Here is a 1153433-nt window from a genome sequence, read left to right as displayed (position 1 = left end):
TGTGATCTAGACTACTGTGAAAATAGCTTTTGGGAGTCTTCAGGATTATCCTTTTCAGAGTGATATTTTAGGCCCTCATTCATGGATTCTTGTTTTGCAACACAGGTTGCTATTAACATTTTTTTTCCTGTAACAGTTATCACCTCCATAAGACTATATTAATTTTTCCAATATTTCTGCTCTGCCCTGAAAAGTTCTATAAGGAATAACAGCATTTTTTTTTTTGTCCAAGAGTTGCCAGCTAATTGCAACTATAATAGTATCCATATGGCAAATTTCCAGCTTGTCAGCTGTAGTACAGCATTCAGGCTGGCTTGCTAGATACTTCTGTTTGTTTCTGTGTTTAGAGAAAGCACACAAACATTAACTAACCTATCATATTGATGTCACAAATGTCAACGTCTTGTTATAATTAAATCCTCTGAGTATTTTCTTTTATGTATGAAAAGGAAAACACATTTGGGCAAGCGTAAATGCATGTTTTTTTTTATTGTTAGAATGGAAACTACAGCTTGTTTACTTAACTGATTTGGCAAGGAAAAAACTGTTAAGAGAAAAACAGAACAACTAATCTGTGGTCTCTTCTCCTTTATCCTATGTTTCTAAATATAAGCAGCTGATCCTTCTTGTAACTGAGGACACACACCCAGTGAGGCTAGAAATTTGCAAATTATAATGAGCTGCACGTAATAGTGTGAATCCTTAGAGTGAAATCAGCATAAGAGAATAATCTGACAAATACACGTTAAGCTGTTTTTCAAAATGTGAGTCCATTAAAAAAAAAACTGTTGTGGGTGAATAATGGAAACCTAAAGCAAGTAACATTTTATTGGCAGAAACACTAAGTTCCAAATCTCTCTAGGGTCAAACTGGGGAAACACAGAAGAGATAAAAGCCGAGAGGGAGGTCAATTAAATTTACTCTTTTGATGCTACCAAGCTGGCTTTCTGGTTTTGAGCTTGGTAGGTGTTTAAAGGTTTTTCTCTCTTAGGTTCCTATGATATGGGGATATACTTTCTCGGATTGGTTCCTACCCTCCCTCCTACCTATCTCCTAGTTTTCTGGAGGTCGGCTTTACCTAGGCTTTTCTGTGTATGTTACATAGTGTGGGGCTAAAGGAATTCTGGAACTTGGCTGCCTGAGTTCAAATCCTACCTAGTTTTACCACTTACTAGTTGTGTAACTTTAGACAGGCTACTTAACATCTTTTGCTTGTCTCCTCATCTGAACATGGGATGATAATAAATAGAACTGACTTCACAGAGCTGCTGAGAGTAAATTATATCTATCCACCATCCATCCATCTATCCACACCATGGAAGGATGTAATATTCATTATCATTATCATTTTCCCTCTAAGAGAATGTTCCTCTCCTGATCCACAGGAAAGGCTCATCTGCCTCCTTTACCATGAGCAACCTCTGGAGGTATAAGTGATGCCTTATATGCAGCAACCTCTTCACTGCTTATTTTGCACCTTTGGCACAGTTATCTGGTGTCTCTGCCTTTTAGGCTTTCTAGCCAATTGTGCCCCGCCCAACCTCAGGAGACACATATCCTTAGGATTGTTATGTCTTTCAGGTGAGTTATCTTTTCATTTCTGTGATGATGAATTTTACCTGTCAACTTGGCTGGGCCATAGAATCCCAGTTCTTTGGTCAAATAATATTGGAAGTATGTCTGTGAGGGTGTCTTGGATGAGGCTCACATTTCAGGTGACAGACTGAGTAAAGCACATTGCTTTTCCCCAATGTGGGTGGCTCTCTTCCAGTCACTTGAAGGTCTGAGTAGGGCAGAAAGGCAGACCCTCCCCAGAGCAACAGAAACTACTTCTGCCTGATTGTCCTGGACCTGAGAGATGAGTATTTTCGCCCGCCCCCTCCCCCCACTACTGTGGCCTTCAGAATGGAACTGCACCATTGTCAGTGGTAGATCTTGAGACTTATTATCCTTCATAACTGAATGAGTCTATTTCTTATAAGTCTCTTAATGGATCGACTGATCCATAGGTCCTATTGTTTCTGTTTCTCTGGAGAACCCTGAATCATTATGGAATATGTTTCATTTTCCTCCTTACCTTGATGTGTATTTGTCTGATACTAGTATTAGCTGCTCCTATTTTTGTTTTCTGGTAGCCTTTGTGTGTGTGGCATGTATTTTCATCCTTTCTTACAAACTTCCTGTTTCTTTTCATATTTAATGTGTGTCCATTTTAAGCAGTATACAGTTTTTTTTTTTAATGTTTATTTATTCTTGAGAGAGAGAGAGGGAGAGACAGAGCATGAGCAGGGGAGGGGCAGAGAGAGAGGCAGACACAGAATCTGAAGCAGGCTCCAGGCTCCCAGCTGTCAGCACAGAGCCCGATGCGGGGCTCAAACTTACAAACCGTGAGATCATGACCTGAGCCACAGTCGGATGCTCAACCCACTGAACCACCCAGGTGCCCCTCATCATCATCATTTTTAATTTGAGAAAGAGAATGTAAGTGGTGGAGAAGGGCAGTGGGGGAGAGAGAAAGAGAATCTTAAGCAAGTTCCATGCTCAGCACGGAGCCCAAATTCCATCCCACAACCCTGGGTTCATGACCTGAGTGGAAGTCAAGAGTTGGTTGCTAAACCAACTGAGCCACCCAGATGTCCCTAGATCTTGGTCTTTCAAATAATGGCTACCTTGCCTGTTGACAGATAACTTCCCAATTGACTATAAATTTGAGAAGATTCATGTAAATTTTTAATTACAGCTACCTCCCAGAAAACATTATAGACGTCTCTAGGTAAACTCTCTTTAAGAAATTATTGTCATTTAGGAGGAAAAGACTCAAGGTGCCTGGGTGGGTCAGCTGGTTGAGTGTCCAACTTCGACTCAGGTCATGATCTCGTAGTCTGTGAGTTCAAGCCCTGCATGGGGCTCTGTGCTGACAGCTTGGAGCCTGGAGCCTGCTTTGGATTGTCTCCCTCTCTCTCTCTGCCCCTCCCCCATTCACTCTCTCCCTCTCTCTCTCTCTCAAAAATACATAAAACATTTTAAAAAATAAGGAAAAGACTGATAAATTAGCTATTCATGGACAAAATAAATGCATAATGTCCTAAAATTGAACTTTGGGGTTGCTTTACTCTATCAAAAATAATAGTAACAACTTTAATATCAATTCCTAGGATAGTTTTTCTTAAAATGTACTATGTGCAATGTATTTTTATGTATATTTTACATAAGAACAGAAGTTCAGAGAATTTAAGTCATTTGCTCAAGGTCACACAGGAAGTGACAGAACTAAGTCGATTCTAACCCTACAGTCTGTTTCCTTTCTTCGTGTGACTTTGCTAGTTAACTATACCAATCTTTAATCATGCCTAGTTTATTTTATAACTATTTTAGCATAATGAAGCTTATAGTCATAATTGTGTGTTATATACTTAAGTATAAATGGAGATGTCTAGAAAAAAAATTTTTTTTAAATGTTTATTTATTTTTGATGAGAGAGAGACAGAGAGAGAGAGAGAGAGAGCATGAGCAGGGGAGGGGCAGAGAGAGAGAGGGGCACAGAATCAGAAACAGGCTCCAGGCTCTGAGCTGTCAGCACAGAGCCCGATGTGGGGCTCAAACTCACAGACCGTGAGATCGTAACCTGAGCTGAAGTCGGACGCTCAACCGACTGAGCCCCCCGGGCGCCCCTAGAAAAATTTTTTAAATACTATAACTTAGATTAGGAAATATGCCATTATGAAATTTCAGAGAAGTAGATTTTGAAGTCCTGTTTAGGCTGTCTACTCATAGTGTGCTCTTATGCTTTCGGAATATCAGTCTCCACATATTCAATGTGGGGATATTAACTACTTCATAGGAATTTTCTGAGGACTAATTGACTTATAGGTTTGTGAAATTTTATGGAAAACTCAATGTATTAGTTTCTTAATTGGTTTTATATTTCTTGTCATAATTTTCATTATTATATAGAGAGAGACAGGTCCTAAAGGTGCAGTGATGAGAGAATTGAAAAGCAGGGGCCAAGACTCTCCAGGAGCCGAAGCATCGGTCCCCTGGCTTAAGCCTCTTTTGTTTTTGCAATTTATCTGATAATAGCAAGCACATACAACATAGTATTTGGCATCCTGACAGGTCATCCACCCGCACTGTATTCCATAGTGGGTCATGAGTATATCTGGCACCAGACAAAGCATTCTTATCTCCAGACCTGGCACCCTTGTGATGTCCTTCTGGAGAGAACAGCAGTCCCGTGGCCTTCCTCCTGGGAATGAAACTGCTTTCAGTTTCTTCTCTGTCCCTTTCCTTCAGGATATTCCTATGGTGCCTCCTGAATCTTGTTCTCCAACAATTATACATTTAAAATCAAAAGGCCAGTGAGTTCCTAGGGGATCTACTAAGATAAGAACTCAGATAAGAACTTCCCTAAGAGTTGTGTTATCACACTTTTTTAAAAAATTTTTTTTTCACGTTTTATTTATTTTTGAGACAGAGAGAGACAGAACATGAATGGGGGAGGGGCAGAGAGAGAGGGAGACACAGAATCGGAAGCAGGCTCCGGGCTCCGGGCTCTGAGCCATCAGCCCAGAGCTCGACGCGGGGCTCGAACTCACGGTCCGCGAGATCGTGACCTGAGCTGAAGTCGGCCGCTTAACCAACTGAGCCACCCAGGCGCCCTTATGTTATCACACTTTTAATAGAAACAACTATTCAACTTCTTTTTTAGGTTCTAGTCCCTGCATAATTTAGAGTGAAGCTTTTCCCACTCTGGAATGAATATGGTTCAAAAGTCTAGAAGTTTTCACAAAGTTTAGTTACATGATTTACAGACTGATTTAAATTTATGACCCAAGAAATACTTTTGCTATAAGACGCTAAAAAGTGGCCAGTATCACAAATTTATTAAAGAAAGCTTATAAAAAAACTACTGTTATCTTTTTCTTTAATGTAATGATGGATTTTTTAGATAAGGGAGTACTAGGAATCAATGTGCTATATATTATAGATTCAATAAACTGTTTGATGAAATGTCATATAGCACAGTACGAAAAACATCAATTTTAAAATACCAGGACTTAAATAGTGTTTATTTACAAGGCAAGCAGCATCAGAAGGAAGAATGATCAGATATAAAGTTACTCTAAGTTTGTTTGGCAAATGGTCTGTCCACCTTCTGTGCTTTCTGGCATGTTATATGCACCTTTATTGTGACATCAGTATAGTGAGTTACAGTTATTTATTATTTTTCTTTCCCCACTGTACTGCAAGATCTTTCAGATAAAGGGAACCATATTTATTTATCTCTGGATCCTCAATGTCTAATAAAATAAAATGTCTGGCAGAGATTGGAAATCCCTTTATTATTACCTAAAAATGATCAATTTCATAATTAATAAAATATATTAATTTTAATCTTAAGCTAGGTCAAAATCCTCAGACTCTCCCAAGGTATGCAAATTCCCATGTGGGAAAGGTTGAAAAATATTTCTCTGAGAAAAGAAATACTGTACATGAAAATATCTGGTTTCAAACGTATTTCCCTAAATGAAGAGAAGCCAATAGGAAAGAGGTCACTTGTGGACTGTAGGGAAGGATCTTCAGTTTCTCATCTGTAGAATAGGTGATTGAATGAGTCAATGCTTCTAAACTACTTTGTTTTGCTTTGAAAATACTTCTGTGAGATCAACTTTTCCCATTATAGTGTCATGATGCAGTGCTCAGGGACAGGAGTGTAGAATGGATTCACAGTCAGCCTACCCTGCCAGTGTGGGGAATCTGTTAAGAATTTAGGTAAGGTAAGAGCTTACCTCAGAGTGTGGCCTTATAAATCTGACCATAGGAAATGTGCTACTATTTTTTTAAAAGAAAAAGATAGGCGTTTGAAATACGATATTGTTGTCTTTTTGGTATGGGACTTCCTTAAAGTTAGAAGTTCTGTTTCACAACAATTAATTGATCCAGGAGGGTTTATGGTGAGTAAATATATTTAATAAAATCTGTCAGTGTAATTTAGTATTAATTGCAAAGTTGCTTCAAGTACAGCGGCTTCAGGTATAGAACTAACTCGACTGCCAGCTGACAACAGTTTATTGTATATTTTAGGAAACATTAGCAGCTCCCTGCTGAGAATATAAATAAGGAGAAAATAGAGCAAGAACCATGGGGCTAGGTGAATATACAATATAACCTCTTCATGGGAGAATTTTGAAGAAGCCTGAAAAAAACTAATATGAAGAAACCATTCACTAAGTTTTCTGAAAGCAGATGTTTGGTGCTGAGAAATTAAACATACCAAAATAATTGTAGGAACTCTAGTAACCATGAACATCAGAAAGATGCATTTGAGGTGTTTCATTTTCTTGTCTACTAACTGAAACTTCTTTCCTGAAACTAATTATTGTACAAAGTCCTACCTGCTTTGAAATACTGAAAGTAAAACAAAAAATGCAGATGTTGCTTTTTTTAAAATTGTCTAGAACTATAAATTTTCACTGAATTGATCTTTTCTACATTCTCAATAGAGTTAAAATATGGAAACTGTGGAAGTTAAAATATGGATAAAGAATATGCAGTTATTTATTTACTAAAGCATAAGGAGTAGTCCGTAACCCAAGTAAGAAGTCATAACAAAATTTCTATGTCGAGATGAAATATTTATAGATATATTTCACATACGATGTGTGTTTGGTGGAATCCTTACGTAACGAATGTGTTGCTTAAAATTGTTACTAAACATTGACTAACTGGTTACCTAGGATCCTGATCCTGTAGAAGACTTCAAACGGTAGTTCTTTGAAAAATTAACTCAGGGACTATAAATAACAAATAAGAATATTTGCTCATCTAACCTGATTCTAAATGGGCACTGAAACTTGTCTAGAATTTTGTAATTTATTGAATGAGAGCTGGCTGCATTATATTTTAGTAGAAAACCTTAGATTAGTGACAATTTAGGAGAAACACCTTCTAGCTTTTTCCACAATAGGGGTAAGAACTAAAAGGCTCTATTAGGGTTTATGGTCTGCACTTTGGATTTTTTGCAAAGCTTGGGGTGAGGAGACAAAATAAATGGAAATGCTTCTAGGCACTGGTTAACAAAACCACAGCTGTTCCAGTAGTATGGACTTTGGAGCACAGTTAGGAAGAAAAAGTAAAGGTAGGAGAAATGGCAGGGGATACAGCCCAAGGAAGATAGTCAATGGTGTTGTAATAGTGTGTGGTGACACATGGTGGTTAAACTTGTGAGCACAGCATAACGTATAGACTTGTCTGATCGCTACGTTGTACACCTAAAACGAATTTAACACTGTGTGTCACCTGTACTTCAATTAAAAAAAGAAGAAATGATTAAAAAGATCAGTGGTAGGGAAAGAAAAACAAGAGGGAAAGATGAACACATGCAAAAAGTGAGCATTAAACAGGAGCCCTTTGCAGCAAATTGTGTATATTAATAAATAGCTTTTACACCTTCTGAGAAATATAAAATCTAGCTTAGGCTTCCCACGGAATTGATGTGTTATTTTCTTTTCAACATCAGCCACCATAATCGAGTCCTCTTTTATTCATCGCTAGTGTTCCGAACCGTCAAACTGCAGGGTCTCCTAAAAGAGATCAACCCAAACGTTCTCTTTACAAAGTGTGGGTATGTAGGAAACCAATACATATTGAATACCCACTAAAAAGTGTGTTATCTCTCTAGTTTCTTGTATCTTACAACTTAAAAAAAATCAAATTTGAAAAAAAGGGATTCAAATTCAACTCCAACTATAAGGCTTATAATATTTTTATTACCAACTATTCTGATGTTTGCTTACTTGTTAAAGGCAGGTGGATAATATATAAAAACAGAAAATAAATTCTGGACTAAGTAACTCATGTTAACCTTGCTCAGATGGTTCATGTGGTAAGTCTATCATTGTAAGAGAGAGCCCATAGAGAATGTTGCAAGTTACTCAAGCCGTGACGAGGCATTCTTGGGACAAGGTTGGCAATGATGGTTGTGTCTGAGCTGAATACAGAAATGTTCTCAGAGTGAGATTAGAATGCAGATATGTTCTATTTACCCACTTAAACTCAAACATAGTTCCTCATTTTCCCCTCATTTAAAAGTCTGAGAAGCATGGAACATTGTGTCTTTTACTTTCCCTTTACATTGCAAAGGACAAAGTAATAAGCAGTAGATATTAAATTAGTATTTTCTTAATTACCATCATAACTATAGCAGCGACATTCTTCTGAACTTAATGACTGTGCATAGTCTAATTCTGCAATAGCACGGGTATTTAAATTATAGTTTTCCACACCAGTTTAAGTAATCATCCAGCAATTTAAAAAATCTTCATTAGATGGTAGAGCAGGTAAAGTTAGTCTTCAGTGATACTCTAAAATCTATCTTATTTTATTTTCTTCATATTCAAAGTGTCTACACTATTTTGTTAATTTTAAGTAGTGCATTTTTCACATTTTAGCATCTCTAAAATTAGAGGTGTGATGTTAAATCAATGTGATGAGAAAATCATCACAATTGTCATGACTAATTGGCACTTTTTTCTCTGTGGTAGGTAACACAAAGTTGGTACATTTTACAATTGATGGCATCTTAGATTTAGTGAAATTAAACATAAGGCAATAAAGTCATAAAGGCAATGTATCCCTGTAGAGATTTCTGAATATTCAATAACATTTAGGTGAAAATCTTTAGGCATTATTTCTTTAAATTTTTTTTTTAATGTTTATTTATTTTTGAAGGAGAGAGAGACAGAGTGTGAGTGGAGGAGGGGCAGAGAGAGAGGGAGACACAGAATCTGAAGCAGGCTCCAGGTTCTGAGCTGTCAGCACAGAGCCCAACCCGGGGCTGGAACTCACAAACTGCGAGATCATGACCTGAGCTAAAGTCAGATGCTTAACCAACTGAGCCACCCAGGCACCCTGTAGGCATTATTTCTTTTAGGGATACATATACATATATCACTATGATTCAAAGTCCACCTTTAGTAAGTCATCGTTCGGAGCCCTAAAGTTATTTTACTTGACCTCTTTTTTTTTCATTTTAGAAGATTTATGTGTATATATATATATATATACACACACACATATATACACACATATATGTATATATACCTGCCACCACTTATGTTTATATATTTACATACGCATATATATATGTGTATATATATATATATATATACACATATATATATATAAATCTTCTAAAATGAAAAAAAAGAGGTCAAGTAAAATAACTTTAGAGCTCTGAACGATGACTTACTAAAGGTAGACTTTGAATCATAGTGATAAGTGGTGGCAGGTATATTTTTGGTCTTGGTCTATTTCTGATACCATTGATATCTGTTCCACTTGCTCCAATCTTCGTTTTCTACACTTGTTAGTGATCTGACCATGGCCAAAGATTTAGTTAGCCTCTTTTCATCAGCTTCCTCATCTGTAAAACAGAGGTATAAATTCTATCTCATAGAACCATAAAAAAAATAAAAAACAAACAAACAAACAAAAACTACATGAAATGGCAGACATAAAGAAGTAGCACAGTCCCTGGCACATAAATGTTCATTTTTCTTACAGAATGACCTTGAAATAAACTTCATTTTGTTTTTTTTTTTTTTTTTTTTTTTTTTCAACATTTATTTATATTTTTGGGACAGAGAGAGACAGAGCATGAACGGGGGAGGGGCAGAGAGAGAGGGAGACACAGAATCGGAAACAGGCTCCAGGCTCCGAGCCATCAGCCCAGAGCCTGACGCGGGGCTCGAACTCACGGACTGCGAGATCGTGACCTGGCTGAAGTCGGACGCTTAACCGACTGCGCCACCCAGGCGCCCCTAAACTTCATTTTGAAAACTGAAACTTGTCACAGGTGGTAGAAAGTATTCCTGATTACTGGCTTAGTCTGACTGCAAACTAGAATGACTGTGTATTTAAACCAGACACTGTTAAAGCGGTCTTGAGGACGAATGTCCTCTACTCATATTAGTACCTGATTAGCAGGACACAACAGGATGAAGGATGGAGGAAACAAACTCCTGTTATGAAGTGATTATACTCATCAATCAAAGGACTACACCTAAATTTCTAAAACAGAAGGTGTGCGCATCACATTGGGCGCATCTCACTGTGAGATGAGCAATGCAATTAAATATCAAAATACTTTTCACAACATTTAACAGCAGGTGGCTACAGGCATAATCCCTGCATAGGTATGTAGGTGACTATTTATGAATTCAGTCCAATCATCTCCTCAAATTGTCTGTCTCAGGGTTTGGGATCCCTATCATTAGAGTCACTTTGGTTTAACTACACGATCTCTAGAAGGACATTGCATCAATGCACCACTATTACATGGAGGGGTGAGAGATTTCATTGATTAGTATATATCAGTGTGTCAGATTAGAAAAGGAAGGGAATAGATCAAGCCAAATACGTTGATGAAGATGAGAGAAGTCTAGATATTCTCAAGAGAATTGCAGACTAACAGTAGGAAAACAAAGCAAGTAATCTGTCCAGATGGGAGACTCTAGGAGTGTTGTTACTGGGAGAAGAATAAACATAAAATTACAGATCTGAAAAATAAGAAATGCACTGATATTTCACTGCTGCCTCTAGTTATTGGCACAGAATGTGGTAAGGAATAATTCCTGAATAAATATTTGTTGAATAAAAGAATTAACTAATGAGACATTTAAAAATGAAATACAGTTTTACTGTTTATGTATTGCTAAAGTATCACAGAGTATAAAGTGGATTACATACTTATGTACACGTGTAAGGCAAGAACATCACAGAGCGTAGACAAATCATGCCGTATCAGGCTTTTGTTGATTTTAAGAAATATTAGATAATCTATAAAATGTCTAAACCTATGCAGTAAAGAAATGACTTAAGATGGCAGGTTCTTGACTGTGTGGACCATGCCTGTTTTCATCTTTGTAATGCCAGTGTTTATCATAATGCATGAAATATGATAGGTATTCCACAAATGTTGGCTAAATTAATGGGATTCTAATATACAGTTAATTGTCCAAAAGCTTTGTGCATATTTCGTCTAATAAGCCAGAAAATTGATTGTATAGTTACCATGCAGACATAGTCAATGGCACGCCTCTCTCATCTACTGAGGGGTTATAATTTGGTTCATTTAATTGTGTTTATGTTTTACTGTGTTGTATTTTCTTTGTGAGAATGCTGTTCTTCTGCCAAATTTTTGCTTAGCCACATTTACATGTGTACTGACAAATTAATATATTTCAGTGGCCTTATGTTTCTGTTGAACAGCCACGAGATGTTTTATTTGCAGCATCTGTGTATTTTAAAATATCATTCTGCCTAGGAGATGCCAATTTTTCATGTAAACATAGACGAAAAATTAGAATAAAGCATTGGTAAAATAAAAGTGAATCTGTAGGGTTTTCTCAAAATATGTACTCCAGTCCCTTCCTGAATTTTCTGATTTAGTTTTGTAGGAGGAAGGAGTGAGGGTTACTGAAAATGGAATGCACTAGTTGGTTGCAGTCTGTGGATTTACAGATACCTTATCTCTACCCCTATTTTGAGACTCTGTATTCTATCAGGTATATGGGTATTCTATCAAGGCTAAGCAAAATCTGGGAAAAATACTCCTGCTTCAAAATCTTTCCCCTCACCGCCTATATTGACTTAACTCATAACCTTCCATTCTTATGCCAGTGTAGAATTCCCAATCCCTTAACATTTATAAATATTGATTTGTGATCTGAAAATATTTTAAAATGGCAGTTAGTTCCATATTAATTGTTTTTGAGCCTTCTCAAGGAGATTGCTTCTGCTTTCATTATCTTGTTTCCAAATTCACTTGAAATGCATCCAGGGAATTTAAGGGAAGAAATAGAAGAGTTTCAAAATCTAGGAGCAAGAGTGAATTGGTAAAGGTCTCACTGGAAAATTTGGGTTAACAGATTTTGCTTTAACCTAATTATGTCCTCTTATCTAAAAACTCTCAGACTTTTCTAAGTAGGTATATACAGGAAGAAAAATGTTGTCACATGATTGAGAAATAGTGCTTTTCAAATTATCAGAAAACAAAGAGTTTTGTCAGTCAATAAAATTTATTCCTTTAGAATACTGACTACAACTCATACTTACCCACTCTTATTTTCTTTCTTTTACAAATTTTTTTTCAACGTTTTTTATTTTATTTTTGGGACAGAGAGAGACAGAGCATGAACGGGGGAGGGGCAGAGAGAGAGGGAGACACAGAATCGGAAACAGGCTCCAGGCTCTGAGCCATCAGCCCAGAGCCTGACGCGGGGCTCGAACTCACGGACCGCGAGATCGTGACCTGGCTGAAGTCGGACGCTTAACCGACTGCGCCACCCAGGCGCCCCTCTTATTTTCTATTCTACAAAAGCCAGAACAAATTAACTGGCGAGAACAACATTGTTATCTAAAAACTTCTAATGAGTTGAGTTTTGTTTTTGTTTTTGTTTTTAGAAGAAAATTGCTCAATTATTAATTGCATCAAGGAACTAAGACGGTCATTGTTGTAGCAAAGCTATTAACTTTAAAATAGATGATCCTTGATCTTTGCCAATTTAGAGAAGAAGGGAATTAGACATCATCTTTGTATAGACTATTTGGGGTATGACTGACGTTGCAAAATATATTATGGAAAAATTTGGTATTATCACACTTATTGAGAATATAAACTCATGTATGGTTCTGGATTTTAAATAATTAAAAATTTTTTAGAGATAGACAAAAATGGAGGCAAAAGTAGAAGAGATAACTCCAGTGTCCAGAAAAGTGTCAATTACATAGGTTAGTGATGTATACATATTTGTGATGTTAGTGATCAATACATATTTGTTGAATGAGTGAATTTACAATAGAGTATTTTTGGCAGGTTCTAAACATTATAGACAGATACAATGGACACTGAAGATCCAACATTCTTTATCCTTCATATGTTGTAGCCTGTACGAACCTTTTTATTTTTCAACACTTTACTCTTTTTTTGTCTAAATATTAATTAAAAAATGAAATAGAGACATTAGATTTTTGATATTTCTACAATGCTAATATTTTCATACTAGGCAATTTGGCGACCAATATTCTTCTTCCTCTAGGGAAGTTTTGTCAGTTCTAATGGTGATTGCTTTAGAAGATTTCTTAAGTTACCATAGTGTCTTCAACTGCAGAGAGAGAGAGTGGAGGAGAAATGAACATACCCACTTACCAAAGCACTATTAGCAGGATAGTTTTGTCTGATCTAGCTTGCTAACAGGAATTTACCACACTATTCCAAATTCAGTATTCCCAAACTTTGTAAACATCCAGGATATATATGTACACAAATTTGATGCATGGCTTCTCTGAAAATCAAGGATCAAAACTGGTGTTTGTAGAAATTATAGTCATTAATGATGTGTCATTGATTTTATTTGGATGTCTCTAAATGAATGTTTTTCAATTAGAGTAGAATATTTGGAAGGTAGGGTATGGGTTAAGTATGTATCAGAAGGACTTGGCAATTTGAGAATTTTGGAAATATTTCTGGATGACTGTCACGGATCTCCTGTGAGTGAGCCCAACAGCAGAGATTTGCATATGATGATGTGTTTTTACTGGTTTTTTTTCTGTTTTGTTTTGTTTTGTTTTGTTTTTCAAATTACAATACTCATTCCACAACCCATTCCCTTTTCTATTATTTTTTTATTTTGGTAAGGTTTTTATTTTAGTTCCAATATAGTTAACATATAGTATTATATTAGCTTCAGGTGTACAATACAGTGATTCAACAATTCTGTATATTGCTCAGTGCCCATCATGATAACTGTACTCTTTAATCCCTGTTACCTATTTCACCCATCCCCCTACCCACCTCTCTGGTAACCATCAGTTCTCTATAGTTAAGAGTCTGTTTCTTGCTTTGTCTCTCCCCAACACCCTTTATTTGTATTGTTTCTTCAATTCCACATATGAGTGAAATCATATGGTATTTGTCTTTCTCTGACTGACTTATTTCATGTAGCATAGTATACACCAAACCTTCTTTATCTATTCATCTCTTAATGGACACTTGGGCTGATTTAATAATTTGGCTATTGTAAACAATGCTGCAATAAACATAGGGGTGCATATATCCTTTCAGATCAGTGTTTTTGTATTCTTTAGGTAAACACCCAGTAGTGCAATTAGTGGATTATAGGACAGTTCTATTTTTCACTTTTTGAGGAATCTCTGTACTGGTTTCTGGAGTGGCGTCCCCAGTCTGCATTCCCACTAACAGTGCACAAGCATTCCTTTTATTACACATCCTTGCCAGGACTTGTTGTTTCCTATGTTTTTAATTTTAGCCATTCAGACAGCTGTGAGATGATATCTCAATGTGGTTTTGCATTTTCCTGATGATTAGTGATGTTAAGCATCTCTTCATGTGTCTGTTGTCCATATGTATGTCCTCTTTGGAGAAATGTTTGTTTATGTCTTTGCCCATTTTTTAATTGGATTATTCATTTTTTTCAATAATGTCCAAAAAAGCAATAGATTTTGTTGTCTGGTTTTTGGAGATTGTTTTTTTTTTTCTCTTTACTTTATGGTTGTATCTCAGTAGCTCCAAATATTCATGGGGATAAAATCAATTTTCCTTGTCCTTAAAAGGAAAGGTGTTGAGTTGTATCAGTTCTTTATATATTTTAGATACTAACCCTTTATTGGAAATGTCATTTGCAAATACCTTCTCCCATTCAGAAGGTTGTCTTTTAGTTTTGTTGCTTGTTTCCAGAAAGATTGTTTTAAAGAAAATTCACTTGGTTCAGAAATAGCACTGTTTATTTCCCTCTCCATTTGAGGGAGACTGCTCAGATGATTCTCCCACAATTTCAAGGTTTCAGGAAGATGTGGTGTGGGTGATTTTATGCACAGAACATATATGCTAAGGTAGTGATATTTCTCCATTATCTAAAAGTTAAGACTCTGGGCCATAATTACTGGGGTGATTTTCTAGCTCATTTTCAAATAAGCAGAAAACTTAAAATCAAGTTTATAATTCTTTGGAAGGAAACAGTATATGATGAAATGCTTTCATCCTATATAGTATAAATGCATTGGAAATAGCAGAATGAATACAGTCTTATTATGATGGGATGTGGCAATAGATAAATGAGATGGATTTTATTGTCTGGTTTTTAGAGATTATTTTATTCTCTTTACCTTATGGTTGTATCTCAGTAGCTCTGAATATTCATGGGTATAAAATCAGTTTTCTTTCTCCTTAGTAGTTTTCAGTATATATGCATATCTGAGAAATCACATAGACCTGCCACTTTCACTTTACAGATGAGGAAACTGAGGCTCAGAGGTCTTTCATACCTTAATTCCCATTTCATTGCTGTTGATGGTAGAGTATGACATTGTTTATCGTTCTCACATCCTATACAAATGTGCCTAAACATGAATAGCTGCATCTGTAAAAAAAAAAAAAAAGAGAGAGAGAGAGAGAGAGAAAGTGAAAGAGAATGGTTTGGCTCTATTTCCCTCCCTTTTCCTCATTTATATCTTACTGCTTATTATTTATATATTTCTGATGCACTATAAGGGTCGTATAGGCTTCCCTCTATATTCATATTCTCCAAATATCTAACAGCAGAAGTTGAAATGTTACTGTAACATATTAAGTGAAGTTATCTTCTAGGTAACATTTAAAATATAGCTATTCTTATAAACTTGGACAACCATTGATATCAGGGCCTGATTTTACCTCTTTAGTGTCTCTAGTACCTAACACTCATTAGATATTTGCTAAATAAATAAACTGCTTGTAAGCAAATGTTTATTGCCATCACTTTCCATCTTGCTTAATTTTGTGTTAGTTTACAGTAAATAAATACCTATTCATAAAGACATTGTAGAGTTTAGGGTTACAGAAATACTTCCCTATCATTGAAGCTATTTTATTATGGAAATGCTGTTCCAGTTTTCCCAAGTGTCCACTCTTTCCTTGGCATCAAACTAGGTGTTGCTAGATTGGCAAGGAGAGCCTGTGAAGCATGTTAGTTTTCTTCACTGCCTCCAAATAAAATCTGTATCGAACTAAAGCCATATTGAGTTATTTCAGAGAAAAACTGTTCAGAAGGACAGTTCCATATTTTCAGGCAACTCAGCAGGTCAGATGCCTTTGGGTTCTTTGCATGACTAAGTTAAAGAGCTAGAATGTATATAAAAGCTTAGTGAATTGTGTTTGCAGTTTGACTGAACAGCCATAGGTAAAACTGAACTTTTGGGGTTTCACATGTAACCACAGAAGTGGTTGCTTATGATTGAATTACAACTCTGTTGAAAAACATCACTGAAGATGGACAAGTTGCTGGTATGGTGTTTGTGGGTTACAGTTTGGTTTTGATGTTTGTCTATATGAAGACTCTCTCTTCATAAATATTACCGTCAAATGGAACATTAAACCAGAAAATAAGATTGATTTGTTTTGAAGAAGAAAACTATTTGCTAATAAAACAAAACTTCTACCTATGATATATCCCAAGCCATTATTTCTTGATAGAAAATTTCCCTTAAAAATCAAAGATTTTAAATTTATTATACTGATAAACTAGCTCTGTAAAAATAATCAATAAGAAACTTTTTTTTATTAACCACTGTGAATATTTAAGGATGTCAATAAAAGTGAAAATTTTTAAGGCATAAATTCTCTAATTACTGTTGAAATAAAAATTAACATGAAATTATCAAAGTCTAAATAGCATTTGCCAATGTATCATCTGGGACACATTTTATCCTGGCTGTGCTTCCTACCACTGCTGGATGAATAGTCAATAATTATTATTTGGGATCACACATTTCATAGAAACTGTCAGAACATGCAATTAGTCAGGAATGATAAAATGGCAATAAAAGAGTTAGGAATAATGAATTGCCAATATAAGTCATCAATGTGTGATACATACATTTCTTAAAATGTTTTATAGCCTACTGGTTATTAAATGTTACCATGGCTGGTAAAAGCAGATGAGATTTGATTTAGGGACTCAAATATTTAACTCTCACTGAAAGTGGACCACGTTTGTTTGATTTACTTGGCCCTCACTATACAGTAAACCACTATAGAATTGTCTTTATGGAAATCTTCTTGAGATCTGCGGCCATTGTCTGAAGGCATTTATTATAGAAAGTTGTACAAATGCCTCAGCAATAATACAATTTTGCAGCATGAATGCCATGAACAGCAAGCCTCCAGAGAAACTAAAATGTTTACAGTAGCTGAGCTCTAAGGTTAGAGTTGAAGACAGAATTGATTACAAAACTAACTTTTTTTTAAATTTTTTTTTTTTCAACGTTTATTTATTTTTGGGACAGAGAGAGACAGAGCATGAACGGGGGAGGGGCAGAGAGAGAGGGAGACACAGCATCGGAAACAGGCTCCAGGCTCCGAGCCATCAGCCCAGAGCCTGACGCGGGGCTCGAACTCACGGAGCGCGAGATCGTGACCTGGCTGAAGTCGGACGCTTAACCGACTGCGCCACCCAGGCGCCCCAAACTAACTTTTGATATAACTTTTTAACTTTTTAGCACACAACTTACATAGTCAAAGAATGCTAAATATGCCACTTTTTTTTATTTCTTGAAAATAAACATATCGGTAACAAAAAAAGGGTACCATAAACATCTCTATTGTCACCAGTACCTTTCAAATGCTATTTTGTGAATATAGTAGATATAGATAGATATAGATATATAGTAGTCTTCCTTATCCATCCGAGGATAGTACTGAACCCTATATACATTATGCTTTTTCCTATGTATACCTACCTATGATAAAGCTTAATGTATTTTTTTATGTTTGTTTTTTTACTTTTTGAGAGAGAGAGAGAGAGAGAGACAGAGAGAGAAAGAGACAGAGAGACAAAGAGAGACACAGAGAGACAGAGAGAGATGGAGAGAGACAAAGAGAGAGACAAAGAGAGAGGGAAGGAGAGGGGCAGAGAGAAAGTGAGACAGAGAAATCCCAAGCAGGCTTCACACTGTCAGCACAGAGCCTAACACAGGGCTCAGACCCGTGAACCCGCGAGATCATGACCTGAGTCGAAATCAAGAGTCAGACGCTCAACCAACTGAGCCACCCAGGCACCCAATAAAGTTTAATGCATAAACTAGGTACAGAAAGAGAGTAAGAGAGATTAGCTAATCATGAAATGAAACAAGTGTAAGAATGTATTGTAATAAAAGTTATCCGAATGTGGTCTCTCTCTCTCTTAAAATACCTTTTTGTAGTACACTCAATTTTCTTGTGATGATGTGAGATGATAAAATGCCTATGTGATGAGATGAAGTGAGGTGAGTGATGCAGGCACTGTGACTTAGCGTTAGGCTATGATTGATCTTCTGATGATACATCAGAAAAAGAATCATCTGCTTCTGCACCATGGTTGACTACAGGTAACTAAAACCATGAAAAACGAAACTGCAGTTTAGGGAATACTATTGTATGGCTCTAATTTAGACTGTGCTGCTCCAAAAAATAGGGCCCTGCAATTCTCATTTTGAAAAATGCTCAAGCTTACCAGGCATAATAACTTAAATCATTAATTAGTAAAAAGTGATGATCTGTTATTCTCCATTTCACCTTTGATTGTGGAAATCACACCCTAGAAGTAACTACATTATAGTGATGGATGAAGTATTTGGAAAATTTCTGTGATCCAGAGCTTCTGGGATGCAAAAGAGTATTTTATAGGTGTGCAACCAAAACAGAGTGGTTTAACATAATATTTCTCATCCTATAATTCATATTACTTTGACTAGAGGAAGAGAACTGCTTATTTATGAATTCTTGAAGATGGTGACATCTGACATATACCTGAAATGAGAGACTGAATTTAACATCCATAATTGTCAAAATTCATGTTTCCTTCTCATTCTTGGTAATATCATACATTACAGGAGAGCGGTACAGAACTTGCTGTTATATAGCAGATTTTTTAAAATAACTTTCATGTTCTTTAATATTTTTATGGCTTTTATTTTATTTTTTATTAAAGTATAATTGACACAAGGCATATTCGTTTCAGGCTCCAACATAATGACTCAATAATTACATACATTGCAAAATGATCACCACAGTAAGTCTAGTTTCCATCCATCACTATCAGAGTTACAATTCTTTTTTATGATGAGAATTTTCAAGATCTACTCTCTTAGCAACTTTCAAATATACAATACAATATTGTTGACTATAGTCACCATGCTATCCATCACCACCCCATAATTTACTTATTTTATAGCTGGAGGTTTGTACCTCTTGATCTTCTTCATGCATTTTGCCCACCGTCTATCCCCGCCCCCCCTTTTGGAAACCACCAATCTGTTCTCTGTATCTATGGGTTTTGTTTTTTGTTTGGTTTGTTTGGCTTGTTTGTTTTTTAGATTCCACATATAAGTGAAATCATTTGTATTTGTCTTTTGCTGTATGACTTATTTCACTTAGCATAATATCATCAAGTTACACTCATGTCACAAATGGTAAGATCTGATTCTCTTTTATGACTGAGTAGTATTCCATACATCGCATATACGTCGTATATTCTTTATACATTTATCCATCAATAAACACTTATTAGGTTGTTTTCATATCCAAGCTATTGTAAATAATGTTGCAATGAATATAGGCATGCATATATCTTTTCAAATTAGTGTTCATTTTCTTTGGATAAATATCCAACAGTGGAATTGCTGGATCATATGGTAGTTCTATTTTCAACTTTTTGAAGAATCTTCATACTTGTTTTATAACGGCTGCACCAATTTACATTCTCATCAACTGTGCATCCCTTTTCTCCACATCCTTGCTGACACTTGTTATTTCTTTTGATAATAGCCATTCTGACAGGGATAAGGTGATAGCTGTCTCTTTGTGGTTTTGATTTGCATTTCCCTGATGGTTAGTGACGTTGAGATTTTTTTCATGTGTCTGTTGGCCATTTGTATGTCTCTTTTGGAAAAATGTCTATTCAGGTCTTTTGCCCAATTTTAAATTTGATTATTTTTGTTATTGAGTTGTATGAGTTCTTTATATATTTTAGATATTAACTCCTTATTGGATATGATATATATTGGAAATTTTTTCTCCCATTCAGTAAGAAGCCTTTCATTTCATTGATGGTTTCTTTTGCTGTGCAGAAGCTATTTAGTTTGATGTAGTCCCACCACTTTATTTTTGCTTTTGTTGCCCTTGCCTTTGGAGTCAGGTCCAAAAAATCATCACCAAGACTGATGTCAAAGAGCTTACTGCCTATGTTTTCCTCTAAGAGTTTTAGGGTTTCAGGTCTTACATTCAAGTCGTTAATCCATTCTGAGTTAATTTTTGTGTATGGTATAAGGTAGTAGTCCAGTTCCACTCTTTTGAATGTGGCTGTCCAGTTTTTCCAACACTACTTATTGAGAGATTGTCCTTTCTCCATCATATATTCTTGCCTCCTTTGTCATTAATTAATTGATCATATATGCAGAGGTTTTTTTCTGGGCTCCCTATTCTATTCCATTGATACATGTGTCTGTTTTTATGCCAATACCATATTGTTTTAATTACTATAACTTGGTAATACAGCTTGAAATCAGGATGTGTGATGCTTTCAGCTTTGTTCTTTCTCAATATTGCTTTGGCTATTCAGGAGCTTTGATGGTACCTGATAAATGTTTAGATTATTTTGTTCTATTTCTGTGAAAAATGACATTGGAATTTTGATAGGGATTGCATTTAATCTGTAGAATGCTTTGGGTAATATGGAAATTTTAACAACATTAATTCTTTCAATCCATGAGTATAAGATAGTTTCCCATTTATTTGTTTCATTAGTATCTTATAGTTTTCAGTGTACAGGTCTTTCATCTTTTTGGTTAGATTTATTCTTAGGTAGTTTATTCTTTTTGATGCAATTTTGAATGGAATTGTTTTCTTAATTTCTCTGTAGTTGTTAGTATATAAAAATGTGACAGATTTTTATTTTATTATTTTATTTTATTATTTTTAATGTTTTATTTATTTTTGAGACAGAGAGAGACAGAGCGTGAGCAGGGGAGGGGCAGAGAGAGAGCGAGACACAGAATCCAAAGCAGGCTCCAGGCTCTGAGCTGTCAGCACAGAGCCCGATGCGGGACTCGAACTCACAAACCGCGAGATCATGACCTGAGCCGAAGTCAGACGCTCAACCTACTGAGCCACCTAGGTGCCCCAGAAATGTGACAGAATTTTATATGTTGATTTTGTACCCTGCAACTGTACTGAAATTTTCTAATAGTTTTTTTGAAGGAGCCTTTAGTATATATAAACACATGTTGTCTGCAGATACTGACAGTTTTACTTCTTCCTTTCCAACTGAGATCTCTTTTTTTCCTATAGTTGCTCTGGCTAGGACTTCCAATACTAAGTTGAATGAAAGTGGTGAGAATGGGCATCCTTGTCTTGTTCCTGATCTTAGAAGAAAAGCTTTAAGCTTTTCACCATTGATTTCTACATTACCTGTGGGCTTGTGTTATTAGGTTTTTATTTTGTGTATCCCACATGGCCTTTATCATGTGACGGATGTTCTTTCTATATCCAGTTTGTTGAGAGATTTTATAAATAGATTAATTTCATCAAATGCTTTTTCTGTGTTTAGTGAGATGATCATACGTGATTTTTATCTTTCATTTTGTTAATGTATTGTATCACATTGATGGTTTTGTGGTGTTGAAACATCCTTGTACCCCTGGAGTAAATCCCACACGATCATGAAGTATGATCATCTTAAAGAATTTTTCTTTGGTTCTGTCAATATTTGCTGTATATATTTAGGTGTTCTTATGTTGAGTATGTAAATATCAAAAATGTTATATCTTCTTGTTGGATTTTCACCTTTATCATTATGTAATGCAATACTTGTCTTTTATTGCAGCCTTTGTTTCAATGTCTATTTTAGTATAAGTTTAGTTAACCCCACTTTCTTTTAGTCTTCATTGCATAGAACATCTTTTTCTATCCCTTCACTTTCAGTCTGTGTATGTCCTTACATCTGAAGTGAGTCTCTTTAGGCAGCCAATAAATGTCTTTTTTTTTTTAACCCATCAGCTAGTCTGGGTTGGGTTAATAGAGAATTTAGTCCATTTACATTTAAAGTGACCATTGATGCATATGTACTTGTTGCCATTTTGTTAACTGTTTTTTGGCTGTTTTGTAGTTCTCTCTGTTAATTTCTTCTCTTGCTTTCTTCCATTGTAGCTTGATGACTCTTCTGTAATGTTATGCTTAGATTTCTTTCTCATTTTCTTTTGTGTTTCAACTATAGGTTTTTGGTTTGTATTTATCATGAGTCTCACATATAGCAGCCTATATATAAAAAATATAGTCTATTTTAAGTTGATACCTAGTTAAGTTTGAATATATTTTAAAACTTTAAATTTTTATTCACCCTAACTCCTATGTTTTATGAATTTGATGTTACTTTTTATATCTTTTTATTTTGTGTAACCCTTAACTCATTATTATAGTTATAGTTATTTTTTCTACTTTTGTCTTTTAACCTTCATACTAGCTTTATAGGTGATCTACTACCTTTACCATATATTTACCTTCACCAGTGACATTTTTGCTTCCAGATGTTTTCCTGTTACTAATTAGTGCCCCCTTTTTTCAGCTTAAAGAAGTCCTTTTAATATTTCCTGTAACTTCAGTTTAGTAATGATGAACTACTTTAGCTTTTCCTTGTCTGGAAACCTCTTATCTCTCCTTCAATTCTGAGTGATAATCTTGCAAGGTAGAGTATTCTTGGAAGTTTTTTTTTTCCTTTCAGTACTTTAAATATATCATGCCACTCACTCCCTTCTGGCCTGCAAAGTTTCTGCTGAGATATCTGCTGATGGTCTTATGGAGGTTACCATGTATGTAACAAGTTGTTTTACTCTTGCTGTTTTCAAGACTCTCTTTATCTTTAACCTCTGACAGTTTAATTATAATGTACCATGGGGTAGGTATCTTTGGATTCATCTTGTTTGGAACCCCTTGAGCTTTTTGGATCTAGATTTCTGTTTCTTTCCCCTGGTTAGGGAATTTTCAGGCATTATTTCTTCAAATAAGTTTTCTGTTCCTTTTCTCTCTCTCCTTCTTCTTCTAAGACCTATATAATGCAACTATTACTCTGCTTCATGTTGTTTCATAGGTCCCTTAAACTATATTCACTTTAAAAGACTTTTTGTTGTTGTTGTGGGGTGAATTTTATTGCCCTATCCTCTAGGTCACTGATTTTTTTCCCTCTGTTTTATCTAATTTACTATTAAACCCCTGTGGTGTATTTATCAGCTCAGCTATTGTGTTCTTCAGCTTTGTGACTTATTTTTTGGTACTTATGTTTTCTTTCTCTTCTTTGAAGTTCTCACTGTGTTTATCCATTCTTCTCCCAAGTTTGGTGAGCATCTTAATCACCATCACTTTAAAATCTTTATCGGGTAAATTACTTATGTCCATTTCATTAAGGTTTTTTTTTCCTGAGATTTTATTTTCTTCTTTCATTTGGAACATATTGCCCTATTTCCTCATTTTGCTTGATTTGCTGTTTGTTTCCATTTATTAGGCAAAACAGCCTCTTCTAGGCTTGAAAGAGTGGACTTGTATAGGAGATGAGCCTTGTCTTTGACCTCTGCCCTAGCTCTGGTTGTATCTCAAACTTTTGTGATTGTCTAAGCAGCTTGATTTAATGTCGATAGGTCCTAATTGTTCAGGATGTGCCAAGACTTGTGAGTGTTTCAGAGGTTAGGATCTAGTCAGCATCTACTTTCAGGTTCATTGGAAGTTAGTGCTTCATGCAGCAGCTTTTAAGATATGCAATTATATACAGTCCTGTGGGACCACAGTTATAAAGTCTGCTAGCCTCCAGACCAGGCAATCTGGAGTTGCCCCCCTTCATAAAAGTTGCAAAAACTCGGGGTTTCAGACAAGTGTAGAAGCTCCTTTCTGTAAGGTACCAGTAAGCTGTAGTGAGGCCAAGGGATATGTAGCCTGAGAGTACTTCTGTGGCCTCTAGATGGTAAACCTTAAGCCTGCCCTCAAGCTGAAGCTCCTAGACAATAGGCCTTTTTAACTGGAAAACTGGGAGTGTGTTTTAATCTGTTGTCTGTGCAGTGCTCTGGGGGTGGTAGCCTGCCAAGAACTATCTCTTCAATTGTTTTAGACCTGTGGGGCCCAGAAATGTAAACTCCCAGTCGCCAGAACCAGGTGGTCAATGTGTGGGTTGTGCAAGATTTCCAGCTTTGGCAGGGCCATGGGAGAAACATAGAGTCAGGGCATTTGCCTGTTGGCTTTGGTGGGACTATAGGATTGGTGCGCGAGCAGCATGTGCCCTTCAGCACAAGCAGGTCAGAGGGAGAGTGCAAAAATGGTGCCTGCCAACACCTCCATCCCTGCAGAGAGTCCCAGCATGCTTCTGTGCCTTTGGCAGATGCTGTAAGGTTAACAAATAGATCTCCTTCACATATAGTGTAGGTGCTTTACAAACTGCTACTTTTGCAGTGGGTTCCAGGGTGAATGAATCTGTGTTCTTAAGAGTTCTATAAGAGTAGAATCTCTGTTCCCTACAGTCTTATGGCTTTCCTGGATATAAGCCTCATTGGTTTTCAAAGCCAGATATTTTGGAGGTTCATCTTTACTGTGCAGATCCCAAGGGTTGGAGTATGTGATGTGGGGCACAAACCCCTTGCTCCTCAGGAAGCAGCTTCATATTTGTGAGATCTCTTCCAATTATGGGTTGCCATGCTGGGGGGAAGGAGTTTAATGAGTCTTTGTCTTTGACTCTCCTACCTGTCTTGATGAGGCCCTTTTATCCTTTGTTGTGGAAAAGCTGTTCAGCTAGTTTTTAGCTCCTTTTCAGAGGAAATTCCTCTATATGTAACTAGATTTTTCGTGTCTGTGGGAGGAGGTGAGTTCAGGATCATCCTATGTTGCCCCCTTAAACCGCATCCAGCAGATTTTTAAAGAAGCATGTTTCAAAGCTCCCTATGAATCAATGGATTAGAAATTGACTTTGAATTCAACTTGGTTGGCGGCAATTATCTGGTACATAGATCTCATGAGAGGGTAGAATGCATTTATACAATTCTCTGAATTCTCCCAATTCTGCATTGCATAACATGGCCATACTAAAGATAATTCTTAGGCTTTCCATCCATATAAAAATTGTTTTGAGAGTTTACTTTTACATTTATGTTGTAAGACTGAGCCTTATAGCATTACTGTGGAGAATGCAGAATTCAGGATAAAGTGTATGTATTTTTTATCCTTTCCAAGGGGATTTATTACTGGAAATACCAAAAGGATCTCATTGTACTGAGGTTTCATTTATAATAGAGCCCCATGGCATGATCCTGTGGATAGCACTACACTATAGTTTCAGGTCTCCAGGACAAAGAAAAACAATTACATATAAAAGAAAACAATCTCTTTCAGGGGTGTTTGATTATACATAGTAATGTCTTAGGAAAGTTGATTGAGTTAAGATATCCTGAGTATGATACTTGATAAATATTTGATACACATGAACAACTTTGAGGTGTTTCAGGCTACATAGTACATTCAAAATTCTGTTTCTGAGAGAACCAAGAGGGTGGTATTATAAGGCTTCCCAATTATTTTCTATGCTGCAATCTCAAAAGGTTAGCCTTTTACTTCAAAAACCTATAACATACACTTGCTATTCATGACATAGCTATTGTTCATGAGTCTGATTCTCCTTAAGATTTTATTCACTTATACTTAATTTATTTTTAGCCTCTAATACCTCTTATCTTCATTCACTGGAGTATAAAGTGCTATTTTCTTTTATATTACCTGACACTATGTCATTCATTCATTATGGAATAATCCTAAAATTCTTTGAGCCTGATTTTCTTCATTTGGAATAATAATAGTAATTGTTATTCATTTATAATATTATATTTTATTATAATGTTATAACATTGTATTATATTTCTAATAAAATACATTTCTAATATGTTTATATTTGTTATTTCATTATTATTATTTCAGTAAAAACAACTACCTAGTACACAGTAGATGCTATTTTGTTACAGAACCTATTACCTCTATGGGTCATTTTCACGGTTTTATAGAATTCAGTTACGTTCCCTTTCCAATTTACTTTTTTGAGATTGATGAATCCCATTATGTCAGATGAAAATTTTTACATATTCTTGATTTTAGCTACCTTTTATTGTACCTTCTTTGAACCCTACACTGTCTTCTTTCAGGGATGGCATCAGAATCATACCTAAGAGTTTAGATTTTTAATCAACTCTTACAGTCAGCTTCCACTATTTTTTTTTTTTTTGCCTTCCAAAGGGAAAGTGAATTTTTGTTGAAATTAGAGGGAATGAAGAATTGCTCACTAATTAGGTAATTGCTTCTCTTGCCATGTAAGACTTGAAGTGGAAAGAGGACAGTGTCTGTGATGGTTCGTGGTTGTATCTTCATAATCATCAACATCATTCTATCCTGTATTGTGACAGATAAGAAAAAAGAGTTGACACATTGTTACTATATTAATCTTTACATAATACCATTTTTTATATCACTTTCATGCCCACACATCCTTGGAAGTTTCCAATAGACTGCAGTAACATTCTCAAGAATTTCTACCCAAGTGGCAGATGGGACAGGGCTAGAAGATCCTGACGGCAATAGAGTTAGCAACCTTCCTCAAGTCTTACTTTATATTTTAAAAATTCAACCTGTCATTCTTTTCTACATACTGTCATATTTGTAGTACTTAAATAATTGAAAATACTTCCTGATTAAATAGCCTGACATTTTATTCCAAATCTTGAAGTAATTTTGATGTCTGGGAAGGTGTGCTGTGAGTCCTATGCATCCAAACATCTCTGGAGCCACCACATTTTCTTGGAGATATGAGTACCCTGGCTTGAGAAATCAGATCAGATTCAAACTCTTGGGTTGGAATTTCATGATACTCCACAATCCATCTTTAACTGCTGTTTCCAGTCTTTCTTCCATTAATTCCCTGCACAAATGTGACACTGCAGCTAAACTGTTGCACTTATTCTCACATAGACTAATTTCTCTGCTTTCCTATCTTTGTTCACAACTGACTTCCTTATCAATAACTTCCTCCCTGCTTTCATCTCTGCCTATTAAATATTGATTAATTTTCAATATCAACTTCATACTCATCTTCTCTTTAAATACCTTTAGGCTCGAAGCACTCTTTTCCATGACTGGCTTCTTGTAATCTTCCAAAGAGTTGCATTACATTATTTAAATACTTATTAATTGTTTTAAACAATATTCTGTTCCATATTCTGCTCCTTTCAAAGATTTGTGTTTAGTGGTGATACAGACTATCTTCTTGACCAAATTTTAGTCAGGGTCCTTAGGGCCTACTTGTCATGTAGGTCTCATCCTTGGGTCCTATCTTCAAGCCTACCTAGTCTAGGTTGTAGCAAGAGTTCTGTTAAGTCAGTTTATTGAGAATCCCTCAAATATTTGATATGTGATCGTCTCGACTGGTCTTCAGCAAGAAACCTGGTGAAGTGTGTTTAGCAAGAATTCCTCTACATTCGACTCCTCTTTGAAATTTTTTGTCCAGTGACTGTCACTTTGCTTGTTGACTATAAATCCCAGCTGACATCGCTGTGTTGAGTTGAGCCCAATCTCTCTCCTGGATTGTGATCGTCTTGACACCAACCACAATACTTCCGAATAAAGTCTTCCTTACCATTTTAACACATTAGAATCTTTTTTATTTATTTTTATTTTAAGAACGAGAAGTGTCAATCATGTTAACCAACACCCTGGACTACAGGGTATGGACTAACGTAATTCAATCAGTCAGAATGTGTTTTTAAAGTGCAGTTCTCTTAATGGAATTATATGGGTATGAGTATATGGGTAAGGTGTTTGGGACATTCCCTGCTACCACTGCTTGAAGAAGCTGACGTTAGACAATGAAGATGTCTCACACACAGAAACAGAAACAAGGTCAAGGTTTAACTGCTTTTCAGTCCTTCTTTACAGTCATCCTTAAAATCAGCTCTACTTCTACCCTTCCCAACTGTGAAAGTGGGTGATTTTTTCTTTTCTTTCTTTCTCTTTTCTTTATTTTCTTCTCTCCACTCCTCTCCTCTTTTTTTCTTTTCTTTTCTTTTCTTTTCTTTTCTTTTCTTTTCTTTTTTTTTTCTTTCTTTCTTTCTTTCTTTCTTTCTTTCTTTCTTTCTTTCTTTCTTTCTTTCTCTTTCTCTTCTTTATCTTCCTTTTCTTCTTCTTCTTCAGCTTAAGTACATTCAACAAGGCTTCAGGTTCTTTTATGTTGGTATAGTCACTCATACAGTACTTTTCTTCTATCCTGTTACATTCTTGATTTGTAATCTTAATTTCTCAATTATAGTATGTATAGTTATGCTTTGTATAACTTCAAAAAACATAGACTTTAAACATTTACTTTTTTTCTCATTTTTTATGTTATTAGAAATAATTATAATTTGTCATTTTTAGAAGTTCTATGTTCTAAATAATAAATTATTTTTTAATAAAAGATATAAAATAAATAAATTCACCATTTAGAACACAGAATATATGGATTAATATGAAGGTAAACTTATCTGTAATTTCAATATGCAGAGAGGACTTGTGAATAATCAATGTACATGCATCCATCATTTCCATGAGATCATAATATACATATTACTTTATTTTATTTTCATTTTATTTTTTTCTGAACAATATATTGTGAACATCATTCCACAAATTAATACCATAATTTTATCACATAAAGGCACTGCAGTTTGTACGTATATATTAAATATATTAAAAACGTATTTTAAAATCTCCTATTTTAAGACATAGATTGTTTGCCAACATTCTGTATGTTTGACACAAACAAAACAAATAAAAGTCAAATTTTTAAGTTTTCTTTTTTACATATTTCTCATATGCTTGGCTATTTCCTGGAGAGAGATATACATTTAAAAATACCTTTGGTGCTTATTGCAAAGTAACCCTTCAGAAATACAGTATAAATTTATACTCATAACATGATGAATTCATAGCATTAATTTTTTTCTCAAAATTGTAGCTAAAAACTATTGCTTTGTTGTTTTTAGCTTATAGTTAATTGTGTATGAGGGTAAAAGTAGTTTTGGGTTTATTTACTTGTTTTTTATTTGTTAGTATGCCTTATTTACAAAGTTTTATTAATCTCATTTTTTCGTTTTTAAATTTAAATCAAAGTTAGTTAACGTATAGTGTCATAATTATTTCAGGAATAGAATTTAGCAATTCATCACTTACGTATAACACTCAGTGCTCATCCCAACAAGTGCCTCCTTAATTCCCATCACCTGTTTAGCTCATTCCCCCCCCCCAACACTCCACAAGAAACTCTCAGTTTGTTCTCTGTATTTAAGAGTCTCTTATGGTTTGTCTTCCTTTCTGTTTTTATCTTATCTTTGTGTTCCTTCCCCTGTGTTCATATGTTTTGTTTCTTAAATTCCACATATGAGTGAAATTATATATTTGTCTTTCTCTGACTGACTTATTGTGCTTAGTATAATATACTCTAGTTCCATCCACATTGTTGCAAATGGCAAGATTTCATTCTTTTTGATTGCCAAGTAATATTCCATTGTGTATACACACACACACACACACACACACACACACACACACACACCCCACATCTTCCTTATCCATCCATCCTTTGATGGACATTTGGGCTCTTTCCATACTTTGGTTATTGTCAGTAGTGCTGCTATAAACACTGGGGTGCATGTACCCCTTCAACTCAGCATTTTTGTGTCCTTTGGATAAATACCTAGAAGTGCAATTGCAGGGTCATAGGGTAGTTCTATTTTTAATTTTTGAGGAACCTCCATACTATTTTCCAGAGTGGCTACACCAGTTTTATTCCCACCAGTATTGCAAAAGGGTTCCCTTCTCTCCACACCCTCACCAACATCTGTTGTTTCCTGAGCTCTTAATTTTAGTCATTCCTCCAGGTGCGAGGTGGTACCTCATTGTGGTTTTGATTTGTATTTCCTTCATGATGAATGATGTTGAGCAGCTTTCATGTGTCTGCTTCATGTTGGCCATCTGCATATCTTCTTTGGAAAAGTGCTTATTCATGTCTTCTGCCCATTTCTTCAGGGGATTATTTGTTTTTTGGGTGTTGAGTTTGTTAAGTTCTTTATAGATTTTGGATACTCACCCTTTATCTGATATGTAATTTGCAAATATCTTCTCCCATTCTGTCAGGTGCCTTTTAGTTTTGTTGATTGTTTCCTTCACTGTGCAGAAACTTTTTATCTTGATTAGGTCCCAATGGCTCATTTTTGCTTTTATTTCCCTTGCCTCTGGAAACATGTCAAGTAGGAAGTTATTGAGGCCTACATCAAAGAGGTTGATGCCTATTTTCTCCTGTAGGATTTTGATTGTTTCCTGTCCCCATTTAGGCTTTCATCCATTTTGAGTTTATTTTTGTGTGGTATAAAAAACGGTCCAGGTTCATTCTTCTGCATGTCACTGTCCAGGCGTCCCACCACCATTTGCTGAAGAGGCTGGCTTTTTTCCATTGGATAGTCTTTCCTGCTTTGTCAAAGATTTGTTGGCCATACATCTGTGGGTCCATTTCTGGGTTCTCTATTCTGTTTCATTGATTTCTGTGTCTGTTTTTGTGCCAGTACCATACTGTCTTGATGATTACAGATTTGTAATACAGCTTGAAGTCTGGAACTGTGATGCCTCCAGCTTTGCTTTTCTTTTTCACCATTACTTTGGCTCTTCAGGGTCTTTTCTGCTTCCATACACATTTTAGAATTGTTTGTTCTAGCTCTGTGAAGAATGATGGTGTTATTTTGATAGGGATTTCATTGAGTCTGTAGATTGCTTTGGGTGGTATCAACATTTTAACAATAATTGTCCTTCCAATCCATGAATATGGAATGTTTTTCCTTTTTTGTGTGTGTCTTATTCAATTTCTTTCATCAGCTTTCTATAGTTTTCAATGTATAGATATTTCACCTCTTTTGTTAGGTTTATTCCTAGGTATTTGATGGTTTTTGGTGCAATTGTAAATGGGATAAATTCCTTGATTTCTCTTTCTGCTGCTTCATTGTTGGTGTATAGAAATGCAACTTATTTCTGTACATTGATTTTATATCCTGCGACTTTGCTGAATTCATGTATCAGCTCTAGCAGGTTTTTGGTGGTGTCTTTTGGGTTTTCCACATACAGTATCATATCTTCTGCGAAGAGTGAAAGTTTGACCTCCTTCTTGACAATTTAGATGCCTTTTATTTCTTTTTGTTGTCTTATTGCTGAGGCTAGGACTTCCAACACTATGTTGAATAACAGTGGTGAGAATGGACATCCCTGTCTTGTTCCTGACCTTAGGGGGAAAGCTCTCTCAGGGGGAAATATCATTGAGGATGATATTAGCTGTGGATCTTTCATATACAGCTATTATGATCTTGAGGTATGTTCCTTCTATCCCTACTTTTTTGAGGGCCTTTATCAAAAAAGGATGCTCTATTTTGTCAAATGCTTTCTCTTCAACTGTTGAGAGGGTCATGTGGTTCTTATCTTTTGTTTTGTTAATGTGATGTATCAAATTGTTTCATTTGCAGATACTGAACCAGCCCTGCATCCCAGGAATAAATCACACTTGATTGTGGAGAATAATTCTTTTAATGTGTTTTTGTATCCAGTTTACTAGTATCTTGTTGAGAATTTTTACATTCCTGTTCATTAGGAAAATTGGTCCGTAGTTTTCTTTTTTAGTGGGGTAGTTTTCTGGTTTTGGAATTAAGGTAGTGCTGGACTTACAGAATGAGTTTGGAAGTTTTCCTTACATTTCTATTTTTTGGAACAGCTTCAAAAAGAATAGGTGTTAACTCTTCTTTAAATGTTGGTAGAATTCCCCTGGAAACCACCCAGCCCTGGACTCTTGTTTGTTTGGAGATTTTTGATTACTGATTCAATTTCTTTACTGGTTATGGGTATATTTCTTCAAATGGGTCAAATTTTCTATTTCTTCCTGTTTTAGTTTTAGTAGTTTATATGTTTCTAGGAATTTGTCCATTTCTTCCAGATTGCCCAAATCTCTGACATATAATTGCTCATAACATTCTCTTATTGTTTTATTTCTGCTGTGTTGGTTGTGATCTCTCCTTTTTTATTTGTGATTTTATTTATTTGGGTCCTTTCCTTTTTCTGTTTCATCAATCTGGCTAGGGGTTTACCAATTTTGTTAGTTCTTTCAAAGAACCAGCTCCTGGTTTCATTGATCTGTTCTGTTTCGTTTGATTTCGATATCATTGATTTCTGCTCTAATCTTTATTATTTCGCATCTTCTCCTGGGTTAGGGCTTTACTTGCTGTTCTTTTCCCAGTTCTTTTAGGTATAAGGTTAGGTTGTGTACTTAAGACCTTTCTTTATTCTTTAGGAAGGCCTGGATTGCTATATACTTCCCTCTTATGATTGCCTTTGCTACATCCTAGAGGTTTTAGACTGTCGTGTTTTCATTTTCATTGGCTTCCATGAACTTTTTAGTTTCCCTTTAATTTCTTGGTTAAGCAATTCATTCTTTAGTAGGATGTTCTTTAATCTCCAAGTATTCATGTTTTTTCCAAATTTTTCTTGTGGTGGATTTCGAATTTCATAGTGGTATGGACTGACAATATGCACAGTATGATCTCGATCTTTCTGTACTTGTGGAGAGCTGATTTGTGACCTAGCATCTGATCTATTCTGGAGAATGTTTAATGGGCACTTGAGAAGAATGTGTATTCTGCTGCTTTAGGATGAAATTTTCTGAATATATCTGTTAAGTCCATCTGGTCCAGTGTGTCATTCAAAGCCATTGTTTCCTTATTAATTTTCTGCTTACATGATCTGTCCATTGTTGTAAGTGTGTTGGTGAGGTCCCTTACTATAATATACCAATTATGGTATTATTGTCATTTAGTTTCTTTACATTTGTAATTGGTTTATATATTTGGGTGCCCCACATTGGAGGTGTAAATATTTATAATTGTTAGATCTATCTTGGTGGATAGACTCCTTAATTATGATATAATGCCCTTCTTTATCTCATTACAGTCTTTATTATAAAATCTAGTTTGTTTGATTGAAGTGTGGCTACTCCAGCTTTCCTTTGATGACAATTGGCATGGTAGATGGTTCTCAATCCCATTACTTTCAATCTGTAGGTGTCTTTAAGTCTAAAATGAGTCTCTTATAAGCAGCATATAGATGGGTTATATTTTCATATCTATTCTGATACCCTATGTCTTTTGATTGGAGTGTTTAGTCTGTTGACATTTAGAGTGAGACTGAAAGATACAAATTTAGTGCCATTGTATTGTTTATAGAGTTGGTGTTTCTGGCGATGTTCTCTGGTCCCTTCTAGTCTTTGCTACTTTCAATTGTGTGTGTGTGTGTGTGTGTGTGTGTGTGTGTGTGTGTGTGTTTTCTCCACTCAGAGTCCCCCTTAAAATTTCTCTCAAGGCTAGTTTACTGGTAACAAAATCCTTTAATTTTGGTTTGTCTGGGAAACACTTTTTCTCTCCTTCTATTTTGAATGATAACCTTGCTAGATAAAGAATTCTTGGTTGCATATTTTTCTGATTCAGTGGGTTGAATATATCCTGCCACTCCTTTCTGGCCTGCTAAGTTTCTGTGGATAGGTCTGCTGCAAACCTGATCTCTCTTCCCTTCTAGGTTAAGGACTTTTTTTCCCTTGCTGCTTTCATAATTCTTTCCTTGTCTGCGTATTTTGTGAATTTGACTGTGATACACCGTGGTGACAGTCGGTTCTTGTTGAATCTAATGGGAGTTCTCTTTGCTTCTTGGATTTTGATGTCTGTGTACTTTCCCAGATTGGGAAAGTTTTCCTCTATAATTTGCTGACATAAACATTCTGCCCCTTTTTCTCTCTTTCCATCTTCTGGGACTCCTATGATTCAGATGTTATTTCTTTTTAATAAGTCACTGATTTCCCTAAGTCTTGTATCATGACATTTTGCCTTTGTTTCCCTCTTTTTTTTCCTGCTTCATTATTCTCCATAATTTTGTCTTCTGTATTGCTTATTTACTGCTCTACTTAGTCTGTCCTTGCTGTTGTGGCCTCCATTTGAAATTGCATCTCGGTTATATCATATTTAATTTTGGCCTGGCTAGACTATTTTTTTTTTAATCTCTGCAAAAAGGGATTCTTTGGTGTCTTCTATGCTTTTTAAACCCAAGCTCATATTCTTATTATCGTGGTTCTAAATTCTAGTTCAGACATCTTACTTATATCTGTGTTGATTAAGTCCCTGCCTGTGATTTATTCCTGTTCTTTCTTTTGGGCTGAATTCCTTTGTTTTATCATTTTGGAGGAAGAAAAAAATTAATACAAAGAATCAAATAAAGGAAGCTAGACCCTAGGTGTATTTTGGTCTGCTTATTGAAAGATGCTTGATAGAACAGAGAAAAAAGAGAAAGGAAAGAAAAAAAGGTAAGAAAAATTTAAAATTAAAAAAAAACGTGATGAAATAAAATAAAATAAGAAAATTAAATAGAATAAAAATTTTTAAAAATAAAGTAAAAAAAATAAACTTTTCTCTTTAAGAAAGAGAAAAGAAAGAAAAAACAATTTAAGCAAAAACAGGAACAAAGAAAATGAATAAATAAATGAACCAGCAAGCAAGATGAAAGCTGAATGAAGTTATATCCAGTTTCTCCTAGAATTGAAACTATCATGCACTGGATAGTCTGTACACCAAGCAGGTGGAATGATTTGTGCTGATCTGGGAGATGTGCTGGGAGGGTGTAGTTGGGCGGAGCTTGGTGTAACAGCTCTGTTTTCCACTAGGTGGCGCTGCTTAGCTTACTGGGGTGGATCAGTGTGCCTGGGATCATGCACCTGTGCGGTGGAGAGGAGGAAACGGCTTCACCCAGCTCTCTAGTAACTTGCGTGGTAACTTTGTGCTCTCATCGACCCACAATCAAGCACCCCTCCTTTATCTCAGGCCTCCATCCACCACCTGCCTCTACCCTCTCTGTGTCCAAGCTGTCTTCCTGCCAGGTAGCACATCCCTCCAGAGTTTTATTTCAGGTGGGGCTGTATTTCAAAACCCCACACTTCAGAGAGCCCCAGGGCTTGGTCCCATGCCAACTCTCTGAGGGAGGGTCTCACTGAGCAATGGCTTGTCCCAGAGAGTGTTTGGGGTTTGCGCAGTGGCAGAGACTTTGACATCTTTGTCCTAATACCAGCAAACACGGTTGCTCTCCAGGGTGTGCTGGGACCTTGGCCGGTGGGGAGGCTGTATGGCCTCTACCAAATTCACTCCAAGCGGGGGAACTGCCTTTCCCTGGGTGGCACATGAAACCCTCAGGCCACGCTGCCTGCTCCTGGGGATTCCCCTTACTTCCTCACCAGAACACTGCCAGACATTGGGCTCTGGAACTTCAGACGCTGCGCTCTACTGTTTCTAGAATCCTGATGGTAGTGAAACCCTCTCCTTTCTCCTTGTCAATGGTTTTGGGGAACAGATTTCTTGTTAGGTCTCTTGTGAGTGTTTTCACCTTTTCTCTTCCTTTCCAGCTACCTTCGGGGGGTGGGGCGTGCTTTTCTTCCACTATCCTGATGCACCTCACTCTCCCCTTTTCTCTTTCTCTCTCTGTCCTCTCTCTGAGAAAACAGCTCCCTACCTTCTGTGGCTTTTCTCTCCCCCAGTTCGCCTCTTCCTGTTCCATACCTGTTGAATTCTGTGGCTCAAGTTATGCAGATTGTTGCATTAATCCTCAGATCAATTTCCTAGGTGTTCAAAATGGTTTCGTGCTGATCTGGCTGCATTTCAGTTCTAGACAAGCTCAGTCTCCATGCTGCTCCACCATCTTCTATTAATCTCATTTTCCTATTTTGATTGCTGTCTTTTTCTTACTGATTCATTAGAACTATTGACATATTAAGGAGGTTAGCATTTATCATTGATGATGATTATAATGATGATTAAATTTTAGAGTTATTGGCTCTTTTTCTTTCATGCTTTAAGAAATGTTTTTCAGTTTTTTCTTTGTATTTTAATTTTTGGTATGTTATATTTAGAAAAGCAGTCCATTTTTGATGTTCTACTTTTTTATTCTGGCCTTTTTGCATATTTTAGCTCATATATATGTAGAATTTTGGAATATATCTATCTATCTATCTATCTATCTTAACTGCTTTTTAAAATGATTACTTGAGTACATTTTGTGTTATATATTTACATGTATTTTATAGTACATACAAAATATGTTAAATATAAAATTACATATTAAATGTAAAAGGTATATAGCATATGTAATTTCATCTTAAAATTTGACTTAATGGAATTTAAGCTATGTTGTAGCAATTTGACAATAACTTCTTAGAAAAGGTCAGAAGTCAAGGTTAACGAGTAGCAAATTAATATAACACAAAAATGTTAAGAAAGCCCTGAAGAATGCAATTCTAGACATTTGTTACAATGGATCAATTTTTCATTAAATTCTTTAAATGATTTCAATACTTTTTTGCTACAAAACCAACTGCCCTTCTTAATATTTGCCAGAAGATGGCGCTGTACTAATAAACTAAGATCTCTATATTTTAGGAAATACAGATACATTTTTTTGAAGTATTAAAATAAAAACAATTCCTAGGGCTTGACAAATAACTTTCTAATTATGTGCTCACCTTATCTTTAATGTCTGTATCTCAAAATGAAAAGTTTTCCGTGTACTGTATTTAGAGGGGAGGGCTTAATCATATTTTACTCAGTATGAATTTTTTCTTACATTTTCACTCTTCTTCTTTTTCAAATTATAAGAAAGAACTTGGATATAAAAAGGTGGCTAAGTAGTGGATTTTAAAACTAAAATTATATAACATATTTGAATCCTGTGAAGGTTGTACACTCATAGAACACACAAGCGCATGCACACACACACACACACACACACGCACACACACACACACAGCTACTTCTCTGCTGAGATTGAAAAAATTAACTGAAAGAAACCAAAGGCAAAGCTTAACATTGTGATGATTCCATGGGACTAACCACAAAATAGTAGCTTCCATATGTATAGTTATTTACATTTAACAATGGTCCACTAAAATTTAGCTTTAGGAGAATGTTTACATTGTATTTTATTTAAATCAAGACTCAACCAGAGGTTCTGTAACAGAGCAAGGATTCCTTCAACCATTGCTGTCATTTAATGCCATTAAATATAGGTGACTTTTAAAAGGCAGCTAATTTGGTATAAGCTGAAATGCCTTAATATGCATTTGTGCCTCAATAATGGAAGCTTTGTTTAGCATAAAAAATGAACCTTAATAAACCCCTTTCTTCCTGAATTGCTCCTGGCTCCAGAATTTTCTAATGAGTAGCAACGGGAGCTCAGCAACCACTATGTGGTTTCTTAACCTGACAGTAATTGTGTTTAATAAGTAGACCAAAGTATTCAGCAGAAGCTCCATTGAGATACTCAGTATTACCTAACTAATTCATACTAAGGACTGGGAAACAAATGGGATGCATTAAGATTGTTCATGAGGCCCTGGTTCAGGAGAAAGAACCATGGAGACAAACGTAGAACTTTATTAATGAGCAGAAACGGCATCGGTAATGTTTTATATTGTTGTGTCTTTGCTATGTACCTTCCCGATCTACATAAATACGTAGATCATCAACATCTCACTCTTTTCCGTATAATATGTAGCTCGATAGTTATCCATTACCTTTACTGAGTTCCCTCTATGGGCAGAGTGTCTTCAAAGTATTCAGAACTGAAGAGTACATTAAAAAAGAAATAAAAAGCAATGCTTTTCAGTAACACTCATTAAATTAGGGATGGAAAAACGTATTCATGCAGAAAATAGCAAAAGAAGAAGTAATATCATGTAAAAGATTGTGGGATTACTTAGTACCTACTTTGGTTTCTGATCGATGCTTTTATTGGAGGGTGAAGAAAAAGTCTAAATATGTTGTTTGATACTCATCGTAGTCATACTGTGTAGATATTATTATCTTCTCTTTTTGTAAATGAGGACACTAAACCCTACAGAGGTTGACTAATTTACCCACTCACACAACTAAGAGGCCATGGGACAGGATGTGGACTCATCTGCTCTGTATCCAGACCCTGACTCCTCCCCAACATGCCAAACCCTTTCAGTGGACTCCTGGCACCCAGCTTAGCCTCACCCTCATTTTGTCTGCCTCCTAATGTGAAATTTTAGGTCACCTGTCTTTACTCTCTTCAAATAAAAAATCCCACAGAAGATTTTTGGGAGTCAGAGTTGAGATTGATTTCTGTGATTCATTTGTCACTGTGAAAAGAGATTAGAGCTGAAAGAAAAGTGACTCATCTGATGGCTCATGTTCACTGCTGCATGACTGGCAGCTTCTAGAACAGAAAAGCAGACTTTTCCTTTCCTCTGGGGGTAAGCAGCACAAAGACATTTCATTCAGTAAAGCCGATGACAATTTTTCTTTAAATTGGGTGCCCTAATTCTCCTGGGATCACTGTAGTGTAATATTCCTCTGTCCATAAAATTTCGAGATAATCCTTTCCAAAAGGAAGTTCATTCTCTTTTTGCAACTGTTCATATTGTTTGCTTTTCTTCTAATAATTTTCACAAAAATTATCTTATGTATTTAGGCCTTTAGAAAAGAGAAATTGCTCTCAGAAAGTTCTGAAAGCGGAACAATTAAATATTCCTTCATGTGATTTGTCCCATTCCCTCTCAGCCTACTGCTTAAATCCATTTGTTCGCAATTGTCCTCAGATTGTCTGTCTGCTTTGAAATTCTTTAGAATTTATTACTTTGCCAACTATAAAGAAAGGATGCATCTTTACTAGAAAGTGTTTTGCCTTATTTGCACTTAGATTACTGATTTTGATTCCTGGTTTTTAGTAATTGGAGTCCAAAACACTTTGGGGTAATAATTTATGGTTACCCTAGAAAGTTCATCTCTAAGTCATTGATAAAGCTATTTATTAATCAAGCTCTAGTCAACAATGCAGAAGCTTTGTGAGTTATGAATAAATCTATACCAGAAGACAATATCACAGAGGCATTGAAATATGCCTCTGGAGTCAGAAAAACCTGGCCAGGAATTTCAGTGAGAGCTTGAATAAGTTACTTAAATTCCCTCAGCTTTGATTTCTTCTGATTTGTTTCTTCAAAGGCTTCTCATAAGAATTAAATAAAATTACGTGTTTGTGTATGTACTATACATTTACATATACATGTATTATTTAGCAGACTATCTGGCACTTGGTAAGTCCTCAAATGGTAATTCGAATTACTCCGTCTTGATTTTTTTTCATGTTTTTTTAAAGGTTATTTATTTCTTTTGAGAGAGAGAGAAAGAGACAGCATGCAAGTGAGCGTGCATGTGAGTAGAGGAGAGGAAGAGAGAGAGGGAGAGAGAGAATTCCCAAGCAGGCTCTGTGTTGTCAGTGTGAAGCCTGGTGTGGGGCTCATTCCCACAAACCATGAGGTCACGACCTGAGCCAAAGTCAAGAGTCAGGTGCTTAACACACTGAGCCACCCGGGCACCCCTCTTTCATGGTTTTTAAGTCTTTATTCACAAGCCAGACATTTTTTCCCTACTCCTTTTATCAAAGATGGATCAAGTTTCTTAATTTCAGAGAGAATGAGCAATAGTCTATTGCCACAATAGTGCTGTATAACAAGCAAGCAAAATCCTATTGACGCACAACAATAAACATGTACTTTTGCTCACAAGGCCGTGGTTGGTGTTTTTGCCCATCTGGCTGGACTGTGCCAATTTCCGCTGTGCCTGTGGTCAGCGGCAAATCAGCTGGTGGCTGGCTTGTCTAGGATTTTCTCAGTTGGGTTACCTGCTCTCTGACCCATGTGATCTCTCACACTCCAACAGACCAGTCTGGGCTTGTTCTTTTTCAAGAAACCGCATGAGGAAGTGTGTAAGATGATTAAGGTCTGGGCTTGGAACTAGCATATGGTCACTTCAGCTTTATTCTTCTGGCCCAAGTGTGTACCGTCTGAAGGAAGGAGCTGCAAAATTATAGAGCAAAGGATACAAATACAGGAAAAGGTGGAGAGTCAGGGTTATTTTTGTTTTATGTATTTTTTTTAAAGTTTATTAATTTTGAGAGAGAGAGAGTGAGGGACCAAGTGAGAGTGAAGGAGGGGAAGAGAGAGAGGGGGAGAGAGACTCCCAAGCAGGCTCCACATTGTCAGTGCAGAGCCCCATGTGGGTCTTGAACTCCCAAACTGTGAGATCATGACCTGAGCTGAAATCACGAGTTGGACACTTGACTGACCCAGCCACCCAGGCGCCCTAAATGAGGGTTATTTTTATAACTGACCTACCGTGAAGACAAGGTGGCTAAGAAAAAGAGACACTTCAAAAAGTTGCTAATCTGTTTTTGGCAATTTTTGTATCTGTTGCTTTCAACATCTCATGATTTTTACCTTTGTAGCCGATACCAGGCAAAATACTATTTTATACAAATAATAACAGCAAACTATTTCTGATAAAATACTAAGTGCTAGGCCTATTAGTATTTTACATTCCCTTTTGTATTTAAATTTCACAACTACCCTTCAAGGTAGACATTATTATTATTATCCTCTCTATTTTGGAGGATAGTAGACCTTAGAGAAATTAGTAATTTATTCATGATCAGGATGCTAATAAACAGCAAAGCCAGGATCGGAATTCAGGTTGGTTGGAGTACAGAATTTGCATTGCAGTTCTGCCTTTCTCCCTTCTTCCGTCAATCCTGTTTATTGATTCTTGAATGTGTTAGCCAAAACGAAGAAACAAACATTGACCAGTTAGGTGATTTTCACTTTGTATTAAATACAAATAAGTTAATTCATACCAGAAGCTATGGTTTTGAGACTTAACTCTTTTATATATAATTATTACAAGAGGTAAGCTAGAGAATACCTCGGAGGTGCTTTTTCCACCTGCAGTGTAGCTGAACTGTAACACGCTCAGAACCTCTATTCTAATTGGTAGCCATGTTCCCATAGCAGAACGAACCAATTAACTGAGTTTTCATCCAGCTTCTTGCTATAAAATGTCAGGACTAAAACAGGACTCATTTAAAGGCACACAATAATAAATGGGGTCCATTTAAAACAAGACACCCTAGGCTGTATTCTTAATTAGAAGATTGAAATGATCTCTATCCCAGAAACTGTAACATGTTCTTAGTATTTGCCTCATTTTATTAGATGTTCTGATGTCTAATATCATCTGAGTCACTGAGACATGTTTTGGAAAGTTTTCTACTACATGAAATAACCTTCACACAGAATAAAAATAATTGGCTTCGATGCATATGAACTGTATACATTGACAGGATGACTGTTAAACTGGGTCCCTCGCAAACCTAACAATCATCCTTGGTTTCTCTTTTCCTTTTGCTTCTGTGATTCCCCACCTCTACCTCGGCCCCCCCGTGCCAATTTTCCAGTACAGGTGTGTAAATCTATATGAAGTCTTTCCCATTTTCCCTCTTTGCTTCGTGGTTTCTGCTACTGCCCTGGTCCTGACTCATCGTCTTTCTTTTGGAATGCAGAGCAACCTTCTAACAGATTATCTTATCTTTAGTGTCTCTATTATCTATACCAATTCCAGCTGGAGACTAGATGCAGGGAAATAAGTTAACCTTTGGAAGGTGAGTACCAGAAAATGTAGTTCTATGCCTGAATCATGCAGTGGTCTGGGATGGGTCAGGTAGAGAAGCACTAGGCAGATAGTGCTAAAGCTGGGCTTCCCCAAAACTCAATGAAGAATTAGGAATCTCTCTTTGAAGATCACAGGAAAGATGTACAAAATGATGCTGGATGGAACTGTGCTGTTATGTGACTAGTTCCCTACTCATCACTGGCTTCTTAAGGTGGCTCACTCATAGATTCTTCCTATCTGATTTTAGGAGAGGAGAATTGTATGTGGACTTTGTTTCCCATTCTTATTGGATAGAGCCCCATTAGGCTTAACTTCACAGAAAATGGCAGAAAGCAGTGGAAAAAACCGGAGAGTGGAGAAGTTATTTAAATGATCAGTGTATGTGAAAAATGCTCAACTTAGCAACAAGCAAAGAACTGGAATTTGAAATAAGATAAAATTTTTATTGATAAAAACAACAAATATAAAAATGCAGGGGCTCGATGGCTCAGTCAGTTAAGCATCTGACTTCGGCTCAGGTCACGATCTCACAGCTCATAAGTTCTAGCCCCGTGTCAGCTCTGTGCTGACAGCTCGGAGCCTGGAGCCTGCTTCGGATTCTGTGTCTCCCCCTCTTTCTACCCCTCCCCTGTTCATGCTCTGTGCGTCTCTCTCTCTCAAAAGTGAATAAACATTAAAAAAGTTTTTTTTTTTTTTTTAAATGCAGTCAATATTGCTAAGAATGGGTGCAGGTATATATTACCTGTGATTATTTAAGAGAATTCCTAAATATCCTTTGAAGTTTTGGGGAGTTCAGTACCACTCCTTACACTGCTGATGATTTTAGTACAAAATATTAGAATTTGGTTTGGTGATATATATTTGAAGCTTAAAAATATCTACATTGTTTCACTTAACATTCTACTCCTAATAATTTATTCTGCCAAAATAATCGACGATGTTTCCAAATATGTACAAATAAGGACATTTATCACAGCATTTGGAACAAAATTTTATAAATTTGGGGAAATAGCTTAAATATACAGCAATATGGAATTGGTTAAGCAAATGCTGTATGGTACATCATTAAAACTAGGCTCTAGGGGCACCCGGGTGGCTCAGTCGGTTAAGCGTCCAACTTCGGCTCAGGTCATAATCTCACGGTTCATGGGTTCGAGGCCCGCATCAGGCTCTGTGCTGACAGCTAGGAGCCTGGAGCCTGCTTCTGATTCTGTGTCTCCCTCTCTCTCTGCCCCTCCCCTGCTTGTGCTCTGTCTCTCTCTGTCTCTCAAAAATAAATAAGTATAAAAAAGATTTGAAACATACTTATGCTATAGAATATTTAATAACATGGGGGACATAACCATAATGTTTTATTATGAATATAACAGCACATTAAACAACAGCATTTCTGTAAAAATTCAAATGTATATGTATATACATATGTACCTGAAGCATCCTATTAGGCTATGAACAAAAATGCTCTTAGTGATTATCATTGAGGGTGAGATTACTAAGGTTATTTATTTTGGGGGGTGTTTTTATACTTTAAGGCATTCTTCAATGTTTATTTTACCATCAGAATAAAACCTATACATTTTATTTTTTAAAAGTATTGACTAATATATTTTATATTTGCTCTTATTAACAGATAGGAAAATTGTTTTCTTCTTGTTTGTGCTTCTCTAGGAATGATTTCTATGAGGTCTATATTATTTTAAAACATACCTATGTTGCTACATTATTTGAGTGAAGTGTCACTATTAACACAGTACATTTCAGCAGCATTAACACATAACATTTATTTAAATAGTAACTTGTTTAATAGGAATTAAATCAACAAAGTTTTGATAGTTGGGAATTCTTCACAAAACAACAAAGATATTGAGGAAAGAGAAGCTACAAAGGGAGTCATAATCACTCTGTTGAGGGCTTCTTAAGCTAACCTCCCAAGTTTCCCATCAATATCTGAAAAATCAATTTTCTTCTCTCAGATTTCTTCCTGGTCTTAAAGCTAAGACTAGCTTTAAACTGGATGAGTTTGGAGGTTTGGGGGGATTACCTTATCAGGATAAGTTTGTCCAGTGGGTGATACGTGAAATTTTGCAAAAATATGTTGGTAAACTTACAATTATAAGACTAGACAGAAATGTTTGATGTTTATTCATTTCATGAAGGAGAGGTCATTTAACAACCCTTTTATGCTAGTAAATATTCACACAAGGTAAAGTTTCCAGAATAATGGCAGCCATTTGCAGCACATTCTACCCATATGGCATCTCCCATGCCTCCAGAGAAATGGTCTAAACCAAGGAAAACTAGTGAGGAACTTGATCAAGTTATGATTAGAGTTTCATGGGTAGGTGTATTGGGCTTTGAGACACAGTCCAATCTCACCTTGCAGGGAGTGCACACTTGCAGGACTGCTTTTGGAAGGTTTATAGGAGGAAACTGGAGCTCAGAACATGAGACTTGGAGGCAGCAAGAGAGAGCACTGTTGCTGAGAATGCTGTTCAGCATCACTGACTTCTAAAGAGACAGCTAAGAAAGTTTCAAAGTAACCATCAGATAATGCAAAGCCATAGAAGCCACAGCTATTGATGATACCTTGATATGAAAATATTTTCAAATAGATTTGAGATCCAAGCCTGTATTTCTTTGAAAATCTGCCTGATTTAAATAACTCTTTTGAGCAAGACTTTTTAAAAATAAGGAGGTCAAATTAATGGAAGTAACTCCAAAACAGGTTAAACCAAGGTATAACTGAACATTATTATCAAATTGAAGTGAAAATCCTAATTTGGTACTTAAGATGGCTTTATTTATTTCTGATAGTATCTTGTCATCCTTGGTTAACTTAACACAACAAAGCAGTCCTACATATAATCATGCTAAACACATAAAATGCTGGATAAGTCCATTTATTTGTTATTTTAACATACTAAAACAGGGGGTGCCTGGATGGCTCAGTCAGTTAAGCATCCGACTTTAGCTCAGGTCACCATCTCGTGGTCTGTGAGTTCGAGCCCTGCGTTAGGCTCTGTGCTGACAGTTTAGAGCCTGGAGCCTGCTTCAGGTTCTGTGTCTCCCTCTCTCCCTTCTCCTCCCCCACTTGTGCTATCTCTCTCTCTCCACTCTCTCTCTCTTTCTCAAAAAAAAAAAATAAATAAATAAAAAATACTAAAACACAAATAAAAAATAAAATGTATTTTTTTCTAAATATATTGAGGATTATAGTTAAGTTTTCTGGAATTTTTTAAAAAACTTATCTTTGAAACACAGTAAATAAGGAAATGATTATGGGCATTTAAATGGCTTTTTATGGTTAAAAAAGGTTAACATACACACTTTTCAATGTTATATTAGAAATGAACATACTTGGGGCGCCTGGGTGGCGCAGTCGGTTAAGCGTCCGACTTCAGCCAGGTCACGATCTCGCGGTCCGTGAGTTCGAGCCCCGCGTCAGGCTCTGGGCTGATGGCTCGGAGCCTGGAGCCTGTTTCCGATGCTGTGTCTCCCTCTCTCTCTGCCCCTCCCCCGTTCATGCTCTGTTTCTCTCTGTCCCAAAAATAAATAAAAAACGTTGAAAAAAAAATTTAAAAAAAGAAATGAACATACTTTTCTAGATATCTGACTCACTGAAGGCATTATGCCATGATATTCAAATAAGTCTCTACTTGTACAGTATTAGCCTACTAATAAAAAAATATTACAGTGTTTGTTCTTATGCATCCCACAAAGTGAGATCCAGCAATCCTTCCAAACCTCCGAAGACCAAGCTATTCTTTTGTTTGTTGGAGAAGGAAATCATGAACTTCCAGTTTCTTCTTTATCTGGGTGAGGGGCTACTTAATGCAGTCGAAAATTGCAGAGGACTCTAATCAAATGATACAAGTTGCTAAGGATTTTATATGGGGGTCAGAAGTCCTATCACACTCATTTTCCTTTTTAAGGTATTACATTAGTCTTTAATACTTAATGTCCTGCTAACAACAAAAATTGTTGAGACAAGTATGCATCCAGTAGAGCTGGACTTACCCAAGCTTCTAGAGCAGGCAGCCCTCTCCATTATTTCAGAGCTCTCTCTACCGAATCCGATGGTCAGCTTTGCCCTTCGCTGTCATGGTGCTCTCCTGAACTCTCAGCTCTTGCCATGTTTCAGTATGCTTTGATGGGCATTGCCTCTGTCACCTATCATTCAATTAAAATGTAATCTAATGAGCCACCTAGACCTATAGGACCTAATAAGTTGTCTATAAAAACAGGAAAAGCTTCTAGATAATATTTCATATATTAGCTGGACACAAATGAACAAGTCCTTATTTCCTTTGCATAGTACATCATTATAGTTTCGGATATTTCAATCCAAATGGTAGACCAACAGAAAAGATATTTTCATATAATCAGCTATTTGACACATACATACATGTATAACATACACGCCTATAGATATTAACATAGATACATAGATTGAGTGCCTTACTGGATGTCAGGCATGGTGTTACTATCAGGAATGTGTTGGTGAACAAAAACACACTATTGTCTATAGGAAATTTATGCTCTGGGGTTGGGAGGCATTAATTAGATAATATAATAATGAACATATACAAGTGGAATAAGTGCAATAAAGACAAGTTTAGGGGCTCTATGAGAGGATATAATTGGAGATTTGACCTAATTAGGAGTTGTGCCAACTGAACTCGGAGAAAAAGAATGTATAAATATTACCCAGGCAAAGGAAGGGGTGAGGTGAAGATGCTCCATGCAAAGGAATCAGATACGGTGGAGTTTCCTTGAAGAATGTTTGTCTTAATGAGTCACCTCCACTTCTTGCTCTCTTGAGTTAAAGGCAGGGACCAAGGTAATATTCTCTTTCCTTTATGGCCCCCAGTTTTTCCACAAGCGGCAACAACTCTCAGCATAGTTCCTGGGTCTGGGCCCTAAAACTGAGGGACACAATGGAAAAAACAAAACAACACAAGCAAAATCAACCAAATTATTTGTAAAGTAACTAAGGGAATTAAAAATGCAATTTGCTAGCTTCTTTGGGTAAAGATCTTTAGCAATTTAAATCCCTGTAATCTGATGCTGATTATTTCTTATTTTAAAAATGTTTGTTTATTTTGAGAGAGAGAGAATGAGAGAGAGCGAGTGTGCGCACATGCGTGTGCGAGAGTGCGGGAGAAGCAGAGAGAGGGAGAGAATCCCAAGCAGGCTCTGCACTGTCAGCTCCAAGCTTGATGCAGGGCTGGATCCCATGAACCGTGAGATCATGACCTGAGCTGAAATCAAGAGTCAAACGCTTAACTGACTAAGCCACCCAGGTGCCCCTGATGCTGATTATTTCTAATGATTTAACATTTAAATGAAGCCTTATCAAAGATTTTTAAACCTACGAAACAAAAATCCATTTAACCTACATGGAATTTAGATATTTATCAATAATATCGTGATTAGCATAAATGCATTTGGATACTTAATATTGCTTTGACATTTTCCACATATCAATTGTTTTTGAATAAACAACCAACTTACAGAGAGAGCATGAAGAGGTTATAGGTCTTTGGTCACAGAAATTCATTAATTCGCTGGCAACATACATTGCTTTATCTGTCAAATACCTTTTCTCTTTGGAAACAATACTACATTCCAAACAAATACTAGAGGTTATCCTCTCATGCCATACGTGCAATAGAGTACCTTCCTTACCACAACTGCAGGTAAGAGTCTCCCAGAGTCCAAGTCAGGAAGCAGTGCACCTCAGAGTCTTAAAGAACAGGTAGATGCTGAAAAAGAGGAATCAGTAGTGATTCTTCAGGCAAGATAAGGGAAAGAAATAAGAAAAAATAAAATGACATGTCTGCTATGGAAGTCACTCTAGTGGATAGAGAATGTATTTATATATATTCAATCGCTCTGTCCACGATATATATATTCATATCAGTCTGTCCACTAAAGTGATAAGCATATATACATGTGCAATGATATATATGTTGTATATCTAATTGCAGTGATAAATAACATCAAATATTGTCAATACCACCTATGTTATTACTTGAAGATGAACTCACTACCAAGGTCTGAAGATAAAAGTGATAAACACAATTTTTTGCAACCCAGTATATATTTCTCCAATACTATGAGACTATTCCTTTTGGAAGAAATCTCACATTAGACTTCTAGTGTGTGGTTTAGTTCTATGGTCCTAATTAGACAGTCACCTAAAAGTCCTGGCCAACCAATCTTATCGAACACCATGTGTATAAATCACAGCACAGGCCAGGTGGGGATTCTCATTAAACATTAAAAATGTGTTAGAATTATAGTGTATACTTTTTTTTTGGCATATGTGCTACAATGGATCATAAATTTATATGTCTTTAGGGCTTGGCAAATAATATAAATGCAGAAGTAGTATAGGACAATGGTGGTCAAAATGTAATCCTGGGACCAGTAGCATGAGCATCAACCAGGGAACTCATAAGTATTGTAAATTCTTGGGCCTCAGTGAAGACCTAGCAGACCAAAAGCTTGGGATGAGGCCAGCAAGGTGTGTTTTAACAAGCTCTACCGGTAATTCTAATTCATGCTCATGTTGGAGAACAATCACTGTACAAAAATGGTGAGTTATGGACTATAATGTATTTGAATGTGAAACTCCTAAAGCATTCAAATCCAGTGCCAACAAACTGAGCTGACCAAAACAAAACACAAACACTATATAGGAGCAAAGAATTTAACCCATGGTAGAACGGTTTATATCTACATATTTAAAGGGATTTTGACACCTTTAATTTCTAGAATGCTCAATTTTTAATTGGTCATAATTGAACTATCTAGAAAATACTCCCCTCTATTTACTTTACTGTCCCCAATTATATGCCCTCTAAACCACACGGTCTCTACTATTCAAATTATTTGGAGTCAATGAGACCTCTTCATAAAGTGAAAATGGTACACCATGTGGGCACATTTTATAGAATGGAGTGACCTGTCTCAATTGGCTTATTGATATGAAAATCTGTAAGGCCCCTAAAAAGGCTTTCTGAACATCTAATCCAACCTGTTTCTTTACTTTTTCCAATCTGTTTATTTTATAGCTGAGTAAAGTGCTGAAGATCAAAGAGTGAATAGATGTAGGTTGTAGTAGTGATTATGAGGAAGAGTCAAACGCATGATAACCACACACTTAAAAAGCTGTATTCTTTTTGAAATACATATTCATATTTATAAATTATGGATATATAACATGTAGAAAACAAAAATCTTCAATAAGAATACATCTATAAATTTATAATCAAGGCCAGTGTGAAATGGTTCCATATTCGCTTCATGAGGGAGTGGCATGAGAATTCTTAAATATTCCTATTATAATTAATATACTTAAATATGTACAGCATGCAGCATAACAAAATAACTGAATTTTATTAACTCTGTCAGATTCTTTTATCCATGGATCATAGGTTAGAGTGCCATATATACTTGTAGCTCTCTTCACTAAATACAAAATTTATAAGAGAATGGTTCTTGTTTGCCAAGTTTCTGTTGTATCCTATTTTCCAGATTCTTGGCACACTGTCAGTACTCAATAAATATTTGTTGAATAGATGAAAGTGAAGACAAGTTATTTAATTTTCCTGCCTACTCCTATCCTTTTTTTCTGAAATTATTCTCCCATAGCCCTAACTGTGTGTACTGTGGGGCCTGTAATTATCACCCTTTCACCGTGGTTGATGGGATGTATAACTGGTGGGATCGAGATGAATTGGTCCATTTACTTCTATGTCCTGGAAATATGGAATTGGGACATGGAGACTTCATGAAACTGTGCTCAGCATTTGAACTGGGTGGTACTAGGTTGGCTATTTTCTGTGACTTTTTCCATGGGCAAGTAATGATTGTCCACCTACTATCCCTGAGGTGACGAGATTACTTTAGTAAATAAAGCATGCCCTTATGCTTACATTTATTGGGAATGTGTAGATTATTAAAATAATTACAACATAAATAATGTTAAGAAATTAGTGTTGTGAAGAAACATAAAGCAGGGCGAGACGATAGATAGCAAAGGGGGTGTGTGTTATTTTAAATAGTCAGGGACTGACTCTGAGCTGGCAACATTTGATCATAGACTTTTATGAAGTGAGGAGCAAATCATGTGGCTAGCTTGGAGAATAATGACCCAAGCTAGGAAAACAGCAAGCACAAAGGCTCAAAATGCAAGACGACCAGTTTGCTGGGCTATAGTGAGGGAGCTAGGAGATGAAACTAGAGATAGAGTCAGGAGCCAAACCCTTTGAGAGGATAAGATCAATGGAATTTTTTCTAATGGCACCCTTAAACCTTCTTAAGTTTTAAGAAGAGGAGTGATTTATGTGGTCAAAAGACCACATCTTGGGTGACAAACAATGGAAACAGAGAAACCGTTTAAGGTGTTCACACTGGTCAAGCAATAAGGTGATAGTAGTGGATGTTCTAATGAGTAGATTCGAGATATATTTTAAAAGTAAGCTGAGAGGATTTGCTAAAGAGCAGATTTACTGGGTGACTCCTCTAGGTGAATGTGGTGACCTTCATGGAAATAGGAACACTTGGGGGGAGAAGCAAGTTAGTTTGGGGTTATAGTGGCAACAGAATCAAGAGTTTGATTGTGAACCTGTTAAATTTGGGATGCCTATTAGACATGGAAGTGAATACACTGAGTGGACTTCAGGTTATATGTCTAGAGTTCAGCACAGTGATTGACAAGGGCAGTTTTACTAGATTAGTAGGGCCAAGAAGATGTGCAAGGTGAGGTCAAGAGTGAATAAGAAGCAAGGAAGTATAAAGACAGCAGCTGTAGGCAATTGCTACAATGAGTTTTTACCAAAAAAGAATGAAGAATTAGGGTACAAGTATAAGGGACTATCGATAAAAGTATTTTATTAAGATGGATATTTAAAAATGTTATAACTTGAGGGTATATATGACCATGGAATGAACTAGCAGAGAGTGGAAATATGACACAGAAGAGAGGGTAATTATAGAACTGACATCTTTGAGTAGATGAGAGGGGAAAGTGATCTAGTCCATCAATGAAAGGGCTGGCCATGGACAGGGAACAATTTCTCTATTACAACAAGAATGAAAGCAAAGTATATGAAGATGGACATAGATCATTTGGTAGGTGTGATGATAGGGAGAACATGTAAGTGCTTTTCTGATTACTTCTACTTTTCGGAAATTATGAGGTAAGGTTCTCAGTTGAGAGTGATATATGGGAAGGGGTGTTGGAGAGACTGAGAGAGAAGATGTGTAAAGTTGTCTTTTCAAAGTATGTAAGAGTGAATTAATTAGGGAAATATTTTATGCCTGAAAGAAGGGTAAAGGAAGAATGAATCTGAAATCTGGAAAGAAGACCAAATGGTACAATGGTCCTCTTGCCCTTGGGTATGTCTCTTTTCTCTAAGTCTGTCCCTCTTCCCAGCCATTTGTTTTGTTTTGAGTTTCTGAGGCAAGTTTGAAAATATTATACTTATTTTTAACCATCTTTGATTCTTGATGAAAACTCTGCATAAACATAACAAGGTATTATTAATATATACTAACCAACCTCTTTTTGATCCTGGTAGGTTCTCCAAAGGCTTTTCCTGTTCAGTCAGCAACAATCATTGCCTCATAAAATCAGATGACAGAAGAGTTAAGTTTTTAGCTTTGGAATTACTAAATAAAGCCCTGAAGGACACAGGAAATGAAGTTTATGCCATTAGAAAATAATCTTGAAGAACATGAGATCAGTCAGAGTTAGTTTGTTTTTGCTGGCTTAGGGAGATGGAGACAGTTGGGTGTAATAGTCCTTCCTTGTACAAGCCATGGAATTTATAAAAATTTATAATATTTGTAGAGGCAATAACTGTGGTCATTCTATACCAAGCTGTAGCCCCAAACAATGAGAAGATCAAACCTTATCACACCTGGAACCCATTTACACATGTGTGCTATGGTACATCCACTGGGAAAGCTGGTAGAGGGAAGAAGAGGGCACAGATATTGGTACCTGTGCATCAGGGGGTTCTAAAAATTTGAGTTACAATTCTTTCACACTTAATGTTCCTGGTCTGAATATTGGGTTTCTTTTTTTTTTTTTTAAGGGAGAAAGAACATTTTATGAATTTATGGAAAGGTGAGAGAATCTGGCTGCCTCTATTTTAAGATCAGACAACACAGTTTTTCCTTCCTTTCAGGATGTTGGGTATTGATATATATGATCCCATGAAAGGGGAGAATTGCAAGTTGTAGATGGTATATGAAAGCAGCTAACCCACAAGCTTGGGATAATATCTGCTTTAGAAATTTGTTGAATTAATTGAATGACTAAAACTTTAATGAGTAGAAATTTGTTGAATTAATTGAATGACTAAAACTTTAATGAGTAACCAGAATTTAAAAATTCTGATTGGGAGTGTCCTGAATCTTTGGTTTGGTCCTGTTAACATGGGTTTGAGCCTCTTCTTGCTGAGTGTGGCTTTTTATTTCTGGGTAATTTAAAAGTGTGATTAAATGAAATTATAGAACTGCTAAGGATCCAAAAGCGAGTTAATTACTTTTAAAGTAGAAATTTGTTTTTTTAACCCTGAAATGTTTTTATGAAGTAATTTGGGCAAAAATTATGACCATTAAAAAAGTTAAGTGTACATTGATGTTGCTAACACTAGAAATAAACTTCCTTTAAGGTCCATGATCAGTAAAAGAAGGCATGGGATTCCCTGAATGACTCATTATAGGAGGCTGAAATAAATCATTCCACTTGAGTGTATAGGATGTAAGTAAGAAAGAAGCATAATGGGGTCAATATATTAGTGGTCCCAAATTGGGGATGATAACTCTTCTAAGAATTTTAATCTATATTTAGTACACAAATTCCTCAGATGAAGTAGAAAAAAAGAGGCCCCAAAAAACTAACAAGAGGCCAAAAAAAAAAATCTATGTTTACAATTTTGTATTGATTTTTCATGCTATATAAAAGATCTGACTGATTCTGTATGTGAAAAAAATTCAAAAAACAGAACTGTAGACCTTGTGAAGAACATAATTATGATTCCCAGAAGTGTGGGCACACAGCGAGGGTTCAGATATACATTCTCATATGTAGGCAGATGATTACAGAGAGAAGTGTGAGTGTTTGCATTTGTGGGTACAGACAGAGACTGAAATAGGATTTGCTTTTAGGGAAATATTCAAGATCTGTACACCTTGCTCTTAAAAATATATTCAATTACTTGAGAAATCTGAAGAACTTTTTGTCATATTTTCCCATTAATAATCAAAATAAGATGAAATTTATAAATATTTTCAGACACAGTCCATCCACATAAACTGCAATAACTATCTGTTTTGCTAAACTGTGACATTCTGTTGTTGCCTGACTTGTGTTCTGTTTGTTTAATGTGAAGATGCAGACAGCCTTCTGTTCTTTTGTTTACGGGCTCTCTTAATTCTGTGGCTCCCCTGGCAGTAATTTCTTCTTTTTTTCTTTTTCTTTCTTCTTCTTCTTCTTTTTTTTTTTTTTTGCTAAAAGGTAACAGAGTTACAAGTACAAAACATTTATTTAATTTGTTTAAATTTATGAAACCATGCCCATTCTTTAGGCCTTTAGGGGCATGAACTAAATAAGAACATATGGCATCATCTATTATTTTCTCAACTCTGGTTATGTAGCGAGGCATTGTTTAAATGTCAGTGAGGAACTCTCGGATTGCTCTCCTTGGAACAGTGATTTCTTGGATAATGTTCAGTTGCATTTAATAAAGGGACATTTTATTTTCTTTAAGTAATCCACCAAGGCCATTGTTTTCAATCTTTTAAGAATAATAGGAAACATTCGGAATTCATTTCTACTCGTCCAAGTCCAACAAACCCATTTAGCCTTTGTTGTAGGGTGTATTTTTAGAAATATCTTAGTGGTATACTGTAAGTAAGTTTCCAACAGTCATGACTTTTTTTTTTTTTTTTTTTTTTTTTTTTTTTTTTTTTTTAGCACTGGTAGTCTTAATTTCTAAGTGGAAAGAAGTTTAAAAATGTGGTAAATCAGTGGTGTGTGGGTGGCTCAGTCGGTTAAGCATCTGACTTCAGCTCAGGTCATGATCTCAGGATTCCTGAGTTCGAGCCCTGCATCTGGTTGTCTGTTATCAGCACAGAGGCCAGTTCAGATTCTTCGTCCCACTCTCACTCTGTCCCTCCTGCACTCATTCTCTCTCTCTCTAAATAAATAAATAAATAACTAAACTTAAAAAAAATGTGGCAAGTCAGGGAATATTCTTTTCAAGAGTTACTTTATTTACAGTAAGTTTGTATTTCCATGATTAAGGTTGACGGAATGGTTACAATTGTTTTAGACAGCATAAAATGACTATACTGAACAGGAAAGAATGGATAAGTTATCCCAGGCCAAAGTTTCTAAAAGCCAACAGTTTTTGTTTGATTGATTGATTGTTTTTACCAGAAGCCAAACCCAGAAAACATGGATGTAAGGTCTACTAAATGGTCAACATAAGAGGCAAAAGGATGTTCTATTTTGATCCTATCAGGAAGTAGTTAAGAACGATTCTGAAACATTCACTACCTTTTCTCATTTCTTTCTACTGCTTTCCTCCCAATTTTCTACTGGTGTATGTATATATGCACACGCACTTGCACAAACTTCCAGGTTATTCCTTGATGGTAGGGTAGGTGAATAACTGCCTTTTCTTCCAATTTACATCTTGGCTTTTATCAACATTTTTATTTGAAAGGTTTTGCTGAACCCCTGCAATGCTCATATATTAGGGATTTGCATCTATTTTGGCTGGAAAAATTTAATGCCATCAAAAATCTCCAATGTATTAGAATTGCATTATTCTTCCTTTGCTATCTTGGATATGACCAAATGGCCTGTTAAAAGTTTCTGAAGAGATCCTATATTTGGAGAAAACTCCATGTTATATACTGTTAACATAAAGTTTGTCCAGAAATATGATATAATTTGGATAAATAGAGCATCAACCACTTGAATATTGCCCTACAGACATTTTGTTTTCACTTAAAAACCAGTGCTATTAACATTCAAAAAACAAAATTTGGTTGAAGTTGGGAGAACAAAATATTAAAGTAAATATAAGGATATTTCTTTCAAAGAAACTGGAACAGGCTTTTGCTATTTCTAGTAGTTCGTCTGTGTTTTTTCAATTTCTCACTAATGATTTATTTGGATAATAGAATTAATGAAAGATCATGACCCTACCTTTCATGTAATAATGAATTTATGTAGGCTCAAAAGATTTTATACCTAAAGAGATATTTGCCTAATATTTCACAACCACAGGCTAGACCCACGTGCTGATCTCTTACTAAGCACTCCTTCTAGGAGATCTCCTTCTTGGGCTCCAGATCCTTGCTGATCATTTCAACTTGGCCATTACATGGACAATTAACACACAATAAATCAACAGTAGGTCGAATCAACTTCTTGAATCTGCTTTTACTCTTGTATTCCCCATCTAACAAAATAAACACTTAACTTCTTCCTCTTCCTCACCACCATGCTAAATCCATGACAAATCTTTTTGGTTTTGCCTTTCTAATATCTCTCAGATATAATCAGTGTCCCTAGTTTCTCCACTTGAGTCTAAATCCTTTTTTTCTCACTCCTACATTGTGGCAACACATTGCAGTTCCTTTTCCTGCCAATAATTTAGTCTCCCAAACTGTGGAAGTAATTTTATGAAGTGTCAGTCCGAGCATGATAAAACCTGCTTAAAACCCTTTGATGGCTCCCTATTGCCTTCATTATGAAACCCAAACACCTTAGCATAGGTCATGAGATCATTAGTGATTAAACTTTGACTTCTCCACTGTCATTAGTTAGTCTCAAGACTCAACAGAAGCCCTAAGTGGGGTGGTTTAAAGACTGACTATAATGATGTTTCACCTGTATTATACAGGGGATGGCCTTATACTGAGCGTCTAAGGTATCCAGTGTCCTACTATTAAGGATGAATGGTATGATATATGAACATTTGAGGATGATATGGTTTGCCTTGGGGAGTATTCTTGAGTATGAAGCAGTCATTTGTTTTAGAGGATATTTATTTGCACTTTAATTTTATAAAGGGCACACTAAATTTTGGAACTTTTAATTTTTGCCATAATTTCCAACTTACAGGAAAGTTGCAAGAATAGGAATTTCCAATACCTGTTATGAAGTTTCCAGTTGTTCACATTTCTCTCCATTTTCTTTATTATTTATCATTTTTTCTCTTTCTCTCTCTCTCTCACACACATACTATACCATTTTTTCTTAAAATTTTTTTTAATGTTTATTCATTTTTGAGCGAGGGATAGAGACAGAGAGCATGAATGGGTGAGGGGCAGAGAGAGAGAGAGACACAGAACTCGAAGCAGGCTCCAAGTTCCGAGCTGTCAGTACAGAACTCAATGCGAGGCTCGAAGTCACGAACTGCAAGATCATGACCTGAGCCGAAGTTGGATGCTCAACAGACTGAGCCACCCAGATGTCCCATTTTGGAGCATATTTTGGAATATAGTCCTTCAACACTCCTAAGTATTTCAGTGCGTATTTCCTAAAACAAGGACATTTTATTTCAGAACACATTGAAACAAAACTATTATCTAATTCACAGCCTATATTAAAATACCTCCCAGGGGCGCCTGGGTGGCGCAGTCGGTTAAGCGTCCGACTTCAGCCAGGTCACGATCTCGCGGTCCGTGAGTTCGAGCCCCGCATCAGGCTCTGGGCTGATGGCTCAGAGCCTGGAGCCTGTTTCCGATTCTGTGTCTCCCTCTCTCTCTGCTCCTCCCCCGTTCATGCTCTGTCTCTCTCTGTCCCAAAAATAAATAAACGTTGAAAAAAAAATTTAAAAAAAAAATACCTCCCAATTATATCAATAAAATCATATAGTGCATACACTAATTTGTCCAGTTTACTTTGCATAGCACAATGTTTGTGAGATCCACCTATCTTGTGCAAGATTTTCCCCTTTTTGTTGAGCAGTATTTCACTAATATACCACAATTTGTTTATTCATTTTTATGGTAGTGAATATTAGAGTAATTCCACTTTGGGAAATTCTGAGAACACCTACTGTGGTTTTTTGGTAAGCCAGTGTTATGTTTTTATTTATCTTGGGAAATACCTTAGAACAGAATCACTTGGTCATACTGTAGATTTATGTTTAACTTTGTAAAACTCTTTCAATCTTTCCCAAAGTACTTACACCATTTCACACTCATTTCAAGAGCTGATAGGAGCTCCAGTGTCTCTGTATCTTGCCAATATTTGTTGTTATCCATTTTAATTCTAGGTATATTAGATATTGTCTTTAATAACTCATTGTGGCTTTACTTAGTATTTCCCTAAAGACTAATGGTTGATGCCTCTTTATGTACTTATTGGTCATCATGTTCCTTCTTCATTAAGAATCCAAGTCTTTTTCCCTTTTTTGTTTACTGAGCCATTTTTTTCTATTGCTGAGTTGTAAGAGTTACTTATATATCATGAATATAAGCCTTTGTCAGTTATCTGTTTTGCAAGTATATTCACTAGTGGAAATTCTCCCAGTAAAATAATTTCATGATGTGGCTTGCCTATCCATTTTTTTCATGCTCTCTTTTGATGAGCATAAAATTTTCACTTTAATGAAGTATAGTTTAGCATTTAAAAACTTTTTTGGCTTTACTTTCTGTGTCCAGTCTAAAAACTCAGTGTTTAACCCTAACTAAGGAAGATACTCTCTTATGTTTTCTTTAGGAAGTTTTTGAGCTTTAACTTTTATATTTATTTATTTTTTATTTTTTAAATTATCTTTTTTACAATTATTTTTTAATTAAAAATTTTTAATGTGTATTTATTTTATTTTTTAATTTTTATTTAATTTATATACAAGTTAGCATATAGTGGAACAACGATTTCAGGAGTAGATTCCTTAATGCCTCTTACCCATTTAGCCCATTCCCCTTCCCACAACCCCTCCAGCAACCCCTGTTCTCCATATTTAAGAGTCTCTTATGTTTTTGTCCCCCTCCTGTTTCTATATTATTTTTGCTTCCCTTCCCTTATGTTCATCTGTTTTGTAACTTAAAGTCCTCATATGAGTGAAGTCATATGATATTTGTCTTTCTCTGACTAATTTCGCTTAGCATAATACCCTCTAGTTCCATCCACATAGTTGCAGATGGCAAGGTTTCATTCTTTCTGATTGCCAAGTAATACTCCATTGCATATATATACCACATCTTTACCCATTTATCCATCGGTGGATATTTGGACTCTTTCCATACTTTGGATATTGTTGATAGTGCTGTTATAAACATTGGGGAGCATGTGCCCCTATAAAACAGCACTCCTGTATCCTTTTGATAAATAGCTAGTAGTGCAATTGCTCGGTCGTAGGGTAGTTCTATTTTTAATTTTTTGAGGAAACTCCATAGTGTTTTCCAGAGTGGCTGCACCAGCTTGCATTCCCACCAGCGGTACAGAAGAGATCCTCTTTCTCCACATCCTTGCCAACATCTGTTGTTGCCTGAGTTGTTCATGTTAGCCATTCTGACTGGTGTGAGGTGGTATCTCATTGTGGTTTTGATTTGTATTTCCCTGATGATGAGTGATGTTGAGCATTTTTTCATGTGTCAGTTGGCCATCTGGATGTCTTCTTTGGAGAAGTGTCTATTCATGTCTTTTGCCCATTTCTTCACTGGATTATTGGTTTTTGGGGTGTTGAGTTTGATAAGTTCTTTATAGATTTTGGATACTAACCCTTTATCTGAAAAGTCATTTGCAAATATCTTCTCCCATTCTGCCGGTTGCCTTTTAGTTTTGCTGACTGCTTCCTTCACTGTGCAGAAGATTTTTATTTTGATGAGGTCCCAGTAGTTCATTTTTGCTTTTGTTTCTCTTGCCTCTGGAGATATGTTGAGTAAGAAGTTGCTGCGGCTAAGATCAAAGAGGTTTTTGCCTGCTTTCTCCTCGAGGATTTTGATGGCTTCCTGCCTTACATTGAGGTCTTTCATCCATTTTGAGTTTATTTTTGTGTATGATGTAAGAAAGCGGTCCAGGTTCATTCTTCTGCATGTCACTGTCCAGTTTTCCCAGCACCACTTGCTGAAGAGACTGTCTTCATTCCACTGGATATTCTTTCCTGCTTTGTCAAAGAGTAGTTGGCCATACATTTGTGGGTCCATTTCTGGGTTCTCTATTCTGTTCCATTGATCTGAGTGTCTGTTCTTGTGCCAGTACCATACTGTCTTGATGATTATAACTTCGTAATACAGCTAACTTTTATATTTAGGTTTGTGCTACACCTCAAATTAGTTTTTCCTATGTGATGTAAATAGTGGCTGAAGTTCACTTTTTTTCCCATATGAATATTCAATTATCCCAGAAACATTTGCTGAAAAGACTTTCCTTTCCCAATTTAATTACTTTGGCACTTTTGTTGAAAATCAACTGAATGAGGTTTCTGCTTCTGCCCAGCATATATAAAACTGGAAAGCTTGCCTTGTCCATTCTAACAACTCTACATGACTGGGTAAACTATAAAATCAACTTCTTGAGACTATCAAAGAGCCAAAGCAGCAGGACAACTGCATAACATGGAACACAAGGCAAAACAGCCCCTCCAGGGAGTAACAGCACATGCAAAGTGGCTTATCTGTAGCAGAGCATGGGAGGAAGGGGGTGCTACCAGACAGGCAGAGAAGAATCAGCTAAAAATGTAGTGTATTGTTGAAGGCCAGGTATGGGCTGGCCTGTGTGATTATAGTGGCCCCTGCCTGCAGCTATTCTCTGTTAAGCCTCATAAAGTTTCACCCTGGGCACGCACAGCTTAGTATATGATTAAATACTGAAGGAACATACAAAATGTCAGCAGCTTTTCTTCTCCAGTACTCTGTCCTGCAGACTGCAGCCTACTCAGCCTCCTGGACCTCTGTTCCTTGCCTAGACAGCTCGGCAGGACTCTTGTGCTCTGTTTGGGTTCCACCTCTCTGTGTGCGGTCTGGAAAGTGTCCCCGGGAAGAAAGCCGGGGAGATCATTCAGCTTACCTATGTACTTCCCTATCTGTGGTCCTGTTCCCTGCCTGCTGTCCTTTGAAAAGAATTGCACCATATAATTTACAAAGTTTTATAGTTGTTTTTGGCCAGGGGGCTACTCTGACCGCAGTTGCACTTTCGTGTCCAGAGTATGTTATTTTTAAGATCTGTGTTTTTAGTCAAAAGGCCACAGATACACAAGCACACAAACACACAATACAAACACAGGGGAAAGGTAAACAAGGGGGTGAATTGATAGAGTGACTTCAGCCTTAATAAACCATATGAAATATGGATTTTGAATTTGGTTTTTTAATTATTTTTTTTTATTTTTTATTTTAGAGAAAGGAAAAGAAAGAGTAAGCTGAGGGAGGGGCAGAAGGATTGAGAGAGAGAGAGAGAGAGAGAGAGAAAATCTTAAGTAGGCTCCACTCTCAGCGTGGAGCCTGACACAGGACTTGATCCCATGACCCTGGGATTGTGACCTGAGCCGAAATCAAGAGTTGGACACTCAAATGACTGAGCCATCCAGGCACCCCTGGATTTTGAATTTGTAAGATTTGTCTTAAAAATTATTTCTTTTTATATATTTAACTTTGTTCTGTTTCTTTACATTATTTCTAGTCTTGTGGTCTTATTCTTTTTTCTTCTCTTCTCCACTTCTCTTCTCTTCACACTCCAATAATAGAGATGGCTGGTCCAGGGCACCCCCTACAGTAGATTAGCCCCGGTCTATATAAACAATATGAGTAAAAAAAAAAAAGTGTTAGAAAATTCAAAGGCCCCTGTGAAGTATAGTGATTTACTGATGACAATTTAGATTTACAGGTAGAGAACTACTTATGCATTAGTTTATTGTCCAATCAGCGCATAAAACATTTCTTCATAGTGTCCAGGCACCATCTCCTCCTGTTCAACTCCAGGAACCATCTTATTTTTTACATTTTATTTTCGGTGTCATATCTCCTACTATACCATGATTAAAAACAAGCTAGCAATGCTATTATTCTATCTCACCATGCTCTGGCTCTTTGGAAACTGTTTGCATTGAAATAATACAGGTATTTTTGCCTCTGTAGTTAGTTCCTCAGTACCATTTATATAATCCTGATTATATCAGTATTCATGACGCACCATCATTTCTCGTGCTGCCTCTGAACACTGGCTTCCAATGATTCAGAGGTAGTTGCTGTGTTTCATCGATGACAATGGCGAGCGTCAGTCTTATCCAGATTATGCAAGTTAAATCATAATAATTCATTTCCTGCTAAATTTATCCTTCAAAATTTTATAGCTAAAAGCAGAATAACACATCTTTCAACCATGTATTCTTTTGGCTCTAATCATTGCATTCACTGAATTTTTAGAAGGTGATCTTTCAGTGTTAACTACACCTCTTCCTTCCACATACTTCTCCTAGATAGGAGCAGTGACCCATGGCAGGATAGGCAAGAGACTCACGGACAGAGCAAGAGTAGTATCCTTAGTTCAAAGAATATTGATCCCTGTCTGGCATAGCTTAAGACTGATCCAGGAGATTATAACATTACCACATTGATCAGAAAAGGGAGGACCATTCAGAAGGACTGGTGTTGTAGCAAGAGTGTCTAAAGCTTTCATGGGAAATAGTGCCAAAGCCTGCTCAGGGAGTGGGGTGATGTACAGCCACACCCAGGCAGACTCTAAGCCAAGGATGAGCAATGACCCAGTGAGACTGAAGAAAAGACTCAGAGACACAGAAGAGGATGTTGGTTATTGGGCAAACTTACATATAACCAGTCTGGGAAAGGTAGGCTGGACAAAGCATCTGCTGCTGGGATCTACATGCAGCAAGCTTTAGCCTAGCAACTCTCTATAGCTTTGCCCCTCCTTGCATGGCCAGTGTTCCAAGATCAAAGCCCACCACCTGGACATTCTGTGTTACTAAGGAGATGCCACAGGTTGGCCACCCTTGAAGCCCCTGACCAGAAATATTGAATGACATACCGTTCTTCCTATCTTGATTTCAGGAAATAACATAGAATGAGATCTATACATTCTCAAGATAATGAATAATAGGGGTATTAAGAGTGTGTTTGTACCTACCAGCCATCTGGCAATTACCATACAGATGATCTCCTTGGGTACCAGCAGCAAGAGCACATATAGTAAAAGTCACCTGTCACCTAACCTGGCACCATTGTGTGCTAAAGACTAGAGGTGGCACTATGTTTGGAACAAGGGCAGGAGCTAATGCATGGGCCCATACATGTGACTCAACCCCAAGAGTCAGTGGTGGTCCGTTGAACTCACCCTCTGGGGGCGCCTGGGTGGCTCAGTCGGTTAAGCGTCCGACTTCAGCTCAGGTCACGATCTCGTGGTCTGCGAGTTCGAGCCCCGCGTCGGGCTCTGGGCTGATGGCTCAGAGCCTGGAGCCTGCTTCCGATTCTGTGTCTCCCTCTCTCTCTGCCCCTCCCCCGTTCATGCTGTGTCTCTCTCTGTCTCAAAAATAAATAAAAACGTTAAAAAAAAAAAAGTTTAGAACTCACCCTCTGTCCAATATGAGGGAAAGTCACCCAAGTCAATGTGTCTACACCATTATGGTAGCTCAGTTTTGTGAGATCCTGTAAAAGAAATACTTTGTGGAGGAACTGGAACAATCATTTTGCTAGACTATCTTCCCAGTCTTGGGGCTCAACCATGAAGACCTGGGAAAACTGTGTGGGTTGAGTGAGTCCCAAAGCTCCTTGGTGCATCTGGTTGAGCCCATGCACCAGATGGAGGGTCAGAGAATGCTCCAAGTAGAGAAATGGGCACCAGGGCTCATCTGGTCCCCAGTCTGGTCTATGGAACTATGCACAGATGACATTATAGGCCCTGAGCTATCCCAGGGATAGGAAAACTTAAAGCATTTTGAGAAGAGCTCTTAGAGGCATGCCTCCTCTAAGATGTAGGACCTAAGGCAGAGGCCCCACTTGTCTGGGTCTAAAGGCAGTACTAGGTCAGCCCTTGAGTTAAAATACCCAGGATATCAAACTTTCAAAGTGCTTGAAGAGAATAATTTTTGTTAAATGGACATAAACCGAGCTGAATTAATGAAGTGTAAATGCTAATTTTTGAGCATTCAATGTCACATATTTAAGTATTCACAATAATTTAAGAACTAATAAAGCTGTATATATGCACATACAAATTGTCCCTTTTACCTGAAGCTTTGTAAATCTGTGACATTATCTCCCGAAGGGGAAGAAAGAAGGAACACCAAGGGATATTATGCATGAAGGGATGTTTTCCCTCCATAATATTACCTGCAAAAGTTGTATGGCATAATGCAGAACATTCACGTATTTGTCCTAAGTAAATGCCCTCAAGATTGAAGAAATCGGAAAAAAGTTCTAGTACTCTTGAATTTGTGCAACAAATATGTGCAACAAATATTATCCATGAGCTCTGTATTTTCAGAAATGTCAAGGAGCTGCAGTCATCTGGAATCATTCATAGCTCCTTATGATGTCCATTTGTCTATACATATTGGCATGATTATTTTTTTAATGTTAATAAAACAACTTTACAAAGCTCTTGATCATTTATTTTTCTATTTTTTTAAGTGAGTCGACTTTATTTTATTTTTTATTTTTGAAAGAGAGAGAGCATATGCATGCACAAGCGTGGGAGGGGCAGAGGACGAGGGGCAGAGAGAATCTTAAGCAGGCCTCACACCTAGCGTGAGCTCTATCCCAGGGTGGTGAGATCATGACCTGAGCAGAAATCATGTCAGACACTTAACCAACTGAGGCACCACCCAGGTTCCCCTTTCTCTTTTTATTTAGTACAAAACTCTTGATTTTTAATAATTTCTTTAATATTAGAAATTGCATACTGCAAAGTAAAAATTTTTTTCATAATTTTACAATATGACTAAAAGATAAAATTTTTCTCTTCTAATTTAAAGTTTTTCAATTTTAGAAAAATTGAGGAGTGTGAAATCTTTATTTAACTTTGAAATACAGGGTTTCTTGGGTTTGTAGTTAACATTCAAATAATCTAAATTCACACAAATCCTGCATCTATAAAATGTTGCTAAAAGAACTGGCAAAAGTGAAAAGCTCAGCAAATTCAATCAAATGCTGTTAACAGACCCAAACTGACACAAGACAAACAAAAATATATCTAGGTACCAATAGATATTTTAAATGTTAGCCCTTCTGAGCCCTGCTTTTAGGAGGATTAATTGAGTGAAATTAGGGGTGTATTTGGCCATAGATTAGGATGAAATGAAATTTTCAGGGTGACTACCTCCTTAGTCTAAATGAATTTGATGTTTGTCAGAATTTAAGAAAATCTGACTCACTCTAGTGGTGACTTGAAACCTTAAAAAATATGAAAATTCTACCCAGTGCCCCTGAGATATGTAATATAAATATAATATAAATGCCCCTGAGAAAATGTAAGCAGATAACTGGCATTGATTATGAATTAGAAAATGAGAGAAACTTTTCAAGAAAGAGAACCAACCACCCCTTTAAATAATTACTGAGCTCAAGAAAGGAGCAACCTTCCTGGACCTGCACATGTTGGTTATCTACCCATAGAGCTGATTTATCAGGAAATTTGTTTCTAAATGTATTTTTATTGGTAAAACTTAAGTTCCCTAATAATTACATGGTAACCCAGAAGATGGAAAATACACCCAAATGGACTAATTTATCCTGTTGCAATAACATTCCAGTGTTAGTATGTGATTGTTTATTTTAGTGAGCTCAACCCTTTTGAAATTAATCTCCAACTTTTCACTTAAAGGATATGACAATAAATAAAAATGGGAAAGTCTAAGGAAAATAAAAACAAAGACTGATTTACTATTAAAAAAAATAGCCAAAATAGCAGTCTGTATTTTTGGTGATCTAGTATTAGTAATTACAGTAAATTGAATATCTCAATAGAGCAGCGTGAGCTCTGAACACGGTAGAAGAATCAAAGACTTTAAAACACCCAGGCTTGCGGAAGAGAAAAATAAATGGGAATTATTTTCCTTCTTCCTTTTCTTTTTCTCAAAAATTTCTGCTATGAGAGATAATAGGAATAATAAAACTGAGATGAAACAGACACTCTCTTCTAGATTGGTTTTGACCAAGAGATAAGTGGAATGAAATTAAAACACTCCACAAACTGGGAACTATTCCTCTCTTATCGTACACCTCTTAAGTCATCCCTTTTTATCATTTTTTTTCTTTTTCTCCTACATGAAGCTTCCATGAGAATTTGGTGATCTTGTAGGCCTGAATTTCTTAACCTCGGTTCTATGGACATTTAGGGCCAGATAAGGCTTTGTTGTGAGGCTGTCCTGCGCATCGTAGATAAACAGCATCCTTAGTTTCCACTCACTAGGTAGCAGTAGCATATCTGTTCACCATTGTGACAACCAAAGATGTCCCCAGACATTGCCAAATGTTCCCTAGTGGGCAAAATGACTCCCAGTTGAGAACCGATGTTATAAAGTAAAATGATACAGGATTTAAAATTTCTTTGTCAAAAGGTAGAAACCGCAGAGTTTTTCTGCTTTATCAGAAAAACAAACATCTTACCAGGTAGAAAGAGACAAAGAATGTTATGACTGCATACATTTCACTGTTTATGTCTATATAGCACAGAAGTAAGACATTTAATACTATAACATCAACAAATGCATATTGTTTAATCCAACAAAATGATCCTGCATACTATAATTGTTTGTTTCTTATTAAATTGGAATTTGTTGCTAGCATGTAAAATTGAAATAATTTCACTCAAATACCTAGATTACAACTTCTGAAAAATCAGAAGTTCTATCAAAACTATCTTTTAATTCCCAAAAGAACAATTCACTGTATCTTTAGATAGGACATGCGCCCTCTAATTTATCATAACTTTTAACTTACAATACGTTACCTACATTGTCCCTACAATTGTTAGAGTTTGAACTCAAATAAGTAAGTCATCTAGTGTTTAATCAAAAGCCCACTCACTGTAAGGGATAGATTCTAAGCTCCAAAAGGTAGGAAGAAGGGGAGAAGCATTAGTGGAGAGAGAAGGGCTCTTGGTGAGAGGAGAAGAAAGAGGATGATTTCCTATCTTCTTCAGTGTAATGCACTTGGGTATTAGGTATTATTATAGCTCCCTAGCATATTAGCTTATTAGGAAATCCTTTGAGCTTTTCAATACCTCTTTATTTTTAAACTTGTAGTAGAATAACCAAGACAGCATACAATAATTATTATCTGGGCTGCAATCATAATACTGAAAAGATCAGAAGAATCAAACTGTAGGCAAGAGTCTTCGTCTTTGTCAGATAGAAGCTATGGGTCAATTCTTTCACATCATTCAAGGAAACTTTATTTCTCTCTGAAAATCTATACTGAAAGATTTATAGTATGAATACATATTCTCTAACTAGTAAAGAGTATGGTATAAATCACCACCAGCAATAGGTCATCTGCTTTTACTTATTTTGTATGCCAAAGGTGGAAAATTGTGCTGAAATAATATACTGTCTCTAGGATTCTTTTGAAACTAAACACAGGTGTTGGTATTGGGGTGAGTATAGAGTGGATAGAGAAGTGTAAATTTCAAGTTCTTAGTACTACTCTGGAAAACTGCCTTCTGAATCATAATAAACAGTGATCTTTTATTGACTCAAATTGAGACAGTGTGGTTCCAAATAAGCATGACATGGTATTTAAAGAAATTTTAGAAATCTAATTTTTTTGTGGATCAAAGAATTCTGAGAAAATAATTTTTTGTCTAGGAAAGGTGACTATGGTGCAACTTTTAATGTAAGTATAAGTTCTTATCTATACACTACACATTAATCATCCTTGGATATATTTTACTTTTGATTTAACACATGCCTGTCCTGCTTCAGTAAAGAAAGCCAAATAAGGTGCTATTTGAAATAATTTCAAAAACACTTTGTTATTTTCATCTAGTTATAAAATTTAAGCAAATAAAATATATCTCTTAATGTTTCAGAATGTTAATACTTTCAAATCATTTAAAGGCAAAGGTAGTCATCCATAGTTGGAAAATCAGTAGCTTAATGAGCAAATATTTAAAATAAGAATACTGTTTATCAATACTTAGCTTTTTGCTTTAGTTTTTTTTTAATCAAACAGACATTGAGACTAACCCATGAAACTTTTAGTGAGGAAGTATTACAGTCCCTTTGGGGGGGGGGGGTTAAGAAAAACATTTTACTTTAAGAATTGATGTTTTGGGGGGCACCTGGGTGGCTCAGTCGGTCAAGCATCTGACTCTTGGTTTTGGCTGAGATCATGATCTCACAGTTCATGAGTTTAAGCCCTGCATCAGGTTCTGTGCTGACAGCACAAGAGCCTGCTTGGGATTCTCTCTCTCTCTCTCTCTCTCTCTCTCTCTCTTTGCCCCTTCCCTGCTCACACTCTTTATGTCTCTCTCTCAAAATAAATAAACTTAAAAAAAAATTTTTTTAATTTATGTTTTTAAAAGATTTAATGCATGCAGATTTTATACTGAACCAAGAAAAATAATATTGCTTAGATGACATCTTTAATATTTATAATTTATAGTAGACTGAAAACTTTTAAATTAATTTTTGATTAGCATTTTTAGTTATCACTGATTTCCCACATGGAAAGAAGGCACAGTATTCTAATCTGGTATTTTATCTTTCTTTTTTTTTAATACATTAAGATTGCTTAGCAGTGGGTTCTGCTACGAGAAACGGAAACCTTAGCTAATAGTAACTTAAATAAATGAGGTCTTTTTTCCATGCAAATAACTTGAAAGTAGGCAGCAACTGGCCTAAGTTCATTTTTGTTGGTAATTTCTTTGGATAGTGACAGATCACTTCTACATTTAAGGCAAAAGAAAGAAGAAAATGTGCCAGCCACATTTTCCTCTTTTTGTTAAGAGTATAAAAGCCTCTCTAGTCTTCGTTTTGTGTCCCATAAACCAGCGCGCTGTCACATGGCATTTCCATCTGTAAAGGACATTGGGAAATTGAATACTTCTATTTCTAAACCTTTAGTTATGGTCAACCAAGGAGGTTAGGAGACAGTATTGGCCACAATCTATGCTTAGCTAATAATTTAATTTGATCATAGAATGACATATCATGTCAATGGAATGGAAGTATCAATATTTTAAAGAAGCAGATTTTCCCCAAAAGACTCCAAATTTCTGGCAGGTTTTTTTCCTGAAAAATCAAAGGTAGTGAATAACCACGGCAATCTTAGATAAGAACAAAGCTGGAGGATTTATAAACCAGATACAAACTTTATTATTTAACAATGGTAGTTAAGACTAAGGCATTAGCAGAATGATAGACACATAGAACAATGAAGCAGAATAATTTTCAGAAAGGAACCACACCTGTATTATCTCCTGATTCATGACAAAGGTGACATGATAGTTCAGAGGGAGAAGGATGATCATTTCAACACGTGGTGCTGAGTTAGTTAAAAATCTGGGTGGAAATGGAAATAAACCGTGGTTTCTACTTTATAACACACACGCTAAATCTCAAGATGGATTGTAAATTTAAAATGAAATCTAAAACAATAAAACTTTAGGAAATTTTTGAATCTCTGTCTCTATCTCTTGCTGTTCTTTAAGAAGCACCTAAAAATTCAAGTCCCTAGCCATTTTGTTAGGAGGGACTAGGGATTTGGTTTCTTGGAAGTTGTATAATTAATTGCTTGTGTTATGAGAGTTGGGTAGATCTGAGAGAAAAGCCTAAGCGGGTCTCCAAAGTCAATGTATAGATTGCATGCCTGCCACCTCCATGCTTTTACTTTCCATATCCAGGACACTGTAGAGGAGATTTTGGAGTATTTGTGTGGTCTCAGTTGGTAGCAGATGTCTGAAACTGGTCAGGTTTGTTTAGACCCTAAGGTTTTCTAATTGACTGCTTAATTCAAAAATTATGTTGAAAGAAACCTTTCTTATTTATTTTTGTCCATTGCTTTTCATGGCCAAGATACAAATGTATAGGTGTTTCAGGCTGATGTTTGCCTAGAGATTTTCTTTAGCAAATGCCATTCATTTGTTCATGTGATAAGTACTTCTGGTTTAAGTGTACAAATAACCAAGTCTTCTTTGAAGAAAGATTCTGAGACAGACAAGTGACTACAGTACAGGATGAAAAGCGATGAGTGCTATTACCAGGGTGATAGAGCTGCAATGCTGTGGGAGTTTAGGCATGGGGGAATTCCTTCCAGCTGAGGGATCAGGGTGATCCTGTGGAGAAACTCACAGGGATTAATTAAGGGGTAAAGACATGTACCTAGGGATAGGTAGCTAAGGTTTGGAACCACAGAGATGTAGTATGAGGCATTCCTGATGGTGGAAAGACCATGATACAGAGTGATAGTGGCATGAAATATACATATTCTAATCACCAAAATTCATTTAAGTAATTCAGTAACTCATTAGAATTATTATATAGGAAGCCCATGGATTCTGGTAACAAAATTACAAAAGCAAATGGGAAAGGGACTTTTTAAGAAAGGGAAAGGTTTTAAACTATCTACAACCAATGAGAATCTGGAATTGCTGTGATTGAACTGCTGAAGAAACATAAAGGTTCACATCATTCACAACTGTTGAAACATGACAAACTGCTTGGAGATCATTCTTTCATATCCGGCCTGTTAAGTATAATCTGCAATGCAAAAATTCAGCACTGAAATATCACAATAAAAATCACACATGGGGCGCCTGGGTGGCGCAGTCGGTTAAGCGTCCGACTTCAGCCAGGTCACGATCTCGCGGTCCGTGAGTTCGAGCCCCGCGTCAGGCTCTGGGCTGATGGCTCGGAGCCTGGAGCCTGTTTCCGATTCTGTGTCTCCCTCTCTCTCTGACCCTCCCCCGTTCATGCTCTGTCTCTCTCTGTCCCAAAAATAAATAAAAAAAAAAAAAAAAAACGTTGAAAAAAAAAAAAATCACACATAATCTTACACAGCACGTGTATCGAAACTAGTGTGACCGCGTGCTCCACTTTCTTTAATAAGAATCATCCAGAGAAGTTCAAAGCGAAGTAGGTTGCATAGGATGAATAGGTATTTCATATTGCCTGACACTCTCTCTTGCAATAACTTAATTTTATTTTATACGAAGTAGGTCATTTTGTACTGATACAAACTTTCTGTTGTGTACTGTTTTCCCTTGATATCCATGTCATATTGGCTGCTTGTTGTAATATTTTTTCTCTTGTTCTCATCAGTCTGTCTTCCATCTCAGTTTGTAGAACCAAGAAGTTTTACCTCTGTTACATATTACAGATTGGTACCAGCAATGATAGCCTATCTATAACTGTCGATTTTTAATACTCAAAGACATCAAAAGAAATTCTTCTTTCTGTATTTCCTTCAGAGCATATTAAAACAACATATTTATTTATAGCATTGTATCAATTTAATTTTATGTAAAAATTTATGAAGTAGGTCACAGAAAAGAGAAGCAACTTGATAAGTATGAAAATAATGAGTTTAGCAAAGGATAAATTGTATAGAATCGACTGAGCCTCAACTATTTCATTGTCAACTTTTTTAGCTTAGTTTTTTGTTTTTTGGGTTTTTTTGTTTGTTTGTTTAGTTTTTCCCATCATCATTAGATAAATATGGCCAGGATAGAAAGATTTTAGTATTGACAGCTGGTACCCAGGCCAGTATGTGGGAAAATAGAATTCGTGAGAGCTTATCTTGAAAGGAGAGTCTTGCGTAGAATAAGATGCCATTTGGAGTTTAAGATTTGCACACTCTCTTTTTATTTCTTCTCTTCTTTTGGAGAAGCCATAACAGGTCAGAAGTACAGGTGTAATTAGGAAATTAGTTGGATGAGGGAAGTAGGTAGATAGAGTTTGTATAAATAGGAGTAAGTCACATCAGAGCACCTGAAATTGTTGTTTTCTTGTATAGCTTTTTGTGTTTGCCTAGTGTTCAATAACTGTCTTTGTTTTTTCTTTGTATAATTTTCAGTGTACATATTACTTAACCACCTCTAAACTTTTCCCCAGGACTCTAATTTCTTCTAAATGTGTTTTAACTTTCAGTTTATGTCCTTGGAGCCTCCCTTTCTCATCATCCTGGGATTTGGGGTTTCCCCTCTCCCTTGTGGCATCTTTAGTTTTCTGGATCTCTTCTTGTTTCACTTCTTCATTTTATTGAAATGTATTCCTTAAGAGGTTCCTGAGAAAAAGCACAGGGGATGTAAATCTTCTGAAAACATGAGAACTACATGTTTAAAAATGTATATATCCTACCCTACACTATTTTGAGAACATGGTTCAGCATAGGATGCTAAATTGAAAGTTATTTTCTTCTAGTGATTGAAAGTGTCCTCCATTGTCTTGCTTCCAGTGTGGCTGTTGAAGAATTTAATACCGTTTTTTTCTTGAACTTTCATAACAACTTGCTTTGCCATGGATCATTTTTCCATCTCTCTTCCTGGACACTTGGTAAGTTTTCTAATCAGAAATCTCATATCCTTCAGATATTCTTCTAGAATCTTCCTGGAACTATTTTCTTGATAATATACCCTTGTTATTTTTTCTGTTCCCTGTTTCTGAAACTGTACTTATTCATATGTTGCATGTTCTGAACTGAGCCACTTGCCATTCAGTTTCCCATCTTCCTTTATCCCCTAGTTTTTCAAAGATTTCCTCAACTATATCTCCTAAATATAATTTTTCTTCAATCATGACTTTTACACTTAGGGATACTATACTTCTAAAAAAGTCTTTTTGTCTTAATTTGTTTTAGATATTTTCTTTTGGCCATTCCTATAATAAATATAGAACAGATCATTAAATTGTGGTGTATCCAAATAGGTGAGTACTCTATAATAATAAAATGAGTAAACAATAGCCAACATAGCTATCATGTGAAGACTTTTGAGATTTAATACCCTGGACCTATCCCATAAATTTTTTGTATAACAGACAGGTTCACAGAAAAATGCATATGGTATAATTTCATGTGCATAAATTTTAAGAAGGAGCAAAAGCTAAACAATAGGTTGGTTTTATTATTCACAAGTGGTATAATTAAAAAATGGATAGGAATCATAGGTACATGAGTGACAGTAGCTGCTTCTGAGGGAATATGCCACGTATGGGTTCAAAAGGAGTTTTAAATTTCTGTTCACCAGGAGGTTAGTACTTGGGAATTCATCATATTCTTATTTAGATGAACAGAAATAGTCTAAGCATTATTTTGTTTGTATGATTTTCTTCAAAATTAAAAAAAAAACTGAGTGGCCACAATGTTGAATGTTTCATGTGTGAGAGGTAGATATAAAGGAATGAGTCCAGGCTGTGATAAAGAAACATAAGGAAAGATGAGAAGGAAACTTCTAGAAGAAATGAGCCACAAAATAGGAGAGGCTTTGTCTGCAGTGGTCTGCACAATTAAATAGAAAGCAAGAACACTGACTCCATCACCTGATATGAGGTGAGAGGGAATAAATACCCATTTGAAAATGCTGCAGGAAGAGCTGTGTCATAGGGGTACATTTTGAAAGCTTAATCAGTCATATGATTGGGCAAAACATAGGAGGGTAATATGTTGGGAGAAAATGGATAGGAAGTATAGCGTTTTGTTCTAGAATGAGGTAAACAGGGCTAGTCCTTAAAATCTGTTCCAGGACAGTATTCAATTGGCTCTAAAAAGTTTAGTTCATGACTGACGATGTGGCTTGTATTTAGGTGCTAGGGAAGGCAAACATTTCTTTCTCTTGTGGTTAGCCTGATGGGAGTGAATGGTAGCAAAAGTGACCTCTAATAAGATGATTCTTTCTGTGGGGAAGAATGAGTTTTAGCTTAATTTCAAAGTGGATGAGTTTGGCCCCTTGACCTTATTAGGTATTTATTCTTTATTCTTCATAGTCCCAATGGCCTGGTGACACTAGTGGGTTCCTATTTCTGACACTGGGAATCTCTCAGAATTTGTAACCAATGTATGTATGGTAACCTGAAATGGTTTCTGTTGTCACAGTTCTGATATAAGCTACTTGGATATCTCTAAGAGCACAATTAACTTGGTCACTTTTCTGTCCTCTTGTAACTTTTTATTTGAGAACAGAGGGAGGGATTGTTAATAAAAGTATTTCCCTTACCTCTCTACTTGGCTAAATCCTGTTCACCCTTCAGATTCTAGTTTTTACACGACTACATGAGGGAAACCTACCTTAGTCTCTCATATCTGATTTAGATCCTCCTCATGACTTCCCCGTCAGTGCCCTATTCTCTTTCTGTCAGAACGCAAATCTCTCTAAACCATAATTTCTGGCTCAGCTAAAATTTCAATATTTCGTCAATTTCCTCTAGATAACTTACAATATCTTTGGCCAGTAGCCATGAACTTCAGCAGTTTCAGGAAACACTATTATCAAACATTTTATTAATGCTCATCTCTGCACAATGCTGTATTAGGACAACTTTACCACATATCACTTGAAAAGTTTTCTTTTTATGATTGGCAGCTAAAACTGACAAGGGTCAACCAGTCGACACTGGCTTGTTGAAAGAACAACTTCATCTTGAGCTGCCAAGAAGAGGTGACAGGAGTGTGTTTCCACACTGTTAATATGTTAAGAGAGGGCAAGTAGGATTTTCTTCCCAGCTAAGGCAATATAACTAAAATACTAAAACTGTCAGGCTAAGCTAAACAGGAGTAGGCTGGGTCAGTATTTGGTGATGTCTCTGAGGAACACCTTCTGTAGAATATTATTTTAAGAAATAATTCAGCAACAGGACCATCTTTGAGTCGGTTCTGAAACAGCCTTCTGGCCAGAGGTTCAGAGAGTGCTACATCCATGGAAATGCTGTCTTAAGGATGATTTGTTATACTTGTGATGATTATTCATCCTGGGAGACGTGACTTTCCCAAGCAGGATGAGTCAGCTGCTACAGTCTTAGAAGCAGGAGGTCTCAAACTGAAACCTGTCAAGAGAACACAGTTTACAATTTAGTCAGTAAGGGCACAATTTATACTTCATTTTTTCCTCCACTCTCCAAATGCCTGGGATGTTCTAGAGAAAAGAGGACAGGCAGAAGAGGCTACTTGCTTGATGCCAGAGTGGTAGGGATATTATATAAAAATCATAAACGAATGCTAACAGGGAAAAAATCCACTAAACTGCATATTTGATATCCCAAAAATAAAGTAGGAAGGGAAAAATAAAGTAGAAGTAAACTTTGTTCTGAAAAGAGTGAATGGGAAAGTTTTTAAAAGAGCCAAATATTTAATAATACACTGTTAATGATCTTATAGAAACTATATGAACTACTGTGTTAAGTAGTGATTTGTATTCGTGTGCGTGTCGGGGGCGGATTATTATATGTAACTATTTAAAACTTCCATCCTTCTCACTCAGGAAGGTTTTTGTATTGCCCTCCTTGACTCCTTCAGTTTTGTCGTTGACTTAGGTAATGGATGAAAAAGATACAACATGATTACATCTAGAGCAATACCGATAAGCCAATGACAGACTTTTAAGGAGGGTGAAGACATGTTGGCACAGATTCTAAGCCAAAAAAGATTCCATTGGTGGATATTAAGAAAAGAATGTCTCTGCAAGGTGGGTAGAGTGGGCAGGTGTAGAGTGACAGTAGAGTGACAGTACATGCATGGACACAGAAGAGTAAGAGTGTGTGCATGGCCAGAAAGTTAGGGAGAAAGCAACAGAGAGATTTGAGTTTTGGGAGCTGCTTCTCTAATGAGTAGATACTTGGAGAGATTGATGATTAATGGCTTCACTGTAGACTGAAGTTAATGATGACTTTTTAATACATTTTGGATGCCAGACTTGTGGGTAAGCTTGTTTGTCTGTTGTTCTTAAACCAATAGGAATATTTTTTTTTTTTTAATTTTTTTTTTCAACGTTTATTTATTTTTGGGACAGAGAGAGACAGAGCATGAACGGGGGAGGGGCAGAGAGAGAGGGAGACACAGAATCGGAAACAGGCTCCAGGCTCTGAGCCATCAGCCCAGAGCCCGACGCGGGGCTCGAACTCACAGACCGTGAGATCGTGACCTGGCTGAAGTCGGACGCTCAACCGACTGCGCCACCCAGGCGCCCCAGGAATATTTTTATTTTACATATTACATGGTCCATATTATCGTTTCTCACAACCAATCGTTAGGAATTTGAGGCCACAGAATTAAATGAAATTGTACTAAACCTCAGGTACTATTTTAGGGTTCTTCATATAATTGAGAACAAATTTCAAAGAATCTGAAAACACAGATAATCAGGCTTATACTCTGATTATTGTATTGTATACCAAAAATGTAAAAGAGTATAAAGTGATTATGGAAAGGTCATTAATAGACCAGTTCAAGAGCAAATGAAGATTTATTAATTTTTCTTTGGTATTTTAAAGAAGTTTCAATAGTCTCTAAGGAAAAAAGTGTTTCTTATTTGGCTTAAAATAACAGTTTAGAAGAAAAGAATTTTCCAATTATTAATTGATAAATCAATCTGCTAATCTTTAAAACAAATTTTTTTGAGTGAAAACTCCCTATGTGGTATTGCCACAGGTTTTCTTTTTTTTTTTTTTAATTTAATGCTTATTTATTTTTGAGAGAGAGTGAGAGAGACCGAACACAAGCAGGGGAAGGGCAGAGAGAGAGGGAGACAGAGAATTCAAGGCAGGCTCCAGGTTCCAAGCTGTCAGCACAGAGGCTGATGCAGGGCTTGAACTCATGAACTGTGAGATCATGACCTGAGTCGAAGTTGGATGCTTAACCAACTGAGCCTCCAGGATCCCTGCAACAGGTTTTCTACTACTTAAAATTTACTATTAATAAGAAATTTTTGAGAAGGAAATGACTGGCATTTTGTCCTAGAAGAAACTTGGACAATTAATATTATAATGAAATTGGAATAACCACTAAATTAGTAAAAAAAATGTTAAATACATGGTCATTCAGAACAAAACTTTCTGTTTCTTTTTGAAAGACACTTAGTTCTGTGGATTTAAGTATGGAATGTTTGGGCCTGTATTGTTCTTAAATTTTAATAAAATTTATTTTAGCAAGCAAATAAATAATGACATTAAAACATAAATTGTTTTTTGGTGAGAGTGGAGAACATTGCTAAGAAATATTTTATGGCAAGTTACACATGGGAATGTGGCATTTTTTTAAAGGGAAAACATAATTCTGAGGAAAGCAATTCAATATATTGAGGTCCTTATTTCCATGTCTGAGCTCTAAAATTCTGTGGATACATAAAGTGCTAATTGATCATCATAAAATGTTGGTAAACAAAGATAAGAAAACACATATTGACCTTTGCTATCATTTATGTAGGTTTGATTGTTTTGCCAAATCCCACAATTTGTTCTAATTTTAAGGATCATGTAAGTGAGGTTTGAGCAAGCTACCCCTGGATGATGTATGTGCAGAGATGTGTATGTAGAGTTTTAGATATAGCAAGAAAGAGCAGTTTTGCCACAAGCCATCTTTAATAGGTCAGAGTAAATTCATTCATTAGAGTATAACTCTGAAATTCACAAATAATTAGCTTTATCTAAAAGCAAATTTCCTTTTACGGAAAGAACACAAGACACACAGCTCGTCCTTTTGACATTTGTACTTCTCTTATTTCTGTGTATATAAACAGTAATGAAAGCTAGTACAAAATTCTGCTTAAATTCTTGATTCTTTTCTGAGCCACAGTCAAGCCCCTACTCTGTTATGGACTCTTAATTACTTACTGGCTCCAAGCTTCAAGCAACAAGCTGAAGCTTGGTGCTATGGTGGTATCCTTATTTAATTACACATTGCTTAATTTTTAGATCAAGGACAGGAGTTAGAGGTATCATAATGAAAATAAAATCATGAACTATATTTCCATGGAAGACAGGTAATTTTTAAGAATCACATTGACCTAGGGGCACTTGGGTGGCTCAGTTGGTTAAGCATCCAACTCTTGATTTCAGCTCAGGTCATGATCTCAGGGTTCATGATATCCAGCCCCACTTCAATCATCACAGAGCCTGCCTGGGATTTTCTCTCTCCCACTCTCTCTGCCCCTTCCCTGCTTTCTCTCTCTCTCTCTCGCTCTCTCTCTCTCTCTCACACACACACACACACACACACACACACAATGCACGCGCGCACACACACACACACAAAATAAATAAATAAACATGAAACAAAATTTTAAAAATTAAAATAAAATAAGAATCACATTGACCTACGCTAAAATCAATTCCAATAGAAGCCTGATGGACTCCATAAGCTCAGATTTCTGAAAATAATATTTCTAAATTTCTGTATTCAGTTCCAATATTCCTTTCTATCTCAATCTTAAATAATATCCTAACTTTAAACCAAACTCTAGTCCTATGACTTTATGAAATAAAGTAGCAAGGAGATCTGTTGATCATCAGTTCAAACTGGGCTCTTTTGGAGCATGACTAGGGAACTTTCGGTGAAGTGGGAGCTCCTAAGAGAGGGTCTGGCCTTACTAGATAACATTATGCAGAGAATTCAGCCTCCCCTTTCCTTCCTAGAATATTCTTCCACCTTGTCAAAAGTCTGCCTCACTCCCCCACTCCCACTGCTTTCAGTGGATGGGTTTGGCCTCCTATAATCTTTGGATTTAGGCTGCATGGTTTTTGATCCCCAAATGAGAAAAAATGCCTCTTGTTACTGTGACTACTTCTTGCCTCTTTCTGTAAGAAATAATCATTAAAGAAGGAGTGCTTTGTTCTTCCCACTACCTTTCATACCACTTTCTTCTTTCTACATGCATTTGATATTTGAGGAATCCATTCTCCCCTTAATTCTTACATGCTGCCAGAGGCAATAGAAGATTATTGCAAGAGTTAATCACTGGCCTTGCTTTTGTAATATAGTTCTCAGATAAAGTTTACTTGCCAGAAAAAAAATGAACTAAACTCATTTCCTACTGAGAAAAAGATTTTCACTTATTTCTTATAGCTGACACGAATACCAATAATCTCTACCCTACAATGAGCTGTAATGTCATACACGTGATTCATAACTTTGCCACCTAATAAACAATTCGGGAGGTATATACATACATCCAATATATAGTCTAAAAATGTGAAGGAATGGTTACCACTGAAAATAGAAATTATATGCTAGAATTATGCCAACTACATCATAAGTTCTACACTGCATCTAAGGGAAGCTTGTTCAGGAAAAACTGCTGAATGTGGTTGTGGGTGCATAGTTAGGACAAAGTCAAGAGTTAAAGCAAAAAGGGAGAAGGTGGCAGGGTTGTAGAGTAAGTCTGGAAAGAATCTGCTGAGACTACTGGGGTGGGGCAAGACCTACTGTAGGCCTTCAAATATGTTAAGATGCTCTCTTTCTAGAAATCCTTGGATCAGTCCTTAAGTAGCAGCTCTTGCAGAGAGATGCCTTTACTACAAAAGTTTATCTAGCATCAATCTTATTTATTAAAAACATTTTCATGTAAATATATTCATTCAAATGCATTCATGTAAATACATGTGAAAAGGTAAGTTTACCTTGACCAAATACCTCAAATATTTCTAACTAAATGGACAATATATCTTGAACAGATTAATATTTAAATAATTAAACATTTTTAGACGATAACAAAAGAATATTATTTCTTTTTGAAAGTCCTTAAGGTAATGTTAACAGTGTAGTATAAGAAATAACCATGGATAAAGCCCGATGTATGGAGAACCTGGAAGCCAGTGTTTGCTTATATGATCTTCTCTGCAATGGAACAACATGAAAAAGCTAGAGATATTGTTAAAAGAAAAGGTTTAAAAACAAAAAACAAACAAAAACATATGCAAATACTTAGGCATCAAAGAAATAGAAGGCCTTGTCATCAAGGGGACGTTTGACCCCAGAAGGATCCAATTGTAAAATATTACTTACTGGATCCTGCAGCTGTGAGCAAGTGAGCCAGAATAAGGAAGAAAGCCTGGGTAGCAGAACTAGAAATAGGAGGTAACAGAGTACCCTTAGATAGGACCAAGGAAAATTAAAGGGAAAAGGACAGATGGAATAACAAGGCCAGAAGATGAGCATTAGTAGCAACAGTCTGTATCTGTACTGAGTAAACTAAGAATTCTGCATGAATACTTGTCACTGAAGCTCTGTATTCTTCCTCATTCATCACTAACTCTGTAAGTATAGCCATGGTATCCTGTCTTGGTGATGAATAGCAGTTGTATCGATTCTCAGATTCCTTTTCTGGAAGGACCACATCAATGTATTTGGACATGTCCAGATCTAATATTATGATGCCAAATCAATCAAATAACAAATATTTTAGTCAAATTGACCTTTTAACATTGACTGCATAAGTTATAGGTTTGCTTATATGATCCTCTTTGCAATGGCACAACATGAAAAAGCTAGAGATATTGTTAAAACAAAGGGTTTAGAAACAAATAAACAGCAACAACAACAAAAACCATATGCCAATACTTAGGCATCAAGTATTTTGTAGCTCTTCAAGTCTATAACACATGTTGGAATTTCCTGGAGCTTGCCCTGGATAATCACCAGAGTAAGCAAGTGACATGAAATTACAAAAAGATCTTTTAAATATACATACAAATACACCCTAGCCATCATCCTTTCTTTCCACACTAAGTGACAGCACTTACTATTTTTTTAAATTATTTTTTATTTAAATTTTTTTTTCCCAGGATTTTCTCTATTTTCCCAGTCATAATTGACAGGGGTACAAAATTCTAGGGGCATTATGATTGTGTTTTGTCAAGGACATCTTTGTAGAGAACCAGGCTTCTGTTCTTGGGAAACTTTGAGCACAGAATTGCTAGAGCCCAGAGCTGGAGAGAATCAAAGATTACCTAGTCTAGTTCTTATATTATTGATGACCATCGTTCCTGCAACGTGCACACTTTCTTCATCTTTGCAATTATTGCTACAACCTGTGGACCCTTGTGGCCCTGTGAAGCGTACATCCATTTCCTAGTAAGCAGTAGACATTCTAATCACTCCTGAGTTTATTTCGTTAAACTTAATATAAACTTCAGCTATATCCCCAAAGATCACAAGTGATTATGACATACTCTGAATGGTTTTATTTTCTCCTCTCCCTATAGATATACATGCAGTTTTCTTATTTCAGTACTTTAATGTTTGTTTGTTTGTTTGTTTTTGGTTTATTTATTTTGAGAGAGAGAGAGAGAGAGCAGGGGAGGGGCAGAGAGAATCCCAGGCAGGCTTTCTGCTGACAGTGTAGCCCGTTGTAAGGCTTGAACTCATGAACTGTGAGATCATGACCTGAGCAGATATCAAGAGTCAGATGCTTAACTGACTGAGCTACCCAGGTGCCTGTCTTATTCCAGCATTTAAAAATTATGTCATGAAACTATTAAGCCAGTCTAGGAATGTGGGTCAGCAGAATGCTATATGCTATGAGTAGTACCGAGCTTATTATTAATTTTTTAATGATTAAAATATTATAATAATGTATTAAAATAAGTATATTTGCTTAAATGAAGAATATAAAAAATAGTTGTGAAAAATCTGCATTTGGTGTTATTGAAAATAAAAAATAGGGCTGTGAAATAAAAACAAACTTGTAGGATAAAAATATTCAGAGTAAATGAAGTGTAATAAAGAGTGACCTAAAATGAGTATTAATCAGTGTTAAAGTGGAAAACCATCTGAATGAGATGACTCAAGAATCAATACATTGCTTCAGATATTTGTAGAGTTGGACAAAATTGCATATCTGTATCTGCCTGGTCAATTGTCATTATTTCATGTCCATTCAATTAATTTTACTATTAGAAACTCAACTGGAAATTTAAAAACTAATGAGACGAGATGAGAGAGAAGAAGAGGGGTGGAATGCAGAGGGGAGAGAAAGGGAGGAAGGGAGAAAGGAAGGAGGGGCGAGAAAGATTGTGGGTCAAGAATGCCAAATAGCTTGGTTCATACTCAGCCAAATCTGTTTTAACATCAAGTAGAAAAATAATAAAACAATAAATAAAACAAAAGTCTAATGAGTGGTTGAATTTTTTACTTCTCAAGGTTTTGTTCTTGGGTTTTGCAAGCACGCCCAGAGGAAACTGAAGGAAAGCAGAACCAGGTATTCCTAAAATAAAATCTATGGGAAGACATAGACTATGAACCCATAGGGAATTGGTCTATTATTTTATCTTCATATATTTCTTCTTTCGTGCTCTTCCTTCTGTTATGTAGATCTGTGTGTCTGACCTATATTAGTTTTCTTCTCTCTAAAGACCCTTTACCCTTTCTTACAAGGCAGGTCTACTAGCAACAAATTCTCTCAATTTTAGTTTGTCCTAGAAAGTCTATTTCTCCTCCACTTTTGAAGAATAATTTCATAGGATTCAGATTGTAGGTTGCTGGTTTTTTCTCTCAATACTTTAAATATTTCACTTCCCTTTCTCCTTGCTTGGATTGTTTCTGAGAAGTTGGATGTAATCTTTATCTTTGTTCCTCTATAGATGAGGTGTTTTTTCTCTTCTGGCTTTTTTCCAAGGCTTTTTTTCTTTATCTTTGATTTTCTGTGGTTTGAAAACAGAACACCAAGGTGGAGATTTGGGGGGCATTTATGCTGATTTGTGTTCTCTGAGCTTCCTAGATCTGTGGTTTGGTGTTTGACACTAATTTGGGAGGAAATTCTCAGTCATTATTGCTTTAAATGTTTCCTTCTCCTCCTTCTGATATTGCCATTATGTGTATGTTATACTTTTTGTAGTCATCCCACAGTCGTTGAATTTTTTGTTCTTTTTTTTTGTTATTTTTTTTCTTCAGTCTTTGGTTTCTGTTTGCTTTTCAGTTTTTGGAGGTTTTACTAAGATATTCTCAGGCTCAGAGATTCTTTTCTCAACTGTGTCTACGTATTAGTCACTGAAGTCACTAAAAGTCAATTCCGTTATAATGTTTTTGATCTCTAGTTTTTCTTTTTGTTTTTTTTTTCTTAGAATTTTCATCTTTCTACTTACATGGCCCCTTTGTTCTTATATGCTGCCCACTTTGTCCATCGGAGTCATTAGAGTATTTATCATAGTTGTTTTAAATTCCCAGCTGCAAAGTCCAATATCCCTGTCACGTCTCATTCTGATGCTTGCTCTATTTCTTCAAATTGCAGGGGGCGGGGGGGTTGTTTGTTTTTTGTTTTTCCCATTCGAAATGCCTTGTAATGTTTTCTTGATAGCCAGAAATGATGTACTGGCTAAAAGGAACTGCTGTGAATAGGCCTTTAATGATGTGGTGATAGGTGTGGAATATAGCAAGTGTTCTATAGTCCTATGATTAGGTCTCCGTTCTTAGTGAGTTTATGGCTCTGATCTGTGAGCTTCACAGGTGTTCTCAGTATTTTTTCCTCCCCCTTTGGGTGGGAGATGATGACTGTAGTGGGCAGGAGTTGGCTATTTCCCTTCTCCCACATGGGAGGCTAGAGGGGCGTGCAGTTGGGTGTTTCTCTTTCCCCAGATCAGTTAGGCTCTGGTAATAACCAGCTGGTTAGGCTTGGATAACTAGTGTCTCCTGAGGCCAGTCCTTATTAAGAACACAGTGCTTGGTGTGTTTAAAAATGGTTCCTTTCGGGGTGCCTGGGTGGCTTTGTTTGTTGAGTCTCCAACTTTGGCTCGGGTCATGATCTCGTGGTTTGTGGGTTCCAGCCCTACATTGGACTCTGTGCTGACAGCTCAGAGCCTGAAGCCTGCTTTGGATTCTGTGTCTCCCTTTCTCTTTCTGCCCCTCCCCTGCTCGTGGTCTCTCTCTCCAACGTAAATAAACGTTAAAAAAAAATTGCTCTGCTCTTTTTTTTTTTTATAAAGTTTACTTATTTTTGAGAGAGAGAGAGAGAGACACACACAGAGTGCAAACGGGGAGGGTTGGAGAGTGAGAGGGAGACCCAGAATCCGAAGTAGGCTTCAGGCTCTGAGCTGTCAGCACAGGGCCCGAAGCAGGGCTCAAACTCACAAACTGCGAGATCATGACTTGAGCCAAAGTCAGATGCTTAACTGACTGAGCCATCCAGGTGCCCCAGCTCTGCTCGTCTTTAAAAAAAAAAAAAAGTTTCCTTTCTCCTCTCCCTGCTAGAAAACTGAGATTTTCTGATATTTACTGTGAGAACCTAGTCAAGCTCTTGGAGGTAAGTCTCAGAAAATTGTGTGTTTCCGTATGACTGGGACCCCTGTAGTTTTTAAGTCTTAGGCTTGTCTACACTGAGCAACTCCTAATTTACAGTTCAACCTTTCCTTCCCAGCACTGGTTCCTGGGTCTCCACCCCCAAGGCTTTGCTCTAGTAAACGAGGAACTGCCTGTTTTACCTGCTGGACTCTCGAATCTTGAGGGCAGTAGTTTGCCCTTTATCTTTACCTCTCATGGATCCTGGACATATGGAACAAAACTGGACATTGGTGTTATTTTTTTACTTTTTCTTTGCTCATTTTAGTGTTGATTTAACATTTTATTGAGCTGCTATGTCATAATGCTTTCTGCTATATAAATGTAAGCATGAAGATATGTTCTCAGTCATTTGCAATAAGCCCCTACCTCGGTTTAAACATACCTAATCACTAATGAGAAGTACATCATTTTTTCATCTCAGTAAGCTGTGAACTCATGGAGAATAGTACCTACTTATTTATGATTATATCTTCAATGTCTTTAAACATTATCAAATGAAGGTGAAGTCTCTCCCAGCACCTTTAAGCTGAGGTTAGAACTCTTCTGGTATGAAAGTTACACCACACAATAGCTGAGTATCAGTGGACTTTTCACAAATGAATTTGCCCGACCCAACTTGTGCCAACCAGATAATGCATTAAGTATTTATTCAGCATCTACTTGGGTCAACTTCCAGAAACTGGAAATAAATGCATGAACAAAATTAGCCATGGCCCTGACCTCATGGCACTTGAATTCTACTAGGACAGCATAGGAATAAATAAAGATATAATAATACAAGAATAAACATAAAGCAGGATAGGAACTTAGATTGAGATGGGAGTGATATTTTGGTTGGATGGCCAGACAAGGTTGAATGATCATTTTTAGAATACTTGCTTTTTTTAAAAAATGGATTCATATTGCCATTTAATGTCTTGCCTTTTCTGCCTTTTTAGATGATCAGTCTCGTGATTTTGGCCCTTTTCTATTGCTTTCTTTTGACTCTCCTCTGGCTATTCAGACTTAAGCTATAGGACAAATCACAATCACATCTAGTTTGACCTGTCCTTAGGACACCGTATCTCTAAATGGAGGGAGTTGGGGCTCGAATGGTGGGGTAAATAGTGGCAATTTATTTATGAATCTAACTAGTACTTACCATTTTTCTGAGAGTTTCCTTTCTCCTGTAGGGATATGCTCTCCTTTCAATTTAAGTATGACTTCTCGTAAGAATGACTTTATTACACCTGACTTCCCCAGGGCAGTCACAGGACAATTACACAGGTTGGACTAATCATAGAAATCCATCTTTCTGGTTATAGTAATTGGTATGGGAGTGGGCATCGAGCTCAAATTGGGTCAGAATTGTTCCACAGGATTTTAAAACTAGAACCAGTTGGTAAGAATTTTGTTTTCTCTAATTACAAAACCATAGGGATATTATATCGTTGAAGATTTAGTCAGAAAACCAGAATGCATTTTATGTATTCTTGGTGTTAAGGGTTTTAATAGAGATTTAGGAGCTTACCCCTGTGGGAAGAGCTGAGGATTTAAAAGTCCGAAAACCACCACTGACTTTCTGAGCTGTGGCTCTGCACTTCACCCAAAAGCTACTGTCATTATGGAGATTCTGGGAATTTCCCACCGATAGCTACAGTGGGTTGAAGTGGAATAGCAAACCAGGAGACAATGAGTCTTACTCTGTTTGTGTGTGCTTCTTCCACCTTCCAAATTTTGTGTGAGTGTCTCTCTATTGGCAAATTACAATTCCAAGTATACAGCACAGGAGACTCTTGAAAACGTATTTTCTTTGGTTTTCTTCTGTCATTGCAGTGTCCTTATAAGAAGGTAGTTGTAATGTGCAATGGAACAGAATCCAGCTACCTGTGATTCTTTGTTTCATCTTTTTATTACTTTTTTAAAGTTTTTATTTCAATCACCCAATGCTCACCACAAGTGCACCCCTTAATCCCCATCACTTTATTTTACCCAGCTCCCACCCAACTCCCCTCTGGTAACCATCAGTTTTCTACAGTTAAGATTCCGTTTCTTGGTTTGTCTCTTTTTCCCCCCCTTGCTCATTTGTTTTGTTTCTTAAATTACCCATATGAATAAAATCCTAAGGTATTTGTCTTTATTTGATGGACTTATTTTACTCAGTATTACCCTCTCCAGCTCCACCATGTAATTACAAATGAAAAGATGTCATTCTTTTTTTTTTTTTATGGCTGAATAATAGTGCAGTGTCTGTGTGTGTGTGTGTGTGTGTGTGTGTGTGTGTGTGTGTAGTACATCTTCTTTATCCATTCATCAATCAATGGACATTGGGCTGCTTCCATATCTTGGCTATTCTAAATAATGCCGCAAGAAAGGCAGGGGTGCATGTATCCCTTTGAATTTTTTGTATTCTTTGAATAAACACCCAGTAGTGCAATTGCTGGATCGTAGGGCACTTCTACTTATAACTTCCTGAGGAATCTCCATACCATTTTCTAAAGTGGCTGTACCAGTTTGCATTATCACCAATAGTGCAAGAGTGTTCCCCTTTTTTCACATCCTTGCCAACACTTGCTGTTTCTTGTTTATTTTTTTAATTATTTTAATTTTTATGACAGTTCTATGATGATACCTCATTATAGTTTTTGTTTTGCATTTCTCTGATAAACGACTATGAGCATCTTTTCATGTGTTTGTTGGCCATGTGTTTATCTCCTTTAGAAAAATGTCTGTTCGGGGCGCCTGGGTGGCGCAGTCGGTTGAGCGTCCGACTTCAGCCAGGTCACGATCTCGCGGTCCGGGAGTTCGAGCCCCGCGTCAGGCTCTGGGCTGATGGCTCAGAGCCTGGAGCCTGTTTCCGATTCTGTGTCTCCCTCTCTCTCTGCCCCTCCCCCGTTCATGCTCTGTCTCTCTCTGTCCCAAAAATAAATAAACGTTGAAAAAAAAAAAAAAAAAAAAAAAAAAAAAAGAAAAATGTCTGTTCAAGTCCTCTGCCCATTTTTAAATTTAAATTGGATTTTTTTTGGTCTTGTATAAATTTTTTATATATTGGGATACTAACCCTCTATTGGATATGTCATTTGCAAATATCTTCTCCCATTCCTTAAGTTGTCTTTTAGTTTTTTTGGTTGTTTCCTTCACTGTGAAGAAGCTTTTTATTTTGATGTAGTCCCAATAGTTTATTGTTGATTTTGTTTCCCTTGCCTCTGGAGTCTAATCTAGAAATAAGGGCTCTTTTCTAGGATTTTGATGGTTTGCTGTCTCACATTTAGGTCTTTAATTCACTTTAAATTTATTTTTGTGTTTGGTATGAGAAAGTGGTCCAGTTTCATTCTTTTGCATGTTGCTGTCCAGGTTTCCCAACATCATTTGTTAAAGAGTCTGTCTTTTTCCCATTGCATATTCTTGCCTCCCTTGTCAAAGATTAATTGACCACACAATTGTGGATTCATTTCTGGATTTTCTATTCTGCACCATTGATCTGTGAGTCTGTTTGTGCCAGTATCATACTGTTTTCATTACTACTGCTTTGTAATATAACTTGAAGTCCAGAATTGTGATGCCTCCAATTTTGCTTTTCTTCTTTGGGATTGCTTTGGCTATTTGGGTCTTTTATCGTTCCATACAAATTTTAGGATTATTCTAGTTCTGTGAAAAATGCTGTGGGTGTTTTGATAGGGATGGCATTAAATGTGTAGATTGCTTTGGGTGGTATAGACATTTTAACAATATTTGTTCTTTCGATCCACGAGCATGAATGTCTTTCCGTTTCTTTGCATCATCTTCAATAATTTTCATCAGTGTTTTGTTGTTTTCAAAGTACAGATCTTTCACCTCTTTGGTTAGATTTATTCTTAGGTATTATATTCTTTTTGGTGCAATTGTAAATGGGATTAATTCCTTAATTTCTCTTTCTGCTGTTTCATTATTAGTGTTGACAAATGCAACAGACTTCTGTACATTGATGTTTATGTCCTGTGACCTTACCGAATTCATTTACAGTTCTCATAGTTTTTTGATGGAGTCTTTAGGGTTTTCTATATATGGGATCATGTCATTTGCAAATAGTGAAAGTTTTGTTTCTTCCTTACCAATATGGATGCCTTTTATTTTTGTTGCATGATTGCTGTGGCCAGGACTTCCAGTACTGCATTGAATAAAAGTGGTGAGAGTGGAGATCCTTTTTCCTGACCTTAGGGGAAAAGCTCTCAGTTTTTCCCCATTGAGAATAATCTTAACTGTGAGTTTTTTATTTATGGCCTTTATTATGTTGTGGTATCTTCCCTCTGATATCATGAATGGGGGCTATATTTTGTCAAATTCTTTTTCTGCATCTATTGAAATGATCATATGGTTCTTATCATTTCTCTTACTGATGTGATGTGTCACATTGATTGATTTGTGATTATTGAACCACTCTTGCAATCCAGGAATAAACCCACTTGATTGTGGTGTATGAGTTTTTAAATATATTATGGGATTTGGTTTGCTAGCATTTTGTTGAGGATTTGTACATCTATGCTCAGCAGAGATATTGACCAGTAGTTCTCTTTCTATGTAGTGTCTTCATCTGGTTTTGGTATCAGGGTAATGATGACCTCATAGAATGAATTTGGAAGTTTTCCTTCCTTTTCTATATTTTTGGAATAGTTTGAGAATAGGTATTAGCTCTTCTTTAAATGTTTGGAGAGATCCTGGGAAGATGGCGGTGTAGGAGGATGCTGGGCTCACCGCGCGTCCTGCTGATCTCTTAGATTCCAACTATGCCTGCCTAAATAACCCAGAAAACCGCCAGAAGACTAGCAGAGTGGAGTCTCCCGAGCCAAGCGCAGACGAGAGGCCCACGGAAGAGGGTAGGAAGGGCGGAGAGGCGGTGCGCTCTCCACGGACTGGCTGGAGGGAGCTGGGGCGGAGGGGCAGCCCGCCGGCCAAGCAGAGCCCCGAGTCTGGCTTGCAAAAGCGGAGGGGCAGGACGGAGTGTGTTCTAACAGCAAGAGGGACTTAGCATCTGGGAGGTCATAAGTTAACAGCTCTGCTCGGAGAGCGGGAGGGCTGGAGGACAACACGAGGGAGAGTTGTTGAGCCCTGGATGACAGAGCTCAGCTTGGCGGGGAACAAAGGCGCTCGCCAGCGCCATCTCCCTCGCCCATCCCCCAGCCAAAATCCCAAAGGGAACCAGTTCCTCCCAGGGAACTTGCTTGCACCACGCAAACACCCAAGGCTGTGCTTCTGCGGATCCATCCCTCAGGCAGTTCTGACTCCCTCTCGGTGCAGCAGGGCCCCTCCCGAAACGGTTCTCCGAAGGAAAAGCGAGCTGAGCCTGCCCCTCCTGCCCCTGTGCACCTTGCCTACCCACCCCAGCTAATATGCCAGATCCCCAGCACCACAAGCCTGGCAGTGTGCAAGTAGCCCAGATGGGCCACGCCACCCCACAGTGAATCCTGCCCTAGGAGAGGGGAAGAGAAGGCACACACCAGTCTGACTGTGGCCCCAGCGGTGGACTGGGGGCAGACATCAGGTCTGACTGCGGCCCCGCCCACCAACGCAAGTTGTTCAAGACAGCACAGGGGAAGTGCCCCGCAGTTCCGCACCACTCCAGTGACTATCCAAAATGATGAAACGGAAGAATTCCCCTCAAAAGAATCTCCAGGAAATAACGACAGCTAATGAACTGATCAAAAGGATTTAAAAGATATAACAGAAAGTGAATTTAGAAGAATAGTCATAAAATTAATCGCTGGGCTTGAAAAGAGTATACAGGACGGCAGAGAATCTCTTGCTGCAGAGATCAAGGGACTAAGGAACAGCCAGGAGGAGTTAAAAAATGCTATCAACGAGCTGCAAAATAAAATGGAGACAACCACAGCTTGGATTGAAGAGGCAGAGGAGAGAATAGGTGAACTAGAAGATAAAATTATGGAAAAAGAAGAAGCTGAGAAAAAGAGAGATAAAAAAATCCAGGAGTATGAGGGGAAAATTAGAGAACTAAGTGATGCACTGAAGAGAAATAATCTACGCATAATTGGTACTCCAGAGGAGGAAGAGAGAGGGAAAGGTGCTGAAGGTGTACTTGAAGAAATCATAGCTGAGAACTTCCCTGATCTGGGGAAGGAAAAAGGCACTGAAATCCAAGAGGCACAGAGAACTCCCTTCAGACGGAATTTGAATCGATCTTCTGCATGACATATCATAGTGAAACTGGCAAAATACAAGGATAAAGAGAAAATTCTGAAAGCAGCTAGAGATAAATGTGCTCTAACATACAAAAGGAGACATATAAGACTCATGACTCATCTCTCTACTGAAACTTGGCTCGCCAGAAAGGAATGGCAGGAGATCTTCAATGAGATGAACAGAAAAGATATGCAGCCGAGAATCCTTTATCCAGCAAGTCTGTCATTTAGAATAGAAGGAGAGATAAAGGTCTTCCCAAGCAAACAAAAACTGAAGGAATTCGTCACCACTAAACCAGCCCTACAAGAGATCCTAAGGGGGATCCTGTGAGACAAAGTACCAGAGATATCCCTACAAGCATGAAACCTACAGATATCACAATGACTCTAAACCCATATCTTTCTAAAATAATAATGTAAATGGACTAAATGTGCCAACCAAAAGACATAGGGTACCAGAATGGATTAAAAAACAACACCCATCTATTTGCTGTCTACAAGAGACTCATTTTAGACCTGAGGACACCTTCAGATTGACAGTGAGGGGACGGAGAACTATTTATAATGCCACTGGAAGTCAAAAGAAAGCTGGAGTAGCCATACTTATATCAGACAAACTAGACTTTAAATTAAAGGCTGTAACAAGAGATGAAGAAAGGCATTATATAAGAATCACAGGGTCTATCCATCCGGAAGAGCTAACAATTATAAATGTCTATGCGTCGAATACAGGAGCCCCCAAATATATAAAACAATTACTCATAAACATAAGCAAACTTATTGATAAGAATGTGGTAATTGCAGGGGACTTTAGCACTCCACTTACAGAAATGGATAGATCATCTAGACACACGGTCAATAAAGACACAAGGGCTCTGAATGATACATTGGATCAGATGGACTTGACAGATATATTTAGAACTCTGCATCCCAAAGCAACAGAATATACTTTCTTCTCGAGTGCACATGGAACATTCTCCAAGATATCACATACTGGGTCACAAAACAGCCCTTCATAAGTATACAAGAATTGAAATCATACCATGCATACTTTCAGACCACAATGCTATGAAGCTTGAAATCAACCACAGGAAAAAGTCTGGAAAACCTCCAAAAGCATGGAGGTTAAAGAACACCCTACTAAAGAATGAGTGGGTCAACCAGGCAATTAGAGAAGAAATTTAAAAATATATGGAAACAAACGAAAATGAAAATACAACAATCCAAATGCTTTGGGACGCAGCAAAGGCAGTCCTGAGAGGAAAATACATTGCAATCCAGGCCTATCTCAAGAAACAAGAAAAATCCCAAATACAAAATCTAACAGCACACCTAAAGGAAATAGAAGCAGAACAGCAAAGACACCCCAAACCCTACAGAAGAAGAGAAATAATAAAGATCAGAGCAGAAATAAGCAATATAGAATCTAAAAAAAAACTGTAGAGTAGATCAATGAAACCAAGAGTTGGTTTTTTGAAAAAATAAACAAAATTGATAAACCTCTAGCCAGGCTTCTCAAAAAGAAAAGGGAGATGACCCAAATAGATAAAATCATGAATGAAAATGGAATTATTACAACCAATCCCTCAGAGATACAAGCAATTATCTGGGAATACTATGAAAAATTATATGCCAACAAACTGGACAACCTGGAAGAAATGGACAAATTTCTAAACACGCACACATTTCCAAAACTCAATCAGGAGGAAATAGAAAGCTTGAACAGACCCATAACCAGTGAAGAAATTGAATCAGTCATCAAAAATCTCCCAACAAATAAGAGTCCAGGATCAGACGGCTTCCCAGGGGAGTTCTACCAGACGTTTAAAGCAGAGATAATACCTATCCTTCTCAAGCTATTCCAAGAAATAGAAAGGGAAGGAAAACTTCCAGACTCATTCTATGAAGCCAGTATTACTTCGATTCCTAAACCAGACAGAGACCCAGTAAAAAAAGAGAACTACAGGCCAATATCCCTGATGAATATGGATGCAAAAATTCTCAATAAGATACTAGCAAATCGAATTCAATGGCATATAAAAAGAATTATTCACCATGACCAAGTGGGATTCATTCCTGGGATGCAGGGCTGGTTCAACATTCGCAAATCAATCAACGTGATACATCACATCAATAAAAGAAAAGATAAGAACCATATGATCCTGTCAATCGATGCAGAAAAGGCCTTTGACAAAATTCAGCATCCTTTCTTAATAAAAACCCTTGAGAAAGTTGGGATAGAAGGAACATACTTAAACATCATAAAAGCTGTTTATGAAAAGCCCACAGCTACCATCATCCTCAATGGGGAAAAACTGAGAGCTTTTTCCCTGAGATCAGGAAGACGACAGGGATGCCCACTCTCACTGCTGTTGTTTAACATAGTGTTGGAAGTTCTAGCATCAGCAATCAGACAACAAAAGGAAATCAAAGGCATCAAAATTGGCAAGGATGAAGTCAAGCTTTCCCTTTTTGCAGATGACATGATACTATGCATGGAAAATACGATAGACTCCACCAAAAGTCTGCTAGAACTGATACATGAATTTAGCAAAGTTGCAGGATACAAAATCAATGTACAGAAATCAGTTGCATTCTTATACAGTAATAATGAAGCAGCAGAAAGACAAATAAAGAAACTGATCCCCTTCACAATTGCACCAAGAAGCATAAAATACCTAGGAATAAATCTAACCAAAGATGTAAAAGATCTGTATGCTGAAAACTATAGAAAGCTTGTGAAGGAAATTGAAGAAGATATAAAGAAATGGAAAAACATTCCGTGCTCATGGATTGGAAGAATAAATATTGTCAAAATGTCAATACTACCCAAAGCTATCTACACATTCAATGCAATCCCAACCAAAATTGCACCAGCATTCTTCTTGAAACTAGAACAAGCAATCCTAAAATTCATATGGAACCACAAAAGGCCCCGAATAGCCAAAGTAATTTTGAAGAAAAAGACCAAAGCAGGAGGCATCACAATCCCAGACTTTAGCCTCTACTACAAAGCTTAATCATCAAGACAGCATGGTATTGGCACAAAAACAGACACATAGACCAATGGAATAGAATAGAAACCCCAGAACTAGACCCACAAACGTATGGCCAACTCATCTTTGACAAAGCAGGAAAGAACATCCAATGGAAAAAAGACAGTCTCTTTAACAAATGGTGCTGGGAGAACTGGACAGCAACATGCAGAAGGTTGAAACTAGACCACTTTCTCACACCATTCACAAAAATAAACTCAAAATGGATAAAGGACCTGAATGTGAGACAGGAAAGCATCAAAACCCTAGAGGAGAAAGCAGGAAAAGACCTCTCTGACCTCAGCCGTAGCAATTTCTTACTTGACACATCCCCAAAGGCAACGGTATTATTAAAAGCAAAAATGAACTACTGGGACCTTATGAAGAGAACAAGCTTCTGCACAGCAAAGGAAACAACCAACAAAACTAAAAGGCAACCAATGGAATGGGAAAAGATATTTGCAAATGACATATCGGACAAAGGGCTTGTATCCAAAAATGTATAAAGAGCTCACCAAACTCCACACCCGAAAAACAAATAACCCAGTGAATGGGCAGAAAACATGAATAGACACTTCTCTAAAGAAGACATCCGGATGGCCGACAGGCACATGAAAAGATGCTCAACATTGCTCCTCATTAGGGAAATACAAATCAAAACCACACTCAGATATCACCTCACACCAGTCAGAGTGGCCAAAATGAACAAATCAGGAGACTATAGATGCTGGCGAGGATGTGGAGACACGGGAACCCTCATGCACTGTTGGTGGGAATGCAAATTGGTGCAGCCACTCTGGAAAACAGTGTGGAGGTTCCTCAAAAAATTAAAAATAGACCTACCCTATGACCCAGCAATAGCACTGCTAGGAATTTACCCAAGGGATACAGGAGTACTGATGCATAGGGGAACTTGTACCCCATTGTTTATAGCAGCACTCTCAACAATAGCCAAATTATGGAAAGAGCCTAAATGTCCATCCACTGATGAATGGATAAAGAAATTGTGGTTTATATACACAATGGAGTACTACGTGGCAATCAGAAAGAATGAAATATGGCCCTTTGTAGCAACGTGGATGGAACTGGAGAGTATTATGCTAAGTGAAATAAGCCATACAGAGAAAGAGAGATACCATATGTTTTCAGTCTTATGTGGATCCTGAGAAACTTAACAGAAGCCCATGGGGGAGGGGAAGGAAAAAAAAAAAAAAAAAAAAAAAGGAGGTTAGTGTGGGAGAGATCCAAAGCATAAGAGACTCTTAAAAACTGAGAACAAACTGAGGGCTGATGGGCGGTGGGAGGGAGGGGAGGGTGGGTGATGGGTATTGAGGAGGGCACCTTTTGGGATGAGCACTGGGTGTTGTATGGAAACCAATTTGGCAATAAACTGCATATATTGAAAAAAAAAATGTTTGGTAGCATTTGCCTATGGTCCTGGATATTTATTTGGGAGTTTTTTTTTATTACTGAGTTAATATCTTTGCTGGTTATCAATGTGTTCAAATTTTCTATATTTTCTTGTTTTAGTTTTAGTTTCTATGTTTCTAGGAATTTATCCATTTCTTCTAGGTTGTCCAATTTGTTGACATGTAGTTTTTCATAATATTCTCTTTTAATTGTTTGTATTTCTGTGCTGTTTATTCTTTCTTCCCTGTCTTTTGTGTTTATTTGGGTTCTTTCTCTTCTTGATGAGTCTGTCTAGAGATTTGTCAATTTTAATGTTTTTTCAAAGAACCAGCTTCTGGTTTCATTGATGTGTTCTTTTTATTTGTTTAGTTTTTATGTCATTTATTTCCTTTTTTTAATTTCCTTTCTTCTGTAGTTTTAGCGCTTGTTTTTGTTCTTTTTCTAGCTCCTTAAGGTGTAAGTTTACATTATTTATTTGAGATTATTCTTGCTTCTTGATGTAGACCTGTATTGCTACAAACTTCCCTCTTAGAACACCTTTTGCTGAATCCCAAAGGTTTTGAACTATTGTGTTTTCATATGCTTTATTTCTTCTTTTATTTCCTGGTTGACCCATTCATTGTTTAGTAGCATGTTATTTAACCTAAATGTAGTTGTGGTCTTTCCAGAACTTTTGTTATGGTTGATTTTCTACTTTCATAGTGTTGTGGTCAGAAAAGATGCATGGTAGGACCTCTTTGGAATTTGCTGAGGCTTGTTCTGTGGCCTAAAATGTGATCTATTCCAGACAATGTTCCTTGTGCACTTGAAAAGAATGTGTATTTTGCTGTTTTAGCGTAGAATGTTTTGAATATATCTGTTAAATCCATCTGGTCCAGTGTGTCATTCAAAAACATTGTTTCCGGGTTGATGTTCTGTTTAGATGATATGTCCATTGATGTCAGTGGGGTGGTAAAGTCCCTGACTGTTATCATATTCCTATTGATCAGTTCCTCTATGCAAATTATTAATAGTTTTATGTATTTGGGTTCTTTCATGTTGGGTGCATAAATGTTTACATTTGTTATATCTTCTTCTTTGTGCCCTTTATTATTATATAGTATCCTTCTTTGTCTCTTGTATGGTTTTTGTTTTAAAGTGTGTTTTGTCCAATGTAAGTATTGCTACTCCAGCTTTCTTTGGACATCCATTTCATGTTAGATGTTACTCTATCCCTTCACTGTCTATCTGCAAGTGTGGTTAGGTCTAAAATCAATCTCTTGTAGGCAGCATATGGATGGGTCTTGTTTTTTAATCCATTCTAATCCCCTAGGTCTTTTGATTGGAGCATTTAGTCCATTTATAGTCAAAGTAATTATTGGTAGAGATGTATCTATTGGCATTTTATTACTTATGTTGTGGTTGTTTCTGAAGATTTTCTCTGATCCTTTCTTGTCTTTCTCTCTCACAGTTGGCTGGTTTTCTTTAATGATGTATTTGGCTTTCTTTCTCTTTCTTTTTTCTTTGGATATTTATTAGTGGTTTTTGATTTGTGGTTACCATTATATTTGTATATAACATCTGCATATAGCAGTGTATATTAAATTGATGGTCATTTAAGTTTAAACCCATTCTTTACTCCTTCCTTCCCATATTTTACATACATGGTGTCCTATTTTACATCCTTTTATTTTGTGATTTCCTTGACTGATTTTTAAGGAAAATATTCATTTTTTCCCCTGCTTTTGTGTTTCCTACCTTCATACTGTCATTTTTGGTCTCTCTTTTCCACTCTCTTTGAGAGTCCCCTTTAATATTTCTTTCAGGACTCTTTTAATGGTCATGAACTCCTTTCATTTTTGTTTGGGGAACCTTTTATGTCTCCTTTTCTTCTGAATGATAGCCTTGCTGGATCTAGATTTCTTGGCTACAGGTCTTTCCAGTTTAGCACTTTGAATATATCTTGCTACTCCTTCCTGGCTTGGAAAATTCTGCTGAAAAATCCACTGATTATCTTATGGAGTTTACTTTGTATGTAACTGTATTATTTTATCTTGCTGCTTTTAATATATGTTTTGTATTACTATATTTTGCCATTTTAAGCATAATATATCTTGGTGTGGATCTGCTTTTGTGGATTTTGTTGAGGGTTCTCTGTGCCTCTTAGATCTGGATGTTCGTTTCCTTCCCCAGAACAGGTAAGTTTCCAGCTATTATTTCATCAGATAAATTATCTGTCCCCTTTCTCCCTCCCCCTCCTCCTCCTCCTCCTCCTCCTCCTCCTCCTTCTTCTTGGACTCCTATAATACAAATGTTATTATTCAGGCGCTGAGTCACCTAAATCTATTCTCATATTGCATGATTCTTTTTTCTCTTTTGTTCAACGTGATTATTTTCCATTATTTTACTCTGTCTCCTAGGTCATTAATTTGTTCCTGTGCTTCTTCCAGCCTGCTTTTCATTCCATCACTCATGCTTCTCATTTCATTTATTGAGCCCTTTATCTCTATGCTATTCCTTATCTGTGTTACTGTTCTCGCTGATGTCTTCCACTCTTTTCTCATGTCCAGTGAGTATCCTTATAATCGTTACTTTAAATTCTCCATCAGGCTTATTACTTATATCTGTTCCACTTAGATCTCCAGCCATAGCCTTGTCCTGTTCTTTCATTTGGGACAAATTTCTCTGTCTTCTCATTTGTCTCAATGTTTGTGTCTATTTCTCTGTTATAATAGTCAGACACATCTCCTGTTTTTGAGGGTAATGGCCTTAAGGAGAGTTCCTGTAGTACCCTGTCATATGGTGTACCCTGTTCCCCAGGCACTGGAGCTTCTGGGAGTATCTCCAATGTGTGCTGCATGTGCTCTACTGTTGTGTCCTGGCCACTTTATCCTTTAGGCCAGTCATCTGCAGAGGCTTTCTCTGCCTGTTATAGGCAATGTTTGGTCTCTGGCCTGGATGTGGCATGTATTAACTATGAGTGCTCTTGTCTGCTTGTGAAATAGGACCTGTCACCACCACCATTGGAACCAAGACCTCACAAAACTCCTGGGTCAGGAGGCATGGTGTGGGCAGAGGTTTGGGCTAGTCTTCTGGGGGGGCAGGGCAGGAGCCCACAGTAGTGGAACTGAAGCAATCATGACTAGGAAGGGCATTGCCTCTGGAGCAGGGGTTGGGGGAGCTTGGTGTAAGCAATGTAGGCGGCAAGTGTGGGCACCACCCTTCTTCCCACAGGTGCTTATGCTGAGAGGTGGGGGAGGGAAATGACATGGTTCCTTTGTTCTTGGAGTTATCTCTCTGGGAACAGTGCCTCTCTGGGATAGGCTTCGAGATGAGCAACTAACCTCTCTACTTTGTGCCCCAGGTGCTCTTCAGATCAATATTTCCATGCTGTATGTTGATGGGCTCTTTGCCCTGTCTTTTCTTCAAGAGCAGCCCCAATGTCCTCGAAACTCTTCCAGAGCCAAGCATGCTGACCTTTAAAACCTCAGGCTTTAAGTACCATTGGTTGCAAGAACTTATGGAGTCTGGGCCCTCTGGCTTTCCAACCCAATTGCTATGGAGATTTGTCTTCCTTGTGTACTCTCCTGTATACTAGTCTGTCTCTCACCCTTCTCCATGAAACTGGATCCCTCCCCATCATAGCGTCCATGATCAGTTTCTCTCCCAGACCATTTCCTACCTTCCCCAATGTGGCCTCCTCTCTGTCTTAAGTTGTGGAGTTTGTTCTGCCAGTATTCCGGTAGATTTCTGGGGTATTTAGAATGATTTGGAAATTATCTAGTTGTATTTGTGGAATAAGGTGAGCCCAGGGTCCTCCTACTCTGCTGCCATGTTTCCGTTGCTTCCAAAGCCACAATTGTGATTTTTTTTTAATGTTTATTTATTTTTGAGAGGGAGAGATAGATACAGAACATGAGTGGGTGAGGGGCAGGGAGAAAGGGAGACGCAGAATCTGAAGCAGGCTCCAGGCTCCCAACTTCTGTGCAGAGCCTGATGTGGGGTTCAGACTCACCAACTTGAGATCATGACCTGAGCCAAAGTCGGACGCTTAACCAACTGAGTCACCCAGGCACCCCCAAAACTGTGATTCTTAAGTGTTTTCTGATGTTCACCCATTCACTTGAGAATGAAAACATAATAAGCTGAATGAAGTAATGGAAAAGGAAGGGGAAGGGAGTAACCAACTGTGCATATCGAATCAGGACAGATCTCCTGTTAATTTAGAGGGGGTATTTAAGTCTTTTGAGTCTCTTTTATCGTACAGATTGCCCCATTTCTCTTTTATTCTTAAAATCCATTTATTGAAGAAACCCAGTAGATTTTCGACCCAAGATGTTTCCCTCAGTCTGCTTGGGCTTATTTCATCACCATGGGATATTTTAATGTGCTCCTCTATATTCTATATTGGAAATTTTATCTAGGGGATGATTCTACTTATGTTAAATTTATTTGGCAAGAATACTTCATAGGTCTACTGTATTCTTCCAGGAGGCCTAAATTCTTTTGTTGTCTCCTTTTGTGATGTATTAGGCATAGATGCTCAATGTCTATGACATTTACTTCATTAAGATATTTATTAGTGTAATACTTAAAGGGGAACTCCCTCTCATATAGGAATGGCAGAATAAATATGTGATAACTAAAAATTATTTTTAAAAAGTATTGATCTCCTCCTTTGGAAGAAGGCAGGAAGCCAGTTTTTTAAAGTATGAATTCTTAAACAAATTTCTCAAGAGAAATTTTGTATACATTCATATACAAAATTCATGTTGAAGACCAGATCGGGAAACCTATAAATAAATAAATTTCAATACTCCCTCATTAAATATTAATTATTGGACCATCATTTTCACAGTCCAAATTTTAGTTCCTTAATCACTCATAGTGAATCTGTGATGGAAAATCCTCTGAAAGATGTAACGAAAATGGTCTCCTAGAGAGAGAAATTTTTTTCTCAGTATAGATATTTGTTGTATTCAAAAATCTAAAGTGTTGAGTATGTTTCAACACAGAGAACATTTTTATATTCAGTAAAGATATACTTTTGTTTCTAAAGTTTATTTATTTTGAGAAAGAGGGAGAGGGGTAGGGGCAGAGAGAGGGGGAGAGAGAGAATCCCAAGCAAACTCCACACTGTCCATGCAGAGTCCAGCACAGGGCTTGATCCCATGAACAGTGAGATCATGACCTGAGCTGAAATCAAGAGTCAGACACTCAACCAACTGATATATTTACTCCAAGATATATTTTATTAAATAGTCCAATAAAGTAGTTACTGGGAATGTAGGGAACTAGATTGGCAAATCATTCTCAAGAGTGTTAATTTCAGGGGCACCTGGGTGGCTCAGTCGGTTAAGCGGCCGACTTCAGCTCAGGTCACGATCTCGCGGTCTGTGAGTTCCAGCCCAGTGCCCGGCTCTGTGCTGACAGCTCAGAGCCTGGAGCCTGTTTCAGATTCTGTGTCTCCCTCTCTCTCTGACCCTCCCCCCGTTCATGCTCTGTCTCTCTCTGTCTCAAAAATAAATAAATGTTAAAAAAAAATTTTTTAAAGTGTTAATTTCATTAAAGGAACAGCATTGTGCTTCACTACTAAAACCAGTGTGACCAATATAAAGAATTTTGACTATGATATGGAATTTAATTTGGAGGAAATGTCCAAATGGACAATGTGTATTGTAAACTATAGGATACACAGACCATGTTTTTTTTTGTTACTCTGTGACTTTCTATTCTCTCAGATTATTCTTAGATGAGGAATTTGGAGAAAGTCAATGATTATGATTAAAAGCAAGGATTCTACTTTCAGAACAGCATAAAGTACAACTTTGAAAGTTGGGTTTTTCTATTTTGATTTTTCAGCCTAGGAGTTTTTGGGGACTATTGCATGTTTATATCCTAAAATCATCCCCAAGTGTCCTTAAGAAACAACTCTGCCACATAGTGTTGCTTGTAGCTCTTTTGAATTGTTGTGTCAACACTGCAGGATTCAATAAAGAAAAATAAAAAAGGTAGATGAGAGGACATCTTGTTATCTGTTGCTATCCAAAGCAGCAAAGCTTAAAGAGGGTTTTAAAAAAGATGTTAGTTGGGGCGCCTGGGTGGCGCAGTCGGTTAAGCGTCCAACTTCAGCCAGGTCACGATCTCGCGGTCCGTGAGTTCGAGCCCCGCATCAGGCTCTGGGCTGATGGCTCAGAGCCTGGAGCCTGTTTCCGATTCTGTGTCTCCCTCTCTCTCTGCCCCTCCCCCGTTCATGCTCTGTCTCTCTCTGTCCCAAAAAGATAAATAAACGTTGAAAAAAAAAAATTAAAAAAAAAAGATGTTAGAAAGTTAGCACACAGGATGATTAGCTTGTATAGTTTACTACCTATTGCCTAAAAGTATATTGAAGTGTTTAGAAGAGAGTTGGGTTTTATTTAACTTCTTGTTAAGTATGTCACTAAATCAAAGATTTTAACTTGTAAGAAAATAATTTTACCTATCAATGAACCTTATTTATAAGGCAGAGACACAGCACATTTAAGAATTTGTAAATATAGATTCTTTTCAGTTGTGAGGAAGTTTAACACTAAGCAATGATTAAATGATCACATTACCAATGTGTTACAGATATTTAGGTCAACACTATTTATTTTAAACAAATGAATATTGGTCATTCTTGGCTGTAATATTACTTAAGAATAATTTGAATCCTAAACATGTAATTTCGTTTTTTTTTCTTTGTGGACAAAAATACAAAACAAAGATTGATTTATGTATAAAAGCTCAAAATATCACCTAGATAGGTGCTAATAAGCACGCTTTGCTTTATACTTTATGTAAACAAGAGAAAGTGTTAGTTTTAACTTAGCGCCTGAACATTTTCAGGCTGGTGGATTGTTCACCAGCCTAGAACTTCATGGCCTGGTTGAGCTGGCATTTCAGTAAGCCTCTTGAGGGAATCGTGCTTTCCAGAAGGGGAAGATTTATTTAAGTGCACTAGAATATGTGATATATAAATGCAACTTCAGAAGTCCATGTGTGGGTACCAGTCATTTGAGTAGAACAGTTTTATGCCATAAAAATGTTCACTGCCTTGTGAATTCAGAACAAGACATTCTTGAGTCAGGCGGAAATATCCTCTATCTGTACATCACAAACACAGTTTGAAGCTTCCTGGGATAACAATTCTATTTAAAACTGAATCAAGTTTTTGGGTGGAGGGGTCTAATTTTTAAAACTTTATTTTTTAATACGTAATGAGTATACTTGTTACTATGCTTAGACTTCAGTTTATTATATGGTTTGCTTAATAGAGTTCCAAATATTTTTTACAATGTAAGCTACATCTTTTAAAGAGAAATAGATCATAAAATTAAAAAAAAAATGGAAATGATCTTTTATTTACCATCAAGAATGGTTTGCTCTCAAATAACTTATTTTCCTATTATACTTAAGGTAACATAATTTACTGAAATTTGAGTTGAATATTACTTTTCAGGAGTTCAACTAATATATTAAGCAAAGTAACCATCTAATATAACGCAAACATCAACTAAAATCATTTTTAAACTTTTTGAATTTATTTCTTTGTGTTAATATGATTATACATGGTAAGTTGACTTAGTAAAAAAATTATCAGTAAATCAAACAGACTCCTTGTTAGACACAAATTTAATCCTTAGTATACTTTTAAACATGCATTGTACAAAACTATAATTTATTAATGAATCTGGTTACCATAAATTATCCTGGAGTTTCCATATAAATTTCAAATCTTAAATCCATAGGTAAGACTGTTTCTTACTTATCATCATGTTCGTGACCATTAACAATAGGAATGTCTTAGTGTATTTTGTAATAATTTATATAGTTTGGTTAGTTTGCTCACTGTTTGATTAAAAGAACTTAGCCATAGAGATTATGAAAACCATAATGAAAGCCATAGAGATTAGGAAATACGTGACTGCTTCATAACATACACATGTGTGAAGATTTTCAGCAGAGATTATGCCTGAATTTAAAGTATTTCAGCAGAATAACAAATGAGTGAGTAGAATCGTAAGTTACGTTTTAAGAATAAAATAGTCACCTCATTGCCTTGTATCGCTTCCCTGTAGTGCTTATCATAGAAAAATTTGGGGCGCCTGGGTGGCGCAGTCGGTTAAGCGTCCAACTTCAGCCAGGTCACGATCTCGCGGTCCGTGAGTTTGAGCCCCGCGTCAGGCTCTGGGCTGATGGCTCAGAGCCTGGAGCCTGTTGCTGATTCTGTGTCTCCCTCTCTCTCTGCCCCTCCCCCATTCATGCTCTGTCTCTCTCTGTCCCAAAAAATAAATAAACGTTGAAAAAAAAATTTTTAAAAAAAAGAAAAACTTGGATTTTGGTGAGTTCCATGTCCACTTTTCCCTGAAACAAAAATTCTGTGTCATTTAATAGATTTTACTAGATTGGCAAATCAAGCAAAAATTAATCAAGAATTGTATTAACTCCAGTCACACATCAAGTCCTCAGTAAATGGTAGCCATGAGCAGTATCACTAAACAATGTAATTTTCCTTAACAGAAGTTATCATGGGAAGGTCATTTCAGTAACAGAATGGAAGGATAAAAATTAAGAACTGGAAAATGTATATATACTACTCTAAGATACAGAGTACAGGAAAGAGCCGAAATTATTTTCCAGTATCTCAGCTTCACCTGACAAAACCATCTAACCTAGAGAGAAGAAATAGGGGTAGAAGAGGGGGATGATTCATTGTAATATTCTGTTCACTCCTAGTAGTCAAAAGTGAAAATAGCAATTTTAGTCCCTTATAATTTTGAATCGTATACTAGCATACTTTATTTTCCTCTATGTAATAGATTTTCTCCATGCACTAGAACTTGAATAATACCATTGGGGAAAAAAATTTTAAAAATAAACTGAATAAGTTACATATTATTCCTATATTTACACTAATATTTATTGTGGATTTTTTTGGTTTGGGTCCATGACTGTAATTACAGATGATTTCTTTCTTTTTGACAAAAGACCAAGGACAATTCGATGCCACCATTTCTTTTGGATCAGTTACCATTAGTGACCTATAAATATAGTGAAATAAGTTACTATTACCCTGAGGCAGCAAAGATTTTTATGACTCAGACTCCTTTCTGCCCTTCGTCCTATCTCACCTGAGTGGAACGGAATGCCTCAGTACATTTTGTGACAACTTATATAGCTTGATGGGTTAGTTTGCTCACTGGGTAATACAGTTGCAATAATTCATACTTCATATTGTCCTACAAACGTCCTGGCCCTGGGCTCCACTACACATACTTTTTCACATGAACTTCCAAGGCCAAGATCTATATTCAGATATTCATAAGCAATCCTCACCCAACATTATTAAGCAAATACTCATTTGGGGTAAGGAAGTATCTAGGCATCTGTTTACCTTTTTGGAAAAAAGGTACTGTGATTACAGTGAATTTGCAAGTTGTTACCTAGTCAGTGCCAGCTGTCACACTGCAAAGATTTTATTTTGGACCTGGATTGTTTCCATTCAAATAAATAAATCAACCAACACATTTTGGTGCCTCTGTCTTTAAATAGCATGCCACAGTATTTTTACTAAGGTTGCTTAGCAACCACAAATAGTGAGATAGCAGGATTGAAGAGCCCAATAAAATAAGTAGTTGTATTTTACATACTTACAGTGAGAGGAATCATGCTGGTTTGGTCAGCCTTCAGACCTATGAAATTTATAGCATTCATTGTGAAAATTGTGGGCCAGTTTTACAATAGTATCTTCACTCATCCTGTCCAGTTGGATTATAGCTCTGAGGAATACCATCTGCTGATTTCCTATGTAGTCATTCATTGTACTACTCAGTCTTTGTAAAGATTTTAAAAAGCAGATCACTGTTAAAATAGATAGTGTGTAAGAAAGATTCAAATCGATTTCCCAACTATCCTTTTTCAACCATGTAACATTTTATGGTTATATGCAGGATTTGGTCGGTGTGTGTGTGTTTATCTCTTTTCGTTTCATGAATTCTGTCTCAGTGGGTTTAAGTGGTAAATACTTAATGAGATCTGTTTTAACAGACACAATTGAAGTTGGTATTTATATAGGCAAGAAATAAAATATCCTAGGAGCGCCTGGGTGGCTCAGTCAGTCAAGCGTACAACTTCGGCTCAGGTCATGATCTCCTGGTTTGTGAGTTTGAGCCCCGTGTTGGGGTCTATGCTGACAGCTGAGAGCCTGGAGCCTGGTGTGAATTCTGTGTCTCCCTCTCTCTCTCTCTCTTTCTGCCCCTCCCCTGCTCATGCTCTGTCTCTGTCTTTCTCTCTCAAAAGTAAATAAATATTTTAAAAAATTAAAGAAATATAAATAAACATTTTTTAAAAAAGAAAATAGCTTATTTGAAGTAGCAAGTGCTCAATAAATGTCAATTTAATAATTTTCTGCTCAAACGTAATTAAATATTCTCATTTAAATTAAGGAATACACATTTGGGGCTTTATAAGAACAGAATCTAGATGCTATATATGAGTTTGCTTTCTGGATAGCAAATATCATCCATTAAATGCTATTGTATGCTATTACACACCGAGCTGGGCCCTACGAGAAAAAAATACCTTTGCCATCCAGGAGCTCATAATATAGTAAGAGTTCTAAATTCCATATATAAAGAGACGCTAATGTGGAAGTACACCTAACAGTTTGAAAATGTAGAGGAAGAAGTATCCCTTTCTGGAGGAATCTGGGTGGACCTCCTAGAGGAGTTGTCATTTGTTCTGAATGTTGGACAGTGAATAAAACTTAGTTGTCAAGGGAAGAGGAGAGGGTATCTTTAAGTGTACCTGCATGGGGATAGACAATGTGGAGGTGAACTCAAAAGCAGGCACTTCCAGGGGTGTCTGTGTGGCTCAGTCAGTTAAGCATCTGTCTCTTGGTTTTTGGCTCAGGTCATGATCTCACAGTTCATGAGTTCTAGCCCATGTCAGGTTCTGTGCTGACAGCATGGAGCCTGCTTAGGATTCTCCGCCTCCGTCTTTCTTGGCCCCTGCCCCACTCGCTCTTTCTCAAAAATAAATGAACATTAAAAAAACAAGCAAAAAACAAAAACAAAGGTAGGCACGTCCAGAGAACAACCAATGTGACCTGGCATGTCTGAAACTTAGATTGGGTGATGTACAATGGAAGACACATCACTATAAAGGTAGATTCAGTTCACCTGGTCTTGTAGAGAAATTTATTCTGAAAAAGAAAGGTTAAACAGAATGAAATAATATCAAGAATGGGTCTCAGGGGCTTGACTTTTCTCCAAACTTTTATCCAGTGATGGGCTTTCCTAACATTCCTTATTTGCCCCTCACCAACTATACTTAATATGCTGAACACTTACACAAAGTGATTCATACTTTATAAAATTTCTGAAATTTAATTAGCAAAGAACTGTCCATAATGAATGTCAGCCTTAGTGTTTCCACAGCTGTCATCCCCTCCGACAAGGGATATTCTGAAAATCTGCCTGTCTACGTCCACACCCCATATTTCTACCTTTACAAGTTTCCCACCGCTGCTACTTCAAGAAATATGTAGCTAACAGCATATTAGCAACTTAGCAAGATTTGAAAATCTTTTCTTATTAATTTCACACAAATTCCCTGAACTAATGACAGAAAATAACATTTGATTTTTGTTTGGGTATCCGGTCTCAGCAGGAAATAATGGTACAATCAAATTGGAGAAAGTTGCAGTGAATGTAATGAAGGGTTGTTACAAAAGTGTGGACAGGATGTGGGAGGCACGGGGATAGCTTGGTCCCCTGGGGACAGTGGGAAAATCCCCATGCCTGAAGTGGTGAGCAGGGAGTGTGATTATTTTAAGTACATGGAGAGAAATCCCATGAAAGGACCACATCACAGGAGCCATTGTGACCACTAGCCTAAGAGGACCTTACAGGGAGGGGGCTCAGGAAATAACCCCCAACATACTGTGCTTCTTCCTTCTAATCTTCTGCTAACCAGAAGCCAGAATATAAAGGAATCTGGATTGTAGACCAAAGAGGGCAGAAACTCAGGGCACAGAGTAATGTGGGAAAGGTGGAGAGTATATCCTCAGAGGCAAATGGAAGATATCCAGCAGAATTTGTTTAGAGTAGTTTAGCTTCCACTCACTTATACTGTTACCATAATACTCAAAGGGTCAGCTAAGGTGATTTAGGGGGACATAAGTAGTGATCTGCCACAATCCCCTACTAACTCTCAGAGAGCTGAAGTTGAAGTACTGAATGATTTTTATTTTTTTTTTTAATTTTTTTTTCAACGTTTATTTATTTTTGGGACAGAGAGAGACAGAGCATGAACAGGGGAGGGGCAGAGAGAGAGGGAGACACAGAATTGGAAACAGGCTCCAGGCTCTGAGCCATCAGCCCAGAGCCCGACGCGGGGCTCGAACTCACGGACCGCGAGATCGTGACCTGGCTGAAGTCGGACGCTTAACCGACTGCGCCACCCAGGCGCCCCACTGAATGATTTTTAAAAACTAAAGGTGTGTGAAACAGGAAAGGAGTTAGGACAAAAGGCAGTGGTGTGGTGGATAACTAAGGAAACAATTTTAGATCTGGGGCCTTATACTATGTGACCTTAGTCTGCCATAGATCTCAAATTTTTGCATTTCTATAGTTACCAGGTTTTAATAAAAATAATCATGTATAATGTTAGTCACTAAATGAAATAACATTCTTAACTCAATGCTAGTAGGTTTTTCAGTGCTTTTTGCTAAGACATATATAGGGATAATATCTTTATTCATACGTAAATATCAAAAACTTATGCAGCCTCTTTCCAAGTTTAATTTTTCCTATATAGTAAGTAATCAAATCTTTTTTTTATACCACAATAGGCAGGATCATTGTGTGCGTTAATTTCTTAGTGTTCGTCCTGTTATAGTTTTTGCAATGATTACAAATATTATATATAGCACATTTTGCATTGTGTATGTCATTATCTTTTTGCACTGAACTCCTTTGGTACTGGTTATTCCTTAACATGCCTTACAGTCCCACCCTTTTAAGACCAGTTGTGCAATCCTTCATTAAATTCCAAATTTCAGTATCTTTAGTGAGATTTCATTTAATTTGCCCTAAAAGTTTCCTGGGGTACATCCTCTAGAAGAAGAGATGGCCCTGGGGTGCCTGGGTGGCTCAGTCAGTTGGGCATCTGACCTTGGCTTAGGTCATGATCTCACGACTTGTGGGTTCGAGCCCCACATAGGGCTCTATGCTGACAGCCCAGAGCCTGGAGCCTGCTTCAGACTCCTTGTCTCCTCCTCTCTCTGCTCCTCCCCCACTCATGCTCTGTCTCTCTCTCTCTCTTCTTCAAAAATAAATAAACGTTAAAAAAAATTAGAAGAAGATGGTCCTTTCAACAATAACAAAATAGTGAATAAATCAGCCGGATTCATATTTTGGCAGAACAAATGTGTTTGTTTCCATTATCTTAAACTTGTTTATTAAATTAGTGCCATAGATACACAGCATGAAGAATTTGGAAGGCACATACCAGAAGATGCTACCCAGGAACAGCTCTACTGGGGTGGAGGGCACACTTGCAAAAAATCCTGGTGCGGTTCATCCAGTCAGGCAGGTGATGGGAATGTTGGTTGACCATCCGGAGAAGAGATTCTGATCAACAGGAAGGGAAGTGGAGATTAAGAAGTTAGGCAGGCAGTCAAGACTGTGGATATTTACGAGTGCACACAAGGAACCCACCTGGGGACAGGAATTACTGAGAAAGGCTCTCAGTGGGTGAACTGGGTGAAGACTTAACAAAAAGAAAGGAAGGTGCTAAGCTCAACATGCTTTTAATGGGAAGGTGCCTAAGGAAAGGGATCAGATCTGTGGAAATATGGATGGAAAAGTACTCTCTGACATTCAGACTCTCATGTCGCTGTCAGCCATTTTTGTCACCCTCATTCTCATACCTCTGCTATTAACCTCTAGGTCTTTTCTCTATTTCTCTTACTCATCCACATCTCCTGTTTATAGTCCTATCTCCAGTCACACAGCTTCCATAAAAACGTCTCCACTCCGTTTTGAACCTTTTTGATTGCTGACCTGTCAGGGCATTTTTCTTAGTGAAGCACATTTTAATTCTTTATTATATATTACTTGTAAATTTTCCTGTGACAAAAAGCCTTTTTTCTCAACTAAATTGCATGCTACTTGAAGTTGGGATCCCTGATGTTGGTATCTCACACATTATCCATGGTGCTTACAGGAGCATTAGACTCATACAGTAAAGATTCCATGAACATTTATAGGATTATGTAGATATAATATTTACTGTTTGTCATTAAAAAGCTAGTTATTAACGTATTCTAATATCGTTAGGCTAGAAATTGTGTTCTGTATTTCTTCTGCTTTTTAAAAAAATATTTATTTACTTGGAGAAAGAGTGAGCTGGGGAGGGCAGAGAGAGAGAGAGAGAGAGAATACCAAGCAGGTTCTTCACTGCCAGCATGGACACTGATGTGGGGTTCAAACTCATGAACTGTGAGATCATGATTGGAGCCAAAATCTAGAGGTGGATGCTTAACCAACTGAGCCACGCAGGTGCCCCTGTATTATTTCTTCTTATACTAGTTGTATTCCCACTTCCTGATGCCATGTACCTCTGCCCCAGTCAAGCTGATCTCTGAATGTCAGGATTTTCTTTGGGGTTCTTTACAGTGACATACAGGGATGGGGACATATACAGTACTCTACAAATATTTGCACTGATTATTATTTTTTAGAATGGGTTTGAGTGCCTTAAAACAACCACAGTTTAGAGAGCCATTTCACAGACATACCCAATCCTACTTGAAAGTGAGATTTAATTCTGTTATTTATTTGACTTCCCAGGTTGACTTTTTCTCATGTTCCATTAACATTTTTGAAGCGGGATCACTGGGCACTGAAACTGTATTCAGAGTGACTTAGTTCTACCATGCTGAAAAATGAAATACAAAAGATCCATGTAAGACAGAAGAGTAGTCTGAAAGCTATTGACATGGCAAAGCAAAGACCGGCAACTGTAAGCGATTGAGCAGTATAAAATACATGACAAGAATACCGTGAAATACTTCACTGCTTGTCTCCAAGCGCCATTACCATTTATTCCTAGGGAGTGACGGAAACAGGTGGATCACAGGCACCTTCAAATAAATATATCATGAAGCCAGAGAATCAAGAAAGAATCATACACAATAGGAGTGCAGGCCTCACACGAATTATATTAGCCTCACTCCTCTACCGCGGAAGCCCTTTTAGCATCAACAGTAATTTTGTAGATTTGGTGGCAAAGGTCAAAAATAGAATATTGGCATACTTCTAATGGGCTCTAAAAGAGGGAGTTTAGGAAGTAAGCAGGCGGCTCCATAGATGACTCTAAGTAATTCATCTTCCTTAGTTTGAATGCTTGAATATGAGACATAAATGAAAATGGCATCTGTTCCCTCATATATTTAATTTTTAAATTAAACTTATTTTGAAGTAATTATAAATTTACATGCAATAGTAAGAAATTAATACAAAGATCCCCTGCACTCTTTACCTGTTTTCCCAATGGTAAGATCTTGCAAAACTGTAGTACAACATCACAGTCACGATATTGATACTGATACAGTCGAGACAGAGAGCATTTTGATCACCACAGGAGTCTTTATGTTGCCCATTTATAGCCAGACCTGTTTCCCTTCTGTCCCTACCCCCCCCCCACCTTAAACCCTGACAACCACTAATCTGTTTTCTGTTTGTATGATTTTGTCACTTAAGCAATGTTATATAAACGGGATCATAGGGTGTATATGGATGTTTTTATTCAGCATAATTATGTAGGTTGTTGTATCTAGAAATAGTTCTATTCTGAGGTATCAGTGTAACACAATTTATTTAGTCATTCACTCATTGAAGGACATCTGGGTTGTTTCCAGTAGGGGACTATTATGACTGAAGCACGATAAACATTAATGTGCAGGTTTTATGTCTTTATTTTAAGCCTTCATTTCTCTGGGGTAAATCCTCAGGAGTAGAATTGCTAGGTCATATAGTAGTTGCACGTTAAGTTTCTTAAAGAAATGTCCGTATGGTTTTCCAGGGTGGCCGTACCATTTTACATTTTCAGTAGCAATGTATTTGTGATGCATTTCCTCCATATCTTGCCAAAATTTGGTCTTGTCATTATTTTTTACTTTAGCCATTCTAATAGGTATACAGTGATATTTAATAAAAACAGTTTGAACATCTTTCATGTGGGTTTTTGACATATATATATATCCTCTTTGATAAAATGTCTCTTCACGTATTTTTGCCTACTTTCCAATTGGATTATTGTTTTTTTAACTGTTGAGTTTTAAGAATTCTTTATATATTTTTAGATGCTAGTTGTTATGCAAATATTTTCCTTCACTCTGTAGCTTGTGTTCATCCTCAACATGGCCTTTCACAGAGTAAAAACTATTTTGATGAAGTATAATTTATCAGTATCTCCTTTTATGGATCATAGTTTGATTTCAAGTTTAAGAACTCTTTAGCTCTAATTCTTGAAGATTTTTAAATGTTTTTTTCTGTGAGTTTTGTCTGTACTTTTTCCATATGAGTGACAATTCCCCGTTACTCTACGACCATTGTTTAAAAGGCTCCATTGAATTATATTTGAACTTTGTCCAAAATCAGTTGGGCCTGATTGTGTGAGTGGAGTTTGGGGTTCTGGGTCTATTCCACAGACTGTGTGTCTCTCAGCCATTTTTTTTTCTTTTATTTTGATGGAAGTTTGTCAATCTTATTTGTATTTTCAAAGAACCGGTTCTTTGACCTATTGATTTTTTTTCTATTATGTTTTCAATTTCATTAATTTCTATTCTTTATTATTTCCTTCCATTTGCTTTGGCCTTATTTTGCTCCTTTTCTAGAGTCTTGAGGTGGGAAGTGAGATTACAGCGTTGAGACTTCCTGTTTTCTAGTATGTGCATATTAGTGCTGTAAATTTCTTCTAATAACTTTACACACACATTGTGGTATGTTGTATTTTTAAAAAAAACATTAAAGTTTATTTATTTATTTTGAGAGAGAGAGAGAGAGAGAGAGAGTGCATTAGGGAGGGGCAGAGGGAGAAGGAGAGAGAGAGAGAGAGAGAATATCCCAAGCAGTCTCTGCACTGCCAGTGTGGAGCCTCATGAACTCATGAACTGTGAGAATATGTCCTGAGCCAAAACCCAAAGTCAGATGTTTAACCCACTGAGCCACCCAAGCGCCCCAATATGTTGTATTTTGATTTTCATTTGGTTTAATGTATTTTTTATTTCCTTTAAGACTTACTCTTTTACCTATGGATTTTTAGAAGTGTTTAATTTTCAAGCATTCAAAATTTTTCTGCCATCTTTCCGTGTTTCTACTTTGATTCCATTGTGGTCAAAGAGGGCACTGTGTGTGATATCAAATTGTGTAAAATTGTTGAGGTTTGCTTTATGGTCCAAGATATGTTATATATTAGTATATGTTTTGTGAATACTTGAATAGAATGTTTATTCTGTATTTGGGTGGACTATTCTATAAATGTTGAATGGACATTTGTATTTGGCAGGATTATTGGGTTCTTCTATATTCTATTGATTTTCTGTCTAGTTCTATCAATTGTTGAGAGAAGTGTGTTGAGCTCTTCAATTATAATTGTGGATTTGTTTGTTTTTTTCAGTTCTATCAGTTTTTGCTTTACACATTTTGCAGCTCTGGGGTTGGTGCATAAACAATTAGGATTGCCATATGTCTTTTTGGTGAATTGACCCATTTATCATTTTTATTGTTTTTCTACTCTGATGTGAGATTCTGGATCTTATTTAAACCTTCTATATTTTTAATGGACTTTATGTTTTAGAGCAGTTTTTAGATTTACATAAAAATACAGTATACAGATACCCTCTTCCCCCTGCCCAGTTTTCCCTATTATTAATATCTTGTATTAGCATGGTGCATTTGATACCACTTGGTGAGCCAAAGTTAATATATTTTATTATTAACGAAGTCCTTAGTTTACATTAGGATTCACTCCTTTTGTTGTATAGTCTATGTGTTTGGCAAATATACAATGACATTTATCTGCCATTAAAGTACCATGAAGAATATTTTCACTGCCCTAACAATTATCTGTGTTGAACTTCTTGATCTCTCCCTCACAACCTGAAACCCTGGTAATGATCGATCCTTTTATTGTCTCCATAGTTTTGCCTTTTTCAGGATGTCCTATGGTTGGAATCATATAGTAGGTAGCCTTATCAGAGTAGCTTCTTTCTCTTAGCAATATGCATGTAAGTTTCCTCCATGTCTTTTTATGATTTGATAGCTCATTTATTTTTGTCCCTAAATAATATTCCATTATCTGGATGTACTACAGTTTATTTATTCATCTGTTAAAGGTCATTTTGGTTGCTTTCAAGCTTTGGCAATTATGAATAAACCTGCTATAGACATTTGTGTGCAGAGTGTTATGTGAACGTAAGTTTTCAACTCATTTAGGTAAATACCAAGTAGTGCAATTGCTGGATTGTATGGTAAGAACATGTTCAGTTTTGTACACTGCCTTCCACAGTGGCTGTACCATTTTGCATTTCTATCAACAATGAAAGTGTTTCTGTTCCTCCAGTCTTCACTAGTTTTTTTTATTTAGGCATTCTAGTTAGGTATATAGTAGTATCTTGTTTTAATTTGCTGTTCCCTAATGACCTATGATGTTGGGCATCTTTTTTTATAGTCTTATTTGCCATCTGGTTCTCTTCTTTGGTGAAATTTTCAGATCTTTTCCTCATTTTTTAAATTGTGTTTTTCTTCTTTATTGTTGAGTTTGAAGAGGTCTTGGTATATTTTGGAAGGTAGTTTTTTATAGATATTGGTTTTGCAAAAGTTTTCTCACAATGTGTAGTTTGCTTTTTCATTCTTTTAACCGTGTCTTTTACAGAGCAGGGGTTTTAATTTCAATGAAGTCCAATTTATCAATTATTTCTTTCATGGATTGTGCCTTTTCTTAAAAATGTTACCACCAGGGGTGCCTGGTGGCTTAGTCGGTTGAGCATCTGAATTCGGCTTTGATCATGATCTCGTGGTTCATGGGTTTGAGCCCCGTGTCACACTCTGCTGACAGCTCAGAGCCTGGAGCCTGCTTCAGATTCTGTCTGTCTGTCTGTCTCTCTCTGCCCCTTCCCACCTCATGCTCTGTTTTTCTCTGTCTCTCAAAAATAAATAAACTTACATTTTTTTTTTAAAAAAAAACGTTACCACCAAACCCAAGCTCTTTTAGGTTTTCTCCTGTTTTGTTTCCTAGGAATTTACAATATTGCATTCCACATTTGGGTCTATAATCTATTTTGACTTAATTTTTGTGAAGGGTGTAAGGTCTGTGTCTAAACTCATTTTTTGTCATGTGGATGTCCAGTTGTTCCGCACCATTTGTTGAAAAGACTATCTTTGCTTCATCGAATTGCCTTTGTTCATTTTTCAAAGATCAATTGACTCTATTTGTGTGGACCTATTTCTGGGTTCTCTATTCCATTCAATTGATCATTGTCTATTCTTTCACCAATACTACACGGTCTCAATTACTATACCTTTCTGGTAATGTAGCATTAATCTGATTCTTGTCTTCAGTGTTGTGTTGGGAATTCTGAATGTTTTGCCTTCCACATTTACTTTAGAATTCGTTTGTCAGTATCTACAAAATTATTAAACCTTCTGTTTTACTTATTTTCTCTGATACCATCCTATCACCTTTTTACTACCTAGTGGATATAGAAGTCCAGGCTTGTCACTAGAGCTTTATTGACACCTGCAGTTTGGTCTTTTTGTTACTGCTAGTTGCGGGTGAGAGCTTTGTTCTTCATTTGGTCTCCACTGGTACCGTTTTGGTATGTGACCTGGCTTCCAAGTTAGCTTCCTTTGACCCCATCCTGGCAGGAGTGCTAAGGTACCTTATTATAGCCTCATGAATTTGGAAGTATAAGCTCTCCATTCAGTCTTTGCTGGCATTGAAGAGGGTGGGGCCACACTTTTTTTCTGTGTTATTTGGCTGGGATAGCAGTACAGTTATTGTCTGGACATTTTTGCCTTGGTAGGTTGACTTTTTCAATCAGGCTTTTCTTGGGGAATTTTTCCTCCTATGACTGCAGGAGTTTTCAGGTTTCTGGTTTATTGAGCTGTGAGTGTGGGCTTTATGAGGCGAAAAGAAATCAGGGGACCTTGCCACCATGTTGTTCCTTGAGTCCTGGGGTGCCTAGGTAGGCTCTTTCTTCTTTCTACCTTTCAGGGTCTTCTTATGTTTTACGTGTGATATCCAGGGTTTTTCTTCATACTTAGTGGGAGGAATAAGGAAATGTATGTCTATTCCATGTTCTCTTATAAATGGAATTCTCTCCCCCTGTATGTTCAAAATGCTACGTGATCATCAGTTGGCAGACAAAGATGAGCTACATTGTGGGGGGGTTGTATGTCATGGAGTTTCAAATAAATTGAAAATTAATAGAATAAAAAATTAATAGAATCCAATGTAGAATTTGGAAAGGAGAACTGATGTGGCCAAGCGGTATTTTGTAACTTTTTTGAGCTGCCATATTTAGTCCGTAGGGGCCCTAATGGGAAACCAGAAGGTCAGTTAAAGAGCTTTCAGAGTAACCAGTTCATGTAGACTTCAATTAGGATAGTGGAGGTGATAAAAAGGAGGGGAAAGTGAGCTCAAGTAATATTTTATCATTAATGACATCAACAAACATGTATCATACATCTGTTATGACCAAGGTAATGATAGACATAATGGACATGAAAAGAAGAAGGCAGGGAGGTTTTTTTTTTTTTTTTTCCAAAGAATTTTAAACTAGTAGAGAAAATATGTATGTAAGAATAATGGACACCTTGGTGATAGGTCAATAGATTGAATTGTGAGGTAAAAGAAAAAAAGGAAAAGTGATGCCAAGGGGAAAAAAAAGAAGAAGAATTATGGTGAAAGAGTAGTTTTTGAGAGAGAAATCAAGTTTTGGATATGTTGAGTTTGATGTCATGTGAGATATCCAAGTGGAGATACTCTGAAAGCAGCTACTTGATAAAAGCCTGAAATTTAAGTTAGATGTGATTATTAGAATTAAAGTATAGTTTTAATAAAATATTTTTTCCCTAAAAGCCGATTCTGTATAAGCCCTTGGTGTAAGAATTTTAAAATAGCCTAGATCTACACCATGATTCACTGGAACTTTAAACAGAGCCCTTCATGGGGTAGAAAGAACATGAATTTTGTAGCCAGAATCAACTTTTATTTAGACCTCAAGCATGACTCTAACCAACCTAAATTCATCTTAGAGCCTAAATTTTACCTGTCAAATGGAATTCCAATACTAAGTAATTAATGTTATACAGTTACCAATGTATTAAAATGCCTGACACATAGAAAGGACTTACAAATATTGATTCTCTCTCCATTTATTAACCTGAAATTTATACTGAGAGTAAATGCCATACTCAAAATTTGTGCTGTGCTTTTATGTGTTCTTCGATGCAGTTCCTGGTTTTTTTTGGCCCTTAATTGTAGTTTCAGACAAAGGCAAGAGTGGAAGACCTATTGGCTGTTCTTGATCTATGAATGCTCATTATGTGAAAATCCCAAAGTATAATTTAACAGTATCAATATTAAATAAATACTTTATTTTAAAAGTTAATTGAAAGCAATCTACACAGTATGCAGATATTTTTGGTCCATTTTGTTCAAATATTATGTGATTGGCATATAATACAGTCAACTTTTTGTCAAGGCTCCTGTTGGTTGGTAAAATACTGTGTGCAACAAACGGAGAGATGGACTGGAGCTTGAGGAGGACCTGGGATCAAGGAGGGCTTTTATCAGATGAAGGGTGTTTGCACTGCCTTTATTCTCTTGAATTTGTCACCTCGCAATTCTCTTCAGTGCAGTGAATCAGGTTTTTATTCTTTGGTTCTTTGTGTTTGCCAAATGCTCTTGTTCTCTTATATTTCTGAACTTCCTTGGCAATGTAATTGGATTATGGCTAATGTGTATGCAAGTTATGAAAACAACACAAACTCCAGATCTTTAAAAATATACTATATCATCTCTTTCTCTCTTCCTCTTCTGTGATAACCTTGCAAGCCATTTGTTTAAAATGGCATTATATAAGATGAATGAGGGCCGCCAAACTGGAAAAGGGCCCAAGCAGTGATTGATCCCTGAACAATGTTTATTTAATGAATAAGCCTTTACTGGGCTAAGCCACTGATATGTGAGGGTTTGCTTGTTACTGCACCTTATCCTAACTGTCCTTCACCAATACATAACCTCATGAACCCACTGCTATAGCTCTTGTCAAAATCACCACGGCTCTTCATTGCTCCTTTGTCTTCATCTTTCTTAATTTCTCAGGATTCGATACAGTTATCTACTCCCTCCCTGAGCCATTTTTTTTCTCTTGATTTTCATGACGCCATACTTTCTAGTGTTTCCCCTCTCTCACTGGTATTCCTTCTCAACTTCCATTGCCACCTTCTCCTTTTGTGATAGACCTGTTAACGTTGGAGCATCTCCAGGCTTGGTCCTCTGTTCTCTCTCCTTACATCATTATCCATCCCATGGCTTTAAATAGCAGCTATATGTCTATGACGTTTACATTTATATGTTCTTTACCTCTGATTTATAACTTTTATGAGCTCTAGACTGGTATATTCAACTTCCTACTTGAGATCTCTATTTGGATATCTAATACGTATCTCAAAGTTAATATTGCAGAGTAAATCTCTGATGCCTATCTTCACAATTCGTTTCTTCTTAGTTTTTCCCACCTCAGGCAATGGCTGTACTATGCACTCATTTACCCAGACCAGAAACTTAGGGGTCATTAAGTTTTTTCCTTCCTCACATCACTTTACAGTCTAGGTCTCCACGCATTCCCATGTGTCTGACCACATCTGCTACTATCACTCTGTTACAGTCACCATTTTTTCTTACCTGGGATGATATGCTTCCTCCAAACTACTCTCATTGTTCCTTGTACTGGTTTATTTTTTTTTATTAAAAATTTTTTATAACACTTATTTATTTTTGAGAAACAGAGAGAGAGCATGAGCAGGGGAGGAACAGAGAGAGAGGGAGACACAGAATCCAAAGCAGGTTCCAGGCTCCAGGATCTGAGCTGTCAGCACAGAGCCTGACACAGGGCTCGAACTCGTGAACCATGAGATCATGACCTGAACTAAAGTCAGACACTTAAGCGGCTGAGCCACCCAGGCGCCCCATCCTTTGACTGGTTTATAATCCATTTTTCATTCTGTAGCCAGACTACTCTTGTTTAAAGTATAAGTCAAATCATGCCAGTCTCTTATGATTCTACATTTATGTCCTACTGTATTTAAAATATCATTTCCTTATGATTTTCAGGTCTCTGACCATTTGCTTCCTACTTACCTTTCCCACTTCATCTCCGATATAATTCCTTTACCCTCTATACTCCAACCACACATGTGGTCTTTTTTCTCAAACACACTCGGCTAGTGTTTCCTGTGCCTGGATTTCTTTTTTTAAGTTTATTTTTTTATTTTGAGAGAGACAGAGACAGCATGAGTGGGGGAGGAACAGACAGAGAGAGGGAGAGAGATAATCCCAAGCAGGCTCTGTGCTGCCCACACAGGGCCCGAAACAGGGCTCAGACCCACAAAACTGTGAGATCATGACCTTAGCCGAAACCAAGAGTCAGATGCTTAAAGGAGCGAGCCAGGAGCTCCTGTGCCTGAATTTCTTTCATTCATCATCTCCCTGTGTGAGGCTCCTTGTGACTACTCATGTTTCGTGTTTCAGGCCCAAATTTCACCTTCTCAGAAACTATTCCCAGACTCATTCTTACTATGTTTTATAGTCTTCACAAGGCTTAGAGCTATCTGAAAAATTATCTTGTTCACTTAGCTATCAATAAATTTACTTTACCTATTTCGCCTTCCTGCCTTCCAAAGATATATAAGGTACATTGAGGGCAGGAAGTTTGCCTGCTTTTTTCACTCACGTACCTGAGTCCCTGGAATAGTGCTGGACACACACCTGGTACTCAATAAATTGATGAATTGATGAATAAGTGAAGGAAAGTTTGAATGAATGAATGAAATGTTGAATGAATAAATGAGTGAATGAATAAATGTCATTATCCTTTGCAGAATGAGTTATCATTTTAACCTACGTGGTTCTGTGGGCTATATTTGGAGGTTTGAGTCCTTGAAACTACTTTAAAATAATTGTTTTTCACTTATACATGCAATATTGTTGTTCCAGGAACACTGCATCAGGTTCTTAATAGCCTGCAAAAATATGGGGGGAAAGGGAAGCCTGGGCGGCTCTGTCGGTGAAGTGTCATGATCTCGCGGTTTGTGAGTACGAGCCTGGCGTCAGGCTCTGGGCTGACAGCTCAGAGCCCGGAGCCCGTTTCCGATTCTGTGTCTCCCCTCTTTCTGTCCTTCCCATGCTCATGCTCTGTCTCTGTCTCTCAATAATAAATAAACGTCAATTTTTTTTAAATATGGAGAAAAAGAAGTATTTCCTTCTTTGTGTCTTCTTTAATTTTCGGGCTGTGGTATCACCAGTTTTCTGACATTAGAAATCTCAGGGAATCTTATCTCTTAGCTCCTTACCAGCAGGGACCTTTTGTCAGTACAACGCAAAGGGAGATGCTCTGTAACAGGCATAAGAGCCTTGTTCTCCTCAGGAGACTAATTTCTGAATTGTGCATGAAAGAATGTGAAATCACTCCAAACAAAGGAATACTGTTTACCTACAAATCTGTGGGCCCACAATTAAAGCTTCTTTTTAAGGGTTCTCCCCCTATGTGATTTTTATCCAATATTTACTAAAAAAACAACAGTGCTTGGAAAATGAAAACAAGAAATCTGAATGGTTTTTCCCTTTTTCATAAGAAAATAGATCCTTATCATTTTGCCATTTCTTTGCAGAACCTTTTTTACTTTGAGAATGAAATACTCGGTGAGAGATGAAAAAGCTTAATAGAAATTGGGAAAAGGAAGTAAAACATTTTCTGGGATGAGTGATTTTATTGCTTCTATACACGATCATTTTTAGAATAATTTATACATTCCACTCCTCTGGACAGAGTGCAGTGCTTTGACTCATACATATATATTTTTAAATCTCTCTAACAAATGGCTTTGTTTGTTTGATGACCTTTGCTGAGAGCCTTTGATAATAAGGCTGAGAATTAAGACATCGCCAGACAGTGGTGCACAGATGGGCTTCAGCTGATACTCTAGAAAAATAATATCTTCATCCTCCAGCTATTTCCCCATAAATCTAGCCACCGTACTGTTTCACAAAAAGGAAAAAAAAAAAACATGCTTTTTAATGCTACTGCTACTTTTTGCCATGATTAAAAGTTGTCTTACTCTTTCTGTCCTCCGAGTAACTGTATAAATAGAAAGCACAAAGTGGAAGTAACTGAAATCTCATAAAAAGGGCAATACTTTGTCCAGATCAAACATGCTGACATTTTTGAGGGTCACTTTACGTTTCTGGAAAGCTTCTTTCCGTTGTGTTGCCACAGGTCCGAAAATGAATTAGTGGCTGCATTGAGTCTCCTCAGGAAATTAAGTTTCTGTGTTTGTGCTATCTCTGGGGTCTGAGCAATAGGTTTCATTTTAGTTGGAAGGAAACTCTACTACCAGAAATAAGGTTCTGCCTACCATTTTTTCCCGGAGCTATTTCAGGTGATCAAAAATAACTAATAAACTAGGGAAGAAAATAAAACTATCTCAATTGCTCAAGGCTCTAAAGAAATTAGGGGAAATCTTGGAAAATCAGTCAGTAGGATTGAAAACAAATGTTTGGAGGTGTCTGCATAGCTCAGAGGTGTTGAGCATCTGACTCTTGATTTTGGCTCAGGGCATGATCCCTGGGTCATGGGGTTGAACCATGTGTCAGGTTCTGCACTGAGTGTGGAGCCAGCTTAAGATATTCTCTCTCTCTCTCTCTCTCTCTCTCTCTCTCTCTCTCTCTCTCTCTCTCTCTCTCCCCCCCCTCCCCCTCTCTCCCCCTCTCCCCCTTCCCCCTCTCTGCCTCTCTCCCTCCTCCCCCGAAATAAATTTTAGGGGCACCTGGGTGACTTAGTGGGCTAAGCTTCCGACTTCAGCTCAGGTCATGATTTCACAACTCATGAATTTGAGCCCCGCTTGGGGAATCCCCAAATGGTGATCTCTATGATTGAGTGCAGAAGTTCTAGGAAAGACCCTTCTCCCCTTTTTCCAAATCCCCTCTACCTACCTACACCCTGAGTTCTGACACCTTTGTAACACGTGACAAGGCTTTTAATTCTGCTCTTAGATTTCAGGATTAAAATGTAAAACCATATTGACTTGGGTTCAAGTAAGGGTATAAAATAGTCTATGCTGATATCCAAGGAGATCAAAAGGGTAATGGATTTCACATATGTTTTGTGGCAAGTATATCATGGACATGTCAACATTCATTATCTCCCTGAAGATCTAAAATAACTGTGAATTAGCTAGCATTGCCTTATTTCCTCTGAGGATATTAAGACGAGAGGTTAAGTAACTTTTCTAAGATCACAGAGAGTCAGAATTGATGAAAAAAGAAATCAAAGTGGCTCCATCTGACTACAATGGCCCTAGCTCCTCAGCCTGTTGCCCTGTTGAGCATAGTTAGAAAATCAGGAATAGCTAGGGGAAGGGAAAGAGGAAAATCTGCTGAATTTAAGGGCTGCTTGGTATGCTTCGTAATGTTAAATAAAGGTGTATATTCACTGAAGCTCTATTTATATATGATAAGCAAATATAGAAGTATTTTGGAGTCTCAGAAACTGTGGGTTTGTGTTCCATTAATGAGTTACAGTTTATAAATTTTATCCATCTCTCAGGTTTTAGTACAACTTGTTACACAAAAGTTGGTTCCAAACATATTTTGACTTTTTATTTCTAGAAGAGTATAGTTCATGGTGTTAAACATTGTAAGTCCTTGATTTTTTTTACACCAATTGCTATTCTTACATTTGCATGTGTTATTTCAGTATGTAATGTGTTTATATACATATATGTGTATATATATATATGTGTGCATACATACATGCATACACATATTTCTATTCTCTAAGTAATCAAAATAGAATGTTGTGGCATGTTTCTCTACTGGTATGTGTATCTCTGATCTCATAGACAAGATTTCTACCTTTTGGCTCTATGCTTCTATACTTCTCTGTTCCCTTTGTGACCTCATCACATGTGTCCTTACTGGTTTAACATCAGTCCTCTGCAAAAATGTTATTTCGATGAACGCAAGGCTGAGACTATCTTGTTCACTGTCATATCATCAGCCCCTAGCGAAATGACTAAGTATATAGTAAGAGCTTAAGAAGTATTTAATGAATTGAATTGAAATTGAAATTCCATATTCCCTTTGTAAAAGGCAACTGTCCTTGAAATGAGCAACACGCTAAACCATGTTATACTAAAACTATATATTCTCAGGCAAAATCCTAGAAGGCAATGTTGGACAAGAAAGTTATGTACAAATGGTATAAAGAGGCTTCAAACAGTAAGTTGCTGAAATTCTAGTTTTGCTTAGAGCTAGCTCCTATTTGTAATATTATCCATTCTCTTAGAAAATATTTTTGTTAGGCATTCTGTTCCATGTTAAAGATTGAAAGACAAATAGAATAGACTAATTAAGGGAATTAATTCTTAAGAAGGTCAGAAGGACTTTATGAAAATGCATATTAGGCCAGAGGTCTTAAAATTTTTGCTGATGTACCCTCAATGAGTATTATGAAAAAAGTGTGCGTTCCTTTACATGTTTTAAAATCAGTATAAAAAATTCATTATATGTTTAAAAAGAAGTAAAGAGTCTAATTTCTGGCTTCTTTTAAATATTGTAATTTTAAAAATTAAAAATGCTACATAAATCTTTTACACTTTACATTTCAGTAGAATCTAAATACCATAGCACTTTAATATCCACAACCAGACATTTAATAATTTCATTATCAAGCTTTTCTTTAATCCTTAGAAACTTGATGTCCTATCTTTTATTCTTTAACCTTATTTACATTTCATTTTCCCTAGAGAATTTTATCCTAAAATAATATATTTCTAAACCCATATCTCCTTTACTAATTACTAAAGTATCTCATACTTCTCTGTAAGAAAACTCTGCTTATAAATTAAACATGTATTTTTATTTTCCACAACTCTAAGATTTTAAATGGTAAATGTTTTTCCTGGAGGCACCTGAGTGGCTCAGTTGGTTAAGCATCCGATTTTGGCTCAGGTTGATCTAACAGTTCGGGACGTGGAACCCCACATCTGGCTGTGCGCTGTGCAGAGCCTGCTTCAGATCCTCTGTTTCCCTCTCTCTCTCTCTCTCTCTCTCTCTCTCAAAAATAAACATTAAAAAATATATATTTCTCCTGGAAGTAGTTAGATTTGGAATTACTATTAGTAGACAATGTTTTATATCCTTTTGCTTTGATCAAAGCAACAAAAATATATAAAACATTTGACAAGTAATTATTAAGTGTATAGAGAAAAAATTTATTATAAATGCTCCTATTAATAAAAAAGGGACTACATGTTTCACATAGTTCATATGTCCAAAAATGATTCTTCCTCATTCTTATAATAACAGCGTCCAAAAACAATTTTATTTCTGTTTTCATTGATGGTAACACTGAGAAGTATTGTCTACATATTAGGAATTTTATCATAGACATGTCACATATTTTCTTAAACTTCTAAATTTCACATATTTTCTTAAACTTCTAAATTTTCAGCTAAAGATTGTTGTTTTATCATTACTTTTGATGCTATATCAGCTGATGATTCAGTTAGGTCTTACATATTTGATGAGAGGAAAGACGAGCCATTTGACTTTCAAAGGAAACCCTATAAGTTGAATCATCCGCTTCCTCAATTTCTGGAAAGTATATCAAAAGAATTCATCAAAAATTATCAGCACCTTAATTTACATTTTATTCCTTAACTTAGGAATACCTTGTCTAACCTGACATACTCAGAAAAGGTTGGAAAATCCAAATATTATTAATTTCAGCATAATTTTGCTAATACAATATTTTTGTAAAATATTTTATCTTACAATTTTTGAATATGTTATTTTCAAAAGCCAGTTCTCATTGCCAAATTAATCAGATTAGAATTATTTCTTATAGAAGTGTGACTTCATTTTTTACTCTATATAAATACAGTAATGTGTTTCCTTGATTCAATGGTCTTGCTTCTGAATTCTAAGATAAACATCTGGATAAGGCCCGAACTTTGTCTTGAGCAGGTTGTACTCTACATGATATAAGGCCCTGTTGCTTTTAATATGTTTTACCAATGCTCCTTTTGTTTTTCATAGACCAGATTCTCCCACAGGGAAAATGCATGTAAAAGATTAGAAAGGGGAAATTTAAATGACAACCTAATGTTAGTGTTTTCCAAGCAGATTGATTATTTTTTTGTATTTATTTAAAAATTTTTTTATGTTTTTATTAATTTATTTTTGAGACAGAGAGAGACAGAGCATGGGCAGGGGAGGGACAGAGAGAGAGGGAGACGCAGAATCCAAAGCAGGTTCCAGGCTCTGAGCTGACAGCACAGAGCCTGACGCAGGGCTCAAACTCACAGACTGTGAGATCATGACCCGAGCTGAAGTCGGCCGCTCAACCGACTGAACCACCCAGGCACCCCAGCAGATTGGTTTTTACAAAAGGGAATATGAACTTAGAAATCTGAAGATTAGTTGTCCTAAAATTTGTTTACCCTTTACTCCTTGGAGAGTTTTCATGTAATTGTGTTTGCATCATTCTAGGTTAAATGACTTGCATAAAGTTACACAACTTAAAAGTGAATGAGTTGAGATTAGAACCCAGGTCTAACCCAGAAATTCAGGAACTGAGCTATTTTGCTCTACATTATGTTTTATGATCTCACAGAAAGAAATGAATGGTGTCTGTAGAGAAATCTGGGATGTAAGATTAGGAGATACTTTTCTCTCTCTCTACGCCCCTTTCCTATTTCTACTTTTTCTTTCTTCCTTCCCATCCCTACCATAAAGTGGAGGAAGGACCAGTGTAAAAGAGGAGTTTAAAAAATAGACACGGCATAAAGCCTAACTTCAAAGTCTTTTTCATACATATTAGTTTTAGGAAATAGCTTCTGAATTTGCATCAGTTCAAATTGTCTATATGCCTGAGTACAAACCTTCTTGCATTTCTAGGACTGTGCATGACCTAGACGGAACATTATTGATCTAAGAGAAGAAGCAATGCTTGAGACCAAGTAAGATGTCAGCCACAGTCTTTTCTCTTTAGTCTATTAGGGCAAAGTTGCTTCAGAGAGTAGACTGTCCTCACTTTGGAGAGACCAATTCTGAGGGATGGTGGGTAAATTTTGATAGAAGGAGCAGAGATGGTAGTTGGGAGGGAGGGGACTCATGATTATTACACGATCAGACCTTAATAATTGGGAATATCAGAGAGGCACAGTCTGAAAAAGGAAGGATTAAATGGAATCCACAGTGGGACCTTGGAAACCAATACAAATGTACTGAACTAGAAAATGTCGTCGTAACCAGCTACATAGTGTATGGGACATCATGTGCCAAATTTTCTAGCCCATGCAAAACTGAGTGAAGCCTCTTAGTTAGATTTTAATTGTAATGTAAATGTGTTCATGGGGGAAGAAAGTGAAAGAAAACACAGCTAAGAAAATGTGGAAAGGAAAAACTTCACCTTTATTAATCAAAAAATTTTATTTTGATCAACTTCCTGCCCTTAAAATTGGCTATTTCACCCCCTCCCCACCCCACACTTTGGCATTATTTCCGGGGCTGATCAGTCAGCTACAGTTGCAAAGTGTCTACACTGTGTTATGTGCAAGCTGTTGTGCTTCCTGGTGTTTGGCCTCTAACTTCTAGCATTGAAGAAAGAAAGAGTACCTTCATCTTCTTCAGTAGGTGACTGGAACAAGTTAGCCATCCTGCTTCTCATTACATAAGTCCTTAATTTCCTAAACAAACAAACCCCTCAACGTCTCCAGAAGTAACAGAGATGGTATTCATATGTCACTTACAAGTCCCATCACATCACCGTCTCTCCCAAATCTCTTTCCAAAGCTGACTTTTTTCTGAATCCCATGCAAAGGAAAAAAGCCATAGGTAACAGAGGCATGCTGTTACTTTCATTTGTGTGCTTCGACATAGGTATGGTTTTGATAAATATCTAAATGAAAAGGTAGGAGGGATGATGTCATGAAAAGCTTATGCTTATGCCCATTGAGCATGTGACTTGGCTTGGGACTCTTGTCCTGCAGATTTCTGAGCAGAGTAGCACAAGAATATCTTCTATTTCTATTGCAACTTGGACAGCTGGAAAGGAAGCTAACAAAAGGATCCATCAGAACATGATTCTCAGTTTCACTTATTCAGAATTAAAAGTAAGTTGGGCAGTGGATTAGGAAAACAGCCTGTAATCAGATCAGTGACCCCGTGAGACCCTGTCATTAAAACTTTAGTGTTGAGCCTGCAAGCCTCTGTTCCTCTGATTAGGCAATTTACTCTATTTCCGTTCTTCTGTCTGCCAAAACATTTAGTCGCAAAATGCTTTCTAATTCTCTAGACTCATAAAATGGTGTTCTGAGGAAAAGGAAAGGAGAATGGATTATCTTATTTAGCTACCTATCATGATGCAATCAGAAAACAGGAGAGATTTATAGATAATATTATAAAGAGACAAAAGCAGCAGATTTCATTTAGATGGCCAGAAGGGCACAGAGTCCTGCTGAGTCCTGACAGCCCGACATGAGTGCCTTTGCTCCTCATGTGTGTGGATCACAGGGATTACTTCCATCAGTTAGCAACATGGTGGAGGGGACAAACTGGGGCTGCATTTTCACTCAGTTGATTGTTGCTGAAGATCACATGTATGACGACATGCAGTAACTCAGTTTCCAAATCTGCGTGGTATGAATAACAGTTCTTTCCATTATCTTACAAGTTTATTTTGATGCAGTAATTGCTGGGGAAGTGTTTTAAAATGTTTTATATGAATAAAAGATAGTTATCTAACTTATAAATTCTGACTTTGATCTTTAATTCAGGTCTAATTCTATTGGGGGTTATTATTAAATATGGTCATTATGTATTTATTTTATTTCTTGTTTAAGGATGATACTGATTTAAAAATTACAGGGCAACATCTAATGGAGTCATTGAGGTATTTCTATTTATATCTTTTGTGAACATTCCAAGAGATTACAGCCTACTTCCCCTAGGGACGATTGGAGACACCAGAAAAGACTTTACTGTGCATCTCATCTCATTTCTAAATCAAGGTGGGAAGCCACAAATAGAAACACCAAACTATTATGGGCTATCGAATTTCTCAGATATGTTTCCTTCTCATCTGATTTAGATGTATAGCCAGGGTTCTGACCCCAGCTTGCTCCTAGTTTGATCCTTAAGTGTAATAGATTTCCCAATCATTTGTCTTAATAATGCAAGTAAAACCCACTAACATCCTACTTGTTAATCTGATTAGATGCCAAGCCTTAGCTCCCCAGAGATGTCCCACTGCCTGTGAAGACTGAATAGTAGCAAAAGAGATGAGGCCAGCTTGTAGAACACAGAGAACATCAATAAGGAGCAGGGGAGAAACACGGTTGAGAGATGACAAAGGAATCACTGTGTACAACACGTTTTCCTTTCCTCAGACTAAGGGCATTCTAAATTGTGTTGTATAAGCCTTAACCTTTCCCACAAAGGCGTCTGTAAGAATAAGTGTTTTTGCAACCCCATTCGTGGTGATTCTGTAAATCAAGAAAATATCTTCAACAATGGAAATGTCACATCTGCTTATGAACCATGTTTAACGGAGTTTGTTTTTCTTGCTTTTTAAATCAAAGAATTGGCTGCTGTCTCCCTTCACTTCAGACCCTGAATGCAACATTACAAGGTGAAATGTTAGGGATGTCAGTGGTAGCAACAGTGTTACTTTTTTAAAGTGCAATGGAATATTTAATGTTTTATGGCTGGCTCTGTGGGGTGAAGTTGTAACATGAACTAAAATGCCAACATAATGTGTTTTAAACTGAATACTGCATTATCATGGACATTTTAAGAATGTAATTGTTTTAACCAAGTCATAAATTGGGTTGCCACCAATTACTTCAAAAAAGATCAATGGGGGCAGGGGGATGAGAAGACAAGTGTGTGTCCTTAACAGTTTACCTAATGTGCTCTTGAATTTTGAGTAAAAATGGCATATCCCTCCAGTGCCATATTTTCTGTATTTGAGGAGGAAAATGTACTTGTATACTTTCTCTTTTCATACAGCATAATATGCTATGGAAGAAATGCTTACGATGTGAATATAGACACCAAAGTGATGACTTCCTTTTTAGTCCTGCTTATCTTTCTCCAGTACTAATAAGCCCACCCCCCCCAACATACACTCAGATGTTGTGAGAAGAAAATTATGAAGGAGAGAAAAAGAAAAGTATAAAATAGCTATGTTGAGGGGGCAGCATTACAATATATACAGATATATAGACAAAAGAAAAAAATGAGAAAATTTGGGGTAAGATATATCAGCAGTGGTATAGATTTGGGAACCCCCCCAACACCAGCCATTAAAAATAAAACAAAAAAAACAGGACTAGCCTGACAACTTTATTTATCTTTTTTAAAAAGTTTTATTCATTCATTTTGAGAGAGCACACGTGTAAGCAGGGGAAGGGGCAGAGAGAGGAGAGAGAGAATCCCAAGCAGGGTCTGTGATGTCAGCACAGAGCCTGATGTGGGGTTCCATCTCACGAACAGGAAGACAATGACCTGAGCCAAAATCAAAAGTCGGACGCTTAACTGATTGAGCCACCCAGGTGCCCCCAGCCTAACAATTTTAAAAGCACATATTAAGTATCCACAAAAAAACATAATAGCAAGAATCCAAACTATAACTCTGTAGGCCAACTCACCAGGAGCAGTAAGTCACATTTGGTATTAGCAGCTGTGTACAAGGAAGAAGAGGAAATAAAAGTAACTTCTGATGACCTTTATAGCAGGAGAAACTATGCATCTAACAAAATGAAAGGCAGCTCAGAGTCCCAGTTAGCTGGGAAGTTCAGCGGGTCACATTCAGAAAAGTAGCCTAAACTAAGGGGGCAGGGTTCTCAGGCTTCATTTCAGAAATGAACATGGAAGGACTACAGAAAGGTTCGTTGTTATGGGTCAGACTAGATAAGTAAGCTCCCAAACTAACCAGCTGATGCTTTTTCCCAGTACTAAGCTCTACAATACAGAAACGCTGCTGAACTAGAATATGACCTGAGAAAGATAGGAGCAAAGGAAAGAAAATGTCCAGAAAAGATGCGGTAAGAGAGCAAAGGAGGCAGATCTCAAAAATACTCAAGACCATATTTTTGAATTTTTTACTATACTAATAAGAGTACAAAATCATAAATATTGGAAAGCTGTTCTTGTCTACCTTCTATTATTAGTTAGGAAAACCTCTCTTGGTAAAATATAAGCAACATAGAAAGATTATAATAAAATTCCACCCCAAATTTAGAAAGGTAACAATGAGGGGCGCCTAGGTGGCTCATTAAGTTAAGCGTCCGACTTCGGCTCAGGTCATGATCTCGCGGTTTGTGAGTTTGAGCCCCACGTCGGGCTCTATGCTGACAGCTCAGAGCCTGAAGCCTGCTTCGGATTCTGTGTCTTCCTCTCTCTCTGCCCCTCCCCACTCATGCTCTGTCTCTCTCTCTCTGAAAAATAAACATTAAAAAATTTTTAAAAATATGGTTATTAGAAAGGTAACAATGATCAGAATAAGACTCATACAAATATGCAGTGAGTTAAAATAATTTAAGAAGACAATGACGGCTATTAAAAGAATAAATCAACCAGATTCAGATAAACACAGAAAAGAGAAAAAGAGATATTTGAAGACAGGGAAGATTTCTAAAGTAAATTGACATAACTCATGAAAGAATTAAAAATATAAAGTCATTTAGAAAATAAGTTCAAAGTAGAACTCAAAAAGGAGCAAATACCTTGGATAATGCTCTGAAATAAATACAAAATATAATATATAAGAATTTTAAAATAGGTGAAAAAATATCAATGAGTGTTATATATGGAAATTTGGTAAGAACATAAAACATGCATTAAGTGACTCCTCCTATAAGAACCCCAACATTGGACAGAACTAAAAATTCCATGAAACATTGAAGCCTTTATATTGAAAAAATGTACAATGTACTTAGGGAAAGCAATAACAACATAATTTGAGATATAATCTCAAAAAAAATACATTGGCAGTCAGGCAAAATGCCCAAATCATTTGTAAGAGAAAGATAAGCATTTATCAGACATTTTGATATCATGTTGTGATGGAAGCAAATGGCAAACCATTTTTAAGATCATCAAAGGAAGGAAAATGGAAGGTAAGAATTGTATATCTGGCCAAACTAGCCTTCATATATAAAAACAACAAGCTGATAAAAGAATTTAGGAAATAAATGTCGATTCCATAAGACCTACCTTTAAAATCTAGACAATGAACTTCAGACTACCAAAGTGACTGGAAAGCATGTACATAAATTGTGATGGTGAGAGCCGAGTATATAATAACCTGTAAAACTAAGATATGGCTATAAGGGAGTCAGTATAGAATATGAAGGTACATGCAGTAAAAATATAGTCAACTATTAAAAATGAGAATAGAAACAGTATATAGAAAGTAGAATAGGCTCACTTATTACTTTATAGAAATTAACAAAATAAAAGGATATTGCTACAAATTAAATGCTTGAAAGAAGGGTTCCTAGTTAAATTTCAAATGGCTTAGACTAGTGAACCAATAAGAATACTAAAATAGAAGGGACTAAGGATATTATATAAAGTCACATAACATTTGGAAGAAAATAGAAAACCTTTCTAGAATAATAAAAAATATCCTCCTTCCCCCTAAAAAGACAGCAAATAAAACAAATCACAAAGAAATACAACAAGACAGGATAGGACAAGTTGTCAGCAAACATAAAAGAGTCAGATAGGTATATTTATTTATTTTTGAGAGAGAGAAAGAGAGAGAGAGAGAACGCATGAGTGAGGGAGACGCAGAGAGAGAGACACACAGAATCCAAAGCAGGTTCCAGGCTCTGAGCTGTCAGCACAGAGCCCAATGCAGGGCTTGAACCCACGAACTGTGAGATCATGACCTGAGCCAAAGTCAGATGCCCAACCCACTGAGCCACCCACGTGCCCCAAAAAACTGGTATATTCTGATACCAGATGAAGTATGTTTCAAACAGGGGCACAACCAAACACAAAAAGGCACATAATGATTACATAATGATAAAGGATTCAACTTATCAAAGAGACACAGTAATCCAAAATGCTTGTACACTAATAACAGTTTGAAAATATGTGATGGAGGAACACCAAATATCCCTCAGTGGAGAAATACATATTTATCATAACTGCCATAGGCCATGTCAATACTTCTCTCCTAGTAACTGATAAGACAAGCAGAGTTTTAAAAGCCTACAGAAGACTTCAACATGCTCTTGACCAAATTGACCTAGTGCACCAATAGTGGAGATAAAAATAGATTATTGAAGTAGTCAATCCAAAAGACAAGAAATGAGAAAGAAATAAAGGACAGATGTGACAAAACCTGTAACAATCTGGTTGAGTCAAAACTAACCATATCAATAATATATTAAATGAAAATCTAAACACAGATTTATATGTTCAAGATTTGAAGACTGGATATAAAGCAAACTTCAACTTTACAATGTCTTTAAGAAAAACACTGTGAAGACATAGAATGGCTTAAATAAAATTGTGAGAAATATATACAATGCAAACACTAACCATAAGAAAGCTGGAGTGGCTGTATTAATTTGAGATAAAACATATTTCAAAACCAAGAATATTATAGAAGATACAGTGGGCCATTACAAGTTGATAAAAATGCCAGATTAAGATATTGATGTTTTTTAGATCTTCAATATTCTTCTGGATATATATGTATGCATATACACATATTATATTCACACTTATATAGAGAAAATATGAATAATTTCCAATTCAATACTCAAAAATGTCCAAGAGTAGACACTGCACAAAAATAGATACAAAAATGGCCACTATTCATGTGAAAAGATGCTCACTCATCAGCGAAATGCAAATTACAATCATGAGTTAGCAAAATGTAAAGATTGATAGATTGTGCAGGTGAGAAATCTCACACGTTGCTGTTGGTAGTACAAAAGGCAAAACCATTCTGGAAAAAAAGGTTGTTCACTTTTGTAAGTTACAAATTCTCTTCGTTTGACCTAGCAATTCCCAGTTACTTGCTTAAGAGAAATGAAGACATATGTTTGTAAAAAAGACATGTGCTTCATTTTTCATAACAGAATTTTTCATCATAGTAAAACCAGAACCATCAATTGCATTGTCAAACTGGAGCCATCAAAGTGTCCATCAACAAGTGATAGAATATATAAATTGCTTTACATCCGTACGATGAAATAAACCTCTGCACTGAAAACGAAGTGAACTACTGATGTACTCAACAAATTGGATGGGTATCCTAGATATTCTTGTGAGTGGAAACAACCAGACATAAAAGATTATACTTTCATGTAATTTTTAAATCTTAAAAAATGTTTGTCTATTTTTGAATGACACAGAGCTTGAGTGGGGGAGGGACAGAGAGAGAAGGAGACACAGAATCTGAAGCAGACTCCAGGCTCCGAGCTGTCCGCTCAAAGCAAGACACAGGACTTGAACTCACTAACCGCGAGATCATGACCTGAGCCGAAGTTGGAAGCTTAACTGACTGAGTCACCCAGACGCCCCTACTTTATAATTTCATTTAAATGAAATTCTTAAGCTAGCAAAATAAAACTAGTGTGTTATGTCACCAGAACTCAAGTGTCAACATGATAGAGGCTTTTTATTAGGCAAAAATGGGCCCTGAGGATAACTGCTGTTACTTGGAAACACAGCAAATATGTTTATATACAAGAGTTTATAATATCAAAGATTATTTTGCTTATGATTTGGAGATTGCTAAGGAGCAAACTTGTGAATTTTTGTGAAAAGAGAATCAAGCATTTATTCTGCCTTTCGATACCATCTGCACCAAACAGTTGATAAGAGGAAGCTCCTTTTCATAGAAATATTCTTAAAAAAAAAAAAGGAAAAAGTTGTAGAATTAGAAAAACAATTACCATTTTGCAACCCTTGCAGAAATAACAGATCTTGACGTTGAGCATCGATGACTGCTAGTATTGCGTACAAGCAAACAGAAGACAGCCAGACATCATGTGCCTCATAGGGGACATGGACGCTGACGCATATGAAGTGTACCTGATAAAAATTATAAACCTAGATCTGTGTGACTTCTCCATCTAACTATACATTAAAAAACATAGATAACAGAGGAATAGTTAGCTGGTACTGCAGGAATGCTATCACCAAAGTTCAGCTTCTGGAAAAAAAATTTTATTTCATCCACATATAATTTGTAAGGATTCAGGGGAGGTAGGAAGAACGTATAAACTAAAATAGATTTTAAAGGCATTCTGATTAATTGCAGTGTATGGACTTTATTTGGATTCTGATTTGAACAAATATTTGTTAAAATTCTGTGAGACTATCAGGACCATCAGGAAATATAAACAGTGTGTGTTTGTTCATATTAAGGAATCTTATCAAATGTGTAATTATTCTAATGGTATTATGCTTATATTTTTGAAAGAGTTCTTATGTTTTACAGGAAAATACTGAAATAGTTATAGATGTAATATTTGGGATATGCTCCAGAGTTATCTGGTCAGTATGGTGTTGGATCTAGATGAAACCAGGTTGGCCATCAGCTGCTAATTATTGAAGCCCTGTTAACGGATAATTTGGGGGTATTTTTATATAACTTTATACAACTTCTGGATGTGGTTGAAACCTCCCACAGAAACATATTTAAAAAAGAAAAACACAGTGTCACTCTATCCCCAAAATCAGGTGTGAATTTTAGTCAGTGAATCACTGAGCAGCATGAAAGCAAAATGGTGGCCGATAATAGATTACACTATTATATATTGCGATCTAAGTGAACTGTACAACAGATACTTGATTTTATTCACTGCATTTCCTGGACTTTTAGCACTGACACAATTTACATTCTGTAGTTCTTATCTCCAGTTTATCATCCAGGGAGACCTGATCTTAATTTTTAAAATTGCCTTTGCACTTGCTGCTATTTCAGTGATCACAAAGGGCATCACATATGCCAAACTTAATTACTTCCTCACAGTAATCAATCTAGTAAATTTTGAACATCCTTTTCTTCTTGAAAGAATATCTTCTCCATTTTGTAAGAAGCTGTTCAATCTAACTTAATCTTCTCTTCTTTGTTGAACCTTGAAATATAAGCATTATCTGAGAGTTTACACAGGAGTACCACAGACTAAGCACTGCAAGACAATGGAAGCTAACCGAAGAAGTAGTTATAAAAAAGGGTAGTTGTAAAAATTCAAGATGACAAACCATCTATGTGGTTTTTACTTTTGGACCAGGAGGAAGGAGGTTTTGAGGAGTGCAGCGGGTTCTCAACACTGAGGTCCAAAATTTTTCAGACATTGAATGAATGTGGAATGAAAAGATAAAAATACAAAATAATTGGGGCACCTGGGTGGCTCAGTCAGTTAAGCATCCATGTCTTAATTTAGGCTCAGGTCATGTCCTTACAATTTGTGAGATTGAGCCCCACATCGTCAAGCCCTGCATCATCAGGCTCTATGCTGTTAGCTTGTGATTCTCTCTCTTTCCCTCTGCCCCTCTCCCACGCTCATGCCTGTGCACACTCTCTCTCTGTCTCTCCAAATAAACTTTAAAAATACAAAATAATTAATAGTACCATAGGTTGAAGAGTTATATAAATAGGAATACCCACTGGACTTTTTGTTGAGATGGGCCTCAAGTGGTTGAATAAATATCTGTTGAAATGAGTTGAACTACCAAGATCACTATGAGTAGGATGGTGGGAATGGAGAGGTGATCACATTGGATTGAGGAATGATCAGGGGTGAAGAAGACACATTCAGCCAGTAGAGCGTGCAACTCTTGATCTCAGCACATTGTATGTGGAGCCTGCTTTCAATTATATATGACTAAAGCTGGAAAAAATGTTAAAAATTTTTTTTTTCAACGTTTATTTATTTTTGGGACAGAGAGAGACAGAGCATGACCGGGGAGGGGCAGAGAGAGAGGGAGACACAGAATCGGAAACAGGCTCCAGGCTCTGAGCCATCAGCCCAGAGCCTGACGCGGGGCTCGAACTCACGGACCGCGAGATCGTGACCTGGCTGAAGTCGGACGCTTAACCGACTGCGCCACCCAGGCGCCCCTGGAAAAAATGTTTAATGGAGCATCTAAGAAAGCATACTTTGTTCCTCCTCCTGCTTGGGCTGTAGGTGTGATGGTTGGAGCTCTAAAACCATCTTATAACTGTGAGGTAAACTTAAGATAGAAGCCAGCCACAAAGAATGGAGGATTATTTTATGTAAGAGAAAAATGAGCACCATCAGGTTTAAGTTACTATGTCGAGGGGTCTCTTTCACTATCAGTTGAGTGTAATTCCTGGTTAATACACCCACCACATTCTAAAGATTTTCTAAATCTTTTTTTTTCCCTTAGAATGATTTCTTTCAGTTACTTAAACCTTTATGAGTAATTTACTGGCAATCAGCACTTCTAAGACTCTTCTCAGAAAGTGTTTGAATTTCTTGTTTTGTCTAATATAGAGTGACATAAAACTATTCATAAGTCTGTAACATAGGAAAAAGTAAGTAAAAGTATATGATGAGATTCTTTTTCATTATCACGGTATGGATAGTTATGTTATTTGCTACCCAGAAATACAAGAAACATTGTGTAACCCATAAAGACTAAGGGAAAAACTAATGCAACATTATTTAAGGCAATGGCATAAAAGTGTGCAATTTCACTAAACATATATTGAGTCTTGGAGACTGAATGGAGGCAGCATGAATTTGGTTCATGGTTATAAATCTTGTATTATTTCCTCTTAACTGAGGAGACCAGAATTGGAGGCAGATGTTCCTAAATATCTCTCCTCACTAAGCATTCAGAAAGATTTTTGCATGTGTAGATGTTGTTGTTTTGTTGTACTTTGAAGTTAATTAGTTTTTTTTCTGTACTGAAGAGTAATAAAACTGCATTCTGAAAATACATAATTCAGATTTTTTTCATTAACTCAGACTAGCCAGCTCATGGATTAGATGGCATTTAAGATGTTTTATAAAATAAACTATTAGGTTTTACCCAAAATATGAAAGAGAAAATGAAATGTAGAAGGATAGAGAGAAAGCAAGAAATCCCTAGGCACTAGAGATAATAAATATACATTTAGAAAAGAGTCTGTTTTATCAGTGGTAATGCCTGTTCAAAATTAGATCTGCCTCTTTGGGTTCAAACCACTTTTATAGGGTCATTGAGAAGTCAATGAACTCTGCTAATGATTTTCATGTCTTTAACAAGGATGACATGGCTCTATTTCTATTAGTGGTCATGCTTTTGGGTTTGTATATTAAACATATGTTAATATCCCACTTGATGTAGGTCACTTAGGCTTCATTCTTTTAATTTGCGAGACAGTTCTCAAATAATCCTTTTAAACCTGGCTCAGCCAACGATTTTCTGAGAATTTTTTTGCTCTCTGGTAGGCAGCATTGATGATGTTAGCATTCCCATGGAAGTGTCTTTTATTTTCCTGAAATTGAAAGGTTAAGATCTTTGGAAGGAAATCAGATGTATAAAGTAAGAGTTGAGTTGACAGCCAGAAAGTTGCAGTGGGGGAGAGGGGTTAAAAATCTGCCTGAAAATTTGACAGGGAAGGGTTCTCCTAGAGAGTAAATATAGATAGACTTATTTTTTTCTTGCACCTTGTTTTTTGTTTCCACTTTCCTAAGCGGGAAGTTCTGTGTTTTTTAGTTGCAAAGAATTGGCCTACAAAACTGAAGACTTATAGGTTAAAGTACATGATTGTGGTGTTTAGCTTTATTCTTTTTTAAATTAAAAAAAGTTTTTTCAGCTGATTTTACTTATTTTGAGAGAAAGCACAGGAGGGGCAGAGAGAGAGGGAGAGAATCCCAAGCGGGCTCCACACTGTCAGCACGGAGCCCCCTGTGGGGCTCAAACTCACAAACCATGAGATCATAACCTGGGCCAAAATCAGGAGTCAGATGCTTAACCGACTGAGCTGCCCAGGCGCCTCCGTTTAGCTTTATTCTTAATGGTCTGCATTTTGCAACATAGATTATATGATCCAAATTTGCTTACTCAAGTTTTCTCAAGTATTGTGTCATGACTTGAACATTTACCACAGGGAAAGGCAGGTAGCTTCAGCTGCCTTTCCCTAGCTTTCATGTAGCAATTTTTCAACAGCTGTTATCAGCAATGCAGCTTCTCAGATGCACATCTGAGTTTACAATTTAGGGACAAATCAGAAAGAGTTCTGAGGTATTTATCCTTAAGATGATGTGGTTAGTTATGCTTCCCTAGAGTCAAATTAAGCCTGAAAATAATCACTAAGCATAAAATACTCCCTTGAATCTGATATCTTCCATCAAATAAACCCAAGTTGTTTTTGTCCATCTCTGTATCAAGTAGGGGGAAAGCTGTGAGGAAGTCTAGATTTGGAGCTTTGGGTCCTGGATTCAAGTTCCTACTCTGCAAGTTGCCACTTGTATAACCATTGGAAAGCCATTCAAATCTCGTGTTGTTCAAATTTCTTCATCCATACAAAAGGCTAATAATTATAATTACAATTCTTGGGTGTTTGTTGTGTGCCGGGCATTATGCACATGACATGGATTATTCAGTTAATTCTCTTAACTGCCCTTTGAAATAGACACTGTAATAATTTCCATTGCAAGTCAAGAAGGCTGTGACTAACAAGAGTTAAGGTAACTTCCCCTGAATCACAAAGATTGCAAGGGCTGGAACTGGAATATGTCCCTGGGAGTTTATCCAATTTGTTTCCAGAAACAATGCTTGCTTTTAACTTACATATCATGATGTAATTTGTTAAGATTTAAAGGCTATAGAAATGTAAAGTGGTAGCATTTTTATTATAAAAACTTGAACTGTGTAACTGTGAATTGGTTAGTAATGGAGATTGCTTGATATTGGCAGGAAGACCATGAACTGGGAGGCCTTTTGGGTATTCAATCTGTTTATATTCCTCATTTAGGAGGCCTGAGGCACAAAGATTGGATTAGTGCCCTATAGCTGACTCCACCCTGCAGTCTCTTATTCTTGAGAGTATCTTGTGGAATGTACAAAATTTGATCAAAACGTATGAAGTAGGCCTTTTTCTCAGCATAATTCCTATCTGAAAGGGAAAGATAGAATGATCAGATAAAGAGCATACTTCCTATATTCTTACTGTCCAAAAGACAGTTTGTAAATTGCTACTAAGAATATTAAGTTTTGTGTAACATTAACTTGAAAATTTAAAAATTGCTTTCTGAGTTACATCTTAAGCTTTGACTGCACATGCATTACAGTGATCTAATATCTATGTGCTAATTTTGTCATTAATTAGTATGCCCTTGGCATCTGGCACCATATGCTGCAATGTTCCAAAAAAGTTACCATAGCATAGCTTTATTACTGCAAATCATAACATTGGTGATGCATGATTTAGTAAGCACAGTGATATTTGACAGAGGCTTCAAATAATTATTATGGCATATTTAATATGCACTCATCAAAGCCTTCTGAATAGTCTCAGATATGGTAACCAATATAGATGTACAAAAAGGACATTAGAACCACAACAAATATTATCAATAATTTCAGTGAATAAGTATTTTCTATGTGATTTTTGAAGTTTATATCTGTATTTTCATAGAGCCTTATTAAAATGATGCCCTCAGAAATATAAGATCACTCCCAATCACAGAAATAAATGAAATATACGTTTCTAAAACCATTTAATTCCAATTTGGTACATCAATTACTTAGCATGTATTTAAACACATTTCATAAAAACATGTCGGGATATTAATTTCTTTTCCTCAAATACTCATTAGGCTTTTTGTTACACATATGTGTTTCCGTATGCCTTTGAGAGATAGCCACCCCTATATTCTTGTTTTTTCAGGTATGGATGTCTTCGGTTGAGATTAACTGGATATGGTTTCTCATTACAAAGTTAAAACGTTGTGAAGAGGCAAGAGTGAATGACGGCATTACATCACTAACCACCAGCCACCATCTTTTGGACTGGTAAGTCATTTTGGTGCCTTGTTTCAGTGACTTGAACCTATTCCCTAACAGAGGTCACAAACCTACTGAATTTCTATATGTTGTACTTTATCCATCTTTTTAAGTTTTCTGTTAGAATATGAACGTTGGCTTCTTTTGTGTGTTTCTGTAATCTAAGCAGAAGTAGAGCACACTATTCAATAACTTTTAAACTTAAAATCTTTGAAACAGATATATGTATTTATGTGTGTGTGTGTGTAAATGGTCTTAGGAAATATAATTGACCTTGATAACTTTATCGTAGAAATGAATGAAATCCATTGAATCAATGAAGTCATGTTATACACCTCAGAATGACAAATTTGGGAACTGAATCTGGATCTGCTCTAATGGTACTCTTTGGACTGTGTCAAAGTTTTATGGTTCACTAAGGAGGGACGGGGAGCAGATAAAGATTATGGGAATAATTTTTTTTTTTTTTTTTTAGTGGCTAAGGGAACCAAAGTGTCTGAGATGATATCTCTTCGCTTACTGTCTGTCATTGGAACTCACTCTTTGAATATAAAGAATGGGAATAAGTTATCTCTGGCTCTTTATCAATAAATTCGGGTAGTCACCTGCCTTTCCTGCTACACACTAGTTTGTGGGAATCATAAAGGTTCAGTGTAATATCAACAAAAATTCTATTCTAATTCTATCAACAAAAATTTCTATCAACAAAAATTCTGTTTCTATAAATTTGTACATTGACTAAATGTACATGAAAATTATAAAATAATATCTATATATCAAATATAGGTGCTACACACACACACACACACAACACAACACACACACAACAGTGACCCTTGATTTATGATAGAGACGTAACTGCAAAAGAGTGAGGATGGTTTATCTCAGGGAATAGTGCTATGCAAGTGTATATGAAAAAAGGCAAGGAGGAAATCCTCAATCCACTACTTGGAAACAATTAAAGGAAGTTCTAATTGTGAATTACATGTCTAAGTATGAATGGTAAACAATAAAGCTTCTTGAAGATAATAGAGGATTTTAAATGAAAGCTTATAAAATAGTATCTGAACATCATTAAAAATAAGCTATTAGTAATATTTCATTAAAATTAAAAAATTCTGTTTATCAAAAGACACTTTTAAGTGAGTGAAAATCAAGCCATTGAGTAGGGGAATATATTTGCATACATAAGAGTTGAAAACTTTATGTCCAATGTACATAAAGATCTAAAAATAAATAAAAGTGAGATAGATGGTCCAAAACAGAAAATGTATGAGAGGATTGGGCTACCTCTTCACAAAATAAGATCTATAAATAGCCAAAAAATGAAGATGCTCAACCTTATTATTCAGCAGGGAAATGTCACCTAAATATAATATCTACACATTAACCATAATGCTAAATTTAAAAATACTGATAATATCAAGACCTCACAATGGGACTATAAATTATTTAATAATTTTGAAATACTACTTTGTAGTGTTTACCCCATAACCTAAGAATTCCATTCCTAAGTATATTCCCAACGGAAATATGTGCATATGTACACCACAAAGCATGTATAAAAATATTGAGGGTTCAGAATGAAAACCTCCCAAATGCCCGTCAGTAGTAGAATTGATGAAGTATGATATATTCATAACTTAGGATATTATATAACAATAAATATGAAATAATCAATGGTAAAGCAATAGTATAGATGAATTAAACAAATATTTTTGGGTGAAAGAAACAGCCAAAAATATGTATTGTATGCTTCCATTTATTTGAAGTTCAAAAATAGGCAAACTTAAGACTATTAGAATTCAGGGTGCTGGTTATCTTTTGGGAGGAAGTAAGGGTAGCAATTGTAGAGTGGCATGAGGGAAGCTTCTGGTGTAGTATTAATGGTATTTTTCTTTACTTCTGTGGTAATTGCACTTGTATGTTCATTTTGTGATACTCCTTGAATTCTGCACATGTGATTTGGACATAATTCTGTGTATATTCTACTGTTTATTATAAACAATTATTTTTAATTTGTTTAAAGTTTTATTTGAATTCCAGTTAGTTGACATATAGTGTAATATTAGTTTCAAGAGTGCAATATAGTGATTCAACACTTCATATAACACTCTGTGCTCATCACAGCAAGTGCATTCCTTAATCCCCATCACCTATATCACCCCTCCCCCATCCACCTCTCTTATAGAGTTTGTTCTCTGTAGTTAGGAGTCTATTTCTTGTTTTTTTTTCCCCCCTTTGCTTATTTGTTTTGTTTCTCAAATTCCATATATGAGTGAAATCAGACGACATTTGACTGACTTATTTCACTTAGCATTATACTCAGTAGCTCCATCCATGTCATTGCACATGGCAAGACTTCATTCTTTTTTATGTCTGAGTAATATTCCTCTGTGTGTGTGTGTGTGTGTGTGTGTGTGTGTGTGTGTGTACACACATCACATCTTCTTTATCCATTCATCAGTCAGTGGACACTTGGGTTGTTTACATAATTTGGTGATTGTAGGTATTGCCACCACAAACATCAGGATGAATGTATTCTTTGAATTACTATTTTTGTATTCTTTGGGTAAATACCTGGTAGTGCAACTGCTGTATAGTAGGGTAGTTCTATTTCTAACTTTTTGAGAAACCTGTATACTGTTTTCCAGAGTGGATGCATGAGTTTGCTTCCCCACCAACAGTGCAAGAGGGTTCCCGTTTCTCCACATCCTCACCAATAGTTGTTTCTTATGTTGATTTTAGCTATGCTGACAGTCATGAGGTGATACCTCATTGTGGTTTTTATTTAAATTTCCCTGATGAGTGATATTGAGCACCTTCCCATGTATCTGTTGGCCATTTGTATGTCTTCTTTGGAGAAATGTCTATTCATGTCTTTTGCCCATTTCTAATTGGGTTATTCATAAGGCTTATCAAGAGAAGAAGACTTGGGTACTATTTTCACAGACTACTCATAAACTCTTCGGCTTACGACCTTTTCTTGTTTTATATAATTTTCAACTAAGTCAAACTTTGATTTCTGTCTACATTTTTCATAACCATGCCTTATATGAAATTAACCCTGTTGCTAGTATTTACTACTATCAGCCAATTCATGGAATCTCTGATATTTGTGACATAGAGAAGAAAGTAGATTTTCAAGGTTTCCTAGGAGGATTTTTGTTTAGCTGTATTTACGTGGCTTAGAGAAGAATATCATTTCTCTACTAAATCATCTACATGAGGTAATTGAGGTTCTAAATGCAATTAACCAGATTGCTAGATTTTTCAGTCCCAGAAATCCAATATACTTGGAGATTTGAGAGTGAGTTGAGAGCCTTATTTCTAAAAGCTTTATTAATTATGAGACTCATTCTTATGGGCTTGGCTGACTAGTTGGTATTGGGAAAGTGGCTGAAGGAAATGGCTTTTATTTACTTCTGATCCATCTATCCCTGAAATAGAATTAAGATATTTATATCTCCAGGCATCTGGAAATGATTTCTCTGAAGTAGCACCCAGGCAAAAATAAAATAAATGCTCTTTCTTTAACTTTTCCCTCTCACGTAAACAATCCAAATGCATATAGTTTATTGAAGGAGACTAAAGACAATATTTAAGTCATCAATTAATACATGGATAAATTTTGAATACCTGCAGCAACTATTTCTAGGCAAAATAAGATATATTGGTATATATTCCTAATGATCTGGTTAGAGATTTCTAATTTTACTTGGAAGAGTTTCAGGGTAAGTGATACTTTTTCACTTTTTTCAATATTCCACATTTGCTTCTAAGGCTGAGTGCAATTTTATATTTGCTGGATTTGTGGCAAGTACAGAAGTAATTATTAACTTAATATAGTTTGTGTAGCCCCCATTTTTGCTGCTATATATTTCACCCTTCAATTCATTCCAGCTGCTAATTCATACTTTATATATTTCTTCACTCTGTGTTCTTTACCACAAAAGTGATATTTTTGAACAAAGAAATATAATGGCACACAATCCAGCTAGTGTACAATAATCTATGTTTCAGTGCTATATTAGAAATACATTCTTGTAAAAGTAGGGGCAGTGTCCTATTCTTAATTAAAAAATGAAAACTCTCAATATGTATACTTGTAAATATCTATTCAAGGACATGGGTTGAGCAAATTTTTGAATACTGCATTTGGAAGTTTTATTAAATAACAAGTTAGTATTGGTATGTGATACACATAGAAATAAAATATATGTAAATTATTATGGAAAAATATTTGATGAGGTCTTAGGAATATAAATGCAATTAATGAAGTTATATCACATTCCTGAAATAATTTTTTATTCAGTCATCTGACATATTGTCAACTATAAAGTATATGTAAAACAATGACTAAAGAAGATAAGATGTATGTTATAGGCCAATTCAATCGGGCTCTTTCCACCGCAATGATGATAATATTATAGTCTTAGTCCAGTGTTTGAATTTTTTAGCAAAAGTCTGGATAGGTTCTGTATCTTCAACTTATTACTCCTATTACTTGAAGGGATTTTAATCATTGCATAGATAAAAACATAACTTAAGGAAAAAAAGCAAAATCATGACTCTCAGGTAAATATAAAATAAACATGTCAAAGACTTTATTTAACTCATTAATTAGTGAAGGGAACTGGTAAGATGTTATGACTCGTTCAAAGAGCACTTAAGAAGTTAAGGTATTATTAGGCAATTTATCGAAGAAAATTTAGGGTAAAATTGTTGAGTTGGGTAAAATACTCTCTAATGTCTAATAGGTCATAAATCTTTGGAGTTACATATTCTTGCGGAGAGAAATTATTTTCATTGTTATTGGATAGAAAATCTACAAATTAACAAGTAACTTCAATAAATTTTGGATTTTTAATTAATAATAAACAATGCAATGACCTGAGCACATTCTTGTAGACAATCCTTGGATGGTTTTGGCCCCTCAATATTGAAAGGATGTGTGTTTTAACTTATTTGCCTTCTATCCAAGTTTTGGACAATTTTTCTGACACAATATAGATATGCAACTTATGTTCATATAAAATGCAATTTGAAATTGACAAATAGTTTTCCCTACTTAAAACCATATTGCCAGAAGGGGCAAAATTATCCCCTAATTCAAGTGCCAGGCTACAGGTTATTAAATACCAAGAAGGAAGAAATGTGCTCACGAGAGGTGCAAAGAACTGTGGGTGTTTATACTTCAAGTAATGCGATGAAATTGACTGTAACTAATAGAGTGTGAAATAGTCTCCCAAGGAACATAATGAAGTCCTAAAGAAAATAGCTTAAAACAGGAGTGGACAGAGGTCTCGAAAATACAAGCAAGAAGGAAAATCACTGCTGCACTGGAAAGTGATTTTTAAGTCATTACAAAGTGTTTTGCCTCTAATTTTGTTATTTTTATCCATGACTGGTCGTGTGTCATTTTAGCATTGATTTACCTAATTTATATATACTCCAGAAAACAAAATAGAATCAGAGATTCCATTGCTTTTAAATATCAGTAAGGTACAGCAAATATTTGCTCCATAGATAGGTAGTGCTGTCTGGAAGTACACATTATGGGGAAAGTTGCTAAGCTGGTTTCCTTAACAGATCCCAACACTGATTCTGCACATCATTGATATTCTAGTCAAGTTTCTTGTTAAAATACTGGATGGCATAATGGTTTTGTGGTCTGGACAATTACTCCTGAGGGTCTTCACAAGAGCCTAAACTATCTCAGTAACCAACAAAGTTAGGTATAGGCTTATAAGCTTAATATTAGTGAAAATAGATGAACAGTGAATCATAGTTATAATAAATAGACATTCCCAAGGATTTAAGAGAGGGAGGAAAAGCATAAGATATATTTTTTAACTTTTATTTTAGATAGAGTGAACTGGAGAGAGGCACAGAGGGAAAGAGAAACAATCTTAAGCAGGCTCTATCCTCAGTGCTGGGACATGGGCTCTGAGGCCACCACCCTGGTCATGACCTGAGCCTATATCAAGAGTTGGTTGTTCAACCAACTGAGCCACCCAGGCACCAAGAGATTCTTAACTATAGAGAATAAACTGAGGGCTGCTGGAGGGGAGGTGGGCTAAATGGGTGATGGGTATTAAGGAGGGCACTTGTGATACGCACTAGGTATTATATGTAAGTGATGAATTCTACTCCTAAAAGTAACATTACACCATATGTTAACTAACTTGAATTTTAAATAACTCCTGGAAGAAAAAATGGCAAATTTCATATTTAGAGGTACATTTCTTTATGTTAATTATGTTTATTATTAGCAGCGTACCAATATTCTCCTAAAAGGATGATTTCTGTCATACATCATTATTTTTTAAAAAATAAATGTAATCATCAGACCATTTCTTCATGCTAAAATTTAAGGACTCTTTTTCATTTTTACTAGCTTATCTCCCAACATGGGTTTGATGGATATGAGCTATAATTTTTCTTACTTAGAATGATTAAAACATCAAAAGTTGAATGCAAACATCAGTAGTATCAATATTTTTATAGTCAGTGAATTTTCTGAGATTGTCTACATTTAATTCTATTTGACCACTGATGTTGCAATTTTGTAGTAATTTCAAGAAAGCTGGTTTTTATTGTTTTGGTTTCCATGTTTGATTTAGGCTGCTATTAACAGAAAAGTGTAGTCATTCCAATTTAAATGGTATTTAACCTCACTCATTTTTTTGTAGGTTTATTTATTTAATTTGAGAGAGATAGAGACAGAGTGAGCAGGGGAGGGGCAGAGAGAGGGAGGGAGAGAGAATCCCAAGCAGGCTCAGCACTGTCAGCACAGAGCCTGAAGCAAGGCTCGAACCCACGAACTGTGAGCTCATGACCTGAGCCAAACAAAATCAAGAGTTGAACACTTAACCGACTGAGCCACCCACATTCCCCAACCCCACTCATTTTTATTTAAGGGAATTTTTTTTTATGCTACAAAGAAACCATTTGGGGAGGCACCTCTGTAACACATATTCCACTAATATTAGCATTCAGGACATATGGAAGTACTGTTTAGATTTTTTTTACTGTATAAGAAGAAGGACCACTCTAAGAATATTTTGTTCCTAAAAATAATTATCATTTTAAAATAAAAACTAAAACAGTTACCTTGTTGTAATTTTAAAAGTTTGTGTTCAACAGAGATAAGCAGATGCTATTTACATTTTATGTGTCTATACAAACATTGACATTCCATGTGTTTATTTTTATTTTATTTGTTAAAGTATGAAATTCAACGTTTCAAGATTATGAAAAACAGGTGTGCTATTAACATTTACTAGTTTTTTTCTATTTTCAACATACTTATAACTTACTATAATGACAAAACTATAGCTAAGCAACCTCGAAAATGTGTAATTATCACTAAGTGAAATATGACTAATTTCAGATGACTCACCAAAGAGATAAATAAATTGAGCCTGTCATGATGTCATATGTCTGTTAAAAGTGTTCTAAACTTGGCTGCATATACATTTTAACCAATTTCCAGGAAATTTTTATAATGAATGTTTGTGCATGTGTGTGCATGTGTCTGTGTGCAGATACTGGTTTTTCCAGGGAGCTGTTTGTGAAACATTTATGATTACAGGCATAGACCTTACTCTTGGCCATGAGAGGAAAAGCAGATTCTCAGCGATCCTTCTCTCCACAGCTCTTACTTGAGCGAGACGTGTTCATCTCTGGAATTTTCTCCCCAAGACCACCGTTGTTCTCTGGTGACTTCAATATTTCCCTCACTCATCTTTCTTCTTCTTACTTTCGTTTTCATTATCCACACAGCGGCAAGAGTGATAATTATAAAACACAAAGCATGCCATGTAATTTTTCTAATTAAATCTTTCAAGGGCTTCCCACTGCACCAAGAACAGTCCCATAAATATTTACCACGGCCTCCTAAACTCCCAAACCATGATCTCTTCACACTCAGCTTTCTCTAACCTTCTCCCTCTTGTTCACTGTGCGCCAGACACACTGGCCACCTGCTGTTTATGGAATAATGGAATAAATAACGCCCTTTCCCACCGCAGTTTCTTTTTGGGCTGCCTCTGCCCCAAATGCTATTTCTGGCTTTCCAAAGTGGCTTCTCTTTATCCTTCAGACATCTCAAATATCATTTGTTCAAAGGGGCCTTCCCTGATCACCCTAACCGAGGTTGAGCTCTACCACTTATGCTCTATCACCTTATTTCATCTTCTTTATTTCTTTCATAGAACTTTCCCCAGCCTGTAAGTACTTTACTTATATCTGTTTACTTGCTTATTGTCTGTATCCCACAGTTGGACATAAGTTTCGTGAGTGCAGGCACGCCGTGTCTCTTTTTTATTGCTAGAATCTCATTCCACTGAGGGTGGATGCTGTTTGTTGTAAGAAAAAAAGGGCTAGGAAAGAAGAGAGGAAGAAAGGAAGGAAGAGAAGAAGGAAGGTAGGTTCAGGCAGAAGAGAATAACTGGTGTTACTATTAGCTGTACTCTTTTAATTTTCAAATCAAGTTCAGTAAATCAGATAATTTCTTTCATTGGGTCAGGCTGAGTACTGTAAAAGTATTTTTTTTTTTATTTAGTGGTACATTTGGAGTCACAATATTCTTCCGTTCTAAATGTTAATTTTCTGAACACTAATACGTAGTTTGCCTTTATTTAGAGGCAAAGAAGTATCTATAGAGGGGGAAAATATCTCAGAACAGAGAGTGAATCTGCTTTATTTTTTAATGTGAATCCACAAATTTAAGTAATCACAAATAGAACTTTAAGAAACACCTTTGACAGACATAGATAATTAGTGACTATTAAATTTTACAGGGTTAATAGAAGTAGAGGTTGACATTCCCAGAGAGAGTTAGGGGTATGGCTTGGGGATGAAGTGGGTGGTCCAGGCCTCCTTGGCAGTGGTAGCTAGATGAGTAATGAACCCCAGCAACTAAGTAATCATCATTCCCTATAAAAACTATTGAAACAGATAAATTAGTTTTCATTTTCTACTCTCCTAAGATAGCATAGTTATTTTTTTAAATATGTAATATTGACAACCTTTTGGGCAAAGGGAAATATATGTTAGCCCTTTCTCCACTAGTGCTTTTCCAACCAAGACCTTTCACTTTACATATGCCCAGAGTTGAACGCAGATGTTTACACCATCATCCACTTGTTTGCTGTCTGTTTCCTATGGATGGGCAGAAAAGTCCCTTCAGTTTGATTAGAGCTATTAATTCCAAGAAGGAGGAATTGGTATCCCGGTCATATCCTCTCTCCGTACAGAGGAACTTGCATGTGTGAAGGGGATCATAGCTGGGGTAATCGTTCCTTAGGCATCTAAGGATAATTTTTTTTAAAACTTCTTTGAAAGCCTAAATTTATTTACTTTATGCTCATGGATAGAAAATCAAACACACCTAGTATTTCAGATCTTCCTCGACTCATGATGGAGCTTATGTCCCTGTGAACCCATCATAAGTTGAAAATTTCCTTAGGTGAGAATACACTTAATACACCTCACCTACCAAACATCAGAGCTTAGCCAGCCTACTTCAAATGTGCACAGAATGCTTACGCAAGCCTACAGTTGGGCACAATCACCTAACACAGAGTCTATTTTATAGAAGTGTTGAATATCTCATATGATTTACTGAATATTATATTGAAAGTGAAAAACAGAATGGTTGTCTGAGTAAGGGATGGTTGTAAGTGTACCATTTACGTTCATGATAGTGTGGTTGACTAGAGGCTGGGGCTTATTGCCACTGTCCAGCATCATGGGAGAGTACTGTACCACATATTGTGTATGGCTAGCCCGGGAAAAGGTAAAAATTCAAAGTACGGTTTCTACTGAATTTGTATTGCTTTCACACAATTGTAAAGTTGAAAATTTCTAAGTCAAACCATCATAAGTTGGGGACTGTCTGTACTTGGATGACAAGTAATTTCTGAGCAATATTTTATCTAAATATCATGTGAATGCTGTATTTGGGGGATCTAGTTTAGTTAATCAAAATTGTAAAGTTATCATGTCTTCCTGAGCCACTAGAGAGATCTCTGTGTTACGCTTGTTAAAGTGATTCAGTAAACACCAAAAGTACTTTTCCTTTTTATTATATTAAGTCCTAAAATGCTCAATACATCTTTCTCCAACACAGTTAACTTCTTAGGAAAATATTCAACATGTGTAAACTATAGAAAGCAGAAAAGAGTGGCGGGTCTCTGCTTTTTTAGAATTTTTCTGCTTATTAAACTTTTGTCTAGAAGGAAGCTGTTTAGTGCTATTTGAAGAACTTTAGCAGTAATACATACCCTCTAAACTTCTAAAGCAAAGACATCCATGAGAAGAATAGTAGAAGCAATCCGATTTCATATACCTAAGTTCTAGAGTCATCTTCTAATTGCAAGAAGTAGTATATTATCTGCCATGATTTGGCCAGCTAGTTGCCTAAGAGTTTATCATTAAGAAGCTGGGATGGTGTCACAATGTGTTAATAAGTAACATGTTTTGAGGCACCTGGGTGGCTCGTCAGTTGTGTCTGACTCTTCATTTCAGCTCAGGTCATGATCTCACAGTTTGTGGGATCGAGCCCTGCATAGGGCTCTGTGCTGACAGCATGGAGCCTGCTTGGGATTCTCTCTCTCCCTCTTTCTCTCTGCCCCTCCCTGGCTCATGCTCACTCTCTCAAAATTAATAAATAAGCTTAAAAATCAGTAGTATATTTCAGCTTGTTGACATCCAAGGAGTTCATTGATACTATTTTTTAATGTGTTATTTAGTCATAATTAGGTGAAGTTATCAGAGCACTGATTCAGGAATCAAAAGATCCAACTCTGACACAAACTATACAATTTTAAACAAACCACCTTTCTGTGTCTCAGTTTTTTAATCTGAAAAATTAAAAACCTGGAGTTAACAGTCACTTAAGACATTCCCTTTCAGCTTTAAAAGAGAAATATTTCATTCATCTCTAACTACTCTTCTGAAATAGCCTTTACCTCATGAGCTATATACTGAAGCATTTAGGGTAAGGTATTATGATGTTAGCAACTAACTTGGCAATGATTCAAGAGGTGTGTGTGTGTGTGTGTGTGTGTGTGTGTGTCTCCATCATCCCATCCATCCATCCATCCATCCATCCATCCATCCAGAGACAAACAGAAACAAGCAAAAGCAAGTGAGGCAAAATATTAACAATTGGTGAACGTAAGTGGAGGGTACGCAAATGCATAATATCCTTGGAACTTTTTTAAAAGTTTGAAACTTTTTGAGAGAAAAAGCATGAGAAAAAATAACCCTGTTACAAACACAAGAAGCAGTAGCAAAACAGCATAAAAAAATGAAAATGCTTTGTTTGGGGATTAGTGCCAAATACTTCTCAATGCATGATCTGCTAAACCTTGAAAGGATGTGCATCTCTCTGCCTATGAGATCATGTCTATATGGTGAGTCTTACTCCCCTATGGCTATTTATATATGTGGTAGGGAAGAAAGAGGGCTAAGCATGAGAAAAAGGCCTGCTGGTGGCATGCCTGCCTTGTGCAGACAATATTTTGGCCAAAGAGTAGAGGGGACCAGCGTATGTGCTCTTGACTTTTAAATAAAGCATGGCTTCATTTGTAAACACAGCCCAACTAATGTTGTACAATCATATTAGCATCATCACTTCTTGAGAAGGTGTGAGAAAGAAGATAGGAATAAGAGAGCAGAGATCACCTTCTCATTGCATAGACTCAGGATGGGTGAAAAATCTTTTATGTTAGTGCAAAAGCAAGTGTATAGGTCTGATGGATATGCAGTGTATGTGAATATAACTGGAACATTGCTTAACTTAAATGCTTTGTGGGGGGAGCACCTGGGTGGCTTAGTTGGTTAAGCATCTGACTTTGCCTCAGGTCATGATCTTATGGTTCATGGTTTCCAGCCCCGCAGCAGGCTCTGCACTGATGGCTCAGAGCCTGGAGCCTGCTTCAGATTCTGTCTCCCTCTCTCTCTGCCCCTCCCCTGCTTGCTCTGTGTGTCTCTCTCTCTCAAAAATAAATAAACACGGGTGCCTGGGTGGCTCTATCGGTTAAGCGTCTGACTTGGGCTCAGGTCATGATCTCATAGTTCCTGAGTTCAAGCACCACATCAGGCTCTGTGCTGTCAGCTCAGAGCCTGGAGCCTGCTTCAGATTCTGTGTCTCCCTCTCTCTCTGCTCCTTCCCCACTCACGCTCTGTCTCCCTCTGTCTCTCAAAAATGAATAAACGTTTAAAAAATAAATAAACATTGAAAAAAACTTTGGGAATTTTCTGCTTTCTACCCTAGCCTATTAGTTTATACTTTTAGTATAAAGTCAACTTTAAGTTTATATTTTTTGACTCAAGCTACTTCATAAGTGAAATTCCCATACTAGGTGACCCTTTGTCTTTTATCCTCATCTCTAGCTTCTTAATATATCAGATTAAAAATTGTTTCTAAAATACATTTCTCTGAAGTTCTGAGGATTTCTGTTTTTCTGCCTTTGTAAAATTTTGGGGAAAGGCTATTTTTCCCTCTGCCTTAATTCTGTTTGAAAAAAAGTCATTAGAAACAACTTTAACTGCACATTTTTTAATGAAGTCTCTTTGAAAGTATGTTGTTACTGAGATGGATAGACCAGTTACAGATTATAAATGGTTGATTACAAAAGTTCTATATTTCTAAAACTAGATAATATATAGGTCAAATATACAATTTTAACTACCCCAAACAAATTTTCAGAGGCAGTTTCTTATATCTTACTATAATGAAATCATTAGTATTTTTGACTTCTCAAAGGAACCTTCCAGAAGTATTTAGGTTTCCCTAAATATGGAAAGATATCCAACACAGGGTGCAGGAAACTATGATATGCTCTGGGTATGGTTAGCAGAGAGGTACTTAACATGTTGATGTTTCTGCAGTGAATTTTTCTGTATTTAAATATTGTGCCCTTAAGTTAATATTTCAAGAACTGAAAGAGAGGAAATAAATTATAACCAATACTAGGTCAGATATTGGTTCAAAAATCTTAATTTTCTGTATATAATGTGTTGAGGAATATTGTCAGCCAAAGTCTAAAAAGGGCACCAGAATAAAAACGATGACTTTTTTTTTAAGAGCTGGAACATAATTCCAACAGTGGGAGATTCTACATTTGGGAAAGAATAATAATCAGGGACATAACCACCTAAAAGTATATGTTAGGGGCACCTGGGTGGCTCAGTCGGTTAAGCATCCGACTTCGGCTCAGGTCATGATCTTGCGGTCCATGAGTTCGAGCCCCACATTGGGATCTGTGCGGACAGCTCAGAGCCTGGAGCCTGCTTCAGACTCTGTGTCTCCCTCTCTCTCTTTGCCCCTCCTGTGCTCACACTCTTTCTGTCTCTGCGAAATGAATAAACCTTAAAAAAAATTTAAAAATATTAAAAGTATATGTTAAAAACAATCTATGTTGAGGGGCACAATTATAGAATCAATGGACTAAGTTGTTATGAGTGTAGCTTGATAATGACCAACATAGATGCAAAATTTCATGCGTATGGGAGGCCCACTAAAGCTGCTGGTAGGATCTTTCAATGTGCAGGGTTAGAGAGGGACTGGCATTGGCTTCCTTAGTCTTAAACAGTACCAATCTGAGATGTTCTCTGAGATCTCTGAACCATGGGAAATTATAATGACCAAGGTAAATAATAGTCCAGGTGGATGATATTTTTTAACACATGATCTTGTTGTATATCCAACCTGTAACATTTGGAAGCAAGTTTTATTAGCTCAGTCTTTCATATAAGGACATTCAGACTCGGAGATGTTAAGATACTTATCCAAATTTATACATTAAGAAGGTATCAGGCCTAAAGTTCAGACCTACAGCTTCTAAGTCCAATTTCTGTGCTCTTCCTACTACATCAGGAGGGAGAATTACTACCCTACAGGTGTTTCATAGCACATGTGTTTTAGTTTTCAATTAGCTAGAACACTAAATTATCTAGAATGCTTCATTCCTTAATAATTCTGTTTGGTAATGATATTTTTTTTTCTTTGTAACTAGTCAACTTTTGTTTGAAGGACATCATTTTAAGATACTATATTTGAAAATACTGAATATTTAACAGTGTTACATAAATGTTCTCCCAAGGCCAGCCATCTGAGGCACTGTCTACTAGGTGTGGAGGGGGAAAAAACTCAAAAGTTGGTGACAAGGGGTACCTCAATGGCTCAGTTGGTTAAGTGTCAACTCTTGATTTTGGCGCAGGTCATGATCTCACAGTTCGTGAGATTGAGCCCCACATCAGGATCTAAGCTGACAGTGTGGAGCCTGCTTGGGATTCTCTGTCACCCTCTCTCTGCCTCTCCCCTCCACTCTTTCTCTCTCTGCCTCTCCAAATAAATAAATAAACATTAAAAAAATTTTAAGTTGGTGACGAAAGAATTCAGTTGTACTTAGGAAACCATTCTATAACTTCTCTTTACCACTTTATTTCCCATTCCTATTCTGAAGAACTTTAATTCTGTTTTAGTTTTAATTTAAACCAATGTGTAAGAACTTCTTATACATTACTCCATATTCTCTTGGATGCACCTCTTACTATAGCCACTGCTGTGGTTCACAGTTCTTTGAAGATGTACTGTAACCTCACACAGGTGAAATCTGACAGTGTTTCACCTTGGGCAAGAGCTTCCTCTAGCTTCCTGCTACAAGGCTTTTTTGAGAACCCAGCTTAGAACTCCTGGAGGGATTTTAGGGACACTTATGGATGGACATCTGGGGGTGGGGTGTCAATGTCTGTGGGCTACACCTGATCAGTAGGGACAGAAGTTAATGGAAAAATAATCTCTCCTATTCTCTTCTGGGCTACAGGTTCTGACATTTCATAAACCTACTCAGAATGTCCTGCAAGATCAAATCCCGGCATCCCAGCCTGGTCAGTAATGAAATAATGCCTCTTTTGATTCGTTGTTCTTGTTTTCCTGTTAAATTCTCCTCACCTCCAACTTCTTGGGATCAGCTTAGTTGCTCTGCAAGTCTTTGTGACTCTGCCTTTGAGGAAACTCAGGCTAATGAGACAAACATATAGAAAAATAGCTCAGTTTTCTCCAAATCTAGTGCACTATTTCAATTGTGCTGAATAGGAATCTAAAGAATTGGGAGACTGGGGCTAGTAATGAACCTTTAATGAGCCCTGGCACTCATTAGACATGGAATCCCAAGAAGAACTGGCTAAAGTTTCTGCCCAATAGGATCACAAGTTGGCAAGTTTTCTGGCCCAGTGTTAAGCATCTAGAGGGCAATAGAATGTGGATCAGAACTCTGTATTCCCTCCTGTCCCCCAGGCACCTGCTCCCTCCTTTGCCCCAAGCCTTCGAAGATTGAATTGTCTGACTCTGAATTTAATGGAAAACTCTGCCCTTGGAACTGCATCTCAGAGCCAAAAGCAAAGCTAGTAATGAGCCCCAGGTGGTATGTCTATTTGCTGTTCTGCTTCGCAAGTTAACTATGGCCAAAGAATTTTATCTTGTGCTTTCATGACGTAGTGTTTTAAAACATAGATTTACTCTACAAATAAACTCTATATTTTTCTTCTAATTTTTCCTATGGTGTATTTAGATATAAAACTACTTACTTTTCCTATAAAGAATCCTAATGCAGTTCCAAACTTCCACTCTAATTACCAAAGTAATGTTCAAATTTCATTAAAAGCAGCAATTACAGTACATGCACTAAGGGATTATGCTCAATTCATTTTTCAGATTTGCTTTAATTTTTACCTTTGCAAAGTATAATTCCCTTTATCAGAGATGATAATGACTGTTTCCAGTGTTCAGGTTGTTAGTAAAATATCAAATAGCAAATATTGAAAACAGTACTTTTTAAAAAGTTTTTTATTTAATCTAGATGTTTACTGGTAATGAAGATAAAATCTGGGTCATTAAGAAAAAGATTTTCTATAGTTAGTGATAAATGGCGAAGTGCATTATCAAACTAGTGTCATTTTAATGGACCAAATGACATATCTTTAAGAATATTTTAATATTCAAGCCTTTCCTACTCTTCAGGTGGACCTATGTGAGGTAGGTAAGAGTTACTTCAGAGTAAAATTGCTGATGAATCTATTTTTCATTTTTTCTGAGGGTTAAAACATCTAGAAGGTAGACTCTTTGATATACATTCCATATCTAGTTGAAAACTGGGCTTTATATGCTGGCCTTCGAAACAGAGAATAGAAATTTGCTAACTAATTCATTGGTAGCTTAATTGCATTTTCAATGTCACAAGCCTTAAAAATATAAGTATTTCTTTGATGATATATGCATACTTAAATTGCATGTGGATTTGTTTATTATCAGTAAGGACAAACAATAAATTGAAATATTTTAATATCTAGGATTATATTGTAATTTTTTTTGCACACTACATTTTTGCAGCCTGTCCTTAGGCTAAGTCAACACTTTATTATCTTATCACTTGTCGATTTATCATTTTACTTACCCTAAATATTTTTGGGTTTCTAAATAGACATAGTCTTTGAATTTTCTTCATGGATTTTCTCGTAGTGCTTCTTCCATGTTCACGTCCGCTATCCTTTGATCATTTTCTGTTCAGATCCATATATATTAAATAGACTTTAAGCCTAAGGGATGCATAATGTTAAACCACACAATATTTAAATTCTTATGGAAATTGCTCTCAAGTTCTTTAGATTTTACTGAACACAACACAACTAGCCCTTGATTCCATACTTATTACCCTAATATAATTTCAGTGATAGTTACATAGAGTGCTTATGAAACTAATATCACATATTCAATTTCCGAGTGGTCTCCTCACACAGAGAAAGGCACTAATCCACAGCTACCAGCTGCACCTGCAGGTGTGAAAAACACATTGCTTATAAAGTATATTGCTAAATCGAGAAGATTGTGTTCTGTAATCTAACTTACAGAGAAATAAAGAAAGTAGCATGGTCAGAGGCAGTATGCTCATCAACTGTTTCACTTTTCCCTTTAAATTTTCCAGTCCTTGAAGGTAGAACACTGTCAGTAGTAATAGTCAATGGGCTACGACCAGAAGTTATGCAAGTCATAGACAATCCTATAGTACAACTCAGATGGTGGAAACTCAGCCTGAGTGGACTTCAGGAGGACAGTTTTACTATAGAGTGGCTTGGAGAACCACCAAATTTTGTGTGAGAGGGAATTAACTTTTGATATAAATGTATAAACTTTTTATAGTTTTGTTATAAATTCCCCACTAAGTTTGGGAGTTGTTAGCTCAGAATAATCAAGCCTGTCCTGACAGATGCTGATATCGGAACCAAAGAGAGAGCTTTCTTAACAAAAACTTAAAATAGGGGGCAGCATGAAACTGATATCAAAACCCAAAAGAGATGGTGATCTTTACAATAGTAAAATATTTGGCAAAATGCACACCTGCAGGGTTTGAGGAAGCAGATGATACACCTAAATGCAAAGTAAACTGAAACACCGCCACCAATAATAACAACAAAAATGTGTGGCTTTAAGGAAAAAGAGGTTAAAATTTTTAGAATTTTGAGTAGTTGTACAGTGTTGTGTTTGGCAAGATATTACAAGGAGGTAATAGTTCAGGTTGACTGATCTCTAAGCAAAAATGAATGTGAATAAGTATAGTGCTCAAAATCTGGGTCTCTTGGGATTAAAGAGTCCACTGTTTCTGTGATAAAAATAAGATGAATAAGCCTTTGAGGAATAAATTCCAGTAAAATCTTTAAACTGGTTTAATTATCTCAGAGGAAAAAAAAAAAATCAGATTAAGGGTATGGAGCCAGTAAATACTTTCAATTAAATAAAATGACTTAGGGCAAAAATATGATTGGGGTCCACAAAAGCACACAGCCTCAAAATGTCCTTATTTAAACTCACAGAAATGTATGGGGACAAGAAAACAAAAATTGTAGTGAATCTAAAACTTATATTGGAAACACCAAGATTAGTTGTGGGGAGGTATCACATCTTAGAGCAAAAACATTGAGGCTAAAACTAAAAATCACTTAGTTTCCTTTTTTTCTTTTTTAAGTTTATTTCTTTTGAGAGAGAGAGAGTGTGCACAAGCAGAGGAGGGGCAGAGAGAGAGAGATGGAGAGAGAGAATCCCAAGCAAGCTCTATGCTGACAGCACAGAGACCAATACCGGGCTCAGTCTCATGAACCGTGAGATTGTGACCTGAACGGAAATCCAGAGTCAGATGCTTACCTGACTGAGCCACCCAGGTGCTCCTCACTCTTAGTTTCTTAACATTTTAAATTAAGGTGATGATTTGATTTACCCCCTCAGCCACTAAAATGACATAGTCTCCAACAGAGACTCCACATGTTCTCCACAGAGAACAATGGATCATAGTTGCTCTTTCTATTGATCATGATCAAAGACTAATTCTGGACTATTTTCTACTCTCATGACTTGGGGTGCCTTACAGTGCCATCTCAGTGGGGTTGCAGAATGCATATGAGACGTGCATATGTATGTGTGGAAAATGTAAAGGAACAAGTGGAATAGTTGGTGAACATTACTGCCTCACACAGTATTACATTCCCAATTTATCAACAAATCAAATAGACTACATGACTGTCCCCCATTCTTCCTTCTTCTAATAAATAGTGATTTCCACACTTATTCTGTACAAGCTTTATTATTACATTGGAATATGGCAGGGTGTTAACTTGAACTTTTAGTTCAAAGATCTCCAAACCAAGCAAAGCCATACCTTGACCTGATATATTCACTAATGAATATGACTCAGAGATAAACCTTTGAATTGGATATACTGATAGGATAGAACATTAGGTTATCTCCCTTGAGGAGGGATTCCATGTGATAGGGGTATTTGGCAAACAGAAGGGCAGACTAAGGCAGAGATAAAATGGCCACTGAATAAACCATTTCTTTCTCTCATTACCCATCCCACTCGCAGTGAGGCAGGGCCATAGGAATAATGTTAATCAAATGAGCTGAGAGCAGAAGTGACATGTGTCACTGAAAAACTGATCTCATAGGCAGGTCTAATCCTTTATTTTCTCTTTCACTGATCAAAGAGCTATATATTCAGATTCTCTGTCAGTCCACATTACTAAGAGGCCACATGGAAGGTGACTGCTGCCCAGATGCAAGGAGGACATTAGGAGACTAGAAATAAGAGGCAACTATTTGTTACTGCAAATTACCAGGCCTTTCTTGATTGAAACATGGATGATTGATTAATCACCCTAAACTAATATAAGAATGGCTAGAAGAACTGTGTTTTGTTGCATTATAGTTTTATCTTCCCCTTGAGATTTTTAGAAACAAATACAAGACCTTTAGAAATACATTTTAAAGGCATGGAGTGTCTTTTAGAGATATATTCATCATCACTGCATTTAGTTCAGTCTAAATAACCTAATTCACATAAGCATTTTAAGTGTCCACAGTGTGAAAAAGAATTATTTTTCAAAGAACAAAAATTCCCCTTGATAGTAAAAACTGTAAGCATTTGTATAGCATTTAGAACATCACAGGCATTTTGAAAGCCTGTGATATAGGCTACATATAACTATGTGGGTATTCAAAATTCTATGAGTAGCTACTAGGTAAGTATCTTCATTTTACAGGTGAGAAATTGAATATACAGAGAGTCTAGGTAACTTGCCCAAGTTCACACAACTAGGCTTGGAACAGACAGCTGTAGTCCATACTCTGTTTTAACCACTATGTACTACTGCCTCAAACCAATATTGAGTCTCAGCTAATTGGAATGGAGGCATAAAACTTTTAAACTATTGATACACAGGTTAGTGCCTCTTTGAAACTAATTATTCAAAAAATATAATTTAAAAAAATCATCTAAAAGTGATGATTGGTTTACATTACAAAACATATTTTTAAAGAGAAAGATCCTCTTGCATCATTTAAAATGTGATTTCATTTATAGAAAATTCATACTTGAGATCAGGAAGAGAGGTCTTCCTGCATACCTGTGTGGAACATAGACATCACATTTATCACAGGGGATCAATGGGCTATGATCAATGGAGGTGATGATGAAAAGTAATATCATTGGATATCTCATCTCTTTTTTTATTTTGCCAAGAATAGAAGTACAGTTTGGTATATTTATGTACAAAGATGATAATTTGTAATGATTGGGTATCTTTTCGTTTTCATCTATAGATTATTCACCTGTGTTTTGTGGTCAACATTTGTGTTTAAAAATTGTGTTTTGAGGACATTAGTTAATTCATCATATTAATCCATGTGGCTATTTATATTTATGTAATGCTCTGAATTCTTTCTTTATATTTTTGGCACATGCACCTATGAAAAATTAGAGAAAATGTAGCTTGACAAAATATTCTAGGAATGATTTAAGATATAGAATTCTTAAAGATAATAGTTTACTGAGTAAACTTTGTTTTTCAAGGGCAAATGGAAGTAAACACAGTGTTGATCATTGTCATCATAAAGTATTGTCAAAGCAAAAGTTGCGCCGAAGTCCAACAGGCAAGGAAGACTTTATTCAAGGCTATTGTAATAGATTAGGGAAGCCAGGGCTCAGTCGAAGCTCAACTGGAGTTTTTAGGAGCTGATGTGGGGTGAGGGATCTGAGGCCATCTGTGTTTGCTAACTGGCTTCTGAATTAGAGAATCATTTGTATTTCCAAGAAAGGGGTCTGTGCAGATCACTGATTTAATAAGTGTTATCTTTTCACAGATTTTTGTGGAGAGGAAATATTCCTGGGGAAGAGAGGAATGAGAAAGTATCATAGAGGAGGTGTAAATGGGGAGAAAGAGATGACTAACGCAGATATGGTTATATTTTTTTCCCCATGTGATAATGCAAAGTCTAAACCAGCGTATAATCTTCAATATTCCTGTTGTATACCTACCCAGAAAAAGAAAGGATGGTTGCATTGTACTCTAGCATACTATGCTATAAGAATGATTTTCTTTAGGGAAGATCAAGAATGTAGATTTGAATATAGATTGTTGGCACTTGTGTCAACTTTTTATGATACGGATGTTTAAACTCTCCTCTTTCTACTCGTTGAATAGAAATGACTGATATGCCTGAGCCTTCAAAATACTTCAACTATTGTATGCATTACAATGCAAATTTTATATAAAAATCCTACCTTCTTTCTAGGAAGCCTTTCTATTTTGCTAAAATGATCCCAACGGATTCTCTGTTGGGGCACTGGTTTTTATGGATTAGATTTAACAGAATATCTGTGCCAAAAAACCTTCATAGCTTCTTTGCCTGCCTTAGGAATCTTCCCTACCATATATAGAGAAGGACTGGGTATTTTCTTCCTAAGACCGGACCAACACAGGGATGTCCATTTTCACCACTTCTATTCAACATTGTACTAAAGGTTCTAGCCAGAACAATTAAGGAAAAAATAAGAAAAAGAAACAAGCATCCAGATTGAAAAGGAAAAAGAAACTATCTCCAGTCACTGACAACATACTCTTGAATTTGGAAATCCTAAGGAATCTACACCCCACCAACACTGTCAGAAATAATAAGTGAGTTAAACAAATTTGCAAGATATAAGATCAATACAAAAAATAAATTATATTTCTATACAGTGACTATGAGCAATCAGAATATGAAATTAAGAAAACAATTCTATTTACAAAAATGTCAATAAGAATGATATCAAAACCAGATAGTCTCCCCTAAACAAGAGAATTATACGCCAATATTCCTGATGGGCATGGATACGAAAATTCTCAATAAAATACTAGCAAACAGAATCCAGCAATATATTAAAAATTATTCACTATGATCAAGTGCAATCTCTTCCTGGGTTGCAAGGTGGTTTAAATGTTTGAAATCAATCAATATGATACACCACATTAATTAAAGGACAAGAACCATATGATCCTTTCAATAGATGCAGAAAAAGCATTTGACAAAGTACAATATCCATTCATGATTAAAATTGTAAACAAAGTAGGTTTGGAGGGAACATACCTCAACATAATAAATGTCATAGATGAAAATCCCACAACTAATTTCATCTTCAATTGAGGAAAAACTGAGAGCTTGTCCTCTGTGGTTAGAAATAAGACAAGGATGTTCACTTTTACCACCGTCATTTAACATAGTACTGGAAGTCCTAGCCACAGCAATCAGACAACAAAAAGAAATAAAAGGCATCCAAATTGGTAAAGAAGGAGTTAAACTTTCACTATTTGCAGATGATATGATCCTCTATATAGAAAGCCCAAAAGACTCTGCCAAAAAGTTGTTAGAACTGATATATGAATATAATAAAGTTGCAGGATAAAATATCAACATACAGATATCTGTTGCATTTCTATACACCAATAATGAAGCAGCAGAACGAGAAATTAAGGAATCAATCTCATTTAAAATTACACCAAAAAACCCCCAATAAGATGCCCATGAATAAACCTAACCAAAGGGGTAAAAGACCTGTACTCTGAAAACTATAAAACACCAATGAAAGAGATTGAAGAGGACACAAAAGAAATGGAGAGACATTCCATGTTCATAGATTTGAAGAACAAATATTGTTGAAACCTCTATACTACCCAAAGCAATCTATACATTTAATGCAATCCCTATCAAAATACCAACAGCATTTTTCACAGAGCTAGAATTTCACAGAGCTAAAATTTTTATGGAACCACAAAGGCTTTGAATAGCCAGAGCAACCTTGAAAAAGAAAAGCAAAGCTGGAGGCATCACAATTCTACACTTTTCAGTTGTATTACAAAGCTGTAGTGATCAAAACAGTCTGTACTGGCATAAAAATATAGATCAATGGAACAGAATAGAAAACCTATAAATGGACCCACAACTATATTGCCAACTAATCTTTGACCAGGCAGGAAAGAATATCCACTGGAAAAAGAAGACAGTTGCTTCAACAAGTGGTATTGGGAAAACTGTACCACTTTTATAAACCATGCACAAAAATAAATTCAAAATGGATTAAAGACCTAAATGTGAGACCTAAAACATAAAATCCTGAAGAAAAACCCATGCAGTAACCTCTTTGACATCAGACCTAGCAACTTCTTTACAGATATGTCTCCTGAGAAACAAAAGCAAAAATAAACTATTGGGACTTTATCAAAATAAAAAGCTTCTGTACCATGAAGGAAATAATCAACAAAACTAAAAGACTAAAAGAATGAGAGAAGATATCTGCAAATGACATATCTGGTAAAGGGTTAGTTGCCAAAAAATATAAAGAACTTACAAAATTCAACATCCCAAAAATGAATAATCTAATTTAAAAAGGGGCAGAAGACATGAATAAACATTTTTTCCAAAGAAGACATCCAGATGGCCAACAGACACATTAAAAGATGTTCAACATCAGTGATAATCAGGGAAATGCAAATTGAGACTACAGAGATATCACCTCACGCCTGTCAAAATGGCTCAAATCAACAACACAAAAACATGTGTTGGCAAGGATGTGGAGAGAGGAGAACCCTCTTACACTTTTGGTGGGAATGTAAACTGTGTGCAACCACACTGGAAAACAGTATGGATGTTACTCAGAAAGTTAAAAATAGAACTACCCTGAGGCATCTGGGTAGCTCAGTGAGTTAAGCATCTGACTTCTGATTTTAGCTCAGGTCATGATCTCAAGGTTCATGAGATCAAGCGTGAAACCTTCTTGGGATTCTCCCTCCATCTCTCTTTCTGCCCCTCCTCACTCACTCACTCTCAAAATAAATAAATAAACTTAAAAAAATAGAACTACCCAATGATCCAGCAATTGCACTATTAGGTACTTATCTAAATGATACGAAAACACAGATTTGAAGGGATACATGTACCCAAATGTTTACAGCAGCATTATCTATGATAGCCAAATTATAGAAACAGCACACGTGTCCATTAACTGATGATTGGATTAAGAAGATGGTGTGTGTGTGTGTGTACACACACACACACACACGCACACATACACAAAATGGAACATTATTCATCCATAAAAAAGAATGAGATCTTGCCATTTGCAATGACAAGGAGCTAGAGAATATTATGTTAAGTGAAATAGGTCAGAGAAAGACAAATACCATATGATTTCGCTCATATTTAAGAAATAAAACAAATGATGGGGCGCCTGGGTGGCTCAGTCGGTTAAGTTCCTGACTTACGCTCAGCTCATGATCTCACGGTTTGAGTTCGAACCCCGCATTGGGTTCTGTGCTGACAGCTGCGAGCCTGGAGCCTGCTTCAGATTCTGTCTCCTTCTCTCTCTGCCCCTCCCCTGCTTGCTCTCTCTTTCTCTCTCTCTCAAAAAAAGTGAATAAACATTTTAAAAAATTAAAAAAAAAAGAAATAAAACAAATGAGCAAAGGGAAAAAGAGAAAGAAGTAAACCAAGAAACAGACTCTTAACTATAGAGAACAAACTGATGGTTACCAGGGGGGAGGTGGATGAAATAGGGGATGGGGATTAAGGATTGCAGTTGTGATGAGCCCAGGGTGTTGTATGGAATTGTTTAATCTATGTTGTACACCTGATATTCATATTACACTTTATGTTAACTAACTGGAATTTTAATATAGACTTGAAAAATACTTAAAAATGGCTTTTACAAAAAGAATAAAATACTGAGGAATAAATTTAATAATAGTAGTAGAAAATGCACATTGAAAACTAGAAAATGTTGAAATTAAAGAGGTTCCAGATAAGTGGAAAGACACCCCATATTCATTGATAAGAAGACTTAGTATTATCAAAATGGCAATTCTAATTTGATCTGTAGGTTGAACATGTTCCCTATGAGAATTCTAGCCAACTTCTCTGCAGAAATTGACAAGTTAATCATCAAATTTGTATGAAAATGCAAATCATCAAGAAAACGCAAAACAAACATACCATAAAATTCACCTGTTTTTATTTTGTCTCTGTAAAGATTTTTTTTTTTTTAATATAAGGAGCTAGTTTGTGCTAACCATCGTTAGGCATTTTGAAGTTTAGTACTTTTGAGTGACTTAACCAACAAAGTTAATTAAACATATTTTTAAGACATATTAAGTGTGTGTTTTACTAGCAACATAGTGGTAAGAAAGAAAATTGAACCAATTGACAGTTAATGCTAAGATACTCAGTAGTATTAACAACTGTTTTTAGTCCTTGTGGTGGGGAACACTGAAGTTGTATATGTAAAATTTGCATTCGTTATTATTTCTTTCTATAATGAATTGTGCATTTCATTGAATGTTCTTTTTTTTGTAAACTGGCATCTCCAAACATATTATTTACTTTTTTTTAATGCTTATTTATTTTTGAGAGTGAGAGACAGAGCATGAGTGGGGGCAGGGGGGCAGAGAGAGAAGGAGACACAGAATCCTAAGCAGGCTCCAGGCTCTGAGCTGTCAGCACAGAGCTGGACGCGGGCTCCAACTCACAAACTGATGTCATGACCTGACCCGAAGTCAGATGCTGAACCAACTGAGGTGCCCCAACCAAACATAATAATTTCACTGTCTGTTTTGTTCTTTATACCCGGGGATGAAAAAAGCAGGGGGCTTCTACAGAAATCAGTTAGAAATGTAAAATTACATGAACATGGATAGAATATTTTAGCAAATGAAAATTAAAAAAATATTTTTGCCATTAATATGTCATTATTTCACTGGATGCTAACAGATCTTAATAATTAACTCATTAAAAATAAGGAAATAGAATAGCTCAATCCATGTAACAAATATTTGTTTATTATCAGTCTATGTGGAAAGTGCTGACCTAGTAAATGTAAGAGGAAGAAAAGTCTCCATTGTTACTTCCAAGGAAATACTATTTAATCTGAGGAGACAGAAGACACACACATAAATAAGATGAAAATTTGACTGTATTTGGCAAGTGCCAAGTATATAATGACACTCTGACAGTTAAGAAAAGAGATGGATTACTAAGAATAGAAGTAGTTTACAAAATCTTCAAAGAGGTGAGGGTTTGAGCAAAATCTTGAAAGACAATATTGTTCATTTCTGTATATCAAAACTGAGGCTCACAGGGTTAAATGACTCACCTTAAACTCTAGTAAATGACAAATCTATATTTAGTACGAAGTTTGCAAACTCTGAGTCTGGCATAATCCTCTCTGATTTCCTACTGGCTGGAATTTTTGGCCAGTAGCTCATTAATGCATGTTCATGCACAATAAATAGCATTAAGCCAGAGGCTGTTGAAATACTATATTTGATCTGAAAGGAGAGACACTACCGCTAGGAGCTTATGCTAAAGGAAGATGAACCCTTTAGAGTGGAAGGCAGAATCCCAGCTAAAACCATGCTTCCCTACCAAATGCCAAGAAAAAACTTGGCATAGACTTGAAGCTCCTTGCCTAGAGGACGTTTCTTCTGGGAACTCTATCTCTACTTTCCACAGGTAACTATAATTCTAAAGTGACATCAACATCTCCTAAACACACTATGCAGGAGCTATGGGTGATGGCTGTCTATGGGATTTTGGTGGGAACAAATCTCAGCCTTGTCAATCATTTGGAAATGTATACTGGAGACAGCTGCAGCGGTAGCAGAGGCTGTGAGAAGTCAATAACTATAAAATTTTACTGAGCGCCATAAAAGAAGACTGGACTAAAGAGACATTGCATGTTTCTTGATGGAAATGGGATCTTGTAAATATCCAAATTAATTCCCCCCCCACACACAAATTAATTTATGAGTTAAAGACAATTGCAAATACAATGTCTTTTGGCATTTTTTTTTTAATTTGGAAAAAAAATTCTTTAAAATCCCAAGGAATAAAAGAATAGTGAAAATAACTACCAGCATTTAGAGAAAGGAGAATGAGAGATCCTTGTCTACTGGATATTAAAATATATATCAGTGCCATAGTAATTAAATCAGTATCATACCGCTCCCCAAATGAGAATAGTCCATAGGATATTGTTTGAATGAAAACACAAATTACAAAGCAGTGTGTGTGTGTGTGTGTGTGTGTGTGTGTGTGTGTGTTTAGCATATAAGCAGATTTTAAAGATTGATAATCACTGTGTTATTTCTGATCACCTCTGGGTAGTCAACTTTCAAGTGTTTTTTTTTTTTTTCTTGTTTATACTTTTCTGTAATTTGTGAAATATTACAATAAACATGTATTATAAATAAAATATACCCTGTTTTCATTAAATTATAGACAAACAATTAAAGGAAAATACAAGCAAATATACATATAATTTTCCAGTAGGAAAAGTCTATGTTTGCATGACCCTATTATTCAAATAAGTTAAAATATGACAGAACTACAGCATTAAAAATTATTTATTATAAACCAAGTTAAAAGGCAAATCACAAATTAGAAAATATTTCGAACATATGTAACAAAGCATTAATATTAATACCCAGAGAGTACTTTTGTATATTTTAAAATTAGGAATACCAAGAAAAACAGGCAGAAAACATGGACAAAGAAGAAGAAATAGAAGAAGAAATAGAAGAAATAGAAATGACCAATAAGGATATGAAAGGTGTATTTAACTTCACTAAATTTTAAAAATGCATACTATAGCAACAATGAAACACTATATTTCTAAGTATAGCATCCATTTTAATTAAAAGGAATGAAGATATCTAATAAATGGACACTTTACTGCTTATTGAAGGTGAATTTTTAAAAAATTCTGTATCATTGTTTGACAATAAATATCAAAACTTAAAAATGTGCTTATTCTTTAATCAAGCCATTTCACTTCTAACATTATATCCAAAATATATAGTGAGGAAAGATTTGTATATATAAATGTACACCATAGTATTATTTAATATTCTTAGAATTTAGGAATAAACTAATGCACAACTACATGGGGTTATATAATAATATTAGACATGGGATGCCTGGGTGGCTCAGTTGGTTAAAGGTGACTATTGGTTTTGGCTCAGGTCATGATCTCATAGTTTGCGAGTTTGAGCCCTGAATTGGGCTCTGCACTGTCAGTGTGGAGTCTGCTTAGGATTCTGTCTCTGCCTCTCTCTCTCCCTCTCCCACTTTCTCTAACTCAAAATAAATAAATAAACTTTAAAAAAAATTTAAAAATTTAAAAAAAACATTATACTCATCCACATAAAAAATGTTATGCAACAAATAAAAATGATGCTGTAAATCAGAGATACTTATTTTAGCTTCTCTAGGAGTCACTGGATGGGCTTCAAAGGATTTGTGAATTCCACGATAGTTGATTTCAAGTTTGTATGTAGAAGTATATGTGTAGTTTTGGAGGTATAGGGCCATAGGGTCGGTTGCCTTTTCAAAACATTTTTTCAAACAGTTCTGTGGCCCATAGTTCAAGGAGCACTGGATGCAGTGTTCATAATTTATTGTCAATTAATGGCAGCAGTTTGTCATTATGTCATAGTTTTGTGTATGACATGCTTATATATGTATTCTCCTTTATACATTAAATGTTGTTGGTGGCTTATGATTTTTCATTTTGCTTATATATATTGCCTAATTTTTCCATAAAATACTATATTACTTTTTTCACAAATATTAGTATCAAAAAAATACTGTTACAAACTTTCATAAAAAGCTTTGATGTGCAAGATGACTAAGTGAATTGTTTTACTGTGGAGATAGGTCCCTTCCCCTAAATATTTCCTTGCCTTTGCATTAACATATAAAGTTTAAAAATTTACATATGGCATTTCATACAGCCTTGACTAGAATTTGGTGATTTTAGAAAGGCTTGTAAATGTCCTGTTCCAAATGATCTTTTGCTAGTTTCCATTTTTTTAATTTTTTAATTTTTTAAATATTTATTTGTTCTTGAGAGAGAGAGAGACAGAGTGCGAGCAGGGGAGAGATAGAGAGGGAGGGAGACAGGGAATCTGAAGCAGGCCCTGGGCTCTGAGCTGTCAGCACAGGGCCTGATGCGGGTATCGAACTCACAGTGAGATCAGGACATTAGCCAAAGTCAGATGCTTAACTGACTGAGCCACCCAGGCGCCCCTGCTAGTCTCCATTTGTAACTGAAATTCCACTAGAATGATAGTTTGATTAATGAGTTATTTCCAAAATCCCTTATTAAAATGCATATTATGAGGGAGGAAAGCAAGGGTTTCCACTATAACATTTGCATGAATCAGAGCCCATTTGCTCAGACTTTTAGGTGAACTTGAACACACCTCTATGAACAGGAAGGACCACCAACCTATCGAAAGTCCTTTAAGTCACATGATCAGAATTTCCTAAAATTTTATTTATATTTTCTAAGGATATTGATATTAATGCTTTTCTAAAAATCAAAACAATATATATCCTTGCTTTTAAATAATAAACTTCAAATTCCTCCATGAAAAAGAGCTGTGTAATTTTATATGTTTGGTCCCTATGTTGATTTCCACATAATTTATATACTCCAAACTTCTATTAAGATTTATTGCCCTTATGCATCCAATTTTTCCAAATGCTTTTTTTACAAGGTTATGTTATCATCTGAAATGGACATTAATTTTACTATTTAAGCCCCTAGTGATCCACAAGAAGAAAAATCTATTGTTATAAGGCTCTGGTTGCTAGGGGAAAGATTTTTACCTTTTCTATTTAGTTGGCAACACTGGAATTTATTTAAAGTTGAGTCGTGATTTTCTTTTCACTTTCCCTTTTTTTCACTTGTTATTCTTTTATTCACTTGTTATTCTTTTATTTTAAAATAGAAAATTATCAGGGTGCCTGGGTGGTTCAGTTGGCTGAGTGTCAGATTCTTGATTTCAGCTCAGGTCATGATCTCACAGTTTGTGAGATCGATCCCCATGGCAGGCTTCGAGCTCACAGTCCAGAGCCTGCTTGGGATTCTCTCTCCCCGCCACACCACCCCCCTCTGCCTTCCCCTCCTCCATGTGTTCACTCTCTTTCTCACTCTCCCTCTCAAAAATAAACTAAAAACATAGGGAATTATCTGGTAGTGATATTTCTCTTCTTCATGCTCTAGAAGGAAGGCTGAATTTAGGAAAGGTCTACACTGAGTTCTGCAATAAAACAAAAATATTTTCATCAAGTATATACTTTATATTAAATTCTCAAATTTTAAAAATTTAGTTAATATTATTAGGAATAAACTTTTTAAGGTGTTTCCAGATTAATTTTGCTTTAAGAGAACTCTACATCCTACATCTGAAAAAAAATTAGCATGGTATATTAAAAATAACAAATAACAACAAACCAAAACCTATTATTATCGTATTAACTTCCCCTGGGCCTCAAGGTTCATAGCTATATGAGAGGATGGATAAGTCAGGTGTTGTAATATTCTCCCTCCACTTTTTTTTTTGGCACAGCTACCTTGGAGGATCTGATGAAAGTTATAGATCATTAAATACATAAGGGATTTCATGTACAAATAACCAAGACCAGCTTCATGGTGTGCAGCTTATGGAGTCCTCCTATAGGACCCATGCGTTTGCTTTGCTTTTCTACTGTTACTGTCTTGAAATTCTTAATTTTTAAATACATGGCTCTACATTTTCATTGTGTCCTGGATCCCAGAAATTATGTAACTGATGCTTCTTGAATCTCTTGAATCTGGTTATGAAGCTTTGGTTTAGATGCTCTCTAAAAAAGAAAAAAAGAAACTCTCTTTAAGATGTGGCACTACTTCTAATATACTGTAAATCCTTAGTGATGTCCATGATTGCTCTTGACCTGTGGAAAGAAGAGAACTGAATCTTTTTTAACCCTATGTGACTGTATGAAGGCATTTGGTCCATGGCTCAAAGAAAGGCATTATGAAGACGGCTGGCTTCAGTTTAGACACTTCTATTTGGTAATGATAATATTCTTTCAATTACTTTTATTGGTTTTCAATTAGAATTTCCCACATAGAATGCTACACTTCATGATAATTTATGTAGATAGCTGTCACTAAAATTAAAATAAGACTTATTTTTTCATAGAGCAAATTTAGATGATTAGCTATCCCTAAAACGATGTCGTTTCATTAATGCTAAGAATCAAATCCTAAGAAAGCATATTCTTTTTTTAAAAAAGAATAGTCTTGTGCTGTTTATGATTAAATGAACAATTTCCTTTTTAAACATTTTTCTACTTCCCACCATATGTGTCAACCTCAGAAAACTTGAAAAGGTACAGAAGTGTGATATGAAAGCAACTCTTTATTCAGAAATGTACTCCCTGATTGCAAATGGGATGTCAAAGCAAACTTTCTTTAAATTCTGCAAGAATGGGTGTTCAAAAGTGTGTAATTAATGTACCTGTGGTTTGAAGGGGTTTTTTATTTTAATTTTTTAACTTCTAAACCCCAGCTGAGTTAGTAATAGAATACAGAATTGCATACAAGAAATTGAATGCCAGTAATCTATTTGGTTAATAAAAATCTTTTGGGCGTAGCTGGGAAAAAAGAGCACATGGTTGGCAAGTTTAGAAGGAGATCAGAGGGGTATGTTTCTGTTTGTCACTCTGTTGTGTTATGTGGGGCATTTAAATGAGCCTTAAGACGGGGTGCCTGGGTGGCGCAGTCGGTTAAGCGTCCGACTTCGGCCAGGTCACGATCTCGCGGTCCGTGAGTTTGAGCCCCGCATCAGGCTCTGGGCTGATGGCTCGGAGCCTGGAGCCTGTTTCTGATTCTGTGTCTCCCTCTCTCTCTGCCCCTTCCCCGTTCATGCTCTGTCTCTCTCTATCCCAAAAATAAATAAACGTTGAAAAAAAAAAATTTTAAATGAGCCTTAAGAAAAGATTTATATTCACAGTTTGATACCTAAACTGGAGTGGCTGTATTACTGGGGCTTGGCACTGTTGATATGGAAAGTGGTCTGACTATTGATGTTTTAGGAATAAGAGAAATTTTGAGTTTTTTTTTATCTTTCAGAAATCTGTTTCCTTGAAGTGTTTAATGTTTTGGAGTCATGTTTATCATGACAACATGGGAATTTTTAAATAGAAGAGTTATCTAAACTCCACGGTCCTAATTTTTTTCTTTTTTGTATTTTACTTTTTTAAAATTTAAACTTCAGCGATCTTTCATATTTCTACTTCCCCAGTGAACCCTCATTCTTGAATAAATGGCTTTCCAAACTTAAAAAGTTGTTTCTAAGACAACTAGGTAAACTAATTAAGTTAGTTTGTTATTTAGTTAACTTAAGCCTAATCCAAAACAGATATTTGACCTAGTTGTCCAACTCATGACGAAAACATCAGTGACAATAGCTATTTTAATGAAATGACAGTTCAAGTAAACTTACTAAACAAAATGATCATTTTAGTAGCCTGCATTAAGACAGTTTTAAGCTCAATGCATTGGCCTGCTAACAGGTCAGTTTAGCATCAAATTTTATTTTTTGATCTTCATACTAGGACTGAGATAAACTTGAGAACACCCTTGAGTTATATCTGTATTTTCACATATGAATAGATACTGTATCAATAGATAACTTTTAATGATTGACCATTTAACTCCATTCTGATAAAAATTCAGTTTTTACTGTTAAAGGGATTCTATGAACTCCCCTCCCCTGAGGCAGAATTAATAGACTTGCGATATTGTAATTCAGAAACACTAATGCTCACCACTTAGAGGGTTAGATTGTCTTATAATAGAAACCCATTATGGAAAATACTCCTAACTACCTTCAATTGTCTCTTTTTTGTTTAAGCAGAAGGATATAATTAAATGCAATATTTAAAAGTGTAAATATGGGGGCGCCTGGGTGGCGCAGTCGGTTAAGCGTCCGACTTCAGCCAGGTCACGATCTCGCGGTCCGTGAGTTCGAGCCCCGCGTCAGGCTCTGGGCTGATGGCTCAGAGCCTGGAGCCTGTTTCCGATTCTGTGTCTCCCTCTCTCTCTGCCCCTCCCCCGTTCATGCTCTGTCTCTCTCTGTCCCAAAAATAAATAAACGTTGAAAAAAAATTAAAAAAAAAAAAATAAATAAAAAAAAAAAATAAAAGTGTAAATATGCTGTGATTAGAGTACTCATTGTTCTCTATTTTCATCAGGTAAAAAGATAAATTATAGAAAATATTCTCACTTTTGAAGCATTGGCTTTCTCTAGTATATACATTTAGAGACACTGTGGCTTTAATATTTAATCCAGTTCTCCAAAAATATAAAGAGCTGGAAAATGGAGCTATTAGGTACAGTTGTGCAGCCTGTATACTACACAACTCAAATGATCATCATTCATGTAGCCTATGCTATAAATATGTTTCCATTGTGCAGTAAATAACCTGAAAAATATGCATAAACCTTGATTATATATACACCTTTTCTTGTCTTAGGTAGGAACATTTTCACTTTAAATTTTTTCATTAATAATTTAGTGTTTATTACAGTATTACATTGAGGGACTTTCCTTATGGAATTGGCTTATAAATGAACTTTTTAGCTTCAAACACTAAACCTATTCAGAGAGAGTTAAAACAGTGTCTCTCTATACTTCTTCTGGTGTAGGCAGTAGATAGCAGAGCTCAACCTCAATTTCATATGACTTGATATCAAAGTTAGGGCATTAGGGCCCAAGCATATTACAGGGAAAAGGACTCAGGTTAAGTGGGATCCAATGGATAGATGCTGGACTGGGACTCAGATGTGGGCAGATTCAAGAACATATTCTATTGACGCAAGCAGTGAACACAGTAGAGGATTACAAGAAGGTGATAACTAAAGGGGAAAAGCTTTGAGGTAAATTGTTTACCACATAGTTTCAAAATAAAATTGATTTGGAAGCTTCAGGGTTCACCATATATCCTGTGCCACACACTCTACCGTACTTTTCATAAATTATCTCATTTAATTGGAATACTCACAAAAATGGTCTGATTGTCAGAAAACTTAAGGACTTGCCAAAGATAGTTAAAATACCAGATGAATCAGACCTTAAAGTATGTTATTTTCCCACTTTGACATAGTGCTAAGTAAGACAGAGACTTCAAGCTCATAAAAAGCTCCAGGCATAGTTCAAGGATGATTAGCAAATGTTCATGATTGGTCTGTAATCACTTATGAACCCCTAGAGTTTGTATTAAAATGTTGGAACTAATCTTTCAAAATTAATTTATTTTTTATTTGTAGATCCATACTGTCCACTTATAGAATAAAATTCTGGCAAGGTTTAGATCTTATCAGTGCACACTCATTCTTTTACCCAAAAAGTATTAATGATGTCTTAAATGATTGCTTTTCAGAGAAAATTTGGAGATTGTTAACATACAGCACAGTTAGTCTATTAAAATCTGTGGTACAATCAAAACACTATAAATTCAGAGGACTGATGCGAATCTCAGTGGCTCCATCCTCTCTCACCTTTGGGAAACTTCTAAAATTTGCTGATTTCACTCTGTTTGAAAGAAAGCAGTCTGATTTTGTAGGGTTAAATTTGATAAATTATTCTAACTTACTTAAGACTGAATTATATTATACAAGCTTGCTAATAATTCCAAATAGAGTAAAATGAAATAAGTAGAGATGTTAGAACTATAAACAAAAGATGCCAGGAGGGCTAATCAGAAAAGCAATATATCTATCATTTTTTATGGTATATGGTTACTGTTAGTACTGGTCTAATAATTTAGGAATATTTAGTTTACAGATATTAAAGTCCTGAAGCCATTTTCTTCACATCTCAGAAGCAGAACAGCTTATCTTATTGCTACATTTTGAAATACTTCTTTTTAGAATTCAACAGAAGGATGAGAATCTTTCATTGTTTTCCAAGTGCTTTTCCTATAGTAATAGACCTTGTTCATTCCTTAGTTATACCATTTATTCAACAAATATTTATCATTTATAAGTCATTGTGCAGTAGGATGTGGAATTCTCAAAACAACCTGGTAGACCCAGAAAAATCAAAATGATTTTGAAGAACAAAGTTGGAAAACTCACACTTTCCAACTTTAAAACTTAGTGCTAAACAACAGTAGTCAAAGAGAGTTTGCTACTGCCATACGGATAGACATGTATCAATGGAATAGAAGTATGATTCCAGAAATAAACCCATATATCTTTGGGTTAAGTTATTTTTACTAAGATGCCAAGAGCATTCATCAATAAATTATAAATGGTGCTGGGACAGTGGATATTCACATGCAAAATGTAGTTGAATTCCTACCTCACACCATATAAAAAGATTAACTCAAAATGGAGCAAAACCTAAATTTAAGAATAGAACCTATAGAATTCTTAGAAGAAAGCATAGGAGTAAATCTTCATGACATTGTATAAGGCAATGGTTCCCAACATCTATTACCAAAAGCACAGATGACAAAACAAAAATAGGTAAGTTGGACTTTATCAAAATTAGAAATATTTGTGCTTCAAAGGATACTACCAAAAAAGTGGAAAACAATCCACAGATGGGAAAAAGATTTATAATTCATATATCTGACAAGGTAACTGTATCTAGAATATATAAAGAATGCTTATAACTCAGCAAGAGGACAAATAACTCACTTAAAAATTAGGCAAGGGATCTGGATAAATATTTCTCCAAAGAAGATACCCAAATAGCCAATAAACACATGAAAGGATGCTCATCATTTATCATTAGGGAAACGCAAATGAAAACCACAGTAAGATATTACTTAACCATTAGGATGGCTATGATCAAAAAGATACACACTATCTAGAATTCACAAAGATATAGAGAAATTGGAACCCTCATTCTTTGCTGGTAGAAAAGTAAAATGGCACAGCTACTTTGGAAAACAGTTGAACAGTTCTTCAAAATGTTAAACACAGAGTTGCAATATGACCCAGAAATTCCTCTTCTATGTATATACAAGAGAAATTAAAACATATGTTCATACAAAAATTTGTACACAAATGTTTTTAGCTTCTTCATAGTAGTAAAAGTGGAAACAATACTAGTACATATCCATTCACCATTGATAGGCATATACATATAAAATATAAGTGGGTGTATGTATGTATACACATATATATTAGACAGGCCTGTGCATATAAAAACATATATGTGTATATACACACTTATAGCTATACTTTTAAAAGGTGAATTTTATGGTGTGTGGATTTTTTCTCACTAAATATGTTATATAGTATATGCACACACACATATACATCTCAGTGAAGATATATGTGGGTGTGTGCATGTGTGTATGTACAGTTGCCCTGGCTGATGTTAGAGGGAAGAATAAAGAAGCTGAAGGAAGGAAGCACTCTTGAATTCATGTGTTATACTCAGTAAGATGACCCAATGACCCATAAGAAGATTATGTTCTTAACACCTACCAGAGGCCATACCGTTTACCAAGGTCATCATAAAAATAGTGGTGAGAGGGATACCAACATAACTAAGTTCAGTGGTGCCATTTTCCACAAGCCAGCTGGTAAGGATGACAAAAAAGATAGCTACAAACCTGGTCTTATTTACATCTGAGAACAATGGGGTCCTAACAACAGAGGCCAAGTGGTGGCTGCATCTTGAATTCCATAGCACACACCAAAAGGAGGCACAGCATGTGGTAAGCCACTTTGGTTCAGAAGACAACACATTCCATATCTAGGAATACTGTTCTGGCCCATTTATTGAGTGGCAGGGAGGGCTTCCAGCTTTGAGAGGTGACCAGAGCCAGAAAGTTTGCTGCATCAGATCCAGGTCACGGTGCAATCTGCCCTACCACTTGGGTCTTACCACCTGGCAGACATATGGTGTTGGAGCGTCAGTGGTTGGAAGAGATGAAATTAAGTATATGGCAAGCTGCAGTGGAATGACAACACAGGCCCTTTGGATTCTGTAGCAAAGCCACACCATCTGCAATAGATAATTACACACTCTTTCTGAAATAGCTTTTGGTGTGTTACTGGGTCCTGGTAGAGATGGAAAAATTGGTCATGGGACAGCAACTCATTATGCCTATTATGAGATGGGTTCTGTCAGATCTTTCAAGTTAAAATATTGTACAGGCCTTGCAACTATCCACTGTAAGATGGAAATGGCATATCCAGAAACAAGCTTGCACAGGACCAAAGGGTATGAATAAGCCTCCCAGCAGATAACTCAGACCCTCAAATCTCTCTCAAATCTCACACCAGTCCATTTCTCCATCTGCATCTATTCCTATACGTGGTTTTGCAAGACAAATTGAAAGAAGAGAAAAAAGCCTGAGCCTGGTCTATAGATAGATCAGTTTAGTGCATAGGTAAGTGCAAGCCAAAAATGGATGGCAGTTGTTAGATTACTAACACTTTCAGAATTGACCCTGAAGGACAATGGAAACGGAAATATGCATTCCTGGCTATTGGCCAGTGGCCTAGCTGTCTATTCAGAGATCTGGAAAAGAAAGGGCTGTGGGATTGGAGACAAGGAATTCTGGGGTAGAGACATACGATGTAAATGGACATAATAAGGTGGGGTTTTATATCACATATTAAGCCCATAAAAAAACATTTACCATGGAAGAGGCACTGAACAACCAAATAGACAAAATGACCCTGTCCTCATCATCAGCCATCTCAGACATAACACAATGAGTATATGAATGGAGTGGCTAGTACGGCAGAGATGGAGACCATATACGAATCTGACAGCATTGTCTCCCATGTGTTACTAACAATCTACCTACTTCTGCCACTAAATATACAATTCGAAGTAATACGGTCCAACACTAATGCTCCAGTATTATACTATTCCCTAGGCTGTCTAACTCAACCACTTGGGGGCAAATTGACTACACAATCTTCCTTCCATCCTTAAAGGGCTAGCAGTTTATCCTTTCAAGGATAGATACCTATTCTAGGTATGGGTGTATTTTTCCTGCCACAGTAGCATTGATATCTAGGGGCTTATGGAATACCTGATATACAGGCATAGAATCCTATAAAATCATAGTATCCAAATACGGGACCCATTTTACAGCAAAGAAGGTGCAGAAATGAGCCTTAACTATCGCACCTGCCAATCAAACTGAACTTGTCAATTCAGAATTTGAATTTATCAAATAGTCAAAGCAACTATTTCTGGTAAGATTTTTCCCTTCATTTTATAGGTGACTCCAGAGAGTTTCTGGGGTCATTTAACTAGTTGAATTGGATTTGAATCCAGCTATTTCACATCAACGTTGATGATTTTTATACAATACCATATATGAGGTTCTCTCACAGTTATTGCCAAACACACTCATGTTAGTAAACTCTAATAGAAAAATATGCTCTTAAGCAGGTGAAGATAGCCTAGGGATTCAGGTTAAAAAATACATGAATGACAAAGTTGAAACTCAATTTGCTATTTGTCGTTTTTAGCAGGCACATTCATAGTCCTACATCTTCTGTTCTTTGAGATATTTTTGTTGGTCTAATTTCCAAGTAGTTTATAAAGTTCCCTCTGAAATAATTACTGAATAGTTTTCCACGTTGTGGTGGTGTTGGTGAAGAACAGTTTATACCACTGCCTTTTAATAGAATCAAATGAATGACACGTGTAAGCAGTGAGTAATCCTAGCACATAGCACTCAAATGGTGTGCAGGCTGAGAAAAATATGTAGTTGAAACTAGTCTTAAAGGACTCCACAGCTAGGAATAAAACATTCAGAATATTTGAGGTTGCACAGAATTTTCTGTTCAGGTTGGTTATTGGGTATTTAAGAACAGTTATTTAACAGATGTGAAAACAAAGTGTTGATGAGTAGAAGCTACTGTAGAAGAAAATGTATTAAAATGAAAGTTGTAGACGTTGTGAAAAATTAAATGATTTAAAGTCTTGCATATTTGCTATAGCTAGTGTTGTTATAATTACAACAATGAAGTTTGATGATCTGGAATTCTCTTCAAGTACAACTAGGATATTACATTAGATATATGGATGTTGCAACCTGCCAACTGGTTATCAGAAACATTGTTTGGCATGACAAACTCAACTTGACAGGCCATAAGTAGGCTGAATAGTCTCTCATTTTTCATAGTTCCCACTAAGTGGGGCATGTTTCATTTGTTCATTAATATTCTGTAACTCATCCATGAATTCATTTGAGTTTGCTTAGTTCAGTAATCTCTGGCATTTCAATGTGTTGTCATTTTAGTTTCTCTGATTTCTCTACCATTCAGTAGAAACAAATATATTCCATGAAACGAATGCATGATGTAAGCAGAACATTCTCTAAATTTGTAGTCTTTTCAATTAACACATTTTTGAACTGGGTAAGACAATTGCACTAAATGTTTAATAACCTCCCAGTGTGGATATAAACACTTTGGTACACTCACTTAATGATGTACTTTTTTTTTCTTTTATTTTTTAAATTCCGGTATAATTAATGTACATTGTTATATTAGTTTCATGGGTCCAATATAGTGATTCAACAATTCTATGCATTACTTAGTGCTCATCATGATAAGTGTACTCTTATTTCGCTTCACCTATTTCACCCATCCCCCTACCACCTTTGCTCTGCTAACCACCAATTTGTTTGGCACAGTTAAGAGTCTGTTATTTGGTTTGCCTCTTTTCATTGTTGTTTATTTGTTTCTTAAATTCCACATATGAGTAAAATCATATGGTATTTGTCTTTTTCTGACTGATTTTTTTCACTTAGCATTATACACTGTAGCTCCATCTATATTGTTGAATATGGTAAGATTTCATTCTTTTTTATGGCTGAATAATATTCTCTCTCTCTCTCTCTCTCTCTCTCTCTCACACACACACACACACACACACACGCACACACATACACACACACACACACACACTTCTTTATCCATTCATCAACTGATGGACATTGGGCTGCTTCCATATCTTGGCTATTGTAAATAATGCTACTATAAATGTAGGGCTGCATGTATCCCTTTTAATTAGCGTTTTTGTATTTTTTGGGTAAATACCTAGTACTTTTTGTATTTTGGGGGTATGATTGCTGGATCATAGGGTAATTCTAATTTTAACCTTTTGAGGAACCTCCATACCATTTTTCACAGTGGCTGCACCATTGTACATTCCCACCAACAGTACATGAGGGTTTCTTTTTCTCCACATCCTTGCCAACACTTGTTGTTTCCTGTATTTTTATTTTAGCCATTCTGACACGTGTAAGGTGAAATCTCATTGTGGCTTTGATTTGCATTTCCCTAATGATGAGTGATGTTAAGCATCTTTTTATGTGTCTGTTGGCTATCTGTATGTCTTCTTTGGAACAATGTCTGTTCATGTCTTCTGCTCATTTTTAATTGGATTATTTGTGGGTTTTTTGGTGTAGAGTTATATAAATTTTTATGTATTTTAATATTAAACCCTTATTGAATATATCATTTGCAAATATCTTCCATTCAGTAGGCCATCATTTATTTATTTTTATTGCTTCTTTGCTGTGCAAAAGCTTTTTATTTTGATGTAGTCCCAATAGTTCATTTTTGCTTTTACTTCCCTTGCCTCAGGAGACATATTTAGAAAAATGTTTTATTGTGCCAGTACCATATTGTTTGATTGACTACAGCTTTGTAGTATATCTCAAAATCTGGGATTGTGGTACCTCCAGTTTCTCTCATTTTCAAAATTGTTTTGGCTATTTGGGGTCTTTTGTGTTTCCAGAAAATTTTAAGATTTTTTTTAGATCTGTGATAAATGTTGTTGGTATTTTGATAAGGGATTGCATTAAACCTGTAGATTTCTTTAGGCATTAAAGAATTTTAACGATAGACATTTTAACAATATTGGTTCCTCTGACCCTTGAGCATGGAATATCTTTGTATTCACTTATTTCAATTTCTTTTAGAGTACAGGTCTTTCACCCCCTTGGTTAAGTTAGTTCCTGGGTATTTTATTATTTTTGATGCAATTGTAAATGGGATTATTTTCTTAATTTCTCTTTCTGCTGCTTCATTATTGGTGTATTGAAATGCAACAGATTTCTGTACACTGATTTTGTATCCTAAGACTCTACTGAGTACATTTATCAGTTCTAGCAGTTTTGGTGGAGTCTTTGGGGGTTTTCTATATATAGTATCATGTCATCTGCAATTAGTGAAATTTTTATTTCTTCCTTACCAGTTTGGATGTTCTTTATTTCTTTTTCTGGTCTTACTGCTGTGGCTAGAGAATCTAGTACTGTGTTGAATACAAGTGGCAAGAGTGGACATCCTTGACATTTTTCTGACCTTAGAGGAAAAGCTCTCAGTTTTTCTCCACTAAGTATGATATTCAGTGCATGTTTTTCATCTATGCCCTTTATTATGTTAAGGTATGTTCTCTCTAAAACTACATTATTGAGGGTTTTTATCATGAATGGATGTTGTACTTTGTCAAATGCTTTTTTTTTAATTTAATTTTTTATTAAAATTTTTTTTTAATGTTTATTCAGTTTTGAGAGACAGCATGAGCAGGAAAGGGGCAGAGAGAGGGAGACACAGAATCCAAAGCAGGCTCCAGGCTCTGAGCTGTCAGCACAGAGCCCGATGTGGGGCTTGACTGAGCCCCCAGTCGACTGAGCCGACTGAGCCACCCAGATGCCCCCTTTGTCAAATGCTTTTTTATACCTGTAGGGAAATGATCATATTATTTTTATCCTTTCTCTACTGATACAGTGTCTCACACTGATTAATTTGTGAATATTGAACCACTCTTGTATCCTAGGAATAAATCTCACTTGATTGTAGTGAATGATGTTTTTAATGTATTGTTGAATTCAGTTTGCTAGTAATTTGTGGATTTTTACATTTATGTTCATCAGAGATATTGGCCTGTAGTTCTCTTTTTTTTTGTGATGTCTTTATCTGACTTAGTATCAGGGTAATACTGGCTTCATAGAATAAATTTAGAAGTTTTCCTTCTTTTTCTACTCTTTGGAATGTTTGGTAGAATTCACCTGTGAAGCCATCTGGTCCTAAACTTTTATTTGTTGACAACTTTTTTTTTTTTTATTTAAATAACTAGTTCAATGTCATTACTTGTAATTAGTATGTTCAAACTTTTATTTCTTCCTGATTCAGTTTTGGAAGGTTATATATTTCTGGAATTTTACCCATTTCTTCTAGATTGTCCAATTTGTTGACATATAATTTTTAATGGTATTCTCTTATTACCCTCTGCCCTTTGTATTTCTGAGGTGTTAACTGTTATTTCTCCTCTTTCATTTCTGACTTTGTTAATTCAAGACTTTTTTTTAATGTGTCTGCTTAAAGGTTTATCAATTTTGTTGATCTTTTCAAAAAACCAATTCCTGGTATCATTGATCTGTTCTATTATTTTTTTTACTGTCCATTTCATTTATTTATGCTTTAATTATTTCCTTCTTTTTACTGGGTTTGGGTTCTGTTTGCTCTTCTTTCTCTAGATCCTATAGGTGTAAGTTCAGGTTGTTTAGTTGGGATTTTTCTTGCTTCTTGATGTAGACCTGTACTGCTATAAACTTTCCTCTTTGAACAGCTTTTGCTGCATCCCAAAGATTTTGAACCATTGTGTTTTCATTTTCATTTTTCTCCTTATATTTTTTATTTCCTCTTTGATACATTTATTGTTTAGTAGCATGTTATTTAACCTCCATGTAATTGTGTTATTTTCATATTTTTTCTTGTGGCTATTTTTTAGTTTCATAGTGTTGTGGTCAAAGTAGAAGTATAATATGACTTCAGTCTTTTTGAATTTGTTGAGACTTGTTTTGTGGCCTTATTTGTGATCTGTTCTGGAGAATGTTTCATGTATTTTTTTTTCTCTCTCTCTTCTTCTGGGATCCCTATAATGTGAATGATATTATGTTGATGGTGTCATTGAGTTTCCTAAGTCTATTCTTGTTTGTTTTTCTTTATCCTTCTCCTGTTCAACTAGATTCCTTTCCATTACTTTGTATTCCAGGTTGCTGATCTGTTCTTCTGTTTCCTCTATTCTTCTATTTATTTTCTCTAGTGTATTTTTAATTTCAGTTATGAGTTCTTCATCTATGATTGGTTCTTTTTTATATTTTCTATCTCTTTGTTGGGGGTCTCATGGCAATTCTCCACTCTTTTCTCAAGTCCAATGAGTATTTTTATGACTATTATTTTACATTTTCTATCAGGCATATTGCTTATCTCCATTTCATTTAGCTGTCTTGCTGTGATTTTGTCCTGTTCTTTCATTTAGGACACATTCCACTCTCTCTTCATTTTGTCTAACTTTTTATGTCTCTTCTATGTGTTAATAAAGTCAGCTAATAATAAATAGTCATAATAAATAAATAAATAAATAAATAAATAAATAAATAAATAAAGTCAGCTAATAATAAAGTTCATCTCCTGCTCTTGAAAGTAGTGGCCTTATGAAAGAGAGGCTCTGGAGTGCCATGCAGTGCAATATCCCCTGTTCACCAGAAATTGGTGCTTCAGGGATATCTCTTATGTGTGTTGCATGTACCCTATTTTGTGACTGAGCTGCCTTTGCCTTCAGTTCAGTTGTCTACAATGGCTGTTTGCCTATTTGTGGCAAGGTTTGGTCCCTGTGTTATTAATGGTCCCAGTGTTCTTAATAGTCTAGGGCCACCTTGGGCTTTAGTTTAGTCAGACCAGGTGTTTGCTAGGGATGCAGAAGCATCAAACTGCAGAGCACACAACCCCTGTGTTGTCTGCTGAGAGACTTTTGTAGGTGGGTGGGGCCTGTAGTCAGACCAGATGTCTGCCCCCAGTCCACAGCTGGGGCCACAGAAGAGCAAGTAGGTATGGTTATCTTTCTCCATCCCCAGTGCAGGAATCACTTTGGAATGGCCTTGGCCACTGTCAGGGATGCTTTCATAATGCTGTGCTTCTGTTGCCCCTTTGGATGGACTCCTGCTGAGGGCAGGTGTGATGGGACAGGTCCACAGGAGAACACAGGAGCAGGCATGTGGTGTTAGCAAGGTTTGGGTTGGTCTGATGTGGGAGGGGACCTGTAGCTGTGTTAGAGAACTTCTGATGGTGGGTTGGAGGGGGCAGGTTTGTAGAGGAGCATGGGAGTGGGGCATACTGTTAGCAAGCTAGGTGGTGAATGTTTGCATTGGCTCATTCCCACAGGTGTCCCTGTATCTAGGCTGGGGAGTGGGGGGAGGGAAGTGGTGCCTGCCAGCTCTTTAGTTCTTGGACAACTCTGAACAAGTCTCCTAAAGATTCCTGCCCCTCCAGCACATGTTCTGAGATTAATACATAGATCTACCCATGCATCCCAAGCATTTTTCAAACTGCTGCTTGTATGTTGTATCTCAGCAGGGTTGTTTGTTGTTCTGCTTCTTTAAGGTCAGCGACTCAGTTTCCTGATGCCTTCCTGCTCTCTGAGAGTAGAGCCTCCTGATTTTTAAAGTTGTTTTGTGGGGCGCCTGGGTGGCGCAGTCGGTTAAGCGTCCGACTTCAGCCAGGTCACGATCTCGCGGTCCATGAGTTCGAGCCCCGCGTCAGGCTCTGGGCTGATGGCTCAGAGCCTGGAGCCTGTTTCTGATTCTGTGTCTCCCTCTCTCTCTGCCCCTCCCCCGTTCATGCTCTGTCTCTCTCTGTCCCAAAAATAAACGTTGAAAAAAAAAATTAAAAAAAAATAATAAAGTTGTTTTGTGTTCAGACACACTGGTTGTAAAAACTCATGAGGGTAAGCCCCTGTGATTTGCAAAGCCAAATGTTGTGGGGATTCATCTTCCCAGTGCAGATCCCTGTGCCTGGGGTGCCTGGTATGCCTGATGTAGGGTCTACTCCTCTCTCTTCTCTGGGCTTGGGGTGGCCCTCCCTCCTGTGGTCAGTCTTGTGAGTCACTTGACTCCTGACTTCATCTCCACCCTTCCTACTGTTTATAATATGGCCTTTCTCTACAATCAATCATGGTGAGTCTGTTGTCAGTCTTTGGGAAGTTTTCTGGGTTATTTACACTAATGGGTATGTTATGTAGGTGCACCCTTGGGATAAGGTGAGTTTATAATCTTCTTACTCCACCCATTTTCCTGGAAGTCTGATATGCTTTTGAATTGAGTGTTTATAGAAAATTCAAATAATGTTACACAGAAAAATAAGCAGAATACAAAATTGTAGATACAATAATTTTTTTTCAGAAAAAAATAAAATTATTAGCAGGAAATACATTAAAATGTCAATAGTGGTTAATTTATTATTGCTGTATTTCTGCACTTGCCTGATATCTTTGGAGACCATGTACAGTTAATAAAGATAATTTTGCATAAACAAATACAGAAGTATTCATTCCAGAAAAATATAGAACGGAGGTAGTATCAATAGAAAAATTCTTTAATATGTCAAAAATATAACAAACTTCTAGTTAATTAAACAAAGCAGAGAGAAGCTATAACATATATATTATTTCTATGGCTACTCAACTTGCAAATAGTAAAGATTATTTGTGCCTATTATGGGGAATAGATCAACCATTGAGCTATGAGGATTGCTCAGTCATATAGAGCATTGATTTAGAGGAAATTTACTTTTCAGTGGCACTATTACTTCTGATTCTGAACCCTGCCTCTTTGGGGCTAAACTGTAAGCAACAAATAGTTTTTCTATAATCTTGTGGGAGAGGAAAAGGAATTTTCCCTCTACCCTTCTAGGTTCTTGGCTGAGACAAACACTGTAGTAAAAAGATTAACAGGAGAAAAACAAACCAACAAACCAAAGTTTAATGACATGCATACTTCTTATACACATGGGAGATACCTAGAAAAACTGAGTAATTCCCTGAAATGGCCCAGGCCACCACATTAGATACCCTTTACAGCCAAAGAGAAAAGATATTGTGTGGAGGGGCAGTTATAGTAGGTTGTCAGGAAAAGCGCTGTAAACAAGGGTATGTGGTCATGATGCAGATTTAAGTTGCTACCTTCTCTATTGATAAGACTTTCTACAGATACAGAGTCTTATATCTAGATCTAGATATATAGAGTCTTCTTCCTGGTACGGAGAAGGAGACATACTTATTTGCCTTATTAATGTAAATGTTTCTTACAAAATGGTAACTTCTACTTACTTTTTAGAGCTTCTCCTGTGTATTCTATTTCTTAAAAATAGCAGAAGATAATCCTTATGCCAAAGAGGCATATTTTGAGGTGATGTATTCTGCTTCTCAACAACCTCATTCTAAAATCATTGGCATGCAGAATATTATGCAATGTTTTAATACCCCTCTTTGTGAAAGGACATAATAAACTAGAGGAAAAGACAATGACTAATTAGGACAAAAAGATATTTGAATATTTTAACATCTCATAAATGATACAGTTATCAACATTTCCATTGACTACATATAGGGTATGTTATAAAGCAAGTAGAATCCTTTTCCCCCCCAGAATTATTGAAACCTTTACATTTCTTCCTACTCTGAGATGCAAATAGAAGACAATTATTATTCTGATGACTACAATAAATTACATCATATACTCCTTAATGTATGAATTCAAATAAAATGCATAAATATCTTTTGATGACACAATGTGGGAAGACAAATGATACACTTAATCCAACAGAAATAAAGTGCACCCCAAAACCTAATGAATGCTTTTGCTTTCTCAGCCATTAGTGAAAATAATTAGTGAGCAGGGAAATATACCATCTTTCTCCTTGTGTTGGCTTTCAGATCCTCATAAAAGACTGAAGTCTCCCCAGGGTGATCAGACTCACAGTTTGAAGAACTCTGTCCCAGTTAGATAGAAAATCAGATAATTGCAAGAACAATTTGCAATCTCCAGGTGATTGAGAAAACAGAAGTAAACTGCAAGCTATATTATTATGTAAAGTGACAAAATATAATTACTGCATAGGAGGTCTTTGTTTCTTGAAACTGCATTCTTTAAAAAAGAAAAGGGTGAAGTGAATCACTCTCAGTTTGTTTTCAAATCTCTGCTCCTATATTTGGGTTTACCCTCTGTGATCAGACTGAAGTTGAGAAATAATGTTCACTTTTATGATCTAAATCAGGAGACACACTGAAAACATACATCAACACTTTGAATCAGTCAATCTGTTGGAAATTTGTATTCTACACTAGCAGGAGGACTTTGTATGTTGCTAGTAATTTTAATGAAAATTAAACATGGTCATGTTGGGGAGGAAGAATTTTCTATGCCCTTCAAGGTCCTGGCTGAACTAAGAATCAAATTGACATGAGACAGATTAACAGGAGAAAATAAAATTCAGCTTCATATGTAAAGGGAATCCAAACAGACATGAAATTCCAAAGGCAGGCAATCTGAGGCTTACCTAACATCCTGAGCTAAGGAGACGGTAGGGGTCTAAGGATTCAAAGGGGGAAGAAGACCATTAGCAGAAAGGTGAGAGAAAGCATCTGGAAAGTAAAGGTTGCCCTGTTATGTACATACATTTCTTAGGTAAGGAGGAATCTCTGTTGGTAGCTCTCCTTCTGGTATAGGCAGGCAGTTGAGGGAGAGATAGAGATTTTCCTGAATCTGCTGGGTTTTGATTGCTTTTAACTCAAAATAATTTCAATGCCAAAGTGGCCCATCTTGGGGTAGCCTACCCAATAGCCCCTATAGTTATCATGTAAACTGATCACATGAATTTTTGTAATACTTCTCGAGTATTCAATAACAAGTGGGTTAATAATAACGTTGAGTATTCTGACTCAAAATTTCACTTTTAGTTTGGAAATAAGCTGTTTTAGAACTAGGTTGTTCTGGTTCAGCTTGTCTTGTTACTTATTTAACTATTCCTGCCTTGTAGCTTTGGCCTAGATATTTTTATATATAAAAGAAGTTTGTATTGTATATGGAATTGAGTAATGACTTCCAAGAGGAATCTGAAGGAGACACCATTGGTGTTTTAGACTTGATATTTCCAAGTTTGTGTAATTACTATATTTGAATTTTGATTTGGAGCCCCACCACTGAAGTTTGTTTGCTGGGATCCAAAATGGCATATGTGACTGGAGGACTTTTGAAGTACATTGTTTAGGTTTGGTATGATAAGATTTTAGTCTTATCTAATTTCTTATCTCCTCTTACCTACTCTAAGAGGCACAGTTCATTAGCAAATGCAATTCCACTATTTGAAATTTTTAGTAATTTAACTAGAAAATAAAATGCGTTGTTTTAGAGGGTAACCTACAATACTTGTGGTAGAGTAATACTTTTAATTGAATAAATGATTTCTATACCTATATTCAGTGTGACTACTTAGGTGCAAAGTTAACAAACAAGCATTCCAATAAAATATAGACCTTCATCTTTAAACTGAGCAAATGCACAAAATATAATAATAGGTGGAGTGGGATGGCAAAAGAATACAGAATTGTAGAATTAAGTAATTCAAATAAAATGTAATGCTACCAGGTTGAAGTAAATAAGGAAAAATAATTTTCATGTTGTTTTTTTAATTTTTAACTTTATTTTTCATATTTACACATGTGCATAATTTAAAGAATTAAAAGGCCCTGTAAGTCCTAAAACCACAAAGCTGCATTCACCCTGTGCCTCTCCTCACCCCAGATTCCTGCTCTGCAGAGCCTGACATCTTTAACTGTATCTTTTTGTATTTACTTCTTTACACATAAATGAAATAGTTATGCTGCTATTTCTTGATTTTTCAAATGTAGACAATATGCAATTTTAGTTGGAAGATGAGGATTTCTTTTTCTTGTATCTGAATCTCCCCCCACTCTCCTTCCTTGTTTCCCAGTATAGTTATATTACAACTATTTGTCAAACCAATGTTTCCTGCTTACATTATTGTGACTTTGTAGATATTGTTCACATAAACTCTATAATATACTTTGATTACCTTTTCTTTCTTGTATAATTCTTTGCTTTTCTTAGTGTTAATGACTTCTTTTCCAACTGCCTACTTGTCTTTTAGAAGCTTTAGAGGCTTTTCTCAAATTTTGGGTGATTTGCTACTTGTTTATAATTAAGAGTAGGGCACTCAAATGGTAACTGGAAACCTTGTACAGAACCCAGTGCTTGCTAAGTTTCACCATAAGGTGATGAGATATATCACCATATGTTTAGTTGGAAATGTATATTGGCTAAAGCATGGCTAGCTTCTGTAACAAATAGACTTTAAAATGTGTTAAGCCTCAAATGCAATTTTTTAAATTCACCTTTCTGGTTAATGGGTGATTTTTCTCTATATAGAGATTCAGAAACACAGACTCTCTTTATCTTGTGATACTATTCATCCCACAGTCTTGAAGTACCCAGATGGCAGAAGGGGAAAGAGAACTTTAGAGAGAGCACATTACTTTTTAAATCCTTGGCCTGGAAGTGATACTCATCATATCCACTCAAATTAGAGTAGCCAGAACTAGATCAATGCAAAGCAGGCTCTGTAGGGGCCCAGGGAAAGTTGCCCCAAGATGGGTCACTTTGTCATAAAGATGGTTTTGAGCTGCAAGCAATCAAGACCCTGCAGTCTCAAGAGAAGCTTTTGCCCCTCCCTCAACTACATAGAAGAATCTAAATTGGGGGTCTTTTCCAGAGTAAGGGTTATTGTCAGAGATAAATTTTATCTGAGTGACCCATCTGTATGGTAGGGCAAACATCTGATTACCAAATATCTTCTCTTTTTCTTATTGCCCTGTGGATTTCATTCCTTCCCTCTGAAGTCCCAGACCCCTATCCCCTTCTTCTTTGTTCAGGATGACATACATACCTCATTTTGCCTGTCTTTGAAATTTCATGTCTGTGTAGATTCTCCATACATGTATTATTAAGTTTGATTTTCTCCTGTTAATCTGTGTCATGTTAATTTGATTCTTAATTCAGCCAAAGATCTTAAAAGGGGACAGGATGTTCTTGCTCCCTGGAAGCTTGGAAATCTAGTCTCAGGCTTGGCAACTGCTTCCGGATGACAAATCTAGGCTATAGGAAAAGCAGTATTTTTTTGTTTGTTTTAATTTTTCTTAAAGCTTACTTATTTTTGAGAGAGAGACAGAGCACAAGTGGGGGAGGGGCAGAGAGAGAGGGAGACAGAGTCTGAAACAGACTCCAGGCTCTGGGCTGTCAGCACAGAGCCCTATGTGGGGCTTGAACCCACGGACTGTGAGATGGTGACTTGAGCCAAAGTTGGACGCTTAACCGACTGAGCCACCCAGGTGCCCCTAGAGGAGCAGAAGTATTACTTTTTTTTATTCAAAAATTTTTAATGTTTATTTATTTTTGAGAGAGGGAAAGAGTGTGAGCAGGGGAGGGCCAGAGAGAGAGGGAGACACAGAATCCAAAGCAGGTTTCAGGCTCTGAGCTGTCAGCAGAGAGTCCGACACGGGGCTTGAACTCACAAACTGTGAGATCACGACCTGAGCCGAAGTCAGGCACTTAACTGACTGAGCCACCCAGGTGCCCCAGAAGTGTTAATTTTGATGGTTACAGTTATCTCTGCCACAGAAACCTCCCTGAAAAATCAGTGTTAGAAATGTTTGCTCTAGGGCTTGCCTCGTGAATATAAACTAGGATTGCCACATTCTTTTAATTAATACCATAAATTATTGCTTCTTGAACTTTAAATGTGTATAAATACATGGTAAAATATAGATTCTGATTCCACAGGTACAGTGTAGGATCTCAGTTCCTGAATTTCTATCAGAATCCCAGATGATAACAATCCTGTGAGCCCATGGATCATACTTGGAGTAGCAAGGACAGAAAGTTGCAACACTCAGCCTCTGTCTATTCTGTTCATTTCTTAGTCCAGAGCCTTTTTTGATTCAGTTTCTCCAGAGAATGAACATCCTTTCTGATGCTAGTGTGTATAAGAATAATTTCCTTGTAGAAAGAGATGAGGAAGGGTCTCTAGTCATCTACTTGTTTTCTGTGCAGTTGTTCCTAGTGAATTTAACATCGCTAAAAATTCAAAAGAGGTAGGTTGGTTTTGAAGAGTAATAGTGACTCAGGTGTCAAATCTTCAAGGAATGAAAAAAAGTTACTCAAGTCATTTACACTGTGGGTCCTTAGAGAGGAAGAGAAGAGACTCTCTATGCAATCAGAACAAGCATATCTACCGCATGTCTGGTCCCAGTGGTTACAGAAGGTAAGGAGACAAACACCATTTGAACTAGCTGTGTGGGAAGGCTGGTTAGAACAAGAAAGTGATGGCAATACTCAGAGAAGAAAGTGAAGATATAGTAATTTCTACAGACCAAAGCAAAAAAAAAAAAAAAAAAGTTTTAGGAATTGTGAAAGGGGAAAAGGTAGATAGAAAAGGGGGCTATAGAGCATTCTGAGAATTGAAATCTGGGGAATGAGGAATAACCTGGAGACCTGAGCTTCTGGTGATTGATATAAAAAGAGATGAATATTACAATTAGCTTAGTCCTGATGATTCCAAACAGATAGTAGTGGAGTTCAGGAAAAGGGGGGAAAGGGTTAGAGGTTGGGTCACATCAGGGCAAGTTCAAGTCCTCCTGACTGCCCCGCATTGATGAAGGTCTACAGAGGGAAGGTATAACTTTGTGTGTGTCAAGGAAGTTTACCAAGGGAAAATAAAATAACATACCTGGCAGGGAAGGAGAATTTAAGTAGGTATACAATACAGAAACAGCCCATTTTGCACTTTTACTGTACAAAGTATACATCTTTTGGTTTCTGCTTGATATATTTTCTGTACTCAGGCTGATATCACAACCTGGTTTTTTATTCCTATTTTTCTAAACGTGGCTAATTGTTTTACGTAATACTGGTGAATGATTTTGAAAATAGCGTGACATTTATAAGAGATCTGTAATCCTGTATACAATATAAGCCGCGAGTCTTCCACAACTTAAATCATAGCTGATCCATCAGTGTATACTGTGAGTTGGTTATTAAAAAATAAATAAATCATAAATTCTGTGAGCAAAGTTAATAACAAACATAAAGGCTGTGGCAGGAGCCAGACCAGCCTCTCTTCTGATTAACTGAAGGAGATTGATTTAAAATTTATACTATCAAGCAAAAGGCAATTTCTGTATTATCCCCGGGCAGTTACACATTGGTGAGAAACACAGCCGTGTACCAAGTCTCTCCATTATACACACTTGCTTTCAAATTGTTAGTTCATTTCATCATCAATCATCCACTCTTTCATTCAGGAAACATGAGCTAGCAGCGCAGTTCATTTATGGAACACTATTTTCATACTTAGCAATGTGTGAAACTGAATTCTTCACGTTGTTAAATTCAGCCTTATTTAGCACATGGGAATTGTAGACACTTGTAGGGACAGACACCAAAGTGCTGAACAGGCAGGCAGAGGATGAATATAGAAATTACTCTTTAGAATCTTCTCTAAACACAAAGCTCTGAAATGATGATTTTTAACTGTTAACTGTCTTTTCGTTTTCTCCTAATGTAAATCTAGCTAAGATCAGAGTCCCTCAGCATTTAAGATATTGAAGTTGAGATATTGCCAAAGAAGTAATCTCTCCTTTCCTTTTTGTCATTGGTAACTACTTCTAAATTCAGTTTTCTAACAGGGGCTTCCAAAGCACACAGATAAATAAAATGAGAGTTTATGTAAATTCTGGAACCCTTAATATCTTGGGTAAAGGTAGACTATTTTAATTATGTAAATAGTTTCCATCATTTAGGGGCTCAACTGCTTCTAGGCAGCTTTTTAATCAAATGGCCCTAGCTTTTAAAACATTCCAAATAATTTGTGTACTTGTAAATTTAATCACTAGTTTGACAGAATTTGAAAATAAATATATTCAAGTGAAACTCGGTTGTGTGAGGGGATGTTTCCAAAGAACCAACTGAGAGGATTTTTTTTTTCTTTTTAACAATCACTTATGTTGAAGTTCTTTCCTGTGTTGCAATTTCTTTTCTTTGCACTGCTGATCTAATTGTCTGCTGACATATCCATTATCTTTTATAGTCATTTCAAATAGCAAAAGAATTAGTTGCATATGATTTTTACCACTTCTCTTGGACTTGCAACCAGTTCTCCCTGATTGCTTCATTTTAATAGCCTACATAATGCAATTCAAAAGCTCTAACACCACTTTGGGTGTAAGATGGCTGTGACCAAGGGAAAAGGCAAGCTAAAAGACCTTGAAAATGATGTTGTATATACAAAACAATAACAACAGCAAAACTTAATTTCCTTGGGAGAAAAAAAAAGGAAAAAACAACAAAACCACCATGTCCAGAATATAGGAAGGCATTCTAAAAAGGTAAAAAAAAAAAAAAAAAGCGAGAGATTTTTTTGGTTTCGTTCGGTTTTTATTGAGACTTATGCAGTTATTACAAAACGTCCAGTGTTCCTCTGTCAGTTATATAGGTGAGATTTTCAAATATTTTCAAGGGCCGGAAAATATTTTTATTAGTATGTCTTTCTATTTAAATAGAATTTTGTATCTGTAGTCATACCTTCTGTGATTCTAGTTGTAGAGTTTAGAGACACTTCTCAGGTTACTAATCACATTTACCTAATCCTGCATCCTTTTTTTAAAAAATAGAGCAACCTCAATGGAATAGGTCTTCTTGAAGCTGAAACAAATGTTTTTACTCTTTTTTTTTTTAATTTTTAAAATTCTTACTTATTTTTGAGAAAGAGAGAGACAGAGCGCAAGTGGGAGAGGGGCAGAGAGAGAGGGAGACACAGAATCAGAAGCAGGCTCCGGGCTCTGAGCTGTCAGCACAGAGCCCAGGCAGGGTTCCAACTCTGGAACCGCGAGGTCATGACCTGAGCTGAAGTCTGAGGCTTAGCCGACTGAGCCACCCACGTGCCCCACAATATGATCTATTCTTGAAACAAGACTAGAAAATTTTCAGCCTGGATGACCAGAGGAAATGTAAGAAGAGTGTATTTTGGGGAGGAAAAGAAAGAGAATGAAAAAAAATCTGAAGAAATAATGTAGGAGAAAAGGTAAATGATTTTTTTCAGTATCATGATGAGTGGATGACAAAAAGTATCATGATGGGACATGGACGAAAGGCACTGATAGCACCTTATGCATTTCTCTAGGAGAGCAGTCCATCCACTCACATTTATTGTGAAACTAGTATTTGGCTACCTCTTTGTATCAATAGCAAGAGCTTCATTTCTAGGCTTTTCAGCTATTGCTTGGTGAAACAAAAAAAACATACAAACAAAATTCCTGAGGTAGGCAAGAGCAGAGCTTAATAATGCTGAAAATACAAAGATAGCAATGACTGGAGATCTAATTTAGGATGAGTTAATAAAAACACAACTAGGAGTTATTCAAATCAAAATCTAAAATGTAACCAGCAAAGAGGAGAGAAGATGGACTCTGAGAAGACCCATGAAATGAAAAAGAACACTTTAAGCTGTGTGACTTCTTAGAACAGAGCAGGATTAGCATGGGAAGTCTGTTGTCAAAGTTGAAATTCATCACTCATGTTCCACCAGCTAGGAATTCTTACAAGAAATTAAAGAACTTGACAGAAATAAAAAAGATTTAATGATAAGAGAGTGAAGGATTCATTGGACATTCTGATAACATCTAATGGCTTAATTAAGTAATTGGAAAAAGGGAACCTTCACTTCCCTGACAATCAATGAATTACCTGATATACTTAGGAAAAAAGTGGCAAATCTCTTCTAAGTCCACCTAAGAAACTCTTTTCAATTCCAACATCATTTTTAAGTTACAATAAGAATTTTTAATATGGTGGAATAGTATAATTTACCAGAAAACAAAACTTAGAAGCAACCTAAATCAGTTTATCAATCCAGTATTAATTAAATATCTGCTATATAACCAACTCTTTCCTTGGAATTATAAGATAACTAGATTATTTTTGTAAGTTCCAAGAAAGTAGCAGAAGATCTATAATTTACTATAAAAGTGAGTGGAATATTTTGAAAGCTTTCCTCTGAAACAATATTTTGGTTAAATATTAAATCTCAAAACTCAAAATGTAATTCTTTTTTTAAATAATTTTTAAAAATTTATTTGCTTATTTTGAGATAGAGAACACAAGCTGGGAGAGGGTCTGAGAGAGAGGGAGAGAGAATCCAAAGCAGGCTCTGAACTGTCAGCACAGAGCCTGATGCAGTGATCAAACTCACAAACTATGTGGTTATGACTTGAGCTGAAATTAAAAGTCAGATGCTTAACCAACTGAGCCACCCAGGTGCCCCTCAAATGTAATTCTTGAAAATCATTAAAAAGTCGTATATAAAAATCATCATATTGAATCATTTCAGATAAATGTTATCATAGTTAAAGCCCTTACTATACTCATTGATTTTGTTGTGTGACACAAGTTCTAAAGAACTAAGAAATGATATTAGTAATAAATAGAAGCCCCATATATATCTTGAAAAAAGGTATTACATACAGTGGGCAATGTGATGATGCTGTCATTTAATGCCAGTGTTTAGAGACAGTTTTAGAGACCATATATTTAGGCGGTTGTCCTAATTAGAAAACTTTGAAAATAGTTCTGTCCAACACTCAATATTTCCCCTGTACAGTTGTAGGTAATCTACAATTTACCAGGTCGAAGAATATGGTGTTTAAATGTGCAGTCTGTGCTGTAATAATTTTACCTGGAATCCCAGTTTGCTCTTTTTTGTTTTCTCATTTGTTTCATTTATAGTATATGAATCACAAGAGAACTTTCCCCACAGTCTTATCGTGATCACTAAATGAATAAAGTCTGTAGTTGAATGGTGAACCAAAAAAGCTCCGAGTAAACATTTAAATCTTATTATGTGAAGTAGGAAAGCCATGCTATACAGGTAAAGGGAATTTTACAAAATTCCATATTGGCACTTGTAAATTCTTTGTAACGTGAAAAATAAGAGTTTTGAGTCTTCTCTGATTATCTGTCTTAGAATCCTGAGACTTCTGGTATACACTTCTTTGAATTTAGTCTTAAGACACCCCTGTGATCTCAGGTTCTTCTTCCATTGCCATCAAAGCAATGAAGAATTAAGTTACCATTTCCTACTCCACTTTCTTGTTCATCCTGTAATACTCAAGACAGTAGCACTGTCACTTGGGGGTGATTTAAACTTCAGGCCATTCAATCCCATGAGAATAAACATTTTTAGAACATTTAACTATCTCCTGTTAACAAATGTTCTTGAGAAAACACAGTGTCACATTTGAATAATTTGCATATATCAGGAAGGTGCCAAGTTAAAAAAAATTAAGCTGTTATTTTAAGCAAATAACAGCTGATGTGGGTCTTCGTCATATCCTCTACCCAAATACTTAACTGAATTGTTAAATTTTGTCAGTGATTCTGTTCATACGTGTGTTCAAATGCTATAGCAACTTCCATATATCCACTCACAAGCCATAATTCTTGTAAGACTATTTAGAAAGACTAAAATTAATTCATAATAACTGATTAGTCAACCTGGATCCTTATCTCTCCATTAAAAGTTGATAGGAATCTTTTATGTGATATTTGTAATGTTGTTTCTTCTTTTTTTTTTGAAAGGCACAGTGAAGAGAAACAGTCCTTGCTAAACACAACAAGCTTATAAAAAAAGAACTTTTGTTTAACAAGCATGCTGTCACATGTTGACTTGTAGTTTTGATAAATAAGAATCACCTATAATGAGAAGTTTCTATGTTGTCTGAAACCTGTTTGATGTTAGATTGAAGCTATATAAATCCCCTCTAAAATGCCCATAATGCATTGTAAAACAGTGTCACTGAAACATCTTAGCGTTTGCTAACATCAGGCAAACTTAGATTGGGGGGATTGTTTTAGCACAGAAAGTAACCCCAAAAATCAAATTTTAATTTACACATAATTAATTTGTACCTTAATGATAAGTAATATAGCATGGCATCAGCTGTTTCAGCAGTGCACTGGCTTAGTCTCATGACTATCATTAGACATTTAATAATGCTATATGTCTATGCATATAAAATCGAATCCCCATTTTTAATTTTTACTTGGTTTTACAAACTGGCTGTTCAGATACTTCTGTTCTCTTAGTTTACTTCTATCTGAGTCCACTCATCTAAAAGATCCAGTTGACCAGCTGGGCAAAGGAGAAAAACCTGAGGTTTATCCCTTTCGGTAATTTTGAAGACTTAACACAGTGGTTGTCAACATGTACTGTGCAGATCAGTCAACTGGGAATGCTTGTTAAGAATGTTAAAGATGCTTCCCATGTTCTTCAAGTGGGGCTTAGGAGTCTGCATATTAACACGCACCTATCAGGATGTTTTGATGCAGGCAGTTCCTGTGTGAACATGATGACACCAAGAGTGATTTGAGCTGGAGAGGGGAGTATAGGTACTTTGCACGGTGAACTGTCAACTAAGAGCAGAAAGCAGCTGTAGAGGCCAGAGACCGAGAGGAGACCTAAACTGTCTGAACTGGAGAGGACAACAGCCGGTAGACTCTGATCCAGACGGAAGCCAAGAGGAGGACCAGTGACCAGCAGAAGATGAAGAGGGAACCCGTTTCAAAAGAGGAGAAGTAAAAAGGGCTGCTGAAGGAAACCTTAGCTGGGAAGGCAGGGCTTAAGAATGACAGGACAGTATTCACCAGCATTCCAGCATTTTATTTTTTCAGTCCTTAGAGTGGCGGGCAATTTTGGACATTGAACGTCCATCACCTCCCCAAAAAGCAATGTTTTGTGTAAAATTTCATAGTTGATTTGTCTCTAAATTCTAACTGACTCAGGCTATTTCTCACAAGTAAATTATTCTATGTCTTTAACTTCATTTTTTCCTCCTCCTTTGTCTTTTACTTTTCCTCCCTCTGGGTGATTTCTTTGAGTATCCTTTCCAAAGGAGCTCCTGTTAGAACAGTCTTCAGCCATCTCCTTTATTGGTCAAATTTAGAGAAGGGGTCTTAGGCCCGGTCTTTCACACTGCTTCTCTCACGCTAGAGGTGCTTTGTGCCCCACTTGGCATCAGAGAGAGTACAGGTGAAGGACTGAGCCCCTCCCTGAACTGCTGTAATGTCTGAGCCATCCCTGCTCTCAGGGTATCATGAGCTTCTTGCTGGCTCTCAGTAGAGCTTCAAGTGAGCTCTTGTTCTATGTTTCACAAAGTGCACGTTGGCTCAGTTCTAGTTACTGGCAAGTACAACTTCACCTATGACATGGTGTGCTTGATAACCATTCCTGAACAAGTCACAATGACATTTCCTCTAGAAACATATTGCTTTCACATCAGTAATGTATTCTTTAGACTAACCTTGTACAACAATTGCTGAAAGAACAGTTGCCAAATGAATTCTTTTCCTCTGAGTTCTTCTGAGGGGACCCTTTCAAATAACAGTATACAAGGATATCATGTTTTACAACTCATCCTAGGGGGGCGCCCGGGTGGCTCAGTCGGTTAAGCATCCGGCTTTTGATTTCTGCTCAGGTCATGATCTCACAGTTTGTGAGATAGAGCCCCACAGAGAGGACTCTGCACTGATTGTGTGGAGCCTGCTTGGGGTTTTCTCTCTCACCCTCTCCCTCCCCAACTCACCCTTGCTCTCTCACTCTCTTTCAAAATAAATTTAAAGAAAAGAATAGAATAAAACGCATCCTAATGTGGAATTCAGAGTAAGTTAGACCCGTCTAGATCCTCACACACACAAAATTTTACTGAAATGTCAAAATAATCTCATTATATGTTTCTCCTATATGAAGTCCCCCCGGACAGATTACACAGGGCATTGCATTCCAGAGTGTCCATTACTCTGCTGCAGCTCGTTTGTTGATTGTACCAACTATGTGAGAGCACCAAATTATTTGTATCTGTGATTTATGTGAATTGATAGGAATCCAAAATACAAGCAAAGTGAGACTCAACGTCACAATGAGGTCAACATCAAAAAATAAAAGCAATTGTTCTCAGTTTGAGGAAAGTTATTTTTAAATCTTTGCTGAATAGCGAAATACTTGGGTCATATTGTGAAGCATTAGCAGTGAAAATCTGTAACTGAACTATATAAATTACAAATTGATTTAGATGCACTAGGTCTAGCTCTAATGTCCAGCACACATGATGTGCTGAAGGTATGTAATGACCCATGCTCAGGTGCCCTAGAGGGGGAATTTCACAAAACTGGCATTTGCTTTTATTAGATCTCACAGGGTCAAAAAGCACTCATCTGAAGTGAAGAAAGGACTCCGTGAATTATCAAACAAATAGGTGCTCTCTTTTTTTTTTTTTCTGGTGTGGTAAATCTCTTTGGATTTATAATGGCTCATCGGAGAACATAGCAGCCTCTAAAATTTTGCTGCAAGGTGAGAAAATACCAGGCAGAGACAAGTTATTAAAAAGAAAGAATACATCACTTTGAACTTTAAACACTTGTTCTTAACACCTGATGCCTCTTATAGCAACAAATAACATGACAGATGTATGTGATTTATAATTTTTGTTTGTTCAGAAAAACAAAGTGATAAAATTGAGTTGATGGATAGAGTAGCCGTGAGACAGAGTCATTCTGTGTCTATGTAAGCTGTATATAATAAAAACTCTAAAATAATGTCCTCTATTTCTAAAACTCAGTTGCTGATGCTATTTATATTATTCAGTCATCTGGCAAGAAAATCTCTCAATACTCTGAAAACCTAAATCATTACAGTTGATGTTCAGGAAATTGAGAAATATGATTGCTGACTCAAAGAAATGTTTCAATTATATTTTTTTGGAATGTGAACAAAAGGGTGCTGTGGTAGATAGAAAAATGACCCTCCAAAGATATCCATGTCCTAATCCCTGGAACCTGCTAATAAGTTACCTTACACGGCAAAAGGGACTTTGCAGATAGGATAGTTAAGGATCTTGAGATGGGGAGATTATCCTTATTTATCTGAGTGGTCCTAGTGTGATCATAAGGGTCATTGCAAAGAAATGCGGGAGAGGCAGAGTCAGACAAGATGTGACAACTGAACCTGAGGTTGGAGTGATTTTAATTGCTGGCTTTTTTGAAGATAGAGGGGGTCATAAGACAAAGAATGGAGGCAGCCTCCAGAAGCTTGAAAAGGCTGGGAAACTATTACTCCCCTACAACCTCCAGAAGGAATTCAGCCTGGCTGATGCCTTAATCTTAGTCATTTCTATAAAAGCCATTTCAGACTTCTGAACTATAAAATAATTATTTTTGCACATTTTATTTTTATTGTTGTTGTTTGTTTTCATGATAAGTGTACTCTTTGATCCCTATCACCTATTTAAACCATTTTCCCACTCACCTCCCCTCTGGTAACCATCAGCTTGTTCTCTATAGTTAAGAGTCTGTTTCTTGGTTTGTCTCTCTCTCTCTCTCTCCTTTGCTCTTTTGTTTTGTTTCTTAAATTGTACATATGAGTGAAATTATATGGTATTTGTCTTTCTCTGACTAACTCATTTCATTTAACATTATACCCTCTAGCTCCATCTATGTTGTTGCAATTGGCAAGATTCCATTCTTTTATGTGGCTGTATACACTCACATGCACACACACACACATCCTACTTCTTTATCCATTCATCAATTGATGGACACTTGGTGTGCTTCCATAATTTGGCTATTGTAAATAATACTGCCTTAAACATAGGTATGCATGTGTCCCTTTGAATTAGTGTTTTGTGTTTTTTGAGTAAATACCCAGTATGTAATTCATGGATCATAGGGTACTTCTACTTTTAACTATTTAAGGAAACTCCATACTGCTTTCCACAGTGGCTGCACCAATTTTCATTCACACTAACAGTGCACAAGGGTTCCTTTTTTCTCCACATTCTTGCTGACACTTGTTTCTTGTAGTGTTGATTTTAGTGATTCTGACAGGTGTGAGGTGATATCTCATTGTACTTTTTATTTGCATTTCCCTCCCTCATGATGACATGTTGATCATTTCTTCATGTGCCTGGTGGCCATTTGTATGTCTTCTTTGGAGAAATATTTATTCATGTCTTCTCCCATTTTTTAATTGGATTATTTATTTTTTGGGTATTGAGTTGTAAAACTTTTTTTTTCAATATATGAAGTTTATTGTCAAATTGATTTCCATACAACACCCAGTGCTCATCCCAAAAGGTGCCCTCCTCAATACCCATCACCCACCCTCTCCTCCCTCCCACCCCCCATCAGCCCTCAGTTTGTTCTCAGTTTTTAAGAGTCTCTTATGCTTTGGCTCTCTCCCACTCTAACCTCTTTTTTTTTTCCTTCCCCTCCCCCATGGGTTTCTGTTAAGTTTCTCAGGATCCACCTAAGAGTGAACACATATGGTATCTGTCTTTCTATGTATGGCTTATTTCACCTAGCATAACACTCTCCATTTGCATCCATGTTGCTACAAAGGGCCATACTTCATTCTTTCTCATTGCCACGTAGTACTCCATTGTGTATATAAACCACAATTTCTTTATCCATTCATCAGTGGATGGACATTTAGGCTCTTTCCATAATTTGGCTATTGTTGAGAGTGCTGCTATAAACATTGGGGTACAAGTGTCCCTATGCATCAGTACTCCCGTATCCCTTGGGTAAATTCCTAGCAGTGCTATTGATGGGTCATAGGTAGGTCTATTTTTAATTTTTTGAGGAACCTCCACACTGTTTTCCAGAGTGGCTGCACCAATTTGCATTCCCACCAACAGTGCCAGAAGGTTCCCGTGTCTCCACATCCTCGCCAGCATCTATAGTCTCCTGATTTGTTCATTTTGGCCACTCTGACTGGCGTGAGGTGATATCTGAGTGTGGTTTTGATTTGTATTTCCCTGATGAGGAGCGACGTTGAGCATCTTTTCATGTGCCTATTGGCCATCCGGGTGTCTTCTTTAGAGAAGTGTCTATTCGTGTTTTCTGCCCATTTCTTCACTGGATTATTTGTTTTTTGGGTGTGCAGTTTGGTGAGTTCTTTATAGATTTTGGATACTAGCCCTTTGTCCGATATGTCATTTGCAAATATCTTTTCCCATTCCATTGGTTGCCTTTTAGTTTTGTTGGTTGTTTCCTTTGCTGTGCAGAAGCTTTTTATCCTCATAAGGTCCGAGTAGTTCATTTTTGCTTTCAATTCCCTTGCCTTTGGGGATGTGTCAAGTAAGAAATTGCTACGGCTGAGGTCAGAGAGGTCTTTTCCTGCTTTCTCCTCTAGGGTTTTGATGCTTTCCTGTCTCACATTCAGGTCCTTTATCCATTTTGAGTTTATTTTTGTGAATGGTGTGAGAAAGTGTTCTAGTTTCAATCTTCTGCATGTTGCTGTCCAGTTCTCCCAGCACCATTTGTTAAAGAGACTGTCTTTTTTCCATTGGATGTTCTTTCCTGCTTTGTCAAAGATTAGTTGGCCATACGTTTGTGGGTCTAGTTCTGGGGTTTCTATTCTATTCCATTGGTCTATGTGTCTGTTTTTGTGCCAATACCATGCTGTCCTGATGATTACAGCTTTGTAGTAGAGGCTAAAGTCTGGGATTGTGATGCCTCCTGCTATGGTCTTCTTCTTCAAAATTACTTTAGCTATTCGGGCCTTTTGTGGTTCCATATGAATTTTAGGATTGCTTGTTCTAGTTTCAAGAAGAATGCTGGTGCAATTTTGGTTGGGATTGCATTGAGTGTGTAGATAGCTTTGGGTAGTATTGACGTTTTAACAATATTTTTTCTTCCAATCCATGAGCACGGAATGTCTTTCCATTTCTTTAAATCTTCTTCAATTTCCTTCATAAGCTTTCTATAGTTTTCAGCATACAGATCTTTTACATCTTTGGTTAGATTTATTCCTAGGTATTTTATGCTTTTTGGTGCAATTGTGAAGGGGATCTGTTTCTTTATTTGTCTTTCTGTTGCTTCATTATTACTGTATAAGAATGCAACTGATTTCTGTACATTGATTTTGTATCCTGCAACTTTGCTAAATTCATGTATCAGTTCTAGCGGACTTCTGGTGGAGTCTATCGGATTTTCCATGCATAGTATCATGTCATCTGCAAAAAGGGAAAGCTTAACTTCATCTTTGCCAATTTTGATGCCTTTGATTTCCTTTTGTTGTCTGATTGCTGATGCTAGAACTTCCAACACTATGTTAAACAACAGCAGTGAGAGTGGGCATCCCTGTCGTCTTCCTGATCTCAGGGAAAAAGCTCTCAGTTTTTCCCCATTGAGGATGATGTTAGCTGTGGGCTTTTCATAAATGGCTTTTATGATGTTTAAGTATGTTCCTTCTATCCCAACTTTCTCGATAGGCCTGGATTGCAATGTATTTTCCTCCTAGGACTGCCTTCGCTGCATCCCAAAGCGTTTGGATTGTTGTATTTTCATTTTCGTTTGTTTCCATACATTTTTTAATTACTTCCCTAATTGCCTGGTTGACCCATTCATTCTTTAGTAGGGTGTTCTTTAACCTCCATGCTTTTGGAGGTTTCCCAGACTTTTTCCTGTGGTTGATTTCAAGCTTCATAGCATTGTGGTCTGAAAGTATGCATGGGATGATCTCAATTCCTGTATACTTATGAAGGGCTGTTTTGTGGCCCAGTATGTGATCTATCTTAGAGAATGTTCCATGTGCACTCGAGAAGAAAGTATATTCTGTTGAGTTCTAAATATATCTGTCAAGTCCATCTGATCCAATGTATCATTCAGGGCCCTTGTGTCTTTATTGACCGTGTGTCTAGATGATCTATCCATTTCTGCAAGTGGAGTGTAAAAGTCCCCTGCAATTACCACATTCTTATCAATAAGGTTGCTTATGTTTGTGAGTAATTGTTTTATATATTTGGGGGCTTCTGTATTCGGTGCATAGACATTTATAATTGTTAGCTCTTCCTGATGGATAGACCCTGTGATTATTATATAATGCCCTTCTTCATCTCTTGTTACAGCCTTTAATTGAAAGTCTAGTTTGTCTGATATAAGTATGGCTACTCCAGCTTTCTTTTGACTTCCAGTGGCATGATAAATAGTTCTCTATCCCCTCACTCTCAATCTGAAGGTGTCCTCAAGTCTAAAATGAGTCTCTTGTAGACAGCAAATAGATGGGTCTTGTTTTTTTTATCCATTCTGGTACCCTATGTCTTTTGGTTGGCGCATTTAGTCCATTTACATTCAGTATTATTATAGAAAGATATGGGTTTAGAGTCATTGTGATGTCCGTAGGTTTCATGCTTGTAGGGATGTCTCTGGTACTTTGTCTCACAGGATCCCCCTTAGGATCTCTTGTAGGGCTGGTTTAGTGGTGACGAATTCCTTCAATTTTTGTTTGCTTGGGAAGACCTTTATCTCTCCTTCTATTCTAAATGACAGACTTGCTGGATAAAGAATTCTCAGTTGCATATTTTTTTCTCTTCATCACATTGAAGATCTCCTGCCATTCCTTTCTGGCCTGCCAAGTTTCAGTAGAGAGATCGGTCACGAGTCTTATAGGTCTCCCTTTATATGTTAGAGCACGTTTATCTCTAGCTGCTTTCAAAATTTTCTCTTTATCCTTGTATTTTGCCAGTTTCACTATGATATGTCGTGCAGAAGATCGATTCAAGTTATTTCTGAAGGGAGTTCTCTGTGCCTCTTGGATATCAGTTCCTTTTTCCTTCCCCAGATCAGGAAAGTTCTCAACTATGATTTCTTCAAGTACACCTTCAGCACCTTTCCCTCTCTCTTCCTCCTCTGGAATACCAATCATGTGTAGATTATTTCTCTTTAGTGCATCACTTAGTTCTCTAATTTTCCCCTCATACTCCTGGATTTTTTTATCTCTCTTTTTCTCAGCTTCTTCTTTTTCCATAATTTTATCTTCTAGTTCACCTATTCTCTCCTCTGCCTCTTCAATCCGAGCCGTAGTTGTCTCCATTTTATTTTGCAGCTCGTTGATAGCATTTTTTAGCTCCTCCTGGCTGTTCCTTAGTCCCTTGATCTCTGTAGCAAGAGATTTTCTGCTGTCCTTTATACTGTTTTCAAGCCCAGCGATTAATTTTATGACTATTCTTCTAAATTCACTTTCTGTTATATTGTTTAAATCATTTTGATCAGTTCGTTAGCTGTTGTTATTTCCTGGACGTTTTTCTGAGGGGAATTCTTCCGTTTCGTTATTTTGGATAGTCCCTGGTGTGGTGCCGGACTGGGGGGGCACTTCCCCTGTGCTCTCTTGAATAACTTGCATTGGTGGGCGGGGCCGCAGTCAGACCTGATGTCTGCCCCCAGCCCACCGCTGGGGCCACAGTCAGACTGGTGTGTGCCTTCTCTTCCCCTCTCGTAGGGGCGGGATTCACTGTGGGGTGGCGTGGCCCATCTGGGCTACTTGCACACTGCCAGGATTGTGGTGCTGGGGATCTGGCGTATTAGCTGGGGTGTGTAGGCAAGGTGCACAGGGGCGGGAGGGGCAGGCTCAGCTCGCTTTTCCTTTGGAGATCCGCTTTTGGAGGAGCCCTGTGGCACCTGGAGGGAGTCAGACCCGCCAGAGGGACAGATCCACAGAAGCACAGCCTTGGGTGTTTGCGTGGTGCAAGCAAGTTCCCTGGGAGGAACTGGTTCCCTTTGGGATTTTGGCTGGGGAATGGGCGAGGGAGATGGCGCTGGCGAGTGCCTTTGTTCCCCGCCAAACTGACCTCTGTCGTCCCGGGGCTCAGCAACTCTCCCTCCCTTTGTCCTCTATCCTTCCAGCTTTCTGAGCAGAGCTGTTAACTTATGACCTCCCAGATGCTAACTCCTGCTTGCTGCCGGAACACACTCCGTCCGACCCATCCGCTTTTGCAAGCCAGTCTCAGGGGCTCTGTGGCCAGTGGGCCACCCCTGCACTCCAGCTCCCTCCCGCCAGTCCGTGGAGTGCGCACTGCCTCTCCGCCCTTCCTACCCTCTTCCGTGGGCCTCTCATCTGCGCTTGGCTCCAGAGACTCCGTTCTGCTAGTCTTCTGGCGGTTTTCTGGGTTATTTAGGCATGTGTAGGTGGAATCTAAGTGATCAGTAGGACGCGCGGTGAGCCCAGCGTCCTCCTATGCCGCCATCTTCCCAGGATCCCTCTAAAACTTTTTTATATATTTTGTATACCAACCTTTTATTGCTTATGTAATTTGTAAATATCCTCTCCCATTCTGTAGGTTGCCTTTTAATTTTGTTAATTGTTTCCTTCACTGTACAGAAGCTTTTTATTTTGATGTAGTCCCAATAGATTATTTTTGCTTTTATTTCCCTTGCCTCAGTAGACATATCTAGAGAAATGTGGCTATGGCTGACACCAGAGAAATTACTGCCTATGTTCTCTTCTAGGATTTTTATGGTTTCAGTCTCACGTTCAGGTGTTTAATCCATTTTGAATTTGTTTTTGTTTATAGTGTAAGAAAGTGGGCTGCTTTCATTCTTTTGAAAGCAATTGTTCAGGTTTCCAAGCACCATTTGTTGAAGAGACCATCTTTTTCCTATTGGATATTCTTTCCTCTTTTGTCAAAGATGAACTGACCACACAATTGTGAGTTTGGTTCTGAGTTTTCTGTTCTGTTCTATTGACTGTTGTGTGGTTTTTTTGTGTGCCAGTACCATACTGTTTTGACCACTACAGCTTAGTAATATAATTTGTAGTCGGGGATTGTGACACCTCCCATTTTGTTTTTCTTTTTCAATATTGCTTGATTCCATACAAAATTTGTTTTGGTTCCATACAAATATTAGGATTATTTTTTCTAGCTCTGTGAAAAATGCTGATGATGTTTTGGTAGGGATTGCATTACATCTGTAGATTGCTTTGTTGAATCCTAAATATAGACGTTTAAACAATATTTGTTCTTCCTACCCATGAGCATGGAATGTCTGTCCATTTCTGTGTGTCATCTTCAACTTCTTTCATCTGTGTTTTATAGTTTTCAGAGCACAGGTCTTTTACCTCTATGTTAAGTTTATTCCTAGGATTTTATTATTTTGGTGCAATTATAAATGGGATTTATTTTTTAATTTTGTCTTTTGCTGCTTCATTATTAGTGTATAGATGTAACGGATTTTTGAACATTAATTTTGTATCCTGAGACGTACTGAATTCATTCATCAGTTCTAGTAGCTTTTTGGAAGAGGTTTTAGGGTTTCTATATATATTATCATGTCATTTGCAAGTAGTAAAAGTTTTACTTCTCTCTTGCTGATTTGGATGCCTTTTATTTTTGTTCTCTTATTGTTGGGCCTAGGATTTCCAGTAGTATGTTGAATACAAGTGGTGTGAGTGGACATCCTTGTCTTGTTCCTGACCTAAGGGGAAAAGCTCCCAGTTTTTCCCCATTGAGTATAATGTTTGCTATAGGTTTTTCATGTAATGCTTTTATTATGTTGAGGTAGGTCCCCTCTAAACCTACTTTGTTGAGGTTTTTATCATGAATGGATATTGTACTTTATCAAATGCTTTTTATGCATCTATGGAAATGATCATATGATTTTTATTCTTTCTCTTATTGATGTGATATATCATGTTGATTGATTTGTGAATATTGAACTATCTTGCATCCTGGGAATGAACTCCACTTGATCGTGGTGAATAGTTTTTTTAAATGTATTGTGGGATTCGGTTTGCTAGCATTTTGTTGAGTATTTTTGCATCTGTGTTCATCAGAAATATTGGCCTGTTGGCCTGTGGGGTGTGTGTGTGTGTGTGTGTGTGTGTGTGTGTGTGTGTGCACGTGTGTGCATGTGCATGTGTGTGTGTGATATTTTTATCTGGCTTTATTATCAGGGTAATGCTGACCTCCTAGAATAAATTTGGAAGTCTTCCTACCTTTTGTATTTGTGGAATAATTTGAGAGGAGTAGGTATTAACTCTTCTTGAAATGTTTGGTAGGATTCATCTGTGAAGCCATCTGGTCCTAGACCATTGTTAGTTGGGAGTTTTTAAATTATTGATTCAATTTCACAGCTAGTAATCAGTCTGTTAAAATTTTCTGTTTCTTCCTGTTTGAGTTTTGGGAGATTACAACTTTCTAGGAATTTATCCATTTCTTCTAGGCTGTCCAGTTTGTTGGCATATAGTTTTCATAATCTCTTTCAAATGTTTGTATTTATGTGGTTTCAGTTGTTATTTCTCTTCTTTCATTTGTGGTTTTATTTATTTTAGTCCTCTCTCTCTTTTTTTTTTTTTTGGTATTATTAGAGGCTTATCAATTTTGTTGATCTTTTCAAATAACAAGCTTCTGGTTTCATTGATCTATTTTTGTTTATTTGTTTCTATTTTGTTTACCTATGCTCTAGTCTTTACTATTTTCTTCCTTCCACTGATTTGGGGTTTTGTTTGTTCTTTTTCTAGTTCATTTAGGTGTAAGGTTAGGTTGTTTATTTGATATTTTTTGCTTCTTGAAGTGGACCTGTATTGCTATATATTTCCCTCTTTGAACAGCTTTTGCTGCATCCCAAAGATTTTTGGACTTTTCAGTTTTCATTTTTATTTGTCTCCATGTAATTTTTCATTTCCTCTTTGATTTCTTGGTTGACCCATTCATTGTTTAGTATTATTTTACTTAACCTCCATGTTTTTGTGTTCTTTCCAGGTTTTTTTCTTGTGGTTGATTTTTAGTTTCATAGCATTGTGGTCAGAAAAGATGTATGACTTTGATTCTTTTGAATTTGTTGAGACTTGTTTTGTGGCCTAGTGAGTGGTCTACTCTGGACAGTGTTTCATGTGCACTTGTAAAGAATGTTAATTCTGTTCTTTCTGGGTGGGATGTTCTGAATATATCTGTTAAATCCATCTGGTCCAGTGTGTCATTTAAAGCCACTGTTTCCTTAGAGATTTTCTGTTTGAATCATCTGCTCACTGATGTAAGTGGAATGTTAAAGTATCCTACTAATATTGTATGACTGTCAGTTATTTTCTTTATGATTATTATTAACTACTTTATATATCTGGGTGTTTCTGTGTTGGGTGCATAAATATTTACAATTGTTATATCTTCTTGTCTGACTGTATCCTTTAGTATTATATAGTGTCCTTCTACATCTCCTGTTACAGTCTTTGTATAAAAGTATATTTTTTCGTTAAAACTTTTTTTTAAGTTTATTTATTTTGAAAGAGAGAGAGAGAGAGAGAATGTGTGTATGAGTGGAGAGAGGAAGAGAGAGAGAGAGAGAGAGAGAGGGAGAGAATCCCGAGCAGGCTCCACACTATCAGCACAGAGCCTGACATGGGGCTCGATCCCATGAACTGTGGGATTATGACCTGAGTTGAAATCAAGAGTCAGATGCTCTACTGACTGAGCCACCCACGGGTCTCCAAAGTCTATATTTTCTGACAGAAGTATTGATACCCTGGCTTTCTCATGACATCCATTGCATGATAAATATTTCTCCATTGCCTCACTTTCTATCTCCAGATGTCTTTAAGTCTGAAATGAGTCTCATGTAGGCAGCATATAGATGGGTTTTGTTCTTTTTATGCACTCTGTCACCCTATGTCTTTTCATTGGAACAATTTAGTCCATTTACATTCAAAGTAATTATTGATAGACATGTATATATTGCCATTTTGTTATTTGTTTTGTAGTTGTTTTTGTACTTTTTCTCTGATCCTTTCTTGTCTCTCTTTCATGGTTTATTGGCTTTCTTAAATGATATACTTGGATTCCTTTCTTTTTATTCTTTGTATATCTATTACTGGTTTTTCACTTGTGGTTACCGTTAGGTTTATGCATAACATCTGCTGCATATAGCAGTCTATATCAAGTTGGTGGTTACTTAGTTTGAACACATTCTTGACTCCTCTCTCCCTCTCACTTTAGGTATATGGTGTCATATTTTACATCCTTTTATTTTGTGAATCCTTTGATTTTTATTGATATACATATTTTTACTGCTTTTGTCCTTCCCACCCTTTATATTCTTACTTTTGGTCTTTCCTTTCAACTCAGAGTCTCCTATAATATTTCTTGTAAGACTGGTTTAGTGATCATGAACTCTTTTAGTTTTTGTCTGAGAAACTTGCATCTTTCCAGTTCTGAATGATAGCCTTGCTGGATAGAGTATTCTTAGATGCAGGTTCTTTTTCTTTCAGAACTTTGAATGTATCATGCCAATCCCTTCTGGCCTGCAAAGTTACTGCTAGAAATTAGCTGATGGCCTTATGGGGTTTCCCTTGTATGTAATCATTTTCTTTTCTCTTGCTGCTTTTAAAATTCTCACTTTATCACTTTTTTTTTTGGCCATTTTAATTACTATATTTTTTGGTGTGGGCTTCCTTGGGATGATTTTGTTGGGAGATCTCTGTACCTCCCAGATCTGGATATATGTTTCCTTCCCCAGATTAGGAAAGTTTACAGCTATTATTTCTTCAAAAAGTTTTCTGCCCCTTTTTGTCTCTTCCTGTTCTGGGATCCCTATAATATGAATCTTATTATGCTTGGTGGAGTCGCTGAATTCTCTATTTTCATTTTACATAATTCTTTTTTCTCTCATTTGCTCAGCTTTATTTCCATTACTCTGTTTTCTAAGTCATTATTCATTCCTCTGCTTCCTCTAACCTGCCATTTATTCCATCAAGTGTATTTTTAATTTTATTTATTGTGTTGCTCATCTCTGATTGTTTTTTTATCTCTCTGTTAAGAATTCCACTGATGTCCTCCACTCTTTTTTCAAGTCTTGTGATATCTTTATGATCATTACTTTAAATTCTTTCTTGGACATATTACTTATATCTGTTTTGCTTAGGTTTCTTGCTATGGTTTTGTCCTGTTCTTTCATTTGCAACATGTTCCTCTGTCTCATCATTTTGTCTAACATTCTGTGTCTGTTTCATGTATCAGGAAAGTCACCTTCATCTCCTATTCTTGAAGGTAATGGCTTTATGAAGGAGAGATTCTGTAGTGTCCTGAAATGCCATGTTGCCCTTTTCCCAGCACCTGGCACTTCAGAGAGTGTCTCCTATGCATGTGCCCTAGAATTGCATGTGCCCTGCTGTTGTGTCCTGGCCACTTTTTCCTTCTATCCAGTTGTCTGCAGAGGCTCTTTGTCTGTTGTGGGAAGTATTTGGTTCCTGACCAGTGAGGTGTATTTTAACAAAGTTTGCACTGGTCTGCTTACGAAACGAGACCTGCTGCTGCTAGAACTAAGGTCCCACAAAACACAGGAGTCATGAGATAAGGTGTTGGTGAGGTTTGTGATGGTCTTTTCTGGGATGGAGCCCACAGCACCAGGCCTGAGGCAAGTGTGACTGGGAAAGGCAGATCCATCAAAGGGCATTAGAGGCTTGGTATAAGCAAGTTAGGTAATGAGTGTTGGGACTTTGCTGGTTCCCAAAGGTGGCTGTGTGTTTATGCTGGAGGTTGGGATAGAGAAATGGTGCCTGTCAGATCCTTTATTCATTGAAGGCTCTTCCTGTGATCCCTGCCTCTTCAGCCAAGCTCTGAGATGAGTAAATAACTCTCTCCCCTGTCTGCACCTGACATTTTTAAACTGCTGCTTCCAAGCTGTATCTCCATGGGCTGTTTGTTGTGATGTCTTTTTATTAAGGGTGGGAACTCTGCTTCTTAATACCATCTGGGCTTTCCCATAGCTAAGCCTGCTGATTTTTAAAATTCTAGGCTTTAAGTCCTTCTGGTTATAAGAACTCATGAAATTTTGCCACTTTCATTTTCAAAGCCAAATATGGGGATTTGTCTTCCATGTGTGGGGTCCCCAGTGTGATAGTCCATCTTTCACCCTTCTCTCTGCTACTGGTTCCCTCCCTACAATGGAAGGTCACAATCTATTTCACTCCCAGTCCATGTCATTGCCCTTCCTACCTTCTCAACGTGGCCTCTTCTCTACCTTTAGTTATGGAGTTTATTCTACCAGTCTTTGGGTCATTTTCTGATTATTTACACTGATTTGAGTGTTATCTAGGTGTATCTGTGGGACGAGGGGAACTTAGGGTCCTCCTTCTCCACCAATTTTCCAACCTATTTTTGCACCATTTTAAGCCACTGAGTTGGTGGTAATTTGTTAAAACAGCATTAAGAAACTAATGCAGCCTGTTGCCTTATGGCCACTGTTGGCTATTGTACAAAGAATGTCTGTCTCTTATCTTTGTTATCACTGTCCTGAAGTGCATTGAAATGTGTGGGGAGATATACATTATGTGCATTTGAATTTTCTAGTTTTGGCATATCAGATCTAAGCTTAGGCAATGTTTCTGTATTTTGTAATATGACGCTCAGTGAATGCTCAACACTACCGGAAGATGCCTTTGTTCCTACCTCTTGGATATTTTTACTTAAACAAGACAAATTTTTGTGGTAAACTATTGGCCTTATAGATCTATGACAACATTCCCCATATTTGACAATACAAAAACAAAATCTATTTCAGATAGATGTTTTCTGAAAAATAAACAAGTGTCTTTATTTAAAAAAATAACTCAAAAGTAATTTTTAAGAACACAAGGTATAACTATAAATGTGTATTTTCTATGGCTTAGCTAAACAGTATGGGACCCGGGGCGCCTGGGTGGCGCAGTCGGTTAAGCGTCCGACTTCAGCCAGATCACGATCTCGCGGTCCGTGAGTTCGAGCCCCGCATCAGGCTCTGGGCTGATGGCTCAGAGCCTGGAGCCTGTTTCCGATTCTGTGTCTCCCTCTCTCTCTGCTCCTCTCCCGTTCATGCTCTGTCTCTCTCTGTCCCAAAAATAAATAAACATTGAGAACCGCTGCTCTAAAAAAAAAAAAAAATATATATGGGACCCATTCCTTAACTGCAAAGGAAATGTTGAGGCAAATGAATATCAAATTTATTCTATAAAACCAGTGGTATTATGATGTATTAATCAACTTTGACTTTGGGAAGACACTTAAAATTAATGTGATGGAGCCTAGTAATTTCTATTAGTTCTAGCCTTGTCCCCATCTGACAGGTGTAAAAACTGAGGCTAGATATGTTACATAACCTGTCCTTAATTACCTTAAAGTGGTGGAAATAGAATCAATAGAAATAAACTAGTGTATGCTCTGCGTGTTAAGGTATCTTGCTTTTCAGATATTTTGAAATCTTTGTCATCCTAAAATTGTCAAATTGTATAAGACATATTCATTTTATCTTAGAGCAAATGTTTCAGGGAGATCAGAGAAATGGCATATTGTGCTTCTGAAGGTTTACTTGTGCCCCCCATTACCCCAAAATAGCACTTTCTGGATAAGTTAGAGATGTGATGAATTTGTGGTGACATTGAACAAAAAATGAATAGCATATTGAACAGTAATAATTTATAGACTCTAAAAGAATTGACAATCTGATAACATCCTATGTGTACTGCAGAACTGAAGTATCTGTCTCGTTACAATTGAGTGATTTCTAAATTATCCCTTTAAGATAAAAATAAATTCTTATATCGGAATCTTTTGATTCTGTTAAATTTAATATTTAATTGCTCAAAAAGAATAGACAATAAGACTCCAGTACTATATGTCCCAGAAAAACAGTAACTTTTTAATATAATTAATTTACATCTTTTTCTTTAAGGGTATTAGAGTGATGCCCTGCTTGCAAAAGGCAACTGTGGACTAAAGCCTTGAATCTGTCTTCATTCAGGTCCTTCATATTAAGTTCAGGAATGGTTGGAATAGTTAACACTGTTTAACACCAGGTGACTTTATTTTTATACATATGCTTACAAAAATGCCATGTCTATACAGCTCAAGAAAATTTGTCATGTATAAGGTAAAACTTGTTAATCATAAATGACCATTTGTGTAACATATTATCATGGTTATAGTATGTAAATAAAGAAGATACTTTCCACAATGAGTTTTATGATACTTGTGGTACCACAAGCACAATTGCTGAAAGTGACCCTGAATGCTCACTTTATGTTGCCTGCATATTAGCTAGCTATGACCATGGATTCCTTCAACCAAGTTTATTTTCCCATAGAACTGGTACTCCAACCCCCCCCCCCCCAACAAAGGATAGGCCTTCAAATTTAAGATCTCCAGGTATTGAAACATGAGTGTTTCCAGAACAATTTTAAAAATAGATGGCCCCAGAATTTAGGAATGTGTTTATTCTCTCAATAATAGAGCTGATTTCCCAGGCTTGTCATATAAAAAAGAATGGAGGGCTCAATGCTTCAAGAGAATGAATGCTTCTGCACACCTCTCCGTGGGATGATGGGAGTATCAAGGGCTCCTAAAAAAAAATTACTTGTTGACCATGACCCTTTGTAGATTTTCTCAATGTATTCCTTAACCCATGTCATATAAAATTCATTTTGAATCCTGTTGTATAGCAGATAAAGACCAAGAAGGGATATGATTTGCATAGCAAGCCTCTTTATGATGTTTCAAAACTTAAATTACAGTTTCTATGTTGAGATATAATTATGCACTGACTTTTATATAAAAAGAAATCAAGGAAAAAAAATGATAGTTCATCATTTTTGGCATGAGGGGAAAAAAAGAAAGTGAAGACCAATACTTAAAAATAACACTGTCATTTTATTCATTGAAAAGTAACATAATATTAAATATTATGATGACTATAGATTCACAAAATTCACACAATTTTATAATATGCTTCATTTTATTGAATAAAAGTATCCAATATTTTCCCAATATACAATTTATAATCATAGTTATTAAGCTTTATAAAATCCTCTTCATGCTTCAGATAAATTATTCTAAACATTTTAGATTAAATCTATAATTCTGAATACACATTTTACAAAATTCAGATTTGTAAAGCACAGTACTCCAAATACCACGACACTATACATAAATGACCAGTGTAATGTGGTGTTTAACATGGTGACTGCACATTCAGTTTGCCTGGGACATTTCTGGTTTATGTCTATTGTCCTGTCATCCATTTAGTATGTCCCAGATTTTTAAATTTCTTAACCAAATATTTATAAAGAGTTGTATTTACAAATAGCATGGGTATGATAAAACTCAAAAATATTTTATTTCCAGTTTCTGTCACAGTCTCCTAATCTACCTCAAATTTTTGGTTAAGAACACTCAAAACTGCAGAAGGTGCATTTATGTATCTTTCAGTAAAGCATGACTTTTCATAATAATTACATGTCTCTTCTATATTCATTGACCTGCTGATTCTAGTTTTCTTTTATACTGTGAAGAATTAAGTGATACATGTTAATGTCTTGACTCTATTAGTACAAGAACTTCAAATATAGTTAAGTTTTTCCAAAGTTTTTTTTAATTTTTAATGTCATCAAATGTTTCTATTATTCATTGAGAAGAAATACAGTCTTGGAACTTTATTTTGTTAAAAGTGAAACAAATAATATGTTATTGGAAATTTAGTTAAAATTTAACATGAATGACACAAATATTTTAACCAATTTTGGTAAAGCAAAGCTTTATGATAAAACAATATTCACACTAAATTAAGAAACCTACAGAGCAGAAATTTACTTGGAATTGGTTTGGGATTACACACATAAATTGTAATTATATCCAAACAAGATTGGTATTTCTGCCAACGGAAATAGAAGCTTGAAGTTGTCAAAGTTTATAATTTTGCCCATATGTATCTAAAGTAAAAATTTTATGGCAAAATCAATGTTGAATTGCACAGAAACAAAAACTCAGAATAATAGCACACATAGGTAGCCTTTGCTTTTCATTTTCTGTTACATTTCAGAAATGTTTGACTTGTAAAAATTTTCTAAGTCCATCTAAATGCACAAAAGTATTTTTTGTAAATATTTATGCTAATTTTTACTGCTTTGTATTAGAAATAAATGACATCTTTAATCTAAAAAATGAACTGATAGGAAATATCAGATTTCCTATCTGATAGGAAAGGATCTGATATAAAGGCTAGCTATCTGATAGCTATCTGATAGCTTTCATATCTGATATAAAGGCTAGCTAGCTGAGATGGATCGAAATAAAGCTTGCAAACAGGAAGACACTAAAATTTATCCCTATAAAAGCAAGAACAGAGTTAAACAAATGAAAGTGCAAGTTATTTACAATATTTAATATAGAAAATCTACATTTGTGCTTTGGAATATCTCAAACTGTGGAAACAATCTTTTGATAGTTCTACTTTTAATTGGATGAATTGATAGTCTGTGCCCTCTTACTTTACCTTCAATGTCTATCTTTAATCTTTTAAAATTTATATTTATTGAAAAATTTAAAGTAACCTTAGGTAAGAACAGCTAATTTCATGAGTTTTGTCTTGTGAAAATATTAAAGAAGAAACTCTGGTTGGAAACAAGAAGGCCATAACTGAAAATATCCTGGGTTTAGTTAAACCTTATTTTGAGCTTATAAGAGACGTAAGCATCTAGAGTGAATATTTTCATAATATACATTAATCTTCAGTAGAATCTAACAATTTCAAATTTGTTGACTATAAAAGGAAATTTTGAGGAAAATTGTAGTAAACTTTATAAAAATTAAAAACAAGACCATATTTGGAAAAAAAAAACATTTCACAGAAGTCTTAGATACAGCTAAGAAACATACTAAAGTATGTGAATATATACAAAGAATAATTTATTAATTTTAAAATTTTTTGAGGCTTATTTTGAGAACAAGTATGAATGGAAGGAGGGTTAGAAAGAGAAGGAGAGAGAGAGAATCTCAAGCAGGCTCCATGCTGTCAGCACAGCGCCAGATGTGGGGCTGGATGTGAACTGTGAGATCGTGACCTGAGCTGAAATCAAGAGTCAGATGCTTAACCAACTGAGCCACCCAGGCACCCCTATTATTTAAAGGTAAATAAAAAATAAGAATATAAATGAAACTATAACTTAAAACATATATGTATACATATTTTAGAAATATTAACTTTAAAATAATTTTTGATATAACTTAAAAAGGTCTACCAATATAAAACAAGTAGTCAATGAAAATATTTTATGAAATTATATTTAAAAAATTTTTACTAACTCCATTTACTGTCAAAAATTTTCCCGTTAGGAAGAATAAACTAGGTAATCATCCAATGTTGTATATTCTTCCGATTCTTTGCAATTATCCCCACCCCAAATTTGGTCATTGGCAGACCATACCACTGTTCCCTGTATTCTACTCCCCACTGATTTCAATTTCATTATAATTGATACATATTCTAATTCTTTCACCAAGTATGTGGAAGTGATAACTTTTCCACTATTTGAAATGTCTTTATATCATACATACTCTTGAATCATTGTTGAATTGGGCACAAAATTCTTAGGTGACATATTTTTTCTTAGCACTTTTAAGATACAATTCCATTGTCTTTGAGCCTCTATCCTTGCTACTGAAAACTGTTGGTCCTTTTTAACTAGCTCATCTTTTCTTTATAGTTGCCTTTTCTTCAGATTTTGTGGGGAGCAAGTCAACTTTTAACAAGGTGTCTATTTTTGTTCTCAAGTTAGTTAACATACAGTTCAGTCTTGGCTTCAGGAGAATCCTGTGATTCATCACTTACATATAACACATAGTGCTCATCCCAACAAGTGCCCTCCTTGGATTCAGTTGCCTTGGGAATAAGTGGTTGATTTCAACTTGATGAATCATGTCTTTACTATATTCTGGATGATCTCAGCCATTTTCAAGTATTGCTTCAGTGACATTCCCTCTATTTTCTTCTATTGGAAGTCCTCTTAATGAATGTAGCCCACTCTACTGCCTGGTCAGTCTGTACCATCCTCAGACTGCTTCCTTCTTATACACTTTTACTGAAAAGACTAAAGTTGCCAAATACTCAGTTGACAAGTTTCTCTTGAATAAGGGTTTGCCAAATGGCAGTTTTGACCGAAGAGATGGTAAATGGAATTATGTTGTTAGCAATTCTGAGGAAGTTCTTTCATGATGAAAAGGGAGATCCAACTACTGTTTCTCCTTTCCTCTTCCTTCTTCTTGCCACAAATTGAAATGCAATGAGAGGAGATTCAGCGGTCTTCATATGGACCTAAGTAAAAGGCTGACATAGAATCAGAGATGGTGTGTGTGACATACCTGAGGGACAAATCTATTGCTAATTAGCGACCTCCTCCAAATTTCCAATTATATAATAAACTCAGTTTCTTTAGAGTCTGCAGAAAGAATTTAGGTGGTGATACTTGTCTTGAGAGAAACATACCCAGGGCGAGGGTGAGGGAAACAAAACAAGGAGAGATACCAAAGTAATGCAATGCATTACCACCTGAGAACTTGTTCACCAAGGGAAATGCAGCAGGTTCTCAGTAAATGTATTCACTGGGCACATATTTTTTATGATGAAAGGAGGAACCTTACATCAAAGTAGTTCACTGGGGAGATAATAGAAGGTCTCCTGCTTCCCATGAGATTACAGAAGCAGAGACATGGGGATAACTTGGTGGGATCTCTTGTATTTCCATGTCATGATGCCCAGTCCCTTGATGGCCATTCATTAAACTATATCCCATACTCTGTGGCATTGTATTTCATCTACCTCTAAAAGAGGAGAGGTGGTCCTGAAAGGTGGTTGTGGACAAGAGAGAAGAGAAGACAGGAGATAATTGAGAGCATCTAACACAGTACTTTCATACTTAAAATTCCAATACTTAAAATTCCAATAATCTGAGATTCCTCATGCATCTTCCTTTATTTTCTATCCTAGAACTAGATAATATCATATGTTTATATTATTCATGTATCTATTATCTTTCACCTTCTAATAGATATAATAGTTTCTAAGCTCATGACGACAAGGGTTTTTGTCTTTTTTGTTTTTGTTGTTAAGCTGCTATAATCAAACACCCAGAACAATAATGTCTTGGTATACAATATACGAATTAATTGCAGCCATGATGCCTTGCCTTACTCCTTGGATATTAATATGAAGGTGAACCAGGTTCATCTTTTGGTGTTTTGGACACCTTAAAGTCATTCCTATTAGACATTCCCCACATGGCAGGTGATAAGATTTGACCAAGTATTCTAATGGTTAAGAATATTAAATTTTTTTAACGTTTATTTTTTTTTGAGAGAGAGAGCATGAACTGGGGTAGGGGCAGAGAGAGAGGGAGGCAGACACAGACTCTGAAACAAGCTCCAGGCTCCCAGCTGTCAGCACAAGGCCCGATGCGGGGCTCGAACTCATGAACTGTGAGATCATGACCTGAGCCGAACTTGGATGCTTAACTGACTGAGCCACCTAGGAGCCCCAAGAATATTAATTTTAGAGTCAGATTGCCTGGATTTAAATTCTAGCTCTTGTATAATCTTGTGAAAACATTTAAACCATTTTAACTTCCCTCTTCTGCCAAATAATTCTATAATATCTATTTCTTACGGTCATTTTAAGAAATATACGCAAAATCCTATGTAAAGAATTTCAGGGGTGCCTGGGTGACTCGGTTGAGTGTCTGACTTCACCTCAGGTCATGATCTCACCATTTGTCAGTTCAAGCCCCACATAAGGCTCACTGCTGTCAGCACAGAGCCCACTTCAGATGCCTTTCACACACACACCACTCCACCACCACTGCTCACACTCTCTCAAAAATAAACATTTAAAAAAATTTTCGTGGCATAATCCTCTGATGGTGTTCTACTCAGGGTCTAGCCACAAAAGTGGAAAATACTCCAAATATTTAAAATGGAGTTTAATGTACATTTCTTGTTACACAGGTGATAGAAAAGCTGAGAAAATGAGTAGGAAGCTGTGATGAGACAGGTTGTAGCTACTATGTAGACATTAGGCACAAAGGGGTATGGTAATGTGCAATCTGAGGGGCCAGAGTCATGTGACTGGAAGCTAGCGCCTTGAAGGGAATGCAACCATTGCTTGATCAGGATAGGATGATGCACAAGGCCAAGATAGACAACAAATATTTTGCTTCCTCCCTTCTTTCCCCTTTCCATCCTCCCGTGTGCAGAGCCCAATTGTAAGCCAACTGACAAGGGATTTTTGAAAACACAGTTTATGGGATCAGATCACCAATTTCACAGAGCAAAAAGGAGAAGGGCAAGAAAGGGATAGGAGGGCAAATAGGACAATGTTCTGTTCCATCTTATCTATCATTATTAGAATCATCTTTGCCAATATGTCAGCCTTTCCCAGCTCAATTGTTCAATGAAATTCAAAGGACTTTTATTTAGGATTACCTATAAATTGCTTTCTAGACTATTGCATTTGAGGGCAGAAATAATACTTATAATTCACATTACAAAATGCCTTGTTCATGAAAGATACTCAAGTATTCAAGTAATAAATGAGATTGATTTTATAAATCCATATTAGAACTTTACAATCAAGCCTTGACTAGTTCACTTCTAATTTCATTTTATGGTTCCCTCTTACAATAAATCACAATTTTTATGCAAAGCAAATGAGTGCCCCATTTTCATTATCAGCTCTCTATACTAGAGAAATCATATGATCAAGGGTAATTGTCATTATAAAGAGTTTCTAACATTTTTTTCTTTATGCTGTATAATAGTTTTTATCAGTGAATGATTCATTGTATCTAAACATTGCTCTCTGTGTGTTTCTCAAAGACAATTAGTTTTGGCATTAGTGAGTCATATTTTCTTAATTTTATTAGAAATATCTGTGAATCTAAATTCTGTCCATTTAACAAACAGTAAGTTTTAAGAGTACTTCCTCTCAAAAGTTGTTTAATTCATGAAATTTCATATCACTTTTGTAAAAATAATACCTTAATTTTATAAAGATACTTTGGAATCTTTTTTCTTGAAAAATTCCTCGAACTAATGTATATTCAAATGAAATGCCATTTGTATGTAGGATATCCTATTATAAATCCTGTACCTTGCCAGCTATACATAGAAGTCAGATCTAGAAAAAGATACTTTTATTATCTTAATTTACTCTATTTCTAAAATTACTCTGCTTTTCAGAGTGAACAGTCCTAGGTACTTTAAAAGGTACTTTAAGTTTATCAACATAGTGCACACTCCCTCTGGCATTTAGACAGACTTTACCTTTCTCATTGCACAAATACAGTGTTTAGAACTCTGAAGCTTTTCTGTGATGTACAAGATACAGAATTTAAAGAATAAAGAAGTAGGAAGAAATAAGTGGCCCCAATTTCTCATAGTAAGTTGAATAGGATATTTCATTAGAATAGCTACAACTCCTATTCATGCATTTATTATAAATGAATCTCTCTCTAGTTTGTATCTTTCTACTGAGATATTTATAGAACCTGATATGTTTTGAACATTTCCTGAAAATTGTCCCATATTTCAAAAAGTATTGGTAATTAGTGGTTTACAGTGCAATATATTTCATCATCCTTTCACTACTTCAATTACCATAGTTACATTCATAGGGTAAAGAATACGAAAATTGCCTAGTCCCAAGGCTAAGGCTGTGGGGATTGGGACTGTAGCTAGTAAAGCCATGGAGAAAAGAATCCAAGTTGAAAGCAAGGCAGGGTCATGGATATGAACTGGATTTAGAATTTATCTCTGCTACCCCACCCACACACAAAAAAAAAGATAGGAGATAAAATCTAGAGAAGCAAAGGAATATATGTAGTTTAAAATCAAGAACATGCTTAGGAGCCAGAAAATCAATGACAATTATTGAAAGAGACTATAAGTGACTGTGTTGTAGGTCGATGTGATCGTGAGATTTTATTTTTTTAGTCTCTTTAAGCATGATTAAAATTCTCTCTGAAGCATTGTAGATACATATAAGTCTACAGAATGATAGTTGATATCTACCTGAAATGATGAGAGCGTTGTTAAATTGCATGTATTTGGAATATGATGTTTTATGCAGATTCTGCCAATAAGAGGATCTGGATCTAGTTTATCCTGGTACTAGTGGACATTTAATCTAAATCCTGCTTTAAAAAGGTGATTTTTAAACTTTTTGAATGTATACTCTCAAGTGATGTAGAAATAGTGCAATAGAAATATAATGTGAGACACAAATGTGAACATATGTAATTTTAATTTTTCTGCTTGAATCTTGCTTTCTTATTGTTTGTTTTGTCATACAGATATATTGCAAATATTTCTCCCTATTCTGTGAATTGATAGTTCCTTTTCTTGAGGGTATTCTTTTAATAGGAAAAGATTTTAATTTGATACAGACCCATTTATAATTTTTAAAGTTTTACTATTTTTTTGGTCTCCCAAAATTTTACAAAATTTTGTGTTTTCTTCATAAGTTTTATGGGTTTCTTTCCAAATAGCTATGTTTTATTATTTTTTTCTGTAGTGTAGATATGGCCAATATTGTTTTCCCAAATGGATATTAACTACTTATGGGTGGGTTTGTTGTTGAATCTTTCCATTGATCTATAGATCTACATTTTGCAAATATTAGCTTTATAGTAAGCCTTTAAATTAGGTGTTATTTTCCCACTACATACCACAATTTTTTTATTCATTCATTGATGGACATATGGGTTATTTCCACCTCTAAGCTATTGTGAATAATACTGCTATGGATTTTGGGTACAAGTTTCTGTAGGAACATGTGCTTTCATTTCTCCCAGACATATACCTAGGAGTAGAATTGCTGGATCATACAGTAACTGTTCAACATTTTTTAGAAACTGTTTTCCACAATGGCTACATGATTAATGTACTAGGGGTCTAACTTGTGCATATCCTCACCAAACACTTGTTAATTTGTTTTATGTTCCCATCCTAATGGAGGGGAAGAGCTATCTCTTCGTGGTTTTGATTCACATTTTATTAGTGACCACCGGTGGCAAACATCTTTCATGTGCTTGTTGGTTATCTTAACTGGAGAAATGTCTATTCAAGTCCTTTCCCATTTTTTATATTTGGCTGTTGGTCTTTTTGTTGAGTTATAAATGTTCTTTGCATATTCCGAATACCAAAGCTTGATCTATGATTTGAAAATATTTTCTTTCATTTTATATGTTGCCTTTTTGCTTCCTTAATAATGTTCTTTAAGGCACATTTTTTACAAAGCCCACATTATGCATATGGGTTTTTTGTTGCTTTTGCTTTTGGAATCAAATCTAACAATCCATTGTCAAATAAGAGATCATGAATTACCTCTATGTTTTCTTCGAAGACTTTTAGCTCATACATTTAAGTCATTGATCCATTTTGAGTTGATCCAATTTCATTCCAATTTCATTCTTTTGCATGCAGTTGTCTAAATCTCTCTTTGTTCCCCACCAAGTGGTCTTGACTTCTTTGTCAAAAAGTAATTGGCAATGGGTTTCTGGGTTCTTTCTGGATTCTCAATTCTATTCCCTTGCTTCATATATGTATCCATATGCCTGATATCAATCCATATTCTCATGGACCCATATTTTCATTGTCCTTGGATAAATACCTAGGAGTGTAATTGCCAGGTTAAATAATACATATACTTTTAAAGAAATGTGTCTTTTCCTCACCATGGTCAGTATCCTGCAGCTGGATACTGCAGGATTGACCCTCTGTATTGACCATCTGTACAAAATTGGGATTTCTGGGGATCCTGGGTGGCTCATTGGTTAAGCGTCTGACTTCAGGTCAGATCATGATCTCATGGTTCATGAATTTGAGCCCCATGACAGGCTCTGTGCTAACAGCTCAGAGCCTGGAGCCTGCTTCAGATTCTGTGTCTCCCTCTCTCTCTCTGCTCCTCCCCTGCTCATTCTCTGTGTCTCAAAAATAAACAAACATTAAAAAAAATTGAGATTTCTGTTGGTGAGAAAGAAATGAAAAGTGGTTAGTCAATAAAATGTATCTGTCCCAGTGTATTTCACCAGATGCCGATACAATCTAAGTGATGAACTTTGAGCCATTCTGGAGAATCATTTTGCACCTGTTAAAGAATAAGAATTTCCTGTCCCCTTCGAGTCCTCCCAGCTGTGCTAAGAATCAAATTGACATGAGACAGGAGAAAATAAAATTTTGTACAATCCATACATACTTGGAAATTCCAAAGAAGTCAGGCAAAATGAGGTATAAATAAATGTCATCCTAAACTAAGGAGAAGGAGGTAGGGGTTTGAGACTTCAAAGTGAAGGAATGCAATTCACAAGGCAATAATAAAGAAGAAAAGCAGATATTTGGTAGTTAGATTCTTGCCCTGCCATACAGATGCTCTGGTAATAACTCTTATCCTGAAAAAGACCCCCAATGTAGACTCTTTGTGTAGTTAAGGGAGGGGCAAAAGTTTCTCTTGAGCTTGCAGGAACTCAACTGCTTTTAGCTCAAAATAAGCTTTATGCCAAAGTGACCCATCTTGGGGGTGATCTGTCCCCCACCCCTGTACTTTCCTTCTCTGAAATTTCCCCGAAGTTTTTAGACATTAAAGTTGAGCTGGTAGGTGGTTACATCTCACTGAAGAGTCCTTTAGTCCTGAAAACCTGATTTTAGGAGGTGGTGATGCAGGTGTAATCTCAAAGTTAGACCTGTGGTTCAATTAAACAGGCATTAAATAAGGCATTTCTACAGAAAGAAAAGAGAAAACAATGGTTAGTGAGTGAATCAAATTAGAAGCCAGTTTTTTAGTTCTGAGAGTACCAGGCAGTTAAGAAGATTTCTAGATGTCAGGCTGGAATATTCTTCAGATAGACTGAGGACAGGTTGTGGCACTCTGACAGATCTTCCTAGTTGTAGTTCAAATATTGATCTTCCTGAATGACCCACAGATTAACAGGCATTAAAATTATCTGTACATGAGTTATTGTGGTTATTTCTCAGAAGTTTCCATCAAGTTGTTTATATTCAATTTTCAGGGGCTTCAGGAAAAGGGCAGTTTTCGTTCTCAAATGATTCTAAGTCAGAAAGGTGGAACCAAAAAATAAATATTAGTTTGGAGAGTTGTAGCCAGGCATTGGTGGACATTAGAAGAAATCAGGATCTAGTCGAGTTTATAATGAAAAGAATTAAAATCTAATATTTACAAAGGTGTGTTATTGAAACTTTTTTTTTGTCTATAATCACTCTCATTTTTAACAAAGATAGTCAAGTTAACATCAATTTGATTTAAAACAAATGTAGTTAAAAAATGACAACAACAACATAGCCCAATTATTTACAAGAGCATAGCAAGAATAGCAGCTGACCATAGAGGCTCTTTGCTGGAACTTCTTATAAGGAATCTCTACATTGAACTTTTAACAACTTCTTGATGCCAGAAGCCAAATACTTGACATCAGACTTTACCTGCAAAACTTATAGATCTGACTGAATCTCTGTCTTTTCAAGATTTCCAAAAACTCTGCCAGGAAGTGATGTTCTTTATTAACTTAGCCAGGCTGCTATGTAGCAAGGTACCAGGCTGATATTTCTTTAGAGGCTTCATAAAGTCAACCTTAGTTCCTTAAAGCTATCTGGTCATATCTGAGTCTATGCCTGTTTCTCTCATATATGACATTCTAGGAAGAGCCTTGGGAATATAATCAATGTTTCTAATTACATCTTGTCATAAGGAGAACAGGCTTACTTGTAAACAATGCTTCTCATGTAATTTAGCATACCAAGTAAGCCCAATTTTTCATAAAAATATTTTTTGAAGCTTTTTAAATTTCTAGAAGCCCTCTGGAAAATTTCAGTTAGGTTATGGATGAAACACTTCACTTTAGAATTTGTTTTGGGGAAGTATGTAAAAAATAGATCAACATTTGATCTATTTGAACATTTGGTTAAATGATCTATTTGAACATTTGATTAAATATTGTTTCATGATGATTTGTGATCCTACTTAATTATCCATTTAACTAAAATGACAATAAAAGATATTAAAGGCAAATATAGAAGGTAACATAGTTGTGAGCAAAATTTTGCTTTTTTTTCAAATTTTAAGTTTTAAATTTTTTATTGAATTAACATACAGTGTTATTAATTTCAGATGTACAATGTAGTGATTCAACAATTATATATATTTGTCAGTGTTCGTCAAGATAAGTGTACACCTCTCCTCTGGCAACCACCAGTTTGTCTTTTTCTTTGTTGTTCATTTGTTTTGTTTCATAAATTACACATATGAGTGAATCATACAATATTTGTCTTTCTCTTATTTAACTTGGCATTATACCCTCTAGGTTCATCCATCCATCCATGTTGTTGCAAATTACAAATTCTCATTCTTTTTTATAGGTGAGTAATATTTCATTATATATAATTTACATTTTTTGTATCCATTCATTTATGGATGGACATTTTCCTAATCTGGGGAAAGAAACAGACATCCAGATCGAAGAAGCATAGAAGGTCCACCAAAAAATTAATCCAACGAGGTCATGCCAAGACAGATATTAAACTGGCAAAAAGTAGTGATAAAGAGAATTTCAAAAGCAGCAAGAAAAAAAAAAGCCAGTTACATACAAGGGAAATTCCATAAGGAGATCAGCTAATTTCTCAATAGAAATTTTGCAGACTAGATTGAGTGGCATGATATATTAAAACTAATGAAAGGAAAAAACCTGCAACCAAGAACTCTACCCAGCAAGATAATCTGTATCTCTTTGTGTTCTGGATTATATTTACCAACAAAACTTAAAGTTAGTCGCCACTAAAACAGCTTTACAAGAACAGGAAATGTACTTCTTTGAATGGAAAGAAAAGGCCATTACAGCAAGAGAAATTAAGAAAGCATTTTTATTTAAAATTGAAAGCAAACAAACAACCAAAAAAACAAAGTCCTAGGAATAAACTTAGCCAAGGAGGTAAAGACCTATACTCTGAAAAGTATAAAACATTGAGGAAAGAAATTGAAGATGACACAAAGAAAAGATATTCCATGCTCATGGACTGGAAGAACCAATATTTTAAAATGTCCATACTACCTAAAACAATGTACAGATTTAATGCAATCTGTACCAAAATACCAACACTTTTTCATAGAACTAGAACAAATTAAGCTTAAAATTTGTGGAAGCATAAAGACCCCAAACAGCCAAAGAAATCTTGAGTAAGAACAAAGCTGGAGGTATTACAAACCCAGATTTCAAGATAGATACAAAACTGTGGTAATCAAAACAGTATGATCTTAGCACAAAAACAGACTCATAGATCAATGGGAAAAACACAGAACCCAGAAATAAACCCACTGTTACATGGTCAATTTAAGTATATTCTTATTTCCTTTGTCAATGGGGAAAAGATAGTCTCTTCAACACATGGTGCTGAGAAAAATGGACAGCTACATGCAAGAGAATGAAACTGGGCCACTGTCTTACACCATACAAAAATAAACACAAGATGGATTAAGGATCTGAAATCATAAAACTCTTAGAAGAAAACAAGGCAGTAATTTCTTTGACATTGGCCACAGAAATATTTTTATAAATATGTCTCCTCAGGCAAGGGAAATGAAAATAAAATTAAACCATTGGGCTTATGCCAAAATTAAAAGCTTTTATTTTTCTTTAAACTAACATCTTTTTGTTGGTTTCAAGTTTTTTCAAATTCTAGTTAGTTAACACATAGTGTAATATTTGTTTCAGGAGTAGAATTTAGTGGTTCATCATTTACACATAACACCCAGTTCTGACCACAAGTGCCCTCCTTAATACTCATTTAGCCCATCCCTCACCTATCTCTAGCAACCCTCAGTTTGTTCTCCATAGTTAAGAGCCTCTCATGGTTTGCCTCTCTCTTGTTTTCCTTTCCCTATGTTCATCCGTTTTGTTTCTTAAATTCCACATATAAGGGAAATAAAATGGTATTTGTCTTCCTCTGACTTATTTCAGTTATCATTATACACTCTAGCTCCATTCATGCCATTGCAAGTAGCAAGATTTCATTCTTTTTGATGGCTGGATAATATTCCATGATAGATAGATTAGATAGATGATAGATAGATAGATACATAGATAGATATAGATGTCCCACATCTTTATCCATTCATCAGTTGATAGACATTTGGATTGTTTCCATAATTTGGCTATAAATGCTGCTATAAACATGGGGGTGCATGTGCCCCTTTGAATCAGTATTTTTAAAATTTTTTTTTCAACGTTTATTTATTTTTGGGACAGAGAGAGACAGAGCATGAACGGGGGAGGGGCAGAGAGAGAGGGAGACACAGAATCGGAAACAGGCTCCAGACTCTGAGCCATCAGCCCAGAGCCCGACGTGGGGCTCGAACTCACGGACCGCGAGATCGTGACCTGGCTGAAGTCGGACGCTCAACCGACTGCGCCACCCAGGCGCCCCTGAATCAGTATTTTTATATCGCTGGTTTGACTCAACTCAAGCTCAGTGAGGCCCTGGACTGGTCCACTAACAACACAGGGATCAAACCCTGCTCTGAACAGGCAAAGAATCATTGCAGATGAGTGGACTAAAGGCAGAAGCAGCTCAGCCACAACAGTAGGGCACATGGAACACACATAGGAGATACCCACAATGCCAGGTTCTGGTGAATAGGGGACATTGCATTGCAGCGCACTATAGAACCTCCTCTTCTTAAGGCCACTACTTTCAAGAGCAGGAGGTATAGTTGACTTTCCAAACATATAGAAACAGACACAGAAACAGACTTGACAAAATGAAGACATACAGGAATATGTCCCAAATGTAATAAGAGAACAAAATCACAGCAAGAGAGCTAAATGAATGATCACTAATATGCCTGAGAAAATTTAAAGTAATGGTCATAAAGATACTCATCAGATTTAAGAGTGAAGGAAATCGGTGAGACTATTAACAAAGAAATAGAAAAAAGAACCACTCAGAGATGAAGACCATAATAAGTGAAATTAAAAATACATTAGATGGAATAAATAGTAGGCCAGAGGAAGCAGAATAGATCAGTTATCTGGAAGGCTAAGGAATGGACAGCAATCAAGCTGAACAGGAGAGAAAATTAAAAAATGAAAATAGACTAGAAAATTCACTGACACCATTAAGCATAATAACATTTGCATTATAGGAAACCAGAAGCAGAATATAAAGAAAAAGGGACAGAAAATTTATTTGAATAAATAGCTGAAAACTTCCCAAATCTGGGAAAGGAAACAGAACTTCAGATCCAGGAGGACTAACTAACAAGCCCAACAAAATCAACCCAAGGAGGTCCACTCCAAGCCACATAACAATTAAAATGGGAAAAGGTAGTGATAAAGAGAGAATTTTAAAAGCAGCAAGAGAAAAGAAGACAGTTATATACAAGGGAAACCCCATAAGGCCATCAGCTGATTTCTCAGCAGAAACATAGCAGGCCAGGAGAGAGTGGCATGATATATTCCAAGTATAGAAAGAAAAAAACCTGCAGCTAGAAGACTCTACTCAGCAAGGCTGTCATTCATATAGAAGGAGAGATAGTTTCTAAGACAGACAAAAGTTCAAGAAATTCATCACCCCTAAACCAGCCTTAAAAGAAATGTTAATGACGATTCTTTGAGCAGGAAGACAATATATGAGAGTATGAAAAATAGGAAGCACGAAATCAGTAAAACTAAGCATAACTATAAAAATCAGTCAAGGGATTCACAAGGGATAAAAATATGACACCATATACCTAAAATGTAGGGGAGGGGTAGTAAAGAATGGGTTCACTTAAGTGACTATCAACTTAATATAGACTGCTACATATAGAAGATGGGATATATAAACCTACTGGTAACCACAAATCAAAAACCAGTAATAGATATTCAAAGAATGAAGAGAAAGGAATATATCACCAAAGAAAGCCAGCAAAATACAAGAAAGAGAGCAAGAGAAGACAGGAACAGAAAAGAGCTACAAAAACAACCATAAAACAAGTAACATGGGCAATGAAGTGCAAACTTGTCAAATAATTACTTTGATGTAAGTAAACTAAATGCTCCAATCAAAAGAAAAATGGTGACAGAGTGGATTAAAAAACAAGACCCAGTTTTGCTGCCTACAAGTGACTCATTTTAGACCAATAGACATACAGGTTGAAAGTGAAGGGATGGAAAAGCATTATTCATTCAAATGGAAATGAAAAGAAAGCTAAGGTAGCAATACTTATATCACACACATAAACTTTTGAGAGAGACAGAGAAAGCATGAAAGGGGGAGAGAGGGAGGGAGGGAGGGAGAGAGAGAGAGAGAGAATATGAATATCCTCAGCAGGCTCCACACTCAGCTCAGAGCCTGATGTAGGGCTCAGTCCCATGACTGTGAGATTATGACCTGAGCTGAAATCAAGTCAGATGCTCAACTAACTGAGCCACCCAAGTGCCCCTTGCACAAATAGACTTTAAAACAAAGACTATAACGAGAAAAAAAAGGACACTATATACTAATAAAAGGGACAATCAAACAAAATATAACTATTGTAAATATTTATACACCCAACATGCTGGCACCTAAATACATAAAGCAGCTAATAACAACATAAGGAAGTAATTGATAGTAATGCAGTAATAGTAAGGGATCTTAACATTCCACTTACATTAATGGGTGGATCATTCAAGCAGAAAATCAACAAGGAAACAGTGGCTCTGAATGACACATTTGGCCAGATAGATCTAACAGGTATATTCAGAACATTCCATCCTAAAACAGAATACAGATTCAAGTGCACATGGAACATTCTCAAGAATAGATCACATATTAGGCCACAAAACAAATCTCAACAAATTCAAAAAGATCAAAATCATACCATATATCTTTTCTGACCATAGGTAGAAAACTCTCAAGACTCCACCAAAAACTATTAGAATTGATAAATTCAGTAAGGTTACAGGATACAAAATCAATAGACAGAAATCTGTTGCATTTCTGTACATCAATAATGAAGCAGCATAAAGAGAAAATATGAAAACAATCCCATTTACAATTGCACCAAAAAGAATAAAACACCTAGGAATAAACTTAACCAAGGGAGTGAAAGACCTGTGCTTTGTAAACTATAAAATAGTGATGAAATAATTTGATGATGACACAAAAAATGGAAAGACATTCCATGCTCATAGATTGGTAGAATAAGTATTGTTAAAATGTCTTTATTACCCAAAGAAATCTAAAGATTTATTGCAATCCCTATCAAAATACCAACATCATTTATCATTGAACTGGGCCAATAATCTTAAATCTGTATAGAACCACAAAAGATCCTGAATAGCCAAAGCAATCTTGAAAAACAAAACTGTAGGTATCACAATTCCAGACATCAAGTTATATTTATAAATATGTAGTAATCAAAACGATATGGTATTGGCATAAAAATAGACACATGGATCAATACAACAAAATAGAAAAACGGAAATTAACCCACTATTGTACAGCCAGTTAGTATTTGGACAGTCTCTTCAACAAATGGTGTTAGGAATCCTGGACAGCTGCATGCAGAAGAATGAAACTTGATCAGTTTCTTAGATTGCACACACAAATGAATTCAAAATGGATTAAACACCTAAATGTGAGATCTGAAACCATACAAATGCTAGAAAAGAGCGCAGGCAATAATTTCTCCAACATATCCATAGCAACTTTTTTTCTAGACAAGTCCCCTGAGAAAAGAGAAACAAGATCAAAAATAAACTATTGGGACTACACCAAAATAAAAAGCTTCTGCACATCAAAGGAAACAATCAACAAAACTAAAAAGCAACCTACAGAATGGGAGAAGATATTTGCAAATGACATATTTGATAAAAGATCAATATCCCAAATATATATACTAATACTACTCAATCCATTTAAAAAATGGGCAGGAGACATGAACAGACATTTCTCCAAAGAAAATATACAGATGGCCAACAGACACATGAAAAGATGCTCAATATAACTTACCACCAGGGGAATGCAAATCAAAACTATAATGAAATATCACCTCACGCTTGTCAGAATGTCTAAAATCAACAACACAAAATCAACAGGTGTTGGTGAGGATGTGGAGAAAGGGGAACCCTCTTGCACTGTTGGTGGGAATGCAAACAGGTGCAGCCACTCTGGAAACCAGTATGGAGGTTCCTTAAAAAGTTAAAAATAGAACTACCCTATGATCCAGCAATTGCACTACTAGGTATTTATCCAAAGAATACAAAAATACTAAATCAAAAGGATATATGCACCCCAATGAAAATAGGAGCATTATCTACAAGAACCAAATTATGGAAACAGCCCAAGTGTCCATTGGCTAATGAATGGATAAAGAAGATGTAGTGTATTTGTATACAGTGGAATATTAGTCATAGAAATGAATGAAACCTTGCCATTTGCAATAGCATGTATGGAGCTAGAGAGCCTTATGTTAAATGAAATGTCAGTCAGAGAAAGACAAATACCATCTGATTTCACTCCTATATGGAATTTAAACAAGAACAAAGGGAAAAAAGAGAGAGAGAGAGAGACAAACCTAGAAACAGAGTCTTAACTTTAGAGAATAAAGTGATACTTACCAGAGGGCAAGTAGGGGAGGGGAGGGGAGGGGAGGGGATGGGTGAAATAGGTGATGGGGATTAAAGAGTACACTTATCATGATGGGCACTAAATAATAGCACTGTGGAATCACTATATTGTACACATGAAATTAATATAATACTGTATGTTAAGTATACTGGAATTAAAATTAAAACCTTAATAAAAACGTCTCATTAGAGATATATAACAAACTGAAATGTCATATTGCAGTTTAGGTTAGTAACATTTAGAATAATGTTTATTGATGATTCTGAGCGTGTGTTTTCAAAATTAGCCCAGTGTCAATGTATTTTCCTTTGTTTCACTTCCACTTCTGAAATGAATGTTTTCTGAGGTTCTAAACATATGTGTTCGTTCAGGTTACTATACTGTTCTGTATTACAAGCAGGTAGTTTGCAATCCAGTAGGTCAGAAAATCCATTGCATGATTACACCACTATGGTAGGGAACTATCCTTTGGCTCACGATTCAGTAGTAATAAGCTCTCCTATATACTACCAAGTATTAATGTAGCCCTTCTTAGTTTCTAGAGCTGACCCTAGGGAAAAAGTGATGTGAGTGAAGTCTGTTTTCATTCTACATTTATTTTATTCCTTGAGTTATATTTTCTCTCTTCCCCTCCTGAAAACCTTTCTGGAGAACTACTCTGAGGAGCCTATCAACACTAATCACTTTAATTATTATTCTGCCAAAGGGAATTTACATTTAACAGAGGTTAAAGCAATAAAGCACCAGTGATAGAATTTTAGCATTTGAAAATTAGTTGGAGAAGAGTTCTTTGGAAAAAGGAGTGCAAAAAAGTGAAAGAGGATGCTTTTAGAATCCTGTCTTTAAGGAAATTCCTCCATTCTGACTAAGCCAGTTCACAATGATCCCTAAACAGGACCACTTAATTCAAATCTTAAAACAAAACAAAACAAAAACAAACAGAAAACAAAAATTGATATATGCAGAATTAAATGGAGTGCACAGATAGAAGCTATTTTCATTTATCTATACAAGGTTTTGCATCACCAAAATTAGATCATAATATCTAGGTAAGCATTTGCATCTGATACAAGGTGGTTAGCTCTCAGGGTGACTGGGAGCTGGCTGTACATTAGATTTATGAAGACCAGAATACAAAATAGAGTTCAAATCATAGTATACTGCTTTGATAGAATTCAGTTATACATCCTCTTTACCAAGGAAAGCCTAATAAATATCACTAATAATTTTATCTTAAAAAACCATTTGGAGATATCAATATTAAAGCTTTTGACATTAGAAGGCTACATGAAAAACTCGTTATTAGAAACCAGTCCTTTATTTTGTATTTACTGGACTATCAATTTGTTAAAACATGAGTTTCATAATACTAGAATTTGAGAATTTATAAATAATCTGGGATATATGTCACCCCGGGGGGGGGGGAGGGGAATAACTTCTCTGTGTACCAAATGTAGAAAAAAAAATTAACTGAAAATGTATTGTTCTGATATTTCATTATTTCCCTTAAAAAATGATAATCTGGGTTTCCTTTGATTTATTTCAAAACACATGTGGATGGATCATGAGTAGAACACAGGCCCCAGTTATACAATATTCTGACAACATCCTGTTTATGATAGTCCAAATCGCAAGCAGCTTCAACACAAGTAAAATATACTGACATATATCAATGTAAATAAAATGTGTATAACAATATACATATTGTTATGTATAAAGCAGTAAACCAAAGAATAATAGTTACTGAATAAAGCATTTTTGTTGTTTTCTGTTCAGTATCCAAGATTGTCCAATATTTTGCTGATAGCAAAAAAAAAATACCATCAGGGATTTTTCAAGGTAAACTAATCTATATTAGATATGCATCATTCTTTTATTGACCTCTTTTCCCTATGAAAAGTGGTGACCTCTTAGGCGTATTTATCTGTTTGAAGAGTTATTATTTATATGTGCTAAAAGCAAAAGTTAAATGGTATCATACTGAATTCTTGGTGATGAATCTTAATTAAGACAATGGTCTTTACTGATGCCCAATAAAAAAGTAAATGTATAAGGGATCAATACCACTCAGACCTAGGTTTAGCAGTTTCTGGCAGGGATTTCAGGACTGACAAAAAGTCTATGAATACTAAAGAAAATGACCCAAAGAAGAAGGGCCCTGCCAACTGTTTAAGACCTTATAGGGCTATTGTCTACAACATTGACATTAGCCTCATGTTCAGTTTGTATATGCAGTCTTTTTGTGCCAAGATGGGGAGTGTGGCTGAGAAGATATGTACCTGTAAAAGGTCCACTTAGAGATAACAATTTTACAATGACTACAAAAATGAAAAGCAATGAGTAATAGAACAACATTGACTTAGGGAGAAAGATAGGATCACCCTTGTTCCTTTCACTTAATTGGATGGCTTATCAGATTATCTTGGCAAATAAAGAATTGGAGTCAATCTGCCAGGAAAGAAGCAGCATGCTGATAGCAGAATTATTCCAACCAGGATCCAAACACACTCTAAATGGAAAGGTTTCTCAGCTCAGCTGAACCTGCATACTTCCTGCCTACAGGAAGGAAACATACAGAGTAGAAACTGTCAAGTTGCCCTGACTAGTTACAATTTATATGTAGCTTGGTTATATTTAGCTAATATTATTATTCCTTGCACAAAGGATTCTTACTCATCTGAGAACAGTCTCCAAACTGGTATTTAGAAGTAACAGTTTTGAATTAATTGCCTGATATTTCTTAAGCACCATGGTGTAAAACCATCCGAAGGCTTTGACTTCAGCACTTATTCTCGGATTTACTCGGAGTCAAACTTGGAAAAGTCTCTATTTCTCAGTGCCTCAGTTTCCTCAACTGTCATATGCGAATAACTTATATTCCATTTCCTGAAGAAAAAATGTGATAAATTTAAAAATGCTTTTTAAACCATGGGATGATGTACAAATGTGAGGTTTTGTCATTGTTGTCATCATCATCCTGCAGGCATAAGTACTTCATTTATGCCACTCAGGGGCTGCAAAGTCTCCTGTTCCCTTATATTGCTGATAAACTTTCTTGCCAGGACTGTCACCTGTCATGCATGGAGATGGGAGAAATTCCATGTGTGTGGTAGGGGAGAACCTTTGTGGTCAGAATTAGTCAAGCACCAAATGCAGGGAGTCCTAAACTTCACATCATCCTATGGAGTGTGAGATCCGTTCTATTACTAGAGGAAACACCCTCCCACCTGTCAGACTCCTCATATAGGGTAACTCTGAAGAAGGGATTTGCTCAGGGGGAAATAAGCAGGCTGTTTGACATAGACAGTCTCTATGAGAGGGTGCTGCTTGCTCACAGAGTGTCTGAGGAAGCCAGGCACCTTGTACCTTTGAGGGGAGGACAGCTGGGAAACAAAGTCTGTGGTTGTTACACGGCAGGTGGAGGGAGCCACTAATTCTGTGGAAGACTAGCTTGGTTCCTCCATTAGCTGAGATAATGAGAAGTGCCCTGAGATCCGGCTAGCTCATTGTTCAAGCATTACAGAGTGAATACCCAGAGTCTTTTACAAACAGCACTGATTCTGGTATGGTACTGACTCGCTACCCCCTTCTTCTTTGAGAAAGACCATTTTATTCCTTCTTAATTCCCAAAAATTGGACTGGCAGGAAAATTTCTCTGATTTCTGCATCATGCCTAACCATTTATAAGAGGTGTTTTGGCCTGTGCAGTGAATGCATGGGATCTGGGGCCAGTCTGTCAGGCCTCAAATCCCAGTTCAGCCTAGGAGTTCTAGAATCATCAGCATGTTAGTATCTGAGCCTCAGCTTAGTCGCGTGGAAAGCACAAATAACAAAAATACCTGTCCCAGGGGCACCCGGTGGCTCAGTCGGTTAAGCGTCTGAGTCTTGATTTTGGCTCAGGTCACGATCTCATGGTTTGTGGGTTTGAGCCCTGCATTGGGCTCTTCGCTGACAGCATGGAGCCTGTTTGGTGTTCTCCCTTTCTGCTGCTTCTGCCATACTCTGTCTGTCCCTGCTCTCTCAAAATAAATGAATAAACTTAAAAAAAATACCTGTCCCATAGATTCCTAGAGATAGTAAAGAACTGAGACAAGCATGTCCTAGATATAAAATATTCAATAAAAGTTGATATTTCTTGGACCTTTAAGTTTGATTGCTAAGCATTAAAGGTCTTAGAAGCAACACTTGCTGACTGAGGTAAGGAAAGGAAATTTATTGATCACATATATTGATCCCCTACACTGCTCCAGGCATTTAATCCTCAAATAATCTAAGGTTTAGAAATAGCCAAGGAAAACCAATGAATCACTGAAATACTAATTAGTAAAAATGTATTATGGACATACAGAAGAAGGCAGTTTGCAAACTGGGGACACTCAAACCAAAACATGGAATGAGGCCAGGTGTATATTGTTATAAAGCACCTTATATAGTGAGAAAGCATGGTTTATTCCTCACGGTGATTGGTTGTAATATTAGAATTCTCTTGAATAATAGGAAATTGGTCAGTTGTTATCTCACATGAACCTTGGGAAAGTTTAAGTTTTGCTTGTGATTTTCAGAGGCATAAGCAAGAACTGACCCAGGTCAAGTTAGTCTTGCAAAATAAGCTAAATTAAGCTTTGTTTGTATGATTCAACTGGTTTTGTGTGTTCAGGGAATTTTCAAGGCTAGTCTTCATTTGTTTTTTTTATTTTAACAAATCATAAGTTTTGTTTACAGATGAGAAAACTGAAACCCTGAGTAACTGTCTGAGGTCACGCAGCAGGTAGCCAATGGAGGAGATCTCAGGACCATCTGACTCCATGACCTTGCTGCTTTCTCTGTATTATTCTATATCCAAATCTTTGTTCCTCCATTAGTTTTCTCTCTCACCCACTTCCCAATAAGAATGATTATAAAGCACACTTATACACGGTTCCCATGTACATGCCCAGAGGCACTCTCGGAGAGAGATAATTAGCTAGAAAAAGATGTTCATATCTTCCTTCTAATCTTCCATATAGCAACAAAGGAAACGTTCTTAAAAAACACTCTTATTTCTTCCAGTGTTTAAACTCCATAGCAGATGCTCACAAAAAGATACCAACAGGCATCTCTCTACTCATTAACATGCATACACACATAAGTATAGTAGAAATGAGGTTGTGGGCAGACTGGCATATAAAGCAGAAGGTCATCATATTATGTGCAGTAAAGTTGCAAGGAAAATTATAGAACTCAAACTACATGGACACAAAAATTAGTTTTGAATCTAAAAATTAGTTTGAATCAGTTTGCTGCTTTAATTTTGAAAGAAAAAGAAAGCCAACCAATAACCATAGGATGTAGGAATAAAAATTGGTTACTGGGAGAGACTGTGGAGTTCTATGGAAAGTCGGGTAGAATAGAAGACATTGCTTACTAGTCTGAGAAGGTGCTAGAACAACAAAACTCCAGAAAACAAAATGAAGCAAACAAATGGAAAGGCTCACGTCTATGGCAAGATAGTTCCGGAGTTGGGATCTAGGTCTAAGTAGGGTAATATTTTAAGAAGAATGTAAATGGGGGCAAGGACACAATACTTCTGTTTAAGGAATGGTGTGTGAACCATGCTAGAGGCTCCATCCCAGCAGGACTCAGGGGCGGCTAGCCACAGGGCCAGTTAAGCAAGTGCTGCTGTAGGAATTCAGCATCTACAGTGACCAAAATGGAAATTAGCTGTCTTCATAACCAGCAGCATCCTTGGATGGCTGACATGACAGTCCATTGAGTACTACCTCCCAAGTCATACAGGATCCAGAAGATGATAGCCTGTAAGAAAATATAGGGACTTTCTCTGTCCTATGTCATTAACCACTGAACCAAAGCAAAGGAGTCACTGTATAGGGCTGGCATTCGTGGGGCCCAGATATCAAATAAGGAATTAAAAAACAAAATTTTAGTGTTTATTTTTGAGAGAGAGAGAGTGGGGGAGGGGCAGAGAGAGAGGGAGGCAGAGAATCCAAAGCAGGCTCCCTGATATCAGTGCAATGGGGCTCAAACTCATCAACCGTGAGATCGTGACCTGCGCCAAAGTCAGCCGCTCAACCAACTGAGCCACCCAGGCACCCCAGGAATTTTTTTTTTAATTTGCTTGTCCACTGACTTTATATCCAGGCTCTTGTAGCCTGAGAGACTAAATTTTACAAGCATGTGCATGCACACAGAATTGTTATAAACACACTCTATTTTGTTTACTTTACACTGCACCTGAGCCAAGGGTCAGAGAGGTCTTGCACTAAAACCTAGAAATTGGCCCATGGAGAGCTGATAATCCAGGCCTTTATCTGAGTTCATGGGCTATGGTTTCCTTTATAGTCCTGTGCATTTAATTTTCTTCAGCTAAAATCAGTATTCTGAGAAGGGATCCATAGGCTTCACCCAATTATCAAGGGGTAATGGCACTAAATAGGCAAATACTGCAGATGCAGTTCCAAACTTAGAACTCTAGACAGGGAAGGTAGGACAGGGTCCCTGACCACAGTGGACACATGCCATAGTAACATTATTCCTCCTTTAAAAGGCTGGTTGGTCCCACTATAAAAATATTCTCTATTCTTTTAAAAAATGTATATGCTATGTTTACTTTTATACCTTTTAAATGTCTTTTATGATATGAATATTCTATTTATTTCAAATAAAAACCTTTTAAAATTTCCACTTTTTATGCAATCCTATCCACTTATTAGATTTGTAAGAGCTCTCCAGAGATCACTGAAAGCACGCCATGATATTAATTTAAGCATCTACTCTTTTGCCACACATGTCAAAATAAGTTATATCAGGGAAAAATAATGTACATTTCTTACCTGATTATAATTTCCAGTGTCATATATCATCTTCAGTAAATACTAATTGCTACTAACTGGCATTTGATTGAAGCAGTAAAGAGGTAGATCCATTCTGTTTCGCTAATTGATTCAAGTTGGATGTTGGCCAAGTCTTATAACCTAAATGTCCAATAATAAGGGAATGATTAATTGAATCTCAGCACATCCATATGACAGAATAATGTGAAGCCATTAAAATTGTATTTCAGAAGAATACTTAGTAAAATTAGGATATGCTTATAATAAATTTGCTATCAGTACCTTGGAGAATAAAATCTAGATTCATCATCCTGGACTCTAAGGTCTTACATAATTGGGGCCCTGCATTAACTATCCTTCCCATCTTAAACACCTGTCTTCCTCAGTCATCACACTTCACACTGGTCTTTGTTCTATTTCTGTAACATTTCAAAGACTTTTCCACTGTCAAGACTTTGCATTAGCAGCTTCCACTGCCTTCCATATCTTCACCTGGACAATTCCCTGTCATTGAAAAGGGCCTTTCCTGACCCTGACTCAATGTTTAGTATATCAGTTAGTACTTCTCACTGGCTGATGGCCTTACTTATTTTTAGTTTATTTTTCCTACACCTTCTTCTAGAATGCAAGCTCCTTGAAAACAGGGACTTTCTCTGTCTTGTTCATGGTTTTATTCTCAATGCTTTGAAAAGTGCCCTTAGTAAATGTCCAACATACATGTGCTGAATGAATAAGCCAATAATCTTTTATTTCAAAAGTAAAAATACTTATTTTAGGAATCTTTAAATAATGTAAAAAAAGAAAAAAGAGAATATAAATGACCAGTAACGACTTCCTCCAGATACAATTATCATATACATGCTGGTATATATTAAGGCACAGCTACATAAATACATGACAGTTGAGGTCATTGAATTTTATTCCTCTTTAGTTCTCCTCTTTTCCTTATTATGTACATTTTCCTCTCTTCTCCTTCTGTGAAACGAATTTCCCTGATAGACTTCCATATAACAGGTTAGTGATGATTTTAATTTCCTAGGAATCACTCTACAGAGCTTATCAGTGTATCTGTTTGCCCCCAAATAATGCTCTTCCAAAGAAGAATTTTTTGCACTCCTATTTTTCTGCACTTCTAAACTATGGAATAGAGTACAATGATGGGATAGTGAGGAGAGCTGCGGGACATACAGGAGACACAACCACTTTTTCCTTTGTGGTGGGTTGGGGAAGACCTCAGGAGGAAGTGACTTCTCAGCTGAGACTTGAAACATGTCCAAATCAGCCACACTAAATTTGAGGCAGGAGACCTAGGAAATGGGAGAGGCATGGACTCCCAAACAGAACTACTATATGCAAAAAGGCCCTCAGGTCAGAAAACATTGAACTTTAGGAGGAAAAATGTTTCTCCATGTTACTAGGGCATAATGTGTTAGGGGGTTTTTGATGTTGGGGAAGTAGGCAGAATCCAGATGAGGAGGGCTCCTTCTTAAGCAGTTTATCTTGAGGGCAGTAAGAAGCCTTTAAGTGCTTTCAGCACAGACATACTATCATACGTTTTATACTTTACAAAAGTCATCCACACTGCTCATGGAGAAATATGGAAAGAGAAATGTTACAACCTGTGTGCCTGTACAAACATATAATGAATACTTTTTCATACCTAGAGAGAGAAGACAAGAATGCCTATGCATGTTGTAGACTTACTTCAACCATCCAGGCATCAAGCAACAGAAAAAGGAAATAAGGGTAAGGTGTCCTTAGTGGCTGCTCCAAGGGTCCTTGGAGACCATTATCATGCTCAAAGTTATCTTTACTTGTTATTATACCATCACTAAACAAGGGTCACCATGATTTAGCTGGCATACTAGTTATAAGGGGGCCATAAATCTGGTCTTTCCTCTGGTATAACAGGACCATCTGTCGATTCCTTTTCTAGATGGTCATTGCATAGTCAGGAAGCATCAGCAGGATCTCTATCTGCACCTCTACCCTACTTTGCTCCAGAAATACAAGAACTAGTGATTTCTCCTGGTGACTGTTCCACACGCTGACCAGAGATAGTCTTCCTGCACATAAGACCAGTTGCAGATTGGCTGGCCTTCCCTTCCATCTGCTATTCTCCCCACCGTAAGTTTCAGAATTTACTTGGTATCTCTGGCATGTGGATGGTGCCCTTCTCTCATTTGTGCTACTTATTTGCCTCTCTCTACCCCATTTTCCCAAATATTCCTTTAATCTTTTTGAAGATCGTGTTGGTAGAAGCAGGGTTTTAAAGGGATAGGTGAATAAATTAATGTGAATATAGAAGTCCATGTCATGTCTTAGAAGATTACATAGCTTTTCACAGTATGGAGAGAGATGGCCTATTATTTGGGGAACATTTTTAAGCCTTTGTAATCTACCAAATATTAAATATTTTTGGGCTCCTATTATGTGTGTATATATATATATGTGTATATATATACACATTTATAATTAATGAGGGATATATATATATATATTCATAATTGATGGGACTAAAGATAAGAAAAGCCATTCCTCAAAGAAACAAAGACATAAAAAAGCCAATCCCTTTGGTGTGGTGCCCATTCCCTCACAGATACTCAAAGACTTCACTCTTGTCACCATTCTTACTTGTATTAGTTTCTTATTGCTGCTATAGCAAATTACTAAGAAATGCATGACTTCAAACAACACAAATTTTTTATTTTACAGTTCTAGAGGTCAGATATGTCAAAGACATCTAAGGACTAGAATCAAGGTGTCTTTAGCGGAGCTTTATTCCTTCTAGAGACTTCAGGGGAGAATCCATGCGTTGCCCTTTCTAGCTTCCAGGGATGGCCCATATTTCTTGGCTTGTGGTCGCATTGCTCTAGCTTCTGCTTCAATAATCACATCTCCGTCTGTGACTCTGACTCTCCTGTCTCTCTCTTATAAGGACTCTTATGACTACACTGAGCTCATCTGGAAACTCCAGGATAATCTCCTCATCTCAAGACACTTAATCACATGTTCAAGTCCCTTTTAACATGATAGATGACATATATACAGGTTCTGGGGAGTGAGGTATAGTCATCTTTGGGAAGGAGCATTATTCTGCCTACCACACTCCTGCATATTCAGTTCACAACGATTCTACTTGGTCTTTGATTTTTCTCATTTACCTTTATGCTTTTGTATTCTCACTTGAAAAAGTAATAAAAGTCGTACATACTATCTAGGGTTGCTATGAAGAATAAATGCTTAGAGAGTCTGGCATATATCACATTTAAGAAGCTACTCTTGGGCTGCCTGGGTGGCTCAGTTGGTTGGGAGACCGACTTTAGCTCAGGTCATGATCTCGCAGTTTGTGAGTTCGAGCCCCATGTCGGGCTCTGTGCTGACAGCTCAGAGCCCAGAGCCTGCTTCAGATTCTGTGTCTCCCTGTCTCTCTGCCCCTCCCCTGCTTACACTCTGTGTCTGTCTCTCAATAATAAATGTTTAAAAAAAATTTAAAAAAAAGAAACTACTCTTACTATGGGGAATAATTGAATTTTACAACCACTTTCATGAGGTTAACAATTCTACCATCCACATGTACTTATGGTAAGTAGTAGGACTTATGAGGCCATATATGAGAATTTAATAAGATATAATGCTTTAGTAATTGATTCTTGGAATGTATACACTCACTTTATGAACAATATCATCTTTGAATTACCCTTGAAGAATCATTAATATTTTAGGAAATATAGCAGAAAATTATGAACAGATTATTTGCCATGTTGGCTTCCTTTCCCATCTGTGACAAGGAAAAACACGTACATTTGAGTATTTTGAGTCTTCTTCCTTCCTGTATGTCCAAGAAGATTGCATGTTTTTTGTTTTTTTGTTTGTTTACTTTTTCCCATTGAGCTTCTCCATCCCCACCCATATCTAGTGAATATCGCCTTTGCATAGGTATTTCTTTTTTTTTAAATTTTTTTTTTAACGTTTTATTTATTTTTGGGACAGAGAGAGACAGAGCATGAACGGGGGAGGGGCAGAGAGAGAGGGAGACACAGAATCAGAAGCAGGCTCCAGGCTCCGAGCCATCAGCCCAGAACCCGACGCGGGGCTCGAACTCCCGGACCGCGAGATCGTGACCCGAGCTGAAGTCGGACGTTTAACCCACTGAGCCACCCAGGCGCCCCTGCATAGGTATTTCTTTAGGCTTTTGTGATGCAGTTTTAAGGTAACAAATAGAGGTGCACCAAAACAGAGCGCCATGAATTTAGGACAAGAGGAGAGACTGATCAACACATTGAGTATCATAAGAAAGGGTGTTGTGTACTCAAAAGAAAATAGGAAGTAGAGCAGCTTAAATAAAAAGAACTGAGGCTTCAGAGTTATCATGGGGGAGGGAGATTTTGAAACAATCGGTCATAATTCTAGGGAAGGATACTGATAATGACAGAAATAGAAAACATTTTAAAGATTTTCAGAGCAATGAGAATATCTTTTACCCTTTGACATTATTTGAGAGATGCCAGGGAATAGTGGTTTCTTTTCATTACTTTCAGTCACTAAGTTCTGGTTTTTTTTCAATCCAACTCCAGGCTTTGAATGGTCATGTGAGCCTTAGTTTTTGTTTGAATTCTATCTCACCCACTGGATATGTTACATTCCCTTCGAATTGCTTAAACACTTCCGTGTCAATCATACTTACTCAACGATTTACAGTTCATCTGTCTTCTGCCCCCGACAATCTTTGTCACTTCCAGTCCTCTTCTAAGAAGGAACCGTCCCTTCTTCAGTTCAAGTTCACCTTTTCCACCCGCTCTAACACTATCATTCTTATCTTCAATTTATAAATATGTCCTCAAAATACACAGTCCCACATACGTTATCAATGCTACATTCCTTATGAGCAAGTGCTCTCACTTTCTCCCTTTTACAAAACCTTTTTTAGAGACTCTACAAAAACTACTAGTTTTTTTTTCCTATTTTGCTATTAAACTCACTTTGATCTGATTTTTAATTTTAATAAGAGAGAAAAGGCACTTGTAATAAATCCAGTGACTGCTTTCTACTTAACTTCACTACTCCATAACTTAATAATATTGATCATGTTTTTCTCTCTGTACTATAATACCTGATTCCATTTTCCCTCTTCAGCTCATTGTAATTATTCTCCTCTGGATTTTCTCCTGCTCTATCCCTAACTGTGGGTAAATCCCATGGTTCTGTCTTTGACCCTTAACCCACTAGACAGGCTTTTGTGTTTGATACTATCTGCTTCTACAGATTTTATTAATACCAGTGGACATTCCCAACTAAGCAAAATGTAAAAGGCCATGTAAAATTCGTCTACAAAGCCTCTCATGTTCCCTGTGTCTTTCAATGAAAGCAGTGGCATTATTATTAATGGAAGTGTCTAAAGTTGAAAACTCACACATTCTTGCTATGCTTTACTGCAACCCCATATCATCTGGCTACAAAGCGCTCACTGAATATGCCTGTGTTAATTATGAAATTCCTCCCCTTCCTCCATTGCTCTATCAGTTCAGATTTCCTTTCCAAATTCTCTCAATTATTTTAAGTCACTGAACTGAGCCTTCTTGCAATAATCTTACTCTCTGGTTTATCCTTTTCACAGACCTGCGCATGGCACTCCCTACATGAACACTTGTTTTAAATCTTGGCCAGAAAAGGATGATATATAAGTCCTTTACAATATGACCACAAACTCCTCTCATTCACTCACCAAGCCGCATCTCATCTTTAACTCTGTTAACTAACTTTTAAAAAGATACACAGAGGGGCACCTGGATAGCTCATTCAGTTAAGCATTTGACTTTGGCTCAGGGCATGATCTCACGCTTCACGAGTTCGAGCCCTGCATCCGGCTGTGTGTTGACAGCTCAGAGCCTGGAGTCCGCTTTGGATTCTGTGTCTCCCTCTCTCTCAGCCCCTTCCCTCCTCACACCCTGTCTCTCTCTCAAAAATAAATAAACATTAAAAAAAATTTAAATGGTATGCAGAGCTGAGGAGCACCACTGTCAGAACATCAGGAAGAAACTCTCTAAAGGCACACAACAACACAGTTTCAGGCAGTGTTCCATAGCTATAAATGCTGGAAAGAAGCTCTAATGGACAAAGCTCTTGAGCACAGACAGAGTAAGAGGCTAGTTGAATCTGTGGCACTCCAGAGGCAGGGTCATAAACATTTGACAAGCACTAAAAATGGCTCAAAAAGGGCTAACCACTGGCAACACTACAGAAAAAAAAAGTTATTTGGCATCTTTATAGCTTCCATTTCCATTTCTGAAAACTTCTTCTCTATCACTTCCCTTTTCTCTTCTCTCTCCCCCAACAGATATGCATAATGTCTTTCAACCCAGGGGCTTATGACCTGCTCAGGGACCCTTTTTATGAATGGCGTATGTACCAAGATATTTTCTGATCCTGAATTTTTTCCCCAAACTCATCTACCCTACTTTTCATTCACACAGAACAAGAGAGCAATTTCTGTGGCAAATTACCCAACAGGGAGCTCTTTTTTTATTTTGTCTGTGGCAGATGGTATTTTCCAAAGATGGCTACATAGCATTTCTCATCTCATATGTTGTCTAGAACCTTGCCACTTTCCTATCAAGAGGTGGAGGTTAATTCCCCTCCCTTAATGCTGAGCAGTCTTGTGACTCATGCGTTTCCAGGAGAGTGTGGCAGAAATTACGCTCTATTAATTTAAAGGCTGGCCTTAAAAGGGTGTGGCATCCATCTTGTTGGCTGAAATCCTCATCTTTGGGGCCATAGGCTTCAATGTGAATAGTCTAGTTGTCTAGAAGAAGCCCAAAGTAGCCATATAGAGAAACTACAGGGTAGCGCCCTGAAGTTACATGAAGAGAGAGAGACAAATACTTCCAGCAATTTTGTTCATTTGCTGTTCCAGTTCCAACCTTTGTCTTGACTATAATCACATGATATTTTCTGAGCCAAAAGTGTCCAACTGACCCAGAATTCCTGAGCCACAACACAGGTAAGAAGTCAAAAAAATTGCTTTAAACAACAGATTTTGTCCATTTCTCCAACCGTCTACTCCATATTTAGAGTAAATTCTTTTTCTGTCCAATTTAATTGAAGTTTTTTCCATTCTCTGACTTGGTTTAAGAACAAGCACTGTTGAGACATGGCTTAATTATGCCCATACAATATGGGGCAGTATTTTCTGGGAAGTTCTGGAAAAGGAATTAAACGTGTACTAAAAAATTCATTTTCTTCCACTAGATATCTTCTTCAGAAATGGTGCTAATCTGTAAAAAGCACATTGGGAGTGACAGAATAAAAAGAAAGAACCTGAGTCTTTCACATTGTTGATCGAATGAATTAGTCAAACCTGGAAATGCTTTGATATCTCTTGTATATAAGGGAATATATTCTGATTTAGTTAAGAAATCTGACTTTTCTGTTATTTGCTGCTTAAATCATCATGACTTTTTAAATACCTTAATATAAATGCATGTGGTAGTCAAGGATTATTACTATATCCCTTGCATTATGATTTAGGAATAAGAATGCTCAGAATAAGCCAGGAAAGAAAAACATTAAGAAGTTGGCAAAATAATCCAAAGCCAAAGCAGAGAATTGGTTATAAAAATTTACCAGGCTGCAAACTGACTGCACATATAATAAGCTAGTATCAGGACATCTGAAGGAAGGCAGTGTCTTTTCATTAAGAAAACTACCAGGAATCATCTAAGTGACATGGCTTTCCTGAGGGTCTGGGGTACTAGGGAGACTATTAGGATAAATTATAAAGCACACACAAAGGTAACATTCTCATCTTATGGAGCAACCTAAAACAGGGCCAAAGTGACAGATTTATGGTGAGCGAACTGAAGAAAACTAACTCGACACTTACCGCACGATGGGACTGTGTTCAGGCCATAAAAAGTGTATTATGCTAAGTGAAATCAGTCAGAGATAGACAAATACGATTTCACTGCTGTGTGGAATTTAAGAAACAAGACAGATGAAGATAGGAAAAGGGAAGAAAACATAAAATAAAAACAGAGGCAAACCATGAGAGACTCTTAAATACAGAGAAAAAACTGAGGGCTACTGGAGGGGTATTGAGTGGAGGGATGGGCTAAATGGGTGATGGGCATTAACGAGGGCACTTGTTGGGATGAGCACTGGGTGCCCTATGTAAGTGATGAATCACGAATTCTACTCCTGAAACCAATACTACACTATATGTTAACTAACTTAAATCTAAATAAAAATAAATTAATTAGATTAATGAAATGAAAGAGCAATAAAGTAGCTTACTAGTACTGACCACATGAGTAGGCAATAATAACTAAGATATTGCTTATTTTGTATTAGGCATTACTGTAAGGACTTTACATTTACCAACTCCTTCAATTCCAGGAAAAGCCTTTGAAGCGTGTATATTAGTTCCTCCCTCACTTTCAGATAAGGAACAGGCCAAGAGAGGTTGAACAGCTTGCTCATGGTCATACAGTTAGTACAATTCTGAGATTTGAAACCCATGCACCCCGGCCCCAGAGCTTCTGTTTTTACCTCTGTGCTGTATTTTGAGGATGATTTACATGGTGAAGTTTGCAATAATTCATACTGCTTCCTTTAGGTTGGCTCAGGAGCTGGGATGAAATTAACCCTTCAGGCAGTAAATATCACTGATCAAACTATGAGATAAAAACTCCCCTGCAGTGGAAATGAAGACATGATGATATCCCAGGGGATTTTTCTCGCTTTACACAAATCCATTTTAAATATAAAATGCCTCATAAAAAGAGAATGACCATGTTGTAACAAGAATTTAGACACTGACATGTCTGAAGTATGATAAATAATATGGCAGAAATATATTTATGTAAGAAATATTTGGGGGCAAAGTGTCATTTCTTTAGCTCCTGGAAACCTTACAGTGATAGCTTGCTCTGACTAAAGTTAGCTCTGGCTAGCCTCTACCAAGGTACTTTCACTTAGGGTAGGATTTTAAGCTACTTTCAGACAGATAAATTGCCTACATCAGCATCTTTTTTTTTTAAACCACTGGAGACTTTTTTTTTTTTTTAATGTTTATTTATTTTTGAGAGAGACAGAGAGTGAGCAGGAGAAGGGCAGAGAGAGAGAGGTGGACAGAGGATCCGAAGAGGGCTCTGCACTGACAGCAGACAGCCAGAGGCGGGGCTCAAACCCACGAACCACATCATGACCTGAGCCGAAGTCAGATGCTCAACCTACTAACCCACCCAGGAGCTCCCTACAGCAGCATCTTCAAATACCTCCATGTGTGTAGGAGGGATTAAAAATGATGATTACTCATGTAAATAAATTGCTTGTCTTAGAAACTGATCCTGGAAAAGACTCCTAACAAGGTACAACTACTCAAAGAACAGAAAATGAGCACTGACAGAAGAGAGATACATGCGTGGAAAGTATGAGAAGCCATAAAGATACTTATGAAAAAGGGAATCAAGTAGCAGCAAAAGCCAAGAAAAAATAACCTTGGCAACAGAAAGTTTAAACATTTAGAGCTAGGGAAAAAAAGGAGAAAATTCATACTAGCTGAAAACAACAGATGCCTTAGAGGATAGTATTTTTCACTCATGCACTCACAAACATGCTCAGAATAGGATATCTATCCAATAATTTCAACAAAAGACAACAGAATCTTATGTTAAGGCTGAAGGATAAAATGCAAAAGTTCATTCTGAGTCACCAATTTTGGAAAAATTGTTATGAAATCGAATTTCTACCTTTTCTTTTCATTCTTTTAAAAAGAGAACTCTAGAGCTAGAACTTGACCTTCAGCTGCATTGTCACTTTACATTCAAAATTACATAATTCCAGTAATCTTACTAAATTTTATGGACCACCAATTACATTATAAGAAATTTGCTCTTGGAGAGCCTTGGTGGCTCAGTCAGTTAAGTGTCTGACTTTGGCTCAGGTGATGATCTCCTGGTTTGTGAGTTCGAGTCCTGCATCAGACTCTGTGCGGACAGCTCAGAGCCTGGAGCCTGCTTTGGATTCTGTGTCTGCCTCTCTCTCTGCCCCTACCTTGCTTGAGCTCTCTTTCTCTCTCTCTCAAAAATAAATTAAAAACTTAAAAAAATTTTTAAAAATTGCTCTTAAATGACCCCTGGCCTTGGCTCAGGCCAGGATCCTCCTTGCTTTGGACAGCACAACACCCCACTGGGTATTTCTCTGGAATCTGATTGTCATTGCAAGGAAATATTCTCACTTTATGGCCAGAGAGAATCAGAGGGAAATTTCTGCCAGAAAAATGTATTGCACCAACCCAATACAAGAGGTTAAGGGGGAGAGGGAGGAATACTTTTATTCTGACATTGTCTCTGGTTTAAAAACTTCATGCATTTGTAGTATATGTTTGGGTGTTCAGAATCATCTAGAAAAGACCAGGAAAGCCTGAAATGATGGTAGAAGTAGGCCGGCTGGTCTATTTCTGTGCCTGCTAGAAGAGAAGTGCACATTCTTAGCCCTTGAAAAATATATATCTAGAGATTATAAATCATTTGCTTATCATAGCAGAAATTTGTTAAATAATATATCAGGAGATTAAAAAAAAGAAAAAAATCGCTTGCAGAAAATTAGAATATTCCCCAAGATGCTAGCCAGCTGAGTGAAGCTTCCACTTGACATCGAATTCAGAGCTGTAAAAAGCAACACTTGAATTAAATGTTCTCTCTAGCTCAGAGGCATGAATCACCAGGGATGTACCCCGTTACTAATTACTGTGACCTCTGGATTCTGTTTAAGATTACAAGACCAAGCCTTGCCACTTGGCCACCACACCTGACTCTGTTTAAGATTAAAGGGAAGGAATGCGGAGGAGGCTTCATCACTACAACCAGGAGTGAAAGGACATGTGCATAAAACCAAGCTGTGGACAACTAGTTCGCCATCTCGTCACAATACCAATGAGCCAACTTTTATATTCGATGCAGAAATACTGTCTTATTTATCTGATGTTTTACAGACACCGAGTTTCCACTTAGACAGTTGTCCAGGGCCCTGAATCACTTACTTTAATTATGCTAACACCAGTGAATGTGGTCAAGAAATTCCAAGTACCTGATCTAATAACACGATCCAAGTCTTTGCCATTTCATGGCCAATCTTAAGAGTTTCACTTTGAGCAGTTACTCTAAAAGTTTTCTCTTTTTTTTCTGTCATGTAGCAGAAGTGTGCTATTGGATACATCACTGATTTTAATTTTTTTTCTTTAGGAAAAGCCAAAATAATACTTCATCCTGTCTTTAAATACATATTAGTGGGGCGCCTGGGTGGCGCAGTCGGTTAAGCGTCCGACTTCAGCCAGGTCACGATCTCGCGGTCCGTGAGTTCGAGCCCCGCGTCGGGCTCTGGGCTGGTGGCTCGGAGCCTGGAGCCTGTTTCCGATTCTGTGTCTCCCTCTCTCTCTGCCCCTCCCCCGTTCATGCTCTCTCTCTGTCCCAAAAATAAATAAATGTTGAAAAAAAAAATAAATAAATAAATACATATTAGTGATGTGTAGCAAATGAGACAAAATTTATAAACTAAAAATGCCACACAAATGGTAGTTTGATGCTTTTTGTTCTGTTTGACTCTGTTGTCAGGAAAACCAGACATATGTGTTGTGAATACATTTTTTGATAAAAAAAACCAAGGTCCTTGTTGAGTAAGGTACAAGTTTATATTACAAGTGTGAGTCAAATGATCCCTCATAGGCATGTGGCAATTAAGCTGATTTTTTTTTTTTTGTTACATCCCTCTCGCTGAATTAGGCCTTTTATATAATGTCATGTATCCATCATTACAATATCATACAGAAAAGTTTCACTGCCCAAAACATTCTTTGTGCCGCATCTATTCATCCCTCCGTCCCTACTAACCCCTGGAAACCACTAATCTTTTTACTGTCTTCATAGTTTTGCCATTCCCAGAATGTCATATAGTTGGAATCATACAGTATGTAACCTTTTCAAATTTGCTTCTTTCACTTAGTAATACTCATTGAAAGTTGCTTCAAGCGCGCGCGCGCGTGTGTGTGTGTGTGTGTGTGTGTGTTGACCTGATGGTTCATTTCTTTTTATCGCTGAGTAATATTCCACTGTGTGGCTGTACCAATCTGTTTATACAATCACCTATTAAAAAATATCTTAGTTGCTTTCCGTTTTTGGCAATGGTGATTAAAACTGCTGTAAACACTTATGTGCAGGTTATTGCATATAGGTAAGTTTTCAGCTTACTTGGGTAAATGTTTCGGAGTGAGATGCTAGATCATATGGTAAGATTATGGCTAGCTTAATAGGAAACTACCAAACTGTCTGGCAAAGCAGCTGTACCATTATGGACTCACACCATCAGTGAAGAAGAGTTCTTGCTACTCCACATCCTCACTAACATCTGGTGGTGTGTTTTGGATTTTAGCTATCTTAATAGGTATGTAGTTATATGTGTTCTCATTTACAATTTCCTAATGATGTATAATGTTGAGCATCTTTTAATATGTTTGTTTGCCATCTTTAGATCTTTGTTGAGGTGTCTGACAGATCTTTTGCCCATTTTTAATTGGGGTATGTTTTCTTAATGTTGAATATTAGAAGTTCTTTATATATTTTGGATACAAGTTCTTTATCAGATGAATGTTTTACAAATATTTTCTACTAGTCTGTGGCTTATTTTTTTCATTATTTTCATAGCATCATTTGCAAAGCATTAGTTTTGAATTTTAATACATTCAATTTATCAATTCTTTTTCTTTCACAGATATTTATTTTGGTGCTAGTCTTTTGTTAATAATGCAAAATAATACCATTAATAATAATTAAATGATTGATTTCCTACAATGAACCAGGCATTTATGTAGTCAGACGTTTCCAGTCATCAATCTCCCTTATCTACACAGATATACGTCAACAAAGGAAGGATTTGGACACTATGAATAAATATTGTGAATGGAGCTTGGAATAAACGAATAGTACCATTTTAGAAATAATCTAAGATATTATAGAACAAACTTTCTGAGAGTTTTTACCTTCCATTTAAAAATATGCCATTTCCTGTTTCAGCTTCAACATGACAAAAGCTTGGATGTCATCATTCCTGTCCTTAAACAAGAAAAAGCTTCATGAACTGAAGAACAATAACTTTTCTGGGACCAATCAGAAAACTGAGGTTGTAGGGCAAACTAACATCCCCAAATTTATAGAGACATAGCTATATAGAGAGTCGCAGTTGAAATCTGCTTATCTGGAGCAGGAGCTGCTGAAGCCATAAAAGTGTTCCTAGTGCCTTATACAACACATCTGGCTTTCAATAAAATGTTTCAAGGCATTCCACAAAAATAGGGAAAATCAACAAAAGCAAAAGCTGGTTCTCTGAGTTGATAAATACAATTAATAAACCTGTAGCCAGACTAACCAAGAAAAAAATAGAGAAGATGCAAACTTCCAGTATCAGAAACAAAAGAGGATCCATCACTATAGATCTCCTAGACATTAAAAGGACAATGAAGGAATACTGCCAACAATCCTATGCCTACAAATCTGCTAGTTTAGTGAAAGGGACTAACTCCTTGAAAGATACAATCTACCGAAGCGGACACAGGGAGAAGCAGATAACCTAAATAGTTCTATTAGTATTAAAGATATTGGATCAATAATAAATACCCTTCCCAAAAGGAGAACACCAGGCCCAGATAGTTTCACTGTTGAAGTCTATCAGTACTTAAGAGATAATACCACATTTCATAATCTCTTCCAGAAAATTATATCAGAGGAAGCACTTCCTAACATTCAGTAGGCGATTATTACAATAACACCCAACCAGATAAAGACAAAAGACATTATAAGAAACAAAAATTACTGAGCAATGTCTGTCATGAATATAGATGCAAAAATCCCTAACAAAATATGGACAGATCAATTCTCTTTATTACTGGAATTATACCAGGTATGCAAGGCTGGTTCATCATTCAAAGATGTAACCCATCACATTAATAGGCTAAAGAAGAAAAATCATATGATCACATCAATTGATACAGAAAAAGCATTTAATATTCAACACCTATTCATGTTAAAATGTCAACAAACTAGGAAAAGAGGGAAAACTCCTTAACGTAATAATGAATATACACAAAAGCCCTACCTACAGGTGAGAGCAAACTTCATGGTGAGAGAGTAAGCAAAACTTTTCCCCTAAGGCTCAGAAATAGGCAAGGATGTCCTCTCTCACCACTTCCATCCTACATCAGCCTGAATGTTCTAGTTAGTGCAATAAGAAAAGCTATAAAAGGCATAGAGATTGGAAAAGGAGAAATAAAACCATCTTTATTTATGAATGACATGATTAGGTATCTATATAATTCCAAAGAAAAGACCAAAAAATCTCTGAAGTAATAAGTCAGCACATCAAGATCACAAGACGCAAGGTTAACATTCAAAATTTAAGTACTTTTCTATCTACCAGCACTGAGATTTTGAAGTTAAAAAAAAATACCATTTAAAATGGCAAAAAAATGAAATAAAGATATAAATCTAAAAATATGTGGATAAGATCTATATGGCAAAAACTAGGAAAAAACTGGTGAAAGAAATCATAGAATATCTAAATAAGTGGAGACATCGTCTGTAATTAAGGATTGGAATACTCAATATTGTTATCAGTTCTTCCCAACTTGCTGTATAGATTCAATCTCAATCAAATCTCAATCAAAATATCAGCAAGGTATTTTTAAGATGTCAATAAACTGATTCTAAAGTTTATATGGATAGGCAGTTGAATTAGAATAGGAAAATACCAAAGAAGAAAATTAGAGTATTTGTACTACCTAATTTCAAGATTATATAAAGCTATCACAATTATACAGCATAGTTTTGTTAAAAGATTAAACACATAAATCAATGGAACAGGATTGAGGCCAAAAATACACATGTAGTCAGCTGATCTTTGACAAAAAAGCAAAAGCAATTCAATGGGAAAAATCTGTACCTTCAACAAATCGAACATATCTATGCAAAAACTGAACCTAGACAGAGAACTAATATTTTACAGAAATTAGCTCAAAATGGATCATTAACCTAAATATAAATTCAAAACCACAAAACTTGTAGAAGAAAACATTAAAGAAAATTTAGGTTACCTTCTTTTGGTGATAGTTCTTAGAATACCAAAAGCTGATCTATGAAAGAAAAAAGATTACAAGTTGAACTTTATTAAAATTTAAAACATCTGCTTTGGAAATAACAGTGTTAAGAAAATGAAAAAGATTAACCACAGATGGGAGAAAGTATTTATAAAACATATATCTGATAAAATTTTGTATCTAAAATTATACAATAACTCTTATAATTTAACAAGAAAAAAAACCAATTTTAAAAATAGACAAAATAAACTATCCAGACATAAAATCAAAGAGGAAACAGTGGCTTTCAATGACACATTAGACCAGATGGACCTAACAGATATATTTAGAATATTCAATCCAAACTTATAAAACTGAACACCCAAAAAACAAATAACCCAATTAAATATGGGCAAAGACATGAACAGACATTTCTCCAAAGAGGACATACAGATGGCCAGATACATGAAAAGATGTTCAACATCACTCATCATCAGGGAAATGCAAATCAAAACCACAATGAGATATCATCCCACACCTGTCAAAGTGTTGGGGAAGATGTGGAGAAAAAGGAACCCTCTTGCCGTGTTTGTGAGAAAGCTAACTGGTGTAGCCACTGTGGAAAACAGTATAGAGGTTCCTCAAAAGTTAAAACTTTGGGGCGCCTGGGTGGCGCAGTCGGTTAAGCGTCCGACTTCAGCCAGGTCACGATCTCGCGGTCCGGGAGTTCGAGCCCCGCGTCGGGCTCTGGGCTGACGGCTCAGAGCCTGGAGCCTGTTTCCGATTCTGTGTCTCCCTCTCTCTCTGCCCCTCCCCCGTTCATGCTCTGTCTCTCTCTGTCCCAAAAATAAATAAACGTTGGAAAAAAAATTAAAAAAAAAAAAAAAAGTTAAAACTTTTCCTCAAAAGGTGAAAATAAAACTACTTTATGATCTAGTAATCACAATACTGGGAAATTACCCAGAGAATAAAAGAACAAAAATTCAAAAAGATACATGCATCCCTACATTCATAAAATTATTCATAATAGTCAAATTATAGTAGCAGCCCAGTGTCCACCAATTGATGAGTGAATAAAGAGGTTGTGGCATATATTCGGCTATAAAAAAGAATGAAATCTTGCCATTTTCAATGACATGAATAGAGCTAGAGAGTGTAATGCTAAGAGAAATAAGCTAGTCAGAGAAAGACAAATGTATGTTTTTTCACTCATATGTAGAACTGAAGAACCAAAACAAACAAGCAAAGGGAAAAAATAAGAGTGAGGAAGAGAGAGACACAAACCAAGAAACAGACTCTTAACTGTAGAGAACAAGCTGATGGCTACCAGAGGGGAAGGGGGGAGGGGAATGGGTGAAATAGATGAGGGGGATTAAGGAATGCACTTGTGATGAGCACAGAGTGATGTATGAAGTGTTGAATACCTATACTGTACACTTGAAACTGATATAACACTGTATGGTAACTAACAGGAATTAAAATGAAAACTCCAAAAAAGTTAATGTGAAAAAAAATAAAGGCCATATAAGAAAACCCCAAAGCTAACATCCTACTCAGTAGTAAAAAACCAAGAGCTTTTCTCCTAAGGTCAGGAACAAGACAAGGATGTCTACTCGAACCACTTTTATTCAACACAGTACTGAAAGTCCTAGTCACGGCAATCAGACCAAAAAAAAGGCATCCAAATTGGTAAGAAAGAAATAAAACTTTGACTATTTGCAGACAACATGATACTATATAGAGAAAATCCTAAAGACTCCACCAAAAAAACTACCAGAACTGATAAATGAATTCAGTAAGGTCTCAGGATACAAAATCAATATACAGAAGTCTGTTGCATATCTATACACTAATACTGAAGTAGAAGAAAGAAAACTTAAGAAACATTTCCACTTATAATTACACCAAAAATAAAATACCTATGAATAAACTTAACCACAGGGGTGAACGACCTGCACTCTGAAAACTATAAGACACTGATGAAAGAAATTGAAGATGACACAAATGAAAAGATATTCCATGCTCATGGATTGGAAGACCAATGTTAACATGTCCACTCTACCCAAAACAATCTTCAAATTTAATGCCATCCCTACCAAAATACCAACAACATTTTTCATAGAACAAATAGTCCTAAAATCTGTGCAAGTACAAAATACCCTAAATACCATAAATAAGAATGAGATCTGGCCATTTGCAACAACACGGATACACCCACAGGATCTAATGCTAAATGAAAAAAGTCATGGGAAAATAAATGCCATCTGATTTCACTCACCTGTGGAATTTCAACAAACAAAAAAACAGACTTTTAACTATAGAGAGTAAACAGTGAAATTGGTAAAGGGGATTAAGAGTATATTTACCTTGATGAGCTCTGAGTTATGTACAGAATTGTTGAATCATATTGTACCTGACACTGATATAACACTGTATATTAATTGTATTTCAATAAAAATGAAGAAATAATGTTCCAAACAATATAACAACAATAAAAACACTGCCAAAAATAGTGCATATTTGGAAATAAAAATCATAGTGATATAGGCACTAGCCTATGTATTTGCAGCACCTATAAGTCAGTTATCCTGAGTGTTAACTAAATTGTGTTGGAAAGTTTATTATACCCTATGTTGAATAATATAAGACTTTAAGCTACTTTCCAGGGGATTTTCAAATTCCTCTTAGTGATCTCTGACACTTTCCTAATAACGGTTTTAATACAGAAATATCTGTAGCAGTGACTACAGCGGTGATTTAGATTAGGGAAAGCTGAATAAGAGGTTTCTGATAAACTATAGTCATACCTTTGAAATATTGTGGGGTCAGTTCCATACCACCACAGTAAAGCATATAACACAATAACGTGAGTCAAATGAATTTTTAGGTTTGTCTCTGCATATAAAAGTTGTGTTTACAGGGGCACCTGGGTGGCTCAGGCGGTTGAGTGACCTACTCTTGATTTCATTTCAGGTCATGATCTCACAGTTCATGGGACAGAACCTTGCCAAGGGTGCTGACAGCACAAAACCTGTTTGGGATTCTGTCTCTCTCTCTCTCTGCCCTTCCCCCACTCACTCTTGCTCTCTCTCTCTCTCAAAATAAACTTTTTAGGGCGCCTGGGTGGCGCAGTCGGTTAAGCGTCCGACTTCAGCCAGGTCACGATCTCGCGGTCCGTGAGTTCGAGCCCCGCGTCAGGCTCTGGGCTGATGGCTCGGAGCCTGGAGCCTGTTTCTGATTCTGTGTCTCCCTCTCTCTCTGCCCCTCCCCCGTTCATGCTCTGTCTCTCTCTGTCCCAAAAAAAATAAATAAACGTTGAAAAAAAATTAAAAAAAAATAAACTTTTTAAAAAAGTTATGTTGACATCATACTGTAGTCTATGGACTACGCGATACATGTCTAAAAAATGCAAATATACATACCTACATTTAAAAATACAAAGGGTATCTGAATGGCTCAGTCCATTAAGCGGCCAACTTGTGATTCTGGTTCCGGTCATGATCTCCCAGTTCCTGGGTTTGAGCCTGCATTGGACGCTGCACTCACAGTGTGGAGTCTGCTTCAGACCCTCTGTCTCCCTTTTTCTGCCTGCCCCGCCCCAGGACAACTCGTGCTCACATGTGCTCTCTCAAACATACATTAATGTTAAGAATTTTTTTTTTTTTTTAATTTTTTTTTTTCAACGTTTTTTATTTTTTATTTTTGGGACAGAGAGAGACAGAGCATGAACGGGGGAGGGGCAGAGAGAGAGGGAGACACAGAATCGTAAACAGGCTCCAGGCTCCGAGCCATCAGCCCAGAGCCTGACGCGGGGCTCGAACTCACGGACCGCGAGATCGTGACCTGGCTGAAGTCGGACGCTTAACCGACTGCGCCACCCAGGCGCCCCAAGAATTTTTTTAATAATTAAAAATATAAAAATAAAGATAAAAAATACTTTATTATAGGGGTGCCTGGGTGGCTCAGTCAAGCATCCAATTGTTCATTTTGGCTCAGGTCATGATCTCAGGGTTCGTGAGTACAAGCCCCACATTGGGCTCCATGCTGACAGTGCAGGGCCTGCTTGGGATTCTCTCTCCTGCTCTTTGTTCCTCCCCCACTCCATCTCTTTGTCTCTCTCTCAAAATAAATAAACTTCAAAAAAATACTTTATTGCTAAAAAAAATGGTAACCATCATCTGAGCTTTCAGCGTGTCACCATCTATTTGCGGGGGGAGGGTTTTGCCTCAGTGTTGACAGCCGCTGATTGATTAGGGTGGTGATTACTGAAGGTTGGGGTGGCAATGGAAATTTCTTAAAATAAAACAACAATGAAGTTTGCTACATCTATGGACCCTTCCTTTTCGAACAATTCCTCCGTAGCACGTGATGCTGTTTTATAGCATTCTACCCACAATGGCAACGTTTTCAAGATTAGAGTTAGTCCTCTCAAATCCTGCCACTGCTTTATCAATTAAGTTCATGTAATCTAAATTCTTTGTTGTCAAACAGTCTTCACTGCACCTTCACCAGGAGTAGATTCTATCTCAAGAAGCCACTTTTTTTTTTTTTTGCTCATCCACAAGAGGCAATTCCTCATTCAAGTTTTATCATGAGTTTGCTGAAATACAGTCATACCTCCAGTCTCCAAAAAAAAAAATTAGCAAAAGATCTAAAGAGACACCTTACCAAAGAAGATCTGCAGATAGCAAATTGGCTGATGAAAAGATGCCTGACATCACTTGCCATTAATAAGCTGCAAATTAAATGAAATACTATTGTACACCTATTAGAATAGCTCATTTTTTTTTTTAACCGACAGTATGAATTGCCGGGTGAGGATGTGAAGCAACAAGAACTCTCATCTATCAATGCTGAAAATGAAAAATAGTACAGCCATTTGGAAGACAGGTTGGTAGTTTGTTACAAGTTAAACATAGACTTTCCACACAACCAAACAGCCACACTGCTGTTTATTTAGGCAACACCTGTAATAAAAACGCTTTATAGGACAGGATTCGAATGGATTCTCCTATTTCCAAATTAATACTAATTCCACATCATTTTCAAGGTAGACTTTTTATCACCAGCTTTTGTATCAGCAAGGGAGGTGCTAGTCCCGGCAACAGCCTTGAGTCTGATTTTAACATTGCCCAAATCGTGGTGATAGTCCTCTGTCTCAGCAAATGGAATGTTCATCTGTTTTTGAAGCAATCTGCAGAATATTTATCTCTCAACTCACTCTATAAGAAAGACCTCCCAGGAGGCAGCATGAACTATTTCCATACTACCACAGTGAGATTTAATGACATTTTTAATGAATAACAATTTTTTTGTTTACACATAATAAAGTATTACCATTTACAGGGTTTCTGGTTTAGATTTACAAAAGTGCACTAAATCAGTGATGAGAAACGTAATTTATAATTGTTCTATTACTATTTCTGAAACTATTTATGGTAGGGAAGGTTAGTGACTGCTGCTGGCACAGTGGTAACAGACAGCTAATGATTCTCTTGTCTTTTAGTGGAGTTAGGCTCTGGTTCACGTGCAAAAAAATACCTCAAGGCTGTGCTTTCAATGCTTAGCTCATTTATCTCTCATCAGTTAGGTAAATGAGATGCAGGAGTGGTTCCTAGTTTCTAAATAACTTTTTATACACTACTGAAAGCCTGAAAGGGTCCTAAAATGCTTTCTCTTGTTAATGAAATTTCAGTCATATAATCTGTTCCTTAGTCTAGAAGACTCATTTTTAAAGCCTCTAGGCAAGCTGCTGAATTTACACTGAGTATGCCAATGTTCGTAAGCTTCTTTTTTATATATATTTACTTGTTTATATACGGATAATTTTTAAATATACGTACCATCGTTACATAAAATGTTAACATTAGGGATATATAATGAAGGGTTTACTGAGACTCTCTTTACTGTCTTTGCAACTCTTAGGTAAATCTGAAATTATTTGAATAGAAAACGGTTTTAATTTTTTTTTTTTAAGGTTTATTTTTTTTTGGGACAGAGAGAGACAGAGCATGAACAGGGGAGGGGCAGAGAGAGAGGGAGACACAGAATCGGAAGCAGGTTCCAGGCTCCGAGCCATCAGCCCAGAGCCCGTCGCGGGGCTCGAACTCGCGGACCGCGAGATCGTCACCTGAGCTGAAGTCGGACGCTTAACCGACTGAGCCACCCAGGCGCCCCAAGAAAACATTTTTAAAAATATCATACATTAACACACTTTTGCTCCAAAAACATTACAACACATACTTGTTTAGCATGAATTTTGCAATGTATACTTGAAATTGCCATAAAATGTCTCAAATGTAGTGAGAGCCCAAAGTTCCAACTGGTGCTATTTCTTTCTCACAGATGACTATCGATACTATGGTAGTTGAAGGCAGAAAATAAATATCATTGAGGTGAAAATCTCTGTACTCTATAATCTACACTGTGATCTCCATTGTTTTTTTAAAAAACTGGTTGCAGAGTTAATTCTCAGAAAGGCAGAAGACAAATTCTTGTGTTTTCTCTTTTTGCTTGTCCTCAACCTTTCAGTGTTTCTTGTGCCACTGAAAAAAACTCTCCGCAAAGTAGAATTGTTTTTCTGTCCTTCACTTAGATAAGTTCTTAGGAACAAAGGAAATACCTATGATATATACCATAATAATAATGATATATATCATATGATATATATCATATGATATATGATATATATCATAATAATAATAATATATTATATCACATATATAATAATATAATAATAATATATCATAATAATAATGATATCATATATGATATATGATATATATCATAATAATAATAATAATATATCATAATAATAATGATATATATCATATGATATATATCATATGATATATGATATATATCATAATAATAATAATAATTATATATATATATGTGTGTGTGTATATAAAACGGTGATTGACTATAAATGATTGAGCTATACTTTCAGAAAAACAAAACTGTTCCAAATAAAGGACCCACCCCTGTTAGGAGGGGATTAATAATTTGGATTGCTACTGATGCCAAACGTTTTGTTTTCTGGAGGATATAATTGCACTTTATTTTCTTATTAAAAAATATTTAAACTAAGGATCCCATTAATTAAATGAAAACAACAGTAAGCTTTTTTTTATAGACTAATTAAATATATTTGAATGGTTACAGGTCTAAGACTGTACTGGGCTTTTAACCAAAGATGAATTCCAATTTAGTCTTTGTTATGGTTCCTTTGAGAATGTGTTATGCCATTGATTCACTTTAAAGTAAAATTCATAATTCCTAGTCAAAGATTTTATGACCCTTCCATCTTTGAATTAATTATAAATTTATAATTTATAATTATTTCTCCTCCTTTCCCCTTTCTTTTATTTCATCTATGATCTTCCCCCGGAACAGCAATAGAGTTTTTCTGTTTATTTCCTGACTCTGTAAATCTAGGTGGACAATCTTACTGACTTCCATATTAGATTCTGGTGCTCTAGAAATTCTTGTCTAGGCTATTGAGTTCCCATACTGGTCATCCTGTTACCTGCATGGGATTCTGAGGTTATCATGTTTATAATTTATTCTTTTTTGTCTCACCATTTCAATTATAGCAGGTACTGGCTAAATTAGCCTGACTTTTGTTACCTCCTTGCCTGAACACCATTCTCAAGAATAATTGCTCTTCTAGGCAGGGCTGAGCCCAGGAAGCCAGAGTTAGTGTTAAGGTGGATGGACTGGTATCCATAGACCTTGAAGTAAAGGAAACTAATGGCAGACAGGCAATTGTGGGCTCTTGGACTAAAGAGGACTTTCAGAAGTGACAAAATGAAATCAAAGTTGGAGGCACAAGATAAAAATCAAAAGCTTAGACACAGGGACAAAGGATTTACAATGACCTTCAGTGACATTGATCAGAAAGGATCAGGAGTGCAAATGAAGCTGATTCACTGAGATTATCTGACAAAAGAAGCCTCTTGAAGGACACTTGTACCCTTCCATGGACCCTGGGAGAAGAGGGAAGATTGGCTTTGAAAATAATTATATTGAACACTGACCCTTCTAAAACACACATCGAGCCCTAATTATGGGCTTAATTTACACTCGCTTGGAAATTCAAATTTTCCAAGAGCGGCAACAAATAAAAGCAATGAATGGAAGTAAAATCTGAGGACCAACAGTATCAAAAATATACAAGAGTATGTAGTACTTTTTATAGTTTTCCCTAGTAAAGTGTTAAAGAAAACAGAGTTACGTTTCCAGAAGCATCCAGATTCTTTGAACATATATCCTAATTAGAAAAAGAATGGTCAAACATGATAAATATAGAAGATAATTAGGCATCTAAAAATATGGAGTGCTTATATATTTAGTAAAATTTGCTATTATGCTCAGGCATATTAAGCCCTATTAAATGGTGTCTTAAAGTTATTCACACATTTCAATAAGTGTGAAGAATTAAAGGATTTTTTTAAAAAAACACAGATAACAAAGATATTGAAATAGCACTGTTACTATAACAAAAGTGTTATAATAATAGTGTTATTGTCACTGTTATATAGTTTTGGAATTCAGAATAGGAAATATCAATGTGAAATAGCAAAGTTTACTTCAATATTTTAAAGTCACGCAAGCTTCATTATGTAGCTATTAAAAGGCAATTTTTGTTCATACTGCTTTGACCATATCACCATAGGCCTTCCAAGGGGGTTATCCTGCCAAGAAACAAATTAAGCATTTATTAGAGGGTCACTAAGGCACCATTACAGGAGTAATAGCTCACTACAGGTTCTTGTCATTAGTTCATTTATTACCCTCTCCGTCCCTACAAGCTTTACAGAATCATGGATTTTTAATAAGTCTTGTGCTCTGTGGTGATCTCTGGATTGTTACTGTTCATAGGATGTTTCCTTTTTGATTCTGACAGCTTGTTGTGTACAAAATAATAAGTTGCCCTTACATGAATTTCTACAAAATGGTTTGAAAGATGCTATAAAACTGACAATTTGATGCAGAGTATAAATTAATGAATACTGACTCTTCATCATTTCTGCGATTCAGCTACCTCCCTTCTCTTATCATTTTCTAATTTCTAATGTTAGGTATATTATGTAGTTTAATAGTTAAACTCCAGTGAAATCTGAAAACAATGCCATTGATAGGCTTATGCTGTAAAGCTTCTTCAGGTACTTCCAACACAGACACTGTCTAAAATGGAACTCTCTGTCTCTATCCCTTGATATCAAGGTCATGTCACAGTGGTTCAGACAAGACTTTGGGACACTACAGTCCTGGCCCTAAAATAGAAGTTACAAAACCCATATTCCAAATGCGTCCTTACGTTTCCTTTTCACTTTCCTGAAAAGAAATGTCATTGCCTTTGCTTTCACAAACAAGGCTGTGATTATGCAACCAATTTTTAGAGGAGAATGATGTCCTTATAATCAAGAATCTCTTCATATAGATATAATCAAATGAGGTAAAACTATAGTTTATATTTTCATTTTCTAAGGCATTAATAATATTGGGTGATAAGCAATGTCATTCTATATAAATATTATAATACATAAAAATGATGTTTTAGTGACTTCCTTTAAATTGCTTGGTATATGGGACTAGCTATAACGTAAAAGGAATTTGTGTGGATAGAATAATGAGTTTATTACTGAAATTTTCTTTCAGTGCAAGAAAACTCTTGCTGTGCACTGTATTTTAGAACATCACACATTGGAATGCCTGCAATATTGGTTGTATGTACTTATCAATTATACCTAAAATTTCTCTTTGAAAGTCTCTTTTTCAACTAGAAAAGTTAACAGCTATATCACAACTTTGATTCAAATAATGTACATGGTCGTCATAATTGCTGTTCAATCGGTTATGACTGGTTCTCCTTCCCTGCCCCCTTACAGTCGAGAATGGCCATGGGGACTGCTCTGGACAATAAAATGTGACCTGTGACTTGTGTCATTTCTGAACTAAAGCCTTTCTGGGCTGGGCCAGCATGTGTCTACTGTACTTGATCTTCTGTCTGCCAGCAACCAGCCATACTTCAAGAAATGGCTTCTTTGCCAGCCTTGATCTGAGTTTGACTAAGAGCAGAGTCTGCAATTGCCCAAAGAGGACATATGTGAGAAGGAATGAAAAATTAGCCTTTGTTGGTTTAAGTCCTTACGTAGTTTGAAGAAGTTTGCTCTGCATCGTATCCTGGTATCCTGACTGATACAAAAATGCATGCTGCCAAAAGCGGAAACCACTTAGAAGACTAATGCTTGCTGGATGTTGGAAAACATGGACTCTATTTACGTAGTGGTTGTAAAATTATTTTTTAAAAAGTTGTAAAATTGTTGCTCAGAGAACTAGAACCCAGGTCAACTTCGTTTTTAAAAATATTTTAATGTGGGGCGCCTGGGTGGCTCAGTCGGTTAAGTGCCTGACTTCGGCTCAGTTCATGATCTCACGGCCTGTGAGTTCGAGCCCCGCGTCGGGCTGTGCTGACAGCTCGGAGCCTGGAGCCCGTTTCGGGTTCTGTGTCTCCCTCTGTCTCCGCCCCTTCCCTGCTCATGCTCTGTCTCTCTCTGTCTCTGTCTCTCTCTCAAAAATAAATAAGCATTAAAATTAAAAAAAATATTTTAATGTTTGCTTATTCTTGAGAGAGAGAGAGAGAGAGAGAGAGCGCGCGCGCGCGCGCGCACGTGTGGGGGAAGGGCAGAGAGGGAGAGAGGGGACACAGAATCGGAAGCAGGCTCCAGGTTCTGAGAGCCTGAGGCGGGGCTTGAACTTACCAGCGGTGAGATCATGACCTGAACCGACCTAGGCGCTTCACCTACTGAGCCACCCAGGTGCCCCAGAACCCAGGTCAATTCCTAATGAGCTTGCAGCCCTCCTGAAGAGGTTGGAACACACTGTTAGGAGCATGTGTTGATGCTGCTGATTGTGTTTGGCCACGTACAGTACAGGAGAAAGAGGAGATGAGAAAATAATTAGCCAGGTTGCGGTAGTAACATAAGGGCATAGAGAGAATTCACAAAAGCAGGGTCTTGTAGGGTTGGAACAGGTACTGCTTCTCAGCTACAAAGTAAATAAAGTAAAATAAAAGTGACAAAAATATTTAAAACACATTAAAGCAACATTGAGAATGTTATTGAATAGTGACTGTTATTTCAATTTGAAAATGGACAATTTCAAAATAAAAAATAGTGAAAACAATATGAGTATTAAAGGCTATTTGAAACTCAGCCCTATTACACAGATCAAATTACTGTTATAAGCAAATATTGGCAGCTTAAAATTTTTGTTTTTTTGGCAGTTTAAAACTTTTAATCCTATCTCTACTGGGGTCTACTGGATCCATTCAATTGAACAAAATGGCTCAGGCAAAGGAGACCAAAGCTATAGTTTCCCACTGTATTAATTTCCTTTTGCTACTATAACAAATTACCACAAACTTAGTGGTTTAAAACAACAACACAAATTTTGGGACTAAACCTTACTAGCAGGTAACTAAACCCTTACCAGCAGAACTATGTTCCTTCTGGAGGCTCCATGTGAGAATCTATATGTTGCTTTCTGCGGCTTCCCAAACTCCGCGGCTTACAGTTCCCTTCCATCTTCAAACCAACAATAATTACTTGAGACTTTTAGTTCACGTGGCTCTGACCTCTACTTCTGTCCTCCCATCCCCTTCTCTGACTGTGCCTCTCCTACCTCCCTCTTTCAGATTTATAAGGAGACCTGTGGTTACATTGGGTCCCTCTGGATAACGCAGGATGATATTTCAACCACAAGGCCTTTAAAGAAATGACATCTGCAAAGTCCCTTTTGCTATCTAAGCTAACATAATCACAGATTCTGGGAACTGGAATGTGGACCTCTTTGGGGGAGTTATCATTCTGCCTATCGCAGTTTGCTCTCTGGCCTCCAGAGATTGATGTTCATTTCACATGCAGAATGCATTCACCTATTGCAACATCTTCAAAAGTCTCAGCCTATTACAGAATCAACTCAGAGCCCAAAAAGTCTCATCTAAATCTAATCAGCTCAAAATCCCAAATCTCATCATCTAAATCACGTAACTCAGGTGTGGGTAAGACACTGGGTTTAATTTATCCCCAAGAAAAATTCCTCCCCATCTTTAGATTTGTGAAACTAGAAAACAAGCTATGTGCTCCCAGAATGCAATGGTATGGCAGGCCTAGGACACCAGTGAGAGACATTCACTTTCAGAAAGGGAGATAATGGAAGTTGGGGATAGGGGCAGAGTGGGGACGAATCACCAGCCCCAGAAATTCCAAACTTCCACCAAGCAACCTTGACTGGGTTTCAAGGCCTGGGAATAATCCTCTGTGGTTAGTGGCTGTGCCCTCACAGCCATCCTCCTACTTCATGAAGGGCAGCACAGTGGCTGAGTAATTTCACCAGTCTGACTCCTATCCTTCTGGGAGCCCAATACATTTTTTTTCCCATTACATTTGCTTTTCTTCTCTTTCAGTCACGGCTAGCAGTGTTTCTGATGGTTTAAAATTCTTAAGAACTTTGTGGGTATCTTGTGCATGTTGTGGACATTAACTCTTTGGATAACAAATTTCTCCACAGTACTTTCCTAATCCTATCTCTATTCCTGGCTCCTGTTTGAGATGACTGGGGGCATCCATGAGTCACCCACCTAATCACACGAAAGAACCCTCTATGTGACTGAATACTCCAACCTTTTGATTCTTTCAAGATGCTAACAGAAGGTTGTCTAGCCACACACTTGGCTTACTCTACAGAGATGTCCTGCCAATGACTCTCCTAATTTTAACACCTTTTTTGATCTGAATAAATGGAGAGTTTTGCAGATTATTAGGCCCTGGTTTCTTTTCCTCAGATAATCTCTTTCCTTCCAAATTTTACTATAGTCAGCAAGAAGGACGGAGCCATACCTTCAACACTTTGCTTCCAGATCTCCTTAACTAGTGTATCATTTGCAAGTTTTGCTTTCCATATAACTACAGAACACAATTTGGCTAAGCATTCTGCCACTATGTAACACTAAATAACAAGGATCTCCCTCCAGTTTTCAACAGATATCTTCCTCATTACCACGTGAGCTTTTCCCAGCAGCGCCTTTTAACATTATTTCTACCAACTGTCTTTTGGTGGCAATTTAAGTGTTGTCTAAAAGTGATACATATTTTCTTTGCCATGTTTTCACTTCCTTCTGAGTCCTCACAAGCAGAATCAGTAAATAGACACTGCTGTTACCTGTCTGTTCAGGGTACTCGAAGCCTCGCCTATTAGGTTCCTCAAAATTCTTCCAGCCTCTGCCCATTGTCCAATTCCAAAGCCATGTTTACACTTTAGGTATTTGTTACAGCAGCACCTCTCTTCTGGTACCAAAACTGTCATTCATTTTCTATTACTACTGTTACAAATTACAAGTTACAAATAGCTTAAAACAACACATACCTTATCTTCCAACAAAGGTATCTTATAGTACTACCAGTCAGATATCTAGAATGGGTTTTACTGGGTGAAAAGCAAAGCGTCTGCAGGACTGTATCCCTTTCTCAAGGTTCAAGGGTAGAATCTACGTTTTGCCTTTCTTTACATTTAGAGTCTGCCCATATTTTGTCTGTCCACTTCCATCTCCCAAACCAGCAATGGCCAGCTGAGTCTTTTCAGCTTACTCTTCTTTCCTATTATCACATCTCCTTCTCTGACTCAGCTTCTCCTGCCATCCTCTTTCAACTATATGGACCCTTGTGATTACATTGAACCTGCCTAGATAATGCAGGATAATCCATCTCAAGGCTCTTAATCACATCTGGAAAATCCCTTTTTGTCCTGTAAAGTAATATGTACAAATTCTGGGAATTAGGACATGAACATTTTTAGAAGGGTTATTATTCCACCTACCATACTCGCCAAAATGTAATAGGCCCAGTTGACCCAAGGTTAAATGATGGGATAAAGAGGTCAAATGGATATAAAGTGATAAAATATAACAAGTCTAAGAAGTAGGTGTAGAAAAGAACTCTAATTGGGGTTGTTGGCCTATGGTATGCCTTGATTCTCATTCTTAAATTCACTGTTCATATCCAGCAAATCAAAAAGGAAAAACTACCCAGAGGGCAAAGCCAGGCCATAATACACAGGGAGTCTTTCAGTGGAGGACAATCAGAGCCTAATTATGATACATCTCACAACCCAGTGGAAGAAACCTTGCAACATATATGAGGGGGGTTTTAGATTTTTTGTGAATAACTGTTGCTTCTTCCATTATTCTGTCAAGTGGAATATTTATTATGAGTTTCCTTTTGATACTTCATCATGGTATATTGGGTGTATTGGGAACAGATAATTTTTATTGTAATTTATAAATTTCTGGAACTATAGGAACGAATTGTAAATTCCAAATTGAATTCAGAATTCAATTCCAAATTGAATGCAGAAACAGCCAGTCATCATGCCCAGATCTCAGGCTTTTCACTAGATACAGAGAGTAGGCGGGACTTTTGGTTTGTCCTTGTCTTCTATAATGTGGAAAGAGGGATCAATTGTACATTTGGTGACCCAGGGGTCACCAAAAGGCAGATTGTTATAGTTTTAATATTGTCCTACAAACACTTCAGCTTCATTCCTTGGCACACTGATAGGATTGCATTTCCTCTCTACTTTGAAGTTGAGAATAGCCATATGGCTTGATTTGACCAAAAAAATGTGAGCGCCAGTGTCAGAGTCATTTCCAGTTGCAAGGTTTAAGAGTCTAGGTTATAATTCACCATTTACTCTCCTTCTGAAATGGAAATGGTTTTCTAGTTAATGGCTGTTCTGTCAGTCTAGGTCCAGGAGTGAGGGTGGCTTGGAACAGAGCTCCAACTTGCTTCTAGTGGACATGAGGTACAAGAATGAGCAGGAGGGGCGCCTGGGTGGCTCAGTCAGTTAAGCGTTCAACTTCAGCTCGGGTCATGATCTCATGGCTCATGAGGTGAGTTCGAACCCCACCTCGGGATCTGTGCTGACAGCTCAGAGCCTGGATCCTGCTTCACATTCTGTGTCTCCCTCTCTCTCTGCCCGTCCCTTGCTCAGTCTCACTCTGTCTCTCAAAAATGAACAAACATTAAAAAAAAAAAAAAAAAAAAAAAAAAAAAAAAAAAAAAAGAATGAGCAGGAAGTAAACCTTTGTGGTTTCATCTATTAAGACTCTTAGGGGGGCGCCTGGGTGGCGCAGTCGGTTAAGCGTCCGACTTCAGCCAGGTCACGATCTCGCGGTCCGTGAGTTCCAGCCCCGCGTCAGGCTCTGGGCTGATGGCTCGGAGCCTGGAGCCTGTTTCCGATTCTGTGTCTCCCTCTCTCTCTGCCCCTCGCCCATTCAAGCTCTGTCTCTCTCTGTCCCAAAAATAAATAAACGTTGAAAAAAAAAATTTTAAAAAGAAAAAAAAAAAGACTCTTAGGAGTTTTTTGTTTGTTTCATAACTGCAGCATAACTTAGCCCATTCTATTAGCACATATCAGTGAAAGGTATCATTTTTCACATGGGAAAACAAAAAAAAAAAAACCCTGGCTTTTCTTTATTAATCATCTTACAAGGCTACTTTATTAAGAGCTAACTCAAGTTGATTTGAAATCTGATAATGAACTGAAAAAATTAGAATTTTTTCTATACATGCTTTACAAAATATGTTCCATAGATTACAAATCTATTCTCCCAACCTGTGTTTACATAGCTGCCTTTTTCATATCCTGTTTTCTTACTGAGTCTGAGGCATCACTGTCTGTAGTAACACTTGTAAAATTTACCTAAATAGATTTGTAATAAATATTGACCTCATGGAATAATACACAATCGATATGTAATAATCTGGATGTATCCTATTTTATCAATAAATTATTTTTGATATACTTTTTATGTTAGAAAACAAATGGATTTTGTTTTCCCAATGAAATTGGCTTTTTTGTTGTTCTTTCAAATATACTTATAATGCTCATACTTCACAATCATTGACATTTCCCCACGCCTCTGATTTTGCTGATAGCTGGAAATAAATCACCACTCTATTATTTTCTCAATAACTTCTTATTTGTTAAAAGACACTAATTGACAACATTACTGTGTTACCCATGGATTCAACCTGTACTTTAGAAACATGTGATTCAACTCTCCAGTTTTCCTCGCCCCCCAACCCCTGGCAACCACCACTTTATTCTCTGCTTCTTTGGGTTCTATCTTAAATACCTCATGTCACTGAAATCATGAAATATATGAGGAACTTCTATTCAACAGGAATAAAGTTTCAACGATGCAAGACGATTAAGTTCTCTCCAGAGAAAAATGTGTGTATAGTTAACAATGTTGTATACTTGAAAATTTGGTAAGGGGGCAAATTTCATACTAAGAGATCTTATTACAATAAAATATGTGATTCAACATGTTTAATTTTTTATTTGTAGAGCTAATAATACTTTTGAGGTTAAGATAGTAATAATATTTTTAAGAAAACCCTTAGTTTTGGGGCATCTGGGTGGCTTAGTCAGTTGAGCACCCAACTTCAGCTCAGGTCATGATCTCATGGTTCACGGGTTCGAGCCCCATGTCTGGCTCTGTGCCAACAGCCACGAGCCTGGAGCCTACTTCAGATTCTGTCTCCATCTCTCTCTGCCCCTCCCCTGTTCGCTCGCTCCCTCTCTCAAATATAAATAAACATTAAAAAAAATTTTTAAAAGAAAACCCTTAGGTTTGAATAGAGGTGACAAGATTTGTTATAGGAATTACCCTTACTCTACATTTTCTAATACATATTCTCAAATATTAAGCACATAATTTAGTATATTTAACATCAATCACTACTATTAGAGTATTACAAATGTTTATTATAAAGTATTTTATTTCCAGAGTTTCTGACTATAGTCTCAAAATAGCTAGTAATTCATATGATTCCATAATCTGTCTTGATAGTATTTTTTAAAAGCATTATAACCTAATATTCCAGTCATTGTCTATAGAACATAATACTGATTTTAAAAACTTTAAGAACAGTAATTTTTGAAAAGCAACAAATAGCATGTATTAATATTAGGAACATATGTGCCAAGTTCTTTTTACATAGAAATAATAAAGAGGGGGAACCTGGATGGCTCAGTTGGTTAAGCATCCGACTTCAGCTCAGGTCATGATCTCACAGTGCATGGGTTCGAGCCCTGCATCAGGCTCTATGTTGACAGCTCAGAGCCTGAAGCCCATTTAGGATTCTGTGTGTCTCTCTTTCTCTGCCTGCACCCGCCCCCCGCCCCCCACCTTGCATTCTGCCTCTGTCTCTCAAAAATGAATAAATGTTAAAACAAATTTTTAAAGAAAAAAAATAATAAAGAGGAAAGAAAATCTGAATTGGTAGACAGTCTGAATTTAGAATAAAAAGTTAATTTCTTTAATCTAGTAACTCCAGTTTGCCCAAATCGGTATTGATAGATTGGAAATAAACTTTAAGATGCAGATAGGGGATGTAAGAATAGTTTATAATTAGCATTTCAAATGATGGAATATAGATGGATCTTTCAAGTGTGCTTAAAAACAGTTTCCCTAAATCCACTGGATTCTTTTTTCTAAGGTTATTCTTTATTCTGATCGTTTTAAATGAATAAACTGCTTCAAGAGAATTAAACTCATTACAGCCCGTAAACTATTATTTTGGTTTTTAAATATTTTTTAAAATAAAAATTGTGTATATTGAAGGTATACAACACAAGAATTTGATATAAATATACACAGTGAAATGAAAACTACAGCCAGGCTAATTACCACATCTCACAGTTACCACTGGGTGTGTGTGTGATGAGAGCACCCAGAATTTACTCTTGCAGCAAATATCCAGTATTTACTACAGTATTAGCTTTAGTCATCATGCTGTAGATATCCAGACTTATTCATCCTACATAACTGCCACTATGTACCCTTGACCAACGTTTTCCCATTTCCCCCACCTCTCTGTCCCTGGTAACTACCACTATACTCTGCTTCTGTGTGTTTTAGCAATCCCATTTCCGGGTGTATGCTCACCAAAAAGAAGATCAGTACCTAAAAGAGATATTTGCATTTGCATGTTAATTGCGACATTATTCATAATAACAGCAAGAATTAGAAATGTAAGTGTCCCTCAGTGGAATGAGTGGATAAAGAAAGTGCAAGATGCACGCACAAACACAAACACAAGATTGAATATTTTTCAGCCTTACAAAAATAAAAAAAAAAAAAAAATCCTGCCATTTGCAACAAAATGGGTGAACCTGGAAGACATGCTAAGTGACATAAGCCAGACACAAAGAAAACAAAACAACCCTGCATGATCCCACTTGTATGTGGAATCTAAATCCATTGAATTAACATCATCTTTTCATAAAGGTAATTTAAGCCACATCATCTGAATTACTAAGTATTTTAATTCAGCACTGCCTGAACGGTTGTTTTCATCTGAAGGAATGCAATCAGAGAAACTTATCCATAACCAGGAGATTGTAAAACTGCAGATTTCTACATTGATGATTAAAATATATTTTTATTGGGGCGCCTGGGTGGCTCAGTCGGTTAAGCGTCGGACTTCAGCCAGGTCACAATCTCGCGGTCCGTGAGTTCGAGCCCCGCGTCGGGCTCTGGGCTGATGATGGCTCAGAGCCTGGAGCCTGCTTCCCATTCTGTGTCTCCCTCTCTCTCTGCCCCTTCCCCGTTCATGCTCTGTCTCTCTCTGTCCCAAAAAAATAAATAAACGTTGAAAAAAAAATTTAAAAAATTTATTTTTATTAAAATTTTTATTATTTAAAATAATAAATTTTTAAACAATATTTAAATTGTGATCCAACCGTAAAGCTTACATGGAACAGTTTGTTTGATGTCATTCAAGACAATGAATATATAAGACATAAGGATGCCTCTAAATAATTGATTGTAAGAATATTGAGATTGAAGTTTTTCATGGTAACTGGTATATTCAAGTACAAAAGATCTGAACATTTTTTTAAGTAACCAACATGCTAATTTATGTATTCAAACTCTCACTTGGCATTATTAGAACAAATTTTTATGTAGGAAAGTAGATCTTTCACAATGCAAGATCTGTATTTGCAATTTTGATCTTGTTATAGGAACCTAGAAGTTCCTCAGTAGTAGAGTAGGACTTTATAAGGCAATGAGGTGAGAATTTAAAAAAACCCACAGTGGGTTTTTCATTGTTGTTTCAGCCTGATACTGAGCTTAAGTGAACACCCTATAAGCCCATCTCAGTACACTCTTCTCATCCACTTATCCTTACACAAGCAGTGACTCCATTAAAATAAGAACTATGCAGGGGTAGCTGGGTGGCTCAGTCATTTGGGTGTCCAACTCTTGGTTTTGGCTCAGGTCATGATCTCATGGCTTGTGAGGCAGCCCCGTGTCTGCTTGGGATTCTCTCTCTCCCTCTTTCTCTGCCCCTCCCCTGCTTGCATTCTCTAAGTAAATAAATAAAAACTTAATTTTTTTAAAAATAAGAACTTTGCAGATTCTAGGTTAATATTTCTAGAGAAATAAAATTTCATATACTGTATTTTAGTAACAGGGTTTAGTAGTTTTAAAAGTGACTTCAGTCCTTCATTTGTATAATTCAAGATTTAAATGGCGTACTTAATTTTTCAAGAAATTTTTGCTGCATTTTGTAAGGAAATTATGAACTACACATAAAATTGAATATATTTCATCTTGCTGTATGGCAACTTCCATATAGGAAATGAATATAGAACTCTTTTTTCCCCATTATGATCATAGATTACATTATGAAAGGGTCCATTTCTTAGAAAATCATGTCACATAAAAACTGTTCTTACCCTACATGAGTTATGTTCAAAAAGTTCTTTATATTTATTGAAAATTCCAATTGTGTGTTCCAGGAAAAAGAGGCATATTTATGGTACTGGTAAACACGGGTGTCAGAACAGCTTTCTAAACCTTTTTCCTCAGATCATTAGTGTTTCCAGAATTATTAATATGTGTATCAGAGAAAAATAGAATTTCATGAGCAAATGCATTGATTGATGCTGAGGCTGAATGAATTAAACATTCTCTTACTATAGGATTCTTCAATGCCTTTAGTGTTACTGTGTATTAAAGTGCATTATAAGATACCGTGTTTCTGAAATGTATGTCACTATGAAACCTCTAGTGCTTTTTAAAAGTTCTCAGGACAGGGGTGCCTGGGTGGTTCAGTTGGTTAAAGCGTCAAACTCTTGATTTCAGCCCAGGTCATGATCTCACAATTCATGAGATTGAGCCCTGTGCTGGGCTCTGTGCAAACAGTGTGGAGTCTGCTTGGGATGCTGGCCCTCTGCCCCTCCCCCACTACTGTGTGCATACCCGTGTGTGCCCTCGCTCTCAAAATGAATAAATAAACTTTAAAAAGAATAATAAATAAATCTCCCAGGGCATATAATTTCCTTTAAGGTAACAAACAGTGCTTATTAGGCCAAGCCCTGTTTGGACTACTTCATACATATTAACTTTTAAAAATTCTGTGTGTAATATAGAAAAAAAAAAAAAAAAGTAAGATTTTGCTTAGTTGTTTCCAAATAAGCATGTCTGTTTTAATATACAACTAATATTTTCGATAGATTGTCATTCAGTGAACTTGTCTCAAATTTATCCTGTGTCTCTTTGAAACCCCTGGCATGTGACCATACCCCTTTGCAAAGCCCAGTTTGCAGAATGCACAAAACATGGTCTTGCTTGGTCTCTACTGTAACTTTATAAAGCAGGAAGGCGAGGCCCAGAAAGGTTCACCACCTCCAGGCTTAGGAACCTATAAAGTGAAGGGCTGAAATTTGAGTTTAGGATCTGGTGGGCAGTGATAACAGATGCATCCGATGTCTGTGGATGGTATACCATAACATTCCCTTGGAAGTCAGCTTCTGCTTTCTACCTCTTTCAAGTGCTCCTTATTTTCATTTTTTCTCCTCTGCTTTCTATCTGCTTTGTGTTTAATCTTTACTCTTATTCTAAGAGTTACCTTTCTTCTCTTTTTCTCTATGGCTCCTTATTACTCCTCGGCCTTTTACTGAAAATGAGTGTTAAAACATTCACTCCGTTGTCTAGTCACTAGTAAAGACTATTGGTTGATAATTTCTCTCTCTCTTACTGGATTTTATTAAAAACTACAAAGATGTCTGTTCCCTTGAGTTGATATTTAAAAACATTCATTGTGTCACATATTATATATAAACTTCCTTTACTTGGTAATTTTATTTGCAAAATCAGGAGCCAATTTAAATATTCCTAACATCTCTCTCAGGCAAATTAAGTATTTCTTATTCATCTAAAAAATCATATCTGAGATAAATATAGTGTGACTTCATAGCCTATTTTTCTGTTGCATAAATGGCAATGCAATTTTGAACTAAATCACATATAAAACTATATTTTAATATTTTCTTCATTTAAGAAGAGACTATAATAATTAAAACTAAATCACGGGTAATTGAACCATGATGACTAGCTAATGACCTTATCTTATGCCACTAATCATTTTGTATATAAAATACAAACTCCAAGTCATTAACTTATGCATGGAAGCTTTAACATTCGTTTTAAGTTTTATTTTCATGGAGTCAACAGAACAGGTATCAGGACTTACACCACATTCGTATATTTGGATTTCAGGCTTCCTCCCAAAGTGAGTTACTTATACCATGCAAAACAAGTCACTGACATGGAGCTAGAAGTCTCTGATAAATCAAACAAAGTGATGTGCCTTAAAAAAATAGCACAGTCTTCTAATCTCTATGCCGTAGTAATACTGTGCAGTCTATAATCATTCGCAATATTACATGTTTACTGTTAGACAAATGGGAATGAACATATTTAATTTGGGACTTAATGCGAACTTAATACCAAAACATCATGCCTGCTATTTGGACTTTTCCTGGTTTGGGAGGATATAGGATTTTTTTAATGTTTACATTTCTTATGATCTTTATTTTCAATGGCAGAGATATGTTTTCCCATATGTGTCTTCCTGGAAGATGATAACTATATTAGTCAATGTAAGTAAGGATTAATACCAGTTTTCATTGAGGGCATATGTGATGTCAAGACTGTATGAGTGACTTTAATACCTTATCTCAGTAATTCCTTTCAGATGTGAGCTGCCTATAAATACTACCATTCTGCGGAAGACACGGAGGCTCTGTGACAGGGACACTGTGCTCAGGGACAGTACTGACTCATTAAATGCTCACAAAGATCAGTAAGTGGAAGAGTTAGGATTCAGATTTTCATTTTCTAGTACATGACACCAAAACAATTCCTTTTATATGCCAATAACTAGATGGAATTAAATAACTTTCATAGCAAGGGATATTTGAGAAGAGTTTACAAAGTATGCTTTTTTCAAGACTAAATCATTAAGGTTATTTGAAGGAGTGGCAAAGAGGAAAAATAAGTTGGAGGTGTAATTGATTAAGGAATATTTGAGGAACTACAACTTGTCAAAGATTCAGGGAGACAGGAGTACAAAGTGCATAGCATATAATTTCAAGTAAAAGAAGGGAAAGATAAAAAAAATCTCTTCTTTAGGGAAGACTGGAGTGAGCCTTGCTTGTGTACTCTGATAAGAAATTGGATACAAACTTGGGAAAGTGAGGAAACAGGAAAAGTTTCTTGCTCCCCAAAAAGGTGTAACTGTTTGCAGTGGTTGTGTTAGATTGTTTAGAGACAGACAAGAGGCAGGGAAATAGTTCTTTTAAGCAGCAGCATAAGGAATTGCAGGATTCAAGGCACATCCATCATCAGCAGAGAAGTGACAGAATTCCCTAAGGGACTTCCAGTCTGTATTACTAAATAAAACATGTATCTAATTTAAATTAGAAATATTTATGTGCCCTCTGTTGTGACAGTATTTTGACATCAAGTCTTAGGTGAAGAAGATATTTGAGGGGATGGTTTAGAAAATTTGAGGGAGATAATGGAAGAAGTCTAATAAGGGTTCCTGCAAGTCATGAACACATAGAACAAATTGATAGCATCTAGTAGCATCATAGAAAGTACCACAGGTAAGTTATAAACTACATCTAAAAACAGAAGGAGTTTTCCCCCTGATGGCGCCATGTCAAATTTTGGTTCAGACACAAGTGAAGTTGGAACCGAGTTGGAAGGTAGCTGAGAAAATAATGACAATAACAACAAAGTGTGAAACTTTGCAAACTCAAAAGTAAATAAGACTTGACTTGATGATGCCACCAGTTACCCCTTTGTGACAGACAATAAAAGAAAAATCAATATGTGAATGCTTGGCTTTACAGTAGTTTGAACTATCTGATTTAGTGTCTTGAAAATAACCCACAGAGGTCAGCACTGTCAAAACATTAGAGAAAAAAATTTAGAAGCCTTATATACTCATGCTTTCTATTTACAAATTTCTTTCTCCTAAACGGAGATGGAGAATGAGGGGGGAAGGAGAAGAATTGTCAAAAGGGGTAAGGACAGCAACTATCATAAAAGTCAAAATCCACTTCCTTAAGTTTATTTATTCATCAAAAAAACCACATATAATTATGCCTTCTCACCTGGAAAATCACCCATCTTTGGCCAATAGGTCTATTTACATCTATTGCTATGTTTCTATTATTATTTCTATTTTTAAATATTATTTCAACTAAACTAGTATTTTTGGCTCCTTTTCACATAATCTTTATAAAAGTCTTAATGTTGAATAAAAGCAGCTAATCAAAATGTTGATGAAGCAAAGAGATTAACCTAGCACCTGGATGTTAAAAGCAAATGGGATAATAAAGATAGATATAGGTAGTTTAAAGTCAAACATATTAAAATTTGTGAAGTTATTTGAATCAAATGGAACTTCCTTGTGAATAAAACATTAGAGCTACCACCCTAAGAATTATAAATATATCAAAAATTGCATTTTCTCTATTTTTCTACTTGTATTTTTTTTTTAACAGAAAAGTGACTTAGTTTGGGTCTTTTCCTAAGCTACTACCTTTGTGGAGTTCCTTCAAGGCAAACTTTTCACAGTATTATATCAAACTCATGTTTTTATTTAAATAGCATGGTATAGCATGAAGTTATGGAGTGATTAGGCCATGGTCCAAGTTCTCTGGAAAATGATTTACTCCACTCCCCAATCACTGTGGAAAGAAACAAAGGACTCTGTGAACCAAATATTGGGAACTGATATGGATGTAGCTGAAGTGTGCCTTAGGCAACATGTTATGAATGATCGTAAGGTTTTTGTTCATTTATTTCTTTTCATTTTTTTGCAAATATAGTTTTTAAACATAAGAAAACTTGACTGTAATAGGAACTGAAGTAATTGAAGCTATCATGGATACTCAATCCCCTCTCATGACTTACTTTGAAATATATTCAGAAAAATACATAGTTCTCTCAGGGAAAAGATCAGGTACAGTATCAGCATAAGGGCATAAGATAAAAGCAATTTTTACATCTTTGTTATCTCGAATTGATGGTAACTATACCACAAAGTCAATTGTTACATACGTTTATTTTCTTAAGATTCAACATCACTAATGAAAAAGTCACCATTTGCTAAATGTACGTACTACTTATGGTTATTTGATTACTGTTAAAGAAAATGTAATTCTTGACATTTCTGCGATGTTTACAGTGCAATTTAACAGGTTACTATTGTACATATGTACATACACACATGCACACAAAACTTCCCTAGCTCAGTCCGCTTGAGGCCTTGCAAACAGCAACACTGCAAAACAGTAAGAACACCTAATGTGAGATCTCCTATTACCATCTCCACCTAAAGGAACCAGGTGCCTCCATCCTGGCTTGGCATAGGAAAAGTACAAAATGAGCCTGGAACTCTACTTGTTCCAGAAAGCAAAGAAGCAAAGCAGTGAGAGGGACTTTGTCCAAAATATGCCGGGAGAAGACCTCCCCATTTGGTCGGGATACAGTAATGGGAACCGGATTTACTCTCCCACTTGATAAAACTAATAAATGAGCAATAAAGTATACGAAGCAATGGTTTTTAAGACATCAGATAACATAGGGCAGTAATCCCTGAAACATGAGGAACAAGCAAGGTGGAGACGTTGATTGTCCCTACTGAGAGCTTGGGCAGAGTTTCAAGGTCACAGTGAAGAGAAGGGGAACTCAAGTCAAAGCCCTGTGGAATGCCGCAGGTGAAGGAGATAGAGCTTTCAGGCTGGGGCGCGGGTCCAAATGTCTGTAGTTCCTAGGACAGAGTATTAGAAGCGAGAGAGCTGTGCAAAGACAAACTGGAGAACTGCAGAAGGTCCTGCCAGTTATTTCATCTGCGTGCCGAGTGAGAAGACTACCTGGGCTGGGAAATAAAAAAGAGAGAAAAAAAAAAAAAAAAGGAGCTTCAGTGAGCTGTGGGGCAACTTGAAGCAGCCTAATACATAAGAAATTGCAATCTCTGAAGGAGGAGAAGCAGCAGAGAAATATTTGAAGTGATAATGGCTGAAATTTTTCCTAATTTAATGAAAACAATTAACTTCCAAATCCTAGCAACGTATCAAAATCTAAGCCCAATAAGCATAAAGGAAATATACCAAGATGCATAATTGCTCAAAAACAGTGATAAAGATAAAATCTTAAGAGCAGCCAGAGAAAAAGACACATTATTAGGGAGGGACAGAGATAATAGCAGGCTTTTCAATGGAAATAACGTAAGAAGCGATAATTGAGCAATATATTTAAAGTAGATTCATTAAAACCTGTCAACCTACAATTCCATACCAAGTAGAAAAATCTCTCAAAAACTGAAAGCAAAAGACTTGTTTAAAACTGCAAAAACTCAAAGAACTAATCCCTATAGATGCACATTCTAGAAATGATGAAGGAAGCTGTTCAATCAGAAGGAAGATGATACCAGATGGAAATCTGCATATGCACAAAGGAATCAAGATGCTGTCAGTGGCAATCAATGGGATTTTTTTCATATTACTTAACTATCTTTAAAAGACAACTGTCGTTTCTGGGGGTCCCAGGAAACACCCCCAGTCTTGATGATCTGTTATAAGTACTTACAGGACTCCAAAATCTGCTATACTTATGGCTACAGTTATTTAGAGCGAAACAATACAGTTTAAAATCTATCAAGGAGGAAAGGTGCGTTGAAGAAGTCCAGGAGAAACCAGGCACAAGCTTCCAGGTGTCCTTCCCAGAAAACTTCCATGGTGTGCTTCATTCTCCTGACAATATGTGGGAACATACGTGAAATGTCCTCAATGAGGGAATCTCATCTGAACCTTGGTGTCCAGGATTTTAATTAGTGGTCCGTTTTGCTAGTCAGAAACAGTTTGCTGTTTCAGACCTCTGTACAAATATGATCTTCAGGTAGGTTTATCAATAGGAGCTAGCAATCATTCCGTGTGTGAAACACGCCTCTTTCAAAATCCAAACCCAACCAAGTGCTTTGCCTCTCATCTAGTTCCAAGAGTTGGTAACGATAGCAGTTTTAGCTGCCTGTGCAAAGTTAGAGGAGGCTCCTGCTCAGGTTCTTCCAAATAATCTCACAGTGTGGGCAGATACCCGGTATCTGCTGGGCTCTGTTAGTCACGTGGGTCACCATTGCATTCAAGTCAGTCCTAGGTTATTCTTCACTTTCTGATATTATCATTCGTTAGCAAAGGTAGTGTATTTTCACATTCAGAAGCTGCTAAATCCAAACCCTTCTACTCATAGGATGACAGTAAGCTTGTGAATTCAAAAAAAAAAAAAAAACCCTGTGAATACAGTAAATGCAAAGTGGAATCATTCACACATGAAGGCAAACTGTGGTTGACTCCTTTCTAAGCTTCAGATGGAGGAAAAAAAGTATTTGCAAATTCAATCACGAATAGCATTCTCCTTTAGACTGATGTATATTTTGCAATGTTGAAACCATATCGAGGACTGATGATGCTGTAAGTGGTACTGTTTTATCAAGTCTTGGTAATCTACCATGGTCTCCATGAACCATTTTTGTCATGGGCCACTCATAGACTATTGTACGTATGTTGATATTAGCACTCCAACTTCTTTTATTTTTAATTTTGTTAATGTTTATTTATATTTGAGAGAGAAGGAGAGAGTGAGCACACACACAAGAGGGGGAGGGGCAGAGAGAGAGGGAGACACAGAATCTGAAGCAGGCTCCAGGCTCTGAGAGCTGTCAGCACAGAGCCTGATGCGGGGCTCAAACTCAGGAGCTGTGAGATCATGACCTGAGCCAAAGTCAGACGCCCAACTGACTGAGTCACCCAGGTGCCCCTAGCACTCTATCTTCTAATGTGTCACTTACATTAGTATTTTAGTTCCTAGAGCTGTTCTAAAAACAGTACCATAAACTGTGGTGCTTTATACATGTTTTTGGTCTTACTGTTCTGCAGGCTTGAGGTCCAAAATTAGGGTGTTGCATCTGTGGCTTGCTCAAGCCTTTAGATCCAGCTTCCAACTTGCAGGACATACAGAGGACAGAGGAACATACTGAGCTGTATCATGAGTGTGCAATCAGCAACATATAGTCTGTGGGGATTAATGGCTTGGATTAACTTACATAAAATATAAAAAACCAAGGATGGATGGTGAAAGAGTTGTACATTCATTTTTTTAACACGTGTCTTATAATTAAAAAAATTAAAAACATCACCGGTGAATACACAGGTCTTGGCATATTCTTCAATTTTTCTGTTTAAAATGTTGATAGTAAATTAAAAAGTAAAATAGGCTATGAAAATTATAGAGTATATAAAAGACTCAGGGCTCTCCATCACTACTGTTGGAATAATCTTGAATACTCTGGAGAATTAGTGTCAATTAAATTCTTTATTCACCTAAAATCTAAAATAGCATAAGAGAAATGCGCTTAAGTCAGTTATGCTGATATATACACTTTTGAGGTAGAGAATTCTACAAATAACATTGTTAAGAATCCCCTGTTTCTAAGACAACTTAAGCCTGATGAAAGTTAGCTATTTAATATTAATGAATTATTTTCTTGTCAAGTACAATATAACAGGCAAATTTTGATTCTTGAACCATTCCATCTATCTGTTATTCTATTTTTATGCCCTAGTTGCCTGCTCTGGGTACCCTATACCCTCCACCTTTCCTACAGCAGCAAAGGCACATGACTGGGGTTTAAAACTGATGTGAATCCCTATTCCAACCTCAAGGTAAGAAACTTAACCTCAAAAACAGGTGAGACAGTTATGTGTTATGTTCTTTCATTAGCTCATCAAGAAATTGAGTAGGTGTGAAAAGAATAATGCTTTGGAAAGAAAAAGATATATAATCTCTTAAAGTGAGAAATTAAAAAAAAATCTTGCCAACTGATTTTAATATCATTGCAGTAACTGATGTTCTTTCTTTAGAATCAGGTCACTCTCTACGCCCAAGAGCTCTCATTAGAGAAATGGACCCCTGGATCCACCCTGGCTTAACTTTGCATCTGGCTGTCCTCCATCAATGCTCAGATAAAATAAACTCTCTTTAGTAATGTCAGCATTAAGTTGGCTGCAATTGATATAATTGGATTTATACTGTTTTTCATTTTTGACCAATACTTCTGAAGAGTTGCATTCTTACCTATACAGCTTGTGCCTTATTCTTGAGAATAAGAAATTTCAGGGTGAACTTCACAGAATTTGATATTCTAAAGTTATCTGTCTGTTCCTTTTGACAATGATGAACAATGGAAAAAAAGAAAAACTTCAAGTTCATAAATGACATTGAACCTAAGATTTGGAGAGTTACAGAGACATGTTTTGATTTAAAAATCGAGCAGAACATGTCAGATGAGAGAAAATGAGAATATACACATGCCAAAATGTCATTTTCATAAAATACCTGTTTGAAAGATATTTCATTTTAAGCAGGAGATTAAGTAAGCCTATAAAGAAATAACTAAGGCTACTTTAAAACACTCAAGATCTTTCTTTGTGTGAATTTACATTGTAGATTCCAAAGATCATGATCACTCCTGTACCATAATAACTATGTGTTTATGATATAGACTGAAAATAGATCAATAAAAGGAAACATCAAAAATATCACACATTAATCATACAGTTACAAGTCTATGTTAGAAATATATGACCATTGCATAAATCATATCTATTATGCAATGGTCATATAGACTGTATTCAAGTTCATACAAAGCTTTGGAGCTTCCTAAAACAAAATAGAAGAGGTCTGATAGAGCAAGTATAAACTCTCCTAACTTAAGCTAAACTTGACACAACAATGACACTTAGGGCTTTGTGTCATTTTTAATTAGTCACATACATTTGGTAGAACGTGCTTTTTGGCACATGGTTGTCAGATTTAGCTAAGATTATAAGCAACTTAAAAGTTAATTATCAATTTTCCTTAAGATGTATTGGCAAGTTTTATATCATTTTTAATCAGCTAATTCCCTTAATTCTGTTTCAGATCAGTTTATTTCTATCTATATTACCACTAATTTATTGCTAACTACCCTGATGCTTCATCTTTATTAATAAAAAAAGTTATGTAACTGCCTTTTCCATCTGAAGTCTTGCCTTTTCTGATCCCTACTTTGCCCTTAGGCCAAAACAATCCATGTAGTGTACACATTTTATCTGACCAACTCTTGCTTACAACTCTAAATCAACAGTTGCCCTTGGAAGAACATACACTCTTAAAATTGCTGGAAGACTTTCACGACTTGGTTCCTTCTCACTCTGCCAACACCATCTCTTACTGCTAACTTTGCCCTATGTATGACCCAGACATGCTGAACCGATTGCAAACTATCTTTTCTCAAGGGCCTTTGCATAAATGTAGTCATCTGGCCCACACATAACAATCCACACCCAATGGTACCTACTCTCCTTCACTAACTCAAAAAGTATTTACTGATCTCTTCTAGGCTCAAAAGTCATCTGACTTCAGAGTTTTATCAACCTTCTTCCACCTCCCCAAGGCTCATTTGGCCAAAAGACTTACTTTAAGAACTACGCCTAAGTGTGCAATGGTGGGCTTCAGAAACTGATTAGGTCATGATATTCAGGAATGAGAACTAGGATTGTCTGAAGGAAGTTGAGGCTCTAATGGAATTTAAGCAATAATCCAGCAGAAAGGAATGTCAGGTCAAATTGGAATCTTGGCAGCAGTTAATGGTGGAAATGCAGGCAGGTTCCTATCCATATGTAGCAAAATCCTGTACCCTTGGGCAAGGTAGATGGTAGAGTCTTAGCCTTGGTTTAGGACTGTCCAGCTGAGGTCTGGAAGTCTGGGGTAAGGGATGAGTTTAGATCTAATGAGTAGACTCTTGGCCAAAGAAGAATAAAAAGAAAAGCACCATCTCTCAGTAGTCTACTAAGTGTTTATACACCTTTCAAATGTATCATTTCCTTCCATCTTTACAAAATCACAACATGAGAAGCTAAGAAAACTATCCAAGGCCATTTAGCCAGCAAACTAGCAAAACCAGTTTTAATAACAAAGGCTGATTACGAAGACTGATTTTCACCACACAAGATTATCTCTCAACAGAAGCCTCATCAGAAGAAGAAAGAATGGACAGAAACTAGAAGCAATAAGGAACTGTTTTGTGGGGGTCTCAACCTATTGGTTGTAGTGCTATCAGCTAGAAATGTCTGGGGGCACTCACCTGGGCCCTGGTGAGCTTCCCACAGATACCTTCCCTTTCCAAATCAATGTTAAGACTGCACACACCCTTGTGGTTCTTATTATGATTGCAAAATGCCCTTCAGCAACAACCATCAGGAAACAAACAAAATAAAGACCTGGAAATTACATAGCATACCTGGGGCCACACAGGGAGTTCATGGATGGAGAGACAGGGGGTACATGTGACAGTGAGGACCTGCATGCCTGGGGGTTCCACATTTCTCCAGGGTGGGGGCCTAGGGTTTCAAGGGCTTACTCTTTATTGGTGAATTTAAAAAATAAAGAGTAGGAATTTAAAGCATAGGAAGAAAAAAGACAAGTGACCCAAATGGTAATTTATCAAAATCAACCAAGATTTCTAAAACAGAAGGGCCTCAGTACAGGAAGTTAGTCTGGTTCTTTAGTTAAGTGGCTGGGCAATGTGTTTATTCAAGATCAGCATCTTTGAAATGGATGCCCAGGCAATCAAAGCTTAAGTCAGGCACTTTTATCACAAAAATAGAAAAAAAACAAAAACAAAAACAAAAACCTGTTTAAGGGCCTTACACTACAGAAATCTGTAACTTGTTCCTGAAGTCACTAGTAGGAGAAGCAGCAAATCCATTTATAGAAGAACCCAATATCAGTAATTGTGTCCACCAGATCACTTCTGTGGTTTTTAATCCTATTTTCCACCAGAAAGTATTATTTTTTCTTCGATATCCCTTTTGTATATGCTTCTTCTCACAAGATAAGTTATGCTATTGGGGTAGGAGTAAGCCTAAAGTAGTTAACATAGGTGTTACTAGTCACAATGAAAAAGTAAAATCAGAAAGGAAAAAAAAAAGAGTCTTCACCAGTTACCTTATTTAGAGTCTATGCATGTATGTGTCTGTCATATGTAGGTCTCTGCAATGTGTGCTCAACAGGGTCTTAAATGTCCTCTGCATTTATTTCATGTTCCTGTTTTCTATAGAAAAAACTGGCCATATCAATTAAAAACATTTTTAAGACATATGTTGCTATTCGTAGGTTGTCTTCCTCAGACTATATCACCATTTAGTCATGTCTCTCTCCTAACATAGCCCCAGAGGTTTGTGATCATCTTCTATAGCATGACGACCAGAGGTTTCATGGACCAGAACCTCTCCTGGAGTTGAGTGTTAGACAAACTTATGACCGCTCCAAGAAATCAAGTCTTCATTCCTGACACATGTAAATACTACCTTGTATGTAAAGAGGATCTTTGCAGTTGTGATTAAATTAAGATTATCCTGTATATCTGGATCACAAATATCATGAGAGAGACAGAAAGAGATGTAACATCCACACGAAAGAGGTGATGTACAGGTGGAGCAGAAAGATTTGAAGATGCTGCCTCTGAAGACCGGAATGATGTGGCTACAAACCAATGAATCCCAGCCGGCCCCAGAAGCTGGGTGAGATTGAGTCTCATCAATCAACGAACAGATTCTCCCGAGAGTCTCTGGATAAGGTGCAGCCTTTGTGCCAAGGGCACCTGGATGTCATCCCACTGATAACAATTTTGGACTTTTATGCTTCAGAATTGTGAAAAACTGTATTTTTGTTGTTTTAAGCTACTAAGGTTGTGGCAATTTGTTTCAGCAGCCACAGAAAACTAATCCATTTATGTTTTTACTTCACTCTTTGCATGATTTAATATGTTACTTAATTATCTATCTGATTTAGCAAAAACAACACTGGCTTTGTGGGATTGTTCAACAGCCATTTTCTCTGTAGGAAAAGCCTGTTTCTCCTGCCCAAAAGCCTGTTTGAAGGAGAGTTTCCTTCAAACTCTCCTTTTGCCACATGTTTGGGTTAAGGCAGTATTCTCATCTCAACATAACAGTTTTTCTTTAAGAATGGATGGACTTTGGGGTGCCTGGGTGGCTCAGTTTGTTAAGCATCTAACTTCAGCTCAGGTCATGATCTCATGGTTCATGAGTTTGAGCTCCGCATGGGGCACTGCACTGACAGTGCAGAGCCTGCTTGGGATTCTCTCTCTCTCCCTCTCTCAAATAAAGTTAAAAAAATGAATGGATAGACTTTCCATTCTTTCTTGTATGTAATATAGCATGTTGACACATTAAGTACGTTATCCTAAGTCATTTAAACAATACTATGGTTTCAAAGCTAATTTTCAAAAAATCCTCAAGTTGTAAAGAATTTGCTTTCCTTAATTTTTTAAAATCCTATGTAATTTAATTTATAAAAAATCTTCTCAATACATTAAGTGCTTAGAAACAAAACAAATAGGTGAACATTGAAAAATAATCTTGTGCGGTTTGGTTTATTTTTGTTGTTGCTCTGTGGGGTGGGAAAGTCCATCCCCTGAGAGCTAAAACTATGAATTTCCAATCACACCTCACTTTTTAAATAAAAATCTCAGCTATATATTCCCACAATGTTATATAAAGTCATAAATTTTATTTCTCTTTGCATTTGAACACATAGTAAGAGAGTCCATATTTAATAGTGTAAAGCTAGGAATTGGCTGACACCTATATGCATTAGAATTTCCATTTCCCTCCCTTCTCGCTATATTTTTAAATATAAAGCAAAGTGGACAAAGTACAATAAAACAAGCAAACATGTTGTCTATGCCCTACTGTAGATAAAAAAGGAGATGCTTCTTTAACTCAGTCATAGTCAGGTGATGTCACTGTGTAATAGCAAAGAAGAGTCATTAGTGCAAATGTAGGAAATCTCTATTCAAGGATATCATTTATTAAGGAATAAAGTGTGGATTGAATGAAAACTAAGGATTTTCTCTATACTTATGTCCCAAGCCCCTATGTGTTCTTTTCAATTCTCCCAGCAGCACAAAATTTTCATCACTAAACATATGCCCTGTAATCCTTTCCTATTTTCCCTCTGTGAGACTGAGATACTGTAAGATTCAAAGGTCAATTTCAATATTTTTGAGAAGATCTTAAGGTTTTTAAAAGTTATACTCAAAATTAAAATAAGACATATAGAGCCTTCATTTTGTTTATTCCTGGTAATTACCCAGATTTTTGAGATATTCCTAAAAGTGTTTCTAATTTCCCTTTGACATTCTTTTATTTGGAAAAAAATTCAAATAATCTTTCTAATCCTTCCCAATTTTAAGTAGAGCCTCCTATTTAAGTGAAGAGGAAGAAAAATATATATATTATCTAGATAATCACCTCAAATGTCCATTTCATTTGTCTTGGCAAAACCAATTAATATTAACTTACAGCACATAATTCTTAAAATGGTAGTATTCTATGGCTTTCGATGGAGGCTTAAGCAGCAGTTATATTTATTACTCTGCTAAATTCCCCAGGTAGTCTAAAGGAAGAATTCGGTGCTATGTTTGATTTGCAGCCAAGCCATTCAGCAAAAAATTCTCTTCCAACATTCTCTACGAACATGTAAGCAAAGTAAAGTAAATGTCTTTTAAGGTTATTATCAACAAAAGTGTCCTCATCCAAAGCATTAGCAACAATAATAAAAACAAAGTACACTCTGACCAAAGGCACAGAGCCATGAGCCTTTTCCAGAAGCTCTTTTCATAAATCAATTCATGATGTCTTTACTATGGAGTATCCAATTAACTGTAAATAAAACTTCAGACATGCTTAAAAATTGTTTCTTTCCCCAAGAAATGATGGTTGGACACAGTTTCCCGCTGGCAATTATTACTGGCTTTTAGTATTTACTACAAAAGGCCTGACCATGGTTAAAAGGTTTAATTTTTATGTTCCAGTGGTCACAAAGTCAAAAACACGGATTTATCTACAATGGCAAAGATAGTTATAAATTGTATTACTGGTGACAGCAATTTTTCCTTGGATACCTTAGGCTGAATTCAACTTTATTGCTGCTTCTAGGAGGGACTTACAGGCAATTTCCATTTTACAGTCACTGTGAGTTAAATTCACAATCCCAAGGAGCAGTCACTGCAGATTGGTGCATAATTTAAAGAAAGAAGTGTAACCTATGGATTGTATTATCCCCCTGCACTTGCCTCTATGTTCAGGCTGCTTAATCTTCTGCCAGCACTAGCCAATCAATATGTCTGGCCTGTCGGGGTCAGATTGACAAGGTGCCTGCTGTGCCAATTTTTATATTGCGTTCACTATTATCTTCACATAATGTTTTTACATTTCCCTGGTGGGGGCACTGTCAGAATCAAAATGCAGCTGAAGTAAACAGTTTGTATGGAATCATTTTGTAAATGAGAAATCACTAGAGACCCTCAAACAGAGTATACAAATGGCATGATATCCACTCTTTTCCCAGAAAATATCAAGGTTTGAAAAGTTTCTAAGAATGGTTTTCAGACATCAGATTAATAAATGAGCATATCCTGGCCATATCGTAAAGAACAAAGTGGCATTTGTGTAAAAAGGTTTATAAACTTATGTTTATAAATTTGTTAGACTGTTAATGTACAGAACAAAACTTATGCTTTCCTTTCAGGCTGGATACGTGACAATATCAGAGAGTAAATAACTGAAAGGCTCTGGGTTGCACAGACACTTAAATTTGTTATGATAGTATTACTGTTACTAGGAAAATCTCATCCATCCTCTTAAAGCAGATATTGGAAGGCATAGGATCATCTCAGCGTAAAAAGAACATGTAATATATGCTTATGTAATATATATATTACGTAAAATTGTGCCAGAATTTTTTTTAAATTTTTTTTTTTATGTTTATTTTTGAGACAGAGAGAGACAGAGCATGAACGGGGGAGGGTCAGAGAGAGGGAGACACAGAATAGGAAACAGGCTCCAGGCTCTGAGCTGTCAGCACAGAGCCCGACACGGGGCTCGAACTCACGACCGCGAGATCACGACCTGAGCTGAAGTCGGCCGCTTAACCAACTGAGCCACCCAGGTGCCCCATAGAATATTTAAGCTACTTATTCAAGACTAGACTGCTACTAAGAGTTTAACCAGTAATGTCATGGATGCTGGTAAATATCAGAACTGGGACCAGAACCCAGAAACAGGTGTCTGATGATTAATGTTCCATAAATGATTGTGGACTGAGTGAATAAAGGTCATTCAAAATACATAATTGAAGTCACACACAAAAAAATCCACTATACGGAAGCCTACTTAATTTGTGTCCTTGGTTTTAACCATTGCTTTTGTCGGGTAGGAAGGATTTAAAAACACAGACCTCTATTTGAAGAATGACCTAAGATAGTTAACTTGGCAGTTAACCTAAACTTGTTTCCCATCTTTATTGTTGTATTCAAACCAAATATAAAGATACCAGGCAAATAATTTACTCAACCAGACATTAGTTCACTTCATTTTCCCTGACATTTGGTACAAATGACATTTATAAATGTATTATATGTGATCTGCTTCTGTAATTTAATTCAATATTTGTGTCATGTATGGTGTTAAAAGCAGATAACAAACAGATGTGCAAACATATGAATGGTGGGAAAATATTGAGAAAAAACATGTTTATAAAATTCAAAATTAAAAGCTTTAATTGAAAGTTCAACAGATGCCCCAATCTGTTCACACAGCTTTGTTCTTTTTACTTCCCTTGGATTTTCAAAATATTACTTTTAATCTCTATGAGATCTTTATTTTTTGACAGATGCAAATTTTCTGTGTAGGTATAATTTTACAGAGTGCATTTGAATACATAGTGCACTTGAAAAATATGCACCCTATGCTTTTGTGCATATTAACTTACTCCTTTACCCCACAGTGGAGAATGCTTGCTAAAAATTTCAGCTTTGCAGATGCAAGAGCCAGATTGCTTGGGTGCAAACCCCAGTTCCATCGCCACATCTTGTGACCTTAGTCAAATCTTTAAATTCCCCTTTTCCACAGCCTCTTCATCTAAAAAAAAAAAAAAAAAAAAAAAAAATGGATCTAATGCTTGTAGTTTGCACTTAGATCGTTCAATTGTACAGACAATTAAGTGAACTATCATAGGCCATTTGTTTGAAACAGTGCCTGACATTTAGTAAATGCTCCATATTGGTAATTATTATAATTATGAATCCAGTGTTTACCTTTCATAACCTTTACCAATTTTAAAATGTGGGTTTTATTTCCTTTAATCAATTTCCTAACACCAAACTGAGCTGCATATCTGTTCTTTTTTTTTTTTTTTTTGCATATCTGTTCTTTTGAGCATTAGAATTTAATTTTCCACTTACCCATTTAATATTTATGTAATGTCTAATGTGTACTAACTCTTCTGCTGGATAGTTGTATAGAAATTAATAAGTTTTCTGTTTCAAAGGGCTCACAATCTGTATGAAACAGGGAAATAAAATGGTCAATTCTAGTAGAGTTCAGTGAGACTAAATTGAGGAAAAATGAGGAAATATTAAGGTAGATAAGTTCAAACAGTTTAACAGATAACTATGGGAATTTTTAAAATGCATATTTTTTCAAAATCAAAGGACATTTTATTAGACAAGTGCCTGTTGCCTACAGTTCAAGTTAGAGTATCATACATTTGGCATTTGGTATTTATTATTATGAACATACTATATTTCCTATTGTCAAAAATACATCTATCAAAAACATCTTTATCTTGCAAATTTGCTTAACAGAAGCTTAAATAAAAGTGTCCTCAATACCCATCTTCCTTACTTGCCTACCCATACTGATCCCACACACATGCACACATACATCCCACAAACACATGTCCCTTATGCATACACACTGCTCAGAACTTTCCATGCCCCTACTTCAACAAATGCAGACAATAAGGATTTGATCTAATCTGCCTAACCCAAAATGGAAAATATATTTAAAAATCCATGTGATAAATCTATTTTAAAATGCCATAGAAATACCAAAACAGAACAAAGAGAAAAGAATAAATAGAAGGATGCTGATCAACTTATGAATGTTAGAAGTCACACTTATATGGACAATAACTTAATAACTAGAATGTCCAACAAATACTCATTGTGTAAAAACCTACAATTACTAACTCTTCCCTTAAGATCAGGATCGAGTACAAGGATGTCTTCTCTCATCATTCTATAGAACATTTAACCTGATGGCCTCCCCAGTGAAATAAAGCAATAAAACAGAAGAACATACAATTGGGAAGGAACTAGTAAAACTACCTATTCACAAATGATACAATTGTTTAAAATTTTAAGGAACATAGGGACACCTGGGTGGCTCAGTCAGTCAAGAGTCCAATTCTTGGTTTCGGCTCAGGTCTTGATCTCATGGTTTGGGAGTTCAAGCCCTGCATGGGGCTCTGCACTGATGGTGCAGGGCCTGTGCTGGATTCTCTCTCTCCCTCTCTCCCTGTCCCATCCCAGCTCTGTCTCCTCAAAATAAATAAATAAACTTTAAAAACATTTTTAAAAATCTTAAGGAACATAGAAAGAAATTTTGAGAATAAATAAATGATCTTGGCAAAGTACACAATTTAAGTACAAAGATCAATCACATTCTTCCTATATTAGCATTACATGATTAGAAAAATGAGGAAAAATTAAAATATTGAAATACAATAGGAGTAATCTTAATAAGAGATATGTAAAACATCCACATTAAAAACTAAAATAAATGAAATAGAAAATGTATTCCTGAGAAAAACTAAAGTTCTAAATAAATGAATACATATTTATCATTAAAATATTCAGAATTAAAATGTCCATTCTTCCCAATGTGATCTACAGATTCGGGTAACTCAGGTCATAATCCCAGCATGGTTTTCAATATAAATGGATAAAGTGACTCTAAAATTTATATAGATATGCAAAGGACCTAAAATATTCTTTTTCTTTTCAAATTTATATTTAAATTTGCATTAAATACAGTGCAGTATTGGTTGCATAAGTAGAATTCAGTGATTTATCACTTACATACAACAACCACTGCTCATAACAAGTGCACTCCTTAATGCCCTTCATCCATCTAGCCCATCCCACAACCACCTCCCTCCACCAAACCACAGATTGTTCTCTATTATTATTTTCAAAAACATCTTTATGCTTGTGATTTTACAAGCATCTAAGATTACTTTCTTTAGACAAATTGTAAGTGGTATTTATAGGTATAAGGCTATGTAAGATTCTCATAATTTTCACATCTATGTCAAATACTTTGAAAGAATTATTTTTATAATGCAGGTTTTAATAATAATATTTTTAATCTTTTCCTACAGGTTTATCAATACTGAAATTTGATATTTAAAAACTATTTTTCAATAGAAAAGAGCAATGAAACTAAAAGCCACTTTTCTGAAAAGACAAAATTGATAAACTTTTAGATAGACTCATCAAGAAAAAGAGAGAAGACTCAAAATTAGAAATGAAAGAGGAGAAGTAACAGCTGATACCACAGAAATAGGAAGGATTATGAGAGACTACTATGAAAACTATGTACCAGTAAATTGGACACCTAGGAGGAACAAATTCCTAGAAACACACAATCTCCCAAAACAGAATCTAGAAGAAATAGAAAAACTGAACAGACCAATTACTAGTAGCAAGATTGTATCAGTAATGAAAACTCCCAACAGACCGAAGTCCACAACTAAATGGACTCACAGGTTAGTTCAACCAAACACTTAAAGAAGAGTTAATACCTACTCCCCTAAAACTATTCCAAAAAAAGGGGGAAGAAGAAAAGTTTCTGAATACATCCTATGAGGCATTACTCTCATACTAAACCAGGTGAAGACACTACAAAAAAATAAAGCTACAGGCCAATATTCCTGATGAACATATTTTCAAGAATCCTCAACAAAATATTAGCAAACCACATTCCACAATACATTCGAAGGATCATTTACCACCGTCAAGTGAAATTTATTCCAGAAATGCAAGGGTGGTCCAGTAGGCACAAATCAATGTGATACAGCACATTAACAAAATGAAGTATAAAATCATACAATCTCAATAGATACAGAAGCAGCATCTGATGAAAATCAACAGCCATTCATGATAAAAAAAAACAAAAACAAAAACAAACAAACAAAACCTCTCAACAAAGTAGGTTGAGAGGGGACATACGTCAACATAATAAAGCCCATATATGAAAAACCTACAGCTAATATCATACTCAATGGTAAAAAACTGGAAGTTTTTCCTTATAGATTAGGAAGACGACAAGGATGTCCACTTTCACCACTTTTATTCAACACAGTACTGGAAGTCCTAGCCATAGTTATCACACAAGAAATAAAAGACATCCAAATTGCTAAGGAAGTAAAACTGTCACTATTTGCATGACTAGATGACATGATGCTATACATAGAAAACCCTAAAGACTCCACCAAAAAAACTTTTAGAATAAATGAATTCAATAAAGTTGCAGGATACAAAATTAACATACAAAAATCAGTTCCATTTCTATACAATAATAACAAAGTAGCAGCAAGAGAAAAACACACAATTTCATTCATAATTGCATCAGAAAGAATAAAATACATAGGAATTTATGTATTTAACCAAGATGGTGAGAGACCTGTGTTCCAGAAACTATAAAAGACTGATTGGAAAAAAAAACAAAAACAAAAAATAACAACTACTGATGAAAGAGACTGAAGATGGCACAAGCAAATGGAAAGGAATTCCATCCTCATTAACTGGAATTAATATTGTTAAAATGTCCATACTACCCAAAGCAAGCTACAGATACACTCCCTATCGAAGTACCAACAGCATTTTTCAGAGAACAAATAATCTAAAATGTGTATGGAACCACAGAAGACCCAAATAGCAAAAGTAATCTTGAGAAAGAAGAACAAAGCTAGGTATCACAATTGTAGATTTCAGATGAACAGGAGAAAAAAATTGTAAGTACCAAAGTTCCATAAAATTATGAGACAAAGGCAGTCAAGCAACTGTGACATACACTCTTTTGCACTAAAAAGAAGAGAGTAGGAGTCTGGGGCTTCAAAGGGTAGGAAAACAATTCATTGGAAGATGAAAAGAGCACAGGGCACCTGGGTGGCTCAGTTGGTTGTGTCTGACTTCCGCTCAGGTCATGATCTCGTGGTTTCTTGAGTTCAAGCCCCACATCAGGCTCTGGCTGACAGCTCAGAGCCTAGAGCCTACTTCGGATTTGTGTCCCCCTCTCTCTCTGCCCGTCCCCTGCTTGCACTCGGTCATGTTCTCTCTCTCAAATTTAAATAAACATTTAAAAAAAGAAGAAAAGAGCAAATGTTTAGTCAACAAATGTTTGCTATGCCACACAGGTATTTCTGATATAAAAAGTGATCTCTGGTAAAAGCTCCTTTTCTGGTACAGCACCCCTCCCCCCATCTAAATTCTTTTAGGCACTTAAGGAGATGAAAAAGCTTTCCCCAAGTATGCCTGGTCTTAACTGCCTTCAGCCTCAAAACAACCCACATGCCAAAGTGACACTTTTGGGTAATGTATTCCCTTCCTCTCATCACACGCTTTCTAAAGTATTCTGTTTTACCTATATCTCTCTTTTATAACATTAAGTTGGTTTTTGTGTATGGCCTAATCTGAAAACTAGCATTTTGTTCAATCAGTGAATTCAGCCCATTTATATATATTAAATTGAAAATATCATTGATATTTTCATTCCATTATATTGATTTATTTTTATATTTTTAAGATTTTGAGAGAGAGAGAGAGAGGGAGAGAGAGATTGTGAGTGTGTGCGTGCACAAGAAGGGGAAGGAAGAGAGAGAGAGAATCCCAAGCAGGTTCCACACTGTCAGTGCAGAGCCCCACATTGGGCTTTGTGCTGACAGCTCATACTTCTTCAGATTCTGTCTCCCTCTCTCTCTGCCATTCCCCTGCTCACACTCTCCATCAAAAATAAGTAAACATTAAAAAAAATTTTTTAATACTTTTTTCCAATATGCCTCTGAGGGTTCTGTTTCCTTATTTTTAAAGCAAACTCATAAGGGTTTGCTCAGATGGTTCTACGTGGAAAATTAAATTATTTTTCACTGTCCTAAGAATACTACTACAGAATCAAGGTCAGTGAAATCACTTTGTTAAACCTGAACTCTGAACTTCCTGCCAACGTCAGGAAACATAAAGCATAATACGAGCCTGAAAAGAGCATTCTAGATCAGGGTCTCTGCAATCTTACTACCACCTTCCTTACAGATGATGGAAATGGGCATTACCTCTCCTAGTCTTCCTGCTCAATGCAAACTACATTTGTGGAGTCCTTAGCAGCACTAGGACCCTTTACAACACTGGTGACTCCTGCAGTCTGTCAACAACTGTGCCCACAAACAGGTATCACTTCAGTCAATGAAAATTTGTAACAAGAAAGATCTGTGGTTGTGGAGATAAATATAGCAGCTAACGAACATCAAAAATCTAAAAGGATGGTGGAATGCTATAAGCAGCTTAGTGCATATTTATTCAGCAAAGGGACAGACATTTATTCAGCAGACAAAGGGACCGAGCTTAGACTTGGCAGGCTTTTTCCGTAGAAACCTCATGGGCTCTTCCCTTCCACTATCCCCTAAATAAAAGAGAAGAGCAGGGCTTCTGAGAATGGTGGTCAATCTTTAAAATTGGAAACCTCCTTTTTTTTAGATATAAACCATCTCCCTTCTTTACATCATGATGAACTTGTAGTTAATCAGAACAGACATATACAGAGAAAATTATATATAGTGAAATTATTTTTCGCTGGTATTGATAATGTGGATTAATTCTTTGAAGAATTGCTATTGTAAGGAATTACATGGAATAATCCATCTGCCAATAAAAATTCACAGCACAAACAAGAATACAGGAATATCTGTGATGATATGTGTTAGTGAAAAACATCACCAATGTGTCAATTGATAGGCTCACTGATTTTCCACATCAACAATCAGATCTTCCCTCATTTATTTAAAAATTCTGTCAGATTTAGTAGTCTCTTACATAAGGAGTCTATTACCCTGCTGTCTCACCAGGAGAGCCCAGAATGGAGAAAATAAAGTTTATGTTTTTGTATTTCTACATCTTCCACAACTGCTTAACAGAAGCTTAAATAAAGGTATCCTTGACATCCATCTCCCTTATTTGCTTACCCATACTGATAACACACACATACATGCACACATCCCACAAACACATGTCCCTTATGCATACACACTGCTCAGAACTTTCCATGCTCCTACTTCAGTAAATATACAGCTAATGAGGACTTGATCTAATCTGCCTACTCCAAACTGGAAAATATATTTAAAAATCCATGTGATTAAATCTATTTTAAAATGCCACAGAAATGTCAAAACAGAAAAAAGAGAAAAGAATAAATAGAAGGATGCTGATCAATTTATGAACGTTAGGAGTCACATTTATGTAGACAATAACTTAATAACTAGAATGATGGCCTACCCAGTGAAACAAAGCAATAAAATAGAAGAATATATAGTTGGAAAGGAACAAGCAAAACTACCAGATCACAAATAACACAATTGTTTAAAATCTTAAGGAACATAGAAAAAAGTTTTTAGAATTAATAAGTGAGTGGCAAGGTACACAATTTAAGGACAAAGATCAATCTCATTCTTCCTATATTAGCATCAATATACTCTCACTCCTAGGTAAGATTAGAAAAATGAGAAAAAATTATTAAATATTACAATAACATTAATCTTCATAAAAGATATGCAAAACATCCACATTAAGAAACTAAAATCAATGAAATAGAAAATGTATTCCTGAGAAAAATTAAAGTTCTAAATAAATTAATAAATATATATATTTATCACTAAAACAGTCACCATTAAAATGTCCATCCTTCCCAATGTGATCTACAGATTCAGGGTAACCCAAGTCATAATCCCATCAAGTTTTTCAATATAAATGGACAAAGCGACTCTAACATTTACATAGTCATGGAAAGGACCTAAAATATTTTTTTTCTTTTCAAATTTTTATGTAAATTCCAGTTAACACACAGTTCAATATTGTTTTCAGGAGTAGAATTTAGTCATTCATCACTTACATACAACACCCACTGCTCATAACAAATGCCCTCCTTAATACCCATCACTCATCTAGCCCATCCCCCATCCACCTCCTTCCATCAACCCTCAGTGTGTTATCTATCTTTAAGAGTCTTTTGTGTTTGTCTTCCTCTCTCTCTTTCCCCCTCCCATATATTCATCTGTTTTGTTTCTTAAATTTCACATGAGTGAAATCATATGGTATCTGTCTTTCTATGATTTATTTCTCTTAGCATAATACACTCTAGTTCCATTCATGTCATTGCAAATGGCAAGATTTCATTCCTTTTTCTGGCCGAGTAATATTCCACTGTGTGTATATGTATATATATACCACATCTTTTCTCTTTAAAAATTTTAAAAATATTTTTGAATTTTAAATTAAATTTGAATTTTAAAATATTTTTGAGAGTGAGAGACACAGAGCGCAAGTGAGGGAAGTGCATAGAGACAGGGAGACACAGATTCCGAGGCAGGCTCTAGGTTGTGAGCTGTCAGCACAGAGCCCAACACAGGGCTCGAACTCATGAACCATGAGAACATGACCTAAGATGAAGTCAGATGCTTAACTGACTGAGCCACCCAGCACCACTACAATATGTCTTCCTTATCCATTCATCAGGCTATGGACATTTGGCCTCTTCCCACAGTTTGGCTATTGCTGATAATGCTGCTATAAACATTAGGGTGCATGTACCCCTTCAAATCTGTATTTTTGTAGCCTTAATACCTTGTAGTGCAATTGCTGGATAATAGGGTAGTTCTACTTTTAATTTTTTGAGGAACCTCCATCCTGTTTTTCAGAGTGGCTGCACCGGTTTGCATTCCCATCAACAATGCAAGAGTGTTCCTTTCTCTGCACATCCTTGCCAACACCTGTTGTTTATTGTGTTAATTTCAGCCATCCTGACAAGTGTGAGGTGGTATCTCATCATGGTTTTGATTTGTATTTCCCTGATGATGAGTGATGCTGAGCATCCTTTCATTTGTCTATTAGCCATCTGGATGTCTCCTTTGGAAAAATGTCTATTATGTCCCCTGCTCATTTCTTAACTGTATTTTTTTTTTTTTTTTTTTTTTGAGACAGAGAAAGAGAGAGAGTGCAAGCAGGGGATAGGGGCAGAAGGAGAGAGAGAGAGAGAATCTGAAACAGGACTGCTGAGTGCTCCACACTCAGCACCAAAGCCTGATGCAGGGCTAGATTCCACAACCCTGGGATCATGAGTAAGCTAAATTTAAAAGTCTAACACTCAACTGATTGAGCCACCCAACCGCACCTGGATTATTTGTTTTTTGGGTGTTGAGTTTGATAAGTTCTTTATAGATTTTGGATACTCTTTATCTGGTATGTCATTTGCAAATATCTTCTCCCATTCCATAGGCTTCCTTTTAGTTTTGTTGATTGTTTCCTTTGCTGTGCAGAAGCTTTGTATCTTGATGAAGTCCCAAAAGTTCATTTTCAATTTTGTTTCCCTAGAGGAGAACACAGGCAGCAACTTCTTTGACCTTGGCTGAAGCAACTTCTTACTAAACATATTGCTGGAGGCAAGGGAAATAAAATATTCTTTAAAGAGAATAGGGGTGCCAGTGTGGCTCAGTCAGTTGAGCATCTGACTTGATTTTGGGTCAGGTAATGATCCTAGGATAATGGAATCAAGCCCCATGTTGGGCTTGATTCTCTCGTTCCGTCTGCCCCTCTCTCCCGCTCACACACAGTCTTTCTCTCTAAAAAAAAAATCAATAATAATAAAAAGAAAAGAAAAAGAAGAACAGACTTTGTTCCGTGTGGCCTTCTGCTCATGCAGCAAACTGGGAATCTAACCAACTTGAGCAAGAGGTGAACCCTGGTAGGAGAAGTGGCCTGAGTGATTTCTGGTGGAGGCTGGAGGATGGTTCCTAGGTGAGATGTTTAGTTTAGAGCCACAGGGAACTGAGCTTTTTGAGCTCTTTGCTCCTCGTAAAATTGGAGTAAAGCTCCCCCTACAACGTTCTCATGAGTTAGGAGTTACCACTACTCAATGCACTTAACTTGGCATGTAAGTACTCAATAAATCTTAAGTGCCATGTCCTCCATGCTCCCATCACCCCATTTAGTTAGAAGATCCTAATAAATACAATGTGTAAAGAATTAAAAAGAACAAAGCTGGATATCAAATATACAGTAATATTATAACAATCTAAATAACGTAATATGCAGTAAACTAAACAAATAGTGTAGGAATAGACTCACACATATATGGTCAGTTCACTTTTTTTGAAAAGTGTCACAGCAACTCAATGTGAAAATACAAATTTCTTAACAAGTGGTGCTAGAAAACTTGGATATCCGTTTAGAAAATAAAACATGAGAAATAAGCCACATGCCCACCTCATGTCACACATAAGAGTTAGTATGATGTGGCCATTTACCTAAATGTAAAAGCTGGATATATAAAGCTTCTAGAAGACAGGAAAATAAAGTCATAAATTAGAAGTAAATATTTGAAATAACCATAAAGACACAATTGATAGATTAAGTTATATAAATATCAAATACTTCCTGTTATCAAAATGTACTATTACAAAAATAAGGAGACAAGGCAGGAACTGCGGGGGGGTAATGTAAAATATATATCTGGTGAAGAACTCTTATCATATATGCAATGAAATTTTCTCAGTTCAGTAATTAAATGACAAAATATCCAATAAGGAAGTGATCAAAAGAGGTGAATGTGCACTTCCCAAAGTAAGATAAGTGAAGGACCGATAATCACATAAACATGAATCAAATTAGGAACATGTGAATTAAAACAATAACGAGATACCACTACACAAACACTAGAAGGGCGAGAAAGATGACAATGGACATCAAAAGTTGGTAAGCATGTGACACAAATGTAACTCTCCTGTATTGCCGAGGAGCGCTTTCCAAGAAAAGCAACCTTACAACTAACATTACTTAGCACTCTCCCAAATAGACATCCAAAAGAAATAGACAGATGTCCACAAAAAAGACTGATATGTGAATGTTCATAAAAACTTTACCCATAATATTATAATATTCTTAAACTTAACATTACACAAATGTCCACCCACAGCAGAATGGATAGCTAATTGTGCTATATTTATACAACGGAATATTAATCATAAAAATTAGCAAACCCACTGATCCATAAAACAAAATGGGTGATTCTAGAAGGCTTTATGATGTGTGAAATAGTTGGGGACAAAGAGAGCATAAGGTATGCTTTCATTCAGATGAATTTCTACAATGGACAAAAATCTGAAGCAAATTTTTAAAAATGGTCATCTCTAAGAGATGTTTGTCAGGGACAGGAAACAGAATCTTGAGAGGTGATGAAAATCTCTATATCTGGATAAGAGTTAGTATGATCCATTTGTGAAAAATATGAAATTAAACACTAGAGATATGTATTTTAAGGTACTTAAATTTTATTCCAAAGAAAATATGCAAGCAAATACTGAACTCTAATTAGTAGGCATGCTTTCAGTTTTGTTATGAATTCTGAAATGCTTTCTGTATATTTCAGCAAATATATAAATATATTGTGGATAATGGAAGCTAGATTTATTACTACTCACAAAGAGAATTACACAGAGAGAAAACCGGAAGACTAGATTACACCATGTGCTCCATGACCCATGGATTAGAATTGGTAGTGTTTCTAAATAGGATCATGAGAAAAAAGAAAAAGTGACTATATATGAGTATGCAATTTTTTTAATTCCTGGTTTTGTCTGAATTTGCCCCAAAAGAGTGAACCAGCAGAAACAATGACCACATCGAGGACCAAGATCGTAGTTGCTAAAAATTATTATTTAAGGAATAGGCTCCTTGAATATATGGCTGATTCCAGGACTGGGCCCAAGAACACAAGTTAGGCCTGGAAGATCTTGTGTTATCAGAAAATAAGAAAGTGTTCCAAGAATGACGGGTACATAAAAACAGACATAAGGATTAGCTTAGTGGGAATTCCACAGGCCTAAACTAGGATATTTTGAACATTAAAATAAATAATGAGAGGAATTAATTATAACTCACTGCATAAAACAAAAATCTATGAGCTCACGTTGTCAAGAAAAAATGAGCGAATAAATAAATGGAGGAAAGGGGAAACCCTTTCAGCCAGATGCTAATTAAAATATATAGCTGGAATGATGACGTTATAACGTTGATTAAAGGAGGCTAGAAACTCTTGGGTGAAAATTTAATGAAGACAGAATATTTAACATAGTCTCAACATTTCTCTAAAAACTATTATTAATTACAAATGGGGAAAATGACTCAATTATAAAGAAAACTGGTAGATCCATCATAACCAAAGTTAATATAACTATCCAGACAAACCTACATCATATGCCTCCTGATACAAGGCACTGAGAATGACATTAGCTATGTGCTTTCCATGCCAAAAGTGCATAGTTTGAATCTATACTGTATGTGAGAGAAGAGGGACCGTAAAAAAGCAAGTGGGACAGCATGTTAGCAGCTGGCTGTTTTAGATAAAGACTACAGATCCTCCTCTGTTTACAATGGGGTTACAACCCAATTAACCCATCATAAGCTGAAGATATAAAAAGTAAAAACAAACAAACACACAAAAAACCCATTAACTATACCTAACCTACTGCACATCAAAGCTTAGTCTAGCGTACCTTAACAGTGCTCAGAAGGGGTGTCTGGGTGGCTCAGTCGGTTAAATGTCTGATTTAGGTGATGATCTTGCAATTTGTGGGTTCAAGCTCTGTGTCGGGCTCTGTGCTGACAGCTCAGGGCCTGGAGCCTGCTTTGGCTTCTGTGTCTCCCTCTTTCTGCCCCACCCCCACTCGCACACTCTCTCTTGCTGTCTCTCAAAAATAGACAAGCATTAAAAAAAAAAAAAGAGTGCTCAGAACACTGACATTAGCCTACAGTTGAGCCAAAGCATCTAACAAAGTGTATTTTATAATAAAGTATTGAATATTTCATGTAATTTATAATATTGTACTGAAAGTGAAAACCAGAATGGTTGTATGGATACAGAACAGTTGCAGGGTCGGTTGTTCACCCTGTGATTGCGTGGATGTCTGTAAACAGTGGCTGCTCCCTTATCACTATGGTCCCTCACATCACCAGCCCAGGAAAAGATCCAAATTCAGAATTTAAAGTACACTTCCTACTGAATTCCAACTGAATCTTCCTACTGAAGATCCAAATTCAGAATTTAAAGTACACTTCCTAAGTTTTTATGGAACTTAGGTTCTGTAAGGGTAAGACCCCCCCCCCCAAAAAAAAAAAGGCAATGAACTATACAATTTCAGATGGGGATAATTTCAATGAGAGGGAGGAAAAGGAGACATAAGAGAATAATCAATATTCTTGAAAGAATAATACTCTCTAACTGGGTTGATATCCCTTGTTTTAGGGATAATTTGGTCTTTACATCTTAATGCCAAATATGCATAGTTTCTATCTGATAAATAAAACTTAATTGAATTAAATGACAAAAGGTAATGTGCCTTAATATTCTAGGAAATCATTAACAGCACTTTGAATGAAGCAGGAAATCTTGTCAGGGTACCATTCTTAAAAAAATTTTTAAAGTCTGCATCCACAATGGATGCTGTACCATTGGCAAGTACTATTTCCTACCTAATTTACTTCCTTGTGTATTATCCTAGAAAATGTATGATTTTACAGAAATCATACATTCCACAATGAAAATTTATGCAGAAACTTTGGGAAAAAAAATTATTTGTTCCAGGCCAACTCCAAGTGGTATAGGACCCTACTTAAATCAGATCTCATTGTTTCCTCTAAATGGATAGTTCAAATGACTGTGTAAAAGTCTAATAGTGGAAGATAGATTACCGTCGGTTTAACTTGCCATCTGCTGGTTAGAATATAATAAAGGGAAATGGAAGCAGAGACATATAAATATGTGTATAAATAGGTGGTTAGGTATAGTCATGGAATATTGAAATAAAATACATAAATATAAATGAAATCAGGGTCTTTTTATGTGCACATAGATTAGATCAGTTTTATCTTCCAAATTCCTACAGACTAAAAATAACAATATCTACATTGGACTTAAGAACAATTTTCAAGCAGAAACTCTCAAATTAAATCCTCTCTCGTACATAAGTGACATTACTACCATCCCCCTAATGAAATACTGTTGCAAATAATATCTTCCCGCCCACTTTATTTTCCTCCTAGGAAAAAAACTCAACACTATGAAAGTTGCAGGGGGTAAGAGATGGTGTTCTTAATAGGTACTGAACTTTTTTAATAACTTAAATGATACGGAGTTTAAGTTGAGGCCCAAGTATATTAAGTGATGAATAAATTATCAAGTAAAAGGTGGAAATGTGGTATATTACATTTATGAAAACCAGTGGCTAGGATGATTTTTCTACCTTGTCAACATCATGCATCTGGAAACTATGCCAATTTAACATTTTTTATTGATTCTAAATTCTATTATCCTTCCCTTTATTACATTTTGGATATTGGAGGAGGGCAGATCTACTGGTCTATGTACCTACCTACCTGTCTACCTACTTACCTACCTACCTACACGCATGCGCGCGCGCACACACACACACACACACACACACACACACACAAACACACAACACATTCTGTTGTATAAAAAATAAGAAGACATTAAAAGGGAAAAGTCATTTATGTTTTAGTTGTGGGTCATTTACATCTCCGTGCATGAAGAGAAGTTGAACAATGCTATCTGGAGAGAATAGTGTCCTACAATACAGCAATCAGATTAAAAAAAAAAAGGTATAAGTAAATTATAACTAAATCATAGCTATTCTAATATGCACTTTTTGTAATTCTGTAAGTGTATGCTGGTAAAATTATTTCAAAGGGTCACAGACTTTTGTATAAACTATTTGGGGTTTAGAAATTTTATTCCAGAGGCATCTGGGTGGCTCAGTTGGTTAAGCATCCCACTTTGGCTCATTTCATGATCCAGAGGTTCACGAATTCGAGCCCTGAAACCGGCTCTGTGTGGACAGCTCAGAGCCTGGAGCCTGCTTCAGATTCTGTGACTCTTTTTCTCTGCCCCTCCCCCATTCACACTCTGTCTCTGTCTCTGTCTCTCTCTCTCAAAAGTAAACATTAAATTTTTTAAAATTTATTCCATATAGAACAGAAAATGCAGATTCAGATATAATTTGGGAATAAATCATTGTTCTATAAAAACAATAAACTTTATTGCATTGTTGACTTAAAACACTTCATTTGTACCTAAAAAAAAAAATCCTTCCCGGGGCGCCTGGGTGGCACAATCGGTTAAGCGTCCGACTTCAGCCAGGTCACGATCTCGCGGTCTGTGAGTTCGAGCCCCACGTCAGGCTCTGGGCTGATGGCTCAGAGCCTGGAGCCTGTTTCTGATTCTGTGTCTCCCTCTCTCTCTGCCCCTCCCCCGTTCATGCTCTGTCTCTCTCTGTCCCAAAAATAAATAAACGTTGAAAAAAAAAATTTTTAAATAAAAAAAAAATCCTTCTGTACTAAAGGACAGCAGAAGGAAGGTTAAATCTTTAAATCCAGTTAGAATACAAAAGAATACATTTCAATATGTTATCAACATTTCTCAGCTTCTCCTTGAGGCTGTTCTTTTATAGCCCATTGTTTAAATTTTCAAATTTTTCTTGAGTAAAAAAATATTTTAATTGCAAATGGATTTACATGGTTTGAAATAAAATCTAGGTTTAATTTGGACTTGGAAAATTAAAAAAAAAGTCCTTCTGTTTCTTATGTATTAAATGTGCTGTCATTATAGTAAATGTGATTTTTGATTGATGTGCATATTGCCAATTCGAGAAAATTTTTTTGTTAGGTTGGGGGAAAGAAAGGAGGTGGGAGCCTCTTCTGGCAAAGCGAACTTCAGAGTTCTCTTGGACACAAATAGTTTGCCCAGGTGACCGTGTCTTAATAAGTAAAGTGGATTAGATTCACCATGCCCGCTAGTTCCATCTTTGCTTTCCTTCAAAGAGTTGTGACAGACAGTATATGGCCTGTGGGGGATTGTTCGTATCCTCCCGTTGGTGATATCTGTCAGTGTATCTTGTTCCTGTTCCCTGGCTTGACAGGAATTCTGCATCAGGGTTGAAAATGGTTGGAAACCTAGCCCATTTATGCCTGTCAGCCTCATTGACAGGCAGACACTGCAGCTGCCCCTTCAGTGTCACCTAGCTCAGTTTCTAGGCACACAAGAGGGGGGTTTTCTTTTCCAATGAACAAAGGGAAGCCCATGACACAAAACTGTGACACCTTACCTATTGCCATTCCATTCTGGTTTGTTGCTTGAACAGATGGTCTCTCCAGCCACTCCCAGCTTGGATCAGCACTTAACTAGTAGGTAAATGTAAATTAATCCTTTTGATTCAAGAATACTGAGCATTTTACTATACACAGTGTGTATACATACTCAATGGTTAAAGGAGTCCTCCCAAACTTACCCCATTATTAGACCCCTGTCTTAGCTTGGGCTGCTGTAACGGGGTGGCTTAAACAAAGAGACACTTACTTCTCAAAGTTCGGGAAGCTGGGAAGGCCACGATCAAGGTACGTGCTGATTCAGTTCCTAGTGAGAGCCCTTTACCTGGTTTGCAGGTGATAGCTCTACTCCTTTTCTTTGTGAAGATACTAACCCCATTCTCATGACCTCGTCTAAACATAATTACCTTCCAAAGCCCCACCTCATATCATCATTTTGGGAATTAGTATTCAACATACAAATTTGGGAGAGACAATAAATATTCAGTCCATAACATTCACACCTTTTAACTTATTAAAATAGGTGATCTTAAACTTATTTTAAACTATTCATATTTTGAAATTGACATTAGTATGTAACATACCTATCTTGTGTAAGGATATTAATTATTGGGTCACGGCAGTTCAGTTCTGTTTTTGTAAAATGAGCTATTTGCTTACTATTTGTATTCAGTAGCATAACCAGCATTCTTTAAAATACTCAGTTATGGGGCGCCTGGGTGGCGCAGTCGGTTAAGCATCCGACTTCAGCCAGGTCACGATCTCGCGGTCCGTGAGTTCGAGCCCCGCTTCGGGCTCTGGGCTGATGGCTCAGAGCCTGGAGCCTGTTTCCGATTCTGTGTCTCCCTCTCTCTCTGCCCCTCCCCCGTTCATGCTCTGTCTCTCTCTGTCCCAAAAATAAATAAACGTTGAAACAAAAATTAAAAAAATAATAATAAAATACTCAGTTATGAATGTGGCAGAGTTGATTATTCTCCAGTTTTTATCACCTTTGCAATGTGTATCTTACAATATAGCTTTTGTTATAATAAATTTTCATGTTGTTTACATGTCAATTTCCATTTATACTTGGAGCTACTTGAAGACAAACAACTTCTTAATCTTTGACCACCTGATTTACAACAATTTGTGGAACACAGTAGGCACCCAGTTAATGTTTACAGAGTGTTGAGTGAATATAAAAATTATCAAATATGTAATGTGTGAAAAAGTGAAGCATGGAATTTATCATAGCTTTATCATAATTATGTAAACTATAATCACAGTTCTACAAAATTTATGTTAACATTTGGAGGAAGCCTGAAAGAACAGCCAGAAAATGTGAACAGCGTGAGTTGTTGGAGATGATAAGAATGATTTTTCTTGTGTTTTTGACTTCCATTCATAGGATTAATATATTATTTGGGCAACAAGCAATATATAAGAGAAATGCTAGATATGAATGTTACGTGAGCTATAAGGAGCTCCGTGTCTGTGTTATTTAACCGTTTCTATTCCCTCAAGATCAGCTGGGTATAATTTTTCCCATGATTGCCCTAGCCAATGAAATTGTAACTACCTAACAGAGATATGAATACTCTATTTATAATAAATATTTATAGTGACAGGCAATGGGTTTTACAATATCATGATTTCCTGAGTATGTACGTAATTGTTAAATTTAGAAGTTCTATAATGTTTATCTATAAAGATACATGTATTGTGTAGTTGGCAATGTGGTAGCTTAACGATAATTATCTTTAGATCTATCCATTGCATGATTTTACCTTAATGTAACATATGAAAATAAATTAAAAAAATTTTTTTTCAACGTTTATTTATTTTTGGGACAGAGAGAGACAGAGCATGAACGGGCGAGGGGCAGAGAGAGAGGGAGACACAGAATCGGAAACAGGCTCCAGGCTCTGAGCCATCAGCCCAGAGCCCGACGCGAGGCTCGAACTCACGGACCGCGAGATCGTGACCTGGCTGAAGTCGGATGCTTAACGACTGTGCCACCCAGGCACCCCTAAATTTTAAAAACTGTATGCATTTTTAGATTTAACATAATCCTAACATATAATATTGCATTGTTGTGCAATAAACAAGGAATAAGAATTCAGTAAATCAAACAACTACAAAAATACTACCATGATTGAGAGGTTTTACTTGGCCTACTGAGCATGACAACTATTCTATTTTGAGAGATACACTAGGGTAAGAGGAATATAGAACACAGGAAGAAATCAGTGGATACAAAGTTATAATTCAGCAATGACATGCTACCCATGGGTCCTAAAATTAAATCACATTGTGTGGCAACTTTCCTTCAAGAATTCTATTTTTTAACTCAATTAGTATTACATTTAAGGAGAATGAAACTACTAATTTGCATGTAGAGAAGCACGATTAATGACATACACTAATATTTTCAAAATATTAAGATCTAGTATAATAACATGTCATTCTAACCCTTCAGCTCTTCTGGTGATAAGTACAGTGCTACATTTATTTTTGAGGTAAGAAATATGTTATTTGGAGGACATTCTATTAACATAACTCTAAAAGTAGAAGAAAGTATTAAATAAACCTTTTCATCCAAATATTCATATTTATGGTTATCTTTCTTCCTCACATATCTTCTAATGATTTTTTATTTACTATTACAGGATATATATTTTTAGTGTTAAAAATTTAATAATGTACATTTAATATGTTACATAATTATATAATATTAATATATAACATTCATTATGTAACATATAAGAAATGTATAGTACTCAAAATTATAGCTAATTGATGCCCATTTATAAATTTTTGGTTCTTTAATGAAGTTAATTTATTAAATAATTATGGCAAAAGAGAAACATTGTCTTCTTTACTCTTTTCCAGCTCCACTGATAATTTCAAAATCCTATTGACCTTCTCTAAAGTCACAATTACTTCAGTAATCAGAAGAACAATTACAGTTTAAGGATGATTTTGATCAATTGCCTGATAAATGAATAGGAGTTTACAATAGGGGAGTACATGCATGTTGATAAATTCTCCCAGCCTCCATCCCTAGCTCCCACCTCACAGAGATCATGAAGGCATCCACACTGGCACCACAGGATGTGCTTGGAGTGATTTCATGGCTCCGCCCCAATAGCGGCTATCATTGTGCACAGGGATTACCATGCCACTGAGAATAATAACAAAAACTTAAAGCAATTGGCATGTTCAGCCCACGCAGTAGTGAATGAACATTTGTGATTACTCACTGGAATTCAGAAACAAAATATAATGGAAAATTTAACTTCTATGTGTAAAAAAAAATATTTACATGAGACAAAACAGTATGTGATGCATAGAAATACACTAAAATAAAATGTTACCCTAATTACCTTTTTCTTCTATGATCTTAGCATTGTTTGAATTTCATGTTGATTTCTTGAAATACATATTTGTCTGCTAATCAATGACTAAGTAGATAGTCAATATTAGTTCGTTCAATTTTATTTTGAGTACCAAGTATTGATCCAGCTATTGTAAGGTCCATAAGGGGAATGAAAAAATATCAAGAAACAGACAAGCCTTGCCCTTATGGACCTTACAATAAACCAGAAGTAAATAGAAATTAGATGAATCCTATATATCAGGGTTTGATTTGTTCTATGAAGACAGTGAAATAGGAAAAGGACATAAAGAGTGACCATAGTGTACAATTTTATGAAAAATAATCAGGAAAGATCGCTTTGATAAGCTGATATAAACAGAAGCCTGAAAACATGACATTAACCAAGTGAGTCTCTAGGGGAAGAAAAATAGCAATAAATCCAGTGTGACTTGAGCAGTACAAGTGGGAATTGGTATAGGAGGTGTGGTCAAGGACTAAGTGACTTCTGATTTTGTAGGTCAGGATAAAACATTGAATTCTACTCTAAATGAGAAATCATGAGATTTACATTGCTGTAGAGAAATTACAAGAACGGATAAAATTGTAGTATGGAGACAAGTTAGTGGTCTGATCCAGTAGTTCAAGAAAGATACGAAAATAGCTTAAACCAGATTGATAATAATGTTTGACATGCCTATTAGATAGGCCACTGGAGAGGCTGAATAGGCAATTAGCTTTGTTGCTGAAAATTCTAGAGTTTGTAACAGAGGCCCATGCCAGAGATGTAAATTTGGAAAATTTTAGAAAAGAGACAGTGTGTTAATTTGAGTTGGCACAAAAGAATATTTGCAGTAATTTGGTTATAAGGGACTTCTGAAAATAGAGGTAGCAGTAAGAAAGCAGGCAGAGTGAGACAGAGGAGGGAGAAAATTGAAAATAAATGTTCATTAGACAGTGATTTGCAAGTACTGAGAATCTGATTCCACAAGAACCTCTAGAGATGTACACAAATTTTCTAGAAATTTCTACCAGAATGGTAAAAGGTTGGGGAATTAATCTCTTAGCTCCTATTCTCCATCACTGTTTGAGAGTTGTTTGTAGGAGTTTTAAGTCACCCTAGATATCCCAGCTACTCTTTCTGTGGGTCAGATATACTCCTGAAGATCTGGGGGAGAAAACAGCACTTAAGCGAGATGGCACACTGTCACTGTAAGGATTCTGAGCTTTCGTGGAACTATCCACAATAGGCATATCTGAAATCAGAGGTGGCCTGAAGAAACGGGACACAAGACACATGAGACATCCACTACGAATATTAGATAAATCTAGGTCATACGAGGGGATCAGAAAATAAGGACTGAACAGAATTAGAGAAGAAGCAGGTGGATATCCCCAATATTTGGAGTTTGGGAATGTATGGAAGAACCAGTAAAAAGGACTAAAAAGGAACCATCAGTTAACTGATGAGAGAGAACCAAGAATGGATGGTATCTTGAAAGCCAAGTAAAAGAAACAAATTAAGAAAGGGTTAGTTTTTCGGGAACCCTCTTGCACTGTTGGTGGGAATGCAAATTGGTGCAGCCACTCTGGAAAACAGTGTGGAGGTTCCTCAGAAAATTAAAAATAGACCTACCCTATGACCCAGCAATAGCACTGCTAGGAATTTACCCAAGGGATACAGGAGTACTGATGCATAGGGGCACTTGTTCCCCAATGTTTATAGCAGCACTCTCAACAATAGCCAAATTATGGAAAGAACCTAAATGTCCATCCACTGATGAATGGATAAAGAAATTGTGGTTTATATACACAATGGAGTACTACGTGGCAATGAGAAAGAACGAAATATGGCCCTTTGTAGCAACGTGGATGGAACTGGAGAGTGTGATGCTAAGTGAAATAAGCCATACAGAGAAAGACAGATACCATATGTGTTCACTCTTATGTGGATCCTGAGAAACTTAACAGGAACCCACGGGGGAGGGGAAGGAAAAAAAAAAAGAGGTTAGAGTGGGAGAGAGCCAAAGCATAAGAGACTCTTAAAAACTGAGAACAAACTGAGGGTTGATGGGGGGGTGGGAGGGTGGGGAGGGTGGGTGATGGGTATTGAGGAGGGCACCTTTTGGGATGAGCACTGGGTGTTGTATGGAAACCAATTTGCCAACAAATTTCATATATTGAAAAAAAAAAAAAGAAAGGGTTAGTTTTTAAGAGTCAAATACAGCTGATAGGTAAACTAAGGGTTGAGCATTCATTACTGGATTTGTGATTAATGGTACTGAAAATGTGGCCCACGGTCCTGATTTGGAATAAGTTTAACTAAGAATAGAAAAATAGAATGCGAACAAGAAAGGAAACAAAAAATTCTTTCAAGGGGTTTTAGTAAAAAGGTGAGGAGTTGGTGGTACCTTGAAGAGATGTGGCTTCAACAACATTTTGTTAATATCTTTCTATGTCACTTGTAATGTAGCTAATGCACTGAAACTCATTGTACAGATGAGAACTGAATCTTGTGACTAGAAGAACCCAACCCTGGTTGAGATGTGTTGCTTGTACATGGCTTGTCTGGCAAAATAGGATATACTTCAGAATAGATATTCAGGATGGTATTCCCTCCATTCATCATTAAGTGTTTTTTTCTTTCTCCTTCTCCTTCCTTTTCCTTATCTCAAATATAGATATTCTTTTCTTTCACCACTTACCCTAACACCACTCACCAGTCTCAAACGAAAAGGGCAATTGTGTAAGTAAAAGATGTCGTATAGCATGCTTTTCCTTTATATTTTAAGGTAGGCATATGTGTAAACGACCTGAAATTTGGGGGCCCCAATCACAATGTATTTAAGCAAAAATCAAACCAATCCAAACACAGCACAATTTTCAGTCAATAGCCTGTGGTAAAAAATGTGAAGTGAGATCAGTGCAAATAATTCTCTCAGTAGACTATATAAGAACACTTATGAGGTGAAGTGCCTTTACTATTCCAAACCTGTGGTCAAATGATACAACGGGTTAAGGAAAGCAATTAAACAACATGGTCTTTGTTAAAACATTTAAACATTTTAAATTTATCAAGTGGGACAGTTATATCTCTATGAATATTACATATTTCTGTCAATGGTGCCAAGAATTTGCTTGGTAATATTTCAACTTAAAAGTCAAGGGCTCAAATCAGTAAAATGCTATTAATGAACTAAGACCATGTCACGTGTTTACATAATTACATTGTTTAATAATATTTAAAGCCCACCGGAAGGAATTATCACATGGTGGTTATTAATGCAGACACTGGGGGTTCTAGTCTTGATTAGAAATAATTTTCTTCCTCAGGAAAATAAATACTATTATCACATGAAATATAAAAAAAAATACATAGCATTGATAAACAAAATAGTCTTACCTGTTTTTATCTTTGTAACTCAGACTACATTTAAAAGATGTCAACACAAATGCATGTTATTTGTTGACTCAGCCCTTATGCTGTTTGCAAAATAGGAAATTAACATATTACTTGAAGATTAAAGCTTAAATATCAAACCACTAAAGTATACAAAGATATTTCACTGATCTTGTACAAGTTAAAGACACAACTCCCTGTTCACTAGAGTTTATGTTAAGCAATGGCCACATCTAATTTCAAATTTGTACTAAATTAAACATTTACTAATTATGTAAATGGTGCTATGAAAGTAGAATTTGGATGAAATTTAAAACTAGAATTATTCATAAATTATTCATAAATATGAGAAGAAACATTAAGAGATTTAACAAAATTTTACTTGCTACCTCACCTTTGTAAACTACATCTTTCCTTTTTAAATTAATTTCAGTTTACTTTGTTATTTGGACCTAAATTCAAACTGAAAGAAAAGTATATCCAATAATGTGTACGTTTGCAATTAGCCCTGGAGTTTACTTTCAATGTAATCTCCAGTCTCAGAAGATGTTGGAATGCCACTCTTTCTTCCTTAAGTTCTTAAGGTAGTTAACCTATAATTAAACCCATAATTAACTTAGATTCTATCTATAGTTGTCTAGAGCTATGTTGTTGAATAGGTAGTCACCAGTCCCTTGTGGTTATGAATACCTGAAATACGGAGAGTCAGAATTGAGATGTGCTGTAACTATAAAATACACATTGGAGGGGCGCCTGGGTGGCGCAGTCGGTTAAGCGTCCGACTTCAGCCAGGTCACGATCTCGCGGTCCGTGAGTTCGAGCCCCGCGTCAGGCTCTGGGCTGATGGCTCAGAGCCTGGAGCCTGTTTCCGATTCTGTGTCTCCCTCTCTCTCTGCCCCTCGCCCGTTCATGCTCTGTCTCTCTCTGTCCCAAAAATAAATAAATGTTGAAAAAAAAAATTAAAAAAAAAAATACACATTGGATTTCTAACATCTTGCAAGAAAAAATATATATTAAGTATCTCGCTAAAAATTGGATCCTTATTACATGTTGAAATATTTTAGATATATTGGTTAAAATATATATTATTAAATTTGAGTTTACCTGTTTCTTTGTATTACTATGGCCATTAGGAAATTTGAATTTTACAAATATATGAACTCTGGCAGGCTGAAATCTAAGATAAACACAAAGATCCCAGCCTCTGATACACATACACTTTCCAGTTATTCAATAAAGAAATACTCTAGATGTTGCTATGAAGGGAGTTTACAGTGGTAATTAAGACTACAAGTCTGCTGGGGCGCCTGGGTGGCTCAGTTGGTTAAGCGTCCAACTTCAGCTCAGGTCATGATCTCACAGTTCGTGAGTTCAAACCCCGCATCAGGCTCTGTGCTAACTGCACAGAGCCTTGAGCCCACTTCGAGTTCTGTGTCTCTTCCTCTCTCTCTGCCCCTCCCCTGCCTCTGCTCACACTCTCTCCCTTGCTCTCAAAAACAAATAAACATTAAAAAAAAAAGACTACAAGTCTGCTGAACTTGTGATGGGAATCTGCTTGACCTACTACATGAGCCCCTAATTTCCTTCACCTGGTCACAGAAGGGGACGTAAATCTTCTTTGGCCAGGAAAAAAGCAAACATCCTTGTTGTGAAATGCCCATGGGGGTGTTTACCTCAAGGTGCTACTTTACCTCAAGGTGCTATAACAAAACACCATAGATTAAGTGGCTTAAAGAACAGTTTTTCACCATTCTGGAAGTCTAAGCTGGACTTAGGTTGCACGGTAGGGTTCTGGTGAGAACTTCCCAGCTTGGACACAGCAAACCTTTCTGCTGTGTTCACTTCTTTTTATAAGGCCACCCATCCTACCCAGATTAGGATCTGACCCTTATGGCCTCATTTGACATTAATTACTTCCTAAAAGACCTTTCTTCAAAACAGCCACATTGGAGGTTAGAGCTTCAACATTCAACAGTTCAGTCTATAGCAGGGGCCACGTGGCAAGGAACTGCCTACAGTAGCTAAAAGGCATCCCAGCTTATGGCTAGCAGGACAATAACCTTCATCCTGCAACTTCAAGGAAAGAAACCAGTGACTTGGGAAAAGGATCCTGATCCCCAAATGGAACCACAACCACAGCTGACTCCTTGATTTTAACCATCAGACCCTGAGCAGAGTATCTAGTCTCACCGGGTCCAGATTTCTTACCCACAGGAATTACAGAATAAATCAATATTTTAAGCAGAGTTTGTGGCACATATGCATTAGTAGAAAATAATACATTCAGCTCATATTTTGGCTTGTGTTATATTTTATTCAATAGTAGTTATCCAACAGTTATGATTCTGGATCTGACCTGGTTAGAAAGCTGTAAAATTTTTCAACCATTTCCTAAACTTGAAGTTGACTGAAAATGGAGTAGTTTCTTTCCCACCACAGAGTCTGGCTTGAATATTTTCTTCTTTCCTACCTCCTTCCTTCATCAAACATTTATTGAATGCATAATATCTGCCAGATGTGAAATGGTGACTGGGGACGGCAAGTTAAACAAATGTCATTAGGGGAGCCTGGGTGACTCAGTTGTTTCAGTGTGGGACTTCAGCTTGGGTCGTGACCTCACAGTTTTTGTGTTCAACCCCTGCATCAGGCTCTGTGCTGACAGCTGGGAGCCTGGAGACTGCTTCAGATTCTGTCTCCTCTCTCTGCCCCTCCACTGCTCACACTCTGTCTCTTCCTCTCGCAAAAATATACATTAAAAAAATTTTTTTAAATCATCTTGTACTCATGGAAATCAATGTATGAAATCTATGTTTGAATGGCATAAAATTAACATTTGCTTTGAAATTCATATTTTAAAATGTTTGATTAGCTAACTTTTATTCCTAAACTCAAAATCAGTTCATTTATAGAAATTCTATTTAGCCAACCACAGCATATTAAAATGGCAAAAAAGAATACAATTAATAGAGAAACCTTAAGCACAGCAGCCTATAATTTTTACAGATTTCTAATATTGATAGTCCGTTGGACAATAAAAAACTTTCAGGGTTTTAGGTGCATGAAAACTAGCCTTGAAGAAGCTATCTTTCTCCAAACTGCCTTACCAGTAAATTTCCTAAAATTATTCCAAGAGCTATGGAAAATGTCTCTGAAATTATCTGCTTGTGCCAAAAGTCATGAGAAGAAAGAAATCAGCACTAGCAGTTTTCTCCATTAATCTGTCAAATGAATGCTGAGATGTCAGAATCAAGTGATAAATACCGAAGGACATGTGCTTCAATTCATTCCTTCTAAGAGAGAAGGTGAGCAGCCTGAAAGTCCGTTCACCTTTTCCCTGAATTAAAATGAGAGCTAAATAGTGAAATCTTAAGTTGTTGCTATTTATAGGTCCCCACTCACTATATTAGCATTTTTATCTTCTAATTTTCATATTTTAGAAAATTTTTTTCATGAGAAATATTGAAGAAACTCATCTTTGGGTTAAGATACTCTAAGGAGTACTTAAACCGAGGAGCATTCCCAAGCTGGTTTATGTTATGTCTCTAATACCACAAGCCCCGTGACTATCTGTCAAACTATCACAACGGTTACCTCATTCTACTCTGCCAAGATGGGGAATTATCCACTTGGTCAACTAACTGCCTTTCCTAACCCTCATCAAGTTTGTAGAAATAGAAGGGATTACATATGTTGAAAGTGACCATAAGGTATAATGAAAAAGGTATGAGGAAAAGTAGGCATTGCTAAAGTGAAAGATCAAATCCACAAAATCCTATCTGCAGAATTAAACAAAGGTCTAAAGAAAAGAGTTGGCAAGGTGTTCTTGAGAAAGGACCCCGAAGAGCAAGAATTTGCCATTGCCTACCAATATTGCTGGACAGAGTAGATCTCTTCACAAGCTGGTGAATCACAGCATCATTGTTCAGCTTCAATATTCCCTGGATGTGTCTCGTGGATATTTGCTTCCATTTTTCCCTCAGACCAAGCACAATATATATATATATATATATATATATATATATATATATATATATATATATGTGTGTGTGTGTGTGTGTGTGTGTGTGTGTATATATATATGTACACATATATATATACACACACACACACATATATGTGTATACATGTGTATGTGTGTGTGTGTGTATATAATTTACTTACTTTACATATGGCCTTGATAAAAGAAAAGGAGTATCATCAGGGATACAAGTAAATAATCTGCCCGCAGGAAAAAATTCACTTGCTAAATTAATTAGTCTAATAATTTATACTTCATTTGCTTGAAAATTTGAATATCCCATGGCAGTTTTTCTTTGAATACAGTTTGGCAGAGATAATGCCATGTGTTTAAGACAGTTCTTCTTAACACGTCTGCAGTTCAGCAAGTATAAGTTATTGCTTTCATCCAGAGAAACTCCATCACAAGTGTCAGGTGTCACTTCTGGGAATGTCCATGGATGCCCAGGCTCTTCCACTCCCACCCCATGTGATACAGGAAGGTCTTGAGGCACAGCCACAAAGTCCATGTGGGAGGACACCTGCCCTGGAGACTGGCTGAGGCCTGCTGTGGACTTCACATGATTTTCAGAGATCATATTACTATAAGTTCCATGAAAAAGAGGGAAAAAATGTGCTGGGAAACTGCTCATGGTAAAATGATAAACAGAAATAATAAAACCAACAAGTTGGCAATAGCATAAACAATGGACAAAAAACCAATACTATTATGAATAATTCAGCTAAGCTAGATTGTAATAAAAGCTATGATGAGTCTGTAGATGGATATTCATCCTTTGCATTCTTTTTCAAACCCTTTCATTACTTTAATGAGTAATATTAACTAGATCACATATAAAGCATTTCCTTTAATGATCTAGCATCAATCATATACATGTTCTTTTAAAAAGTTACTTTTATCCCAGACCAGGAATGAAGCTTATTTTGTTTTTCAAATAGACAGTTATATGTTCATTAGATACAAATAAGATACACTAAAATGTGATGAAACTTCTAAATGATAACACTTCCATCAATTGCATTCAACATCTTTTAAGAACAGGATTCTGGGGCGGGGCGCCTGGGTGGCTCAGTCTGTTAAGTGTCAGACCTCAGCTCAGGTCCTGATCTCACTGTTCAGAGTTCAAGCCCCACGACTGGCTCTGGGCTGACAGCTCAGAGCCTGGAGCCTGCTTCACATTCTGTGTCTCCCTCTCTCTCTGCCCCTCCCCGACTCACGTTCTGTCTCTCAAAAAATGAATAAACATTAAAAAAAATAAAAAATAAAAGGACAGGATTCAGGAGGGGGCCTGGGTGGCTCAATTGGTTAAGCTTTGGACTCTTGATTTCAGCTCAGGTCATGATCCCACTGTTTGTAAGTTCATGCCCCTTGTCAAGCTCTGCACTGACAGGCCTGCTTGGGATTCTCTCTCTACCCCTCCTCTGCTTCTGCATGTGCTCGCTTTCTCTATCTCAAAATAAATAAATAACTTAAAGAATGGGATTTGGGATATAAATTACTAAAGTATAGAGAACATTCACCTAGTAAATTCCAGTATTTTATTTATGTAAATATATCAATGTAAATATATCTAGCATTGAACATTAACTTGTAGTATTTCATAAAAACTCTTTTCGTACCCTTTATGAACATCTGCCTTCCCATACAATGGCCTAAGACTCGATATATGTATTATTTCTGGAAGGTTTTAGCTAACTATAAAGTGATGTTAATGTCTGACCAAATGAATTATGCAAACTGAACATGTTTTTTTTATAAACACTTCTTACACTGATACCATAATAATGCATTTCGTCATATTTTTTAAATTGTTTAATGTTTATTTATTTTTGAGAGAGAGAGACAGAGACAGAGCATGAGTGGGGGAGGAGCTGAGAGACAGGGAGACACAGAATGTGAAGCAGGCTCCAGGTTCTGAGCTGTCAGCACGGAGCCTGACGTGGGGCTCAAACTCACGGACTGTGAGATCAGGACCTGAGCCAAAATCGGACGCTTAATCCACTGAGCCACCCAGATACTCCACGTCAAATATTTTTCAAAGTCTGTATTTATTAACCTTTTAAAGGTACCAGATATGCTCCTATTCTGCCATCTTGATAATGTCCTAATGGAAAATAGTTTATTACCATATATTCTCCTTCATTGTATTAATTCCTTATTATTAGAAACGGCTGGCACACATTATAGAGCTGCGGCTCAGGGGAAAGAAGAAGGCAGAATTCTCATGATCTCAACTCCAGGTTTTAACTTTATGCCCAGTTCTCTAAAATTGAAGTGTGTATGCTACTACCAATTGTACTATATGTAGACTATAAAAATCTTTTACATTAAAAGGTACCATAAGGGGCGCCTGGGTGGCGCAGTCGGTTAAGCGTCCGACTTCAGCCAGGTCACGATCTCGCGGTCCGTGAGTTCGAGCCCCGCGTCAGGCTCTGGGCTGATGGCTCAGAGCCTGGAGCCTGTTTCCGATTCTGTGTCTCCCTCTCTCTCTGCCCCTCCCCCGTTCATGCTCTGTCTCTCTCTGTCCCAAAAATAAATAAAAACGTTGAAAAAAAAAATTAAAAAAAAAAAAAGGTACCATAAGAAAAGATAACCCATAAACTTGAATACACTACTTTAAACACATACAGAAAAATATCTAAAATATATAAAAAGCATCCACTATGTAATAATGCAATAATATGATGATTAAAAGAAGACATAGTTGTGACTAAGAAGTAGAAACACAAATCATAAATGAATATTAATTACATTAAAGGTTGGTTAAATTTAAACCACAGTAAGATAGCTTTTAATATTCACCACTTTGTCTAAAATGAAAAGCCTGAAAATATCATGTGTGAATGGAGATGTTAATGAAGCAACTGTGATTTTCATTTCACTACAGTAGCTAAATTGTTAAATAATTTAAAATGAATAAGTATAAAAGTATTTTAAATTACTTAAATGATTGAAAATGACTAAAAGTAAACTATACTCAGAGTGTTCTCAGACTTGTTATCAGCAACAATGAATATAGAATATGGTAATCCTTCAATATTTTGAAGAAAAGGATTTAAAACCAATACAAATTTTATTGATATATAATGATATAAAAAAGCAATACATTTTTAACAGTCCATATACCTTTTCAGGAATTATTTGAGCAGTAATTTTCAAAAGTTTGTCATTAAACAAAGGAAGAAGGGCAAAATTCAATAAATACTGAATCCAGTTCCAGTGACAAGATATTGTAGCCTGGCCATTCTGCCCAAGGTTTAGAGGCTGGCAATCCAGGTAATAACTAGAAAATGGAGGATGTCAATAGGGTAGGGGTAATACAGGTAATCAGGATAAAGAGGTAGAGTTTCATACACAGATACCATAACTTCAGGATATAAAGGCTTATGACTTAGCAAAGACAAATGGAAATTCAGGGAGACAGGGGAATTTACAAGAGAATTATAGGCCAAAGAAAAGGCAAATTAAAATGTGCCCTGTCTTAGCAACTGATAGAATGCCAGGAAAAGTGAATCTATTTAAAATTGATTCTACCCTAATTCCACTTAGAGCAGTCTTTGGTTAGAGACACTGGTCACATAAAAGAATGTGTACTACAAAAACTTAATTTTTGCATGACCATAATAATGGAAATACTATGTGTTGCTTTAAAAAGTTGAATTAGCCTAAAGACAGGCATACAGATCTTGGTGTGTAATGTTCAGATTAGAAGGTAAATGACATCAATTTTTAAAATGTAAAGGTAATAGAAGATGGAGGATTAAAAGTGGAATATAATGTACAAATGTTACTCTTATTTTAGATAGTAATCAAGAGAACAGGAAAGGAAAAACGAAGGAGTATTAGCACATTTTCTAAAAGTTTAGAATTAAAAATTAAGAATCCTACTAAGCTATATGTGTTATTCATCACTAGATATTGAACGTAGAAGTAGAAAATACTCAAAAGAATTACTCATCTTCTATTTTGGAGAATTAACAGATGTTATATGAAGTAGGAAATAAATTAGAGATATGCAAAAACACAAGGCAAAACAAAAACATTAGATTCTAAATTAGGTAATTCGGAACCAAGTAGGGACCTTTTGGTAGCCAGTCTTCAAAATGGCCCCTAGGATTCTCACTTCCTGGTATTCATGTTGTTGTGTAGTTTCCTTCCACACTGAATAGGGTTGTCGTATTTAATAAAATATTGTGGAAACAACAACCTGGGACTTTCAAATCTACATCATGAAAGACATAGCAGCCCATACCTGGCTCTCTTGGGTCACTCACATCATGTTGCTAGCTGCCACGTCATGAGGACACTCAAAAAGCCCTGTGGAAATATTCACAAGATGAGGACTGGAGGCCTCCTGCCAACAGCCATCACCAATGTGCCATATATGTCATCAGTTAGGAAAACAGAATGATTACAACTGATCCAGATTATTTAGTTATAGCCCCAGCTAAAACTGTTGTTTTCCTACTCTTTGATCCACATCAGGTTTACGTCCTCTTTTTGTCCCTGGAAAAGAGGTAGGGATGACTGAGACAAATAAGGATCCAGGTATACATGAGTCCCTAAAAAATTATCCATCTCATTTTTATATTTATTTTCTGTAAGTTTCAGTATTAAAATAGCAGTTGTATCTCTTAATTGTCTATAAATGCAATGACTTAAACATCTGTCAATACCTCCAATTATTTATAACTTAGTGATATTATTTTATGTGGTATGTTAAATATATTCATATATGAAATGAGCATAAACAATTATTTTCATTATGAAAACTCCAAAATAATTATTCTCAGACATGTTCAGAATAAGATTGATTTTTTAGACTTTTATTACATACGAAAGTGAACATCTTACTTTTAAATTCTGAGATAGTTTTTATTTATCCTATTTTACATATATATCAATATTATTAAAAGATGTAAGAATTGTTATAACATAACTGTTATGTAAATGGAAATGAAATAAATCTAGATGAATTTCTTCCGGGTCTTTAAATAATGAGATCAGAACTTCCTACTTCGCAGCACTAAACAAAAACACATAAAATATCTATATTGGCATCTATGGGAGATAAATGGTTGAACAAATTGTGTATTTTGTTGTATAGACAAAAACCTATTTCTCTTCCAAAAATATCACCTAGGGTCCTTATGCTGAAAACTGAAAGATAAATAAGAAAATGAACAGTACCACTAACACAAAAGTTTGATGAAATAAAGCTTTTAACATAAGCTGAGAAGTAGGAAAAAGATTCTAGAACTTTTATTTCCCTATCTTCTTACTAGTCATATTTCATTAGTATAAATGATAATTCTAAGAAGTTTTCGATGTTATAAATGACTCAAATATTAATTTGAAGGAAATTTGGGAAAAACTATTGTAAAAAAATGTATTCACAAAGAAAATTAAACCTAGTAAATATGGAGTCTATGAAAGTATGTATTATTGAGACTAAATGTGAAACTTGAGCTTATATGAAGCCCAGTCTAGATACTTCCACTTGGAAGTGCAACAGAGATCTGAACAATTTTTCCTAAACTATAATTTGCTACTGTAATGTTAGCTCTAAACTCTTTTATCTTTTGCATTATCTCACATTGAATAATGAGAGTTAAGAATCAGAGAATTGCCTCTGCTGGGTATCTGGCACATACCATGTCTCTCATTTACAATATCTAATTAACTTCCAAAACAATCCAATTTTATCCATTGGAAGTGTCGTTCAGTTCAGATTCAGTGTCATTTCCTTCTGGATTTAGTTCCCACCAGATCTTTCTACCTCTAGAAATACCCACTGCAGAATACAGTCCCAATTATCCCTTGAAAGCATGAATGTGATACCATCCTCTGACTAAAAACTTATAATGATTGTTGATTTCCTTATGCCTATTTCTTTGGCCAAATTCCTTAACAGTGGCTCATGGCTTTGTTCCACACTCACAATTTAAAATGGACTTGCAGTTACTCAAACATGCAATACTGCAACTAATCTCAGAGATTACTGATCTGCCTACAAAACCCTTCAATCAGTCCACTCCCTCAGCCCTAGCTAACTCCTCCTTTTCTGTATGAAAGAGAGAGAGAGAAGAATGGGGGTGGGAAAGAGAAGGAGAGACGGACAGAAACAGAGTTTCTAATTCTTACAATTGTATAATGTTTGATAAATGTTCCTATTTGCAGAGTTCAGTAGATTGAGTCAGACTCCTTGTCCTGTTTCGTTTTCAAAATTAAGTTTTTCTTATACATTGCTTCACATTTGTGACTTTCCCTCATATTGTTCTATCTCTGCACTGGCTTCTACAGCTAGGCTCATTTCTATTTAATTACATTTTAAGGCAGTTGTTTTGAGAGAACTAAACCAATAGCCAAATTCATTTAAATAAAATATATTCTTCAGATGTTGAGAAACTGCCCCCAGGAGCTCGTGCTTTTTACAACATTTTGCAAGTATACAAGTAGTACATAATGGTCCTAAAATATATAATGACCATGAGATCAAAATAATGTCCTATTCAGAGATCTTGTTGACTTAAAATTTTTAAAATTTGGATAAAATGCAAGTTAATCACACATCAACTTTGTGATATGTGGCCTTCTATAGCAAAGAAAAAGAAACTCTATATGATATTCTGTTGCGTGAAACCAATTATCTTTAGGATCCAAGAATAATTGTTTGCAACCGTCTTTCAATCTAAGAAAAGATTGAGATACAAAATATCACTTTATGTAACTACTTCATTGTCATTATCAATTATCTTACAAACTTTTCCTGTAGGTTTCCTGTTCATGTCCTCTATGTATTTTCCTATAGTCATAAATTTAACAACTTTAATTACTATTTGCAATTAGTTCCAACATTTGTCATAATCAAATCAAATTTGTTTAGCTAATCTCTAACCCTAGATGAATTCACAAACATATGGTCTCTTGTCCTATGTGCAGTCTTAAATGCAGACCTTCGAAATGTCTAGCCTGAGGATTGAAATAACCATCTAAGGAATTAATATTTTCTGTCCAGTCTTAGTACTCCAGCAAAGTTAGCATTCCTAAATGGCATAATAATCTCCCCAATGCCCCTTAAAAATCAACAATTCTTTACTGTTTTTTTAATAAAGTCCAAACGTTTAAACAAGGTATACAAAAATCCCTTCACTATATGTTCCTATGCAACTTATGCAGAATCATCCTCTCCTTCTTTCACCTCCTTAAACTTAATCCTCACACACAACTGGTGTTTTTCAAAAACTTTTCTAGTTTTGCTTTTCTCTCCTCTACCAGAAAATTCTAGTATTAAACAAGATCTTCAACCCTGATCATGAGGCTTCTCCACCCCACTGCACCAGAGTCCTTCCTTCCTCTGTTCTATTACACCTTGTGCAAGTGTCTGCTAAACAGAGCTATTGTTATTGTGATTTCCCCACATTAGACTTTAAAGATAAGAATCATGCCTTCGATTCATTCAACTAATAACCACCTTATCCCAAAGAAAAAGGTAACAAAAAAGATAGACAATTATAGTAAAATATTAATTTTTGAAACAGGGAAATACAGAGGCTTATAAAAACATGACAGATAGCAAAAAAACACTTTCTCCAGGGCACCTGGGTGGCTCAGTCAGTTAAGCATCTGACTCTTGATTTCAGATCAAGGATCTAGCCCTGCATTGACCTCTACGCGAAGCATGGAGCCTGCTTAAGATTCTCTCTCTCTTGCTCTCTGCACCTCCCCCAGCTTGCACTCCTGCTCTCTCTCAAAAGAAAACAAAAACAAACTAAAACAAACAAACAACCCATTTTCTCCAGATGACACAGGCTGGAATTTAGCCATTCTTTATCACCAAGGACAAAGTCTCAATTAGTATTGAATTTCTTAAAATCTGAAGTGAATAAACCAAGTTCATAGAACATGTTACTTTTAAACAGAATGTCTCTGAAAAAAACCATTATTTGATTAATTGTGCTATGTCTGAATGGTGGCTATGACCCAGCACTGTTTGAACCCTATTCTTTAAAACAAAGGAAAAAAATAGTTGCTCTTTCAGAGGTGGACATTTCTCAGTTTTGAGTTAATTTGTTACAACGCTAGGTATTTACTTTGTCAACAGATGCTTCATTTTAACACTGTTAGCCTCGGAACACTTCATAAAATGTAAAAAGAAAAACTTACTTTTCTAGTACTAATTTTAGATTGTGCTTATATTGATTTTCCCCTTTTTTGATTTTTTTTAAGAGACTGAGTTATTCCACACACTCTCCCCTAACTCCTCAGTTCTTCACAAGACTAGACTTCAGGACTACAAGCCATTAATTAATACTTTTACAACATCAATTAATGAGCTATCACAGCTTCTCTGAAAGGATGCTAAGTCTCAGGATCTGAATTGTTAGTCGTAAAAATCCTGGCATGAGGATGACATGTGATCGGGTCATTCTGTCCCGATTTGAGTTTCTGGCAAAATGCCAACCTTAAAAACCACTCATTCAGCTACAGTCAGAAATACAGGAACTACATTCAAATATTTCATGCTATTAAGATTGTGTCTCACGCTCAACTGGTAAATTCATCCGCTCATGACAAATGATTACCATAGTTATGTGTTTGTCAAATACTTCTGTGTTTGTCAACTTCTTTCTGAGGGGCTCAGGTTACTTCCTAGTACACCAAACTTTAACTGCTGTTTTCAAAGAGGCAAGATATTTATCTAGAAAGTTTCACAAATGTATTATGGCTTCCACCGAATACTTTGCTGTGGTTGTCCTGCTACCTTCTCAGCATGTGATTTTGCAGGACTCTGCGGGGTACTTGGTGATAATGACAACTTAAAGTGAAGATAGTAAACTTCCTTTCACCCTTGTGAGTATTTAGACAGGAGCTGTATCCTCGTCTTCTGAGGAGGGAATCCCTTTTAACCCTCTGATCCTCTGGGGAGAGAGTAGGTGAGTGGGCATGCTAAATTATGAAACTTTACATTGGCCAAGCCCTACTGAAGTAACTTTTGGTTCAAGTAGAAGGTTTTCATTTTTTTAAAGAAACAAACTGTTAAAACACACCAAAAAAAATACGCCTGTGTTTCTAGGTACTGTATTATAATCAGTGCCTACTATTACATTAAAAGCCTAAGCAAATCCCAAGATTGAAGCCAGAATAGAAACCAGAACCAGAGTCAGGGATGAACAAGGAAAGAATATCTGGGCTTTGATGGACTTAGAGCAGTAAACTCATCGTTTGGGGCATGTTTTATTGAAGCAATAACAGGGGCCATTACCTCCAGGATCTCTTAATACCATGTAATAGATTCTAAAGCAAAGTGAGGGCCAGTAGGGATCAGATTTGTGTTATCTGTGGTTCTGTCCTGCTCAGCACAGTATCTGGCACATCAAAGAATAAGGTATTAAAAGTGTTTTTAGAAATGTCTTCCATAATAAAATATGAAACAAATGTCTTCGTATCAGTACTATGCTAAATTTTATCATCTTTCCATCTGTTTCACTGTTTTTCTTAAAAGACATTAGAGAGGATGTATAACATTTAGTTTTTTCTTGACTGTCCCAGGCTAGTACTTCTTATCAAAGATTTAAATGTTTTTAGCTCTTCAATAATTCTTTTTAATAATTTCAAAGGATTTGAAGTTAGGAAGACAGTGTGGTAAAATGTGTTAATCATCAGTTCTAAGAATTAGGTTTATGTGTTGACTTTATGACAAGCCAGTTGTATGGCAATTATAGCTACTCTTGAGAACAGATGTGTATGAATATTTTATTATTATCTTATTTAATGCAATTATATAAATGTGGCAACCCATTGTCCTCTTGGATTTTTTCTGATTATGCAATATTTCAATACCTGGCTCTGTTTCATTCTGGGATTATTTTTATAATCACTGGGATTATTTTTATAATGATTCCATATGGTCTTATTTAAATTTAACTAAGCTATCTTTCATTTTAGGATTGTTTTTGCTCTGACGAATCTTCCTTTAGTGATATTTGTAAGTTTAGGACTGAAAATAGAGATGGGAAGCATGCTTTTAAAAATGTATTACAGGGGCGCCTGGGTGGCGCAGTCGGTTGAGCGTCCGACTTCAGCCAGGTCACGATCTCGCGGTCCGTGAGTTCGAGCCCCGCGTCAGGCTCTGGGCTGATGGCTCGGAGCCTGGAGCCTGTTTCCGATTCTGTGTCTCCCTCTCTCTCTGCCCCTCCCCCGTTCATGCTCTGTCTCTCTCTGTCCCAAAAAAAAATAAACGTTGAAAAAAAAATTTAAAAATTTAAAAAAAAATTAAAAAAAAATGTATTACAAAAGAATCCAGTCATTTTGGAAGTGCATAGTATCAACTACGTAGATAAAACAGTAAACTTCAAGGAAGTATTATGCTTTATTCTTTAAGAATCTGAAATGTTTAACAATACTGTTAATATTTCACAAAAAAATGAATGATGAAATGGAAGACTAACTTTTCTTCAGTAAGTTAATAATTTGTAGATATAACTGTTTACAAATGTACATATTTCTTCTTCATTCCCTATCTTTTAATGGCTGTTATCCTAATGTCTTTCTGTGCTTTCACTTATTAAATTTTTTTAAATTCATTTTTGAGAGAGACAGAGCATGAGTGGGGGTGGGGCAGAAAGAGAGAGGGAGACACAGAAACTAAAGTGGGCTCCAGGCTGAGCTGTCAGCATAGAGCCTGACATGGGGCTCGAACCATGAATAGTGAGATCATGACCTGAGCCAAAGTCAGATGCTTAACTGACTGAGCCCCCCAGGCACCCCAACTTTCATTTTTTAAATATCCTTATATGCTATTAGAAAAGCAGTACGTACACAAACATACACAAAAAAGTACTTATTAAGAGCTTCATTATGAGTCACATATAAAGCTTATACTTGTATAAATTGTATAATTGTTACATATAAGTTTAGAAATATCCTTTGTAATATGCAGAATAGATTTTATATTTTACGTTTATTCTCAAAGCAGGAAATGTACAACCAAAAATTGCTGAGTGATTATTTAGGCCTACATGTGATTAAATTGGTTTTAATTTAGATAGCAACTCATTAAACTGTATAGCATATTAACAAATAGGAACACTTCCTGATTATTTACAGAGACATTATAGCATATTTTTAATGCCCAATAATGACACATTTTAGTGGCTCTCAATAAAGCAGTCCAATTAAATTTGCCTTCAAGGAACTAAAGTAAGAATTCATTCATTTTGCTGACTTCCAAGGAAGATAGTAGAATAAAGGATCCTGAACTCACCTCTCCCACAGACACAACTGGATAACACCCACATCAGTTTAAATAAACTACAAAACAACCGAAGACTGACAGAACAGACTCTCCACAGCTAAACTAGAGAAGAGGCTACATCCAAAACAGTAGGAAGAACAGAGACACAGTCAGAAAATAAGCTGACCTGTGAGACTGTCCAAGGGAAGGAGAAGGACCCAGGCATGGAGAAGGGAGAGGAGCTGACTATAAAATGGGCACCTCACGCACAAGGGACCCACACTGGGAAGATGAATCTCCATATTTGGCTTTGAAAACCATAGGGGCTTAAATTCTAGTTCTTACAATCCCTGGGGCTTCACATCTGGAACTTCAAAAATCAGTGGGTATTGCTGAGATCAGAGGGAGATAAGAAACTGAGTCCCTGTTCTTAAAGAGACAGCACAACAAACAGCCCTCTGAAATATAGCCTAGAGGCAGCAGTTTGAAAAATGCCTGGGGATAAGGAAGGGAGATTTGTTTACTACTCTCAGAGTTTTAGCTGGAGGGGCAGGGATCTCTTGGAGAATCCTTCAAGAACAAAGGAGCTGGCGGGTGCCATTTCCCTCTCCAGCTCCCCAGCCTAGATCCACAGACACCGGTGGCAACCAGCACAGGGTGATCACTCTCCACTTAGCTTGCCAACAGTGCACACTGCCCTCCTGTTTTTCTGCAGACTCATCCTCTCCAACCTGATCTCAGTAGCTCTCCAAATGAGTACAGGTTTCCTCCCATGGGAGACCTGCACAAACCTTGCTAACACTGCATGCCTCACCCCTGAGCTCCTCTATGGACTCAACCCCTCCATTCCCGCCTTAGCAGGACTACATCCAAAGCAGCTATGGGTCCCTTCCCATGGCAGACCAGTGCAAATCTCGCTAGTGCTGCGTGCCCCACTCCTGTGTTCTCCCACAGACCTGACCCCTCCAACCTACCCTTCTCCAAAGGAGCACCACAAATGCGGTGTGACAAGTAAGATGATTCATTTTCAGCAATACCAAATAAAAGCTGTGCTGTCTAGTTAGCAATAGGTTTACAACCTATTGGAAATATGTATGAAAATCCCTCCCCCCAATCATGGAGTCCTAAACCCTAAGACAATTCACTCCTGGTTCTTCTTCCCCTCTCCATTTTACAGGCTTTGCAATGAGCATGCACCAAAGAACTGAGGTCTCTGAGAAAGAACTAAAGTCTCTAGGTCACCTCAAGGAATGTATATTTGTTCCACTAAGACTTCTCTTTGCCTTTCATAGGCATAACTGATTTCTGGGTAAGGCTGTAACCTCTGTAGTGCTCAGCCAATGTGGAATCAGGGGAAGGACTTGCACTCTAGGAGATAAATTGCCTGCTGTAACTACCCCAAGTGTGCCTGTTCATCAGACACCTGCTCTTGCAAGAATGTTGATTAAAGCTTCACTTCATTGTGCTCAGAGTCTCCCCGTCCCTCCTATGATTGGGTCAGTGGGCCTATTTCTCACATGCAGCATTCTGCAAGCCGTCCCAAGGAGCCCAGAACCACTCCAAAGTGACTCCTGCCACAGGGAGAGGGGAAGATAACCACACACACCAGTTCAACTGCAGCCCCAGCAGTGGGCTGGGGGAAGACATCTGGTCTCACTGCAGGCTCCACACACTAATGAAAGGCTTTCAGGGACAACACAGGAAGAGTGCCCTGCAGCTCCGCGCTGTCACAGCTCACAGGCAAACATCTGTTTTGACTCAATTTAAGCCCAATGCAACTCAAGACTGGCCCATCAATGACATAGGGACCAAACCCTGCCTGCAACAGGCAAAGAGAACCATTACAGGTAACTGGACTGAGGGCAAACACAAGTCAGGCACAACAGCAGGGTACACAGCACAGAAGCACTAGGTTCTAGTGAACAGGGGACATTGTGCTTGAGGGCACTATAGGGCCTCTTCTTCCCAAGGCCACTACTTTAAATAAACAGTCACAGAGTTAGAAAAAATGAGGAGACAGGGGATTATGCCAGAAATGAAAGAATAGGACAAAATCACAGCACGAGAACTAAATGAACCAGAGACAGGTGATATGTTGTATAGAGAATTTAAAGTAATGGTCATAAAGACACTCACTGGACTTAAGAGCAGAGGACCTCAGTGAGACCCTCAAAAAGAGAAAGCATAAAAAAGAACCAGTTGGAGATAAAGAACTCAGTGAGTGAAATTAAAACTACATTAGATGGAATAAATAGTAAACTAGAGGAAGCAGAAGAATGGATGAGTGACCTGGAGAACAGATCAATGAGAAGCTGAACAGGAGAGGGAAAAAAAAAAAAAAAAAGATTAATAAAAAAAAAGAATACATTAAAGCAAATCAGTGACACCATTAAGTGTAATAACATTTGCATTATAGGAATCCCAGGAGGGGAAGAGAGAGAAAAGGGATCAAAAAGTTTGTTTGAAGATATAATAGCTGTAAACTTCCCTAATTTGGGGAAGGAAACAGAAATCCAGATCCAGGAGGCAGAGAGAGCCCCCAACAAAATCAACCCAAGGAGGTTGACATTGAGGCACACTACTTTAAATGGCAAAAAAGTAATGATAAAGAACTTTTAAAGCAGCAAAAGAAAACAGTTACACCCAAGGGAAGCCCCATAAGGCAATTAGCTGATCTCTCAGCAGAAACTTTGCAGGCCATAAGGGAATGGCATTATATACTCAAAGTACTGAAAGACTAAAATCTGTAGTTAATAAAATTCTATCCAGCAGGCTATCATTCAGAATAGAAGGAGAGTTAAAGAGCTTCCCAAACAAAGGTTAAAGGAATTCATGACCACTAAACCAGCCCTATAAGAAATGATCAAAGGAATTCTGAGTGGAAAGACCATAAGCCTGAGTAAGAAATGGAGGAAGCTGCATTCCCTTGATGATAAAAGCAGTAAAATTAAGTATGTTCGCAAAAATCAGTAAAGAGATTCACACACAAAAAATAATTTTTTAAAGGATATATAGTATGATACCACATACCTAAAACATAGGGGGTTGGGAAGAAGAATAGAAATTTTCTTCTTTTAGAATGGGTTCAAACTTAAGTGACCATCAACATAATATAGACTGCTATATGCTTAAGGTATTACATATAAAACTAATGGTACCCACAAATAAAAAACTGGTAAGAGAGAGAGAGAGGCAAAGAATCCAATATATCACTAAAGAAAGCCAAAAAACAGAGGCAAGAGCAAGAAATAAACAGATAAGAACAAAAACAACCATAAAACAAGTAACAGAATGACAAGAAGTACACACCTATCAATTACTTTGAATATAAATGGACTAAATGTTCCCATCAAAAGACAGAAGGTGACAGAATGGATGAAAAAAGCAAGACCCATCTATATGCTGCCTACAAGTGATTCAATTCAGACCTACAGACACAGACACGTGCAAATTGAAAGTGAAGGAATAGAAAAACACTGTCATGCAAATGGAAGGGAAAGAATGCCAGGGTAGCAATACTTAATATCACACAAAATAGATTTTAAAACACACTGTAATAAGACACAACAAGGGACATAATAGATCACCAGATAGATCTAACAGATACATTCAGAACATTCCATCCAGAAACAACAGAATATACATTCTTCTCAAGTGCACATGGAACATTTTCCAGAATAGATGACATCAGAAGCCACAAAACAAGTCTCAACAAATTCAAAAAGGTCAGAGTCATACCATGTATCTTTTCCAACCACAATGGTATAAAACTAGAATTCAACCACGAGAAAAAACTTGGAAACAACACAAATACATAGAGGTTAAATAGCACTCTACTGGGGCGCCTGGGTGGTGCAGTCGGTTAAGCGTCCGACTTCAGCCAGGTCACGATCTCGCGGTCCGTGAGTTCGAGCCCCGCGTCGGGCTCTGGGCTGATGGCTCAGAGCCTGGAGCCTGTTTCCGATTCTGTGTCTCCCTCTCTCTCTGCCCCCCCCCCCCCCCCCCCCGTTCATGCTTTGTCTCTCTCTGTCCCAAAAATAAATAAACGTTGAAAAAAAATTAAAAAAAAAAATAGCACTCTACTAAACAATGAATGGGTCAACCAAGAAATCCAAAAGGAAATAAAAAATATGCAGGGAGGATGGCCAACAGATACATGAAAAGATGCTCAATATCAGTCATCATCAGGAAAATGCAAATCAAAGCCACAATGAGACATCCCCTTAAACCTGTCAGAATGGCTAAAATCAACAACACAAGAAACAACAAGTGCTGATGAGGTTGTGGAGAAAAAGGAAACTCCTTGCACTATTGGTAGGAAAGCAAACTGGTGTGGCCATTGTGAAAAATACTATGGAGTTTCCTCAAAAAATTAAAATAGAATCACCCTATGATTCAGTTATTCCACTATTGGGTATTTACCCAAAGAATATGAAAACACTACTTCCTAGGAATGCAAACTGGTGCAGCAACTCTGGAAAACAGTATGGAGGTTCCTCAAAAAATTAAAAATAGAACTACCCTCCGACCCAGCAGTTGCACTAGTAGGTATTTATCCAAGGGATACAGGTATGCTGTTTCGAAGTGACGTATGCCCACCAATGTTTATAGCAGCCCTATCAACAATAGCCAAAGTATGGAAAGAGCCCAAATGTCCATTGATGGATGAATAAAGAAGATGTGGTATATATATATACAACGGAGTATTACTAGGCAATCAAAAAGAATGAAATCTTGCCATTTGCAACTAGGTGGATGGAACTGGAGGGTATTATGCTAAGGGAAATTAGAGAAAGACAAAAATCATAGGACTTCACTCATATGAGAACTGTAAGAGACAAAACAGATGTACATAAGGGAAGGGAAACAAAAATAATATAAAAACAGGGAGGGGGCCAAAACGTAAAAGACTTTTAAATATGGAGAATAAACAGAGGGTTACTGGAGGGGTTGTGGGAGGGGGGGATGGGCTAAATGGGTAAGGGGCACTAAGGAATCTACTCCTGAAATCATTGTTGCACTATATGCTAATTTGGATGTAAATTAAAAAAAAAAGAAATTAGAGAAGTAAATATGAAGTGCACAAGTAATGGTTTTTTAATGATTAGTTGCATTGTGGACTCTGAAGCCATATGGATGAAATTTCATCCTTGATTACATTAGAATCCATTGGCCTCTCTTAAAAAGAAAAAAAAGAAAACACTACTTCCAAAAGATATATGCAACTCTATGTTTACTGCAGCATTATTTACAATAGCCAAAATATGGAAGCAACCCAAGTGTCCATACACAGACAAATGGATAAAAGCTGGTATATACAGGCAATGGAACATTAGTCATAAAAAAGAATGAAGTCTTGCCATTTGCAGCAACATGAATGGATCTAGAGGATATAATGCCAAATGACATGTCATTCAGGGAAGAACAAATACCATATGCTTTTAGTCACATGTGGAATTTAAGAAACAAAACAAGCAATCAAAGAAAAAAGAGACAAACCAAAAAACAGACTCTTAGCTATAGAGAACAAACAGTGGTTACCAGAGGGGAGGTGGGTGGAGGGATGGGTAAATAGGTGAAGGAAACTAAGAGTAAATTTATCATCATGAGCACTGAGTAATGTATAGAATTGTTGAATCACTATATCGTACTTGAAGTGAGTATAACACTCTATTTAAATTATACTGGAATTAAAAAAAATAATTCATTTTATTGTTTAGTTGACATAGAAATCTAATACTATGAAGAAATGCTTAGTAACTAAAATTAAATAAAAAATTTTGTGTATAATATAGAATCACATAACCATTTTAATAGTAACCTTATAGAATTAGATTTATCCTCTGAACTGAAATTTTCAGTGTATTTTCTTCAACGTCATATGACAAATCATCTATATTTTAATAGAAAATAATCAGAAGAAACAGAGAAAATTGTATCAGTATTATAATAGCTTCTAATAGTGTTTGAATTAAAAATGATCAAAATATCTTTGGTTTTAATTATTGCCTGATATAATTAGTTTGGTCCAAGACAAAACGTGAACCTTATAGAAAACTTAAAGATTTCATTTCACTTATCTTTATTAGTACATACTTTTATTTTTAAAAATGTTTTTGGGGCGCCTGGGTGGCGCAGTCGGTTAAGCGTCCGACTTCAGCCAGGTCACGATCTCGCGGTCCGTGAGTTCGAGCCCCGCGTCGGGCTCTGGGCTGATGGCTCAGAGCCTGGAGCCTGTTTCCGATTCTGTGTCTCCCTCTCTCTCTGCCCCTCCCCCGTTCATGCTCTGTCTCTCTCTGTCCCAAAAATGAATAAAAAACGTTTAAAAAAAAAAAAATTTAAAAATGTTTTTAATGTTTTTTTATTTTTGAGAGACAAGAGTGCGAGCAGGGGAGAGGCAGAGAGAGGGAGGGAGACACAAAATTTGAAGCAGGCTCCCAGCTGTCAGCACAGACCCCGACATGGGGTTCAAACTCATGAACCGTGAGATCATGACCTCAGCCCCAATCGGACGCTTAACCGGTTGAGCCATCCAGATGTATTATTACATACTTTTAAATCTCTGGTTTTTACTGGTGATGCATTACAAAAGTTGACGTACATTCTAATCACCTTTTCACCCCTGAGGAAAAGATTCCTCACCCTAAATAATAGGGGATAGCCAAACACAGGACACCCAATACCATGTCCTTTTAAATCAATTTAAATATTATTTTGATAATGGTTTGGATCAAAAATACAATTACCTGGTTGTTATCATTATTTGTTGAATAGCTAATCCTTTCGACATAAGGGCACATTCATTCCTTCTAAGATTTTTTTATTTGGTTATATTTACCACGCTGTATGTTTTAGGGCAACCCCATTATTTTGATTACCCTAGATTTACAATATATCACTGTTGTTCTACCTTCATTACTCTATAGTAAAAAATGATCTTTTATGTATTTCGAGATGAATTCAGCATAATTCTTACAAAATTTCCCCTCAAAAATTATCAAAATTCTATTAAACTGGATTGTTTTCCAAAAAATTAGCATGTTAACTATATTCAGTATCCCTGCCAGGAAATGTGCTGCCCTTCTCCATTATTAACATCTTTGGTGGTGTGTGTGTGTGTTTAGCAGTTTTAAGTTTCCTCATAATAATCTTTAACATGATCAAGAATAAGCTCTATCATCTGATGCAATCCTATTTCATGCTCGTTGAGACTCTATTGAACTATAAAACATATTTTAAAACATTTTCATATTAACTCCCTCAGTGGTTACATAGCTTTTTAATCATAGAATTTCTTGACATAACAAAGTCTATGGCTCACCTGCTCAGAGACATGTGCTTATGCAAACTTGTTGAGATATACTATACCATTTACAGACACGTTATGTCCCGCAGCCCTCCAGGTATGTATACCAAAATTCTTACCAATTTTTTCTAGCTTATGAATGTGCTTATGTTTATTTTATACTTAACTTTTTAAATTCATTCTAAAAAAATTGATGCATTCAAATGGTATCAAGTACAAGTTTGAAAATTGTTATCTCCTGCTTTCTTCTAATAACCATACTTTATACGTAACACTGGTCAGAACTTGCAAAATGTTTTATTGTGAAATCTGGAAAATAGAAACTTGTACATGACTTTTTATCAGTCCAGACTCCTTGGATGTGATGAATTATTTATAAAATGACGAGAACAAAACAACTATATTTGTGCTTTAAACAAAAGATGGGTAGTCACATGCCAAAAACACTTTAAATAACATTTACTCTAGTGCAGATGAATTTGACTGAGGATAAGCTGAATGAACACATAGCCACCTAAAACTGCACTTATGATTTACATGGAAAATATAGAAGGGACCTTAACAAAATTTGAATAATATATCTCTAAACTTCACAAAATGAGGTAGTAGCAGTCTTGGAATGGATGGAGACCTTGACTCTTTCAATAGTAACCAGGATAATGCAAACTAAGGATCGAGGTACATATGATTACCATGTTGTCAAAAATAAAATAAAAACATACCACGCCAGTGCTGATAAATACACAGAGAAGTATACAATAGTCACTGAAATTAGGAATGCAAATTTTTGATACGGATGGATGTTAATTTACATTATATTAAAAATATTTTCTTACCCTGGTTCTATCATTTTAGTATCACTCTTGTAAAACAGTAAATTCTTCACTCACACAACTAACAGATCCAAAACCTATTGGAGTCGCAACAGGCCTCAAGACCTGCTCCAGGGCATGAATGGCTAGATAATTTAATACAATAGTGCATCCTGTTTCCATGATCAGCAATTTTAGATTATCCCACGCTAGCCTACTATTCTCTTTGTTAAATTTGCCATCTTACATTACCTAAGCATTATTGTCCTCACGTTCAACTTTATTTTTTCCAGTCTCATTTTTAAGCAGTTGATGTTAACTTCTAATCTCACAAGGAAAACAATGAAATTTCAATATCTGTTTAGCTTACCCCCAATCCTATTATTTTATATAGCTCCTGTGTCTCACTTCAAATTTCCTTAGCTTTTCCTGATGCACTTTTCAGTTCCCAGATCCCATCCATGATGTCTCCATCTCATCATGTCCCCTTAGGCTCCTCTTGGTCGTGACAGTTTCTCAGATTGCTCTTTTTGATGACCTTGGCAGTTTGGAGGAGTATAGGCCAGGTGTACATGGAATGCCCCTCAACTGAGATTTGGCTCATGTTTTTTCTTGTGACACGAGTAGGGTTATGGGTTTGAGGGGAGGAAGATCACAAAGTCAGAATGTCATTTTCATCACATCAAGGAGATCTACTACCATATGACTTGCAAAGCCGATGCTAATTTTGAACCCCAGGCTGAGTAGTGTGTATCAGTTTCTTCGCTGTGAATTGACTCCATTTGTTTTACTCCTATCCCATGCTGTGCTCCGTGGAGGAAAGTCACGATGCACAGCCCACTCTTTTTTTTTTTTTTTTTTTAATTTTTTTTCAACGTTTATTTATTTTTGGGACAGAGAGAGACAGAGCATGAACGGGGGAGGGGCAGAGAGAGAGAGGGAGACACAGAATCGGAAACAGGCTCCAGGCTCTGAGCCATCAGCCCAGAGCCTGACGCGGGGCTGGAACTCACGGACCGCGAGATCGTGACCTGGCCGAAGTCGGACGCTTAACCGACTGCGCCACCCAGGCGCCCACACAGCCCACTCTTAATAAGCACGAGTTACTCTCCTCAATTGCTTTTCCTGGTATCAAGCAGATCGTTTAAGTCTGCTCGAACACATTTAAGTTTCTCCCAATTACGTGTTGTGTGTTTACATGTATGCGTACACACAAATACACACACACTGAATCTCCCTTTAGCCATTTCTTTCTCTCCTTTTCTACTCAAACTTCTTGAGAGGTTTGCTGAGGTTCCTTCCTTTGAACACGTGCAGAGGTAGTCATCCTCAATGAAAAGATGTGTGAAACAAATTTTTAAATACTATTAGCTACCGTAAGTAAGACATCCCCCAAGTAGAAAATTTTTGAAGATACTGGTCATCTCTCATCAGCAAACTGGCAAAATCTCATTAAGAATATTGACCTTAGGGGCACCTGGGTGGCTCAGTCAGCTGAGCGCCAGACTGACTCAGGTCATGATCTCACAGTTCTTGGGTTCCAGCCCCACATCAGGCTCTGTGCTGACAGCTTGGAGCCTGGAGCCTGCTTCAGCTTCTGTGTCTCCTTCTCTCTCTGCCCCTTCTCGGCTCATTCTCTCTCTCTCTCTCAAATCAATAAACGTTAAAAAAAAAAAAAAAAGTAAAAAAAAGAATACTGACCTCAAGTAATTTCTCCCATGCAAAAGAAGCTTCTGTAAATAAAGGACCAGCCCATAACATATGGTAGAGACATAGGGAAAGGCAATTACATCAGAAACTTCCTGAGAGAATGCCAGCATGTACTACTCAAGTATTTCTAATACTCATATATATATACTTGAATGGAATAATTACAATCCTGCAAAGACTAATTGCCAAATAAATTGCAAAATGTGGGTGCACTATAATTATGAAAGGAAAGGAGAGAATTTGCACACCACAGTGGAGGTGAATGGACTTGAAGAAAACTGTGGAATTAGTCATTCTTATTATCTCTTACTTTTGAAAATATTGTCCTAGGTTTATCTTGTTCTCCTTCTAGGATTAAAACTATGTACAATTCTTTAGGTGTCACTTGCAAACTGCTTTTAGTTTACCTATGTGCATGGCTCAGGGATCGACTAGTTTAATTAAGGACACTTTGTTACTTTTACCAGAAGGGTAAATTTAGAAATTTAGATTTCTTTTCCTCACCCTCACCTCTTTTTCTTACTTTCCTTCTCCTACTTTTCCTCTTATATTCTCCTTTTCCTCTTCATTCTTTGCTTCACAAAATATTGTCCTTAAATTTACAGGGATTTTTTTTTTTGTCATTTATTTAGGATATACATGTATTTGTAGCAGGACATCCTTCTTAATGTGCAATTTGCTGCAATACATGAAAAGTGAAATCCTTGTGCCCAGTAAGAAAAAATAAAGCCATCACTTCTAGAAAACACTGGTTCTAAAACATGTTTTGTAACAAAGTTTCCATCCATAGAAATTCAATAATTAATTCATAATAAATTTGTTCTTTCCTAACTCATAGTTATTCTTACTTAGCTCTTATGGATCATTGTTTTTATCTCTTTGCATTGAATTTTTTTCAGCATTTGTTTTCAGAAGGCTTTTTAATGTTTATTCTCTGTCAATAGCTCACTTGTACTTCTGGTATTTTATTTCTCTGATAAACAGAAAAAATCTTTAAATATTTTTTCAACCATTACATGCAGAACTATATAGCTCAACCTGATTTGTAATGTTATACATTTGTTGAAATCACTTAAGGTTGTTTCCAAAGTCTCACTTTGTATATTTTTGACAATACATTTGGACATTTTCCTTCCTGTAGCTGACCACAATCATTGGAGACCTGACTGCTACAGAATATCATTTTTGATAGTACTAAGATATTATACAGGAAATGTGGGTTAAAGCAATATTTCTGACAGTGAACTGTGATTATCTGTGGGTTGTCTGTTTGAGAGCATGAAATAGATTTTCTAAGCTTTTTCTATTACAGTACATAAGACCCTGACTTTCATCTTAGATAACTGAAGTAAAGAATTGCTACAGATCACATTACTCAAAAGAAAAAAAAAATATTTTCCTCATTGAGGTCGAAATATTATTAAAGTCACCTAGACAAGTACCTACGATTGTTTTTCTGCTTCTCCCAAGAGACTAAGCAATGTAAATACAATTTTTTAATGCTTTCTTTTGGGGAGCGGGTGGGGTAGAGCCCATGCACGGGTGCCAGAAGTGGACAGAAAGAGCCAGAGCGAATCTCAAGCAGGCTCCCTGCCCAGCCCAGCATGGAGCCTGACAGACAGGGGTGGGGGTGGGGCCTCCATCTCACCTCGGTGAGGTCATGACCTGATGCTTAACTGACTGAGCCATACAAGGTGCCCCTAAGACATTCTTAATTCTAATGTATCACACATCTAAATCTCAGGGTTTTTTTGTCTATAAAACATAAGATAGGTTCACCAATTACACATGTGAAGAACACTTCTATGAAAGTCACAACTCAAACATTTTATTGGAAAATAAAAATGTAGCCCTGTGAATATGTTTTTCTCCACTATGCTAAAAATATTGGCAAAATGGCAAATTTCATATTTCTAAAACCACTGCAAATTTTTACCATTATAGAATAAAGGTCTTAATTTGGAAATACAATTTCAAGGACTTAGTGATACATTTGCATTTGTCAGATAGCATGAATAAATGCTTATTTAGAAATCCTCTATAAAATGTCTTTAATCAAATAACTCTGATCAGAATTGAAATCATAGATTTCCAACACACTTAAAATATATATGTGTGCATATATACACAAATATATATGCTAATTATACATTACTATATGCTTATTATACCTATATTAGTAATTATGATGCCATTCAACCAAGGCTATGGAGAAAATTAGTAGCATAATATGAAAATATGCCCTTACTTGTAAATCTTTGTGTATCTTAAAATTTTAATTTCACATTATTAAAATCTACATGTGTTCAATCTTAAACAATGAGATCTTTTTAATATATACTATTTCCCCTTATATATTTTAAAATTAATCATTCAGCATTTATGTTATTGTGCTTATAAAACCTGTCATTAGTTATGGATAAAATAAGTCCTACTCCCAAATTTAGGATCTTTTGGGGGAGACTGAGCACACAACTTTAGAAGCTAACACCTATTTAAGGAATAGCATATAAACAAGGTATATAATTTTCTTTCAAATTAAATACCTTGATGGTGACTCAATTCCATGATAATGAGTTTCCTTGTTATGTGGGTAAATTTAGTTAATCGAGGTAAATTTAGTTCTAAAATTTGTAATTCAAAGCTGCTTAGGAGGAGACATCATTCATTTCGTACTTGTTTTTAAGGGCATGTCTTAGTCACCTATGGTCTCAGTTATCATATGCACCAAACCACTCCAAAACTCAGTAACTTAAAACCAGGTGGCTTCCAAGATTGCATGTGATCTGAGTGGCTCTGACTTAGGTGGCATTTCCTCTCGGATGCAGGCTTCTAGTTTGGGTTCATGTATTTCCACAGTCCTGGGAGCAGCTGCTAATTAAAGCAGGTTTTTCTCTTTATAGGTCACACTACTACATGCTGATAAACAGAAGCATGCAAAAACTCTTAATGCCTTGGCCAAATTGACCAAGTGTCACACTGTCAATATCTCATTGACAAATTGGAGATATGACAAAGTGGAGAAGTGCTGTGTCCAGCAGACTAGGAGGCAATTCACATGGATGTATATATCCTGGCACTGGTTTTGTTTCAATTAACCACTGTCAGTAAGAAATGGATTATTCAAGTGGAAAACATAGTGTCTAAGAGAAAATAGTTTCTGGAGTGTTTCCTTTTAGAAATTCAGATCTTTTGAAGTGCCACCCGGTAGACTTGGTTGTTTACTATTTGGTTTGTTTCTCTGAAAAGTGGCTCTTTGTTTGATATTAACATATATATCATCTAAAGATAAATATAAGGATGGAGGAAATGAAAAAATAAAAACCAAAGAGCAAAATTGTTTCATAGGCTCTCCAGGGAACAATCAAAAATTATTTTGCATTAGTTAAGCATTTTCCATAACCATTTTCTGATTTTGTGCATACTCTTCATAAGAAGAAATTTCTTGGGGCGCCTGGCTGGCTCAGTCAGTTAAGTGTCCAACTCTTGGCTTCTGCTCAGGTCGTGCTCTCACAGTTTGTGACTTCGAGCCACACATCGGGCTCTGCGCTGACAGTGCAGAGCCTGTTTGGGATTTCTCTCTCCCTCCCTCTGTCTCAAAATATAAACAAATGTTTAAATAATATAAGGAGAAGTTTCTTTACACTCAGGTAGAGTAGTCTTACGATGACAAACTCATTGCAATTTCAGAAAGATTTAATCTGCTTGAAAATATCTGACGAAAATATATAGGACACCAAAAGGTTCATTTAAGTAGCAATTGCCCAACACTAGGGATTTGAGAGGGCCTTTCTTCTGGAATGTTGTACAGCCAAGAAACTTAGGGAGATTACCATCCAGTAGGTCGGTAAAGTTTCTTGGTGTGTAGAAAACTTCCATAGTGAGTTAACTGATATTGGTATACATACTGATCACCTACGTTAATGCTATACTGCTGTTGACCTATACTCAATCTGAACTACGTTAGAAATGTCATCTTTCTGATGCTTTAGTTTTAAAAGAGAAAGAAGGAGAAGCATAGAGTGTACTACTTGGCTTATTATCAATCACAGGTTTCATGTATGTGGAAGTGGTTTTTTAAAAAGTGAAAAACTGCTCCCTTGTATGCAATTTTTAATCCCCCCCCCCCCCCCAGGATCATTAGCCAACACACTGGCATGGGTAAATTCTGGCATTGGAAAGCCTATTATCAGAACTTCACTTCCGTGAAAATCAATGTAGATCACAATCAGCTCATGCAAGTGAGACTGTACAGAAAGTTATCCACGAGGATGCAGTTTACATGCTGAAAAGAACAGACTTCAACTGATGTCATAATTGTCTAGGTTTTCAAAAGCAGAATTAAAAATGGCAGCTCAAGTGACAGATGTGTCATTTTGATCATTGGCTGGTAACGTCAAATTTTCTCACGAAGGGGTAAAATCATTCTTCTGTAAAATTAAAAAATAAATGTGCTAAAGATGAATGAGCAATGTAAGATTAGAACACAGGTATAGTAACTTGAACTATTTCATTCAATCCTATGTTTAAAGTCTACTGCATGCCCTACACTTGTAGTGCAAAAGACAGAGCATGATAATCCATAATAACTTGCGCCTAAGTATAAAGAATATAAAATTTGAAATTGCATTTTTAGTGAATTTAAGGTTGTTTCTAGTATCTGGCTATACTGCCTCAAATATTTAACTAATGGCACTTAAATAAATTCTACATTGCACGTATTGTCCCTGGCTTCCTTATTTTTTCTTATAAACCATTTGCTTAATTTTTAAAGTTCTCTCTTTAAAGCATTTTACTTTACCAGTTAATATGTACATCCTAGGAGTAAAATAATACTAGCTATGCACATCTAAAAAATAGTTTGGAGGAAAGGAAAAAGTTATTTGGTGAAGCCAACAAAAGGAAATTTTTATTAGGAAAATATCATCCAGCCAATTTTAATATTTCAATTGGATTATTTTAATTAAAAAAAATAAAATTCCCAATATTGAAATACTAGCTTTTTATTTATTATTTGTAAATAGCACATTTTCTGATGTTTCATAGTTAGCAACTGATCTACATTATATTTTAAAATGCACTGTCATGGTATAAAAGTGTATTGCTTTGATAACTAAAAAACAAAAAAGAGAAAAATATCTTTCCTCACCATCAAAGAATATTTTCCGTTTTATAATGCCACATCAGGATTTCACAAACCTGGCCATATTGACATTTGGGTTTGGATAATTATTTGTATATATATAAAATTATATTGTCTATATATAATTATATATATAGTCTATATATAGATAATATAATTTTATATATTATAATTTATATTGTCTCTATATATATGTCCCTCTTTATATGTATTATAATATATATTATATATATATATAAACTATAGTGCTTAATAGCATGCCTGACTTTCATTGCTAGATGCCAGTAGAACCCACACAAACCCCACAGCCATGATAATCAAAATGTCTCTAGACAAAACACAATATTTCACAGGGATATGCAATTGTCCCAAGTTGATACTTTGCTAAATGACATTTCATTTAAGAGGCAGTCAAAAAGGATATATTAGGAAGAATTTTCCTAAGTAAATTAAACTGCGTATTAAGTGGCTATTAAAATAGATTTTATAGTTAGTAACTGAGAAACATTTATTGAATCTGCACTTGGAATATTTATACCCTGTGTGTGACCTATGAATTCTAAGAAAATTATCCAGACATCAGAATTAGCTTAATATTAACTGTGAAGTATTTTTAAAAAGTTAACATGTCATGTGTATAGGCAGGTAAATATGTTAGATCTGTGTTATATATATTTGGCCAACCTTCTATTTTAGTTGTATGATTTTTTCATGAAAAGAAAAAATTAGTATTCTTATATTTGAAAAATATTAACATTTACATGCAATTTGTAAATATGAATGACAATATTTCATACTAAAGTTTAGGCGTATGTCATTTGCAGATAAAGTAATTCCAAATGCATTTACCATATGGTGGTAAGAACTAATAATAAATACACAATGGACTGATGTTTATACATTTCAAAATAAAAGAAACTTTTGTTTTATATCCTTTATAAAATTCCTACCTGCAAGATAATTTGGATGGCCAATACTTGATGAATGATGTTCATCTGTTTGTTTAAGCAAGATAGCTTTTGAATGACCTCATTGTGCACATCACTAAACCTACAGCACAGTTATTCGCTGAGTAAACTTTTGGCAAAGTCTTCTTCAAAGATGAATGTGTGCAAAGTTTGAGTACCAAATCATAAGGCAAAGCCACTAAACATTATAACACCAAGTACATGTCTTTGAGTTAACATGACGATTGGAGGAAAGTAGAATTAAGAGGAGGATTGTGAGAGCAGAATCATGTTTTTTTTGTTTTGTTTTTTGTTTTTTCCTGGAAGCATCTCCTTATAAGTTGGGATTTTGATTCTGATATTAGCTTTCCTACTGTCCATATAGTCTTCTAAATTTTGCCATATTGCCATTATCATATTTAAGTTACCCTGGGATTAATAAAGTATTAGAAAAGAGATTCCTCGCAGTCATTAAAATAAGGCCTTGGAAAGGAATATTATGTCATCATTGGGAGAGAACTCCAAAATTTATATGTATGTGTATGTGTATGTGTACATATATATCAATTATTTTAAGAAATAGGGAGCTCATTACTAAGGAAAATATGAAACATACATAAAGAAATAATTTCTCACTGGGTAGCATCTAGCTATAGCTAGAAAATAAACCATCGGAAATTATATGATAATTAAACTTCCTTCCCTTTTACTTATGAAAAAAATAAGCTATCTTATTGGTTTTCCACTTTGGGTTCATTACTAAGATGATTGCTTAACTAGTCACTTCACTTTCACTAAATATATCAGAAGTATTTAGCTGAGAGATATAAAAAAGTACCCAGTCTGGCAAAAATAATTCTCCAGTCTGATCCCTCACTTTATGTTTTTTTGGGAAATCCTTATCTAAGGAAGTTACTTGACTTAAAAACTATGGTTAGCGAATGTCTGGGATAGAAATCCAGTGTCTTTAACAACAGACTCATTGTTCTCCATAATAGCACACTTTAGGAATCTGAAATAGCAGCCAGAGGACAAGACAATGAGTAAAGATAAATTTCATTATCCTCAAATCAGACATTAAGAATAATTTATATGTATGAGATTTATAGGCAAGTGAATATATTGACTACCAATTCAGGCTAGTCACTATACTAAAACAATGAAAGTGACAGTCTATGTGTGGGCAAGGGATATATGGGAAATCTCTTTACCTTCCCCTCAATTTTGCTGTGAACTTAAAACTGCTCTAAAAAATTGTTTTAATTTAAGGGAAAAGTGATGGTCATTCCCCTGAAAATTATAATAAAACAAGTAAAAGTAACTAGAATTAGAGGCAAATGTGAGGTAAGTAGCCTGATATCACTACAAAGTACAAGCTATACAATTGCAGAAAAAGAATATAATCACGTCCAACAGAGCAGAAAAAAACTAATGCCCTGGCCTAAAAACGTTAGGGAGGATTTACAAATGTGAAATGGTAGATATGCAAGAGGAGAATTCAGTGGAGGAAAAGCTATTGAAACACAGCTCTATTCTTTAATTATTCAGTGGCCATAGGAATTTATTAATGACGAAGTATCAGGTGCCACTAACTCTACAGAGGGCCTAGAACAGGACGGAACCTAAACCTAGTATTTTAAAGTAACAATAGCTACAATTCTATGGGACCCTACCTTGGAACAGACACAGTTCAAAGTTTATCGATACGTAACAAACCACCCACCAACAGAACATTATTATTTTTCATGATTTCTGTGAGTTGATAGGTCGAGCTGGGTGGTTCTGCTCCATGTGGTGTCCGCTGTGATGACAATCATCCGTAGGCTCTGTTTAGCTGCCAACACCCAAGATCGCTTTCTCCTATGGTGAACAGTTGGTGTTGGCTGAAAACTCACTTGGAGCTGTAGAGCAGAGCACTTTGGGTCCCCTTCACCAGCCTTCCTACTTGTGGTTTGAACTTCCAATAGCAGCACCAAGATTATGTACTAAGAACAAATAACCCAAGCATGTAAAAGTGGAAGATCTCGTTTCCTTTTTAACGATTTTATTTTTAGGTTATCTCTACATCCAACATGGGGTTCAAACTCATTACCCTGAGATCAAGAGTAGCATGCTCTACTGACTGAGCTAGCCAGGTGCCCGCAAAATTGAAGGTCTCTTAAAGCCCAGGTTCAAAAGTAACACAGCATCACTTTTGCCACATTCTCTGAGTCAAGGAAATTTCAGGATGGTGCAGAATCTTGGAGAAAATAGATTGCACCTTTTGATTTAAGGAGAGGCAGATTTATAGTCAGATTTAACACATCAATCTTATATTAATTCAATCTGTATTTAGAACTCTGTTAAATACTCAAGATACTTGAAGCACAGAGAGAGATTAATACATAAATTTCCCAATCATCACAACAAAGAATCGGCAGAACAAAGTATTTAAACAAAAGATAATCTGGCACAGAGAATAATAACTGGCATCGATATTATGCTGAACACCAAGAATACAAATTATTTTATTTCCTAATCAACAAAAATCAGTTTGGTGTTTTCCGGCATATTGAATTTCTTTCTCTACTTAATTAGGATTCTAGCCAACAGGAGTCCCAACAACTCAATTTTCTTGTTTTAGATGTTGTCATGTTTACATGTCCCCAAGCTTCATATTATTACAGTGGTGACTTTTCACTGATGAATTGAGTATTTACAGTTCTCTAAATGCTGAAAGTCCATTACATTGATAAAAAAAAAAAATCCATTGCAAAATTCTAAAAAAAAAAAAAAATTCAATCTTGAAACACTGTCACTTTCTTTACATAAACTGAAAAATATCCAGGATTTGTGAAGAATGCAGAAGCTTTTAGGAATTAAATTATCCATTTCAGGATATTTTGATGTGCATCAGAATAAAAATATCAACACAAAATAATACTTGTTTGCATTAAAGTTACTTTTATAGCATTAAAAGTTGATACATTCACTTTCCCACATTCAGCTCAAACCATTTAAGTCCTTTTTCTCCATTACTTTATGTATAATCTCTGTATGAAGTTTTATCCAGTTTTCACTATTATGATTAAGAGGTCTATCTGGTATGTGCAGTGGGATCCTAGGCATAAGCCTATTGGAGCCCCAGATGGTATTTTACTGTTTATTTGCCACTAACATGTAAGGTCCACGTGAGTAGGAACTGGATCTTCCTTATTATTTTATCCCAGAGAAGTTTTCTTCAGCTGTAGATTTAAGTCTTTTTCTTATGTTACATCTTCAGCAGACACATTTATTTTCTCGGCTTATTCTGTTCTCTTTTCTCAGTACCTGTAATCTTTTCTCATATCATCTTTTTTTTTCATTTCACTGCATATTCTTAAAGGATCTCTCAAGTTATCCTTTGTATTCTTGATCCAATTATCTGCTTTGTAGATTGTAAACTTGAATCTCTAGTGAATTTTCTTGATTTGCAATGTATATTTTCTCATTTTTTTCCCCGTTTACTTTAGAATAAAAATCTCCCATTTTTTCTAATTTTTCTCAAAATGAGTCTGTTTCCCTCATTTTTGCCTTATCTCATCATGTACTAATTTCACATGGTTTAGAATCTTCCTAAAAATTAACTTACTTGTATAACTAAAATTATTAAACTGCACTTTTATGTACTGGAGATATATTTGTTTTTTATTTATTTCTTTTTGAGGGGAGGGTGCAAGTGGGGGAGGGGCAGAAGGCTAGGAGAAAGAGAATCCTAAGCAGGCTCCACTGTGTGAGATCATGACCTGAGCAGAAATCAAGAGTCAGACACAACCAAATGAGCCACCCAGTTTTCACTATTGAAAAACAGTGCCCCTGTACTAGAGATATTTGTGAGCCCTGTATTTTGTGTTTTATCCCCAAATGACATGAGCTTCATATAGATTATTTTTTTAATAATTGAAAAGAGGATGCGTCTCTTCATTTTAAGAGAGAATACGCTTGAGTTCTTTTTAGAAATAGCATATTCATTTCAATTAATATCTACATGTATGTACATTCAGCTCAACATCTAAAAAGTAAACATATTCTTAAGTGAGCTTGTGTACTCTAGCTTTCTGTCTTTTCCTTCCCTCTTTCCCTCCCTCCCATTTCTGTCTTCTCTTCTATCCTCTCTTTTCTTCCTTTCTTACAAAATTGTGTTACAATTACAACTGCAGAGCTCCAAGATCAAGGTGGCACATGAGTATATTGTGAGCATGCAGTATATTCTGCATTCACAAAGTATTAGGAATAGTCAAAATCTCTGCTTAACATTGATTTGTAAAGAAAGTAGGTATTTGACTGAGAAAACTGTCTAAAAACAATAGCTAAATTATGGAAAGAGCCTAAATGTCCATCAACTGATGAATGGATAAAGAAATTGTGGTTTATGTACACAATGCACTACTACTTGGCAATGACAAAGAATGAAATATGGCCTTTTGTAGCAACGTGGATGGAACTGGAGAGGGTTAAGTGAAATAAGTCACACAGAGAAAGACAGATACCATATGTTTTCACTCTTATGTGGATCCTAAGAAACTTAACAGAAGACCATGGGGAGGGGAAGGAAAAAAAAAGTTAGAGAGGGAGGAAGCCAAAGCATAAGAGACTCTTAAAAACTGGGAATAAACTGAGGGTTGATGGGGGGTGGGAGGGAGGGGAAAGGGGTGATGGGCACTGAGGAGGGCATCTGTTGGGATGAGTACTGGGTGTTGTATGGAAACCAATTTGACAAATTTCATATTAAAAAATAAAATAAAAATGGAGATAAAATTCAAAAAAAAACTACAAAAGGCATAATCCATATATATGTATATATTACTTATGTAGTCTAAATATACATGCTGAAATACACATATACAGAAAAATTCTCTATGATCCAAAAGAACTTAATATTGACTGAACTTATGTTTCAACTATTTTACAACTTGTTCCCAGAAGCAGTATATGTAGTGTTTTGTGATAATCTCCAAAATGAGACATAGATAATTTAACTTGGGTTCCTTATACCATTGGATAAATAGTCAAAAACTTATTTGATTGCCTAGCTATACAATCTATCTCAATCATTTATCTCTGATTTGGGCCAACTGCTTAAGATCCACATACTTTAGTTTTCCTTATACATAAAATAGGAAAGTCAAAAGTACCTCAGAGTTTTGTTGGTGAGGAGTCAATATGATAATTCATATACTTGAATTGTGTCTGGCTCATCTGTAATTGTTCGGTAAGTAAATGATGAGGATGATTATGAGCTATGTTTAAATTCCTTGCAGTTTAACTTCTGGCTCCTCATTAGTGCACACCATTTGTTCTTATTCATATTAATGTTCTGGCATATTCATTTGAGTTATGTATTAGTTTCTTAGGGCCAGTATAACAAAGCACTGTGGACTAAATGGCTTAAGTAACTATTTTCTCACATTTCTAGAGGCTGGAAGTTGGGGATCAAGGTGTTAGCAATTTGGTTTTTTCTGAGGCCTCTCTCCTTGCCCTGCAAGATAGCTATCTTCTCCCTGTGTCTTTACATATATTGCCTCTGTATATACCTATATGCTAATTCCCTATTATTATAAGGGCACCAGTCACAGGAGACCAGGGCCCACCCTAAAGATCTCATTCTAAATTAATACCACTTTGAAGACCCTCTCTCCAAATATAATCACTGTCTGAGCTACTGGGGGGTTAGAACTTCAGCATATGAATCGTTTGTGTGGGAGTAGGTGGACATAGTTCAGCTAAGTCCTATTTGAAATCATTTTATATTTTTGAAAAGTACGGAATCCTTCAACCTTAAATTATGATGCTTACTGTCCTCTATTTGTTTAGCCTTATTTTTAAGGAATCAGCAAAAATCATAAGTTCTATTATTTCCCTAACGAATGTATTTGATTTTACCGCAAATATAACAAAGAAGGGGAAAGAATCCATATGTATTCAAAGCTGACACACATGAAAGTGAAAGAGAAGGCTCAGAAGGCTTATCGAAGAATTTTATAGTTCCACCTCCTACAAAAACATGCCTGCTACTGGCTTGGTCACAAACTAATACAGTGTCTCCTATGTGAATAGTTCCATCCAGCTGTTTGCAGGTCTCTTTTAGGTGCTTATTAAGAAATAAAAAAAAATTGTAGTAAAAAAAAGTCTTTGAAAACTCAACAAATTACTAATAATTGATTATAGAGTATTTAATTTTTAAGATTGTTATTACCCTGTAAATATTAATAATTTCAGGAGTGTTACTGTTTTTTCTTAATAAATCACATTATTCTAACAACAAATACCTCCTTAAAATCCGTTTCTATAGCGAAGTTAAAATCACTATTGTGTTATAGAGAATGGGCTTAATTTTCAGAATAATTTAGACAATCGCCATTTTTCAGTAACATAGGATCCTTTAGAACTTCTATTCCTTTCAAGAATCTTACAGAACTTGAAGATAGACCGAAAGCAAATATTCTTATCTATACTTTGCAGATAGGCCAACGAAGCTGTTGAGAGTGGCAGGGGTAGCCTAAAGTAACAGAAGGAATTTTTTTAATCCTCTATTCCTTTGGAATTCAAATCCCCCCCCCCTTTTTTTTGGCCCCTACCCTTCCCTCATACCAGCAAAACTTTTTCTTTGCCATATTGCTTCCAGGCGTACAACACTATGGAGGAGTATCAAAGTAGCTCAATGCAACAGCTCTAGTTCCATGAGGAATTCAAAAATCACTATGGGTTATGTTTGAACACTATCACCTGAGGGCTTAAGATATGATTTTGCCATCTCTGCACACCCCATTGCCCACCAGAACTTGCTGAATCTATTTCCATTCATAATAAAATGCTGTCTTCCAGAGACATTTGGTGTTTGAATAAGTACAGCACCGAGTATTAGTATAAACGGGATATAATCAGTTTAAGGAGATTAAGAAGGTATCAGATACACTGCTGTATTGAAGTCAACTTTATATTTTTTCTTCCAAGTTTTCATTTAAATTCCCATTAGTTAACATATGAAGTCAACTTTAAATTCCCAAAATGGTTTGGGGCTCCTGGGTGGCTCAGTCAGTTAAGCTGAAACTCTTGATTTCAGCTCAGTTCAGGATCTCAGGGTTTGGGTTCATGCATTCAAGGCCCTGCTTGGGATTCTCTCTCTCTGCCCCACCCCCCACATACTCTCACGCTCTCTCAGAATAAACCTTAAAAAATTCCCAAAATGGTTCAGTGTACATGCATATGCCTGAAAATATGTATCCATGAATCTAAAGCTATATAGTAAGCAAAATAACTTATAAGGCTATTTCCTACAAATTCATCCCTCTTTGGTATGAATTTAAGTTTTTATTTAAATTTCAGTTAGTTAACATACAGTGTAATATTACATTCAGGCGTGCAATATAGTGATTCCACACTTCCATGAAACATGGTGCTCATCACAAGTGCTCTTCTTAAGCCTCATCACCTGTTTCACCCATCCCCCACCCACCTCGCTCTGGTGACTGTTAGTTTGTTGTCTGTAGTTAGGAGTCTGTTTCTCGGTTTGCCTCCCTCTCTCTTTGATATGAATATTAATGATGCACTAGCTGTCAGTTTCACCACAGCGAGTAATGGTTTTGTGAAGTAATGTGATTGAGAAACATTTAAAATAATTGAAGTACTGGGCAATGAAACAATAGGTGGAGATTACTAATTATTAAAATTGACCCAGTATGCTCCTTGTGATAGGTATATGCCAAAATGTCTTTGTTAATTTCTGTCAGAATCTTTTAGATCCCATTCAGCAGTTAAAATAGCAACCTTCCCTGAGGGATAGGATTACCCCCAATTTCTTTTAGTAACAAGAGCCCAAAGATGTTGGATCTCATAGAAGGAATGGAAGTATATTTCCACAATAACACATTCTACCCATTCTTGTCTCCAACCCCTTTTGGTTCACATTGCCCTATAAAGTTTTCTTTTTACTTTCAAGGCAGCTACCTATTCACATGCAATCTACCTTTGATACAGTTTTATTCTTTTGCACTGACCTTTTACTAAATTAAGTCTGAGCAAAATAGGACCTGCAAACCAATGTTACAAATATAGTAGGGGTAAGGAAAAAAATAGAACACAGATGTAAAGTATACACTGAAATGGAACAGGAGAAGAGGTATTATTTCTAGGAAATAAGGATTAGAAAGCTAAAATTTGATAATCACTAGAATTTAGTAAATTTATTTAAATATTTCTGGTTAATTGTTAAAAATATTTAAAGTTTTATATTTTAACTTTGAGGTTTGAAGGGATCATAAATATCAAATTAATCCCCACTCCCAACCTCTGTCTGATAATGTTGAGTTGAACCAAATTATCTCATTTGCTTATGATGACTGATAGATGTAGGTCTACAATAGATTTGCTTCATAATGCATAAATTCCAAAACATTATTTTTATTTTATTTTATTTTATTTTTTTTTTTTTTTAATTTTTTTTTCAACGTTTATTTATTTTTGGGACAGAGAGAGACAGAGCATGAACGGGGGAGGGGCAGAGAGAGGGAGACACAGAATCGGAAACAGGCTCCAGGCTCTGAGCCATCAGCCCAGAGCCTGACGCGGGGCTCGAACTCACGGACCGCGAGATCGTGACCTGGCTGAAGTCGGACGCCCAACCGACTGCGCCACCCAGGCGCCCCACATTATTTTTATTTTAATCAAAACCATCTTAGAGAGTATAAGTTTCTGCTTCAGATTCAGAAAACTTGAAAGAATTTCACAAACTACAGTGCAAAGTCAGATAATCTACACTATCATAACTTTTCTTGAACACATCTGAGAGCCGAGGTCATACAGAAACTAAGTACCTGAAATCTAAGAGACGATGACACCACCAAGGAGATATGGGACAAAAGCACTGATTTGTCTGGGGCAGAGCACATGAGAAGACACAACCAACTTACAAGTAAATAACATGAAGCTTCCTACAATTTTTTAACAGATTGCAAAAAGCTGAGCACAGAGTAACATGAAAATGTGGAACCCTTTTAGCAGGAAGACCCAACTGGTATTGGTATTGTCACATCTTTACCACCAGGAGTGGCTGATCAATGCTAACAAAATTCAGGAGCTTTCTGCATGGAATCACATATCTCAATTCTTCTGGCCAAAAAAAAAAAAAGTGCTGTTTCATAGATCCCTTATCACTAAAAAAAGAAACCTAGAGTCTACTAGACTCTGTGTATTACAGACAGTACAGACTCTGTGATTGATGATTTGCCAATTACAGCCTCCAGTGGAAGATAGCCTCTGCATGGAAGCACTCTTTGGAAATTTCGACTTGTGGCTTCCATGCCATAGCTACCAATTACCCTTATTTTGAAAAGCAGCTATTGGGGCACATGGGTGGCCCAGTCAGTGAAGCATCTGACTCTTGATTTTGGCTCAGGTCATGTTCTAGGAACCATGCTTGAGTGTGGAGCCTGCTTGGAATTCTCTCTCTCTCTCTCTCTCTCTCTCTCTGTCCAGTTCATGCTCTCTCTCTCTCTCTCTCTCAAAATAAATAAAAATTTGAAGAAAAAAAAAGAAGAGCAGCTATTATTTTAATATTGAACACTTAGAAAAACTGAACACTTGACCCATGGAAGACTTGGAAAACTCTTTCCTCACATTCCCATTATTGGGTGGACCAATTCAGATTCAATGACCAACAAACTGGAAAGAGCCTCCAAAATCTTCTGTTATCACAGAGAAATGGTATACTCAAGACTACTGTCACTCTGGTCTTACAGAGGAAACTTTATCTTCCGGTGTGCCACTTAAGGCAAAGCCACTGGTTCAGTGGGGCACTCAGTTCCATCAAAGCTCCACTGAATCAGCTTCTGCAAAGTTTTTCTTAAAGGCCCTTTAGCTGTGCAGACCATGCATTCTCTGAAGCAACTACTCAACTCTGATGTTGCACAAGAGCAACCACAGACAACACACAGATAAATGAGTGGCTTTATGTTCCAATAAAACTTTATTTACAAAAAGAGACAGGCAGCCCATGATCCATAGTTCAACTCCTGTACTAAACACCTGTTCTTCATTCACTGGTGTTTCAGCAAAGCAAAAACCATGTAGAGACAAAAGTAGACATGGATAGAACTCATACTCTTAGGGTAGAGATAATGACTTAGCTTGGTATGCTGATTGGAAAACTACAAGATGGAAAATTATGGAATTATTTGGCAGTAATTTAGATAGTATAGAAGAGAGGATTAGTAAACTGCCTAAGTCAACAGAATACTTCCATTAATGCAGGAAAAGACAGAATTGCTTAAGAGACATATGAGGCTTGCTGAAAATGTCTCACATACATGCAGCTGGAATCCCAAAGTATAGGAAAGACAAAATCGGCATAATCAATAGTTGAAAAAATACTGGCTGAAAATTTGCAAAAATTGATAAAACACATGGAGCCCTGTAAGCAGCTGTATGGATTCCAAACAGGATAATTAAAAGATAATCCCCACCTCGGCACATCATGAAAAATCCACCAAAAACTAAACACAAAGGTAAAATTCTTAAAGAAAAGGACATATTATGTACAAAGTAAAAAATACAGAAGCTGACTTTTTAATAGAAACAAAAGACAGTTAGATGTCCTCTTTAAAGTACTCTATAATCCACTGTTTTCTATGTATCATGGCTCCTCCTTATGGAAGACTGTAGGCAGCCAATGAAACAATGACATGGAAAGCATTCTTTCATGGGAGATTATAGCAGCAGGATCCTATATATTTTTTTGTCCATACATTGTTGTAGAGTCAAGAATCAATTCAAGTCTCCAAAACCAGCCTATTTGGATCCAAGATATTGACATTTAGCAGTGAATTTCTCTCAAAAGATAGCTGATTCTACATCTATTTGATTACAGTTAGCTCCATGAGGAGATAGTCTTGCACATAATTGAGAAATGCCTTTCCCTCCTAAATTATTTGCAGGTAACTTGAGTTTATCTAAGCTTGAGAAATACAGCCCTCACATTCTTTTCCTTGAGTAAATTTGCCCTACAGGAAAAAAAATTAATCCACTTAATTATTTTGATCAGAATTTTGAAATCTAGCCCACCATAGGTTATTTTTGCCATCAACTCTAAAGTTGCCATCAACTTTTAGTTATGCTTTCTTATAATAATCTTTTATCAGTTTTATTTTTGAATGATATGGAAATAGTTATATCTTACAACTCTAAAAGTCAGTGACTATCTGGTTTCTCTATATTCCTTTCGGTTTACCATTTGCGAACTCCCTAATTGTCTAATTCTTACTGAATCTCTCAATCAAGACACTTCATTACAATCTGTTTCCTAACTGGTTTGTTAAAATTACAACCTCTAAGTTACAAAATATATCATCCAAGTATTTGCAGGAAAAACTTTACCAAACATTTTACCACAGATTAATAAGAATTGACATTTTGTCATTTTTTTTCTACCCATCATTAACAGATTTCTTTCCACTAGCCTTCTATTCCCAAAGTCGGGGCTATATAAATTTTTATTTTTTATAAAGGTAACTCCGCTTCTATTTATGTCAGCCAGTTCTTGCTAGGTTATAGTGTAGTAACAAGTCAAGATGTTGCAATATAGAAGTCTTACAAAGTTTATCACTTGCTCACAATATATATTTTTGTACATCAGCTTGTGGTTTGTTCCTATAGCCTCTATGTCCACTAGGGCCTCTCCTTCATCTATTTATACCATTTTGGGTTATTGGCTAAAGCATATTCCAGACCTGGGACATGACATCATCATCATGACAGAGGAAAAAGAGCACAACACGATAGTTGCTAATGCCCCTTCTCAGAACTAGCCTTAGCCTTTGGAATTCACACTTATGTTCAATTGGTCAAAACAAGTGAAAGGCCATGCTTGGTATCAACCAATTAGAGGAGGCTAAAGGCCTTTGGTCTCAATTCTGTGAGTATAATTAGTGCTTCACTCTCATGCTGTACCCCCATCTAAACATACGTGTTAAAGGCTATAAATACTTTAAGAAGTAAATAGAAGAGTATAATGTAAAGCAATCCTTGGCTATAAGTTGACAAGTAATAGATGGCTTGCATCCATTATCTTCAAACCACAAGATATATAGGAAGTTTTGGAACCAATTTATAATATTTCTATACAGGATGTTCAAATAAGACATTTTAAAGAAGAAAACATATATCACACATTAAAGAGGCTGCTTAAATAAAAGAAACCCTTAACATATTACAGATTATAATATAACATGTATCAGGACTTGCCAACAACCAATTAGCTTGCTTTCTGGAACCTGATAACTAAACTGATATTACCAGAGACTGCATGTATTTTCCCATGATCTCTAGTATATAGAACTTACCCTACAGAACATAATAAAATTGGTGTAGAAGCATTGAAAGCTAAGTACAGATGGAAATTCAAAGGTGATTTTCTTTATCTTGAAAGCCAATTATATTACTCCATTGCCACGTTTCTACCTTTAAGGTTGAAGGATAATTCTTTTTTTCTTACTTTACTATGTAAAGCAGAAAATACAAAATTATTAGAAATACATGTAAAAAAGAAAATTAATCTCAAATCTACTTCTGAAAATATCTAGGAAGTATCTGGAAATCAAAGCTTGGGTTTATAGGACTACTTCAGTGAAGTTATTTTCACTATGACCTTCAAATCTAATCAGTCTTTAAGTAGGGACTAGAGTGGGATCAACCTCACCAACATTAAGAACACATTCTGACACATGTAGCCAAAACGGTCTTCCTCTTCCAGGTGACTTAAAAGTAAATGTACATCTCATTGTACCAAGGAGCAGTGTGACTGCATCAGCAATGTAACAACAGTGTGGATAAATCAGTCTGCTGGTAGTATACTACAAAACTTCTATATTTAGCCTATCATACTTAATATAATTGCAAAACTAACTTAACTATTGCTAAAATTCTAGGTTATTTTGTTGCCTTCATTCTGTACAGAATTCATTCATTCTGTAATGGTGATATTTATTTTCCAGTAAACACTGATTTTAATACTTGTCATTCAGCACTTGGCTAAACAGCCTATTTGTTGAACTTTTACAAAATCCCAACATGATTCATTGCATACTTATAATTAATATACATGCACAACTAGTTTCTCTCTCAGTACCCCTAACTTTATATTTGACACAAGTGTTCAGGGCAAGTCAACAACATGCTCCATCTGCCACTTCCTCGCATAATTTTGGTTTTATCTCAGTCCTTAACACTCTTCCCTTTGTTCTTCCTGCCTTCCTTCCAGATCAGCACACTGACCTTCTTGCATTTGGCTTAATAGGCTGTGCTCCTAGAACTTTGTTCTAAATATTTCTTCTGGCTAGAATATAACTAACTTCCCCAAATATTTGCTTGGCTTTGCACCTCACTTCCCTTAACCAAATCTCATTTTCTAAATGAGATTGACCCTGGCACCTAAGGAAAACCTTTGCCCCCAGAACTTTTTTTTCCTGCCCCCAGCACTTAGTTCCCCAACCCTTGTCTATAGTTTCCAATTTTATGCTGCACTTATCGCCTGGCTTACATAGATCTTACATTTTTGTTATGTTTATTGTATGCTGCCTGCTTCCCCCCCGCCCCCCACCCCCCACCCCATTCCAGAATAAGTTCTTCAAGGGCAGGGATCTTATATTGTTTTGTGCCTAGTGCATAGCAGTTTTTCAATAAATATTTTACAGAGGAGTGAATGAGCCATGAATTAGGGCTTTGAGTTCTAGCACATCTGAAATGGTGACTATTACTGCCCATAATCCATCCACATAATTCATCTACTCTAAAAAGAGCTTAATTCCCTATAAACACTTTAAAGCTGCAAGCAGAGCTCCTATGTAGATGCCAATAGCATAGATTTTATACAAATATTGATGATTAAATGCATTCTTCAACAAAAAAGGGAAAAGATCCTAACTAGAGTGAATACTCCCCCTGGGTATATATGTACTAAAATATTACAATTTCAACAAATTCATGACATGATGACAATGATTATATTTTAATTTTCCATATCCTAAACCTTTTGGCAGCAATAAGGTTGTTATACGAACTCAACTCTTCTTTCACGTTGGGGGAGCAAAAACCAAAATGAAAACAAATTTTTTTTCCACATTGGAGTTAAATGATATGAAAAGAGTTCCCCTATAGATAATCAGCATGGTACATTGATTTATGCTAATGATAGTAATAAAGGAAAGCATGTTTTATGATATTATAAAATGACTGATAGGACTACTTATCTCCTCCATGCAGATCTATCACAACTTTTGAAATGGGAATTTTAGTTCATGGAAAAATGTGGGTCCATTCACAAACCATTCACTTTCAATAAATTTTGATGCTGCCCTAATGTCAATAAATGGTTTATTTTTGACAGAGCCAGTGAGAGATACAGCATCTATATTTTTCTTATCACACACAGCTTCTGTGTTTCCTTAAACACTTAAAATTCCGTATGGACAAGCACCGTGTCTGGTGTGTGCCTTTCTAAAACAAAGGGTCAACTGGCAAGGACTCTCATAGTGATTACAAGATAAAGCCAATCTGAAACAATAGCTTACAAATTTTTGCATCACTTGTGTTATAACATAGAAAGTTCAAATTGTTTGTTGGAATGAACCGGCAAAGTTTTATTTAGGAAATGACACAACATACACCAGTATATTCTGCTTTTTAAACTCACGAGCTGCGTCACTTACGCGTATTATTTAACTCCCACTTCTCCATTAAATTGGAATGATATCCACCTCATAAGACTGTCATGGGATTTAAATGGGGTGAACCCAAGGCACCGTGCATTACATATGCAAAAAATATTGGTTGGTACTTAAAATTAATTTAGGCAACTCTATATAAAGTTTGAAGCAATCCTTTGAGGCTCCATTATACAGATCAGAGTAGAAAACCCTATACAGGGCAAACTACAGCATCAGTAGGAATTGACATTAAGTCAGCCCAGTAAATTTCTCAAAATTTTTTTAAACGTTTATTAATTTTTGAGAGAGAGTGTGAGTAGGGGAGGGGCAAACAGAGGGGGAGACACAGAATCGGAAACAGCCTCCAGACTGAGCTGTCAGCACAGAGCCCCACACGGGGCTCAAAGTCATGAGCCATGAGATCATGACCTGAGCCAAAGTTGGACACTTAACTGACGGAGCCACCCAAGTGGCCCAAATTGTTCTATACATAAATACAACCATGTGAGCAGACTTAGACCAATACATAGAATGTTACCAGTGCCTCCAAGGACTAGTTCATGACACCACTCTAAAGATAACATCCTACACCTTAGTTTTGTCTATTTTAGAAACCGAACTATAATGTATGCACTTTTTGGTATCTGAATTGTTTTAATCAACAGTGTTCATCATATAGGGTTTTTTGTTTTAGTCATAGTTCATTTTTGCTATAATGTATTCCATTGTATGGTTAGGTCATAATTTTTCCATTATAGTTGGATTGAAATTTGCATTATTTTTCAGTTTGGGACTATTCTGCAGTGCTACTAAGAATATCTCTTATGCAAATGTATTAACACAGTTTTACAAGGATGTTCAAATATTCAGCTTTAATAGAGATCTGAAGAGATCTCCAAAGAGATTTGACCAAAACAAAAACTTTGAAAGTAGTTCATGAGTTCCATATCCTCACCAACACTTGCCATTCTTTCTTTCTTTAAGCTATTCTGTAAACAGGCATCTTGCATCATATTATGACTTTACATTTTCCTAATGACTAATGAAGTTGAGCATTTTGTTATGTTTATGTGGCTGTATCATTTCAATGCTTTTTATTCCAGAACGATTTTAGATTTACAGAATTATTGCAAAGATAGTACAGAGAATTCCCATATCTCCAATTAATAAACCAACATTGATACATTATTAAATAGAGTTCATACTTTATTCAGATTTCTTAATTTTTTTTCTAATGTTCTTTTTGTGTTCCAGAATCCCACCAAAGATATGACATTACATTTAGTTTTTATGTTTCTTTAGCCTTTTCTTGGCTGTGTCAGTCCTAAGACTTTTCTTGGTTTTGATGACCTTATAGTTTTAAAGGTTACATCAGATGTTCTGCAGAATTCCCTTCAAATGGGATTTAATTTTTTTCTTGTAATTATACTAATGTAGTGTATTTTAGGAAGACCACAGAGGTTAAGATACACTCTCATCACATCAAGGCTATATATTATTGGTATGAGTTATTACCCTTGACATTAATCTTAGTCATTTGACTTGAGGTGGTGTTTGTCAGTTTTCTCCACTGTAAAGTTCCTCTTTCATTTTTCTCCCTTACCATACCATACCATACCATATGATTTTGAAGAAAGTCACTATATGTAACACACAGTGAAAGAATAGGGACTTATGATCCCTATCCTCGAGGATAGAATATCTACTTAAACTATTTGTAATTCTTCAGCCTAGGAAATTTGTCTCTTCTCCCACGTTTATTTATGCAATTATTTATTTATATTACATGGACTCATGAATAGTTAAACTGTGGGTTATAATCCAATACTACTTTGCTCAAATAGTTCCAGCTGTAATTACTGGGAACTCTTTTGGTCGGTGCCAATATCCCTCTGGCATGGCACCATTGTTTGGTGTGTGTGTGTGTGTGTGTTTTGAGTACTTTCTCACTTTGTGAGGCTAAAAGATGTTTCAGGCCTATCTTGTATATTTCCTGTCCCAGTCCTGGAATTAGTGATTTATCCAAGGGCCCTGTTTAAAACTGAAGAATGGTATTTAAAAAAATCAAGATCTGGGTGCTAAGTGTGTTTTGTTGCCACCAACTCACCAGCTTCTGCTATCAGGTGACTGCAGACTCATTATCAAGTTAGCAAAGATAAGCCTTGGCTCAGACCAAAAGGGCCACCCAGACTACATGCAGTATTATAAGTAAAATTATTGTTGTTTTAAGTCATTAGACTTGGGGGTGAGTGATTATGCAGCAATAGATAACTCATGCACCCCTAATAAAATGAATTGGCTATTCCTCTTCAGTGTCTTTCCAAAATATTCTGCATGTACTTCCATCTTGGCATCAGGAACAACATAATAAAATGCTAGTTTATGGAATTATGGAATCACAAAATGGGAAGGCCACCTAGCGAGTGGGAAAAGATATTTGCAAATCGTATATCTGATAAGGGGTTAATATCTAAATTCTATAAAGAACTTATATAACTCGGGGCGCCTGGGTGGCGCAGTCGGTTAAGCGTCCGACTTCAGCCAGGTCACGATCTCGCGGTCTGTGAGTTCGAGCCCCGCATCAGGCTCTGGGCTGATGGCTCAGAGCCTGGAGCATGTGTCTCCCTCTCTCTGCCCCTCCCCCATTCATGCTCTGTCTCTCTCTGTCCCAAAAATAAATAAACGTTGGAAAAAAAAAATTAAAAAAAAAAAAAAAAACTTATATAACTCAATACCAAAAAAATGAGCAAAGGACCTAAATAGACATTTGGCAAAGACAACATGTAGATAGCCAATAGACGACATGAAAAGATGCACAAGATCACTAATCAGGGAAATGCAAATCAAAACCACAAAGCAATATCACCTTATACCTGTCAGAATGCCTTCAATCAAAAAGACAAGAAATAACAAGTGTTGGCAAGGACATGGAGAAAAAGGAACCTTTGAGCACTGTTGATAGGAATTCAAACTGGTGCAGCCACTGTGGAAAACAGTATGGAGATCCCTCAAAAACTAAAAATAGAAATACCTTATGATGCAATAATTCCACCACTGGATATTTACCCCCCCCAAACTCCAAAACTCTAACTTGAAAAGATAAATGCACCATATTTATTGCAGCATGATTTACAATAGCCAAGATATGGAAGCAACCTGTATCTGTTGATAGATGAAGATGTGGTATATATACATATAGGTATGTATACACACATGCATGTGTGCATATGCACATGCACACACACAATGGAATATTATGCAACCATAAAAAGGATGAGATCTTGCCATTTGCCACAACATGGATGGACCCAGAGTATTATGCTAAGTGAAATAAGCCAGAGAAAGACAAATACCATCAGATTTTGCATATGTGTGGAATCAAAACAAAAAGCAAAAACATACCCATAAATACAGAGAACAAATGGTTGCCGGAGGGGAGGGGATGGGCAAAATGGATGAAGGGGAGTGGAAGGTACAGACTTTCAGTTACGCAGTAAGTTACAGGGATGAAAGGTACAACATAGGGAATATAGTCAATGGCATTATAATAGTGTCGTATGGGGACACTAGCTACACTTATGGCGAGCTTAGCCTAATGTAGAGAGTTGCAGAATTACTGTTATACAACTGTAATGAAATTAACATTACAGTCAACTATACTTTAATAAATACTAATTTACATATGCTAGCATATTGTGTAGTCTGTAGGGACTGAAACTAACTTTCACCTTTGTGTTTTAATAAGCTTTACTATTTAGGTATGATAAGGCCAACAGATCAGGAGAGAAAGCCATTGGAAAGAGAGTTTATTATACTCACAGATCTCAAAACAGAGAGTATATTATAACGCCATGAGGGGCCACACAATCACTGGGGTTGGAAATGACCTATGGGCAAGAGACTTCATTGTGGTTTTCTCAGAAAGCAACTGGCACGGGAGGGTAAACAGGTTTAAGATGACCTACTTTGAATAATTTCCAGCAGGATCTGAAGCATAGGGCCTGTCTTTGGTGGTCTATTACCCGGCCCCAGGGTGCTTAGGGCAGATGTAGAGTGACCCTAAGTGTAAGAAACTGAGAAAGTGACTGGGGATATGGACTTAATTGGTCACTTAAGAAAGGTCTGCTATCTTCTTGCTCCACCCATTAAAATGTGTTTAAAGCAATCTTAAATTGATTTAACATGACTCACTTCTCTAATAGGTCTTTGCATTGTGTTCCTTGCCTCAAGTTATGAAATAAAAGGCACTTATTTTCCACAGCTAAATTAATTCAAAGTAGACTGCAAAACCTTTTCTTGGGCTTCAAGGCCTTGTCCGTATGGCCCTGTCATAATGTTTTTCTTTGAAATAATTAAGTCAGTAACTGAAAAACATCCACAAGTGGCATGGAGAAAATCATAATATACACAAGTGTTTTTCAAATTTGTCTTCCACTATCCTACTGCATGAGGTCTCATAAATACCAGGTTGGCCCAACCATTAGAGAAGGAAACTAACTTTATAGTCAATAGCCATCATTTTATTATTTCCTCTTTAGTGCTTGGGTCTATCCTCCAAGCAAACTCTTTTAAATCAAGTATATAAGGATTAATTATCTACTTTCTATAGACCTGAAATTGCAAGAAGCTATAGAGAGAGGAGAAAGAAGTGGAAGACACTTTCTCAAATGAGTTAGCTGAATCAGTACTTCTGATTAGTTGTAAGAACATGGTCTCTCAATGAAATAATATAGGGTGAACATAAAGCATGACATTATCAAGGGCTACGTTGTTGGTAGTGACTGTGGGACTAGAGTTCAGAACCAAGCGTAGATCATTGTGGTTAAAGGTGACTGAGGGAAGGCAACTAAAGAAGCTAGCACGTAAGAAGTACCAAGAAAGAATCTTAAGAAATGGAGTATGAGAAAGAGGAAAAAGCCTTAATAAAAGATAATGCATACTTATTATAAATAACAGAATGGAAAGCCCTTCCCTATGTGAGACTAAAACTACTACACATAAATTTAATGACAGAAGTAGAAAAGTCACCATTTGGTAACTATCACAAAAATAATTGATTTAGGTAGGAATAAATGATGGAATCTAAAACCAGTGAATTTTGGAGAAACAAGTTATTTACACAGTCTCAAAATATCTCCTTATGAGTCACTACTTAACAAAGGCATATATACTAACATCACATTATAGACAACTGGCAGGTACCATCTAAACCAGGTGGTCAAAGTAAGCCATTATTTTTCATTGACCAGTTACTAATATTCATAAAGGGCATTTCAAATTAAGTGCACATATAATAATACTAGAGAATCTAACAAGGTAGAAAATATAATTTTCATAATTAGCTGCATAAAAATGTGGTTTCCCTGAATAATTTGCCTAATAACTATTAATCTGGACTCATTCTTCTTATGTGCCATTTTAACCCAGTTGATAGACAATGACTTCTTTGTTTTTTATCTTTCAGGGAAACTGTTAGAATAATCAGTTTTCAGTGTTACTTTTCAAAATGAATTTTTATTGATTTCTCTTTCAGATTTTAAGAAGGTGAAAATACATCAGAGGAAAACTACTAAGTCTAATTATGTACAATTGAGCTAACTCTGCTTTGAAGCAAATTGATTTAACTCTAGTTAAATCACAGCATTGTACTACTTTCCTAGAACAATACAAAATAGACAAAAATACATTCCATGAAAATTTACAATGTTCCTCAAATAAAGAAAAATACACATTTTAATTGGGATGACAGGGAGGATGATTTTGTTATATTGGTCACTGCTTTAAGGAAAAAGATTAGCATATCCACAAAGAGGAATGCATTATAGTTAACAAAAGGAGTCAGACATAATAAGAATTGCTTTAAGACATATATCAGTGGAGAAAGACAGACCTAGGAAAGTCGTGATGCAATTAATCAAGAAAAGCAATGAAATAGATGTTGATTCCAAAATGGCTGAGAATTTTAGCTCATTTTAACTCCACATTCAATAAGAGAAATGAAAAATGAAGGCAAGGACTAAAAGACACGTAGAAAATTCAAAAGCAACGGAAACCTTACCAAACTAACATTTTTTTTAATGTTTTTATTTTTGAGAGACAGAGACAGAGTGTAAAGGGGGGGGGGGGGGGGAGAAGGAGACACAGAATCCGAAGCAGGCTGCAGGCTCTAGGCTTCAAGCTGTCAGCACAGAGCCCAATGCGGGGCTCAAACTCATGAACCATGAGATGATGACCTGAGGTGAAGTTGGACACTTAAACAACTAAGCCACCCAGGCGCCCCTAAACTAAGTAACATTTGACAAAAAGAGTACTCTAAAAGTCGTTCATTATAACAAGGCATGGCCCATTTTAAAATAAACTTATTTATTAAAATCCCAGTACTATTTCCAATTATTTAGAAAGAGTACAGTAATGTCAAGTATAAAAGTTTAATAGAAAACATTGAGATGTGTGAAGAAATAGCCCAAATAACTGAAACACATTTGCTTAAAGGTTCTAGCTCAATGGAAATAAGTTGATGGCAAAATAACAGGATAATTTTCAACAAGTGGTTATTCTGATCCCTTGAGTTTATTAGTGGGTAAGAGGGTAAAACTTTGTCCTGTGAAGTTTATCTCAGGAGTCAGTCACCAGAATACTGTGGGAATGTAGCCAATGAAATCATCTGAAGAATTAAGAACAAAAGGAGAATCTCCTCACGAAACTCCTTAATTAGCTTTTCTCTACACTGTAACTGAAATTTGTCATGCCACTTTATACACTTAAAATTCTTGAAAATTCCACTTTTAGAATACTCTAATTGTTTTAATTTAAATTCAAATTAGTTACCATACAGTGTTGTCATGGCTTCGGGAATACAGCCCAGTGATTCATCTCTTACATACGACACCTAGAGCTCATCCCAAAAAGTGTCCTCCTTAATGCCCATCACCCATTTAACCTGTCCACCCACCCACCTCCCTTCCAGAAACTTAGTTTGTTCTCTGTGTTTAAGAGTCTCTTATGGTTTGCCCCGGTCTGTTTTTATCTTATTTTTCCTTCCCTTCCCCTATGTTCATGTGTTGTGTTTCTCAAATTCCACATGGGAGTGAAATCATAGATGTTTCTCTTACTGACTTGTTTTGCTTAGCGTAATACCCTCTAGTTCCATCCACATTGTTGCAAATTTCTGTTCCACTCTCCCATGTGAATTGACATCTTCCAGGAATACTTTCCTGAATATTATATAGATTTCAGAAGTTTCCTATAATTGATTATATATTATATTTTCTTACTTCAGACGGCTTTAACAAAAATAACATAGGCTGGGTCACTTCAATAAACATTCCTTTCCCTGAGTTGTACTACAGGCAGACATGTCCAAGATCAAAGCATCAGCAAATACTGTGTCTGGTGAAAGCCCAGTTGTTTGTAAACAACAGTGGCCTGCCACTGTATCCTCACATGACTGAAAAAGAGCATGCCAGTCTCATTTTAAGGACACTGATTCCATCACGGGGTCTCTTCGCTCAGAACTTCTTCTAACCTAATTACCCCATAAGCCCCAATTCCTAAGACCATTCTATCAGGTGTTAAGGTTTCAACAACATATAAATTGTAGGGGATGGTGGGGGTTGGTGCACATACATGGAGTCCATAATAGCAATGAAAAATCCAACCAATGAACCATTTATAAAACTATTTACACTTTATCCCCAGGTTCAGGATTGGTCTATTACTCAACCATACTTGGATCAGAATTGCATCTAATGGGAAATTTGTTAGCATAGATAGCAGATTGTTTAAAAATAAATGTTCATTTTCTTGATGCCATATGTGATTACTTTAATGTTTAAGCCAATAAGACCACAAATAAATAGGATTGTTTTGGGGGCTGGTGGGACAGAAGATACTAGATGTTGGGAGAAGGTTTATGATTTTTTTTTTCCTAAAAAAAAAAAAAAAAAAAAAAAAACTTCAATTCTCCACTGTGAAGAATTTCAGTAAGAGAAGTTGTTAGACAAATGGGATATATTCTAGACCAAGTATGTCATGAAAATGGTAATTTATGAAGAAAGTTATTGCTTGATTCTGTGTGACTAAGTGGGAGAATTTTATATTTCCAAAATAAAACTGTGAAAAGAAAGACTAATTATTAAGCCAGTTGTGAATACTATAATTTTATTTTGTGGAATTACCTGCATGTCAGTTTGCCTTTGCACGAAGCACTGAATTTAAATCACCATTATTGTTCATGTGACTTCTTCGGGATGCATCCCGACTCTCAAATTCATATGCTAAAACAGGACTATAGATGCAGGTAGTACTTATTTCTTGGCATTCATGTTCTTTCCTGAAGGCGACAAATTAAATTTTACAATTCTCATTGCCTTTAGAGGAGATAATATAGAGTGGAAGGAGAAGAAAAAAACTGAAGCCTCCCACTAATCGGCTTTGGAAACCAACTGCTCCTCTTTGTCCCCTTCTTATTACAAAATAGATTCAAAATACTCATAAGTCATTGTTTTAAGAAAAACTGAGTCTTAGGTAAGATAGAATCCATTTACTTTTACTTGTGCTCTAGAAAAATGTAACGATTTATCTATACTATCAAATCTTAAAAATCATAATTCTTGACACATTTTTAGAGTCAGAAAATCTTGCCGGTCATCAGATCTCTAGATCTCTGATGGAGCTACTCTAACCCAAATGATATGGGTCGTTATGTTTTTAAAATTGCAAAATGATCATTGCTCTTAATTTAACAGAAACAATAAGGCAACAGTGAAAAAATGTAACTTTAAACATTTCCTTACTTTTTGATGCTAAAGAGAGCTTCACAATCCTCATGTGTATCCCTTGCTCCAATTCAGCAATTTCTTCACGCAGAAGCCCTGGTTCCTTTTATTAGAGAATGGGGATGCTACATGCTAGCTGGGCACACTGTTAACTGTGGGAGAATTATTTTTAGCAGTATAAATACATCTGGAAACAGAGATCTCTGAGACAGAGAAAAATCTCATTCTTTAGAAGTATTTATTGAGAGTCCACTCTCTCTCAGATACTGTTCTGTATCTGGGAGAGTCATCAGTAAACAAAAGAAATCTACCTTTACGAGACTGATATTCTAGCAGCAGGTAAAAGCAAAAAATACATGAATGATGGTAAATAAATAAAAATCTGAGAAAAATAAGGGTGAAGGGTGACCACATTACAGAATGGGACATTTCAACAAAAATCCTTTAAGGGGGGGACTGAGACCTGCACACTGGCTGCAACAGCTCTCCTGGTCAGTTGATTATGAACAGCATAATCAACAGGGCAACTCTGAAGGGCAGAAGTGCTGAGGACAGACCCCCCAAATTAGTTGATCTGAATATCTGAAGTTAGAGCGCAAAAAAGATTTGAGTAATCTCACTCATAGTGAGAAATAAGAACACAAGTCTAAAGACACTAAAATAGAAATGAGCTTTCTGTGATACAAGAACAGGAAAAAGACAAGTGTAAACCCAGTTTCATCAACTAGTGGGACAGTAAAACCATATGGTCAATAGGAAGGGGAGGGCTAAAAAATGTCAAGTCTTTGAAGCCAAACTAATGAGCGTAGATTGTACTTTATCATTGATAGAACCCATTTGGGAAACAAAGGAATTACATGATCTAATTTATCATTTTTAAGAAAATCATCCCTCTTTTGCCTTTTGGCTTGGAAAAAGCAAAGGCACATTGTCCTGAGTCCAGTTTATCCAACACCAGCCACCTCTACCATGCCACCTACACTTGACCCCAATGACACCAAAGTCACACACCTGAGGTGCACCGGTGGGGAAGTCAGTGCCATGTCTGCCCTGGCCTTGAAGATCAGCCTCCTGGATCTGTCTCCAAAAATGGTTGGTTATGACATTGCCAAGGCAACCAGTGATTGGAAAGGGCTGAGGATTATAGTGAAATTGACCATTCAGAACAGACAGGCCAGACTGAAGTGGTACCTGTGCCTCTGTCCTGATTATCAAGCCCTCAAGGAACAACCAAGAGACAGAAAGAAGCAGAAAAACATTAAGCACAGTGGGAATATCACTTTTGATGAGATTGTCCATGTTGCTCAACAGATGCGGCACTGATCATTAGCCAGAGAACTGCTTGGAACCATTAAAGAGATCCTGGGGACTGCCCAATCTGTGCACTGCGGTGTTGATGGCCACCATCCTTATGCCATCAATAGTGGTGCAGTGCAATGCCCAGCTAGTTAAGAACTACAAAGGAAAATATTCCAGTAAAGGATCATTAGACAACCAAAAATCACCCTCGAGATGTGATTTTTAACTATTTTAACTATAGGAGGGGAAAACCCCTATTCTGCTTCCATCCCTAATACTACAAGCCAACCCTGACCTCTCTTATGAACCATCACTCTATCCCGCTGCTTCCTTGTCTGCTCTCATTGGAACTCTAACAGACATCCCAAACTTATCGTGTCTACAACCAAGTTCCTGATAGGTCTTGAGGACATTTCCTTATGCAGTATCTTTAATTCATTTACTCTCTACCACCAGGTACTAACAGAGTTACTCTGGCCCCGTGAGGAGACTTGTTGGAATCCCTGAGAAGTTATGACCACAAGCTGAGCCTCCAAAAGTTTATGGCCAAAAATGAAATTACAGAGTGAATTTAGATTGGGAACCCTAAGCACCTGACAAACCTTCTGTGGGACCCTCATCTTAAGCCATAAAGAACCTCTATGTAGAATTTCCCAAAGAAAGCCAGCATCATACAAGAGAACCAGTATCCTTGTAAACAAAAGAATAGAATAAGAATAAGCAGAAATAACAAAACACTAGGACTTTAAGCAGGGGTATTATCAAACAATATGACAAAACCTATAAATGAGATGTAGAATGTATGAAAACTGTTTCAGTATGTTTTTCCATATAAACAAGTTGTTTGTATAAACAAAAAAAGGTAAGTAGAAGTTATCCTTTTTAAATTTTTTAATATTTTTGAGAGAGAGAGAGCGTGAGTGGGAAGGGGCAGAAAGAGAGGGAGACACAGCATCCAAAGCAGGCGCCAGGCTCTGAGCTATCAGCACAGAGCCGGATGTAGGGCTCAAATCCATGAAATGTGAGATCATGACCTGAGCCAAAGTCAGACGCTTAACCGATTGAGACACGCAGGAGTCTCAATTCCCTAGAAGTTATCCTATTCTTAACAAATGGTATTTTCAACTTGATCAACAACAATGAATAATTCATTGAAAGAAACATTGAGATACATAACAAAATAACTTAAAAGAATAAACAGTAAAACTGCCTTAACTTTCTGTCATTTCCTAAAAGGGGTAGTAATATTGATTAAATTTGCACACTAAGTAAATTATGCATGCTAGAATTTCTAACACAACTGCTAAAAGCAGCAAATGCAGTACGTAATGGACAAAGTAGAAGAGGACAAAAGTGAAATACTGATCATAAATCCTAAAAATACAAATGAAAAAACACAGGACAGAATAACCAATGACATTATTTCTAAAGAAAGAAATGCTCCAGAGATTATGAGAATATAAAATACCCAATTAATTGGCATTTTTACAGAGAGGCCTCATAAATACAACATCAAAAGCTGAAGGCAGAGGAAGGTCCTTTTTTGTGACCTGACATATACACAATGTAGGGAACTCTAAGAAAAATAGAAATTATCAAGGTAACAGTAGGAGCAAAAATGAATACTTGTATCAAGTAAGAAATTAAAGATTTTAAACATGTGTAAATATCACAAACATAAATGAACGGAAATAATATCATCTTTATTATTCCTGTGTATTATAATTTATTTTCATTATATTACATTTCATTATATTACATATATTATTTATTTTACAGATAATAGCTAATTTCATTTTATTCTAGCATGGCTGTTAGGATTATTAATAGTTTCAAAATATTTCAACTTCACAACTTCTAATAGTTATTGCTGATGTATAATTTCCGCTGCCATTTCTGGCACAGTGTGTTTATTTCTAGGAGATAAACCCTTAACCCTTGGTTCGTATCTTGATTCTCTTCCTCTCCTCTGAGGCCACCTAACTGTATTTATGGAGGAAAGCTATCACATTTTAATACTAGCCAAATAAAGCTGTTGTTCCTCTATTAATATCAGACAAAAATGAACGTAAGGCAAAAAGGATTCTAAAGGAAAAGAAATTTATAATAATCAAAAGTTCAATTCATCAGCAAGCTATAACATTTTAAAATTTGCATTCACCTAACAATATCATCTTAAAATGTATATAATCAATATTGAGAAACCTAGAAGAAATAAAGGATAAATCTACAACCATGGTGGGAGACTTTAATTGCTAATTCAAATATGAAAAAAATCAGAAAAGTTGAGCAACATGATTATCAAAGTTAACCTAAGCTGCATAATACACATCCTTTCCCAGTTCGTACATAACATTCAAAACATGGTTCATATACCAGATCATACAGAAAAATCCACATGGTCCATGAATGTACTTTATAACATTTTGAAGGTAATATCTGCCGTTTCCTTCCAACTGCCCTGTCACACACACACACACACACACACACACACACTTTCTCATCAGACCCCAAAAAGGTGGTTTTAAGAGAAAATGACAAGCTTTGAAAAAAGTGGTGGCATCTTTAAAAGTATCTGACCTGAGAAAATCAATTACATATCTATTCCTTTATTGTAATCATTATTTGTTGATGGAGCTAATCTACCTTAGAATAATTTCTATAACAAAAAATCATGTATACTCTAATGCTAAGACTTAAGACAGGAAATGGTAACAGACATCAAAGTGACCTAAAAGTCCATTACCATTCACTTCAGCTGTTCAGAATCCCAGCTGTGATCTAGTTAATCTGTGAGACCATTGCCCCAGGCGTTTATAGTATTCCTGGAAAAACTCCCCAGAACCCCACTTCAAATCTACTGCTGCCTGAAACAGCCAACTCTTTCATTTTAGAGATTCTAGTGATTTTTAAATTGCCTCTATTAGAGAGGGAGTAATTGGTAAAAATCCCTAAGGGTAGTGGCTGGGGAAAAAACTGTCACTGGTAATAGCAGGGAATTACACAAAAATGCCAATGAATTTTCTGATTGATGGAACTGAGGTACAACTCAAGTTTAATATATAAGGATGCCGATAACTGGATGAAAAGGGACCAAAGCACAAGCACTCGCACACATACATACACGTACATCAAGGGGCAGGGGGAACATTTAAAAGCAATTTCTCTTTTTTTTTTTTTTTTAAATTTTTTTTCAACTTTTTTTTTTTTTTTTTTTTTTTTGGGACAGAGAGAGACAGAGCATGAACGGGGGAGGGGCAGAGAGAGAGGGAGACACAGAATCGGAAACAGGCTCCAGGCTCTGAGCCATCGGCCCAGAGCCCGACGCGGGGCTCGAACCCACGGACCGCGAGATCGTGACCTGACGGAAGTCGGACGCTTAACCGACTGCGCCACCCAGGCGCCCCAGCAATTTCTCTTTTTAAACTACAAGTCACATGTTAGATTAAATCAGTTTTGGCCATCAAGATCCCAACATCTACTTGGAAAAAGTTGTTGTTTTCCAATTTCTTTTCCCCTATAAATATTACTTTTTCACAAATTAAAATACACTTACTTTCAACACTAAAGAAGGTAAAGAGTGTTCAAGAAATCAGGCCAAGAATATGGACATTATCAAAAGCAAAGAATAAAAACTTTGGGATGACGTGGATGACTCAACAAAAACAGCACACATCCTTAACACTGTAACAACCTTCATTCCTCCAATAGTACAGGCGTACACGCACGTACACACTAAGTTTGAGCACAACGCTCCCTTTTGACGTACCTTTAGTGTTCTGCTTCAAGTACCTAGTAACACAGTGATAGAACCATTTAAGATCCATGATATATTTTACTTTCGTTGACTGCTTCCCCTTGTTTTGTATCTTGTAGTTTAAACTACAATTATACCAAAATATTAGGGTAGTACATTGACATTTCATTTCTTGACTACAAACAGAACCTAAAAGAGTAAATAAATTAGTTTCTGCCAAGATTCCATTAGTAATACTGACATTCACAAAGTAAATATATCTTCATTCCTAACATATAGCACACTTGCAAATAATATCTTTACATTGAATTTTGTTTCTCTGTAGTGAAAATAAAAATTGTTTGGCAGATTAGCAGTGTTAGGCTGCTTTCTGACTCACAGATTCAGCTATGACCCTTCTAAAATCACTTCATTGTCTGCCTCTTCTATGTGAGGTTCATCGTCATTAACTCCAACTGGCCCAGTCTGAAGTCTAGCACTACTAAGGAGAAAATCATAAAATGACAAATGTCATTCATCAGCTTGATAGTTCCTACTCAACTAGAGTTTCTGAAGAAAGGTAATTCCAAAAACTTTCTGTAAATGGACACCTTTTCTTTGGTAAAAACAATAGAGCAGACCCTTTGGAATTTTAGGACCACATTTTTTATGTAAGCCCATATCACATTTTCTTATTCTTTATTTTTATCTTCTTCTTTTATCCTTTTTGCTGAAAGTTTATGAGGACAAATATACCCACCAGGCATCCCCTTCTATCAGCCTTTTACTGTTCAGTGAGCTAACTTGTCACTTCTCAGATGCCTGGGTACCAGGCAGAGAGCCAAAAACCCTGCGTGACTGGCAAGCTCCATGATTGTGTTGATGTCCTGTGATACCTCTCTAGCTGTTGTCACCTTGAATCCATCTATTTCTAGTAAACAGAAGAACCGTGCTGGTAAATGTCTGTTTGTTTGTTTTCCCCCAAAGTCTTTCCTCTAAGTTCAAGAATACTGGAAGTGTTCTATATCTCTACAAAATACATACGGACTAATATATACAAAAGAGAATGAACAGCAACCACATTAAAATAGATCTCACCAAAATTTTTGAAAAACATTAAAAAATGCAGTATATCTGTGTTTAAAAACTTTTAAAAATGCAGTATATCTGTGTTTAAAAAAAAAAACTAAACTGATCTCTAGTGCTAAAAATGAGGGATTACCCACGGGTGGTGCGTTAGGACTACAAGAAAGCAAGAGGTAGCCTATGAGAAGCAGATAATATTTTTTTCTTGATCTGGGCACTGATTCAAGTAAATACCATTAGAAAGTAAGTTAATTTTTTACAATTAATTTCAAAGTAGAGAGTAGCTAAAGAAATATTCAGCATGCAATTAGGTACTTTGAGTACTGAATTTTTTGTCACTGGGATGCCCTTTATTAAATATGTAATTTAACACTTATTTTTTAGCAAAAAGTATTTTGCACAAGTTTCCAAAATCTTAAGGGCCAAATAACTAACTTAGTTATAGTTGTAACTAGTTTCAGCATCTTAATTTTGTACAAAGATGATGTGTTTGGGGGCTAATGGGAAGGCTTTAGTACATGATAAAGTACACAAGTCAGGAAATGTCAAACAAAGAAAAGTAATCATGTTTCCTTTGTAGTGATTTGTATTCGAGAGACTACTACTTGCCAAAACCTCTCAGTTTTCATTTCTTCAGTTGTCCTAATGATTTCTATTCAGTAGTTGAATAGTCAGGTTCTTAATAGGAAAATTATAAACAGAGGATTTTGTGTTTGAAAAGAAACAAGAGTAAATTACTAGGTTATATCAATTACAATTAATTCCCGATTTATAATAGAAGAACTAGAATAGAGGCCATGGTTTTTATAAGTAATGGATAAGAACAATTTTTGTGTATTTAGCTACATTTTTCCCATTATAAAAAATGCCAGGGAAAGTGTTTTTAATGCTCTCTATTTAACACACTGTAATAGGGATGCATTTAACATCAATTTTCTGTTCTTTATCATAGATGTCATTTCAAAAGTATATGACAGATTATTTCTCATACATAAAAAAGTAAATGATGATTTACTCTTAATGGAGAGCCAGTAGAAGATTTTTTTTTAAAGAGACATTACTGCAGAAATGATGGAGCCTTAAAGGCAACATATACTTGGTCTTTCTCTCCTAGGAAATAGAACTTTTCAATGTTATTTGCTCAAGCCAGTGCTAGTGAACATAGCTCTTTATTTCTCTACTCCTTAAGAAAATGAAATCACTAGGGGCGCCTGGGTGGCGCAGTCGGTTAAGCGTCCGACTTCAGCCAAGTCACGATCTCGCGGTCCGTGAGTTCGAGCCCCGCGTCGGGCTCTGGGCTGATGGCTCAGAGCCTGGAGCCTGTTTCTGATTCTGTGTCTCCCTCTCTCTCTGCCCCTCCCCCGTTCATGCTCTGTCTCTCTCTGTCCCAAAAAAATAAATAAACGTTAAAAAAAAAAAAATTAAAAAAAAAAAAAAAAAAGAAAATGAAATCACTGAATATGAAAGTACACTGCTTGAATCTTCAACAGAACCTGTCCTGTGCTCTATTTTATAGGATCACTCAGCTTTGACTCTCTATGCCAGAGCTTTCCCCCAGAAACTGTGATATCTCTCTGCTCCACCAACTGGGGCCCCTCTCTATGTTTCCCACAGAATATGAAATATTCTGCTTCCAGAACTTGACTTTATAAGAGACAACATGTAGTAAGCAACATTCACTATCTGTTCAAGAAACCCCACATCAGGGATCTTGTCTCTGGAATACGATGTGAGGATTTTCATGGACCCTCTCCCCAGTGAAACAACTATACTTAGTGAAAATTATAAAAATACCCAACCATTTGAAGTCTCAAAAATTGTCAGGGCATACAATAAATGGAAACACATTTAAGAAAATCTACTAAATCTTGGTAAGAACAGCAAAGGACCCACCTATCTCCGCCCATGTTCACCATGATGGGAGCTCTACTCCAAACCGATTCATGTTCCTTGAGCAGTTCTGGATTTCAACTTCCATAACTCATTTTTATAACTCATTACACAAAAGTAAAAGGATATTTTATAATCTAGGATTATAGGCAATGTTCTTATTTTAAAATTGATTCAAGTTGTCTGCTCACTCATCAGAAATCTTGTTTGGAGGAAAGCTCCATTTGATTGGTCCCTACTATGAGCTAGAGAAAAAGAACAATCATATCACAAGAAATCCCATCTCCAAGAGACCTGGAGATTGAAATAAAGAATATAAGAAGTACACAATTACACAACCATATGCATCCATTGTATTTGAGCAAATAAAAAATTACTGGAATGTAAATCATAAGTTCCATTCATTTATCAATAACTATAGAATGAGAAGATCCATGAAGCTCAAAGATCTAAAAGAACATTTGCCAATATACATCCAATAGTAAGTAAAATGTCTATCTAAGAGACTATGCACAATTAGCATTGATGGCTTTGTCTGAAAACTGCATTATCTAACCAAATTGTATACTTCTAAGAAGTAGACTTCACTGTGACAATAAGAAATTTATCAAAGATAAAGTGATTTCTATTCTACATGCAGTTTTAAAAACATAATATTCCAGGTTTTTAACCTCTGTTTCCACCCCTCAGTATACACTGTGCATAGAGATAGGCATTCCCGTGTCAGGGACAATTTTCTACTACAGAAGGAATAATTAGCTGTACTTGTTATTGGTCTTGAAAAAATTCAATTTGGGTTACAATACCTCTGTATTGTATGTCAAAACAAGACCCGTTGTCAAAACAATCATGTGTTAAAACATATCACAGATAAATTGATACAACCTATAACTATGAAGATAAAACAAGATAAAATTTGTGTTAAATCAATAAAACAGGATACAGCAGTGCAAGTATTTTTCTATGAGACCTCATTACTGCTCTGACAATTGACTTGTTTTTGGAGTTTCTTTAATGTATTCTATCACACAGCATTGGGTCCACACATTTTTTTTTGTCTCTGGAATTTTAACACTAGTGACTAAAGTCATTTAAAAATCAAATTATTTCCTCAATGCCTTGGAAAAGTGTGAGATTGAGGTGTCTTCTCAAACACACACACAAAAAATAAATCAGGACAAATATTATTGATTCCCTAAATTATTAACTGAATAATTCCTAAGTTTGGAATGAAATCAAGAGCCATAGTTGTGGGATCAGAAGAACTGCAACGTAATAGATTCTAAAAACACATTATTTGGGAGAGGACTTAAATGCAAAGTTAAATGAAACTTAAATGAAAATGCTAGGATGAACTATTTACATGGATTGAGTGTGAATTACCAATTGCCAGGCTTTTCCCCTTATTCTTCTTCTAAATCACCATTCCTTTCTGCTAATGAACAAATTAATTTCCCATTTTGTAGCCTTCTTATCTGCAACATTAAAGCCTATCAATTCTCACTTATCCCTACAGCACCCACGTATAAAGGGACCAAAGTCACTTTTATTTCATCTCGCCTGTTGTAAATATAAACCCTTGCTTCACAAGCAACCTAGACATTGCTCTCTTTTGCAGACACTATAAAATCCACCTTCTCAGCAGCTTGCAGAATCAGAAAAGAAATATCATGTGACACATTGCATGTTTGCAGCAAGATGATGTTCAATTATAATAAATGTAAAATCCACTGCCAAAGAGACTGGCTACAGGCAGGAAACTATGACTTGAGGGAACACTGTCTAGGAATCAAAGTTTAACAAGTTATAAACATAGGAAGTTAGGAGAGAACAAAAAGACATTTTGACTTCAGGTTTTAAAATGCTGTCAGGGGCGCCTGGGTGGCGCAGTCGGTTAAGCGTCCGACTTCAGCCAGGTCACGATCTCGCGGTCCGTGAGTTCGAACCCCGCGTCGGGCTCTGGGCTGATGGCTCGGAGCCTGGAGCCTGTTTCCGATTCTGTGTCTCCCTCTCTCTCTGCCCCTCCCCCGTTCATGCTTTGTCTCTCTCTGTCCCAAAAATAAATAAAAAACGTTGAAAAAAAATTAAAAAAAAAATGCTGTCAGGATACTCAGTTCTTGTTATATTTCTACAGTAAGGAATCACTTGCCCCGGTTTCTAGAAATACTTTTATGAATAATATTTAACATAAATTGCTTATAAACAACCCCTCTCTTTTATATAATTAAATGATGAGTAATCCTTCTGGTAGAGGTAATGCATGCATACAAATTGCAAACCGGTTGAACTTTGAAGGGGCATATATTTTATGTTTATGATTTAGTAACAAAGGCTAGTTCATGTCTGGTGAATTGCTTCCCTTCAATATATTTTAACTTCTAATAGTTCCTAAGGAAATGAGTAGAGGACAGGATGGGAAATAGAAATCTTGATTTAAGAACAAAGTTTCAATCCAGGCATGAAGTACTAAGGCACTGGTTACAATACACATATAAAATAATCATTGTTTTTCAGTAACTCCAAAGCACAGCATAGTTCTAGGATAAAAATTCATCATGTATCATAGGATCCTAAGATAAAATATTTGTGTACTATTTGTTTCCTAAATGAGTTTTTCACTTTTCACATTGAATTCTTATTATGTTCATTATTAACATATCTAAAAACATAATAGTTGGCAAACTTGATCTCAGCTATTTTATAGTGAAAGGACTGTTGAAGGAAATTATACGGAGAATGCCTTCTGCATAGTTTTACATAGGTTCTATAATTAATGTTAGCTATAAAAGTATAATATAAATTGAAATTTTGAATTTCCTGGTATGATCCTTTTTATTGCTGTAGGAGAAAAAAATTAAATTGGGGACCCTGTGATAGACCAACTATTATGTGGAATACAGCATATTCCTTTAGATAGGAACCAGAAATTAGACTGTTCCAACATTTTAAGGAATGTAGATTTCCCTAATATAATCCTTGAAGCTTATAATTTCTCTTAAAATTAAATCTTATTTACAAAAACAGTTCCATCTTTGTTTAAAGACCTATAAAAATTCTTTATATCCCACATACGTGTGTACTTGCTGTAAAGAGGAGAAATGTTATATCACTTATTACGTTGTTTTCACGATCTTAAATTCTTCCTTGTATAACTGGTGCTAAATAAGTGACTTATTGTGTCTACCACCATTTCACACCCAGATATATAATATGCATAGGATACAGGAGCTCACTCAGCTAACACTGGACTACTGACCAGTGGACTCCATGATATTTCTTAAATACAGCAGACATGCTTCCGCAGAGCTCTTGTAACTTGCTTGCCCATTCTTGGAATGCTCTCCACAATGTATCTTGCTTTTTCACTTTTATTTTTGATGATTAGCTTTGGATGAAATGTCACCTAATCAGTGATACTTTCCCTGACTACTGTATTAAACATTTCAGCACAACTTGTCCATCCCTTCATTTTATTCCCCTTTCTCTGCTTTATCTTTCTCCATAGCACTTCCATCACAGGGTTAATTTCAGGTTTATTTTTCATTTACCGTCTGTCTTCCTTCTACTGGGACACTAGTGTGTAAGCTTCATGAAGTCAAAGTTTGTTTTTGTTTTTGTTTTTTCCAGATAAAATACAGATCTTCTTCAACTTACAATGGAGTTACATCTGGATAGGTCCATCATAAGTTAAAAATACTGTAGGGGTTCCTGGATGGCTCAGTCAGTTAAGTCTCCAACTTCAGCTCAGGTCATGATCTCTCAGTGAGTGAGTTTGAGCTCTGCATCAGGCTCTGTGCTGACAGCTCAGAGCCTGGAGCCTGCTTCAGATTCTGTGTCTCCCCCTCTCTCTCTGCACCTCCCCCGCTCATACTCGGTCTCTTTTTCCCTCTCTCAAAAATAAACATTAAAAAATATTGTAAATTGATAATGCATTGAATATACGTTACCTACCGAACATCATAGCTTTGCCTAGCCTAGTTTAAATGAGCTCAAGACAGTTATATCAGCCTACAGTTGCTCAAGATCATCTAACACAAAACCTATTTTATAATAAAGTGTTGGATATCTCATGTAATTTATTGAATACTGTATTGAAAGTGAAAACCAGGATGTCATAAGAGTAGCTGTTGTTTACCCTTGTGATTGCAGGGCTGAATAGGTGCTGCAGCTCACTGCCACTGCCCACCATCATGAGTATGGAACCACGCATTGCTAACCTGGGAAAAGGTCAAAATTCAAAGCATAGGTTCTACTGAATGTGTATTACTTTCACATCATCATAAAGTCAAAATGTTGTAAGTCAAATAATCATTAACCAGGGACCATCTGTATCTTTGGAGCTAACACTACACTTTGGCACATTCCGTAACTATGTTTCAATGAATTGTCATCTTATGCAATCAATATTATTTTATAAACTCAGTTGATATGTGAAGAACCACTAGAACTCTCCCAATAGTCCCTTACATTCGATGCAAATCTTTGTTTATGCTTTAGCACTTTTAAGTCATTTACTCCTTATCCCAATTCCAACCTCCTTCCTCATCACTATATTTCAACAGAGACATTTTCCATTGGGCTCTTATCCATGTGTTGTGTAATGCTTCACCTGCAATACTTTGCAATTATCTCTATCATCTTTTCCTTCAATGATGCCCTTTTCAACATCAGAAAGTTCATACTCCATTGTTGCCACAGAGAATTTGCTGCTTTCTTCCTGACATTTCAGCTATGTATCAACGTTTTTAATAATTTTCATTTGCACCTCTTTTTGTAATTGTACATAGTTTAAGTGTGGGAAGATAAAGTGATAACACAGTTCAAGCAAAATCATCTAGAAGCAGTAATTTGAATTTACATTCCCATTTGACCATATGTCTATCACACTAGAGAACGTTGTATCATTGAATGAAAATTTGAGAAACCAATCAATTTGGTTTGTAAGGAGCCAGTCTAGAAAGCTCCGAGTGTATTTATTTCTTAATGTTTAAATGTATTGTGTGCAAGATCAAGCTGAGCAAAACTCAATGAATTCATTGATCCTTTCCAATTCCTTTCTCTCCCATTACATGTGGATCAATAAACCCTTTTCCCACTTTAACTCTGAAATCCCCTCAAAAGAGCAGCATATAATTTTTGGAGTAGTTTCAATCCGGTCTTATAGACCTTTAGAATTCTTCAATTTTATTTTCCTTGGCTTCTGGAGTTTGGGCATAAGTTTGAAGGACATTGAGAAAGACTGACAAGATGGACCCCTTTCCATTGTATTATCTATACTACTTTAGAAATACAATTATTCTGATGCCAGGGTCTTTTTTACTCTTTTTCCCTCTTATTTACATCTTTGTAATTATTTGTCAAAATGTATTAAGTGAGCACCATGAGTCTACAGATTTGCCAAAAGAGCCTTATACCAACAGCTTTCTCTCTTATACTATCAAACAATAGCCTTTAGCTTTGTGGAGCCTGACTCCAATGTTACCATATATCCCAGATACTTCTAGGCAAATTACTCTCTCACCTAGAAAAAGCAGTAATTCACTTTGTACCATATTTGCTAAAATCACTTTTCATGCTATTTTAACCTTCCAACAATTTTTGAATAAGAATCACTCCAACTCTCAGGGATTTCTCTTATAACTAAAAGAATTAAGACTATGGTTATTTGTTTACCACCCTTATAAATATTTCAAGGACTTCATGAATGTAAAGCAATATGCTTTAGGCTGTGGGAATATAATTATTATATAGGGTCTGTGTTTACAAAGAACTTATGACATCGCCAGGAAGGTAATTTAAAAAGGAAAAAGGCAACAATTAGAGGTGGAGCATGTAGATGTCCAATACCTGATACTATTAAGTGCTTTAAGAGTTCATCAGGAGGTATCACTAAATAACTGGGTAATTTGAAAGATTTTTAAATAACTTTTGAGTTACACAAGAGGCCAAGCAAAGTGAGAAGAACATCCACTCAAGAGGGGTTGGTCCTGTATAAGTGTAAAAGCCACGGTAGAAGAATGGTTCTTGAAGACTTACACTGGAATAGGCAGAACGGAATGACACGGACATTACAGGAGGAAGGGGAAAGCCCAGTAAAAATGTTATTCATAGGGAGGTCACAGCATAAGAGAGACTACTCTAGCCAGAATTTCTATTGATATACCTTGGGAGATAAAATTGGAAAGACACTAAACCACTTCTAGATTCTCGATTCAGCTCTTTTACACATCTGCAGTCTCCCTAAAACACAAATTAAGCCATGTGTGACAACTGCTCCTAAGTCCATGCTTAGAGTACTTCTCTCAAAATGGTATTCATGGCCTTCTATGAAACACTCAAGGAGGACATCACTGTGAAGGGGCAGCCAGGCAACAATATCAAAGCCCATCAGGGCGAGTAAGGTATCCACGTCAAGGACTGGGCTTGGGTGTGAGCTCTTGGGTAAGGTGAGGAGAGTGTCCAGATAGGAGAGGCAGCCCAGCAGAGGGTGTTAGAGCCCATGGGGTTAGAAGAGCAATCATATGTGAAGTGGGGTTGGTAGCAGAGATTGGTTACATGGATAAGAATTCAAATATATTAAGACAAAAAGAGGGGCGCCTGGGTGGCTCAGTCGGTTGAGCGTCCGACTTCGGCTCAGGTCAGGATCTCTCCGTTCATGAGTTCCAGCCCCGTGTCAGGCTCTGTGCTGACAGCTCAGAGCCTGGAGCCTGCTTCAGATTCTGTGTCTCCCTCTCTTTCTGCCCCTTCCCCGCTCATGCTCTGTCTCTCAAAAATGAATAAACATTCAAAAAAAATTAAAAAAAAAGACAAATAGAAAATTCTCATTGTGAGAAAAGGGAGCTACAATAATTAAAATACAGAAACAAATGAAATACTTGCCATCGGTGGGAATTCATGGTTTTCCATCAATATAGATATAAATACAGATGTAAAGGATAGATGTGTATAATATATGAACATATTCTCTAGCTGTCTGCTAACAGGACCTGGTAGCTATTATACCAAATATGTAGATACTGGTTTCTAAATATTATTTTCAACTTCTTTCCATTTCTGAAGAAATGGCTGATTCCATGACTGTTCAGCATAAGATATAGAAGATGAGCTTGCATCTTGTTTGGTCAGAAAGCAAGGAAGTACCTAAAAACTGATGGATGTGCCAAAAGTTCTTGGGATCTAGGCTTCCCGTGGCCAAATATGGGACAATTTCATAGTCAATATAAACAGTGGTAGGATATTATTATCTACTGAATAAAATAGGAAACCAAATATCTTCAATATAGTTAAAATATTGGTAAGGAATATTTATAAAGCTTCAAATACTGAATAACAAAGGGAAAATTAATAACTTGACAGGGGAGAGCCTGATCCATAACATCTTAAATGATCAAAGTGGACATCACCAGTAATGGAGCAAGTCAAAATTATGTTCCACCTGATCAGAAGCAAGAAAAACCACACGGAATCTGATATTCCTGTCAAGGATGTGGAAATTGACTAATTTTAAGGAATATCAGTAAACCAAAATTGAAAGACATTTCATAAAATATCAGCCCTATAATCTTCAGAGGTATGAAAGTCATGAGAATCCAGAAAACACTGAAAAATTGTTCAAGAAAGAAGGAGCCTAAAGATGCATACATGGCAAGTAAAGGCAACACAGCATTCTGAACTAGATCCTTCCCTTATAAAGAATGCTTTTGGAGAATCTGGGAAAACTTCAAATGGGATGTGAGCATCATTCTACAGATGGTAATTATGTACCATTGTTAATTTTCTTACTTTCATGCTCTGCACTGTGATTATGTAGGAGAATGTCCTTTTGTGTATGGAGTGCATGCTAATGTACTTAGGGGTGACAGGGTATCATACGGGAACATGACTCTAAGATGGCTCAGGTAAAACAAGTCTGAACTGCATTTTCAAATTTTCTATAAATTTAATGTTTCCAAAAAAATTTGGAGAGCATTACATTATAAAAGAAAAAAAAAGGAATACAGTTTTCAATTTGAAGGCTCCATATATGGGAAGCATGGTTTAAAAAACCAAATACCTCAGGATTTTGGATGCAAATTAAAAATTTCCTTGTGCAATGATAAAACCTCTCCATTTCTGGGACTAAAGATTTTAATAGTTGGCACAAGAATCAGACAGGATGAGAACAAAAAGCAATAGCTGGGAACAAATGGGGCACAGGAAAGCAGGAAACTAAAGACACTTCTCCTTCAGGACACAGCCAAAAGTTGAGTCCCAGGACAACAGGCATTATCATATATAGTGATATATCTGAATAGAATAATTTAACCGTTAGGCCTGAAGGAGTGTTTGGGTTTTTAAATTTGCACATTTACTTAAAAAAATCTGTGCTGCACTTTTGTCTCTACACCTTTATAGTTTGGGTGCTACATAAATAGAATTTTTATTGTTGAATTAGAATTAGTTACAATTGTTCCTTTGGCTAGTTGTGAATTGCTTTGACTAGACAAATTAATGAATAATCAAGTTAACCTTTCCTGATTGTTTTACAGAAGTCTAATAGGATTAGATGTATAGGAGAGTTACATCTTATTTTGGTTTATTATAGGAAGGAAGGGGGAGTTTGATTAGGAAACTATGTGCAAGTCATTAACATTAATACTTTTTCTTTGATAGAATTGAAAGAATTATGTTTCACAAAATATATGAAGAAGTCAGATGATGAATGTTATTTTCTTATTGGCTGTTCACAAATGTAAAGCCCACCAACTTATTGACTTAAATCAAGTTCCAATGGGTCTTATCATTGTATTTACCAAGCTGTCATGGCTCTGTATGAAGGAAATCTGGAAAACACCATGATAACAAATACATGGAAAAACTAAAGTTCAAGAAGTTTAATGATCCTTTTATGTCTCAGTAGCCACACTGCCAATACAGTTCAGTCGTCTGAATTTAAGTAATTGATTCTCTGTTGCATGTAACATGACATTTCTCTCTATCCCCCAGAAGCTTTTCCATTGACATGCAAAAATCCATTCATTTTATTTATTGAGTAGTTACAGTAAGCAAAATGCTCTGTGATGGACTACAATAATATAAAATCCATAAGACATAGATCATAACTCTAAATATCTTAAGAGAAAAACAAAGCAGGTTGTGAATTTATGCTGAGCAGATTATTTTCAGATGATAGACTTACAGTAGTCATATGGCATAGTAGTTGGATCTTAAAGACTAGATAGGATGTTAACATGTAGAGTTATCCTAAGGGTGGAAATAAGATTAAGGAAATTGGGGGTAAAAACGGTCAGCCACATGAGGGAACACTTTTGTTCTTCAGTTTGGTTGGTAGGGTACATGAGAGACCAGTAGAACCTATGTTCATAAAATTATATTCTGGTCAGAGGCTGGAGGGTGTTAACAACTAAATTAGAGTGTTTGAAATTAGGCTTAAGACTTTGGGAACCTATTGGTGTGACACAATTTATGTCCTATCTGAGAAAGATTACTTGGGCAGCTATAAAAATACTTCAGGAAGATGTAATAGACCAAATAGATCACTTCAATCATATCCCAACTGTTCTAAGTGTGAGATACAAGGCTAAATTAAGTTATAAACATGTTGGATAAACAGGACGAGCCAACTAAAACCTATCACAAAGATAGGATAGACAGGAATTGGCAACTGCTTGGATGTGGAACACAAATGTGAGAGACAGGTCAATAATTTATAGTCTTTGGACTTGAATGACTAGGAGAATGGTGATATCATTAAAGGAAATTGGGTTTATTTAAAGTTTGTTTTCTTATTTTGACAGACAGACAGACACACACACACACACACACACACACACACACACACACACACAAAATGTGTGCACAAGTCAGGGAAGGGGCAGAGAGGAGAGAGAATCCCAAGCAAGCTCTGTGCTGTCAGGGTCTGAACTGGGGGTGGGGTGGGGTGGGGGGTAAGTGAGGGCCTAGATCTCACAAACAATGAGATCATGACCTGCACAGAAATCAAGAGTCAGATGCTTAATCGACTGAGCCACCCATGTGCCCCACGAAATTGGATTTAAAGCAGAAGGGTATTGGGAGGGAAGATGGTGAATTTTGAATATTACTGATCTGCTAGTCCCTAGAATATGTTGCTCTGTCTTTACACAGCAATGACTTTGTATAGCAACCTTCCGCACTCCAAATATGGAAAGGGAAGAGTTTCATGCAGATTTCCCATAAGAAATGGATTGCCCTGAACCAACCGGTAATTCTCATTAGGTAAAACTCATGACCAGAATTGATAAGATGACCAGCTGCAACTCAGACATTCCCATCACAGGACTAGGGAAGCAACTGAAAAAAGGTATATTTTTTTATAGCTTATAAGATACTGTAATATATAATGTTTTAGATATTATACAAAAATGTTTTAGAAAAAATTATAACTTATTTGGGTTTAAACATTTTCTACCACCAGTAAGTTGTGGATTTTCATAATCTGGAGGTTTAGAACAAATTTTTTTATATTGCCCATGATCTTTAATATAAAGGTCAGTGTACATTCTGCCTTTGGATTATACTTATATGTGGATCCTTAACTGGAAAATACATGGATACATGTTAGTATTTTAGCATCCAATTAAATACTCTATCAACCCACCAAATGAAAAATTGAATCATTTCATTCTTCATTCTCAAGGCTGTGTTTTCTCAGACATTGCTGTTCAGTTTTACTCTTAACTGCTAATTTACATCACACTTTCAAACAATGCTAAGAAAATATTCAACTTTTTCTAAATTCCAGATGTTTTATTTACAGTTATTTAAAAATATATGAACATATCAGAATAGAACATGTGTTCACTATCTTCTTGTAACAGAAAGGTTTACAAAAAAGTATGCACGTATTTTTTTTTTCTATCCTACTACATGTATACACAATACATCACTGAACATTTTATCCTATAGAAAATTAAGCATTTAAATGTAGCTTTTTCAAATGCTAGGTCTGCCAACTGTTAGCTCTGTGGCCTTGGGAATGTTACCCCAATCTCTTTGCATTTGATTTTTCTAATTCAAAAAATAAAGATAAAAATAGTAACTCCTTCACAGAGTTGTAAGAATCCGATTAGATGACGGTCATCTGGGTGGCTCAGTCTGTTGAGCGTCTGAGTTTGGCTCAGGTCATGATCTCACTGCTTGGCTGGGGAGTTCAAGCCCTGTGTCAGGCTCTGTGCTGACAGCTCAGAGCCTGGAGCCTGCTTCAGATTCAGATTCTCAGGCTCTTTCTGCCCCCTCCTGCTCACACTCTGTCTCTCAAAAATAAATAAAAACATTAAAAATAGAATTAGATGTGATTTGTACATTGGTGCGAGATTCGTGGCAAGTACACAATTAGTGTCAATGACCAGATCTGGTTCTGTTCTTATTATCACATGCTATGTGAGTGCCTCATGTCTGAGTATCTCTCTAGATTAGCCCTATTTCCCCCAACATCCAGAGGATACTATGACCTAAATCTTAAATAATTCTCAAATGTGTCTTTTCCTTCCTCATCAATGTTGCTGGTACCTTTGAGTAGGCTATAATCTCCAACAGGTGCTATGGAAATAGACTTCTAACTCTAGCTTGCAATTTTCTAAACCTGACATGCAGTTTTAGGTCTCCATACCCATGTCCTAGAAGCATACAGAGACACCATCATTTCAATACCACTCAATAGCCATTTGTTGATTCTGCCCAATTCATAGAAATGCAAAAATGGAAAGACATAGTTTAATGGTCTTGTACATAAAATGTTAGAATTTTCAGAGAAAACTCCAGAAATTCTTCTTGAAATAAAAGGTATCTTTGTGAAATTCTAACATTAGTGTTTTCATTCAAAAACAATTCCAAATATTTTCAGAATCAAAATGTTGGAATAAAATACTTCCACTGACTGAAATCACAGTATCAAAACCACCTAATAACCACACCCTTATCTTTATTTGATGCAGTAGACACTTTTCCACTGGGCAAACTTCAGATTATTCACCAACAGTCAACTTTAATAGCACTTTCTCTATAGTTCTTTTCTGCTAACCTCATATTTGACCATGCCTTTTTGTCCCAGCCTCAATTTACCATAATTGTATTAATTGTAACTAAGTTTTACATGTTTGAAGTAGAGATAATAACTCATATTTTCTCATTTTGAATACTTGGCATAGTATAGACATTTGAGAAAATGAGAAATGAATTGAAAAATTTACTAATTGTAGAAAAGATCTTTTCCCACAGAAGGATCAGAGAAGGAAGATTTTAACTCCTGACCATTTATATGTATTAGGACACTTCAGAAACTAAATCATAAACCATAGAAATTAGAAAAAAAAATTCTACTCATTCTGTTTTCAGGAGAGATTCTGTTGATTCTCATTTGTGGATTCTGCTTTTCTGAATTAGCCTTCTCACTGAAACTTATTTGTAAAAACTTTATCACTTACGGACATGCACATCATCAGAACAGTGAAAAATTTGGGGAACTGGTGTGCAAATTATCAGCTGGGTAGAACAAGACAGTGCTCCGCCCTCTCGTTTCAAGTCTCTTAATGTAAACAAGCTTCCTTTCACAGTCTATTTAGTGCCACATTTTTGTAAGGATCTTTTTTTAACGGCTCACTGTTTAAAAAGGTCCCTATGCATAGTGCTAAAGTGCTGTCTAGCATTCCTAAGGACAAGGTCATGACATGCCTCACAGAGAAAATGTGTATGTTAGCTTTGTTCACACTTGAGTGCTATTGGCATCAGTGTTGATGGATCAACAATACATGTGTGTATACATATATGCATAATACATATATAATACAGATACCTAAATATATAATTATGTGTATACATATTACATATATATTAAATAAGGCATCAAAATACATGAAGCCAGTTATATACTCATCATTCAATGAAAATAATGTAACCAGAGGCTCACAGGAAATGAACTCTTTCTCCTAGAAATGATAGCTCAGTGTTCACTAATTCAATGTTCATGGTGACTTTATAGCACTGAAAACCGTGATAATTGACTATAATTTGGTATGGAAGCCCAAGGTTTAAAGAAAAGGAAAGGAGAAAAAGCATTACCATAACTAAATAAATCTCCACCTATAGCTTGGCCCTTCTAGTTTTGATGGATAAGGAATGGTACACTTTCTCTAGGTTGAACAAATATAAAAACATAGTTTTAACTCGGGAGGAAACAAAACAATCAAGTCCTTTTGGCTGGAGGGGGGCGGTCCAATGTTAGAACCAATCTCCATGCTTTTCAGTCCTAAAATGATGTGAATGTTTGGCCCTTCCTATTGAGACAAATACAGTCATTTATAAAAGATGCTTTCAGACTGGGTTCACCTTCTCATGTCTACTCCTTATGGAAAGAAGGAAAAAATGTTACAAATGATTTTACAATAGCTTTGCTGGATAGAAATGGCAGGGCTTGGCGGTAAGAAGATTTGTTGATGGCTGGAAGAGCTCAAGTGTTTTTGCTCACTCTTACGGACAACAGAGCCTATATAGGAGATATGCAGAGGGAGGTATATGGAGAACGAGAGGTAGGAGGTTGATAGGAAGCAAAAAAAGGAAAATAAATGATACATGAGTTAATGTATATACAGATTCAAGATTATAGATGTTTCCATCAGATATAGATCTCATTTCTGAATATATCAGGAAGTAGATCTTGTTTAAGAGAAATGATATCTTTTGTTTGGGCATGTAAAAACATGTTTATATACATATGTATTTGAGGCATTATTAAATACAAAAAACGCACAGATCTTAAGTATTCATTTGGTAAGCTTTGACAATTGGCTATATTCATGTAACCACTAAAACACACATGTGCGCGCACGCGCGCACACACACACACACACACACACACTTCTGGACTTTCCAATCCCACATGTACGGAGTTTGGAAGTTGCCAACCCGTCTTAACAAGTAAAAAGCTGAACAGACTGAAAATCATCTTTTTAGTTCCATCAGAAAAGGGAAGACACAGGGCACCACTACTCCTAAAATTAGAGGGGCAGCATCCTATAGGTTACTAGAGGAGAGACTCATGAACAGAAACCACCACAGGAACCAGTGCTGGGAATGAACACTTGAACTATAATTGATAAACTGCTAGAGGCCCAGTGTGGACAATTCTGAGATTTAAAAACTTCAGAAGGGTGCTCGCTTCAGCAGCACATATACTAAAAATTGGAACGATACAGAGAAGATTAGCATGGCCCCTGCGCAAGGATGACACGCAAAAACTTCAGAAGGACCTAGTCTGAGGGGGAGCCACAAAAATGCTCTAAAATTTATCTCCAGGAACTTGATGAAGTTTCCACAGTAAATTTCAGGTAAAGTGCTCTCATATTTATAGCAGGGAGAAGGAAAGAGAGCCATTTTGAAATACACTATTATATTCTTTTGAAAAAGCCTGACCTCAGGGGAAACTAGTTAACCATATCGTAACCTGCTGGGGTATTATCGGAACCTAACTCACCTGGGGAAGAGAAATATCCAACTCCAGCTGGCTTTAGCCTTCCAAGTGGTGTAAAGAGAAATAATTCCCCCACTCAACCCAGCCATCCTCTCCAACGTGGGTGGGGGTTACTGGAGAAACACGTGTGAAGTGCATAGTCCAGAGGCAAGGGTCACTAAAAGATGGAGACCAAACCACAGTATTGTAGCTTCCTTTACCCACCACCCCCGCCTTACCACATTACTAAAGGCCCATTTGCAGCAATTTGAGCCTGTATGTTCCTGGCTATCAAGAAAATATTACAAAGTATAGCAAAAAGCCAAAAAAAAAAAAAAACCCACAACTAAACAAAACATATTTTGAAAAGACAGAGCAAGCACCAGAACCAGATATGGGAGAGTTGTTGGAACTATCAGACTGTGAATTTCAACAATTATGATTAATATGCTAAGAGCTCTAATGGGTAAATTAGCATGCAAGAATAGATGGATAATGTAAGTAGAGAGCTGGAAATCCTAAGAAAGAACTAAAAAGAAATGCTAGATATCAAAAACACTGTAACAAAATGAAGAATGCTTTTAATAGGCAAATTAGTAAATTGGAAACAACCAAGGAAAGCATCTCCGACCTAGAGGATTTATCAACAGAAAACTCAAAAGCCAAAAGGCAATTAAAAACTACTGAAAAAACAAGACTTAATTCCCAAGAACTGTGGACAACTACAATTGTGTAACCTGTGTGTAATGGGACTATTAGCAGGAGGAAAGAGAAAGGAGAAGAAATATATAGATAAATCAATAATGATTAAGAATTTCCACAAGTTAATGTCAGACACCAAACCACAGATCTAGGAATCTCTGAGAACCCTAAGGGCATAAAAAGAAGAAAAAGGAGAGACCCTGGAATAAAAAGAACCTGGAGTCTGCCTTATGGGTGGTCTCTCAGGTCTTCTTTTACCCTGTACCTTGTTTCAGGGAAAAGGACCTTGTGCTTAGGTGAAGCCTCACATGCCTCCTGGGAGATCTTTCTCAGCTCTCCTTTCTTGATCTCTTTTGAAAATGTACTTCTATTTTTTGGAACAGCTTGAGAAGGATATGTATTATCTCTGCTTTAAATGTCTGGTAGAATTCCCCAGGGAAGCCATCTGGTCCTGGACTCTTATTGGGAGATCTTTGATAACGGATTCAATTTCTTTGCTGGTTATGGGTCTGTTCAAGTTTTCTATTTCTTCCTGCTTGAGTTTTGGAAGTGTGTGGGTGCTTAGGAATTTGTCCATTTCTTCCAGGTTGTCCAGTTTGTTGGCATACAATCTTTCATAGTATTCCCTAATTGCTTGTATTTCTGAGGGATTGGTTGTAATAATTCCATTTTCGTTCATAATTTTATCTATTTGGGTCACTCCCTTTTCTTTCTGAGAAGCCTGGCTAGAAGTTTATCAATTTGTTTATTTTTTCCAAAAACCAACTCTTGCTTTCATTGATCTGCTCTACAGGTTTTTTAGATTCTATACTGTTTATTTCTGCTCTGATCTTTATTATTTCTCTTCTGCTGTGTTTGGGGTGTCTTAACTGTTCTGCTTCTATTTCCTTTAGGTGTGCTGTTAGATTTTGTATTTGGGATTTTTCTTGTTTCTTGAAGATAGGCCTGGATTGCAATGTATTTTCCTCTCAGGACTGCCTTCGCTGCATCCCAAAGCATTTGGATTGTTGTATTATCATCTTCATTTGTTTCCAAATATTTTTAAATTTCTTCTCTAATTGAGAAGAATGAATGGGTCTGGTTGACCCATTCATTCTTTAGTAGGGTGTTCTTTAACCTCCATGCTTTTGGAGGTTTTCCAGACTTTTTTCTGTGGTTGATTTCAAGCCTCATAGCATTGTGGTCTGAAAGTGTGCATAGTATGATCTCAATTCTTGTATACTTATGAAGGGTTTTGTGACCCAGTATGTAATCTATCTTGGAGAATGTTCCATATGCACTCGAGAAGAAAGTATATTCTGTTGCTTTGGGATGCAGAGTTCTAAATATATCTGTCAAGTCCATCTGATCCAATGTATCATTCAGGGCCCTTGTTTCTTTATTGATCCTGTGTCTAGATGATCTATCCATTGTTGTAAGTGAAGTATTAATGTACCCTGCAATTACCACATTCTTATCAATAAGGTTGCTTATGTTTGTGATTGTTTTATATATTTGGGGGCTCCTGTATTCAGCGCATAGACATGCAATTTTACAATTGTTAGCTCTTCCTGGTGGATAGACCCTGTAATTATTATATAATGCCCTTTCTTCATCTCTTGTTACAGCCTTTAATTTAAAATCTAGTTTGTCTGCTATAAGTATGGCTACTCCAGCTTTCTTTTGACTTCCAGTAGCATGATAAATAGTTCTCCACCCCTCACTTTCAATCTGAAGGTGTTCTCAGGTGTAAAATGAGTCTTTTTTTGACCGCAAATAGATGGGTCTTGTTTTTTTTTTTTTTATCCATTCTGATACCCTATGTCTTTTGGTTGGAGCATTTAGTCCATTTATATTAGGTGTTATTATAGAAAGATATGGGTGTAGAGTCACTGTGATGTCTGTAGGTTTCATGCTTGTGGTGATGTCTCTGGTATTTTGTGATCCTTGCAACATTTCACTCACAGAATCAAGCTGTTCCAAATAATAGAAAGGGAAGGAAAACTTCCAGACTCATTCTATGAAGGCAGTATTACTTTGATTCTTAAACCAGACAGAGACCCAGTAAAAAAAAAAAAAAAAAAAAAAACAACTACAGGCCAATATCCCTGATGAATATGGATGCAAAAATTCTCAATAAGATACTAGAAAATTGAATTCAACAGCATATAAAAAGAATTATTCACCATGATCAAGTAGGATTCATTCCTGGGATGCAGGGCTGGTTCAACATTCACAAATCAATCAATGTGATATATCACATTAATAAAAGAAAAGATAAGAACCATATGATCCTGTCAATTGATGCAGAAAACTCATTTGACAAAATTCAGCACACTTTCTTAATAAAAACCCTCGAGAAAGTCGGGATAGAAGGAACATACTTAAAGATCATAAAAACCATTTATGAAAAGCCCACAGCTAACATCATCCTCAATGGGGAAAAACTGAGAGCTTTCCCCCTGAGATCAGGAACATGACAGGGATTTCCACTCTCACCGCTGTTGTTTAACATAGTGTTGGAAGTTCTAGCATCAGCAACCAGAGAAAAAAAGGAAATCAAAGGCATCAAAATTAGCAAAGAGGAAGTCAAGCTTTCACTTTTTGCAGATGACATGATATTATACATGGAAAATCCGACAGACTCCATCAAAAGTCTGCTAGAACTGATACATGAATTCAGCAAAGTCGCAGGATACAAAATTAATGTATAGAAATCAGTTACAGTCTTATATGCTAATAATGAAGCAATAGAAAGCCAAATAAACTGATACCCTTCACAACTGCAACAAGAATCATAAAATACTTAGGTATAAACCTAACCAAAGATGTAAAAGATCTGTATGCTCAAAACTATAGAAAGCTTATGAAGAAAATTGAAGAAGGTACAAAGAAATGGAAAAATATTCCGTGCTCATGGATTGGAAGCATAAATACTGTTAAAATGTCAATACTACCCAAAGCTATCTACACATTCAATGCAATCCCAATCAAAATTGCACCAGCATTCTTCTTGAAGCTAGAATAAGCAATCCTAAACTTTGTATGGAACCACAAAAGACCCCGAATAGCCAATGTAATTCTGAAGAAGACCAAAGTGGGAGGCATTGTAATCCCAGACTTTAGCCTCTACTGCAAACCTGTAATCATCAAGACAGCATGGCACTGGTACAAAAACAGACACATAGACCAATGGAATAGAATAGAAACCCCAGAACAAGACCCACAAAAGTATGGCCAACTAATCTTTGACAAAGCAGGAAAGAATTTCCAATGGAAAACAGTCTCTTTAACAAATGGTGCTGGGAGAGCTGGACAGCAACATGCAAGAGAATGAAACTAGACCTTTCTTACACCATTCTCAAAAATAAACTCAAAATGGATAAAGGACCTGAATGTGAGACAGGAAACCATCAAAACCCTAGAGGAGAAATCAGGAAAAAACCTCTCTGACCTCAGTCGCAGCAAGTTCTTACTTGGCACATCTCCAAAGGCAAGGGAATTAAAAGCAAAAATGAACTATGGGGACCTCATCAAGATAAAAAGCTCCTGCACTGCAAAGGAAACAATCAACAAAACTAAAAGGCAACCAACGGAATGGGAAAAGGTGTTTACAAATGACATATTGGACAAAGGGCTAGTATCCAAAATCTATAAAGAGTTCACCAAACTCCACACCCGAAAAACAAATAACCCAGTGAAGAAATGGGCAGAAACATGAATAGACACTTTTCTAAAGAAAACATTCAGATGGCCAACAGACACATGAAAAGATGCTCAACGTCGCTCCTCATCAGGGAAATACAAATCAAACCACACTGAGATACCGCCTCACGCTCGTCAGAGTGGCTAAAATGAACAAATCAGGAGACTATAGATGCTGGCAAGGAGAAATGGGAATCCTCTTGCACTATTGGTGGGAATGCAAACTGGTGCAGCCACTCTGGAAAACAGTGTGGAGGTTCCTCAAAAAATTAAAAATAGACCTACCCTATGACCCAACAATAGCACTGCTAGAAATTTACCCAAGGGATACAGAAGTGCTGATGCACAGGGGCACTTGTACCCCAATGTTTATAGCAGCACTTTCAACAATAGCCAAGTTATGGAAAGAGCCTAAATGTCCATCAACTGATGGATGGAAAAGAAATTGTGGTTTATATACACAATGGAATACTATGTGGCAATGAGAAAGAAAGAAATCTGGCCATTTGTAGCAATGTGGATGGAACTGGAGAGTGTGATGCTAAGCTAAATAAGCCATACAGAGAAATACAGATACCATATGTTTTCACTCCTATGTGGATCCTGAGAAACTTAACAGAAGACTGGGATGAGCACTGGGTGTTGTATGGAAACCAATTTGACAATAAAGTTCATATTTTAAAAACATGAAAATGTACTTCTACTCAAATTTTTATAAATACCCATGAGTAAATGTTGTTAAGAGATTGAAGACTAGTTCTCTTGCAGGAGCTCCTCTGATTCCCAATCTGGGACATAAACTCATAGGAGACTGTTAGAAGTTTTGTTTGTTTTTTAATGTTAGCTGGTTTCTGCTCCCCCTTTGCCCCTTTTCTACTGGAACTAATGGATCCCTCTTCCTTTTGCAGTTCTAGTAGGGCTAACCACCTTGTCTTTATGAAAGATTTACCACTTTCTAGAGTTTAATTCATATAGGAATCTTGTGTCTTCCTCTGATAGGGTTTTTAAAATTGTGTTGTAGTTTTTCAACCTTTTGCTGCCTGATTGTTAGGATGGGACAGAGGGTACATAAAGTTTCCATTTTCAAATTTATAATTAAATGGAGTTTGGGGCACCTGGGTGGCTCAGTCAGTTGAGCGCCCTACTTTTTTTTTTTGTCATGATCTTACAATTCATGAGTTCGAGCCCCACCTTGGGCTCTGTGCTGACAGCTTAGAGCCTGGAGCCTGCTTCAGATTCTATGTCTCCCTCTCTCTCTCTCTCTGCCCCTCCACTGCTCACTCTCACCCTCTCTCTCTAAAAAAAATAAACATTAAATTTTTTTTAGTAAAATGAAATGGAGTTAAAATTTTAAGCCTCAAAATATTTACTCTTTTAGAATACATTATGAAATAGCCTTTAAACACTTTGAACGGAGGTCTTGCAAGTACCATACCCTTACGTCGTATCATTTCCTAAGGCTCTGCTCTCATAGTTGTCATTATCTGGTATTTATTTTTCCATTGTTGTAGATCAGGGTTCTGCTTCTTGGTCCCAGCTCCCTCAGCTGCATACTTTGGACTGCCAACTTGAAACTGGAATCATGACAGATGTAACCTCTAGGGTTTTCCTCAGCTTGCTAATTTCTAGTGTTTGTCACATGCAAGACTAATGTCTGCTCCTTGAACATTAACTCAGGTTCAGAACCTTGCTGTGAAAGCTTGCAATTGACTCTGCATCTTGTATCAGACAAAAATAGTGTCCATAGGGCACTACAGGGCCAAGACTGGAGATCATAGTGACAATTTCTTCCTGTTCCATGTAAGAGTGACCTCTAGCTGTAAGCAATGGGGCATAGGTAATGGAGAAATAATTGAATCTCAGAACCTATTCTCATTTACCAACAGCCAACAACACAGATGTTTCATTATTTGGAAGCATTCACTAGAGACTCTGAGGTAGCATTCTGCTTTGTCCTATACGTTTGGTTGTACCAGGAGGCTCTAATTTCCAGGTTTCTACATGAGTGGGGAGAAGGAGACACATGCCTCTCCCATTCATACATCTTCTTCTGCTGGATGACAACTTATGATATTACATTGCACAGCACTGCTGGAAATCCTACCTACCCATAATATTCAGAGTCTGGTAGATAACAGAGATGGTGACCCACTACAACACATGCTGACTTGTTTATACAGAGTTATTCTGGCATTCTTGAAGCTATACCAACACTGTGGAGACACCATCCTGTGAAGAACTCTAAGGAACCTATAATGTCCTGACCAAATCTGAATATTCTAGCATTCTGCATTGGTTGATCATATATTTATGGTACAGCTATGGTTAGCGTTTGATCCTTAACTTCTTGAGACTATGGCTACTTGGTGTCCTAACATGCTCAGGATTATGCATACCCCTGAAGCTGGTAGTATATATTCATTGCCCATTGATACCTAGAGGAGCAACTTACCCCTCAATTTAATAACATTTATCATAGAACCCCATTCCACAATGACAACACTCTATATAGATTCTCACTCTAAAATGCTCAATCCACTGGAGACCTCCTCTGCCCTTACCTTATGCTGAATTATAACACAGTCACAGAGGAATGTACTATATGTTAATTAAACTTTAGGATCAGAGTACTCCCCCAAACTTAAGATAGTCATCAACTTGCAGACAATATTCTGATCCCAGTTCCTGATCTCACTTTACGTACTTTGATTCAAAAAGATCTTGCAGATAGAGGCAGTGATGAGACAAACTGTGTTAAACTGCACAGAAAGAAACATTAACTCAGTGATGCCTAATAGCACATGTATGTACCTTTGCTTTACACTTGGATTTTCCTAGTTGTCAGCCCATAGCCAATCATGTCCTAAAGATATATGATAACCACTATACTTAATTTCTAAGGTTTCCTGATGGCTCCTATATCATTGGCCATTCCTATTCCAAGAATTTTGAAAAATTGTGATATGCATGGGAAATAACTTAAGACACAGAAGCAGGACGATTGTAACAATTTTTCACATATGTTCAGCGCTCTTAGTTCTTGTCAAATATTCCCTTCTCCCCTAAACAGGAGGATAAGGCAAACTGCAGACAAACAATGGATTCTCTCTTCTCCATCCTGCCATGTTATTTACATTGTTAACTAGTGTCCCAAATCAGCTCTTTGAAGCACATTTCTTTGTAAAGTTAGGTCTCAACTGTAGCCTGAAACATATTATGCAGGGATATGGTGAAAAATACCTGGTGGTATTTAGTAGCACCATTATTTTCCAACTGGGTTATATGCCAACTCAATGTAACCAAGCCTGCTTTCATTGCACTTGGGAGTTATTTTTCAGAGGCTTCTTTGTCCCTCAAGCAAATATTTCTTTTATAAGCCCAACCATATACTGATTCCAGCTAAGGCTGGGCCTATTACACGTTTATTATAAACTCCTTCATCTAATAATTTTTTATGCAACTATTTTATCTTACTCACTTGAGAATAAGAGCCTTAAGGGGCATCTTCATTCATTGTTGTATATCAAGTTTAAAGGCAATTTGTTATACATGGTAAGTAGTAATAAAGAGGAAAAAAATGACCAGAAAGCAGGGCTCCTGGGTGGCTCAGTTGGTTGAGTGGCTGACTTCAGCTCAGGTCATGATTTCATGGCTTGAAGGCTTATGAGTTCAAGTCCTGCGTCAGGCTCGGTGTTGACAGCTCAGAGCCTAGAGCCTGCTTCGGAGTCTGTGTCTCCCTCTCTGTCTGCCTCTCCCATGCTCATGCTTGGTCCCTTTCAAAAACAAACAAACATTAAAAGTTTTTTTTTTTTTTTTTTTAAATGAGCAGGAAGGAAAGAGAAAGCAGAAAATAAGGAAAAGGGGGTGGGGTAGGAGACAGAAGCAAAAGTCTAAAAGCTTCCAAAAGTTCCATCATGAGAATTAAGACTTAATAAAACAACCTAACTAATAAAACTTACAACATAGTCAAGCAAATAATGGAACATTTATAACAAAGTAAAAACTTTCCACTTGCGAAACTAAATGTCATTGCAAGAAGAAAGCAATAGAGTTTAGGAATTAAGGCAACTGAGAAATCTTTAAAGAGAATCAATGAGACCAAAAAATGCCATGGTCTGTCAGATTCATATCATCCACTAAGAGATAAGTGAACAAAATCCTGACTCCCAATTCCTTATTTCATCGGTCTGTTAACATTTAATAATTTAAACCGTAAAGCAAAATACTGTTTTATCTAACGGTTATTAAAGCTAAAAGTAAGACAAATAGGAGTACATATAGGGGCATCATATGCGTCAACATTTCTTAACTCTTTGTATCATTTATAAAACTGATTCCTTTAGTATATAGATATGAAGCAAAATCAACTATTAAAACACCACATCCAAAATTCTGTTTTCCTGGGACACTTTCTATCACTTTCACAACATAAATGGTTAGGGGGTATCCTGTCCATCACAGTCCTATTCTTTTATATGGATGATATGCTTAGCAAACATGCTTCCCAGCTCTTTAGACCAGTCATTACATTTTTATTAAAATGCAGATTCTCTCTCCCTATTCCATACATAGTGAATAAAAATCTCTGGTAGTGAGGGCAGGGAATCCTTATTAAAATGATTTCCAAATGATTTGAAGGCGGATACCCTGGCTCTTGCCTTCAAGGCTGACATTTAGAATCACTCTTCAGAGTTCCCTACTGCCCATGTCAGGCACTATCCAAGAAGATTATTGCTCGGATCTCACTTCTAATGCGTTTAAGGCATCATACCTGTCTTCCCGGTTTCCAGTTCCCAGTGTGTTCACATTTTGGCTGGGTCCACCAATGCCCAAACTCCATACTTATCCATCTCCATTTTTAATGTGGTAACCAGAGAGTTCTTTTGAACTATCTGAAATATGTGAGGACCTAAGTTCTTCATTCCAAGTATCCCAAATGCATAAAATAACAAATCTGAGGTCTATCTAAGGATATCTTTGAGAGACTAATAGTGAGCTGATTTGCCACAACTGATGCTCCAAACGTACTTTCTCCTGTAGTTAAGCCTTCGTAGATGAGCTTCAACTCCAACATACTGCCGGCCCAGAAGCTGGTGCTCAGACTGTACTTAACTCCTAGAGAGTGGAATCAGTATGGCCAGAAGAGAGAGAGAGAAAACCCAAAACATGTTCATATTGCCCTTTTTCAACCTGCTTGCAGTACTGTGTGAGATGCTTTTTTCCTCTTAGAAGCTATTCCCTAGCATATGTGCATCCAACAGTCCAAACAGGTTGGCATAATTAGAAAAGGAGGAAAGTATAAAATATACAGTGTATACTGTATATACAGATACACAGTTTTACAATTATTACATTCCAAAATAATGATAATTATCACAATGAACCATTGCCACGTTTGGTCTTCTGGCCAAAATTTTAAGGCACATTTTGAAGAGGACTAAAATTCATAGGCTTCTGTTAAATAAGTACAAAACTCAAAGCTTAGGGTCATCTGTCTCAGAGAGGAAAGCTAGTGCAAAATCCATAAGAAAGTATTAATTGAAAACCAGCATTGCCATTGTATTAACAGGAAAATGTCATTAATGCATTCAAATCTTTATCACTTAGAAAGGCCAGATAGAAGACAAATCAAAATATGAGATCAATATAGAAAACAAGTTTTTTTTTTTTTCCTTTTTAAACTGGAAGTCTCAAGATACTTCAAGAACTACCACAATGTTATTTAGAAGTAGGATCCATAGGTGTAAGAGCTGAGTATATCAAGTATGGAATATTGTAACGTAAGAGAATGAAAGATGCTGTAAAACACGAGACTGAACAGAAAGAGACACATCCTATTTTTCAGGTAAAATCTTCTAGGTGATCTATAAATACAATTGTTTGGTCAAGCAAGTGTTTTAAAGAAATGGCAGTTAGTGTGGCAAGAACTGGAGTTAGTATTCTGTCATTTGAATAGTAGATGAAAATGTAAGAAGATAGCCTGTATATAGAGGATTGCATAAACCGCTTCCTTTTTTGCTACTGAACATGAAGATGTCACATAACCAGACGGAACACTATTGTAAGGCTTCAATATGACTTTTAAATTAGAAGTATACTTGTATGCAGCACAATTAGAGAATAGAATATGAGAATATACCAACATATTGGGTAGAACCCAATTATTTGGAACTTTGAGAATATATTTGGAAGAAGTAACTGAACTTCTAAAGCATATACTCCAAAATCACAGCAGTGAATGCAATACAGTTTGTCACACTCACAAACAACGTAATTCATGTGATAGCAGATGCCCTCACACACCATGATTAAGAGACCCAAGCTCCCTATCTTACATCATCATCCTCCACTAGGACCATGAAGTCTACTGCTCAAGCAAAAAATTGGGGAAGACCATTTTAGAGGTGGTTTTGGGGGGCTAGTCCTAGAAGAAGAGTACATTACCTTTACCCAAATTCCATGGACATACCTAACTAATGGAAACAGAAGGATATTCTAGATCTGTGATCAGGAAAAAAAAAACAATCTGGTGCAATTATGTCTGATATTTGAAATAGTTATTAATTTTTTTATTATTATTAAGCATTTTATGGAATAATGAATTTTATAACAAGTTATACACTGGAAATCACATTAACCAATACATATATATATATATATATATATATATATATATATACACACACACACACATATATATATATATATATATATATATATATATATATATGAATGATTTAGTTCCAATATATAATTTGCACACAAGGTCTACATCAATGGTTTGCAAAGAATATGTTTTCCTTGAAATATTCCATTGCCAGTAATTCTTAGTCTTTCGATGCATGAAAGAGTAACAAATGTGATTCTAAGAAGCCAATAAAATATAGTGTCTTAATGGCATGCAAGAGTTCTGCAATGGGTTTTTGGGTTAGGAAAAAGGATTTGCCTTTTTGTAGTTAACATAATTCTTTTTAAATATAGAAATCTGTTTTAAGAGATATGATGGGGCTAGAGACCATGTTATAATAAATCTAAAGCAGATTTCATAAATAAGTTACCCAAAGTCTCAGTTTTCTGAAATTGATTAGAATAGGATATTTAGCATATTAATAGTAGCTAACAATTGGTTTCTGTGATAAAATTCAGAAGGGATCTTTTTGAATAATGTTTTAAAAATTCTTACTATTGGATTTTCTTTTTTCTAATCCAAACACATAAAAAAGAGCAGAGTACTGTTACAGGTCTTACTTAATTTAAATATGGATAGTTGGAAATCTTAAAGTTTGGAAAGTCAGAGGCATTAAGAGAAAGCCATAAGATACCAGGAATTCGGGGAAAATATAAAATGAGTAATTACCATATGGATAATACTGCTTTTTTTTTTTTTTTTTTTTTTTTTTTTTTTCAATGTTTTTATTTTTTTTTATTTTTGGGACAGAGAGAGACAGAGCATGAACGGGGGAGGGGCAGAGAGAGAGGGAGACACAGAATCGGAAACAGGCTCCAGGCTCTGAGCCATCAGCCCAGAGCCTGACGCGGGGCTCGAACTCACAGACCGGACCGCGAGATCGTGACCTGGCTGAAGTCGGACGCTTAACCGACTGCGCCACCCAGGCGCCCCGATACTGCTTTTTGTACCCATGTTTTGTGGTTTTATTCTGGTTATCAAAGGAAAGGTGTTTTTGCTACTGTTAATATTTTGTGTGACATTGAATAAAGGAATCCATGAGGGAACCAGGCCCATGTGTGGGTTCCCAGGCTTAGCGTGACTGGGAAAATGACCTTCCTTCTCTGAGCCTCATTTTCCTCATATATAAAATGCTATATACATCATTACGTTCATAGGTTGAGCATAAAAGAAGGTTGAGGAGAAGAAGATGTAAAGGGATGAACAACTACCTGGAATCAAGTCAGAATCATTGGGTAAAGAGTCTTACCTCTTAGGAACATATCCATGACTTTGTTTCTTTCAAATGAATGAAATAAACTCCACCCTACTTATTTTACAAGCATAAAATTAAATTATGAATATGAAGGGATTCTATGAAGGTAGGAATGCTAACAACTCTAACGTGTTATTAACAGCAAAACATCACTGTATTTCCTCAAATGAAATCTAAGGCGACCGCAAGTGGGGTTCTCGCACAAACCCAGGTATGTAACGCAGTGAGGTGCTGGTTGGTATTCTTTATGAAATCCTCGGTCCTGAACAGAATTCCTATACCATATTGAATGCTACTTGCCACCAGCCACCTTAGTTCGGCGGAGGGTTCACCAAATTTCAATTCCTGCTTATTTCACAACATAAAGAAAGGTTGTTTTAGAGATCAGATGACTTTTAGCTAGAGTAAGTACGGCAGCAAAGCAATGAATGTTGTCTGGGAAATAAAGAAATGCGAGAGGTAATCAATTTCTTCCAATCTTCATTTTGCTCACCCACTTGATTTGAAACCACATATTGCTTCTCCCAAAATTAACAGTTAAGGCATCTCTTACAACTCTACAAGCATTATAGTATACACTCAATTTTGAGTATATTGAAAACCCTATCATAAAAGATCTTCTGAGGCATCTATATTTAAAATAACAGCATTTTCTAGTTAAGCCAACAAACTTAAACATAGAAATAAAGAAATTTCTGGAGAATTAGCTCTCTGGTATAAGCTATGGTTAACTATGTGCATATTTATTCATTTATTTTACACAATATGCTCATTTGTTTCTAAAGTAGACAGTCCGGTTTCAGTGTTCATCATAAGCTCAATTTGGTTTTACTTCCTTACTGTGCTTTCTTGGCATCTGCTTTTATGGAAATATAGCTGGTCATTACCACAGCTTTGCATGCCTTACAACTGTGCTGTTTTTCATGCAAAACAGACATTTGTGAAATAATTACAGATGGGAAAGTATGCCCCATGGAGTTTTTTCTTCATTACAAAATTATCCTGTTCTGATCATTTTTACATTCACTTCATTATAAGGGGAAAACACAGGGAAAGTAAAATATTTCCATTATGATAGCAATCTTCAGAGTATTTGTTCTTACCAAGTGGGAAGTGATGGATTATATATAAAATGAAGGATTTTGGAAAGATTTAATAAATTATTTCCACTCCCCCTTTTCACCACCCTCTCCATTCTCTGAAGAATAGCTTCTCCTGATAAGGTTCCAGATGTTATAGTCATTGTGGACATGTCAGCTGAAATCCATAAGAGGAAGATTTGCCACAGAGCATTGTTTAGTCATCACTGTATCCAGCTTTCCCTTCCATCTTTCAGTAGGATAACCTGGAGCTGAATATTCCTTATATATTATTCAGATCCTTTCTCCCCACTTCTTACCCCTGCCATGTGCCCCAGAAAATTGATGCATATGGGTTGTATCAGCTGGAATCCCTTGCCTTCTAATTCCCAGTCTGGTGGGAGTGAATATTTCTAATGACCGAAATTTTAAAATTCAGTTATCAGTGTTCTTATAATATATTCCTCAAATGCTGGTCTTCCTTCTATCTTATTTATATTTTCACTGTTTATATGAATCTTCCTCAAAAAATACATTTAAAAACATAAGACATGGGAAATTCATATCCCTGTGAACTCATCTCCTATTTAGATTCTGGATGATCAAATATAGATGTTAAGGTTAAAAAACAAACAAAAAACTTTGACTTGGAAGACTTTGGCTATGTCTCCTCTATTCAGCTAATTTGCTGTATGACTTGGACAGAATACCTTCTATCTGAGTCTCCTTTTCTTTTTCTTTTTTTTTTTTTTTCAACGTTTTTTTTATTTTTGGGACAGAGAGAGACAGAGCATGAACGGGGGAGGGGCAGAGAGAGAGGGAGACACAGAATCGGAAGCAGGCTCCAGGCTCTGAGCCATCAGCCCAGAGCCCGACGCGGGGCTCGAACTCACGGACCGCGAGATTGTGACCTGGCTGAAGTCGGACGCTTAACTGACTGCGCCACCCAGGCGCCCCATGAGTCTCCTTTTCATCATGCATATGTGTGTGAAACTCCTTTCCAATGCTAATAGGCTATCATTCTAGAACTCCAATCTCAGTCCTCTTGTGCTTCTATTTCCACAGAAACACAAGATGAGTAGGGGCCTGTATTGTTCAGGAAATAGATGGCATGTTCAACAAAGACGATCTGACAACTTACTGAAGGGACTACATACAACAGATTAGCAAAGGAAACCAAGAAAGGATGTTGGTATCCTGAAGGCAATTCCAGTTTGAAGACCTTGTCTCCATTTTGTTTGAGTTGGTAAAGAGAAAGAATTACCAGAAACTGAGGAATAAAAGCTTTAGGAGAGGATTGCCCAACAGGAGCTATGGACTTCAGTAGAAGGGCACAAATATTGCCAAATAAAGCCTAGCAGTGATAGAGACAGGGCATACATCCTTGACTTCTCTCTTCTCTGAAATCACCTTTTATTGCTTTTCAAAGCCTTACCTAAATGGACAAAAAATGGAAATATAAAACACTGTGATATTATCATTCTAATGGGATAATTCAATTGCTAAATGTCATTCGATCCAAATTCCACAAGTATCTGTCATAAATAGACAAATACCTAGAATTTCACTATAAGTACACAGAAAACATCTCTGCTGTGGAATATAAATCAAGAGATTATTTGAAAAAAAGGTGTCAGTTTATTTTATATTCAAAGGGGGTGCACAGTAAAATAACCAATATCTATGGCAGTAATGAATAACATCAGGCCATGAGCCTCAGAAAAGCTCCATTCCTTTGAATCTGGCTTTTGGTATAATTTCAAACACAGCCTACATGCACATATACATCAAAAAAGATTAATGGGAAAAATACACAAATCAGTCAGTCCATCAGTATGAAACTGCTACCAGAGAGGATAATGAAACGTGAGGAAAGAATAACCTGGCACATTTCTTCTAACAAAATGAGGACCACTGTAATGGTCATTGTCAAGAATTGGCTGAGGGGATGCAGCCCTCCCATGGATTAGGCTGGCCTTCAGGATCCAGGATGCCCTTGAGCATCAGGTACTGGTCCAGAAACCAGTAAGAGTGATGGCAATAGACCCAACTGATGTTTTCCCCACATCACATGGTTTGACCTTTACTTCTCAGCACAGAAAAAAACAGAAAACTATGAAAAATAGTTAAGATTACAGGAGATTTAGGTTCATCTTATTTATCTTGGTATTTCCAGTACCTATCAGGGTACCATTAAATGCTGATACTTATAGTGAAGTTATTAAATGTTAGAATGCATTGAAGTAAAAAAAAAATTTTTAACGTTTATTCATTTTTGAGAGACAGAGCAGGGAAGGGGCAGAGAGAGGGAGACACAGAATCTGCAACAGGCCCCAGGCTCTGAGCTGTCAGCACAGAGCCCGACGTGGGGCTCGAACTCACAAACTGCAAGATCCTGACCTGAACCGAAGTCGGACGCTCAACCGACTGAGCCACCCAGGTGCCCCAAGACTGCATTGAATTAACTAGAGCCCCTTCACTGCCAGGGATCTGTTGTACAAACTTGATCAAGTTGTTTTGGCTCTGAACTTCAGTTTCAACATCTGAAGATTGGGAATTATAATAGTACTGCCTTCTGGGTTTTCCCCCCTCTGAGAATGAAAGGAGATAATGCACATGAACATACTTTTTGAATTTTAACAGATTAAAGACTGAATTCTTGTGTTTGTGTGGCTATTTTAACATGTAATGAGTTAAAAAGGAATACTAATTTCATCATTGGCATTCTTCTGCTTCATCTATGGTTAGATTTACGTAAAAATTGTTAGGTTTATTTTCTTCAAGAGATTCAATAATAATTTCAATAAAAAATGACTTGCACGCAATTTTTAACACACATGGCCTATTAAAAGAAGACTGCTCATCATTTTTCCAACATAGATGAGAGTTCCATACTAAGGACACAAACAAAGCTATGAAATCTGGCATTTCAGGACTTGTCTAAACAGAAGATGTTGTCCACAAGGGAGGTCCTACTGGCATGAGAAACCACTGAACCTTACCAGTGAGAAAATGGCTAAACCCATTTATTCCTAAACAAGCTCTGAGTGTCTGTGACATCCAGTCTGGGACAAGGACAAGAAGGAAGTGGTTTATATAGCACAAAAGAGTGCAGTCCTAGCAGCTCAAGGGGCTTCTAAGATAAAGTGCATAATAAATGAGAAATTTCTAGAAGTGCTATAAGCAAATTTATCCCTGTGAGAGAATGAGGTCCTTTCTCTTCCCCTCTGGAAAAGGTTATAGCATCTTTTGAAACAAGATCAGTGTTAGTGATGATAGAAATAGCTCTGTCAATTGGCAAAGAGAAAAGTAGCTACAGATGAGAAATGAAGGCAGAGGGGACAGAAAAATCAACTGAGTACTGCTCGGTACTGTTGAGGCAAGAAAATGGTAGGGGTTACTTGAAATACATGTGATTCTACATTCCCAACAGATATCAATCTTTGGGGTGTGGGAACAAGAAGTGAGAATTCTCTCAATCATAGGTTATTCATAAACCACTTCTAGCATTCTTCATGTTCTTTACTCTTTGTGATAATAAAATGCTTACTTCTTTAAAATATTTTAAGTAGCATTTACAAAAATTTTAGACTTATAGCAAATATTCACAAACTGGAAGACACTAGCAACATTGGCTAGTTTTCAAATAATATTTAGATCTCCTATCAAGGTTAAAAGTACAATTTCTAAAATGTGTTACTTCTTGAAACACTGTTAAAAGATTTGTATAAAGTATACCATGCATGTAAACTTACTAATATCTATTAGCAGAAATGAGTCACCAAGGGCAGAAGACAGGAACACTACGAACATAGAACACAGAAGCAGCTATGATCAAAACTGTTTGTTGGAGCCGTCACCGATTCTCTCTGAAGCATCTGTGTGCTTGTTTTCAGAAATGTCAGTTTTAACCTTTGACTCTGAACATTAGCATTTCCTGTTCTTGCTTTCAACTGGACATCAGTTGTTTCCTTCAAACAGGAATATCTCTACATTGATTGTCAGGCTTTAATTCTTTCAAGAGAATTATAACACTTTTAAAACTCATGTTCCCAATTTCTCAACTTATTTTTAAAACTTTGGATGCAGGAGTGCCTGGGTGGCTCAGTCAGTTAAGCATCCGGCTCTTGGTTTGAGCTCAGGTCATGATGTCACAGTTTCTAAGGATTGAGCCCCGCATCCGGCTCCATGCTGTCGGTGTAGAGCCTGCTTGAAATTCTCTCTCTCCCCCTTGTTCTGCCCTCCCTCCACTCCTCGATGTGCTCTCTCTCTTTCAAAATAAAACTTGAAATAAAATTTTGGATGCAGAAAAACTAACTTCTGGAGAATCACTGAGAAAACGTTTCTCTGCATAGAAATCCTATGCAAGACAAATGGTCTTCTCCATGTCAGTACATGGCATGACAAACAGGCAGTATCTAAACTGTCATCTGAGCATAAGCTCTTGATTTTTCTATTTCCCATACTCTCACACCCAGTCTTCCCTATCTAACTTTAAATATATCCCTAATAACTCATCTCTCCAGCTACAAGCCCACCACTACACCTCTCATCACCATGACCCAATAGTCTGAGCTGGCCTTCTTGCTTCCTTTTCTGACTCACAAAAATTCATTCACCAGAGTAGACAGGTCAAAATTTTAAAGTTGAATTCTTAACCAACTGAGCCACTCAGGTGCCCCTGGGTCATATATTTAAAATGAGTTATAGGGCGCCTTGGTGGCTCAGTCAGTTAAGTGTATGACTTTGGCTCACGTCATGATCTCACAGTTTGTGAGTCGAGCCCTGTGTCAGGCTCTGTGCTGACAGCTCAGAGCCTAGAGCCTGTTTCAGATTCTTTGTCTCCCTGTCTCTCTCTGCCCCTCTCCCACTCACTCTCTCTCTCAAAAATAAACATTAAAATAAGATGAGATTTAGTTTGCTCATTTATAATATGACAATACTGCTTTTCCTCAGAGTTGTTGTAAAATTACATAGGACTAGTTCATGAAAATACTTATACAAACCAGTATGGAAATGGAAGATATTAAAGCCATAGAGAATTTTAAGAAGTTATAAACATGGTACAGCTACATTAAAAATGTGTGCTAAAATCTAGAAAAACTAATCACATACCTATTTTTTTTTAACTCTTACTTTTTCTTTTAAGGGGTAAAATATGAGTTGCCAAAGTTATTTTCCCTAATTTAGAATTTGAGGTTTTAGGAAACAGAAGGAAAAGCAAGAAAATTACTTTCCATTGAGTACGTAAAAGGTGATCCAAAATCATGCTAAGATTTTCACATATTAAAAAAAAAAATTTTTTTCACATATTATTCATCACTGACATGGTATTGTCACTTCAATGTATAAATAATTTGGCCCCAGGAACATTAGGTCTGTAGATCACCAAACCAGGTGCTTTTCCTACTGCATCACTTTGCCCTCATCCGTGGCTGGGAAATGGGCTAATGTGGAAACCAGCGGTTTTGTTGGAGGTTACATTTTCAGATGCCAGTTCTGCTGATACCTTTTTCAGAGAACTCCACCCCCAACACCTGCTAAGAGGTTTTCAGATCACAAGACTCCTTGTCACTTCAGCACCCCTCAAGTGTGTACACCTGACCTAAGAAAAATCTTCTGTGGTCTGGCTTAAAAAAAAAAAAATGAGTCAATTAGATGGCTTCATTGGGAACTTGAATTAAAAACCAGAAGCAAGCATCAGTTATCTAGGGATTTTGAGACAGATAGTTTATGAGGTCACATCTGGGGAAAAAAACAGAAAATTTATGAAACAGAGTCAGGAGTGAGATTGGTGCCCTAACAAGCCAAAGTTACCCACAAGCTGAGACTATTGAAGAATAGAAATAATAAATTAAGGAAAAAGACAAAAGAGCAAGGGGCATACATGATGAGATCGGGGAGATCATGCAGCTCCTAAGAAATGAAAAGTGAACCTTTGATTCCCTACTACTTAGTTTCAATCCCTATAAGACTATGTCGCTTCTCTTTGGATACAGTTGCCTGCTATCTTTATAAGAAAATATATTTCCCCTTCTTTTTTGTGGAGCTAGTTGCACAGTCTTTGTTACTAAAATGACCATAACTAGAACAGATTATGTTGCCCGAAAAAACCTGTGTGTGTGTGTGTGTGTGTGTGTGTGTGTGTGTGTGTGTGTGTGTAGAAAGTCTGTTTCACCTCAAGGTAGGAGTTTATTTTTAGATAACGTTTATCTGCTACCTCAGTTGGAGAAAGGAGTATAAATCTTGCTTTTAGGAAAGAAAGCAGTTCAAAAATAGAATACAAAATGATATAAATCATCATTTGTTACCTTCTCCCAGTCTCAGTCCTGTAACGTGAAAACTCAGCTTTACATGATGAAAACTACATCCATCACATAGCCACAATTTCTGAAGAAATTTAGTGTTTCAGGAACAAGCAATTAATACAAACAATAGCAAATGAGGATTCCTTAAACTGCTTAAAGATGGCCATCGCAGCATTCAATTAATGTAAAATTTTATTGCAACTATTAGTGTTTCATTGACTTAAGCTAAGCATTTTTATTCAAAATGAAAGCCGCACAAACGAATGTGCATTTGTAACTTACAGCCCTGATAGTTGTAGTAATAAAAACACACAGACAAGGCAAACATGAGCTATGGTTGATATTTAACAGAAGGACACTGTAGCAGACGAACCCAGAAAAAGTCTGCTAATTATATGCCAGGACTCTAAAGGAGTAAGATTAATGTCCTCATATGACTTAATAAACCCAATTTAATTATGTTATAGTCACACTACTCTAACCTCAGACCAAGTTGTAAAGTGCCGGTATTCAGGTTTTAATAAGAAGTAAAGGTGGGTTTTCTGAGTGTCTGAATGTTTTTAGGCGTGGATATATAGATTGTAGTTGGGTTTCTGGATAGGATCAGAAAGAATAAAGTACGCAATGTAGATTTAAGTGTTCAAGTAGGAGGGGCAACAGTTGTGAAGCATTGGCTCAGCCCCCACACAGGGAGGGGGAAGTCATCTCAACAGGTTGTTCTTCAAGACAATCAAGAGTCACCCATTTGCTGAGAGCAGAACTGTTTTCTTGTTAGGACTTTCTGTAAATACAAAAAGGACTGTTTTGCCACCAACCATTTACTCTGGCAGTTCTGTGGCTCCTCTGCTCTGCTGTCACTTATTGTTCCATTAACTTCTTCTTAAACATTGATGATATCCTGCAGAAGACCATCCAGAGGCCTCTGTCAAGACTAATACTAATCCCTCCTACAGTCCATACTCTTTGGCTGATGGTCGCCTGAAGCAAATGCGGAAGCCCTGGACTCTGTCCTCTCTGCTGTCACAGTCAGGATTGCCTCTCCATTTGCCACCAGATCCCCTGTACAGGATTCTATCTCTTGCCAGAGGGAAGCATTTTCATTATTTGGTGATGTGAAAAGGAATGCGTCAGCCCCTGGGAGCTTTTTCTGAGAATAATCTACCGACTAGCTTTTTTCCCCCCTCATCTCGTGTGGCAACATTCTCTCAGGAGATCCATTGCCTTGTTTTTCATTTTGACTTTTTCATGGAACTCCAAATCCATTAAATTTATCTGCATGTGATGATGCTGTCTCATGGGGAAGTTCCAGGTTCTTGCCCATGGGGCTGTCAGATTCCATACCAATAATGGACCATATGATAAAGAGATTCCCAAGAATACCATGATTGTTAAGGATTCTGCCTGCCTATAGTAAGTGAAAGACATGTGGAGGGGCATCTGGGTGGCTCAGTCAGTTAAGCATCCGACTTCAGCTCGGGTCATGGTCTCATGGTTTGTGAGTTCAAGCCCTGCACTGGGCTCTGTGCTGACAGCTCAGAGCCTGGAGAGGGGTCTAGATTCTGTGTCTCCCTCTCTCCCCTGCCCCACCCGTGCTTGCGTTCTCTGTCTCTCAAAAATGAATAAACGTTAAAATTAAAAAAATAGAAACATATGTGGAGATGAATATTGCTTAATTTCACATAATGCCCTGAGTATCAACTTTTCAAGCCAGCAAGAGACTAGAATTTAGGTAGAAATTTCTGAGTAGAAATTCTGATTATACAGCACATTGGTAAGGTCATATCTCTATGTAAAATATTGCTGGTTTCAGGGCACCTGGGTGACTCAGTAGGTTGAGCATCTTACTTTGGCTCAGGTCATAATCTCATGGTTCAGGAGTTCGAGACCCGCATCAGGCTTGCTGCTGTCAGCATGGAACCCATTTTAGATCCTCTGTCCCCCTCTGTCTGCCCCTCCCCAACTTGTGCTCACTCTCTTTCAAAAAAAGAAAAAAGAAAAAGATAAGAATTTTAAAAAATTGTTATTTGTCTTTATAAAAAGATTTTTTAAAAATATTGCTGGTTCTTTCCCACTGGAGTTGATACAATGCAGAGTGGAATATTTAAGAAAGGTCAAGAAAGAACTGTTTTGGAGAGCACTAGGTTATTGAGAAGTAAACACAGGAGTTAGAAAAAAATCAAGGAGAGGGAAGTTAAGAAATCTATCTACACCTTTCTTAGAATGTGTTTCTTAGAATATGTGCTGATGAGAATTTTTGGCTCCGGTAGCAAACCTGGGTATGTAGGAGCTTAGCAAATACTTATACTTAGTAATTTATGCAAAAAAATGTCCTTTTTATGATTTGGATGTTGGCATTAACCACTTGTGTGTGTTTAAGAACTATCAAGGAATAGTAACTAAGTTTAAAAGTAGTCTTTTCTAGTGTACAAAATACAGTGAGACATAAATATTTAACACTGGAATCTTGAATCGGTAATTTAAGATGTCCTTCATTTTCCTAAAATACTGCCTTTGACAGACCTTATAAAAATGTACTCAATTTCTTCTCTCCTAAAATCTTTCCCTCTCAAGTTCTTTTTCATCATTATTGCCATCACCAGTTTCACCAATTTCATGTATCCATGTTATATTTGATTGCTCTTCCTTTAGTAACATACCAAGTCATAGTTAGAATTCAAAAACTGTCTTACGTTTATTTTTATCCCTGCCCTCGTTTTAATTGTAACTTATTTCAAATTTAGTGTGTCTATACCATATGCTGATTCCTCTTCCTGGTACACCATATCACAGGCTGGTGTTGCCTACAACACAGAATATGATCCTTTACATTCAGCAGATCCTCCAAAAACCTTAGCGGTCCTTAACACCTCCATTCCTTCCTTTTCTCCTGCAAATGTAGATTCTTACAGGTTAGTATTTTTTATTTTTGAGAAAGAGAGAGAGAGAGAGAGAGAGAGAGAGAGAGAGAGAGAGAGAGAGGCAGAGTACGAGTGGGGGAGGGGCAGAGAGAGAGGGAGACACAGAATCTGAAGCAGGCTCCAGGCTCTGAGCTGTCAGCACAGAGCCGGATGTGGGGCTTGAAACGTGAGATCATGACCTGAGCTGAAGTCGGCGGCTTACCCAACTGAGCCACCCAGGTGCCCCATTGCAAATGTAGATTCTGTATGTTATTGTCAGACTGACTGTATTGTTACCATAGCATTCCTTACTACACAACTTTCAGTAGCTTCCTCTTGCCTATAGAGGTCAGTCTAAATTTCTCTGCTCAATCTTTCAGACTTGCCCAAGTCAGATCCTACCATACCAACTGAAATTCATTTTCCACAACTTCCCAGCAAAAATTGTTTTTAGCCAAGCCTGTCCTAACAATCCTTTTAAAATGGCAGGCTTATGCCAGACGCCGTTCTTCTATTTTGCCAAGAAGAGTTTTCTCTCCAAGTCTATCACTTAAAACAAAATCCAGTTTTCCAAGTATAACAATTCCAATTTTGCTCTTTTAGGCATCACACTTAATCATATGCTACTTCATGATAGTTTTTATCATTTGCTTCCCCAGTAAGAAAGTTTCCCCAAGGCAGGATTAGGCCATGTACTCTAAGTGTTACAGAGCCTTATAGCTGGAAACACCCCTGAAAGACTAACTATGGTCAATCCTTCCATTTTGAAACTGGTAAATCTCAGCTACATTTGTGGTGAGCATAATATATAGAATTTGTTGAATCACGACGCTATACCTAGAATTAATGTAACATTGTGTCAACTATGCTTTGATAAAAAAATAAAACTGATAAGGGCACCTGGGTGGCACAGTCGGTTAAGCATCCGACTTCAGCTCAGGTCATGATCTCACGGTTCATGAGTTCGAGCCCCGTGTCCGGCTCTGTTCTGACAGCTCGGAGCCTGGAGCCTGCTTCCGATTCTGTGTCTCCCTCTCTCTCTGCTCCTCCCCTGCTCACACGCTGTCTCTCTCTCAAAAATAAAGATTACAAAAAAATTTAATAAAAAAATAAAACTCATAAGTCTGTGGTTCAATGTAGTTAATTGACTTAAAAAGGCTTATAGAGCCTTCAGCAACAGACTTGTTGATAACATCCAATTTAGTCTCTGTACATATGTACAGCATGTGTTCTCCACTCCATGTGCAAAGAAATATATGTACATATAAGTATGTGTAAGAAGACATGCCCTATATGTAAGCTAATGTGTGTATCATACCTCCCAACCAACTACTCACAAAATGACAAGGAGTGAATGCAAGCCTTTATGCCCTTGGAATTTATTTCTCAACAGTACTAACAAAATAATGTAGTCTAATTACATACCACCTTCCCTAACACCATCAGTTTATGCTCACTAGATACATAGCCAATGTTTTATATGTTTCATCTCATTTTACGTTCATCTCCTTTACAGATAAAAAGTCTGAAACTCAAAAATAACTTGATTTGCATTTAACGGATTTTCTGTAGGTAGAAAAAGATATTTTCCCAATGAAATAGCCTTTAAAGGAGACCAATTTCAAAGTTTCCAGCTGTGACAGAAAATAAAAACAAATTAAGGTGACAGTGTATAGCTTGTTTATAAATATCAACTGTTTTCTAAGGAGAACAAGAACTCAGGTATCTTTCCAGAGTAAGAGGATGTGCATATAGAATCAGATTTTAAAAGGGGAGAGAAAGCTATGAAGCAAAGGAATTAAGAGATGGTTGAAAAGCAAGAATGTAAAACAAAAATGAAGATTTTTGGAATGAAATGCTAGACACTGTGTTGTAATGGCCGTTCCTTCCTGAGTCAATCTCCCAAAATCTCTAATAAATCTTATAAAACATTAAAATTTGAAACTGCAACAAAAGTGCCAATACATTGGTTCAAGGGGAGTAAAGAGGGAAAGACCTGGGGTCTTAGACATCTGTGTGTTACTCTGAAATAGCACAATCCTGAGCCACTTTTCATGATTAAGTATTTAATGCTTTTAGGACAAAACCTTAGTCTAATTAAAATGATTTACAAAATTTAAATATCTTAAAGATTTTAAGGAATATCCTATATATACTCACCAAGGATATTTCAATGATTAAAGAAAATTTTTTCATTTGACTAAAAATAGGAATAAAACTAACATTTTCTGAATAAAACTGAACCGTTCTAAGATAAAAACTGAGTTTAGCAGTGTTTTCATAGACTTTGATAAGTCATCAGATGTTACATTAGTTGATGAGCACAATTTAGATGTAGCAGAAACATTTAAAAATGTTAATTACAGATGGAAATCTTCGGCTCAGTTAATTGCAATATATTTCTTACCCAATATGTACAAAACATAAAACTACCTATTGATTCCAACTTTTCACAGGTTTGGTGATTAATAGTTCTGTGTGGTTTTTGTATAATTGGAATGAAATGGAAAGCCTTGGCATAATCCTTACCTCTTTCCAAATACCAGAATTGCTCACAGTAATCTTTTCTTTAGAAAATATCATACATGCTTACTATTTCAACTTATTAGTGCTTGAAATCTCAGACAAACCAATGCCATAAAATGTCCTGTTCTGTAAAATATTCTTACTTCAATTTAGTCATTTATTTGAAAAAATTAGATAAAATTCAAATCTTCAAGAACTTAAAGTTATAAACCCAATGTATTAGGTTTTAATTGCTGCTTTAACCAATTGCCACAAATTTAGGGATTTGAAATAACTCATATTTGCTCTCTTCAAAGTTCTGGAGGTCAGAAATCCCAAATGGGTCTTGCTAGACTAAAAATCAAGATGTTGAAGGACTGTGATCCTTTGAAGGCTCTGTGGAGCAGAGAATCTGTTCCCTGCCTTTTTTTCCCCAACTTCTAGAGTCAGCCTGCATTCCTGGATATGCAGCCCTTTCTACCATCTTCAAATCTTTCCAACTCTTCTGCCTCCCTCATTCACTTACAAGGAAATTGTGTTCATATTGGCCCCAATAAAATAATCTGGGATAATTTCAGCATAAATTGATCAGCAGCCCTAATTCTACCTGCAACCTTAATGTCCCTTTGCCATATAGGCTAACATATTTATGGATTCTAGGGATTAAGACATGGATATCTCTGGGGACTACCCCCCAGCTACTAAGAAAACTGAAGTTGTTTCATTTTATGATCTCTATGATTTTCAAGCATTTGTGGTTCATTTTTTGATTAATATCATACCACAAATTCCACCCCTTGAGTCTTATAGGACAAGTTTTATGTTTGAACAGAATTAATCTATCCTTGTGTTAAAAATTCTCCAGTATCAGGATGCCTGGGTGGCTCAGTCAGTGGAGCATCCGACTTTGGCTCAGATCATGATCTCACAGTCCAGGAGTTCTAGCCCCACATTGGGGTTGCTGCTGTCAGTACACAGCCCACTTTGGACCCTCTGTCCTTCTCTCTCTCTCTCTCTCTCTCTCTGTCCCTCCCACACTCACATTCACACTCTCAAAAATAAATATTTAAAAAATTCCCCAGGATTACTCAAAATTAGGGAGATACCATATGATGTACCAAATCATAAATGCATTGTTTGTACTGCCCACTTTGTGAAGATTGGCTAGGATTTAACTATAGATTTCCATGACAAATGCATGCTTAGAAATGGAGAGTTTTTCTACCTCCCCACCAACACTCTTGGCTATACAAATTATGCTGTAAATGTCAGAATCTGCTTTCTACAATTCAGTTTTAAAAGTTTCTCCTCCGACGTACTGAAATTTAACAACCACTGAGCCGAACAATAAATCTAAGCCTTATAGGCAAAAGTAGCTTTCAAAATAATCGAATTTTAGGAATGACTGAATAAAACACCACTATATTGTAGAAAGTTTTTATGGTATTTGTTGTAATACTGTATTTCATATTTGGCATTTACAACTTACAACTAGAAGAACAAATTTATTTTAAGTTTCAGTCCACATTGAATTTATATAGTTCAATTATGCTTAAAATCGGACATTACTGTCTAAGCATGTATCTTTATATAAGATTTAGAAGGAATGTAATTTGGAGTGAATTACTGTTATAGAATAACTTTGAAATAAATATCTTTGAGTCTAATATTCTGAATGTCCTATAAATGGCCACTGGGGAATGACTGGTTAAAAGTATTTTTGTGAACACTGATTTACCTGAGGGGGGTGTTCAGGGTTCTAAAGGGATCACAAACCTTTCCCTGGGCTTTTCTACTTTGGTCCTATAGTAAGATATTATATGACCTAACTAAAATTTAGAAGGTCTCTCTAGTAGATGAAGATGCCTAAATTAGAGGATGCTAATAGTAGTTGATAATTTCTAGTACTTCATAGACCTGGAAATATATGGACTTACACTCAGATGTGGATTCAAACCCCAAACTTCCTTAATTACACATGGAGCTTCATATCTGCATTTTCTCATCCATGATTACATTTGGCCCATAACATTGGGTTAAACTGTGCAGGTTGATTTTTATGCAAATTTGATACAGCCAATGTATTCTTATTTTCTTAAGATTTTCTCTTTGTAAGAATAATGTATATAATACATGTAATATGCGAAATAGATGTTCATCAACTGTTACCAGCATGGTCAACTCTATCAAAACTGTGATCCATCTAAGATTCCTTGAGGATTAACTATAAATATGGGTGTTTGGCATGCACACATGTATTTTACTTGATTTAATGAATGATAGCAATTTTTGAAATAAATTTCACTGCTATATTCTGTTGGTCTGTGCAAAACTGGTAACAAACAGTAACCTGTATGAATAAAGAGTATATCTGGACTTTCAAATAGAGAAACTATTCCTGAACTACTCTTCCCATCATAAACAAATAGGGGGGGGTGGAGAACCATACTACCCTGCTTGGAATTTATTATCAATGAATTACTGATTTTTTTTATTATTTAAAAGTTTCAATCCATTACCTTTCAAATATTTCCCCCCCTCTTCTCTATATCCCTTCTTCTGAGTTCCTAATTACTTACTTGCTTAATATTAGGCCAAGAAGCATGGAGATAAGAGTTGATTTTAAAAATTAACCCTCAGAATAAAGTCTAAAATAAAATAATGATTCACTTTAATGTTGATGAATTTTAACATAGCATTTCAGTTGAGGGTTTGCATCTGATTTCTTTTTTCTGTGACTTTAGTTTTTATAATCCCTACGGATTTTTGTGTCTGATCTCCTGATCAAGTTCAAGTGAATTATTTCAAATATTGCACATATCTCAGTTCCCATTTTATTCTTCAGGGTTTTACATCAATAATCTATTGCATCATTATCTATAGAAACATTTTACATCCTTCCTCCACAATTCCAATGTCTGAGTCTTTTGTTTCCTCAGTTTTTATCCCTCTTGACTATGGATTTTCCTGCTTATGTAATTTGTTGTATTTTGGACATCAAAAGACTCTTGTACAGATTCTGAATTTTTGTTTTCCTCTGAATATTCAATGTTGTCTAGTAGGCAGTTAAGCTACTAGTGTTTCACTTGATCAAGTGGAGACTTCATGTTTTGCTAGGGTGTATTTGTTTTGGTTTTACATTTAGTTCCGGGAAAAGTTTTTCTAGGGTATGGCTATTATTCGTAAAATGGAATCCTTCTAGGATTTTGCTAGAAGCCTGTTGAATGTTGAAATATTCCCTCTAAATTTGACATTAACTCTAACATCTGTATCCCCAGAACTTGGAAGTTTTACTCCGTTCCTTAGCCTTCTAGATATTTTTTTCTGTTTCCCTTGGAGCTGTGCTCCCACTTTATTCAAGTCTTGTATCACTGCCAGTATGTACAAAAAAGCCTACAGCAGCTATACCATCACAAAAAACCTGGAACTAAGAGGTTACCAATAGATGGACACACTATGGTACATCCACATAATTATTCAGTAAAAAATGAGCAATCTGGCTATGAAAATACAGGGAAAAATCTTAAGTGAATAGTGCTATGTGGAAGAAATTGTAAAGACTGAATACTGGATGATTCTAGTTATATGGAATTCTAGAAAAGGCAAAACTCAAGTTATGGTAAGAAGATCAGTGGTGTATGAGAGTTTGTCAGGGTAAGGTGGGAGAGGATTTGGTAGGTGAAATACTGTGTAGGGTGGTGAAGCTATTTTGTATGAGAGTTAATGAAGCATATAACACAATGCATAGGTCACAATCCATAGCACTTTACTGCACAGAGAATGAATCTTAAGAGATGAAAACTTAAAAATCATTTAGGAGGTTAGGGGATCCCAAGACAGAAGGAAGAATGTAATAAAAATCAAACTATGTTACAAATTCATGAAAAGACTTCATTGAAAAGGGTAGGGGAAAATGGGCCAGCCTAAGTAGTGTTGGAAATGAAGTATATAATGATAGATGAAAGCAATTCAATATAAGTAACATACTCTAGTTGATAAAGTTGTTTCCTCCCAGGGTATGGATAAGCAATTGATGATATTGAACATGTATAATAATGCATACATTATTCAGCATATACTTATTATATACTGAGTAAGTGAAGTTCAGTAGATGGCAGGGGCCAGATTTCTCACTGTTGGAGAAGATTATAGATAAGCAAGAAAGAGGAGTCTACAATGATCCATGTAGTAATGGATCAGAGTTGGAGACCTCATATGAACTCATGTTTGGTATAATAGATGATTAAATATAGAAAACTTACAGATATGTGTATATATGTGTTAGTTCATGTACATAACTACTTGCTTAATTATCTAAGGGAACCTATAAGCAACTACATCCCTGTACCAATGAACACATTTACCATAGAATTATTGGTTTCTATTATTATTCTCAAGTTTTAAAAACCAGGGTTCTTTGGAAAAGTCCATAGACTATAAGAGGAGCTTGGGGCATTTTCCAGTGCCAGAGAATAAGAAAATGCTAAAACAAAACACAAAATAAAGATACATGATGAGCATATGTCAAAGACCCAGAAGGCAACTCAAAGAGTTTCTGATTGGAACCATTTGAGTGGACAGGGTTATACTTCTAAGTATAAAATTCAGGAGTCTATTCAATCATCTAGCATTATGAACAAATGGAGAGAACAGACAAATCTGCAAAAAATTCCAGATAACATACATGTAGTATCCCCTCTTCAAATTGAAATAGAACTCTTGACTCCTTTTGTATGAACTGCATATATTTCCTTTGAAGAGTACAATATGGACAGGGAAGGAAGACTTAAGTTTACAGTAGATAAACCTGGCATACCTCAAGCCCGGTGATTAAGGTTAACAATAAGTCATGTACCCTCAATATGATGGATACAAATGACACTATCTGAGGTCTTCCTCCCCCAAATCCAGAACATTAGTATAATCATGAGGGAATCAGAAAAACTAAAGTGAGTAACATTCTATAAAACAATTGGCCAGTAATCTTCAAAACTGAAGGTCATTAAAAAAAAAAAAAAAGTCTTGGAAACTGTCAGAATGCAAAGGTGCCAAAAGAGCCATGACTATTAATTGTAATGTGTTATACTCTAGATGGGATCCTAGAACTAAAAAAAAAAAAAAATTAAGGAAAAAGTAAAAAATTCTGAATATTAACTAAAACATGTTTTCTCAGTTTACTAATTATAACAAATATACCATTCTAATATAATATGTTAATCGGAGAAACTGAATATGGGTGTGGATGAGCATTCTGTATTATAATTTTCATAGAAATCTAGAAGTGTTCCAAAAAAAAATCTTTGTAGATTTATAAAGACTTTTTTAAAATACATTATTTAGTATTAAATATCCATCTAGTTGCCCAAATATAGAACAGCCTTAATGCTTTACCCTTATATTATTGGTATTTATATATGTAGATTTAAGAGGAATATTGTTACATTTTATTAGATGTTCCTCACCTGCACTATGCAACAAAAAGACCTCTCTGGGAACCATGCTGAACAAAAGGAAAAGCAAGAAAATTGATGTTTGGTATTCCTGAAAAATAATGCTTTATTATACATGAATCTATTACAGTCATGCTAACAGAAAAAGAAAAATGTTTGCAAGGTGATTTCCCCTTATGCAAATAATGCCTCTGCTCACATACTCCAAATGACTGTCTTTGATATTGGCAGGATAAGGCACAAATATGTGGTATTTAGATGCACTCACCTTTCTGGGACTTGAGTCCATAGGTGAGGAAAAGCACTGGTTTCCCTTGGGCTTAAATAGTATTCATCATGAAAGTGGATGTTATGAGTTGTATGGTGCTTCCACTCAATGCTAGACCTGATGACAGAAGTGATTTTTTTTAACATGTTTCAAGTTCTTTTTTTTTTTTTTAATTTGTAATATGGAGGATCCCCTTAAGCAGTGCTATTCAAAATCTGTTTTATGCCTTAATTCCAGTGCATAAACTTTTGTCAACTAGATATTAAGAAGTATGGAAATGGAGAATAAGCACATGGAAAAGTTTATTGCACTTTGAAATTGATGTATTTTATAAAAATATTTATCCACAAAATATTAGAAATAGGACTTTAATCCTTTATAACAAATGGTGAGGGACACTTCTCTCAAGCATAGGGCCTAGGGTAGGGGACCCCTTTCCCCAAGTCTAAATGAGATGCTCAAGGCAGGTGGGGGCAGGGGACAGAGAAGAAGGAAGTACCACAGATGAAGAAAGATAATATTTGACTTTTCCATGATCTTTAAGATGGGGTCAACTTCTACTCTCAAAAGAGCTTAAGATTTTAGACTTCTCTTTACTTTCCCATGAGCCTTTAGTTAACTAACATTATGACCACATTCACAAAACTCTTAACCGTCAACTGTGGGAAATATACAGGGAAGTAGACACATTTCATCCTGTAAACTTTAAGAAGGAAAATACAAGGTAGAACTGTGTGATTACAAGATTAGTCATACTTATTTTTCATGGATTGAGTTTTGGATTACTGCATAAGGATACTGATGATGCCTGAAGAAATGTACTGATGTCTTTTCATACATCATGAATTGGAACTATAAAGAAAAACACTGATTTTTTTTTTTAAGGTAAGTGATGTGTTAGGAATTTTGTTTTCTTACTTTGGAGAAGTTATCTGTTTTTTTTGAACCCACAGGTAAATTTCTGTCCTACTACAAACATCAGTTTTAGTTTTGAAATGTGTACGATGACCTATATTAACTCAATTTGTCTTTTCATATATATAATATATATTATTATATTTATATATAAAAATCCCAGTTTGTGATTCCATGTTATTGCCTTGCAAGTGTGAGGGTAGCTACTCACCATCTCTGCCTGTGGATTACTACCTCTGTGATATGGAGAAATGCAGACCTCCTAGGCTGTCACATTTACTTTTCTCATGTCTAATTATGTCCAGGATAAGGTGCGTGGTCTGTGTCTTAGTTTGGGTCGCCTCAAAAAACATTCCATAGACTGAGTGGCTTGGGCAACAAACATTTATTTCCTTATGCTCCTGCAGACTAGCAAATTTAAGATCAAGGTGCTGAGAGATCTAGAGTCTGGTGAAAGCCTACTTTCTGGTTGGTAGATGGGCATTGTGCTGTGTCCTCACAGAAGGAGGAGAGAAAAGGGGTGGGGGGGAGGGTGTGAAAGCAAGCACTCCTGTCTCTTCTTACAAGGGCACAAAGCCCATTATGAGGGCTCCATCCTCATAACATAGTTACCGCTGAAAGGCCTCCACTTCCAGATATCACACACGTTGTTGATTAGGCCTTGATATATGAATTTTGAAGGGACATTCAGTTCATAGAATTCTTTCCTTGGCCAAACAAAATTAATGTGCTCCTCACAAATAGAATACATTCTTTCCACCCTCATAGCTCCCCAAAGTCTTAACTTTTGCAGCATCAACTCCTAAAGTCTTAAGTTCAACAACTCATCTAAATATCATCTGAATCACATAAGGGTGAAAAAATAGGATTCATCACAAGGCAAAAAAAAAAAAAAAAAAAAAAAAAAATCTTCTCCAGCTGTGAACCTTTGAAACCAGAGAAGTTATGTGCTTTCAAAATACGATGATGAGACAAGTAGAGAATAGACTTTCTTATTCCAAAAGGAAAAAAAAAAGAAAAATGAAGAATAAGGTGATAGGATCTGAGCAGGCAAACTCCATGAGACCTTAAGGCTTTACAACAATCTTCTGGCTCATTTCTCTGCTTTTTGGATCCACTGAGGTGACCATGTCACTCCCATAGGTCAGCAGGGTACTATGCAATCCCTGCTTCTCTGCATGGACACTGCCCATGTTGAGACAAGGGTTGTGCTTTTGAGGCTCCAATGGGTTGCCTGCCCCTACTACTTCCATTGGAAGTCTAGACAGTAATCCCAGTGAGATCTGAATCACCTTTGGGGTTCTTCCTTTTTCTTAAAGGAAAGCTCACATCCACAGCCTGCCTTCATTCCATCTTGTTTTTAGTTTCCTTTACCCACAACTGACTGCATTTCTACTGGTATTCTGGATTCTGTTTAGATTGCTGATTAAATCAGTGATAGACACCCACTGATCTCCTTATCAAAAGGTCTTTCTAGTACATCCTTCATGTTTTCTTCCAAATATGCTTCTACATTTTTTGTGATATGGATTGAGAATTTTCCAAGGCTTTAAGTTATGGTTTATTTTTACTTAATTCCATATTCAGTTTATCTTCTTGCATTTTACTACAAGTAGTCAGGAGGACCCAAGCCTCAAACCTTTTCTTAGCAACCACATCCACTAAATATGTAGTTTCAGTGTTCACAAGTTCAGCTTTCTATAAAACACAAAGACACGAATAACATTCAGCCAAGTTCTTTGCCACTTTATAACAAGGATTGCCTTTTCTCCATTGTCCGATAACATGTTCCTTAATTCTGAGAGCGTATCAGAATGGTCTTTCTCTATTTCTCCAATGTTCTGTATGTGATAATTTAGGTGTTCTAGAAGATGGAAGCCTTTTATACAGCTATCCTCTTTCTGATCCCTTACCAGAATCATCTTTAAAATTCCCTTAGTGGTTTTGTCTAGCATGTACCTCAAAACTCTTCTAGCTTCTAATTATGACCCAGTTCCAAAGATGCTTCCACAATTTTAGATATTTGTTATAGCAGCATCCCACTTCTTGGTACCAATTCTTGACTTCCCGCACAGGCTACTATAACAAACGCCGTAAGTTAGGTGGCTTAAGTATTTCTCACAGATCTAGAGGATGGGAAGTCCAAGATCAAGGTGCTGGCAGGAGGAGCAGAGAAGCAGCAAGCTCTTTTGGGCTCTTCTTCTAAGGGTATTAACCCCATCAGGAGGGGTCCACCCTCAAACCTAATTACCTCCTGTATCCTTACTTCCCAATACCAATGCACTGGAAATTAGGTTTTAATGTATGCATTTTGTGGGAACACAAACATTCAATCCTAGTAGTCTGTATACAAAAACAGGGCTAAATATTATTTTAGGCTAACTAACTATGTTCAAAGCAGCTGAACTAATTGACTACATCTGGTGATGAAGTAATAAAATACACAATCCAAATCCCTTAACAAAGAGAAAGTTCTTATACTCATGCATATTTTAAGATAATTTTGCTCATTTTTTTCTGTGTTTTTATAGTCAGCCTTATGAGTGGTAAAGATTTGTCCATAGAGCTCTTACTAGAAATGATTATAACTTGAAGTCTAAATGCTGATAGCATCACTTAGTATGATGATCACCATCCTTAGAATGGACAGAAATCAAAATTCAAAGGAAAACTGGTTAATAGGATATTCCATTAGGATTCTTGGCCATATTGTGAAGGAATTAGGGATAATGTCAACCAAGAAAAAACTATACATAAGATTGGATATAGGTTTCATATCACTTCTTCCTTTGCCCTTTTTCTTCTTCTTGGTGAGACCAGCTCCAGGACCCGTTCACTTGTTTTATCATTCAGACCCTGGGACCAAAGTAGGAATTTTTTTTTTTATTTGGGCAAGACTTATAGTATAATATGTTTATGCTTTAACCTGCTTTTTTACATGTAGGAATGGGAAGGGGAATTAAAGTTGTCAAGAGTTAACTTTTATTATAACCGTAAGATGCATATCTTCCTACAACAGTTAACTATGCCATTTCTTCCTAGGCTATCAGAACTATTCAGTCATTCAGTATAGGATTTCAGAAGGATTAAGCAGTCATCCCTTACTAATGTTGCCAATAGTGACCATGGAGATAAACCCTGTAGTGGTGAATGTATTAAGGCATTTTTAGGGGAAGCATGAGGTGGTTTACCCTAGAAAATACCAGGGAAAGAGTGGGAGGAATGGAACTAGAGACACAGCTACAGAAACTCTTGCAAGCTGTTTTATTGTCAAATGGGGCAACTCAAATAAAGGCATTTGGAATTAATGCAGGTTTGTTAGATCGTTCTAACAAAAGACGAGCATATATTTGGTCTCATACACTAAAGGTGAAGTATTTTCTGGTCAGGTTCATAAAGTTGTTGATTACCAACTTAAAAGCTCAGCTGAAATCATCCTGGACACCGTATCACATGTAAGTTGTTTAATTTATTCATCCATTCCTTTATTTCTTCATTTGAAGGGCAAGGATGAAGGTAGCTTTTGCTCTATACCTTGTTTCTAGTCCCCAGTATCATTAGCTGTTCCCAAATATAGTGTCAAAGTCCTCTTTTGCTCTTGTCAACCAAGAGAGACCAAAAATGTTAAGAATTGAAATATTCAGTATTACCTCTTCTGTCACCAATGACGTTGGAACCTAGTTTCTCTGAACTTCAGGTTAAAGAGAAGCCTGAGCTAAGAAACTTATCGAAAGATACCTGAAGAATGAAGTTAAAGAGTTTGCAAAAGCAGAGGAAAGGACCAGAGCTTGATAGCCAAGTTAAGCTTTCAAAGTGAGCTCTTGGAGGAATACAATGGAGAGTGGGAAGAGACCTATGCACAGGGGACTTTTCTTTCCCTGTTTTTCCATCCTATGCAGATGAACAGAGGAACAGAATGAGTCAGTAGAATTTGTATTTTATGAGAGGTTTGGTCAACGGAATGGGTGCTTTCCAGAATATTTTTTCACTTATTCAGAAGCCTGATTCTCATCTAATTTTCACTGAAACATTTCATGAAACATAGACGACATGGTCTCCACTTTCCCAGAGGATCTATAATTCAGTCAGGACTAACAACAAACAATGAAGAGATATTTCTATCATTTGTTGTTGTAGTTATAAAAGTAAAAGGCCCAACCTCAGCTGTTCAAAAATACCCAAGTGCTGAAGGGAATTGTTAGAGGGGTGGCAGCAGCTGAGTTGGGCTTAGTCTGGGAAGGCTCCGTGTTGCTAATTCCCTGAATGATTCATCCTTTCCTTGTAACAACCTTGAGTTTCCTGCCTCCTGTTTGAAATTTAGCCCTTAGCATCTTTGTTCCTTTTAAAAAATATATACATTAAATGTGGGGAGAAAATGTAACAACTTTCTAGTTGTTAGAGACTTTTAGAACAATTTCTAAATATGGAGGGAAAACTTGTCTAAATTTTTTAGATATTTCCATGATATGGTCTTATTTTCCTGATTCACTGGAGATTTACTGATTACCCTTTTCACACTATTTCTCTTTAAAATTGGATAGGGCCTATTTGACGGTCAGTGATACAGGATGGGAAGTAAGAACATTGGGAAGGGTGAGGAATAAATAGGGTAGCTTGTGTACCAGACCCACAGTTTGCGTGTTGCTATAGCAACACCAATGGCAGAGCCCTGAGCATGCCTAGGAGAGAAGGCCTGAGGGCATCGGGAACAGTGAGAAATTAGAACTGCAAAAGAGAAAAAGAAGCAATGGAAAATACAACAGAAGGTTGTACCGCAGGGTAGTAACCAGGAGGTCGCTCCCAGTTTTATCCAAGTCTGCCCCTAAAAGGACTAAGATGTACCATCCATCAACATAGCGATTCAACAAAAATACTAACTCCACTCTGTGCTAGACACCATGCAAAAATATATAACTTTAACATGTTTTTCTTTCAAAGTACTAATAACTTAGTCAAGAAATATTTATATAACAATATCAAGTTATCAATTTGCGATCACTGCTAATGGTCTTAACAGAAAGTTAAGTGGCTTTCCTGTAGATGTTCGACTAATTGTTTTCCCTACTGGTATTAGCTTATCCAACCTACTTTGTTAGCACATTCATTAATGCACAGATTTATTTCCATTTATTGAGGTCATCTATGTACCAGCTAGTAGAGATTCAACAGTGAACAAGATAGACAGTCTCTAGATTATCTTACATAGTTACTACCTAATCCCATCATTCATTTACAATAAGGTAGACAAGACATTTAAAAAATGGTCACACAAATAAGTAACAAATACCACCTACAATGCTGTTTTAAGTCTTTGTTCTTTATGTGACTATCAATATTTACCCCAAGATAATGGTGGCAGCAGCAGGTGTGTATGCGCGTGCATGTGTGTGTAGGCTAGGTGGGACTTGAATACGCTATGTACAAGAGAGAGCCTCCCCCCTCAAAAAACATTGGTGGGAAATTGGGAGGTATTGCATGCCAACCCAGTACTTCCCAAGTGTCTTGAAATTTGCCTCAGGCATTTTTTTTTTTTTTACTATCCCCCAATAAGACCATTTTGAACTTTTTTTTTTTTTGAGAGAGAGAGAGAGAGAGAGAGAGAGAGAGCGAGCGCACACACACGCAGGAGTGGGGGAGGGGCAGAGAGAGAGGGAGACACAGGATCTGAAGCAGGCTCCACAGGCTCTGAGCTGTCAGCACAGAGCCAGATATGGGGCTCAAACTCAGGAACCTCAAGATCATGACCTGAGCTGAAGTCAGATGCTTAGCCGGCTGAGCCACCCAGGTGCCCCCCAATGAGATCATTTTGATAGGACTTCATCTCCAAGTCAAATTTACTTAAGTCATTCACTTCTATATTCACTTTTCAGTCAGTATGCATTGAGTGCCTGCTCTGTACAACTGTCAACTTCTTCTAGGTTTATGGAGAAAGAATAAGCAGTGTGGACTGAGCCTTCTCACTCTGGAACTCACATTGTTGTTGTAGGGGGAAGGCCAGGCAGGTATTAAGTTACTATTATTTACAGAAACTGTGGTAAGGGACACAAATGAAGATACAGAGGGCCAATGGATTACAACAGAGAAAACTGACCTTGCTTGGAAAGAGGGCTAACAAAAGTGTTTGAGAAAGGGACACACAAGTAGAGATCACAATGTAGCTAAGTGAAGAGCTAGGAACCAGACAAAGACTCAAGCTTTGGGGTAGAAAGGAACAAGTGACGTGAACAGACACCATCTACTATAAATTCAGACAGAACAAAAGTCACTTTTTATCTCCCTTTAAAGCAAACTAAAAGGGATTCTAATCATACAAGATGATGGGGGAATTAGCTGTCATTCTGGCTTCCAGCTACATTGGTCACAACCATGTCATAGCCCAGATCTTCACCTGAAGAGACTTTTCGGGAAAGCCTTTCTGGTGATCAGTTCACAATCACCAAAAGATCACAAATGTAGTCTAGTTTTGGGACTTTTAAGCCCAGCTTGGTCTACTGTTCCTGTGCAATCTTGGGCATGGGAAATAGTTCATGGAGAGGATCCCTTGCTCTGAGGTTGCAGTTTCTCTAGATGGATCACAAATCTTCCCTGGGACCTTATGGGGAAGCCAACCAAGGAATACTTCTATTAATACAGCTCCTAACAGTCATCAATTTCTCACCCTTAAGGGGGATTGCTCTCCTTACCTTGCATAAGCCACTCAAACCACTCAAGCCATTCAAGAACTAAAGTACAACCTCTCAAATTATAATGTTGCACATAGCATGTTTAAAAATCAGAAATATGCCACAGTGGCCAAACAGCAAAGAAAAGAAGCTCTTTAAAGAATAAAATCATAATGCCTTTTTAAAGTTTTTTAATGTTTCTTTTTGAGAGAGACAGAACACAGAAGGGGAGGGGCAGGGAGAGAGGAGACACAGAATCTGAAGCAGGCTCCAGGCTCTGAGCTGGCGGCACAGAGCCCGATGCAGGGCTAGAACTCATGAGCCTTGAGATCATGAGCTAAACTGAAGTAGATCGCTTAACTGACTGAGCCACCCAGGCACCCCAAATCATACATGCTCGAGATAACCTAAAAAATAAATAAATCAATGAAAATAATCAATGTCTATGGTCTTAGGAAGTCATGTTAATGATATTGGTATCTGTTAACATTTATGTACATTTCATTGGTAACGTAGTGACAATTTATGATACAAATACATACATAGGTGTGTTTAACTTGATCTTCTGAAGTTAGGGTAACAGCTTGTATAGATTATATTAATAGCTCTATATTGAATTGTTCCAAATGAATTGAAAAGATTCTAGTTAGCAGGCCATCCAACCTTTAGAACTGTGTAATAACCATACAAGAACATAAAGGTTAAATCTGTTGTTGTGAGCTGCTTCACGCTGTTCACTTTCCAGAGTGTACCTTTAGGTCTTCCATCAGCTACTGGTCATGGAGTAAAGGAAGAAGGAAAGCTCTAGATTAGTCACACTGTTGTTTTTAATCAACATGAAAGTTCAAAATTCTGAATATTGTGTAGGCAACTGAGAAATAAAAGAACAAAAGTCCTTAAGACTTTTCAAAAAAATATCGACTTAATCATGACCAAGGGACATGAGAGGAAAGTGGCATAGAGAACATGGTAAATCAAACCCAGGACTTAATGCAAAAGACCTGAGCTAGCAGGGACAGGTCTTGTTCAGACATATTTTAATTTCACACAGATATACACCAGGGCTTATCTGACAGAGAAACAAGAGGATGTTCTAAGAAAGGAGAGAAAGATTCCAGGCATTAGAGAAGTAAATAGTTTAAATTTGAAACTATGTGGCCTGGCTCTGATGCAGGTGAATCAGAGATGCAGTCACTGAGCAATGCAGGCATTATGGGATGTTGGATAGAAGAATTATGTTAATGTACATGAGAGGGAGAACCAGCCAGGGAGACAGAATCTTGACATTCATGAGGCTTAGTCACCTAGGTAAGATCTGCTGGACTAGTAAATGTTGGCACAAACTAGTGTCCACTTAGTGTACACACACACACACACACACACACACACACACACACACACACACCCCAGGTATTTTAGTTCCATTTCTGTTTTATGGTAGGCACAAAGCCCTGAGGTTTGGGCAGAAACCATGAACAGATTGGTTGTTAACAAAATGTTACTAACTGTAGGGGTGCCTGGGTGGCTCAGTCAGTTGAGCATCAGACTTCGGCTCAGGTCATGATCTCACCGTTCAGGGGCTCAAGTCCCACCTTGGGCTCCTTGCTGACAGCTCAGAGCCTGGGTCCTGCTTCGGATTCTGTGTGTGTCTGTCTCTCTACACCTCCCATGCTCTCACTCTCTAAGATAAATAAACATTAAAGTGTTACTAACTGTAATGTGATAGTTTTGTTCCAAATGCTATCTTTGTGATCAAGGGGTCCCTGAATTATTTGTTATGTTCATTAAATTGAATAAAATTTTTATCATGTTTTGATTAATCTTTTCTTAAGTATTTTTTGGGGTTAAGGAGTTCAAGCATAGTTCTACTCTCCAAATTTCCTTTAACAAAGTTTAATTTATAATGATATCTAACACCAAAAAGGAAAGGTTTCTTCACATGATAAATGAAAGTTGTGGGGACAATGCTACGCTCACATGAGGCATATCTCTATATGAAATTAGATTCCACTGTCTGAAAATGTGAAGACTTTTTCAAAAGGAGCACTCGAAAAATGAGGAGCACTAGACTGAAAGAGGGGCTTGAAAGAGAAAGGAGGAAAAAATATACAGGGATGAGGGGCAACAGAAACTTCTTTTATAGCACTGCCTTGGAAGCTGTCCCCTACCACAGTACAAGAGAATGACTTGACAAAGACAGGACCTCTCAGTTCATATTCCTCCCTTGAGATCTATTTGTCACTATAATGGACACTCTCCTAAATCTCCGGTCTATTCCGACACACAGTTTTGACTGACAAAGAAGTAACTCAGGAAATCATAATCACCTTCCTGTATCATCTTATAGATGGTAGGAAAGAATAGGATCATGCTAGAGAAGCATTGACCACCGACTGCTTTGCAGGATCAAGACTGGGTATCCACAATGCTGGAAAGTTCCATGAACCTGCAGCAGCCACAGCAGTCCAGAAAATATCCCTACCCGTTCCTGTTGCAAGATTTAATTCCCTGGTTAGCCAACAGAGAAAATAATAGAAACAATGAGTGTCAATTAAGTTTTCTAGAAGTGCCCTATCACTTTAGCCTCTTTCCCCAATTTTTTTTAGTCATTTTTCCCACTTTATACAAAAAAAGTTAGAATCTTTAATATCTCCAAGTGAACGTTTTGGTGAAAAGCCAATCTTAACATTCAAAAAGTTTATCAAACAAAGAGGTTCCATGATGCAAGCTATGTATATACCTCCGTTATCCGGATTTAACAAGAGACCAGGTGATTTTTGCCCGTATTAGAAGAGCATTAGTTTCTTATTTTTTGTATTTTGAGAGAACATGAGCAGGGGAGGGTCAAAGAGACATGGAAAGAATCATGACCGGAGATTAAAAAAAAAAAAAAAAAAAAAATCAAGGATTGGACACTTAACCCCTTGAGTCACCCAGGTACCCCTAGAGGAGCATTGGTTAAGCCAAATATCATACCATGGAAGTTGTGTACTTAGTAAAGGAGATGTGATTCAGCCTATGAGTAAACAGGCTCTAGTTCTGAGTAAAAGATATTCCAAAAGTCAACATTCACGTATCAATGACTTGGTATTGACAGTTTATCATAGAATACTATATAAAATGGTTACCTTCCAAAGAGATGCTATGTAACTACGTCAAACTAAAATATAACTGACCATATACATATGGTACAAATGTTACAACACCAATTCAGGATGTTACAACTCGTGTAATGTACGTACTTCAATAGTGTATTTATATACTCCTTTTGTCACCATCACCACACCTATAATTACAGTGGAAAATCGCTGTAACAAAATAACCAATGCCTCAAACTTGTCCTATAATTGTATTTTGTGAGCTAAATGAAATGGAAGGGTATGCAGTTGGCTAAGCATGAAGTCCAGAGGTCTGTCTTTAAGATTGACTACTGTAAGTGTTAATCCAGGGAGGGATTCTAGATCTTGTGGATGACTAGGACTTCTAGGATAGGAGCGTAGACTTTAGAAATCCTCTGGTTCATCAGCACCCGTTCTATTGATCAGATAGCATGTAGGAACTGGACTGGAGAATGGGAAATCAAGATATTTACTATCAGCCTTTTTTTTTAGCCTTTTCTCCTTTTTAAGTTGGGGTTGCTATTATTTCCCCCCATAGCCTTATCATCCCACAAAATCTTCTCATCTCTTGTCTTGAGAAGATCACTATTGATTTTTATGTTTGTGAGAGGATATTCCTTTCTGCCTTTTTATTAAGAATCTTAGATATAAATGTACATGAGGAATTCGGATATGCTATATACTTCACTTATTTGGGATGCAAGCTATAATGCATTTGTGTTCTATGGTAGGTCACGATGGGGAGGATTTGCTGCTAAAGAAAAAGTGATAAAACCTAAAGAAGGAACATGAACGGCATCCCTAGGACTCAAGTTAGGAAGAGGAGGTAACAAGGGAGCTGGCTTGCAAGGGAAGGAAAATGCCCTGAAGAAATTAAAAAAAAAAAAAAAAATTGTTCACTTTGTAATAGAGAACGCAAGCAGGGGAAGAGAAATTTAAGCAGGCTCCCTGCTCAGCACAGAGTCCGACATGGGGTTTGATCCCAAGACCCTGGGATCATGACCTGAGCTGAAATCACGAGTCCAACTGACTGAGTCACCTAGGGTTTTAAGTTCATACTTTAAGATCATACTTTAAGAGAGCAGGGGAAAAGGAGACATATCTATAGTAACCATATTTGACACCAACACTCCACTAGTCCAGGTGATTTTTCCAACATAATAAAGCACCAGATAGAAGAAAAAAAACAAAACTAAACTAAAAGTACTGTTTAGGAAGTTTGGGACAGAAAGACACTAGATTCTATATAAGTTACCACTGAAATTCTTAATATGCATAACAAAAAAATGAGTTTTGGTAATTATTAAAAATACAAACATACAAAAAAATGTGGCCCAAAATAAGGACTAATATCAGTCAGGAGAAATGGACCCAGGGATGATTTAGCATTTAGAGTTAGCAATAAAGAACATTTAAAGGAGCAATTAGAAATGTCCATGACAAGAAGTAAAGATGGCTACAATAAGTGGACAAGTGAAGAGACTATTTTGAAAATGGAATTTCTAGATTATAGTAAATATCTGAAGGTAGAAACAAACTGGGGTTATTTAACTGTAGATTAGACCTTTATTAGAGAAAGTCAGTAACACTGAAGACTGATTAACAGATCACCCATTCTAAAAAAAGTAGGAAAAAAAATTTAAATTAAGATAGCCCCCGAGAGGTATGGAACATATTAAACAATCTAACATAGTACATGAAACTTCAATAGGAGGAGAGCTATAAGGAACAGAATATAAGACACTAATGACCAAAATAAAACAGAAGTTTTAACTTCTTAAACCTCAAGGTTGATACAAAGAAAACTACACATAGGTACAAACTGATTAAAAAAGAAAACTTAATAGCCAAAGGGGGAAAAACCCCAATCAACCCAGAATTCTAAAACCTCAAACATTCTGAGAAGACAAATACTTTGATAAATTAAGACTGATAAAGCTATAGTAATTGAGGCATAGTACAGGAAGATTAAATACATAAAATATAACAAATCTAGGAATAAACCAACATATATGGTCAATCTTCCACAATATTGCCAAGTTGTTGAAGCAATAGTCTTTAGCAAGTATTTCTGGAGTATTTGAGTATCCACACATTAAAGTATAGGACCTCCTCTTACGTAGCACCATATAAAAAATTACGTTGAAATTGATCAGAAACCTGCAGGTGTTAAAACCATAGGTATCAATAAAGCAGATTTTTTGTTTTAGGCAAAAATGTATTAGATACACAAGCACGAACCTTGAATTAAAATCTGACTTCAAAATTTAACCACTCTGGTCTTCAACAGAGATTATTACAAAAATGAAGAGATAGGCCAGAGAACAGAGTATTTGTAACACACATAGGTGTTTAGTGACTTGTATCCAGAAATCTTTTTATGTATCAACAATTCAATTTTTTTTAAACGCAAATCATTTAGAAAAGTCACCAAGTTATACAGATGGTCAATAAGAACTACAAACAAGCATTCCTACACAATATTAGTCATCAGGGAAATGCAAGTTAGGCCACTGAGTGAAGACACTGCTGGAATAGCTAAAATTTGAAAGATAGTCAATTAAAAGATAAACAGTATGGGCAGGAAATTGTAGGTGTTTTGATGGAAATGCAAAATGGTATTACTTCTTTGGAAATCATTTGTTTTGTATAAAATTAAGCATATTACCATAAGGTTTAGCTATCCCTTCAGGTCTTTAACCAAGGGAAATGAAAACCTAGATCTACACAAAGACCTGTACATGGACGTTTATAACAACTTTATAATAGCCTAGATGAAAAAACAACCCAACATGTCCAAAACATAGATAGGTTAAGTAGAACAGTGAGAAGAGATTCATCTGGTCACCGACGGAGGGTGGATAGGATTTACAGCAAAAAAGCAAGAGGAAATTCTTTGCCAATTGAATTGCTCTTTGTCCTCTTGATTGGCATGATGGTTACATGACAGAGTCACAATTCATTGAACTAGATTTTTTAATGAGTAAATTTTACTATGTAAATTACACCTCAGTAAGCCCAATTTAAAAAGGGGTCCCTCAGCTCATCAAGTGAGCATTTGATTAAAGTAAGTTGAGAGACTTAGCTGAAGATCTGAGGCTTTACCTTTCTTTAAATAATTGGGCAATAACTTAGAAAAACTTAACACTACCAAGCTCCATGTGAATAAACTCAAATCAGTAAGCAGGAGCTGCAAGGCGACAGATTTTATCTGTATATACGGAAAAATGGTCACCAAAACCAAAATAGCTTATTCTAGGAACTGGTGAATGCTCTACCACTAAGAAGCTGGAGCTTTGTTCATTTGAGAGGATGCAGAGGGGTTCATCGCATTGTTTGGCTGGCTTTTGTTAAAGAGTCTAAGGGTCACTCGGGGTGCCTGGGTGGCGCAGTCGGTTAAGCGTCCGACTTCAGCCAGGTCACGATCTCGCGGTCCGTGAGTTCAAGCCCCGCGTCGGGCTCTGGGCTGATGGCTCAGAGCCTGGAGCCTGTTTCCGATTCTGTGTCTCCCTCTCTCTCTGCCCCTCGCCTGTTCATGCTCTGTTTCTCTCTGTCCCCCAAAAATAAACGTTGAAAAAAAAATTAAAAAAAATAAAGAGTCTGAGGGTCACTCATTTTAGGCTATAAATCTTCAGGACAGGCATAAAAGATATGGTGTTTTCCCTTTTGTGAGGGACAAAAATAAGTTTTAGTTCCATTTAATATTTTTTAGGGTCTATAAGTTGATACCAAACTAACTGAAGACGAAGTCATTTTTCTGTAGCCTATATAAAAATAAATTCTAATGTCCCACATTCCTTAACTGAGTGACCAAACATCTGCATTTTCATACAATACATTGGATTGTTTGTAACTGTTGTGTAGATGGTGGATTATACCCTGTAGAAGAATTATTTGTGTATCTGGAATGTGGTTGGTTCCCTTCTCCGATAGATTAACATATTTCAGTACTAAATATTTAGTTGTATATGTTCTTTTGCCTCTTAAATTTTGACAAAAGATCGCCTAGACACTGCACTTTTGCCAAGATTAAAACAACTTATTTTTCTCCAATCTCAAAGACAATAAACTGTTTGCCTAGAAAATTATGAGTTTATTAGTAAACATCTGCCACATGGCACTGATTAGACAAATACAAAATTGATTAGAAATCTGCCTTAAAATGTTTTCCATAAAAAGATTCATAAGGTCTAAAAGGAAATAAGTTGATAAAGAAACTCTGCTGAAATAGTATTTAACTGAAAATGCATGAATATATTCATGAGAAAAATAGGCTATTTAAGTTTCTATCAACACTTCAAAGTTTCAAATTAGGGGTATGCTAATTTTTAAAACACAGGTCATGTAGCTACAAAACAAAAAACAAAAAGACAAAAGAAAAAAACCAAAAAAACAAAAACAAAAACCCTCCCATGTTTAGATACCTCGAACAGCATGGTATCAGGGAAACTGCAATCAAGAGCTCAGTTTGACGGTAAAAAATGGAAAGATAGAGGGGAGCTAGAAAATGAAGGGGCAGGAAAACAAAGTTCATAAGACACAAAATCAAAATACAGCACCTTTGAAGACTCAGAAAGCTAAAGAGGCCAATGGTCAGGTCTAAAAAAGAAATGAACTAACAAAGACCAATGGATTGAACTTGCAGCAAGGGCTGCTTGTTCTAAAGATAAATAGGCGTGGAGGTGAGGGAAGAGGAAACAGGTTGAAGTCCACAGATGAAGGATAGTGCCTGAAGAGGTAACATGTTTGTTACTGAAGTAGTTCACAGCACTATAGAAACCCAAAGTGTATTAAATCATTTAATAGCTTGCCATGAATTATGGAAGAAGACCCATTATTGCAGTATGTTGTTATACAAAACTGCACATTCCAGAAGAGGTATCCAGTCATCTCCAACCTTCCTCAGGGATTTTTCAATTTAGAATTCGCTCATGTGAACTAAATATGAAGTGTCTGAGAAATGACAAATCTTCTATTCTTCAAAATAGTGCAATAAAACAGCCAATCAGATGTATTGATTAATCACTGGATCTATTAGATATAACAACAAAAGAACTTGGGATAGATCCAAATTTAGAGGACAAATGCGGCCTCCACCATCAAAAAAAGGAATAGGCTTGAAGAATTAAAAGTAATTGCTGAATTACATAAAAAAAAAAGTTGGTTTTTCAAAACTTTTCCGAGTTTGAGAGAAAGAAAGAACACAAGCAGAGGGCAGGGAGGGTGGCAGAAACAGAGAGACAGAGAGACAGAGAGACAGAGAGACAGAGAGACAGAGAGACAGAGAGACAGAGAGACAGAGAGACAGAGAGACAGAGAGACAGAGAGACAGAGAGACAGAGAGACAGAGAGACAGACAGAGAATATCAATCCTAAGTAGGATCTGCATGGTCAGCTCAGTGCCCAACACAGGCTGGATCTCACAACTGACTGGGAGATCATGACCTGAGCCAAAATCAAGTGTCAGATGCTTAACTGACTGAGCCACCCAAGTGCCCCAAGCTAATCTATTTTTTTAGATTTAAGGCATATATAACAGGACTATATTTAATTTTTTCAATAAGCATTGATATAGGAATATGTTGACTAGTAATGAATAGCAATTTATACAAAGGAAATAGAAACTGATTATATATTATGTATTAGTATCATTAGAAATGATGATTTTCCTGAAACAACACCATACCCTAGATTCAGGGTTTTGAATTTAGATTTTGGGCTTAAACAAAGAAACTCCTATGCTTTATGCACTTGACACCAAGAATAGCATATCAAATTTTGATACATTTTTTATTTATACACTAGAAACTAATTTGAGTGTGTTTTTAAAATGTGAAATAGTTCTGTGTTGATACACATGGAAAGGGTTAATCATGAAGATTAAACAGGACTCATCACTTTTTAAAATAAATCAGTAAACCGACGATTAAGCAGTAATAAGTTTCTAATGGTTACTAGACAACGAAAGAAATACCAAGAAAAATGCTATTCATATGATCAAAACCTTAGGTGGTAGGTGACCACCATAACTTATTCAGGATTTTTAGATTTTATAACACAGATAAGAATTTGAAGTCTATTGTTCAGAGAAGTTTTAGGCTTAGAGAAGTTTTGCTTCTAAAAATCAAAATAGCTAGTATATACTTAATAAGATTGTGACTTATTACCAATGTTCGCTGAGATTTGCACTAAACATATCTGTTCTGCTATTTGCCCTTTTGTAGAAAAAAAGCTCATTTGGTAGATGGGGTTTTTCCACCGAATTGGCTAGCTTTTGCATAAAGTCATTTACATTTATAAAGTCAGACAAAGGTTTCTATGTACAACCCTAGCATTGGTTTATTATGCTTCAGAACATGTTAAACAAAGCCATTAAGCCTAAGAAATGGGACCCTAATAATTCTATTTTTCATAATTCTTAAGCATATGTATAGATTGTTGCAAAAAGGAGCAAATATAACTTTGATGATTTCTGCTTTCCAGGTGTATATTATTTGATGCACACATTTTTCCTTCACATATACACATACCCACATTTTGTGTGTTTTAAGGAAACCCACAACTAAGCAATTTTGAGATATTGAGATGGTTTTAAATTATCCTAGAGCAATATGTGTACTTATAATTTACTCAGGTTGGATGTTAATCTCAAAAATAGGTTTAATGATGGGCATGGCTCCTTACAAGTTTTAGTAGCCACATTAGATTGAGATTAGTGATCTTTTATTTAAAGCCAGTCAAGTAAAGTTCCTCATTAAACTCTCCCCAATAGGGTTTTTCCTTTCTTTTCCTCCAGCTCACTGAAGTGCTAGGATTCATTTTAGATATATCAATAATAGATCAATGTTCTTCTCTATAGACTTACCAGCTATAAGTAACTTTAAATTTCTAGAGTACATATCATGTATCTACAATTTTAGATCTCATTTTTTTAGAATGAAGATTGTCAGTTTTTCTTCAACATTTCCAAAGGCTCAATTTTCCAGATGCATATAGATGTCTAGAAGTTTATCTCTAAGATTTTCAGGCCTCAGGACCAGATTCCTAAATGTATCTTTGAGGTAAAGATAAACAACTTTTTTTTTTAAACACCATTCATTTCAGTGGTAGTATCCTATCATAACACCAGAAAGCAGATCTTTGTTCTTCCTAGAAGTTTAATAAATTCTAAAAAATTCAAAAGCCATTATTTCAGTCTGATCTTTTGCCTTTTTTTCCCCCCTCCCCGAGAAAAGTTTCCTCCTTGTGGTTTCATGCGTGGTATTTCCCTGCCTAGAGTAGGGATGCCCACTAGAGTTGTTGGAGTAGAAAGAGGATTTTGCTGCCCTCCCCGAGGGTAAAGTAACAGGAATGAACTCACGGTAACATTCCTCCTCCACCTGGAAAAAACAGCAGCAACACAAGCTCAAATAGAGAGCATGAACAGTTACCGCTTGATTAATGAAATTGAATTTATTATTTAAAACATTTCCATAAAGAAAACCCCAGGCCCAAATGATCTTAATGGTAAATTCTACGTTTCACGAAGTAATACTAATTCTATACAAACACTTCCAGGTAATTGAAGAGGAAAGATTTTCTAATCCATTCATTACTTCGGGAGTTTTAAGAAACCATCAATTTCTTCATTAACATAGATGCAATTTTTACTGTAGTTGACAATGTTACTAGTTTCAGGTGTAGGTCATAGTGATTCCCCAAGTCTATACGTCACCCTATGCTCACCACGAATGTAGTAGCTACTGTATCTGCCACCATACAATGCTATTGACCTACCATGAACTGGGGCGCCTGGGTGGCTCAGTTGGCTGGGTGTCCAACTTCGGCTCTGGTCATGAGCTCCCGGCTTGTGAGTTTGAGCCCCACATCTGTGCTGTCAGCACGGAGCCTGGAGCCTGCTTCAAATTCTGTGTCTCGGTCTCTCTCTGCCCCTCCCCTGCTCACGCTTGCTCTCTCTCGCTCTCAAAAGTAAAAATTTAAAAAAAAAAAAAAAACATACCACGAACTATACTCCCTATACTGTAACTTTACTCCCATGACGGATTCACCCATAACTGGGAGCTTGGATCTCTCACTTTCCTTCACTCATTTTGCCCATTCTCCATTCCCTTCCCTCTGGCAGCTGTTAGTTGTTCTGTCTATGGGTCTGTTTCTACTTTTTGCTTTCATTTATTCATGTTTTGTTTTTTTTTTTAGACTCCATATATATATGAAGTCATATGGTATTTGTCTTTCTCAGTCTAATTTCACTTAGCATAACACCCTATAGGTCCAACCATGTTGTCAACACCAAGTTTTTTAAGGTATGATTGAAGTACAACATCATTAGCTTCAAGTGTACGACACCGTGATTTGACGATACATGCAGGGATGTTAAAATATTGGCATATCAGATACCTCATGACCCTATTGGGTTTATCCCAGGAATGCGAGGCTGGTTTAATATTTGAAAAAATACTCAAAGTCACCACATAATTTAGAAGAAAAAAAAAAAATCACATGATCCTCTCAATACACACAGAAAAAGATTTATTCCTCATAAGACAAAAACAAGTCTGTCATCAAGAAACACAAGGATATTTCCCAAAACTAATGAAGGGCACTTAAAAAAATAATAAAGCACAGCTAACCTCACAATTGTGAGAGTTGAATACTTTCCCCCAACATTAGGAGCAAGACAAGGAAATCTGTTACTATTTATCATCAACATTGTACTGCATTTGTAACCAGTTCAGAACAAAATCAAACAAACAAGACTGAAAAGTAAACTTCTCTTTATTCACAAAGAACACGATTACTTTACCTATGTGAAAAATCTGACGGAATCTACCAAAAAAGCTACCAGAAGTGACGTGAGTTTATGCAGCTTGCAATATTTCAGATTTATAAGGTAAACGTATTCGTACAGGCAGAGGCAAAAGGAACCCAAGAAAAGCCTGTTCACCCTAGCCAAAGGATCAGGGAAAGACAGGCCTGGAAGCAAACCTTTGTGACAATACATGCCCATCTCCAGCCAAAGACCAAAGGAAAAATGGCTCCTTCCTCAGCCAAGAGTTAAGTGTCAATCTACCACCAGCTAGTGAGCAGCTTAGGGGGTGGTAGGACCAGGCTACCAGCTCGCAGCTTTGCAAACTCAGGAGTTCCTGAGTGAAATTTCAAACTGGCCCCCAAACCCCAACAGCTAAGAAAAGGGGGGACCTCTCCAGACTAAGTGGTGAATTTAATAAGCAATAGGACTGACTTACCATGCTTGTCTTCGGCAACCAGCAACCGGAAAATAAAAAGATTTCCATCCACGCCCCACCCTCAGCCCACTACCTTCTGAGTTTATGTAGAGGTACTAATTGGGTTCAGTCATGTATCTTTCCAGATGGTCTCACTGATATGTTAATCTCTCAAAGCTGTGTCACTGAAGTAGCTCCCAGTAGGGGAAGAGTGGGCAAATCATATATTCAGGACAGGTAATGGGGATAAGAAGCCTTTGATTGCTAGGGTCCGACTTGCAGGTCAATAGGAGGTCATGTCCTCTAGATGACCTCCTCCAACAAGGGGAGTCTATAACCATTAAAAAAAAAATAAAGTAAATCCACAGTGATTGTGTAGGGCTCAGGGTGAAAGGTGCAATAGGTTGCAAAGGCAAATGGGAAACTTTTCCAGGTGTGGGTGATGAATGTTCTTTCTCTTGATTGTGGTAGTGATTACACAGCCGTATACAGTTATCAAAACTCATCAATAGGTATATTTAAAATAAGTACATTTTCCACTCCAATAAAGTTGATTTATAGTAACTTCACTTAAATGGGGGACATTTGAAATGTTGAATTTTTTTTCTTTAAAAAATCACACTACATTAAGTAGGAAGTTTTAGTTTGTATTTAGCAAACTACAATATTTCTTAGTAAAAATTGTGTTTTGATGTCATGGCATAATATTCTTTACCTCATGTTTTATTTGAATATTAAAAAAACAATTTTGCCAAAATGTAAAGTTTTTCATTCAATTTTCTACAAAGCTCTCAAAATAACTGGAAATTCTCTTTAACATACTCTTTTATAATCCTTATAGATTTTTCTCTTCTATAGGTGTTAACAGATATAACATGTTGGATCTTGACAGTGGCTTTGTTTTAAAAAATATGATACCCTAACATGATCTTCGACCTAACCAAATCTTTCAATTTCCCCCAAATTTGAATTAATGTTTTAAATGCTATTTCTATTGTACTATAAGCGGATTAAGAGGTGGACAATGAAGTTGACATGGTTAGCAGGAATAAAAGTTAATTTTAAGCAGTATTTTAGTGTGGTCAGTTCATTAGCGAATGCTTTCACATTTGATGACACTCTCTTTCCTAGCTCTGGGGATACGAATTCTGTGGAAACCAGAATTCTATGCGTGAGGACTCAGTGTTGAGGGACCATTTTCTAGCAGGAGTCAGAACACAGGTTCTGTCACTAACAATGTTCACTACATGCCCTCAAATCAATATTACAAACCTGGTCTCACTGTTCTGTTCCCGCAGATACATAGGTATACTTGAAATTTCTTTCCTGTGTGGAAAAACAACAACAAAAACAAACTATATGATAAGAAGTTACCATGAATATGAACTCTTCTTCATTTAAATTGAATAGTATGCTTCCCCAGAAATAACCATTTTTTCCCATCCCCTTTAAACAATGAGAAAGTCTGCCTTGGATTCACCTGCACTGGCCTCCTTTAAACTCTAGACTTTCTTCAGTACCTACAAAATATTTAAATTGTCAACCAATTGATAAAATGATATTCATAACAACTGATACATAGGCCTGCACTAATGCAATACTAGATGTAATAATCAGCACATATTAGCAAAATTGACTGTAAACCTGAATTAAGGAAACCCACTGCAGAGCCACTAGCCAATGCCTCATGCAGGGCATATTTTAAAGCTCAAGTCATAGGCAAAAATCTACTTTTCAAAAAAATAAAATCACAGTTCCATTTGAATTGTGATGAATATAAACAAAGCAAACTCACAAATAAATAGGTATTCATCCAGGACATCTGCTAAACAAATAATAAATATGCAACTTTACTAAGAATTTAGTCATCACATTATTACATATAGACTCTGGATGCAAACTCATAATAATGAGAAAGGAAACTTGTTAGAATTATATTCCCATAAAAAGCCTGGAATTTGGAAAGGTTTTGCAAGCTATATAAGCTATATTGAGATAAAGAAATGAGGTTGATATTCAGGCTTGATTTCAGTTCCTAACATAAATATTTTCAAAATACTCTTCTCATATATTACAAAAGAAAACAAAAAGGTAGGTACAGAGGAGGAAGTTAGGAAACATGTTTAATTCAGAAGATCAGATAAAAATTCCTCTTTCACCCAGGAAGCATTTAGCGATCCCCATCCTGATGAATGCTCTATTTCCTATTGAGGAAAGAAGCTCAGTTAAAAAATGAAATACAATTTAGTTTAATATATACCATGAGCATCTTGGTCAGGAAGGAGGTTATATATTTTACTTCAAATAAGAAGGGCTTCCAGGTTGCTGACTAGAGGCAGAATACAGAAGCAGAATTATGGTCATACCGCCTTATGACAAATTTCATTAGTATGCAAAGAATTATTCTGTCAGCCTTTTTAGGTAGACATTTAATTGGATTTGTCTTAAAAAACCCTAAGTGACAGGAAGACAGCTGCATACTTACCTTGAAAATGACATTCTACGTTTTCCCTGTAAGCTGAACTGCTGCAGCTGTCTGATAATTTTCACTCTTTTAAGGAAATTATTTGTAAGAACTAGACAAGTGATCAGCTTTGGGCCCATACTGACTTTTTACAGGATTTTGGAAAGGATGGGCAAAAGAATAAAGGGGAATTTATATCAGTGCTGAAAATTGGTCATGCACTTGTGATTTTTGCTGGTCTGCTTGGACTTCATCACACCGTTAATATCTCTTTTTCTAGAAAAGAAAAAAATGAGTTAAATTTTGAAGTGTAAATATTTTAGACAAAGGGCTAGATTTGGTCTGCCATGTGGTAATTTAAAATTAGCACACTATATTTGTGACATTCTTTTCCTTTCCACTAATGGTTACTTTTCATTCAAATCTATGAATTACTCTGGAGGCACTGGAATATTCACTTGTCCTTGGTTATTTCTGCACAGTCTATAATTTTAGAGGAAATGCATTGATATCTGGAAATCTGTTGCTGGAGAGATAGATAGTAACAGCGAAATGAAGACATATATTTTTAAAATTACATTGGTAAATGAAAAATTTATTATTTGTTAAGTCTTTTTGGTGCAGAAAGTTCCAATGTTAAGCCCAAGAGTTTTATTCAAGACATTTAAAGTATGGAATGATATTTAAAGTATGGAATGATTAAATAAATCCTGAGCTCTGGTAGACTTGGAGAGGGTTTAGGGAACTGGTGGTATTGACTGCCTAGGAAGCTTGTAACATGTGGGGACAATTATTCAGAAGAAACCTATGGTAGGTTGAAACAGAAAAGACATAGTAGAGGTGAAGGTCAAAATTTACTGAAAAGGTAGATGAAACACAGGAGGAGAAAAATACGTGTTGATGTAACGATTTTTAAAATACAAGAGAAGACTGTCTCTAAAGCTCTTTAGATCCAAGAGATCGGAACATAGGCAAGGAGGTACCCAACACTGTCTACCAGACGATTTACTGGAGTAGCTCGTTAGTGACTGCTCTGTGACTGCTTTATTCGTCTCATCAGTCTTGAGCCAGGACAATGCTTTTGTTGCAGGATTGCCTGACTATATTCAGTGTATTCCAAGACTAGCAACACAACATCCCAGGAATAGCTTTGCAACTCAATGTTTTAAACACATCCTTATTAACAATCAGTTATGCTTCTGTACTCTCCTATCTGAATTCAAAGCAGTTTAAACAAGAGGAAGGAGAGCTGCCTCAATGAATCTACCATGTGATGAGAAGGGACTTGGGCAATTTCAGAAAAGCAGCATCATGGGATAAAGCCAAAGCTGAGTTGGGCATTCTCACTCAGTTTCCTGTATGTCTTCTCAGTTCAATCAGCCATTCTTACATTAGGAATTACTCTTCTTTAGGGAAGAATCAAGGCTGGAGGGTGGGGCGCGAGGGGTGAGCAGAGATGTATTCCTCCCGTATTTTCCCTCACAGGAGATGCATTTAGGTGCTCCTTCCCCCAACGCTCCCCAGCATCTTGTTTTTTTTAACCCACCAGGCTTAACAACTAATCCTGTAGTCAACCAAAGGGAGGCTGGTCAGCATTACATAAGGAAAGTAAGATTTTTGCCTTCAAGAAGCTGTGCTTTCCTATCTCCAATTACATACCTCCATTGTGAATGCTCCCAGTATCACTGACAGGCAGCTCAGCTTTTATCCTTAAGCCTCAAAGCTCTGAAAGGCATTCCGGGCAAAAATATTCACACCCTAGTCTAATTCTTATATCAAATATATCCAGCCATGTGTTCTGAGATGGCTCATGAGTATTATGCAGTGAATCCAAATGCCAATAGAAAATTACTCCAATAGTTAAATGTCAGCATTATTAAAATATGCTAAATTTGAACAATATTTATTCCCTCACATTATCAGATTCCAGTTGAAATTAAAGGCCATAAATCTGATAACTTCCTTCTTTAAATTAAATTATAAAGAAATCAAGGCTAAAATTCTTAAGTCTAAAGATATTAAAATCTAAAAAATCATATTGCTAATATTTTTATTATGCTCAGTCTTAGCCAGATGAATCTCATTATTGGGATTCCTTCACCAACTGCAATCTAGGCTATGATCCAGTGGAATTGGGATAGTCAACCACAGAAACTGAATTATTTTAATAAAAATCCTGTTAATCTAAGGGTGTGGACTTGGCTTAGTCAAATGCCTCAAATTTTCCACCTAGTATTTCAGTGCTCAAACTAGTATTTGTGATTTTTTCTCAAAGTTTCTAAATAACAAAATATATGTCTGGATTTTAAGAGTGCATCCCAAGTACAGAAATAGGACTCAGACATCAGACAAGTGATCATATGTGAACACTAATACTAATAAAAGTTTCATGAGGATACAGTTTAATATGAAGTCCATTGGGCTTCTATTATCTCCCTCTTATATTGAATTTAAGAAACACTGAACCAAGGAACCCACCTGACCATATGGGAAATAGAGAATATAGGCTTGCTGGTCTAGGGAACCAAAAAACAGGGCAGAGCCGAGCAAAACATGTTTAGTATTTTTCTACCAACCCTACCACTTGGATCAATGAATCCCATCTTGAGGAGGTTTCCTTTCATACTTTTTACTTTCCCATGAGAGAAGCGGAGCTTCACTTCCCTCTATGGAAATTTGAGGGTGGAAATTGTTATTTCCTCATTACAATTAGATATACTGGAAAATTGCTAACTAAAAGAAAGGTGCATGACATTAATACTAGACATGATTTAAGGACATACCTTTTAAGGGCAAAGTACTTTGTCTTGATAAAGTGTACCATTTATAAGTCTCTGCTTTCTTGGGGCGCCTGGGTGGCTCAGTCAGTTAGCTACTGACTTGGGTTCAGGTCATGATCCTGCGGCTCCTGAATTCCAGTCCCGCGTCTTGCTCTGTACTGACAGCTGGGAGACTGGAGCCTGCTTTGGATTCTGTATCTCCCTTTCTCTGCCTCTCTCTCTCTCTCTCTCTCTCTCTCTCTCTCTCTCTCAAAACTAAATAAACATTAAAAAATTATTAAAGTCTCTGGTTTCTTGGGGTGTCTGGGTGGCTCAGTCAGTTAAGCATCCAAGTCTTGATTTCCCTTCAGGTCATGATGTCATGGTCTTCATGGGATCCAGCCCCGTGTCGGGCTCCATGCTGGGCATGGAACCTCTCCCTCTCCCTCTATCCCTACCTCACATGTGTGCATGCTCTCTTTGTCAAAAACAAACAAACAAACAAATAAATACAATACAATACAATACAATACAATACAATACAATACAATACAATGCAATACAATGAATGTATAACTGTTGAGTTACACATATGTAGAATTCTTCTTAGCATCATTTTCCTTTTTGGGGAAGCAGAACTTCTCTCTTTTGGTTCAAATGGGCCTAACCCCACCTGCCAGTCTTCTTTGGGCTCAGGGCATGATGGAGACCTACTCTCATTACCTTGAACATCAGAAGCAGTTCAACAATGAGACAGAAAACTACATAAGGACAGTCAAAATCCTTTCTCTGATTTTCTTGCTTGGATGTTTAGAAATAATATCTGTTTCCAATAGGAAATATCTAGTAAGATGAGCCACAGAGTGATAGTCAATATCATGCTCTCAACATGGAGGCTTGTCCCAGAAATACATTAGACTGACTTAATGACACATTTCAATACCTGATACAGTTATAGCTAAAATCAGAAATAGTCAGAATTTTCAGTCATATCATTCAGTAAATTCATCTTTTGTTTAAATAAATTTATACTGAGTTTCAGTCTTTGTTAAAACTCTTTAAGACATCTTTTCTTTTTAAAATTTTTAATGTTTATTTATTTTGAGAGAGAGAGAGAGAGTAGAGGGGAGAGACAGAGAGAAGGAGAGAGGTTCTGTGCTGCAGCACAGAGCCCGACATGGGGATTGATCCAAGAACCACAAAATCATGACTTGAACTGAAATTAAGAGCCAGATGCTTAACCAACTGAGTCACCCAGGTGCCCCTGAGCTTCAGTCTTGTATAATAACAAATCAGAGCTGAGGCAAAAATTCTTTTGTACTGAAAGAATACCTAGTGAGATTTAGCCAAGATCTACATTCAAAGTCGCTTATCACAGCAATTATGGAAAATAAACTGCTGAATTTTATTTTCATAAGCTAGTACAAAGGAAAATTATGGGTTTTATATAGAACAATCATCAAATTACATAGTTAAGTGGAAAAAAGATAGTACAAACACACACACATATTATAACTAGTTTTGTGTAAATTAAAAGACTTTATTTCAAAATATAAATATATACATATATGTTAGCATATATGTAAAGTTCTGGAATTACAAATACAATTCTTAGTAACAGTTACACTTGAGCAGAGGGAATAGAGATTGAGAAAGAGGGAAATTTGCTAATAATTGTATAACTTTTCTTACCTTGGATTGTTTTCATCATGCACATAGATTAATCTTACAAAATGTAAATAGAGATTACCTTTCAGTGAGTCATCTTTATTCTTTTTTTATAATTCTGATTTGAAATTACTAATGAATGTTATATATTTTTTAAATGTTTATGAAGCTGAAGGTAGCATGGAGCTCTGAAGGATAATATATCTAATCTTCTCAGTAAAATAATAGCTTCTTGAAGAGAAGGATCATAATTTCTTTTTCTTTTTTTCTTGATGGAAGCATATAATAAGTTCTGCCTGACCCTGAGTTGATTTGATACAGAATGAGCCATGTGGTTTGGTGAAATATATTAGGTGACAAGTTCTTCCATTTTCTCTCTTAGAAAAATTATTAGCTTTTTTGAAGACATGATCATTTCATATAATTGTCTGAAAAAAGTACAAAATTGAAAATGATATAATCATCTGATCTGTTGTTTGGTCAACTTCACACAGAAAAATGAATTTAAAAGCAGCAGGAATAATGTGATTTTGCAAATGTCAGAGACTTTTCCTCTTATAGTTGTCTTCCAGTGAGTGAGTTTCTTAGGCTTTAGGACAAATTTCAGGGTTCATCCAACCTTGAACATTCAGGACGTTTTCATTTTCTTTTAAAGTAAGCACTGGTATGTTGCTTAAATAGCTGGCACTCACACATGAATGTAGGGGTCATATCTTCAGTGGAAAATCTCAAATTCTGCTATATTGCTACATCTGTAGTTAATGAATAATGTAAACGAAAATTTCAAAATTTTCTACTTATCACTTGTATTTTTATATCTACTCTTTTATGTATGAATACTTATGCCAGTTTATGATTTTTGTATCACTCTTAGTGAAAATGAAAGGTAATTGTAGCATTGTTATAAAATATACGATAGTAACATTTTAGATGATCCTCCAATATTTAGAGTTCAATGTTCTTTATGTCCCCAAAGCTTTTTGTTAAAGTTCAGTTTTTCCTTAAGAGTATAACTGATTTCTAATTTAGTAGCAATGTTGGCTCAATGATTTATTTTTACAATGCATTTTAAATATAATAATACATTAAATGATATGTGTACAATAAACACAACTTGAAATGTGATCAACTTTGTCCTATAGCATCCAGGCATGTGAATATTAAAAAATACAGGATTTAGACTTATCTCAAGGATGATATCTAGTCTCTCTCTTAGTGGTTTGATGTCAGAATTATATCAACCTAATGGTGACCCTTATATACAACAAAAGTTACTATATTTGGATTCATCCTCCCAAAACATGAAGAAAAATAGTCTCAAAAAACCCCACCTGTTTTATATTGTAAGGCAGTATCCTTTATTTGTCTTCTTTAAATTAGTCCCTATTGATTTGAACTCTCACATTGAACCTATTGTGCTGAAATGCTGCTGCATACTACAATCATCCCTTACTGGTTTTAAAGAAAACCCTGAATATAAGTGACAAATGTTATGCAAATAGATACTTCAATGCATTTAAAGGTCAGTTCCTTTTAATTTTAAAATACGAGATCTTAGGAGTAATACTTCTAAGGCAGGTTTGCCATGCTGGTGTAACTGGATGGATGGATGGTTTTCAGGTATCTAAGATTGGGCTATGTTTTTCCCAGGAGTACATTCTGACAAATGTCCAAGTGATTTCAGGCAAAGCTACTATTTTGTAAAGCAGCTTTGAAACAAAGAAAATGTCATGGGACTATGGAACAGCGAATTGCTTGGGCAAATAGACAAATGGGTTTTCCTTGTCCCATGATTTATAACATCAAAGATTGCAATTAGTATCGAATTAAAAATTAGTATATGTAGATACTGATGATCTCTGAATAATTACAGCATTAAGAACTTGAATTCACATTATAAATTGTAATGTTTAAATATATTTGCACAGGCTTTATCTTAATTGTATCTTACTGTAAACAAAATATTGAAATTCTATCTTACTATATTTCCTTATAATCTTCTTCATTTTTTAACCTTTTTAATTTTAGCAAGTCTTAATGACAGAATGAGTACATTGCACTCTATTAATCAGGTTAGTTTCTATGTGGATTTAACCTGTCTACATTTTGTAATGATCTCTTAGCCCAAGGATTGACTGTCTATGTCTACCAGAGCAAACCTGGAAACCCAAACCTAAAATAAGATCAGTCCCCTTAATTCACACTGCTTAAATTAAGAGGCTTGCCATTCAGTACTGTTCGTTGTCTAGAACATGGTAGTGCTTAGAGAGAAAGTTACAAGTGCCAAAGACAGTACTTCAAACACCTTTATATAAACTAACATGTGTTTAGGAAAGGGGACTCCTAAATAATTTAAGAAAAATAATGACAAATGAAACTAAATCAGATTTTAATGTTCTTTTAAAATAATAACAAGATACAATTCAAAACCACATTTGATTTTGGTAAATTGGTAGGTTGAAACCTCCTTGTCAAAACCATTTCATTTCATTTCATTTCATTTCACTTCATTTCATCATGATTAAGTGTAGTCTTTAATCCCCTTCCCCTATTTCCCCCACCCCCCACCCACCTCTCCTCTGGTAACCATCAGTTTGTTCTCTATAGTTAAGGCCTCTTTCTTGGTTTCTCTCTCTCTCTCTCTCTCTCTCTCTCTCTCATTTTCCTTTGCTTTTCAGCTTTGTTTCTTAAATTCCACATATGAGTGAGACCACATGGTGTTTGTCTTTCTCTGACTGACTTATCTTGCTTGGCATTATACTCTCTAGCTCTATACATGCTGTTGCAAATGGACATTCTTTTTATGGCTGAATAATATTCCATTGTGTGTGTGTGTGTGTGTGTGTGTGTGTGTGTGTGTGTGTGTGTATGGCACATATTCTGTATCCATTAATCTATCAATGAACTCTTTGGCTGCTTCCATAATTTGGCTATTGTAAATAATGCTCCTATAAACATAGGGGTGCATGTATTTCTTCAAATTAGTGTTTTTGTATTTAAAAAAACTTTTTTTGATGTTTATTTATTTTAGAGAGAGAGACACACAGACAGAGATAGAGAGAGAGGGAGACACAGAATCCGAAGCAGGCTCCAGGCTCTGAGCTGTCAGCACAGAGCCTGATGTGGGGCTTGAACCCACGAACTGTGAGATCATGACCAGAGCTGAAGTCAGATGCTCAACTGACTGAGCCACCCAGGGGACCCAGTGTTTTTGTATTTTTTTGGTAAATACCCAGTAGTGCTATTCCTGGATCATGGTGTAGTTCTATATTTAATTTTTTGAGGAACCTCCATACTGTTTTCCACAGTGGCTGCACCAATTTACATTCCCACCAACAGTGCAAGAGGGTTCCTTTTTCTCCACATCCTCGCCAACACTTGTTGTTTTTTTGTTGTTGATTTTAGCCATTCTGACAAGTGTGAGGTGATATCTCATTGTGGTTTCGGTTTACATTTCCTTGATGATGACGATGTTGAGCATTTTTTTCATGTCTGTCGGACATCCGTATGTGTTCTTTGGAGAAACCTCTGTTCATGTCTTTTGCCTATTTTTTAATTGGACTATTTGTTTTTTGAATATTAAGTTGTATCAATTCTTTACATATTTTGGATACTAATCCTTTATTGGATATGTCATTTGCAAATATATTCTCCCATTCAGTAGGTTGCCTTTTATTTTTGTTGGTTGTTTCCTTTGCTGTGCAAAAGCTTTTTATTTTGATGTAGTCCCTATAGTTTATTTTTGCTTTTACTTCACTTTATAAGGAGACATATCTAGAAAAATGTTGCTACAGCTGATGTTAGATTAGTTACTTCCTGTGCTCTCTTTTAGGGTCTTTATGGTTTCAGGTCTCACATTTAGGTCTTTAATCCATTTGAGTTTATTTTTGTGTATGGTATTACAAAGTGGTTCATTTTCATTCTTTTGCATGTGGCTGTCTAGTTTTCCATATACCATTTGTTGAAGAGACTTTTTCCTGTTGTATATTCATTCTGCCTTTGCTGAAGTTTAATTCACCATTTAATTGTGGGTTTGTTTCTGGGTTTTCTATTCTCTTCTACTGATATATGTGTCTATTTTTATGCCAGTACCATACTGTTTTAATTACTACTGCGTTGTAATATACCTTGAAACCTAGAATTGTGATACCTCCAGTTTTGTTTTTCTTTTTCAAGATTGCTTTGGGTATTTGGGGTGTTTTGTGGTTCTATACAAATTTTAGGATAATTGTTCTAGTTCTGTGAGAAATTCTCTTAGTATTTAGATAGGGACTGCATTAAGTGTGTAGATTGCTTTCAGTAGTATAGACATTTTAACAATGTTTAACAATTACATGCTCTGACCAATGAGCATGTAATTTCTTTCCATTTTTTTGTATCACCTTGAATTTCTTTCATCAGTACTTTATAGTTTTCAGAGTACAAGTCTTTCACCTCTTTGGTTAAGTTTATTCCTAGATATTTTATTGTTTTTGATGCAATTGTAAATGGGATTGTTTTCTTAATTTTGCTTCCTACTGCTTCATTATTAGTGCGTAGGAATGCAACATATTGCTATACATTGATTTTGTCTCCTGCAACTTTATTGAATTCATTTATCAGTTCTAGTAGATTTTTGATGGAGCCTTTAGGGTTTGCTATATATAGTATCATGTCATTTTTATATATAGTATCATGTCATCTGCATATAGTGAGAGCTTTATTTATTCCTCACCAATCTGGATGTCTTTTATTTCTTCATGTTTTCTAACTGCTATGGTTAGGCCTTCCAGTACTCTGTTGAATAAAAGTGGTGACAGTGGACATCCTTGTCTTATTCCTGATCTCAAGGTAAAATCTCTATTTTTCACCATTGAGTATGAGGTTGACTATAAGTTTTTCATATAAGGCCTTTATTATGTTGAGATATGTTCCCTCTAGACCTACTTTGTTGGGGTTTTTTTTAATCATAATTCAATGTTGTACTTTGTCAAATGCTTTTTCTGCATCTATTGACATGACCATAGAGTTTTTATCCTATCTTTTATTGATGTGATGTGTCACGTTGATTGTTTTGTAAATATTGAACCACTGTTGCATCCTGGGAATAAATCTTACTTGATCTTGGTGTATGATTTTTAAAAGTAAATTGTTGGATTCAGTTTGCTAATATTTTGTTGACTTTTGCATCAATATTCATGAAAGATATTGGCCTTTGGTTCTCTTTTTTGTGGTGTTTTATCTGGTTTTTACCATGATATCATGGTATCATGGTGATACTGGCCTCATAATTAATTTGGAGGTTTTCTTTCCTCTTGTATTTTTTTGGAATAGTTTGAGAAGAATGGGCATCAATTCTTCTTTAAATGTTTGGTAGAATTTGCCTCTGAAGCTGTCTGGTCCAGGACTTTTTTTTTTATTACTGATTCCATTTCATTGTCGGTAATTGGTCTGTTCAATTCTTCTATTTCTTTCTGCTTTAGTTTTGGTACTTTATATGTCCAGCTCCGAATTTCATTAATCTATTCTATGGTTATTTATTTATTTTTTTTAGTTTTTGTATCATTTATTTCTGCTTGAATCTTTATTATTTACTTCCTTTTGCTGGTTTGGGTTCTCTTTGTTCTTTTTTTAGCTCTTTTAGGTGTAAAGTCAGATCTTATATTTGGTATTTTTCTTGCTTCTTGAGATAGGCCAGTATTGCTATAAAGTTCCCTCTTTAAAAAAACTTTTGTTGTATCCCTAAGATTTTGCAGTTGTGTTTTCATTTTCATTTGTTGCATGTAATTTTTTATTTCTTTGATTTCTAGATAAGAGCCATTCATTGTTTAATAGCAGGTTATTTAACCTCCAAGTATTTGTGCTCTTTCCAGATTTTTTCTTATGGTTCATTTCTAGTTCCACAGCATTGTGGTCAATGCATGGTGTGACTTCAAATCTCTTTTTATCAATCAAATTTTAAATATCTTTTAAAACAATAACAAGACACAATTCAAAACATTTGACTTTTGCAAATCGGTAAGTTGGAACCTCATTGTCAAACCATTTTAAAAGACATCCCCAAGTTAACATTTATAGTACTGAAAGCAAATTTTAAAAGTGTCAGAGATTGAAGAATATGGTATTTATAAATGCATTTACATGTTTACATATGTATTATATGTATGTAGATGGACTTATATGTATTTATATATACACACATACAGATACATGTATAAAGTGATATACTATGCATATGTTTATATGAATAAATATAGAAGGCTATATATATATATATATATATACACACACACACACACACATATATATATATGCATGCATTACAAACATATAAAATAAAGTATTCAGGTATCTATGTATATTATAGGTACAATTATTCGTATGTTACTCCTAGAGCAAAAATCTAGAAGAAATGCCAAAACGACATTGGGCTTGAGGAATGATAAAGTGGCACTATGTATTTTTGTTTCATATACATTTGAATTTTAAGGAAACTTTGCAAAAACAATGTCTTTGTGGATTATTTATTATATAGAGAAAAATCTTAAGAAGAGTGAAAATCATGCCACATCTTTGTAGTAGCTCATTCTGTGTTGGTATTCTGGAATTCTGAATCATGTTAGCTGTAGTTTTCCAGTTACAACATTTATTCTTTAAATATATCTTTTGGAATAACTCTGTCACAAAATTTTGTTATGAATTTAAATTTTTTTATAAAATACAGAATGACTAATAATTTTGCAAGGTATTTCCAAATGCTAATGGGTATGCATAGGTTTCCTTTTGCTCAGAAAATGTACACTGGTTCAATTATTTATATTCAGTGCTATGCACACACTCTTCAATTATTCCCAGAGCCACTAAGCTAAGAGAATATAAACAAACATTTGCCTGAAGCAAATACATGCAGATTTTCTCTACAGACAAGATTTCCTGAAAACAGAGAACAAAGAGTAAAAAGAAGAGAGATTCTAATGTAAAATATTATTAGCATCACTTCTTAATTTCCAGTAAGCTTGTCCTAATTTCCTTCTGATTATGGACCAGTATTGGCCAGTATTTCCTTTGTTAGCTAATGTGGCCATTTTAAATATTTCCACATTGTAAATGCATTTCTTTTTTTTTTTTTTTTAACTCAATGGATAAAAGGAAAATGTTGTTTGCAATTCTTATTCCAATGTATATTATCAGAAGGAAATGCACAATGGTAATGATATTCTTTCAAGGTTCTGGCTTAATGATTTCCTGAGTTTTACAACTAATATACTTTTTCCTTTGCTTTCCATCATATTTTCTACTGACAAAAGTTATAAATTTCAAATAGGGTCTTAATATCTATTATTAGATTTGTCAGGTTTATGCAATTAGAAACCAGTTTCTTAAGGACATAAAAGGAATTCAACATGATCTGATTACAGAGAACACTGGAATAAATGAAACCTTTTTTAAATGTATTTTTTTTTACCAAACTATTAACAATAATAAAAATAATCATCAAGATTAAGGCTATATGTTTTACTATTTAAAAGTGTTGTTTTACAGATAATATATATTCTGAACAACTAGCTAATAGCCAAAATCCCAGAAAAGGTATTGCTTGCAATTTTCTTACCAAGGTATCTTAAGTTTAAATATAAAAACGTTTATGACTTTCAGTATGCATAGATTAGACCTAGATGATAGTTTGCAACTATTTAATGGGAATATGTACCAAGAATAAAGTGACAGAAATGCAGAATCAAAAGGCAATGCAATATTCAGGTTAAAAATTAAGATATCTAACAAACCAGAAATTAAGTGAACAAAAAATGGTGACAGAAGTCACATAATGGCATACATTTACACTACACGATGAACATGAACTGATCTGTTTTTTTCAAGTCAGAAGGTGTGCAACAATTATTTCTGAGATTTAAAATAAATCTCTAATCTGACACATTTTGTCAGATGCAAGTGATAGGATCCTAGTATAGCCAATAGGCTATAGAATATTATATAACTAAGCAATTTAACTCAGTGTTTACCCCTTTTTTTAAGTTTATAAGATTATATTAAAATGGCAAGGGCTATGATAAAAGTCCAAGTTCACTTTGGAGGTGATATTTATAAAACTATGAAGAATGGTTTAATAAAAAGTCATAAAGAATTAGTTCAGTCCACCTAAAATAGTATACATCAGTGACACCCAACTAATGATAAATTCTTAGATACATTCAACTGAAAACACTGCTAAATAGACTTATTCTTAAGCTTGTTTTTCATCTAGATATGTTTTTCCTTTAGTTTCCTATTGATTCTCCCACTAATTCCAAGGGTCACTTTACCTGTAGAAGGAAAAGTTAACAACCATGTCAAAAAGAATGTGGTGACCAGGCAATATATTTATTTAACCTTTATGGAAATGGTAAATTACATATGAATGCATATGAGTGTACATGTGTTTATATACACACTTTGTTTTGGAAAATGATATTTGATAATAATATACACTTACTTCATAGCCATCATATTGAATTTAGCTTTATGTGTAATATGAAAGAGTAAGAAAAATGACTTTTAAGATTCAACAAATGTAAATTACCAACCTGATGATAGAAACTTTTTCCCCTAAATTAAAACAAAATAAAGAGGATATGAATGAACTGACCACAACAAATGGTAAGAATACTTAAATGATTATTCCTTGGGGCGCCTGGGCAGCTCAGTTGGTTAAGCGTCAAACTCTCGATTTCGGCTCAGGTCATGATCTTGTGGTTGTGGGATTGAGCCCTGCATCGGGCTCTGTGTTGACAACGTGGAGCCTGCTTGGAATTCTCTCTCTTTCCCTCTCTCTCTGCCACTCCCCCACTTTCCCTCTCTCTCAAAATAAATAAACCTTTAAAAAATGATTATTCCTTTATACTTCAAAACAATGTTTCCAAAAATTATATTTTGGAAAAATTACTGTAGTCTATTATATTAACACCAAAGACGGTTCCAAATAAAAAGGTGTCCAATTTTTTGTCATTGGGGAAATTCAAGTTACAACTAGATACTACTAAAGGACCACTATAGAGCCAGAAGTTTAGAAAAGAAGGAAAAAAGAGGGATGTGTAGCAGAAGGAATTTTTTTAACCTTGCTGTTGAAAGTACAAATTTGTACAACTACTTTGGAAAAAAACTTTGGCCTTACCTAACTATAACTTAATGTTCTTATAATTATGAATCAGCAAAACCACCTCTCGTCAAGTAACCAACAGAAATGCTGCTTACATTCAATAAAGACATACGCTCTCTTCACAGAGTAATAGTCAAATGTCCCTAAACTGGAAAACAACCTAAATGCCTATGAATCAAGAATGGATACATAAGTAGTAATATAGTAATGCAATAAGGTAACGTAACTAGAGTTAAACAACTACAAACAAAACTTTTACAAATCTTACAAATACATTATTGAGCAAAAGTTTCCAGACATAAATTAGTAATACTGTATAATCTTATTTCAATGATGTTCAAAAAGAAGTGAAACTTCACTGCATCAGGATGCTTGTTATTGCTGCAGTGGGGAGACAATGACTGGAAATGGGTACAAAGGTGATTTCTTAGTAAGATTATTAATCTGCACGCTGGGCTATATTTAAGATACACAGTCATATATATGTTACACTTCAATCTCAAAAAGCTTAATGGAAAAAAATACAGCGGTGCTTCAAACAATTAGAAGTAAAAAAGAAAGTATTGCCCTTATTTCCTAGTCATTTAAATAGTTATGATTTAAAACTGACATGACCAACCTATCAGTGATGCCAAAAGCCAGAGATACGAGGTCTTTTATCAACTACAGTGAGTATTTTTGCAATACATTTACCAGCCCAAAGGACCGCCAACCTTGTGGTTCTTCAGGACTCATCAGTATTAGTCCCAAGGAACCCAAACTGGAGACCTGAAGTTCGCTTTCATCATCATGTCTGGGCTTCCTCAAGCAAGTCCATCCACAGGGAAAATTTCCTGAGCTGGACTGAAATAATTCTCTCATCCTACTCATGATCAAAACTGCCTACTCTTCCACCAACACCTATAAACTATTTTTAGTTAAAATGATAAGGGGCTTGGAGAATTTGAAAGGGTGAGGTTGGAAATCACAGAAAATACTAATCCTACTAAACATATGTAAAATCACTTCAGTTTCAAAATTTGTGTTTCAATGCTGGGCCATATAGTGAGTATATGGTAACTGAATGTCTATTGATTCTACATTGGTTTGTAACTAAGTTTTCTCCTTAACAATTCCTTTCTTTCTTTCTTTCTTTCTTTAACATAGCAGCTGTTTCTTTTCATTAAGTTTTAAAAATTTTTGCAGTGTTTTAACATTGTGGTTAATATGCACACTAGCAAGTAATAGAATCTGGTAACTTATAGCTATATGCTTATTTGTTTATTGTGATTTGCCATCTGAATCTATGAATTTCCATCTGTGTTATACAATTTCTCACAAAGGGCCCAAGAACTGAAGAACTATGAAATAATTTCAATTTCCAAACAAGCCAACAATCACTTACACAAGATTCTGGTAAGACAAAAGAAAGTTACACAGGGAACTGAGTCTCCACATATATTTCAACAAATATTCTGACAATGAAGAATTTACTACAAATCTTTTGGGCTCCCATTGAGCTCAGATTTCAGGAAACATTTTGAATATGAAACTTGTCACAAAATAAATATTTTTTCATGTTTTCTCTTCATAAACACTATAATTACATTGACTTGATTTCTAGATATTTCTAATAGTTTATTTTTTTAAGTTTGTTCATTTATGTATTTATTTATTTATAGTAAACAGGGGAGGGGCAGAGAGAGAAAGAGAGAGAGAATCACAAGCATGTTGAGCACTGTCAGCACAGAACCCCAGCACAGGGCTCAGTCTCACAAACCCTGAGATCATGATCCGAGCAGAAAACAAGAGTCAATCTCTTAGGGGACTGAGCCACCCAGGAATCCCTCTTACCACTTTAAGCATTTGTTGTTGTTATCATGTAGTAAGAAAATACAGGCAACCTCAAAAACAAGAAAAGAAATTGTGTCCTCTGAGTTATACTGTCTAACTAAAGAAGAAGTAAGTTTATGAGAGTCAGTGAGAGTGGTGAATAGGGAAGAGATCAGGGTTCACAAGATTCTCAATAGCAAGAGGTCTCTCAGGTCCCGGGTTGGCCACCCTACCATTAAGAGCCAAACATGTATGTATATAAATCTAAATACTTTCCATGAAGGAAAAGCATTTGCCAATCAATATGGAATAGAACAAATTATTCACTCACATCCCTGAGCCAGTAATCTGTGTAAAACAAAAAAGAATATTATCATGGTTTTAAATTTCCTTTACTTTCTCTTTCACGAGATAGTGGTCCTTATGCATCTTAGTGAACAGAACCATGAGCTAGAGAAGCGGACAGGAAACAAATGTTACAGGTTCTCTGATTAGGGAAAGATTTCTAAGGAATGTAGCAATCAGAAAATATTTCAGATGGAGTCTGAGCAAGAAGAGTAGTACACAGTAGAACAAACACCTGCCCTTCAGTATAGAATCATAGGTTTTGAAAGCTCCTTCTGTTTTGGTGTCTGACAGTTGTTAGAGCTGGTGGGTAAGTTCCTTAATTTTTCTGAAATGCAGTTCTGTATGAGAAGTACTCAGCTTTTCCCCTTAAATAAAGGAATAAAGGCACTGTGTTTTTATTTTGTTTCGTTTTTTAATTAGACAATTCGATTATAATGTCACGTTATAATTTCTGAAACACTGCATTTTCACATATTTGGGTATATTTTGTGGCACAAATTAGAATGTAAGGTTAGAGACACTCTTAAGAAAATTTTATATCTTTGAATCCAGGGTCCAACAGAGCCAAATATCTTGCCTCAACACCATTCAAGGTCACTACACTAAGGAAGAGCAAAGGGACAGAGAGCTAATTTTGCTCCTTTTAGGACAATATTTTGATCTGCTTGCCAAAAAAAAATCTACTAATAAATCACCTCTATTATCCTTATACAAATATCATACAAAATTTGCAACTTGTTTTACCTCTCACACCTGATCTTGATCTTTTCTTTCTTCTCTTATTTTCTAAGTTCAACTTTGATGCAAATACGATTATCTAATATAATTTTCACATGCAGTTTTCTGAATAGTTTCTCTGATTCTATTACCTAAGACTTCTCGTCTTCTTTTTTTGCTGTTTTAGATGAAACAGTGCTCAGGATTATAGTTGATCTTATAAAGATCAAAAAGGAGACACAAATCTATATTTTTATTGTTCTCATTTTGAATGAAACATGAAAAGCCTAAGGACACAAATAAGGGGAAGTCATGGCAAATGAGAAAAAAATGTCTAATAATGAATGCAAACAAAATTTAATTTGCATTAATTGTACATCTTTGGTTCAGAGGATGTGAAATGTCATAGCTGTGGTCTCATTTAAGGGGAACATTAAGCTTTAAAAAACACATAGGGCGATTGACACTGGAAGACACTTGTTTTTATCTTTAAGTCTAATTACACTTTTATAGGATTTAAACTATCATTTAGTTATCTTCTTTATGCAATGTCTCATAAGAACTAATTGAGGCCAAGCATAGTAGAATTGACATTTATTTTCATTTTATCACTATTATTATTGCTATCATTATCTTCCTGTGGTAAGACATTGGCTCTTTGCATCCTTTAGAGGACACAGATTTAAATAGCCAGCTGAATGGGAAGAGATTAAGTCTCCTTTTAAGCCCTTGCTGGTGAATTGTATATGACTGCTTATGGGAATGATTAGATTCAGGTTATCAAAGTTTGGAATTCCAGTTAAATTAATTACGACTTTAATGTTTACAACACACATTTTAGGAAACACCGGTTTAAAAAATTTAACTTACAATGGTGAGCTCCACATTGGTATGTTTACCATTATGACAATTTTGCTCACTACAAGAAAAAGTGGAACCTGGATTTGCTCAACCAGATTCTTGCAGAGTAATAATAACAACCAGAGTCGGGCACCTGGGTGGCTCAGGAAGTTAAACACCGGATTGTGGGTTTCACTCTGGTCATGATCTTGCGGTTCCTGGTTCTGTGGTTCAAATCAGACTCTGCTGACAGGGCAGAGCCTGCTTGGAATTCTCTCTCCCTCTCTCTCTGTCCCTCCTGTGTGTGCTCTCTCTGTCTCGCAAAATAAATAAACTTTAAAAAATTAAAAATATAATGATAATAACTACCACAGCAACGAATTACTATAACAGACTGTATCAGGCACTAATCTAAGCATTTGACTTAAAATATTATTTCATTTTTACCACTATTAAGGTTTTCAGCATACAAGTAAGGAATACATGTTTCAAAGAGTTTTGAAAGCTTGTCAGTACACAGCCAGTTAATAAGTGTGCTGTTCTCATTCAAAACTAATTATTTATTTCCCCCAAATTTGTGAACCAGTGCCATTGTTACCCATATTTTCCAGATGTGGATAACTATGTTTAGAGAGTGAAGTGATTTTCTCAAGACTAACATGGATATCAAACTGCAGAACTAATGATGAACTCAAATTAATACATCAAAATAGAAAATCAGGGGCACGTGGGTGGCTCATTTGGTTAAGTGATCGACTTAATTTCAGCTCAGGTCATGATCTCACAGTTAGTGAGTTCAAGCCCCACATCGGGCTCTGCACTGATGGCACAAAGCCTGTTTGGGATTCTGTCTCTCCTTCTCTCTGCCCCTCACCTGCTTGTGCGCTCTCGCTCTCTCTCAAAATAAATAAGTAAACTTTTAAAAAATAGAGAATCAAAGAAATAAACATCATTGAACTAACAGTCATGGAATAAAAGTCTAAAACATCAACATGATTTGCTATATGCATTAACTATATTAACATGTTCACGGCTTATACTTTAATAATTAAGTAACTAAAAACTTATTAATTCAGTTTTTAAAAGTCATATATTGCTCCATTGGTTAGCAGCAGCCCTACAATATCTTGGTGATCATGCCAAATTTCTTTTTTGCTTGTTATTCTTTGAGTTAGTGATCAACTAAAGTAACTGGGTTGACAGAGCTTGAAATGAAATGATATTGAATGTCCTGTATTGAAATATCCTGTATTGAAAGCATTTTCCCTCTGAAAACCCTCTAAACCTGCAGAATTCAGAATCCTGACTTTACATAACACAAATGCATCCTAGTGAGCCTCTGGGCAAGATAGTAAATAGAGCCATTCCTACTTACTCTCCCGAGTTCTCATATCCAAGTGGTCCACAGGTTACACAGAATAAACAAAACAATGTTTGTTTACTTAGAGTATACACTCATCATGGAGGATGAATCCTATCTTTACAGAGTTTGTTCAACAAGCTGGCATCTCATGGGGCCATTTCATTATTCTAACCAACTGTCAGCTTCTGAGTGGTGCAGCATGGAATACGTCCAGTTGATCTCATGGGCATGTTCCCATGACTGTGTCTCCCTCTCCTTTTGTGTAAAGTGTCTCTATCGCTTGGTCCAGTATAATATAGCAAAGGCAAAACTATGAGGACAGAAAACATTTCAGTGGTTGACAGAGTTTAAAAGGGGAGGGAAGGGGGTAGAGGTTTTGCTACAAAGTGACAATATGAGGGGGTTTCTTTGGAATGATGGCACTCTTCTATATCTTGATTATGGTGGAGGTAACACGATTGTACACATTTGTCAAAACACATAACACACACACACACACACACACACACAAATACGCACAGTTAATTTTACTATATGTATGTAAATTAGAAATTCAATTTTGTAAATGAATAAGTAATAAAAATTTTAGGACTTTTAATCATTCTCCTTTGTAAGGAGATAACTTCCTCCTGCCCCCCAAATCATGAGACAGCTCACTTCCTTAATGCTGATTACTGCATCTGTTTAAATAAATAGAATTTTGAGCTATTAATAATATCAGCTTAGAGAATGTCAACACTTAAATCTCTTTTCTATTCAGCATTTTTTAAATTGGTGGATCATCAGTGAATAAAGCAAACTATTCATTCTGCTCTATAATGATCCTGTTTTAATTACTTCGACTGTTTTCTACATGGCACTATTTCCTAAAATCTAAAAGATCACCAATATTTTTTGAACTTGAGACATTAAAAAAGGAGAATTATCTTTATAGCTCAGCTTTTACTCCTTTATTTTCATGCTTTCTTCTCAGAAATCTCTTAATACCTAGCCAATCTTCTACTTCTAATTAACCAATTATCACTACTTGTTCTTAAGGTAACTTTATGTTCTGCTAAAACTGCTAAATGTCTTTATTGACTGTCTCTGTTCCTATTTTTAAACTTTTTTTTAACTCTTTATAAACTTTGAGGCAGGAAAGAGAGACTGTATACCTTCCTCTCAAATCACTGTCATCGGTCACAGCTCTTGAATTCTGACCTGCCCAATATCTCCTATCAGCTTCTGGGGTTGGATAATATGAAAATTAAAAGATGCTAAAGAAAAAAGGCAAAGAAAAAGAAAAGATACAGGGAAAATAACATGCAATACATATTCAATAGAGTTCATTCATGTTCAAGTGAAGTCACGTAAGAAAGAATCAGGGATTGATTTCACTTTGACATCTGTTGCCTGAATTACAGATCTCTCTAAGGAATTTCATTTAAAATTCACTTTATCCTTATTATTCTCTAAACAATGCCTAGAGAAGGTGTTTTTCCAGATATTGGCTCTACCAAAACAAACTGCTTATTTGTAAAATAAACATACCGCATATGACACCCTGTGCAAGTGAACATCAAATACCAAGACTCGTACACACGAGTGAAAAGTAGAGGATTTGGAGGATTTGGTTTGTTTTCTGACCTTCTCTGGTTTGAGGAGCACAGCTATAAATAGTTTCTCAGTGTTTTTTGTTTTTTTTTTTTTTCATTGAATTTTAGCAGAAAGTTACTGACGTAGTAACCTCAGCTGTGGTCTTCAGACCCATTCTACCAATGGCCAAACTAAACAGGCACTTTGACCACTTGATGTTGGGAGAAAAGAAGGGGAGGGAGAGAAGAGTCACAGGAGCAAAAAGAGGAAAGAAAAAAGACTGAAAAGCACTGCAGTGTGGTCTATCTACACCGATAAAGAAATGAGCATGGACTGAAATGATTATGAGTGATATTTATTTTCCTAAAACTTCATATTTTTAAAATTATATTCACATTAATTATTTTACTTGATGCTTCGGGATTCTTCTAAACCAAACAGACCAAGTAAAATTTCTGGCTTTTGTTTGATAAAACTGAGTCTCAGAGAAATCTCTCCACTTGGTTGGGCATCACTACTGGAATCCGTGTCCAATCTTCCAAGCTCAGATCTCTTTTCACAATACTCAGCAGCCTACAAACAAACACAAACCAGAAGTCCTTATCATTTTCTATCCATATTTCAGTTGCTTCTCATTTCCCTCTTTATTCCTAAAAGAACACCAATGTTCTTATTAAGAGCCGCAAGTCTGGGGAGAGGGAATCCCTTAAAGATCCATTTGTTACACTGCTAGTCTCTGATTTCAAAGGCCAAAGTATAATACCTACCATTACATGGTCTCTTCCTCTCTTCATTTTTATTATTATCCTTCTCAAGTCTTTATTGTTAAAATGCCTGATATTTATTTTTATATCTTATCACATTCAGCAATTCTTTGTAGAATAAGGTATGATTATTCTTGATATTTTTCCTGAGCCTTATTGCTAAAGTATTGACTCTTTTCTGATGATGAAATGAGAGCTTCGTGGAATAAGACAATAATGATAAAATGCCTGAACTCCCCACTATGTCAGAAGCATCAGCCCCAATTTTAAGATCAGTCATTACAGCTCATCATGAGTGATTTCTATGCAGTTATTATTCTATTTGTTTAGTTTTATGAGACCCTTTGTTGAGGACTGTGTAATCTTCATTTCTGGATGTCATGTTGGACCTTTATGTGAGATAATGAAAAAGAAGTTCTGCTACCTGGATCAATGAAAATGTAAAATGTAAAGTTTCCATTACATCATTCTTCTGAGGAAATATTATTATTGATTACTGTGTAATCTATCTTCAGAGAGCATTAAAAATGATGAATTGTTTTGCTTTGCTTATACTCCAGAAGTCTTGACATTACCAGTTCTAACTTGCAGAATTTGCTACTTAGTAATGTCATTTGCGTCAACAATTTTGAGCAAAACACACTCCACACACACACACACACACACACACACACACACATCCTTCTCATGACGTACCTGGATTTAGTTAGTCTTACTGAAGATACTGCGAAACATAGCATGTATATAACTTTTCTGTAACAGATACTATTACCAAACCAGGATATGTTTGTATGCAAAGTGACCTTTCCATAATTCAAAGACCAGTTCAAGTACTGAATGGTTTAAACCTTTCTCTGAATCCCTAGCTTCAGTTAGTGGCTCTCCGGTTTTTTTCTCATAGCTCTTTGTATATATTTTTACCTGGATATTATATATATATATATATATATATATATATATATATATATATATATATATATAATATGTCTATCTACCTATCAATGAATCTGTCTACAGATACGCATATACATATATTATACATTTGAAAAAATCAGGTAATATTCTGATTTTCATTTTTTAGCTAATAATAAAATTTGTCAAAAGCACTTACTATTTCTTACACCTCTCCTACATTCATAACATCCATTTTAAAGTTGAATGTATTCCAACTGTGAAGAACAGAAAAAACTAAAATACATAAATTTCTATTTAAAGCTATAATGATGTATCTGAAAAATATACTATATAGGAGACACTTCCATACCACATGAAATAAATAAAAGCACATGAGGAATAAAAATTCAAAAATTTTTGTAGTAAATATAGTTAATATTTTAGAAAGTCTTCTTTCCAATTTTGATTCAAGTTTTATCCATGTGTTAAATGTATTTACACACTGATCTCAATACAATAATGCATGTTGATTAATCTTTGTGATCCTTTCAGAATCCTGCCTGCCATCAGATGCCTATAGACATCAATGATACTCCTTTTTAATAATAGAAGAATAGCATCTTATGGAATAATTTAATTTCTTACTATCATGAAGCCCAAATGCACTTTTTTATAAATCATTTCTTAAATCTTTTTTAAAATTCTTCTTCCTGGAATATACATGCCTTTCTCAACAGATGTAATTTATATTGTAAGATACCAAAATGAAAACCTCTAAAATAACTATGTCTAGATATACATTGTATATTATTTATATTGTACATTGTATATTATGTACATTACTTAATGTCACAACTTTAGTTAACCACTATGATTCTGTAAATCATGTTTCTAATGTGTGACTTTTAATACTAAAAGTTGAAATGAAGTTATAGGTGCGTCATGAGATGTAGTAAAATTGAATTAAGGGGATCAAAATCACTTTCTAACTGTGATTTTGCTAACAAATGAACAAAAAAGTCTCCCAAATCTCCCCATGGTAAAGTTATATGTAATGCCAAAACAAATATGTCATCTCATGACATGTTCATAAGAAAGCCAGGATACAAGTTTGTTTTAAAACTTTAAAAAATATATATTCCCATGGGGAGCCTGGATGACTCAGTCGGTTGAGCATCCGATTTCGGCCCAGGTCATGATCTCGCAGCTTGTGAGTTCTGGGCTCTGTGCTGACAGCTCAGATCCTGGAGCCTGCTTCAGATTCTGTCTCTCTCTCTCTCTCTCTCTCTCTCTCTCTCTCTCCCTCCCCTGCTTGCACTCTGTCTCTCAAAAAATGAATAAATGCTAAAAAAAAATTATATATATATATATATATATATATATTCCCTAAAGAATGTTATTTTTAAGTAATTATTTCCAGGTTAAAATACATTAATGCCCAAATCCATAAAATGCAACATACTCTGAATTTAATAAACTATTTAATTAACAATTCAATCTAACAGGATAGTTTGCTTTGTCAAGAACCGTGTACTTAAGCAGGAGTTACTTGCCCTCTATCAGGTGCTCTTTCTCCCCAAATACAGCCACATGGTTTGGGAATTGGAGGGTACATAGTTGGATATCTTTTTTCCCCTGTAGGGGACTAAATGTGGAACAAAATAAATTGATATGTGACGCTTCCTTAAACTTGTCTGATCCAGTATCAGTCTGATATAAAAGGGAATGAAGGATAATAGTAGTTCCCGAGAGAAAACTTACCATATGGAAAATAGGTCTCCTCAGGTAATCAAATTCAACTTTAGAGCCTGGGATATAGAAATCAAGTGTTGACTCTGCACAGCATGCAGCTAATGCAGAAAGAGCCTTCCCCACTAACAAGAATACAAATCCCCATCTGAGTATTAGTCCCACAATGAGGACTTGAGGAAGGTTAATTATAAAAAGCTAAATCACAAGGGACATCTCTGCTACCCTCACTGAGCATTATACCAAAAAGAGTATCATTCCTCATAGCAAAAGGAGCCATTTTGATCTGCATAAATAGGCACATAGAAGTGAGCGTAATGAGTGAACCGTGGATTTGCAGGGGTAATGGTTTGTCTTCATCTGTTCTGAGAATGAAGCCAGAAAGATGAAGGAAAATGAAACCAGTCACTGTTTCGAGTCTTATCTAATCAGGACCTCTGATTTCCTGGAAGGCTATCTCAGGTGAACACAGGAAGGACTCATTCAATGACAGGTAGAGGTAACCCTGGAGACCCACAGAATTATTTTTGGAATAAACCTTTAGAAAAGGACCAAATTCCACACTAATTTAATAGGTAGAGTTTTACAGATATTTCTTTGATAATAATTAGTATTAGTAATCCTAGCAGTTAGGGCTAATTATGTGCCAGGCATTCTTTTGAATCCTTTACATTAATGTGCCTTTCAACCTTCAAAATCAGTCCATTTAATAGATGGAAAATTGGGGTCCTGAGATATTAAATAAGGTGCCTAAGCATACACATTTAGTAACAGGTAGAATCACTGTCAGAACTCAAGAAACTGGATTCTAAAACTTTACTTTTGAAACCAGTGCCCTGATAATAGATATTAAAGGAAATGGTCACTTACCAGGAGATAAGGTTAACAGTATCTGGGATATCCGCGTTTCAACTGAACCCCTCTTAAATACTTGAGCTTGTTTGAAGATTATTTAATTTATAACACACAATTTCTTATATCTTCCCTACTAGAAGTTTAGTCATTTTTACCAATGGAGCTTGAAAAAACAAATCTCTTTTTTGATAAATAATCATCTTGCTTTCAGCATCTAAAACTTATTACCAGAAATACCTTCTGCCAGACAGACAAATAGTATTATTTCTTATCCCAATGCCATAGGGTATGATAGGCATTTTGATTGTTATTATTCTTTATTGTGTTTATTTCTGGAATTTTCTGCATCTTTGAGGTTACTATCCTTGTCATTAGCTGGAAGCTACAATATGAATTTTGCATTCAAATTTCTGTGTTTTTCCTTTGCATGCAAATATAATACTGCTTTCAAATGATAATATAATCTATTCACATTCTTATTGGAAGAACTCAAATATTAACACTTTGTTCTCTTTGAAGATGGTGAGCTGAGTTTTACACAGAAAACATTTCAATTGAATTGTTGGTTTGAGAGGAAATATTTTACATTTTGATGAAAGATACTTGACAATGCTTTTGTCAGATTAATGAGGCATAGCTGTATTTGTTTTTCAGAGCTTTATTTTGATACATGAACACATAGCTTTATTTTGATTAATGGATAAATTATTTTTAAGAATAAAAGAATTTCTAAATTTCAGGTTTATATTTAAGATGGGTATAAACATGATTATATTGTTCCAACACATCCACTATCACTGTCTTTAAAAAGGATTTGGATTTATTATTTTTAAGTTTCTTTGTATTTTATTTATTTTGAGAGAGAGAGAGAGAGAGAGAGAGAGAGAGAGAGAGAGAGAAAGGGCATGTGCATGGGACAGGGGCAGAGAGAGGGAGAGAGAGAATCCAAGAGGCTCCACATGGTAAGTGCAGAGCCCGATGTGGTGCTTGATCTCACAAACCATAAGATCATGACCTGAGCTGATATCAAGAGTCAGATGCTTAACTGACTGAGCCACCAAGGTGCCCCAGGGAAGATTTGGATTTAAAAGTTGTGCTATTCCTTTTAATGCTCCTAAATTTTCAGAGTATGAGTGATTATATAAAGAACATCTATAAAAAGCTAAAAAATAGCATTGAATATAAAACAAAAACTTATGTTCACGGGATATTAATGAAGGGAAATTTGGCAATTTGTAAGATATTTAAAACAACTTTTTCTTTTTTTTTTTAAATTTTTTTTTTCAACGTTTATTTATTTTTGGGACAGAGAGAGACAGAGCATGAACGGGGGAGGGGCAGAGAGAGAGGGACACACAGAATCGGAAACAGGCTCCAGACTCTGAGCCATCAGCCCAGAGCCTGACGCGGGGCTCGAACTCCCGGACCGCGAGATCGTGACCTGGCTGAAGTCCGACGCTTAACCGACTGCGCCACCCAGGCGCCCCTAAAACAACTTTTTCTACAGTAGATGCAATCAATTACTACTGTAACAAAGAAAATTCACTCAACCATGTTTAAGAGAATTGAACACAATCCTTACAAACCCACTGCTTCTGCATTAACAAACCAACTGAAAGATTAACAAATTCACTGCCTGTTTGGAGATATTTAAAATATCCCAAGTTAATGGTTTAGGAATTACAAGGGAGTTTTTAAAAACAAAATCTTGTGAAAACTTCAATTACGGGAGCTTCTAAAGTCTGAAACCTGCATATGAATAAGATCTGTCTGATATTTTCCACTGCTCTTCAAGATCGGATAAGAGGGGAACACGTAGCAATAAATCACACACCATCTCTTATATGATGTATTTTAGGATAGTCAAGAAAGGAACATCACTTTTGTTTATATTCCCCTTTGTACTTCCTACAGTTTTACTTCTCATCCTTAAGAAGTATTTACTAATGACAGTCTGACTTTGTTTCAGTAAAGGAAGACTGATACACGCTAAATCTCCTGCTGGGAACAATTAGAAAATCTAGACACAAACACATACTTGGAGGCATAAAAGCAATAATAAGATTGTGAAGAATAACCAGCCAAGATCCACGGGAAGATGAAAGCCTAGAGAGGCAAATTTAGGGCTTCTTGTAAGTATTTTCTGACTCAAGAGCAAGATGCAGAAAAGCTGAAAGGCTAAAAAACACTTTTAACAGTCCTTCTGTGCCAGAGGACAGAAACTGGAGTTCAGAGATGGTAACCCGGGGTACCTATCTTAATTTGAGATAAGTATGATCAATAAGTACACAACACTCACAAGAACTGAGGCTCAGATTTAAATCTACTCAATCCTTGGGGCGCCTGGGTGGCGCAGTCGGTTAAGCGTCCGACTTCAGCCAGGTCACGATCTCGCGGTCCGGGAGTTGGAGCCCCGCGTCAGGCTCTGGGCTGATGGCTCAGAGCCTGGAGCCTGTTTCCGATTCTGTGTGTCCCTCTCTCTCTGCCCCTCCCCCGTTCATGCTCTGTCTCTCTCTGTCCCAAAAATAAATAAACGTTGAAAAAAAATAAAATAAAATAAATCTACTCAATCCTTGAAATTTGATTAAGTTGATGCTGGATTGCTAGCATCTCTAAAGTGCCTTCCAGAAACAAATAGGTATTATTTTGAGAGAGAATGACTTCATATGAGACCTGACTATGTCTACAAACAAGTTTGCTGATACAGGTGTAGCACACAATCTTAAAAAAAAAAAAAAAAAAAAAAAGGCAATTTTACCTGAGGAGAGAAGATAATACTACACTGTGCCAACTGAGAAATCAACAGACAAATAAAAACTCATGAGTGAGGTATAATATATAGAAAATATAATAGAAGATACCTTCTTAAATTTGGATTTTAGGTAAACATTAAATATCCCATACAATTTTTGGGTCATACTTATACTAAAGTAGTATTCATTGTTGACCAGTTGATGTGTATCTGAAATTCAAATTCCACTAGGCATTCTGTATTTTATCTGGCTACCCTACCCATAGAGAACTCAAATACTTCCCAGAAATAATCAAATAATTAAAATGGTTAAGCTAACAAATGATCAAGGAGTTATATATAGGCAAGAGGGAAAAGACCCCATAAAGACACCAGTTACAGGTTTTAGCAGCATTTGCTGGTAGGACAAGCAATGATCAGGCAGACAAGGTACCCTGTTCCTGCAGATGCCTCTGAATAGCACAGGGACATCATTTGGTTCAAACAATCCTTCCCTTCCCCACAAGAACCCAAGAAGATTCACTCTTCACATACCTTGATCCCATCACTTAAATATGCTGAACTTTTACTTAAAATGAAGAAGTCATCCCGGGGTCCTTGTAAAACAACTCTGTGATTCATTTTAGAGTACGTTGAATATGGAAAGTAAAATGTAACCATTTAAGACAGAAGAGGGAGAGATTTGGATAGATGGAAGTTTCTTTATGCCTCATCAGGGTGGGAACCTGGGAGGCAGACCAATCAGCCATAGAGGTAACTTCATCTCCCAGGTACAGTTTTTAAAATTAGCGTCAACTCTACTCTTATTTCTCATAATTTTTTCTCTTTATCCATTTTTTGTAATTCATCTCTGTAAAGATATCTTCTCCTTCCTCTACATTTTCTTAATGTAGAAGAAAAAAATATGTGAAGCTAATCTGTGTGTGAAGCTGTCAGTGCTACCATGCCTATCCCTAATACTTGTGTGATTAGCTGTCTACCCCTTTTCCATTTTTATTCTTTCTTCCTTCTATCAGAATTGATATCTAAAGTTAAGACTTATACTAAAGTCAGCTTTAAAATATTTCAAATAAGTTCCTTCAAATTAATATGTTAACATACTCTTCTGGCTGAGATTCCTGACATTTCCTATAAAAGGCACTACTCAGAAAATGTCCTTTATCCTGGTTTACCTGAATAGTTTCTATTCCTCTGTCCTATAGAATGTAGAGGGAAAATTAATTAAAAATTGAATTGAGGAGAAGTTATACTATTCTAAGCACCATATTTCACAGATAGTGTAAGACATTATTTACAAAACCTTGACAAGAAACTACAGATAGGATTATAAGTAGATGAAAAGACCACTATTTATCCTGCATATTTTCCCCTTAAAGTAGCTTGTTCTTTGTGTATCTTCCATTGACAACAATAGAAACCTTAAACATTTGAAGAGATAGTCAGAAAATCAATGAAATCTCAGTAGGAATCAAATTATAAAAAACACATAAATGTAATATATAAATATATAATATATACATATAATGTATAAGAGGAAATTTTCTTAGAGCATCCTTTAGTAATTTTTACTCAACTGTATATCTCAACCAGTTACTATTTATTAATCTAACAATTTGCTTACTATTTCCACCACTCAGAGGGAGATAAGGAAAACACTTCTATATAATAATAAATTATAATAAGATATTGCATTTGCTCAATTATTAATATATTAATGAATACATCTTTACAGCTTACAAGTCCCCTTTACCCTGACAATTTCTTAGGAACTGGAAAAAGGTATATGGTAACTGACATTTCACAGATGAGAAGACTAAAGCCAAAAGAGTTAAAGTTACCAGCTCAAGATCAGACCCTAATTCAGAAGTGGAGGCAGGATTAAGACAGAAAGTTTGGAAGTAAGCACAATGTTCTTTTTGGTACAGTATTCTTCCAACTCTTCTGAAAAGTTTATATTTTATGAGATTGTAGTTCTCTGCTGGGATCTCATCAGAGCATTTGGTATATTTTATATTGGTCTTATTTTTTAACACGGAAAGAAAAGAAAATTAGAACATGCCTTATTTATTGGCAGCTTTCAATATTCCAGCATTGTTTTAAATGCTATACCTACTTTAACTCCTTTAATCATCCCAAAATGCTATGAAGTGGATGCTACCCTGGGACTTAAGCAGTTTCAGGGCCAATAAGCATAGTGTGGACCAGACACCCATGCAGACTTAATTTGGTCAGAACATCGTGGTGCTGCTTAGAATAGTATAACTTTTACTTCATTCAGATTTACTTAATTCTCCCTCTCAGTTCTATAGGAGACAGGAATAGAAAATATTGAGGTAGTTCTAGGATAAAGGAAATTTTCTTTCTAAGCAGGGCCTCTGAATTCATTCGAGCTGGTTTGCTCCCTGCCTCTAGTTGCCACAGACAGGGTCCATTTCTGTGACAAACACCTGTGGATCAAGGAAAACGTTTGGTCCATTTCTAACCAAAGCCCATTTTTTTTTCCAGGTCTCAGACACATTTTGTAAAGTTCAAACGGCCACTATTTTCCAAAAGAACACTGAGGACACTGGAGAGGAAATTGCCCGAGCTGATCAACATGTCCATTTTCCTTGGTCACTGTCTAAATACGCAAGACCCTGCAATATGTTGTCAATATCACAAGGCCCTGAGTTTCCTTGTCTTTAACCCAGAGCTCAGTACTTTGGCTATCTAGAAAAATCTGAACACCACAGCCTCTCAGATTCCTACATCCTTATAAAGGGACTCCCGTCCCCCACGCATGGTCATGTCCTCAGCATTTGCTATTTCACACTACTCCTGAACCTGGGTTTTCCTTAGCATACCATTTCCTATGTACCCATGTGCATGAAGACCGTTTACAGTCTTCACATAGAAATACATATATATATGTATTTGGGGGCCCCTGGGTGGCTCAGTCGGTTAAGCGGCTGACTTCGGCTCAGGTCATGATCTCACAGTCCGTGAGTTCGAGCCCTGCATCGGGCTCTGTGCTGACGGCTCAGAGCCTAGAGCCTGTTTCAGATTCTGTGTCTCCCTCTCTCTGACCCTCCCCTGTTCATGCTCTGTCTCTCCCTGTCTCAAAAATAAATAAAAATGTTAAAAAAAAAATTAAAAAAAAAATTGACTCTGGGATAGAGTCAATTTGTTTTTAATAAACATTTCCACTCCTTTAAAGTTAAGTACTTAAGACATTTCAAGAAATACAATAGGTAATATTTTTTACTAAGCACTTACCACATGCCCAAACTCTAAGCATTTTGCATGTATTTGAACAGTAAATCCTCAAAATACCTATGAGAAAGGATTATTTGACTCAAGGTTAACAGATATTATATATCTTAAGTCACACAGCTAGGAAGTGATATTTTAACCCTGATTACCAACATCTGTGCTACACTGCTTCACTGAATTTGCTGTCTTAAAAATACTTAAAAAAAATCTTTTTGTCATTCAATAATTACGTTTTCTTATTCCTGTCAAGTATTATTTGATTCTTTTCTTTTCTCTTCCTTCAGTTATATTCTACCATGCATTGCTTGAGTTTTTAATGAGGAAGAATCGTCTTCATTCTTTGTCATTAATTCCTAAAAGGGTCCAGATCCTAATTCTAATTCATAGTGGGGTTTCCCTCTCCCCCCCCCCCACCCCTCCCTGTACTAACACAAGCAATTCTTTGGGACACCAGCTGGATGTCTTACAGTTTGACTCAATTCTGACACTACCTAGAGAGAGCGTCAGATGCCATAGGTTACGAGTTCAGTCCTACAAGATCGCCCCCTCAAAAGCCTCAGACACCAGTCAACAAGACCAGGTTATTACCTGCTCCTAACCAACTGGCTTCAAACTGGAGGTCCCAAAGACTCTCCCTAACACAGGCTGCCCACTGAAGCCCAGGTTTTTACCTGTACTTCTAACTTACTGGCTATAAATCGAACGGTCCCAAGACTTCCTCCTTGGGTTCAATTAATTTGCTAGAGTAGCCTACAGAATTCAGAGGAACATTTTACTTACTAGATTACCAGTTTATGTTAAATATATAACTCAGGAACAGTCAGACGGAAGAGACACATAGGGCAAGCTTTAGGGAAAGGAGAAGGAGCTTCCATGCCCTCTCCAGGTGCGCCACTCTCCTAGCTCCTTGGCAGGTTCACCAAGCTGGAAGCTGTCCTTCTGTGTTTTTATGGAGGGTTCATTACATAGTTTAGATTGATTAAGGCACTGGTCATTGGTGACTGATTCAACCTCCAACCTTTCTCCCCTCCCCAGAGGTAGTGGGGGTAGGACTGAAAGTTCCAACCCTCCAATCAAAGGGTTGAGTATCCTGGCAATCAGCTGCCATCCTTAGGTGAGGTCCAAAAGTCACTTTAACATAACAAAAGACATCTATGTCTCTCCTCAGGAAATTCCAAGGATTTTAGGACAAAAAGCAAACCAAATATGTATTTCTTATTATAAATTATAATTTCACAATTCCTTTAAGGAGACATTCAAGCCGAATTTGAGTAAGAACAATGTTGTTACAATTGCTAGTTTCTTTTTGCTAGATCTTTTACACTTTTCCTATGAGGGAAATGAGCTGTAGATGAGAAGTCTGATGGATCATAAACTCTACTTTTAAAAACTTATTAAATAAGATCCTTAAAGAAGGAAAAGATTTCCAGGGTCCTTTTGTAACAAATCTCCATTTTCTGACTGCAGTAAATGTGATATTGCTGCTCACTAGGTCATGTGCATTAACTGATTTTTAAATCAAATCCACAGGGCATGTCATGACTCAATATGACTGTAATAATTGCTGCACTTGAGCTATTGAACCCACTTTTAAAACCAAAGATAATTCTTAATACATACATGTTTAAGTTCTGTCCTTCTCTCTACAAGCTAAATAATTTTGGGGAAGTCATTAGTACTGTCTAAATAAGCAATGACTTTGTAGCCAGGCTACAGAAATGTATGTTGTTATGTGAACACCCTGAAAAATTATTTTTGAGGAAATAACTATTGGAAATATGCACATAAACTTAGGAAAAGCACCTAGCAGGAAAGAACACTTGTAATTTTTCTATTAGAATTTTAATATAAAATATTAAGCACGTGCCACCAAATCCATGTGCCAACAATGTTTGACAGCAGGAAGTATGACTATTTTTTAAAGGCACAAGACATGAAGCAAGTGTCACAGGACCTCACATAGCTTCCATGACGACCCCTTGGTCTGTATTCTTTTTGCTATGTGCTTTTGCATTATGACTTTCTGCCTAAACACATGTAATTCCCACTAGCAACAAACCTTACCTGAAAATCAAAGAAAGCCTTGAACAAGCATTCATATATCATACAAATTATTGAAAGAAACTTTGAAATTGACACTGTAGACCTCAGGTTTCTGGATGTATTTTACATCTGGTTTAGTAAGAAAATTAGATTGACTACCATGTAACACTACTTATAAGATACTTTTTTGATTAACTGATATGCTACAGGGTTGATCTTTTTTGTTCCTTTTGTTGTTTATTTTTCTTTTTGGTTATAATTTTTGAAAGATTAAATTTTTTCCAATTTTAAAGATGTTTTCAGTATCATTAGTATGAAATTATGATAGCTATGTATTATTTAAAGTCTGGTCACACAGATTTATCGAGTCACTCCCATCCACATGATAATTACTCTTTTGAGAAACAATTATGTACCAGGAGCATGATCCTAGATTCAGAAAATATAACCATAAACAAAATAGACAATCCACGGCTTATATTTTAATGAAGGGAGATAGATAATAAATAAAACAACAAACAGGAAAATAAAAAAAAATACCATATGATTATAAATGCTATGCAGAAAATAAAAATGGGTGATGTGCTAAACAGTAACTGAATGGCAACTATCAACTGGACTGTCAGAGATGATCTCTCTGAGGAAATGTGGCAAACACCCTTTGTTGCCAATCTAATGGTCATTCCCCTGGCACTTCTTCTTTCTTGAAAGAGTATTTATTGTAGTCATCTATTCACTCTTGTATATAGTGCTCAGAAAGCAATGTAACTTCGAAAAGAAAATAAAGAGAATGAACAGAAAAACTGCACAAGTGCTTTGATATCCCTGGACTTCGTTAGCTGGCATTGTAATAGTCATCCTTCCAGAATTTTTTTAATGTTTATTTATTTATCTTGAGAGACAGAGAAAGAAAGCAAGCAAACTTGAGCAGGGCAGGGGCAGAGATAGAGGAAGAGAGCGAGAATTCCAAGCAGGCTCCAAGCTCAGCAGGGAGCCTGACATGAGGCTCACGACTATGAGATCATGACCTGAGTCAAAATCAAGAGTTGGATGTTTAACTGACTGAGTCACCCAAGCACCCCATTCTTCCAGAATTTTTGTAGGTGAAATAATTAAACCCATTATAAAATTACTCTTAAGTGCACCTCTCATTTATTGTAATATACACAAATTAACAGATGCAAAAGAAGCATTTAAGTTGAGGCAAGAATGACAAAGAGTTCAGCTATCTGAGAGTTTGAAAGCAGTATATTTCAGACGGAGAAAAGAACTGGTCCAAAGAATATGTGGCTGGAATAACCCTTCTGTTAAAGAACATAATGTGTCTGAGGCTAGATGGGAAGGATGACAGGAAACAAAGAGGAGGTTAGAGATGTATCAGGATCAAATTGTGTGGGGCTTTGCTAGTCAGATAAGATGTCTGGCTTCATCCTAAAAGTATGGGAGCCGTCAGTTTTCTAATCTAGGGATGACACTACCTAGATTAACATTTTAAAGAAATCACACTGGTTCCTATGGATGGAAAGTGGAAAGGCAAAAGTAACACATGGTGATCCATTAACAGAGATTTGCAGAGATCTAGATAATGGTAGTGATATGGATATCAGCAGTGGTGACTAGCACAAGTGAATAGATTTGATATATATTTTGCTAGATCTGTAACACCTAATAATGGATACAATATATGAGTAAAAGAAAGAAAGGAATAAAGGATGACTATTTAGTTCTTTGGTTGGCTTTTCAACGGAGATGGGCTCAAAAGTTTAGATAAAAGAAGAGTATATAAATATTGCATAAAAATATATATCTAGCATGAAAGTAATTAAACCTCTCCTGATAGAATTAAAACATCTGCACATATAAAAATCTATTATTAAATATCTACTACAAATTAGATTTTGTATCATGATTAGGGATTAAAAATATGTATTCACGAACTTGAGAGATAATTATGTAAATAACTACCTTGAAGTGTAATAAGTGTTCTAAAAGAATTATATGTATAACTATACATATAATTATGTATAATAATTATACAATATACAATATTGTACATAATACAATATACAATAAAAACTAACATAGAAAATGTAAAATTCTGGTATCTTTTACTCAACAACTAGATTGGAAAATTCTTTAGAGTAGGATATGTCTATTTTACTTCTTTGTTGTTCCCATAGTACCAAGAAAAGTACAAGGCATTCAATGATAGTCCATAATATTCAAGGAAGTTTAGAAGTTCAGATCTGTACAGTTAACCAATGTGCAATTTCCAGGAGAGGCATAAAGGGAAATTTTGAGTGATAATTTCTTTGCAGAAGATTCTTTGGTCTCTTGCAAAGACCAAAAAAACATCTAGAGAAGAATGGCCTCTTTTTCAAGGGATAATCACACAATACAGTAGGTACAGTCAGACACAAGTCCTCCATCTATAAAATAAGGTAAATATCTAATTATCAAAGACTAAGAAGGGCAAATTAAGGTCTATTTAGGTTTTACACATCTGAGTTAACATTTTCCTTAAATAGTTCTAGGGGCGCCTGGGTGGCTCAGTCGGTTAAGCGTCCGACTTCAGCCAGGTCACGATCTCGCGGTCCGTGAGTTCGAGCCCCGCGTCGGGCTCTGGGCTGATGGCTCAGAGCCTGGAGCCTGTTTCCGATTCTGTGTGTCCCTCTCTCTCTGCCCCTCGCCCGTTCATGCTCTGTCTCTCTCTGTCCCAAAAATAAATAAACGTTGAAAAAAAAATTATTTTAAAAAAAATAGTTCTATAATCTAGTTTAACTATGTAAACGGGTTAAAGTAAAGCTGTTTAAGACACTGCCTCTACATCCCACTGAGAGCAGAATCACCAGCGCAGCTGTCCTTCAAAACAAGATTGCAGCCAAGTATGCAAATCCTCTGTGTGCTGAGGGAGGACATGCAAGTGACCTCATCCTCTGGCCAACTGGCAATTGCCATGTTGGTGAAATCACTATTTTTTTTTTATTTTGGCGAAAGAGAAGATAAGAATATTTTTGTTTAACAAGATTCTGTGTGTGGGTGTGTGTGTGCATGTGTGTCAGTGGGTGTGTGTGTGTAATTGTTTCCTGATGTTCGTGGGAAAAGGCCTAAAGTTAATCAGCTCTGCCCTCATTACTGCAGTCAGTGGAAATCATTACAGTTGGCTGCAGGGGACACAAGGATAATTTGTCCATCCAAAAAAAGAAATTAAATGTTACAAAAACAAAAATCATCACATTATAGCATGATGGTATGAAGACACTAGCCTTCTTAAATTACATACAAACCTTTTAGATCTAAACAAGATACGAACCAACTAACATATTCCTAAATTAAATTACAACTTTTCTTGATCTTCCAAAATTCAGGTTTGTTGCTTTGTTAAGAACGATGCCATTTGTTGTGACCTTAAATTTGTGGCTGTAATATTCTCCATATGCCTTTCTTTCTTTTGTCTTAACATTTAAACTCACCCCTCCATACTTCACTTTATATAAAAGACATTTACAAAACAGATACTCTTTGCAGGACTTTTAGACAAGCTCAAAATGCCTGAAGCACGGAACTCCATTTGGTAGATATACAATAGGATGTTTTAATTTCTAACCTGAAGCTGCTCACCCAAAGATTTAAAATGCCATGGGGATCAATCTATTGTCGAAATGTGCTTTTCAGACAGACCCATTTAAGAATGACCCTGATAAATAAATACAAAGATTTTTGTTGGGTCAATCATGATAAAGCAAATTGCTCTCTTTGCATTGGACCCAACTCTGGTTAAGAATCAGCATTAACCAAACCCCAGTTTTCTTCTACTTAAAAAATGTTCTTCTCCTACTTAAATACAACATTGTCTGATAATTATAACATCATGCTCTTAAGGAATACATTTCTTTCAAATTCATAACTCCTCTCATAGAATAATGTGAATGTAACCAAATAAATAGATTCTGAGATGCTATCACCATAAATAAATTAGGCAGGAACCATAAGTATGAATATCAAAATCATACATGATTTTGTCTAAATTGTCATACATGAATCTTGGGTTAGTCATATTTTACTGTGTTTGGGGCTAAGTCTTGGTTCTGCACCTACCTGGTGTGATAATTCCAGCAAGCCAAGTTCTCTCTCACTTTTAGTTTTCTCATTTTTATTTTCTTTCTTCTTTTTTCTCCTTCCTTCCCTCCCTCATTCTCTCACTTCCTCCATCTCTCCCTACACATTCGAGTGTAGATAGGTGGACAGTGAAATAGACAGCATATCTCATATCATGCTGTGAAGAAAAAATATAGCAGGGAAATATTCCTGGGAAGAAACGGTTGCTATTTTTATACAGGGTGATTAAGGAAGTCATGACTTAGTAAAAGGTGATGATTGAGACAACCTGAAGGAGACAAGGAACCAATCTTATCAGGCTATCTGGCAAAAGGTCATTCCAGGAAGAGGGAAGAGTATGAAAATCTTCAAAGTTAGAGGAAGTGTTGATGTGTTCAATAAAGAGAAAGTCTACGAAGCTAGAGTGGAATGAGGCGGGTGAAAGTATGAGCTGAAGATGTCAAAAAGTTAAAGGGATGTAGAATCAGGTGGTGTGAAATCATATACATAGCACTGTAGGTTGCTGTGATAACTTTAGGCTATCCAACTGAATTAAAACCCATAGAAAGGTTTTACAAAGAGAAGAGACATGCTTTAAGTGGATCACTCTGGCCTCTACAGTGAGAACACCCTGTACGGGAGCAGGACCAAATAATGTGAAAAATGATGGTGGTCTAGGTGAAGGCAGCAGCAGTGGAGGTGACAGAAACTGGATGCATTATATTTTTGTTTTTAAAGTATTTATTTTTTAATTCATAGGCTTTACTTTGGGAGCAATTTTATATTTTAGGAAATCGAACAGAAAATATAGTCAGAAATACCATAGCTACTACCACCTAGACCTTTACTTCTACAGCCATATGAAGTAAAAATCAAGAAACTCCAACAAGTTGCCATATAAAATCAGGTGCACCTGCCATCATATGTGACCAAAGATCCAGTCATTGTGCATGCAGCTGCTATCGCAATGCCTTAGTACAGACTCCAAATAGGACTCAAGATTGCAGCCCACGTGAGAAATACTACCTTCAAGTGATTCTGGGTTATAAATATTTAAGTTATCATCCTCCAGAGCAGTGGATTGGATGATGGGTAAGTCAATCTTTGCTTGCCACCTTAAGTCAGAAGAATGGTATGGCTTCAGACACTACCCATATTTTTTAAATTTTTAATTTAATTTAATTTAATTTTTTTGAGAGTTAGAGAGCTAGAGTGCAAGCAGAGGGGGTGCAGGGAGAGAAGGAGACACAGAATCTGAAGCAGGCTCCAGGCTCTGAGCTGTCAGTACAGAGCTCAAAGTGGGGCTTGAACTCACAAACTGTGAGATCAAGACCTGAGCTGAGTCAGAGGCTTAACTAACTGAGCCACCCAGGCACTCTTGATACTACTCATATTTTTAAAGTAGATGTCATGAGATCATGAGATTAATGACTAATATAAGGTAGAATAAGACATATCAAATGATTATTTAAAATTATTTTCTTATTTATGTGTTCTGAAGTTTCCTAGGTTGTGATTATAAAGTACATCGGTGTATATACTAAATCTGAGTTTTCTATTTCTATGCATTTATCAGCTCACACAAAAGCCCTTCTTTCTGCAACACTTTCCTCAATATTTATGGAAGCTTTTTCAGAGTAAAGAGAAAGCTTCTGTCACCCATTGATCCCATTTTCCACAAGCTGCCCTTCTGCCACTGCCTTCCTCCTCCTGCAAAATACAGATTCCTGAACCCCAACCCAAGGGAACATTTAATATTCCTGTGCTCCAAGGACACAGCAGGCTTTTTAGAAGTGGGAAGACTGGCCCTATCCCAAATGCTTTACATTCCAATTTTGATCAGTTTTAACATCATTTCTGGAAACATTAAATCAAGACATTTTTAGTTTAGTGTGTTTCTTCTCAGGAAACACAGATATCTGTGTTCGGATGGACCCCATTCTAGGACAATGATGTTTGGGCTCAGTTAGTGAATTCAGCTTATTTTGTTTGAAACTTCTATCTTATAAAGAATTCCCTCCAGATATACCTGAAACTCCTGCTCCAAGCTGGCATATATCACCTTCCACCTGCGGTCCCCACTACTCTACCAGCCATAGTAACATATGCCTACATCACAAATGTAGACACAGATAGGATCTTACCAGCTGTCTCCTTAGATCCCATGTAAGTAGATCCTTTGGAAGGAGAGGGTTACCAGATGTGTTCTAATCTAGATGCTGACTCAGAAGTTTTCCAATTATCTAAACTGGTTTTAGCCACATCATTCCAATTGTTTCTGCCCTACACAGAAGCATTACAGATGCAGACCACAATTTATCCATTAACACATTTTATAATGTAAATTTAAATAATTAGTATTTACTGAGCATCTTATATATATCTAGCACAGATTTCTATTATTTCCATTCAAAGCTCTCTCCTTAGGGGCACCTGGGTGGCTCAGTCATTAAGCATCTGACCAGGTTTCAGTTCAGGTCATGATCTCATGGTTCATGAGTTTGAGCCCCACATCAGGGATTCTCTGGGGATTGGGATTCTCTCTCTCCCTCTATTTCTGCCCCCCCCCCCAATAAATGAATAAACTTAAAAAAAAAATCTCTCTTTCGAAATGTTCTGTAGTGCATCATTTTTCTTACCATATCCCTTTTCCTGGTTCACTTCCTGTTTGAGACTTATCTAGATACACACGAATAAAAACAGTTATTGGTCAGATTTTATTAGTAAAAGAGAGTAAGTTTATAATGCATGTGGAGAAGAAAAGGGAGATTGTTAGAATCTTGTTCAGCTAAAGGGAAAAAAATAATAAGGAATAAATTGGTTTCCCAATCTATTTAATGATAGAATATTTGGAAGTTATACACAAAGACCTGCATTATATTTGTTTTTAAAGTAAATGACTGTTTGGCCTCTAGTTACAAATACACAAAAGTGGCTTTAAACATTAAAAAAAAAAAACTTAAAAAAAAGGGGGGGCACCTGGGTGGCTCAGTCGGTTGAGCGTCCGACTTCGGCTCAGGTCATGATCTCACAGCTCGAGTTCGAGCCCTGCGTCAGGCTCTGCGCTGACAGCTCAGAGCCTGGAGCCTGCTTCAGATTCTGTGTCTCCCTCTCTCTCAGCCCCTAACCCACTCACATTCCGTCTCTGTCTCTCTCAAAAATAAATAAACTTAAAAAAAATTTTTTTAAATATATAAAAGTGGCTTAATTTATTTCCTCAAGGTTCTCCAAAATCATGTATTATTTATTTCCTTTCTGTATTATTTTCTGGTGATTGACAAATTTGAAATTAGCCTTGTTGAAGGTCTATCAGGTTGTGGGTAACAAGTTATTCATGAGAAAAAAAGCTGAGGACTTTTTTTTGGCTATTTGTTTAAAAAAAATTTTTTTAACGTTTATTTATTTTTGAGACACAGAGAGACAGAGCATGAACGGGGTAGGGTCAGAGAGAGGGAGACACAGAATTTGAAACAGGCTCCAGGCTCTGAGCTGTCAGCACAGAGCCCGACGCGGGGCTTGAACTCACTGACCGCGAGATCATGACCTGAGCCAAAGTCGGCCGCTTAACCGACTGAGCCACCCAGGAGCCCCTGGCTATTTGTTTTAAATACCTTCTGGCAATTATGATTCAGTAAGTCTGGGGTAGGGTCCAAATGTTGATGTTTCTTAAATTTCCTTGGGGAATGACAATGCATGTACCCTCCACCCAGAGATCTATTGGTTTCCAGCAAATTAAAGGGGAGGGGAGAATAAAAGCATCCAGGATCTTCTCAACTTATATAGTTAATGTACATTCTCTTACTATATTATAAAAACAAAACAGAAACAGAAATACCCCATGACTCTTACCGGACTGAGAAGAGGAAGTACTCCACAAGTGTTTTCTCAAATGAACATTCAATTCCTACTTAATTACTGTTTTTCAATAATAGGTATTGACATCCCTATTCTTTGCTTTTTTTTTAACTTTACAATAGTTGAGTGTTTTTTTAATACCCTTCATTCCAGCTGTTCTTGAAGACCACAGGAAAAGCCAAATGAAGCAATCTATCTTAGGATGGGCACAGTCTTCAAAGACAAGCTGTATCCCTGGAACAGGAAAAAAGTTCAAGTATTTCCTGATATCTTTGTCCTTAGCTGTTTTAAGTATTAATTATAGTTGAAATGTTCTCCTTGGGTATTTGACAATGGAATTTATTCAGTATTAAAAGTAAATGAGCTATCAAGCCATGAAAAGACACAAAGGAAACTTAAATGCATATTTCTAAGTGAAAGAAACCAGTCTGAAAGGCTAAATACTACATGATTCCAACTTAGGACATTCTGGGAAAGTAAAAACTGTGGAGACAGTAAAAAGATCTGTGGTTGCCAGGGATTGAGGGAGGGAGAAGGATAAATAGGCAGAACACAGAGAATTTTTAGGGCAGTCAGAATGCTTTGTATGATACTGATGAGGGAGTATAAGTCAAGCTGACACCCCACAAACCACCCTCCCAGGTGGGATATGTGCATATTCAATATGTGCATATTCTTCAGGCATTCCTGGCTGCCCAAGAACAAAAGAAAGGGCGGAAAACAAATGGTTAAACTGATAGTCTCCAGCAGTTTACAAATATCTCATCAATAGCCTAATCTCTAGGAACTCCCTACTATCTTAATGATAATGCTTTGCGAGGAGGTGGGGGGCACCCTTAGCTTGACAATAGCTAGGCCTCCAGTAATCTATAAATCCTCTTTAGCATATGGAAATCCCTTTACAAAACTTCCTCTTGACTTTACCTCCCCCAACTCCACAGTATATAAGCAGTCACTCCGCATAATCCCAGTGCAGCTCTTCCTGCCCACAGGTCCTGTTCCCAGGCTTAAAAAGGCTTTAAAAAAATCACCTTTTTGCACTAAAGATGTCTTTAAGAATTCTTTCTTGGCTGTCGGCTCTGAATCCCACTGTCACCCCAAAACCCCATCAATACTATAATGATAGATATATGTCATAATCAATTTGTCAAAATCCATAAAATTACAATACCAAGAATGAGCCATAATGTAAACTATGAACTTTGGGTGCTTGTGATGTGCCAATGTAGGTTTATCAATTGTAACAAATGTGCCACTCTGGTGGGAGATGTTGATAATAAGGGGGCTATGCATGTGTGGGGGCAGGGGGTATGTGGGAAATCTCTGTACCTTCTCCTAAATTTTGCCTTGAATATGAAACCTCTCTAAATGAAATACAGCCCTTAAAAAGGAAAGGGAAGCAAGATCCAAGATGGGGATCACTGCATAATAGAAGATTCTGGCACACAGTTCAATAACTGTGTCATCAAAAGAGTTATATCCAGAGAGTAGGTTTAATGAGCTATAATTGTACCAACCAGAAAGTGACAATAAAGATATTTGGAAGTCTGAAACTAAGTTGAGGAAGAAACAGGAAAATGAATTACCTCACATACTTTGCTATTCTGAGACAGATGCCTTTCTTATTTCTTGGATGAATATGCTAATATAGCAGAAGTGTGTGTATTCTTTTCCAACAATGATCATCAGGTTATACAATGATGATCCATTTGCCTAATTTAATGGATACTTCTCTGTCTTCGTCTTCAATTAGCATTTTAAATGTTTTCCATTCCATCTGTCCTGAAACTTGTTTTCTTCTTTGGCTTCTCTAACATTTCTCTCTTGTGGATGTCCTCTATTTGCCTGACTACTTCTGAGTTTCTGTAACAAAATCCTTCTTTATCATCTGGTCTTTAGATATTGTTGCTCCTTAGAGTTTTACCCCAGCAATTTTTACCTCCACTCCACTTTATGTAAATGCATTACTTCAAATGGTAATAGAACTCAAATCCCTATGTCCAACCAAGACCTTTTTTTCAAGTTTTCTTTTAAAACAACAAACCAATGTCTCAGTTACTTTGAATTCAAACCTTTCTAAAACAATATCAATTCTTCCATTTCAAGTTGACTCAAATATGACTATCATATTTGTCACTTATCCAACATTGAATTAAATGGGCAAAACTAGAAAATTGTCAGTCCTTATTATTTTTTTTCTTTCCTATACCTCTTCTACAATTAATTTACTGAAAATCTTAATATTTCTTTATTAAAGTATTTCTCATATATGGACCAACATTTCCTTTTTTACATCTTGTGACATCATTTATTTGCAAACTATTGCAGTTACTTAACTGCTTTTTCTGCCTCCAGTTTCAGACCCTTACATCCATAATCCACAACACTGCTAAATTAGTTTCCTGGAAATGCCAAAACAAAGTCCACAAGTTGGGTAGCATAACCTACAGAAGCTTATACTGTCTAATAATTCTAAAGGCTGGAAATGCAAAAATCAAAGTGTTAGAGGTCTGTGAGGGAGAATCTGTTCCATGCCTCTGTTTCTAGTAGTCTCAGGCATTTCTTGGCTTCTAGACGTTCTCTCTGTACCTTCACATCGCCTGTCCCCCCCACCCCCCCCACATGTAAACATCTGTTTCTGTCTAAATTCCCTCTTTTGATAAGGATACCAGTTATACTGGATTAGGGTGTACTCTAATAATTTCATTTTAACTCAATCATCTGCAAAGACCCTATTTCCAAATAGGTTCACATTTATAGATACTCAGTGTTTTTGGAGGAACACAATTCATTCTACAACAGCTGCCAAAAGGTATCATTATAAAAGAAGTCACAGCATATCCATCCTTTGCTTAGTTCTTCATGACTATTTCAAAAAGTCTACTTTTTGGAGATAGAATGAAGGCTTTTTCCATTCTATGCCTAATCTATCTTTTTCATCTCATCTTCTGTTAATGCCTCTCAATGACTCCTTGCTCTAGACGGTATACGCCCAATGCTTTGACTCTTCTAGGTTTTGATGACACTCTACCTGAAATATTTTTCTCTGCCTGTTGAAATTTTACTTAATTTTCACAACCTAAACTCAAATGAAGTATTCTCTAAAGAGCCTCACTTGATTCTCCCAGTCCCAATAAATCATCTGCTGTTCTGTCTGCCCATGGCATTTATTTATTTATTTAAACTTCTTAAAATGTAAGATTTTCGAAGCCTAACTTCTTGACTTATCTTATGAGTCTTTTTTTTCTCATTTTGAAATGTATTCTATTGTATTCCTTTTAACAGATCAAAATGGCATATGAATAGTAGTCAAGAATATTTGATTTTTTAATGGATCTATGTTCAAAAGTAGATAGATCTGGACTTCCTCAAACATTTAAACCTGATAGAATTGCAGTGCTATTGATGAAAATTAAAAAAAGCTAAATAGAGCAGTCTCTTTGTTGAAATTATGCATTTGACTGATGTTGGATACCTATTGAATATGTCATGGCAGAATTCACATCATCCTGCCAAATGTGAGAATTGAATGCATCGTGTAAAATCTCCAAGGGGAGAACATAAAAAAGACTAAACAGAAAGTACTCAGCTTTCGGAAATTCTACGATATGAGCTTGAAGGAGAATTAGATAAAAAAATGAGAAGTCAAAAGAAAGGATGCATCTGGCATAGGATGCAAATTTGATAATTGTTGATTCACATCTTAGTTCTAGATTGTAGAATGTACACACCACAAAACTGGAAATATAGGCTAATATATTTATAGAGGTAGCTAAAAAACTCGTTTGCATAGCAAATGTTCTGATAGGTTTCAGTAAAAAATACACACCCAGGTTTTGTTTGGTTTGGTTTTCCTAAGGAAAGTTGTTTTTCCAACTATCTGCCTTAGAAACTGAAGCAGCATCAAGGAGACCATTCTCCTTAGAATCTTGGCCTATTTTTTATTTTATCTACTTTAGTTCTCACATTAAATCATAACATTTAGCTGAACTTTTATGTTCACACTTAACATGAGAACCTAAGATGCACATTTAATGGGAATGAAATTCTTAAATCATACTACTTTATTATGCATGATTTAAGAGTTTCATTCCAATTAAGTGTATGTATAAAGCTATAATTATTGCCAGTCTGCCTTTCTATTTATACTTTACCCCTCCTCAAAAGGCTTAATGAGCTTATTGGATAATTTTGGGAGATAAAATCTAAATCATGCAGCTTCTTTATTTCACTTGAAATTCTAAATGCAATGTTTCACCTTCGGCATTTGGTAACATAATGGATAACACACTTAATCCATCTTCCCCTGATGATAATTCTGGCCTTTACTTAAAAGATATCATAATTTAAGTGCTATAAATCTAACCAGTAGATGATAATTTTGTTTTTCCCTGGGATTATGGCAAAGCAGCATGAGAGTAACTGATGAGTTTCTACGGCCATCTGCCAAGAGCAGAAGAGCATCCCTCTATGGCTCTCTTCTTAATGGGAAAATGAGCACATTTATGTACATATCTGGCTAATTTGGGGCCAAATACATCTCTTAAGAATCTTTGCTTCCTTTTACAGTGTTAATTCTGAGGCAATTACCATATGACAGGTGGAAAGTGCAAGTGAAGCCACAGCTGCAATCCCTTAAATGATGCCTATAAACAATTGGAAATAACCGAGGATATTTCCATGATCTTACAAGAAGGGGATGTCAGCAAGTCATTGCTGCTCTGTCCCAAAGGGAATGCCATGAAGGCAGCAGCAAGTGATGTTTTACATGATGCCAAACTACAAAATACAATGTGGTCTTGTTTGCTGTTCCCAGTGACCTGTCCCTGTGGAATCCTCATTTGCTTTTTTTGGGATTGTGTTCAGCATTTTTGTTTCTGAAATATGTCACCTTCTCCACTACGCATAGAATCTCATGATTCAGTATATTTTAAAAAGGAAAATGTTCAAAAATTTAGAGAGGTATACAATTTGAAAATAAAAAATACATGTTATATTTAAAATATCTTTATGATCTCATGAAAATAGATGCCACTTAAAATTTTGGGGGCGCCTGGGTGGCGCAGTCGGTTAAGCGTCCGACTTCAGCCAGGTCACGATCTCACGGTCCGTGAGTTCGAGCCCTGCGTCAGGCTCTGGGCTGATGGCTCGGAGCCTGGAGCCTGTTTCCGATTCTGTGTCTCCCTCTCTCTCTGCCCCTCCCCCATTCATGCTCTGTCTCTCTCTGTCCCAAAAATAAATAAACGTTGAAAAAAAATTAAAAAAAATAAAATTTTGAATCATACTAAAATTATATATAGGTATGTAAATTATTAAACACATTTCATAGAGTTGTAAGTATCTTGTTTATGACAAAGAAAAATATCTTATAAATTTGAAGAATGGAGAATCCTAAGATATTTGTTTATACATGTATGTGATTACAAACTTTTTTTTTTTGGAATTGGAAAATCTGTTTTATAAAGTCTTTAATATCTTGTTAAGGCAAAAAAAACTATTTTGTTAAGTCATTCAAGAACCCCTGAACTTTTTGAATATTTCACAATCATTATCGATATGAACAATAGTTGAAATTTCTGCAAGGATCTAAAAATTATTGTAGTAACATGCCCATTTATGATCTTTTGCTTGATGCTACTTGTTAACCATCAACAATCCTCATTAAATACATTAATAAGATGCTAAACTTCTGCCCTGATTGTTTCTTTGTCATGATTGCAGCTACAGACAAGATGAATTGGGAAACTGGGAGCTGGGGATCGGCCCTGAAAGTCGATCCTGAAAACCTGCTCATTTCAGGTCATTTTATGAAACAAAGCACATACTCTCGTGATTCAACAGTCTTGCCCTGAGGAATCAGTAATGGAAGGAACATTTTTTCCTTTCTTGTTTGGAAAGATTCTAGCTTCCTTTTTCCAAAATGCTCTTAATTTGCTTACCCAACGGAATCACTTTGCAATAGTAGAAGAGAAGAATTAACAGTGGCTCTGTTAGTTTTCCTCTAGCCTTTCCTTTCTTCTAGCCTCTAGATTTTGACTCTTGGTAACTCAAATAATTGTTAGTAGATTATGTACACTAAAAACAAGATGAGGACTATGTATCAGAGCATTCATCTATTATCAAGTATCAGCAACTCAAGTTAATAAGGGCTAGTCACACCAGTCATAGGTACATGAGTGGGGGGTTTGTGACCAGCTGCATAAAAGTTAAGGCATTCCAGGGAGGATGGTTTTCTTCAAGTAAAGTAGTTTATACACTCTGAGCGAAGCCTATTGTGAATCATGCATTTGATTGTCAGCTCATATTCCAAACCACTGTTGCTAGGGGATGCTGCTGGTGGCAAACAATACTTTAAGATATGGCTTTTTATTTTAAAAGGAATTCATCCACTTTACAAAAACTGTTCACTGTTATATACGTGTTAGTAATTAAAGATACAAAGATGAAGAACATAATCCTTGCCCTCAAAATTATTTCTAGTGAACAGATAAGGAAATTCGGTGCAGCGTAATAAATGTTAATAATAGAAACAGGCACAGGTTATTTGGTGGTTATGTGTTCAGAAGTTTACATATATCAGAGTAGGGAAGAGAGATGTGGTCAAACATTGCTCCCCCCAAAGAAATACACTAGTTCACAGTGTTCAAGAAACAGGATCCATCTAAGAGTAGCATGAAAGTAGCTCTACTTGTGTGAGGATTAGATTGTTCAAAACACACAGACACACATGCTTTGTTCAAAGAACTGCAATTTAGGATTGAGGAATTTTTAAAAAGAAGAATTAGGGGCTGTAGGCAGCAACTATATTTTTCTCATGTTAAAAAAATTGGGCATTACCATGTAACCAACTGACAGATATTAAATCAATTTAATTAGGTAATAACAATACCATATTTGGAGAAGCTAGGGAAAGAGAAAGTCACCTTCCTTATGAGTAAAGCATAATCAGGAACACCACTGCAAAACTGCATAAAATAATTATTTAAAAATAAATAGCTTTTTATTAGATTTAAACTATTTTACTAGTTTAATGTTTAATCCTATATGTTTGTGCAAGAAAATAATGATGGCATTTTTAGAGTATATAAGGATAAAATGCATATTTTTATTTCTCAGAAATAATACTTTACAACTTCTGTCTATAAATATACAGATTTTACTTTTTTTTTGTACTCATACTTTGCAGGATATTCATAACTTGAGAGGCACAGAAACAAAAAAGGTTGGTGATGCTCTGTTGTTTTGGAGACTTTATTTTCACTCCTTTTACAAGAGATACACCTCAGGTGTAAACACAAAGTTGAGAATTAAAAGTTGAAAAAATATATAACATGTGGACAATAATCAAAGTTTGCTTGGTTCTGCTAGTATCAGACACAATTGACTTTAATAATAAGCATTGTTAGAGATGAAATGAGGCATTTAAAAATAATGAAAGTATTCACTCACCAGGAATATATAACAATTCTAAATTTGTAGGCATAATGTTAATTACCAGAACTAAAAAGACAGGTGCAGCTCTCAATGTGTCAATGTGTTTATTTTTTATAAAATGAAAAGATGAAATACCTGCAACCTATAGAAAAATTGGAAAAAATGATTATGAAACATGATCTACTTAGCTAATAGAGAACAACTCAATAACTTAAGAATATATACTATTTTCGGGTCACCTGGGTGGCTCAGTTGGTTAACCCTCCGACCTTGGCTCAGGTCATGATTTCACGGCTCATGAGTTCGAGTTCCACATTGGGCTCTGTGCTGACAGCTAGGAGTCTGAAGCCTGCTTCTAATTCTGTGTGTGTGTCTCTCTCTCTCTGCCCCTCCCCTGCTCATACTCTGTCTCTCTCTCTTAAAATAAATAAACATTAAAAAATTTAAAAAAAAAAAGAATACATGCTATTTTCAAATCCATGTGGGATACTGCCAAAGGTAACCATATACCATGTCATAATTCTCATATCAACAAATTTCAAAGGATTGAAATTAAGCCAAGTCAATAATAAAAATGTATCTAAACAACTCATCAAATATTTAGGAATTAATCAATGCACTTCTAAATAACTCATGGGTCAAAAAAGAAACCACAAATAAAATTAGAAAACATTTCAACTGAATAATAACTAGAAGTATGAGGGGCACCTGGGTGGCTCAGTCAGTTAAGCATCCAACTTCGGCTCCAGGTCATGATCTTGCCATTCGTTGAGTTCAAGTCCCACATCGGGCTCTCTGCTGACAACCTTGAGCCTGGATGGAGCCTGCTTCAGATTCTGTGTCTCCCTCTCTCTCTACCCCTCACTTGCTCACACTCTGTCTCTCTCTCTCTCAAAAATAAACATTTAAAAATTTTTCAAAAATAATAATTAGAAGTATGATAGAACAGAAATGTAAGTATCACAAATTATTGATAATTTAAATCCAAGATTGTTGGGACACATGGGTGTCTCAGTTGGTTAAGCATCTGACTTTGGCTCAGGTCATGATATCATGGTTTGTGAGTTTGAGCCCTGCATTGAGCCCTGCATCAGCCCAGAGTCTGCTTCAGATCCTCTGTCCTCCTCTCTCTCTGCTGTGCTCTCTTTCACTCTCTCTTTCAAAAATAAATAAACTTAAAAAAAAAAAAAAAGAATTGTGGAGGGGAAATTTACTCTTTAACAATAATCCAAGATTGTATAATATGAGAATATATCATGATTAAGTTTTGTTTATTTCAGGTATGTATTGGTTTTAACAATTCAAAATTAATGCACAAGTTCACATCAATGAAAAAATAAAGGAGCAAAATCATGTAATCTTATTAACATTCCCTAAAATTCAACATCTTTTCTTCATAAATATATGTAAAAAACTAATGATAGAGAAAAACTTCCTTAACTTATAAAAGCTTATCTTAATCTTGTAAAGACTATCTATAAAAACGTGTACTGCATATATCACATTTCATCTAACTTTGAACGCCTTTTCCTGAAAGAATAAAAAGGGTATCTTCTATGACCACTTCTACTGAATAGTGAATTTGTAACCATAGCTTAAGCAGTAAGAAAAGAGAAATAAATGTATAATGATTGCAAAGTAAGAAATAAAACTTTCCTTTTTTGCAGACAACATGGAAAGTATGAGATAGAGATAAGTATGGAAATCGGTGAGTTCAGCAAAATTACAAGATACAGGTTGATATATGAAAATTAATTATTTTCTACTACTGACATTAAAAAATGAAAAATTTAAAATAGCAACTATAATGACAATCAAAAGAATCAAATAGTTATGAATAAGTCTTTGGTAATTTGTGAAAGACCATCACACAGAAAGCTGGACAGCTTCTCTTCTTTTTCAGAATTTTATCTTGGCTTCTCTCATTCTTCAACTCCATGCTTAGAAATCAGAAGATACCTGACTAATTCACCTGACTCATTGTTTCTCCTATGCTTTAAAATAGATGTTTGCTTTGTGTTGAGAGTATTACCCTGTTTTTCTAACTATAATCTAAAAAAGAAATGGTCTACTGAAAGCTAGATTATCACAGTAAGAAACAAAAGTCAAAGTTTATCAAAAACCTTTCATATCAACAGAGTTGGTTCTTTTCTTTATATTCATTATAAAAAGTTATTTAATGCTTGATGTGAGAACATTCAGTAAAGTACTTTGTATTTGTCTTTTAAATAAAGACAGTTAATTGTGGAGTTGATGGGTTTTTACTTGATTAAAGGTTACTAAATCATCAATTAAGTGTTTTCATATTCATGCAAATATTTGAATAATACAAACAGTAAGTTTTTATGCAAACCCTTTTTTCACCATGGTATTTCACATGATCACACTTGAAAATACAGAAAATAATAAATTTAAAACCCAATGCTTAGATTTTGAACTAAAATATAATTTGCTATTTTTCCATTATTTTTCACTGTTCTAAACATAAGACCTAGCTTTTATTTATATAACATAACAATCTATTCTAAATGTGTAGATTCTAGATTCTGACTGCTCAAATTCAAACCCTGGCTCTATCACTTACTTAATTTATTTAAAATCCTTATATCTTAATGGTAAAAAGGTCATTAAAGACTAACATCTACATCACAGGTTTGTTATGGGGGTTATTTGGGTTGGGGGTTAACTGAAGTAGCACATATAATGATGTACTGACATTATTGCCGGATCACCAGTAAAACGTTGGTGAGCCAATATAAACCGATATTTTCTTTATAATTTAGAGCATCAAATATTTTTATTCTCATTACCAATATATTAAATTATACAGTAGTATTGTTTTTGAAACTGGAAATGTATTCAGAGATTTGAATGGCACCCCAAAGCAGTCTCCCAACTCAGATAATGCCCTGTCAACCACACATGTCTACTTCCTAAATTTAATGAACAAATTAGAAATTTTATGACATGAAGCCTAAGTCCCATACAAGGAGAGGCTTCTCTTGGAATGCTAACATAACTAATTGTCTTTCAGTCATAAAAGTTTCCTTTCTTTTACTGTCCTTTCCTTTTGTTCCAATCATATATACTGGATATTGTTTCAGGCAATTGGCATAGAGATATAGAGTCTAATTCCTATTGTCAAGGAAGCCACAAATTAAAGGGAGGCAAGAGTTAAAACAATTTACAGTGAAGTGTTGACTATGTAATGATAAGGAGATGCAGAGAAAAATACGAAGTGATAGTCGTGATGTTTTCTGCAATGATCACTCTATGTTCACAGTTTTTTTTTATTCCAGTTTGACCTTATTAATAAAAAAAATTTTTTTTAACTAGACAGGAGGAGAAACAAGCTACACTTGAGTAGAACAACAATGAAATGCCTATTGCTTGTACGGAAAAGGAAATGATTAAAACATAGCATCTTTTTTAAGTAGGGAGAATGAGGCTCCCTGCCAGAGAAAATCTGCATTCTAATATAACTGAAAATAATGAACCTTTTAAATTTATGTTTAATAAAGCAGTTTTTAGGACCTCCTTCCAAAATACTATGAGTGATTTAAAAAGAGTAAAAGTACTTGCCAGTAACCATTATTTGAAACAACATTAAAGTCTGACTAGTAACTAACGTGATTTAATGGGTATGCCTAAAATTCATCTTGCTCACTTGGAATAAATTTTTGTGAATACTTCCATGGTATAATTTGCAATAATCTTGTCCTGAACAATGAACATGTGAAAAAAAAAGCAACTGAAAATGTGTGGCCTGAGGAGCTCTATCACCCACTCCTTGACTTTTCCACAAGGCCTCAGCTCCTAGGTTCCCAGGAGTCCTGAACATGTCTAATATTTAGTTTTAGAGGACAAAGGAGAGTTGGAAGTAAGAATAATATAAGTAAAACATACTCCGAATGAATCTTGAGTAAATCAGAAAGAACAGTTGGAAACTTAAAATACTCCATTGGATAGGCTTTAACATCCCTCTTTCACTCTATTTCCAGTCTGTCCTCCACTTTACTGATGGTGACAACCTTGCACAAGTCATAGCACCTCCGAATGGGATAGAGATCCAAAAGACTGCCCGGTGGGCCTGTTCTAGCCTGAGGCTAGTCTGGTTATCTGTACACTATAATGTGGGGAAAGCTCTGTATCTCCAAGGTACCCCACAAAAAGGGTACTACTCATTTAGAGTAGTCTCAAGAAGGCCACTGTGAATCACTAAATGACATCAAGACCTTTGTCATGCCTAGGAGAGACAATACCCTACTAGGTATTGAAAAAAGAAAGTCCATTCTGTTCTGAAGTTTGGAGCATCCTCCATCTTCTGCAGAGGCACCAGGTGTCCCCACAGCCCAAAGCCTTATCTATCTATTACTGAGGACCAGATAACTTAACAGCATGCAATTTTGCACACATCCCTCCTTCTGTGCAGTTAATAAAAGGTGTCTCTTCTAAATGAGGTGGGAATATGCCACATAAGAATTCCTCTACTGGCTGGGGCCCCTGGATGGCTCAGTTGGTCAAGCGTCTGACTTCAGCTCAGGTCAAGATCTCACAGTTTGTGGGTTCAAGCCCCGCATTGGGCTCTGTGTGGCATCGGGCTCTGTGCTGACAGAGCCTGGAGCTTGCTTTGGATTCTGTGTATCCCCCTCTCTCTGCCCCTCCCCGGCTCATGCTCTGTCTCTCTCAAAAAAGAAAATAAATATTAAACATTTATTTTTTATTTAAAAGAAATTTTTAATCTTTATTTTATTTTTGAGACAGATAGAGACAGAGTGCAAGTTGGGGAGGAACACAGAGAGAGGGAAACATATCTGAAGCAGACTCCAGGTTCTGAGCTGTCAGCACAGAGCTGGACATGGGGTTTGAACTCACAAACTGCGAGTTCATGACCTGAGTCAAAGTCCAGTGCTTAACTGGCTGAGACACCTAGGCGACCAAAAAAAGTTAAAGAAAAATTCCTGTATTGGCCAACAGGCACATGAAAAGATGTTCAACATCACTTATCATCCGGGAAATACAAATCAAAATTACAATAAGATATCACCTCACACCTGTCAGAATGGCTAAAATCAACAACACAAGAAACAGCAGGTGTTGGCAAAGATGTGGAAAAAGGGGAATCCTCTTGCACTGTTGGTGGGAATGAAAACCGGTGCAGCCACTATGGAAAACAGTATGAAAAAAAAACAAATAGAATTACCATATGACCCAGTCATTGCACTGCTGGGTATTTACCCAAGGAATACAAAAACATTAATTCAAAAAGATATATGCACCTCTGTGCTTATTTCAGTATTATTTACAATAGCCAAATTATGGAAGCAACCCAAATGTCCATTGGCAGATGGATGGATAAAGAAGGCGGGCCATATACATATTATTCTGCTGTTAAAGAATGAAATCTTGCCATTTGCAACAACATTTATGAATCTAGAGGCTATACCTCTAGTGAAATAAGTCAGAGAAAGACAAATATCATATGATTTCACTCATGTGTGAAATTTAAGAAACAAATAAAGAAAAAAGAGACAAACAATAACCCCAGATTATTAACTATAGAAAACAAACTGGTGGTTACCAGAAGGGAGATGGATAGGGGATGGGTGAAATAGGTGAGGGAGAGTAAGAATGCACTTGTCATGATGAGCACTGAGTAATATATAGAACTGTTGAATCACTATATTGTGCATCTGAAACTAATATAACACCGTATGTTAATTATACTGGAATTTAAAAATTTAAAAATAAAAAAAGAATTCCTGTATTTACTGATTATGTCTGAATGATACAGTTGAAAACTGCTGAACATGGTTTAATATGGTACTTATTATTCAGAATTATCCATTTGTTTACATAGGCCACGTAACATGAGAAAGAATCTCCATGATACCAAGTGTAGTTATATACTTAATAGATCATAGGACACTCAGCACCTTGTTAATGCTGCCATCATGCATTTTTAAAAGTATAATTCTAGACAAATATCTTATTAAAAACAACAAATGCCTGATATTATGCAACTTGAATAACAATATGTGGAAATGAAATGATAAGACAATAAACACCCTGATACTGAAGAGAAATATCGATAGAGACCATTTTCACACAATACAATGCAAAATCTGGGCAACTTATGCTTTGTTCTCTAACACCTGCTGTTTTGTATCCTATAGGGAAGCATCTTGCAGCATATAATCTTATAGCTCTTTTATCTACTATAGATGAGATCCCAGCACAAAACTTAACATTGAGAACATGATTTGGATTTGTGATAGTTTCTGAAGGATTAAGGGAACTAGAAACCAAAAGAAATTTTACTTCTTGATTACTCATTTTGTGAATGCCAGACATTGTTGACATGGTTTATATATTATTGTTTAACTGTAAGCCAGTATTAACAAGTTTAGAAAGCTACAATATGGACCAGATAAAAGTTTACTACTAAGAAAAGTGAAAAGACTATTCCTGCCAAGGAAACCACATTTGGTTTTTTTATAGCAAATTTGAAGCAAAAGCAGATAAAGTTTCTGTTTCTAGGATAATATTATTTAATAGGAAGACCACACACCTATCACCTTATAAGACTTATATGCATATATATAATGCCAATTTATACTTTAATAGTCTACTGTCAGAAAATTTTCAGGGTGAATTGAACAGTAGAGCATAAAATATGATTAAATATTTGAAATGTAATACCTGTGGCTAAAATGCATTTGGAAAAAATCATAAACTAGTTTTTTTTAAGCTATTTTCTTTTTCTTTTTTTATTTCTTGATTTCTTTGCTCTAATTCAAAACTCTTCACTCAGATATATGAAGCACAGAGCTGGAAGAGTAACTCAGAGACTAAAAAAAAAAAAAGTGCACAGTATTATAGACTCAATATGGGAACAGACACCCAGATGCTAAGTTGTTAACATTTCTATACAGTTGACTGGAAAAGGCTAAGGGAAGAATGTTAGCACTTTATTTTTTTCAACGTTTTTTTTGTTTTTTTTTTGTTTTTTTTTTTATTTATTTTTGGGACAGAGAGAGACAGAGCATGAACGGCGGAGGGGCAGAGAGAGAGGGAGACACAGAATCGGAAACAGGCTCCAGGCTCTGAGCCATCAGCCCAGAGCCCGACGCGGGGCTCGAACTCACGGACCGCGAGATCGTGACCTGGTTGAAGTCGGACGCTTAACCGACTGCGCCACCCAGGCGCCCCAACACTTTAAAATGACATAAAATTCTTTACATATTCTGCCTCCCCTCTCTTTAGTTGTATATAACACCAACTCATTATCATATTATGTGCTAGTCAAAGCAAAATAGTCCTTTTCCTCCAGACATGCTACACATATTTTACCTTTATATTTGTTTTGACTCTGCACAGAATGTTGCTCTGCTTGTGTTGTTCCTTCCTTTGTTCATGGTTCAGTGTTGCATACTCATTTAAATTACCCCAGACTTTGTTTGGAGGCATTGGGTATTTACTAATATAGCCAGTGTCTGACAGGTCAGATCTTAGAAATTAGGGAAGCACTTGGAGGTAACTCCAACTTTCAGCTTGCCACTTGTCCTTAGGTTACTTACCAAGTTTTTAGATGAGGAGGCAAAACACTGAGACATACTTCAAAGAACCTCTGCTAACAAATGAAAAATCCAGCGTACTTGATATCTCTGAGAAACTCAGAAATACTGAGTTTGGGATGGCCAAGGTATCCAAAAGTTGATGAATTAGTTCCCTAAGAAAGGGTAACACAGAGAAATAAAACAAATACTCTACAGGGGATTTTCCCTTAAGACATTTGCCAAGGGGAAGGGACTAAGGAGCCAAGTAGAAATATCTGAAATGCAGAAGAGAGATTTGGGATAATAGTTCATTGTATTGGGAACACAAAACTTAAGATCCAGAAATCACTAAACAGGAAAGATTTTATACAAATTCCAGAATGCACGTTTGCAACTAATGGAGAGCTACAAGGCAGGAGTGAAGGTACGGGGAAGGGGAGAGAAAGAGAGACAGAGAGAGACAGAGAGAAAGGAAGGAGGGAAGACAGATAAGGAGAAGGAGGGAAGAGAGGGAGTAAGGAAGAAAAGAAAAAAGGGACTCTGAAACCTGAAATCAGTAGCTCTGTCTTAAACTGGATTTGGGTGACCTGCTCCTCTGAGCCTGGCAAATGATGGTGTAAACTGTCTTTGGAGAGAAACATAAGAGACATATTGAAGTGTCTAACGTAATGTAACTAGCATCGCAGACTGGAGAAGAGAAAGGGAAAGTAGAAACATTTAAAAAATTAATGGTCAAGAACTTTTCAAAACTGACAAAAGGCATCAAGCTACAGAATAAAGACATTCTACGAAACCCAAGTAAATAAATAAGAAGACCACACCTAAACACATCATAGAGAAATTGCTGAAAACCAAAGACAGAGAAAAATGTCTTAAAAACAGTCAAGGGCAGGAAAATAATGTGTTCTCCAAAGGTATGCAATTAAACTAGCAGCTGATAAAATAACATCTTTAAAATGCTAAAAGTCAACTATTGCCAACCTAGAGTTCTAGACCTAATATAAACTTCCGTCAATGTGAAGAAAAAACTCCTTTTTCCAAATACAAGTTAATAAAATGATTTATTGCCAATAGATCAATATTAACAAAACTTCAAGTGTACAATCCATTATCATTACCTATGTAACACACAATATTGTACAGCATATCTTTAGAAATTACTCATCTTGCTTAACTGAAACTTTATGCTCATTTATTATCAATTCCCCATTTTCCTTACCGTCCCCCCCCCAAGCTCCTACCAACCACTCACTATTACAAGAAATACTAAAATGAGTTCTTCAGGCAAAAGGATAATGAGTCTAGGGAAAAAAACATGTAAATTCAGAAAAGAATAAAAACTATCACAAAAGGTAAATATTAGGGTAAATATATATATGAACACTTACCATACAAAATAATTTATCAAAGTGTTACATATATCCACATTTTTCACACTGTGATTTTATACAAAACAAAGCTGAAAAGAGCCTACATGATTAAAAAGAGGAGCAATTACTTTTATTTTTTTTGTAGAATCACTGGCTCTAAAAGCAATGGGTTATGTTCCTCTCTTAGAGCTATGCTGATGAACATTTGTATGGATTACAAAATGGAGCATATGGATCTATGTATGAAGATATAATGATATTTGAAAATAATGAGGCTATACAGATTTTGGAGCCACATTATACTCTAATCCAAAAGAAAATATCTTCAAGGTTACTAATAATAACTGTAACTGATAGTTATGGAAAACCCTTCATCCAAGGAGCAGGATATACTGAAGGGTTTACAAATTCTGACAGAGATCACAATACCCATCACTATAATATATACATTATTTCAGATGATATCTCTGCAACAATCTCCCCATTAAAATGTCAAAAAATAAAATATACCTTTATTTCCAAAGGCAATAATAGAGTAATTAAATAAATATACTTTCTTTTTTTATATAATTTTTTTTTCATTTATTTATTTTTGAGAGACAGAGCACAAGTCGGGGAGGGGCAGAGAGAGAGGGAGGCACAGAATCCAAAGCAGGCTCCAGGCTCTGAGCTGTCAGCACAGAGCCCAACGCAGGGCTCCAACTCATGAACGGTGAGATTGTGACCTGAGCAGAAGTCAGGTGCCCCAAATACATATACTTTCTCAAGGTCATAATCAGTTGGTGGCAGAACTGGGATTATGGCCAGATCTCCAGGTATTTTACATATAACACATACTGCATCACTGAAAATTGTTGGTTGCTCTGAATATTTATTTAATATGTTAGAAGACAATAAATACATTTAAATACAGGTAGAGTGTTTCCTACTTGAATATCATTATTGAAACTTACATACAGACCCCTCTTTTAACAGGGCCTTATTGATCACGAAAGAAGGAAATCCACTAAAAGTAAAATCTTATACAACACAAGACTTATCTGTCAATCTCAGAGTTGCAGTTTTCTCTATAAACAGAGCTTTGTTGGCTTATGATCATACAATACGACATTTTTGGATTTTTGGTAAATAAAAGGGCAAATATAAATTGAACTCTAGATTTGACTTCTTTGACTTCCTATAAAAAAACCATTACCTTTCAATCTTACTCCTCACTTCAAAATTCTAAAATCTGTCAATTCATTTAAAAAAATAAATAAATTCACAAATAGCCCAGCAAAATAAAATGACCCCTCTAATAGTTCTGGAACTTAGAAGATGAAGGTTATGTCTGGGCACTGCTTTTCTTGTTGAGATCAAAGCAATTTTCACTTTAATTCATTACAAAGAAGTTAGTCTGAGCCACATTTCATCATCAGGTGCTATAGCTATGAATGTGATTTCTGACAATGTGTTCATTATAGGTATAATGGAATTGGACTATAATTAAATAGTGCAGTGTTGTTAAAATTGGATTTTACTTTTCTCATTTCACAAAAATATCCTATCAATGCCTTTTTAAAAGATATATAGCAATTATTTTAAAGTTCAAAAATGGTTTCTTTATTCTCTATTTCATAACATCTTGCTCTTATATCATGGATACACTATCTTTTGAAAATTCTCTGAGAAGCTAATTTTGTTTTTCTTTTTGTTTTCTGTCCCTCCTCCTTCTACTCCTCCTCCTCTTTCAGATTTCTTCTTTTCTATTTTCTCTGTGTCTTCATGGTCAATTTCATTTTATTTATTTATTTTTCTAACTTTCACCATTATTATCACCATATTTCATATACCAGGTAAACCTCAGTTTTCTTTTCACACCAAATAAATAAATAATTTCTTAAAAATATCTTTACAACATCTTTGAACATCATTCTAACTTTCCATTCAATGACAAAAGCAATTCAGTGGAGGAAAGATGGTGCTGGGAATCTGGAAATGTATAGGCAAAAAATGAATCTTGGCCTAAGTCTCACACCATATGCAAAAGTTAACTCAAAATGGATCATGGTTATAAAAATAAAATGCAAAACTATAAAATTTATAGAAAAAGAAAAACAGGAAAAAATGTTCAGTGTGTAGGTCCAGGCAAACAGTTCTCAAACTTAACACCAAAAGTTTGATCCATAAAGGGAAAATCTGATAAATTAGATGTCAAAAGTTAAAAATATTTATTCTACTAAAAAAATCTGTAAAGGGAATTAATAGATAAGTTACAGAGTGGGAGAAGATATTGGCAAACTACATATTCAACAAAGGATTAGTACCTAGAACAAAGAAAGAACTCTCAAAACCCAAAAGTAAAAATACAAGCATGTGCAAAAGACTTAGAGACATTTCATCAAAAAAGATACACAGATGGCAAGTTAGCACATGAAAATATATTCAACATGGGGCATCTGGGTGGCTCAGTTGGTTGAGCATCCAGCTTTGGCTCAGTTCATGATCTCACGGTTTGGGATTTCCAGCCCCGCGTGGGCTCTGTGCTGACAGCTCAGAGCCTGGAGCTTGTTTTGATTCTGTGTCTCCCTCTCTCTCTGCTCCTCCCCCACTCATGCTCTCTCTCTCTCTTTCTCTCAAAAATAAATAAAAATTAAAAAAAAAATTTAAGTTTTTTTAAAAAAGAAAATATATTCAACATTATCAGCCATTAGGGAAGTTTAAATTAAAACCACAATGAACTGTCATTACATACCTAACAGAATGGCTAAAATGTAAAAATATCTGTCAATACCAAATGCTGGTGAGGGTGTGATTTCTACTGATCCAGTTTCTACTGAATCACTCAAACACTGCTGGTAGGAATATAAAACAGCACAGCAATTCTTAAAAACAATCCATCAGTTTCTTAAAATAACTAAACTTGAAACTAACATGACCTAGCAATTACATTCCTAGGCACATATCCCAGAGAAACGAACATTTATGTCTACACAAAAGCCTATATATAATATGTACCTGGCTACTTTATTTGTAATAGTCAAAAATAGGAATAATCAAGAGTCCTTTAGCAGGTGAATAGTTTAAGAAACTTGTCCGAGGAATGGGGCCAACATGGCAGAGAAGTAGGGGGAATCCATACTTGCAGCATCTCTCAAAGAAGTGTAGAAGCCAAAGGACTTTGAACACCAGAGCCGGGGAGGAAAAGAGACTGAATCTACTAGGAAGAAAATGGGAAAGCTGGAAAAAAGATAGGTGGGTAACTGCGAACTGGAGGAGATTAATAAAAGGCTATGTGGGCATGGAGGGGAGGGACCCCCTTCTGCGGAGAGACAAAGGGAAGAGAAAGAGTGGCTAGGGAAGTGCAGGACCATATCTGGACAGGAGGAAGTCCATGGACTGAGACTTGGAGGGATCGAATTTTTAACTGTGGGGCTTTCTTCGGACTGGAGCTGGCTCCCTGTTCGTGCACCAGGGGAAGAGAGAAGCCAGGCCTGGGTGTAGTTTTAGGTCAGGGGCTCAGTCTGCTGCTGGAGGAAGTGGTTCCCTCCCTGGAGGGCTTCGCAATAGTACAGAACCGGCTTGAGCCCGCCCCCCACCCTCCCCACCCCCGGGGTACAGTGGCTGGGACGAGGGCACAGTCTGCAGGAGGAAAAGGCCGCTGTTTCCTGGAGTGCTGTGGGAAAAGACAAAGGCTGCCTGCATCTGCCACCCCGGGAGCTTGCGGCAAGGGCGGGGGCTCAGGCCACAGCAGGAGAAGGCAGTCCTCCCTGAAGTGCTGTGGCACAGACAAAGCCAGCTGGGACCACATATCAGTGCACTGAGAGGCGCTTCCCCAGTGCCAGAGCACACAGAGCAGGACTTTGAATCCTAGTCAAGCGCAGGGTCAGAGGAGTTGGCAGAGCGAGAAGGACCACCCCATCTGCACCCATGGCACAGTGAGGACAACTCAAACTGAGTCCACCAGGTCTGGATCCATGGAGAAGAGACTGGGGGATCACCATTCCCCTCCCCGGCACCACCACCACCACCACCACCACCAAGGCAGGGCCTCAGGGATCATTCCTGGGCCCATAGTGGAGGTGGGTTTAGATTACGCCAAACCATGCCCCCTTGCACTGGGTAATTGCGTATCCACCAGATCGGGACAGACCCTGCAGACAGCTCCTCCTGACAAGCAATGCAGCATTGCCTGGATTAACTCTAGGTCGATTCTGGATATATAGATATATTCTCCCCTCCCGCCCCCCCTCCCTTTTCTCCTCCTTATCTCTTCCCTCCCCTAGGCTGGTTACTCTGGTTATTGGTCTGTCTAAACAGACATATTTAATCCATTGACTTGATACATGTTCTACACGTCCTTCTTTACACTCCTTTCTCTCTCTCTGGAATAATCAAGCCATACAGTTTCTCTGTCTGGGTAACTTTATCTTTGTTTCATTTTCCCCACCTCCTTTTCATTTTCCTTTCTCTCTCTCTGGATTAAGCCTTTTAATCTTTCTAATCAATGTTTATTTTTTCTTCCCCCCCACCACCCCTGCTTCCGCTCCTGTCATTTCTCTCTTTGTATATGCTCTTCCATCAGCATTGCCTCCACCCTATTCTTTACTTGTAGTCAGTGTTTTGGGGTTTTTTGTTTTTAGTCTTTAGGGTTTTGTTTTTGTTTGTTTGTTTGTGTTATTTGTGTGTTTGTGTGTTTTTGTCTCCTGTTTGTCTCTGTTTTCCTTTATAGGGCTACTCTAAGGAACAAATCAAAGCACACTTGGTGGAGGGTCCAAAATATTACTACGAGTAGGGTAATAAAATAACCAAAGTCACAACAACTGAGAGCAAGTAACAATCCCCGAAAAACACCTCCTGAAGGACCAGGCCCTGGACAGTGTGTGACCCTCCTTTAATACAGCAGTGCTCACAGGTGCAGAGCACACAAGCTTTTAAAACTCATAAGGGACAGAAAACTAGCCAAAATGACGAAATGGAAGAATTCTCAAAAGAAATTTCAGGAAGTAGCAACAGCTAATGAATTGATCAAAACCGATTTGAGCAATATAATGGAACAAGAATTTAGAATAATAGTCATAAGATTATTCTGGGCTTGAAAAAAGCATAGAGGACAGCAGAGAATCTATTGCTCCAGAGATCAAGGGACTAAAAAATAGTCATGATGAATTAAAAAATGCTATAAATGAGGTACAAAATAAAATGGCAGTGGCCACAGTGCAGATTGAGAGGGAGAGGAGAGAATAGGTGAATAAGGAGACAGAATTATGGAAAAAGAGGACACTGAGAAAAAGAGAGATAAAAAAGTCCAGGAGTATGAGGGGAGAATCAGAGAACTAAGTCATGCAGTCAAACGGAACAATATCCTTATCATAGGAATTCCAGAAGAAGAAGAGAGAGAGAAACGGGCTAAAGATGTATTTGAACAAATGATAGCTGAGAACTTCCCTGATCTGGGGAAGGAAAAAGGCATTGAAACCCAACAGGCACAGAGAACTCCCTTCAGACGTAACTTGAATCAATTTTCTGCACAACATATCATAGTGAAACTGGAAAAATAGAAGGATAAAGAGAGAATTCTGAAAGCAGTTAGGGATAAATGGGCCTTATCATACAGAGGTAGACACATAAGAGGACTAGCTGACCTATCTACTGAAACTTGGCAGGCCAGAAAGGAATGACAGGAAATCTTCAATGAGATGAACAGAAAAAATATGCAGCCAAGAATCCTTTACCCAGCAAGTCTGTCATTCAGAATAGAAGAAAAGATAAGGTTTTCCCAAACAAAAACTGAAGGAATTTATCACCACTAAACCAGCCCTACAGGAGGTCCTAAGGGGGACTCTTTGAGTGAAAGGTGCAAGGACCACAAAGTACCAGAGACACCACTACAAGCATGAAACCTACACATATCACAATGACTCTAAACCCATATCTTTCAATAATAACACTGAATGTAAATGGACTAAATGCTCCAACCAAAAGACATAGGGTATCAGAATGGATAAAAAAACAAGACCCATCTATTTGCTGTCTACAAGAGACTCATTTTAGACCTGAGAACACCTTCAGATCGAAAGTGAGGGGATGGAAAGCTATCTATCATGATACTGGAAGTCAAAAGAAAGCTGGAGTACCATACCTATATCAGACAAACCAGACTTTAAATTAAAGGCTGTAACAAGAGATGAAGAAGGACATTATATAATAATTACAGGGTCTACCCATCAGGAAGAGCTAACAATTATAAATGTCTAGGCACCAAATTCGGAAGCCCCCCAAAATATAAAACAATCACAAACATAAGCAACCTTATTGATAAGAATGTGGTAATTGCAGAGGACGTTAATACTCCACTTACAACAATGGATAGAACATCTGACAGAGAATAAATAAACAAGGGCTCTGAGTGATATATTGGATCAGATGGACTTGACAGATATATTTAGAACTCTGCATCCCACAGCAACAGAATATACTTTCTTCTCAAGTGCACATGGAACATTCTCGAAGATAGATCACATACTGGGTCACAAAACAGCCCTTCATAAGTATACAAGAATTGAGATCTTACTATGCACACCTTCAGACCACAATGCTATGAAGCTTGAAATCAACCACAGGAAAAAGTCTGGAAAACCTCCAAAAGCATGGAGGTTAAATAACATCCTACTAAAGAATGAATGGGTCAACCAGGCAATTAGAGAAGAAATTTAAAAATATTTGGAGGGGCGCCTGGGTGGCGCAGTCGGTTAAGCGTCCGACTTCAGCCAGGTCACGATCTCGCGGTCTGTGAGTTCGAGCCCCGCATCAGGCTCTGGGCTGATGGCTCAGAGCCTGGAGCCTGTTTCCGATTCTGTGTCTCCCTCTCACTCTGCCCCTCCTCCGTTCATGCTCTGTCTCTCTCTGTCCCAAAAATAAATAAACGTTGAAAAAAAAATTAAAAAAAAATAAATAAAAAAAAATAAAAATATTTGGAAACAAATGAAGATGAAAATACAACAATCCAAATGCTTTGGGATGCGGCGAAGGCAGTCCTGAGAGGAAAATACATTGCAATCCAGGCCTATCTCAAGAAACAAGAAAAAACCCAAATACAAAATCTAACAGCACACCTAAAGGAAATAGAAGCAGAACAGCAAAGACATCCCAAACCCAGAAGAAGAAGAGAAATAATAAAGATCAGAGCAGAAATAAACAATATAGAATCTTAAAAAACTGTAGAACAGAACAAGGAAACCAAGAGTTGGTTTTTTGAAAAGATAAACAAATTGATAAACCTCTAGCCTGGGTTCTCTAAAAGAAAAGGGAGTGACCCAAATAGATAAAATCATGAATGAAAATGGAATTATTACAACCGATCCCTCAGAAATACAAGCAACTATCAGGGAATACTATGAAAGATTGTATGCCAACAAACTGGACAACCTGGAAGAAATGGACAAATTCCTAAGCACCCACACACTTCCAAAACTCAAGCAGGAAGAAATAGAAAACTTGAACAGACCCATAACCAGCAAAGACATTGAATCAGTTATCAAAGATCTCCCAACAAATAAGAGTCCAGGACCAGATGGCTTCCCTGGGGAATTCTACCAGACATTTAAAGCAGAGATAATACCTATCCTTCTCAAGATGTTCCAAGAAATAGAAAGGGAAGGAAAACTTCCAGATTCATTCTATGAAGCCAGCATTACTTTGATTCCCAAACCAGACAGAGACCCAGCAAAAAAAGAGAACTATAGTCCAATATCCCTGATGAATATGGATGCAAAAAATTCTCAACAAGATACTAGCAAATCGAATTCAACAGCATATAAAAAGAATTATTCACCATGATCAGGTGGGATTCATTCCTGGGCTGCAAGTCTGGTTCAATATTTGCAAATCAATCAATGTGATATATCACATTAGTAAAAGAAAAGATAAGAACCATATGATCCTGTCAATCGATGCAGAAAAAGCATTTGACAAAATTCAGCATCCTTTTTAATAAAAACCCTCGAGAAAGTCGGGATAGAAGGAACATACTTAAACATCATAAAAGCCATTTATGAAAATCCCACAGCTAATATCATCCTCAATGGGAAAAACTGAGCTTTCCCCCTAAGATCAGGAACACGACAGGGATGTCCACTCTCACCGCTGTTGTTTAACATAGTGTTGGAAGTTCTAGCATCAGCAATCAGACAACAAAGGAAATCAAAGGCATCAAAATTGGCAAAGATAAAGTCAAGCTTTTACTTTTTGCAGATGACATGATATCATACATGGAAAACCCGACAGACTCCACCAAAAGTCTGCTAGAACTGATACATGAATTCAGCCAAGTCGCAGGATACAAAATTAATGTATAGAAATCAGTTGCAGTCTTATATGCTAATAATGAAGCAACAGAAAGCCAAATAAAGAAACTGATCCCCTTCACCACTGCACCAAGAAGCATAAAATACCTAGGAATAAACCTAACCAAAGATGTAAAAGATCTGTATGCTGAAAACTATAGAAAGCTTATGAAGGAAATCGAAGAAGATACAAAGAAATGGAAAAACATTCCGTGCTTATGGATTGGAAGACTAAATATTGTTAAAATGTCTATACTACCCAAAGCTATCTACACATTCAATGCAATCCCAATCAAAATTGCACCAGCTTTCTTCTCGAAGCTAGAACAAGGAATCCTAAAATTTGTATGGAACCACAAAAGACCCCGAATAGCCAAAGTAATTTTGAAGAAGAGGACCAAAGCGGGAGGCATCATAATCCCAGACTTTAGCCTCTACCATAAAGCTGTAATCATCAAGACAGCATGGTATTGGCACAAAAACAGACACATAGACCAATGGAATAGAATAGAGACTCCAGAATTGGACCCACAAAAGTATGGCCAATTAATCTTTGACAAAGCAGGAAAGAATATCCAATGGAAAAAAGATAGTCTCTTTAACAAATGGTACTAGGAGAACTGGACAGCAACATGCAGAAGAATGAAACTAGACCACTTTCTTATACCATTCTCAAAAACAAATTCAAAGTGGATGAAGGACCTGAATGTGAGACAGGAAACCATCAAAACCCTAGAGGAGAAAGCAGGAAAAAAACCTCGCTGACCTCAGTCGCAGCAAGTTCTTACTTGGCACATCCCCAAAGGCAAGGGAATTAAAAGCAAAAATGAACTATGGGGACCTCATCAAGATAAAAAGCTTCCACACTGCAAAGGAAACAATCAACAAAACTAAAAGGCAACCAACGGAATGGGAAAAGATATTTGCAAATGACATATCAGATAAAGGGCTAGTATCCAAAATCTAGAAAGAACTCACCAAACTCTACACCCAGAAAGCAAACAATCCAGTGAAGAAATGGGCAGAAGACATGAATAGACACTTCTCTGAAGAAGACATCCAGATGGCCAAAAGGCACATGAAAAGATGCTCAACTTTGCTCCGTATCAGGAAAACACAAATCAAAACCACACTCAGATACTGCCTCATGCTTGTCAGAGTGGCTAAAATGAACAAATCAGGAGACTATAGATGCTGGAGAGGATGTGGAGAAATGGGAACCCTCTTGCACTGCTGGTGGGAATGCAAACTGGTGCAGTCATTCTGGAAAACAGTGTGGAGGTTCCTCAAAAAATTAAAAATAGATCTACCCTATGACCCAGCAGTAGCACTGCTAGGAATTTGCCCAAGGGATACAGGAGTGCTGATGCATAGGAGCACTTGTACACCAATGTTTATAGCAGCACTTTCAACAATAGCCAAATTATGGAAAGAGCCTAAATGTCCATCCACTGAAGAATGGATAAAGAAATTGTGGTTTATATACGCAATGGAATATGACGTGGCAATGAGAAAGAATGAAATCTGGCCATTTGTAGCAACGTGGATGGAACTGGAGAGTGTTACGCTAAGTGAAATAAGTCAGGCAGAAAAAGGCAGATACCATATGTTTTCACTCATATGTGGATGCTGAGAAGCTCAACAGAAGACCAAGGGGGAGGAGAAGGGGGAAAAAAGAAGTTACAGAGAGGGAAGGAGGCAAACCATAGAGACTCTTAAATACTGAGAATAAACTGAGGGTTGATGGGGGGTGACAGGGAGGGGAATGTGGGTGATGCGCATTGAGGAGGGCACCTGTTGGGATGAGCACTGAATGTTGTATGGAAACCAATTTGACAGTAACTTTCATATTAAAAAACAAACAAACAAACAAACAAACAAACAAACAAACAAACAAACTTGTTGTCCATTCATACCATGGAACACTATTCTATAAGAAAAAGGAATGAACTGTTGATATGTGCAATAACCTGGATGAATCTCCAGAGAATTATACTGAGTGAAAAAAGCCAAACACAAAAATATTACATATTATTCCATTTATATAACATTCTTTATACCAAAAATTTTAGAAATGGTGAGTTAATTAATGTTTCCCAGAGTTTAAGTATGAAAAGGGGCAAAGGGACAGGGAGGAAAGTGAGTGTGTAGCCTGAGGGATCCTTGTGGTGATGAATATGTCCTGTATATTGATCATATCAATATCATCATCTTGCTGTAAGATATTGTAACATGGTTTGCCAAATGTCATCACTGAGGCCACTGGGCAAGTCTGGACAAAGGATACATAAGCTCTCTCTGTATTATGTCTTCCAACTGCTTATGAATCTACAATTATCTCAAAATTAAAAGTTTAATTTAAAAAAGAAAAGGCATGTAGATGAAAAGACTCCCTGAAGCCTGGAAAGATAGATGAAACAATAATTGGAGATCACACACAGGGCCAGAATAATTCCTGTTCTCATCAGCCAGTGTGTGAAAATTTGGGACTTGGATACAGTACTGAGTGTTGTATGTCAGCAGGGAGACAAAATTAGCCCTAAACTAAATGCTAACAAAGCTTAAAAGCAAGACACAAAATTATCAAACTGTTCCCAAATAACTGCCTCCCAGAATAAAGCTCAAGAATATTACTAGGAATGTAAAATATCTAGCACCCAACCAGGTAAGTTCTATAGCTACAAACCAAAAATTGCCAGGCATTAAGTTTCTTCTATTTCTTCAGCTTCTTTTCTTCCCGGAATTTTTTGATATCTTTACATCTAATGACTGATGACTTCCTCTATTTTTTTCCAGTTTACTCTGGTTTTAGTGAGATCTTTCTATTCAGACTACCCTATTGAGGTGGATAGCCCCAAGGTAATACCTTCCCTGCATCATGCTGGTATCATTTTTGTCATCTAAGTAACATATGCTCCACCTACCTTAATTTGGTAAATCACAAATCTGATCAGTATAACAGATAAGAAGTTTAACTAATAATGTATTAAATGGAGAATTAATACAGATATAAATGGCATTAATATCAACTAATATTGCTCATAGTTATTAATTCCACATTAAGTTTGATCCATAGTTTATAACATTTACATTGTTTTTGTTCTAAGCCTAATCTCTACAGTTGTTGTAAGTTTCAAAGTTGAATGAGATATTTGCACTTTTGCGAAGTTGAACATCCTCTATATTGCTCATGGGTAGTACCCAAGGGTGAAAAATTCTTTAAAGGAGTGTAGATGTAAAGGTAAGTACAGCCTGCTTAATAATGCACTTCCTAAAGAACAATATTTTTAGTTTATCCAAAAATCAATAAGTAGATAGTAGAAAGAATGATCAGATTTGCATTTTCAAATTACTCTGAGGAGTATACAGGATACATGTTAGCTAATTGAAGAGTTCGAGCAAGAATGTTAGTGAAGCAACTATTTGCAACTGTTAAATGGTATTACCACAATATAGGATAGTGGCAGTGGGTACGAATAGAAGAAAACAGTAAAGGGGTTTGTAGGATGTAGAACTATAGTTTACATGAAAAGTACCTCCAACATTTCCAGCTGAGGCTATGGGGTTGTTCTACAACATAATTAAGAGAGAATCTCACTTAGTGGATTTTGAGATAGGTTTTGTAGCTATTGATTTGAGATGCCTGTGAGACATGCAGATAGGTAGTTTCTGCATATTAATATCTATAGCATTGGTAAACCAAAGGAAACCCTGCAGTCATATACCCATAGACTTATCATTTCTTCCTCACCTACCATCTTTGATTTGCTTTATATTCCTTTGGTATTTGTAGAACACAATATAACATACTTTGTCTTTAGAAAATCTTCCTCCTACTCCTAGAGAACGTTCTTGCTGTCTTTTTAGTAAATTTTCCGCAAAAAATGGTAACTTTCAAACATATATATGTATGTATATATATATATGTATATATATATATATACATATATATATATACACATACATACATATATATACACACCCATACACAGCTAAGAATATTTATTGAGAAAAATATGGAGATAGTTCACAATTTTCCTTGCAACAAAATGATGTTGAAAAATATTGTTAAAATGTCTATACTACTCAACACAATCTACACACTTAATGCAATCCTTATCAAAATACCACCAGCATTTTTCACAGAGCTAGAACAAACAGTCCTAAAAACAACCTTGAAAAAGAAAAGCAAATCTGGAAGTGTCACAAATATAGACTTCAAATTATATTACAAAGCTGTAGTGATCAAAATAGTGTGGTACTGGCACAAAAATAGACACACAGATCAATAGAATAGAGTAGAATAGAAGACCCATAATTAAGCCCATAACTATATGGTCAATTAATCTTTGATAAAGGCAGAAAGAATATGCAATAGGAAAAAGATGGTCTCTTCAACAAATGGTGTTGGGAAAACTGGAAAACCACATGCAAAAGAATGAAACTGGACCACTTTCTTACACCACACACAAAAATAAATTCAAAATAGATTAAAGACCTAAATGTGAGATAGAAAACCATAAAATCTTAGAGTAGAACACAGGCAGTAACATCTTTGACATTGGCCCTAGCAACTTCTTACTAGATATGTCTCCCGAGGCAAAGGCAACAAAAGCAAAAATAAATTATTGGGACATCATTAAAATAAAAACTTTCGCACAGCGAAGGAAACAATAAAACTAAAATTCAACCTATATAATGGAAGAAGAAATTTGCAAATGACACATTTGATAAAGGGTTAGTATCCAAAATACATAAAGAACCTATAAAACTCAATACCTGAAAAATAAATATCCATTTAAAAATTGGCAAAATACATGAATAGACATTTTTCCAAAGAGAACATCTGGATGGCCAACAGACACATGAAGAGACACTCAACATCACTATCATTAGGGAAATACAAATCAAAACGACAATGAGATATCACCTCACACCTGTCAGAATGGCTAAAATCAACAACACAAGAAACAGCAGGTGTTGGCAAAGATGTGGTAAAAGGGGAATCCTCTTGCACTGTTGTTGGGGATGCAAACTGGTGCAGCCACTGTGGAAAACAGTACGGAAGTTCCTCAAAAAACAAATAGAATTACCATATGATCTGAATTACCATATGATCCAGTCATTGCACTGCTGGGTATTTACCCAAGGAATACAAAAACATTAAATCAAAAAGATATATGCACCTCTATGTTTATTTCAGTATTATTTACAATAGCCAAATTATGGAAGCAACCTAAGTGTCCATCGATAGATGGATAGATAGATGAATGGATAAAGAAGGTACGCCATATATATATATATATATATATATATATATATATATATATACACATATATACATACACACACACACATACATACATATATACATATACACATATAATGGAATATTACCCATCCATAAAAAAAAGAATGAAATCTTGCCATTTGCAATGACATGAATGGAGCTAGAAATTATTATGCTAAGTGAAGTAAGTCAGTCAGAGAAAACAAATATTAAATGATCTCACTCATATGTACAATTTAAGAAACAAGTCAAAAGATCATAGGGGAAAAAAAGAGAAAGAGGCAAACCAAGAAACAGACTCTTAACTACAGAGAACAAACTGATGGCTACCAGAGGTTGATGAGGGGGAGGGATTAATTAGAGGATGGGGATTAAGGCGTGCACTTGTGGTGATGAGCCCTGGGTGTTGTATGCAAGTGTGGAATCACTAAATTGTACATCTGAAACTAATATTATACTATATGTTACCTGATTGGAATTTAAATAAAAACTTAAAAAAATATTATTGAAAAAATAAGTTTGAATAACACCTTTCAGATTTATTCATATATTTTATTAAACTAGCAAACAGTTAAATAGTTAATGAAATTCATAAAAGTCCATGATAATTGAACACATTTTTTCCTAACTATGCTATTAGTTAAAAAGGCACTAGGGGTGCCTGAGTGACTCAGTTGGCTAAGCATCCGACCTCGGCTCAGGTCATGATCTCACTGTTCCTGAGTTTGAGCCCCATGTCATGCTCTGCTGACAGCTCAGAACCTGGAGCCTACCTTGGATTCTGTGTCTCCCTCTCTCTCCGCCCCTCCCCCACTCTCACTCTGTCTCTCTCTCTCTCAAAATTAAATAATAAATTAATAATAATAAATAATAAACACTAAAAAACAATTTTTGAAAAGGTACTAGATCATACTAACGTTCAGCACATATGTCTCAATTGTGTTGATAAGAATAGCATGAAATGCCTGTTAAATGTCTTAATATCAAAAAGCATAATACAGCTTCCATTGTCACATGCTGAGTAATACTATTGTCAAGAAAAATAGCAATGTGGAGTGATTTGGTCTTAGAGTATTTGCTCACATATAACTTTAATAGTTGGAGCACAGTGGCCAGGCAGGATCCTTTGAAGGTTTTCATCATGTATTACTATGCCAACCCCACATTTTTATTTCAGAAGCATACGTTTCCACTTTTTATTTTAAACTGGTAACTGAAGGCTTATTCTGGCTGGTTTTGAAATGGTTACAGCAAAATCTAATTTTCAAAATTTCAATGTTAGAGTCATGGTGCTTTATGGAAAACACCAAAATGTACAGTGCAAGAAAATAATTTTCTACAATGTATATAAGTGTTACAATAGTGTAACTAAAAGAAGACACTACACAAAGCAGGAGACTTGACATTCTCCCCACAGGAGAGGCAAACTCTCCTGGACTTTGAGCTTTCATGAAGCCTTCACATCACCAACGGAATCACCCGATGCTGGTGAGGACCATGCGATTCTACAGAAAGTTTCCTTCATCAATTTCACAAAGGTGTGTTTTTAGCCTAATGATATCTTCCCACTGTCCTGGAGATCCAGAGATGTGCCTTGTGCCTTTCTGCCCAACTGAGTCAAGGAACAGGCACCAACCACAATGGAAAAGCCAAAGGTCAATTTCTTGCGGCCCTCTCTCCAGGTACACTAACCTTCTTCAACTTAACCAGTAGGCCTGCCTGAAGACGTACTTAACCTACATTGTCCTATTTTACTGGCCAAACCATCTTAGTTTGCTGTCTTGAATCTTCTATTATTCTACCTCCAAATATTTATGTTATTTCAGAATCCATTCAAACGTCTCCTTTCTTCTCTATGATCTCTGCATTTGATAGCTCCAAAATGAATGTCTGTAGCCAAACCCAGAGCTGCAAACTCTGCATGTCAAACCTGCCATTTAAAATTTCCTCTTGGGAGTTCCACTGTCATATATATTGTAAGTGTCCTAGAAAATAATTTTTCCATCTCTCTAAACACCAATCTTGCATGTATCAGTAGAAACAATACCATACTCACCAAACTGCTTTAAGTTTTTAACTCAAGGAGGCTCTCTATAATCATCTTTTCCCCTAACTATACATGTGTGATGAGTTTTTCTCCATTTGTCTACCTTATTTCTAGTGGATTCCACCAGCATCATGTATCTAGAATACGACAACAGCAATACATCTCTCCTCTTCTATTCACATGTCCCTCAGAAGTATTACCTACATGACAGCAAGGATATTTTTCTTAAAATTGTTTTACATCAATCTATTCCTCATAACCCTTTGAAAAAGTTTTCTAGGAGTACCTGGGAGGCTCAGTCAATTAAGCATCTGACTCTTGATTCTGGGTCAGGTCATGATCTCACAGTCTGTGAGATCAAGTCCCTGTCAGGCTCTGTACCACCAGCACATTGCTTGGGATTCTCTCTCTCCCCCTCTCTCTGCCCCTCCTCACTTCTCTCTCAAAATAAACCAATAAACTTAAAAAAAATGTTTTCCAATTGTCCTTAGAAAAAATCTAACTCTTTATCATGGCTAAAGTTCTCTGGGATCTGTTTGTCCTACCTTGTCTAGTATCTTTCAACAGCCAGAATGATACACTTCAAATCTAAGAAAGATCATTCCAAGGAGCTCCTGGGTGGCTCAGTCGGTTAAGCGGCCGACTTTGGCTCAGGTCATGATCTCGCGGTCTGTGAGTTCGAGCCCCGCATCGGGCTCTGTGCTGACAGCTCGGAGCCTGGAGCCTGCTTCAGATTCTGTGTCTCCCTCTCTCTCCCCTCCCCTGTTAATGCTCTGTCTCTCCCTGTCTCAAAAATAAATAAAACGTTAAAAAAAATTAAAATAAAATTAAAAAAAGAAAGATCATTCCATCCTCTTATTTAAAATCCTTGTTTTTATCTTTAATTTCCTCCTCAGGACTGTACTTATATTTTATTAGGTGAAAGGATAAATCTATCTTAACTGTTGAGGGGATCAAACAAAATGAAATAAACCAATTGCTTGGTATGATGTTTGGCTAGAGTGATGATCAACACTTGCTACCAATTTTGTATATCCTGTCATTATAACCTCCATGCCTTTCTTTTTTCTATAAATATAAATATATGAGTTGTTATACTTGTCTTCATAAAGATGGAAGTCAGTGGTACTGGGGATGTTTTAAATAAACAACAATCTACAAAGAGTAAATGTTATTCTAATTTATGAAAAAGTATATTAATATATGCAATATCTTATTTTCTACTGCAGAAAGTTGATACTATGAAGGAGATTTAAGGGGAAATATTTTTTGAAGAATAACATTATCAAATTAGACTAAACGAGCAACACCCATTAACAGCTTTTTCATGGTTTCCTAAATAGAGGGGGGCTGAGCATTGGTATAAAATCAAATTAAACAAATGTTTACAAGATTTTGAATGTGTTTATATCCCATACATTAACCTTGGTGATATCCATCAGCTATCAATCAATAAAATGGATGTTGAAGTCTACACAGTGATTAAAAGGAGAAAGAGAAAGTATTCTGAGAGACTATTATAGTTGAAGGTGTTTAAAAATCACTTTTCGTAATTATTAAATACTTTCAGATGACTGATATCTTTTCTCTCTGTTCTCATCCTGCTACGAAACCAACTGGAATAAAGGTAAAGAAGAAACAGAAAAAATATATATCTTTATTAAAGCAGCACATATGTATAACTCTATATGCGCTGTGTGAAAAGAGCAACCACCATGTACTATGAAAAGGATGACCACAGAGGAAACAGAATCAACAGATCTTTCAAATCAATTAGACCAGACATATCTCTAAAATAGAAGCAAAACCAAGGATTTCATGCTTGAAATTCCAAGGTCGTGTTGCATGAGCTTGCTGTGACAGATAGGATCCTTGAAACTTGTTCAGTAGTACTGAAGGACAGGGGCTGGGATGGGGGTATCTTTATAAGGAAATGCTCCAACTACTTCTGCAAAAAGCAGGTTGCAAGGTGAAGAAGAAACAGAATAGTAAAATGCCCTTGACCTGCCCATTGCTGTCATTTGACCAGAATTAAGGGCTAAAGTCATACTAGAAAAAAGTCTACACACAAACATGCAGATGCACACACACATACATATATGAACTGCCACAACTATCACAGTTTCATTGTGAACTAGAGAGATTTCCTACTCACAAAGAGCAACAGAGTCATATCCAAGAATAGAGACTGATGAGGATGCATTTTAATTAAAGTTCTAAAAATTATCCACTGACTGGTGGTTTTCAACATTAGCTACAAATTAGCATCACCAGGAATTTTATAAATAATAACACAGAGTCTTCAACTCAGACAATCAGAACCTTTGGGGGTGAAATCTAGACATCACTGTATTTTTTTTTTCTTTTTACATTTATTTATTTTTGAGAGACAGAGTGAGACAGAGCACAAGCTGGGGAGGGGCAGAGAGATAAGGAGACAGAATCTGAAGAAGGCTCCAGGCTCCAAGCAAGTGTTCAGCACAGAGCCCGACGTGGGGCTCGAACGCACAAACCACAAGATCATGACCTGAGCAAAAGTCAGTCACCTAACTGACTGAGCCACCCAGGAGCCCCAATATCCCTGTATTTTAAAATGCCCTTCCCTCCACACCCCACTCTTGAAAATTCTAACATGAAGCCAGACTTAAATATTATTAAAGAGATACAAAAAACAAGAGGGCCAATCAAAACTAGAATTAGGATGGGAGGGAGGAGAAAATAGAAATTATTAATTATTTATGTCATCTTTATCATTCACACTAAATAACCAACATATAGCATTATAAAAAAGCTTATAGGGCATATAAAGAAATAAATATAATCATGAGAAGAACAAAGTCCTAAGTATAAGTCCCCACCCTTGCCTAAATTGTCAGAAGGAAAACACACATACAGAAAACAAGACAAAGACAATGTAAATCAAAAACTTTAAAGCAAGATTTAAAGGAAGAATTAAATAATGCAAAAAGTATAAAACAAGGTGACATAATTGAAGCCAAATATATCAAGCCAAGTATATACATACATATATACCACACACACACACACCTATGCACACACATTTGTAATCAGCTGTTCAATGGGGAAAAAAATTTGTTAAATATGAGATATAGTTATAATTGATCCAGGAAGTCTGAAAGGAAAAGGAAGGTTGAAGATATATCTGAAAAAGGAAAAGATATATCTGAAAATATGACTGAAAAGAAAATAAGAAGCATAGTCTTATATCAACAGTTTGAACCTAAGGGGTAAAAAGCTTTCCTCAAGACAAAGAGTAAACTGAAGTATGAAAATCTATCATAAGTATTTTTTATTTCAAATATGAAAATAAAGAGTAAACTGAATCAGGAAAATCTATCATAAGTCTTTTTCTTCCAAATAGCCTGGTATCAATATTAATAAAATTTAATTTAAAACAATAAAAAAACCCTAAAAGTTAAGATAGAATCACAAGAGTTATAATGAGGAGGAGACGTTATGATTTTAAAATCAAACAGTAGAACTGAAATAGTCATAAATAAAAACTACAGGAAATGCAAGGAGAAATATACAAACACAGATTAATGAGAAGATAATTTCCGTCACCACATAAAAATCAAATAGAAAAATAGATAAATATAAGAGAAATCATACTGATTTTTTAGTCTATACTATAAAAATAGAAAGCAGACTTTCTTTTCTGGGGTACAAAAGAACATCTAAATCACTTGAATACAAAGATAAAGCAAAATATTTTCCGAAACAATAAAATGATCTATTCTGGTCACAGTGAAGTAAAACTAGAAATTTGTAATAAAAATGGAAACAAAACAATGGAAAAGTTTCAAATAGCTTTAAAAACATTTAAGTAAAAAAAAAAAATAAACCAAAACTAATAATTCAGAACATCTAGAAAGTATTGATTCCAAAATATTATGTACTAGAATTGATGGATTACACTCTGGGGAGAGAAAATACAGTTTTAAATATTATAATACAAATTAAGAACAGATGCAAACGTACTGACCATTAAACCTGAAAAAAAAAAATTTTTAAAGTACAAAAAAAATAAATCAAGGAAAGTTGGAGGAAGAAACTGAATAACATAAAAGCTGAAATCAATGAATGAGAAAGCAGAAAATGAGAACTAACAAATAAATCAATGATGTGGTTCCTGGAAAGTGCAAATGGGAAAAAATAAAATAGACAAACAACTAGCTAAGCTAGTTCAGTGGAAATAAATAACAAAGGAGAATAGAAAAAAAATTAAATCTACAGGGTAGATTAGGAAAAAAAAATCACAAAACAATTATTTTGCTAAATACAATATAAATAAAATTTAAACCCTGGCATGGGTGAAACTGTAGGTAGAAGCTAGAATTGAGCCATGGAAGGAACACAAAGGCAGAGTTACAAGTCCTTGAAGGGGAATGAGAGAGACAGGAGGCTACAGGGTAAGGGAGTGATAAATAGGCTACACATTAAAAGCCCGGAGGCACAACATTCTGACCTTGTGGCTTCCAAGATCTTGGGACTGACAGAACTATAGTCACCAGTGCAGAGCAGGTACTCACCTCTTCCACCTCTGCCCCAAGACAACACCTAGACTCAGTAGAATGTATTTGCATTGTGGTTACAGTGCTCCCATGGAGAAGGGCTGCCACCAAGGATCCAGGATCCAGGTATAAACCTTGCAGGGTCAAAAACTTCCCTCCCAACCTGTGGGAGGAGCCCCTCCAAAAGATTGGAAGCAGCCTTCTTAGAGACCACCACACTGTAGGTTCCAGCTCCTCCCAGCCCAGAGAGACCCAATAATATCCAATCTCAAAACAACCTAGAGGCTGGTTCCACCTTGGGGGAACCTGCCAGCTCTCAGACCTTGAGACTATTTTCGCTTTAATAAACTGCTTTGTTTTTGCTACTTTCCTCTAGCTGTCTTTATTCCAGCACGGATCCCCATGTAAATCTATCCTCACGTAAATCTGGTGGGGAATCCAGGGACCCAAGACCTCCATTCACACAATGGAGATACTCACCCATAACCAAACTACAACATAAAAGGAATAGATGAACTTCAGTGCAATATAATTTGTTCCAGAGAATAGAGTAGAAATAAGGCAAAATCTTTCTGTAAAGGCAGCATAACATTGATAACACAATTTAATATAGAAAGTAGATTATAAATTAATTTTTGCACTATAAAAACATACCAAATATATTTATAATATGAATACCAGTAGGCTAATTTTCATAGTGAAGAGGGCTATTATGAACCTCTAAGTAAAGACCAACAGGAGATGTTTGAATGATTCCAAGGAGAGAAATCACCCAGTCACAAGTTTTGCAAATTGCCATATTAATTAGATGTTGGCACATAGATATCTAAAGTGCTCATAACAATTTACCTGGAGTGTATGCAATTTAACACATTGCTCTCTATATAAATTAACACTGGTATTGTCAGACTCTTCTGGTGTATCAGTTTTGAAATGACATCTCACTGTGGTTTTCATTGTTAACTCACTGATTATTACAAAATCTTATACATTTGGTTATTTTGAGTTCCATTTAAATGAATTATCAGTTTATAACTTTGACTCGTGTTTCATTTTGCATTGCATAGGTCATTGAAAATCTCTTCTAAAAGTTTTTGCATAAAAAATAAAGTTTTTCCATAAATTCAAGTTTATACATCTTTGTGTATATAGATTTATACATTTTACTCACTGTTTAGATTCATATAACATCCATCATTGTCCTGATACAAAACTGTTCTGTCACTACAAAGAGCTCCCTCAAGGTACCCTTTAAAGTCACAACTTCACCCTTGCCTAATCTGCTAGGGAAGCATAGCAACAGTTGATCTGCTCTCCAATTTTCAAGTCTGTCCTTTTAAGAAACAAATAAATTACAGTATATGGTATGTAACGTTTTGAATTTGACTTCTTTTTTTTTCATAGCATAATGCACTGAGATCCATGAGAGTTGTTAAATATATCAATAGTTTGTTCCCTTTTTCTTTTCTTTTCTTTTTTCTTTTCTTTTTGAAAGAGTGAGAGAGAGCACATGAGAGAGCATGTGCCAGATGGGGAGGGACAGAAGGAGAAAGACAATCTCAAGCAGGCTCCATGTTCAGCACAAACCCCAGGGCTCAGTCTCACAACCCTGGGATCATGACCTGAATCAAAATTAAGAATCACAGGCTTAACCAACTGAGCCACTCGGGTGCCCCATTCTTTTTCTTCCCTTTCATTCTTTTTTTTCTTTCTCTTTCTTTGTTTCTTTGTTTCTTTCCTTCTTTGTTTCTTTGTTTCTTTCCTTCTTTCTTTTCTTTTCTTTCTTTCTTTCTTTTCTTTCTTTCTTTCTTTCTTTCTTTCTTTCTTTCTTTCTTTCTTTCTTCTTTCTCTTTCTCTCTTTAAAGCTGAGCAGTATTCTATTACAAGGTGGTGCCACAGTTTGTTTAACGATTTACCATTGACCATTTACCAAATCTGGGCGATTTCCAGTCCTGGGCTATTACAAATAAAGCTGCTAGCATCACTGTGTAAAGGTATGTTTTTTTAAGCTTCATTGAGGTATAACTGATATACAAAAAAACCCTGCACGTATTTAATGTTTACAATTGGGTAAGTTAGGACATATACATGTAGCTGTGATACTGTCACCCTAATCAAGGTAATAGACCTTGATTATCTAGTATCTCCACGGGTGTCTTTGCATCCCTTTGGAGATGTGTGTGTGTGTGTGTGTGGGGGGTAAACATTTAAGATCTACTCTCTTATTAAAATTTTCAGTGCACAATACTGTATTATTACCATATGCTATGCAACATATCTCTAGAACTTACTGTATAATTGTAACTTTATACTCATTAAACAACAATCTTACATCAGCAAACTTTAGGAACTGTCCTATTAGTCCAAGAATTTATCTAAATATTCTTTAAAAGTTTTTTTTTAACGTTTATTTATTTTTGAGACAGAGAGAGACAGAGCATGAACGGGGGAGGGTCAGAGAGAGAGGGAGACACAGAATCTGAAACAGGCTCTGGGCTCTGAGCGGTCAGCACAGAGCCCAACGTGGGGCTCGAACTCATGGACCGCGAGATCATGACCTGAGCCGAAGTCGGCCGCTCAACCGACTGAGCCACCCAGGCGCCCCTGAATATCCTTTTATATTTTCATTTATACCAGCAGTTATAAGCTGAGGATGATTCTTCACCCCAGGAACATTTGGCAATAATATCTAGAGACATTTTTTGTTGTCATAAACAGGAGGCTGCTGGCTTCTAATCGGTGAAGATCACTGATGCTATTCAACATTCTACAATGCTCAGGATACCACGCCACAAAAATATCTTGCCCAAAATGTCAATAGTACCCAGATGTAGACAATGCTATCATTACAAATGAGAGTTTTATTTCTTTCACTTTCCTTGTCACTTCACTTTTATTTCTTTGCCAGATGCCAGCTGCTCCAGTTCTCATGTTTGAAATGGATAGCAAACATCAGTACCTTGTTTCTTATTTATTTTAAATTCTTTTCAATTTTTTGAAACAACTTTATCCTTATCAAATATTTGAAAAAATAAGGCGCGCCTGGGTGGCTCGGTTGGTTAAGCGTCTGCCTCTTGATTTCAGCTCAGATCATGATCTCATGGTTTGTGAGACTGAGCCCCGCATTGGGCTCTGTACTGAGCCTGGAGCCTGCTTAAGATTCTCTCCTTCCCTCTCCCTCTGCCCCTCCCCTGCTTTCTCTCTCTCTCAATTAAAAAAAAAATTTTTTTTTGAGGGGCATCTGGATGGCTCAGTCGGTTAAACATCGGACTTTGGCTGAGGTCATGATCTTGCAGTTTGTGAGTTCGAGTTTAGTGTGGGGCTCTGTGAGGACAGCTCAGAGCCTGGAGCCTACTTTGGATTTTATGTCTCCCTCTCTCTCTGCCCCTTTCCTTCTCATGCTCTGTCTTTCCTATCTTAAAAATATATTAACATTAAGCATTTTTTAAAAATTTTTTCTTGCAAAATAACTGAGAGTTTCTTCCCTATTTCAATTTTTAAGATTTTTATCATAAATTAGAAATAACTCAAATATTCATCTGTACATTTTTAAAAAAAAATTTTTTTTTTTTTCAACGTTTATTTATTTTTGGGACAGAGAGAGACAGAGCATGAACGGGGGAGGGGCAGAGAGAGAGGGAGACACAGAATCGGAAACAGGCTCCAGGCTCTGAGCCATCAGCTCAGAGCCCGACGCGGGGCTGGAACTCACGGACCGCGGCTCGAACTCACGGACCGCGAGATCGTGACCCGGCTGAAGTCGGACGCTTAACCGACTGCGCCACCCAGGCGCCCCTAAAAAATTTTTTTAACGTTTATTCATTTTTTGAGAGACAGAGAGAGACAGAGCATGAGTGGGGGAGGGGCAGACAGAGAGGGAGACATAGAATCCGATGCAGGCTCCAGACTCTGAACTGACAGCACAGAGCCCAAAGTGGGGCTCGAACTCATGGACCATGAGATCATGACCTGAGCCAAAGTTGGATACTTAACTGACTGAGCCACGCAGGCACCCCTATCTGTACATTTTCAATGATTATATGATTTTTCTCTAATTCATGTGCTGTATTTCATTATTAGATTTCTAATAAATATTCTTGAATTTACTCAATAAACTCAATTTGTCATTCTATGTATTTTATTGCACTACTAAATTGAAATTGCTAAAATTGTTTTTAAAAAATATTTTTCACTTATTCATTTGGAAGAATTATCTGTAATATTCTTTTCCCATTTGTACATTTCTCAATTGTTATCCAGGTTATAGGCCTCATAAAATGCATTGTTTTTCTTCTTGAAGTTCATGTAACGTTATTATTCCTATAATTTTTGATAAAATTGTTTCTAAAGCTTTGCACAATGTTTTGTCTGTGTGTGTATGTGTTTGTTTCATGTTACATTTCCCTTGCTGAATGATTTGTATATATCTGTTCAGGCTTTCTATTTCTTCTTGAATCAATTTAAATATGTTATGTTTTCCCAAGAAATTTTATCAAAAATTAAAAATTTAAGGCATACAGTAATTAAAACATTGCAATATTTGACTTTTGTTACATTTATAGTTATATCTGTTTGTCTTTTATTAATTTCTGTGCTTATCTATTTTTCTTGTTTTGTTTGTTTTGTTTTGTTTTGTTTTACCATTTAGAGGCTTATTTTACTATTCTTTCACCAATGTATAAAAGACATTAGTGATTAAGATTATGGTTTTTGTAAGTAGTCTACTTATTTGAAACCTCATTCTGAATTTCCCAGGTTCTGTGTCCTTGTTCGTTATGTAATCTGTCAATGCCTCAGACCCCTCATTTGCAAAATGAGATTATTAATAAGATCTTCCTCAAAAAGTGGCTTGAAAATTTAAAAAGTAGAATCTTCAAATAGTTTGTTATACTATACAGTCACTATTACTTGTATAATATTTAAAAAATTTGAATGCTTAGCATTCTAACATTTAATCATTATTAGTTAATAATGATTGGTTAATAGTTATTGGTCACTTAAATTTATAAAATTTCCTTTAGGTATTAATTGATCTATGTCCACATACCTTAAGGTGTAGCATGTTGGTTTTTGCTTTTAGATTTTGTCATTTCTACTATTATTCCTTAATGGGCTCTTGTCTTATTTGGAAGTATTTGTTTCTTCTTAATATACTAATGTGATATATGTTTTTGCTCTTTTATTGTCCTTAATATATGTCTAAACTTTATTGCCTTCAAAAAATGCATTTAATATGATCTCAGATCCCTTGAAAGTTGTTCAGGTTGGTTTTATGGCCCAGTATATGCCAGTATACTCACATATCCTGTGTGTTCTTGGAAAGAATATATATTACATACCTTTGTAATGTAAGGTTCTATATAACTCCATTAAGTAAAACTTAGTTGTAGTATTCTCCCAGTATTTTATGTCCTCAGTTACCTTTCGGCTTCCTTATCTAAATTCCCTGCTATGATTGTAGCAAAATTTCTTTTTATTTCACATACATTACTGAACTATAGATTACCTGGGTCTGTCTTGACAGACATTTGTTGTCACTACTGTAGAGATAATTTTCCATTGTGTTCTGGCTGTTTACTAAAACATACGTAGTTTAACTGATATTCCTTTGTAAGTAGGCTGTATTTTCCTGCCTCTAGTTGGTTTCAATATTTTATCTTTGTCTTCTGAGCTCTGCTGTTTGATTACAATGTTTCTGGCTGTGGGCCTGTATTCATTTAACCTATTTGGGTTTCATTATGTTTTTTATACTGAAAATTTATATTCTCTCAGCTCTGGAACGCTTTCTGGTGTTACTAGCTTTTCTCCCATCAAAGCTATTGTTTCCCTGTTTAACTCTAATTAGAAATTTATGGACCATAGTCCATCTTCCATGAATTCAACGTTTTTATATTTTTCTGTCATATTTTCTTACTGTGTACATCCTTAGCAATTTGTTTAGATATACTTCCTGTTTACTAAGTCTCTCTATATAATTAATCTTTTGTTAAAAGATCCATTGAGAGATTTTTTTATTTCTATTATTACATTTTTAATTTCTCTTTGGTTCTTTTCAAATCTCTTGTCTTTTAAAATATGGTATCTTTCTTTCTTTCTAGTATTTCCTATTCCCTCTTTTATTTTCTCAGATATTTTTATATTTGTTTTTTATTCTCTATCTCTTATTCTATTATTTGAAATCTTGGAAATCTCATTCTTTGTGTGTTGTTTTTCTAACTCTTGTACAATGTCACTTTTGTCCTTTTAGGGTTTGAATCTTGAATTTTGAGCTTGTATTTAACAATGTTCTATTTGTGCATATCCTTGTGGGGCCTACTGGAGTTTTTTCCACTTGACATAATTTGCATTTACTTTTCTCACACACACACAATGGGTCTCCTAACCCTTAGGTGATTATATACTACTATCTTGGCTGACAGTGTTTCAGAGAACATTGGTGGTATAAATTTAAATGCCAAATCCATGTGAAGGAAAGTCGATGGTTCTGAATTTTCAAAAGAGATGATTTTTTAATCTAGTTTTCAAAAAAATGCAAACATTTCCTTGACTTATCATTTTGCTTGTGGGCAGAATATCATTGATTATGTAAACCTCTGACTGTTCTTAATATATGTGAGGACAAGTAGAATACAACTGCATTCTAATTGGTTTATTTTTTTTTTTCTCATAGGATGCAGGCTAGCAATTCTTCAAATAATTTACATGTATGCTAGGTTTAAGCACATAAATAAACGAATTATAAATCACGGGAAACAGATTCCTTGCTATCAGAGAAAAGTTACAGATTAGCAAGTGTGAAAGTTCTGATGAACTCACTGTCATTGTATTCTAACGCTCTACTAGGTCTCTACTCTCTGTAGTCTGAATCTTATATCAGGATTTTTTTATATTAAATATAATTTATTGTCAGATTGGTTTCCATACAACATCCAGTGCTCATCCCAACAGGTGCCCTCCTCAATGGTCACCGCCCACTTTCTTTTATCTGGATTTAACTAGCAGTTAAAACACCCAAGTTAGCACTAGGATCTGAAATGAGGCTGAAAATCCTAAGGACACTCATGAAGGGGTAACACTTTTTCCAACTTTTCCAGGAAAGCAAAATGGATCCTGAGCCCCCAAGTAGACTTAGAAAATTTTTTCATAGCTCTGATGGTACTTTGAGGCACTCTCTGGGTCTTTAATTCCACCACAGGAGTTGTCTGAACCCTGGAAGGGACCTGTAATTTTACTAGAAGCTCAGCCAGCTCACTGGCATCCTTGTTTTCAGCAATGCCAATTTTGGGGTTCTGAAGTGAGGTAGAAAATTCTGAGATTGTTTGGATGGAGCTGACTTTTTCCCCAGTGTTTCCAGAAAGGCAAGAGCAGTTCCTGGGCTTTTGTGTGGCTCTGGCAACCCAAAGAGTCCTCTCTGGGTCTTCCAAGCCAGCGCAAGAATGTTCTGGATCCTCTGAGGGAACTTTGTAAATTTTTCTATAGGCCCAAGCTGGCTTAGAGCTTCCACCCTGTGGCTACCTTGTTAGCATATGCAAGTCCATGCTCCCAGAGGGGGACTTGAAGTATTTCAGGATTTTCAACCCACAAAGGGGACTGAGCTGTACAGGGGGAGGCTGGGAGCCTTAATGTCTACAAAGGTCTTTGGGGAAAACTGCTTAAAATAGTGTTCTGTAGATTGGACACCTATGAATAGGGAAACTTTACTCAATTTTGTATAACAACCACAACAAAAGAAATTCATAAGATGTAATAATTAATAAAAAATATTACACAATAATACATCCGATATTAATTATAATTAATCATAAAAATGATTTAAAAGGCAAAATAAATACGTTTTTCAGATAACTGAAAGCTAAGAGAATTCCTAGAAGATAAACACTGCAAAAAAACAATGCTTGAAGGTAGAAGAATAATTACAAATTAAAGTTTGGATCAAAAACAAAAACAAAAAACAAATTAAAGTTTGGATCTACACAAAGGGATCAAAAGTCCTAGAAATACCAAATGTTTGTGTAAACTAAATGCTATTTTCCTCATTTGTTTGTTACTATCTTTAAAATAAAATAGACTTTTAAAAGCAATAATAATAAACTATTATGAGTTTTAGAACACACTCAGGGTGAAAATATGTGATGACAACAGAATAAATGGATGAGTGGGAAGCAATGGAAGCAAATTGTTGTAAGGCTCTCATACTTTAATGAAATGGTATAGTATTATTTGAAAGTAGGCTGAGTTAGAAATATGTATCATCAAACAGGGCAGATGTGCTAAGATTTAGAATTTATCAAATAACCTGGAGGGCTTATTAAGTCAACATAGTTTTGGCCCAAACTCCCAGTTTCTGATTCTCCTAGGTCTGGAGTGGGGGCTGAGAATTTGATGGCACTGACAAATGATACTGATTTTAGTGGATCCAAAGACCATACATTGAGAACTTCTGCTTTAGAGAAACCTCTTTGTTTAAAAAAGCATAGCAAGGCATTCATTAGAAAAAAGAAATCTTAAAAAAGGTAAAAGTATTTTTTAAAGATGTGATAGAAAACAACTAGCAAAATGGAAGATTTAAACCCAGTGTTCTTGATATTCAAAACAGATAGAAATGATCTAAATATTCCAGTGAAAAGGTGCATATTGTCAAATTTAATAATAAGGGAACACCCAATTCTATGCTATTTATATGGAAAAATAAACAAAGATACAGATAGGTTAAAAGGATAGAAAATTAAAGTAAACTAATATAGCTATATCCGATGAAGCAAAATTCAGAACAAACAATATACAAGTCACAAAGAATACAAACACAAGCACTGAATTATAAGAAGAAAGTCAATTCACTAAAAGGGTAGAGAAGAAAGCAGCTGGTCTAATGATTTTGTAATACAGTGTTTTGATTGAATACCCTAAGACTAAAAACCCAAGGGACTGTATATAAAAACCCAAAACTATATTCTAGTTGGGTTTATTTTTTTCTTGTAGGGTGCAGGCTAGCAATTCTACAAATTATTCACACATATTCTAGGCTTGAACACATAAATAAATTACAAATCATGGAAACAAGATTCCTTGCTGTCAGAGAAAAGTTACAGATTAGCAAGGCTGAAAGTTCAGATGTACTCAGTGGCATTATATTAAAATCGGAGATACTAGTATGGCCCATCTTTTTTTATTTTTTTTATTTTTTTTTAAACTTTTTTTTTTTTTAACGTTTATTTATTTTTGGGACAGAGAGAGACAGAGCATGAACGGGGGAGGGGTAGAGAGAGAGGGAGACACAGAATCGGAAACAGGCTCCAGGCTCTGAGCCATCAGCCCAGAGCCTGACGCGGGGCTCAAACTCACGGACCGCGAGATCGTTGACCTGGCTGAAGTCGGACGCTTAACCGACTGCGCCACCCAGGCACCCCTGGCCCATCTTTATTATATAGAGACAGTGATAGAAATAGGGATGGTAGAGAGAGACAGAGATAGATAGATGATTACTAGATAAAAGAAGATATATACATATATATGTGCAGTTTCCTGGATCTGTTCACTGAGAAGGCTAGACACAGTGATATTCCAGTAGCTATGGATACACCCAGCCTCCATATCTTAGATTCTAAATATCATTTTTCAATAACAGAATTCAGGAACCCCTGAAGAAATGGCTGATGCTATGATGAAAGGAGATAAAATATTACATGAGCCTGGAGCATTCTGTAGACTACAGAAAGGAAGAAAATTCTGAGAGCCAATACTTTGCTATTGTTGTAATGTACACAATACTTTATTATTATTGTTTCTCAAAAGTAATAAGAAGAAGAAGGAGAAGAAGAAGAAGAAAAAGGATAGGATCAGGTCAAAAAGATGCTATATCTACCTGAAAGAGCTTTCAATGACCAAACATGGAACAATTAAAAAAATTGTTTATTTATTTATTTTGAAAGAAAGAGAGAGAGAGAAAGAGAGAATGATCAGGGGAGGCCAGAGACAGAGAAGTGAGAAAATCCCAAGCAGACTCTGCGCTATCAGCACAGAGACAGATGCAGGGCTTGAACCCACAAACTGAGATCATGACGTGTACTGAAATCCAGTACTCTGCTTAACCGACTGAGCCACCCACGCACCCCAGAAATCTGGAACAATGTAAATAATAATAATAATAATAATAATAACAATAATAATAATTATAGAATTGAATTATAAATCAAAGAATGCAATAAATGTCTATGAGCTCATACTGATGTAAACTAACAAGTGACTAAGTAAATAAGTAGGGGAGAAGGGACAACTAATGTATTCATTAGAATAATTCTAAGTCATAACAAGAGAAGAAACATTGATAGATAATCATCATTGGGACACCACAGTAATAATTGCTGCAGACAATTCATAGATAAGTTCTGCAATTAGTGATTAAAACTTTAAGGAGAAACATGATCTTTGCATAGCCTCAATTTTTCTTCCCTCAAATAGTCATTGATTACTTTGGAGGCTTTAACATATGTCCACAAATTCCCTGATTATCTTCCCACTAGGAAGTGAAGTTCAACACTTCACCTCCTGAATTGGGCTTGTCTTTGTGAATCACTTCTGGTTAATATAGGGAAGGAAAAAATGATAACTTTATGGCAGAGAATCCTACACCTTAATCAACTGATGAAGGTTCACATGACCAATAATAAATCTTGTTGATACCATGTACTCTTGATATGAGAAGAACACATCAGTTTGGTGGTATTATTTGCAAAAATGCATAACCTCAATCTATTCAGGAGAAAACATCAGACAAACCCAAAACAAAGGACATTGTACAAAACACCTGAACAATACTCTGCAAAGATGTTCAAGTCATTAAAAAAACAAACAAACAAACAAACAAAAAAAACCCTGAAACACTGAACTATTGTTACAGACTGAGAGAGACCAAGGAGGCATGATGATTAAAATGCAAAGTGGTATCTCGAGATCTTGGAAAAGAAAAAGGACAGCAGAAAAACTGTAAAATGAGACTCAAATCTGTAGTTTAGTTAATACTGTTACAGCAATGTTAATCTCCTAGTTTGTTTGTTTATTTTGTAAACTGTGCTGTTATTTTGGACTTGGATAAAAAAGAGCAATATATTTTTGAAACATTTTGTTCTCTAGTTTTTTGATGTTCACCTAGAATACAGCTCAGATGCCATAAAGTATTCTGGTGGACGGGCACATACACACACCCCCCTCATCAATCTGAGTTCTTCCTGGGAAGGGTCATATCTGTACATCCCAGTTCCCTGTATGGCTAAGTACAGCTGACAGCCAAACTAATAATAAGTATGCTTTTAGGAAGAAGCCAAAATGTTTTGACTAAGGAAGTCTACAACTGAGAATGGTTAACTCTAGAAGTTGTTCTCTTTTCTTTCAGGTTGTATTATACTACTATCATTCTGAAAGGCTCCAGAGCTGGTACAGTTTCCATCCCTGAATTTCCTATTTCTGTCAGGTGTTCTCAGTTACTCCACACTAAGGCTTTCCAGCTTTGGGTTGGTTTTTGACACCAAAGGATAACTAAGCCTCTGTCCTGAAGCTAAAAAGATAATTTCATAGTCTTAAAGATTTTATGAAGTCATTATGGTCTCTATGTATTAAAGACATTTGGTACATTTACCAAAACAATGTACAAATGCACATTTGGTACATTTTTCATGTAGTCATCTATTGTAGAAACCTTCTAAGCAATCTATCTTTCTCCATTCTCTCTGGTTAGTATCTGCTTTTACTCATCTTTGTTCATCTTTGCTTATCAAATCTGACGCCCACTGTAATACCATTCTTTTGTCAGTAACACCTATTGGATCCTTTGCATTTACTGAGAGCCTTCTTCTACCTTTTTTTTTTTTCACTGTAACAGAAAAAACCTGATACTCTTACTAGCGTATTATGTTCCTAGAAACCTTCTCAAGTGATTGACATTCATTTTTCTGCCTCTCTTCTGGATCAGGGTCAGTGGATACATAGTGTTCAGTATTTTAACTACTTCAAGACCATTGTTTACCAACCCTCCGTTAAGAGCCCCTTATTCTCCTAATTTTACTTCTTTTTTAATATGTATTTTTGACAGAGAGAGAGAGAGAGAGAGAGAGAGAGAGAGAGCAAGAGTGGGAGGGAGAATAAGCAGGGGAGGGGCAGAGAGAGAGAGGGAGACACGGAATCTGAAGCAGGCTCCAGGCTCTGAGCTGTCAGCACAGAGCCCAATGTGGGTCTGGAACTCATGAACTGCATGATTATGAGTTGGAAGCTTAACTGACTGAGCCACTCAGGTGCCCCTATTCCCCTACTTTTAATAAATATACCATGGTTATGTAAAATGTTAAAACTAGAGGAACCTGAATATAAATTGTAGATAGCCACAGTGTGTATATATAAATTTACTTAAAAATAAAATTTTAAAATGTCAAGAAGTGCCAAAAGAGACACTATTAAGAAAATTAAAAGGCAAGTCATTGACCAGGACAAAGTATTTGCAAAATATATGTAGGATAAAATTTAGGACATGTAAAAATATTTTGCAACTCAAAAAGTTTTAGTAAGACATACATTCCGATAAAAATTGGGCAAAACATTTGGACAAAATTTTACCAAAGGAGATATACATATGGAAAATAAGCACATAAAAATAGTCATTAGGAAAATGCAAATTAAAACCATGAGATTACAGTGCAAACACACTACAATGGCTAAAATGAATGTGGCTGATTATACTAAATGTTGTTGACTATCTGTAGCAATTGAAGCTCTCATATACTGCTTCTAAAAATGCAAAATGTTACAGCCACTTTTTAAAACAGTTTGGCATTTTCATGTAAAGGTATGTATATGTGCACACACTATCTGACCCATCAGTTGACTCTTAGATTAGCTGAAAAATAAAAAGACATGTCCATATAAAGACCTGTGTTGAGATTTCCATGATAGCTTTCTTCATCAGAAACAAATACTGGAGACAACCCAAATGTCTCAGCATTCACTGACTGGTGAAGGCTAAATGAATCAACAAATGGAGTATTTCTATTTTTTTAATTTTATTTAAACCCAAGTTAGTTGACATATAGTGTAATAATGGTTTCAGGAGAATTTAGTGTTTCATCACTTACGTATAACACCCAGTGCTCATCTCAACAAGTACCCTCCTTAATGCCCATCATCCATTTAGCCCACCCCCCACCAGCAACCCTCCAGCAACCCTGTTTGTTCTCTGTATTTAAGAGTCTATATAAAATAACACTAGTTAAACAACCTACCAGTACACACATGATATGGATGAATCTCAAAGGCATTAGGCTAAATGAAAAGCTGATGCAAAAGATTTTGTAGTGAAGGGATTCCGTTCATCTAAAATTCTAGAAGAGGCAAAACCAGTGACAGAAAGCAAGTGGGTGGTTGCCCAAAGACAGTAGGTGGCAGGACTGCCAAAAGGCACAAGGGGCAGATCTTTTGGGGATGATGGAAACAGTCATGATTTCGGTGGTGATTACATGATTACATACATCTGTCGACACTCAGAAAACGGTACAATTAGGTTAGAAAATTTCATTGTGTATAAATTTAGCTCAAGAAAAATGATTTCTAAAACCTGGCTACTGGCTTCTCTGCTTTTTCTCAAGAAGAGGTAAATCTTTGTCTTTTCTTTCTGAGTTAATGTATGCCATATAAATAAGACAGAAACTCCCGACTTGAGAGGATGTTTCTGACTCCTTCAAATCTGTGTAAGAGGTCCCATTAAGTATAAATGATATGAAAGCTGTTGACCTATGATCTGTCTGTGGCTTCTAGTGACAAGCTTACTTCTGCATTGAGAGACAGTCTTAAGTCTTGACTGGAATAATGTACATACAACTCCACCTTTTGTGTTTTTTGAGAGGAGCCATTCAAGGCTGCCCTTCTGATATTAATTAAATCTGTTGGCAATGAGGATACCTCAAACCAAGAAGGGTTGTTTGAGAAAATAAAAATTCACTTGCATCAGTTTATCCATGACGTTATAAACACTGGTATGCTTTTTTCAAAATAGAGGATCTTAAGTAGCAGTACATCCTGCCTATCACTTTGGGACAGAATACAACAAACTGTAAAAATCAAGAACTCTGCTTTATTAACTTCTCTCATCAACCAAACACTCCCTCTTTTCTGCTCCTTTACTTACCACTTGATCTTACAAACTCAGAATTAAACCTCCTTAGAGCATGTCCCTTTTCAGTTCTAATTTTCAGTTTTCATTGCTAATTCACAGCAACGGAGGAAGGGGTTGAGTTATAAAAATACACAAGAGAAGTATCACAGTTGGGATCATACCTGAGAAAAAAATGCCTGCTGAATTTTTTTAGGCTCACCCCAAAATTGAAAAACACAACTCTAATTTTCCAGAGCCATAATCCTACCAGATTCGAAAGCTAAAATAGTCTAGAGATCCGTTTACACAACAATGCGAATATACTTATCACTACTGAAGTGTACACTCAATAATGATTAAAATGGTACATTTTTTTTATGAAAATGAAAAAGTTAAATATAGTGGAATACATAGGGTTTAAGGACATATCACAGCGTCTCTGCTTGTAGAATTCTTTATAAATCTTAGTCAATTTTCCTTTCCATTCTATTTTATATGGATATTATATTCATTCTGAAATAAACTTTTTATTTCAGTGGCTAGTGGTCTCTCCATAAAAGTTATATTGTTTTATAATTTATAATGGCCTATTTACGCATAGAAAACATTGAAATATGAGATAATCTGGCTGCAAGAACTGTCACGCAATTAATTATCAACATTGACTCTGTTGCCTTAGATAACCAGGCAGGTGAAGTCACTTATAATTCTGTACTTCACCAGGCAGGTGAAGTCACTGTACAAGTCTGTACAATTCTGTACATATCTTTGTCCCAAGATGTACACACCATGATGGAGATGACCTCCTCAGGCACATAGGAGTCAACCCACATTGAAGAATACATGAATACTTAACATTCATGTACTAGGATTTTCCCTACATTTCCAGAAGTCCATTGAAGGTATTGGGCACCCTAAAGTATTTAAGTATTCTTTTATTAGGAGATCTCTGGCATCTATTTTCTAAACACCAACAAACACAAAAAGAAACAAAAATACTTCTTTACAGAATCAGCAAGACATAGAATTCTCCACCCCCACCCCCTCCACACACACCTTTTCATTTTTTTGATCACTCCATGTTACTTGGAATTGTATAAAGTCTAATAGATTAGTTTTCCTTCTGTTAAATGATAACGTTTTCTGGCTAATAAACTCAAATGAACGAATTCGCTTAATTGTTGACCTAGGAATAGCATAGCACCTTCTTATTTGGGGGAGGGGGTTGTTCCTCTCTTGACACCAACCATGTTGTTGTAGAGGGCATTGCAGTCATTCTATCTGAGAACTCTAATGGTATTTTGGGACACTTGTGCAAAATCAGATTAATGAGTGTATTCTATGACATTTTATTTATTAAAAAAATTTTTTTTTTAACGTTTAGTTATTATTGAGAAACAGAGACAGAGCATGAGCATGGGAGGGGCAGAGAGAGGGAGAGACACAGAACCCGAAGCAGGCTCCAGGCTCCGAGCTGTCAGCACAGAGCTCAATGCGGGGCTCAAACTCACAAACTGCGAGATCATGACCTGAGGCGAACTCGTATGCTTAACTGACTGAGCCACCCAGGTGCCCCACCGCTATGACATTTTAAATGTGAGGACTGAAGTATGATGTGCAATGACCCTGGCACAGCAAAAATGAATGTATACTACCCTGAGAGCTGCCAATGCCAAGGAGAATTAGCTAGTCAGCTGTAAGAAGTCTGAATGGTGAGAAAAAATTCCAAGATGAAGATGTACAGAATGAGCAACACCTTTCAAATCCCTGTTCTCAGTTATTTCTGGGAATAGCTAATGCGTTGTGATTCCTAGTCTGGTTAGGTAAGCCATAAATTCCACTCTCTGAGTAAGTGCATTCCAGTTGGATTTCTGCCATTTACGATCAAAATGAGTCCTGAATGGATATTTTGATGAATATCTAGACTGATTTTTCCCTCACCCATCTACTAAATTTAGTAGCTGCATAGTCTGAGACTGGATTAATACTCATCATAGAGAATCAGGCTTCAAAAGTAGAAGAATTTGCCATCCTTCATATTCTAAATTTTAACAGCTTCTCTTAGATTATTGAAAGACTCAAATATATTTTCACCCTCTAATGTTGGGTCAACATTTTGGCAGCAAAAAACACTTAAGTATACAGGTATGAGTTATAAATACCAAACAAAAATTAAATCATTGCCCAGCAACTTAAATATATTTCTACTTGTCCAAAAAATAATGGTCTTTCCTTTTAACCAGACCTTTTTCTTGTATCCTTATCGCCATTTCTACATTCATTCAGAATATATTTGCTAAAAACCCAGTTATGACTCAGGTGCACGCTATTCTACAAACTTTACAATATGATGAAAATCACAGTTCACTACTGTTTTAAAGCTGAATTTGTCAGCCATTGTTTATCTTACTTGGAAAACAAAACATTATGAAACACTAATAGTCCTTAGCTAACGTTTAATTTTACATGTCAGCTTGACAGAGCTAAGGGCTGCCCAGATCACTGGTAACACATTATTTCTAGGTGTTTCATGGAACTTCTCAGCTGCCATCATGTGTAAGCCAGTATCTCACAATAAATCTCTTTCTACATATCTATATATAACCTATTGGCTCTTTTTCTCTGGAGAACTCTAATACATCTTTAGAATAGTTGAGTTAATCAGAACCAGATGAATGAGGTCAGAATCAGCAGGATATTTTCATAGGAGTGGTGAGACAATCAACCTGTTGCCGAAGGTCATCATTTCAAATGAACAGCTTTCCGTAATCCTAAAAGTTCTTTCCTAAAAGAAACATTAAAAACCTCAAGGTTACAAGTTAATTGACCCTGGAAGTATTCAATTTTTAAAATAATATGGAAAAGATCTTTGTCTCTTTTTAGAAAAAAAAATATTAAGAATAAAGATACAGATTAGGTATAGATTTCTCTTATTTCATGGTAACTGCCATGTAAATATTTGATAGGCTTCATTATCTTTCTTTGTAAATGAGAGTAATAGATAATCCATTGCTTTGCATGATCAAAAGCACTTGTGTGAACAGCTTCTTAAATAGTGTCATTAAAGTTTTATCACTAAATATTAGCTTGACATTTGTGGCCTCAGGTATCAACTCTAATATTAATCAAAGTTGGATGAAAAATATCTGGATCTTATAACACTATTTAACCCACAAAAGAACAGGGAGTTCAGAATACAGGCCAACATGCAAATATATAAAAATATTACAAAGTAATTCGTTTGGCTCAAGAGTGTTTAAAGAGATGGTGAAAGTACACAGGCTAGAGAAATTCAGTATCCATGTATTGGTGGACTCAGAAAAATCTCTACCAAAGAAATGAAATTTTATCTGGATCCAGGACACATAAGATTTTTCACGGGAGAACGGATAGATAGCGGGTCCATTAGTTTCCTAAGACTGTCGTAACAAGATACCACAGAGTGGTGGTTTAAAACAGTAGAAACATATTCTCTTACAGTTCCTAAGACTAACAGTGCTAAATCCAGGTGTTGGTAGGGCCATGCTCCCCTCAAGTCTTCTAGGGAAAGATCCTTCCTAGCCTCTTCCAGGTTCTGCTAGTTCCAGGAATTCCCTGGTTTGTGAAGCCTAACTCCAATCTCTGTCCTCCTATTCCCTTTGTTCTTTAGGAGAGAACAGTTTTTTGGAATTGTGGAAGGGGAGGAATATTGGCCACTGATCAGAATCAACTGAAAAGAGATAACTCTAAATCAGAGGTTTGTGATGTAAGGGATAGCAATATGACTCATGACATCTTATATGTGGAATTCAAGAAACACAACAGATGAACATAGGGGAAGGGAAGGAAAAATAAGATAAAAACAGAGAGAGAGGCAAACCATAAGAGACTCTTAAAATACAGAGAACAAACAGGGTTGCTGAAGGAGTGTTGAGTGGAGGGATGGGCTAAATGGGTGATGGGCATTAAGGAGGGCACTTGTTGAGATGAGCACTAGGCATTATATGTAAGTGATGAATCACTAATTCTACTCCTGAAACCAATACTACACTATGTTAGCTAACTAGAATTTAAATAAATTTTTAAAAAAGAAGGGAAATACACCCCCTGAGTTGAAGAAAGTAATAAAGTGCATGTGAGCACATTAGAGAATACCACTTTGTGTAATGGCCAGATTCCTCATACTTGCCACACTCTTTTATCTCCTTCCAAGATTATTCTTGAGCAGGTATCTGCCCCTTATTGAGTCATCTCAAATCAAGATATGTAATGATCAGAAAAGAACCAGCAACAGAAAATTAACAGACAGATGAAGAATACATATTAGAATATTTATGATAAAATTTCAGATATATAGCTCTCACAACTCTATTTCTGAGCATAATGTTCTCATAATGAGAAATCAACAAGAAAATTTTGGAATGCCAGTGTGAGGTCAATAAATTAAAGAGACTTAAGCCATTACCTATGTTAACTGATGGGGAGGAGGTGACTACTAAAAGAACAAAAACAGAATAACCCAGGATGAAGGGGTGAGAACTGTTTGAAGTATAATAATATTAAAAATTATCTTTCTTTTCTAGTCACCTTCCAAAATGAAAACATGATGTCATTTCCCAAATCAACTTGTGTTGCTAGCTATTTACTGTGCTTTGAACACTTTAAAATTTATTTGCATGGCTTTTAATGTGGTTGCAATCCACTCTTTTCTTCTTTTACCTCTACCATTTTATCTTATTTGTTGATGTTCATAGATGTGCCATGAACTTCTGTGACTTTTATATTTACTTCATTTTGATCTTTCTACCATTCTATTTAAAAGATCCTTCCTCAAATTTTTGGTATTGTTATTGTCAATCTCCTTTAAGAACCAGGTCAAATGTCACCTTCTCTGTGAATTTTCCCTTAGCAGGCAAAAATAATTATTCTTTCATTACTTTGTTTATGCTTCTATCAAAATATAGGACACACTTAGGAACATTAATTAGTGGCATTTGAATAATCAATAGTTCTTTTCAACTGGAATTAGAGTTCCAGGTAGAATAGTAACAAGTTTTGGGTCAACTGTTACAGGATAAAGGGAGGAAAGGGTGGGCTTGGCAGTTGTCAGATGAGATTATATAAATTTAGTCTGTGAGGGACCCAGATATATTTGTGGTGATTCTTGGGAGAATGAGCCATTTCTACAAAACATAACCTAACGGGCATGGAAAACAAGAATAAACAGCAAAAAGAAGGAGTAGGTTAATGACAGGGAAACTCAAAGACAGAAGTTACTCAGAACCCATGCCAACAGCCTCTGTCAGAGTTTATCTGCAGCCAAAAATGGCCCTGCTGCCATAGCACCTAGAAATTGGAAAGTTTATGAGGAGAAAACATAAAAGACAAAAGCAAAACAAGGACCCACAATGGACCAAACATCAAATGGATTACTAAGACAAGAATTCAAACCAAGGGAAACATGAGAGAAGAGTTGTCAGAATTAAACTCACCAGGAGAATGTCAGACTCCCGGACAAGAGAGGCTTGGTACCAAACTCCATTTTTTTGTGATAGAATTTTAACTCATTCCTACCTTAGTTCAGTGATTCTTAAACCTGTATGATTACCACCATGACTGTTGTCTCTTAAACTACAAATCCAAATTTGTACACTTCCAAAGGCTTAGAATCAATAAATCTGTACTGAAAACCAACACATTAAAAGACAGATAAGGAAAGTCAGTCTAATATTTTCAGCCTGTTTTTTTCTAGGCTGGAAACATGGCACAATTAGGGTTAACTCATGTTTTCCCCTTTGTTTCTCTCCATTTATCTTGAGCTTTTAATTTCACCAGTGTTTCTATTGAAAACTTTTCTCATTTGTAGTATCTCACCTGAATTCTTGTTATTTTGTCCCTTGGATATCTTGCTCTAGGTGATGGGTTGTTTTATTTCTGTTTCAAGGGAACAGTCCCAGGTGTCCGAAGATGTGTTCTCTTCCACTTTCCCAATAGTTCTTGCCTCAAATCCCTGTTTGTAAGTAAGCTAGTATCTTTGGTTTTATTTCACTAGCACCAAGACTCTTCTTGACTCAACAGCTTCTACCCTCACATTTTTATCAACAGATTCATCAAGAATATTTGCAATTAATACGCTTATGCTAGTTTTAATGGTATGGTTTCAAAACTATAATTAACACTTCAGTATATAATTAATACTAACATTTCAACCATATATTAGAGCTGACAAATTTCTGATTAAATGAACGAACTGAATAAGTATTCAGCAAACATTTACCTACAACATTACAGCTGACAAATTTCTGACTAAATGAACGAACTGAATAAGTATTCAACAAACATTTATCTACAACTACTGTCTGAACCATAGTAATTAGATGAAGACTGGGAGACAATGACAAATCAATTCCAAAAGCAAATTTACAATCTCTTGAAAATGAAAAAAGAAAGCCATAATGGAGCCCTGTTTTGATTTTAATGACTGTAAAATACTAGCACATATGTTAAATGCAGACCATGTATAAAGGGGTGTGTTATTATACCCAATTATATTTTAATGCAGAATAGGGCATTTTTTCCAGTAAAGAGTTACATAATAAATGTTTTCAGATTTGTGGGTCATATTCTGTTGAAGCTATTCAAACCTTCCATTATAATGTGAGAGCAGCCATGAACAAAATATAAAAGAATGGGTGTGGTTGTGCTTCGACAAACTTTGTTTACAAAAACCAGACAGGTGACTGAATTTGATCCTCTATATCATACTTTATTAGTGCCTGTTTTAGTGGACATGATTTGTCCATGGTATGTCACATATTGGTGCAATAAAATACTAAAAGATTTTCTTTTTTAAAAACCCTCCTATATAATATGTACTGAAGATATGACAAACTTTATATAGAATGTAGCAAGTTATTTCACAATATAAAAGTTCTAGAATTCATATCATCAAATATTTATTACATCCTCTATGCTGCATGATACAAGGAGAAAGGAAAGGGTTTATTAGTATGAAAATCTTCCTAACAAGTTGTTATGACTTTGTTAAATTCACATTTGTCAAGTGGAGCAAAAGGTGCTGGATGGTTAGGTCGTAGGCTAACAACAGACCACAAAAGAAACTGAAATAGAGAAGTTAATTACTCACAAGTCCAGAAGAAAGCACACAGCACACCTTGAAAGGCTACCACGTAATTATTAGAAACTAGAAGAGGGAAGGAAGGATCCTTCCCTACTGCTTTCAGAGGAGCACAGCACTGTCAACAGTTCGGTTTTAGATTTCTAGCCTCCATAACTATGGAGGAATAAGTTTTTGTTGTTTCAAACCACCACATTTGTGGTGATTTGTTATGGCAGCCCTAGGTGGGATAATACTCAAATATATCTCTCAAAGTTGTGCTGAAGGGATTGTTCTCTGGATCCTCTCAGGTGATCTAGTTAGGCAGTAAGAAAACGGGTGACGTACAAAATCTGCTCCAGCATTCCTACCTCCTTAAGTCTTGGACCCCAAGGACCTTCTGTTATCTCAAATATTTTTATAAATATTGACCTTCATTGTATCCTAAATACCACACTGGCAATAGGATCATTAATCTCTTTAAATCTAATTGATCAGATTCCCAACCTTAAGTCTGTCCCCACAGAAACACTGCTGGCATCAAAAAACTTATTAATTTTGATATACTCAAGGGGAACAAAAAGCCACTACAATTTTTCAGGGAAGAGTTTAATAGAGGAATGTGAAGTCCATGTTGGAGAAAGGTCTGGAGTGGTCTTCAAACCGGAGCAGGTGAAGAAGGTGAAGCTCGTGGAGAAGGCTAGGAAGCTGCTACATTTGGGTGCCGCTACCACAAAGAGGGATATTTCTGGAGGGTGCCTTGGCTACTAGCGTCTTGGCTTCCAGTCGTAATAGCTTCTAAATTTCATCTAAACTCTTCTCGTTGACAAACCCTAACCCAACACCATACATTGAAAAGGAATTTAAGGAAACTAGTTCCCAGTTCTATCAGCAAGTGATGAGTAGAAGTTAAAGGTGGCTATGACACAGGAACCTTTGATTCCAGTCTAATAACAACTCTCAAATATGCTTTTGCTCGTATCTTTTTCCTTAAAAACTGAGATAAGACACTCCCTTAAAATGTTTCCTTAAATTGTAGTTCTGTTTTGGATGTTTATTTTATTTTTTTTTTATATGAAATTTATTGTCAAATTGGTTTCCATACAACACCCAGTGCTCATCCCAAAAGGTGCCCTCCTCAGTACCCATCACCCACCCTCTCCTCCCTCCCACCCCCCATCAACCCTTAGTTTGTTCTGGGTTCTCAACAGCCTCTTATGCTTTGGCTCTCTCCCACTCTAACCTCTTTTTTTTTTTTTTTTTGTTCCCCTCCCCCATGGGTTTCTCTTAAGTTTCTCAGGATCCACATAAGAGTGAAACCATATGGTATCTGTCTTTCTCTGTATGGCTTATTTCACTTAGCATCACACTCTCCAGTTCCATCCACGTTGCTACAAAAGGCCATATTTCATTTTTTCTCATTGCCACGTAGTACTCCATTGTGTATATAAACCACAATTTCTTTATCCATTCATCAGTTGATGGACATTTAGGCTCTTTCCATAATTTGGCTATTGTTGAGAGTGCTGCTATGAACATTGGGGTACAAGTGCCCCTATGCATCAGTACTCCTGTGTCCCTTGGATAAATTCCTAGCAGTGCTACTGCTGGGTCATAGGGTAGGTCTATTTTTAATTTTCTGAGGAACCTCCACACTGCTTTCCAGAGCGGCTGCACCAATTTGCATTCCCACCAACAGTGCAAGAGGGTTCCCATTTCTCCACATCCTCTCCAGCATCTATAGTCTCCTGATTTGTTCATTTTGGCCACTCTGACTGGCGTGAGGTGATATCTGAGTGTGGTTTTGATTTGTATTTCCCTGATAAGGAGCGACGCTGAACATCTTTTCATGTGCCTGTTGGCCATCCGGATGTCTTCTTTAGAGAAGTGTCTATTCATGTTTTCTGCCCATTTCTTCACTGGGTTATTTGCTTTTCGGGTGTGGAGTTTGGTGAGCTCTTTATAGATTTTGGATACTAGCCCTTTGTCCGATATGTCATTTGCAAATATCTTTTCCCATTCCGTTGGTTGCCTTTTAGTTTTGTTGGTTGTTTCCTTTGCTGTGCAGAAGCTTTTTATCTTCATAAGGTCCCAGTAATTCACTTTTGCTTTTAATTCCCTTGCCTTTGGGGATGTGTTGAGTAAGAGATTGCTACGGCTGAGGTCAGAGAGGTCTTTTCCTGCTTTCTCCTCTAAGGTTTTGATGGTTTCCTGTCTCACATTCAGGTCCTTTATCCATTTTGAGTTTATTTTTGTGAATGGTGTGAGAAAGTGGTCTAGTTTCAACTTTCTGCATGTTGCTGTCCAGTTCTCCCAGCACCATTTGTTAAAGAGACTGTCTTTTTTCCATTGGATGTTCTTTCCTGCTTTGTCAAAGATGAGTTGGCCATACGTTTGTGGGTCTAGTTCTGGGGTTTCTATTCTATTCCATTGGTCTATGTGTCTGTTTTTGTGCCAATACCATGCTGTCTTGATGATGACAGCTTTGTAGTAGAGGCTAAAGTCTGGGATTGTGATGCCTCCTGCTTTGGTCTTCTTCTTCAAAATTACTTTGGCTATTCGGGGCCTTTTGTGGTTCCATATGAATTTTAGGATTGCTTGTTCTAGTTTCGAGAAGAATGCTGGTGCAATTTTGATTGGGATTGCATTGAATGTGTAGATAGCTTTGGGTAGTATTGACATTTTGACAATATTTATTCCTCCAATCCATGAGCAGGGAATGTCTTTCCATTTCTTTAAATCTTCTTCAATTACCTTCATAAGCTTTCTATAGTTTTCAGCATACAGATCCTTTACATCTTTGGTTAGATTGATTCCTAGGTATTTTATGCTTCTTGGTGCAATTGTGAATGGGATCAGTTTCTTTATTTGTCTTTCTGTTGCTTCATTGTTAGTGTATAAGAATGCAACTGATTTCTGTACATTGATTTTGTATCCTGCAACTTTGCTGAATTCATGTATCAGTTCTAGCAGACTTTTGGTGGAGTCTATCGGATTTTCCATGTATAATATCATGTCATCTGCAAAGAGCGAAAGCTTGACTTCATCTTTGCCAATTTTGACGCCTTTGATTTCCTTTTGTTGTCTGATTGCTGTTGCTAGAACTTCCAGCACTATGTTAAATAACAGCGGTGAGAGTGGGCATCCCTGTCGTGTTCCTGATCTCAGGGAAAAAGCTCTCAGTTTTTCCCCGTTGAGGATGATGTTAGCTGTGGGCTTTTCATAAATGGCTTTTATGATCTTTAAGTATGTTCCTTCTATCCCGACTTTCTCAAGAGTTTTTATTAAGAAAGGGTGCTGGATTTTATCAAAGGCCTTTTCTGCATCGATTGACAGAATCATATGGTTTTTCTCCTTTTTTTTGTTAATGTGATGTATCACTTTGATTGATTTGTGAATGTTGAACCAGCCCTGCATCCCAGGAATGAATCCCACTTGATCATGGTGAATAATTCTTTTTATATGCCGTTGAATTCGATTTGCTAGTATCTTATTGAGAATTTTTGCATCCATATTCATCAGGGATATTGGCCTGTAGTTCTCTTTTTTTACTGGATCTCTGTCTGGTTTAGGAATCAAAGTAATACTGGCTTCATAGAATGAGTCTGGAAGTTTTCCTTCCCTTTCTATTTCTTGGAATAGCTTGAGAAGGATAGGTATTATCTCTGCTTTAAACGTCTGGTAGAACTCCCCTGGGAAGCCATCTGGTCCTGGACTCTTATTTGTTGGGAGATTTTTGATAACCGATTCAATTTCTTCGCTGGTGATGGGTCTGTTCAAGCTTTCTATTTCCTCCTGATTGAGTTTTGGAAGAGTGTGGGTGTTCAGGAATTTGTCCATTTCTTCCAGGTTGTCCAATTTGTTGGCATATAATTTTTCATAGTATTCCCTGATAATTGTTTGTATCTCTGAGGGATTGGTTGTAATAATTCCATTTTCATTCATGATTTTATTTATTTGGGTCATCTCCCTTTTCTTTTTGAGAAGCCTGGCTAGAGGTTTGTCAATTTTGTTTATTTTTTCAAAAACCAACTCTTGGTTTCGTTGATCTGCTCTACAGTTTTTTTAGATTCTATATTGTTTATTTCTGCTCTGATCTTTATTATTTCTCTTCTTCTGCTGGGTTTAGGCTGCCTTTGCTGTTCTGCTTCTATTTCCTTTAGGTGTGCTGTTAGATTTTGTATTTGGGATTTTTCTTGTTTCTTGAGATAGGCCTGGATTGCAATGTATTTTCCTCTCAGGACTGCCTTCGCTGCATCCCAAAGCGTTTGGATTGTTGTATTTTCATTTTCGTTTGTTTCCATATATTTTTTAATTTCTTCTCTAATTGCCTGGTTGACCCACTCATTCGTTAGTAGGGTGTTCTTCAACCTCCATGCTTTTGGAGGTTTTCCAGACTTTTTTCTGTGGTTGATTTCAAGCTTCATAGCATTGTGGTCTGAAAGTATGCATGGTATGATTTCAATTCTTGTAAACTTATGAAGGGCTGTTTTGTGACCCAGTATATGATCTATCTTGGAGAATGTTCCATGTGCACTCGAGAAGAAAGTATATTCTGTTGCTTTGGGATGCAGAGTTCTAAATATATCTGTCAAGTCCATCTGATCCAATGTCTCATTCAGGGCCCTTGTTTCTTTATTGACCATGTGTCTAGTTGATCTATCCATTTCTGTAAGTGGGGTGTTAAAGTCCCCTGCAATTACCACATTCTTATCAATAAGGTTGCTTATGTTTATGAGTAATTGTTTTATATATTTGGGCGCTCCGGTATTCGGTGCATAGACATTTATAATTGTTAGCTCTTCCTGATGGATAGACCCTGTCACTATTATATAATGTCCTTCTTCATCTCTTGTTACAGCCTTTAATTTAAAGTCTAGTTTGTCTGATATAAGGATGGCTACTCCAGCTTTCTTTTGGCTTCCAGTAGCATGATAAATAGATCTCCATCCCCTCACTCTCAATCTAAAGGTGTCCTCAGGTCTAAAATGAGTCTCTTGTAGACAGCAAATAGATGGGTCTTGTTTTTTTATCCATTCTGATACCCTAAGTCTTTTGGTTGGCGCATTTAATCCATTTACATTCAGTGTTATTATAGAAAGGTATGGGTTTAGAGTCATTGTGATGTCTGTATGTTTTATGCTTGTAGTGATGTCTCTGGTACTTTGTCTCACAGGGTCCCCCTTAGGATCTCTTGGAGGGCTGGTTTAGTGGTGACAAATTCCTTCAGTTTTTGTTTGTTTGGGAAGACCTTTATCTCTCCTTCGATTCTAAATGACAGACTTGCTGGATAAAGGATTCTCGGCTGCATATTTTTTCTGTCTAGCACACTGAAAATCTCGTGCCAATTCTTTCTGGCCTGCCAAGTTTCAAAAGAGAGATCAGTCACGAGTCTTATAGGTCTCCCTTTATATGTGAGGGCACGTTTACCCCTTGCTGCTTTCAGAATTTTCTCTTTATCCTTGTATTTTGCCAGTTTCACTATGATATGTCGTGCAGAAGATCGATTCAAGTTACGTCTGAAGGGAGTTCTCTGTGCCTCTTGGATTTCAATGCCTTTTTCCTTCCCCAGTTCAGGGAAGTTCTCAGCTATTATTTCTTCAAGTACCCCTTCAGCACCTTTCCCTCTCTCTTCCTCCTCTGGGATACCAATAATGCGTATATTATTTCTTTTTAGTGTATCACTTAGTTCTCTAATTTTCCCCTCGTACTCCTGGATTTTTTTCTCTCTCTTTTTCTCAGCTTCCTCTTTTTCCATAACTTTATCTTCTAGTTCACCTATTCTCTCCTCTGCCTCTTCAATCCGAGCCGTGGTGGTTTCCATTTTGTTATGCATTTCGTTTAAAGCGTTTTTCAGCTCCTCGTGACTGTTCCTTAGTCCCTTGATCTCTGTAGCAAGAGATTCTCTGCTGTCCGCTATACTGTTTTCAAGCCCAGCGATTAATTTTATGACTATTATTCTAAATTCACTTTCTGTTATATTATTTAAATCCTTTTTGATCAGCTCATTAGCTGTTGTTATTTCCTGGAGATTCTTCTGAGGGGAATTCTTCCGCTTGGTCATTTTGGATAGTCCCTGGCGTGGTGAGGACCTGCAGGGCACTTCCCCTGTGCTGTGGTGTATAACTGGAGTTGGTGGGCGGAGCCGCAGTCAGACCTGATGTCTGCCCCCAGCCCACCGCTGTGTCCACAGTCAGACTGGTGCGTGCCTTCTCTTCCCCTCTCCTATGGGCGGGATTCACTGTGGGGTGGGGTGGCCTGTCTGGGCTACTTGCAGACTGCCAGGCTTGTGATGCTGGGGATCTGGCGTCTTAGCTGGGGTGGGTAGGCAAGGTGCACAGGGGCAGGAGGGGCAGGCTTAGCTTGCTTCTCCTTAGGTGATCCTCTTCAGGAGGGGCCCTGTGGCAGCAGGAGGGAGTCAGATCCGCTGCCGGAGGTTTGGCTCCGCAGAAGCACAGAGTTGGGTGTTTGCGCGCGGAGCGAGCAAGTTCCCTGGCAGGAACTGGTTCTCTTTGGGATTTTGGCTGGGGGATGGGCGGGGGAGATGGCGCTGGCGAGCGCCTTTGTTCCCCACCAAACTGAGCTCTGTCGTCCGGGGGCTCAGCAGCTCTCCTTCCCTTTGTCCTCCAGCCTTCCCGCTTTCTGAGCAGAGCTGTTAATTTATGACCTCCCAGACGCTAAGTCGCGCTTGCTGTCGGAACACAGTCCGTCAGGCCCCTCCGCTTTTTGCAAGCCAGACTCGGGGGCTCTGCTTGGCCGGCGAGCCACCCCTCCGCCCCGGCTCCCTCCCGCCAGTCCGTGGAGCGCGCACCGCCTCGCCGCCCTTCCTACCCTCTTCCGTGGGCCTCTCGTCTGCGCTTGGCTCCGGCGACTCCGTTCTGCTAATCCTCTGGTGGTTTTCTGGGTTATTTAGGCAGGTGTAGGTGGAATCTAAGTGATCAGCAGGACGCGCGGTGAGCCCAGCGTCCTCCTACGCCGCCATCTTCCCTCTCTCCCTGGATGTTTATTGACTCAAGTTAGTTTCAAGTTTTATATGCCTGTAAGTAGGCAGGAAATTATTAATTTTCTCTAGAGTTGAATTTAGTATAAAGAAGAAATACAGGATTTTAGCAGCCATGTTGATGAGGTTTCAGTGAAACTGGCATTGAGACATCTAACTTAAACATCATGACAAAAACAATACGTTCCATTAGAGATCTCTCATACTTCAAGATAGTTGATTAGTCTATATTCAATTGATAGTATCACATGACGGAATGTTTCATGTTTTTTTTTTTAAGTGTATTTATTTATTTTGAGAGAGACAGAAACAGCGCAAGGGGGGAGGGGCAGAGAGAGAGGGAGACAGAGAATTCCAAGCAGGCTCCACACTGTCAGCATGGAGCCAGATGTGGGCTGGAACTCACAAAACCATGAGATCATGACCTGAGCTGAAACCAAGAGCTGGATGCTTAACTGAGTGAGCCACCCAGCCCCAGCTAGAATGTTTCATGTTTAAGCACAGATTCAATTCTGCATTGTAGTTATTATTTTTCTAATAACAGGCTGGGCCACAAGCTAAGGCAATGAGGTAGTGTTATATTTTTAGTTACGCCCTTAAAAAGGCAATACATTTCTTACTGATTCTCCTATTTTCAAGAAAATAATATGATGGCATAAAAAATTGATTAATAATTGCAAAATACTCCTAAAATCTTCCACTAATAATTATTTATCCATTTCTGATTATTTTTCTAGCTTTACTGAGAAATAATTAATATATAACATTGTGTGGTGTACAATGTATTAATTTGATACATTTATATATATTACAAAATGATTGCCACCATAGCATTAACTAACACTTCCACCCTCATACCTTTTGTGTGTGTGTGTGTGTGTGTGTGTGTATGTTGAGAACAATTAAGATATATTCTCTTAGCAAGTGTCAAGTATATAGGACAGTATTACTAGCTATAATCACCATGCTGCATATTAGAATCCCAGAACTTGTTAATCTTATAACTGGAAGTTGGTACCTTTTGACCAGTATCTCTCACTTTCCCCTTCACTATGCCCCTGATAACCACTTTTCTACTTTGTTTCTCTAAGTTCAGCTTTTTCAATTCCACATAGTCATGAAATCATACAGTATTTGTCTTTATCTGTCTGACTTACCTCACTTATCATAATGCCATCAAGGTTCATCCAAGCAAAATGCAGCATTTCTCATAACCAAACAATATTCCACATTATATACGCATCTTCTTTATCCATTCATCATTGATGGACCCTTTGGTTGTTTCTCAATCTTGGCTATTGTGAATGATGCTGGAATGAACATAGTGACGCAGATACCTCTTTAAGATCCTGTTTTCATTTCCTTTGGATATGTACCCAGAAGTGGGATTGCTGGATTTTATGGTAGTTCTACTTTTAATTTTTTTAAGAACCTCCATACTGTTTTCCATAGTGGGTGCACCAATTTACATTCCCATCAACACCATTATAGGCATTCCCTTTTCTCCACACCCTCTACAACACTCTCCACACCCTCGACCATAAAGACATTTATCTTTTTGATGATTGGCACTCTGACACATGTGAAGTGATATCTCATTGTGGTTTGGATTTGCTTCCTAATGATTAGTGATGTCAAGCATCTTTTCATGTAGCTGTTTGGGAAAATGTCCATTCAGTTCCATTGCCCATTTTTAAATTGTTTTTTTTTTTTTTTTTTGGTTTGTTTTGTTTTGCTATGGAACTATATGTGTTCTTTATGTATTTTGGATATTGACCCTTTATCAGATATAATTTGCAAGTATCTCTTCCCATTCCATAGGTTGTCTTTTAATTTTGTCGGTTTCTTTTGCTGTGCAGAGATTTTCAGTTTCATGTAGTCACAATTGTTTATTTTTTCATTTGTTGCTTGTGCTATTGGTATCATATCCTGAAAATTGTCAAGGGACTTTTTCCCTATGTTATTTTCTAGGAGTTTTATGGTTTTAGGTCTTAGGTTTTAAGACTTTAATCCAGGTCTCTGTTAACTGCAATAGCTCCTGCTGTGTGTCTTCTAGTAACAGCCTCTACTATTCTTCCTTGTTCCCAGCTCTAGACATCTTAGTTTTGCTGATCTGGGTGGGGTGAAAACACAGCGAGATCTTCATGCAGTGCCCCAAGAGGCTGGAGAAGGTGCTTGCTCACTCTGTTTTTCCTTTCCTGGCAAGAAGAACTCATTCCACCTGGCAAGTAAGTTCCTTCTTGTTGTCCAACATTCCTGGCTTCAGGGATGAGATGCTACAGGCAAACTGAAGTCTTCCTTCTCTTCTATGTGATATTTTCACTTTTTCCCACTGTATGGCTAACACTTTCTGAGTGGACTCTACAGGTCTCCCAGAGTTGTTTATGTTCATGGATAGTTGATCTTTTCTGGAGAACAGGAAAACTGGGTTCTCCCACATTGCCATGTTTTTGCAACCCTTCCACTAATTTTCAGATGAATGAGATTATTTCATAAAGCAATGGTGTTTAATGTGTTTAAGTTAGCAACTAATCAACTTTTTTTCTTCCTCACTATTATAAAAAATATAACTTTCTTCCTGGTTGTAACAGAATTTCAAAGAGTGAAATTCGGTTTGTTCAAATATTCATACACTGACCATCCATCTTCTTGCTATTTCCTGCAAAGAAGATCAACAGAAACCAAACAAGCCTGGGATTTTGACTATAAGGAGTCCTGGAGTCTCAAAAGAAGAGAAATTAATACCTTAAAAAGAAATGGAGGACCCAAGTTAGAATAAAGGGACTTGTATCCCATATTTGGAGGAACATGTATGTTTGGTAGTTATAGATGTGGTCTCTTCTGATGACCCTTAGGGTTACTGCCACCTCTTCCATAATATGTCCCATGTCTCCATTGTTAGAGACAAACTACAGAATGAAAGAATCATGAGAAAGTACTCTCTTAGGTTCATACATTATTAGTGTATCTTGAGGGTAGCTAACACTGTATGAAATCAGAATTCAGCTTTCACAGGTGGAAAATTCTCAAATCCAGTCATTCAGCAATTATTCTTTTTGATTATCTCCTATTCAGGATACTCTATTAGAAAAAACAGATAATAGTCAAATTTAAATGCTACCATGATTCTTCTACAACATAATATTCATGTATATTTGGAGAACTTTGTTCTGTCACATTATTTTCAACACATTAGGTTTTAGAATAAGTATCATTTAGGAGAAAAGCCTAAGTAATTACACCTGAATTACATCAAATTTTAAGCTGTCAGGTCACTGAGGAGTAGAGATGTAGCATTTTTACGTTTGTGTGCCTGCTGTAATGATATATTCCAGTTAAAGCCGTGAAAGGAGGTCAGTGAAGCTAAAAGGAACATAATTTCCAGAACAATATCATAGCAGTAAAGAGCACAAGGTCTAGCATTAAATGGCTTGATTTGAGACCAGTCTCTAATCGTCCTCAAAAATTCCTCCCATTGAGAACTTTGGGAATTTATATAATTTTGCAGGGCTTGATTTTCTTTTTATAAAAATAATGGTAATGGTAATTCCATCCTCATACATAAAATATGTAAACATTTAAAGTCACAGTATGCCCATGGTAGACATGCAACAGGGTAATTAGTATGGCTTGTTAAAATTTCAAATATATTTAGTCCAATTAAATGGAAACATGGAATATGCATTTTGGCCTTTAGATATCGAGGTTTCCTCAAGTGCAGGGTCAATTGCTGTATGATTCAGCTGTAGACGTTCTTGCATTTGTAACCTGGATGTGTCATATTTTTTCAGGGTTTAAAGTAAAGCTTCCTACTTACGCCTTACCGCAGAAGTAAAGTTTTTGGTTATCTATGTGGTTTTTTTTTCCTCTCCTCCCTTTCTTTCTTCCCTCCTTTTGTCCTGCCTTCTTCTCTTTTCCTTCCTTCTTTTTTTTTTTTTTTTTTGTTTTCACTGCATTTATTACTAACAATATTGGTGTTTTTCTTTTATTCTTGTCATTCTCAAAAACCATGTTCATTGTTTGATGGATAACCTATTCTGGAACTTATCAGTCTTGAAATTTCGAAATCGATTTAGCACTAACAATATAAAAATATAATAGTAAAAGTAGACGTGCTAATTTATGAATCTCTGTTAAATTATCAAAAAATACATGCTTCTTAAAAAAAGATACATGTTATGTTTTTAGGTTTTGAAATTAAATATTATAAATAGCATCAAATGTTTAAAACATCTTATTGAAAGTTTTTGGTAGTTGAAACCTGATTTTAACTTAAGTAACATATATTTTTTTAATTATAAAAAACACTACTAAAATAAACACATTGAGTAGGCAAAAATGCCCACATTTCAATTTGATGGCAGGCATGCATCACTGATCTATTTTTAGGGGGAGGCTTAGTATATCAGATGCCTATGTCATGATGGTCAAGGTTTGAACACTTGGTAAGGGTGGTCTGACCCTTATATGTTGGTATTGTCAGTCCTGCCTGTTTTTGTTTCAGTGTTATCTTTATCCACCTCAAGGTATATATTTACTTATTCATTTGAATTTCTGGTGCATGAAGTTAAATAAATTTTATATCTTAGTTTATGACATGTCATTTTCATTACAAGATTTTACTTTAATTATTTATGTTTCCCCCTTAACCTTTCACTATCCCTGCCATCCTTTTCCTCCCATAAGCACATAACCTTCAGATTTTGTTACATTTTTGTTTACATAGTATCATCTCACTGAAAGGAAATCTAGAACAAAATGCCAAGATCAAAGTGAGGATGCAGTGAAGGATCGTGACTGTCACTGTACTTCACAAAGGCCCCTTATTTAAAGTGTTTTCTCAAAACTAAAAATAACAATAATGAAATAGTCAAACTACAAGTATCACTACTTTCAAATGTTTTGCATTTACTACTTTAAGGCAATAGAAAAAAGTTAAAGTGTATATCCTATTCCCCAGAAATAACTGTTCAAAACAGATTTTTCCCATAAGGTTTACATTACTGGTTGAAATTTCTTCCCAACCTTACATTACAGTCCATAAATTTTTATTTGTTTAAATGACAATATAGATGTGAGGGACTTTACTATGAGCTGTAGAGGATCTGAATCATAATGATATGATTTTAAGAGGCACAGAAAAACTGACAGCTACTGGTTTACTATAGCTGCCTCTATATGCCTCAGATTTGAATATAGTAAGAGACTACAATGGATGATGGAGAGGGACACAGCGTGAGAGATAAAAATACTCTTCTATGTTAATTATAAATTGATGGCGCAAAAACAATGGAGACCCTATTCTCAGTTTTTGACAGAATGCATAAGTCCCGGTTTTCTTGAGATGGCAGAAGATGGGTGGGAAAAGGGGCACTGGGACTCCTACATACAATCACATTCACTACAAATCAACGCCTTATAATCAAATGAGACAACTGGGATCCCTGCTACACGGGATCAGTTCTGTTTATATAACGAGCAAAACATACTACCTAAAAAAAAATAAATTCTACTTTTGTTTTTAACTGCTTTTTCCACATTGGTTTTCCACATTTTTTTCTAATATTCTAGCATTTCTGCAGATGGTGATGGCAGCAGTGAGGTAACACTGTAACTCTGAGAGAGCGAAAGAATCGAATTAGTTATTCCAAATTCTTGAAAGCAAGCATCATGCCCTGAACTTGCTTTACATTAATGATGGCTCTTTGCAAGAGAGCACGCAAACTGGAGAACGGTAAGTCTCTATTATGCAATTTTTGATACAAAATCAATTTGTTTGCTTTAGATTAGTAACGACCCTCTCTTTTATATTCATAAACTCATGAGTATAGCTCTCAGTTATAAGATGAGTTGATGAGAATGAAGGATGGACTTAGCCAAAGTCAATTTTCACCAGACAGCAATAAAGAGACCGTGCATCAAAACTGTACTCTACTGAAACAGAGGACACTAAAATGAGAAATAAAAGTAAGAAGACATAGAAAGTAAAGGTACAATATAAGTTTACAAGTATTTGCAGCAGAGTTGTCCAAGTCCTAATGAGAAAGGCAGTAACTGGACATTCATCCAGTATCACAGGCAGTCCACAAGTCAGCAAAATATGCGTGGTAAAGAAGCAGAGAAAGTAACAAACAGGTATAACAGCTGAAGAAGAAAACAATCAGTGAATATTTTATAAGCCCATTAAAACCAGGACATTTTGAAATGGGAAGAATGGTACATTGACGTCAAATGGACAAGATAATTTGTTACAGATTTGTTATTAGATATCTCTAATACTAATCACCACCGACATCATCATCATAGCTACAAGTCATTGAGTACCTACCATGAGTCAATCAGCTCCTCCAGGAGCTGTAAGAGTTCCCATAGCCTTACTATGAGATCAAATAATTTGCCTTAAGTTACATAGAATTAGTTTCAAATCTCAGTTTTTCTACTTCATTCATCAGTAGAACTTTGGCAAATAGTTTAACCCTTTAACCCTTTGCTTAATCATGACATATTACATTAGATCAGTTTTGCTGTTTAAAAAAATGTACTTTATTTGCTGTACATCATTTGCATCATTGATGCAGTATTTTACTCTTAAATAAAAGAACACTGTGTTTGCTTATGAATGTTTAAATAGAATATCCTTTTATTGAGTTTACTTCTTCTTTGACATTTCTTTTAGGGTTTACATGCAACAGTCATTGTTTATTCTTTCCTAAATACTAAATATTTTACCTCAAATTCACACTTAGCATATCAGTTCTACAAAGAAATGCCTACAAACTGATCTACTGGCTTATGTATAGGATATAGTTGTTGGGTTTTTTCTAGGATGATTTCTAAAAATATTTTGGCAGTATATCACTAATTTGACAAGCTATCAAGTTGTAAAACTCTGGTAAAAGCAAAATACTATATGGTTTTATTTGCCCATGTTAAAGACTGAAGTCCAGCATATCTATATAATAAAAAAAAAAAAACCCAGAAAATATACATTAAGCATCTATATAGCTTACTTCTCATTCCCAAGATGATGTTGGAGTATATAAAATACCCCCAACTTTATACATTTTTCTAACAAAGAGGATACTCATATAGCAAATTTAAATCATAATTTTAATCTTTTATTTCAGCTGTAGAATAATTTAATTTTAAAGCAGATTTATCTTCCTAAATAGGTTAAAATTTTTGAAATATGATCAATTGATTAATCAAGTTATTGGATGATTTAAAAGTGCCTAAAAACAGAAAAATAATGGGGCGCCTGGGTGGCGCAGTCGGTTAAGCGTCTGACTTCAGCCAGGTCACGATCTCGCGCTCCGTGAGTTCAAGCCCCGCGTCGGGCTCTGGGCTGATGGCTCGGAGCCTGGAGCCTGTTTCCGATTCTGTGTCTCCCTCTCTCTCTGCCCCTCCCCCGTTCATGCTCTGTCTCTCTCTGTCCCAAAAATAAATAAACGTTGGAAAAAAAAAATTAAAAAAAAAACACACAAAAAAAAAAAACAGAAAAATAATCCTACTCCACCATTCCATGAGGTAGAATTGGAACAAAAGTCTTTAAAACTGTATATAATTGTCAGATATAAAAAAAAATGGAAAACTTATAGGATATAATATAGAAGACTTATAGAATATAGCATCTAGATTCAGTTATTCATTCTAATAACTATTACCGAGCTCAGGGAACTTGTATTAATATTGATATTCCTTCCACTCATTGCAGCCTCTTGGATATCAAAGTCATGATACATAGATGCAAAGAGGTTCCCCTACTCCATTTATTCTGAACAGCTTGTTTTTCTCCTTGGTAGTTTTTACAATGAGGGAAAAAGGAGATGACATATTAGATCTCTCATTCAGTGAAATTTCTGTTTAGCCTACTACTAAAAATTTTACTTTTTTAATAAATTTCTTCTTCCATCCAGCTTCAAGATACATGTTTATCTGCATTTTTCAATTTTGGTACTTTGTTATTCTGATAACAGAGAAGGGTGTGTATTTTAAAGCTGTCATCTGGAAATGAGTCTGTCTATCTACATTTTCTGTATCACTGGCAGGTAGGCCAAAGAGTTTTTCTACCAAATTATATTCCCAGCAGGAGTAGATGTAGACACTCTAACAAACTCTGGGCACAGTGTCATCTGTATCTGTGAAAGGGACCAATCTGCATGCCATCTGGCACCAGAGACTTGAACTACTTGAAGTCATATTGGAGACATTTTGGCTCTGGCAATCAGGGTTACAGCTATGTGGTAAGTTAAATGCTTCCCATAGAGCTTCTGACAGGAGTATTATAACCCTAAAAAAGACAAACTGGGTGGTATCATTGGGCTGGCTAGAATTATGGTAAAAAAATAAAGACAACTAAGTTGGGAATTACTCTTTTTGTGAAAAATCCAGAAGGGCCTATGTGTCATAATAATTCACAATGTTTAAGTTCATCCTTCAAAAATAGACTACTTTTAAAAATAAAGGTATTAGCCTTCAGACTCAATAAAAAAGGATAAGAATGTTCTTTTCAAGGTGCAGCATACTGTGTCTGTAAGTAACAGCTTGAGAGAAAATTACAGTCATTAGGGTGCAATGGTAAAGAGTTTTATTTCTATTTAATTCAAATTAAATCTGATTCAAAATACACAGGGAACAGGGGTGGTTACTGCCAGGGATGCTAGTAAAGCTTCTGTTCAGCACTTCTGCAGTCTCTTTTTAAAAATGAGACTGACAGTATCATCCCCACTATTGCCCTTCTGTTTACTCTCCCTTCTCTACTACCCTAAACACAACTGCTTTTGGTTGGAAGTAGAATCAGGGAGACAAGATGAAAGGCAAGAGAAGGAAGGAATGAGTGGAGACCATTAAATATCACTGCTGAGAGAATAAGTTTAAAAAATTTTACTCACCATTTCCAAGACTGGCTGTATTTTTTTTTTAATGTTTGTTTATTTATTTATTAATTTTTTTAAATGTTTATTTATTTTTGAGACAGAGAGAGACAGAGCATGAATGGGGGAGGGGCAGAGAGAGAGGGAGACACAGAATCGGAAGCAGGCTCCAGGCTCTGAGCCATCAGCCCAGAGCCTGACGCGGGGCTCGAACCCACGGACCGCGAGATCGTGACCTGAGCTGAAGTCGGACGCTTAACCGACTGAGCCACCCAGGCGCCCCTGTTTATTTATTTTTGAGAGAGAGAGAATGTAAGCAAGAGAAGGTTTGAGACAAGGACAGAGAGAATCCCAGGTAGGCTCTGCCACTGTTAGAGTTGAGCCCAGTGTTGGGCTTGATCTCACGAACCATGAGATCATGACCTGAGCCAAAATCAAGAGTCATATACTTAACCAACTGAGCCTCCCAGATGCCTCCCCACTCAAGACTTTTTTTTTTTCAATTTTTTAAAACTTTGTTTTTAATGGGGGCGCCTGGGTGGCTCAGTTGGTTAGGTGTCCAACTTCGGCTCAGGTCATGATCTCATGGTTTGTGAGTTGGAGCCCCGCATCGGGCTCTGTGCTGACAGCTCAGGGCCTAGAGCCTGCTTCAGACTCTGTGTCTCCCTCTCTTTCTGCCCCTCTCCTGCTTGCACTCTGTCTCTCTCTCTCTCTCAAAAATAAATAAAACATTAAAAAAAAATTTTAAATTTGTTTTTAATGTTTGTTTATTTTTGAGAGAGAGAGACAGAGAGAGAGAGAGACAGAGTGCAAGCAGGGGAGGGGCAGAAAGAGAGGGAGACACAGATTATGAAACAGGCTCCAGGCCCTGAGCTGTCAGTACAGAGCCCGATGTGGGGCCTGAACCTACAAACCTGAGATCATGACCTGAGCTGAAGTTGGATGCTTAACTGTCTGAGCCACCCAGTGCCTCTAAGACTGGGTTTTTAAAAGAAACTCTGTACTTGGTTTGTGATGCCATCATTTTTAAGTGAATTTAGGTATTAATGTAGTATCTTTTTTTCTTACAATAACTTGCTCGTGATAAAGTAATTTTCATATAAATGTCTACCAACTTTCAATAAAATAATTAATGTATTTGTTTGAAATTTTGTTCCCAACATTTCAGCTTAGTTTCTGCCCATGATAATTTGCTTAATTCTCTCTATTTTGTTTTTGGCCCTTTTATTCATATCAGCCACAGAACTGTTATCTCTAGTAAAGCATTCCTCCTCTTTCCTTCCTTCATTTCTTCCTTCTTCCCTTATTACTATCTTTGTTTCATTATCTTTCACTCATGGAAATAGATTTTATTAGTTTCCTGTGGCTGTTATAACCACAAACTTCGTGATTTAAAATAACACAAACTTAATATAACAAAATTTGACTGACAGTTCTGGAAGTAAGAAGTCTTGAAAATGACCTGTCAGCAGGGCTGTATTTTTTGGAGATTCTAAGGGAAAATCCATTCCTTTCCTGTCCTAGCTTCTAAAAGCTATCCATATCTCCTGGCTCATGCTCCCCCCTCCCCATCCCTAATAATGGCACCACAATGACCTCTGCCTCCATTGTCTCCATCTTATAAGGACACTTGTGATTATACTGGGCTCACCTGGAAAATCCAGAATAATTTCTCTATCTCAAAATTCTTAATTTAGTCACATCTGCAGTGTTCTCTTTGCCCAGTCAAGTAATGTATCCATAGATTCTGGGGATCAGCACACAGACAACTTTGTAGGGATATTGTTTTGCCTACCACATACATAGAGGGTAGGCAAAGTGATCATATCAGAAGGTAACAATTTCTACCAGTGTTAACTGCCATGTCAGTGTGACAAATGGTGTAATGGTGCTATAATCATCAGTGTGAAAATAAAAGAAATTTCATTTACAATGGATTTGAGAAGGGGTGCTTGGGTGGCTCAGTCAATTAAGCATCCAACTCTTGATGTTTGGGTTAGATCATGATCTCATGGTCAATGAGATCATGCCCTGTGTCAGGTTCTATGCTGATGGCGCAGAGCCTGCTTTGGATTCTCTCTCTCCCTCTCTCTCTCTCTCTCAAAATGAAAAAATAAAATGGATTTGAGAATGATGAAGGGGGAGCTCTCATGCAGGTTCCATTGCTGTAGCCTGCATAGCCAGCAGGAAGAAAGATAAGAATTATCTTGACAAGGGACGACATTTTTCACATAGAAATTTCATCTACTGCTTTTTGGAAAAAGTAGGAAGATCCCTCTCTGTTACAGCAACAACTCACTAACCACTGCTCACAGCCAACCAGAGATTGCCATACCTCAAACTCTTGTTCTTCTCCAGTGACCTTGTGTTCAAAGCAACCCTCTCCAATTTCCTCCTAAAACCTAATAAAAGCTGACCTCCCCTTTGTCTATTTGTGCTTGCCTATGGTTCACCACAGCTTGCATGTCCCTAACTGCAATTTCTCTGCTATTCCCAAACAAAATCATTCTGCTAGAAAAATAACTGGCCATTTTACTTTTAAGGTTGACATCAGCAATATTGTCTCAGATGGAAGGAAATGGAAGGAAATCACTTGCCTGGCTCTAGAGAATCACTGATTCACTTATATAGGAGTCTTATTGAACAGTCCTGAGGCAATACAAGAAATAATCTCTCTTCTCAAGAAGCTTAAAACCTACTATCAGGAAAAAGGTATGCAAGTAGATAATTATAAGAGTAGGCAAAGTGGTTAGTGCCTTAAGAGATGAATCAAACACATCAGCAAACAGAGAAAATACTTCCAATTAGGCTTACTGGTGAAGGCTTTATTTTCATTTATTTATTTAGCAAATAGTTATACAGCTCTTACTTTGTCCCAGACATTATTCTACATATTTTTCACATTTTACTCATTTCAGTCTTATAGCAATCCTCTGTGAAACACATTAGTATCATCCTAATTTTACAGATGACAAAGCTCAGACACAAATAGGTTAAGAAAGTTAAGTAAAATCACATACTTAGAAAGAAGTTTGAACCCAGGCTGTCTGGCTCCAGGTTCCCTTTCTTAACCATTACACTAAGCTACTTTCTAGAGTGAGCCAACAGACCCTCATAAGTTTTGTATTAAAAAGTCTGGGTGGCTCAGTTGGTTAAGCAACTTTGACTCAGGTCACGATTTTGTGGTTCCTGAGTTTGAGCCCCGCATGGGGATCCCTGCTGTCAGCGCAGAGCCTGGGTGATAAAACAGGAAAGCAAAGGACACACCAATTCAGTTGAGTATCATAGCTCAATTATCTAGAGTAGTATGAAATATGTAGCTATATATAATTCTGTACCCACACATTTATAGATGAGCAAAATTCCAAAGTATTGGATCATTCTAGCTATCTAAGAGCATCTTAAAACTCTGAAATTTCCTTAGTCTGAACCTTGAGTTGGGCACAAACATGAAGTCCATAGAATTTTGGTTTGAAGAATTTTGGTTTAGTAGCAATTACCTGTCACGTTATTTAGATTATTTCAAGTCTGAAAATTACTCTCAGTTCTTACAATATATTTTTCTCATCATAAGAATTATTAAATTATATGTAACTTCATATAAACATTATACTGGTAAATAGCTTTAGAATCAGACATACCTGGGTTTGGATCACATCTCTGCTACTGCCAGTTGTGTGTAACATATGTGTCTCCTGAGAGCTTCGTTTTTTCGTCTGTAATGTGGGTACAGAAACAATTACTTACTTCTTCGAATGGAAGTTAAATAGTGCATATTGAAACACATAGTGCAGAACCTGGCTGGCACCTATTAATTGCTCAGTAACTTTTAGCTGCTATTACTACTATAGTCAATTTTTTATAATTTTTATAATGACATAATATGGCAAGGATTGCATTTTAATGTACTAACAGAGCAAACTGAAAATTTTCAATGTTTAAGAAAGTGTATTTTTGAACAATGCTAAAGGAAGTGGCAAAGTACAGAAGTTAGTTAAACAAATTTCTGAATAAGATACACTGGGTCCGAACTCTATCTTCATGACTTACTATACTTACATCTGTGTGACTCTGAGTATGCCAATTAGCTTTCTCAGTCTAATCTTGGCATTCAAACAAGATATGAACAATACCATACATTTAATAAATAATACATATGAAAAATTAATACACTGCCAGAAATATAGTAGATACTCAGTAAATACTAAATTTTTGTTTAAAAATTCTAATTGGACTCCTATTATTTCTTTCTAAATGTTATTTGTGATAAAATATTCAAAAGTGATAACAGAAAAGTAGAAAGATAGCAAATTTTTGGCACATCAGTGTTTGATCAAGAATTTACTAATGATTTTAAGATAACATATTATTTACATCATTTACATTACATATGACCCATATTTTACATTGGGTCATAATGGATTTTGACAAAGATAAATTGTATCTTTATGGTTTTTTTTTCCCCACTACATAGGTGTATGCCTAAATTAACCCATTTTTTTTTTTTATAAAAGCAGTCAAATTCATCACTGTTTTAGGACAACTGTGTTTCGAAAAAATTCAAGCTGAAAGTAGTATAGTATCCAATTTTGTTGACATTAGATTTTTAGAATTTATTTACACAGTCTAATTAGTAGTTGCTGACTGAATCAAAGAAATCAGTTTGGAAAAATCAGTACATTCCCTGGCATCTGTTCTTGGGTCATTATTTACTGAATCTTCACTTTTACAGCAGGAAGGGCAATTATTATAAAGTTAATTGATAAACTAAGTGTTTCCATCAGCAAGAAAGAGTTGATTTTACAACTGCAATGGGTCTGAAAATTTTAAAGAACATATTTAGGCAGTCTCAGATTTATATATAGATCTCCCTCAATTTATGATGGGGTTACATCCTGGTAAGCCTATCATAAATTGGAAATACCATAAATCAAAAATGCATTTAAGACATCTAATGTAGCAAACATCATGGCCTAGCTTAGCCTACCTTACACATGCTCAGAACACTTATATTAGCCTACTAGTTGGGCAAAATCACCTAACACAAAACCTATTTTCTAATAAAATATTGAACATTTCATGTAATTTACTGAATACTGTGCTGAAAGTGAAAAATAGAATGGTTGTACAGGCACAGAATGGTTTAAGTATAATTGTTATTTACCCTCGTGATCACGTGGCTGACCGAGAGCTGTGGCTGCCATTGTCCAGCATCACAAGAGAGGACTCTCCCACATAACACTAGCACAGGAAAAGGTCAAAATTCAAAGTACAGTTCCTACTGAATGCTTATTGTTTTTGCACCATCATGAAGACAAATAAATCATAGGTTAAACTATCATAAGTTGGGGTTCATCTGTATACAGCCTCCTTAATACCAATAATTTTGGCTAGCACTTCCTGAGAATTTCTAGGGCCACTTTACAATATCACATTATCTGACACATTAAAATTTATGTATAGATAATTTACTCCCCACCCTTATTTTTCAGATGAGTAAACGAGGTTTATCTGAGTTAAAAATTTTGCTCAAGTCATATCATTGATTAAGTGGAAGATCTGGGACTTGAATTCAGGTATGGCCACTTCTAAATCTCATATTTCTAACTACTATATTTTTAATATCTTTACAGATAATCACAGAAAATAATAACTCTAAAGATAATAACAAGAAATATCTGCTTTGGTATGCTGTCAATAAATAATACTCTTATCTTCCAAAGCGCATCATACAATGTTCTTTACTTCTATCCTTGCCACCTTCTTCATCATTAGGATTCCCTCATCATTGTTGTTGGCTGGGGCCCCTGCATTCCTCTCAACTCCCCACCCTCTCAGCAATGGCAGACCCATCCCATTTATCCTCTAGCCTGACCCCCTTTACTCTTTGACTGCTTCTCTGCTGTCCTAAATGTCTGGAGTAAGATGTCCTGGGAGAGAACACCAGAATAGGTAATTCCCACTTTCTCCACTGCAAGCGTCAAAACACTAATTTTGGATGCTACATAACAACTTTGATAAAATGATTAGTATGTTCAGTCTGATCATATTAATGGGATTTTCTGTGAAAAGTAGATTAAAATAGATTTCTGTAAAAAGTAGATTAAAAATACATTTATTTCATATATTTACATACTCAAAAAATATCTGCTTTTTAAGAAATTATTGTTTTTTTAAAAAAAATTTTTAACGTGTATTTATTTTTGAGACAGAAAGAGAGAGAGAGAGAGAGAGCAAGTGAGCATAAACGGGGGAGGGTCAGAGAGAGAGGGAGACACAGAATCTGAAACAGGCTCCAGGCTCTGAGCTGTCAGCACAGAGCCTGACATGAGGCTTGAACTCACGGACCGCGAGATCATGACCTGAGTCAAAGTTGGATGCCTAAACGACTGAGCCACCCAGGTGCCCCAAGAAATTCTTTTTTAATGCTTATTTATTTATTTTTGAGAGAGAGAGCATGCACACATGAGCTGGGGAGGGGCAGAGAGAGAGGGTGGCAGAGAATCCCAATCAGGCTCCGTGCTATCAGCACAGAGCCCCACGTGGGGCTAGAACTCACAAACTGTGAGATCATGACCTGAGCGAAAACCATGAGGCAGACCCTAAACTGACTAAGCCACCCTGGCCTCTTTAATACATTCTTATCACTTTCAAGGTGAATTCCAACAGATAATTAAAGTCAAATCAAAGGAGGGAGATTTTAAAATTCTAGCCAGAGTTTTAATATTGAATACAATGTACTTGTAACATATGGATGGAGAGGTTTTAGTGTCAGGCTAGCCTCAAGTTAGCTATTAATCCTGAAAAAAATTGATTAATCTTTTTGGATTTTTAAATCCTTATCAGTAGAATGAGATATTTTTGCAATGGAAGAATTAAGTAGTCTTCTGTTACCTATATTTGGTATATCTAGAATAAGTCAATTTTCAAGATGGAGCAGGAAACAACTCCTAGATAAAAAAATCAAAACTATAACAGAACAAAGAAAATACTTGCAAATAAAAATCAGAAAGAACAAAATAAAAATGTTTAGATTCAGATCATCGCTGTGCCACAAAGACTCTCCAAACTTTGAAAAAATAAAACTTACCAGATTTGGCCACATATTTAAAACTCATTGAATATGGTGACTGAGAATCAGATAGGCATACAGAACAATAGATTAGACCAGCAGTTCTCAACTGGGGCCTATTTAAACCTCCAGGGACATTTGGCAATGTCTTGAGACACTTTTAGGGTGTCATCACTGAGAGTTAGAGTGCTAATAGAATCTAGTGGATAGAAGCCAGGGTGCTGCTACACATCTAATAATGCCCAGGACAGTCTTTTCCCACCTAAAACGAATTACACAGCCCCAAATATTAATTGTGCCAAGGATGAGAAATCTTGATAAATATCAAGATAAAATATCCAAATGAGTAAACAGTTTATAAAAAATAGAACTTCTACCAGCCAGTGCAATGCAATAAAACCAAGGGCTCCCAAAAGGTTAAAACAGCTAATATTATTTTTTAATTTATTTTTAATTTTAAATTATTATTATTATTATTATTATTATTATCTGAGAGTGAGTGAGTGAACAAGCAGGAGAGGGGAAGAGGGAAAGGGAGAGAGAGAATCTTAAGTAGGCTCCATGCCCAGCACAGGGCTCAATGTCACAATTATGGTATCATGAGCTGAGCCAAAACCAAGAGTCAGATGCTCAACCAACTGAGCCTCCCCTGCCCACCTGCCAAGCTTCCCTATTTTTTAAATTAGTTTCCTCTTAGATGGATATAAATTATTTAGGTTACCTGTAGAATTATAATCAAATTGGATTTATCAAACACTTCCACCCCCGTCCTCATCAAGTATTTGTAAGTATGGTTTCATTATATATTTTGTTATGAAAGATCAATGACTAAATGGTGGTGGCACAATAAGATAAGATAATAAATTGAATTGTGTGAGGAAGGATAGATGTGGAGAAATAAAGAGGAAAAAGAAACAAATTAAAGACTAACTGAGGTAAGCAATATGAGAGGCATTGACATTTCAAACAGAAAGAGTAGGGTATCTCCGAGTTTGATTTGTGTTTACTATTATTAAGTTGCTACTACTTATCCAAATATTTACATATATATTTGGACCAAGAGTAAGATATTTTTATTATGACTATGAACACTAAATAGTAATAGCATGAGCCTCAAGTAGAACTAGTCTCAATATTGTAAGTGCTATTCATTATTATTAGCTATCATGTCATTGTGTCAAATTCTTAATTTACTCAACAGTAACATGGTGCAAATAATATTATGTATTTCATAGGGTTTTTCAGGAATAAATTATATAGTATACAAAAGGTGTTTATTTTTTTTTTTTTTTTTTTTATTTATATATGAAATTTATTGTCGAATTGGTTTCCATACAACACCCAGTGCTCATCCCAAAAGGTGCCCTCCTCAGTACCCATCACCCACCCTCTCCTCCCTCCCACCCCCCATCAAACCTTAGTTTGTTCTCAGTTCTCAACAGTCTCTTATGCTTTGGCTCTCTCCCACTCTAACCTCTTTTTTTTTTTTTTTTTTTTGTTCCCCTCCCCCATGGGTTTCTCTTAAGTTTCTCAGGATCCACATAAGAGTGAAACCATATGGTATCTGTCTTTCTCTGTATGGCTTATTTCACTTAGCATCACACTCTCCAGTTCCATCCACGTTGCTACAAAAGGCCATATTTCATTTTTTCTCATTGCCACGTAGTACTCCATTGTGTATATAAACCACAATTTCTTTATCCATTCATCAGTTGATGGACATTTAGGCTCTTTCCATAATTTGGCTATTGTTGAGAGTGCTGCTATGAACATTGGGGTACAAGTGCCCCTATGCATCAGTACTCCTGTGTCCCTTGGATAAATTCCTAGCAGTGCTATTGCTGGGTCATAGGGTAGGTCTATTTTTAATTTTCTGAGGAACCTCCACACTGCTTTCCAGAGCGGCTGCACCAATTTGCATTCCCACCAACAGTGCAACAGGGTTCCCGTTTCTCCACATCCTCTCCAGCATCTATAGTCTCCTGATTTGTTCATTTTGGCCACTCTGACTGGCGTGAGGTGATATCTGAGTGTGGTTTTGATTTGTATTTCCCTGATAAGGAGCGACGCTGAACATCTTTTCATGTGCCTGTTGGCCATCCGGATGTCTTCTTTAGAGAAGTGTCTATTCATGTTTTCTGCCCATTTCTTCACTGGGTTATTTGCTTTTCGGGTGTGGAGTTTGGTGAGCTCTTTATAGATTTTGGATACTAGCCCTTTGTCCGATATGTCATTTGCAAATATCTTTTCCCATTCCGTTGGTTGCCTTTTAGTTTTGTTGGTTGTTTCCTTTGCTGTGCAGAAGCTTTTTATCTTCATAAGGTCCCAGGAATTCACTTTTGCTTTTAATTCCCTTGCCTTTGGGGATGTGTCGAGTAAGAGATTGCTACGGCTGAGGTCAGAGAGGTCTTTTCCTGCTTTCTCCTCTAAGGTTTTGATGGTTTCCTGTCTCACATTCAGGTCCTTTATCCATTTTGAGTTTATTTTTGTGAATGGTGTGAGAAAGTGGTCTAGTTTCAACCTTCTGCATGTTGCTGTCCAGTTCTCCCAGCACCATTTGTTAAAGAGACTGTCTTTTTTCCATTGGATGTTCTTTCCTGCTTTGTCAAAGATGAGTTGGCCGTACGTTTGTGGGTCTAGTTCTGGGGTTTCTATTCTATTCCATTGGTCTATGTGTCTGTTTTGGTGCCAATACCATGCTGTCTTGATGATGACAGCTTTGTAGTAGAGGCTAAAGTCTGGGATTGTGATGCCTCCTGCTTTGGTCTTCTTCTTCAAAATTACTTTGGCTATTCGGGGCCTTTTGTGGTTCCATATGAATTTTAGGATTGCTTGTTCTAGTTTCGAGAAGAATGCTAGTGCAATTTTGATTGGGATTGCATTGAATGTGTAGATAGCTTTGGGTAGTATTGACATTTTGACAATATTTATTCTTCCAATCCATGAGCAGGGAATGTCTTTCCATTTCTTTAAATCTTCTTCAATTACCTTCATAAGCTTTCTATAGTTTTCAGCATACAGATCCTTTACATCTTTGGTTAGATTGATTCCTAGGTATTTTATGCTTCTTGGTGCAATTGTGAATGGGATCAGTTTCTTTATTTGTCTTTCTGTTGCTTCATTGTTAGTGTATAAGAATGCAACTGATTTCTGTACATTGATTTTGTATCCTGCAACTTTGCTGAATTCATGTATCAGTTCTAGCAGACTTTTGGTGGAGTCTATCGGATTTTCCATGTATAATATCATGTCATCTGCAAAGAGCGAAAGCTTGACTTCATCTTTGCCAATTTTGACGCCTTTGATTTCCTTTTGTTGTCTGATTGCTGTTGCTAGAACTTCCAGCACTATGTTAAATAACAACGGTGAGAGTGGGCATCCCTGTCGTGTTCCTGATCTCAGGGAAAAAGCTCTCAGTTTTTCCCCGTTGAGGATGATGTTAGCTGTGGGCTTTTCATAAATGGCTTTTATGATCTTTAAGTATGTTCCTTCTATCCCGACTTTCTCAAGAGTTTTTATTAAGAAAGGGTGCTGGATTTTGTCAAAGGCCTTTTCTGCATCGATTGACAGGATCATATGGTTCTTCTCTTTTTTTTTGTTAATGTGATGTATCACGTTGATTGATTTGCGAATGTTGAACCAGCCCTGCATCCCAGGAATGAATCCCACTTGATCATGGTGAATAATTCCTTTTATATGCCGTTGAATTCGATTTGCTAGTATCTTATTGAGAATTTTTGCATCCATATTCATCAGGGATATTGGCCTGTAGTTCTCTTTTTTTACTGGGTCTCTGTCTGGTTTAGGAATCAAAGTAATACTGGCTTCATAGAATGAGTCTGGAAGTTTTCCTTCCCTTTCTATTTCTTGGAATAGCTTGAGAAGGATAGGTATTATCTCTGCTTTAAACGTCTGGTAGAACTCCCCTGGGAAGCCATCTGGTCCTGGACTCTTATTTGTTGGGAGATTTTTGATAACCGATTCAATTTCTTCGCTGGTTATGGGTCTGTTCAAGCTTTCTATTTCCTCCTGATTGAGTTTTGGAAGAGTGTGGGTGTTCAGGAATTTGTCCATTTCTTCCAGGTTGTCCAATTTGTTGGCATATAATTTTTCATAGTATTCCCTGATAATTGTTTGTATCTCTGAGGGATTGGTTGTAATTTTTCCATTTTCATTCATGATTTTATCTATTTGGGTCATCTCCCTTTTCTTTTTGAGAAGCCTGGCTAGAGGTTTGTCAATTTTGTTTATTTTTTCAAAAAACCAACTCTTGGTTTCGTTGATCTGCTCTACAGTTTTTTTAGATTCTATATTGTTTATTTCTGCTCTGATCTTTATTATTTCTCTTCTTCTGCTGGGTTTAGGCTGCCTTTGCTGTTCTGCTTCTAGTTCCTTTAGGTGTGCTGTTAGATTTTGTATTTGGGATTTTTCTTGTTTCTGGAGATAGGCCTGGATTGCAATGTATTTTCCTCTCAGGACTGCCTTTGCTGCGTCCCAAAGCGTTTGGATTGTTGTATTTTCATTTTCGTTTGTTTCCATATATTTTTTAATTTCTTCTCTAATTGCCTGGTTGACCCACTCATTCGTGAGTAGGGTGTTCTTTAACCTCCATGCTTTTGGAGGTTTTCCAGACTTTTTTCTGTGGTTGATTTCAAGCTTCATAGCGTTGTGGTCTGAAAGTATGCATGGTATGATTTCAATTCTTGTAAACTTATGAAGGGCTGTTTTGTGACCCAGTATATGATCTATCTTGGAGAATGTTCCATGTGCACTCGAGAAGAAAGTATATTCTGTTGCTTTGGGATGCAGAGTTCTAAATATATCTGTCAAGTCCATCTGATCCAATGTCTCATTCAGGGCCCTTGTTTCTTTATTGATCGTGTGTCTAGATGATCTATCCATTTCTGTAAGTGGGGTGTTAAAGTCCCCTGCAATTACCACATTCTTATCAATAAGGTTGCTTGTGTTTATGAGTAATTGTTTTATATATTTGGGGGCTCCGGTATTCGGCGCATAGACATTTATAATTGTTAGCTCTTCCTGATGGATAGACCCTGTCACTATTATATAATGTCCTTCTTCATCTCTTGTTACAGCCTTTAATTTAAAGTCTAGTTTGTCTGATATAAGTATGGCTACTCCAGCTTTCTTTTGGCTTCCAGTAGCATGATAAATAGTTCTCCATCCCCTCACTCTCAATCTAAAGGTGTCCTCAGGTCTAAAATGAGTCTCTTGTAGACAGCAAATAGATGGGTCTTGTTTTTTTATCCATTCTGATACCCTATGTCTTTTGGTTGGCGCATTTAATCCATTTACATTCAGTGTTATTATAGAAAGATATGGGTTTAGAGTCATTGTGATGTCTGTATGTTTTATGCTTGTAGTGATGTCTCTGGTACTTTGTCTCACAGGGTCCCCCTTAGGATCTCTTGGAGGGCTGGTTTAGTGGTGACAAATTCCTTCAGTTTTTGTTTGTTTGGGAAGACCTTTATCTCTCCTTCGATTCTAAATGACAGACTTGCTGGATAAAGGATTCTCGGCTGCATATTTTTTCTGTCTAGCACACTGAAAATCTCGTGCCAATTCTTTCTGGCCTGCCAAGTTTCAAAAGACAGATCAGTCACCAGTCTTATAGGTCTCCCTTTATATGTGAGGGCACGTTTACCCCTTGCTGCTTTCAGAATTTTCTCTTTATCCTTGTATTTTGCCAGTTTCACTATGATATGTCGTGCAGAAGATCGATTCAAGTTATGTCTGAAGGGAGTTCTCTGTGCCTCTTGGATTTCAATGCCTTTTTCCTTCCCTAGTTCAGGGAAGTTCTCAGCTATTATTTCTTCAAGTACCCCTTCAGCACCTTTCCCTCTCTCTTCCTCCTCTGGGATACCAATGATGCGTATATTATTTCTTTTTAGTGTATCACTTAGTTCTCTAATTTTCCCCTCATATTCCTGGATTTTTTTATCCCTCTTTTTCTCAGCTTCCTCTTTTTCCATAACTTTATCTTCTAGTTCACCTATTCTCTCCTCTGCCTCTTCAATCCGAGCCGTGGTGGTTTCCATTTTGTTATGCATTTCGTTTAAAGCGTTTTTCAGCTCCTCGTGACTCTTCCTTAGTCCCTTGATCTCTGTAGCAAGAGATTCTCTGCTGTCAGCTATACTGTTTTCAAGCCCAGCGATTAATTTTATGACTATTATTCTAAATTCACTTTCTGTTATATTATTTAAGTCCTTTTTGATCAGCTCATTAGCTGTTGTTATTTCCTGGAGATTCTTCTGAGGGGAATTCTTCCGCTTGGTCATTTTGGATAGTCCCTGGCGTGGTGAGGACCTGCAGGGCACTTCCCCTGTGCTGTGGTGTATAACTGGAGTTGGTGGGCGGAGCCGCAGTCAGACCTGATGTCTGCTCCCAGCCCACCGCTGGGGCCACAGTCAGACTGGTGCGTGCCTTCTCTTCCCCTCTCCTAGGGGCGGGATTCACTGTGGGGTGGAGTGGTCTGTCTGGGCTACTTGCACACTGCCAGGCTTGTGATGCTGGGGATCTGGCGTCTTAGCTGGGGTGGGTAGGCAAGGTGCACAGGGGCAGGAGGGGCAGGCTTAGCTTGCTTCTCCTTAGGTGATCCACTTCAGGAGGGGCCCTGTGGCAGCAGGAGGGAGTCAGATCCGCTGCCGGAGGTTTGGCTCTGCAGAAGCGCAGAGTTGGGTGTTTGCGCGGAGCGAGCAAGTTCCCTGGCAGGAACTGGTTCTCTTTGGGATTTTGGCTGGGGGATGGGCGGGGAAGATGGCGCTGGCGAGCGCCTTTGTTCCCCACCAAACTGAGCTCTGTCGTCCGGGGGCTCAGCAGCTCTCCTTCCCTTTGTCCTCCAGCCTTCCCGCTTTCTGAGCAGAGCTGTTAACTTATGACCTCCCAGACGCTAAGTCGCGCTTGCTGTCGGAACACAGTCCGTCAGGCCCCTCCGCTTTTTGCAAGCCAGACTCGGGGCTCTGCTTGGCCGGCGAGCCGCCCCTCCGCCCCGGCTCCCTCCCGCCAGTCCGTGGAGCGCGCACCGCCTCGCCGCCCTTCCTACCCTCTTCCGTGGGCCTCTCGTCTGCGCTTGGCTCCGGCGACTCCGTTCTGGTAATCCTCTGGTGGTTTTCTGGGTTATTTAGGCAGGTGTAGGTGGAATCTAAGTGATCAGCAGGACGCGCGGTGAGCCCAGCGTCCTCCTATGCCGCCATCTTCCTCTTCCGAGCTCAACTTCCAGGTGTTTATTTTAACATTTATCTTATTCTTCATGCTCATTAAATATTAGATAAGTTTAGACAATGGTGTTTATGATAATGACCTATAAGGATGTGGTAGGTATGACATTAAGATGAGCAGAAATGGCCAGTAGGAAGAATGAGTCCAATCTGACCAGGAAAGCATGTTATATGAAATAGTGGACTAGGCTAGAGAAATAGATGGTTATGACAAGATCGGTATGATATCAAACTTGCAGCAAGTCCAGGAGTCTTCTAAGAAATATTATTAGTTGCTTACCAAAGGACTAGTACCTAAGAGATTATATAATTACAGACTTCATGAGCAAAAATCTACAGGTCAGGTCTAAAGAAAAAAAAATGCAAGTTTCCTTTATCTTCCCATTGCAACCTCTGCAAACCTATGTGTTAAGGGGATCAAAACACAACTGGTTTACCTTGTTGCTGATTAAAGAACCATCAGAGGAGCCAATGCAATGATCTTTAGGGACAAAGGAAACATTAGATCTTACCTGTAGGCTAAGAATACTCACACTCATTCTAGAATTACTAGTGGAAAAGAGATATTGAGACATAGAGTGCTGGAGAAAGAACAGGGACCTCGATCATAAAAGAAAGCAAAATAAATTGTTCTATAGTTATTAGAATACTTTTCTATTATGTGATTTAAAAAGGAATTCATGTGTGTGTTGGCAGGAGGTATATGGGAATTCTCTGTACTTTCTGTTCAATTTTGCTATGAACCTAAAACTGCTATAAAAATAAAATCTATTTAAGAAAATGAATTGGTATGATAATATCTATCTGAGAAACCACTTAGGAAGGTGTTTTTTTTTTTTAATTTTTATAAGTTATTTATTTTTTAAAGATTTTTTAAAAGTAATCTCTATACCCAATGTGGGGCTCAAACCCACAGAGATCAAGTTGCATGCCCCATTGACTGAGCCAGCTAGGCACCCCAGAAACTGTTTTTTTAATATAGAAGAAAAAAATAAAATATCTGTCCCATTCATTACTGAAAATTATCATTACATTGTATGTCTACTATGTGACATTAATTCTACATACCTTATCCTTAACTTTCACAAAAATCTTGAAATATTGCTAGTATTTCCTTTAACTGATGAAAAACTGGGAATTAAATAGGTTATGTTGACAAAGTTCACATTACTAATATATGTCAGAGCTATAATTAGAACCCAGGTCTCCAAATGCTTTGTTTAATACTTTACTTTAATACTAGACTGTGTTATCTCAATTGGGTCCAATTAATACATCATTTTCTTCAGAAGATGGCAGCAACAGATACATATAGAAAGGGAAGGCTGTTTTCATCTTTTTTTCAATACCCAAAGAACAGAGACAATAGAAAAATCTAAGTTTAATAAAGTTGAAAGCACACTAGTATTTTTAATGGAATTTTATATTCTTTATTTTCTTTCAACCATTTAAAAATGTAAAAGCCTTTCTTAGCTCAAAGGCTGTGCAAAAACAGGTGGTGAGCTTGATTTGGCATAAGCACTATAGTTTTCCCACTCCTGAATTAAAATATTATGCCAGTACTGACAGTTCTTTAATCCCTCTTATAGTTTTTTTCACATAATTTACTGAGCTGAAACTTATATAACATAAAATCAATCACTTTAAAGTGGACAAATCAATGGCAGTTAGTATATACATGATGTTGTGCAACCACCACCTCTATCTAGTTCCAAAACATTTCCATTACAACAAAGTAAAACCCTTTACCCATCAAGTAATTTCTCCCAATTCCCCTTCTACTTAGTCCCTGCCTACCACCAATCTGTGTTCCATCTCTACATATTTTTCTATTCTGGATAGTGCCTATAAGTAGAATCACACAATATGTGACATTTTATGTCTGGTTCTTTCACTTTGCAAATGTTTTCAAGGTTCATCCATATTGTAGAATGTATCTGAATTTCAGTCTTTCTTTATGGCTGAATAATATTCAATTGTATGTATATACACTATATTATTTACCCATTCATCTGTTGATTCATCTGGGCTGTCTACCTTTTTGGCTATTGTGAATAGCACTGCTATGAACATGCATTTACATTTATTTGTCTGAGTGTCTGTTTTCAATTATTTTGGTATATACCTAGGAGCAAAATTGCAGGGTGAAGTGGAAGTTCTAAATTTAACTTTTGGGAGAACCATTAAACTTTTTCAAAGCAGCTGAATCATTTTCAATTCCAACCAGCAACATACAAAGGCTTTAATTTCTCCATATGCTCATCAACTGCTGTCATTTTCTATTTTTACAATTATTGCATACTAGTGAGTGTGAAGTGATGCCTCATTGCAGTTTTGATTTGCATTTCTCTAACGACTAATGATGTTGAGCACCTTTTAGTGTACTTGCTGGTCATTTATATACCTTCTTTTGAAAAATGGCTATTCAAGTCTTTTGCCCATTTTTTAATTAGGTAGTTTGTTTTTTTGTTGTTCTAAGTGTTCTTTATATATTTTGAATACTTGTTCTTTAACAGTATGTGAATTGATGTTATTTTCTCTTATTCTGCATACTGTCTTTTCACCTGCTTGGTAATGTCATTTGATACACAAAGGTTTTAATTTTGACGAAGTCTCAGGTATCTATTTTGTCTTCTATTGCTCATGCCTTTGGTGTTCTAGCTAAGAATCCATTGTCAAGTGCAAGATCATGAAGATTTACCCCTGTATTTTCTTTAAAGAGTTTTATGGATTTAACTTTTATATTTAGGTCTTTGATTAAGTTTGAATTAATTTTTGTAAATTGTATGAAGCAGGAATTTAACTTATTATGAAAGTGAATATCCAATTGTCCCAGAAGCATTGTTGAAGAAACTATTCTTTCCTCATCAAATAGTCTTCTCATCCATGTAAAAAAAAAAAAAATTAATCTATTGACCACACATACAGGTTTACACTTGTAATCTAAATTCTATTCCATTGGTCTACATGTCTATACTCACACATTGTTTTGGTTATTATAAATTTATAGTGAGTTTTGATGTTGGAAAGGGTGACATGTTTGTTATTCTTTGCCAAGTTTTGTTTGGCTATTAAGGGCCCCTAGAAATACAAAAGAATTTGAAGAGTTTTTCAATTTCTACAGGAAAAGGCTATTGTAATTTTGATGGAAACTGCATTGAATCTGTAGATCACTTTGGGTAGTACTGACATCTTAACAATATTAAGTCATGCAATTCATGAACAGAGAATGGATTTTTATTATTTAAGTCTTTCATTTCTTTCAATAATATTTTTTGGTTTTCATTTAATACGTCTTTCACCTACTTAGTAAATTTTTTCTAAATATTTTATTATTTGGATGTACTATAAATTGTTTTCTTAATTTCCTTTTGGACTAGTCATTGCTGATGTAGAAAAACAATTGATTTTTGTATGTTGATCTTGTACCCTGCAATAAACCTGCAAATAAACAAATTTGCTGTATTTGTTTATTAGCTCTATTTGCTTTCTTTCTTGGAATTTTCTACATATAGAATCATGTCATCTGTGGATACAGGTAGTTTTATTGATTCCTTTCAACTATGGATGCCTTATATTTCCTTTTAATATCTAGTCATTCTAGATCGAACTTCCAGTATAATACTGAATTGCAATGGTGCAAAGTGGGCATCTTTCTCTTGTTTAAAATATTAGGGAAGAGCTGCTCTTGCTCCTACACAGTTCTGTACCCTCTTTACGCTGTCATAAATTATATCTGGCTCAACAACATAGATTTATCATTATTTTTATGCATTTATTTCTTAACTCATGTAGGAAATATAAAGTGGATTTAACAGCCAAAAACATTGTCAGTAATACTGGGTTTTATGTATGCCAATGTAGTTACCTTTACTAGAGATTTTTCTATTTTTATTCAGCTTCCAGGGACCCTCTAGTGTCCTTTGATATGAACCCAAAGTACTCCCTTTAGCATTTCATATAGGGCTGCACTGCTCTGGTAATGAACTCTGCCAGATTTTGTTAATATGAAATAATTTATCCTTAATTAAAAAAAATATCCTTGATTTTTGACAGACAATTTTTCCAGACAGAATTCTTGGTTGACAGTTATTTTTCCTTTCAGCACTTTAAATAATCATCCCATCGCCTTTTGTTCCCCATGGTTTCTAATAAGAAATCAGCTGTTAACCTTACTGAAGATCCCTTGTACATAATGAATTTTCACTTACTTTCAAAATTATTTTCCTTACCTTTCTACAGTTTGATTATGATGTGTCTTGGTATGAATCTTTGAATTTATCCTATTCAGAGTTTATTGATTCTTGGATGTGTATATTCATGTACTACATCAAATTTGGAAAGTTTTCAGCCATTATTTCTTCAAATAAACTTTCTGTCACTTTCTCTCTTCTCCTTTTGGGACTCCACAATGCTTTTGTTGATTGGTTTAATAGTATTTAACATTTCCTTAGGCTTTGTTCATTTGTTTCATTCTTTTTTTTTCTCCTCAGAATGCAATAATTTCAATTGTCCTATTTTTAAAATGACTGATTCTGTCTTATTTCTGTTCGAATCTACTGTTGAATACCTCTAGTGAATTTTTCTTTTCAGATAATTATATCTTCATCTTTAGAATTTCCATTTAGTTCTTTTATAGTTTTTCGTTATGATATTCTCATATTTTCTTTATGATTTCACATCACTTTTTCCTAGTTACCTTTTATTCTTTATAGATGGTATCCTTTAGATTTTTGAGTATATTTAAGGCAAATGATGTAAAGTCTTTGTCCAACAATTCTGATATTGGACTTCTTTGGGTATGGTTTCTGTTAATTTGCTTTTTTTCCTGTGAATGGGTCACAATTCCCTGTTTGTTTGCAGGCTATATGATTCTTTATTGTTGAAAACTGGGTATTTAAATATCATAATATGGATGTTTCAGCCATATCTTTTGCACCAGGAGGCTGTGGATTTTTCTTTTTTTTTTTAATTTTAATTTTTTTTTTAACATTTATTTATCTTTTGAGACAGAGAGAGCAGGAGCGGGGGGGGGGGGCAGAGAGAGAGGGAGTCACAGATTCTGAAGCAGGTTCCAGGCTCTGAGCTGTCAGCACAGACCCGACACAGGGCTCGAACCCATGGACTATGAGATCACAACCCAAGCCAAAGTTGTACCCTTAACTGACTGAGCCACCCAGGCACCCCTGTGGATTTTTCATTCACTTTAAATTTTTTTCAAGCAATTTCTGCCACTATTATACCTGACTAAATTCCATATTAGGCAGAAGAAAGATAACTGCCTTACATAAGTCTTTCAGGTATCCCTGCCAGTAGGTTAGAACGGGCAAACACAATAATTTGTAAATAAGTTTTACGTGGTGAGCATTGGGTTTATATGTAAATGATGAATCACTAAATTCTACACCTGAAACCAATGTAACCATATATGTAAACTAACCAGAATGTAAATAAAAACTTGAAAAAAGTCTTTTCTGCTTTTTCCAGAACCAGGGACCAGGGTCCCACACTGGGAATGTGGACCATGGTCATCAGGACCACTGCTGAGCCATGCAGGGGGTGGAGTAAAGGCAATTAAAAACACCACAAACTTTTCTGCCATTTTCTAAGTTGTTTTTTATCCAGTATTAGCCTGGGTGATATAAACCTTTGCTTTCCAGAGTTCTAAAAAAATTGATTTTGACCTTTTCTGCATAGTTTTCTATGTTTCTGTGGAAGATGTTAGTTTGAAGGAGCTTCTTACTCTGCCATGTTGCTGGCATCACTCTTCTAGACTTGGTGTTCTAAAAATAAATTCTCATATACTGCAATCAGGGTAAGATTGTATCATTTCTTTTTTTTTTATTGTTTTTCAAATTCTCTTAAGAGAGCTGGGAACATTGTGGGTAACACTATATACTTATTAATTTCTTTATCATATTTGCCAATACAGATGAGCATGAACATAATTATGTTTATATCAACAATAATTAAATAGTATTAAACATGACGTGACTTTCGGTATAATTCTCTTTATGAAAAAACTTTTTGGCTTTAAATTTTGAATAAACTCCTCATTGTAGTACTCAGCATGGTTTTTCTATGTTCTTCAATTATAGTGCAAAGAACATACCAGAAAATAATTCTATTTAATTATTAATTTTCCCAAGCATGATCATCTCTGACCTACATCTGTTTTTATAAATATTACTAAGAAGTCTTTATTACCTATTTCTCCTAAGAATAAGAGCTGCTTTAGAGGAGCCTGGGTGGCTCAGTTGGTTGAGCATCCAACTTTGGCTCAGGTCATGATCTTGCAGTTTGTGGTTCAAGCCCCTGGTTGGGCTCTGTGCTGACAGCTCAGAGCCCGGAGCCTGCTTCAAATTCTGTCTCTCTCTCTCTCTCTTTCTCTGCTCCTCCCCCACTTGTACTCTGGCTCAAAAACAAATAAACATTAAAAAAAAAAAGCTGCTTTAAATGAAGCAAACAAAAAGATACACTGAAAAAACGTATGATGTTTAGGTGTTAATCTAGATATGATTTAATCTGTCTGAATGTTTATAAACGGCATAGTCTTTCCCACCACATCTACATGCCACTATAGCAAAGTTCTAATCAGTCGTTTGAATGATCTGCCACAACTCCAAATCAATTCTTCTGAAAAGCACTAGTAGGAAAGTGGCATATTAGAGCTTAGAGAATAGCAATGCCGATGGTGATGTTCAGTCAGCACATCTTGGGACAAGTGGTTGGGAGAAAGACTAATAAACTTCTTTTTCACACAGGTAAATATATCAGCGTGAACAAAGAAGAGCAAAATCATTTTTTTTCTCTAAGCAATTATAAGACTAAATTTTTGTGAGAGTTTAAGTTTACTAAGTTAGAGTATTCAATATTGAGTTTAGTAGATAGAATTGTAGCTTCAAAATGTTATTTTTAGTTTTGGTTCAAAGTTAGAATAAAGCTCCAAGAGCACATTTGTATGCAGATGAATGTCCCATAGAAGTGTATCACATTTATAAATATCATTATCCTTATATTTTGATATTACACTTTTGAATTTGTCTTTTCAAGAAATTTTCTGAAATTTTACAATACTAAAAAGCCACTTATTGCTATGGGGATATTACCACTTTCTTCTGCCTTGTGACTCTCAAAAGTGTTTTTGACTTTCCTAATCATTTAAACAAGAAATTATATTTTTAAGGATTTCTGTATAGATTTATATATGTACATTGGAGCTTTAATCTATATTTAATGGTTTTAATAAAAAGAATTTAATTTTTATAAAGTTTGATTGAGAAGACAGTAAAGCCATTATTTCAGTTCTCATTCCCAGGAGTGTTATTTTCTCTATTTAAGACCTTACGAAATAGTTACAGACTATACATACTTCCCAATTCTATGTGTCTGTGAACACACAGTGACCCATGTTAAGCAGGAGGTAAGTGATGGAGTATCTGTCAAAGGCAGCTGTTATGCTTCATGATGGAAAATATCATGTTCTGTAATATTGGAGGAAACTTTTTAACAGACATACTTAAACTATTTTGAGAGGGCCAGAGTGGTCTAAATGCCTGGATGTTCATTCTTATATAGGTGAGGCTCTAAAGGGCTGGGTCAGGCACATGTTATTTAATCATAATTGGTATTTAGACATCCAGTGTAGAAAGTAAACTGTCCTTAGGAGTTGGAGCTTCAAAAGTGTAATTCAAGGATAATAGAATTTCATAAACTCTTGTTGCTACAGCTGTTTTTCTGTGTTTTGAAAAAAAACTACTCTTACGGGGGCACCTGGGTGGCTCAGTCGGTTAAGCATCTAGATGACTCTTGATTTCAGCTCAGGTCATGATCTCATGGTTTGGTTCATGAGATCAAGCCCCACATCTCTTGGGATACTCTCTCTCCTTCTCTCTATGCCCTTCCCCTGCATGCTCTCTTGTTCTCTCTAAAAATAAACTTAAAATTTTTTTTAAATTAAAAAAAATAACTCTATCTGATTGTACAAAGGTTTTGAGTTACCCTGAAATATGAATTCTATTTACATTTAATATAAACATATAAGTACTTATACATAAAAAAAACTTATGATATCTATGTATTATATGCAGCTTAATTTATATAAAATACAAAAAATACCTCAAAGAAGTACAACCCCAAATCTGGATAAATTTAGTAAATTGCTGTGGGAAAGAGCTAGAAGACAGGAAGCTATCAAAATCCGAGAGGAGAAAGCAGGCAAAAACCTCTTTGACCTCGCCTGCAGCAACTTCTTACTCAACATGTCTCCAGAGGCAAAGTAAACAAAAGCAAAAATGAACCATTGGGATCTCATCAGAATAAAAAGCTTCTGCACAGTGAAGGAAACAATCAGCAAAACTAAAAGTCAAACAACAGAATGGGAGAAGATATTTGCAAACGACATATCAGATAAAGGGCTAGTATCCAAAATCTATAAAGAATTTATCTCAACACCCAAAATACAAATAATCCAGTGCAGAAATGGGCAAAAGACATGAATAGACATTTTTCTAAAGAAGACATCCAGATGGCCAACTGACAGAAGAAAAAATGCTCAACATCACTCATCATCAGGGAAATACAAATCAAAACCACAATGAGATACCACCTCATACCTGTTAGAATGGCTAACATTAACAACACAGACAACAACAGATGTTGGTGAGGATGCGGAGAAAGAGGTATCTTTTGCACTGCTAGTAGGAATGCAAACTTGTGCAGCCACTATGGAAAACAGTATGGAGGTTCCTCAAGAAATCAAAAGCAGAACTATCCTATGACCCAGCAATTGCACACTATTTATCCAAGGGGCATTTATAGGTATTTATACAGCTATGCTGTTTCGAAGGGGTACATGCACCCCAATGTTTATAGCAGTACTATTGACAATACCCCAAGTATGGAAAGAGCCCAAATGTCCATCAATGGATGAATGAATAAAGAAGATGTGGCGTGTGTGTGTGTGTGTATATATATATATACATATATATATACACACACACACACACACACAGATATATATATACACAGACATATATGTGTGTGTGTATGTATATACACACACACACACACACACACACACACACACACACACACACACTGGAGTATTACTTGGCAATCAAAAAGAATGAAATCTTGGGGCGCCTGGGTGGCTCAGTCGGTTGAGCGTCCGACTTCAGCTCAGGTCACGATCTCACGGTCCGTGAGTTCGAGCCCCGCGTCGGGCTCTGGGCTGATGGCTCAGAGCCTGGAGCCTGCTTCCGATTTTGTGTCTCCTTCTCTCTCTGCCCCTCCCCCATTCATGCTCTGTCTCTCTCTGTCTCAAAAATAAATAAAAATGTTTAAAAAAAAAAAATTTAAAAAAAAAAGAATGAAATCTTGCCATTTGCAACCACATGGATGGAACTAGAGGGTATTATGCTAAGCAAAATGAGTCAGTCAGAGAAAGACAAATACATGACTTCACTCATATGAGTACTTTAAGATATAAAACAGATGAACATAAGGGAAGGGAAGCAAAAATAATACAAAAATAGGGAGATGGAGAAAATATATATTATATTTATTTATATTATATATATTAATAATATAATTATATTAGTATCCATTATATATATTTATATTACAGTTATATATTACATTATTGCATTATTTATATTGTACTATATTATTTGTTGAAAATATATTATACTGTTCTCTCTTAAATATAGAGAACAAACAGAGGGTTACTGGAGGAGTTGTGGGGGGGGATGGGCTAAATGGGTAAGGTGCATTAAGGAATCTACTCCTGAAATCATTGTTGCACTATATGCTGATTAACTTGGATGTAAATTAAAAAAATAAATAAATTATAAAAAAATTTCAAGTTCAAAATCTATGGAAAAACACTCTTCCCTCCCCCAGTTCTCTCAATTTTCCTTTTTCCACTAACTGCTCCTCTAATTGCTGGGTATTAAAAAAAAATATTGACTTTTGAATTCACTTTTAAATTCCAACACAGTTTATGATTAAAACAGAAGCAAAACACAAACAAGCCCTTTGTTTGCAGTGGATTATAATTTGTGTAGGCAGCCCGTTGCTATTTTAAGCAGCAGAGATGGACTATAGAGTTAAATTGTTCCCTAAAAAAAGTCCAACAATATAAATCTTTGTTTATAGTTTCATGATTGGTAGTTTATGAGTGTCAAGTGGATTCATATAAAATATCAATTTAATCTTACTCTCCCATCTCTCTTGCCAATCATAGACTAATATATTGTAGTTTAATTATATTCCTCATGGAGCATATAGTAAGTTTTAGATGTGATGATAATACTTCATGTCCATTGCAAGACCCAACAGCTATAAATTTATAGAAAAGAATACAGGCTGTAGAAACAATGAGATCTATTCCTGACTTTTTAAGTAACTAACTCTGATTGATGCTTTTGTATAATTGATTTAACCCCTTAACCCCAACATATTTCTTTTGTAGTCCCTGTCCTTTCTGAAGATTTCATGGGTCCACAGTGTACTGAGTAACATGAGGGCAATATGGTGATATTTTCATAAACTGCAACAGAATACTGACATTTATCTTTCTAATATTTGTTTTGAGTCAGCGTCTGTCTTACAAAACATTAATGATGATAATAGTTGGTAGGATATTTTTTGCTATTAATGTGCTTTCTTGATACAATTTTTTTTTTAATTTGAGAGAGAGAGAGAGAGAGAGAGAGAGAGAAAGAGAGAGAGAGAGAATCTCAGCATGGGGCCCAATTCTACAACCCTGGGATCATGATTCAAACTGAAATCAAGAGTTGGATGCTCAGTGAAGCCACTGAAGTGCCCCTCTTGATACAATTTTAAAAATATGCGGGGCGCCTGGGTGGCGCAGTCGGTTAAGCGTCCGACTTCAGCCAGGTCACGATTTCGCGGTCTGTGAGTTCGAGCCCCGCGTCAGGCTCTGGGCTGATGGCTCAGAGCCTGGAGCCTGTTTCCGATTCTGTGTCTCCCTCTCTCTCTGCCCCTCCCCCGTTCATGCTCTGTCTCTCTCTGTCCCAAAAATAAATAAACGTTGAAAAAAATATGTGAATATTATGTTAGTTTCTCTCTTTTTACATTCATAAATGTAAACATTTATTCACATTTATATATACATAAGCATTTCATTTAAACACATGTACCCATCTATATGTGTATGTATATATTTTGCTATATATTTTTGTTTTAGATATATGTATTTATTTTGTTATCAAATTCTTGCCACAAATATCTTAGGAAGTCTTTTCACCTTCATTTTTTTTTTTTTTTTTAATTTTTTTTTCAACGTTTATTTATTTTTGGGACAGAGAGAGACAGAGCATGAACGGGCGAGGGGCAGAGAGAGAGGGAGACACAGAATCGGAAACAGGCTCCAGGCTCTGAGCCATCAGCCCAGAGCCCGACGCGGGGCTCACGGACTGCAAGATCGTGACCTGGCTGAAGTCGGATGCTTAACCGACTGCGCCACCCAGGCGCCCCTCACCTTCATTTTTTCAATAAGGAAACTTCTGGTTGGTTTATTAACTTATTTTGGATTTCATTACTTCTACTTTAAATGTTCTGTACATCATAGTACATCTGCCCCTGACTTAAGGCAAATAACTTTAGTGTTATCATAATGATTATTATTTTTTTAAGCAATGAGACTTTGAAAACTATACAGAAATATTTACTAGATTAACAGATTTTATTCTCAATCACCAATTACCCATTTTCATGGATAATAACACGATGGTTCTAGAAATAATTTGATGATTGATCCCTTCCAGTGTATCAATTCCCCTTGTAACAACATGAATTTTAAAAGGTCACCACCATTCTCATGAAATAATAGAAGTGCCAGGTAAAGCATATAAATACAGTGGATCATAACAAAAAGGTTTCAGTCTCAAGTTCCCAAGATTTTTCCATTGTTTAGTTTAATTCTGATCATACATCTGCATCCCTTTAAAGGTTTAGTTGGTAGAATCGATTCTGTAAACCAACAGGAGAATGATCAAGTCAATTGCATCCAGAGATGCCTGCCCCTCATTTCTTCTCTGTATTCAAAATCAGGCAATGAATAATCACAATATAAACTGGAGGGTCAGATTTTGCAAAACTGCAACCCTAGTATGGTGTCAATATATCCAACAATCTTTGCAGTTACTTCAGGAACACCATGAAATGTAAACACTTGAAGAAACCCAAATGACCAGAAAATATCTATTTCATATATTCCATTGTTTATTGGAATATTCCATCATTCCAAGGAAGAGAACTGAAAATACAGTTCATAGAAAATTCAGCTATATCTTTGAAGGTTAAGCAGTGACTAAAGGCGATATAATTATTTTGAAGAATATTGTTCTTGATATTTGATATGCTTCTCTTCTCATACATTTCAAAACACAGCTATTTACAATGCTTCTAATCTTATAGGTGCAGTAAAGTGTGACCTTGAAATATTGTCAGTTTCAACAAATGTATAAACAAATAAGTTAATGTTTATTGGTATTGAGAGCATCAGTAGCTCACTGTGGGTGTGCTTATATTTCCACAAATTATAAAAGGTGTCAAAAAGGTCATATATATAATAAAAACATTTCATACACATTACCCAGCTCATATTATTGTTGAAAATCTCTATTTCCTGTTACTTTGCTACTTTTTTTTATAACTGTTTTGCATGGCAGTCTTGAATATAAAATAAATTATTTCTAATCAGGACTTCCAGACCCCCGAGAAGTAAAGTAACTGAAAAGTAATAACAAGAGTTAGAAAAAAATGGCATTGTTGGACTCTGATTTCGTTAGTATGTTAATAATGAACATAAATTATTTGTTACTCTTCCTTATGAGAGGTACAGTTTAATTCTGAACTGCCCTTTATTACTTCCTTGGCCAATATAGCCAGATAATGTGATAATGTAACAATGTGATATTCTGAGACTCCTAAAGCTAGGTTATAAAAAGCCTTAGATCTGAGTCTCTTGAGCATTTGTTCTGGAGAAAGCTAACAACCATGTAAGAAGTCTGAAAACTTTATGTTTGAGAAGCCAAGGCATGTGAAAAGGGACCTTGGATAATGTGATGTCAGAAGAAGAGAAAAAGATGGGAAGGGAGCAGATCTTTAAAGTGCCAGATGAGTGAGTGAAGAAGTCATCTTTGAAGTGGAAATTCTAGCCCTATTCACTCCCGCTGGTCACACAGATCAGTGATCAAAATACCAGCTGAGGCCTTCCAAAATTTTGAATCCAAAAATTTGTTAGCAAAATTAAGTGATTATTTTAAGCCACTAGTAGTTTGTTTTGCAGCAATAGGTAACCAGAACTGGCTTCATAATCAAAACCTTATTTGGGTTTCATCCTGGCCTTGCAAACTTGCCAACACTATGGGAGTCATATAAAGTTATATAAAAGGGTGTTTAATGTTCATGTTGTTCAATACTTTATAGATAAGAATGAGATCAAGATAAGTGAAGTGACTTAAAGATGTCCACACATTTGGTGACTAACAGAGCTGGAGCTAAAACCACAGATTCCTGGGTCTGGCAGACCTACTTCCATTCACTTTATAGAATATCAGATTATTCCTCAAAAAAAAAAATGTTCCAGAGTTTTAATGTCTTTTCCCTTCTGAGGACTTCCTGAGAAAACATGTGCAGATTTGAAAAATTACTTTTTTTTTTAAATGATGGGAACTGAATTGGTAAAGTTATATCAACCAGTTTTACTAGTACTTCATTTTAGAGTCACTGTATTTATATTGAAATATTTAGTTATTTTGAAGCAAATCATATGTGCAGGATAATTTTGATAATTAGTGATTAATAATGTGATAAGTAATATTTAAGATGTGACTGTAGAATAAAGAAGGAATTAGTAAATTATCTGTATGGAGGCACCTATGACTTTTTGGAGTAAGGAATATAACTAGGTTTAGTGAAACATCACCAGAAGATAGATGAGAGTGGGCTTGGGGCATCCCTGACTGACAGAATGGCATATATGAAAGGCAGTCACAAGTCACTAGCTTGGTGTATTCAGAAAATTTTAAGACATTTAATATTACTATCTCATATAGTTTTTTTTTTTTTTTTCCAACGTTTATTTATTTTTGGGACAGAGAGAGACAGAGCATGAACGGGGGAGGGGCAGAGAGAGAGGGAGACACAGAATCCGAAACAGGCTCCAGGCTCTGAGCCGTCAGCCCAGAGCCTGACGCGGGGCTCGAACTCACGGACCGCGAGATCGTGACCTGGCTGAAGTCGGACGCTTAACCGACTGCGCCACCCAGGCGCCCCTATCTCATATAGTTTAAAGAAGGAGAATGGCAAGGTGGGAAGAGGATGGATAATAGATGAGTAGCCTGAAACGTTTTTAAGCAAAGGACATACAGAGTTGGGCTACACTGAGAGACCAACTTTGTGATTAGGTGGAGGAACAGGTAGGAAAAAGGCAGGAGTGGAGAACGGTACTCGACTAGGTAGGTATCAACAGACCGCATTCAAGAGATAATAAAGACCTGAAATGAGGTATGATGATGGGCTACAGAAAGAGAAAACATTTGAAAAATAAGAGGTAGAAATTACAAAGTGACGGTGACCAACCAGGGTCAGGAAAAGGAATAAGTTTAGGATGATGCCCAGACTTCTGGTTTAGAAGCTTTGCTGGATGACTGGTTCCCTGAATACTCCTAGAGAATGTAGGAAGGAAGGAAGGAAGGAAAGAAGGAAAGAAGGAAAGAAGTGAGGAAGGAAAGAAGGAAGGAAGCAAGGAAAGAAGGAATGAATGAATAAATATTTAGAAGTAGTTCAGTTTCAGATCTGATTTTTATTTATCTATGGAATAGTCATATGGCTATGTTAACTATCACTCCACTCTGAAACCTTTTCTCAATTCTCATCCTTTAAATGGAGCCAAATGCTTCCTCCCTTATACCATCTCTATTTCTCTGCAAACTTCTATTTGTATCCATTAACAATTTTCATGATATATTTTAATTATATTTACATATCAATATTTCCTCATATATTACCAGTTATTAGATATTACAGATTATGTCTCATAGTAGGTAATTTTATAAATCTCTCAGCCTTGGGCTAAAGTAATGCTACACAATAATAGCAAAGTAAATTTTTTCTGGTTTCTCCCCCTACCACTTACGTGGCTCCAACTAGAGGCCTCTAGCTATAAAAATGGGTTTCCGAAACATCTCATAAAAGGCAACCTTTTTCCATTTCCATATGGCCCAGTATGCTCCCAGCATATTTCCATATGCTCCAGGATTTTGCCAGTCATTCTATTTTCTGCCAAGTATCCCATTCATCTTTACAGCTGCTACCTAGTTACATTTTCTGGGTTACTGGGAAAGATCCACAAGACTAATTCACCTGATTCTCCCTCCACATATATCTCTTGCATTCTCTCTTGCTATCTCAGAGTGAAGGCTTCTCCTGGGAAGAGAGAGCATTATTAGGCTACAGCATATCACACTTTTGGAATATCCTGGTATAGGAGTTTGATCCTATTTGTTCACAACAGTATAAATAAAGTCCTAACACAGACAAGCTGTAGAATGTGTAAAAGTTGTATCATACATTTTTACCTCTCAAGTTCAAGTTATGGGCAATTTTTATATATCTTTTCTCAAGAGAAAGTTGTTTCAATTGTTACCTAATTAAGTCTATACCTTTAACAGCTACTTCCTATTTCCTGCGCCTATGTAGACATGAGCAAAACTAGCAGAAGCTGCTCATTTCAGAGTAGCAAGGCTCTAAGGAAGCTTTGCTCTCACGTGATATCTACACATCACGTGATATCTACAAGGTCCATTACTTAACATATGCATTAAACTCTTTTCATTCTTATTATGTGCCTAGTTTATAACCCACTTGGATATTCTCTCTCTCTCTCTTCATTCCATTTACATTTATGACTTGGGCTACCAACAATTAATTCCTATTTGATTACAAGATGACGCCTCTCACAAATACCCACAGTTTCACATTTGATGACAACTCATGGACCAGTCCCATTACAACAATTATTTTCAATTTACTTCAAAAAATATCATTGTACCAACCATTCCCAATCACTGGTCATTCCTCCCTTATCTCCTCTCCACACTCTGATTTTCCATCTTCAGAAGGTTGCAGGCATATTTTCTGACTTTCTTCATCCATCAATTCCAAAAGAGAATATGGAGGTGTATTTTAAGAGTTTCTTATTATTCATTGTTGTATCCTAGTTCTAATGCATGTTTAACATTAAACTAAATGCTTAACAAATCCTAAGTAAATGGTGCATCATCATGTCAGTCTAACTAGTGGGTCAGCCTGGACTAGATTCTAAAACTGGGCCATTTTCCTTGCCATGTGCCTCAAGGGCTCCACTTTTTACCTTCATCTTAGATGCTTTCTCTACTTTTCCTGTATCTCTGGATACATATCATTTTCCAGTACTAAACCCTCTTCCACGTAGCAGATATGTTGCTGAATTTACCTGTCTTGACTGGATTTCTTCTTGTCTGCCCCAATCTGAATGTCTGCTTATATTCCTCCAACTACAAACAATCAGAAGTCATAATTCATCATACTGGAAGAACCCTCCTATTGTCAGGTACTTGCATGCTTTCTATTTGGCTATCCCACCACAGGAAAGTTGTCACTGTTTCGAACTTCTGTTATTTCCTCCCCATACCATGTCCTGCCTCAATTTATGCCAAATCTTCTAACAACACAGACTCTTACCCTTTGATTTTGAAAATCAGATTTTCAGATAAAAGTCTTATGATCAAACAACAATAACCTTAGAAGAAAGTTATGGACATATTTTGGGAGATAGTAATTTCCTTTGGATACAATGGGTCAGTGTTCAATCTTTTAACTTTTCCGTCTCTCAGCTTCCATAAGGGTAGTTAGTTCATGGACACACAGAAACATCATACATACACATTTTACTTCAAAGCAGAAACAAGGAATCAGTCTGACTGATTCAATGGGTCCTGACTTTGAAAAACACTTTCAATTTTCAGGGTCAAAGGATGGTCTGACTTCCTTGGGCAGTGCTGACCCTAGGCGACAGATATTAACTTCTATGACCTCTGAAATTTGAACAAAACACAAACTTATCATTGGTAAACCTTATGAAATGTTTCTCAGCAAACAATGGGGGATACACACAACAGGCTGATTTAGACGCTCCAATCTATTCCATTCTATTTTCACTTTGTTTATTGCAGTGCTCCAAATTTAGATAGATTTTCCACAAACTAAACTTAATTATTTGGTTATTGCTATGGACTAATTTTGTAATGAATTGTGAATCTGGGTAAATCAGGCAACAATAAAGCCTTTGTTTCCTTGTAAAATTAGGGAGTGATACTGCCTAAAGTGCGGGGGGGGGGGGGGGGGGGAGTGAAGAAACTCCAGAGGCTATGTTTGAGAAGGTTGGGCAAGGAACCAGGGATTTCTGGAGGAAGTGCCCAAGTTTACATCGTGTACTTAATAAACAACTTGGGTCACTTAAGCTAACGTTTTCTACTATACTGGTTTGTTTTTTTCTTATTTTTTGTTTTCTTATTTTGTTATTTTATTTTTCTTATTTTGTTTATAACTTCCAAAACGATAGGGGAGGATAAGATTGAGATGTAGTAGGCACCCAGAGGATTGCCTCATGTAAATCATTTCCTGTTTGCTTTTTATGTACGCCACAAAACCCAGATGGAATCATGTTGCTGCCAGAAAGGCAAGGGAGGTGGACGAGCAGCATGAGCTCTCTTGGCTCCCAAGGCTGGTGAGAGCAGCTGCACAGTAAGTGAACACCGAGCCACATCCCCCTGCCTGGAGCCCCACAAAAGAGCAAACCATCCCCTGAAACCCAGACCCTGTTGAGTTGAGAAAAGTGCCAGGAAAGGAAGGACCTGACTAGAAAACGGGGAGAAGCAGAAACGCAGCCAAGACTACATTTAAAGAAGACCAAAGTCCAAGTAAAGCAAAGACCACGACCCCCGAGACCGAAAGCTTACCTTCCCGACACAAGTCCGAGAAACTAAGCCGCGGGGCCCCACCCAGCGCCTGTCACGTGACTGCCACGTGAAGGGCGTTTCCGGAAGAGCCAGAGCAGCGGCTCCTCACAGCTGCGCGCCTTCGGTGCCCGCCGTTCGGCCGCCTGTGACCGCGCTCCGGTGCGCCCGCACGTGGCGTTGGGTACAAGCGATGGCAGCAGGCGCCAGGCGACCGTGACGGAGCCCCTGCAGCTGGAGCCAGCGAGGAGGAAAGTAGGTGCCCAGCTAAGGTCAGACCATGAGCGCAACCCTGGGCCAGCCGACTCCTGGCACCTCCCTTGTGGCCATTTGGTTTAGCCCCTATCCCTGGTCTCTCTGGCCCTGCATTTAGGATAATGAGCTTTTGTTCCATTTTGGTGGAATGCTGCTTTAGAGAACCGGTGAGGTTTGGAGGCCCTCAAGCCTGAGATCTGTGTTAGCCTTTATTGAATGACTGCTCCGTGCCTGGCACTGTGGTGACTCGAATGTTTATTACGATTCCTTTTTCCAGTTGAAGGGACCTCAAGTGGCCTGGGGGGGAAAAAGACCTACAGGTCTTCTCTTTGCCTATAAAGAACATCTAAAATTGTTTGGGTTACTTGGGTGGCTTAGTCAGCTAAGCCTCAGACTTCAGCTCAGATCATGATCTTGTGGTTTGTGGGTTCCAGGCCAGCGTCGGTTTGGTGCTGAAGGCTCAGAGCCTGGAGCCTGCTTGGGATTCCGAGTCTCCCTCTCTCTCTGCTGGTTCCCACCTCGTGCTCTGACACACACACACACACACACACACACTCTCTCTCTCTCTCTCTCTCTCTCTCTCAAAAATAAATAAACATTAAAATAAGTAAATAAATAAACGTTAAAACATTTTAAAATAAAATTATTTTAATTTGACAACATCGCATAAGGATTCATGTATGCTTGTGGAGAAAAAATGTTTTGTTTTGAATTTTAGTACAAGTTTTTTTCGTGCAGAGTTCACAAGAAAGTATACTTCTTTTGGCTTGTTACATATTTTGAAATGAATATAGCTTTATTGAAAATGGAGGCCATTGTTACATGTTTAGATGTCAGACTTTCTTTACTTCTGGGTATATTTATGTCAGTAAAACTTAATTAGACTTGGAATATTGTTCTAGATCCAATTTTAACTAAATGTAAAATTTCTAGAAGTATTACCGAGACACAATTATCCAACATCCAATACTAAACAAGCTGCAGCATGTGGAACTTCAGACAAATAAATAAAAAAAAATCATCAGTTATATGTTAATCTATTGTGTTTTGGCTATAATGTTAGTTAACAATAGTCATTTATGTATGACAAACCATGTGAATCAGCATTAAGCAGTCTGATCAATAGCTTGGTTACTAGTCTCAATTAATCTGAGAAGAAATATGTTTTATGTCACAGGGATGTCTTGGGTATGCCAATCAAGCTATGAGCTAGTAGATAAATGTTTATTTTAGCTGAAGTTCCTTGATGGATAACATTATCAACTCAAGAACCATTCTAGAAAAGGACATGAAGAAAAATATAAATTAATTTTTTTACTTCTCAATATATAATCTGGTTACTATGGAAACTGACAGCCTGTCCCGGAAGCAATTAATTTTTCAGAAGCACATTCCCCAGTCTGGCGGTACATTATCTTTAACAATCATAGTGCCCTAATATTTAGTCATTCATTTAAAATGATTTTTTAAAAATTACCATTTCATAGTATATTTTTTCTAACCTAATATTGTTATGCTAGGTATAGAATATAATTCAGAACCCAGATGAGCTAGACAGTTCAGTGAGAAAACAAACCATTTCTTACCATAATTAAGGCTACATATAACTTAGGTAAATTAAGGAAAAATTAAGCCTTATGGCCACAAAGAGATGCCCTTCAGTGTCATGATTACCTTAAAATTAAACTTGGAGTGGGACACAGGAAAACTGACCATTCTCTTCTAGTAAATTATTTGTTTATATTACTAATCAATAATAGCAATATGACTAATGCACATATTATGTGATTCATATGAGCTACATAACAACCTTGTCATATAGTTCCAAGGTATGATGGTGATGACCTTCATTTAAAAAAAAATTAATGTTTGTTTATTTTTGAGACAGAGAGAGACAGAGCATGAGCAGGGGAGGGGCAGAGAGAGAATGGGAGACACAAGCTCCAGGCTCTGAGCTGTCAGCACAGAGTCGACGCAGGGCTTGAACTCAGTGACTGCGAGATCATACCTGAGCTGAAGTCGGATGCTTAACCAACTGAAGCACCCAGGTGCCTCACCTTCGTTTTAAAAGTAATAAAATATGGGGAACCTGGGTGGCTCAGTCAAATGAGCATCCAACTTCTGCTCAGGTCATGATCTTGTGGTTCGTGGGTTCAAGCCCCGCAACGGGCTCTGTGCTGACAGCTCAGCCTGGAGCCTGCCTGGGATTCTGTGTCTCCCTCTCTCTCTGCCCCTCCCCTGCTCACGTTCTCTCTCTCAACAATAAATAAACATTAAAAATTTTTTCTTAAAGTAATAAAATACTTAAATACTTTAAGGTATTTTACCACAAAGTAAGCCTAAATACGAAAGTGTCACAGAGATAAATTCAATCTGTTTCCTCCTTCCCCATCCCCAACTTCAGTGTATTTATTCAAGAGTGACAGAAACACAGTCTAAACACATTCTATGTGCCTGGAATTGTTTTTGACATTTTTATCTATCTGATTTAATCTTGGGGTAAAAAAGCCTTTAAAGCAATTAAATTCAAAGTATAAAATATGTGCAGGTAGTTTTTACTATTTTTCGATAATTGGTAATAGAAAGGGGCAAAATAAAAAAAAGGGAATGAAATGCCATAATAATAATAAGCTTGAATTGGGACTTTATGTTACATATTGAAAAATTAAAAGTAACAACCTCACATACAATAAAGTATAGGTTATAAATAACTTGTACTTTATATTATTAAACTGTATGTATAACAAATACATATTTAATAATATGGGTCTTATTTATGTATTTAACTTGGGGCATAATTGTTATGAAGAAATATTTCATGCTGAGATATGTTTAATATCATGATTGATTTGCAAAATAAGACCATAAAGAGAACCTGTTTGCAAAAATATACATAGGAATGTTTTCAGTTTCCTCAAAGTCCTTCCTTAATCCTATGATTTTAAGATAATCTTGGTTTTGAAGCACTTACACTATTGTTATTTTTGAGCTGTTTTCTTTTTCAAAATTTATCGTATCTAATGCTGAGACATCCTTCTTTTAATACCTTTGGGTTTAATTTGAATAGTTCTCAGCTTAATTTTAATCAGATTTATTTTATCCTATAATTTCAGGATCATTGGAAGATTTTCTTTGCAAATTATTTGAATGGATTTTTTTTTTATTGCAAGTTACTCAACAACTATTGAGTTCTTACTGCAAACTATATATCTGGCACTGTTCTAGGTTCAGGAATGAAAAGCATAGTGTCCTTTAACCAGGTGAAGTGTATATTTTATTTGGGGAAAGCAAATAAGAAATACATGAATTAATTAATCAGTTTACAAGACAAATTTAAATAATGATTGCTATGCAAATGTATTATGGTAATATGATAGAAATTGACTATGGGGTCACTGCTTTAGCTGGCATGTTTAGGAAAGATTTATTGAGTTTACACTAAAATGATGTGAAGGGTCATAGAGGCTATTAAGAAGAGTATTCTGAATGTAGAAACTAGCAGATGGAAAAGTGTTGGATGGGAGGAGTCATGGTGTTTGATGAGCAGGATAAAGATGTGTACATTGAGAGTGCAGAAGGGAGGTTGGAGAGATTAGGTTGGAGAGTGTAGGCACCTGGTTAGGTAGAATATGATTGGCCATAATAAAGAGTTTGAATTGTATGCTGATTGAAATTAAAAAAAAAAAGTTTTGGGGGATTTTTATAGGGAAAAGATGCAGTCTGTTTTTAAAAGGATTACTTTGGCTGATATGTAGGAGAAAATAATGGTAGCAGGAATGGTAATCAGACGACTGTTGTATTAGATTAGAAGTGAGATTATAGCAAAATGGGTAATTGTTGAAGCAGGATACATCACATGATTTGGTTATGATCATGACATAGTTGAAAAGTAGAGAAAATAGGATATAATAATAGATTATACAGAATGAAAGACATAGAAAAACTGAAGAATATTCCTAGGTTTATGGGAAGAGTAACTCACTGCCTGATATTTTCATTTACTGAGGTGAGAAGACTTGGTTATAGGTTAAATCCAGGGCTTACTATTTCTGTTTGACAAAGTTATCTTGGACATATGTATTACACCTCCAAGCAGAGATGGTTTGCAGATAGTTGGGTATGAATGAAGAAGGCTAGAGCTATAAATATGAAATCAGTTACCAGCATGTAGATAACATGTGGATAATGGGAATAAATGATAAGAAATGATCTTCAATGACTGCTAAAATCACTGAGTGATAAGGTTGATTGATAGAGAACCTTTATAATGAATGGATAAGATCTGAAGTTGATGGGTTTTAACTGCCTAAAAAGATAGACATGATGTATCTCTTTATTTGAAATGAATAGCAACTAAAAATAAATGGTACCACCTATGAGATATTCCTGTCTAAAAATTTAACGTGAATCTCATCATATCTTTGGGTCTAATTAAGGTTACAGAAAGAACTGAGGTTGAGTACATATTGGTACCATGCGGGTGCAGTTAGCCAATTTGGAGATGTTAGAAATTCGACAGAACCAAAGACTAGTTTCCTTAAGAAGTGAATTTGAGGGGGAAAAAGATCTGTTCTAGATTAAAAGAAATTTAAAAGAAATTGAAAAACCATGTAAAAAAATCTCAATCCATAGGATTTATTAGGATCCTTATTTTAAAAAAGCAATTGTAAAAAGACAATTATTAAAATGGAACAATTAAAGAGATTTTAACACTAATTGGGTACAAGAAAAATAAATAATTGTTTTATGACTATACTTAAAAACTTATGGATTATTGAAAGGAGAAATGATACATGCCTAGTTTAAAATGGTCCAGCTTTGGGTGGGCATTATAAATGAACCATGATTCATCATATATTGGTCATTATGAGGCTGGATTATAAAAATATTTATGAATATTTTATCTATGTTTGCAAATTCCCATGATAAACATTTTATACATAAACAAATAAAAGAATAAATACATAAAATATTAAAATATAAAGCCGTGGAAAATCTAAGGAGAGCATAGAGGAGAGGGTTGAGAAGACAACCTTAGAGGAGCTCCAGTATTTAAGAATTGAAGAGGAGAGTCACAAAGAAGCTGGGGACTGTTCAGGGTTGTTGGAGGAAAGCCAGATAAATGCCACATTGTGGGGCATCTAGAGGTGTGTGTGTGTGTGTGTGTGTGTGTTAAAGAAGATGAAGGTAGTAGTCAAGAATTCAAAATGCTGCTGAGATTTTTATTAAGATGAGAACTGAAATTTCGCCATTAGATCTAACAAGATATTGGTAATGTGTTATTTTTAAGACCAGTTTCAGTGTGTTGTAGAAATAAGAACATGAATGCAGTGGTTTGGAAGAGAATGGGGGATAAAAAAGGGGAGGCAGTAATATGGACAACTTTTTAAGGGAATTGAACTGAGAAATGAGGAGGCAACTGGATTGTGACATGTGATTAAGAATTTTTGTCTTTTTAAATTTAGATGATATCAGAGCAAGCTTGCATACCCACAAAATACTGCTATCGAATAGGATGAAACTGCTGATACATTAAAGATGGGGAGAATTACAGGAAAGAGTTTGTTTAGAGGGAAAGGATGGGATCCTGCATATAAATAGTAGTAAGAGCAGAAACACTTACTATGGCTACAGAACAAAAAGGAAGACAGCATAAGTAGGTATAGATTTGGTAGTAGAAATAATAAAATTACTTGAGTCTAATAACAACTTTTTGTCTATGAAGTATGATTGAGCTGTAAACTAAACTTTTTAGGAGAAAAGATGGGAAATTGCTATATCAAAGAAATGAAAAAAATCGATTTATAGGTAGCAGTGTGATTGTCAGTATTTATTGTCTATTTGAGATTGTTGGCTATAAATTTGAAGCAAACCAGTATGGTCAGTATGGTTTTATTTTCTCCAGAAATACTCAATTGCTTGGTTATAAACATGGGGTAAGCCTGCAGTTTGGATCAAAGAGGTTTGACATTTTTGCCAGCTGACACAATAGTAGAAGAAAGAGGCAAGGAAGTTAGGGATATTTGCAAGGATGTAGTTGCCATGTTATAATGGATTGATGGTGTGAGAGAGGATGGACAGCTGTTGGTATGAGCATACTGTAGTAAGTGAAGGATAGGAGATGGTGAATAGAAAATGGGATGTCAGAATGTGCAGCTTGAGGGATAGTGCTGCTATGAATATTATTTATATTAATATATATGTAATATATAAATAAAATATATAATATATTAATAATAATATATTGATTATAGAAGATAAACTCAATGTACTAAAGAGGTTGATTGAAATTAGATTGAGCAGGGGCGCCTGGGTGGCGCAGTCGGTTAAGCGTCCGACTTCAGCCAGGTCACGATCTCGCGGTCTGTGAGTTCGAGCCCCGCGTCGGGCTCTGGGCTGATGGCTCAGAGCCTGGAGCCTGTTTCCGATTCTGTGTCTCCCTCTCTCTCTGCCCCTCCCCCGTTCATGCTCTGTCTCTCTCTGTCCCAAAAATAAATAAACGTTGAAAAAAAAAAATTAAAAAAAAAAAAAAGAAATTAGATTGAGGAAAATTTGCTTGAGGAATAGGAAACCAAGAAATGAAGGAAACCAAAGAAACTGAAAAACCAGTGTTTTGAGTTTATCATTTATGTGACTATTGATGTAACCGAAAAAGATGATGAAAGTGGTGGTCAAAGAGAAGACATTTTAGTTGAAGACAGCGATGTGTTTTCAAAGTCCTGAGCTTTTTGAAGGAGGAAGAAGAAGGTAAGAAAAGAAAAAAAAATCTTAAAGTAGGAAAAATAGGGGAACAAGAATGTCATATAACACATAAAACTTCTCTAGACCCTGAGGTAATTGGAGAGAAAAAGATTGCACTTTCCTTTAGCCTACATTTGAGTGGACTGCAAGGGAGCATTTTTTCCTCATTACATAGTAGGTGCTACTGGGAATGAGAAGATGAAGGGAAATCTAAACACAGTTTAGAGATTTTTGAGAATGTCCTGCAGGGGATTAATGAGGACAGTTTGAATTCCAGAGGGCTTGTTGAAGGAGATTGATAAAATGGGAAGTGTGGCAACTGGGATCAGATACATGTATTGAACAACATGGGGATGGCTGTCCTGGAAATTGGGAGTCACCCAGCATGATCATGCTTTTGATGGTAAATGAATTGAGACTGAAAGAAAGATATGATGGGATTGGGTCAAGACCTTTTTTTCTCCCCCAAGTGTTTATCCATTTATTTTTGAGAGGGTGAGAGACAGTGAGAGCGAGCACAAGTGGGGGAGGGGCAGAGAGAGAGAGAGAGTGAGAAGGAGAGAGGGAGACACAGAATCTGAAGCAGGCTCCAGGCTCCAAGCTGTCAGTGCAGAGCCCAATGTGGGGCTCAAATTCGTGAAACAAGATTATGACCTGAGCCAAAGTCAGATTCCCAACCGACTGAGCCACTGAGGCACCCCATAGGTCAAGAACTTTATAAAAAGAAAGAGAAATAGCCAAATATATATTCTTGACATGGCTTTTGGTAAAAATAATTTTAAGTAAAAAATAGAAGTTCTCAGGCAGCTGTTTAGTTTTGCAAGGTGTTTTTTTTTTCTTTCGAGATTGAAAATGAAAGTAAATGTTTTCCTTTCAAGTTTTTATTTAAATTTTTTTTTTTTCAACGTTTATTTATTTTTGGGACAGAGAGAGACAGAGCATGAACGGGCGAGGGGCAGAGAGAGAGGGAGACACAGAATCGGAAACAGGCTCCAGGCTCTGAGCCATCAGCCCAGAGCCCGACGCGGGGCTCGAACTCACGGACCGCGAGATCGTGACCTGGCTGAAGTCGGACGCTTAACCGACTGCGCCACCCAGGCGCCCCTCAAGTTTTTATTTAAATTCAAGTTAGTTAACATATAGTGTAATATTGGTTTCAGGGGTAGAATTTAGTGATTCATCACTTACATATAACACCCAGTACTCATCCCAACAAGTGCCCTCCTTAATGCCCATCACCTATCTTCCCCCACCTCCCCTCTGGCAACCTTCTGTTTGTTCTCTATAGTTAAGAATCTCTCTTATGGTTTGCCTCCCTCTCTCTTTTTACCTTATTTTATTTTTCTTCCCCTTCCCCTGTGTCCATCTGTTTTGTTTCTTAAATTCCACATATGAATGAAATCATATGGTATTTGTCTTTCTCTGACTTATTTCATTTTGCATCCATGTCATTACAAATGGCAAGATTTCATTCTTTTTGATAGCTGAGTAATATTCCATTGTTTATATATAAGCCACATCTTTGTCCATTCATTAGTCAATAGACATTTGGGCTCTTTCCATAATTTGGCTATAGTAGATAATGCTGCTAGAAATATTGGGGTGATGTGCCCCTTTGAATCAGTATTTTTGTATTCTTTAGATGAATACCTTATAGTCCAGTTGCTGAGTCATAGGGTAGTTCTATTTTTAACTTTTTGAGGACTCTCCATACTGTTTTCCAGAGTGGCTGCACCAGTTTGCATTCCCATCAACAGTATAAGAGGGTTCCCCTTTTTCTGCATCGTTGCCAACATCTGTTGTTTTCTGTGTTGTTAATTTTAGCCATTCTGACAGGTGTGAGGTCGTAGCTTATCATGGTTTTGATTTGTATTTCCCTGATGATGAGTGATGTTGAGCATTTTTTCATGTGTCTATTGGCCATCTGTATGTCTTCTGCAAATTAATTTTTTGATTCCTGTATTCTTCATGGCAATTATACTACTAATCTCAGCGGAGCAGTTTATTTATTTGAAACATGTAATTCCTCATTGTTACTTCATTTCTTCTTTTTAGAATTCAATTCTGTTTTTTGTGTTTCACAGCCCTGAATCTTGTTTACCTATTGCTTTTCCTTATTTGTCCTATTGCCAGCAAGGTTTTATCACAGCAGACACTGTGATAAACACTGATGTCTGTGTTGTTAAAAAATAGGATCAAATATAGCATCACTCCTATGCTGTTACCTCAGGAGAACTGTGTGATATTCAGTATAAAGAAGGACAAAAGTGTCAAGCGGTAGACCAGGGAGTGTGGTAGGCAGATGTTTTCTAACTTTTGATTTGGCACTAATTCTGGAAGAGGTCCAGATAAATTTGTGCTTTTGATATATATGTATATCAAAATATGTAAGTATATATATATATATATATAGAAACATATAAATATATGCATATTTACTTATGTATATCACATAACTCCAAAAAAATATTTAGGTGACTACCAACAGCATTTACTACATAATAGGATAAAAATGAAATTTGAATCCAATAGTAAATAGTTATTAAATATGGATAAATATTTAGCTCTATACTTTATAACATAGAAAATAGGGGCACCTGGGTGGCTCATTCGGTTAAGCGGCCGACTTCAGCTTAGGTCATGATCTCGCGGTCTGTGAGTTTGAGCCCCGTGTCGGTCTCTGTGCTGACAGCTCAGAGCCTGGAGCCTGTTTCCGATTCTGTGTTTCCCTCTCTCTCTGACCCTCCCCTGTTCATGCTTTGTCTCTCTCTGTCTCAAAAATAAATAAATTTAAAAAAAATAATAAAAAAAAAGAAAATAGTCAAGTGCATTTATTCATATTTATTCATATTATCCTCATAATATGCACTGTAATGAATTTTCACCCCAATGGCTCTTTCTCCTACAAAGGACATAAAGTCACATCATAACTAAATGAAAGCAAAAATAATGAGGTTCAAGTATACATGGTTTTGATGGCCTCATATAATTTATCAATAAATTCTAGATGGTCTGTATGAATACTACAACTTGTTTAAATAGTACTTATATATTTAAGGTAGGTCATATATCCATTTGTAATGTATCTTTAACTTTTGATAAAAATTAAACTTGTCAAATTAAACTTGTCAATTAAATTAGTCATTAATGACTAAAAGACAAATAAAACTGTAATTTTTGTAGTGGGTTCTTTATGTCAAAATAACCCTTTATAGTAAGTAAACCAATTATTTTACCTGTATGAGATTAAATTCATTAAAACACACTATTGTCAAACATACATTTTGAGTTATTTTTATCCATAGTCTTGTATCCAGTTCACCATGGGATAAATAAATTATATTGTAAAATTGATAGTTTTAGTTTAGAGGTTGATTTTACAGTTATAAAAAGGGATTATGTTTTCTATTCAAAGATAAACAGTTTATATTTGGTTAAAACTATAATCCAGACTTCTTGCTTCCATTTTCTACCCAATGTAGCTATCATGATCAGGCAAGTTCAGGGTCACATCAGTAAGGAAAGTCACCCAATATAATGTAAATTAGTAAATAAAATATTTATACATAAATCTACTATGTTAAGAATTCAAAAAATATATATTTTATTGTATTATAGATGAAAGTAATTGCATCAGTCCAAACTAAAAAGTTGATACATTTTTTTAGTCTCTATAAATTGAGAGAAATATACTTTCTGTGAGCTATAAATATCTTATCGTAGAATAATAATAAAAATGATTTCTTCTTTCAAACTTTGGGAGGGGCTTGCTACAGTACAGAAACAAGGTAAAATGCCAAAATTTATTTAGATGTTATCACAATATTTCAGTTGCTTTTTTAATATTCTTTATAGGAGAACTAATGCCTTTTACGTTTTATTTTACAGAAATACTTTAGTGAAGCTAGCTCATTTTTAAATGAGCTTTGAGCATTCTAAATGTCGTGCTTTGATAGATATTTTTAAATAATTCCAAATATTTCTTAAACCATGTATTGAAATTCTATTACAAGTAATTTTAAATATTTAAAAATGTACTGAGAATACATAAAAGTTTAGATTTTCTTACATATAGCAATACATTCATATATCAATTTCAGAGTAAAATCAATAGCTTTAAGATTTTGCTTTCAAAAAAAGGATTTTGTTCTAAGATTGTAAGCAGCCTGTTTAAATCTAAAATGCCCTGAATTTAATGTCCCCAGAATCTTATGAGAATTATAAATAATTAATGAAATTACTTAAAGATTATCTGTTTCCAATATTTTTATGTTTAATCTTTTTTCTGAATATATATTTTTCCTCTGTAGACCAAAAGTATTTATGTGTATTGCAGTTCAGATGTAAAAGTAGGTCAGATAGTTCCCATATTATTCAAAAAATGCCTTCAAACTCTTGACAGCAGAAATATGAATGAGTACATGAAGTCACAGACTGCCTAATTTTTTTCCTATTAGGCTATTTAAAGTGGATTATTTGGGTTATTCCTTTTTCTTAACAGTTCCTGTAGCAACTTATATTCAGAAGGTCTGCACAAAGATTTCCTGGATGAATTATTTAATTCAGTAAACCAATTTTGCTAGATTACCTTAAGGAATATGTTTCCAGCTTTAGAATAGACCCAGAGAAGTCATATAGAAGTCAGATGGTCTCTTAACACACTAACTGGAGCTACATACAAATGAAAAAAAAAAAAAAAAAAAAAGATCAATTAAAATGTCTAAACACTGCTTGCTCCAACCACTGAATTAATACAGATTTTAAAACATTCCACTATTGAAGATAGGCTTTCTGGACAACATCTGACCTGTGTTCAAATCCACATGTTCTGGATAGCCTGAAATTTTGACCTTAGGGCTCAGGCAAAATTAAAATGTCTTGAGTTACACAAACTGGTTAGATTTGCTAACCATTCTTGTTAGATAATAGATCCTGAAAGCTTACCTTGAAACCAGGAAAGCTGTGGTTGGTTTTATTCCTTACTACCTTATATGAATTTGACTCTTGACATACAGTAGTTCTGAGCTTATTAGACTAAAGCTATATACATATTTTTCTTTACTAGTCATTACAAAGGAATTGCACATTAATAATTTAGCACCTCTTCTAAATCTTGTCAATCAAAAGGGCACATCAATCTAACAGTTTCTGAAATCAAGTGTCTTTCTGTCTCTTTTTTAAAAAACATTTTTTAACATTTATTTATTTTTGAGAGACAGAGCATGAGCAGGGGAGAAGCAGAAAGGCAGGGAAACACAGAATCTGAAGCAGGCTCCAGGCTCTGAGCTGTCCTTGAATCCTTCCCTAGTATCTTAGTAACACTAACCAATTTGTTGTTTTTTAAATTATATTCTTCTAAGTACTGTTTCTTTATACTCTGTTAATGTAAGTTAAATTCTCTGAAGCTAGTGTTCACATCATAATCATATTTTATTGAGTGCATATTAGGAATTAAAATATTTTCATTAATATTCTCACTCTCAACCACATTAAACCACATACTCCTAAAAGCTTATGTTATAACCTCTCCATTTAAGCAGTAATTCTTTTTTTTGCAAAAAAAATTTTTAATGTTTAATTTTGAGAGAGAGTGAGAGACTGAGCTCGAGTTGGGGAGGGGCAGAGAGAGAGGGAGACATAGAATCTGAAGCAGACACCAGGCCCTGAGCTGGCAGCACAGAGCCCGACTCGGCTTGAACTCATGAAACATGATATCATGACCCAAATCTAAGCCAGACACTTACCCGACTGCGCCACCCAGCCGCCCCTAAGCAGTAATTCTTGGAAGAAAAAATATTTGAGAATCAGTGATGAAACTTAGAAAGTTAGATAATGAGGGAGTTATTTTAGAATTATGATTAGGGCGACATTTCTATGCAATAATTTTACATAAGTGGCCTCCTTTGGTTACATACTCATAAATACAGTCCAGGTACAATCAACGTATCTTATTGGGCTCTGTTTCAGGGTGTTCTTTAAGTTAGCTTTCTTATCAACTTCCTTTGGGCTTTCCTACAATATTTTTATCCCAACTCCCCTACCCCCCATTTTACTGTTGCCTACTATTAATACTTGCATAACATGACATTTAGGCATGAAAATCATTCCGACTTTCAGCACCCCAATTGCAAAAAGAAAGAAGGGGAATGGGAACATTATAGCAAATGAAAAATGGATTATTAGTGACTTATAATAAATGTGAAATCAGAATGCCCAGTACATGACCATCTTGCTAAAGGCCTTCTTCTAAGCGTAGTATAACTGACATTGAGTGGTGAGAGAAACTACATGATGAGGATGAGACTATAGTAACTAAAAGAAAAGTCAAGTTTCCAGAAATCTGAAGGACCATTAGTAAAATTAGACTGAAAGGAGTCAAGGAATCAGTGATAAAAGAACTAGTAGTAAGAAAGGGTAAGTAGGCCTGAGAGAATTAGTTAGCATGACTGTTACTGCATTGTAATGTTCTGGAAACTTTTATGCACTCTAAATTCTTTCTCTGTGACTATGTAAATCTTAATGAAGTTAAGGCCCCTGGCTTTTCTAAGTACTAGTTAAAAAGAGCAAAATCAAAATCAAAATATGCCTTTATGGTATCACTTTACCCTTCCTTGGTGACTCCTTGGATTACCTAACTCCAAACTGTATGTATAACTAAACATAACCATACGTTTGGAATACCTCAACAGATTCGTTAATTTAAGGTCATGGCTTACATTCTACTATAAGTTAATATTTTGTGGGAGATTTAAGTGCAATACTTTGATAAAACCCACCATCTAATTAAGGAAGTAACAGTATATCTGAAGTAAACATTTCAGAATTTTTCTCAGGCTTTTCAGAAACTTCCAAGTGCATATATGTGGGGGTTTGTATGTGTGGGAGTGGTTAACAAAATACTTCTTAGAATCAACGATTTGTGTTTTATCCCTCTCATAATTCCTTGCAGAGGAGACTACTTGAAACAACCCTCTTGCCAACTCTAATTTAAAAATCTTCCTGGGGCGCCTGGGTGGGGTCAGTTGGTTAAGCTTCCCACTTCAGCTCAGGTCATATTCTTATACATCGGGCTCTAAGCCAACAGCTAGGGGCCTGGAGCCTGCTTCAGATTCTATGTCTCCCACTCTCTTTCTGTCCCTCCCCTGCTTGTGCTCTCTCTCACTTCCTCAAAACTAAATAAATAAACATTAAAAAAAATTAAAAAATAAAAGTCTTCTTGAAATTTCTTAGTTCTTCGCCCCATGACCCCCCTCCCATTCTGTACTATATATCTACTGTTTGAAAAATGCTTTCACCTGCTCCAGTTATCATTGGTTTGGGTATCCAAAATCATTGGATTTTTTTTTTTTTAAGCCACCAGCTTGATTGGCTTAATAAAATGCTCAGCAGTCAAAGGGGTTGATTTCTATTTGAAGGAGGGCATAGGAAGAGGGTACATGCCTGTAAATAATTATTCTTTATATTTTTCTTTTATACATATCAATTTAGAAGTGTAAATTGCTATTCTGTGCTCAGAGTTCTAACTCATTTTAATTATTAAAACTTTTATACCAAGAAATCTTGAAGATATAAGCTAAATAAACTTCGGTTTAACAGCATTAAGTGTGACTTAAAAATTACTCTTTAAAATATATCTTAGTGTCAACTGTCAAAATATTAATTTGTGGATTATATTTTCCTCTGTAGATATTAACCAATTTTTGTCTTTTTTTTAAAACTACTTTCATAAAATACCTCAAAACTGTGGGTTTGATTATAAAGTTGTAATTTTTCATTAATATTTTAACATACATGAAAACAAACTGTGAACTTCCTTCTGGCACCCCAACATACCCCAAGCTCATATTGTATTTGCCCTGCCAGAGCTCTGTAATTAACCACTTCTCCAGTGAGTTCTGGCTCCTTTTGCTAGTAAATGGAATATAAAAACCAAGATCTGGGTACTAGGTGTGCCATAGGAGTTTTATAGGCCCTCTTAGTGGAGAGAACTAGGAAATGTATGTATATTCACTTATGCATATACACACATTTATATTTATTTCAGTGTCTGTAGATGTGTCGATACTTTCCAGTAACACATAATGTGAGTTCATGTTGATGCCTGTAACTCAAATTCAGGATCAGAAAACTGACTTTAATGCATGTTAATTTTATTGCATATATTATAATATATAGATATAGATACAGACATACATTTTTAAGAATAATCACTGAAAGAACACAGATAAAAGCTATAGTTTAAAAATGAATAGGGTAAAAAGTGTGGTGAGAGAGTAGAACATATAAAACCTTACTAGTTCAAATGAAGGAGGGAATGAGGAAAACTGAGGAACAAAATACATTTTTCAAAATATCCAATTTATTTTTCATTTTTAATGAAGATTAGAGATAATACCTGAATAAAACAATATCCACTAATGAAACTGAAAATATTTTGTGAATTCTGCTTTTCCTCACAAAAAGGGATATGTAAGAAGCTCGGACAGTCATGCAGATGATTTTATTAACAATTAAAAGAGCATATGGAGCTTCAGAGCTTCAAAATGTATCTTTTGTAAATAGAAAAAATGACATGTAATTACATGACAATAATATGACTTTGGCAACTAATCAAAACATACACTGTAAATTAAATAAATGCATAAATCAGCCTCACATGGAAAGATTTGCCACATCAAACTATGAAAGAGAAAACTAAAATCATATTAAAAGAGTGAAATCCTTACTTTAAAATTCAATACTCATTCATTAAAACAAGCAAAATAAGCACTTAGGAAACAAATAAGAAATTAGAATTTGCCTAACCTTTTAAAAGGTATGTAAAATAAATCTATAGTTTTAAGTCAGAGGACAGTCATGTGAAGCAAGAGTGGGACAGAGAAAGCTTGTTAAAATTAAATGACAGCAGAAAACAGTAAGCAAAATAAAAACATTTTACAAACAACAGGTTAACTTTTTTGAAAAAAAAATATTTTGGAAGAAGAGATGAAGTACCTAAATAGAGCTTAATGATAATACCATTCTGTCAGACATGAGAGATATATTTGAATCCATAGCGATCCTATTCATCAGCAATAACCAGTTGGAAGATATAATTTGAAAAACATTCCTCCTGAAAGCAAAACAGATCTCTAAGATACTTAGAACTGAATCTATGAAAGAATATGCAATATTTCTAGGTAGGAAATTATAAAATATTATCGAATGTCATAAATAGAACCTATTATATAAATAATGATCTAAAGCTCGTGGATGCGAGGGTTTAATATCACAAAAATATCAATTATTCATGAAATGATCTATAAATACTAAGAAATTCCAATGATAACCATACCATATTTTTAGTGTGTGTGCAGATTGAAAAGCTAACCCTAAATTTAAATTGTGTATGTTAAGAATATTTAAGATGCTTGTGCAAAAGGAAAACAAATAGACACCAATATTTCTTACTTAATTTTAGCGATTAAGCAATGGTGTATTAATAATATCTTATATTTGCTGCACCAAATCTACTCTTGACTTCCCTTCACAATTCTTAAATTTATGAACTGCATTAATGCCTTCCTGGATTCTTATTTTCCAGGTGAATGTAAACAACTGAAGAATTCGCAAGAGATGAGAGGGAGGACGGAGGGTGAGGTAAGGGTATTTATTTCTAGTTACTTTCTTATCAGATTGCCAAAGATTGGCTGTGTTGCTTTACCAAAAAGTGACTGCTCCTATAACAATAATTGTTCCTACTGAAGCCAGAAGAGCCCTGGCATGCAAATGACTGCATGTTGCAAGCCCTCACTGTTTCTGCCCTTTGCTAATGCACATTGACTTTCTATGCAGATGAGAAATAAACATTTGCATTACCCCACTGAGAGGGGGTTGTATGTTATTGCAGTTAATCTGTAAAAATTCACTTCTTGTTTAATTGAACTTTCAGAACAATTGACACTGTTGATCACTCCCTCATTGTTAAAACAGTTTTGTTTCTTGGATTCTGGTGGTGATCACTGCTAGGGATCAATGCTGCTTCTGATTACTATTATACTCTTTCTGCCTTAGAAATGCCATAATGTCTCAGGGTTCCATGCACCCCCCTCTCTCATTTTATGATTTTATCCAGACCCATGGCTTTGAAAACCCTCTATAAACAGATAACACAAATATTTATTCGAAATCACATTCCTTTTATACCTTGCCATTATTCAGTTGTGGGACATACACATTTTTCTCTGGATATCTAATAGGCATTTCAGACTTCACATATCCAAGTCCAAACTGGTGATTCCCATGTCCTCTCTATGAATCTTTTTCATTGCCCTGTCTTTTCTAAGTGTATGGGACTACCAGTCCATGAGTTGCTCAGACAGAAGATACTGTAATCAGTTTTGACTCTTCTCTCAAATGCTATATCTAATACGTAAGGAAATTCTTTATACTTTATCTTTGAATTATTCACCAAGCTGAACGTAACTATTTCAGCTGTAATCATTGATATTTTAAGCTGAGCCATTTTTATCTCTTGTTTGAACTAATCCAGAACTCTATCAACTAGTCTCTATGATTCCTTTCTTTGCACTTTTTCTCCACAGCCAGACTATTCCTTTAAAAAATAACTGTCATTCTGCTCAGAATCTCTGTATGGCTTTCCAACTGTATTTAGAACAACATCCATAGTACTTATCGAGGTCCTATAAGGCCCTAGTTGACTCTGGTCCCAGGATAACTCAGACCTCATGTCTGACTTTGCATATTCTTGTTCAACTATTCTGGACTTTTCTTGTCTAAAAATATGCCTATCACATTTCCTTCGGAAGTTTTACACCTGAGTTCCCCTCAGGTTAGAAAGCTCGTGCCCAGATATTCATATGGCTGTACTTTCACTTCACTTAATTCTCTGCTCAAATATTATCTTCGTACTGGCCTTCCCTAACAACCGTATCCAGAAAAGGTATCCCTACTTTTCTAAATTTCTCTCCTTCCATTGTTAATTTTCCTCTGCAGCATGTTTTACTGCTAAAAATCATATAGTACAATTAGCTTTTTAGTTTTGTTTTGTTTTGTTTTGTCTCTTTCACTTGAATAAAAAATTCAATAAACTCAGGTGCTTTTTCTGTTTCATTCAGTATTCAATATTGGGTCCTCTAACACTTAGAGCAATGCCTGGGAGCATAAGGCACTAAAAATAAAACAAACAAAACAAAGAAATCCCAACTTTAACAAAATAAGGAGAAGAAAGTTTCCTCAGTTTAATATGGGATGCAAAATAGTAACTTGGGCCGATCTTAATTGAAGAGCTACCTCAAGTATCTGGATTGTCATTAAATAATGAAATCCTTTTTTACATTCATTCTGCTTTACTTGGCAGTGCTATATTTTTTAAGTTCCTCCAGGTTGAAAGTTTTACAGATTTAGAAACCATTTTAGTTCATGAGGAGATTCAGGTTATTTGTGGTGACAGCTAGCCTCTCTAATTCCATTCCCTCTATTACCAGACCATGAGTTGAGCATACATTGTCTTTCACCAGAATCAATATCTTATCTATTCAGCTCCCTGAAATGAGCTTTCATTATCCAGGTGGTTTTAGGTGGATGAGTTGCAACTTTTATCACCTTTAGGACTGCCTGCTAGGGTGTCTGGGGGACTTTGTGTAACGGTACAGGCATACATCAGACTGGGTCACCTTGATGTTAAAAAATCGATGGGGAAGAAAATAACAGTTGAGTACTTCTGAGTTTAGCACTCATTCTCAAAGCAACGTAGTATATAACTGGTGACAAAAACAAACACGTGGTGAATTCTCTGAAGCACAGTCCTGAGGTATAGAGCTATGAGCTACACTGTTAGAACCCTTACTGGGATTAATTCATTTATGAGGCCCTTTATAGTTATTTCTGCATCTTTGAAGCTTCTATGGAGTCTTGATGCTCAGTTACACACTTGGGAAAAATTACATAGACTTATATGGCTGTTTAAATTTGTGAGTCTAAATTTAGAAAATCTTCACTAAAATAAGAAATCCTTAGTATACAATTACATGAATAATTCTATTAGTTACCCAGAAAAGGCAAATTAGAAAGTAGATTAGGGGCGCCTGGGTGGCTCAGTCAGTTAAGCATCTGACTTTGGCTCAGGTCATGATCTCACAGTGCTTGAGTTCAAGCCCCGCATCAGGCTCTGTGCCGACAGCTCGGAGCCTGGAGCCTGCTTCAGATTCTTGTCTCCCTCTCCCTAGCCCTCCCCCATTCATACTATGTCTCTCTCTGTCTCAAAAATAAACAAACATTAAAAAAATATATAATATTTGGCTAGGGCTGGAAATAAGAATACTAACTAAATGGAAATCTCAGTAAATTTATAAAAAATCATTGACTTGAAGTGGGTAAATTTTACTGCATGTAAATTGTACTACAGTATAAAAATTATATAAAGAAGTTTTTGATAAAGAATCACGTGTAAAGTAAATAATAAAATATATTTTATTAAGATTATAAAATATTCTTCCAAAAATGGAACACTAGACTGGATATATTTAGAATCTTGTTAGTTTCTGATCTGTTGAGGGAAAGCTGTTATAGAAGGAAAGACCAAAGAAATATCCCAGCATCCTCCTAGTCACCCTCTAGTCCAAGACAGTAAATCAGAAAGAATATCTTTTCCCAGGAAGAATTGCAGAAGTTAGTGATGCTCTCAAAGTCAGAGGTGATTGTTTCCGTGATCTCTCCATTCAGTCCATCTGTATGGCCCTTTCAAAACACAGGTAAACTATGGTGGTTAATAGTGGATTATTATAAACCTAAATAGTGATACCACATTTGAAACAGTTTTGCTGGATGTGTTTCTAGAAAAGAAGAACATAAATTCTAGTATTTGGATGCCACTATTGTGCAAGATGCATTCTTTTCAGTATCTATCAATAAAGAGTATCAAAGTAACACCTTTTATTAAGGGAAGAGAACCACTATTCATTCACAGTTTTGTATCAGGGCTACTGTAACTCTCTTGCTCCTAGGACATTATAATTTTTTTTTGATGCCTTGGGCATCTTTTATAATTTGGGGCATCACAATAGTTTGCCATATTGATTTTATTATGCTTTGTAGTTAGTGTTCAACAAGTATTCTAGATACCCTCATAACTTTTACGCATTCTAGAAATGGTAAGTTAACTCCTGGAAAGTTATACAGACCTACCACTTCAATGAGGATTTGCTTTCTGAAATAAAGGACAAGTTATTATCCCTCATACATCTACCACTAAGGTAGAGTCACAGGACTAAGTGAGTCTTTCACACTTGGAACTGTTGTATTGCAGTGCCATCTGATTTACTTGCTGGGGCCATGTGAGTCTTAAATTCAGTGGTGTCGGAAGTATCCAGGTTAGCTAAACTTGTTGCATGTATCTCAGGGTCGGGTCATCTGTAGCAGATCGGTAGATCTGTAGCAACATGTTCTTTGAAAACCAGATCTTTATTTGCTACAGAGCCCAGTAGACATTGAATGCCTCCATGAAGAACATGTGTTGACTGTGCAACCAGAGCATGTCTCTGCAGTGTGGTCACGCATTTGAAATATAATTTAGTGTATATTTGAAGTGGTGCATTTAGATTTGGGCCTCAGCCCAAATGTCCAGAAGAAACAGTACTTTACATGAAGAAGTATAGTTTTACTTACTCCCTGGAAGAATTGCTTCCCCCTTAGCCCTTACAGATGGCTTCATGGAAGTTTCCCTAAGTTGAGGAAACTAACCTCATGTGTTGGTGCAAATCAAACTGAACGTCTGCTTTACTGTATCCTAACTCAAAGATGGCCCTAAAGAGGTTGGTTAGAAGAAATTTCTCCAGTGTGGATAGCTATGAACAACATGTAGGTAAATGTGGTCTGCTTTTATAAACACAGACACTTGAGCGGTCACAAATGGCTGGGCTGGTTGGCCAGGGGTCTGGAAAGAGCAAGACTGGGATGCAAAGGAGAAATAATTAGACCTTTACAGAAGAGGCACAGAAGAGGCACCTAGAGAGATCATCGGTGTAGGCGAAAAGCATGAGAATCTGGGTTTTACATTATTAACTACCTAAGCAATCAAACCTGGAGGAAGCCCTTAACAACAAGAGATTATAAGAGGACTTTTATTTTTATTTTTATTTATTTTTTTTTTTTTAGGACAGGGAACACCTGAGTGGGGGAGAGGGGCAAAGGAAGAGAGAGAGAATCTTAAGCAGGCTTCGTGCTCAGCATGGAGCCCAATGTGGGGCTCAATCCCACAACCCTGGGAACGTGACCCGAGCCAAAGTCAAGAGTCAGATACTCAACTGACTGAGCCACTCAGGTGCCCCAAGAGGGCTTTTCTTAAGGATAGTAGCCAGAATTTATCCTTACCACCGCTCCCCCACCCCCATGCCTGAGCCCCAGACTCATTTGTATAGTTAACTACCTAAGCACATTGAACCAAGAGGAAGCCCTTAACAACAGGAGAAATAAGAGGACTTTTCTTAAGGATATTGGCCAGAATTTGTTATTACTCCCTCCATCCCCCACTGCTTGAGCGCTGGGCCCATGAAGAGGATGGTCCAACAGCAGCGTTTCCCTTTCTCTATGTCAGGTCTAGGTACTGCCACTGCTGCATGTTCAATTTGCCACAAATGGCTGGGCTGGTTGGTCAGGGGTCTCGAAAGAGAAGATTGAATTGCAGTGAAGAAACCATAAGACCTTTACAGAAGAGGCACCTGGAGAGATCATCAGTGTAGTCAAAGAGCATGAGAATCTGGGTCTTACGTTGTTAACTACCTACTGGTCTTTTCTAGGACTACCACCATACCAGGGCTTATATAATATCAGATTTACACCATGGCATGCTGTGTAACATTTCCTTAAACCAAAGTGTCTGTATTCTGATCGCAAATACATGAATATTTTTATTATTTAAACTATTATACATTCATCAATTTCATTCATTCATTTCACAAACATGTATTAACCCCTTGTAAACTATTCTGTGTTAAGGCCTTGGAAGCACAAAAATGAATAAACAGTCTGTGCATTTGAGGAATCTCCAGTACCAATAAAGAGACACATAATCTAAAACGAAAATACAACGTAACAGTGTTATTGCACAAATATTTAGTAGGAATTTGTGGTTATACAGTATTGAGTAATGATATCAGGGGAGGTATAAAAGAAAATTTGAGAGGAAAATATGGTTCTGTTAGTATTGATTCTTCAACTGAAAATGGTATTCCAGAAAAATGAATAATATGAAAAGACAAGAGGTGTTAGAAGCCATGGTGGATTCAAACAATGATATGTTTGTTGTTAGCACCAGAGAAGTTTTTTTAGGAGATAACACATGTAAGGTAATTTAGATTCAGATTTTAATAGGCCATGAAGATAACGCCACCAAGTTTGGATTTTATCCCGTAGACGACGTGGTGCCACTGAAAGCTTTTTAGCTGGGAAGTTATAGAACACAATCTATATTTTATTTTTATTTATTTATTTATTTTTTAATTTTTTTTAACGTTTATTTATTTTTGAGACAGAGAGAGACAGAGCATGAACAGGAGAGGAGCAGAGAGAGAGGGAGACACAGAATCCGAAACAGGCTCCAGGCTCTGAGCTGTCAGCACAGAGCCCGACGCGGGGCTTGAACTCATGGACCGTGAGATCGTGACCTGAGCTGAAGTCGGACGCTTAACCGACCGAACCACCCAGGCGCCCCCACAATCTATATTTTAGAAACATCACTCTGCCAGCAGTGTTGAGAACGCATTAAAGGGATATGAGATTAAGTTTTGGTGGTTACTTGAGAGGATATTGACACAGACTTGTTGAGGGAAAGGTTGTTTTAAGAGAGTTAGAATTAAGGTTTTATAACAACTGGTACAAAAAGCACTAGCAATAAAAGTACCATGTATCCTTATGTGTACACTATATAGACATTTTAACATTTTCCTCGAGTGAATACAGTCTTTGATATTAGGAATTGTAACTTACTAGTCTTTGTATTCTATATGTAATGGGGCATTGGGAATTAAAAAGACATTTATAACAAGTTTGATTAAAAAATTTTACAAGATACTGCAGGAATATTTATTCCAGTCAAGAGTTGATATCATGGAACTTCTTTTTCCCTCTATTCAAGAAGCCAACCAAGTGAAAAGGGAATAAGATGATTCCAGGTAGAGTAAAGTTATGGGGATGTTCAAGAGTATGATGAATTCAGGACACTTTAATAAACTTAGCATGTATGAAATGTGAGGCACATTTGATGTTGAAAGAAAAAAGGGCACATTTTGAACATGTTTTGTATGCCATGATAAGGACTTTGCATTTTATCCCAAGAGCAGTAAAGAATTATTAAAATGAATGCAACCATCCATTTGATATTTTTAAAAAGATTATTCTGGCAGAAGTGTGATACATTGATAGATGGGACTACAATGGAGAGAGAGAGAGAGAAGTAGAGGGTGAGGGAGGGGGGATCAGTTGCAATATTGAAATAATAACCTAGAGCAAGACATAATGAGAATCTGAAATAGTTTAAAAGGAGAGAGAAGTGTTTATTGAGAAGGAAGAGCTAATGTATCTCGATGAAAATTGGACATTAACAGAGGGACAAGAAGACTTTAAGAGAGTCTCCAGGCTTCTGACCTGGGCAACGGGGTTTTTGTTCCATGATTAAAAAACAGGGGTGCCTGGGTGGCTCGGTGGGTTGAGCGTCCGACTTCGGCTCAGGTCATGATCTCACGGTCCGTAAGTTCGAGCCCCGTGTCGGGCTCTGTGCTGACCACTCAGAGCCTGGAGCCTGTTTCGGATTCTGTGTCTCCCTCTCTCTCTGCCCCACCCCTGTTCATGCTCTGTCTCTCTCTGTCTCAAAAATAAATAAACGTTAAAAAAAATAAAAAACAAAAAACAAAACAAGACAAAAAACAATATATTTTACATTTGTGTGTGTGTGTGTGTGTGTGTGTGTGTGTGTGTGTGTGTTTTGAAAGGAAGGAAGGTCAGATGTTAAAGGTACTGTATTCAACTTAATATATATTGAATGTGAATGAAGTACGTGTGAGATAGTAAAATGGGAAGTCCAGATACCTCAAATAACTGTTCTCTAGTCTTCTCACTGTTTCCCAAACATTCTGTGTTTCTTAATACCCTCCCCTCAGTATAGCAGATAACACCACTTATTGAATTCTGTGCATCAGCGTTTAATATATCTGTATGTATGTATTTTCCAAAATTGGTATATGGACTATAAATCCAAGCTTCTAATTTTTAAACACCCTTATAATATTTCTCAAAAGTCATACATTGCAAAATAGTTTCCTTGGTGTTTTGATGGAAATATAGATAATGAAAGATTTTGTCCATAGATGTCCAATTTATAGAGGTGGAGTGTGCTAGCAACCTGATTCTAGAACATGGGTAAGGGTTTTTTTGGTTCAATGGACTGAATTGTTGGTTTCTTAACTACAGATTGAGGCAATACCAGATTAGAAGACTTTGGTCTGTTTTGTGGACAGAATCTTCTAGTTCCTCTTCCAACATTTCTGAAATTCTACATATATCAACCGTAGTGAATGGTTACCAAACTTTTGTTGTTTACTTCCCAGTAATTTTTATACTGCTGAAACCCAGGTCTAATAAGAATCTAATGAAATAACTATTATATGCATCTACATCTTCTCATGGATGTCTGACTTCATGGTTGAATTTGGAGAGTTTTATTAAATTGTTCTTCTGGAGCAACAAGTTTATTAGTATTATAGAGAAATATATGGAAGGCATTTTCTTATGGGCTCAATTACATCTTGGAATACTCAACTGGCATCATAAGCACACATTTTATATACATTTCAGAACATAATGACCATTATTGCAATAATAGCATTCAGATATTGAGTATTATTGATGCATGTTTCAGTAAGAGTGATACTTTAGAGACATATCACTAATAACATTATTCAAATATTATTATTACAAGATTATTTTAAGTAATTTACATTGTGTGTGCCTACTAAGTACCTTCTGGAGGAAGGCAGGCAGCAGATGGACTGGCAGACAGGAAGGAAGGAAGCAACGAAGATGGCTGGCATTTCCTTCCTCTTTCTTCCCTTTCTCCCTTCCTCTCTCTCTGTCTCTGTCTCTGTCTCTCTCTCTCTCTCTTACTCTCTTCTTCCCCTTTCCTTACTTTCTCCCTTCCTGGACAAGGAATCTGGCTGAGATCATAGCTGCACAGGTTTCTAACAGATTAGTGTTTGGAGCACATGGAGACTCTTCCACTTTCAGGAAGGTTAACATAATGGTTCAGCTTTGAATTTGAAACCTAATATGCCACACATTAAGGCTGGCAGCTAATTAACTGTTACAACTTGAAACCAGAGTATTTAAGGACACCGGCAGAGACATCTACAGCGAAGAATAATAAGAAATGAAATTTAAACATACCACAATTGCTAAAGCAGTCTGTGAGCAAACATCCCTTTACTGCTAATCCCCAGGGACAGAACAGGCATGAGTGGAGAAGGAGGAGTGGGATAGGCCAACTAGACTTCAGGTTACCTTGCTCTCCACCACAAGTGGCTCTTGGTTGTAGCAAGCAAGTCTAGACTTGAGATTTGTTTCTTTGTTTCCCTTTGCATTAGCAGGCAGTCAACCTGTGTAGGGTGACACCACAATAAGTAACTCAGTTCCATACATGTACACTCAGGGGTGAGCACGTGACTTCATACACAAATTTAGGAGTTCTCTTTTTCCATCTCCCTTCTCTCCTTAGGATTCCTCACATCCTGTGGTTCCTAGACTGCTTTTTATGGCTCTCTGGCTAAAAGTATGGTGTTTTAACCTCCTTGTGTTGTCACACATTCCTTTAAATGGGTTTGCTTTGGGGGCCAAGCAAAGAGAGAAGGATAACAAAAATTTCCCACACAAATTTCAGATCATAGGGACATCCATTTTCTAGTTCCTCTGCCCAAACAGAAATATTTTATCTAAAATTTTAGGCACCTTTTTGGCCTTTGCCATTACTTGCCAGTGGCAAGGAGGGCAAAAAAAAAACAAAAAAACAAAAAAAACCAAAACAGAATTACTCCCACAGCCTCCCTTCCTGGACCTCTGTCAAGAAAGAAATAGGATTTCTCTTGAAGACTTTTTGTCTGTGCTTGCTGCTGTTTTGGAATAGCAGCCATCATAGGGTCTAAACCTGAATGAATGAAACAGCAACAACAAAAAAGCTAGTGTCATCATATCACCTATTATGTGGGTTTAGATTTCCCTTCCAATCCACCTGCCGTTGTATGTATTTTAGAGTCTGAACAGATAGATCTTTATTTTTTTCCAGGGATTTTAGTTGTGATCAGTGGAAGCTTTAGAACTGGAATGAGTAATCCATTTTAGCCAGACCTGAAAACTATCTTGGAATTTAAAAAATTATCTTGCTAATTAGAGAATTTTGAATTGATAGTTGTGTGTGCGTATGTGCACGAGTGAGTGAGTGTACATGTGCATGTGTGTTTATTTTAGTATTTTAGCATTATAAGTCATTGCCCTGTGGCTTCAGACTCACGTGGTTTCTGATGAAAAATCTGTAGTTCCTATCTGTGTTCCTGCCCATGTAATGTGTCATTTTCACCTGCTTTCAAGATTTTCTCTTTATATTTTGTTTTCCACAGTTTGCATATGATACACCTAGGCGTTAATGTTTGTTGGTTTAAAGGAAACTTTTTTAAGGGCCCCTGGAGTCAGTCAGTTAAGTGTCTGACTCTTGATTTCAAGTCAGGATATGATCTCATGTTTCATGGGACCAAGTCCCACGTCAGGCTCTGAGCCTCTCAAAATGAATGAACTTAAAAAAAAAAAGAAACCTTTTCTATTTTAGAAATGTTTAGGTTTACAGAAAAATTGTAGGGATAATATAGTTTCCATATATCCCATTCCCATTTTTCCCTGTTATCAATAATTTAAATTAGGGTGGTACGTAAGTTGCAATTAATAAACAAATATTAATACATCATTTTTAACTAGGGTCCATACTTTATTCATATTTCCTTACTTTGTACATAATATCCCTTTGGAGGATCCCATCCAGCAGACATTATATTTGCTAGTTTCCTTAGCCTCCTCTTGGATAGACTTGGAGATCTGAATTTTTATATTATTTTTCTTCTGCCTGAAGGACATCTTTTATTATTTCTTGCAGGTCAGATCTGCTGGTCATGAAATTGCTCTGTTTTTATTTATCTGAGAAAGTTGTTATATCACCTTCATTTTTGTTTTTTTAATTTTTTTTTAATATTTATTTTTGAGAGAGAGAGAGACAGAGCACGAGTGGAGGAAGGGCAGAGAGAGACAGAGACACCAAATCTGAAGCAGGCTCCAGGCTCTGAGCTGTCAGCACAGAGCCCAACGCAGGGTTCGAACCTCTGAACTGTGAGATTATGACCTGAGCTGAAGTCAGATGCTTAACCGACTGAGCCACCTGGGCGCCCCTCACCTTCACTTTTAAAGGATAATTCACTAGACATGGAAGTCTAAGTTACTGGTTATTTTTTTCCAACATTTCAAATATTTTACTTTATTTTCTTCTTGCTTGTATGGATTCTGATGAGGTGTCTGTTGTAAATCTTATCCTTTATTCCTCTATAGGTAAGCTTAAATAAGATTTTTTTTGCTGCTGCTTCTGGCTTCTTTTATGATATTCTGTTTGTCTTTGATACGGTTTGAATATTATATGCCTGCGTGTTAGGGTTTTGTTTTGTTTTGTTATCCTTATCCTGCTTGGTATTCTCTGGAGTTTCTAAATCTGTGGTTTGGGATCTCTGTCAGTGTTTTCAGAAGGTCTTGGCCAGTGTTATTTTATGTATTTCTTCTATTCTCTTACTCTTTTTCTAGTATTTCAGTCTCACTTATGTTATAATGTTTGAAATTGTCCCATATTTCATGGATAGTCTGTTCTGATGTGCATGTGTGTGGTGGGGTGTTTAATTTTTTTTTTTTTTTTTTTTTTTTTTTTTTGCATTTCAGTTTGAGAAGTTTCAAGTTCATAGATTTTTTACTTAGCCATGTCCAGTCTGCTGATGAACTCATCAAGGCTCTCTTCATTTCTGTCACAGGGTGTTTTATGTCTAACATTTTAATTCTTTCTTAGAGTTTCTAGCTGTCTGTTTACCTACTCACTTATTCTTATATGACATTTAATTCTTTAACCAATGTAGCCCACAACATAGTAACCATTTACTTTGAATTCCCAACATCTGTGTTGTATCTGAGTCTAATGTTAACGCTTTCTTTGTATCTTTAGCCTGTATTTTTACTTGCCTTTTGGCATGGCTTATAACTTTTAATTGAAAGCCAGATATGGGTTATTGGGTAATGTTTATCTGACTAGCAGTTGGCTGTGTTTACTGTTTGATACCAGGGGCCTCAAATTCATCTAGTGTCTGTTTTTGCCTCGTCTCTTAAGTTTGGGCCTCCCTAAAAAGGTGTGGGGGAAGGGAAACATTCTGTAATATATTATTAAATTTCAGTCTTTTAGTGAGCAGAAGACTTGGGGCCTTGGCCTTCACCCATATTTCCCAGTGGTGTAGCTTCCTCCTCATACAACCTTAGGTGAGACAAGAATGCTAGAGGGCACTGGAGTGCAGTAAATGTCCACCTTGGATAAGGCTTCACTAAAATCTCCACTCCCCTTCCCGTCACCCCTGAAAACCTAACAGGAGTCCGGGAGGAGGTAAAACCCATGACAATTTTATACAAGTTTACCCTTAAGACTGTGGCCCCCAGAAGTTCCTTACTTTCATACTAGCACACACTGAGCCACCCACAGTGTATCAGTTACCTTTGAAATATCTTTACCAGTTTGTGGCTGCAGCGGCTTCTTTTTCAGGTAACTAAATCTCAACTGTGACTCTGGATTTGCCTGTCTTTCCAGGAAACAGGGTCCCAGTTTGCCCCACAACCTTAGTTCTCTGGTGTATTGATTTTTAGTTCTCTGAGCATTTTCTTGCTCTAAGGATAGGAGTGGCAACTTCTAAGCTCTCCAGATGTTAAAGCTGAAACTGCAAGTCCCAAATGTTATTTTGTGGGTATTCGTTCTTCTTTGGGTTCTCTGAGCTTTTTTTGGATATGTGTTTGCTGTCTGTTATTAATTTAAAAAATACTGAGTCGCTGTTTCTTAAAATATTTCTTCCACCACATTCTTTAACTCTTCTTCTGGGATTTCAATTACACTTATAGTAGACCATTGGATATTGTACCACAGCTCTTGGATGCTCTGTTCTGTTTTATTTGCTTTTTTGTCTCTTTATGTTTCAGTCTGGGTAATTTGCATTAACCTATGTGAAATTTGCTGAGTCTACTCACAGGTGTATTTAAACTTGCTGGCAAGCCTTTCAAAGGCCTTCTTCATTTTGCTTTTTATTCCTAGCATTTGATTCTATTTGAAAGTTTTTATATTTCTGCTAAAATTACTCATCTGATGCTGCATGTTTTCTGCCTTTTCCTTTAGAGTCTTTTGCATACTAATCATAGTTACTTTCAGTTCCCTGTGAGATAGATCCAACCTTCCTGTCATATCTCATTCTGGCTCTGTTGATTTTTTGTTTCTTGGCAGTGTGTTGTTTCTTTCTTGCTTCTTAGATACCTCATACTTTCTTTTGTTGAAAGCCATACATGTTACATAAAACAGTGGAGAATGGAGTAGAGTTTATGCCTGGAAATGGGCCTACCTTTTCTTCTGCTAGACCTTTAGTGTGGGATTTACATTAATGTTCTCAGAAGCTGAGTTGGACTTAGATTTTTAGTTTGCTGTGATTGCCCTAAGTGCAGCACACATTTCAGATTCCTTTATAATACCTTGTTTTTGTGGTCTGGATGGTCCGATAGGAGGTTTGTATCGCGTCTGCTCTCCTCTCAGTGTAGGCCTTCCCTTTGTGCTTTGCCTCAGTTAGGGTCTGTCTCTACAGTCTTCCCACTCTCCCGGCATTTTTCCCATTAAGGTGTCACAGGACACTTGTTAGCCTGGTGGTGGCCGAGCAGAGGAGTATTCTCCGTTGTGCCTGTGTAGCCTCAGCCTTAGCCACTGTCTCTCTGTGTCCCAGAGGTGTAACCTTTTCGCCGACCCTGCACCCTTTCGCCTCTGGTTCTGCACCCAAAATACATTTCCGCCTCTCCCGAAGGGATTTTTCTTTTCGGTTACCCCGTCTGCGGTGGGGTTTTCTCCAGTGCCCTAAGAGTGGCCGTGTTCGTTCCCCTTCTTTTCACAGAATAAGGCTTTAGTTCTGTAATGGAGATAAGGAAGTTTCAGGTGGACTTTCCTATTCCTCCTACACAGACTCTTCTCCTCCCCCAGTCACGCATCATGAAGGAGACTTTCTCAGGGCTCTCAACAGTGTCTTGGTCTTCATCTTTGTCTTCTTTTCTTCTTCCCCCTTGCCATCCCTTTCTCCTTCCCCTCCTTCTTCCTCGCTTTCTTCTTTATGGTTGTATAGTGTGGATAGTGGATAATAGCCTACAAAAGGATGTAAAATGTCCCTATTTCTGAGACCCCCAGGGGATCCTCCACACCCTTGCCAGTCCTCATTCAGCATCTGGTAATTCATGAACTTTTGTAGCTAACTTAGTCTGTCTCAGGTTAGCAAGTGCTTATGTCCCATCTTTCCCTGCCGTCTCATTAGGTTTGTAGGTAGTTGGTTGCCCTGTGCCCTCAGCTCTCTGAGAGTGAAATAGGATTCATAAACTTGCATTTCTTCCAAGATTTGGAGTTATCTAAGTCTAGGAGGAATGTTTTTTTCCAGTTATCTACATCCTGGGCAGAATCCAAAAGTTGATTGCTTTATTTTTGATTAATTTATCTAATTTGTTGAGTTTGAATTGTCTTAGGTAAGAGCCAACTACTTATTTACTTTAATGGCATTTCTTATATTACAAAAACCCCAAAGCTTTTGTGGAATTAAGTATTGTTGTTGTTGTTGTTGTTGTTGTGAAGCTGAACTAAAACATTTTTAAAAGCAAAGCAAGAGCAAAGAAGAATGAAAAGACAGAGAACAGAGTTTTGTGTTCACATGAGATTTACAAACAGTTGGAAACTAGATGAGACTGAGAGATAGAGAAAGAATTACCTTTAATCAAAGGGCTTCCCCTTTGGTTGTATTCTAAGTCCCATGATGAATGTTATGGCAGTTTCTCTATTACCAGAATCTAGTTTACAGGTTCACATATCACAGTTTGCCTTGTTTTCACTAGACACTACTTAAATAACTCTCATATTTGTTCTTAGACTTCCTCATAGATCATTTTCCTTTGTCTTTCAAGATGCGTTAGGTACTAAAATTACATTCTGTGTGAGTTAAAAGCCCAATTCATAACCTCCTTTACTTTCAATAGTGATTAAACTGAACGTACTATCTTCCCTTTTCAATTATTGGAATGTTTTTTGCCCCATGGCACTTTCCTTTAGAAAATCTAGTTTCTTTTGCTTCATCACAGCAAATTACTTTAATTCAAGCTGATCCAATGTCTTTCTTCTGTATTCATTTTAACCTATAATATGTTTGCATTACAACCAGCTTTTCCACGTGCATTTTTATTAAATAAAAATCCAGATAATTTATTGAATGATTAGTATGTATTGGTTGATATAGTAACCCAGGCTTGGTCCTCAACTTTTATCAATTCCCATGAATACTTTACCCCTTGTTTTACAGCTGCCCTTACTTTGGGTTGACTGATAAATCTAAATACACAGTTATAACTGTGTATCTTGACTGAAAAAAAATCAGCTGGTGTGGTAATTTGCTCACAACTCAAGTTTTGTATGTTTAATTGATTTTTTTTTTTTACGCATGTGACCAGAAACTCCCTGTTCCATTCTTTTGGGAGAGGAAAGTTGACTTGTCATGAAAGAGCTAATATTTTGCTCCTTGGATCCCAGAACATACAAGGCTTTGTGTTTTTTTTTAATTTCAAGGGCTTCATTAATGCTAGCAAAGGAAGATAAACCATAATATGAATGACACTTTCTTGATGGGTCAAACATTGCTAGTTTACATAAAGCAAACAAAATGAGCTTTCTTTTATTAATTAAAGGAATAGAGGAAAGGTCATAACTCAGAGAAGAGAAATTATGAGAAGAAAAGAAAAATTAGTTGGAGTTAGGAATTCAAATGCTATAGATCAAATCTGACAGCTTGAGGCCACTTGTTTTGCATTCTGATATTTGTGGCCCCGGAAACACTGAAGTTAGTATTTAGGGGAAGGACTATTTTGCATAGACTTGAAGGCTTATCCTGCACTGAAGGTCAACAGTGACCTTCCAGGGAAGGCCAACCTGTTGTTCTACTGCCCAGTAACTCCCAAATAAATCCTAAATTCAAGGACTTTTGGACATCTACTGGATGGAGGACCTCTGATGCCTGTATTCTAGGGAACAGATAAGGTGTCTCTGTACACATTGAGTCTAATTCAAAGGAAATACTAACCCTATTACAAAATATATTGTAAAGACTCTATAAAATGGACTAGTTAACAGTATGTGATATCTTTCTGAGGTAGATAGGAAGCAGTAAAATGGAATTCTATATATGATTATTATTTTTCTTTTAATTTTTTTTTCAACGTTTTTTATTTATTTTGGGACAGAGAGAGACAGAGCATGAACGGGGAGGGGCAGAGAGAGAGGGAGACACAGAATTGGAAACAGGCTCCAGGCTCCGAGCCATCAGCCCAGAGCCTGATGCGGGGCTGGAACTCACGGACCGCGAGATCGTGACCTGGCTGAAGTCGGACGCTTAACCGACTGCGCCACCCAGGCGCCCCAATATATGATTATTTTTTATTGAAGGTCTCCTTTTTAAAATTTCCAAAATATCAGGTGATGAAAAAATTATTGCTGAAGACCAAATTCAAACAGCTTTGATTAAATTCTGTCATTTTAATTATAAAATGTACTAAATTCTGCTACAGAGTTTTTATATAAAATTATAAACTATTGCAGCTTTTAAAAAGAATTTTAGAATTTTTTGAATTTAAAGCATTAATTTTTTACCTGATTAATTATACTTACATTCTGATAAACTCTCCAGTTTGACACATTCCATGAAATCCATACATTCAAATTTTTTTCTCTAGTTTTACTCAGTCTTTCAATTTTCTAATACTTCTAGTAAATTTTATATAACATATACAATATATTTACTCATGTAGATACCTGATTTTTCTTTATGTAGTACTGTGTGTATTTCAGTAAGGTTTCAATTCAATTTATTTTTTTTGACTCCATATATTCTCATTATTAGAAAGCAAAATCAACTGTTATAGTTTCAGTGAGGCCATTGTATTGTATTGCCTGTGATTTTATTTTCTAGTCATAAGTAAGGAGACATTTCAGATATTTTAAGAATAGTAATTTATATTCTTCAGTGATAAACTAAAATATGCATTGTATTTAAATATTTATTCACATTACTCTTTGAAAGATATATTGTATGCAAAATCAACTTTTCAGTTGATTTCACTATAATAAATTTTCTTTGAACAAATACGTAATGCCTACCTTGAGTTAGGCATAGTGGGGTTCAAAAATGTATATTCCACAGGCAATGAACTCAAATAGTTTAACAACATGTATTTATATTACAAAAGTCAATCTAGTTAAGCATGTTTTAGATATATGATAAAATTATATACTGTGTAGATAGATATTTGTGTATATGCATTACATAGCATATGCAGTCTCACAAAGAATCAACTAATTTAAAACAAATATGTGAATCTTTTCAAAATGTTGAAAAGGTTTTAATATTGCTTTTAAAATGTGACTTAAACTACCCTAAAAGTGTGTATACACTCCAGTTCTGAAACAGAGACAGTTATGAATTAATAAAAATATTTCAAAACATGTATTATTGGTCTCTAATATTAGAAATTCATGGAGTTCTTTCCTTAATTTTATTTTTTATGATTGAAGAACAGTTGGATTACAGTGACGTATGGCTTGCAAAATAGGTTAGATTTATTTTATCATGCATTCCCTTACAAATTCTATTATTACTATATATTACTTAGCTAAATTCTTTTTGCTACTTGTTTTCCTGTGATTACTTAATGGTTGCCTTAATTTTAGGAAAAAAATTGTGTTGATGGGGGTTTGAATTTATGATACAAAACATTTGTCCATTACCTGGGAAGTTATGAGGTCCTGAATCTACCATATTCTTTCATTTTGTACATGTATTACAAATATCTAAACAGAATCCTTCCATTAATTAGGTAAAGTGAATCAAGTGGAGTAGATGACATTTTGAGGTAAAAGATGTGTATGTTTCGTTTTTGATTCAGTAAATAATTAACTGCGCCATCTGGTTGAACATTAAGTAGTATATGCCACAGATTTATTTTCTTTACAAAACCTGTGATAGGATAGCTTTTCCAGAATATTTATAAAATCCTCCAATTCTTGACCAGGACATGACCTTCACTAAGAGATTTGCTGATGCTTTGGGAGGAGTATTGTGTGAATAGAAATCTTTGTAAATGTCTTTAATAGACCTTAAAACCAAAGGCCAGAATAAAGAAAACAAACATAGTGTCTTCAAAAGGAAAACAAAAAGTAGATCAATCCTTGCCAAAGTACTGTAGTAATTATCTGTCTGCAATAGGTCTTACTGTACCTTTTTTAGGAAAAAAGTAAGTACAATTTAGACTAAACAATGACAAAAATTAATTGGTTTTTAAAGGAAGAGAATTCCTAAGGTAAGTAATGAAACTGCCAATCTCCCTTTTATGCAGCTGAACAACAGGGCACATTGCCCTTTTTAAGAGATGAATCATTCTAACTTTATTAACCCTGATGTTTTTCATTGTAAGCCTAGCACTTGCACATCAGCACACATTTAAAAAGCATCCAAATGTACAGCCAACTAATCTTCCACAAGGCAGGAAAGAATATCTAATGGAAAAAAGACAGTCTTTTCAGCAAATGGTGTTGGGAAAACTGGACATGCAGAAGAATGAATCTTGACCACTTTCTTACACCGTACACAAAAATAACTCAAAATGGATGGAGCACCCAAATGTAAGCTGGAAACCATCAAAATCCTAGAGGAAAAGACCGGCAGCAACCTTTTTGACCTTGGCTGCAGCAACTTCTTACTAGACATGTCTCAGGAGGCAAGGGAAACAAAAGCAAAAATGTACTATTGGGACCTCATCAAGATAAAAAGATTCTGGACAGTGAAGGAAACAATCAACAAAACTAAAAGGCAACTGACAGAAATGGAAGAAGATACTTGAAAATGACCTATCAGATAAAGGAATAGTATCTAAAACCTATAAAGCACTCCTTAAACTCAACACCCAAAAAACAAATTAATTATCCAGTGAAGAAATGGGTAAAAGACAGAACCGACATTTTTCTAAAGAAGACATGCAGATGGCTAACAGACACATGAAAAGATGTTCAACATCACTCATCATCAGGGAAATACAAATCAAAACCACAATGAGATACCACCTCACACCTGCCAGAGTGACTAATCTTAGGTAACAACAGATGTTGGTGAGGATACAGAGAAAGAAAACCCTTTTGCACTGCTGGTGAGAATGCAGACTGGTGCAGCCACTGTGGAAAACAGTATGGAGGTTCTGCAAAAAATTAAAAATAGAACTACCCTGTGACCCAGCAACTGCACTACAAGGTATTTATCCAAAATATAAACATGCTGATTTGAAGGGGCACATGCACCCTAATGTTTTTAGCAGTGCTATCAACAATAGCCAAATTATGGAAAGAGCTCAAATGTCCATCAGCTGAGGAGTGGATAAAGAATATGTGCAATGGAATATTACTCAGAGATCAAAAAGAATGAAATCTTGCCATTTGCAAAAATGTGGATGGAACTAGAAATAAGCAAAATAAGTCAGAGAAGGAAACATAATCATGTTATTTCACTAATATGTGGAATTTAAGAAACAAAATAGATGAACACAGGAGAAGGGAAGGAAAAATAAAATAAAAACAGAGAGGCAGGCAAACCATAAGAGGCTCTTAATACAGAGAACAATCAGGGTTGCTGGAGCAGTGTTGGGTGGGGGGATGGGCTAAATGGGTGATGGGCATTAAGGAGGGCACTTGTTGGGAAGCACTGGGTGTTATATGTAAGTGATGAATCACTAAGTCCTACTCCTGAAGCCATTATTACACTGTATGTTAACTATGTATGGATTTAAATAAATTAAAAAAAAATACATTGTGCCACTAAAAAAAAATTATCCAAATTATCATATTACATGTCATATTTGGAGTACATAATCAGAGGAAAAAATAGCCAGCACTTTTATTCTAGTGGGATAGATGGAGAGATGATTCTGGTATTGATCTCCTATCTGGGAGTTCAAAGGAATCCTTCAGTAAGGCTTTATAGCAAAGGTAATAAGACAGGCCATGCTCAGTATGAGACTTGCACACATCTTGCAACCCACAATTTAATTCAGATTAGTCTGTTCATGTTATTTCATTATCTCATTCTAATTTCAGTACCACAGATGTTATCTTATAGTACAATGCATGAATCTTTTTTTTTTCCAAGTACCTTCCATATAACATTGTGAGTCTTTGTGTGTGTGCTTTGTGTTTCTCCATTCTCACAATGAAGTAAAGGAAGCTTGATTTCTCTGTGGCAGAATTATAGATCCCTAAAACTGCTGCCAACAGAATATATTTCACTGTCAGTTTAAGTGATAAAGTGAGACCGAAGTATGAACTCTTTTTACGTTTGCCACCATCTGATTTAATGTGTATGATTTTTGTTGGTTTTGCTGTATACCCATGCTGTGGTCTAAATGTGTCTCTTCCAAATTTATGTGCTAACATCCTAACTCTCAAAAGTGATCATTTTAGGATGTGGGCCATTTGGGAGGTGCTAAGTTAGGAATGTGGAACCTCATGAATAGGATTAGTGCTTTATTAAAAGAGACTTTAGAGAGATCTGTGATTCCTCGTGCTATGTGAGGATACAATGAGAAGGCTAAGACTCAGAAGAGAGCTCTCACCCAGCCGTGCTAGCACCTGATCTCAGATTTCCATCCTTCAGAACTCTGTGCAGTAAGTTTCTGGTTTTTTTTTTTTTTTTTTTTTTTTTTTTTTTTTGAGAGAAAGAGAGAACGGAGCATGTGTGCGCATGGAGGAGAGTCAGCAGGCTTAAAGCTGTCAGTGCAGAGCCTGATACGAGGCTCAATCCCATGAAGCACGAGATCATGACATGAGCCGAAATCAAGAGTTGGATGCTTAACCCACTGAACCACCCAAGCACCCGAAGTTTCTGTTCTTTATAAGCTCGTCTGTGGTATTTAATTATTAGCAGCCCAGATGGATTCAGACAACCCATTTATGAAAATGCAGGTAGTCAATCTGACATCCTATAAAATTCAAGAGATGTGTCAATTAGAATGTGGTAGGGCACGTGAAACATGCTGAATTCTGTGTCAAATTAAAAAAAAAATGAATTCCAAACAACAAAATCTAATAAAATTGAATTCCATTAAATCTATCTCTGTTATAAAGCCTAAATAACAGATTCTCTGCCAGGCTATTACTCTTATGGAGAAGGAATTGCTTTTCATCAGCAGGTGAATTGTTTTATGCTTTGGAGTAAAAACAAAAAACAGAAACAACAAAACAAAACAAAACACTAGGTTTAAGGACAGACTCTAAGAGGTTTCAGAGAGTGATTGTAATCCTGTTCAACTTCTACATCGGTACATGTATTTGGGTAACCGACCTCAAAGGAGATACTGAAAACAGATGGTTATATTTAATTGTTCTTTACAATTACATGGCTTTTCCTGTTTATTTGACATAGTTTTTAATTCCTGATAACAAACATTCTGTGACTCTCAGAGAGAATGGCTGTTTGGCTACAGATCAATTAATTCAGAGACTGGATAGGACCAGGTCTAGGGAAAAGCAATGCACTTCCACAGAGGAGTTCTGCTATATTGTCCTATTTTCCATTGTATGCAGGAGTGGATATAATCCCATAAGATTTTACTGAAAGAAATCAGACCTATTTCTAATAATCAGTTAATAACCAGATTTCCTTTGCTAGATTTAAAACTGTTTCTAGCGCACAACATATTTTCAGAATATTTGAATATCTAAAATCACCAAATTTACATAAATTTACGCACCATTTGTGCCATTTCCACATATCCATTCATCAATTTTTTGGGTTTTAACATAATTATCATATAAGAATATATCAGAAAAAAATGAACCAAAGAGGCTTGAATGATTTTAATAAAAAGCCCAAATCCAATTTAGCTTCTTCAATTGACATAAGGAAAATACCCCTCAACCTTGCCATATAAAATAATAGACAATCGAAATATTGTACAATATAGAAGTTTTAAGTTTTTAAAATATTTTTATGAATATATTACTTACACAAAGTGATCCATGGGGTTGGGTCTTTCTTGAATGAATTGAAAGTAATGATTCATGTTTTTATTATTTTTTCAATTATTTCAGCAATACCACATATGGAGTTGAGGTAAGATGACTCTCTTGTTATTTAATTATTTTAGTTTATTTTTGTCTGTAGTAAACAAGAGATTTATAGCTTTCTCCCTCCCAGAGAAGACTTTGAGGTTAAGAAGAAAAACTCTGCCCCAAAACAATTTTATCAGTGTTATCTATGTTGTAACAGTGCCTTGGAACTGAAAGATATTGCCTCTTCAGATATTGAATCTCTGCTTTTCTTTCCATGGATTGAAAAGTGATGGTCCAAGTTACTGTTACAATGTCCAAAGAGGAGAAGGAAAAGGAAAGAAAACCAGACTATCAGTAACAAATCCTGCAGGCTTACAGAATAATCTTGAACAAGAAAGGACAGTGTAGAGAAAATTGGCTCTACTTCAAAAGGGCCCCTTCCTTAGAAGCATAATAGAACCATTAGCATTAGAAAACAGAGAAGCAGACTCCATACAGTGTTACTTAAGAGAAATCTGAATACTACCATGTTCTCAAATAATTTTAAGAATAGTTTTACAAGCCTAATTCATCTTTGGGATAAGGCAATAAATTCCACTATTCAAATTCCAGTGGTCTCCTGGGAAAGTTAATTAATTCACTCTACAATATATTTTTTAAAATTTGCTTTATTAAAAAATATTTCAATCTTACAGGAAATTACAGATTTAAAAATATGTTATGTGAATAAATAATAAGTTTGGCAAGTAATTATTTGCTTCATGTTATGTACCAGGCAGTTTGTTAGCACCTGAACTTTCAGGGTTTGAAGAGGGACAGAACAGTCTTTACCTTCAATGGCCTTTAATTTTTATAATAGAGACTTGTGCACATAGCTCACTATAGTAAAAGATTGATGGTGGCAAATGCTATGGAATAATTATGCACACAATACCATAGGAAAATGAAAATATGTAATAATGTGAGAAGAAGGGGAAGCAGACTTTCAGTCCAAAGCTGTTGAGATGATAGTATAGCACTAGTGAGCAGAAGAGTGTTGAGCAGAGGTTACATGAGAGTGGGTGCCTCCGTGTGCATTTCCGTTGTGCCCTCACACATATCAGCTGTCGTCTGTTAGGGGGAAATACGAGGAAATAGGAGTACTAGCAAATACAAATAAAAGGGATGGGAGACGTTTTAGCAGTAAAGAAGGTGCTGTTTATATAGGGTAGTCAGATAAAACCTGTCTGATAAAATGACATACGAGGGGGAAGCTAATGGAAAAGAGCTAGCTCTGTGAGTGGCTACCTGACCATGGGGGTGGGTATTGAATCTTCCTGACAGAAAAGCAGTACAAAGGCTGAGTCTGGAGAGTAACTGCTGAATTACAGGAATGGGTGGGTGGCTAGAGCAGAGGGAGTAAAGGTATGGAGTGTGGGTAGTAAGACAAGTGAGCTAAGAGGTAGCAGATGGGATGCACTGAAAATTCAGGAATGTTCCACAGACTTTCTAGAGTACCCAGAAGAGGTCAACACTGGAAAACGGTTTTGATTAATTTGCCTAATAATCTTTTAAATGATTAAGATTAGAAAGATGGCTATTTTTACCACACACTTTATCTCATGATTAATTATTTCCCTTTCCTCCCCTAAACTGACTTCCCCATAACCACGTGTGGAGCATGGATCATTTGATAAATAATAGAAGACTTCAATTCTTAAAATTCTGAGACTTGGAAATTATTTTACCAGATGGACTGAAGTTTGTATCTTACCATAATATGTTTTTCCTTAATGTTTGTTTATTTTGAGAGAGAGAGAGAGAGAGAGAAAGAGAGAGAATGCATGCACATGCATATGAGCAGGAGAGGGACAGAGAAAGAGCAGGATAGAGAGAATCCCAAGCAGGCCCCTCACTGTCAGCACAGAGCAGGATGCTGGGCTCATGAGCTGTGAGATCATGACCTGAGCCTAAGTGAAGAATACGATGCTTAAATGATTGAGCCACCCAGGCGCCCCTGTATCTTGCCTTATTTTTTCTTAGGTGGTATTACCAATTAACTGCTGAGTAGAAGTGACAACTGGAAATTCCACTGAGAAAAAGATGGTAGTTTTTTTCCTTTTCCTTTTTGTACCTTTGGACATTGTATCAGTACCCTAGCCCAACACTTTTCTCTTATGGAAAGAGATCAGAAAAGATTCAACATCGGAAGAGGTAGTATCTTTCTTTCAATCCCAAGGCAGTGTTACAATATAGATAATATTAATAAAATTTCTCTTGGGGCAGAACTATTTTTCTTAACCCTGAAGTTTTCTCCATGAGGGAAGAGAAATCTATAAATCACTTGTTTACTTCAGGGAAAAAAAAATAGCCAAAAGAATAAAATATATAACAAAAGATTTGTATTCTTAAACTTCAAAGAAAGTGGATCTTTAATTTCAGTGGACTTGCTAGATATTTATATGTCTGCAGCTTGCCCTGAGAAAGGTAAAAATAGCAATGAAGATAATTAGAAAACTGTGATGTTACTTTTTTATAGTAAGCCAGGGAGGAGATTGTAAGGGCAAATACACATTAAAAGTAAGAAGCTTAATTCTCCCTGTTGAAAATAAGAGAAAATACTTTATCCCTTCATATTTCTTAGAGCATTTACTTCAGAAAATTTGTAATTTTAAGTTCTTTCTATCTCTTTGAAATGTATATAAATTTGTTAAAAAGCAAAATAGTCTCTTGCCAGCATTAAGCTCCAGGAATGTCAGTTTAAAGGTGTTGGGGATAATATCTGGTATGTAATCAAGGAAGATAGCCACCCTGTCTCCCAGTTTCTGTAGAAAGAAGGGTAGAGGCCTAACTTGGGCGAGCAGCCCTCTTGAAGTGCAAAACTACCTCTTGTTATAAAGATACAAATTTACTTTTCCTTTGGATAACCTAATTAGCAAACTCAAATGACCACTCCAATTACTGAGAATGAACCCTGGGTGACAGATGGTGCTATCTAGTCCTCTTACCTGAGACCCAGTTGTTGTTTACGAGAGCATGTTGTAATGGGTTGTATCTGCTTGTCTTTTTATAAAGGGTGAGATTTCTTTCTGTCTGTGCAGTGTTTTAACAGATTACCTGTGATGCACAACACATTCTGGTTTAATGTTTATTCAGTAGCAAAATTGTTTTCTTTCGTTTCTACCTTTGTGAGAAGTTTTCTGAATTAGGAGATTAAAAAAAATCTATTTCCTCAATGCATGTAATGTATTTAATATGCCTCGTTTTGCTAGACTCTAAGCTCCATGAGTACAGGGCTTTATCTGGTGTTTTTCTGCATCTCTAGTATCTAGAATAAATAAATATATCAGTCAATAAATTAACTGGAATTTATCATGTAATTTTGTCACCAAATACTTCTTTGATAAAATGTCATTTCTACTTTCCAGTGGTTCCAAAGCCCTAGTTCCATGTTGTAAGTTAGTGCCTAAAGCATAAAGGCCCAAACTTTTAAAATATGAACATACTCAGTAGCAGAGCCGTCGGTTACTCAGACATCTTTAAATCTTATTCAGGACAGTAGGAATGTAGGGATAAAACAAAAATTGCCTTAGTCTCCATTCCTGTCTGGTACCTTTTTCATTACATAAGGAAGGGAATAAACCATTGAACCCTGATATCAGAACTTCTTATGTTCTGGTATCAAAATTGCAATACATATGCAGATTTAGCCATAATGTCCTTTTGCAAGTCATAAAATATTTTTTCTCTGGCTTACACAACATCATTAGGAACCTCAGATAGGACTGTTCTCTTTTTAGAATACTAACATAAATATTGTTCCCTTGTATAAGAGGATACTTAAAGACTTTTGTAAAACATGTATATATACCTATGTTCACAAAAACCTGAGACTTGAAATATACTAACATCCCAGTTTGTCTGAAGGAAAAAAGATATGTAACAGCTGCTATCCACAGGTCTCTGCACCCAGTGATAATGATATAATAGAGAGGAAGGTTGCAGAATTTAAATTAGGCATGATAGATACATTTTAGATGATGTTATATGGAGCAATCCAGCATTACTAAGGTAATATATATGAATCCTTAATAGTTTATCCTACAGAATGACTTTTGTATATTTTATGCTGAGGAAAACATTGCTTAGATCCTCAAAAATAAACTCCCACAAAATTTCCCTATAAACTCCATGGTTCTGAGAATTACTTATTACTGCTTCTCTGTTGCAGATTAAGAATATGGGGAAGAAAAGTAGGAGAGTGTGATCATTTTAATACAGTGATGATAGCTTTAGTTTCAGGATATTCTGAAAATGAAAATGCCTAAAGCCTTTAGTGAGCCTTCGGGCAATTCAGCAGCTCTTTTCTCCTGCTGCTTCAAAAACCATTTATAAGACAAACCCTATTGGACTTCTTGACATCCTCCTTCCAGGAATCCACATTCAAATCTGATTGTACCTTAGAGGTGAGGGATGCCTCAGGCCTAAATTCCACTTGGGTAAACATTCAAAAGATCCACTGAAGCTATGCCGTGTCATTTACATAGTTATGTCTGCACAGCCAAAGCTTCTACCAATTCCAGAAATAAAAGGAAGAATTATGGTAGAGGAAGGACTCCAGGTAATACAAGAACTTCTGTCTGTTATATTTGTTCTCATGAATTATGCCAACATATTAAACATATAATTTCTTGTTGTAATCAAGTGGACATCTTTAAAAAGTTAAGGAAAATGGGGTGCCTGGGTGGCTCAGTCAGTTAAGTATCTGACTTCAGCTCAGGTCATGACCTGATCTCAGGTCATGAACAGTTTGTGGGTTCGAGTCCCGCATCGGGCTCTGTGCTGACAGCACAGAGCCTGGAGCCTGCTTCAGATTCTGTGTCTCCCTCTCTCTCTGCCCCTCCCTCGCTCACACTCTGTCTCTCTCTCTCAAATATAAACTTAAAAAAAAAATAAAAATATAAAATTAAGGAAAAGTATTACTGTCTTAAGTATAAGAAAGAAAAGTTATTCCATTAGAATTAATTTATGTCTGAAAATTTCTCAGATCATTTTGGCACTTGTTGCAGCTGGAGTATATAATTTCATTGGGTATGGAAGTCTTTTTTTTGTTTCTTTTTTTGCATAATATTTCTCACAGAGGCAGATTTGCTTGACAATCCACAGACTTACAGGAGGATTTCAGAAGAAATGTTTTCATTTGCTGGGGGAAAAATCTGTTGCTAGCATTGACTTCCAGGAAGAGACTATGCTCTTAATGTAAAGAGCTTTATTATCACAATTAAAGACATATGCCATTAACATAAACAATTCAGTGTATTTTATGCCATTTATGTCGTTGTGGACCGAATGTGCCCCCCCCCCCCCACCAATTAATATGTTGAAGCCCTAGCCCCGAACAAGATTATATTTGGAGACAAGGAATTTAAGGAGACAGTTAAGGTTAAATGAGGCATAGAATGAGGCCTAATCCAACAGGCCTGGTGGTCACAGGCAAACAGCAAGAGACACCAGGAGTGTTTGTGCTCAGAGGAAAGGCTGTGTGAGGACAGAGCAAGAAGGTACTGTCTGCAAGCCAAAAAGAGAGTTTTCACCAGAAACCAACCCAGTCGGCAGCTTGATCTGGGACATTCAGCATCCAGAACTGTAAGAAAATGAATTTCTGTTGTTTAAGCCTCCCAGTTTGTGGTATTTTGTTATGACAGCCCTCTCAGACTAATACATAATGCTAATGCCAATTTCTTCTTTTTTTTAGGTTTATTTTGAGAGCGAAACACTCTCATGAGTGGGGAAGGGCAGAAAGAGAGAGGGAGAGAGAGAGTCCCAAGCAAGTTCTGGACTGTTAGTGTGCAGAGCCCAACATGAGGCTGGAACCCACAAACCATGAGATCATGACCTGAGCCGAAATCAAGAGTCCGATGCTTAACCAACTGAGTTACCCAGGTGCTCTGCCAATTTCTTTTAGATATGGAATTCCAGAAATGGCAAAAGTGACTCAACCAGGGCTGCTATTGTGCCTTACTGTTTTTGAGGTGACAAATATGGTGGAATATTATGAGTTTTGGACATACCAAAACCAGGCTCTAACTATGGGAACAGATAGGGTTGGGCTGAATAAAATGATTGAACTTTCCTAGTAAGTCTTATTGTTGGGCATTTTATTCAATAATTGTCAACTGCAATAATGGGCTAAGTGCAGAAGTACTTTATTTCCATTTCAATATAAAACTATGCTTATAGGTTAATGTGTCCTTATGGGCTTTGATCCAATAACAAGTCTCAGACAAACTTTCAGAAACAGACTTAACAATTTTTTCAAACTCTAAGTTTATAAATGGCTGATTTTGACAGGGCAGGTCACAGAAATGACCACTTTGGTCATATGAAGCTCCTTAGGGGCTTCAGCTGAAAACACTTTATATTGATTCCTAGGTAAATAATAGAATGACTTGAAGGGACTTTTTTCATCTGATTCTTTCAGCTCACTTATTTTGTATTTTTCTCATGCAAGTTTCCATTAATTTCTTATTGTTCCTCCCTAGCCAACTTACTCTCCCCCAAATTTAACAAATACTTTCTCTGGTCACCTTCTACCTGTATGCTGAATTCACTCTTTTACTTTTAGATAACTGCTTCCTTTCTGTCTAGCATTTATGATGCATTTCTCTCAATTGGTTCTCCTCTTAAATAATCTCATCTCCCCAAATATATCACTTCCCCAGTAGTCTCACTGTAACTTACTGTGAATTTCATCTTCTGTCCAATTTCTCTTCTGCTTTTGTGTTTAAATTTACTGATTACATAGACTTTATTTACCTGTTGTACATCTATATTTAGCACCCTTAATGGCATATACCCCCTTGACGTCCACAGAAGACTGAGATGGTTTTTTGAGAGTGTTAGCAGACACACTTGCAGCTTGGACTGAAGGAGGAGGGGCAGAGAGAGGGCAAAATGAAGGAAAACTGACAGACTTCTGGGATTCCATAGGCAGGAAATGGACTGATGCCAGAATTACTCAGCTGCAAACATGTACTATTCTAGAAAAGAAGGACATCTGGGTGGCTCTCTTGTGAAGCATCTGACTTCAGCTCAGGTCTTGATCTCACGGCTTGTGAGTTTGAGCCCTGCATTGGTTGAACTCAAGCCCTGCTTCGGGTGAGAGTGAGCCCCATCTGTCTGTCTCTCTCTTTTTCTCTCTCCCTCTCTCTCTCCTGCCCCTCCTGGATTCGCTCTATCTGCACTTGCTCACTTTTGCCCTCTCTCTCTCTCTCTCTCTCTCTCTCTCAAAAACAAAAAACAAAGAAGACAAAAACAAAAACAAAAACAGAATGATTTCTGGGTCAAAGCGCAGGTGCAGACTCAGAGGCTAACACAGCCCAGAGGTTGGGCCTGCAGGGCTACCACAGGCCTATAGGGCAGATCAAGCCACAAAGAATTATACGCAGGTCTTGAAACCTATTGGAAATTGCCCTGCTTCAGAGCCTTCAAAGGGAGCTTGACCCTGCCAGCACTTCCATTTCAAACCTCTGGCCTCCAGAACCAGGAGAGAGTTTATTTCTGTTGTCTGAAGTCATCTCATTTGTGGTAACTTGTTATGATATCCGTATGAGACCAGTAGAGCTTACGGAACAGTTGACAACTAAATACTTACTTAATTGTGTTATTTGTAACTTACACTTCCTCTAATGCTAAACAAATACTACTTATATAAGTCAAGGTGTATGTGGACTTCAAACACTGACTTGCTCACTATACTAGGTTGTAAATGAAGTGAGGTATGCCTAAAAGTTATAACCTGTTTCAAAGTAAAAGTAATACGTGCAACATTACACTGAGAAAAGAATCCTAACTTTTTATTATATTTATTATATTTATTATATTTATTTATTTATTATATTTATTATTTATTATATTGTTAAAGAGCAGCTATTATGAATTTAGCATGTCTTTTTGGCAATTTCTTTTTTCCTCACCTCACTTCTCCCCCTCCTCTTCCTCCTCTCTTTTCTTCTCCTTTAATTCCTCCCAACTTGATACTTCTAATATATCAGTAAGTTATCATTTTCTTTAAAGTAATTGAAATGTATTTAAAGTCTCTTTAATGATGAAATGAAAAAAAAAAAATTCTAGTTCCGGACCAAAGAGAGTTTGATTTTAGTTGGCTAATGCTTACAACTCCATATTATTGCTTATATATATGAGCATTTATAAGTCACAATATGAGCATATAGAATAGGAAAGTTCTAATCTCATTAGGATTTTTAACAGCCTGGTGGTAAAAATAGTTGTAGTTGTTTGAAATAGAGTCACAGGATTTACTTAGGAGATCCTAATAGTTTTAATGATGTTTGAAAATGTATTGTAATTTTAGTCAACCAGAACAATTGTCTTAATCTATAAGTTACAAATATATTCACTGTTCAAATGAAAAAAAATCATCAATTAATTACTTACCATGCACTTTTTATCCTTATGAAAAATTCATAGGATAAAAGCCCCACTGCAGGTAATTAGAGCACATTATGTATAATCACTTGCCAAATTCCATGTTTTAAATCAATCATTTTTTGTGTTCATATGTTTGAAGTAATTTCAGAAGTAAATAATCACAGAGCCCAACAAATGAGATAAAATGGTAAAACAAATATAGCAAAGTATATTAAGAAAGCAATGGAATGAAGCAGAATCTCTTCTGTGAGCAAGCAACCAGGCGTCTTTATAGCAGCTGTAGGTATTGGGAAAACAGAATTTGAGAGGAGTGATCTCCTCTGAGCCCACCGGTGTGAAATAAACTTCCTCCTGCCTTCCAAGATGTCTGAGTGCCACTTGGTTTTTCCACCAGTGATCCAGCCTGTTTCCGTAACATTGCCATGGAAATATCTTTCTCTCCTGACTGAAAAGATGTGGTTTAGTGGATAGAGTTCAGATGAAGTCAAACGTATACCTTGTGGCTAGTTTATAGAGTAGTTTATTTCAGGTTATTAAATGGCTTACAGGATTATTTGAAAAAGTAAATAAACCTTAAGGAACTTTTCAGAAGAATTCTAAAAGCTGCATTTCAAAAGTAACCACCAGGGAGTAGTTCCCTCTTTTAAAATTAAGATGTTGGGGGCGCCTGAGTGGCTCAGTCGGTTGGGCGGGTGACTTCAGCTCAGGTCATGATCTCACGGTTTGTAAGTTCGAGCCCCACGCTGGGCTCTGTGCTGACAGCTCGGAGCCTGGAGCCTGCTTCCTATTCTCTCTGCCCCTCCCCTGCTCATGGTCTGTCCCTCTCTCTCAATAACGAATAAACGTTAAAAAAAAATTGAATATCCAGTTGCCTTTCCCACAGGACCACTTCACACAACTGAAGCTCAACGTGACCCAAACTCGAAAACCTGCTTTAAAAATAAATAAATAAATAAAATAAAATTAGGATGTTGTCTTCTGCAAAGGAAAGCTTTGATAAATTCCACACTGCTATTGTTGCAATTATTAGGAAGCCACCACATTCAAGAAATTGCCACATCAGAATTTTGTACTGCTTCAAATTCTAAAACCTTGCCATATCAGCTCTGATCACGTAAATGATCACGTAAATACAGTGGAATCCCTCAACCAGATGCTCTTAGTAGTCAAAATGGTCAAGATCAAGTATTGCTTCTTTCAATAAATTTCTACAGTTTTCAGAAAAATCAGTTCCACTCAGTATCTCTATTGAATTCTATGTATAACCCCATATTAGCATGCATTCCAATACCCTGTGATTATTTATGTGTCTGATTTTCATTGCTACTTCTGACTTAGAACAATAGTTCCTTTTTTTAATTACAAAAATTTTTTTTGTTTTATTTATTTTTGAGAGAGACAGAGACAGAGTGCGAGTGGAGGCTGTCAGCACTGAGTCTGCTGTGGGGCCTGAACCCACAAACTGTGAGATCATGACCTGAGCCAAAGTCAGACACTTAACTGACGGAGCCACCCAGGTGCCCCTAGAACAATAGTTCTCAACTTTTTGCTCTAAAGTTGCCTTTCCAGTCTTAAAATTATCAAATCCTTCAAACAGGTTTTGTTTATGCAGTAATGCCTATTGGTACTTATCACTTTAAAAATTAAAACTGAAAAAATTTAAGGCATAAGAATTCACAACCACTTATTAGCCATCAAAGCAGTAATGTCATCAAACGTATGTCACCTCTGTAAACACTCATAAGAGAATGAGAGTAAAACAGGTGCAAATATCTTAATGGCATGAAAATAGCTTTGACTACATTGATCCCAGAGAAGGTCCCCAGAACTCCCAGGGGTACTGAGAACCTGTTTTAAGGAAGTAGTAGTTTAGAGGAATTTGAACTCTCCTTGCAGTGTCACAGGCTCAGACCATGAAATGTTATGTGAATAAGAAACATAGTCATTAGTGTTTGGGGAACCAAGTTGGAGATCAATGTGGAAGCTCTGAATTTAAGACTTTATTTTCTGGAGAAAATAAACTGTTTACATGATTATATTTCTATCTGTCTATAAGGCAGAAATATATGAGGTTATTACTTTCAGATATGAAACACTAAACACTAGAAATATGGTCCTAACTACACAGGGTACTCTTTAATTAAGTGAAAAAGTGAAAATATAATATAGATACACTTTTACTTATAGTACACTTCACTGTTACCTAAACTGGATATGCCATGGATCACATATTCAAATCTATTTCTACCATGATGGAAATCTGTGTATCATGTTTATTTTTGAGTAGAGGTTTGTCTTATTTCCACACTAGTGTTACAAATAAATTTATGTCTGCTTTGGAGTTTTCAAAGCTAACAAATACCTCTAATCAAATATGGGAGAAGTTTTGCCAACTTTCAGTCTTGGAACTCATGGACAGTGAGTTCTAATCCCGGTTTTGTCAGTGACTCATTCTGTGGCATTGAACATGTCATTTTACTTTTCTGTCTCAGTTCTGTCATCTGTGAAGTAGAGATAATATTGTTCAGTTGAGCACATTGTTCTAGCCTGTATCCTTTGGATGACTTCACAAAAGAAATTCTGCATATGAATTTGAATATATGCCAAGAAAATTATAACAAGTTATCTACCTCAAAAACATGCAAGAAAGAGCCAATGGAAATAATTTTAAAAATACACCATATGCATTTTTAAAAGTAGAACAGATATCATCCTAGGAAATCCACTGCCATATTTGTACAAATTTAAGAGATAATTGTTTTTTTCTCTTATTATAGAAGAAAGTCAGACATCACAGTACAACTTGTCTTTTTTGGAACGGTTGTAATCTCATCACAATCATTTAACTATACCTATTAATCACAGTTGGTGCTAGCTGATTTACTGGAAAAACTGTTCAAACAATGACAGAAAAATGGAGAAAAATAAATGTTTTTGCTCTTTGTACAGTTAAGTAATCAGCCCTTTCAGCCTCATGAAACTTATGTATTGCTAGTTTAAAAAATAAGGTTACTGAGGTATAATGTCCATTTTTCTTGAAACTAGTAGCCATGACAGAGAAAAAGGAATGTTGAAAAAAAATTTTAAAACTTATATACATGTCTTTACATTCGTAAGACATGTTACGTACATTCGTAACTGAATTACTTTCAGTTTACTTTTGGACATCCCTGACACTTTACATTGTTGGTAATATTAATTGCTTGCTGCTTTTCCAAGAATCATGCATAGTATCTTCCAGGTGCACTTTAATTAATAATTATGATCATAGGGTCTGGAATCAAAGAGACTTGGGTTTGAATTCACTTTTTCCATTTACAAGTTATAGAGATTTTTTAATTTATAATTTCAAAAGTTACTTATTGCAGTGAATGTATAATTGTACCGAACATTAAACTATATGCTTGGTTATAAATGAATAAACACTTGCTTTAGAAAATTAAAAGAGAATCTATTATGTGAGAAACACTTTTTGAATAGCATGAACTCTGATTTATATTATAAATGTTAAGAGTTGTATTTTCTTGGGGCACCTGGGTGGCTCAGTAGGTTAAGCCTCTGATTTCGGCTCAGTTCATGATCTCACGGCTCTTGTGTTCAAGCCCCACTTCGGGCTCTGTGCTGACAGCCCAGAGGGTGGAGCCTGCTTCACATTCTGTGTCTCCCTGTCTCTCTGCCCCTCTCCTGCTCATGCTCTCTCTCCTTCAAAAATAAATAAACCTTAAAAAAAAATTTTTTTTAAAGAGTTGCATTATCTTGCAGATATATAAATTCAATATAACAATATCTTAAAGAAGTTTGGAGGAAAACAGGCAAATATGAATAGTGGTCATATTTACTCCTGGAGCATAGAGCTCGTATGTTAAATATTTCTTTAGACCCTTCTGGATTTTCTGAATGTTCTGTGATTAGTATGTCTAACTTCTACAGTGCTTTCTGTTTATCCTATTGGCAAGTTTTGTTCCATTCTTGGGTTTTGGTTTTCTTATCATTAAAACAAAAAATAGTAGTGGTGTTATCTTTCATAAATAATGACATATAAACACAGAATTGATGAAAAAATACTATACCACTTTTCAGATCCATTGAGATCACTGTATCTCCTCCAAACCTTCTCCCATATAACTTTTTCCATTTTTCAGATTTGTACCTTTAATTCCTAACTATGAGAACAGAATCCAGCAACTTTAAAACAAATCTAGATATTTAAAAAAAAATTTTTTTTAAATTTATATATATATATATATATATATATATTTTTTTTTTTTTTTTTTTTTTTTTTTTGAGACAGAGAGAGACAGAGCATGAAAGAGGGAGCAGGGAGAGGCAGAGAGAGAGGGAGACACAGAATCTGAAGCAGACCCCCGGCTCTGAGCTGTCAGCACAGAGCCTGATGCGGGGCTTGAACTTACCAACTGTGAGATCATGACCTGAGCCGAAGTGGGATCAACTGACTGAGCCACCCAGGTGCCCCAAAACGAATCTAGATATTTTAGTGATACTGGCCTGGGGTTGATTAGATTACTTGGGTGGAGCACAGTATAGAAGGATAAAGGCTCTGGGTTCAATTCCCCTGTTGTCAGTTCCCATTGTTTCAGATGGGAAGTCATTAATCTTGTCTTTATTCTGTTTGTAATGAAATTTTCTTATCTGGCTGTTTTTAAGATTTTTTCTTTATTATGGTTTTCATCAATTTGATTGTAATGTGTTTGTGTTTTCTCTTTGGGGTTCATGGAGCTTCTTGAATATTTTACTATGTAGTGATTTTGTGATGCATCTCTCAGGAATATGGATGTAAAAGTCAGGATCCTCTCCTTCAAAAATACATTGACTTACTTCCTTCCCCCAGTTCAGTTCCTTCTCAGTTAAGATCTTGTATTTTATTTAAAAAGCATATATATATTTTTGGCATGGAGGGAGTAATTATGTACCATAAGAGTACTACAAGGATGTCGGTCATCAAGCTGATATAAATGACCACTTCAAAGAACAAACACTCTGACTTAGTTACTACTTTTCACCCCCCAAGTCAGGTTTTCACATTATGATTGAATTTATGCTTAGTAAAAATAGATTTTAAATGGCAAACCACTGGCTTCTTCAAAGCCATTGAAAGATTTAAAGCTAACCAGTGGGATTTATTCTATGTAATACATTCGTTTCTGAAAATTTACAGTTAGGAAGGTGAAGATGAAGTTAGGGGCTCATTCCCTGTGAGGAATAAACATGATAACAGTTTGGGTAGGAGAAATGGGCTGAGTGCCACCTGAAATGAATGATGGCAGCAGGAAGGTTGAGACTGAGTTTGTCTTTATCTCCCAAGCTGTGTAGCTTTGGGCAAGTTATTTAACACTTTGGAATCTCAGTTACTTTACGTATAAAATGCGAGCAGTGATACCCCAGAGTACTCTAGAAGAATTAAATAAGAAGACAGGGGCGCATGGGTGTCTCAGTTGGTTAAGCGTCTGACTTCTGCTCAGGTTTGGTCTTGTGTTTTGTGAGTTTGGGTCCTGTCAGCTCAGAGCCTGCTTCGGACTCTGTGTCTCCTTCTCTCTCTGCCCCTCCCCTGCTCATGCTCTGTCTCTCTCTCAAAAATAAAAACATTAAAACAATTTTTTTAAAAGAACAGATATATGATGTGTAACTTGGGACATGATGCATGCATAAAGTACAAGAAAGTATAGTTACTATAATTTTACTTACTGTTAGGATCAGAATTTCATAGGCCCATAATATGACAAACTAGTAAGATAACTTTTTTAGCTAGTAACTTTGATTTTCCAAAGATATATGCTTGCATTCTAACTTTCATAATACAGCAGATTATAATAAGAAACACCAGAAAACATTTAACTATGGATTAGGTGTCTAGTAGGTCTAATTAACAAACCTAATCTCTGGCGTTCTATGTTATTTGCACACTGCTATTTAGACTATAAAGAATAAAATTCTGTAAAGACATTTTGTATGGCTCTCAACTATATGAATTTCTCCTTTCTTTGGGTGATTGTATAAATGCCTTCACATACGCAAGTTATTTTTATTTAGGATCATGGAGCCAAATAAAAAGAACAATTGAATAAAATAGAGTGGGGAAAGCTTTACATATGGAAGTTTCAGGGCATGTGAAAAGTTTTTTGGACATATGGGACAAACTTATTTTGATGGAAGAAAGTCAGATCTCAATATGTTTAAAGTAAATGAAATTATTAAAACAAAAAATTATAACTTGAACACATAATTTAAGCCTGTTGTTTCTATTTGATGGTCTTGATCTCTCTGGAGTTTTATGAGATCAAATTCAGCTGAATTTGAATTTGAATCAAAATCTTTTATAAAGAAGGATGAGCAAGCAACTCCTTAAAATTTTACTCCAGTGTGCTGCTTTTGGCCTGAATTAGGATTGTTAGTGCAAAATGCTTCTCTATTCTGCACCCAGACTTGATTCAGTGCTTCTCTTTTTACTTCTCCCCCTCTCCCCCTGAAATTCTTTCCTCATGATCTGGTCAAAAATATCCCAAACATATTTTAATGCAGTGCTTTTATCTTTTATACTTTTTTAAAAATCACATTCATATTCTTTTCACACATATTCCAAAAAACATACAGATTAACAAGTTAAAGAAGTAAAACCACACATAATTCATGCTAAGAAAGCTAATATGACACACACATGCACACATATACACACTTCAATTTACTTGTAAGTAGAAAGATCTACAACTTAACAAGCTAACTTGTGGGAGAGAATGGTAGGTGCAAAAAACCTTTTTTGGGAAAGAGATAAATACACCCTCAGAGCAAATCCTACCTATTGAAAACAAATCAAAGTCCTGAAATCATAAAAGAACCTTGGATGGGATGGTAGTGTTGGAAAATCATCACTTATTCAGCAAAAAGGAGGAAATTTTGGAGGTATTCCTCAGATGGTTTGTTGTGAATGTAAAGGAGGGAAGCAAGAGGAAAATGAGTCTTCTAGAGAAAAATAAGAGGGAGAGGAAGAAGGGGAAGGAAAAGAACCACAGAAGTAAAAGACAGTGTTCCTCCTCCCGCAAAATTAAGCTGCCATTATGGAAAGTACACTTCTCTGTAACAACAAAGAGGGCGAACTTGAACTAAACAATTTAATAAATAGCCCAAACCTCTCATCCCTACTTGGTATTGTTGCGGATTTTGTAAAATAGGAGACATTTCCCAGTGGACAGAAAACTGCTTGCAAAACACATACCACAACAAGAAGAAAATATAAAATGAAAATGACAAGAGTTTAGCTAATGACTTATTCTTAAAACAAAACAAAACAAAACACACACAAAAAAACCCCCGGGGAACATATCAATCTGTATTAACATTCTTAAACAATTATGTGGATGAACATATTAAAAGAAATTGCTTCAAATAAGACATCCAAAAACTCAGATTAGAAATGAATAATAAAAGTAGGAAATAAGAGTTGGCAAACTCATGAAAGACATTGAAGAAAAATACAAAATCATTTCACGAATGAAGAATAAATTAGAGTGCATGCACAAATAGCCTGGATTCAACTGAAAACATACAAAAAGTCATTTAATAAAGATAGGAAGAGAAACAGAAGAAATAAAAAGTAAAGAAGCAAATACCATTAAAGAGGGAGCAGTAGAGAAGATAGGCATGGAATATCCAACATATATGTACATTGAGTCCCTGTAAAGAAAAGACAAAATAATGAAATAAAAAATAATATTGAGAAGTATATTCCAAGAGACCATTTCAGAACTAAAAGACCTACTACATTCCCATTTCGATAAGGCCTGCCATATAGTTTAGAAAATTGACCTACAGTGGCCACATTGGAGATTTATCATGATAAAAAACTAGTAGACTTTAAAGATGAAAAAAAATCTGAATCTCCATGGAAAAAAATGTTACCAAGAAATAAAATAAAAAAACAATCATAAATATTTCTACTCCTTGCTGTCCTTAAGGCACCAACTCCTTCAGCCTCACATAATTTCTTTTATAATATAAGCTCTTTAAATATTAGAACACAAGAAGATTGAAAGCAATACATATCTGCAAACAGTAAAACCAAAGAAGGCAGTGATTGCTGTATTAATATCAAAGTAAATTGAATATAAAAAGTAAAGGAAACATATATTTCATAATAACAAAATGTGAAGTTTATAAAGAAGACATAATAAGAGTAAATTAGTAAAGCCCCTAAATATTATATGAATTAACTTGGTATAGTTTGTGAAATGGACAAACTCCTTGAAAAATACACCAAAAACTGAAGAGTAAAGAAGTAATGAATATCCTATATCTGTAAAATAAGTTAATCTGTAAGAAAATGCTTTCTACAAAGAATACTCCAATTCTACATAGCTTCATTGTTCAAGTTTTCTATGTATTTAAGAAAAAAAAATACAAATCTTATCAAAATAATCTAGGGAATAGAAAAAAAAGGAACACTTCTAAACTAGTTTTATGAGTGAACATAATTTTAATATCAAATCTTACATAAGAGCATTATAAGAAAAACAGGAAAACAAAAGCAATACTGTATCTCTCACAAATATAGATGCAAAAGTAAATTGAAGTCATCAGTACATAAAAACAATTATACATTATGACAAAATGAGGTTTATTTTAGGAGTGCCTGATTTGTTTAACATTGGAAAGTTAATAAATTTTATTCAAAACCTCAAGATAACAAAAAGAAAAACCTATCTTCTCTGTAGTCAAAGAACTTTTTTTTTGACGAAGTCCAACATAGACTCGATTTTAAAAGCCACTTAAGCTAAAAATTTTTTTTTCATTTTTTAAAAATTGTTTATTTATTTTTGAGAAGGAGAGCGAGAGAGACAGAGCGTAAGCAGGGGAGGGACAGAGAGAGAGGGAGACACAGAACCTGAAGCAGGCTCCAGGCTCTGAGCTGTCAGCACAGATGCTGGTCTCAAACTCACTCAGGAACTGTGAGATCATGACCTGAGCCAAAGTCAGACTCTTAACCCACTAAGCCACCCAGGCACCCCTAAAAAAATTTTTTTTAAACTATAAACTGGGAACAGTACAGAATTTATTTTTCTTTTTTTTTTTTTTTTTTTTTTTTTTTTTCAACGTTTATTTATTTTTGGGACAGAGAGAGACAGAGCATGAACGGGGGAGGGGCAGAGAGAGAGAGGGAGACACAGAATCCGAAACAGGCTCCAGGCTCCGAGCCATCAGCCCAGAGCCTGACGCGGGGCTCGAACTCACAGACCGCGAGATCGTGACCTGGCTGAAGTCGGACGCTTAACCGACTGCGCCACCCAGGCGCCCCCAGAATTTATTTTTCAGGTGATGAAGTGCATCTGGGAAAAACCTACAACCCATTATATAATGATGAAATATTAAGGCATTCCCACTGAATTAAGGAAAAAGTCAAAATTTTCTGTTGTACTCAATATTGTATTGGAAAGTCTAGCCAGTGGTTTAAGGCAAGTTAAAAGGGACAATTATTATAGCAGCACCTGGGGGGCTCAGTCGGTTAAACATCCAACTTTGGCTCAGGCCATGATCCCATTATTTATGAGTTTCAGCCCTGAGTCAGGCCCTGTGCTGACAGCTCAGAGCCTGGATCCTGCTTCGGAATCTGTGTCTCCCTCTCTCTTGGCCCCTCCCCTGCTTATACTCTGTCTCTCCCTCTGTCTCTCTCTCAAAAATAAAAACACATAAAAATTTTTTTTAAAAAGGACTCATAAACATTACAGGAAAAAAAAGGAAACTATCATTATACACAGAAATTTCAGAACATGCAACAGATAAGCTGTTACAAATCATCAAGGAATATAGCATAGTTGCTGGATAAGTAGTCAATTTAAAAGTAAAGTATGTTTTATATATGAGCAAAAACCAAATTTAAAATCATCTCATTTATAATCACAAAGTGCATACAATACCTAGATTGAAATGTGGGCAAAATCTTTATTTTGTACATCTCTATTGCAGTATTATTGGCATAATAAAATAAATTTTACATTTGAATGTATCCAAATTGATTAGTTTTGACATACCTATATACCATGAAACCCTCACAAATATAAAGTATCTTTCCTCATTAAAAATGCATTTAAGACATTTATAGGTAAAATAAGTTTAAAAAATTGCTTTGAAATACTTAAAAATAGCATGGCATGGTGCTGTATATAAAATAATGATGGAATGTTGATAATTGCTGATACTCATGATAGATATGTGAAAATTTATTATATCATTTTCTCTATTCCTGTATATCATTGAACTTTTTTTTAAGGGAGGAAAGGCATAGGAATGAGATCGATAATGATCAAACCAAATAATCAATAAGGCATTCAAACACAAAGTGTGTGTAATAAGTAAGATTTTAAGAATAAATGCCTAGATAGAATGGGACACTTTTCAAAATTTGTATTTCCTCAAGATGTTATAACTCTCACAAATTTCAACTCACAAATTCAAGAATATCATGTTTTAAAATTCACCATTAAACCTCAACCTCAGATACAGATTTCCTTCTCCAGCATATCCAGATTCTGAAATTTCAGGCATCTTTCTGATCAAAAGACCCTCAAATGATCTGACTAGTCAGTAATCATCTTCTAATTGCTATGGGCTTTCTTTTCTCAGCCTGACATTTCTTTGTATTATATGTGTATTATCATGCTGGCTATCTTCTGAATGTCATACAGAAAAACTGCCAAGATGAAGCTAAAGATATATTTTCTTTATTTTCTAGCCATGTCTTTTCCCTTTTCCTGTGTTGTCTTACAGTAATTTCTATGTGTAAGAAGTACAAAGCTATGCAATTGTTTTCCAGCCAAAACAAATGATTTTTTTTCTTTAAAAAGATCAAGCATATTTCCTGAAATATATATTTCTAGATGCTGGCTCTCCACTGTATTGCAAATACAGTGACTACTATAGTGTTGATATTTAAAAATTTTTTTTTTCAACGTTTTTATTTATTTTTGGGACAGAGAGAGACAGAGCATGAACGGGGGAGGGGCAGAGAGAGAGGGAGACACAGAATCGGAAACAGGCTCCAGGGTCTGAGCCATCAGCCCAGAGCCTGACGCGGGGCTCGAACCCACGGACCGGGAGATCATGACCTGACTGAAGTCGGATGCTTAACCGACTGCGCCACCCAGGCGCCCCTAGTGTTGATATTTAAAATTACCTCTAATAATAATGTTTTTGAAGTACCATGTATTTTTGCTGCAAAATATCAAAATTTTAATATATTAAAGCAAGAATGAATATTTTAAGTATTCTAGCACTTGATAACCGTTTTAATATATGTTTATTAGCAAAGGAACAACTTAAGTTTACCTGGTCAAATGCTTAGCTACAGAGAATTTGTTAATGACTAAGTAGATAAAATTATTATTTATGTAGATATCAGTATGATAATATAAGTGATAAAATAATGTGAAATGCTAATGAAATATGTTTTTATTAGATATGTTTACTTGACAGTTTTACAAAATACATGAAATTAATAAGAAGAAAATTAACAGAGGCAACAGAAAAAAGGCAGAGGACAGAAAGAAAGGAAAAATAAAATGGAACCAAAGAATGCATGAGGCTACTGGAAGCTAGGAGCAAGGCCTGGAAACAGATCCTTCTGTAAGATCCTAGTGTCTTGAGGCACCTGGGTGACTCAGTAGATTAAGCTTCCAACTTTGGCTTGGGTCATGATCTCACAGTTCATGGGTTTCAACCCTCTGTTGGGCTCTGTGCTGACAGCTCAAAGCCTGGAGCCTGCTTCAGATTCTGTGTCTCCCTCTCTCTGTGCCCCTCTCTCTCTCTCAAAAATAAATAAACATTAAAAATTTTTTAAATAAATAAAGACCCTAGTGTCTTTAGAGGGAGTATGTCTTTGCCAACATTTTAGGATTCTGTTTTCCAGAAACGTGAGACACTAAATATGTATTGTTTAAAGCTGTGTACTTTGTGGTATTTCATTATTGCAGCTCTACCTAGGAAACTAAGAGATGGGGGAAAATTGCATATTTCTTTTGAGTAATTTCAGCTCAGATTTAAAATTTTCTTCCATTAAGAATACAGGTCACACTCAATAATATTATATGCAATGCCTGAGACTTGCCAATAGAAAACATAGATGTCTTTATATTGTTAGTGTTGTTGGGTTGTTGGAGATACCTCTAGGTAATAGTGATTATCCTCATTTCTTTATTTAGCGTAGTTATTAGAACCAAAGCTAAATTTTGTTAGATTAAATAATAAAGAACACTATTAATATGGAATAATAGTATATTAGATATATTAATAGATATATTAATGGTATGATATATTAGTAGATATATTAGTATATCGCAGTTTTGTTAATATGTTAACTATTTCAATGTAATTGGTACTGTCTATAACTATGTAATTTGTAATTCACATTTTAAAAGATTAATCTGAGAAGAGGTTTAGAGATTCATAAGCTTGTCACAAAAGTATTCAGAATCTTGTTACAAAGGAAATTCAAAATGATAATAGCTGAGATTTTCTGAAGGAATAAATGACATCAAGCCACAGACTTAAGAATCACAAGAACCCAAGGAATCTGATCTGCAAAAGCACACGTAGACACCTCTTGATTAAATTTCTGATTAAGAGAAACACAAAGAGGTATCTTATAAGCAGAAAGAACAAAGGTAGACTATCTTCAAAAGAACAACCAACTTCTCAATAGTATCAGTGGAAGTCTAAAACCAAGGATCCAGGGCTTTCTAGGTGGTTCAGTTAGTTAAGCATCTAACTCTTAATTTTGGCTTGGGTCATGATCTCAGGGTTGGGAGATTGAGCCCCACATTGGGCTTTGCACTGGGCATGAAGCCTGCTTAGGATTCTCTCCCTTCCTGTCTCTTTGCCCCTTCCCCACTTGCATGTGCGTGCTCTCTCAAAATAAATAAATAAATTAAATTAAATAAAACCAAAGATCCACTGGAGAGTATCGGAAAAATACATGGTGTTTTTAGAGGGATAAGGATAGTTCCGCTTTTCATTAGCCTGGATGGAAATTATATTCATAAGCATTAAGTAGAGTACTCAAAAAAGGCTTACCTAAGTAGGCCTAAATTCAATGACATGCTGCTCCATAAAATAAAGCCTAAAAGAAATGAACATAAAAAAAAAAAAAAACCCTGAAGAAATAAACTGTTCATAACTAAACTGTTTCCCAGAACCAATCTCCAAAATATTTATAAGAATACAAAAATAACCAGCACCAAACTAAGTAAAACCTTAATGTGTAGCATTCATTCAATAATTGTCATGCATGCAAAGAAGCAAGATAATTTTACCCATTATAAAAATAACTAACGAAAACCATACCAGAAATGGCACAGATATTAGAATTGGTAGAAGAGGATGTTGCAACATTTGTTATAACAATATGACATATGTCAGGAATCTAAAGCAGGGATCAGCAAAAGTTTTATGTCAGGAGCGAGATTGAAACTTGTGGGCCAAAGTTTCTGTCACATTCACATTTGCTGTTGTAGCATGAAAGCTACTATAGACAATCTATAACTAACTAACTAACTAACTAACTAAATAAATAAATAAATAAATAAGAAGAAAAGAAAGAAAGAAAGAAAGCTGTATTCCAACAAAACTTTCTTTGAAAAAGAGGCTGCAGGTTCTGTTCATTCTATAAACTGTAGTTTCCTGAACTCTGATCTAGAAAAAAAATTGGGTATTTTAAGGTTAATGGAAGATATGAAAAAGACACACACTTTAGAGATAAGAACTAGAATACCTAAGGTATAAAACATACTGTATGAATTTAATACCAGATTAGACATTGCAGAAGAAAATATTAGTGAACTTGAAAACACATCTAGAGCAATTATGTAAAATGAATCACACAAAGGAAAACAAACTGGAAACGACCCCACAGTACTCTGTGACAGTTTTAATAATTTAATATATATGAATTGGAGTGCTCAAATTTTTTTGAGGGGGCAAACAAACATTATTTGAAGTGCTAATCATTTACTGTTTATCTAAATTTGATGAAAACTGCAAACATACTGATTCCAAGAAATTCTAAGAACTTTAAGCAATAGAAACATAAGCTAAATAAAAGATGAAACTTTAAAGCTCTTGGAAGAAAAGATAGGAGAATGTCTTTGTGACTGAGGAATAGGGCAAAGATTTGTAGACTGAAAGAAAACAGAGTACTTAAAAAAGAAAATAAATGATTACCTGGACTTCATTAAATTTATAAGTTTCTGTTCTTCAAAAGATACTGTTAAAAATGAGAAATCAGGTCATAGGCTGGGAGATAATGTTCACAATGTATTTGAAAAAAAATGTTTAAATTTAGAGAATAAACATATAAATAATAATAAATAAATAATAAAAATGGTTCAGTTAAAATGGAAAAAAGACTTTAACACGCAGTGTCTACAAGGACCTGTGGATGTACGACAGTGTAAGGTGATATTCAATATTATTAGTCATCAGAAAAAATGCAACTTAAAACTGAAATGAAATACCACAGTGGTTTCCTTTAGACTGGCTAAAATTGAAAACTCTAAATATTAGCATGCAAGGTAAATATATCTGTCATATGTTACAGTTGATACTGTAAAATGGTACTATCATGTTGCACAGATTCAGTTTTTATTTTTGTTTTTTATAATGGTGGACCTATGACATCCTTAAGATAAAACTGACAGTTGCTGATCCACTGCTCAAAATTGATTTTCACAAAGACTAAAATAGTAATATCCACTAATATTTTATTTATAATTCAATAGATGAAGAGATAAGTAGATAAGCAACCAATTATACAGGAGAATGAATGAACGTATTTTGTCACATTCATACAATGGGATGCTATTTAGCAATAGAACAGAATGAACAATTTATGTGTACTACAACATGTGACAGTATTTAAAAAATTATGCTACATATAAGAAGGCAGATATAAGAATATATATATTATTATTTTATTTATATGTTGATGCAGAACAGATAAAATGGATCTATGGGGAAAAATTCAAACTAGTGAATACTTATGGGTGGTGTAGGGAATATTATGAAAAATTTACAAAACAAGTTTCTGTATCTTGGTGGTTGTTTTGATTACACAGCTACATACATACATTTGTCAACACTCATTAAGATATACAAATGAGAGCTCTGCGCTTTACTGAATATATATTTATCTCAGTAAAAATTAAATTAATATAAAACATGAAATAAAATGCCAATCTCACTTTAAAATTTAGGTTAAAAAATGAGTTTTTGGTAAATTGTACCTATCTATATGTAAGATGAATAATTACTATCACTTTGATCTTTATTCCAGGAATAGAAGTTTTATTTAGTATTTGGAAATAAATGAACTTAATTCACTTTGTAAATGATAAAAGGGATGGCCATTTTTCTAAAACAAGAAAACCATTCTATGAAATTAAGGGCTATTTGGGATAAAAGCCCTTAGAAAATCTGGAGTAGAGGATATTTGTTAATCTGGTGAAAGGGGCAACTATAAGAAATCATAGTTAATTTTCAAATTAAAATGTTGATGGTTGAGATAGGGAACAAGATACAGAGTATCTACTGTCACTACTTACATTTAACACTGTACAGTTCATAGCCAGTGCAATAAAGACAAGTATGTAATGACAGTTAGTAAATAGAAAAGAAGAATAGACCTGACATCATTCCTAGATGATATGGCTGTGAATTTGGAAAAGCACAAAAGAGTCTTCAGATAAACTACTAAGTTGATTATACAGCTTGCCACATTAAGTTTTACTTCTATATGTAGAAAACAATCTCATATTTTAATTATAAAAGGTTATAATTAAAATAAGAATAAGTGTAACAAAACATACACAGTAAAATCTTGGTTTGAGAGGAGTTATGATGGCAGAGCAGCCTGGAGACACTGAGCCTCTCTCGCCCCTGAAATGCAGACAGATCAGTACCAAACCATTTTGAACACCTAGGAAATTGACCTGAGGATTAACACAACAATCTGTATAACTAGAGCCACAGAACTCAACAGATACACTGTGCGGAGAGGTGAACTGGGGGAGAGAAAAGCTGTGGAGGGTAAGGAGCTGCTTTTGAGGAGAGAGGACAGAGAAAGGGAAAGGGGGAGGGTGTGGTGCACTGAGATTGTGCAAGAAAAGCACTCCCCCGTGTAAACACTCCCCAAGTGAAAACACTCTCAGGGAACTAAATAAAAAAATCTATTCCCCAAAACCATTGACGGGAAGAAGGGAGAGGGTTGCAATACTAACAGAATTCTATAAATAGTGGAGCACAGGGTCTGAAGTTTTGGAACTCATTGCCTGGCAGTGCTCTGATGAGGAATTAGGGCAAATCCGTAGGAACAGACAAGCAGGGTCTAAGGGGTATGTGTGCTACATGGGGAGAAGCGGTTCCCCTGCTTGGAGTGCACTTAGTAGAGGCGATATGGCCTCCCCGCAAGAAAAAGTCCCAGCAGACCCTGAAGAGCAGCCACTTTGCTGGTATTGGGACAAAGAAGCCAGAGTGTGATGAAACCTGGCGTCAGCTGTGTGCTGTGGTTTGCCATAATCTCTGAACTTCTGCAGCTGCGCGATCCCATGAAGATTTTCTGGGGAAGGCTGGCACCTGGCCATTGCTCACTGATAACTGTCCCCTAGAGAGTTGGCGCATGTCCAAGCAGCAGAGGTCGCTGAAATGTGGGGTTTTGAAACACAAACATATCTGAGATAAAACTCTGGGGGAAGGTGCTGCCTGGCAGGCGCACAGCTTGGACACAGACAGGGTTAGGGGTGGGGAGTAGATGGAAGCCTGAGACAAATGAGAGGGGCTTAGTGGAGGGTCAGTGAGCACGAAGTTCCTGTGCCAGAGACTAGGGAGCTGAGTGAAGCTGTTTATGCCTATCCTGAACACTTGCATCCATGTCCCACTGATCCACTCCAGTAAGCTAAGTAGCACCACCTAGTGGAGAATGGAGCCATTACACCAAGCCTTGCCCACCTGCACCCTCCAAGCACATTCCCTAGAAGACCAGCACAAGTCACTCCACCTGCTTAGTGTACAGACTATAGAATGTTTCATAGTTTCAGTTCCAGGGGAAACTAGATACAACTTAATTCAGGTTTCATTCTGCTTGCTGGTTCATTTATATGTTCATTTTCTTCTGTTTTTGCTTAAATTGTTTCCTTTTTTCTTTTTTTTCTTCCTCATTCTTGGATACAGAAAGAAAAAAATTTATTTTATTTTTTTACTTTAGTTTTTTATTTTTTAAAGTTTGTTACTATATTGCACATTATTTCATTTTCTATTTTATTATATGAAATGTTTTTTTAATTTTTAAATTTTTTTCTTACATTTTTTTCTTTCCCTTTTTTCTTTATTCTATCAAGCTTCTTTCAACAAGCAGACCAAAACACACCTAGGATCTAGCTTCCTTTATTTGCGTTTATGGTGTTCAGTACTCACTCTAAATGTCAATGGATTAAACAATCAAAGAAGATAAGGTATCAGAATGGATAAGAAAACAAGACCCATTCATACATTGCTTAGAAGAGACTCATTTTAGGCCTAAAGGCACCTGAAGATTGAAAGTGAGGGGATGGGCAGCCATCTATCACTGCTAATGGTTGTCGAAAGAAAGCGGGTGTAGCCATACTTGTACCAGACAAACTAGATTTTAAAATAAAGATTGTAACAAGAGATGAAGAAGGGCATTATATTATAATTAAGGGGTCTATCCACCAAGAAGATCTAACAATTGTAAATATTTATTCCCCCAACATGGAAGAATCCCAATAGATAAATCAATTAATCACAAACATAAAGAAACTCATTGATAATAATACCATAATGGTAGGGGACTTCAACACCCCACTTATAACAATGGACAGATCATCTAAACAGAAAATCAACAAGGAAAGAATGGCTATCAATGACACACTGGACCAGATGGACTTAACAGATATATTCAGAACATTTCATTCTTCTCCATTGCACATGAATCATTCTCCAGAATTGATCAGATATTGGGTCACAAACCCAGTGGTTTGTGGTTTTCAGACCACAATGCTATGAAACTCAAAATCAACCACAAGAAAAAATTTGGAAAGACCATGAATACTTGGAGATTAAAGAGCATCCTATTAAAGAATGAATGGGTTAACTGAGAAATTAAAGGAAAATTAAAAAGTACATGGAAGCCAATGAAAATGAAAACTCGACAGCCCAAAACCTCTGGGATGCAGCAAAGGTAGTCATAAGAGGCAAATATATAGCAAATCCAAGCCTTCCTAAAGAAGGGAGAAAGGTCTCAAATATGCCACGTAATCTTACACCTAAAAGAGCTGGAAAAAGAACAGTTAATAAAGTCCCAAACCAGCAGAAGAATGGAAATAGTAAAGATTAGAGCAGAAATAAATGATATCGAAATTAAAGACAACAACAACAACAGCAAAACCCAGTAGAACACATCAATGAAACCAGGAGCTGATTCTTTGAAAGAATTAACAAAATTGATAAACCCCTAGCCAATTTGATTAAAAAGAAAAAGGAAAGGATCGAGTAAATAACAAATGAAAGAGAAATCACAACCAATACCACAGAAATACAAACAATAAGAGAATATTATGAGCAATTATATGTCAACAAATTGGGCAATCTGGAAGAAATGGGCAAATTCCTAGAAACGTATAAACTACCAAAACTGAAACAGGAGGAAGTAGAAAATTTGACCATAACCACTAAAGAAATTGAATCCGTAGTCAAAAATCTCCCAGCAGACAAGAGTCTAGGGCTGGATGGCTTTCTAGGGGAATTCTATCAAACGTTTAAAGAAGAGTTAATACCCATTCTGTTGAAGCTGCTTCAAAAAAAAAAAGAAATGGAAGGAAACCTTTCAAACTCATTCTATGAGGCCAGCATTACCTTGATTCCAAAAGCCAAACAAAGATCCCACTAAAAAGGAGAAATACAGACCAATTTCCCTGATGAACATGGATGCAAAAATTCTCAACAAGATACTAGTAAATTGGATCCAACAACACATTAAAAGAATTATTCACTGGGGCGCCTGGGTTGCTCCATCGATTGGGCATCTGACTTCGGCTCAGGTCATGATCTCGCGGTCTGTGAGTTCGAGCCCCACATTGGGCTCTGTGCTGACAGCTCACAGCCCGGAGCCTGTTTCGGATTCTGTGTGTCCCACTCTCTCTGACCCTCCCCCGTTCATGGTCTGTCTCTGTCTCAAAAATAAATAAACATTAAAAAAAATTAAAAAAAAGAATTATTTACCGTGATCAAGTGAGATTTATTCCTGGGATGCAGGGCTGGTTCAATATCCACAAATCAATCAATGTGATATGTCACATTAATAAAAGAAAGGACAAGAACCACATGATCCTCTCAATAGATGCTGAAAAAGCATTTGACAAAATACAGCATCCTTTCTTGATAAAAATTCTCAAAAAAGTAGGGATAGAAGGATCATCTCTGAAGATCATAAAGGCCATATACCAAAGACCCACCGCTAATATCATCCTCAGTGGGGAAAAACTGAGACCTTTCCCCCTAAGGTCAGGAACATGACAGGGATGTCTACTCTCACCACTGTTTTCAACATAGTGTTGCAAGTCCTAGCTTCAGCAATCAAAAAACAACACAAAGAAATAAAAGACATCCAAATTGGCAGAGAGGAAATCAAATGTTCACCCTTCAGAGACAGCATAATATTCTAGGTGGAAAACCCAAAGACTCCACCAAAAAACTGTTAGAAGTGATACGTGAATTCAGCCAAGTCACAGGATATAAAAACAATGCACAGAAATTGGTTGCATTTCTATTCACAAGTAAGGAAGCAACAGAAAGAGAAATCAAGGACTTGATCCCATTTACAATTGCGCAAAAACCCATAAAATAACTAGGAATGAACCTAACCAAAGAGGTCATAAATCTATACACTGAAAACTATGGAAAACTTAGGAAAGAAATTGAAGAGGACACAAAAAAATAGATAAACATTCCATGTTCATGGATTGGAAGAACAAATATTGTTAAAATGTCGATACTACCCAAGGAAATCTACATATTCAATGCAATCCCTATCAAAATAACACCAGCGTCCTTCACAGAGCTAGAATAAACAATGCTAAAATTTGTATGGAACCAGAAAAGACTCCAAATAGCCAAAGCAATCCTGAAAGAGCCCTGCATCGGGCTCTGCACTGACAGCGTGGAGTCTGCTAGGGATTCTCTATCTCCCCCTCTCTCTTTCTGCTCCTCCCCTGCTTATGCTCTCTCTCTCTCTCTGTTTCTCTCTCAAAATAAATAAACATTTAAAAAAAAAAGAGGATTGTTGATGAAAATGTGAAAGTAAATCAATATACCTTCTGGAAGATAATATAGGGCAGTATCCCTGTGAGGTCAGGAAAATCTGTCTTTCTTTCTTTTTATTTATTTTTTGACTGTTTATTTATTTTTGAGAGAGTGGGTGAGAGAACGTGAGCGGGGGAGGAGCAGAGAGAGGGGGAGACAGAGGATCGGAAGTGGAACTGGGCTCTGCACTGACAGCAGGGAGCCCCATGTGAGACCCATGCAAGCCCCATGTGAGCCTCACCAACCGTGAGATCATGACCTGAGCCGAAGTTGAATGATCAACCACCTGAGCAACCTAGGAGCCCCGGGAAGATTTCTTAAACAGGACCCAAAATGCACATTCTAAAACCAAATACAAAAAGGAACTAATGAAATTAACTATAAATCAAATTTATAACATAACTAACAATAGCAAGATAAAAATAATTTCCTCAAATAAACTTTGAAGGTTGTATCCTAACTATATATCATAGGATTTTCTTGAAAACAGAAATGTGGGGCGCCTGGGTGGCGCAGTCGGTTAATCGTCCGACTTCAGCCAGGTCACGATCTCGCAGTCCGGGAGTTCGAGCCCCGCGTCAGGCTCTGGGCTGATGGCTCAGAGCCTGGAGCCTGTTTCCGATTCTGTGTCTCCCTCTCTCTCTGCCCCTCCCCCGTTCATGCTCTGTCTCTCTCTGTCCCAAAAATAAATAAAAACGTTGAAAAAAAAAATTAAAAAAAAAAAAAAAGAAAACAGAAATGTGAATATAAATTGTCTTTAATAATTTAAACAGAACACATAAAAGTCAACAGTTTTAATATTGTCTTAATTTTGCTGCTAAATAATAATTAGAAATTTTCTTTCAGGGGCCCCTGGGTGGCTCAGTTAAGTGTCAGCCTCTTGATTTAAGCCCAGGTCATGATCTCGAGGTTTGTGGATTTGAGCCGCACGTCCGTGTGGAGCCTGCTTGGGATTCTCTCTCTCTCCCCCTCTCTCTTCCCCTTCCCCCACTTCTCTCTCAAAATAAATAAACTTAAAAACACAAAAAAGAAATTTTCTTCTAGAAGAACACATGCAGAAATACTACTACTCTGGAATTTTCATGTAATATTTTAGTTCATTCATGTTTTTAACAAATACCTAAAAATGCAAACCAGATATTAAGATTATAGCTACTCAAGTAATGAACACAAATCATGGGAAGGCAGTGTATCCATTTTATTTTGCCACAGTAAAGTCCCACTGTGAACTACAAAATCTCAGTCACATTAATTCATTTGGTTTATGAGTTTGTGGGTTAGCATCGGTCATCTGGACATGGCTAAGTGTCTGTGATTCAAGGGATGGATCTGGGTGGGCTTTCTCTAGAGGAAGTTTGGGCACATGTGTTCTCTGCATGTGTTGTATGTGTGTTCATTCTGTGGTTCTAGCTGAGGGGCAGAAACTATCCAGAGAAGGTCTTACATAAACATGTCAGAATTGCATGGGTCATAGCCCAGTTGCATACACATTTTTAGTACCTGATAACATCCCGTTGACCACAGCAAGTCACGTGGTTGAACTCAAAGACAAGGTGTGGAAAGCATATACCACCCACTTAGTGGGAGGGACATCAAAATCACATAAAAGATACAAAGGGATGATTAAAGAATTGAGGCAATCTAGGCAATCTACTTTAGGCAATTTGACCACATAATATTACACACATAATTGTAACACGAACCACTGTATGGCAGCATGACTCCAATGTTTGTGTAGCCAAACTTATATTTAAGTGTTTTTAGGAATAAGGATTTATTAGCCAATGAATTAGGGCCCTAGTTGTACTTAAAAAAAAAAATTATAATGTAGTTTGCCAAAAATTTATCCTGTGAGAACCCATGGAAAATTGTATGTGTAGTATTTTTTATAAAGTTTTTAATTTTTTTAAGTTATTTATTTACTTTGAAAGACAGTGCAAGTGGGGGAGGGACAGAGAGAGAGAAGGGAGGAGAGAGAGAATGCCAAGCAGGTTCTGCACTGTCAGCTCCAGTGCCCAATGAGCAGCTCAAACTCACGAACCCTGAGATCATGACCTGAGCCGAAATCAAGAGTTGGATGCCTAACCGACTGAACTACCTGGGTGCTCCTTACAATTATGTTTAAAACTAACTGTTTAATATTTGACAATGGCCACTCCAATGTATCCATTTCCTTTTCAGCTATCTTTGATGACTCACAATATCTCTCTTAAGCTATCACATGATTTTACTTCAAAACCAGATAATAACCTAATTGTCTTCAAAATTCCTTTTTTAGGTGTAATTTATTTTTTTTCATCCAACCTATTTCTATCACCACTGACTAAAAACCAGCACAAATATTAAATATTTACCAAGATCATAAAATAATCAAGACAATCAAATTGGCATATGGCCATTGAAGGAATGCCAAGCATCTCAGTAGTCTTTCCTTAGGGCTTTTGAAACAGATTAAATATCCAATAGATCTGGGGCTGCTGTGTTTTTTGTTTTTTTGGTTTTTTTTAAATATAATCTTGCCTGAAGGCTGGAGAATGGATTAGATGAGGTACATGGCTACAGTGGTTCATGACAATACAGTGATGGATGAGAACTGATAGTTTACAACTTTTTTTTTAATTATAAAAAAAATAACTGGAAGTCACTGTCTAGCATGGCTGCCAAGCCAGTAAAAGCAGCAGGCAAAACATTAACGAAAACAGATGACAAATTCCCTGTGGAAATGCGCTTGCTTGGCAGCTACTCTAGGTAATGTTGATGAACAGGCAAAGTGGGAATAGGAGTCTGCGGGAGGGATGCACGTGAGTGGATTCCCTTACTTACTGTCATCTGATAGGCGTCCCTTCAGTCATAATATAGTTTAGACATAAATTATATCATAAAAAATCATAAAATAATAGCAAACTACTGTTATTTAGATAAAACTTACTCAAAACATTTAGTTTTTTGTTTTTACTTTGAAGCAGGGTTAAAAAAATTTTTTTAATGTTTTTGTTTAGTTTTGAGACAGAGAGCATGAGCACGGGAGGGGCAGAGAGAGAAGGAGACACAGAATCCAAAGCAGGCTCCAGGCTCTGAGCTGTCAGCACAGAGCCTGACGCTGGGCTCAAACTCACGGACTGTGAAATCATGACCTGAGCTGAAGTCGGATGCTTAACCGACTGAGCCACCCAGGCACCCCTAGAAAAAAGCAGGTTTAAATAATTCGTTTGCCTCTCCTTCCCTCTAGGCTATGTCATTTCCATCGTTACCACATTCTCTTAAATGTCATTGACTGACAATAGAAGAACATGGTATGTTATGTTAAATTCAAAACAACTTTGTCATTAGGAATGAAGATAGTTAAAATAGACAATTACTGCATAGACAAATACTTCTCACCCCATTACTTTAAAAATAAAAATTTTAGGGGCGCCTGGGTGGCGCAGTCGGTTAAGCGTCCGACTTCAGCCAGGTCACGATCTCGCGGTCCGTGAGTTCGAGCCCCGCGTCGGGCTCTGGGCTGATGGCTCAGAGCCTGGAGCCTGTTTCCGATTCTGTGTCTCCCTCTCTCTCTGCCCCTCCCCCGTTCATGCTCTCTCTCTGTCCCAAAAATAAATAAACGTTGAAAAAAAAAATTAAAAATAAAAATTTTAAATTAACACATTCTAGTTTTGGTTAATCATTAGATATATTAATAGTCCTTCAGAAATAAAGTAAGCATCCTATAAATATATTGTGACAATTGTCATTTACATACCAAGTACATGCAAAATTTAAGTGAATTTGACTTTAGGCAAGGTACTGTGCTGCAGTTCCTTCTTTCATAAAAGTCACTAGTAGTTTGTATCTCAGACATTTGTAGTGAGAAGTAAAGGACACAATATATGAAAACCACTGGCATGAGTATGTATTCAGTATTTATTTTTAAATGCTGTTATTAGTACAATTATTATTATATATATATATTATTACATACTGTAATAAGTATCATGTCCGTTTTTTAGATTAAGAATTTTATAATTATAGTAATCAAATTTCACAATGGATTAATCAGTACTGGGTAGTAGCTACTTCTATGGAACACATCTAAATCAGGAAATAAGATTAATGATTATGCCTTTTAAAGAAATGTTTTTATATGTGCCACCTGCCCTGACAAATTTCAGTAAAGCTATGGAACATACAGACACACTTTTGCTATTTTGTATATTTTTACAATTTATTTTAGTCTTTATCTTGTTAGTAATCTTTAGTATTCTTTTGGTATTTCTCACCTCTCTACCAGTTGTAAGTACATAAAGGAAATCATGGAGTTGGAGGAGCTTTATACCCCCTGAAAAATATGATTCTTAGAGATGTCAGATTGGGACGACAGAGAAGTGGGAAGATACTAAATGTGTATTTATTATCTTATAGTTATGTAGGTCAGAAGTCTAAAATGGATCATCAGGACTGTATTCTTTGTGGAAGCTCTAGGGGAGAATCTCTTCCCGATCTTTTCCAGCTTCTAGAGGCCCTCTACATTTCTTGGTTCATGTTCCCTTCCTCATTTTTTAAAGCTGGCACCATAGCATCTTCTCTCATCTCTGATGTTAGCTTCCATCCTTACATTTTCTTTCTCTGACTCTGATTCTCCTGCTCTCCTCTTACAATAACTGTTGTGATTACATTGGACCTATGCAGATCACCCAGTATTATCTTCCTATCTCAAGATGCTTAATTTGACTATATCTACAAAGTCTTTTTAACATGGAAGGTGACATATTCCCAAGTTCTGAGATTTAACATATGGACATCTTTGGGAGTATTATTCATGTTATCACAGTGTTACATACTTTATGGGCCACCATAGAAAGCAAAAACTTAAAAATAAAAACACTTAAAATGTTCTCTTTATTCAAGCTCAGACTTAGTGAGGACAGTCTGGAGAATAAACTCTGAGTAAAGCCATTTCTATTTAGAGAGAAAGGGATGAAGGGAAAGAAAGAAATATTAAAAATTTCTGCTGTGCAAAAACAGTAGCAAGACAAGTTGAGAAAACCTGTAATATGTGGAGAATGTTTGAGAATTTGAGCAATTTTCTGAGAACTTGCTGTAGATATTTAATTTAGAGAATGTGGGCAACATTAGAGAACTTGCTATAGCACATCTACTTTTACTGTTAACTGCTATTTTTCCTTGCATAAATTATACTTGCAAATATGACAATATAAAGGCCTAGTACCTTTATTTTATAGAGAGCTTGCCATTCCCAATATGAGCAATTTGAAGACCTAGAGTGGATTAGTTAATGCTTTAACTCCCTTGGGTCATATACCATCATCCCAGTGCAGCACATCAAGATAGAACATGAAAATGATGCACTAGGAATACACACACACACACACACACACACACACACACACACACACACACAAAACTAGCCACAAGTTTTCATGTGCAAAAAGAAATGTATAGCTAAAACCAAAGTTTTATGAAGGGGCCATTATTGAACATAATGACTTATATTGCCAATATAAAAGTCCAATGTAAATATGGCAATACAATTCTGTTTTCTGAAATTGATATTTTCAAGTGAATGGTATTCACTAAGAGGTTTTAAATGGTGAAGACAATCCAGTGTCATATGGAGACTAAAAGAGGGCCAAATACTGTTCTCTGATAGAATATTATGACAAAAGAAATGACTTTGTTAATGAGAATACATTGTCTTATTTTCTATAAAAATAACTGAAATTTGACATCAGTTATGTGCCAAACTATATTAGAACAAAATTAAACACAACGCAGGAAATTACAATCATGTAAAAGCAAAATATTGTACCCCCAGATTAGTAGATGCTCCACATGTTTGAGAAAAAGTGATCACATAGAGTGATTTACTTGTATTTGTTCTTTTCAAGAAACTGCTGAATTTTACACTATTGAGCATATTCATGAATAAAATAAACTTTTAAAAATGTTTTTATCATTATGTCATTATGCTCATATCCTGCCCCCAAAACCAAACAAATGTGGCTCAGTAATCATTGGATATACTTAGGACCGTGGATTTCATGAAGAGCTTAGACACCTAGTTTTTCCCTACATCTAATTTGTCATCTGAAACAAAGTTTGGTCTCATAAATTAGAGAAGACACATTATGAAATAAGTCATTTCACTAGAAGATCCTGAAAGGTCATTATATAAAAACCTTATATATGTAATATTTCTCTTTCCAGAGCATTCACATCATAATATACCAAATAATTGATGAATATAATAAAATAAAACAGGTGACACCAAAACTTACTAAAGTAATAGCTAAAATGAATATACTAAATTTTTATGATGGTATAGTTGATATAACATTATATTAACTTCAATTATTCAGTGTGATGATTCAATATTTGTATATTTTGCAAAATGATCACTACAGTAATTAACATCCCCCCAGTTACCATCCATCACAATACAGTTACACAATTTTTTTCTTGTGATGAGAACTTTCAAGATTTGCTCTGCTAGCTACTCTCAAATATGCAATACAGTATTATAGTTACCCTGCTGTACATTGTGTACCCATGACTTATTACCTGGTAATTTTGTACCTTTTGACTCACTTCACCCATTTCACCTACCTCCTACCCCCTGCTTCAAACAACCAACCGCCAACCTGTTTTCTATATTTATATCCAAATTAATATTTAACAGCATATCAAGTGCTTTGTGTATACAGATGGATTCATGATCAAAGGTACTGCTTTCTTTTGATCAACACAAGCAAACCTCAGTCATGTAATTTCCCAGAGATACACGTAAGAGAAAGTAGTAACGTTTGTACACTCAGTGTTCCTTTTACATTTTTGGCATTTCTTAAGGGCTTCAGATATATTAACTCATGTAATAACTCATAACAAACCTATAAGGTAAGTATATCACTATCCCCATTTTGCATTTGAGAAAAATAGTCAATAGAGGATAAGTAACTTGCTCAAAATTGTGTAAGTGGTTGAAGTTAGTCGGCTTCCAGGATCCATGCAGTTAGCTATCATTCTATATAGCCTATCCATTATAGTACACATATGCATAGATGAAAAACAGTAAGAAAGTTTTTATTGTTTACTTATGAATATTGTCATTATATTCAATAGCAGTTACTTCGCGATCAAAGTTAAGAATATATGAAAATATAAAAATTACCTAATGTCAATGCTGCATTTACCAATGTTATCTGAATAGGGAGGCTGTAGTGAATTTTCTAGTCAGGCATATTGCTTATTGTATCATGCATTTCTCTTTCCTATTCCTGCTTTTCCAATCTTGGATTCTGTCAGGTCAGTTGTGGAATTTAAACAATTTCAAGGTGTGGTGAACCATGAACTAAATTTCCATAAATATTATAGATGGAAGACAGGTAAAATAAAGATGTCTCTAAAACTGAGTGCATGTGAACATACTCATTTTAAAACCTCTCTCTGTAACTATGCTACCTTTTGGGTATAAACCGTATCTTAGTTATCAGGCTATCATAGCATAGTATTTTCATCAGTTGTTGCTAACAGTATATCACATAATAATAAGCACTGTGATAGGAATAAAAATGATAGTTCTGAGGTGTACCTAGATATGGGCTTCTAATTTTTTTTTTTTTTTACCATAAACCATATTCTATTTTCCTCCCTTCTCTTCAGTGGTGAAAGGAAATACAATTCCTCTTCTAATACTCTTAGCAGAAGCCTCCCTCTCTACAGACATCTGAGATGTATGTACTGAAATGATTTAACATTCTCGGATTACCCGTGATGAAAAAAAAAAACAAAAAACACTTCCTATGGAAAAAAAAAATCATTCTTTTTTTTTTTTTTTTTATATATGAAATTTATTGTCAAATTGGTTTCCATACAACACCCATGCTCATCCCAAAAGGTGCCCTCCTCAGTACCCATCACCCACCCTCTCCTCCCTCCCACCCCCCATCAACCCTTAGTTTGTTCTGGGTTCTCAACAGCCTCTTATGCTTTGGCTCTCTCCCACTCTAACCTCTTTTTTTTTTTTTTTTGTTCCCCTCCCCCATGGGTTTCTCTTAAGTTTCTCAGGATCCACATAAGAGTGAAACCATATGGTATCTGTCTTTCTCTGTATGGCTTATTTCACTTAGCATCACACTCTCCAGTTCCATCCACGTTGCTACAAAAGGCCATATTTCATTTTTTCTCATTGCCACGTAGTACTCCATTGTGTATATAAACCACAATTTCTTTATCCATTCATCAGTTGATGGACATTTAGGCTCTTTCCATAATTTGGCTATTGTTGAGAGTGCTGCTATGAACATTGGGGTACAAGTGCCCCTATGCATCAGTACTCCTGTGTCCCTTGGATAAATTCCTAGCAGTGCTATTGCTGGGTCATAGGGTAGGTCTATTTTTAATTTTCTGAGGAACCTCCACACTGCTTTCCAGAGCGGCTGCACCAATTTGCATTCCCACCAACAGTGCAAGAGGGTTCCCGTTTCTCCACATCCTCTCCAGCATCTATAGTCTCCTGATTTGTTCATTTTGGCCACTCTGACTGGCGTGAGGTGATACCTGAGTGTGGTTTTGATTTGTATTTCCCTGATAAGGAGCGACGCTGAACATCTTTTCATGTGCCTGTTGGCCATCCGGATGTCTTCTTTAGAGAAGTGTCTATTCATGTTTTCTGCCCATATCTTCACTGGGTTATTTGCTTTTCGGGTGTGGAGTTTGGTGAGCTCTTTATAGATTTTGGATACTAGCCCTTTGTCCGATATGTCATTTGCAAATATCTTTTCCCATTCCGTTGGTTGCCTTTTAGTTTTGTTGGTTGTTTCCTTTGCTGTGCAGAAGTTTTTATCTTCATAAGGTCCCAGGAATTCACTTTTGCTTTTAATTCCCTTGCCTTTGGGGATGTGTCGAGTAAGAGATTGCTACGGCTGAGGTCAGAGAGGTCTTTTCCTGCTTTCTCCTCTAAGGTTTTGATGGTTTCCTGTCTCACATTCAGGTCCTTTATCCATTTTGAGTTTATTTTTGTGAATGGTGTGAGAAAGTGGTCTAGTTTCAACCTTCTGCATGTTGCTGTCCAGTTCTCCCAGCACCATTTGTTAAAGAGACTGTCTTTTTTCCATTGGATGTTCTTTCCTGCTTTGTCAAAGATGAGTTGGCCATACGTTTGTGGGTCTAGTTCTGGGGTTTCTATTCTATTCCATTGGTCTATGTGTCTGTTTTTGTGCCAAAAAAAAATCATTCTTAATATGAGTTTATTCACACTGTGGATTGGAAAGAGTTATTCCAAGATGTGACACATATGCTTTGCAATCAGTTTACATTTAGGGAAAAAATGCTCTATTTATAACATATTTGTAGGTACCATTAAGAGGGAACCATCAATTTTAAAGGTTGAAATGGCTTCTTTAAATATCTAGCATACATTGTGATATCCTTCCTGTGAATGATGCCTCATATAACATGTAAGATTTTGTGTAACCGTTAGAGTAGGTATAAAATACTTCTCACTTTCCTCTAAAACCTTGAATTTATTTACAAAGCTCTATCACATTCTGTTGACTTGAGGAAGTGAATTAAAGTGTTTACTATTGCCATTAATGAAAATGAGGTCGTGATAAATGGAGATGCTTGTGACATGGACCATTGTGCTAATGATCAATATCCATAGGTTTATAGAAGTTACAGCTCTTACAAAAGAAAATTAGCTAATGCCGATTACAATTTATCAAGGTGCCATTGTTAGCTAGTGTGCTGTAAATGCATTAATAATAGCTTACAACAGGTTTGAATGTAAAAAGGTCCAAATAGCCAATTTTGCAAATGGTATGCTAAATTTGAAATTAAAGTTGTATGCAAATAACAGACATGTGGAATAGGAGTTTGAGATGAATAGTTAATATGTTTTTTCTTTCTGTTAGTCAGCTGACACCAGTTTTTTCAGACTGATTTTGTCAGATAAAGTCAATTCTGTAAGTTTGGGACTTATCCAGAGATAAATATATACTAATAATTAAGATTAGACATTCGTAAAGAAGAAACCTGATGTTAAATATGTTTTCCAATGGAATTCCTTAGAAATCAAGATTTTGAGTCATTGCTTTATGAGACAAGGCATAAAAATCTGTAAAATCTTGAAATATTATCAGAAAGTCCACTTAAAAATGTTCTAAATAAGCCTATATAATATTCCTGAAAATGGATAAAAAAAAAAATCTAAGTTCAATGACAGTTCAGGTAATTGGATTTATTGATGGATATGCTCCTATGTCCCTTGCTTGGTTCCCAATGTTTCCATAATATATACAACCAATTCCCTAGGTTAGAGTGAGTCTATTTTAATACTCAAGTTGATTTCTATTTTCTAGTTATACCCCGAGTTCCTGTCAAGTTCTGCTTTCAGAAATAGTCCCAGAGAACAGTACTCATGCTGTGATTCCTTTTTTTAAAAACATTTTTGAAGTATTTTTTATTATATTTATTTATTTATTCATCATGTTAAATTACTCTTTAATCTGCATTTGTTATTTCACCCATGCCTCCACTGACCTCCCCTCTGGTAACCATCAATTTGTTGTCTATAGTTAAGAGTCTGTTTCTTGGTTTGTTTCTCTCTCTCTTCTTTCCTTCTTTGCTTTTTTTTTTTTTTTTTTTTTTTTGGCTTAAATTCCACATATGAGTGAAATCACATGGTATTTCTCTTCCTCTGACTGACTTATTTCACTCAATGTTATACTCTCTAGTTCTATCCATGTTGTTGCAAATGGCAAGATTTCATTCTTTTTTTATGGCTGAATAATATTCCATTGTTTATATATATTACATCTCTTTATCCATATATCAGTGGATACTTGGGCTGCTTCCATAGTTTGGCTACTATAAATAATGCTGCAATAAACATAGGCATGCATGTATCTCTTGAAATTAGTTTTGAATTTGGAGGGGTAAATACCAAGTACTGTGATTCCTGGATCATAAGTTAGTTCTGTTTCTAATTTTGAAAGGAATGTCCACATGGTTTTCCACAATGGCTGCACCAGTTTGCAATTCTACCAGCAGTACAAGAGGTTTTCTTTTTCTCCACAACCTAGCCAACACTTGTTGTTTCTTGTGTTGTTGATTTTAGCCATTCTGACAGGTGATAGCTCATTGTAATTTTGATTTGCTGATGATGACTGATGTTGAACATCTTTTCATGTGTCTGTTGGCCATCTGTATGTCTTTGGAAAATGTCTGTTTATGTCTTCTGCCCATTTTTAAATCAGGTTATTTGGTTTTTGGGTGTTGAGTTGTATCAATTGTTTATATATTTTGGATACTAGCCCTTTGTTAGATATGTCATTTGCACATATCTTCTCCCATTCGATAGGTTGCCTTCTAGTTTTGTTGGTTGTTTCCTTCACTGTGCAGAAACTTTTTATTTTGATGTAGTCACAAGAGCTTATTTTTGCATTTACTTCCCTTGCCTCAGTAGACATACCTAGAAAAATGTTGCCATGGCTGATATCAGAGAGATTACTGTGTTCTCTTCTAGGATTTTTGTGGTTTCAAATCTCAAATGTAAGTCTTTAATTCATTTTGAGTTTATTTTTGTGTATATAAGAAAGTGGTCCAGTTTCATTCTTTTGAATGTAGGTGTCCAGTTTTCCTAACACCATCTGTTGAAGAGATGTCTTTTTTCCATTGCATATTCATTCCTTCTTTGTTGAATATTAATTGTCTGTATAACTGTGGTTTTATTTCTGGGTTTTCTATTCTATTTCATTGATATATGTCTATTTTTATGCAAGTTCCATGCTATTTTTATACTACCACTTTGTGATATAACTTGAAATCTAAAATTGTGATACCTCCAGTTTTGTTTTTCTTTTTCAAGATTGCTTTGGCTATTCAAGGTCTCATGCTGGGATTCTTGTGTTGGGCTCTTCATAATGTGTAAAAAACACAATGATAACCTCCTTATAAGTAAAAAAAAAAAATACATCAGCTTCTGTCACAATCTTCTGTAGTACTTATTCCTGCTGTGTTTTTCACCATTGTTCTATCTACACATGTTATCGTGAGATGTACTTTGACAGGTTGACAGAGAAAGATAGGAAGCCTGGTTTACAACAGGTGTGCATGATATGTTAGAATCAGGCAGAAGAGGGGCGCCTGGGTGGCGCAGTCGGTTAAGCGTCCGACTTCAGCCAGGTCACGATCTCGCGGTCCGTGAGTTCGAGCCCCGCGTCGGGCTCTGGGCTGATGGCTCAGAGCCTGGAGCCTGTTTCCGATTCTGTGTCTCCCTCTCTCTGCCCCTCCCCCGTTCATGCTCTGTCTCTCTCTGTCCCAAAAATAAAAAATAAACGTTGGAAAAAAAAGAATCAGGCAGAAGAGAAATACTGCTGTAGTTCAGATCCATTCAGAATGTGGTTGTGAAGGAAGGAGAATCTTTTAATGGGTAAGACTGCAGGCAATATACCTGATTGTGGAAGAGAAGTATGTAGATAGACATATATTGATTAATTGACAGAGGTTTGACGTGTGCATCAGAACTTGAGAAAAACAAGACTGGTAGAAAGCCAGTGAGAGGGACTTTCTTCAGCATCACTTAAAATATGCCCTGATGGCTTTTCTTCGTAATCCAGGGCTGGTGGTAGTAGAGGCTGTGACATACCTAGGCTCACTGAAAGTAATGAGAATAATAGAACTTGGAATCTTTAGAGGCCAGAGGACAGTGCTTAATTAATGGAAGCTTTGTGGGCACCATTATGTAGAGAAAGAAAGGATCAGGGTGCCAGCCAATGGGGCAGACTCACAGAAAAGTTGTGAAAATGATTGATAGAACACAGTAGTCAAGGGAAAAAAGATATGGCCATCCAACAAGAGTACACCTAATCTTACACTGTAGGAAGATATCAGTGATGGGATTTCAGGAGCCTGAGGGGAGTTGCTCCAATAAAATATCACTATCTCTTTCCCAGTTTCCTTTCCTAAGATAGTTTTCACATTGGGAACTCACTGAATGAAGAGGAAGCCTTTTCTCCAGGGAAAAGGAACCTGTAATACCTCAGTAATTATAAATGGTAATGATATCCTCAGCTTTTCCCCAAAGATCTCTGTGGCCATTAACTTGGGTAACTGTACACTGGGGAAGGAGAAATACCCAAACATTTCAGGGACCTCTACATACAGGGTCCAAGTTGAAACCCAGAGACCAAAGTGTCATCATGGCTACCTATTATAATGGAAGCATGTGAGTTTCAGCTATAGATTGAATCCTGGCCTATGTTAAGCTTATTATAAACCACCCAAAAGATACATACACTCATGTGTTAGTATTGATGCAATCCCAGAATGTATATTTGTTTTTGATACACTTGGTACCTAAGTTGTGGAGATGAGCTATCATGCTTGGGAAGGCCAAGGGGGAACCTCTAAAACTATCCCTCTTCCCCAGCCAAGGTAATAAATCAAAAATAATATTGTAGGGAGAAGCATGGAGGAGATTAGATCTTTCTTTCCTGAAAGATCTAAAGATGCAGGGAAAATAGTCCCCATCAGACCTCCATTTTTTTCTCCATTTAATACATCATTATGGCCACTGCAGAAGTCATATAGATCTTGGAGGATGAAAGTAGACTTCTACATACTCTATCAAGTAGTAGCCTTAATTGCAACTGCCGTTCCAGATGTGATATCTTTGTTAGAGCAATTTGACATTGCATTTGGCAGATGTATTGAGGAATGCATTCTTTTCTACTCTGATCAGAAAAGACAATCAGAAACAGTTCATATTGCAGACAACAATATAGGTTTAATATTTTGCAATACCTTTCAGGTATTGACTTCCTTGCCCTCTGTCATAGTATATTTCAAACAGATCTAGTTCAGAGGTCAGCAAACTTTGGCCTGCCACTTCTTTTTGTAGCATATGTGTGTGAAGAGTAGTTTTTACATTTTCAAATGTAATGTACATTTTTAAAAACGCTGTCAGCTTTTGAGTGAGAACAGTTGCTCATTTTTCCCTGTTTACCTACAAAGTCTAAATATTTACTCGCTGGCTCTTTACAGAGAATTCTGGCCAACCCCTGATCTAAGCTATCTTATCCTGCAGAGTAAGGATCAGTGACATCAAAGATATGCTAATTGAATCAGATGAATAAGGCTTTATACTTTACAGAAAAGTAACATTAAAAGTATACAAAAAGTAACCATTGTAAAACTCTATGTAGGGCAAAGTTAACTAAGATAATATTTTTTCATCTTGGTTTCAAAGTTTTATTTACTGAAGAGGTAGATGCTAACTTTTCTAATAATACTAGGTCTGGTTTGCAAACTTGTATCTTTGAAAGCTTCTGAAAGTATTGTGGCCAAACATATTCTGGAAAAATGATGTATTCCCATTTAGAAGTTTTAATAAAGTGTTTTGTTTTGTTCTTATCCTAATTTTAAGATTTTTAACCCATTTTTGTCTTTTTCACTTTTCCCGAAACATTTACATTTTAGTTTCCATTTCTTTTGTGAGAACTTGATTCTCCAATTGTGTTATTTTGCTCAGTGGAGGGGCACTATAATTGATGCAACCAACTTTTTTAGTTTTCATTTTAGCGTAAGCATATACAAGCCATCTTATTTTCTTCTTCTCTTAAAAAAATATTTATTTATTTATTTTGAAAGAAAGAGAGAGATGGTGAGCGAGAACCCCAAGTAGGCTCCATGCTGTCAGTGCAGAGTCTAATGTGGGACTTGATTCCAGGAGCAGTGAGATCATGACCTGAGCCAAAATCCAGAGTTGGACGCTTAAATGACTGAGTCACCCAGGTGACCTCTTTTCTTAAGTACCTTTCATTATTATCTTCCTATTGTCTTAAATTTTTCCTGACCTTATTATTATTTTTACAAGTTGTAATATAGAGGAGGGTTTGGCACAAATTTTTTTTCAAAATGTTTTTGCGATTTTTTGGTTGCAAATTAAGACATCCATGTATATGTATATACACATACATGTATAACATTTATTAGTTATCTTAGTTGAGCCTTTAATTTTTTTCCTTTGGTAAGCCTTGCTAATGCATACATAGGTACACACACATATGTAAATATAAATGTGTACACACACATACAACATGTTTATTAGTTTTCTTAGTTCACTCTGCATCATGAAGAAAAGAGTATCCTCTGTTTTAATTAGTGTGCCTCAGGATATTTCAAATTACATTCCCCTAGCCAGATTGATTTGCTTCCCAATTACATATCCCTAGCTCTTAGTCTCAGATGATTTTTTTAAATTTTATTTAAATCCAAGTTATTTAATATAGTATAATAATAATTTCAGGAGTAGAATTTAGTGATTCATCACTTATATATCCCAGTGCTCATCCCAACAAGTGCCCTCCTTAATGCCCTTCACCCATTTAACTCATCCCTCCACCCAACACCCCTCCAGCAACCCTCAGTTTGTTCTCTGTATTTGAGTCTCTTATGGCTTGCCTCCCCCTCTTTTTTTATCTTATTTTTGCTTCCCTTCCCCTATGTTCATCTGTTTTGTTTCTTAAATTCCACATATGAGTGAAATCATATGATGTTTGTCTTTCTCTGACTTCTTTCACTTAGCATAACACATTCTAGTTCCATCCATATTGTTGCAAATGGCAAGATTTTCTTTTTCATTGTCGAATAATATTCCCCTGTGTGGTGTGTGTGTGTGTGTGTGTGTGTACACACCACATCTTCTTTATCCATTCATCAGTCGATGGACATTTGGGCTCTTTCCACAATTTGGCTATTTTTGATAGTGTTGCTATAAACATTGGGGTGCATATGCCTCTTCAGATAAACACTTTTGTATCCTTTGGATAAATATCTAGTAGTGCAATTGTGGGTCAGAGGGAGCTCTATTTTTAATTTTTTGAGAAACCTCCATACTTTTTTCCAGAGTAGCTGCAACAGTTTGTATTCCACTAGCAGTGTAAAAGTGTTCCTCTTTCTCCACATCCTTGCCAATATCTGTTGTTGTCTGAGTTGTTAATTTTAGCCTCAGATGATTCTTATAATATTGCCCTAAATAATAATGCCCTAAATAATACTGAAAATATACTGGTAATTTTTTGATTTGCATAAATTTTGTCATTGGAGTCAACTTAATAAATTTAAAATTCATTAATAAATTTGCAGCTGGTAAGCAAATGAATTTAAGACAGCACAAAGAGTAAAATATTGGATTCAGTAAACAAGGATGACTTTAAATGAGGGATTAATATAATGAAAATCATATATTATTTTCAAAACATAAATAAAACTATTCAGAGAAAACTAACTTAGCAAATAATCATTATAAGGCAGGTATCACGATTATCCATTGTCAGAGCAAAACGGACACCTCAGATTGAAACGCATAATGAAGGAATACAAAGTTCTGGATGACTTTATCAGAAAATAAACAAACAAATATGGAAGTAAATATTTGCTTTAGGCTGATTCTTATGTCTTAGTTATTTTTACTCTATGCTACCAATAAATGAATAGGAATTTTAAAAAATTATTACTGCAACAGGTGTCCTTGCTGCATAACTGTAGAAAAAAAATTTACTGAGACTGTCGGTGCAGCTCTAAAGACATCAACAATTTCTTCCAACAGTACTCACTTTTTTATATTGACCACCATTTTAAAAAGCATCATTTGTAAAGCACAGCAAGAATTTTGAAAAATGTAGAATTTATGTGACTTGCTTTAGTGGGAAATATGAAAAAAATATGTTTTAGCCTATCCACCATAACTTTTTCAGGGGTAGTAAAAGAAACTAGGGAAGAGCAAGGGGAGACTTCAACCTAGAGTAATTTTTAAAAGTTGGCAAATTCTTTCCTGGAAATTAAAAAGTATAAAATTAGGCAGAATAGTTGAAAACAGCCTTATTGTGTTCTCTGGAAATGATCAAACAAATAAATTGAGAGGCATGCATTTTTAGAAACTGCCAGCAGTTTTGGGAAGAGTACTGAAGTCTATTCTGTTTTTTCCTGATACTGCTTCAGTCAACCCTGCCCCTCTGAGGCAATTAGAATGTTACCAGGGTGGACTGGCCATGGAAATGAGCAATCATGTTGGTAAAGGGAGTAGATTCTATTTGGAGCCAATAAGTGGAAAACTAACATTAGTGACAATATCAGTAAAATTTGCCAGCTTTTAGGAAACAGAGATGAAACTCCTATATCTGCTAGCCATAAGTTGCAGTCACAGTTGGGTCAGACCTGCCTGAAGTTTAATGAGGAATGCTTAAACTTGAGAAGTACATACATAAGCCATCCAAACCTGGCTGATATAGAAAACTACACACATATGCAAGGAGAACTGAGAAATTCTGGTGTATAGTTAAAGCCAAGACAGATTGGAAAACTGGCTGAGGTTTAAATGAACTCTCCAGTAGACACATAGGGTCTGAGGGTTTTGAGCACATTATCTGCCCAAATCATTAGCTGACCACTAAAATATAAAATAGAATAATGTAAAGTAAATGGCTGATACTGAGAAAAGAAAAGGCAACTCCATGAGATATCTATTTCTCTAAATTTATTGCTTTCTTCCAAGAAATTAGAAAAACCCTTGATATTATATAGTAAATGTTTCACTAAATTCTTATTGAATCCATGAATGAACACATAGCATATCATATTCTTGTTTTGCTTTCTCTTATTGTTCTTCTTTTCCTTTAGTTTTTCCTTTTTCTTCTTTAAAATGAGGAAAGGTGAAATTCATAGGGAACTGGTAGATGGCCTATGTTAAAGCATGAACACCTCCCTGGCCCTGGTTTCCTTTAGCTGTTAGTGACTTCTTTCATGTACCACCCCCTCCAAATCTTCTATTGCAGAGTTAGAGGATTCTTTTATTTTAAAGAATAATTAATCCCCGATAAAGGTTTTTCAACTCTAACCTAAAACTCACAGCTTGGTGAAGCTACAAAGGAAAATTTTTCCTCCAAAGGCAACTCAGCACTTGTGAAAAATATTGTTTTATCTCATTAAATACTGATCATCTGTATGTGATAAAAGATGTGTGATTAAAATTCATGGTCTCTTCTGTAAAAAGCAAAACTATAGGGATGGCGAACAGAACAATGTTTCCTGGGCTGAGAGTAGTGGGGAGAGTGTACTACAAAGGAACAACATGAGGGAATTTTTTGTATCTTGATGGTAGTAAAAGATAACAAGACTGTGCACTCATCAAAATTCATCAACTGTCCATCAAAATAAATTAATTTTACTCAATTTATATTAAAAGAAAATCATGGTCTATAATATTTTTGACACCCTCACTGTTGGCAAAGTCTCCTAGTCAGTTTGAAAAAAAAAAAATGGTGGAAATTATTAACTAAGGTCAACTCAGTGAAATCTCTCAGGTTCAGACAAAAGCCAAAAGCCTTGTTACATAGTAAAAGGCATCTTGAATATCTTCTGTATATAGTGCCACCATTAATACGGATATTTTAAATTGGACTGAATGTATTCTCCCTTAACTTATTTTGATGTTCTGCCTTTCACCGTACCTGTCATTGAGAACCATAGTTAGAACAGTTAAAAACGAGCAGATAACTCCCTCACTTCTAACAACTGCATTCAGCTTTATCTCAGCTTCATTTCTCTTTTAAGAATAACTGTTTTTCCTAATTATAATTCCAGGAGATTAGACGATTAGAGACATTCTGAAGCCAACCTTTAGTGATTTATGTCTGTCTCTGTCTCTGTCTGCATCGCTCTCAATCTCTCTCTCTATAAAGACCAAACAACCACAAAATTCATAAAGTATCACTTCAAGCTAAACTCAGAGAAAGTCACTTAAAAAAAAAAAAAAAAACAGAAAAAAAAACACTGTTAAACTAAGGTCTGCTGATAAGCACCTTACAGTTTTTAAGTGGAATTGTAACAGATCCCAAAGGGACACACTGGTATTTAGCTGTCAAGCCCAATAAGGACTGCAGTTTTGGTGATACTATCACACATGCTATGACTTCTAATAAGAGACATCGTAAAAGCATAAATCTTTAGATATGGAGGGTTTTTTTTTTCTTTTTAGTCCCATGATAATCTTTTTTATTTCATAGTTATAAGATTTCCATAAGCTAGAGCTCTCTAATCACAGATGTAAAATACTTGGGACAACTACTGCTGAAAGGTGTTTCAGGCAGAGATGCTGCACGTTCTGATTTACTTAGATCCTTTCCTGAGAAAACTTTCTCAACTATTTTTAAATTCATTAATAATGATTCAGTTATCTGTTGCTGCATAAAAACTGTCTCACAAGTTAGCAGTTCATGATGTCTCTCAATTAGTCTTTTTAGTCAATTAGCCTTTTTGATTAAATCAACAAATGAGTTTTAGGCATTACTACTTCTAAATGTATTATTTAAGTGTACTCTCTCTGTGCTGAGATTATTATTTTTGGCTAATCTAACTTAAATGCTATTTTGTGTCAAACATTTGGTGTGGGAAGCTCACTAATGGCCGTGAGAGATAAATACTATCATTCCTATTTCACAGTTGGAGAGAAACTGAAGATTAGAGGTGTTAACATCTCCAGATGGGCATACATAGAGGTCTTGCTGTTTTCCAAGTCCATGCTTTACAAAATAATATAATAATATACTGCCACATTGTAAGTGAGAATATTGCTTTCACAAGTTGATCTATCATCAGTCTCCAACTTCATAGTCAAGATCACTGTAAATACAAACCTTAATGTTGATGCCTCCCTTTAATTATTCATGCTACTTTGTAATACTCAAAAATAAGTACCCAGTACATAAAATAGTTGCTGGTACCGGAAAAGCTAATTCCGTGTGAGCATAAATTTTTCCAGTATGGTGGCTAAGAGGAGCACTTCTTGGAGAGATCCCTAAAAAACAGAAAAAGCACTGGGAGAGACAAAGTCAAAAGACTTCAACTTAGAAGCCACAGAGAAGGTAGAAGAATAGAGTTGAAATGAAAAGAACCAAAAGGAAAGGCAAATCAGGAGCCAAAGGTCTAGGAAGACTGGAACAAAGGGAAAAACATTGTTTTTGAAGGAGATCTAGATATTAAGATGGTTTGTGGAATTCCTAAAAACTCAGGTATTTAAGCCAGAGATTGAGTCACAGCAAGGAAGAGAGATGGCCTAGTGACTTCTATGAAAATTGAAGTTTCTTTGGAGATGAAGTAACTTTAGTACCATTCTTAGGACACTCCCTTCCATAGAAAAAGACAGGGACATTATTACCACTAAAGGCTTAGTTGCATACTATGTTTTATTTGTGTGTTTTGTGTTAAGAATCTTCCACTGCTTTGGGGCGCCTGGGTGGCTCAGTTGGTTAGGCGTCCGACTTCAGCTCAAGTCATGATCTCATGGTTTGTGAGTTCGAGCCCCACATCGGGCTCTGTGCTGACAGCTCAGAGCCTGGAGCCTGCTTCAGATTCTGTGTCTTGCTCTCTCTCTACCCCTACCCCGCTCATGCTCTGTCTCTCTCTCTTAAAATGGAATAAAGGGTAAAAAAAAAAAAAAAAAAATATATATATATATATATATATATATATCATCCATTGCTTCAAGAATGGATACTGACAGAAAAATATTAAGGAATCCTGAAAGAACTGAACAACTGTATGGTTGACACAACCCTAAAAGCCTCTTAGGAGAAGCTTGGATACCTTAAACCCTATGGTATTTTTCAGGACAGCACAGCAATAGGTTCCTCATTGCAGATCTTTCGAAGCTGATTTTGGCAGTAAATACTGTTGTTTATGAACCTTGAGTCTAACCCAGTAAATGTGTTCCTTTATCCAGCATGGGATCTACTGGCCAACTAGTGTATAAGTTCTCAGTAGAAAATGACCCAGAAAAGATATTCCTACTATTGGAAATCAAAGACATATGTTTATAATATATGGCTACATAGACTATAAATGAGTAATGTCCTCAGTGGATATTGGTTAATATGATTTGGTCATAGAGATCTTATGCAGATGGTCCAGGGTGTGTGTTATACTTTACTAACAAGGCAAGTAGGACTGACCCAAGACTCTAGTTTTCTACATTTTATGCATTGGGAAATGAAGGGAAGTATATGGGTCAGGGTTATTTATATTCCTTATTTGAGAGAGGTGGTATTGTTTCTGTTTTCTTTAGATGGTATGTTTAAGTTTTGTTAAACCATCCTTTAACACGTATGTAAAAAATGTGTTAGAAAATCAGTTGTTGTTGTCGTTATGTTTTAAATTCCCAAACTTGGCTGAATATATTGGTGGCCATTTCTTTGGAAAGTGAAGGAGGTACAAAACCATTTTCTCATCTTTAGTCAGATGTGTGTGATTTTAAAATCATAGTACTGAAGCATTTGTAATCTGAGATTGCGACCTTCATGTATACATTGCATATATCAGTATATTGCATATATCTATAATGGATAGATACAGTTATATAATGGACCTATAGATATATTTATCTCCTATATTTATCAAGGATTGAAACCAAAGCCCTAAGGTGACTTCAGGAAAAAATCTTGAGAAATGTGGAAAAACTAATTTCTGCTGGTTTTTTGATGATCACATCCTCAGCAGTGCTGCCATGGGATAGGAGATTGAAATCCAGGAAAGGTCTTTGGCAGCATCAGGTAGGAATCAATTGCACCCTGTGTCTCAGGAAAGCAGTCGGGGCTCCCACTTCACTGAGCAAAGGTTAACCCATTTCCACTTGCTCTGGGTTGTTTCTGAATGAGACTTCGGGGCACAAGACATTCTCAGGTGTCCTTCTGAATTTACTTCCTACCACCTGGACTGATAATTCTTCTTTCTCTGAAGTCAGAGTCCCCTTGGCTAGCTAAGAACAAGCAGCATTGTATGCCAGATCACAAAGTGACACTGTTCTTCCCACCGCTCTGCCCTCTTCCTCCTTCATAAAATCAGACCAGTTTTTTTATGTTACAGTAAAAATGTCTTTTTAACCCACGGGAGTGTTTAAACACTAGGCAGGTGCATAAATGAATATATAAAACTGCCAGGTGTAAAATCTTAGGAGTGGTGAGTCCTTTTGCCAAGTGTGGAGTGTGTGTAAATCTTGTGTTTTTTGGCTCATATGCTACTTTTGTTGTTTTTGTTCTTGAGTTGTTATTTATTAGGAAAGTAAAAAAAAAAAAAAAAAAAAAAAACCTGACAACAGGCTGTTACTGCACATGGGTCAAGAATTAGAAACCCATATCTAATTGATTGCAAAAGATCTTTCATAATGTGTCAAGAATAAAATGTATCCGGATGAGTCATTAGCTCATGAAAGTATCAACAAGTGACATTCTGTGGAAGACGATAATATCTATGATTCTAAACTAAGTTTTTAGAGTAAATCTTGAAACAATTATTCATCTGTAAATATATTGTTTCATCCAAAACCTGTGCTTCTCCATGAGAGGAGGCTGTCGTACAATAGTGATTATTTTGCATTTATCTTCCACTGTGAAATAATCCTTTTATTTTCCTTTCAGGTTTATGTTAGGAGGAATTTTTAAGTATTTTACTTCAGTTCCCATTCTATTTTTTCATTTCTCTCGTGGCATCCATACCCTGTTCATGTTGTTTATACAATGCTTTAAGCTTCAAGTCTTTTCAGTGGAACAAGAAGAATCATTCCACTCTTTCAATTTAGAGGGCATTGTACCTCTGCTTCCTACTGTAGAAAAGGAATAATCATAGCATTTACCTTGCAGGATTAAGTTATATTATTAAAAGAGAGCCTGCATAACATCCTTACAGAAGTGTGTGACACATGCATAGTTTGAGTCCCAAATTATTGGTTGTCATCATTATCATTATCTCAGAGTCTGTTCACCCACAAAATCCATCTAGACAGGTTGGGAAGGGTTGTGTTACTCCACTTTGAAGTACTGACAGCCTGGTTGTTAATTCTGTAAAAACTTGCTAATTTTTGCCAGTCCTACTAGCTTACATTGATCAACCCTGAGTCACAAATTCTGAGAAAAGGCCATAGTTATACTTCTGTCAGTGGTGTGTGATGCCTTCCATTTCTCTAGTAACTCCAAGTGGATCTAAAAAGTAGTACCATCCCTAATGAAATCAAAACTAAGAAAACATATCCATGCAGTCAACCTGACCTGGCAAAGGGTGTAAATAAACACAAGCTATTTTCTTTATTCAAAGGAAGCCAATAAAAGTGCTTTAGAATTAGGTAAATACTTCAAAATCTAAAGAGCCATTTAATATTAACCCCATGAAGGGAGTGTGTGTGTGTGTGTGTGTGTGTGTGTGTGTGTAGATGTATTAAGGGGTAAAGGTGGGAGAGACTGGAACTCAGAGGTAAGGCCAACCAAGCACATGGGGCTTTTACTGATGTGTTCAGACCATCCTGGAGGAGACAGTCCATCTTGCCATGCCTCCTGCCATGCTTCCTTTTATGCTTAAAGCATAGCATAATGGGCAGCTAGTGATTTTCTTGACACATTCTGTTCCTAGGAACCACTCAGTCTCTGGGGATAAATTCACTCATATGCTTTCTATTTTTGTTAAATCTGTTAAGAATTTTTTTCTTGGAAAAAAAAACTGCCTGCAGCAGAGCTGTATTTCACAGCTGGCATATTGATTTTAGTGTGAAGTTCCTAAGGATGCCTACTCTATAAATGGTTATTGTGTTCTATTATAAAATAATGCCACCGGCTACAGACATCTCTCTCTCTTCCTACCTCTCATTCTTCCTTGCTGGGTTCTCTCTGTCTTTTTCCAACTCATACTCAATTCTCTTAGCTCACTTACTAAGATAAAGGTTGGATGATTCCATCCCCCAAACCCCCATGTCAGATGTGCAAAGGTACAGTGGGACAGATCAAGCAGAAGTGTAGGACTCTATTGCTTCTAGGTGCTTCTAGGTGGGCTGGGAAGGAAAATAAAAACACATTATCAGTATAGACATAAAAAGAATTTTTAATTTACATTCATTAATTTTTTCCTTTCATCATTTCTATAGCTACAGCTACAGTGTCGTTGCTGAAGAGCAATGGAAATGAAAGCCAATTTATTTGTCTACCACATCCAGGACTGCAAACGGTCTTTCAAAGCAACGTCATTGCAACACAATTAAGTAGCATAATTCTTTTGTTGTGTATTATTTTTTCTGTTGTCCTCAGGTCATATATACTTCTTCAAGACAACAGTCTTACTTCTGCTTAGTTTATTATATGTCATGGTTTATATCTTGAGGGCTGCTCATAAAATTAATTGATTATGTAGTTGTTGTCAATTTGTTGTCAAAGGATAAGTAACTTTTTTTAACTAATGGATACTGCCTTCTCCTGGAAATGTGGAGCATATCAAACAGTGTTTGTAAAACATGGCTAAATAATTGTGTTTATCATCAGTGAGGGCAATGTAGTATATATATATATATATATATATATATATATATATACACACACACACACACATATATACATACATATATATACATATATATGTATATATATACACATATATGTGTGAATATATATATACATATATATACATATATATATACACATATACATATATATACATACACATATATATGACCTTTTGATAGTTTAATAGTATTTCTTAATACTGTTTCAATAAGGTGAGACTGTTGAACAGATAAATAGAAAAGGCTATTTTTGACATACCGAGACATTGTAGGAGATTAGAGAGAGAGACAGATATAGAAAGATCATGTCACCTCAGCATCTTTCATGTGATAGTCACCATGGTATACATCTTACATTCAGTGTTTACATTTCATTATTTATGATCTTGTCTTCAATATATCATTCTCTTTGTATTATAGATACATTAACTGTGACACAGAAAGATTAAAAGCAGCCAGGAAAATTCAGTGCTGATCATATATGCAATAAGATGGCTTGGTGGGCAGATCAAGCAAGACCACACACTCTGGGACTAATTGAGGGCCATATAAACTAAATAATGGATCTACAGGTAGATCTCAGGCCTTTGTCCCATGGTCCAATTATTTCTTTATGCTTACATAACATATCTTTATCTGCACTACTTTTTAGCATGTCTGGCAACAAGAGATTTAAAATAAATTTGGTATTGAGATCGATATAGATGTATGAAAAATTTGAGTTAAATATACAATATGATAAAGTGCTATCAGTGTAGCAGAGATAAAGCCTTAGACTGTTAAAAGTTTCAGTCCTGGCTACAAGTGCATTTGGTTTAATTTTATTAGTGGGAGGAATAGTTTAATAGTTTATATAAGAGCAGTTTATCTAATGGCTATCATAATTGGGCATTTGCCATAACATATATATGTTGGATATTAAGTGGTAGAGTTCACACATGTATACCTTGCATAAATGTTGTGCGGTGATGTGTCATGTCTGTACTGAAGCACACTGAGGTGTGGATGAAGTGTGGTATGATTCACCAGTGGCTTAGAACCTGCAGAATTGCCTCACAAGATTGTGTAAGGGATTAAATGACATATTAACTGAGAGAATACATACAAGACATTTTATAAACTATGATATGTGACACAAACCACAGGTGCTATTTCATTTCTTCTCTAGAACTTCTGTTAAGTGAGTTTTACAATTCTGGGCTTCAAGCTGTATTACAAAGCTGTAGTATTCAAATAGTATGGTACTGGCACAAAGACACATAGATCAATGGAACAGAATAGAGAACCCAGAAATTGTGGGTCCCCACAACTGTGTGGTCAACTAATCTTCAACAAAGCAGGAAAGAATATCCAATGGAAAAAATACATTCTATATAATTTCATTTTGTTATATTGAGCAATACATGTTCACTATTTTATGACTATTATAAATACTTTTTTATGGATGAGGAAACTAAGGTTCAAAGAGGTAAAATAAGTTTTCAGAAATCAAATAACATAAAGCCAGGACACAGATATATAGACATAGATATCTGTCTGGTTCCAAGCTGTGCTCAGTCTAAGTGAAATAACCTGTTTAAAACCTTCTCTCGACATTTCTAATGATCAGCAGATTCGGGGGTTTTGGAATAGGTAGTTGGACTGAGTAATTTCAAGACTAACCTTAAGCCCCTAAATTACATAATTTAAAGTTTACTTTTGGAGAAAATATAAGCCAGTGTTATTTGCCTAATATGCTTTTTATCTTGTTTTTTTTTTTAAGTTGAGATGCAGTTCACATATGACTTTATATTATATGCTTTTAACAGAAATTAGACACTGAATCTCCATCGTTAATATTGTAAACAAATTTAAAAGATGGATTCTGTAAACTAAAGATGTTCAGTTTCCATGAACATTAACTGAACATTTACTGTGTACTTATCTACTCAATAAAGGTTTTCCTCCATTGATTTGGGATTTCCCTATTGTCTTTACCTTGAAGTCTAAGGCTCAAAGCTAAGTCTGAAGAAAACTGGTAACCATTATGCATGGACTCCTTATCTCAGACTTTCTAAGAGACAAAAGAATTGCGATAGCAAACTCTGTAATCATCTATTCCAGTTTTCTCCCTAAGGCTGTGTTAGCAAGAGACTGGAGGAGGAGTGGGAAGGGATTTATGGGTATCTTTGGCTTTGGGGAGAGTTGCAGTCCTTGCGGTGAGACATCATACTTTTTTTTCCCTTCCTTTATAAAGAAAGGAAAAGGGTTCTCTTCCACTCTTTTTTACCCTTGGCTTGGTGAGCAGAGGAATTAAAAAAAAAAAATATTTTCAAAACTGTAAGTATTTTCAAGAAAGCGAGTCTGAGATTCCACGTGAGAGATTTCCGGTGAGCCGGTTAAGTAAAAATTTGAGAGAAGTAAACAGAGAAAGAAAGAAGTTGTATTGTTGCTTAGCTTGGACCGCACTGTTTGCAGTGGCAAAAGGGGATGTACGTATCCCAGGGATCAAGTGGACAAAGGGAAGAAGAAGTGAATTTGAAGTTCTTTCTGTTGTTCCCACTTTTGACGGCTGAGTGAGAAGAACTCAGCAGTCAGATGTTAGAATGTGTACTTCCAGGATAAGCAGCCAAACAAGATGTGGAAAAGGTAGAATTAAAGTGGGTTTCCCAAATCAAGAAACAAAAATGTGAGGAGGCCTCACTGAGGCTTCATAAGACATACACATGCCCAGGGTCACTGGTAGTTCACAGGAGGACTTTGTAAAAATTAGAAAAGATACCCTTCTGAGAAGTTACAGCTCAGTGGCAGCACACACAACTTGTTGACCAGAGCACAGACTGAATATCAATCTCCCTTCACCCCAGTGAAATACTGTGTATATCTTATGCAGATCACAGCCTGCACAGCTTCACGTAGCCTCCTGGTGGATGAGCTCCTAAAAATGTTGGCATCAATGACCCAAAATTGTTGGCCCTATCACAGAGACATCCAGCAGAGAAAGGTTAACATTTATAATCTTTTAAAAAGTCACATGACCCTGCTCTTCTCCCCTTTCCTTGCACATCACACTGGAGAAGGTATTCCTGGGAGGAATAGAGGATGTCTTTTAAGGGTAGTTCATGCCATGATATCCTAAGTAACTCTGTGTTCCGAACAGTTGGGGTCCCAGCACATGTGCACTAATTGAAAGGAGGGTGAGAAGAAAGTGGAAGAGGAAATGCAAATGGAAGTTCTCCAAAACTGTGGAATCTACCTGACATGTTAAGATGAGAGAGAGATTGAGAAAAAGCACATATGCCACACTGTGCTTACATACTTTCCTTTTGAGAATTTTCAGTAAACTTACTTCTCCATCGTCATCATCATCATCATCTTCACATTCTTAGTACAAATTGTTAAATAAGGTATGAATATCTCCACTTTGCATATGAGGAGGCAGAGCTCTGAGAGTTACATATTCCGATGTAATGGCTAGATTCTAAATATAGGTCTGACTTGAAGTCCATTTACGAAAACAGTCCTTCAAATGATACTTCCACCCTTTCCCAGAGTTTGACAATGAAAACTAAGCCTTGTTGGAAAGCCTTGACAAGTTCCATATCTTTTTTACTGTTTCTTAGGTATTAACCTGAAGGTTTTATGGAAATATGTTCTTGAAATTCCTAATTTTTGCCTTTGACTGAGCATACTGAAGTTTTTACATTGTGATGAACACCCATCTGCCACACCAGTAAGATTTAGACCCTCACAATTTTTAAGTAATGTAGTCCTAAGTTATGAAGTGCTGACTCATAATTAAAGAGTGCCAAGTGGGTTATAACCCATGAGCATTAATTAATGCTCATGTATTACACCAGAAACCGTTTGAACAAACAGAAATAATTGTCAGTGCACAGAGAAAATATATTATAGTCTTTGCTTCTAGAAAGTCATTACTAATGTCTGGAGGAATTTTCTTTTTTCGTTTGGCACACCGACATCTGAAACACCTTCCCATATTAGAGGAATGCTCCATCTTTTGTCGACTCTCCTTTCTCACTGTAGAAGCTGAAATCTCCGCATTCTTTCCCAGTTTCCCTAGAAGGTACAGCCTGAGCATCAGATATATGCTCCACTGGTGAGACAGATCTGCGCTGGAGGGTGAATCTGGATTTAAAGACATAAGGAAGGCTAGATCATGCAGAACTTGCTTTGCTATTTTGTCCTAATAGCTCTAACAGTTTTCCAGAACCAGTGGACGGCATCTCTCACGGAGAATACAGTCCCCAGTGTTAAGGTACAGGTGGCAGTGTCTGGTTTGTATGTCTCAAGGCTCCGGTGTTTTTATTCGGTTAGTTTCTTGCATATGATTGGTTATTGCCTCCTAACCTTGATTTTCTGGCCATTGTGAATAGGCTATAAGCCAATGACACCCCAGAAGCAAATTCTTAAATCACATAATCAGAAGCCTAACTAATGAAAGTTATTAGTTATTCAGTGTCCATCATGCAAAATGGTATAGATTTCATGCTTGTTAAATACCTGTTTCTTCACTGATACGAGGTTGAGATGAAGAAAACCTCGTTTCTAAAATTGATTGCCAGAATGTACATTATATTTAGAAAGAATTTATATTTTATGTATAATTTTATATTTAGAGACAAAGGATGCAGTTTCAAATGAAGTATATCAAATGCTCCAAAATCATTTGAAATGTCTCGATGTGGTTACTTTTTATGCAATATTAAAGTATTGAAAGCACTTATGGATTTGAAGTATATTTGTACACAAAACTATCTTAGATTTTTTTATCTTAACAGTTAAATTAAAAATTTCAAAGTCCCTGAGGATATCTACATAAAATTATCACTATCGTATCATTACAATTATCACTATCGTATCATTTGCTAAGGTGATAACCCTAGCAAACAGTTGGTATGAAGGGTTTCATCATAGATGTTCAGTAGATGTGAGCTTACATAATTTATACTCTCACTGCTAATTGCCCTAGACTATCTACAAATTCCAACCAGTAAAAGGAATAGGAAAAAACTAAGACACAAATGATAGTAATGGCACGTGGAGGTAATTGCCAAAGCATTAATGTCCCACTTATAATTTTAAGGTAGTTGATTGTAACCTTTTCCATATCCATCTTCAGTGTGCTTATGGGTGACAACTTCTGTGATGGAAACAAAATTAAGCAAAGCAAAGCAAAAGAAAAAGCAAAAGGAAGTCCCCTCTTAAAAACACACGAACAAACAAAAAAGTTCTAGGCCAGAGCCCAGTTGTTCTCTAGGACTTGTTTCTTTTTTAATTTTATTTAACTTTTTTTAATGTTTATTTATTTTTGAGAGAGAGAGAGAGAGACAGAGTGTGAGCAGGGCAGAGAGAGAGGGAGACACAGCATGCACCGTCAGCACAGAGCCCTATGCAGGGCACAAACCCATGAACCGTGAGATCATGACTTAAGTCGAAGTCGGACGCCCAACCGACTGAGCCACTCAGGCGCCCCATCTAGGACACATTTTTATATGCATTGCTTCATATTATGGGGAATGTATTGAAGGGTGGAGTCCTGACTCACTCCAGTCTTGGAAGAAGCGCGGTTGTGCACACTGCCCTACTTCTTCGTGTTGTGCACACCGTCCTTCCCTTGCCGGTCAGAATAAAGCTAGAATTTCACTGGTTCCTCTCCACTTAAGGCTTTGGGCGTTTGGGTGGTTTCCAGGTTTTGGCCATGAGACTGCCATGAACATTTATTTGTATACAAGTTTTTGTTCGGATACATGCTTTCATTTCTCTTGGTCAGCTAGTCTCTTTTGAAATACTCTCTCTCTGCCTATTATGACATCCTTCTCTGATTTTGTTTCTATTTGTTTCTTGCTTTGCTTTCTAATTTCATTATTCTCTCTGCAGACATTATGTGCTAAAGGTTATCACATCCCAATCTTGGGTCTCCTCTCACACTTAAGCAGTTCATGCATCTTGGTTTTAATTATCTCTTGTATGCAGTTAACTCAGATTTGTATCTCCAGCCTAGAATTTTTAAACACAGAGCTGTATATTTAACTGTCTATTTGACATCAGCTGTCGGCCTTCTCTGAGGCATATTAAAATCTTCATGTGCAGTAGTTTTATGACTGTTCACCCCATTAAAACCTGGGCCTTTCCCATTTCCCCCCAAGCTATACAATTAGATCATAATAAGTGATCTTTAACACCGTCTTTGTGTGTGTTAGAGAGATCATCTCTTCTGAGTAGCATCTGAAAGGACTACCCCTTTCTAGTTTTTCTTTACACAGCTGAGGCATCACCTTTTCAAAACAAATCTGATCACATCAGTTCCTCATTTTCCATTTTCTGCTTAGATTATTGGCTTTAAGTTACTTATGCTAAAAACCAGATTTCTTAATATGTCTTATAAAGTTTGATATAGAAAAGTCCCTACTAAGTTTATTCAGACTCATTTTGAAAGTTTCCAATCTCACATTTCACACCAGTGTACAAGCCAGAACACTGTCTTCTGTTAGTATCTCAAACCTAATATGTCCCTCTGACCACTAAACCTTTTGCATATGTTCTTCCCTCTCCTGAAATACTCTAAACCCCCTTCATCTATTCATGCCCTATTTTCCCTTAAGTTTTGAGGACCATGCACCACTTTCTAAGTTGTTTTTTTTAATCACTAAGAACACTAAGGACCTCTCCTTCATATACTTGTGGTATAACTGCAGTTGTTTTTTGAGATTACTTGAGTAATGTCTGTCTGTCTCTCAAACTAGTCCACAAAATCCACTGATGTCAGGGATTATGCAGATTTAGCTTATCCTTCCATATCATCATATATCAAAGTCCAGCATGTGTCAGGTACTTAAGAATTGTCTGAATGAGTAAAAAGAATAGATTTAATAGGATTAGATGAATGTGTGAACTTGAGAAGGTGATCTTGAGGACTGTTTCAAGTTTTCTGGTTTAAGATAATGAGGAAGAATAAGAAATCACCAATGGAGACAAGTAATAGAGGAGAAATGATAGGTTTAGAGAATTAGAAAATGAGTACTATTCCCTTGTCTCACATCTTAAATGGCACAACATTCTTTGAAATAATATTTCCTATTAAATAATGAAGTGCGTACCTTACATGAAGAAATTCTCTTACATAGCAAATGTTTGGAGTTTGCTTCCCAGAAGTAGCTTAAGACTGCTTTTACATAAATTTTCATCACTCTCTTCTATCTCTACTACTCAGTATTTTCATGATATTAAAAAATGTACATCAAGCACGTGGAACTTCTCAGAAGAAGGTCACCATTAAATAAAGAAATAATTAATACATGATACAAATAACTGACAAGTAAGGCACCAGAAATAAGTGAAACGTCAAAGAGAAGACAATATTTAAAGGCCTTTGAGAAGTCAGTAAACAGTATCAATCATATCCCTGTCGCCTTTGGTGAAAAATAAGAAAGGGTTGATCAGCAGAGAACAATTTTGCAGGAATACAGGAGACCTGATGTTGAAAAGTCTTAGTGTCCTATGTATGCTTTGAAACATTTAAGGCAGTAGTTCCCAGTGGAGGTTTCCTTGCTCAGGTGCAATATAGTTTGAAGAGTCTGTGCTGCTTGTTGAAGCATCACAAATGGCATGCTTTGACAGCTGGGGTACCTGTTGAATAATTTCTCTGTCAAACATTCAAAACAAAATGGCACAGATGTTAAGGTGCATGCATATACAGTGAAAATATCCTACTGAAGGGCAACAAAAAGCTTTTCACCATTCAAAAGTTTGAAGGATTAGAATGCCTTCTTCTGAAATGTAACAATTGTTATATTTAAAAATCTTGCTTATCTATAGTCCTGTTAATAACCCTTTTACAGCAAATATCTATTAAAGTTGAAAGACATGATGACATTATAATTATAAATAATGAAATAAAGAGTGGAAGTTTTGCTAAATCTATAATTTCAACTAAAATTTAGCAAAAATATATTAAGTATGTAAAATGTCCCACCTTACTAGTGGAGGGAATGGCGAATCAGACATAATACTTTCCTTTAATCATCTTTTAAATTAGATGATTAGAAAGAGAGCTGAAAAGGAAATATCAATTCAGGTTTGCAACAACTGTGCTAGGGATAGACTCCTCACTTGGTGGGTACACAGGAGGAGTAGTCGACACAACCTTGAGGGATCAAGGATGGATAATTCATAAATAATACTTAAACTGAAACAGAATAAGGAGTTAAAAAATAATCTTGGAGAAAGAAGAGGAAGGGTTGAGAGAACATCATTTAAAGACCCAAATGTTGAAAAACACAAAACACTAGAAGGCTTTAAGTAATGAGGCATTGTTGTATTTAAAAATTAAGGGAGAATTGCCTCCTAAAAGGATGCCAGAGAACAAATCAGTTTCCAGGTTAAAAAGTGTTCACCGTACCACTTTAGACGTTTGGATTCTAATCTTAAGATATTTAGAAGCCTTTTAGAGGGGCGCCTGGGTGGCTCAGTCAGTTAAGCGTCTGACTTCAGCTCAGGTCATGATCTCACACTTGTGAGTTCGAGGCCTGTGTCAGGCTCTGTGCTGACAGTTCAGAGCCTGGAACCTGCTTCAGATTCTGTGTCTCCATCTCTGCCCCTCCCCTGCTCATGCCTCTCTCTCTCTCTCTTTAACTCAAAAGTAAATAAAAATTTAAAAAAAGAAGTCTTTTAGAGATTCTAATAGGAAGAGTGACATGATGAGATTATTCTAGTCTATCATATGGCAAATAGAATTAAATGGATATAGTGATTAGTATTTAGTACAGCTGTACGTAACAGGGACCAGACCATACTGGCTCAAACTCCTGAAGGTCTTCTACTGCAAATATGTGTGTGTGTGTGTGTGTGTGTGTGTGTGTGTGTGTGTGTGTATGCAATATGAAAAAATATGTATAATTACATTTTAGATTTCTAAGATGGCTATTGGAATTCCTGCCAAGATAACATCTTTTGAAACATCAGGGAGGAAGAAGAAAGTGAACCTCTCATCAGCAAGACTTCCTAGAAGTTTTCCTACAACATTTTCTTACCTCGTATTGGCCAGAAATTTGTCACATGGTATCTCAAACTGAATGAGAGAACAGACAGATTGCCACACAGAAAAAAACTGAGACAAAAAACAGGAAGTGCAGCAAGTGGGGAAAAGATTTTTGGGTAGACACCTAGACTCTTCTTACAGGGGATAATCCTAGAAAATAGAAGAGCAGTTAAATTACCTTTTTTTTTTTTTTTTTTTTTTTTTCTTTTTTTTTTGGTAAGGTGGAGTAGTATAGACTCAGACAATTAGAAGGATATTGAAAGATATTTATGGTGTATGATTATGATGGTTAAGTGATTTTTTTTTTGAATGTGGGGAAAGGATGAATAAGAAGGGAGATGCCAGGATAATTTGAGTTTCAATTTTGAGTAATTGAGTTAGGGAGTAGCTGAAGGAACTAGTTTGGCTAAAAATGATTAATTCAGTTTAAACAAGATAGTGGCTGATTGGAACTAATTGTAGTATTTAGCAAGTAATTACAAACACAGGTCTGGAGAGGTAAGTAGAAGGTGAGAGAGTAATATGAGTATTGATGTCATTTTGGAGAAAGTTGGATGGTACTGAAAGAAAAATATATAAAATTTCTGAAGAGAAACAAATTGAACTAATTTTCTTATTCTTATTTATGAAATATTGAGGAAGGGATAATTGAAGATTTTTAGCAGAAAGGAAGACACTGAAATATAATGAATAACCAGAAGAGTCACTTTTGCAAAAAGGAAAGATATGGTAATTTGGACTGTATGAGGGAAACCTCTCTCATTTTAATGGAAAGTGGGAGGAAAGACAGTAAATAAAAACAAACAAAGAATATCTGTAGTCATGGGACATAGAGTACAATCATTCATTGTTGGTTTCTGTTTTCTCAGTGACAGAATATGTGATCACTAGTGATAATGATACATGGATCACGGAGAATTTTAGCATAAAAGATTTAAAAAAATTGTCATCCTAAATGGTATGAAATTGAATATTCTACCCTTGATGTTAGAAACAAGGCAAAGAAAGCCATCTTGCCACTTCTATTCAACATTGTATTGGAGGTTCTAGCCATTGCATTAAGGCAAGAAAAAGAAATAAAGGCCACAAAGATGAGAAAGGAAAAAATAGAAGCATTTCTATTTACAGAAAGCATAATTGTTTACTAGAAAACACTAAGTGCTGTGGACTGAATCATGTCCCCCTTAAATTCATACATTGAAGCCTTAACTCCTCAATGTAATTGTATTTGATCATGAAGCCTTTGAGAAGTTATAAGGTTTAGATGAAGTTATGAGGGTGGGATTAGTGCCCTTATAAGAGACATCAGAGAATTTGCTTCCTTTGTGTTTCTTCACTATGTGAGGACACAGCAAGCATGTGGCTGCAAGCCAGGAAGAGGGCCTTCATCCCTGGGGAACCAAATTGGCCAACACCTTGATCTTGACTTTACAGCCTCAAAAACTGTGAGAAATAAATTCCTATTGTTTAAGCCACCCAGTCTATGGTATCTTGTTATTTCATGCATCCCATGAAAACTAATATACTAAACTACGTGAAAATCAATATCTGGGACTAATCAGGTAAAAAAAAATACTGTATTTTTACATTTTAGTATCATGTAATTAAAATAACATTTAAATAAATAGAAATAAAATTTAATAAAAATAGTATAGCATCAAAAACGTCATTTAGGAATAGATTTTGCAAAAGTCATACAAGAACTCTTCACAGTAATCTATATCACTTTGCTCAGAAAATTTATAAATCTATAATTTAGAGCTTTATAATCTTTGTGAATCGGGGGATTTGATATTTCTAAGATGTCAGTCGCCTCCAAATTTTTCTATGGATTCAACATAATGCAAATTATGATCACAGAAGTCTTATTTTTTTAGTAGAAATTGACAAAATAATTCTGAATTTATATGGATGTGCAGAGGACCAAGAAGTATCTAAATAATTTTGAAGGCCAATATAAATAAAGAATAATATAATAATAAATGATAAGAATAATAAAGAAGACCAAAAGTTGAAGGAGTTACATTACTTAATTTCAAGATGTATTATAAGTAAACATTGATAAAGCCATCCTTATTCTAACTTTTAGGATCCCATTCTTTCCCAGTTAACACCCTGTGAGTTTGGGAATTCATTTTCTGTTGTACTTCAGACACTCACAAGATGATATTCTGAGTTTGGGTTTTATCCATCTCAGCTCTGTGGCCATAAGAGCGAAAGGGTCTCTTTCTAGGCAGATATAGCAGCTCTCAAGCCATTTTATTCAGTGCCTGTGCTGGGAGTTTGAATTTATGAGATTATATTTTGTTTTATTTTGTTTTGTTTTGTTCCCCACCTTGTTCAGTGACATTAGGAAGAACTAGCCAACTTTATCATATTCATTAGTTTGGCAAAGATATTCTTAAGTATCATATAGATGGTCATTCAGATCCTTGCCTCTTATAAGTGTTGGATTAAGAGTATCTAGTGGATGTATTATGTGTATTTTTATTGCCAGATCATGCCACAGACTCTCATTGCTGTGCTGAAAATGGAGTCATTTGTTGTCTTTACATGTAGCCAGATTAAACAGGGAGCCAATTAAACATATGCCTATGTTTTGACAGAGCCATTCCACATGTACACATTTACTCCAGAAAAATGAATACATATGTCCACCAAAAGACTTGTAGAAGAATGCTCGTAGCAGCTTTATTTGTAATAGCTCCATATTGGAAACAACTTGACTGCCATCAACTGAAGAAAGTGTAAATGAATTGTAGTATATTTATTGAATAAAAAAAAAAGGGAATGAATATATAGGCAACAATATGGATGAATCTAACAGTTATAATGCTGATTGAAAGAAAGCAGTTTTTCATTATAAAGCTAGTGAACCTAATCTGATCTAATCTATGTAAAAATTAATGTATTGGGGGTGGGGGTGGAATCCCAGAACACTAGTTACCTCTGTAGAGAGGGGATTGAGTAGGAAGAGACATGAGAGAACTTTCTGTTCTGAAAGAAATGTTTTATATCTTGAAATGGGTGTGAATTACATGGATATTCATTTACCAAAAGTGAACTGCCAAGGTTTGTGTTTTTTAATATATGGAAATTTCATTTAAAGAACTAAGAACTAGGGACCTACTGAGTGCAGAGTTTAAAACAAACAAACGTGGCAGGTGATTGATGTTTGTTAATGGGGATGATAGGTGTTCATTGTGGTATTTAGTTTACTTCTTATATATTTGGAATTCCCCGCGATATGAATTTAAAACAATTTTTAGAGGTGTGGGAAAGTGAAAAGCCAAAGGGCCCTTGCAGGCACCATTGGGGTTCAAATGAGTTGGCTTCCAGGGTTGTAGAATATTTCTGATCAGTTTAAATGGAGGTTTGATTGAAGAGTGACAGTGGAATTCAACCAACACTCAAGTTTTTGTCCAGTAATTGACTAAATTATAGAAGATCATGGAATATAGGCTGGAAGAGGAAGAATATTAGCTTCCATGGAGCCAATAGGTTGAGAATAAACACGGAGGTGTTTTTGTGAGACCAAAAGACCCATTTATGGGGAGAAGCTGAGTGAGAGAGCTGGAATTAAATGATACTGTGGTTAGAAATAAGGTAACTTTTTATTATTTTATTTATGTTATTAAGTTATTTATGGTATTAATAGTTATTAAGGTAACTATTATTTTATTCATTAATTTATCAGATAATGAAGGATGATAAATTAAGGTACATATTTATTTGTAAATACAAAATTGTGTTCCAAATTGAGATACGCAAATTTGAAAAAAATTACCCTGTTTCAACCGTTCCTCTTTAAAATATAAAGAGATAGGGGCGCCTGGGTGGCGCAGTCGGTTAAGCGTCCGACTTCAGCCAGGTCACGATCTCATGGTCCGTGAGTTCGAGCCCCGCGTCAGGCTCTGGGCTGATGGCTCGGAGCCTGGAGCCTGTTTCTGATTCTGTGTCTCCCTCTCTCTCTGCCCCTCCCCCGTTCATGCTCTGTCTCTGTCTGTCCCATAAATAAATAAAAACGTTGAAAAAAAAATTTAAAAAAAAAATAAATAAATAAGTAAAAATAAAATATAAAGAGAGAGTCATTAAATAGGTTGATGAAGAAAATCTAAGAGGAAGTTCTTGTCTGACAACTACTATTAGAAATTCCTAGGATATATAGTTGTAAAGAAACAGTTTTATGGATGATGGAGTATTGGCAGATCATAAATCATGTAAAATGCTGCTGTCAGTTCGTGGAAAGTTTAACTTATTCTGCTTTTCAGAGCTAAGCTCCAGTGCATATCAGATGGCAGAATTTGGCCTCTAGTACTATTCAGTCTTTTTCTGTGTGGTCAGTAATTCAGATTGTCACACAGAAAGTGCCCTTGGCAGAGATGGTAAATCACATGGGTATGGAAAAAAGAAATGAGGCACAAGAATTCTATTTGGTTTTCAACTTTTTAGGTACCATATGAGATGGATGGCAACAGTTTAACCAGCACTAATTAATTACAATATGCAGAAGAAAAATTACCAATCCTTGTGAAGTGGCTATGTATAGAAATCCCATATATATTATCTCACTTAACTCTTAAAATACTCTTGTGAGATTATCTTTATCATCCTTATTTTGAGATGAGTACTTAATAATTCAGAAACCTTAAGTGATTTTATAAAGGTCAAAATATTAGTGATAGAGCTGTGATATAAATCTCAGAGTTTCAGGTTCCAAAATCCTTGCACATTCCTTTATGGGAGGATTAAGATAGATGTCCTAAATATTATTGGTAAGAGCGAATCTGAGTACTAAGCAGGAGAAGAGTTCTTGTGGGAATTTAAAGATTGGTTTGACTTTCATACATTTTACCTTTGTTCTCCTAGACATACTTACAGTTTTATCTCTATGTATTTTCATTTTTTCTGAAAAATTTCAGTAATTGTCTTGGCTTAGATAATTTTACAGGCTTCTTTTAGCGTGAAGCTATAATTAGGGCTTTAATTTTTTTTTTTTGACATTTATTTATTTTTGAGAGACACACAGAGACAGAGCGTGAGTGGGGGAGGGGCAGAGAGAGAGGGAGACACAGAATCCGAGGCAGGCTCCAGGCTCTGAGCTATCAGCACAGAGCCTGACACAGGCTTGAACCCACAAACCCTGAGATCATGACTTGAGCTGAAGTAGAACACTTAACCGACTGAGCCACCCAGGCGCCCCAATGGATTTAAAACTGGGAAGGATTACCTTTACCCAGTTTGTTTCACAGGATGTCAAGCAAACAGCAGACCATGATTTAGGGTATTTTCTATTACAATTGATTTAGTAAATAACATGCAAGAATTATAGAGCATAGGCTAGAACTGTGAAGGAGAAGTCCTGCAGCTGCAAGAAGCATGTGGTCACTAGTTCTTTCAGCATCTTACAGTGATGTGTACTTGGCTTGGAGTGGAACTAAGACATTGTTTGGGCTGTTTAAGACGGATCTCACACTCTATCATTTTGTATATATATGGATTTTCCATAAACATAGTCTTGCAAAGTAGAGGGGAAGTCTGAGTAGGAATGTTGCTTAGGAAAGTTGAATTCCAATTCTTGTATGTCAACTGCAATTATAGGTAGCTAGAAAGATAGGACTATAACAGCCCTTCCACCTATGGTGAGAAGTATTTGATTCTGACTCATTCATTGGCAGCCAACCAGAGAGCTACCAGTGGAGTAATTCAGTGGACAATTCTATTTGTCTCCCCAAAGATGCATTTATGTAATTTTGACACTTGACTTGTGTATAGTGCTTGGATGCTGAGTGTTGGGAAGAATACCTATGAATGTAGACAGTGTATCATCTGTGTCAAAACTTGGAGAGCAAATTTTGAAAATTAATGTATGAATACCAGGTGTCCACGAGAAGAATAAAAGAGCAACAGGTGGTACAAAAAGAGAAACATTAAAATACTCCTTTTTGCTATCTCATTATAAAGAACTATATTGCTTATAACAGGATATAATTGAAAAGTGGATAAACTACAATTTGATAAGGAAATATGTTTCCATGTAGAGAGTGGTTTTGCTTATTAGCTTAACATTTTATAAATGATTACTTCTTTAAGCTGGATTTGTTTTTGTTATATTACATTTATGATGATACTGGCTGTAATGTATCATGATGTTAATTAAGTTTCTTATAATAGTTACCAGCAAGTATGGCAATAATTTGTTTGGGAGACAAGATGAAATATCTGTGAAGTCCAGCTGCAAGTAAGGGTCATTCTAATCAAGCAGACTGTAACTGTATTTTTGATAATTGATTATACAATTGATTGTATAATTTATGCTTACAGTGTGAAATCTAAGTGCTAACCTGGTATTTGAGCACAGGGGTCAAAATTACATAGCATATACAAAGGATTGCTAGTGATAGTGATGATAATTTGGGACACTTTGAAATAAGTGAGGGTGGGACAGGAGCATTACACTACAAAGAAATGAACCAGAGAATGGGAAGGAGAAGTGGAGTTTATTTATGATTTATTATAATTTAAGGACTTAGCTTTCAGTACCTATGTTACCTTAGTCACAACTCACAAATGATTTTGTAAGGCAAATTAAAAGGTACAGGAAAAAAAAATGCCCACAGTTCTGTTTAGTCACTTGCTCTTACTACATTGGGTGAATAACAGAATAAGCACTGCAATCCATTTGATCAATAGACTGCTGATGTTCTCTCTTTGGACTAATTTGACACATTCTGTGGTTCTGAATGACTATTCATTTTCCATACCAGTGGATTTAGAATAAGAAACCATTGTCTCTTTGTAGTTAAGCTATCTGAAACAGCAGTAAATTGAGAGCATAGAAACTATAGTTTTAATTCTATTATTAATTTATAAAGGATAGATTTTGATTGCTTCACTGAAAAACAAGGAAGACTTTGTTGTCTTAATGCAGAAATCAGTTTTATATTATTAAATTTTCCATCTCTCATACTGGTTAATAGGATTGATAAGACATGGATAATGGCTCCAAAGTAGTGATGGCTGAAGTTTTAATAGTTACTTCCAATACGTACCTTAAACACACACACACACACACACACACACACACACACACACACACACAAATCATATCTCAAAATATGTCTAGTGTATTACACTGACATGATAAAGAGTATACCTTTTGAATAAAAAAGGAAAGATAAAATAAGAAAATGAGTTTAAAATCTTTGAATATTATCTTATTAATTGCTTATAGAGTCTTAGATATTCATTGTTCTTCAAATATAAAACTCTTGTACCTAAGAATAATTAATTGCATCTATAGTGTAATACAGTGGTAGGACTATAACAAGGGAGTAGGTGTGATTGATAAGCATATAAACATTTGGGGTTTTAGACTTAAATAATTTAAAATATACCCCTAATCCAGTCAGCCCGAATAAATATAGTCAAAGACACTTTTTTTCCAGTACAAGAGGGGCTATCATGCATTTATTGTATATCTTTTAAAGTCCACTATGTTTATACTTTTACCTACATTCGCATATATGAATTATTGAGCATAATAAACATTATTTCTGTTTTAAAATTTCATAATTAAATTCTTCTCGTGTCTTGGCAAATGCTTACCCAATGTTACATTTCTATATTCTGTTTAAATAGATATGCATGTTTCTAACACATTAATTTTAACCATGATAATAGTTTCTTTCCCATCCTCATTTTGTAATTGGCCATTCCACTTTGTGTGTCATTTATTTTTTTCCAAAAAGGACTATAACAAGAATTTTTGTAAATTGTCTCCTTTTTCACATGTAGAAGATGGTTCAGCTTGTACATGCATTGCAGAATTGCTTAGTCTGCTATTGAGGTATGGATATGGGCTTTACTAGCTGCTAATGTACAGTTGCTCTGACAAGTTATACTATGAATAATAGTATGTGAGTTACCATTTCTCCAGACACTTTTTAATACTTGATATAGCAAGACTGTAGTATTCTTGTAAATTTAATATTTGTGAAATAAAGTTTTATTTTTAGTTTAATATGTGTATCTTCGATTATTAGTAAAGTTAATACTTATTTTATATTTGTAATACTTATGAAAAAGTGAAATCCAATGTGGTACATTGTTAAATTTTTTTTAATGTTTATTTATTTAATTTTTAAATGTTTTTATTTTTGAGAGAGAGAGAGAGAGAGACAGAATGCAAACGGGGAAGGGGCAGAGAGAGAGGGAGACACAGAATCCAAAGCAGGCTCCAGGATCTGAGTTGTCAGCACAGAACACAATGTGGGACTCGAATGCACAGACCATGAGATCATGACTGAGCAGAAGTAGGATGCTTAACCAAGGTGCCCCCAGTATGGTGCACTGTTAAAGCAATTTTATTCTTTCCTTTCAAATGCCCATAAAACACCCAAATATTGGTTCCTTCTCCCAAATCTGTGGATAAAAATCTAAGACAAGCCCCATGTTCTTGTAGGTCATGCTCATATAATAAATGTATATAATGTAGCTGTCTCTTCTAGTTTCAAAACACTCTCATATCAGTAATTCTGCTTCATAGTAGAGGAAGGACAGTAAGAAACGTGGTTTGCCTGAATAAAACTTCATTGATTTGGTGGTGGTTTAAATCTATCTCATGAGGTTCCTCCCAGTTTCCTGAAAGATGTGTTGCTGCCGCTGAGCATCTCTCACCTTCAGTTATCCTTGGTAACGTTTCTTCCAGTTGGCAGCTTATGACTTGACTCAGCTTTTGATTCTGGGTGACACATTTAGCATAATCTCTTTGTTGGGGTACAGTGCTCCTCTCAATGACCATCTCAGTTCCAATTCTCATACTCATGTTTTTACCCTGACAAAATTTAGAGTTCCAGGCTCTCCCTGAAGTAATACCCTCTTCTGCAACTGCTGTCAAAGCAGCTAGCCAGCTATAGTCTTTCATTTTCCTAGGCATTGGTGCTCCTCAAACTATGAAAGTGCTCTGTAGGCTTGAATCCCAAGGAGCCACTTTCAGCAAATTGTTCCTTTCTAATTTCCACTTGGCCCCTTTTTTTTATTAGCATCAAGGTTTTTATAACCTTGTGAGTGATAGCCTAAAGGTCATAAGTAAAGGTTTTCCTTCACACTATTTTCAAAACCTACTTTGATGTTTATTTTTTTTAATATTTTTTACAGTGTAGTTTCTTTTTTAAAGTTTTTATTTAAATTCCAGTTAGTTAACATATAGTGTAATATTAGTTACAGGTGTACAATTTAGTGATTCAACACTTTCATACAAAACTCTTCACAAGTGTACTCCTTAATCCCCATCACCTATTTAACCTGCTTTAGAAAGTTAATTTGGCATCTATTGCCTGGGAACCTTGTTTAAAACTATGGATGGGTAAAAGAGTTCTTTAAAAAAATTCTGTTAGAAGATTCGGGTTTCTTCTGTGAACTGTCTGTTCATTGGGTTGTTCATATTTTTCTCTTGGATTTGAAATAATCCAAGAAATATGTTGAAATATGTTGATAAATTTGCTGTAGTTTTTATCCATCAAATCATAAACATTCAGAGACATATTCTCATGATGCAAAATGTTTAAAGTACATTTGGAGTGGTTCATTTTTGAATTGTTCTTAAAAGTTTATTGAGAACTTCCAACCATAAACCTTAAAAACCATAAACCTTAAAAAGTTTAGTCACTGTTTAAATATAGACTTCACTAAAATGAGGGTTGATATGGAAGAGAAATACACATAAGTATGTCTTTATTATTTACATCAAGAAGACTATTAGGATATAATATCTTAAATGTTGTCTTGACTAATTATTAAGTTTTTCGTTCAATTTTTTTTAATCCAGCCTTTTATTCTGGATAAAAAAATAGTTCATCGCTATCCTTTCAACTCTTCAATTTGTCTATGTGGCATCTCAAAGTAAAGGCTGTGCTCCAGGGGAAGGACAAACGGAATAAAGAAGCAATTCATGTATTTTTTTTTAAAGATTTTTGGCTTAATTTACAACTTAATAACAGTCTTCTCAGTATTTTTGATGTTACCTTGCCTGAACTGATAATAATCTACAAGATTTTTTTTTTTCAAAGATCGATCTCTGCTCAGTTGCCAGGACTTTTTATTTGTTAATTGTAAAAAAAATTATTTAACTTGTGTGTTTATGTGACGGGGGCAAGTTGGATGGAATATTTGGGTAATATATGTTTAGAGTCAGAGACACAGTTTTCAGAATTGGAGTGAATTTCCTGAAACTAATGACTCAGATTGGCATCCTTGTCAAGTATTAGAACATTTAGTTGTCACAGCTTTTATTACTTTTCCTGACAATGCCACTTCTGTGTTTCTGTGATGTCATGGGTTCCAAACAGCAGTATAGGCATCATCAGCCATTCTCACTCAAAACTGCACAGCAACATAGTAAGGTACTTAGGACTGCTGAAAAAAATAATTCTCCTTTAAAAAGATAAAATGATTAGGGGCACTTGGGTGGCTGAGTCAGTTAAGTGTCTGACTTCAGGTCAGGTCATGATCTGATGGCTTGTGAGTTTGAACCTACATCAGGTTCTCTGCTGTCAGGGTGGAGCCCACTTCAGAACCTCTGTCCCCCTCTCTCTTCCTCTCCCCTGCTTGGTCTCTCTCACAAAAATTAATAAACAGCATAAAAATACAAAAAGATAAAATGCTAACAACCTATAACAGAGATGGCTGTGGTCTTAAATATAAAATATATGTGTGGGACATTGAAATGGGAATGAGAAGTGAGAATAAAAAAGCAGATGTTGAACTACAACTCTTTAAGTATAGAATTTTGTGTACCAAGGACTATAATGGAATGCCATTTGTCAGAATCACCTAGGTCTGCTATTTTAAAACAAGGGCTTATTTTGAGTAAAAGCAAAAATCAAATACTGTAAAAATAAAATAACTTTCTAAGCATACCTTACATTCATGATAAGGTATGAAAATAGAAGTAGGGATGAGTGAAGAATACTGTTAGGGTGAAAAGACAAGACTGAAACAGAGGAATAGGGAAGCTCTCTCATACCTGTTTTATCTGTAATATCATCTCTTCAGGTGACCATTACTTAAACTTTCAAGTCTGCTTCTTTTTAAAAATGAAAATGTATAATATACTTGGTGTTACATATATATTAATGAATGAATAAATGATTGTATAATCATCAAATATTTTTTTCTGGGTGTGAAATTAGAAGAAAATATCTAGAGGAAATAAGAGCAGAATTTTAGGTAATTAAGAGCAAAGGTGTACATAAGAGGGACAAGTTGTTACATAAGGTGGAAAAATTTAGAAAAAGGCAAACACATTTGCCTAAAAAAAGTTATATTCCGAGGTAGTGACATTAATACTGGAGAACTGTTCCTTTTTCTCTGTCTCTTCTTCACTCTCTCCTTCTCTCTTGCCTGTTTACTTGAAATATAGTATTTTTTAAATTTTTTTAAATCTTTATTTATTTTTGAAAGAGAGAGAGAGACAGAGTGCGAGCAGGGGAGGAACAGAGAGAGAGGGAGACACAGAATCTGAAGCAGGCTCCAGGCTCTGAGCTGTCAGTACAGAGCCTGATGTGGGGCTCGAACCCACATCACATGAGATCATGACCCAAGCCGAAGTCGGAGGCTTAACCGACTAAACCACCCAGGCGCCCCAAAATAAGATATTATTGAAGTGAAAATTGGCTAAGATCCTAGATAAAGTATCCAATCAGGGACATCCCAAGGAGGTTTAGATAAAGGGTGAGACAGACAGTGAAACACATTTTTATGCCTTTTTTTTTTTTTTTTTTTTTTTTTTTTTTTACTGGTGATCAATAATGAAGAAGACCCTGAAATGGTGGTGACACTCTGGTGTCAAATGGTTCCTTGGGGAGAAGGCTATAGGCAGGGTAACTCCAGCTTTTGAAGAGTAATATATATTGCATAAAAGAAACGTCTGGCAGGGGCACCTGGGTGGCTCAGTTGGTTGAGTGTCCAACTCTTGATTTCTGCTCAGATCTTGATCTCTGGGTCCTGAGATATGTCCTGAGCATGGAGCCCGCTTGAGATTCTCTCTCTCTCTCTCTCTCTCTCTCTTTCTGCCTCTCTCTCTCTCTCTCTTTGTCTCCCTCCCACCCCCACTTCTGCTTCTCTCTCTCTCTCATTAAAATAAAAAAAATAAGCCTGGCATTTTGTGTGGATTTATTTTTGGTAAATCAGGCATATTCATTCATTTGTTTAATTTCATGTTTTTTTCCATTGTCATTAGAAATAATATACAAGTAAATGATGTGTTTTTATTTAGATATTTGTGCTTGTGTTCATAATTGATTCAGGACATATATGTAGAGTTTAAATTCAGATAGCTGAATGCTCTAAGATGTAATTTCCAGAATTCTGCTAGTGTTAATTACAGCAGTACAGCTTGGGGCACTTGGGTGGCTCAGTCAGTCAAGCATCTGATGCTTGGTTTCATCTCAGGTCATGATCTTAAGGTCATGAAATCAAGCCTCACATAAGGCTCTCCCCGCTCACAGCACGGAGCCTCTCTTTCTCAGCCCCTCCCTAACTTGCATTCTCTGTCTCTCTTAAAATAATAACTTAAAAAAATAATTCATTAAAACACTATAGCTAATATATCATACATCAAAGTTAGATTAGACTCCATGGTGTGTAATTATGGCAAAGAATAAAAAGGTATTTGTTAAAGATTTGAGGTTATATTTGTTGGTGATTATGCTTGAGGGGAAAATGATAGATAGATAGATAGATAGATAGATAGATAGATAGATAGTAAATAATAAACTTATTTAATGACTATTCAGTCATTCTTGATGCCAGGAAAATACCTCTGGGGAATTTAGGTTTACAAAGCATTAGAGTGGCACATGAAAAAAATATCCAATTCAAGGCTGCATATAATCAGTAATTAGTTTTCACATGCAAACACAGCACTTTGAAATCACAAAACTAATTAGCCACTTTATGATCCAATAATATTTTGTGTGTTTATTAAGCCCATAGGATTCTTTTTTTATTAGAAATGAATAGCTATTATAATAGTACCTATTCAATGGCTTCCATTTCCATTTTTCAGAATATATTTTATGTACAGATTCTGTTTTATTGCATGTATTAAATCTTGAACTGAGGTTAATATATTCAAAATATTTTTTTTGCATAAAAATCCAAGTACTTTTTATCACCTCATTATCTAAAATTTCTAGAATTTATAGTAAAAAAGCAATTCTTAAATATCTAATGGGCAGATTAACTTGACATTGTGTTAGGTCAATGGTGCACTCAGTTTTGGTCGTCTTCTTGTCCAGGCAAATGCAGAATTGGGTTAAGACTGTGTGTGTGCGTGTGTGCATGGGGTGGGGGCGGTATATGTGAAAAGGAGGAAGAAAGAGAAGATGATGGAGGAGGAGGGAAAGAAGAGAAGAAGAAAGGGGATAGGAAAGAGAAGGTGAGAGAGAGAAGACCTGGGTGGTTTGTAACAAGTTAGTTAATGTTCTTAGCTTTGTTTATGCAGATCTCTAAGTTTCCTAAGTAAATTAGGATACTTTCATCTACAACTAACAGAAGTGCCAACTAAAAATGGTTAAATCAATAAGTAACTTATTTTTCTTATGACAAAAGCACAAAGAAGGGATGATTCTATGGCTCATTAATTTATGACTCAGTGATACTACCAAAGACCTAAGTTCTTCTGTCTCTTTTATCTGCATCTTGAAGTGTTTTTGTTTGTATATTTGTTTTTCTTTTAGGGTAGATTTCTTCCTAATTCAGTTTAATGCCTCGTTTCCAGGCACCACATCCTTGCTTAGTCATCTTCAGAGTTAAAAAAGAGAAATTTTCCTCATGTTTCTGACTGAAAAGCTAAGATACTCTTTCCTAGAAGCTTTTCAGTAATCTTCCCCTTCTTAATTAAAATTACATCACATGTGAACCCAAAATACTGACAGGTAAAGAGAACAGAATTTCCAGGATGGCTTATGCTATTCACTAGTCACCCCCTTGTTAATAAGTGAACAGATGACTAAATGGACAGAGAGCAACTGAAAAAATAAAGGGAAACTCTCCCAGCCGCCAAGAAGGGAGTAGCTTTTGAGTTCACAGCCCCTTCTAATTTTTAAGAATCCATATTTCTAAATTTATATTAAAATAGTTAACACTCGGGGCGCCTGGGTGGCGCAGTCGGTTAAGCGTCCGACTTCAGCCAGGTCACGATCTCGCGGTCCGTGAGTTCGAGCCCCGCGTCGGGCTCTGGGCTGATGGCTCAGAGCCTGGAGCCTGTTTCCGATTCTGTATCTCCCTCTCTCTCTGCCCCTCCCCCGTTCATGCTCTGTCTCTCTCTGCCCCAAAAATAAATAAACGTTGAAAAAAAAATTTTTTTAAATAAAAAAATAAATAAAATAGTTAACACTCACTTTCTTTAGGCAGACACCATGTCTGTGTCATGTTTTTGTTTTTGTTTTCCTTCTCAGTCTCTTTTAGATTTACTTATTTCAGTGAACCAATTATGAGAAAAGGTTAAGTGAAGGCTTAATGTGCGTGTGTGTGTGTGTGTGTGTGTGTGTGTGTGTGTGTGTATGTGTGTGGGGGGGTGTATGTGTGGGTTAGAGAGGGAGGGAGGGAGATAGGAGGAAGAGTGAGAAGCATATTCCTTGTCATATGATCAGAGGGAGAAAGGGGAAAATTATTGACTATTAGTAGTTTGCGAGTATCTTGTTTGTAATGTGCTAATGGCTTCATGTGACAATGGATCCAATGCACCATGCAGACTTTGAACCTACAGTTTTTGTGCATTCATCTGTAAGAAAACCCCGGCAAGAATGACTGTCACCAATAGTTAAGCAACACTTACGCAGTAGTATAGTATGTGTACAAGTAGCAACAAGAGAAAAAAGTTATAGTTTTGACAATTTGGATGGGTAGTGATGGAATATACTGACAGGGCACTTGTTGGGATGTGGAATCCAATGTTCTTTAGGCTTGTTCAGTTTAACATGATTTTTTAAATACAGGCTGAGATTTTAAATAGGCAGTTGGATATATGCATCTAGATTTCAGGAGAAGTCTGATGTCTAGAGTCATTTATTTGAGATTAATTGGTATTTACTTAGTCTTTCAGGCTGTGGGACTGAATGTGATCACTCTGTTATACAGAAGAAAAGGGAGCCCAGGGCCAAATTCTGGAGAGTTAAAAGTAAAGGTGGAAAAGTCAGAGTCAGGAAAGGAAAGGAGAGGAGAGGAGAGGGGAGGGGAGGGGAGGGGAGGGGAGGGGAAGGGGGGAGGGGAGGGGAGGGGAAGGGAAGGGAAGGGAAGGAAAGGAGGAAGGAAGGAAGGAAGGAAGGAAGGAAGAAAGAAAGAAAGAAAGAAAGAAAGAAAGAAAGAAAGAAAGAAAGGAAAGACCAAACAAGACTGTGAGTAGTAGAAAATCCTGCAAAATATGTTGTCATGAACAATAAGAGAGATGCTTATTTGTGTTGTTTGGCAATGGGCATAATAGAATGACAATAGATTAAAGGCCTTTTCATAGGATAATAAGAGACAATTTGTTATATTTGCTTACCCCTGTACAATTTATAGTCATGTGGAGAAAAAAAAGGCCACAGATTCTTCAGCATTTCTCTAATTACGATGGGTGCCTTTGTCCCCTGTCCTTTGTATCTGGGAAACTTGTGTGCTTAATTTGTAACCAAAACAATTCAGGAGAAGTTATGTTTCATGGCTTCCCACACTAGGTTATAAAAGTTAATGCAGCTCTGTTCTTCTGCTTGGATTGCTTGCGCCTGGAACCCTGAGCCATCATCTAGAAAGTGAACTTCTCTGAGGCTGCCATGCTGTGAGGAGGCTCAGGCCACATGGAGTGGCCACTTGTAAGTGCTTTAGTGAACAGCCTCAACTGAATTCCAGCTGAGATCCAGAATTAACTGCAAGCCTTGTGAATAAGCCAAAATGGGAATTATCTGGGAATTAGCTAGAGCAAACCAGAGCACCTGCATGTAGCCTGAGCTTCCTCAGAGCATGGTGGCCTCAGCATAGACGAATTTTGTACATGGAGTGTCAGGACTCCAAAGAACTATTCCAGCAAACAAAGTAGAGTATTTAGGTAATTACAGTCCCAGCCACCAGCTGATTATAGCCACAGAGAGACCCCAATCAAGAACTTCCCTCTGAGCCTTTTCATAATTAATTCCTAACCCACAGAATATATAGCCTAATAAAATGGATGTTTATGCCAGTAAATGGTTTGTTATTCAGTAATAGCAACTGTAATAATCTCACACTTGTTTAAAAAATAAATGTGATAAACACTTAGATATTTTAATTCCATTTTATAGTTGATAAAGTGAGGGTCACATAGTTTAAGCAGCTTTTCATAGGTCACACATCAAAGATATACACATGGATTAGAAGCCAGATCATTTGTTGTATTTATATGTTCATATTACATTGTATCTTATTGTTTCTCTATGGAATAGATGCACAAGTGTTTTAAAACAGCATTCTTTTGTTCAGTAAATATGCCAAACACGGTGATAGGTATTGATAATAAAGAAATGATAGGAATTGATTTTTCTCTATAAGATATTTATAGTCTAGAAGGAAGACAGAAATTTAATGCTATGAATGTAACACGATCTAATAGATTTTATAATGTTGGTTTGCATGAAGGATGAAATAATTATGGGAATAGCATAGAGATTAGATAAAACGACCAAGATGTGTGTCAGGATGTGAGGGGAGGTGGTAACTGGAGGCACAGAAAACAGTAACAAAATAATAACCATAAAAGCGTAATTAAAATACCTGAATTAGTCTATTGGAAGGATGTGGCAAGAAGTTAGAATCTATAGGTTGAGTTGTGTGTGATTCAATAGCTGGATGGTGGTGCTTAGTATAAGTTTCCACATTAGGGAAAGAATATGAGCAAGCAAAGTAAGGAATAATCACTTAAAGCAAAAAATATTCAGTTAAGTTTACAGAAAGAAACAGAAAAAAAGAAAAAGAAAAGGAGGTAATGGGTTGTACATTTATTAAGCACCCAATCATATGACAGATAGAAAAAGAAAAAAAAATACTCCAAAAGAAGTGAAAAAAAACACAAAACTCCATCACTCATTTTTTCTCATTTCTTCATGTCTATTTACTTCACTCTTTAGGTAGAGAGAAAGGGGGGAAGAAATCATCTTCATACTGTATGAAGATTATCTGGGAGGGCCCTAAATCTAATGACAAGTGCCCTTGTAAGAAATAAGTCAGTCAGAGAAGGACAGATGTTATATGTTTTCAGTCATATGTGGATCTTGAGAAACTGAACAGAAGACGATGGGGGAAGAAAAGGGGGGTAAATAGATACAAACAGAGAGGGAGGGAGGGAGGCAAACCACAGAGACTTTTAAATACAGAAAACAAACTAATGGATGGATGGGGGGATGGGGGAAAGGGAAATGAGTGATGGGCATTGAGGAGGGCACTTGTTAGAATGAGCACTGGGTGTTATATGTAAGCCAATTTGACAATAAATTATATTCATTAAAAAAGTGAAGCAGAGGGAGATTACAGAGAGAAGAGAATACTTCTCTGCTTCTCCACTTCTCTAAGGCACCCTCTCTTCCCTTTCTGTCACATCTAGCATGATAACGTGAATGATCAAATCTTCAGGAAGAAAAGGGCCAGAGACTTGAGTTGTAGGCACTTTTCTTCTTTAGGCTCCTTAACAAAACACTCCCTGAAGGCAAGGCGTTTAACAGCTCTGCCACATTTCTGAAGTTAAAGAGGAAAAACTACATGGGCAAAAATTTAGTGTCTGAAGCAAGATGATTGTGGACATTTCTTGTTATATTAGGAATACACTTTGAATTCACTATGAAGTAAGCCATTTACTTCTTGGAATTCTGTATTCTCCATTGGAAATAGAAGGTAATTCAGAACCCTATGTGCTTGAATGTTCTTCGTGTGTAATAGGGTAGATTCGCCTTACACTGACCCAGCAATGCTTTCTAACAGCATCCTCTAGGTGTACATATTTGGGAAGAAGAGTTGGATGTTATTTCCCCCCACCCAGCATCCAGTACCTCTTCCTGTGCAAGCCTCGTACTCCTGATTTCACGTACTTACTTCTCAGCTGTGTGACTTCCCTTGGCCAATGGGATGACAGATGGGACATCCCACTTTCCAGAGAAGTTTTAAGGGCTAATTTGTGATTCCATTTCCCTTCTACTACAGCCCAATATTGTCCCGGATACAGGCTGCTTCTTGGGACTCCATTCTAGCGTGAAGAGTAACAGGGTTCCTGACTGAACTCTGGCTGAACAGGGTTGCAGCCAAACCATAGTTGACATTTAAGCTGGCTCAGAGATCGAGCATGTGCCGTCTGCCATTGCTATTCTGTGTGTGTTTTCTTATACAACATAATTTAGCTTACTTGGTTGGTACAGAATTCCTATCGTTAAGAAATCAAAGAAATTTAACGGAGGGTTAAGAAATCAAAGAAATCAAAGAAATCTATTAGTATTAACAATATACAGTAAACATGCAGACAGCATAAAATATGACCCATAAAAGTAACATTATTTTAATATTAAACAAATTTATCATTCTCTGTCCATCTCTGAACAGATCTTTATTGGTTTTGAGGAGATGATATAATTGAAGGCTCAATATCTCCTTCTTGTTTTCACTCACTCTTAGTGAGACTTGATGCATTGGAAGGATGAGGACTGAATATCCTGGTTACAAGACTTTCAAACATATTGTGCTGGAGTCATTTTATCAGAAATATCTCAGACAACTAGAGAACTGAGGGAGGATTTATTTTTGAGTGGTGTCTATACTTTGATATAGCAAGCTTTGCCCGAGAGACAGCTCTTCCCTGGGGTGAGACAGTAGGAGATAGAGCCTGGAACGGATGGATGGTCAGGAGTCATGGGGAACATAGAGTGGCTTGTGTCTATGACCATGTTCTTCTTTTCCTGATTAAGAACAGTCGGTCAAGACACCATAAAAATTACCTGGAAGATAAAAATCAATAGAACAAACATTCTCTAAATGGTCTGCTTGGATGGAACATCACTTAATCACTTATCTTTTCTCCTTCATTTTTTATTTTTCTTTTATATTTAGGATTGATGAAATTGGGAAGGGAGCTAACAATTGCTGACTTTCTTTATTTAAACACAGGATAGAAGTTAAGGTTATGGGCTATGGAGATGTGCTGTTTACATTTAGATCTAAACTCCACCACTAAATAGTTAAGCAACACTTGGATATTTGTTTACCGCTGTACAGAGCAATGTCTTCATATGTCAGATAGGGATAACACTGTACTTTGGAGGATTTTAATAAAAGCTAGTATTAAATGAGTCAATATGCAGGAAGTGCTTAGAATAGTTCCTGATATACAGTAAACTTAAATATGTGTTATATATTCATTTTTTATTAAAATCTCTTAAAAAGCCCATGAGTTTGGTGGTAGTATGCAGTTTTACAACTGAAAAAACTGAAGCACAGAATGTTTAACCAATTTATGAAGGTCATTCAGTTAGCAAATTGTTAATTACACAGCATAAATGTGTCTATCTTACAACATAAATGTCCATGTTCGATGAGATGGGCGGTGGGTGGCTTACTTAAATGAAAGGGAGAGTGGAGCATTGATTAGAGGTGTGATGAACTGTTCTAAAATGAATTGTGGGAAAACAAATGTTTAAAATGCTGATTCAAATAAAAAATAAAGAAATTGGGGAAAAGATCAGTGATCCAGGCAAAAAAAACAATCTTTTTCCGTTTAGTCCTCCAATCCTTTGTTTGTTTGTTTGTTTGTTTTAACCAAAAGTGAGGGATGCATAAGGAATTATTCAAAAGTTCATTATGTTGTGCTCCCAATCTGGAACCTTCCACTAACTTTATCGGAGCTACCACCCTTTAGGGACCACTGATTTTCAAGTCAGGTCTAGCATGTCTGGGCTCTTTTCGCACTGGTCCATAACGCTCATGAGAACTCTGTTTAATTTTTAATTTCTTGCATATTCATTGTAAGGAGATTTAGGAAGTGCAGTGTAAGGTGATTTAGGAAGTGCAGCTTCTTCAGGTGACCAGGTATCTTCAGGGATGATCTAGACTGAACCTGTGAAACCTGCCCAACTTGTACATCTGGGCAATAAAGAAAAATATCAGAACAACTCTGATGCTTTGAAAATAAGGTTATTATCATTGCAGGGAATTCTGACTCCCAATTGGTTAGGATATACAACTGAAATGAAGGGACAGTTTAGATAAACATTCCATGTTTTACATTAACCCGCAATGTCTTATACTTGTAGGGGAACCATATTTTGGGGAGGTTTCATTGTAAAAACCCACAGCTGGTACCTCTTCCCTGTCAGCTAGCAATTTGTTTATTGAGATGCAAAAAGGACTTGAGACATTCATTCTTTTTCTTGTTCACATTCATTATTTTAGATGTTGGATTTGTGTTAAACTTGCAGTGTTGCAAATAGATTATTTCTAGCACAGTCTTCTATACAATTAAGTACTCAGTAGGTGAAATTTTATTAATGGGAGTAGCTTCAAGGAAAGATTGTGTTTGTTGCATCTCAATGTCCTCTCACTCTGGAACTGCACCCAGCATTTATTCTGACAGCTATCTTACAATTTTCACACTTGGGTTCTTGACAGTATTAAGGATTTTATTCATGTTCACACTGAGGGATGGCTACATCTCAGCATTTTATAATTATTTGACTTTACCTCCCGTGTCCTGGGGTCATTTGTGTTGTGTTCTCCTAGTCTGCTCAGGAATATTGCAAATCCAGTGTACTTCATGCCATTGACCCTCAGAATCTAAGCAGCTGAGAGATAACTAAAATCCCAGCTGCCAGTAGGAAAGGGCAAATAAGAGGCGGGGCATGTTAGAACAGTCTGAGAGCAGAGGAGGGTTTTTCCTCTTCTGGTCTGTGGAATGACAGGGGTCATTCAGCAAAATAGAATTATGCTGCAGTTTCTTACTCTTCAACAAAGGTTAATAAATGTGCCTTCTCTGTCTCTGAAAAAAAAAGTGGTTAATTAGATAACAATAATGAAACTCTTTAGTGACTTGGAGAAATTCTCAATTCATGTGAATGGCATATCAGGAGGGGTTTTTCTTGTCTACAACTTTGAAGAGTAGTCAGAACCATTGAGACATGTTTTCTATATCTTGTCATAAATGTAATCTTTGAAACTGTGGGCCTAATGACAGTTATTGTGGAATACTGAATGAAATAGTAGTTCTGTGTGCCTGATATAAAGGAAAAATCTTTCCATTTAGAATATTTAATGTATATGGTGGGGAATTCCTTCCTGAGGCTGTAAATGCATACTACATAAAATGTAAAACTTCTGGGTGACTAAAAAGGAGCCCATTAAAATAAAGACAGGTAACAAACTGGGAGGAGGTGTAATCTAAAATGATAAAGGATTAATACCTTTATTTTTAAAAATTCTCTTTACAAATCAGTAAGAAAGCCCCCAAAATGTTACACGTAAAATAGCTTAGAATGTAAATCTACAAAATTTGAAAAAGAAATAGAAGCCAAACATGATATGAAAAATATATTCATACATACTAGTAATCAAAAAAATGCAAAGAAAAACAATAATCGAATGTAGTTTTTCCCATCTTTCCACTTGACAAAGTTTAAAATGGCCAGTAACAAATATCTTTGTGCTCGTTTGCAATACACTGCAAAATTTTGTCATTAGGTACCAAAACTTAAAAAAAAATTAAGTTCTTGATCCAAAATTCTATATTTGAAATGTATTCTAAGAGGAAATAAGTTGACTAAAATATATGAAAGAGCATGTATATTAAAACATTTTTTATTATATTAGTAGCCTTTAATACAGGTTTAAATAAATCATGCTGCTATAAAAAAGTAGCAGGTAGCCACTAAATAGAGATAGATAATAAATAAGCAGGCAGACAGAGGGCTGGAGAAAATTCATGTTAAACTGCACTATACACATTCACAAGCACACACATGTATACAAACACACATATACTAATTTGTCTGTAAACAAGATATATGTTATGTGAAATCAGAAGAGAAAAAAGGTTGTGGCAGTCAGCAAATAAAATTTAAGTAAACATTAATATCCGAATCCAAACTCAGGAGCAAGGCAAGGTACACATTGTTGATTACGATTTCAAGAGTTGCAAGCAAGATTCAGAAACACTCTTTCGTGTCATCCCTTGAATCAAATCTAGCATCAAATTCTATAATTTCTAAAATGACCAGAACCTGTGAGAAGGTGGCCTATAATGTAATCTTACATTTGGTAGTTAATCTTACCAAATGGATGAAGGAAGCTATCGATGAATATATACTACATGCGTTTTTATATATGAGGTCTGTGCTGACCTATGCCAAATTGCAGAGTAGTTATCCCTTGCTTTCCAGTTATAAACCTTTATTCTTACTTCAGTCATATTTTATACCTTTGAAAAACTATCCTCAAGAAAAGCTCTGAAACCCGTTAGCAGGAAAATATAAATTGTAACCTGATTCAAGAGTATTTGTATTTCATCTTTAGAATTATCTACAACAACATTTTCAGATTTAGGGAGCCTGGGGAGAGGCATTAAGAAATCTCCCTTTCTGCCAAAACACACTGGGTTAGTGGTTTCCTCCTCCATCTCTGTTTCCTGAGGGGCCCTGGCATGCAGTGATATCTAGGGAGGTGGCCAGACTGCTTAGAGGCCTTGAGCAAAGAGTCAGTTTCAAATTATCCTATCAGTCTGGGAACAATAAGAGAGAATTCAGCTTGCCTTCCAAGTCCAGAATGACTGTGGAAACAGGAGAGAGGATTCTTTGGTAAAACTGAATTCACTTCTCTTTCTGACTTTCAGATTTGCTGGCATCTGCTCGGACTTCAGCTGTGGCTCAGATGCCCTGTAGTCTGTTCACTCGGTTTAAGTTTTGAGTGAAACAGTAATGCCAGCTCAGATCTATGAAGATCTTATGTTTCTCTGCTCTTCTAAATTATTTGCATATGTTAATTCATAAATCCTTACAACAACCTTATGAGGCTGGAATCATTACTTCATCTTCATTTTACAGATTAAAAAAAAAAAACTGAGGAAGAGAGAGGAAAATGTTCCTTTGGTTTTGTGGCTTTTTTTTTTTTAAGAGAGAAAGAGAGAGAGTAGGGGAAGGGCAGAGAGAGAGGGAGAGAGAGAGAATCCCAAACAAGCTCCTCACTGTCGGCACAGAGTCCGATGTGGGGCTTGAACTCAAGAACCATGAGATCGTGACCTGAGCCAAAGTCAAGAGTCAGACGAGTAACTGACTGAGCCACCCAGGTGCCTGGCTTTGTGGATTTTTATGTAAAAAACAGAATTTCAGTCCAAGCAGTTTAATGCCAAGAATCTGTATTCTTGAACGAATTTTATGGTGTCACATATTATAGTAATACTACTTAAATATTATGCTACTTGTCTTTTAGACTCACAACTGCTAAGATCCCATAGCCTTATTTGTTTTTTATGTGTAGTGTGTATTTCTTTTGACTTAATCTTCATGAGAAAGTTTAATAATGAATAAATTAAATAAAATATTTAGAAGGCAGAAAGAGAGGGGCACCTGGGTGGCTCAGTGGTTAAACATCTGACTTTGGCTTAGGTCATGATCTCGTGGTTTGTGGGTTTGAGACCCGCGTCGGGCTCTGTGCTGATAGCTCAGAACCTGGAGCCTGCTTAGATTTTGTGTCTCCCTCTCTCTCTGCCCCTCCCCGCTCACACACTCTCTCTCTCTCTCTCTCTCTCAAAAATAAATAAACACTTAAAAATTTTTAAAAAAAAGAAGGCAGAGAGAGAAATAAAAACTGCTATCTTGCACCCCATCACATTCCTCTGATGTAAACATTAATAAACATCTGCTGTTATGCTTATGTATCATCTTTCAGTTCATACATGCATTGATTCATTTAAAAATCATTTGAATTATCTGAAGGAACATAACTGTGTTTTTGTTTTTAAAAAATGGAATCACAATGTACATATTACTTTGCCACTTATATTTTTTCACTGAGATACACACATACTTGTATCTGCATATATGTATATACATGCACACATACATATATATAGTGGATATCTCCACTGTCAGGGAATGTATCTTACCATTTCTGATTTATTATATCATAAGCTAATGAGTGTCTCCTTCTAGATCACCCTGTCTTCACATTTCAACTCTTTAATTATGTTTTCTCTAATCTTCTTCATTCTTAATTTCCTACTCATTATGTGTTGATTAAGTCTTCATTAACAAACATTTCCTAAACCCTTTCCATGTGCTGGGTACTGTTTTAGGTGCTTAAAGTAGAGGTATTTAGATTTGTGCCTGCCATCTTGGAACTTAACATTCCTACTATTGTCAGGTAATATTTCCACTTGATCTTTCAGAACATCTATTTTTTATTTAATCTTTTCATGTAAAAACTCATGTTTTTCTTTATTTTAAAGACTGGAAAACTTTTTGCACTGTAATTTCATGTCACTGGGAGTTTCTATTATTAACTAATTAATAATTAATTAATTAAGATTGCTGTGTTTTCCATTGTTACAATTCTGTTGGGGCCATTGATTTTATATTTTCAGCTGGATCTTCCTCTTTCAGGTTGGTGGCCCTCCTTCAATGAGCTGATATGTATTATTATTTTTTTTTAATTACACTTTGTGTTTTTTCATTAGGTGTACAATAGGATCACTTGGGTAATGGCAGACCGGTACTAGTGGATGCTGTGGTGATATCTGCCTGAGTTAAAACTAGCTGGTAAAGTATCACCCAGCAGTTGAGATGCAGAGAGAAGTTCACTAACTTTGTTAGGACTTCAGGGTACAATATATAGCCTTCTCCTCTAATATCATTTTCCCAGCTCTTGCCTAATGCCTGGAGGATAGATCTCTTCACTTTTCCTCTCCTCCAGAGATCTCTTTGAAATCATGACCTTGAAGGTTGTTTACTCCAGGCTTTGTGAATGTGTACAATTATTATTTTAACATAGAGAGACAGGGTGCCGCAATAATATTTCAGGGACATAAGTTCACTCTTATAATTCTGTTTGTTGCATCTTTCTTATCTGTAGAAAAGAAACATTAAAGCAAATGATCAGAGTTAGTGAAATATTCCCATATCACAGTGATCTGAAATATATGATTTGATTGGTATTACTAATTTTCATCTAATATGTCCACTGATTATGGTTTAGTATTTTTCCCCTGTTGTATATATATGTAAGTCTTTACTTTAAAAATTTATAAAAAAGCATCAGAGAACAAAGTCAGTCTTACTAGCTGATACCCAGAGGCCACATCTTTAATAACATAATTTGTGAAAGCGCATCTCTGCATATCTGTGAGAGCAGCCTTGCATGTGTACTGCTTAGGGGGGAAACACCAACTGATACTTCATTGTATTCTTTTCACATTAGCACAGATCACAGCTGGCAGAAAGGTATTGGCTTTTTAGATATTTTTTTGAGGTCCTTACACCAGTTAGATAATAAAATGGGCAGATATTAAAGTATCAGGTTGGGTTATAGGAACTGAAAGCAAAATGTCATTTCATGATGAATGAGAAAATTCAGCTGAAACTTTCTTCCTTTAGGGGCTTGTTCTAGTAAGAACAGAGCACAACTAAATGGTGTTTCTTGCTCAAAGGAATATTTTCCTATATGGTAGACAGCATCATTCTACTCGCTTGTGTTGCTTGTATTTTCAAAAACCATTGTATTTTACATTGCCTAAATATTAAAACAAAACATGCTACAATTTGCTCTAAACTTTGAGATCAACATTCCCTGTTTTCTGTTATTATTTATATTTTTTTATTTTAGCGAGCTGAAATCTTTATGCTCTTTACTAAAGAGAGAGTATACATAGAATAAGAGTTTTATAGTTGCATAATTCATGACACCAATTTTGAATAAATGTGATAATTTTATATATGCATACGAAATATATTCTACATCCCAGTATGAGTTTCTTCTGTCTTCCATACTAGCATATATATTAGTTTATGGTTTTAAGGGCTAGAAAGAAACAATAGGACTTTTAAAAATTAAATATGTAGGGGTACCTGGGTGGCTCATTTGGTTAAGCGTCCAGCTCTTGATATCGGTTCAGGTCATGATCTGAAGGTTTGCGGTATCGAGCCCTGTATGGGGCTCTGAGTTGACAGCACAGAGACTGCTTGAGACTCACTCGCTCTCTCTCTCCCTCTGTCCCTCCCTGCTTGTGCTCCCTCTCGCTCTCTTTCTCAAAATAAACATTTAAAAATAAAAATTAAATATGTAAACTAAGCAAGGTAAATTAGATCATGAGATCTCATGCCAAAGACTATTAACACTTTGTTTCAAACCTGAATGCCTATGCAAATCAGGAGAGGGACTATAGGAAATGTACCAAATATTTGATTCATTCACCTTGTATGCATGTGGAGGAACTTGTTTTATATGCATTTTGCAATTGATGGTAATTTTACCATTTGCAATTGATGGTAATTACAGGCTTGCTGTGTAGTTCTTTTCTTATATGCTATATTGCAAACAATCAAATATAACTGCTGGGTTTTAAAATTTCCTGTGAAATATTTATGTAAAAGTAATACATTATTAAAAATTACAAATTAATTTTCTATTTGCACTTATATGTTTATTTTTTATATATTTATATTTTTTATTTGACTGACGATGTGAATTGAATGGTTATGAAAATATGCTCCTTCACCTTCAGAGAGTCTGATGAGTTACACATTTGCACACACAGGCACACACACACACACACATAATCGTAACAAATAAAGCAAAATATATGAAAAATAATATCGATCTCTAAATTCACTCTGCTTCCTATTGTTTATCCACACACCTTTGAGCTCTTTGGTTCATCTACCAAATGGAAAATTATTTACTTCCTATACATGCTGTAAAAAACAAACTATTTCACGCACCATAAAATACATTTGCAACAAATCTTTTTCACACCCTCCTGAGAAGCTACCTGTCTTTAAACATGGTAATTGAGTTACACTCAACTGACCTAATTTTATTGGGGCAGATGAGTATGATCATACTGGCCTAAAGCTACAAATGAACCACAAATCTTTCCTAACATTTTAAGTTTTGATTTAAAAACTGTGTTCTATCAGTTCTATTAGTTTTCCTTCATTTTGGAAACCACACAATCATTTGAGTTTATGACTGTAACTGTTCCCAGCTGTGTTGTAGGAATGCATTAAATGAGAATGCGAAATATAAAAACAAATCTCATCTCATTCAGTTCTATCAAATAAACCAATACTTAAATGAAACCATATCACTGTTGAGGGTACGGAAAACAAAGATTTTCAATGTGAAGAGATTCAATGTAAATCTGGACTAACATAATTTCACTTATTTCACTTATAATGTGGTAGATTACAGTAGACAATGCATATGTATTCTTGTTAAGGACCCCCAAGTTTTACCTAATTATGCAGTAGGTATGAACAGTGTTGAGATTTTATAGAGATATATAGTATGTAACATGATGTGATATAACAACATAATATGATATGATATAATATGGGTAAATGACTAAATCCGATGGAGAAATAAATGAGGTAAAAGTTTTTGAGATAGCATATGGAAAAGGCTAATCATTTGCCACTCGGCTATTTGGAATAACCAATTCTCTACAGAAACCCAAGTGTAAGTCTTAAATGTTTTAATGTTTGAAGGATCAATTAAGAATTGTGTAACTCTAGTGATTGAAATGAATAGAGAAAAACATTTTGGAGTCTAGTTAAATAGGTAAAACATGGACTTAACATAAAGGCTTACATTTAAAGTTATATATAGGAGAAAACCTATATTTCATGTAGTACTTCAATGTTCAGTTGAATTTGATATGCCTAAATTGTGAATCCCATATTTTCACCCATTATATTATATGGATAACAAAAGATACAGTTCTGTTAGAAATCAGCTTGACTAAAGTAGTAGGAAAGCATTGCTTTCCTAATATACATTTTCCATATACCTAATGCAATTTAAAACTCTAATTTTAAGTGTGTAAGTAAAAAATTGTTCTCATTTACCTAGTCATTGATATTAACGTAATCATCAATGCAAAAAATGTAACCGAGTTAACTCTTGTGTATAGTGTGTGTGTGTGTTTAGGAAAAAAAGGAAGAAAGAGGGAATTAGCTCTGAAGAGAGAAGAAATTAGTTCTAGAAAAAGGTACCTCACATTCTTATAACAAACAAAATAGATATTTTATTCTCTACAATAAAATTGCTGAAAAAATTTAAGCTCATTTATCCAAGGAGTCAGTCAGTCAACATTTATTGAGCCTCTACTAAATACCAAGTAATATTCTTGGTATTAATAACACAATTGTGAAAATGGCAGGTAAGGTCTCTTATTTTTATTGAGCATGTATTTAAATAAGTGAAGGCCGACAAAAACCTACACATTAAAACAAGGTGATCTAATAGTGCTTCCATGATAGTAAAAAAGAAACTCTTTACCAAGGCAAATATAAAAATTTTCTGCATTTCAAAATATAATTTGCATGTATTTGGTTTTCTGCATTAAATTTGGATGCATCCATAGGTACTAAATTTGTATAGTGCTGTAATCAGTTGGTACACATTTAGTGACTTCTGTTAATTTACCCTTACTGATAATGTATATAATGAGCTGTGCCTTCTCAACCTAGTCCAAACCTTTACTCCTTTTTTCTTCCTTATATATTCCTAGAAATCTGTGGTGTCTGTGTGATAATTTCCAAGGTAGTGTGTATGTCTCTGATATAAATAACTGCTATGTTTAAACCTTCAATACATTATTTTATGTTTCTTGATAACATCAGTTTTATTTTATTTTTTAAAAGTTTTTATTTAAATTCCAGCTAACATACACGGTAATGTAGTACTCCTAGTACAATATAGTTTTAAATTTGCATGATGGCAATGGTACATTTAAATTATGAAATTACCTCTTAGCTTGTTTATGTATTTATGTAACTGTACATATGCATGCTCATCTAAGTCAAAACTTTGACCTTTTTTTTTTTTTTTTCTTGTTGGCAAACCTATCCTCCTTTTATTGAGCTTCCCTTTACATGTTTTGTCCTTTAATCTGACTGGCACTGTTACAAAGCATGCTGAACTTTGACTTAGAAACCTAGATCCTGGAACCAATGAAAACATTTGTACTGGTGGCATTTTCCTTTATTCTAACAAATCTATAATAAAAGCATATGTTTTACAAATTGACAACTAATATGTGTTCTGGTAATATTAACATATCTAGCTAAATAAGGTATCTAATTAAACATCTATTACCCTTTTTTATATTAGTGATGCATAAAATACTAATTGGTCCTTAGTGATCTAACCAAGGGACCCTTATATTGGCTGGCTTACGAATGAAACCAGCTCCTATGCTGTTCTTTACCGAAGCTGAATTTTCAACACAGCTGCCCCCAGGGATTCTCCTTGATATACTTCACTATCAATTCGATCAGTACATGTTAAAAACCAATTTCATGATGTAACCCAATTCTTTTTGCCTCTTAACATCTTTGGGTATAGATTATCACCAATCTCCCTTATTCCCAAATTTGGAAATGTAGAATCACAGGAACGATCTTTCACGGTACATCCATTACACAGAAGCATACACTGTGGCTCCGAGAGTGATTTGCCCAAATCCAATCAGGTATCCAAAGTAACAAATCCCGATGGTCCAACTCTTTAGTTCTTTCTGCTTGACTCATTTACCTCCTTCATCCACCACATGCATGTGTTATATCATAAAGGTTTTTCCTTGCAGTGTTTGCTTTTGTTCATCCTCCATAAAACCATTTTTATGATGGCGGCCTGATTGTTAAATGTTCAGTGTGTCAGCTTGTCTCATGCTTCTCATAGTTCTTTTTAAATACACACCATAATGAACATTTGCCATGTTTTGCCTCCCCTTTATCTAAATACACTTCCTAGTTTGGAGTAGTTTTCAACCATATGAGTGATTGTGGGTGGTGAAATCCACATCCCCATCCAGAACTTAAACTTACTAACCTAAACTTTACTAATGCCTCTGAAAACTAGGACAGAGAGGTAAGTGACCTAGGTTCAGCCAAAGACTTTGAAGTTAAGGGTAGTGGTCAGACTTTTCCCCTAGCAATAGAGTGGGTTAACTATCCTGAAATCATACCACCTCACTCTAGAATAGGTGCTTTTTGCCAGACTGCATCACCTGTCTCTAGTTGTAGTTGAAAATTTTATGCTCAGCCACCCACAATATCTATCATGTTCAAGCTTAAAACTCACAGTATGTATATAAAATATTTGGCCAGTGGTGTATATCACAGAACAAAGTAAGTATAATAAACACAGATGAGATAAAAGCCAAACTACTTTATTGGAAACTGAGCTAACAAAGCAGTGGCAGTGCTTAATGTTTATAATAAATCCTTGATTCTGAGCATGGCCTGAGGCTTTAAATACTCTGTCTCTGTCTAACTCCTGAGCCTCATCTCGTATCTCCCTCTACTTTCAGACCAGTGTCCTTGTCACACTTACAGTCCTGCAGCCTCACACATAAGGCCTCTTAATTTTTCCTACAACATGTCAAGCTTATTCCAATTTCATATGTTTGTTATTGCATGAATATATGTATGTACTTTCCCCTGGCAAGCTACCAGCTCTACTAGATGGGTATAATGTAATTTGCATCTGTGCATACTGAAATGATACTATTTTCCCCATACCCATAAATGGTATTTTGGCAGGCTAAAGAATAAATGTTGCAATGACAAATCTGATGCAATTGTAATTTATTATTTTTATTCATAAATAACCTTTCTGTCTGAATATTTGTATAATATTCTCTTTATTCTAAGGGTTAAAATATTTAAGGAGGAAATATTTTGGAGGTGCCTGGGTGTCTCAGTCAGTCAAGCGTCTGGCTCTTTATATCGGCTCAGGTCATGATCTCATGGTTTGTGAGATCAAGCCCATTGCCAGGCTCTGTGCTGACAGCACGGAGCCTGCTTGGGATTTTCTCCCTCCCTCTCTCTGCCCTTCTCCCACTCTCTCTCTCTCTCTGAAAATACATAAATAAACTTTAAAAAAAAGGAGGAAATATTTTGGGGATACATCTTTATTTTGAAAAAATTGCTTAGCATACAGGGAAGTCTTGGGAAAAGAGTACAAGGTACAATTGTGTCTTTCCTTCTTTCCATTTTCTAGACACTCTGTCATTTGAATAGTTGATCTCCTGGATCTATCTCAAGTAAATTTTACTTCACTTTAATCATTTTTACTCCCTTTTTTCAAGCTTTAATTATAATTTTATAGTATTTATCTTGTGAATCATGATATATATTTTTAAATTTTATTTTTAATGTATATCTTTCTAGTTTTTTATATTACCCACTTCAGAACCGCTCAGTTTCAAATTCTCACTTAAAAGTGACTGTTTAAAAGTCTTCTTATATTTATTATATCTATTTAAATTGGAGCTGTTAGGGTTTATTATGTTCTATCATGACTTTAAATTAATTCTATCAAAAATGCTCAGTGTAAATTCATTTTTTATTTTCTCCCCAAATGTACAGGAGCAGACCAATGAGTATTGTTAGTATAGTGTATTTTTTCAGGTACTCAGCCAGAGATGACTGGCAGGCAAGTAGCAAAAGGAGACGTCTCTTTCATAGTAATTTGGTATCTGAAAGGTGGAACCTCTATTTTGATAGTGAAAGAGGGAATTCTGAGCTCAGAGTTGTTGCACTTTGAGAGCACATAGACCACTTCTTTCTATTTGAGGAGAACAGTTGATATCAGGAGTTTGAGGACAGTCTGCATTAGAAGACAGATGTGGTGGGAAAACATTCAAGAATAATTAAAATTCTCCTAGACATTGGGGTGCCTGGGTGGCTCAGTCAGTTGAGCGACTGACTTCGGCTCAGGTCATGATCTCATAGTTCATGAGTTCAAGCCCAGCATCCGGCTCTGTGCGGCCAGCTCAGAGCCTGGAGCCTGCTTCAGATTCTGTCTCCGTCTCTCTCTGCCTCTCCCCCGCTCATTCTCTAAATAAATAAATAAATAAATAAATAAATAAATAAATATTTAAATAAATATTTAAATAAATAAATAAGTAAATAAGTAAATAAATAAATAAACTCCCCCCTAGGCACACTAAAGAAATTTTCTAAACTCAGTGTAATTTACTGGCCCATTCAGAGAACACAAGAAATATCTCATTTCATGCATACAGTAGACCCCTTTCTGCTGGCTTTGTGAGTTTACCACCACTGTGTCAAGCCCCATTACACAGTGATACGTGGCAGCTGCCTTCCCTTGCACTCTTAATTTGCACTTATCAGGAGGTGGGCTTTCTTTACCATGTCAAATATGGCCTTCAAATATGGTCTTTGTTGAATAGTTGAGTTGTCATTAAAGGACCTTGGGAACAGTGATAATCTTCAGTATGTTATTAAGCTTTTATCTTTCAAAAAACAACTGTAAGAAATATTTTACAAAGCACACCCTTATTTTTGGAACTAAACCTACCAAGAACTTGTATATTTTGCTCCTTTACAACATCAGAGATAAATAAATAGACAAATAAATAATCTCTCTTTTCCTTTCTATTAGAGTAGATTGTCAAACACACTCCAACCTAGACCCTCTAAATCTGGAACTATAGTGTTTTGGGGAATAATTTGTATTTTTGAAAGCTATATAGGTAATTACTGATAGGCTCATGAACCACTGATGACAGTTAACAGTCTCCCAAGTTGATTTCCTGCCTGATGATTGGAAATGGTCTTCCTCTACTCAAAGCAGCTCAAAGTCTAAGAGTTCAGAGTTCCTTCCTCTTCCATCAGTCACGGTGCCTCAAGTATCAGCTACAAGATTCACCTGATATTTATACTTAAAGTTTTAAGAAATATTAAAAATCTCTCTGAAGTATTGAGAGTGTCATTTGTACTGTTCCTGCTTCCACTATAGTTGAAATATAAAATCAAGTTGAATATGATATAAAAATCAATTTGTAGGGAGAGTGGGATTCAAATAAATACATATGGATAACTTAAATTGAGAGAAAAACAGAGATACATAGATACAGGTGTATAGAGAGACATTGTTCATAATTAGAAAAGACTTAGAGTCACTAATGAAAAAACTGTTTTCCAGTAGAGAGACTGCTTGACATAGAAGAAAATGTGTTAATTAAACTCAGAGCAAACAATACACTATCAAATTATTAAATAGCCTTAAAAGTCATGAGATTAAAACCATTTTTAAAAGTGGAAAGAAATTATAATGATTTTTTTAAATTTTCCAAACCAAAAAGTAGCTTAATAAATCTCTTAATGAAATTTAAGAATTTCTTAATGAATTTCTGCTTTTTTTCCTCAAAAGCTAAAATGAAATTCTAAAGTATTTTTAAAAGGTATGACAGAAATGGAAGATCTTCACTTGATACCATATCCTTAAAACAGATGTCTTAAGGCAAATGCTTTTTCAAATGCTGTTTCAGTTGTTTGTACCTTGATATATATTTAGAGATGAGCACATTTAAGAGATTTGACATAATGGAAATAATAAATACAGTTTTTATTTTAAGATGCTTTGGAAAATAAATAAGCATTTGTAAACTTTCTCAAAAGAGAAAAAAAAAGGGGGGGGACCCGAAAATCTTGGAAAACACACAAAGCTGCCTTGAGTATGCCTTAGCCAGTCTTAGCTTCCTGTAGAGGCACCTTGGAAGTGAATAAAAGCCACCACATTTCCTTTGATTTTTTCATACCTTCTTCCATCTTCCCTGTTCTGCTTTTTGTTGGTTCACATGCTTTTGGTTTTGTGGTCACTCCTTTTAAGTTTCAGAATTTGACTCTTCTGCTCTTTTCCATTGGATCTTTCCCCCAGATTTAGAATTACCCTTTTCAACTCTCATCCCAAATATGACTACTAATTTTATGCACTTTTAATAATATTGAGAGGAAACCTATGCAGCTTAGGACTTGGCCCTTGTCCCAGTAGACAGGAGATGCAGCTCAAATTATCAGAACTAGACACTTTGGGCAATCTGTACAGCTTGTTCTATTGATACTTCTTAACAGAACTGTATAGTTTTGATGAATCCCCTCCACCTGGGTGTTAGATAGGAGAGTACAACTTGACTCAAATTCCTGACAGATGTGGATCAATTGGTTAAAAGTAAAGCAGCAAATTCCCCAGAGTTCAAATGGGAGATGTTAAACTATTTGCATTAGAGGTCTCAAAAACAAATCAATGACACTTCTTCAATCAATACTTAGCCTATGTCTTTGAAAAGACAGGAGGTTGATCAGAGAGAGTGAGCGAGAATTCCTTTGAAGAGAATTGTCAGAATGATTTATGCATCATTATGCCTCTGTGGGAAAGGTAGGTGAGGTGCTTCAAGGGAGTATTTATGAGAAGTGCAGAATAACATCTTAATCCCAGAACAGTTATTGCTGATCTTTAAAATAGCTTAATCACACTTGCATTGCTACAAAAGTGAAATGAGTAAGAACATTCTTGAAAAAAATTGTTCTAGGTCTCCTAGACTTAAACAGAATAAAGACCCCAGTTTTCAATCTTACCTGGAAAAGCCAAAAAAGTGAGTGTGGCTAAAGGTGTTTGTGATAGCAGAGAAGGGTTAAAGACAGAATAGGAGCACCCTGGGCTTCTAAAAACGGGGCAAGAGGTGAGTGAAGGTAGAAAAGCTAGAACCACTTTCAAATACTATTTCAGAGTGAGGCACCCATTGAGATAGAGAGACCCAGCAGTTGAACCCATTGTATGATGAACTATAAGAACTGGAAGAGCCAGGGGCACCTGGATGACTCAGCTGGTTGTGTCCGACATCAGCCCAGGCTATGATCTCTTGGTTTGTGGGTTTGAACCCCACATTAGGCTCTGTGCTGACAGCTCGGAGCCTGGAGCCTGCTTCGGATTCTGTCTGTTTGTCTGTCTCTCTCTCTGCTCTTCCCTCACTCCATTCTGACACCTGTCTCCTTACTTCATCTTCCTTCATCAGTCCAAGGGTAGAGGAATTTGTAACAGCATGATGAGCAGAGGAGTAAAGTACAAAACAAGATGAAAATAGGAAAAGGGAAGACTGTATCCGATTTCTCTATTGCAAATGTTCCTGACATCTGAGCTGTATAGAGGGGAGAGGGAGAAAATTTAAATTGGAAAATGAACTTGAAATTTGGGCACAGGTCACTGGGATTAAAATACATAATGAAGGAAGTGTTCTAATGCCCAGTTCTGCCTGGAAAACTATAGTATTTGCCTTCAGTATCATCCAGATGTGGAAAGGAATATTTTACAATGCAGTCTTAAAGGTAGTAATTAAAAAGAATAAGTGAATTGTGCATATAACTGAAGGAGGTCCATCCATTTGATAACCTATTTACACTTGATCTTTTTAACTCAGGTAGTTTTAGTAACCTCAAGAAATCTCATGGGTAGATCCAAATTCTAGTATCAACAAACAAAATCAGCTGGAAAAAAAAATCTACAAATTGATAGAGAATGTTCAAAATTTAAGAGAATATAGGACCTTAAAAAATACTGTGTAACTCCTAGTAACAAAAAAAGTAGTGTTTCTCAAAGTGTGATGTATGATATACCTGGATAGAATCATAGACATAGAGGGGGAGTGAAAGTTAAAGGTGTAAATATCTGTGTCACATTCCAGATTTATTTAATCAGAATCTCTGTGTGCTGAGCCCAGGTATTTCACAATGTGTTTATATGGTACTTATCCAACAAAAATTTGAGACTCTTCTAGACAAAAGAATAAAGAGAAAAGGTAGCATAAAGAGAATAAAATCAATTTGAGACTCATAAAAGACAAATACTGTTTTGTTGAATTATCTTTACCAGGTACTTCTTTTCAAGATCTTTGATTTATATACTTTATGGAAAACATTGTCATAATAATTTCACACTAAAAGGGTACAGAATGGAAAATGTTCAGGATATCTGGAATGTCTTTCTTTGCTGTGTTTTCAACTTGAAGTTTTAGTTCTATCTAACCACTAAAACTGTAGTTGGCTTATTAATCTACTATCCTTAATCACAGTGAATGTTAATAATTTAATTATCAACTAAAAGATTAAAATTTAGCTTGGCTATTTGAGAGACTATAAGATGTTGAGATTACACTATTTGGTAATTTTGGCTTTACATAATTGAGTATTTTCTATCATTTTTGAAATTACTACTCTAAAATATTTTATAGATTTTCCTTGTGTTATGAGTTGAATTATGTCCCCCAATATATATATCAATATCTATCTATCTATCTATCTATCTATCTATCTATCTATCTATATTGAAGTCCTACCCCTAAGGACCTCATAATGTGACCTTATTTGGAAATAGGGTTAATTAGTTGTAATTAATTGAGATGAATTTATCTTAAGAATGGGCCCTATATGACTCCTGTACTTATAAGAAAAGAAAACACAGGAACAGAGACACAAAGAGAAAAATGTGGCCATATGAGAATGGAGTCAGAGATTAGAATGATTCATCTACAAAACAAAGAATGCCAAGGATTACCAGCAAAAACCAGAAGCTAGCTGAGGAAGGGGTAGGCTTTTGTCCTATTGGTTTGAGAGAGAGCATGACCCTGCTGACACTTTGATTCTGAACTTCTAGCCTCCAAGACTGTGAGACAATACGTTTCTGTTGTTTTAAGCCCCCCACTTTGTGGTGCTTTATTGTAGCAGCTCTAGGAAATGAATATAGGTTGTACAGTACAAATAGTAATAAACAAATAAAATCAGGGCAATATTTCCAAAAAAGGAAGATTTACAAATTCTTTTCATAAAAGGAAAATGTGTATTTTAACTCATAAGTGTTTGACTATTATAGACATGTTGAGACAATGAGTAACAGAGCTCCTTACATTTTGACAATTTGTGTAAACTTATTAAATGTAACTTTGAACTTCTCTGCAAGCAAGCTCAATATGTCAATATTAGGGAAATAATATAAGATTTTTGTAACATTTGAAAGAATATTTACAGATACATTGGTGAAGGTAATAGAAGCTATCTTAGAGATTGGAATGGCTTACCTGACAGAAATATGTGTGATATATGAACATGTGAACATGTGTTTCTCTAAGTTACTCAGGCATTGGGTATTTTTATTTCATTTGTTCACGTTTTTAAATTATCTTCTTGAGAAAGGGCTTAACTCATATCTTTACTACAATTCCATTAATATAATTGTAAAAAATGTACAAAGCAGTATGCATCCATAACAGTCCTAAGTAGGGGCATATTTAGTGTTCATGAGGGCACCATAGTTTTAACGAAATAACTAAATAAATGAATTCATATTCAACACAGCTGAATACAGACAAACTTTTAAGATTTTTAAAATGTATCTTAGTGTATGTTTCATATGACTTATGAAACAAAATAATCTCTACTATTTATAACCACACATATTATGGTAAAATTAATGAATCCGGCAAAGAGAAAACTATAACATCTAAGAAGAAAAGAGGCATCTAGATTCATGAGGACAGATATCAGAAATTATAATATTTTAATTTCTGAGACAAAAATGATGTTAAACACATAGATCAATGAAACAGAATAGAAAGTCCAGAAATAAACCCACAATTATATGGTCAACTAATCTTCAAAAAGGAAGCAAGAATATGCAATGAGAAAAAGACAGTCTCTTCAACAAAACTTGTCAGCTACATATGAAAGAATGAAACTGGACCATTTTCTTTCACCATCCACAAAGTAAACTCAAAATGAATTAAAGATGTAAATGTGAGAATTGAAACCCTAAAAATCCCGAAGAAAGCACAGGCAGTAATTTCTCTGACATCAGCTATAACATCTTTCTAGATATGTCTCCTGAGGCAAGGGACACAAAAGCAAAAATAAACTATTGGGACTACATCAAAATAAAGAGCTTCTTTTTTTTTTTTTTTTTTTTTATTTACATATGAAATTTATTGTCAAATTGGTTTCCATACAACACCCAGTGCTCATCCCAAAAGGTGCCCTCCTCAATACCCATCACCCACCCTCTCCTCCCTCCTACCCCCCTCAACCCTCAGTTTGCTCTCAGTTCTCAACAGTGTCTTATGCTTTGGCTCTCTCCCACTCTAACCTCTTTTTTTTTTCCTTCCCCTCCCCCATGGGTTCCTGTCAAGTTTCTCAGGATCCACATAAGAGTGAAACCATATGGTATCTGTCTTTCTCTGTATGGCTTATTTCACTTAGCATCACACTCTCCAGTTCCATCCACGTTGCTACAAAAGGCCATATTTCATTTTTTCTCATTGCCACGTAGTATTCCATAGTGTATATAAACCACAATTTCTTTATCCATTCATCAGTTGATGGACATTTAGGCTCTTTCCATAATTTGGCTATTGTTGAGAGTGCTGCTATGAACATTGGGGTACAAGTGCCCCTATGCATCAGTACTCCTGTGTCCCTTGGATAAATTCCTAACAGTGCTATTTCTGGGTCATAGGGTAGGTCTATTTTTAATTTTCTGAGGAACCTCCACACTGCTTTCCAGAGCGGCTGCACCAATTTGCATTCCCACCAACAGTGCAAGAGGGTTCCCGTTTCTCCACATCCTCTCCAGCATCTATAGTCTCCTGATTTGTTCATTTTGGCCACTCTGACTGGCGTGAGGTGATACCTGAGTGTGGTTTTGATTTGTATTTCCCTGATAAGGAGCGACGCTGAACATCTTTTCATGTGCCTGTTGGCCATCCGGATGTCTTCTTTAGAGAAGTGTCTATTCATGTTTTCTGCCCATTTCTTCACTGGGTTATTTGCTTTTCGGGTGTGGAGTTTGGTGAGCTCTTTATAGATTTTGGATACTAGCCCTTTGTCCGATATGTCATTTGCAAATATCTTTTCCCATTCCGTTGGTTGCCTTTTAGTTTTGTTGGTTGTTTCCTTTGCTGTGCAGAAGCTTTTTATCTTCATAAGGTCCCAGTAATTCACTTTTGCTTTTAATTCCCTTGCCTTTGGGGATGTGTCGAGTAAGAGATTGCTACGGCTGAGGTCAGAGAGGTCTTTTCCTGCTTTCTCCTCTAAGGTTTTGATGGTTTCCTGTCTCACATTCAGGTCCTTTATCCATTTTGAGTTTATTTTTGTGAATGGTGTGAGAAAGTGGTCTAGTTTCAACCTTCTGCATGTTGCTGTCCAGTTCTCCCAGCACCATTTGTTAAAGAGACTGTCTTTTTTCCATTGGATGTTCTTTCCTGCTTTGTCAAAGATGAGTTGGCCATACGTTTGTGGGTCTAGTTCTGGGGTTTCTATTCTATTCCATTGGTCTATGTGTCTGTTTTGGTGCCAATACCATGCTGTCTTGATGATGACAGCTTTGTAGTAGAGGCTAAAGTCTGGGATTGTGATGCCTCCTGCTTTGGTCTTCTTCTTCAAAATTACTTTGGCTATTCGGGGCCTTTTGTGGTTCCATATGAATTTTAGGATTGCTTGTTCTAGTTTCGAGAAGAATGCTGGTGCAATTTTGATTGGGATTGCATTGAATGTGTAGATAGCTTTGGGTAGTATTGACATTTTGACAATATTTATTCTTCCAATCCATGAGCAGGGAATGTCTTTCCATTTCTTTAAATCTTCTTCAATTACCTTCATAAGCTTTCTATAGTTTTCAGCATACAGATCCTTTACATCTTTGGTTAGATTTATTCCTAGGTATTTTATGCTTCTTGGTGCAATTGTGAATGGGATCAGTTTCTTTACTTGTCTTTCTGTTGCTTCATTGTTAGTGTATAAGAATGCAACTGATTTCTGCACATTGATTTTGTATCCTGCAACTTTGCTGAATTCATGTATCAGTTCTAGTAGACTTTTGGTGGAGTCTATCGGATTTTCCATGTATAATATCATGTCATCTGCAAAAAGCGAAAGCTTGACTTCATCTTTGCCAATTTTGATGCCTTTGATTTCCTTTTGTTGTCTGATTGCTGATGCTAGAACTTCCAGCACTATGTTAAACAACAGCGGTGAGAGTGGGCATCCCTGTCGTGTTCCTGATCTCAGGGAAAAAGCTCTCAGTTTTTCCCCGTTGAGGATGATGTTAGCTGTGGGCTTTTCATAAATGGCTTTTATGATCTTTAAGTATGTTCCTTCTATCCCGACTTTCTCAAGGGTTTTTATTAAGAAAGGGTGCTGGATTTTGTCAAAGGCCTTTTCTGCATCGATTGACAGGATCATATGGTTTTTCTCTTTTTTTTTGTTAATGTGATGTATCACGTTGATTGATTTGCGAATGTTGAACCAGCCCTGCATCCCACTTGATCATGGTGAATAATTCCTTTTATATGCCGTTGAATTCGATTTGCTAGTATCTTATTGAGAATTTTTGCATCCATATTCATCAGGGATATTGGCCTGTAGTTCTCTTTTTTGACTGGGTCTCTGTCTGGTTTAGGAATCAAAGTAATACTGGCTTCATAGAATGAGTCTGGAAGTTTTCCTTCCCTCTCTATTTCTTGGAATAGCTTGAGAAGGATAGGTATTATCTCTGCTTTAAACGTCTGGTAGAACTCCCCTGGGAAGCCATCTGGTCCTGGACTCTTATTTGTTGGGAGATTTTTGATAACCGATTCAATTTCTTCGCTGGTTATGGGTCTGTTCAAGCTTTCTATTTCCTCCTGATTGAGTTTTGGAAGAGTGTGGGTGTTCAGGAATTTGTCCATTTCTTCCAGGTTGTCCAATTTGTTGGCATATAATTTTTCATAGTATTCCCTGATAATTGTTTGTATCTCTGAGGGATTGGTTGTAATAATTCCATTTTCATTCATGATTTTATCTATTTGGGTCATCTCCCTTTTCTTTTTGAGAAGCCTGGCTAAAGGTTTGTCAATTTTGTTTATTTTTTCAAAAAACCAACTCTTGGTTTCGTTGATCTGCTCTACAGTTTTTTTAGATTCTATATTGTTTATTTCTGCTCTGATCTTTATTATTTCTCTTCTTCTGCTGGGTTTAGGCTGCCTTTGCTGTTCTGCTTCTAGTTCCTTTAGGTGTGCTGTTAGATTTTGTATTTGGGATTTTTCTTGTTTCTTGAGATAGGCCTGGATTGCAATGTATTTTCCTCTCAGGACTGCCTTCGCTGCGTCCCAAAGCGTTTGGATTGTTGTATTTTCATTTTCGTTTGTTTCCATATATTTTTTAATTTCTTCTCTAATTGCCTGGTTGACCCACTCATTCGTTAGTAGGGTGTTCTTTAACCTCCATGCTTTTGGAGGTTTTCCAGACTTTTTTCTGTGGTTGATTTCAAGCTTCATAGCATTGTGGTCTGAAAGTATGCATGGTATGATTTCAATTCTTGTAAACTTATGAAGGGCTGTTTTGTGACCCAGTATATGATCTATCTTGGAGAATGTTCCATGTGCACTCGAGAAGAAAGTATATTCTGTTGCTTTGGGATGCAGAGTTCTAAATATATCTGTCAAGTCCATCTGATCCAATGTCTCATTCAGGGCCCTTGTTTCTTTATTGACCGTGTGTCTAGATGATCTATCCATTTCTGTAAGTGGGGTGTTAAAGTCCCCTGCAATTACCACATTCTTATCAATAAGGTTGCTTGTGTTTATGAGTAATTGTTTTATATATTTGGGCGCTCCGGTATTCGGCGCATAGACATTTATAATTGTTAGCTCTTCCTGATGGATAGACCCTGTCACTATTATATAATGTCCTTCTTCATCTCTTGTTACAGCCTTTAATTTAAAGTCTAGTTTGTCTGATATAAGTATGGCTACTACAGCTTTCTTTTGGCTTCCAGTCGCATGATAAATAGTTCTCCATCCCCTCACTCTCAATCTAAAGGTGTCCTCAGGTCTAAAATGAGTCTCTTGTAGACAGCAAATAGATGGGTCTTGTTTTTTTATCCATTCTGATACCCTATGTCTTTTGGTTGGCGCATTTAATCCATTTACATTCAGTGTTATTATAGAAAGATATGGGTTTAGAGTCATTGTGATGTCTGTATGTTTTATGCTTGTAGTGATGTCTCTGGTACTTTGTCTCACAGGGTCCCCCTTAGGATCTCTTGTAGGGCTGGTTTAGTGGTGACAAATTCCTTCAGTTTTTGTTTGTTTGGGAAGACCTTTATCTCTCCTTCTATTCTAAATGACAGACTTGCTGGATAAAGGATTCTCGGCTGCATATTTTTTCTGTCTAGCACACTGAAAATCTCGTGCCAATTCTTTCTGGCCTGCCAAGTTTCAAAAGAGAGATCAGTCACGAGTCTTATAGGTCTCCCTTTATATGTGAGGGCACGTTTACCCCTTGCTGCTTTCAGAATTTTCTCTTTATCCTTGTATTTTGCCAGTTTCACTATGATATGTCGTGCAGAAGATCGATTCAAGTTACGTCTGAAGGGAGTTCTCTGTGCCTCTTGGATTTCAATGCCTTTTTCCTTCCCCAGTTCAGGGAAGTTCTCAGCTATTATTTCTTCAAGTACCCCTTCAGCACCTTTCCCTCTCTCTTCCTCCTCTGGGATACCTATTATGCGTATATTATTTCTTTTTAGTGTATCACTTAGTTCTCTAATTTTCCCCTCATACTCCTGGATTTTTTTATCTCTCTTTTTCTCAGCTTCCTCTTTTTCCATAACTTTATCTTCTAGTTCACCTATTCTTTCCTCTGCCTCTTCAATCCGAGCCGTGGTGGTTTCCATTTTGTTATGCATTTCGTTTAAAGCGTTTTTCAGCTCCTCGTGACTGTTCCTTAGTCCCTTGATCTCTTTAGCAAGAGATTCTGTGCTGTCAGCTATACTGTTTTCAAGCCCAGCGATTAATTTTATGACTATTATTCTAAATTCACTTTCTGTTATATTATTTAAATCCTTTTTGATCAGCTCATTAGCTGTTGTTATTTCCTGGAGATTCTTCTGAGGGGAATTCTTCCGCTTGGTCATTTTGGATAGTCCCTGGCGTGGTGAGGACCTGCAGGGCACTTCCCCTGTGCTGTGGTGTATAACTGGAGTTGGTGGGCGGAGCCGCAGTCAGACCTGATGTCTGCCCCCAGCCCACCGCTGGGGCCACAGTCAGACTGGTGCGTGCCTTCTCTTCCCCTCTCCTAGGGGCGGGATTCACTGTGGGGTGGGGTGGCCTGTCTGGGCTACTTGCACACTGCCAGGCTTGTGATGCTGGGGATCTGGCGTCTTAGCTGGGGTGGGTAGGCAAGGTGCACAGGGCAGGAGGGGCAGGCTTAGCTTGCTTCTCCTTAGGTGATCCACTTCAGGAGGGGCCCTGTGGCAGCAGGAGTGAGTCAGATCCGCTGCCGGGGGTTTGGCTCCGCAGAAGCGCAGAGTTGGGTGTTTGCGAGGAGCAAGTTCCCTGGCAGGAACTGGTTCTCTTTGGGATTTTGGCTGGGGGATGGGCGGGGGAGATGGCGCTGGCGAGCGCCTTTGTTCCCCACCAAACTGAGCTCTGTCGTCCGGGAGCTCAGCAGCTCTCCTTCCCTTTGTCCTCCAGCCTTCCCGCTTTCTGAGCAGAGCTGTTAACTTACGACCTCCCAGACGCTAAGTCGCGCTTGCTGTCGGAACACAGTCCATCAGGCCCCTCCGCTTTTTGCAAGCCAGACTCGGGGGCTCTGCTTGGCCGGCGAGCCGCCCCTCCGCCCCGGCTCCCTCCCACCAGTCCGTGGAGCGCGCACCGCCTCGCCGCCCTTCCTACCCTCTTCCGTGGGCCTCTCGTCTGCGCTTGGCTCCGGTGACTCCGTTCTGCTAATCCTTTGGCGGTTTTCTGGGTTATTTAGGCAGGTGTAGGTGGAATCTAATGATCAGCAGGACGCGCGGTGAGCCCAGCGTCCTCCTACGCCGCCATCTTCCTTCTCCCAAAATAAAGAGCTTCTGCACAGCAAAGGAAACAACCAAAAAAAAAAAAAAAAAAACTAAACTAAAAGGCAACCTTCTGAATGGGAGAAGATATTTGCAAATGCATATCTGATATAGGGTTAGTATCCAAAATATATAAAGAACTGATACAACTCAACACCCAAAAAACAATAATCCAGCTAAAATTGGCAGAAGACATGAACAGACATTTCTCCAAAGAAGATATACAGATGGCTAACAGACACATGAAAAGATGCCTAACATCACTCATCATCAGGGAAATGCAAATCAAAACCACAACAAGATACCACCTCACACCTGCCAGAATGACTAAAATCAACAACACAAGAAACAACAAGTATTGGCAAGGATGTGGAGAAAAAGGAACCCTTTTGCACTCTTGGTGGGAATACAAACTGGTGCAGCCACTGTAGAAGACGTTATGGAGGTTTCTTAAACAGTTTAAAATAGAATATCCTATGATCCAGTAATGGCAACTGGGCATTTGACCAAAGAATATGAAAACCCTAATTTTAAGGGATATATGGTACCCTCTGTTCATTGCAGCATTATTTACACTGCCAATATATAACAGCCTAATTGTCCATCAGCAGATGAATGGACAAAGAAGATGTGATATATATCTCTTTATATCTCTATTTAAGTGATACACATGCATGTACACACGTGTGTGTGTACACATGCACAATGAAATATTATCTAGCCATAAAAAGGAATGGAGGTCTTGGCATATGCAATAATATGGATGGATTTAGAGAGTATTATGCTAAGTGAAACAAGCCAGTCAGAGAAAGACAAATACCATATGATTTCACTCATATGTGGGATTTAAGAAACAAAACAAGTGAACAAAGGGGATAAAAAGAGAGGGATACAAACCAAAGAAAACAGACTCTTAACTATAGAGAACAAACAGATGGTTACCAGAGAAGAGGTAGGTAGAGTGATGGGTGAAATAGGTGAAGGAGATTAAGAGTTTCACTTACCTTGATGAGCACTTGGTAATTTATGAAATTGTTGGATCACTATATTGTACACCTGAAACTAATATAACACTGTATGTTAACTACATTGGAATTAAAATTTTTTGAAAATGGTGTTGAAACTTGAATCCCATATCCTAATAAGTTGCCAATTATATGTTAGGACAGTTCAAGATAATTTTAGGCACAGGAAATCCTAATTTATTTTCTCATTGTGTTTTGTGGTATGACTACTCTTTACATTTATAAAAATACTACATCAAAAGAAACAAAAAAAATCACAAGAAAGAGAAAGATACGGGTTTCAAGAAAGAGTAGAACTAACTTAAAGGGTAATAAGAAACCATAGAGTGAAGCTACACATTTGGCCCAAAAAGCAACTTATCAAATTAGAACAGCAATCAGTAGACTTCTAAAGCAAATAAATCTGTATACACACAAAAGGAAATTCCAGTCAAGAAATAAGTGATGAAGGATTAAGAAAACTTTGACAATAAGGTTTAAAAATACTTAAAAATAGTTACTACAAATTCCAAGAAGTTATCAATAAAAACTGAAAGATCCAAAATTATTGGTGTGATTTTAAAAATCATATAGCTTATAAGAATAAAGTCAGCTTGATTTTAATGTTTGAACCATTCTCTCTTAAACATCACAAATTTAGAACCATTGTGATTAATAAAATTCAATACACTATTTTATATTTTGTAGCGATAGTTACGAGCTCATAGTAATTGATTAATATTAAAGGCATCTAAAAATTGCAAGGCAATGAGAATATTATGGGCTAAGATCCTATTAAGAAAAGACAATCGGGGCGCCTGGGTGGCGCAGTCGGTTAAGCGTCCGACTTCAGCCAGGTCACGATCTCGCGGTCCGTGGGTTCGAGCCCCGCGTCAGGCTCTGGGCTGATGGCTCGGAGCCTGGAGCCTGTTTCCGATTCTGTGTCTCCCTCTCTCTCTGCCCCTCCCCCGTTCATGCTCTGTCTCTCTCTGTCCCAAAAATAAATAAACATTGAAAAAAAAATTAAAAAAAAAAAAAGAAAGAAAAGACAATCTCTCTGGTAAGTCCAACATTATAAAACTACTTGCCAGTTCACAAAGAACATGTAGCACATGACTGAGAAGCTGAGAAGACACAGAGAGCAGCAATTGAGAAATCTTTTGGTAATCTCCTAAGACTGGAGAGAGAAGAATTTAGAGTTCTGAGATGGCAAGGTAGCCATGCCTTGAGGAATCAGGATCCTTAAGAGAAATGAGGCATAGAGAATTAAGCCTCCTACACTGGACTACTCCTCTCCTTGAGTCACTTGCACATACGTAAATGCTGCAGGGTGAAAGGATAAAAAGGATGCAGACAGCTTAAGGTAAGCACAGCTTCTGGCAGTCTCATGTTTCTAGAGATAAAAATATTTTTCAGGACCTCCCCAGGATGTAGAGCTCTTATCAACATTCCAGACCCTCACCTGGAACAAGTGAAGGGATATCACCTAGGATTAAGAGCAGATAGAGAAAGGCCTGAAAACACAAGCTTGGATTCAGTTTCTGATTTAATTTAAGGCACTCTACATCAAAACCTACTGATAGTCATAAACTAAATAAACTATTTCCAGATGTACATAAGATTATCTAGAGATTTTTAAATTTTGCGAACAAAATATTCGGTGTTTAATGAAAAATCACCATACTTAAAAAGAAACAGAATCAGTGGAAACAAAAAAAGAGATTTGCATTGTTATTCACATACAGATTATAAGAAATATAAACTGCAAACAAAACCTTGTAATTATTATTTTTAGCAAAATAATGATTCCAGAGGGCAAAAATTTCAGAGAATTGGGATCCATAAAAAATACGGTGGCAACTCTAGAGCCAAACAATATAATACCTGTAATTAAGAGCTCAGTAGATGAGTTTAACATCAGAAAGAAGAGACTAAGGAGATGAATAGTGTATTGAAAAAATGGGCCAATAGAAAATACCTAATCTGGAACATAGAAAGTCACACAAATGGAAAATACAGAAAATAAAACAACAGACAGGTGATAGTTGAAAGAATTTTAACCTAAGTATAATCAGAGTTCTAAAAGCTGTGTGGAGAATGGGACATTCAACCAGATTCAGGATAAACTAAGAACTCCAATAATGTAAAGAAAACCTACCAGACTTCTTTATTGTTGTGATGACTATATGTGATGGTTTGCATAAATAATACTGAGTTATGAATGTATGTTTATTTTTTTCTGGTGTCATATTTAATGCTACTCTTTCCCTCCTAGAAGTTTCCAAATTGGAAAAGTGCATTACAGTTAAATGATTAATAGTCATAATAGTCAATCTAATGAAAACATTTTCTAATTAGGGACATTAAAGCTTACCGTTGAGTTCTCAAAAGAAACAAAGGGAGCCAAAGGAAAATGGATTGACATCTTTGAAGGTCTGAAAGAAACTGCTAGCCCTGAAAATTAAACCTAGCAAACACATGTTTGAAAAATGAGGACAAAGTAAAGATCTTCTCAGAGTCAAAAATTGAGAGAATATACCACCAACTTGGCTTTTTGTTCAGGAATAAATTAATGAGAGAGAATAGAAAACCCAAAAAAGAGTTATGAACATGTGGTTGTAGTTTATGACACAGGTGAAACTACAGTGCAGTGAAGAAAAAAAAAGTAAAAGGTACTGGATGAATTGAATATTTATTAGAAAAAAAAAGAAATTTGGGGGCGCCTGGGTGGCTCGGTCGGTTGAGTGTCCGACTTTGGCTCAGGTCATGATCTTGCAGTTTGTGAGTTTGAGCCCTGCGTCAGGCTCTGTGCTGACAGCTCAGAGCCTAGAGCCTGCTTCAGATTCTGTCTGTCTCTCTCTCTCTCTGTGTCTCTCTCTGCCCCTCTCCAACTCATGCTCTACTCTCTGTCTCTCTCTGCCCCTCCTCCACTCATGCTCTGACTCTCTCTCCTTCGGAAATAAATAAATATTAAAAAATTATAAAAAAACGAAAAAAAAAGCAATTTTGAATTGTAAAGTTAAAATTGCCAGTTGCTCGCTTTAAAGATCTAAAAACAAAACAGAGAGTGGATTCTGAGGGCTAATGAGGTTCTACTTCTTGACCTAGGAGTGGTTACCCAGGTCTACTCCTTTTGAGAAAATTTAGGAAGTTGTACAATTCTGATGATATACTTTTCTGGCATTAAGTCATGCTTCAAAAATGTTTACTTACAAAAACCAAATGACAAACTAGAAAATATATTTTCAGCATATGTATATTAATACCTGTATTAGTATTCTCAGGCTATCATGAAAAAGTAACACAAACTGGGTGGCTTAGACAGCAAAGTTTATTTTCTCACAATTCTGGAGGTTGGAGGTCCAAAACCAAGGTGTTTTCCGAGTTGGTTTCTTCTGAGGCCTCTCCACTTGGCTTGTAGATGTTCATTTTCTCCCTGTATCTTCACATGATTTTACTTCTGTTCATGTCTGTGTCTTTCTTATAACACCAGTCGTGTTGGATTAAGGCCCATCCCAATGACCTCACTTTAACTTAATCACCTCTTTCAAAGACCCTATCTCCAGATACAGTCACACTCTGATGGACTAGGGATTAAGAATTCAACATATAAATTTGGTGTGGAGGGGATACAATTCAGTCCATAACAACCTCATTAAATAAAATTAAAATAAGACCATATAAAGGTAATAATTTGATAAGTAATGCTTTTCACAAAATGAAAAAAAATTATAAATGGCTGAAAACATAATGGTAACTTTAAGTTATAATTTTAAAAGAAAGTATACTTTAATGTGATTGTTATCCCCCTCATTTTGGTTAAAGTGAGAGAGAGAGAGAGAAAGAGAAGGAGAAGGAGGAGGAGGATAAAGAAAAGGATGAGGAGAAGGGAAGAGAAAAGAGTGAGAAAATTCATGAGAGTGAAATAATATGGCCATTTTGATAGTTCTTTGAGCATATAAAATGGTACCTTTTTTTAGAGTGTAAATTTACAATATTAGTGTTTATGTGTATCTTCACACTTATGTAGTTAGTGTTTATATGTATAAATATGTACATGTATATTTAAAAGTGAAAATACAAACACATAAGATATATGTACACATAGATATTTGTAAATATGTGTATATACATACATATGTGTATATAGTATAGGATAATACACAGAATTACATAAAAATCTTAAGATAAATGCTCATTGCTGTACAATGTATATTTTAATGGCATTCTGACTGTTTTTATTTCTTTGTATTTTTACCCCAGAATTTTCAATAATAATTATATGTTATAATAAGAAACAAAAACAATCTACTAAAACACTTTTTCCTCTTACTTCTTTTGAGATTACTGAAATATAACAAATGATTTTCAGTCATGACAGGGATTTAGTAAATGAATTTACATGCTGGTTGAAGGGAAATATCATGGATTTCTTGAGGGGAAAACACTAAGTGAGTCTATGGGAGCTTCAAAATTTCATTGAGTATATTGCTGGTTTTGATAGCTATGGGTCTGTATTCTTAATTGAAGTACCACCACACAGCTGTGGAGCAAATGAGAAGCAGGCTACCTGGGAAGTTGAGAAGAAAAGCCCCAAGGAATAAAACTCTCAGATGTTAGAGTTGGACCTTTGGGGCAATAAAGGAATCCTAAATCAGCCTCACCAGAGGACCATGTTAGATGTGAAAAATAATATATCTGTCATCACTTCTTGGTGGAAAGTGATGAGTAGAATTAATAGAATAATTGTTTCCAAGGAAAAGGAGATAAACAGCAGATAGGTAAATAGATGTATCTGTATTATAGAGAGAGATATTGTATACAGATACATATATTTTTTTATAGTTATTTTTACCTGAACAATACAGGAATATGTAAACTGTGTCTTTTACTACCAGACCCCCAAGTTAACCAATATACATAATTTAGCAGATACATTTCTAATGATCTTTCTAATCTTTATATTTATATGGTAATATAATAACAAAAAAGTTACCATAAGAACTAGCATTCTAGCATTTCCTGTGTGCCAAGCACTATGAAAAATATTACGTAATATCTTCCTAACAACTCCTATGATAAATACTACTGTTTTCTTAATTTTATAGATGAATGAATTAAACCACAGAGAAGTTAAGTAAGTTTCCTTATATCATACAGCTACAAATTGGCTTAACAAGGATTTGAACCCAAACATCTGGCACCAGATCGCTCATTCGTAACCATTAGGAGAGGTGATTAGTAATTTACTTATTCAGTAAACATTGTTGAGCAGTACTATGTTCCAGGCACAGTTTTAGACACATGGGAATATAGCAGTGAGTTCTCTGCCTTCATGGAATTCATGAATTAGTGGGAATTCAATTAGTAAGCAAGACAACTGGGACATATAAAGAAACAAATGGTAAAGGATTAGGGTCAGAGTACACATAAAAATAGGATAGCCATAGAAGAGTTCATTAAGAAAGTGAAATTTTAATGAAGACCTTTAAGAATTGAGGAAGTTAAGCAAGATATTATGATGGGAAAGATTATTCTAGGCAGTGGGAATAGCAAGTGTATATACCCTGAGGTGGGAAGATGACTTGCCCATCTCTAAGGCAAATTGCACAAGTGAGTAAATTAGCATGATTGGGCTAGACCCAAGTTCTATATTCACTCGGGTAAATCTTTTTCTTAGTCTTTCTAAAGAAACATAGTCATTTACCAAAGTGGTTGTACACTAAGAATGTGAACATACTTAGACTTTATGGAGATGACTGGGCTCTGCTCTGAATTTACACTAATCTAATGTGCAACAGATGTTCACCTTTCAGAATGGGAGAGCTCATAAAGATCAATTGATAAGTTTAAATTTGACTAGATTTACTCACATATAGCTATGTGAATCTGTGACCCACAAATACTTATTTTGCCAGTTTCTGACCTCTTAGGTAGAATGTACAACCTCCATTCAACCTTTCAAAAAACCACTTCACCCTCATGACCTGGAAGAAGGACCATTAATACAAGAAATGTTAAATGAAACCTTTATATTATCCCCTCCTATCAAAATAGTGTTACATACATGTTCATATAGGAATTCATTTTTACATGATTAGAGAAAAACCTTCAGGCTGCCTCACCATTAAATATGGAAACAGGGGAAATTCTTTTTATATTTAGTAACTGTATCACCTGATATAGTGTTGTTGTTGGGTTTTTTTCTTTTTTGGTGGTATATGTATTTCCTTTTTAAAATAATGAGAATTATGTACTGAGAGAAATTGAAAATATACCAAAATATTTAGAATGCAATTAATAGTACTGAAAAGGACATTTATGGGACTATGTGCTTAAACAGAAGAGAGGACAGGTTTCAAGTCCTTAAGTTCCTACCTTAAGAAAACAGAAAAAGAAGAGCAAAATAAACCCAAAGTAGGCAGAATGAAGGAAATAATAAAGTCAGAACTCAATAGAATTGAAACAAGAAAACAGTAGAGAAAATGAACAAAACCAAAAGCTACTTCTATTTATTTATTTATTTATTTATTTATTTATTTATTTATTTATTTTTTGAGAGAGGGAGAGAGAGAGCATGCTAACGTGAGTGGGGAGGGGCAACGAGAGACAGAGAATCCCAAGCAGGCTCTGTGAAATTAGCTTAGAGCCCAACGTTGGGCTTTCAATCTCATGGTTCCTAAGATCATGGCCTGAGCTAAAATCAAGAGTCAGACACTTAATGGACTGAGCCACCCAGGCACCCAAAACCAAAAGCTTCTTCTTTGAAATAACAAATAAAATTAACAAACCCCTAGTTAGGCTACCCAACAACTCTATATCTCTCTTTGCCTCTCTGTCTCTCTCTATCCATTGATCACACAAATAACTAATATCAGAAATGAAAGGTGATCACCACTACTAACCCCATGGACATTAAAACTAAAATATAAAATGAGAAACTCTATGCCCAGAAATTTGATAATTTAAAAAAAAAAATTTTAACGTTTATTTATTTTTGAGACAGAGAGAGACAGAGCATGAGTGGGGGAGGGTCAGAGAGAGAGGGAGACACAGAATCTGAAACAGGCTCCAGGCTCTGAGCGGTCAGCACAGAGCCCGACGCGGGGCTTGAACTCACGGACCGCGAGATCATGACCTGAGCTGAAGTCGGGCGCTTAACCGACTGAGCCACCCAGGCGCCCCTAGAAATTTGATAATTTTGATGAAATAGGCCAATTCCTTGAAAGATACAATCTACCAAAATTCATGCAATGAGAAACGGATAATATAAATTCACCTACATAGATTAATAAAGAATTGAATCAATAATTACTACTAATCTTCCAAAAAAAAGAAAATACTAAGAAAAGATGGGTTCACGCGTGAGTTTTGCTAACATTTGAGGAAGAAATGATACCAATTCTCTACATTCTTTTCCAGAAGAGATTTTAACTCATTTGATGAGGCCAGAATTACCATAAAACTAAAATGAGATAAATTAAGAGAATAGAAAATTAAAAACCAGTTATTTCTCATGAACGTAGATAAAAATTGTCAACAAAATAATTATCAAATCAAATCCAACAATGTATAAAAATAATTATATATTATTATCAAGTGGGATTTATTACAATTATGTAAGTCTGGTTTAACATTAGAAAATCAACCAGTAAAATCCACAGTGTAATCTGCATCAGTAGATGCAGAAAAGTATTTGACAAAGTCCAGTACCCCTTCATGAATAAAAACTCTAAGTGCTAGGAATAGAATGAGACTTTCTTGACTTGAAAAAGAACATGTACAAAAACCTTCAGCAATAGAATGCTTCATTGTTAAAAGTTGAATGTTTTCCCTTTAAGACTGGTAATGAGACAAGAATGTTTGTTCTCACCATACTTATTCAAAATGGTGCTGGAAATTCTAACCAGCACAATAGGGCAAGGCAAGAAAAAGTGTAAAAAACATACAAATTGCGTAGGATGAAATAAAACTGTTCTCATTTGCAAAGGACATTATAGTCTGCATGTAAAACCCTGAGTAATATTCAGAGGAACTCCTACAACTAAGTGAATTCAGCAACGTCTCAGGATACAAGATTAACACAAACAAATCAATCTTATTTCTACATATTAATAATGAATATATGGGTACCAAAATTAAAAAAAAAAACTTTTACAATGGATACAATGAAAATTAAATGCTTGGATATATCTAACAAAACATGTAGGAACTATATGTTGAAGATTACAAAATCCTCATGAAAGATATCAAAAAAGACCTAAATAAATGGAGTGAAATACCGTGTTCATGGATTAGAAGACTCAATGTTGGTAAACTGTCAGTTCTCTCCAAATTGATCTATAGGCTTAATTCAATTTCTATTAAAATCTTAGCAAGTGTGCCTGGGTGGCTCAGTTGGTTAGGCATCTGACTTTGGCTCAGGTCATGATCTCATGGTTAGTGGATTCGAGCCCCACGTCGGGCCTGTGCCTGGAGCCTGCTTTGGATTCTGTGTCTCCCTCTCTCTCTGCCCCTCCCCTACTTGTGCTCTAGCTCTTTCTCTTTTAAAATAATAAAATAAACAATAAAATTTTTTTTTTGAAAAGAAAAATTTTGGCAAGTTCTTTGTAGACATTTTAGGTATATTCTAAAAATTATATGGACAAGAACAAGACCTATTATAGATATAACAATTTTGAATAATAGTAATGAAGTAAGATTAATTACTCTACCAATGTTAAGGTGTACGGTTACAATTATCAGCGAATTTTGGTACCAGAAGAGGGATAGATAGATCATTGAAATAGCTCAATGGAAAAGAATAGAAAACCCAGAAGTAGTTTTGCACAAATATGCCCTACTGATTTTTTACTAAACAAAATTGATGAAACAAGATTGGCGCAACAACAATCTATCCAATGGAGGAAGAATAGCATTTTCCAAAAATTGAACATGCATAGACTGTACCCCCACCCCTTCCAAAAAACCCTCAGACTTTATACTTTATACCAAAATTAACTCAAAGCTGATCATGGAGTTAATCGTAAGCATGAAAATATAAAACATTTACAAAAAGTAAAAAAGAAGAATATTTATTGCTAGGCAAAATGTTCTTAGACTTCCTTAGCCTTAAATGCATGATCTGTATGAATGAAAAATTGATAAATTGCCCTTTTTGAGATTAAAAACTTTTACTCTATGGAAAACCCTATTAAAAAGGTGAATAGATAAATTACAGATTTGGAGAAAATGTTTGCAAACCACATTTCTGACAAAGGACTGGTATCTAGAATATATGAAGAACTCCCTAAACTCAATAGAAAAATGTAAAAAAATTCAATTAGAAAATGAGCAAAATACATGACTAGACATTTAACTGTAAGGTAAATACGGGAAGTAAATATATTCACTAAAAATGTTAAACATCATTAGTCATTAGGGAAAAGTAAATCAAAACCACAGCTAACACTATCTGCCTATCAGATTGGCTAAAATAAAGAATAATAATACCAGATTATGGTGAGGTTACAGAAAAATTGGATCACTTATACACACTACTAGTGGAAATGTAAAATAGTATACCCAGTCTGGAAGATTATAATAGTTTCTTAACCAATTAAACATATAATTACCATGTGTCCTGGTAAATTTAATCCTGGGCATTTGTCCCAAAGACCTAAGACTTATATTCATACAAAACCTATAACAAATGCTTATAGTAGCTCTGTTTATAATATCCCCCAGATGAAAGCAACCCAAATGTCCTTAGATAGGTGAATGGTAAAACAATCTGTGGCAAATCTATACCATGGAATACTACTTGGAAAAAAAAAAAAAGTATTGATAACACAAAACTTATTTGAATCTCCAGATAATTGTGGTAAGTAAAAAAAGGCCAATCTGAAAATACAGTATGATTAAATTTATATAACACTCTTGAAATGATTGGATTATAGAGCCATACAACAAAGTTAGTGATTGGTAGGGCTTACAAAATAGAGGGAGAGAGGTGGATGTGGCTTATAAAAGGGTAGCATAAGGCATCCTTGTGATGAAACTGTTACTTTGAATGTGATGATAGTCATATGATTCTACCTATAAAATAAAGTGGCACAGAACTCAATACACACACACGCGTATGCACACACAAATTAAAATTGCTGAAATGCAAACATGGATGGTGGATTCTATCAATGTCAATTTTCTGGTTGTGTTTTCTTACTCTAGCTATGCAAGATGTATTATTCTCTGTATTATGTCTTAGAACTGAATGTGAATTTACGATGATCTCAAATTAAATACTTTTAAAAGGACTTAAACATTAAAAAGAAAGCTTTTATAATTTAAAACTTTTAATACCTTTAAAAACAAAATGAAGACTACAAAATATTCCAGATTAGAGCATAGATAATTATATATAATTCAACTTTACACAAAGCTTCAATTTATAATATCTTAATTACTAAACTGTTATTTTAAGTTCTATTTTATAATGTCAGTGAAGAAAAAAATTGAAGATAATTTTTGTATGTCTGAATTCTTTTAAATATCTACCAGAAAATGATGAAAATGTGACATTTTGCTCCTAAGAGGGCCATCTATTTGTACCTCAAGCAAATTGCAAACATGTGAAACTCTTCCTAATTGAATTGTTTTATTAAGGTAGTTGTGAAAGTTTAATTCATGCAAGTGACATTTAGTAAAATATCTTTTCCCATTCGTTAGCTTGTTTATCCTTACTCAACGGTGTACTACAACAAATTTACCACAAAGAGTAACTTGAACGGTTGCTTGTTTTTAAGGACATTTTTATTTGCTGTTTTTACATTTATAAATGTCTTAATGCTGGCTCTAGTAATTTTTCATTAGAAAAATGAATCTCTTAGATAACCGATTAAACAAGACAGTCTGTAGTGTCTTTAACTGCTAGCCATATGTAGTTCTGTTTATTTTGCAATCACCTAGCACATAATCATATTCAGCTATATTACCAATGGCAATAAAAATTCACTTAGAATGTACATGCTAAATGCTGCTTCTGTTATCTCCTGGTTTAGAATCAGAAAAGAAACAACCTGAAGTCATTGATATTCATTTCAGTGCACTCAAAAGACATTAATATTTGAGGTGCCTAATAAAGTAAGTATGAATTATAAAGAATTAAGACAAGTTTGTATAAAATGGACTTTCTTCCAAACTCTTATGATTGGGTCTAGTGTGTCAAGAGGAGTATATACCATGGGGCGCCTGGGTGGCACAGTCGGTTAAGCGTCCGACTTCAGCCAGGTCACGATCTCGCGGTCTGGGAGTTCGAGCCCTGCGTCAGGCTCTGGGCTGATGGCTCGGAGCCTGGAGCCTGTTTCCGATTCTGTGTCTCCCTCTCTCTCTGCCCCTCCCCCACTCATGCTCTGTCTCTCTCTGTCCCAAAAATAAATAAATACGTTGAAAAAAAAAAATTAAAAAAAAAAAAAAAAAAAAAGAGGAGTATATACCATTGATATACCCAGGTAGAATGACCTGTGAGGACCATGTACAGATCACAAACTTACCAATCCATATTCCGACTTCTTTCCCCTAAATTTCCCTTATTTTGTTGAGAAGGTCAGAACCTCAGGTCACCATTAAGCCTCTGATAGCCATCTTGGAGCTCTGATGTCAAGCTATGAAGGCAGTTTTTCTGGCTTTAGCATTTGCCTATTGACAGGCTCCCCAGGAAGCTGTGCTGAAGATTATAAATTGCCCTTGAGCTAGTCATACAATTTATCTTCCAGAAGCCAGGGTTGAATGGCTATTTTATTTTCTTTCATTCACTTTCTTTTTATTCTTTATTATTTCCCCTAAATTTTATTCTATTTATGTAGAGGTAAATGCAAATCACCATCAATGGCAAAGACCCTTTTTATTGCTATGCTTATATTTACATGATCCAACTTTTCATTTATTTTCATTAATGAATGTGAGCTCTCCCTCAAATCACCCATTCTTCCTTTGAAATACACTTATAAAGAATGAAAATCATAATATTCTCCATGTAATTCATTTGATTTTTCCTAGTTTTTCAAAATACTGTAGTGTATAACTGAGGGAAAATAATTTGTACCAGTATTGTTATTGAATCATGTTTGGAATGTTACTGGGACATATATGAAATTTCCAGTTCACTCTGTTTACTTCACAAAGACTAAATACACTTGAATTTGTGATAATTTTTTCATAAGAGATGTTGTCTAGGGTTAGGCAAAATCTATTAGTTATCCAAAGTATAAAAAATATATGTTGAAAAATTAACTTGCATGAAAGTGACATACTTTACTAAAATGGGAATATGTGGAATTCAATGTTAATAAGTTTAATCAATACCTTAAAAAATTTTTTAACATTTGTTTATTTTTGAGAGAGACAGAGACAGAGTGTGAGCGGGAGAGGGGCAGAGAGAAAGGGAGACAGAATCTGGAGTAGGCTCCAGGCTCTGAGCAAGCTGTCAGCACAGAGCCCCACACGGGGCTCGAACCCACAAACTGAGAGATCATTACCTGAGCCGAAGTCAGACACTTAACCAACTGAGCCACCCAGGCACCCCAATCGATAACCTTTAAAGGAGTGTAAAGTTTTATTGGATGAGTTTCCATACACTTAAATCATTTTTGAATTCTAAAACTGTATTTCACGTGTTTGAATATGAAAATGGAAGTGCTTTGTAGAAATTTTAATAGCCAATGCAATTTTATTTTAGTTGCTTTAATGTGTTTAACATTTAATACTGTTTTGAACTAGAGACTTTTTTTTCATGTTAGTAGCCCCAGACTATTCTTCAGCAAATCTTGTGTACTAGAGCAACTCCTCATTAAACAGAGATGGCTTCTGACCATTTGTCTTCTCTTAAACTATAACTTTTTACAAGCCTTAGATATGGTGTCATTTTTTTCATTTAGAAGATTTAAGTGTTTTCTTATATATCTAAACAATCTCAAACTTACAAAAACAAGAGATAAAGAAAAATTATTCCTGAGTTATTTGACAACAAGTTATTAACTTAATGCCCATCATCACTGAATACTTCAGGATGTATTTTCTACATAAAAGGACATTCCCCTACATAACTGCAGTGGGACCAATATAATAAATAAATTTACATTGATACATTACTATCATCTGATCTTTACAGCCTGTTCCATTTTACCAATTGCCTCTCCATTATTTGTTAATAGAGAAGGTGTCAACTTCAGAATCTTAATTTAGATGTCATACTTCTTTAATCTCCTTCATTCTGGAGCTGTTTCTCAGCCTTTCCTTGACTTTCAGTAGCTTAATACATTTGAAAATTACAGCTTAATTGTGATACTACCTTACGATTATATGCAGGTTGAACTTTTTGACGAGAATATCACAGATACGTGTTGCATGGTCTTCGTTGCATCCTATCAAGTAGCACAAGATTTCCGTTTGTATCATGATTGATGATGTTCACTTTGATTATTGATTAATGTGTTGTCTGCCAGACTTCAACACTGAAAACTTATTTTTGCTCCTTTGTAAATGTGACTTAGAGAAAGGCACTTTAAAAATATATAAATATCTTTACTCATTAAACTTTCAACTTATTTATTTATTTACTCTTACATCTGTATTATGGGTGAAGGAAAAAAACAAATCCCAGTTTGCCCAGGATTGAAGGGTTTCTCAACATGCAGGGCTTTCGGTACTAAAAGTCAAACTGTATTGGGCATATGTACTTGTCTTTATATTGAAAAATGTTCCTATTTATATGGAGTAAATACATAGACATGAAATGCCTGGGAATGATGATAATTATATGCTTAATATTTTATGAGACTTCCAAGTATTTTTCCGAAGTAGCTGTTCCATTTTAAGTTCCTACCAACAATGTATTACATTTTAGCAGCATCACATCTACTACAAAACTTTGTATAGACAGTTCTTTAAAAAAAAAGAAAGTTTATTTGTTTATTTTGAGAGAGAGAGAGACAGAGACTGAGTGTGGGAGGGGCAGAAGGAGAGGGAGAGAAAGCATCCCAAGCAGGCTTCATGCTCAGCACACAGAGCCAGACTTGGCTCAAGGTCATGACTTGAGCTGATATTGAGCCAGATCCTCAACTGACAGAGCCACCCAAGCACCTCTGTATAGACAATTCTTAACTTTTTAACCATTTCAATAAATGTGTAATAATGTGAAGTTACGATTTTGATTTGCATTCCCTTGATGACAAATGATGTTAAACACTTTTTCATGTGTTTATTGGTCAATTTATCTGTCCAAATATTTGTACTTTTTTAATGGACTGTTTGCCCTCTTATAAATGGTTCATAAGATTTCTTGATATATTCTGGCTACAAATATGTCACATATATGTACTGAAACTATTCCCATTTGGCGGCTTGAATTTTTGTTTCCTTAATGGCATCTTTTGAAGATAAAGTGTTCCTATTTTGAGACTCCAATTTCCTAATTTTTCAATTCGGACTTGCATTTCTTGTGTCTTACCTAAGAAATCTTTGCCTATCGAAGGCAATAAAAATGTTCTTTTATGTTTTCTTCAGGAAGTTTTTATAATATTAACTTTTAATTTTAGTCTCTGATCTGTTTCAAGTTAATTTTTGTGTGTGTTCATTTTTCTCCTAAATATAAAACCAAATGGTTCTAGCATGAGTTTTTGCAAAAACTTTTCTTTTGTCATTGAATTGCCTTAACATCTTTGTCACAAATCAATTAAAAACTTATGGTTGGGTCTGTTTCTGAATTCTGTTCTGTTCCATGTATCTGTTCCACATATCTCCATTCTTTCACCTATATCATATCATATCAGACCACTGGATACTTGTTTTTCACAACCTCTTTGGTTCTAGTGGGTCATTTATTTCTATAAAATTTTAGAATCACCATTAATTTCTCCAAAAGTATCTGTAGTAATTTTGATAGTTATTGTCTTGAATCCATAAAGTGATTGATTCTCCCAAAATATAATGAGATGCATTCAATTTTAGTGTCCTTTAACTTGAGTTGGCAGTGTTCTGTAGATTTTGGTGTGGAGATACTGCATGGCTTTTGTGAATTTATTCCTAAGTGAATCCGTTTCTTCTATAGTGAAGGAAACTTTTAAGTTTTATTTTTCAGTTCTCTGCTATTTTAAAAAGTATACACTTCTTACAAGCAAAATATATATATTCTAACTTTTGATATCCCTTTCTATTAATTATATCATCTGTATCATACTTGGGTCAATTTTTATTGTTTGTCTTATTGTAATCAGGAGTCCTATTTTCTGCTTCTTTTCCTGCCATAGTTTTTAGTAGGAGGCCTGAGATCATAGATTTTCCTTATGGGTGCTGGATATTTCTGCATGCTATAAATATTCTTGAGTTTGTCCTTGGATGCTATTAATGTCTTCAGAAGCACTTTAAAACGTTAGGCCTTGCTTTTAAGCTTCTCAGTGGGGCCAGTGCATTTACTTCATCTAAGATTGTTTACCCTCCCATCTGAGACAAAACCCGTCTGAGTATTTGAGCCAATGCCTCATGCAGTGCGAGGTTTTCTAATCTGGCTTTTGTGAACAAACATTATTCTTGGTAGTTTGTGAGCTGGGATTGCTTTTCCCTTTAATCCTTTCAGATAACTCTTATTGTTCCATTGTCTAAAAATGTCTTTACTTCATATTCATTCTTGAAAAGTAATGTCATTGAATATAGAATTCTGAATTGGCACATTTATTTCCTTTTTATTTCAGCACTGCAAAGATATTATTTCACTGTCTTTTGACCTCCATGGTATCTGTTAAGAGGTAAGTGATCATTCCCATTATGTTTCATGTTTCTATAGTATATAATTTTTATATGAATTTTTTTTATTGCTCCTCCTTTCCTAAAATCTTTCTGCTTTCGTTCACTCTCCATAGCTCTCACTTGAGGTTCCCTCCAAGATTTTATAACTATTATTTGCTGCAGAATCAGCTTATTGAGAATTTGCATCCCATTAGAGGTACCTCCTTTTGTACTTAGGCAGGGAGATAATAGAGGGCGGGGAGATGACATATTTAAAGTATTTTAAAAAATAAAATAATAAAGATAAATAAAAAAGACTACCAACCAAGAAACCTATTTCACAAAAACCATCATTCAAAAATGAAAGAATAATTAAGACATTACTAAACAAAAACTAAGAGAATCCAGTGTTTGTATATCTGCCCTATTAGAAATGCTAATGGGAGTTTTTCAGGCTGAACTGAAAGGACAATAGATAATAACTCATAACTGCATGGAGAAATAAAGAGTGGTGAAGATGATGACACATTTAAGTATTAACGTTAAAATGTATATAATCTTGTTTGAAACTCTTCTGTATTCTCATTTAAAAGACAAGTGCATAAAACACTAACTATAAGGCTATATTGATGGGCTATGATGTATAAAGATGCAATTGGTGTGACAATAGTATTACAAAGGAGGGTGGAAGGAAGGGAACTCTACTGGAGGAAAGACTTTGTGTACTAATAAAATTAAGTTGATATTAATTAAATGATGTTGTTTTAAATGTTGGAAGTTAATTGGAATCCCAAGGGCAACTACTAAGAAAAGAACTCCAAAAAAAGAGACAGAGAAGAAACAACACAGGAACTAGAATGATATATGAGAAAACATCTACTTAAAATAAACATCTATGTAAAATCAGAGGTTGCTAGAATTGGTTTTTAAAACCCTGACTCACTGTATCTTATTCAGATTCCAAGAGAGCTGGAGTGGTAATCCTAATATCAGATGAAATATATATTAAGAAAATATTACTAGAGAAAGAAAAGACATTTTATAATGGCAAATGTTTCAATAAATTAAGAAGATGTAGCAGTTAAAAAAAAAGATGTAACTATAATAGCCATATATGAACGTAATAGCAGACCACAAAACATGAAGCAAAACTGATAATTGAAAAATACATAATTAAACAACATCCCTGTATTGCAAAAGGTGAAAAGATTTTAAATCAATCATCTAAACTTCCAAGTTAAGAAAATACAAAAAAAAAAAAAAAAAGCCAAGTTATACACTAAGTAAACATAGGAAAGGAAATAATAAAGACTAGAATGGAAGTAAATAAAACAAGGAAGAAAATAGTGGTGGATAAAATAATCAAAACTAAAGATCTTCAAAAATATTAACAAATTTAACAAATCTTTAGTTAGACTGGCAAAGAAAAAGAAGAGAGAAGACCCAAATTACTAAAATAGAAAATGAAAGACAGAACATTACTTCTGACATTACAGAAATAGAAAGGTCATAAGGGAGTAATGTCAAGAATAGTATATCAATAAATTAGGTAACTTAGATGTGCCAGTTTTTTTTCTGTGATGTTTGGCAGGAGCAGAATAGCTTTCATTGAAAAGTTTTTTCATCTTGTTAAGCATCCTCTTTTCTTGTCCTTTGGCTAAGAAATAACAGGTTTGTTGTTGTTGTTGTTGTTGTTGTTGTTGTTGTTGCTGTTGTTTGGGTCTGCAGTAAGTTGATATTTCCAGATTGCCTTCTTCAGCTCCAGTGCTGAGATATATGAGATAAAAAGAAACCCTGAGGGAACTTTGTGCCATTTCTTGTGTCCCAATGTCCCTAGCGGGTCTGTCTTCTCTTTACACTTTAGATTTTTTTTTTCTGCTTTGTATGTAATCCTCAAGATTCTTAGTTAATCATAAATTAAGTATTATAGATGGTTAAATAAATGATTTGGATTAAGGAGTGTACTTACTGTGATGAGCACTGAGTGTTGTATGGAAGTGTTGAATCATTGAAACTAATATTATGCTGTATGGTAACTAACTGGAGTTTAAATAAAAACTTCAAAAAAGTATTAGAAATATGTCTCTTCCATCTTCCTGGAGGTGTAAGCTTCCCTCAGTTTTAAATGCAATGTTAAAACCACCTGTTTGTTTTTAATATTTCTGATTTATTATTATTAGAAAACTTTACCCATGTCATATTACTATTTAGAAATTTTAAAGACTTTCTGACCTCAAGCATATTCATTTTTTGTAAATGATTCATGTGTGATAGACAGAATTGGTTAATGTCACACTTAGGGTATCTCTCTAAATATCTATTAGATAAAGTTTGTTAACTGGTTTATTGGAATCCTATATATTTTTATAATTAAAAAAATAATTTATATTTTATTTTTTTTTTATTTATTTTTTTTTTTATTTTAAATTTTTTTTTTTCAACGTTTATTTATTTTTGGGACAGAGAGAGACAGAGCATGAACGGGGGAAGGGCAGAGAGAGAGGGAGACACAGAATCGGAAACAGGCTCCAGGCTCCGAGCCATCAAGCCCAGAGCCTGACGCGGGGCTCGAACTCACGGACCGCGAGATCGTGACCTGGCTGAAGTCGGACGCCTAACCGACTGCGCCACCCAGGCGCCCCAATTTATATTTTAATCTAATGATTAGAGGGTTAGACAGTAAAACCATGGATTGCGGTGGCTTGTTTTGTTAGTGTTCTGAAAGACAAGCAAACATTTCTAATAAATTTTAACTTTATAAACGAACAATGCCGTGCAATATGAGTTGTACATGATGCCAAATGTCATATGATCACAACTAAGCAGTGGTTCTTCTCTCTCTCTCTCTCTCTCTCTCTCTCTCTCTCTGCGGGATTGTGGGTGATCGTCCCCCATGCTCAGATGCTCACTTTCAGGCCACGGTGTTTGGCAGAAATCAGTGATTTTTCAGAACATTGGACAGTGCCCACAACTGGTACTAGTGTATTTTTTGTCACTTCAAAACACCTATGAACAGTCCTTTGCTTTTCCATACAAGAGTAAGCTTAGGAATGCTTTGCTTCATTCTAGGTCAGGCTGCCTGCAGATAGAGACCCTTTCCTCTGCTGTCTTATTGCCAGTTACGTTAAATACGGTATATGGCAAGAATTTATTAATACTGTACCGTAGTCAACATTTGTGTGAGCTCATACAATGGCCCCCATGGAGAAAAAAGATTCCATTGAGCCAATAGATAGCAGTGACTCAGTTAGTGATAGTGAAAGTCTTCCTACATAATAACCCTCCTCTCTCTTGTCTGTCTCATAAGCCATGAAGGTTTTCAAAGGTGAGTGCAGGTTAACTTGTTTATTTTTCTTTGTATTTAGTATTTTCTTTATTATTTTGTATTACAGTATTGTAATCATTTTTATATGAATATTTTTGGATTGTGGAATGAATCAGCTGAGTTTCCATCATTTCTTATGGGGAAATTTGCTTTGATATATGAGTGCTTTGGATTACAAGCATGTTTCTGGAAGGGATTATGCTCGCAAACCAAGGTTTTCTGTATTACAATGTCACTATCAGATTCTAGGTCAATTTGCTTCTCCTTAGTATTCGGTTCTTAATTTTTCTTTATAGATTTCAAGTTTTGTTGTTAGGCTAATACAACATCTTAGTTTTTATCTTTAGTTTTGAACATTGTTCCTTTTATAGTGATATACTATACCTTGGTATTACTCTCATTAGTACTTGTACATGAGTATCTGTTTCTTCTGATAGCAATATTTCTTTTACAGATTTCTTTAATATTTATCTGTTATATATTTACCCATTTTTTATTCTTGGAGTTTCAAGCCACTTAATATTAGCGTTTCCTTGCATTTTTTTCATTTTATTTGATTTTGTGTATTTTAGGTGAATTTAATCCATGTTAAATCGACGTATTTAAACTAATTTGCACTATGCTTGTTGTGTTTTCTATTTGCCGTAAATTGTCTTATACTTTCTCATTTATGACCTTCCTTTCTTGTCACAGTGTGTTTTTTCATTTGGTAGATTAACTTTCTTTGTAATGGTTAACTTAACATTCTAACACTGTATATCACTCATAAGGTAATTAAAGTTATTAAGCGTATCTGTCTTCCTCACAAACAAGACAATTACCTTGGTATGCTTAAACTACTCATTGAAATATTTCCCATATTCCTTGTTACTGCCTGTAGTTTTCTCTGTAGCTATTAGTTAAACACAAAATAATTTTACATAGTCTCTATTTTTTATAGGAAATTCTGATTTATGTACATTAACATGCATATTTTATTTTACAAATTTATTTTTCAGATTCCATTTTGACAGCCGAAGCATCATTTTATTCTGAAGCCTAGCTAAGGTGTTTTGTCGCATATGAAGTGACACAGGGTTTGTCCAACTAAACAGTGAACATCTAGACTCTACTAGGTTTAGATCTGCAACTTTTATTCTGTAAATGGTATAAAACACCACTACCCACACCACCTCTCCAAACATATGTCCTAATCGACTTCTGCTTTTGTCTCCTCATCTGTTTCTCTTGTTTTTCAGTTCAGCTTTATGTTTTTATCATGTTTACAATATTTTTGTTTCTGTTGCTGGCCTGTTATTGGTGGAGTTTCTTTTGAAATCATACCACCATCAAGGGGAATTTGAGAATTTTAACTTTATTCTGCCATTTTCCTTTTAACTAGTGCTTCATCAGTTACCTGGTGATATTGTTAAAAGTTAGTGGATCTGGGTGGAGCCTAGGATTGTGCACTTCTAGCAAGCTCTCAGGTTTTGCCCCTGCAGCTGGTCGAAGGACCACACTTTGAGTAATAAAGCTTTATTTATTTCCACTGTTTTCTTGCAGAGATGAGATTGACAATTACAATATTCTGCTTATTTTGATCATGTTTGACCAAGAGCTCAATATAAGCTCTTTGTTCTTTGGGACTAGTCAAGTTTGCCCCTGCCTTGGAATTAGCCTTTTTAGGAAAGAGAGTAGGCTTTCAATCATTTAAAAATTAATTTTGAGACATTTGATGACAGGTGCACTTCCATCTCTGTTCTCTTACGTTTAAAACAAATAACTTGTCTAAATGACAAAATGTGTCAGTTTACTACTTGTAACCGATCTATACAAATTATCTCAGAAAATTAAATGGAAATTGGGATTTGTGGATAAAATATAGTAGTAGTTCATGACCAGCACATGCTCTATAATAAAGCATTTCTTTATTTTTCAGTTACAGACTTGACAGATATCTTTAATGTCAGTCAGGGAAATAGAATTGTTCTATCTGTTTCTGTAGATTTACAACAAAATTTGTGTACAAAAGCATAACTAATTCTAAGATTTGTGAAACTTTGAATAATACATTTTTGCTAAGTCTCTGTAGTAATGTGATAATGAAACCAATGCCTGACATTCATATAAAACCCTTAAAAACACATTTATGTTTCAAAGCAAAAGTCACCCTTGTCATCCTTGGCATTCAGATTTTCTCAGTTTGTGGACATTTGCTGATATTTTACCCATTCCTCAAATAACCCAAGGCTGTTCTGCCTGTTTAGTTGTCTTATTTGTATGGTAGTGTCATAACAATAAAGTTCTTATTAAAGCAACTGATTTTAATTGCGCAATGAATACTAAAAGAATGGAATCAGTGAAGTTGTGACTGCTTACATTTCATGCACATGGTACTCTGGTGGAAAAAAATTGCTGCCAGGTGGCTAGTAAATGATGAGTTTACATCATAAGTTTCTGATAGAGACCAAAATATATTAATTCATGAGTAAGAGTAAGGATTTTTAGCAGATTCTCTTTTCTTATTAGGAAAAGTCCAATTTTTCCTAAGGAGTAATATTTTACATAATCAAATGGCCTTGAGGAATTCCACCAATGTCATTTATAGGTACAAACAAGCCTTCCTCTAGCATTAGTCATACAGTGACATTGAAAACTCTTTGGCTTATATAAACATATTCATTGTATTCATTAAAGTAAAATTCCATTCCCTTTTGCTTTCAGTTCCATATGTCTCTAGTCCAGTACCAAGTCAGTGACGCAGCACAAGAATCTTGCCCCAAACACACATTTGCTTATTTTGGATCCTTTCTTGCACTGTGTCATAGAACAGCTGGTCAAGGATAGCTACCTTCTGTGGCTGTAATCCTAGTGCTTGGGGATAGTTCCTTCTATTTTAATATGAAAAAAGAAATACTGTTTTCTTTTAGACTGCTAGAATAATCTTATATCATTAAATTGTTACTATAAAATAATTAGGGAGATTATGAGAATTAGAAAACATCACTAGAACAGACTGTTGAATAGATAATGTCATGACAACATTGAAAATGGGCTTGCTTTCTCTGCTCAGAATTAATATTTGTCAGCTATCATTTCAAAATGCCAAGTTGAAAATTCCACTGACTATTTTTTTCAAATAATTAGGATTATTTAATTATAAGTAATATATATGCTGTTGATTCAGAAATAATGCATTAGAATTTCAGTATTTGTCCGTAAGAAAAATATTGACAGATTGGAAGTGAGGAGTAAAATAAAGACAAAAAAGTTATTTGTGAATAGCTGGGCCTATTTAAATATTTAATAGAGTCTATTTTAGAATTTTTGTATTGTGTTTCTTAGCTAAATATAATTGCTATTTGCATAATTTGCTGGAGGCAATTTTGAGTTTGTTGTGTAGGGACCAAAATAAATATTTCTAGTACTATTTTGGAAGCTAATTTCTTTGACTCCCACACCCCTCTTGCCTAATACAGGGTATTTTATTTACATTAAAACTACGATTTTCTAAAAGCCAGCTATAACGTGAAAATTTTAGAGGTGCAAAAAACAAAATTAAATCAGGTAACGTTAGCCTAAAATCAATAACATTTAGATTATATGCCAAACAAAATTTGTATTTTCTTTTCAAAGCTTTGATATTTCAAAATATATACCATTTTAGTATTCTATTTACTGTTTACAGGACTACAACAACAGATCATTGCTGCAGTTTATGTAAAGTAGGCCAACTGAAATGATGGTTACCAGCCTTTTAAACTACAGGGCATTGAAAAATGCCTGGGGTTTTGTTTTTTAATAATATTTGTGAAAACTGGGCTGTTTTGAAGACAGATACATAATCCTTCTCTATGCTTGGCACAGCTTGCTAAACCGAATCTAATGAAAAGAGAAAAGAAAGAGGAAGAGATAGTGAAAGGACCACATAAGCCAAAATTCTGTAAAACTCTGTGTGATGCCTCTGGAATAAATCTAGTACAGGAAACCTATGTTCAAGCACCCTGCAGAAACAGCCCTTGTTGATTTATGACCATATAGTATACATAAAAATAACTGAAATATCGTTATAGGACACAGATAAATAAGAGTAGAGATTGTTGCACACCAGTATTTCTTGGGAAGAAACATGATTAGAGCACTGAAAACAATCCAGCATGTTGAACTATAAAAAATTAAAGTTGAATCAAAAGCATCAGAGTAGGCAGCATCACAAACTCATTCTTCTTGTTTGAAGGTATAAGTTTGGGCAACTTTTGTGAAAATTCTTGAATTAGAGAGTTCTAAAAGTGTTTTTCTGGATACAGTATGTCAAACAATATTTTTAATATCAACCAACTTTTCATAGAAGTTATGCAGGAAAAAGTATTTGTTTCAGTGAAGAACGATTTTCCTCCCAGGCATAAGAAGTGAAAATCAGAAATGCAATAATTAAATCTCCAAATTCAGGGGATCCTTATTCTCTTTTCATTTAGCTACATTGGAAGAAAAAAAGAATGAAAATAATTTGAAAAAGTGAAAAGAGAAAAAGATAACAGAGGAAGGCATAAAAGGTAGTAGTTTTCCCCCCATAGAAATGGGAAAGTGGACTCAAAGCCACCAGAAGAGGGCGTAACCTCACCTGAAGCAATCAGTCTCAGAAAAATGAGTTCTAATAGATTTCTAATAATATATATCAAATATATATTCCAATTTTGGAAACATTTTATAGATTTATCTGCTTAAATAAATGTTTTAATGATATTTACACTAAAGTGAACACAATTACTTTTCATATCTTCCTTTTCACTGTAGACCTCTGTTCTTCAATATGGTAACCACTAGCTATATATTGCTTTTGAGTACTTTAAACGTAGCCGGTTTGAATTGATATGTGTAATTGTAAAGGGCCCCATATCAAAGAGTTAGGATAAAAAATGTAAAATATCTTATTAGCAATTTATATTGATTACATTGTAAAATTATAATATTTTCAATATATTGGTTTAAATAGAATATATTAAAATTAATTTTACCTGTTTCTTTAACTCCTATAATGTAGTTAATAGAAAATTTAAAATTATACACATGGCTAACATTTGTGGTACCAGTTATATTTGTATTGGACAGCTCTGGTGTTCTGACCAAGATCATCACATATGAAAGTGGGATCCATACCCAAAATCTGATAGAATTCAGTTCCTTTATAGAGACATGATATAATCATGCATGTACACTTACCTCTCAGGGACAGGGACACTTCCTTTTTTCAAACCAATCAAAATTTTAATAGATAATTATTATTTACTTTATCAGTATGAAAAAGGTGTTGTTAAGCAGTTGGGATAGTAGGTGACAAAAGAAAGACACAGACCTTCCAGTCATGATGTGTGTATTTTAGAGGAGGAGACAGAAAGTAAACAACATGAATTACAGAAATCAGCTCTCAGGTGTTACGGAGAAGCACAGTTTCTGCTTTGGATATGAAGGGGACCTAACCTAGTCAATATGTCTCTCCTGTTCCCAGGTACACCACTCTGAATATAAAAGATACTAATTTTTTAATGGAAATAAGGAAAGTGGTTATTTTATTTTTAATATTATCAGAAAATTGTGTGTTTAGCCATTAGGTTACATTTTAAAAATTATTTAATGTTCATTTATTTTGAGAGAAAAAGAGAGCAAGGGAGGGGCAGAGAGAGAGGGAGAGCGAGTGAGAGAGAGAATCCCAACCAAGTAGGCTCCACGCTGTCAGCACAGAGCCCAACACGGGACTCAAACTCATGGACCTGAGAGATCATGACATGAGCCGAAATCAAAAGTCGATGCTTAATGGTCTGAGCCACCCAGGTACTGCGGAGTAACTTACCCAGTAAGTTACATTTTTGAGTTAATATATCACATTTCAGGAAGTTTAAAATTTTAAAAACTGTATGTCAACGAAACTGTATATAGTCAAGACTTAATATAATCTGATTTTGTCTTTGAATAGTGGCCATACAATCTAGAAAATAAATGGTATCATTATATTTCTTTGTAGATTAGGCACTTTCATTATGCCTTTTAGGCTATGCTAAAGTTGAACTTTTTTCAGGTAAAAATCAGAGACATTTTGTCTAGGGAAGTGTATCACAGATTCATTTGCTGAGATTGATAGAACTGCTGTATTAATGTACTACATTCATTTCAATTTTGCAAAGCACATTGAAGTATGCATTGCTAGTGAGGGGCAACACATTGGAAATATCATGTATTGTGATTTATGTCAATAAACCGTTTCCCATGTCTGTTACTGTGTGTTTTCACATGTTGTCTACTGGCTTATGTTTCCAAACGTTGTAACCATCTTGCCCCTATCCAACTAGTGTAGTCTCTACTCTTCAGAAACCCTTATGGCTTATATCTATATAGATTTTCTTATAGGTGTGCTTCTACCATACATTATACTTTTATATTTGTTTACCTTTTCTTACTATACCCTAATATGCATGAAATGGCAGTTTATGAGCTTAATAGATCAGTGTCTTAATATATATCATTATTTCATAGAAACAGTGGTTTTCAGTACATGTTTATTGCATACGTGACTAAAGATTCATTTAAAAGAATGAAAATTTACTTTTTAGCAGGCATTTTTGTAGGCATTGTATATAGAAGTAAAAAGAGAAACAGAAGTATAAAATCTCAGTGATGTAAAAAGGTTTATATAGTCAGTGTATGTGAAAGCATTAATACATATAGATATCATAGAGGAATTTAATGCATAATATATATTCATATTGAAACCTCCAGGAAAACAAGGAGCTAAATGTTCTCTTGCATAATAGGCTTATTCTTTGTCTTGTAGAGAAAGTATTTAATAACTTTATTGATCTTGGTTATGGCAAATAACTTTTAAAACATACTGTTGGACAGGACTGTTGTTAAAGGTATGTGCATAAACTCGAACTTTATTTGATGCTGAAATAATGTTATTCTGGATATGTCTGTAAGTGTTTTTATAGAACATGATAGAAATAATCCTTAAAAAGTCAATGAAACAACCAAAAATCTATTGAAAGAATTTGCTGCTTGTAATTTATTAAGTGGGTTCTAGTTTTCAGGTACTAAAATGAAATAAATCACTCCATTTGTCTTAGCAGAGTAAGAGAACTCAGCAATTATTAAGGAATAAAAACATGAATTGATAAGTTGGAGATGTTTAGCGGGACTTATAACTCAATATTTTTGCTATATTTATTAATAGTAAGGAAAGCATGTGAAGAGACTGAGAGTGAAAGTTTAGACTCAGATGAGCCAAGAAATAAAAATAAAACAGTGAAAATTTAAAAAGGTAAAAGTTTGCAAAAAGTATTCTTTGTCAGTGGGAAGTTACCCTTTTTCCAGCTTTTTATTTTCTTAACTTTTATTAAAGCACACCTTTCTAGTTTTATTTCTGTTCTGCTCCAATGTACTTATTTAAGAAATATATAATGAGTAGCTAGTTCAGTAAGTAATATGGGCACTTGTGATGTGTCAGACACATGATAAAATATAATATCATTTAATAGTCAACCATATATTATAAGTGTAGATACCCCCTGTCCCTTATATAGGTTGGGATGCTAAATTCCAGAGAGATTAAATACCTTGCGTGTGGTTACATGATAGTGATAGAAATGAGAGTGAGAAAAAGGTCATTTTACCCCAAAACTCTAATTCTCAGATGTTATACATAGATTATAACTTGTTTCAGGCATTGAACTAGAAGCTGGATCTATAATGTCTTTATCTGTTTGTTTATTTTTTGCCTCCCTTCATCCAAAGGTAAATTCTTGATTCCCAATGCTTAAAATAATGACTGGCAATGTGGACAGTGTGAAATAATAATAATAATAATAATAATAATAATAATAGAAAGAAAGAAAGAAAGAAAGAAAGAAAGAAAGAAAGAAAGAAAGAAAGAAATCAGGGCTGGAAGGAAAGAAGGAGGAAGGGGGAAAAGGATAGGAAGGAGAGAAAACAGGAGAAAAGGAAAGAAGGAAGGAAGGAAAGGTTCTGAATGTGTCTGCGTGTTCCCCTCCTCTCTCACACTTGTTCCAGTCACTACACCTCACTAAGTATCACAGGCCTGGCAAGGGACAACCTAATTATTTTGTTTGTCTTATTTTGTATGCTTGTGAGATGTACAGTTTGAGCACTTTGAAATTTTTATCTGACCATTTTATTCTCTCACTCAAAAGCGAACCCTCATTGCCTAGAAGATATAATCCTAGCTTTAACAGTGACTTGTAGACAAATCGCTTTACAATTTGGTTCTAATTATCTCATTCCTCTCAGCCCACATTAGTGGTTTCAGTCAAGTTTGAGATTCTGAACTCTCATAGCTGACTATTACAAAATGATGACACACACTGTGACATTTATACGATATTCCTTTGCTTTGAATGCCATTTTCTGCCCTTTCTTCCTGAAAAGCTTCCGCTCACCCTTCAATATCACCTTCCTTGGAAACCTCATAGCAGAATGCTGCACACTCAGCTCTCTGGTCTGGAGACCCTGACCCAGCAGCCCATCCTTATATTTTTATATCCTTTAACACATTGTATGGTCGTAATTGTTTACATGTATGAGATGAAAAGTCTAAAATGTTGAGGATCATGTCTTCTTCATCTTTAAAAATGCCATAGCTGAGTGTTTGACACATGGAGTGGGTTCAATATATTTTTGTCAATTATATGAATAAATTGTCTACTGGATTTCAAAATGGGCACGATAGGATGAAATGTAAAAGCCTTGCTAGGGTTATACTTAAATTGTTCATCATGAAATCCAAATGACAGAGAAAAAGAGGCCTATCTTTTTTTCAAAAGAGAAAAACTTACTGTAATGAATATTAAATCAGACTATCAGTATTATTCAACAAAGCCCTATTGCAATAAATTTTGTGTTCTAACACTGTCCAAAAGAATGTTTTTGTAGTCTCTTTTATGTACTTATAATATATATGCTATTTCTATCAGGGATGTTGTGCTCATTTATTTATCCATTCATCAATTTATGAAACAGTGTTATTGGGTGACAGGGTGTTATGGTGTGGAATATAAACTACATCAGATATTGATTGCTTTTTGTGTGAGAAGGCCTTGAAGCTGGTGTGAGCGGAGTAAAAGTCTTGTGTGGCTGTAACGGAGTGAGCAAAGGAGGTGTGAATAAAAACAGTGAAAATTGCTGAGAGTAGATTTTAAACACTGTCAAAACAACAACAAAAAAGGAGCTAACTATGTGAGGTAATGGATGTGTTTGATACCTTAATCTTGGTATAACCATTCTATAATGTATATATACATTCTATAATGTACATCCAGTCTTCAAGATGTACATTTTAAATATGTGTAAATATATGTCTGCGTGTTCCCCTCCTCTCTCACACTTGTTCCACTCACTACACCTCACTGAGTATCACAGGCCTGGCAAGGGACAACCTAATTATCTAACCATTTCATTTCTCACTTAAAAGTGGACTCTCATTACTTAGAAGATACAATTCTAGGGGCACCTGGAGGGCTTGTTTGGGCGTCCGACTTTGGCTTAGGTCATGATCTCACACTTCATGAGTTTGAGCCCCACGTCAGGCTTTGTGCTGACAGCTCAGAGCCTGGAGCTTGCTTCTGATTCTGTGTCTCCCTCTCTCTCTGCCCCTCCCCTGCTCACGCTCTGTCTCCCTCAAAAATAAATAAACATTAAAAAAAGTTAAAAAAAAAAAAAGAAGGTATAATTCTACCTTAACAATGTCTTTAGACAAATCACTTTACAATTTGGTCCTAATTATCTCATTCTAAATATCTCATTCCTCTCAGCCCACATATAGAATGTGTGTATACATGCTATAATGTATATCCAATCTTCAAGACTTATATTTTAAGTATATGTAATTATTTGTCAATTTGGTTTGGGAGAAAAAAAGAATTTCAGAAGAAAATTGTGGACATTGGTCATTAAACTAGTAAGTAAAGCATTAAAAATAGATAATTATAATTATTTTATGAGATATGTAAATGTTTCAGGTTTTTACCCTAATAGTAGCAAGATTATAAGATATTTTAAGCGTGTTGTTGGTAGTCCATTTTTTAAGATATATATTTGTTTGGATAATGAATGTGAATGAAGGAACACTAAGACTTTTGAGACCAGTTAGGTACTAGAGTAATTTAGGCAAGCAATGATGATGGCTTTGACTAATGATATGGCAATGAAGAGGAAAGAAGTAAGATTTAGGAGATGAAGCTGCCAGAACTTACTGATAGATTGGATGCAAAGCATATAAGGGAAAGTCAGTGTTTAGAAGAATAATGTAATTAATGTGGAATTAAAGACAGGAGAGGAGAGAGAGTATCAGCTGTACTACACTTTAAACTAAATTAACTTTATACCATGTTTAAATCAATTAAATATTATAGCAGCAAGTAGAATTTCAAAAATGTTTTTGCCATGCACATAGTAATAAGCACCAATTTGGTGATTATTATTTGATCAGCTTCTGCTAAATGATATCTATTATTATATTCTTAAATTTTGCCAAGACCAATTCCACCATAACCTGTAAGAACTATCTACAGTTAAAATATAAATTTTCCTTGCCTTGGAATTCACGTTGGCTAGCTATCTTGTTCTCCAACAATCAGTGGAGTTGGAAGAATATTCTTTTCCTGCCGTAAGCTAGAAAGCTAAAATGCCTGGAGATTATGAAACCTCTGGATGTTTTACTGTCACTCTTCCATGGCATAATCTCAGTATGTTGTGTCGGGAAAGTATCTCAGGCACAATCATTAAAACTCTGTAATGCTTACAAATGTCAGCCATCCATCTAAGCTGTGTCATATTCGTGTAATAATGTGCAGTTTGTAAAGCTGTACTTATGATTTCTTTTGCCTCAAGTTAAACCACTGTACTCAGTTAGTAAGCAATTCCGATTCTTATCTTCACCATGTGCACCTTTCAACATTGCCATTGTGATGCCCCTAACTGATGTATTTGGATTAGGCAACTCCCTCAAACCTCAGCTATCACCAGCAGCCAGTTATTGAAATATGTATGCCAAAAATCAGAGAAAAACTTAGCTTTTTCCATGGACTTGCTTACTTAATTTTATTTTTTATTTTTTCATTGTGGCAAAATGCACATAACATAAAGTTGACCATCTTAACTATTTTTAGGTTCATAGTAGTGGTACTAAATACATTCATAATGTGCAATTATAACCACCATTAATATCTGTAACTCATCTTGTAAAACTCTTGAAACTTGACAGTTTCAACGTCTTGAAACATCTGGAAACTATACACCCCTAAACAATACCGCCCCCTCCTCTCTACCCGCAAGTCCCTGGCAACCACCATTCCACTTCCTGACCTCTATAATTTTGACTATGCTAAGTAGCTCATATAAATGGAATCCTACAGTATTTGTCTTTTTCTGTTACTGTCTTATTTTACTTATTGCAATCGGACTTGCTTATTTTAGACTGCTGCATGATGCAGAAGAAAAGGCTGTGCTGTAGCACCTCATTGTCACACCAAAATTCTGTTTGCCCTCTGTCCCTTCAGTCGCAGTCTTTGAAGTAGCAGACGTTGCACTCTCTACCCTTTACCCAGGAAACTTAAGTAAATGAAAAGTCTCCAACTACTCCAAATTCTTCATTATACAATGTGCTTCTTTCCCAGTATTCCTTTGGTGGTCTTGTGATTTCTTAGTGGCTAATTTTATTATGTCAACAAGAGAAGATGAGAATCATTTAGCAGTTTTGTCATGATTACGGTATCCGCCATAAAATCTTCGTATTTTGGTGCCTTTACACAAGTAATGTTCTTGCTTATTTTCTTTTTTTAAACATAATTTAGGGTTAGTCAACATTTTGGATTAAAACATTGTTTCAGAAGACAAAATTACACGTGTCTGATGATGTTATAAAGGTTAATTCCAGTTTTACATAACATACCAAAAGGTTTGACAGATTTTCAACTTAACTGTATCTTGCCTCGCCTTGATTGTGGGAATGCAGATATCTGTAGCAGGGCATTTTAAGCTCTAGAGATCTGATTGTAGATTGAAAGGATTAACCCAGAAGTAATGCTGCCATTACTATTACCTGGCATTTTTAGTAAGATCATCATTTCAGATTCTGAAATATTTTAACTCCCTGCCTGACTGATTGCATTTGAATATTGTGACCCTGAAATTATTGTGCAGTAATTAGAAACATGTTCCGTGGTTTAAATTGGCAAATCACTCTGTATTATTAACTGCTGCTCTATTTGTTATGTAAATACTTCAGGCTGCTGCCTTGTACAATGCATGAATTTCTGAAGGGATAAATAATTTACTTTCAAGACAGATGACTGCCACTATCCAAGCTAACTCCAAGTCAACTCCAAGTATTGATATACCTTAACTGATTCTTTGAGTTCTTTGAACTTGTCAGCACTTTCTTCAGTAAGCATTTTGGTTAATTCTTATGTTAATCTGTGTCTGTAAAAGTACAGAAAATTATTCTCCTTGAACAAGTAGAAAGTGTACATGAGATTGGGAGTCCAAGGGAGGAGATAAAAGGCCTGTGTCTCTGCCTTGTGTTCATTTGGTATTTATATATATTCTTTTATTTGCATGATTTTTTTTACCGTGTGTGAAGATTTTATTTCTATTGTGTTATTCGTAACCCAATTTGACTTATGTGATCACACTAAGATTTGACATGAGAAAGATGCTTCCTCAACAATTTGATTAATGCATCTGTTCTGCCAACTTATTCACCCTTCTACTATTGAACTGATATTTGTAATGATATAAAAATACTATAATACAGCTTCTCCAGGTTTTCTGTGAAGTAAATACATGTCAGTGTTTCCATAAAGATTTCTCTAATTCTTCCTCAGGTAGATGCTACTGTATACTAGAAGAAAGGCATCCCAAAGCAAAGATGCCTAGAGTGATCTGTCCTAAACGTAATGGGGTTTATTTTTGGTATGAAAAGCTGAACATAACACCCATCCTATGACATAGTGATTCCAATTCTAAGGATATAGCTAAAAGAAATGCATGCATATATTTACCAAAAGATATGCTGAAGTATGTTTATAGCGGCACCATTCAAACAGTTAAAAACTGTAAACTACCCAAATGTCCATCTACAATAGAAACATATATGTGGATTATGGTAGACATTCCATGAAGTGGAATACTATATGGGAACGAAAGTGAACAAACTAAAACTACATGCAGCAAATTCTGTGAACCTCATACACATAGTGTTAAATAGGCATAAATAAGTATATATGTTATTATTTTATTTATAGGAAGTTCAAAAGCAGACAAAAACCCACATTTGGTAACCAAAGTCATATGGTGTGTATCTTGAAGAGGTAGGAGTTAAGTGGTTTGAAATGAGCATGAGAAGAGTTTTTGGAATGCTGGTAATGCTATTTATTGGTCAGAATACTTAGTACACAGGTGTGTTCAGTTGAGGAAAAGTCATTGGGCTATATATGTATGATTCAGTCCCATTTCTTTTTAGATTTTATGATTTGATTAAAAGATTCCTCCCCTTTCCCTTAAAAAGAGAAAACTGACATATCAAAAAGTAACAATAGTTACCATGGGAGGCTTTAACAATTCAGCCTATCTTGAGATGACTTAGACAGAAATTTGTTGATGTTATAAAAATGTGATGAAGCATAATCAATATTTGACCTAATTTCTCTCTCTGTCTCCATCTCCATTTCCATCTCTCTCTCTTTCCCTCTCTCTCTCTCTCCCTCTCCCTCTCCATTATTTGGGTTTTCTAGAGAAACAAAACCAGTAGGTTATATACACATACATATTATATATATTTATGATAATACATATATATATGTATATATATATATATGTATACACACACACACATATACAAAGATATTTATTATAAGGAATTGGCTTATGCTGTTATGCAGTCCAAGAGGTCCCACAGTCTGCTGTTGGCAAGCTCGAGAACCGAGAAAGCCAGTGATATCAGTTGCACACCAAGTCTGAAGTCCTGAGAACTAGGAGAACCAGTGCTGTAAGACCCAGTCAGAGGACAGAAGAAGAGCATGATTCAGGTAGAAAGAACAAATTGTTATATATAATATAATATATGGTATACATATTTTCGCTTTACTCAATAATGACAAGCATTAATCCTGGCAATTTTTTTCAGACATGTTTTTATTCACTAATTCACTATTCAGCAATGTCAAATATGTTACTTCTTTCCCCATATTGTGTTTCTAATTTTGACTATTATATATTAAAATCTTAGTTTGCCTTCAAAAAAATTTTTGTTCAGTTTTTATGAATCATTACTTTTTCATTATAATTTCAATACCTCCTTCATATTTTAAGAATATTACAAGTAAAACTGATAATATGTAACTAATAATTATCACTACTCTTATCTTTTGGCATTCTGGATCATTAATATGTTTAATTATTTTTTAAATATTTTGTCCTCATATTTTTAAATTTTAATTGGTAGGAATTCCTAGAGGTTGTCATTTGAAGATTGTATTTTCCGTATATTTGTTTCTGTCAGGCACCTAAGAGCACTATGAATTCGGAGCTACACTAAAATTAAATATTAACACAGATAGTATGAATTCATGGACCAGATTCAGGTTGATATGAGCATATGGTTAGCTATTCTTAAGGGATGCTTATTGTATTTTGTCTGTTCTGCTGTAAGTAGAATTTGAGAAAGGCATATATTCTCTCGCTATATAATGTGATTTTTCTCTGCAAAATGTTGTCCTTTGGGGTTCTAAGTTTCATGAGAGGTAGAAGTGGAGTGTCTAACATGACCCCAAAGTATTGGCAATATTCATGCTGTGTCTCTTGTACTTCTAAGCCAGACACCTGTTAAAACTTAGGCTTTATCCTACCAGAAACCCCTAAGGAAAAATGCCAGGGGCAGATCTCACCCCTATCTTTGTAATAAAACTCTCTTAACATTTGTGTAATTGATTTTCCTGCCATTCCAACCAAGGAATAAAAAAATTGTAACATATTTTATGAAGAAATTATTCAGAGTGTTGGATTGAGAAGGTTTCCTCAGAAAATTCAGTCAGCATTTGCTACAAATTTAAGCAAGCAATCTTTCTAAATTTTAAATGTGATTATTTGACCTAGGTGAGTGAAATCTTTCAGTGGATCACTTTGATTTTGGGATAAATTATGAAGTACAGAACCTGGTGTCTAAACCTATTTCTCCTGGGGCGCCTGGGTGGCTCAGTCGGTTAAGCGTCCAACTTTGACTCAGGTCATGATCTCACAATTCGTGAGTTCAAGCCCCTCATCGGGCTCTGTGCTGACAGCTCAGAGCCTGGAGCCTGCTTCGGATTCTGTGTCTCCTCCTCTCCCATGCTCATGCTCTGTCTCTCTCTGTCTCAATAAATAAACGTTAAAAAAAAAAGTGAAAAAAATAAATAAACCTATTTCTCCTGCTTAATCTCGTTCCACCCCAACTCATGCCCTTGATATCAGCAAGTTTTACCTTTGCTTTTGCGTTGCTCTAAGTATGCCTTGGTCTCTCATGACTGCACTTTGATAGTGCTGCATAATAAAAGACCTTAAAATATTGGTAGCTTAAGAAAGTTCATATTTATTCTTTTTATGCATGGATCTGCATATCTGCTTCAGTGTGGGCAGATATTTTGATTCTGGGTTCGACCTGGTTTGATTCCAGGTTCAACTTGGCCTGATTTCAGGCTTTAGATTTAGGCAGTGCTCTATTTTTCTTCATTCTGGGCCTTAGATTGAAGGAGAAAGCCTCCTAGAGCATTCCTTTTTCTTGCTTGTAATCAGAAACTCAAGAGAACAGAGCATGAACACACAACGCCTCTTAAGGGCTTGGCTCAGAACTGGCACACTGTTATTTCTGCCTGCAAGCAGAGACATGGTCTAGCATAACATCACTGGTGGGGCAGAAGGGTCCTGACTACAGTGAATTATGGCAGGGCAGAGGAGTTACATGTGGAGAAAATTATACAACATAACAAATCTCTATAAAATGATATTATGGCCTTAAAATATCCATTAAAAACTATAAGGAAATAAAAAGGGGAAGTTTCTACCAGAATGTTAGAAATTATGTTTTTGATATTACTCATTATCTTATCCACAGAGGTGGTTATGTTTAATTTAATTGATTTTGTTATATACTTTATAACAATATGTTTTGAGGTTTTAGAAATTAGTTGATTTACTTCATTTTTTAACAGATTTTATACTCTTAATATGTTGTATACAACATAATAATAATCAACAATGTGTTATTTCTTATTACCCTTGCTTGAAAATAATGTTTTCTGGAACTCCATATTTGTAAAATTTTCATCTCTTGTTTTCTGTTTTTCTAAACCTGAAAATCAATCTACCATGGGATTTCTCCTAATTGCTTTTTTTATTTCTTAACTATTGGTAACATGTTTTATTAAATATAGTTATTGGGGTAAACCAAATTAAAAAGGAATATAACACAATATATATCAAGATCAAGGTCTGGATATCTACTAAAGCAACTTCAATGGTATGTAAAGAATACTTGATTGCATTTCATAGGAAACAGTGTATAATTGCCTTAGCAATGTTACACTAATATTTGTCAGTTAAAAGAAAGCTATTTGCTATAGAATGAATGTTTGTGTCTTCTCAAAATTCGTATGTTGAAGCCCTAATCCAAAAAGTGATGGTATTTGGAGATGGGACTTTAGGGAGGTAATTAGATCATGAGGATTGAGCCTTCATGAATGGGATTAGTACCTTTATTAGAGATATGAAAGATATCTCTCTCTCTGCCATGTATGGGTACAGCAATAAGTTAACAATATCTTATACAGAAATAAGATAACTGGTTTCACCAGAACCCAGCCATGGCTTGCATATTGATCTTGAACTTCTCAGATTCCAGATTTATGAGAAAATTTTGTTGTTTAAGCCACCTGGTCTGTGGTATTTCCTGAGTGCAGCCTGAAATGTGATGTTACTTCATAAGAACAGAAACCTAAAATTTATTTTAAGATAAGGAAAAGAGGTGGCCAGAATTAAATATATATAAGTCACAGGAGGATTAATTGTTCTTATTTCAATATTCATTTGATTAGTCAGTTTCGGCAATTATTTTTCTAACCAATTAGTTGTTTAATTTGAAATAAGTGGTTATGTAACTAAGAGTACCATTCAACTTAAATAAAATAGGTGAGATAATCTCTGTGTATAGATATAATTTAAGAGGTATGTTGTCTTCTTGCTAAAAGAATTACATGACCTACTGATTTCTTAAAGTATTTTTCACTTTTTAACATGTATAGCTACCTCCGAGGCTCCCTTCAGGTCTCTTCTTCTTATCTGAGAAAACTATTTTCATCATAAAACTACTACTGAATTATTATGTAAATAGTATAATTAAAAATGGGAGGTATAATCTGATAAAATATTTGGACATTGTTTTGAACTAACTTCAGACTGCATAAAGCTTCAAAATAAGATAAGACAAAACAAAACAAAACAAAACAAAACAAAACAAAACACATGCATGTTTAATAGGTGTTAATTGTGAAGGCAACTTCAATGACAGTAATATAATTTCTACAGAAGATAGCGTCATTTTAGATCAGAAACAGTATGAATATTGTGGCTGTAGCCTAGAGGCAGTTTGTTATATATGTGTTGTAGAACTAACACTCTCTTTCACAGAACTGAAACTGATCTTGTCCTAAAGTTTCTCTTGTGTTCTTTAGATGTAATTAATGGGAAATATGACTAGATACTCCTGAGAAATTCTGAGAGGAAATAAAGAAAATCAGGATATTTTTCTTTTTTTTTTTTTTTTTTTTTTTTTTTTATGAAGTTACCAAGATGCACTACCAAAAACATGAAATTCTCATGTCCATTTGCTGAAATCTTTAAAAACCTGTCACTCCGGGTTTGGTGGTCTCATATCAACAGATTGTGCCTCTTTAGAACTAGTAAAACAATATAAATAATAATTACACAAGTTTCTACCATATACCTAGAGTAATGGTTACACCCAGCATGCTGTCTTCCAAATAAAGATCACCATAATGGTTACCCCTGGTTTTAGCCCTAAGACCCCTGGGGAAAAAAAAATTATAGTCTGTGTTTTTCATGAATGTCTGAATGAGTATTTCCCAAAATGATTTCCAAATAACCCAGTATCTAAGGAAATGTCTTCAATAATTACTAATTTTTCTCCTGAATTTAAGAGTTTTAATCATCTTTCTCAATTGCCTGTTGATTAAATACATAATGATTTTTAGCATTGCTGAAATAATTTCTTAAGTAATAATAATGTTCATAGTTATACAAAAGAATCTGTTAGCTGCCTGAATAGCTTCAAATTTAAGCTGTAATGAGAAAACAAATTAAATATTAAGAATAGGGATAATGAAGTATCAGCATTTTAGAAAGTCTCTAATTTTAATTCATCTTCAAATAATATCTTACTGACATATCTCCTAAAGAGATTTTTAAAGCATGCATTTTCCTCAACATCTTGTGTATTTTCTTCAACATCTAGTTACAAAATATACACTAGTTACCTAATGAATGCTAGTCACCTTTCTTAAGCAGTGGTATGCTTTAAAGCCTTTTTAGAGTTACAGTATTCCTTGTAATTAATTTGTTTTAAAAGATGGTAAAAATGTTTTGCTACTCTAAGCTTCAGGACTTCATTTCATTTGGATTCTCTTCATTATACAACTTACATGTAGGTAAACAAATTAAATTAAAAAAACTATCTTGCCAGAGAGCAAGATTGCACACACACACACAAATTTTTCTTATCACTCTTCATCTAAAATCGGAGTACAAAGAAGGGCTGAGATAAACCCTGTAAAAACTTTTAGGCTAAGAGTGGAATGGAACTGAGAATTATTCTCCCAGATAATCTCCACTTTCACCTAAGGAAGACAGGGGAAGGGCCATAATCAGAAAACGTGAAACAGTGAAGTAAGGCTAAACAATCTGTGTGGAGGCTCAGAAATCAGTGAGTGATATGGAGAGCAAAGAAAACTCTACAGCCATCACAAATACATGAAGCAGATCTAGAAATCAAGGAGATATTTCCCACTTCTGAAAGTTTATAGCTCAACCTGGAAGCATAAACAGATCTTCAGAATCTCACCACGGTTTATTTAGATCCCAGACTCTGCTAAAGAGAAAGTTGTTTGGGGAGTGGGAGGGGGCGGGTGAAGGGGGGAGAAAGAAAAAGTTGTGAGTCCCTCCTCAAAATATTAAAGTTGGTATGAACTGATTCTAGCTAAAAGTCAAGTAAGCTCAGAATTAAGTAAACTATCAATACGTTCTATATAAGAAAAAGCAAGACCCTCTCTGGGGGTAAATATTGTTTATTTCTTTATTATTCTTTTTTATTTTTGCAGAGAGAGAGAGAGAGAGAATGTGTGTACAAGCAGGGGAGGGACGGGGGGGGGGAGCAGAGAGAGAGAGAGAGAGAGAGAGAATCCTAAGTAGAATCCAGGCTCAGTACCTGGCCCATAAGGGACTCAATCCCATGATTTTGGGATTGTGGCTTAAGTTGAAATCAAGAGTCAGGCACTCAACCAACTGAGCCACCCAAGCACCCAATACATCTAGATTATTCTTAATGTAATAAAATCAGCATGTAATAAAAAATTATAATGAACATACAAAAAAATCAGGAAAATATGGACCATGGTAAGAGCAACAATGATCATTACAGAGACTGAGATGTCATAGATTTGGGATTATCACTTAGTTTGAAATGACTATAATGGAAGTGAAAAAGAATTTTGTGGAAAAGGTATAAAGAATTAACAAAGATATGGAAATTTTAACAGAAATATGAGAACTACATAAAAGAAAAGATAGAAATTCTATAAATTATATTATGTGTGTGTGTGACACATCAGAAATAAAGAATTCATTTAATGAACTTAACATAAGATTCGATATAACAGAGGAAATGATCATTAAAAAGTATATATACAAACAAAAATAAAAATATAAAAAAGGAAGAAGTAATAGAGCATCATCCAGGATATGTGAGAAAATATCAAGCAATCTAATATATATGTACTAGGAGTCTCTAAAGGACAAAAGTAAGAGAATGAGAAAGAATACATATTTACAGAGATAACAACCAAAAAAACCTTTGCAAATTTATTTAAAAAATACCAACCCAGAGCTCCAAGAAGTTCAGAGAATGCCCCAAGGAGTATAAACAGACAAATGCAAAATATGTAGGCTCACTCACATATGCAGACACACACACATCATAGCCAAACTACTAAAAACTAAAGATAAAATCATATTCTTAAAAGGAGAAATTAGGGGAAAGAACCCTCTTATATGACACTAATAAAGATTGACTTCACACAGGAAATAATAGATAATGGAATATGTTTTATATATTAAAAAAAGAAATATAACTCTCGAATTAGAGTTCTAATTTTAGTGAAATGACCTTCACAAAATCATCCTCAGAAAAAGCTAAGTGATTTTGTCCTTAGTAGATCTTGACTAGAAGAATGTTGAAAGAAGTACTGCTTGCTGAAGTAAAGTTATGAAATACCACATCCGTCAGAATGGGCACCTGGGTGACTCATTTGGTTAAACATCCAATTCTTGATTTCAGCTCAGGTCATGATTTGCAGCTTGTGGACTTGAGCCCCATATCCGGCTCCCCATTGACAGCACAAAGCCTGCTTGGGATTCTCTCTCTCTCTGTCTCTGTCTCTCTGTCTCTCTGTCTCTGTCTCTCTCTCTCTCTCTCTCTATCTCCCTCTCCGTCTCCCTCTCTCTCTGTTGCTCACCTGATTGTATGTTCTCTCTCTCTCTCTCTCTCTCAAAATAAATAAACTGAAAAAAAAAGAATGAATGAAGAGTACAGGAAATGGAAAATAAGTGGTACTATACCAATGTACTTGTTTTTCTTAGTTTTCTGAAAGATTACTAAGTGACGGGGCACCTGGGTGACTCAGTCATTTAAGCTTCCAAATCTTGGTTTCAGTTCAGGTCGCGATCTCACAGTTTCTCATGGTTTCATGAGTTCAAGCCCTGCATTAGGCTCTGTGCTGGCAGCCTGGAGCTTGCTTGGGATTCTCTCTTTCTCCCATTCTCTCTTTTCCTCCCCAGTCGCATTGTCTCTCTCAAATAAATAAATAAACATAAAGATTAATAAGTGATTAAAGCAATCATGTTACCATAATGTGGCATTAATAGCATACATAAAAAACTAATAAAATAATATAATAAAAACTTGAATAAGTTTTTTACACTGTGGATGAAGTAGCATATTGTTTGAAGCTACGATGTTACGACATAAAAACTGCATAACAAGGGGTTAGTATCCAAAATATATAAAGAAGTTACACAACTCAACATACACAAAACCCCAAATAATCAAATTAAAAATGGGTAGAAGACATGAACAAACATTTTTCCAAAGAAGATATACAGATGGCCAACAGACACATGAAAAGATGCTCAGCATTACCACTAATCATCAAGGAAATGCAAATCAAAACCACAATAAGATATCATGTCATACCTGTCAGAATGGCTAAAATCAAAGAAGCAGTAAGTAATGATGAGGATGTGAAGAAACATGAATCCTCACGCACTGTGGGTGGGAGTGCATACCAGTGCAGCCACTATGGAAAACAGTATGGAGGTTTCTCAAAAAGTTAAAAGCAGAATTACCATATGATCTAGTCATTCCACTACTGGGTATTTACCCAAAGAATATGAACACACTTCATTCAAAAAGATATATGCACCCCTATGTTTATTGCAGCATTGTTGACAATACCCCAATTATGGAAGCAACCCCAAGTGTTCATTGACAGATGAATGGATAGAGAAGAAATGGTATGTGTATATATGTATATACACACGTGTGTGTGTGTGTGTGTATGTGTGTGTATATATATATATATATATATATATATATATATATATATATATAATGGAATATTATTCAGCCAGAAGTAAGAATGAAAACTTGCCGTTTTCAATGACATGGATAGAGCTAGAGAGTGTAATTCTAAGTGAAATAAGTCAGAGAAAGACAAATATGATTTCACTCATATGTGGAATGTAGAAATAAGTGAACAAAGGAAAAGAGAAAGACAAACCAAGAAACAAAGTCTTAACTATAGAGAACAAAGTGATGGTTATCAGAGGGGAGGTGGGTAAGGGTATGGGTGAAATAGGTGATGGGGATTAAAGAGCACACTTATCGTGATGAGCACTGCGTAATATATAGAATTGTTGAGTCACTATATTATACACCTAAAACGAATACAACACTTAATTATACTGGAATTAAAACAAATAAATTTTTTTAAATGCATGTGGTAATATCTATGGAAATGACTGAAAATAGCAAAAGTAGACATAGCTAAACTATCAATATAGGAGATAAAATCGAATATTTCAATATTTACAGTTCACTCACCAGAAGGTAGAAAATAAAGAACAAAGAACAGATGACTAAATATCAAACAAATGTAAAAATGGGAAACTCATTTTATTATTTTATTAATTTTTTATATTAAAATATTTTAATGTTTATTTTTGAGAGACAGAGGGAAAAAGAGTGTGGGGGGGGGGAGGGAGGGACAGAGAGAGAGGGAGACACAGAATTCAAAGCAGGCTCCAGGCTCTGAGCTGTCAGCACAGAGCCTGACATGGGTCTCAAACTCACAAACCACAAACCACAAGATCATGGCCTGAGCCAAAGTCGGAAGCTTTACCCACTGAGCCACCCAGGTGCCCTGGGAAACTCATTTTAACAGGCTGTTTGTGTCCCCAGAATTCATATGTTAGAAGCCTAACTCCAGGTATTAATAGTAGAAGGTAGGGCCATCGGGGGGTCCCATGAGGGTGGAGCCCTCACAAATGGGGTTAGTGATCTTAGAAGAGAGACTGCACAGAGCTCCCTTGTCACTTTCACCATATGAGGACACCATGAGAATTGGGTAGTCTGGTGGCACCCCTCATTTGACCATGCTGGCACCTGATCTTAGACTTATAACCTCCAGAATTATTTAATAATTGTTTAATAATAAATTTATTATTATTATAAAATTATTAATTATAAAAATTAATAATTGTTTAATAATAAATTTCTGTTGTTTATAAGTAAGCTGGTCTATGGTGTTTTGTTATAGGAGCCTGAACAAACTATGATAGGCCAACACAATTCTTGTATCAAAACATGGAAGATAACAGGAGGAAAAAGTTACAAAATACTATTCCCCTTGAATATAGATACAAAATTTCTGAAAATATTAGCAAATCAAAATCAATAATGAAATATATAATAAGTAAACTGTGTTATCCCAGAAATTTAAGTTTGGCTTCATTATAGAAAATTAATAACTATAATACATCAAATTAGCATAATAAATGAGAAATTATGTAATTATCTCAATAACTGCCCACCAAAATTTGAAAAAAATACCCACCTGTTGTTTAAAAAATAATACAATAAAACTGTCAGCAAGCCTGGAATACAAGAGAACCTCATCAATCTGATAATGAGTATTTATAAAAATCCTACAGTTAACACCCATAAAGTTGAAACATTAAACACTTCCTTTCTAAGTTCAGAGAGATGGTAAGGATGTCTGTTCTTGCCACTTCTATTGAACATTACCGACAGATTTTAACCCATGCAGTAAGGCAAGATAAAGAAACAAAACTATATATGTTAGAAAACAAGAGGCAACTCTTCTCATTCACAAAGGACATTTTTGTCAATGTTTAAAATAAAAGATTTCTTGGGGAACTTGGGTGGTTCATTCAGTTGAGCACCCCACTCTTGATTTCAGCCCATGGATTTCATAGTTCGTGGGATTTAGCCCCACGCTGGGCTCTGTGCTGACATTGTGAAGCCTTCTTGGGATTCTCTTTCTCTTCCCTCTCCCACTCACTCTCTCAAAATAAATAACCATTTAAAAAAAGAAAAATTCTCTTTACAAACTATTAAAATGTATAAGGGATTTAATAAGGTCACAAGACAGTCAGTATACAGTAATCTATTTTGTTTCTATATAATTGTGATGAAATTTTTTAAATGTAAAATATGGTAGCATAAAAATCAAATGTCTAGTAATCATTTTTTTTAATGTTTATTTATTTTTGAGAGAGAGAGACAGAGCGTGAGCAGGGAAGGGGCAGAGAGAGAGGGAGACAGAATCTGAAGCAGGCTCCAGGCTCCAAGCTGTCAGCACAGAGCCTGATGCAGAGCTGGAACTCACAGACTGAGATCATGACCTGAGCTGAAGTCGGATGCTTAACCGACTGAGCCACCCAGGCGCCCCTAGTAATAATTTTTTAATGTGAAATTACTTTAATTTGGAAGCTATAAATCATTACTGAAAGAAATTGATAAATATCTAAATTAATGTGGAGAAATATCAAGCTTAAGAATTAGAAGAGTTGATAACTGTAAAGATGACGTTTCTTCTAAAATTGATACGTTGATTCAGGCTGTTTGTTCTGAAGAAAGAGACATGATAATTCTAAAACTTACATGGAAGTAATGAGGATACAGAATAGCTAATTCTGCCTTCTTTAAACTGATCAGCTTTTTTAAACTTGAAAAAAATTTAAGGACTTAATTACTTGATTTCAAGAATTACTGTAAAATTATAGACTTAAGAGAGTGTTATAATGGCATATGGAATTATATAAATGTAATTAAGTAGACTGTTAAAAATAGACTCTCACATATTCAATAAACTGATTTTGACAAAGATGCTAAATACAATAGGGAAAGAAAAGTCTTTTTAACAATTGTTGAAATATTAGATATCCATATTCGAAATAAATGAAAATCATTTTTAACCCTTCAGAACATCAAAATACTTAGTATCATAAAGCTTTTGGATGAGAAAATAGGAGTATATTTTCTTGGACAGGAAACAAAACACAAAGTATAAAACAAAATAAGTTAAAAGTTAGTCAACATCAAAAATTTATATATATTCAGCCAAAGAAACCATTAATAAAATGAATACCCAAGCCAGAATACTGGTGGACATAGATCACAACATGTAGTTCTGACTAAAAGCATTCATCCAAAATATATATCTTATATAAATCAATAATAAAACGATTAATAACTGAATAAAAAATGGATAAAATGCTTGAGTACATCCTTCATAAGTTAATACGTGCAAATGACCTATAAGCACCTGAAAATATGCTCTAAATAGCCAATATGCACATCTAAATTAAATCCATAATGAAATATCAGTTTAGTGCACCAGAATGTCTGCACCAAAACAATAATGGCAAAACAAAATGTTGATAAGGATCCTTTCATCCATCTGTTGCTTTTTGGAGTATAAAAATTCTTAAAGCACTTCAGAGAACTAAGCAACTTCTTATAAGTTGAACACATATTTACTATTTAACACAGTAATTTAATTCCTAGGTACTTACAGAAAAGGAAAAAAGAGTATATGCTCAAATAGACTAATACAAGAACGATAAGCCTTCTTTATAATGTGCAAATAGAAACAATCAAAATGCCCAAAAGCAGAAAAATCAAATCATGGCATATGTTCATCTAATGAAATACTATTAAGCAACAAAGTCCAAACGAACAATAAAACTAAACGCATACACGTGTTCACTTATACAGATGTTACAAATGTCATAGATGAATCTTGATCAACTAATTGACACATCATTAGATTAATCTCAAAAATTTTATGATAAGAGGGGCGCCTGGGTGGCTCAGTCAGTTAAGTGTCCTACTTCAGCTCAGGTCATGATCTCGTGGTTTGTGACTTTGAGACCCACGTCGGGCTCTGTGCTGACAGCTCAGAGCCTGGATCATGCTTCACATTCTGTGTCTCCCTCTCTCTCTGCCCCACCCCTGCTCGCTCTCTCTCTCTCTCTCTCTCTCTCTCTCTCAAATAAATAAACAAACAGTTAAAAAAATTGAAAAAAATTTATAAGAGAAAAAAAGCCAGAAAAAATAAGTTATAGTATATTGTATGAACCCGTCAAAATTAATTCCTGGTGATTGAAACCAGATAATATCATGGGGAGGAATTGACTGGAAAGAGGCACAGGGGATCTTTCTGTGGGAAAGAGTGAAAATGTACTACAATTTGTTTTGGGTGATAGTGTCATAGGTTTTTTGAAACTCATCCCAAGGACTGCTTAAAATCTGTGTTTCATTTAGCAATAATTAAGAAGAAAACTTGAATTTCTAAATACATAGAAGCAGAAACAATATAAAAACATATGCAGGAAATAAGAAAGTTTTATACTGCTGGGTCACTCTCATTTGGTGGATAGAATGTCAACAAAAATAATGAAACATTTGCTTTGAAAAATTAGTTTTCTTATCTGATATGGTACAAAAATACTTGCCACAGGATACTGAAATGATATTTTGTATAAAAACAGTGATAAAGACTGAATTTCCACTGACTTGCCCCGAAACAGACACTTGTAAAAACATTTCTCAACATATTTATTTGTTGTTTGAATAAAACATGTTTAAAAAATAAATGTACTTTATATATTATCAAGTTAATAAGGTTAGTTAACCTCCTAAGTCAATAAAGGTCTTTTTTGTTTGTTTTTTTTGTTTGTTTTTTAAACTGATAACTTAAGAGGGTGTGTAAGATGAAACTCATCTGGTTATTAATTGCACCACAATGTGGTTTTCCCAACAGGGTGTCTCTTCTAAGTAGCACTCTACCATCTGCAAGCCCTAGGCAATAAATTCTGAAGATTGATGTAATAGCAGTTTGCAAACAGGACTTTTCAAACTGAGAGATGTTATTATTCTTTCCAGTATTCTGGTATTTGTGTGGTAAGGCTATGTATCTATCATGCTTTAATTCCTAGGTAATTATACCTTAGACCTGATGCTTGAAATCATAATGAGCCAAAAACCTGAGTCCCTGATAAAATTGGAGGCCACACTGTGGTGCTAACAAGTAGCACTGTGGTTTTAAACTATGACTACCTATTATAATCAGCTGAGGTTTAAGATAAGTAAATAAAGAGCTTGCGTTCCATCCCAGAAGAAGTTCATTGTGATTTAGGAAGTCATGCTAAGGCATCCGTAATTTTTAAAACCTTACCAGTTGATTTTATTGTGCAAGAAGGATGTAGATTTGCTGATAAATACTAAATATTGATGCCTGAACATATCAGAGGAAACAATTGGGGAGCAGACACGTGGGCCTAAAACCCAATTATCACTAAACCCAGCACACCTGGGCAATAATCAGCTGACAGCTATGACTGGCAACCTAGAAAAAAATACGGGTTGCGGTGCACTACGGAAGGATAACAACTGAAGAAGGTTATAGTGGTCTATAATTTGATGTGGTGCACTTTTTTAATGATTTTGCTCTTCTGCCTAAAGTGAGATTTGAAGCATGAGGAATTTTGGGAGTTGTGGTTCTCATCTGCATAAAAATCGCCTCATATAAGTTATAAAATCGGTCTTAGCACTAGAAGTTCTTTCAAGTTGTTCTTTGGTAGGACTCCTGAATCTGTTTTTTAAATCCTGTTTATCTTGAGGCAGTTGGTCCACAGTTTGCATTTAGTTAAATCAGGGCTGAAGATGTCCTGGACAGAATAAATTGTGTGGTCTAAAAAGGAAATGAGAGCGGTATCAAGAAAAAGACAATGCGACACAGAGAAGAAAGGAAATGAGAAACTCTATCATTTGATCAGTCAAGCCTTTTCATTGGGGGGGGGGGGGGGACAACCAATTATCTTTATTACAGAAAAATAAGGAGGACTGACAGGCAATGTCAGCTATAATCAGTAAGAAAATAAACAAGATTACATCTAACATCAGCTACAACACTAACATTCTATGAAACAGTTATCTTTGGGTGATGTGTAGGATTAACCATATATTTGGAAAAATGTTTCCTGTTTGTTTATATGTGAGTGATGAGGGAGTGTGGGGCAAGCTGAGGGCAAAATACAGGCTGGCACTCCCCCACCCCCCTCCCCCCGCCCCTGGTGGAATATGTGTGATATTCCTCAGACACTCCTAGCTACCCAAAAACAAAGGAAAGGGGTTTAAGAGCTTGCCATGGTAATGTGGGAAACTAAGGCAAATGGAAAATTAAATTCCCTTACTGCCAACAGCCCACTTACAAGTCCTTGAAACCTGCAGTGACCTCCCTGCTCAGCTGCCTCCATAATGACGCTTTGCCAGGGGCAAAAGAGAACCTTAGCTTATCATTATCCCAACCTTGAGAATCCTGTAGGTCTACTTCCTTTACCTCAACTGCCCCAAGATATATGCTGGTGATCATACTCCAAGCTTATGTATGGCCCCATCTGAAGGGTCTCATGACTGAGTCTTTATTAAACGGTAGTAAGTGGCGTTTCCCTAGCAACAGCTAGCCCCTCAAGGTCCTGGAAACCTTGCTTCCAAAATACCTTAGAGTCTTACTCTATCCCTGAACCCCTCCCACCCTGAGGGTATATAATGAGTTACCCTGCAAGATCCCATGGCTCTTCCTGCCCATGGGCTCTGTCCCCATGCTTTGATAAACTCACCTTTTTGCACGAAAGATGTCTTCAAGAATTCTTTCTTGGCCATCAGCTGTAGACCCCACAAACCCCCCATCACTGCAAAACTTCATCAGTGAGGCCCAATTGATTGATTCTGACTCCACGTGATTTAATTCTTGATTCAAGTGAATATTTGTTTTCTCTAGTTTCTATGTTGCTAGTGATCAAATGTGACTGCAATTAGAATCATTTGGGGAATCTTTCTAAAAACACTCGTATTTGGATCTCAAGTTTAGGGATATACCAGGGTAGAGCTTGGGCATTGAAAAGTTTTTAAAGTTCTTCCAATGATTATTAACGTGCATCAGATTGAGAATGACTGCCTTAGGTTACCAGTGGCTTGTTAACATTATCATTCAACTGAGAATTACATGTTAAGCATTGCTTTAAAAGACCTGAACTACTAAATGAGTCTCAGCTTTATAATATTGACCGATCACTGTAGTATGGATAAACTGAATCTTTCTTGGAGAAAAAAATGGGGTAATTTAAACCATTCCAGAATTATAGTTGGAATTTTGCACATTCTACCCTGCTTCCCTATTTTTTCTCTACCCAGCCTAATAAGTATACCTGAAGCCAATACCAGCACGTATGTTTGTTTCATTTTTCAACAGAAATATTTATACTGACCTACTTAGCACTTCTTTGTAAGAAGTTTATAATAAAATATTTCAAAGGCATTCACAGATCTGAATTTATGTGTCAGTGATAAATAATAATTACCCTTTGTGTTTGACTCCCTCCTCATTGATCGTATTGCAGGTCTATTAAGATCTTTTGACCTCAGAACCTATTCATTTGCGAAATATTTTAATAAAGGACATCGCTAAGGAAGCATAACTGCACATAATCATGCTATTTCATTTTATAGCTGCGGCCATAAAAAATATTTTGTTCCTGCAAAATGACAAATATATTATGACTAATCCAAATAGGTAATATATTTTTTGTTTTTGTGATGTTTTAAACACAAAAACTAAAATTTTCTTTTAAATTTAGTCACTTTATAAAGATCTTTGCTGTGACCCTATGCTCTACCTTTGATATGAGGTGGATACTATATATATTAGTTTGGGGTTATGAACTATTTTCCTATAGTTTGAAGATTAGTATTATTTTTTAAAATCATGCTATGAGTTATTACAAATATAAAAACTCAAAGTAAAATGCAAGTAAAATCCCAATAAAAACTCCAAAGTGTCTATCCATTAAAAGTTTATCCATTAGTAATAAAAGCTCAAATTAGGCAAAATTCTAAATATGAAACTGCAGAGTAATTGCCAATTTTTAATTATTAAAAAGGTGGGTTTTACATTTATATCCTTTCTCAACTAAAATATATATATTTTTTTCAACGTTTATTTATTTTTGGGACAGAGAGAGACAGAGCATGAACGGGGGAGGGGCAGAGAGAGAGGAAGACACAGAATCGGAAACAGGCTCCAGGCTCTGAGCCATCAGCCCAGAGCCTGACGGTGGGGCTCGAACTCACGGACCGCGAGATCGTGACCTGGCTGAAGTCGGACGCTTAACCGACTGCGCCACCCAGGCGCCCTCAACTAAAATATTTTAAATGATATGCAACATGCATGTAAGACAGTACAGTAAACTACATTATAAACTTGTAACACAGCTGGAAATATGTTATTTTGCATGTGTGTCATAAGAAAGAGGTTGGTTATGATAGATACATACCATAAACCACCTAAGGTAACATAATAACAATACTCCTGTCTACTCACTGGAAAAAAAAAAAAGTGTAACACTGTCAGAAAAAGTCTTTAAAAGTATATTTTAATAAGAAATGCATTAAAAAAGGATGATAATATTGAGAGCCAAGGAAATCAGAAATTTAAAAGTCATCTTTTTTCCCCAAAATTTTCTAGAAAAATTTTCGAAATTTGTTTAAAGAAACACTGTTCATGAACAGCACATATTTACTTCACACACTTACTTTCTTCCTAATCAAACATCTTTGATAAATATCCAGGTATCCTAAAGCATACAGATAAGACACAGTTGAGATGAAACTAGATAAAATATTGGTATTGTTTTAAAGAAGAAGTCAAGTTTTTGACTGTCCAAATAAGCAAAATAAAAATAAAATGTCACAGTATAAATTATAATTAAATCAAAATAAATATTTGTGTAACAGGAAACAAAGAAACAATACATTAAGCCAGAGCTCCTTAATAGCATGTCACACATATTTAAGTGATATACCATTTAAGGAAATAATTTAATTCAAATATAAGAAAGGAGTAAAATTATCTTCTTTAAAATACTCACTTTTAATATCATTCATTTAAATAAAAACATAATTTTAATAATTTGTGAAATGTTGCAATTATTATACACCTGTTTTTATAAAGCCATGCAATGGCTTTATAAAGCCATACAATACAATGAAGCCAATAAATACAATGTTTTGGTTTTTTCTCTCCTTTTGATTCCAGACATATTCACTGTAACACCAAGTTTTGGCTTTTGATATAGTCTCCACAATAAAAAAAATTTAAAAGTAATGTATAATGTGGAGGCAGTGAGAGCAAGAGACTGGATAAGAGAAAGGAAAAAGAGCAGTTCTGAACTTCTTGGCTCTCTTTTAAATGAATTTCTAGCTGTCTCACACCTTGCTGGCACAGATACCTCCCCGCTTACGTGTCCTTTATTAGCTGTGAAAATGGCTAAACTGAGAAAAAAGACAACCTCTCCAGGAGGCAGTTGTGGTAGCTATTGCAACGTGGACCATGCCTACCCACTGGCCTCGGCAGTGCTCACAGGAGAATCGTGAGGGAAGTCCAGCTGGCTAATTGATCTTGGTGTTTCTAGAAGTGAAGTAGATGGCCCGGAAAATTCTTACGTGATCTGGATAAGCAGAAATGTTTTAGGTCCGGGTCAAGTGAACAAAAGTGTAACATGAATCATCATAAAAACAGAAAGTCAAAATCACTCGATCAGTTAAAGATTTGAGACCATTTACAGACCCAGAAGCTCTTGAATGAAGGGGAAGCTGGGTCTCCTCAAGAAAAGACACCAGCACACTACAAATAATTTATATTGTTAATTACTCTCCTAACTTTCCCTAAAGGTACCTATGACTTTTTACTGGGGTAACAATACATTGGGAAAAGAAAATAATGAGGCCTTTCAGTGACTACTGGACACTGGTTCTGAACTGACGCTAATTCTAGGGAGACCCAAAACATCACTGTGGTCATCACTGTGCTTCTGGAGATGAGGTGATCAATTAGTTTTAGCCCACGTCCATCTCACAGTGGGCCCAGGGGCTCCACAATCCTATTCTGTGGTTATTTACACAGTTTCAGAATGCATAATTAGAATAGATGTACTCGGAAACTGGCAGACCAAGTTTCCTGACCTATGTTGTTAGCGCTATTATGGAGGAAAAGGCTAAGTGGAAGTCGTTAGGACACTCTCTAGGAAAGTAGTAAATGGAAGGAATACCATGTTCCTGGAGTGATTGCAGAGATTAGTGACACAAGAAAGGAGCTTGAAGTTTGCAGGGGTGGTGATTTCCACCATATCCCCATTCAACTTGCCTGTTTGGTCTGTACAGAAGACAGATGGATCTTGGAGAATTACAGTGGATTATCGTAGACCGAGCCAGGTGGTAACTCCAATTGCAGCAGCTATGACAGATGTGGTTTAATTGTTTGAGCAAATTAACACACCCCCTGATTACCTGGTATGTAGCTATTGAGCTGGCAAATGCCTTTTTCTCCATCCCTGTCAATAAGGTCCACCAGAAGCCGTTTGTTTTCAGGTGGCAAGGCCAACAAAACACCTTTAGTGTCCTATCTCAGGGATATATCAACTGTACTGCCATATGTCATAATTTAGTTTGCAGAGATCTTGACCACTTTCCCTTTACATAAGATATCACATTGGTCCATTATTATACTGAATGATATTATACTGAATGGACCTAGTGAGCAAGAAGTAGTAATTACTGTAGACTTATTGGTAAGACATTTGAGAGCTGGAGGGTAGGAGATAACTAGTTTAAAAAATTAAAGGAGCCTTCTATCTCAGTGAAACTTCTAGGGATCCAGTGGTATGGGGCATGCTGAAATACCCCTTCTAAGGCAAAGGGTAAGTTGTTGCATCTGGCCCCTCCAAAGCTAAAAAAGAGGTGCAAAGCCTCATGGGTATCTGGATTTTATGGACAATATATTCCTTCATTGAGACAACATTCTTCAATGGCCATTTAACCACGCACCACTAAGTTACTATGTGACCTAAGGTGCCCATTATAAGCTAGGTGTTACTTGATCCACCAAGCCATAAGTTGGGTATGCACAGCCAAGCCCCATCATACATTGAAGTGGAATGTAAGTGATTGAACCCCACAGGCCCTCAGGACATAAATAAGGTGGTGTGAAGAAGTAGTTCAAATGCCCATTTTCGCACTCCTGCTACACCCTTTTATCTCCCAGGCTGCATGTATGGCTTCACAAGGAGTTCCTTCTGAGGAAGGAAGAGACCCATGACTGCTCTACAGATAATTCTGTACAATGTGCGGGCACCAGTCAAAAGTGGACAGCTGTAGCACCATGGCCCTTTTCTGGGATAAAGTAAATCCTCCCAGTAAGAAGAACTTCAGGCAGTGCACCTGGTTGTTCACTTGGCTTGGAAGGAGAAATAGTCATACATGTGTTTATGTATCAATTTAAGGGCTATGGCAAGTGGTTTGGCTAGATGGTCAGGGACTTAGAATGAACATGATTAGGATATTGATTACAAGGAAAGTTTGGAAAGAACTATGTGGATATGCCTCTATGTAAGGGAAAAAATGAAGAATTTGTTTTATATGTGAATGCTTAGCAAAGTGTAACCTCAGTAGAGGAAGAATTTTAATTAAGTGGATAGGATGACCTATTCTGTGGATACCAGTCCCCTCATGAATAAAGTTGTCATGGTAGCAGAGAGAGAGGTTATGCATGGGTTCAACAATATGGACTTCCAATCACCAAGGCCATTGTGGCTATGACCACTGCTGAGTGCTCACTTGGCTAGCAGCAAAGACCAACACTGAATCCCCAGTAAGGCACCATTCTCACTAGGGTGATCAGCCAGCTACCTGCTGACTGGTTCATTATGCTGAACTCCTTCCATCATGGAAGTGGCAGGGTTTTTTCTTACTGGAATGGAGACTTACTTACTCTGGATATGGACTTGCCTTCCCTGAATGCAGTGCTTCTGCCAAAATTGAGTCCATCCATGGACTTACAGAATGCATTGTCCATTGTCATGGTATTCCACACAGCATTGCCCCTCATCTAGGACTCACTAGACAGCAAAAAGGGTATGGCAGTTGGCCTTTCTCTTGGAATCCACTAGTCTTACAATGTTCCCCACCATCCGGAGGCAGCTTGAAACAGTGGAAAAGCCTTTTGAAGACTAATTACAACACCAGGTAGATGGCAATACCTTGCAAGACTGGGACAGTGTTCTCCAGAAGAGTATGTGTATTCTGAATCAGCATCCAATATATGATATTCTTTCTTTCATAGCCAGGTTTCACAAGTTCACTAGCAAAATTTTTGCTTTCTATTCCTGTGACCACATGCTTTCCTGCCCTAAAGATTCCAAAGGAAGGAACATTTCCACCAGGAGACTCAACAGTGACTCCACTGAACTGAAAGTTAGGACTGCTGCCCAGCCACTTTGGACTTTACATCTTCTGAATCAGTAGGCAAAGAAGAGAGTTGTTGTGTTTACTGGGGTGATTTATCCTGATTACCAAGGGGAAATTGGACTCCTGCTCCACAATAGACCTGAGGAATAGTATGACTAGAGTACTGGAGGTCCCTTAGGCTGTCTTAGTCCTACTATGCCTGTGAACGAGGTCAGTGGAAACTACAACAACCCAGTCCAGGTGGAACTACAAATGACCCAGGCTTGTCAAGAATGAAGGTTTGGGTCACCCCATTAGGGAAAAACCATGAACAACTGACGTGCTTTCTGAAGGTAAAGGAAATATGGTCTGGGTACTGGAAGAATGTTGTTACAAATACTAGCTATAACCACATGACCAGTTATAGAAATGAGGACTGTAATTATCATGAGTATTTCTCCTTATTTGGTTCTGAGTATATGTGAATAGATATAAAATATTTTTTTCTTGCTCTTATCCTCTTATAACATAAGATGTATTGAATTTTATGTTACACTATTTGAGTATTATTAATACTGCATCATAGTATTTAAATTATGGGATATCAAGGAGAAGAGTAAATAGCACCCATAGACTTTTCCTTCTCTTCTAGAGAAGTTTTAGTGTGTTTCAGTTGTATGCAGAACAGTTGTATTATGTGAGGTGAAACTATTATTGCCATTATTTAGAGATTATAGTTTAAGGAGATGTGCTGGATTGACAAGGTATAGACATGTGATGGTTAACTTTATATATAAACTTGAGGAGCCACAGGATCCCCAGGTATCTGGCTAAACATTATGTCTTAGTGTGTTTGTGAAAATATTTCCTGAAGAGATTAGAATTTGAACTGGCAGACTGAGTAAAGTAGATTGCCCTCCCCAATATAGACTGACCTCCCCATTCCAATTCATAGAGGGCCTGAATAGAAAAAAAAATGGTGAAGGAAGAGAGAATTTTCTCTCTGTCTCCCTCCCTCCCTCCATCCTCCCCTTTCTCTGTGTCTCCTTGTCTCTCTCTGACTCTATTAGCTAGAATATCAGTCTTATCCTGCCCTCACTATTCCTGCTTCTCAGGGCTTCAGACTTGGACTGGAATTTATACCATTGGCTACTGGTTCTTAGGTGTTTGAATTGTACCACCTGCTTTTCTGGGCCCCCAGACAATAGAAGGCAGATCAAATTGTGGGACTTTGCAGCCTCCATAGTCATATGTGCACGTTCCTTATAATAAATCTCATTTTTGATATAGAGCCTATTAGTCTCTTTTTCTGGAGAACTCTAATACAAGTGTGTAACCATTCTTAACTCTTTGATCTTTATCCTTTGAGTTATTTTTCTTATTAAACAGAACAATCCTAGCATCCTCTTCCCACCAGCTCCTGTCTTGAAGGAACCCCTGCATCATGCTGCTGTAATCATGCTGCTTGCCTTAGAGCTAAGAATGCTCTGACTCAAACTGACAGATGGGTGAAAGAGATATGCTCTCCTTTTGCATTTGCTCCTAATGCAGTGTCAAAGTAGTTATCTGATTCTGCCTCTTGTGTTTTTTTTTTTAAGTTTTTGTTTATTTGATTTTTTACAAATGTGCAATATTTCTGGACATTTTCTTTACAGTATGTTTTCATGAACAGAGCGTTCTGAACATTCTAATTATTTTAAAACCATTTTTGTTTAACATTTATATATATATATATATATGCTTATGAAAATATAATTTTCTAAGGAAATAAAACATTTAAAAATGGAATAAATTTACCACCCCTCATTTCAGAGAGTTTGCTACTGGACTGCAACTTAAAGTTGATGTTCCTTACAATGCTGGGATGCAGACCCAATAGAACTATTATGAATGATGTAACTATTTAAAATAGTGATCTTTAAACACAGACATTGTTACGAATAGAGAAGAAGTCAGAGACAATTTTAAATATGTGGGAGCACAGAAGTCTGAGGAAAGTGTCAGTCATGAGTGCCATCAAGAATTATCTTTTAACCAGGAGACTGATGTCATTTATTTTTCTCATTTGTGTTTCAGTCTTCTACTGAACCAAGGAGATTTTTATGACCTTCTCAAAACTAGTTTCTTTCATAAATCCAAATCTTATTTCAAAGTTTCACTTTATTACTTCATTTCCTTTCCTTTTTCTGGCAAGTGAACCAAATCCACAGAACTGCTAATGGAACTTTCTGAGGTCTTACGTGAAGTGTGATGAATTTAGTTCAACTCCTGTTACAACAAAAGAAAAACTTGGGAAAAAATGTGGATAAAATAAAACCTAGCCTCCCCAAAATATAGTGTCGATGCAAACATAATTTAAGAATCAAAGTAGTTATCCTATCTTGGCAATGTTGGATAAGTAACATTTCACCAAATCCCTGTATCTGGGCAGTGAAGGCAGGAGTTTAGGAAATAATGCCAGTTATTTAAAATATATCATCAAGCTCAGTAAAGCATTGGGGTATAAATGGGTTTTACTGAAAACAGTATTTAAATAATTAAAGTGGTTGACAGGCTGGTAGATGTGTTCTCTCTCTCTCTCTCTCTCTCTCTCTCTTTTAATGAAGTTAGCATACAAGAAACTCTATCAATACATGTTTTGGGCTTTATTCAAGAAATGAAGGTGATTTTTCTTGATTAAAGAATGGAAGAAGAAAGAGGAAGAGTAAGGAACATTATTTATTTTTCAAACCAGAATCTGTGCACTAGATCAGAATCACCTGGAGGTCTTCTTAGGCTACAGATTGTTGGGTCAACCACCAAAGTTTCTGATTTAGTAGGTTTTGGATGAGGCCAGATACTCTAAATATCAAACAAGGTTCCAGGAAGTGATGATGTGGAGATAACATTCTGAGAACTACTGCAATAGAGTGTCATGGAAGATAAGTGGAAATTTCCAAGAAGATAAGATGGTCCTGTTCTAGCATATTTGATTTCTTTAATTATCCTATAAATGAGTTAGAATTCAGAAAATTTAATTAATGACATAAACAGCATTAAAATAAGTTGCAAGCGTATGCATATGACTAGGAAATTAATGCAGTAAATGTAAATTGACTAAATGATTGATGGCGAAGTAGGCTTTGAAAGGATAGGTAAGGGTTTTTTAGTGTCTTTTATCCTGGGTCTCCCAAGATAATGAACAAAATGATCATTTTTTGCCATGCTACAGAGATAATATGGAGAAAATGTTATCTTCCTAGTACTGGTAGGAATTTCATTATAAAGAGAGATGAGCTTTATAGGACTTTCCAGAAGCTGCAGGTTAGCTCTCCACACTTTATGCAGAGGAATTTACTAAATAAAAGAGAACGGAGGAAGAAAAAAGAGTAAAGACCTCACAAAACTCAACACCCAAATAACAATCCAGTTAAAAAATGGGAAGAAGACATGAAGAGACATTTTTCCAAAGAAGACATCCAGATGGCTAACAGACACATGAAAAGATGCTCAGCATCACTCATCATCAGGGGAATAGAAATCAAAACCTCAATGAGGTATCACCTCAAACCTGTCAGAATTGCTAAAATTAACAACACAGGAAACAATAGATGTTGTCGAGCATTGGGAGAAAGGGGAACCCCTGCTGACACTGTGGTGGGAATGTAAACTGGTGCAGCCACTCTGGAGAAAAGTATGGAGTTTCCTCAAGAAGTTAAAAATAGAACTACCCTATGATCCAATAATTGTGCTACTAAGTATTTACCCAAATGATACAAAAACTGATTTGAAGGGATACATGCACCTTGACACGGCACTATCAGCAATAACCAAATTCTGCAAAGAGCCCAAATCAGCTGACACATGGGTAAAGAAGAAGTTGATTTATATATATATATGTATATGTGTATATATATACATATACATATACATATAAACGCGGGAATATATATATTCATTTATATATATACATATTTATTTACATATATATATAAATTTCATTTCATTATATATATATAAATTTCATTTCATTATGTATGTATATATAATGAAATATATATATATATATATATATATATATATATATATATATAAAATGAAATGTTACTCAGCCATATAAAAGAATGGAGTCTTGCATTTTTCATGGCATATATTGAGCTAGAGAATATTATGCTAAGTGAAGTCACTCAGTCAGTGAAAGACAAATACCTTATGATTTCACTCTTATGTGGAATTTAAGAAACAAAATAGATGAACATGGGGCGGGGTGGGGGGAGAGGCAAAACAGGAAATAGACTCTCTTCATTATAGAGAACAAACTGAGGGTTACTGGAGGGGAGTTGGGGAGGATGGGATAAATAGGTGATGGATATCAAGGAGGGCAGGTGTGATGAGCACTGGGTGTTGTTTGTAAGTGATGAATCACTAAATTCTCTTCCTGAAGTATTACTGTGTATGTTAACTAACTGGAATTTAAATGAAAGAGGCTGAAGAGAACTGTGAGGAGTGACCTAGTGGCCTGGGGCCAGGGAAAGAGTCACATCTACTGGAGAGCTTCCAGTGAAATTCTATGGGGATGTTATTGGACTTATATAGCAGATATAACTGGGCTTCTTGTGGAAGCCAATGAAAAAGCTAACCTGTGTGTGTAGATTTTAGCGCAGGTCCAAGAGCACTTACAGCTAATTTACAATGATGTGCTAATTCAATAATTAAAATAACCTCCTTGTTCTCCTAATTTTCATGTTATAATTTAAACATAAAATTGGAAACTTCACAGTGATTAAAAAGTTTAATCTTCACTATTTGAGCATTTTCCATGAAAAATAAAATTTCTAGTATCTTCAGAAAAATCAGGATATTTTCACTGAAGAGAACCTAATGGAAAGCTCTGATTAAAAAAAGAAGATTTCTACATGTTGTATCCAAATCCATCTCTTCCTAACTTCAAACTACTGCTTTGATCTGCTAGTTTTTCCTTGTGGATTAGCATACATAAATGTAAATCTCTTTTCTCTGATTCTGTTATAGATAGTTTAGATTTTTTTGTGTGTGTGTGGTTTCAATTTCATCTAGTGTTTTGGCACATAGTGTTTATTCAGTCATTGTTTGTGGAGGTAGGCTTCAGTTTCATGTGATGAAGGTACTTATCTAAGATCACTGAAATTTGCCATGTTGCTTTTCTTACACTGTGGTATGGGGAGCTGGACATGTTTCAGACAATGCTGGATTATAGTCAACACTTTTGGGGATTTTTGCCTTACCATTCCTTCTTTCAGTACCAGAATTTTCTTGGGGGCATCTCCCTTCCATCAGTAACTTTATATATGGTTTAGGGGCACTTGCAACCATCTGTGATCACACAGTAGCTTATCTGACCCTGTCGTAACAAACAGAGCATCACATCATCTGGTGATAGTGGCTGGTCGAGGATAGGCAGTTGATCCAGGCTGATCAAATGCAGTTTAATCCTGGGGCTCTTTGGAAATATTGAGAGGAGAGGTCTCTCTTCCCATGAATTTGGAGTTGTGTTGACTTAAGTCTGAGTTGCTGGGGGGAAACCATGTGGAGAAAGCCTGCCTGCAAATGAAACCAACACAAAGGAAAGCAGAGTCAAAAGAGACTAGTTAACGATGACATCCTTTGAGTCTTTGAAGCCCAAGAGGGCATGAAGGCAGCTCAGCTATAAGAAATCATATATTCTCTCTTTCAACCTAAGCCAATTTTGGATGAATTTTTTTTAGTCCTAATTTAAACAGGAGTTAGTGGGATCAGCATAGGGTGATGAATGCTGGAGGCATAAAGCTGGAGTCCTTTTTCTAATTCTAAAATTTTCAGGATGGTAAACTTCCAGTGGAGTTCGTTAATAATTGCATTCTTATAGACTGGTTGTTACTCAGAGTGTAGGCAGTGTAGCAATTACACAGCCCCCTTACCTCGCAGCTTATTAGAAATGCAGAATCTCAGCCTGCCCTCTCCCTATACCTACTGAATCAGAATCTGCATTTTTAAAAGATACCCCACAAATTTGTATGCCTGTTACCATTATTTGAGAATCCTTGCTGTGGATCTGTTAGATCTTGCCTGGCCTGCTTCTGCTTTGGGGCCTTCACATGGCTATTGTTTCTACCTAGAGTAATTTTCCCACGGGTTTCCCGAGGCATAGCTAAGCCTCTTACAAGTTTTTCTAAAATTTCACCTTTCCAATGAAAGCTGTTTTTTTTTTTACTACCTTCCTCCAAGAGAATGTGAATTCCTTGAAGTGAAGATGTTTTGGCTGCTCTCTTTTGTGATATCCTCCGAACATCTAATGCAGGTGTCTGATACATAGTACTTAGTAAATATTTGTTGGACAATATTTAGCTATCACCTTATATTACTCTCTCCCCTTCTCCCACCCCCCCGCTTTTCATTTTTCATTCTGGTTTAGATATACTGTTTTCTTTTTTCTTCTTTAAATATACCAAGCTAGTGCTGTTCAGGGACTTTCCACTTGATTTTTCTTTATTCCTGCACATTTCTTTTTTTAAATATTTTTTAATGTTTATTTATCTTTAAAAGAGAAGAGAGTGAGTGGGGGAGGGACAGAGAGAGAGGGAGACACAGAATCTGAAGCAGGCTCCAGGCTGCAAACTATCAGCACAGGGCCCAACACGGAGCTCGAACCCACGAACCGCAAGATCATGACCTTGAGCCGAAGTCAGATGCCCAACTGACTGAGCCACCCAGGCGCCCCTACTTCTGCACATTCTTTATTCAGATCTTCACATGTTTTTCTCCTGTTCATCATTCAGGTCGCAGATCACATTTCATCTCCTCAGAGATGCCTTCTCTGACAGACTTCAACCAAAGTTACCATCTCCCCACAAACCATCCCTCTGTATAATAGCGCTGTCCAATAGGGAGTCACTGTTGTAGTTATTTAAGTGTTTCGTTTTATTAACAGCTTTATTGAGATATAATTCACATACCACAGAATTCATCCTTTTAAATTGCAAATTTCAACGTGGTCTTTTATATTCACAGAACTGTTCAGTGATCACTATCAACTTTAGAGCCTTTTCATTACTCCTAAAAAACACCTGTACCCATTAGCAGTCCCTCCCTATTTTTCCCTGTCCCCAGCCCCTGGCAAACTATTCCTTATTTTGATTTGCCTTTTATGAATTTTTTATTTAAATAACAATATGATATGTGGACTTTTGTGATTGCCTTCTTTTATTTAACATAACATTTTTAAGGTTCATCCATGTTGCAATGTATGTCAGTACCTCTTGTTTTTATGACTATATTCCACTGTACGGATATTCCACATTTTGTGTATCCATTCATCAGTTGATGGACATATGGGATATTTTCACTTTTTAAATATCAAGACTAAAACAGTCTGAATAGTCTTGTACAAGATTTTGTATGAATATGTTTTCAATTCTCGGACGTATATATCTAGGAGTAGAATTGCTGGGTCATGTGCAAGTATGTTTAACAGTTTGAGAAACCACCAGACTATTTTCCAGAGTCTTCAAATAATGCATAAGAATTCCAATTTCTCCATCACCACTAATATTTATTATTCTGTCTTTTTAATTATAGCCTTTGTAATATGTGTGAGATGGTATCTGATGGTAGTTTTCATTTCTATTTCCCTAATGACTAGTGATGCAGTTATTGAACATTTGTGTATCTTCCTTAGAGAAGTGGCTATATAAATATTTGATATTATTCAATTGGGTTATTTGTCTTTGCATTATTGAGTTTAAGAGTTCTTTATATATTCTAATTAGATACATGATTTTAAAATATTTTTTGTCATTATGTGCATTGTCTTTAACATTCTTGATAATGTCCTTTGAAACACAAAATTTTTACTTTTGGTGAAATCCAATTTACTTATTCTTTTGCATTTGTACTTTTAGTGTCATATATAAAAATCATTGTTGAGTCCAAGGTCATGAATATCTACCCCCCTTTGTTTTCTTCTAATAATTGTATAGTTTTGGTTCTAACATTTAAGTCTATGATCCACTTTAAGTTACTATTTCTATATCATATAAATTAGGGATTCAGCTTCATTTTTTTGCATGTGAACTCAATTGTGCCAGATCACTTTGTTGAGGAGACTAATCTTTTTTTATTTATTTTTATTATTTTTTTAATGTTTATTTATTTTTGAGAGAGAGAGAGACAGAGACAGAGTAGGGGAGGGGCAGAGAGAGAGGGAGACACAAGCAGGGGAGGGGCAGAGAGAGAGGGAGACACAGAATCTGAAATAGGCTCCAGGCTCTGAGCTCTCAGCACACAGCCCGATATAGGGCTCAAATTCAGGTACAGTGAGATCATGAACTGAGCTGAAGTTGGATACTTAACCGACCACGCACGCACCCTGAGACTAACCTTTTTAAAATTTACTTATTTTGAGAAAGAGAGAGTGTGCACACAAGCTGGGGAGGGGCAGAGAGAGAGAGAGAGAGAGAGAGGGAGAGAGAATCCCAAGCAGACTCTAAACTGTCAGTACAGAGACCTACATGGGTCTCAATCTCATGAACCATGAGATGATGACATGAGCTGAAATCAAGAGTTGGATGCTTAACCGAATGAGCCACCCAGGCGCCCCAGAGAAGACTAATCTTTTCTTATTGATTCGTCTTATCCTATTCAAAATTCAATTGACCATAATGTGAAGACTTATTTCTGAACTCTCAATTCTATTCCGTTGGTCTGTATGTCACTCCTTTTGCCATATTGTCTTGATTGTTTTTGCTTTGTAGTATTTTTGAAATTGGGATGTATGAGTGCCCCAACTTTATCCCATTTTTCAAGACTGTTTTTGCTGGTCTGGGTCCCTTGCATTTGCGTATGAATTCCAGCATCAGTTTGTCAGTTTACACACACACACACAAACACACACACACACACACAAACATACCTAGGATTTTGATAGAGACTGTGTTGAATCTGTAGATCAATATTGGGATTATGGCCATTTTAACATTATTAAATATTCCAATCTGTGGATAAAGAATTTATTTCTTTTCCATTTATTTAGACTTTCTTTCATTTCCGTAATTTTGGAAGATTTCTATGTACAAATCTTGGGCTTCTTAATATATTGTTATGTATATATTATTTCTTTCTGATGCTATTATAAATTAGATTGTTTTCTTAATATTGTTTCTTGATTGTTCATTGCTGATATGTAGAAATACAACTGATATTTGTGTATGACTCTTGTATCCTTAAACTTTGATCAACTGATTTATTAGTTATGATAGTTTAGTGGATATATAGTGGCTTGAGAACATACTTTGCAGTTATTTTTGTTGAAGAATCCTTTTATGTGATATATCACTTTCTCTTTCTGTTTTTAATAGTCTTTGTTTTAAGCTTTGAACAGTTTTACTCTGATGCATCCAAATGTATTTCCCTTTGAATTTTTCGTACATGGAGTTTATTGAATTTGTTGGATGTGTAGATTAATGTTATTCATTAGAATTATAAATTTTTCAGCTATTTTTTCTTCAAATATCCTTTCTGCCTGCCTTCCTTTCTGGGACTCCCATTGTGTACATGATGGTATACTTGATTATGTCTCATACTTCTCTAAGGCTCTGTTCATTTTTCTTTTTTTTTAAGGGGAGAGGGTGTTGGAGAATCGTTATTCAGTCTGAGTAATGGCAATTGACCTTTTTTCAGATTCACTGATTCTTTCTTCAGTCAGCTGATATCTGTTCTTGAAATTCTTTAATGAATTTTTCTTTCAGTTATTGTATTTTTTATTCCAGAACTTTTGTTTTTCTTTTATTGATATTCCCTATGTAATTCCCATACTTTCCTTTAATTCTTTAGATATGGCTTCCTTTAGTTCTTTAAGCATATTTCTTTTTCTGTGCATTGCACACACTTTCCTGTTTCTTTGCAAGCATAGTAATTTTAAAATTTAAATTAATATGGGTGCCTGGATGGCTCAGTCAATTAAGTGTTCAACTTCGACTCAGGTGATCACGACTCAAATCATGATCTCACGATTTGTGAGTTCAAGCCCCACATAGGGCTCTGTGCCAACAGTGCAGAGCCTGCTTGGAATTCTCTATTTCTCTCTCTCTCCCTCTCTCTCTCTCTACCCCTCCCCCACTTGCACTTTCTCTCTATATCAAAATAAATAAATACACTTTAAAAATAATAAAAAAATAAAATTTAAATTAATGTTGCAACCCTGGAAATCAAATCCCCCCTCTTCCCAGGGTTTATTGTTGTTACCATTTGTTGTTGCTGCTGCTGGTGATGTTAGTTTAGTGACCTTCTGGTACTAACTAATTTTTTTTTTTTTTTTAAATTTTTTTTTTTCAACGTTTATTTATTTTTGGGACAGAGAGAGACACAGAGCATGAACGGGGGAGGGGCAGAGAGAGAGGGAGACACAGAATCGGAAACAGGCTCCAGGCTCTGAGCCATCAGCCCAGAGCCCGACGCGGGGCTCGAACTCACGGACCGCGAGATCGTGACCTGGCTGAAGTCAGACGCTTAACCGACTGCGCCACCCAGGCGCCCCCTAACTAATTTTTTAAAGTCTGTATGCCTTATCTTGTGTATCCACTGATATCTCTGCTCAGTTAGCTTAGGGGTCTGCTAATAATTGGACAGAAATTTTTCTCAAATGCCTTTAAATAAATACTTATTTGAGAAGTGCCTGGATGGCTCAGTTGGTTCAGCATCTGACTTCAGCTCAGGTCATGATCTCATAGTTCATGAGTTCAAGCCCCACATGGAGCTCTGTGCTGACACCTCAGAGCCTGGAGCCTGCTTTGGATTCTGTGTCTCCCCCTATCTCTGCCCCTCCCCTACTTGTTCTCTCTCTCTCTCTCTCTCTCTCTCTCTCTCTCTCTTTCCCTCTCTCTTTCTCTCTCTCACTCTCTCTCTCTCCCCTTCTGTCTCAAAAGCAAATACACATTAAAAAATGTTTTAAATATAGTTATTTGAGACTGACCATTCCTGTGCTGTTAAATACAATTTTAATGTTTTATCAAACAGTTTGTAACTTCGCTTTAGCTTTTACTTCCTGCTTACACAGGGCTCACAGTCAGCCTGAGTTAAGAGATTAGGTTTTCTGAGATCTCTCCTAGGGAAACCTGTGAATATATGTATGCCTTCTAGGTTCCCAGAAACGTATTGAAATTTTCAAAAGCTCCTAGAGACATCTCATTCCCCAGTTTTTTATTTTAAGTTTTTTGATCAACCTATTTTAGGCCCAACTAGTATCTTCACCTCAATTTGATGCAATATTAAACAATTGCTGCTGATTGTTTACACCAAACGTTATGGAAACATGGCTGTCTGTTCAGTATGAACTCTCAGTTGAGTCAAACAAAGGCAAATCCTGCTTTTCCAGGGAGCTGCCAGAGAGATTAAACAGTGACAGTTTTCTGGGGATGGGGCTTTGTGGGAGATCAAACACATTCTGACCTCCTTGTTGCAGCTATACATTATTTTTACAATTATCATGGGTTTGATGTTGATGTTGTTTTTCAAGGCTACCTCAGAGCTGAGTAGAGGGTATGGTAATATTTCAAGTTAAAACACAGCAAAGTTCGTTGATCTTACTGACATTCAGCTAGTTTTCTTGAATAAACACTCATGTGATTGTTGCAAACTTTAGTTAATTGACAGAGTTCTGAAAAAATTGATTTTGACTTTGTTTTCATTTCTTGTTGTTTTATGGAGGAGTGGATTTTCACAGTCCTTTCCTCTGCCATTCTAGACATATGTCGTTGGCTATTTAATTTATATTTGAGTTAAATGTAATTAAAATTTCAGTGTCTTGGTTTTACTAATTTTTTTAAGTTTATCTATTTTGAGAGAGACAGAGAGAGTGTGAGTGGGGAAGGGGCAGAGAGAGAATCCCAAGCAGTTTCCATGCATAATCGGCATGCAGAGTCCAATGTGGGTCTTGAACTCACAAAACTGTGAGATCATGACATGAGCCGAAATCAAGAGTTGGTCACTTAACCAATTGAGCCGCCCAGGTGCCCCTACACTAATAAAATGCTCAGCAGTCATATGAGGCTGGTGGCTGGCTACCTTATTAGGCAGTGATGTCAACGGGTCATTTTAATAACCGCCAACTCTTTTATTAGATAGGGCTGTTCAAAAATATTACTTTGTTGCCCATCATTTAATTGTTTGGATGGTAAAACTGTTAGTTCTTTGTGGGTACTTATTTATTCCTCTGACCTGTCAAGTCTACTAATATCTGGGTTTCTCAGTTGTTTGGTCAGGGCAACCATACAACTGTTTCTGACAAGCAGAAGGCTTACAGTGTAAGTGATAGCATGGGAAAATCCCAGAATTACTTTGTAATTTGGCTACCTTTGAGCATTGACATTACTGTAGTCCTGAAGTAAAATTATAAAAGTGAATTGAATCTTAATTTTAGAAGGCCTTGAATGCAGAAATTAGGAGCTCAGGCATATAATTCCCATTTGCCGATTTAAGATAGGTAACCATTAGTGGTCACCTATTGTATTGTGTTCAAAGAGAATCTCAGGCTACATTAAGGCTTTGTAGAATATTTCCTGATTCGTAGATATTTTCTTTGTGCACAGGAAGTGTAAGTGGTGTTGTATTTGCTACTTGTTAGTTATATTCAAAGTCTGCTGTACACAGGTGGGAGAAATCACAGGGTTCTCTTAAATTTTCAGAGGCTTTTCATATTAATGATCTCATTTTATCTTCACAGCAACATTGGTAACTGGTTGTATTATCTGTAATTTTACATGTGGACACTGACAGAGAGGTTAATTAGCCCATGAACATAGAGTTACATAGGGGAGGCGTTGTTTTGTAGCATACGTTAGCTAGCTTCCAGCCTTTAAAATATAAAAGATAGCACACTGTGTAATTTGCTACATGCATGTCAGAATAACATGTCACTTGGTTCTAAGCTGTTGTATAATCAAATATCCACCATTTTTTAGTAACAATATCTATCAGTTTATTTTTAAAAACTTACAATCCTTATTCAATTACTTGTAAGATACACCCAGATTTCAGAAACAAAAAGAATGTGAAAATATAAAGTGCTAGCAATTTTCAAAGCCAAAGAACATAATAGATGCTTTTTTTTCTAATTGGGATCAAAATTGTATATTCATGTTGTGACAGTTGAGTTCTCTGGGAAATACACAGAAACCTTTTTTTAAGAATTCAGACTTTTACTGGATAGTAACACCTATGAAATAAAACAAGAGGAAGCACAACTGGGCAGGAAGAGTCATCATGTCATTACACAGACATAATGAACTCTGTGAGCTCCTTGAGGATCTCTAAGACTTGCTTTGGGTGGAAATGACTAGGCCTTTGTGGCATCACCTTGATTAGTTATTAGCTGGGGCGACATCCTTGGGAAAGTGTAACCTTAGTTCCAAAACTGGAGCCAACTATGAAAAAGCTAACAGCTAGAGACTGCCCAATAGCCACATTCCTGGAAACTGGACAGTGAAGGAGAATCTTGAAGGACCATATGAGTGATGTATGTTCATGTCTGCCACATAAATCTATCACAAAATCCTATTTTTAAGCATACATAAATCATTATACTATGGAATTTGTATATTCTATATAGTCACAGATATTCAAGCAATTCATCACAATATGTGCTTCTATGATTACAGTTAACAAAAATGAGTATTTTCTGGCAAGGATTTCTGCAAACTCAAAATTAAGTAGATAGGTATTTATGCATTTACAATCTGATGTTAACTACCTAAATGTTTGAATCTTCTCAACTTTGGTCACATAACTTAATTTATAGTAGATCATATTCCCTAATAAAAATTGGAGACAAAGTAGCAAAAATTAACATATTACAGTGAACATAAGCCATTCCTAATTGTAAGATGCAGCACTATTACTAAAGGAAATTCCCAAGTAAGCAAGGATATAATTGTATCTTATGACATTTATTATAAGATGTAATGAGATTTCAGAGATCTCAAAATGAGAAAAAATACATATATTGCAGAATCATAGATATGTGACTTTTTGTTATATTCCCATTGGTGGCTTTGTCTCAGAAAGGACCAGTAATCATTCATTCTTCTGCCTAGAAGAAACTCAATGATATATTGGAGATTCTAGCTTATGTACACTCTTACCTCCTTTTGCTCCTACTACACTTGCTGTGGCCCTTCTCTTATTTTCTTGCTTCCCATTTTGTAAAATCTTGGCCACTAAATATTTCTTCTCTTCTATTAGTCAGCATAAGCTAATCATAGCTTATTAAAGATTTATTTTTTTACCCATGGTAAATATCTATGGCATGAGTAGGGCTGTGCTCAACATGTCATTTAGGAACCCAGGCTGATAGAAAATCTACCATCTAGTAATAGAAACATCTTAACATGTAACTTCCAGAGAAAGATGGGGTTCTCCTCTTGTTGATCCAAGTGGTGGGTTCTTTTCCTACTCAGTACCATTCACCAAATAGCCAAATAATGAAACAGTATTTGATGGTAAGCAGGTAATTCAATGGAGAAGAGGAGCTCATGCTTTAAAGGCACCCTCTCCCAGATTAGATCTCATGATAAGGGTATTATGGGGTTAGAGTAATTAAGAGGCTGGTAAGCAAGCTGACCTCAAAAGTTTTTGGGAAAGGGGAGGAGGTTTCTCAGGATCCAACTGCCTCCTCTTTCCTTTTCTTAAATAGACACAGTTGTATCTGTTATGGCACTGGTATGTGTCCTTTGTTACTACTATTAGAGGATAAAGATCTCAAGGTCATCTGGAAGGTTAGCAGGGCATCCGAACTGGATCATAGTGGGCAAAATCTGGGTCTGGGGGGTTTGTTTGGAGTGTGTGACTTCTGGCATCTGGTCTCCTGGTGGCAAGCAGCACCAGTAAGCGGGGTAGAAAACTGGGTTATTGTGTCTTGTTACCAAGTCTCTGGTGACATTTCTCTCAGACAAGAAGGCAAATATTACTTCAGCTTCCATTTGATTCTCAGAACTGTCAGATGGCTTCATCTGAATGCAAAGGGCCGGCGAGTCAAATAAGGGAAGAATTGTGTCAAATAATTGGAAGAATATACCTGCATCTCTACCACAGCTAGTAACATTATTATAACTCATTTACATCTCATTATAGTAATTGAATAGTGTCTTCCAGAGATTTCAAGCCTTAGAACATAGAGATGACATTGATTCCTCACAGCTGGTCTCCTCTTAACATTTATGGCAAAGGGGTGCCTGGGTGACTTAGTCAGCTAAGCATCCCAACTCTTAATTTCAATCAGGTCATAATCTTACAGCTGTGAGATTAAGCATCGGGCTCCACACGGCATGGAGCCTGCTTAAGATGCTCTCTCTCCCTCTCCCTCTGCCCCTACCCCATGCACACTTGCGCATGTTCTCTCTCTCTCAGAAAAAAAAAAAAAAAAAAAAAAAAAAAAAAAAGAAAGAAACTTATGGCTAGTTCACCAATTTGAAACATACCACTAAATCTACTCTTACATTGTTATTTTGCGGATCAGTACTTTCTGCTCTTGGTACATTTCCTATCCTTTCAGAATTATTTCACTTAATAATTTCCTCACTTAACCCAGAAAAGATAAAAACATATTTAAAAACATATTTATAATTTCTAAATAAAGTATGTTAATTAATAGATGTTGAGAATTCCCAATTTATAAAGTAAGTTATTAAGGTTAAAAATAATTTCCCATCTTTTCACAAAAGTTAAAATACTATCATTTTATATTTTCTATCTTATTCCTATTTTTATTCATTTTCTCGTATTTTGCTGTACTCATAATTCTATAACAACTGGTACTGCTCCTACATCTAAGTTAATCTTTTCTAACAGTCTCCTTATTAAGACTGGATCTACTGTACAATTAAACTTTTATTTCAAAAACACTTAAATTAAGCTCCTTTATGTCTCTTTCAAATCCCTACTTGCCAATCAATATGGTTGCATTTGGTGTTGACCAAATTTTGAGTGTAATACTTAAATGATTCAAGTTTTTCAATACAAAATATACTACTTGGATCACACTGTGATATATAACAGGACACTTCCTCTGATGTATTAATTTATGAGTAATTAAAAATTGGTGTTAACTTAGTGGCTGTAATGGACTTACTACCCTCATCACTAATTCTGTGACCTATAAATTATAATTGTGGTGAACAGAAATATTTTCTACTGTTATTATCAGTGTTTTTTATTGTAACTGTCAAGTTCTAAAATATAATTTTGCATCTGGAAGTCCTAATGGATAAGTGAGCAGGAAAACTGACAATATGTTAATGGAGACTTTCTGCCGTACTTATTGCCTTAAAGAGTGGACTGGGTTCTGTCTTACTGCATTATATTTTGTAGTCTGGTTGACTGCCTTTAAAAAAATGTCAACAACAAGTTAAAACTAGGCAGGTAAATCTCTCTGAACTGATAGTAAAACTCTTGTAATTCCTTCAGCAAAAAAAAAAAAATCAAATTTTTATTAAATTTTGGGAAGCAAATAATTTTGAGGATGAAGTAGAAACTGCATTTACCTCTTTTTTTCACATTATAGAAATTTCAGCATTGTAATGTTGTACAAAATTGTTGGTGTACAACATTGTAATTTGACATCTGTATACTACAAAGTGATCACTCCCAAAAGTCTAGTCACTCTTAACCAGTAAGCACCAGTGACTGAAACTCCAACCACTAAAGAAAACAGAAATAAAACCATAATTAGAAATATTAAATCTTTATTCATTTACTCTAAAATGTTTTAATAAGAAAAGCTCTTGGAAGCAAGGGGCCTTTTTATTTGAATACTCTGTCCACATATTGGTGAATTGAAGCATAATGAGTTATAAAGGCAAACATATCTAGTTTCAAATTTCGGATCTCAGAGTTGTGTCATTTAGGAAAGTTACTTGGTTTCTTTATTTCTTCTAGTTTTCATACCTTTTAATGTGTAGTGTGAATAAGACCTAACTGTAAAGAGTCTATGAAGATAATTTGGATATTTTTTGAAAAAGAAATAGTGGCACAAAATCAGTTTGGATAAACTTCCCTTTCTTGCCCTGCATTCTATATTGGGATTTGGAATTTATACCTAGGTCATAATTCTGTAGCACTTGCATCTCTGGGACACTCTAGAGACAGAAAAGACATGTGGTGGGTCTTCAGACATATAATAAATGTAAATAAAAGTTGGCAAAGGTTGTCTAACTCAAAAAAGAATCATGTGAAAAAAAAGAGCCTTACAAATTCAGCACCGATGAAATAAGCCAAATGCTATGGTCTCATTATTATTTGAGCTTTCCTAATTATTACTCAGATTTATTGGTGTTTACTAGAAATGCTGCTATGTACAAATGGAATTATATACTTGTAAGCCTATAACATTTTATAAAACTATGCAAGACTTTTAACTTCTTGTGCAGAAATATCCATTCATGTCATTCACAGTTCTACAAATATTCATTGAGCACTTTTGTTCCAGGTAAACAAACTAAACGTTGTTTTTTTTTAATGTTTATTTATGACTTGAGAGAGAGAGACAGAGACAGAGACAGAGAGAGAGAGAGAGTGGGTGAGGGGAAGAGAGAGAGGAAGAGAGAGAATCCCAAGCAGACTCCTTTGCTGTTAGCAAGGAGCCTAATGTGGGACTCGATCTCAGCCCGGAAGATCATGACCTAGCCAAAAATAAGAGTTGTTTGCTTAACCGATTGAGCTACCCAGACACACCAAAATATTGCCATTAGATGTTAGAAGGTTGAATGATTATTGTTTCAAAACTATTAGCTTCAGGCAGTGATTCTTGAGGACTCCAAAAAAAAAATCATTCATCGTTCCCTTTAGCAATTCATTTTATCTAAAGGAGTGTTATTATATCATGGCCACCTACTTACATCTGATTTATGAGTAGTAGGAAAATGGCAAAGGTTTTTCTGCCTGTAGTTAAGGAGAACACTTATGAAGTATATCTTTGAGTTCTACTATGCCTGTATTTAGTATAATATTTGTAACAAATTGCAATAGTAACCTGACTCATTTAAAAATTAAGTTGTGGTTTGGGGTGCCTGGGTGGCTCAGTCAGTTGAGCATCCGACTTCGGCTCAGGTCATGATCTCGCAGTTTGTGAGTTCGAGCCCCGCATCTGGCTCTGTGCTGACGGCTTGGAGCCTTAGAGCCTGCTTCTGATTCTGTGTCTCCCTGTCTCTCTGCTCCTCCCCTGTTCACGCTCTGTCTCTCTCTCTCAAAAATAAACACACAAAAAAATTAAGTTGTGGTTTTACTAAACCTTGAAATTAAATTAAACAACAGATTGAATAAAATAGTTTAACTGTCTAAGAAAAGCATATCTTGAAAAACCCTGATTCTTCAATATCAGGTAACTTAAATATTTACTTGTTTAGAAAAGATATATTCACATGGACCTTATTTTATCTGTGGTAGAAAGCATTACAGTATAGTTCTTGAGAGCACAGTTTTAATTTGGCTTGGTAGAACAGAATTCAGTTCTGGAGCATGTTGCTTAAATTAACTATCAGTTTTCTCATCTTTTTTTTTTTTTTTTTAAATTTTTTTTTTTTTTTTCAACGTTTATTTATTTTTGGGACAGGGAGAGACAGAGCATGAACGGGGGAGGGGCAGAGAGAGAGGGAGATACAGAATCGGAAACAGGCTCCAGGCTCTGAGCCATCAGCCCAAAGCCTGATGCGGGGCTCGAACTCACGGACCGCAAGATCGTGACCTGGCTGAAGTCGGACGCTTAACCGACTGCGCCACCCAGGCGCCCCAGTTTTCTCATCTTTAAAATGCAACTATTTAAACATTTTTGTGGAAATAAACTTATATAATTGATTCAAGATGTATGACATGTTATTTGGAACACATTTGGTAAGGAATAGATAAGCAATAGCTTTTGATGCTTTTAGCAAGCATTTCATATTGTCAGTTATTTTATATTATTAATTTAGTTTTCAATCCATCGGGCAACACTATTGCATTGGTATTAGAAATTGTTTCTGTAAAAGAGTAAAGGTGATAATTATCATTGCAGTATATTCTTTTTTTTTATTTTTTTTAACGTTTATTTATTTTTGAGACAGAGAGAGACAGAGCATGAACGGGGGAGGGGCAGAGAGAGAGGGAGACACAGAATCAGAAGCAGGCTCCAGGCTCTGAGCCGATTCAGCCCAGAGCCCGACGTGGGGCTCGAACTCACGGACCGTGAGATCGTGACCTGAGCTGAAGTCGGACGCTTAACCGACTGAGCCACCCAGGCGCCCCGTGCAGTATATTCTTAAATGTGGTCATTGTGCCCATTTACCTCAGATGAGACATAATTACTTTTTTATTTGTTCTTTTTTTTTTCCATTAGCAAACTTTATTAGACAAAGAAATTGATGCCTCCTTAGGACAGGATTTTGAAGTACTGTATTTATTTTTTTACATACAAAAGAAGGGAAATTGAACTTCTCATCCATTTCATTTTCTATTTGTTTGTAGTATTTTCTACACTCAATCAGCTTTTATTACATGAGAAAAAGGATTAAAAATGCAAACTCATTACAATTATATTCAGAGGCCTATAACTTCCTGCTCTACACTGCTAAAATTCCTCTTTATCCAAAATAAATAAGTAAATAAAAGTTTTGTCCTTCTCCTATGGCCCCGGCATTCACTGGAAATCATATTTTCTCTCTAGAGAGGTACCTGAGATCCCCTAGACTAGATGACTCTACTTGACAAAAGTCTATCTCTTACAGCATTTAGCAGACCTGTAGCAGCAACATGACTCTGTCCCTTGAATCCATTGACTTTAGACACAAGAGAGCATTTTGAATAGATAGTAAAAGTGATTGATTCATCTCATAGTATTTAACTTCATGATAGAATGCCAAGAGCTCCAACAGTCAAAATTTCCCTTCCCTGCTGAGTCAACTCAGCAAATTACATGTTATGAGTCTGAAATTCTGTATTCAAGGGAAGAGTTTCTAATGAGATGTCCTCCTAAAATATAAGGAAAGGAAGGAGGGATTTGAATAAATAAGACGAAGATGACTGCTACTGAGTGTTAATTCTCTGAGTTGTTATAATGCATTTCATGCTATCGGTGATAAATAACTTCTGTAGTTATAAAATATCTTGAGTCCTATTCCAGATATTGGTGAAGTGTTTTAGCTATGTAGATGAGTGCAATTCAGCTGTAGTGTGACATTAATAAGTTTGGAAAGCCATGTTTTTGAATGAACAGATGAAATATTAAATATTTGGAAAGCTATTAACAAGAAAATACATGCTGTACTTCCATATTAGAAGTGTGAAATGCATGAACAAAAAATGTACTGTAGACATTTTCTACACAGAATAATATTACTTGTCAAATATTACAAAGTAGCAATTTCCTACAGAGGGAGATCTCCGATTTTTAAAGTAATGATTATTATCCTTAGAATATTAACACTTGCCCATTATGTAAGAATCAAAAAGAGAAAAGAGATCGCATGCTTTAAAAAATGTACTAGAATAATGAGATTTCTCAATTTCTATTTTATTCATCTAAGATGACAAATGTTGCCTATCACAGATAAATCTATAGAAGACTAAGGAAGAATGATCTCATGTGAACTATGATGGCTGTTTTTGAGAATGAAAAAAGTACTAGATATTGCAATTATGTTTAAAAGGAGAAATATTTACTTAGGGGAATAATATTAAGGAAGATTTTTAAAAAGATAAGACATCCTGAACCCCACAGCAAAGTATCTGAAAAGACTGACATAGTTTTTCAATTACGAGATAAACTCCAAGAACTATTTTATAGTACTGTGCAAAGGGCAAAAAAAAATGAAGGAGCTGGATAGGTTTATTTTAAACTATTTCTGTTACACCATTTACTCATTTGCAAATATTAGCGATCATGATAATTTTGAACAAATGCAAGGTTTTATCATTTCTTGCATTTTGAATGGTGCTGCCTTTTCATGAATCAAAAGATAGAACAACGAAATAGTCAAAAGCCAAAAAACAAAGGCCGTCTTGGAGGAATCTCCAAATAGCAACTATCAAAGATGGTAAAACAAGTGTGATTTAGAAATGAGTCCAAATGAAGTTAGCCTAGGATGGGTATAAAAAGCTATGGGTTCCTTGAAAACTTGAAACCCTTTTTAGAATCACAAATGCAGTTAGTTCACACAGAGATAAATAGGACTGACTAAATTGTGGAAGGTATTAATGACACCCATGTTGTATGCTGGTAGCAGAGAATTATACGTATTGTAATTTCACAAACCCAAATTTTGAAATAGTCTTTCACAAAAGTTTATATAAACCAATCCACCCTTTTACACTTTAATATATTTTATAATTCTCAATTCAGGTTTTCCCTCTTCCATGATAACTCTCATAAGGAAGTGATACAAAAAAAGAACATGCATTGACGTTTGTTGTCAAGGGTGTCGTCTTGGGATCCAGTTTTCCTCTCCTGAACCTTTCTACGCACCCAGTTAACACATCTAAGAAGGCGCCTCAGAAGTCTGGGGGAAACAGATTCTGCTAAGTGTCATAAATTCAAAAACCCACATCTGTCTGTTATTGGTGGGTCCAATATCAATTTTACAAAAATCCTACATGGCAAATATGCACAAGGTGAAAATTTCCCATTTGAACTATCTCACTAAAGGTATGTCCTAAAATGAAAATAAAATGTTAATATCTTTTTTTTTTAATTTTTTTAGTGTCTATTTATTTTTGAGAGAAAGAGAGAGAGAGAGAGGCAGCATGAGCAGGGGAGGGACAGAGAGAGGGGGAGACACAGAATCCAAAACAGGGTTAGATACTTTAAATACTTCCCACAATGAAAAGTCAATAGTTCCAGCAATGACTATGGTGTAAAAAGTCTTGAACATTAAAACATTTGAAAGACACAGTTATTTGCTTTGGTCTTCACAGAGGAAATATGAGGACAGTCCCACTAAGAAATTATTTAAACATATGAATGATTCCTACATAGAGACATAATTAGCTAATACCATATTTGTGACCAGTAAAAAGACCTCTGGTATCTTAGACCAGTTGTTTTTATAAACTTATCTGACAGAATAGAAGTAGATAAATTATTGGGAATAATTTAGGCAAATGACTCTTGGCCTAAAATGTTTGAAAGCATCCCAAGAGGAAACGTTATAGCTGTTAATAAATTGTGTAATATGTTAACACATCATGTGGCATAACTGGTGGACTGACTGCCTGTATGATTTCTAATGAAGCATATTAGACTGCAGGAACTATCAAACTAATAATCTCCCTTCCATACTTACAAACTTGATATCACTATGATATATTATATATTACATATTCCCCAACTACAGGAGGTAGGGGTTGAGGATTGGAAGAATATTCAGGGCAGTATTCTATGACTATAATTCTATGAGGATTGTATTAGACAGGATTAAAGGACTAACTAGTAAATATGATCTGTTTCTTAAAAATAAATTTATACAACAAAGTTTAATTTAAAAATTAAGGATTCATTGGGGTGCCTTAGTGGCTCAGTAGATTAAGTGTCTGAGTCTTGATGTTGGCTCGGGTCACGATCTCACAGCCTGTGAGTTCGAGCCCCATGTTAGACTCTGCACTGACAGCGTGGAACCTGCTTGGAATTCTCGGTCTCCCTCCCTCCTCTAAAGTAAATACATAAACGTTAAAAAAAAATAAACAAATATTAAGGATTCATGAGCTAGAAGAACTTCCTTTTCCGGATTTAGTCTTAGAATCAAGAAGCCCAGGGCATGAGTTCACTTAATCAGTGTTTATTAAGCATGCTACTACATCCCTGCCATTGTGGCAGACACAAAATATACAAATAGGACTTAAGATCTTACTCTCAGTAACCTCAAAGTTTTTTTAAAAAATAATGTAAATATGAAAAAACAATAGAGTATGTCAATATACTACAATTGTTATATATACAAAGTTACCAATGGAAGATGGAGGTGGTTGTTGGTCATAGGGTGTTCTGGACAAGGAGCAGCTTCACAGAAGTGGTGGAATGGGGAAGACGGATGGCATTCTCCAGTTAGGAAAATTAAAGGAAGCAGGTATTAAAGGCAGAGAAAAATTTATACACAGAAGAAACAAAGGGTTTAGAAAAAGTTGTGTATGTCTAGTATTAGCATATAATTAAGATGGGATGAGTATTAGTTTAGAATCTGTTATATAAATCACAAGTTCTTAAAGGCCATTATAAATGTTGTTTTCTACTTTTAACAATCAGTGATGAGCCTTTGAAACCTTTAAATATTTGAAGTAATAAAATTAGATCAGTGCTTTAGGAGGATAAATCTTGAACAGTGTAAAGTGTAGCATGTGGCTGAGTCAAGGACAAGAGGGTAGCTAGACCTGGAAAATGGAAGTGGAGAGACTGGCAGCTGTTTGAATGTGCAGGAAAAGAGAGACAGGGGTCAAGAGCACCGTTTTAACGAGTAGCTGGATGACGACAATGGTCACGAGCTATTACAAAATCTGGAAACAGTAGAAGTGGTTTCTGAGAATCCCATACGTGTGTGTGCTTAATCTCACAACATTAAAGATGATGTGGGATTAAAAATAAGTTTGATTTTTTAGTAAACTGACAGGAAAGAAAATATTAAATATCCCAGTGTACATGTTAGTAAATTAAGAGTACTACCCACCTCTGGTGGTCAGGAATAAGTTCTGGGTAGAAGACATGAATTACATAAGTTTTTCAACTTATTAAAGTCCTATGAGTAAGTAAGTTCATTTAAAAAAATGTCTGTAGAGACTAAACTCAAACCAATTAAGTGACAAGGACATTTGTCTTGCATAATGAGTCAGAAAGTGATGTTACAGATCTGGTACTTCAGATCTCTAAATCCATTTTGCTATGATTGTCTTGTCTCAGTTCCCCTTAAAGAGGTTGTTTTATTCTCAGCTGGCTCTCTTCCTCATACACAGCCACTGGCAGGAGCTGAGGCACCCCGCTTCCTTACTCAAATCTGAGATAGAAAGAGTGGGAGTGAAGGAGAGAAATGTCATCCCAAAGCGTGAAATGAAAATTCTTTGATTCAATTATAATGGGCCATCTTAGTTCACATGCTCATTCCTGAGCCAGTAGTGTTGGTGGCAGTGTGCCATATGTGGAATCACTTAATAATGAAATAACCACGGAGGTAGGGATGGGGTTAGTTTTGCCTGAGTGTAAAGTAGAAGAGAAGCCTTAACCTGACAAAACCAGATTCTGATAGGAATAAAGGGATATGTACTTGGTAGGCAGCTAATAATGCATACTGTAGATAAGGAAATTCAAGTTTTGCTGAGAGAAACCTCAGCAGTATCAAAGTGAAAGGAATTGCAAAGAAGAAGGAATTTCTTATTTAATTCTGAGAAGAAAAAGTTAGAAATGGGCATGTAGGGGAAGAGGAGAAACAAGAGGTATTCTGGAATCTAATGGAGAAGAGATTTTTTTTTTTTAATTTTAGAGAGAGAGAGGGAGGGAGGGAGGGAGGGAATCTTAAGCAGGCTCCACGCTCAGCATGGACCCCGACATGGGGCACAATCTCACGAACCGTGAGATTATGACCTGATCCAAAATCAGGAGTCAGATACTCAACCACCTGAGCCACCCAGGTGCCCTGAGCAGAGTTATTTTATGAGGAGAGTGAGACACAAAAATTTTGTAGACTGTGCAGCTGGGATCATAATTATTCAGTGTTTCAAAATACCTACCCAAAGGTAAGTATTTTATAATTTAGATTTTGTTTCTCATTATAGAATTTTCCAACATTCATATAAACCAAGGAAACATAAATCTCTAGTGACCTTCAAGATTACAGTCTTCTCTAAAATCCAGTGTTTCTAAAACATAGCTAATAAGTAAAACCATACAAAGTGTTTGTTAAAGTATTGATACTCAATCTCTGGAGATTGTGTTTCAGCAGTTCTGAGTATGACTCAGGAACCTGTAGCTGTGATGAACCCACAAAGTTCCAGGTGATTAGTCAAGTTTTGAAAACTCTGCCCTACATCATGAAAACTTATTACTTATTGAATAGTTACCAGTAAATATTTTTAAGCACCTGAAGAGAGTGAGGACAAACACAATATTGACCAATATAATAAGGTAATTCTTTCTATAAAAATAATATTTCTATGAATATAATATGTAGACTCTATAATCTTTTTTTTTTTATTTTTTTTTTCAACGTTTATTTATTTTTGGGACAGAGAGAGACAGAGCATGTACGGGGGAGGGGCAGAGAGAAAGGAAGACACAGAATCGGAAACAGGCTCCAGGCTCTGAGCCATCAGCCCAGAGCCTGACGCGGGGCTCGAACTCACGGACCGCGAGATCGTGACCTGGCTGAAGTCGGACGCTTAACCGACTGCGCCACCCAGGCGCCCCTGTATAATCTTTTATAAACCATTTTTTTATAATCTGGCAAAAGGTAAGTAGGTTCAAAATATCCAATTCAATGTGCTACAATATTTAGAAAGAAAAAAAAGGTGACCATAGGGGTCAGTTAAGTGTCCAACTTCGGCTCCTGTCATGATCTCATGGTTTGCAGGTTCGAGTGCTGTTGTCAGGCTCTGAGCACCGTTCGGAGCCTGGAACCTGCTTTGGATTCTATGTCTCCCTCTCTCTCTGCCCCTCTCCTGCCTTTGCGCTCTCTCTCTCTCTCTCTCTCTCTCTCAAAAATAAATAAACATTTTTTTAAAAAAAGGATGACCATAGATATTGACCACCATAAAAAACTTACTGAAAATAATGACAATGTTTTGTGTTTTTTTGTTTTTGTTTTGTTTTGTTTTGTTTTTTTTTGAACTTTGCACATTACCAAGATAAAGCTGCACCTGGCATGCTATTTGGATCTTATCAATCAAAGTACACAGAATGGATCTGGAAAGTATATGGAGGTGATAAACTAAAATCAAGAAGAGCACAGTAGAAATGCAAAGGAGGTGACTGCTCAGTGAGGACAGGGTGAAAGGTTAGGACTCTCGTGTCTTGAGATAGTGCAATAGGAATGTGGTTGGATCAGATAGTATAAAAGAATTAAGAGATTGGACCTTAAAACATGAAAGAACCTAAGACCTCAAACTGGAAGCAGTATATTACACACGAGGTAGTATACTCAAGAAAACCCTTTACTCAAGAGAATGGTAGGCATCGAAGTTATAGTTACAGGATGAAAGGTTTAGGAACTTTGAGGATGAAAGATCTAGCGTGAATTCACACTGCTAATATGGAGAAAATACCCTCATTCTGACCTAAAACCGAAGCCCTCTACTTGTCCTACACCCCATTTCCTTATTCCCTCAGGTCAGAGGCATTCTAAATATTTGTCCTCCTTTCGCTCTCAGCATTTTTTCCCACAATATATATTTCATTTCTGTTTACATGTGACCATGTTATTATTTTGCTTATGTTAAAAAACCACTTTTCTGCATATTAACTTCCTATAGACTATTGTTCCATTTTTGTATGTCCCTTAACAGAAAACTTTTAGAGAAGAATTAATAAGAAGTAAAGATGGTAGGAAGAAACTTTTGGAGGTGATGCATATATTTATGCCTTTGACTGTGGTGGATGCAACCTTGTACTCTTCTCTCCAATCCCATCAAGTTCTATACATTAAAGTTCTATGCAGGTCTTTGAATGTCAATTGTACTTCAATAAAGTGGTTTAAAGAAAGGAAAAAAAAAAAAAAGAATTGTCTAAATTCACTGTCATTCTTCACTTTTTTATTTTCTCAATTTTTAAAATAAACATTTTAATTAAGGTATATGTACAGAAAACTGCACGCATCGTGAGTGTTCAGCCCAATCACTGATTTTCACAAAGTGGACATGGAAGAATTCTAACCACTACTCAGGTTAGGTAGGCAAGACAAAAAAGTCCTACCTCAGCCTGCAAAACCCCATTCCTGTACCATCCTAGGCACAATCCACTCTCCCTTCCTTTAAATTACTGTGTATTCTGTGAATAAGCTTTCCTGTTTATAAATATCATATATACACGGAATATTATAGCAATTTTTTTTTAATTTTTTTTAATTTTTTATTTTTTTAACGTTTATTTATTTTTGGGACAGAGAGAGGCAGAGCATGAACGGGGGAGGGGCAGAGAGAGAGGGAGACACAGAATCGGAAGGAGGCTCCAGGCTCTGAGCCATCAGCCCAGAGCCTGACGCGGGGCTCGAACTCACGGACCACGAGATCGTGACCTGAGCTGAAGTCGGACGCTCAACCGACTGAGCCACCCAGGCGCCCCAACAATTGTTTTTTTTTTTTTTAATTTAGCATTTCTAGAGATGTGTGGTGATACATCATTGAGGTGGAACTTTACATCTTCATGGCAGAAGTCTAGAGACTTTTCATAATTGCATTGGCCATTTGAATATCTTCTTTTGTGAAGTACTTAGTTAACTAGGTCTTACTCATTTGTAATGACAGCTTGTTTTCTGTTTGTTGAGCTGTAGGCATTTCTGTATATTCTGGATACAAGTTTTTTGTCAATCATTTGATTGCAGATACCTTCTCTAATCTGTGGCTTGCCTTTTAACTCTTTTAATGGTATGTTTGAATAAATAAAACTCTTGAATTTTATTAGGCTCATGTCCCAAGTATTTAGAATCCACTTAAAACAGCTTTTACTACCCAGTGGTTATAAAAATACTTGCTTATGTTATCTTCTGTAATTTTTATTGTTTTACCTTTCACATATAAATATACCTCGAATTGATCTTTTTGTGGATTTTGGAAGGAGCGGCTCAAGATTATTTTTTAATGGCTATTTAACTCAGTTCAATTTACTGAAATGACTGTCATTCTCTCATTGCTGTGTGGGACCAACTTTGGCAGAAATCTTGTGTGCATGTATGTGTAGGTCTGTTTCTGAACTCTATGCTGGTTATAACTCTGTACAGCCTTGTGACATTAGTAAAATGACACAACTAAAATTTTGTAAGACATCTTTATATCTGATTGGAAAAGTTCTCTAGTTTTGTTCTTTTTTTTCTTTTCATTATCTTACTGTGTAGTCTTGGCCCATTCCATTTGCATATAAATTTTAGATTTGACGTGTCAGTTTCTTTAAAAAACAAAACCTTCAACTTTTCAATTTAAAAAAAAAAAAACCTTCTAAAATTGAGGTTGAGATTACATTAATCTGTAGACCAGTTTGAGAGGAATTCTTTATACAGTTGAGTCTTCAATGCATAAATATGAACTATTTAAGTCTTACCTTTTGCTCAATAACATTATACAGTTACCTGTGTAGAGATGTACACAACTTTTACTATATTCCTTTCTACAAAATTTATGGGTTTTCTATGGTATATTTTTATCTGAAATAAATTTTATTCCTTAATTGCTTGTTGCTAGTAAATGGAACTGCACATTTTTTTTTGTATAGTTCATTATCTGTATTGACATAAATCTCCTGGTGGCTAGGCTTTTATGAGCTGACAGTAGTATTTGTCTGTGGAGGAAAAAGTCTCTTGGAGGAGACAGATTCCATCCAGAGAGGAAACCAGACAGTTGTTTCATCATTTTGTCTCTGATTCTTCTTTCAGTTGCCCATTTCTCAAAGTCATTTTAGTATTTCATTGTACACATTAAGAACAACTCTTAGTTTGGCCCATATAACAACCCTCTTACAGACATCAAAAGCAGAGAACGCTGTTTTATGAGATGCTGCCACTGATTAATTTTAATCCTTCTGAATTGCTAGTGCCTTTTTTCATTAACACACAATAGAGACTCAATGTCTGTGCAAATTGTGAAGCAGTTTAGGTTGCAGTGGAATAATATTTACTAATGAAGATTCCTGACAAAGAAGACCCCTTGATGTGGAATTCAGAGATGACTGCTGGAAATTGCTAGTTGCTGTGAGATGCATACTTAAACACAAATTGTGCTATTGTGTTTTGGTTATGCGTGGTATTATGTCATGCAGACTTAAGAGTGGAAAATAAAATGTATAAAATTACACATAAAATGAGAGAAAAATCTAATTTATATGGGCAGCAAAAACGGATCGTGCTGTACAGTCACTGCTGTTGGTATTGAAATAGCCAGAGAAAAGCCCTGCCATTCCAGCAAGAAATGAGCAAGCAGCTATTAAACAGTGAGTGTGAATCCCCTCCAAGATGCAACAGTCTAATTCAGTCTCTGGTGGCCTCTACTGAAGAGAAGCCAGACAATTACAAAGGAAATCGGAAAGGAAAACAAAAGAACCATGGAATAATTAAAATATTTTGAAGAAACACATGGAAAAACAATGCCCTATTCCTACTTTGAAGAAGTGAAATCAGGGGCGCCTGGGCGGCTGAGTCGGTTGAGCATCGGACTTCAACTCAGGTCATGATCTCACAACTCGTGAGCCCGAGCCCCGCGTCGGGCTCTGTGCTGACAGCTCAGAGCCTGGATCCTGCTTCAGATTCTGTGTCTCCCTCTCTCTCTGCCTCTCCCCTGCTCGTGCTCTCTCTTGCTGTCAAATAAACACAAAAAACTTTTAAAAAAAGAAATAAAATAATATAAAAAAACACTTCTAGGTATGCAAATTGTGCCAATTGCTTTAAATCTCTAGTACTTGTTTGTAGTGTGTACATATTTGCCTATTACAAGTCAGAAAAATGTAAGAAGTATTATGTTTGGATAGAGAGATACATTTGGGAGTTTATAGAAGAAAGTTAGAGTGGAAGCAGAAACAATAGGATTTTGTTAATTTAGTATCATCATTGTGTACTTAGTATGTGGCTGGCTCTTGGATACTTGGATTTAATCTCTACACAAATCCTTTGATTGTGCATTTCCATCCCATCCAGCATATGAGCATATTGATATTCAGTGATGTTAAGTGATAAAATGGTCATGTTCATTAGGTAATGAAAGTCAAATTCCATCCACATTTCTTTTTTTTTTTTTTTTTTTTTTTAAACGTTTATTTATTTTTGAGACAGAGAGAGACAGAGCATGAACGGGGGAGGGGCAGAGAGAGAGGGAGACACAGAATCGGAAACAGGCTCCAGGCTCCGAGCCATCAGCCCAGAGCCCAATGCGGGGCTCGAACTCACGGACCGCGAGATCGTGACCTGGCTGAAGTCGGACGCCTAACCGACTGCGCCACCCAGGCGCCCCCCATCCACATTTCTGAAATCATATTTTCTTTTTCCATAATACAGAAACATGTTGTATTGTTCTTTCTTCAAAAGGTAAATGTTAGTATATAAACACAGGCCCCATACTACCAAATACTTTTATAAACCTGGAACAGGATTTGGAGGAGGAAGAGACTTTTTACATGAGCAATATTATTAATGGTAAAGTCCTAATCGATTTAGTCCCTTTATTCAGTGTAAATGAAGGGTCACATGTGTTGTAACATGCAGTAAATCAGGAATGAAATGTGTCCCTGAGTCACTTCTGGAATTATACTGGCAGTAAGATAAAATCTTTTGTAAATGAAAAGAGATGCAATTTTCAGGATGTGCTTTATAGTAATAATTCTTGGGTTGACATACAGAAAACATGTGGCATTTCACTTTGTGCCTATTTTCCTACAACTCTTGTGCCCTTCTGTCAAAACATTTTATTATTCACCTTTGCAAGTTATGTCACCAATGATGTAAAGAAATACCCAATCTGTATTGGAAGAGGAGTGTTGAATACTGAAACAAATTTTCCTCTACTATCATTGTTTCCATATTAAACCACAGTGGTCAACAAACTATGTAAAGTCATCACCATTAGAGAATTTTATATGAAGAGGATTTTATTTCTTAATTTTAAAACCAGTCACTTAACCACACTTACATGTAGTCCTAATCTCTTATTGCTGAAGGAAGTCGTATAAAGTGCCAGCGTGGTTGCTTTGAGATTAATCTGTTAGGAATCTCACTGACTTGCTGAGTTTTTTTTCTTTAATATTGAAAAGAGAAGAGGGAGAATTTAAACAGAGACGATCATAAGTGATTGTTTACTAAACCCTCTGATACTTTAAAGGTCACTGATCCATTATAAGAAATAATATGAAAAAAAATCCAAACAAACAAGTAATTATTGGAACATCTTCAGTGTCTAGGATGTAATTAGTGAACTGGCGACTGGCCTCAACAGCCAGAGGCATATATATATATATATATATATATATATATATTTTTTTTTTTTTTTAGGTCCTATAATCTCTTCTCTTCGGAAGCATCAGCAAAACTTATGAGTTTTAGTCCTGAAAATTTCCTGAATGTCTAATGGGTTAATTCAAACCTGAGCTTCAATTCTATGATGTTAATGAAACCATTTAGTAATCTTAAAAATAAATACAAAAGGAAGATGCGGTTTAAGTGTGACAACAAGAACAAAAATGTTCAGGATCTACTGTATTATCAATAGTGTAGGTTCTTCAGGTCACTCAATGATAAAGCAGTAACAGTGTCTTTCTCTCCCAGTAGAACTAACCAGACAGCACAAATCCCCTGTCAAAAGGTTCTAATACCTAGAAGCCCAGCATCTTCAGAGCATGTCTGGGTTGATTAAATGCTATATTACACTGAAGACTATGAATTAACAAGGAAAGACTACAGTGAGAGTGTAAGATAATATGGTTAGAAGGCTACTTCACTTCTCATAATGTAAATACTTTCTTAAAATGGCAAAACAGCAGAGATTCTCAGATTATAACAGCAATGTTTTTTAGTGCTCTTTTTGAACATAATTTATGCACATAATTAGTTTTGTATGTGGCCCGCTGTTTGGACTGTGTTGATCTAATCCAATCCATTTTCCATTAAGAATAATGACACTGAAATTCAGAGTCCTAGTTACATAGCTAGTCAGTGGTAACATTTGAGTTGGGATATTCATTTTTCAAATCTCACTCTCAAGTTATTTCATCTGTTTATTTTGTAGATTGGATATGATACAACCTGAAAAATACTGACATGTTATAAATTAAAGCAATATAATAATTAGCTATAGTCTCTAATGCATTAACATGTTTAAAGGTGGGAATAAAGTAAGACTAATTTTATAGTAATTCATGATAAATATAACGATGACTTAAAATAGGGGTGTGGCAATGGGGAGTGGTTCTTAGGTTTAACAGGGCTCAATGTATTGGACATGAACAGCAGTTATGGGGATAAAGAGACCATATGGGTTTTCAGGCAATTGGGAAGACATTAGCATAAACGTTACAGATTCAGAATACAGGAGGAAGTTTGGTAGGAAATGATTCATTTTGTATCTGCACTTGAGATACATATGTAGGTAACCAAGAACATTTGGAAATTTGTATCTGAAGCTGAGGGAGAGAGTTGTGGGTGGGAGATTAAACTCAGATTGAATTGGTATATGAATTATAATTGAACCCAGAGATTAGAAGGATGAGATGATGACCATCTGAGACACATCAATTATGCAGTTGAGTGAGAAGCAGATATCAACAAAAAGATTCACAAGATTTAAAGTTCAAAAACAAGCAAAGAAACGAAAGTGAAAAAAAAATCTTTCAAAAGAAGATTGTATTCAACAGTTTGAACGCGGCTTAACAAAAGAGCTGAAAAGTATGCATTTGGCTTAACAACAAGAATATATTGGCGAATTTCACGAGAACATTTTCTATGACATGGTTAAGTAGAAGCCAAGGTGAGGAAGGTTGAGGTACTGGTATGAGGTAAAGAAGTAGAGAATGGAGAGAACTTGTTCAAGGAATATGTGCCTGAAGATGAAGAGAGAAATAAGGTAGTAGCTAACTGGTAATGCAGAGTTGAGTGTGGCACCCATGAGAATGCAACCTCCTACTACCTGGAGCATAATTGACAAAGGGCTCCAGCCACTGTGCTTTAAAATCCATTACAACGTTTACACCATGGTGACACTTCGTGTAAGCTTGATCTTACCAACACGAGTCTGTCAGAAATACTAAAGTAAATCATTTCTGGGAGATGGGGGCAGACAGGCGTAAGGACCCCTTGATGACTTTGTTGAACATTTCTCAAATTGTACAACTTGCACCCTTCCTTCTCATCTCTTCTTCACGAAAGGTCATATTGCATCACTTTCAGCCTTCTCTGGCTCTTTTCCTATTTCCTTTCACATTGGCTTTTCCCCTAATAAAATCTTTGCATGCTTATTCCTTGTAAGCATCTCAGAGGACCTGAAAAACACATCAAGTATTAAGGGCTGTGGGGGAAGGTGCTAAGTTTTCAAATTTATTTCAAAGACTGTTTAAGGGGGAGAATTAGAACATAAGGGATGTCTGTGTTATCAACGGAGAGTTCCAGAAAACAAAGTTGCTAGTTTTGAGAGGATGAGCAGCTAGGGAAGATGAGGAGGCTATGTTTGCAAGAAGATGCATTGCAGCCCACATGGTGAGAAACTTCTGAGGAAGAGTAAGCAGGAGGCTTACTTACTAGGCTGTGATGAAGGAGATGAAGTTCAGAGGGTTTAGGTTTTAATTAGATTTTAGTATTAGTATTAATTGTTGTTGTTGTTGTTGTTGTTATGGTAAGAACATTTGATATGAGATCTACCCTCTTAACACATTATTAATTGCACAACACAACATTGGTAACTGTAGACACAATGCTGTCCAGTGAATCTCTCGAATTTATTCTTGTGTATTTGAAACCGTATAGTTGAACAGAAACTTGCTATTTTCCCCTCCCTTTAGCCTCTAGGAACCACCATTTTACTCTCTATTTCTGTAAGTGACTATTTTAGATACCTCATATAAGGGGAATCAGGCAGTATTTATTCTTCTATGGCTGGCTTATTTCTCTTGGCATAATGTCCTCTGGGTTCATGCATATTGACACATATAGCATTATGCTTTGATAGACCTACTTCCAGCCATCTCCTAGTGGATGTAGGTTTGTAGGTTTGTAGGAAGCTGTCGGATGCTTGCTATCTTTGCCATTCTGGCAAAGATCCTGGTCATCAGTTTCCTTCTTGTACAAAGCAGAGGTTTGTATGGTCAAATGCCTGGTCGAGGATCTGATAATGGTATGGAAATGACTATGGTAGACTCCAGATGCAAGGTGCAAATGGGGGCAGAATCCTAGTGGTGGAATCTCATTGACCAGAAGAGGTACAAATGCAGGCCTGTGTCTGTAGTTTTATTAAATATTTTAACCCATTTTCATTAATGTCAATACAATGTAATAAGCAACTCAAAGTATATAAAAGGAGGTCTTGTCTTATTTGTGTGGATTTGCGAGAAAGCAGCAAAATATTCTAACTTGGATTAAAATATATCTTAAAATAAGCTTTTAAATAAATGACACTTTTTTTAAGGGAATTTTAGACTTCCTTGGTCAGAGAGTGGATACTAGAGAATCAACGCTTTTGTTGAAAACTCTGCTATCAGATTGTGATGAATCAGCTGCTTTACCATTACTAGCCCTAAAAGTGAGCCATGTTTAGAAAGATCAATATATAAAAACTCCAGACTTAGCCATTTTAAAGCAAATACTTGTGTTGAATTTTGTGCTAGAGGCTGTCAGGATGTGGCATGCATTCTAGAAGCATGTGAATCAGCAGTCTTCTGCTTCCAGATCTAGAATTAGGAAAATTATGAAAAACTAAATAGTAAAAATAAAGCATAATTTCATATCATAAATGAGTGTTTAAGTCATCAACTCTGAAATAGCATCACTCGGTGACAGAAAGTAGTGACTGTGCATTTGAGATGAGGGGAAAATTCAAATAAATAATTGCCATCCAGCTCTCAGTTTGATTTGAAGGGATTCAGTGATTTCTCTTTATTTACTTAGAGTTATTTTGAAGTTCCAACATTCTTTGACTTCAGAGTTGCTGATGGTTTTTGCGTAGTTGCATTTTTTTAAATAGTTTGGAAGAGCTAATTATTAAATGTGAAAGCAAGTAGCCACATTGTCTTTAATTACATAGAAATTCCCTCTTTCCACTTCATTTTATTGTTGATTATTTTTGGCATGCAGGAAACCTTTTGATTTTTCTATGTTGCACATTTATCTAGCGACCTACTTGGTTTCCAAGTGTATTAAAACTACTTGTCCGTTGTTCTTGTGTTTTAATTATATTGTGTATGATTAGTGTGGCCAGCATGATTTCTGGCCTTGCAGATTTACATCTGGCTTGAAGCAAAGTCATATTCTTTAATTTAGAAAGCGTTGATAGGTCCTTTAAGGGACTGTTATGCACAGAGATTAACACTCACAAATTTTATGTTAAATAAAAATTTATTAAATGTGTATGTATAATAATTAAAGTTATAAAACGCAGTTTTTCTTAAAGATTTATCATTTATCTTAATCATATTCCCTAAAATTGGTACTGCAATGGTATCTCATAACTGATTTTTAAAAACGAAAGCTTCTCATATAGAGCACAAAGCATGCATAATAAGAACATTCTATACCTTATTATTAAAAGTTATTTTAAACATATCAACGTGAATATATTAATAAAATTAATTAATACTTGTATAATTCTAGGTGATGCTTAGGATTTTTGTTATCCCCACTTTTATATATTCCTAATGTTTTAATGTATCACTTTGCTATCTTACAGTGTCTGCAGCTAGTTTACCAGACCTAAAAGTAAAAGACTATATTCTTAGCTCACATAAATTCACAGTATCTTGGTTTTCAATTGATTACTTTTCAAAATAATACAGGTTTGGCCATTTATGTAAAGGTGATTCAAAACTAAATCACTGATCATCAGGATAAGCTTCTCTTTTATAGATAAACTTCAGTTGAACAATCAATAACATTTATTTCTAAGTGTATTTCCTTTTCCATAGGCTTTAATTGTTTGAAATTTTTGTCTTCCCCCGCAAAAAGTGATATACTTTTATTATATAACCTGTCATCCTTTAATTGGGATATATTGACCAAACCTGTTACCATTATTAAAAATATATGTGTCTTATCATTGTTCCATTATAATTCATAGGTGATCTATAGTATTCATTTCCTGGGATATAGGAAATCAGTTACTGGCTTCTCTTGGGTATATCTGGCCAATTCATCACCATGGAACTTACTGCTGAATCTTTTTTGGGTCATTAAGTGTGACACTGAGCTGATTACTCCTTCTTATTCGTGGTATTTTTCTTTTACTTCCTAAGCTAGATTGACCTACTTATTTTCCCATTTTTTAATTTTTTTCCAGCTTATGCAAATGATAGGTGTTGATGAAACTTGTTTCAGAGAATCGAAAGATAGAGGTCAAATTATGCAGTAGTAAATATTTAGTAAAAGTCCATCTGTAATTCCTGGGAAAGCACATATTAAACTTGTATTAAGTTCATGAGAAAGTATGTGAACAGTATGTTAGCATTGTGATTTTGTTGTGTTTTTTGATGCACTTAGCATGTGCTACAAGAGAGAGGAGCCGTTTGCAAGCAGAGAAAACGGCGATAGAGATTCCAGAAATGTGCGAAATTCAGGGTAGAAATAAACAACTGTTTCTTAACTGAAAACAGTAAAGAAAATGAGGAAAGTGACAAATTTATGTAAAGGTGACTAAATAAATGCTGATTTAATCAGAGTTGTATGAGGAGACAGTGACGATTAAAGAGTATGGAAAGAATATTGATCAGAAGATAGAGGACGAGAGTTTGTGGAGAGTTGTGGAGGTTTTGTTTAAACCAGGTCGGGAAGGGGAAGTAGGTCAGTTCACTGCCAGCTACATTGTATCATGTTACCTTGTCATGAAGACCTCAGGAGAAGTTGTGAAATACAAAACCCCTCTGTGACAAAGAGGAATAGAAAAGAGGTTTGGTGAACACATAGTTATCTCTATCATACTACCCTTTTTGTACTTTTCACCTAATTCAAAATGCTTTCTGAAGGGGACCTATTAACACCTCCAAATGACATTATAGATTTTTCAGATTCTCCTTGTATTTCATTCAGTATCTCCTGTATGCATTTTAAAAGTGATGCTTGGGCCATATAAACTTATCACTGTAAAGTCTTATGGTGAATTTTATTCATTTCAAATATTACATGTTTCCCATTTATACTATTTTTAAACTTACATTTATTTAAAAATCACTTTCTCTGATTTCTGATTTATATAACTATTATATCTTATTCTATTTCTTTTTTTCATCTTCCTCTGTCATTTTGCTTTGATTGAATTTATTTTATGGAACAGAGTTGGGTTTTTAGAAATTTTTTATCCCAGCCAAGTTTATCTCATTTTAATGATGTCAAACATTAATACTGATTGTGGTTTATATTTAATTTTATGTTTGACCTCACTGCTTCTACTTAATTTTATATTTTCTGTATAAGTTGAAATTGCCAGTTTTCATTCTGAGCTGAAGTTCAAGCTCACATAGATATATAAAATTTAAGTTTCTGTAGGATGCATCTGAGCTCACAAATATCATATACAATTTAAAAATATCATTTAGGGGGCGCCTGGGTGGCGCAGTCGGTTAAGCGTCCGACTTCAGCCAGGTCACGATCTCGCGGTCCGGGAGTTCGAGCCCCGCGTCAGGCCCTGGGCTGATGGCTCAGAGCCTGGAGCCTGTTTCCAATTCTGTGTCTCCCTCTCTCTCTGCCCCTCCCCCGTTCATGCTCTGTCTCTCTCTGTCCTAAAAAAAATAAATAAACGTTGGAAAAAAAAATATATTTAAAAAAATATATATCATTTAGAATGCAACTTGTATGACTCACAATATAGATAATCAATTAGGAACAATGTACATTTTAATAGAATGATATAAACCTCAGGCACTAGCTAGTGAGTCACAAACTCTTACATGATTTTGTAGCATAACTAGGAATATAAATGAACAAATAATGGTAACTGAATCAAAATGTTGCATGTTAAGTTTCTTCATTCAATCAGCAATTGTTCTTTTAAAGTTCACAAAGTAAATAAATGTATTTATTGATTACTGCAAAGGTTTGCCTTTTAATATGGCTAAAGAATAAATTTATAATTATTAATTATTAGTACTATAACTAAAATTATAGTTAATAACTAACACAGAGAAGCATTGTTGAAAACTGAGACAATTAGGGGCGCCTGGGTGGCGCAGTCGGTTGGGCGTCCGACTTCAGCCAGGTCACGATCTCGCGGTCCGTGAGTTCGAGCCCCGCGTCGGGCTCTGGGCTGATGGCTCGGAGCCTGGAGCCTGTTTCCGATTCTGTGTCTCCCTCTCTCTGCCCCTCGCCCGTTCATGCTCTGTCTCTCTCTGTCCCAAAGATAAATAAACGTTGAAAAAAAAAAAATTACAAAAAAAGAAAACTGAGACAATCCGTTGAAGCCAAAGTTAAAAGCCTGAGTAGTTTTAATAAAATGCTATTTATAGTAACATGGGTTTTTTTTTTAATTAACATTGATTTAAAAATATTCCTTTAAGGGACGCCTGGGTGGCTCAGTTGGTTGAGAGGCTGACTTCGGCTCAGGTCATGATCTCGCAGTCTATAAGTTCGAACCCCACGTCAGGCTCTGTGCTGACAGCTCAGAGCCTGGAGCCTGCTTCTGTTTCTGTGTCTCCCTCTCTCTCTGCCCCTCCCCCATTCATGCTCAGTCTCTCTCTGCCTTTCAAAAATGAATAAATGTTAAAAAAATTTTTTTAATATTCCTTTAAAATAACTCCAACAACTTTGTAAAAAAAGAAAAAACCTCCACATTGTCTATTTCTATATTTTACTATAGTAGACATGATGCCAGCCTATTAAGAGCAAGCATGATTTTGTGTACTAAGAATTTGAAATTAAAGTTAAGAACACAAATATGGAGACACATAAAAATAAAAAAAAATCAACAAAAACCCTGAATTAGCACTGAAGAAAATCAGTGTCTTTACTCTAAATCTCCCACAGATCTCCCTTTGCATCTTTCTTAGAATCTTTCTTACCATTCATTTGCTACTGTTTAAATTTTGACTACATTTTAAATTCCTAGAAGTTAAAACCTATGTTTGATTTATCCAGTATAGGGTAATGATCAAAGAAAACATTCAGGGGCTAAGCAAATATTTGTCTGTTAAGTGACTGATTTGTAAGTAAAGGAAGTTACATCCCTGGTGGGAAATGAAAGATGTAAGTCACGGGAACTTAAGATTTATGTACAAAGATACACAAATTTTCTTTCTTATTTTTTACTTTCTTTCCTATTTTTGAAGGTCTGAAGGATAAACTTTAATCTAGTTTTATTGGATTCAGTTTAAGAAAGGACACAGTGTTTGGATGAGGACAGAAACATGTTTGCGTGGAAGAAAGAGAAGACACACAAAATGGTGATTAGGAAAGGAAAACCTGGGCACCTTAAGGGCACCCTGGTGGAGGGTTGAGGCATATAGTAACAAGAGCTGTAAATAAAATGAAAAAGTATAAACTGAAAAAAAGTAAAGGTAAGGACTGAAGGTGGCTTATTGTGCAATAATAGTAACAACTAAGGTGTTGTGCTAGGATCTCCAAGACCACCCTCAGACTCAATGATTCATGAGAAGGACTCACAAGACTCAAAAGCCGTTACACTAGTAGTTAGATTTTACTACAGGAAGAAGATAGAGACTAAAATCAGCAAAGGGAAGGACTCTGAAGTGAAGTCCAGGAGAAAGGAGGCACAAGCTTCTAGGCATCCTCGCCCAGTGGAGTCACATGGACCCATTTAATCTAGCAGCAATGATATGTAACAACCTGTGTGAAGTGTTACCAACCACGGAAGCTTACCTGAGTCTTGTGTCCAGGGTTGTTTTTTTTTTTCTGTTTGTTTGTTTGTTTTTTACTGGGGTTAGTCATGCAAGAATGCAGCACCTGCATGACTAACCTCAGCTATTGAGACTCCAGCCCCCTCAGAGCAAAAACAGGTGTTACCATAAATTACATTGTTAACATAACCTGTGTGATCAAACTGGTACAGCATGGCCCATGTCCTTTGGCATATAAAAACAAGCACTCGCTATAGATTACATTGTTAGCATAAATTATTTCGTCAAATTGAACAACATGGGCCACAGTCTCAGGCGTACGAAAATATTTTTATAAGGCAGAATATTCCAAGGGCTCAGAGTTCATCATCTAAGAGCTAGCCAAGGGCCAGTCTTGAAGACAAGCATTTGTTGGGAATGTACAGGATTTGAGCAACCCAAACCTGCAGAGTTACCTCTTTCATGCACAGGTGTCTTTTTTTTTTTTTTTCAAAATTTTTTTTTTTCAACGTTTATTTATTTTTGGGACAGAGAGAGACAGAGCATGAACGGGGGAGGGGCAGAGAGAGAGGGAGACACAGAATCGGAAACAGGCTCCAGGCTCTGAGCCATCAACCCAGAGCCCGACGCGGGGCTCGAACTCACGGACCGCAAGATCGTGACCTGGCTGAAGTCGGACGCTTAACCGACTGCACCACCCAGGCGCCCCTGCACAGGTGTCTTAAAGAGTCTAAACTAATATAAGCTATCGTGACATAGTATCTGCTATTAATAATAAAATAATTGGTGCCAGATGTTGTACTGTTATTTAGTTCTGAAATTTGAAACACTGGGCACGTCCTAACCTACAAAAGAGGAAAAACGTAAATTTGGAGGTAATGAAGAAAAAAAATGGCAATCTCAAGGTCATAAGGTAGTTTGTGATATAGTTGAGGAACAGTACTACAGTACTACAGTACTACAGTATTTCAACTTGCAGAATAATTAAGTAAATCAAAAATCTAATGTCCTCATATATCATATCTAATGAATATGACATCATTAATACATAATGACAAAATAAAAGCAGAGCATGCCATAATCAACAAAAAGTGTAAGCCACATACTTAAGAAAATTGTTTAGCATTTTGAATCCTTGATCTTCTGTTTCAAGTATCATTGAAAAACATTATTGAACTAATTTGAAGAAAAGCTATAATTTGTAACCTGCAAGTTGTAGGAAATTAAAAATAGACTTTTGCTTTACCATAAATGTTAGTAGCTTTCTTAATATTAAGATAATATTACAGAAATTCATTAATTATTTTATCAAGTCTTAACTAAATGGCAAACACAATACTAAGTTTTAGGGAATGCACAAACTATACACAAAGTTATTTGCATAAAAGAATTCACAGTCTGGGGGAAACATGTATCCTTTTATTATTTGAGCTAACCTCAAAAGGATAATGATTACAGGTGTCCAAACTGTTGTTAAATTCATTTAAAGTTTTTGTGGGTTTTTTTTTGTTTTGTTTTTTGTTTTTTTTTTTTTTTTGTTATAAAAGAGATCTGCCTGGCTCTGTGGAGTGCATTGATGAAGAAGACCAAAAAAAAAAAAAAAAAAAAAAAAGGAAATTAATCTGATAAAAGGGTTGATCTCACCAAAAAGGATAGTCAGATCTCTCATGCAAAGTGTTCAGAAATTTGTAGGAAATTTTGGACTTGTGTGAGGGTTTTTATACATTCCAATGTAGAGTCTGAGAAAATGTGATTCGTAGAGTCGAACATGGAAAAGAAAGGCTTAGATGACCGTGGACACAGAATACTAGGGTATATTGGTATAGAATACTAGGGTATATAGCTAGTTATGTCAGAAGGTTCCACCATTGCATGTGAAAATAAGAGAAATAGAGTCCATTTGCCATGGCACAGAACTCCAGGGACCATTTCAAAAGTGCCTAAGATCAATGGGGCAACTGAAGGGTTACACAAAATACAAAAAAGAAATCCGGTCACAGAGAGCATAGAACAAATATGGTAGGCAATCAAAGAAAGCTGCTATCCAAAAGGTGCCCAAACTCTACCCCAGACAAAATCAGTTGTGAGTCAGTGCTAAGATGTTGATGTAGTAGTACAGTTTTCCTCTGCTCTGCCATTCACCCTGCGGCTGTATTGACTAAGGACATGGAAGTGAAGGGCTGGTGATTATAGCTCATCAGTTGTGTCCAAATGTAAAGGCAATCATTTCAATTAAGTAATTTGCTGACTATGGTATTGTCCTATTAACACTATCAAAATCAAAAGGTGTATCTTGATAAATTCAGGAAAAACATTAAGTTGCCTTTATCTATTTGAGTATTGTTCCCATTAAAAACTTCCCCTGAGCTGTAAGTACTTCACTGAAATATGCCTAATGCAAGAGGAATGTTCTGAATTAATTCTACTTGGAGTAATTTGAATTTCTGTTTTTCTTTCATTGCTGTCTCTGCACTAAAACATTTTAAATGATGTGCTTTAGTTATTAGTTTTAAAGCTAAATATACATATTTGTGGGTGCTATTACAGTAAAAACCGTGCAGGGTAACTAACCCTTTGGCACTATTTCCTTCCATTACTTATCAGATCTGAGATTCCCTCCAAAAAAGCAAGAATTAAACCACATTAATTCTTAATGATGACAAATGCAATTTTTTTTCAGAATTTTAATCCTAATATTTGAAAGAGAGAGACGTGTGAAATGTGCAGAGGTGATGGTCTCATGAATAACTTTTGAAGGCAGGGAATAGTGCTGTTATTTGCCATTACTCCATCAGGTCCGTGTCTGTATGTCCTTTACTATCTCCACACCTAGATGATGGCCTGGACGCATAGGTATCATGAATCCTGAATGCATTTGACATTCCCAAGTACACAGATTTATTTGATTTGTTAAGCATCTTGAGACCTAGGTTTGTACCCAGAAATATTGTTATGCTTATAACAAAACAATTTGCTTCTGCATTGTGAGACATAATTTATTTGGGGTCAATTGTTCTATTTAAGGGTATCTACTGATTTACACATTCATTTTATTGTCTCTGCTGCTGCTGCAGCTGTAATACAATACTGATACTAAATGTTCTGAATACAAAAGTAACCAGCTAAAAAGTTATTTTAATTCAGTTGTTAGCCCCAAACTTTTGATTTTTATTTAGACCATCTAATTACTCATTTATTCATTCAGCAAGAATTTTTAAGCACATACCATGTGCCAGGAATGGTTAGATGGAGAAATGCTACAATAAAAAGTAAATATAACATGATTCTTTCTCTCTGAACATGTTAAATAATAAGAAGAAAAATTAATTAAAATGAAAGCAGTAAATCCTTGCAAGCACTCTGATAGATGGAAGTTTTTATGATACACAGTGGGTCTCCAAAAGAGGCCATTGTGATTTGCATTTCCAGTTTATAAAAGGGTTCCTAGAGGATGTATCCCTAATTGCAAATTATTTTTTCCAAAAACTGTGGCATACATATTTTAATGGTTTAATTTTAATACCATGGCCATTTAGGAGCCTGTGGGTGGCTCAGCTGGTTAACCATCTGACTCTTGATTTTGGTTCAGGTCATGATCTCACGGCTCATGGGTCCAAGCCCTGTATCAGACTCTGTGCTAACCATGCAGAGCCTGCTTGGGATTCTCTTACTCCCTCTTTCTCTGCTCCTACCCCCGACCCTCAAAAATAAATAAATAAACATTGAAAACAAAATGAATATCATAGCCATTTATACTTGCCAGATTTTTCATTTCTTCTTCTTAAACTACTCTATATTTAAGAGTTTGAATAATTAACAATTATATTTACAAAAGCCTACAGTTTGTTTGGCTTACTCTGTCTTTCTGTCCTCTACCCATCCCCAAGAAGATTGACCCTTGCAGCCTTCATCAAGAAGCCCACTTGGCTTTTGAGTCCACTATTGAGAGACACTTGCAAAAGAATCAGGGGAGATAGGCGGATGGTGGATCTGGAAGGAAAAGCAGAAAAAAATTGAGAACTCTTTGAATAAAAAAAAATCCCAGAAATGTATGCTCTTTAATACATGGTGATGTATTTATTTACTGCTTGCTCATTTCAATTCAGTTAGTACCACTGCACTAGTTTGTTAGGGACATGCTTCATTAGGAACAATACAGAAAACAGAATAGTCTATGAGTTTCTAGAAACAATGTTTTCTTCTCTCTATGATGGCTGTCACACTTCTTTTTTTGCTTACCAGACACTGAGCAAATACTTACCTTTTTTTTTTTTTTTTTTTCTATTTTGCCCTTGTTGGAGGTGCCTGAAAGAGGAAATTTCGTGTATAAGCATTTGCTAAATGTGTTGATTTCCTCTGCTGGGGATTTAGATATTTGTTTTATGAAGTATTTGAGCTTTGTTCTTTTGTCTTAAGGTAAATCCATCAAAGTGTACATAACGTTACAAATGAAAACAAACAAAATATCTTGGAGCACTTTTTATGATAATCCATACACCTTAACCAAAAAAGATTAACATATATATATATATATATATATATATATATATATATATATATATATCAAAAGCCAAATGCTAAAGTTTTTCAAGAGCGTTGATTAATAAATACTGCTATTATATAGCTATATGGCAATTCCACATCTACAGTGAAGTCCCCCCTAGAATTTAATTTCTGAAAAAGAACTATAAGAATTCTCTAAAGCACTTGACGAAAAAAACCATCTAGTTGATTCCCACTTGGTCAGAAAATATTAATTGAGTGGATAGTATGTAGGAAGCTTTGTGCTAGGCTGTGTACATATAACAATGAATCACTTCAAGGTAGGTAGAGGAATGAAAAGGCATTTTCAAAACAAAGTGTAATGGAGTTAAATTAAAATACAGAATGCTATGGGAGCCATGAAAAGGTGAGTGATATATCAAACTTGAGTTTTGAGGGAAAAAGGAATTATCCAAGGCAAAGAGAACAATTTGAGGGAGAAATGTTTGAGGGGTTTGTTGGGTGCAATTGAAGAAGGAAAAGAGATCTATACATGACCTAGAAAAGAGTTGACCAGTCTATAACCTGTCCAAGACAGTAAGCTATTTGGCTTATCTCCAATATCTAAAAGTAGAATATCAGAGTTACTAAGTCAATAGGTTAGGCACTGCAATGGAAAAGTCACAGGATTCTAGCTGAAATACACACTTCTCTGATGATAACAGAGAACCCAGCAACAGTTATAATGTTGGAATTGGTCCAAGATATCCATCATTGTGCAATCACATCTGCTGCCTTTTCCACTTGCACAATTCGTGAAATTTAAAAAAAAAAAATCTTACTCTTGCAATGAAAGAGCAGGGAGTCTGTACTGTTTGGAGGTGCTCCAACATTGTTCTCAAATTGAGCTTTCTTTTTTAGTCATCTCTAACCCATTGGGTAAATATATATATGAACTTCTTTCCTAGAGCAAATGTCTCTTTTCTCTTTTGGATTCAAGGATTACCGACAAAAGCAAGTAAGTTACTTTTGTCTTAGATTTTTTTTCCCAGTGATTCCTGCTTCACAAGCTTTGTTTCTGTTAGCAGTTTTTTGAATTTCAACTTTGTTTCAACTGTAAAGCTCTTTGAATGGGAATCCTAGAGCCCCTCCATACTAACATGCCATCAGGATCCAAGATATATGTGAGTAATAGTAAGTAAGAACTTCAGCTGTGCATTCCAAAATCTATTAACCTGAAATAAGGTAAACAATTAATAAGAGCGAAACTGCTTTTGGACACAAAATTCTGTATGAATTGAAATCTAACAACTACAAAACCCAGGGGCACCTACGTGGCTCATTCGGTGGAGCATCCAAGTCTTGATTTTGGCTCATGTCTTGATCTGAGGGTTGTGGGATTGAACCCCGCATCAAGCCCTGTGTAGGGCTCCACACGGTGCATGGAGTCTGCTTACGATTCTGTCTCCCCCTCTGCCCCGCTCCCCTGTTTGCACGTGCTCTCTCTCTCTCTCTCTCTCAAAGTAATAATTAGAAACCCACATAAATAATTACCAACAGAACTAATCACTGAAGTTATTATTAATGGATAATTCTATTGTTTAACTGTATGCATTATGTGTAGAAAAAATGATTTTTTTCTTGTTTTTGTATAATGTTACCAGGAGAATTTCACAAAGATGTTGAACACACACATATTTGCACACACACACACAAATTTATAGTGAATGCCCATAAGTTTGAGTTAAATCTGTGAACAGCTTTACTCTAATAAAATCCCTGTGGGACTTTGATTGATACTTGGAAAGTGGCTCTCGGTTGGATGCCATGAGACTGAATTTCAGAAAAACTGGCAATATTTTCCTTTGAAAGCTTATCTTTTCTGTGGCAATACCTCTTTTGAATTATCTGATAATTTCTTTCTCATTTCCTTCCTATTATTTCTCCCTCCTTTAAGTAAAGACAGACAACTACACATACTTCCACAACCTCACACCCAATGCAAAGAATACTTACCTTCCAATTTTATTTCATCTGCTTTTGTTTGCACGTCAGATCAATATTTGGGGCCCTGACCATTTTATGTATTCTCCTGTGAGTTACTCCCACTTTCCTCTTCATCTTGTATGTGTGTGGGTATGTGTGTGTGCTCAGCGAGGCTTAGAATTAAAGACTCTATTCTACACAATGCATCCACTCTATCAAGAGCCAAATTCTTATCTTGCTTTGAACCCTCAGGGATCATTGACTTCAAAAGAATATATTATGTTCCAAAGTGGCTCCATACAGCTGTAGAGGAAGGCATAAAATTGGTCCCGAGAGACTAGTTCCTCAATTCAATGTGATGTTATTCTGCTGCATACATAAGTAGCTCTGTCTTTCTCTCTGGTGCATGAATGTCTGTGCGTTTGTGATCAAGTGTACTTGGGCAAAAGAGAATTCTGGTACCCCTTCTGTTAATATTCTCAAGTAATAGCAGAGATAATATCAAAATAAAAACTCATTAATATTTTGAACTAATATTTTGAACTGTTGTTGTTTTATGGTGTATGTTATCTTTGAAGTGTAAATAAGCAATAAGTCAGGTTAAAAATCAACAACAACAGATCCATGGTGCATAAATGGCCAATTCTGTAGGTGCCTTCCAAACTAAAAGGTTTCAGAATATCAGTTTACTTGTGGAATTGCAGTAATTATGAGAGGGTCTCAGATATCAAATAAAAATCACATAGAAAATGAAAGAATCGTGTATGATCACTATATGTGTGAATCACTGTGTATGTGTGTGAATGCCACCACACACACACACACACACACACACACACACACACACACACAGATATATATCAGTTTGCTTTTATATAATTCCATAGTTCAGCCTGTTTTCAAAGAAACCTGAATTCCTACCTAGAGATGTATCTCTTTGAAACTTTCCCCTGCACAGTGTAAATGTACAAAATCATTTGGGATTTATATTTTTCTGTAGTACTTTTTTTTCACAAAGTGTTTTAAAAGTGTTGAGCAAAAAGATAAAACAAGGTTCTAAGGTCAGATACATTTGGGAACTTTGGGAATAAAAAAATGCTAACCAAATTTCTTTTGTTTAGTACTTTGTAAACCTTCACTGTGCCACATTGTGCTGCAAAATAGGGTAAGGAGTATTCATCATTCTCAGAGAGTATTTGACCACAGAACCAAAGCCACTCCACTATCCCAGCCCTGCCTCAGTATTAGTTTGCCATTTTGCAGGGATTTTTGAACTTCTGGGTATACCATTACATTTAGTAAGGAGAATTTCATTTGATTCTTTTATAAATTTACCCTTCCACGTTTTTGAATCGTTTTGTTACTCAAAAATGAGCACCGCTATTTACTGTCAAATGCACCCATAGTTTTGCATTATTTGACAGTTTGGATTTGTGCTGGTGCATCAAGTTGGTGTTTTAGCCAATAGATAAAAAAGGAAGGCTTTCCAGCTCTAGACACTTAAACTTCTCTGGAATATTATGTATGGGCATAGCTAATGAAGCTAAACGTTGGCAGCCTCAGTTGTAAATATAAGAGCAATATTTTCTGGATATGTTGAAAGACATTGATATTTTTATTTATGCCCTTATAATTAGATGTTAGATTTTAACTATCATTATCTATTCCTTCTTCTGTTGGCAGTATATGTGGGTATCCTATTAAATGTTGCTATTAGGTGAATTACAATCTTATTATCTAGCCATGTTGGAATTTATAGTACACAAACCATTTTTTGGCACAGGTTGGATTGGTATGTAGAGAAAACACATTGCAGTGAGACAAAGATAGTTGTTAGTCCCAACTTTCTTCAGCTTTATGAATTAGGCATTAGTTGTATTGTCATTGCTCTTTACCAGTGTTTTTCTAAAGTACTGAAGAAACAATAGGATAGCAGAACAAATAAAGTTCTTTTAGTGGGTCAGATAATAATTATGAGACTTCTGCATCGAATTTCCAAATGTATACTTTGTAACTTCCTGGATTCAAAGTGAGCAAAAAAGCAGTTTTATGTTTCTTTCCTGGAAAAAAAAAACCAGTGCAATATGAAACACCATATGAAAATGACTTACAAAGCACTTTTCCTTCCTTCTGATTATGATTTAAAAGAAGTTACATAATGGTGCACCTGGGTGGCTCAGTCAGTTAAGCATCTGACTTTGCCTCAGGTCATGATCCTAAGGTTCGTAAGTTTGGGCCCTGCATTGGTCTCTGTGCTGACAGTTCACAGCCTGGAGCCTACTTCAGATTCTGTGTCTTCGTCTCTCTCTGCCCCTCCCCTGCTCATGCTCTGTCTCTCTCAAAAAATAAACACTAAAAAAAATCCTTTTAGGTTGTTACATAAGCACTAATTTTTGATAGAACAGAATCCTATTTATTGGAATATATTTGCATGGAGACATGCAAAAAGACTTAATTCTGAATCCTGGAGGTTCTTTGAACGGTATGGGCAGAAATTTTATATGTGAAATATCTAGTGTAAATATTTCTCCATGTTTATTAAATTATACTTCATTATCATAGTGTTTCACGTCTGTAAATTTTGTTAAATTATATATATTGTCACACTAAAAGAGGACTCATACCAGAAAACAAAAATAAATTAATTAAAAGAAGCCTAATTTTTTACCCTCTTATATAATTCCACAACTTTTATCATTTCAGTCAATACATTAATAATAAGACAAGTTAATGAGTTCCTGGAAATCCATAAATAAAGCAAAGATAAAGACAAAAGTTGGGTGCTGTGCTAACGTACAGACACAACTTAAGAGTAAGATAAATGGTTTCAAAATACGCCTTTCCTATGTTTTTTGCTAATTCCACAGTATATTTCTGGAAAAAAATTGAGCATTTGCTTGAATTTTACAGTTTCTGTTTCACATTTCTTTCAGGAAAATAATGGCAGCACATGAAAACATACTTTTAAATTTGTTGAAAGAAACTTAGAGATTACAGACAAATTACCTAAATTAGAAATTGGTGAAATGAAATTTTAAAAAGCATTTAGCAGAGCATATCAAGTAAGTGTGCTGTGTTACTATGAATGTCTGCATATTTGATTTGAAGACTAAGATGAATATTTTATACTGATGCCTGTGGTTTGGAATTTTCTGCAAAATAATTGTTATTTTTGTTACCATCAGAGTAATTCTCTACTAGTAGTTGTAACACTAATATAGTAGTGATATCACCAACATTACTATTATTTGTCATAAAACTTATGTGAGAACTCTTTTGAAGATCAGGAAGTTGTTTTTTTTTAATATTAGAGCCCATAAAGCCAAATTAAGAGATACTTAAATGACCATGTTTGAAATCCAAATAGATTGTGACTTAACTATGTGAATAATCTCACATTTTAAGATCTCTTTTAGCCATAGCTCTGTCGTGGCGGCATAAATCTATTGCAAAACAAATTAGGCAACGAAGTCCAAAGTGTAGCAGCACCTTTTTCTTATTATACGTCCCTCCAAAGGTATTAAGAACCTACTTAGAACAGAAGAGTAAGTCCCTCTGTTGTATGATTGCATGAGAGGACTTTAATAATATGATATTCTACATAATAGATGCTGTAGTTATATTCCCATTTTAAGGACCAGTGCTTTTCCTTTAAAGACCTTCACACCCCGTGGGATGTGCCAATAGCCATGTTTCACTGTCTGCTGTGTTGAAGTCCAAATACATGTTAAGCTGTCATTTATTTCCATAAACTCACAGGTGAAATCAGTTAGCATTTTATCTTAGAAATATATAACTATCATGTTTTACTTAAAGGGGATAACTGCAGTCTATAGAGCACACAATCTGTGCTGTTTTCCCAAAGTTCTCAAGAACATGATAAAAATAAGAGAAAAACACTCGAGGCGCCTGAGTGGTCCAGTCAGTTAAGCGTCAGACTTCATCTCAGGTCATGATCTCAAGGTTCATGAGTTTGATCCTCGCATCAGGCTCTGGCCTGACAGCTGTGGAGCCTGCTTTGGATTCTGTGTCTCCCTGTCTCTCTGTCCCTCCCCTGCTCATTCTCTCTCTCTCTCTCTCTCTCTCTCTCTCTCTCTCACTCTCTCAAAAATAAACATTAAAAAAAAGACAAAAAGACACTCTCTTTATGGATATCCATATTTTTGTAATAGCATCAAGGGGATAACTTTTAAAATTTAGAATAATTATTTTCTTATGACAAAAATTTTCTCCAGGGGATTACTTTTAGTAACAACCCAAATAGAGTATTTGAGATATAATTACATTAATAAAATATTAATTTATAACAATTATTATAAGAGAATACTTGATGTATTTATAGACATAAATCTTAAATTCTCATTTTATCTCATTTAAATTGTTAGTTTAAAATAGAATCTCATAAATATCTAATCACTATGTTTTTTACAAGATAAGATAAGTCAGAAAGTTTTTCTTTAAGATACCCTGACTGGGGACGCCTGGATGGCTCAGTCTGTTAGGTGTCCGACTTCAGCTCAGGTCATAATCTCACGGTTCGTGGATTCAAGCCCCACGTTGGGCTCTGCTGGCAGCTCAGAGCCTGAAGCCTGCTTCAAATTCTGTTTCCCCCTCTCTCTGCCCCTCCCTGGCTTGTGCTCTGTCACTTTCTCTCTCTCAAAAATAAATAAACATTTAAAAAAAATTAAGATACCCTGACTGCATGCAGTAACTATAAACAACTTCATCTACTCAGTATTTGAAAACAGCCCATTAGGAAAATATATATATGAAGAAAAAAGAATGAGACTAGATTTAAGCAACAATTCACAGCCAATTGAAAACAGCATTATTGACATCTTATGACTTCTCATTAAGTTACCACGGAGAAAATATTTAGAAGTCCATCCCACAATCTATAATATTATCTCCTTCACTGACCTAGAACCTCAGTGCAGTTTTAGAAAATAAAGTGCAAAATAGTCGTAAACAAATAGACTTTTAAGCTGTGAGACACACACATACACGCACACACATGCACACACACAGAAATTCTTTTGTAAATTTTATTCAGACTATTTCAATGGTGGAAGCTGGTGAAAATCAATATCCTTTTGTTAATTAGGAATGTTTGCTACAGCATTATAAAGGAAACTGAACTAGAGCTCAGTGTCTTTATTCTTTACCTGTGCCTGAACACGCTGAGTTGCAAGGGATATATGAACTCCTTAAAATGTATTTTTAAAAAAAAGGTGTATAATACATTTTCTGGATTGGCCATAAAATTTTTAAACGTGTCTTTGTAATCTCTAAATTAAGCACCACTTTTCAGGCCACATAATCTTACTGCACTGATAACATCAGCAATATGGCTTCGTTCCCTACAGACAATATGGGACAAGGTGGTAGGTAACAGGCTGTAGTAACTTGAACTCTTGGCCCTGAAGAAGCACGGATTTCTACCCAGACTTCATAGAGTTCCTAAACCATGGATTTATTTTTCTTCATAACACTTATCATACCTCACGTATTATAATTTATGTTTGTTTATTGTGTCCACTAGAATAAAATTTTTAGAGAAAGACACTTCTTTTTTGTTGTTGTTGTTTAATTGCACTATTTCCAGTATCTAGAAAAGTGCTTGATACATGGTTGGTGTGCAGTAAATCATTGTTCTATGAGGGCAGGAATCTCTATTCAAGAAAGTTTACTGGAGAACACAACATGGTAATTCATGATCACAAATAGCTTGTAACAACATGATGTTGCAAGACTTCTTTAAAATCAAAGTATTTTAAAACATATTGCAAAGGAAAAAGCCAGTAATAACTGAAGGCCCATTATCTACAGAGGAAATAACATACAAGGGAAATTCTGACCGCGATATATCTGGAAACAGTTCTGTGGTAGCTTGTCTTCAATATGGCCATCATCAATTCCTTCTCTTCCTGTATGTGTGTGTGTATATGCATTCCCCCATCCAGCGCTAGAGTCTGTTCTTCCTTACCTTGAATCCAGGATGTAATTTGATTGACCAGTAGAATGAGCAAGACTAATATCCTGGGGCTTCTGAGGCTGGATTATTAGAAGCCTTGCATCTTTTACCTAGACATATTCCAATAAGTCTTGCTCTGGAGAAAGCAAACCAATGTGTAAGAAATCCAACTACCCTGAAACCACCATGTGGTGATAATCACAAGCTACATGGGCAGACTCAATATATTAAGATGCCATGTGGAGAAAAAAAGACAGACCAAGAAGTATTGGGGCACGAGACATTTGAATGAAGAGGTCATTTTGGAATTGTGTCTTCTAGCCCCAGGTGCCCAGCTGACACTGTCAGGGATCAGAAACAAACTACTCAGCCAAGATCTTCCTGAATTCCTGACCCACATATCAAAAGCAAATAAAGTACTTATTTTGAGTCTCAGAATCTTGGGGTAGTGTGTTACCCACAAGGAGATAAATGGAGCAAGTTCCAATACCGTTACTAGAAAGCAGAAAAACCAACACTCTGAGCTTCCAACACAGAAGAGGTTGGTGTATTTCATTCAGGTTCCATTATGCAGCATGTGCTAACTATACTGGAATTTTTGACACAGATTTAACTGAGACCGTTCTGGTTCAAAGAGCAAACTACAAAGAAATGACTGAAATAGTTGGATTATTGGGTCAGGGAATGCATCATAGACTCAGATATTGCTTTGACATATATTTTTATCTTGTTGTCTTATTTTCCTGCGTCATTTAGATATAATATTCATAAAAGAGGCCCATTGCCCTGTACTGACTCTGCTAATGTTTTATTTATGATGTGAAGGTCTCTCTTTGCTTTTTAGCTGGGCACTACAGGGATATTTCAATGAATTTTTAATCTTCATTTTTACCCTCCCTTAAAGCAGAGGTACAAGTGTCTCACAGACAGCTATGCTGAGCAACCAGGTATTTGTCAGACTGCCACATGAGTCATTTTTTTCAATGACAAAGCAGGTGGCTGCCCTGGAGGAGAACATAAAAGGAATCTCAGTAATCATGTCCTACTTGAGTTGCCTATATACTGCTGACTCAACAGCTGGCTCTGTCCAGAAGAAAACAAGGCAGGAGATAAAATATAAACTAAAAACAAACAAATGAAAAGAAATGTAATAAAACCACCACTGAAACAATAACCACTTATTTCCTTTCAAAGAATGATTTCTTATAATGCATGCTTTACATGAAAATGTATAAAATAAATTACAACAGAAATCTTTATACTTTACAGGACATTGAATCTGGTGTTTCATCAACAAAATCTGCTGGGGAAAATGCAGTCACATAGTCCTCAACTCCTTTCTTATTGACTGAATGGAATATCTAAGCCCAAAACAGTTCTAAAAGTTTTGAATTGGATCTTGGTCCAAGATCTACATCAGGAGTTTCCAGGCCTCATATTTACCACATGATTTGCTGATGGCATCATTACATAAAAGAAAATGTAATTTCTGAAAATACCTGCAATTAGATACTGAGCAGACGCATGTCATTCTCTTCTTCAATCCAACGGTAGACAAGAAAAGTCCCTCTAGTGGCATGTGGGGGCTTCTTAACAATCACCAGTGCCTGTGAACTTGTCAGTAGGCTTCTTCAACAGAATCATTTTGTTTCTGATAAGATGAGACACACATTCTAAAGAAGAAAAAAAAGCTATGTAATTATATGAAAAAGTTGGAATTCCTGGATAGGTAATAAGATATGGAGAGATTCAGAGATCTCCTCTTCCATAGATCACCAAAGTAAAGGAAAAAGAACCATTGCGTTAGTGGAGACCATTGATAGGATTACATCCCCACCTGAAACTAGGAAATAAACCTATGGCTGCGCTGAAGACCTTCTCTTTGGGAGTGACCACCAGAAAGTCTTTGACATTATGAGACAAGAAGACAAGTAATAGGTACCAGGGAGGAAGAGTGAGGGCGAATAAGGGAAGGGGGCACCAGGACCATGAATAAAAAGCAAAATGAGAGTTGAACATTTCTACCACTGACAGTCTGAAAACAAATCGACAGAAAGCATACCTGCAAGATAACGAAATAATTTTGAAGTTCCCATGGTATAGTTATCAATGCTGACAAAGTAGTTTTCAGACCTGATCATGAATCCTGAATCTTCACATTATTCTATGTTTTTATTGTATAAATAGGTATACAACTTGATACGGGTATACATTGTAAAATAATAAGCACCATCAAGCTAATCAATACATATATCACCTCACATGGTTACTTTGGGGGGGGGGTGCTGCATAAAAGCACTTAGGAGCTATTCTGCCAGAAAATTTCAAGTATAGAGTACAGTAATGTTCCTTGTAGTCACCACACTCTACATTAGATCTCCAGAACTTACTCATCTTGCATACCTAAAATTTTGTACCTCTTGACCAACATCTCCTCATTTTTCCCTCCTCCCAGTCTCTAGTAACCAGCATTCTGCTTCTATGAGTTTGATAGTTTGCCATCACTTCTGAAACTAAATCAATCCCTACTGCTTAGATAAGAGTTTGCTTTTCTTTACCCAGCCTTCTACTGTTGCTTCTACAAACCAGCCATACTGGCCACCTCAACATCAGCTGATTTTCAGTCTCCTGCTGTTTCACTACATATACATATATTTACTATTCATTACACCTAGAACACCTGTCTGGTGTCCCATTCCTGCTTAATTTTGTCAGTGCCCCACATACACAACTTTACCTGTGTAAATTTGTTTCCTTTTTCGGTTTTCAATGCATCAAGTAAAGTCATTCCGTCAGGGAAAACTTCACCAACCCTCCCAGAAGAGGTTAGCAACCTATTCAAATGTTTATATTTAAATTCTTGGCTGTGTGTTAGTTTTCTCACAATGTGGGCCAGCTCCTTCCCACATACTGCTAGGTTCCTTCATTTTGGGGCAAATGTCTGAACATAGCACTCTTTGCATTTCTGTGTATATATTTAAGCTTTGTCAACATACCATTGATTAGGGAAGGTTGTAGCTCTGTATTAGGGCTTATTAAAATTCAGTACAGCACATGTCTGCTCATGTAAAAATGTAGAAGTAATATCCATATACAGAACCCAAATGCCATGCTCAATTAAATACCAAGCACAATCCCAGCACATCTGCTCGGTACATGCTCTGGTCACAGCCTAATAGTCAATTGTACGATGACAAATAAATGCAGAATATATCATGTTAAGATAATTTTGTATTTTAGAAAATCTTAATTTTAAATTTTGAGCCTTTGTGCTTGGATTTTTTTTTTTTTTATCATGGAGAGTAATCAGCAATTCCTTTGATATCGTTAGTGATCTAACTTGAAATAAAAAAGTCTTATTATTCTTTTAAGCTGCTTTATCATTTTAATTAAAGAGTACAAACATAAGCCATTAAAAACGCAACTTCTTAACCTGTGAATCAGAATTTCTCCATGGTCTATAAACCAAGAAGAACCAATCCATTATATTACTTTTTCTATCATCTTTAAGTCTGGATCTACATTTTTATGTATAGCTAAAGAATCTCATTTTTCTTGATAAACTCTTTTGTGTATAAATACTTTGCCTTTAAATTTATAAACCAGATTTACAAAATATCGCTTTAAATGTATAAACCATATTTATTTATCAAAATACAACGATTCCAATTTGTGGTGAATATGAACTTTTCCCTCCAACCTGGGATATAAAAATGACATATCTCTTTTTTTCTTTAAAATTATATTTAAAAAATTTTTTTTTAATGTTTATTTCTGAGACAGAGAGAGACAGAACATGAGTGGGGGAGGGGCAGAGAGAGAGGGAGACACAGAAGCAGAAGCAGGCTCCAAGCTCTGAGCTGTCATCACAGAGCCTGACACAGGGCTCAAACTCACGAACCGTGAGATCATGACCTGAGCCGAAGTTGGTCGCTCAACCGACTGAGCCACCCAGGCGCCCCAGCTTTAAAATTATATTTTAAACAAAATTATATTTAATCCGTTTTATGTCTCCAAACCCCTGATGGGAGGAAATTAGATTTCAGTCACTATTGGGCTTCTCTCTGCGGAGTCAAACATCCTGAAGTTATTGTCACTATTGATATACTTATGGTCCATGTGGTTCTCTAAAGGGAGACAGGTCCACTGCCTACCCAGGAAATCTGCTGAGATTAAGACTGGCCTCCTTAGGGTGTCATGCCACCTTTCCCCTAACAGAGAACAAGCAGGAGGAAGCACAAAACTGCTTATGGAATCCACAAAATCCTGTCCCTTTCACCGTCTGGGTTGAGTTTCTCAAATGCTCACTGAAATTTGTCCTTAGATTTTTTGTTTTTTTAAGACTCAGGGGTGAAATGTTTAAAGGATCCCTTTCCCCAAAACCAACAATAAAACTGGATAAAATTATTGATAATAATTGAGGGCTCTTGAAGCTGACTAAATATAAGCAATACATTGAGAAGTATTTTTTTCAAGAAAAATGACTCACCTTTGAGTTAAGAACAGTGGGAATCAGGAGCCTTCTTGCCAGGGGCTGCTTTCACCAACCACTTTCCCCGCCCAATGTCCAGATCAGTAGGCACAGTGACGCCACCAGGACGAGACAGCCCGTGGAAATCTGTTGCTTCACTGAGAGGGGGCAGACTTGATTTTGTGCAAAGGGCAGAGAGGTCATGCCCCGTAGTGTTTGTGAGTAAAAATGGCAAAATTGGTAGGAAACGGACAAGGAAAGCTGACAATGCTTCTAAAATGAGATAATAGTTGTCCTTAGAGTGAGCAGTAAACTGACCGAGCCGGAAACTTAACACACAAAGCCTAGAAATGACAAGAAACAGCCACAGAGGGCTGCATACCAGCTTTCCACATATCCATGGCTGACTTGGGGAAGCTAGTACATATACGGAAAGGAGATACGGACTTTGAAATACCCAAAGTCACGATTAAAAAGAAGAATAAAGAAGAACTATGAATAATTTAGACCCCTATCTAACACCATCTACAAAAATCAAATAGAAAACGTATCTTAGGTTAAATGTAAGGGTCAAAACTATATTACTTCTCATAGCAAACAGAAGAAAAAAAATGAGACTTTGGATTACACAAAGATTTCTAAGATTTCTTAGATTTCTTAGAAATAAAAAGACAATCTGTAAAAAGACCAAAAAAATGGGCCTCATTAAAATTTTTATTCTTCAAGAAACACTGTTATGCAGGTAAAATATAAGGTACAGACTGGGAGAAATATTTGTAAATCATGTATCTGATAAAGGATGTATATTCGTGGCACCTGGGTGGCTCAGTTGGTTGAGCCACTGATTCTTGATTTCCACTCGGATCATGTTCCCAGGGTCTTGGGATCAAACCTCGTGTCAGGCTCTATGCTGAGCATGGAGACTGCTTAAAATTCTCCCTCTCTCTCCCTCTGCCCCTCTCCCTCGCTCATGCTCTCTTTCTCTAAAATAAAACAAAAAGGATGTATATTCATAATATGAAAGAAACTTTACAATTCACTAAGATGACAAGCAATCCAGTTTAAAAACGGGCAAAATATTTTATAACACATTTCACGTAAGGGGATATATAAATGGCTAATAAACACATGTAAAGGTGTTCAATGTAGTCAATACTCATTTTGTCATTTTGCCCAAAAATTCATTAATAAAATTCTAATGAAATACTACTAGACATCCACTGGAATAGTTAGCATCAAAAAGTCTGATGGTAGCAAGTGTTGGCAAAAACATAGAGAAAATGGAACTTTACACAATCCTGGTGGGGATGTAAAATGGTACAGATGGCTTTGGAAAAGATTTTGACAATTTCTTAAAAAGTTAAATTAATAATAAGCTTAATTCCATTCTTAAGAGTATGAGTTATCAAAACATATATCTAAACAAAGTCTTCTATGCAAATGCTCATAGCAACATTTTTCTGAATCGCTAAAAACTGGAAACAATCCGGGGCGCCTGGGTGGCTTAGTCGGTTGAGCCTCCGACATCAACTCAGGTCATGGTCTCACAGTCTGTGAGTTCGAGCTCCGCATCGGGCTCTCTGCTGACAGTTCAGAGCCTGGAGCCTGCTTCCGATTCTGTGTCTCCCTCTCTCTCTGCCCCTCCCCTGTTCACACTCTGTCTCTCTCTGTCTCAAAAATAAATAAACGTTAAAATAAAAAAAAAAAAAACTGGAAACAACCCAAAAATCTATCAATTAGTGACTAGATAAAGAAAATGTGGTATATCTATACACAATGAAATTTAATTCTGCGATAAAAAGAACAAATTGTTGGTACATGTTACAACATGAAAGAACCTAGAAACGTTATGTTAAGTGAAAGAAGTCCGGCACAGAAGACCATATACTGTGGTTCCATTTGCATAAAATTTTCAGAAAAGGCAAATCCCTAGAGATAAAAGTAGATTAGTGGTTGACTGGAGCTGAGGAAGGAATGGAGATTCTGCAAATGAATACAAAGGAACTTTCTGAGTGATGGAATGGTCTACAACCTTACAGTATTTTTGCAATAATTGCAACTATAAATTTTGCTAAAAATATTGAATTGTGCATTTGAAATGGATATGTTTTATAGTATTTGAGCTATAGTAAAAAAATTTGATAAAAAAAAACTAACTTCACTTCTCAATGTTCTTTAGAAAAGCAGATACTTGAGTCTTTTAAGGAAGTTCTTGATACTAAGATTAGTTAGAATATTCTGATCTTCTCCTTTTGTATTACGTGTTACATTTATGTGAAATTGGCTTATGCTATTTAAAAAGGATGGAAACTAAATTAATTATAATTTATTTTTCAGTTTATGTTTTTTAAACCTATTAACACTTATCTATAATAGTTCAGTGATGTAGTTTTGAAAAATGGAAATATTTTTGCTTTTGAAAAGAGAAGTAAATCATTTGGAAAACTTTCCAAAAAGGATTATCTATGCCTGACTTGACTAACACTTAAAATTAGGTTTTTGTTTTTAGTAGATTAAATCAACAAAACAAACTGCCTGTTTTCTTCAAGTCATAGAAAATGACAAATTTGTTAACATAAATTGTAGGTGTATTTATTAATAAAGCTAATACAATTAGTATTTTCCTAGAACTCTCCACATTGAGAGTGTATGAATTGCTCTTAATTGTCGCATTGGAGAAACATCAAATCATTAAGCTCTTCCTTCAGGGCTTTTAGTGACAGTGAGGTAATCTCCCTGTGCTTACTGATGAGGTCCTCCAGCTCCTTCCCCGACACCCCCAGCTTCCTCCCCTGCTTCTCCCTCTAAGGCCACACAGGTCCTCAGCTACATAATCTGCTCTCCTTAATCTTAAACTCCTAGACTCAGAACTGTGCTGTTGTTCTATACAATTCCTAAAATTAGCCCTGAGTTACACTATTGTGATATTGAAAATATTCTGATCTATTTTTTCATAATTGACTATGCTGAAATAGAGAACTACCTTCAATATTCATTCACTTAATTCTTTTTTACTAGGTTATAAATTACACCTTCCTTTCTTGTTTGTTGTTTTGTTTTGTCAGGTAGTCACTATCAGAATACTCAACCCCAGCTTTCAGATAGCAGCCAAACAAAATAACCTAGTGTATCATTCTCAATATCATCCTCTCCTTTATTAGTCAAGTTTCCCCCACTGGTTAGCAAACTACTTATATTGTTAGAGACTTACAAGTTAAAAAAAAAATGTTGGGGTGCCTGGGTGGCTCAGTCGGTTAAGTGGCCGACTTCGGCTCAGGTCATGATCTCGCGGTCCGTGAGTTCGAGCCCCGCGTCGGGCTCTGTGCTGACAGCTCAGAGCCTGGAGCCTGTTTCAGATTCTGTGTCTCCCTCTCTCTGACCCTCCCCCATTCATGCTCTGTCTCTCTCTGTCTCAAAAATAAATAAACATTAAAATTTTTTTTAATAAATAAATAAATAAGTAAATAAATAAAATGTTTATTTTTCTTGCTCATGGATCCAGAGGTGAAAGAGTGACTGCTTCTTCAGGCTTTTAGGTTTGTTCAGGTCTGCTTCCTGTGTCTTCATGATTCTGGGTCCAGTGGTTACTATGGAATAAGTTTCTCATTGATGATCATAAGAGTGCAGGACAGAAGACCAAACCAGGAAAGCGTTTTTAAAATCTCTCCCTGCATCATATCAACCGGCTAAATCCATCTCAATGTGATGGGAATGTGTTTTCCATCCAGATGGGGATACATTGCAAATTTCCATGACTGAAAAGTAGGAGTGTACTGCACAGATTAATAATTGGAACAGCAAATCCAGTGTATCACGAATCCCTTCGGCAGGAATGTATTAGCTCAGAACCAAGTGTGTGTATGTGTATATATAATGATCATATAATGTATATTATATTTATTTATTTATTTATTTTGAAGGGGAGAAAGAGAGAGCAAGTGGGGAGGGGCAAAAGGAGAGGGTGAGTGAAAGAATTTCAAGCAGGCCCCACACTGTCAGCACAGAGCCTGATACGGGGCTTGATCTCACGAACCACAAGATCACAGCCTGAGCCCAATCAAGAGTCGGACCCTTACCCGGCTGAGCCATGCAGGTGTCTCCAAGTATGTATATCTTGACTTTCATCCTTCTCTTCCTTACAGAAGTTTATGTCTATAAAAATACTTTGCCAGTCCTGTTCTATCAGTTACCTATTGCTGCTTTATGTTTTATATGTAATCACAGCCATCTCAGTGCCGTGCAACAGTAAACATGTATTTCTCACCTACGTGTTTGCACTTGGCCGGGACAGCTCTGCCTCAGGCTGTCCTGTCCCTCAGTGGGACAGCTAGGGTGGTTCTCTTTATGTATTTCGTTCTTGAATCAAGAGGGAGAGGCGGTGTCTACCTTCAATGTGTTTTTCTTATGGCATAGCAGTTGGGCAAGAAGGCAGCGGAACTGCACAAGCAATACCAGCCTGTGCCCCTATTACGTTGCTAACATCTCATTTGCCAAAGTGTCACATAGCCAAGCTAGAGTGAAGGGGAGGAAAAAAGTACATCTGATGCCACATGAAGCCATAGTCGGCTGCCTTAGTCCCACTTAGTCGTTTCCTTAACATATACCCTAAGGCTGTGCCACTTACTTTTGATTTAGCATGCTATAGTTTTATTTAAAAACACTGAAATTTCTGGACCTCTGTATTCCCTCTAAGTTGCCCTTAAATTGGCCAGTTCCTTTTTTTTTTAAAAAAAATTTTTTTTTTCAACGTTTACTTATTTTTGCGACAGAGAGAGACAGAGCATGAACGGGGGAGGGGCAGAGAGAGGGGAGACACAGAATCGGAAACAGGCTCCAGGCTCTGAGCCATCAGCCCAGAGCCTGACGCGGGGCTCGAACTCACGGACCGCGAGATCGTGACCTGGCTGAAGTCGGACGCTTAACCGACTGCGCCACCCAGGCGCCCCTGGCCAGTTCCTTTTTGTACTCATCTTCCTTCTGTTTTAACTTTCATGGTAGCTAGCTCATGCTTTCAAATCTTTGCATCCAGACTTTCTTGCCCAGTGTAGCAAGTTTATGGGTATATTGTCTGACTGGAGTTTACCACATATTTTGCCGCTACAGAATAGAGATTATAATTTTTGTAGCCTCTGGCAGAAGGGTTTTGTTTGTTTGTTTGTTTGTTTGTTTGTTTGTTTGTTTGTTTTTTGCCAAAATCCAATGTACTTATTTTAGGTTTTGTTATGACACCACCCCTATCCACACACTAAAATTGAAATTGGTCAAGGTTTGGTCAGGAAAACAGAAACCATTCTATATATTCTGATTTAATACAAAACTTAATACAGAATTAAGTTGAAAGAGCACAGAGGTCAGAGAGACTCAATGTGGGTCAGAGGATTTGACACTGAACCAGTTGGGAGCTGGTTCTCCCAAGCTAACCAGGTCATGTCTCTGTTTATTTATCCACCCACATCGCCTAGCTGCAACCTCTTCCAGAGAACAATGGGTTCTGCTTTTCATCTGCCTTCCAAACGTACATGAATTCCTCCTTTGAGCAAACAAACTAGAAAAATCAAGAGGATTCTGGGAAACATAATAATCAGCCTTACAATTTGGTGGAACTGAGTTGACATCAGAAAATCCAGTTTGGTCATGTTTTCACAAATGGACACGTGGATCTGTGAGATTTAAATGTTGAGTTTCTCACTTGGAAATCTCTAGGCACTCTAAATTAAATCACAGTGTTTATGCATGTACACCAAGGATTTAGGACATCAATTTGGAATGAAAGGGACTACAGAAGAAATTATGGGACCCATAGATACACATTTTAAAATGACTGTTTTCTCTCTTGAGAAGGCTTTTACTGAAGCCATTATATCAGTTACCTAATATATGAGTCCCGTCTTTTAATAACAGTGAAAAAATCAAACGTCACTACCAGTGTACCAAAGATATCTTTGAATGGGTTTATTTCCTATTCTCTTTCTATCTTGTTTAAATATAATATTTAAATTTAAGAACCAATGTGAAAGTATTATTTGGGATAAGTATACCATTAATCGACATAAAACACGTTTATTTGTATGAGCTTGAAGATATTTCCTGATGAGAAAATTTGATTGTGAAATTCCTTAAAAAAATATATTTCTGCAGGGTTAGTATTGATAATCTTGAAACTCATAACTGGAAATTTGGGAAACAAGAATAAAAATGGAAAATTAGGGACTTTATGAGCATCCTGTATACTTCATGCCTCGTAGTGACAAATAAAAGTGATTATAGGTATTAAATATTGGTTTATACTGAGGGGTAGGAGAAGAAGTTTCAAACTAAATACTAAAACATGTGAATTTTGGTGTTTTTTTTTCGCTAAATGTGTCATTTGTAGTAGTTGGTTAACCTAAGACTTGCTTTCCTAAATTTTTAAAATAAAAGATTGAGACTAAAATGACAATTTTCTATTTCAAATCTATAGTTATGAAATACTAAAAATATTTAAGGATATAATTTAAGCTAGGAAAAGATTAAAGGTAATCCAAATATTTCTATTTTTTATTACTATCTGAAAATTATCCCCACACTTAACTATTTAAAACAACAAACAAACATTCCTTATTTCTCACTATCTTGGGGGTCAATAGAGCAGTTTTTTTTTTTTAAGTTTATTTATTTTGAAAGAGAGAGAGAGCAGGGGAGGGACAGAGAGAGAGAGAGGGAGAGAGAAAGAGACTCCCAAGCAGGCTCTGCACCATCATCACAGAGCCCCATGTGGGGCTCAAACTCATAAACTGTGAAATCATGACCTGATCTGAAACCAGAAGTTGGGTGCTTAACTAACTGAGCCACCCAGGCACTCAGCAGAGCAGTTTTTCAGGTCTGGGCTGGTTTGTCTATGATGGCATCCATTGCTTGTTTGGTAGTGAAAGGCTTGTTGGTTTGGGGGACAAGTTGACTCAGGTGAGATGGTTTAGTTCTATTGCACATGGCTCTCGTTCTCCATTATGTCAGCCCAGGCTTTTTCATGTGGCAGTCATCAGGTTCAAATATCAGCAAGAGAAGGCAATGCCAAATGAGTGTTCTTCAAGCCTCTGCTTGTATCAGATTTGCTATTTTCTTATTGGCCAAAGCATGTCATACAGTCAAGCCTACTTCCAGACATGGAGAAATTGATTCCCCTTCTTAATGGAGGGAGTGGCAAAATCACACTGCAATGAGAATATGAATACATGAATGGGAAGAATTTGTGACCCATTTTGCAATCTCCCATCCATCCTATTCTCTAGCCAAACTGAGCTATATAATTTTTTTTATATATAATTCATACAATCTTCCAAGTTTTGGTTCATTCATATATTTCTGTGCCTCTAAAACTTTCTCTTGTATTTATAAATTCTTGCCGTTCTTACCTCTTGTAGAGTATGGAGTTACTTAGCAACTTCCAGGTTTTTATTGGCATGAATAGAGAAAATAAAAAAGATGAGACAGAGCCTGGATTTTGCAGGCGTTGAGCAGGCTTCACAAGAGAAGACCTATGCTAAAGGGTAACATAAGGATGCTAGATCCAGAGAGCTCATGAGAGTATCTTGAGGCAAATGATGGGCACAGGAAAAAATGTGCAAAAATAAGCTATTTTCTTCTTAATTTTATTGAGACATAGTCTTTTCTTTTACAATGCAGTTGAGGAATGAGACTACCCACATCAAGAACGGTGTGTGTTAGAATTTTAACACATAGACATTAAAAGATTTGTTGTAGACACATGGTGTGCTCTTATATTTAAAACTTTGTGGAAAGAAGTCATTTCATAACAGAGTTATGAAAATATAGGAGTCTATAAAAGGGAAATAGCTTAACCTACAGGATGCTGTTAGTTTGGACCAATAAGGTCATGAAATGCAATCCAAATTTTACAAAATCATTACATTTTTGTGCTCTTAAGGACAGAGTTTATGTTTGTTTGTTTATATTTCTGAATGTGTGAACCCACGAAACTAGAAAAGACATTTGGAAAAACAGTAAGACCTTTCAGTTTCCTAAAATACTGTCAGTATTGTAAATGATATTAAAAGCATGTATAAATCCTATTTATTTTTAAATATTTACATTATGCAAATATGAATACTTTGCAGATTACCTTCAGCCTAGGTTTTATGTTTACTTTGATTGGACAATTTTAAATGATCTTCAAAGTCACTTTGATTTGTAATTTTCTACACTCCTCAAAACTTAATAAAACTTTCTTTGGCTTTAGAGCTAGTCAAACACATTATTTAGACTACCAATTAAATATGCAAATATTTAATCAAATATATTATTATTAACCCAAAGTTTTAATCCAGATCACTTAAATAATGTCATATTCATTCAAGGATTTTATAAAAAGTATACTGTCCATCACATGGAATATATAAAATTTCAAAACTATTGCTCATAAAAATTAGAGAAGAATATCAGGGAATAGTTAAAATAAAATTTTAGGTGCTCAAGTGTTTGGATACCTTTGTATATGTGATTGCCTATATGACTTCTAAATATTTAAAAGTCGTGTAGTAGAAACAACATGTGCTTTTTACCAACTACAAGTAAGTGGCAATTCCACCACATAATAGATGTTTGATTTTAGGCAAAGTATCACTTCTCTAAACGTTAGTATCCTTTTTTTTTTTTTTTTTTTTTTCTCTGACATAGTGTTAGCGGGGAGGGGCAGAGAGAGAGAGGAAGATAACAGAATTCAAAGCAGGCTCCAGGCTCTGAGCTGTCAGCACAGAGCCTGGGGGCTCAAACTCAGGAACCATGAGATCATGACCTGAGCAGAAGTCAGATGCTTAACCGACGGAGCCATCCAGATGCCCCTAAACTTTAGTATCCTTAAATTATATGAAGACTGTAGTAATACTAGCATTCAGAAAGTTTTTTTTTTTTCTGAATGAAATAATTTAATACATGGTAAAGCTCTTTGAAATTGTACACAAATACATAATTTTAGCTCTACTCTGTATATCTATACAAAAGGAACAATATATGAAGAATACCTAATTTTTAAATGCCCGTAGTAATGATAATAATTACAGGTATCATTTATTTTATGCTAACTTTGGTCCAGCCACTGAACAAAGGCTTTAAAATTATCTTTAATCTTCATCATGTCCTTATAAGTAATCTTTACACATTTACAGTTGAAGAAATAGAGCTACTTATCAGTTGTGGAACTAGATTTTATTTCAAACTTTGCCACGTTCATGTATCTGATTTTGACCATTATGTCAGCTTTTCCAATGTCTAGTCTTGGAATAAATGGGTAAATATAGTTTTAAAGCACTCTAACCTATGTTTTTTTAAAGTAATGCACAAATTGTATAATATATTAAAGTTTCTGAGACACTAAAGTTTCTGAGATATGTTGTAATAAATGTTATTTAAGTGTATTTGAACCTGAAATTCCCGAATGAATTGATTAAATTATTCTTTTATCGCGTTCACTTCAGCTTGTCATTTCTTCGTGCATGGGTGCATGGTTATGTACCCATGTGTGTGTTACTGCAAGGGAGGGCTTCTATGTCATACTGTATTCAAACCTCATGATTTGAAGTTCTAATTATAAAATTGAAATATTTATATTTAATCTGGATGTTCAAGTTATTTGCTTCTAATCTAGTGTCTTCCTTGGTATATGCAGGTGGCTTTAATCATTGCATAGTACCATGTGTAAACTTTTCCCCAAATTTGCATTTGAAGATCATTCCTATGAGACTGTAACTAAAAATGCACTTCCTTTAAGAAAGATGTGTTAGATTTGTCAAGAAACCCTGTAATGTGTATATATATATATATATTTTTTTTTTCCCCCATGAAGAAATTTTTGGTGAGCCCATTTTGATACTTGATGTTTTTTATTTTTATTTTTTTTATGAAGTTGCTTCATGATTTTAGTACTGGCAGTTTTATTCTGAAATATCACTGTCTCATCTACACTTGGGTTTCTGACCTTTGTCAGTAATGCCTTTTAAGTAGCAGTCTTGATATGGTTGGATGGGAGAGGACAGAAAGTGGCATATCTGGAGGATTGCAGATGGAAAGTAGTCTGTAGGGTTTGATCAAAGCTGATGGGTGGAGATTGACTGGCAGACTTCAAAAGAGGTAATAAAGTTGTTTTGGGCAATAATACAACACTGAATGGATATAACACTTCCTTCATATCTTTGTTACATAAAAAAAGAAAGTAGTTTGATTCTACTATTATGTTTTTCACTCCAGCAATACCACTCTCCTTAAATTATTACACATTTATATCTTGCTATCTGATAGAGTACATTTAAATATTCCTTTGGAAAATTTCTTAGCTATTCTTTCATTACTTTTTGCCTATATAAGTTTCAGAACCTATTTGAAAATTTCATGGTAAATGTGATTGTATTGTATTAATAAATTAGTTTAGGAAGAACCAATATTTTTTACTGTGGGATATTACCATTCTAATGTTATATTTATATACATCTCATATTTGATATATTTTAATGTATTTTCTAAAGAAATTTTTAGGATTTAAAATTGAAACTAGTATTATCACAATCATCCATAAGCATATGTGTCACAAACGAGATATATTGCATGGTGACGATTATGTTTATTCACTTTCCTGTATTTACATTGCTTCTCTTATTTCATTTAATTCTAGGATTTTTTACACAGGCAGTCATATTTATGCAAATGATTACATGTTTTTGCTTTTTCTCTGTCTCTCCATTATTTATACCTTTATTTCCTTTTCTTTTCTTATTACTTAACTACCTCATAGTTCAACAATAATAATAATACAATGGTAAGAATTTATGACTTATAATTGACTTGATAGATAATGTTTCTAATATTTAATTACTAATTTCTATGGAATTCCAGTAATTTTTCTTTATCAAGTTGTGTGTGTATGTGTGTATGTGTCTGCTAGTTAATTTCTCCTTTGCTGTCTTTTTAGGAGTTTGGTATCAGTTGTAAAAGATACCATTATATTTCTTCTGTTGATACTATTCATATTTTTATTTCTTCTTGATTTTAACTTAAAAGAAATAATAACAAAACCATTTATTACATGTAGTTTTTTAAATTACTACAAAGAATGATAAATACAATTACTTTAGAATTATTTATTCTATGTAGGGATATAAACTATTTCTAATATTGTGTCTCTTCATTTTTTTTCAGATTTACCAAGGTAGTCTATTTTGTTAACCTTTTAAAGGAATTCCTTTTAAATTTAATTTACTGAATTTAATATAATTGAATGCTGTTTTTTGTTTCATATACTTTTTATTTTATTGTTTTTTTAATATATAAGATTTATTGTCAAATTGGTTTCCATACAACACCCAGTGCTCATCCCAAAAGATGCCCTCTTCAATACCCATCACCCACCCTCCCCTCCTTCCCACCCCCCTCCCCCATCAACCCTCAGTTTGTTCTCAGTTCTCAACAGTCTCTTATGCTTTGGCTCTCTCCCACTCTAACCTCTTTTTTTTTTTTTTTTTGTTTCCCTCCCCCATGGGTTTCTCTTAAGTTTCTCAGGATCCACATAAGAGTGAAATCATATGGTATCTGTCTTTCTCTGTATGGCTTATTTCACTTAGCATCACACTCTCCAGTTCCATCCATGTTGCTACAAAGGGCCATATTTCATTATTTCTCATTGCCACATAGTACTCCATTGTGTATATAAACCACAATTTCTTTATCCATTCATCAGTTGATGGACATTTAGGCTCTTTCCATAATTTGGCTATTGTTGAGAGTGCTGCTATAAACATTGGGGTACAACTGCCCCTATGTATCACCACTGCTGTGTCCCTTGGGTACATTCCTAGCAGTGCTACTGCTGGATCATAGGGTAGGTCTATTTTTAACTTTTTGAGGAACCTCCACACTGTTTTTCAGAGCGGCTGTACCAGTTTGCATTCCCACCAACAGTGCAAGAGCGTTCCCGTTTCTCCACATCCTCTCCAGCATCTATAGTCTCCTGATTTGTTCATTTTGGCCACTCTGACTGGTGTGAGGTGATATCTGAGTATGGTTTTGATTTGTATTTCCCTGATGAGGAGTGACGTTGAGCATTTTTTCATGTGCCTGTTGGCCATCTGGATGTCTTCTTTAGAGAAGTGTCTATTCATGTTTTCTGCCCATTTCTTCACTGGATTATTTGTTTTTAGGTTGTGGAGTTTGGTGACCTCTTTATAGATTTTGGATACTAGCCCTTTATCCAATATGTCATTTGCAAATATCTTTTCCCATTCTGTTGGTTGACTTTTAGTTTTGTTGATTGTTTCCTTTGCTGTGCAGAAGCTTTTTATCTTCATGAGGTCCCAATAATTCATTTTTGCTTTTAATTCCCTTGCCTTTGGAGATGTGTCAAGTAAGAAATTGCTGCGGCTGAGGTCAGAGAGGTCTTTTCCTGCTTTCTCCTCTAGGGTTTTGATGGTTTCCTGTCTCTCATTCAGGTCCTTTATCCATTTTGAGTTTATTTTTGTGAATGGTGTGAGAAAGTGGTCTAGTTTCAACCTTCTGCATGTTGCTGTCCAGTTCTCCCAGCACCATTTGGTAAAGAGACTGTCTTTTTTCCATTGGATTTCTTTCCTGCTTTGTCAAAGATTAGTTGGTCATACTTTTGTGGGTCTCGTTCTGGGGTTTCTGTTCTATTCCATTGGTCTATGTGTCAGTTTTTGTGCCAATACCATGCTGTCTTGATGATGACAGCTTTGTAGTAGAGGCTAAAGTCTGGGATTGTGATGCCTCCTGCTTTGGTCTTTTTCTTCAAAATTACTTTGGCTATTTGGGGCCTTTTGTGGTTCCATATGAATTTTAGGATTACTTGTTCTAACTTCGAGAAGAATGCTGGTGCAATTTTGATTGGGATTACATTGAATGTGTAGATAGCTTTGGGTAGTATTGACATTTTGACAGTATTTATTCTTCCAATCCATGAGCACAGAATGTTTTTCCATTTCTTTAAATCTTCTTCAATTACCTTCATAAGCTTTCTATAGTTTTCAGCATACACATCTTTTACATCTTTGTAAAATCTTTAGATTTATTCCTAGGTATTTTATGCTTCTTGGTGCAATTGTGAATGGGATCAGTTTCTTTATTTGTCTTTCTGTTGCTTCATTGTTAGTGTATAAGAATGCAACTGATTTCTGTACATTGATTTTGTATCCTGCAACTTTGCTGAATTCATGTATCAGTTCTAGCAGACTTTTGGTGGAGTCTATCGGATTTTCCAGGTATAATATCATGTCATCTGCAAAAAGTGAAAGCTTAACTTCATCTTTGCCAATTTTGATACCTTCGATTCCCTTTTGTTGTCTGATTGCTGATGCTAGAACTTCCAACACTGTTAAACAACAGCGGTGAGAGTGGGCATCCCTGTGGTGTTCCTGATCTCAGGGAAAAAGCTCTCAGTTTTTCCCCATTGAGGATGATGTTAGCTGTGGGCTTTTCATAAATGACTTTTATGATGTTTAAGTATGTTCCTTCTATCCCGACTTTCTCGAGGGTTTTTAATAAGAAAGGATGCTGAATTTTGCAAATGCTTTTTCTGCATCGATTGACAGGATCATATGGTTCTTATCTTTTCTTTTATTAATGTGATGTATCACATTGATTGATTTGAGACTATTGAACCAGCCCTGCATCCCAGGAATGAATCCCACTTGATCATGATGAATAATTCTTTTTATATGCTGTTGAATTCGATTTGCTAGTATCTTGTTAAGAATTTTTACATCCATATTCATCAGGGATATTGGCCTGTAGTTCTCTATCTTTACTGGGTCTCTGTCTGGTTTAGGAATCAGAGATATACTGGCTTCATAGAATGAGTCTGGAAGTTTTCCTTCCCTTTCTATTTTTTGGACTAGCTTGAGAAGGATAGGTATTATCTCTGCTTTAAACGTCTGGTAGAACTCCCCTGGGAAGCCATCTGGTCCTGGACTCTTATTTGTTGGGAGATTTTTGATAACTGATTCCATTTCTTCACTGGTTATGGGTCTGTTCAAGCTTTCTACTTCCTCCTGATTGAGTTTTGGAAGTGTGTGGGTGTTTAGAAATTTGTCCATTTCTTCCAGGTTGTCCAGTTTGTTGGCATATAATTTTTCATAGTATTCCCTGATAATTGCTTGTATTACTGAGGGATTGGTTGTAATAATTCCATATTCATTCATGATTTTATCTATTTGGGTCATCTCCCTTTTCTTTTTGGAGAAGCCTGGCTAAAGGTTTATCAAGTGTGTTAATTTTTTCAAAAAACCAACTCTTGGTTTCGTTGATCTGCTCTATAGTTTTTTTAGATTCTATATTGTTTATTTCTGCTCTGATCTTTATTATTTCTCTTCTTCTGCTGGGTTTAGGCTGCCTTTGCTGTTCTGCTTCTATTTCCTTTAGGTGTGCTGTTAGATTTTGTATTTGGGATTTTTCTTGTTTCTTGAGATAGGCCTGGATTGCAATGTATTTTCCTCTCAGGACTGCCTTCGCTGCATCCCAAAGCGTTTGGATTGTTGTATTTTCATTTTCGTTTGTTTCCATATATTTTTTAATTTCTTCCCTAATTGCCTGGTTGACCCATTCATTCTTTAGTAGGGTGTCTTTAACCTCCATGCTTTTGGAGGTTTTCCAGACTTTTTTCTGTGGTTGATTTCAAGCTTCATAGCATTGTGGTCTGAAAGTATGCATGGTATGATCTCAATCCTTGTATACTTATGAAGGGCTGTTTTGTGACCCAGTATGTGATCTATCTTGGAGAATGTTCCATGTGCACTCAAGAAGAAAGTATATTCTTTTGCTTTGGGATGCAGAGTTCTAAATATATCTGTCAAGTCCATCTGATCCAATGTGTCATTCAGGGCCCTTGTTTCTTTATTGACCGTGTGTCTAGATGATCTATCCATTTCTGTTAGTGGGGTGTTAAAGTCCCCTGCAATTACCACATTCTTATCAATAAGGTTGCTTGTGTTTATGAGTAATTGTTTTATATATTTGGGCGCTCCGGTATTCAGCGCATAGACATTTATAATTGTTAGCTCTTCCTGATGGATAGACCCTGTCACTATTATATAATGCCCTTCTTCATCTCTTGTTACAGCCTTTAATTTAAAGTCTAGTTTGTCTGATATAAGTATGGCTACTCGAGCTTTCTTTTGATTTCCAGTGGCATGATAAACAGTTCTCCATCCCCTCACTTTCAATCTGAACGTGTCCTCAGGTCTAAAATGAGTCTCTTGTAGACAGCAAATAGATGGTTCTTGTTTTTTTTATCCATTCTGATACCCTATGTCTTTTGGTTGGTGCATTTAGTCCATTTACATTCAGTGTTATTATAGAAAGATATGGGTTTAGAGTCATTGTGATGTCTGTAGGTTCCATGCTTGTAGTGAAGTCTCTGGTACTTTGTCTCACAGGATCCCCTTGAGGATCTGTTGTAGGGCTGGTTTAGTGGTGATGAATTCCTTCAGTTCTTGTTTGTTTAGGAAGACCTTTATCTCTCCTTCTCTTCTAAATGACAGATTTGCTGGAAAAAGGATTCTCAGCTGCGTATTTTTTCTGTTCATCACATTGAAGATTTCCTGCCACTTCTTTCTGGCCTGCCAGGTTTCAGTAGAGATATCCGTCATGAGTCTTATCGGTCTCCCTTTATATGTTACAGCACGTTTATCCCTAGCTGCTTTCAGAATTTTCTCTTTATCCTTGTATTTTCCCAGTTTCACTATGATATGTCGTGCAGAAGATCGATTCAAGTGACGTCTGAAGGGAGTTCTCTGTGCCTCTTGGATTTCAATGCCTTTTTCCTTCCCCAGATCAGGAAAGTTCTCAGCTATGATTTCTTCAAGTACACCTTCAGCACCTTTCCCTCTCTCTTCCTCCTCTGGAATACCAATTAAGTGTACATTATTTCTCTTTAGTGCATCACTTAGTTCTCTAATTTTCCCCTCATACTCCTGGATTTTTTTATCTATCTTTTTCTCAGCTTCTTCTTTTTCCATAATTTTATCTTCTAGTTCACCTATTCTCTCCTCTGCCTCTTCAATCCGAGCCGTTGTCATCTCCATTTTATTTTGCTTCTCATTAATAACATTTTTTAGCTCCTCCTGGCTGTTCCTTAGTCCCTTGATCTCTGTAGCAAGAGATTCTCTGCTGTCCTTTATACTGTTTTCAAGCCCAGCGATTAATTTTATGACTATTATTCTAAATTCACTTTCTGTTATATTGTTTAAATCATTTTTGATCAGTTCGTTAGCTGTCACTATTTCCTGGAGATTCTTTTGAGGGGAATTCTTCCGTTTTGTCATTTTGGATAGTCCCTGGAGTGGTGCAAAACTGCAGGGCACTTCCCCTGTGCTGTCTTGAATAATTTGCGTTGGTAGGTGGGGCCGCAGTCAGACCTGATGTCTGCCCCCAGCCCACCTCTGGGGCCACAGTCAGACTGGTGTGTACCTTCTCTTCCCCTCTCCTAGGAGTGGGATTCACTGGGGTGGGGTGGCCCCTGTCTGGGTACTTGCACACTGCCAGGCTTGTGGTGCTGGGCATCTGGCATATTAGCTGGGGTGGATAGGCAAGGTGCACAGGGGTGGGAGCGGCAGGCTCAGCTAGCTTTTCCTTTGGTGATCTGATTTGGGAGGGGCCCTCTGGCACCAGGAGGGAGTCAGACCTGCCACCTGAGGGATGGAACCATGGAACCGCAGAAGCACAGCGTTGGGTGTTTGCGCGGTGCAAGCAAGTTCCCTGACAGGAACTGGTTCCCTTTGGGATTTTGGCTGGGGAAATGGCGAGAGAGATGGCGCTGGTGAGCACCTTTGTTCCCCGCGAAGCTGTGCTCTGTCCTCCGGGGCTCAACAACTCTCCCTCCCGTTGTTCTCCAGCCCTCCCGCTCTCCGAGCAGAGCTGTTAACTTATAACCTTCCAGATGGTAAGTCCTGCTTGCTATCCGAACACACTCCATCTGGCCCCTCCACTTTTGCAAGCCAGACTTGGGGGCTCTGCTTTGCCAGTGGGCTGCCCCTCCGCCCCGGCTCCCTCCTGCCAGTCCGTGTAGCGCGCACCGCCTGTCTGCCCTTCCTACCCTCTTCTGTGGGCCTCTCCTCTACGCTTGGCTCTGGAGAATCCATTCTGCTAGTCTTCTGGCGGTTTTCTGGGTTATTTAGGCAGGTGTGGGTGGAATCTATGTGATCAGCAGGACACAGTGAGCACAGCGTCCTCCTAAGCCGCCATCTTCCTCTATCCCTCCTGCCTTTATTTTATTGTTTTTTAAGATTTTCTTTTAGTTTGCTATTTTTTTCTCTTTTCCTGAAATGGATCATATATTCGTTTACTTCCAATATTTCTTATTTGCTAATAAATTTATTTATAGCAAAACTTTGGCTTTGAACTTCTCTGGGCTTTAAATTTACTGGCTTAAAACCATCATTTAGGGGCGCCTGGGTGGCTCAGTTGGTTAAGCCTCTGACTCTTGGTTTCTGCTCAGGTCATGATCTCATGGTTTCATGGGTTCCCAGCCCCCAGCGTAGGGGCTCTGCTGACAGAGGGGAGCCTTCTTAGGTTTCTGTCTCCTCTCTCTGCCACTCCCCCACTTGCTATCTCTCTCTCAAAATAAATAAAAATAAACTTAAAATAATCACTTAATTTAGTCATGTTTTTGTCGGTCAGAAATTTACTGAGGGTTCAGCTGAAGGTTGCTTTCAAAATAGTTTCTGTACTCATGACTGGCAATTTAGTCTCTTTCTTTCCATGTGGCATCTTATCCCCTAAGACCTCTCCATGTTTTTGGGGTTTTCCCATAATGATAGTCTTAGGTAGGGAGTCTTATGTGGAGCTTGGCCTCCCTAACAAGGAATATTCCAAGTGATATCCAGTCAAAAAAGCAAGCTGGCAAAAAGGCTTCATTTCTACATTGCTCTTTTGGTTAAAGCAATCAGATTTGTAACCACTTCTTGTTGGGAGAATGTCCAGTTGTTTGTGGCTCTCTTTATTTCACCACACCCTCTTCATCTCTGTATCCTAGCTCTTTATTTTATGTTTCTAAATAATTTATCATTTCAGGTCTCTTGTTAACAAGTTACTTTGGAAGAGACTTAGTCTTGTCTTTTCTTTCTTTCTTTTCCCTCCCTCCCTTTCTTCCTCTTTCTCTCTCTCTCACTCTTTCTCTCCCTTTCTCTTCCTCTCTCGCCCTCTCTCTCTCTTTTATAAATGTTCACACTATCATTTGAAAATATTTTCTAGTCTTCATTCTGTTGGGCAAAATATGGCCAAAATAAATTTGATTTTTTAAGTTTAATTGAGACTTTCTTTGTGACCTACTATATACTTATTTTTTAATACTTCCTGAAGGAACTTGGTTTATTGAACTATTCAAATTAATTTCACTATGATTTTATTTATTTCCCTTTATTTTAGCTATGCATTTTAAATTCTTCCAATTGATGTGAAATGTATCTGATTTATTTTATATTTGTTACAGTTCATGCCTTGTATATACCAAAGTTTTTAGGTTTATAAAGATGCTTAATATCTAATTTGTACCTTTACAACTTTTATTATAAAGCAGTATTGCTATTGTGTAATACATTATTAGTCTGTTGTATCTAATAATAATACTAGCATCTATTCATCACATCATTCTTTTCTTATATGCTCTATATAAAGATAACTGTTGTGTTTTCTATAAAGAATTCTTAATCACATAAGTTGAACTCCATTTAAAGATTAACTATGTATCCCCCTAATGTGACAGGAAAAAATCCATATTTTGAAGGGAACAGAAGCTTTTTAACTTAAATAGCTAAACTTGCTTGCTTCAGTAATTTTTTTTAATATCCTTTGAATTTGTGGAAGTCAGTCCTAGTGTTCCTGAAGTAATCACACAAGGGAAGTCTCATCTGTTGGTAGTCAGTCACAATTCAAGGAGAGACTTGTATAATCTCATTTTAGGATGGCAGAGTTTCCACATAGCAAATTTCAGAAAATGTCCCAAGAGGCAGCTTAGCAATAGCCACCAGCCGCAAGTCTATACAACAGTCAGCAAAGAAAGTACAAGCTGTCGCATAGAATTGCTTTCAAAAAGCTCTTTACTTGTTTGATAGACTTGGGATGCTTTGTTCTCTTTTGTTTCTTCAGAGCAAACCCCTTTTTCTTAGATTTTGGCGTTCAGTTGTCACAGTAAATGCCTTAGTAAACTCCTTTCTCAATACCCTTTGACATAGTTTAATTTCATAGAATACTTAATTAATCAAATTATATTTGATTATTGTGAGAATAATTATCTGGTTCAATATGGCCATATGATTCTAAAATCAAGTATCAGTATATGTGGTTATGCATTTTCAGCTTATTATGCCCTCCTTAATCTAACCCCATTAAATGAGGGCTCCTGGGTGGCTCAGTTAGTTAAGTGTCAGACTCTTGATTTCGACTCAGGTCATGATCTCATGATCATTGGATCGATCCCCACATCTGGCTCTGTGCTGACACTGTGGAGCCTGCTTGGGATTTTTCTCTCCTTCTCTCTCTCTGCCCCTCCCCCACTCATCCCCCCCACCTCTGTCTCTCAAAATAAATAAATAAATATTAAATGTTCCCATTAAATGGAAACATTAAGTAAAAGTAGTAACTCAGATAAAACAGCACTAGAAATAATCAGGTTCCCAAATTAACTGAGTTTCTCACATTTGGGGGGAAGAATTTAAATAAATAGTAATTTTATTTTAATTTTCTCACATATAATTCTCTACATAGTATGTAATTATCCTACATATGATAATATACTTAATATAATTTACTTTTGTATGAGACTTTTTGACAACATTTACCCTCAAGTGTATGAAATAAAGTTCAGATTTTTCCAGTTTATATTTAATATACTTGGTGGACACATTTAGAACACGGAATGAAACTATTTTACACCACCTGGTGGTGGACAGCCCTAGATTTATATTCAATAGTAACAGTATTACATCATTATATTTATATCAGTATGTATGCTTTTATAATGTAGTTTCTGCTCACTCCATGATGTGTTGTGCTAATCACATATTGTGTGATGAGCTTCTACTGTAGTTTGAATTCTAGAGCAAAATATTTTAGTCATGATGAATAGAATTCTTAAATGCTATTTGAACGTCAGTGGGTTTTATGCATAGCTCTGCAATGTGGCTGTGATGTCAGAACACGCATCATTGCCTATTCTTTGATCTCCCCGAGTACTCCAAGATGTTAAGCTTTGAGTAATTTCATAATTTACTGACCTCAAATATGGGTTTTGCCCATTAATTTCCCTACTTCACGTAGATGAGAAAAATAGTATTTTCACTCATTGGAAATTATTTCAGTACTGTGTTCTCAGATGAAGAAATTTGTTGGAACAGCTGAGAAATAAGATCCATCTTTCTTTCTGGTGGCTCCTGTGGCTTCAGCGAAGGGCGGAATCAACAGTGTGGGTTTTAGATGGATGAGAGGGAAGAATAAATCAACAGTGGAGTTAAACATGACACAAAATAAGTGTCCAGTTTAAGAATATATCAAATACAATTATTCAGTTTGGAATCCAGAAAAATAATATCTGTATTTGAATATCAGTAATGTGCCACTGAATGTATTAACAGATCTCAGCACATCTCAAGATTTTGGCGCCTTGAAGTAATGAAGTAATAACATTTTTTCAAGGTGCATGTGTGTTCAGTTGAATACCGTAGATGGAAAGTAGATTGCTACGCTTTCAGAGAAATCTATTACATTGGCAGCTTATATATATTTTTTAACACCTCAATCTTGAATTTGCAATAGCATTTTAATTGTACAAAATGAGAACATTTAAAAATAGGGTTTGGGGAGCATGTATGATGTGTATGTAGGGAGAGGGAGAGGCACTGTGGAAACAGCTTAAAGCAGGAAAGTACTCAAGGGATACTGCAGTGTTTTGTATGATATGACTGAGCAGACACCAGGCAAGCTTGGAAGCTATCACCATGAATACCTTGATTTAAGTACTAATGAAATCGTGTTGTTTTAAATTCAGTCTGGGATTCAAAATGTGAAAAGAAAATCCCTATGTGCAGTTTAAAAAATTACTGAAATAGATTTTGAGAGAATCCTATCCTGTGGTTTTCAAGGATTCATAAATCCTTCTCAGTTCTCACATGGTTTTGATGTAATTTGTCCTTTATAAATCACTGTAGACTGTGGACCTTCATTCATGGGGTTAAAAGGCCATACACTCAACAATGACACAGTGGTTTGTTTAAGATCAAGTTTCACCCACCGAGTGCCAGAGTCTAGCACTGCCTCTCCCCTGCTGCTCCATGAATATTCAACCAAGTGCACCAAAGCTAAACACAGGAGTTATTTCACAGTCAGAAATTGGGGAAAAATCATATGCTTCAACTAGTGAAATTTTAAAAGCTTAGGAGAGAAAAAAGGAATATGTAAAAAGTATGTGGGGTAAAGACAAGGTTTCTAAAGCAGACTAGTTTTGCTATCGCTGTTTTCAACATATAAATTATTACAGTAAAGTGGACTCTCCATAACATCTGTGTTTGGTATATACCATTTGATGTTTTATAAATAGTATTTCCTGGTAAGGACATTGTTTTATGAATTAACAACAGATTTCCTAAAATGTTTAAAACGTTTACTATGGGAAATTAAAATGTATACAAAAACATTGAGAAAAGCAAAATAATCTCCCATATAACCGTCACCAATTTAAACAATTGTGCATTTTAGTTGTTAATTGTTTCCTTCTCAGTGCAGAAGTCTTTTGTCTTGATGAAGTCCCAATAGCTCATTTTTGCTTTTGTTTCCTTTGCCTCCAGAGACATGTCTAGTAAGAAGTTGCTAAGTGCTGGGGAGGTAGGCTGGGCGGAAATAGGCTAAATGGGTGATGGGCATTAAGGAGGGTGCTTGTGATGAGCACTGGGAGTTATATGTAAGTGATGAATCACTAAATTCTACTCCTGAAACTAATATTATACTATATGTTAACTAACGAGAATTTAAATAAAAACTTGAAACATAAAAAAAAACAACAACAACTATGTCACAGTGGCCTTTCTTATTCACTGATAGCCTACCTTGTAAATCCCTTGGAACATTGTAAGCAAGGCCTAATGTCAGATAAGTTTAACTGTAAATACTTCCACATATATCTGTAAAAGAGAATTATTATTTTTTAAATAATACTAGATTGCTAAAAACATATATATAATAATTCCTTAATGTCATTAAATATCTAGTCAGTGTTGGCATGTCCTCAATTGTCCTAAAAAAGTGTTTTGTTTTGTTGTTGGATTTTTAGTATCTTGATCTTGATAAGGTTCATATATTGTTAGCTATGTCTAACATTTTTAACATTTAGGTTCTCTCTAACATTTGAGAGATAAATTACAAACTTGAAACCTCATTCCTACATTATAATTCAAATAAGAAAATTACATTGAGAGAATATTTTTACATAGTGTACCAACTTTTCTTTATAGGAATACCAAAATTCTGGCCAGGATCCAAACCAGTAGAACATATCACATTGAATTGTCTCCTTTAAACTGGAGTGCTCTCCTTTAATCTGGAATGCCCTTTTTGTCCTTCATAAATTTGAAATTTGGAGGAGTATAGACCAGGTTTTTCCTTCTTTTTCTTCCTTCTTTCTTTCCTTCCTTCCTTCCTTCCTTCCTTCCTTCCTTCCTTCCTTCCTTGTAAAAAGTCACTTAATTTGGGTTTGTATGATGTTTCCTCATGAATAGGAAAAGATCATCATCCATTCTGAATAAGAATATCCAGAAATGATGTTTTATGCTTCTTAGTGCATCATCTTGGGAAGTATATGCTGTTTGGATTGTCCCATGACTAATTTTGATTATTTGGTTAATATGGAGTCTGTGACTTTTCAATTATAGCATTACACTTTTTCACTTTCTAATCAGTGAGGAATTGTGAGAAGGAACTTGAGACTATATAAAATGCTATTTCAGATCAAACATTACCTACTAGTTTTAGCATCACTAATGTCTCTTCTGTAATTCAATTATTACTATGATGTTTGAATTTCCAATATTTTCAAGATGGAGTTAGGGATGCTGGTAATCAATATATCTGACATTTTGGGTTGATATTCTGTTATGAGGAAGAGCTTCTACCCCTCCTAATTTATTTATTTAAACAAAATTTTTTGTTTATATGTGAATTTATGGATTTTGTTTTTATTCAATATACTAATAGCATTATTTTCTTTCTCTCTAAACTCTAAGATTTAAGCTTTAGACTGGTGGATTTAACTAGTAGGAGACCCTACAAATGGGATCCTTTTGTAGGGATTTTTAATTGCTGACATAAAATGATATTCTAGTCTCATTTAATACTTCCCTGTTGTAGCCCCAGCTTAAGTCATCTCTCCAAGAAGCCCCAAGTCCATGTAAATATAAATTGATGATTACCAGAAGGGGAGGAGGGGGAGGCCTGGGCAAAATGAGGGTTGGAGGGTGGGAGATACAGACTTCCAGTCATGGAATGAATAAGCCACAGGAACAAAAGGCACAGTGTAGGGAATATATAATGATATCATAATAGCATTGTATGGTGACACATGGTCGCTTCACTTGTGGTGAACATAGCGTAATGTATAGACTTGTCATATCACTACTTGTACAACTGAAACTAGTGTGACGTTGTATGTGAATTATACTCAAATTTTAAAAAATTATAAAAAAAGCCTCGGGTACTTTAGTAAAATATGTTATGAAAAAATAAATATATATGCATACATATTTATGCATAGATACAAATATATTTATATAGTTTGCATGCTAGGTAGGATTATTTTCTACTGTGTATCATTATTTTTGTTCCTTCTCAGCATACATAGCTAGAAAATGTGTTTATGCGTAATCAGTATTTATTAGACCAGCCATGAATTAATTCTAATCTGACACCATAGGTTTTATTCTAATTTCCCTTTTCTATTTGAAACAACCATCTCAACATATTTAATTATTAGCTGAGTTAAATACAGAAACTAACCTCAAACCTGCTAACTCACACTGCTCAAAATCAAAACCAAAACAACTCCTACTATTTAGAGCCCAGTGTTCATTTATAGATTTCTTTTGGCCTAGTGGTAATATATAGGCAAAATACGTTGTCACAAATTATTTGGGTTCCTGAATTTCATCCCTTTTCACCTTCTTGAGGACTTTGTTCCTGCAATTATCCTGTTTTACCTACAATATCAGTTTTACCTTGTTCATTTCCATCAGCATACAAGGGTGCTTTATTGTCACTCATCTTAAAAATAAAAAAATGAAAAACTTCCTTTGACCCTTTCACCCATTTCTCTGCTTTCTTTATAGAGAAGCTTCTCAAAGTAGTTAATTATATTCACTAATTCCACTTTCTCAGCTTTCGTTCATTTTCTCCTCAACCTACTCTTTTTGGGCTCTATATACAGCCACACTATAAAAACAGATGTTGTTGAGATCATCACTGATCATTTAACATACTTAAACTTTACTTCCCACTTAAAACATTTCTCTATACTTCTATGGCTATACTGATCTTATTTTCCTTGTACCTCATCGTACCCTCTTTCTCAGTGTTTGCCTAACCTCTGTATCTTAGCCAGAGCTATAAATTTAGGAATGTCCTTTCCTCTATTCTCCCTAGAATTTCTTCTTCAAAAGTGATCTCACCCACTTCCAAGGCTTAAAATAACATCTATACACTGATGACTTGACCCATAAATCCACAATCTAACTACCACCTCTCCCGCGGAGCCTAAGGTACATATATGCACATAAATACTTGCTATTTCAACTTGCATGTCTAACAGACACTTCAAGCTTCCCAAGGCTGGAACAGAACTATTCCCTTCCTAACTCTCTCTCCTTCTCTCTCTCTCTCTCTCTCTCCAATTCCTTCCAGGTTTCTCCATCTCAGTAAATTGCCTACTATCAATTCATTATAAATCAGTTATAAATTTAGTAAACCTTGGGGTTCTCTAAATTTCTGTCTCACTTCCATCTCTCTCACACATCCAGTCTATCACTAAATCCTGATGGCTGTAACTCTGAAATATATTCCAAATGAGCCACTGATTGCCATCTCTACTACTGTATTTCTAGCAAAGCCACAAATAGAGTTCACCTCTCCTGCAGCACTCTTTCAGCAGGTCTTTCTTTTTCGCTCTTACCTTTTCACGTTCAACTATTAACAAAGCAGGAGTAGTTTGGTGTACATCAGTTGATATCATTCCAGTTTAAGACTTTCCAGTGTTTTCTTTTTCTTCTTGAAACCTAAACAAACTAGAATTCCATTCCATAAACTGCAAGTTACTGTTTGACTTGCTTTCTGCTTCCTTTATGACCTCATTCCACCAACTTCTACCTTTCCAATTATCAAACTTTTCCATTTGATGCTAGGTGATAAGTGAGTTCAATTCAGGGGGAGAGAGTAGAAACTCTTTTATTAGCTTCAAAAACAAGACAATCTCTAGAATCCAGCTTTCATATTGTAAGTGATAAAATTGTCATTGCATTATAATTTCTGTGTTTAATTATGTTTAAGTGGAGGAGGAAAGAGCAATTTTACTCCTCAAAATCTCCAAAATATAAATAGCAAATATATACGTAAGGATTTGTGACATATTTACATTAATTTTAAAGTTACATCTTTACAGTATTGACTTATATGTGGTATATATTTCCTAATTTAAAGCTTTATTAAAGTAGGTCCCCTCCTTCTGATTTACAGTTACGTTATAAGATTATAGCTCACAAGTAATGAGCATTTACTATATGCCAGGCATGGTGTTAAATAGTTTACATTAGTTATCTCATGCTTTTCATTTATCTTTCTATACTTCTCTTGTTAAATATAACTCCTAGTTGTTTTATAGTCCTCTAATTAATAAAAGGAATATAATTGTTTTCCAGATTTTATTTTTACATTTAAAGTTTCTCTTGTATAGTTTATAGTTTATATGAGTTACAACTCAGCATATATTTTAAGTGCTCAACTTGATTCCATTTACATTTCTTACCATAAAATTGTGATTGATCTCATATCTGTCATTTTTGTATGTTTCAACTGCAGTGCTTGCTTGAGATTTTCTCAGTATTCCATAAATTTTCATTGTGGTTTGTGTTTTATTTCCTCTTTCAGGAAAATGGGGAACACATTTATAATTTGTCTACTGAAAAGCCTAGTTTTATTGGAGAAAAAAAAAGTCTGTTATAATTGCATTATAATTATCTTTTTCAGTATTTACTGTTATTGACTTATTACATGTAAATTTTATTGTGGTTTGTAACTGTATCATTATGACAATTAACCACTTCCATTTCTAATATTTCAGTGTTCATCTGAAAGCCTTGAATGCAATAATTTTCCTACTTCTGTGCTACCTTGCTTCTTATTTTGGTGAACAATAGGCCTTCTTTTATATATCCTTTCATTCTTTATGGATGATACAGGACCTTCTTCAAGTAAATTGTTAAGAATGGTTTATACATAACCTCTGTCCTTCCAAATTAATGGAATCCGTTTGATTTGCAAGAAATCCCTCCAACTGTTTCAATATTATATTACCTTCCTAGGAAGGAGAATAATGTGTGAATTCTTGCTGTCCTCCACCATTTCTTTTTCTAATCTACATAGTATTTAGCAGATTTTTTTTCCAGTGGTGGTTAACACCATTCCTACTCTTTCCCTTTCAACACTAATTGAGGCCAATTTATGATCCCATCTACAATTCTGCTTCTTTTTGGTCACTTTAGTCAACTTCTACAGGATGAGTTGGAAGCATACTTGACTCTACCTTATTTTTCAGATATCAGTGCTTCAGTTTGTGTGTGTGTGTTATTTTTTTCTTAAGTTTGAATTCAAACATTTGAATTTTTGGATATCCATTTTATGGTATTCCCATTTACCAGAATCCCACCAACAGTCAAGATAAAATAGACTATCACATTATCTAATTCACCATTCAGTTGACATGAATAGTTAATTTCAAAGAAAAGAAAAAGAAATGTTGTCAAAAAGTTAATTTCTTTATGCTTCTTCAAAAAGTCATGTTTTTAGCCTAACAGGGTTTTAATATCAGTTTACGTTAGGTGTTTAGTCTATATTATGGATGGACATGTTTTATTTTCTCTATACATCTATGTCTTTGCACTTTTATGCTTTTGGCTTTTTTATAGCCTTTATTTGTTCTAGGCCCATTATGAGATTGTTTTATTTTGATTCACTACTGTGGGGAAAAATAACTTGTATTTAAAAAATAACTTTGATTTGGGTGATAGTTATATGGGACTATATATTTGTCAGAAGGCATTGACCTACACACTTGACATCCATGCATTTCACTTATGAAACTAGAAATACAGTTTAGAATTACTAGGATTCTTGGAATAAAGAATGAGCTACTGATATATCAATCTGGCTGAAGCTCAAAAAAAAAAAAAAAAAAAGTATTATATTGAATGAAAGAAGCCAGACACAAAAGATTACATCCTTTATGGTTCTATGTATAAGAGTTTCAAAAACATGAAAAACTAATTTATGGTGATAGAAATTAGTACACACATATACACACAAAAAGAAATTAGAACACTAGTTTATCAGGAGAAGTGATGGGGGCATCTGACTGGGCCCATGAGAGAACATTCTGAAAGATGGGTATACTTTATAACTTGGTTGGAGTGTTAACAAAACATCAATCTGTGCACTAAAATCTGTACATTTAATTATACCTAAATTTTACCTTAAAAGTTAATAATAAAGCTTTGTAGTGCAGAAGAAATATGTATGATGGTTGATAGTGGGAAATTGATTTTCTCTTCCTCTTACTCTGTGGAAAGTGTAAAAATATCATGCCCCTTACTGTGAGGAAGCCAAAGCCCCCAGGTTTTTGGATAGCCAATCGTCATCATTGTAGAGGACTCCTTAACCATCATTTCCTATTCTGATAGCTCATTTCTACTTCAACTTTGTATTTATAGAAGCTGTAATCAGTATATTACCAACTCTTCTTTTCAGTAAAGTAAGCCCCATCTACCAGAAATATACAACAGAAGGAATAAAATTGGCATTCTTTTAGAGTAACCCATGAATTAAAAATTGAACTGTAACAATGATCTGTTGAAAATAGATCAAGGATAAAGCCTCACATTCAAGCCCCAGAATGAACTAAATGAGGGCTGATTAAATATTAGTTAAGGGTTTTTTTTTCCTATTAAGACTATGTACTCAAGAAAATGTTGAAAAGTTATCTTTATTAAGAACAGACTAAAAAGTTTGTATTGTCTGATCTCAGTTCCTTTAGGATTCATTTTATTATTCTCCAACTTCTTGAGATATTAAGGAGTTATTAAGATAGGTAGCAATCCATAAGCTCAATTTAGGTTCAGTTGGTAACAGGACTGTTAGCAAACACTACTGTCACTATTTTTTTTTTCTTACAATCCTCCAGAGACCAACTAGCAACAGACAAAACAAAAAAGAAACAATGGAAACTTACAGATAATACCACATCTATCTCTCTGTTAAAGTACATTGTGGCTGGGAAGAAAAAAACACAAAAAATACCAATTTACAATTAGCAGAAATGCCACAAAACACTTAACTTGAAAATTATGTACACACTCTCTTCAAAGTAAAACACAACAAACAAGCAACAAAGATATTCTCTTTATTGCTGTGGAAAGTCTGTCTAGCCCAGTATAATTTGTGAAATCAACTGTTTTCCGCTCCTGTACCTTCTCTACTTAGTCACTCTTCATTCATTGGACAGACTAGTACAGAAATAAAGTCAAGGAGAAAGAGAAAAAGGGACAATACATATGCACTATAGACAGGAACATGTCACTCTAACAGAAGGAGAACCAAAAACCACAATGTTCTGCTGTAATCTCTGACATTGTTTTTGATAATTACTGATTGGATCAATGTATTTTCTGTATGGGTATGTGTGTAGTAAAATTTAATACATACATATGTATTGAAAACATCCTGCTCTGTTCAAAAGACATACCCAAAGAGGAAAATATCTAGTGATTTATGTTTTGTATTGTGTAGTGTTTCTTTTTTCTCTGGTAAAACGTTTGAGCACACTATAGCATTCATATTTGTGAATTTCTGTTTGAACTCATGCCATGTGGCAATTTACAGCACAAATCTCCCTCACTTTGAATTGCTCTAAGCTTCATATATGGGAATGCAAGTCTGGGAAACTACTACCACTGAATATACCTGTTGGTTATTCTTAAATGTTCGTTAACAAAGCTTAAATATTTCTGTTACTAAAAAAAGACTTTTAGTAGGACAATAGTTAACTATTTAATCTCTGAAAAAAATGGCAGAGTGCTGTAGGATTTAGTTACAAAACAAATGATAATGATAATTTCTCTCTGAGAATGAGTGGTTCAGGCCGAGTAACCAGCCTTCCTGGTGCCTTTTATCATTATGTAGGAATTGATTAGTATGAAATACATAGGCTATTATCAGATCACACATACAAAGTTACATGGGCTTAAAACAACATGTGACTTATATTTATATTTTTTCATTATTATTTAGTATAATTCATTATATTGTTTTGTTCATAGCATGATATAACAACACAGATTTCCACCACAGCATCTGAAAGTTTCTTACCATGAGGGATTGATGAGCATTTCACCTTAGCCATGATGTCTTATGTATATCTCAAAAGATGCTTATTCTCTATTAATGATATTTATTTATTTATTTATTTATTTTATTTATTTATTTATTATGCTTTATTCAAACATGTTCACAAGTACAAAGATAGACTGGGAGGGAGAGGGGTGGTTTGAAATGTCTACTCAACTTACTCAAAACCTCACATCATATCACATATATCTAGAACAATTTGTCTTATCTATATTTAGCATGAATTATAAGGCATGTTTTTTTTATTTCTCTTTGTTAAAACACATCTATCCTTCTGTTTCAAAATACTTAGTCATAATAATATGTTCTCCTAAAAGACAGTTTTTGAAATTTTACTTCTTAATGTCACTGATAGCTGTGTCAGAAAGTGTCAAGTCAGCTTCTCCTCCCTTCAATTCCTACAGACCTTGCCACTATGTACATAACTTCCTCTAGAAATTGAAACTGAGAGTTTATGTCATGAAAGGGTCTTGAATTTTATCAAACACTTTTCCTGCATCTATTGAAATGATCTTGCAATTTTGAACCCTTGTTTAATATGGTGTATCACATACTTGATTTTCATATGTCTAATTATCTCTGCATCCCAGGAATAAATCCTACTTGGTCATGGTGTTTGATTTATTTAATGTATTGTTGAATTTAGTTTGCTAGTATTTTGTTGAGAATTTTTTCAACCGTGTTCATCAGAGACATTGGTCTGTAATTTTCTGGGTTTTTTTAGTGTATTTGTCTGATTTTGTCATCAAATGAGTTTGGAAGTGTTCCCTCTTCTTCACATTTTTGGAAGAGTTTAAGGATTAGTTTTAATTATTTTTCAAAAGTTTGGTAGAATTCACTAGTGAAGTTGTTTGGTCTTGGGATTTTCTGTGTTGGGAGGTTTTTGGTTACTGATTCAACCTTCTCATTTGTTATTGGTCTGTTCAGTTTTTCTGTTTCTTCATGATTCAGTCTTAGGAGGTTGTATGTTTCTAGAAATTTACCCATTTCTTACTGATTATCCGGTTTGTGGTGTATATATTATGCATAGTAGTCTCTTATGATGCTTTTATTCTTGTGGCATCAGTGTAATGTCTCTTTCATTTTTCATTCAGTTTATTTGAGTCCTATTTTTTCTTAATTATTCTAGCTAAAGATTTGTCAATTTTGTTTATCTTTTCAAAAAACACAACTGTTACTTTCATTGAGCTTTTCCTATTGTTTTTCCTTTTTTCTATTTAATTTATTTCTATTATAATTTATTATTTCCTTCCTTCTGCTAATTTTTTTTGTTGGTTTTTTCTTTTTGTTTTTTGTTTTTTTGCTAAATCCTTGAGGGTAAGGTAAAGTTGAATTAAGGACTCAGATAGATATTTCTCAAAAGAAGACATGCAAAGGCCCTACAGGTATATAAAAGAATTTCAAAGTCACTAATCATCAGTGAAATGCAAATAGAACCACAATGAAATATCTTCTTGCATCTGTTAGAATGGCCATGAAAAAAAAAAAAAAAAGAACACTAAATGTTGGCAACGATGTGGAGAAATTGGCACCCTTGTACACTGTTGGTGGGAATGCAAAATGGTGCTGCCACTCTGGAAAACAGTATGGAAGTTCTTCAAAAAATTGGAAATATTACTACCTTTTGATCCAGCAATCTCACTTTTGGATAATTATCTGAAAGAATTGAAATTATATATTGAAGGCATATTAAAATTCCCACATTCATTGCAGCACTACTCAAGATGTAAAACAACCAAGATGTAAAAACAACCTAAAAATTAATCAGTAGATGAATGGATTTTAAAAAGTGGTATATATATTATATGCACTGGAATATTATTCAGCCTTAAAAAAGGCAGGAAATCCTTTGACATACAACAACATATATGAACTTTGAGGACATTATGCTAAATGAAGTAACTCACAGAAGGACAAGAGTTGCATGATTCCACCTATATGAGGTATCTAAAATAGTCAAACTCATAGAAGCCAAAAATAGAACAGTGGTTGCCAAGGGCTGGAGGGAGTGGGGAGTGGGAACTTGCTAATCAACAGATATAAAATTTATGCAAGATGGATAAGTTATAGAGATCTACCATACAACATTGTACCTATGAATAATAATCCTGTATTATATTCTTAAAAATTTGTTAAAAGTATGGAACACATGAAGAGAATAGAAAAGGAAAGAAACCACAGCTATTCTTTCTGTGGGTTAATGGGAAAGGTACTGGTATCTTAGTTCATGTTAAAGACCCACCTTGCCTTCCAGTATTTAGCCATTAAAATGAAAATTACTTTAAGGGTAACTGTGCCTTAAAACACATGGTTACTTTTGCTGTATATCTGAAAATTTCCACACACACAAAAGATTTTCTAAGGGAAACTATTGTAACTATGTGGCAAGAGGAAGGAAAATTAAAAATTTTAAAGGCCCTGATTATTGGCAATTATTGTGCAGTGAACTCAATTGCTCAATTTTTATATTTGCCTGATTTTTTTAAATTTATAAATGAAAGATAATAAACGCTCAAAACGAAATCTAAGCAAACACAGAACATACAAAAATCTTGGTTAGCACAACTTAGATAAGGCGTACAGACCTTTGTCTCAGAGAATGGTGCTTCAAGTTCCTGGCCCAATTGGAGCACTTGTCCTCTTAGGTCTCCTGAGGTGTATAAACTGTGCAACTAACTAGCCTTCATGAGATGAACAGTTCTGTAATTGGTGCAGGAAGGGGTTAAGTCTGGGCCAATGACCTAGGAAGGTGGCAGCGCTTTGTATGTTGGGTGGGGTTGGGGGTACAGTTGCAGGCTAGTTGTGCATGTTTGACAGTGTCCTGGGGAAGACAATGACTTCAGCATGATCACTAATGCACATTGTGCGTGAGTTATTAGGACACCTTGAATCTAAGAAAGATAGCAGACCTCCTAGCCACTGGCTGCCATACTCTAGCCTTTGACAGTGTCTCTGTTCTTGTTATTATATTTCATAAAATGAAATCTGGAAACTTAAATGCTAGGTTTTACTTTATGTAAAATTTCTGAATTTCTCATTACAGCGATAAAATTAGATAAACCTAGCATGCCACATAAACCTATCTATGCATTATTCAGTGGAAACTCATATACACCGTTCTTTTTAAGCTCAAAAGCCTTATCAACTTTGTTTCCTTAGAAAAGCATTTAAGGTTCCCAAATTGATGGAATAGTTTGAGAGCAGCCTAAACACCACCTTGGAGATTTTAACACCATTGTCATAGCAAGAAATGAAAAGTAGAGTGTTTTAGTGAGGAGGGATAGTGGTGGCTTGTCAACTCAGAAAGTGCTTCTCCTGAAATATCACGCTTCAAGGTAGCGTTTCCAAATGGGTTTGAGAAAAAAAAAAAAAAAAAAAAAAAAAAAAAAAAAAAAAAAACAACTCCCTGAGAATATACTTTGGTGAATAAGCAAAGGCTTGTTTCAATCAAAATCTTCTCTGAGAGATGTTCTTTTTCCCTTCTCAAATAAATTTTTTTTTAATGTACCTTGCTTATTTGCATTTTTAGATTCAAGAAGAAAAATGGGAGTAAATTGACACACCTAGTTTGAAAAGAAATGGCAAACACATAGTGACATCTCAAGTTAGTTCTTTGAAAGAGAAAAATGCGGTTTTAATTGTTTACTGTGGTTTTCCAAATTAGATGCTTTTATCTCAGTTTGTAGAGTTCCCAAATGAATTTACTTATCAAATTCCATTCCAATGTATAAAGATATGAAATACATTCCTCCTAGTCAGTGATTAGCTTTCTTTATCATTTTTTAAAATTATAGATCAGGGGGCGCCTGGGTGGCTCAGTCAGTTGAGCATCCAACTTCTATCTCGCGGTTTGTGAGTTCGAGCACCGCCTCGGTTCTGTGCTGACAGCTTAAAGCCTGGAGCCTGCTTTGGATTCTGTGTCTCCTCCTCTCTCTCCCCTTCCCCTGCTCATGCTCTGTCTCTCTGTCTCTCTGTCTCTCTCTCTCAATAATAAATAAATGTTAAAAAAATTTTTGATAAAATTATAGATCAGGAAGTATAGCTTTTTGGGGTTTTTTTATGTTTATTTTTTTATTTTTTTTTATTTTTTTTTTTTTGAGAGAGAGCGCGCGAGCATGAGCAGGGGAGGGGCAGAGAGGGAGGGAGACACAAAATCCAAAGCAGGCTCCAGGCTCTGAGCTGTCAGCACAGAGCCTGAGACAGGGCTCAAACTCTTGAACTGTGAGATCATGACCTGAGCCAAAGTCAGCTGCTTAACCAACTGAGCCACCCAGGCACCCCAGCTTTTTGTTAATAAAATGTAACTGTGTTACAAATCTCCATGTTTATAACTGTATGCTACAGCTTTTTCTATTTTTCCCTCAGTTCCATTATCCTCTCTGGTAATCATTATACTACTTTTTAATTGCCTGTGGCCCAAGTTTTCCAAAACCAAATTCCATAAATGGGTCACCAAATTTCTGGACATGAGTTTGAAATTAAGTAATTTAAAATTCAGATTATATTTTCAACAAATAAGGAAATAAAGAATGCCTCCTAAAAATTTTGTGTGTACCTTTGTTATGTACCTAAAATTTTATTTTAATGAGCAATTGATTAGATAATAAAAATCAATAATGTCAGAGATAAATTTTGGATTCCAGACACCACTACAATTTGTTCAGGATAGAGGTTGCTATTAGGAAAATAGCCGCCAGGCCTCAGTGCTGAGAGATATCTAGAGCTAAATTCTGATGTTCCCTGGTAATAGAGAAGAGGCAAAGATCATCTCTCATTCGTCACTTTATACCTACCTATTATTTGTTGAACTTTTTTTTCTAGAGAGAAAGCGATAAGACATGGTTAGAGAATTATTGGGCATTGTTGGAGCAGTGATCTGAGCAGACACACAGTGATCTGGTTTATATGTTGTCTTGCCCAAGATGGGTTGGGTGAGGAGGCAAGGTGGCTAGCCATATGGAGGAAAGAGGAATAGCACTAATGTGTATTAAGACAAACTCTATACTAGACATTTTGCATATATTATCTCATTTTCTTCTATCTATAACCTTGCAAAGTAAGTTTAATTCATGAACCTATATCATGTTTTAGTTCCCACACAAGATAGGTAGATGTCAGAACTGGAATGTAAACCAAAGACTGAATTCTTTTCATTAAACCAGACTGCCTCCTTTAAGTTAAAAGGTCATGATCTACAGAAATACACTCATATTCTCTGAATGAAGAACTCTGCACTGTCAGTGTGAATATAATAAGCAAATCAGATAGACATGTTAAATCACTGTATACTGAGAGGTTATAGGATGTGTATGCCCTGGATTAGAAGTTCAGGTCTTAAAGTCCAAAGACTAAGGTTTATTCCCTGCTTTATCATTAACTGTATGCACTTACACAAATCAGCTTCACTGACTATCATGCTGTGTTTAATGGAATTTTTAAACCATAAAGCATTGCGCACATCTTTTATTATGAACAAAGAAGTATTGTTAGAGTGGTAGTTTCATACTCAAATACCTACAGCCCAGGTATTATAATGTCACCTTAAATTTTATTATCTCAACTCTGGATGTTTTAAACTTGAGTATTAAATACATAGGGATATTCTCCATTTACAAAGGGATATATGGTTTCCTTCAACTTTTTTTAGAATCATCCTATGCTTTAGGTGTATTTTTATTTTATATTTTCTGATAGAGATTTGTTTGTTGTGCAGGAAATGTTTTTTCTTTCCTCTTTATTTTCCTATGAGGGAAATGGCAGCATAAGTATAAAGAATGAAAATTGGCATCTGATACCTGTTCTCAGAGTTAGGACACCGTAGGGAAGGCTTGACACACTGGCAGCCTAAAAAAACACATGTCCTGTGTCTATATGAGAAGATAGATCCAGTGTAGACACATTTCTCAATTTTTATTTTTATTTTTTTTTAAGTTTTTATTTATTTATTTTGAGAGAAAGAGAGAGAGAGAGACAGTACGAATGGGGGAGAGGCAGAGAGGGAGAGGGAGAGACTCCCAAGCGGGCTCCTCATTGGCAGTGCAGAACCCAACACGAACCCACAAATAGTGAGATCATGACCTAAGCTGAGATAAAGAGTTGGATGCTCAACCGACTGAGCCATCCAGGCACCCCCAAATTTCTTACCTTTTGAAAAGGAGTCTCTGATCCAGAATGTTTGCAATTAAATCTAAAAACTAAAGACTATCAACTAATCATATATATGTCTATATATATGCATATATGTATATATAATATTACTTATTGGGTATAATATTAATATATAATATACTAACATTAATATATAATAATATATGCATATATATGGTTCATATACGTATTCATATATTCACATTTAGATTTGTATATACATATGTGTGTATATGTGTGTGTGTGTATATATATATATATATATTTACACACATATGTGTGTGTGTGTGTGTATATATATATATATGTATATATATATATATATATATATATATGGAGAGAGAGAGAGAAACATATAAAATCATTGTGAAGGACAGGCCGTGGCAGTGATGGGAGGTCCAGGCCAAAGTTTCAGGAATAATCTCACAGAGAGATGATAGTAACCCCGACACTGAAGTGAGAAGAGTCAATGGGGCGCCTGGGTGGCGCAGTCAGTTGAGCGTCCGACTTCAGCCAGGTCACGATCTCGCGGTCCGTGAGTTCGAGCCCCGCGTCAGGCTCTGGGCTGATGGCTCAGAGCCTGGAGCCTGTTTCCGATTCTGTGTCTCCCTCTCTGTCTGACCCTCCCCCGTTCATGCTCTGTCTCTCTCTGTCCCAAAAATAAATAAACGTTGAAGTGAGAAGAGTCAAGAAAGGAAGAAGCACATGGATTTAAGATATCTTATTCCAGAAGAACTAATATAATTGACTGAAAAATTCAGGGGTGAAGAAAAAGAAGCATTAAGAAATGACTGTAAGGTTTTTAGCTTAAGCATCTGGATAGATAGTGCTTCATTTTTACCAACTTGAGGAATATTGAGGTGGAGCTAATGTAGAGCAGTGGGAAACAGCTATTTGTTCGGGGTGTGTTAAATTTAAATGCGTGTTGTTAAATGTTGTTTAAATGCAAATGTTGTTATGCAATTGCAGATTCCAAATATGTATGTATATGTACGTATGTGGATGTGTGCATGTGTGTGTGTGTGTTTGTAGTAAGTACCAAAAATGTCCTCTAACACCCAACCTGAAAAAATGTTCTGCCACTATTCTGTTGAGGACAGAAAATGTCATTTTATAGCATTGGTTTGTAAGTCCAGTTTTCAAGTCTGAGCTCTTTGGCATCACCGAGCCTTAATTTAAGATGGTTACAGAGCTCTGTATGGGTTTCAGAGGCTCAGTTGTATGTTTAATGATTGTAAGAACCAGGCACTTTTTGGCATTTGTTTGGCCAGTGGGAGCTCTGCATGAGAACATGTTTTTCTTGCCTGCCAAAGGGTGTTTGAGTGTTTGAGTGGCCTGTTGAGCAATCTCTCCAGGAGTATGATCAGAAACCACGTGGCCAACAAAAATCTCCCTGTTTCAAACAAATGAAGTCTGCAGAGAATATTTAGCCAGGAAAGAATGAAAAAGGGATGGGCTACAGGTGGGCATATGCTTTTAGTTAAGGGGTCAGAGAAGACTTCTTTGATTTCGTGTCAGAGAAGAATTATACTTCTTTGATTTGGTGGCTGCTTATAAACTGAATGTGTTCCCCCCAAATTCATTGGAAGCTAACCCCCGATGTGATGGTATTAGAAAGTGGGGCCTTTGGGAGGTGATTAGTTCTTCCAGATAAATAGGATTAGTGTCCCTATGAAAAAGACCCCTTAGAGCTCCCTTGCTCGTTTCTTCCACGTGAAGACACAGAGAACAGACTATATTAGTGAACCAGGAAGCAAGTTCTCAGCAGACATCGAATCTGCAGATGCCTTGATTTGGGGCGTTTAGTCTTCAGAGCAGAGAGAAATAAATTTCTGTTATTTATAAGCCACTCAGTCTATGGTATTTTATTATAAAAGCCCAAATAGACTAAAACAGTGACTTTTTTATATATATGTTGCAAATATTTTCTCTCCATCTTCTATTTTTCTTTGAACTTTATCATGAGATTTTATATAAATATAATCATTTTGATATTGTGTAACAAATCAGTTTCTATAGATTTGTTTTAAAGAATTTATATGCTTTAACATCATAAATGTATTCTACTCTATATTTTTATATTTTTTGTGGACGGTAAAGTGTAGTAGAAATGTAACTTCTTTGGGAGCTGATCATTTTTTCCAAATTATTTGTCCAAATAATTTCCAAAATATTTCTTAATTAGTCAACACTTCCCCACATATTTTAAATGCCACCTTAATCATATTAAATTCACATATGCACATATATCTTTAATACATTCCTTGTCAAGCTTGGAATAAGAAGTGGGAAGGCATTGAAGATGAAGAGTACTGACCCTTACAGGACCATGTTATTATTTGAGGCCATATTTGATTATTTAGTGTAAATCGTTGCTAGTAATTACTCTTTTCAGAGTTGAGTATCATTATAATGTCTTTCTTTTAAACTTAAGTTTTAGGAAAACATGGCATTTCTGGAACCAGTATGCTCCTTTAAAAATATATCTCCTTTGGGACCTGGGTGGCTCAGTTGGCTAAGTGTCTGACTTTGGCTCAGGTCATGGTCTCGCAGTTCATGAGTTCAAGCCCCATGTCGGGCTCTGTGCTGACTAGCTCAGAGCCTGGAGCTTGCTTCGGATTCTGTCTCTTCTCTCTCTGCCCCTCCCCCACTCACACTCTGGTCTCTTCCTCTCTCTCTCTCTCTCTCTCTCAAAAAATGAGTAAGCATTAAATTTTTTTTTCATATCTCCCTTCATTGGCAATGTAAATTTTATAATTAATCATATGTCTTTTTTCTTTTGCCCACAAGAAAGTACTGAACCAAATGTGTAGCCCAATTTTAAAAATTTTGTTTGAGTCATATCTATATATTTGCTTAATTCACTTTTATTCCCTATAATTATGTATCCTTTGCTGTGATTTTTTTATTGAGTGTAATCTAAGAAAACTGCCTCAAATTTTCTGTGAAGTTTATCTGAAGAAGGTTATACTTATGACATATCTAGACAGCTTAAAACACAAACAGCACAACAATATAAACAATTGTGGAAATAGCCGTGAAGTGTATTAATGGTAACAGAAATAAAATGAAGCCAGGGATGAAGCACATGCCATAAGGTCCTTCACACTTGTTAGAATTGGGCCACAAATTTGCTCTGAAGTTCTAGCAATCACAGTCAAGGGAGAAAGATCTTCAGTTACATGATTCACAGTGCCCAAAGTTGAGACAAAAGTTAGGGGAGTGTAACTATTCCCATTTCTAAGACCTCAGTGAATCTTGTCCTGTGAATCCTCATAAGAACAATACATTGTGGTGTGTAGAATGCTATCATCAACAATGTCCCTACAATAAACAACCCTAATATTTCTTCTCTGACAAGTACCCACGGAGCAGAGATTTTATGTCACTAATTCAGAGAATCCCATACGGTTTAATAGTAAAGTCATAGTGGACAGGGTTAATTCTCTTTTGTGAAAGCTGAGGCGCCAAATGGAGACTCATGTCTGAATGACAGGCTGCTCTACCTACATATAATTAGAGTGGATGACATGAACATATAAATAAACAAACAATTATTAATTCCAGTGTTAGTAATAAGTACAATGTTCTCTTTAGAGACAATGTTTTAGTGAGTTTACATGTGCATTGCCTTGCAGAGTGAGGACATATCCAGTATATTAATATTCTGTATACAGTAGAGCAAGGTGTTTTATAATAACGTTTAACCATGATTTGAACTGAACAAGACACTTAAGTTTTTCTAAATGAATAATATGGGTGCCTGGGTGGCTCAGTTGAGCATCCGACTTTTGGTTTAGGCTCAGGTCATGAGCTCACGGTTCGTGAGTTCAAGCCTTATGTCAGGCTCTGAGCAGGCAGTGCAGAACCTGCTTAGGATTTTCTCTCTCTCCCTCTCCCTCCCTTCTTCTCTCTCTCACTCTCTCTCTCTCTCTCTGCTCCTCTCCCACTCGCTTTCTCTCAAAATAAATAAATGCACTTAACATTTTTTTAAATTAAACAAATAAGTAAATTATAGAATTGATAGCACTTAACCTGCAGGGATATTATAAAATAAGTGTAATGAGTGTTTGAGAGGCACTGCATATGAGAGAGTGCATAAGAGGCACATACTTTCTATAAACATTCTCAGAAGTGCGTGTATTCCATGTAAAGCAATAATATTGACAAATTATTGTAAAATTGCTAGTATTCTGTTTAATGACTCAGCTTCTATATTACAGTGCATATTTATTATGCTTTTAAAATTGCATGTTGGGGCACCTGGGTGGCGTCTGACTTCGGCTTAGGTCATGATCTCGCAGTTCATGAGTTTGAGCCCCACATAGGGCTCTGTGCTGGCAGCTCAGAGCCTGGAGCCTGCTTCCCATTCTGTGCCTCCCTCTCTCTTTCTTCCCCTCCCGCTCTCTGTCTCTCTCTCTGTCTCTCTCTCTCTCAAAATAAAAACACTAAAAAAATAAATAAAAATAAAATAAATAAAATAAAATAAAATAAAATAAAATTGCATCTTGGGCTTTAATAATGCCTTTTAACCAAGGCCTTGTAAAACATAATAAAACTACCAAAGACTCCAACAACCATAGAAATCACATATCATATAACACCATTTTAAGAAGCAGATATGTCTTACTGCTGCCTTGCCTGAGTAACACTTACATGAATGTACATTTTGCACATCAAGTTTTAAAGCTTTTTTCTCCAGCTTAAAGCTGTCTTTAGACTTAGCATAGGAAATGAATTGGTATGAAAGAATATTATTCTGTACTCAAGATGCACCTGCATATAAGATCATTGAACTGTGGTGATATCACCAGTAATCCAGCATACACATATTTTGAGATATTTTCATAAAGTCTGTTTTGCTTTGATACAACCACTTCTTTCTCATGGCTAATGGAACATACAGGCAAGCTCGTTAAGTTCGATTTTATGTACCCAATGAAATAGGAAATAAACTATACTATTACCTTAGTTTGATTAGCACTATAATATACTCAACCTATGTAATCAGGCCGAAGGACAAAATATAACGTAGGTAAAATAAAACTCTGCCAGAAGAAAATACTACTGTATCTCTGGATTTCTTTTTTGGGAAAGTGTGTAATTTTCCATAATTTGCATTATAAGAATCTGTAGTCCTTAATACCCTTAATATCCAAAGTTTAATCATTTTGTCTGTTTTTTATAAAGTTAATGATAAAAGTCTATTTTAAGGGGCATCTGGGTGGGTCGGTCAGTTAAGAGTCTGACTAGTTTGGCTAAGGTCACAATCTCACAGTTTGTGAGATGGAGCCCCCAAGTTGGGCTCTGCACTGACAGAGTGAAGCCTGTTTGGGATTCTTTTTTCCTCTGTCTCTGGTCCTCCCCACTCTCAAAATAAATAAATAAACTTTAAAAAATTTTTCCAAAGAAATTCAGTTTCATTGTTCTGATATGGGAAATTTTTTACTATATTTCTATTTATCTTATATCACTTAAGTGCTGTGTCATTTCTAATGTTATTTCAAATGTGAGTTTTTGTGAGAAGAGCTCTTTAAAATCATTTTCACTTCAGTTGAAGAATTCTTAGTTTTATTTTATTGTATTTATTATTTTTTTAGAGAGAGAGTGGGGGATGGGGCCGAGGCAGAGAGAGAGACAGAGAGAGAGAGAGAAAAAAAAAAATCTTAAGCAGGCTCCACACTCAGCATGGAGCTTGATGTAGAGCTCGACCCCACGACCCTGGGATCATGACCTTGTCTGAACTCAAGAGTCAGACACTCAACTGACTAAGCTACTCAGGCATCCCTTATATTTTTATATAATACAATTTGTTTGGAAAGTAAAAGTCATTAATTTTTGTTTAATTTGAAAGAAAAATAGGACTCAGCTTTATATCAGAAGAATACATCCTTTTGAAGTTTTTCTTTTATATTTTAATAAATGCATTTTTAAATGACTTATTTTTATCTCTCCCATAATTAATGTATTTTATCTGGTCTTAGTCCTTGGTAGATGTGAGGAATTCAACTAGTAAAACCAATAATTCCTACTTTGTAAAAACAAAAACTGATAGAGAACTCTGTTTAAAGCTTAGAAAATTTTTAATTACTTCAATGTGGTTTTGATGCTTAACTTTTGTTCCCAAGAAAGATAAATGCCACCTGTAATTGTGTGAAGGATTATCAACATTCTGTTGTCAAAGTCTGGAATGGTCACAAAAGGGTTTGTGAATATGGCATGTGAGAATCCTTACTCTTTCACTAACAAATTTTTATTTTATTTAAGTAATATATTCTGAGTGAATAGTATGTTCCAGAAAGATACAAAAGGATTGGTCTTGTAAGATTATATTAACCATAGTAAAGACTATGTACACTAAGTGAATATCCCAAGATATGCACTTGGAAACTATTGACTTTCTTTTGAGGGAAGTAATAAAATTTGCATTTTAGAATGATCCTTCTGATTGAATGGGGAAAACTCATTTGAAGAAAAGCAAGTCTGGATAAGTTGCTATTTATCACATTATTCATTGTCCATCTCATCTCATCTATGTCTACTTTTCTGTTAAATCTATTCATTGCATTCTCAATTTAATACAAAATAGTTATAGAATATCTATACAATTTTTTGTACATTCCCATTCTCTAACAAGTATCTTCATCTTTTCATTTATCTGAGCCATCTTTTCATGTTTTATTTACCATATTCATTATACTTATTCTAAAATCCTTGTATGCAAACTACTAGATCTGGATTATTTGTGTGTCTCCTGTTTTGTTTTGTTTTTTAAGTAGATTTCACACCCAGTGTGAAACCCGATGCGGGGCTTGAACTCATGACCCTGAGATCAAGACCTGAGCTGAGATCAAGAGTTGGGCGCTTAACTGACTGAACACCTGGGCACCCCTCCTTTTGTTTTTAATCTTGGTTATCAGTTATATTCTTTTGCCTCTTTGCAAATTTAGTCTTTAGTATTTTTGTTGTTTTTTATTGTTGTTGTTGTTTTTTGGACACTAGACATTTGTAAGTAAAGCAAAATTTTGGTGAAAATCAGTGCCCTTCTACACAATCTTAGACCCAGCAAAAAAATATTCTTCGGGCAAACCAACTGTATAATTGAACATTCTTGATTTCCAATGCTTTTCACTTTACTTCCTCTCTTTCACAAAAAAAAGTTTTGGGATTTTCTCTTTACCACAGCATAGGCTTTTGAGTCCAAGCCAGACTATCAGCCCATACCAAGGACTAACACTTGTCCTCAGGAAGGAAAGAGATGGATGGCAATTGTCAACATTACCATTTCACTTTAGAAAGTCTTCTCTTTTTGAAATTTCATTTATTCTATTCTTCATTGATTCCATAGCCCATGAGTGCTGTCTAAACTGTGGGACATTTTAAACTTAGTTGGCTTTTTTCCTGTTGTTTTAGCTAGTTAATTGGCCAGTGGCAACCCATTTTACCTCAAAGTAGAATACCCGGGAGTCTTGGGTTTTAATGTTTAAGTGGGAAATAGAAGCAAAGACATGAGAAAGGACAAGCCTAAATGCACGCACACACACACACACACACACACACACAAATCCTGTATTCTTTCAATGTAAAGACACATTAAAATGTAGGCATCGAAGGGAGATACCAATGTTTTCCCCCTTGTGCTTTAAAAGGGGGTGACAAGACAAGAGGAAGATGGCGGCGTAGGAGGACGCTGGGCTCACCGCGCGTCCTGCTGATCACTTAGATTCCACCTACACCTGCCTAAATAACCCAGAAAACCACCAGAGGATTAGCAGAATGGAGTCGCCGGAGCCAAGCGCAGACGAGAGGCCCACGGAAGAGGGTAGGAAGGGCGGCGAGGCGGTGCGCGCTCCACGGACTGGCGGGAGGGAGCCGGGGCGGAGGGGCGGCTCGCCGGCCAAGCAGAGCCCCCGAGTCTGGCTTGCAAAAAGCGGAGGGGCCTGACGGACTGTGTTCCGACAGCAAGCGCGACTTAGCGTCTGGGAGGTCATAAGTTAACAGCTCTGCTCAGAAAGCGGGAAGGCTGGAGGACAAAGGGAAGGAGAGCTGCTGAGCCCCCGGACGACAGAGCTCAGTTTGGTGGGGAACAAAGGCGCTCGCCAGCGCCATCTTCCCCGCCCATCCCCCAGCCAAAATCCCAAAGAGAACCAGTTCCTGCCAGGGAACTTGCTCGCTCCGCGCAAACACCCAACTCTGCGCTTCTGCGGAGCCAAACCTCCGGCAGCGGATCTGACTCCCTCCTGCTGCCACAGGGCCCCTCCTGAAGAGGATCACCTAAGGAGAAGCAAGCTAAGCCTGCCCCTCCTGCCCCTGTGCACCTTGCCTACCCACCCCAGCTAAGACGCCAGATCCCCAGCATCACAAGCCTGGCAGTGTGCAAGTAGCCCAGACAGACCACCCCACCCCACAGTGAATCCCGCCCCTAGGAGAGGGGAAGAGAAGGCACGCACCAGTCTGACTGTGGCCCCAGCGGTGGGCTGGGAGCAGACATCAGGTCTGACTGCGGCTCCGCCCACCAACTCCAGTTATACACCACAGCACAGGGGAAGTGCCCTGCAGGTCCTAACCACGCCAGGGACTATCCAAAATGACCAAGCGGAAGAATTCCCCTCAGAAGAATCTCCAGGAAATAACAACAGCTAATGAGCTGATCAAAAAGGATTTAAATAATATAACAGAAAGTGAATTTAGAATAATAGTCATAAAATTAATCGCTGGGCTTGAAAACAGTATAGCTGACAGTAGAGAATCTCTTGCTACAGAGATCAAGGGACTAAGGAACAGTCACGAGGAGCTGAAAAACGCTTTAAACGAAATGCATAACAAAATGGAAACCACCACGGCTCGGATTGAAGAGGCAGAGGAGAGAATAGGTGAACTAGAAGATAAAGTTATGGAAAAAGAGGAAGCTGAGAAAAAGAGGGATAAAAAAATCCAGGAATATGAGGGGAAAATTAGAGAACTAAGTGATACACTAAAAAGAAATAATATACGCATCATTGGTATCCCAGAGGAGGAAGAGAGAGGGAAAGGTGCTGAAGGGGTACTTGAAGAAATAATAGCTGAGAACTTCCCTGAACTGGGGAAGGAAAAAGGCATTGAAATCCAAGAGGCACAGAGAACTCCCTTCAGACGTAACTTGAATCGATCTTCTGCACGACATATCATAGTGAAACTGGCAAAATACAAGGATAAAGAGAAAATTCTGAAAGCAGCAAGGGGTAAACATGCCCTCACATATAAAGGGAGACCTATAAGACTCGTGACTGATCTCTCTTTTGAAACTTGGCAGGCCAGAAAGAATTGGCACGAGATTTTCAGTGTGCTAGACAGAAAAAATATGCAGCCGAGAATCCTTTATCCAGCAAGTCTGTCATTTAGAATAGAAGGAGAGATAAAGGTCTTCCCAAACAAACAAAAACTGAAGGAATTTGTCACCACTAAACCGGCCCTACAAGAGATCCTAAGGGGGACCCTGTTAGACAAAGTACCAGAGACATCACTACAAGCATAAAACATACAGACATCACAATGACTCTAAACCCATATCTTTCTATAATAACACTGAATGTAAATGGATTAAATGCGCCAACCAAAAGACATAGGGTATCAGAATGGATAAAAAAACAAGACCCATCTATTTGCTGTCTACAAGAGACTCATTTTAGACCTGAGGACACCTTTAGATTGAGAGTGAGGGGATGGAGAACTATTTATCATGCTACTGGAAGTCAAAAGAAAGCTGGAGTAGCCATACTTATATCAGACAAACTAGACTTTAAATTAAAGGCTGTAACAAGAGATGAAGAAGGACATTATATAATAGTGACAGGGTCTATCCATCAGGAAGAGCTAACAATTATAAATGTGTATGCGCCGAATACCGGAGCGCCCAAATATATAAAACAATTACTCATAAACACAAGCAACCTTATTGATAAGAATGTGGTAATTGCAGGGGACTTTAACACCCCACTTACAGAAATGGATAGATCATCTAGACACACGATCAATAAAGAAACAAGGGCCCTGAATGAGACATTGGATCAGATGGACTTGACAGATATATTTAGAACTCTGCATCCCAAAGCAACAGAATATACTTTCTTCTCGAGTGCACATGGAACATTCTCCAAGATAGATCATATACTGGGTCACAAAACAGCCCTTCATAAGTTTACAAGAATTGAAATCATACCATGCATACTTTCAGACCACAATGCTATGAAGCTTGAAATCAACCACAGAAAAAAGTCTGGAAAACCTCCAAAAGCATGGAGGTTAAAGAACACCCTACTAACGAATGAGTGGGTCAACCAGGCAATTAGAGAAGAAATTAAAAAATATATGGAAACAAACGAAAATGAAAATACAACAATCCAAACGCTTTGGGACGCAGCAAAGGCAGTCCTGAGAGGAAAATACATTGCAATCCAGGCCTATCTCAAGAAACAAGAAAAATCCCAAATACAAAATCTAACAGCACACCTAAAGGAAATAGAAGCAGAACAGCAAAGGCAGCCTAAACCCAGCAGAAGAAGAGAAATAATAAAGATCAGAGCAGAAATAAACAATATAGAATCTAAAAAAACTGTAGAGCAGATCAATGAAACCAAGAGTTGGTTTTTTGAAAAAATAAACAAAATTGACAAACCTCTAGCCAGGCTTCTCAAAAAGAAAAGGGAGATGACCCAAATAGATAAAATCATGAATGAAAATGGAATTATTACAACCAATCCCTCAGAGATACAAACAATTATCAGGGAATACTATGAAAAATTATATGCCAACAAATTGGACAACCTGGAAGAAATGGACAAATTCCTGAACACCCACACTCTTCCAAAACTCAATCAGGAGGAAATAGAAAGCTTGAACAGACCCATCACCAGCGAAGAAATTGAATCGGTTATCAAAAATCTCCCAACAAATAAGAGTCCAGGACCAGATGGCTTCCCAGGGGAGTTCTACCAGACGTTTAAAGCAGAGATAATACCTATCCTTCTCAAGCTATTCCAAGAAATAGAAAGGGAAGGAAAACTTCCAGACTCATTCTATGAAGCCAGTATTACTTTGATTCCTAAACCAGACAGAGACCCAGTAAAAAAAGAGAACTACCGGCCAATATCCCTGATGAATATGGATGCAAAAATTCTCAATAAGATACTAGCAAATCGAATTCAACGGCATATAAAAAGAATTATTCACCATGATCAAGTGGGATTCATTCCTGGGATGCAGGGCTGGTTCAACATTCGCAAATCAATCAACGTGATACATCACATTAACAAAAAAAAAGAGAAGAACCATATGATCCTGTCAATCGATGCAGAAAAGGCCTTTGACAAAATCCAGCACCCTTTCTTAATAAAAACTCTTGAGAAAGTCGGGATAGAAGGAACATACTTAAAGATCATAAAAGCCATTTATGAAAAGCCCACAGCTAACATCATCCTCAACGGGGAAAAACTGAGAGCTTTTTCCCTGAGATCAGGAACACGACAGGGATGCCCACTCTCACCGCTGTTGTTTAACATAGTGCTGGAAGTTCTAGCATCAGCAATCAGACAACAAAAGGAAATCAAAGGCGTCAAAATTGGCAAAGATGAAGTCAAGCTTTCGCTCTTTGCAGATGACATGATATTATACATGGAAAATCCGATAGACTCCACCAAAAGTCTGCTAGAACTGATACATGAATTCAGCAAAGTTGCAGGATACAAAATCAATGTACAGAAATCAGTTGCATTCTTATACACTAACAATGAAGCAACAGAAAGACAAATAAAGAAACTGATCCCATTCACAATTGCACCAAGAAGCATAAAATACCTAGGAATAAATCTAACCAAAGATGTAAAGGATCTGTATGCTGAAAACTATAGAAAGCTTATGAAGGTAATTGAAGAAGATTTAAAGAAATGGAAAGACATTCCCTGCTCATGGATTGGAAGAATAAATATGGTCAAAATGTCAATACTACCCAAAGCTATCTACACATTCAATGCAATCCCAATCAAAATTGCACCAGCATTCTTCTCGAAACTAGAACAAGCAATCCTAAAATTCATATGGAACCACAAAAGGCCCCGAATAGCCAAAGTAATTTTGAAGAAGAAGACCAAAGCAGGAGGCATCACAATCCCAGACTTTAGCCTCTACTACAAAGCTGTCATCATCAAGACAGCATGGTATTGGCACCAAAACAGACACATAGACCAATGGAATAGAATAGAAACCCCGGAACTAGACCCACAAACGTATGGCCAACTCATCTTTGACAAAGCAGGAAAGAACATCCAATGGAAAAAAGACAGTCTCTTTAACAAGTGGTGCTGGGAGAACTGGACAGCAACATGCAGAAGGTTGAAACTAGACCACTTTCTCACACCATTCACAAAAATAAACTCAAAATGGATAAAGGACCTGAATGTGAGACAGGAAACCATCAAAACCCTAGAGGAGAAAGCAGGAAAAGACCTCTCTGACCTCAGCTGCAGCAATTTCTTACTTGACACATCCCCAAAGGCAAGGGAATTACAAGCAAAAGTGAATTACTGGGACCTTATGAAGATAAAAAGCTTCTGCACAGCAAAGGAAACAACCAACAAAACTAAAAGGCAACCAACGGAATGGGAAAAGATATTTGCAAATGACATATCGGACAAAGGGCTAGTATCCAAAATCTATAAAGAGCTCACCAAACTCCACACCCGAAAAGCAAATAACCCAGTGAAGAAATGGGCAGAAAACATGAATAGACACTTCTCTAAAGAAGATATCCGGATGGCCAACAGGCACATGAAAAGATGTTCAGCGTCGCTCCTTATCAGGGAAATACAAATCAAAACCACACTCAGATATCACCTCACGCCAGTCAGAGTGGCCAAAATGAACAAATCAGGAGACTATAGATGCTGGAGAGGATGTGGAGAAACGGGAACCCTCTTGCACTGTTGGTGGGAATGCAAATTGGTGCAGCCGCTCTGGAAAGCAGTGTGGAGGTTCCTCAGAAAATTAAAAATAGACCTACCCTATGACCCAGCAATAGCACTGCTAGGAATATATCCAAGGGACACAGGAGTACTGATGCATAGGGGCACTTGTACCCCAATGTTCATAGCAGCACTCTCAACAATAGCCAAATTATGGAAAGAGCCTAAATGTCCATCCACTGATGAATGGATAAAGAAATTGTGGTTTATATACACAATGGAGTACTACGTGGCAATGAGAAAAAATGAAATATGGCCTTTTGTAGCAACGTGGATGGAACTGGAGAGTGTGATGCTAAGTGAAATAAGCCATACAGAGAAAGACAGATACCATATGGTTTCACTCTTATGTGGATCCTGAGAAACTTAAGAGAAACCCATGGGGGAGGGGAACAAAAAAAAAAAAAGAGGTTAGAGTGGGAGAGAGCCAAAGCATAAGAGACTGTTGAGAACTGAGAACAAACTAAGGGTTGATGGGGGGTGGGAGGGAGGAGAGGGTGGGTGATGGGTACTGAGGAGGGCACCTTTTGGGATGAGCACTGGGTGTTGTATGGAAACCAATTTGACAATAAATTTCATATATAAATAAAAAAAATAAATAAAAAAAAATAAATAAAAGGGGGTGACAAAATTTTTGGCTTAATCTGTAAATTAACACAAATTGTACTTGGATTAATAGTATGTCTAGCAGAAGAAAACACAAACATAAATTTCCTCCTTATTTGGAGGATAGAGTACTGGAATCGTGACATGTGGGATATCATGATTACCTAAATTGCCACCAGTGATGGTTCAAAATGAAGTATAGATAGAGAACAAGATATTGGGTGATCAAGGAGCTTTTTATACTTAGTTGCTTTGGTGAAAAATGGTGATTACAAAGATGATAGCATTTTGTGGTAACTTCTGACAGCACTGGAAAATTTACATGTGGAAAAGAAAAATCAAAGTCTTGAATTCCCAACTAATATCTTAATTAGGAAGAAGATAGTCTTCATTTCATATTTGAAGGGGTTTGTGTCTCCTTTAAGTTTAGGTCAGATAAGACTGAGGATTGAGACAACAAAACAGAATTTTATGGAGCTACAAAGATTATAATATGTGTATATTTACTGAACTGCTAGGGAGTCATTGTACATTTTAAATTTACATACGGGGTACCTGAGTGGCTCAGTCGGGTAAGTTTCCGACCTCGCCCCAGGTCATGATTTCTCCATCTGTGGGTTCGAGCCCCACGTGGGACTCTGTGCTGATAGCCCGCAGCCTGCTTTGCTTCTGTGTCTCCCTTGCTCTCTGCCCCTCTCCAATCTGTGCTCTGTCTCTCAAAAATAAATAAATGTTAAAAAAAAAAATTAAAAAAAATAAATTTACATCCAAGTTAGTTAGCATATAGTGCAATATTGATTTCAGGAGTAGAATCCCAGTGATTCACCCCTACATATAACACCCAGTGCTCATCCCAGCAAGTATCCTCCTTAATGCTCCTTGCCCATTTAGCCCATACCTCCCCCGCCCATAACGCCTCCAGCAACCTTCAGTTTGTATTCTGTATTTAAGAGTCTCTTATGTTTTGTGGCTCAGTCGATTAAGTGTCCAACTTGAGCTCAGGTCGTGATCTCGCAGTTCATGAATTTGAGCCCCACATAGGGCTTGCTGCCATCAGCACGGAGCCTGCTTTGGATCCTCTGTCTCTTCTTTCTGCCCTTCCCCTGCCTACACTCTCTCTCTCAAAAATAAATGAAACATTAAAAAAAAGAGTAACAGAGTATATTTTTAATGGAATGAGGAGGTCATAATATAAAAGGATATATACAGTACGCCATCATTTGCTTAAATAAAAGTAAATAATATATATGCCTTTTCTTATTTTTGTAAAAATAATGGACCAAAAACTAGTCAAATTGATTATCTATGGTGGATGAAACTGATAAGACAGGAAATGAGGTTTTTCAGCCTATACCTTTTGTTTTACATATTAAAAAATAAACTTAATTCAGTAAATATTCAAGTTTCTAGATGTCATAGTCCCAATCCAGTACCGCTGAGAAGAGAAAAGAATGCTAGCATGGGGAAAATGTGCTTAATGGGCAGGGAGGGGGAGATAATCCTATCATGGACATAAGGAGCCAGACAAAAAGTCATTGGCCAGACATTGGCCAACTAATGTGATGGAAATCAAGGGAAGGAGGGTACTTTCCATTTGATGCCACAGAGAGGGAAAATAATGAATACTAGAATGATCCATTGGATTTGGCAATTAGGAAATAATTAGCTAAAAGATAGAAAGGAATTGGGGGATGGGCAAATGTGGAAGGGAAAACTGTAAATCAAATAAGGAGCTCAAAATATTCCTCAATGGCAAGTGTTTCTTCACCATTTGCCCAAGGCTCTCTCCAAAATTAATATATTTGATGAACTGGTTTAATTCTTCAATGTTAATATGAGAGTGGGACGGAAAAGTAAAGTAAAAATAAAACAAAACAAAAACAAAAATGAAAGAAAGCACAAGAAACCCTCAGATGATAGTTTGAATTAATCTCTTAACAACAGGATTTGTTTCAGTTTTTCTTTGTTTCTCGATGTTCAAATCCGAGTCTTTTGCAGGGAAGCATTTCCAAGGCTACAACAATCCTCCAAAGGCCCTGCACTGGAAACCCTTTCAGGATGTTTTAGTCATTTTTCCATACACAGTATGCTTTGCCTCTGAGCCCATTGTTCAAAATGTCTATTGCTCTTCAGGTCACAGAGGAGCAAATCTTTTAAAATGGCCATGCTAGCTTAGCCCATGGAGAGGAAAGTCAACATATAAGAAGTTCAATTACTGTGAATTTAAAACAAACAAACAAAAAATACATCTTTCTGAAGTCACGGTTATGTTCAACTACAATGTGTCCACATTTCAAAAATGGTATTTTTCTGTTTTAAATTTGCCATCATTGCAATCCTGCTGCTCTCCCAGGGGCTAAGCCGGTGCTACCAATCGCACTGCTCTACTCTGCTGTGACCAGAATAGTCAAAGTCACTTCACATGGACTTTCCATAAGTAGAGCCACACCTGTACAAACAAAAAGCTCTTCATATATGAACACCAAAATAAAGGCTGCTGATGAGGATATAGAGAAAATAGATGATAGATTGATATGTGCAGCACACATGGATGGACAGACAGGAGGGAGAGAATTAATGCTATTAGAAGCCCTCATAAGAGTGGAAACTATAAGGTTTGTTTTTATTTTCTTTTCTCATGAAATGGAGGAAGCAAAAACCTAGCAGTCATGTTCCATTCAGAGCTCAAGCATGGTCCCCACACTTGTGACATTTCAGGAAACTATAAAATCTCTAGTTTCTAGTGCCATCGTCCCAAACAGTTTTATAGTTCTGTACCAAATCTTTGGCATTCCCAAAAATCTTAACAGTAGCTCTGTGATATTCACAGAAAGAAGCATAAGTACAAAAATTTGGTCTTGCCTGAATTTCAGTCATTCTATGCAAGTTTTAAGTAGTTAGAATGCCCATGTAACTTATCTCACAAATTGAGCTACTTTTGAGAAAGAATGAACTGCAGGGAACAATTGCTAAAATAGGCAGGATTCTGGAAAGACAAAGATAAATCTGAACTGTCCTAGGTAAACCAGAATATATAGTTACATAATCTATAGTCTGATCTGTGCACACAAACTCAACTGGGAAGAGTCTTAAAAAATTTAATTTTCTAACTGTGTTTTACCATATCTAAAGCATGTTTGGGGATTGGGTAGAAATCTGCCTGTATCTATTGTCCGTATTTTCAGAGTTTCCTTTAAGATTTTCAGTATCTTATAGAGCTTTTTTATTTATTCTTGTGGCAGTTCAAATTACAACATCTTGTTTGAAAACAATAATTTTCAACTTTTTCTAATTTCCATTTCTTCTTTGAGCCTCCAGCATTTGTGTGTGTTTGTGTATGTGAGAAACACCTTAAATTCTAACCCATGGTAGCTATAGTCCCTACCTCTTCCAGAGGAGGAATTGCTTAGACCATTAAAGTCTCTGTCTGTGATAAGGATTCTTTTTGTCCCTAAATGTTCAAAGGAAGTATCTCCATTAGTAGATCAGTGAAATGAAACTTAAAATGTGCCTTACGTGTATATCCCCGCAGTTCAAGGAGGACATCATAAACCTTTCAAAAGAATATCTTTGTTAGGAAACTTGAATATAACAGAATATAAATAGAATGTCTTTTTGGTAGTTTTTTTTTTTTGTTGTGTTTTGCTTTGCTTTGCTTTCTGTCCCGTTTCTTCTGTTCTCTTTTCTTCTCCTGCCCTCTCCTTGTTCATAATCTGTTAAGGTTCAATAAATATCTATCTTTCCTATTTTGGTAATATCTGTTTTTCTTTTTACTTAATATTATATCACCTTAACATTCTCTCTGTAGTGCTTTGAATATTGCATGTTGATTTTCTCTATATTTTTCTCTTGAAACTACCAAATTTCTTCTATTTGGTTTGTCTGTTCAGATCTACAAGAACTGTTAATTGAGTGTACATGTTTTTGACACTCTTTCTCCAAAATTAAAAGGTATATCTCAATAGCTTACTGGATTGCAGCTTCTCCTTTTAAAAAATATTGTTTTTAATGTTTATTTATTTTGAGACAGAGAGCGATAGAGCACGAGCAGGGGAGAGGCAGAGAGAGAGGGAAACGCAGAATCTGAAACAGGCTCCAGGCGCTGAGCTGTCAGCACAGAGCCTGACGCGGGGCTAGAACTCAGGAGGCTGTGAGATCATGACCTGAGCCTAAATTGGATGCTCAACCGACTGAGCCACCCAGGCACCTCTCTAGCTCCTTCTAGAAGAGCAATATCAGGATGAGCTCTAAGATACTGTCTCTTTCCCTCTTTCAACTGTAATCCGCTCTCTGCCATTGTAAAAGACAGGACCACCATAGAAAATAGGTATCAGGCTCAAATTACGATAACATAATAATAATTTACAAGGGATGATCTATAAACACTTTAGGCACAAAGTGTACCATGAAGGACAGTTCAGGACCCCAGGACTAATAACAGTGGACAGTTACACATTTAAACCTAAATGGATGAGGAGACAGAGTGACTAATAGAAATTAGAAAAATAGAGTGTACTGTTAATACTCCAAAGCCCAAATTAATGAAGGCAGAATCATATGGAGAGGACCAACTTGAGAGAGGGCCAAACTGTGACCTTCAGCAAAAGGATAGAGCCAACCTAAGGAGAGCAAAAGAGAAGAAATCAGGATTTTATACAATCTTATATCACTCAGTAATTATTCTCCTTCCCTCTGCTCTCTTTGTGGGGCTCGCTATTGACTGAATTAGAACTGAAACCAGACAACACAGAAGCCCTTTCATGTAGCCTACACAAGTCAGTCTCCCAAGACAGAGAGCAAAATGGAAAAAGGTGGGAAGTGGTTCTGAGGGACAAATGGAAGATGATTGCAACCATCTATGCCTTTTACCCTTCAGTAATCACCCTCTCCTTTGTGTAGCAAAACATTTGTGTCTCAGTCACAGATGAGTCACAAATTACCATCAAGATATAACATCATCTTTATTGTAATAAATAATACATTTATTATAATGTATTATAATTTTAAAAAACTGAGATAGAAAGCATTAGTCACAGCAGGTATTCTTACTTTCTTTTTTCAAAAAGCATGTCTTCTGGTCAAAGGCACTATTATAAGAGGTGCCATGGCTGTGTCTAAAGCATTCATAAGTGAAAGAAAAAGTAGTGCTCATAGAACCACTACAGAGAGCAAATCCATACCCGGAATATATATATATATGTGTTCTGGTAACAGTAAAGTGCCACGTTTCTGTGAGAGACGGCGTAAAACCTAACACATCTGCCATTGTCAAGCACTTGTTTTCCCCCAGAGAATGGTGATAGAGAAGGAGTCAGCATTTGCCTCTGCTACTGAAGGGTTGAGTACTCAAGCAGATTCTTCTTTCACGTTAAATGACCAACTGTATTTACACACCAAAATTGTGCCAACTGGGAAATTTTCCCTTCCAAGTTTTAGTATAAGATCACCACTACGTCGAGTGGTGATACGAAAGCCATCGACCTCGGCGTGGGCCAGAATATCAGGAAGGTTTACCCGTAAACCGTGCCGCTGCTTTTTTATGTGTTAACTGACCGTGAGATTAGTAAAGTAGTAACTCTGGGAGTCTATGTTCGAATTCTTTGAGGCTTTCTAGATGTTCCTACACTATAGCTCTTTGCCTTAGATCTTCCAGTATTTTTGGATCCAAGTGGTAAGGTATCTTGACCACAATCTGGACCTGCTACAGAAATTTGTGCTCCAGGTTTCAATCATAATTGTCCTCCATGGGGTTACTTAAAATATAGGCAGAGAAGGATAACCAGATGTAGAATTTTCTGTTTCTGAAACCTGAGAGGTCTCATGGAACACTGTGCCTCCTTCTTTTGATGGGTGATGTAAAGTGAAGCAAGGTTTCCCTTACTTTAATAGGCAACATCCCTAAATACTCTATACCATGGATCTCTAGACACTTCACCAATAGGGTAAGTCTTAAATTTTTGAGGGTTTATTTACCACACTCTTGGAAACATCTAACAGTAAAACATGTAGGATTCCTGCTACTTACTAAGTTACTGGATCCAACTAACATAAAGCAATGTAATGGATCAGCAAGTTGTTATGAGGGATGTCAAGAAGACTAAAAGTCCTCTACATAATATTATAAGACCAAGACAATAAAGATGTCCTATTGTCATTGCTACATAATGGAAACTGCTTCTGATTTTCTTTACTTATGGTAACGGAATCAGTAGCATTTGGCTGGTCGGTCACTACATACCAGGTGCCAGGGCTCTGAGTATTTTCCCCAATAAAATATTGTATCCAGTATGGCAGCTGCAATTGGCATTACTATCTCATTAAGTTTATGAAAACCTACTCTGAACTTCCCAAACACATTGGACTTTACACAGGCCAGGCAGGTGATGTAAATGGATTCACCATCCCTGCATCTTTCAGATATTTTTATTTTGACTTACTATTTTGACAAGGGTTGGTGGTAGTTCCAGAGATTTTACTTGTCCCTGTCTGCCATAATGACTCTCACTTCACAAGCCAGGAAAACAATACAAGGAATCTGTCAGTTAAAACCTATTTCCTCTATTCATTTTGAAATAACCACAGGCTGGGTTCAAAATGACTGTCTCCTCTTGAAGCTGGTTATGACAGGAACTGTGGTACCCACAGCCATAGATGACCTCCAGTGCCCTTGGATAATTTCCTCCCCTTGAATGATGGTGGAATCTGTAACTTGAATCTCTAAGCAATTGAATATGGCAAAGATGATAGGATACCACTGTCATGTTTTATGGTAAAGGAGAAGGGATTTTACAGGTGCAGTTAAGGTCCCTAATCATTTCTTGACTTCAAGTTATACTGTCTTAATTAGTGAGTCCTTTATAAGAGGGCACAGGGCTTCCTTAAAGCTAGGACTCAAAGAAGAAAAGGTGTTCTCTCTCCCTCCCTCTCTCTCTCTCTCTCTCTTTCTGCCCTTCTCCCTCTCTCCTCCCCTTTCCCTCCTTCCCTCCCTCCATCTTTGCCATGGATTCTATAGCCATTATGAAATGCATTCTGCCAACAACCTGAGGGATCTTGGAAGCTTGGAGCTTGGCAGTTAAGTCACCACCTTGATTCCAGTCTTGTGAAACCCTGAGCAGGAAATGAAGAACCCAGCTAATCCACATCCAGACTTTTAATCTATAGAAACTTAGATAATAGACATTGTTTTATTGTTTTAAGCTTCTGTTAGTGGTAAATCATTTCACAGCATGGAAAACTAACATAGGAACTCCTACTATGGTTGAATAGGATTTCTCACATTTTTGGCCAGATCTTGTCCGGGATTGTCCTATGCCATTGTAAGATGTTTAGAAACATCTCTGGCCTCTATTCATTAGATTATAGTAGCACCTGCCTTCCCAGTGTGATAGCAAAAATGTCTCTAGACATTGCCAAATGTCCACCAGGGGACAAAAGTCACCCAGTTTCCAAAACACTGGTATAGAAGCAACAAGAAGTGATAGGAATTGGTTCTTAACAGAATCAGGATGCTCCTGTGAAGTTGTGCAACAATCATCAAAAATGCAATTATTAGAAGGATTTTATAGGTAGATAATATAAAGTGTTGCCTCCACTGGCAAATAAGTCAGGGAAATGTAAAATTTCAAAGTTTTCCATCTTGTTCTTATCTTTCCATAAGACTCTATTCCTTGGGATCATACAGCTTCGCCAACAATGCCTTTACTTCAGGCTTAGAAGACTTTTGGTCTTCCCATCCAATCAGATTTTATAGAGCATTTGAGAAAATTAAAAACAATGATATCACAACTGCTATCTTTCTTGAATATTTTATATACAAATTTAATATCAAATTTCATTGAGTTCTGAAAAGACCATGCTAATCAGTTAGAATAAGTTTTACTTCCAAACTTTATCAAAATATCATAAATGTTTTACATTTTTAAGTAGTTTGACAAGCAGTACTATCTGGGGATGACCCCAGGAATATAATGTTACCTGAACAATGGGCCAACTGCAACCTGGGACCCACTTCTCAAAGAAGTAGATATGCCCAAACTCTGCTTCTTTCCAAGGTCTAGTGTCTTCCTTCTACTGGTTGGAGGTGCTGGTCCTGAACCCAACTTCCCATGGGTCCCAAAGCACTCCAGGTAATGGGTAGATGTCTTTCCCAGGCAACAACTCTAAACATCTGGAATTACATTGAGACTGCTTGGAGCCCCAGTAATCTTATCATTCCCAACTGAAAAAGTTGTCTTCTAAGAAGGTAAAGGTCATAGGATACCCCTTTCTACTATGAAAAGTGAAATGCAGTGAAGTCACTGCATATCCAAAAGTTCCTTGATCTTGTATGCTTTTCAATGTGACTAATGAGAGGATTGGGAAAAATGTACCTTCTCTTCTTATTGAATACCTGCATTTAGCATTCCCCCTGGTAAAATCAGTTCTTTATTTCATACTGTGTGTTGTGAATTGGCCTGATATATAACAGGGGGTGACCACAAAAAGATCCACTTTGCACAACATTTAGGTAAATATCCAAAATAATTTCCAATACTTTATAAACAGATAAAATAAATCCTTCTTTATTCAGATTGGAAATATGACTTAAGTTCAACAGGTTCTCTCTATATATTGTCAGTAATCAAATGTTCAAGCAGCTCTTCCTGTAAATGACCTGAGGTGATTTCTGAAAATGGTTTGCTATTCACCTGACCCAGAAAATCCTACAAAATCATGCAAATCAAGAGGTTCACATCTTTGTGTTCACTTTAAGAACACACTTGAAACTTCGCAGGCCATCAAGGGTATATGCATATCCAAAAAGCCGCTAAGTATCCGAAGGATGTCACTTTGCAGAAGCAATGTGTACCATTCTGTCGCTACAATGGTGGAATTGATAGGTGTGCCTAGGCTGAACAGTCCAGCTGGACACAGGGTCGGTGGCCAAAAGAGTGCTGAATTTTTACTGCATATGATTAAAAATGCAGAGAGTAATGATATACTTAAGGGTTTAGATGTAGATTCTCTGGTCATTGAGTGAGTGAACAAAGCCCCCAAGATGTGGCATAGAATTTATAGGGCTCATAGTCAGATTAACCCATACATGAGCTCTCCCTGCCACGCTGAGATGATCCTTACTGAAAAAGAGCAGATGATTCCTAAATTAGAAGAGGAGGTTGCACAGAAGAAAAAGATATCCCCGAAGAAATTGGAGAAACAAAAACTTACAGCCTGAGAGTAAATTCTGTATAAAATAAATGCAAATAAAAGTAAAAACGGAAAAAAAATGTTCAAGCAAACCCTTATGATTTTTCACTGAATTGTAAACTCTCCAGTGAAAATATATATGGTATGTACAAATAAAGAGTGTAGTGTATTCTCCTACTCTGTACTCCATATATGACATATATATATTACATTTTTTTTTACATTATAAATACACTGCAATATAGAGATATTTTATATAGATATCTTAACAGACTAAGCTATGGAAACAGCTTTAACTTTGCTGGCATATTATTGACAAATCAGAAATATAATTGCCTTTCTACAGTTTCTGATCTTAGCAACTTAAACATAGATTGTTCTCTATTCAGTGATGGAAAATTGACTCTAATAAGTGAATTGTACAGGCATTACAGATTGGCAAAAGCAAGTATCATTTTTGCTATGTCAACTCTATTCTGTGTCTTTGTATAAATAGCCAGAGGCAGGCTTGAATATTTTACTTTCATTTGAAATCAAACAGTGATTTCATGTTATTCATTCCCTGGTGCCAAGACCAGCAACACTGCTACAACACGTTTGTCTGTCTGTTTGTTTGCTTGTATTTTAATTTATACTGTGGCAATGTTTCACAGGTTTGTGTATAATTATCTCCATTTCAAGCAGGAGGTACAGGGAATAAATGAAAAGAGAGAAATCAGAGCCACCCTACAAAACTATTTCATAATTCCCATCTTAGCCTTGAAGCATAAGTTCTTGAAAATTCCAATATTAAGCTCACACTCTGTTATTTATGTCTTCATCTATAACAAGTATTTACCCCATATAATCCCAGAGGACCCTTTTTTTTATTGCTTATACACAGCTGTTGTTTCATATGGTCCATGAACAGAGGAATGAATGAATATTGATAACAATATATTTATACTTGCAAAATTATTTTAGGTATCTGCTACTTTTTTTTTTTTTGTCTTCTCCACCTCTTTTCTATTGGGACTGCCCTTCCTGAACAAGTACTAAAACACTTGACCTACACCAGTCAATTAGAGCACACCATATTCCTGGACCAAGGTTTTGGTGCAGGAGTATGCATGTGGCTCAAGTATGTTGAATAAGGTATCTTTTGAGCAGATTGATATAAAAGATGGGAGATACAGTGTCTCTTTCCTTTTCAGATGGTGTGCTGTATGGACCATGTAAGCCTGAGTGGCTGAAGAATTATTTCCAGCAATGGAGAGAGTTCTCACTAGAGAATGAAGCCAAATAACTGAAAACAGAGGTGAAAGGGTAAGAAACACAGTGACACCATTTGATAGCAAAGAGGGCCAATAGATTTCATTTTTTATTTTGTTTTTGTCTTATTGTGGTTTTAAAAGTCATTTTGAGTTGATTTATGACATCTGTAACTGAAAGACTTCTGATTAATATAACTGTGCTATATAATTTAGTATAAATTTCCTCCCTGCAAATCGGAATTCCATTTGGACCTAGTTCGTCTTTTAAGAGATAGGGTGTATTAGTTAGGTTCCTGGCAGGAAACAGATCCCATTCTCAATGGGTAAATTGAAAATAATTATTGAAGAGACTACTTACAGAAGTGGACAAGGTCAGAAAAAAACAACAAAAAATGATGAAGCTAAAATAAAAATATCCTGAATTTCATAATATCTTAAAGATCAGCATAATTCTTCAGCATATGCAAGAAATATTTTAATTTGGGGCCTTTTCCCCCACACTAGTGAAAATTTTATAGAAAGAAGGTAATGATAAGCTTTTTAGTGCAATTTTGTAGACCCTTCCTAAAATTTCATTTGCAATAAATGGAAATACTGAATGAAAAACATTTTTTCCTCTGGAGACAATGCATTTGCCAAATCTAGAAAAAAAAAGTGGAACAATAGCCAAGATGTATGGCACTCCTTAGCCAAATTAGTATCTTTCCAACATAAGTAATATTTCTCTTCACAGTAGCTGCCCAGAAAGAATAAGTAAATATTTAGAAAGTTTTTGTGGAGACATAATAACCTAAGTTCAGACAGGTTTATTAGACAATGAAAGAATTGCCAATTTTTCCTGAAGTCTACTAGAAATCTCTGCTGTAGCTTACATGAAAAAAAAATGCTCTCAGTTAAATAATATTCAGTTATTTTAGGTACACAAATGGTTGAATCATTGAGGGAAAATACACAATTAAAACAAATCACAAAAACCGTTCTGTAAATAAAATGATTTATTTTGTCATAAGTTATATTTGTAACTTGATAACTAGCTTGGGATGGAAATAGTCTCAACTAGCCTTAAGTAATTTTTAAAGATATATGCTTAGAAAACAGGAAAAAACAATTATATTACATGTGTTTTCTAAATATGCAGAATATACTAGATTCACATTTTAATCACCTTAGAAGAGCAACTTTTGCATTATTAGAATACTTGTTTGGCTTCATTTGCTTTATTCACTCAGTTTTCCCAAATGAAAAGCAATAGTACTATCTAATAATAACAAAGTGATGACTATCCACTTTGATGACTTGGTTCAGCATATTGGAGTATTGCTATTTATGGGCACTAGTGTGTTAATGTCAAAGTGGATTCTTATTGTGGCCATGTGTATTCCTGGTGTACGGTTAGTTCTGAGTTCTATGTGAAGATTAGAATTAGATAGTATCAGAATTAAGTAAAAACTAGGAGACTGCCTAATTTTAATATTTACTCAACTGAAGTCCAGATAGTTTAAGAAACTTGTTTAAGAGCACATAGGTACTTCAGAATAACCCAGGACTATAATCCAGTTATGAATTAGGAGTGTGGCTTTGGATTCTTGGTGGAGACTTCACAAAAAAATATTTACAGCTGTTACAGTGCAAACTGCTTGATCACTGTCATTAACAATAAGCCGAGAATCATTAGGTTTTTGTAGTTTTCCCTTGTAAATTTTATCATTTGTATTAGTCTTAGTCTCAATATGCTGGTTTTAAGAATATGCCATGCATGATGCACATCTAGGGTTCCTCTAGGACCTAAGATAGTGTTTTATACCTCCTAGGTATTGAATAAGAAGTTACATTTTGCACCAATGTTAGCTTTCCCCAAGCTCATAAGTCATGGCTGTAATGGTTAGGTCCATTTTTACCATGATCTCTATCACTGAGGCACAGCTATTGAATCTCAAAGTTAACTCTACCTAATAAAATGAGGATTCCATCACAGGTAGATAATAACTTAATTTGCCAGGGCATGATTTCTAAATACTTTGAACTGTGATTTTCTAACATAGTTAGAACTATGTTTCTAACAGTAGTGTGAATATATTTTTTAGATGGCCATGAAAATTTAATTATGTTTATGAGAAGGATTTCATTCATAGTGGTAATAAAATGAATATTTCAAAGTATAAGCTGGAAATTCTTAGTCGAGGTGATGCAGTAATTCATATTGCTGATAATTTTGAAATTGCTAGAATAAAGCTTCAGCTTTTCTAAAACGCTCTTTGGAAATTGGTGAACTGAAAGTCACCTATTCACCTACTGATTCTTGTGCAGTAGGAAATTTGGTTGATGGCTTGAATTAAGCTTTTTTTTTTTTTTTTTTTTTCACATAAAGAGAATAGAGATTCAATCAAGTTGTAAAATCTAGATATACTTCCTGCATTTTGCTAAATGCTGGGGAGCAGAGGATCTCCTAGAGAAAATTCAGTATAAAACTAATTTCAGAAAAAGCTTCTCAGTCATGATGAGGAAATTGTTGAATTATTTAAACTGCATAGGATTGAGATGTAAAAGCAATAATAGATATGGTAATACACAAAAATGATTGTTTAATGAGGACTGGGTCATCAGGAAGTGTTTCAAGAAAAGATAGGATTGAAGCTGTTATTTGAGGAATAGTTATAATTTGAATTTGGTTTGGTTTAGGATGTACTTGCTAGAAAAATATTTTACTATAATCCTTTCAGTTAGCCTAGAACAAGCATCCAATTTATATCTGTCTTTTTTTTTTTTTTTTTTTTTTTTTTTTAGCTTTAGGATTACTTAGGCATTATCAGTGGAAAACAAATTAAGCAACACTTATTTAAGCAAGAAGTAGTTAAGTATATTTTCTTCTAAAGTTAAACATAGCTTGCAGGATTTTGACCCAAAGCACTTCCTAAGTCCTCAGGCCAGTAATATGAAGGATTAGCTTCTGGACCAGTTCTATTTAATGAACTACTTAGTAGGTATCATTTTTGGCTCTTATATTAAAATCAAAATGATTTTATGTCACTAAGCTAGAATACGATTTTAAGAGCCTGTGGAATATGCCCAAGGACATCTACTCGGTCATCTATTGCTGTCAAGTAAGGAAATCCACCTAATTGACTTCTATTGCAGGATATTTGAAAATAAAGACTGAGTGAAATGATTAACCAGGCTGTTTGGCTTCTGTGAGAAAAGCTAATATGTCTTTAAAGAAGGATTATATTTGCTTAGAGGATTGAAACCTCGTTTACCTCTTATGACAGTATTCAGCTTAGAAATATTCAGTGATGCTTCCCCTCTCTATTTTGGGAGCTGCATACAGTTATGACTGATGCATTTGGTTCTCCATAATGTTTCTAATAATATAGCCGACTCAAAAACAACAGAGCATGAACTGGCCACTGAAGCTGGAGAACAAAGCATTTGGTTCGATCATGCTTAAAAGGAACAGTAACTTTTTGTAAAACCCCAGAGCCCTCAACATGGCTTCATTTCACATTCTTTTCTTTATGTACTGTTCTCAGCATGAAGCAGTTCCAAAAGACATTAGAATTGTGAGTTTCAGGAAACCTTTGGATCAAATAATTACCATTTCCTTCATTATATATTAATTCAGGATGGTTTCCCTTTTGTTTCTTAAGCATAAATGGTGCTGTATTTTTTTTCTGAAACAGTTGGAATGTGTTTCTGCTCAAGGTGATCTGCAGCTGCTTAGGCAACCAATATTTTTTTTTCTTGAATAAATACTGAAAGACATTATTTGGGATGAGAAGATAGATAGGAGCAGGTGATTGCCAAATGTTCTTCCACTCAAGAATGTCATATGTTATTTCAACATATTTTTAGAAAACAGATATTCAGTACTTCACCTTTCACATAATGTTTCCCACAAGGTCACAATAATATAATAAAACGTGCGCACATACACATACATATGTACATATGTTTCTCACAGAGGACAATAGAACAAAAACTCACATGATTGCGGGTCATATTTGGTCATGCTAGCTTTTCACCAATAATAATAATAATAATAATAATAATAATTATAATGTATGATATAGGCAGTCAGCACACATGCTTGACTGTGTAGTATGGCTATATTATTGTGCCTCTGTGTGAGGAATTAGGAAAGGATACAAATAAAAAGGCAAAAATCCCTGTTCTTGAGGATCTTGAGGAATCCAGTTTGTGAGAAAGGTAAGTAAACAGTCAAAACACAATGTGGTGAATGCTGCAGTGGAGGCACGCAGGAAAGTGTAACTGGCACTCTAAGAGACAAGTGGATTGTAAACTATACCTTGAAGAATTGGTAAGAATTCCTTTATCTGACAAGGAGGAGAGATTAGATAAAGCTACCAGCACATGCAAAGTCCTATAGATATGAGAAAAATGGGCTGCAGGTAACAGAAGGACATTGCTTTGAAAGAAATATCAGACAAGTAGACCTCAGAAAGGGGAAAGTAAGGAAAGTAAGCACTGATTAAACATAGGAGAGGTGATTTGGGATGTTTTTTTAAAATAAGAACAACTAGGGGCGCCTGGGTGGCGCAGTCGGTTAAGCATCCGACTTCAGCCAGGTCACGATCTCGCGGTCTGTGAGTTCGAGCCCCGCGTCAGGCTCTGGGCTGATGGCTCAGAGCCTGGAGCCTGTTTCCGATTCTGTGTCTCCCTCTCTCTCTGCCCCTCCCCCGTTCATGCTGTCTCTCTCTGTCCCAAAAATAAATAAACGTTGAAAAAAAAATTAAAAAAAAAATAATAAAATAAAATAAAATAAAATAAAATAAGAACAACTACAGTTAGACTTTTAGAAGATAAAAACAGATTTGGGTACAGACCACAGAGATATGCATCACAGCATTCAAGTATGGAATTTTCTAAAACAGAGCCAGAATAAAAACCTGTGGGAGAGGTAACTTAACAATAAACTATGGAAGCATAAGGTCTAGTACTCTTCATTTACTGGGCCCTTACTTGAATCAACAAAGGAAAATTTTGGAACATACCTTAACATCATAAAAGCCATATATGAACGACCCACAGCAAATATCATCCTCAATGGGGAAAAACTGAGAGCTTTCCCCCTGAGATCAGGAACATGACAGGGATGTCCACTCTCACCACTATTGTTTAACAGTGTGGGAAGTCTTAGCCTCAGCAATCAGACAACAAAACGAAATAAAAGGCATCCAAACTGGCAAAGAAGAAGTCAAACTTTCACTCTTCACAGATGACATGATACTCTACATAGAAAACCCAAAAGACTCCATAAAAAGCTACGAGAAAAGTTTCAGGATATAAAATCAATGTACAGAAATTGGTTTCATTTCTGTGCACCAATAATGTAGCAACAGAAGGAGCTATCAGGGAATTGATCCCATTTACAGTTGCATCAAAAACCATAAAATTCCTAGGAATAAACCTAACCAAATAAAAAAATCTGTACACTGAAAACTATAGACACCTCATGGCAGAAATTGAAGAAGACACAAAGAAATGGAAAAACATCCCATGCTCATGGATTGGAAGAATAAATATTGTTAAAATGTCAATACTACCCAAAGCAATCTACACATTCAATTCAATCCCAATCAAAATAGCACCAGCATTCCTCACAGAGCTAGAACTCCTAAAATTTGTATGGAACCGCAAAAGATCCCAAATAGCCAAAATAATGTTGAAAAAGAAAACCAAAGCTGGAGTCATCACAATCTCAGCCTTTAACCTGTATTACAAAGCTGTAATACAGACAGCATGGTATTGGCACAAAAACAGACATACATATCAATGGAATAGAATAGAGAACCCAGAAATTGACCCAAAATATATAGCCAACTAATCTTCGACAAAGCAGAAAAGAGTATCCAATGGAAAAAAGACAGTGTCTTTAGCAAATGGTGCTGTGAGAACTGGACGGCAACATGCAGAAGAATGAAAATGTGGTCATTCTGAAGAAAACTTCACTTGCATACCTAATTTTGCATTTGTAATTTCGTGATATACATTTTTAGAGAGTGCCTCCAGATGATATAAACTTTGGGCCCAACAAATCCTGGATACCCCTTGCCTGGAGGGTAAGTCCCTGATAGTGCTAAAAAAGTAATAACTAGAAATCAGAGTGTCACAGTAACTGGCCTAATTTTGTAAACTAAGTAATAAAAATTTAAAAAAAAAAGGATTATTGCTTAGGCATACACGGACATAGCTTAGCCATACATGGACAAAATAGAGATATGTGTTCATCCTCACTTCCAAACAGGAAGTGTTTTGTTTTGTTTTGTCTTGTTTTGTTTTGTTTCGTTTTGTTTCATTTTTCTCACCAGTAGGGATTTACATTTTGTCCTCAACCACCCAACCCAGCCCCCACAAGAACTCCCATTCCCTGATTCCTCAGAGATGTAGTGTGAACAGGTTAAAGAAAATGAAAGCACGGGAATTCTGATACGTAGTTCATGACAGAATTATGTAAAGCGTAGAGGAAGGAAGCAAAATCCATCAACAAAGTCTCTACCCTACTGTTGGAAAACTGCATCAACAGGGATCAGTTTAGTGAGAATGGCTTGAAGAACTGGAGATACTACTGTACAATCGACCACGTGAGATAATAACAACGAGACGCCAATAAACAGGAGAACAAGATCAGATGACCCCAAGAAGGTCAGGATCCAGATGCCAGGGAATTGTACCGATCATGTGAAGCAGATTTTTTTAAATATTCTATTCTGTGTTCTTAGTTTTCTATATTTATAAGTGTTTATTGGATTTGATTATTAAGATAAACTTTTACACAGCTGGAATAATCTTACCTATTGAATCTTGTGTGTGAAACAAGTGAGGACCCCTACCATCTAACAAATCATAACATACATACAGATTAGTGGCATATATGTCTTCATATATAAAGTGCTAAAAAAGTAATAACTAGAAGTCATAGTGTCAAAGTAACTGGCTTACTTTTGTAAACTAAGAAATATAAAAAAAAAAAAGAATTATTGCTTAAGCATACACAAAGTGCACTTTTTAAACTCAGTTAATTTTCATAATGTGGATATCTCTGTGTAATCAGAATTCACCTTAAAAAGAGAGTAACGGGGCGCCTGGGTGGCGCAGTCGGTTAAGCGTCCGACTTCAGCCAGGTCACGATCTCGCACTCCGTGAGTTCGAGCCCCGCGTCGGGCTCTGGGCTGATGGCTCAGAGCCTGGAGCCTGTTTCCGATTCTGTGTCTCCCTCTCTCTCTGCCCCTCCCCCGTTCATGCTCTGTCTCTCTCTGTCCCAAAAATAAACGTTGAAAAAAAAAAAAATTAAAAAAAAAAAAAAAAAAAAGAGAGTAACACTAACACCTCCTAACACCTACTTTCTACCCAAAGTAATTACTATCCTTACTAGTTAGAACATCTGGAGAGAAGTTTTGTCTGCTTTTGAATCAGATAGTACTATTCTTTTATATCTGATTTCTTTGCCTAATAGTATTTCAGGAAGATTCATCCCTGGTATTGAATATAGCAGTGGTTTATTCATGTTCATTGCTATATTGAATTCCATTCTATGAACAAATATTTCAATATGTAATCTTGTCCACTGTTGACTAACATGTGGGTTGTTTTCAATTCAGAGCTATATGAAAGTTCTGCTATGAATATTCTGGGTTATGAATCTTAGTGAATATCTCTAGCATTTGCATTGGGTTTATAACTAGCAGTGGAACTGCTGGGTCACAAAGTAAACACATATTCCATTTTAGTAAACAATGCCAAACAGAGTGCTTGTCAAATTTATACTCCTGGTGACACTGCGTAAGAATTCTAGCTGCTCTACCTATCTTTAATTATTGCCATTCTGTTTGTTTAATAGTATCTCACTGTTAGAATTTTTATTCCCCTGATAATTAATGAGATTGGGTCCATATCCATATGCTAACTAATGATTTGTATGTTCTCTTTTTTGAAGTGCCTGCAATTAGTATTGGGTCATCTGTTTTTCTTTCCTTTTTGATTTGAAGGACCCTTTATATATTCTGGATCAAACACTTTGTCAAATAAGTGATAGCAAGTATCTTTTTCCACTTGGAGTCTTGGGTTTTTACTCAGAAATACCATCTAATGAATAAATGCTTTTAATTTTAATATAGTGTACTTATGTTTCTCTGATTTTTGTAACCTTCAAATAAACATTTTGTTTTAGGTAAAGGATATGTTTTCCTGTATGCATAATATATCATTGAATTCTATTTAGACAGTGACCCCCTTAAAAAAGAAACAAGTAACTTGTAGTCAAGAGAAAATGTTTTGGTTCCATATGGCAAAAAAAGTAGAAAAGTAAACATATTTTTGTTAGACAATTTAAATTCTTCCTACATAACATCATTCATTGTTAGTTAGGAGTAGGAGCAAACTATGGAGACAAATGATTTTCTTTACCATGTATATCTCTGCATACTCTATTTTTTAAATTTATTTACTTTTATAATGTGTTATCTATGCCCATATATATAAGATATATATCTGTTACTTGTGAGAGATATTTCTCTTCAATTCAGTTTTTTTGACTGGACATAAAGTGATGTTGAAACTCTAAGTAAATTTCCAATTATATCTATACTTAGGTAAAATTGAACTGGTTTATCAGTAGTTACCTAAATAAACATTAACACAGTAAGAATGAAATTTTAAGAAAAGTAAGTTAACTCAACAGCATTTACTTTTTGGTGTATACATGATAGAAATGCCAAAAAGAAAAGAAAAGAAAACAAAACAAAACAAAGAAGACAGAAGAAAATCAAGAAACAAGGGGAAAAGTGTATAACTCTCTTGATTTGAGAAATAGGAGAAACGGTGTTTGTACAATTATGGTAATCCTTTCCCTATAGTGAAGTAGGCATATTATCATAAAAAATGTATTCAACCATCTGCTAGATGACTAGAGATATGTGTTTGATCCACAGCTGCTGCAATAAATGCTATTTGTAAGTTGAATTAGACTGGTTGTATTGTTCTCGAATTTAAATACATATTTCCCCATGACATGTGCCACGTTATGGACATGTGGCAGAAATATTAAGTAATTACATGGCAGAATGTTATCTCCAAGCTTTTCTTCTACCATTCATAAGCATAATACCTTCACGTCCATACCTTAAATAATCAATCCAAGACCAATCCCTTAAGAACTCTGGCTTTCATATGATGTAGGGAGTATGCTTAGAATCTCTGTTCTGTTCTTATAATGACAGATAGTGGAATATGTTAATTAGCTTGATTGTGGTGACCATTACACAGTATATATGTGCATTGAAACATCAAGTTGTACACCTTAAATATATACAATTTTTACATGTTAATTATATCCCAATAAGGCTATTAAAAAAAAAAAAGGAAATTTCATCAAATCTTAACATTGTCCGTAAAGCAGATCAGTGACTAAATTACCAAGTCAGAGAATTGTCACTCTCTATTTAATGAACTCTAGGAATAGATCCCCTCAAGCTTTCTCAGTAGAACTTCCAGTTTTTTATTTCTCTTATCATCTAAGATGGCTTTTTCTAGTGTTTAACTGAAATGACTGACTGTAGTATTAAATTTCATGGGTGTAGTTATATATTCATAAGATCCTCTATTTATTTGTAGCTGTCAATTAAGTTAGTCCATAGTCTTTTTAAAAATTTTCCTTCCTTTAAGCTAAATAGATTTACATGATGTGATCTTTTTTTTTTTTTTTTTTTTTTTTTTTTATAAATGTGAATTCCATTTCTTTGGTCATTTTTCTTTAGTATTTGTGAATCATCATTATCACCATTATCTTTTCTGGATTAGCCACAATATTTTCATTATTTTCTGAAACCTATTGGTTTTCTCTAGAACCTTCAAAAAATCTATTACCCAAGTAAGAAAAATGCAGTTTTACTAAAAGGAATTCTCATACTCAATACTCCCTCTATTATTTACCATTATAAAACATATGTTTTATAGTCATCAGCATTCAAGTAGTCTCTCACCATTGGCTTCATTTTCATTTTCACCATGGGTCCACTTTCAAACTCCTTATATTGAATTTAACTCCTTAAATGATAAATACAGTGACTATATGTGAATGTAGATGTTTTATTTTCAAGTTTGATGGCTGAAAAAAGTTCCTAGCAATAATTAGGCAAGGGTCAAGAGTCAAAATGCTATGTGTATTCTAAAATGATCCTTACTAAATTCTATTTCTCCTTACCTGTGTTAAGAAAAGGTCCAATTATCTTCCATTCAAGAAGATACCCCACAACTCAGGGAGTTCTAGATAAGTTACCCTCCCCCCAGGCCTCTAGATATCCAGGTTAGTCCTCTCTATTACTGCAGTCTTCATACCTTCATGGCCTTTGTCCCTAGCAAAAACCCTACACCAATAAGGTCAACTCCACAATAACCAACAATTTCTGTGATGCTAAGGACTATTGTTATAAGACTTCTATTTCTGTTTATATATGTGCACCCCAAGAAGACAAGAACTCTCACCTACTCTTCCCTCATTTTCTGATTCTAATCTATATTAAGTTCGTGTTGGCATTAAGTAATGCTTACACCATACCTTATCACAATTCTCTCCTTTATTTCTGTAAATAGCATTTATCAGCTCAACATGGTATATGTTTCACTTAATTATTTGCTTTTCTCCCTTTACTTGATTGTAAGCTCTAAGAGGGCTGATATTCTTGTCCATTTTATTCAATGATGCATCTCAAACAACTAGTATAATGCCCAACATTTAGTAGATAAATATATGTTAAATTTTAGGTATGTTAAATGAATATATAAATGCAAATATATTTTAAATAAACACTTATGTATGTATAAATATATAAAAAGTTAAAGGTCTGAGTCACTGTCATATACAAAATACAATACAATTTTTGTATTATTTTGTATTTGTATTATAATACAATTTTTGTATTGTTTTCTTGTATTAAATTGTTATGCAGCAATCGAAGACAACTATAAAATCTTTAAGAAGCATGTTGTTTCATCTAGTAGAAGGAAAAATGTGGATTTGCCTAAATGAATACATGTATTCCAAAAAAAAAATGTAAATTTCAGAATAGTTCTTCTACCTAAAGGGAAATATTTCACAATATATTAATACTAATTCTTTTCCATAGAACAAGATGTATGATCTCATAGTAGGAATATATAATCCTCCTGTTAACGTAGTTTATATTCTATTTCTTATTAAGAAAACTCCTGGCTTTTATGATAATCTTCTGGGAAGGTTTCCATTTTAAAATACCTCCTATAGCCAAGAGTATGTCTGCTTGAACCATTGCCAGACAGTGGCACCATTCTAGAATCTTTTTCTTTGATCCCCATATTGAAAGAGAAGGGAAACTGGGAAGATGAGCGAGGGAGGGAAAGAGAGGGAAAAGGATAAGTACAGAGAGAGAAGGAAAAGGAGACAGAAGGAAAAAAAAGAAGTAAGCGGAAGAGAAGATAGAGGTGGAGAAAGAAGAGAAACAAGAGGAGCAGTAATATGGCATGAATGGTTACATTGGGTGAAATAGATGAATAATTTTTGTGTAGCACTTCTGTGTATTTGATTGGGTTCTTATCTTGTTTTCCTTGAATTCCATGTTTTTATTCGCAAGAAGAAAAAATGCCTAAAGGAAAAAACATGGCACCATGCTCAACTGGAATCAGAACAGAAGGAGACATGCTGGTATTTAGAGTACTTACTGCCACAGAAACTAGCAATTTATCTTGATTTTCATAGTGTTTGGGGATTTCTTATAAAGAATTTAAACACTCTCAACTACCATTATGGTTCAGTCCTAAGAAATAGGACTGATAGATTAAAGATGGGATTGGGATGATGAGAGCCGGATTATAGTAAAGGACGACAGCGATCCAAAAGGTAGAATGAGTAAACATTAAGGAATAAGTCATGATCTAAGAGATCCAGCATTTTCTACTGAAATGAATACACAAAGGGAAAAACACAAGGGGAAGTCTGAAGTTGAGAAGATGAAGGAGATGGTACTTCTAAGCTGTGGGAGATAGAAATTAAAAACAAATAGGAAGGGGAAAAAATGCAGAGTACAAAGCTAACTACATGAACCATATGTAGAGGACCATATAGATCATACTAAGGATTTTTAAAACATTATGGAATGGTTTCATGAAAATGTGAGACAGTCTGATTTGTGTTTTATGAAGATTTTCTGACAGCAGGGAGATAGTGGGGAGAAGAAGAAGAAAAATGAATACCAGGGGACCAGTTTGGAAGTTCCCAAGGTAAGAAAGCATGCAGAACCTTGCCTTAAACTTATGTGATGGTAATGGAGATTGAAAGATGTAAATGTTTAGGTAATAAAATAATTTCTAACATCATGGTCTTATCCTTTTATGCCATGATTTAGTCAGATTGCCATGGTTTTATTGTATTGCTCATACATTAAAACTCAAGAATAGTTTAACCCTAAGTTATGATAGTGGTGAACTTTTATATTTTTAAATTTGACTTGGTTATCACTTTCCAATACTAGGGTCTAAGAATGCTAATTCCTAATTTCCAAACAGATGTTTCTGGCAGAGTGAACTCATGGTCCTTACACCAGAAAGTCAATCTTTTCCCTTTATTTTTATAGGAGGGCAGTAAAAAATACCAATTTGAATGTCCTTGTAGCTATTATTCAAGCAAATAATATACAGTGTTAGAATTACACACTACATATTTTATGATAGCCTTTATCAGTGTCCACAGGGCAAGAATGCTTCAGTATTTATTGGTTTCATACACCTCTTCACAAATTGTGCACAGTGTTGTTCTTCACCTCTTTAACCACTTCGCTTTTCCTGTCCTCCCTTGTGTCAAGAAAATAGAACAAGAAAAACTAACTGTTACATTCAATTCAGTGACCATTTATGTAACTGATCTCATGTGCAAGGGAGATATGATAAGTTAGAAATCCAGATTTTATGTGAAAGGTTAACTTTATGCAGGCCTGCCAATTGTAACACACAGGTAAGGTGCCAGTGTGTAAATTTTGGGTCAGAATGTGGCGAGAGCTAGATTAGTGATGTGGAGTGCTTTGAGAACGCATAGACAAGGCAATACTGTGTTTATTGTGGGGGGGGGCAGTTGATGAAAGGAAACTTCCTAGCATAGAAAGCATTTCCATTTTATCTTGAGAACCACATCAGCTTGGGGAAGTAGAATTACTATATCATGAAAACAAACTTCCTGTCCAAGTGGGGAGGGCAGTAAGAAATAAGAACAAGAGCAGGAAAGAGGAAACTGCTAAGTATGGAGAGAAAACTGAAAGCAGTCCAGTGGGTTGGGAAAAGAAAATCTATGGAATTTCATGCAACTATTCTTTGGAAATAGAATATTTCCAAATATTTTAGAAACCAAATCATGCAGTGCCTTCAAACTGAGGTCAAGATATCTGGATGTTAGTTTCTTAGAAACAAGGAAAGTGAAGTTGCCCTATTTCTCATTGAGATAGAAGAAACAGGGATAGAATCACCAAAACTATACTCACAATTGGGTGTAGTAGTGAGGAAACAGAAATTACAGAGAAAACAAATTGTAAGCTACAGTGTGGAAGGGCCGACTTTGTGTGGATGGTGGGTATGTATATAAAGAAAATGAATTTCACTTCAGTTGTGCTATGTTTGAAGTTCCTGGAGCATCCATAATTCAGGAGAGATTTCTTGGGAGAAATATGTAAAAAGATAGTTATTCCCAGCTATAGTAAATAGGTTTCATTACAACTTCTTTTTTAATTCCTCCCATACAAGAGTAAAATGTTAGATGGCAAAGAATTGAAAATGCCAGATTTTTTTAAAGGCCAGATTAAATGTCTTATTCCGAGTTTCTAAGTGATGAGAGAAAATCATGCTGTTGCAGCATAACCCACAAATTCTAGTCAAGCCCAGCATTTTGTTTACAAATTCATTTACAGATGACAGGCCTCTGAAAAGATCTCTCACCTTCAACTATCTGCCCCCATCTGAGCTCATTGTTGTATCCTGAAATTCTCCACTGAGATAAAGCTTACACAATTTGTATATGTATTCAAAATTTAACAAATTTCTGAAAAGATAAATCCTTGAGTTATTGGCGTTACTACATATTACTTTTCCCTTATTTTTCTTTTAAAAAATGTATAGAATATTTTATATACATAATTATATGACAGAAATCAAGTATCCACCACACAGATTAAGCAGTAAACAATTAAATATTAAAAATAGCTAAATCTTTCTATGCATCCCTACCTAATCATACACTCTTTCGTGTCTTCTCCCACCACACATACACCCTTTGGGAAACATCTTTGTTTGATTTCATAGTAGTCATATCATGAGTGTTTTTACACTTTTATGAGGTAGGTATGTATTCCCACACAATATGTACAGTAATATTTTACATGTTTATGCTTTTTCAGTGTAATAAATGATATCTCATTGATCTTATACTTCTTTCATTTTTCAGTATTATATTTGTCAGCATCATACTCAATGATAAATTGGTACTAGCAAATTTTTATCAGTTTTAACATTTCATTACGTGGTTTTACTAAAATTATTTACTGACTTTACTTCTAATTAACACAGAAGTTATTTCCAGTTGTTACTACTGCACATTACACTAGTGTGGACACTTCTGTGCATGTTACCATGCACACCTATATGAGCATTTATCTAGGTATATACACAGGAATGGAATTGATGAATCTGAGATACTGCCAAATTGCTCTCAAAAACTTTTATATCAAATGACATTCTTATTGGCAATGTATAAGAATTCACATTATTCCACACTTAAAAAGTCTAAATATTTGTTTCCCATGTGAGAGTATAATAGGGTAGCTCTTTGTGATCTTTATTTTGCTTACACAAGTAAGGTAACATGTTTTTGTATACAGTTCATGAATTTTAACAGATTTATAGATTCGCGTAACCCTCATCTCAATAAGGATACACAATAATGCCATCATTCCCCCAAGTTCTTTCATGCACCCTCCACATGGCCAAACTCTCCTCTTACCTCAACACCCAACAGCCAGATATGTTCTCTGTCCCTCAAGTTTTTCCTTTTAAAAACTTGCATATAAATGGTATTATACAATGTGTATACTTTTGTGACATACCTCTCACTCAATATGTCTTTGAGATTTACCCATATTGTTTGGCTATAAATAGCCTATTCCTGGGTGTGCTATATAGTTTGTTTAGCCATTGACCCATTGAAGGGCATTGAAGTTGTTTGAGTTAGGGCAATTATTAATAAAGCCACTTATAAAAAATCATGCACAAGAATGTGCAAGAATACAAGCTGCCTTTTCTCCAGGGAAGATACCTAGGAATGTGATTGTTAAGTATTATGTTATGTTTAGCTTGCCAAGAAATTACCAAACTACTCTTCAAAGAAGCTGTGTCATTTTTGCATTCCCACCGGTAGACCGTGAGAGTTCCAGTTATCTTACATTGTTGCTAGCACTTGGTATTGTCATTATAGCCATTCTTTTTATTTTTTTTGAATTCATTTGTTTTTGAGAGAGGGAGAGAGAGAGCAGGGAAGGGGCAGAGAGAGAAAAAGAGAGAGATTCCCAGGCAGGCTCTGCACTGTCAGCACAGAGCCCATTGTGGGGCTCAAACTCATGAACCATGAGATCATGAACTGAGCCAAAATCAAGGGTTTGATGCTTACCCGACTGAGTCACCTAGGTGCCCCCATTATAGTCATTTTAACAAATGTGTGATGGCTGTTATCTCCTTTTGATTTCAACTTAAATTTTCTTGGGAATATTATGGTGAACATCTTTCCAGAACATACTTGTCATCTGCATATCTTGGGTGAAATGGCTATTCAAATATTTTGTCCATTTTTAAAGTTGGATTTTTTTATTGTTTTGTTAAAGTCCAACCTTTTTGTGAATTTTGCTTTTGTTCTCATTTTTAAGAACTTTTTGCATAATGCAAAGTCACTGAGATTTGCTCCTGTGGTTTCTTTAAATAGTTGATAATTTTATACCACACCTTTAGACACAGGATCCATTTTGAATTACTTTTTGTAAAAGTGTAAAGAATAAGTTGAGATTTATTTTCATGTTTATATCCAGTTTTTCAAACAAACATTATTTGCTGAAGACACTGTTCTTTCTCCATTGAATTTCCTTTGCACATTTGTCAAAAATCAATTGGTGGTATTTGTGTGGCAGTATTAATTCTTTCTCATTAATCTCTGGGTCTATCTTTGTTCTAATACCACAAAAGTCTTCATTATTGTAGCTATATTGTAATCCTTAAAATCATATAGTGTAAGTTCTAGGTTTAATTTTTATTTTCAAAATCGTTTTGACTATAATTTGCATTTTCTTACAAATTCGTTGTTGTTTGCATTTTCTTATAAATTTTAGAACAGCTTCCCCATACATTCAAAAAAAAAAAAAAAATTACTGCTATGGAGCACCTGGGTGGCTCAGTCAGTTGAGCAGCTGACTGGCTTAAGTCATGATCTCATGGTTCATGAGTTCGGGCCCCATATTGGGCTTGCTGTTGTCAGCACAGAGCCCACTTCGGATCCTCTGTCCCCCCCTCTCTCTGCCCACCCCTGCTCTCTCTCCAAAAAAATAAATAAACATTAAAAAAATACTTTAAAAAATATTGCTGGAATAGTTTTGGGGTATTATCTACTTATTTGGTAGTATGGTAATATATTTTAATAAGGTAAATTGAGTTGCTTTGTTTATCCATTGACCCACTGAAGAGCATTTAAGTTGTTTGAGTTAGGGCAATTATTAATAAAGCTGCTTATAAAAAATCATTCACAGGCACGTGCAAAAATACAGTATTCTTGCAATTGCAATATTCTTGCAGTGTAATTATTTGCTTTGAAGTTTTGCCCTGGAGGTGATATTTTGGTTGCATTTCCACATTCTTTGAATTGCATTAAATCTATACATAAACGTGGAGGATTGCCATCAGAACTATGCTGGGTCTTTAAATTCATGAGCTTTCTATATCTTCAGTAGTAAATCTTCCATTCTTTTTATCTGCATTTTTTAATTTTAACATCTAATAAAACATGTATTATTAGATTTATACATTAGTATTTTGATATTTTGGAGATACAGTAAATGGTATGATAGATAAATTGGCTCCCAATTGATTTTCTTTGCTTTTTTTGTTTTTTGTTTTTGTTTTTGTTTTTGTTTTGCTTATTACTTGATTTGTTAGATCTCTTCAATGTAAAAAGAAAGAGGGCTTGTAGGGATGGGGAGTGGGGTGCAGGGCTGCATATGTTATTTGGGCCAGCAGTGGCTGCAAAATTATATACAGAGATATAATTGATTTTTGCATGATAACTTTGTACTCTGAAACATTCTGAACTCACCCGGTTTGAAGAAACTTCCTGTAGATCTTTTGGGATTTTTTTTTACTTGAACAATCATTTGTCTGCAAATAGGGACAGTTTTTTGTTTTTTCTTTTTTGTTTTACTTTATTTCTAATATTCCTGACTTTATTTTTCAACAATGGTCATTGGCCAGGCCTCTGGTCCAATGTTGAATAGGAGCAATGTTCCCAGTTTTTAGGGGAAATGATTATGACATTCACAATTAAGAATAATGTTAGGGTTAGGTAGATGCCATTTACAGCCACTTCAATATGGCAGAGTTTTTAACATAAATTACGTTGAATTTTTTCAACTGCATTTTACACAATTGATATGTCTGTGTTTTTTCTGCTTTACTTCCTTACAATGGTGAATTATGTTGATTTCTTTTCAAGTGATAAACCATCTCTTCATTCTTGGGCTAAACTCCAGTTGGTCATGATGTGTTTTCTACTTTTTGTTTGTTTGGTTGTTTGTTTTAACTAGTATACATCACAAACTTAAATTTGTCTACTAATATGTATTTCTCTGTCCTAGCATTAGAAGGACATAAGCTTTTGAATGCAAGAATCCTAGAAGACTTTTTCCAAAATATTTTACATACTATAGTTAGCCCAGTACTTGGCACATACTTCGCAGTCCACACATTTCCAAAGGAAAGGAAAAAGGAATAAAAGAAGAAATAGCAAAGTAATTTGTGTTTCCATGACAGTATATTTCCATTCATGTGACAAACATTTTGTTCCCTAAATTGCATGCAAATACCACCAGCCAGAAGTTAAGTTAAAGTTCAATCAATTTAAATAATTGTTTAAAATTGTGATAGCTTAGGAGCGCCTGGATGGCTCAGTTGGTTGAGCGTCTGACTTTGGCTCAGGTCGTGACCTCGCAGTTCATCGATTCAGGTTCACATTGGGCTCTGCACTGACAGGTTGGAGCCTGGAGCCTGCTTCAGATTCTCTCTGCCCCTTCCTGCTTACTTGCTCTCTCTTTCAAAAATAAATAAACATTGAAAAAACTTGTGATATCTTACAATACAACAATAGCTGAATATCACAAATAATCATATTCTAAGACATATAAACAATGTCTTGGGAAAAAAAAATCTCGTACACATTTTCCAGGAGAATATCATGTACTCAACAAAATAAGAATGTGAAATAGGTAAATGATATGAAATTCCTACTCTTTCTCTTCTTTCCTAATTAAAAAAGATACAGAGGAATAAACTGAGTAGTTAATAAAATATAATACATTATTAATTCCTCAGTGAAGTGTTATTTGCCATTGTCGTCAAAGATTATGTCACATAGATTTATTCACACATATATTACATACATAGTATGAGTGTAACTGTGAAGTTCAAACCATGTTATGAATGTTGGTTATTAATCATTAGTTGTTAATGACTGTAAACATGGTGCTACATTACTATAAATCTATCGTATTAATCTTAGATTCATACTCCTACCTTCTCTTTCATGATTATATAAAACTTTGAACTGAAGTGTGGAAATGTTCTGACACGGAAAAAACTTTCCCCGTCTTATGTAATGATCATATCTACACTGCATCCAATTTTTCATATGATCTCCAATCTCACCTGATTATCCTTTATCATAAAAGAAAAAAAACTGCTGTCCATTATTAAAGAACAGTCTCTCCTTTATACAAAATCATATAAACACCAGTGACATTTAACTAAATTTATTTTCATCTGTTACAGAATTGAATCAACCTAATGTTTTTAAAGCTTTGAACACTAGAACAGTATAGTAGGAAATTTTCTATGTTTCAGAAAAGTCAAAATACTGAGAATGCCCTCTGGATCTCTAATGCCACCCTCAACTTAATTGCTAGGAATTAAAATGCCATGATTAGAACTTTGTTTCTTTGGTTATAGGCTCTTTCTATAAATGAAAATATTCAGTGAAAGAATGCATTAAATATTTTCTATCACTTATGTAACAGAATAGACTAATGGATAAAATCTTCACCTGAAAGAAATTATGAAAATTGGAAAGGACCAGAAAGGTCACTGAAACTTGAGCCAAGTTCACTGCCATAAAATGGTTTTGTAGCTTGCTAAGTATAACTGTTTTTGTGTCAAAATTAGGTCTTATCCAGGGTGGCAGGTGGCACAAGTGTTCATAATGGGGTAATAACTGGAATCCAGCATTGCTAGAATCTTACAGAATTCCTTTGTGCAGTGTTAAAGTTCAGTTTTGAGAATCTTCTCACTGCAATTTTTAGATGAAAAGTTGTGGGTGACTTTCCTTTTTCCACTTGGGACCAGATGGAATGGTATTCACTTTTTAAAACCATCTGTCATGCAGCACCTTAATCTTCTTACATCAAGTAAAGGAGAATAAGAACATCTGACTTTACAGAGATAAAGTTAACACGACAAGATGTCAACCAGACTCTTTTATATGGTGCTTCCAATATTTTGTCAAGTCACTTTGAGATCTTTTCAGTTAGCTGTCCTATGGGCTTAAGAAAGCAGAGAACACAATGCCTATTTTAGAAGCTGGTAAATGTCATTACTTCCTTGCCAATATGTTTTTTTAATTCATTTAATTCTGCAGAAGGTCAGCCTGAGCTGAATCTCCCCACCCTCTTGGAGGTGACATTGCCTAGACTATATTTATTAAAGCATCATCAACTATAAAGCTTACCATAAATAATATTTTATTGGTATCAGGTACAAATGTTTTCTCTAAAAAGAAAGTTAGGCAAGACTAAGTATAGAAGAGGTAGACCACAATCATCTTTTTATTCTTTACTTGAAACATTTGTATATTTTAGGGTTCCCAAAGAAAATAGCTAGCACAGCCATCGTAATTGAGGGCAATTTAATGAAGGGACAACTTTATTTACAAAGGTAAAAGTAGAATTATAAGAAAATATAAAAGTAAACAACCCAAAGGTAGTCTTGAAGAAACTAAGGGAGGGGTAGGCTTCTAGAATGCAGTGAGAGCTAAAGCTGAATTAAAAGGACCATTTGACCCTGAAAAGGAACTGTGTGACCTTAGGGAGAGAAAAGTTCCCACTTCCAGTTTAAGCCTATCATGAAAGAAACTAGGGGAAAATATACTCCAACCTTTTCCTTTCTCCTCTCTTATCATACTGTTGCCCCCCACTAGCTAAAACCACACAGAAACTAGAGGACAAGCAGCCTAATTGATGCAGCCCAAATAAGTCAGCCTCCTGAAACATATTAAATTATAAAGAATGGTAGACAGTGGTCCTTTAGTGAGAATTAGAAAATATCTAACATAGTAATCTCCTGCAGATATTTTATTACCTTATCACCTTTACACTCACCAAACTATTGAGGACAGAGTGCAGGGAATTATTTAGTCAGCCATTTAACAACTGGATTACTGGGAAAAAATAATCGTATGGATGTCTACAGAGAAGAGCCATAAATCTCAATTTTGAGGATACTGCTACTACAATTTTTAAATGTAACATCAATATATAGGTAGGTGTTCATTGGGTTTATACTAGATTACAAATATTAAGCTTTATATTTTGATGATATAGGAGATAGAAGACATAAGATTTGCCCTCAAGATGTTTTATCTAATTGGAAAAAAATTTTAAAAAAACATACATCAAAAATAACAAAGGATACAAGAACAAGTACAGATCAATCTTTTTCTGCTTGGTCTAGACTTACAGTATTATAAATATTAAGAAGAGACAAATAAGATATAGTAGTAGAAAACACTGAAACGTTTATGTTTCTAATGAAACTTAGACTGTGTCAAGAAAAGAAGACATTCCAGAAAATTTTAAGAAGCCAATATCAAATATATGTAATTGGGATTTGAAATAGATTGCTCTGTCTCTCTCTGTCTCTCAAAAATGAATAAATGTTAAAAAATTAAAAAAAAAAACAGAAATAGATTGAATCAAACATGTTGAGGAATTTTGGAAAAATGCTTTTAGATAAGTTGTTTAAGGTCATATATCAAGAAAAATTATAGGGGCGCCTGGGTGGCTCAGTTGTTAAGCATCCAGCTTCAGCTCAGGTCATGATCTCACAGTTTGTGAGTTCGAGCCCCACATCAGTCCCTGTGCTGACGGCTCAGAGCCTGGAGCCTGCTTCAGATTCTGTGTCTCCCTCTCTCTCTGCTCCTCCCCCGCTCATGCTCTGTCTCTCTCAAAAATGAATAAACGTTAAAAAAATTTCTAGAAGTTATAAAGGCAGATTTATATTTTATTGCTTATTATCTGGAAATATTTAGCTCTTTTTGACAATTTTTTTAAAAGCCTAATATATATTAATGGAGAGGGGGAACTGAAAGAGATATTTGTCAAATAGAAGAAAAGTACTGTTCCCTGACAATGGAAGATCTATATGAAAATAAACAAAATACATCACAAAATAATGCAAATATGTTTTTGAAGCTCATATCATTCCCAGAGAATCTGTATCTGAGCTTGTGTCAACTATTCAAAAAAAATTTAAGGAGAATCTCAATTAAGCAATGAACAAATTATTACCTCAAGTATTATCAATCATCAAGTCTCTCTTCTTGATGATATGCATGTCATTATAAATATAAATTATAGTAGTGGATCAATCATGATGTGCCAGATAGTGACTTTCCATAAATAGGAATTATTTTGGTGATGCCTGGGTGGCTCAGTCAGTTGAGCGCCCGACTTTGACTCAGGTCATGATCTCATGGGTTCGTGGGTTCCAGCCCCCTGTCAGGCTCTTGCTGACAGCTCAGAGCTTGGAGCCTGCTTGGGATTTTGTGTCTCCCTCTCTCTCTGCCCCCACTCATGCTCTGTCTCTCTCTCTCAAAAATAAACATTAAAAAAAATATTTGTTTTTCTGTCCAGACTGACCATGAAGCTATAATGTTGTCTATTTATATATTAATCAGATTTTTAGGTAAAGGTGTCCAGACATCTAAAATCCACGAGCTTAGAGGCACCTGGGTAGCTCAGTCAGTTAAGCATCTGACTTTGACTGAGGTCATGATCTCGCAGTTCGTGAGTTCCAATACAGCATCAGGCTCTGTGCTGACAGCTCAGAGCCTAGTGCCTGCTTCAGATTCTGTCTCCCTTTCTCCCTACTCCTCCCCCACTCTCACTCTGTCTCTCTCAAAAATAAATAAACATTAAAAAAATTTTAAATTCAGAAACCTTAAATGTAAGATTGGTTTTATTTAATCTTAATCCTCAAGAGAGGTTATCAATAAAATAAAATGTGAAAATGGCTATTATCTGGCAGTGTTTGACATCTGAGTTAGTTAGATAGGCTGCAACTAAGTATCAGAAAAATGAAAGTATGTATAAAAAAAAGGGATGGGGGAGAGTTACTGATGAGGCTATTGTCAAATCTTCACAGTGTTCAGTCACTTTTCTTTCTTTCTTTCTTTTTTTTTTTTTTTTTTTTTTTTGGCCAAACGTTGTAAATTTGAACTTAGAAAAGTAGATCTACACCAGGGAGACTCAACAGATGTAACAATAATTTCAGCCTATGTTATCTATTATTTCTTCCATGTAAATTATTAGCTGTATTAGCTGTATTAAAATAAGATGTGAAAAGAAACTGATATAGAAAAGCAATAATATATGTAATTATCATTTTACTAGAAATACATAAAAGTATCACTTTTAATATGTAAAAGTCCCAGAAAACCAGCTAAAATTGTGAATTATAATTGGCAAGCCACTTTAGAATAAATATACAATGGAATATTACTCCGCCATAAAAAAGAATGTAATCTTGCCATTTGCTATGCTATGAATGGAGCTAGAGAGAATTATGCTAAGTAAATAAGTGTCAGAGAAAGACAAATACCATATAATTTCACTCACATGTGGAATTTAAAAACAAGCATAGGGGAAAAAAGAAAAAGAGAGGCACACCAAGAAGCAGATTCTTAACACTAGAGAACAAACAAATGGTTACTAGAGGAGAGGTGGGTGTGGGGATGTGTTAAATAGGTGATATGGATTGAGGAGTGAACTTGTGATGTACACCAAGTGTTGTATGGAAGTGTTGAATCACTAAATTGTACACCTGAACCTAATTTTTTTTAAGTAGAAAAAAAATAAATATACAAATCTCAAAATCCTTTCATGTTTTTTCTGCTTTGGTACCAATAGTTGTACTGAACAATTAGTTCACTAAAATAAACTAATCAGTTGCCCTTCAATTTGTTTATTTATTTGAGCTTATTCCCTATTATTTTCCATATAATATGGGAAGTGAAACAAAATAATAAACTCTGGATAACAATATATGCTATCAAATAAGTCAGGGATAATAACCTAATACTATGTGTATAAAATTGTTTATAAGCCAGATGGTAAGATATATTTTATTTTATTTTATTTTATTTTTTTAACGTTTATCCACTTTTGAGACAGAGAGAGACAGAGCATGAACGGGGGAGGGGCAGAGAGAGAGGGAGACGCAGAATCAGAAGCAGGCTCCAGGCTCTGAGCCATCAGCCCAGAGCCCGACTCAGGGCTCGAACTCATGGACTCATGGACCGTGAGATCGTGACCTGAGCCGAAGTCGGACGCTTAACCGACTGAGCCACCCAGGCGCCCCAAGATATATTTTAAATACCTGGAAATACTGTTGTTGTTTAATATTGTTTTTGATACATCTATCGTCAAGATTAATGAAGTATACACAGTCGAGATGTAAATGTATATTCTTAGTAGATTGATGATACCAACATTTCAAAATATCCCTTTACTCACTGGTAATTTTATAACAGATATATCACTCTACCCTTCTTATGTTTATAGTTTACATGGTTTATCTTTTGCCATGCATTTATTTTCAGCCAATCTGCATATCTATATTCATTGTATATCCTTGTAGACAGCACATAGTTGAGTATTCTTTTTTAACCATTCTGGTGGTCCTTTAACCACAGTATTTATGCCATTAACATTTAATATAATTATATATATATAGTTATGTAAAATGGATCTATCATCTTATTTGTTTCCTGTTGGTCCCCTGAATTTTTCCTCTGTTGTTTCTATCTTGCCTTCTCTTTAATTATCGAATATTGTTTACAGTTCCATTGTAATTTATATATTAAATTTGTAAATATTCCTGTTTGCCTTTATATTTTTAGTGATTATTCTAGTGATTACACTATATATTTTTAACATTTTACACTAAGAGTTGATCTTGTATATGAGGCTGCAAGTTCCTTCTAGATCTTTAGAATTTTAGGGTGTTAACTCTTAACAGGTTTAGGTCATCTTGAAAGGATGATCAGAGCATTGTGACTATCATTTGCATGAACACAGAGGATAGGATTTTGGTGCCTTCATCAGACTTGCTCCAAGACAAAGATACTTTTATTTTGATAGTGCAAGACTCTGAGACTCTGGTAATAAAATTGGCCATATGCTTACAGAAAGTCCAAGTTTGTGGGACTGGGTTCCTTTTACTTTGTGAAAGCTGCTACTGTACAGAAAGATTTTGATTTAGTAGTTTGTTTTTAATTGTCTTGTATTTATTTTTATTTGGTAAGACCTGCAACAAAAGCTGTTCTTTCCAGCTGTAAAGCACTGTGTTCTGTTGGAATCTGATTGCATTCATTGATGCATTTTTGTTACAGGTGGAGTTTTTGAGTTTTATTGTATTTGAAAATGTCTTTATATTTTCTTTATTCTTGAAAAACCTGCATATGTGTATGTTGACAGATTTTCTTTTCATGGTTCCTGATAAGGACTGAGTAAGCAATGAAATAGTTTGTGCCTGACATGCACTGTGTCCTATTGGTCTGTTTTCAAGATTTTCTAATTTTTGTTTTCATTACTTTGATTATAATGCTCCTATTTATGATTTTCTTTATATTTCCCTAAAATTTTGAATTTGTGAGCTTATATTTTTTACCAAATCTGGCAAATTTTGGACCTCATATCCTCAAATGTATTCTTCCCTATTCTCTCTATCCTCTTTATTTGACTGCAGTCATACATACATTAGACCTTTTCATGTTCCACATGTCCCAGAGTCTTTGTCCATATTTCCTTTAATATTTTCCTTTCTATTCTTCAGATAAAATAACTTCTGTTAATCTGATCTCAAATTTACTGATTTGTTTTTGTCATCTTTTTTCTTGCTAATCTCATGAAGATACTTTTTGCTTAAGATATTTTATTATTTAGCTCTGGATTTTACACTTTTTTAAATTTATATTTCTGCTGAAATTTTCTGTCTTTTTATTCATTGATAGCATACTTTAATTTACTTTATCAGCTGTAGTTGTAATAGCTACTTTAAATTTTTGCCTACTAATTTTCACATCTGGGTAAACCTTGAAGATAATCTTGACTTAATTGTCTTTTCTTAGTGGGTCATGTTTGCCTGGAATTTCATTTGGATTCATCCTGGGCATTGGGGTGACATTTTTTGGAAAATGTGGATTTGTTATGCTACTCTTAGGAGTATTGACATTTTTGATGTAGGAATCAATTAGATGAGACTCAAACTCCAATCTGTATTTCTAGATTCATAACCCAGATAACATTACACTTACACAAACACAAATTACACAAATTGAATTTAACTGTGGTTCTTTGAGTCTCCCTATACATTTGTGAGTCATGAGTTAGCCAGTTGCTCAGGTACATTTCATGCACAGCATTTGACTGAAAGGCTAACTGTGAGAGCCAAAGAATCTTTTTGGGAGCTTAAGTAGAATCCCTCATATTACTGTATCATTCAGTGGAAGAGCAGCTGAGCATTAGACTGAGGATATGATAGAGTCAAAGAACTCTAGAGATGCTGAACTGCTTTATCGAAGGATAGTGTGTTCATTAAAGCAAGTGTGTTGTATTAAGTTCAGAGCCCTGATTGAGAAAACCTGGAACCCTCAAACATGGCTTGGGGACATCTAGATGGATGCCCCAAATTATATGTGTCTTTTATGCGGTTAAGACCCCTCTTAACCAACAGTTTGCCAAAGTGTCTCACTCTTCCCTAGTAAGATGTAATATTTTCACTACAGTAGAAAATGCTGAAAAAGCCTCACCCTCATAAGGCAATAGATGCCCTTCAGAAGTTTCTCCTGTCTCCTCGTTTGGATGTCATAGTGATAATTAAGATTAAATCTAAGCATATACTGGCTGCATTTGATAAGGGAAGAAAAGATATACACTAAAAGAGCCATAAGAATGAACTACCATATACTGTCAGGAAGAGGGACATTATCCCTGGAATTGGAGGAAGCCACTTGATCAAGGAGGTTGAAATATAATACTGGATAAGCAAATATTCACTGGATTTGGGTATTTTCTTAAGACACAGAGATTAATATCCATTTACAGAAAATAGAGCAAATTTGCTGGGAAGGTGGCTCTTAAGAAACTTGGTGATAATTGTAGCCACTGGTGAAATAAGTTAAATGCCTAAGTTTCCTGGAATGTAGTAATGGAAAGTATAAAGTGGCTGTGAGAAGTGGCCATATTGAATGTAATGGAATATGAGTCCAGAAAAAACAACCAAGGGATTGTTTCTTACAGGAGGATGCAGAAAACAATCCACTAAGGCCATAAGAGTTGTTCTATTCAGAAGGGAAGCAGCATAAGAAGTTCACAAGAAGCTCTCCTCTGTAGGCTAAGGTAGATAGTAGGAGAGGCTATAACAGAATTGTACTCCTTAACCACAGAGATGATGGGACTTCAAAAATAATAATGAACTTGGGGCACCTGGGTGGCTCGGTCGGTTAAGCATCTGACTTCGGCTCAGGTCATGATCTCAAGTACGTGAGTTCGAGCCCCGCATTGGGCTCTGTGCTGACAGCTCAGAGCCTGGAGCCTGTTTCAGATTCTGTGTTTCCCTCTCTCTCTGCCCCTCCCCTGTTCATGCTCTGTCTCTCTCTGTCTCAAAAATAAATAAACATTAAAAGAAAATTTAAAAAAAAAAAATGAACTTCTAAGAGGCCACAATTATCATAATGACCAGCAAGTTGGAGGGGTATCCAAGGGCACATGGTCCAGTGGGAGTGGTGGGAATGGCTTGTAGGGCATGACACTCCAAACACAAAATAGATGGGCAGGAAGCAAAAAGGAGCTACTTAATGTATACAACTAGAAAAACAAGAATGGATAATGGGATGATGAAAATTGTCACCCAAGTAAAAAGTCACAACCCTTTGCACAGTTCTTAAGACAGAAGCCAATTTTGGGGGGCACCCTGGTGGCTGAGTTGGTTAAGCATCTGGTTCTTGATCTCGCCTCAAGTCATGATCTCAAGGTTCGTGGGATCAAGCCCCACGCCAGGCTCTGTGCTGACAGCATGGAGCCTGCTTGGGATTCTCTCTCTCTCTTTGCCCCTCCCCTGCGCAATCTCTCTCTCTCTCTCAAAATAAATAAACTTTTAAAAAAGAAAAAGAAGCCAATTTTTTAAATCACCAAAGAAGTGGCTACATCCTAGGAAAAAGGACACTGCAATACCACATTGGGTATATACTATAATGATAAAACCAATTTTACCTTATTACAAAATTATGTCTGCATACTAGACTATAAAAGTGGTAAAAGATAATATCAAGACACATTGAAGACTTTTGAACACAGGATCTGAGGTGATACTGGTATTCAGATAACCAAAGAATTATCATACAAACCATTTTAAAATTAAGGTTTATTGAGGTCAGCTGAATAAAGAATCCTAGCCAAAGTCCACCTTACAGTGTGACCATTGGTTCAAAGTAGTGATACCCAGCAGTTGTATCTTCAGTCTTTGCTTGTATAATTAGAATTAGACCCTTAGGCTGTAGAGTAAAATCTATCATAGTGGGAAGAGCCAAGAAGCCTCTGAAACAGTCCCTGCCATTTTAAGGAAGTAAATGCCAAATATTTTAAGGAAGTAAATGCCAAATTGCATGTCATGGGGGCTGGTAAGGATTAGTAGTCATTAAAAACATAAAAGATGCAGAGTTAGTGTTCCCTATCATTTGTCCCTTTAATTTATCAGTACAACCCTGAAGAAAACAAATGAACACTTCCTGAAGAATGACTGTCCACCCCTGCAAGCTCAATTAAGTTGTGGCCTGCAGCATAGGTAGTCAGCCAGATATGGTCATTTTTTGCTAGAACAGATTAATAAGGCAATGGCTACATGGAGATAGTAATTTATTTGGTAAATTCACTTTTTCTGTTCTGGTTAGAAAAAGGATCACAAGCAGTTTATATTCATGTTGGAAGGACCGCAATATTCATCTATACTTTGCCTCAGGGCAATGTTAACTCTGCTGCCCTCTGCTCAAGATATAGCCTAAAGAGATCTGGACCATCTGAACAACCCATGAACATTACACTGGTCTACATCGACAACATCACGCTATGTAGACAGGATAAATAAGATGTGTGGATAGTATGCTGGAGGCCTTGATACAATCCATGCACTCCACAGGAGAGAAAGAGACTGCCACTTCACTGAAATGGGTAGGGATCTAGTGGTCAGGGATATGCCTTCCAAAGTGAAAGTCAAATTGATTCATGTAACCTCCACTACCGCAAAGAAGGAAGGGCAGCATGTGGTAGCCTCTGTAGGTTCTGGGGGCAACACATTCCACTCCTAGGAAAATTCTTCCATCTCTTGTAGCCAGTGATATGGAAGGCTGAAAGTTCGGAGTTAAGAGTTAGAGTAATAAAGGGGTCTACAGTAGATTAAAGCTATGGTGTAAGAAATACTTTTGAGGGACACCTGGGTGGCTCAGTTGGTTAAGCATCCAACTTTGGCTCAAGTCCTGATCTAATGGTTTGTGAGTTCGAGCCCTGCCTCAGGCTCTGAGCAGACAGTTCAGAGCCTGGACCCTACTTTGGATTCTGTGTCTCCCTCTCTACCCTCCCCACTCACATTCTGTCTCTCTCTTTCAAAAATAAATTAACATTAAAAAAATTAAAAAAAAGAACTATTTGTGAAATATTTTACGAATAGATTGCAATTTTATAGTTCACAAAACATTTATATCAACCACAAGTTTTTTCCATGCCTATTACCATGCTCACTGGTAATGTATCATAATGGCAAAATTCCCACAACACAATTATTGACAATAATTACTATCTTACCCCCAAAGGAGATTGATAAAAATATACTTAGATAATCATACACGTTAAGAATTGGGCCAAAGATCGATGGAAGTTAATGTGGTATTTTGTATTGATATCATTATTAACCAATAAGAATCTGAGCTATTCCTTTTAGGTTTCAGAAGATGGTTTTACTTTCATATTCTCCCACCAATTTCAGAATTCTATTTATGTTGATATATTTTAATTACTTCTAGACAAGAAAGAACTAATATTTCTTCCATTGCTGTCTTCTGAAAAGAATTCAGTACACATCCATTAGAAGGTTTCTTAGACTAAGTCATGAATTGTATCATGATTTAGTGATTTAAACATAATAATATGATAAAGTTGGCAGGAGGGAGGAAGTAATTGTTCATCTTATGTAGGGGAAACTGAAAATTTTTATCTGAGCCTTATAATTTGGAAATAGATATTTTAAAATATGAATTGAACTTATAAAAATAACCTCTAAATATATTTTAATATCTTTATAGATAAAATAATAATTTAAGTAAAAATCATGAGAAGGAGGGGGAGAGAATGTATATGGTAGTGAAAGTACTGTAAATTTTTCAGCTTTCACACAGGCAATAATAGATGCTAATGTTTTCAAGCCGAAGATAAATGTATGCATTTATTATTTAGACTTATAGTTGATACTATAGTTATACTAGAACAGAAATAGATGAAAGTGGTTAATTCTGGGAAGGAAGACTGACATACAATGAGAAATAATTTTATTTTGCATTTTATACCTGTGTTTCATTTATTCCACCATGTGCTTACATTAATTTTATGCTTTAAGATGTATGATTTTTAAAAGAAAGTGCTTTCTGTAAAGAAAAACCTATATATTGTATATATATATATATATATATATATATATATATATATATATATAAACTAATTAATTAAAACAAAGGATACACGGGGCGCCTGGGTGGCGCAGTCGGTTAAGCGTCCGACTTCAGCCAGGTCACGATCTCGCGGTCCGTGAGTTCGAGCCCCGTGTCGGGCTCTGGGCTGATGGCTCGGAGCCTGGAGCCTGTTTCCGATTCTGTGTCTCCCTCTCTCTCTGCCCCTCCCCCGTTCATGCTCTGTCTCTCTCTGTCCCAAAAATAAATAAACGTTGAAAAAAAAATTTAAAAAAAAATAAAACAAAGGATACAATTTATATTTTACATAGAACAATCGATTTTATTTATCACAAGAAAAAAAAGGAGTACTATCCCAAAGTTGGAGAAGGAACGTATCTTTGAAAATCCTGAGTATTTATTTATTTTACTTTTTAATGTTTATTTGAGTATAGTTGGCATGAAATGTTACATTAATTTTAGGTATACAACATAGTTATTCAACAACTCTATGCTTAACACAAGTGTAGCTACCATCTGTCACAATACAACGCTATTACAATGCCATTGACTATATCACTATGCTGTATCTTTTATTCCTGCGACTTATTCCATAACTGGAAACCTGTATGTCCCACTCCCCTTCCCCCATTTTGCCCATCCCCCCTTCCCTCTCTTTTGGCAACCATCAGTTTGTTCCCTGTATTTATAGGTCTGATTCTGCTTTTCTTGTTGAAAATTTTAAGTATTTAAACATGTCGTATACCTAAAACTAATGTAACATTTCATGCCAACTATACTCAATCTTTGCCCATTTCAAAGTCGCAAATATGTTGTTTTCCTGTAGAAATTTTATACCTTGAGAATATACTTTTTTATTGTTAATATATTTAAATGTCTATCTCTGTATTGCATGATGTAAAGATCAAGTGTCATTTTTCTAATCAAATATTCAATTGCTCCAGCACCTTTATTGAAAATACTGTCTTTCCATTTTGAGTTAGCTTGTAAGCCTTATTACCAATAGGTTAATTAAATTAGTGTAGGTCAATTTTAGGACTTTCTGTTTGGTTCCATTGATCTTTAGGTCTTTCATTAGGCTAATTCTACATTACGATAATTGCTATGGTTTTATATTAAAAAATAAGTAACAAAAATTTTATAATCATGTCTTTCTTTTTCAGATTTGTTTTGGTAATCCTTTGCATTTCCATATAGCTTTTAGAACCAGCTTATTAATTCTAAAGAAAAATCTGATGTATTTTCAACTGGGAGTGGTCTGTCTGGATCTACACATAAATTTAGCGATTATTGACATCTTAACAATATTGAGTCTTCTAGTTCAAGAATATATTTCTTATTAATGCAGGTCTTTAATTTCTCTCAATAATGTTTTGCTGCTTTCATTAGATAAAACTGAAATATATTCCTTAAATTTATTTATAATCACTTCCTATTTTTTAGGTTTTTACCTAAATTTCAGTTAGTTAACATGCAGTGCAATATTAATTTTAAGTGTACAATGTAGTGATTCAGCATTTCCATACATCACCCAGTGCTCATCACAAGTGCTGTCCTTGATCCCCATCACCAATTTAACCTTATCCCCTCACCCACCTCCCCTTTGGTAAGCATTAGTTTATTCTCTAGTGTTAAGAATCTGTTTCTTGATATGTCTTCCTCCCTCTCTCTCTCTCTCTCTCTTTCTCGCTATGCGCATTTGTTTTGTTTCTTAAATTCCACATATGAATGAAATTATATGGTATTTGTCTTTCTCTGACTTACTTCACATAGCATAATACTCTCTAACTTTATCCATGTCACTGCAAATGGCAAGATTATTTTCTATTTTATGGCTGAGTTGATATTCTATTATATATGTGTATTGTGTGGAGATATATATCAGATCTTTATCCATTTATCCATTCATCATTCAGTGGACACTTGGGCTGTTTCCATAATTTGGCTATTGTTGATAATGCTGCTATAAACATCAGGGTGCATATGCCCCTTCAAATCAGTATTTTTGTATCCTTTGGGTAAATACTTAGTAGTACAATTGCTGGATCCTAGAGTCATTCTATTTTTAACTTTTTGAGGAACCTCCATCCTGTTTTCCGAGTGGCTACACCTGTTTGAATTCCCACCAACAGTGTAAGAGGGTTCCCCTTTCTCTACATTCTCACCAGTATCTGTTGTTTCCTGAGTTGTTAAGTTTAGCCATTCTGACAGGTGTGAGGTGATAATCTCATTGGAGTTTTGATTTGTATTTCCCTAATGATCAGTTATGTTGAGGATCTCTCTGTGTATCTGTTGGCCATTTGTATGTATTCTTTGGAAAATATCTATTCATATCTTCTGCCCATTTTTTAATTGGATTATTCATTTTGGGGGTGTTGAGTTTTATAAGTGCTTTATAGGTTTTGAATACCAATCCTTAACAGATATGTCATTTTCAAATATCTTCTCCCATTCTGTAAGCTGCCTTTTAGTTTTGTTAGTTGCTTCCTTCACTGTGCAGAAGCTTCTTATTTTGAGGAAGTCCCAGCAGTTTATTTTTGCTTTTGTTTCTCTTGCCTGAGAAGACATATTCTAGAAAGAAGTTGCTATGACCAATGTCAAAGAGGTTCCTCCTGTAGGAATTTTTATGGTTTCAGGTCTCATATTTAGGTCTTTAATCCACTTTGAACTTATTTTTGTGTTTGGTGTAAGAAAGTGGTCAATTTCATTCTTTTGCTTATAGCTGTCCAGTTTTCCCAGAACCATTTTTAAAAATTTTTTTAATCTTTATTTATTTTTGAGAAAGAGAGAGAGAGAGTGTGAGTGGGGGAGGAACAGAGAGAAGGAGACACAGAATCCGAAGCAGGCTTTAGGCTCCAAGCTGTCAGCACAGAGCCCAATGTGGAGCTCGAACTCAAAAGCCGTGAGATCATGACCTGAGCCAAAGTCGGATGCTTAACTGACTGAGCCACCCAGGCACCCCCCAGCACCATTTTTTGAAACGACTGGTTTTTTTTCATGCTTTGTCAAGATTAATTGGCCATATAGTTGTGGGTTCATTTCTGGGTTTTCTATTGTGTTCTCTTGATCTATGTGCCTATTTTTGTGTCACTACCATACTGTTTTGATTACTACAGCTTTGTAATATAAAACTTGAAGTCCAGAATTGTGATACCTCCAGCGTTGCTTGTCTTTTATAAGATTGCTTTGGCTAGAGTCTTCTGTGGCTCCACATAAATTTTAGGTTTGTTCTAGCTCTGTGAAAACTGCTATTGGTATTTTGATAGGGATTGCATTAAATTTGTAGATTGCTTTGGGTAGTATAGACATTTTAACAATATTTGTTTTTCCAATCTATGAGCATGAAATATCTTTCTATTTCTTTGTGTAATCTTCAATGTCTTTAACATTGTGTTTTATAGTTTTCAGAGCACAGGCCCTTCACCTTTTTGGTTACATTTATTCCTAGGTATCTTACTATTTTTGGTGCAGTTATAAATGGGATTGATTTTTAATATTTTTCTGCTGCCTCGTTATTGGTGGATAGAAATGCAACAGATTTCTGTCAGTTTTGGGGGGGGAGTCTTTCAGATTTTCTATATAGAATATCATATCACATGCAAATAGTGAAAGCTTTATTTCTTCCTTTCCATCGTGTATGCCTTTTATTTCTTTTTGTTGTCTGAAGCTAGGACTTCCAGTACTATGTTAAATGACAGTGGTAAGAGTGAACATCCCTGTCTGGTTCCTGACTGTAGAGGAAAAGCTGTCAGTTTTTCCCCATTGAGGATGATATGAGTTGTGGATTTTTCATAGATGGTCTTAATTATGTTGAGGCATGTTCCTTCTAAACGTACTTTGTTGAGGACTTTTATCATGAATGGATGTTGTACTTTTCAAATACTTTTTCTACATCTGTTAAAATGATCATATGGTTCTTATTTTTTCTTTTATTAATGTGGTGTATAATATTGATTGATTTGTGAATATGGAACCACCCTGGCCACTCAGGAATAAATTCCACTTGATCATGGTGAATGATTTTTTTAAATGTGTTATTGGATTTTGTCTGCTAGTATTGAGAATTTTTGTCTCCATCTTCATCTGAGACATTGGCCTGTAGTTCTCTTTTTTTAGTGGAGTCTTTGTCTGGTTTTGGTACCAGGGTAATCCTGGCTGGCCTCACAATTATGTTGGAAGTTTTCTTTCCTTATGTATTTTTTCAGAATAGTTTGGAAAAAAAATAGGTATTAACTCTTCTTTAAATGTTTGGTATAATTTCCCTGTGAAGCCATCTGGTCCTGGACTTTTGTTTGTTGTGAGGTTTTTTGTTAGTTTGTTTGTTTTTGATTACTGATTCAGTATAATTGCAATCTGTAATTATAACTGTAATCAGTCTGTTCAAGTCTTCTATTTCTTCCTGTTTCAGTTTTGGTATTTGTATGTTTCTAGGAATTTATTTATTTCTTCCAGGTTGTCCAACTTGTTGGCATATAGCTTTTCATAATATTCTCTTATAATTGTTTGCATTTCTGTGGTGTTGTTTTTTAAAATGTTTATTTATTTATTTTGAAAGAGAGAGAGAGAGCATGAGCTCATGTGAAGAGGCAGAGAGAGAGAGAGAATCTCAAGCAGGCCCTGCTGAAAGCACAGAGACTGATGTGGGCTTTTATCCCATGAACCGTGAGATCATGACTTGAGCCAAAATCAAGAGTCATATGCTTAACCAACTGAGCCAACAGGCACCCCTGTGGTTGTTATTATTTTCTCTCATTTGTGATTTTATTTATTTGGATTCTGTCTCTTTTCTTTTTGATAAGTCTGGCTACAGGTTTATCAACTTTTTAAAAATCTTTTCAGAGAACCAGCTCCTAGTTTCATTGGTCTGTTCTATTGTTTTATTTTTAGTTTCTGTATCATTTGTTTTTATTCTAATCTTTGTATTTCCTTCCTTCTGCTGGTTTTAGGCTTCATTTGTTGTTCTTTTTCTAGCTTCTTTAAGTGTAAGGTTAGGTTGTTTATTTGAGTTTTTCTTGTTTCTTGAGGTAGGCTTATATTATATACTTCCCTCTTAGGACCACTTTTTCTGCATTTCAAAACTTTTGGACCTTCGTGTTATAATTCTCATTTGTTTCCACGTATTTTATTTCTTCTTTGATTTCCTAGCTGACCCATTCATTGTTTAGTAGCATTCTGTTTAACCTTCATATGTTTGTGTCTTTCCAAACTTTTGCTTATGCTTAACTTCTAGTTTCATAGCATTTTGGTCAGAAAATGTGCATGGTATAATTTCAATCTATTTGTTGAGGCATGTTTTGTGACCTAATATGTGATCTATTCTGGAAAATATTCCATATACATTTGAAAAAAATATGTATTCTGCTGTTTTAGGATGCAGTGTTCTGAATATGATATGTCCACCTGGTCTAATGTGCCATTCAAAGCCATTGTTTCCTTGTTTATTTTGTTTAATAATCTTTCTTTTTTTTTAATGTATTTATTTTATTTTTTTTTAATTTACATCCAAATTAGTTAGCGTACAGTGCCACAATGATTTCAGGAGTAGATTCCTTAATGCCCCTTACCCATTTAGCCCAGCCACCCTCCCACAACCCCTCCAGTAACCCTTTGTTTGTTCTCCATATTTAAGAGTCTCTTATGTTTTGTCCCCCTCCCTGTTTTTATATTATTTTTGCTTCCCTTCCCTTATGTTCATCTGTTCTGTCTTAAAGTCCTCATATGAGTGAAGTCATATGATATTTGTCTTTCTCTAATTTCGCTTAGCATAATATCCTCTAGTTCCATCCACATAGTTGCAAATGGCAAGATTTCATTCTTTTTGATAGCCGAGCAATACTTCATTGTATATCTATACCACATCTTCTTTATCCATTCATCCATCAATGGACATTTGGGCTCTTTCCATACTTTGGCTATTGTTGATAGTGCTGCTATAAACATGGGGGTGCATGTGTCCCTTCAAAACAGCATGCCTGTATCCCTTGGATAAATACCTAGTAGTGCAATTGCTGGGCCATAGGGTAGTTCAATTTTTAATTTTTTGAGGAATGTCCATACTGTTTTCCAGAGTGGCTGCACCAGCTTGCATTCCCACCAACAATGCAAAAGAGATCCTCTTTCTCCGCATCCTTGCTGACATCTGTTGTTGCCTGAGTTGTTAATGTTAGCCATTCTGACAGGTGTAAGGTGGTATCTCATTGTGGTTTTGATTTGTATTTCCCCGATGATGAGTGATGTTGAGCATTTTTTCATGTGTCGGTTGGCCATCTGGATGTCTTCTTTGGAGAAGTGTCTATTCATGTCTTTTGCTCATTTCTTCACAGGATTATTTGTTTTTTGGGTGTTGAATTTGATAAGTTCTTTATAGATTTTGGATACTAACCCTTTATCTGATATGTCGTTAGCAAATATCTTCTCCCATTCTGTCATTTGCCTTTTAGTTTTGCTGATTGTTTTCTTTGCTGTGCAGAAGCTTTTTATTTTGATGAGGTCCCAGTAGTTCATTTTTGCTTTTGTTTCCCTTGCCTCCGGAGACGTGTTGAGTGAGAAATTGCTGCGGCCAAGATCAAAGAGGTTTTTGCCTGCTTTCTCCTCGGGGATTTTGATGGCTTCCTGTCTTACATTGAGGTCTTTCATCCATTTTGAGTTTATTTTTGTGTATGGTGTAAGAAGGTGGTCCAGGTTCATTCTTCTGCATGTCACTGTCCAGTTTTCCCAGCACCGCTTGCTGAAGAGACTGTCTTTATTCCACTGGATATTCTTTCCTGCTTTGTCAAAGATTAGTTGGCCATATGTTTGTGGGCCCATTTCTGGGTTTTCTATTCTGTTTCATTGATCTGAGTGTCTGTTCTTGTGCTAGTACCATATTGTCTTGATGATTACAGCTTTGTAGTACAGCTTGAAGTCCGTCCTTGGTTAATTTTAATCGATATCAATACTATATCTTTGAGGTATAGCTTGAAGTCTGGGATTGTGATGCCTCCTGCTTTGGTTTTCTTTTTTAAGATTGCTTTGGCTATTAGGGGTCTTTTTTGGTTCCATACAAATTTTAGGATTATTTGTTCTAGCTCTGTGAAGAATGTTGGTGTTATTTTGATGGATATTGCATTGAATGTGTACATTGCTTTGGGTAGTATCAACATTTTAACAATATTTGTTCTTCCTATCCAGGAGCATGGAATCTTTTTCAATTTTTTTTGTGTCTTCAATTTCTTTATAAGATTTCTATAATTTTCAGTGTATAGATTTTTCACCTCTTTGGTTACATTTATTCCTAGGTATTTTGTGGGTTTTGGTGCAACTGTAAATGGGATCGATTCCTTAATTTCTCTTTCTGTAGCTTCATTATTGGTGTATAGGAATGCAACCGATTTCTGTGCATTGATTTTATATCCTGCAACTTTGCTGAATTCATGAATCAGTTCTAGCAGTTTTTGGTGGAATTATTAGGGTTTTCCATATACAGTATCATGTCATCTGCAAAGAGTGAAAGTTTGACCTCCTCCTGGCCGATTTGGATGCCTTTTATTTTTGTATTGTCTGATTGCAGAGGCTAAGACTTCCAATACTATGTTGAATAACAGTGGTGAGAGTGGACATCCCTGTCTTGTTCCTGACCTTAGGGGGAAAGCTCTCAGTTTTTCCCCATTGAGGATGATATTAGCATTGGGTTGTTCATATATGTTTTTTATTAAGTTGAGGTATGATCCTTCTATCTCTACTTTCCTGAGGGTTTTTATCAAGAAAGGATGCTGTATTTTGTCAAAAAGCTTTCTCTGTATGTATTGAGAGAATCATAGGGTTCTTGTCCTTTCTTTTATTGATGTGATGAATCACGTTAAATGTTTTGCGGATATTGAACCAACCTTGCATCCCAGGTATAAATCGCACTTGGTCGTGGTGAAAAATTCTTTTAATGTATTGCTGGAGCCCATTGGCTAATATCTTGTTGAGGATTTTTGCATCCATGTTCATCAGGGAAATTGGTCTATAGTTCTCCTTTTTAGTAGGGTCTCTGTCTGGTGTTGTAATCAAGGTAATGCTGGCTTCATAGAATGAGTTTGGAAGGTTTCCTTCCATTTCTATTTTTTGGAACAGCTTCAAGAGAATAGGTGTTAACTCTTCTTTAAATGTTTGGTAGAATTTCCCTGGAAAGCCATCTTGCCCTGGACTCTTGTTTTTTGGGAGATTTTTGATTGCTAATTCAATTTCCTTACTGGTTATGGGTCTGTTCAAATTTTCTATTTCTTCCTGTTTCAGTTTTGGTAGTGTATATGTTTCTAGGAATTTGTCCATTTCTTCCAGATTGCCCATTTTATTGGCATACAATTGCTCATAATATTCTCTTATTATTGTTTGTATTTCTGCTGTGTTGGTTGTGATCTCTCCTCTTTCATTCTTGATTTTATTTATTTGGGTCCTTTCCTTATTCTTTTTGATCAAACTGGCTAGTGGTTTATCAATTTTGTTAATTCTTTCAAAGAACCAGCTTCTGGTTTCATTGATCTGTTGTACTGTTTTTTGTTGTTATTGTTGTTTTGTTTTTATTGGTTTTGATAGCATTAATATCTGCTGTAATCTTTATTATTTCCTGTCTTGTGCTGGTTTTGGGTTTTATTTGCTGTTCTTTTTCCAGTTCTTTAAGGTGTCAGGTTAGGTTGTGTATCTGAGATCTTTCTTCCTTCTTTAAGAAGGCCTGGATTGCTATATACTTTCCTCTTATGACTGCCTTTGCTGCATCCCAGAGGTTTGGGGTTGTGGTGTTATCATTTTAATTGGCTTCCATATACTTTTTAATTTCCTCTTTAACTTCTTGGTTAGCCCAGTCATTCTTTAGTAGGATGTTCTTCAGTCTCCAAGTATTTGTTACCTTTCCAAATTTCTTCTTGTGGTTGATTTTGAGTTTCATAGCATTGTGGTCTGAAAATATGCATGGTATGATCTTGATCTTTTTGTACTTGCTGAGGGATGATTTGTGTCCCAGTATGTGGACTATTCTGGAGAACATTCCATGTGCACTGGAGAAGAATGTATTCTTCTGCTGCTTTAGGATGAAATGTTCTGAATATATGTGTTAAGTCCGTCTGTTCCAGTGTGTCATTCAAAGCCATTGTTTTCTTGTTGATTTTTTTATTAGATGATCTGTCCATTGCTGTGAGTGGGGTGTTGAAGTCTCCTACTATTATGGTATTACAATCAATGAGTTTCTTTATGTTTGTGATTAATTGATTTATATATTTGGGTGCTTTCACATTTGGTGCATAAATGTTTACAATTATTAGGTCTTCTTGGTGAGTAGACCCCTTAATTATTATATAATTTCCTTCTGCATCTCTTGATACAGTCTTTATTTTAAAGTCAAGATTGTCTGATGTAAGTATGGCTACTTTCACTTTCTTTTGTTGACTATTAGCATGATAGATGATTCTCCATCCCCTTACTTTCAATCTGAAGGTGTCCTTAGGTCTAAAGTGGGTCTCTTGTAAACAGCATATAGATGGATCTTGTTTTCTTATCCATTCTGTTACCCTATGTCTCTTGATTGGAGCATTGAGTCCATTGATGTTTAGGGTGAGTACTGAAAGATATGAATTTATGCCATTATGTTGCTTGTAGAGTTGGAGTTTCTGGTGGTGTTCTCTGTTCCTTTCTAATCTTTATTGCTTTTGGTGTTTATTTATTTATTTATTTATTTATTTATTTATTTATCCATTCATTCATCTTTTCTCCCCTCAAAGAGTCCCCCTTAAAATTTCTTGCAGGGCTGATGTAGTGGTCACAAACTCCTTTAATTTTTGTTTGTCTGGAGACTTTTTATCTCTCCTTCTATTTTGAATGACAGCCTTGCTGGGTAGAGAATTCTTGGCTGCATAGTTTTCTGATTCAGCATACTGAATATATCCTGCCACTCCTTTCTGGCCTGCCAAGTTTCTGTGGATAGGTCTGCTGCAAACCTGATATGTCTTCCCTTGTAGGTTAAGGACTTTTTTCCCTTGCTGCTTTCATGATTCTCTCTTTGTCTGAGTATTTTGTCAGTTTGACTCTGATATGCCTTGTTGATGGTCGGTTTTTGTTGAATCTAAGGCAAGTCCTCTGTGTTTCCTAGATTTTGATGTCTGTGTCTTTCCCCAGGTAGGAAAGTTTCCCACTATGATTTTCTCACATGACCCTTCGATCCCTATTTCTCTCTCTTCCTCTTCTGGGACCCCTATGATTCTGATGTTCCTTTTTAATGAGTCACTGATTTCTCTAATTCTTAAATTGTGCTCATTTGCCTTAATTTCCCTCTTTTTTTTCCTGCTTCCTTATTCTCCATAAGTGTGTCCTCTATATTGCTGATTCTCTATTCTGCTTCATCCATCCTTGCTGCCATGGTATTCATTCGTGATTGCAGCTCAGTTGTAGCATTTTTTATTTCATTCTGACTAGTTTTTACTTCTTTTATCTCCGCAGAAAGGGATTCTAATCTATTTTCGACTCCAGCTAGTATTCTTATTATTGTGATTCTAAATTCTGGTTCTGACATCTTGCTTGTGGCTGTGTTGGTTAAGTCCCTGGCTGTCATTTCTTTCTGCTCTTTTTTTGGGTGTGAATTCCTTCATTTCATCAATTTGAAGGGAGAAAAAGAATTAATAAGGTAGCAAAAATTAAAATTAAAAAAACTTAAAATAAAAAAAATGTTAAAATTAAAAAATTAAAAACACACAAACAAAAAAAATCGAATAAATGATACTAGATCCTAGGTGTATTTTGGTCTGAGTGTTGAAAGTGACTTGATAGATTCGAGAAAAAAGGGGAAAGAAAAAAAAAGGAAATCGTTTGAAAATTTGAAAAAATGAATACACTGAAGTAGACTAAAATGAAATGATGGAATTAAACTAGAATTTGAAAACATTTACACAAAAGTAAAAAATATAGTAGAAAAAAAGTTAAAGAAAAATATTTTTAATAAAAATTAAAAATAAAAATGAATTTTTTTCTGTTTCTGTACTCAAGAAAAAGAAAAGAAATGAAAAAGAGAAAAAAAGAAAAAAGAAAGAAAATTGAATAGATGGACCTGCTAACATTCTGAAATACAACTGAAATTACTTCATTATTCCCCTAGAAGTCAGACTATGAAGCACTTTATAGTCCATAAACTAAGCAGTCAGTGAGGCTTCTGTTCTTGAAGAGCAAGATTGGCCCAGTTGGGAGGGGCTTAGTGTAACAGCTCCATTCTCCAGTAGATGGCGCTTCTATCCTACTGGGGTGGATTGTTGTGGCACTTGTAGGTGCGTATGCACATGCGTGGGAGCAGTGAAAATGGCGTCACCCAGCTACCCAGTCTCTAGTATCAGAACTCTTTTCTCCCCAATCAGCAATCGCGCACCTGTCCCTTGTCTTCAGCTTTCACCCACTCCCTACTTTTACACTGTCCGTGACCAAACCCCAGGTAGTACCTCTCTCCGGAGTTTTGTCTCAGATGTGGCTGTTTTCCCCAGCCCCTTACTTCTGAGGGACTGTGGCTTTGACCTGTTCCACCCCTCTGCAGAGGGTTTCACCTAGCAATGTCCGAATGCTGGTCGCACCCAGGAAATTTCGCATCATTGTGCTGTTGCTGAAGCCCAGAGACTGCAGCCAGGTGCCAGCCCACCCCAGAAAAAGTTCGTGAGACAGTGTAGCAGCATCATTTCAGGGATTATGGAAAATCACAACACACATGTGGCACCAGGGTTCACTCTTACGACCTTGTTCCAGCACCAGCCAATGTGGCCATTCTCTGGGGTCTCCTGGGCCCAGGTTGCCTCACAGCCTCTATCAAATATCCTTCCAGCAATGGAAGATCTTCTTCCCTTGTGGCCCAAGCACCTCCCGGACCCCACTCTGCTCCTGGAGATTTGCCCTTCCCACCAGAGTACCACCAGGTACCAAGCTGTGGAGTTGCAGACTCTGTGCTCCCCCTGTTTACAGTCTTAATGGAATTTAAATCTTCTCCTTTCTCCTTTCTCCCTTTTTAGGTCAGTCCTTGCAGCTATTTCCAATTTTCCACTTTCTCTACAGCTGCTTTTGGAGAGGGGTGCTTTTCCTGTATTCTTCCCCCCTCCCCAGTCTCCGTCCTCTCTCCCCACACAAAAGCACTTCCCTGCCCTTCACAGCTTCTCTCTCCCTAAGTTCACCTCCCCGTGCCACGTACCTACTGAATTCTGTGGTTCAGGTTGTGCAGATTGTTGTGTTAATCCTCATCAGTTTTCTAGGTTTGCAGGATGGTTTAGTGTTGGTCTGTTTGTATTTTATGGACCCAAGACACACAAAAAACGTCCATGCTGTTCCACCATCTTGGCTCCCTCTCCCTAAATGATCTTTCCATTGATGTAAGTGGGATACCTACTATTCTTGTGTTACTGTAAATTAGTTCCTTTACTTTGTTATTGTTTCATATATTTATGTGCTTTCATATTGGGTGCATAAATGTTTACAGTTGTTATATCTTGTTACATTATCCCCTTTATGATTATATAATGCCCTTTTTTGTGTCTTTTTACAGCCATTGTTTTAAATTTTTTTTTTCAACGTTTTTTATTTATTTTTGGGACAGAGAGAGACAGAGCATGAATGGGGGAGGGGCAGAGAGAGAGGGAGACACAGAATCGGAAACAGGCTCCAGGCTCTGAGCCATCAGCCCAGAGCCTGACGCGGGGCTCGAACTCACGGACCGCGAGATCGTGACCTGGCTGAAGTCGGACGCTTAAGCGACTGCGCCACCCAGGCGCCCCTACAGCCATTGTTTTAAAGTCTAGTTTGTCCATTATAAATACTGCTTTCTTTTCACATCCATGATGTTTCTCCACTTCCTCACTTTCAATCTGCAGGTGTCTTTAGGTATAAAATTAGTCTCTTGTAGGTAGCATACAGAAGAGTCTTGTTTTTTTAAAATCTATTCTGACACTCTATATCTTTTGATTGGAGCATTTAGTCCATTTGCATTCAAAGTAATTATTGATATATATGTTGTCACTGCCATTTTATTACTTGTTTTTTCATTGTTTTTGGAGATTTTCTCTGTTCCTGTCTTGTCTTTTGTCACTTTTGGTTACTCCCTCACACTCAGAGGGTCCCTTTTAATATTTATTCCAGAGTCAGTTTAGTAGTCCTGAAATTCTTTAGTTTTTGTTTGTCTGGGAAACTCTTTATCTCTACTTCCATTCTAAATAATATCCTTGCTGAATAGGGTATTATAGGTGGCAGGTTTTTCCCATTCAACACTTTGAATATATCATGCCACTTTCTTCTGGATTGCAAGTTCCTGTGGGGAAATATAGAACTAGCCTTATGAGTTTTCCTTTGCCTGTTAAGACCTTTTGTCTTGCTGCTTTTAAGATTTTTTTTCTTTATCACTATATTTGGAAAATTTAATTACAATATGTCTTGTTGTTGACCTGCCTTTGTGTTTCGATGGGAGTTCTCTGTGCCTCCTGGATCTGGATGTGTTTCCTTTTCCAGATTAAGGAAGTTTTCTGCTATTATTTTTTGAAATAAATTTCCTGCCCCCTTTTCTGTCTCTTTTTCTTCTGGGACTTGTATAATATGAATGTTTCTATGTTTGATGGAGTCACTGAGTTTCCTAAGTCTTTTCCTTATGTTTTACTCTTCTTTCTCTCTTGTTCAGTTTCATTATTTTATATTATTTTATCTTCTAGGTTACTAATTAATTCCTCTGCTTCTTTCAGCCTTGTGATCATTGTACCAAGCCTGTTTTCAATCTTTTTTATTGCATTCTTCATCTCTGATTGATTCTTTTTAACTCTTTTATCTCTGTGGTAATGATCTCACTAATGTTTTCTATTCTTTTCTCAAGCCCAGTAAGTGTCCTTATGATTGTTACTTTAAATTCTCCATCAGATGTGTTACTTGTATTGGGTTTCACTTAGATCTCTAGTCATTTCCTTATCTTGTTCTTTCATTTGGGATAAAATCCTTCACCTTGGCATTTTGTCTAAGTCTCTGCCTTCTCTGTGTTAGAAAAGCCAGTTATGTCTCCTGCTCCTGAGAGTAATGGCCTTATGAAGAAGAGGTCATCTAGTGCCCAGAGGTCATCTAGTGCATTTCAGGGAGTGTCTGTGGTGTGTGCTGTGTGCATTCTGCTGTTGTGTTTTGGCTGCTCTATCTTCCAGGCTAGTCCTCTTCAGAGGATTGTTGTAGGCAGTGTTTGGTACCTGGCCTCAATGTGGCAAGTTTTGACTAGGTGTGCTCTGGACTGCTTGTGAAATGAGACCTGACACCAACTCCACCAGAATTGAGGCCCTGAAGAACTCTGGTCTGGAGATGTGGTGTGGGCAAGGATTTGTGCTAGTCTTCTGGGAGAGAAACCTGCTGCTCTGGGACTGAGGCAAGCTTGACTGGGAAGGGCAGTCCTGCCAGAGTACAGAGAGGTGGGGCTTGATGTAAACAAGTTAGGCATCCAGTGTTGACACTGCACTGCTTCCTGCACGTGGCTCTATGTTTATGCTGATGGGCAGGGGAGGGAAATGGTGTCACCCAGCTCCTTCGTTGCTGGAGAGGCACCTCTGTGAAATATACCCATCAGGCACATGCTCCGAGAAGAGCTGATAGTCTTCCCATTGTGTGCCCCCAGCACTCTTGAGATCTCTGTTTATACACTATCTGTCCCCAGACTATTTGCCTGCCTTTTTTTTAGGAGCAGAGCAATACCCTCGGGGCTCTATTCCAGCCAAGCCCACTGACCTTTAAAATTCTAGGCTTTAAGTGCCACTGGTTGCAAGAACTCAAAAATTCCAGACTCTCTAGTTTTCTAAGCCAATGGTCTTGAGGAAGCATTCTCCTTGTGTGTTCCCCTGTGTGCTCCTCTCTCTCTTCTCTCTGTCTCTCTCTCCCTGCCCCTTCTCCGTGACCATGACTCATTCCCCTCTGCAGCACTTGTGATCTGTTTCTACCCTAAACCACATCTCCACACTTCCTACCTTCTTCACTGTCACTTCTTATCACCTTTTAGTTGTATAGTTTGTGCTGTCAGTCTTCAGGTTGATTTCTGGAGTATTTATGATGATTTGATAATTATCTAGTTGTGTTTGTGGGACTAGATGAGCCTAGGGTGCTCCTACTCTGCTGCCATATTCCTCTCTTTTAAACATTTCCTTTTTTGTTATTATAAACAGTATTGTTTTTGTTTGAAGTTCCAATTGTACATTGATAACATATAGAAATCAGAATAATTTTTTATATTAACTTTGTATCCTCCAGCTTTCCTATATTCACTTACTAGTTTTAGAAATTTTTTATAGATTCCATATGCTTTTCTATATAGATGAATAGACCATCTTCAGATAAGGAGAATATTACTTCTTTCTTATCTGTATATTTTAAACTCTTATTTCTTGCCTTATTGCATTGGCTGGGACCTCTACTATATTTTTGAATGGAAGTAGTATGGTAGAACTTGTTCCCAGTTTAAGGTGATAGCATTTAGTTTTCTTTCTTTGAATATGATGCTAATTATAAGTTTTTCATAGACATCCTTTCTTAGGTAGGTAAAGTACTCTAATTTGATGAGAGTTATTAAAATGAAAATATAGAGTTGTATCTTTGTTCTTCTATATGTAATATGTCCTTTTTCCCTATGGATGCTTTTTAATATTTTCTCTCACCACTTTCCAGGAATATAGCTTGATATGAAATTTTAATGTTTGTCATTGAGCTTCTTAAATATATGGGTTTATAATTTTAGTTGAATCTCTGATAATTTTAGCCTTTATTTCCACTGCCAACAAACTCTAGTATAATATGTTTAATATGATATTATAGTTCACTGAGGCTCTATTTACTTTTTTCACCTTTTTTAATGTGCTTGATTACAATGTCTTCAAATTCATTGATCTCTTCCTTTAAGTGCCCAATATGTTGTTAAAATATCTAATGATATTTTAATTACAGATGCTGTGTTTTTTATGGCTAGATGTTAAATTTTGGTTCTTTGTTGTAACTTTAATTTTATTCTTTATTATATATATATTTATTTATTATAGTTTTACTCTTTACTATATATATATTCTTTCTTTTACATCCTTGATTTTATGGACAGATTTATAATAGCTGTTTTAAAATCTTGGTCTTATAATTCTATCATCCCTGTAACTTATGGGGTCTGTTGCTATTGATTGACTTACTTTCTAATTTTATGTAAAATTTTTCCTTTTAAGGGTCAATCAAGTTTTGGTGGGGTGACAGATATTTTGAATTTTACAAATTCAAATTTGAAATTTATTTGCTGGATTTTTTTTTTTTTATTCCTTCAAAAAATGTTAGTCTTTATTCTGAGCCAAATAAGATACCTTTGGATGAAATTTTGTTTGTTTTCTTTTTGAGTATTGTTTTTAAATCTTTTTAAGGTGGCTCTAGCTCTAAAGATTTCTAACATCCAGTTGTTCTGACCTGTTAAATACCTTTATGTTCAATGTGCTCACTCAATTATATCTAGTTACAACTTGAACATTTCCTACCATTTTATGAGCTATGGGAATTCTTACTGTGCCCATGTAATTTTTCTGTTCCTGGCAATTTTTTTTTCAGCTTTGTAGTCTTTTATCCTACTCATTCAGATGTTGATATCAAACCAAGGAATAACTCAAGGGGATCACTCTGCTAATTTCTAGGACTTTTACTCTGCACAGGTACCTTCTCTTGGATACTCTACCCTGTAAATTAGGTCTCTAATCTCTAATCATCATCAATCTCTAATCTCCGAATACTGGAATTAGCAGGAATGCTGGACTATACTTGTATCCTTTATCTTTCCTTAAATCACAGTCCCAGATTAAAGAAATTGACACCCCCAACCCCTTTTCTTTAAGTTTCAAAGTTATTAGAGTAACTTGGTTATTGAGTTAAAGCAAGCCTAGAACAGAGAATGCTCTAGGTAATGATCAACAAGTTTCCTGTGGCAAAATTCACCAGGAAGTGAGAAGAACTAATCTAAAAGTCTGTCCTCCACACAGGGACCAAGGATTTGAGGGACATGTGGTTTCTGGTTTGTGAAACAGCTTGTAGAGAATTTGCTGTTGCTGTGGAAGCTCTACATTCTAAAGTTACCATGTGACAATGTAGCACTTTAAGTGTGAATTCTATTGATATTGTATTTTCCTTCCAGGTGTTGCTCTAACTTTTTATATGCCATGATAATGATACATTAGTTCCTCACTTTAGGCATTTTTTTTTTACAAAATATGAATGAAAATTAAAAACGTTCTGAACATGAGAAGAGTTTCATGGTGGAATATTTCATTGAAGAAAGGGATAATGTGAATATTAATTATATTTTATGTTTTGCTACTTTCTGGTTTTGCAAGGAAATGTCATCTTATTATAAGAAGAAACTCTTTTAGAAAGCAAACAAATACAAAGTTCCAAAAGACAATAACAACAAAAAACAATGTTAGCCAGTGTTGACTTCAGGAAAAAAAACAAAACAAAACAAAACAAAAAACAGGAAAACAAAAAAACAACAATTCCAATCAATAATTAGTTTTACTCTGAGCAAAAAACTCTTCTTACATAGCATATCTCCAATGATTTTAGGCCCATGTCTAGTTTAGTTTCACTAAGTAATTAAGTAACAAAGTCAGAAGCACTATGAGGAATTGTACTCAGCTTACTCCCATTGGTCTGCAATTAATTTTTTGTGCTCTTGCCCTGCAATTTTTGGTTCTATCATGTACTTTAGAAAATCACATCTGTTTAGAACTCCTAGAATAAAAGGTCTTTTCTAAAATCCAAAAGTCCGATAATAATATGGCAAAACACCAACATGAAATGAAGATACATTTTACTAATAAATCATTGTCTAATCAAAGAGGGAGCAGATTAACACACAATTTATCATATTACTGAACATTCTAGATGAGGTAACTTAAAATCTGGACCAAAGAAACCAGATGGTTGCAAAGAGAGAATTAGGCAGCTTAAGTTAAATCTCCAGAAAACTAAGAGATCCCCAGGAAGGAGAAAATGATAAAGATTAATAAAGTTCTTAAGTTTATCCAAAACTGTAAATAGCCACCATTTTATTTATTGTATAGCTAGAACTGTGGGTAACATCCAGGGGCATATGTAGTACATTATATGGGAAGAATCGGGCCATTTTAATTTCTCTTTTAATATTCTTAATATTAATGATAGATTGCTAAACTGTAAAGTGCATGCAGTTTGCAACTTTATATCCCTAGTTCCTGGTCTTTAGCACAAAGCAGCTTTTCAGCACATATTTGGTGAATGTAAGAATGAATGAATGAATTGATGGAAGTATCTACATTTACAGATTTTTAAGAGTATATATTGCTCATGCAATTATTATGTTGATATTACAAAATGAGAACAAATCTTCCTTTTGCCAGATTTATAGAAAATTTTGTTTCATATTTTAGTGGAAGCTTTAGATTGTTTCTTTAGCTCTTCGGTGTATTTATCTTTTCAGAATCTGTACATGTTCCAAAAACATTGTGTCTATTTGTCAAGTAGTTCAAAGAATTTGTTCTTCAGCTTTCCAATTTTAGCCAGTCTTCAAAAAATAAAATGTGAAACCTGCATTAATTTCAGTGAAATATTGTTCAGTGTAAACTGTAGAAGTAGTGGTATGGCATTCGTTACTAGACTATAACAAATGAATGTATTGACCAGCAAGTATCACTGGAGACACTACACTCTACCCCCTCTCTTCCACTGGACTCCTCAGATCAACCAACCCAGGAATTTGCTGCATATATCTTCATTACCAAATACTAGATGATCTATAAACAAGTATTTAAATCCATCACAAATTGGCCACCTAATGAGATCTTAAAAAAAAGAAAACAAACATTATTTTTGTGTGTAAAAAATTATTCCTCTGTATGTTTAAGTAGAAATTTTTGTAATGATGGATTTATAGTAATGTTTGCATTAATAGTGTGATGACAAAGACCAGTGATGAATTTAGCAATACCAGTGAAAATATGTAGGTAATCTTCTTGGCTTTACTAGAAGAGAAAAATGGTTTTGGTTTTGTTTTTCCTCAATTGCTCCTTCATTCAAACCCTCAGCTCATTTCTAAATTTTGGATATAAATCAAAACACGATTTTATATTTTATTTATTAAAATTTTTTAATGTTTATTTATTTTTGAGAGAGAGAGAGATACAGAGTGCAACTTGGGGAGGGATAGAAAGAGAGAGAGACAGAGAATTGGAAGCATGTTCCAGACTGCTGAGATCATGACCTGAACTTAAGTTGGATACTTAATCGACTGAGCCACCCAGGCACCTCCAATTTTGTATTTTAAAATGTGTGCATAAATTATTTCAACCCTAAGAAACAATTTTTATGTTTCATATTATCTACAATTGGTATACATTTATATAATGCAAATTCTGTTTATTTTCAGTATCTCATAAAGAAAATCAAAAAAACAAAAAAGTCCTGTTTACTTGCCAATAAAATAGAAAGAGCCTTTTTAAATTACAAGACAGTCACTGCAATAGAACATCAGCGTTCATATTCTGGAGTACAGGCGGTAATGTCTTAGAAAATGTATGTAAATAAAGTAGGGATTTCAAAGTCCATGGTTGGCTGAGATTCTGCTCCTTCATGGTATGGTTTATACTAAATCTTGTTTAATGTAAGTGATTCTTAAACTCTTACCTCAGATATGGTTTAAACAACTAGAATGTGCAGTAACCCATATAAAGAGAATCATTAAGAAAAAAGTGTGGCCTGTCTAAAATTAAACTTTATGGGCAAGTTTTCAGCGGTTACCTTAATAATATCAATTCTTCCTACACATAAGATACTGCTATTCAAGAATTTCAGAGACCAAAACCACATAATAATACACACAACTCACTCCTCTATGTAAACATTCCATTAGGATGTCTGATGATACTGTGAAACCCATTGCTATCACAGTTCTATTTTCCCCCATAATATCTACACCAAAATCTTAATCTTGCAATAACAAACAAGTAGTAAAGAACGGGGGTACTGAAAGCACAGTCAACAAAGCCAGTTTTACACTATTCCACATAATGAAAATTCTTATAATCATTTTTAATATTAGTTTGCTAGGGCTGTCATAACAAAGTACCATAGACTGTGTGGCTTAAACAACAAAATTTCTCGTCCTATGGTTCTGGAGGCTGGAGTCTGAAATCAAGATATTGCCAGGGTTGTTTCCTTTGGAGGGCTGTGAGGGAGAATCTGTTCTAGGCCTCTTTTTTTGGTTTATAAGTGGTCTTTTCCCTACGTCTGTTCACATTGTCTTCTGTCTATAGGTGCCTCTTTGTCTAACTTACTTCTTTTTATAAGGACATCAGTCATACAGGATTAGGGTCCACCATAACTTGACCTTAACTTGTCTACTTCCATAAAGATCCTATCTCCAAATAAGGTCGCATTTTGAGGTATTGGCTGTTAAGACTTTAACACATGAATTTTGGGTAGACACATTTAACCCATAACAGTCCTTCATATGAAAAAGACAATAATTTACTCTACCATTAAATGATTAGCTTAGTGGTTAAGAGCAAAGCCTCTGGATTCAAAGTTTATGGGTATATATTCTGGCTCTAACTGGATCTTCTGCTTTCTGCAAGTATATATAAGCTGTTTGTGCCTCAAATTCTTATCTATAAAATAGAGATCATGTTAATACTTCTTTGGGTTGTTCATAAAATTGATTGTACACAGACAGACACGCACACACACCTGAATATGTATTTTTGGCAAATAAAGTAATTTAGAAGTTTTTGCAAGTATTATTATAAATTTTGTATTAATTTTGTCTTGTCAAATAAATTAAGGGTAATGCTGTGTTTTAACCTTTGTTCTACTCTTTTGATACCTTTGTTACATATAAAAGAAATAGTGCCAACATACAATTATTGTCAGGTACACAATTCTTTTTCTAAAATAACCTGGTGCACCTGGGTGGCTCAGTCTGTTCAGCGTCCGACCTCAGCCCAGGTCATGATCTCACGGTTTGTGAGTTTGAGTCCTGCTTTGCTCTGTGGTAACAGCTCAGAGCCTGGAGCCTGCTTTGGATTCTGTGTTTCCCTCTCTCTCTGCCCCTCCCCAACTCATGCTCTGTCTCTCTCTCTCAAAAATAAATAAATGTTAAAAAAAATTTTTTAATAACCTATTCAAATAGGGCATGATGCCAGAGGTATTCAGGAGGGTAAGATGTTCAAATTTAATCACTTAAATAGTTAAATAAAACTCATGTGTCTTCAACTACTGGTAGGGTACAAAAAAAGAAGACATTGATATAGATACAAGCTGAATAAGGCAGTATAAAGTACAAGTTTCAGAGTGTAGACTTTGAGTAAAACAAATGTTCTTTCCACCCTTTCCTGTTTGAGAGTTACTAATCTTTACTTAACCTTTTGAAGTCTTAGTTTCTCATGTATAAAGTGAAGTGAATAAAACTAAATCATTATGTGGTGGTAAGCATTAAATAAGATAACATGTAAGGCATCTAGCAAACATGCTCTCCCACTGTAAGTTCTCAGTAAGTTGTTGCTAAATATATAATCTTGGGCAAAATATGAAATTTCTGACCCTGAAGTCCCTAATATGTAAAATGAAAAATATTGAAATGTAACATCTCAGACCTTATCACACTAAAATTTCAGTTTTTTCAGTTTATAAAACAATCTCAGGCACATAGGAATCACTCAATGAAAATTGAATTTTCCTTTTTCATTCAAATAATATTACTAAATTCTACTTTTAAAAAAAAATGATAAAGATGGTATTTGACATTTCACTTAGTGTAATGTCTTTAAACCTCATCGATGTTGTAGCATATACAGAATTTCCTTCCTTTTTTACTGAATAATGTTCTATTGTGTGTGTGTATATATATATATGTATATATATGCATACATATGTATACATATAAATATAAATATACATATATGTATGTATATACGTATATACATATATGTGTATATATGTATGTATGTATATGTATGTGTATATGTATATGTATGTATATATATATATATAACATACATTTGTTGTTCATTCATCCATCAGTGGACACTTGGGTTGCTTTCACCTCTTGACTATTGTGAATAATTCTGCTATGATCATGAGTGTACAAATACATCATTTCCCTAAGAAATCAGCTTTATAAATGTAAAAATTGCACTAGATCAAGACTCATGGAGTCTGAGTTTTTATTTCTACTCAGCCAACCACTAATTATATTGTGACTGATAGCAAATCACATTTAGTACTGAGCCTCAATTTCCCCTTTTGTTATCTCGTGTTACTGAAAGGATAGATAATCAGAATAAGAAATAAAAAACTTTTTGAAAATTTAAAATATTATAAATTATCATAAAGGAAAATGCAATACATATGATGTCTTGTTTCATTATTCATTTGATCATATTTTTATTGTTGAGCAAAATAATCATTAAGCAATGAGTTACTAAATTACACCGGGGGATGGGGAGTTAATTTTTCAAAACGTCTAATGATTCTGGTCTTTCTACAGTTAAAATTGGTTACTAGAAAATTCTAAGTTAGCTAAAGGCATGAAGCAGAACTATAGTAATCATCACAAGGTCCAAACATTGTGGCCATTCAGTAAATATTTGTTGGACCACCATTAATTGGAAATACTAAATATTTGTATTGGTATAGCATGCAAGTAACTATCTTTGGGGTGCCTAATTATACAACTGTTTTTGCTTTTGTAGACATAGCAGTGATGCAAAATAGTGTGATGGAAGAAGCACAAGAGTTGATGTCATAGAGATTTATTTGAATCTGCTTCTTTTCCAAAACCTGGGACATGAGCAAATGATTAATATCTTTAGTTCTCACTTATATACTAAAAGAAGAAATAATAGCATTATATTTAGAAAAAAAAAGGAGATATAGTATTATCAAAACTACTAATTGAAAGTAGTCACCACTTTTTTATATCTTGAAGAAAAAATTTTGATAAGAGAGAGGGGCAATGGATATATTAATTTGGAGTATATCAGTAGACATGATGTTCTCCTATGGAGGTTTTGGTATTGCTAATAATCTAATAATGTGTTTTATTGGAAATGGTATTTAATATGAATGGCAAATGTATTTCAAATAAATGTTTAAACTAAAAAGTCCAAAACTAGTATTAGATCTTTTTCTTATTTTAAAAATGACCTTTTTGGAACCACAGAAAACCCTGAATAGCCAAAGCACTTTTAAGAAAGAAAAATAAAGCTGAAACCTAATGCTTCCTGATTTCATACTATATTATTATAAATGTATAGTAAACAAAACTGTATGTTACTAGCATAAATACATACATATCAGTGGAACAGAATACAACCCAGAAATAAACCCACATATATATTAATTTACTACAAAGGAGCCAAGAATATACAATGGAGATAGGACAGTTTCTTCAATAAATAGTTTTTGGGGGCACCTGGGTAGCTCAATCAGTTGAGCTTCTGATTCTTGGTGTTGGCTCAGGTCATGATCCCAGGGCTGTGGGATCCAGCCCCAGGTCAGGCTTTGTGCTAATATGGAGCCTGCTTGGGATTCTCTCTCTCTCTCTCTCTCTCTCTCCCTCTCTCAAGTTAAAAAAAATAGTGTTAGGAAAACTGGACAACTATATCCAAAAAAAGGAAGGAAAGAAAGAAAGAAAGAAAGAAAGAAAGAAAGAAAGAAAGAAAGAAAGAAAATAGAAATTGGACCATTTGCTTTAACATCATACACAAAAATTATCTCAAAATGGATTACAGACTTGAACATAAGCTCTGAAACAATAAAACTCTTAGTAAGCGTTTCTTATTACTTTGTCATCACCATGCTCATGTTATTCTCTAGCTATTTAAATATATGTAGTGTGTTGATGATAGTTATTTTAAATGTCCTATTCTAACTCTATTAAATCTATAATTTTTATTTGTTTTTCCCTCCAAATCATGAATTATATTTTCCTGTGCATTTCCATGCACAATGTGAGAGAGAGAAACTCTTTGTTTAGTACAAACTGCTTTTATTTATTTATTTTTATATTAAATATAATTTATTGTCAAGAGAAACTCTCAAGGTGACCCTCATGATCACCACCTACAAATGTTCATCTTTTGTGTGATCTCGTCCCTGTGAGTGTGGACAGGTGATGTGGTTTCTTGCTTCTAACCAGTAGAATACAGCAAAAGTAACAGGATGTCCATTATTATTTGTATGTAATTATGTTACATAAGATTGTAACTCTTTTGTCAACATAAAAAAATTTCTAAAAAGAGGGTGCTTGGGTGGCTCAGTTGGTTAAGCATCTGACTTCAGCTCAGGTCATGAGCTCACAGTTCATGAGTTCAAGCTCCGTGTCAGGCTCTATACTGATAGCTCAGAGCCTGGAGCCTGCTTTGGATTCTGTGTCTCCCTCTCTCTCTGCCTCTCCCCCACTTTCACTCTCTCTCTCTCTCTCAAAGATAAATAAATTAAAAAAATTTTTTTGAAGATTGTAAATCTTTTGTTGAGTTCTCTCTCTCTCTCACTCATTATCTCTCTCCTTCCCTCCTTCCCTCCCTTTCCCTTTCTATCTCTTATTCTTTGTGTGTGTGTGTGTGTGTGTGTGTGTGTGTGTGTGCAGGCACATGCATCTGCCTCTTTCTATTTGTAAGGAAGCATGCAGCCGTGCTAGGAAACCCAGCATAGTAAGAAACTACAGCCAAGCCATCAGTACACAGCTGCAAGGAACTGAATGTTGCCAGCCACCACTTAAGTGTGGACATGACTTCTCCATTTGAGCCCAGATGAGAAACTAGCCCTCACTGACACCTTGACTGCAACCCTGTGGGGGACCCAGATTAGTCAAATCTGGACTTCTGACTCAGAGAAACAGTGAGAAAATAAATGTGTTTTAAATAAGTATATTACCACTAAGTTTGTGGTAATATGTTATGCAGCAGTAGATAATTAGTATAGATTTTGGAGTTGATTTGGTGGGAGGCAACAACCATACATGTTGTTAGTGATCTGTTGCCTCACTCTGTTGATGTAAAGCAGCAGCTGAGTTTTCAATTACTTTCCCCTCCCTCTGGATATTCCTTCAGTTTTTCTGGGTTCCTGGCCCAGTATGTGTGCTTTCAGCTCTGGGGATGAATGGTCCTGGTTTATGCAAAATGTGCTTGTGCTTGTCACCAAGGTCAGAAGCAACAAGAATGGGCACAAGTGTCATTCTTACCTCATGGGATCCCAGCTGGTGCTCTCAAATTCCTGGACAACTTGTGAGCTTCTCTTTCTGACTGCCTGCTTATGGACTTTTGGGCTCCAGCATTATATATAGAGACAAACTTGCAGAAACTGTGTAACCAGATCCCAAAATTGTATAATCTAATCCCCTGTAAAATATATGTTTATTACATATATTAATATATTAATAAATGTTTATATATTATATAATAATATATATGTATATTCTAGGTTATATAATAATACATATCATGCAGCTTGACTTCCTAATGTCTCTACTCCACTGGTGGAACACTGACTCTGACTGAGACACCTGATAATTGATGATTCAGTGCTAAACATTTTGCATCTTACACTTGGGTGATGGATTTTGTTGTATTCCTTTAAATAGTGTTGAATTTTTACCTGGAATGGATTAAGTTATTTAGATCAGTTGAATCCTTTCAAGGCTTGCTTTAATATTTGTTAGAATGAATACAGAGCAGCTATGACTTTGGACATAATTAAGACCCATTATTAATTCGATATCCATGCACATTCTCTGGGTTAGGAGGTCTTTCTGTTGTAGCTGATGAGAAGATAAGTTCTTCTCAACCCTGTGTGAGCTCCTGGAATTGATAAGCCTACTACTTCAAATGATTCTCTCCATGTGTTTATGTAATTTCCTTTTGTGTATGCTCACATCAGTACTCAGCTAAAACTTGAGCAGGCCTTTCTGTGTAGCTCCCTTTTTTCTAGTATTCTTCCCCTCCCAAATTATAGCTGTACTAATCTACATGAATTCTGGTACTTATTCATTGACAGAATGAGATTTCTGGATTCCGTCTACATTTGCCTGCATGCACGAGGCTCACCCCTGCTGTTTCTCTTGACTCAGAGATCACAGACTTCTCTTATCTGTTGTCACACATGTGAAAATCATTATTTCATGCATTCTGTTCACTTTTCTAGTGAAACGTCAGACAATCCAATTCCTGTTACTCCATCACAGTTGGAAGCAAAAGTCTTACCACTGAATCTGTTATGCGTTTCCTCTTTTCTTTTCCTCTTATGTACCACCATTTATTATTACAGGTAATTAACTCCTTGTGATGATAATTGTGCTGCCTAACCTATTCATATTTACAGAAGATAGGGTAAACAGATAAAGACTCCTCATAATTTTCTTTTTTGTCCAGTGTGAAATCCTGAAATAGAAAGCACTTCCTATGACTGTCTACATATTTGTAATTGACTGTCACAAACTGACATAAGCCAGTTTTTCATTAGGTAAATGACAGATTCTTTTGGTAAATAAAGCTTTTGATGATTGGATGCAGGTGGGGTCTGAAGGTACTTATCTCTGAATGCTGCTAGTTGGTTGTGCATCACAATGACAGGAAGTGCATATTTTGCAATTCTGCCAAGAGAGCAGGGAAATACAGTTTTGCACCTTGTCTGCAATTCAAGATGATCTCTCTCTTCCTTTCTTTGACCTCAGAATCACAGAGTTAGCACCTCAAATGATATGACAATGTTTGTATACTAGGGACAGCATTGTAGTTGAACTGGATGACATACTCTTCTTTGAAGTCGAGACATTAGGGACCAATCCGGTCTGGACACAAGAGCTGAAATAATAGAATGTTTGGTTTCAGTTACATTATGACTAATTTAAATCACACTAATTTCACCAACCAGAAGCTACTTTTATCATTTTTCATGATAAATTTATGCAAGACTATACTGTTAATACAAATTTGAGTCAAATTGTTTACTCGAATACACAGCTTTTAAGTACTCATACTGAGTGGTTTGCAAATAAATCACCATCATTAAAATATATCATTGCCCTATCACAAAGTAAAAAAATATAGTGATATTCTGGGGTGCCCAGCAGACTGAGTTGGTGGACCATGCAACTCTTGATCTCGGGGTTGTGAGTTCAAGCCCCACTATGTATGTAAAGTTTACTTTAAAAAAATTTTTTTAAGAAAAATATTAGTGATATTTTTACATTACATGAATTTTATCACTCAAAATATTTTTTCAGTAAAATTATTTACTGAACTGAAATGTATGGATTTGGCATTCTGACTTATTTTCTTTCTCTGTGATTTTTCAAAAATTAAAAAATTAGCTGTGCATGTTCCTTCTTGGAATGATTTATGTAAGTATATTTTTGCTAAATTTTATTTATTTTTATTTTACTTATATTTGGGAATTAAGATTTTGTAATTTGTATTTACTTTGCTGTCCTATCCTGGGAATTAATGATGAACTGTGTTGTTTGCTAAACAAGAGTGATTTTCTCTGATACAAATATTTTATATTTCTCTGGTATAAATCTCATCCTATTAAAAAACAAAAAAATGAAATTACTGGATTTGCATTGCCTTTGCAGAACCTCTACATGTAAGACATATGCATATCATACAGTTTAAGCAGTGGACCTTAGAAGATATAAATGGGATTCTGGGAATATTTTTTCTCCTAAATTAAAGAAATACTGAAGTGAAGAAATGTACTTACTTTAAAATTAATATCTTTATCATAAACCCAATTATGTAGAATTTTATGAATGCTTAAATACAATTACTGCATGCGTTTTCAAAAGATTGTACATCTTTTTTTTTTTTAATTCTCCAGTCTTGCTTTTTTTATCCTCTTCAGGCCCTATCACTGAGTTAATATCAATTAGGATTCCTTTAAAAAAATAAAATAAAAGAACAACTGTCAGTGACATAAAAGCAGAGAATTATTATAGGGATTGGACCTCTTACAATTGTGGGAGCTGGTGAAGAAGCCCATGAATGACTATTGCCTCTGTTTGGTCTTATGAAGTCACCGGAGGTCAGCAAGGTTGTCACTCAGGAAGTAAAGCTGGATATGAAGTGATGGAGAGCATGGAGAAAGGTGAAGCTATGAGAAAAAGCTGGAAGACTTGTTGACAACCTGGAGCCCATGTCTGACCTCATCATATCCAACCTCAGTAGTACAGATAATCATCTAGAAGAGCTGTCCTCCTTCACCACAGAGCAGCAAATGTGCTTGGCTACAGACTTGGAAAGAAAAATTGGAGTATATCAAATGGTTTTAATCTTAAATGTGCTAGAAAGCAAATCAGCCTTTGCCCCGTAATGTGATACCAGCCATGCTGTCTTTTCCTGAGCAGTTACTCTGAGGTACAATCTCTCCCCTCTCCTTTGTGTTCCCTTGCACTTTTTCAGCCTTGAAGACAGAGAAGACTTTGTTCATCCACTCAGAAACTCCACTTTGGAGGTCCTGAAGACCTGACATTTACATGTGTCTGATATTAGCTTTCCCCATTGTACTCTTGAGGGAAGTCTAAAATGCCAAGTTTCTAAAAGAATTTTCTATTATTTTTTGTCATTCATCACAATGATATTCTTAACCAGAAACTTGCACAGACTACATAAGAAGTGCTATAGGTTGAATGTTTATTTCCCCCCAAAATTCATATGTTGAAATCTTAACCGCCAATGTGATGGTATTAGGAGGTGGAATCCTGATTTCCTGTATTATTTCTACCCTGGCCTATCCTTTGCAAAATTCTAATTTGTTCCAACTTTAGAGGGGTGATTGACAGATGAACACTGTATGTATTTAAGGTGTAAAAAAAAATTGTCGCGCCTCTTCCTCTCTCCTCTCCTCTTTAGTTCTCCATTTCATGTAGGTTGGTTCACTTGAAGCTGTTCCACAGGTCTCTGAGTCTCTGTGGATCTTTTCCCATTCTTTTTTCTCTAAAGCTTGGAAACTGCTTTGGCAGTAAGCTGAGGCACATGTGAGGTTCACTTCTTTTGTTCTTTTTCCTTCCAGAATTCACTACCCTTTTCCAATGACAGAAAACTATCATTTCATCATTTCACATATGTCATTTCATTTTCTATATGTGGATAGTGAGAGGATAGTTTTTATAGCAGTTAATAATACTTAGGCCCATTTTTTTATTATGTGAATATTCTATATTTATATCCCTGTTTATGCATTCCAAAACAAGGTAACTACATTATTTCAACTATGAATAAAAAACTATATGTTAGGTTCTAGCGGTTCCTAGAAATTTGGAAAAGAACATCTGCATTTAAAACAAATACATAATGTAACATTCATAGAAATAAGGATTTTATATGTAATTTTAGTGAATTTTTAACTTCCTTATGGAAAATTAAAGGTATGAATATTATAAAAAGGCAAAATTGGTACCTGTGCAATAGGCCAATTCAAATTTCATTTTAGCACTTCAAATGTAAAATACACATAAAGAATAACTGGTGCAGATAATATGGTTTTTTTCTAATGATTTGTGATCCTGTGGCTTCATTGATTTTCCTACCATCCGATGTTAACTACTCACTAACATAACCCACCTACCATAATAATGTTGGTAATAATTATATCCCACTGGCTTCTCTTATAATGCTTTCATATAGCTAGTATTTTATTGTTATTTCTTGCTGAGTTCTTTCTAACACTTTAAATTCCCCACTGCCTTTATTTAAAGTTACTGAAGCATATAAACAAAAATACGCTTTCTTTGAAAAATAGCTTTTTGAGGCTAGTAGAAATTCCAAATGTCTCACTCATTTTTTGGAAGAAAACTTAAAGTAACTCAATATTATTAGCAAAAATCTAACAAAAGACTTGTTCATAGTTTGAAGGACTTACATTGTGGGTAAAATATTGTTATCTGGAGCACAATAGAATAGCTTAGGATATTTGCACAACAATAAAACAATTACTGAATTTAAATCTAACTTTGGTGATTTATATACTTATATTCTTCTTAAAACAAAATATTGTCTGTAAGGAAGCACAAATCACAAAAGGCCTTAAGTCCTTTTGAAGATATTCCTTTGAAAACAAAGGATAACTTACAGTAGAATTATATTTAAGAACCAGAGAACTTTGTTCTTAAGAGATATTTGGTGATATTACTAGAACATTAGCAGACATATATAATAATTACATTTATCCCTAAAATGTGATATTTGAACAATAGTAATATTTAAGTATTCTACTTTTTATAACAGTTTCATTGAGATATAATTCACAGAACATAGCTTGCCTTTTTAAAGTATACAGTTCTGTGTTCTTTAGTATAATCACAAAGTTGTGCATCATCACCACCATCTAAATTTAGAATAATCACCCCAAAGAGAAATCCCATACCCATTAGCAGTCACCCTTCATGTCCTCCTCCCCCATTGCCACTGGAAATGATTCATCTTTCTATGGATTTTCCTATTTTGGTCGTTTCATACAAATGGAATCATACAGTATGGTCTATTGTGTCTGGACTCTTACTTCCAATCCATCCCAGTATCACAGAACTACCTCCAAAGTACTCCTCCAGTATATTCATGTGTCTCTAAATACTACTATTGGAAATCTATTTCAAGCCATCACAATTTGTTATATAATTTGCTATATCCATCTACTATATTTATATTATCTTTGTTTATAGTCAGTCTGAAATACTTCTCAGTAAGCTCAGTGAGAGAGAGTAGGGGAAGGAGAGAAAGAGAAGAAACAGAGAGAAAATGAATGTTTGTTTTGTTTTTTAATTTACCTTCATCGGGAGTTACATTGACCTACTCATTAGAGGTGATAAAAACATGTTTTGAATACGTATATGAGTGAATGAATGAATGAATGGTTGCATGCATGACTGGAGGGATATAACTAGGCTTGCTGTCCTGTAGTCTGTTCCCATAGTGATTTTTTTCAATACCATTGACTATATTCTGTATGCATAAGTGACTTTTCTAAATGTAAATCTAGCCATGTCACTCTCAGGCTTAAAATCATTTACTCCATGGCCTTAAGTATGAAGTTCATATGATATGGGTTTTAAGAACATCTGCTGCATCAGTTTTACCAGGCTTCCACATAACCAGTATTTAGCTTACACTCAATCCTTACATTTTTGTCCTTCTCTGAAAACACCATTTTACTGATCTCTCTGCCTTTATGTAGAATACTCCTAGAGCACTTTAGACATTCACCTCCTAAAGGAAGTTGAACACATTGCTTACCTCTATCACAAAGTGAAGCTCCTGAGTTCAATTATGATTTTTGGTTCAGTATTGTCTGACTCGGCTTCCCTTTAGGTGACCCTTTCCAGGTAACAATAGAAGCTTTGTATCCACAGGGTCTTTTAGACTCTCCCGCACTAAATAGACAAGTAATATATACTACTGAATTAAAAAAAAAAATTAATGAGCTAGGACACACACAAAAATTGTGCTGGTGTATTGTGGCATTTGCACAAGGGTTAGTTTGGCCTAGATATCATTAAATTAAAGGCCCTTCTCTTCCCTCCCCTTCTCTCCCCTTCTCTTCCCTTCCCTTCTTCTTCAGGTATCTAGGCAATTGAATTTTAGACTCAGAGTAAGAGAGCTAATGAATGAGACCTGGGGAAGTTGGGAATTGATTTTCTGCCTTGATATATATTGACAAATAAAAATTATAGGAATTTCCAACAAAGTTTGGGGAAAACATGGCTACAAAGTTTTCTAAGAAATTGGTACTCATTTTGTAATATGCATATCTTACTCAAAAAGCAATACTGGAAATTTGAGATGCATATTCAAACTTAGTATCCCTATTTTGTGTCATGGAAGTTGAGGCTCTGAGATGTTAATTGTTCGATTTCATATAGATGAAAGGAGAAAATATCAGAGTGGCCAAATTCTTCTATATTCTTTTAGGCCCAGAATAATGGGACAGCCACTATCTTGAATTTTGATGGTCTCTATAACACAAAGAAAAGTGAGATGTCTGGAGACTCTTACACCAACAAGTAAAAGTGTTCCCTGGGAATAATTCTTGTTACTTCCATTAACAACTCATTGACTGGAATAAACACATGACCATGTTTAGAAGTGTGTATGTTTATAATTGTTATGCTTTCCTGAAGATTTGGCTCTTTTATCATGGTAAAATCTCCTTCATCTTTCCTAGTAACAATTCTTTCATAAATTTTATGTTATCAGTAAAGTCTAATATTAATATAGTCATGCCAGCCCTCTTTTGATTACTATTTGCATGGTATATCTTTGTCCTTCTTATTAGTCTCAATCTGTGTGTCTTTGTATATAAAGTTTGTCTCTGGAAGACATCATAGTTGTATAATGGGTTTTTCTTTAATCATTCTGCCAATCTCCAGCCTATACTTGGAGTGTTTACTCTGTTTACACTTAATTACTAAAAAAGCAGTTTCATGTCATATATTTGCTATGTGTTTTCTACATGCTATCATCAGTTTTATTCCTCTATTTTTCCAAAAGTAACTTCTTTTGTGTTAGGTAGATGTTTAATAGTATATCTGTGTGATAAAGAATTACCTTTATTCAAAGAGCGATTTGGCCTTTGCCCTATTCCTGGGACATAATATATAAGCATATTTTGCCTGATGAGCTTCTTTGGTTGTATGAGGTCTTTGAGCCACAGCAGATAGTAACAATGCGATTTATTGTATTTTGGGTCATAAAGTATATGTGTGATCTCTGGAGGGGCTGAAGGGTAAGAGGGACTAGATGGTAAGATCAGCAACACATATGGTCAGCCATAGCTACATTAGAATGCACCAATAAAAACTCTGGGCACCTAGACTCCAGTGATCTTCCCTGGGTAACAATGATCAATGCATATTGACACACACTGTTACCAGGAGGAGTCAACACTCTCCATTACTCTACAGGGAGAGGACAACTGGAAGTTCCACATTTGTAACTGCCCTGGACTCTGCCCAATGTTCTCTTTCATTGGCTTTTTTTTTTTAATTTGTGTCCAAGTCAGTTAGCTTATAGTGCAACAATGATTTCAGTAGTAGATTTCTTAATGCCCCTGACCCACTTAGCCCATCCCCCCTCCCACAACCCCTCCAGTAACCCTCTGTTCACCATATTTAAGAGTCTCTTATGTTTTGTCCCCCTCCCTGTCTTTATATTATTTTTGCTTCCCTTCTCTTATGTTCAATCTGTTTTGTATCTTAAAGTCCTCATATGAGTGAAGTCATATCATATTTGTCTTTGTCTGACTAATTTTGTTTAGCATAATACCCTCTAGTTCCATCCACATAGTTGCAAATGGCAAGATTTCATTCTTTTTGATTCTTTTTGAATTCTTTTTGATTCTTTTTGATTCTTTTGATTACCAAGTAATACTCCATTGTGTATATATATATCCATCTTCTTTATCCATTCATCCATCAGTGGATATCTGGGCTCTTTCCATACTTTGACTATTGTTGATAGTGCTGCTATAAACATTGTGGTGCATGTGCTGCTTCGAAACAGCACACCTGTATACCTTGGATAAATACCTAGTAGTGCAATTGCTGGGTCATAGGGTAGTTCTATTTTTAATTTTTTGAGAAACCTCCATACTGTTTTCCAGAGTGGCTTCACCAGCTTGCATTCCCACCAGCAGTGCAAAAGAGATCCTCTTTCTCTGCATCCACACCAACATCTGTTGTTGCCTCAGTTGTTAATGTTAGCCATTCTGACAGGTATGTTAGCCATTAATTGTGGTTTTGATTTGTATTTCTCTGATGGTGAGTGATGTTGAGCATTTTTTCATGTGTCAGTTGGCCATATGGATGTTTTCATTGGAGAAGTGTCTATTTGTGTCTTTCGCCCATTTCTTTACTAGATTATTTGTTTTTTGGGTGTTGTGTTTGATAAATTCTTCATAGATTTTGGATATTAACCCTTTATCTGATATGTTGTTTGTAAATATCTTCTCCCATTCCGTCAGTTGCCTTTTAGTTTTGCTGGTTGTTGCCTTCACTGTGCAGAAGATTTTATTTTGATAAGGTCCCAATAGTTCATTTTTGTTTTTGTTTCCCTTTCCTCTGGAGACATGTTGAGTAAGAAGTTGCTGCAGCCAAGGTCAAAGAGGTTTTTGCCTGCTTTCTCCTTGAGGATTTGGATGGCTTTCTGTCTTACTTTTAGGTCTTTTGAGTTTATATTTGAGTTTATATTTGTGTATGATGTAAGAAAGTGGTCCAGGTTCATTTTTCTGCATGTTGCTGTCTAGTTTTCCCAGCATCACTTGCTGAAGAAACTGCTTTTATTCCATTGATATTCTTTCCTGCTTTGTCAAAGATAGTTGACCATATGCTTGTGGGTCCATTTCTGGGTTCTCTGTTCTGTTCCATTGATCTGAATGTCTGTTTTTGTGCCAGTACCATACTGTCTTGATGATTACAGATTTGTAATACAGCTTGAAGTCCGTCCTTGGTTAATTTTAATCGATATCCATTCATTATAACAAACTGTAACCATGAGTATAATAGCATCAGTGAGTTCTGTGAGTCCTTCTAGTTTAATGATGGACTGACTCTGAGAGTAGTCTTGTGAATCCCTGAATTTGCAATTGATGTCAGAGTGAGGCTGGTCTTGTGGACTGCTTTCTGACTTTACAATACCATTTAAAATTTTTGTTGTTTTCCTCTTAACTTAAAGCAATCTAGTTTGAATTAATGTCAACTTACTTTCAATAGTATAAACTGTTTTGCTGTAATATAGCTCTGCTCCACCCTTTTATGCTATTATTGTCATGCAACTTACATCTTTATACATTATAAAGCCATTAACTCAGTTTTATATTTATAGCTTTATATAATTGTCTTTATATCAGAGGAAAAGTGAATTACAAACAAAATGTTCATACTCTTTTTAATAACTACTTGTGTAGTTACCTTCACCAATGCTCTTTTGGTATAGATTTGAATTATGGTTTACTGTTCTTTTTAAAATTTTTTTTTAAAAAATTTATTTATTTGAGAGAGAGAACATGAATGGACGAGGGGAAGAGAGAGGCAGATAAAAGGAGTGAGAAAATCTAAAGCAGGCTCCACGTTCAGCATGGAGCACATTGTGAAGCTTGATCTCACAACTATGAGATCATGACTTGAACTGAAATCAAGAGTTGGATGCTTAACTGACTAAGCCACACAGGTGCCCCCCCCTTTTTTTAAATTCATACTAAGGGACTCTCTTTATTACCTATTATAGAAAATTTCTGGTAGTGACAGTTTCTCTCATTTATTGTTGAACTGTAAATAGTTTAATTTCTCCTTCACATTTGAAAAATCGTATTGCCACATATAGAATTCTTGGTTTACAGTCTGGTTTACAGTCTTCAACACTTTCACTATGCCATCCAACTACTTTAGGTCTCCATAAGTTCTGAAAAAAGTTCAACTGTTAATCTTATTAAAGATCCCTTATACATAACAAGTCACTTTCTCCTGCTTCTTTGGAGATTCTCTGTCTACAGTTTTTGGCAGTTCAACTCTGATGTGATTAGGTATATAATTCTTTGAGTTTATCCCAGTTGGAGTCTGTTAAGATTTGTGAATTTGCAGATTAATTATATTCACTAAATTTGAAACTTTCTTGGCTATAATTTTTTCAAATAAATTTTCTGCTTCTTTCTCTTCTCTCTTTTGAGACTCTCATTGTACATGTTGGCATGCATGATGGTGTCCCTTACATTTCTGACATTCTATTTGCCTTTATCTTTTTTTTACTTTTGTGTTCAACTGGATAATTTCAATTTATCTTCATGTTAGCTGATTCTTTCTACTGCCAATTCAAATCTGCTGATGAGTTCCTCTGACGAATCCTTCATTTCAGTTATTATACATTCAACTCCAAAAATTCTATATTATTCTTTCTTTTAGTTTTATATCTTTATTGCTATTTGTTACTTGTTGAGAAACTCTTCTACTCTTTTAACTTTCTAGATATGTTTTCTTGTTATTTGTACATATTATTAGTAGTTCATTTAAAATCTATCTTTAATGGTGCCTAGGTGGCTCATTTGATTAAGCATCTGACTCTTGATTTCAGCTCAGGTCATGATCTCACAGTTGGTGGGATTGAGCCCTGCATTGGGCTCTGTGCTGACAGTGCAGAGCCTGGATGGTCTTCTCTCTCTCTGTGTCTTTCTCCCTCTCCCCCATTCATATTTTCTCTCTCTCTTTCTTTCTCTCTCTCTCAAAATAATTAAATAAACATTAAAAAAGCAAATAAAAATAAACTCTTTCTTTAATAAGTTCTACATCTAGACTTCCACAGAAACTGTTTTCTTTTTTCTTTTCTTTTTCTTTTTTTTTTTTTTTTTTGATTGTGTGTAGGTCATAATTTCCTGTTTCCTTACGTGCCTCATGATTTTTTGTTGAAAACTGGACATTTTATTTTTTTTTAATTTTTTTTTTCAACGTTTTTATTTATTTTTGGGACAGAGAGAGACAGAGCATGAACGGGGGAGGGGCAGAGAGAGAGGGAGACACAGAATCGGAAACAGGCTCTAGGCTCTGAGCCATCAGCCCAGAGCCCGACGCGGGGCTTGAACTCACGGACCGTGAGATCGTGACCTGGCTGAAGTCGGACGCTTAACCGACTGCGCCACCCAGGCGCCCCGAAAACTGGACATTTTAAATAATAAAATATGGTATCCCTGGAAATCAGATTTTACTTAATTTGTTTGGGTTTGTAGTTGTTGCTAGTTGTTGTCATTATAGTGGTTGTTGATGATTATTCTTTGTTTAGCACTTTTCCTGGACTAATTCTTTATAGCTTGTATCCTTTGTCAAGTGTAGCCACTAAAGTCTCTGCTTCATTAACTCCATGGTCAGATGATTAGACAGAGATATCCTTAAATACTTTGAACCAGTCTTTGCCTGAGGACTCTGATGCTGTGGGGAGTGATTTTAATGCTGCATTCAGAAGTTTGTAATTCTAACTTAGACTTCACTTAACTCTTGCACAGCCCCTGAAGTCAGCCACGGGTGAGAATTTAGACCTTCTCAAGTCTTTGCTGTACACGGTATTGCACCCATCTGTGACCTTTCTATCCCTAAGAATGCATCAGATCTTTGCCAAGATATCCATGTAAATCCCTTCCTCAGTTAGACGTTTTAAGACTTTGGTCAGACTTTTGTTATCCTCAACTTAAAACACCATGTCCATCAGCAGTGATGTTAAATCACTGCTGCTAATTGTTATCAATAAATGTCGTAAAGATGGGCTGTTCACAGGGTCATTTCTGAATCAGATGAAGTAAAAACAAATTCTGGTAATGAAACTTGTTAAGAAACTTCCAGACACATCATAGTGACCATTCTGTCCAAACCACTTTGTTATTTGTGGTGACTGCTAGGTTTCTGATTTTTCATAGCTGCCTTCCTTGTAAGGCTATTGGTTTTAAGGCTACCACAGAGATAAGAAGAAAAGTATGAGAATAGGATAAGTGAAAACATCACAAAGCTCATTTTTCTTACCAAGATCAACCATTTTTCTGGAATAAACTCTCCTTGGAGTGTTATAAGCTTTTGGTTTATTTCCAAAGTTCTGAAAAATGTTGATTTTGACAACGGTTGCCAGTGTTATTGTATTTATGGAGGGATGCACTTTCAGAGGGCCTATCTCCATCATTCTGAGAGTGCTTTCCTCCAGAGCAAACTATTTTTAATTGAATAATTTTGCATATAAAACAATTTTTTTTTAATTTTTTTTTCAACTTTTATTTATTTTTGGGACAGAGAGAGACAGAGCATGAACGGGGGAGGGGCAGAGAGAGAGGGAGACACAGAATCGGAAACAGGCTCCAGGCTCTGAGCCATCAGCCCAGAGCCCGACGCGGGGCTCGAACTCCCGGACCGCGAGATCGTGACCTGGCTGAAGTCGGACGCTTAACCGACTGCGCCACCCAGGCGCCCCGCATATAAAACAATTTGATCCACATATGAAACATGAGATTTACGTCAAATACTATGATGCAGAGTAGGAAAAATTAAAACAGGAAAAACAAGAGAACAGTCAGAATCTGATGACTCATTTTAATGTTTATCACCAATTTCAAAATGAATGAGTAAAGGAATGTGTGTGTGTGTGTGTGTGTGTGTGATTGTGTGTGTGTGTGTGTATTTGATTCACCAGGCTTTGGACCTGACTGTGTGAAACATGTTCTGAAGAAAAGTAAAATTAATATCTTCTATGATTTCATTATCCTGAACGTTTCAGAGGTTAATGAGATATGTTTTATAAGAAACCATTTTGGTCATATTTATATTGACCCATATAATATCTGCTAGTCTAATGGAAACACACAACACAGGTTGTCCTGTAGTTTACCAACAGCTAGCAAGGCAGTAGAATTTCAATTAGTCAGTGACAGTCAATTGCAACCCCAGAGGAATGAAATCAGATAATGTGCAGGATGATATCTGAAAAGTTTAATTATGAACACCATTCATTTATTTGGTTGCGGTGTTATTAGTGTAGATGCTGCTTGTTGGTGAATTCTGGACATCTTCTTTTCTTCCCCTGGATATTTTAGTGACCTTGCAACTCAGATTGTGATTTAAACAGCCCAGGATTCTGTTGGAAGTGAGAGAGAAAAAAAAGAACAATAGGCAAAAACTGTCTTATGCCAGCAATTTTGAGGCTCTTCAGGGAAAGAAGTCCCCTTTCATTTCCTACACAATAGCTGTGACTTTCATTTGATCACAAGTGGTATTTAATTCATCTGGTGGTTCCTGCTCTAATCCAATCTTGACTAAACTACCAAATTTATAAGGTGAGGTGGAAGGGGTTAGGGGGAAGCAAAACACCTGAGATCGCTATAATTTATGAATGTTTAATTTGAGAAGTCTCAAAGAGGAATTTATTTTTCTTTTTCTCAAAGGAGAGGCATAGTTAATTATGGTGACTTTGATGTTTTTAAAAATAATGTGTGCTTTGCCTACATTTGATGCTATGTGCTAAATGAAGATAAATGCTACAGCTATGTATAATTATATTATGTTCTCTCTACTTGCCCCAAGTAGTTTTGATGAATTTACATTTATCATTATATTACCTTAAGATAGAAATACATATGTGAAAATGTAACCAAATAATTTAGATTTATAGAGATTGATTTTCAGTGGCTCTGCTTTGAGAATCCTAATATTTCTTTCATGTCTAAATTAAATCAGACACATTTTAGGAATGCCATGTTTGCCAGCAGTGGTGGTGATAAAATTCTCAAAGTGGAAATCCAAAGCTCTTTATTTCAAAATAGGTTGTTTTATCTAATTAAAAGTAAAATGATGTTGAAATAAGTAGCATAAGACACCTGCCGGTAACAACATTTGGGAGTTTTAGCTAGCTCTACCTATATTATCATTTACCAGTTACGAGGTTGTTGCCCATGGTTTCTTCAGATCTTTTACTTGAACTTGTGATGTGACCATGTTGAACTTAAAAATATTGACCTTGCATAATAGCTTTGAAGAATAACTAACATTATTAAATGCATTACTGAAATTAACTTAGAAAATAACTAATTTTAACAAAAACCTGTAAAGCTGACTCCTTCTTCTAAGATCCATTTAATGATATATCTTATAATTTTTTTACAGTTACTAAATAACTGAAGTTACTAAGTAACGAAGTGTGCTTTATTCATTACCTTGCTTGTGTAGTGTATAAGGGTACATTTACATTCTTATATGCATATATGTATTGTTAAATTTGGCATTACTTAAGTAATTTCCCAGACATTCTATGATGATTTTTAGAGTTATGTTTATTTCTTTACTTTAATTAGTAAATAAATTAGACACATGTTTAAGAAAGTCTACAATTATTTAGTTAAAATTACCTTATAATTGAGTAGTTTAATAAGAAATTGTTAGTTCCAAACAACCATAATTAAATTTGATTTTATATATGTACATATATAATCTCAATATATATTCCTCTAAATTATCCACACATAAATTTTAGAGATTATCAAATTCCTGAAAAATTATTTAAACTTATGACAATAAATTTTGCATACGGGATTTATGATCTAAAAAAAAAATAAACATTTACAAATATTTTTCTTTTTCTGCCAGTGGATATGCTACCTAAGTCACTTTTGTAGCGTGATACAACTTTAAAGTTTCTCTATTTGTTTAAGTAACAATGAATATAATAGACATTTCTAACATTGTGTTGTACAGCAAATTTTATTTGCACCGTTAAGATACTTGATTAGGTATTATATCATACAAAGTTCTCTAGAGAAACAGGATCAATAGGATATTAGTGTGTGTGTATATTCATAACATATATATGCTATGCATATCTATCTATTCAAAACATATTGATATATAGGTATGTTTTGATTGATAGAATATATATTACACACTTTTGAAAAAAAATTTTTAATGTTTATTTTTGACAGAGAGAGAGCATGAGTGGGGGAGGGGCAGAGAGAGAGGGAGACACAGAATCAGAAGCAGGCTCCAGGTTCCGAGCTGTCAGCACAGAGCCCGATGCGGGTCTCAAACTCACCGACCCCGAGATCATGACCTGAGCCGCAGTCGGACGCTTAACCGACTGAGCCACCCAGGCGTCCCTATATTATAGACTTTTTTTAAATGTTTATTTATTTTTGAGAGAGAGAGAGACAGAAAGACAGAGCACGAGTGGGGGAGGAGCAGATAGAGAGGGAGACACAGAATCCTAAACAGGCTCTAGGCTCTGAGCTGTCAGGACAGAGCCCAATGCGGGGCTCGAACTCACAAACCATGAGATCATGACCTGAGCTGAAGCCGGACGCTCAACCGACTGAGCCACCCAGGCACCCCTATTATAGACTTTTTTATATGTGTGTTTTAGTATAAGTCATCCTATACATATCTATTCATCTTCTACAGATCCAAATATGGTTATAAATATAGATTGATTTTAAGGAATTGCCTGCATAGTGGTAGCTGACGAGTCTCAAATTTATAGGTCAGGTTAGTAGCCTAGAAATTCAGGTAGGAATTGATGTTGCAGTCTTGTGGCAAAATTTCTTTCCTCCTGAAAATTTCAGATTTTGCTCTTGAGACTTTTAACTGGTTGGATGAGGACCACCTGTATTACTGAGGGTAATATTCTTTACTCAAAATCAACTGATATCATTAGCACACAACCCATGTTAACCACATCAACAAACAACCTTCACTGTAATGCCTGTATTAGTGCCTGATTACATTACTGGATATTATTACAGTATGACCAAGTTGACACATAAAGCTAACTACCACAGGTACATATCTGTGAATGTAGCTAATCAAGGTCTAATTGCTTAGGTATATATATTTTTTTTCAATCTCGCTAAATTACACCTATTAGGTGCTACGTATTCTCTGCAATAAAAGCCACTAAGTGCACAGAAGAAAACACTAGTAGTTAATGAGTGGATACCTGCTTTTTCAGATATCAGAATTTCATATAAAGCATAATATCAAAAGTTTTGAATCAGGAGTTCAAAAGTCAGTTCTGCCACTTAGTAGTGTAGCTTTGAACAATTTGTGTAATCTCTCTCTGATTTCAATAAGCTTCAGCTGAAAGATAGAGTTAAGAATACGTATGACACATAATATGTCTGGCACATAGTATGTCGAGCACATCATTAGCACTCCCTAGAAAATGAGTTCTATATGGGAAGATATTTTGGTTTTTCAGTTGTATTTAAGATCAACAAAAAGATGTTTTTTGTTATTTATAATTCATAATCTTTCTATTACTCAACCATCACCCCCCCCACACACACACACACACACTGTCTTTTCTAAGTGGTGTGGATTTTAAATAATTGGAACATTTTGTTTCCTGAACACAAACTTATTCTTGGTATAAAGAACTTTCACATTTTTAGAGGAAATTAACTGCTGGTTTTGAAAGAGCCAGAACTAAATAAATTTACATGCAAAACAAAAGACCAAGAATAAAGTGTTTGAGGAGGCTGAAGGCTGGAGCCAAAAGGCTGGAGGCTGGGAAAGTTGAGAATCTGAAAGAAAAAGAATTAGATGCAAGCAATTTTAGTAAAGAGAAATATTTACTATGAATTGTTAAACATTATTACCCAATATTGCCCCTCCCTCTAAAACACATTTTCAGTAAAATTCACACTTTCCACTTTGTCCTCTGGAATATATTTTATTTATAAGGAATAAAGATACTTGTTGAATTCTTTCCCAGATTTGATGCCAGGTAATAATAATGGTCATAATAACAGCTGCTCCTGAAAAAGAGCCATACTCGGATTTTTATGAGAATCATTTAGTCCTGGGATGAGAAGAATAAGGGTAACCAATAAAAGAAAAGAGAATGTCTAAAAATAAACTTAAGATTATGTATACAGAAATAGTATATGTGATAGGAGGCATTCCAAATACGTGGAGGAAAGCTGGGTTTGTTCAATGCTGCCTGATGAAATGGTGAACTCTTTGGGGAGGATGAAGACATAACACCAGACAATTTCTACATAGGTTATAATTGTCAATAGTTCTGAGCCATAATTATTCCAGGAGATAATTCAAACACTAGAAAGGCAGGAATTTTTTTTTTTTATGTCATGTTTATCGATGTTCCTCCTCATTCCTGAAAAAACATCAGGCACATGTTTGGTATTTAGCAAATATATATTAAATGAATGAAAAACACTGTTACAAACATCTTAAAGCATAATTGTTTTAGTTTGTCAGATTCTTTATCCTAAAATAGATTCTACTGCATTAATTCTTTCTAATAGTTCCAGGTATAAAATAAGTGGCCATTGACTAAAACCATTTCAATAGTTAGAGCCCACCTATTTACCTAGAAATAATACTTCTTACTGTCATGATCAATACCTCTAAATAATCCTGAGTAAGCATATGCTCTTCAGTAAAACCTAAAGAAACAGTCCAAAATGTATGGACTGCCAAGGGAATTTTTTTGTTAACCTGTGGACAATCTAGACATTTAATTAATATCATACTCCTTTCCCGTAGAGCTAGTCTAACTGTTAGTGCAAACTTAATAAATGTCTTTAAAATAAAAAGATAGTTCAGAGTGGATGCAATCTTCCAGGGTGTATTTCATGGAGGTGGCAAATTGCAGGTCTCAAAGAAAATGAGACTGTCGTTGGCAGAGAGAAGAGAGTAGAGCTTTTCAACTCATGGCAGTGAAATGAGAAATGGATAATTAAGGATTGAGTTAAAGTTAGGACTTTGTGGCATCACTGGGGGCTTCAGTGGAGGAAGTAATGCTGAGCCCTCAAGGCCTGATATCACTTACCAGGAGCCTCAGGAACCCAGCTGACACTCAGGCCGCGGCAACAGCGGTTTGGCTGTTGCCACCGAGAGATGAAACAGTGTTTGGAGTGTGTTGGGAACCAGGGTGACCTCAACGCTTTGTGAGGGTTTCAGCAATGTGCTAAAAGAGTGCAGATTTACAAATGGATTAGCCTGATCAAGAAGTTCAAATGGAAAGAAATGAAAAATCGTCTCTCATGTCCAAGTTAATTTAGCATAAAAATATAATTGATAGTGAAAGTATGCAGTTAAAACCACCAGTTAAACCTCTCCTCCATCATTAATAGCTTCCCTGCTGCAGAACTGCAATCCAAGGGAGTGTTCTTACTTACATAGGAGTTCATTGAAATGGTAGTTTGGGGCTAAAGAATATTTGTGTGTCCTCTTTAAACTAGCTTTGGTGATGTTATTGTTTGCAAATTAATTAGATGAAAGTGACACTTCCTTCCTCTCTCCTCCCCACCAAAAAAACCATTGTGAGTTGGTTTGCTTGTCTCAGCGTATCTATACGAGAGCTTCTTGTTATTAGAATCATATGGAATGTCTGTCATTCATAAATAACTTATTTGATGTTTTTGTAAATTGTATATATTCACAATTATAAATATTATGAATTAACTTATGGAGAATTTTGAACCTTAAGATTTTTTAAATAATATACTATGAGTAACACATAAGACCAAAACAACTAAAAGTCTTCAGAGAATCATTTATGACAATGTTCCATACTGGCGAGAAGATCCTCTCCAACACACTAGAGCAAGAGAAATTGCTAGCACATTGCAACAAATAGGTCAAATAATGTCTATGTGATTTCATAAAAAATACACATATAGCTATTTGTATCATTTTAATATATCTAATATTCTAATATAAAATGCCACTTTAAAAATCACTAGAATCACAAGAACATACTGAATTTCAATTTGCATTATGTTTTAGAAATAATAGATTGCCATACCTCCTTTTTATCTTTCTCAGTTTTATATACATTTTTTTAATGTTTATTTATTTTTGACAGAGAGAGAGAGAGAGAGAGAGAGAGAGAGAGAGAGAGAGAGCATCAGCAGGGGAGGGGCAGAGAGAGAGGGAGACACAGAATCCGAAGCAGGCTCCAGGCTCTGAGCCATCAGCACAGAGCCCGACGCGGGGCTCGAACTCACAGACCGTGAGATCATGACCTGAGCCGAAGTCGGATGTTCAACCGACCGAGCCACCCAGGCACCCCTATATACATGTTTTTTGAACGAAATTTCTTTGGCTATTCCTTCAAGAAGCTATAATTAATCTTTCATGTTCTCTTGGTTCTGGAGACTATCATCCTCTATGAATTTATTTTGTTGTCTCCTACTCTCACTTAGTTTTCTGTTGATGAAACTGAACATTTCCCCCAGGGCAGCATGCTTACTAGTGATTTTATTTTCACTTTGTATTATCATACCAAATCCAGTATTTCAAAAGAACTGAGATAATTTGCAAAATCAAATACTTTTACTCCTAAGAAATTGTGTAGTATCCATAGAAGTTTTGTCAAGACCACACAGAAATTGTAATGTCTATTTTAATTTTTTGTTTTAATTATGAAAAAAATTCATGAATGTAAAAGAAGACATCATATATGGTAATTATAAATATTAACAAAGACACAAACACCCAGTTAACCCAACAGCAAGCTTAGGATAGAACATCTCTCTAGTATTTTGAAGATTTTAGGAGTCATTCTAGTATACTGTCAACCTCCCAGAGATGAATATCTCTAATTTGAACTTACTATCCAATACTTGTATATATCCCTATGATATAGTACTAGCTTTCTCTATGATTGAATTTTATATTCATGAACCCTACTATGTTTGGGTATGACGTTATGTTATATTAGTGTTTATCTTGCTATTTAACAAATTTATATTTTTTATGGAAAAGTTTTTCTGACAACTTTAGCATTGATCTAAATCAATGCTAGTGTTTGGAGAAAATCTTCTCATTAGTCCACACAAACATTTGCCAAAGTATATTTGGTGGCATGGGATGGTATCCCAAGTCTTTAGTCTAAGGACATCTTGAGTTTTACAGTTTTTAATTCTTTTGAGTTGTACTTTAGCTCTTTTCAAGTTATATATAAGAAAACAGTAAGTTTATTTAGAGGTAAACTGTAACCCACACTGAGGGGTAAAGGAAAGTAAGAGGTAGTGAGAAATATCTCGGCCCTAGTATGAATGAATCAGATGGGGATTCTACATTTTCTGTGATAAAATGAATTGGCTAAAATAAGTTAAATTCTGCGACTGTCAGCTATCTTAACATGAAAGTTTTTATGTTTTATTTTATTTATTAAGATAACTGATTTTATTACAGCATTGAATTTAATTTGAATTATTAGGCATTTTAATATTTATATATTAAAAATATATATATATATATTTAATGTTTATTCTTGAGATAGAGAAAGACAGCATGAGCAGGGGAGGGACAGAGAGAGAGGGAGACACAGAATCTGAAGCAGGCTCCAGGCTCCTAGCTGTCAGCACAGAGCCTGACACCGGGCTCCAACTCACAAATCGTGAGGTCATGACCTGAGCTGAAGTTGGATGCTTAACCACTGACTGAGCCATCCAGGCGCCCACTGTGTCTTAATATCTTTTGAGTGCTAGGTCCTACGGTAGGTACTGAGCAATCAAATATGAGCCTGAGCCAAAAAGTTAGAGAGTTTGTCATAAAATCTTGCGACCTAGTATTAGAGAAAGAAATTAATCAAGCAATTATGTAAATGATTTTATGTATATAAACTGTGATTGGGTTCTGAATAAAATCTGATTTGAGGTTGTGATGCAGAAATATAATGTGTATCACTGAAGATGGACATTGAGAGCAAAAAAACCATACTATCTTCTTCCACTGGTAACGTAAGGTATAGAAAAGTAAAGTTAGCCTTTGATTCTAATCAGGAGTTTTCTTAGCCATCAAAACTCAAACAAAAAATACCTCAAAATAGCCATCTAGTCTCAATTATTTCTTGGGATTTAAAACCCAAATTACAAGAATATTTATTATCTAATACATTCAAAAGAAAAAGAAAAAGAGAAAGAAAAAGAAAAAGAAGGCAGCTCTTAAGTCCTGGTCAGAAATAAAAGGAAATTAAAAAACAACAACAACCAACTTTGTTGTTGGTTGTTGTTGTTAATTATTATGTCACTCAACACCAAATTTTTATTTAGTCTTGCACTTCTTTTTTGAAAAAAAAAATGTTGTTTATCTTTGAGAGAGGCAGAATGTGAGTGGGTTAAGGGCAGAGAGAGGGGTAGACGCAGAGGCTGGAGCTGTGAGATCATGACCTGAGCGGAAGTCGGATGCTTAACCGACTGAGCCACCCAGGCTCCCCTAGTCTTGCGCTTCTAATAAACTTCCATTTAACAAATTTCTGTCTAACTACACATTATGTAGTGTGAAAAATCATGTAGGAACCTGTAATTTGGAGATAATGATGATAATGAATAAATTATGTTTAGTAGGACAATACTGATTGTAGACTTGCTAGATGCAATTTCTTTTTTTTTTTTTTTTTTCTTAACGTTTTATTTATTTTTGAGACAGGGAGAGACAGAGCATGAACGGGGGAGGGTCAGAGAGAGAGGGAGACACAGAATCTGAAACAGGCTCCAGGCTCTGAGCAGTCAGCACACAACCCCACGCAGGGCTCGAACTCACGGACAGTGAGATCGTGACCTGCGCCGAAGTCGGACGCTTAACCGACTGAGCCACCCAGGTGCCCCTCGATGCAATTTCTTAATATCAGCTGAAAGCTGGACTACAATATTTTCATAAACTGAAAACAGTTTACAGACTCCTCAGGCTATAATCAACGTTCTAGGAATTATCTTTTTGTCCCATTTTTCCATTATTTTCTTTTCTTTCTCCATGTTAGAGAAGATCCTATAAGCATTCAACTATTAAGCCATCTTTTTCAATTACCACAGAATGATTTATACATGTACTATTTCCTTTTTTGTATTAAATGAAATCAAAGAACCATGTTGTTCTCTTGCAGATTCTAATGATAATTGGTCAGATGACTTCAGTATCAGAATGTTACATTTCATCAACTTTCAGAAGGATAACTATAAGACTTTTTTTATTTTAGCATTCCACAGTCAATTCTCAATGTTCTCTATTCTAAAGCAGAAGTAAATTTAGAAAAACTCAAATGAAGACAACCAGGATTCAGGTTTCTGAGTATTTAAAAGTACACTTTTAAATGTATACTTCTGAATATATTAAACATCGATAACATGAAATATTATTTCTAGGATACGTCTGTCTGATTACACTGATGGTAGTCAGAACAAGAAAGATGTTTATGTATCTAATTCTTGCCCTGTAGATGAAAAAGAGAGTTTCTTTAAAGTATATGGGTTGATAATATTCTAGACATTTTAAAATAGTAACAATAACGGTAAACTAAAAAGGATAAGTGCAATCAAATGGTATTTCCTAATAGCTTTCTCCGATTAGCGGCAGAAGTGTTCTCTGGGTGATAAAAAGGAAAGTATATAAACAACGGTTGGCCTTACCTGCTGTAATAAATAGGTAGTCTCTACCCACAAAGTAAACAGAATGGACTGAAATTATACATACTAAAGGCAATACAAACCTGTAACTTGAATTAATATCTGTATGAAATACTGGAACCACCCGTATCAGTCACAACATAGGAAAATTTGTTTTAGTGTAAATCAATTCAAGAACCAGATGGTTCTGGGAATTCTGCATTTTTTTGAGTCAGGATTTAGTTGAGAAAAAATTTTTGTCAACTATCTACTATGTGAAAGATAACCAAACCAAGAACTGTAAAAAGAAAACCACAAAATTCAAATATTTTTCTACAAGCAGCCTATAATTTGGTATACATGAATAAATAAAATTTGGATTTGGGAGTTAAATATGGACAAGAAGATCAGAATACATGAATACAAATTTCCTGTTGTTCAAGATTTTATTCTATGAAGTCAGGTAAAGTGTTTTTATAATGCATTATATTTATTGTCAACATATTTCTTATTTCATAAGCATTAACTGCATGTTATTTGAAAATGAAAACATATAATTAGGGAACTAAAAGAAAAATGTTATCACTGTACTATTTAATGGTAAAAAACAAAAGTTAGAGTAAAAAATACTTCCATTTTTCATTAATAAAGATAATTGTGTATCATGAAACAGAAGTTCTGTTTAAGAGAGAACGAGCAGGAGTTCCTGGATGGCTCAGTTGGTTAAGCATTCGACTTCAGGTCAGGCCATGATCTGGCGGTTTGTGAGTTCAAACCACATCAGGCTCTGCTTCAGGTTCCTTTTCAGTCTTCCTCTCTCTGCCCCACCCCCTTCGCGTTCTCTCTCTGTCTCTCTCTCTCTTAAAAATAAACATTAATTTAAAAAAAAAGAGGAGCGCCTGGGTGGCGCAGTCGGTTGAGCGTCCGACTTCAGCCAGGTCACGATCTCGCGGTCCGTGAGTTCGAGCCCCGCGTCAGGCTCTGGGCTGATGGCTCAGAGCCTGGAGCCTGTTTCCGATTCTGTGTCTCCCTCTCTCTGCCCCTCCCCCGTTCATGCTCTGTCTCTCTCTGTCCCAAAAATAAATAAACGTTGTAAAAAAAAAGAATGAGCAGAAAAGTGCAATATAGGCTTAATAAGCTATTCTATATATAAAAGACTGAGAACAGAGTATATAGGAAATATAAAAATAATAAAATGAGTGGCAAGAATTACATTGTTCACATTGGTTGTGCTGTAGTCAACAAAATTATTCTTAAGAATAAATAGATGGTGAAGTGAAAATAAACAAATCAGATCAAAGGGGAATGCAGAGATGAAGGGAATTAATAAATGTAACTAGACAAAGTTTTAAATGTTTAACATTAAGTAAGTTGCTTCAGGTTTCAGCTCTGACATGTAAAGAAATTGGAAGTCATCAACTTCATCCTTACAATAATAAAAATCTGAACAGACTGAAAATCAATGACTTTCCTTGGATTTATCAGTGCACTGAGGTCACAAGGCAAACTACCATTCCAATATCTGAAGAGACAGGTGCAACTAGAGGGATGCAGCCCAGATCTGTTTAAGTGGAGCAAACTCCCCTAGAGTGTAGGGGATGTGTGAAGGATAGTTGCCGGGAATGTTTGAAGGATAATTTTGATGAATTGCTGGAGACAGTGTAGACCTACCATGTGAGGGAGAAAATCCTGGAGGCCTGTTGCCTAAGGGGAATTTCCACAATTTCGTGGGTTTTTCTTCCAGGAGTCTTACTAGGTTCCCAAACTAAAGATAATAAAAACACCCCTTCAGCGTTCTGGTAGGAGATTGTGAAAAGAGAAAGTTGCTCTATACCAAGGGGTACATACCTTTTACTAACAACGAAACCATTACATGGTATAACTGTAGACTTCTCTGTGTGCGTCTCTCAGCAGTCTCCTCTCGTCTGTGTGTGGCCACCCCTTCCTATTATTTTCCCTTTTTATGATTTACCTTTTACTACTATTTTAATTTATTGGGGATTCTGAAGAGATGGCAAGTAAGCATTTATGCTCATTTGCCATTTTGAACTGGGAGCCCAGTTGTTATTCTTTAAAATGTAATTGTGTTGGCAGATACGCATATAGAAACTTGTCAAAACTTATAAAATTATATACTTGAAGTAGGTGCACTTTGTAGTATATAAGTTATATTTCAATAAATGTTATTAAAATAATCAGGTAACAATAGACTTAGTAAGATGATTATTATTAGGCTTTTATGATAATCAATTCACCAATATGAATAAATTGGTTTGGAAATAAGTCTGATAAAATAATCACCTTTGTCTAACTTCTCCAAAAGACCAGAGTGTTGCGTAAAAAAGAGCTCTCTCCTTCTCTTTCAGATTTAATAAAGAATTTTCTCTTTGAGGTCTGCACAAGAATGATAACTGATCCCTTAGATTATGCATGGTCACTCATCTATCACAGAACTCAACATTGTAAGGCTCTGCCAGTGTGACTCAGTAAGGAATCAGTAAAAGAAATAAACCAGTTTGCTGTATTAAAGAAACATAATCCAACATGCAATGCTCTAACTTCAAATAGGTAATTTTGCATTGCCTGTGAAGAGGAATTCTTTATTAAATTAAAACTTTCCACAGCCTATCAATAGAAAAAATATTTATCCTTCAAAATATATCATTCTTTCATAAAAATTATAAAATCTTCCCTGAGTTTATTTTATAACAGAAACGCCTTCCTGTTTCACTTGTTATCAGAATCCTCTTTTTTAATACACAGCACGTTCAATATTGTTTGATTGGAATTGATGCTTTCATCCACAAGGGAATGTACATGACTTAGACTTGGCCAGTTATAATACAGCATCTTAATAGCCACCTTTGCCACCAATTTGAAGATACCGGATTGAAAAGCAGAGAAAAAGATGGGAAAACAGAATGATTTCTTACCCTATCATCTGCACTCCTCAATCATGACTGCCTGAAAGCCCCCAGAACTTCCCAGTTAAATGATTAATACATCTCTACCTCTTTAATCTAATCTGAGTCGGGTTACTTCCAAATAACAACAACAACAAAAATAGCATAGATACAATTGCTTTCTTTCTTCTTTTTTTAAGTTTATTTATTTTGAGGGAGGCAGAGAGACAGAGAGAGAGAGCATGCGTGTGAGTGGGGGAGGGGCAGAGAGAGAGGGAGAGACAGAATCCCCAGCAGGCTCTGCGCTGAGCCTGGAGCCCACACGGGGCTCTGTCTGTGATACCATGACCTGCTCCGAAATCTAGAGTCGGAAGCTCAACAGACTGAGCCACCCAGGCACCCCATGGTTTCTTTATTAAATAACATTGTGAAGGTGTGTATAATGTAACCATTTGGAATATTCAGAGTAAACACATCAGAAACGATTTGAGCAATCAGCTGCATTTTGTTTTATCCAAAACAACTTTTTTGTTTGATCGGAAAATTACCCCGCCTCTTCTCCCCCCAAAACACTTGTATGTATCTTACAAAGCTAGTTTTTTATCTAACATTCTTTCATAAATAATAGCTTTTAATATTAATTAATAGTCTTTAATGTAGCTAGGGACAAGAAAATTGTATATAATGAAGTAAACACTTTATTCTAATAGTATTAATTGAAGGAGTGGAATGAAAAGTTAACTACTGTAGCTGAATTCTTCTCAGTGCCCAGCTATATCTCCCCAGTTAAGCGGTCGTATCTGCCTCACCTTGCAGGTGATTGTCCCTTATATTTTGGGCCAGTTGTTTGCCCTCCATCCTTGGCTCTCAGAAAATATACACTGATTTGCATTTTAAAATGCGGAAAAGTCTACATAAACATAAAGTAGGACTACTAAGTGTTATTTAATAGTCCAATTTTTAGCAAACAAGTTGTTAGATTGATACTCTTGCACGAATGGGGGAGGGTGTTCTTTGCTAGCTCCAAATAATATAAAAATATGAGTTTTACTTTTCCATTTTTTATGGTTATTATATGATCAAAAAATTTTTTGTACTTTTCTACATTCTAATTGGAAGTTAAAGTCCAAATTCCTTTAAAAGGCACAAACAGCTGACTCAATTATGCTAGATGGTTGCTAGCGAGACACTGAATTAACTTTTTCTGATTCCTTGGAAAGTGCTTTTTTCATCAGATTTCTTGGCCAGTACTTTTTTCGTCAGAACCACTAATTATGATTAATGGGGCGCCTGGGTGGCGCAGTCGGTTAAGCGTCCGGCTTCAGCCAGGTCACGACCTCGCGGTCCGTGAGTTCGAGCCCCGCGTGGGGCTCTGGGCTGATGGCTCGGAGCCTGGAGCCTGTTTCCGATTCTGTGTCTCCCTCTCTCTCTGCCCCTCCCCCGTTCATGCTCTGTCTCTCTCTGTCCCAAAAATAAATAAAAACGTTGAAAAAAAAAATTAAAAAAAAAAAAAAAAAAAAAAAAAGAACCAGTGATGATTTTAAAATAAACAACTTAAGGAACCCCAGACACATTCACAACCAAAACAGCATTTTGATCAATGAGAGCTGAGCAAAAATATCTGAGTGCTACCTTTTTCAGAATTTGATTTCTTACCTGTGTGTAGAGAACCTAACATACTAAGTGAGGACTCTAAACTTCCCTCAATTACCTCAGAACTCTTTGACATGCTTAGCTGGTTGTCACCTCAGTTCACAATGAATACTGTTGTAAACCAAAACAGATTGGTTTTAAATTCTCTCTTTAGACATTGCTAATAAGGGGAATTGTAGAAAAGCAGGCTCTAGGTAACAGATATCTTTATTTTGTCCTGAAAGAAAGAATCTGTCCTTTCATAAAGAACCTTTCAGAAAGAACATGTAGGTATATCTCAGACCTATAACTCTTCATAGTCTACCTGACAATTTAAGACGGGTGAATGGAAATTAATTCTTTCAGGATTGCCATTTGGTACACAATTTAGAATATGATATTACTGCTGCAATTAACTGATCTTTCACTTTGAGGGGCAAAATAAATGTACCACTGATTTGTATAGCATTCGTATCCTCAGTACTATTTAGACAATGGCTCTCATCCACTTACCGAATTCACTGAGATAAAATGGAAGTATGTTCTGTGCCGAATGCTACCAACATGACATAAAGAGAAGTAGATTTGACTACCAGAGTAAAATATAGGGTGTTTTAGGTCAAAATTTAGAAATTTAGAAAGCTCTTTGTTTCTTATATACCCGAAAGAAAGAAAAATTCTTGCTCTTTTAGAAACTTAAATTATCTAGGTTAAATACCCTGGGGGTGGAGAATAGGGAAAAATAAGTGATTTATTAATAAGTTATTATTATTTTTTTTACTTTTTTAACATTTTTAAAGAAGTAATATTTGATTACTCTGGACTATTCTAGAGTTCAGTGTTTTGGAAAAGAAATTAAGCAGTCAAGTTATGGGTCAAATTTAACAGTTGTTATCATTTATTAGTTTTCACTATGTACCAGACACCGTTTGAAGGGTTTTATTTGCATTATTTCATTTATGTAAAATGTGTAATATCTTTTAATCACTTTTCAAAGTGCTAGGGTCTTGGTAAAAAACGTTATGACAATAGGAAGAGAACATCAATAATAAGTAGGTTTGAAGATAGATGTTGAGAAGTCCAGCACTCTTTTAAGGAATTCATTTTTTTCTTTTTATATAAAAATGTGGATTGCTAGGGGAAATTATCACCACATGAAAGAAAAGGATACTTCTTTAAAAAGCAATTGCACTAAGAACCTAAGGTAAAACAAATTCTCAAGTATTTTGAAAAATAAATAAATAAAATGTATGACTTTCACATAAATTATTTTAAACAACTAAGAGCTTGATTTCAACTCTAGTATCTTTTTTTCAATGGAACAAATTCAGATAAAGAAAACGTTATTTTGTGATACAGGAAAGTATCATGAAAGTACTCTAGCTTCTTTTGAACAAACTCATCACTTCCTTGAGGGGAATTTTGATGAGTTCTGAGGGGTTACAAACAGTGATCTCAAGAAGCTGATGTTTAGGTTGGGAGGACAGAACTTCACATGATGAATTTATAAAACATTCCATAACTACTCTAGGTATGTTACAAGTGAGAATATAAGAGACAACTGAGTGCAAATGTCTGAGAAGAGAGTGCTTTGGGTTCTGGACCAGCCAGCAGGTACTTCACAGTGTGAGGAGTCAAAGTACATTTCAAGGGTAGACAGGAGGACAAAGAGAAAGGAATTAGCCAGTGCGAGGGACCCTGGGGAGGATATAAGTTTACAGTATTATATTTTGGTTTGTTTAAGGTTCTTGGTTATAGTAAACATATCTAAAAATTTGTAAGCTCTTAAATGTATTTGAAAATTAACTTGAGCTATGTAAATTTACTATGGATATCATTTGATTTTAAATAAATGACTTTCTGCTATATCTCATCATATCTGAAGGATTATTTTGTTCTGTAAAAAAACAATTAGGAGAAAGCACAATTTAAACTACACCAGTTTTCTTGTTTTAAAAGAAAGGTGATATTTATATACAAGGTACAGAGTTTGGCAATTACCTTCGGTCTTTAATATTTATAATAGTCCATAAAAATTTCACCCACCATTCTTATCCCTTGAATACACTTATAAGATTTCCAGCTCTTATTATTAACTGTTTTGTTAAACTTCCACTTAATATTCTAGAACTGCATAAAACCCAAAGTTTGAAATAGAGTCTCAAAGTAGGAAAATTCCTTTATCTATAAAGTGTACATACTGTTTGAGCAGAACAAAAAGACTTTATTAAGGGAGCACCTGGGTGGCTCAGTCAGTTAAGCATCTGACTCTTGATTTCTGCTCAAGTCATGATCTTGCAGTTTATGGGATTGAGCCCCTCTTTGGGCTCTGCACTGATAGCCTGGAGCCTGCTTGGGATTCTCTCTCTCCCTCTTTCTCTGCTCCTCTTCCATGCATGTGCATTCTCTCTCTCTCTCTTCCTCTCTCTCTCTCTCTCAAAACAAGTAAATAAACTTAAAAAAAAAAAAAAAGACTCTATTAAGGATATACCCAGACTGATTCATAGGCACACAAGACATAAAAGTTCTGTCCGATTAGGGGAAGAAACTGTATGTATACGTTTTTGTTCATTTTTGCAGTCCCTTGGACATCAGAACCATCCTATATGTAATAGAGAACTATTTTTTTCTGACTGTTTCCCTTTTAGAAATTTAGAATGGATGGAGATTAAGAGAAATACCTGCATAGTGCATATCAGCAAGGAGAGAAAACAAATGAATAAAATCATAGTTTCCTTATAAAATTAACCAAGTCACATTGGAATGCCAACCAAAGTTCCATACTTCTGAATTAGCTAGTAAAATGATAAATGTAAAAAAAGGAAATAATATGCAATCTGATTTTACTTTCCCAGAGCAAGGAGCCAAAGCTGATACAAAGTAAGAGTATTGGACTTAGGTTTAGAGACTGGTTTTACCATGTACTGGTTTTCCTTTGTCACTGAATGGCTCTGAGTTTTTCTCATTTGCCTGATTACACATCTCATCACTTGATACCTTCTTAATAATTTCATTGCAGTTATTAAATGAGATAATGTATGTAAAGTAAAAATGTTAGGTATTCAAACAGAAAGAAGCTTCTTTAACTCATTGGTGTAGGTAAGTGAGCATCATCTTTTTGTATTTCTCATATTATTAAAATTCATCTTTGATTTTCAAAGCTCTTATCTCCAGCCGTCAGAGTCTGAGTATGGTATTTTGTTGGGTTTATCTTTTTCTCTTATTTTTGTGTGATTTATTTATTCATTACATTGTTTTCCTCTCAAGATTTACAAACTTAGCTAGTGAAAAGTTCAATACAAGTAATACATCTATAATGATTAATTTTTGCACTGATAGCAAGATGTGACTTACAGCTTCCCCTATGAAAGATGATTTGGCATCCTCATACCACTTCCATATTAATTATGGTTGTACTCAGCCAATGAAATAAAAGTATGAATGGTTTTGAAAGGCCCTGGGAATGGACCTGAGGATGGGAAGAAATGACATGTGAATGCATTGCTTTTAAATTATGTTTTCCTGTTTTCTTAAACATTTTCCCATCTGCATTATGTTACTTTGGCCAAAAAAAATTAAAAATAGGAATAAACTAAAAAAAAGGTTTTCCTATTAGAGAACATGACACCAATGATCAGATAAGTTGGACCCAGGACTTAAAATATTATGTTATGAAAAGGTCAGTATTCCAAGCCACTTGGTGTGTTTTGGGAGGAAGGAAAGCAAATTTGTTTTGGGCATTTATTTACAAAAGGGCAAAAACTGTTGTGGAGCTTTTGCTGTTTTGGTCTTAACTTTTCTTATCCTTAATCTATTCAGAAATAGGCACTGGCTGGGCACCTGGGTGGCTCAGTCAGTTAAGTGTCTGACTTAGGCTCAGGTCATGATCTCGCAGTTCGTGAGTTCAAGCCCCGCGTCGGGCTCTGTGCTGACAGCTCAGAGCCTGGAGCCTGCTTCCAATTCTGTGTGTGTCTCTCCCTGCCCCTTCCCTGTTCATGCTCTCTCTCTCTCTCTCTCTCTCTCTCTCTCTCTCTCTAAGTAAATGTTAAAAAATTTTTTAAAGAAATAGGCAAAGGTGGAAGGATAGAGAGAGAAACTTAACTCAGTTCAACAAATGATATATTTATTACCTACTATATGTTGTGTGTTGTATTGTACAGGACATTAGGGATACAAAGATGAAAAGTCAAGGTCCGTGCCCTGTAGGAACTTGATAGAGAAATATATGAGGAACTATACAAGTTGTCAATTTGTCATCTGTATTTCATGTTACCTTTGGAATCCCACATAAATTTTAACTTCCACATGATAGAAAGAGTGGAGCAGAGGGAAACTGCAAATAGATGAGACAGTCACATGAAGGAGAGAACGGGCATTAGGGAGCTGAGTAATACCTGAAGAATGAGAAACTGACAGCCATATAAAGGACTAAGGGAAGTATTGAGAACAGGAAGGACAGAGGCCCTCATTCAGTAACAATTTTAACATATTCGGAGGGGGAGGGGGGAAAGAAGAGCAGCATAGGAAGTGGACAGTCAGCCAAGAGTGGTGTGAGAGGAAGTCTGAGAGGGAGACAGAGGCCAGGCTTTGCAGGACTGTGGAGGCCATGAAAAGAGTTTGGATAGTATTCTAGAGGCAACAGACAGTTGCTGGGGGAGAAGGGGTTAAAGTTTAGCATTCTTGGAAAAGAATACTAACTGTAGTGAGGGGAATGGATGGTGTGAGAAGGTGTGAAAGCAGGGGGGTACGCTGAAGGCATACTGCCTTTAGTCTGTTGTAGGGTCAGGACCAGCTGACCCTGTTGTAACAAACACCACTGACATCGCAGTGATTCACAGCAACAAAGATCCACTTTTTACCACACATCATTTCTCTTCTGGGTTGCTAAGCTCTCTGCTCTATGCCATCACCATGCTCAGGTTGGGATCCAAGCTGATGGTGTGTGTATTCTCTGGAACACTGTCACTTACTGTTTCAGAGAGAAAAAGACTGGGTGAAGGATAGTGATCTTTGAATTTTTCTACTAGTAAGTGGCAAGTCTCACCTCTGCTCACATTTCATTTGCTAAAGCAACCGTATGGCCAGACCTGATTCAGTGGGACGGGATATAAAATTCTGTCAGGTTAGGGAAATGGATATTGATGAATAGCAGTGCTGTCTACTACACCAAACAGGAGATGATGGTGGCTTTCATTAATGTAATGACAGTAGAAATAAGTGGAAATATGTAAGATACATATTTGGGGCTAGAGGTAACAGGACTTGATGATGAATATGAGAGTAAAAGGAATGTGCTGACTCAAGGATGAGTTTTTTGGCTTGAACTCCCATGTGGATGGCAGTAGGTACCTTAACTAAGATGAGGAAACATGAGGGGGGCAAGATTTGGGGAAGGCAGAAAACACGAGTTAGATTCCAGCATGTCCATAAGACATATAACTGGAAAGACCATCAGATAGATAGATAGATAGATAATCTGATCTCTTCCCTAGTTCCACATTTAATCTTACTATATATATATGTGTATATATATATACACACACACACACACACACATATGTGTGTGCACGTGTGTATACACACACATACACACAAACATTGATAGCATATTATCATGATTCACACATACATGCACACACTGATAGCATATTATCATGAGATGATATATGTCATATTATCTATCTATCTATCTATCTCATTGGAATATAACATTTAGGCCATGAGGCTGGATGAGCTCACTAAAGAAGACAATTCATATTGATAAGTGAAGAGGGCTCAGAAAAAAAATCCCAAAGCATGCATAATGTACTGGTAAGGTACAGGAAGAAAAGAAAGCTAAATTGCAGCCATCAGATGAAAGGATGAAAGTCCATGTCCAGCTTGGTGACTATAGTTAATACCTTATTGCATATCTGAAAGTTTCTAAGAGGGTAAACCTTAAAGGCTCTCATCAGAAGAAAACAAAGTTGTAACTGTATATGGTGACAGATGTTAACTAGACTTATTGTGGTGATCATTCAACAATACATACAAATATCAAATTATCATGTTTTATACCTGAAACTAATATAATGTTATAGATCAATCATATCTCAATTTTTTAAAAGTATGGAAGGCAAAAGAAAACCGAGAGCAAAGAATGTCAAAAATAAAGGCTAAGGCCACTAAGTGAAAATGAGGCTATGACCCCACAAAGGTGAGAACAGAAAAGAAACTGCTGCATTTGGCAGCACAGTCGTTGTTAACAGCCACGACAGAAGCAGTATCAGTCATTTGGAGGGAAAAGTTTGATGTAGTTAATGTGGATGGATACACTAGATGTTAGTGAAATAAACCCAGGCAATATTTGAATCCATGAGATTAGATTAATTCATCCATTAAAAATGTTTAAAGAGCGAGGGCAAATGGAGCAGAGTTTAGAAAGCTATGAAATGCCAATATTTAAGAGGAAAGAAGAGGAAGACAAAGAGACAAACAACATGAAAATAGAAGATAGGAAAGAATTAAGGAAAATAAAATAATACTCTATCATAGAAACCAAAGGAGTAGAAAATTTCAACAAAAACAGAACAAATCAAAGTGTCAGAAGTGAGCTCAATCAAATAATGAATAGAACTGATTACCAATGCCATCTCAGCTGGCGAGGAGTTTCAGTAATGAGGCACAGGCCTGCATTGGCCTTATGAGGAGTAGGATTAGAGCCAGCTCTCAGTGTAGACAAACCAGATGAAGTAGGCCAGCAACAGCTAGCTTAATATTAGCCAGTGCTGGAATATACAGTGGTAAGGTTGAGGGTGAGACTAACATCAGATGTCAAAATAAGTTTAAAACACAAACAAACAAAAACCACAACCTGAGTAGTGACATTAAAGATGCCAACATTAAAGATCAGTTGTGGGATGGGAGGACAAATGAGTTTACAGAAAAAAATGCAAGGTTAGAGTAAGGTAACTGCTGAGTCAGAGTACTTCTTATATACGGAAATGTCTTAATATTCTGGTCCTGCTACTGCTCAAAACTGGTCTCTCCCACAGTACTCCATTCCCTACCTTTCTCTGCTCATCCTATACTGCATCTTTGACCTTCCTAGGATGAGTCTTAACACATCTGGTAGCTCACTGAATTCCACCTGGACTAGGGCAGAGGATTGCAGAGGATTGGGCTGTAATTGCAAATAGAAAATTGAGGCCATCTTGTAAAAAGCACTGAAGAAATAAGCAAAAAGATATTGATTTGAGGTATTAAGTGTGTCCCGGGTGGGTAGGAGGAAGATGTCTTCAGCATCCCAGGAAAGATTTAAATATAAAGGTAACAGAGAAGGAATTAAATAAAGGCTAACTATAATGAGAGATAAAGGTAAAAAGTATAGATAGAAGTTAAAAAGTAAATCAAATTTTCAATCAACTGAAGTTGAGTATAAATGTTAAGGGATAGACCTTGAAATATGTATGTGTGTGGTTAGGTACAGAAAGTACACGAAGAGAGAACAGGGGAGTGTAAGTATAGTTATTACAAAAATATTAGTATATACCATGGTATGGTTTATAACAAATACAAAATGTTTTAAGAAAGTAACTTAGGTAAAAGGATGAAAAATGTAGCAGAAAACTTTAAGTGCCTTCATTGGTTAAAAACCCAGTTTTATTCAGTTTCACCAAATGGTTATCTAATGGGAAATGATCGTGAATAAATGTCCATATAATAAATAATCTAGTATTTTAAGCTTTTAATAAAAATCTATTCTCAAATTTCAAAGCAAGCACTTTGCTGACAAGGAATTTTTTTTTGTCATAAAACATACTTTAAAGATTAAATCTGATAGTGCATACTGTTACTATTCTCCCCCCGGGCTCTTTCTTCATGCTGTATTCCATGTGCTAAAATTCCTTGATGTGAGAATAAAGCTAAATGGATACTAAAATGATATTGAAGCATTCAGCTAACTTCTCTTGAAATATATGGTGCTTTTTGTCGCCCGAAGTATTGATATTGACAACAGAGTACAGCCCACAGTCCCTTTCCTGCACAGGTGGAATTATGTGATGCTGCCCCCCCTCTCACCTCAGCTGTTCATTATGAAAAATAAATGGTTTAAATAGTCAGTTTGTGAAAAGTCAAAGGCCAGGGAGTGGAACCAAACAAATTAGTGTTCATGGAGAGTTAAGTGCATGCTTTTATTTACCTTTTGGTGTATTCTCACTAAATGAGCCACATAATTATTTATTTGAGGTAGGGTCCTATAACTAGCCCAGGTCCAGAATGATGAAGCATAACTATGGAACGGAAATTGATTCAGAATACTTTTTTTGATCCATTTACATAAAATGTCATAGAAGTAATGACAATCTCATGAATAATTGGGAATATATTATTTGAGCACACTAGAAAGTCATTAAATAAATTATTGTATTCTGAAACTTGGTGCACTAAATTCTATTAGAGCACAGAGGTCAGATAGTTTCTCAGAGTAAATGACAAATAAAACAAAATATTTATTTAACTACCTCAGTACTTTGCTTATATAAAAAATGGAAACTAAGCCAATTAAAATTTATTTTATTTGAAAGTGAAGTACAGGAAAAAGGAGATGGGAAATAACAATCATGTTTGTTAAACAATAATAGAATGTAAACTTTTATTTTGAAATATTTTTATTCCCATTTAGTCATCAATAAAGATTAGTATTTTGGGCTCTGCACCCAATTCCAATGTGTAGAATAGGTGTTTTCGCCCCACACCACCAAGCAATGTATAGGACACCAGCCAAGTGTCCTATAAATCAATTCAATTCTGATGCTATCTACCTGGAGATAGTATCATGTTCCACAGGTACAAGGCTCAGTCCCACAAGACCGCTCTTCACTTCCAACTCCAATCACAAGTCCAGGTTATTAGCTGTGCTTCTGACTGACTGGCTGTAAATCAGAGGTTCCCAAGACCCCCTCTTTGTGTTCAATTAATTTGCTAAAGTGGCTCACAGAATTCAAGAAACCTGTTTACTCGGCAGATTATTGATTCATTAAAAAAGGATGTTAAAAGATATGAATCAACAGCCAGATGAAGAGACACATAGCGTTAGGTCTTGAACAAAGGTGTCTCTGTCCTCGTGGAGTTTGGTACAGCGTGATAGCACAATGAAGAATTCTGGTTCACCAACGAAGCATTCTGGTTCCCTAACGTGTAAGCTCTCCAAACTTCCTCCTTTTGGGTTTTCATGGAGCTTTCATTACATACATTTGATTGATTAACTCATTGGTCGTTGGTGATTGATTCAACTTCTAGCCCCTCTCCCTTCCCTGGATATCAGGAGCTGAGACTGAATGTCCACCCCTCTATTCAGGATTGGTTTCCCTGGCAACAAGCCCCCATCCTTAAGTGCCTTCCAAAAGTCACCTCATTAATGTAAACCCCATTGTGGAAAGGGGGCTTTTTTTCCAGGAAATGAGGGCAAGAGACAAAATATTGTAAGAAACTATGCTCCCATTGCTCTTGTCACTCAGAAAATTCCAAGGGTTTGGGGAACTATGAGCCAGGAACTGTGGATGAAAAGCAAATATATGGGAGGAATATATATTTTAGTCACTTAAGTAACCAGGTATATATTTCTTACAGGTCACAATATCACAATTAGTTAATTTTTTGTTTAAGTTTTTTACATATAAATATATTTGATACATGTATATGTATATACACACATATATATATTTATAACACCTTCGATTAGATTCAGAAGTTAGAGGACATTTCTGTAAGAGCTAAACTGTGTCCAAGTGTTTATTCAGAATCTGTGAAGTGCTTGATGCATATGGCTTCCACTGTACAATTTTGGTATTGCCTGAAGTCTGAGTTCCTCTGGTGCAAATAGGAAAAAGAAAACAGGTCAAGGGTATGGAAAGTTCTATGATTCCTGCCCTTGTCTTTCAGCTGTTGTGCTGTATCTAATGTGGACCCTACATACCCACAGTTCAGAAATAGCTCAGAACTGTAAACCATGTCACTAATAAGTAAGCAAACCTTGCAATATTATTTTGGTGAGACCATGGCTTTGGCAAATGGGTTCTGTCTTTCAAAATGCATCGATTTCCATATAATACAATACTTCTGTCATCTTATTTTGCAGCATGGTGTCCAGTGTTTCAACCCCTGCTATTTCAATGAAAAATGAGTATATTATCTGCACAAGAATTCTCATTTTCAAAGCAAGCAAACCTCACCTAGCTAAAACCAATCCCTTCATTTACCAGAAACCACCAGAGAATAAAACTAAAAAAGGATAGAAGGGATGATTTGATATTTTGACATCCTACTTTACTCAAGATCCAAAATGACTAAAGATCTGACAGGAAATAAAACAGTTTTGAAAAGTTGGATAAGGTGACAAAATTGAATCAGATGATAACATTTATAGAAAGTAGCACCTTCTGTGAATGACCATTTATCAGAATGGATTGACTAAGTTTAGTGAGCATGTTCAGAATATAAAACAATGAAAAAGTAGCAAATGCACAGACACAAAATTCTTATGAAGAAAACATGGGACAGTTTTCAAACATATTTTTCAATACACTATTTCTTTTATCATGTGGGGAAAGGAATATATCAGGAGCAGACATCAACATGGTCACTACTTAAAAAAACAGTGATTGAATTTTTTCTTTTATTTGCCACAGTGTGCAGTTGCTGGAAAATACGGCAGTTGCCCCCTTATCCATGGTTTCTCTCTCTCCACAGTTTGAGTTACTGGTAACCAGCTGTGGTCCAGAAGCGGGTGATCCTCCTTGTGATGTATCATCAGAAGGCCAATATAGCCTAATGCTGTATCACAATGCATGTGTCTTTTACCTCACTTCATCAAGTAGGCATTTTATCATCTCACATCATCACAAGAAGAAGGGTGAGTAGGGTACAACAAGATATTTTGGGAGAAAGACCACATTTACATAACTTTTATTACACTGTAGTTATAATTATTCTATTATTATTTATTGTTGTTATTGTTCTTACTGTGCCTAATTTATAAATTAAACTTTATCATAGTATTTATTATGTATAGGAAAAACCATAGTATATGTAGGGTTTGATATTATCTGCTGTTTCAGGCAACCACTGGAGGTCCCGGAATATATCCTCTGCGGTTAAGGGATGACTACTGTATATTTCATTTTGCATTTTACCTTCCAACTGACAAAACCGTAACCATTTGTTCCAAATTTATAAGACTTATGTCTTTAGTCAGTAAGTCCTTGTTATACAGGCACTGTGCACCCAACAGGGAAGCAAACAGACAAATAGTAAAACCTTAGTTAACTGGAATGTGGGTATTAATAAAAGTAACTCCCCCCAAATACTTAAAGTTTTCTTTAGCAGAGATTTCTGTATTGCTAAAGGGTGACTTCTCTAAATACCAACTTTTACAATTCTAGGAAAGTAAATATGTAAGTTGATTTGATGGTATAGAACTTCTAGTGACTGAACACATTGTTTTACATACTCCTTTCTTTCTTATAATACAAATTAGGTAAAAGACTACGATAAAATTTGCTAAGCTCTGTCCAAACCAAATTGAGAAAATTGGGGCAGTTCTTCAAGAAATTTGTAATTTGCACAGATAAAGAAAATAAAGAAAAGCATGGACAGTAGAAAAACTATACAGAAGCAGAAATGGTTTCCCAGAAAAATGCATAGTTGTTGACAATTACTCTTGGCTCTCTGGAACCCATTTTATTTTTCTTTATATGCTTTCTATCCTTCCCTTTTTTTAAATCAATAGAAATTGGGTTTTTCATGTTTTATTCTAAAACTGTTTTCAGTTGACTGTGATATTATGAGAACAGAAGGTAAGACTCCTGAGTGTGTTTGCATTAAATAAAAACGCCTTAAAAAGATTAAACCTCTTCTGGAACCACCAGGATAAAACAACAACACTGAAGGATGGAAAAGATATGATACAAATTCAGGAACAGGGAGTCCTGCCTCTGATCTCTTCAAATCACACTCCAATTACATCTGTTGTTAGGACAGATTCTATTAGGAAATAATCTCTAGCAAGGTAGAAAGTGAGGTGAAGTAGTTGTTAAATGTAATGAGAATTCAGAGAATAAATAAATCCTATATTTGCAATGCATAGGAAAAACCTCATGAGTACTTGGAATATAAAGAGCGTCCACTTGTGCCTTCATCTCAGAAAATCAAAATGATGCTCTCCTTGGCTTCTGAGTACCTGAAACAGGAACAGCTCTGATCTCCATTTGCTGTGCCAGAGAGTTTGACCTAAGGCAAAGGCCACATATCCTGCCTCTTCTGAGCTTTTTAAGAAACTGTGTGAGATCTTCTGTGGCCGGCAGAAGGATCTTGAAGAAATGTTTTGAGTGCTATGAAAGACTATAGAAGTTAAAGAGAAATGTATCAGGAACTTTAACAAAAAGGAAGCGAGAGTAATTGAAACATGATGACAAAGAAGAAAGTTTTTATGGTCACATGAATGACAAGTTCCAAACCCATTAGAGGGATCTCATTGTGCAAATGGCCTCCACATCCTCGATATCAGGGGCAGGAGGCCAAAAATGATACAAAATATAGAGAAAACAGAGAATAAGCATACAAATGGGTTTTGGTCTTAAAGGCTCTGTCAGCCTGAATGGGCCTCCCAGATAATTTTGTGGTCTAGTCAGCAAGCCATTGAAAAAGACTGGGCTCAGGTTTACAAAAGATAGGACAAGTAAGTTGATAACTTCTACTCTTATCTTCTGAAGCTGGTCACCTAAGGGGCCTTATTTATTATGAATTCTTTCCCTAGCATTGAGCTATATGTCATTGAGTAAAGTCATATGTCCACATCTCATCCCTGCCTTGACCAGGAAGGTGTTAAGGAATTAAGGCAAAAAGAACATGGGTTCACAGCCTGGCGGCTCACTATAGAGCAAGAAGCATAGGACAATGGACAAGTAGTAGGAATTCATTACATATAAAATAGTGCCCGACAAGGTAACAAAGACTATGGTCATGCATTTCAAGGATAAGGAGAAGGAGAGAAAGAGGAAGAGGTGGAAATAAAAGGAGGAAGGGGGACAAGGGAATGAAGGAGGAGGAGGAGGTGAGAATTGGCTGTCAGAGGAAAGAAAGTTACCAGTATAAGCCAAGCACCGATGTTGTGCAAACAGTGTATATGTGGGGGAGAGCATAATGATTTCCTTAATGAAGAATGGCAACTCAAATTGGGGAGCAGAGCAAAGGCTTCGGTCTCTGTGCTGTTAATAAAGCTATTCATTAAGATTTCCTGAGTAAGAAGTCGTGTGATAAGTGCATATGAGAGTCATAGATAATAGCTTCTCAGTGCGCATTGGGAACTTAGAGGCCAACAAGTTTAACCTCCTGTTAGATGCTATGTACCTATCAGAGATTAGTCTTGCAGCTTTGTTATTAGAATGAAGAAAAACCTGTGATTATTAATATTAATTGCTTAATGATTAATTTAACAAAATGATTTAATCAAACAAAAGAAGGCTCCTCCCTTGTGAAAGCCTCAAGTTTCATAAATTAGAAATATCATGGTAAAATGAGAAACATTTGATCAAGTTCTGTGCCCATCTAAATAATGAAGATCTCATTCACTATTCATGAGGTTGATTTTTTTATGAATTATCTTCACATAAAATTCACATATCGCCACTCCAAACTAAATGATCATTCAGAGAAACCCTAACTCAACATAACATGTGAATTAGCAGTGCTTTGGAAAGGTATTTCTCACTAGGCTGGAGATGTGCTTCTACAATGTAGATTAATTAAAGGAGAATACTGAAGCCGAACAAATCATGCGGCAGTGACACAAAAGGGAAAGTGGCAGACTTAATTCTCAATATTATTTAGAATACCATGGGAATAGAATTTAAATTCTGCTGTGAGAATTTAAACCTTACAAGAGAACATCATTTTGAAGTTAATACCATTAAATATCAGTTAAAATTTAGCTGAAGATAGTTATGTTGGGGGGAATTTTCTCAAGGATACTTAATACATCCGTTCTGCTTCTACTGTCTGCTTCTGCTATCCCCCGTGGATTGGTAAAACACAAGGGCAGGTGCTGTACTTCAACATTGTTTAATTGGCCCCAACTTGCCATGTCCCATTCAAGGATACCCTAGCCAGGTACACACATTCAAGTGCACACACACACCAACATCCACATGCTACATGCACTCAGTTGCTTTACTGATTGTACTTTGGTATGAGGACATGAGGACATTAAGGACTACAATGCATCATGGTGCTAGAACTGTGCAAAGGCACTGAAGTTGAAGTGTGTATTATAGTTACGAAGATTCTTGGGAGAAACTTCTTCATGACTCGGTGTCATGAATATGTGTGCCTTTTACAATTAATTAATTTGCTTTCTGTTGTGGACACTGATTTATATAGCTGATCACCTTTCTCTCTCAGCATTGCCAAGAGTAAGCTTGAGGTTTATCAGGGTTCTACTCTTAGCAAATATAAAGTTGTCTTCGTATGCATCAATTCTAACTCCATGGTATTCCACAGGATCTCAGCCTGTGTCTGTTCCCCACCTCGTCCTTCTCATCTGTTTTCAGTGTTTGGCATCTTGCATCATTTTATCTACATTAAACACTGTTGTAAATCCACTTTTATCAAAAGCGTTTTTTAACTAAAATGAGAGATGGAAAGAAGGCAACTTTTCTAAAGGAAAATTTTTGTTTTTCAACAACCAAGTATTTGAAGAGAAAGGTTAGGAATAATACTTAACACAATATCACCATATCAGTATATAGCACTATCAATAGGAAACACATTCAAAAAAGCAAAATATAAAGTCGGTTGAGAGCTTTCCATTTTTTCATAAAGAAAGTGGAGAACACGGAGAACAGTTTCTGTCAAGAAAGCACTTTTGAAATCTGATTTTTACTCAATATAATTAAATTAGAAGTAAACCTATAGACCTAGTTAATATAAGGCTGTACCTATTTTTTTGAATGTTTATTTATTTTTGAGAGTGAGAGAGACAGAGCATGAGCAGGGAAGGGGCAGAGAGAGAGGGAGACAAAGAATCTGAAGCAGGCTCCAGACTCCGAGCTATCAGCACAGAGCCCGATGTGGGGCTTGAACTCACGAGCCATGAGATCATGACCTGAGCTGTCGTGACCTGAGCCAAAGTCGGACGCTCAGCTGACTCAGCCACCCAGGAACCCCAAGGCTATACCTATTTTTAACAATTTAGATACAATTTAATAAAAGCCCAAATATTTTCTTCTATCCAAAACCCTGATCAAATCCATTAGGAGCTGTGGTTCTCCTTTCTTCATTTTGATTACACACAAAGACCAAGTGTACATTTCTTCTATAACAGGCTTGATTTTAAAAAGTACTAGATAATATGAAATACTAGTATGCTAATGTTTGATGCTATTAATATTATCATATTATCTGAATAGAATGAATTTCAAATGATATTAGAGAAAACCTACGTTGAATCTAGTCCTCCTCTGGTTATACTGATCATACCAATTTTCTACTTTCATCAGAGCTATCTTAATTACATTCCCTAAAAGGAGTTAAAATATCTCTTTTAAAGGATAATTTAAAAATATATTTTAAGGAAAAAAGTATGAGGATAATGAGGTATCATCACATTGTAAGGTAAAGTATCTACCAGTAATTGAAGAGATTTTGAAGATAAAGGAGGAAATGAACTCTCTAGTGATAATCCATCAACCAGCCCTAAGAGTCAGATAGTGTAGTGAATTGTCATTTGGTAGCCTATCACCTCTCAACTATAAGGACACCATTTATACATTTTATTAAACTAAGAAACATACTCAACCTTGTTAATCGTATATAATGAAAGTATTTATTGTATACCTTTTGGGCTTTAAACTTAGCTTGACCCATGAGAAAAAGCCAATAGGAACCCTCCTTCTATCTCACATAAAGTGAGCTGTGGCAGTAATTTCATGAATTTTTACCAAGGAGAAATGGAAGATATTTATACATCTATTAATTGTTCCCTTGCTATGCCAATAGTCCCATATGAAACACAAAAATTTTAAACTTTTAGCTTTCTAATTTTCTGCAAAAGACTTATTGTAGATATGATCTAGCTGAGGTTACTTTGCTTACCACATTCTCCACCCTTGATAAGAGTTAAGTGATTGTATGGCCCTATGGGATGATGTCTTAAAGACAAATTGTTTCTAAAATATTACTGTTATTATTATATGGCAGCTATGACTTTCTAAAATTACTTTTTCAAACTTAAAATACCTGGATTTGGAATCTGGCCAGCAGTTAATTCTAACCGAGATAATAAAAAGAGAGAACAGCAGACTTGTGCTCTAAGACCAGGATTGGAATAGTTTTCATTTACCACAGAATCTGCCAGTACAATAATCTGTGCATTTCAGATTCCCCCAACTCTTTTTTTTTCTGGAATTGCACTTGCTCTTTGAAAGTACCTGTTTCACTTGTTGAAATATCTATCAATAATTATTTGATCAGTAGGCAAAATTTCTAAGAAAGATATACCCAAAAGTTCAGAGTTGACATAATATGAAAATTATAATAATAAATGCAGATATGTTAGGATTTCATATTGAAATAGCATTATAAGCTCTTAGAATATTATGACAGGTGAGAAAAAATAAATAAGCTCATCTATGAATAATAACATAAAGCAATCAAGAAAAGGAACATGATTTAAGCAATAGATCTTAAAAATCAGTGAAATAAGGAAAAAGGAAGTCGAGTTCTGGAATGTAGCAGAAATTGGCAGCTTACCTCAATTCCTTAAATTGCCTCAATTTCCCCAAGTCATACTGATAAGGTGAACAAATTCTTAGAATTCCAATACTACTACATTCCTTTCATCTGGCTGCTGTAACAAAATACCACAAAATACTGCATGTGGCTTAAAACAACAGAAATTCATTATTTCACGGTTCTGGAGGACAGAAGTCTGAATTAGGTAGCACTAGCCTGAAGTCAAGGTGTCAGCAGAGCCAGTCCTCCCTCTGGAGGCTCCAGGGAGAATCCATTCCAGCTTTTTCCAGCTTCTAGTGTCTGACGACATTCCTTGGCTAATGGTATCATCACTCCAATCTCTGCTGTCTCCACACGTCTTACATCTTCTTTTCCTCTTCTGTCTGTGTGAACTCTTTTGCTTTTCTCTTACAAGGACACTTGTGATGGCATTTAGGGCACAAATTGATAATCAGGATAGTCTCCCTATCACAAAAAGCCTTATTAACTTAATCACATTTGCAAAGAACTTTTTTTCCAAATAAGGTAGCATTTACATGTTCCAGGGGTTAAGACCTCATATCTTTAAGGGCCCACTATTCAGCCACATACCATGACTATGAAATTGAAAAGAAGAAAATTCAAATATTTTTTAGAAGAATAAGAAATGATTACTAGGGAGACACTGGTGAAATGTGGAAAATAAACATGTCGAACAGACGTGCAGTTCAGTGACTATATATTGGATTAAGGAGATGTCCCACAGCCTAAAGGCTTCAGAGGTGTTGCTATACCTCTCTGAACCAGATGTAGTAAATCCTGGTACATGACACAATTGACAAATACCAGAAGAGAGCAGGGCCTGGGCTTTTTATAAGCAATTACACTCCAACTCGTTAAGCTCTTTCCACCTCTGCACTGTCTTCTACACTACCATCCCATCAAGCTACAGAAAGATGTAAAGGACTCAGATTTTTCAGCCCTCCATCTAAGAAGAGGAAACAAATTGTTCTAAATATAATGAAAAGAGATACAAGAGTCACTCATGTTTTATCATATTTAATAGAATGGCCCAAATTTAGCAAGTTAAAATAAAATACCTTTGCAAATGTTGTAATAAAGGAAAGAAGGCAAGGGTAAAGGGAGGGAGGGAGGGAGAGAGAGGATGGAGAGGACGGGAGGAACTAAAACAACAAATAGTTCCTACTAGCAGGAAAAACACTGTTATTAAAAGATGAAGCTTCATGTGTTCTGTCAAAAAATTAAACCCAATTGCTATTTACAAGACAAAAATTACAGAAATATAAATAAAATGACACAAAAATGAAGCTAAAAAATAGGCCACTACACATTAAGTATACAATAACCAGCAATCCAGTTATATATCAGCATTAATTAGAAAAACAACGAGGGGCGCCTGGGTGGCGCAGTCGGTTAAGCGTCCGACTTCAGCCAGGTCATGATCTCGCGGTCCGTGAGTTCGAGCCCCGCGTCAGGCTCCGGGCTGATGGCTCGGAGCCTGGAGCCTGTTTCCGATTCTGTGTCTCCCTCTCTCTCTGCCCCTCCCCCGTTCATGCTCTGTCTCTCTCTGTCCCAAAAAAAATAAATAAAAGTTGAAAAAAAAAATTAAAAAAAAAAAAAGAAAAACAACGAAATCTTGCCATTTGCAACAATGCAGATGGAACTGGAGGGTATTATGCTAAGTGAAATAAGTCAATCAGAGAAAGACAAATATCATATGATTTCACTCATGTGGAATTTAAGAAACACAACAGATTAATACAGGGGAAGGGAAGGAAAAATAAGATGAAAACAGAGAGGGAGGCAAACCATAAGAGACATACAGAGAACAAACTGAGGGTTGCTGGAGGGCAGGTGAGTGGGGGGATAGGTTAAATGGGTGATGGGCATTAAGGAGGGCACTTTTAGGGGTGAGCACTGGGTGTCATATGTAACAGATGAATCACTGAGTTCTACTCCTAAAACCACAACGATACTGTATGTTAACTAACATGAATTTAAATTTAAAAAAAAAGAAGAGAATATAACAGAGATAAGCTATTCCTGTTATAGCAGTATAAAATGACTAAGAATAAACCTAATAACAATTGTGTAAGAGATATCTGAAAAGTGTACATAAAATATTAACATATACTGAAAGCATTTACAGCGAATAAAATGTTAAACGTTGCTTTTGACTAAGGATGGTATCGTGAGAGGAGACTTTTTCTGCATGTCTACCCTTTCTAATGTTGAATTTCTGGTTTGTTTGAAAAAATAAATAACCCTCCACCTCGATAATGAGGAATTACTACAATATTGTAGGTAAATCTAAGGAAATGAACTAAGAAAAAAAACCACATAAATAGGAATATAGAAAAGTTGATATTTATATAAGATCAAAATATATTTTGTGACCAAGTTGTAAAATATTATTTTGTTAATTATGAGAAAACAGTTGATTTTATAAAGCATAAATTGAGTTGTGTCTAGTTAACTTTTGTTTTAATAAGTTTACAACCTAATAAATCAAGAAACTGTCATAGGGAATCCAAATAATCAGTTAAGACATTAGAAAGACGTTGTTGAGGAGCGTCTGGGTGGCTCAGTTGATTAAGCATCTAACTTCAGCTCAGATCATGATCTCGCGGTCTGTGACTTTGAGCCCCACCTCAGGCTCTGTGCTGACAGCTCAGAGCCTGGAGCCTGCTTCAGATTCTGTGTCTCTGTCCCTCTCTGCCTCTCCCCAGCTCATGCACTCTCTCTCTCTCTCTCTCTCTCTCTCTCTCTCTCTCTCAAAAGTAAATAAACACTAAAAAAATTTGTTTTTAATAAAAACTAAATAAAAAAAAAGAAAGGCTTATTGTTGTATATTAATGAACACAGTGGAGGACTGTTAAACAGACCATTACTTAAGTGTATGGATTCATATATTTTGATGACCATACCTGAAAAAAATTATTTGATTATTTGATGTTATACTATAGTAAAATAAAGTCTCTTTGGGTAGAGTGAAAAAGTCTATTCCTTCCAGTACTTTTGTTCAAAATTTTAATATTCCACTCAAATAAATATGTAGAAGTCTTTTTATGAATATATATCAGAAATACAATCTCATAATCTTCATCAAAAATAATCTTTGATCAAATTTAATTTCTGATCCAACAATTATTTTGAAATTAAATATGACGTGAAGTATATTATTCTTGTGTTGATGTCAACATTTGGAATAATGGGAAACTTAACCAGTACTGCCCATATAGTCAGCTCTAAACATAAGTCTTGATGTAGGGGATTCTCCAATCTTTCTGAGATGTGTGGTTATCTAATTTAATAATTTATAGAGATATATTTGTCATAGAATTCCTGTATGTACCATAACAGGCAGCATAGCATAGCTGTAAATAAGAAAGGGCATGAAATTATAGAGATTTATTTTATTTTATTTTATTTTATAATTGAATTTTTTAATTTTTTATTGAAATCTATTTGACATATAACATTGTATAAATTTAAAGTGTACATGTTAATTTGTTACATTTATATATTGTAATATGATTGCCTTTGTAGCAATAATTGGCATCTCTCACATTACATAATTATCCTCTTAGAAGAAAGAATTTATTTATTTAAAAAAAAGTTTTAATGTTTATTTTTGAGAGAGCGAGTGAGAGAGAGACAGACAGAGAGACAGAGTATGAGTAGGGGAGGGGCAGAGAGAGAGGGAGACACAGAATTCAAAGCAGGCTCCAGGCTCTGAGCTGTCAGCACAGAGCTCCACACGGGGCTCGAACCCACAGATGGTGAAATCACGACCTGAGCCAAAGTCGGATGCTTAACCAACCAAGCCACCCAGGCATCCCAAGAAAGATTTTAGATGGAAGACAGGAAGGCACCACTAACAAGGTTTCACCAATAGTGTTGTTTGCCTTCTTCTGGTAATTTGACTACCATTATTTAAAAGACATTAGCTAAGATTTCATTCATTTGGACTGGGCAGTTGCTAGAATCAAACAATGTTTGCAAATACCTGTATCTCACAAATGTTTATAATATATATGTTCACAACAGAATAATTTTGATGTAGTTTTTACAATATAGGATTCACAATAATTTATAATTCATATATCTGACAAAAGATTTATATCCAGAATATATAAAGAGCTGTTCCATTTCAATAAAAAGCAACAAATTATCCAAAAATGAACCTAGTGTTTGAAAACACATTTAACAAAAGAACACATAGAATAGGATATAAGCATATCAGTTTATGTTCAACATCATTAGTAATGAGGGAATTTCACATTAAAACTTCAATGAATGACTAAAATCAAACTCATCAGAAAGATTTAGTTAAAAAAACAATACCAAATGTCAATTTAATTAAAAAAACTGACAATATATTAAATGTTGATGTGGAGCAAGTAGAAATTTCGTGCATTTATGTTAAAAATGTAAAATGATATAACTGTTTTGGAAGTTGGATAGTTCTTCATATAGTTAAACATATTCATACCATATGACCCAGTCATTCTACTACTAGATTTGTAACCAAGAGAAATTAAAAGCTATGAACGATCTTGTGTAGGACTGTCCATAACACATGTATCTATCATGGCCCAAAACTGGAAACAACCCTGATGAACAGCAACAAGTGAATGGATGATTACACTATGAGATTCATATAATGGGATACTATTCAGTGATAAAAAGAACAAACTGCCAATACACATAACAAAATGGAACAATGTCAAAAACATTACCCCCGAGCAAAGTAAGCCAGACACAAAAGAGTAGCTACTGTGTTCTTTCATTTACGTGAAACTTGAGAAGGAAGATTTAAAGTATCAGTAATCAGATTACTAGTTGCTCAGGCCTAGGAGTTGGAGTGTTGACTGAAAGATGACACAAGTGAACATTGTGGGGTGATGAAAATGTTTTCTGTCTTTCTTGTGGTTGTAGTTATGTGCGGTATAAATTTGTCAAAACTCATTGAAATGCATCTAAAATGTATTTTATGCTATGTAAAATATAGACAAAGTTGATATAAAACACCTTTTATAATAGCATCAAAACCATAAAATACTTAGGGAGAAATTTAACACAAGATGTACAAGACTCCTACACTGAACACTTAAAACATTGTTGAAAGAAACTTAATGAAGAGCAAAATGGGAAAAACACCATGTTAATGTTCTAGAAGGCTCAGTATTGTTAAGGTTTATACATTTTTTTCAAACTGATCTACAGATTCAATATAATCCAAAACAAGAACTAACATGATTTTTGGTAGAAATTGACAAGCTGGGGGGCGCCTGGGTGGCGTAGTCGGTTAAGCGTCCGACTTCAGCCAGGTCACGATCTCGCGGTCCGGGAGTTCGAGCCCCGCGTCGGGCTCTGGGCTGATGGCTCGGAGCCTGGAGCCTGTTTCCGATTCTGTGTCTCCCTCTCTCTCTGCCCCTCCCCCGTTCATGCTCTGTCTCTCTCTGTCCCAAAAATAAATAAACGTTGAAAAAAAAATTAAAAAAAAAAAAAAAAGAAATTGACAAGCTGGTGTTAAAATTCAAATGGGAATGCAGAAACCTTGGAATAACCACTCCATGCAATCGTTAACAAAGAACAATGTTGGATAACTTGTACTACCTGTTTTCAAGATGTACTATACAGCTATAATAATTGAGAAAGTGTGATAATGGCCAAAAAGAAATAGAACAATGAAAATAACTTGAATTCACAAATAGACCCATGTGTAATACAGTTCTCTGATTTTTTTTTTTTACAGTGAACTAATTAATAAGGAAAAGAATAGTCCTGCATTCATTTCAAAAAATGATGTTGAAACAACCAGATATTCATATGGGGGTAAAATGAATCTTGATTTTTCTTTCTCACATCATATATAAATTTTAATTTGTAAAATCATAGATGTAAAGCTAAAAGCTAAAACTAAATCTATAAAGCTTCTACCAGAAAACACAGGAGAATATCTTATAGATTTTGTATAAGGCAAACCTCTTTTTTGTCTTTACATAAGATGAAGAACTAAGCATAAAAGAAATAATTGATTAATTAGACTTTATCAGAATTAAAAATCTCTGCTCATCAAAAGTCACTATTTAGAAAATGAATAGGAAAGCCATATGAGAGAAGATTTTGCTATAAATATATCTGACCTTGAACTTGTACTCCTAAGATAAGGGACTTTTTCAACTCAGCAATATAAAAGAAATGATCCAATTTAAAAATGGGCAAAATCCATGAACACATATATCACATGAATGATGAACCTGCATATGAAAACTATTCAACATTTGTTATCAGGTAAAATGCAAATTAAAATCACAATGAGATACCTTTATACAGCTACTAGAGTGTCTAAAACTTGAAAAAACAGGTAACACCAAACGTCAGCGTGGATGTGGAATAACCCAAAGTTCTGGTGAGTTCCAGGAGTGTAAAATGCTTTAACCATCTTGGAAAACTTTGTCAAGTTCTTATCAAGTTAAACATACATTAACCTTGCAATGTAGCAATTCCACTCCTAGGTATCTGCCCAAGATAAATGAAAACCTGTGCCCGAAAAATATCTTGTCCAAGAATGTCCTTAGCAGCCTTAATCATAGCCAAACTGAAAACAATTCAGTATTCATCAACAGGAGAATAATGTAGTCTTGAAATGTAATACAACTCATCAGTATATAAAGGAAGAAACTATTAAGTGCAGCCACAGGATGTCTCTCACAGACAACATGCTGGGTAAAAGAAACTACACAAAAACCATATAATATATAATTGCATTTATGAATTTCAGTAACAGATCAAACTAATCTGTGATGATAGAAATCAGAAAACTGGTTCTCTTAGAAGCAAAACTGTGGGTTTGGAAAAGAACACAGGCAGCTTTGGAGGTAAAGTAATATTCCAGCTCTTAATTGGGATGTAGTTAGATGAATGCATCTATTTATCAGAATTCATAAAGCCATACTTTTAATGTCTATATAATTTCATTGTCATTTATACACTTCTTCTTTTAAAAATAAGGCAGTGCTTAAGCACTGTTCCTTTGGATTCAGTTCCTTTGGATTAGGCAATTGCTGGAGACTAACAATAGCATGGAATTTATATGTGAAATATAAGCCATAAGGGGAGCTGGAGCGGCCACACTACTGGTAATGATGTTGTAACAAAGGAACACTATAGAACTGCTTCAGAGTTGCCGCGTGGCTCAGGACAGCCAGGAAACAGCACCAGCAGGCAGGGCACCCTGATGTGCAGTAATCAGAGGCGAGATGGTTCATTTCTAACATGGAGCTGAAAAGTAACCCTCAATAAATTTTTGCTGAATTGAAATAACTTTTTAACTGACTATGAAGAGCAGTAAAGCTCTTCAGTGAAGACTTTAGAAAAGCTACCGTATACATGAAATGAACATTTGTGGTAAGAAGACACATAAAACTTTTCAGCCTTCAACTAATTTATAGTTAGTAATAATTACATTGAAATATTGTTGATTTTTGTTATATAAACAAATATTCATTTGTTCTTCCACAATAAATGCTAATAGAGGTACATAAAATCATGCATTGAATCATTAAGATCATTGTTACAACATGGCTTAGGTGAGGGCAGAAATAGTACTCTGTATTTTGCTTGGGATTATTTTAATTCTGTTACCAACTTCTGAAAGTGTATAAATCTTTTAGAGTGCCCATATTTCATTACTTTACAATATTTTTGTATCTAGATTCCGTTTCCTTTTTAAGTTTATTTATTTTGAAAGGGAGAGAATATCCCAAGAAGGCTATGCTCCAGCAGCTCAGAACTGGATACTGGGCTGGAACAGGACTCAGATAGTTAACAGACTGAGCCACCCAGATGCCCCATATATTCCATCTCTGTTTTTATAACTGGAATAAAAGTCACTGGAGCTAAGACTTAGTGAGGGACAAAAATTATTTCTGATGCCTGAGGTCTGTTTATTATTACCTCCCTATCCAATCTCTTAATTTTCCTATTATTTGCCTTTTCTTTCCTTACTCTTTTATTTAGGTTTATTTATTTATTTTTGAGAGAGAGATTGTGTGGGGGAGGAGCAGAGAGAGAGAGAGAGAGAGAGAGAGAGAATCCCAAGCAGGCTCTACACCATCAGCACAGAGCCCTATGTGGGGCTCGAACCATTGAACTGTGAGATCATGACCTGATCTGAAATCAAGAGCTGGACACAGGGCACCTGGATGGCTCAGTCAGTTGCGCATCCAACCTTCAGCTCAAATCATGACCTCATGGTTCATGAATTCAAGCACCACATCAGGATCTCCACTCTCAATGCAGAACCTGCTTAGGATCTTCTGTCTTCCCCTCTCTCTGCCCCTCCCCTGCTCATACTTTCTTCTTATGAAAAATAAACTCTTAAAAATTAAACAAACAAACAAAAAAAGAGTTGGACGCTTAGCCGACTGAGCCACCCAGGCGCCTCACTTCCTCTACTCTTTTAAAGCTGATTTCTGGGGCGCCTGGGTGGCGCAGTCGGTTAAGCGTCCGACTTCAGCCAGGTCACGATCTCGCGGTCCGTGAGTTCGAGCCCCGCATCGGGCTCTGGGCTGATGGCTCGGAGCCTGGAGCCTGTTTCCGATTCTGTGTCTCCCTCTCTCTCTGCCCCTCCCCCGTTCATGCTCTGTCTCTCTCTGTCCCAAAAATAAATAAAAAACGTTGAAAAAAAAAAAATTTAAAAAAAAAAAAAAAAGCTGATTTCTAAAACTGATTTCTCTTAGTTCTCATTTCATATATGAAGCATTAATAAGTTCCCGAGACACACGCTATTGATTCAATTTCTTCCTCCCAACAATACGGATAATCTCAGGTACATAGTGATGATTTTAAATGTACACTGTTGATGAAAGAATCTAGCTAAATTGCACTTGTATGCCATAATCTCACTGGAGCAGAGGGGGGCGTGGGGACCGTGCTGAACTAACAAAGTTTGTAAAACAGTGCTTTGACTAGAAACTGAAGATAAAAGGACTAAAATAAAAGGAACTTTATATTTACAAATAAGCTATCTGGCAAAGTTGTTTCCCACGTGAGTAAGGGTTTCACCATCGTAATACCATTATACATTCATATAAAGGAATTGAACAATTAAGTATACAGATGGCAGAGTGTGGGAGCCAGGTTTTCAACGTTGGAGTGGCAAATTACAGATAGGCAAAGAGAATAGTGTAGAATGACCCATGTAATAATAGGATTAGATTTGGAAACAGTGTGAATTCAGGTTTATCTTAATATAGATTTAGATGATTACATATAGAAACATATACATATGTCTATACATAAAGTTTCTCCGTTAAGTGAGAGGGTCTAGAAGTGACAGTACATAGTAGCAATGAACATACCTACCATCCAGATCTTGGCTGCTAACATTATTCTCCAATAAAAAGGATCAGGATTCCTTGTAGAAAGATGGACTCTAGGAATGGAGCAGGAAATATATGAACCTTGAGCCTCTTCTCGTGCCAGAAAATAATTAATTCCTATCATCATCATCATCATTATCCTCTAAAGAGTATAATGAGGGGCATGTCAAAGGGACACAGGAATCAACTGAAATAGCTCTCAGTGGCCAAAGCTAGAAAAATTTGGACAAAATGAATAAAGCAATATTGGATTATAACCCAAAGTGTAAAAGAAATATCCATGAGCCCATGCTTATATGAATAGATGATTAAATATATAAATAAATGATTGAATAAATAAATAGGGGGAGGGGAGAGGCAAATCCAAATAATTTGTATAGATACCCTGCCCTCAAGAAGAAGAAGCCTAACTCCCTAATCTTCAAGTGTGGACTGCACATAGAGACTTCCCTACAAAGAGAACAGTAGGGAAAGGGGGGAAAAGAGTAACTTTACAGAGAAGAAAGATGACAAACACTCTTCAGCCAGATGATCAAGGTTAACATCAATAGTGCTGAATCATGTTGATAGTATGTACCCTTGTTATGATGTGATGAAAATGAGATTTCACCACTGTGGTCTTCCTCCCAAGAAAACATAACCTCAGTCTAATTTGATGCCAAGTGGACAAATCCCAAATAAGATGTGTTCTTGCAGTATACCTGCCCAGTACTCAAAACTGCCTAGGTCATCAACAAAAGGAAAGTCTGAGAAACTGTCAAAGACAAGATGAGCCTAAGAACACACGACAACTCATATAATATATCCTGGGTGGGATCCTGGAACTTACAAAGAATATTAGGTCAAAAAGGAAATCTAAGCAAAGTATGGACTTCAATAATAGTGCGCCGACATTCATTCATTCGTTGCAACAAATGCGACTTACTCATGTAAGACAATAAGGGAGAAAATGGGTGTGGAGTATGGTGAGTGTATCTGTACTGCCTTCGTGGTTTTTCTACAAATCTAAAACTGCCTTAACATAAGCTTATTTCAGAACAAAATACAGGGAGAGCTGCTTCAGTGAGAGCTACGTCAAACGCTTGTCATGTTTCAATGTTCCTCTTTTGGTTTCGCAGGGGGTTGGTTGGTTTGCTTGCTTATTGATTGGTTTGGGCCAGCTGTGGTTCAGTGGTAATTGCTCAGGATCAGGTTTTGTGTCTAATATGCGAATTATGTGCTTTTCTCAATTGCTGAAACAGCCTTTCAGCAGAGGTTTAATTCAAAGTCCATGAGTAGTATAGGTTTTCAGTGTCCCAACTGAAAGAATTCAGCTCATGCATAAGCACATTAAATGTTCCCTGGCATTTTATTAATGATCACTGCATGTCTAGTGTTTGTGGAGTAAAAAAGTGCATGTATGTATGTATGTATATGTAAGGAGTAAATTCATTTTAGGTACTGAAGGAGTTGTGCAGCTCAAGAGTGCACAAGGGATTAGACCATATTAACCTATTTCATATTGAAAGAGACCTTGCACTTGGGGAAATTCTTCCCTGTGGCCAGGTCCCCTCTGAGGAGGCTCTGCCTGCTATGCTTGCTGAGAAAACGGGTGTCATGGTTTGTGGTAGCAGGAGAACCAGGAGGAGAGGTAGCCACGAGAACTTCATGCCTACTCAGGATGCAACTCAACGTTTGTTGCCAACCGAATTCTTTATATGAAAATGAGTGGTGTGAATTCACATACCTGCTCAGTCCTTACATTAGTAGGTAAAGTTTCTCTGAATCTCTACTTTTCATCCAAATCTCCATGAAACCAAAATTATTTATTTAGAATAAACAGAGCCTTTTAACCCTGCCTGCATATTGGAATCCTCTCTGGAGCTTCTAAAAGTGCCAGTGACTGGGCCCCGCCCAAGGCTAATCAGAATCTGTAGGGGTAAGGTGTTGGTGGTACAAGAGTCAGGAGTTCTGGAAATCCTCCAGGGATTCTAATGTGCATGCAGGATTGAGAGCAATTGGGGTAGATCAAGCTTTAAACCCCTATGAACCTTAACCTTCCAGAAGTGAAGCTGCTTGTATGGGAGGTGCGTATAGAATTTCCCCTGGTCCTAATTTTAAGCTTTTGCAACTTTCAATTTAAAAAGAAAAAAAAAAAATGGAAAAGAAGTAAAAACCACAAATACAAATGAAAACTAGAGAAAATGCTCTGGGGACATTCTCACATCTAGGGAAGAATGACTTTAAAAATGCTTATATTTAAAATTCTCTGTCTCTGTCTTTCTTTTGTTTGCATTTCTTGATATAATTAGGCAGAGGCATATTTCTGACTTCTAAAGAGTAAAAAATCAATCATGACTAGAGCTACGGAGCCAGAAGAGAATGTGAGGAAGTAAAAGGGACAGCATGCCTGCTTCTTTAGATCAGACAGCCCAGAGCATACCCCTCAGGCATTCTACATATCTTCCGGGAAGTCCCACATCCTTGACACCACTTTGTTTCTAAATGTAAAAATTACACATCGATTAGGAACCTAAAAAAAAAGCCTCAAGTACAGGGTGCCAGGAACCACTAAGCAGTACTGAGGTTATTCTATCTAAGTAGTAATGAAACAAACTCTCCAGGACAATTAGCATTCAAGCAGGAAAAGAGGTGATTTATGATGATGTTCGACTTTGAGCAGTTAAAAATGACAATTTTTAAATATTTTTATAAACCTTCGCCGGTGTGACAGTTTCATTCTACACATTTTATTTCACTGTTTTAATCCAGAGAGGACTTGTTTCTGTTGTTTCTGTGATCTTAGAGAAATGAGTATCCTTGAATAAACAATGAATAAAGGCATTGCATGAACCTGTATTCTTAAAGACTGCTTACGGATGAGAACAAAGCTTGTAGATATATGTACATGTTAGTATACAAACTGCGTTTTAAATTTTTTTGATGTTTATTCATTTATGAGAGACAGAGAGAGACAGAGCATGAATGGGGGAGGGGCAGAGGGAAGAGGGAGACATAGAATCCAAAGCGGGCTCCAGGCTCTGAGCTGTCAGCACAGAGCCCGACGTGGGGCTCAAACTCACATACCATGAAATCATGACCTGAGCTGAAGTCCGACGCTTAACTGACTGAGCCACCCAGGCGCCCCCTGCTTTTTAAGACAAATAGAATTAGGTTATCACAACCCACATCTGCCTTTAAGCAGAGGTTTGATTCGAAGTCCACAAGTGGTAGTTTTTCAGTATCCAAACTGAAAGAATTCTGATTGTGGATTAGCATATTAAAATTTGAAATGTGTTAGCTTAATAATGTTCAAAACTCACTAAATTGGGCTGGACATCGCTAACATTTTGTCAAACTAGTGAATCTTCTAGCACTGTGAAAGATTCACTAATTCTTTAAATGCGGCCTAAGAGAGTGTGTTTGGCCAAGAAGAGAACCACTAATTATCTGTAAATGCACAATGATCTTTAAACTTTCAAAGTAAATGCTTCTCAGGGGGACACTTGCCCTTCTAACTCCAGATGCTCTAAAAAACTACCACAAATTGTGAGTAGTCAGGTGACTCCTGAGAAATACGATAAATTTGGATTCATATCAGTTTAGGATAAATCTCAGTGGGAATATCTCTTCTCTCATAGATGCCAATTATATTTAATCAGTTATAAAATATCTAGAAAAATAAGATACTTTTTCTCTCTCCTTGGTAAGTTACACTGTGAATTTTTTTTCTGCCCCGAAATATACCGTACACCTTGCCCACCATCCACCCAGTGACTAGTAACGCTCAATAAATATTTTATGAATTAGTCAATAATTACAAAAATGAATATATTGCTGTCCGGATCTTAAATAATCTTAACCCAAACTCAGCAGTTGAACACTAAACAGGTATAAAATACCTACTGAATACCAGGCACCGTCCTGGGTTCTAGGGATACAGAGTTGAATAAAGTTCTTTAACACATTTCAGAAAAGAAACTGTGTGTCCTAAGATATTCACAATATTTCACAATGACTAATAGCTGATGACAAGTGAATGTTTCATATGCCTAACTTCAGTCGAAGCCCAATTTATTTCTGCCTACCTCAGAAAAGTACAATTGGGAAAATATTAGAACCGCTTCTGAGCAGTCCATTGCCAATGTCAGCAGAATGTGCTGCTTAAGGGTAAACCTCTGAGGTTAGATTCTGACTCCTTTGCTAACTGTGGTTTTGATCAATGTCTTAATATTTTGAAACTGTAATTTCCTAATCTGTAAAGTGGGGAAATAATAATGATGGTCACAAGGTCATTGTGACAATGAAATGGGATCATCTATATCTGGAACAAATTAAACACTTAGTAAAAGCTACTGCTGCTGTATTCAGTAGTCGAGCTAGGTTTTCAAAACAGGAAGACTCCAGGGTGGCGATTTGTTTGCAGGTAGATGAAACCATTTTGAGGTTGTGTTTATAGAGCAATTTACATGAGATCGAGAAAATGTCCTTAAACATGTCAGAATGAGGGAGAAAACTGATGGAGCTTAATGGGTGTCTAAAGCTCCACCAGGCTCTTGGCTGCTGTCACCATTATTATTTATTACTTTATGTTACCACTTCATGAGGAGTGAGGAAAGAAACGTCATGCTAAATGCTGATAGTAGCCAAAAACTTTCCATTTTTTTTTAGTGTAGTGGAAAGAGAAGTGATGATGAGCATAAAAACAACCCTCTCATACTCATGACTGATTTAAATGAGAATTCTACGGAATATGAGAAGCCTCAGTAGGAAATCCCCCTGCCAGCACTCGCTCACTCACTCATTCGCCTATTCACTCACCCGTTTGTTCATTCATAAATAAAAGAGCAGTACTAGTAATGTCCGTGAGGAGCAATGAGAAGCACACATTTCTGTCTCACACTGGTGCTGTTATAATGACCAAATTAAAACCTAACTTATGAAAAAGACCACACAGCTTTCTTTAAACTTCCTGCTGGCACAGGAAGGAAGGGCAGGTTGCTGAGTATGTTGTTTCCCGAAAAAGAGAAAAGGAGGATAAGTCTGTGACAGTGAACGGGTAATTCCATCAAAGACTTGGTGTGATCACAAGCAGTGGGGAGAGGTAGCAGGATAGAATTTTAAATTAAACTTAAGTTGATTTTCTTGAACAGTTTTAGAACGCTGTCCGTAATTAAATAGAAATGATGGAGAGGATGGGAAGGGCAAAAACTAACAGAAACTACAAATGGCAATTTATAATTATTAACTAACTGCATTGCAGGGTCAGACGTGGCCCATGTAAGTGTCTCTTGGCATTAGCATAGGAATGTCTCTTGAAGTCACATTGCTGCAACAAAACTCTTTTCACTCCATAGTTGTAGAATTATTATCACACACACACACACACACACACACACACACACATTTATTTAATTATAACCTGCCAACATGGCCTTGTCATTCATTTCTGAGTCCTATCACTCAGGCAATAAATTGTGAAGAATTGCCAGCTTAGCCACCATCACCAACCACTAGAGTTCCCTGAGTTTCCCAGACATTCTAAACTCTGTACCCGTCTGGGGACACATTTGCACTGTGGGGTCCTCACTTTGAAATGACAAGCTCTGAACACAAATGGAGCAGCCTTTGTAAACCGCTACCTTCTCCTGCGATGATTTTTCCCTATTGTCTGTGCATCTTGTTAGTGCCATGCTTGAATCCGCACCATTAGAGCCGTAACACAGCTGCTGTCATTCTCAGTTATGTAGGGCTCTGGCAAAGACAGAGCAACTCTGAAAAAAAGCCTCTTGCCCCCCATTTTATCACCCAGAGTCAGAAACTTAAATACATAACAACCAATTATTTGAAGTCTTCCCAAGGCTCATAGGATAGGGCCAGTTGCCCTTCCAAACTCAGAAAAAGAGCTGAAATAAGGAGGATAGGACAGGTCAGGACTGATCAAAACTAACATTCAGACAGGAAGGACCAATTAGGATGACGGCTGGAAGGGAATGCAAGACACCAGAGAAGCAGGTGTTTTTGATTATTTTTTCTTTTTAATTTGAGAGAATATTACAAGTAAAAATTCCATTAATATCCACAGTGCAGTGAGTTTTTGTTATAATTTTAAACATATGTCTTTTTTTTAATCACTTCAGGCAACAAAGCAAAGATTATGCCTAATGTGTGCAATGAATTAAATTGTGAAGAGAATGTATTTAAATTAGCAAGGAAAAGATGAAAATCTCTTTCATGGATTTAACTACATTTTGATTTATATAAGACTTTTTAGCTAATTTGGAGGCTAGTTTCTTTTATGAGATGGGGTTTTTTTAATGTATTTTATTTTATTTGTTTTGAGAGAGAGAGAGAGAGAGAGAGAGAGAGAGACAGAATTGAGTGGGGGAGGGGCAGAGAGAGAGGGAGACACAGAATCTGAAACAGGCTTCAGACTTCAAGCTGTCAGCACAGAGCCCAACTCGGGGCTTGAACTCAGGGACCATGAGATCATGACTTGAGCCCAAGTCAGACACTTAACTGACTGAGCCACCCAGGCGCCCTGAGATGGGTTTTGAGATTAAAGACAATTTGAATGTTTAAATATGGGTAAGGAAAGATTTGACAATGGGTAAATGTACTCTAAACATTAGCTGTCAAACATGGCTGCATTTTGGAATCAGTGGGGAGCTTTAAAAACTCGTTTATGCCTGTATAAGACTGAAAACACTGCCAATTAAATTATCACTCTTCATAAATTGTATGATGCACCCCTAATTTGACAGATAATAGTGAGGTCTACAACTGATAATAATTGTAATGTTGGCTTTGGAGGTTAACAGCCCTGGGAAATAATCTAATCAAATTTTCCCTAGCTTTGGGAAAATGGTACAGGAATAGTGAATATAAAGCCAAAATAACCATGAAGAAGTTTACTTTTTTCTCTGTGAGGGTTTAAAGGAAAATACTGATACTAAACTTTCTCAGAAACTTTCTTTGCAGATCTCAGTGTGCCCATATGGCTTTGTTAGCCAATTAATAACAAAGTAGGCACAATTATTTTTATTTTTTTTAATGTTTATTTATTTATTTTGAGAGAGAGAGACAGAATCTCAAGCAGGCTCTGCACTGACAATGCAGGAGCCCAACATGGGGCTCGATCCCAGGAACCATGAGATCATGAACTGAGCTGAATTCAAGAGTGCAACAATGCTCAATGGACTGAGCTACCCAGGTGCCCCTGGGGAGGATTACTGTTAAACCAAGCCACGAGTATTGTCATATTTATCTGAAAAGAAAGGTCTCGCAGAAAAGGAGTGGATTCTTGGACATAATTATGAGTCTTTTAAAAAGGCAGATGGGAGAATGGATGTTGGGTAGGAAAAACAGTGTCCACTACAAGGAATGATCATGGCACCAGGATTTGTATTAATTAAAAATTGCAAACAACTTATATGTTCATGAAAGGAGGTTTCAAAAAGTATCTTATATCTTATATATAGATATACATATAATTTCTATAATAACATGACTATTAGATGCTAAATAAAAAACAACATTGTTTTTATATGTATATGTATATGTATATTGTTTGTATGTTTTTATATAAAGCATGTCTATGCATGTGTATGATATCTACATATACACATATGCAAAGAGAAATACATTGATATTTAGGGATTCAATAAATGATATTTTTAAAATATAAGTAAGAATAATGGACATACCTTAGGGTGAAAAAGCTCCTAGTAATTCATGTGTTAAAATATACATTGGATAATTAATCTTAGTTGTACATTTAATGTTGAGAAACTAAAATGTTTTGGTAATTTAATTATAAAAGCTATTAATTTGTATGAAAATGATTAGTACTAAAATAGCTAAATAGAGAAATAGAGAGCTAGTATGAATGATTATTTATTATGATGCTTATTCATGATTTTGGAGATTTCCTTCTTTATAATCAAAATCTTCTATTGAATTAAACAACTAGATGTTAAATACAGCTTCTAAGAGTTATATGTTTAGTAATACAACATTTATGGAAACATGTAACATTTCAACAAAATAGAATTATGATATCAAATACCTATTTTGGGGAATTATATTACTATTAAATAATTTAAACAGATTTATTGACTTGAAAGGGATATTATGCTCTTTCTAAAGTTATCTAGTAAAGATGCTTCTGTGACATTCATGTTAGAATGTCACAGCAAGTATTAGAAAAAAATGAGATTATTCCCACGCCTATGAAAATATTTCACTTCTAACATTGGTAAAACTGAGCCTCTGTTTAGCTATATACATTGATATATAAGGACTACAGGATTACTCTTGCACAGAATAGTGCCAAGACTTTATTGTTCCAGCATTACAATTTTAAATTTGAAATGTGTATAACTAAAAATTTTAGTAATACAGTTAGAATAATTATTTTAAGTAAAATATCAGATTTATCCTCATATTTTAGAAGTTCATTCACTAAATAGTGATGATATTTTACTTTGCTCTTGGTTTTAGCTAAATATTTATGCTAATATTTGACCATCTCACATCGGATCAAATGGTTCTTAGAGGGACCTCTATTAAGTGTGTATGTCTGTGTATGTATGCATGTACAAAAATGTATATATTTATTTATAAATGTGTATATGTACGTATATCTTTGCATATGGTGTGTGCTTATGTGTACACATATGTATGTGAAATACAGATATATATTATAGAGTGGGGGGAGAGGGAGGTGAGCAAGAGAGAAAAGAAATTCTGGAAAGATTTGTAAATTTTTAATGGTAAATATCTCTGTGAAGTGTCATCAATAGAACTTTTATTTCCAGCACACATATTTCTATTTGGAGTGTTTTATTTTTAACATTCATTACATCTCTGATGAGGTAACTTCAGTGAAGGGAAAGCACAGCCGACTTTGGTTTTAGAAGGTAAATGCTAACTTCTCAGGGAGCTTATTAGAGTATGTTCACACTGGAGCAATCATCTCAATTAAGACTGAGAGTAAGGTTAAATCCCATTAGGGCAATTATTCAGTTAATTACTCTGGTGTGAACATAGCCTTAGTTTAAGAGATGTAGAACATGAGCCTGTATCTAAAGGGGAAGAAGGTCAGGGCCATCTCCCCAGCAAACCAATTTAGAAGATTTAAGTGAGCTGTTCCATAAGCCAAGAAGGAATCACTTTTTGAGAAATTAGCGTTTAAAAAGAGAGTACACTTAATTAGTACTGGACACAAACCCCAGACACACACTTATCACCAGAGAGAAATGTCAAAAGTGGAATATTTTTACAGTAGGCTGACCATTGGGCAGTTCAGCATCCTTAAGCACAAATTCTTTGCTACATCATTCATTCATTTATTCCTTTATTCACTATGTAAATATTTATTGAGTGTCTAATGATGCACATTAAAAATTTGTCTTCTATTTTAATGTTCAGGGAAGGCATGAGGGAAGAATCAGAGAAGCCAAGAAATGGAATGAGTTATTTCCTACAGCCATGTGTTCTGTTAGGATCTAAAATGCAACTTGGAGTCATGGATTCACACACAACCCATCTTGAGTAATGACCAACAATCTCTTCCTTTATTCCAAAGACTTTTATTTTGTTGTGTTTGTATCATCTTAGCTATTAAATAGCATCTTTATGATGCCCAGCTCTCGTCCTTTATAATGCAAAACCAAGCCACTACTCAATCATGATGCAAAAATCCAGATATTTGTTCTTATTTAGCACAGGTAGGATTATAAACGAAGCTTTAGGGATATTTGCTTTGCTTCTATAGTGACATCAAACCCCAAAACAAATCAAATATACTATTTTTGCATTCTTTTTCCACCTTCCCTTCCCCAGCCTCCTTAGTCTGGCATTGGATTTTTAAGGATAAGGAGATGAAGACTTTTTTTTATCTTGCATTTTCTGCATCACTGAAAAGTCCATGGGATGAAATGGATCTGTTTCCCAAAACGGGAAAATCAGAACACTTTGTTTTCCTGCACTTGGGAACTTGCTCAAGGGTGAAGCTCTTATTGACTGTGTGTCTACCATTTGAAAAGAGATTCTGGGCTTATTATAGCTTCTTGGGATACAGAACAGGGAAAGAAATGTGCTATCTGTTAAACTAAACTACATGAGTGATTCATTTTTTTAGCCACTATAATAATTGCTCTTATAGATTGAAATTAATTTTTTTTCAAACGTACATAATACAATTTATAAGAATATAGGTTTTTAATAGCATTAATGAATTTTTTTAAATTTTATTGTTTTTAGCTAGAAAGTACTACTACACTGAAGTTTTGTCATATTATTTTCTTAAGAACCAAAAGCTGTTTAAGTCTTTCCTGGGATTTTGAATAAAGGAAATTACTAATAAATCAACAGGTTCTGTATTGATCTACTTAATTCCATGCCTCTGAATCCTGTGGAATATTTAATGTCTCCCAGAATTTTGGTCCTGCCCCAAATGCTGGAAGCAATCCTGTTCCTAGACAGGAAGAATAGTAAGACCGTTTCATCGGTAATCCAGATCAGAATTGCTTTTCATACTCTGATGTTTTAACATCTTTCTTGTAAATGGTCTCCTGCCTCATTCACCTGTGTCACAGTTATTTAAACCTCATTTCCAATAATACTCTTGTCTTCCTTATCTCCTTTTATCTAGTAGATTAGAACATCATATATACTATTAGTTCATGTAATTTTGATTATGTGTGATTTTACAAAGGAACCTAGGGGCACCTGGGTGGCTCAGTTGGTTAAGCAGCCCACTCTTGATTTTGGTCCAAGTCACAATCTTGTAGTTTGCTGGATCAGGCCCTATGTTGGGCTGTGTACTGAAAGCATGGAGCTTGCTTAGGATTCTCCTTCTCCTTCTCTCTCTCTGTCCCTCCCTGACTCATGTGCAGATACTCTCTCTCTCTCTCTCTCTCTCTCTCTCTCTCTCTCTCTTAAAATAAACTTGAGGGGCTCCTGGGTGGCTCAGTGGATTAAGCCTCCGACTTCAGGTCATGATCTCACAGCCCGTGAGTTTGAGCCCCGCAACGGGCTCTGTGCTGATAGCTCGGAGCCTGGAGCCTGCTTTGGATTCTGTGTCTCCCTCTCTCTCTGCCCCTAACCCACTCGCATTCTGTCAGCATCTCTCTCAAAAATAAATAAACATTAAAAAAACTTTTTTTTAACTTTAAAAAAGAGAGCCTAATTTTTTTATGTACTTTTCATGTATATACTACATATGATGGGTGTGCTGTATATTATTCTACATATTATGTATTATAGATAAAGATTAATATACAGGGTTATATAAGCCAGATCATGTTCATTATATTTTATGGGCCATATAAATTATTGTCAAACTCAATGTTGACTAATTGAATTCACCTTGTGTGTTGAATTTAGAGCCTAATTTCTAACATACATCTACTGTATTAAGTTTCTATTGTTGTTATAATTAATTACCACAAAGTTAAATAGCTTAAAAACAACATGAATTTTCTGTCATATCATTCTGTAGGTCAAAAGCATGGCAAGGGCCTCATCAGGCTAAAATAAAAGTGTTTTCAGGGCTGTATTCCTATCAGTATGTTGTGGGTGGGGTCCGTTTCCTTGCCTTTTCCTGCTTCTAGAGGTTACCTACCTTCTTTGGCTCACAGCCTCTTTATATCTTCAAAGTGAGCAATGACAGCTCAAGTCTTTCTCACATTGCATCCCTCTGGCCTTCTTTGCCATAGCCCTCTTCTACTTTTAAGGAGCATTGCAATTACATTGGGCCCACCCACATAATGAATGATCAACTCCTTATCTCAAGGTCCGTACCTTTAATTATGTCTGCACAGTCCCTTTTGCCATCTAATAATGGCATCTAAGGTAACATATTCACAGGTTCTGGGAATTACAACATGGATCCTTTCCCACCAGCCTGAACTGGCCTGAAGTTTGCTGCTCAGAATTCGTTAGATCACTGGTGCTGCCCCAGAGGTGTAACAGGACTTGACATGTCCAGCATGGTAACAAATCTCCACTATACCTTCAGTTAGTCTCTTGGAAACTTCTATAATATGTATTTTATCCAATACATTTCCCCATTATCATAGTGGTTACTCCAAACCTTCTCCATCAAGCTCAGGCCTCTATTTCATGTCACGTCTGTCATGGTCATTGCAATATGCCCCAATTCCTTTGCAAGGTAGGACTTGTAGCCCAGGTGCTGGGAGGGAGTGTGGTCAGCAAACAACATTTAGTTGTCAGAGCCCTAATACCACTGCCTGTCCTAGTAGGATTGCTCCCTCTTGGGGTGGCCCTTATGCAGATGACTGATTGATATGAAGGGTATAAAGGTGTGCTTATCTCTGTCTAACTCAGAGCAAACCTGAAAGTCTGCTCTATTTCCAGAGCTCCCTATGGGGTAGGCCAAGACTATAATTGGACCTCCATCACACTTGAATTTCACCCCCTATTCTATTCTGCTCTCCTCTTTTGCTTCCTTCAGGTCTGGCCCCAAGAGCACCCCTTAATAAACGTTCTGTGAGCTAATCCCTATTTTAGAGCTGGCTTTACAGAGAACTCAACTTGCAACACCCTTTCAGAAAATGAGTTGCCTTCCAAACTACCTAAATATATTTCTGTTGCCCTCATATGTTTAAACCAGAATATCCTCTTCTCTTTAAGGTCTTTTGTAACCCTTCCAGGAAAACTGAGTTTTTCTTTCTATGCTCCTCCATATTCTAGAACATAAGACCTCTATCATAAGAAGTTAGATACTACATTGGTAAATATAATTATTCCTCTTTATGTTCACAACATGTTGTCTCTGAGAATGTCTTTTTTTTTTTTTAATTTTTTTCAACGTTTTTATTTATTTATGGGACAGACAGAGACAGAGCATGAACGGGGGAGGGGCAGAGAGAGAGGGAGACACAGAATCGGAAACAGGCTCCAGGCTCCGAGCCATCAGCCCAGAGCCTGACGCGGGGCTCGAACTCACGGACCGTGAGATCGTGACCTGGCTGAAGTCGGACGCTTAACCGACTGCGCCACCCAGGCGCCCCCTGAGAATGTCTTGTAGTTTGCTGGATCAGGCCCTATGTTGGGCTGTGTACTGAACATCAAAAAATTAAATTAATTAAAAAACATAAAAGCAGTATGTCTCTTTTGTGTTAGCCCTCTAATATCTAACAGAGCTTGGCATAAAGATGCTTAATAAATGTTTTTAACAATTGTGTGAGTGAGAAGATGGTCTCTTCTGGATCCATTGAAATCCCAATTTAGTTACAATTCATCATATTACTATTTATACAGAGTTGGCACAACATATCTACTCTTCTTTGCACTAAATGTGTACTCAACTCATGCCCTACCCCCATCTAATCATGCTTTCTACACAATTTAGGAAAATAAAGAGTCCACAGGCCACATCAGGTAGACTGAATTTCTACCATTTAGAATGCTTTTTGCAATTCTCCTACCCAATTGTTTTCTTACAGGTTACTCCTCATGTCTCAATCACATTATCTTTCCTGCCCATCTATCTATATAGGTTACACCTAGCCTGCTTCCAGTTATCGGAGATGATCAACACCTGTAACAAAAAATCTATAATAAAAAATGACAGTAGCATTACCTATCTATGAGTTGAACTGGAATTTTTTATTCTTAATGGCCTTGGAGAGGAATAGTCTGTATTCAATTAGAAAGAACAGAACACCAGAGATAGATCATCTTGCCCTCTTAAAAAAAGTTCTCAAGCATCTAGTTCACAACAACTATTTTTTTCTTTATTTCAATTGCTTAAGAATTAGGAATTTCTTTCTATTATATTATATAACAGTTGACAATGCACGCCAAACAACCACAGGAAAAAACCTAGTGTAACTGATCACGGAGATATAATTCTTCCTTTCTTATCATGTATATCCCCACATTTTCTATTCTGCCACATTACTTATTTCCTTCTCCTGGACATGGTTATCTTATTATCTGTTTTCCACAGCATGTTAATACTTTAATGCACATACCTGCTTTTTGTGATCTTTAAAAGGTGAGTGTTCTGGGACCAGGAAAGTGCAGAAACAGCTTTAGATTTCACAGTGTCTGATAATTTAAAAATCCTGATATCCATACCGACTCTTTCTTCATTCATGATTCCAGGTTTATAACTTCTTCTCCAGGTTAGGATTTGATCATGCTGCCCTCCCAGTTGTGCATATTTAATCTTGAACATCTAAAAAATATCCATACCAGATTCAGAAACATATCTAGGAAGTATATGCTTCATGGACGCTCATGTCAATGGTAGCACTGCCATAATGTGGTCAACCTGATATTTACCTAGATTGTCGGTGATTATATGGAGACTAAACTTCAATTCCAGCCAAAGTGATTGCATTTTTCTCTTCACATTTTCCCCAAAGTTCAAGATGTTGTTTTTTAAATTTATGTGTATGATGGCATATTTTGACATGTAAAATATCAAACTAAGCGAGTCATAAAAATGAGGCAGAAAAAATATGTATTGGGTAATTCATATAGCATGAAGATAAAAATGTGATTCACAAATATTGTGGGACTTTCTTATTTGTGTAACTTATTTGTTGAATTGAAATATTACTCTATAAATAAAATAAAGTCTGAAGTCAGAGCTAGAGAGATAAACAAGTATAAAACTTGATAATCAGACTTTCTAACAATGGAATTGAATTAGACAGAAAAACACTGAATTCTTAAGAGAACTGGTAATGAGTACCAATTTACAAGATCGAGAATCCCTCTAGTTGGACATGAAATTATCACTGTAACATTCATAGAATGTTGGGACAGAGAAACAATCTGGTGGAATGAGACAGAGATGACGATGAGGCTGGTGATGAATGAGGTGGAGAAATCATATTTTTCCACTTAAAGATGGTGCTACCGATGGTATTACTGACTTCTGAATACAATAATGAATATCAAAAATAAGAATTGGTGAACTACAGTTCTTTCTACGCTGAGTAAAAATCTGTCTTATCAATTCAGTCTGTTCATAAACACCTTGCTATTGGTAGCTTTCTCTTTGGGACTCAGAGGCTACATGACACATCTCTAAAGCAGGCACCTCATTTATGAATTGTGCACCTTAGAGTCATCCACTCATAGCTATTCCTGAAGTACTTCCCCAAGGATGTTCAAGGAAAACTAAACTAGTTATCAGGATAACTAAAATTTTTGAGAAAACAAGTGTAGCCTCATAATTGGTTTTTGTTTCCTTATATCATTTGAACTGAACACATGTGGTCAGGTTTACTAGAACACATCAACTTACTATTGACTTAAAGTAATTTAACACAACCAACCTTATTTGGGAATAGCCTAGTTAACTGTATCTTTCTTAGTTGTTCAAAAACGAACATCTTGAGAAACAATATTTACAGTGAGCAGTCTTGGGAAATCACAACATTTAAAGATTTTAGAAACAAATTGAGTATTTACTTTGAAATACTTGCATCTTTTTATGGTATCCTCTTAGAATAATAACAAGCAATGGAAATTTGAAACCAAATAATATGTGAAATGTTTGGCATAGAATAGGTGCCAAGAAATAATAGTTCTCTTCCCTTCAGGGTCTCAAAGCAGCTAACATTTGTAATTGAAGAGGTGCAATTTATATCACACTTAACAGTATCAAAACATACATGGATCATTATCATTTAATTGGAAATTACAGGCCAGAATCAAGATATGAAATTGCCCCATTCATTTGCATAAGAAGAAGAAGAGAAAACTCCAAGTCTAGTCTAGGATGGAGGCAGAAATTAAAGACCCCAGTATGAAGACCATATGGTAAAAAATACTTTCCAATATTAGTTTTTTAACCAAATTCTCTAGAAATTGCCAAGAAACATTCTAATCATAGACACTATAGTTTCAAATTATAGGAACCAGTTTTGATTAAGGAAATTATGGATATATATTTTAGTATAGGTTTATTTTAATCTAAGAGATGCAAAGGCAACAAAAGATTTAGATTTTTTATCATTTCCCAAATTATTATCAAGCCTTACCTAGATCTCTTTTTCTGATTTACCTCTTACTTTTATTTATAGTCAAATTTAATTATTAAATAAAGCTACTTCTCACAGACTCCTAAACCTTTTTCCCCATGTGAAATTTTAGAGAGTGCAGTCTCCACTTTACTTATGTTCTGTTTTAATAAAATCACTGGAAATAATTTTGAGCTTATATCTCTCTGTAGTCCCATTCACTCTCAGCCAATGAAAGTGTCCTAAGCACTATCCAAGTTCTAGGGGCACTGCAAAGCACAGGAAGTAAATTAATGAATGGAGTCCTTCTATTCAAGCAGCTTCAACTATGTAAAAGGATCATTGATACCTGAGAGTGGACAGTTAAGTTACTAGAAATATATTTGTTCAAAAAATGGATAAATATCTGGTGAAGTGTTATGTTTTAAAATGAATACTGAAAACATCAATCTGGGGTGTCTGGGTGGCTCAGTCAGTTAAGCATCCAACTCTTGATTTCAGCTCAGGTCATGATTTCGTGGTTCGTGAGTTCAAGCTCTCCACTGGGCTCTACGCTGACAGTGTGGAGCCTGCTTGCTATTCTCTTTCTCATTCTGTCTCTGCCCCCGCCCCCCACTCGCACTCTTTCTCAAAATAAATACACTTAAAAAAAAAAAAGAAAACATCAGTTCATGTGCTTGCATACATTAAAGAAGTTTAGCCATGATGATTGGACCTTTACTAGCTTTTGGGTACTTGACTTAGATTATCTCTATTATTCATTATATAACATATTGTAAGTTTGCCTTTATTATCTTCATTTCTCACATTAAAAACAAAACAAAACAAAAACAACTGAGCCTCAGGGTTTCGGCAATGCATCCAAGGTTAAACTGCTAATAAGTAGTAATGTTATCATATGTTATCATATACTCTTTCCTCCATGTAGAATTTGCTAGTTTTCATTTGAAACCATTGATGAATCTAACAATTTCACTGTGTGGGTGCTTTAATTGTCATATTGTAGTGTATTTCCTCACCCTCACCTAATCTCTACACTTACTGTCCTTAATGAATACTAGATAATGACTAGAATCATGATCTTAGAGCATTTCCTGAACAATGAAACATTTTCAGTGAGGCTCAGAGGTGTAAGCTGTCAACACAAACTAGACCTATAGTGAGGTAAATGAATATAGTGTATACAAATTAATAACACTGGAAATCTCAAGATAAAATTAAGATTGGTTCATTTTGTGATTTCAGTTGAAAACACTAAGGAGATTTTAATATCACCAAGGATCAAGAAATAAAGTGATGAAGGGGCGCCTGGGTAGCTCAGTCAGTTAAGTGCCTGACTCTTGATCTCAGCTCAGGTCTTGATCTCAGGGTCTTGAGTTCAAACCCTGCATTGGGCTCCATGCTGGGTGTGGAGCCTACTTAAAGAAAAAAAAACAGAGTAAGGAAAAAAGGAATGCAGTAATAGAAGAATAAAATTTTAATGCTATATATATTTCATTAACCTACTCATTCTATACTTACTGAAAGTTCCTAAGAAAAGGTTTGGACATAATAACATCATCGTTCTCTTTAAAAAAAAAAAAAAAAAAAAGCATAAAAAGCATTATAGGCTAGTAAGTGAAATGGCACAGATACACTGATAAAGAGAGAGAAACAGGGATACAAAGGAAGTAAAGGAGATAAGCATAGTGACGGAAATCCTCCTGGATGCTTCATGGCATTTTCACATATCCTTGAACAATATGTATTATTTTAACATACAAAGATGAAGGGCATGTCAACTAGAGGACACAACACAAATCAAAGCATTAAGCATGTTCAGAGAAAAAACCAAGGAATGTGATTTGGGGACAGAATACATGAAATGTAGCCTTATAAAATGAGACAGTTTAGCATCACATTTTTCAAGAGCTTTGAATGAGTCTAGACAGCGTGCGTTATAAAACAGAGAATTGCTGAAGATTTATGAAAGGTGGTTGGATATATATTATCAGAATGGTAATTTCTTAAATTTCCTGAAAGTGTGGCTAATCAGTGAATGGACAGAAGAACAAGGGACCATGTCACAACAATCCTGGTGTCACAACAGGAATCACAAGTCAAGGATTAATGCAGAGCATGGGTAAATTTGGCATACATATTATAAATTAATAAATAAAACATGACTTGCAATTCACTGGATTTAGGGGTTAGTGCAAAGAGGGAAGAAGTATCAGTGAATCATATAAGTTTTCAAGAACAATGATAATAATATAATGTAGAAGCCACAGGAGGAGTTGCTTTACAACTGAAATCTAAGCAGTATTCAATATTCAATAGGCAGTTTTCAGTATGTGGCTTGAACTTGGGAGGGAGGTTGGGAATGAAAGTACTGATTTAGGAATTTAAAGAGAGTTGGTGACTAGAGTCAACCCACTTATAACAACAGCAATAAAACAGCCCACAGAGAGTGGGAAAATGACCTCAGTCGAGGTAAGAACAGTAGCTTGGGAGGGAAGAAGAAGGTAGAGAAATCAAAGAGGTATAAAGAAGACCTAACTAAGCATTGTATCGAGTTGCAAGAGTGCTCTTCAGGGTGACCCAGTGAATAATAATAACACACTGTGGACATAAAGAAAGGTACAGCTAGAGCAAGGGGCACAGTTCAACAACCTTAGCGGTCTGTGTGCACTCTGCCTCGATTCCAGAACTACTTTATTCCCTCCACGCTGAGACTATGCACTGTCTTCCGGTGTCAGCATTTCCCTCGTGCCTACTCCCAAACCCAGCCTCCGTTACCAGATACAAACAGTTTAGAGATCATAAGACCAGGTTTTAAGCCACGCAAGAACAGGCATACGTTTTTTTTCTCTCTCCGTGTGGAAATATTATCACATTATTCCAAATACATAAAAGGAATTATTTCCTTTCTCATATCCAAGTGGGCTATATGCGCTTTCTTAACCTATTGTTGCTTTGATATTGTAAGATCAACACAGAGTTGTCTACCAAATAATGGAATACACAATAAAAGGCCACTCTGGTAATTAAATGAGGACTTTTCAGGATAAGGAAAAAAAAAGATCTAGATTTCGCAATAGACGGTAAATTTAGGGATCTTTTTGTTTGTCTTTGCAGGAGGTAATCTTGCAAGATATTTAATTATAGTCAAATTCATAATGAGCAATGGCAGTACACATTATAAAGTACTCTGGCATTTCTAAGTATTTAAATACGTTCTTCTTTTTTTTCCTGTAAGTCCCAGGGTTAACTTCTACTGGTATGCAGGAGAGATTGTATCTAAGTGCATGCTTGAGAGAGAGTGTGTGTGTGTGTGTGCGTGTGTGTGTGTGTGTGTGTGTGTGTGAGAGAGAGAGAGAGAGAGAGAGAGAGAACATACAAGAGCAAGACTGAGAGAGCAGGAAGTATATAGAGACCAAAGAGAATAAGAGAGTGAAAAAAGAGAGAAGGAGGAGTGAGGTGCTTTGTTTTTACTCTGATGTGCTTATTTCAAAGTGTTGTAATTCTAATTATTAGAAGAACTGTAGTATCTTAAAGTATCCTCATCCTTACAATTTATCTTTGTATTGAAAGGAAAAGAAAACACTTCTAACAGGGTTTCTTGTCCCAATATCCACAGAAGGGCAGCTATTCATTTTGCTGTCTCTTTCCTTCAACATATTTTGTAATAAAATTAGGCAAAGGAAGTGGCTGGTCTCTGACACTTGGGTTGCCCTCCTGGGTGCTTTTTTTCCTGTCTCAATTTGATTCCAGACTACTGCTCTGAGTCACTGCTCTTCCTCCTCCCCTGTTTCCCGGTTTTCACTGAGTAGTGATCAGTGACCAGATAAAAAGCTGCATTTCTTCTGGCTTGTGAAAAGATCATTTATTCATTCATTTAATCACCATTTTTTTAAGTCATATAATTGGATGAAGACAAACAAAAGTCTGAACAAGGTACTTACACGAGGCTCTAAATATAATTATTTATCATTTCTTGATTACGGCTGTTCTTTTCCTATCTATATTGTATCCCTTCTTTTCTATTGGCCTGACACACAAAAGAAATTAAATTACATCTCAGATAATTGATCTCTCTACTTATGTGGCGAAAGAAGGAGGACATTTTATTTATCTCATTATAATGTGAAAAAAGAATGTAATATGGTTGAGAATGTGGAAACTATCTCATCTCAGCTTTCTGTAACTATTCTGATGACCTGGAAGTCTGTTATTAAAAGCATTCTGTCATTCAAAATGCACACACGTATTCATACTTCCAAGAATTTTATATCCTGTACTATTTACCCAGTTGTCATAAGCACAGAAAATTAAAGCACGATGCTATTATTAGTTATCAGAATAATTCAATTTCTGATGGAAAAACTCAGAACTCAGTGTGAGATTAAATGATGCTAGGCAGTGCTCATGAGACAGATTCTGGGGTTTCATGAAGTGTAAATCCTAGAATAAGATATCTATGCTATAGAGCTGCAGTTGACTGCATTCCTTAACTTTATATGCTTTCCCTGACCTAATAGTAGCACATCAGGGATGTATTCTTTCATCGGTGTTAGATGTCTTCTGGTTGTATCCAAGTTTACAGGCAGGAAGCATTGAATGCATGTTTTGAGAAATAATGGTTTTCAAATGGAAAATTTTTTCTAATTAAAAGTGAAAAGCTCCTTAAGATTTCTGAAAGTTCTGCTATTTTAGATCCTATCCTTGAGATTACAGCTTCCTATAAATATAGAGTTAGAGGTATGGATTAAATAATGGATTGGGGCATGGGAGACAGGACTTTAAATTTCATCTTTACCAGGGAAGCTCACTATATGCCTTAAAACAAGCCACTTAAACAATCACCTGTATCAATGCTAAGTACTTTATGAACACTTGCCCACCTGACCAAAGTAGAAGCCCAGATTTGCCTCCCTGGCCTTGCTTGGAGATACAGTGTAGGCATGTGACTTAGTTCCCTTCAAATTGTCATTCAGAAGAAAAGTAATAGGAGGATGGTGACGTTGAGCAGACTCCTTGTTGCTGGAAAGGATGGTACTATGCTGTAGAAAAATGAAAAGCTTTCCACAGCAGTGCCAGAGGCCCAGCAACGCCTTGCAAACTTGGTGACTCTCTACCTGCTGTGGGGTCTGTTAGAGCAGCAGAAAAAAGCCTCTTGGGCAGCACAAGGCTGTTGTTTTTGGCTGTAGAGCTTCCCAGCCAGATTTTCTTTGCTCCTCTAACAGTTTATGTAAACTATCCACTATCCTTTATCAAATTGCTTTTGCTAAATTTGTTAGAGCTGGTTCAGACGTTTATGAATAAGAACCCTAACTGAAATACGTATGAAGGAACTTGCAGTTCCTTATGCCTGTAGGCTAGCATTCAAATCTCAAATGCCAATGAGACTGGTCTTCTAAGTAAAGCAAACCGGTATAATCCACTAGTGAATGGCAAGGAATTGATGATGGGAGCTTAGAGGCCGCAGCTGTACCCAGCTCTAGCTGTTGGGTCATACTAATACACTGACTCAAGGGTACTAGCTTCTAATCTATGAAAGAAGCTAGACATCTATTTTAGTACTTACAATCTTCCAACTTTATAAATATTGGCAATTAATAAAAATGTTTTAAAGTGTAGTGGGATCAGAGAAAATGTATCTCTATTCTGGGTGGGGCCTTTGAGCTTTCAATTTATGAACTTAAAATTATTTCTCGTGCTGGCTCCCTTTCTCTGGGGTAGTAAGTTGAAATAACTCCTCTAAGAAGTATTTACTGATCATCACCCCATTTTGCGCAGCAGGCAGTGGGTAGGGAGGTGTGACAGAAGAATAATCAGACACAGGGTTATGGAGAAGGATATGGAGAAGCTATGTGCTTACGTAAGAGAAGCCTCTTATTGGAAGATAAACTGTAATTTTGGTTTAGGAACCACTAGACTTTTTAAACATGAAAAATGAAAAGTCTGGGTCATACTAAGCTTTTATTTTTTTTTTACATGTAAACACAAAAGTGACAAGAAAAAATCCCTTGAAGATATATATGCATATACACACATACATGCCAGGGTAGGAAGCAGGAGTGTTTCCTCTAGGATTGAAGATACAGATTGGAGAAAAAATAAATCTATTATTTTCTTATATTTCAAAGAGCACATTAATAAAGAAATAGAATCCATATTTCTCATTGACCACCGCATCCTTCGTGCTCTAGCTGAGTAGAAACCCAGTACGTGTTAAATCAATTATCATGTACTTATGTGTATGCTCTTCAGAATAAAATGTGCACACTTTACTGGAAGAACTATTTCTTTGGGTAGAATTATTGAACTGTAGTCATTCAGAACCAGAAAAAAATTTTAGATATAATCCAGAACAGCTGTATCAGTTTACCTATAAGAAAGAGTCATCATGAAATAAATCAGTTTGCCAAAGTCACAAACATTCCCACAGCAGAGCTATAACAAAGCCCCTGAGACCCTAGATCATAACCCTGACACAGCTATAGAGCTGGAATTTGTAACATACTCTATAAGAAAATAAGCTATTTTTTAACAACCTTATATTTGTAGCTCAAAACTTAATGGCTTCTAATGGAAAGTATATAAATCTAGGTACTTCAGATATGGGCAATATACTGAAATATACATATGCATAATCATATGTCTCAGATTTGGTTTCACTCCATTAAATTTACATCAATTTTGAAAATATTTTGTAGACCGAAGATAACCTGTTGGTGAGAACATATTAGAGATTTTCTGGAATGCTCTTTAGTTGTGCTTCCGTGTCAGCATTTTCACAGTTTTAGATGTGCTCTCCTGTTGATTGCTTTTCTTCCAGATGAAAGGAAGCAATTTCCAGCCTTGCACTTACTACACACTTAACTATGAAACAGTGATACACACGAAGGGCCAGTGATTATTGTGCAGGTGATTTTATGATATGAGTTCCCATAGTCCTCAGTCTCTCTAGAAACCATACACTATCCGCCATACCCATTATTTTCACATAAATTTTACAATTTCGTTTTAAATTGTATATTTTACATTTTTTCCTACGTTGTTAAAATCTAGAAAAATGCCTTAATTTAAAAATAAGCACAGATTATTTATTCAAGAAGTTTGTTAAAAAGATATCATGTTTTATGACTACTTGCTGCTAAAACCAGTGAAGAAATAATATAAACCATAGGGTTTACATTTAAAACTGGTTTGAAATTCCAATGACTATTACCTTGAGCAAATTAATTAATGCTACCCAATAAGACTGTGTTCCCATTTGTATGATGTTGACAATGGTAGCAGTTTTGCTAGGTTGCTAAGATTTTGTGAATAGATTAATTTAAAATGTTTAATGCGTTAACGGTTTTCAATTTTATTTTTTTTAGTTTAAATAAATGAATTTAAAAAATAAAGTGGTTCTAGATATTGGAACTTTTACTTTGGAAAATCTTGTTCCCCTATGTCCACAAGGAAAATTCCTCTCTAATCCCATGAGGAATTATACTGGGTAAAATTCTAGTCTCTCGCTTCATCCTCATAAAAAAAAAAAAAAGAAACAAACAAACAAAAAAACAAAACACAGAAATAAATGTTTAATAAATGTCATTGTATTTTTGTAACATTTTTCTTTAAGATCAGCTATGTGACAATTATACCCCTATATTATATCAGTTTTCTTCTACAACTATAGTGGCTTGCATCCCCAGCATCCATTATACTCTGTCCCTATTACACAGCAGCCCGTGTAGAGGTATTGATCTGTCATGAGCTCCTGGGATTCTGACCTCACCCCTCCTTGACACAGTGGACTAGTTCAGGGAGAAACAAGTTGAGTTGTTCTAATTAAAGCCCTAGACTTTAACAATTAGAGGAAGAGAGATTCTGTCTACTTTGGGCTGTTATTAACATGAATAGAGGGGAAAGCAAAAACATAGAGGAAAACCTATGCAAGACAAGAACAGGTATAATTTTTAGTATATTATTGTTGGTAAACATTTTAAATCAGTGCATAACATTGAATTGAGACAATAGACTTCAAGATATTTAATCATGTTTATGTTATTCAGCGTTTATACTTTTTCTTAATTTGGGGGTTTAAAAAAGATTCTGAAACATGTATTTTGCCTCTAATTTTTTTTTTTTTTTGATTGTTTCTTTGAGATTGTTTCACAGGAGAATTATTGGACCAAACAACATGAGTTGTGTTTAGAGTCTTGTCACTGCTTCCACAGTACTTTCCAAAGCTGTGGTGACCATTTATTCTCCTTCTCTTCATTGACTTGTGAGAAAGCTTGTTACTCTGCATTTTGCCCACAGTTAGGAATTATTGTTAACATTTGTTTTCCAAAATTGATAGGCAAGAACTGTTCCCAAATCAAATACTGGTTGATGATTCCTTAAGTGTTGATTAGTTGAATTTGTTCAGTATGCTTAATAATCGTGGTATTCTTTTCTTATGAAAGGTCTTTTCCAGATTTTCGAACAGTATTTTAATTCAATGATAAAATTAAAGACAAAAGAAAGAATGCATATATCAAATAATTGCGACTATGTAAAAAAAAGTCATAGAAAAAAAATGTTAGAAGTCAACAGAATTGGGTCCTGTTTTTTGCCCTTAAATTGCTGTATATGAAACTTCCTTAAGCTAACTACATGCCATTCATAAAAGATTTTCAATTAAGTGAAGCGAAATGAAACTTTAAAAATAAATGTTAACAAATACTGGGTTTTACATAATTCATAGGGCAGTTATGAACTTCTTTGTAAAGCACAAAGTACCCTAACAATATTAGGTTTTAATATTGCTATTATTAATAACAATGTTAATACTATTACTAATATTAGTATTAATAATAATAACTTGGTGCTAGAATAGTTGTAAACAATTATGACATAAAAAACCTAAGATTGAAAACTTCCAGTCAAATACCTCACACAATGTAAAGGAAAAAATATTATCTGAAGATTGCTTGTAGATGAAGTACATAAATATACAGATGAGTTATGAGATAATCGTAGCTGAATAATCAGTTAGTCTAATATTGTATATTAAGCATGCTTTAAGATGCTTCAAAAAGTAGCCAAAGAATAAATTTGAAGATATTTGAGAACATTTTAATATTGAAACATTAAATCTTTATTTATTCTCTCTGAAGTGTGTGTGCTAATCATAATATCATATTTAATTTCCTCGACAAAATCCAGCTGTTGCCATAAAATGCCCACTCCTGTCTATAACCAAAGGTAACAAAACTTACATGTTCTCTTCATTTTTAGGAATGTTATGTGACCAACTTAGTCATTCCCTTAAAATAAATTTAATGGAATATAGGTTTAATTCTAAAATTGTTATTTCTGGATTTTATGAGGAAGCTCTCTCTCACTCACTCTCACTCTTGCCCTTGCTCTTTCTCTTCTAAAATAGAACTGATTATAAGAGAATTTAAATTGCATGAATTCGTATTTGCCAAACCCCCCACAGCTGAAAGATGGGAGATTTCTGGCAGGACAGAGAGCAGATTCTGAGAAGGCAGAATAATGCATTCTTGTTAGTGTTAATGACTGCACATGGATTGTTGATCTCAAAACTGGAGAGACAGCAGTGGTTTCAAGTAAACCTGCACAGAGCCTAATTTCAATGGTTATTTTCAGAAGATCTCTTAACTCTGTCTTGTCGGGACTGATATCGCAGCTCCCCTTCTGCATCACAGATCAGAACACTGAGTTGTCCTTTGTTTGAAGGGGAGAACAAGAGATCTATTTGCTAATAGAACTTGTTGTCATATACTCTCCCGGAGACCTTAGTTTTTCTGTTTTTCCATTATGCATAAGAGGCCCATATGTTCTGAACAAGAACACATTGAAAACTCAAAGAATATCAAAATATTCCACATTTTGCACCCTTGTTCTAAAGATAACATTTCCCTTGAGCGAGTTTGCAAACTTGAAATGATTGGGATGGAGCCAGTCCAATTATAATTAGCAACATAAACTTCTGTTAAGGTTTTATTTCATGGATTGCTTCTAATTCTTTATATGATGCATTTCCTATGTAACATTAAGGAGAATGCACTGCTGTCTGATTTTGGCCAATTAAGGGAGTAAATAACTTACAGACATGAGTCCGAATTATAGATATATATTTATTAAATCATAAAATAATATTGCTTAGGACCACTTTAATCATATCCAAATAATAATCACAAATAACCATAAACTATACAGATTTACTTTTTCTTTATGTATGCAGTATGAGAGGTAAGTGTATGTATCATGCCCAAAACAAATGTGCACCGCCATGTGATGAGAAAAGAAATCATTTAGAAAGAGAAAACTAACAGGAAAGAATACCAAAGAAATTAAATCTAGCCTAATTTGCCGAGTCTATAGCAAATGACCAGTGGTAAATAAACATATGGAGAAGAGACTAGAGAAGAGAAAGAAATGTCACAAGAATAGTGCTCAACTTGCACTCTGAAAAGTAAAACACAATCATGTCCTTTCAAATTTTTAATGACTTCATTCAAAATGCATGAAAAACTTCACACATAGAACGCAACAAAAATATGGTTCAGGGTTTTGTTTTTTTGGTAAGTATCATATATTTGATACTGATATTTTTGAAGTACACTTTATTAGTGAAAATACTGCCAATTCTATGGTAACATCTTCTATTCACTTTGTCCATCAAGAAAAATAGCACCTACCAAACAAAAGCAGAGACACAGAATTGTTTTAGGGTTAAATTTACTCATTGTAAAAATCATCCCGAAAATGAATTTTTACTCATCTTTTTATTTTTTTTCCACTTGAGTTTGCCACCTTCTACACCACTAAAAGATTTTGTGTTTAAATACAATTACAATGAATTAACTAATCTTTAGAAGTAATTTTTGGCTGTGGAATTTTTGGTGTATTATTTGAAATAAATCCCCATCTGAGTTGATCATTAAAATTAAAAATATTTCTAGATTTAATGTCTTGTATTATATGTGACCTTATTTCTTCATCAGAATAATAGCAGAAAAAATTATTTTCTGTATTTCATTCGATGCAAACACGAACTCACTTAGAACACATATCGTCATCCTGTCTTTAATATTTCTGAATGTCAAAATGTAAAAGCATGTCACTATTTTTTTCTGGCCCTAGGAAATTTCTGAATGATGTCTTAATCCCAGTTGACAGAAAGATTACTAGACTTACTTAATCTAATAATTTTGTAAATACTGTATTTTCGCTGGATCAGTTTTCCATTTTAAATTTATTTAAAAACTGGGGGCATCTGGGTGGCTCAGTCAGTTAAGTGTCCAAATTTGCCTCAGGTCATGATCTCACAGTTTGTGTTTCAGCCCTGTGTTGGGCTGTGTGCTGACAGCTCAGAGCCTGGAGCCTGCTTTGGATTCTGTGTCTGTCTCCTCCCTCTCTCTGATGCTCCCCCACTCACACTCTGTGTGTGTGTGTCTCTCTCTGTCTCTCAAAAATAAATAAATGTTAAAAAAATTTAAACTTATTTAAAAACTGAAAAAACTAAGTGGATATCTTAATGATGTAGGAAAATTCTTGTGGCTCTTTTCTGTGCAGTTAAGAGGGGATTATTAAAACATTAAATAACTCATGGTCAAAACTCTTTTATAAAAGTTTAAAGGAAAGGAAACTTATTTTGTATCTCGGGGTTCATTTTACTTAATTCAAAAATATATCACAATCACCACGCTAAATCTGCCATATGTATGTATGTGTATGTATATATACATACACATACATATTCCATTTTATATAAATTTTTATGTAACTGAATTGCAAAATAACTGCTCACATATGACAAGAGGCTTAGCTACCAGCAATCTAAAATACGTTGTTTCTTATGTAATGTACATATGCATATACATACACACAGGTACGAAATCCAGACTACCTTTCTGAACCGGAATTTTAGAACCTCAAAGGTAAATTCACAGATGATTATGCCTAGTAGAGTATAAGAGAAAAAAAAATTCCAAATGTGTGATATTCTAAATCTGTGATTATTCAAAAAAATCAAAAAGAACCTCAGGGATATGTTTACCATAATTAACTACAGTACAGAACACTAGAAATTAAAATGGCTAAACTCATAGACAAAAAAAATGATAGCGAAATACTCTTAGTCATAATTTACATCAACCTTTTGGGATACATAGCATGGTCTATATGTAGTCATGAGTGAGAAAAGGAACCTCTAACATCTGGAAGCTGACGTGGCACTCACAGATAGACTTTGATGGTCTTCTGAGAAAGATAGACAACTTTACAAAACATCAGCATCACACAAGGCTACTCATTGAGCATTATGGATGAAGATAAAAACAAAACACTTCAGAAATCACATTTAATCACAGAAAAAGAAAAAAAAAACACGAGCAATGTTCATACCAAAAAGAACATGTATTCTATCTTGGCAAATATGAGTGACTGCTGTTTCTTTACCAATACAACGTTAGTCTCACTCTATTCTTTTCTCCTTCTTGAAAAAATTTATTAAGATAATCAGTCATAGAATAATTCCTGCTTCCTAACATCATCCAATTCAGAGCAAAGCCCCACTTCCTTAGCCCCTTCTCTAAATTACCAACACAGGCTCAAATCCTATAATAATCCCTCTTTAACACTCCATTTACTGAAACATTTAATGATTCCCCACGGAATGTGTTCTCCATCAATGCAGTGATGAATAAGCACTTGTTCAACTGGTGATCTTTGGCTAGGGGGCATTAAGGAAAATCATCAGATAGATATTTTCATTTATCAGTGATTACACCTGATGTCAACTTTATTATTTATTAATGCTCTTGCTATTTATTTTTCACTGTATATTTTAGGGTGCTAAAAATATAAAAGTATCCGTAATATAGCCTACTATTTTTGGTTGAAAAGCGGTTGCATCATAATTATTCCCATAGATCTGTTGAGCTGAATGCAAACAGGTTTAGGGTGTAAACGTATAAAACCACATGCTATAACTGGAGTTAGAAAAAACTAAATGATTATTGTTTGTATGTGGCACGTCAACCTAAATAATTAACATTACGAACAAATGTTCGGTAATTTAGAGATCTCAATAGAATCACTGGAATCTATTAGAATTAATTAAATAATTCAAAGTATTAGAGACAGAGCAAACATTAAAAAAATCAACATTCTCCTATGTACCCAAGACACTAGATAATAGAACAGTATCCCATATGCAGCAATAACAATAACAAATAAGTAGGAAAAACTCAGCAAAAAATATCTGGAACATATTTTATGGAAATTAAAAAATTTTATACACACATATTTAAAAAAATTGAGTGGAAATATGTGTGTGGAAGGGTTGTTAGTTCCTCTTCAATTAATTTATAGGATCTACACAATTCAAATTAAATATCTAAAGAATTTTTCTTGAACTTAATTAGTTCTAAAACAGTTTCTAAAATAAATAAATACCAAGAACATTTTGAAAGACAGAACTTATGAGGACACCCTAGGACTGCCAGAGAGTAAAGAATAAAATAAATCAACAAAATTCAGCATGATATTATAGCAAGAGTAGATATAAGAGACCAGCAGAATAGAATGAAAGCCTCAGTGATAGATCATAGTATGCAAAAATGTTTAACAGAATGTAGTTGACAGAGAAGTCAACTACAGAGTAGTGTCCCCATTCCCAGAGATGTCTGTAATGTCTATGATAAACATGTTAACCTTAGATTGCAAAAGAGACTTTGCAGATATGAATCGAATTGTGGAATTTGACAAGGGAAAATTACCCCAAATTATCCATGAGGACTCAATCTAATCACATGAGTCCTCAGAAGCAGAGAACCTTTCCTGGCTGTGGAGATAAAAGAGAATCAGCGATAGGAGGATCAGATCAAAGAGACATGAGAAGACCTTAACTCACAGTTGCTGGCTTTGAAGGTGGAAGAAAGAAGCAAGGAAACAAGAAATGTGGGCACCCTCTAGAAGCTGGAAAAGACGAGGAAATAGCTTACTCCCTAGAGAACCCAGAAATGAATGCAGCCTTGCAGATACCTTGATGTTAGCCCAGTGAGACCTATGTTGGATTTCTGATTTACAAAAGTGTGAGATAACAAGTGGATGTCAATTTAATCCATTAAATGTGTAGTCACTTTAAAAATTTTTTTTTAATGTTTTTATTTTATTTTTGAGAGAGAGAGACAGAGTGTGAGTTGGGGAGGGCAGAGAGAGGTAGACAGAATCTGAAGCAGGCTCCAGGCTCTGAGCTGTCAGCACAGAGCCCAACAATGGGGCTTGAACTCACAGACTGTGAGACCATGACCTGAGCAAAGTTGGATGCCCAACTGACTGAGCCACCCAGGCGCCCCTATGTGGTAAATTCTTATAACAGCAAAAGAGAAGTGAAGCACAGAAGATATTACGGTTTTATAAATCCATATAGCAAAAGTATTATCCAATAAGTGACACCAAGACAATGAGCTTAATTATTTTAAAAGAAGAAAAATCATAGATTTTCATCTCATAACTTACAATGACAGAATCTATATTCATAATGAAATTGAATAAGAAAAAAGAAGCCACACCAGTTAGAAGAAAATGCGAGAGCCCATTCATTTCTTTATAGGTTGGATAGGTTTTTTTAAAGCACAACAGAAATTGAAAAAGTGATAAAAGGATGGAACAGTAGTCCACAAAAGGTATAATGGTTGGACATGAAGAAACACTCTGAGGAATACTAAAAGGCAAAGAAATCACTAGAGGAAAATAACTTTAAATATAACAATGAGTTAGCCTCTTTAATAGGCAAAGAGATTCTATGAATGAATAACATCAATATTCCTAGTTTAATATGGTCAGAGCTGTGAACAATGAATTTGAAAAAGAAAAAGAAATGCATTATGAAAAACAGTTAATCCTTATTGCTTGGCAATTCCATATTTGTGACTTCACCTACTTGCTAAAATTTATTTATAACCCTAAATTGATATTTGGGGCACTTTCAAAGTCATTCACAGACACACACCAGATGCACACATTCTCGGCTGAGGTCAAACACGATGAAGCTCTGCCTTCTTATTGCAGTTATCATCCTATAAACAAGTGCCCTTTTGTGTTCTATTCATTGCCACATTTTTTGTACTTTTGTGCTTTTTGTTGGTGACTCTGCCACTTAAAATGGCCCCCAAGCATAAAATGGCCCCAAGTACTGAAGTGCCATCCAGTGTTTCTAACTGAAAGAAGACTGTATGTGCCTTATACAGAAAAAAAAAAAAAAAAAAAAAATACATGCGTTAAATAAGCTTCATTAAGGCATGGGTTGTAGTGCTATTAGCCACTTTGAGTTCAGTGTTAATGAATCAACAGTTATATATAATGTCTTTAAATAGAAACATGCATTAAAAAGATTATGTCATGATCAGTTGATGAAATGTGTTAACCACAGGCCATCAGAACCTAATTCTGTATTTCCCCTAGGAGGAAAGGTTCAGTATCCACTATTTCAGTGTTTACAACAACTTTATACAATTAACTACCATGAATAATGAGAATCAACTACAATTAACACTGTGGAAAATATTCACTCTCGCTAGTAAAGAAAAAAATGCAATTAATGCAAGTAAAAGATTTCTTTTCAATTTCTAAATAGATGAGCTTATCCTTTCTTAAAACAAACTTAATGAAAAAAGATAGATAAGATATGCAAACATACACTGTGTAGGGTGGTAGAAATTAGTAAAATAATTCCATTAAAAAAAGATGGCTTTAAATCTTTATGCACCTTGATATACAAATCCTATTTCTAGTAATTAATTCTAAAGATGGAATCAGAGATACAGATTTATATAGGCTCCTCTTTATGCCAACAATATTTATACAAGTAAAATTACAACATAAATATATATTTTACAATAAGGCAGTATGGTACATCTATATATCATAGATTTTAAAAAACAATGTAAAATGTCCATTTTATCATATTAGAAAAGCAAAGTGTAAAACTGTAAATTGTTAAACATACATGTGATGTATACATGTTATGTATATATTTATTATATATTTTTATATATAACCTAAAAAAAGAAAATATCAGAAATAATAATACTTTAAAATTAATAGTGTGTATCACTAAAGTGCTTATGAGTGATTCTGTATTCTTCTTTCTAAAAATCTTTATTTTCTATATTTTTTTGCATATATTTTGGAGGGCATTTTATAAGACGTATCCAGTCTTTAATAAGCTGAAGAATCAGCTGTCATAGCATTGATCTGGAAATATATTACAGTCCTGTGACACTTGCAGGGTGCATCACACTCTGAATCTGTCACATTTTTGACCTGTTCCAAGAAGTGAAACATCTTAAGTGATGGTATCTATACTGTTTTCCTCATTTAAGTATTTTGGGTAAAATTCCAAATCTATGGATTGTTTTTGTTTTCTTCATTGTTGCTTTTTGCCCATCTCTGTATTTTCAGTCTTAGGGAATACTTTGGTTTAGGTATATATGCCACATAGAAGTGGTTTTGCTTTGTAAGCAACCTTGAAAATTATTTTTCTTTTAATAGGCAAGCTTAATACATACATTTATTAATATAACTGGCAATTTTCTGATCATTAATGTTATTTGACGTGTTTTCTGTTTTTGTTTTGCATAAATCTTCATACAGGCAAGAAGTTTTATATATATTTTTAGTTGTTACTTTATTGTGTTATTTGAGCCCTTTCCTTTTAGACATGTCTATCTCTTGCCTGTTATGCACATTATTATGAATTTAACCTGTTTTTTTCCTCCCTTTCCCCTCCTTCACATCCAGTTTAATCAATGGTATTATTTTTCTTCATGTTTATCTTTGTACTGTTAATGTGCTTCTATCTCTACAACTAGATTTGTGAGCTATCACATCTGAGGCAATCCGTGAGATTATTTTCCTCACTACCTTCTTGCCCCGACTCCATGCCCAACCCCCACTGATAGTATTTATGCTATCTCTATACTTGCTGGATATATAACATCTACATTATATTCAGTTGCCCTTATGGGCACCTTTGTTTTGTCTTAAATTTGCAGTAAAATGCATTTGGACCTTTTGCTAAGATTTCCCTCGGTGACTTCTTGTTTCAAGTTTATCATCTAGTTGTTTCCTAAGAAGAGTTCGTGCTAATTGTACATCCCATGAGGTCTTACATGTTCGAAACTCTTTGGTTGTAGCTTTCATGTTGTAAGCACTACTTGACTTGATATGAAATGCTTGGTTCACACATGCTTTCCTTGAGTATATCCTAAGTGTTCTCCTCTATTTTGATTGTTCGTTGTTAAGTGTAGAGAGTGACTCTGATCTATGTTGCCTACAGCTGTTATCACAGGCTGTGTGTAGAAGATTTCAATTTAATAAATTTTATGCTAAAAATAAGGAACTATCTCTAATAGGAGAAAAGTCACAAAGAAAAACTATGCCTCTAATAAGACTATTGCCCCTCAAGCCTATTCTTCTCTAAAGAATAGCTTCACACTAAGCTAACAAAAACCATACAATAGAAGCATTCACAGGATGTTAATTAAAATCATGTTTGATTCTTTTGTATTTAGATATTTAGCATGAAAAGGCATTATCAAAGAATCTCAGTTGAAAAATTTGGCCAGAAAGTGTAACTTCTGGTTGTATCATCATGTGAAATATGTCTTAAATATAATACACCGGCAACAAATATTTCCTCTGTAGCAAATAAGATGTTGAATTATTTTTGTGGCATCATACATTCCAATAAAAATTAAAGGTTTCTGTTAGGAACATCTGTTTATGTAGATAAATTGACAGGCCAGTTGACATCTACCCAAGAGTTTTGAAAGAACTCAAGGGTAAAATTAGGAAACCACCAGCCAAAATGCACAAACTGTAATTATAAACAACTATATTATTGGGGAAATAGATGATTTTTTAATCAGATTTTTCATACACAGCAAGGATGCAAAAACCACCTTAGAGGATTGCAGTGACTCTTTTACCAATCTCCTTGCTTCTAGATGGCATTCCTATAATTGAGCCCATACACACCACAGGAATTCTATTTCTCAAATATCATTTTGTATATCAATGCCTGGCTCAAAAACCACTTACTGAATAAAATACAGATTCCTTAGTATTTAACACCCTACTCAGTATGATACCAATCTATTCCTCCAATAAAATCCCTCATCGTTTTTCTCTTAGATTAGCCTCTTCAAAAGGTCTAATCATTGTTCATGGAACATATAAAATACAGTTCTGTCTCTCCTTATTTCCTTTCCTATTTCCTATCCCTAAATTATCCTTTAGGATTTCATGCCATCTCCTCCTCCCCTTCTGTCTGTGAATATCCATCATTTCATTGATCAGCCAATACAAATCTTACAATTTCTGTGAAGCTTCGCCCAAGTTTTGCCACTCTCCCTTGAAATTCCAGAAGTCCTTTTGCAATGGAGATAGTAGATGCTAGAATTGGAAGAGAATTATTAAAAGTAGGGGATACTAACGGTATAGCTTGGACTTACATCTTCTATCTTTAAATTTTAGAGCAAAAGAAAGACAATAAAATGTCCAAGGCTCTGAACTTGTTAATTTAGCACCATATTAGTCAAATAATGACCAGCTAAGGTTTAAGAACCAAAGGATATTTAAATTAGGAAATCACTGTTTATATTTTACTACTTCAACAGGTCAAAAGACAAATTAGTTTTATCCAGAGATACGAAAATATTTGACAAACATGTAATTTTTGATAATAGCTCTTAATAAACTAGGAATAGAAGTCTACTTCATCAGCATTTACCTCAAAGCAACTGTAGATAATAAAATCATTGGAGATTTTTCTGCAGCTGTTTCTGTTAGGTGAGGGACAAGATAAGAATGCTGCCAGCACAACTCTTTTTTTCTTTTTCAATATATGAAATTTATTGTCAAATTGGTTTCCATACAACACCCAGTGCTCATCCCAAAAGGCAGCACAACTCTTAAAAGCATTTTTTGGAAGACCCAGACAATAATATAAAAAGGATAAAAATAAGAAATGTATCCTAAAGGAGATATTAAACATAATTATTTGCAGGTGATAGAATTTTCTGCCTAGGAATCTCAAGAATATTACTAAAAATATACTATATATTAAAAATAGATAAGCAAAATGTAACAGCTCTCTTTTGTATTAGTGGAAAAAATAGTTGCAAAATATAGGTTAAAATTATAATATGATAATAATTTAATGCAATTGAAATAAAAATCAGTAAGGAAACAGGAAAGGCTCCAGTAGCTGTGATGGCATAAAGATACCCACTTACCCAAGTAACAGAACATCAGTGTAAGCAAAGAAATGCCATTGTTTTGCCTAGAGGGTATAAATAAAAGTAATTATTTTTAATTAGTATTAAAATTAATTAGTTTTAAAAATAAATATTCCGCATTTCCCAGTGCAGAAATAAACAAAGACCACCAAGTGAGAATAAGCAAAGTCTGTTTATTCAGAGCTGTACAGCAAGAGCGTCGGCCACCATCACTTGGACTTGGCAGAGACTCAAAGGCAGGCAGAGGAATTGCGAAAGGTTTGTGGTGGAAAAAAGGGAAAGCTTCAGGTGCGGCCTGCCTGGAGGCTGTTGGTGTGGGGGAGCTGCAGGCTGGCTAACTAGAAGCAGGGCTTCTGTCACTCATTAGGGATACATATTTGGTTCTCTCTGGTTCATCCTAAATTGAAAGCAGGGGCAAAAATTAGAGAAGCTGAAAATTATTTATCAAGTCCTGGTCACTTGGGGCCAATTGTTAACAGGGGTTGTTGTTTGACTTCCTAGACTCATCCTTAGACAAAGTGGTCTGACTTCCTACATGTCTGACTTGTTGATAGTAGGCTGGCTTCCTGGGGTGATGGCTGCATCTTGTGGGTCAGGATTCTATTTTTCTATATTGTCTGGATGTTGTTGTCTGATTGTATGTTTAGTCTCTCACCAGTGTCGCAATGTTTTACTAGAAATAAGAGACACAGACACTATCAGCAGGTGTGCAAATCAATAACATTTCAGGCAGACAATTTGGTATTTCCATGGTGAACCTTAAAGGCTTGCATATATTTTGGCATGGTAATCTCAGATCAGAATTATGCTAAAGAAATTATTGATGATGCGCCTATAGGGATTCTTATTGCAGCATTATTTAAAATAATCAAAAAATAAGGAGGAAAAGCTAATGCCAATCAATGGAGAGAGGAGAAGGATGTGTTGAATAAATTAAGTTAATCTATAATTAAAATACCATTCATTACTAAAAATCATGTAAAATTATTTATTGGCAAGAGAGTATTTTAAAGAGCATAAACTTTATAAACAGTCTAAAAATGCAAACCACAAAATGTCATTATAAATTAAAAAGTCAAGAAAGGGAAGGAAGGAAGGAAGGAAGGAAGGAAGGAAGGAAGGAAGGAAGGAGAGGGAGAGAGGAAGGGAGGAAGGAGATTAAAATAGATTCTAGAAGGAAAGTTATAACCTTTGGGCACTAATAGTTAAAACAGAGTTTTACTATTTACCAGAACTCTCCTAAGAATTTTACTGCTATGAGCTCACTTGATTTTCATCACAGCCTTACAAGGAAGTTTCTCATTTTATAGATGAGGAATCTCAGATCCAGGAAGATTTAAAAACTTGCTAAAATTACAGAACAAGTTAACAGTGGAGTTGGAATTTGAATTTTTGTTGTGTGAGTCTAGATCCCAGAACCTAATTTTCTCCTGGATGCTTGTTGATGTTGAACAAGTGTTTTGCGGCTATTAGTTTCATCCTTCCTTAGAGGATATTTTTGGACTGAACATAAAGGCTTTTCTCATTTCAAATATATGATATTAATGTTCTTCCCATTTATTTCCAGTGAATAGGGTCTCCCTAGAAATATACTTTTCCAGATTGCTCTGTGCCTTTAGTATAAATACTAGCAGTAAAAGTGGGAGCATTTATGGAATTCGCATTTAATAATTGTACATGTGTTTAAATTTAAAGGACATTGTCCCTAGTACACAGCAAGTCCTCTAAGACTGTAAAAGATAAATAAGGATTAAATAACAAAAGAATAAGTTGGAGTATCAATAATAGTTAACTCATAAATCAATGCCTAAAGAATTCCTATCAATAACATACGATGTTATTGATATTTGCAACTTCTGGTGACACTTTGAAGTGTAAATTATCATAACATACACATATACATTGCTCTATCCTCAGTGAAATTTAAAAAAGAGAGAGAGGCACAGCAGCGACTTGTCCTTGTACTATTTTGTAGATACATTGGACAACTGAGGAATGACTAGCAAAACCCTTTTTCCTGTATGCTAATTTTACTTAACCATAGACATTTTATGCCATCATCTAAAGATATAAAGTTATTTTTTTACAGTTTTTTCACTAATAGCAAAGATAGGATTGTAAAGACATATTACTGCATGCTCTGGGAATTGTAAAATGGTTAGAAAAAGATAACACATGATGAAATAATTACTCTCAAAAATTGATAGCATTGTGGGAAGAGGGAAAACATGCGTCTCAAATACATTTGTAAGTACGTATTTAAGTTTGTGATCTCCATAGTTTAAGTTACCTTAATATATTAATATTTTATAAACTGATAAAATTTATATAATTCAAAATTTATTGTTATGTTACCCAATAAAGCTCAAGGGAGTAAAATTTTTAACTAAAAGATGTTTATACTGGAGAAATCATTTAATTTAAAAAATGAAGTACTATAAAATTGAAAGAATTTTATTTTTTATTTATTTATTTTTAAATTTTTTTTAACGTTTATTTATTTTTGAGACAGAGAGAGACAGAGCATGAACGGGGGAGGGTCAGAGAGAGAGGGAGACACAGAATCTGAAACAGGCTCTGGGCTCTGAGCAGTCAGCACAGAGCCCGACGCGGGGCTCAAACTCATGGACAATGAGATCGTGACCTGAGCCAAAGTCGGATGCTTAACCAACTGAGCCACCCAGGTGCCCCAAAATTGAAAGAAGTTTAATGGAAAATAATATAAAGAACAATCCAAAGAAAGTGAGCAGTTTAAATACGAATAAGCAATGCCAATTCACAATTACAATCTTGTCTTACTAATAGAGGATTTCATGACAAAAATTGGACATAAATTGGATTTTTAAATTAATTTTGAAATAAATAAGTCAATGATGCTAGAAATAATGCACCACTTATTATTTCAAATCACATAAAAATTGCTACAGTAGTCGTGGCAAATCTTAGTCCATAAATATAGATTTATAAAATATCTTGACTCTTAGCTCCTCTCCCATCCAAGTGGAAGGAAATCCCATTTTCTGCTGTTTAGTGTTCTCTATGATTATGGGGATCATGTGGTCCGAGAAAATAGTGAAGGCAAGTAATACAGTATTTTTCAAGCTTTTTGGACAAATGTAAAATAAAATATTTATGAAAAAATATTTATTTGACTAGAATTGTTAAAGACTGTTAATTTATTTTAACTTTTTCTAGTTTAATGAAAAATTCTGCTTACAACCCACATATGCAATGCATAGGACCTGTTAAATGTTCGTGACCCACAATTTGAAAATCGATGCTCAGACAGAGTCAGATTCCCCCAGTGATCTCGCCAACATCTTAACCCACAGTGATCCCTTGATATCTTACAGCAGTAGGCTTCCTTTACTTTTGTTGGGTGAAAGAATATTGACCAAAGCAAGAATCCCCTGTGCTTAAGGTTTGTTCACCTGAGATATATCATGTAACTAACATACCTGATTTCCTACTTCTTAATTTCTTAGAAAGCTAATCAAATAATATTTTATGTCATTTCCTCACCAGACTGGGGAAGTGATTTTCCTTAGCTTCCCACCTCTCACGCTCAGCCATTCTTCACCATATGTTTATGCAGCCTACAGGTTCAAAAACACCCTCTTTTAGGGGGTGTTTTGGTGTCTTTTACAAAACATTTGAAACATATGAGTTTCACATGTGCAAATGATTGAGACAACTCATTATAAAGTACTTTTCCTTCCAAAGGAAGGGTTGCAAGAAAATATGTGAATGAACTATTTTGAAGATATCAATCAGAATTTGAGCAATTCAGTCATGAGAATTTTCTAGGACTAGGACTAATCTCCACTTTCATTATGAGCTTGGTGAACTCTGTAATAATCCAATCTAGCAATTTGGATGAGTCTAACATTTTGAGTAGCTGAAAGCCATATATATATGTGTGTATATATATATATATATATACACACATATATATATGTGTGTGTATATATATATATATACACACACATATATGTATAGTTCCATTTATTCATATAATGAATAATGATTAAATAACAGCTAAAAAACACTCATAATTTATAGAATCAACCATAATTCACATGAAATCTTATTACCATCCCTGTAACTTTGAGCCAGTTACTTAGACATACTGTTGCTTGATTTTGTATATATAAGTTGGGAAAATACACCTATGCCAAGGGGGTAATAATTTAGAAGATTAAATAATATATATAAGATTCCTGCTGCAGTATTTGTGAACCAAATGAATGATAACCTCCTCCTCCTCCTGCTCATCACCATAGTTATCATTACCCTCATCATAATCATAAACATTACTATCCATTTATATAATCAAAATACATTTATTTTCTTCTAACACATGTCAAGAATGGTACTGGGTTAATAATATTAGTGGTTAAGATGTGAATGAAATTATACCTAAAAGCCAAATCCACAATCACAAGTCAAAATATCGGTCTGTCTAGGAAAGATAAACTACATTGGAATGCCTGATTAACACCTTAAGCCTAAAATCAATTATTTAAAGAATTTACTGTCAGGATCGAACTTCTCTGAAGATCAGGCCAGAAGCCTGGATCACCATTTTCCAAATTGTGTTTAAAGGACCTATAGTCACAAAAGATGTACCTGGGGAAACAGCAGGATACCATGATAAAATAAATTGGGAAACACTGCATTATATCTCCTTTGGAAATTCATAATGCTTAGTAGTATATAACATCTCTGAGAAAATTTTCAGTGAAAAATGATTTAACAGCATTATAAGAACTATTTGACCTTGGAAATCTTTATGTTACCACTTTTGACATCCTTTGGAGCCAATGTTATGTAAAGAGACCTAATCGTTACCCAGTAAATGATTGGTAAAATAAATTAGACAAATCTTTTTGTAAGAACTATACAAATTTTAAAACATTGTAAGAAGTTTTACAAAGTCATATCAGTGGGCATGTGTGTGTATGTGTATATACATACATCAAACTTGTAAATCAGTTATTTTTGGAAAGTGGGATGACTGGTGATTTTATTTTTAAAATGCTTTTTTCAGGAATTCTGATTTTCAATATTGAGTAAACATTTCTTAAATAATCAGGAAAATTAACAAATATGAACTTACTATAAATTATCTGATTACCAATTAAAGTCTAATCTTAGTAATTATACATGTGTTATAAGTGTTCTTAGATAACACATAGATACACTTAGATAACACATGTGTTATAAGTGTTCTTAGATAACACATAGATAGATACACTAAGATACACTTAGATAGTATAAGTGTTCTTAGATAACACAATATGAATTTTACGAGTGAGTAACAATCACCTAAATATTTAGTATTTGCATAATTAAAAATTGATGACTTCCAAGGTCTATAACTCATATAAATTTTTTTTTCAACGTTTTTATTTATTTTTGGGACAGAGAGAGACAGAGCATGAACGGCAGAGGAGCAGAGAGAGAGGGAGACACAGAATCGGAAATAGGCTCCAGGCTCCGAGCCATCAGCCCAGAGCCTGACGCGGGGCTCGAACTCACGGACCGCAAGATCGTGACCTGGCTGAAGTCGGAAGCTTAACTGACTGCGCCACCCAGGCGCCCCTATAATTCATATAAAGAAATCAGTAATTTTCTAGGGATTTCCCACATTCTGGACACTATACAGTTTGAAGCCAACTTAAAGTATTGATCCATGGGTATCAGGTAGTTACTAATTAACTGTAACACTGGCTTAATAACATGCAATAAAGTTGAAAACTTAAATATGACACAACCATGAGGTACACATATGACAATAAAATGAACACATTGACTATATGATTACTAAAATTTAAGCACATTTGAGTTCCTTGTATGCCAGAAAAAACAAACAGGAAATCATTCACGTTTATATTAACTAAGATTTAACTCATTAAAAACCCATTTGATTCAATTTTATTTTAATTAGCCTTGTGGTATTATTTATCTTTAGTAGAGATTAAATAGCACTGGTTATTTTTCCCTGGAAAAGAAAATTTACATCAACTTTGTAGTACTTAAACATAAAAATAATAAAACATTAACTGTAATAAAAAAGATTTAAATGTAATCTATCTTTTTATATAGCTCAGTAAATCAAATGAGATGGACCGTGTTGCCAGCAATTGATAGAAATTCACTCTCTACTCATAATCAACAATATTTATGGAGTGCCCAGAATTTTGCATTTTCCAGAAGTGAATAGGACAATAGCAATGTTTATATTTATTTTCTTGTAATTCTTTCACATTTTCTTTCTTTAAGGCATATAATCATTCTAGGAAGGATATGAGATTTTAAACAGCTGTTCAGATCATACACACACACACACACACACACACACACACACAAACACACACACAAAATACCCAGAAGCAAAATTCAGTTCTTTAACACAGGCATAAAAATAATGTCTTAAGAATTAAGATATTCAAGAATTTTGCACTGATATTCTTAATCAGTGGGTGCTTTTTTTTTATTTTTTTTCAACGTTTTTTATTTATTTTTGGGACAGAGAGAGACAGAGCATGAACGGGGGAGGGTCAGAGAGAGAGGGAGACACAGAATCGGAAACAGGCTCCAGGCTCCGAGCCATCAGCCCAGAGCCTGATGCGGGGCTCGAACTCACGGACCATGAGATCGTGACCTGGCTGAAGTCGGACGCTAAACCGACTGCGCCACCCAGGCGCCCCAGTGGGTGCTTTTTACCTCAGTAGTCTGTTAGCTCTTTTCATCACTGCCTTGAAACTGAAGGAAAATCAAAGGAAAAAATGGCACTCTGCTCCTCTGATAATTCTTAGAATTGCCATTAATAGAGAAAGATATTTGAGAAAGTTGTCTTCCACTACTCTTCTTTTCTCCAGTATGTAAGGTTAAGTGAGTCACTGTGTGTGTGTGTGTGTGTGTACATGTGTCACCATGTGGGAAGGAAGTCAGGATGCATCATTCCTGCAACACAAGAATCAGAATCAGTCGTCTTTGTGAGGGACTTGAACTTTGGACTAAAGTGTAAGTCAACATTGAACAAAAATAATTGAAATCCAAGAAGTGAAGTAATTTTGCAAGACCACTTCCCTGCTCTAAATGAGTTTAAGTTCCACTGCCAAAAGAAATTTACTCCAGGGCATTTGTAGTAATATACAGATGAAGAGATGTCAGTTACTCTTAAGAAATCACAAACTTACACAAGATTAGAGCCAGAGAAAAATTTTAATTTATAGGAAGAATAAAAAGATGGGCTCTAAAAAGGAACAAGCTGATGAGATTTGCTGCTAATTAAGGGTAAGATTTAATTATTTTTTCACTGTGGTAAGAACAGTTAACATGAAATTTACCATCTTAACAAAATTTAAAGTGCACAGTAACGTATTGATAACTATACACACAGTGTTATAGCACAGATCTTTAAGACATATTCATCTTGTATAACTGAAACTAAGATTTTAAAATGAACTAGTGGGGCGCCTGGGTGGTTCAGTCAGTTGAGCATCCTACTCTTGATTTTGGCTCAGGTCATGATCCCAGGGTCGTGGGATAGACCCTTGCATTGGGCTCTGTGCTGAGATGGATCTCTCTCTCTCTCTCTCTCTCTCTGTCTCTCTCTTTCTCTCTGCCCTTCTCCTGTACTCTCTCTCTCTCTCTCAAATTAATTAATTAATTAAATGAATTAGTAAAATGATAAGTTGTGAGCACTTTGAAAGCAGTACAATTCATGAAGAACAAGGAACATATTCACAAGGAACAAGTAACTTCAGAAGAGGCTTATTACATCTTTTTGCCAGGGTTTGTAGATTAATACATCAAAGAACTATAGTAAGAACAGTTTAAATTTCGTATGATCAAATTTCATATGATTTTTTACGTAAGGGAGAAGATTTAGTGAATAACCCTTTCAGAGAGGTAGATTAACAGACTGATTTACTTAGAAAAGAGGCATCTTTGGGCATTATGTATGGGCTCAGTCTCAGCTCTTTCTTGATTCATTATCAAGCAGACATTTATCACATGACTGCTATATGCCAACCAATATGCTAAACACTTTTAAAAAAAGGTGTCTACCATCAAGTGTGAGAGACTTGGCCATAATCAGGAAATTACAGTGTTGGAGGTGTCTATAGATGAAAGTGGGGAGTATTCAAAAACCAGTCTACAGAAAATCAGCTCCTGAACTGAGTCATTGAGTAAAAGCAAAGTTAAGATTACTTCGAAACCAGGAAGAGTGCTAAAGGGAGAGCAGTTATCAAGTACAGATGAAATAGGACGAGAGGATTTACAGGTCACTCAGAAAATTACAAGGAAAGTTGAAAGCAACGGAGAACATGGTAAAGATATGAGCCTAATATTCTAATAACGATTGAGAAGAAAACATGAAACCTAAGCCAAGCTGAGAAGTTCACATTTCATCTTAAAAGCCATAAGAAAATATTTAAAAGATGATAAAGAAGAGGCATAAAGATGGGAAGTAGGAGAAGAGTAAAGAATGTGTTGCAGTCAGGCATTCAGGTAGGAATTAAAGTCATAGCTTTGAGGATAAAGGAAAGGAGACATCTTGTTAAAAGAGTAGTTGGTGATTTCTTCAGTAGCTATTGAGCATGTACCATGTGTACTGGGCTAGGCACTAGGACTTCAGTATATCACTGAGTGTTACTGATTCAATTTCTGCCAGGTAATGAGTGCTTGTCAGGTGCCAGGCACTGTGCTGAGGGCACATTCACATGTTATCAAATTCTATTTTAGTTCTCATGCCACCCAGTGAGGCACATAGTATAACCCTCAGACACTGAGATGAGGAAAAAGAGGCTCGTAGTTGTAAGGGATTTGTCCAAGATCACCAATGATGTAGACATGAGGCAAATCTGGCTCCAAAGATCCTATCTATTTTTTTAATCATTGAGGAAATTTTGAGAGATGCTAATGCACTGATTTTACGAATCAGGTTTTCAGTCAGTGAAAGGAAATTGGACATTCCATTTAGTTAAATGCACAGATAACAAATTGGTTTAAAAGGTGATTGAGAAGCATAGAGGACAGAAAATGAATGGGAGCAGTCCAGAGGTTAGCCAGAATTGCAAGAAACTATTACCACTCCTAGAACTGAGGTCCTCTAAAGAGAGGAGGGACTCTTGCCCTTTGGAAGCTGGAGCTGCAGAGCAGTCACAGCCATTTTATTTATTTATTTTTTTTATTTATATATGAAATTTATTGTCAAATTGGTTTCCATACAACACCCAGTGCTCATCCCAAAAGGTGCCCTCCTCAATACCCATCACTCACCCTCTCCTCCCTCCCACCCCCCATCAACCCTTAGTTTGTTCTCAGTTCTCAACAGTCTCTTATGCTTTGGCTCTCTCCCACTCTAACCTCTTTTTTTTTTTTTTTTTCTTCCCCTCCCCCATGGGTTCCTGTTAAGTTTCTCAGGATCCACATAAGAGTGAAACCATATGGTATCTGTCTTTCTCTGTATGGCTTATTTCACTTAGCATCACACTCTCCAGTTCCATCCACGTTGCTACAAAAGGCCATATTTCATTTTTTCTCATTGCCACATAGTACTCCATTGTGTATATAAACCACAATTTCTTTATCCATTCATCAGTTGATGGACATTTAGGCTCTTTCCATAATTTGGCTATTGTTGAGAGTGCTGCTATGAACATTGGGGTACGAGTGCCCCTATGCATCAGTACTCCTGTGTCCCTTGGATAAATTCCTAGCAGTGCTATTGCTGGGTCATAGGGTAGGTCTATTTTTAATTTTCTGAGGAACCTCCACACTGCTTTCCAGAGCGGCTGCACCAATTTGCATTCCCACCAACAGTGCAAGAGGGTTCCCGTTTCTCCACATCCTCTCCAGCATCTATAGTCTCCTGATTTGTTCATTTTGGCCACTCTGACTGGCGTGAGGTGATACCTGAGTGTGGTTTTGATTTGTATTTCCCTGATAAGGAGCGACGCTGAACATCTTTTCATGTGCCTGTTGGCCATCCGGATGTCTTCTTTAGAGAAGTGTCTATTCATGTTTTCTGCCCATTTCTTCACTGGGTTATTTGCTTTTCGGGTGTGGAGTTTGGTGAGCTCTTTATAGATTTTGGGTACTAGCCCTTTGTCCGATATGTCATTTGCAAATATCTTTTCCCATTCCGTTGGTTGCCTTTTAGTTTTGTTGGTTGTTTCCTTTGCTGAGTCACAGCCATTTTAAAGACTAAGGAAGAGGTCTTTCTCCCCTGGTTTCTCCCTGTCTTCTAACTTTCCTACAGTCCTTGTCCCACCAATGTCTTCCAAGGGCTGAACCAAGCCAAAGCAGACACAAGCCAGTAAGACAAGCAGAGAAAAGGAGTATACAGGATCCTCCACCCTCCCAAGAGAGAAACTTGTGTGTTTCTTCATGCAGCTTGACCTTTATCCATAGGTGTCGGAAAATGTACTAATTTTCCTAAAATGTGAAAAATAGATTAAGATTTATGTTTTATGTATATCACATTCCATTTGCAGCATGAGTAAAGGAATTGGAGACAGCAAGACTGAAACCAGAGAAGCCAGCTAGAAGACTTTTGCGTTAGTTCTGAAAAGACAGAGGATTTGCATGCTGTGGGACACCATTAATCCAGAAAGGGAACAAGGGAGCAGGAGCAGATTAGGCTGAGGAGAGAAGGTCATTGATTTGGAAAATACTAAATTTAAGGTGTTCCAAAGGAGAACTGTGGAGTAGGGAGTCTGTAGCTTAAGTGTCGTCAGAGGGAACATTTATTCTTGAAAGCGATTGGTTAATATAGCTAGTATTTGAAGCCATGGGTGTGGTTGAGACACTTTAGAGGGAAAAGAAAATATAATGTCAAGATGTCCCCAGAATTATATCATCAATTCTAACTAGTGTAAGAAAAATCAAGTAATAAACCTCTGTAACATTTTGTAGAAATACAGCTTATACGGATCAATGGGCACAGAGCAATGGAGGTGAGCTAAGTGGTCTGTGAAGGGTCCTCTTTTGTCCATTTAGTGCCACTAACGTGCAGTGAGCCAAGTAAAAGCAAGAAACCCGAAGAAACTAGATAAACCTCTGCCTTTTAAACAGATATAGGGTAGCTATCAAATGTGAAGAGGGTGTGAAATATCTATTCTAAAAAATAAATTCCCCTCTGAAATTTCAGATTTTAATATTATTCAACAGATTTGTATTTCTTTATATAAAGTAAATAATATCTGTACTTTGTCCTGTAGATAATGAACATGTTCTGTAGAGGTGTTTTAATTCATATCTTGATAGAATCAGTTGATACAAACCAAGAATTTATCTATCAAAGAGATTATGCATATAAACATGTGTTAATATATGTGCATACAAATATACACCATTAAAGAAGTTTGCCTAGAAGAATAATAGGTACTGATTTGAAATGCCCCACAATAGTCTGAAGCAGATATATGCAATAAGTTATAAAGAGAACATTTCTGTTCAAAACACTTTAAATATCTCATACAAGCAATACCTGAAAATTACTAAAAAATATATAGAAAGCTGTATATTTGCAATCACAATAGTAAAAAACAGAAATTTATCTGATTACTTGATGAATCACAGAACATTTTAAAAATAACTGGGAAATCATCGGCCAGAGAAAACACCCTTTTCCATCAGAACAATTTTGAAATACACTAATATGCAAGTTATTTATACACACTCACCCATACATATATTTTAAGAACTACTCAATATCTTAAAAGCAATCACAAAATCAGTCTTTAGCTTAATCCTCATCTGCATTTTAATGATTGCAAAATATAGCCACATTATAGGGCTTGAGGTTGCATATTGCTACATTACTAGTTTCAAAGCATTGTGACTTTCCATCTTGGTAGCAATAAATTCTAGTAAACAGAGCCATTAACAGCATTTTTATAGGGTCAAATGGAGCTGTGGTACTAGAAGTGTGGTGCTAAGTAAAATTTGAAGGCTACTATGTTACACTCAACTATTTATTAAGGCATTAAAATCAGGTCTTCTCAGGGATGTTTGAATGTTTTTCATGATCTTTTCCTCCCTTGACAGCTCTAGCTTTTATGTGGCAATTTGAGGGGGGGGGGGGGGGTAGCGGGATGAGTAAGATTTCACAAAGTTTGAAGTTCTTATGAAAATACGAGCTTTGTAAAAGAATATGGCACTCTAAATAAAAGTAATTAAAACTGATGAGTAAAAATACTCATCATTATATTTAGAAATAGCTGTGTTACATTAATAATTTGAATAAAGGCAGTAATAATTTTGAGTTATGCATAGCGTATGGGGCATCTTCAGTTAATACAATGCAACAAAACTGGGATTCCCTACTTCTCCAAGAATGTATTAAAGATTAGTTTTGTCTTAAAATGAAATACCAGTATGATACTACACGATAAAACCATCCTTTAGTTAAGAAAATATTCTTTATTCACCTATGCATCTTTTTAGGTTGCAAAAGCATAGAAAGTTCTATTACACACATGTCATTCTATAAGAATATAAAAATGAAAGAGTTATATAAATTGAAATTTTCTTTTTTTTTAATTTTTTTAATGTTTATTTATTTCTGAGGCAGAGAGAGACAGAGCATGAGTGGAGAAGGGTCAGAGAGAGAGGGAGACACAGAATCAGAAGCAGGCTCCAGGCTCTGAGCTGGCAGCACAAAGCCTGACACGGGGCTCGAACTCACAAACCGTGAGATCATGACTTGAGCCAAAGTCGGATGCTTAACCGACTGAGCCACCCAGGCGCCCCTAAATTTAAATTTTCTATTTTGACTTTTACTTTGAGTCATAAAAATAACATTCTCTGAAATAATAGATTACATAATTATATCCTAAATATCTAATATCAATTAGGTTTTAACATAATTCCGATGTATACTAGTATTGAAAACAAATCTGGTTCTGTATCACTAGTGATATGGAAGATTATTTTAGTTGTTCATAGGGAAACATGTTTTATATAAGCAACATGTTTTTATTTTAATGAAAATTAGAAAAAAAAAAAGAGTCAAGTGCTCGCTTTGGCAGCACATATACTAAAAAATTGGAACAATACAGAGAAGATTAGCATGGCCCTGGGCAAGGATGACACACAAATTCATGAAGTGTTCCACATATTTAAAAAAAGAGAAAGAGACAAATTTTATACACATGACTCGTAAGTTTTGGAAACTGAGTCGACTTACAGTGATATTCATTAAATGGTGGCAAAACTGGCACAGCTATGATAAAAATCTTGCAAGTAATATGTGAACAACTGATATTGGAGAAGCATGCATGTAGTCCATTCCCTCTGCATTATTATAAAAGAAACTAAGGCCCAGAGAGATGAAACGATTCACACAATTTGTCAATACTCTGAAGTACAAGAGCAAGTCTGAATACTTGCCTCCTCATACCTGCTATGCTAGGATAAACCACCTCCGCCTACCACCCCCTTGACAGTTGCATTAATTGGAATAGAATTGAGTGTACAAATTGTAAGTGCACTCATATAATTATTTTAAGAAAATTTTATTTTTTTATTTTTATTTTTTTTTAATTTTTTTTCTTAACGTTTATTTATTTTTGAGACAGAGAGAGACACAGCATGAACGAGGGAGGGGCAGAGAGAGAGGGAGACACAGAATCGGAAGCAGGCTCCAGGCTCTGAGCCATCAGCCCAGAGCCCGACGTGGGGCTCGAACTCGCGGACCGCGAGATCGTGACCTGAGCTGAAGTCAGACGCTTAACCGACTGAGCCACCCAGGCGCCCCAAGAAAATTTTAGATAACCCTTGAAGCAATCAACTCAAAATAAAACTGCCCATCGGTACAAAGATGCATACTGTAACACTTTCTAGAAACAAAGGGAATGATACATTGTCTTAAATCACCTAGGTAGTTTTTATTACGAGAGAGGATATTCATTATTCATTTTTTACTCAATTTTGACAAAATTGTTCTTGTATTAATTTTCTTACTAAATTAAAGTGTTAAATAAACATTTATTTAAAATCTGACTTACCATCTTTTCACTTTTGTTTTGATACCTTTGTATGCCATTCCATACATAAATATTTCAAATAATGGTCGACTTGAATATAATTTACATACACTTATTCTTTAAATGTATCACTTAAGCAGAGTGATTTTGGTTGTGCTTACATTATCGATAGGTATTCTCTTAAAACGAATGCAAGACTAAAAATTCAATAGCTGGCTGATAGCATTTGTCCTGCATTTTCTATAAAGCTTTTCCCCGTGGATCCTAGAGAAATTCTTTATGAGATAAGTCAAAAGTATTTTGTACTTTGTATTCTCTTCTGGAGGATTTATAATGAGCTATGCTTTCGTTAAGATTCTCTCAGGATTTTCAAGACTTTTACGTAACCATAAGTTTTGATAATTCATTCCCATATAGTAGAACTTAGTGGATTTTAATATAAATAAAATGTTCTCTTTTTAAAAGTCCATTAAACTAGAAACTGTTAGTGGGTGTTCTTTTATGTGTCCGTCTATGAAGTCTTCTCCAAGATCTGTTCCTTAAGTCTGTTGTCTTATTGTCAGGGGAAAATACTCTTGTTTGAATAAGTTATATTTATATAAAGAAAATCTACAACCTATTTGACAATTGCCTATATACTCAAAATCCAACCATATAAATTTTTATTGTGAAAGTCCTACTCTTTCACAAAAGAGAAATGGGATAAAATGGGATAAAAACTTCCATCTTACTATTTGATTACTGATCAACATAGCATTTAACTAAACTTTTCACAATGAAAATGAAGGATTTCAATATAACATTTTCACGTATGGCTATCATCAGCCTCTTTCAGGAGGCCAATTAAAATTTTATTATAGCTAATTAAAACCATAGGATACTACCACATATCTTTCAGAACGGTTTTTCAGTATCTTGTGAAGTGAAACTTACATTTACCCGATGACCCACAAATTCCATTTGTACGTGTTTACTGAAGCAAAAAGAAAATTTCCTCTACACAAAAACATTGTGTGAATGGTTACAGCCTATAACCTCAATTTAGGAATGGGTAAACATTTGTACAAACACCCAGTGATGGGAGTAGTACTCAGCAATAACAAAGGGTGCACTAATATCATACCAATAATGTGGATGGATATCAAATATTAATTAGGTGAAAGAAATCAGCCTCAAAGTCTAGGTTTTAATAATTTTGATAATTCTCACAACATAGGTTTATTATGAGAATGAAAATCACCTCACAGATGTGAAGGTGCCTAAAATGAAAGAAGTACTCAATGAATTGGAGTTCCTAAAATAATATGAGGGTAATGAAAGCTCTACCATTGTCTGGATCTATTAAATACAAAGAACTCCATTGTTTCAACAAAAATGATGGCAACCAATAATTAGTGTTTGGGTGGAATCGCCTACAATTTTTTCAGTAGTACTAACTCCATGAACCAACCCTAAATAGAACTAGCAAAGAAAGTTAGGAGTGGCAGTGTATCTTAGGCTTAGACTAAAACTAACTTAAAAGGATTTGATTTTTTTTATTGCAGAAAACAGTCTTCCTTTGTGTTCCCACAAAATCTGGCACATAATGTTTCAGAATATTTCACATCGTGTTCAGAAAGAAGTATCTTCTATTCTTACCTGCTACATGGAAATTTGCACAATTTACTAAGTGATTTGTCATTAAATAAATGAATTGGACATTGATTTAAATTTTTAAGTGCATTGCATGTTGGCCTTTAAATCTTCGTATTTATGTCAGTGTCTGCATTTGTGAAGCCATCCATTCCACCCCACCATGCTTAGAGAGAAACTTAAAGCTGCCTTTGAGTCTATTGTTCTGAACTTGCTACAACAAAACATTTTTGTTACTGTCCTGAAGCAGGAGTGTGCATTTCACCACACACCATGTGATCTTCCACTGGATGAAATGCCTGGGATTCTTACACTGAATTTAATATTGAGCAAGTAAAATGTATTACAGCTGTAATATCAAGTGAGATAATGTAGCCAAGGTAACATCTTGATTTCTCTAGATACTTTAAAGTTATCTTAAATCTCACAGTGATATAATTTTACCACTCTAAGTCTTTTCATTGTTGTTCTAAACCAAAGTATTGCCATACATCTAATAAATGTATTTGGCAGTTTGATGGGACACAGGTTCAATGTATAAAATCTATTGTATTTCTGTATTCTAACAACAGTTTAGAAACTGAAATTTTTTTAAAAACCAGTACCATATAAATAACATTAAAATGAAAATTTTAAAAAGAATAACTTTAACAAAATTTGTACCAGACTTGTTCAATAAAATACACAAAATACTTCTGAGAGAAAATTTTAAAGGTATAACTAAATGGAGATATATTAAAAAAAAAAAACATAGATCAAAGATTCAGTATTGTTAAGGTAATAGTTCTTCCCAGAGTTAACTATGGATTCAACAAATCCTAATTAAAATCACTTTTTTTTTGTAGATATGCACAAACTAATTAAGACTTTAAATACAAAGGATCTAAAATAGGCCAGATAATTGTGAAAAACAACAAAGTTAAAAAATTTACAGTATATGATTTTAAGAGTTACTACAAAGCTACTGTAACTGAGACAATGTGTTTGATGTAAAGAAAACATATAGATCAATGGAACAGAAGAAAGAATCCATAAATAGACCATATATAGAGAGAGAGAGATTAGATATAGATACAGACATAAATATAGATATAACACACACACACACACACACACACACACACACACACACAAAACCAATTAATTTTCAACAAAGGTGCTAAGGCAAATAAATAGGGAAAGAATTGCCTTTTCGAAAAACAGTGTTGAATTAACTGGATAACCATATGCAAAAAATATAAATACTAATCCTTATCACATGGTGTTAAAAATTTAACTCCAAATAGATTAAAGACCTAAAAAGAAAAAGAAAGAAAACAAGGAAAACAACACAACTTCTTGAACAGGATATTGGAACAAATATAATTGGCTTTGGGTGAGCAAATATTTCTTAAGTAGAATACAAAAAAAGTAAATTAGACTTCATTAAAATTTAAAACTGGTGTTCTCCAAAGACATCTTAAGAAAAAGAAATAGCAAACTACATAGTAGGAGAAAGTATTTGAAAATTATATATCTAGTAAAGGACTTACATCCAAAATATATAAATAACCCTTACCTTACAACTCAATAATAATAATTCAAGGACTCTAATACAAAATGTTGCTTTAAAGAGACTCTTTGGTAAAGAGTCATCAAAGAATATATAGAAATGGCAAATAAACACAAAAAGATATTCAGTGTCCTTAGTTATAAGGGAAACACAAATTTGAAACAAATATACACACTAGAAAGGCTAAAATTTAGAAACACTAACAAAACACTTTTTCAAGTGTTGAAAAAGGATATGGTGCAATCAAAGCTCTCAAACATTGCTAGTTAGAATACAAATGGTATAATATGGTCAATTAATCTTCGACAAAGCAGAAAGAATATCCAATAGACAAAAGACTCTTCAACAAATGGTGTTGGGAAAACTGAATGGCAACGTGCAGAAGAAGGAAACTGGACCGCTTTCTTTCACCATACACAAAAATAAATTCAAAGTGGATTAAAGACCTCAGTGTGAGACAGGAAACCATCAAAATCCTAGAGAACATAGGCAGAGACCTCTCTGATGTCAGCCACAGCAGCTTCTTACTAGACACATCGCCAACAGCAAGGGAAACAAAAGCAAACATAAACTATTGGGACTTCATCAAGATAAAAAGCATCTGCACAGCAAAGGAAACAATCAACAAAAAAAGCAGTCTACATAATGGGAGAAGATATTCGCAAATGACATATCTGATAAAGGGTTGGTATTCAAAATCTATAAAGAACTTATCAAACTCAACACACCAAAAAACAAATAAGCCAGTTAAGAAATGGGAAGAAGATATGAATAGAGACTTTTCCAAAGAAGACATCCAGATGGCCAAAAGACACATGAGAAAATACTCAACATCACTCATCATCAGGGAAATACAAATCAAAACCATGATGAGATACCCTCATACCTGTCAGAATGGCTAAAATTAACATAAGAACCAACAAGTGTTGACAAGGATGCAAAGAAAGGGGAACCCTCTTGCACTGTTGGTGGGAATGCAAATTGGTACAGCTACTATGGAGAACAGTATGGAGGTTCCTCAAGAAACTAAAAATAGAACAACCCAGAATCCAGCGCTTGCACTATTAGGTATTTGCCCAAAGGGTACAAAAATACAGATTTGAAGGGGTAGATACACCCCAATGTTTATATCAGCATTATCAACAATAGCCAAACTATGGAGAAAGCCCAAATATCCATAGACTGATGAATGGATGAAGAAGATGTGGTGTATATATATATATGTATGTATATATGATGGAATATAACTCAGCCATCAAAAAGAATGTAATCTTGCCACTTGCAATGATGTGGATAGAGCTAGACTATGTAATGCTAAGTGAAATAAGTCAATCAGAGAAAGACAATACCATATGATTTCACTCATATGTGGAATTTAAGAAAAAAACAGATAAACATAATGGGAAAGGAAGGAAAAAAGAGAAGAGAGGAAGCAAACCACAAAAGACTTAACGATAGAGAACAAACCATGGGTCAATGGAGTGGGAAATGGGTGGGAGATGGACTAGATTGGTGACGGGTACTACGAAGGGCACTTGTGATGAGAAGCAAGTGTTGTAAGTGATGAATCACTGAATTCTACTCCTGAAACCAATATTGCACTGTAAGTTAAAATTTAAATTAAAAAAGTAGTAATAAATTAAACAATGTTTTTATTTTTTTTTAATTTTTTTTTTCAACGTTTATTTATTTTTGGGACAGAGAGAGACAGAGCATGAACGGGGGAGGGGCAGAGAGAGAGGGAGACACAGAATCGGAAACAGGCTCCAGGCTCTGAGCCATCAGCCCAGAGCCTGACGCGGGGCTCGAACTCACGGACCGCGAGATTGTGACCTGGCTGAAGTCGGACGCTTAACCGACTGCGCCACCCAGGCGCCCCTTAAACAATGTTTTTAAAAGAATACAAATTGTGTAGTCACTTTGGAAAATATTTTCAAAATTTCTTAAAATGTTAAAACATTTACTTACCATATGTTCCAGAAATTCCACTGTTAGGCTTTCAACTGAGAGGGAAAATATATTTTCACACAAAGATGTGTGCATGAATGTGGGAACATTACTCTAAATAGCCAAAGACTAGGAAAAACTCAATTGCCCATGATCTGACATATGTATAATCAAGTTATGATATATCTGAACACTAGAACATTATTCAGCAATAAAAACTATTAATAGATGCGACAATATGGATGAATTTCAAAAGTATTCTAAGTGAAAGGGACCAGATACAAAGACTGTAAACTATATGATTCCATTTGTATGAACTTCTAAAAAAAAGGCAAAACTATAGGATATAGAGCATATTAGTGTTTGCTAAGGTGGATGGCTGGAGGAGGCATGATTGCAAAGTGCTGAGAGAATTTTTGGGAGTGATGGAAATGTTCTGTGTCCTGATTGTGATAATGATTACACAACAGTACTATTTTGGCAAAATTATATGGCTAAAATTGATAGATTTTAGTTTTGTAAATTATTTCAAAAAAAAAAAAAACTCAGAAAAAGAAAACAAAAAAATATCAAAGACCCAAAATTGCTTTTGTCTTCATGGGCTATATCTATTGATATTTAGAGCATTGTAAATTAATACTGTAAAAATATTTAAAATATGTATTAATTTATTTAAAAACAAAATTCTGTAAACTTAAATATATCCTATAATTAAAAATATGTTATATACTATTATGAAAATAGGCTAAAACATATTTTACTACCTTTCAAAAACATGTAAATCCATTGCATATTTTATGACAAAAACTGCATTTTTAAAGCAAAATAAACTCCCTGAGAAGACTAGTATTGTGTTTTATTTTTTTTAAATCTGTTCAATGTCTGGCTTAATAGGAGACAGCTGGATTCTCGTATCCACTTCTGTATTTAATTTGTTATTAAAATCTAGCTTCACATACATATATGTTTTGAATGGGGGTATATTTCATAGCCTTTTCAAGTGGTAGTGTCTTTAAAGTGGGTTGCAGTGTGGAATATGGAACCCTATAAATCCTTCTTCTACTGTTGATTGCATTTTAAAAGGATCTGTAACCCATGCATTCAGTACCAAACATTGGCTAAGATTTGAAGCAATAAGATCTAATAAGCATTGCTGCTGGGAGAAAAAAAAAAAAAGTGATTCACACACAAGGGAAACAATTTGACATTATCTTTCAAAACTGAACAGATATAGATCTTTTTAAAATGTCCACACCTATGCCCATACAGGTATGAAAATATTCATAGGAGTATTGTTTGGAATACCAAGAAATTGGAAACCTTCTAAATGTCCATCAGAAAATAATGTATAAATAAATTATAGCATAATCACACAGTAGAATATAATTATATAGCACTGACCAAGATCGAGAAAAAGCTACATTAGATAACATGTACGAATTTTAGAAAAGTACTGTTGCCTGAATAAAAATAAATTGCTTAAGAACATACATTGTATAAACCAGGTTTAAAAACAGGTAAAACTGGATAAAATATTGTTTAAGGATATATGCATATTTGACAACTGATAATTACAGCAAGTAAATGATAAGGAAACAATGAAAAAGCAGGAGTACTCCTGAGGGACGGCGTGAACAAAAGGTAATGTTTTATTTCTAAAATTGATGTTTGTTTTATTATTAATTATTATTAGGGTTCATAACATATACATTCTGCATATTTTGTATGTTATCTATGTACATGGTATAGGAGTCTTTTAACAGGATTTCCAAAGACTTTTGAGTAGAAGACTTTCCATCTTCTTCAGAGTCTATTGAGATTACATATGGTCCCACTTGTATAAAGGGGGGGAATAACATAAAACAGCATGATATATGATAAAATTTTCCTGATAGTATGATCAGAGAAAAATTCATATTATAACCATGCAGATCATTTTGTTCAAAAATCAACATAATATGCACAAATGTAAATATACACTACACAGTGTCTTATGACTCTTAACACAGTTAAATTGAGACCGAATCATTGAACCTAGTTTTTCTTTCCATTCTTCCATTAATTTCTATTCTAAGCAAACACAAGCAATGCCTTACATGAAATATGTCCAGAAATTGCATCACCAACATCCAGTCTTGTGAAACGAATGAAAATCAGAAGCAAACCAAATAAAATTTCTTATTCTACTCATACTTCTCTCATTTTGGCTTCTGGGTGGTTTTTTTTAGAGCTACGCAGATTTATTTAAGCTCTAGTGATGCAATACAGCATTTATTTTCATGACTTTCCTATCAAAATTAACAATCAGGCAGTAACAAGAGACTATATATTTTCATGGCATTTTTTCAGGAAATTGAAGTGTAATAACTTTGAATTCTGACCTTATTTTTCAAGGTCAGATATACAGTTCATGAAAACAGTGTATTTATGGTTCTGTAATAGAATATTCGATGTTATGTGGGAAAAAAATTCTCTGTAGGATTTTATAAGGAACTGTCACAGATGTATTTATTTAATGATATCCATTGTTGGGTATAGAATGATGTCAGGAAGACTATTATTTGATACACAGCCTCAGTGGAATGGTCACAATTACTAGATGAGCAACATTAGTGATGTTCTTTTATTTTTTTCCTTTTGTGATTATCTTGCCCTTACTTTTAGTTTTTATTGGCTTTGATGTCTTTCGGGCTAAAGACAGCTTTGTAGAAGAATTAATGCACTCTGTCCTCATTATAAAGGTGCCTTTAGGAGTCATAGATTTTGATTGTAATAAGTAGGCTGTGTTATGTTAAGATAATTATCATTGACAAATTAACACATTTAGAAGCCAATAAAGAGCCACTGGTTTTATATAATTACAAATGCTCTAAAAGGAAACGAATATGTGATCTTTAATTGATAATACAACTTTATTTCTTGAGTCTAAACAATAAAATAAAACCAAAAGGATTATAGATTATAATGTATTGGGGTTTTTTGTCATTTTAAAATATTTCCTTTTTTTACATGCCATCAGTAGAATAAACCCACTACCTATGATAAATCTGTTATTGCTTTTTATGTATACATAATTAAAACAAAAGAGGTATGTGTAAAATATCAATTTTATATCAAAACACCATAATTGAAACACTATATCATTAAGAAGAATACTATTCTTTTCAAGCATAATTAACATACAGTGTTATATTAGTTTCGAATGTATAATATAGTGATTCCACAATTCTATACATTTCCCAGTGCTCATCAAGCTAAGTGTACTTTTAATCCCTTTTTTTATCTATTTCACCCACCTCCCTAATTACCTCCCATCTGGCAACCACCCGTTTATTCTCTGTATTTAAGAATTTTTTTGTCTCTTTTTTTTCTTTCTTCGCTCATTTGTTTCTCATGTTACACATAGGAGTGAAATCCAGTGGTATTTGTCTTTCTGTGACCAACTTATTTCATTCAGCATTATTTGTTCTTTTTTATGGCTGAGTAACATTCCATTGTATGTATGTGGGTATGTGTATGTATATATATATACCACAACTTTATCCTTCATCAACGGACACTTGAGTTACTTCCATAAGTTGGCTATTGTAAACAATTCTATAATAAACATAGGGATGCATATATCTTTTCAAGTTAGTGCTTTCATTTTCTTTGGGTAAATACCCAGTGATGGAATTACTGGATTATATAGTAAAGAAGAATACCAGTCTTAATTACAGGATATCCACAGTTTTATCTTATCCTCATGGATATAGATAGTAATAACAAGTGATGGATTACTTTTGTGTTTTCCATACTCAAAATAGTCACCATATATATAAAATGTCTCGAATACTAATTTTTAAGCATTATTAAATTGTGGCCCCTTTGGACTTAATACTCATAGGCCATAAACTAGAAAACTAGGGAATCTCTTAAAGTCATGGATGCCTGACTATATTATATAATCCTGGTTCAAGAAGAAAAGTTATAAAAATAACCTATCCACATATATTACAATTATCTCAATTAAGGAAAGTTCAAAAACACAACCACACTGAGAGGCTAAAAATGGTAGGGAATGATGGATCTTTTTTACCAGTACAACCAATAATCTCAGTACTTTCAAATTAGGGATACTTGAAATATGTTCCTTAGTTCTTCCATGATGTCTGTAGAGTTCTTCATGAAAACTGATTTGTAATCCCTGAGCTTGTTGAAATGCTGGGCTTAACCCAAGCACTGGTGTGCACTGGTCATATAGATGACAATCTGGAAGTTAGACTGTAGAAGTTCTTTCCCAAAGTTACATAAACTAAAACGAAATTGGAGAGGATGGGAAACATCAAGGTTGGAGAAGAAAATGACCTATCACCAGAAGTTTTAAACTTATGCCTGTTACAATTATTCTAAGTTTAAGTGAAATACCTGACTTGTGCCTCAAAAGTGTTATCTAAATAATACATTTTCATTTACTAAAAATATGCACACAATTAAAAAATGAATATTTCATTGTGCATTTTACTAATTGGTATTTCTAATTTGAATAAAGTAAGAGACTAGTGTATATAATGCCAAGTACAAAAGTTTTATCTGAGCTCAATTGAAAAATAAAAAGGTTTTAGAATAAAGACAATAAAAAGATATTTTCCTGGATTTTTGGCTTCTTAATTATAACCTTTATTCATCACCTTCCTCTCTCTGTCCTGATTCTCCACACTTGTCAGGTGATAGAACAAACAACCATAAACTTTTAAGACTTTTCTACAAGTAAAATGGGGCACAAAAGTGAGGTAAGGCTTAAGAAGTAACCATCATCTGTGTCTTCAAATAATTCTTACTGGCCAGCACAGCAAGCCTAACATCAGGCATGCAGTCCTAGTGCATACAGAAAATTATTTTCAAAGTAGCTGAAACATACTCCTAAATAAACTTTTAGATAATATGAAAATAAATAAGGAGCATGGCATAGGGAGAAAAAAAAAACATGTCCAACTCTTCTCTAATTTTTTAATTTTTACTTTACAAACTAAATACACTTCAAAAATTCTATTTAAGGGGTGCCTGGGTGGCTCAGTCAGTTAAGCATCTAACTTTGGTTTCTGCTCAGGTCATGGTGTCACAATTAGATGGAGCACCTCATGGGGAAGGCTTCATGCTGACAGCACAGCAGGGAGCCTGCTTGGTACTCTCTCTCTGCCTTCCCCTGGCTCTTGCGTTCCCTGTCTCTCTCTCAAAACAAATAAAAATAAACTTAAAAATTCTACTTAAAAAAAGAAATCAGAATTTTAAATAATGTCAAAAAGTACCTGTTTTGTTAGAAATTTCCTAAATTTGAAGACTTACGTGATGCTGCTTCATCTACCCATTTTTGTGCCACTTCTAGAAGAGCATAGACTTGGAAGAGTTAAGAGCATCTCATGAAAAAGTAAATAAGGTACATCCCAATTTTATAATCATAATTATGAATAAAAGAGTAAAATCACAGGATAAAAAACCATGTGTCTAAAAAGCCTTGTTGTAAAAGTCATTCATGACAGTTACTAAAAATTTAAGAAATAAACAGAACAAACTTGGATCTCCTTGTCTTTTACATATGAATTAATCAAATTCATCTGATAATTGACCACACCACATTAAGTTTTTCTGGAGGAATATATATAAAATTTGGCCCAGAAAGATTTTCTTAATCCCAAGACACACCTAAAATAAAGTTTAATACATCAGTAGAACACATTTTCCATTGTACTTCCTATATTTCCCTTAAGATAATGAACACTTTTGTAGCTTACATCCAAAGACTGGGATGAGATCCAGAATGGGAGGATATAGAAAGGCAAGATGTAGGACAAATGTCTTTGTAGGTTAATATCATGCCAAAATCCTACAGAACTGTCTCATGGGGTTTTAGTGCATCAGAGCCAGTTCTCCTGAAGCTGACAGAAATCTCTATATCTAATTGTTGTATAATTGTAGAGGAATAATATCACCCTGCTTGGATTTAGCAAATGGAATTTTTTTCTAGCAAACTCTATATCAAGGTTCAGTTGAAACAGCTGTGCAGCTCTTGCATGAACCAAACAAAGGCAGACCTTTAAAGGATAGACAAAATTCCATGCTTTCTAAGCTGCTTTGAAACAGAAAAGAAGCACTTTCTTTCCAATATGAATAATGTGGTGTCCTCACAAGGTCATTTTCAATAGAACCAAAAATCAAGTTACAGCAAGATTTTTCCACTTTTCTTTTATGATAATCAGAATATATGACTAAAACTGAACAGAAAACACTAGCATCCCTGGTGTTGAAACCACACCCATTCTGCCCCCACAGTGCCTCTTGTATTACCCATTTCTGAAGCCATTTGTCATGTAATACAGACCCTTATAGAGAGAAGCCCTTAGTAAATATGTGTTGAATTATTCTTGGGTTTTCTTTTCTCTTCTTTTCTTTTTTCTTTTCTTTTCTTGTCACATTTGCTGAACTAATTTTTAGTATAAGTACGAATTATCTTTTTACATACATTTTGGATGGTATTGAATGACTCTTGATATAAACAATGGAAAATATTAGCACTCATATTCCCTACCTAATGTCTCTGGGCTTCTTGATTTTTAATTATATTTTTAGTATTAAAATTATATCTTGATTAAATAAGAACTCACACAACAAGTTGTTAACAAAAATGGATATAATGGATCCCTTAAGCTCAAAGAGTCTCAGATGGAAGAGAACAAATAGATCACAACATAAAAACGATAAGGATTAGATGAGGTAGTGCAGGGCCGGTCAGCTTATAGAATGGGTAAGACTTTCCATCAAGAGATACAGAATGCTGTGTTATAATGGCAAGTTAGACCACATACTCCTAATTGTTGATATGAAATGAGAATATGTTAAAACTAACCTATACTCTTTTTGAGGCCTTGTCTCTCAGCTTTGGGATTTCCATCCTGCCTATAAATTTTTTAAGAAAACTTTATAAAGAACTTGGAAACTGATAGTACAGAGTTCAAATGGAGAATATATTTTGAGTCAGTCATGTCTACAGATGTAGAATTCATCCCCACAAATGTCTACTTGCATGGGATTCTTTGGCCAAAGGATACCCACAAGGAGGAAGTTCTCTATCCAGCTGGGAGACAGGGAATTAGAATGTGCTATATGATGGATGATTTTTCCACTTCTGTATAGAATACAGAACTCTCTAGGATTTAATGTCAATGAAAGCACAGCAGTGGTGAGCCTGGGGAGAAGGAATGCCCACTGAAGGGCAGCAGTGCTTTTTTGTTAAATATGAGTAGTTTCTATTAAAAGTGATCTTGTTTAGGAGCACCTGGGTGGCTCAGTCGGTTAGGCGTCTGACTCTTGATTTCAATTCAGGTCAGGATCTCCTGGTTGTGAGATGGAACCCTGCATGGGACTCTGCACTGAGCATGGAGCCTGCTTGGGATTCTCTCTCTCCTTCTCTTTCTGCCCCACCCCCATGGGCTCGTGTGCCCCCCTCAAAATAAATTAAAAAAAAAAATGTAAGTGACCTTGTTCGAAGGAATGAGTGAGAATACTCAATCATTCTTGTGAGTGGGATGGATAGGAAAATTTTTCTAGTGACCAAAATCCTAGAGTTGAGCTGGTTAGGAGAATGAGCTAAGAAGATAATTGTCTAAAGGTAAACGTAACTTCATTTGTAACCGCAGGCTAGTGGTAGCTGGGGAAATTCAAGTTACTTTAGAGAGATTCAGGTAAAACTTTATTTCTTTCATCAATTTACCCAGGGACTTAATTAGGTGACTAAAAAATGCAGTTGCCTAAAATCATACTTGAATACCAAAGGGAGTACAAGTGGTCTCACTTCACTAACTCCAGGGAGCTGCCAAGAGAATGCTTTCCAGAAATAAATATGTATGGAAGTATCAGCCAAAGAATCAATAAAGTACCTTGAAAATTAATTTTTACTCCTTTTGTTTTAGGAAGTACAATAAATAACTGTCATAATTCCTTCAACTGGTGGACCTAGATTTTGCAGTTAAAAGGACTTTTCTCTCTTATCTCTCTTCAAATTAAGACTTTAGCTGAAATGGGTATCATATGTTCACAGTACAGCTTTTTCTAGATATTTTCTTAAAACAGACTTCACAGTCATGAAAAACATTATAGACATTAGGACAACCTGAAAGGTTTTTATTTTACTCAAAAGATAGTTCTGCAACTAATAAAAAAGTTAATATACTTAGGGAATTCAAATTATCATATATGAATAGAAGGGGGAATTAAGACAAATTATGCTGTAGTACATTCCTCATCAAAAATCCAAAACCAGGGTGCCTGACTAGCTCAGTCAGTAGACCATGTGACTCTTGATCTCGGGGTTGTGAGTTCAAGCTCCACATTGGGTGTACAGATTACTTACAAATAAAATTCTTTAAAAAAAATACACTTGGGGCACCTGGGTGGCTCAGTCTGTTGAGCACCCAGCTCTTGATTTTGGCTCAGGTCATGATCCCAGGGTCATAAGGGATTAAGATCCATGTCAGACTCCACGCTGAGTGTGCCTGGAGTCTGCTTAAGATTCTCTCTCTCTCTCTCTCTCTCTCTCTCTCTCTCTCTTGCACTCTTGCACCTCTCTCTCTTCTGCTTGCACTCTCTCTCTCTCTCTCTCAAATAATAAAAATTAAAAAAACTACAAAACCAGTTTGTCATGCACAAAACTGGAGCCACACACAATACGGCACTAGCAAGTGTTTCCAGTCACACTGAGGGATAGGGACAGAAGTATTTGCAAGGAATCCGAGGCCACAACTTGGAGCATTCTGACATTTGAACATCTCTTTGATAGCTTGACTGTGAGAGCAGATCCTTAGAACAGTTTAGATAGTAATATCAGTTCAAATGTATTCTTCTCTATGTTTACATCACCTACAGCCTGAATGCACCTTTTAACAACTCCTCTCAAGAGCACCGGAGATAGCAGGTTGCCAGAAGGATCCATTCACAGGAGGACCATTCAGCTTTTGTAGCTCTAAGGTATTGACTTTGCAGTTGTACCGAAACAGCATTGCTTGAGGAAAAGTATGAAACATATAAAATATATGCCATTTTCACTCATTCCCTTACAGTCAGAGAAAGGGTATACTAAGAAATAAATGGAAGCTTAAAAAGAGAGAAATAAAGACATATAACATTTCTTACAAAGAGGAAAAATCGCTTTTGTTCTGAATACATGATCAAATTGTTATACATATCATGTTTGTGATGTGGGATAGAGGAGGCACGACAAAAAAGCTTCCAAACTTCTGCTATTGAAGATTCATTAAAATCCTCTGCCCATGTCTGTTTATTTTTTGTCATGAAAGGAATTTCAAATGTATTTTCCTTATAGAAATGGCAGTCTCAGAACACCTTCAGAGAACCAGAAGAAGTTTTTTTAAGTACCCAAAATAAAAACTACTAGTCAATTATTGTGTTGTTTTGTTACCAGTCACTCCTCCCTGAGGAAGGAAGGAGATCAGTATTTATTTAAGACAATTGGAAATTACACCTGGCAAAATATTTGAATGCTTTCAAGTAGCAAAGATATAAAGACAAAACGGTCTAGTGTAGTAAAAAGCCAATGAAGATCAATAGAAGTTGTCTTTAGGAAAAATAAATCACATGTAAAATCTCCCTTTTCCTTCTCTCCCTTGAAGATTTTTTTATGAGTATTTCACTGAATTTAAACAGAAGGATTTGTGCGTATAGGTGATGACATTGTTTAACAACTATATACTTACAGAAGAGCAATTGACAGTTTTTGAAATAACTTTAATATTGTGGAGGGAATTAAGGGTAAGAGAGAACTTCTATTGCTTGTATAATAAAGAATCGGGAGAAGTTTTGAAGGGACAACCTTTTTAAAAATTAATGGGTAAATATGGTCTAAGTTACATTATGCATTGCTCGGGGATAAAATATATTTAAAAGAAACTGAGTGCTGGGTGGAGATGACATTCTATCATAGAAAGTGATAATTATTCACTGGTCTAGGTACATCTGTCAAAATGGCCCTGCAAATGAGCTCATAATCAGAGGTGTACCTCTTTCCAGGTACAGAAATATCATGTGCTGTGCAATAGAGATCCTCATCAATATCACTCTCTCCTTGTATCTCCTCCTCCTCATCATAATAGCTACGATTTTTAAATTTTAAAATGGACTAGCACCATATTCAAGAGTTATAAATCATTTCAGTTTATCTTCACAATATTATACTGATACCATCATCTTCAAAACTCCTTTTTCTTAATTTCCTCCAAAGATAGTAGTGCTGGTCATTGGAGCAGCATGGCTCTTATAAGGGTAAACCTATAGACTGACTTAGAATGATAAATGGACATCCTGCATCTCATAGCCAGGTAAAATCTGACTAAACGCTGGCAGTTCAGTATATTCCAAGTTAGCCAAACAAGACATGGCCTTGGAGATTTATATTTAGACTTTTTATATAGTTAGGTAAGATTCCGAAAACCAGAATGCCTGATACATATTGATGACTTCCATTGTTTTAGCTTTAAAACATTATTGATATTTTCAGGCTTGAAAATACATTGTTTAGGTAAGGACTAGAGAAACAAAAACTATCCCTAATTCTCTAGGCAGAACCTATATGACTAGAAATGTAGTATGTTGCTTAGTTGGTAGACACTAGCCATTCATGCCTACTGAGCTATTGAAATATGGCCAGCCTAAATTGAGATGCACAGCAAGGCTTTGTATAGTCTGTATACTTTTTAGGTGGTATTCCCAGCAGCAGTTGCCTCTGGCCTTCATTCGTGATTCCTTACACATTATAGCCTGTCGTCAATCTGCCATTTCACACACATATGTCTTGATCAAGAGAAAGGGCCAAAGTGAAAAACTACAAACGTAAAATAAGATCTGAAATATATGTATATATGTGTATATACACATATAATTTATTAATTATTAAATATATAATGCATGTAAAAATATGTAATGTGAATGTATATTTATGTTTTAATATTTATTTATTTATTTATTTAGACTTGCTTCAGTTATAATAAATTTGTGTACCTTATGAAAGAGCTTGGATTTTACCATGTCAACAATAAGGAGGACACTGAAGGACTTAAAAACAGCAGTGGCATGATCAGATTTTTGTTTTATAACGATCACCATTGCAAAATGCTGTCTTCTAGGTTTATGGTTCTCTATGAAGACAATATTTTGCAATGGTGATCTTGCATAGATAAAAACTAGATCAGAAGAGAAACATTTTCCCTACTCACACCTGTGTAAATTTCCTCTAGTTTATAATATGAAATTGGTAATGTGCTAAATGTGGAATCACTCGTTAAAACTTTTTATTCACACAGGGTGACTACTGCAGTCTGACAAAATGGACATTCCTGTTCTGGGAGAGTTCTAGTATCAGTTAAGGTGGACTCCATCTCTCCAATGTTCTCTTCCTTCATATTCCCAGAACAGTGTGCACGTCAAATCTGTTCTGATTTATTCTTGCACAGAAGTTTTCCTTTTTTCATTATTCCTGTAATTGTTGGCTGCAGAGTAGAAGTCAAAACTCAAGTGTAGGAGGTAAAGAATGTGGATTTTAAGATCCACTTTACCCCATGTGGCTTTTTAGAAGTCACATAAGCTCTCTGTAGCTTAGTTTCTAACCTCTGAAAAACGGAATTAAAAATGGTACCAGGAAATGCAAATCAAAACCACAGTGACTTACTGCCTCCCATCAATTAGGATGGCTATTACTAAAAATTAAATAAATGAAAATAAAAAGTGTTGATGAGGATGTGGTGAAATGGAAACCCTGTGCATCGCTGGTGGAAATGTAAAATGGTGCAGCCACTATGGAAAATAGTATGGCAGTTCGTAAAAAAACTTTTAGATAGAATTACCATAGGATCTAGCAAATCCATTTCTGGGTATATATCCAAAAGAATTGAAAGCAGAATCTTTTTTTTTTTTTTCTTTTAATTTTTTTTTTTCAACGTTTTTTTATTTATTTTTGGGACAGAGAGAGACAGAGCATGAACGGGGGAGGGGCAGAGAGAGAGGGAGACACAGAATCGGAAACAGGCTCCAGGCTCTGAGCCATCAGCCCAGAGCCCGACGCGGGGCTCGAACTCCCGGACCGCGAGATTGTGACCTGGCTGAAGTAGGACGCTTAACCGACTGCGCCACCCAGGCGCCCCGAAAGCAGAATCTTGAAGAGATATTTGCTCACCTATATTTATTACAGCACTGTTCAGAGGTGGAAGCAACTGGGGTGTTTTATCAACTAATGAATGAACAAAATGTAGTGTGTGTGTGTGTGTGTGTGTGTGTGTGTGTGTGTGTGTATACACACAGTGCAGTATTACTCAGCCTTAAAAGAGAAATTCAGAAACATGTTACAACATGGATGAATCTTGAAGATATTATGCTAAATGAAAGAAGTCAGCCACAAAAAAAACAAATATTGTATGATTCCTCCCATATGAGGTATCTAGAGAAGCCAAATGCATAGAAAAAGGAAGAAGAATGGTGTTTGCCAGGGCCTGAGGGAGGGAGAAATTTACTGTTTAATAGGTATAGAATTTCAGTTTGGCTAGTTGAGAAAGTTTTGGAGATTGGTTGGCCAACATTATGAATATAATTAACACAACTAAAATGGTTAGATGGTAAATTTTATGTTATATGGTTTTTACCACAGTGAAAAGATAAGTTTAAAAAATAGTATCCAGCTCGAGGCTACTGTGAATGTTAAATAACATATGTAAAGTGCTATGTCAAAGAACAATGCCTGAAACATTACAAGTATTTAATAATTGTCAGCTATTATTACTACTTTGTTAGTGCTGTGGCTGGCCGATGGCTGTTGAGGCAATGGATGAATTTCATACAAATTTGCTTTTATAACAGAAGAGTGCTTCAGGGTTCACTCCATCCAGGATATAAACGCATAGTAGATAGAACTCATGGCCTCCTTCCCACTATCAGGAACTTCTAGCTCTCCCACACTTGAATTTTTGCTGTATAACCATTTCATTTCTTTTATATATAGGCTACAGAAACCCATCTAAACTAAATAGACAGATAACTCATAACACATACTGACTGTGTGTTATTTTTCAAAACTGCACGGTTCAGGATGGACTTAGTCACTTTCAGTAAAATTATCTGAATATTATTATTTATGCAAGAGTTGTTTTTTTTTTCCTTTAATCTCCACTGAGACATATTATTCTTGACCACCTCTATTTCTTCACTTATCATTTATGGGAAAAATGGATAAAATCAAAGTTAAGGTGTTTTTCATGTTTGTCTAGATTTAAAAAAAAATTGCAACCATCAAATATAGCTACGATTTCTATCATCTGCTATTTTTTATATGTAATGGTAGAATTTGTAGTTTTGTCTTGTTTGCAAGCTTACCAAGATTATGTTTTGCATATGATTGAGAATTGCTTTGCAATCCATTCCTGTGTTACCATTCCCATAAAAGTATGTACTAGCCTGTTGTCACTCTCCAGCCTGTTGCCACAAAATATATACATTGCTCTAAGACATAAATCTCCATCTTCAATGGTGTAATGGATATAGATGAGTAGTCTAAGTTTTTAAGATGAAAACGCAAGTAAAAACCTATTCCACAAAATGTCACAACATGCTATATACCTGAAAAAGAACTCTTATGGAGCCCCCTTCGTCATTGTAGCAGCTGTGATTGTAATCACTTTTAAATGATGGGTCCCACTGAAAGGAGTTGATCACATATTTTATGCAAAGTTAGAGTACCTAAATACAACTCCTTGTCCTGTTTTGTCATCAGATGAATGAAAGCTTATCTGTTGCCCTTTATAAAATCTAAAAAATTCCTATACACCTCATCAGTGTAAAACAGTTTCTACCCTTGAAGCCTAGCCCTGAATTACTCAGCTGATATCCATCTGTTTGATGTGTTCTGTAAGAGTAACAAACTAAAATACATGTAAAATACATGTAAATGACACATATGTGTGTGTGTGTGTTTATATATGTATATATGTAGCTGTCTCTCTCTGTCTCAAAAATAAACATTAAAAAAATTTTTTAAGTGTTCATACACTTAACCATGAATACAGGATCCACTCCCATAAGAATGGTCCACACTTTGGCCTAGAGAAGATTAAGTGTGTCTACTCCTGAGTTTTAGCACTTCCTATATTCAACCAACCACCTAGGTTATCATGTGTCTGTCTTTAACCACGTTTCTTAGGACATCTGATCCTCCTAGAAATACCAAAATACCATCCTCAAGTACCTGTGGCTTTCCTTTTTATCATCTACCATAGCCTCTTTGGATGGAACTCAGAACGGCCACTAACTTTTGTCTTTTTCCTTCTCTGTGATTTGAATTCGGATTTGAATTTGCTTTCTATTCACTCTTGATCTCCAACTCTCCATTGGCAAATACTGGTGGGAAAATCCGTGTAAGATAATCATCAGTCACAAAACTCTCAAACAACTGTCACCCAGATTGCCAACTAAACCTTGCTTACATACTTTGCATATCACAGATCCCTATGTGTTAAATTGCCTGGCTCTGCTCTTCTTTTGCTGTGCTTCTGAATCTGGATAATTTATTCCAGATCTGTTCCTAGAGGCAGGTTTTTCTGATCATCCCTTCTCCCTGATGCAGTTGCGTTGATATAAGTTCCCACCATACCTTATGCTTACACCTGACTGGTGACATGAGCCTTTGGAATAACGCATTGGAACTGGACTCTAAATGAATGGTTTTAACATGTGTTTTATGCACATAAACAGGGGTATTTTGCTAAGCATTATTCACATATATTTATCATAGACTTCATTTTTTAAAAATAATTATTGTAAAACACATGTTAATAAAGCAATGAAGAGCCAAATTCCCAACTAATAACATGGATGCTTACTGTTTTTGTTTGTATAACTACATAGTAAAATTGTTATGGATATTCTTCTTATAAATGAAATCTTTAAATCCTTTATAGTAAGTTTGAGCTTTCAGCAAAGGCCTCCATCTAACTAGCCTAATTTAGATACAAACTCCATTTTTGTCCCCTTCAAAATAGTCTGCTTTCTGTCATTTTTGACTTCTCTGAATATATTTCATTGTTTTCTTGTGATGTTAGCTTACCTATTATTAGAATCATAGAGCCATCATTTATTAAATATAAACTTGTTAACACTGTAATCTTATTTTATTTTCATACCTTTAAGAGATAAGTATTTAAAATGTTATTATATAACATGAAGAAGTTATAAAATTGGAGACAAAAATTTTTTGTCCTAAATTACCAGGCCCGACTGCAAAGATCATGCTCTTACATCTCTGCAGTCTCCTTTTTTTAATAAAGCTGGGCACTTTATCCCTTTTTATCCTGTTCTACATCTCTCACATTTATTCCTGGAGTGACAATTGCTTCAAATCTATTTAAGAGCTTATCTAGTTATTTACATATGAGAGAGCATGTGAATGGGATTATAAGACAAGAGCCAGGCAACACAAACAGAAAGGCTTAATCTTGTGCTTCCCAAAATATCATTCACCTATTCCATTGTTGGGACCTTTTCAATCATCATCACAGTTCTGAGCCTTCACTTTGTGTCAGTCCCTCCAATATTTATAGAATGAGGGAACACATGGCTGAAATCAAGAATGTACTACATTACATCTTTTTGTGTTTTTATCGTAGCAATCTAACTAGGATATACACACTCTAAAAGTCCGTATGTATTGATATATGAATTATGTACATTATAAACACTATAATTATATACGTTAAAATGTATATCACAAACACATTATAATTTACATATTGCATACATAGAACATGTAACAAATTATATATAATTAGTAGACATCAGTATATATTTATATGTATACATTAAGATGCTTTTTGAATTTTTTAAAGTGTTTATTTAATTTTTTTTGAGAGAGAGACAGAGCGTGAGAGGGGGAGGCCCAGAGAGAAATAGAGACAGAATCCGTCTGAAGCAGGTTCCAGGCTCTGAGCTGTCAGCACAGAGCCCAGCCTGGGGTTTGAACTCACAAGCTTTGAGATCTTGACCTGAGCCAAAGTCGGATGCTTAACTGACTGAGCCACCCAGGTGCCCCGTTAAGATGTTTTTAAAAATTCTGTTGCCAATGGGGAGGTGTGGGAGAGGGAAAAATGGATACATACCCAGTGCTGTATGTAAGCGATGAATCACGGGAATCTACCCCCAAAACCAAGAGCACACTTTATACACTGTAGGTTAGCTAACTTGACAATAAATTATATTTTTAAAAACATCTGTTGCCAATATTGAATTTGCATAACACTCAAAAGAATATTGTCTTCTCCTTTCTCCCAAACCCATATTTTTAGCGTGCACGCACACACGCACGCAAAAACACACACACCAAGTACAGAAAGGGCAAGCCAAAGTATGTTTTCTCTGAGGAATAACCACTTGGTTAAACTGTAGGTTTATTTTCTTTAATGATTCTTATGTTGCTTTCTACTAGAGTCCACATTATTTATGTGTATTTGTATATATTAAATGCATCATACCAGCTAGGATCTATAAGCTCTAAATAAAGAAAATTCCTTTATAAATGGCTAAAAGAAATATTAAACTGATTGCCTCAAAAACATTAGGACACTATTCAGAAAAAAATAACAGAATCAGAATCTCTACAATTTAACATCAACCAACCAGGTACAGGAAGAATCTACCTCATCCTTATTCAGGACTGGTTATTTAAGCCTTAAACTAGTATCATATTCACCTGTGAAAGACTAAATGCTTTCTACCTAAGAAAAGGAACACGGCAACAATATCTATTCTCACTTATTCTATTTAACGCTTTTGAGAATGAGGGATGTGATCTATGATGAGGTTTTGGGGTGACAGTGGGGTTTGTGGGGTCCGGAGCCAACGACCAAGAAAGAATTCTTAAAAGACATCTTTGGTGCAAAAAGGTGGTTTTATTAAAGCATGGGGACAGGACCCATGGGCAGAAAGAGTTGCCCCAAGACCATGAAGAGAGACTGGTTATATACTATGGCGTTGGGAGTGAGGTCAAGTCCAGGGGAAGTTTCCCATGAGACTTTCATATGCTAAAGAAGACTCCCAGGATACTGGAGGCCTAGCTATTGTCAAGCTAGAGATGTTTTTCCTTCTAGCAAAGTATTAGCCTTAAGACGGTAAGGAGTTCCTGGAGAAGCGTTTTACTCCCCCAGCCTCAAGTATTTGTCAGTGGGCTGCAGGTTATAAAGAAATTAGGCTATTGATAAGCTTGCCTTTTTCTTGTGATTTACTAAGATATTTGTAAATAGATGGAAATTCAGGTCCTGTGTGACTATGATCTCTATCAGTTAACTCTTTGTTTTTCCCCTTTGTTCTTGGGCAGCCAGGAGCGCCCAAGGAATATCTCCTATCTCCCACCTGGGGGTGGGGGTGGGGTGTTTGGGGCCTGTCAGCTTGCCTTATTTATGCTCCCTCGTAGATCTATATCTTGCTTGTGGTGGTTACTACAAACTAAGGTTACCACACTTAAATGGATTTTATTGTAAATATATTTAATACTTACATTTTGAAATGACAAAATGGGGATACAAATATCAATGAGGGAAACAGATATGATAGTTATGTTGAAAGTAGCATGATTTTTTTTAATCTAAAAGTTATGTTGTTGTTTTTTTCAGTTTTTTTTTTTTTTTTTTTTTTTTGGTGTGACAGAGTTTGAATGGGGAAGGTAAGTCTTTTTTAACCCTCCCTTATTTGAAAATTCAGTGTTTCAGAAACTACTCAGGAATGATAAAGAACATTATCATTGAATATAAACTGTTCAGGAATGGTAAAGATCATTAAATAACATTATGGTGAGAGGCATACATCACACAAAGATACAGGAAATGCCACTGTGATGTTGTGATTTATAACAAAAAATATATATTTGGTTTTTGCCTGCGTTTCAGGCACAGAGCTCCTATAAGCCTTAAAATTCCCTAAGTGATGAGAGCTGTGAAGGTGTCTTTTGTAATGTTAACGGTGACTTTTGGAAGTCCAGAAGGGTGGAGGCTTGTTACCAGGGTAGCTAAACCTGTAATTAGAGATTTGAAACTCATTTCCACCTCCAAGGAGGGGATAGGAGCTGGTTGAACCAATGGCCAGTGGCCAATGATTATTAAATAAGTTTTCATAAACACCCAAAAGGAAAAGGTTCAGAGAGCTTCTGAATTGGTGGACACGTGGAGAGTGATGCACTCATAGAGGACAGGGAAACTTCCCTCTCCTTCCCACATACCTTTCCTTATGCTGCTCTTCTGTCCAGCTATTGCTTCATATTCTTTAATATCCTTTATAATAAACTGGTAATCTGGTGAGTAAACTGGTCTCCTCAGACCTGTAAACCGCGCTAGCCAATCAGTGGAGCCCAAGGCATGCAGACCTCTGATTTATAGCCAGTTGGTCAGAAGTACAGTAACAACTTGGACTTGAAACTGACATATGAAGCGGAGGGTGATCTTGTGGGCTTGAGCCCTTAACCCATGGGATCTGGTGCTATCTCTGAGTAGTGTCAGAAATGAGTTGAATTATTAGACCCAGAAATTTGCATGGTGATGTGGGAAAAAATATACCCCCATACCGGTCGGTAGGCAAGAGATTTCACTCATGCCCCTTTCTGGGAAATTTAACCTCCTCCAGAGGCAACTGCTTTCAGACTTCACATGTTTTTGAGATACAGATGTGTTAGTGTGTATGTATGCATGTTCCATTTCTTTTTATTCACCATAATGTTACAGAAATTCTTCCATTGCTATGTGCATCACCAATACATTCCTTTTCATTGCTGAGTATCATTTCATTGTGTGACTATGACATAATTTGTTATCTTCTGATTGATGGATATTCATGTTGTGTTTAATTTTTTGGCTACTATAAATAAGACTTGTATATCCTTTCTTGTACAAGACTTTGAAAACCATTCTCATTTCTCTTGGGTAAATACCTAGAGGTGGATGTGTAATTATTATAGAAATGTGTTCCATTTTCAAGAAATTTCCAGTTTTCAAAAAATGGTGTGCCATTTTATGCCGTGTACAGGGCTGTAGCTACTCCATTTTCGTCATCACTTGCTATGGGCAGTCTTTTATTTTAGCCACTTTCGTGTATTTTAATTTGCTTTCCCTAATTAATTAACACTTTTTCATGTGACTGCTGGCTTTTTCTATACCCTCTTTTAAAAAACATCTACACAAATGAAAAATGAATAAAGACACACACACAAAGAAACCCATCCACACAATTCTAGTGCCTATGCCAGAGTTGGGGGTGGTGATTAGTTTTCCTTTTTAATGTTGATCTGTAAGAGTTCATTATACAGACTAGATACAAATCCTTTGTCAGATAAATGTAGTGTGAGTCTTTCCAGTCTGTGGTTTCTCTATTTTCTTAATGGTGTACTTTAATTAAATTGCTTACTTTATTTCTGAAAGCTTGGTTCGGATTTTTCCCGTGGAGTATTACATAGTGCGAAGATCTTGACAGTTTCTCAGAAACAGGAAGGGCAGATGAGGGCATCCTGAGCATGGGTTCACTCCTGATCGATCCTGGAGGTATAGAATCCCTTCCATTCAAGCTGCCATGGCCTTGAAGTAGGTGCTGACCTCCCAGGACTGCCAAAGACCCTCAGCATTACCCAGAAATATGCATACCTTTATTTCACTCTTGAAATACTAAAACTTACTAGTTTTAAAGCACTGTTTATGAAATTGCAATATTAAGCATTAATTGATTGTTATAACCACACACTATATATTCAAAATAAATAAAATGATGTGGAAGTTTGTTTTTCAGTGAGCATATTCCTTTCTTATAAATAATCAAAATGAATAAAGGAATGTTAGATGTGTACTAGCAAGTGGTTGGGTTTTTGTGAGATTAGCTTTAGCCATAGGAGTGATTTTTTTTTTTTTTTAATCACTAAACTTTTTCTTATATATAGTCCTGGTCACAGCTGAATTTGCCCTTTGTGTCCTCCAAGCTGGACTACTGTGAGGAATTCTAATCAAGCATTTCTTGAAGAGCTTCTCATACGTTTCCCGAGTTGCAACCTGGGGAGAACACAGCATAGAGCTTGTTAACTGCCTCTGATTGCTAACAATGTGTGCCCTGAGGGAACAGTGAGGAGTTCTGCCTCTGAATAATGCCTGCAGCTATGTAAACCTCCCAAGGTGCTTCATTTGATATTAATGGCTGAATCAAACTCTTATTTACTGGAAATCCTCTTTCAGTCACTTAAAGATGGAGAATTTAAAAACTTTTTTTAAAAAGCCCCTACCATATCTAGGGCTTTTCCATTTTCCATCTTTTATCCATTTCAATTTGAAAGTCAGGTTCAGGTCAGCCTGAAATGGAAAATGTAAGCCTCCATATCTCTCTTTCCCTCTCTGTCTCCCTCTCTCGCTAAAGCACAGTGACTGCTTAGTATTTATGTTACTCTGAAGACAAAACAAACATATGCTCTTAGAAAATTAACCTTAAATAGCCATCTCTTTGAAGTCTATGTGTATGAAGTATATACATACTTATGCTTACATAGAATATATAAATATATGTCATCTTATATACATATAAATGGCATAGATTTCACAGTTAAAATTGTAGCCCAACTGGCAGAAATTACTGACGTTAGTTATGATACATTTTGGCATAGCTATCCCTCTGAAGCCATTTGATGTCATAGTACACAGCCATAAAGTTAAATATTTATAGCCTATGCCTTTCTTAGCCCTTCTTTACATGAGGAAAGGATAACTGCAAAAGTAAAGTGTGCTCCCCAGCAAATATTTTACAGGGTTGCTAACAAGAAGTCACATACAGAATGAGGTTTTATCTCCACTCACGTCCCTCCCTGACACTCACACTCTGATGCTAATGAGAACTGCAGTGGCCAAAATGTCAGTAGCAAGGGCCAGGAGAGTAAGGCACTGGGGTCCTAGATGATGGAAAAATTTGAATAAATGGTTCTTGACCACTCAAATTGTTGCTGTAGATTGTTGCATGAGCTATATTCTGTCTGCAACAAAGAATGTAGCTGAAGTTAACAAGGTAGTTTATTAATCCAAATTCACAAGGCCATTAATCTCATTTTGCTTCTGTAGTAAACAAAACATTCTAGCCCACTCAGAGACTACTAACTAAATAGTACATCTTTGATACTTTATATTCATAAAACACATCCACATACAGAATGCTAATTTAATATATTTTACAATATATAATTGAGGAACCCGAGGCTTGGGGAAGTTCTGTAGTCCTAAATTTTACAAAACTAGTAAGTATTAGGTAATTGATTGAAACATCCTTTTAATGTATACTTACACTAACGCTAATATAAATGAATTCTGTTTATACCACCCATTTAGTGATAGTGGTAAAAATTGGGTCTTTAATAGTTAAGATATTGGCAGAGGGAAAATAACAGTGGTTTGGGGGTTAAAAGAACGGTCTGTATAGTCATGCTGGAGAAGCATGACAAGTGGACATATATTCCTGGATCTGGTCTGACAGAGCCCTGTAACTGGAATTTCTAAGAAATTGTGCGTCATTGAAGTATACTGGATAACAGCATCATGGAGCAGGACTAGACTCTTCAGAAGAAAGTGTGAAGGAGTGGAGAAGATTGGTAACTAGGGCTTCATCACATGTTTTGGTGCTCAGGCCAGGTTTCAGCCAAAATTGGTATTGAAAAAAATCAGTAGCCAATTCATATGAGAGCTGACAGTGAAGAGAAGGTACTCCACATGCTTAGGTCCATATAGTTGGGAAATGAGAAAGGATGGAATTTCATATATACTGATGTGGTAGAGACACATCACATGGATATTTGGTTCTCAATTGTTGACTCTTCAAAAAGGCCAGAAAAACTTGTTGATCAAAGTTAAGTTTATTAGATTTTCCACAATGAGGAAGAACACAACCTTGGCCAAGTCTTAATAGTCTCAAAATGCGAAATTAAGGCAAGGTGTTTGCAGAGTTTTAGGGGACTGAACTGCATGATTTTAAGGGGATATTTCTCAACTAGAAATTAGTCAGAATTTGGTAGCATTTAAGACATCATAACTTCATTGGTGGGGCCATAGAATCAAGGGTCTTAAAGCAAGTCTTGATCAAGAAACAGTTAGCCTTGATAAGTAATCCATTTAGTTGGTTCATACTCTTATCTTCTAGAAGCAGGTATTTCCTGGAGCAAGCAACTAAATTAATTTTGCTTAGTTCCAGCATAGTTTAATACAAGGACAGGGATTTATCTTGGGTTCAGTTCCATAGCCTAGAAGAATTGAATTACAGTGGCACTATGTGTGACTGTGTGTGTGTATGTGTGTGTGTGTGTGTCTGTGTGTGTTTGAGAGAGAGAGAGAGAGAGGGAAAAGAGAGAGAGAGAGAGAGAGAGAGAGAGATCTCCAAGCCTTGGGGAGTGGCTGAAAGAGAGACTTAGAGAAAATTATAATTTAATCAATGTGGATACTTACCATCCTCCTAATTGTTCCTGAGAGGTACTGAGATGGAAAACGTAATTCTAATATTCCTTCAGTTATATCAGTACTGTATGCTGAGAATATGATTCATATATCTAAAATATTTTCTCAAAATTATGAGGTACAAACATAAGTAAATTGATGTATCTGGTGCTTGAATAAAGAAATGGAAAGATCCTTCAAAACTGGGAGGTTTAGGGAATTTTCCAAGATCAATTTCCTCTTAGAGGTTTTCACGGTACATGTTGGCCATAGAACCTCATTCTGCATTAAAGTGTATGGCATTGGGCTTCTGTGTGCTGCCTGCTGTAGTCAAAGAAGTCAAGGAAGGAAGCAGGCATGAGTCTGTGGGTATCTGGCCTTAGGGACTCCAACTAATGACAGATGAAGGAGCAGGGGACACCTTAATATTTATAACCATTACCAAATCTTTGCAAGAAGGCAGAAGAGGTAAGGAGAAACATGACTTACAGGCAGGCAGATTTAACTGCATTTAAAACAGAGGCTTCAGGCACATTAAAACAACAATATATTTGATAGCCTCACCCATCTCTCTGGATGCCTTTGCTTTTTGCCTAAAATACATTTGAGTAAATTTATGGGAAAGTGTTAAGAAACCCCAGCAAAGTGCTTTGTAGACGACTATGATGATTCAATATCTCTATCGAGTATTTTGATACTTCTCTGCTAATTGTCAGGGTTTCATGTATTATCCAAAGCCCAGGGGGAAAAAAAGAATTAATCAAATATTTAAAGCATTATAAAAGTTTGTATCCACAGTTTCTTCATATGCCCCTAAAAGGCATATCATCAGATTATTTTCTGACAAAAATAAGCTTTACATACACTCCCAAATTAAGAAAACTAGTAACTGGTAATATATTAAATTTTATTCTGAAAATAGAAGTCCTGGATTGCATTCTTTTTGTATAATTTCCCATGGAATAGTCAACCTACAAGGTTCTATTCAGAAGCATTTGTATTATAATTAAAAATACTGAATTTTTAAAATTAGAACTGTGTGATAGAATAGATAGATAGAATATAGATAGAAAGATAGAATATAACTGCTTTGCGAAATGTTGATTTTAATTGTCAGTAGAACTAATAAAGAATGTTGTGAATGTCTGACTCAGAGTCAACCAGGAAGGAATTTCTACATTGGAAGAACAGGAAGATTAGATGACATTTAAAATTGTTAGACTTTCCCAAAGAGGATTAATATAAAAACTAGCTCAAAATCCTGTTAAATAACTTCATATGACATCACACTTCAAAATAGCTTCATACCAACCAAGGTGATCTTAAGTTTTCCCTCAGCTTGACCAAACTTCAGAGAGGGTTCTTCCTCCTTCTAGGTCCCTGACCTCTCTTTCTTTAGAGCATTTATGTTGGAAAACTAGTACTTGTCAATTCTGCCCCTTTGAGATATAAAAGTTTTTAAAGCTCATGTCAGTTTTACAATCCAGGACTATCTTTCTCAAGGACCTAGAGGTATCCCTTTGAAATATGATCATCAAGGAAAATAGTGTCCCTATCCCCCTGTCTCTGGAAGGCTAGGAGCCTCACTCCAGTGATAGACTAACTATAGGAGGCACCTTTGGATAAGGCTAATTTGCAAATACAGATGGCTTAAGATTTCCTCCATTCTAGTTCTTAACAATTCTCCAGCTCTTTGTTTCTTTTTCTCAAAAAGTTAAAAAGGTAAAGTTATTCTTTTCCTCACTTGTTCACTGATTTATTCATTCAACAAATAATTTAATGTAAGCCTTCCTTGAAGGCACTAAAGGGATACAAAGATGAGTATAAGTGTTTTCTGAACGAGATCAGTTTATCAGGAGATATAAATATATAAACAAGGATAATACCAGGGGAAAAATTAAAGATAGATAGACATAAAGTAGTCTGAAGTATTAAGAGAGGTGAAATGATTTGTACCTGGTTGGTGACAGAGATGGGTATTCAGAGAAGGATTCATGGAAGAGCAAGTGTTTGAGCAGGGCCTCTAACAATGGCAAGGAATAGTGGGCTTTGGATCCTCCGAGAAGGATACTTTAAGGAGGAGGCTTTCAAGGCAAAGGCAAGAGGACAGACAGAGCTATAAGTCTCCCCAGAGACTTATCAGTGGCGTAGAGTAACCAAGACAAGGTTCCTTAGGGGAAATAAAACCAGAAAATTAGGTTGACCTAGATCTTGAAGTGTCTTGAGAACCAGTCCAAGGATTTGGGATTTTATTCTATGAATGATGAGAAGCTATTGGTGTATTTTAAACTAGAGCGGCAAGTGACCAGATTTGCAAGCTAAGAGGTGCATTTGGCAATGATGCAGTACTTCTCAAACATATTTGCTCCTATATTACTTTAAAATATTTTGAAAAAATATATAGCAACTCTTTATAATGTTTTCCCAAAACTATCACTAACCTGGCATCTTGTGAAGAGGACATGGCAAAGAAGAACCAGCATGACGCCTTGATTGAAGGAGCATTTTCATGCAGGTCACTTTTAGGACAGAGCACCCATGGAAATGGAGGATGTGCAACAGGATTCCCTTACAATGATCAGGTCCCATGTATTTCGCGGCAAACCTTTACCACTTCTATAGCCATGCATATAGATGTGGTATTTTGATGAGTGTGGAGAGACAATGCAATGGAGAATATGAAGACTGAAGACAGAATTAACAACAGAATATTTTTATTTTTAGTCCAGGCACAAGTTGTTTAGTGCACAAAATAGGGCAGTGGAAGTGAGTTTTAGCTGCTGCTGCATAACAAGTTACTGCACATTTATTGGCTTAAAATAACAGCCATTTGTAGTTGCTTATGAATGCGATAAAGTGAACAGTATCATCTGAGCATGGATTGACTCACTCATGCATCTGTGATGTGCTAGCTAGCAGGTAGGCAGGGGTCTCCGTAGGCTAGGATGGCCTCATTCACATGTATTGCGTGCCTGTCGATTGAAGAAATGAGGGCAACTGAGCCACATATATCTCCTTACCCATCAAGCTAATCTAAGTGTGATAATATGGAGGTGACAGAGTTCCAAGAGGGAGCTGAAGCAAACAAGACATTTGGAAGCCTACACTTGGAACTGGCACATTACACCTGCTACATTCTATAAACAAGTATGTTGCAAGAGCAGCACAGAATCAAGGGGTCAAGATGTAGACTCTAACCTCTTTCTGAAAATTGTTGCAAAGTCATATTACAAGACACATGAACACACAGAAAGGAAGAATTGTGGTCACTTTTGCAATCAGCCACAATGGTAATATAGAAGGCCTCTGAGATTTTAGAGTTGGACTGCTTTAAAAAGAATAGTCTTGCAGGAGCAAGTAGGTTGTATCAATGAAAAGGCAGTCTAGAGTGTGAAGATGAATGAAATAGCTGAAGTTTACTTAGTCTAGTGCAATAAAATAGATGTAGTAAAGAGAGAGTAGTGGTAAAAGAAGAAAGCATGTACATGACTGGGTAAATTACTGGTCAGAGGAAGAGTAAAGTTCTTACGAGAATTAATTGTAGCTGAATTGTATTTAAATATGGAGTTAATTAAAATTCATTTTAATTGGGTCAATCAATCTAATATAAACTTGGCCAACTTTATGTGGATGCAGAGAAGCATTGAATATTAATTAGTCTTTGACAAAGCTTTCAAGTCCATCTAATCCAGTCCCCTCCTTAACATATGAGAAAATAGAATGTATCATTCAATAATACATAGAAAATGATGTCATTTTAACCCATAAAAAAGAGCATTTGGCATAACACAGTTGAGTCCAGAACTAGTGATAACAGAGACCAAGTAACTCAATTATGTGTTCTGAGAAGTATTGTCAAGTAAAAGACAAGTAAAAGACATCTACAGGTGATGTAAAATTCAATTTTCATCATTAACTTCAACCACTTTCCAAGTCTTTAATAACTGATCTGCATGTTGTCCTAAATCATGATAGTTGAGAATGAAGAAACCTTGGAAAAAACCTAGTCCCGTTGTTTTAAAGCAGTATTTTAAAGCACATGGTGGTCTAGTTCAACACACTTTTCGTAAAAGGATATTGAACAAAAGCGTAAGTAAAGTCACTTGCTGAAGGCACTAGAACAAGTTGTTGGCAAAGCCAGCTGAAGGATCTATTTTCTCAGACTCCCCCACTAGCTGTCTTCTTCCCCTGCTTTGAAGCAGGCAGAGGAGGAGGGTCAGCCAAAGGAGGAAAGTAATGAATGGCATGCAGAGGCAGAACATGAATCCCAGCTGATGACCTGAGAAACATGGAAATGACTGCAAATAGAACGTACATTTGTTATGTAGATGGAATGATAGGTGCTATCATAAACAAGCACGTGTATACGTGTAGGTCACTGATCATTGAGTGCTCTCATCATAAGGTCCAGATCTGCGGACTCACAGATACATGAAAAGATCCATCTTTTCGTCTTTTAACTTACCCATTTGTGCCTCATTTTCTTCCACAGATAGGATCAAAAAGGGTGGCTAATCAGTGTTCCGTTTAATCAGGTATTCTGATTAATAGTAGCTGTACATATTTTATAGATAATTAAATTCCCAAACATTAGGATTCAAGTAAATATCTTTGACATTACGTCTATACCTGGCAAAATATATTTTTTCTTTGTTGAATCAATAACCTAATAGTTCAGGGTTATTATGATGAGTTTCATTATCATTTTATTGCTGAATTGCAAAAGGGCCTATCCACTGAGCTCCCTAAGCTCCAAAATACCACACAATAGGCAAATTGCGCATAACAGAGTAAGACAGAGAAAGAATGTTCTCTTTATGTACAACCTGCTTAGAGTTTCCTGTTGCTGTTGATAAATTTTACACATTTACAAACGTTCATTTTGGATTGTAAATAAAGACTGAGAAAGAAGCAGCCGGTAGCATCTTGGTAGTTACGACAGATGGCGTTAACCACGTGGGAATGCTTAGAATACAGAAAAATAAATTGTTACAAGTGAGGGCTCTGTCTGACACAAATGTTTGATATAATGCAAATCAATTAATTCTTGTAGTATTTTAAAACAATATCTAATGAAAACTTCACTTACGAAGAATTAAGGAATAGTATAACAAAATTAAGTAATAAGCAAATGAAATTAAGTATTCATTCCAGATGTAAACAAAATAACACAATTCAGTAATTTTGTCTTTAAATAGCTTTTCAAGCTGAATTTAAAAAGGCAACGTGATTTCCAAAGCAGACAAGTTTTATTAAAACAATAATTTTATTCAAAAAAACAAAATTTCCCTATGATCAGAATATAAGCTGCTAGGAAAACCTCAAGGCAAAAATATTTTTCAAAACCAGTTTCTACCACACTTACTCCTCCCCTCCCCCCCCCCCCCCCCCGAAACTGTGTAACTCGTCCTGTGGGTTCATACTGCACCTTCCAGCTTCTTGGGAAACCCTACACTACACTCACCCAGACCAGGCTTCCACTTGACCCACAGCACCTGCCATAGTGTTAAAAAGAAGTGATTAATGGGGAGCCTGGGTGGCTCAGTCAGTTAAGCGGCCGCCTTCGGCTCAGGTCACGATCTCGCGGCCCGTGAGTTCGAGCCCCGCGTCGGGCTCTGTGCTGACGGCTCAGAGCCTGGAGCCTGTTTCCGATTCTGTGTCTCCCTCTCTCTCTGCCCCTCCCCTGTTCATGCTCTATCTCTCTCTGTCTCAAAAATAAATAAACGTTAAAAAAAAATTTTTTTAAAAAGAAGTGATTATTTCCTGATGCAGGGGCTGAAGGAGCCAGCTCCTCCGTCACAGGTTAAAAAAAAAAAAGTTGCAAAAATGTAATTTCTTTAGAACTGCGAAGAATGTGTCCAATCTCCCCTATAAACCACAACCAACCACAATACCACCATCAGAGAATTGACACCCACCATCAAACATTTTTAAACATACGTGCAAGGTTTCTCTCAGTGGTCAGAAATTTTACATTATTTCTTCTTCTCCTTTAACTCATATTTCCATTCCAATTCCTTCACAGATTTAATGTAATATTAATGCGGTATATTTTTACTCTTCAACGTTTTTCATTGATCACCCTATCAGGACACTGTGTTGTCTAATCCCAGGAGGCATTATTTACATAATACATATTATTTGTTAATTCTCTGAATATAAAGTATATTAATTTAAATTTATTTTCTTTAAATTTTCCAATTTCCCATGACCATAAGGCCCTAAGATTTATAAAAATTTGTTTGGAGGTCAAGTTACAATTACAGCAATGACTAGTACATGGTAAAAGCAATTATATTACCTATTAATGATAATTGTAAAATAAGAACAATAAAATGTTACTGAAAATTCATTTAAGGTAGCTGGTCCTTCTTTTCTAGTTAAATAATGTGCCATCAATTAATACCATTAATTGCTAGAATGTGAAAGAGTCATTCAGTGGCTACTCTATTCCTCCCTAGTCTTTACCTTCAAATGTAAGATCTGAAAAATCTTGTTTGTATAAATAAATGGACAGATCTGGAAAGAGTTTTGCAGCTAAACTCTCTGAACTACTGATTTATATGTCAAGTATCATGGAGATATCTTTCATTAAATTTTATTTGTATTCTGTTAGTGGATAGTTCGATCAGTTCCCCTTTTGATTTTGTAGGAAAGGATGAAGTAAAAATACCTGATTTGGAATATGGTTATCAGCCACTATTAGATTCATTAATTTTTTTTTTCAAAACCAATGCTTACTTTAATGCCCCAAGATTCTTTTTTATTTCTGGAAAGACATCTCTATATTTTGCACAGAACGAGATGAATACCCCAGTTTGAAGACTAGTAGACTAGTCTATCTATCTCTGCCCTATTTCCTATGGAAATATTGAGAATGTATTGCTGTACAGACGCCATGAACCTCATCCCTCTCGATATGTGCAAAGATGGTGAGGATATGAGAGACAACAGAAGAAATCCAGGTGTTTTCAGAGAATGATGAATGTTACATGAGATAAACAGGATAAAACACTCCATGATAGGAACCATCATGAAAGGCAAAGTACAGATCATTCAAGAAATGACTTGTACTTCATTTAAAAATAACTAGGGACAAAATGTTTAAACTCTTCTTTAGTAATTTAGAACCTGTGAATAATCTTTCAGAACTTAAACCACTGTTAAGTAGAAACGTTTTTGTATCCCCAAAGAAGTAATAGAAAGTAGGAAATAAAGAACTTTTCACTAATAGCCAGTGCCTCTTATTTCTAGTATTGTCTCTTCAGTAATCTGAACTAGAAAAAATAACTTAGATACTAGCTAATGGACTTCTACCATTTCTCAAACTTAAATCTTAATGCCAACCAGTACCAATAACTTCCAAGCACCTAACAACTTGTGTGAGAGAAGAAAGAAAATAAGCTGGCTTAAACAATGCCCAGTGAGATGGACTTGGGCTCAGCATTTTCCACCTGCCACAAGAGTGTAGAGAAAGACTCTGAGGTCACCATACTCATCTATGGCATCATTTAATATGGAATAACCCTGCCAACATAAAGTTGATACGACAAGTGTCCAGAATATGACTAAATCAGGTATTTCATCCTATTAACGAGGATTGAGAACATGTAGGGAGAATCGCCCCTGTTAATTCAAAGCAGTATATTGATGTAAGTGCAAAGAATCACCAGCCTCTTCCCATGCCAGGCATTACATATGGCTGCCCAATATGGGAACCTATAATCAAATTGTTGTTATTTAAATTAGTTAAAAATAAATAAAACTAAATTTTCAGGTTTTGAGCCATACTAAGCTCATTTCAGGTGCTTAATAGCTGCAGGTGCCTCATGGGTATCACATTGGACAGTGCAGATATGAAACGTGTCCATCATTTCAGGATGTTGTGATTGCTTGCACCAAACAAGTAGAAAACCAATTTCAATTTTTTGTTTGACAGACACATGGGTTCTTTGTAATATAAATACTATATGGTTAATATACATATATATATAATATGACTCGTCCCAAATAGACATAAACAATTTATTTTAATGGATGTTTTAATGTATATTAGCATCTTTAAAATCATGTGAATATCATTTGATATATGGAAAGATGAGATTTGTAACTGTACTCCAGTGGCCTGCAGATCAATTAGCTTCCAAAATTGAGCAATTTACACCTTTACAAATAAGAAAAGGTCAAGTTTCTAGTATTTAAACCACTCTCATTATGTAAAAAATGATACTAAGCCACTCATCTAATATTGAGAAAGAGACAATTAAAGTAAATCATTGTATATGTAGTAATTTTAATCTTGATTTTAAGGCTTTAAAACAAATATATCATGCTTATTATATTGTGATATAGATGTACGTGTGTGTGTGTGTGTGTGTGTGTGTGTGTGTGTGTGTGTTTAATCAAACTTTATGCTTTATGTACTCATCCATTTTAAATGCATAGATTGGTGAATTTTGGCAAATGGATGGCTAGGTAACCATACCAGAGTTAGGTTGTAAAAGGTTCCTATCATCCCCAAAGTTCTATTGAGCCCCTTTGCAGCCACCAGAACCTGGAGACAACTGATCTACTTTGCATCACTATAGATTAAGTATGTCTTTTCTGAAATTTCAGATAAATGGAATTATACAGTATGTACCTTTTGTGTCTATTTTCTTTCAGTATAATATTTTAAAGAGTAAATCATGTTGTTTTGTATATTTATAAACAATGCATTTGATACTGAATATTATTACATTCTATACCCTTATATACCATAATTTGTTTAATAATTGACAAGATGATTGATTGACAAAAGGTTGTCTCTACTTTTTGACTATTATGAATAAAACTATTATGAACATTAGCACATAAGTGGACAGTTGTGTGGACATTAAGTGGACAAATGTTTTCATAACTTGTGGGTGAATACTTGAGAGTGAAATATCAGGATTCTACGATAACTTTAATTTTAAAGACTAGTCCAAGCTATTTTAAAAATCACTTGTCCCGTTTTCATTTTCAATAGCAATATAGGAGACTTCTGTGTAGTGGCATTTCTTCCAGTTTTAATCCTTATTTCCCTAATGACAATAGAAGCATACTTTCAAGTACTTATTGTTTGTTTACCTTATATGAAGTATGTTTGAAATTTCTTATCAAGTCTTTTGTCTTATTATTTAGTCATAAATATTCTTTATATATTCTGGATACAAATAAGATACATTCGTAGTGTAAACATTTTCTCCCAGTCTGTGGCCTGTTTTTTGTTTTTTTGTTTTTTTGTTTTTTTTTTTTTCATTTTCTGGAAAGTTTCTTTCAAAGAGCAGATCAGCAGACTGAGTAATCAGCCTGGTACCCACCTTGCTCCTTGAGGATGCTGGATAGGGGCAGAGACTCAGCTTAACATCATCTTGGGGAGATATTGAAGCATTGTCTCCTTCTGCCAGAATGCAAATGGATGTCAGTTCCTTATTTAGCCCAGGAGATACCACCCCATAGGGGAATCTGTGAGTATGAGTATGCTACCTACTTCTACCTTAGGGACAAGGCAGGAATGGTGTGGAAAATCAACTTACTGTTGGATCCAAGTTGGGTGAGGGGTAGGGGTACAAATACTTTGTAAGTGCTTAGCTGAATTAGAGTGGATATTGCCAAAATATGGGCCACACTTTTTCTATCATTTGGCTGGAGGAAACAGGTTTTTCTTGGAAATTTATCTGTGCCTGTTGACAGTTCTAGGAATGTACTATTTGGGATTGGTGGGAAACCAAGGAACTCACTGCCTTGCATTTCACAAGTCTCAGGGTTCCTAGTAAACACACTTTCTTCCTTCTACCTTTAAGAGACTTTCTACACCTATCAGTTGTGTTTCAAGGGGTTTTCAGTTGTAAAGAGAAGCTACTATTTCTAGTGGCCAGGAAAAATATACATATATATATATATATATATATATATATATAATTTTTAATCTCATTTACAATAGAACGAAAATAGCAAATACCTAAGAACTATTTAATCTAATGACTGATTTTCATAGAATACAAGGTAAGACTTTATTTTAAAATCTACAAATTTGAGGGTGCCTGGGTGGCTCAGTTTGTTAAGCATCTGACTTCAGCTCAGGTCATGATTTCATGGTTCGTGGGTTCAAGCCCCATGTCAGGCTCTGTGCTGACAGCTTAGAACCTGGAAACTCCTTCCGATTCTGTCTCCCTCTCTCTCTGCCCCTCCCCTGCTCACACTGTGTCTGTCTGTGTCCCTCAAAAATAAATAAAAACATTAAAAAAATAAAAATAAATAAAAATAATAAAAATAAAATCTACAAACTTTAGAATAAATTAAAGACATAAATCTAAAGAAATACCTTGCTCATGGATTTAAAAAGTCAATATTGGAAAACATCATTTTTTTTTCTAAAATGAATTTATAGATTAAATACAATCCCAATCAAAGCCCTAAATGTATTTTCTGGACATGGACAAGCTGATTATGTACAATGAACTTCTATGATCAACTAACCCACTCAGTGTTATATTCCCTGAGAGATATTTGGTAAAATCGGAAAATCAGTGTGTGAGAGCAAACAATATATTTAACTTCATTAACATTAACCAGGAATTAGGACAGAGATACCAAGGTCATTGCCTTCCCTAGTAATTATTAGAATCATTCTGAGTAAATTGTATCTTAGACTACATAAATATTCTCAATATCTGTTGAGAAACAATTATAACAAATGTTTCATTAATTCTCTCTAAAACAAAATAGTTCTGTAAGTACTATTTCTCATTCAATTTCCTGAATTTTCGTAATTAAATAGAACTTTCTATATATTTTTAAGCCAGTAAATTTTCATAATTGGGTCAATCTCATAGTTCTTCATTACACGAGAATTGTGAGTGACTTAGAAACTTACCAGTAGGGACATTATACAATATGATGGCTCTGAAAACTATTGGATTTTCAGTAAGATACAGCAGGTGCTAGATTTTAAACATCCCTTAATATACACAAAAGCACAATAACAACTTAACAAAATAATGTAGTTGTTCTCAGACTTGTTAAAATACAAGTCTCAGTACAATGTCTTGTAAACATTTGCAGAGCATCAGTTTATAAGGATGGGCATACTCTACAACTGTTCAACTTCATTAAGAAGATATAAAGGTCTCTTTTGTAGAAGTAATTAAATTCAGTTCTTACTTGCATACATTTCTTTTGCAAGATTGATTAAGATTTGATAACAGAAATGCTTTTTGGTTAGGCTTGATCAATTCTAACTGGTCACCAAGGGACAAGACCCTGAGCACACATGAGCAAAATCAATAGCTCCCCATCTTGTGTGGTTTGAAATGCTCAGAGAAATCAGCACATACAAACCCCTCCCCCAGTGACTACCAGCAGGTTTGCAGTCCAGATACTACTCACATATTCAGTTAAAAAGTGGAAGCTCTTTGTATAAGATACCCTGAGAGGGTATCATTTTAAGTCAATTTTCAGCCATCAGGTTATTATTACATTTATTAACTAAACTCTTGGCAAAACCTCAGAGGCTTGGTCTTAGGAGTGGTATTTTGGTAGGGGTAGAATAGGTCCAGAGTATAGTGTAACATTGCAGCCATGAAGGCTGAGCAGTCACAGGTGATTGTGAAGACCTATCAGGCAGACAGCAGAAAGTAGGATACGGAGGATAGAAATGGGGGCTTGAAAGTAAATTCCTCATGCTTCAAAGCTGGAACATATTTTGCCACTACACAGATGTTGCAGAATCGTTTTAGAGATGTTTATGGGTTCATCTCTTCAGGCTCTATTTATGCAGGTTAAGAGTTGAGCAGTTTGATGTGGCATATGCATGCTTCCATCATATTTGATGTAGCATTTATCCCACACTTAAAGCTATGAGATTGCCAGATCACAGGAGAGATCCCAGTTTGCTCTTTTCACACAACAGGCTGGCTGCCCAAACTGCTGGAGAGAGGAGCCTCTTGACGCCTCTGTCTCTATTGCACAGGTATTCCTACGTGCTTGATATCAATTAACACAGACATAGGAGACCGTATGGAACTTATCCTTTTTTGTGACATGCATGTGATGAAGAAGAATAAGACACATGAGTCCAAAGTTTGTCTTTAGCAGCATTTGTGTGTTTTTTCCAACCAAATAATTTCTTTGTTTGCACGCACTACAGAAAGTTAGAAACGTGGCCTCTGAGCCAAAGGAGAGGCAAGGAGAAGCTGCCATGTCTGTCTCATCTCCATTTTCAGTGTGGCTGAGAAGAGACTCAAACCATATCGACTGCTGCCAGCACGGCCCAGGGCAAAATAATTTCATTAAGAGCATTAACATGCATAAGCTGACTGCTCAACATTCATTCCTAGCCACGTCTTTTCTAGGCATGGTAAAATCAAAGCAATTAAAGTCACTATGGTGCACACAAAGTATGTGTTGTAGTGATGACCAGTTTGTCTCCTCGCAGCATTGCAAAAAATCCGTTAAGCCACGAATTCAGGACTGGGGGAAGGAGTCGTTCTTCGGATGATTCAATGATGATATCGATTATTCTTATAGTTTCATATGGATCATGAAGCCATTTACTACTTGAACTGTATCACACAGTCAGAAAGTCAAAGAAGGATGGTTTCCACCTTCTGTTGCTGAAGGCAGACTTTTATCTGCAGAGTGAGTCGTGGAGACTACGAAGCCCTAAATCACTGGAAGAGACATGGATAACTGAAGGAAATTTGTTAATCCGTAGATGCTTTCTAAAGTACCCATGCAAGCTACTGTTGTTTACAAACTTCAAACAAAAAAGCCGAAACCGTACTCTGCTCAGCCTGAGTATGCAGTTTTCCGAATCTGGGAGTTTTCTTTCAGGATGGGGCCCTAAATCAACAAAGCAAATGTTATTCATCGAACAAGGACAACAAAAAGCTGTCAGCTATGCAAGAAAAACTTGATGCCAATAAAGCTGCCAGGCTATCTGCCAATGAATATTTATTTAGACAATACCCTCTGGAAACCCTTATTGAGTGTTGTAACTCTCAAGATGCTGTAAACTCACAGACACTGCCACTGTGCTCAAAACCTGATCCCCATAGACTCTCTACTACATCTTGACGTGAAGTTATCAGTCCGATTGCAAGAGTCTGCCAGTAGATAAATGTCTCCTGTCTGTTCATTGGTCTTCCTTTCTATATAGCAGTCTTCTGTCTACTTAACAGAGCTGCCAAATTTTATTGTTACTGTTTTTATTTTGTACTCATCATGTAATGTTTTGCTCTAGAGTTTACATTTATTACTATATTAATTGTCATAACAATCTTATTAGATAAATATGGTTGATGAGCTCACTTTATAGGGGAGGGGGATGAACAATGACTGAATAACTAATTTCCTCCGGGTCACACAGTTTATAAGTTTGAATCTCGGTATAGAACCAAGGATTATTTGATCTAAACTACCGAGTTTTGCTGCCTCTCTGGTACTGGCCCGTGATGGATCAAAGATGTGTGAAAAGCTGAAATATGAGTGTAGTACATTCTAAGATCCTTACTGAATATGACTGTTATTTATTTACTTGATAACATACTCAAAAGATATGTCTAACAGAGACTCTGCCTGAAAAGGAATAAATATTGTGTTTCTTAGGGATGAAAACATCACAACGTTTTTCCCAGTAAGGACCCAAGTAGAATAGATTCTCAAAAAATTACTTTGAATGCAAAAAAAAAAAAAAAAAAAAAAAAAGAATGAATAGGTTTCCATGCCAGCATGTAAGAAGCTTGAATGTTACCACTTCATCCTAACAATAAGTAAAAAGCTTAACAAACTAAGAAAAAAAAATCATCATTTCTTCTTAAATGTGTAAGAAGTGAAACCATAGGGCAACCCATAGGTGAATGTGGGGAGTCAAAACTGACCAGCACAGAAACCAAGATCTGGAACCAGTGCTGGGCTAGAGAAACCTGAACTGTATTGATGAATACCGTTGAACATGAATAGGAATCTAAACCTAAATATGAATTCCTGGAAGCTCATTGTAAATATCATAGATTTAAAAACCACAGGGGCACTCAATCGTAACATATCCCATACTTTTGTTAGTTTCACCTCCAGGATCTCTTCTAGGTCTTTATGGGGAATAGAGGAAAACAATCCCCTTGTACTTCTGCTAGGAGAAGGGGAGAAGGAACATCTTTGAATATGCCAGAATATTCTATTCTTTTAAATAAGCTCTGCCCCCAGAGAAACTATTTGGCCAGAGCCTCGCTAACATGGAAGAAGGTAAACACTCAAATCCAGCCAGATCTAGCTTTCCTGCTCCACCTAAGGGGCAGGGGGACTGATAAGCACATGTGAGGTGCCCAGTCCAGAAGCACAGCCTCACTAAAAGACAAGAGACCTACTCGTAGGTCTGTGGAATAATTCCCCTCCCCACACCTTACTACCACATAACTAAAGCCTATTTATAACAGTTCCTTTTACCTATATCATGCCCAGCTATTAAGAAAAATTACAAGACATATTTAAAGGCAAAAAATAAATTTGAAGAGACAGAGAAAACATCAGAACTGAATTTGGATATGGCCAGAATGTTGGAATTATTGGAGCAGGAATTAAAACAACTATGGTGGATATGTGAAAGGCTCTGATAGATAAAGTTGGCAGCATGCAAGAACAGACAGATGATGGAAATTCTGAGAAAAAAACCAAAAAGAAGTGTTAGAGACCAAAACTGCTGGAAAAGAAATGAATTGGCCTCAATGGGCTTATTAGACTGGGAATGGCTGGGAGCAGAATGTCTGAATTTGAGGATATCTCAATAGACATCTCCAAAACTGAAAGCAAACAGAAAAAAAAAAAAAAAAAAAGACAAAAAAAACTCCAGAATATTTAAGAACCGTGGGACAGCAGAAAAATGTGTAACATAGATGTGGTAAGAATACCAGGTAGAGGAAAGAAAGGAACAGAAGAAATATTTGACAAAATAATGTCTATTTCCCCAAATGAATGTCAAACATCCAACCACAGATCCAGGATGCCAATCAGGGTGAACTCAATCAGAGGTGAATAACAATCAGGGGAACTCAATCAGGGTGAATAACAAAAACAAATAAGCCAAACAAAAGCCAACCAAACAAACAAAACACTAAATGTAGGTATATCATTTTCAAACTACAGAAAATGAAAGGTAAAGAAAAAAATCCTGAAAGAAACCAGAGAGAAAAACACTTCACCTATAGAGGAGAAAAGATGATAAGAATTACATCCAACTTCTCAGAAACCATGCAGATAAGGGAGTGGAGTGAAATATTTAAAGTTTAGAGAGAAAAAAAAACACCGGGCTAGAATCCTCTACTCTATGAAATTACCTTCCAAAAGTGAAAACTTTCCAGACAAACAAGAATTGAAGGAATTTGTTGCCAGTGGACCTAGCTTGCAAGAAATGTTAAAAGAAGATCTTTAGAGACAAGGAAAATGATATTGGTTGGAAACTCAGCTCTTCATAAAGAAAGGAAGAACATCAAACAAGGAATAAGTTAAAGTAAAAAGACAAAATTAAAACTTTAATTTTTCTTATATTTGACTGGGCTAACTGATAACAGTTAAGCCATGGAGAGCAAGCTTCATAGGAAATGAAATTGAAAATGAAATGGAAAAGAACACAGAGGTTGAAAAGATTAGATTGATAATAATGGAGACCCAGATGACAGATAGCCAACTTATACATAACAGGTGTCTCTACAGAAGAAAACTAAACAAGTGGAAGAAAAAAACTATTCAAAGGCACAATTATATAAAATTGATCAGATTTAGAAAATTGAAAGTATGCTCCCTGTCCAAAGAAAAAATAATACAGTCAAATCAAACCAAGGTACAAATTAATAAAGATACGGAGTTTCAGAGATTTAAAAAAATCTTTGGACATCTAGACAAAAATATTAAATCACCTCATGGGAAAATAATCAGATTTTTGTAAGGAAATGGAAAATGGTATGTTAATTATTTCTAAGTCCTCAAGGAAAGAAAGTATGAACCCTTTAGACTTTTATACCCAGTCAATGGCCATACCACCCTGAACGCACCTGACCTCATCTGATCCTAGAATTTTATATACATATAGTAAGGGAAAGAACAAGGGACAATATCTTTACTCATTCAAGATGCCATGAATTCTCCTTGAAAAGACCCAGCTGAGTAGGAGATGAATAGGAAAGCTGTGCCAAAGGACTCAACGGGAGCATTGAATTCATTCAAATATAGGGTTCAACCTAAATATCAGTGGGAATTTTTCTTACATAATAGGAAATTTTATAATTTATGAATTTTATGACATTTACAGTTTATGCTCTGAAAATATAGAAAGGGTGAGGGGGATGAACTGTAAGAACAGAGTAGCAAATGTGACATTTAAAGTTGACAAACTGAGCATTATAAATGTAATTATGTATTTTCAATAAAAAAGGAAACTGCTAGACAACTAAAAATGTAACAGGAAGTTACAGCAAGGGGGAGGAGACGGAGGTGGAAGGTGGTGGCAGTACACTAATTATATCATATAGAGTGGAGAGGCAACACAGACTCTAAAAATGAATTAGGCACTGTAATATTAGTGTTGTAAAGTTAGCCACAAAAAAGGACAAACCAAAATTTTCTGAAAGAGCATGTACACACAAAACAACACAAAGCAAACACAATCTTTTTTTAAAAAAATTTTAGCATGTTATTCATTTTTTTGAAACAGAGTGGGGGGGCGGGCAGACAGAGAGGGGGAAACACATCCAAAGCAGGTTCCAGACTCTGAGCTGTCAGCACAGAGCCCGACGCGGGGCTAGAACTCATGGACTGCAAGGTCATGACCTGAGCTGAAGTCAAATGCTTAACCGACTAAGCCTCCCAGGTGCCCCCAAAGCAAACACAATCTTATGGTGAAAGCAGGAAGGAAAGGCAAAGAACGAAGAGAAAGGGGAAGAAAAACAACAGGAGCACAAAAAAGGAAAGCAGAAAGATCATAATACTTAGATCAAATGCATCTACAATATAAATAAATAAATAAACAAATAAGGCATTTAAAAAATGTTTATTTATTTTTGAGACAGAGAGAGAGACAGAGCAAGTGGGGGAGTGAAAGAGAGAGTGGGAGACACAGAATCTGAAGCAGGCTCCAGGCTCTGAGCTGTCAGCACAGAGCCTGACGTGGGGCTTGAACCCATGAACTGTGATATCATAACCTGAGCTCAAGTCGGTCGCTTATCTGATTAGGCCACCCAGGTACCATTAAATAAGGCATTCTTTAAAGTTTACTTATTTATTTTGAGACAGACAGAGAGAGACAAAACAAGCAGGGGAGGGACAGAGAAAAAGGGGGGGAGAGAGAGAGAATCCCAAGCAGTCTCCACACTGTCAGCACAGAGTGCGACTCAGGGCTTGACCTCATGAACCATTGAAATCATGACTTCAGCCAACATCAAGAGGCAGACACTTAGCCAACTGAGCCACCCAGACACCCCAATAAGCCAATTTTATTATCATAATGTATAAATGTCCAGATTAAGTTTAGCTCACATTGCATAGCCAGGCTATGTGTTTATGCAGGAGGGAGTGTCATGACATGGGAGTGGACACACCATCCTAGCCCTACATTCTGTTCATGTAAAATAAAATATGAATTGCTGGGAAGAAACAATGTGCATTGGGCCTCATCCTCTTGGCATACCGTGGCAAGGAATACATCTGTATCGGACTCACCAAGGAGAGGGTTTCAGGAGAGGAAGCTTGCCCCATAATGCTTTTGTATTTATAGAGAAAGTAGGAAGAAATAAGGGAGCTTATGTTCAAGGAGGTGGCCTTCTTATTGAGGGGCCTTATTGAGATCTCTACCCTGACATCAACTTGTTGGTTCAGTCAGATAAATTATTGGAAAATATAAATATGTATTTTAATTCAGATTAAAAAGCTCAGATCTGCTGAGCCAGCTTCTAATTTAGCTACCTCAGTGTGGAAAGGGATGAGCTTTCAGAGTATCTGGGTCTGTCTCCCCTCAAATGTATCTAAAGCAAAATTAAACAAGACAGTTAAAAATAAAAGCATGGGCCTACTGAACAGATACTGAGGGCCAGGGCAAATACCTCAAACCTTGGTGTAATATCAAGGTTTAAACTCGAGACAAAATACATTAGAAAATACTTTATAGAATATATAATAATAAAAGTATAATTCACAATATTCCTAACACTTATGTTCAGGTTTCCTAAAAAATTCACAAAAAGCAACCTCATATTAAGGTATAAGTAAGTCATCAGTTGATTAGTTTACCAAAGTAGAAATAGTATAGATGGCATTATGTGCTCATTGTTTAAGGACACTGGAAATTAATAACACAATTATAGATCAAAAGAAATAAACAAACATGTAAAAACCCTACCATCTGGAAATAACAATGATGATAAACCTTGAAAATTACAATTTAGAAACTTTGCCTCAGTTGGGTGTATGAATTTTATGTAAGGAAATACAGGTCAAATACTCAAAAAATGCCTGGAATTTAATGAAAACATAGGGTATTTGTCTTTCTCTGACTGACTTATTTTGCTAGGCGTAATACTCTCTAGCTCCACCCGTATCACTGCAAATGGCAAGATTTCATTCTTTTTTATAGCTGAGTGATATTCCATTGTGTATATATACCACAACTTTTTTCTGTTGTTTAAGTAGGCTTCATGCCCATTGTGGAGCCCAACAGGCAGCTTGAACTAACAACCCTGAGATCAAGACCTGAGCTGAGATCACGAGTTGGATGCTTCACCGACTGAGCCACACAAGGCCTCCAGATATACCGCAACTTCTTTACCCATTCATCAGTTGATGGGCATTTGGGCTCCTCCCATAATGTGGCTATTGTTGGTAATGGTGCTATAACCATCAGCGGGCATGCATCCCTTCAGATCAGTATTTTTGTATCCTTTGGGTAAATATCTAGCAGTGCAATTGCTTGTTCATAGGGTAGTTCTATTTTTAACTTTTTGAGAAACCTCCATACTGTTTTCCAGAGTAGCTACACAAGCTTGCATTCCCACTGATAGTGCAGGAGGGTTTCCCTTCCCCATATCTTCATATCCTCACCAAAATGTGTTGTTTCCTGTGTTAATTTCAGCTATTCTGACAGGTGTGAGGTGATATCTCATTATAGCTTTGATTTGTATTTCCCTGATGATGGGTGATATTGAGCGACTTTTCATGTGCCTGTTAGCCATCTGTATTGTATATCTTCTTTGGAAAAATGTCTATTCATGTCTTCTGCCCATTTTTTAACTGGATTATTTGGGGGGGTGTTTAGTTTTATAAGTTCTTTATATGTTTTGGGTACTAACCCTTTATCAGATATGTCATTTTCAAATACCTTCTCCCATTCCAAAGGTTGCCTTTTAATTTGTTGATTGTTTCCTTTGCTATGCAGAAGTTTTTTATATTGATGAAGCTCTAATGGTTCATTTTTGCTTAATTTCCCTTGCCTCCATTGAAATGTCTAGTAAAAAATTGTTACAGCTGATTTCAAAGAGGCAACTGCTTGTGTTCTTCTCTAGGATTTTGATGGTTTCCTGTCTCACATTTAGATCTTTCAACCATTTTGAATTTATTTTTGTGTATGGTGTAAGAGAGCGGTCCAGTTTCATTCTTTTGCATGTTTCTGTCCATTTTTCCCATGCAGAATTTAAGAAACAAAACAGATGAGCATAAGGGGGAAAGAAAGGAGGGGGAAAGAAAGGAAAGGCAAACCAGAACAGAAAACAGACTCTTAACTATAGAGAACAAACTGAGGGTTGTTGGAGGGGAGGTGGGCTGGGGGATGGGCTAATGGATGATGGGTATTAAGGACAGCACTTGTTATGATGAGCACTGGGTGTTGGATGTAAGTGATGAGTCACTAAATTATACACTTGAAACTAATATCACACTGTATGTTAACTAACTAGAATTTAAATACAACTTCAAAAAATGCCTGGAATTTAGTAATTTCTCTATAACTGCTAGTTTTATTATGCATTGATGATGATATTGATGATTATCACTATGAGAGGGTTGACAGTCTCTTATGAATTTTGGATTGGCAGCTCCTTTTGCAATTTTTCATCATTCTTAGGTATCAGAAGTATTTTGATGATTTTTCTAGAATCTCGAAATTACCCAGGAACAGAGTCAGCCCAGAGTTGATCAACAACGTATGGGCTGAAAGAAAGTAATTGGCAGTAAATTAAATTTTCCTCCTTCATTGTATTCTAATTGCCTAATCAAAATATGTTTCAGTTATGCATGCATATCATTTTAGGTACGAGTTTGTGCTTTAAATGAGCTCCATGAGAGCAAAGACAGTTTATTTTTAATCTTTTCCTCTCCGAAAGCTAACCCAGCATCCAGTCAGTAAGAAAGAAATGTTACAGGTACAATAAATAACAAGTAACAGATTTTAATAACAAGAATAACTCTTGAGAAAATCATTTGCTGTCCATAAAGAAGATACTGACTTATGTTTGTTCTGTTGGTTCCGACTCTGCAAGAAATCCCGTGTGGGGAAAAGTGGGGCAGTAATCACCATAGGTATAAGTCCAGACTCCCGGTGCTCAGCCCCCACCATACGGTATGTAGTGAGCCAGGAAGATTCAAAAGGCCAAATGGCTTCAGGTGTTGTCCTGGCCTTTTCAACTAGAACAGTGCTAGGGACCTAACAAGAGCTTGGCAAATATTAATATAAACAAATTTAAAAAAGGAATAAATGCTGATAGTGAGGTACACATTCCAGTTCTCAGGTCTCAAAATGGTTTCTATGTCATTGACTCCTTTACATAAAAGCTAGCTTTCTAATTAACCCAGTTTGAGAAATATAATAAATTTTATTATATTTATTTTGTTATGTGAAATTTTACATTAGGCCCATAATAAAATAATTTTTCAATCTCCCTTTATCTACTATAAAACCAACCTGTTTGTTTGAATTATCCCTCTCCTTTAGATGGCTTAATACTTCCCTAATACCCTTACCCCCTGACTTGGCCCCAAAGGTGATCCTGTGAGGGGGCTTCTGCTCATCTCTCTGGCTTCTGTCTGCTTCCCAAGCTAACCTTCTGTCCTTGCAACTGGTGATCTCTCTGGCTGGAATTAAAACAAGTATTTGTTGAATGAGTGAATGAATGAATTGACCGCTAATAATTCAATTCTCCGTTTAAAAAGTGAAATTGGTTGTTTTCTAGGTTTTTAAAATGTCTATCTTTTGAAATTTGCTTATTAACTATTTCATTATGCATGAACCAACTTAAAATTTCTTGTCTTTTAAGGTTAACATTGCAAACCCTAGTTCTAGTCCATGATAGCACAATGCAATTACCTTTCTTCTTCACAGCCTTACACTATATATAAGTGAGTGATATTTCAATGCAATTATCAGGAAATGTGTGGAAAAGATAACCGTCTGATTGGGCAGCAGTGTGAGATGGAAGGGGGTCTCTTGGGATAGTGACTGTGACAACCCTGTGGGATGCTGCTCTGGTCACATTGCAAAAGACTTAATCGCACAGCTTTCTCCAGTGTTTTGGGGGCAGAAATATGTGAATAATTAGGACACCAAAATACTGAAACAGAAACATTTTGACTTAAACCTCCCACTTAAGAGTAGAAATGAGTTAATTTTGCAAGACACTGGAATGCATTTTTTGGCATTTATTGAGATAAATGCCCTTAATTAAAGCTTGAAATATAGAATACTTTCTTAATTGCCATAAATTAAAGCAAATTGTCTGCATTTTTATTGTGATAAAATACTCAACAAGTGCCAATCTCAAGGAAGTGACCTCAGATTGTAATACAATGAGCTTACTTTTGCTTGTTTCACTTTAATTGCTATTCTAATTGTAAGAAACAAATGTAGTGTATACAGATAATGCCAAAGAACATGTATTAGTTCATGCTTAGGTTATAGAACCCAAAGCATATGCTACTAAATAATTAAGCACTAGCATGAGGTAGGAATGTATTTTCTGTATATAATTGTTTCAACTTGATCAGACAGAGACATTTAATAACTGTCCGAACAGCAAAACCTCACAGGTACTGGTTTTCTCAAAGTGTGAATCTTACTCTACCTCAGACTCCACTTACTCATGTATTAGTAAAACTAACAGGCTATTTGCACTGAAAATCATCAAAGCTATTTTTCTTTCTGGCTATAATAAGCAGATCAGCAAGTTCAGATGACAGTGTAGGAACAGTTCATTTTTATTGAGCACTCACCATGTTGCCACTTTTCTAAGAATTTTACATTTTCTAACTTAGTTCTTCCGTTACGTTATTCTCACAACAAGCCCTTGAAGTATATATTTTTACCTTCTTTCCAGATGAAGAACTGTCTCTGAATTTGCCCAAGGTCATGTAGCTATTAAGTAGATGGGATATTAATACACAGTCAGACTTAAGAGCCAGCCATCTTACCCACCATCTATTTAATTGTATCCGTGTATTTGTGTGTGAAATGGCCACGAGAAGCTAACTTGCTATAGGCAAACTCATAAGAGAATGACTCATAATCCAGGTGCTAATTCATTATTTGGTAACTTGCCAGCAAACGGATAATTTCATCTGCACATGGCTCCCAAATTAGCTCAGATCTTAACTTTTTTGTGAATATACTTAAGAGTCAGATAAGAGAGGCTAAATATTATATTTCTATCAAGTTTCCATAATATTGTGAATGTCATTCAACCTTTGGGGTATTTTTAAAAGAAAAGTGTTATTAATCTATAATTATTTCCAGGTAATACTCTTTTTCTAGACATCATAATATTTCCCCCCTGGACAAGTGATGCATTTGTCACTTCTGACTTCTATAAAATAAATGATGAAAGTTTTTTTTTTTCTTTTGTCATTGAAAACTTTCCACTCCTGTTAACAGAATATGAATTCATTTTTATTAACAATAGTTTTAAGTATCATTATCCTTGAATCTAATCTTGATAGTACAAAACACTCAAGTTATACTCCTTTATGCCTTAGAAAGTCAATGTAATTCTGTAGATTCAAAATGTAATTCTGTAGATTCAAAAGTTAATAACAGAAATTATGGGAATGCAAAATTACTAGAAGAGTCAGAAATTCAGACAATTCTGTTTAGTGGAATAAATCAGATTACATAAAGACCTTATTATAGTTTAAAATCCCATGCCAAATTCTGAGTCACTTATGACATAGAGAGCATGTGGTCTCTTCAGAGGAAAAGGAAAAACAACCAGAGAAGGGCAAAGTTAAGTATCAATGAGCTTATCATGAATTTCTTTCTTCCAAATTTAGATAACATTTTTCAGAAGAATATGGGCTTCCATGAACATCTGTGAATAATTCTGTCTATTCCCTACAAGTCCTCTCAACTGTGGCTTCTAGTCATTAACTTTCACATATTTTACTATCATTATCAAGATTGCAGTATTTAAATCAACATTTTTTCATGTTATAAAAAGAACAATATATATCCATGGTCTAAAACAAGATTGGTTTGGAAAATTTTAAAGTGAAAAATGTAAAGCACTCATATTTCTTTAACCAACATAAAACAAATTTACTTTTGATATATTTCTTCCCTTTTATATTAAGTTAATGCTTGGTTTATAGGTTAGATATCATTAAATAGCTTGCTATTTTTCATTTTAACATTATTTTCTGAGTAATTTTCTACACTACAAATCTGCACAATCTGTATAATAGCAGCATAAGGTTCTCATTGAATGGAAAGCTCTTTCTTTGAGCATTTTCATATTGTTGGAAATTTTTGGTTGAGTAAAATTTTTATATATGTAATAATACAGTGATTTCTTTTTATATCTATATTTGTACATATCTCAGATTATTATTTTAGAATAGATTATTAGAGATATAACTAACTATAGGGATAAAGGCTATGCACATCCTGTTTTTTAGTATTATATGAAAGTTGCTTTATTTTACCCTTCCTGCATTGTATAAAGATGCCCAATTTGTTACACTGTCACTACCATTGAAAATCTATCTACCTATCTAAAGGGAGACATAGACAGAGAGAGACAGAGACAAGAGAGGCAGAGAATGAGAGAGAGATTTATTACAAGGAATTGGTTTATGTGATTATGGAAGCTGAGAAGTCCCAGGATCTGCCATTTGCAAATTGGAGGCCCAGGAAAGCCAGTGGTGTAGCTCTTGTCTAAGTCCCAGTCTCAATCTGAGGGCAAGAGAATACCAATGATCTAACTCAGTCAGGCAGAGACAGAGTTCTATTTAGACCTTCAACAGATTGGATGATGCCCATCTGCAGTGGAGAAGGCCATTTGCTTTACTCAATCTATCAATTAAAATGCTACCCTCATCTGGGACCACCCTCACAGATACACCCAGAAATAATTACCCCATGTTCCAGTCAAGTTGTTACATAAAATTAACCATCACAGCATTATTGTTTTTATTTTTCTCTTTTCCAACTTCATAGGTGAAAACTGGTATTCTGTTGTTTTCACTTGATTTTCTTTTATCACTTACAGTGTTTTAAATATTTATCAGCAATAAATATTTTTTCTTCTTATTTCAGCCTAGACTCTTTTCTCCTATTGAGGTGTTAGTGTTCTGCTTATTTTTATTAATTTTTTACATTCTGGAGATAACATACATTTATGCATATTTATAATTTTTTTAATGTTTATTAATTTTTGAGAGAGACAGAGTGAACAGGGGAGGAGCAGACAGATAGGGAGACAGAATCAGAAACAGGCTCCAGGCTCCGAGCTGTCAGCACAGAGCCCGACATAGGGCTCGAACTCACAAGCCGCGAGATCATGACCTGAGCTGAAGTCAGAGGCTTAACTGACTGAGCCACCTAGGCACCCCTACATTTATGCGTATTTAAATATTACTTTTAGTTTAACATGTCTAATTTTTTTTTATTATTTACATTTTAGTTAACATACAGTGCAATATTGGTTTCAGGAGTAGAATTCAGTTTCATTACTTACATACAATACCCAGTGCTCATCACAACAAGCACCCTTTTTAATACCCATCACCCACCTAGCCCATCTCCCACCCGCCTCCATCAACCCTAAGTTTATTGTCTCTTGTGGTTTGTTTCCCTCTCTTCTCTTTTCTGTCTCTTCCCATATGTTCCTCTGTTTTATTTCTTAAATTCCACATATGAGTTAAATCATATGGTTTGATTAACTTATTTCACTTAGCATAATACATTGTAGCTCTATCCATGTTGCTGCAAATAGCAAGATTTCATTCTTTTTTATGGCTGAGTAATATTCTATCATATGTATATATGTGTGTTTATATAGGTATTACCACAGCTTTATCTATTCATCAGTCGATGGACATTTGGGCTGTGTCCATAGTTTATTGTTGATAATGCTGCTATAAACATTGGGTATGTGAACCCCTTTGAATCTGAATTTTTGTATCCTTTGTGTAAATACCTAATAATTTTTACATGTAATTTTTTTGATTATATTTTAAGGATGTCTGTCCCCAGGGAAGAAAGTCATCTCCATTTCATCTGAACATTGTAGAATGAGTGATGCCTAACAACTTGTGAGAGTAGTTAACTCTTCATAGAGTATGGTTCTGAGTTAGTTTCAGTGTTAATTTATGGCATTTGTTGACATTGTTGTTACATTTTTTTCATTCAGTTCTTTTATGCTTTTGGTTCCCTGTTTATATTCTATGGGATCCATATTAGACAAGTTACTTTCACAGTACACAGAGTCAATAAAAGCAAAGAAAATATTCACAAACGAAAGTGTATAGAATAAAAAAGGATGCTCTTGGGTGAATGTGGACTAATGAAACTTGACAAAGGACTAACTAATATGAGGGTAATTTAACCTCCTTCTGAGAAATGATTCCTTGGACAAACTAAGACTGTTAACTTACACTCTACTCCATTATCCTGACTTCTCATCACATAGTTCTCCTACTAAAGGAACAGTCAGAAGTGATCTCAAAATAACATGTGCCTTTATCTCATTGCAGAGAATTTACATAGGAAAAAAACATGATAATCTGTATATTATGGAAGAAAATTAAAGCTTGTGCCTGAGAGAACAAGTGAACTACTGTAACATTACCGAAAGAAATAAAACACAGATCAGTCACTATTCCACCTAACGACAAGCTCTAAGTTTCCCCACGTATAAATATGTTTGGGGCTTTCCATTTTTCCCACTGTTTGGTTGTCTGTCCACATAGATGTAATTTGTTGTTCTTGTAGCTCCTGGCATGGACTGGCAGACTGTGTTTATTTAACTCCCGTGTGTAGTGGGTGAGACATCACTAGAATTGTCATAAAAATGGCCAGTGCTACTTGGTATTTATCCTACTCATTTTCCACAGCTTGCACTGAACTCTGTGGATTCACTGGAGAGGCAACATTTTTCACAGCAGAGAAGGATGGTTCTTGCCCAGGCACCAAAGACACCTGATCTCAGGGGACCTGTAAACTTACAGGACAGGTACCTGTAGAATTTTATCTTAGAGGAAGGAAAGAAAATCTTGTGAATGAGTGTTAATTTTCTCTTTATTTTAAATATTTGAGTTTTCTTACAGAAAATTATATAAAATACTCCATGGTTGTTTAAATCAATTGCTAATGCTCTTTAAACAACTCATTGAGACACAATCCTTCCCATAATGTATCTGAAAGCAATACACAAGAAACCTTTTTTTTTTATTTAGTAGATATTCCAAGAAAAAATTTTGTTTAAAGTGATGTTTAAAATAATAAAGCCAATTGCCAAGCTGTCAGACTTTAATGTTTGTATGTGGAGATAGACTTAACTGTAGGAAAGCCGTATTTCAAATGAGAGATGACTTATGTGGTGTGAATTGATGCTATCAGGAAATGATCTTGCAATAATGCTTTCCCCGTTCTACTAATGCTTGAAACTTCACTATTAGACCTCTGTGGAGTTTTGGTTTTGCTTTTTGTTCTTGTTTTTTTTTAAGTTTAGATGAAGAAGCTTCCTGCTGTCTTCAAGTAAAGTTCAAACACTTTGCGTTGGCATATAGTGTACCCATAATACAGTCCCCACCCGTGTCTTTAACCTCATCATGTATCTCTCTCACATTTTTTTTATGCTTTATAATCATAAAATAGAGTGTCCAAACCCAGACATTTGGGACCACAAGTTAGTACTGTTACTAATTATGCCAGGATAACAGATGCAAACTAGGATGACTCCAGAAAATTCAGAATATACTGTCATCATGTCACTTATTCCAAACTTCATGGATCTCTTATAATTTCCCAAATTCGTCCCAATGTCCTCACCTCATCACTGATCAGGCTCCTTCTTCTGACTGAATCACAAACCTCTTCCCCCAATTCAGTACACCAATATGGCAAATGTGCTTCAAGTCTTGGCTCAAGTGAAGCCCTTTGTGTGTGTGTGTGTGTGTGTGTGTGTGTACCACTGTGCCCAGCACATGATCACTCAACACACACATGGTATGGAGACAAGATTGTACAGCATTTGTCCAATAAATAGAGTTTGTATAGAGATGCCCAATAAACAAATGGATGGTAAATACTCCAAGCATTTAGAATTGTGAGTCATCTATCTCAGAGTATTGATAAATTTGTCTGATCTTCCTGAGAGATTATTTTAATGAAGAGAAGGCATTTTAATGAAGACATGTGGGTACTGGGTGCATGCAGGAAAAGGGGAAGGGAGCATCATTTTAACATGGAAAAGCATCCAGTAAAACTGCCTTCTTCACAGTTTTACAAAGGTCCAGCCCCATCTGAAGCTAATCGCTAGGTTTCAGGAGTTGGTTTGTTCTTAAAATGAAGTATTTTGTTTTAATTGAATGAGCCTAGTACTCATTTTGCATTTAGAATAGATTTCTAAATTAATTTTTTCACTCCCTCTTGTCATCTGAAAGCATCTAAGGTAACACAATTTCCAACAATTTAAAAACAAATGGCTTCAATTCAACTGGCCTATATTTTATGCCTTTTAAAAAATTAACTGTTATCACAGCTCAATGTGCCAAGTGTCGACCTTATCAAATTTCTCAGTGCCCAAGAAAATGAATGTAATTGCTTCCTCTCTATGATATATGGTACATAATTGGCTTCCTATCACAAAGCAGCTGGGAAATATTCACAAATTCTGAAAGAAGTCTGCATTTGCATGCAGATCATGGTCTCAAATGTGTATTTTCACTTTAATGTTAGTTGTAACAAAAGCAAAAATAAAGTTTTGTTGACATAAGGAAACTAACAACAACAACTAGAAAAATCCATCAATATTTTTTAAGAGTTTAATAAATATATAGACATAAATACCCTATTCCGGTCAACTCTATAATGTCTCTTTGATATTTTATATTCCTATTTATGTCATTGTAATTGCCTGTCGCTTCAAATGTTTTAGCATAAATAGGAGTGTTAGTATTGAGATTTAGATATTTTCTGTGCCACTTAGAAACCCATATGGAACATTGATGCCAATCGTGATGTTTATTCAACTATAATTTATGAGGCACCCTTGTGGTTTGCCGAGTCTTCTGAGTGAGAGCCCATACCCCTTATTTGCTTGACTTTACCCCCATCATGTTGATAACTAGCATGCTTGAGGTACCTGAGATAGTGACACAGGGGAACCAGACAAACTTACCTGTGTTAAACGTACCACTTATCTGCTCCTGGGAGCAGAGTTGACTAACAGACCCAGCTGCTATCCTCTGGATTCATCACTACATTTGTTCCAAGGCCATACTTCTCATTGGATTCTTCCAGTCGATGTAAAAACATAGCAGGGGTACCAAAGAGGTCCATTGTTGCCCAACCTGGAACTTTCCTCGTAGACGACTTTGGCTCATGGACTCTCACTGGCTATATTTTCTTAGAAATCTGCTGCAGTCTGACATTCTTTGTACACAATCTTTCATTCTTCCCCTTCCTTCACAGGTGTCAGACCTCATCACTTCCCATGGGCTCTCTCCACGTTCTCCTGCTCCCTCTCATTTTTCTTTTACTGGCACTTCTCCTAAGAATGTCTTAAATGTGTATTTCCATCTTGGCCTGTGTTCTCTAAAGCCTTGAAAACGCATTGTTTACTGCTACCTTGAGGATTTATATCCCAAGTACCATCTGTTTTCAGGCTCTATTGAGTGGAAAAAACCAGGTACAAACTTTGCAACTCATATGCATCCCTTTACCTAGAACCCCATCGTGTTTGAGCAAATACAAGCCATGTATTTCTCCTCCTTACCAGTTCAGTGGTCCATCAACTGTTTGGGTGTCAGTGGTCTCTTTGAGAAGCTAATGAAATATATAGGCTCTTCCCCAGAGAAAAGAATACATGGACACAAATACAAAATACAGTGTACTTTTTCAGAAGTCTTATGTATTGTTAAGAACCCATACTGAATGTGAATCTTCTAAGGAAAGAAATGGCAGTCATAATTATACTTAACTATAAGTATAAATTGACAGAACATTATTGCGATAATTGGTGAAGTCTGAACAAGTATATGAATTAGATAATAGTATTGTATCAATGCTAATTTCCCAATTTTGATAATTACACTGCAGTCATGTGAGATAATATTTTAGTTTACAAGAAGACACAGAAGTATTTAGGAGTTTGAGGACATCATGTCTGCAACTTACTCTCAAAAAGCTCAGAAAAAAATAGATATACATAATAGACAAGAGAAAGAGAAAGCAAGAGAGAGACAGATACAGTAAAAATTTTTAAATGTTAACATTTGGGGAATCCAAGTGTCCATGGGAATTCTTAGTAATCTCACAGCTTTCTATAGGTCTCTCTCAAAATAAAAAGTCTAGACAACAATTAATCCCAAATAATAGCCAAAAACATATTTTCTTAGTATTTTATTTGAGGCACGGGGACCAATCACCTTCATTCATTACTTGAGCCAAAAATACACATTATAACAGTGTTACTATTGTATTCTAGACCTTAATAAATGAGTCAATAACTAAAAAATAATAACTAAAAAATAATTATTAACTCTTAAAAATTATGAACTCTAAAAATAGTAATTATAATTTAAAAAATTAAATAAGTAAATCCACAAATAAAAAAGTTGCTATTGGTAATTATGTTCAAATAAATCTAGATTATAACTAAGAGACTAGTCTTAGGTCAGTAAGCATATACAGATGTGGGTGATTTTGTGTGTGTGTGTGTGTGTGCATGTGTATGTGTATGTGTGTGTGTGTGTGCATGTATGTGTGTGTGTGTGTGTGTGTGTTGAATATAATAGAAACAGAGACTTTGTGACTAAACCCTAGCATTTATCTCTATCTTCTCTTTATAAGCTTTTGTTCTTTGAGCTTTCAACAATATCTCTTAGCATCATGGGGATATCACTGGGATCTTTTCCCATTTCTGGCATCCACAAAACAGATGACTATCAATATTTAATGTATATAAGTTAAAATCACAAAAAGAGGGAAATTTAAATTATGTAAGAAAAAGATCACAAATTTTGATCAGCGTATTATTTGATAAATAAATGACCTAATATAGGAGAATATAGAAGAAATGCATGGAGAGAAGGTCAGACTTCAGATTTCTTCCCATTAATTGGGGAAGACAAAGGACTCTTAAAATTCTGAGGTCAGTCTCAAGTAGCCAAAACATGTCTATAAATTCCATGGAGAAAATTGCATGGCCGACACACTGCTCCATGCCCCAAATATATCATCAGTTCTCAGTACGTATGCTCATACAGATGTGAGGCTTCACTGAAATTATGCCTGGATTCATGGGATGACTAAAACAGGGAAACAATTTTTTGGTTGTCTTCAATGTGTAGAATATATGGCAGTGTATGAAAATAATTACATATGTAATTACAAATTATCACATAGTTTGTGATATGGGGTTAAAAAGAGGGAAGTCTCTATAGAAGTAATAATCCAAGTGAGAGAAGTTGATTGTGGATCCCCCACATAAGCAGTATGGACCAGGTGTCCTAGTGGATGCTGTGTACTGCCACCTAGATCCTCTTCAAGGATCTTTGACTTTCCCCAAAGAAACACACTCTCCTTGGAGGCATGACTTGTTGATGTGGGTGTATAAAAGTCCTTGCTGTGTCATGAGACAACCCTAATAAGTCAGTCCAACTTCAAGTTTCCTGCGAGTCAGCTGAGGAGTGACTGCACTGCACTGTGGCCCAATTTCTACTCTGTTCATTTCTGCTGTCTTCTGTTTCTACACAGATCGTTTCCAAGAGCACTCATCAGTGGACTTCTTGCATGTTAATGTGTGTCTTAGGGTCTATTTTCCTGAAAACCCTACCTGCTGTAGTTGGCACTTGAAGTAGATAAGGAAAGCAGATCTAAGATAAAATTTTGGAGCTGGATTACACAGCACCCATCTAGCAATGAGAACTCCATCACTGGCAGTAGATGAAGTATCGATATACCCTGGAACAAGGTAGTGGTGTACTTCTTAAAATTATCATGAATGGTAAACTTGGATGGTATCCTGATGGAAGGAGATGCACTGGTGGGCAAAATGGATCAGGTGGTTGAAAAGCAGTATAAGAGGGTCAGAGATGAGCTGAATCTGCCAAGGGAGGAAGGGGACTAGATGCTGAAGGAGCTGTGGGACCCAGCCACCTTGTAAGGACAGGAATCAGAAGGGTATATATGGGCCTGGAGTCTGAAGGGACTGGAGCAAGAGGCTCAAGAAGAAGGCAAAGTTATTAGATAGGGAGAGTTTATCAAGATGCAAACACTCCCCTAAGATGTGGGTTTAATATCCTGATGTAGACCCTAGAAGACATTGCAAACATGCTGCGAGAATGGCCCCTGGAAGCTCCAAGAGAGTGATGGCCACCCCAAGCAAAGAACAGATGCCAGAACTGCCATGGCAGACAATGGAAAAACTTGACCAATCTCTGCCTTTTCTTCTTCTGGTTGCTCAAGTACTCGAAGATGCCATGAATCCTGTAAAGACAATTCAGAGTTAATTTAGTCTAACTTCCTCTCAAGTGAAGGTATTGTATATACATCACAAACAATTGTTACTGAGAATCTACAGGACAATAAAATTACAAAGTAGTATTTATCCTGAAATTCATGTGTTACAGTAAAACTAAACCAACTTCTGTCTGAAAAAAAATTATTAGAATATATGTTAGGAATCCTTTGATAGATCAGATAATTAACCAACACTGATATATTTAAATCAAGATTTACCGCTGATACACACACACACGCGCGCGCACGTGTGCACTGCAAGGGTGCTTCTAAGAGGTTAAGTCAGTTATTCTTTTGGAGAAAAATTGTACAGTGTTCCTGTGGCAAATTGCCCTTTTCTTGTAGTTTGCCAGCCAGAAAGTAATATATGTTATTCTTTTCTTACTGCAAGATTAAGGTGAAACACAAATAGAACTGAGGGTTCTCCATTTCCTCCATACATTCATGTATCTTATCTTCATGACATTTTGGAACCCTTCAGTAAGAGCTTTGAATGTGAACATGGAGGTGATGATTGAAGGGCCAAAGTACAATGATGGTGCCATACATATAAAGGAAAGCCTCAGAGTGAAGATGATAAGGAATTCAGAGAGAGTTATATCCCTCACCTCTAACAGCTTACTGGACAGAAATACAATCAACCGTCAGAATTGTCAGAAATTTGTTCAGGCCAATGGCTGGAGAAGCCTTGTGAGAATCACCAGATCTGACTTGGCTTAAAGAGTTACATGGCCAATGCACTTCACCTCCAACAATCATACATGCACACATGCACACATGCACACACATCTATCACATCTCTCCAACTATAGGAAGTAGTAGGATGGTTACTACTTGGAGTAAATAACTATCAGTCCTCCATTCCTAAACACCTAATGTATTAGAATCTTCATCTTTCTTGATTTTCTTTAATGTACTTAAATTTCTTATTTTGAGAAATGTGTCTTTCTACCTAAAAGAAGATATAAGTATTTTTAAGTCTTAATGATATAGATATATGTATAGCATCTTTCTAGACAAAATCCCTCACTATCTATATCTAAACAATTTGGAAATTCTGAGACTAACTTCAGTAATTAAGCATACCTAATCCAGAGATGCAGGGAATAAGAAAAGAGTAGATCATTGGTAAAGAGTTTAGTGACATTTGGTAGTCTGGCAATCAGCCGGCTCAGTTTTAGTGTTGTCATCTGAACTTGAGTTTTTCACTTATTACTTGAATTAACCTTTTGCTATAACTCATCGATAATAGTTCATTTAAACAGTGTGCAGGATAGAACTATTTTATTGAAGTGCTTCACTATTTTAGATAGAAATCTTTCCCTAAAACTTCATGTAACACTAATTTGAAAGAAATGTTTGGTGCTTTGGTGAAGAGATCTGTAGTCTAGCGGATGATGGCATAGATGAGATGGGACAGTCAGACTCCAATTGTCTGAGTTTCAACTTCAGGTACATTAATACAACTCTACATTACTCAGTTACTTTGACTATATATTAAAAAAAGATAACAATAATTCCTATTTCATAAAGTTATTATAAGAATTAAATGGGTTAATGTGATGTAATTAATGTAATTAATGGATTATGAAAGCACTTAACCCAGTGCCTGAAACATAGTAAGTTTCCAATAAATGTTATCTCTCATTCCTCAGTTTAAAGAATGTGAAAATTAAAGAGCACGTCCGTATCTGTTCAATAGGAAGGAACAAATAATCATTGAAACGTCATTGTGTATTTAAACTCTACCCCTCTCTCTTCTATATTCAAGATTCATTAGTTCTTTCACACAGACAAAGAAACATAACTATAGCAGCTCAGGAATCTGCCAGAGTATCACAGACAGGAGATAGAACAGTGGGGATTTAAACCCAGGTCTTTCATACTGCAAAAGTCCTACCTTTTCACCATCTCCCGTTGCTTTTTAAATTATGTTTGAAGGATGATGCCTTTTAAATTATGTATGGAGATGAAAATTACCATAGACTGAGAATATTTAAGTGCTATATTTTCTTGGACATGAATTTAAAAGTCATTAATATGGTTCTTTATGTCCTTTCCATGGCAGAGAGTTTTACCCCAAGGATCAATTAAGATAGAATCCAGATCCAAGGTAGAAATTTTGTGGCTTCTTTAATGTATCATTATTATTTCTTCCCCTTCTTCCCCTTTTTACCCCAGAAGAAAACATTAAGAGCAGAAATATGGACCAGGGAAGAGGTAGAAGGATAAAGAATCTGCAGCTTACTCTCTGCTGGTGGTGGAGAAAGACAGCCGTCACCAGGGGTGGCTGGACACAGGACAATGCCAGACTCGTGGGAAGAGGGTGGGATGCTAGAATCCTCCTTAGGGAACTTCATAATAAAAACGGTTTCTAAAACTGCTTCCTCCTCTGGAGGCTTTGTAAGGCATTGGAGTCACTTGGATTTAGTCTTTCTCTGCTTAGTGAAAATCCTCAGTTTATCTGATCTCCCGTGTCCTTGGGAATCCCCCAACCATCTTCTCCATAACCTGGATTCCTGCATAGACGGATGGTTCTTGTTGTCCTCACATCCATCTACTAGGATTGAGCACTTTATACAAATTAGTTGAATAAACAAATAATGAGTGAGATAATTGATGTATTTTGTGAATGTACACAGGCACACACATACACAGACCTTCACTGAGAACATCAAATAAGGCATAAATATATGAATACATTTGTAAAGATTATATCAGTGTGTCATTTGGAACTCTTTTTCCAAACATTACCAACTGGAATGGTGTTCTGAAAAATTCTTTGTACTTTTTTTGGGTTTCAGGTATAATGAAATATATCCCCAAAGTGAAAACAAAATTAAAAATTAAATGTCTGGTGTTGGTTTTTTTTTTTTTTTCAGTTGTTGGATCAACTTGAAACATCTGGATAGATAATTACCAAATTTGCATGATGTGTTTATAGAATCAGACATGTAGGGTGCTCATGATTCTGTTTCAGGTTATCCTACTGGGCACCTCAGAGAAATAAGCAGTAAAGCAGACCCATAAATACAGAGAACAAACTGGTGCTTGTCACAGGGGAGGCAGGTGGGGGCATGGGCAAAATGGGTGAAGGGAAGTATGAAGCACAGGCTTTCAGTTCTGGAATAAATAAATCATGGGGATGAAAGCTACTGCATAGGAAATACAGTCAGTGGTATTGTAATAGGGTTGTATGATGACAACCCTTGGCTTCTAGTGAGCACAGCATAATGTACAGAGTTGTCGAGTCACTGTGTTACTCACCTGAAACTAATGTAACATTGTGTATCATCTACTTTTTTAGAAAAAAGAAAAGAAGAAGAAAAATATGCTACCATGGTATACCTCCTGACCTAGAGTGACACCCTTATAAATCATGACATCATGAACAGAAAACTAGCAGTGGTTTCAACTCCAAACTCCAAACTGGAAGTCTTGTAGCTGATCCTCTACACTTGGCTGCTGATTTGTAATTGAGCTGCTTCTCACATGGACAATTATATATACATTGTGCTCCACAGGTTGAGAGACTTGCTTATTTAATGATGGTTAATAATGTTCTCAAGGAAAACCAGGGATTCCAAGTAAGTGGATGATAAAATTAAATTTTAAATAAAACAGATCATGGTATTTATCTTCCATCCAATGTAAAATATCATTTTTTGTCTGACATTTTTCTTAAGTCAATAATTAACTCCCTTTCATTTCTCTTAGGATGAATGTCTGGTTTGCCTATTTCATAGAGGATACTATTGAGAAAATACTGATCAGGAAGGAGTGAGGGAATCTCTGCATACAGGTATAGTTTGTGATTCTGTGGTGATAAACAAAATTAAGGCACTATCCAACTCCCTTCCTGGCCTAGAACTTTACAGTTTTGCATTGATAAAACAAGAGTTACTGACTCCTCCAGAATCCTAGACAATTTGTGAAGAATATTGCAGATTTTTAATGTAGATTTTCTCAAAGGTGCAACATATACTTGACAAGAAAACTGAAAACTCCTGTTTTAACATTTCTCCTCTGAAGTTTTCTGCTAATTGTAGCTGCTTAAAATTACTCATGATATCTCCCTTCTTTCAGCACTGTTGTCTCAAATATGGACTGTTCTGATGTGCTGTCCCTCGTTCTCTGCACCTTCAGTAAGCACATAGTCCATACCCTTAGCTCCTTGGGAAGACTCTTCTTCTCTCGGGATAATCTGAGAGAACTGTATCTCTTGATTATCAATCTTCTGCTGTTGAAACACTTGTCCCCACCTGCCTGCCTTGGAGTCTCTACTTTCAAAGCCCTAAGCAACATTTCTCGACACCTCTTGAGCTGGGTTATGAAGAAAAAGTTGTTGGAATGCTTATCTATCCTGCTGTCCCCATCCTCCCTTTCTTTCTTTCTTTCTTTCTTTCTTTCTTTCTTTCTTTCTTTCTTTCTTCTTAACAGTATAGAGACACCTTATATTTTTGTGCATCACTCATTACATTTATTTACTCAGCAAATGTTTATTGAGTGCCAAGTATGTGCCTGCCACGTTTAAGGATTTGGGAATACATGAGTGAAAATAACAAAAATCTCTGCCTTTGTGGAGCTTCCATTCTATTGGGGAAAATGGAAGGGAAGACTGGTAATAAAAGGGATATTTACAGTATGTTAGAAGGTGATAGATGCTTTGGGGGGAAATGTAAATTAGAATTAGGCAAGGGTGGAGATTTATAGTTTTAATTAGGGTAGTTAGGGCAGCTTTACTGAGAAAATGTCATTTTAGCGACAATTTGAAGGTGATGAGGGAAATCTCTGGGGATCATATTATAGACAGAAATAACAACGGGTGTGAAGTCCTAAGGCAAGACCCTGTTTCAGAGACAACTTAGAGGCTAGTGTGACTGGTGCAGGGCAGCAAGAAGAAGGTAAGGAATGTGATCAGAGAAGAAACATGGCAGGGGTAAAGTCTGGGGTGGGGGAGGGGTGCACATTATTTCAGACCTTATAGGTCTTTAGACAGACTTTGATTTTTACTATGAGTGAACTGGAAAGCCACTGGTTGGTTCTTAGGAAAACTCACAAGATCTGATTTCTGTTTCATCTAAGTCACTTTGGCTGCTGGTTTGAGAAGAGACTCTGGAGGCAAGTAGCAAGAGTGCAACTTGTGAGCTCAGTTGAGATTCTTAGAATAATTAATGTGAGGGATGGAGATGATGGCGACAGGATCAAGGTGGTAGCAGTAGAGGAAATCAAGAGAGATCTGATTCTGTATGCATTTTGCTGGTAAAGCCGACAGGAATTGCTGACATGTTGGATCTGAAGTATGAAAAGAAGAGAGGAGTCAAGGATGGCTCCATGGCTCTGGATCTAAGAAGCAGGGAAGGACACAGTTGTCATGAGCTAAGATGGGAATCACTGCAGGTAGAGCAAGTTTTCCAGAGAAACCCAGGAGTTCAGTTTTGGAACTGTTATATACAGTGTCCTCTCTTCCTGTGGTAATGTGGGACTACAAACTGACCATGTAAGCATTTAAAAGCTCTCTTACCCGGGGGCGCCTGGGTGGCGCAGTCGGTTATGCGTCCGACTTCAGCCAGGTCACGATCTCGCGGTCCGTGAGTTCGAGCCCCGCGTCGGGCTCTGGGCTGATGGCTCAGAGCCTGGAGCCTGTTTCCGATTCTGTATCTCCCTCTCTCTCTGCCCCTCGCCCGTTCATGCTCTGTCTCTCTCTGTCCCAAAAATAAAAAAATAAAATAAAATAAAAAAATAAATAAATAAAAAAAAAACCAAATTAACCTAAAAGCTCTCTTACTCTATAAACATATAGGGAAATGAAAAAGCAAAAATAGTATTCAAGATACTATAATTTAAAACATTAGAAACGCTGAAAATTAAGATGTTTATTTCCTATGGAAAAGAAACTTTGAACAGTGCTTGCTTTTTCCTTCTCATATAGCTTACAATATAGAGCAAGCATCTTTCTGTGACTTGGAAAATCGTCATAAATCTTTCCAAGTTTGAATCCTTTGAGCTTCCAATGTTGTGAAATTTCTGGAAGCTTTTAATGTGACTTTCTTCACTGGCATCATTTCCTCTGGGACATGTTCACCTTTCCCATTACAACCACTTTCCTCATTTATGCCAGTACATTTGCCTTCAGTAAGCTCCTCTGGCTGCATATCTAGAGTGTCTCAAAAGGGGAGAATGTTAACATTCACAAGATCAGCTCTTTCTTCTATAACTTCATGTTCGTTCTGTTCTAATTTCACTTCTAATGTTATCAGCTATCACTTTTTGTTTCATTGCTGCACTTTCTTCTTTGTTAGCCAATATCCTCTCTCGATTGTCCCGTTTTGTAAAATATAAGGTGGATTTATTACTGGGAGACAAGGAGGTAACACAACTACATGCTTTGCTGTCTGTGCAGATACACTGAATTAACTGAATAACAAAAACGCAGCACCCAGTCACCAGCAGACTTTGAGAGAAGGGACATGATTGATCACTGATGATAAAATGTATCTGTTATTTATGTAGCAATTTGGGAACTAACAACGTAGCGGTTAAGGCTGTATTTTTATGCAGTTACTTAGAGTTAATGTGCTGTGGTAACTGGAATTTGAACTGTGTTTTTGGAAGACTGATGTAATATAACTACACTGGTGACTAAAATTTGTGGATAATGGGACCAAGCAGAGCAAGAACTGCCTTATTTAAAATGTCTTTTAGAGTCTCATGGAGATGTTGAGATAAGCAAGCCTGAAACCCAGGGAAATAATCTTGGAAGGGAACCAAGATTTGGAGTCATTGAAAACAGGAAGCAGACAAAAGTTCTGGAGTAACCTTATAATTTTCTGTCATGTTTACACTGCATTCCAAATGCATAAACTTGATGTTTTATTCCCATCATTGGATACCAGGGGGTCTTTATGTAACTTGGAAACTGTCACTTCCCAGCTTACATATTCTATAGAGCACTTAGTGATTTCCAGCCAAGCTGTTAATGGTAAGCCTGGATTTGTACGTTCTAAATTGATTAGACCATAGAACACTCTATGATTGGTTAAGGCGATACAGATATGAAATAAGTGTTAACTTGTATTGGGTCACTTTATTTTTTGATATAACACTTCATTTGAAGAAATTCCATTTAGTTTATTTATGCAAAGAAAATTAAAGAACTTACTGAAATACTCCAAAAACTTTTTGAGAATAAAACCTTCCAATCTCCATAGCGTATTAGTTCCAGGAAACATGAACCCAAACTTGAGCTTGAGCTACCTGTGTATGCGCTGTAGTTTCCACAAGAACGCTTTAATGGAAAAAAGTAAAACCAGATTTAAAAAACCACTTAGCCTTAATGTCTGGTGGGCACGGCTATTTAAAACTTTCCATTATATTCTCTGATTCAAAAATTAGAAGTAAATCTCCTTTAGGCATTGATATTAAGCTCTGATGATTTCTTTATGAAATAAACATTGAAATATAGCCTTATTCTTACACCAAGAAACTTGCCTTGATTTTATCTTAATAACTTAATATTAAGGATCGGAATATATCTAGAGCATGCTCTGTAAGGCCTTGAATTTGAATAAAAAAATATTCTGGGTTTTAGACAGTGAACTTTGTTATGCTTTCTATCTACTTACCCCATTTATGGGGCATATTGATTCTGGACCCCAGTGTCAAATACACCTGAGCACCTTCCGACTTCGAGTTTTACCATCCATCTTTCCTCATCATGGTGCTCCTTTCCCTTGGATTCCCTAAGATCCATGTAAACTGCCCCCTGTCTGACAGTTCTCCCTGCAAAGCTGCATCTGATCTTTTCTTCACCAGTCAGATTTACCATGTTCTAGATCTTCCCTCCTTCATTTGCTCACTTCAAGATGTAGCTGGTTTGTCCCAACACTTGAAAATTGATGTAATCAATTGTTAATAGCTAACGATAGATTAGTACTTCTATGGAGATTTACATTTTAATCAGAAACCACTATATATGCAATCCCATCAGAAGGAATTTTGCTCTAATGGTGGTATTTCTGCCACCATGGCTAACTACTTGGGAAGATATTACTGATTAATAACCTGAATCACTATGCAGTCGGTTTCCTTAGCAACCACTGCAGTAGGTTCTTCCTTAAAGTTTTTTTTTTTTCTTTTCTTACCCCTCCCACCCCTCCCCCCAGTCTAAACTCTGACAGGGATCTCGACAAAGATCTTGAGCAAAATTGGCTTTTATAAGGATATTGGTGGGATTTTCCCCTGAATTTGAAATCATAAATCTCAGAGTTTAAAGGCAACTTCAAGGTCACTCAGCCCAATGCTTTCTTTATTTTTTTCTTTAAGTGTAGTTATTGATTTTTGAGAGAGGGAGAGAGAGCACAAGCGAGGGAGGGGCAGAGAGAGAGAGAGGTAGACAGAATCCGAAACAGGCTCCAGGCTCCGAGCTGTCAGCACAGAGCCCCACGCTGGGCTCAAACCCACGAACCGCGAGATCATGGCCTGAGCCGAAGATATAGGCTTAACCGACTGAGCCACCAGATTGCCCCTTAGCCCAACACTTTAATTTTATAGTTACAGGATCTGAGACCCAGATAGGTTAGATGACTTAGGCAGAGCCCTAGGATTTCTTGGCAGAACTGCTTCTTCAACACTTAGTCTCTCTTCCATGCCTTACGAAGTATACAAAGGATGCAAAATGTGGTTTAAACAGCAGAGCTTGAAGCACTGCCTGCACAATCGCCAGCGGAGGACTGAAGGCTGTGATCCCTCCACAAGTGCCCGCTGAGCAGTTCCCGGTGGACTGCAGCTTCAGTACTGGCTTGGGTTGCGTTGCCGTTGCAGCGGAAAGCTGCCATCATCACTCATCACTGCTTTAAGCTGCACCATGAGGAAAATACTTCAGTTGGAGTCTGAATTTTTGACAGTCAATAGCCTGAGCTCTCTCTGTAACCAAAAAGTATAGGAGACGAGTAGACTAAGGCTCAGGTCCTGAAGGGGGAGAAACACACTGAGAGCAGGTTGGTATTTGGACCAGTAGCCCATGACTTTCTTCCACACAAAGAATAGTTGTAAGCACCTTCCTAGACATGACATTGAGCCATGAAAGATGAGGACTATTTATTTCCTTATGCACAAAGATGCTCAGGGTATTTGTAGTATGTGAATACAATTATGAATTGTTTAGGCTACAACTTGTTAACTCAGAGCACTCCACACAACTAATGAGGCCAAGGCCACAAGTTTATTCATTTGAGGACAAGTTTAACTTCACTCTGTTCGCGCCCTCTGACTGCAGCCTGCTACAGCTCTTAGGGAACAAGAGGAGCTTTCTCCTACTGGAAAAACAACTTGAGACCATGTTCTTCTGTCAGAAAAAACACAAAATCATTTATATATTGGCACTGGGTTCATTCTTCTCCTGATTGAGTCACTTAATTTGTACTCAAACTCATGGGAATAGGTTGGTTTAGTTTCACTTCATTTTAGACAATTAGCCTAGTTGTATAATGTAAACCGCATGTAATAATTAGAAGAAAAAATCAAATTCTAGATTTTAAGACGAAACAAAATACATAGGCATTTATATATTCCTTCTGACTCCAGGACCACCTTAATACCTGTGTTTGACCCATCAAAAATGCAGTCAAGTTTGACATTTTGCAACTGGATTTAGCAAATGTTTTACCTCTCTTTTTAAATCAGTGGCTAAAGGAGAAGAAAGAGAAAGAGGATTGGAATCAAAATGAGAAGGGGGTGAGAATAGAAAGAAGATGTGAGAGTCCCAAATAAGTTCTTTTACATTTTCTCTTCTTGACTTCATAGTTTTATCTTAGGTGTCCATACAGTCTTAAAGTGTGTTGGATCTAGTGTCTTCTTGTGTCAGTGTTAGATGGGAATTCCGGGAGAGTTAGTGAATCCATTCCGCGTCAACATCTAGTAAGCACTCCTGCTAAATTTTTAGTTAGTTGTTCATGTACCTTTATTCTTCCATGTATATTTTATAATAGGTTTATCAAATTTCACAAAACAACCTCAGTGAAAAATTTACAAATTAATTTTATGAAAACAGACATCTTTATAAAATCAGTTTATACCATCCAAGAGCATGATGTGTCCCTGCATTGATTCAGATCATCTCCTATGCCCTTCATTATAATTTTATAAGTTTCCTTCATTCTCTGTTAACGTAATTCCTGTGGTTTGCTTTATACTAATATTTAGGCTTTAATATTTTAATATGAAAATACATTTTCTGTCACCTTTAAATTGCTTTCCAAACTCCTGCACACTATTGGTATAATGATTAAGCCAAACAAACTTGGAACATTCTTTGAATAATTATTTAGGGCCTTACTATATAGATGGAGCCCAAAAGTAGAGTACAACCCCTGAGACATGAATTCAGTACAAAATCTTGAAGCCTTTACTGAGCCTGCCAATTTGCTTTGCATTTGAGAGTTGCAACAAATCCCTGGTTTGGGTGGACACACTATTACCAAATGAAGAACAAATATAGTTCCTGATCAAATTAGCATAATATAAGCCTGCATGTATGTGTACGACTGATGTAAGGATGGCTGACTATAGGTTTACATTGAGGAAAACATATCCATCTAAGTATATCAGAAACCATACAAATAGAGATAATCAAATTGTAAATTCAGTCAGAGAATTGAAAGGCAAGTGCTTGTTCTAAAACCTATATTGATACTTTAATACTTTTAAGAAGTATGGGGCGCCTGGGTGACTCAGTCAGTTGTGTGTCTGACTTTGGCTCAGGTCATGATCTCGTGGTCCGGTTCGATCCCCACATTGGGCTCTGTGCTGACAGCTTGGAGCCTGGGGCCTGCTCCAGATTCTGTCTCTCCCTCTCTCTCTGCCCCTCCCCTGCTCATACTCTGTCTCTCAAAGATAAATAAACGCTAAAAAATTTTAATGAAAAAATACTTTTTTAAGAAGTGAACTGACAAAAATCTGTTAATTGTAGTTGGGAACAAAAAAATAAGGATATTTAAAAAAAAAACAGTCCTACTAAATCTCTGAGGTAGTAAGTCTGAAATGAGAAGGAGACATATTTCAGTAGCTTTTAAAGTGGTATTATAAGGTAAGCAACATAAATGATTACTGAAATTGAAATAAAGTGAAACAATAAATTAAAAATACTGAAAATATGTTTTGTGAGGTAAATAATTATATAGATGTTAGCCTTGAAATCTCCAGACTTCTAAGATGCTTTTTTTTTATTTATAATTTTCTTTGTTGCCCTTGTTTTCTTCCATTGAGTTTTCTAATTAACTCCTACAGTTTTTTTTAAAATCAGGTATCAGTTGATCTAAGAATTCTTATTAAAAATTCTCACTTGATGGCCAAGCTTCAGTTTTGCTGAATGATGAATGAAGGAATGGGTGAATAGATGAATACCAAGAAATGCAAAGCATAGGAACTGACTCATATCTTTCTTTCTGTCCCCTTCCTTCTACATTTCTCTTATCAATCCCCAAATCAAATTATCTGGTACTATGATTGATCTCATCCAAGTTATGTAAAGACTATTTTATAAAAATAATTGACTACCTTACTATCATTTTTAAAACTCCATTGTGAAACATGGAAAAATTATGAATGTAACATATCATTCACCTTTTAAAGGTATGTCAGAGCTCAGAAGAAAGCAATAGCTATATAAAGATAAATGAAAAAATGGAAGGCAAGCAGAAAGTAAGCATGACAAAGTGGGAATGATATTTCAGTTGATTACTTGCCAATCTCAGTAAAAAGGAGCTTTGGTTTTAACATGAATTAAGAGACAGGAGACAAGTTTGGGGCTAATTCAAGTTAGAAAGTGGGATGAGTTGTACACAGAAAGCCTGTATTCTCAAATGGTAACTATCTCAATAAAAGGGTAAACTAGAAATAAACAGTTTTAAAAATCTGCTTATGGAAGTGGGAGGAATGGAAGGGATGTTGGTCAAAGGAAACAAGTTATAGTTGTGCAGGATAAATATGTTCTAGAAATCTAATGGATAGTATGGTGACTATAGTTGATAATACTATATTGTATAGTTCAAATTTGCTAAGAGAGTAGATCTTAAGTTTTCCCACCACACACACAAATGCTAATTATGTGAGGTGATGGATATGTTAATTAACTTGACTGTAGTAATCATTTCACCATGCATATGTGTATCAAAATATCACATTGTATACCTTAAACATATACAATTTTCATTTGTCAGTTATACATCAATAAAGCCAGGAAAAAAGGATAGGAAAAAATGAGAAACAATGAGGCTTCTGGAAGGAAAGTCTTCCCTTTTATCTTTAAGTTTCTAGGCCTCTGTGATTTCTTAGCAAGGTGTAAATGTACAGTTTGCTACATAGGTTTTATTTATTTATTTATTAAAAATTTTCTAAATTTTATTTTTCATTTTTTTTTAATTTACATCCAAATTAGTTAGCAACAAATAACAAATTAGTGCAACAATAATTTCAGGAGTGGATTCCTTGATGCCCTTTACCCATTTAGCCCATTCCCCCTCGCACACCCCTCCAGTAACCCTCAGTTTGTTCTCCATATTTATGAGTCTCTTCTGTTTTGTCCCCCTCCCTGTTTTTATATAATTTTTGCTTCCCTTCCCTTATGTTCATCTGTGTATTAAAGTCCTCATATGAGTGAAGTCATATGATTTTTGTCTTTCTCTTAATGACTAATTTCACTTAGCATAATACCCTCCAGTTCCATCCACGTAGTTGCCAATGGCAAGATTTCATTCTTTTTGATTGCCGAGTAATACTCCATTGTATATATATACCATATCTTCTTTATCTATTCATCTGTCGATGGACATTTGGGTTCTTTCCATACTTTGGCTATTGTCAATAGTGCTGCTATAAACATGGAGGTGCATGAGTCCCTCTGAAACAGCACACCTGTATCCCTTGGTTAAATGCCTAGTAGTGCAATTGCTGGATCGTAGGGTAGTTCTGCTTTTAGTTTTTTGAGGAACCTCCATACTGTTTTCCAGAGTGGCTGCACCAGCTTACATTCCCATGCTACATATGTTTTTTTTTAAAAAAGGTTACATATTCTAATAAAAGACAAATGATTTTTTTTATTTGCTATTCAGTACAGAGAGACTTTAATCTTTTGAGATGAAGTCTTGGAGTAAAAATGAAAGTTTGCCCTGAGAATTCTTAATTTAGGTTTAAGGCTTACAGTTTTAATAACAGCTTAGCACCCAAACTACAAATTATAAAATAAAATAAAAAACAAACAAAAACCTTAAAGCATTTGAAATAGAAAAAACTTCCTAAAGCTGATAAGGAATATCTGTAAAAAACTATTAACAAATATCATATTTAAGGGTTAAACAATAGAAGTAAAAATTCTAGAGAAATATTAAAATGTCCATTATCATTACTTCTATCTGATATTGTACTTGTGGTTTTGGCAATGTAGTGTGACAAGAAAAACAACTGTATTAAAGAGAGAAATGTAGAAAGGAAATGCCATGTTGAAAACCTGTAAGATTACCTTTGTAGGAAATTCAAGTCTCTACAAATGAATTACTTGAGCTGATAAGCGTGTCAACAAACTCCCTGGATATATGGTTAATATAAAAAAATAAGATCATTCTTGTATATCTATAACAAAGCATTAGAAAATGTACCAGAGCAGAATATAAATAATACTAGCAATAACATATAGAATATACTTGAGAATAATTATAGCAAAAGATATTTAAGACCATTAAATAAAAGATATTTAAAGATATTTATTGTGTAAGGAAATTTTTAAATAAAATCAAAAGACACAGTCTCCATAAAGTTTTAAGTAAAAGGAGATATGTCTACTTTTATTGATAAGTAAATTCAATATTGTTAAGAAACTTATTTCATCCAAATAAATCTATAAATTCAGTTGAATTACAATAAAAATGCTGGAAGTTGGGGCACCTGGGTGGCTCATTTGGTTAAACATCTGACTTCAGCTCAGGTCATGATTTCACGGGTTCCTGAGTTTGAGCCCAGTGTCAGGCTCTGTGCTGACAGCTCAGAGCCTGGAACCTGCTTCAGATTCTGTGTCTTCCTCTCTCTCTGTACCTCTCCCATTCAAGCTTTCTCTCTCTCTCTCTGTCTGTCTCTCTCAAAAATAAATAAACATTTAAAAAATGCTGATAGTTTGTTTTGTAGAATTTAACGAGGTGATTCTAGCTTTATATGCATGCAGCGAAGGACCAAGGAAAAAGGAAATATCCGAAGTTTCCATCAATAGAAAATTGGACAAATAAAAATGTGATTTAGACAATGAAATAATTTGCAGCAACCAAAATGAACAAATCGACATGTATCATTTTGGATAATGCCATAAATATAAATATTATCAAAAAGAAAAACAAGTCTCAGGAAGAATAATAGTAAAGTATAATTTCTATAAAGTGTTAATAATTTATAAACCATATAATATATTTGGAAAAGGGGATAAATACACATGCATGTATGCATTAAAAAGATAAACAGTAGGGGCGCCTGGGTGGCTCAGTCGGTTAGGCGGCCGGCTTCGGCTCGGGTCATGATCTCGCGGTCCGTGGGTTCGAGCCCCGCTTCGGGCTCTGTGCTGACAGCTCGGAGCCTGGAGCCTGCTTCGGATTCTGTGTCTCCCTCTCTCTGACCCTCCCTCGTTCATGCTTTGTCTCTCTCTGTCTCAAAAATAAACGTAAAAAAAAATTTTTTTTTAATAAAAAAAAAAAAAGATAAACAGTAACATCAGGATAAAGTGGTCATTATTGCTGTTCACCAGTATTTCTGGTTCCTGTGCCTTCTAAGCACATGGTAGCTCTACACTTTCTCATGCCTTTGGGTTATTGGGAACCAGGTGATTTATTCCAGCCAATAATATGTCAGTTGGAAGCAATATTTCTACTCAGGTAAAGCATTTAGTTGTTAGTGTGAGACTCCCCAGAAATCTCACTTTTCTTGCTAGCATGGAGGTATTGTAGTTCAAAATGGTGGCTCCGCCCCTGAGTGTCTGCCTATATGGACTTTTACCATGAGTTAAGAAATAAACTGTTGCTATTTTGCATGACTATGGTTTGGGAGATAGTTTGTTATCTAGCCTATCCTGACTGATATACAGGTGTAATCAGCTCTGATGTGATTGTGGAGAGATGGTAAGATTCGCTATAATTTTAATGTTTTAGTTCTTAAGTGGAATTATGAATACAGTTTTCATTATTTCTCAGTTTTATTTGGTTTGATTGACACACTAATCGCAAAACAGCAAAATGAAATACTCAGTAGACTTTACCTTTAAAAAAAAGTTGATAAGATTTAGGTTGTATAGTAAAGTAGAGAATGTCCGTGTGTTTGGAATTAGCATTTCTGGCATAGTTTAGAACTTCCTCCTACCTTTTCCTTCTTCTCCTTTTTCTTTCTCATTTAGTCCCTTCACTTCCTTCCCCACACCATCTCTTACTCTCAAGAAAATACAGAGTAAGCATTATTCTGCATTATGAAGCAGCATGTTTTGTCCACAGCTCCTTGTTCAGGAATATGGGGTCAACTACTAAATTGGAATCCACGGGGCGCCTGGGTGGCGCAGTCGGTTAAGCGTCCGACTTCAGCCGGGTCACGATCTCGCGGTCCGTGAGTTTGAGCCCCGCGTCCGGCTCTGGGCTGATGGCTCAGAGTCTGGAGCCTGTTTCCGATTCTGTGTCTCCCTCTCTCTCTGCCCCTCCCCCATTCATGCTCTGTCTCTCTCTGTCCCAAAAATAAATAAACGTTGAAAAAAAAAAAAAAAAACTAAATTGGAATCCACACAATTTCAAAAAAATGAAAACCCATTACAAGGTAGATGGATGATGATGATGACGATGATGATGATGCTAATGCTGATGATTCACAAACAGTAATCCAACTGAAAGAATTTGCAAATGATAAAGTTTGTAGTGTACCTCAGGGAGATCTTAAGGAGATATTAGGCTTATTCTTGAATAACATTACATAACTATTTCCCTTATCATGGGTAGAAAAATAACCAGTTTAAAAGTGCTTCAAGAAATAACAAAAGCAGAGAAATTTGTTATAATACGACTACATTTCAGAAGATGAATATGTTTAAAAACCAAACGAGCTTTTAAGTCATGAAACACTCCTTCACTCTGTGGAACACAGCTGAAGTAATGTTAATTACTTGCTTTCTACTCAGAATACTTCAATTTATTTTTATGGTATTACATTATTGTGGTATCTGAACTGAATAAATAATAGAATATTAGTTCCCCATAGTAAATTAAGAAAGAAATCAGTATAATAACCCTCTTCAAGGAGAGGAGATAAAAGCAGTTATACAATCCATTCATGAATCATATTTATTAGCTTCTCAGGAGGGACTTCTACTTAAAAATCAATACTTTCTTCCCAATATGCACAATTACCTAGAAATTAGGTATATTGTGCATGGAAGGTTTTGTCATAGAAGTTTTGCTATAATGTAGTAGTTAAGGACATAACTTTGGAATCTGACTCACCTGTATACTAATCCCATCACTTGCTTACTATAAAATCTGAGGCAATTATCTTTTTATACTCACATAAGGAAGACAATATTTCATTCAGGTGTTTTGGGAATTAAATAGGTCACAAAAGTGCTTATCATAGAAACTTGCACATGGTAATTGTTAAATAATTTACATTAACATCATCATCTCCACCACCACCACCATCATCATCACTGACTTTGTGAATTAGATGTTATTATTACTGGTTCACATTCAAGGAAACTGAGGGTCTGAGAAGTTAATTAACTGATCAAATTTCATATAGTTGTAAGGAGAAAACACTACAATTGTCAAAATGTTCTACACCCTTGTAGAGCCAGATTATTAGCTTGTAATTTGAATATGCATCTAAAACTGTCAGAACTTTTGAATAATATATGCAAAAATCAAATACATACAAAGGAGTGCAGTAAATACTATTTTCTGAGGGAAAAAATGTGACCACATTATCCCAAACTTTGGAGAAACCTATAATTTTTATTTACCAATCTAAATCAAGGTTCAAATATTAAGTTTCAACTTCCTTAAGTCTTAGCTATCAGCTTCCTTACTTAAATAACTGGGTACCAGAAAGAAAAGAGAATACCTTCCATCCAATGATGGATGTCCACCCCAAATTGAACCTTGTCCAAGAGCCTGAATGCACCAGTGCACCTTTTGTTGTGTGTGTCATAGTTCATTCATTTTCCCCCCATTCACTAAATATATATTATATGACAATTAAAAGCAGGGAAGTGTATAAAACCCTGGGCACACAAAGACTCTATCCTTACCTTGGAGGGGCTCACCTTCCAAAATGGCTGGGCAATATTGAACCAAAAATCACAGTAGACTTAGTAGGCCTGAGATAAACAGTGTGTTCAACTTCCTTCTTGAAGTAAATGTCTAAAGATTGCTGTGGATGAATCTGAACAAAAAGAATATTGTGCTTGAAGATACAGAAATGAGAAACAAAATAGTGTTTTCAGAGAAGGGCGAACAGTCAAATGGTTGAGGGTGAGCTGTACACCAGGTATGTGAAAGAATGGTAAAAATTGGCATAAAAGAAGTTCTTAAATCCCACATCAGGTAGGCTTCATATTTAAGGCAAAGAGTAAAAAATAAAAATCAAAGATGGAAGTGAAATGTTTAGATTTACATTTTGAGGGGTCGTTATGTCTATAGCTTACAGGATGGTAAGCTGAATACTTTTTTTCCGTGATGCATGCAACCCTTCATTCATTCAGTCAGTCATATGCTTCTTCTTCAAATATATGTTTTGCTTACTTACTGCATGTCGAACAATGTAGCACATGATGGAAGTAAGTAAAGAACAAAACAAGCATTCATTCTCTTTCTGCCCATGGCTCCCAGTCCCCCCTTTCCTCTCTCTCACAAAGCTTATTGAGAAGTGTCAGAGACTGATGGTAAACAAAGATTGGATAGTAAACAAAATACTCTGGTAGATGAATATAGTAAATCATGTAAGAAACGATGAGGATTTGAAATGAATCTCTAGTGGTAGAATTCTAAAGGTATGAATAAATATAAGTATTTAGAAGGTAGAATTTATGGGACATGGAGACAGATTGGAAGTAAGAAAAAGAAGAGAGAAAAGTTAAAAAGAACTGTAAGGTATCAATACTGACTTTGTGATGAAACCAAGCCACTGGCCTTCTGTATTCCTTTCACTGGGGAGGCTAAGTCAAATTATTTGGTACAACTTGAGGCACCCATTCTGAGTTTCAAATATTTATTTACAGGTAGTCTTTCATTCATTTGGCAGGATTAGAATCATTAACTTATGCTATCTGCCAATGCTTACACAGGGACATGTAGAAAGAAAATGGATGTGTTTGAGTTTCTTGTACCAACGCTCAATGGCTCACACTCAGCTAAGCTATAATGGACCCAGCACACAGCCTGCAAGCCTGAGACCGCTACTGCCCTGGCCCGAGGTGAGATAACCAGACTGTTAGGTCTGGATCAAATCTGTTGGTTGGAGAGAGTGGAGAGGGTGGGAATTACAGAACATTTAAGAACATCCGGTAGGTGAAGAAAGGATGTAACAGTGGAGGCCCAGGGCATGGTCTGTGTACACAGCCTTGCCTACCGGTGTGGGTTTATGCGGAAGAGATTTCTTTTTAAATCCTAGAAGCCAGGAATCTTCAAATCATCCCAGATGCTCATATATATTAGTAAATATGTAAGATGTGAATAGCAAACTCTTTGATGTGGCGTCACACCCATTCTTAGGTGGTAGCCCTAAAACCCGAAACAACTTATGACTTTCTAATTCCCTTTATAACTTGGACTGTAAATTTTTTTCATGAGAAAATCTTTCCTACTCAGCCAAACCCAAAATCTTTGACAAAATCAAATTTTGGACAAATCTTCCATCCTTTTAATAACTCTGTGGCTTTCAAATTAGCTGCTTTCTCCAAAGCCAAAAAAATCAGAGATACTTTTGCAGATTTCCTTTATTTTGCAGATTTCCTTTCCCTTACTATTCACTTCCTATTCATTTCTCCCTCTCCCTGAGACTACCTTAGGTAAAGTTCACCATTCTGACATCTGTGTAGATACAGAAGAGAGGAGGAGTGAAAATGTGTTTGCACTCTTGTTTGGGGTCAGTAATTCCACTTTGAATGGTATACACTGCTCCAGAATGCGTTGTCTGTTTATCATAGTTTTCTCCTCTTACTTCACTACGCCTCTTTTTCTTTCAGCCACTTATGTCTGCCCCAAAGCCTTATGTAACAGGCTGCCATTAGGGAGGCAAGGGGGATACCACTACATTGGTATCCCACATATTGTGAAATCCATTCACCTTAACCTTCCTCTCTGAGGAAGATCAGATGGCCATCTGCCTCTCAATTCTTTGTCATGTTGACTTGTGGGAGGACAAGTTGCTACAGCAGTATCAGGATAGATTGTTCAAAGTTTGGCCACTATTTCTGAATGGTTTGGAAAGTCCTTAAAAAGAAAAAAAAAATGGTGACAGAAATGTCGAAGAATAAGATAAGACAGTACCCAATTTTTGAACTTGAGAAATAGAAGAATCTTTCTGGAGAGACAAATTGACTTTATAGCCCAAATGAGGGATAGATAGATGCCGAGATCATATATGCAAATATAAACAGGAAATGTAACTTTTATAGATTCATTCAGCTCTGATAATTAATACCCTCAAGGTAAGTTGCAATGAGTATGAGAATAATTTCCTAAATGGAATTTTGGAAATAACTAATCTACATTTGCCCTAAAAATGTTTTATTTATTTATTCAGGTTCAGTGCATCACTTTTCTACTTTTGTAACCTGTATAATATGTAGTCATTGATAGCCAAACTCCATAAGGCAAGGTGACCAAATACTAATAAAGTGAGAACACCAGACAGAGTCTACAGGAGGTATTATTTCCATAAGGCATCCCCTGCTTTATTCCAGACCTGACTAATGTTTCAGGCAAGCCAGGGTTGCTTGAGTCACAGCAATTAAGTTAATTAACAAAAGCTAATGCAGCCTTTCAAACATATGAAAATAATATATCAACTCAGAACATTTTGCTTCGCTCTGGAAGCAGAAAGAGAGCACAAAAGTAAAACAATTATTGCATAGCTGGTGGGTGAAAGCCTCTTTGCTAACTTATCATCTACTTGGTACCACTCTTTAAAGTGAACCTAACTCTAAATAAGGCTTGCATGTTTCTGTTTGTCTTCAAAGTAAATGTAAAAATAATTGTCTAAAACAATTCCTGAATCATTTTAATTCATAGAACTCCTGTTAGGAGCTCCTATAATTCCGTATGGGTATGTATTTATTTAATACTCATATAGAGGGAATCTACTTTATTAACAGCACAATGCATTAGGGTTAGGTTAAGGAGCGTACACATGTAGATTCATTCAGTAAGCATTTCTTTCACATGTACTAATAAATGTTTGCCAACACCAACAAACGTGTGAACTAAAGAAGAGATAGGCACTTAATGCAAATTAATAATGTAAAATAAAATTTAAGAAACATAATAAGGCATTTGTTTAAATGGTGATCTAGGAAATAAATTCAGGGAAGGAGACACTGAAGCAGAAGAGGGCAGTTGAGAAAGTTTGAATTAACAAATATATTCCAAATTTGAAACATTGAGTGTAAGGGATTATGCCAGGTAACATTGATAATAGAAAATATACCAGTAGCTCAGTTTTGTACAGGATATAATCAGTGTCAATGAACAAAAGTGCAATTAATGTGTGATAAATGCCCAATGAGTATGAGAGAAACAAGTTCTACAAACATTTACAAGAAGCAAGTTACCTGTTATAATGATGAAAGTTTTTATGTAGGAGGTAAGATTTGGATCAAGCTTTTAATAATGGGTAAAATTTGATAGAAATGGAACATTTTAGTTAGAAGAACTATTTTCAGCAGAAGTCTGTTTTATTTCAATGTAAGGTTTCCAAAGTTAGCACTTGACTTGGAGAGATGATACCAGAGTCTAAGGCTTAGGATTGGTTCCACATGCTCAGAAATTTGATTTTGTCAGCATTCCAAGAGTGGGTCAATTGCTGAGGTTGAGACTCACATTAATCGAGTTCACAGAGCCTGAAGTATAAATGAGAATATCAATTTATTAATTTACAACACAAGCAGAAGTACTTGGGAGACAGACGTATAAGAAGTTTGCCTGGTGAACAAGAAACCAGAGCAAGAATGTAAAAGGATTTTTCTGTAAATATTCAATATCAGGTTATGTTAATCACTTAACACCGCCTTCAGAAAAATTCCTGACACAAGTTTTTTTTGTCTGCAGGTCAGTCATATGGCCGGGGGGGGGGGGAGGCGGAGGCAGGGGTGGGGGTAATATTTGTGCAATCATATGGATAGGCCATGTTAATATTTGTCTTATTCGGTCCTGTTTATCTATGCCTGCGCAACATGTCTGCTCAGTTGTCTACTGAAACATATTCTTTACTGGGGAGGGAATGTGTCTAATTTTATTCCAAATTTGATATTGCTAGTAAATCCAGTAACTGTGAAATATTGCAGCATTTAATTCACCACAAGGTAGTCTTTATTTAAAAGTAATATATGGCCATTATAGAACATTGCAGAAGATCTTGAAGTGTTCAAAACAAAAAATGAAAATCTCCTTCCTCTACTCATGGCTGTCTTCGTTTCTTTCCTTAGCTGTAACTATTGTTAGCAAGTTGGGGTGTATTTTTCCAGCACATATTCACATGCATATGCAAATAAAAAAGGCATGTGCATATGATGTTTTAATGTAATCAGATGACATACACTGATCTCAACTTGTTTCTTTCTCTTAAAAATATAATTATGCATGGGACATCTGGGTTGCTCAGTCAGTTAAGCATCTCACTTCGGCTCAGGTCATGATCTCATGGTTCATGAGTTTGAGTCCCACTTCTGGCTCACTGCTATGAGCGCAGAGCCTGCTTTGAATCCTCTGTCCCCCTCTCTCTCTGTCCCTTCCCTGCTTGTACTCTCTCTCTCAAAAATAAATAAAATAAGTGTGTGTATATATATATATATATATATATATATGTGTGTGTATATATGTATATATATGATTATGCATAATCTTCCTATAACAAAACTCATAGCTATAACTCACTCTTCATTAATAGCTCCATAGTTGCACTGGAAGTAAGTAGCCCATGTATGCACGCAATTCAGTACCCTTTTTTATTGCGGTGAACATTTAAGGAGCACTTGGGTGAGTAAATCTTATCACAGACTAAATTCCAAATGACATATATATTTTATATTTTGAAATTTTGCACTTTACCTACAAAAATCAGTATAAAGCATCTGTAAATCTGGCAAAGGGGGATGATAGTACAAATTTCCTCGTGCTTTCAATAACATGGAATTTTATAAATGTTTACGATATTTGCTAGTCTAGTTTGCAAAAAAAAGCTAAATTTTGTTTTAATTGGCATATTATAATTAAGTGAGATAAGCTATTATGTATATTATTAGTCATTTATATAAGTGTGTGTAAAGCAGAGAGAGAGAACTGACTGTTCAAATCTTTTGACCATTTTATGCAGTTGCTTTTTTTTAAAAAAAATAAATCATTAATACCTATTTATAGATTAAGGAAATTTTGCCATATGTACTACATTTTCAGAGTTTATTGTTTAGTTTTTATTTTTTTAATTTTTTAATTTTTTTAATTTTTTTTTAACATTTATTTATTTTTAAGACAGAGAGAGACAGAGCATGAACGGGGGAGGGGCAGAGAGAGAGGGAGACACAGAATCGGAAGCAAGCTCCAGGCTCTGAGCCATCAGCCCAGAGCCTGATGTGGGGCGTGAACTCACGGACCATGAGATCGTGACCTGAGCTGAAGTTGGACACTCAACAGACTGAGCCACCCAGGCGCCCCTATTGTTTAGTTTTTAAATTTTGTTGACAGTGAATCATTTGGAATTTGTTTTGTTCAGGAAAGTAAGAGCCCAGTTCTTTTTCCTCAAAATATAACTGGTTACCTTAATCCAATTTATTGAGTAATGTGTTTTTCCATCACTGGGTTTTGAAAACCTATATTTATCATGTACTAAATATCCCATACACATGGTTCTATTTTTGTCCTCTTTTCTATTCCATTGATTTGTCAACCCCTAAGCTATTATTTCATGGTTTAATTAGCACAGCTTAGTATATACTTAACAAGAATAGTTCTCTACCATTAAAAAATCTTCTTTGACTTTTCCTTCTTATGCTTACACATTAACTTATACACATAAATTTTATCAAGTTTTTCTTTTAAGATTGAAATCAAGAAGTAGAATGAGGAAGGGGGGAAGAGATGAGAATCATAGTAGTAATTGATTCAGATATATTTAATTTATATTTGAATTTACAATGAATTAATGTCACTATTTCTATGCAAGCACAAGGAAGGCATCACTGGTTATTAAAGATTTTTGTGTCTTTTTTTAATGTTTATTTATTTACTTTAAGAGAGAGAGGGAGAGTGTGCGTGCAAGCACGTGCACATGTATGCTTGGGTTGGGGAGGGGCAGAGGGAGGGAGAGAGAGAATCCCAAGCAGGCTCCATGCTGTCAGCCTGGAGCCTGATTGGTGGCTCGATCCCACAAACCATGAGATCATGATCTGAGCTGAAATCAAGAGTTGGACACTTAACTGACTGAACCACCCAGGGGCCCCTCTTTCATGTCTTAATACAAATTTTTTTTTTAAATTTTTTTTTTTTCAACGTTTATTTGTTTTTGAGACAGAGAGAGACAGAGCATGAACAGGGGAGGGGCAGAGAGAGAGGGAGACACAGAATTGGAAACAGGCTCCAGGCTCTGAGCCATCAGCCCAGAGCCTGACGCGGGGCTCAAACTCACAGACCGTGAGATCGTGACCTGGCTGAAGTCGGACGCTTAACCGACTGCGCCACCCAGGCGCCCCAGTCTTAATACAAATTTAAATTGTGTTTACATATATCCTGCAAATTCCCTGCTAGGTTCTTCCTAAGTTTTTTTGTACTTTCTTGTCATTTGGAAAGGCTTTTGTTTCTATACAGGAAAGCTGCTTTTTGGTTAATTTTTAATTTGACTTGGTCACAGGACTGATTGCTTTTAGCTAATGGTCATCATTAACTTCACTCTTTACCCTTTTTTCCCAAATCCGGGCATCTGTCAGTGCTCTCGTTAATGCTTCCTAAATACCAAGAACATTCAAATCTATTCTATCTTCTCTGTTGCTATAAATCATGCCCAATTTCAAACTTGTTATCGTGTATTCCCTAGGCTACAACATGCTCAGTTTCATCCTTTACTAAGGTATGAATCTGTATATTTCACTTCCATATGTAAAACTCCTCAGTGATTTCCTGCAACGAACATAAAAGAGAAGGAAAAAAGTCTAGGTTTCCTAAACTTGCACCAGTGTCCTCCAATCCTCATTTCTGCCTCTCCCTAATTCACATTTCATAGCCCATAAACACCCAGTCAGGCTCCGTAATGTTTCTGCCTCTGTACTTTGAATACACCCTCCGTCATCTCTCCCTTTCCTTGAATAGCTATGATCACCCCCTCTGGAGTAAGCAGCATGACTTCCTCAAAGCTACTCTAGCCCCAGACTGAATTGTATACATTTGCTCAGTGTCCCCATAAATCACTGTGTATAAACCTATTTCATATTACACTTTGCATTATAATTGTTTGCTTAAACAGTTGTCGGCCAAATATATGAAGTCTTTAAAAGCAGATTCTGTTTTGAAAAACAGACTTCTGTTAGAATTCTTTGCATATAAATTTGTTTAGGCAAATGGGTGAATGAATGTAAAGATTAAATATTATTAAAGGATTATTTTGTGTCAGACACATAATTTTAGGTGCCGTATATACAACAGTGAACAAAACACGAAAATACTTGCCTTCACTGATGTCACACTTTAGTGGATAAAGTCAGTCAATCAAAATAACTAAATAAATATGTAGTATATCAAGAATTTGTAAAACTGAAATAAGTGGAGAATATAGTATGTCACAGGCAGAAATTTTCACTTTTGTAATGATAGAATCGTCTCAAAACTGATAGTAGATTTTGTTTTAAAAATTCAACTTTTATTTTCAGAAGTGAGAACTTGATTCTCTTTATTTCATAGTAAAAATAAAATGTAACGAAAATTTCAAATGTGGTAGAATTAATGGATTGAAGATCTCAGTGGGGTCGAAAAATGTGTTTTTGTAAAGGTAGTAGAGGGGGTGAGTGACCTGAAAAAGGGCATAAAACATAAATTCAATTTATTATTATTATTAGATTTAATGAATATGAAAAACAAACATATCGATTTGCTAAAAAAAAAAAAAAAAAAAAAGCATGTAAGTAAATGGTTACTTCCAGTTTCTGCTCTTACCTCACTGTAGATGAGGCAAATATGGCAGTGAGGTAAGATAATCAACTCATCCTGGTTTGCCTAGACTTTCCCAGTAGTCAGAGACTGGGATAATTAGATTGGTAATGACAAGTTTTAGAATACGTCCACAGACTTGGAAGTCTCACGAAGATCAAGAACAGGATTATTAAAGGTCAAATATCTGAGAGTCCAGGTTATTGGGAAAAATCACCCAAATGGATATTAAAATCACCAAGAATGATGGCAGAAGCAATTTTGGAGAAAATAACAGTGAACCAGTGGGTAAAGTCTTTAAAGAATGAGGAAGAACAATCTGAGGTTATGTGACAAAGTGTTCCTCCTAACGTGGTCCATAACTTGTTACTCATCCATAGTGAGGTAAGAGCAGAAATTGAGGGTAGCCATTTACACGCTTTCTTAGCAAAGTGATAGCCTTGTTTTAAATATCCATTAAATCTAATAATAATAAAAAATTGAACTTATGTTTTATGCCCATTTTATTTCATTGTCTGTAATTTAATTTTTATTGTATTTATTGACCTGAAATAGATTGGGAAGGAAAAAAAAAAAAAGACTGGCCCTTCCCCATGGCCACTTTGATAGTTCGATAGTTTGATAATCACTGGTATAGTTACCTGTATCAAGAATGGGTTACCAGTAATATTCCAGGATGACATGAGAAAGCCGGTAGCCTATATGAAGAATAGAGAATGGTCGAAAAGTGGCAGTGAAATGGTCAAGAGTTGTTTCAACTCTTCCAAGTTTGCATGGGACTTTCCTGGTTTTAACACTGAAAATCCCAAGTCCGAGGAAACTCTTAGGTCCCAGGCAAACCAGGACAACAGCAGAGAGGACGTCTACTCCACCTCCACAGCTCAGTGGGACTGTTGTGAGGTGGAAAGCGGGCCATCCCTTTCCAACCTTCTAATGGTGGTATGGAGGTCAGTGGTGGGGATAGTCTCATCTGGAGAACCAGTAATTGTGTTGACTCTTTTCAATCCCAGAGCACAAAGATTTCCATATTGCACCATAGAAACAGTAGGGAAAATGACTTCCCCCGCGACATCTGGAGCACCCACCTCCCTCCCCACTGTTGCCAAGGGCAGGGTGGAAGCAGAGGAAGTGCAGTTTTACCTGGAGTGTGCACATCATATTTTCTTTCCTAAAGATGGCACAAATCAAGTGCAGTAATTAGCAATTCAGTTCTACGCTATTACTAGCCAAAAAATAGTTGAATTGGTTAAACAGTTAATGTTGATTATTTTAGGTCAGCTCTTTTATAATGTTGAAACTTGATCACAGCCACTCCTCATCCAAGGTCTACTGTCTTATTTTAGCAATTCCCAAATCTTTAGGTCAGCGTGAAAGAGATTAACACCACCTAAATTTGCTCAAAGAGATTTGCAACAGAAAGCCGTTTAAATAATTTATTAACAAAGACTGGATTTACATACCATCTGGTAAATACATCTTATGTTGGGAAACTGACCTGAGAAGGTGAATTAAAATAAGAAAATTTGGCTAGCTGAATTTGGGATCGGAACATAGGTAGTAAAGTTGCTTTAAGCAGCCATTCATTAAGCCCTAGAGGTTTGGTAAGACATTGTCTGTTCTAAATAGATATAGTTGTCCAATGGAGGGAATATTTCTGGCGATTGGTGATGACACCTTCTCTTCTGGATGGTGCTATAGAAACAATGACTGATTCTTACTAGCTATCACTTTTCTAGACTCCATGGGGACTATCAACTTTCCGTTTGCATTTGTTATTATAGCATTATCCGTCCCACATGTCAACCTACAATTTCCAAGTTAGTAGATTATTTTTCATCGATGACATTTTAGGATGCTGATTCATGATGACACATAGAGAGGCATCTTTATCTTACCTCTAACATCTTAAAGCAGCACGAGGGTGTCAGCTCCCTCAGACAAGATTTTCAGTAGACAGAATTGAACCTCAGGGATTGGCAGCTAATTCCACACAGGCAGTACACAAGCAGTCTTATAAATTCCTATCATAGAGAGTGGTGCTGTCTGATGTGTCCCTAAATTGAATGTCCTATCTTAATACTAATGTAATTACCTTTCTATAAATAATAAATCCCCGTATAGCCAATTCGTTCCCCCAGTTCATCTTGTTAAATTGGAAGTAAAGCTGTAACATTCTATTTCAGGTGGCACCCCACAGTACTTTATGGGTGATAGGTTGGCAGTGCTTCTCAAGCTTTACTTTGTATATGAATTATCTGGAGATCTTATGCAGATTCAGAAGATCTGTTATAATGCAGATTCAGCAGGAATGGGCTGAGCCCTGAGATTCCACACTTATAACAAGCATTAGTATTGCTGGTCTAGAGACTACACTTTGAGTAGCAAATGTCTAGGGGCTTTGTAACTAGCATCATCTCTCAGTGATGCTTTTTGCAGGTTTCATAATAGCAATTGCTCCCATCATCAGAGAATTTTTACTATTAATAGCTCTTGGCTTAGTCTCTCTGCCATAGACCCTACTATGGGATGTCAGTCAGGTTCTTGGTGTCTCTTGCCTCTTTGAAAAGTTCCCTTGAACAGGTGGGTAGCTCAGGGCAGCACAGTTGTTGAGAGCCTGGGCACTGCCATTTAAATGCAAAGTGGCTCTAGGCAATTTTCTTAATATGTGTAAAGTCACAGTTTCCTTACTTGTGAAGTAGATGAAATAATAATGATGATAATAATAAATATAATATCACATAATTCCTAAGAGTGTTATCAGGATAAGTGAGATGATACATATAAAATTATAAAAATGTATAATAAATACATTTGATTGTTGTTACTATTGATATCGTTATTATTGTCTGATTTCATACTATCTCATGGAATCAATACCATACCTGCCTCTTGATACTTTTTTGAATTCTGAGGCATCTTGCTCTTAGCTTAGCTTAAGGTGAGATTTCATTCCCTCATGAGGCTATACAAAAGGCTTACACTGTAGTATCTGTCAGTACCTGTGGGTAATATCTGAATGCGGACCTCAATGAAACTTAGAACAAGCTCCAGAATCTTATTGATATTCTCACCCCACTCAAAAGCTGAGGGTACCCATATGTATTAAATTTGAGAAATCCAATATTTTTTTTAAATATCGCTAATATATTTTGAGCTACTTAAGGAAAACACAATCCTTTACTTAGAATAGAATCTGTTATTCAGAGTACATGTTTGGCAGCTGCAAGGAGGCTGCTGGATGTTAACTGAGAGAGATGAGTTAGCATGAGACAATTCTATTTCTCAGAGCGTTTGTCTGATTCTGCTGATTTTTTTCTGTGTTTAGCAACTACAAAAGAACTTTAGGAATGGCTTAATTAATCCTTGAATCATGTCAATTTTACTCTCCACTGGATAGGCACTAAGAATTTATATTTAAGAAAGCTCTTCTTCTCTTGTATCACCTGCTGATTTCTGTGGGAGACCTCCCTAGCCCAGGAATTTGTATTCCTATTTTTAAATTATGTATAACCAATGTCTAGGTGACTCCTATTAATAGATGTCTCCAGGTGCAGGAACAAAGAGCTGTCTTTCTGTGAAGTGACAATGCATACTTCTGCTCGCACCACAGGCAATCTGAGGTTCACTGATTTGCTTATCTGTGTACTTTCTGAAGATCTTCCCCTTTATCCTCGGAAAGGACTATCATTTGGAATCAGAGCATTTTAAATAGCATAGCATAATATTTTGTTTTGTTTTGTTTTAAATCTTTTTTTTTTTTTTTTTGTCACAGCTGTTCCAGGTAAGTATAGTAGTCATTTTCCTAAATAAGCAATAAATTTTTGGAAACTCTGAGATATTCTACATCATCTAAATTAATAACCTACATTGTATTTCTTTACTTTCTAAGGCAAATGGAAGAAATGAATATTATTAAATAAGAGATTTTTAGAATTTAGAAGGGAGAGGTAAGATTGGCTTGATTCATGGTGTAATTAAGGCACTCCTAATGCATATGGCTCAACTGTCACAGGTTCTCTCTCAGACTTTCTGGGCAAGTGATGAAATACAGAAAGGTGTCAACTCAATCACAGGTAAGCAGTCCGAAAAATCACTCACATGTAAGAAAAAGTACCCTTGATTCTGTCCTCAACTCCCAGACAAATCTATACTCAAATTAGTCCAGCAAATGGACCCATGGAGAAGAATTTTATGGAGGTGGTACTGTTTGGTCATAGCCAATACTACTCTCAATATGCAAACATGAACCTATGTCTGGATCTTTCCAGTATCCCCATCTTCTGTCAATAGCAGGGAAAATTGGAGGCTAATGCTGGTCCCAAACTGCTGCCACTGTATTTTCTCAATTCTGTGCCTGTAACTTCCAACCCACAGACCTCATCAATGCTACTTTATTTACTAAGGAAATTTTGGAATCATTTTAGAACAACACAAAACAAGTACCACATTTATCACAGTTAGTCAACATATAAAAGTGAGTGGTTTTTGAACCAAAATGCTCTTACTTAAAATAGCTCTTTATTGTAGATTTTCTAATAATTTAACTGCCTGCACATTTCTTCATAGAAATATTACTGAATTTTAGGATGTTTTGGCCAGCATTTCTTTTTAAGTCCACTATAAATATCAGGATTAACTCCCAGAGAGATATGAACCTAGCATCACTGAAAAAAATATCAGTCACGCCTGTGATTGTGTAGGTACACACACAGACCAGCTGACTTTTTTTTGACAGACTTGTCTGCTGTAAGAATTCAGAACGATCCAGCTGGTGCAGTTGTCAACATGGGCTGTGTATCAAATGTTGTCAGGCTCAGTTGAAAACGAGTGTACTTTCTTAGCATCACTAACAGCTATCTTAATAAAGCTGCCAACATTGCCAAATATAGCTGCTGGTATCTGAGACGTCGAAGTCATGTAAGAACTTATTGTACACATCTAGAAACAACTAGAGAAATACCACACAGTATATGAATTGAATGTGCTCTTTTCTTATTTGATGCTTGGTAAACAAGTTGTATCTTCAGTGTTTGTTCTACACTCAATAACCAAAATTATGGGGAAGAAGTTTGTAATATCCTCGTAAGGGGTGAGTGTGTGTGTGTGTGTGTGTGTGTGTGTGTGTATCTGTGTATGTGTGTGTTCAGCCCTTTGGAATTACAAGTTGTGCTTTCCTGAGTTCTTCCTATGTGAATTGTATAATTTACATGTTTGTTTGTTCTTTTCAAAGTACACACACACACACACACACACACACACACACATTTGCCTTAGGTGAGAGTATTTTGTTTGATAAAACAGTTTCTCCCAAGGCTAATAACACATTGTTTAGCACTTAGTATTCAGTATTTTTAGCATTTTAAATTGTACTTGCTCGTGTACTGTTTTTTACATTTTCTCTATTTCAAATATCTGTTTTTCTTATTGACAGCATAATTAAAAGTCAGTGGTAATTACTGTCTTCCACATTCTTTTATATTTCCAAAGCATTGAAAAATGTGTTGAGCAAGGAGGAATTGTGAGCTCAGTAAATAGTACATAAATGCAAATATATTGGGGCACCTGGGTTGGTTTGTAGGTAGAGTGTCCAACTCTTCATTTTGGCTCAGGTCAGGATCCCAGGGTCATGGGATTGAGCCCCGAGTTAGGTTACACACTGAGGCACTGAGTGGAAAGCCTGCTTAAGAATTTCTCTCTCTCTTTCTCTGTCTGCCCCTCTCCCCTACTTGTTCACTCTAAATAAATAAATAAATAAATAAATAAATGCAAACATATTTATTAAATGTTCCTCTGTGTCATGTATGGACATATATCTCATCAAAGGTAACTACTTTTAATGGTTTCCTACATATTCTTTCAGAACACTCACACATGCACACACATATAACACACACACATTCTTATAAAAAATTGTCTAACAAGACCATTTAATATATACAGTTATGTTTCTTTATTGAACTAAATGGATCATCTTCGCATGTCACTACATACATATCAATAACCTCATTTTATTTAGTGGCTGCAGAGTAATATTCTATGAATGTGCTATAACGAATTTAGCCAGTGTCTGGTCAATGGTCATTATTTCCCGGTATTTTTGCTATAAGAAACAAAACTATAATGAAGATCCTTGAACATATATCGTGGCATAATTTTGCAAGTGTATCTGTAGAGATACTTCCTATCCATAGACCTGCTGCGTCAAAGACGGTACCATTTTTCAATCTGAGGAATATCGACTATTTGCCCTCCACAACATTTGTACAAATAAAAAAAAATTTTTTTAGTGTTTATTTATTTTTGAGAGAGACAGAGACAGAGTGTGATCGGGGAAGGGGCAAAGAGAGAGGGAGACACAGAATCTGAAGCAGGCTCCAGGCTCTGAGCTGTCAGCACAGAGCCTGACGCGGGGCTCAAACTCCCTTAAGATCGTGACCTGAGCCGAAGTCAGATACCCAACCCACTGAGCCACCCAGGTGCCCCATACTAATTTAAGTGTTCATGGTGTCTACGCTCCCCATGAAGCTCATACTGTTATTAACGGTAGCCCAGCTGATACATTAAAATTGTTAAGGAATTTCTCTCAAGATATTTCTGGATAGTTCAAATTAGGATCTGAAAGAGAAACCCACAACCAAAGGTTTTGTCACTCTAGGTCCAAGAGCCCTGGAAACTGTGTTTATTTGGGCACCTTCATTTTTCCCTATGGGAAAAGTCCATATTTTTTTAATGATATTTTCAAAGGCATATGTGGCCCACTCCCACCTATGTTCACAAAAATCTACCCATTTCCAGAATAAGGTTTAAGAAATGCAGTTATTGGGGTGCCTGCCTGGGTGGCCTAGTAGATTAGGTGTCTGACTTCACCTCAGGTTATGATCATGAGTTCAAGCCCTGCATCGGGCTCTCTGCTGCCAGGGCAGAGCCTGCTTGGGATTCTTTGTCTCCCTCTTTCTCTGCCCTTCCCCTGCTCTCTGTCTCTCAAAAATAAAATAAACATTAAGAAAATATCTTTAAAAATAAATGCAATTATTTGTTTTATATCTTTTTACTAATTTAATCTAATAGTGAAAGTCAGATTTCATTTTTCTAAATTCTTTTAGAAAAAGATTTTTTTAGTCTTACTGATAGGAAAAAAACAAAACAAAACACATCCCAAATAAAAGCATGTGATATCACTGCGATTATTATTTAAGTTGTTTTTTTTTATCTTAAGAAATTTATTACTGATCCCAACCACACCTAAACCAAGATTGAATAGTCAGCATTCTTTTCTCTCTTTCCTATTTCTCCATCCCTATGACAGCCTCTTTTTTACAATCTCCTATTTTATATCTTCAGTCTTTGTAGCAGTGCTGCTTATGCTATTTGCACCTATTCACTTTTTTTTTTTTATCAAAGGAAGTGTAAGTCTATAAAGTGGGCCATCATCTCTTTAGCATGACTTTAGGGTGATCCTGAATTAGTCAGGATAGGTGGCTTTATGCTGCAGTCACAATAACCCTAAAGTCTCAACTGTTAGAAAACACAGCATTCATTCAGGCTGCTTGAGTCCCAAGGCTCTTCTGTTTTAACATATGCCTT

The 1153433-nt window shown here is 36.0% G+C and overlaps 3 long non-coding RNA genes, 2 other non-coding genes and 1 pseudogene across 6 annotated transcripts; 5 read left to right on the top strand and 1 right to left on the bottom strand.

The window, feature by feature from the left end:
• The first annotated feature begins 120794 nt into the window (after window positions 1–120794).
• LOC147583080 (uncharacterized) lies at window positions 120795–247551 on the top strand. 2 transcript variants are annotated; one of them, XR_015242796.1, is made up of 5 exons: window positions 120795–121093; window positions 137757–137881; window positions 238532–238722; window positions 243509–243595; window positions 247369–247551. It is a non-coding gene; the product is annotated as an uncharacterized LOC147583080 (long non-coding RNA). The 2 variants fall into 2 exon arrangements; XR_015242798.1 differs by lacking the exon at window positions 238532–238722.
• A 118376-nt stretch (window positions 247552–365927) lies between these two features.
• Window positions 365928–366431, top strand: LOC112866880 (large ribosomal subunit protein uL11 pseudogene; annotated as a pseudogene).
• Window positions 366432–387176: 20745 nt separating this feature from the next.
• Window positions 387177–387284, top strand: LOC112867137 (U6 spliceosomal RNA). Its single transcript, XR_003224179.1, has one exon. It is a non-coding gene; the product is annotated as a U6 spliceosomal RNA (small nuclear RNA).
• A 73968-nt stretch (window positions 387285–461252) lies between these two features.
• LOC147583079 (uncharacterized) lies at window positions 461253–587280 on the bottom strand. Its single transcript, XR_015242783.1, has 3 exons — window positions 587180–587280; window positions 558479–558553; window positions 461253–461486 (listed from the first exon to the last, which is right to left on the bottom strand). It is a non-coding gene; the product is annotated as an uncharacterized LOC147583079 (long non-coding RNA).
• Window positions 586913–1138903, top strand: LOC147583078 (uncharacterized). The gene is made up of 8 exons (XR_015242787.1): window positions 586913–587448; window positions 603756–603811; window positions 748509–748562; window positions 902497–902608; window positions 996055–996178; window positions 1123742–1124021; window positions 1124152–1124236; window positions 1138784–1138903. It is a non-coding gene; the product is annotated as an uncharacterized LOC147583078 (long non-coding RNA).
• LOC112867139 (U6 spliceosomal RNA) lies at window positions 1059806–1059913 on the top strand. Its single transcript, XR_003224181.1, has one exon. It is a non-coding gene; the product is annotated as a U6 spliceosomal RNA (small nuclear RNA).
• Window positions 1138904–1153433: the final 14530 nt, after the last annotated feature.

Source organism: Puma concolor, chromosome A2, assembly GCF_028749965.1.
Source record: "Puma concolor isolate L17-30 chromosome A2, mPumCon1.1.hap2, whole genome shotgun sequence".
NCBI classification, from domain to species: domain Eukaryota; kingdom Metazoa; phylum Chordata; class Mammalia; order Carnivora; family Felidae; genus Puma; species Puma concolor.
The sequence above is the reverse complement of the archived record's forward strand: the minus strand, read 5'-3'. Positions and strand labels throughout refer to the sequence as shown.